The 1153433-nt window shown below is 36.9% G+C and overlaps 14 protein-coding genes and 2 long non-coding RNA genes across 20 annotated transcripts; 8 read left to right on the forward strand and 8 right to left on the reverse strand.

Moving 5' to 3' along the window:
• Positions 1 to 263440: 263440 nt before the first annotated feature.
• LOC133525150 (transcription factor egl-13) lies at positions 263441 to 794728 on the forward strand. Of its 2 annotated transcripts, XM_061861413.1 has the most exons (8): positions 263441 to 263703; positions 426340 to 426419; positions 687995 to 688519; positions 711446 to 711590; positions 780382 to 780546; positions 783858 to 784074; positions 793500 to 793794; positions 794129 to 794728. In XM_061861413.1, the coding sequence occupies exons 3-8, from the start codon at positions 687999 to 688001 to the stop codon at positions 794352 to 794354; spliced, it is 1569 nt and encodes a 522-aa protein (XP_061717397.1). In that variant the 5' UTR covers positions 263441 to 263703; positions 426340 to 426419; positions 687995 to 687998; the 3' UTR covers positions 794355 to 794728. The 2 variants fall into 2 exon arrangements, with proteins under 2 accessions (XP_061717397.1, XP_061717396.1); XM_061861412.1 differs by lacking the exons at positions 263441 to 263703; positions 426340 to 426419 and adding an exon at positions 588928 to 590076.
• Positions 287842 to 290985, forward strand: LOC133525103 (uncharacterized). Its single transcript, XM_061861354.1, has 2 exons — positions 287842 to 289353; positions 290877 to 290985. Exons 1-2 carry the CDS (start codon positions 288429 to 288431, stop codon positions 290948 to 290950), a joined length of 999 nt encoding a protein of 332 aa, XP_061717338.1. The 5' UTR covers positions 287842 to 288428; the 3' UTR covers positions 290951 to 290985.
• LOC133525104 (uncharacterized) lies at positions 375439 to 382239 on the forward strand. The gene is made up of 3 exons (XM_061861355.1): positions 375439 to 376869; positions 377857 to 378126; positions 379585 to 382239. The coding sequence occupies exons 1-3, from the start codon at positions 376753 to 376755 to the stop codon at positions 379840 to 379842; spliced, it is 645 nt and encodes a 214-aa protein (XP_061717339.1). The 5' UTR covers positions 375439 to 376752; the 3' UTR covers positions 379843 to 382239.
• On the forward strand, positions 449508 to 452650 carry LOC133525278 (uncharacterized). 2 transcript variants are annotated; one of them, XR_009800556.1, is made up of 6 exons: positions 449508 to 450196; positions 450620 to 450750; positions 451107 to 451235; positions 451597 to 451726; positions 451965 to 452048; positions 452552 to 452650. It is a non-coding gene; the product is annotated as an uncharacterized LOC133525278 (long non-coding RNA). The 2 variants fall into 2 exon arrangements; XR_009800555.1 differs by lacking the exon at positions 449508 to 450196 and having other exon boundaries at positions 450456 to 450750; positions 452552 to 452640.
• On the forward strand, positions 567684 to 569983 carry LOC133525223 (uncharacterized). The gene is made up of 2 exons (XM_061861511.1): positions 567684 to 568016; positions 568990 to 569983. The coding sequence occupies exons 1-2, from the start codon at positions 567684 to 567686 to the stop codon at positions 569620 to 569622; spliced, it is 966 nt and encodes a 321-aa protein (XP_061717495.1). The 3' UTR covers positions 569623 to 569983.
• An 18016-nt stretch (positions 794729 to 812744) lies between the features above and the next one.
• Positions 812745 to 827260, reverse strand: LOC133525148 (BLOC-2 complex member HPS5 homolog). 2 transcript variants are annotated; one of them, XM_061861409.1, is made up of 6 exons: positions 827103 to 827260; positions 825206 to 825316; positions 823385 to 823507; positions 822084 to 822188; positions 815297 to 817498; positions 812745 to 813447 (listed from the first exon to the last, which is right to left on the reverse strand). In XM_061861409.1, the coding sequence occupies exons 1-6, from the start codon at positions 827196 to 827198 to the stop codon at positions 813130 to 813132; spliced, it is 2955 nt and encodes a 984-aa protein (XP_061717393.1). In that variant the 5' UTR covers positions 827199 to 827260; the 3' UTR covers positions 812745 to 813129. The 2 variants fall into 2 exon arrangements, with proteins under 2 accessions (XP_061717393.1, XP_061717394.1); XM_061861410.1 differs by lacking the exons at positions 822084 to 822188; positions 823385 to 823507; positions 825206 to 825316; positions 827103 to 827260 and adding an exon at positions 819289 to 819361.
• Positions 827261 to 835730: 8470 nt separating this feature from the next.
• On the reverse strand, positions 835731 to 857641 carry LOC133525147 (hemicentin-1-like). The gene is made up of 18 exons (XM_061861408.1): positions 857381 to 857641; positions 855571 to 855797; positions 854218 to 854343; positions 851329 to 851418; positions 850311 to 850439; positions 848636 to 848801; positions 847848 to 848026; positions 847414 to 847489; positions 847179 to 847251; positions 846806 to 846996; positions 841815 to 841961; positions 840960 to 841106; positions 840085 to 840197; positions 839493 to 839723; positions 839036 to 839180; positions 837325 to 837932; positions 836502 to 836627; positions 835731 to 836077 (listed from the first exon to the last, which is right to left on the reverse strand). Exons 1-18 carry the CDS (start codon positions 857607 to 857609, stop codon positions 835886 to 835888), a joined length of 3195 nt encoding a protein of 1064 aa, XP_061717392.1. The 5' UTR covers positions 857610 to 857641; the 3' UTR covers positions 835731 to 835885.
• Positions 857642 to 879841: 22200 nt separating this feature from the next.
• Positions 879842 to 917998, reverse strand: LOC133525145 (hemicentin-1-like). 2 transcript variants are annotated; one of them, XM_061861404.1, is made up of 25 exons: positions 917655 to 917996; positions 912747 to 912976; positions 910782 to 910904; positions 909783 to 909872; positions 907237 to 907365; positions 906378 to 906543; positions 904701 to 904879; positions 903557 to 903632; positions 902767 to 902839; positions 901415 to 901605; positions 898053 to 898125; positions 897720 to 897916; positions 896780 to 896867; positions 895793 to 895989; positions 893475 to 893547; positions 893159 to 893355; positions 891255 to 891342; positions 887627 to 887823; positions 886757 to 886829; positions 886487 to 886683; positions 886044 to 886116; positions 884281 to 884477; positions 883135 to 883207; positions 882682 to 882878; positions 879842 to 880137 (listed from the first exon to the last, which is right to left on the reverse strand). In XM_061861404.1, the coding sequence occupies exons 1-25, from the start codon at positions 917887 to 917889 to the stop codon at positions 880109 to 880111; spliced, it is 3441 nt and encodes a 1146-aa protein (XP_061717388.1). In that variant the 5' UTR covers positions 917890 to 917996; the 3' UTR covers positions 879842 to 880108. The 2 variants fall into 2 exon arrangements, with proteins under 2 accessions (XP_061717388.1, XP_061717389.1); XM_061861405.1 differs by lacking the exons at positions 886487 to 886683; positions 886757 to 886829; positions 887627 to 887823; positions 891255 to 891342 and having other exon boundaries at positions 917655 to 917998.
• Positions 917999 to 924435: 6437 nt separating this feature from the next.
• LOC133525144 (hemicentin-1-like) lies at positions 924436 to 968888 on the reverse strand. The gene is made up of 29 exons (XM_061861403.1): positions 968529 to 968888; positions 962561 to 962790; positions 961621 to 961743; positions 959727 to 959816; positions 957700 to 957828; positions 957233 to 957398; positions 955890 to 956068; positions 954414 to 954489; positions 950572 to 950644; positions 949406 to 949596; positions 948961 to 949033; positions 948217 to 948416; positions 945861 to 945936; positions 944331 to 944527; positions 943302 to 943374; positions 942966 to 943162; positions 941525 to 941612; positions 936824 to 937020; positions 935013 to 935085; positions 934726 to 934922; positions 934173 to 934242; positions 931297 to 931493; positions 930372 to 930444; positions 930096 to 930292; positions 929242 to 929314; positions 928142 to 928335; positions 927241 to 927381; positions 925435 to 925590; positions 924436 to 924555 (listed from the first exon to the last, which is right to left on the reverse strand). The coding sequence occupies exons 1-29, from the start codon at positions 968764 to 968766 to the stop codon at positions 924527 to 924529; spliced, it is 3996 nt and encodes a 1331-aa protein (XP_061717387.1). The 5' UTR covers positions 968767 to 968888; the 3' UTR covers positions 924436 to 924526.
• A 7441-nt stretch (positions 968889 to 976329) lies between these two features.
• LOC133525146 (hemicentin-2-like) lies at positions 976330 to 1004773 on the reverse strand. The gene is made up of 23 exons (XM_061861407.1): positions 1003924 to 1004773; positions 1000147 to 1000376; positions 999049 to 999174; positions 998046 to 998135; positions 996089 to 996217; positions 993783 to 993948; positions 992874 to 993055; positions 992419 to 992497; positions 992081 to 992244; positions 990731 to 990896; positions 990101 to 990349; positions 989707 to 989779; positions 989159 to 989349; positions 988295 to 988469; positions 987646 to 987740; positions 986376 to 986526; positions 985826 to 985950; positions 983850 to 983987; positions 983043 to 983180; positions 982234 to 982343; positions 980101 to 980328; positions 978917 to 979064; positions 976330 to 977369 (listed from the first exon to the last, which is right to left on the reverse strand). Exons 1-22 carry the CDS (start codon positions 1004141 to 1004143, stop codon positions 978918 to 978920), a joined length of 3372 nt encoding a protein of 1123 aa, XP_061717391.1. The 5' UTR covers positions 1004144 to 1004773; the 3' UTR covers positions 976330 to 977369; position 978917.
• A 10513-nt stretch (positions 1004774 to 1015286) lies between these two features.
• Positions 1015287 to 1054211, reverse strand: LOC133525142 (hemicentin-2-like). Its single transcript, XM_061861401.1, has 26 exons — positions 1053345 to 1054211; positions 1052355 to 1052590; positions 1050147 to 1050269; positions 1048301 to 1048390; positions 1044245 to 1044373; positions 1042916 to 1043081; positions 1042075 to 1042259; positions 1040962 to 1041043; positions 1040204 to 1040358; positions 1038243 to 1038414; positions 1035313 to 1035561; positions 1033206 to 1033278; positions 1030994 to 1031190; positions 1028786 to 1028960; positions 1027877 to 1027971; positions 1027354 to 1027507; positions 1026729 to 1026853; positions 1026024 to 1026161; positions 1025004 to 1025141; positions 1023931 to 1024043; positions 1022271 to 1022507; positions 1021219 to 1021369; positions 1018166 to 1018842; positions 1017399 to 1017575; positions 1016905 to 1017038; positions 1015287 to 1016409 (listed from the first exon to the last, which is right to left on the reverse strand). The coding sequence occupies exons 1-26, from the start codon at positions 1053565 to 1053567 to the stop codon at positions 1016256 to 1016258; spliced, it is 4548 nt and encodes a 1515-aa protein (XP_061717385.1). The 5' UTR covers positions 1053568 to 1054211; the 3' UTR covers positions 1015287 to 1016255.
• LOC133525157 (uncharacterized) lies at positions 1047752 to 1136079 on the forward strand. The gene is made up of 2 exons (XR_009800522.1): positions 1047752 to 1048963; positions 1136015 to 1136079. It is a non-coding gene; the product is annotated as an uncharacterized LOC133525157 (long non-coding RNA).
• On the forward strand, positions 1070838 to 1087855 carry LOC133525105 (hemicentin-1-like). The gene is made up of 17 exons (XM_061861356.1): positions 1070838 to 1071088; positions 1073197 to 1073426; positions 1078954 to 1079085; positions 1079589 to 1079675; positions 1080084 to 1080212; positions 1081408 to 1081573; positions 1082693 to 1082874; positions 1083166 to 1083238; positions 1083339 to 1083499; positions 1083790 to 1083961; positions 1084184 to 1084474; positions 1084571 to 1084643; positions 1084931 to 1085139; positions 1085534 to 1085705; positions 1086053 to 1086147; positions 1086651 to 1086810; positions 1087545 to 1087855. The coding sequence occupies exons 1-17, from the start codon at positions 1070890 to 1070892 to the stop codon at positions 1087672 to 1087674; spliced, it is 2661 nt and encodes an 886-aa protein (XP_061717340.1). The 5' UTR covers positions 1070838 to 1070889; the 3' UTR covers positions 1087675 to 1087855.
• On the reverse strand, positions 1087853 to 1101452 carry LOC133525106 (hemicentin-1-like). The gene is made up of 6 exons (XM_061861357.1): positions 1100345 to 1101452; positions 1098776 to 1099002; positions 1097037 to 1097159; positions 1096095 to 1096184; positions 1091306 to 1091431; positions 1087853 to 1089770 (listed from the first exon to the last, which is right to left on the reverse strand). The coding sequence occupies exons 1-6, from the start codon at positions 1100547 to 1100549 to the stop codon at positions 1089603 to 1089605; spliced, it is 939 nt and encodes a 312-aa protein (XP_061717341.1). The 5' UTR covers positions 1100550 to 1101452; the 3' UTR covers positions 1087853 to 1089602.
• LOC133525109 (uncharacterized) lies at positions 1127414 to 1129682 on the forward strand. Its single transcript, XM_061861359.1, has 2 exons — positions 1127414 to 1128036; positions 1128913 to 1129682. Exons 1-2 carry the CDS (start codon positions 1127680 to 1127682, stop codon positions 1129594 to 1129596), a joined length of 1041 nt encoding a protein of 346 aa, XP_061717343.1. The 5' UTR covers positions 1127414 to 1127679; the 3' UTR covers positions 1129597 to 1129682.
• LOC133525108 (putative nuclease HARBI1) lies at positions 1128052 to 1130253 on the reverse strand. Its single transcript, XM_061861358.1, has 2 exons — positions 1129704 to 1130253; positions 1128052 to 1128889 (listed from the first exon to the last, which is right to left on the reverse strand). The coding sequence occupies exons 1-2, from the start codon at positions 1130118 to 1130120 to the stop codon at positions 1128080 to 1128082; spliced, it is 1227 nt and encodes a 408-aa protein (XP_061717342.1). The 5' UTR covers positions 1130121 to 1130253; the 3' UTR covers positions 1128052 to 1128079.
• Positions 1136080 to 1153433: the final 17354 nt, after the last annotated feature.

A 1153433-nucleotide genomic window follows, 5' to 3' on the forward strand; every position in this document is an offset into this window, starting at 1 on the left:
CGCGATTTTGGAATTATTCAAAAACAGTGTTGCTAACCCGCGATTTTTCAAATTTGCCGGCTTTTGCTACTGACAAGATTTGCTTGACCAAGTATAGCTACCCTCACTTTTTAAAATAAGTGCACGGGAGGTATAGTAAAACTTATAATAAACAAAGTTTTTGATAAGCTCGCTTAAAACTCGTTTGTATCCACGTGCGGAACTAGCTCCATAGTAACTTATTCCTTTATGCCCTAACTAGACGCATTATATTCTTATGTTTTTTTTAGGGATTATATTTATTACGGGACATAATACAGTACACAAACACCCACACAATATGGGTAAAACAGACAGCCCCATGTGCAGAGCGTGCATGGAAGAAGAGGAAACAACAAAACACATTCGCCTAGACTGCAAACAGGTAGAAGTATACAGGAACAACCTAGGGATTCTGTGCACACTAAGAGAGGCAGTTAGCAACCTGAAGACACTGCTAGGTGTCGTGGAGGAGTGAGGTGTTTAGAGTAGTGCTACCTCGTTTCACGCAAAATAGGCATAATGGTTGTCGATTTGCGAAAACGCCCATAAGCACTAACTAGATTATATTGACAAACGGTCAATATAATGTTGTATGACAGTCAGTCTACAGGACAAAACAACAAAGGCAATGAAATATATCCCGTAAGCTCCAATTTATTCATCACTGTTTTCTAACTTTTGAACTCGAATGCACGTGAACACTGGCATCAATATCGACCACGTTTTGTACCTATTGTGTTGTTATATTTCATTCTAATCTTAAGAGGAAAATATACCACGTGGTTGTCCATAGAAAAAGAGAAAACGTTTTCCACTTCTAAATATTTTCCATGATTTTTAGTAGTTATTGACACTATGAAAAACTAGGATTATAATAAATAATAATAATAGTACATTACGATACAAGTGCGAAAAATAGGAAATTCGAAACGAGTGGCTATAAATTAAAACACGACCGAAGGGAGTGTTTTAAATCGACACGAGTTGCGAATTACCTATTCGCACATGTATCGTACAACGTTTTACAGTACATATGGCCCTTTAAATATTTGACAAATGATACATTTCTTAGTTTCAGACTTTGTTGTCCATAGAAACCTATAAACTTAGAATATATTATGCTAAAGCGATCGACATTAAAATCAGATTTAATTAGAGGAAAACGTTTTCTCCCGAAATGGAATTTCATAGAAAAAATACCGTTATTTCGCTAGGATCGCAATAAAAAAACCTATAAACCCAGTTTTTCAAATGGTAAATATTTAGAAGTGGAATAACGTTTTCTCTTCTTGCATGGACGATCACGTCTTAAGCATCCAAACAATTTCCATCTAACTACCTAAGTATATATATGTCTACAAATTAAAATTCGAATACAAAGAACCATCACTAAAACAATCCCGCTTTCTAACGGCCATTTAATCATCGCCAATTATTATTCAGTCCAGTTACCCCCACATAGTATGGTTAATACATACATGATGAGGGTTATTAGGTAAGACGGCTCGGAGCGGTAGCAGCGATGTGCCAATCTTTACCAGCAAGGTAGGCTTACACTAGCATGTTCAATTTTCATTACACTTGCTCGAAAAAGATCTTATTTCATGCAGGTGTACTGAAGGGCAAAGGCCTATTTTGTTTCCGCGGGAGTTATGGATTGTGAATTTTATTTATTTTATTTTATTATGTCACTTATTCATACAAACCAAGAAGCATAAATGAATGTTTTAATATAGTGACGTTTATAATTTAATATTTTTGTTTATGTTTAAAATTATTTAATTTGATTAATTTAACAGCAGTAATATTTTTGCATAATTTTCAATCGTGGCTGAATGCCGACTAAGTCCGTGCCTTCGATACCTAAACGTGTCAAGAAATTACAAAATGGCGGACGAATGTTTGATATGTCACCGTATTTAAGAATTATTTCGCTTAAAATTTAGTTTTTTCTTCGCAAGTGTCATGAAAAACATTGTGTGTAACTCTGGGGGTAAGAATATAGCAAACTCGGGTCTTTAATTCCCTCCAGCCTGCGGCTGTCAGGGAATTAGGTACCACCCTTGTATCCAAAATTTCACTTACCTGCCTCATTGCACAATGTAGAGATATATCTATATATTACTTTAATTTAGTCTATTTTTTATGTTTAATAAGGTTAAGTTATTTTATTTTAATGTTTTTAATAGTCTCTGTATCATTGTCCCCTAAATTGTAAGTGACAAGTGAATAAGTTCTGGCACAGACGTACATAAATTACACTTCCTACAAAACCGAAATTTGACAGCGATTCAAGGATGAATCATGCTGTCCCTTTCTCCCTTTCAGCTATTTAGGGTTGTCAAAATTCGAGACATTATCTTATCGTACACTTAAAGGGACGTCAAGTTGTGCCAACCTTAATAATGGCACGGAGCAATGCTGAGCCGAACGACGAATTTTCATTTGCTTTTCTTATATTAGATATTTATGATTTAGAAACCATAACCTTCGGATTAAAAAGAAGGTCATTTGATTTGCCTTGGTTCCAAAACTGTATCTTCAGGGCAAACAAATGAAAGTGAAATTCAAAGGGTTTCAAGAGATTATAATAATAACATAAAGGAAGTATAACCTGATTTGAATCTGTTCTTTAGTGGCGTTATAAAAGCCATTTATTAAGTATGCAAGCGCCCTAACGTTTACGTAAATGTTGCTTTTATAGCGTTTTCTTATAAGAAACTGTCACACGCAAAAAGCGCCCATGTAAGCCCGGCTGGGGCAATCTACTATTAAAAGGAGTCAACGCACCCGTATGTGTGGCCGTAGAACAGGGCAGAGGGTGCACTTTGCAGGACAGGTTGATTTTAGGAAAGTCCTCGGTCAAAGATTAACCCCCTTATTCATCAACGTCTACTAAAGTTGACAAGCCGATAATAATCGTTTGTCCCTTTCCATCATACCAATACGTCGGAAAGGGACAAACGATTATTAGCGGCTTGTCAACTTTAATAGACGTTTATGAATAAGGGGGTAAGACGGAAGGGGACGACCGCCCCGAAACCGCCTTTCCATACAAACGTAGTCCCCATTTCCCTCTCTGGATATTAACATTATTGAAGATATTTTTACACAAACACACACACTTGAAATTTATCTAACAATATTAGTTTTAGGGCCTACGCTAGCTGACGCGGGTGCACGGAGCGGACGAGCGGGTTAACGAAAAATAGTATGAGCAACGCTAACTGAAGCGGACGCGTGCGGCGGATTTCACCTATAAATAGCACCCGCGTGCGTGCGCACGCGGCGGGCGTCCGCGTCAGCTAGCGTAGGCCCTTAGTTTTTACTTAACAAATAAGAATTGTTACGATGCCCTTACAGGGTTCATATTTGAATCTCTTAAAATTTTAAATCATTATCATCTAAGTAAATACCTCCATATTTTGGAGTTTAAATATCTGTGTTAACTGTGTAAGGAAAAACGATTTTCAATACCGTTTTGGGTTTGATGAGGTATCTACAAGAAATCGTTTTTTAGGGTTCCGTACCCGAAGGGTAAAACGGGACCCTATTACTAAGACTCCGCTGTCGGTCTGTCCGTCCGTCCGTCCGTCTGTCACCAGGCTGTATCTCATGAACAGCTAGACAGTTCAAATTTTCACATATGATGTATTTCTGTTGCCTCTATAACAACAAATACTAAAAAGTACGGAACCCTCGGTGGGCAAGTCCGACTCGCACTTGTCCGGTTTTTTTTAATAGAAAAGTAGTTGGAAAAATGTTTAATTGGCATTTTTTGGTTTTCGTTTGGTGAGCTAATGATTAGTGTCACAGCTGTTGAATCTCCAAAAAAATAGTATAGTACCGTCAACCGGGGTGAAGAGGGATGGCTGGGGTGAATAGGGACAAACTGAAAATGTGAAAAATACCCACATTATTTGTATCATTCAATTAAAAATAATAGTAGATTATGTACATATGATTATGTGTATGTTAATTTGTGTGGATATTTTTAAAAGAAATTGTCAAGTAAATCCCATTTTAAGTTGTGCCCCTATTCACCCTTATTCAGCCCGGTTGACGGTATAGAATAATATGGCTACTAAAAACTTGTCAAGTGCAAGTCGGACTCGCACAGGAAGGGTTCCGTACCATTATCTATAAAAACGGTCACCCATCCAAGTACTGACCCCGCCCGACGTTGCTTAACTTCGGTGATTGGATGCGAACCTCGAGATTGGAAATAAATATTTATTTTATTCTGTTTTTAGTATTTCTTGTTACAGTGGCAACAGAAATACATAATCTGTAGAAATTTCAACTGGCTATCTATCACGGTTCATGAGATACAGCGTGGTGACAGACGGACGGACGGACGGACAGAGTCTCAGTAATAGGATCCCATTTGGGTACGGAACCCTAAACAACCCTAAATTATAATAATTAATAAAATAATTTGATTTGTTCCCTAAGAGCACTTTCTGTTTTCGTAAGCTATGGCGCAGGTATGTGGCATGTAATAATAACAACAGCTACTGTTTACCAGCTCAACCGGCTAACCACTATGAGCGACAACTTGCGGAGCTGTACAGAGTGGTATTAACCACCTAGGATTAAATAGGGCTACGTGTATAGAGCTGTTAATACTATAGAAAGTAGTGTAAATAATGTGCAGTGTGCAGTGTGTTGCTTATTACTTACAACTAGGGAGAAATATATAATTAAATATTATAGTACATTTTTTTACACAGATTGACCTAGTCCCATAGTAAGTTGAATAAGGCTTGTGTTATGGGTACTAAGCGCTGGTGGCCTAGCGGTAAGAGCGTGCGACTTGCAATCCGGAGGTCGCGGGTTCTAACCCCGGCTCGTACCAATGAGTTTTTTGGAACTTATGTACGAAATATCATTTGATATTTACCAGTCGCTTTTCGGTGTTGGAAAACATCGTGAGAAAACCTGACTAATCCCTATAAGGTCTAGTTTACCCTCTGGGTTGGAAGGTCAGATGGCAGTCGCTTTCGTAAAAACTAGTGCCTACGCCAAATTTTGGGATTAGTTGTCAAGCGGACCCCAAGCTCCCATGAGCCGTAGCAACATGCCGGGACAACGCGAGGAAGAAGAGTTATATATACAGTGGCGTGCACATCATAAAAACAAAAAGATACTGCCTAAATAAGCACACGTAAGTACGCCGTGATAACGACAACGAAATAAGTATTTTTTTTAGATTTTTAAACTTATGAATCTAACTTCATATCGCAAGGTCTACAGTTCACAGAGCCACTAGTTTTTTTTTTGTTTAAGCGTCTCAAAACTCTGTGCACGCCACTGTATATATTATATAATATATAAATACTTGCATACATAGAAAATATCATAAGGAACAAAATGTGATAAAACATGGTTACCAGTATTCAAACACGGGACCTCCTGCTTCCAAGGCAGGGTCACTGTCATTGACGACAAAACAGACAGACTATAATTACATATCATAGCGCGCTCTGTAAAGGTAAGTACAGGGTGGGCAAATAAGAGATATAATTTTAAATGTTGACTATATTAAGTGCAAAATTTAGTATACATTTTTCATATGTAAGAGTATGTTATTCAGGGTTGGGAATTGTATAGGGAAGATAATTTCTGCCAGATGTGTACCTCTAGCAGCAAGCAATATTTTTTTTAGTAAATATTATAGGACATTATTACACAAAGTCCCACAGTAAGTGCAATAAGACTTGTCTTGTACCTAGACAACGATATATATAATATATAATTATAAATACTTCAATACATAGAAAACACCCATGACTCAGAAACAAATCCGTGTTCATCACACAAATTTGAACCCGGAACCATTATATATTTGTGTTGTAATTTTTTCTCATATATTTGTGTTGTTTAAAATACGTTGTTTGCTCGATGAATTTCGAGAACCAGTGACAGTGATTAGCACCCATATTCCTTAAATTTTGCAGCTCCTGACTTATTTCTGTGCGGCTATCTAAAATTACATGTTTATGCTAAAAAGCTGATGAAATTTAAACAGTTAAAACTGACCAATCCAACACAAATTTACTAAGATAACGCAGAAAATGTGCTAACATATGCTGAACATTGCGATGATAAGGGCATATTTGCCTGCTGTTAGTGGTGGACATTTGTCAGACATTATGTATCGAATGTATTTACCAACCCTGAATAATATATATATATATATTTAATACTACATCGCTGGCAAACAAGCATACGGCCCGCCTGATGGTATGAAGTTTCCGTAGCCTATGTACGGCTGCAACTCCAGAGGAGTTGCCGTTTCCGACCCTAAACCCGCCCCCCCTCGTTGAGCTCTCTGGCAACCTTACTCACCGGTAGAAACACAACACTATAAGTAGGGTCTAGTGTTATTTGGCTGCGGTTTTCTGTAAGGTGGAGGTCCTTTCCCAGTTGGGCTCTGCTCTAGATCTGGAATGACATCCACTGGCTGTGCCCTACCACACAAATCGAGATGACATTCACAATGCCCATACCTCTCTTTTGTTAGAAATAGGTAGGATTCACAATACGTTGACTATACTCTTTACATTATTATGGATAGTTACCATGGTGTTTTTATAAACAAATATGTCTATATAAAAATAAACATACAAGTGAAGTAACGTGTTTTTATTATAACGGTTATGGGCTTACACCTTTAAGATGGATAAAGAAATAACGGGCATTGGTATGCTGCAGAAATTCAGTGCGGAAAACTACCTACAATGGAAGTTTCAGTTAAAGTGCGCTTTGAAGGCGAAAGGCCTAGGACAGTTTATAGAAAGTGATTCTAGTGGATCGGCTGGCACGAGTGCGAGCACCGGCGGCACTGGGGAGCCCCCGGTGGCCGCGGACCTGCGAGAGCGGCAAAATGCGGCCGCAATGTTCATAATCACATCGTCTTTGACATATGAACAGATGGTAATTATTGAAAACTGTATATCAGCGAGGCAGATGATAGAAAAATTTGACGCTGTTTATGCTCAAAAATCTGAATTTAACAAAATGTCTCTTCATGAACGATTTTACGCATATAAGATGAAAGAGAAAGATGGTGTTGCACAACACATCGCAAAAGTTGAATCATTAGCGAAGCAAATAAAAGAGGCCGGAGACAACATAAGCGACGCAGCAATTATTACAAAAATTATCGGCAGTCTACCAGCTAAATACAGAAACGTTAGACAAGCATGGCTATCGATGGATGCTTCAAAACAAACAATAGATAATTTAACTGCAAGGCTTCTGGATGAAGAAGCGAGCCTTGGCAATGATGACATCTCCGATCCCATTGCCTTAGCTACTGTTACTAAGAACTCGTGTCCTGAGAGAAGATCTTTCGTAAGGCCCCCCATTTGTTATTATTGTCAAAAACAAGGACATATAGCTAAAGATTGCTATTCGCGAAAACGAAGCCTCAGCAAATCGAACTCGGGAGCAAATATGACGTACTCGGCATTCATGGTCAAAACCTATACAGAAAATCTACAAGCTGGAGACAACGACATCTGGTATCTAGACAGTGGAGCTTCAGCTCATATGACCAGCAGACTCGATTTTTTCAAAAATCTTGACGAGTGCCCAACAAGAACAGTGCGACTCGGAGACAACTCTGAATTGAACGTTAAAGGGGCAGGAACAGTATATATTAAGAAGTTGCTTAATAATCAGTGGTACGAATCTGAAATTAATGACGTACTGTATATTCCACAACTTAAGAAAAATTTAATCTCTGAAGGCGTTTTAACTGACAAAGGCTACACCATTAACAAAGTCAAGTGGCATGTATATATATTGGATGCCGAAAAAAGGTTGGTAGCTTATGCACACAAACAACCCAATAATCTGTATAGATTGCTGTTTAAAACCGCTGTACATGAAACTCTGGCTGGAGATGTCAATGCTGTGACAGCTGACAGTAATTTAAAACTTTGGCATGACAGGCTCTGCCATATAAACATTAACTATTTGAAAATTTTGATAACCAATGGAACTTTACAAGGAATTACTTCAAATGATTTTAAAGATTTTTTTTGCGAGGCATGCGCCTATGGAAAGCAACACCGATTTCCATTTCATACAAAACTAGACACAGAGAAGCGTGTCTGCCGCCCTGGCGAAATTATTTATTCAGACGTATGCGGGCCTATGTCAACACCTTCGATATCTGGTTTTAAATACTTCGTTCTGTTTAAAGATGCGTGTACCGGTTATCGAGTCGCATTCTTCATAAAACACAAGAGTGATGTCTTTGAAAACTTCAAGGAGTTTCTACGGCTGATTCAAAACAAATTTGGACGTTCTCTTAGAGTACTACATACAGATTGTGGCGGAGAATATTGCAATAATGAATTTAAAGCATTTCTTAGTAACTTTGGTATAACTTTGGAAACAACGGCACCATATACACCAGAACAAAACCCTCGAGCCGAACGCGACATGCGCACGATTATGGAATCAGCGCGAACCATGCTCCAGAATTCTAAGCGCCCCAAGCATCTTTGGGCCGAAGCTGTCAATTGTGCCATATATGTTCTAAACAGAACTCCTACCAAACAAACGCCGAACTCAACACCTTATCAGGAGTGGACGGGAGAGACGGCATATGTAAATCATACAAAAATTTTTGGCTGTGACGCATACATGCACATACCAAACCAGTTGAGACGAAAACTTGACTCGAAGAGCAAAAAATTAATTTTCGTTGGTTATGACGGGAACTCTACCAATTATCGTCTATATGATCCGATTACTAAGAAGGTACACATTTCACATAATGTGCTTTTCAATGAATCGTCGTTTTCCGGTGAGCAAGGAGACCATGATCAACCACTGCAATTTGTAATAGAAGATAAACTTGAACAGAATGTTTTGACTGAATCCCGCAACCTGGTTCTAATAGAAAACGCCACTGGTACTGGTCAAGCTTCTATGGAGGAAAATCGTAACCCGACGGACACTTTCTTTGATACCAACGAAACATCAACTGTAGAAAACTTAAATGCGACAAGAATGTTGAGACCGAGAGAAAATCTTAAAGCTCCAAGCCGATATGAGGCCAATATTATTTCTGAAGAACCAAGCACTTACGAAGAAGCAATGAGAAGCCCTGATGTAGATGAATGGAAAGATGCCATAGACGAGGAACTGAAGTCATTAAAAGAAAATGGAACTTGGGAAATTACTGAATTACCAAACGGAAAGAAACCAATTACATGTAAGTGGGTATTTAAAAGGAAAATAAATCCAGATGGCACAGTTTTACGCTATAAAGCACGACTCGTTGCAAGAGGATTTGACCAGAAACCTGGAATAGACTACTGCGAGACTTTTTCTCCAACGACCAGGTACGATTCAATAAGAATTCTACTTGCAGTTTGTGCAGATAAAAAGTATGAAATGACCCAGTTTGACGTAAAGACGGCATTTCTGTACGGAAACCTAGATGAAGAAATATATATGCTGCCACCGCAAGGCCTTGATGTAGATGCGAAGAAAGTATGTAAATTGAAACGCTCTCTATATGGACTCAAGCAAGCCCCACGGTGCTGGAATAAAAAACTTGATGAATTCCTAAGGCAAATTGGTTTTCAAAGCATACAAGCAGATACGTGTGTTTATGTGGGACTACTAGATAATGAAAGAATTATACTAATAATTTATGTCGATGATGGACTTCTGTTCTCTAAGAAGAAATCTACACTTTCAATGTTCCTTAATTTATTCAGAAAGCAATTTGAAATAACAATTGAGGAAAACCCCAGATACTTTGTTGGTTTAGAAACGGAGAAGAATAAAGAAAACGGCACTATCCTTATTCATCAATCAAACTACGTTAAGAATATGTTAAGAAGGTTTAACATGAATGATGCCAAATCGGTGAGCATTCCAATTGAAACCAGCACTGTTGCTATTTGTGATGATATTGACGAGAATGCACCATATAGAGAAGTTGTCGGGTGTTTGATTTATCTCGCAACTACAACTAGACCGGACATTTCCTACGCCGTGGGAGTTGCAAGCAGATACTTGACTAATTATACTGCGTCCCACTGGTATCTTGTAAAAAGAATCATGCGCTATCTTGCAGGCACTTCACAGCTTGGTTTATTGTATAGTGGCAGTGGTGATCCACATCTTACTGGATATTCTGATGCTGATTATGCTACAGATTCAGAGTCTAGAAGGTCGACGACAGGGTATCTGTTTATGATGAATGGTGGACCTGTCACTTGGAGCAGCCGTCGACAGTCTTCAGTTGCTCTTTCAACGACAGAATCAGAATACATGGCTTTGTGTGATGCTACAAAGGAAGCTATGTGGATCCGCCAATTCCTGAACCAAATCGAGGAGAGTAGCAGCCAACCTTTGAACATATATGTAGACAACCAGAGCGCTATAAAACTGGTTAAAAATCCAGAATATCACAAGCGCTCAAAACATATAGACGTCCGATACCATTACGTCCGTGAACGGTACGACGCTGGAGATATAACCGTCACATATGTCAACACAGAAGACCAACTTGCAGACGGTTTAACTAAGCCCCTCCCGAAAGATAAATTTATAAGATTTCAAAACAAAATACTGATTTGAACATTTTTATTCAGTGGGAGTCATTATGATCATTATTTTATTGAATTCTAAACAACCATGAAAGTTGCAGTGGGAATCACTGGTGTTAGAAGCTATCTCTGTGTTATTTTTTTTTTTAATATTATTTTTTTGTTATATCCTACCTAAGTGGGAGTGTTAGAAATAGGTAGGATTCACAATACGTTGACTATACTCTTTACATTATTATGGATAGTTACCATGGTGTTTTTATAAACAAATATGTCTATATAAAAATAAACATACAAGTGAAGTAACGTGTTTTTATTATAACATCTTTTGGACGTAGTTTAAGGACGTACCCGGGTCCAATACTTAATAAAACAATACTTAATAATTTTTGAACTAATATAGTTAAAATTTAAAAACAAAATATATACTTCTTATTTTCCCACCCTGTATTATCGCAAATGAATATTCAGAACAAGAAATAACTACTTTAATTAATAAACAGTAATAATTCCAGCATCAGCAATGTAAAAAAGATTGTAATGATAATATGCAGATACGAATGATCAGATAACTTTTAATTAAAAAAGCTACAAAATTAATCCGTGCAATAAAATCTTTATGAGAACTAAAGATTCATTGTGTATATAAGATGTGCATTATCTAAAATTTCTTGCGCCCCGAGTTTGATATCTAAAAAAGATGGCGTTGTATGGCGCCATATGTTTTATGCTGAATTATCACACGTCAATATTTAACAGCCAAAGTTACTGCATATATAATGTATGGAGCCGTAGGCATAGTCGAATTCGAAGCGTGAATTATTAATTAAGTTCTACGCGTGTTGTTATGGAAGAGCGGGGTCTTATGTCACAGGTACCAATTTTATACTAAAGGGCGGGGTTTTCTGTCACAGGTACCAATTTTATACTAAAGAGCGGGGTCTTCTGTCACAGGTACCAATTTTATACTAAAGAGCGGGATCTTCTGTCACAGGTACCAATTTTATACTAAAGAGCGTGGTCTTGTGTCACAGGTACTAATTTTATACTAAAGAGCGGGGTCTTCTGTCACAGGAACCTATTTTATACTTACTAGAAGACTCCAACCTTCATTTACAATTGTACCATGCATTCACCGTCATTCATCATTCGCTTGCCCTTATCCCATTTGGAGTCGGCGCGGCATGTCTTTTCTTCCATATCTTTCTGTCACCCGTCATTTCATCACTTACTCGCGTTCAATTCATGTCATCACTCACACAATCCATCCACCTTTTCCTAGGTTCTCTCCCGTTCCATCTCTCCACTTTAATTCGTAATACCTTTCTCGTCACACACATGACTTTCATCCCTCCGCGTCACATGCCCATACCACGCTAGGCGACTCGCTCTTACTTTTTCTATTATGGGTGCAACTTTCAGGCTTCGTCTTATATACTCGTTCCTTATCCGATCCATTCTCGTAACACCACAGATCCATCTTAACATTCTCATTTCCGCTACATGCAATCTCTTTTCATCCGTCACTTCTAGGGCCCAAAACTCTGATCCATACATGAGGACAGATCTTATGATGGCTTTATAAATTTTACTCTTCGGTCGGAGGGGAGTTATTAACAAATAAAACATTTTTTTATTTTTTCAATTATATATTATATCTCCCTCGTCGAATGATAGTTGCTACGACAATTCCTCCAAGTCACTTTAGGTTTGGCTTAATTAAAAAAAAAAAAAATGTCTTTTTGTTATTTAAAATGCTACATTTCGAAATAAAGTATTGTGCTAAACTTCCAAAAATCACAAACATTTTACTGTCATAGAGACAATTATTTCGACGCAAGAGGTGTCTTCGACTTTGCACATCTAATACATCAATTAATCTTTGCACTTACTATAATAAGCTCCAAAGATGCGTAAACACAAATCGCGCAGCCAACATAAACACGAGGAAACATAACAATAAACAAAGTTAACAGCACCAGCAAACATGGAGACAACGAGCGATAGCCATCGTTATGACAACTAGGGTCGCCATTTGTGGGGTTTAAGTGGGACAGGCTTATTTGTTTGTATTTAAATATGTCATTGTGTAACTTTGTATACCAATAGCGCCATTCAGATTTATCAATTTGTTACGATTTTGATCTTATATATACCAGCTTGAAGATCGCTCACACTAATATTGGTGCATGCGAAATAAAGTAAAGTCAGATGACAGACGACAATCACCAAAGCAAGCGTCAAGTCGTATCAAAACCACAAATGTTTTAAAAACGTTTTTGGCACTGTATTCTCAATAAAAAATATATTGTATTCAATGTAACTCATCTGTAATGACTGTTTGTGCCAAAATAAATAGAAAAAAAAGACAAATTGCTAAATTAGGATCGACCTCCAGGGAATTATTGTTTAACTGTAATAATTAACCATTGAGCGGTTTTGGTGTAAATTTTATGAGAAAACTAAGAAATTCTATCTTTATATATATAAATAATGAATATGTATATAGGTCCTATAAGTAGAAAAATAAAATTCGAATTAGAAAACCTGTGAAGTTTAAATTAACTAGACTTAATTATACATACCTATTTTCAAGTGTCAATATAGCAAATATTACTTAAGAACTATGAGTTAAACCATACAATTAGCTTACTATTAACGTATAAGATGTAAATTTTATGAATAAATAATTGAATTAAATTGAATTGTTAGGGTTCAAAACTCTGGGACATGATTTAATTACATGCGATATAAGCCATTTAAATACTTTAATCCCTGTGAGTCCCTAAATTATGGTCACCCTACCATAACAGTAGCAGTGCTCGAGAAGTAATGCGACTGCTTCTGCGGAAAATGTATGCAAAATGTCCATAAGGTGAGACTTTCGATTGAGCAAGCACATTGACGTGTGTACGTTATTTACATGTTTATGTTATTTAGATGCAAGAATGGTTTATGGTGACAGGGTAATTGTAGAATACGGACATAGAATGTCGTATGGTCATGTTGTAATTGCGAAATTGACCGTATTGTAACTAAATAAGTATGGAACTACAGGATAGCACAAAATTCGTATGGCAATGTGTCCTATAATTGATGTCGTATAATTGCCTTTACTATATGCGTAATATATGTGACGCACGTCAAAATCGGCTAGCTAGAAAAAAAATTGAAGAAAGATTTGGGGGGGCTGATATTTTGCATACTTGCTACTAATATGAATACACAAACGCAAAGGTTTGTTAATATTATCAACAATTTACTGCAGAAAAAAATTAACGCATTTTTGGAGAAATTCACAGTTGAGGACTGACTGACTGTAGATCTCGGTGGCGAAGATGGAATTGAGACAGTGGTAGATGGTGACATAATCTACACATTTACGAATAAAAAGATCAAGTCGACAACCCTACTCATCGATGCTCTCATACCTGCACTACCGGCAGTTATGTAAATTACTAAGTTCTGACGCCTCGCGTCATTCGAACTGCAGGTTTCTGATCGTGATTTAATATTGTACAACCAGCCAACTATACTAGTAGTCTAAAAACTCCTAACTATGCCCAAAATTAACTTGAATATCTTATTTAAAATTATTTCTTCAGTCCAGTGGGACTATTTCTCCAGTATCAAGGTCTTAGGAGCTTAAAATACGACTAAAATTGTACGGTTAGTACAAAACAGTGTACGGTGATTTTATCAGCTCTTGTAAATCGATAGCTGGATTTTACAAGTAGCACGTGGACTACCGGCCGTTGACTCCAAAATGGTGGTTAAATACGTTTCAAGATTAATTCTCCATTTACTGCACACTACCACATTAGTTTACTGTATAATAAGCTATCGATATTACACTTTAAACAATATTAATGAGCAAAAAACAAAGGAATTAATCACGAGGCGTGACTATCAAGATGGCGCGCGAACTGGAAGACCTTGAATATTTTGACACTGACATATTCGCTAGCGTGTACGTAACTTACTTTCTATGCATCTCGCTCGTACTCGCACATTAGTGGGGGCGACATGTATAGAAAATAAGTTACGCAGACGTTAGCCAATGTTAGTTTGATACTGCTAAGGCAGTCGTGATAAGGCAAAAGGTGACCAAGCCAGCGGAGTTGTGTGGCTTTGATCTCGCCAATTTATTTTGGTCACTGCAATCAGCTCCTCCAGCTCCCTATATAGAGGTAATATAGAGATGAAATGGGGGAGGGACCAGTTGACAAAACGAAATGCACTTAGGGAACTTTCAGTAGGAGTGGCAGAGAAAGCGCTATTATTGTTTGTCCTTGTCACAGCCTCATTTTTTTTACCTTAAATTTTAGTATGGTTTATGGTAGGAAACAAATAACCCGACCAAATTATGTAGGTTTTTGGTATGTTGTCAGGAATGTTAAAACGTGTTTTTTACTTTATCGCATTGCGTACGATTTGTCCCTCTATAGGATCCTACCATCTATACTATTGACACATATCAAGACAAATTAATATCGAATCAAAAAAATTGTTTTAAAGTGTGAAAGCCGCTTGGGGTTTGTCACGTGACGTCACGTGTCCTGTGTGCTTTGCCGTTGTCGCGATACAATAACCACTGGTTGCGTACCACCTATTAACTGCATCTATAGAGCTGTTATGTGCAAAAGGGTGTGCCATCACATACATTAACATGTTATGACTGTGAAAGAGGCTACTACGAAGAAAAAAACGCCAGCGGTCGCTTGATTGTACCAACACCATCAGGTATCTTATTATTTTGGGGGCCGTTGCGGATACATTTTGTCCTATCAGGATACTTCGTGCAATCTCGCCCCTTAAAAACGGCCTTTTTGCCTACTCAAGAGCATTTTCGAAGCTTAAACTGAATACTTCGCGACAAGTTTAGAAAATGTAAAAGTAAAAAATATTTAGTTCGTTGAATCATTATCACAGTGAACTCACAATGGCCTTAAGCGCAATTGACTCTATTGGTGATGAAGTCCTTTATGCCAATTTTTGCATTATGAAAAATTTCTAATAATCTGAATCGACAAAAAAAACTATTTTAACATAGAATCTGGTCACAAAATTTCACGAGAATTGAGACCTGTAGAGGAGAACGGACATACGAAAGACATTTGCCCTAGTAAAAACTGAGACTCAGTAATGTAGTCACGTGACCTTTCGTAGCATTTTTTTTGACGCAGGGGTAAATGCATTTACACATCTTACCCCCGGGCTGGGGAAGCTCATTGGGGGGTGATATGTGGGATTCGGTCCTCCCGTAACCCGGAAGGAAAATAACCACTAGCATACTACGGCGTCACCCGCTTTGCCGCTAGGGGAGCGTCATAAGATCGCTTGCGGAATTCTATCCGCGACGCCCCCCGAACGATTGTCATCCTGGCTAGCCCCCCTGGTTTTACCAGCTCTATATAAATGTAATCGATGGCAATTAGATTGTCAATGGACAAGTGTCGCAGACCCGTCGGGCTGCGGTTAAGAAACGCTGCTTATAATTATGAGATTGCAGCTTTCCTCGCGATTTGTCGCGCGACAGGTCGGGCGACATGTTTAGTTAGGAATCTGGCGCATTGTAATTCAGGATATAGGATTGTGTAAGGTTTAAAATGGGTGCGAAGTAATTAACTACAGATTTTACTGCTTGGGTCCCCAGCAAGCTAGTAGTAACGCTCTCATTTTTTTTTAAAACAACTAGCTAGATTGCTCTAAACCTTTTTACTTGTAGGATAGTTCTTAAAATTAGTGTATGTAGTTACAGATACCGTTTTAAAAAAAATACAGCGAATTTAATTTTTCATACAAAACTTGTCTTTGCTCTATTTCGTTTGTTTCATAAATTTGAGCTATATAAACTTATTACAGGACTAGATATACATCATGTTATTATACAGGGAGCAAAAAAAATCGACTCAATTCACATTATATCGTTTTTTTTTTTTAATTTTTCCGAGAACGTTAAATATTTTCGTGAAAATGAGATTGCAATATTATTGTTTATTTAATAAGCTATCAAAAACATTAATAACCGATGAAATCGGTTAGGTAAATATCAGGTTATTGTTATTTTTGTAGAAAATAACATTTTACCTGCTTTGATTACGCACGAGTTGAGCACCTTTATAAAAAGGTATGTATTTTTTATTTATATATATATTTTTAATAAGCAAAATTTAGCAAGGTTTTAATGGCACTATTACTTTAAGAATACGCGAATTAGTTTCGGAGGTATTTCATTTTTAAATCCAACATAAATTTGAGTCGATTTTTTTGCACCTAAGTGTATGTGCAAAGTTTCATTACAATCCAACACGTAGTTTTAAAATGAGAACAAAACTCCGTTTGTATGGGAAGGTGAAATTTGACCGAGCTTGCTGGGGACTTCGGACTTTCAAGTCCCCGTATGATGAATGAGAGCGTTTGTATGGAGAACCGAGCTTGCTTTGGACCCCTAAGACTTAAGACTAATCTATATCGACGACCGGTCTGGCCTAGTGGGTAGTGACCCTGCCTACGAAGCCGATGGTCCCGGGTTCAAATCCTGGTAAGGGCATTTATTCGTGTGATGAGCATGGATATTTGTTCCTGAGTCATGGGTGTTTTTTATGTATTTAAGTATTTATAAATATTTATATATTATATTATATATATCGTTGTCTAAGTACCCTCAACACAAGCCTTATTGAGCTTACCGTGGGACTTAGTCAATTTGTGTCATAATGTCCTATAATATTTATTTAAATATCTATATGTCTATTTAGTCTTAATTTAAGACTTTTCGTTTCTTCACTTGCGCTTGGACAGACTTTACACCTCCAAATCTTATTAGTAGGTAGGTACCAATATGTATTTTCTCTGACATCCCCGTCCCCAACGTTTTATATATCTAAATTTAATGATTTGGTAACTCTAGAGTCTATACATCTGTATTATGATGTCACTGTAAAGTTTAAATGTTGTATAATGGACTTGTTGTTTTTTGTGATTTGAAATTTTTAATCCTAAACTCTGCTTTATTGATATATTGGCCGATAACTTTTCCGGTATTCACTCGTAATACATTTTAATTTTTTTTGTCTTCTAAAATGTAAAAAAAATATTTTGGTCCTCAAAATATCAGGTGCATACTCTATTCGTACTAATCTCTACGAATACTATAAATGCGAAAGTAACTTTGTCCGTACGTCTGTCTCTTACCTCTTCAAGCTTAAATCACTGAGCAGATTTATTTTGATGAAATTTGGTATGGATATAGTTTGAGGACCAGCGGCTGTAGCACAGTCGCATTTTTATCACTTATCACTATTACTGTCACTTTCGCACTCACATACTTGTAAGTTGTAGCGACCGTGGAAGGACATAGGATAGTTTTTGTCAGTCTTTATCATCATTCTATGACGAAATTACGGGCAGAAGCTAGTGTTCAATAAGTGATAATTACTTCTATTATATCAATCCTTACATCCAAAATCATCTCTTTCCGTTCGAATCCACGTCCTAACCAGGCTTCTAACCACTGCGCTTACTCGCTAATAATACTATTCTACCGCGACCGTTGATTATCTTACGGAAGCCATTTGAATCATACAAAAACGACTTATTTCAACGTGAAAACTACCCCACTTATGACCTTTTAACTAAAGATTCTAACGTGTAGGGAAGGGCGTAAATGCCATATAAAAACTAGTATACTTAAGACGTTTTAACGAAGGAAATTGGTGAACGTGCTTCGATGAGATAGCGATGGTTGATCAATAATGGACCAATTATCCTGTTTGCCTTAATAACTGGAAGCTACCCGTAAAGAAGAACGGGATAGGAACAGGATTTATTTTATCTGAGGTAACTTAGGTAAGGACTTGCTGTATCAGAAAGACAACAAAAGTTTAGGACATACCACCAGAAATATACCAGAAAGATCAAAAGACAGAAGTGGAAATAGGCAGGTCACATAGTCCGAGGAAAAGACAAGTGGAGCAAAATAGTCAGCCTATGGTATCCACGAACAGGAAACAGAAAATAATGCACGCCCCTAGAAAGATGGGTTGACGACATAAGAGAGGTGGCAGGTTTAACTTGGGGCAGAGTAGCCACAGGCAGGCTAGAATGGAGAAGACTGGATAAGGAATTCATTAATGTAATTTACGAGATAATTTAATCTATAAATTATGTTTGGTGTGATAAAACCTCTTTGAATTAACATTTGAAACCTAATAGTTGGTTTAAAAAAATGTATTACTCGACCAAATTAAGAAGGCTCCGTTTCCATGCATATTATTTGCAATCAGTTACCTTCTTAAGAGGCTGTCAATACCTAAAGCGCGCACACTGTCTATTTGTATCGGAGTAAATGAGATAACACTGTCGCATGTTACTGGGCCTGGGCAAGGGAATAATAAGAAAAATATTTAAATAAAAAAAAGTGGATTATTAGTGTAATATTTTACTCAACAGCGGTTTAGATATAAATGTTTTGAAATTGTGATTTTAATTGCAGCCCCATAAGTCAAAACAATAAAGACATAAAACCGTTTAATTGTGATTTTAAGACCAATCTTTGCAATTATTTTCTATCGAGCCGATTTCGTTCAATCATGTATCGAGTACAACCACGGTCTTTGAAATATAATTAATATGAACATATATTTTACTTACTTGACTAAAACAAATAGTCTTTCTTAAAAAACTGTTTAAGTAACATCAATTTCAAGGACATTGGGTGTTGACAGCCTCTTAACTGAGTCGGATAATATAATGAAAAAGCCCAAGTGTTATAATATACTGAAAAAGCACGCGTGTTTAATATCTAGGATTATGAGCCAAAAATCGGTGGAATAAAAACGTCGTTTTGAGCAAGTGTGTTGAAAACATACTAACAGGGCATGTTAAATAAAAGCTTGTAAAAATAGACAAGTTTTCGTGATTTTCCTTCTATTAAGCTAACATTAAACTTTTATGATATTGGCTGGATTCTGCCCTTGCAGTATGCTTGCAGTACCTAATATTCTAGTTTTCATGTAAAGTTTTTACCTGTTACCCACAGGCGAGAAAACTTGTGTATTCGTCCGAACTGTAGAATTACGTCTCCTGTGGGCATTAACAGCTTGTGGGCATGTGGGTAATGATTTTATCATACTCCTACTTATCTAAATAAAATGAGTAATTATGTGATGATAATCTTTATAGCCCTCAATTTTTGGATATGTCTACAAGAAAGACGTGAACACAGTTTTGTGTTTGACCCAAAAATTCAATACAAAATCTATAATTTTGCGTTGGGCCCCTCTTAATATTACCTGCAAGAATACGTACTTAGGTAGGCATATTTCGGAAATAGTTCAAAACAACTAGTTTAATTTAGATGTAATCATTATAATAGTTGGTCTTGTTTCCTTTTAATAGTTGTTGCGTGTCTAATCATATTAAAAGCTTACGTACCAGCTTAGTTACCTTTTGTCGTGATAGACAAACGCTCAAGATAATCTAGATTACCTAGTACTTTTACTTTATATTCTAGTTATTAAGTTTCTAATCAACAGGCAGGAATTTTAGGGGAAAATTTTAATGAGAGGCAGAGAGTTCCTATGTCGCTAAATTCAATTATCGATGTGTTAGCAGCCGATCGTAAGATCAGGTAGATCGTGAAATTTCTAGGTACGAATATATCGTGAAACGGGAAAATCTTTGTCTCGTCGCTGAGTCGACGGAGCCCCGCTCCTATTTTTGGACCTGGCCCTCAGATGGTAGACATCTGAAGCAATCTAACGAACCTATCCTAAACCGTCAAAACATTACACAGGAACCTGTGCCTGATCTTACAATCGGCCGCCGACGGATACTTTTCTCTTATACCATTCGATGATAAAGTTTACACAAAGCATAGGTATTTTAAAATTAATTTAAATTATGGCTAGCTTAGATAAAAAAAATGATGAGTGTGGTTGCGAAAATCCTTTTAAAATAAAGAAGAGAAAATTGTGTTTCTATATTATTTCATGTTTATGCTTTTAATGAAACCATATATTTATCGATTTATCGATATAGGAATACCCTATCTGTCATTAAATTTTAACCTCGCAATTCCGATGTTCACTAATCAATTATTTTTTGCTATTCCATCAGCTGGCCTTAGTACTATCTTCGTTGTTTATTTTTATAAACCATGTCACACCGTACACTTCTTTTCTGAAGACCCCCAACCCCATAGATACCGTAGTCTCACGAGAAAACGAAAACAGCAACACAAACTAACCCTGTTATTGAGATCATATACAGTATATATTTTAAGTATGATAGCTTGAAATAGAACAACACAACCCTATTGTTGAGAACACAACAGCCCACGCATCCAATAAAGAAACTCTTATCTCATTCCTAATCTGGAAGCCAGTAGGAGTAGCGAAAATTACCACCATTTCAATAATCTACACAAATATTATCTAACAGCATAAATAACAATATATAAGTCAGAATGCGCGGAAACCTAACGTCACATAAATTTGTAAAGCGTTCACCCGCGCTAAACGACCGAGCCTCCGGCCTTGCTTCTAAACTGTTGTCTTCTCCCATCCCATTCACATCTACTCCATTTTCATCTTTAACTACAGCAATTTTAAGTTTGCTTTCGTTTGAAACGTTAACGTCTACACGTATTTCATACGTGCCTATTACTCCATTTCTATCGCCCTCAGTAATTTTAACTCATAAAGTTCGAAATTCATCTCACTATCTCACGTCTTTTGTTTTTAAAGCTACTGTAAACTAAGTTTAGCTTACAATGGAATCAGTAAGTTGTAGCCCCAGGATAATAGTGTTTAAATTATTGCCTGGTAGCGTTATTCGCTTGGAATCATTCACTATCTGCGATCTGGCCGATTCTGACATACTTTAAGGGCTGCCTCACTGATTTTCCTCGCTTTAATGATTCATGATTTACGAGGACTTATGAGGAATTTGTTCCTTTATGTTTATGTTTATATCTTGATGAGTGTGAAGGTTTAAAGTGAATTTCTTTGGCTTAAGGCGTTTCAATGAATGTTGAGTGGATTTATGCGAATGCGAAAATAATCATTGATGATTAAGATGGTCGTAATTAATTTATTATCATATAAATCATTTAGGTGAAAACAAACAAGGTTTTGAAGATCGTTTTAATTGTCTTGTCGTAAATTGCAGTTTATTTCTCACGTGTGTGGCCTGTGTTTTTAAAAAATGTTTTTGACGTTTATTACGGTTCTTCAAAAAATTGGTACAGGATCGGGAGTCGTTTTTATTTTAGTGTTTTTTCTTATCTTTTATATTTTATGTGGTGGCTGAGGTAATCCAAAAGATCAGTGTGGAGGCAATCGAGGGATGATCACTGAAGATAGTCAAATGATATCTACCGAACGACAGACGCATTAACACTGGATGAAGCATAGCACCAAAAAAAATTATAGTAAAAATGAGCTACTAATACTTAGCAGTCAATTGATACGGTTGAATACATATCAAGATATATAGCTATCGTTTATTTTTTTAAATTTTGAACGTGCAAATCTTTTCTTAATATTTTTTTCTATCTTCATAATAAATAAGACTGTTGGTTATTTTCTTGACGACACGTTAAAATAACTTTAAATATATCCGTGGACTGAAATTACTTTTATGTCACATGACAACAAATGAATAAGTCGTCTTAGAGTAACAATGAAAGTGACTCAACCAACAGGCAGCCCTAATAAACGATAATTTCCTGCATTGTGTCCGACAAAGCTGCGCAAGCGATTGATTTGCATAGCAGAGCGTTTATTACATTCTATTAGCGTTATACCACCGTCTCCGCAGGGAGCCGACGGCCCATACACGCCGGCGCCTTGGGCGCTCCGGGGGTGAGGATATTGTGAAATGATTGTGAAAATGTTGGGGCTTATGTAAATTAGGTTACAAGTGATTGTGACAACGCTCTGAGTTTTGATGCAAGGAACAATATAAAGGACAAGATTATTGTTGGGTTACAGTTCTAGCAGGTGTACTCGTAGGGTAGAAGACGCGGTTATCGTGTGATAACGATATCATAAAGAAAACGATACTTTAACACTGTTTGATATAAACATAGGCATGCTTTGTCTTGCTATTATACTTTATCATACGCCAGTTGGGCCTCTCTGAAATAAATAAGGCATTTAGCTTTCATGACTTTCTGGATCTGTCAAGATATAGTAAAGAATAAATTATAATAAATAATAGGACATTCTTACAGACATTGAGTAAGCTCCACAGTAAGCTCAAGAAGGCTTGTGGGTACTCAGACAACGATATATATGCAGGGACCTTTTCGTGACGCACAAAATAATGACGCACTACTCATTGTATTTATTCGAAATTATTATGTATGTCAGAAATAACTTATCTTTGTTTAAACGCGTTGTGGTATCTGGCATAAACATTAGATCTACTGGTCGATTACGAACAGTTCCACGTCGCATGGCACTTGCAGCAAAGAACCCACGTGTCATCGGTCCGACCTATTATGAGCGATTACCTGCAGAAATAAGGACGGAAACATCCGATTCGATTTTCAAGCGTCGATTGAGAAACTTTTTGCTGGAGAACCCATTATATTCAATTAGTGAATTTTTTGACATAACTATATAACTTATTTTTGCATATTTGACATTGTTTTTGTTTCTTGATTCTATTTCATTTTTATTTTATTATTGTTTTTCAATAAATTCTGACTTGACGATCCTTTTCAGGTGAACATTTCCATTTATTAATTGTTGCTATCTGGATTATGATGTTATTTTTTGTCATTATTAGAATTTATTTTTGACAATCACAATATAGATTCATATAAATTGACATGAATGTAATTTGTAATGCAATCGTATGTTGTGTAATAAATAAATCTAAATCTAAATCTAAATCTATATAATATTAAAATGCTAAAAATACGTAGAAAACACACGGGAACAAATATCAGCGTGTTCATCACATTATGGACCACGGGCTTCATAGGCAGTCACTCAATACTCGTACTAGACCGGCAGCGGTATCATGGTCGTGTTTTTGTCATTTGTCATACTATGCGTCACTTTCGCACTTACGTATTCTAACGAGCGTGACAGGTATGATGACAAATGATAGACAGCCGTCCATCTTAGCCCTGCTGACCGGTCGTTAAGATTTAGTAATATAATTTTTAACTCTAAAATTAATGAAAATTTAAAATCCACTGCATGGATCCCGCTCCGGCATATAAAATGTTAAACTTAAACTTAAAAACAATACTATTGACTGCCAAAACCTGAAGTTATATAATAATCTTGTAACCAACTTAAGACTCGCATGTTTAACTGCTGTTTAGCGTGCTAAGACCACCTTTAAAGCACCATTATAAAACAAAAGGCTGATTATGTTTACAATTCGAACGTACTTACGTCTGTTTTCTAATAACCGCTGCAAACTGCTATTGTCCTGCGCAACCCATTAAGGGTTATCTTAAGGCTTTATTTAAATTATTAAACGTGTTGAAACGTGAGTGCATAATATACTTTTTTAATGTCAAGTTAAGAGTCAAGGTGTTTAACATTGTAACTAAAAGATGGTATATGCTATTTTACAAATGTGTTTTAGCTTTTTGCCACTTAGACACACATTTTTCGTACCTATTTAACAGTAGGGAACAGTTTATCCTTTTTATTATTGAAATCTTGTGGAACATCAAAATTTTGATGGTATTTTTTCGGTATTTTCTAGGTTCTAGGTTCAAAACAAGGTAATTTCAAGCCGTTATACATAGATAGAGAATTGTGTCTACCAGCGGTGATAGCAAGCTCTAATTTTTATCACCTGTCACTTTCGCACATATTTGTTAGAACGTAACAGGCATGGTGCGATAAAATTAGTCATAATGGAACCATGCTGCCATCGCTGTCTTCGAATGTAAGCTTTCGAATTATGAAAATACCTAAGATTTTTCGGCTTTACCGATTGTTAAATTTTTCTTAATTTGTCTTATAACTACTATACGTTTAAAGTACAAAATAAATGCATTATTACTTGACGCAAACGAACAAAAAACACTCGCATTTTCCCTAATGTCAGCAAAAACAAAGTAACACAATATAAATTCGCTTTTAATAAGACATTAGTACGAGTAATTGTCCAAAGGTTTTTACCCGTTTAAGCACTTATCGCCGGTGATGTTCGCGATTCTCTTTCTTAGTAAAAACGTCGTATTTTCTTATAAAATATATGACAGTTATGCCGTTTTGTAGTTGTGGTAAAGATCAGCACCTGTGGCTTGAATCATGCGTACGCGCCATTACTTTGGGAGGTAGATCATTTATAAGGTGCTACCATGGAAACTCGACTGTAAAGAGGAGGCCGCAGTGAAAGTTGTCGCTTTCACACAGCCTCATAATTGCATGGCCACTTTATGAATGAATTCATGACTACGCTTGAACTGTCAATCTCTCCTATTTAATATAGCTACACATCAGTAGTAACTGGCGAGAAACTGCACAGGACTGGGATCGGTGGCGAGCAGTCGTGGTGTGTCTTGAAATGGAACTTAAACTTGCTTACTGCTTACTCCTCTAGTGCAGGGAGCTCAAGAGTCTTGATACGAGTACACTGCGGGTCCCTGCGCTAGAGGAGTAAGCAGTAAGTAAGTTTAAGTTCCAATTTGTATTTTTTTGTTCCAAAAGTTAAAAGCATTCATGAAACAAATTACCATTTTTAGCCTTACTTTTGATATAGGCTCAAAAATGTGCCGAGAGCAATGCAATGGCCGATATTATTTTGAAACAAAAATTTGACTTTTGTACCTATTGAAAACTTTCATGAATTGAAGACACTTAAATTTTTTTCTGTGTGCATATGACCTGTTTTATTGTAAATATAAACTTAGACTACAAAACGTGTTATGTAAGTTAATTTATATACATGAAGTTTAGATAAATGAATAAAATAAGTGTAGTACTGTCTTTAAGTAAATTTAACGGCCTCGCGTGTTTTTAGTGCTCGCGCGACATCTTTCGGAGAGCCGAAACACTAAAACACTACTACTACTAGGTACTAGATGACTAAAACATGCGAGTTAAGCCGTAAAATTATCTTAATGTTAGTATGTCTCACGAGTGTTTTAATTCGATTATCAGTATTGTCAATGTTTTAAACTCACTATCGATCATCGAATCGAGTTCCCGTAGTACCACTCTTAATTTCCCAACGATCGCCCCCGGTACAGATTCAAAATAACAATAATTTGGCAAATTTATTCCGATGATCACCTTTTGTTCCCAGTAATGAGCGGGTACACTCGGCCGAATTTAAAATACCATTAACTTCGTAATGTCTCGAGAAATTTATCGACAGCGCTTATACTGGACCGTGGTGGGACGTATTCGGATGTTATAATTCTTTTTTTGTTATATCGTTGTATTATGTTATTAAAATGTAATTTAATTATTTTTTAAGACATAGTATGTTTCGTATTTTAACAAGCTAAGTTTTAGATGTACAAAATATGATTTGCTTTGAAAAAGATATATCGCAGTGACTATAATACAAGTACTTATTAACAGAATTATACAACAAATATCGTATAATTCATACTTATTATATATATGAGTCAATATTAGGTACTCCGTTAATAGCTTTTTAATGTGTGTAGTGTAAGTTACAATATATATGATGTGGATGTACTTTTTATTATTGTATGTATCTTAGTTTGTAAGGTATGTATAAGAGCCTTAGTTGCCTGAAAATAAATGATATTTAATTTATTTTATATTTATTTAATGAAATAATAAAGGGCGATATCACAACCTGTCATTAATCAGTCTCGAATCCGGCCCTGCTCGATTAAGTGTCTATAATTTGTCGGGTTGCTTTGGTATTGTGCGTTGATTGTAGCGTTAAGGTTTTACTGCTTTTATGTTTTTTTTTTCCCTTTTTTATGTGTAGTGGCTAGCAGGCTTTAAAAATGTGTAAGTAAAAATAAGTAAAGAAATATCAGAGAGATGATCATCAGCGTTAAATACGTTATATAATACTGGCCTGAGAAAAAATCCAATGCCAACTTGTGGAAATACTGCAATCCATCGTCTACACTCCAAAGGGATCCTGACCACATACAGAAGCAAGCCCTAGACTGGAATCCCCAAGGAAAGAGGAAACGTTGCCGTCCAAAGCAGACTAGGCGCCGGACTATTATTGCAGAGACGGAGGCTATTGGGAAGACTTGGAGCGAACTCAAGCATGAAGCTCTCAAGACCGATTCAGATGGCGGCGCGCTGTGGACGCCCTCTGCGCCACCTCGGGACATAGGACAATAAGTCAAGTTACATAATATACACAGACAGTATCTGTGGGTTTAAACTGTGTAAAAACTAGGACTCAGTAAACTATAGTAGTCTCAGACCTATGAGTTAATAATAAATACACAATTCCTACTCAAATTGACTAAGCCCCACAGTAAGCTGATGGCTTGTGTTGTAGGTACTCAAACATATCTAATATACATATAAAATACACAAAAGAAGCGCTGGCGGCCTAGTGTTAAGAGCGTGTGACTTGCAATTCGGAGGTCGCGGGTTCAAACCCCGGCTCGTACCGATAAGTTTTTCGGAACTTATGTACGAAATATCATTTGATTAAAGTAGGTACTTACTTAAATTATATATGTGCAATGGGTTTACCTCAATACATAAATACTTATAAAATGTAATTTTTAGTAATGTAATTACTTTTAAATAAAATTAATGTATTTTTTTTTGCTACTTGAAATTAACTTGACATGTAAAATATTATTTTTTACCAATAAATGCTATCTATCTATCTAACAAAGTCCAATTGACACATAATTACTGTTAAAAGGTGTTTTCCCACTCTTTCACACTTATAAGTATGGAGGGTAGAGGTAAGGAGAATCTCACATAAGAGATTGTTCTCCTTAACTCTACTCTCCATACTTATAAGGTAATTTATAGTATTTGCCCTTTGTTTAATTATATCCATAAGGAAAAACTCCATCACACTAAGTTGACAGATAGACAGAAGTAAATTCGCTTAAGGCAAACTGTGATATTATGACAAGCCGATGTTGCACACACACATATTCATTTATCAGGTTTGAGCCATTCACTGCTCTGAGGGTCTAGCCAAGATTATCGTACATCGAAAAATGACAGACCTTAAAGTGACTTTTCCATACATTATTTAACTACCGATTGACGATTTCTATTCACTCGAATTGTGAATGTGTGCGTGTCACTAACACTAGGAAATCGGCGTATTATCAAATTGCGGTTTTATAATAGCGAAGTAACTGTCTATCTTTCTATTCTGTTCTCTGTAATAATTTATGATAATGCTAAAATCCCCCATATTTTAAGTATCGAATGTCCACCTGTTTGCGGGTTGTTTTATGTTTAATTCATGGTGATAGCAAACGCCATGGATGAACTTAATCAGTATCTAAACATAACTTAGAACAGACTGGCTAATTGCCGTAGAAAACGCTGTTAAAACGATGAATAAGTTTTTTACATAGCGATGACAAATGAGTTTCTTGAAATGGATGAATTACAGAGAACTAAGCTTGTTCTGTTGAAATTAATTTTAATACATAAAGTGCATAATGCTTACACAATTTTTTATAGTTATATAGTTGGTAGCTATAGTAGACGTAGTTAGTTAGTTCGTTTTGTAGTTCTTTTATAGTTACGAGTAGTTGTGTAGTTTTTGTTGTTGCTCCTTTAGAATTAGATGCTGGCTGTCATAATCGTACAGTATTATTATTGGTTTGCGAGCAAATCATTATCTGCTTAACATCTACCCTAGGTAAACAGGTCTTGATATTTTCGTCCTCATGCAATAACATTGTGCATAAGTAATATTTATAATAAGAGTTAGTGTTCATTTTGTTCCTCTTTATATCTGGAAGTAATGTTTTAAAAATATAATAGAATAGAATTATTTTGTTCGTAAACACAAACAAGACAAATTACATAATATAACAAAAACAAAGGAAGTAAGTGCCGCGAAATGGCCTCATCTCAGCATGTTGCTGGTAGCTTCCAGCGCTGATCTTCCGATGAGACCATCAAGTGAGAAGAATCACGAAAGGTAACAGACAAGAAGAAGAAAGACATAAAATAACATATTTTGGTTTTTCATTAGGAATTGTCTCTTGGTCATTTTATTTAAATTGGTTTGTGTAATTTCAGATTTAAGTGTACAGTCAGCGTCATATAGTATATAGCAGCCAAGATTACCAAATACTTTGTGGCATCCAAAATGGTCAATAACATTAACGCAACCAAACCGATCAAATTGTTTAGGACATCCATCTTTCTCAAATATACCGAAGCACACACAACATCAAATACTTTAGTACATTCAAGTCGTCCCTCGCACCGTGACATCCAAACCGCCGCTGGTTACGTAGCAGCCAAAGTATTCATAAATATGTATACAACTGACTTTATTACCCACTACGAAATTAGACTATATTTTTAATGCTATAAAGTTGAATCTCGATTCAATTAAAATGTAGGTATAACTTATTCGGATTTTAAATTTTGACAATCATCGAGAAGAGTGCCAACTTGTCAATTATCGTCTCATCTCTTTCTTGTAATTCGCTGAATATATAATACCATTAAAACGACACTATTAATATAATCGTATACAACAACCAGGGTTGCCTATGCGTAGCAGCTGAAGTATGAGAGGTCTCTTTATTCCCCATGTTTTATTAAAAATTTAGCTCAGCTTAACGAAGATGATAAAGTCGTTGGCTTAATACCGACTATCCGATATGGAATTTGCAGTAATAAGTCGAAGTAGATTCAATAAAAGTTTAAAAAATATTTTAGACTATTAATAAAATTATCAGCCCGGCCTATGCAGGCTGAAAATTTCACATCGGTCACAGAGGGTAGATATCAGATTCCGTGATCAAATTAAAATTGTTTTAGGAGGCCTTCCGTAACTTTTTGTTAAACAAGGATTAACATTTACAAATTATTGTAAAAAAACACATTCAATAAAAAAGTATATATAATTTTTTTTTGTAGCGAGACTACCAAGTACCGACCGATCCAGTTTTATCCGGGATATAAAGTCTCTAAGAGATCAGCATTGGTAAGGGCACTAGATAAGTCACAAATAAAGCTTTTTTCTTATAATCCAACATAATCTCGTTTTTTTTTTTATCTGTAAATGTCAGTAGACATTAATTGAAATGTGTAGGATGGTCTTCTCCTATCATTATCGCGTAGGAAAAAATCCCACTGCCTTTAAACAAAATCGTATTTCACTGTAATTACATTTTACTGTGGTGATAACCCTATCGCACTGAACATCTCATGACTAGGTTATGGAGTCTCCGACACACGTCGGGAAAACTCGGAGGTAAGACTTATTCCGAGTATTGACGAAATCACACATTGATAAAATGACAGATATCCAGAAATCGGACAGACAAAACTATAAGTCTCAAAATGATATAAGACTATTGTAATAAAAACTATTTTAATTCAAGCCTTAAACATATATTTAAAAGAAATTTCTTGCAAACTGACGTAAACAATTTCAATGTCAAGTGCATGTATTACACTTGAACGATTACCTACTTGATTAGATGGTTTCATAATTATAATTTGATCACAATAATATATTGGCTGTGACATTATTACCTATCAATAATCATGAATAATATAAGCGACGAAATGAGGCACAAAATTATTCATTTACGAGAAGAAGGCGTTACTGTGACAGAGATCTCAAATGAGCTCGGAATAAGCGTAAGTTTATTTTCATTTTCTTGTAATTTTCTTATATCTGTGTTTCCACCAGTAATCTTTTGCTATAAAATAAATATATGTTTGTTTTAGAGAAATTCGGTATATCATTCGATTCGATCCTTTGGGGTTGCTAAGCCCGTGCACAATCACACTTAAGATTCTGTTGCAGAAGCTTTGGGAACTTAAATTGGAATGGGATTCGGACGTCCCAAACGGCATAAAAAAGACGTGGGATAAGATCATCAATAACTTAGACTTATTGCTTGCACTGTCAATTCCCAGATCTGTTCTGTGCTCTTTCCCAGTCTCCATAGATCTTCATTGTTTCGTGGATGCCTCACAAAACGCGTATGCCGCTTGCGTATATCTACGCTCAACTGACGATGAAGGTAACGTAAGCACCAACCTATTATGCGCCAAAACGCGCGTGGTCCCCTTGAAACTTGTTACTATTCCCAGGCTCGAGCTATGTGCTGCTCTTCTAGGAGCACGGCTTGCAACAAAGGTTTGTGAAGCTTTGCGGTGCAAAGTTGACACTAAAACGTTTTGGTCTGATTCGTCAATAACCATAGGATGGATTAAAACTCAGCCAAAACTCTTAAAGACTTTCGTTTGCAACCGAGTGAATGAAATCCATGAATTAACAGAACGCGAATCATGGAGACATGTACCGACTGACCTTAATCCAGCGGACATGGCTTCTCGAGGCATTGAACCCAGCGCGCTTGTTGATTCTGCGCTGTGGTGGAACGGTCCTCAGTTTCTGTCGAAACCTGAATCTGAATGGCCTCAGCAGCTAACTGGGCATTCAGAAAGTCAATTACCTGAAATAAAAGCCCATCATGTCCAAAACAATGATCAAATTATCGTAAAATTTGAAAATTTTTCTAATCCTTTACGGCTACAGCGAGCATTAGCATATGTATTCCGGTTCATAAACAACTGCAAAAATCATAAGAACAAAACTGTGGGTTCTCTTAATGAAACTGAACTTCATCAATCTCTTACCTTCCTTCTTAAAACCGCTCAGCAGGAGTCCTTTGGATTTGAGATAAATGCACTTCAAGAACACAAGTCGCTTAAAAGGTCCAATGTTCTGCAATTATCTCCCTTTATCGATGAAAAGGGACTGCTGCGAGTGGGTGGTCGGTTAAAACACGCGAACCTTAATTATGATGCCAAGCACCCTATTCTATTAAAATCAAAACACCATCTTACCAAAATCCTGATGTCAAGTGAGCACTTAAGGTTATTCCATGCTGGTCCTCAACTGCTTCTCAGCTCTTTCAGAGAAAAATACTGGCCTATTGGCGGACGAACGCTAGCTAGAAGCATTGTGCATAAATGCGTCACTTGTGTCAGGATGAAAGGTAAGACGATGGAACCATTAATGGGTAACCTACCTACTACTAGGGTGTCTCAATCTTATCCTTTCCAGGTTACTGGAACCGATTTTGCTGGCCCTTTCATGATTGCCAGCAAAACAGGTCGCGGCAGTAGAACCACAAAATGCTATCTGTGCATCTTTATTTGTTTCTCTACTAAAGCTGTGCACCTTGAGACGGTCAGTGATCTCACGACCCAAGCTTTCATTTCTTGCCTTAAGAGATTTATCGCTAGAAGAGGTAAACCTGATTACATCTGCTGTGACAATGGCAAAAATTACGTCGGAGCAAACAATGAGTTAGGCAGAGTGTTGCAGTCAAACCTAAGTAGCATAACTGACTTTGCGACTAATAGGGGCATAAAGTTTGTTTTCAATCCCCCATACTCTCCAACTTTTGGCGGCCTCTGGGAGGCTGGCGTAAAGAGTGCAAAATTTCACCTTAAACGTATAGCAGGGAATGTTAGTCTTACATACGAGGGGTTAAGCACGCTTTTCACTCAAATTGAAGCGATCCTTAACTCCCGACCCCTAACTCCTTTATCACCTGACCCAAACGACCTCTCTCCTTTGACCCCAGGGCACTTCCTCATCGGGCGGCCGCTGACGTCACTACCAAGCCCGCAGAAGCCTGAAAACATGAAAATTCGCACAAGGTACCAGTCGGTCGAACAGCTCCGGTGCAACTTCTGGGAAAGATGGAGAAAAGAATATCTGGCCGAACTGCAACAAAGAACAAAATGGCGTTCCCGGCAGATAAACCTAAAGAAAGGGGATTTGGTGGTCTTCAAAGAACCTAATCTGCCACCACTCAAATGGAGACTCGGCCGAGTTCAGCGACTTTACCCCGGCGATGACGGAGTGGCCAGAGTCGCCGACTTTCTGACCTACCGAGGCGTTGAACGACGAGGCGTTAACAAGGTCTGCCCTCTACCAACCACGACGGAGGAGTCTGATGTCTTGGAAGAAGCTGCAAGTCCTTCCAAGGGCGGGGAGGATGTCAAGGACCGGTCCTACCGCGTGAGGCGACAGAGGGGAACGCAGGGCGCGGGGGACGACTCCGCGCCAGAGCCTATACAACCACCATCACGATCGCCGTCACGATCACGATCTCCGTGTTCCATCAAAGATGGAACACGGAGAAAAATCTAAAAAATCATGTGTCGTTTGGTCGCCCACGTCGAACAAACGCGGATGAAGATCGACAAATAGTACGGCGGGCTTTGAATGATCGCTTTTTAAATACAAGCAATATATCGGCGGAATTCGGTGTGTCGCAATCGACGATAAGAAGACGCTTTAATGAACATGGATTAAAGCATAGAATACCAGCTAAAAAACCTGCACTGACGCCGAGACACAAAGCACAACGCTTGCAATTTGCCCGAAATTACTTAAATTACAATTTTGAGAAGGTAGTTTTCGTTGACGAGAAAGTGTTTTGTTCATCTTCACGTGGTCGCCTTTCACTATGGAGGTTGAACAATACAAGATACGAAGAAGGAAATGTTATATCTAACAATAGAAGTGGACGAATCACACTAGGCTTTTGGGGGTGGATTTGCCAAGATGGGGTCGGAGAGTTGGTAGAAGTAGGTGGACGTTTAAATGGGCAACGGTATAAAGAAATTCTCGAAGGTTTGTTGTTGCCAACGGCCCAAATATTTTACCCTGGCCAAAAAATTAAATTTGTCCAAGATAACAGTTCCGTACACAATTGTAGGATTGTACGTAACTATTTAAACCAAACAAGGGACTTGGAACAAATTATTTTCCCACCGCTAAGTCCCGACTTGAATCCCATTGAAAATGTATGGGGGAAAATGGTTCAAATTTGGGATAGCACTCAAGCGAGGACTACAGCTTCTTTACGGCGGCATGTCATTGACACATGGGAATCATTAAGGGGCAGTGTATTTTGCCACAATGCTGTGCAATCCATGCGTCAAAGGCTTAGTGACGTAATTATTGCTGAGGGTGGATATACCCGTTTTTAGTTATTATTTTCCCGCAAATTTCGTTTGACTGTAACAATAAGTATTAATAAAATTAATATTTTGTTTAATTATTTAATTTTAATTGCATATTTTGTTTAATGAAGAATGATATTTTGTTTACCGTTAGTTTGAATTTGCATACCTACGAGTATATACAGAGTGGATTTCCCAAATACTGTACGGATACCTACACCACACATCACATCACAGTTGAAGCCTTATAAATTATTTCTAGTCATCCAAAGTTAAGGATGGTCTCCTAAAACCATTCTGATAGTGGCTATCACCGTCCCATTTGGAAATTCGACTCTGTATAGGCAAGCGATAATTATTGTTATTTTTTTAATAAAATATATGTCTAAAACAATGGTAATTTTATTGAAACTACTTTCCCATTGTCGTTTAGCGGAGCTTTAATTTACAGCAAATAAAGAGAATCCTTACTATACAGGATGATGGAATCTATTTCCAACCTGTAGATGCTAGGCAACCGACGTTGTGATTGTGACTATAATAATGAGGCGTTTTTTAAATTTTTACCTGAAACCTCATTCTTCCAGACCCGGACAATTCCCTGATTTCCATACAGAATTTAAGTTTCCTTCTACGTCACGCTAATAGGAATAGAATAAGAGTTCATACTAAAAGCGTGGCCGTACTGAAAGGGCAATTTTTGGGACTTTTTTATTGATAAAATAGAGAAAGCTAACGATTCTGAATGGAATGAGCCCAGACACATCCAGCTCTAGAAGAATCAGGTTTTCGGAAAAAAAATTAAAAACGCCCAATGGCGTTTTGAATGGTATGTAATATATAAAACATTAATAATGATTATATTCAGCAATTTGCAAGAAAGAGATAAGACCTTCATTGAAAAGTTGGCACTCTTCTCGGTAACTGTCAAAATGTAATGCTCGAAGAAGCTATACCTACGTAACATTCATTCAACCGAGATTATATTTTACTACATTAAGAATACAGTTAAATTTGGTATTGTATACATATTTATGAATACTTTGGCTGCTACGCAACCAGCGGCGGTTTGGATGTCACGGTGCGAGGGACGACTTGAATGTACTAAAGTATTTGATGTTGTGTGTGCTTCGGTATATTTGAGAAAGATAGATGTCCTAAACAATTTGATCGGTTTGGTTGCGTTAATGTTATTGACCATTTTGGATGCCACAAAGTATTTGGTAATCTTGGCTGCTATATACTATATGACGCTGACTGTACAATCTTCTCCCACACAATCTGTACCACACGGTCACGGCCCGCCCATTATAATTCGATTTTATTATTATGGGAAACCGACTATTAATGCGTATACGCATTATCTCCCATACCATGCTATAAGCGTGTTATAAGAGCATTCTTTACGACATTGTTCTTTAATTGCAATTTATAGGAAAAACATTGTTAATAGCTACATTAAACTTTGGTATTAGGCAGTAATTGTCGTTATTTAGTGAGTTTAATAAAAATATAGTTTTATAATTAGAATTTGAAGCGGGATTAGGTTATTAAAGACGTTTTTTTGGATTTGATGAGATTTCGTAATTTGATATTAAGTTTTGTATTTTTACAAATATAAATATGTTGCGTGTGTTAATTCCATAAACATAACTAACGGCTCGATTTAAACTTTAAGATACGTCAAATATGACATTAACACATTATATTTACAATAACAATATACATAATGGATATACAGCGTGTATTTTTGATACGACCACATAATCCAAGGGCAGTTAGTTTAGGCTGTGATTAACACACTTTCATTGGTTTTATAAAAAACCGGCCAAGTGCGAGTCGAACTCGCGCACGAAGGGTTCCCTATCGTTATAAAAACGACAAAAAATATGTTTGTTGTATGGGATCCTCCCTTAAATATTTATTTGATTCTGTTTTTAGTATTTGTTGTAATAGCGGGAACAGAAATACATAATCTGTAGAAATTTCAACTGGCTAACTATCACGGTTCATGAGATACAGCCTGGTGACAGACGGACGGACGGACGGGCAGCGAAGTCTCAGTAATAGGGTCCCGTTTGACCAAACATGATACAAAATAATTCAGCAAGCAATGTATCACTACTTAGTTTTAACTCAAAACGTCTCATTCATGACGCGACGTCACAACTGACACAAGTGATCATGATGTACGAAATACATTGCTGCTCGAAAATATTCAAAAATTAATTATGCTCTGGTAGAGAAGGCTAAACTAAACAAATCTTTCAGAATGGTTTTATAGCACTAGTTAGTTAGTTAGTGCTTCTGGGCATTTTCCGCAAATCGACAACCATTGTGTCTATTTTGCGTTAAACGAGATAGCGCTACTCTAACCACCCCAACTCCTCCACGAAGCCTAGCAAAGTTTTCAGGGTGCTAACTGCCTCTCCTAGTGTGCACGGAGTCCCTAGGTATTTGTTCCTGTATACTTCTACCTGTTTGCAGTCTAGGAGAATATGTTTTGTTGTTTCTTCCATGCACGCTCTGCACACGGAGCTGTCTGTTTTACCCATATTGTTTAGGTGTTTGTTAAGTGTGTTATGTCCTGTAATTAATCCTACTATTTTACGTAGTTGGTGTTTTCAGTAGTATTTTGGTGAGTTTGTGGTTCAGTCCCGGTAAAATATCCTTGGTCTGCCTGCATGTGTCCATTCATTCCAGTATTTATTGTGCAGTTATCTGTGATGTAGGTCTAGCTGGTTGTGTATATAGGATATTGGTAGGGGTATGATGGGCTCGGGTCCATATGCCGTCGTTTTTTAACCTTTCCTGGCCAGTTCGTCCGCTGCATCGTTTCCTCTTGATCAACTATGCCCCTTTATCCATTGAATTGTTACTTTGTAGCACTAAAACCTACGTCTAGTTTAAGTTTGAGGTTATAACAAAAATACACACTGTACATATACAGAGGATTGTTGTAACTAGCTGAAATCTAAAATAGGCCCTTGAGGCATTGTACCACGAATGCTGGCGGCGTTTCCTTGAATCGCAATACTGATAGGTACATTGTGCGAGGAAGCCGCTAGCTCCTAAGGTCACTAGTTACGTCAACCAGACGCTTCACGATTTCTGCAAAAAACTTGTGCGCGCTGTCAAATATTAGGTCTTGATACAATATGGATTGGATATGTTAGTGTTAAAAGTGACGTTTATGTTTGAAGAAACGTCACTTTTGACACTATGTTATTATACGAGTATGTCGCATGGTTATTAATTGCGCCGAGTAAAAAAAAAAAAGAAAACGCACGTGGATAACGCTGTAAACCGTTTATAATTAAAAAATGATATACCCACGAACACGAAATTCAAACAGCTGCCGAATTAAATATCAATTTCCACCCAAAAACAATATTTCAAACCAGTCTTACGAACAATCCAACATCAGTACAGTTATTACGTCTATCGGAGCGCGTGCGTCGAATACAAATGTTTATTATGCCGGGAAAAAGTAGCCATTGTACGCCCCGGGCGTCTCTTCTGAAGGAGTCGCGTTCGTGTAATGCACAGAGAGGTTTGTAGAGTAGCTATTGGTTAACATTTATAAAAACAAATGTTATGTGTCATGAAAAAGTAGCCATTGTACGTTCAGGGTGTGTCTTCTGAAGGAGTTGCATCAGTGTGATGCACGAAGAAACCCGTTGAGTAGCTTTTTCGCTAAAGGAGTTGAGCCAAAAGTTGATAATGTCACCATTGGAAAGAAACAATACAAAAAAAATCAGCCCCTATTAGAAATATGTTGATTGATGTGGATTACCATATTTCTACTATATTTAATTATAGAAGATAATATATTTTCCGCCGAGCAAGCTGTGGGCCAAGATCGTCATTGAGTGGCAGCCCAGTTCAAAACGGGAAACTGGCGGACCATGTCGGCGATGGTGACATGTTTGACTCAATCCTTTTTTAATGAATGTCCAGAGACTGCACAGGATCGGGAAGACTGGAAAAAGTTGAGAGAGGACAGCGGGACACTGTAAGCTCGCAATAATAATAAGTTAACCGGTGTTGCTCCTGGTCGTCTTCACGACAGCATTTTCAGAGGTCTGTCTAGTGGGCGGCAAGTCACCGCTTGCCTCGGTAACTAGTGAAAACATTGTTATGGCAGATGCCTGGACGTATTTGCAATAACTCAAACTCATTGTCCACCCAAACTACAATCCGTAGACAGTTATACTATTCGCTTGTTCTACAATAGTCCCAATGCCTGCAAGGACTGGTTCATGGGGGTCTATTGTTGCGCCTGTGAACGGGTTCCAGCAGGCGTTCTAATGACAAAAGCTCTCCAAGGGGCGTAACGTGTAAGTGTACGTGTTGGATCTCTATCCCCACGCAAGCCTTTCAAAAGAACGGGATTTATAGGCCCTGAAATCCAAGAAGATACAAATAACAATAAATATTATCAATCGACTCTACACATTTTCTGAGTGCCTGTCGTCTCAGCGCGCTTTGGGCCAGCATTGTGGCACAAATGTGATCAAATTATAAAGAGTGGCGGATGCCCGCGGCGTGCTCCTGCTGCCACAGCCGATTGCAGACATCGCACTACAAATTACATACACATTTCCCAATTAAACAAGGATACTTAAAGAAAAAGAGATGGTGTGATGAGTGATGACCGATACCATATGTAATAAGTTTTTGGCCAAAAATTCATTTTTGGTACAAGTTTATATCGCTGACTGTACTTTTTTTGACAAAGTCTCCCAAAATTTCCGTACATTTTAGATCTTTTCATTCCGTTACCGTCATACAAAGTCTATGAAAAATGGTAACGGAATGGAAATGATAATCTTGGGACACTAAATTCCAAATATAAAATTAAATAAACAAAAACATTACATTCCAAAATCTGAAATTAGTTGCCTGTGGAAAGTAAAGTACAGTCAGCGATAAATGCTTGTACCAAAAATGATTTTATTGCGCAAAACTTATTAACATTAATGACAAGTCTGTATTATCAAGCTGTAACTATCTTCTGGGCAGGCGCGAATAATCGCAACACGAGAATTATAAAGGTATTATCTCGGGTTTTATCGAGTTTTTCGGTTATGGGTTTATCATACGCCACCGAAGGCGCATGAACAGTCTACGCCAAAGATATGTTCACAATTATGCATCTTATTCCTTTGTAATAAGGCGAAAAATGTAAACATATCTTTGACATGGTTTGAACAATGGACTCAAAAAAAAGAAGATTTTATGTATGAAGAGTAGCAATTACGCTATGTGTTATAAAGGGCTTGTTTTTGTTGTTATTGTCCAAAGAGCAGGATTTTTAATGTTTTTGTTGGTAACGAAAATGTAAGGAAGGATATATAATACTTTAGTATAATGTAGGTATACAGTAGCACTAGATTCTTGAGATGTCTGGAAAACATAATTATAAAAACCAATTGAACGAAACACATTTGTCTATGTCGCACTAATATGGAAAAGTGATAAATAGAGATTACCGCATTGTTCTCTAAGGAGCGAACGATTGACATCTTAGCTAGGCACCCAGGAACAAATACATCATCATCATCAGGCCTTGTGCATCTTTACAGATGATTTAAGCAGCATCAATGATCTATCGACAGCGCCGCTCGTGGCTGTATAAACCGATTCTTGAACGGCATAATCGTCCACATTTATGGCAAGTAAACTGAGGGTCCGTCCCGAGGCGACCCTCATCGCGCATGTGTTTCATTGGAACAAATACATATATGTGATAAACAAACAAATAAATGCCCTTACCAGGATTTGAACCCGGGAGCTCCTGTTTCTTATGCAGAGACTCTGCGATCACTACCGACTACTCTAGTAGGTCGTCAAAAAAAAAGTTCTTTAAAAATCATATACCTATTTCTATGGAACTGATATGAACAAGACGCATGTTGGCAATATATTCGCCATCATTTTGCATTGCATAATGATTTAGGGCACATGCCCTACAAACTTACATAGATTAAAGTCCAACTACTAATTTATAACAATACGAATATTACGTTGTGATCACAGACTACCACGTGCAGACTACTAATTTGTGACGCTTTTATAAAGACCGCAAGTCACAACACATAATGTACGATCTACATACCGCACATGCCATCTCAGCGAAATAACGTACAATTGCGTAAAGCAACAAAATACGACTCAGTTTACGTTTATCATTAGTACCACACGCGTGTCCTCATTAGCACTATCATACACAATATCGTGCTTTTATACCTAGTTAAAGTATTTTAGTATCAATAAAGTGTTTACTTTCGGCAATATTGTGAGTTATTATTAAATCAAGCAATCAACATAATATGATTGGTGTATGAGGCACTAGCAGCCGATACAACACCTATGCGTTCTATCTAGGTATTATTATTCGAATTTGTACACTAACACCTATGGAGTTACTTGCTTCGAAATAAAGAATTTATTTTTATTATTATTATTTGACTTATTTTATACGCAGACACTAATTCCACATCCTGAGGATGTTAGCCGGACGCCTCGACTGCCCTATATTAAAGCATTGGGTCAACATTGTAACATGGAGTGCAAAATAAGTGGGAAATAGATAGTATTATTTAACTTATAGTTTTAATTTTGTTATAAAACTAACATTTAGTTTATAGGATTCCGAGTTTAAGTGAGACTAACAAGATATGGATTCAATGAGTCTGAAATAAATATTTTTTATTTTTATTTATTTAATTTATTGCATGTAAATTTGGTTCTTGATGTGCACACATATTTAGGGTTAGAGTCCAGTTCAAACCGCTGTAAGCCTCTAATATGTATGTAAACGCAATGACTGTAACCTGTTTTGTGAGCCTAAATAAATAAATAAAAATATTGCGTCGTAAGTCGAATTATTCAGTCGCATTTGTTTTTACAAGTTTTGACTAATTTAACTTGCCCTATTAGTATATATGTTATTTCGTTAGTGTCAAATCTTGGAAGCTACATTAAAATCACTTCCCGATTTCCGATTTAGTTGAAAATTTGCATACATATGTAACTCGGGTGACAATGGAATATTATGGTACCATCGAGCTGATCTGATTCATCACAGGGTTATTATGGCCACATCTTGTCTCCATCATCAGATCAGCTCGATGGTACCATAATATTCCATTGTCACCCGATGATGAAACAACGCAATCTAATTGCGTTTAGGGTTTTTAGAATTGTCTCGATGAGTATTAGCTGCCCGTGGTAAGAAAAGTACATTCAGCGACAAAAGCTTGTACCAAAAATGAAATTTTGGCATAATCTTTTCTTTTACATAATACAATAGCCTGTGTTAACCTAGCTAATGTTTAGTGCTCTCTTATTAAATTTGTATGGGATATCCAATGGTGACCGCGATTACATGATGCATGAGTCATACGAGATATGATGTATTATTTAATTATTTTTTATTTAAACTGCAGTATACATATACCGCAGTGCAGATAAATAATACATCATATCTCGTTGGATATGTATCCGACATGAAGACCATACTGTAATTAACTGTAATTGGCTTATACTATATATAATAAAATTGCACATTTATTTATTATAAGCTGTTGTAATCCTGAATAAATAAAATAAAATAAAAATAGACACTTCACCAGAAAGCACAAAACACAAGCAGAGTCTAAAAGGTAAATAATCTGCGTGTATGTAAATGTTGTCATAGGTAACATAAAGTAATGTGAGCATTGTTTTCGTTAGGCACGCCCTTACGCATATGTATGTCGAACGTACTCAAACTACTATTGCCCCGTGCTCCTAGTGTAAATTTAGTCGATAGCGAAACGTGACGTACGCGTTTGCGTTAAGTCTCATTTTGTATAGGTTTTTGAACAGCGCGCCAAGCGGGACGTTTTGGAAAGTCAAAAATCTCATACAAAATGACACTTAACGCAAACGCGTACGTAACGTTTCGCTGTCGAAAATATTTACACTAGGGGTACTGATTACATGCACCGAGTACAATGGCGAAACAGAAAATTGGTACTCGGCCGACAGAGTACGCTAGGTGAGTACTGAGTAGGTGTATACATATTTTAATTCCTTTTCCTGACGAGTCAATTCACTTTCAAGAGATTCATCAGTCCGTCAATATGAATACAATCTGGCTAGCCAAATATTGTTGATATTTCCTTGTTGTATCACCAATTGTCTATGATTAAAAAAAGTCCGTTGTCAATTTATGTCATTCATTCAAATTGTTCGCGGTCTATAAGGGGTTTATTTTAAATAACATTATGTAATAATATGACTATACCGAGCGGGGTCCGCAAACTATTATTTAAGCTCGTTAATAATTACGACAATATACGAAGTTGACGTGAAGCGTTGTATAACGAAAAACTGCTATGTTTACAAGTCGTAAGCAATTTAGTTGGTGCTCTATTAATATTTTGATACTTTAGGTACTAGTTCTAACATTTGCCTATAACTTTAATTAAGCACGTGAATTTATTAATACCTGAATCTCATGAGCAGATCAAGTGTGTAAAGAAACGGATAAACTAGAAGTTCTGGAAAATATCAATAAAATGAAAACATTTATAGCAGCCGTATTGTGATCCAAAAAAGCGCTACGACTTTTTAAAAATCCGTTTTCCGAAACTACTGCACCTTCCTTTGAGAGTTCGACACCACAAAAAAAAAAAACATTTTGAGGTCTTTTTAAGCTTCCTTAAACTGGTGGTTTTGCCGACCCCTGACACAAACCATTTCCTAATTAATAAAAATTCTCCACCACTTCGCACATAGCCATCATAAAATTCTAATCTACCTCCAAATCTGTTTTAATGAGAGTAATCAGTGACAATATCATAATAAAAACTACCACAGTACCCAAACTTATAAAGATGAAGCGTTAAATCTCAGGCTAAAAACTACGAGAAACAACATTTAATATACTTTATCTTATTTGTTACGGACAGTATGGACCCCTGCCGAGACGAATGCTCGGACGGTACAGACCCGGGCCGGAAAGAATTACCTAACGCCTAAAACTAGATAAAATAGCTATAGGGTGCCTAGCTATAGGATAGAAATAAGTTGACACAAGCACACTTTGTATGATTGACTTATCGGTCGATTGACTAGAAACAGGATAAAATTGTAGTCGCTATGAAAATAGCGTTTTGTGTCAGCTTGTTACGTGACGTCATCACCGCGGGTGAGCGGCCGGTGCGATCACTGCGGAAGCCGGAAGCGTACTGAGCGGCGCGGTCCTTCTTTCTTTCATATCTCCCTTCTGGAGATATGAGATGCCTTCCCAGCCTTTCTAGGCTTTTTGGCGGTGGCAAATCGCCGCCCGTGACTACGTGATCACCTGATTTCTCCCAAGTTAGGCTTTCCCCAGGGATCGTAGTGACCTGTATAGATAGAAAATAGGGTTAGCTATCCGTAGACACAAGCATTGTAAGCATTGGGCCTAGAATTATCGAGATATTAAGACTTAAAGTTATTTTTGTATGGAGTTGAACTATCGATAGAGATAATTCTTATATTTATGAATATTTTCAGCTGAATCTAGTATAATAGGGTAGATCTTCGTAAATGCTTTATAAAAAGGTACGGTTCATCACTGAAAACCTCAGGGTTCCCGAGATAAACCCGAAAGGGTGGTTAAATACGGGGAAAGTTCTACGCCCAATGCGAGAAAGAGATAGCACAAGAAAGAGAAGTCCACGTAACGAGGCCGTTCTCGAATTATCTGGAGTTACTTTCGAGACCTCGTATTCGCCCTATATAAGCAGGCGAGATACGGCCTGCGGACAGTGAGTTAGTACAGTCAGTTCAGTTCAGTTCAAGCGATCGGAAAACAAAAAGGAAAAGTGAGGAAAAAGTGAAAGTGCCCTAAAGTTGTGATCAGTATTAGTGGTAATAGTGGTTTTAGTGCTAGTTACGTGGACCGCTTAGTTATTTTACCTTAGTAAGTACTAGAATAACGTTATAGTGAAAGTGCCTATAGTGTTAGTGTTTTAGTGCTTAAGTTTGGTGCCTAAGGTCTAGACTAAGTGTGAGCTAGTGCTAAATAAATAGGAATCTAATTAAGTGGTGTTTGTTTGACGCTCCAACTACGTCCCACCGTGGGAGGAATTGGATTTCCGAACCAGCAGGCTCCGTAAATAAATATTAAACTGAGTTATCGCTGAGAGCTGACTCCAGGGTGTCCTCTGGCGGTTACAGTTTTGGTCCTTCGAACCGGATCCTGAAATTCAGTGGGACCTAGTAACTTTCAGTGAGTACAGTGAGTGTCTAATTAGATTCTTATTGGACTAATACTGAACAGTGGGAACTGTGTTGTGTGAATATTGTGTGTGACTGACGAACCGTGCAGTGAACTGTGTTGTGAACTGTGTTGTGAAGTGTTAATAATGTCGGGAAGTAACTCGAAAATGGGAGTTACAACAAGATCGCAGTCGGACCGCACCAGGAACGAGCGGGAACGTACGACCTCCACGGATACCACGGGTCGCGTATCAGAGGTCGCGGAGCGGGCAACGGACACGTCGGGAGGATCTAGCCAGCGCACCGGGAGGCCGTTAACGACGGCTACCGGAAGGGAGTCGACGGCTAGCCCTCCATCTAGGGGGGAACACCGCGAGGACGTCGAGGGCACCGGGTCAAAGGCCATCGACGAGGAAGCAGAGGCGGGTTCCAAATCTTCGCCGCCGGTACTAGGGAAGGCTAAGGCCGAGGTACCACTGACAAAGGCCGTGAAGATAACTGTCCACAAGGGGCCTCCGCGTTCACCGTCTGTGATCGAGCGGTTTAATCAACGGCGGATTGAGCGATGCCGCGCCGAGCGCGAACAGTTGAGCGCGCAGTCAAGGAGAATGTCGCCCATTTCCGAGGGGGAGAGTAGGGCGGCGGAGGAGAGGCAAGAACCTCCGCGCACCACACCCCTACCTCCAGCACCCTCGCCTAAGAAAAACGCACGGAATGAAGGGTCGTCGGTCAAATCTGCATCATCAAGGGGTTCACACATCAGCAGTCTATGTTCAAGCAAAATAAAAGAGCTTCAATATATAAAAGAAAAAAAGAAACTGGAACTGAAGCTCAGGGAGCTCGCTCTGGAACGCGAGATGCTTGACATAGAATATAAGCACCGTCTTAACGTCGTGGTTAACGAATATGGGTCACTTTCGGACACCTCCGTGGCATCATCACGCGGGAGTAGCCCCAAGCGACGAGTACGAGCCGAACCCGAGAGCCGAGTCAGCGAGTGGCTTAATGACATTGGAGAGATCGTCGAGACGCCGCATCGCCCCCACGACGACCCGCCTCGCGTTCGCGTAGAGACGCTACCCGTGCCGACACGGGCCGAGCGCGCCCGATCGCCGCCGCGCGGGCCGCGAGCTGAGTACCGATCGCCGCCGCGCCAGCCACGGAAAGGGGATAGATCGCCGCCGCGCAGACCGCGCAATGAATATCGGGCGCCGTCACCGGTAGAGCCGCCGCGACGATCACAATACGAGTACCGTGCGCCGTCGCCCTTAGAGCCAGAAATGGGGCCGTCGCGACCACGCAACGAGTACATGGAGTCACGAACTGAACCACAAAGGGATTACTTCGCGTCAACGCCGTTCACTCCTCATACTAAACTAAGGTCGTCGGTAGAGCCGCCGCCGAGTGACGCGGCTACTGCATTTAATAGGCTCGCCGACCAATTAAGGGACGCCGTACGCACAACGCCGCCAAAACAATGCTACGAGCTGCCACCTTTCTCGGGCAACCCGAACGAGTGGTTATTATTTTATAATGCCTACAGCGAGTCAACTCGACGCTACAATTTTAGTGCATTCGAAAACATGGCAAGGCTTCGAAATTGTTTACGTGGGGATGCACGCCAATGCGTGCAACATCTATTATCAACGTCGACACAGCCAGATTTAATAATGAAATTGTTGAAAAAGAACTTTGGAAGGATTGACCTTTTAGTCGATAAAGCGCTAGAAGAGCTTAAACGTCTGCCGCCTGTGGGTCCTAGTGCCATAGATTTAAATAACTTTGCTACAAAAGTCGTCAATATAGTAAGCACCTTGTGTGAACTGGATAGTAAAAATTACAGTAACAATCCTTTGTTGGTAAGAGAAATAACCGATCGTCTGAGTCCCCACTTACGAAGCAGATGGTGTGCATATGCCCGAGAAAATATAAAGAATGGTAAATGTGAGCTTATGCTCATGGCGGATTTTCTCATCGAGGAAAGCGACGCCGAGTTAGAGTTCTCACACGCTCGGCTACCTACCAGCAATATGAAGAGGAGAGAAACGGCAGCGAAGGAAACCGCCCGCCCATCAACGACGAGCCAACGAGTCCAGGGAAGTAGACGTCCACAGCAGGCGCAGTACCACGCCGAGCAGGCATATACGACGGGTAACGCCGAGGCGCGGCGTGTACCCTGCCTATGTTGCGGCGGTGGCCACAGAACCCCGGAGTGCAAGCGGATCTTGGCCATGGACATAGGAGCTAGATGGGACTGGGCCAGGAGTAACACAATATGCTTCAGATGCCTAAACAGCAAGCATAGAAAGACTAAGTGCCATAACAAACCTTGTGGAATCGACGGATGCACTTTTAGGCATCATAAGTTGCTGCACGAGGGAAAGGCGCAGGAAGTGACGCGTGAACGCCGGCCGCCACCAGTGTCCCGCGCGGCCGCGCCCTCTTCGCAGCCCACCGCCAGCCTAGGGTCCGGACATACGCCGGCGGTTATAGCACAAGAGCCGGACACTGTTACGAACACTACGGAGTATGTGAATAACACAACCACGGTGTTCCTCAAAATGGTTCCCGTCACCGTAGAGGGTCCTAAGGGGAAGGTGGACACCTACGCTATGTTGGACGACGGGTGCACTATAAGCCTGATTCAGACAGACGTAGCGGACACCGTAGGAGCTACGGGACCTGCCACGCCGCTATGTCTCGCAGGCGTAAGCAATATGGAAGCGGAGCCTGAAATAAGCAGACAGGTGAAGGTGCGCGTACGCGGAAAGGGCTTGGAAACCGCATACGATCTCGTCTTCACGACGGTACGACGTATAGGCCTACGCACGCAACGGATGAGTAAGAAAATCATGGAGCTGGAACACTTCAAAAATATACCAACTGCGTGCTATGAAGAGGCTATACCTAAACTGCTTATCGGCATCGACCAATGGCCTGTGCTACTACCACAGGAAGCAATCGTCAGGGGTCTGGACGAGCCAGCGGCAGTGCTAACTGGGCTTGGCTGGGTGATCTTCGGGGGAAAACCACGGCTGGTTATTCCCAAGGAGGGCGAGGAACACCTGATGCTGCACTGCCGCGAGAGGGATGAGAACCTAGACTCCATGCTACGAGATTATTTCAACATAGATTCGCTGGGAATAAAAAACGTTACAAAGGTGGATCCGCAAGTCCAAAGGGCCATGAATATTTTGGACAGAACAATAAAGAAAATCAACGACAATGGACCACGCTATGAAGTAGGTCAGCTATGGCGGGACGACGAACCACGAATGCCACCGACCATACAAACTGCAATGTGTCGGTTAAGGAGTATCGAGAGAAAGATGGATCGGGATCCGGCATTCGCTGAGAGTTATAAGGAACAAATTGATAATTTATTAAAGAAAAAGTACGCCGTGCCACTGCAGGAGCCGCCAGATAGCAAGATAGCGTGGGTGTTGCCGCATTTTGCGGTAACTAATCCGAATAAACCGGGAAAGATAAGGCTAGTCTTCGACGCTGCGTGTCGCGTTCAAGGGAAATGCCTAAACGATTTTCTTTTGGAAGGACCGGATCTACTACAGTCAATTATAGGGATTCTCTTTCGGTTCCGCGAAGGGCAATTTGCAGTTGTGGCGGATCTACAGGAAATGTTCCTCCAAGTAAAAATAAGGGCCGAGGATCAACCGTCACAAATGTTCATTTGGAGAGGGGACCGCCGGACAGGGAATCCGCAATTTTACAAAATGACGAGCATGCTTTTTGGTGCAGCAAGCTCACCATTCCTGGCCCATAGCGTCAGAAATAGAAACGCTATGGACAACGCTGATGAGTTCCCGGATGCTGTGGAAGACATCACACGTAATCATTACATGGACGATTACGTAGCCAGCTACCCGGATGAGAAGGAACTCTTACATCGTGCTACGCAAGTTGCGTCGTCTCACGCCAAGGGAGGGTTCCAGTTACGAGGGTGGACTTCAAACAGTGTGAAGCTACTCCAGCAGCTCCCGACGGAGTTACACGCAAGTACACCGGCACAGCTCGGCAAAGGCAAGGAAAATAAGATCCTTGGGATGTACTGGAACCCTGAAACCGACCAGTTGGGTTTCAACACAACAATGATAAGGGTACCGGCCGAAGTGAAGGAAATGATACAGACGCCTACGAAGAGGCAAATGTTATCGGCCGTGATGTCAGTATATGACCCGCTGGGGCTGTTAAGCCACTATACTATAACAGCAAAAGTTCAGCTGCAAAATCTGTGGGCCAAGAAGCTGGACTGGGACTCTCCACTGCCAGAAGAGGATAAGCGTGACTTCGAGGCCTGGCTGCGAGCTCTGGATAGCGTCGCGAAGCTCAGGATACCAAGATGCTATCTTTCAACGGGGGCAGTGGCGAGAAGGAAACTACACGTGTTCGTGGACGCCAGCACCAAAGCATACGCATGCGTGGCGTACTGGCGAGTAGCCTCAAATGGCGGGGAGGCCCAAGTGAGCCTAATCGCGGCAAAAAGTAAGGTTGGGCCAACGAGGCAACTCAGCATACCACGCATGGAACTTCAGTCGGCGCTCATCGGGTCAAGGCTACAGCAGACCATCCGGGAGGAGCACCGTCTGACACCAGATCAGGTCATCATGTGGACAGACTCAAGGACGGTGCTACACTGGGTCCGCAACGACGCAAAACGATACAGCGCCTATGTAGCCAACCGCTTAGGTGAAATAGCGGAACTGACAATACCAAAACAATGGCGCTGGGTTCCCACAAAAGAAAATCCGGCGGATGAAGCTACCCGCCCGGATAAAGATCGACAAGTGACCTTCGAAAGCCGATGGTACCAAGGACCAGACTTTCTTAAGCGCCCTGAGGAAGAATGGCCACAGGAAAACGTCAAGGCAAATATTGAAGAAGACCTTCCCGAGTATGAGGAGGTTGCCTGTGCTACTCAGGAGGAGCCAAAAGTCAACAAGGAGCCGATTCCAGACATCGAGCGATTCTCGGACTATAATCGTTTGGTGAACGCAACGGCACGAGTCTTCCAATTTCTCGATTGTCTCAGGAACCGACAACAACAACTACTGCAGGTCATACATAGGAAGAAGGCGGAGCATCTACTTTTCCAATATGCTCAACGCACAAGCTTCCCTGAGGAGTATCGGAATCTGTCTAAGGGCGAACCAGTCAGCCACAAAAGTCGACTGCATGAATTGGACCCAGTATTAGGCCCAGACGGACTGATACGTATGCGAGGACGGCTCAACGCAGCGCCAGTACTAGGGTTAGAGAAGCAGCCAATCATATTGGACGGGAGGCATCAAATAATTAGATTATTAATTGAACGCGCGCATAAGGAAGCTGGACATGCAAATAATGAACGAGTTGTGAATGATCTACGACAGCTCTACTGGATCATTCACCTACGGCCAACGGTGCGCATGGTGGCTGGCAAGTGCCGCCTATGCGTGTTAAGGAGAGCGCAACCAAAGGTGCCAGCAATGGGAGACTTACCGCTGGCTAGAATCCAGCCGTACAAGAGGCCATTCACGAACACGGCAGTGGATTTATTTGGACCATTAACAGTGACCATCGGACGAAGGCATGAAAAAAGATGGGTTGCATTGTTTACATGCTTAACGACGCGAGCCATACATCTGGAGATCGTCCATAGTCTCTCAACGGACTCGGCGATAATGGCTCTCAGGCGACTAGCGGCACCACGAGGATGGCCCGCAGTCATTTACAGCGACAATGCAACGAACTTCAGGGGAGCGGACGTCGAACTACGCAACGCCTACAAGGAGTGGTTACCAGCACTTCGAGAGTTCGGCGTACAACACAACGTCACATGGAAGTTTATTCCACCCGATGCACCTAACCAAGGCGGAGCTTGGGAAAGATTAGTACGCTCCGTAAAGAACGCCCTAACACCAACATTACACACAAAGGCACCCAAAGAAGAATTGTTGCTGACCATACTGGCAGAGGCAGAAAATACTGTCAACGCACGGCCACTGACCCATGTTTCAGTGGACCCGAGAGATGAGGAAGCGTTGGCACCGGCTCATTTTCTCCTGGGAGGCTCAACGGGAGCTCCATCGACCGGACCGTGCGAGGAAGCGGACCGCAGGACTTGGCGGGCCAGCCAAGCTTTGGCCGACCACTTCTGGCGAAGATGGATACGGGAGTACCTGCCAACACTCGCACCGCGCCAATCATCAAATAACAGGGTCAGGCCAATCCAGAAGGGCGACTATGTAATAATAGTGGACGGAAACCTACCGCGCAATGTGTGGCCACGCGGCATCGTCACCCAGGTGTACCCAGGACCGGATGGTGGAATACGATCGGCTGACGTTCAAACCCGAGGAGGCGTGTTCCGGAGGCCCGTCACAAAGTTGGCTGTCCTACCGTTGCAACAGGAGCAGTCGCAGGAGCGTCAGCGGGGGCAGACTGTTACGGACAGTATGGACCCCTGCCGAGACGAATGCTCGGACGGTACAGACCCGGGCCGGAAAGAATTACCTAACGCCTAAAACTAGATAAAATAGCTATAGGGTGCCTAGCTATAGGATAGAAATAAGTTGACACAAGCACACTTTGTATGATTGACTTATCGGTCGATTGACTAGAAACAGGATAAAATTGTAGTCGCTATGAAAATAGCGTTTTGTGTCAGCTTGTTACGTGACGTCATCACCGCGGGTGAGCGGCCGGTGCGATCACTGCGGAAGCCGGAAGCGTACTGAGCGGCGCGGTCCTTCTTTCTTTCATATCTCCCTTCTGGAGATATGAGATGCCTTCCCAGCCTTTCTAGGCTTTTTGGCGGTGGCAAATCGCCGCCCGTGACTACGTGATCACCTGATTTCTCCCAAGTTAGGCTTTCCCCAGGGATCGTAGTGACCTGTATAGATAGAAAATAGGGTTAGCTATCCGTAGACACAAGCATTGTAAGCATTGGGCCTAGAATTATCGAGATATTAAGACTTAAAGTTATTTTTGTATGGAGTTGAACTATCGATAGAGATAATTCTTATATTTATGAATATTTTCAGCTGAATCTAGTATAATAGGGTAGATCTTCGTAAATGCTTTATAAAAAGGTACGGTTCATCACTGAAAACCTCAGGGTTCCCGAGATAAACCCGAAAGGGTGGTTAAATACGGGGAAAGTTCTACGCCCAATGCGAGAAAGAGATAGCACAAGAAAGAGAAGTCCACGTAACGAGGCCGTTCTCGAATTATCTGGAGTTACTTTCGAGACCTCGTATTCGCCCTATATAAGCAGGCGAGATACGGCCTGCGGACAGTGAGTTAGTACAGTCAGTTCAGTTCAGTTCAAGCGATCGGAAAACAAAAAGGAAAAGTGAGGAAAAAGTGAAAGTGCCCTAAAGTTGTGATCAGTATTAGTGGTAATAGTGGTTTTAGTGCTAGTTACGTGGACCGCTTAGTTATTTTACCTTAGTAAGTACTAGAATAACGTTATAGTGAAAGTGCCTATAGTGTTAGTGTTTTAGTGCTTAAGTTTGGTGCCTAAGGTCTAGACTAAGTGTGAGCTAGTGCTAAATAAATAGGAATCTAATTAAGTGGTGTTTGTTTGACGCTCCAACTACGTCCCACCGTGGGAGGAATTGGATTTCCGAACCAGCAGGCTCCGTAAATAAATATTAAACTGAGTTATCGCTGAGAGCTGACTCCAGGGTGTCCTCTGGCGGTTACATTATTTTTAAACTCTTAAAAAGTGTAAAGTTGTTCGTTTAACAAATATAATGTTATATATCTCCAATCTATATCGTTAGTTTAAGGGCGGCTAAGGAAAAATTTCTAAAAGATGATGCATTTAACAATGATGAGTCTGGCGAGTTAATTTATTTTATTTCTATGGCGCAAAATAAGAAAATAAAAGTGCTTCAGAATTTTTGACATGAAATTATTATTTATGTGAATATTAACAACAGTAAATTGTGACATATTTTGTGACATAGGAGTAAATTTTATTTTATTTTGAATTTTACTTATTTATTATAATATACATATTCATTATTGCAACTTCCCCGCACAGAGAATAAGTATTGCGATACAACGAGGAAATGCTGCCAGCATCTACGGCACCATGCCGCAGGGGGATAGTTTTTAATTATTTATTTTAAGATTAGTTTTATTTATTTTTAGATTTAGATTTTAATTTTTATAGGTTATATAATGTGTAACGATATATTCTTTATTTTAATAATTTTTATTTTATTACAAATATTGATCTCATAGTCAAAATTTCTGTGTCGATTATTTGCATGATGTCATGATTTGATATTTTAATGACGACGAATGATGACGACCGGTCTGGCCTAGTGGGTAGTGACCCTGCCTATGAAGCCGATGGTCCCGGGTTCAAATCCTGGTAAGGGCATTTATTTGTGTGATGAGCATGGATATTTGTTCCTGAGTCATGGGTGTTTTCTATGTATTTAAGTATTTATAAATATTTATATATTATATATATCGTTGTCTAAGTACCCTCAACACAAGCCTTATTGAGCTTACTGTGGGACTTAGTCAATTTGTGTAATAATGTCCTATAATATTTAAAAAAAAAAATTAAAAAAAAATGTACTTTTACCAACATTTGGCGATATTCACATGTTACTAACACTGTTTTATAGAATTTGAATAAACTGAAATAAATATATTTTTAATAAATTATAACATGAATAAACATGCTGCTGTTATTTCTAGCGCCGAGTTCTTAGTACCCAGTACCGACCGAAACCAAGATGCGGCAAGCGATAACCAGTCTTATTTAGTTACTTATCTTTGGATTTAGGTTATAATAAATATGTGATAGTTACACAGATAGCTACGTTAGTGATGTCTCAGTTAATGTGGGAACTGAGGCAGTCAGCAACGCTAATAGAATAAGGGACGTCGTACAGTAAGAACATCTTTAGGTATAGTTTTTAATTACTCTATAGGTTAACTGAAAGAGATCCCTCTTCGGGATAAATTCGCCTTTGTACTACCCATTAATTTTCTATCTCATGTAATCAATATTTATTTTTCTCGTACAATAAAGTGTTTACTTACTTACTCACATCTTAAGATGACAAAAACGACGATGGATTAAAGCTGAGCGCGAACCAGCGAAGGAAGACAATTAAATTTTATTGTTTTAACTGGTTCATATAACATATAATGTATAATATGGTGTCCCTCATTTTGAGATTTTGAAATTTAACAACGCATACCCTTTAAATATAAAGATACTACCATAAACACCTTGAAAAAAAAATCTAGTCATTCCTGTAACAGGAACGCGTGCAGACTTGCAATTGAAATTTCCATACAAATTATTGTAAAGAAATTTGGTCAGAGAGTAATTTGATATTTTTTTCTTTGGTTTTCTGTTCGCATCGAGATTTCTTAGTGAAATAATATTAATTCGACAGTAGTACACGCGGTTGATACGAAAAAAATATTGAAAAGTTTTTTTTTGTCATTTACATACGCATGAAAGTTGATACGGGTTGCATTTAAAAAAATGACCTGAAATTCATATTAAGACTGTTTTGGGATGATAGAAACCGACTTAAGGGGAAAGCGTTATTAATTTCTGAAAATTGTAAAATAAGGGACACCTTAATATATAACATTTCTCATACAAGTATTAACACATAAATAAATTACATATTTAATTTAACAATATTGCAAGCAAGCTTTGTACAGATTCCGATATCTGATTGAACTGGAAGCAGACATTTGTAATCTCTGCGACAGTGAAACTTAATGCTAATCTGATGAATGAGAACGAAGATGGCTATAGGAACTCTGTAAAGTATTACAGAGTTCCTATAGCCATCTTCGTTATCATTATTACGAGTACGTAATAATAATAAAAATTCTGACATATTCCAACAAACATAGCTAGGAACCATGTCGACGTAAAAACTTTTGCACACCAACCTACGTAACATTGCGTTAAAACGAAATAAGTATTTAACAAAGTAGCGCATATATCATCTGATTGCCTGTCAGACTTGTAATTTGCGCAGTTTTCGCCGCACGTGGAACGACGCCAAATATGGTTGACTGAGAGTTTTCTGTTTTTCAATGATAACTTTTTATGGTGTTGACATGGGATCGTAAAATTTGTAAGTCATAATCCTGAACATTCCAAGTCCAATCAAAAGTATGGTGTTGTTCCACTGTGCGTCGCCCCCACCCAAACCGGGCGCACTAACGGCCCACAATGATGTATTGTGGCTCCAAGTCAAAGGTTCTATTCCATTAACATTTTATAATTTGTTTATCCGCTCGCTAAGTCACCGAAGTGCCGAGTTGATGATGGACAAATGTTTGGCGAGATTTTTGGTAGCAAAGAAGCGTACATTTTGCTACAGGTGAATGAAAAAAAAAATTAACCTGTAAAAGATATTGATGGACATTAAGACGGGTGGCTTTTGCCGTGGCATTCGTTTACAGCGGGGATCTGTACCCCTAGTGTAACTTTGATCGACATCATAACGTGACGAACGCGTTTGCGTTAAGTCTCATTTTGTATAGGATTTTGAGTTTCCAAAACGTCCCGCTTGGCGCGCTCTTTCGAAATCCAATACAAAATGAGACTAAACGCAAACGCGTACGTCACGTTTGGAAATCGAATTTAGTTACACTAGGGGTACTGTACCCCTAGTGTAAATTTATTCGATGGCGTGACGTGAGGGCCGCGTTTGCCTTAAATCTCATTTTGTATGGGATTTTGAGTTTCAAAAACGTACCGCTTGGCGCGCTGTTTCTAAATCCCATACTAAATGAGAGTTAACGCAAACGCGTACGTCACGTCAATCGAATAAATGTACACTAGGGGCTCTGACTTACATAACACAATAAGTATCAGTGACGCATATATTTTTTTTCTTTCGCAGCGATTATTTCAGAAAATATTTACTTCATAGAAAAATAGTTATTGGAGGCCTCTATACGTTTTGAAAATCCTAGTCAACGATATTCCACATATCCCATAGGGTTAAAGCAAAATATGTATAACGTGTCGGGGAGGTACCCTAAAAAAATAGTTTTTTTTTTGTAGCTTGTCGCCATGATACATTTTTTATGTATCCATGCCAAATTACAGATTTCTTGCCCTAACGATTACCGAGCAAAGCCGCGAACGAACAGACAGAAAGGCATGGCGAACGTATAAGTTCCTATTTGACTACGAAACCCTAAAAAGGCCATATACCCTCTTTTTCAATAAATCTGCTACAATATTCACATTTCTATCAAATCTACTTTAGTAAATTTTTCGTGTTCAAATATATCTGCCCAATTCAATGAAAATGTTTTGTTGATTTTGACATGGATTAACTTACATTTACATTTTTTTTTACTTAGCCCGCAAGTTTATTCATCATTAAAGAAATATAACTGAATGAACCTTAGAATCAGATATGTCTATGTCAAAAGTAACGTTTTTGTTTGAAGGACCTAATATTTGACGTATCTTAAAGTTCGAATCGGGTCGATAATATGTGAATGCATAAATTATTTGCTTTTAAATAAAAGGCAAGTTAAATAAAAGCTTGTAGGCTTTTATTTAACTAGAATAGGGTATTTTATTGTATTTAAAATTAGTACATTACGATACAAGTGCGAAAAATAGGAAATTCGAAACGAGTGGCGATAAATTAAAACACGACCGAAGGGAGTGTTTTAAATCGACACGAGTTGCGAATTACCTATTCGCACATGTATCGTACAACGTTTTACAGTACATATGGCCCTTTAAATGTTCGACACAGTAACATAATATGCTACTTCTCGCACTAGTGCTATAAAGTAGCCCCATATGTACTGTAAAAATTATTTTACATCATGCATGAAATAAAGCACCAGCAGATTAATAGAGAAACGTAGACAGCAGTTATTTTTAGACACAATTTCTATTTTAAAACCCGTATAAAACTAATAAAAGTAGGTGACTTGATTGTGACGTCTCATGCCAGTGTTCCATATAAATCATTTTGACAGTTCGAAAAAACACACTGATTTGACTAGTAGTCAAATACCCTATTGTTTCGATGAGAATGGCCTGGAGAAAGTACAGTCAGCGTTAAAAACTTGTACCAATATTTTTTTTTGGCAAAGCTTAAATATTCTTATATTCCAAGATATAATTCCCCACCGCATCTCCTAAATGCAGCTTTTCGTAGTTTCCAGTCCGCAAACCTTACGTTTTGGTATTTATGAAATTTCCACATAATGGATTCCCTTTTATAAACTTCAATTATATTTAGGCGTCAGCGTCATTCTAGATCCGTGAACGAAATCTTTACTTACATAGCATATAAATATATCGATTACTATTAATAACTGGCTTAAATCTAAAAATAGGCCCTTGAGGTATTTTCTAGGACGCCGGCGGCATTTCCTCGTTGTATCGCAATGCCGATACGTTGTGCGAGGAAGCCGCCAGCTCTTCGGTCACAAATTACGTCAACCAAACGCTTCGCGATTTTTGCAAAAAACTTGTGCGCGCTGGGACCCCGTGGACCTAGAGTTTGTATTATTTAGTTTGATATATCTATACTTGCCGCAAACCAATGTTGGACCAAACATTGTACCCAATATGCTAATGACCCCATTGGCCCCAACATTTAATCAAACATAGTTTAAGCTCCACGAAACAATCAATTTGTCAAGCCGCATTGGCTCTAATGCTTTTTTTATTTATTAATATTTTATAACCTAATGCCGGTTTTGACAAGGAATTACATGAAGTCAAATTGTATGTCAGAACTATTAAGCTACTTTGGTCTACCATCATTTAGAAAGCAAGATGCATTTAAGATGATCATTATTTTTCTGAACCTGGTTATTTAAAGGTAAGTTTAATTTTGGTTCACACGTTCTTTATCTCTATTTGATACGTTCTTAATATATGGCAATACAATTGCTAATTTACGTCACTAACTGTTAGACTAATATATGTTCTGATGAAGGGAACAATGTTTTTAACAGTATAGCCATAAGACTTTTATGAATGTCGAATAAAATATTGGCAACGATTGCCAAATACGAACACCAAAATATTCAGCTTAGAATAAATTTGAAAAGTGGAAAAATTACTGTCTTGGATTCTGTCGGTAGCCGGCTAAGAAGTGTAACGTTCTTACGGTAGATGTCGCTAGGGTCCCCTAGACTCATATGGTGGAAAATTTGCTGCCTATGGATGAGGTCTTGGTGGCTCAGATGGCAGAGCGCTGGAGTATCGATCCAGAGGCCGTAAGTTCAAGTCGCACCCAAGACAGTAATTTTTTCACTTTTAAAATTTATTCTAAGCTTAGCATCGTTCGCAGACGTTTTTTTTTATACTACGTCGGTGGCAAACAAGCATACGGCCTGCCTGATGGTAAGCAGTCTCCGTAGCCTATGTACATCTGCAACTCCAGAGGAGTTACATGCGCGTTGCCGACCCTAACCCCACCCCCCTCGTTGAGCTCTGGCAACCTTACTCACCGGCACGAACACAACACGACGTTTCTGGTTGTTAAAAACCAAAATATTCAACAGAAATATGCTTAAACAATAAATGTATAGGTATATAGAATGAAAACAAATCTTTTGACTTGTAATATTTACAAACTTGCCGAGGTTTTCCCGAGGGTCTACAGTATGGGTTTAAAAAAAAAGGAGTGTACTAGGTTTTTAAATGGTCGGCCACACGTATGTAATGCCTCTGGAGTTGCAGGCGTCCATAGGCTACGGTGACTGCTTACCTCCAGGTGGGCCGTATGCTTGCTAGCCACCGACGTGTTATAAAAACTACCGACGCTTGAATGTGAAAAAATTATAATCACACTTCACAAAAAAAAACCCGAACACCAAAAGATTTTTTTTTACAATAAATTGCGTCAAAAATCCAGTTTCTCTTCCCATTTATTTTAAAGTAGCATTTCTTTTAACACATTTAAATCGATTTAATAAAGTCATCAAGGCGGCATCCCAAGAAAAAATCGACTTACAATCGATACGAGATCGGCTTAATCGATTCAGTAAAACAATTTCATCGGACGACATGCGACTGAATATGCAGATGGGATTCTCACGTTAAATATGTACGATTCGATATATGAATGCGATTAATAACTATTTCTTGTTCTTGCTATTGGATGTACAATTGTACATGGTTGAGATAAATAATAATAGTGGTTTCGTTGCGAAGGTTTCATAAATAAATATTATAGGACAATTTTACACGAATCGTAAGCTCAATAAGACTTGTACCTATTTGTGTTGTGGGTACAGTCAGCGTCAAATTCTTCGTAGCGGTCAAAGTGGCCAAATAGTTCGGTACACCATACTAAATATATGGTGTACCGAACTATTTGGCTACTTTGACTGCTACGAAGTATTTGACGCTGACTGTACTATACGACATCCGTAACTCAGGAATATTTAACAAAATAGGTACAGTCAGCGTCAAATACTTCGTAGCAGTCAAAGTAGCCAAATATTTAGTATGGTGTACTGAACTATTTGGCCACTTTGACTGCTACGAAGTATTTGACGCTGACTGTACATAACACATAAATAAATGCCCTTACCAGGATTCAAACCCGCTTCGTAGGTAATAGGTACCGATTAGGCTAGGTCGTCAAATAAATAAATATAAGTTACTTTCAAAGAAATAAAAATCCTAAAATGTTTTAATCTCCTACCCAAAAAAAGAGTTATATGTTTGAGGCCAAAGTCTGTCTGTGGCATCGTAGCTCTTTAATGGATAGGCCAATTTCGATGCGGTTTTCGTTACGTGAAAGCGAGCTTTCTTGACATGGTTCTTAGCTATATTTTATAGAAATAGACCACCAGATTGAAGAGTATCAGCTCTTTTCCAAAATGATTGGTATTTTTGGCATAAAATGGATTGTGTTGGCATATAGGTATAGCGTAGCGTTTTTTTTAAATTTTTATATTAATAGTTATTAAACCTAAAAATAATGACACCATAGATTACCGCAACTTACATCTTGACACACAATGCTTTTAAAATAGCCCTGAATAAAATCATTTATATGAAATGTAAGAATTATTTATAAATGAGTTTTGTTGGAGGCCAAAATGTTTAGGGTAACTATTAATTTAGAGGGATTTCGGGCTGTTACCAACATACCATACATTTTGAGAAACGGAGTCTCTTTCAGAGGTCGCGGGTTCAAACCCCGGCTCGTAACAATGACTTTTTCGAAACTTATTTACGAAATATCATGTGATATTTACCAGTTGCTTTTCGGTGAAGGAAAAATCGGACTAATCCCAATGAGGCTTAGTTTATCCTCTGGGTTGGAAGGTCAGATGGCTGTCGCTTTCGTAAAAACTAGTGCCTACGCCAATTCTCGGGATTAGTTACCAAGCGGACTTCAGGCTCCCACGAGCCGTGGCAAAATATAAATATAACTTTATTGTACATAAAAGAGCATGTCACATAACGAATACAGTACACAAGAGTTTGTACGGTCACGTCTGAATATATTGATACGAAAAAAGTGCCAAAAATATGTATACCTACACGACTTTATTGCCCATATATTAAGGTGTATAGTGTATAGATATTTTAGGCACATTTTTCGTATCGATATTTTCAGACGTGACTGTACAAACATGACCGTATGGGGTACTCAAACTTTCGACCCCTAAACTAGGTAAGCACCTTTGCCTTAAGTTCGTCCAAATTCGATGTCGTAACAATATGTCTAGCTTGTGTACAACATTCCAGGATAACTCGAGGGAAAAGAAGAAGTAAATTTCTAAAATAAAAATCCTTGAGACCCAAAATAGTACCTGCAATCCTGATATGATAATCCATAATAGCTCCTGTATTCCATTTGATAGCAATTAGCAGAACAAAACGAAGCAATATTTACATGGCACGCTTCAATAAATCATTCGGTTCACTTTCCTAAATTGATATTGTAATCCGTTCCCGTTGTTTTGCTCCTTTGCGGGGAATAAATGAAGACGTTGTGATGCGGGTTCGTTAAATTGCTATCTCCGTACTCTGTTCCGTCGTGGAGTCGCTAGTGGAATTTAAAATTTTTACATCTCTAGATTTAATGTATAATTTACCATTGAGACGTATACATCTCTGGTGTATAGTAGTAACTACTTCCCGGGGTTCCTTAATAACGCGAACCAAAAATTGCCTACTCTAGAGCACACACTGTGGCTGAAATCGGCCAGGAGAGCATCATCATGATCAGTAATTACTTAATTTAGGATGATTATTTTATATAATGTTTACCGAGGTATCGGCTGTTGTATTTTTTAAATGTTGCTATGTATTTTGCATGTCACTGTAAATGTAGTATTGGCTTGTAAAATAGGCCTTCTTCCAGAATATATTTAGGAATTTTGAATTTTTGAGTGAGGGTAACCGTTTTTCAAAATTTAAAAACTGCGATAATGTTATGATGGTGCTACCTGGTGAGTTTCTATACTTATAAACGCATACCTAAGAAAAGATGTATTAAAAATACTTTAAAAATAAAATTATCCCTCGATCGGGCAGACGCAACCGGGAACATTGTTTTACTCATAAAATGCAAACTGCAGAAACCAAACCCAAAACAAAATACTCAATTCAAGCCTCATTGCCACCTTATACTCTTAAAAATTATACTTAAGGAAAAAATACAAAAAGAAGACGTATTTTTTTTAACCCCATTTGAGACACTTACAAGTAGATGATAATTTAAATTATACAATAATTTGTGAAGTTCGAACTAACAGGTTAATTAAATCTATTAAATTATATTGTAGTATTAGCAGTTTGGTAAAGAAATAAAAGCTTGTTGTATTTTTGCATTCTAACAAATCAGCTTTTTAACAGCGATTACAAAGCATGCGTATTATGGTACTGTGAAGGTTGGAAACCTTCAGTATTTTTGAAGATAGCTGGCAGCATTTATAGATTTGGATTCAGAACGTTCGCCCTGCCAGATGAATAAAGATCTGCAGAAAGGCATTCAGAAGGTGGCAACCATCAAGAGTAGTCGATATGTGTGATCTTGCTAAAAGAAGCAAAAATATTCTCCGACATACTTAGACCGCATTCCCTCGTTATAGTATACTCGGTGCCCTGATATGAGTATGTATTCAGTTTAAAGCTGTATCTATAGCGACGTGGGTATTAAAGTTGGGGCACTTACTCTAAAAAAATAGCTCATAGATACTAGTTTAAAATATATATCTACCTGCCACATTATAAAAAACTGCGACGATAAAGTAGTTTTGAGTAGAAAAGGCTTTACAAATAAAAAATATTCTCACCGCACACCTCTCCACACTTTCCCTATCCCCACTTATCGTATTCCAGATACAAAATGGAGAATCACGATGAACAGAAGCTGACTTATGTCCTCCACCGTGATATGTTCATCTCAACAATAAATACTGCAGGCCAATTATACAGTATCGGCGTTATGATGGAGGCTGTTGTTAGTGGGAGGGGGGGGGATATATAGCGCTGTTAGTGGTTGAGATAGTTGAGATAGGTTTATTGAAAACTGGGTATTCTTATAGCCTGGGAACTACGAGTAAGCGATTATCGAAATATGAGCCCGTTGAGTTCTCCGGTGCTGAAGATAAGTTACCAGGGAAATAAGACAGATAGGAAACCAATAAATAGAATATATATCCCAGTAATTGACTCTGCTCCGATAGTTGCTTTATTTGATTTTTATTCCAAGCAGTAAAGTGAAATTTGGATGTTAACTGCAACTGTATTTACTGTTGCGACATTACTGCGGCTGCATTGATGCCGCGATTCTATGTGTCAATTTCCTGGATATAAGTTTATATGAATGAATGATTTTTATTGCGTATGTGGTAATTTTGGTTACAATAGCAGGTACAATTGCTGGGCAAAAAATAAAATGTTGTTACAAGCTTTTATCGCTGACTATACATTTCTTTCCACATCGAGGTAATTCTAAAAACCCTAAACACAATTAGGCTACGTTGTTTTATTACAGAGTTCTTACAGTCACCTCCTGTCTCCATTATCAGATCAGCTCAATGGTACATAATATTGCATTGTTACGGTATTTACATATGTATGCAAATTTTCAGCTTCACCGGAAACCGGGAAGTGGGTCAAATTTAACTTGCAAGATTTGATCCGCATAAACATAGTTACACAGATACATTGCAAGTTAAATAAAAGCATGTAAAAATGAGTGACGTTTGCCGACGCAATAAAATTATGACGTTCATTCCGTCACTCATTTTATTAAGGACATTGACAGACAACGGCAGCAGCAAGGACGCCGCAACAGTAACGCTGCAGTTGACATCCGAACGTCACCTTAAATGTAAAAGTAACAAAGTCAACTTAGAAAGAACATACATAGTCAACATTAATCCACATCAAGACTAAGCAACTTTTTCCAACCCGTTTAAGGCACGAAGACGCTCCAACAATAACAATAAAAACAATCATGTTCTTATTTAGCGCGCGCCATCTACCGGTAGCCAGACATGGCCGGCAAAAAGGGTGCGATTGTGCGTAGCGCCGGTAACGAGCGACCGTTGTTCGCGCTTGGCGTTTTTGTTGCGTGCGCGCATCCTGGTTTGCCATAATGTCTGTTGGGATGCAGGGGTCCGTGATGAGGGTTCCCGGTTTTAATTAGTTTATCATTAGTATCATTATCATTATATATTAAGCATTGACATATATATCTAAGGACTGGCCGTACGGACAAACCAGAATGGGGCCAGTACAGCGGTGTCACGCACACGAATTCGAGCCAATCGTGCAGTCTAACGTCGCAATGCGATTGGTTGATCAGTTCGCACCACGCGCGCGATTGGTCGCAACTAGTTCCGTTCGACTGCACGATTGGCTCGAATTCGTGAGTGACACCACTGAACTAGCACCATTCTTGATGCCCTTGAGGCCCGTCTTTAGATATATATGTCAATGATATTAAGGAAAAAATACTGCTCAATATTGGTAGAAAATGTGAGGTATTTTTTAAATGGGTTTAGGGAAGTTAGTAGATCTTGTATTGTTATGCGAAAGTGATCATAGAAGACGTTTTAAGACTTTTTAGTAATGTATAATCTACAATTAGGTACCTAAGTGCAGTTGTTACAGATATTTGAGTGATCGACCAAAAACCTATCCGATCCTGTTTGCTCATATAAACATTACCATATGATCTGTTAAACCACGCCTTAACCTCGTAAGGCCCAAGGTCCTACCTATAGGACTTATTCAGTTCGATTAAATTTAAATCATATTCAATTAGGATAGAGTTGCATTTGTTATGTTTCATGCAATTTTCAAACAAAATAAAATCTACTGTATTCCGTGCATGATAGGTTCAAATTCCAGTGGCAAATTATGGATTTTTCATTTCTATGGCTGGGCCTTAAGAGGATAATATAACGCTTAAATATCATAATACTTTTATTAGGAAAACATCACAGTAAAAGATTTAAGTAAAATGCTTAAACACCGAGCAGTTGAAGCCGGGAGAAGAAAATAGTACAAATCAATAATCGTCAATTCGTAAATTTTCATCATTAAGGGTCATAATGTTTCATAAGTATTTGTCTGATTTACAAATTAAGACGAATAATGTTAAGGAAGTGAATATTACTTAAGTGTATCTATATGTCAGTAGACGGTGGTTATATTGCACGGAACCCTCCGCAAATTAGTAATATGAATCCTCTTTCTCATCTCATAATTGACACGATCATGTTTCTAATATGACGTCATATTTGGTATCAACCATGTGATGGTTACCTTAAACGGTCCTTATTATTTGATGTATCTGTTATATTTAAGCTGAAAGTATTCCAGCTGCGATCGCGGCATTACGTGCACTTCAGCTCGTTTGTGGTGCGCGTCCCACGGCCGCTGCTGGAAACCATCGCGAGCGCGGACTTCTGGCCGAAAGGTGTGATATTTCGGCGGTTTCGTGTGAATCTGCCGAATCCCGCGCCAGAACAGGTGGCGCAACCGAAAACTGCGTCGTTAAAATGATATTTATATTTTAAGATTTTTATTATTGTATGTATGTTAGTCTGTAAGTATATGGGCCATAGTTGCCTGAAAATAAATGATATTTAATTTAATTAATCTTAACCTTTTTATTGCGAGATTGATGTATTTTTCAAATGTAGCTTGAATTACCTGCATAGTTGCGTTTTAGAAATCCTTATTGTTTGGTGTGTCAAAATATATTCGTTTGGTCTTAAAACTCTTTCCTTTTAAAATTCCAAGAATTAGGGAAAGATTCTGGCACGTAATAAATCTGTAAAATTATTTTTCGGCTAGAAAAACTTTGATCTAGATAAAATCTAGCCAAACATAAAGGTCTTAAAAATAAAATTGGCAAATTTGCAAACAGTTGACGGGGAAAATAGATCAATTTTCCACGAATCATTAATGCAGATTTCAAATTCTGACCGTTTTGCTGGTTGCCAGCCAGATTATTTAATTGAAAGCATAATTATATATACAGTCAGCATAAAAAGCAGCGGATTTAACTACACGTCAAAAGTATCTACATTTTCTAAAACCTTAACAAAATGAAATATGTGTACATAATAATTAAGACGAATTTTCCTCTCTGGATATTAACAGCATTGAAAATAATTATTGACACAATTTATTGTATATCAACCACAGCTATGCCCCTACGTTTCATTTTTATTTTTATTTCTATATGTATATTATAAGAGCAACGATGATCAACTCTGGCTAACGTGGGACTCGAATCCACATGTTTGGATTGCCGGTCCAATCGGACCTTTGGACCGGCAATCCAAACATGTGGGTTTGAGTCCCACGTTGACCAGAGTTGATCATCTCTGATTTTTTGAGTTTTATTGACAACTGTATATACAATTTATAGATTGAATGTGGTATTTTATTTTATTTTATTTATTTAAACTTTATTGCACACATAAAGAAAAATGTACAAATGGCGAACTTAATGCCAAAAGGCATTCTCTACCAGTCAATCATTGGGTCAAACAGAGACATTTGTGTATGTTGGTGCAGGAGAAAATAATAACAAATAATAAGGAAAAAATTAAACGTGAAGTGAAATAATATTAAAAATATATAAATAGTTAAATACTACTACTTATATAATGTATAAAAGATAGACTAATACATATAATTATGTACATATACATGATGGTGAACCTTATTTAAGTTCTTCTGATAGAACATGCTTGCGAAGTAGTCGTTTGAAAACGGGTTTGCTTGGGGCTTGTCGAATAAAGAGAGGGAGGGTATTCCAGAGACGGATTGCCTTAACGGCGAAAGAGTTAGACATAAAACCAGTACGGTGAGAAGGAATCAAGAGTTTGAGAGAACGGGAGGAACGAAGTTCACATCCTGGACGGGGGGTGATGAAAGTGAATTTACGTTTAAGATAACCAGGAGAGGAAGGCTCGAACAAAATGGAGAATAAAATACTCAGGATTCTAAGAGACCTACGACGACGGATGGAGAGCCAATTTAGCTAACGGCGATAAAGAGAAACATGGTCGTATTTGCGAAGTCCGAAAATGAAACGTATGCCATTATTCATAAGACGGTCTAGCTTATTGAGGTACTCCTCAGAGATATTAGTCGTGCACGCGTCCGCATAGTCAATAACTGTACTCTACGGTACGGTTCACAATAAAAAAACCCTAAAAACCGGCTAAGTGTGAGCCGGACTCGCGCACCGAGGGTTCCGTACAAACCTGTAAGTATATAAGTAAGTTCACCCATCACAACAATCGATTTAGATCAATTATTAAAAATATTTTTATTTTATGATGTAACTAATAATTTACGGTTTTCGCAATGTTTCTTTTATCTGTGCTATAAAACGTTGTTTCGTACCAAATTTCAAGATTCTGAGTTCACGGGGAGAACCTTGTAGGTTTTGATTCCCTTGCGAGTGTCGAAAATTTGCAGAAATTTGCGGCATAAACGGCTGTAACTTTTAATTGCGTTGGCTTAGAAGTTTTTTTTTTCACAGCTCCAAGGGACAGTAGACTTGAGTATTTGATATAAATTCCAGCTTGATACCTTCACGCGTTCCTGAGAAAAAGGGTCTTGACAGATAGACAGACGAACAACCCAGTGATCCTATAAGGGTACCGTTTTTTCCTTTCCAGGTACGGAACCCTAAAAATAAATAATAAAAGCGAACTGCGGAACTATTTAGAAAGTACTCTAGGGTGGCAGATAGGTCTCTTGGAGCCTTGTTCCATCCGCGACTATTGATATTAATGCTAACTGTACATATACTCACCGCATTTCTAATTTAATACATAGGTACTATAATATTAATATTTCAATTACTCATAATTATCTCATGAAAAATGAACATTAATTTTACGAGGGTAAGTATCTTTATCATAAGTAATTGAATTAATAATTAGTTAATAACCAGATACATCTAAGTGATCATCTCCGCTAGACTTAACATTTCTAAATAAGTAAGATTGCAAAGTAAAAGTTTAGAAACATCCTACATTAAATCTAATGGACTTCAATTATACCTTTTAAAGCTAATCAATGTTCAAATTGATTCAGCGAGACTGGTTCCTATTAATAAGCACTCATGTCTAAATCACAAACTTAACTGCGTAATCGGCAAAGTCCAGAACTAAGAAAACTCCATACAAAATCAGATAATGTCCGCGCAATTAACGCCACACTTAACAGCAATGCTAACTTTGTAAATTTATAAGCAGTTACATAGACGGATAACTTCAAGCCACCTAATGCTATTGATGTAAAAACACAATTTAAAATTCCCGTGTAGTTGGAAAAACAAATGTGTAACACTGATACATATCTAAGTGCGGTTGGTAATTGAAACTACATATTTGTACACAAAGTGAATTCAGAAGCTGATGTCCTACCTAAAATAGCAGAGAGGTACGTAAGGTAAAATGTGCTAAGTCACAAGCTGCGGCGTTTTGCAATTATTACTTACAAATATTTTGACTTTTAAATTGAAGGATGTAAAATTATGCTCAAACTGAACAATCTTAAAAATTATACCACAGGCTCCTTTTATTATATTGGCACTTTTGAAAGGTCTTACATATTTTCAAATAGGTAGTTTTAATTTTAAGCATGATGCAACAACATCGGTAACAGGTTACATTTTTGTCGTACTTAGCTTTAACAGCTGATTAGTAAAGATTATATATATTATACTTAAACAACAAAAATATATCCACTATAAGACATGTATGTTTTCAAACTCGAGTTTATTCAGTTTGTACTTTATACGACTTTCCTACTGATGGGTTTTTGATACGCCACAAAATTTAAGAGGTTGCTGTAAGTAATCATTCTTTTTATCCAAATCTATTATTATTTACTGAACAAAGATATTTTCTGTGAAGTTACATAGGCAATGAATCTCTTTGACATTAGAATTCCTATTTGCCGTAGATGCTGAGATGAAAAAGGGTTAATTGAGACGGCGCGCGAACTCTCATGCGAGTTTAGTTACACTGCGAACTATTGAGGTGACATCTAATTCCGCGAACGATCAAATACCGCAATGTAACGAAATTCACATGCGAGTCCCCGCACCATCTAAATGAGCCCTTATGCACCGATTGCTCACTGCAAGTCAGAAAAATGATGATGAATTAACAAAAAATAAAACCAACTTCAAAAATTACCAAAAGCGCCTTACATGTACCTATAACAGTTGAAGAGTTCCCTCGATTTCTCCAAGATCCCATCATCAGACCCCGACATGGTGCCAACGGGATCATCTCGGGGTTATACCCGTTCGATTAATAAAAAAATGTTGAAAATCGGTTCACGATTCTCGGAGATATTGAGTAACATACATACAAAAAAAGAAAAAAAACAGTCGAATTGAGAACCTCCTCCCTTTTTGAAGTCGGTTAAAAACACATACAATTCGTTCAGACTGAGCTGTCGCAACAGGATTGCATAAGCAGAAGCGGACCAAGAGCCGCTACCTCTCATCCCTTCCACTGCCTCAGAGCACTAACAACTAGGCTCTCTGTCATCACATAGATCAAGCCTCGGTATGCGGCCGTTGCTCTGTCGCACCGTTTGGCAATACTGAGCACACAGCGTAGAACGGGTTAACCGCTTTACTAACACGTATACACTTACTACCTTTCTTAACTAGTTTACACTTTACTTAACTGGTAAGCGTATTTACTTATTTCAAAGGAAGACCTAGTTTAGAAGTAATTATTTCGTTCTGTTAGTTATTTTTAAATGAGCTAGAACGGATGTTGTTAGTACTGGGTGCTAGAATGGATATTTGTTCGTAGTTTATAAAATACCTATTAGAAATGTAGGTACCTAAAAAGTAAATAAAGTACTGCAAGTTAAGCTGAGGGATATACTTTTTTATAAATAATGAAATATAATATTTTTTTATAAATGAAAATTGGTAAGTATCTCAACAGATAAAAATGTAGTACAAAAGACATAAACGCGTGACTATTGTCGCCCGTTTAGTCTTTTCTATGGGAGCGTGGCGTCACGTGATTGGTATTTTTTTAAAGTTGACTGCAGCATATCGAAATGAATATTATAGTGGTGTTGGGCCCATACATGAAAAGTTTGCAATTATAGTTTGGTATACGAAATCTTAATTCATCATCATCAATTACAGTCGACGAGTATAAAATAGTTATTTGTGTCCCAAGGGAGGAAAAGTAGGAAATTGCGTGCCGCGCGTAAAATTGTTACCCGAGCCGAAGGCGAGGGTGGCAAACACGCGGGATGGAATGTCCTACGTTTCCTCCCGTGGTGCGCATACTATTTTTCTGCTCAATTTCGTTTAGCGCAGCGGGAGCAAAGTTGACGCTTTCCACCAGGAGGGCAGAAAAGATAATTTTAATACATGTCACGCATAATAGCCAGATATCAACGGTAGTGTTGCTAGGCGTATGATAATTATCGTGCTTGTATGATAATTTGGGCATCCGTAGGTACGATGTACGTTCCAAAGAGCATTATCGTACGCAAAAGTACGAGTAAGATAATTTCAGCCCTTGGACGATGCCACCCAAAACGACTAGTATTAGAAGCAAAATATGATACTTTCACTTAGAAGTAACCTACAATTAGCACTTTTTCGGTGATCGGCTGCTTGGTCGAAATCCCTGAAACCGTTTGGATCTATTTATTTATTTATTTCAAACTTTATTGCACAAAAGAAAAACTTAATGTACAAAAGGCGAACTTCTACGCGAATCTATCACATAAACACACAAATATAAAACTGATTTTTGCGCAATTTAAACGAAAATGCGTTGTCTTTGATTATACATTGGACATGTAAGCTTACTTTGCAAGAAATTTAAAGACTAGGATCTTTTTGATACGCGTACGTTATTTTTTTCATCGGTACAATAATTTTGACACTCAAATACGATAATTCTCTTCCGCTGGCAACACTGATTAACGGTCTAGCTGCCGTAAGTTGGTTATACTCTCAACACTATTATCCAATACGGCTATTAGAAACTTGATAGCAAATAACCTATAAATTAATCGCAGTAGCTAATAAATCATAAAACGTATATGCTACTGGGGTTAAAACTTCCGTTAAGGCTGACCTGTACTGACACGTTTAGGCGCTATAGTTCTTGTCATTCACGATGACGCGCAGATTTGTCAAATCTAACCTTTAATAATATGGCAATACGAACTAAGGCACGCGTCTTCGTGAATGCGATCTATACGTTGTAAAGTTACTAATGTGATAAACTATGATATTGGTTGGATTGGTGTGAATGAACACACAGGGAAAAATAAAGTAATAGGTAGACATTATCGGGTCATAAAGTATGTAAATCAAAGTAAACTATTATTCAAAACTGTTTGATGGGAACCTGTACCCCTAGTGTAAATTTATTCGATAGATTTATGCGTTAAGTCTCATTTTGTATGGGATTTTGAGTTACCAAAACGTCCCGCTTGGCGCGCTGTTTCTAAATCCCATACAAAATGAGACTTAACGCAAACGCGTACGTCACGTCATGCTATCGAATAAATGTACACTAGGGGTTCTGGAGTACATTGTAATGGCATGCCTCTAAGTAGCTTCTGAGGCTGTTTAGTTGCATCAAATTATTTAAAAAAAATCTCAAGTACCTTAATTTTTTAAGTCGGTTATAGGACTGTTACACTTAACTTGATTGTTAATGTGTAATTGACCAACATTTACGTTATTATTGATAACACTCATGCGCTTTGAATACTATAGGTCACTGTGTATAATGTATAATATACTATATATAGGTCACTGGGTATAATGGTCATTGTCAATGACAACGCGCATGCGTTTTGTGTATTGTTTATTTGTAACCAGGCGGAATAGGGGATATTACGCAAAACTCTGCGTAGGGGGCGCCTCTACGATATACTGAGGGCCTACCGTGAAACACGAAAATCTCTTGCATATTTGAGTGATAAAGAGGCAAATAACGAAATTCCGATTTTCGTGTTTCGCGGTAGATCTCTGTAAACAAACCGCTTTGATGCATCAGAGTCATAGTGAAAATTTCTCAAAAAACTGTTTAAGGCATCTCTGCACTCTGGTGGCAGAACATTGCAGTAATACTCCCTATTTCTCAACATGAACTTTGACGCCTGTTTACGCGAATTAGATGCTGTTATTAATGAGGTTGTAAACAATAAAAGGTAATTATTTATCTCACCTGCCTCAAAGTGTCCGAATTTAAATTTATTTTACATACTGTTTACAGATATAGTGTTCACATTCGCCAATATGTAAATTGTTATTTTAATATTTTACTTGAGCGAAGTTAGGAACCAACGGCGAAGTTAAATATCCCTACCGCCTACCGTTGATTCTAGTGCTAACCCTGAATTTAGTGAATCGCAACATGTACGAGTATTGTGAATGTACCTACATGTAAATTATTAAAAGAAGAAAAAATCGAATAGGTAATTTTTATTATTAAAACAAAAAATATTACTTTGCTTATTTTATAATATTTTTTATTAGTATGGATTTCCGCAAAATAACGCCTGATTCTATTCATTTTTAGGGTTCCGCACCCCGAAAGGAAGAAACGGAACCTTATAGGATCACTTTGTTGTTCGTCCGTCCGTCTGTCTGTCTGTCAAGACCCTTTTTCTCAGGAACACGTGGAGGTATCAAGCTGGAATTTATTTCAAATACTCAGGTCTACTGTCCCTTGGAGCTGTGAAAAAATCAAACTTCTAAGCCAACGCAATCAAAAGATACAGCCATTTATGCCGCAAATTTCCGCAAATTTTCGACTCTCGCAAGGGAATCAAAATCTACAGGGTACTTTCCGTAAACTCAGAATCTTGAAATTTGGTACGAAGCAACGTCTTATAGCACAGATAAAGGAAAAATTGCGAAAACCGTATTTTTTTAGTTACATCATATAATAAAAATATTTTTTAATAATTGATATGACTCGATTATCGTGATGGGTGAACTTACTTATATACCTACAGGTTTGTACGAAACCCTCGGTGCGCGAGTCCGACTCGCACTTGGCCGGTTTTTTTTAAAGTCAGAAAATGACTTTGCTCCCACATAACATAACCTACTTACGTCCCAATATCGTTATAAGACCAGTAAATCGTGTCGTATCTTAAGTCCACAAAGGTCCGCGGCGGCATAAAAGAACAATATCCACTCACGAAACCAATCAGGCGGCACGACAAGCTCTTAAATGATAAATAAACCTTTTATAAAGAATTAAAACACAAAAGGAAAAGTGCGGAACGGTGGCCATTAGCATTTCGCTACTGATGGGGTTTTCGTTTTGGATGTGATTAAAAAGAAGTACTTTAAGATATGAAGTATAACTACTTCTACACCGTGTATTGAATTCCGTTAACTTTGTTGTAAAAAAAAGCGGCCAAGTGCGAGTAGGACTCGCCCATGAAGGGTTCCGTACCATTTATGACGTATTAAAAAAAAACTACTTACTAGATCTCGTTCAAACCAATTTTCGGTGGAAGTTTGCATGGTAATGTATATCATATATTTTTTGTAGATTTTTCATTCTGTTATTTTAGAAGTTACAGGGGGGGGGGATACATTTTTTCACTTTGGAAGTGTCTCTCGCGCAAACTATTCAGTTTAGAAAAAAATGATATTAGGAACCTAAATATCATTTTTGAAGACCTATCCATAGATACCCCACACGTATGGGTTTGATGAAAAAAGATTTTTTGAGTTTCAGTTCTAAGGGGGCGTCCATTAATCGCGTCATATTGTATAGGGGGGGGGAGGGGGTCAGCAAAAAATCACCAATGATCACCACAGGGGACGGGGGGGTATGGACACGTATCACGTGTATTTTTTTTTCATCTGTGCTATACTGTATTATAGTCAATAAAATAAAAATAATAGTTTTCCGCCCTTATTATCCTTCACGTGTACTTAGGTTCATTTGTTAGAAAACTGTTCTTTAGTTATCGAAAAAAATACACGTCATATTGGATGGGGGGGGGGTCCTGAAAATATCACCAAAGATCACCATGGGGGAGGGGGGGGTCTAAAACAAGCCAAAAACGTATGACGCGATTAATGGACGCCCCCTAAGTATGGGGAACCCCCAAAATTTATTGTTTTTTTTTTTTCAATTTTTGTGTATAAATCCTAATGCGGTTCATAGAATACATCTACTTACCAAGTTTGAACAGTATAGCTCTTATAGTTTCGGAAAAAAGTGGCGGTGACATAATCGGACAGACAGACGGACATGACGAATCTATAAGGGTTCCGTTTTTTGCCATTTGGCTACGGAACCCTAAAAAGCAGCGAAAAACTGATTTCATACAAATATTTAAATGCCCTTAACTCTTATAATACCGGACGACCGGTCTGGCCTAGTGGGTAGTGACCCTGCCTATGAAGCTGATGGTCCCGGGTTCCTACAACACAAGCCTTATTGAGCTTACTGTGGGACTTAGTCAATTTGTGTAATAATGCCCTATAATATTTATTTATTTATTTATTTTAATAATTCAATTTCGAAAAAAATCTAACGTAGGGCGTAGCTGTGGTTAATATACAACAAATTGTGTTACAATATTTTTATTACTGTTAATATCCAGATAGGAAAATGAGACTACGATTGTATGAAAATATGATTTCGTGCGAGTCCTCCAGTTTGTCTTAAATATGTCATATTTTAATGTATGTCTGTCATGCGTATAACTATGTAGATACATGTGTAGTTTATCAGATTCACAATTTTAAAACTAAAGTACTTACTTAAACTAAATGGGTGCTGTCGTTATATAACAAATAGCAAACAATTCTGCAGAGGTTATAAATAGTAAAGCACCTGCCAGACGCTCAGACATTGTAGGCCGACCTGAATGGCTTGCGAAAGCTCAACAGGTTTGCAAACTGGTCTGGCACAAAAGCCTAATGCCTACGGCTTACGCGAAAGATGGACATTTTGAATTTATATTTCGTAAGAGGTACGGTGACGGGTACGAAAGATGGAAATTCTTAATGTATATTTTGTATGTCATCTTAAAGTTGTCCCGGCATTTTTCAAGGAGAGCGAAGATATTCAACGCTCTTCTACAAATATCCATACGACAAATATCCATGGTCATCACACGAATAAATGCCCTTACCGGGATTTGAACCCAATACAAAAATGAGACTTGCAAACGCGTTCGTCACGTCACGCCATGCATCGAATCAATCTACACTAGGAGTACGGCCCGCCTAGCCAAGGTGACAATCGCTATCGCTACGATAACGAAACGCTTTGTGTCTCTGTCACTCTTCCATATTAGTGCGATAGAGACAGTAGCGTTTCGAACGCTACGGGGCGTAAGCGATTTGCATGTTGGCTACGCGGCCTGATGTAAAATGGTGGGTTAACGCTGCGTTTATCGCTTAAAACTACCGCGTGCTTAAACCTCATTCTGAAGAATTAAAACCCTTTATGGGTTTATTATTTATTTATTTAAACTTTACTGCACAATATAAATAAGTGCAAATGGCGGATTTAATGCCTTTAAGCATTCTATACCAGTCAAACACAGGGCAAAATTGAAATTCTCAGAGAGGGGTTGAATTTCGTAGAATCATTTCTTAGTGGAGCTCTAAGAAATCTGTTTCAAATTTCATGTAGGCTATGCGTTGTAAGATAGTGTGTCAATGTCAGGACTGCTTTATACCTTTATATTTATTATGACGTGTTAATTCGATCGGAAATATATATTATTTATTATAGCTTTAACATCTGGAGACGCCTTGTCTGTAATTTTCTGTACAAAACAATCTGCCGATTTTTGTGGGTGATGAGCATGTCAAATGAGTGCTATTTCTACGTAACGTACAAATAGCCATGTCAGATAAATGTCAGTTCATACAATACATATGACCATTGGCCGAGGTTTTCGACAGAGGGGTAAGCTCTTAAAGGCTCCAACTCAAGTTGTTAACTTGTTAAGTCCTCCAAGTATTAGCTAGATTAACAACTTCTTCATGGGCAAAGCGTATACTACTACTAAAATAACTGACGGCCCGATTCGAAGAATGAAATACGATAACGATAAGTTCTGCTTTAGATTAGTTTTCATTTAAATATTGTTTGTATGTGATATAATTGACAGTAGCAGCTCGAATCGGGCAACCAATGTCACTTTGACGTTAGAAATATCGTAGATAGATCTTATTGGGATCACAGCGGAATCGAAATAAATGTGAATTTTGACATGTCATTTAGTTACTGATCTTTTATGGTTTAAGATATTTATTTCTCAAAAGATTTACATAAATCACTTACTGAGAAAACAATAATTTTGCTTAAATCTAAATAGGAGAGGGTAGCATGCAAAAACGGCAAACTTTTTTAAAGATCTTTCCAAGATCTTAAGCGTGTCTTAATCATTCTTCGAATCGGGCCGTGACTCAAATTTCCTTGAAATGCTTCCGAAATCGATCAATGAACATGCAAATTTTTGTACTTATAACGCCAAACCAATCTCAAGTTTTCAACGATTCAATCATTCATGTCAATGTGTTTTATATGCACACCGATGAAGTTAATTAAAAGCCTGTAATAAATGTGTTTATTTTTAAACTTGGGCAGTAAATAAATGTTGAACATCGATCTTGGGCCCTAACCGCGTGTAAAAGCTACCGAAATGAAATGCAGTACAAACATTAATGACTTAAAAATAAAAGTCGACAAAGATTGTATTTATAGGCTTTAAAAATGGTAGTCAGACCAAACCAACTTTGCATGGCATTTGCAAAGTGTGGAAATGTTAACGGAGTGGTGGCCACTTTTGGATGAAAGAAGCCCCTGGCGTCCGTTGGCTCGTTGGTTGGACATTCGGAAGATTGCGGGTCACTTCTGGATGTGATTAGCTGGACCAGATCAAGTGGCGTACTGGAAGAGAAGCCTATGCTCATCATCACAGGCCTTTGCGTCTATTGCAGACGATTTAAGCATTGCTGTTTAGACAACGGGTTTGGTGACTGTGGAGGCCGATGCGTGAGCGGCACGACCTCCCACATTTTTGGCAGAGAAAGCTCATGCCACCTGAGGTTCCAGTTCCGATTTGCTTTCTGCGACACCTTCTGCTATCTAACGTAGTAAACCAGGCTTGGTCGCATAGCCTCCTCCCCTCCACAACACGCTTGCGCCATCCATCACGGTCTTCAGCTAAAGTTTCCCAGGCATGGTGGTCGATTTTAAATGCTGACATGTCTATGCTCAACAGTGGGCGATAAAGGGCTGATATGATGATGATGTGATGAAGGTAAAAAATAAAGTTAGAACAGTTTCCACATAGAGCTAATACAAAATTCCTTTACTTAAAAAAAAGTACAATTATTGGGTATTTTTAATTTAAAGTTGAATTTAATATTTTTAATATTGTGAGTTGTATTATTGTAATTTTAAAAATGTATTTATACAAATTGACACGAATAGTACAATTTATAACAATTTACTTGCAACTAAAATAACTAATTTACGAGAATGATGTTTTTTGCTCAGCACAAGGTGTAACAAAAAGAACGGGGGTCCGTTTAAGGGCATATTCGGTATCCCGTTCTGACTAAGAAAAAGTGGAAAAAACATACATTCTATGACTCCTATGGGCTAGGTCATTCAAGTCGACCAGCCACGGGCAATTTTTCACGTCAAAATTTGTGACTTTTTTTTAGTTTTTTCAGAAACCAAACAGTCATATAAACACATTAAAAAGGCAAAACAAAAGATGTACTGCAACTAAACAACAAGGCAACAAAAAGACCAGGAGGTTCATAGTTATAATATTATTATACTATATACCTAGTCTTCTACTTATGCCTGGATCAGAGTGTTGGGCCCTAAAAATGACGGATGAAAAGAGATTGCATGTAGCGGAAATGAGAATGTTAAGATGGATGTGTGGTGTTATAAGAATGGATAGGATAAGGAATGAGTATATAAGAGGAAGTCTGAAAGTTGCACCCATAATAGAAAAAGTAAGAGCGAATCGCCTAGCGTGGTATGGGCATGTGATGCGGAGGGATGAAAGTCATGTCACGAGAAAGGTATTACGAATGAATGTGGAGGGATGGAACGGCAGAAGAAAACCTAGGTAACGGTGGATGGATTGTGTGAGAGATGACATGAAACAAACGCGAGTGAATGATGAGATGACGGGTGACAGAAAGATAAGGAAGGAAAAAACATGCTGCGCCAACCCCAAATAAATGGGATAAGGGCAAGCGAATGATGATGATGATGATGATAGTACTTCTTCCTAATCAGAACACGCTACCGAATACCCCTAAACGGATCCCCAGTATTTATTATGTTACACTTTGTATATCGGTAGCACAGCCGAGGTTTGAAGCAACAATTTTTGACCACCACACACGAAAGGCTATAAGGTTAACCACACACTCCACAACAAATACATTATAAAATATGCTTTTGCGATTATATTTCTTCCTACCTTATCTAAACATGCTTGATACTTGAACGCACATAATCTTAATACGCCCAGTTTGCATCAAACCAGTTAAGTTGACGACCCGTAGACAAGCCTACTATTTCCACCGACAATCTAAAGTATTTTGCATTATTTTATTGTCAAACACACCGTTTATTACAAATTAAACCTAATGTAGATGACGATAAGATGCAGTCTCTAATGGGATGATTGTAGATTGCATTTTGTTAAGATAACGTTCGCATTTGCAACTCGGGAGTTACTCTAAAGTAAAGGATACGGTATTTCATGTTTTTTTTTTGGATTAAGTAAAGGGAGGTAATATACTAAAAGGAATCTTAAATTGCAATAAAATGATACTTTATTTTAAATAATATGCATTTATTCCTCGATGTCAGCGATAGTAGATATCTAAACTCTCTCAAAATATAACAAACACAATAAACCTTTTTAGTTATTATGTTATCCCTACTAAGCAAGGCTCTTTATTTTTATATTTTATATATACTAGCCCCGATGCAGTGAAGTTCGTCTAGTGAAAAAATAAATTCTAATACTTTGACACATGTAGATCAAACGACTCTGTAATGGGACCCATGATAGTAATCTTTAATTTAATTTATATTGCTACTAAAAATAAATTTTAAAAAATATGTTTTCCAAATCATATTATTATCCTCTCCTACTGCACTTCTGCATGCATAGGCTCGAAGTAAAATTGACAATAGATTGGCAGAGCCGCGTTGCTTTCCCTAGTATATATTTATTTTATTGGTATCTCTTGTATTTAAATTTTATTTATAATAATATAATAACGTTTATTGCTTTCACATTGGTGTTCATACAGATGTTCTTAATGAATAATATAATGTTTCATAATATGACACCCTGTAAGGGTATTGCAATTTTATCTAACACTAACACATGAAACAATTATAACATACCTACAAATTACAGAATACACAAAAAAAATATTTTATAGTATATGCCTATTTATGGTATTTGTTATCATCTAAATATTCTTGTAAAGAATAGAAACAATTATTTATTAAATAAGTTTTCAACCTATTTACAAATTTATCATATTTTGATTTTATCGCTATTTCTTTAGGAAGACTGTTGAAAATTCTTACAGACATGTTATAGGGACTTTTGTTACTCATTTGTAAATTGCTGGCAGGAAGGGCAATCTTGTTTTGATATCTTAGGTTCAAGTTACTAGTATGACGGTCTTTAGCTTTTGTGTATAGGTCGTATTTATAAAGTGTTTGTCTTTAACATCATTAATTTTATATTTAAAACATTGTTTTTGTACAAGTGATGTTGAGTAAGTACTCCGACTAGACGAGAACATAAGTATCTTATCTTACAATTTATAAGTGTTTCTTTGTTAGCTATCGTAACCCGTGTTTTTCTGCAAATTGTTTTAGCTCAGGTAATTAAAAAAAAAAAGTTTAGTAAGTATATCTAAATGTTGATTAAGCGCTCTTCATACATAACAATTCGAACACCTTGAAAAATTTAATCTTTACCAAATAAGGATTTTTTTAACCTTTGAACAAATTTTGCAAAAAGAATAAATATTTTATGTCATAACTATCATAACCACGCAAATATAGTCTAGTTAGTACAGTCAAGCGTAAAAATATGGGTGCACACAAATTGCTCAAAAATATGTCCCATAGCTCTTAATTCGCTACATAAGAGCTTACTTAGCTATGGCACATATTTTTGAGCAATTTGTGTACAACATTGACACCAGGACAAAAATATTCAAGTGTATTTTATTTTATTTTATTGGAGAAACAACAGAAGTATGCGACAGGATAATATGTTATGTATATTGTTAGGTACATATATTATTATTTTGCACCATAGTTGGGGCCTTTTGGGCTAGGTATATGGGCATGGCACACTGCGTCCGATTCGCAAATCGCTCCGAAGTTTGAGTGAGACAACACTATGCGCGAATTATAGCGACAACCCGCTCGCACGTACGAATCGGACACAGTGAGCCATGCCATGTACTGAGTCACTTTTATTATGGGACCAACCTAGAAATCACGTAGGTAATTAAAAACACCGTGCATGTAAAAGTAATAATTTTAATTAGAAAACTTAAAACAACCGTTAAAACAATTGCGTATAGGCGTATTGTCAGCCTGATTGGTAAAGACATAAAACAGACAACAACACACTGGGTTTCAGACTTCAATTGAAAGTGAGATAATAAACATTACACCCAAAACACAACCATAAAAATAACGTTATAAGGTTTATTATTCCTTAATTCTATTTTATCGGTTATCTCAAGGTAGGAAAGTGTTAAATCGCGGTGATTATTTTGATTGCACGGTGGCTGGCGAGGAATCTCGTGTGCGTTTAATTGCTTTTAGAGGAGATTTCTTAGTGTGATTGTGGCTGTCCATTAGTATCTGACCGGGAGCTTGGAATACTCCTTTGTCTTGTGGGTTTTTAGATTTTTTTTGCAGGTAAGGCTTGATTCAGGCTGTTCTGAATTTGCGTACGAGTATTACTCAGTTGAGTTGCACGTTCATTGCGTTCTGGATAATACGATAAGTTGCGTGCTTATCGCTATAAAACAAATAGGTTTCAAGCAATAAATTACACGTGGGGATTATAAATCATCGCGGTTTAAGCGTATCCAAAAATTTAAAACCGGACAAGTGCGAGTCGGACTCGCCAACCGAGGGTTCCATACTTTTTAGTATTTGTTTTAATAGCGGCAACAGAAATACACCATCTGTAAAAAAATCGAAATTTGTTTTAGCTATCACGGTTCATGAGCTACAGCCTGGTGACAGACGGACAGCGGAGTCTTAGTAATAGGGTCCTGTTTAAGCCTTTGGGTACGGAACAACAAAATCAACGCGGTGAACTGTTGGTGTTTATCAGATTGAACGTTTTTAAGTATTTTAGATTAGGTGAAACAAAACAAAGAAATCCTTTTCGAACTACGTCCAAAAGAGAGGTATGGACACTGTGAATGTCATCTCGCTTTGTGTGGTAGGGCACAGCACAACCGATGTCATTTCAGATCCGGAGCAGAGCCCAACTGGGGAAGTACCTCCACCTTACAGAAAACCGCAGCCAAATAACACTAGACCCTACTCATATAGTTGTGTTTCTGCCGGTGAGTATAAGGTAGTCAGAGCTGAACGAGGGTGCGGAGAGTTGGCTTCGGCAACGCGCATATAACTCTTCTGGAGTTGCATTCGTCCATAGGCTGCGGAGACTGCTTACCATCAGGCGGGCCATATGCTTGATTGCCACCAACGTAGTATCAAGAAAAAACTTTGATAGTTGTTAAGTAAGAACACGCTGTATCAGAGCATACCTACATTATGCTCTGAACGAAAGACAAGGGATATTTGTAAAGTGCCAAGATGCTTTAATCGAACATCGGCATTTGGGATAACTTAAATTAATAAATAGTTCATTCATTTAGTTGCAGTTATTCGCAATTATGTCTAAATGGGTAATTAGTAATAATTAGCTTTTAAAGTAATTAAATGACTAGGTAAAAAATAATGCGTGAAGGCAGAATAATCGTAAATACCTAGGTTGTTGATTAGTTATTTATCCGACGGTATTTTAAAGGTAGCAAAATAATTAAGTCGACTGATGCCTTAAAGTATTAAGTCTATAATTATAAAAATAGAACCTTCCGTAATGGTTAGGGAAATAATAAGGGTTTTTTTTTTTAATTCAAGGGCCGATGTTCCAAATCTAACCAAAGTTGAGTTTGTTTAGCTTTGTAACTTCGACTAAAGACTAAAATGATAAATAAAGCCAGGTAAATAAATATTGGTTTGTTATATTTGCTTAGAAGTCAGCATTAAAAAACATACAACATTTGAATGAATTTAGTATATTGTATTAATACTCGTATTCCTAACAACACTGCTGTTAGGATCCTAAATACAAGGGCCCCCGTCCCCGCGCGCCGTGCTTCTTATGAAGTTGATTTCCATCTCACTGGCAGATTTAATTGTCAAAAAGAAGTGCTGGACTAGAAAAAAATAAGTTAAATATTTGACCGTAATAGACTGGTTATTTTTATTGTTATAACATCGAAATGTCTCTTTTATTTATCATATTTAAAACTGGATCTATCGCGTTTTTATTTTGTTAAGTACCTTTATTTCCGACGTTTCGACGCAGGTTTCACTGGTCGTAGTCGCGGGTAACTGATGACCCAGCAAAATGTCACAACAGGTATTTGTTTAACTATAAGTGTAAGGCTTGAGTGGACGCTCGAGTTGGGCGTTCAGCGGAGCGGGGCGTGCAGCGTGCATATTAAACAAATGCAAATGTATAGGAGCGGTCTTAGTGCACGCTGCTCAAATCACTTGTGAGCCCGACGCCACGCTGCACGCTCCGCCGAACGCTCCGCTTCGTGCGTCTACTCAGGCTTTACTTATTTACTCACTCCGTTCGCTCATCGACCCAAAATGAGACTTGGCCTCCGACGCAAGACAGCGCCACTTTTCTTGGTCCTGTGCGACTTCTCGCCAATTGTTGACTCGAAGTTTGCGCAGATCCGCCTCCACCATGTCGCTGCACTCAGGCTTTACACCAACTATTTGTGTGACCAGTGTTTTGTCATTTTGCAACCAATATACATTATGTTGTAATTTTGCGAATTGCACATTGCTTATGATCAGATTATCCCTACTTATACGTGATTACTCAACTATTACCATCTATCATTTCATTCAACATTCATTGATAACATCAAATTATACAAATAATGAAATCATAATCAGCATTTACAATACTGCACTGAAAACGGGGCTAAATGAATAAATTACGGTATCTGTTGTATCTCACAGAACAAACGAGTCTAAATAGACGAGCGGCGACGCGGACAAATTGACGACCATATCGCACCTATACACGCCGCCCGGGGCGACTTGATACTTGATAATGTCGTTCATAACGTCAGAAAGTTCGCACTATCGCGTTTGACGATTTATTGCGGCTGTTTCGGACGCGATAATTGACAGATTGCGATTAGGTTGAAATTATTTGGTACGTCTGAAAAATGCGTGCACGCGTTTATTAAAGTGGCACACTTTATATTGAAATAAACGATATTATTTTTTTATAGGAAGGAGATATTTTTTACAGTACTCTCATAAATAACTGTCAAGTTATTTCATGCCATAAAATTACGTGCGAACGTAATTTTAATTATTTAGTGATTTCCAAGGAACCCTAGTCGTACATATCGCCCACATCGCTTTAACAACATTTCTATTAAATAAGATTATATCTATTATTTGATATATGTAAATGAATAGATTTATGTTAGTACTTTTAATATGTTTTAAGATTGTCTGTAGTCGAACGAGTTACTATTAAAGTAACCTAGGTTTCGACGTACGAGTATAAGACAAGATAACTGTACGCTGCTCATTGCGCAAGTGAACAGTTTTCATAAAAATTGCCACTGAGATGCAGTCTGTCTTTGTTGGTCCTACATGTAAGTATTAATTTTTTTTATTATTATTTTACGTCGTACGATAAAATACTTTTATATTCAAGCAAAATATACTTTAGGTACTTATCATAATTAAAGGCCCTTTAAACAAAATTCAAATTAATCAGCACACTGAAAGAGTGAAGGAATAAGTACATATTTCAAATATAGATATTTTATTTATTTTTATAAACCCATATCGTCGGTGCGAATTAAAAAATCGCTATGTGTTTTTGAGCTACTTTTCAGGAGACGAAAAAAACTGTTTATTTCTCTGTACGTATCATATTTGTTACACCTTTATTTTTTATATAAACGATCTATAGTTTTGACATGGTAAACATGAAGAAAACAAACAGTTTTTTCGTAGAAATTTATTATAGGAATTAAAAGCGGCCAAGTGCGAGTCGGACTCGCGCATGAAGGGTTCCGTACCATTTATGACGTATTAAAAAAAATCTACTTACTAGATCTCGTTCAACATTTTACCACTTTGGACACACATTTTTTCACTTTGGAAGTGTCTCTCGTGCAAACTATTCTTTTTAGAAAAAAATTATATTAGAAACCTCAATATCATTTTTGAAGACCTATCCATAGATACCCCACACGTATGGGTTTGACGAAAAAACAATTTTTTTTTAAATTTTATGACGTATTAAAAAAAACTACTCACTAGATCTCGTTCAAACCAATTTTCGTTGGAAGTTTGCATCGTAATGTATATCATATATTTTTTTTAGATTTTTCATTCTGTTATTTTAGAAGTTACAGGGGGGGGGACACACTTTTTTTCACTTTGGAAGGTTCTCTCGCGCAAACTATTCAGTTTAGAAAAAAATAATATTAGAAACATTAATATCATTTTTGAAGACCTATCCATAGATACCCCACATGTATGGGTATGATGAAAAAAAATTTTTTTTTTAAATTTCATGACGTATTAAAAAAAAACTACTTACTAGATCTCGTTCAAACCAATTTTCGGTGGAAGTTTACATGGCAATGTATATCATATATTTTTTTTAGATTTTTCATTCTGTTATTTTAGAAGTTACGGGGGGGGGGGGGGGGGGGGGGACCCACATTTTACCACTTTGGAAGTGTCTCTCGCGCAAACTATTCATTTTAGAAAAAAATGATATTAGAAACCTCAATATCATTTTTGAAGACCTATCCATAGATACCCCACACGTATGGGTTTGATGAAAAAAGATTTTTTGTGTTTCAGTTCTAAGTATGGGGAACCCCCAAAATTTATTGTTTTTTTTCTATTTTTGTGTGAAAATCTTAATGCGGTTCATAGAATACATCCACTTACTAAGTTTGAACAGTACAGCTCTTATAGTTTCGGAAAAAAGTGGCTGTGACAGAATCGGACAGACAGACGGACATGACGAATCTATAAGGGTTCCGTTTTTTGCCATTTGGCTACGGAACCCTAAAAACCAGAATTCGGCTACATAGCGATTTAAGTTTGGTTCACTTAAAATAGTCATGTGCGAAATTGATACATGGCGATTTGTTGCCAACGTTCTGTAGCACAGGAGATGTTACATAGCGGATATTATAATGAGTAAATACAAGTTTTGTTGCTTGATTTTTATCATTTTAAAGTATTTTAGTTATTAATTAAAAGTGAAGTTTTCCTTTTTTACTTAAATCAGTAAAAGTATCATTACTGTCAGAACAAATGTAAGATATATACTCAAACTAGAGGAATAAATCCAGATACCTGGTACCTATATATAATTTATATTTATTTTAAGAAATCCCGTATTCTTATTCAAAATCATTGAACAAATCACACTTTATTTTTTTAGTACCTATTTAATAATAATATTATTATAAAAACTCAAGTTGATTTACATTTTTTACACATTAAGATTATCGTAAAAGTAATGGTAATCTTTGTGTACTTATATATATTTTTAATGATTGTAAGCCACTATATCTCGCTGGATCAATTTTTGGACGAGTATAATATGGTACCTACTGGTTCATTAGCTTCATTCTATTCATGTCTTCGTAGTGGTAAGAGCTTGAATGTGGCGGTTTGTCGCATTTTGTTTTTATCAGGCATAATACTCAAGAAACTATCTGGCAAAGTTTCATAATAATAAAAAAATATGGAATCTAAATAATTTATAATTATAAGATTGAGTAGGCCTTGCGTGCCCCATGCAGGTTATGTACCTAGTCAGTTGGTGCATAAATTGGAGGTTTGAATTAAGTTAAATTAATAAATTTTAGGTTCAAATTGGACACTGTCAACTTCCATCATAGTGTGGCCTTTCTCCAATATGAGTTGTTCAATTTTGATAGGTACTCGAAGAAGCCGAAAAATTAGACAAAGCAATGCTCAAGACTTTGTTTCTTTTGCTAGGAAGAACAACCATCAGATATAAGGTAAACTTTTTTATAAGCAGTGTCGTGTTAATTTATGAACTACCTCACTGTTGATATCCAAAAAAAAACACCATGGAACATTCTGTATGCGGATGATATAATACTTGTTAGTAAAGACCTGAAAGAACTGGAGTCAACACTAGAGCAGTGGCAAGAAACTCTGAAAAATGCTGGACTGGAAATAAGCAGAAATAAGACGGAGTACATGCACTGTAACTTTTCAAAGTCTCCGAGCAACGCAACCATACATATGCAGGACACTCCCCTATCAAAGGTTGCGTCCTTTGAATACCTCGGTTCTATCCTGGCAAGCGATGGAACCATAGAACCAGACGTCTCGAATCGCATCAGTACCGGATGGATAAAGTGGAGAGAAAAAGGTAAAGGGAAAAGTCTACAAGACTGCGGTCAGACCAGCCTTGCTATTTGGTGCGGAATGTTGGCCCCTTAAAAAGAAGCAGAAAGATCAACTGCACGTAGCAGAAATAAAAATGCTGCGATGGTTAGGAGGCGTAACTCTGCTCGACAAACTAAGAAACGAGTACATACTTTCCGAGTATTTAAGACCAATTCCGGAGAAAATATGTGAGTGGAGATTCAGGTGGTACGGCCATGGAATGAGACGCCCAAAAGAGAACAGTGCTTGATATTGAAACCGGACCGAGCGGACGAGGCAGGCCCCGAGACACGTGGACATCTAAAATAAACCAAGATCTAAAGTTAGCCCAATTAGATCCACAGACGACCCAGGATGGAATGGCCTGGCGAAGATTGATTAGGAGAGCCGACCCCAACTGAAATGGGACAAGGCGAGGACAAAGAGGAAGAAGAAGAAGTCGTGTTATGTTATACAACATGTTATGTTGTTCAGCCACAAAACAAGTTGCACACACACCGCCTTGTCTTTCATGCTATACATATATATTCATAGATATTTTTTATCTTTTTTGACATAGGGCATGTAGTTAGTTATGTATTGCCATTTTCTGTTCATCCTTCAGTTTGTTGCTCAGACACCAAGAGCTTAGGGCCAGGAAGGGCACTCTGCATGTCCATTGTGACTACTAGAACCGTTGAAGAATGTGTAAATCGTAGATTTCTTGGGGTACATTATCTTCCTTATAGCCTATGCATGGATCACATTCATCTTTCCTCGGTTTGAAATTAGTCATTTTCTTTTCTTCTAAATTTTCAATAAATAATTTACGTGTAACAGACCCCAAAAAGATTCTCTCAACATATGTCCAAATACTATCTCGTCTACAAATGACTAGGGACAACAGGCACTTGTTCTAGCCACGGGTCCACAAATCTACATTTAGAAATTTTAGGTGTTGATGTTGGAATTATACATCTATTAATTTTACGTATCTAAGAGGTACTTGGGGTGGAACTTTAAATTCCTAAGAGAAAAGGGGACGGTCGGTTCCTCTCTAGATATTGATATTTTGTAAAATATGTTTACATAATTTGATGTATATTAACCATATCTATACCCCTAAGTTTGACTTTTTTCTATTTTTTTAAATAATGTGACAAATAGGGTACCTATATATTTACAAACAGACAGAAACAAATAAACAGATTTCATTTTTTTTAAATACTCCTAAATCTTATAATAATTCGAAATTCACAAAAATTCTAACGTAGGGGCAGAGCTGTGGTTTATATCCAACAAATAGTGTTAAAATATTTTCAATAATTTTAATATCCAGAGAGGAAAATGAGGACTGCGGTAGGTAATTCACTCCACAAAAATTCGCCATGTGCAACATATTGCCATGACCCTCGACGGAAAACAGTGTATTTAAATTCGCTATGTGCCAAATACCACACAGCTACTTTTTTCTTCCTAACTTTGTTCTGCGAGCACATAGCGGAATTAGTTATTTTTTAAACTAATAAAGATATCAAAAAAAAAGTGTTTAATGGGTCGACGGGGAATTAAAAAAGGAATTAAAATATGAAATAATCAAAAAATCATAAAAAAACACAGCGATTTTTTTATTCGCACCGACGATATGTTGAAAAACAAATTACGTCAGTAACAGTAGAATTAAAAAAAACTAAATTTAGCTCTCTTTTTGTTGTATTATAAACAAGCATAAGAAAAATACGGAATTATTCCTTCAGCCAATGTTCCACTGACAAACGACTCCTGCCAAACCATAATAATACTAGCTTTTGTCCGCGACGATCTATGTCCTTTCGCGGGCCTCAAACTATCTCCAATATTTCCGTACCAAATTTCATCTATATCAGTTCAGTGGTTTAAGCCTAAAGAGATAACAAACATTCGGATCGACAGAGCTACTTTCGCATTTATAATATTAGTAGGGATTCATCACAACATTCAGGTTCCAGGTCCATTAAGGTCCCGAGTTCCTAGATAGTTTTTTTTAAATTTATATACCACGTCGGTGGCAAACAGCACCGTAGGCTATGGACGCCTGCAACTCCAGAGGAGGAAATCCTCGATCAATTATCAATTTGCGGGGATAGTTTTATTTTAATAAGATAGTCCCATAATGTTTATTTTTAGTGAAGTTTAGCATAACATTCAATGAAAGCATCAAACCCTCGCGATCCCCCCGTATTAAGTGCGGAAACAATAGGGGGATCATGCACAAGCGGCTCAATTGGCCGGTTGTAATTTCGCCCCATTGTCTATATTGCCCCCGCGTCTCCTGTCTCACGCGTCCCCCAGGGGACGTCGTTACGCTCTTTTTATGTCAGCGGAAAATCATTATTACTTAATTTATTGGGTTACTTGAGAATTATTGTAGCTTTTACGGGGTTTCTTTTTAATTTTGTATTTGTATGCAGCATATTTTTTTTCTTTTAGATGTTTATGTATATAAGATATATTTATTTTATTCAAAACATAGACATTGGAAATAAAAATTACCTACCGAGTAATTTCACGCAACAAATTTCATTGGATTTATCAGTTAAAGTGGCCGTCTTGTAATAATAATGTAGTACCTAAGAATGACAAATGGCAGGGTCACGGCCAGGCTTTTTGGCTTTCCCGCTTCCTTTTCGCGGACGTCTTAAATCAAGGGTTTCCGGGCCGGATTCTGCCCTCTGCCTTCGTGACAGTATAAGGTGTATATGGTTAACTTCTAACGCTGGTTTTGTTTTGAAACTTGTAAAGTTAATATTTATGAAATTAAAAACACTTTATACTGCAGAAACAGTAGGTGAGATGCCTTGGCAAGTAGTGCAGTAAGTAGCACAAATTATTTAGTCGATTCTACCGACCCGCCCCGGCTTCGCGAGAGTTATAAAAAACCTGTTGATAACTGAAAACCACATGAAAATCCGTTTAGTAGTTTTTCGGTTTATCGCGAACATACAAACAAACAGACGCGGCCGGGGACTTTGTTTTATAAAAAGTAGTGATACCTCAGCGTCTTTCAAAATTATCCCACTTCTGAAGTTATCGAAATACACTTTAGTTTAAAGACTCCTGCAATAGACAATAAAAGTATTACCATACTCAGGACCGGCAACGTCATATCAGTCACCGAGCTAGCTCAGAGCTAATTATAGTCTTAGGCCTACCTCAATACGCTAGAGCTAAGCCTAGCTCAACGTAATCCCGGATTATAATGACACGAGATAACTCCAGATATGCTATGAATATAATTGGTCACACTTCCAACAACAAAAAGTCTAATCTATTCGTATTATTACTGCAGTTATGACCTTTTGGATTAAAGCTCTGAGTAAGCTGTTATAAAAACATAAAAGTGTAAAACGTATATGTTTCTTATATACTTATGACGTTTTAGATTTGAGATGTAAGTAGACACTTAAGCTCCGACTAGATGGACTTGTGATTTTGCTTTAATAAAGCGGTTATTATTGCTGGGTTTTATTGAAAATGGAACTGCAGCTTTATTACTATTTTGTTTATTAAATTACGTGTTTTGCTTAGAGTACTTATAAATATAACAGAATACGCAAAAACGTCGAAGTTGAATAGATAGTTGCTGAACCAAACATCATTGGTGTCACAAAGGCGCAAAGGCTTCGGTGGGTCGGCCAAAAATGGCAAAGAATATACTTACACTGAATGTTGTCCTGATAAATTACATCATTTAGTTATTTTATTTTTCAATTACTTCAGACTAAGGTCACTAAGGTATTAAATTTTATCAATAAAGTTACATTAGTCTTAGACTCAGTTATGCACCAAGGCGAGTAGTGTAAGTAATTAAAAACATAAACAGTAGATTTGTAACCAAGGGATGAAAGGCACTTATCTCTGCCGAGGTAGTGTGGTGCTCAAACACAGCGAAAAGAAACGCTCTGTTACGCGTGATCCAACACGCACTTGGCCGGTTTTTATTTGATAATTTTTCATTTGTTATAATAACTAGGTAACTGTTTTGGCTCAGTGATCCAAGAAGAATATTGGCCTCCGAAAAGAGAGCGTGGCACCCGTCCCGATCCTGCGCAACTTCCTGCGAGTAACTGGCGCGAAGCTGAAGCAGATCCGCCATCACACTGTCTTCCCAGCGATACCTGGGCCGAGCCACCAGTCGATCGTCCCAAGAAGGCCCTCCTGACAGCCCGATCCTCTCCCATTCTGAGTAGGTAACCGAACCAGCAAAGTCGTTTCGCCGATGTTATTGGGCTCGGCCACTAACTCCTCGATCACGGCATTTTTCTAGATTTTCTAGGTGCCGTCATCTCCTGAATATGTTCCAGGTTCTTGTGAAAAACTTTCCTTTCCGCTACCAAAAGCTGACTGCCATAATAAGTAGATGACATTCTAATACAAAAGTAGGTAATTCCGCTGTCCTATTTAGACGTAGTTTTAATATAAAGTACATTTATTACAACAACGGATACCACACCCAGTTCGGATACGGCTTACCGGTAAAGGATATATCGATCATGCATGTGTTTGTATTTAATTTAAGATTAACACGTTGGAAACCTACATATACTCTGGCACACCCACTTCGTCAGTAGAAAACGGTGGCACATAAAAAAATGTAGGCACGAAGAGTTGACTTCCCATAGAGCTTCCCATATACTCGTATGAATTCTGAGCCTTTTTCTACTGACAAACTGGGTGTGCCACGGTATATATAACTTTTTCGGAGTATCCAGCGTGACTGTCATAAATTTTCTAAATTAAATTATCTTAAGCGTTCGCAGCAAAATGGGTTTTCTATACAAACGTAGTTACGTTCATAATTTTAAAACGACTAGCTAGATTGCTCTGAAACTTTATACTTACAATAGGATAAGGTATAGTTGTGAGCAATATAATAGGCAGGCAATAAGGAAATTAAAATTAGGCGAACACTTTAACTTTAGATCAATTATATTGGATTGTTTCTAAATTAACTGTAACCTTGGCTTAAATAACATTGGAAGTAAAAAAAAACATGAAAGCCGGTTTTTTTACTAACTCGCGGAAATTCTTATAAAAACGTGAAACCCTGCGAAAAAAGTACAATTGTGTACTATAATTGTAATTTAGTAACTTGCCTATTATGTTATCCAGAAAAAAAATTCTATAAGATGATCTTGGGCGCAGAGTGTACAAGTGGTCCATCATTCGAACTTTGTTGTTGAATTTTGACCTAATACTTGACTACTATAAATAACAAGAAACAATATAAACTCAAACAACAAATAAATGTAACCTCCGAACAAACGTTTCCATAGCAACCATCGAAAACGTTACTAGCATTAATCGACAAATTAATAAAGGCACAAATCAACCCAAACAACAATAACATGAACATACGTGAACAAACGTTGCCATAGCAACCATACGTACCAATAACAACCGGATAAATCCACGATTGACAATCGTCCGAACAAGCCTTAACGACTCAGGGTTGTCCACAATTGCTTCTACTAATTTAAAGGTGCGGTACCATATAAAGCGAGTGGAGTGTTAAGAATCGCCTGTGATCGGCGTTTGTATGAGACTTAAGAGTGCCTGACGAGCGGGTTAACCAAATAGGGTTGGCGATGTGGTGAAAAATTTGCTCTTCAACCCTTTAATTGGGTGTCGCCTTGTTTTACATACGGGTGACAATGGTGGGACGGGTGGTGAACATTTTTTTTGTTTTATTAGCGACCTGCCCCGGCTTCGCTCGGGTAGCACCTTAACAAATTAAACACCTAAGCCTTCCTCAAGAATAGCTCTAATCCGTTCAGTAGTTTTTGAGTTTATCGCGGTCATACAAATAGACAGACGTGGCGAGGGACTAATAAGGTGTAGTGATAGTGATTAAGTGACTGGGGTTCTAGGATTCCCAAAGTTAAAAATTCTCCAAAAACTGCGTTCTTGCTTTTACCCATTTTAATTATTTTAAAGGATTAGTTACAAACACTTTCGTTTTTTTTTAGGTATTATGTTCGTGTTGTTACAGCTAAGGTAGCACAAGATTAATGGTCCACGTTTGATCTTCATGATCAAAAATGGCCATTGTTAATTCACATCTTATTTCAATACCATATAAAATATAAGTAGTGATGTTTCTGCTTACAAATTGTTGTTGTTTTTGCTGTCCTAAAGCATCCCAGAGCTGCAAACGGCCTTCACAAGCTCGCGCCACGCCTAGAAATCTTCAGCTCGCCTTCTGGCCTTGCTCCAGCTCAGCCCGACCGCTCGTAGCTCACTTACGACGGACCGTTACCAAGGTGTACAGGGCGCTCGGAGCCACGGCTTCCGTCCGGCAATTTCCAACCGAAAGCGATGGTTGCGTTATTTGTCTTTAAAATTACATAATAGTTGCTAGTCTTTTTTGTTGTCCGCCAATCAGCAAGTCTGTGTGTATCACACTTTATAGGGTTGTCACTGATTTGCGGCAGAGACATTTCTTTTAGCGCTGATGTGCCCTGATTGGGATATATGAGGTGTTCGCTTGGTTTTTTTTGTCATTCTCATACTAATGAGCGATCGTTAGGGCTGCCATTTCATCGATTTTGTCGTTTTTCTAAAGCTCAATAGTAAGGTGTCAATAGGAATTTGTCTATAGATTATTTTGCATAACACAAGCGACTAGTATAAAGAAAAATCAAATGTGTAGTTAGAGAAATCATTTGACATATTTTCATAATAAAATAATTATGATTCTTATAATTTCGACTATTTTCAACAGGATTGCTTCCATTTCTGTACTGACGTTGCAGGGTTCAATTCCCAAATAGATTTACGTTTTTGAAAATCTGTGTATACAGTTTTTTATTATATCTTATATCGGTACCGTGGTCTAAGAACAATTATGGGTAGGTATTATTGTTGGTTGTGCAGTGCAGTCGCAATCCAAATGTTAGTTGTCGATGTTTCCTCATTGTCTCAATTGAAATGAGAATAAAAATGTTTTGTTGCAAAACTGTGTGCATTTGTATAGTAATCCTAATAAAGGGTCATTCTACTTTTTACTGCAGGTTTTTTGTCCTCAGAAGCGTGTATTTGATTTTTATATTTGTATTATGTATTGTTTTAATTGTATATCAATATCAAGCAAATTTGAATGCCACTCTAACGAATCACTGGAACCAAGGTAAAAAAAAAAACATTTTAACTATTTTGATATTTAACAACGAGGATGGGAGGGGGTTAGGATCGGCAATGCGCATGTAACTCCTCTGGAGTTATATGCGCATTGCCATAGGCTACGGATACTGCTTACCATCAGGCAGGCCGTATGCTTGTTTGCCACCGACGTAGTATAAAAAAAAATTTATAAGTTGTCATTATAAGTAAAAGGGCAGGGACTGTAACATAGTGGTATGTTTGCACATCCCAGGCTATAAATAAATATATATATATAAATTGTAAAAATAAAATAGGCAACTGAACGTAAATAACATGTAAGTAACATTCCCACAATGTTCATACAATTTTCTAAGACAATAAAATCTAATTTATCTAGAAGCCGTTTTTTCAACCTTACCCTGAATTGGTAAGGTTGAAATATTGGCTTACCTTCAAGAATATAATTGTGATTATTTAAATTTAACGATAGATATTTAAAAAAGGTGACCGCTACGTACTGTATTTTGTATTTAAGTACCTTTTGAATATATCGAACTAGTTTTTATGTTCCTAGATTCGTCGATCTATGAACTCAAAATAAAAACGACCGTTTAACTTTGGACGCCAAGATTCACGAATCCAGCAACGTAAAACTATTATGATGTAATCATACCCCCATGCGGCCCCCTTTTTTAAATATCTATCGTTAAATTTAAATTATTTAGCAGTAGCGCTAGTGAGCACTTTGATGGGATCTTGAAAGTGATTAATAATCTGCACAGCAACAAAAACATCAAATTTGCTGTAAACAGGTAAGTGCATACATGTCCATTTTATTGAAATACATTTATATTTTCCTAACAATTCTATCGATAAATTAACATAAGGAAATAATCAGTCGGATTTGTTACAGCTGTTACATTTGACGCGGTCCCGTTCGAAGAGGAAGCTGGCTTCATGTGATCTATTAATTTTAGACTGCTGCATATAAAGATTAAATCTAGACGGTTAATGTATTTTATAAAGATAAGTGTAGACTGGGATGCAATTCTTTCACATTTTCAAGGATAATATAAAGACGATATATAACTCTGTATCTTTAGGTATTTAAATCAAAGTAAACAACATTTTCGGGTAGTTATAACATTTATTGGTTAACCAACCATATACAAAACCGCCTGGATCTGTCACTGAACGACCTGATTTTAACCTCCATTATTTAATCATGTAATGTTTTCATCTACCCTCAACTGACTTAAGGAGCCATTTGAGGGTAGATTTTTACTTTTATTTAAATACTTATAAGCGGTGGTGGCCGAGTGGATATGACGTCCGACTTTCAATCCGGAGGTTGCGGGTTCAAATCCTGACTCGTACTAATGAGTTTTTCGGAACTTATGTACGAAATATCATTTGATATTTACCACTAGCTTTTCGGTGAAGGAAAACATCGTGAGGAAACCTGCATACATCTGCGAAGAAATTCAAAGGTGTATGTGAAGTCCCCAATTCGCATGGGGACTATAGCTCAAACCCTCTCGCACATGAGAGGAGGCCTGTGCCCAGCAGTGGGGCGTATATAGGCTGAATTATTATTATTAAATACTTAAAGACATCAATTTAAACAAAAGTTTTTTCGTTGGAACATCACAAATTAAAAACGGTTCATTATTATCGTAATACTATATTTTTAAAGTCGTAAAACCAATCAGTATGTTCCCGTCCTAAGCCCGGGAAATCACAGCATGACTGATAGAGTGATAAAGTCGACAGCTTCCTTCGCAGGTGCGTATGCGCATGGATCACTTACAGCTAGACGACGCATATGAGATGACTTGCAGTAACACATTGAAGCTTTCATACTAATTTATATTTTTACACGTATAGGTAGTTGGCGCGCTCACGCACGAGTTTCACTTCATTTTGCATATACGAATCAGTGTGAGCGATCTTTAATAGCCAAAATAAGATCAAAACCGTGACAAATTGCTAAATCTGAATCGAGAACCTAGGGCGTTTGTTCTATCTTAATTCACAGAAAGTGTTACAAACGAGAGTATTTTATTAATTTAAAAAACTTGTTAGCGACGCGACTGAAAACTTAGATGACGCTAAGATTAGTTAAGTTGAAATACGATTAAGGCTGTATTCGAAATAAAGATTTTATCCGTTAGGTAGGGCAAATATATAATTAGATTGTTATTAGACATAAGAATTATGTAATCGTTCGTTATATCAGGTATTATTCGATATTTAGGTCACGCAAACCCTAAATCCCAAATCCTTATTCGAAGAGCGAGATGAACGAAGGAATAAGAAAATAAAGAAAACTTATTCATTGGTTCATAATTATAGCCAATCACACGCAAATAAAGACAAGGAAAGGTAAAAAACAGCGAGACAGAAAATCTCGATCGTGATTGGTCAGTCAATTTCCCGTACAGAATTCGATTACGCTCAGTTGTACTATGAGACGCACATATTTAGGTTATTATCGCAGTAATTACTTTAATTAGACAAATGAATGTTACATATAATCGTAGAGCGTGAATTGCTTAACACCCTAATATAGGTCATATTATCGTAATCTTAGCTATTAGATAATAGCATACCGTAAACCGTCGAGAAACGGGCTATTGTTCCGAGCGCGGGCGAACAATAGGCTTTGTATTCGTGAAGTAAGCGAGTCGGACAGGTGTTATTGTTTTGTTTCACTGACCTAGAAACCGAGTTAGCGTGTTATGCAATATTTAAGTCAATAATTAGATATTTGTGAGAATTATAGTTATGTAAACGATAACGAGATAACACGATTTAACCCGAACAAAGCCGAATCAAGTAACCGACCAATCAGAGGGCTTGATTCAGAACGAATCGAAACGCGTCTTATCTCCTTATCGTAAGGGTGTTCCTTTTCTACGAAATTCGTATATAAGCGAGGAAGGAACGGAGAGAAATCGTAGTCAGTCGTCGAGTGATCCAGCAACCAGAAGCCTCAAGAAGAAACCAACCGGAAGAGAACCAGAAGCGGTTCAATCGCGTAGTAGGGATTGTAGGAGTATTTTTATACCTTTGTATCGCGTTTAATAAAAGTGAGTTTGTGCGTAACAGTAGTTTATTTAGCTATCTCCTCGCGTATCGTATTCGCTCCTCTTCACGCGGCGACGTAGAGGGCCGTGGTCACGGTCTTGGCAGTAGGAGTGGTGGCGACAGCCCGGTGCCTTCTCCATTGAGCTATCGTCGGCTGATATAGCGCCGCGGGCTGCTATATTTTCGCTGGTCCTTCGAGCCGGATTAACTGTCAGCCCATCAAGACCGTCGAGATCAGCTTCTACTCTGCGTGAAGAACCCCATCGTGCGACATCGTCAAGATGCCGATAATTCGGACCAAGAAGGCTACGTCGGTACAGAGCGACGAAGACAGGCAGCGTTTCCTAGAAGAAGGCGCGGCGGCGGCCCAACATCGTGAGGTTGCCCGCGAACACGCTGAGAGGACAGAGGACGCCGACGCGGAGCGCCCTCCCCTCCCCCCTGGCGAGTCGGCCGACGCGGCAGCGGTCACCCATCGAGCTGCTAGCGCGGAACCGTTAGGCGCAGCGGCTACATTATCGATCGACGACGTCTACCAGAGGCCACCGAGGTCTCCCTCGCAAGATACGATGTTGCTATGGCGTAGGGACCTGAACAAACGCCTGCGACGTCTTGCGAGACCTACACCGATCCCGTTACGTCATCCGAAGACAGTGGTTAAAGACGTTACCACATCGCAACGACCGAAGGATACTCCAAAGGAGGCGAGCACTCCGCACGTGCACACCCGTGCGCAGTCCGTGTGCTCACAAGCGAGTACCGTCATCGAGGCCAGACTCTCGCAAGCCGAGCTGGAGGCGAGCGAGCGGCTAGCGGAGATACAGAAGAAGGAGCTGCAGTTAGAAGCCGAGTTAGTGAAGAAGAGGCTGGAAGCCCAGAAGCTGCAAATTCGTGCAGAAGCCAGTGAATCCGACGCGGCATCCGATAGGAGCGAAATCGGACCGCAACACCAGCGCATCCTGACATGGATGGACGAATCGCAGGACAAGACGCTAACCGAGCCCGTCAAGTCCAAGAAGAGGTTAGCCAACGAGCCCCCACCGGATTACGAGACTCCAAGGCGCTCCACGCGGGAAGAGAGGCATATTCGACGTCGCTCACCGAGCCGCGAGGACCGTCGGCGATCGTTATCGCCACCGATCGAGCCCCGTACGCCGCACACGGAGCGTACACAGCTCACTCAAGAAGGAACCGTAGCGGAGTCTATGTTGCAGTTATTCGAGAAGATGCAAATGGCGGCTCGACCGGCACCGAAGGATATCTTCGAACTTCCTCACTTCTACGGAGATGTGAGTGAGTGGCGAAGTTTCTACAACACGTACACCGAGACATCGAGAAGATATAAGTTTACCGACTACGAGAACGTCGCTAGACTGCGTATGGCGTTACGCGGGGACGCGAAGACATGTGTGTCACACGTCCTATCGACCGCAACTCGTCCAGATATGATTATTCGAATACTGAAAAAGCAGTTTGGTCGGAGTGAAGTATTGCTAGACAGAGCAATCGAAGATTTGCGCAAGCTGCCAGCGTTGGGACCTACAGCGAACGATCTCAACAGCTTCGCAATCAAAATTATGAACATAGTGTCCACTATTATGGATATAGATCGGAGACACTACGCCGACAACCCGTTGCTGATTCGCGAAGTAACGGACCGGTTATCGCCCCATATTCGAAGCAGGTGGTGCGACTACGCACGCAATCATCGTGATACCGACGAACCCGAGATCCTGCAACTTGCTGACTTTCTGATGGAGGAAAGTGAACAAGAAATGGCGTTTTGTCATGCCCGCGCAGCCCCGAGGCGTGCGCAGGTACCGTCAGCAGCACCGAACGCGCGCGCGACCGGCACTCGTACGAATACATCCGCGCCGCGTTATCCGATTCCCGCTACCACACCCGGAGGTCGATACGCCACAGCACAGAAGGTGACGTATGCGACGCGTCAAGCCAGTACATCGAAGTCGACGTGCCTGTATTGCGGCGGCAATCATTCAACGCCGGAATGTCGCAAGCTAGCCGCACAAAGCATAGGCGCAAGATGGGAGTGGGCAAAACTCAACCGAATATGCTATAGGTGCATGGACGCGAAGCACCTCAAAATACAGTGCAAGGCGAAAGGGTGCGGTGTGGCAGGCTGTCCGCACGTGCATCATCGTCTGCTCCACGCGGAGACGACGCAGGAGCTCCGTGATAATACCGCGATGGCGATGACTCATGCTACGCAACGAGCGGCCGTAGCGCGAGTTACTACAGCATCGATCGAGCCGACGGCGGCACAAGAGCCGCAATCTACGCAAGTTACGCCACGAGAGGACAACGACCCACGAGTCTACGTGTCATCGACCCCGAACTACAACGTGTTGTTGAAAGTGTTGCCTGTAACGGTAACAGGACCGCAAGGAACAGCGCATATTTTCGCTTTTATCGACGACGGATCGACATTGTCGATGATCGATCAAGACGTTGCTGATGAGATAGGTGCAGTGGGTCAAGACGAGCCGTTATGTATTCGAGGAATAAGGAATCTCAAGCACACGTCGATAACACAGACTGTTAAGGCCACCGTGAGACCGGCGAAAGGAGGTACCGAACACGAGATTACCGTCAAGACCGTAGATGGCCTAGGAATCAGGTCACAGTCGCTCAATAAGGAGCAACTACTCAAATATAAACATCTGGCGGACTTAGGCGACGAATGCTACGTCGGAACAGGCGTACCACAGATGTTAATCGGAGGTGATTATAGTCACTTGATTACACCGACGGAAATCAGGCAGGGCGGCGAGAACGAGCCGTGCGCTATGAAAACACCACTAGGTTGGGCGTTTTTCGGTAGAATGCCACGCATCATTCGTACGAACGAGCAAACCGTGCTACACTGCCGTATGGGGGATGAAGATCTCAACGAGCAAGTGAAGAAACATTGGTCGATCGAGGCGTTAGGCGTAACGCAAAAGGAGAACGTGAGTCCGAGCGATCAACGAGCCATCGATATATTTAATAAAACCGTGAGAAAAGTTGGAAATCGCTACGAGGTTGGCCAGCTATGGGCGTCAGACGACGTGAAGCTACCACCGAGCTACGCTATGGCGCGTTCAAGATTACATAGCTTGGAAGCGAGAATGCGTCGCGACAAGGACTTCGCGGAGGACTACGAAGCCCAGATTCAGAAGTTGCTGAAAAAAGGATATGCCGAGCGTATTATGGAACCACCGCAAACCGACAAGACTTGGTTTTTGCCGCACTTTAGTGTTTTCAATTTGAATAAAGGCAAAGGAAGAGCCGTATTCGATTGTGCCGCGAAAAGTCAAGGAAATAGTCTGAACGACTATATTTTAGCGGGACCAGACCTGCTAAAAAGCCTACTGGGTATACTACTGAGGTTTCGCGAATGGAGCTTCGCAGTAGTAGCAGATATACAGGAGATGTTTCTGCAAATCCAGATTCGAGCCGAAGACCAGCAGAGCCAGCTATTCTTGTGGCGAGGTACGAGAAGAGACATGGAGCCGCAAGTCTACAAGCTAAACAGAGTTTGTTTCGGAAACGTATCATCACCGTTTCTCGCGCATTCAGTGCGCAATCGTAACGCAACCGACAACGAGGACAAGTATCCAGAGGCGGTCTACGATATACACAATAATCATTATATGGATGATTATGTGGCGTCCTACGAGACTGAAGACGAGCTACTGAGAGTGTCATCGCAGGTACGAGACTCTCACGCCGAGGGAAACTTTCACCTACGAGGCTACGCGAGCAACAGCGAGCGACTGTTAGCGAGCATCGAGCCAGAGCTTCACGCACAAGAACCGACGCATCTAGGCGAGAAGCAACAGACCGTTCTAGGAATGACTTGGGATCCTAGCACCGATACTCTAGGATACAATACGAAGATGCTGCGCGTACCGGACGCAGTAAAGAATCACGAGCGACCACCGACGAAACGAGAGTTACTCAGCGCGATAATGTCAATCTACGACCCGATGGGACTTATCGCTCAATTCGTGATAAGCGCGAAGATAATATTTCAGCGAGTTTGGTCAAAAGGAACGGATTGGGACGCACCGCTACCGCACCAAGAAGCTGAAGACTTTTTTCAGTGGCTGAATGCACTGAAACATGTAGCTACGCTACGCATACCGCGACAGTACGAGACACCGAGAGCTGCTACGAAATATACTCTGCATATTTTCACCGACGCGTCAACGGAAGCATATTGCGCTGCAGCATATTGGCGCATAGAAAACTCAGAGCAAGAGGTTCGAGTAAGTTTAGCAGCGGGCAAAAGCAGAGTTTGTCCACTGAAGGTACTATCCGTACCGAAATTGGAGCTAACAGCGGCAGTCATCGGAGTACGGTTAGCAGAAACAATCTGCAACGAGCAACGATACGACATCGACGAAGTGATTTATTGGACGGATTCAAGAGTCCTACTAGGATGGATCAAAGACGACGCACGAAATTATAAGCCATTCGTATCACATCGATTAGCCGAGATCACCGAGAAATCGAATCGTCAAGCATGGAGATATGTACCGACCGATCTTAATCCGGCAGACCATGCTACACGAGGCAAGCCTACAAGGAGGATCGACATACAGGATGATTGGTACAGAGGGCCGCAGTTTCTCTACCTAGACGAGGTGGAGTGGCCGAGCCGAGATATTACAGTAAGCCGCACCGAAGATCTCCCTGAAAGGAAGCTGAAAGTCAAGTCAGGAATCGTTTTATCGACTACGACATCGAAAATGGAGCCATCAAGCGTATTACCCAATATACGTCGCTTCAGTAATTACGATCGATTGATTAATTCTACAGCCTACGTGCTACTTTTCATCGATAAGCTGAAATCCAAGAATAGGAGACTACAGCTACAAGTGCAACACATTAAGCGAGCAGAGCATATGTGGATACAGAATAGTCAACGGAGAAGCTTTCCAGACGAAATACGTACTCTGCACATCGGACGCGAAATCGACAGGAAATCGAAGCTATATACGCTAGCACCAGAGTTATGCGACGACGGCGTGCTACGTATGAAAACGAGATTGGGCAACGCTCCAGTACTCTACACGTCACTACATCCGATAATACTGGACGGCAGAGACTCATTTACTCGATTGCTGATTCAGAGAGCCCACAGACGATCAGCGCACATACATAATGAAGCCGTGATAAATCAGTTACGTCAAGATTATTGGATTTTGCATCTACGACCGATAGTGAAAGCTGTAGCGAGAGACTGCGCACTTTGCAAGCTACGTCGAGCTTCACCGCGAGCGCAGCCCTTCGGAGACCTACCCCCCGAGCGACTACAGGCTTATCAACGACCGTTTACCTACACCGCGCAAGACTATCTAGGCCCCATGTACGTGACTATAGGCCGGAGAAGGGAAAAACGCTGGGTCTGTTTATACACATGCCTAGTCACCAGAGCCATCCATCTGGAGAGCGTGCATAGTTTGTCGACGGACAGCGCGCTACTCGCCCTACGACGATTCGCTGCGCGACGAGGATGGCCACACACGATGTACAGCGACAACGCGACATGCTTCAAGGCGGCATCAACGGAGCTACGAGAAGCATATAAGCAGTGGCTACCACAGCTACGTGCTTACGGTCTACATCATCGGATGGAATGGAAGTTCATCCCGCCTGGTAATCCCTCTGCAGGCGGAGCTTGGGAACGCATGGTGCGTACCGTGAAGACGGCAATGGCGTACACATTCCATACAAGAGCACCGCGAACAGAAGTCTTCGAAACACTATTAGCAGAAATCGAGAATATCGTTAATAGAAGACCTCTCACACACGTTAACGTCGACCCGCAATCCGAGGAAAGTCTTACACCGGCACACTTTCTACTACTGCACAACGCAAACCTACCTATGATCGGAGTCTACGAAGAAAACGACAAGAAGCAGTGGAAGGCTGCACAGGCGCTCGCAGACCACTTCTGGCGGCGCTGGACGAAAGAGTACTTCCCACTGTTAGCACCACGTAAATCGTCCGACGAGGGAGGACGACAGATCCAGCCGGGAGACGTGGTCATCATCGCTGAACCCAATGGACCTCGCAGTGTATGGCCCAAAGGAGTCGTCGAGGTCGTCTATCCAGGCCCCGATGGACGGGTCCGCTCCGCAGACGTCAGGACGAGGCACGGGACGCTACGCAGGCCGAGCTGCAGACTGGCGGTCATCGCGTCGCAACCCATGCAACAGGAGTCTTCGACTGCGGGGACAAAATGTTAGCGACGCGACTGAAAACTTAGATGACGCTAAGATTAGTTAAGTTGAAATACGATTAAGGCTGTATTCGAAATAAAGATTTTATCCGTTAGGTAGGGCAAATATATAATTAGATTGTTATTAGACATAAGAATTATGTAATCGTTCGTTATATCAGGTATTATTCGATATTTAGGTCACGCAAACCCTAAATCCCAAATCCTTATTCGAAGAGCGAGATGAACGAAGGAATAAGAAAATAAAGAAAACTTATTCATTGGTTCATAATTATAGCCAATCACACGCAAATAAAGACAAGGAAAGGTAAAAAACAGCGAGACAGAAAATCTCGATCGTGATTGGTCAGTCAATTTCCCGTACAGAATTCGATTACGCTCAGTTGTACTATGAGACGCACATATTTAGGTTATTATCGCAGTAATTACTTTAATTAGACAAATGAATGTTACATATAATCGTAGAGCGTGAATTGCTTAACACCCTAATATAGGTCATATTATCGTAATCTTAGCTATTAGATAATAGCATACCGTAAACCGTCGAGAAACGGGCTATTGTTCCGAGCGCGGGCGAACAATAGGCTTTGTATTCGTGAAGTAAGCGAGTCGGACAGGTGTTATTGTTTTGTTTCACTGACCTAGAAACCGAGTTAGCGTGTTATGCAATATTTAAGTCAATAATTAGATATTTGTGAGAATTATAGTTATGTAAACGATAACGAGATAACACGATTTAACCCGAACAAAGCCGAATCAAGTAACCGACCAATCAGAGGGCTTGATTCAGAACGAATCGAAACGCGTCTTATCTCCTTATCGTAAGGGTGTTCCTTTTCTACGAAATTCGTATATAAGCGAGGAAGGAACGGAGAGAAATCGTAGTCAGTCGTCGAGTGATCCAGCAACCAGAAGCCTCAAGAAGAAACCAACCGGAAGAGAACCAGAAGCGGTTCAATCGCGTAGTAGGGATTGTAGGAGTATTTTTATACCTTTGTATCGCGTTTAATAAAAGTGAGTTTGTGCGTAACAGTAGTTTATTTAGCTATCTCCTCGCGTATCGTATTCGCTCCTCTTCACGCGGCGACGTAGAGGGCCGTGGTCACGGTCTTGGCAGTAGGAGTGGTGGCGACAGCCCGGTGCCTTCTCCATTGAGCTATCGTCGGCTGATATAGCGCCGCGGGCTGCTATAAAACTGAATGAGTAATCTGCTTGTATTATGAAATATAAAATGTTATGCAAAAAGCCCCTGCAAACTATTTAACGAATCATCTTTTATTTTATTTTATGTAATTTGTGTCGCCTAGGTATTAAATCAAAAAGTAAAGTAAATACTGTTAACGACTGAAATAACGATTCAACGGCACAACACTATTTTCGAAACATGCCTACATCACATGACATATGCCATCTTGGATTGAGGAAGCGGATCGATAGCGGTCGTTTGGATTTTGATAAGGATAGGGCCGAGGGGACGAGTGACACGAGGGTTTGTTTATAGCACACTGGTTTATTGACGTAAAGATGGATCGTGAGCGCAGCCCCACACACAAACACATGCATAGGTAATAGTTGCATACATAAGCAACAGATTTGATCATGCCTTTTATAAATAATTCCATCGGAACTCAATGTTTTCTTTAGTAAGTTATGTAAGAGTTTTTAGTACTTATGTATTCATTTATATATTTATCTGAGCGATGACGGCGTCGTCCTTTGTTAATGCTTTATGAAACGGAGTCTATCGTTGGAAGTCTGATACGTGCACATAGGCACATGTGTGTGTCCGGCAACTTTCATATGGGAAATTACGAGCTAGGTGTGAACTCCAATATAGTAGAAAAGGCCGGTTTGGAACGAGACTTAGAAACTAATAACCCTTTGTGAGTATGGCCGTCAAACGAATCCGCTGTGCAAGTTGAAGATAATTTAGCTTGCTTTCAAATTCGCCGATCAGCAACGCTATATTTCAGTTGATCGGTTATAGAGTGGGAACAAGCAAATTCCGTGGCATTAGCAATGAAAAACTTGACAAAGTATGGCGATGTCATCATCCATGACAAATTTCTATGAAAATACATCATTCATATCAACAGTAAGGGCATGTTTCACAATGTCCAAGTAAAGTCCTAAATAAGCTACTTGTCACTTACCTATCTGACGAATACAGTCATCGTTGGCGTTTCACAGTAGTCAAATTACCTTAACTGGTAGATAATGAGCTAAGTTTTACAGGAAGTTTTATTTGGCAGTTAATTTTAGATTTATGCTAGTTATATGTACTCGTAGCATATAACCATTATGTATATTGTTATTGTAAATTAAGAAGCGAAAGAGGTATGTCAGGATCGTACCAAGTGGAAATCCATGGTCTCTGCTTACCCCTCCGGGAAATAGGCATGATTATATGTATGTATGTATGTATGTATATTGACACTCCCTCACTTTGTTTTATTGAAATAGGTGCCAAGTTAGCTTAGTCGGACTCTGTGAGTAATGTGCCCTAATCTGGCATCGTAGATTAATTTTGTGTGAAAGGTCGCGTAATCGCGAAATACTTAAGTTTACTTTTAATACTAAAATCGGGATCAAATATGCAACATAATCTATACTAGTTATAGGTAGTTGTTTTGACAAAACTGTGATATATGTGGGTATACCTATAAAACAGACACACCAATATTAAGGGTATATTTTGTTTCGTTGTCGTCAATTAAAGCTGTTATGGAAAGGGCGCTGTTTAATTTATCTGAATACCTAAGTCTCGATTATTCAGTGGCGACGAATACGATCGGACTACAGTGCGTGTTATCGTGTTGTGTTGTGATTTTGGTAGCTGTAGGCAACAAACATAAAGGCGGACAATGTCGATCGGCAAAATGCTCGAGTTTAAACCCGCGACCGACAACTGGCGGTTGTACGTAGATAGATTAGAACAGTATTTTGTAGTAAACAAAGTGGATAAAGAATTACATGTTCCTACGTTAATAACTGTTATGGGTGCGGAGTGCTATGAACTGTTGGTTAACTTGTGTACACCGGACAAACCGATTACAAAGACATTTACGGAGGTGGCGGCCATTTTAGAGCGCCATTTACAGCCAAAACACAGTGAACTCGCAGAACGGTACAAATTTAGGCAAAGGAAGCAATCGAGCAGTGAAAGTGTTGCGGAGTACGTGGCGGTACTTAAAAAAATGTCAATAACGTGTGAATTCGGGACTTGGTTGGAGGAGAGTTTACGCGATCAGCTGGTGTGTGGAATGCACAGTGAAACAATACGTCAGCGACTTTTTACGGAGGAAGGATTAGATTTTGGAAAGGCATACAAACTGGCGGTCAGCATGGAGGCGGCAGAAAGGGATGCGGCGGTTGTGGAAGGACGCGAGAAAGCATCGAGTGGGGCCGTGGCCGACTGCCAGGCCATGACAGGGTTCGCGTCGCGTCAGGCAAGAGGGCCGAGGGCGAGCGACTTCAGGTCCAGCGGGCCGGCAGCGGCAGGACTGCGATCATGCCGGGTGGTCAGTACCAGCGGCGGCCGCGGAGGCCACGCCGGTACCCGTGGCACCGGGGGAGCGGCAGCACCGGCGCTAGGCCGCGGGGCCAACCAGTGCACGGTATGCGGTGCGGGGCATGAGGCCTCGACGTGTCGTTTTGCACGTTACGTGTGCAAAGTCTGCAATCGACAAGGTCATCTCCGACGGATGTGTCCATATCTGGTGGACCAGCACTGCGTAGAGGTGGAACAGCATTGCGTGGAGTCGATGACAGCAAGCTGCGGCACGGAGCATTGCGGTCTCGGATTTGTGGGTCAAGGAACGGACTCAGATATCGACAGTGACGTTAGTTTGGAGGTAATTGCAGACTTAAATCAGATTTCTATAGCAGATTGTAAACCAATTTATATTCCAATTAATGTTCAAGGAAAACTACTGGAAATGGAGTGCGACACTGGCAGCGCATTGTCTTGCATAAGTTATAGGCAATACCAACAGTTATTTAGTAATTTAAATTTACAAAAGTGTAATTTGAAATTAAGTTATTATTCACGTATATTAGTAAGCCCTGCCGGGATAATCAAACCGCTAGTTAAATATAAAGACAAGAAAAAGTACCTAGATTTATATGTGGTACATGAAGGTAAAGGCTTATTACTAGGGCGGCAGTGGTTAGCTGAATTGGGGATACGCATACCAGAAATTAGTTATTGTGATGTGAACAATGTGACAGGAAGTCATTTTAATTTGCACGATTTCAGCTCCCGCTACCGTGAAGTGTTCGCGGACGGCCTGGGGCGGTTCACCGGCGGCCGGGTCAGCATCCACCTGCGGCCGGGCGCGCGCCCGGTGTTCCTGCGCGCGCGGCCGCTGGCGTACGCGCTGCGCGAGCCGGTGGAGCGCGCGCTGGAGCAGCTGGTGCGCGACGGCGTGCTCACCCCCGTCGACCGCTCCGACTGGGCCACACCTATTGTACCCGTCGTTAAGAAGGATGGTAGTATACGGATCTGCGCTGACTATAAACTCACGTTAAATAGAGTATTAGAGGTGGACCGTTATCCGCTACCTAGGGTGGAAGACTTATTAGTTCGTTTGCATGGGGGGCAGCGTTTTAGCAAAATTGACCTGTCGCAAGCGTATGCTCAGTTCGAGTTAGATGAATCACGGAAATACACGGTAATAAATACCCATAAGGGTCTATTTAGGTATAATCGGTTAGTATACGGCCTATCGTCTAGCCCGGGCATATTTCAAAGGCGTTTAGAACAACTGTTTTCAGATATGTCACATGTTGGTGTATTTCTTGATGACGTCATTATAACGGGAAAGGATACGAAATCGCATATCGATAACTTGAACAAGGTGTTTGAACGACTGCAGTCGTATGGCTTACGCGTTAGGAAGGATAAATGTGAGTTTTTTGCGGATTCCATAAATTATTTAGGTCACGTGATCAGTCGAGCCGGAGTACATACTTGTCCAGACAAAATTAAGGCTATTGTAAAAACACCCGCGCCGCAAAACGTGTCTGAACTTAGAGCCTTTATCGGGTTAATTATGTATTACGGCAAGTTTGTAAGGAACATAAGCACTATTTTAACGCCGCTGTACAACTTATTAAAAGCGGGGGTTAATTTTGTCTGGAGCAACGAGTGTCAGGCGGCGTTCGACTCGGTGAAGAAGGCTATGAGTTCAAGTGAGGTGCTGGTACACTACTCTAGTGACATGCCGGTGGTGCTTACGGCTGATGCGTCATCCGTGGGCGTGGGGTCTGTACTGTCACACCTGACGCCGGGCGGCGAGCGGCCCGTGGCGTACGCTTCGCGCGCTCTGACACCGACCGAGCGCGCGTACGCGCAGATAGACAGGGAAGCCCTTGCAATAATTTACGGTATCCGTAAATTTCATCAGTATCTCTATGGCCGGAAGTTTATTCTACGCACGGATCACAAACCTCTGACATATATATTTGGCGACAAAGTAGGTATTCCGGTCATGGCCGCATCGCGACTTCAACGGTGGGCGGTGTTATTATCTGGGTATGACTATACGATTGAGTACGTGCCGTCGGCTAAAAACTGTGCCGACGCGTTGTCACGGCTTCCTCAGGCGAAGGCTGGAGAAGAGGATACCGGGGAGAAGACGTATTTAAATTTCGTGGAAGATTTTTTGCCGATAACCAACAGCGACGTCAAATCGGCTACCTTAAAAGACAGAGTTTTGTGTAGAACGCTGTCGTACGTACAATCAGGGTGGCCCGTGTCTTGTCCGGATGACGAAATGAAGCCATATTTCGCGCGCCGAAATGAGTTATACGTAGACCGAGGATGTGTAATGTGGGGCTACCGAGTCGCAATACCGTCCAGTTTGCAGGCGACAATCCTTAAACAGCTACACGTTAGTCACATGGGTATAATTAAGACTAAATCTTTAGCTCGCAGTTACGTGTGGTGGCCGAATATTGACGCAGACGTAGAGGCACTATGCCGCGCGTGCCCAACGTGCGCGGCTGAGGCGCCGGCACCACCTCATGCGCCGCCCGCGTCCTGGCCGTACGTAGCGCGTCCTTGGACAAGACTTCATGCGGATTTCTTGTCTTTAAAAGGAAAAACTTTCTTTGTTGTGATAGATTCCAGTACCAAGTGGTTAGAAATTTGTGAAATGTCGCGCACGAATGCATCGGCGGTAATTAAAGAGCTACGCGCTATATTTGCACGTTTTGGGGTTCCCGAACAATTTGTGTCCGACCAAGGACCACCGTTTACCAGTTCGGATTTAAAAGATTTCTTGGTTAAATGCGGTATTCGGCAGTCTTTCTCGCCGGTTTACCATCCGGCTTCGAACGGGGCGGCGGAGGGCGCTGTTAAATTGTGCAAACGCGCCATCAAGAAAGCGTACAGGGAAAACGTTGACATAGATGCGGCTTTGCAAACTTATTTATTAGCGTATAGAAATAGTGTGCACAGCACGACAGGGGAGAGTCCAGCAATGCTCCTACAGCGGCGTCCATTGCGCACCCGGCTGGACCTGCTACGCGGAGAGGTCGCGCTGCAGGAGCGAGTGCAGGCGGCGCAGGCGCGCCAGACGGCGGCCGCGGGAGGAAAGCCGCGTTCGTTCGCCCCGGGTGACGAAGTCTGGGCGCGGGGATATGGTGCGGGGGACAAGTGGGTCAAGGGAACCGTGATAGGGCCAGAGAGCTCGCGCACTTACAGCCTAAGTAGGGATAACGGAGGGTCGATAGTCAGACACATAGATCAAGTTAGGCGCAGATCCCGTATGTCTACCGTGCCTTGTCCAAGACAAACAGTGGAGGCGGACGAGGGTGAGAGCGATGTCGAGGGCCTAGGTGGGCCGACGGAGGTGGAAAAAGACTCGGCAGTAATGGTCGAAAGAGAAATTGTCCCTATGCTTACGAGCACAAGTGACGTCCGGTCAGATTCCGATCTTATTCCGCCACCGCCTCGAGAACCGCTGACACGACCGCCAATGAATCTTAGACCTTTACCGCATCGTAAACTTAAGTTAGAAATCGATTAAATAAAAATGTTCGTAGTTATAAGATATTTACATTGTATACTATGTAGAAATAAGGGTGGAGGTGTGATATATGTGGGTATACCTATAAAACAGACACACCAATATTAAGGGTATATTTTGTTTCGTTGTCGTCAATTAAAGCTGTTATGGAAAGGGCGCTGTTTAATTTATCTGAATACCTGTCTCGATTATTCAAAAACCAGTAAACATTTTTTAATACTGAAACGCGTCAAGTAGGGAACATTTATGATCTGGGGGCACGGTAGTGCCCACGCCAAGACGAGCAAAGCGAAATGCAATGGCACTACCTACCTTTTCTCGAAGCGCTTCATCGTTTTTTGAACCTTCATAACTAGGGTTTAGATTATATCAGATAAACAAAGTTCTCGGGATATAATGTCAATAGTGGACTTATTTATTTATTTATTTATGTTCAGGAGAACCAACAGCTTTAAACTTACAATAGGACAACAAGATTAATACAGAGAGCCAATTACAGGAACTCACAAGTAATAAAAATAAAAAAAATGCTAACACTGACATTATTCATTACTACACGAAGTATTGTAAAAAAAATGTGACGGTAGCTCAACAGCCAAGCCATAGGTATATTTTGACTAAGGTATAGAGTTTTTGAAGTTAGGACTTGTAGAATTAGAAGCTTGGTTCTACAAGAGATCAGTACCCCTAGTGTAAATCTATTCGATAGTGAAACGTGACGTACGCGTTTGCGTTAAGTCTGATTTTGTATGGGATTTTGAGTTTCTAAAACGTTCCGCTTGGCGCGCTGTTTCTAAATCCCTTACAAAATGAGAACGCAAATGCGTACGTCACGTCACGATATCGAATAAATTTACTGGGTTCTGATAACTTGTGACAGTGTAAGCCTTATGGTTTCGTCTTGGCATCATTTTACATGTTTTTTTTTTGATGTGATTTTTATTTCACGAATTGGAATTTTAATTGTGACACATATCACCTAAGATTATGCTTTAATTGACCTTTAAGGTCAATAAAAAACAATTCTTGGTAAATGTATGATAACATACTTTTACGTAGATTTTATGGCAAAACTGAGTGTTATCTAGAAACTTGATTTACGGTCACTTTGCGAATTCAATTTTGCAGCCGTGAGTAGTTTTTTATGACATTGTAAGCTAAAATAGGCATTAAATAATAAACTTAAGTGGTTTCCATACAAAGTGTAACATAATACAGATCATCCGTTGAACTTTAACGGTTAAATAATTATGATCGTGTTTTCTCTATATATTTATAGGAAACGTGCTTAGGAAAGAAGAATGTATAGGGCATGCAAATAGGCGACCTCCTTAAAAGGGAAGTATACCACGTGACGTGAGGGAAGTATTCAAAAGGAGAAGACGTTTTCTTCCGAAATAGAATTTCATAGAAAACATACCGTTATTTCGCTAGGATCGCAAAGTTATTCTTTCCTCTTAAGAAGAAACATTGGTGGTAATTTTTTCATTCAATCGTTCTCGACATTTTCCTCTCTGGAGTCCTAGATGAATATTTTTTTTTATATAAGTTCAATATTACTAGTACCTTTGTCTGTTCGTTTTGCTTTTTTTTTGATATTCTTGTTTTAGAACTAGGTTACTTCAAACAGCCAAATAAATGCGCCGTAAACAGACGCTTAGCATACAAAATTAGCAACAATAAACGCAAAAATCAAAACGGTCTGATACAGATAATTTCTTTCATATTCCGTTCCCAAAATTTGGTGAAGATTGGTTAAGTTTTGGACGAGGAAAATCTCGAGAACGAAACTTAGATTTTTGAGAATTTTACGCAGGCTCTTTCGCCTAAGCTGCCGTTGTCCTTATCGCACTAATTTTAGGAGCAGCTCCCGTCAGCGCGACGGAGATATTTGCCTAAAATTCTCACATCTGAGAAGAGGTTCAGCTGGGTTCAATACAACAAACCGCTTTAATATAATCGAAGTAACCCTTTCTTTTTAAAATGGCATGCTTTAATTATATAAAACTTGGCATGAACATGTACGTAACATACCTATTATATCTATGTCTGGTTAAAAAAATATTCAGGGACCATAATTTTATACCCGCAACGCAGGTGAATACAAACCTACATTCAGCTAGGCTTCGTGACAAAATAATACAGCGGTAAAATCTGCAACAGGCTTCGTCAACTTACTAAAGCTGGCTATACACCTAGGGTATGCCTGCTCAGTTTTGCCTGTACAGTTCAACTGCACAGATAAAGCTATATAGAAAACGGCACACTCGAATGCCACACATGCTCCGTTTCACCTGTGCAGTTGATAAAATTGCGCAGTCATACCCTAGTGTGTACGGCCAGCTTTACTTTTAAAGTATACAATTGGTTACAAAAAGGTTAACTGGAAGAGATCCCTGAAAGGGATAAGTTCGCCTTTGTGTAAATGATGTGTGTACTTTCCTGTTTTATGTTTTTTTTTTTGTACAATAAAGTGTTTTACTACTTACTACTACTACAATTAAAAAATCCTACAAATAAAAAAAACCCTAACTCGCCGCCAGCAGGCAGTGTGCTCAGGGTTATAACCGCGAAAATCGAAGTTCGTCAATTGCGGGCATTTTTCTCTGTCACTCTAATCACGTCTTAGTGAGAGTAAAAGAGAAACAAAGATTTGGGTATTACGGTTTTCACGGTAGGCCTCGAGCAGGCTGGCTGCTTTCCCCGTTGAATGGCGATGCTAATCAAATTTTGTCTGTTACTAGTTTTTGTTGCAGAAAATTATTGTACAAAGAAATTACAGTGAGTAGAAGTTTCGCTTACAAACGTATTACCATTTGGAGTTCCACATAGTAAAAAAGATTTTTGGCTCTCCTGAAAAATCGCATTCTGTCCGTTACATCCTTTGAGCTTACGGTAGTCGATATTTTATGTACAATCAAAACGGTAACCGAGCATCTTTCTCGACATGCAAATAGACCTAGTCTAACAGTCCAAGTCTAAATAGACAGCAAAAACGTCCTGGACCCTAACAAAGGCGAATTTGAATCGAAGCAAAAACTGAAGACCCGGCCACACCGGTGCGCCGTTGAGAAGTGCTGTGCGGGGATATTCCCACATTGGTGTAGTTTACCAATGTTGTTGACACGCAGCAGTACCAGACTAAGCATTTGTTAGTTAAAACTCCAATCTATTTGGTATAGCGAGCATAAAATTTGCTGGCTGGTGCGGATTCTACGTTTAAAACTACAAATTCGAATACATATCACTTTTTCCACAATTTTTAGTTAAGTTTCGATTTTTCATGATCACAATAACTACAATAGTCAAAATTCGGTCACCTGGCTAGCTGATGGAAAGTGTGTAAGCTGAGCGGACACTCTATCTGTACTACATCAATTATACGAATACTAACATATCCATATTAAATACACTATATAGCGATCTAAGCAGAGCGAAAGATTCAAACACATATTTATGCAGCATCAGTTTGTTAATAAAATACAGGACACGTATTTTACTAAATCAATTATCAATTGTGAATCGCTTACATTTCATTGAGTTACTGTCTTATCTTACTGGAATTATGTGTATTCATCAAAAATTCGGCTACACCGGTGAGCGATACGGAAAAAGTGCCACTTTGAGTATTATCAACACGTACTAAACCCCAACCCAAGTATTTATGTTACAATATGGGCAAATTTTTGTCATAAATCGGCACTAATGAGTCTAGATTATATTTTTTTCATACATTTCATTCGTATTGTACGAAGAGTCGGCCTGAAAACCAGCGTTGTAGTAGGTAAGCCTGCTGCAACACATGCTGAGGTTCGCTCCTTTTTAGCATCATAATTTTAAAAGTTTTTTATATCTACATGTAAACATTAATTTGTGCCTACTTAAGTTTCATTCTAAGGCTTGTAATATTTTGTAGCATTGCCTGTAAACATTTTTCAATGTGGTGTTAAATAAATAAAAAATCTATGTCTTCTATGTCTATGTCTATACACGTTTATATCAACGAATTTAAAATGTGAGACATACTAACATGAAACTAATTTTATGGTTTAAACTCAGTGTGCTCGAGAAACACGTCAGTTTAAACCGTAAAATTGAATACATGTTTATATCATTAAAGACAGCGAGGGCCCATTTCTCGAACGGTATAAGTCTAATACTATTAGTGTGTTGCCATGTTAACCCATACGACTTGACAGGGGCCCATTTCTCGAACGGTATTAGACTAATATTATTAGTCCACGAACTGACAAGTCGTATGGGTTACCGTGACAACACACTAATAATATTAAACTAATACCGTTCGAGAAATGGGCCCCAGTTCGTGGACTAATATTATTAGTCTAATACCGTTTGAGAATTAGGCCCCGGGTGTGTCGACACCAATGTAAAACATCAACGTCGTGGTCGCATCCCGATATCGGGATCGTCAGCGATCTATGTAGATCCGGCATTTACATACGGAACCTCCATTATTCCGCAAATTCGCGACGGCATATTTTAAATATAGTTCGATAGTGGGGTTTGCACTATCTATATTACAACTAAAGGTGGTAATAGGTGTAGGTGGTATAGATATAAAACTTAATGCCCGTGGGATCAGCTTCTTCTCTCACTCTTACTGAGCGTAAGAGTGAGCGAGATGACTGTGCGTTCCCGGGATCACAGATATCATGTTTTTGAAACTTAATTTTTGTAAGTTAAAAAAGTAATCGATACGCGATCCCAAGATAAAGGGTCTTGACAGACAGACAGACGGACGGACGGACGGACGGACAGACGGACAGACGGACGGGCAGGCGGACGGAAGGAGGGACAGACGGACAAACGGACAGACGGACAGACGGACAGACGGACAGACGGACAGACACACGGACAGACGGACGGACGCACAACAAAGTGATCCTACAAAGGTTCCGTTTTTTCCTTTTGGGGTACAGAACCCTTAAAAGGAAAGATGAGTTCTATCAAAAATAAAATTGTAAGCACAATTTTTTAAAGTGCGAAATTAGGTTTCGAATCGACGTAGTTAGAGAAAGGCCTCAAAATTGGTAATAAATGACTTTTATTTTGTAACCAAAAAATAGCATACCATCAGATCCACAGCGCAGGCTTCGTCATATTACAGAAAGCTCATCCACCTCAGGCTTCGTCAAAACAGAATGTCTATTTACACATAAGTCATCTGCAACATGCATCGTCAAAACGGACTAAAAATGTGAATACAATAATAATAATGAAAAAGAGAAAACCTATATCCCAATCCGGTAATCCGGCACAAACAAATTAAATTGTTAATTAGATTTTATTTTTTTAATTAATACATTGCTAATAATTTTTTTGGCACCCGTATTTTGCTCTTAAATATTGAGCTTTATAATAAATGCATGGTTAAAAAAATATCCATAATTATGCACAAAAATGCTTACAATGTCTCGGTACCAGGCTTTTTAATTTATTAAAAAAGAAAATATTTCAATATAAGTACCGACAATTTAAGTCGAAGATGTCGATTCGATAGCGACTGATTAATCGCTTCATTAATAAATCGGCTCTGATAAGAAATAAAAAGGAATAAAGAATAATAAATAAACAGACGCGATCGAGTAAGATTGTTACTTGGCTTAGGTGAAACAATGTGGGTTGTTGACATTCGTGTTCATAATATAGAGATGTTATTACCATCTTTTTTAAGACATAATTTTTTTGATTAAAAAAATGTGATACCTAACGTGCGTTAGGAAAATTTCAACAGCGCGATAATGTTTAAAATGGCAAATATGTAAAGAATCAGGAACAGGAGCACTTCATACTTTACCAACAGTTAAGCTACTGTAACGCATACCATGCAATTTTATGTTCTGTTGCTACAATAGAACGTGCTTCCAGTTTTAGCTTAGAATAAATTCAAAAGTGAAAAAAGTACTGCTTTGGATGAGACTTTAACTCACGGCCTCGGGATCAATACTCCAGGGCTCTGCCAACTGAGCCTCCGATACTTTAACATAGACAGCGAATTTTTCCAGTATATGGGAACCTAGCGACATCTACCACAAGAGCGTTGCACATCTTAAACGGCTACCGGAGTTTCAAGTCAAATCAAGTCAAGTTAAGTCAAGTTTTTTAGAAGTGGAAACGTCTACGACCGATGCTATTAAGCTTAGAATAAATTTAGAAGTGGAAAAGTTACTGCCTCCAGTTTAGTAAATATTTGCCATTTTAAAAATTACCCCGTTTTCGAAGCTACCACAATGCATCTTACAAGCTTTTATCGCTGACTGTGCTTTTCTTTCAACAGATAACCAATACTCATCAAGACAACTGTAACACCCCAAACAATAAGGTTGTCCGTATCCACCTCCAGTCTTCATCATCAGACCAGAGAGTCGTGTCCAACGCGCGCAGCGACGTAGACGCATTTGATGAATTATTTAAATCATTACGCCCTAACCGTACTTGTTTTGCCTTCTTATTGTTTAAATATTTTATTCCTTTGTATTTTCATTAAGAACTACTGTGTAATTTGAGTAATAAAATAAAATAAAAAATCAGCTCGATGGTACGGTACCATAACATTGCTCTGATAAACTCGGATTCTGATGTGATTGAAATATGAGTACATACCTAATTTTCGGAATTACTCGAATGCATCTTACAGCGCGGCTTACGTGGGCGATGACTCGCGAATGCGCGCGGCGGCCCAACGGCATTCGGAGATCGGCCACGTAGAACACTTCCATAGGTATCAAAGGATTGAATTCACCCGCGCCGCGCAGCTTCGCGTGCGCGAGTTATTCGCTCAGGTAAGACACTGCCTTAATTATTACAAGTTCTTCGAAATTATGTCATTAAATGTCAAAAGTCTGTTGTTTCTGCCTTAATGGTTCAGTTCAGTGACCGAGAGCAACATGGTCTTCAATTCAACACAAAGTACCTATTTCTTTTACTACATCATTTCCAGGGCTCGGACATTTAGTGCGGATGACGAAAAATGACGTCGCTTTGCAAACAGGTGATATGGTTAATAGAATAAGTTTTACGAAACTTGGTACCGTATAGTACACATTTGTGTTTTAGTTTATAGATAGGTATTTGTCTTGGAACCATATAATCATAAGATATATTAATAGTATCACATACAGGATGTTTTTAATGATCGGCAATAATTTACGGGTTGATAAGTTTACCGAGTCTGAGATCGGCAATAATTAACGGGTTGATAAGTGTACGGGTTGATATGATAAGTCATACTGCCACTCTTACTATGGGACCAACACCGAAGTCGCGAAAAAAAAATTGACTCTTCCATACACAATATCAATACCTTTTAGACCAGCCCAAATGTTTCATGGTTTGGTCCCATATTAAAAGTTGTTCAGTATAACTTAATGATTGCAGGTCAATAAAAACAGTATTATCAGAATGTTAATTAATTGATAATCTGAAAGACAATTTCAGTCAAAGATGTTACGTACTGCTTAATAAAAGAGGTTGATAAGTAATTATGACAGTTTTGAATGATTCAAGGTTAGTTTCACTAGACTTATATTGAATGTAGGGTATGATTGTAACCAAGATGAGGGTAGTTAACATTTATTATCAATAAAACAGTTAGCTTCCGACTACAGACTTTCATTGACGTTGCAACCGGGATATTTATTTATTTAATCTTTATTGCACAATGCATGAAGTTACAAATGGCGGACTTAATACCTTAAGACATTCTGTACCATTCAACCAATGGGTACGGATATTGACTGTGGGTACCTTTTGTATTGTTTTTGAGCTCCCGATATTTCGACGCAGTTACATGCATGTTAATCACGAAAATAATACAAAATGAAATCACGATCAATATCTCGAGCGACATAAGTCAAGTGGTAATTAATAATAATAATTCAGCCTATATACGTCCCACTGCTGGGCACAGGCCTCCTCTCATGTGCGAGAGGGCTCGGGCTATAGTCCCCACGCTACCCCAATGCGGATTGGGGACTTCACGTACACCTTTGAATTTCTTCACAGATGTATGCAGGTTTCCTCACGATGTTTTCCTTCACCGAAAAGCTAGTGGTAAATATCAAATGATATTAAATTTCGTACATAAGTTCCGAAAAACTCATTGGTACGAGCCAGGATTTGAACCCGCGACCTCCGGATTGAAAGTCGGACGTCATATCCACTCGGCCACCACCGCTTATAATAATAATCAAGTGCGCAAGTGGTAATTGTTTACGAAAATACAATTTGAAATCATTCGATGTGTGCTTTGAAGCCACGGCACTAATTCATAGTAATAATAATTTGTTTTATTTACATTTTTATTTCATTACGTTTAATTAAACTCATAGAGTATATTGAATAAGAACGGGCATAAAGCCGGCGTCCATTTCCTGTGGTTAAAATGATACATTGTAACTGTATTACAATATAAAATATAATAATGTTCAGAGGTTATATTTTAATTCTGAATCTAGTATTACCAGCAATAAAATGTAGTTATCTAGGAAGTAAAACCCATTTGCCACTCGACGTAATCTGTCGTAAAAGTACTCCATGTCAACATATATGTTCATTGAAATAGGGTAGGTATTAAGTTAGTTATTACAAAATATATATTAAAAATTCCATACAGATATAGTTGAGTAAAAGGGTCTGTTTCGCAAAGTCTAAGTATTGGATAGCTATTCCTAAATCATTTAAGAGGTAAATTTAATTTACCAAAACACGTGACAAAATAGGTTAGTAACTTATGAGTTTATGACAGTGGTTATGACGACTCTATACAAACATCTAAACTCCCAAACCAGCAAATGCCTCGAATACCTTAGTCGATTTTTGTACAAAATTGATTACCAACTTACGAGGCCCGATAGATCTCTACCGTGTTGATACGTGTTTTAACGACCTTTCGGACGCCTTAGAATGTTTACAGATAAACACTTTTTTCTCTTAATAGCATAATTAACTTCTAAATATACACTTATTTTGATTAAATAAAGGATGTATTTTTTTATTCAATATACACTTTTTATGTAACTTGGATACTATCGATAATTTTGTACTTTATTATAGATTATAATTGTGGTATTTTCATAGATTCCGATAAAAAGGGAACAATTAACGTTTATACGTTTATCTACAGATCAATGGCAACGGTAAAATTGAATTGAAGTATTTTTCAATCTGATTGGTATTAATTAATCATTAATTGTAGCTGTAAATGTTTATAATTTGAATAAATTGACTATAGTCATAGTAAAGTTGTACCTTATGAAATACGGCGTTTCGTCAACCAAAGATTTCCTTTGGCAGGATTTATATTTAGGACTCTAGGATGAATTTAAGACGCTCCGCCCAGATTTCTTATGTAAATTTTATGGGGGGGTTCTCGACTTTATCTTGGTATCTATATCATTTAAGCTACTAGGCCAATTTTGATATCGTTTTCGTATCAATCGGGGATGCCAAATTCATTTGTGGCATCATATTGACAGCATTCCGAATTTCCGAAGTAAAAACATATTTAAAAAAAAAATCTTCACGCTAAAACCGCGGAACTAATTTACTTAAAATATAGTTTGAGTCTCGGGGAAGAATATAGCATAGTTTTAATTTAAAAAAACATCCCTAAAGGCTGTGAAAAGGGTGGCGGAAGTTTGTATATATGGTGAATCAATAACTACTGAACCGATTTAGATGAAATTTACTGCAGATATATTTTGAGTCCCAGGAAAGAAGATGAGATAGTTCTTATCCCAAAATTAAGCCTAAAAAGTGTAAACAGAGGTGGAAGTTTGCATGGGAAATCAATAATTGATGAACCAATTTACATGAAATTTACATCTACATCTTTGATTTAATTGAAAATGATACCAAACTTGAACGTAGAAACTAAAATTAATCAATTATTATCCTCAAACGTAGCTAACTCTGAAAACGTCCCCACTTCGCCACATGGGTAGTAATTGCAATATCTTACTTATCGATATCATCCAGATCATCCTGACTTCTTCGCCATTCTGAGAACCAGGTCGGCTGCCTTCCGGGCGAGATTGCTAGTCTTCAACAATGAAATTCTGTCATTGGTAGCTAAAGACTACAGTGATGAATTTAACAAAAATTGGCGAAAACTGCACCGGTCCGAGAACGGCCATCTTTAGTGCATAAGTTTGTAAATGTTTTATTTCATTGTTTTAGGTTATTATTTTATTTTTATTCTTTACTGTATTTTATGTTTACTTTTGCACCTTTTATTATGTGCTTTGAAGCTTTTTGGGTTTCTTGCCTTAATAAATAATTTAATTATTATTATAAACTCGTGTCAATTTTTTCTTTACTATTCCTAGTATCATTTTATCTGTCAATCTCATGTTAATCTAGTTCGCCTGATTCTGGAGACAAGTTTTAGGACGTTCATCTTATATTTACATAGAGTATAATTGAAAAACACTATAGTCTACCTTTAACTATCAAAGTCAAGCTTTTATAATCAACCGCACGAGTTTATTACAAAAACTTATTACTATCCCTTTGTAATGATATCCTAGGCCATTATTCAAGTCTAGACTCAGAAAGTCAATTATTATCTAACACAGTAGCTCGTAATTCCTAGCCTGGACGAAATCATAAATAATTCCAGTTATATAACAGGTTTCATTAAGACTGCAGTAAATCAGGCTACCTGCGATGCGCCGGCGCAAGTAGCGTTGGGAAAACAAACATTGTTGCAGCTAAAATGAGGGAATTATACAAATTGTTTATCCGAGAGCAAATGAGGCAAAAAAAATAGTTTATGGTCAGTGAAGATAGGTGATTTATGTCTATCAGAAAACCGGCGTGTAAGGCTAAGATGTTCGGTTTTTTATCATCTGTCATCATGCCTGTCACGTTCTAACAAGTATGTAAGTGCGAAAGTGATGCATGACATGACAAGTGATAAAAATGCGACCATGATGCCGCCGCTGGGGGTAAAACCGTATGTAGGAAACCGTGTCAATCGTATATAGGAAACGCGACCAGAAATATGTGGTGGGTGGATGTATGTACGAGTATCAACGAACCTACCCGTGCATACATATACATGGATGAATGAATACAGATTCACTCAAGTTACTGATAACTTTATTGTTACTTACTGATAACTTTGTTTTCCGCTTACTGCTCCTACACTAGCTACTTTAGATTAAAACATATTATTATTAAGGTAGGGCACTCGAGGTCTATTAACACATGGCTTATTATAACATTATTTTTTGTATAAGACTGTTTGTTGCCTAAATAAATAAATTAAATAACGTATGGAAGTCATGACATGCTTTTTTTATTGGCATCTGTGCAGGGCAGTCCCATTTTTTTCTATAGGCGTTTGACTAGAGTGGATTTTTTTAATGGGGTACTAACTGAGGGCAGCTATAAAAGATCTCGTCCTGTAGGGCTAAGATGGTCGGCTCTTTATCATTTGTCAACATGCCTGTCACGTTTTAACAGGTATGTAAGCGCGAAAGTAACGGGCATAGTGACAAGTGATAAAAATGGAACCATGCTGCTACCGCTGTTCACCTTAATCAGCAACAATATTGTCAATTTAGACAGTTTTTGTTGATGAAAATCGATATCATTTCTATCCTGGCCGGGCAGCCAACATGCTAATCGCTTACGCTCCGTAGCGATCGAAACGCAACTGTCACTGTCGCACTAATATGGATGAGTGATAGAGAGACACAAAGCGATTCGTAGCGATAGCAATTGTCACCAGCTGGACCAAAAGCTTCTTAGACACCAACGTAGATTGGTCTCTAAGAAGCTTTTAATTTAATTACTAATTTTATTTTTATTTTGTATCATACCTACAAAATGTATGAACCAAATTTTCTTTCATTTGTGGCTTTTCTAGTGCTTTAACATAGCTTACAGCCCAATTCTAACGTGCGCTGACATTAGAATGATATTTAAATCATGATATTTATTTATCGTGGGTCTCGTCCGCACCAGTACATGTACGGACAAGTACGAGCGGAATGCACAATATTTGATTAACGTCAGTTAGATGACATTCTGATATTAGTGTAAATTCAAATACAAAACGATTCGTCAAAGTAGATGATTTAGGCGTAGCAGTGCTGGATATGGTAGCTGCTTTCAGTGCCCCATCAAAAAAACCATCCTGTACACGGTAATAATTAAATAGGTAAATTGAAGTAAACCTATAAAAATAAATGGCAGCTGCGGAATCCTACACTGAGAAAATCCCGCTATAGGTCTGTTTTTTGTGTTATTAAACAAAGTAATAAGTCTAAACTCTTAAACTTAATAAGGTCTGAATAGTTACTAAAATCCTAAAAAACTTAACTGCAAACATTATGGCCAGGATAATATAATATCATTAAACGTCAAATATTGATTGCAAATAGTTATAAAGCCCGCCAGATTACTTTCCAAGGTACCGCCGATCTGAAATCTTTCAGAATAGCTAAGTACTTCGCTAATTGTTGTTCTTGACAAGACTCAGAGGCCGATTCTACTATTACTATTAGATACAGGCAAAGAAAATTTGAAATATAAAAAAAAAAGTGTAAAGTTAAATATTAAAAAAGGAGCCATCTACTCGAGCATAGGCCAAAGGGATTGCGGATTATTTTCAATGAAAGAAGAAGTTTGAAAGTCAAATGGCGTTCTAAAAGTTTTTATTTAGTGTCGAAAGATGGCAGTAAATTTACTGTGGCTACAAAATTTACTTTGACAATCCACTTATATTTCAAATTCTGTTTGGTATAGGACAATTTTAAACAGATCTACCTAGCCCCGCACCGCAATAAGGTTTGTGTTATGGGTTCTAGACAATGATGTATAATTTACAGTTATATATATGTCGGTGGTGGATCGTATGATTAGGCAGATAGTTAAATTCCTAGGCATATCGTGAAACGTGAAAATCTTTGTCTCGTTCCCTGAGTCGACGGAGCGCCACTACGTGGGGCTCCTATATCTGGACAGTTTGCCCTTCGGACATCTAAAGCAACCTTACTAACCTATTCTTTTTATCTATTCTACCATCAAAACATTACAAACGAACATTACGATCTGCCTGTTCTTACGATCAGTCGCCGACATAAAAATACATATTGCTTTGTAAGCAGGGCCCAGGGTCACAACTGTAGTCAGTTCTAGTCAGCTCCTAGCCTATACTCTGTATCTTTAGGTATTTAAAAAAAGGTAAACAAAATCTACCCTCAAATGGCTCCTTAAGCCAGTTGAGGGTAGATGAAAACATTACATGATCAAATCATGTAGGTTTAAAGTCAGGTCGTTCAGTGACAGATTTTGTATTTGGTTGATTAACCAATATTATAACTACCCGAAAATTTACAAATTGTTTACTATTATTTAAATACCTAAAGATACAGAGTATAGTGACTAGGAGACTGTAATTTGCTGATTCTGTATTAAAATTTAGATATGGAATCAGGAGTCGTTTCAGAACGCATCATAACGACTCAATGGCGTATCAAAACCATATCAAATTGCTAATATAGATTCGGCCTCTCGTATATAAACTCCTTTTATTACCACGATTACTCGACTTAAAATATTCCCTCAGAGGCTAATTACTTCTTAAGTATAGGAGAAATTAATTATAGGAACTTTAAATTAAACCGGCTCAATAAGAATGACTTTGAATAACTTGAAATTATCAAGGATTAGAGTTTGAATTTATAAAGAGTCTTTAATGTTTAAAATAATTTCGTTTTTATTCTAGATTGACTAATATACCACTATTATTTAAATTAACTGCATCTCGAACAAAATATAATTAAATTTGTTAATTAAACAGGTCATTCACGCATCATTAAGATGAATAAACGCTCGACATGTTTTGATCCGTTTTGAGGATCTTCGACTTGAGCACCGACTGCACCGTATCTACTAAGGGACCGCGCGACATGTACTTAAATCTCACGGGAGTTTTATAGTTAAAGCCCTGTAGGTTCGTGTTCTTCTCTGACTCTCACTGAGCATAAGTGTAAGTGAGATAGGTGTGCGTGCTCGGGACCGCGGATATCGTGTTTTTAATTTCATTATAATTTGTTGTAAGTTTAAATAAATAAAAAAGTTATCACTGAGTCCCTCAAAAATAAAATTGCGCATTTTTAGAAGACTTTCATATTTTTAGCTTTTATACATAAATTGTTACACATATTTAAAGTGCGTTATAGACCTATGTTCGTGATTTTTTTTCTATCGAACGCAAGTCGGAAAATCAAGGGTCGAATCAATGAAGTCCCTTGAAAAAATCCTCAAGACTACTAATTAAATTTTTGGCAAACGTTTTCCTTTCTAAAAAAGGGGTACGCGTTTTTAAAAACTCCGCTCTCTAAAACTGCGGCACCTTAAAGCCTTTGATAATGATTCATCACATGAAAAAATATATTACACTAATATTTATTTCAAAAGGTTTTAAGTTTGTAATAAATACATGAAAAATGGCGAGAAATCGTACGGCAAGGAACATCTGCGCCTGATGACAGCAGTTGACCACGACTCTCTGCAAAGAGTACAACAACAAAGAAGAATAAATATAAATAAAGTTTTCAATAATTTGCAGTCCCTACATGATGTCTAATCTTTTTAGCTATTTGTGTTCTGCGAGTGGATGCAGATATTAAAAGAATATATCTTCCAGTGTGCCTCGGGGCAAGGTATTTAGTATCACTATGTTTCTACTGAGAACGGTTTGCGTTCAAAACTAAGTGATGTGGGAATGATGTTGTGTAAAGTGGTTTCGTTTTCACGTTCAGTTTATAACCTAAATACAAGGCATTATAGATTTACGATTAATTAGGCTGGAAGAGATTGCTCTTTAGTGATAATTTGTTAACATCTGTTGTTATATTATTTTTTTGGTATATTTATCGTTTACGTTTACGAAACGTATTCGTTTGCCATACGCCACTTACATTGGTTTGCAGAAAAGCGAAGAGAAACAAAAATATATATTTTTCGAAAAGTTTATATTTAGGAAATATTTAACTGATTCAACATTTCGCCACATATTATTAACACTCCTGGATTTACAGCTCTTCATAGACAAAGACTATACCTTACCATCCCTTCTAATATTATAAATGCGAAAGTAACTGTGTCTGTCAGTCTGTCTGTCTGTGTTTCTGGTATGATGATAGTTTGAGGTGCGAGGTATGATGATTTTTTAATAATCATCATCATCATAACCCCACACAAAGTCGCGGGGAGAAGCTAGTATTCGAAAAGTGCGTATGACATAAATCCGATACATAAAGGAATTAATCAAATTAGACTTAAGATAAGTCATAAAGGCGTGGAGAAAAACAATAAATAATATAGGCACAACAATAAATAAAGGGTATGACCCGTCTGATGTGACCTCAAAGGGTTAATCTCTTAGGGTTGCACTATAAATCATATTGCATTTTATTCGATTAGGGTTGTCACTGTGCACTGTACTTTTTTACTATTTTTGTTGAGTTAAATTTGGGTAAAATAGTGGTTTTAATAGATTTCATGATAGATGGTAATCAGAGAGATATATTAACATTAGGTACCTAAATTCTCAGGAAAAGAATACAAATTAAATATTGTTCTTTGAGTTCATAATGGTTTTAAAATTATATACAGTTTTAGTTTGCAAAGAACTTCATAAAAAATCGTTCGTGTTAAATCGCGAATATATTAGAAACAAAATAATCCAAATTTCACTGTAAAATAAATGTCAAATTATGTAAAAACATGCCATATGATTTCCAACGACAGTGATCAAACTTGAGATACTTACCAATTTTCATTAATTATTTAGGTTTTATAGTAAAAAAACGTATTATTTTAGACGACTCGTAGAAAAAGTATTGTATATTACAGTAGTGATATTTATTTCATTTTATTATGTATTTTTTTATTTAAATTACAATTTGCACCTTACAGCTATTGCCAAACACAATTATGATATAATCTGTTTCTAATACTAGTATATATAATCAAGCTTTTTAATCTCGTACCTTACTTAGGCAACTCAGCAAGCTTCGTTGCCTAAACACGGTACTGGCCTGAAAAGCTCTCTATTATATCACGATTTTATAAAATACTATTATAGTTACTACAAAAAAAATTAAGGACCTCATAAAACGTTAAAATGACATCCCTTAGCAACAAAGTAGCGACAACCCTGCAATAACTCATGCATCTGACACAGATGGCGCCGTCAAAATGGCCGCCATGATTTATCCCGTCGCATCGCTATGCAAATCGCTACTTGCTTCATAGATTTTTAATTGGACAACATTCGAGAAATAAAAGCTGGTTTGAGGTTAACGCACACATGTCATTTCGGGCGGTGACTCTAGCTTTGGACATCAATGAACTAAATCTGACTAGGGGTCATCCATTACGTCACAGCAATAGGGGGAGGAAGGTCATGCCAAATGTGACGGTATATGTTAAAGAGATAGGATAAAGCGTGAAAAGGGGGGAGGAAAGGGATCCAAAAACTCGAAATTTTGTGTGACGTAATTGATGTATGACGCCCTAAAGCTGTAAAACGACCTCACGGGAATTGTGCCACGAGCGACGCAACTGTACCGTGTACATGTTGACAACGTCAAATATTGTAATACCGCGCAAGAGGTTTGACATTTAAAATTTTGTTTTTACCAATCTAAATGTTTATTAGACAATCACAACCTTTTTTGTAGCGTGAAATGGTGTATTGGGTAACATTAAAAGCTGCGGTCAGGGTATATTTATGAAGAAGGGATAACTTTCAGTGATATGTGTCAGTCATTATGGTCCGTTTTTCGAAGTCAATTCAATTCAATATATTTATTTCAAACCTTGTCCATAGCGTTAGTGTAGGCACATTCCCTTAATCCTATGTTAGTTAAACCTATACTAACCTATACTTATAAAATAAGCCACGGATCCCATATGTACATTATCCCAGTGTTTCTAAAAGGCGCAAGCAGAAGACTAACACTAGGCGGAATAATATACTAAGAGCCTCGTTTACTTTCATACTTGAAGATCGCTTATGCTGGTTGGTCCATGCGAAAAGACGTGAGTCGTGCCAATCACCAAGGCGTACGTTAAGGTCATATCAAAACCAGTAACAAATTATTAAATTATAGTCGACCTCCTGGTTATGTGTGCGATTACCTTTCAAAGAATTTACGATCCTTTTACACCAGCCTAGTGGGTATACAATTACATATTAAATTTATTTTGTTAGGAATAGTGTTCACATCTACGTAACCAGTTTATACGTTTTAGTATGCATATTTTTATGACACATTTACATTTTTATAGTTTAGTTAACCTTTCATGTAGTGGTAAAAAATTTAAACTAAATTGCTGAAAATTCGGTCACAATCATTATAATACACAGCCAAGAGATAAAAAATAAATAAATATATCTTTATTTCAGAACATTAGATTTCATAAAACATTGTTAGCAAACGACATTCATCATTGCTACATGTTAGTAGGTATATTCAAATATTTTCAAAACATAATTATAAATAATTGACGCAAATATTATTAATAATGAAATCAAAATGTATAATAAAATTATAATTAAAGACTGCGCTCTTTTTACTATCAATTAAAGTTTTTTTTACAATCTATGTTTTGAATAATGATAAAAAAAAATATATTTATTTATTTATTTATATGATAAGCGACCGAAGCGTTAGAGCAGACCGTCAGGTAGGTGTGTACGAATGTTTTCCCCTACAGGACGCAATTCCCAATTCTCGTGAATATTGTAAGCAGGTTCAGTAGTTACATAGATTTTTTCTGTCGTTTTGTTTTTTTGGAAAATATTCAAAATGGAAAGTGGCATAAAGAACCCGCTCCATTACGGTCTATGGTGGTATACGGTACGGTTTATATTAACTTGGCTATAACTAAACCAAGTTAATATTTTTTTTATTTTTAAATTATTTAAACTTATCGCGAGTTCTACCGCTCTCAGACCCACTAGTTTAGTTTGAGTTTCCAAGATTAAGAGCCCATCAACGTGCTCACTAGCGCCACTGCTAAATAATTGTGATTGTTTAAATTTAACGACAGATATTTAAAAAGCGGCCAAGTGCGAGTCGGACTCGCCCATGAAGGGTTCCGTACCATTTATGATGTATTAAAAAAAACTACTTACTAGATCTCGTTCAAACCAATTTTCGGTGGAAGTTTGCATGGTAATGTATATCATATTTTTTTTTAGAATTTTCATTCTGTTATTTTAGAAATTACAGGGGGGGACACACATTTTTTCACTTTGGAAGTGTCTCTCGCGCAAACTATTCAGTTTAGAAAAAAATGATATTAGGAACCTAAATACCATTTTTAAAGACCTATCCATAGATACCCCACACGTATGGGTGTGATGAAAAAAGATTTTTTGAGTTTTAGTTCTAAGTATGGGGAACCCCCAAAATTTATTGTTTTTTTTTCTATGTTTGTGTAAACATCTTAATGCGGTTCATAGAATACATCTACTTACCAAGTTTGAACAGTATAGCTCTTATAGTTTCGGAAAAAAGTGGCTGTGACATAATCGGACAGACGGACATGACGAATCTATAAGGGTTCCGTTTTTTGCCATTTGGCTACGGAACCCTAAAAAGGGGGTCGCTACGTACTGTATTTTGTATTTAAGTACCTTTTACAAATGAGTTTTTCGGAACTTATGTACGAAATATCATTTGATATTTACCAGTCGCTTTTCGGTAAAGGAAAACATCGTGAGGAAACCGGACTAATCCTAACAAGGGCCTAGTTTACCCTCTGTATTGGAAGGTCAGATGGCAGTCGCTTTCGTAAAAACTAGTGCCTACGCCAAAACTTGGGATTAGTTGTCAAGCGGACCCCAGGCTCCCATGAGCCGTGGCAAAATGCCGGCGTTAAATGAACAGCCTAGGTGTCCAATTAGCTGGCTAATTTAACCAATTGCCTGCGACATATATAACACGATTATAAATAGACTAATCGAATATTTGCGTCTTACGCCATTTGCAAACCCAACTGTCAATTTTCTGCTACTAACCAATTCCCTCTGTCAGCCGGTGCATAACTCATAATTGAGCCTATTAATTGATATCATAAAGGGTTAAAGGGTTACCCTCGTAGGGGTGGGGTGGATTCTGACGTTTGATCGGTTTTGTTTTATTGTTGTTTAATGAGGGGATGTTTGGCGGTGTTCATCTAGAAACAAAAACATTTAATCTTCATGTGTACACCTACAATCATATATAGGTATCAGATTTTTATATTGCACGGTAAGTATAAGACGTCAGCGACCTGTGGAGTCGACATTATCTTTAAATTCAACTCATATTCATACTCATAATCATTCATCTAATTACTCTTTAACCCGTTACTCTTTAACCTGGTCATGGACTATCTAACAAAAGATGTTCAAGCTCCTCTACCATGGAGTCTGCTATATGCGGATGATATTGCTTTAGTGGCCAATACGCCTACACAACTCCAGAAAGATCTATCGGATTGGATGACAGCCCTCGAAAAATACGGTCTCCGCGTCAGCAAGTCAAAAACTGAACACATGGAATGTCTGTACGATCCAAACCCAAATTATAGGACAGCTAATACCATTTACTACCCCGACGGAACACCTGTACCAAAAGTGACACAGTTTAAATACCTGGGCTCATTGATGACAGCAGACGCCGACATCGATGCAGACGTAGCGCATAGAGTAAACGTGGGGTGGCAAAAATGGAGAAGCTTAACAGGAATCATGTGTGACCCTCGAATGCCAATCAAAACTAAGGGAAAGGTATACAAGACTGCAATAAGACCTGCTTTACTGTACGGCGCTGAATGTTGGGCGGTCAAACAAAGTCATGAACAGAAAATTCATGTAAATGAAATGAAAATTTTGAGATGGTCGGGGGGTGTTACTAGACTAGATAAAATTAGAAACGAACATGTAAGAGGTAGTTTCAAGGTAGCCCCAATACCTGAAAAAATAACAGAAAGTCGGCTAAGATGGTACGGACACGTTATGCGAAGAGACGATGACAATGTGGTTCGTAAGGCGCTGGAATTGCCTGAAATAAAACGCTGTAGAGGGCGCCCGCCCGGCACCTGGTGGACAAACATGACCCGAACAATAAAGCATGCCAAGCTAGACATAAAGACAATCCAGGACAGAAGTGCCTGGCGTAAATTAATTAGGAGACCCGACCCCACCTAAAGTGGGAAAAGGCAAAGAAGAAGAAGAAGAATCATTCATCTAATTAATTAGGTAGTGATTTTAATTTAATAATCAAGAAGTGTTCTCATTAAAAATAATGTTTGAAAAACAGTAAAATACAAACAAGTAACGTTAACAGATAATACTAATATAAACTAACTAAATTAAACTTAATAAAATAAGAAAATGTAAACATAAGAATATCAAGGAGAAGAATGTTAACGAGTTTACAAACATTGCACGCCCATGTCGGGTTACTGTTGGGACTATGTTATATAAATGTCATCTTTTGTAGGTACACAGTTTGTCATTAATGTGATCCTTTAATTGTGTCTTTGAATATATAAATATCAAAAATAAGAATAGGGACCATTTTTTGTATTACGTGTATTTGTATATTTTTTGTATTACGTGTGTTTGTATGTTGTATTACGAAAGTTCTTAAATAAACAATATGTATTTTAAAAGAGATAAAAATGATTTGAATATAAAATAATCATTACAAAAATGGTCATTATTCTTATTTTTAATATTTGACCTGAAAGACAAAATTAAAGGATTGTTTACAAGCTCGTCAACATCGTTGTCCTTTAAATTAAAATTACTAATTAAATAAATGAATGAGTATGAATATAACCTGAATTTTATTGCTAATTTCGACTCCATAGCTTGCTAACGTCTTACCGTGCGATCAACACTCCGATGCATAATCATCTATAATATTCGTAGGTATCTTGAGGAAAAAACAACTGCATAGATATTTTTGCTCGCTACGATTTAACTTTTTTATGATATAGGAGGCCAACGAGCAGACGATTCACGCTATGGTAAGCAATAACCGTCGCCCATGGACGCCTGCAACACCAGAGGGTTAGCAAGTGCGTCGACGGGTTTTAAGATGGAGTACGCTCTTTTCTTGAGGTTTAGAAGGTCGTATTGGTTCAAGATCCCAGAGCCACCAGAATCGAAAAAAATCGAAAAAATCGAAATCGAAAAAATCGAGAAAATCGTACCTACCAATGTAAGTGAATTACAAAGACTAATTTGGTCCTGTTTAATAGATATACCTAAATCTACATAAATATATTTACATCAACATAAACACATCAATTACACGTTGGTCCCAAAATAAAACGCAAATTTAACACTTAGGTGCAATACTAGGTGAAAGTACAGAATACGCACTTGTTCCACGCCATACGCACTGCGTTCATAACCTTCAATGTGTGTGCGCACATAAGTTACGTACTGATTAGGCTCGTCTGCCAGAAATGGCTCGCGATTACTATTATTTTTCCTTAGCGAGTGCGGATTCCTACCCGGGTTGAATATAACGACACCGCCATTTTCGTAGTGTAGAGCTACGAAATAATAGAATCGTCTACAAGCAACTACATAGAAAGACATAGAAGTTAAAATAACTCTACAAGTTGTAACAAAAATAGTGGCGATCCGTTCCAGGGCATATTCGATATCGTGTTTTGATTAGGAAAAATATAAAAAAAAAACACGAAAGAAAATTCACATTTTACAGGCAAATTGCAGGTCCTCCATGTACGTTAACTCTCCATTTCGCGTTGCGTCCAATTTTTTCGCGTCAAAAATCCTCACTATTTTTGTAACACCTTGTATAACTCGAATAGAGCTCTAAAATGATCCCACGAGTATTATATGCTGCTAGCAACTGAACTGTACTGCGCGCAGATTGTCAACGTCAATTATAGTAATGCCGCGTAAGATGTTTGACAAATATAATTTTATTTTATCCTTTCAAAACTTTTAGTGATTTTTTTAAATATTCTAAGCTGCGGGAAATTATAATTATGGGGAAGGGATAACTGTCAGTGATATGTAGCAGATAATTGTCAGTCATGTGGATGTTATTTGAAGTCAAAAATGTATTAAGAGCTATTTATTTCCATCGCTGTCTCCAGGATTTAAGAGTAGGTATAGACACAATGTTTACCTACCAGTGTTCTGTGTTACCACAGTAACCAAATGTTTTCCATATTTTAGACATTTTTTCCTTGAATCACAGAATCGTTACCTTTATTACATCTTGACAAAATATATAAAATGCATCTTAAATAGCTCTAACCGTGTCGTCTTTTTTGTTTTACTGTTAGTGTGAACTAAGCATTGACGAGTAAGTTTATGTGGGTATGTAAATCACGGAAACTCAATTTCCCCAGACCCGTTTTTTGTATTAAATGCACAAATTTTAATAATATTACACTGACTCACAGCAATTATTCCATACCGTTAATAAAAACACACAGAATTAGATTTTTGTTTTCTATAATTTAATCGCACTTTTTTTTCAATAATAAGTAAGTAATTAACTTTGTTAGGACACAGGCCTATTCTACAACATTCTAAAGCCAACAATATAACCTCTGTGGACCAATCAGGAAACGCGCACATGTCAATCACCAATTACAGCGCAGTTTGTCCCGCGCCACTCGCGGCCGATTGCTGAATTTCAATTGAGTTTAAATTGTGCCGTTCGATTCTTTAGAAGTCCGTTATCTTTTCAACGCGTCTCCTTATAAGTTTATTCGACAAAACGGTTTGAAACAAACGAGTGTTGATTCAAAATATAGGTCGCGACATAAATATAGGTAGACAACTTTATTGTGTGTGTGTTTGTGTGATAATAGATATCTATAATACCTACATTGCTTTACGAAGTTAGGCTCTTGGCTGATTTATATTCATTGCCTACCTACTTATATAGTTCGTGTCATCCGCGATGACGCGCGGATTTGTCATATCTAACCTTTAATAACTTGAACATTTTGACAATACGAGTTAAGGCACGCGTCTTCGTGAATGACACGATCTATATTAATTTTGTTAGAGTAACATGAACCCGCCGCCAAAAAGACGCTTCCATACAGAGTTCAAGTTCAAAGTACAAATATACTTTATTAATGTAGGCCTATCAACAAGCAATGAAGTAAGACAGTATTACATACAATTATCTTAAGTTAATTATCAGAACAAAATATTGATGTAAATATTATTCCATTATACTATTGAATTATTATACAGATCAAATTTAATACCAAGAATATCACAAAATATCGACAAACATAAAAAAAAACAAACAATACAATTGGAGTTACACTCACAATTTAAAACGACATGCTTAATAATACAAGTACATTGTACAGTGAGTACGAGTAGTTCTAATTCTCATTCTATTTCTCAACAGGCCAAAAATGATGTTTTTTTTAAATTTTATTTTCAATAATAGTATATATAGTCCTCCTCATCGTTTTCGATGACGGCGACCCCAAATAAACACATTATGGACGTTGTCTAGCATGAGCCCTAATGTGGCTGGCCTAGACATGAAACGCCAGTTACGGAAAGAGAGACCTAAGCCCTTCAATAATAGTACATTACGATACAAGTGCGAAAAATAGGAAATTCATAACGAGTGGCGATAAATTAAAACACGACCGAAGGGAATGTTTTAAATCGACACGAGTTGCGAATTACCTATTCGCACATGTATCGTACAACGTTTTACAGTACATATGGCCCTTTAAATGTTCGACACAGTAACGTAATATGCTCATTTTCGCACTAGTGCTATAAAGTAGCACCATATGTACTGTAAAGGTTATTTTTATGTTTTTCTTTTTTTTTAAGTTTGATACGGTCGCGGTCTTTCGAACTTATCATACTGGTTAAAAAAACTTATTGAAACCCCAGTCTGATGCTAAAAGTAACTGAAGAAAGGGTGAAAAAACTTCATTATACTTAGATTTCTATTTTAATTAGACTATCACATGGCATGGGGTTATCCATCATGGGATTTGAACGTAGCCCCAAGTTCTGTGACAACAGATTGAACTGTAACTTCAGTCAGGTTAAAACTCATGTCTGTTGCAGAGTAGGAAAATCAAGATGGTTCACTCTGATTAAACGATCTCGCATAGACTTATAACTTTTTTGTAATTTTAATTGAGTCTTTTTTGAGACTTGTTGGTTTGAGATTGGTTATAATAAAAACAAGTTAAAAAGTGCTAAATAAACACAAGTGCTGCGATATACACGCATCAGCTCCAAGAGCTGCTAGTGTATCAAATAAATAATAATAATAATAATAATAATTGCGTAAATTAAAGTTTCGTGAGACATATTCAAAATATTTAGATACTCCGGTTACGCTCAATTGAATTATTCGTCGTTATTGGCGACATATTTAGAACCCATGCTGGCTATAGAGTTTAGCCGGCGAGAGCACTCAAGCCTTAAGAAGGACCCCTGATGGGTTCGAAATATGTCACCAATAGCGATGAATAATTCAAGTGAGTGTAACTGTGGTATCTAAATATTGCATTAAATCAGTTTTTAAGTGCAAAATTATAATAAATACATAAATATTATAAGACATTATTACACAAATTGACTAAGTCCCACAGTACCTAAGCTCAATAAGGCTTGTGTTGAAGGTACTTAGACAACGATATATATAATATATAAATATTTATAAATACTTAGAAAACACCCATGACTCAGGAACAAATATCCTTGCTCATCACACGAATAAATGCCCTTACCAGGATTTGAACCCGGGACCATCAGCTTCGTAGGCAGGGAACTACCCACTAGGCCAAACCGGTCGTCAAAATAAATGTTGATTAGGTCCCCAAGACTTTAAAAACGCTTCGTACCAGATTAATGGTCATATCGGCACCGTGTTTGCAAAACCGAATACATCTTCGTTAAATATTGCATTTAAGATTTTAGTAGTTACGTAGATATCATATTTTTCGTTAAATTGTTGAGAAAGGAGTGGTAACTACATTTGAATTTCATGAACACTAATAAAAAAATCTCTTTTTTATTTAACGATTGCTTATTGATCAACAGTAATAAGTATCTTAAAAAGAAATTAAAATGAAACAAAAACAGATTGGTTTCGTTTTGCTGTGAGTAATTTCAGCCAAACTAAGTGCACTATCTGCTTTCACCCCTCTGTACCAACTCACCCCTATAATGCATTATTAAACAGCTATGACCCCCCTCGCATTACGGGAATTATATCTAATTTGCTTGTTTTAATTCGGTTTTAATTTGGACAAAGTGTATCGCTCAATTATTTAGGAAGGGGTGTTTTGTGACTTGAGAGATGTGGGGTTAATTACAACTGTTACTTTAATGTGACATGATACCTACTTTTATTTGTGTTACAAACTAAACATTATTTATCTGTGTCTTTTATGTGTGAAAAATTGCTTTAAATATGATACCATCAGGTAAGATTATGGTCAGTGCTTCCTTTACGCAAAGTACAGTCAGCATCAAAAGTAGCGGATCAACTAACGTTTCATAAGTATCTACCATTCTGTAACGGCTTAACAAAAAATGATGTCTTTAATAAAGAACAACTAAGACTGTAAAATATGTACTTTTGAGCGCGAATTTTAGAAATTTATCTATATTTGGAAAAGTTATCCGGAATAGCAGATACTTTTGGCGCGTTGTTTCATCAGCTACTTTTGATGCTGACTGTACATAAAGGTAGGTTTTACGTAGAAAAGGACAGGAAACTCTGAATTGGATATTTATCTGTTCCATTTTAAAAACACGACTCTAGCCGCCCAGATTTCTATTGAAACGGTCTACCATCCCATTCTAATTTGAATATTTATTTTGACAATACACGTCAAACACCTCGCTGTGCTCTAAGACTCAAATAGTAGACGTAGCTAGGAACGCGGCTATGTTGAAATGGAACTGGGCTGGTCATGTCTGCCGGAAGTCGGACGACTTGTGGGCCAAAATAACCACTGAGCCGGTAGACCTCGTCGGCGATGGCGGGATAACTTGGACTCCTTCGGTCCTTGCTTCTTTCACACCAAAGTACTTTGGTGTGAGTGGCCTTTCCATCCTTTTTGGATTCTTGGCGGTATCTAGTCGCCGCCCGTAACAACGGGCGGGTCTTTCTTGTGCCCTTTTCAAGGGCGAGGGCTTCTGGGCCATGGCCGACCGGTGGCCGATCATGGCTTTGTTGTTGTTATTTTTTTTTTCTCTTCTCTTCTAAAAAGGCTGCCGGGGCCATTCCGGGCTGCCCAGGAGCTCGATCAGAGCGTCGACCTCTTGTTCAGCGGGGGACGGCGTGGTTCTGGTGGCTGGAGCCGGCGTTGGCGGCGAAGGTGGAGGTGCAGCGGAGGGTAGAGCTGGCGCTGCCTGTATTGCGGTGGCTGAGGGCACTGGCTTCTTTTTCGTCGGAGACCCGGGCTCTCTCGCCTGCCGCGGTCTTTACACCCCCCTTTGGGTGGGGGGGTTTGCCGGCGCCATCAGGGTTGATGGCGCCGACTCTTCCACCGTGGGCTTCTCGATCGCGGCGTTGGTTAGAGGTCCCGGGCGGGACGGGGCCGGGAAATAGGATTTCCCGGCTTTCCATAGTCTGTAGGCCTTCTTGTACGCTGGGCAATTCTTGTGGTTCCCAGGGTGGGGGCCCCCGCAGTTTTTGCAGGTGGCCTTCATGTCGCGGGGCCTGGTGCACTGCTCCGCGCGGTGGGGCTCGGCGCAGCGAACGCAGGCAGCTTCTTGGTGACAGCCGTGGGAGGAGTGGCCAAAGCCCTGGCAGCGGTGGCATTGTGCGGGACCCCTCTTCCCGCGCCATGCCTCCACTTTCACTCCTCGGATGTGGAGCAGCTCTGACACCCCGTAGATGCTCGCGTGGTCCCGGGCGGTCCCCGCGAGCTGCACGAAGTATAATGAGCCCGGGCGTCCCGCTCTCGCGCAGATCTCCTTGGCATATTCCACGGGGTGTCCATGCTTCTCCAAGGCGCCCATTAGGTCGGTTATCGGTGTCTTTGCGGGGAGGCCTCTGACGGCAACTTTAAGCCGCTTCTCCATCTCCAGCCCGTAGATGTTGAAGAGCGGCTTGATGACGTCTGTGGTCTCCCCTTTCTTCTTTGCTTCTTCGATGGAGGCGATCGCTGCGTCCTCCATCTTCGTCAGGTGTCGTATGATGAGGCGGTATTCCGCCTCCGAGCGGGGTTCGAAGCGGATGCCCTCCCCTTTCGGCTTAGTGAAGGGCGGTTCCCCGAGCTCCTGCGTGAGGTCCTCCAGTACCCTCGGCCAGCTCGGTAGTATGTCGGCAACGATGGCGGGGTATCTGAGTTTTTTCTTTTTTTTTTGTGTACCCTCTCCATCGTTGCCGCAAGGCTGCTCGCTACTATTGCTCTTTTTAGTAGTCATTGTATTATTTTTTTTGGGTGCAGTTTCTATTTTTTTTGTTTGTTTTTTGGCAGCCTTGCTGCCGGAGGTTGCGGTGCTCGGGACTGTTGAGCCCGAGGGGAGGGCTACGGCGTCCGAGTAGCTGGTGCTGGGCCTAGGTCCTGGGGCCTGGGGATCCGTCACTGAGGCTTCGGTGCGAGTTGCGTCGCAATCGGTGGCCTTTTTAGGGCCGGGTGCAGGCTGCGGGGCGGCTCCTGGTCGAGCGCGGAGTCGCGGGTCTGTGGGCGGCGAGATTTTCTGGCAGACCCTCTTCGGGTCTTGCTTTTCAGGTGGGCTGCTCTCCGGCTTCCTCTTCACTGCCGAAGGTGTTAGGACAGTCGGGTTCTCCTCCAGGAAGCGGAGGAATGCGGCGTCTTCTGGAAGCAGCTCTACGCGTTGTCCCAGGGCGTGCCCTTGCAGCCTGATGTAGGCTGCCATCCACGCCTCCATGCCTGGAGACATGTTACCGACTTGCGCCAGTCGAGCGACTAGGATGCGATCCCGATCCAGTAGCTCGAGAGGGGCAAGTCGGAGCTGAGCTTCCCGCGGGACCGGCGAGAAGGTGCGTCCAGGGGCTGCGTCGGCCGAGTGCCACGGCTTTGGGGAGCCGTCGGCGGGAGCGGTTGTTGGGGCGTCCGTGATTTCGGCGATCTCGTCGTCGAAATCGGCGTCTGGCTGCGACGTCGTTGGTGTAGGTGGATGCGAAAACCCGCTTTCCGTACTACCTACCGACCCCGCGCGAGCGGGGGGGTTGGTTTCCGTAGGCGGGTTTCGTGCGGGTGTGCGAAGAAACTCGCGTTTCGAACTACCCACCCTATCCGAGGGGACGGGGGGGGTCGCGAGTTTCCTCGTTGCGGCTGCGGGTGGGATTGAAAATCCACTTCGTCGAGTACCCGCCCGACCCGGAGGGGTGGGGGGGTGCCTCGACCCTTCGTGCATCTTCGGTGTCAATCGGGTGTGGAGATCCGCTTGCGACGCATCACCGGCCGTGGTCCAAGCTGCAGTTCCTCTCCGGGCAGGGTCTGGTTCCGCAGTTTGGGCGACCGGTTTCAGGCTTCAATGGGCAGCAGGCTATCTTCTCCGGCGAACCGGGCGCATTCCGACGAGACTTTTCCTCAGGAAAAGCGCGTACGAGTGGCTAGAGGGCTGTGCAGGTGCGTCCGAACAAGGTGGCTCCGGTGGCGTTCCTCTCTTGGACTCCTTTTTGAGTGGCTGGTCAGATATAGCACTAAACAGAGACGAATGGAAAAAGAGGGGGGAGGCCGCTGCGTTGCAGTGGGACACAGTGATAAATCCCTGTAATTCACGCAGCTCAGATCACCCGAGTCAATTAAGTAAACTAAAAATACACTTAGTTCACCTTTACGCCTTTACACCGATTTTCGTTTACTCTGCTCACCCAAGGTGAATAAGGTTAACTAAAAAAACCTTAATGTACACTTGTTGGCAACTTTTGATGTCTAGGCAGCTAGAGGATAAGCTAAAAAAATAACTAACTATTGTGGCGCAGTGATCCAAAGAGGGTCTTGGCCTCCAAAACGAGAGAACGCCACCTGTCCCGATCCTGTGCCACTTCCTGCCAGTTATCGGCTTTGAGTTGGCACAAAAAAAAACCAAAAAAAAATAAACCTATGATTTTTTTTGTTTGTATTTGCCTAAACATCTGAAATTGAACACCTGTTTAAAATCGATAAAAAATCTGTGCACCAGCATAACTAGTTACCCATTTTTTACCGACTTCAAAAAAAGGAGGAGGTTCTCAATTCGTCGGAATATATATATTTTTTTATGCATTAGCTTAATTTATAAAAAGTCTCTAAGTGGATGTATAATGCAATATACCCAAGACTAATTATATCCTGTAATACATAACAGTGACACGCCTACAAAATACCAACTTAATCAGCAGTAATTCCTATTTCGTATGCTAATGTTGGCCATGTTGGTTATTTCCGTCGCCTATTATTTTAGAGATAATTAAAAGTTGTACGTGTTTTGTGTAAAATATAATTTAATTAACAATGCGTTGCTTGATTTTGGCCTTGTTTCGTTTATATTATTTTATATTTTAATGTCATTTTTTTTATAAAATTTTACCTTGCAAAATTTCTTCCGACAAACTCAAAATGTGTTCACTAAAAGTAACGGATAAATAATAATAAATATTATAGGACGTTATTACACAAATTGACTAAGTCCCACGGTAAGCTCAATAAGGCTTGTTTTTAGGGTAGTTAGACAACGATATATATAATATATAAATATTTAAATACATAGAAAACACCCATGACTCAGGAACAAACATCCATGCTCATCACACGAATAAATGCCCTTACCAGGATAAAAAAAACTTACGGATAAAAGGATAAACGTATTTTAACGGCATTTAACTTTTTTATATACGTCGGCAAACAAGCATACGGCCCGTCTGATGGTAAGCCGTCTCCGTAGCCTATGTACACCTGGGACTCCAGAGGAGTAACATGCGCGTTGCCGACCCTAACACTCCGCATCCTCGTTGAGCCCTGGCAACCTTACCGGCAGGAACAAAGCACTATGAGAAGGTCTATTGTTATATATATTTTTTATAATTTTCAATAAATAAATATAGTTGGTATCTTAAAATCTGATAACTTATTATACTATGTATGTACCAGGGATCGGAAACCTGTATTTTTTGTATGGGAACAAAAACGGTATTTTTTCGTTCTTTGTTAATTACTTCATTTCTAATTAAGCAATCTAATAATACGAAGTCGTTATCTGAAAACACAACTGAGTCCTACATTTAGAGTATAAAATAAACCGAAATATATGGGTATCTCGATGTTTTTGCAAAAAACCGGTTCCGATCCCTGGTATGTACCATTCTGTGAGGTTCAACACATTGCTCAATTTAAAACAGAGACGCCTTCACTTGCACTTCGCGCTCCATCGGTCAAAAAGTACAAACACGTTTATAAAACACAGGAGAATAGATACATTCGATCAAATTAATAAATAATTAGCTTTTGAAAACTTCCACCAAAATCAAACGTTTTTACCATTCGTCAGTGCATAATATATCTAACTCAAACTTCGCAAATAAGCTAAAGCCCTCAATATAAAATAGTTAACAGGATTCTCTTTAACCGTACCTCTCAGGGTTGCCAATAATTACCAACTGTTTCTACAAACTGACCAACATAACTTTACCGTCCCCAAAACTGTCTAGAACCCTATCTATTGGATGTTATGGTTTAAAATTGCGGTTACCCTTTTTGAATGCGTGTAAATATGAACGGGTAGCCCTGTAATGAGAAGCCGTCCGTCTCATCCATCAGAGGATGCCAATTACAAACGATCACGCGTTAGACCGCGTTGCCAACCCTATTCGGGTTTTTTAGAATCGTGTGAAAACCGAAATTAATTATTGTCCCCGTTTGTGTCACGAAGCCGTTTTAGGGTTAGTTTTTGTTTGGTATTTTCTATTTTATTACTATCTGAATAAGGTGAAATTAGAAATTAGTTCGTGACATAAACGTGCACGGTGGCCTAGCAGAAAGACAGGGCATGTTCACGATATTTACGAGAAGAGAAGCTCTTAGGTAAAAGAAAATATTGTGAAATTATCTAACTTAATCCAATGTATACTAACGAAAATGGAAGAGACTGACGGCCTGATTCGAAGAATGAGATACGATAACGATAAATTCTGGTTTGGATAAGTTCTCATTTAGATATCGTTTGTATGTCGTATAATTGACAAAAGCAGCTTGATTCAGGCAACTAATTATACTTTGACGTTAGAAATATCGTAGACAGATCTTATTGCGATCACAGCGAAATCGAAATAAACATCAATTTTGACATGTCGTTTAGTTATCGGTTTTTTAAAGATCTTAAACGTGTCTTAATCATTCTTCGAATCGGGCCGTAAGGGAGGCCTTTACCCAGCAATGGGATGACCGATAGAGTCAGTAATTTCCTAATACTTATACATTTATTTTGTACAAGAAGTTTATATATAATAATAACAACTAGTTTCTTTCACATCAATGTCTATAATTCGTGTCATCCACGATGACGCGCGGATTTGTCAAATCTAACCTATAATAACGTGACAATGCAAGTCAAGGCCCGCGTCTTCGTGAATGACACGATCTATAAGCCAATTGGGTACTTGCCAAAATAACAAAATTTTGCTACATGAATACAAAATGAGCTATCCATTATAAAAAAGTGGAATTTTCAAAGACATATTGAGATTTAAAAAAAAATACATGGCTCCAAATTCTCAAAAAAATATTTTTTTCTTAAAGTTTCAAAAAGAAAAAGAAAATGGTATCATTCGATTCCTTAAATTTTATTGAAAAATAAATTGTTTGAGAACTGCATACTAAAAAACGCAATATTTCAGGGTCAAAATAGCAATTTTCTTAATCTTACATACATTTAGGGCAGACTAATGTAATGTGACGTCACATTACAATATCATTTTGTTAAAGGCGTTTCAACCGTCGAGTGCGACCGTCATACTCTAACTCTCATTTCTGACCTTTGTGTTGCTTAAATGCCATGAATCTTATATATGTAGACATTTGATCCTCAGGAAAATCCTTTGATATTATTTACAAAAAAATGTCAAGTTGCCAATTCTTGGGATTATTTTGGACCGTGGGATAATATAGGATGTATTTGGAAAAGCGCTATGATGACGTAAATAGAAATGCGTGGTATTCGATCATAAGAAAAACCGACCATTTCAAAGGCAATATATCAGTCTTTATACCATTTAATGGGTTATTTACCCCACAATAAAACACATATTTCTAAACTGATAATAACTATTTCGTAAATCACAGATTGATTGCGGATTTCCACGTCGAATAAAAACTGTAAATAAAAGGAAATTCCTTGTAAGAAATTCTCTTCACAGTCGTTCTTGTTATAAAATAGAAATTACTGGGCAATAATTGCGTCGGGCCGACAATGAAAGTGGTCGACATTTCTTGGATTCCTAGTACTAAGAACAACTTGACTGACCTTTGATAGATCTTATTTGGTAGGAATTAGGTTTATTTTAGATCAATTAATTGCGTTGATGTTAGTGCGCCGGTTTGCGTAATGAGAGAGAAAAACTTTGGTGTTGATTAATTTTCTACATTGTTTGTTTAAAGTGGCAAATGTGTGTGACAGTGCAAAAGGTATTGAAATAGTTTTCTAATTATATTAAACACCATTTACTTTGTGCTGGATCTATAGATAAAATATATAAGTAATATACCTAGGTCTGTTCTAAACATCTTCAGAATGTCAGGAAAATATTTTTTATTTGTTGTGGTTTCAACAAAGTGTTATTAAAGTTGGGACTGAAAATATAAATTAAAATATAAGCATTAAAATAAATGCACTTTTCTTGAATGCGTATGCCCAGAAGTATTATACAAAAAAGGCATAAAGTATTTAATAAAATCCTTTTTTTTTAAAAGTATCACGGCTTTACACATTAGTCATTGTTTCATCATACTCGTAAAACCATTCAATGACATAATTCAAATTTCTCGGCCTACACAACTTCTAATACAAGCATTAATTTGATGTATAGGTGTGTACATACTCTGTACGTACAAAACATTTCTCTCTAACACTCAACACCAAATTATGCTAAACTAACAAAGTCGAAGCAAGAGTCACGTACAAAACTGACCATATATCACGATGCACCTTTGAAACGTCCAGTTTAAGTCTGATCCGTGATGCCATATAGTTATGAAGAATTAAGCGGTCAAGTTACATTTGATGAACGCAACGATGAGATATTTGTGAATGGGATATAGGCAAACATATATCACAATGGGACGGTGGACATAACTCTTTATTGAGTCGACATTGGGATGTCACCATATTGTTTAGGGATAAGGAAGTGGTCATAGGATTACTGCGTTTGTGGGGGCGTAAGCGGTTTTTTTATCACTTTTTGAGTGACTTTGCTACTATTAAAGCACTAATTAACACGATGACAAATATTTATTTGAAACATACCGGTGCCCAATATATTTTCCGAACCCAAGATTCAACTTCAGCTTCAAATTTTATTCGCTAAAAATACACGTACATAATATATGTCGTTATAAATGAAGATAGCGTACATAATCTATGTTGTTATCAGCGCATTCGGCCAGAAGGCAAGCAAATCAGACAACATAAAACATATTTAAATAATCCAAACATGCTTACAACATATTTACAGATATACAAATCATTTTAAATTGAAATTAAAACATTTGAAAACAAAACTAAAACGAAAATACGGCTATCTTTATGGTCATCTCTAGTTAAGTTATCTGTGGCTATTATTATCTGTGGGTATTAAAAAGCTAGCAAGAACAACACTAACGGAATGCATTAATAAATGTCAAAACAAAATATATTTTAAAAATTAAATTGTTAAATATATCAAATAATTGAATTGTTTATACAAGTCATTGCTTAATATTAAATAGTTCAGTCATTGACCCAAAACAGTGCTCATTCAAAAACTTCACCAACAGATTCTTAAAAACCATCTCGTCATCTACCACTTGAAAAACTTGCAAAACTACTTACAGATAACCTTTATCATTATTATAAAGACATAGCTGGACAAAAGCCTTTCCTCAAGCCGTTCATGAAATCTGATCCTCCAACACTGTCCTTAGATCTTGCCCAACTGCCTCTGGAAAAACAACAATAATGCACCAATGAACTCGTTGGTCCGCATGTTTGTCAGTAACCTTCATCATCGCCAGCATAAAAGACATTCAACTGCTGGGAACGAGCTTGCTCTCATTGTAATATAATTAATACTCATCCGAGATCAAGGCGTAAACATACAACTGCGAATTTCTTCGCTGATGTTTACTTTGCGGAAAATCACCTGATGAATATCAAATTGATATTTCTTACTTAGGGTAAGGATAGAAGTTTGAAGACGATCATATAGATTGGTAAGGTTTGACTCGCTGTTTCTACGCCACTATGTCCACGCCTTCAGGGTCGCAAGTCATCACATACGGCGTTATTCACCTGAATTTTATCTCAATTGTAATCTTGTTAAGCGCCTGTGTTAATGCCTTACAAGATATACCACACTATACATTCAATTTCAACATGCTGATTTACTAGGTGCCACCAGAGTCTACTAAATAAAGAAGACTAACAGAATCCGCAATGTTGTAGATAACATTATTAAATAATATATATATTCAATCGTGGCTGAATGCCGGATAGGTGTGTGCCTGCGATGCCTAACCTGTCAAAGAATGACAATATGGCGGACGAATGTTTGAAATGTCACCATATTTAAGAATGATTTCGCTTAATATTTTGTTTTTTCTTAGCACGTGTGATGACATTGAGTGTAAATCCGGAGGTAAGAATAATGCAAACTCTAAAAAAATTGCAATATCCTACTTCACCTACCCCCCTCGTTGCACAATGTACTATTTAACATTTTAGCTATTTGCGTGTGAAAACCTTCATTCTAATCCTATTTGTAGCGAGTCCAGTTGTAGCGAGAAGAATAGATTTGTACCGTAGCGTGAATAAATCATTATATGACCCTTAAGAAAAGGTTTAAAAATTTTAAAACTAAATGGCGTTTTAAAAAAAAGAATATCCCTAAAATGCTTTTATTTGGCTAATTATACTATTTGTGCGTAAAGCTACCAGCACAATCGAAGCTATAAAAGTAGTAGATGACAGATTTTATGCGTGCGTATTAAAAAAAATTGGCAAAAAGCACGCGTGGAATAAGTGTAATAAGTACCTAAGTAAATATTCTTAGCTCAATGATAAATAACAAAAACAGATTGACAATGCAAATAAAGGTAGCAATAGGCGATCTTATCACTGTAAGACACTCTTAGGGTATAAAGGAAAATAGTTTTAAACAGCGCAGGAGAAAACACACTAGACTGGAAGTTCTCTGTCTTGAATATTTACTAGTCTCTGGTGCCATGCACATTGTTCATTGACAAGTAGTAAACCTTATTGTAAAGAGATAAGGTCCAAAGATGGTTAGATAAGTGTAGCTTAGTACAAGATGAACGTGATAGAATTATAGTATGCACAGGTTGTGTTGATGGATCAATTAAAATTTATAATCGTTGGTTAGAGTTGTTTATGGTTTTGAATGCATGGTCATTTTGTAATCGATGGAAGTTGGTAATAAATTAAATTAAAGGTGTCTATAATTTTTAAGAAAGAATGTTTATTGTCTTAAAGTATGTGTCATACTATAAAAGTATCCGGCAGACGTGTCGACATAACATCTCAAATATATCTTGTCGTATACAGGGTACGTACGTAAAATAGTAGAAAGAAATGGCACAGCGTAATGAATATGCGGCCCGATTCGAAGAATGATTAAGACACGTTTAAGATCTTGGAAAGGTCTTTAAAAGATCGATATCTAAACGACATGTCAAAATTGACGTTTATTTCGATTCCGCTGTGATCCCAATAAGATCTATCTACGATATTTCTTACGTCAAAGTGTCACTGGTTGCCCGAATCGAGCTGCTTCTGTCAATTATACGATATAAAAACGATATCTAAATGAGAACTTATCTAAACCAGAACTTATCGTTATCGTATTTCATTCTTCGAATCGGGCCGATGGAGTGGCATGCTTGTAGTCTGTTCGGAAAGAGAAGAGTCGTGGAATGTATTGTGCCCCATACATTCCACGACTCTTCTGGCAAACCTGCATGGTGCAGCCACCGCGCGCACTGGCCGGTAATAAAAAGAAATAATAATATGTATGCCCTTCTTCTCACCTTTTTTTTTCTTTTCGTCGTTTTTCGTCTTTTCAATTCAATTCAATTCAATTTATTTTTATTTCGGACCATGTCCATAATGTTAGTATACATTCCCTTAATCCTATGTTAGTTAACTATTAACTACTATACTAGCTCATAATAAATTATACACCAAGCCTCTGGATCCCATATGTACTCCCTCCCAGTGTTTCCAGAAGGCGCAAGCAGGCGATTCTAACACTAGGCGCAAGAGGCTGTTGGAACTGTCCCGCACGCGACGCATCAGGGAGGCAGTCCTTTTGCGTATTATTGCACCAAAGCAATCAGTGCGCGCCTCCGCGAACATACCTAACGCGCTACAAAAGCGAGGCAGTCCCAACAACATCCTGAACCCATTGTTATACTGGACGCGCAGGGCATTGAGGGCCCTTTTAGTATAATTTGTCCACAGACTGCACGTGTTTGTCTCTGTCTTTTGTTTTCTTTGGCAGGACAATGCCATCCTCGAGTCTTTAATTAATACATTGTGCAACAAGGGGGGTACGTGAAATTTTGGATACGAGGGTGATAAATGTATTCTTACCCCCGGAGTTATACTCGTACACAATGTTTTTCAGTCGTGGAATGTATTGTGCCCCATACATTCCACGACTCTTCTGGCAAACCTGCATTGTGCAGCCACCGCGCGCACTGGCCGGTAATAAAAAGCAATAATAATATGTATGCCCTTCTTCTCACCTTTTTTTTCTTTTCGTCGTTTTTCGTCTTTTGTCTTCTTTGGCAGGACAATGCCATGCTCGAGTCTTTAATTACAACATTGTGCAACGAGGGGGATACGTGAAATTTTGGATACGAGGGTGATAAATGTATTCTTACCCCCGGAGTTATACTCGTACACAATGTTTTTCAAACATTTGCGAAGAAAATACTAAATTTTAATCGAAATATTTCTTAAATACGGTGACATATCCAACATTCGGCCGCCATTTTGTAATTGTTTGACAGGTTAGCATCAAGGGCACAGACCAGCCACGATTGAAAATTGTGTAAAAATATTTTAAACGGCTGTTAAATTAATCAAATTACTTAATTTTAAACATAAACAAAAATATTAAATTATAAACGTCAGTGTTTTAAAAGTAAAACTCATTTATGCTAGTTGGTTTGTATGAATAAGTGACATAATTAAAAAAGGGAGTTATAGATTTTTTTTTCACAATCCATAACTCCCGCGGGAACAAAATAGACCTTTGTCCTTCAGTACACCTGCATGAAATAAGAACTTTTTCGAGCAAGTGTGATGAAATAGTTATTTACTTTACAACGGGCCAAAGTTGTTGTTTAACCGCTCGTATCGTTATTGATACCCGAGCAAGCAAAAGATTCTAAAATTAAGCCACGAGCGTAGCGAGTGGATCGTGAAGTGGAATCTTGAAACACAGAGTTTTTCACCACACCAACGCAAGGATAATACTAACTTTCAAATACCAAAAAATCAAACCAAATCAAATTCAAATGAAGGTAAAAAAAAAATATCATTCAAAATCATCATTTAAAAGTCAATTCTACCAGCTAACTTAAGGAAACAACTCAAAATTTGCATTTAATTACTTTGCCCCACATGTGGATAAAATGCAACTTTCTCATTCGATTTTGAACAATCAAGAGCGCCTTTACTAGTTGATGTGGTGAAAAGGTAATTTTAAAACTTAATTATACACAGTTAAGTCCCGATTTAACAAATAATAAAACTACAAATGTATTATTTTGTCGACTGTACCCACTTAAGTACATAGAAACGTTTAATCACCGTATCAAGTATCGAAAGTACAGTTCATCGTTATCTCAGGTCAAACATAATTACTAGGTAACCTACACGCGAAAAGCGAAGTCATGTGTTAATCACACCAACCATTTATCATTGCCGCACCTAGAAACACGAGAACACAGTAGAGCAAAGAAAAGGGTTACTATTCTATAGAAATCCCCTGAAATCCCTATTAATAATAATTGAAATGCAAATGTAACTCTTGACTACCGGTTTGGCCTAGTGGGTAGTGACCCTGCCTACGAAGCTGATGGTCCCGGGTTCAAATCCTGGTAAGGGCATTATTTGTGTGATGAGCATGGATATTTGTTCCTGAGTCATGGGTGTTTTCTATGTATTTAAGTATTTATATCTTATATATATCGTTGCCTAAGTACCCTCAACACAAGCCTTATTGAGCTTACTGTGGGACTTAGTCAATTTGTGTAATAATGTCCTATAACATTAATTTATTTATTTATTTAACTCTCGGCCCGCTTCGAAGAATGAGATACGATAACGATAAGTTCTGGTTTAGATAAGTTGTCATTTAGATATCGTTTGTGTGTCGTATAATTGACAGAAGCAGCAGATTCGGGCAACCAATGTCACTTTGACGTCAGAAATATCGTATATAGATCTTATTGGGATCACAGTGGAATAGAAATAAACGTCAATTTTGACATGCTGTTTAGTTATCGATCTTAAACGTGTCTTAATCATTCTTCGAATCGGGCCGTCTGTTGTCTCTGTTTGCCTGTCTGTCCATCCGTATATTTCCTTTTCAGGCTAAAACCGTAGATACGATTGCGATGAAATTTAGTAAATATGGTAAGAACATAAAGTCAGACCATGCTAAGTTGGCAGCAATTTCGATAATCCAGCCTGTGAAAGTGTTAAGTAAACGTCATAAATTCATAAAAGTTTGATATTTAAACACTTGCACTATCTGGGCTGTCAAAATCGCTGACAACTTATCTTAGTCTGACTATTTTATGAATCATCATCATCATTTTACGCAGACAGAAGTCAGCTGAAGCTTGTTTACTTAGAAAATGACCCATGTTCAGTGCTCTTCAAGTGGACATACAGGCATTATGGTGAGATTGATATGTAAATAGGGTGAGATAGTTGCTAGTAACTGAAAATGGAAAATTTATTCAAATTGGATGTCCAGGCATCAAGTGTGGAGCTCGATTCAAATTCAAGAATTTGAGATATGGTTTTGATTTGGTTTTGATTATTGTCAGCAAACGAGCAGACGAGCCGCTTGATGGGAAGAGGTCATCGTCGCCCATAGACATACAGGAGCCACTTAAGCGTTGCCGACCCTTGAGAACCCTAAATACCCGCTTCTTGAGGTCTCCCATGTCGTAGCGCAAAGGAAATACCTCAGGCACAGTATAAGGAAGGTGCCTTTTTTCGATGTACATTGCCTCAGAAGACACATTCGGCACGTACTAGGAAGAAGTGTGCCTGTTATGCCTGGCTACCTAGACGATTATTCGTTATTGACGCGCATCTCATGCACGATGTTCATATGGACGATTCCCACCGACCGGCTGGAGTCGAGCCGGGCCGGAGCACATTCTCAATGCGGGTATACATTATGTATGGCACAAGCGATGGCATTCGTTCGGAGACGGTCGGTTCCGCGAGGAGCTGACCGGCTTGAGGCCGTATAAATGTGAATTCCGCGCCGACTCCTCCCGTTTGGTGGGAATCTAGTACAATTCGGTGGGAATTAAGTGTTATTTCATATGCACCAATCAGTGTGAGCGATCTTCACGGTCGTATCAAAACTATAATAAATCATTAAATCTGAATCAGTCTACTGGACTATAAAACCGTAAGCGACATTGAAAAGTCAATTTGAAATTGGAATATACCGCGAGAATGCAGTAAACAATTAACTGGACGAGTTTTTTAATGTTACTTGTAGACGGCGGGCAATCTTGGGCGTATAGTGGTTAAGGGTGATATCTAATGAACTCTCGTGAACATCATCTGCCGCTCCGTTGGTGGGTTGAGGATCGGCAGCTACACAAACACGTGTCCGGCAAAAAGTTTGTTAATTATGAAATCTTGCGTAAATAATGTAGTTTAGCATGCTATCTTAATTTGCTGCCAATTTGGTTACTAGCGTAACGTAAAATCCAATAGGTACCTCCTACATACCAAATATGTAAGCAGAGAGTTTTAAGCTTCCTGCCACACAACGTCAATTACAACTAACATTTTAGTGCGTGTCTTACGCATCTGATATGTTTTGACTACAATCAAAAATACATATTCATAACATTAGGTGGTACAGCTTAGAATACATTTCAAAGCGGATAAAGTACTGCCTTGTGTGTGTGACTTGGAACTCCCGGTAGCCTGCTAAGAAGTGTAACGTGCTTACGGTAGATGTCGCTAGGATCCCTAGACCCATATGGTAAAAAAAATTGCTATGGATGAGTTCTTGGTGGCTCAGTTGGTAGAGCGCTGGAGTATCGATCCAGAGGCCGTGAGTTCAAGTCTCACCCTAGACAGTAATTTTTCCACTTTTCATTTATTCTAAGCTTAATAGCATCGTTGGCAGATGTTTCTGCTTATTAAAAATTAATTTAATAGGTGTGTATGTAACTGAATATACTTAATATAAAATTAATTTTTCTTCAAGATTAGGTGCGATTAGGGGTTCGGAATCTGTTCGCGACACCGCTTGGCTACTGTTCCTCTTAATAACACTTAAAGATAAATATAGGTATTCCATTTAAACAGACCATTTGTCCAATGCAGTTTCCGCCATTCCAAGATTTGTGTACTCCATTGTCACACAAATCCACCCTAACGATTACCGCAAACAATCCAAAGCATTACTCAAGCTATCTGTCAACGGCTTAATGGCACCGAAACATTTTCCCAACAAAAAAAGAGGAAACACACATCCAAACACACCACTTCCGTAAAAAAAAAAACAAAAAGATTTCTTGTCAAGTATTCGAGCCTTTGCCTTACTATTTAGGGACACTTCAAATTCAACTCTAACGCGATAGGTATAGAGTTGAAATTCGCATGGGAGCGAGTTGGCGCTTGAGATGTTTTAAGTAAAATAGTAGGGTAAAGGAAACCATTATTTCCGGAGGGTTATTCCGGCATTTGTATCGTGGAATTTGAAGAAGTTCGACAGTTTGTTTTCGAGTGCATTTCACCATTAATCAATGTTTTGTTCGCGCGTTTTATTATTTCTCCGTGTTTTACCTGTTTTCCCTCGGTGTTTCCTTTGACAGTTCGTTTGTAATTGATTGTGGAATACTTTTACTTCTTGTTGTTGGAGTTATTTTGGTGATTTATTTGTTCTGCTATTTGGTTTATGGTATATCGTTGGAAAGAGTTAGTGACAAAGTTAGATAGTCTTAAATATTTATTAAGCATTTTGATTTCTTGTTTGATACATCTTAGTGTGAAACTATTGGGAGTAACTTTCGTTGGTTTTTTTATGTATGTTCCCGATTTTATCGAAACAGCTGGTTCGATGAATACATTTCTAACGATTGGTAAAAAAAATATTAGATCAAAATGTATTAGAGTAAAATCGCAAAACAAATAATTCTCGCCTCGAGTTCCATATGGTCGGATGTGAAAAAAATGAACTTTTACGGAGAGCCAAAAAAAATTGGCACTTTCATTTGTATCAGTATTTTTTTTATTCAGTATTTCATTCATTGTCATTTTTATTATTCAGTATTTTTTTAACTATGTGGGCTAGAAATACAATATTTTACAGTACATATGGTGCTACTTTACCGCACTAGTACGAAAATTAGCATATTACGTTACTGAGTCGAACATTTAAAGGGCCATATGTACTGTAAAACGTTGTACGATACATGTGCGAATAGGTAATTCGCAACTCGTGTCGATTTAAAACACTCCCTTCGGTCGTGTTTTAATTTTTCGCCACTCGTTTCGAATTTACTATTTTTCGCACTTGTATCGTAATGTACTATTCTGTATGTATATTAACGTTTTAGTACTTTTTATACTATTTAAAAAGGCTGTATTTATGCATATCTGATCCGACTTTTCGATTTCTAATTAATTGAACAGTACAAGAGAGAAAGTCGTATTTTGACTTGCTTACACTTAACATTTTGAATATTTTAGGCGTAAGATCTCAAGTTCAAATCTAAAACGTAGTTTTCTTACTGAAGATGTAGGCAAAACGTCGTATCTACTACACACACCTCATAATGTGTCTACATTTTAGACGCATAAAGTCACCGCCATCCACAAAATCGAAACCTTTGAAGGGAAAACTATGGAAAAAGACGTATGTGAAAATACTGCTTTATTTCTCACGGAAATATGGAAAATATATACCAATCCGACCTTATGTAGGTACTTTTTGTATTTCGGAAACTAAAATTGATATAAATACCAGAGTTAGCAAGGTATTAGAAAGAAGATGCGTTATTTATTACTGTTATGTTTAAATGTCGTTTTGTTCGGATCAGTACCCCTAGTGTAAATTTATTCAATGGCGTAACGTGATGTACGGCGTTTGCGTTAAGTTTCATTTTGAATGGGATTTTGTTTTGAATTTCCAAAACGTCCCGCTTGGCGCGTTTTTTCAAAGTCCCATACTAAATGAGACTTAACGCAAACGTGCACGTCACGTTTCGCTATCGAATACATTTACATTAGGGGTACAGAACATTTACAACTAGTGGCAAATTTGACCTCGCGATAAGGTCGATACGCTTAAAACATGTACAAACTAAAAATACTGACTTCGTTGAGCCATTCTCACAGCGTACTCACATAGTCTTAAGTGCCATAGACCGTAATGGCACTTAAGTCCTTTATACCGATTTCCACCATTTTGAACATTTTCCAAAAAGTAGAAACGACAGAAAAAATCTATGTAGCTACTGAACCTGCTTACAACATTTCACGAGATTCAGTTGAGAATTGCAACCTGTAGAGGAGAACACGTAGTTCTCACTCCCATGTTAAATGGCGGTAACGCACTTACAACCCCTCTGGTGTTGCAGGTGTCCATGGGCGGAGGTAATTTTTTTTCACCTTACTTTTTAAAGAGTTTCTGGATATAAACGTACGTACTTGATATTCTATAAATTCGTTGTGGAAAGTTACTTCTTTACTTTCCAATTTGTTTGTGACGTGTCTAATGACGTGTCCTTTTTACAACATTTTTATTATGCTATGTTACTTGTGAAGACTTAAAAAATTATTTACATGTAACAAACTTAAAAACTAAATCTAAAAAAATTACAATATTATACACTAGGGTCGACAGGTACCCGGGTAAATGTGCCTAGCACAATGCTGGCACATTTACCCGGGTACTAGGGCTCCTGATATCCGTGATACACGCCGATCCGTAGCTACGGGTTCTTAAGCCCGGCGGTACTAAGATCACGAATTTCACGAACACGGCAAGGTACGTACCTCGTACCTGCGTTCGCGTCCGGATTCACGTGACACGCCGTGACCGTGACACGCCATGATACGTAGCCCGTACCTGCGTTCGTGTGCGGAGCTTCGGGCTCGGTTCCGTTGGATAGGTACTTATCGCACGTCTCGTATTAGGTTCGACACGCCCGGGAGAAAAATAAATAAGGACTAGGTATTATTGAATTGAGTTACCACTTAGTATATTGAATACGGGACGTTCGTCGGACAAACATTTACGTGTGAATTAAACTTAAATTGTATTTTTTGCATCGATTTGAATATAATGGTTATATCTAAATAATTTGGAGTTGTTCTGTTTTTTGTATAACCAGCTATTGATTTTAGTCAAAACTAGCGACCTGCTCGTTGCATTGCACTAATATAATAATAATATAATAATACTAATTTTGGACACGGCGCGTATAGTACGTCGGTTCCTCTCTCTGCGGCCCTGACCACCGGCAGCTTGGGCCCTGCCCCGCTGCTGGCGGCACCCTAGGTTAGGTTTTTTATAATGTGTTTATATCTTTTGTATTGTTTTGTAAGTGTTTTTATATTTTACTTTTATATCCATATTATAAAAATCCTAGCCTGAGAAAAGAAATGAATAAAGGAAATAATAATAAATAAATATTATAGGACATTATAACACAAATTGACTAAGTCCCACAGTAAGCTCAATAAGGCTTGTGTTGAGGGTACTTATACAACGATATATATAATATATAAATATTTATAAATACTTAAATACATAGAAAACACCCATGACTCAGGAACAAATATCCATGCTCATCACACAAATACATGCCCTTACCAGGATTTGAACCCGGGACCATCAGCTTCGTAGTAAGTATCATTATAATTATGAACTTAAGCAACGCTGTGCTACTGGTTGTCATTATTAAATCAAAAGAAGACATTTTATTCTGTTAAGTATTAATGAAATGAATGAAACATACTTGTAAAAGCTTGCTACTATCAAAGAATATAACGTAGCCTAAATATAAACAAGGCAATCCTAATTCAAAGAAACAAAAGGGTAAATTTCTGCAAATCTTCGGTAGATATGATAAAGGTAATACAGGTAAACAAATTCAACAAAAACACATGTACGGGGCCACGGAAAAAAAGTACGCAGCTGCAGTTCTTATCAGTTTCGGACTTTCGGCACATTAAAGAGTACTGTTTATTTCTAGATTGAAGGTAATAATGACATATTATTGTTAGAGTGTTTTATTGTATGACTAACAAGCTAAGCTAACATACCGGGTTTTTTTTTGTAGATAAGAAGTGCAGTTGCACGTGCAGACAAAATGAAACAAACAATATACATAAGTAGCTGTGGGCTTTACCTTTTGTTCGTGAAGTTGAAAGAAGTGACCGCGATGTTTTGTTTTACAATTCGTGGTATTTTTTATTTAATCCCGAGGGGGCAGTTCAGAATTTTGAACTCACATTCATTGTCATTAGTCCTGACATCACAGTTGATCTCCTGACACACAGTGTTGTGGTATTATTTTAGCAACCCGTTTATTAAAGTAGCTATTCATTGTAATTAATGTTTTGTTCTATTCATTTATTACTCATTAATATTTAAAAGGACTTACTATTGGAAATAAATTTTAATTCAAAAGTAATGAAACGGAATTAGAGCTATGAATAAAAAACTCACGATACATTTTTATTCGTAGCTCTTAGAGACCGCATCGTATCTTCACTCAACGTCGCGGGCGGACCGAACCGGCGTGTTCTTAAGATACGTGAAGCCGTGATCACGCCTACACGGATCTACACGGATTCACGTACCCTAATTTCACGTAGCCGAATGTCACGTGTGGAACGGACCAGAAAACCGTTGCCGTGAAACACGAAACCGGGCGCACGGCTACGGGTTCACGAATCACGGACACGACCGCGAGCCCTGGCGGGTACCTGGCTGTTACTTGTTGTTTTCTTTTTTTTTGTCACGAACAAACGCTCTCTACTCTACTCTATCTAAGACTTTATACAAGGTGGCCAAAAAATATGTGGATTCCCATTGCCAGGGAGGTTTTGGGCTTTTACTGAGCAAGTTTTGCTACGGGACCAACCCCGAAATCGAAAAAAAAATCTTGGCTGTTTCATACATTTTAGCTGGTCATTTTTCTATGGGAGGATTTTTTTTTTTCGCGATTTATAATCCCAGAACCCTCCATTGCAACATAATAAATAAAAGTTTAGTCTTGAATATAGATAATGACTAGCCTGTAGTATCCAAAATTCAGGGAAGCTAAGTTATTACGTAGCAGAGTCCGCTGGTATTGAGTGATTTTCTATATCCGCCCGCTTTCCTTTATGCCCGTGCAATTTTATCCGGCACTGACGTTATGAAGCTGCACGATAGAATAATATGGATATCCTCAGAATATCAAAATTAATTAATCATGAAGCGCTGGTGGCCTAGCGGTAAGAAGCTGCGACTTGCCATCCGGAGGTCGCGGGTTCAAACCTCGGCTCATACCAATAACTTTTTCGGAACTTATGTACGTATCATTTGATATTTACCAGGTGCTTTTCGGACCTTCTAACCCTGAACGTAAACTAGGCCTTGGGATTGGTCCGGTTTCCTCACGATGTTTTCCTTCACTGAAAAGCGACTGGTAAATATCAAATGATATTTCGTACATAAGTTCCGAAAAACTCATTGGTGTGAGTCGGGGTTTTAACCCGCGACCTCCGGATTACAAGTTGCACACTCATACCACTAGGCCACCAGCAGCACTTCTACGATACGCTACGGAGCGTACACTATTGGCACGTTGGCTAGGCAACCAGTTCAAATAAAGACAGGGTGAGAAATGTTCTAAGAAGCGTGATTGGCTGGAATCAATTGAGACTATTGGACACACAGAATTTATGCCTGAGCGAAGCTTACCAACGATTATCCAAGGACACGTTTGAGAGTGAAAGACGGAATGATTTATTTGCCTAAAACAGGGGTCGACAAACCGCGGCTTGCGAGCTGCATGCGGCTTTCTGGAGGTATAATTGCGACTGTTAACGTCACCGATAAATTAACCCTTGAGAGTTCTTACACCACTGAAAACAACATTTTGAGGCTCTTTAAGCTTCCTTAAATTGGTGATTTCTAATGCAGTCTTCTTCTCAAAAGTTTGCCTACCCCTGGGCTAAAATATAGTACACGACATTGTGGATGTTAAATGTTCGGTAGTAGGAACCTTAAGTTTAATGATAAATAAATAAATATTAAATACAGAACATTCTTACACAGATTGACTAAGTTCCACAGTATTAAGCTCACGAGGGCTTGAGTTGTGGGTACTCAGAGAACGATATATATGTTACTGTAAAAGCCCGAAGTACGGTAAAACCTAGGATATACCGGTAAGACCTAGGTTTTACCGATGCCGATCGGTAAAAGCCCGAAATTTGAAATAATTATTGTTCACTTCGGGCTTTTACCGACATGGATTTGGTAAATCCTAGGTCTTACCACGGCGACCGGTAAAGGTTGAGTCAGGCACTGGTTCTTGACATTATTAGATGAAAATCTTGTATCAGTGTAAGGGGCGTTACATGTAGCGCCATTTAGAGTGATGCTTCGTATTGTTTCGTCTATTTTACTACTCATGTAGAAATAGGTCTTTCGGTTTTGCTGAAGGTGAGAGTGAACTCTACTCACTGCGAATCCGAACGCCGTGAGCAGGGATGTAGAAGTCCTGAGAGCAGAGTAATGTACAGAGTGTCACATACCCTCTGTAAGCAATATGCCCAGTTGGTGGGAATTTTCGGGCTGTAGCTAACCGCTGTAATGAGTAACAGAAACGCGTTCCGTATGTGCTTCGCTTTCCAGATGACTAAACTGCATTGCATAATGCAGAGATTATCGTATCGCGAACGATTGGCATCTTGACTAGGTACCAAGGTTTAGGTATAGTTTACAGTAAAAACAAATTAGGTATCTATTAATAGTTCTCGCTTGTTGAAGCGACTCCGGCTGGGTGATCAAATGACACCCAGACGATTTCAATTAAATAATTTTAAGTAAAAAACCTTTTGCCGAGCGTGGGTCATAGACTCATAGTAGTGGTTCGTAAGGAAGAGAAATAAGCCTGTCTGGTTCCGTGGTATGTTGGTACTCCCCTGTCATGCTAGTTGGTCGTACCTAGGGCCGCTACTGGTCTTTAGGAGTAGCGCCGTGGACAGCTGATGTGGATGCGAAAGGAGGCCTCTGCGTCCCTAGGAACTATTGGTATGGCCGGTCGAAACAAAGGAACCGCCCCGCCAAAGGGTTATTTGAACCGGAATCTTACAGCTCTATTCTGTAAGACTGCTGTCGACCGAAAGTGCGATTTTGTGTCTTAAGCAAGCTGTCTGGTACTACAAGGTCAGGAACACGCTGATCTATGCGTGCTTTCTGGACTTGTCAAAGGCGTTTGACCTGGTTGTGTACGATAAGCTATGGTACAAGCTTACAAAAACGGGAGGTTCCATTGAATATGTCGCGTTGCTTAAACATTGGTACAACAGCCAGGTCAACCGAGTGAGATGGGCGGTAGAGGAGTCTGACGAGTACAAACTACAATGTGGGGCAAGACAGGGAGGGCTAACATCCCCTCTCCTTTTCAACCTCTACGTAAACGAGTTGATCGAGGCACTCAGCAGGGCACATGTCGGTTGCCATTTAGGTGATGTGTCTTTTAATAATATAAATATAAGTTACGCTGACGACATGGCGTTGCTGGGGCCTTCGGCTGACGCGGTACGACAGCTCATCAATATTTTTGAGGAATACGCCTATGGTCTAAAATACAACACGGCCAAAAGTCAGCTTGCTATATTCAAAGCTCGTAACTATAACCCGTCTACGGAGCCGAGGATCATGTTATGTGGCGTACCTCTAAAAGTTGTAAATCGATTTCAGTATCTGGGGCATATGCTTAAAACTGAATTGAATGACGATCTGGATCTGGAAAGGGAGAGAAGAGCGACGGCAGTGAGAGGCAATATGCTTGTCCGCAGGTACGCACGGTGTAATACATCAGTTAAATTGACGCTCTTTAGAGCTTACTGTCGGACTTCCTACACGTGCAGCCTGTGGGTGAAGTTTACACAACGAGCCTATAACGCATTGCGCGTTCAATATAATAACATCTTGAGGATACTGTTGCGGCTGCCGAAGCACTGCAGCGCATCCGGCATGTTCGCTGAAGTGCAAATAGATGACTTTTTTGCCATTAGGCGGAAAACAATCGCCTCCATGCTGAGACGGGTGCACGGCAGCAGCAACAGTCTTCTCAAGGTGTTGGCCGAGCGCCTCGACGGCCCGTTATAAAGTTTTGGGTGGGGGTGGCAATTGGGAGAGTGAAATAGAAGTATTGCAACCTGCGCCCCTACTCTCCACACATCATAGTTTTTAGTTATAAGTTCTTTATTTTTATTTTTCTCTTAGTACCTAATTAACATAGTTTTAAGTTTATACGAAACTTAAATACGTCCTTTTCTACATATTAAAGGTTGTGCTATACTGTTTACTTTTATACCTAGCATTTTATTCTGTAAGAAAAGGAGAACTTGTCCCGTCCGACGCGTCGCGTGTGATGTCAAGGCGCGAAGCTCATGAACGCGACCGCACAGGTCCGTACCCTAGAGGCAGCAGTGCATCAGTGCCAGAGTACTCTAAACGTACCGCGCGATCGCTGCTAACGTTGTTGCTACGCTGAGACTACTCTTGCGATTGTACAGTCGCGCACAGTATAATCTAATCTTACTCTGATTAGAATAACGTGCATCGTTACACTGTTTATTGCTGTCCCGCTCCCGCTGATAATATATTTGACACTCGTATTTCATAAAAATAGTCATAGTGCTGACTGTTAATGTTCTAGTGGTGGGTGGAGGTTTAGTTACAATTTTACAACAACAAGCCGCGGCGGCTCTCTCTGGAGTACGGAAGATGGGACAGGGAGGACACCCCCCTGCTGTGGAATATATGGTATGACTGGGCCTGTAAGTACCTGGGTCTTGTTCTTGACCGGAAGTGGAATTTTGAACAGCATTTCCTCAGGGTAGCGCCCCGAATCGTGGGTGCTGCCTCATTCCTTAGCCGGCTATTATCAAACGTGGGTGGGCCAAAAGCCCCTTGTCGGCGCCTGGACGCGGGCGTTGTTCGGAGCATGGCCTTATACAGGGCACTAATTTGGGCAGACAGGCTCTTGCCTAAAGCCAAGCCTCTCCTAAGGCGTCCGCAGAGGGTGGTGGCCTTGCGCATAATAAGGGCATACCATACGGTGTCTTTCGCGGCGGCATGTGCTCTGGCAGGCACTCCACCCTGGGAGCTGGAAGCTAAACTAAGTCAGGGTAACACAGGGCAGTTATTCTGGGAGACAACAGCATGAATGATGACACTTCGTGTTCTCCCGGTCCTATCTCTCGTACTCCAGAGAGAGCGACTTCTTGTCCGATGAGTTGCCTCCCTGTCACAGTTACGTACGAATTGGCAAGTGCGACAGAGAGGCAACACATCGAACGTGATTCGCGGTAGGCCCTCAGAATATAAACAGAAGGTACTTTCTATGAAATACGAGTCTAATATATTGTCAGGCAGGTGAGTGGAAGCGGGACAGCAATAAACAGTGTAACGATGCACGTTACTCTAATCAAAGTAGGGATAGGTTAATCGTAAATTAGAACTAATTTAGATTTAAATAAATAAATAAATCTGTATTATGCGCGACTGTACTCGTACACAGTGTACACAGCGTAGCAACAACGTCAGCAGTTTTGATCGCGCGGAACGTTCAGAGTACGCTGGCGCTGGCGCACTACTGCCGTCTGACTCTGCTTCCGATCGTTTTAGGGTACGGACCTGTGCGGACATGAGCCGGGCGGGTCGGTCAAGTGTTTCTTTTTCTTACCTACGCAATAAAATACATAGTTTTACTAAACGTGTAATATGTAGAGAAGGACGTATTTAAGTTCCGTCTTGCACCCTGGGTATAGGGTTGTAAGGTTCCGATTCAAAAACCCATTAGCGGCGCGGTACCTTTGTTCCGACCAGCCATACCAATAGTACCTAGGGACGTAGAGGCCTTCTTTTGCATCCACATCAGCTGCCCACGGCGCTGCCCCTAAAGACATTCCTTATCAACCAGGAGCGGGTCGACTAGCACGACAGGGGAGTATCAACATACCACGGAACAGACAGGCTAATGTATCTCCCTTACGGACCATTACCATGACCCACGCTCCACAAAAGGATTTTTACTTAAAAAAATTTTTTGATTGAAAGCGTATCCACAGGCGAGAACCATTAATAGCTACCTAATTTGTTTTTACTGTAAATTTTACCTAAACCTGGGTGCCTAGCCAAGATGCCAATCGTTCGCGCAGTAATCTCCCTCTATCACAAGAGTGAGAGAGATGGAAAACCATATTAGTGCGACACAGACAGTTGGGTTTCGTTTGAACGGCATGGGAAGTAGCGAGGGAATTAGGCAGAGACGTAGTGAGGCCGCGCTACTCATCATGCCGCTCGTCATGCTCCTCGTCATTCTCACCGCTCCCTATTTCGTCGGATTTTTGGTGCGAGTCAAAGGACTGGCAATATGAAGTATGGAGTATAGTGAGGCCGTAGTATTGCTATTACCCATTACAGCGGCTAGCTACAGTATTTTCCAAAAAAAATCGGTCCAACTGGGCATATTGCCTACAGAGGGTATGTGACACACTGTACATTACTCTGCTCCCAGGACTTCTTCACTAACTGCTCACGGCGTTCGAATTCGCAGTGAGTAGAGTTCACTCTTACCTTCAGCAAAACCGAAAGACCAAGATCTACATGACTAGTAAAATAGCCGAAACAATACGAAGCATCACTGTAAATGGCGCTACATGTAATGCCCCTTACACTGATACAAGATTTTTATCTAATAATGACAAGAACCAGTGCCTGATTCAACCTTTACCGGTCGCCGTGGTAAGACCTAGGATTTACCAAATCCATGTCGGTAAAAGCCCGAAGTGAACAATAATTATTTCTCATTTCGGGCTTTTACCGATCGGCATCGGTAAAACCTAGGTCTTACCGGTATATCCTAGGTTTTACCGTCCTTCGGGCTTTTACAGTAACATATATAATATACAAATACTTAATACATAGAAAATACCCATGACTCCGGAGCAAATATTTGTGCTCATCACACAAATAAAAGCCCTTACCGGGATTCCAACCCAGGACCATCGGCTTTATAGAGTCACTAACCACTAGGCCAGATCGGTCGTCAAAGAAGTTCAACAGTAAGAACGTCTAGGTACACGTAATATCACAATTAAGAGTCTGTGTGGAAAGAGAAGTTTCCTAGAATATATGAGAACCAATACATTCCATGACTCTTCTCTTCAGAATACCTCCATATTAAAAACATAACACCTATTCCTGCCACAACGAGTAGAAAAGTGCAATTAGAAAATTGATCATTTTTGCACTTACATACTTCCTTTTGCCACGATGATATGCCTAAATAAAGAAAATAAATCAATGAAAATCTAGTTACACATTTTAATTAGGAGACTTTAATAAAATTTCCAAACACCCCAATTGCAAGAATATTAAGTTACGTACAACGTAAAATATCTCTCTCTCTCTCTTTATTGTGGCGCAGTGATCCAAAGAGCGTCTTGGCCTCCAAAACGTGAGAACGTCACCTGTCCCGATCCTGTGCCACTTCCTCCTAGTTATCGGCTTTGAGTTGGCACAGATCCGCCTGTACACTATCGCTCCAGCGGTATCTGGGTCGACCCACTGGACGAACTTTTATGAGACTGCTAGTTTAACAGTCCAGACGCGGTTTATTTATTTAGTATAAATTTTATTTTGACACTTGGAGAGACTTTATACCTCCAAATTTTATTAGCATTCGTACTCTGACATTGGGGACCTTTTACATCTCCAGATTTAATGTGTTTTTAACCATAGAGACTATACATCTCTATTGTATTGTATTAATTATTTATTTTAAGATTATTATTATGTAATGTTTACCCAGGTATTGGCTGTTGTATTTATAAATGTTGTTATGTATTTTTCATGTCACTATATGATGTTACTATAAATGTTGTATTGACTTGTAAAAGAGCCCTTGAGGCCTACTTGCAGAATAAATTTTTGAATTTTGAACGTAAAGTATAAGCTGCCAAAAATATAAGTAGAAATTAATTCATATTTAATTTTTTTACCAAGAGTACATGATAAAATTAATGAATCAAAATCTTTAAATTTTATACCAAAAGTGCATAATAAAATATTCTTGGGTCGTATCCATGTTACTTAAAAATATGATCGGACATCATTTTCTTGGCTCTTTAGAGAAAATGCAGCTGACTGCCAGTCTGTAAGTTCCATTAATACATTTTTATTAATATCAAAGGAGCCTATCTCTTTGAGGGCTGCCCTATCAGGCAATTACAGGACGTCTTTTAATATGCTCCTAACAAGTAATTTATTAAAAACGTTGCTGATAGTTTCTTGAAATACTTTAATGAAGTGAGGATGGTACCGTTCAATGAAAATAGTTGTAGAAGTACAGAAGTTCGAAATGCAAGTAGATTTGTCAAAGCTGGCAGGAATCCAACAAACGAATGGTACTCAAATGAAAATAAATAAATACTTACAAATGTTTATTCAATTATAACAGACAATTTTTTATTAATTTAGGCAACAAACAGTCTTATAATTTTTTTTTGTATAATAAGCAATGTCACAGACCTTGAGTGCCGATACACGAGTACCGTAATAATATTATGTTTTAATCTAAAGTAGCTAGTGTAGAAGCAATAAGCAGAGAACAAAGTTATCAGTAACTTGAGTGCATCTATATTCATTCATCTATGTAGTAGATGACCGATTTGGCCTATTGGGTGACCCTGCCTATGAAGCCGATGGTCCTGGGTTCGAATCCCGGTAAGGGCATTTATTTATGTGATCAGCACAGATATTTGTTCCTGAGTCATGGGTGTTTTCTATTTAAGTATTTGTGTATTACATATATTGTTGTCTGAGTACCCACCACACAAGCCTTCTTGGCTTACCGTGGTACTTAGTCAATTTGTGTAAGAATGTCCCTATAATATTTATTTATTATTATTTATAGGTATATTTATATGCACGGGCACTGGACAGGCTCCTTGATACTCGCATATAAATGGACACGGGGTACACATTAATGTTATAATTTTTTACATAAGTTAATACTTACAATGTTAAATATGCAGAAGTTATTACAAAAGTTTAATTATACCTACCGTTATTATCGTTATGTACTTAAATAACTAGTCAGCGTCTGAAGTCCAGAAAACCCATATATACCCAAAACCTCTCAAGTTTTAATATTTCAGAGGCTTGGGAAAATGAACGGGCCGCCGCCAATGCAAACTCAAGAATTGCAAACCCTACACGTCGACTCCCAGGGTTTGACCTACCGAGAATACAATGGTGTCTAAGAACGGGACATGGCCGATGTAACCACTTTTTGCACAGGTGGGGGAGGAGGGACTCAGCTTTGTGTGATTGCGGCAAAGAGGACCAGATCATGGAACACATTATCCAGAGCTGCCCCCTGTATTCCTGCCAGGGGCCACCAGAGGACCTGCTGCATCTCACACCCGTCGCGGCCGCTTGGATCAGCACGTTCACGTTTAAAATACTAACGAATAATTTTAATGTAATTGATTGCCTATTTTTCTATCTATGCCATACGATTAAATAAATAAATAAACAGTATTCATAAAAAAAAGTCTCTTCGCCGCCACACTATTACAGTCACGATGAGCTTAGTAATTTTAAACCTTTTTCACATTATACACGGGACATGACTTTCTATACCTATAAGCACTTAAAGAAAAAAGGAAAAATATGTGATATATATTAGGTTTGTCTTAGAGTCTCAGCTTTCTGTCATTACGGTAAAAGTGGCCATGCCTGGAGGGCTATAAATTGACAAGACGACTCCAATAGGGTTCCAATTTAACACGACACCGAGTGACACCAATTATTTCTATTTTTAAAAGAAATTTGCCTTGCAAAATATATTTGAAACTAAAGCTTTGAAGCATCAAATCGAACTATATGAAACTTATACGACCGATTAATTAATATTTAAATATTTTTTATTCGAGATGTTATTGGTGACAAAATACACTTAAAAGCAATAAGAACAGGCTACATTTTTAATAGAAATACAGCAAATAAAATACCTATCCATTTTGAAACTCATACATTTGGGATTGTTAATAAAATTTTGATAATTTTAAGAGACCTACTTAATACATAATTGCTATTTTTATACGTAGTAAAGACCGTGTTAGAATTACAAGCAATTTGAAATACGTCATTGTTACTAAATAATGAGAGCGTAAGAAGGTAGGGGCGATTTAATATAGGCCAACTGACCGACTAATTAATCATTTATTCCTCTTTTACTGTAAAACTTCTGACTAAAAAATAAAATAAAAGTTTATAACATCTGAAGTAGCGTTGTCCATAACCAACGTAAAATTTAAGACCACGACAAACAAATTAAATAGGCAGGTACCAAACTTTCCTACTACAATTTACCGATCTCTAATTTATGGTCACTCACGGTAATTAACACTGGCAGGACAATAAAACCTCCAAAAGGCAGGAATGAGCAGAACTACTGGAGATAATGATCTGTTCATCCATAGTTCTGAAGACAAGGCTGTAATGTGAGATGGTTTATGCTTTGTTGGCGGGACATACTGCCGGGAAGTGTGGCCAGCAAAAGCAAAATCGTGTTTGGTTTAGCTATTGGTGTCTTTGATATTGTTGCCATGAAATCCAGATCCCATGGCTGATAAAGCGAAGACTCTTCAAGGTAAGAAAAAAGGTGGTCGTTTATGAAGGAGCTAATGCATAATTGTAGTTTTAATATTGCATTTTTGCAAGTTTCTATCAAGGGTATGAGAATGCATACAGAAACTACACTACATCAGCAAGGGCAGACTCCAACCAAATGGCCCGATAAACCACAAATCGGTTTGTTGACAATTGTTGATTTAATCATATCCTTAAGTTTATTGTAAGTTTTCTCAGCAGTATGCCCCGTCTTTCCCAACACGTAACGTAAGTCGACCTCAATCGCCTAAAAATCTCTCTATATTAAGTAGGTTGCACAACAGTTTACATTTAAATCCTATTCTCTGTAGGAAAAATACTTAAAAAATTCTATATCGTACTTGAACAGGTCTCTATCAATTTTGAACCTACCAACCTTTGGTTACTTATCATTTCTTTTGTTTATTTTTTTTTTGTTTTTTTATTTCTTTCAAAACCATGACAAATATTACAATGGCTGGTGCCTCCTTATAAGTTATTTGCAAAATAACCTGTGCTAGGAGGCACCGCTCTTCCATAGCTAAGTACAATCTGTATTATACTATTCTTAAAACTATGTTCCTTAATTATTATTTGAGTATATGTGTGTGTGTGTGTGTGAGAGTGAGTGTGTGTGAGTGTGAGTGCTGCTTTGAATTTGAATTATAGAAACAGATGTTATGGCTCGAGGACCAGGAAGACCACATGCTACCTGGATGGCAGTTGTATGAAAATATGAAGGATGGAAACTTAAGACCAGAGACGACACAGGACCGACCGGCCTGGCGACGCATTATTAGAAGGGCTGACCCCAAGTAAATGGAAAGGAGCCAGGCAAAAGAAGATGTTATTATGCTGTATGTTTTTCTCAGCAATGTGTTCCGCTTCTCCCAACACGTAACTCGACCACAGCCGCCTATAAATCCCTCGGTACTCCATATTAATTAGGTTGCGTGCGCCTGCGCTACCGTGTCCCGGAGATTTATAACGGCCGGGCCATTTAAATATTATGAAAAATCGTACATCGCGTGATGAATGATTGATTTTGGTTCTATGGGCTGTTTGTTTGCATACGCGAATGATTATAGCAGATGCATAATATTAAGATTTAACTGAAGCGACAATGTGACACAAGTAAGAGAAACGCGTTATCAAGGTTTACTTCGACAGCCTTTTTGATTAAGTCTATCTAGAGATAAGCGACGTTAGAAGGCAATATTCCAGTTTCTAAGGGTTGTGATGCAGCATTACTGTCGACGTGCAGACTGCATTGCTGTAGGTACTGGTGTAGGTGCCGAAAATTCTACAAGTGCAAAATTTCTACTTGGAATATATTCGGAAGGTTCTCATTTTTGTATAGGAATCGTATTTTCCATTTCTAAAATGCAAAATTAAAGGAAATAAAAAAAATACTTTAAAAATTCCAAGATCTTTTCAAAACTACACACCCGTAGCTGTAGGAAATATCAAAATCAATTTCGATTTTAATCAGCAAAGCAGCGGGCAGCAATTAGAATGTTACGTTTAAAAAGTAATGGAATGTTAAGTGTAACAATTTAATTTAATGTTAAGTTTAAAAAGTAATTTAATGTTAATTGTAACAAAGTAATTTAATGTTAAGTTTAAAAAGTAATTGAATATTAAGTTTAAAAAGTAATTGCTCGCGTTAAATATTTTGAATAGAAATGACATAGTAACTTTAAGCCCGGTAAGACAAATTTATTATGAGCAAAATTTTATTTTGAATACTTAGTCTATGCTAGAGTTTATTTCTGTTTACTTACCATGCAAAAAGTCCTGCGGGTCTAGCCAAAATGACAATCGTATATTGACAAACGCCAAAAGAAACGAAAAAATGTATGGGAATGACAAATGACACGAAATTCACGTGACTATTTCTATACATTATTTAAGTTCCTGTTGGCATTTTCTAGCAACGATTGACATCTTGGCTAGGCCCCCTGGGGTTCAATCCACAGCCGAAATGGGCATAGCAAACAGTTGGCGTGATGTCAGGTTGTTTAGTTTTATAGCGTGTCGAGTTAGCTTAAGCTACGAGAAGAAAACGCTTAAAACATATGACTTGCATATATATTATTCGAATTTGCGAGTTGTACTGGTCAAGGTTCAAATAGCCTTTGAAAGGCTAAATATACTGCATTCTAAAAACCAAGAAGTAATGTGCAGATAAACAAGACATATTTTTATTTGAAATGATTAAAACTGGGTATCTTTTGTTGTTAAATATAACTAATAAGTATTATTAATATTACATTACTTAATTGATCCTGATCATCACTTTATTACCCTCCTCCAATTGAGGGGGGATTTAAATCTTCTCGGGTCAGAGGTGTAGGGTTAGAGCCGGCGTAGCTTTACTTGACGTTCATAAGCACATTGTAATATGCCTACTTGAATAATAAACTATCTTCATCTTATCTTAACGGTTAATTCTTTTTTAAGTGTGCAATAAAATAAATAAATAAATCAACAATAAATATTATAAGACATTATTACACATATTGAGTAATGTTGGCATTCTTTTTTCTACGCAATCAAATCAAATCATTTATTTTCAGGCATTTACCCTGCCTACGAAGCTGATGGTCCCAGGTTCAAATCCTGGTAAGGGCATGTATTCGTGTGATGAGCAAGCATTCCTGAGTCATGGGTGTTTTCTATGTATTTAAGTATTTATAAATATTTATATACGAGTATTATATATATCGTTGTCTAAGTACCCTCAACACAAGCCTTATTGTAATAATGTCCTATAATATTTATTTATTTAAGGCCTATATAGATACATTTATACCTTACAAACTAACATAATTATATACTTACAGTCACGTCTTAAAACATCGACACGATCGAAGTGCCAAAAATATGTATACACGACTTTATGGCCCATATATTAGGGTAGTGTATACATATTTTTGGCACTTTATCGGTATCGATATTTTCAGACGTGACCGTACAATAGTAAAAATCTTAAATACTAAAAAACCATTTTCATGACGCAGTTTTTTGTTGCGACGTCACCTGTTCTGGCCAAATTTGCACGGAATCGCCGAAATATCACACCTTTCGGCCAGAAGTCTGCGTTCCCGATATTTCCCAGCAGCGGCCGCGGCACGCGCACCACAAACGAGTTGAAATGCACGTAAAGACGCACAGCTGGAACGCTTTACTTCTAGTAATTAAAATAAGTACACAATAATTGTTGTTTTTGTAGTGGTAGTTGTTTTTTGCAGAACTTGCGAAGCGTCTATTTGACGTAACTGGTGACTGAAGAGGTGGCGGCTTCCTCGCACAACGTATCGTAATTGCGATACAACGAAGAAATGCCGCCATCTTTGGTACAATACCTCAAGGGCCTATTTTAGATTTAAGTTAGCTATATAGTAATAGTATATTATAACTTATAAGGTATAGGTATAGGTGTAGGTATTATTATAATAGCTAATTTAAATTAAGTTAGGTTATTTTTGTACTTGTTTTTTGTAGCAATAAAGCATTTTACAGTACATATGGGGCTACTTTATAGCACTAGTGCGAGAAGTAGCATATTACGTTACTGTGTCGAACATTTAAAGGGCCATATGTACTGTAAAACGTTGTACGATACATGTGCGAATAGGTAATTCGCAACTCGTGTCGATTTAAAACACTCCCTTCGGTCGTGTTTTAATTTATCGCCACTCGTTTCGAATTTCCTATTTTTCGCACTTGTATCGTAATGTACTATTTCTTTCTTTCTTTCTTCAGTAATGCTTTGTATATTGTATATTGTTATTGTAAATAAAATATTCACTAACTACACAAAACTTTAAATTAAAAAAATATATAAAAAAACAAGAATCAAGCAGCCTACGCGACAGACTTGAGATTAAAATTCCAATTTTCTCTCCCATGTTCTAAGACATTCTCAGTAAACAAGTTTACTGGTTCTAATAGAAACAGATAGTGCATTACTTAGACATATACAATCAAAAACGGCCCCGGGCTCTTCAGTAGCAGTTTCACATCACGCGAACCTATTTAAATACGGGGGCCAGGGAGGACAGACTTGGCATTTAATTTAAAACGCGGGATTTTAGAGCCCGTTTACACATTGATTAGTAATAAGTGCGGGATCATTTGCTGCTTGCTTTTAATGGCAAATGGTTGTAGGCGTAATTAGAGAAAGATGATATTCTAGTCTGGATTAGTAGATTGTTGATAGAACCAAGGAATGAAAGGCATCTGTTAATAGTCCGAGACTGAAATGTTGCCTTTCACCCGAGTAAAACACTCTGCTTTTCATTTCGAATACGAGGAAATTAAAATACATGTGCAATTAAAAAAATACGGCTAAGTATAAACTTCGGTACTTGGAATGGGGATTTAATTATCTGAATGGAAATTATACAACAAATCCATTTAATACCAAAATTTTAATTGCTTATTGTAAAACAGAGAAAAAACGTACTTAGAAAGTACAGTGCTCTAGAGCTGAAACGTATCATTTTCTGCACACTTTTTAGAACAACAACGACCCACTTTTAGAGCATGAGAAATGAAAATTTATTAAATCGTCAGGTGACAAGCAAAACTCACTAATTACTAAAAAATAATTAAACAAAAATCAACCTTATTTTAGTAGTAATATGGGTCATTATGGCTATGAACTTGTGGTCATTAGTGACTTTTGCTTGTCACCTGACGAAATGTACTTTTGCATAAAAAGGAACTTTTGACAGGACGAGACAACGGTGTTGTCACTTTGATTTTACAGTTGCCAAAATCCATATCGCGCGTGCTATCATTAAAGTCAACTTTACGCCCTTACTAGACTGCTTTTCAATTTATGACGAAAAAAGTGCCTGCTCAGGAGAAAAATATACTTGTGTGTAATTTCCCATACAAAATGATACGTTTTCATTCCTCTAGAGTGCGCAATTTCATAAGCTGACAAGTGCTGTAGGAGCTTAAAAAGTTTGAAAATTGTATTGTGTTAGTATAATATTTTTATTAAAACATCAGTTTGAAATTATAATAATTCGTTCTTTATAAAAGCTCTTATAAGCAACTTCCAAATATTTTTCTTAATTGAAAAAAAAAACTGACTACTTTATTTCATACCTAAAGTGAAAATGCTGTTACCTCCACGCCGTGAATAAAGTGATGTACGCTAGATTGAAATTTATTGTATCCTGTATTTAAGATCGTTTAATAACAGGTTTCTATTCGCTCATTGTTTTATTTCTTAAAGCCAATCGCGTATCTCGGTTAAGTAGTTAATCCGGATACATGAACAATGTAGCGTTATGTGGGAACCATACTTAAGAGGGAAGAATAGATTTAAATTCCTCCTAAATTTTTTTATTTTTATTTTTTTAGAACACAAACAGTCACATATACAAATGGATTTGAAGTACAATGTAGAGTACTTAACATACTTAAGAATCATAGACCTGGAGGTTCATTATTAAGTACATAATGTTAACATACATACTAACAGCATAAAGAAAATGAAATCATGAAATCATGAGCCATACTTAAATTCTATTTACTAGTCTTCAGAGGAGAAAAAAAAATACAACAAGTAGTAATACAGTAAGCAGGTTTGACATTACTGTCTGTTTCATTAATTATCGGATATGTTGTATTTTTTTTTTTACTAATATCTGGTAGGTATTAGGACAACCGGAAAGTTACATTTATACATTGTGTACATTGTATTATATTTAATTATATGAAATAGGTACTTGAACTAAAACAATTTACGTTTAAGTATCATTTTGAGACTAGACAATGAAGTGTGAAAAGGATCAATATCAAGTAGGTACTTATTATAATAACTAGGGATTCGTCTGAAAAAAGTGTGCCGAGAGTAATTCTTGCGGGCAAAGCTGATATAAAATAGAGATCTAGGACGAATTATGATTATGTATGTATATGTATGTTTATTTGTATTAAGGACAAAACATAAATAGTTTCTAACTTCATAGTTATATTATTTATGTTGTTATTAAATACAATTTTATTTCTAAATTAAAAATAGGCTATAAATAAACTTAAAACTAATGATAAAAAGTAAAATTAAAATAAGAGTCTTATAAATAGAATATGTCCTCAAGCTCGCTACCGATGGGAAGTGTGCCCAGAAGGCTGGCCGCATTGCCACGTTGAATGGCAATGCTTATGCGTTGAGCGAAATATTGGCCAGCCTTCTGGTCACCTGTGGTGTCTATGAGGCGCGTCGCTAAATTCTTGTATAGCTGACGCGCGCTTGGCCCCCACGACCCTAGCGTTTCGACCCCAAACGCCACAAAAATATAGCTACTGCCAAGGGTTGCGTATTTGCGGCGTTTGAGGTCCTCCGCTGCGGACGCGGCATGACCAGCATCAATGCTAGTGCCAGGAAGGTGGGACGGCGCGAGGGTGTCTACGCAAGTGGCATCCCAAATTAGAGGCCGTCCCATTTTCCAAGGCACCAGCGTCATGCCGTCGGGCCTCTTGCCGTCGTCTCTTGCCAGACCAACGGGCTCAAGTATGGCCGGAATTTTGACGCTGATAAGGGCCCTTCGGATGATGTCATTGACGCTGGCATGTCGGGTTATGCGTCCAGCGCTTCTAACACAGGAAAGCCCGTGATGGCCGAGACTGTCTACCATGGCACCACATCGGCAGCGATGGGGGACGTTCGTTGTTGTCCCTATGCGCAAGCTAGTCGCCAGTCGAAATGTGTATTAAGTATATGTGTAAGTTTATCAATATATAGTTTATATTCATATATAGTCTCAGTTACAAATTCATTTACTTTAAAAGACACTGCACCTAATTAATCTTTCTGATTTAACCCATTGGTTGACTGGTAGAGAATGCCTTAAGGCATTAAGTCCGCCATTTGTACCTTCATGTATTGTGCAATAAAGATTAAATAAATAAATAAATTGTAGGAGGGTATGCCAATATGCGACCGGCAAGAAACTCGGAAGTATTTATGGCATCTATTTTTTTGATATATTTTTATAAATATGTTATTTGTTTGTACGAGGATTGCCAACAGATATAATCGATTCGTTCAACTTTTGAATAGCAGTACGAAGCCACAATTACAGGAATTCACATATTATAAATAATTAATAAAATAATAAATATTATAGGACATTATTACACAAATTGATTAAGTCCCACAGAAAGCTTAATAAGGCTTGTGTTGAGGGTACTAAGACAACGATATATAGAATATATAAATATTTAAATACATAGAAAACACACATGACTCAGGAATAAATATCCATGCTCATCACACAAATAAATGCCCTTACCAGGATTTGAGCCCGGGACCATCGGCTTTATAGGCAGGGTCACTACCCACTAGGCCAGACCGGTCGTCATAACATATTGGGGTTTAGGTTTTGTTTGCATTTTGGGAAATAGGTACTTACGATTTGCGATTTCGGGGTTGGTCCCATAGTAAAAGTTGCTCAGTATAAGCCCAAAACCTCCCTGGCAACGGGAATGCACACATTTTTTGGCCAGCTTGTATATATTCAAGGGCAGAATAGGTTTATAAAAAAAAACTCAGACAAAACCAAAAAGACCATCGGTAGGTATTTAATCTTATTTGCTTATTTATAAATTTACACATCACCTATTGTTAGGATTAAAAATTGAATTAAATTAAATATTAAATTACAAAAAATTGAAATCTTTACATAAAAATGTACAAACAAAAACAAAACACTCAGTCAAAAATCCCATCCCGCGTCATTTACTTATTGAACTTGTAGTGTTGTGTTCCTACCGGTGAGTCCGGCTGCCAGAGCTCAACGAGAGTGCGGAGTGTTAGGGTCAGCAACGCGCACGTTGCTGGAGTTGCAGGCGTACATAGGCTACCGAGACTGCTTACCATCAGGCGGGCTGTATGTTTGCCGTAGTACCGTACGTAGTATTAAAAAAAGTACTGGACTAATTGTATTACTGGGGCCCATTTCTCGCACGGTATTAGACTAATATTTATTAGTCCACGAACTGTCAAGTCATATGGGTTACCATGGCAACACACTAATAATATTAGACTAATAAATACCGTTCGAGAAATAGACCCATGGACTACAGTTGAGTACTGGTACTGTGTACTATATTAGCTTATGCCTAAAATATTTGTGTTAGCGTGTTCTTAATAAATTGTTGCAAACAATGTAAGGTTGTATTCAAGTGTCCTTGTGTATGTTAATGTCACTCATTTCAAGAAATGAAGCAGAGAAATAAGTAACTAGTTAGTTTAAGGACTTCTAAATTTTTCAGTTATTGATTGGTATAAATAAGTATAAAGTACTACGAAATACCTTTTCTACGCAAGAAACAAATATTCATTCCATACTATTTCCTATGGACAGTACCTTCAGAGTAAACAGACTATAATTGGCTACTTGACTGTTTTTAGGGTTCCGTAGCCAAATGGCAAAAAACGGAATTTGTGTTAGCGTGTTCTTAATAAATTGTTGCAAACAATGTAAGGTTGTATTCAAGTGTCCTTGTGTATGTTAATGTCACTCATTTCAAGAAATGAAGCAGAGAAATAAGTAACTACTTAGTTTAAGGACTTCTAAATTTTTCAGTTATTGATTGGTATAAATAAGTATAAAGTACTACGAAATACCTTTTCTACGCAAGAAACAAATATTCATTCCATACTATTTCCTATGGACAGTACCTTCAGAGTAAACAGACTATAATTGGCTACTTGACTGTTTTTTGTAAATAATGTCAAACTATCTTGATTCTCCTGAGGATCAAATGTCTACATAGGACTCATGGCATTTAAGCAACACAAAGATCAGAATTGAGAGTTAAAGTCTGACGCTCGCACTCGACGATTGAAACGCCTCTAACAAAATGATAAGGTGATGTGACGTCACATCATATAAGTCTGTCGTAAATGTATGGAAGATCAAGGAAATTGTCATTTTGACCCTGAAATATTGCGTTTATGTGTATAGTTGTCATACAAATAATTTTTCAATAAAATGTAAGGAATCGAATGGTACCATATTCTTTTCTATTTTTAAAAGCCAAAAAAAAAAAAATTTGAGATTTTCCGAGCCTTGTATTTTTTTTTATAATCTCAATATAATTTTTTAAATTCCACTTTTTTATAATGGATGGCTCATTTTCTATCCATCTAACTAAATTTTGTTATAATATTCAACATGTGTCACGTACCCAATTACAATCTCGTAATTTTGCAGAATGTGTAAGCCGCATAAGTCTCCTATAGCGAATATTATATATCAAAACGGTAGGTAGTAGCTAGTCACAGCAATTAGTAGCAAAAATTTAGGATTTTGTACGATAAATGGCCCCAGCAAATCACTTCACGCTGCGCGGTGCGAACATTACTTATTTAAATTTAATCGTGCTATAACTTTTGGCGACTATGGGATTAATTTGCAAATCTGTATAAATAGATTGGTTTATTATTACTTAAACTACTATATAAGGTCGCATGAGGATAGGATTTTAGTTGATTTATTTGAATATTTGTCATACTGTTTTAAAGATTTGTTAATAGTATCGAATCTTGTTGATTTACAGATACCTACAAAAAAGCACAAAAATGCAAATTAAGATTTAAATTTGATTTCACTATAACTTTATGGCACCTTTGAATATCTCCATATTTGCGATTATCGAGATATTCAAAGGAGAAATAGATAGTTTTATTATTATTATAACTATTCAAGGACAGACGTGGTATGGTTTTAGATGATTTATTTAAATATTTGCCAGAGTGTTTTAATATGCCTTCCGTCATGGAACAATGTTGTTCCGGACATTTGGGAGGCGAGCGCGGAATCGAAGCCAACAAGTAGAAGCCCTTTTGACACTTTAATGTAATGTAAGGGGTACACACAGTAGATCCGTGGCACCGAGAATACCCAGAGATGGAGGACGGGGTAGTGGACATCCAACAACCCGCTTGGTGGACATTGTAAAGAAGGCCTGCCAGGGATCTATACAGGCGCCTATTATTAGGAAGGCGGAAAATCGTGCAGAATGGAGAGCTTTGGTGCACAAAATAACGATCTCATGTGGTCGCGAACCTCAGTCATGAGGAAACGAGGAAGAAGGACACCGAGCTGATACTATACTGCCCTTGCTTGAGTCATGGGGACGCACGCAGAGACAGCACTCGCCAGGGTATGAGGCCTATCCTATTGAGACTTGATGGAATCTAAAATGAACTGGGCTATTGGGTGGAAGCGATGGACTAAATACTGGGCTATGGAATAAAAATCCGAACGCTTGTCTTAAAAAAATGGTATATAATGTTTTTACGACAGGCGGTGCCCCAAGATGTGCCCCTACATAAAGTGACATCTAGGATGGCTCAAGGGAAATAAACAAATGCCCTTACCAGGATTCGAACCGGGGCCACCTTCGTAGACAGTAGGGTAACTACCAAAGTAAGCTGTTATCTATTTCTAACTAGGCATTAAATACTAACTCTAGATATACATATAAGTTATTGTTACCTAACCCTATTGACGTCAAGTTCGAAATAAAGATTTCAATTCAATTCAATTAAAGGAACTTTGTCAATAAGTTCTTGTCTGCTCTCAAATAACATATATTCGTAAAGAGGGAAGATTGGCTTTGCAATCCTAACGAAATAACGGTGCTTTTTCTACGAAATTTCCATTTCGGGAGAAAACGGTTTCCGCTAACTAAATCTAAAAAATCACTTTGATTTTCAATCGCTTCAGCATAATATATTCTAGGTTTATAGGTTTCGCTTTTATTTTTTTGTATTGCAAATTTAAAGAAAAGGAAAACCTATAAACCTAGTTTTTCATTGTGTCAGTAATATACTAAAAAATCATGGAGAATGTGAAATATTTAGAAGTGGAAAAACTTTTCTCTTTTTGTATGAACGTGTACGTAGTATCTGTCTTAAGCACCACAGTTAAACATTATTTTATCTACACTTCATTTCAAAACAAATTCTGCCCTAGGTAATAGACATACTAAACAAATAGACACCCCATCCCTACTGCGGTACACCATTAAATATCTCCATAGATAAAATCGGTATCTATTCGACGACAATCTCTCAGCGTGAATAATTACTCTCACGGTGCAAATATATGGATATATACGTATATACGAATATATGCAAGTGTGGAGAGGTGTTTATGTTAATTAGAGTGGTTCATGCCACTGCTGCGCGGGAGTGGGGCCGGTGGCACTGTTGGTTAAGCGAAGGTTTATTGTATTGTTGCTAATTGTAAAAATGCAATTACATAATTAGGTCTGTTAACTACAGCAATGCATCTTGGCGCCTCTATGACACAGACAGTTTACAAGTCATGTTATAAAAATGTGGGCTAGAAATTTATTTTACTTTTACCACCCATCAAGCTTAGTGCCACCCCACATTGACGTCTCCCCAGCGTAGGCGTCTAGTCAACTCTAAGGCTGCTGCTCGACGCAACGTTGACGCAACTGCGCAACGACGCCATTTTTCATAGCGATGACAGGACGCCGACGCTCAAAAGACGCGAGTATGGGGTGGCCCTTATCGGGATGAAATGACATGTTAGACATTAAACAAATGTCATGTAGGCCTAGCCTCCGGTTGGCGTCGATCGCTACGTAAATCATTACGTTGTCGGTATGAATGAAATGAAAGAATGAAGTTTATTGCGATAATGTTTAATGCTACATAAGATGGTAGGTATATTATTCTTGAATATAAATACATATTTAGCCACAAAATGACATGAAAAATTATTTTTTTACACCTAAAATAAATATGGTATAAAAATATCGTTATATCCCCACATACTGTGAAACTGTATACAGGCAGTGACTAAAGCAACTATTACTTCCTACCGTAAGTACGCTAATCAGTACCGTAAGGCCTTGATCAGTTTATCCTAGACCCCAGAACGATATACAACTTAGCATGGCGTGTAATTGTGCGAACTCTTTACGCTTTATTATTAGGTTAACGAATAATACTACCATAGCTTTCGCGTGGAAACCGCCGGACGGAAGCCGTGGCTCCGGGCGTCCTGTACACTCTTGGCAACGGTCCGTCCTAAGAGAGTTACGAGCGGTCGGGTTGAGCTGGAGCGAGGCCAGAGGACGAGCTGAAGATAGGAAGGCGTGGCGCGAGCTTGTGAAGGCCCTTTGCACCTCTGGGGTGCTTTAGGACAACAACACATTAGGTTAACCATCAGTTAACCACCACCCAGTACCTCCGGCCCTGGTCAGGGTATCCTCGACCCCAAGACTAACGTCTCGCCCGGCGTCGCTCGCATTGTGCTTTATTTGTATTCGCTAATGTATACAATCTCTAATTACACGCAACGCCTCCAGCCGATAGCTAGGGTTGTCAATTGATAGAATATTTATATTGTTGTTTCCAGCGGTAGGTAAGGTTACCAGAGCTCATGTGAAATATGTCGTTTAAAAATGGACAACTTTAAAGATTAAGGGATCACTACGGTGCGAGATTCATTACATTGCCGACCAGTTTGGCCTAGTGGATAGTGACCCTGCCTACAAAGCCGATGGTTCCGGGTTCAAATCCTGGTAAGGGCATTTATTCGTGTGATGAGCATGGATATTTGTTCCTGAGTCATGGGTGTTTTCTATGTATTTAAGTCTTCTTCTTCCTCGCGTTGTCCCGGCATTTTGCCACGGCTCATGGGAGCCTGGGGTCCGCTTGACAACTAATCCCAAGATGTGGCGTAGGCACTAGTTTTTACGAAAGCGACTGCCATCTGACCTTCCAACCCAGAGGATAAACTAGGCCTTGTTGGGATTAGTCCGGTTTCCTCACGATGTTTTCCTTCACCGAAAAGCGACTGGTAAATATCAAATGATATTTCGTACATAAATTCCGAAAAACTCATTGGTACGAGCCGGGGTTTGAACCCGCGACCTCCGGATTGCAAGTCGCACGCTCTTACCGCTAGGCCACCAGCGCGTTTTCTATGTATTTAAGTATTTATAAATATTTATATATTATATATATCGTTGCCTAAGTACCCTCAACACAAGCCTTATTGAGCTTACTGTGGGACTTAGTCAATTTGTGTAATAATGTTCTATAATATTTATTTATTTTATTGCGGTAATTGATGAGTCGGTTGAATTAGGTGTAACTTCAAAAGTCCACAATGTAACTAAAATTGCATCTCTCTCGACTTAAGAAAAGAAAATAATTATACAATAAATATCACAATAAAGACAATTTCTTGTCACTCTCTTGGAAATAAATCAATCTGATTCCATTGTACAATAAAAAAAAAATTGCGAACAGAAATAGAAATAGACGTTTCGTAGTCCTTGTCATCTCAATATATATTTTTTCGTTTGGCGTGTGTCGAAGTTTAATTTGCATCTCGGCCAGGCCTCCTTACCTACTAAAGTCAGAGATCTCATAAGTATATGAGTGTCGAAAAACATCTATTAATTAATTTCCCAATATACTTGGATATAAAACCAGAAAAGAAAATTCCATAAACCAAAACGCGTCCAACGTTTTTCTCAGCCCTACCTAACCAGCCGTTAGAAGCGGGTTCCGTAGGTGTTTCCATCCCTAATTAGGGACCCGAGGTGTTGGAATCCTTGTTCGTTCTATTCTGGAACTGAACCTTTTGTTCAATTAAAACCCCCTCTAATTTGTTAAAAGAATAGACTCACGAATTCGTTGTAACAGTATTAAATTTGGAAATTCACTCATATTCCTATAAGAATAAGGTTGCAATTGGAAGCGAAGGGAGGAGTAGAAAAGGTGCCTGGTATTTAATCCTAATTTACAAAACATTTTGTCGGGACTGTAGCTTGTTCAGGTAGTAACTTTGACCTTAAAATCTGTCTTGACTACGTATAGTATTTGTAATCCGATACTTATACCATAGGTTATATGCGCTCTGCGAATACAATACAACAATATTTGCTGTAATGGTTGAATTAAAATTTAGTATACCAAACTATAATGGCGTACTTTTCATGTATGGGCAACTCAACTATAAGATTCATTTCGATACGCTGTAGTCAACCGAAAAAAATTGACCAATCACGTGCCGCCGCGCTCTCATAAAAAAAATACTAAAAGGGCGCGGGGCGCGGAATCGTGCGTTTATGTCTAGATACTACTGATTCTGAGATACTTACCAATTTTCATTATTTTTATAGGTTTTATAGTAATGTGGAGCGTAGACTAGTAGGGTTGCTGAAGAAAGAAGCCCGTCGATAGCACACGGGACGCTCGAAGACTCGAAGCTGGAACGCGCTGGCTGAAGACTGGAACCTTTACCGCATACCGCCAAGTACCATTACCGGGTAGTGTTGTGGGAGATTAAAAACACATACTTTTGGTTTTAAGAACACTGGGTAGTGTCAGTATTGAATGTAAATGAGGAATGAATTTGGCCCGACCTAGCATCAATTTATAGTCAGGCCACGCCCATTTGTCACGTGGGTGTTAGGTGCAGAGTGTACTAGTTGTTTATTGACCAATCAGAGCACGTTATTACATAATAAGGTATTTACAGTATATTCTTAACCTAGTTTGTAAAACTTATGACTAACACAGTAAATTACACGTTATTAAGACAAATGAGGCATGGAAATAATATGTAAAAAATAAAACTTAAAGGCAGAACGTAAATTAAAATTTATACATTAATAAACTTATGAGCTATATGCGACAATTTCCCCCGCGTGTGAAAACACCGTCTATATGTTCGAGGAGCATATAGGTATAAGTCTGGAAACTGGGCGGCGGACGTCACCTGCACGAGTACGAACAATGGCTACTCTTACGTGGCCATCTGGGCCGGGAAAGAGTTGTGCGATTTCGCCTCTAGGCCATGTTCCTCGTGGCATGGAACCATCTGCTATGATGACGATGTCGCCTGTATGCAGTTTCTGTACGTTCTGGTGAGCACCTGGCCGAGGGAGAAGGCTGGGTCGGTATTCTTTTTGCCAGCGCCTCCAAAAATGATCGGCGAGTGTCTGCGCTGTTTTCCACGACGATAGTGACATTGCTGTGTCGGTGAAGACGCCCAGCGGTGACATGGCGCTTGACCGGCCGATGAGAAAGTGGTTCGGTGTCAAGGCTTCGACGTCTAAATCTGGATTCACCGGCGTCAGTGGTCTGGAGTTCACTATGTGCTCGGATTCTAGCAACAGCGTATGCAGGACCTCTTCATGGGGTGCTCTCTCTTTCAATATAACTTTTAACGCCGTTTTTACGCTGCCCACGAGTCGCTCCCAGGCACCGCCGGCGGAAGGGTTGCCGGGCGGTATCTTCTTCCAGGTGATCGCTCGTTCAGTCAGGAATGGCTTTAGACTGTCTGGCAGCGTCCTTTTGGCCTCGGCTAGTTCTCGCTCCGCTCCGTAAAAATTAGTGGCGTTGTCGGAGTAGAGAACCGTAGGCGTGCCGCGTCGAGCTATCATTCTGCGCAATGAAAGGATCATAGAGGATGCCGAAAGTGAGGCGGCAAGCTCTAAGTGCACAGCTCGAGTGGTGAGACAGGTATAAAGTACGCCCCATCTCTTTTCGCGGCGGCGGCCTATTGTTATATTCATAGGGCCAAATAGGTCTACGGCTGCGGCGGTAAATGGCGGTTGATTCGCCTGGAGCCTCTCTGGTGGTAAGTCGCCTACAGGAACCTTGAGGGTGGTTCCCTTATAGGTCCGACACCATTGGCACTTATTCGTCAGATAACGAATGCTACCGCGCAGACCGATAATGTAGTATCTTTGTTTTAGCTCGTTTGTCACCGTCGAGTGGTTGCCGTGATTAAACAGAGCATGAAAATGATGAATCAGCAGCTTGACGAAGCCCTCTTTGGCGTGTAGAACGGATATATGCACATCTTTGTCTATTCTGGCATTTAACACGATGACTCCGTTTTTATCTAACTTCACGGCAATTTTGTGTAGAGGAGATTTCTTCGGCAAAGCTCGCCCAGTTTCCAGTAACTTAATTTCCTCTGGAAAGGCTGCATGTTGACTCCTTCTGATTAGCAATATCTCTGCTAAATTTAAATGCCCCTTATTTATTTCTGTATCTGTTTTCTTAGATAGCAGTGCGGCTTTAAATACCTCGGCGGCAACCAGAATCCTAGCGGTGGCGCGAACTAAGCGTACGAATTTTGAGAACCTACTTACCTCCGGTAGGTACTCGAATTTATTTCTAGTTATGCCTATCGAGCAAACGAGCTTATTAATACGTTCCTCGCCCGTATCGGCGACGGGCGCGGGCGTTTTCTCTGTAGGCCAATGCTCCTCACTTTCACGTATGAAATCGGGTCCTATGAACCACCGATGGGTCGCTCCGAATTGCGCGGGAATACCTCGCGTCGCGTCGTCGGCCACGTTAGCCGCACTAGGCACCCAGCGCCAGTTGGCGGGGGTGGTAGTGTTCTCGATTTCCGCTAACCTATGTGCGACGAACGTTTTGTATCTACGCGGGTCGGAACGTATCCAAGTGAGGGCCGTTTTTGAGTCAGACCAAAAAAACTTGTCCTTTATTACGTAGTCTGACTCTTTGACTATAGTTTCCGCTAGTCTAGTAGCTAGTACGCAGCTTTGTAATTCCATCCTCGGAATACTAACTACCCGGAGAGGGGACACTCGGGCCTTAGCGGCCACTAATGCAGAGGTTCTAGTCCCGTCGGGGTTCGTACTAACTAGGTACACGGCCGCGGCATATATTTTTTCACTCGCGTCGCAAAAAACATGCATATATGCCTCCCTATTAAATGCGGGTACGTGTCGCGGAATTTCTAAGTCCCTTAATTGCTGTACGTTTTCTATGAACGATCGCCACGCGGGTGCGAGCGAGACGGGTATAGGCGTATCCCAATCGATCCCTGTCCGCCATACCTCTTGCATTAACGCCTTGCCTAAGACGGATATGGGGCTAACGTAACCGATGGGGTCGAATATCGACATCGCGCTGCTTGTAACCTGTCGCTTTGTAGGTAATTTCTGACCGTTGAGTACGTCCTCGGGCGTGTTACGAAAATTCACGTTAAAGCCTAGGGTGTCACGCTTGTGATTCCATTTCAACCCTAATGTACGCTCGTTCTCGTTCGCGCCTAACAGAGACGTCTCCTCTTTACTGTTAACTACGTCAGATATTACCGCAGGATTATTCGATGCGAATCCGCGGAGCTCTAGTGACGCGCGCATATTTAACTCGTAAATATCGTTTACTACGTGTCTCGCGTCCTCCTCGCACATGTCTAGGGCAATTAACATGTCGTCCATATACGTATTTTTTATTGTTTTTTCAGCGGCGATCGGGAATTCGTTGCTGTGCGTTTTTGCGTTTTCGTTTTTGACGTACAGAGCGGTTGTCGGTGACGCTGCCGATCCAAATATTAGCCGCTTCATTCTGTATTCTTGCGGTGGAGAGGTACGGTCCTCCCCCCTCCAAACGAAACGTAACGCATCGCGATCTCGCTCTATTATTTCAATCTGTAAAAACATCTCTTTGACGTCGGCTATGACCGCGATTTTGCCCTCGCGGAAGCGTACTAATACGCCAAAAAGCGATTCTAATAAGTCGGGGCCGGCCAACAGCGCGCTATTTAGCGATCGTCCGTAGGCTGTGGCAGCCGCGTCCCAAACTAGCCTCATTTTACCGCGTTGCGGATGAAAAGTGGGAAAATGCGCTAGATACCACGTTCGCGGCGCGTCGAGGGGGGGCGGCGAGTCCATTTTCTCCGCGTAACCTTTGTCGAGCAAATTATTCATATGCTTCGCATATTCGGCTTTAAGCTTCGGGTCTCGGTCTAACTTTCGTTCGAGACTGTATAGCCGTTTTAATGCGTGCGCTCGGTTATCGGGGAGTACTTCGTCATCGGTTCGCCATAGTAAGCCCGCTCGATACCTATTTTCCCCCGGTATTTTCTCGCAGGTGGATTTTAATAGGTCTAGCGCGCGTTGATCGGGATCGGCCCGAGGCAAGTTTTTTGAGACGCCTAACGACTCTATATCGAAATGCTGTTTCATGAGTTCGATAGCTTCGTCGTCCGCGGTTTTAGGCCGTGCGTGCCCTACAAAATTTACCGCGGCGTGACATGCTCTATCTGGGCCATGCAGAACCCAGCCTAACCTGGTTAGGCTTGCGACGGGAAGGTGAGAGGGTCCGCTTAAAATTTGCCGTGAAACTATGAGGTGCCAATTGTCTTGGCCTATCAAGATAGTAGGTACCGCGGGCGGGTACCAAAGTTCGTCCGCGATTTCCGATAAATGATCGCATTTTTCTACGACGTCACGTGGTACGCCCTGCATACCTACGCCTATCTTGCCTATCGTAAGTACCTCCATCATTTCCATATGTCGGCTGCAAAAACCTCTTATAGCGACTCGTAACCTGTACGAATCCGGGTCGCTCACTCTGCCGCCTATTCCTTCTATCTCTAACGATTCACCGCGTACGCGAGGTGCAACTTTATCCGCCGTTTCGTGAAGCATCAAAGTCATGGCCGCGCCTTCGTCTAACAGCGCGAGGGTTTGCACGGTGCCTAAGGGCCCCGACACCTCTACAGGCATGACTTTGAGGTACGTTTGCGCGAATCTAAGAGTGTTTACTGCTCCCGCCGCAGTACTAGCCGAAGTATTATTACCGTTCGCGGGCGCGGCCGCGTTTAGTCCGTGTAATAATCTATTATGTCCGGCCTCGCATTGGCTCATGCCACACGCGACGTACTTGCATCTATACGGCTTACGGTGAGCAGCATCCAAACATCTATAACACAATTTTGCACCCTTTGCTAGGTCCCAACGCTCAGATATCATCGCGGCTAAAAACTTCGAGCACGCACTAACTTTGTGCTCGCTGCCGCTCTTACATATGGCGCACGTACTGCGCGGGACAGAGACGGACGATATCTGCTTTGGTCTAGCTCCGGTTGACGCGGGTTTCGCGGGTTTTTTTTTATTGTTATTATCGCGGTGTTTTACCTGAGCGATAGTTGGGTATTGATTACGCGTTGTACTATTTGATTCGCGTGTATAAGTTTCGCGGACATCTGACTCCGAGTCAGTGCTACTGTCGCGCGAGAACGCGGGTGCGCGAGACCTAGAGAGTGTCACTCGATCGCCTAGGTTCGCGCCCAAAAGAAACCGTGTTCACTCGCGACTTAGCTGACGGCCTATGTCGGTTTACGCGTTTGGACGCAACACTAATCTCGCTCAAGAACTCCGACAACGCGACTAAGTCGGGAGTTCCGCTATTAGATTGCCTATACTTTGCCCATTCGTAACGCACTATCAGATTTAATTTGTCCACGATTTTATTTACAAGTTCAGGCGCGTGTAAGTATTTATCTTGCCGTAACGATTTTATTGTAGCGACGGTGTTAGCAATATGCGCGGCGAAAGAAGCTATATTGCCGTTGTCCTCGGCCAATCGCGGCATACGCTTTACATTATGCAACTCGGTGAGTACTATCTCTTCCGGGTCGCCGAATTGCCGTTCTAGCGCCTCCATAATTTCGTACGGATCCTGAACTGTGTACATTATAGACTTTACGGCTGTCCGAGCCTCCCCTTTGAGTGCGCGCCTAATCCGACTCACGTTGTTGACGGCACTAAACATGGGGGCGGAGTCTTCGAACTCCGCTCTAAAAGCGATCCATTCCGTAATATCGCCTGAAAACGCGGGTAACTCGGGCGGTTTATGAAAGATCGGCGCGTAATTACTATGCGGTACCTCGTAAAATCGCGGTTGTGGTCGGCTAGGCCGGTCGACGGCGGCGGCGGGCGGCGCGGTCTCTCTCGGTAGAGGGAATTTATCGTCGTTCGCGATCTCGTGTGGTGGTCTAGCATGTCGTCCTACCCAATTTCTAGTTCGTCGCTCAGAGTCGTCAGCCGCGACACTGCCGCCGTCAGACTGCGCCTCTATTTGCGCAATCTGCAGCCGTACTTTGGCAGTTTCGGACTTCGTCTGGGCGACGGCTAGAGCGGCTTTATGGACCTCCAGCTCGGCCATCAACACGGTTATCTGACTATCGCGATCCCTATTTACCGATTCGCGGTCTCCATTCGATGCGCGAACGGACGGCGCGCGCGGCGGCGGCGGTGCGACTACGGCGTCTTTGTTGACTAGCGTACTCGACCTACTGCGGGGTATAACCGTATCTTCTAATTCGTTTTCCGAGTTACGCACTGATTCCCTATCTCCACTAGTATTCCGGTTGCCGCTGGTGCCTTTGCTCCACGTATTTGTCCCGCCGGAGGTAGTCTCACCTGGCGACGGGGTCGGGGTAGGCGCGGGGGCAGACGGGCCCGGGCGCGTGCGCGGACGTAGAGATCTTCCTGTCTCCGACATCCTCTTCTTTCTTGTTCACACGCGGGGGTTCCCTAACTATATACAATTTACCTGCCTAACGCCTATGCGCTGACGTCACAGAGCGCAACGTCAGTGCCCCTAAGCGTGGATCCCTCGGTGCACTGAATCTCCCGCAATGGCTAAGTGCAAGGCCTAGAGCGTTCGAAAGCAGTGTGTTGGTATCACCGTGTGACACATGCAACGAAAGTTGCCAGGACACGTGAGTGGAGGAAAAACCTACAACACAGCACGGTCCGACCGGCAAGCCGGTATGGTGGGGTATGGTATGGATAGGGGTAAAGGTTTGAGCCGAAGCGTACTTCTAGGCTCAGCGCGTTCGTGTTTCTTGTTTCTTTCTTCTTTCTGAGTCAAGTAAAATTTACTTAAAACTCAGCGCGTACTTGTTTCTTTCTTCATCCGGCTCGAAGGACCATTGATGTGGAGCGTAGACTAGTAGGGTTGCTGAAGAAAGAAGCCCGTCGATAGCACACGGGACGCTCGAAGACTCGAAGCTGGAACGCGCTGGCTGAAGACTGGAACCTTTACCGCATACCGCCAAGTACCATTACCGGGTAGTGTTGTGGGAGATTAAAAACACATACTTTTGGTTTTAAGAACACTGGGTAGTGTCAGTATTGAATGTAAATGAGGAATGAATTTGGCCCGACCTAGCATCAATTTATAGTCAGGCCACGCCCATTTGTCACGTGGGTGTTAGGTGCAGAGTGTACTAGTTGTTTATTGACCAATCAGAGCACGTTATTACATAATAAGGTATTTACAGTATATTCTTAACCTAGTTTGTAAAACTTATGACTAACACAGTAAATTACACGTTATTAAGACAAATGAGGCATGGAAATAATATGTAAAAAATAAAACTTAAAGGCAGAACGTAAATTAAAATTTATACATTAATAAACTTATGAGCTATATGCGACAAGTAAAAAAGGTATTATTTTAGATGACTCGTAGAAAAAGTATTGCACACAATAGTGATATAATCAAGCTTTTCAATTTGGTACCTTACTTAGGCAACTCAGCAAGCTTCGTTGCCTAAGCACGGTACTCGACTAAAATGCTCTCGAATTTTGTCACAATTGTATAATAGTTATTTACGATACAAGTGCAGAAAATAGGAAATTCACAACGAGTGGTGATAGATTAAAACACGACCGAAGGGAGTGTTTCAAATCGACACGAGTTGCGAATTACCTATTCGCACGTGTATCATACAACATTTTACAGTACACATGGCTCCTTAAAGTTTCAACATATGCACGGAAAGTGTGAAAGTGAAAGTGTGTATCCTCAAGGTATTTGCTGGAAAGCTAGATACTCCGTTAGTAAGATATTGGAACAGTCTACATTGTACTGGATCCGTGGATGACTGACGGGGTGTCTAACTTTTTAGCCCATCAAGTGGTAGGCCATCGGCTCCCGACTGAATACGTCATTTAAATTTGAATATTGATTAATTGAAATAAAATCAAAATTTCAAAAACTGAAAAATTACATAATATGCCACTTGAAGAGACAACTATTTACTTTTGATTTATTTATGTTACTAAACATAGTTGATAAGTTTTGTATATTTACATATTTATATCGGACCGAGAAGGTATTTAGTAGCTTAGCGGTAAGGGAATGCGACTTTCAATCCGGAGGTCATGCAGGAATTTGGATGTATAAACTGAAATTAAATGTAGGTAATTTATCTACACACATATAAATCCTCTATGCTGGTATCAAAATTCACAAATAATGGCCAGCATTAAGATAAATTCTTTTGCTACAGTAAGTTTATTCAAGAATTAGTGTAGGCAGTTTTTACGAAAGCTACTGCTATCCTATTTTCCTACCAGACGGGAAACTAAGTCTTTTTGCGGATTAGTCCAGTTCTTGACGATGTTTCTCTGTTACATATGAAATGACATTCCGTACATAAATTCCGAAAATCTATTTATATGAGCCTAGCTCTAGCTAGCATTCAATATCAACATAGCAACGTACAAAAGTCCTTACATGGTTATAGTAATTGTTTTGACATTGACATAGCAATTAATCTAACCGACCCATCCATAAAAGATGACATCACCTAACGCATATACTTACACTAAACAATGCATCCATTTACTATAATTATCATCACACAACACTACGTCGACCAATCGTTATAATGATACTTTTAGTAAACAGTGCCACGAATTGTAATCACGCAGACATGCGTGACGTAATTTTTTATGTTCTATTGTTTTTCAAATGACGCGCTGCCATTGGCCGAGAGAATCTAAGGAGGTGCCGGCTGCTTTGTGATTGGTGGATTGTTGAGTGCGAAAATGATGGCTGTTAAATTGGTGTGACAAGATGTATTGTGGAATACATTAGTTTGTGGAACTGGTTTTTTAATTGTTTACCGTTAGCAATTATAATTTGTTGGCACGATTGGTTGAAACTTGTAATAAGCGATGCGCGAGAGTCGATTAACGGCCCGATTCGAAGAAAGATACGATAACGATACGTTCTGGTTTAGAAGTTCTCATTTAGATATCGTTTGTATGTCGTATCGTATAATTGACAGAAGCAACTCGATTATGGCAACCAATTCTAATGTCATTTTGACGTTAGAAATATCGTAGATAGATCTTACTGGGATCACAGCGGAATCTAAATAAACGGAAATTTTGACATGTCGTTTAGTTATCGATCTTTCCAAAATCTTAAACGTGTCTTAATCATTCTTCGAATCGGGCCGTAAAATTGTTGTGGCGGAAAAGTGGCTGGGGGCCTAGTACGATGTTTACTAATGATCTCGGAAAACGCTTTACTATGGGAACTCGAGGCAAGTCGGTATTTATTTAAATCCAACTTTCTGTAAATACCTAATGTTTCGTCAATTGGTATGGAAAATAATGATGGCCTACAATTTATTGATGATGAATAAATTCGCCTTTACGTTATTTGTATTTAGTTTTCATGATTTGTGCAAGATTGTTCCCTTAATATTGAAAAAAATGAACTCCAACTAAGTAGCATTTTCTCTTAGTTGGCGTTAAAATAATTGAAATGACCTTATTATTGTTTACTGAAACCAAAACCATGTAGTTGTAACAGAAACCTGAATATGTTTGAAGTTACACACAAGTAAATTGTTGATGTAATAAAAACTTTTTATAAAAACAACTAATACTTTTTTGAATTCATACACTACACTCGTTAAATTAGTTATTTTCTATAATTTACACTTGCAAAGACTCTGTGCATGCATTAACCATTTATGTCTATTATATTAACGAGGTGCAAAGTTAAAATAATAACTGGATATGTTACAGTAAAGACGCTATGAAGTAGAACAAAACAGGACAAAATGTAATATCTACCATTTTCTTTAGTAGCACCAAATATTTAGTATTTAGTCGTATTAATTATTTACAATGTTACTGCAAATAATTTATGTGGTATATAAACAATGTTGATTATAAAATTAAACATAATTAAGTTATTGTTTGAATAAACATAATGATAGCATTTACAAATTATAATAAGTTATTTTAATCATATAAAGTGATAGTTGTGTTCAACTAGGTACGTTATACCTAACAATCTTCTTAGTAGATTCAAATAAGATTTGACTGAAACTAATAAGAGCGAGTCCCCCCACGCGTCTCCCTTCCCCCGCGCGCGGCGCGTCTCGACTTGCCGTCTGCCGCCACGCGCATTTTCCGGCGACGCTTCAATAGCGCCACGGCTCTGAGCATTGTGAAGTGGAGTTCTGCCTCTGGCAACGCGAGCGCAGCCTGAAGCCTCTATTTAGTGATCCGCTTACTGATACTTACGTATTGATAGTGATTTTGTGTTGTTGTGGTCCAGTCAGAAATGGATGACGTTGCCGAACTTTTGAAGACCTGGGAGCTACACGACTTAGTACCAATTTTTACAGGTAAGTACCATAGAAATATGTGACGATAATATGTTAAATAAATATGTTCTCAATTAAATAAATCTAAGCTTCAGTATCTAATGTCCCAGATACTTATTTATTTATTTATTTATTTAAACTTTATTGCACAAGTATTACAAATAATGTACAAACGGCGGACTTAATGCCTTTAGGCATTCTCTACCAGTCAACCATTGGACTAAATAGAAACAGTAATTAAAGGTGCTTTAAAGAACAATACGTGAGAGAGATTATTGAAATAAAACAACAATATTCTATGTTATACATATTATGTTAAATAAACTTAAATAGGTTGTATAATAAACTTACATATACATATTCACTCTCTATGTACCTGTAGAAAATATCATACCTACTAAAAATCAATCACGAAGCTTATCCAAAAAGTGCTTACGTAGCATGTGCTTAAACGAAAGTTTACTCTGTGCTTGCCTGACACACAGTGTTTTTTATTATTCAAGGTACTGAACAAAAGGAGGCGCTTCCAACAATTAGGATCCTTGACAACAAAAAAAAGAAACAGAGAAGAAAGCCCAGGACCATCTTCTTCATCACCAAGACCAATGCCAAGAATAAAGAATAAATTTATTGTCATAAAGACCTTAGTTGGTAAACAACTAAGGTTTTTATGACAATAAACAACATTAAGGTTGAGTCCTCCTATTAGGTATTAATGTAAGTAAGTATTGTAAAGAAAGAAAAATAAAGAAATAATTACGTAATGTATTTTTTTTTTTATAATCTCCTAGGTACAAGGATTCAATTAAGAACTTTTTCAAGGTAGGTAGTATATTGGTGACTACCTAAATCGTCGTTTTTATCAAGTGTAAGCGAATTCATGTAACATACATAGGCATTTACTAAGTACATAGTGTACTGTGTGTACACTTAGTAAATATCTATGTAAGTTACATGGATTCGCATACACCTAGTACATACGACGGTTAGGTAGTCATGAGTACCTACCAACTACCTTGAAAAAGATCTTAATTGAATCTATTTCCTGTCGTGACTACATCAACAAATCATTCTTAATAGATTCAAACAAACCTCAAAGTCAAACTAGCCTAGATCTTAGTTGAATGAACTTTTATCTTAGTTGATGAAGCTATAGGATCTTGAGTGATTCTATAAATTATTTTGTTGTTATTATAAAGTTTAATGCTTGCGTATAACAACATAATAATTGACATAAACAAGTGGCCTTCTTTAAAGCAAGCATTATTTAGATAGACTCAACTAAGCGTCTTGGTTAAATGAACTATTATCTCATTAAATACAACTGCGATTACTTGACACATTGGACCACTTTCATTATTCGGATAACTCTTATCTTAGTTGATTAAGCTATAGGATCTTGAGTGATTCTATAAATTACTTTGTTGTTATTATAAAGTTTAATGCTTGCGGATAACAACATAATAATTGACATAAACAAGTGGCCTTCTTTAAAGCAAGCATTATTTAGATAGACTCAACTAAGCGTCTTGGTTAAATCAACTATTATCTCATTAAATACAACTGTGCGATTACTTGAATCTACAAATGAACTTTATTAATATATTAAGGTTTAATGCTTATACTGGACAAGATAATTAATGAAACTAACTAATCAGTGTTTATTAATTCTACAACAGTACTTGATAGCCGGAACTAAGAACATTTTAACTAAATTCTCTTTGTCACAGTAGTCATGATCTTGACAGGCTCATATAGAGACAAGATACATGATTTTAATAAACAAGATCTTAGTTAAAATGATCAAAAATTTTTTTCAGTGTATTCGTTTATTGTTGTGTGGGTACAGTCGAGTTAATAAATAGTTATGTATACATTTTTTCACCTTATTACAATGGAATGGATTGGTTGACGACCAGTTTGGCCTAGTGGGTAGTGACCCTGTGAAGCCGATTGTCCCGGGTTCAAATCCTGGTAAGGGCATTTATTCGTGTGATGAGCATGGATATTTGTTCCTAAGTCATGGGTGTTTTCTATGTATTTAAGTACTTAGACAACGATATATTATATATATCGTTGTCTAAGTACCCTCAACACAAGCCGTATTGAGCTTACTGTGGGACTTAGTCAATTTGTGTAATAATGTCCTATAATATTTATTTATTTATTTATTAAGGTACGTTTCAAGCTAATTCGGATGTCAATATTAACGGTATGAAATGTCTAATGTAAAGTAAACCCTGATGGCTCGACAATTAAAGTCCGCGACCTATTTACCAAAATGCAAGTAAAACCCAAATATGTTAGTGAATTCCTGTAATTGTAGCTTTGTATTGCTATTTAAAAGTCCAACGAATCGATTACATCAGTTGGGATTCCTCGTATACTTAAATAAATAAAATATTAATAAAAATATGTAAAAAAAAGATACCATAAATACTTCCGAGTTTCTTGCCGGTCCCATATTGGGATACCCTCCTACAATTTAGGAGGGATTTAAATCTTCTCGGGTCAGAGGTGTAGGGTTAGAGCCGGTGTAGCTTTATTTGACGTTCATAAGCGCATTGTAATATGCCTACTTGAAAATAAATCTTTATCTTTAACTTGGTGACTTAAGGCATTGCAAAAGTTACATTCATTTTCATTAACTTCGGTAATTAATTACCTATAGACAAACTGAATTACCATTCAATCGTCGTTGTATTAAATCATTATTAGACAAAACTAATTACAATTACAAATGTTACAATAATGTTTACCTGATAAACCATCTAAGCACCGCACGCAAGGCCTACTCCATGATTTACTGTTTATTTTATTTAAGTAGGTTTAGTTAGTAGGCAGCATATGCCAGGACCTAACTCAAATATACTTCTGACATCTCTCACGCCGCTCCCCGGATAGCCTAGAGAGGGTTATTATGACGGGACAAGTTGAAGGCACCAGACCTCAAGTCCCTCCCCCTACTAGATGGTGTGCTCAAATCACTGCACCTAAGCTATTAACTCCACGAGGCCATGCGCTTGGCGAGGAATAGAAGCCTATGGAGGAAACTGGTCTTTAACAGAAGGACATGATGTCACGATCCTCAGCATTGAGGGACCTGCTGAAAAAGAAGAAGTTAGTAGGCAGAGGTAGGAGACCAGTGTAGGAGGTAGTGACGGTAGGAGGACCAAAATGTTGACAGATTGGTGGTCGCTTTCGGATGAAAGAAGCGCCTGTCATACGTTAGATCTTTAGCTGGATGACCTTCGAAAAACGTGGGATGTTTCTGGATGCGACTAGCCCAGGACCGGGAAAAGCGACGTACACGAAGAGAGGCCTATGCTCAGAGGGCCTACCGCGAACCACATTCAACGGGTTGCCTCTCTGTCGCATTTGTAAATTCGTACGTAAGTGTGACAAGGAGGCACCACGTCAAACGTGGTTCGCGGTAAGCCCTCTGCAGTGGGCGCCTGGAGGCTGAAATGATGAATTAGGTTTACACTGTAAGTAATGTTAGTTGATATTGTAACAAGTAATGAAACATTGTCGCCAACCTATAATACGGAGCTGGTCAGATAATTAGCAATTTAAATATTCTTATTAAGAGGAAAGGGGACGGCCGCTTCTCCATACAAGAGTAGTCCCCATTTTCCTGTCTAGATTAACGATTGGAATGTCGGCTAAGCACCCAGTTGTTGGAGCAGAAAAAATTGTTCTGGAAAAAGCTAAAACAAAGTCGAATATTGCTTTATGTAGGTATAAAATTTTCATTTTAAGAGGAAAGGGGTCAGCCGCTTATCCATACAAACGTAGTCCCCATTTTCCTCTCTGGATCTTGACATTATTGAAAATATCCTACGTTTGACTTTTTTAGATTTTTAGGGTTCCGTAGACAAATGGCAAAAAACGGAACCCTTGTAGATTCGTCATGTCCGTCTGTCTGTCCGTTTATTTGATTATTGTAAAAATAAGGAGCGAAAAACAGTTTTCATACAATTTTTTAATTACTCCTAAGTTTTATAACAATTAAAAATTCGAAAAATCTCCACGTAGGAGCATAGCTGTGGTCAATATATAACAAACTGTGTCAAAACATTTACAATAATGTTAATATTCAGAGAAATAAGGGCTCCTTTTGTATTAAAAGGTGATTTTGCGCGTGTCCCTGCTTTGCTCATACAATGACATGAGGTATATTTAGTACTGTAATTAGTTTTTATAGCTCCAGTTTATAAAACAAACGAAATAGAGCAAAAACCAGTTTTGTGTGGAAAACTAAAAATTCTGTATTTTTTTAACTATGATATCTGAAGCTACATACACTAATTACAGGGCTAGATATACCTTATCCTATTGTAAGTTCAAAGTTTCAAAGAAATCTAGATAGTCGTTTTTAAATGAAAGCGAAACTACGTTTGTATGGAGAACCGAGCTTGCTGGGGACCCTTAAGACGAATGGGAACGACCGCCCCGAAACCGCCTTTCCATACAAATGTAGTGCCCATTTTCTTCTCTAACTATTAACATTATTGAAAATATTTTTATACAATTTGATGTGTTTTAATCATAGCTATTCCCGACCGTTTGACTTTTTTCGTTTTTTTTTTCAATATAATAAAAATTAGGAGCATTTAAAAAATTGTATGAAACCTGTTTATCGCACCTAACTTTATGTATTTATAGCTATGACTATAAATATATAAAATTCTGTAAAAATATTTTCCAAAAAGTCAATATCCGGGGAGGAAAATGAGGACTACGTTTGTATGGGGATTCGATCGTCCTCTTTCCTCTTAATATAAAACTTTATAGTATCGCTCGCAGACGTATTTGCATGATGAAAATTAGTTTAGATAATATTATACATACATAGTACTTATATTTCTTAGGTATATAGATAACTAAATAGTTGTGTAAGTTTTGATACCTACAAGTAAGCATTGTAAATTAATCATTTAACTCAGTACTCAGCTACTAAAATAAGTCTGTATAATGTATGAGTAGGTATGACACAACATTGTTAGCCTTATTTTGGAGCGCACTATTCGCCAACAAACTGTCCACAGTTTGGCGAAAAAATATGTATACATACACTTAAGAGGCTGTCAATACCTAAAGCGCGCACACTGTCTATTTGTATCGGAGTAAGTAAATAAGATAGCACTGTCGCATGTTACTGGGCCTGGGCAAGGGAATAATAAGAAAAATATTTAAATAAAAAAGTGGATTATTAGTGTAATATTTAACTCGACCACGGTTTAGATATAAATGTTTTGAAATTGTGATTTTAATTGCAGACCCATAAGTCAAAACAATAAAGATATAAAACCGTTTAATTGTGATTTTAAGACCAATCTTTGCAATTATTTTCTATCGAGCCGATTTTGTTCAATCGTGTATCGAGTACAACCACGGTCTTTGAAATATAATTAATATGAACATATATTTTTCTTACTTGACTAAAACAAATAGTCTTTCTTAAAAAACTGTTTAAGTAACATCAATTTCAAGGACATTGGGTGTTGACAGCCTCTTAAGTTTTCTCTTGAAATAAATAAATAAGAAATAAATAAGTTTAATATGAACCTTTAATTTCATAAGATCGCATACAAACATTTCGCTGCAGGCAAACTTTATAAGGTACTAAAGTCATACATTGTAGTAGACGTAGTACCATTAAACGGCCATCATGGGCGATGTCACGCTCTGAGAGGAAACTATTTGTAATATAAATAAAATAATTACAAGCACTGGCCGAGTCGGATGCGGCATCACTCATGCCAGACGATTATGGAGTAGTGGAAGGAATACAGTAGGTGCATAGGGGGGGAGATTCAAGATGGCGAAGACGTCTTGAGAATATCTTTTTGTATTTTGCTCATGAATGTTTTTTTTGTACTACGTCGGTGGCAAAAAAAGCATACGGCCCGCCTGATGGTAAGCAGTATCCGTAGCCTATGTACGCCTGCAACTCCAGAGAAGTTACATGCGCGTTGCCGACCCTAACCCCCTCCCGCGCCTCTTTGAGCTCTGGCAACCTTACTCACCGGCAGGAACACAACAATATGAGTAGGGTCTAGTGTTATTTGGCTGCGATTTTCTGTAAGGTTGAGGTACTTCCCCAGTTGGGCTCTGCTCTACATCTAGAATGACATCCGCTGTGCTGTGCCCTACCACATAGAGCGAGATGACATTCACAATGCCCATACCTCTCTTCTTAAACTGTACCTCTCTGTTTAAAGTGTAATATTGATAACTTACTATGTAGTGAACTATCGTGAAAGTGCGCAGCTTATGAAAAACTAATCTTGAAATGCGTTTAAACATGTTTTAATAAAGTCCAGCTATCTCTTTACTAAAAGCAACTACCGAAAAACATCATGCCCTACGAGCACACTTAAAAGTCACTACTGATCAACGAGACTTCACATTGGCAAAATCTTCATAGATTTGATGGAGGCCATATTTGTGTCATTATCTAGGAAAAGGGACCTTATTGTCGATGGCGCTTACGCCGCACTGCGTCGCGCACCGTTGTATTTGTATCGGTCGTGTATATCGTGTTGAGCATCGTTTATAATGGCGAAAGTGCCATCGACAATAAGGTCCCTTTTCATAGATAACGTCACATTCTAAAAGAAGAAGAAGGTTTATATTAGTTTCCTTATTTTAACACAGATAACCATAAAGCATATTATAATCTGTAAATTGCGCTATGATTTTGATGTAAATTTTTATCGAATATTCTGTTTTATTATTAAATAATTAAAAAGTGTAGTACAACGACCTAGTTTTTAAAACATTTTACGAAATGTATAATGATATATACTTTTTTATATTTTTTTTCCTTTAACTAATTATTTTTTTCTGTTACATGTTTTAACCAAAATGTTTTAGCACAAGTTTCTGTTCGTTTATATATTCATTGGTGTTTATTATAATTTGTGTGTATATATATTAATGAATTTATGTTTTTTTTGTGCTAATAAATTCTTCTTACCTTATCTTAAAATGTATTTAAACCAAGGTTTTTATGTTCACGTATGAACCCTTCGATAGCGCAGCTGATCCTAGGTTCCCTAGCATATTAAAACTTTTGGACAGGCATTGCACTCATTCAATATGGGATATAGTCACTAACCTTGAGCAGACTCCGATGACTTTGGAGATCCTGGGCCTTCTTCAGCTAGCTAGCAATTCCAGGTCCTTGAGAGGTCAATACAAGCACACACAACTGAACTGAACTGAACTCGCCGAAAACACCGATTACCGATTTTTGGAAATAATAGCGCACAGACGACATGCGTTGCAGGCCGCCTATTTATAAGCCGAATGACACTAATTTAGACATGTGCGACCGATAATTGGACAAATTATGGTTATTTTTCCAAGTGCGTCCGTCTTTGGTATAATTGGTACTATAAAATACTACAGGGTGAAATTTAAAAATGTAGAAGTATTTTTTTTTAATACCGTATAATAATAGAAGGTACATGACATATAAAACTTAAAACCGAGATCTAAGAATTAATCCATATATGTTAATAACATTTAAAACTTAAAATCCATATTATAGTACAGATACAACGCAAAGACATGAACATATGAATTATTAAAGAAGTATTTATGTATATAATTAATATTAAATTTATTTAAATTGTTTTTTTTTTCATTAAATCTTGGTGGACAACATATACATCTGGTTCCAATAGTAATGAAACTGGATATCTTTCCGTCTTGCCAACTTTTTCCAGGAGACTTTTGGGTCACCGGCGATACGCCGACATACAATTATAATAATACAATATTTTGGTATCATCGAGCTGGTCTGATGATCGTGATGATAGAATAAGATGGACAGTTCGGTGACTACCAGCCACCTCGATATTGAGCTCAAATAATTTGTTTTGACCAGTCCAATTCTTTGTAGACTTAAGTGACTGTGTTAAAAAAAGCAATCTTTGGCAGACTTATAAATGATAGCCTACTGTATCTGTGTTCTTTTCGTAAGGGCAACTCCACAAACTCGCTGAGTGATCTCGCTACTAGATTTAGATAGTAGAATGAAGACGCATGCATGCAATCACTCCGTAATGGTACAAGTGCAGGCAAGCATTAGTTTAATCGGATTGTTGGAAATCTTTAAGCAGATAATTACGTTCATAATTACTAATGTTTATTGAGCGGAAGGCGAGCAAATGCTGGTTACGAATAGCAAAAAACCTAACAAAAGTTAGAGTTAGAACTTGTAACTTTATTAGGTATTATTATTTATTAGGTGTTATCGATTATGCAATTTATTGAAAACCATGATTGGCAAAAAACTACGTGCCATAAGTTCGCTTTTAGTACATTTTATTTTATACTAAGTTGGTGGCAAACAAGCATGCGGCCCGCTTGATGGTAAGCAGTCTCCGTAGCCTATGTACGCCTGCAACTTCAGAGGAGTTACATGCGCGTTGCCGATCCTAAACACCCCCCCCCCCCCCCCCCGCGCGTTGAGCTCTGGTGCATAACTTCGCCTTATAACGAATGGGCGTAGACATTTTACTTTTAGGTTTTAAAATAAGTTTTAGAATAACTTGGCGAAGTCGGGTCGAATGGCGAAGTTCGTTTATATAATTTTACAAGTTATTATTAATATATATAAATTACACCCACTTCCAATTATTGGATGAAGCTGAACCTTCACATAGGAATATATGTAAGTTGGGTGACAATGCAATACTAAGGTACCTAGCATCGAGTTGATCTGATGATGGAGACAGGAGGTGGCCATAGGAACTCTCCGTCAAAACTACGCAACCTAGTTGTATTTAGGGTTTGTTAAAAGTGTCTCGATGAGTAGGTACGAGTATCAGTTGCTTTTTGACAGAAAATACAGTCAACGATAAGAGCTTGTATAAAAAAATGAGTTATTTTGTTTTTTACTTTAAAGGAATTTAACGTAGCTCTATTTAATGTGGATTCAGTGGACATATATTTCTTTACAAAACTGTTATTTTAATATTTTACTAGGGCGAAGTTGGGCACCAGTGGTGAAGTTAGGGCTCCCTAAGTTTTACCAACCCTGATTTTCATTTTTTGGGATTTAGTGAGAAGGTATAGATTATTAATCATCAAACAAATTCCCAAATATAAAAACGATTTAAGATTCCTTTGACGTCTCCTTGTGGTTTTACTTGTTTTTCCAGTTTTTGCCACGACTCATTAAGAGAGCTCGGGTTCCGCTAGGCAATCTAAGCACAAAAAATTGAGGCACGAGTTTTTACGAAAAGGTTTGCCATCTGGCCTTCTAACCTAGAGGGTAAACTAGGCGTTATTGTTTCAATTTTATCTACTCCCTCAAAAACTAATTTTGTCTACCTACTAATATTTAAGAACATGTCTTATTTAGAAAACTAAACAACGATAAAATTACCACTTACCCCATTAATAATAATTATTGTTAAAGCAAAATTAATTACAGAATAGAAACCACGGAGCGAAAGGATCTGATAAAGTGTAAAATTGAATTGTCAATAATTGCATACTGTAAGGGTCACGGCTTGCCCTTTCCAGTGCTAGTGATTTAGTGGTTTAGTGAGTGATAATAGTGATTAATATTAGAATATACACCGCGGTCGCGCGAAATCGCCTTTCCATGCAAACGTAGTCCTCATTTTCTTCTCTGGATATTAACATTATTAAATATATATATCAACCACAGCTATACCCCTGTACAACTTCCGTGTTGTTCACAATGTTCACATTCAACGAAAACGCAAATGCAATTTTTCAACACATTGTCTTATAAGAAAGTGTTAATATAACAATCATGTTATATATTATATGTATATAATTAACAACGAAATGTCGTTCGCTAGTTTGCAGTCTGTACAACGACATCTAGCGGGAAATTAGGACATCAAAAATAATATTAAGAAGGTTTGTACATTTTATGATAATATGTCGTTAGCTAGTTTGCCGTGGGAACAGCGACATCTAGCGAACAATTAGGGCAGGGATATACGATGTACGCCAAATGAACTAAACTAACATTAGTCTTATCACTTTAACAGCCCCAATGTTTGATTTTTATCAAATATTTAACTATTAAAAGATTTCGGAGCATTTAATATATTTATGAAATCTGATTTCGCTCCTAATTTTTAGACAAATAAAAAAATCGATAAAAGTTAAACATAGTATCATTTCATACATCAAAATATGTTAAAACATTTTCCATAATGTCAATATCCAGAGAGGAAAATGGGGACTACGTTTGTTACCTCTTAAGTTTTATTTTAGAGTAACAGATAAGGTAGCTATTTTTATTATGGTATGACGTTAGATTGTCAAAATGAGCTTATATTCATTCTTTTATTCACACTTTTGCCATATAATCTCTTATGGCAAAAATTACTCACCTATAACATCATATTTTTGTATTTTTTTGTTTTTCAAAATATTTAAGTCCATAAAGAGGCGATCAGGCTTGAATCGTGTATTTTTTTTTAAATATAGTAGCAGTAAATTCCTCAACATTGTCAACCAACTCCCTAGCTTTTTTTTGTAATAATAGTTACGTTTTATTTTACCCAATTACATTAATAACTGATACAACACACACTCAAGTAACTTATATAAAACTAAAACTTATACATACAATCTAAATACATGTAAATATCTCACCAAAACTGATTAAATTATTATAATCACCTTCTCGGTAGAGAATCCCTATTTCTCATGTCATTATCATAGCAGTGTGTGTAGTGTAGTACTTTTTTAGGGTTCCGTAGTCAACTAGGAAACCTTATAGTTTCGCCATGTCCGTCTGTCTGTCTGTCTGTCCGAGGCTTTGCTCCGTGGTCGTTAGAGCTAGAAAGCTGAAATTCGGCATGGATATATAAATCAATAAAGCCGACAAAGTCGTACAATAAAATCTAAAAAAATTAATTTTTTGAGGGTACCTCCCCTACACGTAAAGTGGGGAAGATTTTTTTTTTTGTTCAACCCTACAGTGTGGGGTATCGTTGGAAAGGTCTTTTAAAACGAATAGGGGTCTTTAACAAACATTTTTAGATAACATGAATATATTCGGAGATAATCGCTCCGAAAGAAAAAAAAATGTGCCCCCCCCCCCTCTAACTTTTGAACCATAGGTCCAAAAAATATGAAAAAAAATTGTGGAATTAGAGCTTAAGAAAGACATTATATGAAAACTATAGCGGACGTGATGAGTTTAGCTGTTTTTGAGTTATCGCAAAAAGTTTCCCCTTCATAATAAAAAGACTTACTTTAATTAGGTATTGATTATGCAAAGCCTATTTGTTTAACTCGCGTGAAAGGTACCGTTTCATCCCTTGGTTAACGATTTACTATACTTTAAGCTCCAGTTTAGCTTATTGTGACGGAAGAGTAACTACGGAACCCTACACTGAGCGTGGCTCGACATGCTCTTGGCCGATTTTTTACTATATAAGTTTAAGTCTAGTCTACCTTAAAAAGATATTGTATAATGAAATGTAATGTCAATGTACTTAAAATTCATGATCGTATCAGATATGTGACGAGCGCTAGGCGACCGTTAAATGTGGAGAATAAATAAAAATAGGTTCTCCATTTATGGTATTTACCCAGCATCTGACTATCGTCAGATTTTATCTGACCGTAGTTAGATTGTATCTCTTTGCAATACGGTCTATAAATGTTCAGTTAACGGCATCGACGATGTTTAGTACCGGTAGTTTGTTTCAGATTTGACGACAATCTGACAGAAAATAGCCAAGCTTTCCTAAAAGCCTAGCATTCTCATTCACTAAGACGCGTGTCTTGAATCGTATTGTCTTGTTAATAAAGGTTAGATTGGAAAAATCAGCGCGTTATCGTAGATGATACGAGCTATATCCGTGTACTGTAGACCGCGGGCTAGGCGCAAATATCGTCAGTCATCGCATCCCGGGCGATAACTCGCACAGTGGTTAGGGGTGATAAGTAATACTTGTAGTGAAGCCTCGTGGACGTCAGCTACCGCTGCGTTAGTTCATTGAGGAACAGCACCTAGCCAGCCATCCAAAACACGTTTAAAAAGTTTGTCATCGCATCCCAATTTTTTTTTTTTTTTATTGAATAAACAAACAAGTTACAGTCTAGAATTTAATACAATACCCATCTTAGGCAAAACCTTGAGGAGGTTTGGACACAAACCTCCTCAATGGGGAGTAAAAAAACAATATATTAATGTCTTATATCTAATACAAAATCGTAGTAGGATTCTTAGTATAAGTAAATTGTGTCGTTAGATTTTAATAAGTGCATTTTAGTACATTACGATACAAGTGCGAAAAATAGGAAATTCGAAACGAGTGGCGATAAATTAAAACACGACCGAAGGGAGTGTTTTAAATCGACACGAGTTGCGAATTACCTATTCGCACATGTATCGTACAACGTTTTACAGTACATATGGCCCTTTAAATGTTCGACACAGTAACGTAATATGCTACTTCTCGCACTAGTGCTATAAAGTAGCCCCATATGTACTGTAAAAGAACTTTTTTATATGTTATCATTGAAATCCGCATCCGCATTGGGCTAGCGTGGGAACTATAGCCCGAGCCCTCTTGCACATGAGAGGAGGCCTGTGCCCAGCAGTGGGACGTATATAGGCTGAATTATTATTATTATTTTTATATCATTGAAATATGGCAAATCATTTAATATTTTAGATAATATATGTGTACAGCCTAGTGCCATATATGTTATTATATTTGGGTTTACATCAATTGTTTAGTCTCTGTATACTTCTTAGTTCTGTACATCTTTTGTTTTCTTTTAGTTTAGTAACATGATGATATTCTTCAGTTAGTATGGCTAGTTTACACTTATTTTTAACTTATATTACAGTAGTTGTGCATAGTATGTTTCTTATTTCTTTTTGATATGCTTATAGTTAATTATTTAATTTCATGATAATATCATCAGAAGCCAGACGGCAGAATGCACTAAGTCCCTATTTCATCACCAAAGTGGCTTCCTTGTAGAGAAAGTCGCAGGCAGTAGCTAGTGATTTAATATTAACTGAAAGCTAGTAAAGCAATTGTTGCATATCATGTGTTGTGGTGCCTGAATCACAAGGTATTAGTATTACTTGCGCAGGCGTCGACGGCCATCTTTTATTTATTTACGATTGTACGTGAGAATGGAATGTGGTGCGAGATAATACTAATATAATATCAACCTGTATACTGTGATACCTAATAATATTGAATTATGTAGGAAAAAATGCACGTACACAAAAATGTATTTGTTTCCTCGTAATGACAAATGACAACAATAGTAACTCTGTGAATGCTCCACTACACTACAGTCTTTCTTCCTAGCGTTGTCCCGGTATATTGCCACGGCTCAAGGGAGCCTGGGGTCCGCTTTGACAACTAATCCCAAGATTTGGCGTAGGCACTAGTTTTTACGAAAGCGACTGCCATCTGACCTTCCAACCCAGAGGGTAAACTAAGCCTTGTTGGGATTAGTCCGGTTTCCTCACGATGTTTTCCTTCACCGAAAACCGTCTGGTAAAATATCAAATGATATTTCGTACATAAGTTCCGAAAACTCATTGGTACGAGCCGGGGTTTGAACCCGCGACCTCCGGATTGTAAGTCGCACGCTCTTACCGCTAGGCCACCAGCGCTTCCTACATCCTCCTACACTACAGTGCAGTGGCGAATTGTATTTGTAATCAAGTGAGCAGCAAACTGGAAATTAAAAACCTTACAACCAAGCAACTAAAATCCAAGCTTCACGAATGACTAAGCACTTTAACCTATGCTGAAACCGAGAGCCTACTGAAAGGAATTTAGTACACTGGTTCTCACACACCCAATTTCTCTCTTTTTCACACACTCATTCTTACAAACACAGACACACTCACACACATTCACATTAAATCACGCACATTAAGCAATAAAGCTAGAACTTAATTAATTACAAATTAATATATCTATTATTGTAACCTCTATGGTTTCTTACCTTTGACTAGTTAGTATTTAGTTTTAGCCTAGATTAAGTTACCTAATATAGATTAAGTAAAATACGAGTACGTTCCTATCACTTTTTGTATCAATTCGTGCCAAATTGTGAAACTCTGATGTAAGCTGGTTTCCTACGGGACAGGCCTCGCCTAGAGTAGGAACCAGACCAACTGGAAGGCTCAAACCCTGTTCTTTCAAATTCTGTACTGTAAGATAGTTCTTTATTGTTATGTGTAAGCGTCCACTTGAATTTGTAAAGAGAAATAAATATTGCCTTGCCACAGTCGCGGACAGGGTAGATGGCGCTTTCTGGCAGTACTGGAGTAGCCTACATGCCCATAATAATCAATCTAGTGTACTACATTATAAAATAAAATAGTTATTAATATAGGTTTAGTATATTAGGTAATAAGTTACTAATATAATATAATATGGAAATTTAATTCTGAAATAAATGTTTATTTAAATTATTTAATTTTATTTAAATATATTTTATGTTTTTTTTTTGTCTAAATGTAATAGTTTTGAATATAATGTGTAACTATGTAGGTATTTCTCTAATTTTTACTGGAAACTGTAGGTCTTATGTTTATTATAAAGTATTTTTGCACACATTTTCGTATATATGACCGTTTGTTTAAAAAAAAAAACATGTTTTGCCATACAATTACGGCAAATAAAAGTGACATCTGAACAAAGATATTTGAATTAATTTTGGATCATAGTTCTGAGCTGCTAGATTATAATTGCACCTAATTATATTATAGTCCAAAAGCCCCAATTATGATCAGCCATTTCTCTCTCACGCCCTTTTCTTGAAGATGTTATAGTCATATCGCCACGGAAACATCGCTGGCGACAGTTCATTCCAGTTTAGCTGTGCAAAGTAGGAAGTTTCTGGAGAAACGCACCATTGAGGACCGCTAGCCATCTAAGTGGTTAAGTTGGAAATATTGTCGCGTAGAGCGATGGCGGAAGGAAGCGACAGAGATCCGAACGATTCCTCGGACTCTGAGCACTCCCCGTTAGGGCTTCCGCTAGCTGGCGCGGGTGCACGGAGCGGACGAGCGGGTTAACGAAAAATAGTATGAGCAACGCTAACTGAAGCGGACGCGTACGGCGGATTTCACCTACAAATAGCACCCGCGTGCGTGCGCACGCGCGGGCGTCCGCGTCAGCTAGCGTAGGCCCTTACGCTTGCGTTAGAATTAGAACCTTGGGCAGAATCATGGAGTTCCTCCAAAAATGTTTGAGTAGAACGAGGCTAGTACCTACCAAAAAAGTGCTCTGAAGTCATGGAATTACAAGTTAGCTGTTAAAAAAAAACATGGTTGTTTTGAAAACATTACTGGACTATTTTGCGTTCGCTAGTAAATTTACTTTATTTATTTATTTATATAACTGATTCGCATTACAATTTCGTTACAAAAGCTCCGGTAGATAAATAAGGCGTGTAACAATGCGATATTACGCTTACCTACGTTTTGTGTATATCTGTACCCCTAGTGTAAATATTTTCGACAGCGAAACTTTACGTACGCGTTTGCGTTAAGTGTTATTTTGTATGAGATTTTTGACTTTCCAAAACGTCCCGCTTGGCGCGCTGTTCAAAAACCCATACAAAATGAAACTTAACGCAAACGCGTACGTCACGTTTCGCTATCGACTAAATTTACACTAGGGGCACTGAACAGACGGAGTGTTTACCATTTACCATCCATGCACCACTAATCACCTTGTTTTGTTTAAGTGTATCGGCAGATTTTATTTTACTGTATGTTTAAATACCCTCTATGTTCAGTGCCGGATTAACCATTAAGCAAAATAAGCACTTGCTTAGGGCACCACGTCTAGGGGGGCACCAAAATCGTTGGCAAAAAAAACGGGTAGTTTGTACATGAACCTTTGTGCGTCGTGTACAGGGCACGTAAGCGCGTCTCCAACGCAGGCCTTTGCCCCTACGAGGAGGCCCACCCATCAGGCTTGCAATATGCTGATTTTTTTCCTCATACTTTACCCATTGGTTCGTGGTTGATTTTTGATTTCCAGAATTCTGTAAATCTGTCAGCCTTTGGGCCAAAGGGCCTTACACCCAATGTAGAGCTCAATTTTAGAAAGCTATTTGTCTTCAACCCTACGTGGAGCTTGTTCTTCAGCCTTCTCGGAGTGTCAAATTTAATAGTAGATCTACACTTTTGTCTTAATTTATAATTATGTCCTGTCCGAATTTCGCTCTCTTGCAACTCGGCCTTCGGCTTCGCACCGAAGTCTTAATAGGTTTTCGAGGATCGGAATATGTCACTCATGCTGCCCGAGCTCTTGCACACCAGATTTGTTTGCGACGTATTGCACACGGTAAAGCTGCAGAGCCGCGATCGTGCGAACTAATTGTTAAAGTTTTATGATAAAAAAACTGATGGCGGAATCAAAGGCTAAAGTGCCGGTTCGGGGCCCCACGAAGGTCGAAAACCAAAAGCATACGGTTTTATTCGAACCAAAGGTTTCCTTTAGCAGAATTAATCTTTGTTTTCCTAAGATGTAATTAAAAGTGATGCCACCCAGATTTTTGATTCAGGTTTATTTCAGCTTCGGCGAAGTGGGTCAGTCGGAGGTCAATAACTTAAATTAAATTAGGTTCTAAGTTACGTTTGGTATCATTTTCGACAAAATTTAAAATGTAGATCATACCAAATTTCATTCAAATAGATGCAGCGGTTATTGATTCCCCACATAAAGTCCACCCTCCTTTACACATCCTTAGCGATGATTTTTTAGATTAAAACTGTCCTATGTCCTTTCTTGGGACTAAACTAATTATCTCCATACCAAATTTCAACTAAATTGGTTCAGCGGTTGAAGCGTGAAGAGGAATATTAAAAAATCAATGAAAATTTTACATGTTTCCACTTCGAAATGGTGTCAGTGTGATACCATACTCGTAAATGAGGTCGGCATTCACGATGTATACGAAAATGATACCAAACAAAGTTGAGAGCCCACCCCTCTCCTCTAAAGATGTACACTACAAAACTTGGTGGCTTCACTTCTTAACTAAATCAACTCTTGGGTCCTAACTCCTAGGGGCCAATCCTGCCAAAGGAAATCTTCGGTTCGAAACGCCTATTTAATCGGCTGCAACTAACTCTAATCAAGTGCCCGTTTCAGCGAGGCCAAATGCCGAGCAGCAGGAGAGCCATGATCACATTGGTTCGATTTCGTTAGGTCTTATTCATACTCGGCTTTTTACTTTATGCAAAAGTTGGCCTCACATAAACTTGGTAATTTGTCCAAATCCAGGCTTTCGTCTCTCGCGGCTGGACACTATGCCTTTCGCCTTGTTTTTTTTTTATAGCGCGCCGCCATCAGACTCTCCAGGCGTCTAACCTTATGAAGACCTCAGCCTTCGGCCTCATTCACACAATTTGTCAATTCCAAGTTCTGCTTTCTTGTAGCGTGGCCTTTGGCCTCATACGTAAAAGCGCCGATCCGACCGCGCTTTCAGCCTTATGAAGAGCTCAGCTTTCGACTTCGTTTTTTAGGACACTTGGCCATAGATTCTTGCCAGAGCTCGGCCCTGCTGAAGCTCGACCTTTGGCCTCACATGAATGCGCTTCTCAAAAAACCTTTCTTTGCAACCTTGCGTGGAGCTCGGCCTTAGTCCTCGCTTACACTGGGTATTTTTTTCAGTCAGTTACAAAACCCAGTTCTCTCGCAACTCCGCCTTTAGGTCTTGCTCGGAAGCGCCAAGTGGACACTCCGGATCTTCAACTTTATGAAGAGCATGGCCGTTGGAATCGTTTTTTGACTATTGCCACCATTGGTTTAATTCCAAGCACTGCTATCCTGCAGTTCGACCTTAGGCCTCGCACGATTGCCCGCCACGGTAGAAACAACTGAGGGTCAACCGCGAACCACTTTCGACGTGTTGTCTCCCCGTCGCACGTACGAATTTACAACTGCCTCTGGGCCTCAGTCCTTATGTAACTTTCGGGTTACTTTTGGTCATGTTACTTCTAGGGTTTAATTGTGAAGTGAACCAAAGGAGGTTTTAATTACATAGTCAGCCGGAAAGGCAAGTACACAATCATAGATATAGGTAATTTCACTCATTTAATTCACGCATGCTTTGATAAAGGTGACATTAGGATGGCGACTGCACCAGCATTACTGTTGCAACGTTACTGCTGCAGCACTGTCAATTTCCTTGATAAAATAAGTAATGGATTGAAAATACAAATTGCAGCAGTAATGCGACCATGAACGTCACTTAATTTACCAAAAAAAAACAATGTTGTCTATGTAATCTGGATGAGCCTAGGCAGAGGGGGCACCAAGATCTAGAAATGCTTAGGGCATCAAAATTTCTTAATCCGGCACTGTCTATGTTTTTAGTTCTTTCGCTAATTTCATGCAAAATAAATGTATTTGTGTAGCTTTAAGTTCTCATGTAAGTGAATTGTCAAATTCTTAGTGAGAATAAAGAATCTTAAACCTTGTATAGTACCTAATTATGATACTGTTTATATTCACCTTAATATAAGGATATCTAGATTTAACAGGTCCAATTTGATACTTTTTGCGAATAACTTTTTAAATTAAACTGATTAGTTTTTGTCCAATTATAGACATAATTTGCAAGACATTTATAATTAGAAAAGCTCCGGTAGATAAATAAGGCATGTAACAATGCGATATTACGCTTGTCCAACAATGAATGGAGCGCGGGCGACGCCCCGGGCGCGCACCTGTATATCGTGCACGCGATCTTAGGGCGCGTTCTATTTCATTTTTTTCTTACTAACTTTTATTCTATTCTTTTTTTTTATGGTAGAGGAGGCAAACGAGCAGACGGATCACCTGATGGTAAGCGATTACCGCCGCCCATGGACACCTGCAACACCAGAGGGGTTGTAAGTGCATACGCTCTTTTCTCGAAGGTTTGAAGGTCGTATCGGTCCGGAAATACCGAAGGCGACAGTTCATTCCACAGTTTAGCAGTGCGACGTATTCTCTATTTTTTTTGTACTTGATATAATGTCGTATCCTACGTTCTAGTTGACTAGCTTAGCATATAATACAATACAAATTTATTTATTGCTCACCAATATCCAAAGAAACATGACATACAAATTAAGCATATAGATTAACGTATGGTAGACAAAAGGCGGTCTTATCGCTAAACAGCGATCTCATTACAACCTTTGGGTAGTGAAGACAAGGCGACAAAAAATAAGTAATGTGAGTAGCTGGTGGAGTGAGTGGTGGAATTTCAAGATTAGAGAAAATAATAATAATGATACACTATAATAAATAAAAAATAAAAAAAACTACGAACATATAGTATAAATTACATCATTGCGGCCAACAGCAAGATTTTACTCTTGATTTTACTCCCTCGTTACAGCTTACATACTTTACTGGCATCCAGAATACTGAAAGGTTTACAAGCACTGAATATCAAGTCAGATACAGATGCTGTCCAGCATCTCACTATTCTCTACCCTAACTACATTTATTTCCTCGTTTCCATGATGGATGGATGCGATTACAAATTACTCTTCAATAGGGGGTATTACTGCAATATTCTGCCGCCAAAGTGCAGCACTAGCACATATTGTACTATGCCTTAAACAATTTTTTGAGAAGTTTTCATTATGACATATTGATGCATCAAGGCGGTTAGTTTACATAGGGCCTATCGCGAAACGCGAAAATCGAATTTTTGTTATCTGCTTCTCTACAGCTCGAATATGCAAGAGTAATAGAGAGACAGATAACAAAATTTCGATATTCGTGTTTCACGGTAGGCCCTCAGTATGTGCTAGTATCGCTCTATTCCCTCCCATGGCGTTTGGGAATTTGGCAGACGAAGGCATATAGGAGACATTTCACATAACCTACCAACTTTGAAGGTCGTATTTTGGCAAAATAATATTCTGGAGTATGCCTGTTTCCCTTTTCTGGAGGATATATTTGTATTACCCGATCTTTCGCCTTCCATATAAACGCCTGTAGATGTATTTCAGACATCTTTTCTGAAATTAATTCACATTCACACTCCAGTTGGCAGAAACGGTTCTATTTCAACCCCGCTCCTAAACCTGAATTTGGAAGGACATGTCATTGACCAGTAGTCGTGAGTTCAAGTCTCACTCAAGGCGGTACACTTTTCCATTTTCCACTTTAATTTTTCGCAGACGTTTTTGCTTGATACACAATTAATTCAATATGGGGTAATGCATCGCTACTGGTGAATTTCCAATATGACTTGGAACTCTGGTAGCTGTTTAAAAAGTGAAATGGTCTTACGGTAGATGTCGTTAGGTGGAAATATTTGCTGGGTTGGATGAGTTCTTGGTAGCTTAGAGCACTGGACTAGCGATCCAGTAGTCGTGAGTTCAAGTGTCACCCAAGACAGTAAATAATTCCACTTTTAATTTAATTGATTTCTAAGCATAAGGCAAATAACGTTTTGTTATAATATGTACTATGTATGTAAAGTACGAGCATACACCTAGATATCGCTGATCGTCAGTTTTCCTTCACGATCCTTTTATCTCGTGAACGCATCCTTACCCTTCCACGTCGCCTGTGATTACCTGCGAACGGCGGCCGCTTAAACGATTCCTTTTTTAAAAACCCACCGTTCCTGTTCCACAACACAACCTGCGCCAATAGCCCTTCCTCATTTTCGATTTGAAATGGACAATGGAAAACGCGACTTTTTTACTCTTGCCACCCAAATTAGGCCACTCAAGTCATGTCGTTCAAAGACCAGTAGTCGTACATCGACCTTAAAAACTTACACTCCGAAAAGAACAATTCCTTGGACAACTTTTTTACTTTTTTTATGAGCAAATTGTGGGGCCACGTCTGTTAATTTCTTCGGCCACTTTGTTCCCTGCCTCCGAAATTGATAAACACTTATCTCATTTACTCCAACTGTATGAAACAGGTTATAAATTAAATAGATTATGCGTTCGCCGTAAAAGAGGGTCTTGGACTGTTTTTTTATGTCGTATCCTTCGGACTTTAGTCTTTACAGTCTCCGCGCGGTTATGTAAATTACAATATGACAATTGATGATTATTGTTCCACGTAATTACATTTTTATTTCAGGAGCGTTTTTATAAAGCAGCAATTACTGATTGAGCGCTCGGCGTGCGGATAAGAATCTTACTGGCGATTTTTCATAAACAATAGCAATTTTAATATCGCAATAAAAACAAGAGTATAAGCTATTGATAATGCAAAAAATGTAATAATAAATTACCGGGCAGTGGGTAATAAAGCGCGATTGGCTCCAGGCGACTCGCAGAGCTACCAGTGCCCGTGATACAATATAAAAAAACTGGAATAAAAAAACTTAAAAATAATACGCTTAATATCAAAGAAGGTGTACTCCGTTAATGCATTCGGTGCCTTAAGGCTGTGCCCTTTAGGCGGGGCAAGACGGGTTCGTATTAAACCAGTTGAGTTTTAGGCCAAAATCTGAGTAAGTATGACTCTAATGTTGCCAGTTTCTATTTAATTCTGATTCTGAGTAAGTTCGATAATGTATAGAGCATTTTATTAGTTATCCAAGTTCCTAAGATGTCAGGTTATTAAGATCTCAAATTCCGAGCTCTTCAGATTCTCATAATGCCGGATTCTGAGTAGGTCAGAAAATCACATAACCATTGTGACATTGTCAATTTGTCATTAAGAACTATCTATTAATTACTTTATCATATTTAATCTTAAAGTGGCCAGTATCTCAGATATCTGCTGATTGTACCTGGCCTTTTCGAAATTAAATATACATAAAATCTGTCCTAATAAGAAAGCGTTATTTCCAGAATTCATCATTAAAAGAATCTGCTTAATATTTTAATCGAATCGTTGCTAATCGGATGAGATAAGAAACTGCATAAATCCGATCCCAACTTATTACCAATCAGACGTATTACTGTAATGTCACGGGACCATATACGAATCTGACCTACTCAGAAATTGTTTTAAAAAGAAAGTGACTTCTATATCATAAGTCGTATGCCGATATTGTTTTGTTCAGAAAGATACCTATGGCGAATCTGGCCTCTACAGAGTCGGGCTTACTCAGATTCGGGCCCAAAAACGAAACTGTCTCAATACGAATCTGCCCTGGCCCGCCTAAAGGGGCTGTGCGTCAGGCCAGACATTGTTTTCTGGAATGCGAGTTTAAAATGGCGTTCTTTTATTCGAAATTCAAATTTTGATTTCGAGGAATCGGCCCGACGACTCCGACGAGTGTCCGTCGGATGACATAATTAGCGGTTTTTTGGTTGATTTGTTGTGAATCGGTTCAGGATGTGGACATTTGATAAGTTTTTTTAAAGCAGGTTTAATGGTTTCGTTTAACTGGAAGCTGTGAAATGCAATGCAATAAAATGTGAACAATATAATTTTCGAGCAAAGTGTTCTCAAATATATATCTATCTAAATGGTGTTTTTTTTTTTAAGTTTGCTAAATATTAAGAGAATCATGTGAAGATAGATGATATCACGATGGATGACGGGTGGATAAACTGAAAATAAATGAAATGGGAAAACAATAATTTACTTAAGAAAAAGCAAAAAAAACTGGTGGCCTAACGGTAAGAGCGTGGGACTTGCAATCCGGAGGTCGCGGGTTCAAATCCCGGCTCGTACGAACGAGTTTTTCGGAACTTATGTACGAAATATCATTTGATATTTACCAGTCGCTTTTCGGTGAAGGAAAACATCGCGAGGAAACCGGACTAATCCCAACAAGGCCTAGTTTACCATTTGGGTTGGAAGGTCAGATGGCAGTCGCTTTCGTAAAAACTAGTGCCTACGCCAAATCTTGGGATTAGTTGTCAAGAGGACCCCAGGCTCCCGTGGCAAAATTCCGGGATAACGCGAGGAAGAAGACTTAAGAAAAAGCATTATTTAACATAACGTCAGCATTCACTTAGGTACACACGCATTTATTTTTTAACATAGCGCTGTCCGCAAAAAAAAACACTATCGTGAAACACAAGTGTAAATTCATGATAAATTTGCATACATGATCATTTACTGCCCCAGCGTATAGTTGGTTGTATTATAAGCTTCATACTTATCTAAATTATTTAAGGTTACTATTCGTTTCCATATTTATGTATAGTTTATATTCAAATAATTAATAGAATCAGGCGTTACTTTGCGGAAATCCATGCTAAGTAAAGCAAGAAATATTACTTTGCTAATCCGCGAGAAAATAACGTGTTAGTCAATCAGTGCTAACCTGTTATACTTACTTGCGTATTTTTACATGCAATTAATGTTCCCATCCTCTCACCGCAAAAATAAATACGCAAATAAATATAACAACCCACCACCAAAAGTACAAAACGAATGTGTCGTGTTTGTGTTCGTGCCTCGTAGAGAGGCGAAACACGTGTCGAGTTTTGTACTTTTGGTGGTGGGTTGTTATATTTATTTGCGTATTTATTTTTGCGGTGGGAGGGTGGGAACATTAATTGCATGTAAAAATACGCAAGTAAGTATAACGCTGATTGACTAACACGTTATTTTCTCGCGGATTAGCAAAGTAATATTTCTTGCTTTTTTTTAGTTTATATTCAGTTTAACTTATTTCATTGTGTTTATTTGACACTCACAATTGTGGTTTATATTCCTTCAACCAATTAACACTGCAACACGAACCATTATTCCATTTCGTCAGACAACTTTTTAAAATGTAAATGACTTACGCCCTTTAAGTTCTAAGTAAATGTGCGCTTACGCATGTCCCGTTGTTGTCAATTATTTTCGGTGCACCTGCTTTTGTTTTGTATGGACATATTAAAGACTTTCGAGTCATTGTGTGTACGTCTTTATGTAAAAACGCGCTAACTGGGTGTCAATTGATGCAGGTGAAAATAAAGCGGTAAGGGATTTAATTTTTGAAGTGTTTTTTTATAATTGCATAATTTTTTTTATAAAGCATAAACGTCTGGAAACGATGCAATTCACTTAAAATAAATTTAAAATTGGAAAAATTATAAAAAAAATACGAGGAAAAGTGAAATTAATTTGTAGATGTCACTAGGGTGCCTCCCTAAAGGCCCATATGGTGGAAATATTTGCTGTCCTTGGTCTTGAGGTCTTAGTAGGTTTTGTGAGTTCAAGTCTCACCCAGGACAGTAGACGTTTCCAATTTTAAATTTATTCTAAGCCTTATTTTATATTATACTATTTCACAAACTTTATCTGTCTCTAACTTCAGAATGTGTTTTTGTCTCTTGTCGTTCCTGAATAGGTACTTTTCATTCTAGCGAAATGAGATATCCAAATGTTTGACACACTGGTCGGTAGTGACTATGCCTGTGAAGAAAACACCCATGACTCAGGCACAAATATCTGTGTTCATCACACAAATAATGCCCTTACCGGGATTCGAACCCGGGACCATCGGCTTCATAGGCAGGGTCACCCACTAGGCCAGACTGGTCATATTACTTCATAAATGTATTAATCCGCCATTAAAAAAAAAAAAAAACTGAATCAAAAAAAAAATCTATACAGTCATCGAACCTGCTCACAAAATGTCACTAGAATCGGTTGATTATTGCTACACCTGTACAAGCAAAATTATAGAATCTATTTATTATAATCTATTTAATCTGTAAATATACCTATTATAGTGATTTATAAGATGTAAATTGTATGAATAAATAATTGAATTGAATTAAGGATATCCGGAAATGCGAAGCATTTTTGACCAAGCTGAAACGGGAACCTTTGCTAACGCTCGGTCAATTATTCATATAATAACTCTAATATGTAAATAATCATGGGATCAGCAGTAATTTAACTTTTCATATGTATGTGGTGGACAAAAATAGTAGGTTCAAAGCTGGGTATAAACCAAATATTCAATCCTTATCACAGACAAGAGGTTAAAGTACGATCCTACCAATTTCTCAGTTTCACAAAGTGTTTTAACTGTTTTTTTTAGAGGTCAAGCACAAGAGGCCTCGCTATTTGTCGCGCGGTAACGAGCGACAATGCGCGCCGGTCGCGCGCCCCCCGCCGCGCGCGGCATTTGTTCTGCGGGAGGCGGGGGCACACTGAGGCCTCGTTCATTATAACAAATATTTTACAGTACATATGGGGCTACTTTATAGCACTAGTGCGAGAAGTAGCATATTATGTTACTGTGTCGAACATTTAAAGGGCCATATGTACTGTAAAACGTTGTACGATACATGTGCGAATAGGTAATTCGCAACTCGTGTCGATTTAAAACACTCCCTTCGGTCGTGTTTTAATTTATCGCCACTCGTTTCGAATTTCCTATTTTTCGCACTTGTATCGTAATGTACTATTTCACCACACCAACTAGTAAAGGCCCTCTTGATTGTTCAAATACTAATGAGAAAGTTGCATTTTATCCACATGTGGGGCAAAGTAATTATGTTAGCTGGTAGAATCGACTTATAAGTGATGATTTTGAATGATAAATTTTTTATTACGTTCATTTGGATTTGATTTGGTTAGATATTTTTTGTATTTCATACTTAGTATTTTCCCCGCGTTAGTGTGGTGAAAAATTTTGTGTTTCCCTCGGAGGCAAAGTTTGCTTAACCCTCGTGTCTTGAAACCTCAAGATTCCACTTTTCGAGCCACTCGCTACGCTCAACATTAGCACGAGCGGTTAAACAACGACTTTGCCTCCTTGTAAAACAAATTATAACTATTTAAATACATTCGTTCTATAAATGACAATTAAGGAGCATCACGTGTCGACATTTAGGTTAAGCTATTTCTTCAATTTTCCAAGTTTTAAAATTCAGTAAAATTAATTTATACAATGCTTACTGGAACGAAGTTCTTTATTGGACGGTACGGACTTGGCGGAAAAAAGCGTAAGATTTTTCCGTCATAACCTATATACGATTGAGAAATAATGAGAATGAGAATGTGGAAGAGGATGAGGATGATGGACACGGATACGGGCATGGACGTGGACTCGGACACGGACACGGATACGGACACCGACACGGTCACGGTCACGGATACAGACACGGACATGAACATGAGCACGAGCATGAACATGATTTCCTCATATATGTGTTTTAAATGGGAGCAAAATCATTTCCACCTTGGGCATTAACACTTGAATTCCGTCACGACCCTTTCTTAACTTCGTTGCGACCGAATGTTCCACGTCCACGACAATCACGCATTTTTTGGAATAAGGTTGCCTCTGAGATATCTCTATCACAATTGATAGAGGCTTGAATGAAACACGTTAATATTTCTGTTTGGTATTTTTCAGAGGTTAATTGTGCCCTGGCCTCAAATCGCGCCACGTACCATCGTTACGGCTAATTAAGCAGCCAATTATTGGTTATCCATAACAAAAGAAGAATAATGCCACCAAATATTAAACCACCAAATATTAGGTTGGGACAAGCTTACACAAATCAACCTAACCTACAGTAAGCTCAGGTTTGTGTTGTGTGTAATACATAGATAGAGATAAATACTTTAAATACCTACATAGAAAAAATCATGACTTACGAACAAATACATGTGATTATCATACAAATTGTTTAGCTATAATTTTAAAATTTAAATTCAATAACTACCCCAAAATGCACACAAATTTAACAAACAAGTCTCATTTTGTTTATCCGAGATACAGGATTTTCTAGTTCAGGTAGTGTACAATTTAGCACTAGGGTCTCGAAGGGGAAGCAAGAACAAAATATACCGTGTTTAATTATAAACATACATATATCGATTCTATATCTAACTCCACTCTAAATTTCCACACAAATCTTTAAAAAAAATACAAAAAATCTTTACCACCTTACGTAGTTGAACTAACGTTCGCTAGTTGAGCGGAGGTAACAGCGCCATCTAACGAGACATCAGTACAGGTAGAAGTCATAAAAATTAAGACTTGAAGATATTATTAGAGCCTAAGGTTATGTTTTTCTAAATAAATTGATTGATTGATTGATTTATTTATTGGTAAAATCGTTGTTTTACAAGTCAGGATTACATTAAATATTTACATAATAAGATTAAATAACTAATAATATTTACAAAGTATAACATTTACAACTAAATCTTATATGTATAATTAGTCAAGCATTAAGATGACACTATTTTTACGCGTTAGTTATGAACTCCACAAAGAAACTCGTCAACGCTGTAGCATGCCTGTGCGATCAGCAGCGCTTTAAGTTTCTTGGTAAACACGGAATCACTTTCCGCTGACTTTATGGCAGGCGGAACCAAGTTGTAGATCTTGGCCCCAATGACACTGAGTGAATTCCTGAGCTTAGCAAGACGCTTTACGGGGGCAACCAACATTGGCTGTCTGCGGTTGTTATCACCACGGCTGGAATTGGTTTTATACCTAGCGAGGTTAGACCTGACCTGAAATAATTTATTAATTAAATAACTGCCCTTGCCAGGATTTGAACTCCAGTGTGTCTCGCACCTCCAACCGCGCCACGTACCATCGTTACGGCTAACTAAGCAGCCAACTATTGGTTATCCATAACACTTATTGTGTATTCTTTTGACAAATGCCTCGCCCGGCCCTCGTTAATACCGCCTCGCTGCATGCTGATTATTTCTCATACAGATTTATTGTCTTATTATAATACTATTTGGTTACGCGGGAATCGGTTCGATTATCGATGTTTGTAATACGAGACTTACGGAATAAGATTGTTTTTAGGTTTGATGCTAGTTTACTTAAAATTAATCAACTATTCACTTAATACTAAAACCATTATAAATTAGAATAATAATGTTTTGTTAATACAACATTTTTATTTTAAAAGTAAGCTCTTAGTTACTGGTAACCAATAAAATAAAATAAAAGAAATATATTTTCACCATGTGTATTTCGCATGAGTGTTGCTAGGAACTTCAGTGTTTTGAGACTAAAGTAGAACTGGCCTCGTTTTTAAGAAGCTTAACTTTGAAAAAAATTCGAGATGAGTCTTTTATTGAGTAATTTTTAAGAGCAACTCAAAACGACTGGAGCCTCCAAATAAAAACCACGTCAATAATTTTATGGGTTTAAAAAATGGGAGTTATGTATTTAGAATATTTTTTTGGTAAATAAATTGAGAATTATATGAAAATGACTCAAGTCTCTATAAAAGACTGTGGTCTCTAAAAAGTAAAAAAGGACTCGAGTTTCGTCTTAATTATAAGTCTGCAAAACTGAGTCGAGTCTCAGAGCAGAGGAGTCTTAACCAATACTATTTATGATGCCACCTGTGACAGCGCATATGGAATGCTCAATTGTATATAGTTTGGCACGCGCTTGGTCGGTAAAACTAAATAAATATAACATTGTGTAAAATAAAACACAATTTTTCCATACCTTCCAACACGAGTTATTCTAACAATAGCAACTACAAGAACAATCTAAAGCATGTTGATTGGCCATGTATAAATTCAAAGGACATGCCCATATCCAGCCTTCCAATTTCTTCAATTTTCATAGAATATCGTCAATGCACTTGACAGTGGTATCACGCGCGATCGTCGGATCGATCGGCGGACCGATCCGAAGATCGCATTGTGGTGCAGATGAATAGATCGTCCACCTCTATTGTAAGTTAATGCACTTGGACAAGACTTGCTTTGATGAGATACACACAGGTAGGTAGAGTATCAAATAACGTCGTAGACATAGTTGAGTATTCGTATCCCGAATGATATTCGTATCGTGAAGGAAGGTTGACGGAGGCGATGCCTGAGATACGCGTCATACTCGTGAACGGGTGCTGTTTGTGGAGACAGGTCTGTTGAAGCTTACACGGGCTACATGCTATGTTATAAGTATGTAACTTTTCTTTTGATTATTAACGTGAGACACTTCATTCGGTTCTTGTCTGTTTGTTAATTTCATGTCTTTTAATTATTTACGAGTATATATGAATTCAATCTTTGGAGACCCTTTACATCTCTGAGAATATTTTAATGGTAATTTTCGTTAAATTATATTGTATCTCTGACACTTAGAGATTTTTACATCTCTAAAGAACTTTAGTATTTGTTGTTTTTATTTTTTATCATATTTTTTTGTGTAATTCGACAAACAAAACATAAATAAAGTATCTATGATTTAACTGATTCCATAGTTGTAATTGTATTTAATTATTTATTGTAAAAATTTGACATGAAAAAGTGCCCCTATGGCCTATTTGCTGAATAAATGTATGTTTGTTTGTTGGTATGATTAATGTGATAATGGGATTTATAACGGATAATTGAAAAAAAAAAATGCTTGAGTGTCGTGGAACACTCGGTTGGAACGAAGTTAAGAAAGGAAGTTGACAGATACTGCTTTTCAGATCACATAAATGAAGAAATTATTTTCGTGTCCATGTTCATGTTCTTGTCCGTGTCCGAATCCGTGTCAGTGTCCGTGTCCATACAATACCGCTTAATTTTTTTACTGCTACTAGTATTTCTACAGAATCTACAAAATTGTTAACGGAGTTTTTATTTCGAGCCCTTTTGTGTTGTTTAATTAAAATTATAAAGCTCATCCGGTTTTTGTAAAAATGTATGGCGACTTTGTCAATGAATTCATTCATAATTTCTCCATGCAATTTCGCGCACTGTACTTACAGTTTTATATACTTAGCTGTAAGTCTTAATATTAATTTTAATTTTTTACTTTGTATGTTACTAACACATATATGGAAATAAACGATTATTTAATTTAATTTTTAAAAATAATTCAAATATTCGGAAGTTTTTTAACTGCAGTCTCGTAATGAGTCGACACGAGTCGAGTTCCTTAAAAGACTCAAAAGACTCAAGTTCCTACCAACACGAGTAGGTCTAGTTACTAGTAGATACCTACTGCACCAATTCTACAAAGCCGAGTCAGGAATTGTTGTAATTCTTGATTTGCTAATTTGTGCAAAAAATATTAGCCATTGCTATGGTCTGTGTGTCCCAACCCACCTTACCAGAATGGTGATGCAGCTTCAACAGGAAGCCTTGCCTTTTGTTCTCTAAATGATAAAAACGTCAAGAATCCGCGGCGTATTGTGTGCGACCGGTTCCCTTTACTTTTATAGTTTAGTTATTTTTATTTATTTTCATTGTTTGCTTATTGTTACGTGCGGTGGGTAGCGAATAAAGTTTTCAACGCGAATTTAGTGCTTTATCTTTTCGTTTGCAATTATGGATGTTTTGCGAATATGGGTGATTTGGAGGTGTGTATGACTCTTCAGTTTGAATTCAAGCGTTTGAACTTTGTGTAGGTAAGTGGCGAATTTCAAACAAAGTCCCATTTTAATTGAAATAGATAAATATACATATATCTATAAATATATTTTTTAATAATTAATTCTTTAGGTGTAAATGAGGCTTAAGGCCTCAGGGTGCGTAGGCAATATGCCAATCGTTTACGCTCCGTAGCGAATGAATACGCCATGACATCTTCAATGTTAATGACTGTACATACCTCCTAGTACTTACTATGTATAGTCCCCACCAGTTTGCAACTGTCGCTCACTGTCACGTCTCAATTTCCTTACAATAAGACGAGCCAGCAGGTTGTTAATTTAATTTTAATTGCACAATAATATCGGCTGCTCGATCTTAATTATCATTCATTCATTCGTCAACACTGCAAGTACATGTTATTTGCCAGAAGCTTCATTCTATATGAAAAGTAGAATTTATAAGTCATTGATTCTGATATCGTCCGGTTTTTACTGTCTGTCAAGACCCTTTATCTCGAGAACGGGTGGAGATATCGAGTTGAAATTAAAACCATTACCATATATACTCAGGTTTGTGAAAAAATCAAACTTCTTAGTTGACAAAAAAAAGTTAAGGCCGTTTTTGCCGCAAGAAACGTATATTTCGATACTCTCAAGGGAATCAAACTTTATAGGGTACTTCAGGTAGACCTAGAACTATGAAATTTGGCAAATTAACGACCACTATCACTAATGTTAATTACGATCACTATGTACGTAGGTAGAATACACGTATAATTTAATAACGTACTTCAGGTACACTAAGTATTGCAATTTGTAAAATACGCAGCTAATATTGTTTAAAAACAGTAATGCATATTATGCATACTTTCCCTTCTATGATGGTCTTGATGAATTCGCCGTGTCATAACAGGTGTCGCAACATGTTTCCTCTTAATCTACTTCAATAGTAATCAATAGGCACCGATTTTCCTGAACTCACTCCACGTCAAACATATGTATACATTTTTCACCTTATTACAAAGAAGTAAGGTGCAAAAGTGTAAACATATCTTTGACGTCGACTGTACTTGCATAATTAATCGTAATATTACCAAAAGCCATAGTACAGGCTGACGAAAATACCGATCGATACACTAAAAATTGTGTCACAAAAGCAATGCCCCATTACTGGCCAGACACGATCGATCGACCCAAGGTTCACGGGGTAATTGTGACATGGGCCGTGAGAATATTCAATTAAGCGACCGAGCTTAATTGCAACTTGATAAAGTTAAGTTCGCTCTAAGTGAACTATCTTGCAAACTAAGTTAACTGACCATTATCTTTGCCTTTGTGCCTCGGTAGCACTGGACGCGCTTAATTGGGGGTTGAAGGGTGATAGAATAGGGCAGATGCGACTTGATATTTTAAAATATTAAAACGGACAAATCACAAATCACCATAATACCATCAATATTTTGTAAGAGATGAGAGTATTGAGAGTGTATATATATTTGGTTTATTAATAAGTAACATACTAATTTAACAAATATAATGACCCTTTACGTCTTTTTGGAGTACGGTTTAACATTGTGTTCACAATTACCTACCTGTAGAAACTGTGTTTTTTATGCCAAAAAGATTTTCTGCATGAGTAGAGTGATCCTGGCAAGTGAGTCCGACGACGGAGTCCGATGAATATGTCATGTCATCTATTGACCATGACCAGGATAACTCTGCTCAGGCAGAAAAATAAAATATTTATTTTTTATGTGGTTCTGAATTGTGTCGACCTAAACTGCTCCTGTAGTTTTAGCCTGTATCAAAATTGTGGACATTTATTTCAAAATGTTGATTTTTGAGAGCTGAAACGAGACTTTAAAACCTAACAAATGATCTTTTCAATTTCCCAGTCTAGCCCGGACGTCTCATCCACTGCACGACGGAAGCATGTCCGGCCGGTAATCGAGTTATTGTCGCGTTACAATGTGGCAATCAGCGACGGCCGCAGCCGGCGCCGGGCCCGTACTTTTCAGGTGCCGTACCGATAGTTATGCAGTTATATGCCTATAGTTTTAGCACTTTTATTGGCCAAAGTTTTAGTAAGTGGCTTTCTCGAAAAAGATACTTTGAACTAGGTATTTTACTTGACTAAACTTAATAGAATAGGGCTAGTACGTTTTAGGTACCGATAGACTTTTAGTTGTTATTGGTTGGTAACTGGCATCGTTGAATATTTTGATTTGATGGTTGTTCGTAGTCCGAATGGGTGAGGATCGTGCAATCTGGAGGGCGTACTCTAGAGTTCCAAATGGCCGAAGACCGTCTGGAGGCCCTACGTACCGCTGGAGAGACGAAGTGTAAAAAGACCTTAGCGAACTCGGCGCCGTCGACTGGACAGAAACGGTTTTGGACAGAGAAGCATGGCAGTCTTTGGTGTCGGAGGCCAAGATCCACTTCGGGTCGCTGCGCCACAGCAGTAAGTAAGTTGACTTGGTAGAAAAGAGAACTTATTTCTTAGGTACAGTACTGATAGTTATATAAAGTATCATATCCTATTATTTTATGAGTTTTAATAGTCGTTATTTAAGGTAAAAAAATATTTATTTTACACTCGCACTTATTTCCTTTTGCCTGCTTAGCTACTTATTACTACTGAGGGTCGGCAACGCGCGTGTAACTCCTCTGGCGTTGCAGGCGTACATAGGCTACGGATACTGCTTACCATCACGCGGGCCGTATGCTTATTTGTTACCGACATAGTATAAAAAAAAAGCTGCTTATGCTGTTGTCTGTACGAGCCTTCGAATTAACACCCTCCATTTTCGTGAACGCACTTGTCGCTCTATCAGCATTCAAGTACTTATAAAAAAATCTAAAATACGCCTCGACATTAAAACCAACTTCATAAGCATTACCACCCACCGCGCTTCATGTATCAATTAAATTTAATGCCACATACGCCAACAATTAATGTCCATTAAAGATAACAGATTCCACTCTAATCAGCTATTGGTTGACATTTAATTCGGAATAGCGAAGTATTTTTCCCAGGCTTCTGAAAGCACTTACACGGTAGTCTGTCAGTTAAACTGTCATTCAAGTAGATAATATGCAACAAATTGGCACTATTGCCACGTGTAAGCTTTGAACAGAAAAGCCGCATCGACGTTGGGGTGTGCGCAAGTTATAAGGTTACACCGTTTACTGCTGCAGTTGCTATCTAAATGTACTCGTCCTGCCCACCATACTCAGTTTAAGCCATTAAAATTTAAACCAAATTATTCGGATGATGGAGTTGATTTTCCTTTGTTTCGCGTTTTAAGTAATCTAGTAAGTTGTAGTTCAGTACCCCTAGTGTAAATTTAATAGACATCATAACGTGACGAACGCGTTTGCGTTAAGTCTCATTTTGTATAGGATTTTGAGTTTCCAAAACGTCCCGCTTGGCGCGCTCTTTCTAAATCCAATACAAAATGAGACTAAACGCAAACACGTACGTCACGTTTCAAAATCGAATTTATTTACACTAGGGGTACAGTAGTAGTTTCACTGTAATCTCAACCTGTCCAGGTTTTTCATGCATAGCTTGCTTAAAATGGAATATGTCCTTTAGAAATCACAATGGGCAGGACGAGGTTAAGATCGTTTGCACATGGCCCGATCTATCAATAATAAACTCTACTACTACTGAAAGGAATATAAAAATAACGATCCGATATAGGATGGCCTTTTTATATTTTATTGTTCAAAAGATAGCATCTAGTTTTTAACATCCATCATCCGGTATCGGATCGGACAGTGTGAAAACGTTCTAACAGCATGACACTAAATCACTAGACAAGAATTAGGTTGAATTTAGGCAGAGATAAGATGAGACGTGCGTGAATCAACCAATGGCATTGATTGTCTTCTCCGCTCCGTTGGATTACTAGTATTACAACAAATGCTATTGGCCATTGAGCCTTAAGCCCAGACTGACTTAACGGTAAGAAATCGCTCAGCGCTTATGCCACAGACACACCGGTCGCATCGACATCGGACGGCAGAATGGCCGCGCGACAACACCTGTTCAGATGTTCGTCAGCCCTTTGCGCTTGCCGCGCCGATTGTCAAGCGACGCCCTTAGTGCGCCGCGTGCTTTAATCAAATGATGACCATTTACAATTGTAGTTTTTGTAAATGCTTGTAACCTGTGTGTAAAGTTAGTTTCTGCGGAGATTTCAGTGTGGATTCAAAAGCGATAAAAAGGAACTCGTATGGAGATCTAAGTAAAAGGCTTATATTTTTTATTTTTATTTCTGCTAGTACTATTTGTTGAAAATGGACTGGTATTACGTTTTTATAGTAATAGTGATTTAAATTGTATTTTTTTCTTATTTATTATTATTATAAGATGTAATGTTTTGAAAAGATGTGTGACATAAGATTTTCCTATACAGTGTGTATTTTTGATATAACTGCAAACTTAAACTACATGAAGGTTTTAGTGCTATAAGTCAAACGAATCTGAAAGATTAGTTAAAATCTAGTCTTAACTACCAGTACCCCTAGTGTAAATAAATTCGATTTCGAAACGTGACGTCCGCGTTTGCGTTTAGTCTCATTTTGTATTGGATTTAGAAAGAGCGCGCCAAGCGGGACGTTTTGGAAACTCAAAATGATGAAGTGGAACTGCTGATGATGAACAGAACGGAACTCTTCAACGATGCATAGTTCACGTTTGGCAATTTGTTATCTTTGCATGTTTGTCAAGCAGTTAGGTTTGTCAAGCAGTTAGGTTTTCAAGGCACATTTTTATGTTTCTATCGTATTTAGTTTTTTTAATAATTAGCTGGTGTTTTATTTCATGCATGGTGTGATATAATTTATCTAAAATACAGTCGAATACCCTATTGCGGGTATCTTACCAGTCAACCATAGGGCAAATCTGAAATGTGTCAAGGTGGGTGCAGTGACAAAAAAAACATGTTACCTCCTTTTCTACATAATTAGGCGTAGGACGCTGTCGTCGCTGTCTTTTTAATTTTATTGTATGAAACCCAAAATGTGACGTTATCTATGAAAAGGGACCTTACTGTCGATGGCACTTCCGCCGTCATAAACGTGCTCCGATACAAATACAACGCTGCGCGACGCACAATACAACGCAGGCGCCATCGACAATAAGGTCCCTTTTCATAGATAAGTAATGCCACAAATCAACAATAATCGTTCTTTCACCGGTCTCCCTCATTGAAGTTGGCTTTTTTCTTAAAATTATTTTTTTTCTCCTTTTTATCTTTTTATGTCTTTGTGCTTACGAATAAATTATTTATACCTATTTCTATATATTTATATAATTATAACTAGGTGCCAAGTAACGGGTCTGTGTCAAGCACACTATTACATTCCTATTTCATGTTAACTCCTCACCTATACAAACCACTTATAATATATTATATCTAATAGGTAATAGCGTGGATAATAATATTAATAATTGAATAGACCACACACAATGATCTACATACAAAACATTCAATTTACTGTACGTCCTTTCATATTTGATTTATGTCTATCGTATTTTGTCATACTAAAGCACCTTACATGAAGCGCAAATGCATCTTAAAAGGTCTTATGTACCATACTTTTTCTTATAAACATGCGACGTTTTATGTACTCAGTCATAAACGCATTTCGCTTAAATCGTTTCGTGTAAATACTTAGAACTCTAGATACTCTAGTCTCGCAATCTAAGGACCAATTAAGGTAAACGGGTACGGAACGGACTACGGAGGTCGTAAATAGGCACTTAGACAATAATAATTGTGTGAGATTATTGTTCTTATTCCGTTAAAATAAGTGTATTTTGATAACATTAAATAACAATTTTACGGGTCTCTTTCACAATGTCCAAAGTCCTGAATAAGCTACTTGCCAGTTATCTGACGAATACAGTCATCATTGGCGTTTGTCAATCTCCAAATAAGTTTAACTGGTAGATAAGTACTAAGTTTTGCAGGAAGTTTTATCTGGCAGTTAATTTATTTGTTAATCAGCTATCCGATACTTTACTCAGACTTTGTGAAACAGATCCTAAATAGTCAATTTAGTAAATATTCTCTAATTTTGACCCATCACATGACTTAAGATCCACTAGATCCTTGCGAAGTAACGAAGCAGTTTACGAGAAATACATCATCCATCGATATAATTTGTGTGTACTTTGTGATTTTTTGGACTGGTTTCTTTCATTGTATTTGCACGTCTACTGACATGTACAAATTTATTAATTTTCGGTACCTAAAAGAGAGAAAATTCGAAAGATGTTTGTAAGAGCTAGGTTGCTAAGTTTCATTTACACATACCTACATATTACATACCTATAGGAAATTATTACACAAATTGACTAAGTCGCACAGAAAGCTCAATAAGACTTGTGGTTGAGTCCCGTAGTCCGAAGACGAGTCAGTGTCAGTGTGGTTTCAGTCGTCGGACTTCAGACCGTCAACACCTCCTGAGGATGCCTTGTAGAGAATCGAAACACGTGTCGAGTTTTGTATTTTCGGTGGTGGGTAGTTATATTTTTTTGCGTATTTATTTTTGCGGTGGGAGGGTGGGAACATTAATTGCATGCAAAATTACGCAAGTAAGTAAAACGGTTTAGCACTGATTGACTAGCACGTTATCTTTTCGCGGATAAGCAAAGTAATATTTTTTGTTTTAATTTTAAGTACAGTCTAATTTAATATCCATACCATTTCGTACCTTGTCTCAGTGACAATCGCTAGGGACCTCATACTATTGTAATTTTGACAAGTTGCGAAATGATAATGAAATCAAATTCCTTGACCGTACCTATATCCAAAGAGAATTTGAAATATAGGTGGATTGTCAAAGATAATTTTGTTTTTTTTTTTTCAGTAAATTTACTGCCATCTTTCGATACATGATCAAAACTTTTTTAACGCCATTTGACTTTGATCCTTATTCTTTCACTGATATGTGTTAAATTAGTTAAATATCAAAAAAACGAAAGATGGCAGTAAATTTGTATGTATGTATGTATATACTTTATTGTACATAGAAATAAAAACACGAAAAACACAGTTACAGAGTAAATTAAATACAACAAAGGCGAACTTATCCCTGTATGGGATCTCTTCCAGTTCACCTTTGAGGAAATGAGTAAAACAGAAGTAACGGTGAATGAATGACAAACACAAACAAAAGTGTACAATCACTGAAATTAATGAAATGCACGTTTTGAATACACATTTATACAAATATACATAGATAGAAAAATAACCATAAAATAATGCATACATATATATATAAATAAAAATAAATAAATATTCAATATATAATATAAATAAATATGAATTCGAACCAGAAAAGTAAAGGAAATTAAAAAGTAGAAGTACTCAATGGAACTAGGAAGTCGTAACCAAAGTATCGGAAAGCCACAATTTTTTAAGCTTCTCCTTGAGTGATGCTACAGATTGGGATTGCCTCACGGACACCGGAATCTCGTTCCATAACTTGACGGCATGGACAGTAAAGGATTTCTTGTATGTGCGCGTCGTATTGGAAGGAATCGTGAGTAAAAGATTGGTGCTTGATCGAAGGCGATGACCACTACACCACAAATTTACTGTGGCTACAAAATTTTCTTTGACAATTCACCTCTATTTCAAAATTCTCTTTGCTATATCTCAAATATGTAGGTATTCGAAACCGGACGGAAGCCCGATAATCTTAAACAAAATATGCACATACCTTGATAATCAGGTAAAATACTTACAATTATGAAATATTTTTACGACCAATTAAATTTATTAAAGCCAATTAATTTTAAAATAAAAGATAAAATTGCTAACCGAACACTTATTTTTCTAGGAGACCGTACCTAAGATTAAGAGATAATGAAATAACTTGATGACTGATTTAAATTAAAACACTAATTTATTGCTTGCTTTTACGACTTTTGTCTAGATAACAGTTCCAGAAATATTTTTATGGAACTTTTACGTAGACAAAAGTCGGGGGTTGGTAATTGTCATTTTTTTTATAGATGGCACCAGCATAGCCATAGATTTCCCCCGTTTCTAGATTTGTTCTATGGAATTTTGCTTAAAGGGCCATCCAGGCCATAAGATATAAAAAAAAACAATAATTTGACAATATTCGTAGGACAGGTAAGACCTATATTGCCATCTGCAAAATATATGTACATATTGAAAATAAGAACTGACCGATACCGTAAGCTGTCGAGAGGTCTGCCTACCTAAGATACGGGTAAGTAAATTGCATACTACATCCATAATTATACCTAAATATAGTCTGGCGAACCAAAATATCAAAAAATATCTGAATTTAAATAAAAACTCGTAATTTGGCGACGTTGGGGATGGCGAAATCAAAAAATCTTAGGGTGACCTGATTTTTTCTAATATGTTGCCTTTCTTACTGACGAATGCGATCTAAATATGCCTATTGCCTATCACTAAACTTATCAAATTATACCGTGATTTATATTTAAATATCACTAAGACTGAGAGAGGCTCGCAGAACAGCGGACGAAGTGGCGCAAACGCGTTGCGGAAGGTCGCAAGTTTTGTGATGATATCTGGTTCGCTGCACTCTCTGACAAGAGGCTAAAACGACAACAAGGCGTCTCAGTGCCGTTTACCGCAAATTTCCCTTGTCAGGCCTGTGGTAGACCATGTCAGTCTCGTATCGATCTATTCAGCCACCAAAACCGGTGTCTCTCCGGCGTTCGAGCGTCTCGCGCGGGTCATGTTTGACCGCGCGGACAACGCCGGCCTGGACCATCTTCGGGACATCGCGCCGCATCACACCACCAGACCTCCGGAGAGGTGGGCTCGGGATTTGCCCCGAGCCCTTCTACACCAGCAGTAGCTGACTAGCACTGCTCACCACACTACACTCGGATCCAGCACGCAACACACGCCAGCTAAGCTGCCGGTCGCCTTCTCCGCGGCTCCATAACCTGGCCCCGCTCAAACGGTATCACCAGGTTAGGGGCCGCGGGGTTGGATAACGATCGGTAGCGAAGAGCTGGCCTACACCAGCTACCCACACCGTCCCCAAAATGACGGCTATTAGACCACCCCACCAGTCGGTGGGGAAGCGACCCGCGACAGCCGCCGCAGCCATTTAGCGGTAGCGGCCCCTCATACCCCCCTGACGGGGGGTATCGACAGATCACTCACGTTACACCAAAAATCGTCTGCAATAGACGTAAAGGCATGATAATGTTGAAATAAAACACATTTAAGAAGTGCAATAATTATTATACTTACACGAGAAAATGTGCAGTTTAGCAATAAAATAACGCTATACGTTTACTGTGTTGTATTTATATTTAAAGATAGTCGTTACTAAACCTTCCAACTGCTAACTTATTGTCAAGATACCGCCCATTAAGATGTTATTTGTCATTGTGTTTTTTACTCCACCAGATTGAGGCATCACGTATCTACAGATTACGGTCATCTATCAATAGTGTAGTGGCCTGTACAATTTAAAATAATACTGTAGATATATCAAACGTCACAGGCGGTAGATATGGGAAGAAAAAATATGGGTCTTCGATCTTAAAATTCGCTCGCTTTGTAGGGTTCCGTACCTCGAAAGGAAAAAACGGAACCCTTATAGGATCACTTTGTTGTCCGTCTGTCTGTGTTCCTGAGAATAAGGATTCTCAGGAACGCGAAGAGGTATCAAGCTGGAATTTATATAAAATACTTAGATCTACTGTCCCTTGGAGCTGTGAAAGAATCAAACTTCTAAGCCAACGCAATCAAAAGATACAGCCGTTTTTGCCGATAATTTCCGCAAATTTTCGTCACCCGCAAGGGAATCAAAACCTACAGGGTACTTCCCGTGAACTCAGAATCTTGTAATTTGGTACGAAGCAATGTCTTATAGCACAGATAAAAGAAAAATTGCGAAAACCGTAATTCTTGTACGGAACCCTCGGTGCGCGAGTCCGACTCGCACTTGGCCGTTTTTTTATTTATGTTGTTGGAAATGGTTGTGTTTTCGGGTGGTTTTGATAAGTGTTGTTTTTATATGACTCATATAAGTAGATGAACTCTCGGCGTACAATATTTTAATTGTTACGTTGTATGGTTTTTTTTTATTAATGGTAATCGATCAGGTTTGTTTTTAGGATCAAATATTTATATGGGTCCCATTGCATTAAAGCAATACAAAAGTTAGAAATTATAATCAAATTCCGACAGTCGTACTACACTCGCGAAACGTTCATGACGAAACGATAAGTGATCGTGACGTCACGGTCACTGAGAGCCCATTTTGAAGTATGAAAAACAATAAAATTGCGATTTTGTCGGTGAAGTATTGCGTTTATGTATATAGTTGCTAGCGTTGTTGTTGGTTGTTGTTGTTTTTTTTTTAATAATTTTTTTTTTGGGAAAAATGTAAACTCGAATGGTACCCTTTTTAATTCCTTTTTGGAAGTGAAAAAACCTTATATTTTCAAACTTTTAGGTCCTCTATTTTTATAATTTCCATATATTTTGTTACTATCCACATTATTGCGATAAATTTCTAATTGCTATATTTTTTGCTCGATTATAAAATTCAACATGTGTCATCATCCCTATTATAACTGAATATTTTAGGATAGATGAAAGTATGGGCAAAAAGTTTAGGCAGCATGTTGTGCCAAATAATTGTTTCTCATCTACGTCGAATCCTCAGGTCTAAGGAACGTGATAACCATAAGCCATGTTGTAGTGCTTTAATCCTAGCCGATTTAAATAATTAATAGGTACTTCATTCGTCGTTAACAATTGTAAAACATTACTCAGTCTTTTACGTCACTCGGACAAAAATATGTAAGACACCGTGTTTTACGGCGCAAAGAACATTGAATTAAATGTCAGTCCAAAACCGGCACTATTTTCTCCCTCAATACATTGGCATGTTCATTTTCACCACCTTCAGCCGGTGCCAAATGTATAGCAGTAGTAACAGTAGGTATCCATCCTTATTATAAGGGAATAAGGTGGTAATTTGTGTATATGTTTATTGTGGAGTACTTGTCACGGTAATGAAAGGGAGGCTGACGGAACAATGTGATGTTGTATTTCACATTAACATTATGTTCACAAGCTGAGCGTTGTCCGCTATTGTCCACTTATGTTTGGATCGGCCGAGGCCGGGGTTATATGAAACGAGTTGTAATTGTGTCCAACTGAAACATGTTTTTTTGCCGAAACCGAAACCGGAGGTTTGGCTTTAGCTCGGCCGAAACCGAAACTGTGGTAGACATGTTAAAATCGTTGAAAAAAATGTAATAATTTTTTTATTACATTGCGTCGACCGTGCAGTGGTCATTAAGGGAATTTTGTTTTCCAATAAACCAATTAATTTCTGTATACATGAATCTGAATGAATAAAATTGAGTATTGGGTAATATACAAAGCTGTATACATTTATGGAGAAGATTTTTTTTATTTTAGTGAGATGTGTCATATAAAGAATGAGTGAAAGAAGGTTAACAAAGAGAGTGTATAAGGGAGAAGTAGAAGAGGGAGCTGGAAGGGGTAGACCTCGGCGGACTTTCTCTGATCAAATCGGGGAAATCCTGAAGAAAGGCCAGGTCAAGAGCACCCTAAACCGTCGAGCGTGTATGAGGAATGTCATGAAAGTGAAGGAAGCGAAAGAGGTATGTCAGGATCGTAGCAGGTGGAAATCCGTGGTCTCTGCCTACCCCTTCGGAAAATAGGCGTGATTATATGTATGTATGTATGTATGTGTCATATAAATGTCAGTTATATGGACTGTTTCTCGAAGTGTGCGATGGGATTACATAATCTAATCCCCCCATCTCCGTTCTGCCACCGTGGGACTGGACGCGGACTTGCGGTTCACCCTTAGTACGCGGTTACTCTGCTACTGATTCGCACTAAACGCTACGCATCCAGCTTTATCATGCGAACGGCTAAGGAGTGGAATTCACTTCCTGCAAATCTATTTTCAGTCCACTATAACTTGTGTCTTTTTAAATCGAGAGTGAATAGACATCTTTTAGCTAAGCATGTTCCATCCTAGACTGCATCGGCGTTTATCATCAGGTCAGATTGTGTTCAAATGCTTACCATTTCCCAATAAAATGAAGTCTAATATATACTAAGAGCTTCGTCTATATATTCCATTGCTGCCCACCAACAACTTACATCCCGTGAAAACCGCACTGCCTCCATGTAAACCCCTCCCGTCCTCATTGTAGCGGCACAACCATTGAAAGGGCTACCTATTGTTATTCCATTTTATAAGACAATACCCAAAGGTTTCACATAGTCTTTTATTTGTCTTGCGTCCCTTTGAGCACACCGCGGCGGCATCTTTAGCTTGACGATTCATTAAATTACTTTTTGTTGCTCATTGACTGGGTTATTGTGTGAATTGTGTTCATTCATTTGTTTTTCATTGAGTGTTAATGCGCTTGTGTCTATGTATAGTCTAGTGTCACTTTCAAAGACGTTTATGAACGTCAAATATTGGGTTTCATTTCTCTTCTTCTTCTTCTTCAACCTAGCGTTTTCCGCTTTCAACTCAATTTTCTCCACTTTGCCCGGTCTTCAGCATCTCCAGATGTGAGATAGCTCGCTTCCGCTATCACAACGTCCAGCTATCCAGACGTCCAGACGTCTTCGGGTTATAACAATATTAATATACCGCAATGATTGAATTGCCGAAGAGTAAAAGACTATAGAAGGACGCTTAGTACAAGGAATTTCATTCATTGCCAGCGTGTTTCTATCTCTATCGCACGCGGGTAGTTATGTATATTGCTGTCCCATGATGCCGGCCGTCAATGACACAGTGTAAGCGAGACAGCAATATAATTATGCGCGTGCAATAGAGATAGAAACAAGTGGGTCAATTTACGAAATTCCTCGTGATAAGTTTTTTTTAGGATAAAAGTCTCAATAAATTAAATGTACCTATTCTTCTAAAACAATCTGAAAGGTTAATTTTTTTTTAATGTTACGTGTTAATATGTCCATACATAATTCATACTGAAAATATACTAGACTCTGACCACACTAGTTCTGCACACACTTGGCAATAAAAATTACTACATATTTCATAAGCTCCATAGTTGAGGTGGCACTCGACATGAAAACTTAGCGTGGTCCGACTTTATTGGTCTAATCGCCGTTGAAAAACATCCCGTATGTGTAGTCAGTGACTTAAATACCTTATACGAATATGTGTGACGACCGTTCTGGCCTAGTGAGCCGATGGTTCTTGGTTGAAATCCCGGTTAGGGCATTTATTTGTGTGTTGAGCACGGATATTTGTTCCTGAATCTTGGGTGTTAGCCTTCTTGAGCTTATTGTGTGTGGAGCTTAGTCAATTTGTGTAATAATGTCCTATAATACTTATTTATTCTCACTCGCACATAATTATTTAGAGTACATTTATAGTACAATTCCTTCAGATAATGAAATCTTATGGAATGTCCCGCTTTCATACATAATACATTTTCCATGTTTATAGAGACCTCTTTGTCACTTAAGACGTTTTAAGATACGCTTTCCAGGCAGACTTTCGTACATAGACATAATCTCAAAATGATATTGCTGTCAAATTCGCACAGTGACATTGATAACCGGCATTATGGACGAGACAGCAATATAATTATGCGCCTGCAATAAAGGGGTCAATGTAAGAAAATCTATATGGAAAGCATCTCTTCTTTAATTAAGTTTTTCATGTTTTTGTTTTGTGTTGGTCAGTGGGTTCGATGCTCGACCGCTCATTTACGAGGATTAACAATAAAAACGAAATTTGATCATTGTTGTTAAGGCGCAGTCAATATAAAGACTTTATTAAATATAGGTAATTCCATTAATTTCAACAGAATATATTCTAAGTGAACTAACATATTTCTGACACTAAACCTAATTTACCTACCCCTATTTTACATAATAGTTGATTAGGGTTCCGTAGTACATAAATTATAGGAACGCTTATAGCTTCCCCATGTCCGTCTGTCTATCCGTCCGCGGCTTTGATCCGTGATCGTTAGTGCTAGAAAGCTGCAATTTGGTATGGATACATAAATAATGCATGGTAAATAAAAAACTACATAACATTTTTTTTGTATAGCTTACATACAATTTTATTTTACATTTTTCACCCAATGGTTTGAGGTTTGGTTGGATGGGTCTTTCCAAACGAATAAGGGTCTCTAACAACTATTTTTTGGTAAGTGAATATTTTGGGATATAATCGCTCCGAAAAAAAATGTATTCCCTCTGACTTTTGAACCATGGGTCCAAAAAATATGAAAATACGCCTTTTTTGAGTTATTGCGAAAAACTTCTCTCCTTACTAAACAGATAAACAAAGCGCTGCGAAGGTACCTACTCCCTTATATGTACATGATACTTACTAATAGTGCCCGTGTAGCCTATTCTGAGAGAAGTATATCTACGGAACCCTACATAGAGCTTAGCTTGGCCGATTGAAAAAAATTAAGTCCGCATACATAATTAACATGCCTCTGCAATAAAGTTATAAAAAGAACATAAAAAGCATATATTACGAGTATATATGTAGTTATAAATAGCATATTACTCGTAATACAGGGATGGCAATTAGCAAAACCATTTGCACGCGGTAAAATAATTTCGGACACGTAAATTTAGTATTTTTTATACGAGCTCGAGCATTTCCTTAAGGAAAACCACTTTTGGTGAAGTGGAACTGCTGAGGTCTTCCTCATCATGAATGAGGTCTTGCTCATTTAAGGGCATACTATAAAAAAAAATCCGATATCTCTTCAAGTGGCATATGCCATTTTTGAGTTGTTGGATTTTTGATTTATTTCAATGAATCAAATTTCAAATTTAAATGACGTAATCGGTCGGGAGTCGACGGTCTACCACTCCAAGGAATATATGTATATCCAACTTGGAGAAATCGGGAAATACACAACTCTTTCAAATTTTGAAAACGGTTAAAATAAAATTCGCCCGTACGGGACAGCCCGTGGAATGCTCCAAAACAGCTTCTCCTTAACACCCCAGTTATCAGATCTCCGGCGGGGCTCAATAAATCCCGTACTTTATGTTCTATCCATTGTTATCCTCATTAACTCTTTGTCTCATTAGCTGTCTTATATTATACCTTAGTTTTTATGCTGATGACAGCGTGGATTAAAATTTTATTGGGTAAGGTTACAGAGGTTTATTTTGTGAATTTATTACAGCGCTGTGGTAAAAGTACTGTATGAAGGACAGTGTTTTTTTTTTTAAATGCATGTCTATTGTGGCAGTGGGGTGACACTGATCCTTTCGGGAATTTTCGGCTCCGCTCGGCTCAGAATTGCTCCGAGCAATTATTAGGGTTGGCACAAATTGACGTTCCTTTGCGCGCACAACCACAGATAAGAAAATGACTTGCATTTTGACAATCTTCAGTTTTGTAGGAAGCGCTATTTCTGTACGGTAGTACAGTCAGCATCAAAAGTAGCGGATCAAATAACGTTTCATAAGTATCTACCATTCTATAACAGCTTACCAAAAAGTGATGTATTTAATATAGAATAACTAGAACTGTAAAAGATATACTTTTGAGCGCGAATTTTAACGGTTTATCTATATTTGGAAAAGTTATCCAGAATATCAGATACTTTCGGCGCGTTGTTTCATCCGCTACTTTTGATGCTGACTGTACTATTATTTGTGTCGTTTCCGAAACAAAAGACCCACTTTGTCGCTTGCCATAAGGGTTCTTAGACAGGTTATTCGTATAAAGATACAATCAAGTCTCGTCCTTATGGTAAGCGATAAAGTGGGACCTTTGACTAGACTTCGACACATTTATTCTGTGATTGTAAATAGCAGCAAGTCATCATCATTCGGTTGGCATTATCCCATTCATCTGGGGTCGGCGCAGCATGTTTTTTTCTTCCATATCTTTCAGTCACCCGTCATTTCATCATTCATCATCGTTCGTTTCATGTCATCTCTCACACAATCCATCCACCTTTTCCTAGGTTTTCCTCTCCCGTTCCATCCCCCACATTCATTCGTAATACCTTTCTCGCCACATGACTTTCATTCCTCCGCATCACATGCCCATACCACGCTAGGCGATTCGCTCTTACTTTTTCTACTATGGGTGCAACTTTCAGGCTTCCTCTTATATACTCATTCCTAATCCTATCCTTTCTTGTCACAACACACATCCATCTTAATATTCTCATTTCTACTACATGCCATCTCTTTTCATCCGTCACTTTTAAGCTGAGTAGCAGCAAAAAATAAAAAATAAGTAAATAGAAGGTCCGTTCCCGCCGTTCTTGAAAATATATACCTAAACTTGCCCGACTCACTAGGGTTGCTTCTGTATTACTTTAGAATTTTAAAAAGGAGTAGGTAATATAAGTTTACAGACATACATACATCGATTCGTTTATACATACATCTTATCATGTTTACATTCCTTAGAGACTGCATTTTGACGTACATGACAGTAGGTACCTACGTAGCGGCGTGGACGTCAAGTGAGCAACGCGCGCACAGCCCGACTAAGCTCTGCCCGAGAGTGCCCGAGAACGCCTGTAAATGTAACGTCTGTGTGTGTAAATGTCACGTCTGTGTGCGTGCGGCGAAAATGGCACTTTGTACTGAGCGAACTCTCTGCTCCGGCGCGCGCCGCCGCTATTTAATTTGTGGTAGCAGCAAGTACCAAATTCAATAACGAATATCAGAACATCAATTACAAACTATAGTTCGTGTCATCCACGATGACGCACAGATTTGTCAAATCTAACCTTTAATCACATGACAATACGAGTTAAGGCACACGTCTTCTTCAATGACACCATCTATACTCAGTAATTGCAACCGTGAATTCTTGATATCAAAACTTTAGTAAGTAGTAAGAGCGAGATAGCATTGCGAGGGCGGGATAAAAGGCTCTGTTATCGTGACAAACGGGTGCAATAAAAAGTGCGATGATGGCAGTAGCCCATATGAGAAATGTTGATGCATTGTGAATAATTACATAGAGTTGATACAACGTGTTCTACCAGGGTAGCAAAACTGTTCCTTTCGGTTATTCTCGGGTCAATTCGGCTCCACAATGTTCCGAGCAATTATTAGGGTCTGCACGATTTGACTTCCCTTTGCGTGTACTACCACAGATAAGATAATGACTTATATTTTGACAACCCTAATTAGCCGAAAGGACTCCCTTTGTCGGAAGGTCTCCCTCTTTCTTATCTATGGTACTCACCATAGATAAGAAAGAGACTGCATGATCCCCTGAATCGCTGTCAAATTTCGGTTTTGTAGGAAGTTTATTTTCTGTACTGTACTTTTACTTATTCTGTGGTTGTACACGGAAATTAGAGAAAAAAAAAATTCTCCATTAATGTTTCGGCAATTTTCTCACGCTTTTTCGTAGATTACCCTTTCCCCACTCCACCCCCTCTGACGCCATATCTACTTGGTAACCACCGCTTTACAACTGCTTTTATGACTTACATTTTAAAATCATTTTTTCAATTTACAATCACAAAAATTATTAAATAAAGTGGGCAGTGAAGTAGGTAGGTACTTTTTGTATGTTACAGCGATCTGCAACAGTGCATGGTCTCTATATGAATGAATTATATCCATAAGGTCGCCATGTATTTTTCACCTAAGTGTACAACATCAAACAAAACTGATTCTGTGTTTTAATTTAAATCATAAATACCTATAATACACTACACACTTAAAGAGAATGAACTAAAGGTTGTCAAACTTAAAGATGTCCTTCTGTTCTACAGGAAAACGAGAAGATTTGAGGAGAATAGTGTGGAAATGCCACCTGGACAGTAACCTGCTCCAACTCCAGGGAATTGAGCTGAATGAACGCATCAAGCGATCGACAACCCGCATGCTTCCGGCCGGGCGTCCCTGCACTACGTCTACATCTGCATTTTGCACCTTGTAACGAAAAATGTAAACATTCTTTGACGTCGATTGTATATGCTTTCTTGAACACTCCCATCGTCGAAACTTATTATACGACTAGGTAGGCTGCATTCATTGCATTATCAATTTTTATCTCCGAATTCCATTTGTCTTACAAAGTTATGATTAGTGGGCGGCCAAAGAATCAAATGGGACATTATTTTACGCATTTTATACGTTCGTACCAGAGTAATCCCAATAAGGCCTAGTTTTCTTCCAATGGACTGCTGGTCAGATGGCCGCAGATTCTGCATTCGTCATAAACTATCACCTACGACAATTAGATTAGGATTAAAGTACAAAGCGGATCCGGGGATCCCTTAGTGAGCCGGTACAAAAACAAATAGGACAGTGTTAAGAAGATGGTAATCCAATGTACGTTCATTCTAACAGTGCTTACAAAATAATTCAACAGCTCTGTATAGATACAATTTCAATCGTCTGATGTACGCCGACCGGCAAGGTTGATAATGCTGGGACAAATACAAATTGATAAACAAAAAGACACCTTTACACAGATTGTATATGTTTATTGTGGAACGGGAGTGGGAAATAATAAGGAAGATAGGGCTGCTTCTGGTAAATGGATTCAGGTAAATACTAGTCAGATGGTAATAGCTAGAAATTGTTTAGGAAAGGGTTTTTTATATCCACGCAAGATTCAAGGCTTTTGAATCTGGGACTTTCTATTTTCTATAAGAGTTCAAAACTCGAATTTCATTTGTATTTTATAACTGTATTTGTACGTAGTAAGCATATAAGCACAACTACTCAGCGTACGGTATTAGAAGCGATAGATGTCGCGCCCGAAATCTACTCGCGCCAGTCGCGCCCCCGCGTCGACGGTTGGCCAAAGCCCGAGCATCTCTCAGCGTCTTCGGGCCCAAAATATATAATAAAATTCCAATTGATATTAGAAATGTAGGCAGTGACACAATTTTCAAAAATAAATTAAAGGCTTTACTTATTAAATTAGCCTGTTACGATATAAACGAACTCGAAATACCTAAGGGATAATTTGTAGTAGGTAAATGTTGTACGCATCCTTCTTTTGTAATTTAAATTAATTAATTGATGATATTTTGACATTTTGTTATTAGTTCTAAATCAATTTATAACATTATTCTACGATTATTTACCCGACATTTAGTAAACAACTGACATTTTGAAATTGTAATTTAATTATAGCTATACCGCACATTTAAGTCTATCTTAAATTAAGAATATGGTATTTTTATTTGACGTGTAAAAATCTGTATTTTTTTTACCAATAAAAAATCCGAATCTGAATCTGAATATACCGTTGCCCATTGACACCTGTAATACCAGAGGGGTAGCAAGTGCGACGCCAGCCTTATCGGGTAATGTAGGCGTAAAAGATCAATCTACGAAAATCGGTCTAAATAAATTACATACATTTTATAAGGCTGAGGCGTCCGCAGGCATGCCGAGGAGTCCTCAGTTATGCCGAGGTATGCTTGGGAATGCCGAGGCATCTCTCAGACGTTCTGAGGCATACCAAGGTATCTTGACATGCCGTGGTGCTCTTAGCATTTCTGGGCACCTTGGTAAGTCTGAGAAAGCCTGAGGGATGCCTCGGCATTCCCAAGCACACCTCAGCATGCAAGTAATGTGTTAAACATGATGTCATTTTGTATGCCATAATAATATGAATTTCAGATAAATAATCCGGAAACCAATCAATGTAATCCGTAGGTAATCAATCGGTGGCCGGAATATAAAATTCGATGTGTACTGGACTTTTATTCCCCGTACCTGTCTGTACCTATCCCTACTGTATCTATCCCTAATGACAGAAGGTCTTTAGGGTTATTCCTAAAGTTAATTGATCATCAATGAAATCCAGGCTCTGTTATGGTATCAAATTCTATAAACGTACTAACTTCAAGTCGCACATCCCATTCGACTCACCAGCGGCACTTTTGCCTCTTATTGCCCCCTTTCAACATTCGCAAAGACACCCGACATGCGCTAATTCGCCATCCACCAATTGTATTGCTACCTTAACAACACAGAATCGAGCGGCCATCTAGAATTCCTTACCACACCCGCTTCAAAACGTCTTAAGTTATTCTAAATTTCGTACCCACTTAACTGACCTTTTATAGACTCTATTGCATTTACAATAAGGTATACGCTTAGTCAATTGAATGGGTATGTAGATAAGATGTTTTGTATTAGTAGAAGAGATTTGTATGAGTTCACAGCTCAGCTAGTTAAGCTGCCCATTGATCCGTCCGTCTGTGTGCCGACAATGGGAGTATGGGAGCAATGGCGCCTTCGCATGTAGTGATAGATGATTTTGAATTGTAATTGGGTGGTGAGAATGTTGGGGTGTTGTACCTAATTGGGATAAGGTGTAAGTATTAAACCTACGGAAACCGTTGTTAGGTTTAAGAAAAGGTATCGTGTTTCTGTGATTCTGTGGCAAAATGCCTAATCCTACTCAAGAGCGGATGATTCAACAACGTAGCCACGCGGTTCTGTCGGTTAAAAAGTTTTGGCTTAAGGGCTCCTCTACACGATGACCCAGCGTAGGCCAGTCTAAGGGACGCAGCTATGCGGTGGAATGAGATAGCAATATAACTTGCTCCCTCTAACGCATAAATGCGTCCCTTGGACTGGTCTACGCTGGGTCATCATATAGAGGAGCCATAACATGTTCGCGGACACTCAGTCACACCAGTTTGACACCAAAATTTTGTATGGATATTTTGGGACTGTTATAGCATTCTTGTCACCACAAAGCTACACAAAATTCTATGGAAGTCGTATATTAGGGGTTATATATATATGTCACGAGATTCTATGGAAGACGTAGGCTATATAATCTTTTTCATTAGATTTTTCAATGTAGTTATGTTATTGTTAGTAACGATAATTGGCTACCTACTTGACTGTTTTTTGTAAATAATATCAAACGATCTTGATTTTCCTCAGGATCAAATGTCTATATGGGACTCATGGCATTTAAGCAACACAAAGGTCAGAAATGAGAGTTAAAATCTGCCGCTCGCATTCGACGATTGAAACGCCTCTAACAAAATGATAAGGTGATGTGACGTCACATCATATAAGTCTGTCCTAAATGTATGGAAGATAAAGGAAATTGCCATTTTGACCCTGAAATATTGCGTTTATGTGTATAGTTGTCGTCCAATTTATTTTTCAATAAAATCGAATGGTACCACTTTCTTTTCTATTTTTGAAAGACAAAAATTTTTTTTTTTTGAGACTTCGGAGCATTGTATTTTTTTATAATCTCAATAAAAAAAAATTATTCCACTTTTTTATAATGGATGGCTCATTTTCTATCCATTTAACTAAATTTAGTTATAATATTCAACATGTGTCAAGTACCCAATTGAAATTAAATGAAAGATAATTTCCCGATTTTTTTCTATCGAGCTGATTTAAACCTAGTAAAGTTTTGCTTGGAGTTTGCCCTTTCATACGTCAAACATTTGCTAAAGATAGGATATGGATTAGATATGTCAGTGTCAAAAGTGACGTTTCTTCAAACGAAACGTCACTTTTGTCACTATCCCTATCCAATCCATATCGTATCTTTAGGAATTTTTTGACATTTCTTAAAGTTCGAATCCGACCGAAAGTGTAGTTTCCGTGTGATTTTTTTGGCTTTTTTTCTTTGTAAAAACGAGTAACAATTCAATCTAAAAAACTAGAATCTTGCGTTTTTCCCCTCTTTTATAATAAATGACAGCAAAAACACCTGTGTTAATTAATACCTATCTGTCGTTACTTCCAGAAAAATGCCGAAGGTATTTACTATTAAATTAATTTAATTAAGCAATTATGTTTTTGTTTATCTTAAAAAAAGAACGTCTTGAAAAATGACGCGTGCCGACCATTATTTTAACACCTTGTAATTGCTCGCTATCGAAAAATGTTTTAATTGAACCGAACTATTTATAGCCGTGCTAATTGATTTTAACACAAAAATGTGCAATACATTCCATTTTGTTAATTCTTAAGCAATTCCATAGATATTATGGCTATCAAACCTTGGTAGGTATATGTTATGTCTGGAAAATTGGGCGTTACAAAAACATGACATAGTAATTTTTTTTATATGCACAATTAAATCTTCTTTTATTAGAAATTATGCTTTTTATTCAAAAGGCTGTGTATCCATTTTAACTTCAATTGAGCTAGACGATAATCACAAAACAGCATTTATTTATAAATGTTTTTTTAATGCTACGTCGGTGGCAAACAAGCATACGGCCCGCCTGATGGTAAGCAGTCTCCGTAGCCTATGTACGCCTGCAACTCCAGAGGAGTTACATGCGCGTTGCCGGCCCTAACAACCCTCCCTCCCCTCGTTGAGCTCTGGTAACCTTACTCACCGGCAGGAACACAACACTATGAGTAGGGTCTAATGTTATTTGGCTGCGATTTGTATAGAAAAATAGGAAGGCAAGTACCTCAATGTATTATACTACAAGATATAATCCATTATTTTTTATAAGCTTATTGTAGCTAGGCAAATGCCTCCTCTCCCTTCATTTTCACCATTCTGTCATTTCGTTTAGTATGAATAAAGTTTATGAACTCTTGTTCAATGTGAATTATAAGAAAAGGCAAACAAACGATCTAAAAGTACTTTTCCAAATGTTTTTATTTGCTAACCATAATTACACATACCTAGTCATATTTATTATATATTTTTTTCAATAAATTTTACTTACAATAACCGTATGTATAATGGATATATACAGTGGTATTGCTATAACTAGCTTAAATCTAAAATAGGCCCTTGAGGCATTGTGCCAAGGATGCTAGCGGCATTACCGCGTTGTATCACAATGCTGATACGTTGTGCGAGGAAGCCGCCAGCTCTTCGGTAACCAGAGGGCCTACCGCGAACCACGTTCGACGTGTTGCCTCTCTATCGCACTTGTAAATTCGTACGTAAGTATGACAGAGAGGCAGCACGTCGAACGTAGTTCGCGGTAGGCCTTCAGTTACGTTAACCAGACGCTTCGCGATCTCTGCAAAAAACTATTTATTTAAACGATTAATGCTATAAAAAGTTAAAAACCTCACATTGTCAGATGACAATCGTAAAACAGGAAAATTGCGCCAAACATGGAATAAACTATTCATTTCCTTTTCACGCTTTAAATCCCACCCACCAATGACAACGTGTGAAAACAATTAAGCTAACAAATAGGTAGATAACTATCCCCCCAGTATATGCGTAACCAACCGCAACTAAATGAACATTTATATCAAAATTAGGTGCAAATTGTATAAATTTTCATGCAATTAGTAGCATGCTAGCACGTCCCATTCCAAAATCAGCTTCACGCACTGATGCTCTTTTGTTTATTCCGCCGTCCCCAAATAATAATATTCACTCTTATTCCTAACAATTAAGAGCCATTTTGGAAGTAGCAGTTTGTTTGCTAAGTACGAAAATAATTTTGTAATAAAACATGCGCTAGGAAAGTCGATTAAAAACATTCGGAAATCAAAATCGCTTCTACGCCCCACAAAATAAGGTAGATTGTAGATTATTTTCTTTTTATTGGACGGCAAAGTTATCGTTGTAGAAGATTGCACGTCGAGCACGCGCTTAGGTTTTTTATTGTACGTCGACGGCAAAGTTATGTCTACAATTTTGTGCCTTATCACATTACAATAAGATGAAAAGTGTATAGATGTATTTGGCTTGATTGTAAGGGTTAACGGGGCATGTAATAGCGTGATGATTGTTGTTGATTGGTCGAACAAAAACTGTTGTTTGTACGATAAATTAAGTTAATTCTTACGTTTTTGTATGGGTGTCGCGGTCCGATGCGTTTGCGGCGTTGTTTGATAATTCAGTTAACTAAGTTGATAATTTATGTGATATGACAATTGTTGGAGAAATGGTTTTAAACGGCCTGAAATCAATCAATATGAAATTAAATCAGTATCGATAATTTGAGGCATAAACAGCTGTATCTTTTGATTGCGTTGGCTTAGAAGTTGATTTTTTCACAGCTCCAAGGGACAGTAGACCTGAGTATCTATATAAATAAAAATGAATCGCCAAAATTTATGTGATCGCATAACTTTAGAAAGACTGAACCGATTTGGCTAATTTTGGTATTGAAATATTCGTGGAAGTCCAGAGAAGGTTTAAACGGTTAGAAAATATGGAAAACTTGCGAAAAAAATGGTAAAAAACCGGCATAGTGTGAGTCGGACTCGTACAGGAAGGGTTCCGTACCATTATCTATAAAAACGGTCACCCATCCAAGTACTGACCCCGCCCGACGTTGCTTAACTTCGGTGATTGGATGAGAACCTCGAGATTGCAAAGAAATATTTTATTTTATTCTGTTTTTAGTAGTTGTTGTTATAGCGGCAACAGAAATACATAATATGTAGAAATTTCAACTGGCTAACTATCACGGTTCATGAGATACAGCCTGGTGACAGACGAACGAATGGACGGACGGACAGCGGAGTCTCAGTAATAGGGTCCCGTTTGACCCTTTGGGTACGGAACCCTAAAAACAACGATATTCTTTTCCCATACAAACTGTTCCTGCTTATCAAACATTTGATTCGTCCCGCCGGTGCCGTAGAGTCGAGTTCCCTCAAATTGATTTTTTTTTTCTTCCTAGCGTTGTCCTTCCTATATTGCCACGGCTCAAGGGAGCCTGGGGTCCGCTTTGACAACTAATCCCAAGATTTGGCGTAGGCACTAGTTTTTACGAAAGCGACTGCCATCTGAACTTCCAACCCAGAGGGTAAAACTAAGCCTTGTTGGAATTAGTCCGGTTTCCTCACGATGTTTTCCTTCACCGATAAGCGACTGGTAAATATCAAATAACATTTCGTACATAAGTTCCGAAAAACTCATAAATCTGCAATCTGAGGCCAAAATTAGAATAAACGGTATTGCTCACCGCGTGGGTTTTTACCTTTTATTTCAATTACTCCGCAAATACAGTTCTGTTTAAAATTTCACTCTTCAAATCCCTTGTTTATATCACTACATTTATACTAAATTTATACTGCTATGTTAGTACATAGCAGCGTAGGGTAACTAAAAATAAATGAAAATAAGTTTTTGGCAAAATTTTCATTATTAGTACCAGCTTTTATCGCTGACTGTGCTTTTCTTACCACAGGTAACTAATATTCGAGACAATTTTAAAAACCCCAAACACAAGTAAGTTGCATGGTTTCCTATGGCCACTTCCTGTCTCCATCATCAGGTCACCTCCATTTCAACATAATATTCCATTGTCATCCGATTTACATATGTATGCAATATGTCAGCTCAATCGGAAAGCGGGTCAAATTTAACTTTCAAGATTAGACCCACACTGACTGATAAACTTACATACTAACAGGGCAAGTTAAATAAAAGCTTACAATTAGTCATATTTCGTGAAGTTTCGGTTAAAGTCAGCCCTTGCAAATACAGTCTAGTTTCTGTATGTTTTTTTTTCATGACATTTGCTTAATTAAAATATAAAACACCACAATTTTGTGGTAGCCCCCTTTTAAGAGGAAGATTTCAGAATTGAAGGTAAATATCTCCGTCGCACTGACAGGGGCGGCTTCTAAGGTTAGTGCGATAAGGACAACTGCAACTTAGGCGAAACATCCTGCATAAAAATCGCAGAAATCGAGGTTTCGTTCTGCAGTGGCAGCATGGTTCCATTTTAATGGCTTGTCACTATGCCCGTCACTTTCGCACTTACACACTTGTTAGAACGTGACAGGCATGGTGATAAATGACAAAGAGCTGACCATTTTAGGCCTACTGGACATTTTCCTCCTTCAAAATTTTGAGAACAGAATGAAAAAGAAATTATGTGTGATTTGATTTCATTTGATTTATTTATTGACAATAACAATATACATAATGGATATATAGAGATTATTACTATAACTAGCTTATATCTAAAATAGGCCCTTGAGGCATTTTGATTTATTAATTTTCATAAGGATAAATTACAGTATAAATTATTCTTATATTAATCTATATGAATTTACATTATGATCGTCAATGACATATAATTATAAAATGTCAATAATAATTATCCAAAAAACAAAACAAAGCGTCTGACTGTTTTGATTTTTGTGTTTATTTATTGATACCGATTTTGTATGTTAATTGCAATGCATTTCTATGGCCGTATTTAGCACTTTTTAAAGAATCTAGTTCTTATAAAAACAGGAATATCAAAAAAAAAACAAAACAGACACAGCTACTGGTAATATTGAACTCATAAAAAAACATCTAGGCCAAAATGCAGAGAGTAAATTGTCGAGAAAGTTTGTAAGAAAAAATTACCACTAATTTTCCTCTTAACTTCATCGCGTTTAAACAAAACCCCTACCTGTATATGTACAGGTTTAACACACCAATCATTAGGGCCTAATTTGACAAAGCGCCAGCCCCGGCTGCGCCTGCGCCGCGTCGTGCTTATCACTCTAATTGGTCGGATCACGGGTACACGGCCTCCGGCGGACGGATTGGTAATTAAATTACTACGTGCCTGTTCAGGATAATGTGGAATACAGAATAGGACTATTCTGATATCTACTATATGTACATTAATCCCGAATTAGGAAGAGTAAAATTGCTGCATTACTTTTTTTTTACTTAAGCGTATTTAGGTATGTATACGTATATGTTTACTTCTTTAGCTGGCTTTTTAGGGTTCCGTAGTCAACTAGGAACCCTTATAGTTTCGCCATGTCCGTCTGTCTGTCTGTCTGTCCGTCTGTCTGTCTGTCTGTCTGTCTGTCTGTCTGTCTGTCTGTCTGTCCGAGGCTTTGCTCCGTGGTCGTTAGTGCTAGAAAGCTGAAATTTGGCATGGATATATAAATCAATAAAGCCGACAAAGTCGTACAATAAAATATATTTTTTTTTTAGGGTACATCCCCTACACGTAAAGTGGGGGTGGATTTTTTTTTTCGCTTCAACCCTAGAGTGTGGGGTATCGTTGGAAAGGTCTTTCAAAACTAATAGGGTTTTTTAAGAAACATTTTTTGATAAAGTGAATATATTCGGAGATAACGCTCGAAAAAAAAAAAAATGTGGCCCCCCCCCCTCTAACTTTTGAACCATAGGTCCAAAAAATATGAAAAAAATCGTGGAAGTAAAGCTTAAGAAAGACATTTAATGAAAACTATAGCGGACATGACCAGTTTAGCTGTTTTTGAGTTATCGCAAAAAGTTTTCCCTTCATAGTAAAAAGACTTACTTTAATTAGGTACTGATTATGCAAATTTGCCTATTTGTTTAACTCGGGTGAAAGGTACCGTTTCATCCCTTGGTTAACAATTTACTATACTTTAAGCTCCAGTTTAGCTTATTGTGACGGAAGAGTAACTACGGAACCCTACACTGAGCGTGGCCCGACATGCTCTTGGCCGGTTTTTTGTTATATGATAGTGATGTAATCCTGTTATACTTCATTATGGATATGGGGCTCGTAGAAGAATATTCCATTTGTCGCGATCCTGAGCGGCTACTTCCAGCTCTTTCCAGCCGTCTCCAGTTGAGCCAGCCTCCTTCGCAACTGATCTCCTCCATGTGGTACGAGGCCGCCCTGACCGTCTACTGCCAGTCGATTGCCAGCGGAGACCTTACTCGGACAGGTGGTTGTCCGGTCTACGGAGCGTGTGTCCGATCCATCGCCATTTCCTTACAAGGATTTCATAGTCTATGGGTTTCTGGTCAGTCATCTGCCACAATCTGACGTTCGATAGTTCGTGGCCAATAAATCCCTAGGAAGCGTCGCAGGCACTTGTTTATAAGTAATAGTTATATGACATTCGAAAAATTGCGGGACACTTCTGGATGCGACTAGCGCAGGACCGGGATAAGTGGCGTACACGAAGATAGGCCTATGCTCAGCAGTGGGCGACTGAAGGCTAAAAATGTTGATGATGATGAATAGTTATATCATATTAGTTATATGGTATTAAGTCTCAATAATTACTTAAAACATGCTATGAGATACAGATGTATAGAATTATCGACAACTCTTGGATTTTGAGTAACTCACTGCACTCATGATTCTGAATACGATCAACGAGCGATTTCTTTTCCTCGGTACTCCAAAATATATTCTGTTGTTGCTCTTGTACCAATGCGATAACGACAACTCCATAAACCTCTTGAACTCAATTCAATTCAATGTCTTTATTTTGCATAAAAAGTGGTACATAAACGTAATTAAAAGGTGTTTACAGGTTCACACAATTTACCAAAATCTGACATTCAAAATATGGAGGAAACAAATATTCCGAAATTTAAAAATAACATGCAAATATATGTCAATATTGACGTCTAGATATTATCAAAAGAACATCAACTGGAACGCAAGGCGACTTGTATAAAAGTGTCATTCACGGTTTTAATGGTTCGCTCAAATTACTTCACTTTAAAATAAAATTAACCTGTAATATAATAATGTGCATGAAATTTGTATGAAACCCGTATGGATATCACTACATCTTGTAAAAAAAGGTGCCCCGCTGCGTCTGCGTTTGTCTGTTCGCGATAAACTCGAATGATGTGAAACCAACCACACTTTGCCTCCTTATGTGTGTTCTACCGCTTGTACAATGGGCTGTGCTCTGAAGAATTGTTTGACATGATGCCCACGGCTACTTTCTATCACCGCACCGCCCTCCGTCGGCAGGGTGTTCATCCTCACACCCTAGAACCTAAATGGTCACGCACTATGCGGTTTAAGAGGAACTTCCTCCCGCGCACGCTCCGGTTGTGGAATGAGCTACCTGCCGAGGTTTTCCCGAGGGTCTACAGTATGAGGTTCTTCAAAAAAGGAGTGGAGTGTGTGTGTATTTTTAAAGGGTCGGCAACGCGCATGTAACACATCTGGAGTTGCAGGCGTCCTTAGGCTACGGTGACTGCTTACCATCAGGCGGTCCGTATGCTTGCTTGCCACCGTCGTGGTATAAAAAAAAACTTATCGCGTAATTACACTTAGTCGTATTGACCTTGCTTCAAAGAAAAAATTACAAAAACCAATTAGTAAATACGCCACACAATAAATAAGCCGCAAAACAATTTATAATCCTTCTTTCTAAGCATCATGACTCATAACTTAAACCAAAGTCACCTAATCGCGCATTACCAAAAATCAAACACGGCAACATCAATTTCATTAATCTAAATTAGATATTTCCCCGTCACCACTCGGCCCACGATAACTCACCGAAATAAGTGGCCACAGTAAACATAAAACCAAAGAAAAAAGCCGACGCACCAAACTCAATTATCTATACGACTGTATACGACCAATTGTCCAAAACTTCGGAAAAAAAACCACCAACCAACCAATAAAATTAATCCAACATCTGACGCCATTACGTATTGTGATGGTGTTGAAACTGCTTACAGAACATTTGGTTCACTTGAACTACTGAACATAAGTCAGTTCCAGGGATGTTCTTAGAATTTGACTTATTATTGGCCAATGTAACGTATCTCCCTAGGAAACTTGGCAGGGATAAAAGAAGTACTACCAGCTACGTTAACAAAAAGTATTTTATTATTTAAAAAAAAACTAAAATTTTATAAAAGGTCGTGGGAACTCTATGGCCGGTCTTAAATTTGCAGCCGGAGTGGTACTGCCCTGGCTGGTCGAAAGGTCCGCAGCTGGTGGGTGTCACTACAGCGCAGAAGAGGAGCCGGGGCGACGGCGGGCGAACGACTGGGGCTCCAGCCCTGCCGTCGAGGTGGTGAAGGCTCGAGGGTCTCTTCGGCCGGAGTTTATTTTTAAAAAATGACGACGCAAACGAAACGATTTGGCATTATCTTTCACCCCCCAAGCAAAAATAGGGGTCTCATATTTAATATGAATATCTGTCACATTATAGCACCTAAATGAATAAACCAATTAGAGTGGGCATTTCTTTATTTACTATTGATATAATTCTTAGCTACGAGTATGTTAAGTGAATTAAATATGACTTGTATAAGTACTTAATAACTTTTCTCAAACTTGAAAATAAATGTTGACATGACTTACCTACTTCTGTACCCCTAGTGTAAATTTATTCGATAGCGAAACGTGACGTACGCGTGAACGTTAAGTGTAATTTTATATGGGATTTTGAGTTTCCAAAACGTCCCGCTTGGCGTGCTGTTTTAAATCCCATACAAAATGACACTTAACGCAAACGCGTACGTCACGTGACGCTATCGAATAAACTTACACTAGGGGTTCAGATTAAGTCCGGAAATACTACATATCAGGTGCGATGAGTGAAGATGATATGTAAAGGAAATTCATACAGTCTTACACACCTAGGCCTGTAAGCAATAAAAAGTAAAGCAATCTTCTTTTGTTTGTAAACGTCAAATTGTGACACAACGTCTTGGCATTCAACCATCAAATAGTAGTAGATTCGTAATTTGTTTTAAGCTGTGTAAACCTATGAATAAAACAAATTGACTCCATTTTTATTTCAAAGCAAGTTTGATAAAAGCAGAGAAAGGGCCGGCTGCGTATATGGCCTGCTATGTCTGTATCTAATAAGCTTGCAACCCTTCATTTCCCGGCCTCTATAGTAATGTAACCTATTACCATGGCAATTCTAATAGTAATTTGGTAAAAATATGTTATGTAGCTACTGACTACCTACGTAGTACGAACGAGTATTTCATTCGCGATTTAAAATTATACAACTTTATTTATTCACACGAAATACAAAATCATAAAGCATCTCGTGCGCTAAACTATTCGTTAGCTTGACGCACAGACTATTTGTATGAAGTTATGTCAGCGCGGACGTCGTCCGCGTGGACCCGTCAGCTTTACTCTGAAACGCTCCCTGTACTTAATACATCGGTTAAGTTGACGCTTCCACCACGGGCCGAACTAAGGCTGGTTTTAGTGTCGCGCTGACCACCGGCGTGGAGCGATTCGCACCAGACCAATGTATTAAGTTCAGGGAGCGTTTTAGAGTAAAGCTGACGGTTCCAGCGCGCTGACATGAACTTCATACAAATAGTCTGTGCGGACCGCTCCGCACTAACAAGCGCGACACTAAGGGCTCATTTACACGATGCGAGAACTCGCATGCGAGTTTCATTAATGGTCGGCCGAATTGGTTCTATTGTAACCTCAATAGTCCGCAATGTAACTAAACTTCGCGTGTCGTCTAAATCAGACCTAAAACCAGCCATAAACCTAGTTTGTTCAAGCGAGTGATCGCTAAGCGATTGTAACAGCAGCCCTGGACCGTATTAATCTCGACGCGTTGATTAGTAAAACTATAAAAGAGGAAGTAACACAGGAATGCGGCTAATGATAAGCTGAAACCCGATTTTATGGTCGTCGTTAAAGTGGCCGACAATTGTCTAATTGTTGCATCGTGGGAAGAATGGGTGAAAGTCTGGTAGCAGAAGCTACTTCAGTATCCTTACCACTTTGATATTGACATATTCGCTAGCGCCTGCGTAAACTAACTCACAATGCATCTCCCTCGTACTGAAATTGATGCGAGATGCACTGCGTTTGAGTTCACACAGTCGCTAGCGTGTAAGGCCGTGTAAAACTCAAAATGAGGGTACTAGATGCTTGAAACAATAGAACGAACGCAGTTGCCACTGGCGAAAAGCATGATTCGGTAAAAAAAAAATTAAACTATTAATATTAAACTTACGTCTTTGACTAGCCTCAGGGAGTTAAGTAAAACGTAAAAACATTTCATTAAAAAGAATTCAAATAATACATTGAGCGTTCGATTAAACCTAAATAAATCGATTTTTTGTCATTGGTAGTCAAGTACATAATACTCGTACAATACGGTAAGTACATATAGCATAGTAATGTCGTCAGGAGTCTACCGCGGCAATTGAAGTTAGTCAATTACGGACATTTTTCTCTGTCACTCTAATTACGTCTTAGTGAGAGTAAAAGAGAAAGATCCCCGCAATTTGCGAATTTTGGTTTTCGCGGTAGGGCCCTCCTGAGAATGGGGTATTCTGACGACTTTTGCATATAGAGCTATAAGCATCCAAACGCTACTGTATGCTCTTACTAAAACAGCTTCGTGTCAAAAGCTTGCGAATGTTGTATCCTGCCGTGTGTTACAATTGACTCTGATAGAGTCAAGCTAAGCTAAGCTACAGCGTGTTTGATAGCCCAAATTGTGCAAGTATTATTTCAAACGCCAAATTTCTATAAAATTATGACGTTTAAAATAACATACACTGCAGTGCTATCAAAAACACTGCAGAGTTAGGTTAGCCTGCCATTATTAGAAATGGAATTATTGAATATTTCTCGGAATTACCCGACATTCGGTGATTCCGAATACCTCTTACATATATACCTTAACCAGCTACAGAGTTTTATGAAACTGGCCCCTGATTGTTCACATATCTTGATTTAAAAACAGGTGAAAGTCTAAACTCCTCTTTATAGCGTCAGTCACATGTCTAATTCCAATTCGTAATCGTAACAACGAATCGCTTTTAACTTGTTTCCAAATTCAAAATGAATTTGCTTTTTATTGTGTCAAGAGGCAACGTTGTTTTTTTTAATTAACGTCTAATGGTACCGTTTTAACGAAGAGAAATCGGAACGTAATACATTAGCAGATGTTATTAACATAGGTTTAGGATTACCTTTGAGTATAAGAAACAGTCGTATAACAATTTGATAAAATAAACCCCGCTATTAATGTTGCGGTTTATTTAAAATAGGAGTTGGAAAAAATACGATAAAATTCGCCTTTACTACATAATTTCGCCTTAACGTTAAATCATAATTGGGATGAGCTCCCTTCCGAGGTTTCCCCGAAGGTCTACAGTTTGGGGTTCTTCAAAAAGTGTACAGGTTTTTAAAGGGTCGACAACGCACATGTATCCTCTGGAGTTGCAGGCGTCCATAGGCTGCGGTGACTGCTTGCCATCAGGCGGGCCGTATGTTAGATTGCCACCGTCGTGGTATTTTAAAAAAATCCACAAAATTCTGTATCATATCATATGCGTCTAATAATTCAGCATTTAAGAATAATTATTCCTACTAATCGTACAGTCAATGTATTAAATATCGATACGCATAAAGTGGCAAAAATATGTACACACAACCTTAATATATAGGCAATACGATCGTGTATACATATTTTTGGCACTTTGTCCGTGTCGATATTTAATACCTTGACTGTAGGATTAGTATATAAACGTGATGAAAGGGAGTGTTTTAAATTGACATGAACAAAAAAAACTAGCACCAGATGTACTGCAAATCCTATGGCAACATTAACCAGAAGCTTTGATAACGTTGCAGTGGCGTGTGTGTTACCAAATTATTAATTGCTTATGATTTTATACACATTTCAATGATACCCCATTGTCGAACTTACCCAAAGCCACTATTCATGTGTGTAAAACATTCCGCCGCTGTACAGAGAAAGGGCACCTGAGATTACTCTGTGTAAAGTAACATATTACCGTCATCAGACATTGCCAAAACCATGAAACAATTGCCGATTAAGCCCCCCACCTTGTACAGTTACGGCAGAGACAAGTAAAAAAGAATGACAGTCAATCTCCTTACAAGATCGCGTAATTTACCTTTCGTCTTTATTCTTCAATTTTCGGGAAGCACTTCTCGGTACCATGCATTTTATTTTGTAAAACAATTGTAATAGCTTTAAGTAAGAGCTCTGAAAGAGTAAATTGAAACTGACTATGTAAGAATTTTTAGCAAAGGTAGCTTTTTTTTTTTTTAATAGCCTATCTTGTGTCCCACTGCTGGGCAAAGGCCTCCCCTTTTTTCCGCCACTCATCACGGTTTGAAGTATGTTCCCGCCAGTCTCTGCAAAAAGCGTCGAGGTCATCCCGCCATCTCTTTTTTGGTCTGCCTCTGCCCCGGCTAATCTGCGGTATCCATTCGGTAGCCAATTTGGCCCACCGATCCGGGTGCATACGGCAGACGTGTCCTGCCCAACCCCACTTAAGCTTAGCGGCCTTAACACCCACATCTAAAATACCAGTTCTGGAGCGCAGTTCGGTGTTCCTAACTCGATCGGTTCTCCGAACTTCTAGTATGCTGCGCTCCATTGCTCGCTGGCAAATCTTGAGTCGGGACTTCTGGGCTTCCGTTAATGACCAAGATTGGGCGCCGTAGGTTAGGATAGGCAGGATACACATGTCATGTTTATGATGTAATGTGTTTGTATTGTATTGTATTCGGGCGATTTTCCGCAACTCGACGACTTGCGCCTATTTTTGTAATATGTTTTTTGAATACTCATCCTTCGGCTGAATCTGGCAGTAAATTACAACATCTATTATTTAGCCACATAAAATGGTTTCTTAAAATTAAGTTATTTGTAACTTAATATAACATATAGGTGTAGGTCCTAGGTAGATATGATAGGTAACTAAGAAATCCGATGAAAACTTGTGACGCTGCTTACACTAAAAATTAGGAACGCATATCTGTTTGAAGAACGATAAAACGCCTTTTATTTATGTACCCAAGTCAGACTAGAGATCAACACTTCTCCCTATTTTACACCTCGATATCCTCAGATCCTTAAAGTGCTTTTTCGCTCCAGCATTATGGATATATAAAATAAAATAAAATAGCCTTAATTATTGAGTATGCACACATATTAAACAATGAAATATATTTTTATTGATAACAAAAACCAGGCCGGGAAAACGCTAGGTTGAAGAAGAAGAAGAACAAAACTAATCACTAATTCACTTTTATTTTTCGTTTACCTCTTGGCAAAGGCCTTCCCTAAATCTCTTCAATAAGTCCTATTATCCTATCCTCTTGTCCTGTAGTAGTTGTGTAGCTCTTCTCCAGAATGGTCCCGTTGTTTTCTTTATCTCGTATTCCCAAATGCAGAATAGTCGGCCTTTCTATCTGCTATATCCCCTAGTTTGAAATTTATTTGTTTGCTTTATGAATATTAACAATCTCTATTATTAACATATCTCTGTCCACAGCAACCGAAACGCCGAAACAATAAAATTGCCGCCCCTCCCACTGCGCTCGCATAAATCAACAAAAACACAATTATAGGAAATTACACACATCAGTAATTAAAGCTGTTATTCATATAGTGTCAATTACTAACAAATATTGAGACCACCTACTGGTTTTGTTGTTTTGTATTGATTTGGGTTACTTCGGGTGATACATCGCATACCTGTAGGTATGTGATTTGTGGGGTCTAGTTTCTCTCGTGTGTGGTTTATGTTAGAAACTGTGAGTTTTTCATTTTACAAAGATGTTAATAACATTTGTTTTTAGTGCATTAATATTAAGCTGGGGAGCCGGCGATGCTAAATGTGTAGTTACTCGAGCGCCGTTGAGATCTATTGGAAGATTACATGATAGGAAGAAAAAGAGGTTAAAAAAGTTTCCTTTTCCAACGAGCAGGATTTTTTTAAAGGAAGTAATGTTTACAATTTTGGGGGGTTGGTGGAGGGTTAACAAAATCGTTAAGTAGATTGTGGATTTGGGCGTTTTGGTCGAAGCTGCTATAAGTTTATCTATAACTTAATCTGACAATTATTTGTACCTACGCATTTTCTGATCTGGCCATCACAAGTTCGACGCCCGATTTTGACATTGTAACCGTCAGATTGAGGAACATAACCTACATTACATGGGAAATAAAAAAACATTATAGTAACATATGTTTAAATGACAATTTGTTAGTTTTAAGGTAAAAGTAAATAAAATGTCACTGATTTTATTCACAGAGCAGTTGTAAATAAAATATAAAATCATTAAGCTAGCTACCAAGTTACCAGCAAATCGTCATTTCCTCTTTCGATCCCTCAAAGACATTTAAACTGTAACTACTCACATTTAGAGCCCCACTAATTCAAATTAAATTCATCTCGTAAAATCAACAGTTATTTATGACTTAATCGAACTAGAGATTTGGCAAAAGATATCATATTATCATTAGCAGAGCGATTTCATCCATATTATAATAGTTGCATATATTTCAATTCAATTAATTCAATTATTTATTTGTATCGAATCTAGGGAGATCCATATAGTGTTAGTACAGTACAGAGAATCTTAAAATTAATTTGGGTTAGTGACATGGAATTTACAAATAACTCAAAACACACACACACATGGCACATTAAGACAACACAAAAAGTATTATAATAATAAAATAAATAAAATAAAATAAAATCTAGGCAATCTAGATGCACCATTTCTCAGCATCTGTTGCTGCCACATGCAGGCTATTCCAATGCTTGAGTCATGGTGCATCTATCTTGAGTCATGGTGCATCTATCTTGCCTGACAACGTTTTCAGCACACTATTGTATCGTTGTCTAAGTACCCTCAACACTAGCCTTATTGAGCTTACTGTGGGACTTAGTCAATTTGTGTAATAATGTCCTATGATTTATTTATTTATTTATTTATTATTATTTATTTATTGTTACTGCCACCCAGTCTCCGTATAAGTGATATTTACGGTCCGATTCGAACTTTCAGATACGTCAAACATTAGCTAAAAACACGATATAGATTAGATATGTCAGTGTCAAAAGTTACGTTTTTCAAACAAGAACGTAACTTTTAATACATAATATAATCTAAATCGTATCTTTAGGAAATTTTTGACGTATATTAAACTTCGAATCGGATTGTCTATGGGAATCTACGGAACGTCCGGTTGCTACGAAACAGAAACCTCGGTATTAGTTAATGTTAGATTTAATCTAATGATGAAATTAATAGATTTTGATTTATTGAAAACAATGCGATGAGAGATAGGAATCAAAGTTATCATGTAACCAATTTGGATGGTTCTTTTGAATGATGTTGACTGTTACAATATCGGGTTTTGGTGGGAATGAGGATTTTTAAATATGAAATGAAATTAATATGATTTCATCGTAGACATAATTCACGACTAGGTGCCTGTTGTAACTGGATATAAACATACCTACGACAAATTGTTTAAATGCCAATTAAATTAATTACCTGGTTATATTCGATGTATTAAAATAATCAAAATATTTATTAAAAATATTAAGATAGCATTTTAGTTAAAACAGTCAAATGAAATTAATACTTTTTAGTTTAGTTTATTTATTTCATAATACAAAACGAAGACATCCGGCGACGGACTAAAGTAGTAGACAGCGGTCAGCGGATTGCTACTCTGAAATGGGCCTGGGCCGGGCACGTATGTCGTAGAGAAGATGGGAGGTGGAGCATTCGTGTCCTAGCGTGGAGCCCTCGTTCAACAAGACCAGAACCGTGGGCCTACCGAAATTCGCAAATTGCGGGGATCTTTATCTTTTACTCTCACTAGAGTTTGACATTGACACATTAGTGACAGACAATTTGCAGTTCCGTCAATGATTATTCAAAAATCTACTCCCTACTCCTCAAAAATTGATGACCAATGTTACATCGCGATTCAAAATTACCCTAGTTTACGGCTCTCGGCCAGCAATCCTTTATTATCCGGCCTTTGTAGTAATGTATAGTCAAGGACTCACGGACATTAATTGTTGAGCCATTTACGGTTTACTTTACATTGGAAATGTCATAGCGTTGGTATTGACGACTAAATTACTGCAGCTGTCATTGCACCTTCAACCGTAAATGGGTCATTAATTAGGCTGTGACAGTAGTACCAAATCTGAATTCTTTGGATGAATCTGACACCTCTATGTCAATACTGGTTTTACTGAATCTTCGTCTCTTATGCTCGCCTTGCGTTGAAAATGTCACTGCGCATTGTATCACAAAACCGATGATCTAACGTACGCAGCAACGCTTTTTGTCCGCAAATGGCGCCAAATACGATCGCAAATGAGTCGATGTCGATGTAAATGTGTTACTAATGTGCTTAGCTGTTTTTGTTTCATTGTGACTGGATCGATTAAGGATATGGGTTTTGAGCTCGTGTGGTTAAACAACAGCTGTTTTGAATTTCGTAAATTGAGAAATAAAAATCTTTCACTAATGCCCTGGACAAAGAATGAATATCCTTGTAACAGGAAGGATTCCTGTGCTGAAATTATCTCAAGAGATAGTTGTAAGTGCATTGATGTTTTGGAAATGTGAGGGATGCTGCGGATATCGTGGACTCAGCATCGCACTAATATATCAATTCTCCAGGAGCTCAAAGTTACACAAAGACTTTCGGCAATCGTTCACTCTCGCATCCTTAGCTACTTCGGTCACGTTACGCGCAGGGAAGATGATGCCATGGAGAGGCTGGTTGTTCAGGGCAGAGTGGATGGCACAAGACTCAGATTGCGGCCCTCAATGTGATGGACCAAGTGAAAGCTTTCACCGGGTCACCTTTAAATCTGTGCGTGCGGCAGGCAATAAATAGAGAAGCAAGTCGGGAAACAATGACAAAGGCCGTACAACGACCGCAATGACCACGACTACTCTGACAAGAGTACACGACTGAGAAAAGAGTGTTCTTAAAGCGTAAGCAACAACCAAGTGACCTCTTATAAGTAAGGTCCACCAATCGTCAATTTCTAATTTTCTATTTCTATTTAGGCTAATGATATTTTGATTTAATTAAGACGAAAGTGTCTTTCCATACAAAAGTAGTCTCCATTTTCCTCTTTGGATACTAACATAAATAAAAAATATTTTGACACAATTTTTGATCATTGTAAGAAAAAGGGCCTAAAAAACTTTGAAATTTCTATGGTATTTGGTTTATACTCCTGACTTTTATAGCCGAAAAAATCAAACGAAGGGGAATATAATTGCATAAGCATATTTTATACATATAATGAGGAAAATGGGGACTACGTATGTATGGAGAAGCGATCGTCCCGTTTCCTCTTAATGTGTATTGGGTATAAAAAGTTACATACGCAGTGTAAAGAGCCTACGAAAAACCCTTAAAATAACTTTTACAGTACATATGGCTACTTTATAGCACTAGTGCGAGAAGTAGCATATTACGTTACTGTGTCGAACATTTAAAGGGCCATATGTACTGTAAAACGTTTTACGATACATGTGCAAATAGGTAATTCGCAACTCGTGTCGATTTAAAACACTCCCTTCGGTCGTGTTTTAATTTATCGCCACTCGTTACGAATTTCCTATTTTTCGCACTTGTATCGTAATGTACTATTATTTTATCATAAAAAAGTAACATTTTAAATCCAACGTTTTCATAAAGTTATATTCTATTATAATAAATACCCTTCTCTTACTCATATAGTTCTGTCACGAGATCCATAAATCTTTTTCAATGCCATTTCTAAATACAACGATAAAAACCTAATGATACATCGGTGCACACAAGGCATCGTGTCCTAAGAAGGGGAATATTACAATTTGTAATACAATGCTCGACCAGGTCTACTCACAAAGCATTTTAACACTTGGTTTTACTTTTCGCTTTATATCTCGACCCCAACATTCAGTAAAAGGTCTTTATTTAGGAAGCAAACGAGTAGACGAATTGGCTGATACTAAGCAATTAAAGTCGTCCATGGACACCTTGAAACACTAAAAGGGGTCTTCAACAACAAACTTGCATTGTTGCTGGAACTAAAGATGGGTTTACGCTGTTTTCTGGAATGTGTTAAGGTCACATCGGTCCGGATATACCACGAGCGATAGTTCATTCCACAGTTTAGTTGTGCGAGGCGGGAAGTTTCTGGAGAAACTCACAGTTGTGGGCTGCGAACCATCTAAGTGGTGAAGATGGAAATAACCTAAAATACTGGTGGTATAAAGAAGTTGCGCAACAATTTTCTCGAAGAAGTTTTGGAACTAAATCAACAGCAGCAAATGCAGTCAAGATACAACCAGTCGGTAGCTGACAAAAATAACTTCTTACCAATCTCAGTTAAACGGTAGAAATTTAATATGGGTGTATTCCCACGTACCCTCCCCATGTGACGTACATGAGTTGGAGACAGATGGGAATGATTCATATAAATATACGTATTTCCATCTGTGTCCGGCGGCGTCAAATGGGAACACATCTTAATAAGAGGTCAGCCTTATGTTGGTCTGTGTGTATAAAGCCGGGTTCAGGATTTGTGAATGCAAGGCAGGTCAGCAAAAACTAGGCACAGGACTGGGCTGTTGAGAGCATGCTTGAATCCTGATTGTATTCAATGAGGTTAAAAACTAAAAGCGCATGGCAGAAAATGCCTTAGTTCATTAAATCCAAGAAAGGTTAGTAGGAAGAACTCAGACGAAAAACGGCAAACATCATTTTTTTACCGCCTTTTTGAGCAGGTTAGCTCGTAGGGTGAACGCAGGTGTCATCATCCCTATTTAGGTCTGTTATACGTTAGGATTTCTCCTGACTTGTCAGGATTTTTCGTCCTTTATTACGGTTGCGGAGGGATTTCAAGTGTCAGGATTTTTAGACACCTCACTAGAAGCTATGCAGCTAAAAGTTTGGAGCTACAGCGTATGGTGGCGTGAAGCTACGGCAGATTAAAAAACTTCGAGATAGGTAGGCGTAAAGAAACCCTATTGGGGTTTAGGGAAATTACCGTTCGGAAAATGTCAGGATTTTAGGGTGATGTCCGGACTTTGGTCAGGTTTTTTTTTCATATAGCAACCCTATCCTTGTTGAACTTCGTGTCATACATTTTGTCCCTTTATTTATTTTTAGCTTATTTTTAGTATTCTACTAATTCCAGCATTAATTTCATTATATTTAGTACTCAGGATAAAAAAAAAACAATATGTAAGCAACATCTGTTACAGGTATTGAGTGTTTGCCTGTAATAGGGTGAACACTCATGCAATCTTATTTTGTAACTTGTCATTTATAAGTATTTTTATTTCCGTGATCTAATTGGTATAAATAATTTACTGATGAAATATAAAAAGACATTCTGATAAAAAAATATAACTAGAAATAAGCCCTATGTCCCGTTCCGACTGTCACCTGATCCAATTCCAAATGTGCCAAAAATGCTGGCGGCATTGCCGCGTTGCACAGCTAGCGATATTTGCTGAACCAGGAAAGAGCCGGCACGGGGGTCGCTGCCCCTATCTCTCAAACGCCGCCCCAAAGTACTAATAAGTTTTTTGGCCTCCACACACCAAGGCCCCGCAGTTTCTATAGCGACCGGAACAAAGTCGTACGCTGGTACCAAGTTTGCGTATTTATTATATTTGAATTTCGCAGCACTCTCGGCGGCCGCGCCTGCTAATTTGCTAGTATGGGTGATGTGGGAGGGGGCAAAGGTGCTAACGCAAGTGGCGTCCCAAAGTATAAGTATTTATAAGTATTTTTTGTATTGCACCTGTTGGCAAACCCAAATAAATAAATACTAAGTTACTTAGTCAAAGAATCAAACTATAAGAGGAAGCTAATCTTACAAACAATTTGAACAAATAGCAGCAGTAAGTCAGTGAATACAAAGTATAAGTACTTATGGGTACATCATTAGTTAAAGACGAATTATGCGTTCAATGCTCAGGTCAATATACTAGCTTATACAGCATATGGTTCAAATACGTTTATAGAAAGGCTTTCAAGATTGCTATTCCTATAATAACCACCGACTAAGACGCTTTACGTTACTCCGCCGTGGTTGACGAGGTGGTGGAGTACGTTCGTCGGAAGACTGGCTTCACGCTGAGGGTGAACCAGCTACAGTCGCGTCACTATGTGCATTTAAGATCATTTGTGGCACAGTACCTCCACAGCGCTTAGTACCTGCGTTTTTTTACTATGAAGGGGAGACTTTGTGCAATATGATAACTCAAATTCGGCTCAACTGATTATGTTCGTTATAATTTTCATTGAATGTCTCTATTAAGCTCTAAGTCATGATTTTTTTTCATATTTTCTGGAGCCATGGTTCATAAGTTAGAGGGGGAAACACGTTTTTTTTTTTTTTTTTTTTAATTCCGAAAAGGTAACAATCTCACCTGATGGAAAGTGCCGATGTAGTCTAGGATGGAACATGCTTACCTAAAAGATGTCTATTCACTCTCGATTTAAAAAGGTCCAAGTTATAGTGGACTGGGAATAGATTTGCAGGAAGTGAATTCCACTCCGTTATTATTTATTAGCCGTACGCATGATAAAGCGGGATGCGTAGCGTTTAGTGCGAATCAGTGGTAAAGTAACGACGTAAGGGTGAAACGCAAGTTCGCGTCTAGTCCCACGGTGGCAGAACGGAGATTGGGGGGATAAGATTATGTAATCCCATCGCACACTCCCCGAAATGTATCCTGTAGAATACCGATAAACAGGCTACCTTTCTACGGTTTTCCTTTCTTTCGGAGGGATTATATCCGAAAATATTTACTTTGGTTTGAACGACCTAAACGACACTTCACACCACAGGCTGGGAGCGAAAACAAAATTTCATCCCCACTTTACGTGTAGGGAGGTGCCCTATTTTTGTTTTTTTTCAATGACTTTGTCGGATTTATTGATTTCTATATCCATGACGGATTGCAGCTTTCTAGTACTAGCGGAGCAAAGCCTCGTACAAACAGACAGACGGACATAATAGCGAAACTATAAGGGTTCCTAGTTGACTACGGAACCCTAAACAGCAGTTTTGTTCTAAAGCGATACCGTTAGCAATTAGCGTTACGTAACCAACCCATGCGCCTGAGTTTCCCTCATTGCGTATGCGATAAAGATGATTTTCCTGTTCCATACAGGTTTCTATTACAAACAAGCCAATCACACGTGTAATTAAATATATTCGTGGTTTCTCTCGGGAAATAAATAAAAATGATTAAACAGTTTATTTTATATTTTGATAGGTGATAGCAATATTTTTTATACAGGTGCTCAAAAAGTGCTACTTCATGTAGCTGTTTAGCATTCGACGAGTTGTTTTTTTCGAACTAGTGCTTTTTACTTTTCCAACTTTTTTAAATTTATTTCTGACCGTAATCCATTCGTTCACACCAAAGTGTTTGGATACCTAAAAACGTTATATATTTATTATTTCGCGTTACACGCATTACACATTAATTACGTACAAAATATATTATTACACGTTATAAATTAAATATTAATTTGTCATAAAAATAAATAAAACTAATCTTAAAATAAATAATAAGATTAGTTTTATTTATTTTTAGATTTAGATTTTAAGTTTTATATGTATTATGTTGTGTTTATAAATACTTAGTGTATTTATTAGATAATAATAAAATATTTGTCATTATGTAAATAATATGTTTTAAATTATGATATTTCACTACAACATTTTTTAAATTATTGGCTGAATGAAACTATCATTGCCACGTTGGCTGTCGTTATAAGAAAAATAGAGAAATAAAAAAGTTATTCCGACACCCGCTATTTTCAGTATTTTCAATGAAAATTTATCTGTATCAAAATAATTCAACTTAAATTGCAACTGTGAGAATGTTTTTGTATGAAATGACTTTTTGAGATTAATTTTTTCAAGTTCAAAATTCGTAATATCTGTTACTCATATAACCACGTTTTCGCAAATGTATTAAAAACACTTTGCACACTTACATTGAAATGTATTATTAACTGACCAGTGGCGGGCCTTAAATCTTTGGTATAATGTTTACGAGTTTTACACTTTTAATTAACTTTGAAAAGAAGAGAATCACTTTAAATCGCTGTTCCTAAATATTAAAAGAGTTTCCCCGATTTTATCAGGATTACAATATTGGCTTGATTACCGGGCCAATTCCAACAATAAAGTGATACTGATCTAATAATTATGGACCTGACATCATTCCAATATGAGATGGCTCCAATGTCCTTTAGAGGACCCGCTAAATTGCGCATTAAGTATGTCAACTTTCAACCAAAAACGTCACTTTTGACACAGACAGATCAGTATCAGATCAGTATCATATTCGAATGAAATTTAAGTACTAAAACTCAAATTGATCTGTACAATGGAACTTGAGGGTAAACAAACAAACACGGGAAGGAGGATTAAATTTTCAAGCTTTAATTACACTTACTTAGATACGTAAAAAAGTAAATAGCTTTCGTGCATAATTATATCGTATTTAATTGTATTAGTTAGATTTTTTTTTGGAAAGCGTATTCTGCGTATACACACAGTCCTTAAGTTCTAGATAAATAGGTAATTTTAATAGTTTTAAAAACCATTGGCCACAGCATAGATCTACGTATGAAAAACACATTAATGTTCAGTTCTTCAAATTATATATTACATGGACATACGACCCGATTCGAAGAATGAGATACGATAACGATAAGTTCTGGTTTAGATAAGTTCTTATTTAGATATCGTTTGTATGTCGTATAATTGACAGAAGCAGCTCGATTCGGTCAACCAATGTTACTCTGACGTTAGAAATATCGTAGATAGATCTTATTGGAATCACAGCGGAATCGAAATAAACAGCAATTTTGACATGTCGTTTAGTTATCGATCTTTTAAAGATCTTAAACGTGTCTTAATCATTCTTCGAATCGGGCCGATAGTTTGTCGAATACATTTCAGTAGTTGGACTTACAAGTGTAAGCTTTAGGTATAAAAACATCTTCTCACGCTAACATACCGTAAAAAAAATCACACTGATTAGATTCCAATAGTAATTTATTGTCGCTGCCCAGTCCAGCACAATGTCCGCAAGAAAGAGAAGCGAGCGAGACAGAACACTGGGCCTTGCAAGGTGATCAGTCGCGGAGCGGCCGCACGACAGGTCGACGCATGCGCACGCGCAGGTTGAATGACTGTGTGCAAGTGTTGTGTAAGTGTTGTGTTGGGTTTGTGCAGTGTGTGTGCGCGGGACTGAAGGTATGTCCTACACACTTGCTTGTTGGATGGGAGATGTTGAATGACAGTTACACACAAACTTAAGTTTTTGAAACTGGACACTGATATGAACTGAAAAAGCCTTATTAGGTGTTTACACAGGTTAGAAATTTATATCTTATTGATGAAAAACTACCAGTTACCTACTACTACATTTAAGTTACAAATTATCAAGTTTTTATACATTTTAAGATTTACACGAATCATTGATGCAATATACGAGTATGAGTGTCAATCAGCTGATGTTCATAAAAAAGTTGTCGTCAAAAAACTTGACAGGCAGGTAGTAGGCAAAGCGCGCGTGCTTTTTTTACTCTTTTTCTATGCGTATTTACGACCTGTACTGACACATGATAAGCACAGGTGCCGTGGGGTGCAGTGATCGATTACTTCACGATTAATTAATAGTAATATGATAACCCCTTTGATAAGGAATCTGAATATATTTTAGTCATCTTTTTGAGAACGATTTTCGGCTCTATGCAGCACGACCGAGCTTTAAACCCACGATATTTACCACATCACGCATACAAAAGATTAATTGTAATCAAATTTCAATATGGAAATGGCAATTAATATTATCAGACAGACATAATTTATTGGTAATAAGGTATTACAGGGCACAATTATTTCTACATAACTTATATCAATTTAATATTACACGATTAAATTAAATGAATTAATTATATTACACTATTCTTTATAATCAAGAAATTCTTGGAAAATAAAACTATGTTTGACGAGTCAATTTTTTTCTCTTATTTTAAAGGAACTAGCTAAGCTTTACTTCTGTGATAGAGACTGACAGCTTCTTGTATACTACCGGACCAGCAACATAGACAGTCTTTGCGGTTTTTTTTTAATTTCATGGGAGATAGTATCAAAAATTTGTTTATACATGGCTACCTGTTTTAAATACAGCCTCTCTAAGAACGCTGCCTAATTCAGCTACCATTCCTTATTATAAATAAAGTGTTATACAAAGATAAATTTAATATCATAGACATACACTGTACACCAAAATATATTTTCAAGTTAAACTATAATTTCACACTAGTGACACCTGTTATCGGCAACGTGAATCATTTTCTCTGTAAATAGACAAATAGTTTAATAAACTTCATATTGGCATGTTTGCAAAATAATATATTATAACAGTAAACCTAATAAAAAGAGTAACGTGTGTAGATTTAGCGTCTGGTTGCTATACAATACCCATCATCATAAAACCGCAGTGATCGGTCTAATAGCTTCGATCGACCATCAAGTATTGACCAACAATATAACCAGATTTATGACTAGTAATCCTTTAGTTAAATTTCCTCATTAGCTTTACATGTAACCTGTATTTCGTAAATCATTGTATTAACCATTTTATTACGAAACGTAAATCTAAATAGATAAAGTTTTAATGCTTAACTTTAGATTCATACATATAGGTCCTATTTTGTCTTTTCTCGTCTCAAAAGTTAACAAGTTACCGTCAAAAATATTTTTGGTACACACTTTAACTGCCGTTGATACAATTTTGAAATTAGCTTAAACTCAATGTTTTTTTTTCTGATCGTATCATCAGATCAGCTCTATATTATCATATTATATATTAATCTTTATTCTGTTAATACATATGTAGTCAGTATCATAAAATTAGTAAACTTGTATTACACACATTATACACTTTTAGAACTATCTCTATAATTAAACATACATATAATGTATTAATAAGTTACATAGATATTATTGCAAATAATGTCAAATTTCAGCTAAATCAGACACCGGGAAGTGTTACAAACGTAAGATACAAGATTTAAGGCCTGTTTGACAATGTATAAATAGACAATGTATGATAGCTAATTAACAAATAAATTAACTGCCAGATAAAACTTCCTGCAAAACTTAGTACTTTATCTACCAGCTAAGCTTATTTGAAGATTGTGAAATGCCAACTATGACCTTATCATCAAATAAGTGGCAAGTAGCTTATTCAGGATATATATATAACATATATGTATGTAACTAAATAGATACAAAAAACGATGGATGGATTGTGTGAAAGAGGATATGAGAAAGAAAGGAGTGAGTGCTGACGTGACGAAAGATAGAGGAGAATGGAAGAGAAGAACATGTTGTGCCGACCCCACATAACGTGGGATAAGGGCAGGAGGAACTAAATAGATACAAATATACGTGGTGAAACTAATTAAAAGTGTGTAAAAATCAACCAAATGAAATACAGTCCAAAACTACGTCGACATCGGTTTTAGGCGAGTCACAATATGAAAAAAGATTTTTTGTTTTTCTGTTAGTGACCCATTAACAATTTGAATTTTGTATGAAAACATTACTTATTTATGACGACCGGTTTGGCCTAGTGGGTAGTGACTCTGCCTACGAAGCTGATGGTCCCGGGTTCAAATCCTGGTAAGGGCATTTATTCGTGTGATGAGCATGGATATTTGTTCCTGAGTTTCTATGTATTTAAGTATTTATAAATATTTAAATATTATATATATCGTTGTCTAAGTACCCTCAACACAAGCCTTATTGAGCTTACTGTGGGACTTAGTCAATTTGTGTAATAATGTCCTATAATATTTATTTATTTATTATTTATTTATTACTTATGTATAACAATAGGATTATATTATACTATTGAAGAACAATGAGCAGCATATTTTATTCGCTTTAACAGTTCTTTCACCGCACAAAAATTAAAACTACGCATTAAAATTTAAATATTAAAACATTTACACATTATATCTATTAGACAAAAAATATTACTTACCATAAATTCTAAAAATCTAAGGCAGTAGTCATAGTCAAAGTCATTTTAGGCATTATTCAGTTGGAATATAACATTCAAATTAATTGAAATTGGATATCAACATAAAATTACATTTGACATATAATACAGTGTGATTTCCATATAACGTCACTATATAGGTAGATATAACGATTCACTTCCTATAACGTCGACATTTCTTGTATATAGTTTGTTTAGTTAAGTATTAATTTATCTCTATCCGAGAACTCCCCATAGCGTCAAAAAACATTCGCGGCTCGATTCGAAGAATGATTAAGACACGTTTAAGATCTTGGAAAGATCTTTAAAAGATCGATGACTAAACGACATGTCAAAATTGACGTTTATTTCGATTCCGCTGTGATCCCAATAAGATCTATCTACGATACACCTAACGTCAAAGTGACATTGGTTGCCCGAATCGAGCTGCTTCTGTCAATTATACGACATTAAGATATCTAAATGAGAAGTTATCTAAACCAGAACATATCGTTATCGTATCTCATTCTTCGAATCGGGCCGTCGATCCCTTGAGTGTTGCTAAGTATATAGACTTGCACTATAGTTTAGAAACTTACAAGCCACTTATCGCTACATACACCTCAACCATGGTGACGTCACCGGCCTAGTAACAATGCCTTATATTCCTACTGTAAACCTATACTATCCCTACTATATAATATTGTAAATACGAAATTCATTTTATCCGTCTGGGTAAATGGGTATTACCTCTTCGCGCTTAAACCACTGAACCGATAAACGTATAATCTAAATAAGATGGTTTTTTTTGTGTATAAAATATATATCAATCGTTCCAAGTTATGTAATAAATTAACTTAAATTAACATAATAATTTTGAATTAATTTTAATTCTAGGCAAAATACATATATCATTAAAATTAATAATAAAAACTATAAGGAAGATGGTTTTATCATGTAGAAATGGAGATCATTATTCTAGACAATTTCATCGATTCTGTCGCGGGTTGAAGCTTACTTACTGCTGTGGCGCAGCGACCCGAAGTGAATCTTGGCCTCCGACACCAAAGACAGCCATGCTTCTCTGTCCAAAACCGTTTCTGTCCAGTCAACGGCGCCGAGTTCGCTAAGGTCTTTTTGCATTTCGTCTCTCCAGCGTTACCTACGGGTTGAATTGTTTAATATAGTATTTTATTTATTCGTGCTTTTCCATATCAAAGATAATTTAGTATAGAGGCGTATTGTTAAAGAAAATTTTGTAGTCAAGTAAATTTACTGCCATCTTTTGACGCAGAACTAAAACTCTTAGAATGACATACTTATGGCTATTTAACCCATGTTCTTTCACTCACTTGAGTATAGACCAAAGGTATATCGCCATCCTATTGGAGCAATTTTTTCTTGATTTTTCGAGGGACGTTTTTTTCATAGACTTTAATAATCTTGTACGGAGTAATATATATCTTTGTCCATATGTATATCGTGTGAGACAAAAGGCTTTTGTTACAAGCTGCCCGTCAACCGTGACAGTTCCGTAACTGCTTATTGGACCAGAAATGTAACGAAAGTTGTCACACTAATTGATTATTAGTATCGATGATAAAGTTATGGAACTATAGTTGCTATAGTGTCGGATGTTTCGATACAATTTATAATTTTTTGGCAAAAAAGGAAGTATTTATTTGAAGAATTATTCTATAGATGAGTTTTATTACCTATATTATTTATTGATAAAAATAAACTTACTTATCTGTTTTATAAAACTAAATGAAAACTAAAAACTAATACTAAACAATATTAAAACACATCTAAAAAGTTTGGCCCCTTTGGCACTACGCCGAAGATGCTGGCAGCATTTCCTCGCTGAATTAATTATTTAATTTTTAAATAGATTCAACATCAGAGCATGTTAACCACCTAAGTTACGAGTACTTATTTAAGTAACAAGACCGATTACATATGGATATACTATATGAAACTTTTAAACTATATGTTACTATGGCTTTGGCTAGCGAGTTAGCAAGAGAAACGTATCATGTCCTACCGCCTTCTTTACGTGATTTATTAATACTTTTTTATAATATAAAAATAAACAATGACTAACAGATTGTAAACCAAAAATGTGTCAAAAAAATGCGTCCTGTGAAGAGTTCATTTTTAAGTTGAATTTGATGAGAAATTCGAGGGCGAGGCCTATATAATTGGTATATTAGTTAATACCTATACATATTTCCGAGACAATACGATCTTTAAACTTTTAAGAAAAGATTGCACTCTCATCTCGAAAACCGGTATTTTGTAACCATTTTGGTGTAGCCGATGTTCATGGGCAATGGTAATTGCTTACCATCGGGTGAAGAAGTCCCCTATACGTATTCAGATAGCTTAAGGGCTATTTATGCTAGTTATTACTATTAGAAGTATTAGAACAAATTAAATTATATTCAGAAAATATTTTATTTTCAAGTAGAAATACTATATGAATTATAAACGAATATAAATGTCATATACTAAAACAGTAACAAAGGCCTCCAGTGCCCCAGGCTGGATTCGAACTAGCGTCTTCTGCTATCGCGGCAGATCGAGTGGCCGAATGGCTCAGCACCTGCCGCAACAGCCCCTGGAGGTCTTGGTCACTTTGTCTTAGTAAAAGACATTTACATACTAGTTATGTACAGAATGTAGCATTAGTTTATGAGACTGCTAGTTTAACAGTCCAGACGCGGTTTATTTATTTAGTATAAATTTTATTTTGACACTTGGAGATACTTTACACCTCCAAATTTTATTAGTATTAGTACTCTGACATTGGGGACCTTTTACATCTCCAGATTTAATGTGTTTTTAACCATATAGACTATACATCTCTATTGTATTGTAGTAATTATTTATTTTAAGATTATTATAATGTAATGTTTACCCAGGTATTGGCTGTTGTATTTATAAATGTTGTTATGTATTTTTCATGTCACTATATGATGTTACTATAAATGTTGTATTGACTTGTAAAAGAGCCCTTGAGGGCTACTTGCAGAATAAATTTTTGAATTTTGAATTTCAGTTTATGATTTAGGCTAGTTATTAATTTCTCGTGTGTTGACACGAAAAATTTATTCTGCAAGTAGGCCTCAAGGGCTCTTTTACAAGTCAATACAACATTTATAGTAACATCATATAGTGACATGAAAAATACATAACAACATTTATACCACGCCACGAGAAAAAAAAACTGAGATTTACATGTCAGTCATTTACATATTTTTAGTAGGTACTTAAAATACACTAAAATATTATATAAAGCAGCTAAATAAAATAATGTGAAAATACCCAGTTTGTCTAGTTTATTCAAATGTACTAGGATTCTTTATCTCAGATACGCGAAGAACAGGTGTGTTAGAATAGTAGCCTTGCCTAGGTTAAAAGTCAACGTATTCAATATTAGACTTATTTAAATATTGAGAAACTAAGATCGTTGACATAAAATGAATATAGATTTTTTATAGCACTACGTTTTTACGATGTCATGGTCTCTATACTGATTTATTTGCAAACTCTGTGGGCATTATTAATATATATTATTTTTAAAAGGATGAAATTTTGGGACGAGAGTAAATAAAAATATAACTTAAATTTTAGAATCATCCTTCCTTCTGATACCAGCCCGGGGCTACCACCAACGTAAAGGTGCCCATCACGCTCGCTGCGTTGCCGCGATGCGATGGACAGTCATTTATATCAGAAAAAACCGGAGCCCCAGTCAAGACCTCATTCTAGCAGGCGATGACCCAGGTCCCGGAGGATTACCCTCAGCGCACCTTATTTAAAATGATTATAGGTACACATGGGTACTGGGTTAGGTTTACACATGTAGTTTAATCTGTTCTAAAAGATCTACACAGATAATAAAGGTACCTAACAAAATAAATTCGCGACAGACTCGCAGGCCAATTCGAACGTACACTAACATCTAGTGTTGGGTGAAGTCGAGTCTTTTGAGTCTGAATTTAAAGAAATCAACTCATTTTTACGACTCAGCGCTTAAAAAACTTCTGAGTATTTTACGTCCCGAGGCGAGCCATGTATTGAGTCCTTTTTAAGAGCATCTCAAAAGGACAAGCCTTCGAAGGACTCCGTCAACAATAATAGTAAAGAAATTATGACATTCAGATATGATTGATTATGATTATGACAATCAGACATTCAAACGCCGATTGAGAGATTTTTTGTTGGATATTAACAGAATACAACGGGTATTCTGTTAATGAATTTATGAACGATGTATAGATTTTGACGATCCTCTACAGGAGATACTATCTTGACATTATTTTAAAATACTAGTATCCTGTAATTATTTAATTTTTGAATTGATATTTTATTAATTATGTTTTTGTATATCTGTTTTGACGATCATAATATGAATTCTTGTAGATTGACATGCCTGCAATTTATAATGTAATCTGTATTATGAAATAAATAAATCTATCTATCTATCTATCTATCTATCTATCTATCTATGCGTTATTATATGATTTGTGTACCTAATTCATGAATATTACTTAAAGACAATGTATTTCGAAATTTTGCAAAGAAAAAAATTGAGAGTTCTCTAAGAAGGACTTAAGTCTACAAAATACTCAGGTCTCTCACAAGTTGAAAAAAAACCTCGAGTTTAGACTTAATTAGGCCGGCGCCCCACTGCAGCGCACGCTATGTACACGACCCACGTTCCTATACAAAATTTCGTGGGCTTGCCCACGGTTTGTATTAAAACGTGGGCCGTGGATGTAGCGTGCGCAGCAGTGGGGCGCCGGCCTTATGTGAGTTTGAAAAACTGAGTCCAGTTTGAAATCAGAGGACTCAAAGGACTCAAGTCTTACCAACACTATTGATATCAGAAGTATATTTGACAGCCCTATGCCGAGGATGCATGGAGACAGAAGACAGCCTCTCCCGAACTAGAATGCAGCGGAGTGGCCCCATACAGGGCAAAACATTTCGGATCCCTGAGAATTCCCCTAGGTCCTACTCAACATCAAAAGTTTAATAGGATTCCTTAAGGAGTTGGACAACACACAATACTGATGAAAAATCAAATTTGACTTTTTATATAGGCGCATTAAAATTAATATTTTAACGAAAGGCCAATTCGAGCGTACACTGATATCACAATAACATCTAAATGATGTCATTCTTAGGTGTAAAAGGGCATAAATGTTACGTGGAACTTACACCTGCGCTGCCCGAGACATATACCCTTATTCACTAAGGCCACAGCAATGAATTTATTTCAATCATGTTATTTAGTTTCGCCCGCGTCAACAACATGCACGGATAAGTACGAGCGAAATGCACAATAACTGAATGACATTAGTTAGATGTTATTGTGATATCAGTGTACGCTCGAATTGGCTCGAATTTTATATAGGCGTATTAAAATATGTTTTAAAAAGTCAAAAATAGACAGAAATATTTCACTCCCACTGTGGAAACATCTAACTTTACTATTAACACATAAGTTTCAGTTCACTATATTTAATCCTAGGCTTTATAGATTTCTTAAAGTACATAGTTTATATGCACGGTTAACTATATACTTTTCCATGTTTGCAAAAAATCCTCATTGTCTCTATGCTGACTTCAAAGAATATACTGTACAATACAATAGTTATTTATTATACATTTCGAAGATGGCGGGGTAGACGGATTTTCATCAATAACTGGCCAGAAATAGCACACCAGGTAGCTGTGGAGATCACGGGGAGAGGTCTTCGCCCAGCAGTGCAGCAGACACTGTTATAACGGGCTAACAAAAAAAAAAAAAACAAAAATTAAATTGCAAACGAAAAGCTCTTTAGTTCCAAAACAAAATTGTTACATTTATGCAGGTGTAAATAATAAACCTTAAAACACATAATATCATATTCAATTTAAATATATACAAATACTAAGAACACTAAATTCTGCCCCGATCAGTAAATGATATAATTTAAAGCAAAATGTTGAAAGCGATAGCTACGCGCGATGCGTTGAAGTCTTTCGTATTAGGTAGCGCTCGCCGTCGGCAACTGATTCCGTGTCGGTAGCTGCGAATTACGCTTTATTGCAGTTTCATATTATGTTGTAGTTATTTAACATAACAGATATCTAGTGTGTTCTATACACATATAAAGTTTATTAAAATTAATAGTAGTACAGTCAGCGTCAAATACTTTGTAGCAACCAAAGTAGCCAAATAGTTCGGTACACCATATATTTAGTATGGTGTACCGAACTATTTGGCCACTTTGACTGCTACGAAGTATTTGACGCTGACTGTACATACATACTAAACATGTAAAAGTTATGCGTTTTGAACACATATTAAAACATAAGTATTTAAATCTTGGCCTATCGCGATCTTAATTCGCTAACTTCAAAACATCGGAAATAAAGGTACCAAAAAAGAATAGTAGTTGCAGTCGCGGACTTTAATTGTTGAGCCATTTAGGCATTACCTTGGACATTTAGGGATTACATTGGACATTTAGGAATTACATTGGACATTTAGGGACTACATTGGACATTTAGGAATTACATTGGACATTTAGGGACTATATTGGACATTTAGGCATTACATTGGACATTTAGGGACTACATTGGATATTTCATAACGTTAGTATAGGCATCAAAATTAGCTTGAACCCTACACGGCTCATCAATTAAAGTCCGTGACTGTACGTACTCTTAAATTATAAAAAAAAATGTATTTTGTACATTGAAGTAAAATCATTACTGCCCCTTTTTTTAGTCGGTCAAAGGTAAGTAAATATCTAAAAACAAAAGTCTAAAAATCTAACTTCTAAGTCCCAGAGACATTTTTACAATTTTGAATTTTAATCTTTCTTTTATTTCATTATAGTTCTAAATTCGATTTGCTTTTGTCCTTTTAAAAGGACATCGGGACTCGTAGGGTATAGCGTAGGTATTTATAATTCGCCGGACAGTTTCATTGAGCGGGGCGGGGCAAGTAATCAATGAAGACGGTAATTAAACGTAGATAGCAATTACACAGCTTAGCCATTGAAGCGCTTTGTTGACTACTTCCGCGATGGCTTTTAGAGAACAATATTATTCTTCAATTAACTTTAATAACATAGTTATAAATGAAAACCTACGATGAATGTTAATACATATAATAATAAATCATATTTTTTCACCCAATAGCCTAGTTTATTTTAGATTCCATCAACTCTCAAATAGTCCTTACACCCTGGTGGGTGCTGCCTCTGCATGCGTCCCATGACACGGGCAAGGGCAACACCCGCTTGGTGTACCCCTTACATTCCATTAAAGTTTCAAAAGGGCCTCTACATGTTGGATTCGGCTCTGCGCACGCCTCCCAACGGTCCGGAGCACCATTGTTCTGTGATAGGAAAGACTTACACGTAATCATCATCATATCAGCCCTTTATTTGGCCTTTATTGGTACCTATTGATTTCCTTTTAGTTAAGATGAGAGACATTTATACAAAAGGTTAATTTTATCCTTGATAACAATTGCATACATAATAATATGAATTACATGAATATCGACAAGTTACGAAAAACTTGGAGGCAAAAGGACATTTTGACGACCGGTCTGGCCTAGTGGGTAGTGACCCTGCCTATGAAGCCGATGGTCCCGGGTTCAAATTCTGGTAAGGACATTTACTCGTGTGATGAGCATGGATATTTGTTCCTGAGTCATGGGTGTTTTATATGTATTTAAGTATTTATAAATATGTATATATTATATATATCGTTGTCTAAGTACCCTCAACACAAGCCTTATTGAGCTTACTGTGGGACTTAGTCAATTTGTGTAATTATGTTCTATAATATTTATTTATTAATATTTATTATTTATTTAATATTTACATATTTATTTAATCATTCAAACAATGACTTCACTAGTAAACCAACTAAACTATAAGTTTACATTTTTTTATCGTCTTTATCTACAAAGGTTTCAATTTACCTTTCGATTACCGCAAAAAGTCGATGCGCCTTCCGTGCGAAGCGAACGGGTGCGCACACGCAACCCTATAACATATTTAAGAACGACGTATGCGCCGTACTTTATGTACTGACATATGCACTTTTTAAAAAGCAAAACGCAAGTGTTTAAAATCATCTTTAAATTGTCCTATCTACTACATACCTAACGTTCGAAATTTAACCGTAGCTTAAAGACAATAGAGTTGCAGTTTTAATACAAAGAAAGGTGTGTTGTGAGTTTTTAATAATTTTAACGTTTTTTTTTTCTCATTTTGTTTGTCAAGTTGAAATAAACTGTTGTCTGTGTAGATGAGTTGAAATAATGAATGTGGGGTTGTTTGAAATGTAATGCAATACTAGTATTTCAAAAAATACAGAGACGCACGTACGGCCCGGTCCGCCTGATGGTAAGCAGTCTCCGTAGCAAATGGACGCCTGCAACTCCAGAAGTGTTACATACGTGTTGCCGATCCTTACACTCCGCTCCCTCGTTGAGCTCTGGCAACCTATGAGTAGGACTAGTGCTATGAGTGAAGTAAACTACCCAATGATTGGCCTGAAGGGTAGTTTGAAAGCTCTATTAGTGTAGAAAAGTCCCACTGAAACCTTGAATAAGGCTGTAAGGACAAGAAACGGGTTGACATTAGTAGCATCAAGTAGCTTACTATTGCTTCTACCTATACTCTGTATCTTTAAGTACCTATTCAAATAAAAACAATATGTAAATTTTCGGGTAGTTATAACATTAGTTAACCGACCATATACAAAACCGTCTGGATCAGTTACTGAACGACCTGACTTTAACATATATTATTTGTTCATGTAATGTTTTCATCTACCCTCAACTGGCTTAAGGATCCATTGGATGGTATATTTTGATTACTTCTATTTAAATACCTACAGATACAGAATATAAATACGTTTCTCCTTTATATACAACAGAATATATACATTAGAAAATAATCTGACCTCCAATGTTATTTAAATGTTAGTATAAGGACAATTAAAACTTACATTTTGACATTAAAATTATAAGGCCGTATATCCATTCAAAACTTATTACTTGACGATGGTAAGTGAACCTGCCTATGAACCCGATGGTCCTAGGGTCAAATCCTGGTAAGAGCATTTATTTGTATGATGAACTCGGATACTTGTTCCGGAGTCATGATTGTTTTCTATGTATTTAAGTATTTATAATTATATACTATATATATCGTCGTCTAGGTCTACAACACAAGCCCTATTAAGCTTACTGTGGGACTTAGTAATTTATTTATTCAAAATCTACTCATAACTCAAGAAACCACCACAACATAACCTGTACCGACCATTTTTCTCAACCTGAAGATTCCTATAGCTCTTGTAAGACAAAGTATTAATTACCGTCCTAGGCCGTAAATCATGTGAATATCCTGTTATTTACGGCCCATCGCGGCCGTAAAGTGGTCGTTAATATTTAATTGCCTTGCGGAAACAATGGTTATAAACAAATCGGTACAAGATTTTTATTTACGCGATGAAAGAAAGCATCTTCTTGGAGAAACACATTTAACTAACAGGTCAATTCTAGATTTAGTTATTTAACACTGTCAAAAGTGACATTACTTCAATCAAAAACTTCACTTTTGACATTGAGAGCTCAGTATCATACTGGAAATAGATCTAATAACTAAAACTAGAATTGGTTTGTAAATTTGTAGACTTTGTCACATTCTTCCTTCCTGATATGGTTTACAAATGGTCCGTTATCTGTGTCATAATGATACCAAACCTAATGAATTCTGTAAAGTCAATATTTTAAAGGTTAGCTGGAAAATATCTCTTCTAGGGATAAGTTCATCTTTGTACTTAGAATTATTATATGTGCTGTAGGCTAACTTTGTTTCGTACAACTAACTGTTTATTATTTACTTATATAAATATGTATAGACAACCTTTAGGCCAAGCAGATTCGATTTTTTCGAAGAATTAATTCCCAGCAAGTTGGAATTGGTTTTAACATCTTCATTTTATTCAAATGCTTATTTTTATTTATTTCACTTTACTATATATTTATCAAAAAACAATATTATTATAAAATAAAGCCAAGGCAAAACTTATCTGTATTTTTCCTGACACATCCATAAAATAATCTTAAGACGCGTTTAATAAACCTGATTTTTACAACTATTTCCATTTATATTTGCCGATTGCCCTCTGTTCCTACTTTTTATGCCTCCAAAACGGTTCCAATAAAAATACCAGAGTAGGTAGAAGAAAAAATAATTGCAAATATTGCACTTAAACTTCTACACTCCCTACCATGTAAACTCGCCACTTTATCTATAATTCTTTACACACACAGACCCGATTTTATTGCTACCAAGTGTATTAGCTACTTAAAAATGTCAACCAGGATCTAGACGCACGTTATCCAACAATCAAGGCATTTTGCAAGAACTGTGGACGCGGCCATATAAGGAGCGAGTTCATCTAAAAAGTGGAACGCCTGCCTTTAGATCGCTATTTACTAAGATATATAACATTGAACAGTGCTGACAGACCAGTATTAGTTTAAGCTTTGATTCTTCAATTGAGCTTTGATTGAGGTATTAGATAAGGTCCATACTGGGTTACGTAATTTAGTAACAAATGTCAGTTGACATAAAAAATACCATCGGGGTCCCAGCGCAAGTTTTTTTGCAGAATTGGCGAAGCGTCTGCGTGACGTAACTGGTGATCGAAGAGCTAGCGGCTTCACTGCACAACTTATCAGTTTTGCGATACAACGAGGAAATGCCGCAATGCGTAAAAGGCCTATTTTAGATTTAAGCTAGTTATAGTACCTAATCCTCTGTATGTATCCAACTACATTAAAACAATAATATTAGGGCCTCCGCTAGCTGACGCGGACGCCCGCCGCGTGCGCACGCACGCGGGTGCTATTTGTAAGTGAAATCCGCCGCACGCGTCCGCTTCAGTTAGCGTTGCTCATACTATTTTTCGTTAACCCGCTCGTCCGCTCCGTGCACCCGCGCCAGCTAGCGGAGGCCCTTATGGGAACAAAAATATTATTGATACTTTGTAATCCGTCACATCCTTCGCCAGTAAGTACACAATTTTAGCCACACAAGCATCTTTTCTTAAAGAGGATTCTTTTCTGAGGTCTTCCTCAGAGTACTAAGCATTATAAATGCTTCTGGCGACTTGAAGTCCTCCATTTTGAAGTCGGTTAATAATATTTCAAGTCAATAATACATCAAGTTCGTTCGTCCAAATACCTTTTCATAAGGTATCTCCCATTTCCTCAGAACAGCAACAAATATAAGTATTCATATTTCCGCAGAATTCAAAAACATCTTAAGTAGCAGTGAAACCTGGGTAGATGGACAACGAAACGAGTACAGTCAGCATCAAAAGTAGCGGATCAAATAACGCCTCATAAGTATTTACCATTCCGTAACAGCTTAACAAAAAGTGATGTCTTTAATACAAAACAACTAAGACCGTAAAAGATATACCTTTCGACCCGAATTTTAGAAATTTATCTATAATTGGAAAAGTTATCCGGAATATCAGATACTTTTGGCGCGTTGTTTCATCCGCTACTTTTGATGCTGACTGTACAACCTGATGTCCCTTTGAGTGCACAATCACAGATAAGATAATGACTTGAATTTCGACAACCCTAAATAGCTGAAAAGCATGCCATACATTAGAAAGAGACAACATGAATTGTCCTTGAATCGCTGTCAAACTTCATTTTTGTACAAAGTGTCATATCTGTATGGTACCTAGTACTATTTTATTTATTCTGTGCTTAAACACAGATCGTGCCATAAGTAAATAATAATAAAAAAACTAGTTAAAAGTATAATATTGACGACGTGACGTACATCACAAGTTTTTAACAGTTTTGAATGATTCACGGTTAGTTTCACTAGATTTAAATCGACCGGGATATAAAAACCCGGGTATAATATATCGGGAGCTCAATAAAAACAATATAATCGATTTAAACCTAGATCACAAGTTTTTTGCAACCTACGAGTTCAATTTATCCAAATTCCAATTAATCAGGTTTCAACAAGTTTAGAATGCGTATCTTTGCAATTATAAGCAGAGGGCCTACCGCGAACCACGTTCGACGTGTTGCCTCCCTGTAACACTTAGCTAAAAAGTTACAAGTGCAATAGAGAGGCAACACGTCGAACGTGGTTCGCGGTAGGCCTCCAGGATCCTAACGTAATGTGGACGGTTTATCACGTAAGTAGTAGTGCTTATTATGGACCGAACGTTTCTAATACGTTGAGAGTGAAGGTGCGTACACACTGTGTTTTCGCATTATGTTGCATACTTAATAGTATAATAAATAATTAAATCATAATAAATAAAATATTATAGGACATTATTACACAAATTGACTAAGTCCCACAGTAAGCTCAATAAGGCTTGTGTTGAGGGTACGTAGACAACGATATATAAATATTTATAAATACTTAAATACATAGAAAACACCCATGACTCAGGAACAAATATCCATGCTCATCACACGAATAAATGCCCTTACCAGGATTTGAACCCGGTACCATCGGCTTCATAAGCAGGGTCACTACCCACTAGGCCGGACTGGTCGTCAAACAGTATAAATAAAATATTATTCTGCATTAAATTTCTTTTCTTGCTCTAAACAAGTCAAGGACTTAAAATCAAGTCAAGCTCTTTCTCTAGTGAAGTCGATGACAAAGACAACCTTTATTAATTAAACTTAACTAACCGCTGTTTTGTTCATTTCTTTGACAACCGATCTGGCCTAGTAGGTAGTGACCCTGCCTATGAAGCTGATGGTCCCGGGTTCGAATCCCGGTAAGGGCATTTATTTGTGTGTTTGTTCGTGAGTCATGGGTGTTTGTTACGTCGTAGAATTATACTGTATTTATATATATATATGTATTTATATCGTTATCAAGTACCCAGAAAACATGCAAGGTTTGCTTAGTTTTGGGCTAAGTCGATCTGTTTAAGTTTAAGATCCAGGGATCGGAAACCGGTATTTTGTGTATATACGAAAAAGTTATTTTTTCGTTCTTTGTTAATCATTTCTATTCTACATTTGGAGTATATAATAAACCGAAATATACAAATACAAATAAAATAAATATATGGTTATATCGAAGATTTTTTACAAATAATTATTTATTTATTTATTTTCTAAATAATCTTCTTTCTCGCGTTGTCCCGGCATTTTGCCACGGCTCATTGGAGCCTGGGGTTCGCTTGAAAATGACAACTAATCCCAAGATTTGGCGTAGGCACTAGTTAATTTCTAAATAATACTGTCAAATATCTAAATGATAGATAAAACTTGAGCCTAGGTAGCTCAAGGCTTGTTAGTTTATTTCAAACTTAATGTTAGCGTTATTTGAACTACTTATACGTTTCTTAGATTATACCTATCAAAAGTATAGATGTATTCTCAGCTTTAATCTCGGAATGGACCCGCGGACTCCGCATTTTGTAACACCGACACTTGATAAAAGTGGCTCTTGTCTTCAAACTGGTTTCCTTTTGAAATCGAACTTAGCCAAACGGATGCAAAAATGTAGGCGACTGTACTGAGATTGCTTAAGTGTGCGGAGTTAAGTAAACTCTGTCTACGTGGTTAAAATCTTAATAAACTAACAGGCCAATTCTAACAATATAATGTGATACTGATCTGACATGGATCTGATATCAGTCCAATATGGTTCCAATCTTCTTTAGAGGACCTGCTGAATTTCGCATTAAGTATGTCAATCTTCCAATCAAAGACGTCACTTTTAACACCGACAGATCAGTACCACTGGTGTAAATAAATTCGATTTCGAAACGTGACGTACGCGTTTGCGTTTAGTCTCATTTTGTATGGGATTTAGAAACAGCGCGCCAAGCGGGACGTTTTGGAAACTGAAAATCCCATACAAAATGAGACTTAACGCAAACGCGTTCGTCACGTTATGATGTCGATCAAATTTACACTAGGGGTACTGTATCATATTGAAATTAAATCTAAAAACTAAAACTCGAATCCAAAATCTACACTTAAGACACGATAAATCTGTATCAGATTAGTATTAGATCAGTATAATATTAAAATGAGATTTAATAACTTAAACTTGAATTGTCCTGATAGGTTAGTGTTTCTTACAAAAAGTTCCGATTTAAAGTTTAGAACCCCTAATAAATTTACACTAGGGTTTCAGATTTAAAGTTCAGTTATCGTTCAGTTACATTCAAAGGCGTTGAAAACTTGATAGCAAGAAATATTGCCGGGGTTGAAGAATGTTTCTGCTGAAGTAGTTCAAATAAAATTTCCCGACGGATATTGAATGAGGTTTTTAAACACGTTTTCGAAAAACGTTAACAAAATAGTAACACTCACTCACTCACTCATAGTGTTGTGTTCCTACCGGTGAGTAAGGTTGCCAGAGCTCAACGAGGGGGGTGGGGTTAGGGTCGGCAACGCGCATGTAACTCCTCTGGAGTTGCAGGTGTACATAGGCTACGGAGACTGCTTACCATCAGGCAGGCCGTATGCTTGTTTGCCACCGACGTAGTATAAAAAAAAACTGTCAATTTTAAGGCTTGCCATTGTATAGTTTGGTTAGGGTGGATGTCACAGTGTTGCCAGGTGCGCGGAAGTGAATTATCGTATTTGAGTGTCAAAATTATCGTACCGGTAAAAAAATATATCGTACGCCTATCAAAAACACTCTTACTCCCAAAATTTCTTGTAAAATAACCTTACATTGTCCAATGTATAATCAATTAAAAACGAAATTTTCGTCTAAATGGCGCAAAAAACAGTTTTATATTTGTGTATTTTTGTGATAGATCCAAACGTTTTACAGGAAATTTCGATATTTTTGACGTAAACCAAGGAGTCGAACACCCAAAAGGTGCTAATTTTCTTAAGCCTTTAGCCTTTTACTCAAGGAAAGTGTCATACTTTACTTCAAAAACTAGACTTTTTTGGTGGCATCGTCTAAGGGCTGAAATTATCGTACTTTTGCGTACGATAATGCTCTTTGGAACGTACAACGTACCGGAGCCTAAATTATCGTACGTGTACGACAATTAGCGTACGTGTACGACAATTATAGTACGCCTGGCAACACTGGTTGATGATATTGCCAAATTGGTTGAAAAGAACTAGATACTTATAAAGAACACAAGACCGAGAACAATCGAGCATGAAGAGACCTGGGGGCCTACCGGGAAAATCGAAATTCGCAAATTGCGGGGATCTTTCTCTTTTACTCTCACTAAGACGTAATTAGAGTGACTGAGAAAAATGCCCGCAATTGACGAACTTCGATTTTCGCGGTAGGCCTCCTTTACCCAATGTATTTTAATTGGTAAATGTGTATACCTAGTTACAAATTTGTATGCCTGTCGGCGAAACATACCGTTCACACAAACTTTTTCTTACCAACACTTACCTATGTTTACAAATAAATCATTTGAATTGAATTGAATTGAACAATGAGTGAAGAAGAGTCTCAAAAATGTTCAATTCCTAGTTCTCAGGTGTCGGAACCGAAAAAATCATATATTGCGATTTATTTTATACTCCAAATGTAGGACTCAATTGTGTTTTTAGATAAAGACTTCGTATTATACATATTGTGTTTAAGGTTGTCTGGAAGAGATCTCTTTTTAGCGATAAGACCGCCTGTTGTCTGCCTCTAAATTTAATCATTTTTTTTTTATATACTACATCGGTGGCAAACAAGCATACGACCTGCCTGATAGTAAGCAGTATCCGTAGCCTATGTACGCCTGCAACTCCAGAGGAGTTACATGCGCGTTGCCGACCCTAACCCCCTCCCACCATCGTTGAGCCTCGTTGTTTATTTTTCTTGTATATTTTTACTGAGGTGTGCCAATAAAGAGTATTCTATCTATCTATCTATTGCCCAATTAAAAATTAAATAACTAACAAAGAACGAAAAAATACCGTTTTCATTCCCATACAAAAAATAACGGTTTCCGATCCCTGCCAGTTTTACTGATTATTTTTTACGTACAATATTCTGTATTTAACATTTTGACCTTTTTGACAATAACGTACGGAAACCAGTTAATTACCAAGAAAATATAACATTATTCACAATAGATACATGCAATCGTGACTAGTAAATGTACTTAAAACACTCTTAACTGAACATTCATGGTCCTTGATATCTAAGCAATAGGGGTCATCATTGACAGGGAATATTACTATTCGCTTAATATACCCGTTTATTGTGCACATTGTGTTGCAATGGCCCATTGTGCAGGAACCTTGTAATGTGTTTATCCAACTTCTATCAATGAATCTGCAATATTTATCTCAATGGCCAGTATTTGCGATGCATAAATACATTTATGTCAGTCAGACATGGTGAAGGAATAGTATATACATGAATTAAAGCAGTAATATAACTTAAAAAAAACGTTCAAAACATGCGAGCGATTGACTCTCGATTTTTAGTTTATCCTTAATAGACAGAAAGAATAACACAAAGAAAAGACTTGTGCTTTTTGACAAATCTATGATGACAATCGAACATCGACAAACGCCAAACAAAAAAATGTTTCGGAATGACAGATACTACGAAAAGTCATGTGACTATATCGATACATTATTTAAGTATTGATTGGCGTTTCCGATAACGGTTATCATTTTGGCTAGGCCCTCAGATCTGTCCTTGATATAGCCTGACTGTATATTACGTACCGTATTCACACTTGTGTGCTTCTGTCACATATTTTTGCAGTAGTCAATTGGTAAGGATGTCACACGCCCAAGTATATACCCAAACAGTTATCAAATCACTCATCCCAATACTGGGTACAGGCTTCCTACAACAAATTTTGACGGACGAAAAATGAGTGCGGTCTGGGTATATTTTTCTAATGATGTTCTAGTAGTTTATGTTCAAATACATCCTACGCTCTAATTCCCTATAGGCGTTACTGCTCTAGTTAAGTAACTGTCAACAAATAATATTTGTACTGTAGCAAAGTACAACATGTGTATACGACACCTTGTAACGTGACATACAGATAGAGTAGTTCAGCCCAGCGGGAGGCCTCATTCGCCCTTCTTACAAATAGGAGATTTGTCTAAAGATTAAAGTTAGCTTACTTGTTTTACTAAGATTAATACGTGGTAAGATTTTAGATTGGAAATTAATATTTATTTGTAGGAAAATCTCCTGCTATGTATGGCATATTTAACTTTATGTCCATGGCAGCTGTTTGCGGTATAGTTAGAATTTTTTTTAGGATGTCCAATTTATTTTTATGAGTTCTTAACTAATCTTATGTATAAAGGGTCAGTTTGTATGAAAAAGGTAAAGATTTCATAGCTTTTGAATGTAATGGTCATAACTTATCATTCATATTTTTATTTTATTTGTCGTTAAGTATATATAATGCTTAGAATTGCTGTCTTGCTTAGTAATGTTCTTTTCAATTCCTGACATTTTCAGCTGTCACTTTCCGTAAGTTTTTTTTTCGTTAAGTTTAGATACCCACTATGTATGCATAACAAAAAGCTTCATTTATACATATATTAAATAAATAATCGTTTCTAAAATAGAGCCCTTCTATGATACCTACTGTACAAATGACTAACCAATGAAATATATAACGTTACCCTTCAATATGACTTCACGGAAACGGTAATAACACGCCATTACTCGTTGTCCGTTCATCACAGACACGGACTGACGGCACAGTAGGGTGCACTGTGCACTATTAACGTTTTGATGGGTATACCGTACTGTGAGCGTGTTAGCTTGTCAAACGGGCCGTTAATTTGTGTAATAGCTTGTTAATATGTAGCAGGTCTATTGCGAATCTGACGTGTCAACAAATTTTACAACAGAGAAACGGGTTTTTCAATCCGATAGAGTCTAGCTAATAGACGTCATAAATTACTAAGTATGAGCTAAAAACGGGACAATTTAAATGTTGTAATATTTAGTCAAAGTCAAAGTCAATATATTCTTTATTCAAATAGACCTAGCAACAAGCACTTTTAAATCACCAAATTTTACAAATATCATCTTAATCTAAATATAAATGTATTAGCAAATTATGACAATTTATTGATGCAGTTATTATTGTTCTCAAAAAAACTTTGAATTATTATAGATATGTCAAACTTAATAATAAGAATTTCACAAAAGGATCGTCAAACACTAAAATTGTATAAAAATACTAGTCTAAAAACTTTCTAGAATATAATCTAAGATGTCAAAAAAAAAACGGTATGTATACATTGAATTATCAATATATTAGTTTATTTATAGACACTTTTTCATTTTCACGATCATTCTCGAAACTGTTTTTGTCATATTCTGCGAGTTAAATATGTTACGTATGTTGAAAAACTACATCAAAAAACAATTCGCGATTTCGGAATTGCCTACTATATGGTCCATCTTAGCTAACTTTGCCCCAATCTGAACAGAACAATGTGAGGACGTGTCATTATAAATGTCATATTTTCATATAAATTTGACATTGCCACACGTCATTCCAAATGCCATGCAAAGTTATATTGGTCTGATACAAGAACCTTTACTAAGAGAAACATCTAGGGTAGACCGAGGCGATTCGGATCATAGGGCGGATCAGATCAGAGTTAAAGATTAGTTTATATTTTTAAACATTGCTTATGACAGTTATGACTAGCAGGCTATGCAACGATTTCAAAAGTAAAGATAGGTCAGAATATAATTTCGACCGAACATTCTAGTTTAGTGCACACCAGTGGAGTGTCACAACGCGATTTGTCGATGCGTTCGCATCATGGGTTGAACTGCACGATTGGTCGCATCTGCGTGCTCACCAGTGTGCTAGCCCCATTCTTGGTGCCTGTAAGACCCGTCTTTACGAAGTAATATATATTATAAGTATTGACTTCATCCATTGGGATGTACGGTGGTAGTTTAGTGCGCTATGCAATATTTCAAATATCAACGGATTTTTTTATCTCGATCCCATTCGCTCTGTGATCCGATTCGCATCGGTCTACCCTAACTGACTTATACTACACCATTTCAGTTCTTATATTTATATATATAGCTTACAAACGGTTAGTTAACTGTAGTATTCGAATTTATATACGCGTTTATTGCGTAGCATAGGTATGTCAACATTATTTACCTTCATTGATTTATGACATTTTACGAGGAAGCTGTGATACTGACAATAAATTACTGTATTATTTTTATGTCCTTTAAATATATATAGTTTTCATCTCATATGCAATTAAGACGATTTTCTGCTTTACGATGACAACCTTCAGCTCAATGGATGACACACAATTCTCATCAGAGTAACAGGAAAACAGGCAGTAGCTATTAGAAATTCTCTGAATCCATTTGGATCTTACAACAACGTAAAATTAGTTACAAAATGTTCTTAGAATGGCAAACTAGCAAAAGATAAACAGGAGCGTACACATTGACATTATAGTCTTTTCCAAAACGAGACGGGTAATTTTTTTTTTCTATCCATGTCATTGCCGTTTCACACCAATTACTTTTATCAAAAATAAATTCAATTCCAATAGGACAAAAAAAATACATATCTTTGTAGCTATAAAATATATCATTATAATAGACACAAAAAAATTCACTTTTGAATGTCAAATATTGAATCACACATACAAGTAGAAATATTCAATAATTAATTTGCATTATAATTAAAATATTCATTAAGGCTGTAGAAACTATTTTGTTGAAGCCATTTTGTCACTTTTTTCTTAAACATATTGAAACAGTATTCTTTGAATTCTGATGGCAGTTTGTTATAAATTCTGATGCACTTACTTCACTTCTGACTTACTTCTTCTTACTTCTTACTTTCTTACTCGAAAGTGTGAAAGTAACTTTGACAGCGTAAACCATAACACCTATAGTCGTCCTTGGCGCTGTGAGCAGGCCTAGTAACGACTACTTAAGGTTTTCTTGGCGTTCAAAAGGTTAACTAAGAAAATACCTTATTGGGAATTTATACATAATAGTGATAATTTGGCAAATCTGTCAGAAAGAAACTATCCTACTTCACCTATGACCAGCTCGTCCATTACTCGTGCGTGTACGCAACGTGTTAAAGGAAAGGGTCGTGGGAAACAATAGCTCAATCATCATAATGCGCGCACCTGTCGACTCATGCGCCGGTCGTGACGCGCCGGCGGTACTATTGGTGCGAAGAGAGTTCCAGTGAGTTGTGATTATTGTATATGTAGTTTATTATGTTTTTTAGTTGTTTGTAATAGAGCCAAATCAAATTTTCTTCTTCAACGTTTTGCATTAAGACCGCTATTTGTATAAATAATAATAAATAAGTAAATACAGTAGAATCCGGATATAACGACCTTCAAGGGACCGGCGATATTATGTCGTACTAACCGGATGACGTATAAAACGGATACTATTTACATATGTATGTAATTATGTATTAAACCGAACTTGAGTAAATAATATCGACGCTAAAAACGGTTAGTCGTTATAAGTGACGTCGTTATAAATGAATTCTACTGTAATTCGATTGATTTCGTATTCAGCAGAGATATCACAAGCGATACGTTTTTTTTATAAAAGGAAAGATTCAAAATTTTGCTTCGGTCAAGATTCGAACTTGCCATCTTTAGGAGCACTGATCGGATCGCTCAATCATGTTGTGATTGTAGGTAAGTTAAACTTTCATCTATAAACAAATAAATGAATAAAATAAATAACAATGTTTATTTTACTTTCACAATTATTATCTTAAAGTTAGTGATTGCAACCTCCTTTTAAGGTTTAATATAGCCTGTGCCAGGAGGTACCGCTCTTCTTTATCTGGAGAATTTTAACAAATTTGTGCTACATTTATGAGTAGGTATGTTAGGTACCTACAATGACTACTACTATTCAAATTTATGTAGTCACGTATGACCTAATCATCAGGTCAGCTTGACAATACTACAAATTAGTGCCGAAGTTACATAGGTAGTTAGACATTTAAAATTGATCCGACAAACAAATTCGTGACTGATTGAATGGCACTACCTAAGACCAAAACATTTGCAAAAAATGTCTTGACTGAAATTTGTATTCATTTTCGTCGCGTCGTGCCTTAAACTTCCAGTGTCTTTTTATTGCCTAAAGAAAAGCCCAACAAATAAATAAAAATTAAATAAATAATATTATTAAATATTGTGTGCCCTTACAGGGTGTCATGTACCTACTCATACTCATTCTTTATTGGTAATAGGTGATTACATGTCAACTTACATAACTGGTACAAATAACATAAAAAAAGGAATTAAAATTACAACATATTAATTAAAATACATTAGCTACTTGCGTAGGTATTATTATTATTATTATCAGGTAGTATTTTCATCAACATTTCACACCGTTTATGCTTGTAACACTGTTTCTGAACGCAACCATGTATACGACCGAATGATTTTATTACTGTATCCATTCGCCGACTCACTCACTCTCTTCTTTCTCAACAACTCCACGGTTAACATCGCTCTGTAATTAATATCCGTTTTTTAGTGAAAATACACAGTTTTCATCGATAAAAAGTGACTTTTAATTATCCACCAACATAAATGGTGCCGAAACAAGTGTAGTTCGAGTAAAAGTTGCAATATTTCAAGAAACTTGACGCCGCGTGTGAAGTGCCGTTCGGACTTAAAATCTCTCATCGTGCGGATATATCACCGAAATATTAACGCCAAGTCGCGCCTCACAGCAAACGAGAAAGTTTTTAGTGATATTTCAAAGCCGCCACATCAAATTGAGCAAAATTTTATTTTCACCGACCAAGCCCATTCTCGGAATTTGGTGAATTCAAGGACAAACCGAAAAGGGGCAGAATGAACAATTTTGGAGCGAAGATCAGACCATTCACTCAAACATCGTGAAACGTCATTCGAATCTGACATCCGCCGTCAATGTCATAATTGACACTTCATTCTCTACTCCCTTGTTTACAATTGAACATCAAAATGAAAAATAATACCAAATCCAACGAAATAAAGAAAATAAAGGCACAGATCGCGTGGTGTAAAGGATATACAACCAAAATAGCAAAACTTTTAGACGAACCGGACAAGCCTTTAGACTCTGAAACAGCACAAATTAGATTGGAACAAACAGAAGCCAATCTCAAAAAATATAACGACTTAGCGCTGGAGCTAGCCATCTTGACTGAAAAGGATTCATCTGAAGATTTTGAAGAAGAGGATGAACACGAGGAGCGAACAATAATCGTCATCTCGAGATTACGGAAACTAACCTCAACAGTATCGAAAACAACTACGTCTTCGTCATCGTCGGAAACAACAGTGGATACCACGGGCGTGACTAGTTACCATGGTGGAGTACGGTTACCGGAAATCGACATTCCTGCGTACGACGGGAAGGATTACACTAAATACGTCGCATTCATCGAGCTCTTCGACGCGATAATAGACTCCAGTGACAAGTTGAAACCAGTGCAAAAACTTTTCTATTTGAAAAAATACCTAAAAGGTGAAGCTTTAGCCTTAATAGAAGGACTTCCCTTAACCAGTGAATCATATGGTAAAGCCAGAGAACTAATTAAATTGCGTTATGATAACAAATTTTTAGTAATAACAAATCACATTCAAGCTATAATAGATAGCACACCCATTGCAAAAGGTACTGCCAGCAACCTGAGGGAACTTGTTGCCAATACTCGTCAGCATCTAGGTGCTCTTAAAGCCTTAGGTCAGCCAATAGAACAATGGGACTTAATTGTACTAACTATTATCTTAAAAAAGGTGAATCAGTTTTCGTGCAGAGCCTATCATCAGGAACGGGACAGTGACAAGATGCCAAATCTTGAAGATTTCTTGTCATTTGTGGAGAGGAGAGCCAGCAGCTTTGAAGAAAGCCAGCAAAGTGAAGGTAAGTCACATACATATCAAACTAAAAGTGCTAAAGTGTGTAATGTGGCCAATGTATCAGTACCTTCATGCTTATGTTGCCAAGCAACAACACATAAATTGTTTTGTTGCCCAATTTTTGCAGCACAATCCCCCAATGAAAGACGGGAGCTTGTTACCAAACACAAATTATGTAACATATGTTTAGGTATGCACAAAAATAAATGTAAATTTCATTTCAAATGCTCCACATGTCAAAGTAAAGCTCACAACACATTGTTACATGTTGAATCTGAGCCAAAAGTTACCAGTTGCCATGTAAACTCAACAAATGCTGATGTTACTGATCTATTGCCCACCATTAAGGTCAAAGTCTTAGGGCCAGATGGAAAGTCATATATTACAGCAAGAGGTTTGATTGATTGTGGCAGCCAAGTTTCTTTCATGACAAATAAGCTTGCCAAAGCCTTGAATTTGCAGCCAATAAATAAAAATCTCAACATTTCAGCCCTACAGTGTCAATCTAATCTTACATCAAAGGCTGTAAATGCCAAATTTGAGTCGCTGCATTCAGATTACAGCTTGCAAGTAACATGTTCACTTGTGGACAAAATCACAACACAATTGCCAGGAAACCAAATAGATACAAGTAAATTCACAATACCAAATTCTGTTGTACTAGCAGACAATGATTGGTCAATTCCAGGTGATATTTCATTCTTGTTTTCTGCCAGCATATTTTGCAAAATATTATTGCCCAGCAAAACCAAAATCTCAAATACTGAACTTTATCTCATCGGTACAGAATTTGGTACAGTAATATCTGGAGACACTCCATGTCATAATGGAGCAACAACCTGCCATCATGTTTCATTGCATGTGGCCACCCATGAGGCCAATGATAATATTGAGCACCTCCTAACAAAGTTTTGGGAAACAGAAGTTGTTCCTGAAATGAAATCGGAGGTTACAGTAAAGCAGAACTCCTGTGAGGCCGAGTTTCAACGCTCGGTACAATTAATTGATAACAAGTTTCAGGTGTCTCTTCCACTTGCTCAGCCCATGGATCAACTTAATCTTGGCAATACCTTTCCAATTGCTTTCAAAACCCTTAATTGTATAGAAAAACGATTCAAAAAGGACCAAAAATTGCACGAAAGGTACAAAGAATTTATAAATAAATATATAGAGCTTGGTCATGCTAAAGTGCTGCCGCTAACAAACTCAAATAAGCAACAATTGTATTTCCTGCAACATTTACCTGTCATTAGAGAGGACAGGAAAACAAATAAGGTTAGAGTAGTTTTCAATGGAAATACTAAGGCAGGCAAAGAGTACAACAGTCTTAATGATGTGTTACTAAATGGCCCTAAAGTTCAAAAAGACCTGTTTGATATATTGATATCATTCAGAGTTCACAAGTATGTCATGATGGCTGACATCCAAAATATGTACAGAGCTATAAGAATAGACCCCAAGTTTCATCACTTGCAAAATATCTTATGGCACAATAACAACAATGAGTTAATTATCATTCAATTACAGACTGTGACCTATGGACAAAAAAGTTCGAGTTTCCTGGCAACAAGATGCTTAGAGGAGCTGGCAGCAAGGTATGAGACGGAGCTTCCTAAAGCAGCAGAGGTGATCCGCACTGCCATGTATGTGGATGATGCCCTCTTCGGAGCAGACTCCATTAAGGATGCATTGGAGGTAAGAGACCAATTTACTAACTTACTGTCTCATGCAGATTTCCATCTGCACAAGTGGGCAGCCAATGATCCCAAACTGCTGACTGGTATCTCTCCCGAATCTTGCTACGCTGATGATCACCAGCTCTCCATGAAAACTGATCTCAAAGCCTTAGGCATGGTATTCAATCCCAATCAAGATGTTTTCAAAATTAATTATCCCAACAAAGAAATACAACATTGGGACAAGCGCTCAATCCTTAGCTTCATTGGATCCTTTTTTGATCCTTTAGGGCTGGCAGGGCCTATAGTTGTCAGGGCCAAGCAATTTCTACAAGATCTTTGGAGGCAAAACTTGGACTGGACCTCTCCAATACCAGAGGAATTCTTAAGTAAATGGATTAAATTTCACAAAGAAATATTGGAGATGCCAACTATACAAATACAAAGGCATGTAATGCCTACCAAGGATCAAGTAGAAATCATAGGGTTTTGTGATGCCTCATCCAAATCTTATGGAGCATGTATATATGTAAGAACCTTTCAAAATGGAAAGGCTACAATGAACCTGCTATGCAGCAAATCAAAAATAGCCCCGATGAAAAATGAACTTACAATTCCAAAATTAGAATTAAATGCTGCAGTGTTGCTAGCAAAATTATTTGATAAGGTAAAACAAATTTTGGCAAATGTAAAAATAACTGCTAAATATTTACTATCCGACTCAAAGGTTACTTTGTGCTGGATCAAGTCAAATAAAGAATCACTACCTGTTTATGTAAAAAACAGAATACAGATAATAAATAATGTAACTAGTGATTGCATTTGGAGCCATATTGATGGAGCAACCAACCCGGCTGATGTCTTATCTAGAGGTTGTAGTGCACTCGTCCTCGCCAAAAATGACTTGTGGTGGCATGGTCCCCATGACTTTCTGGACCCTAACTACCATCCCCAGCCATTCACAGTCACCAACAGCTCAGAAAATACTAATGATACTTTCAGCAGCCACCTAGCCTGTTTGATTGCTACACCAAATGAGCCAGAATTACTTAAAAAATACTCATCATGGATAAAGTTGCAAAGAGTACATGCTTGGATTTTAAGATTCTATAATAATTGTAAAAATTCAAATAATAAAAATAATGGTAATCTCTCTGTAAGTGAAATCCAACAATCTAAATACAAAATTGTATCACTCTTGCAACATGAGTATTTTAAAGAAGAAATACACTGTATAAATAATAAATTACCAATTAAAAGTAATTTAAAAAGCTTAGTTCCATTTTTGGATGCAAACAATGTATTAAGAGTAACAGGAAGATTGCAAAATGCAAATATCCCATACGCACAAAAGCATCCAATGATTTTGCCCAAAAAAATGTTTTGTGACTAGTTTAATAATCCAATATGAGCACAAGTCCTTATTACATGGTGGTTTAAAAGATACAATTAGCAGCCTAGCTCAGACATACTGGATTATTAACTGCAATAAAGAAGTCTCTAAAATAATTGGAAAATGTATCACTTGCTATAGATTTAAAGCTCAAGCTGCCTCACAGCTAATGGGGTCTTTGCCCTTCGATAGAGTAAATGAGGCCAAAGTATTTGATGTTATTGGTATAGATTATTGTGGGCCTTTTAGCATCAAACAGTCTTCACTGCGAAGAAGCATTGTCACAAAAGGTTATGTCTGTGTATTTGTGTGCTTTGCCACTAAAGCTATCCACTTAGAACTAGTCTCGGACATGACCACCCCAGCCTTCATTGCTGCATTAAAAAGGTTTACAGCCAGGCGTGGTTATCCATCCAAAATCTTTTGTGACAACGCTAAAACGTTTATTGGAGCTGACAATTCTCTTAAAGAGCTTTCAAATTTAAGCTCTAAAGAGCATCAAGATTATGTCACAGATTATGCAGTTCAAAAAATATAGACTTTAAATATATTCCTAGCTATTCACCTACATTTGGAGGCCTCTGGGAGGCAGCCGTGAAAAGCTCAAAAAAGCATTTTAAGCGGGTCATAGGTAACAGCTTATTTACTTATGAAGAATTTAATAGTATCATAGTGATGACAGAAGGGATCCTTAACTCAAGACCCATAACGCAAATGTCTAGAGATCCTACAGACTTTACATACCTGACCCCAGGTCACTTCTTAATTCAAAGACCAATAAATAGCATTCCTGAGCCTGACATAACATCCATACCTCAAAATAGGTTGCGATTATGGCGCCGTTGCGCACAAATACATCAAAATTTCTGGAAGGCTTGGCACAAACAATATTTAAGTCTATTGAATAACCGGCCTAAATGGCACAAAATTCAACCTAATGTTGTACTAGATAACCTAGTGCTTCTTAGAGATATCAGATGCAGTCCGTTGCAGTGGCCAGTAGGCAGAATCATCAAGATTCATTATGGCGCTGACCAAAAAGCAAGGGTGGTAGACTTAAAGCTGCCTAATGGTAATATTACTAGGAGGGCCATAAACAAAATTAGTGTTTTGCCCATTGAAATGTAAATCTATGAATGTAGATGATAGCTTAGTAATAATAATATATGTATGATACATATATGTCTTTCAAACTTAAATGTATGTGTTTATTGTAAGAAACTTACTAATCTGCATATAAAAGAAAAAATATATATCTTGTAATGTTTACAAAAATAGTCTAAAAAGTTCAATTTTGTTAGTCAAAAGTAGTTATGCTTAAACCTTTAACAAATGTTATTTTGTTATGAATATCTCATAATAATAATAATTGATCTCTATGTAAAACTTGATCTCAAAAACTTATTTAAGGTAAATGTAACAATAACCAGCCTGGTAAATGCTACTGTAACTAACACTTTATTATTGTTTAAAAGCAATTTTTCACTTAGTTTATTTGTAAATCTGCATTAGCATTATTCCACTTAAATTTAAAAAGAAAAAAACTGTACAAAATGGTCAAACCCTCCCCCGGGATTATGTTTCTGAACGCAACCATGTATACGACCGAATGATTTTATTACTGTATCCATTCGCCGACTCACTCACTCTCTTCTTTCTCAACAACTCCACGGTTAACATCGCTCTGTAATTAATATCCGTTTTTTAGTGAAAATACACAGTTTTCATCGATAAAAAGTGACTTTTAATTATCCACCAACAAACACCTTACTGTATTATGAACATGACTACAATGAAATAAAGAATAAGAATAAAGCATTTGACCGCAATCGCACATGATGAAAAGTGACGAAGAGTAGAGTATGCTTACCTAAAAGGTGTCTATTCACAATTAGAAAATGCTCCCGGTAGATTTCACACGGCTGATTTTGTAATTCCCGGGAAAACTCGAATTCGAAGCATTCCCTACACTCGATTTGAAACGAACGAAAACCAATCGAGTTCCCATAGTAACCCGAACAATCACCAATCTGTCGGTCTGTTCAACACTTGCTATCTAACATTAAGTGAAAAACAATGCGCATTAGACTAGACATGATGAATTGGGAGCCTTGTTTTTATTTAGAGTTGTTAAGGCTGTTACGAATACTTGGGATGTTTGGGATGGACCGTTTTGTTTTGTTTTTGTGTTGGTGTTTGTGTATTGTGTGATGTAACAGTATTACATTTCTTATATTTGTTCTGCGTCCTATTAATTTATCTTTTTAGTAAATATACCGTCATTTAGCTAATGTAGGAATTGATGTGTAAATTAAACCTTAGGTTGCCCTATAGTATATAATTATTTCAATTTATTATATAAATAAATAAATATCAGGGGATATCTTACACAATTACACCTAACCTCAAACTAAGTAAAGCTTGTACTATAGGTACTAGGTGATGATAAACATATATATAGATAAATACATACTTATATACATAGAAAACACCCATGACTCAGGAACAAATTTAATATCTCTGTTCATCACACAAATAAATGCCCTTACCGGGATTCGAACTCAGGACCATCAGCTTCATAGGCAGGGTCACTACCCACTAGGCCAGACCGGTCGCTGAAATATTTGAGATAGGTAGTAAATTTTCATTTTACGACTTCCAAAAATATAGCTATGGTTTCTATTAGGAAATTTAAAATAAAACTTTACAAATAGTTAGTTTTAACTATTTATATACATATACCTACTTGATAATGTTTTTGGTCTTATACAAATAATTAATTTTGAATTAATGCAAAATGGGATAAAGTAGTTACGATGCTTTCTTGCTTGTCATCCTCTGTATTAAACTAAAACGAAATGAATCAATTATTATATCTTAACCCGTTACACCTCAACTTATAATTGTACCTTATTCGATGTTTTAAGTAACATTTTTTATTAAATTCCTGCGGCATTCTTAAGTACAGTTTAACTAAATTCAATGTACCTATGATAAGTGTAGCTCTTAATTATAATATCACCCCGTTAGCAACCTTTTGTTCTTTATAATACTACACACCAAATTCTTAAATCTCTTATGCGCTCAAGAATAATACAAATTAACAACAAAAACATTCCCGACTGCGCACCTCTAATCAAGAATACTTGATGGATGACACGTCAAATACTTTTAATTGTATGATTAATTGGTCTTATTATTAATTAATTATTCAATTTTAGACTTTAACACGTTGAAATAGGATTTATTAGATTACGCAGTGATGGGTCGGTGGGTTTCTATTTGGTGATTTTGTCCCATCGGTACCTTTCATTTCTTATTTGTTTCCCGCTAGTTAGTTAATAATTCGATAGTGTTTTTTTAATTAGATCTATCACTTTACTGTAAGGATCATTTGACAAATCTTTTACTGTGTACTCTGTCAAATTATGGAATTCCTTGCCGTCTTCTCTTCGAGGGTAGGTATCAATCGGTCGATTGGCTAAAGGCCAATTTAAAACAGTTGTTGCTTTCGGACGGAACTTAATCAAAAAGATGTGTGCGGTTAGGTAGTTTTTGTATATATGTATTATTATTTACACGCGAACTAGTCCGTCGTCCCAAACAAAAGGGGGAGGGTCCCCGCCTCCGAGTCGTTCCTAGTGCAAAGGCTGTCTATGGTAATTCAGCGTGGAAATGCTGCGAGCATCATGGGCGCCTTTGCACCGGGGACGGCGGAGAGCGGTTTGTTTGTGTAATTTTTTAGTTTTAATCTTTAGTTTTACTTTCTATATACCTACATATTGTTATTCAATTCAATTAAATTTGTAAAATATATAATATACTTAGAATGTATTATCGTTTATGAAAGGACTTTGCCCTTTTCAAGACTCCTAATGAAAAAAATCTAACGTCTACAATTGTTACGTTTTGATGATAGTTCTTATAGTAAAGTCGACAACATAAACCTACTTATCAGTTTATTCAACCACACCTCAATCTGGCTGTCACTTCGACACATTTCAAAAACAACTAGTAAAATAACATATTCCTAAACATTTAGAGCTACCTCCCATTAGCGTCTTTTGAGCGTCGATATGTAGTCAGCGCTATGGAAAATGGTTGCGTCAACGTTGCGTCGAGCAGGAGCCATAGAGTTGACTAGATGTCGACGCTCGGGAGACGCTAGTGTGGGGTGGCCCTTCGAACGTTCTCCCACATTTTATCGTCAACTGGCTCCCTAACACCCTTTTAACAAGTCTTCATATTGATACATTCTTTCGATACTGTCAAGCAAGTACAACATTATCTTTGATTATAGTCATATTCCTATAGAGATCAATCTTAAGTGTTTACCTTTGAACCTGTTATAAATTGCGTAAAGTTTATTACTAAGTCCTGTTTTTTTGTATTGTGTGGCCGTGCCATTATAAACGTCATATTTTCATGGTGATTTCATGTATATTCTTCTTTTGAGTTTTTATACAGTTATTCTGTATTTTATAGCTCGTAATTTAGCAATGATTTTTAATATCAAGCACTGAATGTCCTAATGTGAAAATAGTTGTCAATCGCTCTCACAGACTTCCAAGATACAGGCTCAGCCTAGTTTGGAGTCTAATGGGTTTATCCCTCACACATATATAACCTTTATGGTAATAAATTATTTTTATTTGTATATGGTGATATTGTTACATTGCAAAGTCTGTAGAGAGATAGCTTGGTTCGGCGTTTGGCACTAATGTTTCTCTAATATCAATGACAATAACTTTGTGTAGGCCGAATGTCTTAATCGAAGAGCTGTCAATCCCGGTATTGTTTTTTAAAGTGTGGGTTTATATTTTTAGTTTTATGGGTCGTAAAACTGGACTACTTTTTTTTACGGGTGTGACAAGAGGTATATTTAGATTTAGCGATAAACCTTTGAAGTCAAACGTAGCACTTATTTTTATGTTTTAAACAAATATTTTATGAAGTGATTTTAAAATGAAAATCATCATATTTTGTTGCAAATAGGACACGGGCATATTACGAAATTACCTCACTCACGTTTTCTAAGTCGAGAATTGAAGCCCGTTGAAGCTCCTAGTTATGGAGCGAAATGTCAAGTAATTTTTACCCTTTAAATGTGTTTAATAAGTAAGTTCCCTGTACGATACCTAGTGTGGCGAGGCAGCAGGGCCCAAGCTGCCGGTGGTCAGGACCGCAGAGAGAGGAACTGCCGGACTACCCGTGCCGTGTCCAAGATCACCGTCCTCTGCATCTGTCCCTTGATCCAACCACCCAGCGAGTCTTTCAAGGTGTTGGTCGACACTCTTTGCTATGAGACCGTTCGCTGACACGACTATCGGGACAATGATCGTCGAATCAACATCCCACATAGCGGTTATCTTGTGAGCCAAGTCTAGGTACTTACTGGACTTGTCCTTCTCGGCTTTCACGAGATTCTCATCATGGGGGATAGCGATGTCGAAGAGCATGGCCCGCCGTTGCGATCAATCTATTATTATCTATTACCAATACATATTACCATATAAGTATATTAAGATATAAATCAGATATAAAATACCGTTATTGAAATCAAGATCCTTGATATTATAGTCTTTTATTTTTGCGACTTTGTTAGCAAGTCAGTAGATATTTCTATTAATATTTATAAGTGAATGCTAATTAACTTAGTAATAAAAATACGGAATACGAATATTCTGTTTAAACCTGTGTGGTATACTGATATCATCATATCAAATATCTCAATCTCTAACATTCAAACGTAAAAAAATATATCTGTGTTTTTTTAAATTAAAAATGTATAATTAACAGAGCGCAAGGTCATATTAAGGTTCAACCAATTGGAGCCCTTTTTGAGTAAGTATGCTCTATTATTCAGAGGATGCTATAATTAATTTTGCGATCGTAACGAAATAACGGTATTAAATTCCATTTCGGGAGAAAACGGTTTTCACTATCGATCGCTTCAGCATAATATATTTATGGTTTATCGATTTGGTTTTTTTAGTTTTTTTTTTTAACTAAACCTATTAAGGTTCCGTACCTAAAGGGTAAAACGGGATCCTATTACTAAAACTCCGCTGTCCGTCCGTCCGTCCGTCTGTCACCAGGCTGTATCTCATGAACCGTGATAGCTAGACAGTTGAAATTTTCACAGATGATGTATTTCTGTTGCCGCTATAACAACAAATACTAAAAATACGGAACCCTCGGTGGGAGAGTCCGACTCGCACTTATCCGGTTTTTTTTCATTGTGTCAATAACATACTGACCCTGCCTACGAAGCTGATGGTCCCGGGTTCAAATCCTGGTAAGGGCATTTGTTCATGTGATGAGCATGGATATTTGTTCCTGAGTCATGGGTGTTTTCTATGTATTTAAGTATTTATAAATATTTATATATTATAATTATATATCGTTGTCTATGTACCCTCAACACAAGCCTTATTGAGCTTACTGTGGGACTTAGTCAATTTGTGTAATAATGTCGTATAAATATTTATTTACATTTATTTATTTTACATGCTAAAAAATCATGGAGAATGGAAAATATTCAGAAGTAGAAAAACATTTTCTCTTTCTATATAGAAGATCTTGTGCTAAACTTCCCTCTTAATTATTATTATCCAAAATTCATGACATTTGGGCCATTCTCCTTTTTACTGCAAATTTTACGAATTCAAAGAATCTTGAAATTTTAATATTCGTAATGCGTTTTAACTTACATGATATGCACAGAATAAAAAAGCTAAGGGTCAATTGAGGCCTATCTCAATTGACCCTTAGCTTTTTTATTTTTAGAATTTATACCCTAGAGTGAAAAAATATACAACTTTGTTACCATCCCAGCTCTTTTTCTTATAATCACAACTTTGTTATTGATAAAAAATATGTAAAAATATTTTTTTACCTTGATTACAAGGTATCGTTAGAGCTGCATAACATACATTAATTAATTTACAATTATAAAAATCAAATACTTTCTTCTGAGGATACAAAAACCTACCTAGTTCATATAGGTAGAGGTAATTACAATTTTTAAATAAAACAAACCGGTAGGTAGTTGATAATGTTAAAATTGCGAATTAGCTACTAACATGATTTTATGGACGATCTCAATCAATTATACACACATACATTATGAGATTCACATGTTCCAAATAAATCTGTAATGTGCGCGTTTCCTCGCTGGATTGCAATTCCAATGCGCTGAGCGAGGAACGAGCCAGCCCTTTGGTCACCAGATCTGTATCTGTTGTACCCCAGAAGGTTCCTAATTACGAAAACAGATTGAGGCTAGAGATTTTTTTTTATTTACACCAAAAAAATACCGCGTTTTAAGTATAAAATTACGTTGTTATAACGTTTATTATAATTACCTACCTAAATTTAGATAATTTCAAGACTTTTACAAGCATTTTTTTGTTTTCCTGTTTGAATTAGTGCGTTTAAAGAAAATAATAGACAAGAAAACGACAGACCTTATGGTCCTTACTCGTTTGTAATAAAATATCCAACTTGCAAAAATCTGATAAGCTTACAAATTAATATCATCCCATATTAATTTATAATACATATTATAATGTTAAACAGTCCAATATAACCAACTTTGTCTATGATGCGTTAATTAATAAAACGCCGTTATTTAGACACGTTGATTAAAACAACATACGATCCAAATTTGGAGCATCATCTGTTCCAAAAATAAAACGAAGTCATAAAAAATATTAAAAAAAGAAAGTTCTCATCGTTACTGCAGCTTGTCGCTAAATCAAAATCACATTTATTTTATAATAATAATAAGACTCAAAATTGTATGGCAAGAAATCCAAAGTTTAGTCTGTATATGTCAATATTTTTTATGACAGAACTAAATTTCTCAAGAACATTAACAGTTTCTGGTATACATAATTTGTCACTTCGGAGTTTTGTCTTAAACTCTTTTTTTATTTATTGTATCAAATATTTGATTTAATATGTATATTTAAATTTAAGGTAGCCATTAGGTATCACATTTGGTTAAATTTATGTATATGAAGCAGTGCATAAAGAATTCGAACACATTCCAAAGGTTATTTCGTGTCTTTTGATGTAGCGTGTTAATTTTAAGATTATAATATTGCTTTCTGTTAATTTTTAACTTGAATTAAGTAACAGTCATCAAATTGTTAATTGTATATCTGAGCTTATTGAATATCCACCCAATAATATTTATAAGATTCGATTTTCCAACTTTACTTTCTCGGGGGTTTTTTTTTTCTTTTCTTTCTTTTGTGCGATACCTAATATAGTAGATAGATAGTAGGTACAGAGTGACCATCGGAAAAAATCTTTTGTTAAGATCTTGTAGCTGTATTTCATTCAAATCAAGGGTCGGTAGGAATACGTGCTTCTTGGGTAATAAATTGACAATAAGTCGCTTACTGTCATCAAATCAAAGTATGAAGTTGCCAGGCAAAGACATTGTTGGATGCATTGATGGCGAACGAGTGAGAATCAGTGTAAATGCGCCAAGTCTTTATAACCTATGTTATTAAATTCTTCATAAATTAGACAAGCTCTTGAATTCTTTTATTAACGAAATCCAACCGAATTGGATCATTTTATTAATAGGCAGTTATATTTTATCGAAGCGTAAAAGAGACATGTTATTGTTTTTCCGGAGCGCCGTAAAGACGCCGCGCCGATAAAAGTTGAAATACGGCGGCGCCCACGCATGATTGTAGTTCACTTCTAACTGGAATTGTAACTGGTATAGTTTTATTATTAAGATAAAATTGACTTAAAGGAAAGCTGCTTTTATTATGTTTTAATTGTTTATCATCTAAACTCAATCTTTCAACCTATGTTCAAGTTTTATTTTCGTGCCATTTGTATATTATTAGCCAGGTAATAGAAATATATTTATTTGCGTGAGGTAAGGCCATTAGTCGGATGACCCGGGTATGTCCTTAAACTAAGTATAAAACCACCGACTTAGTATAAAAAGAAATACTAGTCGTTCTCATAGCGCCAAGGACAACTATAGGTGTCATGGCGGACGCTGTCAAAGTACCCTTCACACTTTCGATTAAGGTTTACATTAGCTCCCTTGCGCCCGGGACCTTGGCGTTTGAGTGATGCTTGTGCTTATAACATAAAGCGTTCAAAAGGTTAAACAAACTTTTTTTAAATTCCTTATTCTATTTACACATATTTCAAAATAAATACTATATTGTTCAACTAAAACTACTATATTGTTAAAAATTTTGTCAGAGAAGTGTCAGTTCGGCTGATAGGCATCTCGGGCGATCATAGGGCTGGCGCTTTCTTTGCCCAGAGGCTAAGCCTGGCGGTGCAGAGGGGTAACGCCGCCAGCGTTCTTGCGACCATGCCGGAAGGAAGTGATTTGGGGGAGATCTTTTATATTTAGTTTTTAGTTTTAAGTTGTTTTGTGTTAGCATAAGTTCGATTTATTTGTTTTAGTTGTAAATTAACGTATAATAATAAATATTATGTATGCAGGTTTCCTTACCTTAAATAAAATTAATAAAGAAATGAGAATATATATTGTTCACAGATTGCTAAATTAAACAGAAAGTTTAAGAGCTCAAGTTATCGATAACTGGAATGGTTTCCCTTTAATCGAGTCGTGGTTACAATCGGTATTAGATTACTGGTACAATTTGCCATTTCCTTTCTCGGTTCTCACGCTGTCGCATCTGTCCTTTGACTAATATAGTATTGTTTTGTATTTGCATGAAGATTTTAAATAAATTACTATTTAAATAAGAAGTGTAACGCTGTTACGGTAGATGTCGCTAGGGTCCCCTAAACCCATATGGTGGAAATATTCGCTGGCTATAGATGAGGTGTTGGTGGCTCAGTTGGCAGGGCGCTGGAGTATCGACCCAGAGGCCGTGAGTTCAAGTCGCATTCAAGGCAGTAATTTTTCCACTTTTAAATTTATTCTAAGCTTAAATACTATTTATTTAGGTGTTTTAGCTATGGATAAGAGAGTATAGATTTCTCCGCCAGTCAGATCTCACAGACACATATGATTACATAATTACGTATATTCTTAGCTAATACAAAAAGTAAATTGTGTATTTTATCGTCTCCGATACCCAAAGGTTGTCTGGAAGAGATCGCTCTTAAGCGATAAGACCGCCTGTTGTTGCCTCTATTAAATTGTCTTTGTTTGTTTCTGTACATTTATTGTCAACTATGTGAGGTGTTCAATAAAGAGTATTGTATTGTATTGTATTGTGTCCCACTGCTGGGAAAAGGCGTCCCCTGACTTCCGCCACTCGTCACAGCTATGAGTAAAAGTAAATAAAATAAACAAATTTTTGAAACAAAAATTTAATGTATTAGTTTCCTACCCACTTTAATATAAACACTTACTATATGTAGGTATTTACCATTCGTCATTATTAGTTAAAGTTGAAACTACCGAATGAACTTTTGAACAACGTGCTATTTCATCTTAGCATCATTTCCCAGCATTAAAGTGAGAATCTCATAAAACAACGCGTACAGTAGTATACCAGCAGGTTGATAAATCAAATAACCAATATACGATGACCTCTCTCTCCTAATGCACAGTAGCAAGTCTTAGCCAACGTCAAATTTGTTGCCTAACCCGTATCATAAGTTTCCTCGCCCAGTATAGTTTGAACTATAACTTCAATGAATCTAGAAGGTTAGAAGGATCCTTGGTAAATGGTTATTGTATCAAGCTGTAATGTAGAATTTTAGTTTATTACTGATTCCTTTAGTATTAATGGTAAGTGTTGTTTTAATGCACGTATGTGTGTTATTTCAACGTGTTCTAAGAATGTATGTATAGGTTAATAAGGGAAACCTGTAAATGCATCCAATAATCTTCTAGTGGAACCAGTGGTACGGTACCAGCATTATCAGCATATCAAGGTCCTTGCTGGGGTGATTTAAGATATTTTTCTATATATTTCATTAATTTTATTAGTTGTATTTAAGTTTACAGATAGGTCTAGTCTTAAGGTAAATTAAATTTTAATTTCTCACGCTCCGAAAGTGGCTAGTTGTTATTCTAAAGAGTGTGCAGTAAGTGATACGTTTTTGCTCTAGAGCACTGTACTTTCTTAGTAGATTTTTTTTCTTTTTTTTTTACGATAAACAATAAAAAATATTTTTCATGGATTTGATGTACAATTTCCAATCTGATTATTAACTCCCCATTCCATAAATAACGATATTTTTACCTAAATTGTTAATTTAAAGTACCCTCAAGGAATACTCTCTGAAAGTGGATAGTTGTTATTCTAAAGAGTGTGCAGTAAGTGAAAAATTTTTGCTCTAGAGCACTATACTTTCTTAGTTGATTTTTTTTCTTTTTTTACGATAAACAATAAACTCACCACCTGCCTGCCTGGTCCACCTGTGGTATGCCTGTGACCACGAGCGTAACGTCACGTTCGAAACGTCAGGCCATATATTAAACGTAAGTTTACGCGATTAAGTCCCGTATTCGTTTTAAAACTATGAACCAAATTGAAGTTCATACAAATGATATTTGAAAACCAATTTAGTGCATTTTTATTTCCATAAATCTGACGTACGGACGGGTTCGGTCGTTAAAAAAAAAGTTCATAAAGTCAGTAGTTTATGTATTATTTACACCTTTACACATTCTAACAACCGAACGGGACTTAATTGCGTATTATATAAATTTATCTAAATTAAATTAAAATTATCCCAAATAAAAGCTTAATAAAGTCATTATGCAACAGTTAACGTATCAATAAAAATAAAATTTCTGTTACACTCTTATACAAGTTATATAAAACTAGTAAACCAAATGCTTGATTAACTATGGGAATCAAATTCAGCTTGTAAACTTCCAAAAACTAGTATCTAACGTTCGAGCTTTAAGTTAAAATGATCTATGTTGTAAATGATATAAAAGCTATATTTCTTTGAATTAATGTAATTTTAAAATACAAAGAAAAGTAAAATGGCTGGCTAATGTAAAAAAAGGTCGTAAAATTTCGGATGCACTCAGAACTCACACTGAGATATAAAATTACGTGAAGATATCTTTAAAACTTTATTTTCCATTTTATTGGGTGGGAACTATTTTCTTATGATTTTACGATCGATATGTTTATTGAAATTCTAACACGCTTCAGATTTCGTTTACATGATTCCGTTACGATACATTTGACATAATAAAGTAAATACATATTAAACATTCTTACTACTAATTGCTCTTTTCACGTACCTACACGTACGTACGTAGAGCGTACCTGGGTCGCCTAGCAGGAAGACGTCCTATCGGACGCCCTAGGTATCGCTGGAGCGACATGGTGGAGGCGGATCTGCGCGAGCTTCGAGTCGACAATTGGCGAGAGGTCGCACAGGACCGAGAAAAGTGGCGCTGTCTTGTGTCGGAGGCCAAGTCTCAATTTGGGTCGCTGAGCCAACGGAGTAAGTAAGTAAGTACTACTAATTGACTAAGCCCCACAGTAAGCTCAAGAAGGCTTGTGTTGTGTGTACTCAGACAATGATAAATATAATATATAAATACTTCAATCCATAGAAAATACCCATGACTCAGGAACAAATATCGGTTCTCATCTTACAAATAAATGTCCTTACTGGGATTCGAACCCAGGACCATCGGCTTCATAGGCAGGGTCACCCACTAGGCCAGAACGGTCGTCAAATCATTATATCAATCAACTTATCATGAAAAAGCTTACTTTACTTAAGTATCGTCATCTCATAATAAAATGTACTCAGAAACGACATTGACAGAAACCTTAAACCTGGAATATTAAGTAGGTATAATCTCAACTACTCAGTGGAGTAGGGGGGAGGGGAGGATAAGTGCTTTTTTTGAACATATAGTATTTCCGAAACAGTATTAACTAAATAAAAAATTAGCATTAAACACAGTTAGCAAAACTACCCAGTTAACAATAATCAAAATACCGTATCAACAATTTACATACAGCATACTAGAAAAACAATTTGAGCGAAAACATGGAAACGGTCAGATTGCAAGCAGATGGCTACCGCGACTTATCATTGTAAATGCGGCAATTTGCGTCCAGTTCCTTGTTCATCAGAGCGTTAAGGCTCGTGCCCATGCGCGCACGCACATGTCTATTTACAGTTGGAGTTTGTTGAAAGTTTTGAATCCTTACTTAATATTATACATTTAAAAGTAAATCTATGTGTCTGTCTGTTACCTTTTTATGCTCAAACCGCTGAACCGATTTAAATTAAATTTGGTATGGAGACAGCTTGAGACCCGAAGAAGGGCATAGTTTATAGGGCAGAAGCTTGTAAGTAAGTAAACACTTTATTATACGAGAAAAAAGAAATATTGATTACATCAGATAATTATAACATAATTGTGTACTACAAAGGCGAACATATCTCTAAGAAGGCTCTCAGCTAGTTGCAGGGTTTCTGGTTTCTCGACCTTTTTCATTTGTCGAGTTTCTCGAGTATCTCGAGAAATTGTGATAATTTCGATAAAACGCCATATTATTTTATTGCTTTATTACAAATGAAATGAATAATCAAATAAATGGTTTAGTTAATAGCAAAAGATGCAGCAAGCAATGAAACTACTCTAAGACAAACTTAACGCCGAATGACACCACGCCACAGCTCGGACACGTTTTTCCTCGTTGATTTCGAATCAGAGGGCCATCGAACACGACAATTAAAATATCGTTATCTGCCTCTTTATCGATCCTGCATATTCGAGTTAGAGAGGCAGATAAAGAAATTGAGTTTTTCGTTTTTTGTGATAAGCTCTCAGAACCTGAGGCACGCGAAGGTAAGGATGCGCGCGCGCGAAAACTCGAAGTTCGCACGGGCAGCGTGTACAGCGTGCTAAGCCAAAATACCAATTGTTCGCTTCGTAACGAACGATACCTTATGTTTATCTGTCGCACTAATATGGAAGAGTGATGAGTAGAGTGAGTGAAACAGAGATTACCATTTCATTCGCCACGGAGCACGATGCACGATTCGCACGATTGGCATCTTGGCTTGGCACCTAGGCGTGCGCGGCTGCGATGCGATAGATTAGATACATCACTTATCGCAAAAGTTTTATTTCTCGAGTTCTCTTTTTTTTTTCGTCTCGATCAAGGACAAATTTCTCGAGATTTCTCGCCTCGAAATTTCTCGAGCAGAAACCCTAGCTAGTTTTCTCATAAGCCCAATAAAGTTCAATTGAAATGAACATAAGTATTTGTTTTTTTTAATCAAACTCATTTAGTATGATCGCTAGAGAGAAATAATTTGATAAAATCAGTTACAAAATAGGCTATATACACATTGTGTCCGCAGCGTTAGCGAATTCATTCGCTCATACCGCGTTTCCATTCTGCAAGCTCATTACCCAGATTGGACGTAAGTGAGTGAGATCGTTTCACCAACGGTTTTCGGTGATTATACCGGCTTTATTAGGTAGGCCTAACTACGACATAGTTGTGGTAATCACATACGAGACATTGTAAGTGAATATTTAGGACTCCTAGACTTTGTAGTCGGTGATGACACTGTCTACGAAGCAGTAGGTCCCGGGTTCACCAACGTGTTTCGGTGATTATGCCGGCTTTATTGGGATTAAAGCGACACGGCATACGACATAGATGTGATAATCACAAACGAGATATTGTAAGCGAGGGGCCATTTATTGACCGTTTGCGAAGTTGGTGGTGGACGAAATACAAGCGACGCTAACACTCACAAATGAGTGACTTTTTTGGGCCGACATTTTAATACTATTTGGCTGCTGCTAATTGTTAAAACATTTACCGTTAAGCTACGGTCATAGCCAATAACATGGATTTACCGGTATGTAGCGAATATGCTTCGTAGAGGCAAAACGACAATGTGTCGTGATTGGTGCTGAATGGGTTAAATAAGCAATATGTCCCACACTCACTCGGACGGCGCCACAGTCGAGCAAAGAGCGAATAGGTAGTCAAACTCCGTTATCAATATAATTATAATAATTCGTCATGTTTATTTTGTTTCTTTCCTTTTTTCTGTTACCTTCCGTGATTATTTCGCACTCGATGGTCTCATCGGAAGATCAGCGCTGGAAGTCGCCAGCAACATGCTGAGATGAGGCCATTTCGTGACACTTCACTCTCACTATGTTCTCTTTTATGTCTGTCTATTACTGTTTGTGTGTTTATGAATAAAACAAATTCTATTCTATTCTAATATATATAAATATATTATAGGGACATTCTTACACGAATTAACTAAGTCCCACGGTAACCTAAGAAGGCTTGTGTTGTGGGACTTGTGGGTACTCAGACAACGATGTGTATATAAAATAGAATACAGCCATGACTCAGGAACAAATATCTGTGCTCATCACACAAATAAATGCCCTTACCGGGATTCCAACCCAGGACCATCGGCTTTATAGGCAGGGCGACTACCCAATAGGCCAGACCGGTCGTCATCAATGTTACAATTAATTGACAATAAGATTGAGAATATGGATGATTTAAATTTTTAATTTTTGAAAACCTTTCCCATAAAGTAAATTTTATATTTTGCGGTGCGCTTTTTTGTGCTTTTCAGTCACGAGCGCTTTGAATTTAGTGGACTGTATGACTGGTTTGCGGATGTATAATAGCGAAAGGAAAATAACGGGGAAATGGGAAATTCACACTCACTTACTTGAAAAAAATTTCCGTTTTTGGTTAGCTGGCACGTGTTTTCCTGCGATTGCCACAGGAGCGCTGACTTTTCACCAAGGCCTTGGACTTTTCTTGCTGTTCTTGACAAACACTTAACACACACGTTTTTTATACGGATTGTTCGATTATCACATGAATTAAACTGATTTTTCTTGATTGATGACGAGCGGATCCGACGCCGTACCACTCAAGTCGCCATATTATATTGGAACAAATGGGTCCGATAGGTGTCGCTCGCAGCGTTGCAGCGCGAGTGTGAGCGAGACAGCAATATACAAGTGTGAATGTGAGGGAGCGGATGAGGTATAGGAGGATTTTTAAGAGCGTACAAAAATTTAATAATTAATTGCAAAAACGAAACTTAACATCCCCCCGGGCTTGAAGGATACCCTTCAAAAAAAAAAAAAATTAAATAAAAAATAGAAGTTTAATAGAAATAGAAATAAACAAATACCAAGCACCCATCTAGTTATGCTTGATTCAACTATAGACTAAGTATTAATATAAACATTTAATACTAATAAAGTTAATATAAATTAACTCTACTGCGTAGGCAGTGGGCATAACCGCACTATAGGTCGTTCCAATCTAACTCCCCGCGTTTTCACCTCCGCAACTCGTATGACTCCGTCTCGACCAGGAATAACACGCGTTATAACGCCAATAGGCCATTGCAAGGGCGGTGCATTATTAACGTTGATAAGCACGACAGTGCCTACGGCTAATGGCCTAGCTGGAGTATTCCATTTTTCCCTGCTCTGCAAGTTGTGAAGATATTCAGTTCGGAAACGTTTCCAAAAAGATTGGACTATTGAATCTAACAACGAATACCGGGTTAAAAGGTCCGTTCGTTCCTGACTCAAATCGGCTGCGGGTAAGTGCTGCAAGGGTGCAGTACATATGAAATGAGCGGGGGTCAGCGCAGTAGGTTCCGATGGATCGGAACTCAAAACGTAAAGAGGTCTACTGTTCAGCTGACTCTCGATCTGAATTGTCACCGTTAATAGTTCCTGATAGGTCAAAATTTGTTTGCCTATGACGCGGTGAAGATGCGTTTTAAAGCTTTTAATATTACTTTCCCAAGCGCCTCCGAAGTGAGGTGCGTTGGGAGGGTTTAAGCGCCACGTTATACGATGCTTTAAGAGCTCCTCGCGAAACGTTTTGTAATAATCTTCGGTGTTAAGAAAAGAATAAAGTTCTTTAAGATAAGCCTTAGCGCCTACGAAGTTTGTTCCATGATCACTATATAACACCTGACACGGCCCACGGCGGGAAATAAATCTTTTGAAGGCATCTAAGAATGCCTCTGAACTGAGCGACGAGACGAGTTCAGTATGTACGGCCTTTGTCACCATACAGATGAAAAGACACAGCCATGCCTTTTGGCTTTGTGCCCCACGCTTTCTGACCATGGTAATGTTGAAAGGACCGGCATAATCTACCCCCGTATGCGTGAATGCTTTACTTTCATTAACACGACACTCTGGCAGGTCTGCCATAGAAGGGAACGTATTGGTCGGATTGACTCTGAAACAAGTGTTACATTTGTGAAAGCGCTGTCTCACAATTCGACGTGCTGACAAAATCCAATACTTCTGTCTCAAAATAGAAAGCAAAAGTTGCGGGCCGGCTTGCAAGTTTTCGCGATGGAAAAAATCAATTAAAATTTCAATAAGGTGCCCTTTCTTGGGCAACACTGCGGGATGTTTACTACCATAATCCAGAGAAGAGTTGCCTAGACGTCCTCCCACTCGTAGAACGTCATCAGCGACAAAAGGAAATAATTTGCGAAGTGAGGGTGAGCATACCTTGCCATTTTTAATATTGCGTAAATCATCAGCAAATGAAGTTTGTTGAATGACCTTGACCACGAACAATTCTGCCGCGTCCAGGTCAGAGGCAGTGATTTCGCCACCTCGAGGTAGTTTTTTGATGAATCTTAAAACATGGACAACTGATTTAAGAAACCGGTGCCATGAAGAAAACCTTTCACCCAACTCCAGAAGCCAGTGACTACTGTTGCTTTTATTAGTAACAACAAAAGAGACAACTTTTTCCTCGGAAAGTGCCTTAGCTGTGGGCGAGAACTTAGTTATAGGCCATTCGTTAACTGGTAAAGATGCCCAGGACGGACCGTTAAACCAGAGATTATGGTCCTTTAAGCGGGAGGGAAGTAATCCACGAGACAAACAATCTGCAGGGTTCTCAGATCCGGACACATGATAGAAATGCTCCGGTGCGTAATTTGCTTGACATTGAGCAATGCGGTTGGCCACATAGGTAGCGAACCTATGCGGTGATGAGTGCACCCAGCATAAAGCGACCTCTGAGTCTGAAAATGCGTAGACATCGTCAATGTTGTGGCGTTCTGATAATATATCATGGACGACACGAAGCAGCTTTGACATTAAAACAACTGCACAAAGTTCCAAACGCGCAACAGTCACCGTCTTCACCGGCGCGACTTTCGATTTGGAGCAAATTAAGCGCATGACGGGATGTTGATTGTCCGTAACTACGTGTGCGTAGATGACACAGCCGTACGCTTTTTCACTTGCGTCAGCAAAAGCAATAAGTGTTACCTTTGAGGTTTTTTCAATGCCAAGATGTCGAGAAAATTTTATGTCAGAAATAAGAGGCAGCTCGCTGACAAACTGGTGCCATAAACATAAAATGTGCTGAGGTGGTAAATCATCCCAGCCTTGTTTCAACAGCCACAACTCCTTTATGAGGAGTTTAGAATAAAGAATAACGGGCCCTACTAGGCCAAGAACGTCATACAAGCGGGCGGTGGCAGAAAGAATAGCTCGTTTCGTGCCTGTGAGCGGAGGAGGTGAGACAGTGAAAACAAATTCATCAGACCCAGGAAGCCATTGAAGGCCAAGTATCTTAAGCGAGCCGCTGTCATCGAAAGAGACTGATTCAGACTGGCGATGGGTTGCGGGAATGTGTTCCAGCAACTGAGGAGAGTTGCTAGTCCATTTAACTAAATCAAACCCACCAGCCTTGAAGAGGCTAATTAACTGGGTCGCTGTCGTAACTGCTTCCTCGTGGGAAGAAGCAGAAGAAGCTAGATCGTCCATGTAAACGTCTCGTTCGAGGACATCGGCTGCGAGCGGGTACCTATCACGTTCGTCGCTAGCGAGCTGACGAAGTGTGCGCAATGCAAGGAATGGAGAAGATCGAAGACCGAAAGCGACACGGTTGAAACAGTAGGTATTTAGCGGTTCTTCAGGTGAAAAGCGATATAATATCCTTTGAAAGGAGCGGTGCGGAGGATGTACTTCGATACATAAGTACATTTGCCGAACATCGGCGAAAAAGGCAATGCGGAATATGCGGACGTTCAGAAGAATCTGAAAAATATCAGCCTGCAAATTGCAGCCAGTATGTAGAAGGTCGTTCAAGGACAGACCGCTGTCCGTCTTACAACTTCCATCCAGGACTAAGCGCACTTTAGTAGTGGCTTTGTCGTTGCGAATAATTGGGTGATGTGGTAGATGGAAACCTGGGCCGAGGAGTTCCTCACGAGGAACCAGAGAAATAATTCCCTTATCCAAGTAATCGAGAATAATCTCATTATAACTTTTATGAAGTTGCGGGTTCCGAGAAAACTTATTTTCGAGCATTAAGAATCTCTTTTTTGCGGTTAGAAAAGAATTGCCTAAAGAGTTAGGACTTTCTTTGAAAGGAAGGTCCACAGCGTAAGAACCATTATCGTTACGCGTTGTAGTTGTGGTGAATATTTGTTCACATGCCTGATCGTCAGGGCTTAAAAACCTTTTATTTGGAACTTCTTCTTGGGCCCAAAACTTTTCCAAACTTTGGTTAAGCGGTTCATGTGTGAACGCACAGAAGGCTCGCGTCTCGGATTGTGGTGAGGACGGCCACTTGCTGTCTCCTATAATTATATAACCTAGAGTAGTCTCTATGGCTGCCGGTATGCCGGCGTTGCGAATTTTGTGATCTAGTAAAATTTCGACAAAGAAATTGGCACCTAAAAGCATATCAATAGGTCCGGGTTCGTTAAAGCTATCGTCTGCCAGAGGTAAATTTTCAAATACTTTTATTACCGATAAATCTAATGACTCCTCCGGTAATTCTGACGTAATCCTTTCTATTACGAGTGGTTTTGCCGAGTAGACATGAGGATTGTCAAACCTAGAGCTAAACGTTACCGTTGCAAGACCGAATATTTTTTCTGAAATATTTCCGATGCCGTTAACGTGCGAGTAACGATTTTTATTGGAAATTGGTAAAGATAAGCGTTTGCAACAGTCAAGAGTAATATAATCCTTTTGCGATCCAGGATCAATCAAAACTCGCAAATATTCACCAGAAGCATGATTCGCTTCTAGAAGTTTAACTTTTGCCGTAGCTAAAAAGGTTAAACAGTCATCAGACTCTGTCAACTCGCTGCTACAAGGCGCGGACGCTAAATGGCTTAAAGTGGATTTAGTTTGCAAACTATTATCAACCGTATCCCCTGGAGCGCGCGGTTGCGTATCATTTGTCGCTTTATGAACACCTGTGCAAGCGGGTGCCGAAGACGGCACTAAACTGGAAGAACAGTTTTGGGGCGGCATTAAACTAGACTGTTTATTTACCGGCGAATTGAAATGAAGCAGTGTATGATGCCTGGACGCACACACACTGCAGGTTCGTTGAGAACTACAAGCGGACAGCTTATGTTTGTAACTAAGACAATTATTACAAACTGAATTCGATTTTACGAATTTATACCTATCATGCGGTGTCATTTTTGCAAAAACGGAACACTGATACAAATGTTCATGTTTATCGGTTTTACACAATTGACAAATTGGTGTCTGGGCGGGTAGACTGACAAAAGATTTGGTTTGGATGTTTTTTGGAGTAGGTAATTTTTTATCATGACTAGTAGGTTTAGACACGGCGGGAAAAGTTTGTTTTGACAGCGAGTGAGGTACGACCCTGGTCTGCTCTTTGATAAACTCAACAAGGTTAGCATAAAACGGACACCTTTCTTTACGATAAAACATTTCGAACAACTTAACAGATTCCGGATCCAATCTTTGTAATGCGAGATGTAAAAAGAGGAAATCTGCCAAATCGTTTAACTTGAGCGCCTTTAGCGCCCTTACAGATGCGTCGAATTTGCATAGAAAGGCATCCAAATTTACTTCCGACCCGGTCGGTATAGTTTTAAAATTCAATAATTGATTAGCGTAGCCAGTAGCCAGCGCGCGTTTATCCTCATATTTATCAATAAGAGCTTGCCATATAATAAGATAGTTCTCTCCTGTGGCCGGCAGTCCGGCACACACAGACTTCGCCTTGTCCGTCAATTTACCTACTAAAAACTGCACGCGTTCGCTGTCCGATAGACGCGGATTGTTATGAATGACACTTTTGAATTGCTCATAAAATAAAGGCCAATTCTGAATCTCACCGTTAAATGGTAACAATTCAATAGCGGGCAACTTATGCTTTACGGCATAAGATTGACTTTTTTGTACCTCATTCATATTATCCTTTATGTCAGCATGCACGCGTTTTATTTGACAATACATCTCATCAAAGGCGATCAAAGGTTGATAATTAACCGTAGCGTTAGGTTTTTGTTGAATTAATCGCGAGTTATACATGTCCAAGACGCGTTCAAAATCAGACCGCAACTGGTCTAAACCGGCGACATTATTTACAAACAAATTGCGTTGTATTTCATCTTGTTGCGCCGTAAGTGATAAGGCATAAATATTTTGTAAACGCGTAAAATACGCATTACGTTTACCTTCAAGGATGACAAGTTCACCGGGGCCGGTGATGGATGCATCTTTATCATCGGTCATGTTCAAAACTTGTTACTAAGCGGCAATTTACAACAAATATACCTACAGTAATTAATAATAATAACGATATACAGAATACAGAAAGCGGTGGTAATTATTCAATACGGTACCAAATTACACCTTAGTACAAATGAAATAAGAGCGAGTAGAAATGCTAATATTATTTCGCGAAATTTAAACAATTAAGCAACGAAATTTATGAATCCACGTATTATAAACGACAAATACGCGATTTGCAATTTAAAAGTATTTAAAGCGCGTAAAATTATAAAAAATAATGCGGTTTGCGGGAAGAAAGTCGTAACTGTATGCGATACAAGTTGCGCTTACGACCTTTTATATGAACTATGCAATCGAACAATCGTGAACGAACGAACCTTCAACTTTCGGGTAGATATGATATAACTACCTATGCAAAATACGTGTGTTTGAGCGAAATTAATGAAATCTTGAACAACTGCGTTTCGAATGGTAAAAACTAGGTATTACACTTATACTTATAATGCCGATTTGCGGGAGCGAAAAACGAAATATCAAATTAGGTACCTACTAGCGGTGCGGGATTGACAAATGAATGAAAAAAAGTAGAAAACCTAATTTGATGAATCAAGCATAAAGTAAGTACTTAGCCCAGATTTATTTCGAAGTGAATAATAAGTAGTGTGATATTACTGTTATTTTAAATATTAAGTAGCTACCTACTTTAAGAATAGGCGTATCACTTGAGAATTAGATCGCAAAACTAATTGAACATCCGGCTCGAAGGACCAAATTTATTATGGATGATTTAAATTTTTAATTTTTGAAAACCTTTCCCATAAAGTAAATTTTATATTTTGCGGTGCGCTTTTTTGTGCTTTTCAGTCACGAGCGCTTTGAATTTAGTGGACTGTATGACTGGTTTGCGGATGTATAATAGCGAAAGGAAAATAACGGGGAAATGGGAAATTCACACTCACTTACTTGAAAAAAATTTCCGTTTTTGGTTAGCTGGCACGTGTTTTCCTGCGATTGCCACAGGAGCGCTGACTTTTCACCAAGGCCTTGGACTTTTCTTGCTGTTCTTGACAAACACTTAACACACACGTTTTTTATACGGATTGTTCGATTATCACATGAATTAAACTGATTTTTCTTGATTGATGACGAGCGGATCCGACGCCGTACCACTCAAGTCGCCATATTATATTGGAACAAATGGGTCCGATAGGTGTCGCTCGCAGCGTTGCAGCGCGAGTGTGAGCGAGACAGCAATATACAAGTGTGAATGTGAGGGAGCGGATGAGGTATAGGAGGATTTTTAAGAGCGTACAAAAATTTAATAATTAATTGCAAAAACGAAACTTAACAGAATATTTTCCTAGAAAAAACTTTATATTTTAGACATTCATTTCCTGACAACCGCACCTTAACTTGTGCAACATTTTAGTAAACAAAATCAATTGAACTACCAGCTTAACCTCAAAATACACCTCCACAAAACCAGCAATAATCCAACATAATTATGCACAAACACAAAACGACCAAATATATTCAAATACCACGAGGAGTGCCCAGCCAAAATGTCTCTATCTCCATTGTTGAAGACCATTTGTAAACCAATCCCTACTATTACGACAAAACTACATAACTTCAGATCTTTATCGATTGAGTAAACTTATAATAAAACGTCTTTCAACGATTTGCCACCTTGTGTGATTTTATTTATGGATTTTGTAACTTTATGCTATGGCGGATTTTGATATCTTCATCAATATTTACGCCAACGAGTTAAGCTTTTTCGGTGAGTTCATACTTTTACTTATTTTTTTATAACCATGTACGTATAGGTACCTATTTATTTTAGATATTTCATACTACTTATTTTAGGTCTAAGGTCCAATTACAGCATATGTGTGATAACCACAATCCCGAAGCGTCTGGTTGACGTAACTGGTGACCGAAGAGCTGGCGGCTTCTTCGCACAACGTATCAGTATTGCGATACAACGAGGAAATGCCGCCAGCATGCTTGGTACAATGCCTCAAGGGCCTATTTTATATTTCAACTAGTTATAGTAATCCTCTGTATCAATTATGTATATTTTTATTGTAAATAAAAGTTGATTGGAATATTTTGTACCTATGTACTTTGGAGATAAAACATTATATTCAAAGGTTAATATAATATGGTTAAGTTTCCTTTTATTTCATTTGTCATAAATAATATCAGTCTCCTAGAATTTCCAAAATTAGTCTAGCCTAACCTTAAAAAAATAAACATTATTATAAGCGAAGTCAGTAATTACAAGCGTAGTTTGTTGACGTACCAAACCATTTAAAAATTCCTTTGGAAAATAAAACAAAAAAATCTGAGACTCTTTCTATCCAAGTCATCCCAATTCGAACACTATATAACAATAAAAAATATTATTTTAAGATGACTCATGATTAACAGAAAAACATCGGCTTAAGATTTCTGTATAATTTGGACACAATCTTTCTCATTTTCAGAACACTTTGCCCATAAAATTAGCATAACTCCGTTGTTATGATTAACACTGTTGAGAAACACAATCCAATATATTCAATTGTCACATTAAGGTATGATGGACAGTCTGCATATTTTGGTATTGTGAGAGTTTCTTCAATTTTTACGAAATTTACAAATAAAACCGACTAAATCAGTGCTTTACTCGCGTTTACTCGTACCTAAACGTCCATCAGAAAACAAAATCGTAACTAATTAACTCTTGTTTTCAAATAAATGATCTATTAAAATGAAAGATAACAAGACGTGCTAATAGAAACCAGTACTTGTTATTTCTTATAGTTAACAAAAAGTGTACAATTTCATCGACTAAATCTATCAATTTGACATTGTTGCGACTAAAATCGATAACGGCCTCTTAACATTCAACTTAAAAACTACGAATTGATTACACCAAAGTTCCCATAGCAATATTCGAATATGTATGAACTTTCATAAACCGGCGTGACCGTTACTCTATCGATACGACATTATACAGGCAATGCTTGAGAAAAACATGGAAATTAGTACGGATAACCTCAATACTTAAATATTTGTATGATGTCATGCTTGATTTTAGACTTACTGGCTCCTAGTTTGTGTAATAAATCTTTTCAGTTAATCTTGTAAATTATTCAAGAGTTTTTCTAGCGTGGCTTAAATATACAAAATGGGTAAATTTTGTTATAAAATCCCGTCAAAATAAGTAAGACACATCAAAACAAAAAATGTATCTGTATATTTAGATTATCTTTGTCATTTTCATGCTTATTTGATGGTAATTTTTAACAGGGTTTCCAAAAAAGCGCCATCTACAATTATATCTTACGACTGTATCTATTGCTCTTCATCATAGACTTTATAACAGTGTCTATTTTGTTCTGTATTACATTAGTTTTTTTACTATTAATTGTGTCCGCATAAGTCAAGTAAGCATTCACAAGTTTACAACTCTCTCAAATAGTTACTTTAACACCTATTTAAGTAAGTCGTAAAAAAAACCCTCAAAAATGTGACTTTCTTTTAGAGTTACAATAACAAAATGACTTTCCTAGTAACAAATTGTTCATTTCCATAGGTTAAATTTCAATAAAACTTTTAGTATACAACATAGATAAAATTTATTTGGAAACATTGTTAATTTAAATGTTTGGTTATCAATTAAAAAGCTTTAAACATAGATCTTTTTGGTCGATAAGCTTTGGAATCGATACTTCGTACAGGTCCATTCGTCTTGCTCCGATGTCATCGGTAAAAGTTATGTTAAATATATTGTCATTTTAACATTAACAATTCGTTTTCGATGTTAGGTAAAGATTAATGGTAAATGGTGTCATAATGTCGCTAGACTTTTATTTTTTATAGCATTGTATTTTTACTATGAGTATTGGGACATGAACATTCGGTCATATATATCTTCTTTAATAATGTGACTTTATCATATAGGTATATGAGGCAAAAAGTAGTTTAAGTGAGCTACGAGCGGTCGGGTTGAGCTGGAGCGACGCCAAAAGGGTCGCTGAAGATAGGAAGGCGTGGCGCGAGCTTGTGAAGGTCCTTTGCAACTCTGGGGTGCCTTAAGACAGCAACAATAATATATGAGGCAAACGATCAGATAAATAGCTTGATGGTAAGCCCATGGACACCTGCAATACCTACCAGAAGGGTTACAAGTGGGTTGCCGGATTTTAAGAGGGATGATAGCTTTGCGATCCTAGCGAAATAATCCATTTCGGGAGAAAAGCTTTTCCACTAAGTAAATCATAACAAATCACTTTAATTTTGATGTCGATCGCTTCAGCATAATATATTCTAGATTTATAGGTATTTATAGTTCACTTTTTAATAACCTTTCCTTCTTTTAGACGAAGTACTCAAAAGAAATCTTTAAGTTGAATGTTAAGAGGCCGTTATCGATTTTAGTCGCAAAAATGTCAAATTGATAGATTTAGTCGATGAAATTGTACACTTTTTGTTAACTATAAGAAATAAGTATTGGTTTCTATTAGCACGTCTTGTTATCTTTCATTTTAATAGATCATTTATTTGAGAAAAGGAGTTAATTAGTTACGATTTTGTTTTCTGATGGACGTTTAGGTACGAGTAAACGCGAGTAAAGCACTGATTTTGTCGGTTTTATTTGTAAATTTCGTAAAAATTGAAGAAACTCTCACAATACCAAAATATGCAGACTGTCCATCATACCTTAATGTGACAATTGAATATATTGGATTGTGTTTCTCAACAGTGTTAATCATAACAACGGAGTTATGCTAATTTTATGGGCAAAGTGTTCTGAAAATGAGAAAGATTGTCTCCAAATTATACAGAAATCTTAAGCCGAAGTTAGGTATCTTTTTGTCGGTGGAGTATTTTCCATTTCTCCGTCTCTTATACCATATCTTTGACCTCTTGAAATGACACGATACTAGCTTTTTCTTTTATTTGGTCTACGTAGCTATATCTTGGTCTGCCCCTTACTGTCTTTCCTTCTTACAAGTACAACAAATAAAAAATATTTATTTGCCAGAATACAAGGAATGTGATGGTGACATTATGATGGTGGTATTTGTTGTACAATGTATAGGTAAAAAACTTAAGTAAGTCACCTGTTGTATGCAGTTGTGACGTGTTCGAATAGACATTTGTTTTGTTTGTGTCTGTCTTTTAAACATGTATTGTCTATTCGAACACGTCACAACTACATACAACAGGTGACTTACTTAAGTTTTTAACCTATACCCGACTCACAATTGAGCATGCAAATATAACAGTCTATAATGTCATGCTTAAACAAAAAAATAATTTAAGTTAAAAATAAGACAAAAATACAATTAAATCATTCAAGCTGACATAATATTTTAAGACATTTAATAGTATAATCCTTCATATTATTTTTCATTAATTCACTCATTCTAAAAGATAGTGACATATATGTCGTATAATAATCGTTTATGTTATTAGTAACACAACATTGTTACTAGATGCTATGCTAGATGTTATTGACTAGACTTGTACAATCTGGACTCTGGACTCGAAGGAGAAAGCTCAGAATCAAACGCCTGGTTTAATTATAAACAGTATTTAATCTGGTTGAACTATTATCTGCACAAATCGTCTTCATCGTACAAAAATAAAAGTCTTATGAAATCCACGATGGACAAACGTTCGCTAGTTGTAGAAATAAAAAGCGACATCTACCGGGAAATTGAGTAAACATATCTAATTAGGCGTTTTATACAATTTGTAAAAGCAGCATTACACATATAACTCTTAAAGTGGCTTTACACGGTACCATTCTAAAACCCAATAGCAAAATAGATTAAATAAAGTAGTTTCTTTAATATAGTCAGACCAAGCTAACTCTGCATGGAATTTGAAATTACGTGTGGCAATGCCATTAATGTCAAATTTCTATGAAAATTGTTCTGTTCGCTGCAAAGTTGGCTTAGACGAACTAACGGACTGTATATCTAATGTTAAGGGTCGGCACCTCCGGAGTTGCAGGCCTTCATGGGCTACGGTGACTACTTATCATCGGGCGGGCCTGTTTGCCACCGTCGTGGTATAAAAAAAAAAAACAGAAAAATCGTCAAGTTAAATAAAGTGGGTCGTCATAGCGACAAAAAAACTGTCAAAGCCGGCCCGTCAGATTGTTAATTCAGAATCCATGTCAAGCTCTCTAATCCTTAGCTCAGCTACTATCTCAATTGTTGCTAATCATGTAACGGGACAGCTGTCGGGCTGGTGTTAATATCTCTATAATTATTACGGACGCTTAAGGTGATGTTGTAATGCGGCCGACATTGTCAGTAAAAATGACGTGAATAATAACGTCATTTTAATTTTTACATTATTTTATTATTTATTTATTTATTATTATATTTATTATATCTTGCGATAAAAAGTAGCTACTCTGAATTAAAAAGTACTACTCAAAATTTTCATGTCGGAAAAGATCTAATCTTTGAAAACAGTTTGATAATCATTCCTATAGTGGCTACATTTTGCTTGGAGGATTTGACAACTGGAGACGCCTTGTCTGTAATTTTTCTGTACAAAACAGTCTGCCAATTTTTGCGGGGACCCCTCCCCGTCACATGTATGCCTATTTGTACGTAACTTACAAACGTGTATATTTAAATAAGAATACTGTAATAGGTTAGAAGGCCATTCTAAACCGACAGCGCCTTAAATAGTTATATCCGAGGTAATCCTAATAGCCAGTAATTTATCGACAGTTTCGGGACAATAATTATTGACCATGTTATTGACATGCTTTCTAGATTGTTTTATGTTACAATACGGTGAAATTATGGCTTTCTGACGGAGGAACCTCTATGATGATAGCTGTTTTGACCATTATTGTAATTGTATGAAAGTGTACATTACGTGTGTTAATTTATTATGCTATTAATATGAATGATGCTTATAGTTATGTATTTGGCGAGCCACTATGTGCAACAAAAAAAAACTAGTTACCAACGAAGATGAACATAAACTATGTGCAAAAAAATGGATGTTTGAAACTGACCTACCAACTTGCCGTTAACTACCCAAAGCTTTACACTCAAGGGAAATTAAAACGGGACATGGATTATTGTATGCTTGATTTGATTACTTGTGGATGTAGGTTATTCGAATTTATTTACATCTTGCTTATGTTATAAGGATCCTGGCCGCAGTTTCAGTCACATTTTTGCTTTTTTTTTAGAACCACCTTAGGTACTCATAGCATTGTGTTCCTGCCGGTGAGTAAGGTTGGCAGATCTCAACGAGGATACGGAGTTTCAGGGTCGGGAACGCGCATGTAACTCCTCTGGTTTTGCAGGCGTACCTATGCTACGGAGACTGCTTACCATCAGGCGGGCCGTATGCTGGTTTGCCACCGACGTAGTATTAAAAAAAAAACGCTCAGGACCTTTTCGTCACCTTCTTAAATCGTCCACAAAGCCATACCGTCAGCCTAAATCGTCGCCTTCTTAAATCGTCCACAAAGCCATACCGTCAGCCTAAATCGTCGCCTTCTTAAATCGTCCACAAAGCCATACCGTCAGCCTAAATCGTCGCCTTCTTAAATCGTCCACAAAGCCATACCGTCAGCCTAAATCGTCGCCTTCTTAAATCGTCCACAAAGCCATACCGTCAGCCTAAATCGTCGCCTTCTTAAATCGTCCACAAAGCCATACCGTCAGCCTAAATCGTCGCCTTCTTAAATCGTCTACAAAGCCATACCGTCAGCCTAAATCGTCGCCTTCTTAAATCGTCTACAAAGCCATACCGTCAGCCTAAATCGTCGCCTTCCTAACTCGTCCCCATTACCATTTTACTGCTAATAGTGTCAATCTGTATATTACCTTTTCGTTGTCTCTTGTCAATTTTCTTTTTGTCTCTTGTTATTGTCTGTGTCACAAACCATGTAAGTTGTTGTTGAATAAAGATTTTTGCTCCCGGCCCCACCCGGTATTAAACCAGTCCTCTTTTTCCAGTCAGAGGTAAAAAAGTTTCATTATTTCTGCTTAAAATGAAAGATCAAGTACACTTCTCCTTTCAAAGAAATACCGTAACCAAACATAATGTGTGTCACACATTCTTCTCGTACAAACAGTAACTGACAGATACCGGATTAGGAGGATTAGTATCAATCAAACCACAAATTGGTTACATCACAAGACACTTATAGAAACTGTCATGCTTTCAAGTTAATTGGCATTTTATGAATGACTTGGCGTTTTAAGAAAATGTTAAACAATAAAATCTTAAAATGCGGCGCTTGCTTGTTTACCGAAACCCGCGCTCATCCCGACAATTCGCGAGTAGTTATTCGTGCGTAGATAGTTGCGCTAGCTTATTCTATGAGGTCGTATGCCTCGTAATATGAATGATACCTAATATCATGACTATGTAAATATTTGAAACCCTAAACTGCATATAACACTGCTGCGATTAATTTGTTTCCATACTCTTGGCCGTTTTTCAAATTCAAATTCAAATTCAAAAATGTATTCTGCAAGTAGGCCTCAAGGGCTCTTTTACAAGTCAATACAACATTTATAGTAACATCATATAGTGACATGAAAAATACATAACAACATTTATAAATACAACAGCCAATACCTGGGTAAACATTACATTATAATAATCTTAAAATAAATAATTAATACAATACAATAGAGATGTATAGTCTCTATGGTTAAAAACACATTAAATCTGGAGATGTAAAAGGTCCCCAATGTCAGAGTACTAATACTAATAAAATTTGGAGGTGTAAAGTCTCTCCAAGTGTCAAAATAAAATTTATACTAAATAAATAAACCGCGTCTGGACTGTTAAACTAGCAGTCTCATAAACTAATGCTACATTCTGTACATAACTAGTATGTACCAAGTCAAGTATATTATACAATATGACAGAGACGTATAGTCTCCACGGTTAATACATTAAGTTTGGAGATGTATAGGGTCCCCACGGTCTGAGAAAAATAATAATACACAATAATAAGATTTGGAGGTGTAAAGGTTCTCCAAATGTCAAAGAATAAAAAAAATAAAAAATTTTTTAAAGCCACCATACACTTTTATCTTTGATAGTGAAATGTAAACGGATACCTATACATTTTATAGTAATTATAATCAACATTAAACATCATTTCAAAGCCAGTTACCAGTTTACAGCCATTAAAACAACAATGGGAATTAAACAACATATAAAATATATTTATTAATTTTCCTCTAACATTATACTCGTGTGACATCAACACACTTGTAAATATAGTATTCGCCTGAGCAAATGGGAGTCTAAATCAAACCTTCAAAATAATGGAGTCCGTAACACAATATAGGCGGGCCGTCTATCGGTAAAACCATAGACTAGAGAGGCACAGAAGAGTAAGCAATGCACATGTTTCTAATTGGAAAGAAATATATGATATACATTACCATGCACACTTCCACCGAAAATTGGTTTGAACGAGACCTAGTAAGTGGTCCGACTCGCACTTGGCTGCTTTTTTCTAAACTGAATAGTTTGTGCGAGAGACACTTCCAAAGTGGAAAAATGTGTGCCCCCCCCCCCCTGTAACTTCTAAAATAACAGGATGAAAAATCTAAAAAAATATATATGATATACATTACCATGCAAACTTCCACCGAAAATTGGTTTGAATGAGATCTAGTAAGTAGTTTTTTTAATACGTCATAAATGGTACGGAACCCTTCATGAGCGAGTCCGACTCGCACTTGGCCGCTTTTTTTATAAAACCTAATATAAGTGTGTTCATTAAAGCCTTAACTAACTATATGCGTTCGTATGAAAAATACACGCTGGATACTAATTAAAAAAACAAACATAATTTTATAAATGATAATCTAACCTTGCGCGATCTCTACTGCTTCCATCTATCTATGCTTGTTCATAGCTTTAGGGAGTATACCAAGCTTATTGATATTTTACAATAAATAACTATACAATGGGAATTCCACTATACAGCAATTTGGGCGTCACAAGTATAAATCTAATACCATATTTTCTAATTGAAACAATACAAATGGTGCTATAAATTTCAAAGCCACGAAATTAATAGAACTGTGTTGGTGGCCTTTAAGATAAATGCTTTTGTTTTGATTATATCGGCGATTAGGCCAAATTACAAAGAGAAATCTAATATCGGTTAGTAATTTAATTACTACGTAACGGTGTCCTATAAATATGTTTTTTTCGGTAATAAATGTGCATATTCTATTTATTTTCTATGGCCAGTAATTGACGGTTGATTGTGAATTCCGTTTTGTAGAAAGTGACATCAGGTTCGAGTGAGTGGTTTGAGAATCGTTTGATTTAATTACGTCTGGAGTTTTATTATTGTTTGGTAGCTTTGTGTCATAAACTTTGATCATATCGATGGGGAAATTAAAACTACCTATTAACCCCTTTATTCATAAACGTGTGTTAAAGTTGACAAGCCGCTAACAATCGTTTGTCCCTCTCCGACGTATTGGTATGATGGAAATGGACAAACGACTGTTACCGGCTTGTAAACTTTAGCACACGTTTATGAATAAAGGGGTTAAACGTTAAATTGGACATTTTGTTGGCAGAGGGACCTTAAAACATAGATGGATAGTTACTTGTTAAGTACATCTTATTGCTTATGATGGTAACTTCAATTTGATTTCGTTTAAGAGAAACATTTTAATGTCAAACATATACCTCCTCCTAAGTGATTTACACTCCTTTATATCCGCTTGTAGTAAGAAATTAAAGGTTCCGTCGTGTGGTAATAATTATAAAAAAAAGAAAAAGAAGTAGGAAGTTTTTGGTCACCAAATTGTATAATGAAATACCGTATGATAGCCCCTCCTCCTTTATGACATATGTAATATTCAAAATTGATCAAAGTTGATCGAGCCTGTCGGGCTTTCCCACAGCTGAGGGGCTATCATATGGTATTTCATTATACAATTTGGTGACCAAAAACTTCCTACTTCTTTTCCCATAATAATTATTACCACACGACGGAAGCTAATTTCTTACTAATGTTTCTTGGGATGTGTTGAGAGGGCATATGAAGAGAGCTCATATAGAGCCAACAACTTGGAAGACTAGCTGGTGACCGTCCACAGTGGAGGCATATTGCGCAGACGTAGGTGCGTGAATTCGAAGCCAGGTGACGCACAGAACTCGACGCTAAGTGTGACGAGGCCAGACCACCTATAGTCATGACATATAATTACGTCAGAGGGGTGCTGACCTGCACCGAGTACATTCAGTGCTAAGATTGGCTACGTCAGTCACCTGAGAGCGCACCACCGACACTCAGCGGTAGAAAGCAGTCGCTGTGGGCGAAAACGGCTAAGAGACGATAATGATTAACTATTAAATTATTTATATTCTAGCCACAAGAAGCAAGATGTCATGTTAAGCGTTGCAGTGGCGTAAGTATAGCTAAAGTATGAAGTTTAAAGTTTAGTCGCCACAGAACACCATTTCATGAGCGCTGTAACTACAGTAGTTCTCCACCGTTCTCCTGGATTCAACGGGCATTAGTAATGAACTTTAAAGGGCTGTCACAATAGATCACTGCCTGGTCGACGTGGCACTCGAAGGCTCATAAACTCGAAAAATAATAAATAAATAATAACTACCATAATTATTTAATTTTGGACTTGGTTAAAAAATTACCATTTTTTTGGCGCTTACAACATTGTGATTTAAGAAAGATAAAAAAAACTACGCTGTTCAGTTTATTCTAATCATCGTGGAGTCATGGGATTCAGACCATTCGACGCAGAAAAATTCGGTGATATGCAATAAGAATATTTTTGGTCAGGTGGTTAGTACGTTTCCGCAATTTGCCATCGATATTATATTTCCTAAATTACCCCACGTTTTAACCCCAACGCACCTTACTAAAAATAGTTATATCTCATAAATGATATCCACAACGGCCGCGTGTGCGTTGCCCTAATCCAAGGCTACTACAATCTTTACAGAAACGTCAGTACACCTTGCTGGGACACTTTTGCCTCATCGGTTCCCAATCACCTTTCTGCCCCAGCGGCCATCAGTTCTACGACCAATGGGCCATTTAACCCTGGGTATCTATGTGGATAAACACAACACAAACTTGCACAAAACTATAGTTTCACTATTAATAGCCTCCACCTAGGCGGTTAATTGTAAACTATCGGTATTATTGGCAAAATTACACCTTATAGCGATGAGATGACACGCCAGAGATGAACAGACCATGTGCACTTCCACTACAACGTAATGGCAATTCAATAGTATGTGCTGTTACATATTTTTAATATTTACGCTTTGAAATAATTAAATAAATCAATGTTACACAAATCGACCTAATCCCACAATAAGTTCTTGGCTTTGATGATGATGGTTCTCAAAAACGATGCCTATATATGATAGACATTTATATAAATAAAGTCAAAACAGATATAAAAACATCCATAACTCAACCAATATTTGTGTTTGTGATACATAAAAAAAGACAGTAACTTTAAAACCCAGCAGCTACTATTTGAAAAAAAAATTGTACGCCTCACAGCACAACATAGTGATACGATGATGATGTATATGGGGCCTGTACTGATGTATATATATACACAAATATTGGTTGAGTTATGGATGTTTTTATGTTTTTTTTTTTTATACTACATCGGTGGCAAACAAGCATACGGCCCGCCTGATGGTAAGCAGTCTCCGTAGCCTATGTACGCCTGAAACTCCAGAGGAGTTACATGCGCGTTGCCGACCGTAACCCCGCTCCCCCTCGTTGAGCTCTGGCAACCTTACTCACCGACAGGAACACAACACTATGAGTAGGGTCTAGTGTTATTTGGCTGCTGTTTTCTGTAAGGTGGAGGTATTTCCCCAGTTGGGCTCTGCTCTAGATCTGGAATGACATCCAATGGCTGTGCCACCGACCACACAAAGCGAGATGAAATTCACAATGCCCATACCTCTCTTAAAATCTATGTCTGTTTTGACTGTATTTATATAAATGTCTATCATATATAGGCATCGTTTTTGAGAACTATTATCATCATCATCAAAGTCAGGAACTTATTACTTTTTTTATATAGGTATATACCTATGTTGGTCAAATAAATGCTTTTGACTTTTTTTTGACACATCCGTCGCAACACGTCATTGGTCAAAACGCAGTCTAAAAACCCGAGGGACCTCGAAGTATGGCTAATTATGAGTAACAGTAAATGCCGAAGAAAAAAAGGTAAATGTACGTTATGGGAGGAGTGTACAGGTTTTTAAAGGGTCGGCAACGCGCATGTAACACCTCTGGAGTTGCAGGCGTCCATAGGCTGCGGTGACTGCTTACCATCAGGTGGGCCGTATGCTTGTTTGCCACCGTCGTGGTATAAAAAAAAAATGGGCTCGGGCTATTGGATCTAACATTCTAAAAGCCTAAAATACTTATAAACGATCGTTTTAAATAGCAATAAATAGGCTGTTCCTCTCGGCTCGTGCCGTAACTGTTTCTATACATTCGCGAAATAGCCGTTGGGAATTATTTATAAAATAACATATTACAATATCGCAGATTCACTTTAATAATAGCTTTAGAGTGACAGGTCAAGAAACTACAATAAATTACAATGTCTGGCCGTTGTTTATAGCTATTGTAATAAAAGTCATTGATGTAATTAAATTTAATGTTCGCCAATTAGTGATTGACTATGGTTACTTAAAATTAACGGAATTTGTCTTTTATGACCAATTACCACTCTACTTTTATACCTATATTTCTGAATTATCGAAAGACATTAACCCCCTTATTCATAAACGTGTACTAAAGTTACGATGCCGCTGATCATCGTTTGTCCCTTTCCGACGTATTGGTATGATGGAAAGGGACAAACGATGATCAGCGGCATCGTAACTTTAGTACACGTTTATGAATAAGGGGGTAAGAATGTAATTTTATGTTGTAATTAAATGTTTACATTAGGTATACGTGCTAACCAGTAACTTCTGTTTTTTAGGGTTCCGTACCCATAGTGTAAAACAGGACCCTATTACTAAGACTCCGCTGTCCGTGCGTCTGTCCATGTATCACCAGGCCCCTCATGAACCGTGATAGTTAGACAGTTGAAATTTTCACAGATGACGTATTTCTGTTGCCGCTGTAACGACAAATACTAAAAACAGATTAAAATAAATATTTCTTTCCAATCTCGAGGTTCTCATCCAATCACCGAAGTTAAGCAACGTCGGGTGGGGTCAGTACTTAGATGGTCGACCGTTTTTATAGATAATGGTACGGAACCCTTCAATTGTTAATTGTATAAATAAATTGGCAGGAATATAATGTTCAATAATTACGAAAGAAATAAGATGTAACTAGGTTTGTTTTAAGGAACTACGCTGACTTTTATACAAGTACAAGTCACTTTTGCATGTTTTATTACATTTTACGGGTACTTGTACCTCTAGTATAAATTTATTCGATGGCGTAACGTGACGTACGCGTACGCGTTAAGTCTCATTTTGTATGGGATTTTGAGTTTCCAAAACGTTCCGCTTAGCGCGCTGTTTCTAAATCCCATACTAAATGAGACTTAACGCAAACGCGTACGTCACGTCACGAAATCGAATAAATTTACACTAGGTTCTGATGTACTTATATAAATGATCACGTGACTTTTCGTTTCCATCGGTCACTATGATATCTATATTTTCAGGGTTCCGTACCAGAAAGGTACAAAAGGAACCCTTATGGTGCGAGTCTGTCTATCTGTCACTTAAGCTATCGATTTGAAATTTTGAATAGTTATGAACAACGCTAACACAGACACGTTGAAAGTATTCTTTTTTTATTAAGGAAAATACCCAATATGAAGAGGGGCAAAATTTTAAAGTCTAGTCAAGGTCTAGGTCTAGGTCAAGTGGGAAATCATTTGAATCTCTTCTTCTAAATCTTTATTATTATATTATTATTTCCTTTATTCATTTCTTTTCTCAGGCTAGGATTTTTATAATATGGATATAAAAGTAAAATATAAAAACACTTACAAAACTATACAAAAGATATAAACACATTATAAAAAACCTAACCTAGGGTGCCGCCAGCAGCGGGGCAGGGCCCAAGCTGCCGGTGGTCAGGGCCGCAGAGAGAGGAACCGACGTACTATACGCGCCGTGTCCAAAATTACTATTATTATTACACTTTTTCTTATGAAATTTCTGAGATTACATTAAAGACACCCTTTTTTCAAATAAAAGAACAATTTTTGAAATCGGTTCTCGAACGAACTCGAGTGAAACTCGCACTTGACCGGCTTTTTACTTTTGGATTGACGTTTTTTGATAAACAATTGTCTATGGAAGGTAGAATTAAGGAATAGAATTCCCATATACCAAAAAGAGTCCGACAAAAAGCCATAAATAGGTGGCGCTACAATACCTAGAATACTTGAGAAAAAAATCTAATCATAGACAGCGCACTTCACTCGGTCAATAACGCCTAGGTTCTTAGCTACTCTAGCGCTACTCTGGAGAGATTTGGAACTATTATTTATAGCTGACAGCTGGACACTTTTGCAACAGTTCTGTCTATGGAGATTCTATTAATTGCCTCTACCTTCCATACACTTATCGTCAACCCACGGCTCCTGTACAAATCAGTTTCACATGTTTTTTATCTAGGTACTAAACTACTTACTTAACACTCTTTGCAGCAACTTAAGCCACTGTAACAGTAAAGTTACTAATAATAGCTCTTTATTCTAAGCGCAACAAAAACTTAATTATGAAATCACCTACGATTCCATCAGACTATCGATTCCTGTCTACGAATTCATTATAATACAACAATAAGACAAAAAACGGGTTTCCAATTCTCTTATAATAAAAAAAGATAGTAGATTAAATTTAGAATGAAAACGAGCTACATATATAGGGACTTGTAGGGACTTAGTTCTTTTCGATTCTGAGTAGACCACAGGTCGCTTACTCGCTAGATGCAGGACAATTCTCGTTCATAGGTTATGATGGCCTAGTCATTAGCAGTGGCGTGCACAGAATTTTGAGACTGGGTAGACAAAACATAAACTAGTAGCCCTGTGAGCTGTAGACCTCGCGATATGAAGTCATAAGTTTAAAAATCTAAAAAAAATACTTATTTCGTTGAGTCATTATCATGGCGTACTTACGTGTGCTTACTTAGGCAGCATCTTTTTGTCTTTATGAAGTGCACGCCCCTGGTCATTAATGACCCTGCCTACGAAGCAGGGAAGTCCCGGGTTTGAATCCTGGTAAGGACATTTATTTGTGTGTTTATCACAAATATTTGCTTCCACCACTCTACGATTTTTATGTATGCATATAACCTTAAGTTCGCACGCATTATTAACACAAATGAGATCTTACTTCAAAGTAATCTTATAAGAGTTTAGGTGTAAGCATACATGCCGGTTTGTCACCTAAATAGTGTAAAGTGTTTAAGTTTATAAAATGCATATGTATATTAGTCTGTAAGGTATTTGTAATACTCGTATGGGCCTTGCTGTCTGATTTAAATAAATAAATAACTATATGAAATTAAACCGAAAAAACAACCTAAGTACAATCTGACTCTTGATCTTGAAGATATTTTCGACAACAAATTAACGTTTATGTGGGAAAGAATAATAAAAAAGAGGCAGGGTAAAACCGAGACGCGCGTTTTTGGACCAAGTTAATGAGAAAATCAACGTATTGACGTATCAGGACCTCATAACAGTAGCAGAGAGAAGAACGGAGTGACAATTACTGCACCGGCATGAGCCAGGCTCTTAAGAATTACGATGCTTTCTGCAGTTGGGTGTACTTAACCAATAAATAATATTTATGAAATGAGATCTGATAGAGACAGAAATTATACAACCCCTTAAGGAGGTAGGGCTAACGTCTAAAGGTCGATCTAAATAACCATGACGCGAAAGCGAAGTAGTGCGTACCGGCTTCACAATACGGAGAGAGAGAGAGAGAGATCCCATCCTAGCATCTGTCAACTCTATGACTGCTCAACGTTAGCGCAACTGCGCAGCATTTTCCGTAGCGCTGACTAGACGTCGACGCTCAAATAGTACGTAATCTATAATTGATGATCTGTGGAATGGGCTGCATATAAAAACTATGGGCACAGATTGACATCTGTCCGCCGAAGCGACGGTTCTCGCTCGGTTGAGCAAAATCAAGTATTACAATTAAATTAAAAATCAGTCAAGGCGCGACTGAGATAACGTATGGTCGACAAAAAAGTGTTTTTATGATTTAATGAGAACTGTTTTGTGTGACGTCTTAGTTTTCATTATTTGAGTTTGGAATGTGTAATTAAGAAAACCGTTATTTAACTTTTGTAAAGTGCTTAGGGAATTTAAAGCGATGAATATATACAGCGGTATCGAAAACATGTCGTTTTTGTTAGATATGAAATAAAATAAACCAATCAATTACAAGTCAGTTACAAGTACAAATTAAAAAAATATTAAAGCTCTTGTTTACTGTATATTTGGTGTTCGAGGTCAATAATTAAAACTCCATTTTCTACTCGTCGACTGTAATGGTTGAATTAAGATTTCATATACCAAACTGTAATTGGGTACTTTTCATGTATACTCCCAACTCAACTATAATATTCATTTCGAAACGGGCTAATCAACTATAATGAAATTGACCAACTGACAATAAAGTTTAATCTCGTATCATACGAAATTTTCCTATTTTTAAGTCCTATAGTAACTAATAGAATACCTGTATTTATTTGATTTATGGAAGGTTCTTATTAAATTGAAATGGAGTGAACTTATCTTTAAATGCATATTAGGCCTTACGAGGTTACGCTTTGAAATTGCATTGAACAAAAGTACAATAACATGACGCTTGCAATATAAATTTCACTTCCAATTTCGTGCAAAGTTAGCGTGGTCCGGTTTTAGTATTTTTTTTTACTTAAGACAAAAGTCACCAACCGCGCCTTTTCACACATTTTACTTTATGGATATTAACATTATTAAAAATATCTTGACACAATGTGTTGTATATCAACCACAGCTGACGTAGGGGTCAGATTTATTTCGAATTTTTAATCATTATCCCATTATTATCTGGAAGAGATCCCATACAGGGATAAGTTCGCCTTTGTTGTATTTAACTTACTCTGTAACTGTGTTTTTCGTGTTTTTATTTCTATGTACAATAAAGTATATACATACATACATATTATAAGAGTTAGGTACATTTAAAAACTTGTATGAAATCGGTTGATACACCTAATTGCAATAATCAAAAATCAAACAATAATTATCGAAAAGCCAAACGTGGGGGAAATAGCTATGGTTAAAATACATCAAATTATGTACATTTTTTACAAATATCAAAATATCGAAATTCTTCTTCTATCTTATAATTTTTCAATAAACATAATATCTAATTTTCACAATAGGTAATCAAAACATCGAAATTCTTCTCAAAAAAGTCAAACGTAGAAGAATGGCTATGGTTAATATACATTAAATTATGTAAAAATATTTTCCATAATGACAATATCCAGAAAGGAAAATGGCGACTACGTTTGTATGAATAAATACAATCTTTATTGCCACACAACAAAATTTACAATTTATGTGAAAATAGCTAAAAAAATACAAAATAACTTAAGCTAATTAACATAAATTAACACAATAATTATAACTTAAATCTATAACGTGGCAAAGGGTCCCAATCTCAGCATGAAGCATTTTGTTTTATGAAGAAGTGACTGTCCTCTTTCCACTTAACTTTTCCTAATCTTTCTTAACCTATTTTCATCGAAAGATCAGTACCCCTAATGTAAATTTGATCGACATCATAAGATCATAACGTGACGAACGCGTTTGCGTTAAGTCTCATTTTGTATAGGATTTTGAGTTTCCAAAACTTCCCGCTTGGCGCGCTCTTTCTTAATCCAATACAAAATGAGACTAAACGCAAACGCGTACGTCACGTTTCGAAATCGAATTTCTTTACACTAGGGGTACAGTAGTGCCAGCAACATGCTGAGTGAGGCCATTTCGTGGCACTTTATTCTCACTATGTTTTCATATATATATGTCTATTGACTGTTTGTGTGTGTTTACAAATAAAAAAATATATTCTATTCTATTCTTAACCTTCTGACCGTACCTATATGGCAGAATGATTCAATTGGCTCCACGGTATGCATGGGTTTCCACATTGTGGCCGCGGACACTTTCTAGAGGTGTCACATCTCTGGCTCTATGCTCCTCATGCTTACCGAGTCATGGCTACATCCCCATGTGATGGATCATGAAACGCCGCCATTTCATGATCCGACTAGCGACCACCAGTCATGTCGTTCAAACCTCATCGTTTGACGATTTGCCTAGTGACGTATAATTCAATTTACATTTTATTTATTTCGTCATCACAGGTATTTAACAGTTAGGTGACAGTAATAGTACATTACGATACAAGTGCGAAAAATAAGAAATTCGAAACGAGTGGCGATAAATTAAAACACGACCGAAGGGAGTGTTTTAAATCGACACGAGTTGCGAATTGCCTATTCGCACATGTATCGTACAACGTTTTACAGTATATATGGCCCTTTAAATGTTCGCCACAGTAACGTAATATGCTAATTTTCGCACTAGTGCGGTAAAGTAGCACTATATGTACTGTAAAGTAATATATTATTATGTACATCAGCCATGATGAGCCGTTTAGACGTACAAAATTTATATTGCAATTATATATACAAAGCAGATACTTAATATAATAATTACCTTAACTTTAACATTCATTTTTAGGCATATACATAGGATAAAAAGAGTATCCATAAAAAAAAGATGATGATTAGGTGGAAAAAATATATTTTATTTAATTAAACAAAAAAAAAACGTATAAAGAGAATTAAACTTATAAATAACCTTGCAACAATATTTTCAAATGAAACTTATAGTCCATAAAACATGGTCTCTTCAGTAACTTTATAGTGTAATTTTTTTTTTGACGCCAATGTTTCATATTATGCAGAAAATACAGCTAATGTGCCTGGTATGGAACCCCGGAATATGGCATGCGTTTAACGCTGCGTTTATCGCATAAAATAACCGCGTGCCATGGCATATCATGACATGGCGGCGTTTTATTGATTGGCCGCCGACAGATACCTACCAGGGCCTCCTGTGCCCCACCAGAGCACGGCTTCACATTTACTGTTAGTCTTGAGCGGTCGACTCGTCTGTGCCATGCGAACACCACTTGGTTTTGGTGACAACGATATTTTTTTGTTTGATCTGCCCGCTACTTTCATTTGTTTTTGTGAGCATTGGTTTCTAGTGTAGGTGTAGTTGACCTATTGTTATAAGCAATTAATTAGAGGTTTTGGGTCAGTAATTTCTGATTTAAAAGAGTAGCTTAAACTTGTTTAAGAGTCCGTAACAAACTCTGTTCTCAATACAAACGTAGTTACGCTCTCAGTTTTAAACGACTAGCTAGATTGCTCTGAAACTTTGTACTTACAAAAGGATGGTATATCTATGCATATTATTAGTTTATGTAGCTTCAGATACCATCGTTATAAAAATACAGCGAATTTAAATTTTCTTTCAATACTTGTGTTTGATCTATACGTATTTCGTTTGTTTTATAAGCAGTAGGGCTAAGATGGTCGGCTCTTTATCATTTGTCACCATGCCTGTCACGTTCTAACAAGTATGTAAGTGCGAAAGTGACGGGCATAGTGACAGGTGATACAAATGCGACCGTGATACCGTTGCTGGAGTTATATAAACTAATTAAACGAGGCATGGCTTGAAATATTAGTGATACTTAATGACACTGCGGTCTATAGCTAATTACTTTTATTTATATTTTGTTCTTAAATGAAATAAAAACAAACTTTATTAGGAATTAGTTATACATATCGTAAATATTATATATAGGTAATTGATATAGTTTTTTTTTACTAGTGATTTGCAATTAATAGTCAGTTAAGTTTCCTACTTTTTCTTGAAATGAGTTAATTTTGTTTTTATAATATACAAATTTATTTACATAATAGATATATACAGCGGTACGGTCAGCATCAATAGTAGCGGATGAAACAACGCGCCAAAAGTATCTGATATTCTGGATAACTTTTCCAAATATAGATAAATCTCTAAAATTCACGGTCAAAGGTATATTTTTTACAGTATTAATTTTTCTACCTATAGAACCATCACTTTTTATTAAGCTGTTACAGAATGGTAGATACTATTGAAGCGTTGTTTGATCCGTTACTTTTGATGCTGACTGTACATATACTAAATAAAGTTAATAACTAGCGTAAATCTAAAATAGGCCCTTGAGGCATTGTACCAAGCATGCTGGCGGGATTTCCTCGTTGTATCGCAATGCTGATACGTTGTGCGAGGAAGCCGCCAGCTCTTCGGTCACCAGTTACGTCAACCAGACGCTTCGCGATTTCTGCAAACAACTTGTGCGCGCTGGGACCCCATGGACCTAGAGTTTCAACCCCAAATGGTGCAAAATGGTACTCTCTACCGAGGCTCTTATATTTATTACGTTTCAAAATGTTACTTAGTAGTTCTTTAGTAATTGTATTTTTTTTACTTCAGGTACGTTGCTGACAGAGGATACTATTGAATTACCTATAATGAGTGATGTAAGTAATTATGTAGTTTGTCAAACTAACAATCAACCCTTTACAGTACATATGGTGCTACTTTACCGCACTAGTGCGAAAATTAGCATATTACATTACTGTGTCGAACATTTAAAGGGCCATATGTACTGTAAAACGTTGTACGATACATGTGCGAATAGGTAATTCGCAACTCGTGTCGATTTAAAACACGACCGAATTCGAATTTCCTATTTTTCGCACTTGTATCGTAATGTACTATTAACTGATCAATTTGATTGAAGTAAGATTAAATAGGTACAATTATAAATAAATACTTAACTGTTTCTAACTTAATTAATAAACTACAACCGACCGGTTTGGCCTAGTGCGTAGTGACCCTGCCTATGAAGCTGATGGTCCCGGGTTCAAATCCTGGTAAGGGCATTTATTCGTGTGATGAGCATGGATATTTGTTCCTAAGTCATGGGTGTTTTCTATGTATTTAAGTATTTATAAATATTAAGTATTTTTGTTTATTCGTTAGTTAAAAAAAAATATATATATAAATATTTATATATTATATATATCGTTGTCTAAGTACCCCCAACACAAGCCTTATTGAGCTTACTGTGGGACTTAGTCAATTTGTGTAATAATGTCCAATAATATTTATTATTATTTATTTATATTAAATAAAATATTCTGAAAGAGGGCGGAGGACGAACTGAACCGGGTGAAAAGGTGCCCATCACACTTGCCGCGTCACCACGTTGGATAGGGATGGCTCACCTTTGCGCCAGCTACGAACCCGCGCGAGTATTATACTTATTATATTTAGTTTTCTTTTTACAATTCAGAATTTCATTTGTTTTGATCTGTGGGCGGCTAGAGGTTAAGTTTTGATTAGAGAGTATCCACGTATTTCTAACGCCACTTCTCAAAGTAATAACCATCATTCAATATCTATTATAAGACCTTTTTCCAAGAAACCTCATAAACGACAACAAACGCACCTCCGAGTCGAGAGCACTTGCCATTTTCTATCAATTGTTAAGCAAAAACGCGTTTTCATAGAAATTATATTCAAGTAACGACCACTTTCGAGCGGACCCGTTTAGACGCGCGAGCGAACTCGTCGGACCACTTGCCCGCTTTGGATGGACGAGAATTAATTGTGGATTTTTAACAAAGAATTAAAGTTCGTGTCAAAAGATCTTTTTAACAATATGAAATCTATTGTAGTGTGTTTTGTTACAAGATATTTAGGGCTCCGTAGTCGTCAAGGAATCCTTATAGTTTCACCACGTTTTTCCATTCGTCGTATTGTCCGGGACAACGCTAGGAAGATGATGATGTCTAGAAAGCTGTAATTTGGCACGGGTACGCATCAGGCGAACGGAGCTGTAAGACACATGGTTATTGTTAGATATGTCTCAGGATTATATAGTCTTAATTCATTATAGACAGTGACAATGTTTATATTTACTTATAGAAATTATAGGTAAGTTGCGCGGATTTTTAGTATAAAATAGCCAAATATTGGGATTAAAACTAGTTCATATAATATGACATATTTGTTAATTAACGTAATACAGCCAAGTGTTGAACCGTCCCCGTATAGCTGACCATAATACCTTCTTACCTACCTCTTCACTTAAATGGTAGACTTACAGTAGTACTACATTGAGCATACCTCACGACCTATTTTTTAACACTTAAAACCTAAACGCGATTCACTAGAACCTATATCTGTAGCTTCTGTAGCGCGTCAAGTATGTTCGCGGAGGCGCACACAAGAAAGTGGCCTCCCTACTCAGTCACGTTCGAAGCAGCAGCAACAGCATCCTGGGCCTGTTTGCTTATAGGTTTGACTGCCCCATTTATGATAAATGGAGGCAAATAATGCTCGGCCTTGTGTAAAAATTATGTATTATATTTTGAATTATTAATTTGATTATTTTAATTATTTGGTTATTGTAGAATATTATAATTATTATTGTTGTTATGTATTATCTATTCTAATTTATAATTATTAAGAATTTCATTGTAATTACTTTTTGTATACGAGTAGGTGCTAACATAATTTAAGGAATTGTAACTAACATTTTTCTTTATGGGCCCCGGCCTGAAATAAACGGATATTTAATTTAATTTAATTTATATCATTTTTTTACAAATACACCAAGAGCATTTTGCACTACATAATGTAGTGTCGTAAATCGTAATGGCCACTTGACTCGTTACTGGAGCGAGTCTCAAGTGACGTCTGTTTGCACTTTCCCGGCCAGTAGCTAAGTAGCACCCGAGGCGATGGTTTATTCCGCTATGCGTCTATTGATTGTGGTTGATTTGAAAATAGAATAGTGAAAGAATAATGAAATTATTTTATTTATATTACAATGGCATTTATACATTATTTATGTCTATTTCACGTTTCATCAGCAAGTAAAGAAAGTTACCTTAAAAAATTAAATGCAAGTCGGACTACGTTTTAAATGCGTCACTGTGGTTACTACTTACATATTATTACTAATGATTCGGTCAAGTTATGTTCTAATGTATGGGGATGACAAAAAAATATATCCAGCGGCGGTATCATGGTTCCTTTTTATCACTTGTCATTATGCCTGTCACTTTCGCGCTTACATACTTGTTAGAACGTGACAGGCATGGTGACAAATGATAAAGAGCCGACCACCTTAGCCCTACAGCTTGAAACTAATGTTCATCTAGCTGTAATCTGAAAACGGTGCATCATATCAAGAAAATGAATATAACCTGTTTTATTAAGAATTTAATAAGAATTATTTCTTTCATTGATATTTTATTCCTCAAATGGATACTTTTCCCAAAAAATAAAAAAAACTGTCAACTGGGACATAATTCATGCTAAAAGCGGGAGGGAAGGGGACGCTAGTGCGCGTAAAAAACCATACCCAAAGGTAGTATTCTGCATTAGCTTCAATTTGGATATAATTTGTTTTTTTTTTTAAACATAATTCGACCGAATCGTAGTGGCTCTGTGGGCTGTAGACCCCGCGTTAATCTACGAAAATGTAAAAGTGAAAAATACTTACCCTCTTATTAATAAACGTGTACTAAAGATACGATGCCGCTGATCATCGTTTGTCCCTTTCCATCATACCAATACGTCGGAAAGGGACAAACGATGATCAGCGGCATCGTAACTTTAGTACACGTTTATGAATAAGGGGGTTAGTTTTTCAAGTCGTTATCACACTCACAATGGTGTTAAGCGCCCTAGAAGCCATTGGCGCGTAATTCCTTTATGGCAAAGTCCGTATTGTGAAAAAATTCCAATAATTGGATCGACATAATATTAATAATCTATTTAATCGTAGAATCTGGTCACAAAATATCACGAGAATCAGAATATCTGGACATACGAAAGCTACGCTTTTATAATTTAAACCCTCGGAAAGAATCAATTTTTGTAGAAACATTGCACTATAGGTAATAAACTTAAGTAAGTCACCTATTGTATGTACTTAGTTGTGACGTGTTCGAATAGACATTTGTGTTGTTTGTGTGTGTCTTTTGAATGAATGAATGAAAGTTTATTCACAAGAACATATGGTACATTAGATATCATTAACATTGTTGACCCTTGATATGCTCGGCCCTAGGGCATGTGAAAATTAAACAACAAACATGTATTGTCTATTCGAACACGTCACAACTACATACAACAGTACCCCTAGTGTAAATATTTTCGACAGCGAAACGTGACGTACGCGTTTGCGTTAAGTGTCATTTTGTATGAGATTTTTGACTTTCCAAAACGTCCCGCTTGGCGCGCTGTTTAAAAACCCATACAAAATGAGACTTAACGCAAACGCGTACGTCACGTTTCGCTATCGACTAAATTTACACTAGGGGTACAGGTGACTTACTTAAGTTTTTTACCTATAACATCCATTAATTATATGCAAGTTATGGAAGTACGCGTACTTAAGTATAGACCTAAGGCATTTTATATGCCAATGAATAAAATTATCAATAAATATGTAAGTATAGAAAAAATGTTTCTTTCTTGGCGTAACAGTTTACTAGCCTTGAAAAATACAAAATACAGTTTTAGTTCAAGTTTATATAATAAAACTGAAATATAAGAGTCTCGGTAGAGAGTACCATTTTGTGCCATTTGGCGCTGAAACTCTAGGTCCATGGGGTCCCAGCGCGCACAAGTTTTTTGGAGAAATCGCGAAACGTCTGGTTGACGTAACTGGTGACCGAAGAGCTGGCGGCTTCCTCGCACAACGTATCAGCATTGCGATACAACGAGGAAATGCCGCATCCTTGATACAATGCCTCAAATACCTATAGCAGATTTAAGCTACGGCCCGATTTGAAGAATGATTAAGACACGTTTAAGATCTTGGAAAGATCGATAACTAAACGACATATCTAAATTGATGTTTATTTCGATTCCGCTGTGATCCCAAAAATATCTATCTACTATATTTCTAACGTCAAAGTGACATTGGTTGCCCGAATCGAGCTGCTTCTATCAATTATACGACATACAAACGATATCTAAATGAAAATTTATCTAAACCAGAACTTATCGTTATCGTATCTCATTCTTCGAATCGGGCAGTTAAGCTAGTTATACTCGTAGTAATCCTCTGTATTGGGACTGTACGAAGTGCATGGTGGGGGTAACTAAAGCGATCCCAGCGCATAAGGTGGTAAAAATTAGAACTAACTGCGGATAGCGTCTTTAACACTTCGTACATTATATGGCTCAAAATGAAACTTTGATTTACGATTCCTCCTGAAATATTCATTTAAATTGTATGGTGTAAGTGACCATTGTAATCTGTATGAAATGCGTAATATAACTAACGTATTTTTCCTACTCCTCTACTGTTATCTGTCATTTATGCATTCATTAACACGAATATAAGAACATCCATAAAAGATTTCAAGAAAAGTCTATATTGTCTATTCCTCATAAAAGCTCTTGTGCTTTTATACGCTATAACGTTACTGCGATTAATGGCTACCAACCTAACAAAACCAAAACGAATACGGTTTTAAACTAAGTGCATTGATGCCAACTTATCATTTGGTTGCATAGTAAAAATAATTACTTCATAAGTCAGAAACACGCATGTGAACCCGTAATATAGCAACACCCATAGACTACGAAGACCGCTTAGCGTTGCTTGTTAGTCTCCGTAGCCTACGGTGGCCAAAATTGAGAAAAAACTGTCCAAAAAATTAATTTAGCAAGTAGCAAGTACCAGGGCCTCATGAGTTACGAGGAGGTGTCGCTGACCGGCCGGCCGCGGCCCGGGGCGGGCCGGGCGCGGAACAAGGTATGCTCGCGCGTCTTGGCTATATACTTTTGCTGTAATTTGTTTACCTAAATTAAGATTTATTTTTGTTGACTCGTAGGAAAAATATTGTATGCAACGTTGTATAAGTAGGTCAAAAAACTCTCGTGGCGTATTCCTTTACAATGTTCGCCTACGCCTTCGGCTCCGGCTCACATTGTAACTCACGCCACTCGCCTTTTTTGACCCTTCTTATACAACTGTTGCATAAAATACTATAATTTGATAATTGTTAATAATGTATCCATGTAAATAGCTTTGCAAATGCCACATATTACGTGATCTCTTTCTAAAAGTTAAGAATGTGTATAGTAAGTTATCCTTAAAAGATAGACATTTAATATCGCGGACTTTTTTGTAGACCTATGAATGAGAAACAACCCCATCATACATTGTGTTGTTATAGCTCAAACGGATTAGGCAGCGTGTTCGATTAAAGCTCCTAGCCAGCGTGATTTTTTCTGACAACATCGTTATATTTCAGCCAATTTACACAAAACCTTAACAAGTTATATACCTAAGCCTTCCTCAAGAATCACTCTATTGATAGATGAAAGTCGTATGAAATTCCGTTCAATAGTTGATGTTTTCCCCTAGACTTGCGGACGCTAGGTTGCGTGACAGTCGTGCACATAGCGAATATTGCTATTGTAAATAAAATGTTTTTAAATACTGTGAGGCTCATATCTAATACCTTTTTGCAAATACGTACTTAACCTACTAATTTATTAGTAAAAACTGGGTAAATATCTAGGCAAATTATTCCGGTTGTAGCTAAAGTTAATGATGCTTATTTAAAGTTATGCTAATGCATCTTTGCTTACTTTTGTTGGTGAAAATGATGATTTGGGATTGCTTTGAATCAAAACTATTTTAATTGTAAAAATATGCTGTAGGGCTAAGATGATCGGCTCTTTATCATTTGTCACCATGCCTGTCACGTTCTAACAAGTATGTAAGCGCGAAAGTGACGGGCATAGTGACAAGTGATAAAATTGGAACCATGCTGCCACCGCTAGTGATGTTAAAATAGATATGATATTTTATACAAACTGAAGAATAGAGTTGACCAGACATTTAAGATACGAAGATATAGCTTTAGTTAAACTGCTACCTTATTGAAATAAATATATACACCGTGGGCTCGAATAACCCGATAGATTTTAAAGGTGTATTATTGACCGCATTTAGAGACTTACCCTATTATTCATAAAAAAATATCGGCCTGAATTAGGTAAATTATGTTTTATCCCTTTCTTACAAATAACTTATACAAAACGACAGATAAAGACAAATATCTAATTCGTAGCTAATTCAGGCCAGTAAAATGTTTATGAATAAAACCATTTAAAGTCAAACAAAGTTTTCATAAATCGGTCTTGTTTTAGAGATAATGACAATTATTGTGATCATTTGTTTCTGTAATAACTCAGTGAAAAATGCTTTTTTGGCCGTGATGCTGCCACTATGTGAATTGGTTTAGATATGCCCACTGACAGACATCAAAGTATTAAAGGAAACTCGCAAAATGTATCTATAAATAAAATAAAAAACTTTCCTTATTCGTTGTAATTTTTTTTTGCGCTAAGATGTAAAAAGAAATAATGTGTCGTGTGCAGAAAATACACACGCACATTATTTTTTTTTGGAGAATATGTCCAAAAGTCGTATAACATCTTTTGCTCCTTATGACCTCAGGAATGCGTGGTTGAAATCTGTCGGATTACTCGAGTCCACGGTGTGCTATACTAGTGACGTTCAAACACCGAGGTGATTCCATAAATTTCCCGCTTTTGATAACTTTGTTATGAGGCACTATATGAAATAAAATATTGCAAATTAATATCTCATGAGTAATTTAATTACCATGTTTCTCTTCTATAAAAAAGTTACATTTTTTATTTGATCTTTTTGAATGTTTCCAACGCGAAACTTGGATCCCCCTTGAAACATTCATAATCTGAAATAAACCCCTTTCTAACCGCGCACTTCTCACTAACACATGTTAATAGTTCTTTTTCCACTGCTGGGCAAAGGCCTTTCCCCTAGTCTTCCACACCCCCCGATTTAGTGCCTCTTCCGGCCAGTGGTTGAGAAAGATGTTTAAGTCGTCCCGCCATCTCGCAGACGACCGGTTTGGCCTAGTGGGTAGTGACCCTGCCTACGAAGCTGATGGTCCCGGGTTCAAATCCTGGTAAGGGCATTTATTCGTGTGATGAGCATGGATATTTGTTCCTGAGTCATGGGTGTTTTCTATGTATTTAAGTATTTATAAATATTTATATATTATATATATATCGTTGTCTAAAGTACCCTCAACACAAGCCTTATTGAGCTTACTGTGGGACTTAGTCAATTTGTGTTATAATGTCCTATAATATTTATTTATTATTTATTTATTATTATTTATTTTGCCACTGCTCATTAGAGCCTGGGGTCCGCTTGACAACTAATCCCCAGAATTGGCGCAGGATTTTACGAAAGCGACTGCTATCTGACCTTTCAACCCAGAGGGTAAACTAGGCCTTATTGGGATTAGTCCGGTTTCCTCACGATGTTTTCCTTCACCGAAAAGCGACTGGTAAATATCAAATGATATAGTTCCGAAAATCTCTTTGTTACGAGCCGGGGTTTGAACCCGCGATCTCCGGATTGAAAGTTGCACGCTCATACCGCTAGGCCACCAGCGCTTCGTCAAAAGTTAATACTTAATTAAAAAAACAATGAAAGCATAGGCAAAGTACATGTTGTCCCTGTTGTCCAATATTTTTTTTAATAAATATTATAGGACATTAGTACACAAATTGACTAAGTCCTACAGTAAGCTCAATAAGGCTTGTGTTGAGGGTACTTAGACGACCATATATATACATATATATATATATATATATAAATATTTATAAATACTTAAATACATAGAAAACACCCATGACTCAGGAACATCCATGCTCATCACACGAATAAATGCCCTTACCAGGATTTGAACCCGGGACCATCGGCTTCGTAGGCAGGGTCACTACCCACTAGGCCAAACTGGTCGTCAAAATCTAAATCAGAGTGTCTAAGTCAGTGTCTAAATCAGATATACCTTCACCATCATCATCACCACTCAGCCGTGCATACCAGCTCTAATCCTAACCGGGCAGACCAGACGGGAGCGCCATAATCGCCGACATCCGACTGCTTGCGCAAACGCAGGTTTTATTCCCCATAGACTCGCGAGTGCGGGAGAAACTACACGTTAAAGAAACCAGCTACACGTCATCTTATGGAGCTTCACACTGGCAGTTATATAACATCGTGTGACTTTTCAGGGGCGCTCTGATTATCAGTTCACCGGACAATATCGGCCTGTCAGTTATTCGCAAAAGCGTGAATGAATGACAGGGCTATATCGTCCGGTGAACTGTTAATCAATGGGCCCCTTTATCTTACCTACTTTAAAACCAAAACTAGATAAACCAGTCTCGAAATATGATCTGAAACATAGTGCATCGTTAAAACTCTCTATATATTCGCCTCATCATTATCATTCGCTAGCCCTTTTCCTATCACTTGGGGTCGGCGTAGCATGTCTTTTTCCTCTATACCTCTTTGTTGTTCGTCATCTCATCATTCACCTGCTTTCTTTTCACATCATCTCTCATACAATCCATCCACATTTTCCTTTCCTTTTATATCCCTTTACATCAATTCCTAATACCTTCGACTCACATATGACGCTGCGTGAGACGTAAGATTCGCTAATGCTCGGTCAGCACGTGGAATGACACTCCAGTTTATGCCACTTCCTCCATCATTACGACAGGTCCTCGTTGCTATAAACTTTCATTTTTCACCCCAGGGGAAAATAGCTTTTGTAGTAATTGCATTCCAGTACCAAGTCAAGTTGTTCTTATAGATTCATAAAGTTATAAGACTTGAGCTTTTATCCACTGTCAGCCCTCACACTGATTCGCTCGTCTTCAGCTATAGGAACGACATCTCAGCTTATATCACATCCTCCATCATTACGACAGCTCCTTGTTGCTTAAACTTTCATTTTTCACCCCTGGGGAAAATAGCTTTTGTACTGTTTGTATATCGTGAAGGAACCACACGGCAGTGGAAAAAAAAACAAAGGATTTTATTACATAAATTACCGAACGGTCTGGCCTAGTGGGTAGGGTAGTGACCCTATGAAGCCGATGGTCCTAGGTTCGAATCCCGGTAAGGGCATTTATTTGTATGATGAACACATATATTTGTTCCTGAGTCATGGGTGTTGTCTTTGTATATAAGTATGTATTTAACTATATAAGTATGTGTTTATTTTCACCTTGTACCCATAGTATAAGCTTTGCTTAGTTTGGGTCTAGGTTGATCTGGGTAAGATGTCCCCTGATATTTATTAGGTAATTAAATTGAAATTATATGTAACAAGATATTCAATGCCTAGAGCTGGGGTCGAACCAGCATATTCTACATTCGCGGCAGACGCCATAGTATTTAGCTCAACCGGATTTATGTGTACAGTTTGTACTCTATTCTGTAAACATTTGATTACATTACAAATACTACTTTTGGGTTAAAGTTATTGACCCAAGCATTAGCGAAGGTCTCCATTTTGACTCGGGCAAACTGCTTTTGTATGTCCGGCTGTCCTCCTCTACAGTTCGCAATTCTCAACCGATTCTTGTCAAAGTTTGTGAGCATGTCCAGTAGTTAGGTTTTTTCTGCCGTTTTGTTTTTTGGGAAATGTCCAAAATGGTAGAAATTGGCATAAAAGACTAAATTGCCATTCGCATCTATGGCACTGAAGGCCATTGCGAGTACGCTGTGATAATGACTTGAAGATGTAAGTATTTTTTTGTTTTTATATTTTTTAAGCTCTCGTAATGCGAGGTCTATAACTCACAGTCCCACTAGTTTAGAAATAGTTGCCTATTTAGTAGAACCTTAAAAATATAAGATATTTTTAACTTCGCCAAAAACCAAATCGTTAAAAAATAATTAATCTAACCGCAAGACAATAAAGCCTTTATTTCATTAAACCTGATTTACATAAAACGGACTAAACTATAGCCCATTTCGTATAAAAAGCTTTTAACTGAGATAACAATTCGGTTAGTCACAGGCGATTTCTACGTAAATTCTTAACCGCAGTCCCATTTTTCTGATGATCAGGAAAAAGATCGTAACTTGATTTATAACTATCGTTACTCAAACCTTTAAGTCTTGTGAAGATAATTTATCCTTTTAACTCAGAACATAAACTTTCTCAATTGACCTTAGTGATTGAATTAGTGTATTAGATAGAAGTAAGAAATAAATTCTAATGAGTTACGTATTTAGCTAAAAATAATATTAACTATATAATAGTATAGTCAATACAAATAAATTTTAACGGCAAAACTGGACAAATTGCCGTTGACATGACTGACGTGCCACCTTTTTTTAGGATTAGTTGCTGTCATCTTCTTCTCCTTGTCCTTTTCCTATCATTTTTGGGTCGGCTCTCGTAGTTATATTTCGCCAGGCTTCTCGGTCCTGGGTTATCTCAGGTGGGCTTCTTTCATATCCCTCTTCACTGTTGCCAGCCATGTCAGTCGGGGTCTTCCTCGTCGCGATTGTCTGGGGAACATATCCAGCATCTTGTGTCATGTGTTCGGCCTCTCGGCCCATGACGTGCCCAAACCGGTTCGGTTATTTTTTCGGGTACAGGTCTAATTTTAAACTTTAACTGTAAGTTGCTGTCATGTTATTTTAATTCATACTGACATTACTCAAAAATATTTTTTAGGCTTGCGAGTCGCTGTCATTTCATTTTAACTTATGCTCTCATTATTCAATTATAATGAGAGTCTAAGTAAAAATTACATGATAGCAACTTACAGTCCTAAAAAATTGTGGGACGAGTGATGTTCACGGCAATTTGTCCAGTTTTGCCGTTAACTGCATAATGAAATAAATACATAACAAACATTTGTTCCACAATTTTTTTTTATGTCGGCTTATACTTTCATGATACTTACTTCAAAAAATGAATTTACAGACATATTTAAGGATTGACCTTATAAACACGTACGTGAGAAAAGATCGAGCACAAATAATAAAATAAAATTCATAAATATCATAAATCTTTATTTGACTGCCGCCATAATCAGCATGTTAATCCTTTAACGAATGCTAAAATTATTAATGATGTTTTAATAATTTTAGCATTATTCGTTAAAATTATTAAAACATCTCAAAAATGTTACTAACTTCCTACAAATCAAATCACACACAAATTCACACATATGACAGCATTAACATACTCACACTCTCGATATATCTATAGATATAACAACTTACAGCTACTCTTAAGAGGGGGAGTGTAGCCAGAAAATTAGAAGGGGACAAAAGAAATGGCCATTGCGCGGGTTTTTGCTTTTTTCTCTCAATATCTCAATTACTGTGAATATATATTTCTGTTTTAAAATTTTATACTTTATACTAAAAAAGCTTTATACTAAAATTAGAAGCAGGAGAATTCCATGACAACGGTTAGTTTTACATTCAGTATTGACGACCGGTTTGGCCTAGTGGGTAGTGACCCTGCCTACGAAGCTGATGGCCCCGGGTTCAAATCCTGGTAAGGGCATTTATTCGTGTGATGAGCATGGATATTTGTTCCTGAGTCAAGGGTGTTTTCTATGTATTTAAGTATTTATAAATATTTATATATATATATATATATATATATATATATATATATATGGTCGTCTAAGTACCCTCAACACAAGCCTTATTGAGCTTACTGTGGGACTTAGTCAATTTGTGTAATAATGTCCTATAATATTTATTTATTAGTATTTTTTAATAAAATCCATTATTTAAGAAATGCTTAATTGGGGCTCATATATATATTGTTTTTTTAAGAACACAAGCGGCTTTAAGACGATACTATACGCAAAATACAAGCCAAAAGAGTACCACACTTGGAAAGTAAAAATACCATTTCCATGTGTTTGGGTTAGCGTTCTTCATGACTATTCCAAATTTCAAATCGATAGCTTAAGCAGTTCTCGAGATATTTAGCAATATGACAGACGGACAGACAAAGTCGCACCATAAGGGTTCCTTTGCTTCTTTTTGGTACGGAGCCCTAAAATATTGCAAATGTCGATTACGTAACGAAAGCTCCTGCTATAGTATGCAGGGTAACAATATGCAAATGAAAATAAATATTCTTCATGTTACGTGATTTTTCTTCTATCAATACAACTTTAATATTTTAAGATTTGGTTTCAAATCACAGTCTACCCGTGCAAATATAGTTTAGTTTCCAAGTTAGTTAGGGTTCCGTACCCAAAGGGTAAAATCATATCATATCATATCATATCATTTATTCCATTGAATCATGTTCATTTGTACATTTAGCAAAATGTACAAATGTATGTATGTATTTTGTAATGGGACCCTATTACTAAGACTGCTGTCTATCCGTCCGTCTGAACGTTATGCTGTAGTTTGAACAGTTGAAGTTTTCACAGATGATGTATTTCTGTTGCCGCTATAACAACAAATACTAGAAAGTACGAAACCCTCGGTGGGCGAGTCCGACTCGCACTTGTGCGGTTTTTACAAGCTTTTATTTACTTTCACCTGACCGTTGTCTGTTTGTAATCAAATCTTGCAAGTTAAATTTGATCCACTTCCCGGTTTCCGATTGAGCTGAAAATTTGCATACATATGTAAGACAGGTGACAATGCAATATTATGGTACCATCGAGCTGATCTGATGATGGAGACAAGAGGTGGACATAGGAACTCTGTGATAAAACAACGCAACCTTATTGTGTTTGGGGTTTTTAGAATTTGCTCGATGAGTATAAGTTGTCTGTGGAAAGAAAAGTACAGTCAGCGATAAAAGCTTGTCCCTAAAATGATTTTTTTTCCAAAAACTTATTTTTTATGCCATTTGCCCTTGATTAAGAAGTGTTAAAATTAAATATAATAAAAACTAAAATGTTGGGTTAGCCCCCCCTTAACACACACACAATGGCCGTTCATATTTATGCTTAGCTCGGCGCTTAAGTATAGGCTGTAACAAATTCCGAATTAATAACATTCCTCTGGGCATTGCCGCTGCGTATACAGGGTGTGGACAAAAAAAATCTGTTTTATTTAAAGAACCGTATGATCGGGCTAATTTTACGGCTTAACTCGCATTCTTTTAGTACTAACAACTTCGAAATGAAATAAAAAAAAGAATCTTCAAAACATGTGCCCGCCGTGACTAAAAAGATTTAATTTAAACCGTAAATTTGGCATAATGTTAGTATGGCTCCACGACAGTTTAAATTCGATCGAAGTTTATGTTTTTCTTGACCAATGGGGCAAAATAAATAAGTACATGGTAACATTAGTAACCTAAATTGGTTTTCCTACTTTTAGCTTTACCCGAATGAGACCAGTCTTTAAAATCTTGGGCTATTAAAAAATCTTACTATAGTATATTCGATCGTCTTACAACCATCTTTAAAAAATATGAAGCAAATATTTAATTCCATATACCATGATCTTTATTTGTCATCTTAAATCATTTTTTTTATTGCGAGCGTCGTTTTGCGCTAATAAACCATAATAAGTTTAATAATTTAAAAAAAAATTGAGATTATTTAACGTGCATACTATACAGGATAGTACTATAACTTTTTTTAATTTACAGTAAATAACAAAAGAGAGACTAGGTACACATAGGTGTTTACGAATGTTGTATAAATATATGTTATTGAAATAAAAAATAATAATAATAAAGACAATAGGGAATAATTCATGAGCATGTTTAAAAAAACAACTCTCTTCTCATATATTTTTTTTATATAAATAAAACATCACGCTGTACATCACACACCTGTTTGGACTTGGACCGGCCGATATAAATAACCCAATCGATGTGAAATTCGTTTTGTCCACAACACTAGAAAGCACGGCTTGATAAATCGACTGTATTTGGTAGCCAGACCCATTCGATTTACGATCCCGATTCTTCGATATCAATTCCCCTATCGATTCACCGATTCGTCGCGGCATTAGTAACTTGATTTTTAAAATCTTAAGAACATAACAATGTGCAAATTCAAAGAGACTTGTGACGTTTTGGTTGTGAATTTTTATATTGTTTTGATTCGTTTATAATTTTGATACTTTAAAAACTGGCAGTAGTCGGCTTTCGAAGTGATTACTTTTACCTAGGTACCTAAGTCGAGTCGTTCAAAGATAACAGAATAGCGTGGAATTTCTTGATAGATTTTTAATTGTAAAATGTCTAAGCTGCATATCTATATTCCATTTCCTAACAAAGCTTAGTCGGCTTGCGAAGTGATTCTCTTTAATTAGCTAAATCGTTCAAAGATAACATAACAGCGTGGAATTTCTTGATAGGTTTTTAATTGTAAAATGTCTAAGCTGCATATCTATATTCCATTTCCTAACAAAGCATACGGCCCGATTCGAAGAATGCAATACGATAACGATAAGTTCTGGTTCAGATAAGTTCTCATTTAGATATCGTTTGTATGTCGTATAATTGACAGAAGCAGCATTCGGGCAACCAATGTCACCTTGACGTTAGAAGATCGTGGATAGATCTTATTGGGAGCACAGGTTAATCGAAATAAACGTCAATTTCGACATGTCGTTTAGTTATCGATCTTAAACGTGTCTTCCAAGATTTTAAACGTGTCTTAATCATTCTTCGAACCGGGCCGTTAGTTGGCTTTCGAAGTGATTCGTTTTATGTAGCTAAATCGTTCAAAGATAATATAACAGCGTGGAATTTCTTGCTGATAGGTTTTTAATTGTAAAATATCTAAGCTGTATATTTATATTCCATTTCGTAACAAAGCTTCTAAGTGGCTAATTTGATATGCTGTTTTAAGACAGGTCATTGACTTGTGTATGGTCTAGTCTAGCTTCTAACATTTATTTTGTGGTTTTTATCACCGGTAATATTGGTATAGTCCATGTGAGCTATCAGATCAAACACGAAAGTTACTTTTAAAATGTTAGAAATGTATTAAGTTAATTTCCCGTTTCTTAGCTAATTATTAATTTGGAAGCTTTGTTTTTTATTTAGTTACATAGGTTTAGCTTACTTTTAGTTTTAATATGTCAAATTGTGTAATTATTGAGATTTGAAAATAAATATTAATAAAATTGATCAAAAAGTAAAATCAATAACTGACACAATAAAGAAACATATATATATATATATATATTGTATTATACATATATATATATTGTATTAACTTCATACCTAAGTTTCTTTGTTACCCGCTTTTTTGCGACTGGTTATCTCCCTAAAAAGATATAATTAAATATAATGTATTTATTTTTTTGAGAAGTGTTCCTTCACACTATTTAATCAAGTAGATATTCCTACAGTATTCATGCTTTCTTATAAATAACCTTGTACAAGCCTTGGCTGTTTAGGCCTCCCCCAAAAATCTCCACAACGCTCGGTCGTGCGCAGCCAATATCCAAACGCCATGCTGCCAAAGGCATGAGGCCGATTATGATTTTACACTTTGTTATGGGTTGATCGGGTTTTGATCTGACCTTGAAGATCACTCACGCTAATTCGTGCATGCGAAATGAAATGCCTTACAGAAAACTGCAGCCAAATAACACTAGACCCTACTAATAGTGTTTTGTGCCGGTGAGTAAGGTTGCCAGAACTCAACAAGGATGCGGAGTATTAGAGTCGGCAAGTCATCTGGAATCTAAGGCGGGCCGTATGCTTGTTTGTCACCGATATTATTAAAAAAAAGTGAAATTCGTGCGTGAGATGCGCCCCAATCATTAAGAGATCGTCAAGGTACGGTTTTGGAAACGTAAGTTTCACGGTCGCCATTGACGAACCTTTCTCCGCCAGCACTCCTCGGTCGTGCGAGCAATTTCCCCTCGTCTGCCACTTAAGAGGAAATAACAGCTGAGCCAAGTGGCTTCTCAGATTTGAGAATTTTAAGTAAATATCTCCGTGGCGTTGACGGGGGCTGCTCCTAAAATTAGAGCGATAAGGACAACTGCAGCTTACGCGAAAAATCCAGCGTAAAATTCTCTAATATCGAGGTTTCGTTCTCGACATTTTCCTCATCCAAAACTTAACCAATCGTAACGAAATTTTGGGAAAAGAATGAGAAAAAAAATATCTGTATTTTGCGTTTATTGTTGCAAATTTTGTATACTAGGCTTCTGTTTACGGCGCATTTATTTGGCCATTTTTAGCGCTTTTAAAGTAACCTAAGTCTCATAAAAAAGAATATAAAAAAAGCAAAACGTACAGTCAATAATAATAAGAGGACTTTTCATCTGTGTGAGATGTTTTAAGCAGCATCTTGGTAACGACACTTGCGTTCATGGCTGTATAGCCTTATGCGAGAGACGATCCCACGTCCAGAAATCTGAAATCAGAAATCAGAAATCATTGCATTTATTCGTGATAAACTATGACATACAAAAGTATAATAACATAACAAAAGAAAGAAACATAGAACAAATAAATAGTTTACCACGAAATGGTCCCGCCTCAGCATTAATGCTAACTCAAAAGTCAGCGCTGATCTTCCAGGTCCCCGTCACGCCACGTCCACACACGCGGGAGGTGTATGCTTGCCCAGGTGGGCGAGGGTTGGAGGCCTGCTCGTGGCGCCTCATGCTTATTTTTTTTAAAGAGGTAAACCAGGCATCGTGTTTGGATTGATCGTCATGAATAGCACGACGCCACACGGGTCGGTCATCGGCCAGTTTTTGCCATTGGTTACATGAGATATTAAAAGCAACCATATCACGCTTGACGCAATCTTTGAAGCGAAGCATTGGCCGCTCAACCAGTCTTTTGCATCTGCAGCCTCCTAGCAGGATTTGATGTGGTAAACGAGTCCGTTCCATTCGATACATATGCCCAAGCCACCTCAGTCGTCTCTTCTTTACGAGCCCCAATGCAGAAGAGTTCGGCTACTATCTAAAATTGAAAGTAACTTTTTTTGAAAGTCAAATCTAGTAAGTAATTTTAGTAGCATAGGAGCAAGAATTAAAAAAATGTGTTGTAAAATTAATCAACTTTATTTCCTATATAATACAACAAAAAATATTCATGTATTGCAATAAAAAAAATCTTCTATCAACTACAATGCATAATAGTTCGGCTATCGATCTTGAGTACGCAAAATAGTTCTCCTACCACTTAGTCGCCTTTACTCTTAAGAACAGCCTTGATCCTCAATAGCATCGTCGCTACCAACTCTTCGCACTCTTCTGGGGTTATAAACTCCCAGACAGCGACGATTTTCTCTTTTAAATCACTTTTTGACCTCGATGGAAACTTGCGTAATTTTGTAGTATGGCTGTGATAATATGGAGCTGTGCCTCGCTTGAAACAAACTCATTTGTCACGCGTTCCTTCCACGTGATGCCAAGTATGCTCCGCAGACATACTGTTTCCCCGTAATGATAACTCTCGTAAAAGTAACTCCTAAAAAATGTTCCACTTCGCAACAAACTTTAAACTCTCACGCCTATATGTGCAATATGCGTCCCGTTTTAGAATATCCAAGCCCTTATACAAGCGATATGATTAATTATAATATCCAATACGACTTCCATTGCGAGACCGCACTTTCTCAACGAGATTTCAATAAAATTACTCAGATGTTGAAGAATGTAATTTAATTTAGTTTGAAAAGGGTGTAAGTTAGAGCAATGTTATACTGAGATGTAACTTTATGTTTAATGGACAGGATACGAGGTGTGTTTCTGAGAACTGACTAACATACTTAATTTGTAGTTTCCCTATTACGAGTATGGGACCTAAACTTAAGAACTGACAACCTATTCATGTTGCAAGATATAATGCGATCGAATATTTGAATAGGTGAAGGAAAAAAGGAACGAATTTAGATAGCTTGTAGAAATTATACAGTTCGTAATAAAATAACAACGAGGCATCATATTTCATATTCATTTATTCATAAAATTTAAATTTGACATGTCACAGGTGTAATATTAAGAAGTATGTCAGTTAAATCACAATTCATTAAAATAATTATCATCAAAAAATAGTAAAATAAAAACAATAAATAACACGTAATAAATTATCAATACAATTGAAATAGTCAAAAATAAAACATTACATGAATCATATTTATTTACAATAACAATATACATAATGGATATATACAGATGATTACTATAACTAGCTTATATCTAAAATACGCCCTGGAGGCATTGTACCAAGGATGCTGGCGGCGTTTCCTCGTTGTATCGCAATACTGATACGTTGTCCAAGGAAGCCGCCAGCTCTTCGGTCACCAGTTACGTCAACCAGAAGTTTCGCGATCTCTCCAAAAAACTTACATTAAAATTTAATTGAATGATTATTATTATATTTCGACATGTCGTAAAATTCATTTGTAGTCAGCCATTTTTTTAGTTTAGCAAGGAATGTCTGATCATAATCAATATTTTTAAGCAAGCCATATACAAACACAGAAGCACCTGTCAAAGATTTAGGCACAAATATTCTTGCATATCCATTCCTGTCCATTACCCATTTCTCAGCATAGATAGTTTGTTTTGACGCTAAGGACTGACTAGTCAATCTATGCATTAGACTCGTGTTTTGATAGTCATCCTCAAATACTTTCATTAGGTAGGTAGGTTAGGTAGGCGTACATAGGCAACGGAGACTGCTTACCATCAGGCAGGCCGTATGCTTGTTTGCCACCGACGTAGTATAAAAAAAAAATTAGGTAGTTACACAAATTTTCCTATATCTCCGTTGAGACATGTTGTTGGGACATCAGTCATCCGTGGACAAGACCAGTGTAACCTGCATCGAAAAGTAAGCAAAACAAATTCCCGATAGACATGTTGAAAATGATGATTCCATATGTAACTTTAGTAAGAATTTATCAATTAAACTACAACTAAACGCAACAATAACTAATAGCGGATATGGTAACAAAACGCACATAAATTACCACGTAATTCCTCATTAATCATTACTATTGTAATACTTGTTAGATAAATCTACGGACAGACAAACGGACGAGATGTATCGCATCTCCGCATCTCAAGACAATGGAGATTGCGGCTACCGGTTATCTGAGACGATTGTCGATTTTAGATTATTTTAGTTTGGTTTTATAGATTATGTCATACCTCCTTTTAGTATTTTAGATGTGAATGCTCAGTTAAGATGTTTGATATTGTATCATATTTAGCATATTTACGTCTTACTGATAGGCATACGCCTTCCTTGTCTCAATGTTGGAGAGATTTTGGGCCTTAGGCTTGAGTCGGTCAGGACCGAAGAACTAAAAGGAATGAAATCCCACCACGGACCGAAAGGAACTAGTTCATCTTAAGTGCTCTTAATCGGTCTCGGTCCTTTAGTTCAGTAGTCGGTACGAATGATCGGAATGAGTCAAGGTCAAAAAAGTCACTCTCTCACGCTCTCGCTCTGTTTATTTGCGAGCGAGAGCAAGATATAACCTAGTCATCCTCATTCAGATCTCGAGATTTGCTCCTCAACTAAAGGAACTAAAAGAGCGAACTAGTTCGTTTGACCGATTGACCGAGATCGGAACGCTCTTTTCAAAGACCGAGCGGGCACAGCTTTATTGGGCCTTACTTAGTCTAATTTTCCTAACGATTTTTTTTCTCTTAAGTAACTACTAAATATCAAATACCATTTCGTACATATCGTGAGACTAGTGGTTACACAAAAAAATGGATTTGTATAAAACTTGGCATACAGCTAATTACTTTATTTACATTTTTGTAAAGTAATAGTCATGGGTGTTTTCTATGTATATAAGTATGTATTTATCTATATACGTATGTATATCGTCTCCTATTACCCATAGTATAAACTTTGCTTAGTTTGGGGCTAGGTCGATCTGCGTAAGATTGTCCCCAAATATTTATTTATTTATTTATCCTTGTGCTCAAACTAATATTCTTTTATTGGCAAAAATAATAAATAAATATTATACGGACAATCTCACACAAATCAACCTAGTCCCACAGTACCTAAGCTCAATAAGGCTTGTGTTGTGGGTACTAGACAAGGATATAATACTCGTATATAGTAATATATAAATACTTATATACATATAAAACATCCATAACTCAGGAACAAAAGTTGTGATAAACACAAATAAATTCCCTTACCAGGATTCGAACCCGGGACCTCCTGCTTCATAGGCATGGTCACTACCAAAATAATAGGCTAAGAGGCTGTTAAAATTTAATTTCAAACTTCAATCTAATGAAATAAAAGAAGAGAAACTTGAAGATGCTTCACAAATAATATTAAAGCCCGCTCCACATTCTCGACAAAACTACACGAGACTTGCCGAATACGGGAATGTGGAGTGATATGCCTATGTTCGTTTTGTCTCGCTTATGTTCGCCTTGTCTCCGTTTCGCGTCGGTAAAATGGCCAGACATCAAAGGGCTCTCGTAAAATTTCGTGCTTGCGTGAAACTAGCCCTTGTACCGCTGTATTGGGATAAAAGAAATAACTAATAAAGGCAGAGGCTACAACTGCACGAGGCGAGAATGAAGTGAGACGTTCTCGGTTTTCCCCATCTCGGCAAATATCTCTACAAAATCGGTCTAGTGTAGTTTTGTCAAGAATGTGGAGCGGGCTTTACTTTTGCTCTTAAATTGATAATGATAATAAATACAGGCCCAGAAGCGATCCCACCTCATCACCCTACAAGATTAGAAACGCACCGTAAAAGTCTAATTTACCGCATCAAAACAAAAAAAAACACGTCAGACAATGCCCGGCGTCTCAATCCGAGTCCACTTATCATAAATCTAAATCAAGATAAACGATATTTAGCCTTTTAATGGAGCTTTCGATTTATTACCGTCCCATTCGCTCATGGAATGCTGTGGACGCACTGGTTAACGTTATCTGTGGTCACATGTTCCTGTTGCTCTGGACAGGATAACGCGACACGGAAAGTCTCCGATATTACGAAATTTTGAAAAATTCGGAAACCGTATCTTACATTTTTGTATAGAGAACGAAAATTTTGATTTCCAAAATGGAAACACGAAGTTTGTCTTGAGAAAGCTTTCATAAATTTTCTTATTTTACCAGCTTTTTACAAAATTTCCTCTGAAGGCCTAAAGCAAAGCAGTAAAAGAGTGTTGCCATTGAAACTTGATAGGAAAATCTTATAAATATTTAGAGGACAATAACACCGAGATCTACCCTTCAAAACAAGGTACAAGTAATAAGAATCATGGTAATAGAAATAGTAATGCCTCGTAGCATTAAGTCCGCCTTTTGTACTGTAATTTTTTTTTGTGCAATAATGATTAAATAAGTAACATTTCCCAATGAATGAGAAAATTGAACTAACAGACTTAACTGTCTGTTAACAGTCTGTATCTTATGAACCGAATTAGACTTTGTATAAAGACTAACCCCCTTATTCATAAACGTGTACTAAAGTTACGATGCCGCTGATCATCGTTTGTCCCTTTCCATCATACCAATAGGTCGGAAAGGGACAAACGATGATCAGCGGCATCGTAACTTTAGTGCACGTATATGAATAAGGGGGAAAGTGTGTATTTCAAAAGCTGCTATAACAAAAAACAGTTTTTAAAACTTAAGAACCCAGAACGTGCAAGTTGTGGAATGAGCTACCTTCTGAGGTGTTTCCATTGCGCTATGACATGGGGTTCTTCAAGAAGCAGGTATTTAGGGTTCTCAAAGATTTGCAACGCATAAGTAGATATCTCCGATGTTGCTTATGTCCATGGGCCGCGATGACTGCTTCCCATCAGGCGGCTCGTCAGCTAATTTGCGGCCTATTACATAAAAAAAAAACGAAAATATATATAAAAAAAATGAATAAGTATGTACACTTATGCTGGTTCACCTGAGCGTTTGTCTCGTGTAGCATTTCGAATAAAACCCGGTGATTTTTAATTGGTGGCATAAAATGAGGTATTTTGGTGGGAACGCGCCGGTTATCGCCGATCGGAGTTTAGTGCTCATTTGTTTTGCAGCTTTTTGTTTTAATTGGTATGAAATCAACTAAAATTCAGAAGGAGGGTTTAAATTTTAAAGTGACATGTATTACGATAATATCTCCTGGAGCCCGGTGACGTCATCTTTTTAAAACATTTTTTTTTAAATTTCTTTAGGATTACCAACAGACATCATTCAAAATCTACTATAGTTTACGTAAAATTAAAGGCAGATGATTTTCCAATTATAATAATCACAGCTTATTCCAGTATCTTAAGACATACAATATATGTAATTAGGTACAGGATAATTCAAACTTAAGACATGAATAAATTAAATTCAACAATATTGAAGAGATAAAAGAGAATTATGATACTTTAAATTTTAACTTTGACTCTGTTTGTACAGCGTGTACATCGATATTGTAATATTTTATGACACGGGGCCTCACGAAATTAAAGCACAGATGCTTTTTAAATCCAATAATCATAGCCTTTCGCCACATAATATTCTGCCATTCCTACATTTATATGTTCAACCTTACGTTATCATCATAGGCTACGACATAACGCAGGTGATTGTTGCAGCGTCGGGTAAAATCAGGTGTTGCGGGGAGGTTGATTGCAACGTCTGCGATGACTGAAGGGTCCAATACCAGAGCGGGATCTTCTGCAACAGCAATCACAAACATGACGAGAATCCAAGGGAGGTCTAGCAGTGCGGAGTCATTTCTGCCTAAGGTTCTCTAACCAGTCCTTGTCATGTTTGTCTACACCGCACGTAAAGGCTGACGCAATCTTTTGTCTCCGAATAAACACACTCCGCAAACAGTTTCTATTGTTTGAACTCATTCGTACAAGCCAGGATTTGAACATACGACCTCTGTTTGAAATTGAAAGTAGTAAGACTTTGAACCGGTGGTTACAATAGCTTATTCGGATGGGACCTCAGCTACACATTATCTTATAGTTATGTTTATCTTGCAAAGGGTTTTTTACATGCATACTTCTATAATTAATAGTTGGTGGATATTTGAAAAAAAGACATGGATTTTTTATTTTAATAAGGTTTTAAGAGAGTATTAGTTTCTACTACGGTACTTCCAGAACGATACGACCTTCAAACCTTCAAGAAAAGAGCATACTCTCATCTTAAAGGCAGGCAACACACTTCGTGTCCCATCAGAATTGGTATCGGCATTGCCCCTCTGGTATTGCAGATGTCCATGGGCAACTGTAATTGCTTACCATCAGGCGATTCTTCTCCTCTTTTGCCTCCTATTTCATAAAAAAATATGTATTCGTTGTTTCAATCATTGTTTATATATTATTATTTTTAGTTGATGGTATAAGCCAAATGGCTATTTTTGTTTTGATACCAAATACTTAGGATCCAGACCTGCAACCGTACTTCTGCACCCCATAACCTTGACGCTGACAAAATTGTCTCAATAGACAGATGCCATAACAACTAAGAACTGAACTGAACTTAAATTAACAAAATAACGATCGACAAACCAGACACTTCCTAGTAAGTACCTAAATAGCCACCCGTTCACTGCTGACGCAACCTTTTGTCGCTCAACAAACACACTCGGTAAACACTACAGCTTCTATTGTTTGCGGTTTCGAAAACTTGGATGCGGTACCTGTCTACTTTTAATGGACGATGATCTCACTTGGTCCAAATAAATAACTAATGAAAATTGGTAAGTATCTCAGTAGATAAAAATGTAGTACAAAAGACATAAACGCGCGACTGTTTAGTCCTGCCCCGCGCCTATTTAGTATTTGTGAATGGTATTTTTTTATAGTTGACTACAGCGTATCGAGATGAGTATTATAGTTGAGTTGGGAGCCCATACATGAAAAGTACGCAATCTTAATTTAATAATTACAGTTGACGGGTAGAAAATAGCACAACAGCATTACCGTATCTAATCTCACATTATTTCAATATTCGTGCGAGCCAATAGTGTCTTGACATACACTTGCAAGCTTTTGTCTGCCCACTGCGCACAAAGGCGTGATGTCATAAGGCCATAGCATGTAAGAGATTTGGCACAGGTTTAGATATACTAAAAGTGACATTGTCGATTTTTCGCTTAATTTGACCTTAGTCCTGGGCCGATAAAGTAGAACACGAGTAAACAAACCAATTTATTACTACGTAACCTCGCACTTTTGAAGAATAAATGATCTAATCATTATTACACTCAATCCTCGTATTCACATTCACTTTTAGTTGAAATATTCGTTAATTATGCATGTTTTGATAAAAATAAACTTTGCGAGAATTTTAGGTTATGCTAGACTTCGGTCGCATTTGCTGTACATAAGCATCTTTTAATTATCAGTCAAATAATATTTTATTAATGTGTAATAAATAAGCTATCTCTCTAACATTTTTGGCTTTGGAACCTATTGAAATGGAGTATTTGTAGTCAAAAATAAACCTACGAGGCATTTGGCGTACAACCCAAAATAATTCTCACTAGTTTGTTTTCCACATACATAATTTTCCATTACATAAAACCGACTTCAATGAGGGAGACCGGTGAAAAAAAAGTTTATTTTGGATTTCATACAATAAAATTATAAAAATTGTCTTGAAAATCTAATTTGCTTAACAAACACAGCAAAGAGGATGAATCGTCATACGTGGAACTATGCATCGTTAAAAAGTTCCATTCTGATCATCATCAGCAAATCCACTTCATCAAATGTCACTTTTTAAATGTAAATTGATTGATATGTTGATGTAAATACAAAAATCACTATATGTATGCCTTCCACATTAGAAGAGTTCCCTCGGTTCCTCATGGGGATCCATCATCAGAACTGAGTTTAGACAAAAACGGGGCCAAAGTGAACTATGCGTCGTTAAAAAGTTCCATTCTGATCATCATCAGCAAATCCATCAACATCTCAAAAAAGAACCAAGACTGACAGTGTTTCGTGCTAAAGTGAAAGACCTATTATTAAACAAGACTTTGTACAACATTATTGAATTTAATGAAGTGTAAATGTTACAAATTATGACATGCATGCACTTTAGTTTAAAAATGCCTGACTAGTCGCACTTGTTAGTAGTATAGATATTATGTACATGATGTATATTTTAAATGTACCTATTACCATGTGTGATGAATAAACTATTATCTACCTATCTATTATCTATCTATCTATCATTTCATCAATTTTAAATGTAAATTGATTGATATGTTGATGAAAATACAAAAATCACTATATGTATGCCTTCCACATTAGAAGAGTCCCCTCGGTTCCTCATGAGGATCCATCATCAGAACTGAGTTTTGACAAAAACGGGGCCAATCTGTGTACATATAAATTCAATAAAAAAAATCATAATCAGTTCAGAAATGACGGAGTTATGAAGTCTTCTTCTTCTTCCTTGCTCTTTCCCACTTTAGGTGGGGTCGGCTCTCCTAATTATTGTGCGCCACGACATTCTATCGAGGGTTGTCGGGTCAGGAAGATTATTCCTATCAAGGAGCGTGCCCATGCTGGTCCACCATGTTGCCGGCGGGCGTCCTCTGCCTCTCTTTTTCTCCGGCAGGTCTAGAGCTTTTTTGACGGAGTTATGAAGTAACAAACATTAAATAAAACAAAAACATATGTACCACCGAAATGAGAACCTCCTCCTTTTGAAATCTTGAGGTCGTTTAAAAAAGACCAAACTTAATTTTACGTATTTTACATATTATAACTATTTTCAAATGATAACGGAATTCAGTAATGACAATAAATAATATATTTAAGAACAAATTAAGATCCCGATAATGATTAAATAATTTGTTACGAGTTTGAACTGATTAAATACAAGTCCTGATAGACAAAATTACTTGACAAATTCACTGCCAACGTTTTCGTAGCACTACGTAGCCGATCCCAGCGTTTTCCCGCTTTCTAGAGGAAACTAACAGAGAACCCTCCGAGCGGGTTCTCGGCACTCAATTTGTTAAAGAATGTTGTCTTTTCTAGCAGCCTATATCTCGGTCCACTCAGCTTAAGCCTATGTCGTAAAATCAATGTTTAGAGTGGACCAAGCAATTCCGCACACAATGTGTCCGCCGTTTATACTCTTGTTTACGTCCACAACAAGATACTATCAGTATTTCTATAATGATGTCAGTATTTTGTTTGTCTATTGCTTTCAACTCCTAAGTAGAGGTCATGTTATTCTATGAAGCTGGTGGTATCCTTGCGGCAAGGTGTGACTCGCAATAAGTTTCGTTCGAACCCCAACTTGCAAAAATCGTTTTGGCACCTATGAATGTTTTAGTTGCTTTTAGGTTCAAGCCCCAACTTCCAAAAATCGTTATGGCACCTATGAATATTTTTGTTGCTTTTAGGTTCGAACCCCAACTTCCAAAAATCGTTTTGGCATCTATTAATGTTTTAGTTGCTTTTAGGTTCGAACCTCAACTTGTAAAAATCGTTATGGCACCTATGAATGTTTTAGTTGCTTTTAGGTTCGAACCTCAACTTGTAAAAATCGTTATGGCACCTATGAATGTTCGTAAAAAAACTAGTATATAATATTTACTAGAGGTAGTATGCGCTTGTACTTTCACACTTATTATTGTTAAGTCTATACACATGAAATATAAATTGCTGTTATTGCTTAACAGGTGGAAAAGTCTTTACACATGAAATATAAATAAAAGTGTTAAATGTTTAAGAGGTGGAAATTCTAAGATAAAATCGTGGTCCAACCGAACTAAATAATTATTCGGTGCCAAATGTTTTATGGTAACTATAGGCTACATGACAATTTTTTTATCAATCAGGTTTGTTTATAGGATAAAATAGCTATAACGAACCCATTGCATTAAAGCAATACAAAAGTCAGAAATGATAGTCAAAGTTCGACAGCCGTAGTCGAAACGCTCTTAACTAAACGATAAGTGTACGTGACGTCACGGTCACTGAGCGCCCATTTTGAAGTATGGAAAACAAGAAAATTGCGATTTTGTCGGTGAAATATTACGTTTATGTATATAGTTGCTATACAATATTTTATTGGATAAAATTGAAGAAATCGAATGGTACTCTTACTTTCTTTCTGTTCGGAAGTTAAAATAAAAACCTTTATTTTGAAACTGTCCGGTCCAGTATTTTTTATCGTTTCCTTATATTATTTTAATATTCACATTATTGTGTTGTGATAAATGGCTCATTGGATAACTATTTTCCTAGATTTAGTTTTTAAAATTCAACACGTGTCATCATCCCTAGTAGTTTTTTTTTAATCTTTATAAGAGAGCTTTATCGCTTAGCGATTATGTCGCTCGATATAATCAACATACAATCACACATACCTGCGGTGGCAGCATGGTTCCATTTTTATCACTTGTCACTATGCCCGTCTCTTTCGCACTTACATACTTGTTAGAACGTGACAGGCATGGTGACAAATGATAAAGAGCCGACCATATTAGCCCTACTGTAGTAGTTGTTGCTGTGTTGTCACTATTGACAACCAGAACTACTGCTTAATACACCAGGACCATATATCGACATCTATTTTAGCTGTAAAATTGGAAACATGTTTTTTTTTTTTTGTTACCTCTTCTTCAAATATGATCTGTCATTGCTTTTTAGTTCGTGTAGCTACCGTTGGCGCTTGTTGCGTATGCAGCTGTAATGTTCAGCCAAGGTATGGTTGGACCGGACTGATATAGTGTTATGTTCACGATGCTTGATATAAAAATAACCTTTACTTAATTTAGTCGTTATCTTTTATCTATTTTTCAATTTGTTCACTCTATATTATTTTATGTCTTTTTCCTTCTTGTCTGTTACCTTTCGTGATTTTTCTCACTTGATGGTCTCATGGGAAGATCAGCGCTGGAAGCCACCAGCAACATGCTGAGATGAGGCCATTTCGTGGCACTTTATACTTCCTTCGTTTTGTTATATCATGTAATTTAATGTGTCTTGTTTGTGTCTACGAATAAAAATTATTCTATTCTATTCTATTCTATTCTAAATAATAAATCCTTAATATAAATGCTCTGTATGAGCTTACGGTGGCAATGTTTAACGAATCATTGACATGAGGCAATACACATTCAAAAGCCGACAATTTACAGATATTCCAAGTCAGATTTGCAAATCAAAACGGAATCTCTCTTGTCATCCGCTTACTCCCACCTTTGTCAATCGAATAGCCAATTGATCACTTACCCATTAGACGAAGCATTGCACTCGCACTTACCACGGTTTTGTTGGCCCCCATTGAATACCTATAGTATTATGAGCGACCGCTCAGTTTAGTTCTGTTGTCAGGGTCAAGTTTGATCAAATTTGTGTCGGCTATACCTTCCATTGCTATAATATTCATGTGTTCGTATCAATGACGTTTGACACGAACTGTTCGTGCGCCCGAAAATGTACCCAGGTACAGAGAAGATTACCTACTTTTCTACTTACAGAACTCTCACTTGAGTTGCTTGATGTGTTCTCCTGCTCACTTGTTAGATAATGGATTATTAGACTCGGGGCCTTCGTGAGCCAAGTGGCAAGCGAGTGAAATGCCTGTTGTTACCTAGTTTTGCACTTGTATTAAATTTTATGTGTATTTTTTTTGCTGCTCAATATCGGAGCTCAGGCCGTAGTAAAAAGCCGGGACAACGCTAGGGAGATGATGATCAAGGTTCAAAATTAAGAATATTTACTACTAGGATTTAACAACTGGGACCGCTTTGTCTGTAATTTTGTTTAGTCTGCCGATTTTTTCGGGGAAAGGGCACATCAAATACATAGCTATTTGTGCGTAACGTACAAATAGTCATGTCAGATAAAAGCCATACCTATGACCACCACCCGAGGTTTTCGACAGATCTCCAAGACTACGACTGACCCGGTATTGACGGGTATGATTCCTATTGCGGAGTCTACTTGAGCTGGTCTACGTGTTGGCCATTCAAGCCGATTTCATAACGCAACTACACAGTGTTGTAAGTAGGTATTTAACAAACCGGTGGATGGCAGATAAATTGTATCTGTTTACAATCAGAATGTACTTGTGCCCCATATCGATATCTTTGTTGCTGGTATTATTGTCTAATAACGGAGTTTCTACATAAAATACATGATATTATTACTAAAGCATGTATGCAAAATGGCTATAAAAGATATAGAAATAGATTGTTACGAAACGAAAAGCACACATAGCATGTATTACGGAGTTTCATTTGATATTTTCACACCTTTTTTAAACCTAAATACCTTTTTGCATTCTGTACAATTTTGCACTAGGGTCTCGAAGGGGAAGCAAGAACAAATACAGTGTTTAATAATAAACAGACGTATATTTATTCAACGACTCACAATCCCCACACAAATCCTCAGAAAAAATACAAAAAGAGTTTAACAGCTTATACAACTACGTTGAACTAACGTTCGCTAGTTTACGGATGTAACAGCGCCATCTACCGGGACTTTGGGTAAACCAATTTCGATATGCGTTTCGTACACATTCCTTAAGTGGATTTTCTTCACCGTAAACGGGTTCATTTCTATATATATATGTGAGATTTCTCAGCAGTTCAACAATAAGTGTGTGTACCAGGCTCCTGCTGGGCGAACACTTTGGCGGAACCGGCGCCCACCACCAGACACATATTTTCCAGTGTCGGTACAATTACCACCCGGCCACAAAGAACCATGGCCCATATGGAAGGCGCGGAACAGGCTCAGGTCCCAAGTCAGCCGTTATAAACAAAACATGGCCGGATGGGGAATGCTTCGCGGTCACTCTACTCAATGCGCTTGCTACACAGCACCGCAAATCATGGCGCACCTCTTGGCATGCCCCGCGTTACCGTACTCCTGCTTGGAGTTTGTTCTGAGGAATGCGACGTTTAGGACTGTCAGCACTGCTGCTTTCTGGGTATTCCCTGATTAAGGGAACCTCGACACGAAAGAAGAAGAAGAACAATAAGTAATATCGTAAAAGCGCCTAATGATGGCTTACAGACACTCCATTCGATATTGATATATTTTGAGATCAACTTATACCTTTAAACGAGACGAGAGAAAACTTTATATTTATATATTTTGGGGATCTCGGGAACGGCTCTAACGATTTAGAAGTTAACTACATATATGGATTATATACTACAATCAAAAAACGAAAGCTTACCGTTTTAGTTTAGGCCGGCTTCCTTTTAAGAAGTGTTTATTTACCTTATCTATTACGTATCTTTGACTGAGACAATAAGCTCTATGACGTTTAAGATATATTGTGTAATCGCACCTAATGATGGTTTATAATTTACCTATATCTGGCGACCGGTCTGGCCTAGTGGGTGACCCTGCCTATGAAGCCGATGGTCCCGGATTCGAATCCCGGTAAGGACATTTATTTGTGTGATATGCACATATATTTGTTCCCGAGTCATGGATGTTTTCTATGTGTTTAAGTATTTATAAATATTTTTATATCATACAGATCGTGTCATTCAAGATGACGTGCAGATTTGTCAAATCTAACCTTTAATAACATGACAATAGGGGGATAATATATCTATAGATCTAAAACGCACCTTAATTTTTTTTAATATTTGCACAGAAGCTAAAAATAAGAAAATTGTTTCTAAAAATCCACAAATTTATTTATGATCGAACTCATGGATAACTTCTTTTGTTAAACTTACGAAAAATTATAATTCAAAAACATGATACCTGTGATCCGAGATCCCGCCCACGCTTACACTCAGCTTAACCAACGGGGCCTTAAAGTCGCGAACTTTTCGTGACAATTTTACGAAATTTTCAGAAACATTTCCTTCAATCGATTTCACAGCTGCTAAGGTGTTTCTATTGGCTGCCTAATTCGAAGCATTGCAATAGAGAGATTTTTTTTCGAAAGTACCCTTTCACTGTTTAATCTAAAGGTCTATAGAACTTTTTAGATTGAACCTGTTTCCTTAAGAGAAAATTCCTCACCCATACGTATCTTTGAGCTGTCTCAATAAACTCTCTAACAATAAGTAATATCGGGTAACCGCGCCTAATGATGGTTTATCGTACGTACGCGCCGACGCCAATTATAAGCGAACGATTCGTAATTATTTTCATACTTGGTATTCGTTTCCATTGTTCTACGGCTTTGGTTCTTTCTTGAGACCAGATATAGGTAGAAGTTAATGTAGTGCCATATTGTATAGTTTGGTATTGCAGTCGTTTATCACCCCTCATACTCGTATATACCAATGTCAAATTAGGGGATGATAAGAAGTGTTCTGGAAAATGCATTTTTTGGCACTAAGCAATTCTTGATAATTTGATATAAAAAATTCTTAATGATTATTGTTTTATGAAAAAAAAAAAAATTAAAAAAAGACCGAAAGCGTTGTCTGACCATTTCTCAGGCGCATTAGGCTGCGTTTTGACTAAAAAGTAAAAATGTGTTGCAAGGGGTGTGTTTTTAATAGTAGATTGTTAACCAAGGGATTAGATGGAGCCTTTCAACCGAGTTAAACACTCTACTTTTCATTTCGAACAAGAGGTAAATAAAATATATGTGCATTTAACTTCCGTAGTATTTCTTGACGGTACCTTCAATTAACAATTTAGATAAAAATATCGTTATTTATGGAACGGGGAGTTCATTATCAGAATGAAAACTTTACAACAAATCTATTCAAAACCAAAAATTTAATTGACTATCTTAAAAAAAGAAAAAAAGATACTTAGAAACTACTGTGCTCTAGAGCAGAAACGTATCATTTTCTGCACACTTTTTAAAACAACAACAATACCTACACTTTCAGAGCATGACAGATAGATAGATAAAGCGTTTATTTGTTTCGCATGAGAAATGAGAACCAATGGAATCGCTTAATTTGTTTGCCTCGCTCAGCGTGAAATGATCATATTGGTTCTTAAAAACACATCCCTCACAACACATTATTGGTCGAAACGCAGCCTTAGCTTACGGCCCGATTCGAAGAATGAGATACGACAACGATAAGTTCTGGTTTAGATAAGTTCTCATTTAGATATCGTTTGGATGTCGTATAATTGACAGAAGCAGCTCGATTCGGGCAACCAATGTCACTTTGACGTTAGAAATATCGTAGATCTTATCGGGATCACAGCGTAATCGAAATAAACTTCGAAAATGACGTCAATTTCGACATGTCGTTTTGTTATCGATCTTTTTAAAATCTTTCCATGATCTTAAACGTGTCCTAATCATCTTCGAATCTGATTTGACGGACTCTAGCAAGGTGTTATGGAAACGCGTCCATATAATGGCCGTGCGATTATGCCGCGAACGCGCGTTTTTATCCCGCTTGACAAACCGGCAGGCCGGATGGGCCTTTATTACACGCTTTGATTTGCCTACCCGTTCATTAAAACTAACCACTATCTACTATCTAATTACACTTTTGACCATATGTGAACCTTAAGTCTTTGCAATAAGATTGACGAATTGTCAGTTAACATGGTACCCTTCATTATCTACTGGATTATCTATGCGACATACCTGAAGTTGATCGATCTGTTTATGTTTTTATGTTATGCGTAGAATTTTATTGGCATGCAACAGTGGCGCCTGATGATTATGGATTATGAGAAAGTTGTTATGTTATACTTAAAAAATGTCAAGTAATAATAGCCCGCGAGCTAAAAACAGATTTCCATGACCAATAGCATCCCGGTCGATAACTCGTACAGTGATTAAGAGCGATGTGTTATGAACCCTGGTGGACGTCAGTTGCCGCTCCGTTGGTAGGTTGAGGAAGGGTGCCCATTCAAATACGAAATGAAAACGTACATTAGGCTCAATAGGTTCAAAGATATCTGGGATGCGATGGCTGACAAAATTTGCGCCTGGCCCGCGCTCCAGAAGAATTGATAGCATTTTTGCAAGTTCACATTAAATAAATGTGAGCAATGAGGACCACGCCACCGTAGAAAACGACATGAACGCCGTAGAAACGCTGAATGTGAATATTTACCTCTGTCTTGAATTTAGTTCATTCCAAGTACATTTAAAGAATTCTAGTCACATACTAAACTTCCAATTCCCCCGTAACAAAGCACGTCAATCAATCTCTAGTTTCAATAAGGAGACGCATTCGAACTTTGATAATTCAACATGATTTGATATTGACCCCACCTTACTTGCTATGTACAGTCAGTAAAACTATTTGCTTAGCACCCCTGCATACTTGTTTTATATGCACTGTGCTAAGATAATTGATTTTCTGACTGTAGCCTGTAGACACCAATGTAAAAGTATCGGCGTGTATTGATATGTCCAGAGAAAGTTTAAAAATTGCAAATTTTCCAACCATAAACAGTCGTATAAATATATTTCACATAAGTTATGCGAAAAATACTATAAAAATCTCATAATTTTCTATGGGAAACGACATTTTTCAATTTGGAAATGATTTTTCCTTTATCAAATAAAGTAACAATTTTCCAAACGATTTAAAGGAGAATTTCAGCATTTTGGAAAGTCTTCGCTTCTTCAATAATTAAGTACCTATGCCCAGTAACAAAAAATTAATATCAAACCATGATAATATTTTTAAATTTGGAATAAGGCTCAAGTGCGCCCGCGCCGTGTCGGATTAGCGAATGCGTCGGCTATTAGCGCGTGATTTATGATGTGAGCCCAATGGAACGCTGCGAGAGATCTAAGGATGTTGGCAAAACTATCGATAGTTTGCTGTTCCATACCCTAAAATCTTCGAAACTCCCCTTCACTCGCGCTTCGATGGTTCTTCTTGGTTAGTGGGTGTTATGTTCAGGGATGGACAAAGTATCGATAGTTCAGGACCTAAATTCATCGATTTTTTTTTCGCTCGCATGGTTCTCTATGGGTAGTTCTCTCTCGCTTGGTTCTGAAATGTTCATAAATACATAATAACAGATGTGTTGACCTATTTGAAACTAAGGATATTGTTTAAAAGATTTGTCATAAAACTCACGAAGTCTTTAAAAAAAACATTAATTTTATATTATATTGGAGTACATTTCTGTATGTTGAATCGTATCAAAAAGTTGTTAGAAATTAAATAGATATTGGTTTCAAAAAATTGCGGGTTTGGCGAGCCACAGACTTGCTCATCAGAGAAAATTTTAAAGGTCGCTGCTGTCGGTTCCGACAGGGAACATGGAGGACCATATATATATATGAAAATGAAAATGAAAAATGATTTATTTAGCTATCAAAATTTCATCTTATTACATAGTAGAAGAGTATTACATTTTTAGGAGTATTCTATTGTTAGATAGCCTAGGAATAGTGTCCTGAGCCCTAAACTAAGTAAACCTGTCTTATAAAGATCAAGGAATAAACTACCTCTATTTTTAGAAATTTAGCAAAGGTTGGTTGGCTACACAAATTTAATAATTATATACTCATATTGCTTACTTATATACGAATACAATATCAGTAAAAAAATTAAATGCTTGATTTGTTAAAGAAAATACAAAAATCACTATATGTATGCCTTTAACATTTGAGGAGTTTCCTCGATTCCTCATAGATTCCACCATCAGATCTCGAGCTTAACAAAAATGTGTCTTGAAAACCTAATATGCAAAAAAAAGTTATTGTTTGTGACAACAGTTTTTATAGTTTAGCGAGTATATGTCACAAATTAATTTAAAATATAATGGAAATCGAGATAAGGTCAAAAATATTTTATGTTATATTTATTACGCAAAATTATATCAAAAACTAATTTAAAACGACATTAGAAATTGGTTAAAAATATTGCTGCACTCGATAAATCGATGCATCGATAAAATGATCGATACTTTCCCGTCGACACTTTTTCCTCTACGCTAGCAGGTCCGCTACAGGTAGTACAGGTGCGTCAGGTTCTCACAGGCGCGTGTGTGCGTGCGATTTGTCCGCCGATAACATCTCGAGATCGCCACTTTATTTGTCCCCGACAAACTTTAATGCCGCTTTTATTTTTGTTTAATAAAAGGCGGGCTGTATGAAGTTCGGCTTTCCATGTTATTTGCTAATTATTTATTGATGTAATTATTGTAAAGATGAAGGGAGAAAATCTAGTGCTAAAAAATCTTTGTACTTACAATGAGTCATATACTCAGCAAAAACATATAAACATATTTTTAGCGTACGATTTTTTGTCTTTAAATTGGGAATCAATACATTCTATAACTATTATCTTTCTGTAAAGATTCTAAAGGACATACTTACTTCATAAATAATTAATACTCAATATCAAACCTGTTATGTGGACAAGTACCTACTTGTATAAATTTTTGTGTATAACGCAAGTTTTTACGAGTCAATCCCAAATACCCAAAAAAACTATTTGGAAGGTATTATTAAGCTACATCGGTTTAACTATAATTAACTATCGTAATTACTACTTTAAAAGCTTTCGGCGCGTGAGAAATTATAAGCAATAGTTTAAAAACAACACCAAATCGACATCTTTTACGGTAATCGAAACAAACTTTTCACTATCAAGAAACCGTTAAAATCTAAATTATTACAGCAGACAATTAATTGTAGTTTCAATATCCAATCGCGTCTCTATCGCGTCAGTAATGATGCGCTGTCAATGTCCAGAACCCAGAACTATTAGTCGAACATTTCAATTAAAATGAATTATCGACTATCGATACTTCGTTTTACAGCGATGTGCATTTATCTAAATCAGTTTGGACATCCTTTTCTGTTGCGCGTAAATAATTAACGTTTTTTTTTTTTAATTTTAGTTATTTTCATTAATAATTGTCTTAATTAATCTGTGTAACTTTTTCAATTTGAATATGTAAGTCCTATCTTCTGTTATAAATAATCGCAATTTATTTCTTAAACGCAAAATAACTACTGTCTAGATTTTAATCTTTGTTATTTATATAATTTTGAAAATGTATAAGTACCTAATCATTATCTTGATCAATCAATTATTGCAATTTAAGTCTACAAATGTACGAATCAATTATGTCATTTCAACTCCAAACTGTACATTTTAGAATTTTAATCTTTATCATTAGATCCAACTGTCTCATTACCATAAATTCGTTCATACGTTCCAAATATAACTAGATTTATCTCAAGATATATCTTTAGATGGTATCGTGTTGTGGGTATAACAAAGCAAACAGAACAGATGGATACTTTGAAACAAAAAAGGCTCAAACATCAACTTACGTTACTAGAATTTTACACCTCAATGGGTCAGGTTAAGATTGAATTTCGATTGAGTATGAGTATCAAGTTAAAACGTTATACATTAAATGTGTGACAGATGACCAGTTGTTGGCCGTATTTATAGGCATGACCATATTTGAGGGTATTGAAAAGTAAAACCATTGTTTTAGGATTGAGCCGTAAAATAGCTGAGCGTGAGAAATAATTGCGTTGGAACTATTAGGTCAAGGAATTTAATTAGTATTGGTTAAAGAGCATTGAACATTTTTATTTATCTTTGTGACTACTCTTTTAATTCTTAGCTTAAGTTTATTAAATTATCGATCAAACGTGAAATTACATCACTATTTATTTCTAACAGTCTTAATAATAATTCATCCTTCATCTGTCCCACTGCTGGGCATATGCCTGTTTTCATGCCCGATTTTGTTATAGTCCCCACGCTGGCCTAAAGCAGGTTGGGGCCTTCACAATACACTTTCGAATTTCCTCCTGGATTTATACATACAAGTTTAACAATCCTACAATCTTTAAAAGCGAAATTTCCCATCACAATCTTAATTACCAATAAATTGCTCATCCACAAAACCCGTTTAAAATGGTACAAAAGCCGCACTATAACGCGGCGTGTAAAAAATGATGTAGAAAGTAGTATGACAACGCGCACACATGACTAGCATTGCGTTGATTAGGCGGCTTGGTGTGCGCAGGTGCGCGGCGGTAGATTGACTAGAAGCGACATACACTCCTGGCCAAAAGTGTAGAAACAAGCTTATATGTATTTTTACAGTACATATGGTGCTACTTTACCGCACTAGTGCGAAAATTAGCATATTACGTTACTGTGTCGAACATTTAAAGGGCCATATGTACTGTAAAACGTTGTACGATACATGTGCGAATAGGTAATTCGCAACTCGTAATGTACTATTACAGTACATATGGTGCTACTTTCCCGCACGCGTGCAGGAATGAGCACTTTAAAGAGCCATATGTACTGAAAAAGGGTTACGGTCTAACTGAGGTGGGGAATGTAAACGCTCCAGGTAGATTTACGACGATAATATATTTGTAAAACGTTGTACGACACACGTGCTTCTTGGTGTGCTGAGGCCAGAGCCTTTATCAAGAGCATAGGCTGAAAGAAATGGGCTGCGACCCTCGCTCTGGTTCTTTCCTGGTCCAACAAATATCACTGGCCATTCAGCGAGGCAAAGCTGCCCGTATTTTTGGCACTTTTGTTCCGGGTGAAAATCAGAGTGGGGGGTAGGTATCTATTTGTTTTTTGTTATATAGGTACTAGGTAGGCCGTTGACGAAACGTGTTGTGGATATATATTTTGTAAGATAGGTGCATATTACGATGACGAAGCGTGTTGTGGTTTTTTTTTGCTTGTTTACGTATATATTGACGAAGCCCGCGTCTTGGATCTGACATATATCTTGATATGATTTTCATTGTGTTTTTTATAAATGAATTGAATAGGTTCTGTAAAATCGATTCACGATGTGAGTGGTCAGTTATTGCAAAATGTTAAACCACGTTCTTGTTTACGCAGATTTCCGTTCAGGTTCCGTTTAGCCTACATAGGGAACTGACAGACAGACACAGTTCCTTTCGCATTTATTAGTAGGAATTCATATTTGCACGACTACGGACTACGGACACTCGTGTTTATGACTTAAAAGTACACAAAATCAAAAAAAATTACAGGACGAAACCAACGCAGTAAGTTTTTAAAATTATACAATTTATTATATGTAAGTCCGCATGTTTTTTCTTTAGGCGCGCTGGACATTTTTTTAGATACGAAAAAAACATTGAATTCGCGACACTGTTACGTTACCGTAACCGACACCTCTGTATATAAGTATGTATATATATTTTGTGTACGTACTTAGATACACATGCAAATTGGCATTTTTTGAGATGGGATTCCAGTTTTCACTTCTGTCGGCACTCCCGGAGTGCCACTGTTTTTTTTATTGAGCACTTCCAGTATCTCTTTGCATCTAAACCACATATCTATATAAGGCATGGGATGGCCGCAGCTCCTTTTACTGTTAGTTGTAAACAGATATATGACGCGATTAAACGTGTAACTAAGTACGTGGCTATAGTATATTGCTGTACTGTCCACTTCGTCTTTGTAGTGTATGGGAATGAAGAATTTATGGGATAAATGGTTGAATTGTTTAGTACTTTATTGGTTTTGGAATACGGGAAAGAAACATTTGTTTCATTTTAAAAAAATATCACATTTGCTCGAAAAATATCTTATTTCATGCAGGTATACTGACGGACAAAGGCATTTATTATTCCCACGGGAGCTATGGATTGTGAAAAAAAAATTGCTACCGAGGGAGTTGTATCTTTTTTTTTTATTCTCACTAATTTGTACGAACCAAGTAGGTAAAAATCAGTTTTACTTAAAAAAAACTGATGTTTATAAATTATTTTTATTGATTACGTTAAAAAAAAAAAAAATTTAATATTTTTGTTTATGTTTAAAATTATTTAATTTGATTAATTTAACAGCCGTATAAAATATTTTTACATAATAATCAATCATGGCTGAATGCTGGATAGGTCTGTGCCTTCAATGCCTAACCTATCAAGAAATTACAAAATGGCGGACGAATGATTGATATGTCACCGTATTTAAGAAATATTTCGCTTAAAATTTACTTTTTTCTTCGCAAGTGTGATGAAAAACATTGTGTGTAACTCCAGGGGTAAGAATATTGCAAACTCGGGTCTTTAATTCCCTCCAGCCACCCTCGTATCCAAAACTTCACGAGGGGGTCGTTGCACAAATGTACTATTAAAATTTTTTTCAATCTTCTTACATCACTGAATCTTTTCCTTTTTTAGGCAATTTGTGCAAATTTGGTCTAAATGTTTGGGTTAAGTAAATCTGTTTTCTAATTTACCTAAGTATTGTATTTTTTATACGAGATTCACATCGGTATTTTTTCTTACTGTATGAAAATACTTGTAGGATTTAACAACTGGAGACGCCTTTAAGAGCTTACCCCTCTGTCGAACCTCGGCCAATGGTCATATGTATTGTACACGGAAAAAAATATTTTTTACAATACTACCAGAATGTATAGTAAATGGGAATTTGTTCTTGTAACAAATTTTGCGTTCTCCTAACATTTTTTTCTGTTCAGCCAACCATTGGATTTGGTGCGATTACAATTCGTTTGTAACGGGCAATGTTCAATTCTAGTAACTTGAAAGCTTGTAAAGGTTAAGATCTAAATGTTATATCAACAATACTCAAGGGATAGTTACAATAGAATCGTCGTCTTTACAATTCCCATCGTTGTCGCAGCTATATAAAAATACGATACTACAAGAATGTGTAGTAAGCGGAAATTTGTTCTGCTAACTAATTTAACGTTCCCTTTACTAATTTTATTGTACGACCAACTATTTTGATGTGGTAGCGATTTCAATTCGTTTGTAACGGGCAATGTTCAATTCTAGTAACTTGAAAGCTTGTAAGGAATAGTATCTAAATGTTTACACCAACAATACTCAAAGTAAGTTACATTATACTATTGTTGTTATTAGTGTTATTACAATACGGATCGTTGCGTCTGGGAGAGCGGAGGGGCGCGGGAGGCGCGCGGGGCGGTTTCAAACAGTATGGCGCTGATCGTGACCAATCGTACTTACGTCGCCCGCGCAAAAGTAGTGACAGGCAGTTATAGATTTACTTTGCAGTGAAAATAACAAAAGAAAAACTTGTGTCTTACTGAAAATGGACGAAGACATCGCGCAAATATTGCATGAGTGGGATCTGTCAGAATACTACGAGATATTCAAACGTAAGTCTTGTTTCCATTTTTTTATATTCAAATGTATTATCTGTACATTTTTTTCTTTTGTGCCGTATTCTAATTTTAAAATGCCTACATAGACAATACATTAAAAACACAATCTATCTCAAACATACTCCAACACGGAACAAAAATCAATCAACCGATATTGAGGTTGTATGTACCTATTGGAGTTACATGTGAATAATTTTCAAGCAAGTTCTGATATTTCTGATTCAGTTGTTTGTCGTGTCTAAACATGTTTTAAAGTTATAATATGGCCCAGTGTGTCTGTTTGTCTGTTACTTCACGCTTTAACGCTGAACCGATTTAGATGACATTTGGTATGGAGATAGTTAGAGTCCCGGGGAAGGAAATAGGATAGTTTTTATTCCAGAAATCGTGATTTAAGGGGGTGGAAGTTTGTATTAGAAATGACTTATTCCACGTAGATTAAGTCGTGGGCAAAAGCTAGTAGGTATAATAATATGCCTCCTACTAGTCCTACTGGGTAGTAAGTAATATTCCCAGCACCTTGTCAAATCTACCGCATCGGCACCGTTGCCGTTGCAGAGGTAGGGTAGTTTTCGTCCACATGTGTCAGTTTTCCTTATGTATATATTTATTTATATTCAAGTACTTTCCAAAAGCTTAATAGAAAGAAAGGGTTAAGTTTTGTTTGTATTTACAGAAAATAAGATCACCCTCAAAACATTCAACATATTGGATCAGGGAATGATACAAGAACTGATTAAACCAATTGGAGACAGAGCCACATTCATAAGCAACTTAAATATTTGGAAACAAATATCAAATGATGATGATGATGATTTCTCTCTTAGTCTCAGTCAGGTACCTATCTGTTTCAATATTTAGATAATTTAATAATATGACGTTGCATTATTGAAATAAATAATTATTATGGGACAGTCTTACACAAACAGACCTAGTCCCACAGCACAGAATAAATAATAGTATTTCATACAGAATGGCCAGGCTATGCCCGCCCCAATCTGAATTACCTCACCCCACGGAGGCCAATTAGCGTTTGTCTCGGACTTTTGCCATAGTTCTATTGAGCCTGGGGTCCGCTCGGCAACCTAATCCCAATAATTGGTGTAGGCACTATTTTTACGAAAGTGACTGCCATCTGATCGTCCAACCCAGACAGGAAACTAGGACTTGTTGGGATTAGGTCAGGTTTCTCACGATGTTTTCCGTCACTGAAAAGCGACTGGTAAATATCAAATGAAAACTCATTGGTACGAGTCGGGGTTTGAACCCAAGACCTCCAGATTGAAAGTTTGATGTCTTACCGCCAGGCCACCAGCACTTATTACTATAATAGATAGATATGCCTAAATAAATACTTAAATACATAGAAAACAACTATAACTCAGGAACAAATTTTACTGCCTAGTAATAATACAACATTTTTCACCACGCCACTGCGAAAAATACAAGTTATAAAATATTAAAAATTTAAGCCAAATTCATGCTTTCAAAATTATATAATTCTAAATCATCTCTTTAAAGTCCATCCTACCAGATAATGTAAAGAAACAAGTCAAAACTTACTTTCCCCACATCATGCGGATAAAATGCGTTTTTCTCCTCCGCTTTCTAAGGGATAAAGAACGTTCCGAGGTGGAGTGGTGAATTTTTTTTAAACTTTATAGATCTAAGACTCTTGGAATTATTTTATGAACGTAACAATGCTATCTTTATACAAAACGACCTAAGATCCGTGAGTTCCCTAGGTACATTACGGTTAGGTATGAAAGGGTTCATGTAAATATGTTTTTTATACAAGGGGCTAATTAACTTGTGTTTTTTTAGGGGAGCAAATCGGACATTAATGTCGATGTGTTGAATGAGAAACACAGAAACGTACCACCAATAAAGAATATTACCAACTTCCAAAGCAGTCAAGATGGATCCCCTTCTGACAGTAGCGTCAACACATCAATTAATCTACCACCAGTAAAGGACCTTACCAACGAAATCGAACAGTTGACAAGTGAGGTGTACACTATTCAAAATGTATCCCCTTCTGGCAGCAGCTCAACAAATGTGTTAATAACATATACTCCAAAGCTTAAACGACAAGTAAGATTTTTTAAGTTTCTCAAACATATAGTTGTGCTGGGTGAAATCTAAAACGTGTTTCAAGATAATCAAACCTGAATATATTCATAATTTTTAACAACTTTACTATGGGGTCAACTTTGTAAATTTACAATAAATAAAACTTTCTCATACCTTTCTTATCCTTGACCTTTTCTATGAAACTGTTCAATTTTTTTTACTTACAAAGTTGATCCCATAGTAAAAGTTGTTCAAAATCATTAATGGGATTAGGTTTTATTATCTTGTATAACATTTTAGATTTCACCCGGTATTTACCATAGGCAACTACATTTTCTGTCACCAAAGTTTAGATTTGCCACCTAATTTGTATCCCCTAATTATAATATCTGCCTACAACAAATATATCTGTGACCATTTTAATTGAAACGGTCACCAAATCTGAAACGCCTAACTAATGGATATTTGCACCCAAATTAAAACTTCAATCACTAGATTTGTATAACCAGAATAGTAGATCTATCACCAAAAAATAATAATAAAAAACCTGTAAAAATACAAAAAAAAAAGAAAATAGTTTTCACAGACTCAAGATACGTGCGACGACGTGCGAAACGAGGCGAGGAGAAGTGTGTTAGGTTAACTGAGAACAAAGCGTGCGTGCCGCGGCAGCGGTCGGTAAACACCAGAACCGACTTCTGGTGGTACAATTTTGTTGCAGATCTATTTATTTGGTGATCGATTAACGCGGTTTACACACTGCTGCAGTTTCCGCATGCGGTGACGGTGTGCGAACGAGATAGCGCTGTCACGCTTACACACCGTTGCCACATCCGGTTGCGGCGCCAGTATGATAACCTAAAGCACACCCTTTATATAAAGTGATCAAATAGTTCGTCACACCATATATTTTGTATGGTGTGACGAACTATTTGGCTACTCTAGCTCTTACAATATATTTGATGCTGACTGTACATCATTGTCGGTTGTCAATAAAGTCTATTTATGTATGACTTTTTATAGCAACAACGGCTTATTATGTACTTTTGACTTGAAAATGACTGTACATCATTGTCGGTTGTCAATAAAATCTATTTATGTATGACTTTTTATGGCAACAACGGCTTATTATGTACTTTTGACTTGAAAATGACTGTACATCATTGTCGGTTGTCAATAAAGTCTATTTATGTATGACTTTTTATGGCAACAACGGCTTATTATGTACTTTTGACTTGAAAATGACTGTACATCATTGTCGGTTGTCAATAAAGTCTATTTATAAATGACTTTTTATGGCAACAACGCCTTATTATGTACCTTTGACTTGAAAATGACTGTACATCATTGTCGGTTGTCAATAAAGTCTATTTGTAAATGATTTTTTATGGCAGCAACGCCTTATTATGTACCTGTAACTTGAAAATAACACAAATTAACTTCGAGCCAACTTCAACACTGCAATAAATTTGGTTACAGGCACTGCTGGACATATTAAATAAATCTGCAAAGGGTAGAAGCTTGCTGAATTTACACAAAGAAGAAGGAATGTTGTCAAGCAATAGCAGAAGGAAGCTTTGCAATATTATCGTGGAAGATCTATTGTTAGAAGACCCTGATGTGAGGGTAACACATGAGACGCTTCTTAGTATCGCTAATAAAATTAGAAACATTTTTCCAAAGGAGAATATAACCTATGATAATAACATTGGACAATTTAAAAAACAACACAATTAAAATGTCTGCGTCTGAAATATTGTGCTTCTTGAGATACTTTGGGCTACTCGTAGGTGATTTTATTCCATGCAGTGATTACATCTGGGAGTTATACATAGTGTTAAGGAAAATAATTGATATAGTTACATCTAATGCCGTTCACAAAGATAATTGTGATTTACTACAGTCTTTAGTTACAGAACACCATCAATTATATCTAACGTACAGTAAAAAGACTTTCAACTCCTAAATTTCATTTTTTAACGCATTATAATGATATGTTACAGAAGTTCGGTCCTTTAGTGTCAATATGGTTAATGCGTTATGAAGCCAAACATCGTTTATCGAAATTGGCTGCAAATGTGTCTAGTAACAGAAAAAATCCATGCAAAACTTTGGCAATCGAGCATTAGTTACAATTAAATGAAACCTTTTTAACTGGTCTAGATGAGATCTTCGAATTTGGAATTAAAAAAACAGTAACTGATAATACTGAACGAAAAATAAGACAATCTCTAACCTTATCATCTCACCCTCTTTACCAAGTTAGTTGGGTTTCTATAAAAGGAACTAAGTACTCTAAAAATATGGTTATTACTTAAGATATATATGTGATGGCCTCTTACCAATGTTTGGTTTAATTGAGTGTATTTATGTAATGTTTGAAAATAAAACCATTATTTTTGAATTCAGTTTATTCAAGACTTTGTTTTTTGATGAGAGGCTTTATTGCTACGATGTAGAACTGACTGATAATATATTATTTTGTAATTATGACACAATTTATTCATAATATATTCCAAATACTAAGTCAGTAACATCTAATAATAGGACAAAAATTGTTCTAAGATCTCCTGTATGAATAATACGCCAAAGTACGTTTATTATTGTATGTACATTTTATTCTTACCGTCAATTCGTGCAACATTGCCTACGATGCCTTCCTCTGCCTGGCTTGAAAAACGGTGATTCTCTGTCTACTGAATATACATTTAATTCTTAATAATGGCCGCCTTTCTCCCATATCAGGAGTAAGGCATTTTCAAGCCATGCAGATTAAGCATCGTAGGCGTTAGGAGTAGACTATACAGGCGGCCAAAAAAGAACTAGATTCCCGTTGGCTGTAAGGGGCTATTACCCACCGCCGCCGCTTAATCGCCATGCAAAAACCCAAAACACAAATCAATCTGAGAAGTTCCAAAACCATCTAGGGAGGATGGTTGGGTCCCAAAACCTTACAGCCAACGGGAATCTAGTTCTTTTTTGGCCGCCTGTATATTATACACTAATGAGAAACTCTATTTTTACGATATAAGTATAACTAGGCATTTTTATTCTGTCATGTGCTGTAATGTACCTACTAGTACTAAGTAATTATCGCAGACTTATCAACCCGACACCCAATGTGATCAAAATAAAGCATTGAAATTAGAACTGTACATGACGTGGCAAATATTATAGTGTATATTTAAATACAGTGGTAGTCGTATACTGTATTTGAAATTATTGATATTTGAATATTACCGAAGTGAATAATTATTATTAACCCAATCTATTTTAACACCAGTGAGATCAGCGGAATGCTCTATTCCGCCTAACTATCAATGATTCCAATTAGACCAGTGGAATGGAGTAATCCGCTGATGTTATCGGTAGGGTGATATAATCAGTTGGTGATATTCAAATATCGATCCCCTGTTATTTTTGAATGTGGTATTAAGTATATTAAAAATTATAACAAGGATATAACGTATCACTTCAATGTAGAACTGATTTATCTATTTGATTAGAATTTTGTTATCAGTTGTTACCATATACCCAATACTTAACTTTTTAAGTAGATTCTATCGCGTGTATTATTTAACTAATATCCATTCCGACGTTTTGAGTACTATCCTGCACTCGTTGCCACGGAAGTGCCGTAGACGTCAGACGCCCGTGACGTGACCACGAGTGCAAGAAAAGAGTACTCGAAACGTCGGAATGGATAATAGTTAAATATATACGCGATATAATCCGTTTAAATTGAATTATTTCGTTGATTAACAATCGCGGTAACTATTAGGGATATAAGTACACTGTTTAGGGAGGAGTGATATTATTACTTAGTTACAGTCGCCATCAGATACATCGGTGCAGCCAAGGTAATCAAGGCGATAAAGTGCATGTTCAGACATTTTTGAGTACCTTGGCCGCTCCGATATATTACAGTCGCCAACAGATATATTGGAGCGGCCAAGTTGATCACAAAACAACGTCTTTATTGTCAAAGCGATATAGTGCACGTCCAGATATTTATAGGTACCTTGGCCGCTCCGATATATTTGATGGCAACTGTACAATGTAAAACCTTTTTTCTATAAATGTGACTCACAATCAGTTTTGTTGCCTATTAATATAAAATAATGATTGATTTCATTTGAAGTTTTTTTAAACTAGAAGTTTCCCAACTTTAGGAACCTGTTTTGTTCAAATTGTGAAATAGGTTAAGGTGACTACATTATAATTATTTAAGCTTTTCATAACATAAAATTAATATTGTATAGAAAATACTCTACAGTTAATATTGAACTACATCGCATTTATTATAACGCATAATAATTAATATATGTACATAATTATGTCTACTTATAATATTTCACAACTTGATTGCAACTTACGACTGACACGACTTGTCCCCAGCCTCTGCACAATATATAATAAATGAAATGCCAGATATTACTACTTCCCATGAAAAAGTGCTATTAAGTGGTTTTATGTTTTTATTAAAAAATCAACGTTTTCGAAAGAAGTCGAAAAAGTTGTTTTTGTTTTTTAATTCAAACAATAAGTACAGTTTACAGCAGTTTTGGGAAGTAGTATAATCAGGCATTTCATTTATTGTGCAGATGCCAAGGGATAAGTAATACAGTAGATACTACAAAATTACGTAGTAGATACTACAAAGATACGTAGTAGATACTACAAAGTTACGTAGTAGATACTACAAAGATACGTAGTAGATACTACAAAGATACGTAGTAGATACTACAAAGATACGTAGTAGATACTACAAAGTTACGTAGTAGATACTACAAAGTAACATAGTAGATACTACAAAGTAACATAGTGGTTTATACCAAGTAACATAGTGGCTACTACCAAGTAACATAGTGCTTACTACCAAGTAACATGGTAGATACTACAAAGTAACATAGTGGTTACTACCAAGCAATATAGTATATACCACAACATATTTTTGGTAACGGATACAAAAGGCTGTAGTTATTTCAACAATACACATCCAGCACTGTTAACAATTTAAGCCCTACTGCTTACTATGTAACATACTTACCCATACCATATAACTTTTACGAGAAGAGAATAGTTGAGTTTACTATTTGTAGAGTTGTCACATATAGTACGATAAAAATTGTAGGGTCTACCGAATTCTCGTTACAACAACCAGATTTTTTTTTCCGTGTATGGACTGACGTTTATCTGACATGGCTATTCGTACGTTACGTAGAAATAGCCATACATTTGACGTGCCCCTCCCCCGCAAAAATCGGCAGACTGTTTTGTACAGAAAATACAGTCAAGGCATCAGTTTTTAAATCCTCCAAGATGAAAATACGCTGAATCTCAGTTTCGTATTGTAATAATTTAGGCCATAGACCTTTTAACCTTTTAAGTCCCATGTTAACACCAAATTTATTAATGATCACGCAGACAAAAAAGCATGACGGTGCACTGTAGTCAACAAAAACGGTTAAACCTGCTATTGTCAATGGAGGTTTTTATAGTTTTTTTGGCTACTTAGAGTGATTACAATCGATTCATGGTGAGTTGAGATAATCTGATTGTAAGATTGTACGTATACAAATTTAGAAGCACGTCGGCGGTTATTGATTTGAATGAATATGTCTATATTTATGGAGTTAGCTATTCAATATTCATTTTCAATAAAAATGTTTTGGAATATTTTAGCATTAACATTTTTGGAGTCTTTTAGGTATCTGGGGTTATTTTTATATAAACTTGTTTTGAATATAATGTGTGTATGTGCATAATTTAGTGTAAATAATATTTGCGGAGTAGCGTTTAATATAACTGTTATATATCAATAGAAAAACTTAATAAAATGTACGTACGTACGGTGAGTATTTACGGTTAGCTTAGATGATTAGAATTTATTTATTAGGGTTTCATAGTCGCCTAGAATCCCTCATAGTTTCGCCATGTCCGTCCGTCCGTCCGCGGCTTTGCTCTTTTATTTATTTTGCTATTTTAGGGTACCTCCCATACAAAATATGTGTTTTTTATTATTTTTTTGCTTTGACCCAATAGTGTGTGATATCGTTGCACTGATTAATATTTAAAGTTAATAGTTTCAGAAATAATCGCTCCGAAAGAAAAAAATATGTCCCCCCTCCCCCTCTAACTTAGTCCAAAAAAAGTAGGGATAAAAACTCAGTAAATACTTTCAATGAAAACTATAGCAGACATAATCGATCATCATCATCTTTGAGTTATCGCAAAAAATCTTCTCTTTTGAGTAAAAAGTACAAAAGCTTTTAATGTTAAATATTAATGTCACAAGCGCGTTGCCGATCCTTTTTAGGCATTCAAAGATTTAATGTGTTAACCATAAGTTCTGAAGTACAAAATAATAGCATCTAATTCGTATTGTACTTACGTTTTTTTTTACATATAAAACTGACCATCTTCAAGCAGAAGATCACGATTAGGGGTCAGACGAGCAAGTACGAGCGTGTGGTATTGTCTTAGCCGGAACGATTGTTGGCACAGCTAGCTTTGATTTCACACGATCATCTTAGATGGAGTGCAAGCCATAGGAGACGAGAGGAAAACAATAGTTATTTACAAGTGCGAAAAATAGGAAATTCGAAACGAGTGGTGATAAATTAAAACACGACCGAAGGGAGTGTTTTAAATCGACACGAGTTGCGAATTACCTATTCGCACATTTATCGTACAACGTTTTGCAGTACATATGGCCCTTTAAATGTTTGACACTGTAACGTAATATGCTAATTTGCGCACTAGTGCGGTAAAGTAGCACCATATGTACTGTAATAGTTATTTACGATAAAAGTGCGAAAAATAGGAAATTCGTTACGAGTGGCGATAAATTGACACGAGTTGCGAATTACCTATTCTGTATCGTACAATGTTTTACAGTACATATGACCCTTTAAATTTTCGACATAGTTACACAATATGCTAATTTACGCACTAGTGCGGAAAAGTAGCACCATATGTTCTGTAAAATTACGTTACATACTTCCTTAAAAATTTAAGAAATTCTTCATATGTCAACTTCAATCATCGTTGTTGTTCGAAGAATCCTTGGTTGTTAGGCGGGTTTAAGTGTCGCACTGACCGTATATGTTATGTTATAAGTTCGTTTTAGAGTAAAGCTGTCGTCCGCGCCGACATGAACTTAATTGGTCTTACTCTTTAAATGAATATTTTGACCATATTTCGCATAGTTATTAAATTTAGTATAATGTAGTATACATTAGATTAATTTTATTTATGAGTATAAGATTTGTATGCCCGTTAGCTGGCTGAATACACTGTTCTTTGAAATGTATTTGATAACATCCACTTGACTGTATTCTAACAAATGAATGATTTGATTGATTGATAGTTGTGTTTCTGAATATTTTTGTAAAATATTTATTCATTGATCCTCAAAGCAGCAAAGTACAGCCTTACGTTATCTATAGGTAGAAAGCGTGCCACATTAAAAACAATCGGGCCTTACGCTCGTTTCTTCTTAAAAATGCAGAATATAGACTGACATAGCCTTTGGCTAATTAATTTGCGCTTTGACACGACGAAAATGTGAGAGAATCGGCTCGAGAAGAAGCGAGGTATTCAGGGTACAACGCATAAAAAACAATTTTGCTTTAATCCTTAGATGTTGATGACCGCTCCCTATCAGATGGTTCAAGAGATACTGGTAGTGCCTTTGTTTTAACACAAAAAAACTAAAGTACTTATAAGTCGTATCGTAGTAAAACTGTGTAGTTTTACTCATCACAGAGAAACGCTCTTCACTTACCCCACCCCTACGTCTAGACAACGCCTGCGCATCAATCACTCCAAACAATCGTGCTGCGCGCGAGTTATACACCGTTGACAGATTGTTAGTACAACGTACATCACACGTCATACACGCCTTTACACCTTTCACAATAAGGTATATAACACAGACTGCACATTAACTTGGGTTGCCTACTGTACACACATGAAAATGCAACCCTAATAGCGATGACTTAAGGTTGAGATTAAATGGATTATTTTGCGTTACCTCATGCTGTTTTGTGACGTTTATTTGACAGGCGACGCGAAGTTTAGAAGTGATTTTTGAGTAATTTGACTGTTTGTAATAAAGGAGAGGTGATAAAATACCTTTGTTTGGCTATGTTTTGTATCAGAATCAGAATTATTTTATTTTTTTTATTTGCCAGAATACTTAAAAACAACATATAGTATGGGGTGTTAAGGTACTGTGGGTGATAAAGTATTTAGTCTGGGGGGTGAAAAGGTAATTTTATCTTTAAAAAAGTTCATTTTTATACATATCATGATAAAAATATTGGCTGTAAAATTTATAAGAGAGTTATAGAGAGATCTAACGGCCAGTTGTTACCTTCTTTATTTCATCATATGTTGCAGAGTAAACAATATTTAACTTTCAACTCCCTACCACAAGCTGAATGAGGTTGCGTTTGATGGTTACGCATACAAAGTATGAGAAATGCTTCATCAACTAAACAAACAAATCTTAGTTGCGCGATTCAGAGCACCTGCAGAGTAGCCCACATGAAACAGTGCCATCTAGCGTGTATTACACACCAACTTAGCTTTTCAAGCCAGTGGCATTACTATTGTACGTCAGAAGATTTCATCGAAAAATTAAACAAAAACAAACCTTAGCTAAAAGACACCACATAGCACTTACAACTATCATTAAATCGATATAGCTGTGAAGATAGTACAGCAACTAAACAGGGATATAATATAACGAAAGTGTTTGACCCTGGCGTTTTACGCGTTAAGGCCAATAAAAATGAATAGTTTTATTGTGTTCCACAACAAGGAGCCGATGTGAAAATATCATAAAAGCCGTGATGGCCACAACAACCCATTTTAATACCCGGCTTAGCGGGTATTAAAGGCAAACATATGCGAAAGTATCGGTAGCCGATTCTGATACACCAATTTGGTAATTTTATCTTTTGGTTTTGATAAGACTTTGAACAATACCTAAGTGCAGACGAGATGTCTTATGAGACGACACCTGTACAGAAATGATGGTCATTCTTGTCTACGTGACAGCGTGATAAAAAGTCACTTTCAATCCCACGGTGTTAATAAGTGACGAATATATTATCACCTAGATAAAGTCATCCAAAATACGCCTGCTGATTGAGTATTGTGAACACTAATCAGCCTTAAATCGAATTGGACGCGATATGTTGCCAGGCAGTGATGGCAGATGGACGAAAATGTTGACGGATTGGTGGCCGCTTTCGGATGAAAGAAGCGCCGCGTCCGTTGGCTCGTTGTGTGGATGACAGTTGGAAAATCGCGGGGCCCTTCTGGATGAGAGCGGGATAAGCGGTGTACACGAAGAGAGGCCTAATCATATGCTCAGCAGTGAGCACCTAGAGGCTAAGAATTATGATAATGATGATGAATCAGCGTTAGCGACTCTCGCTGATTGGTAAAGCGGCACACATAAATAAATATTATAAATATTATAGGACATTAGTACACAAATTGACTAAGTCCCATTGACTAAGGCTTGTGTTGAGGGTACTTAGACAACGATATATATAATATATAAATATTTATAAATACTTAAATACATAGAAAACACCCATGACTCAGGAACAAATATCCATGCTCATCACACGAATAAATGCCCTTACCAGGATTTGAACCTGGGACCATCGGCTTCGTAGGCAGGGTCACTACCCACTAGGCCAAACTGGTCGTCACATGACTTCAAGGTCGAAACAAAATAAGATCAATTGTTAGAACAGAATCGGGCTCCAGGTATTTGCATATAGAAATTGTTTAATGCCAGTTTTACTACTATGGGTTTTAAGGTAACCTATGCGATGGTACATAAAATGTTCTGTTTATTAGATTTTAAGCCTTAACAACCTTATAAACTTGAATGTGAGGAAATAACGGTTTCCTGCTGCTTAAAAAGTCCCAATTGTAATTTTTACAAACATAAAAAATGGTGTAATAACGCGTTTTTCTTCGATAAAGTAAGCTCAGCTTTATTTCTAAATACCTACTAAAATGTACAGGCATTTAGTCAATATTTTAATAATTTACATAAAGTATATTTCTCATGCAAAAGATTGAGTGAGTGTTTCGGTGAGTGTGGTCGTACATTCACTGCAACAATGGGCTACGTCAGCCACCTGAGGGCTCACTATTGTCACCCTCAATAGCTAGTACAAACCCAGTCGCCGTGGCCGAAACGGGCCAGAACAGGATGATGATGATGATGATCTTTCATATAGAATAAATATTATCTAGCAATTATAATTGTTTGCTTGCTTAGTTTTTTTTTAATACCACGTCGGTGGCAAACAAGCATACGGCCCGCCTGATGGTAAGCGTCACCGTAGCCTACGGACGCCTGCAACTCCAGAGGTGTTACATGTTTAGTGAATAGATTTTTGTAAATATTTATCGAAAATAGGCATAGCTATTCAGAGTGGAAATGTGGCTGTCCTTCCGCAGGAGACAGATCTAGGGGACCTAAGATAGGTGGATATAAAGTTTTAATTATTTATTTTCATTTATTTCATTTATAAGTTTTATTATTTGTTCCTACCACTGTTACATTCATTTTGAAATAAAATAAATTAATATATCCAGATATATTTATCTCGTCTGACACAGATGATCCAACGCGGTCAAACAAAAACAATAGGCAAGTCCATTACAAATGTATTGCACTTACATAACACTAATAGGTGTAAAAGCTCGGGAACGAACCCGCTGACCTGCAGGTCATGCGCATAATTGATTTATGCCGTTGGACTGTGCATTAACATAAGATAATGCTTAACCTTTGACTTGGGTTTTAAAATTTCACTCGACCAGCGTTGCTTGAGCTGGGAATTAGAAATTTAAGTTAACAATAGTTTGTTGTTGGGTTAAATTTTTATATTCAATTGATGGATGACTTAACGGTAGGTTTAACTCCAAACTTGTGTCGATCGAATTCATTTACAATCCGATAGAACTTACAATCAAGGCTCGGAACCGGTTTTTAAAATAACGGTAAATAACGTTTTTTCGGTTTTACTTCGAACTTTTATAAGAACGCGAACGTTTTAAGAGCTATATTGTAACCTAAAAAACCGGCCAAGAGCATGTCGGGCCACGCTCAGTGTAGGGTTCCGTAGGTACTCTTCCGTCACAATAAGCTAAACTGGAGCTTAAAGTATAGTAAATTGTTAACCAAGGGATGAAACGGTACCTTTCACCCGAGTTAAACAAATAGGCAAATTTGCATAATCAGTACCTAATTAAAGTAAGTCTTTTTACTATGAAGGGAAAACTTTTTGCGATAACTCAAAAACAGCTAAACTGATCATGTCCGCTATAGTTTTCATTTAATGTCTTTCTTAAGCTCTACTTCCACGATTTTTTTCATATTTTTTGGACCTATGGTTCAAAAGTTAGAGGGGGGGGGACACATTTGTTTTTTCTTCCGGAGCGATTATCTCCGAATATATTCACTTTATCAAAAAATGTTTCTTGAAAACCCCTATTAGTTTTGAAAGACCTTTCCAACGATACCCCACACTCTAGGGTTGAAGCGAAAAAAAAAATTCACCCCCACTTTACGTGTAGGGGAGGTACCCTAAAAAAAATTACATTTTTAGATTTTATTGTACGACTTTGTCGGCTTTATTGATTTATATATCCATGCCAAATTTCAGCTTTCTAGCACTAACGACCACGGAGCAAAGCCTCGGACAGACAGACAGACAGACAGACAGACAGACAGACGGACATGGCGAAACTATAAGGGTTCCGTTTTATGCCATTTGGCTACGGAACCCTAAAAACGGTTTATTCGACGAGCGACGAAACGGCCGATCGGCCTGGTGGTGTGCCACGTAAACATAGACACCGACATAGGAAGAAACCGGTTTTTATTGTTCTAAACTAATTAATTTGACAATAACTGTTCTCATAAAAACCGGTTTAATAATAATGGTTTTTCTAGCGGAACCAAAATTAAAAGGATTTGCGCCAAGTTGCTTAAAATCCACCGTAGTAATATTATTTGTACCGACAGATGTTATCGCTAAAGGTTTTTTTTTTATAATAGACAAAATCATTAATCGGGCCGGGCTGCAAAAGCTTCAAAAGCCTCTGCAAGAGCTATCTCTATATTAAATGATATGTCTCTGCGATTACCTGACGTTGACATTTTTTATCATGCATCTTACCAAATTATTAAAGGCATTTCTGAATTTTTGAATTGAACTTAATTTAATTTATTTTCATTTATATTTATTTACTTTATCGACATAATATTATATACTTGAATTTGTTTCTGTTTTTGTATCGTTGACATGTAATTCTCATAGTGTACGTGAGAAATATTAAACCTTCCTTTATATACCTATCACACTCTATTTGTGAACAACGTAGGTCAAACAACAACTGCGCACTGTGTTTGCTTTGAATGGCTTAAAAATTGTCAATTAATTGTGCGGACTATAAATACTGGACCGATACATTTATATTATTTTAATAGTTTGCATTTGTTAGAAACACACTTTACTTATAAAAATTATTGAATCATTGTTAAAATTTGTCCATTTCTAACTTCGAGCAACACCGCGATATCTTACCGTACAAATAATTTTGTCATTTATTGCGGGGGAAAACGTGCACATAGGCGCACTTCTCACTCACTACACACAAAATCCAATCTGTAATGACGACACAAATACATAGAAAATGACACACGTCAAAGACAAATCTTGCACACCTCGAACTCCTTTTGTACGGACGAGTCACAACATGCAACGCGCTATGCCCAGTTGGGCATGTGCTTCGTCAGAGGGGAAATAGCGCAAATGCCGACTCCCTTCCCAGTGTTGCTCGAAGATTTCTAACAAACATAAGGACAAACTATTATCAAGTTACTAGACTTGGCAGGCATTTATAATAACGCCATTCGTCAAAGAAAGTATATTAATTTTCCATCTCCATTATTACAGGTATTCCCATGATAAGGATAAGGCTCATCCCACACCGGACAACGATAAACGATACGCTCACTCAGTAATGTATGACTGTCCATCGAATAATCGCTGCTGATTTTGTAGCTCAGGATTTTTTCATATGTTCATTTTGTTTCATTACTTTCAGTTTTTTATGTAATGAAATAAGCGAATGTGCAATGTAGTCGATGAAGTGATAATAATTACTACCTACCTAATTAAAAGCCGGTTAATAATAGAAGTCCATTAATTATTGAACATGTAGTAATACCACATTTTATAAATACTTAATATAAAGTAGCATATTGAGAAACATGCATACGAGTAACTGACCAACATTGCTCTAAAAGCAGCAAAAATAATATTTTAACCAATCAATCAATCAATATTTTTATTTGTTAAACACCTATGTACAGTCAGCATCAATAGTAGCGGATGAAACAACGCGCCAAAATTAGTATCTGATATTCCGGATAACTTTTCCAAATATAGATAAATCTCTCAAATTTATGTTCAAAAGTATATCATTTATAGTCTTAATTGTTCTACATATAGAACTATCACTTTTTGTTAAGCTGTTACAGAATGGTAGATACTTTGAAACCTTGTTTGATCCGCTACTTTTGATGCTGACTGTACCTAATAGGTGTTATAATTTAGCATCAGGTGTGTTTTGTGTTGTAAGTTTAAAAATAAATTGCATGCTTAATTAAATCTTACCTTACTCTAAACACTATATAATTTTTAATATTGCATTAAATTAATGTATTGTCATTCATCAATGGAGTAATACGCTTTGTTTGATATAAATGCAAACAGACGTTTCTTAAAAAGTCTTGTTTTCTGTATATAAATGGCATTGGATAAAATTTTGAATTTTTTTTAAGTCATTCTAACCACACTTTTATTTTTGTGCAATATTTTAAAACAAAGAATTACCACAAAACAATGTCAATTTATATAAAAATACTCTAAAAAACTTTGTTCACCGTTAAACATAGCTCATAACAAACCTACTCATCGAAAACTGGTCAACAACTTATTCCGAATACAGTTAAATTTTTAATGAAAAACACTTTTATGCACTTGTAGTGCACATATTTGTAGCATTTTTACCAGTTTTCACCGTTTCCATGTTAAGTACACTACAACAATATTTGTAGACACATTCCGTAACTCACCATGACTCAACTACAAACCGATTAGTTTCAAAACGGCGTATGACACACTAGACAACAAGTACTATAACTCTTTATTCATTTAAATGTACGGTATTGACAAGAATCTTGAAATCAATTGTTCCGTTAAGTTAAGCCATTACTAAAGGTTTTGTTCTCGTCATTTTATATAAACACGGTCATTTTTGACGCGGTTTTTCCCGCAGCGAAATCTAAGATGCAATACTTTTTCCTTATTATTCTACAATATTTTTTTTTTATCAACTATACATTTAAATAATAACAAACTTAGAATAAAATGTAACCTAAAATTAAAACTACCTACAAAACTAAAATTAAAACCTAAAAAAAAACCATAACATGAGTGACCTAGCCCAATATGTTTATATTAAGCTAGATCACCCAGGTATATGATATTTTTAAATTATAAAGATGATTATATATGGTAGATAGATAAACCATTTATTTGCTTGCCACAATACACACATATAAATAAAATATAATAAAAACAATAGCAACACCAAAATACAAATTAAATAAAAATCAAAAAGCAACAAGTTAGGTTTGCTGTGTTTATTTATTTAATCTTTATTGCACAATACATGAAGGTACAAATGGTGGACTTAATGCCTTAAGGCATTCTCTACCAGTCAACCAATGAGTTAAACCAGAAAGCTAAGTAGGTGCAGTGTCTTATAAAGTAAATGAATTTGTAACCGAGACTATATATGAATATAAACTATATATTGATAAACTTACACGTATACTAATACAAATAAACATACATATATTGATACATACATAATTATACCAAGTGCGAATCATTAAGGAAGGAAATACTTGCGCAACATGCGCTTGAATGTGAATTTGGTCTGCGCTTGTCTGATAGAGTGGGAGAACGTTCCAAAGTCTGATTGCCTGGACAGTGAAAGAATTGGACATGAAATCCGAAACTGTGTTGCAGCAAAACAAAAGGGGTCTGGCCTGGGCAGCGTATTACTGGTAATATGCTCCACTCGTTCGGGTGAAGCACTGATAATTCTGCTAGAACCCAGATCACGAACAGATTTACGATGTACCAAAAAAATATAAATATACAAAAATAATTAGTAGCTTGCCTATTAAATAATAATACGTGTCGTAGTATGGATTACGTAAAAGTGTGGTGCGTGGTGGTGTATAATATATGTATTATATCAGATATGGAGTATATCTTAACATTTCATCAACCATCGTCACTTATCTATCTCTTTAGAATATTTGTAAGCTAAGTTATTCTCATACGTCATAAAACTGCAAAATAATATTTACTATGTCAACATATAGAAAAATACTTGGATCATACTAAAGGCAGACTAAAAAAACTGTCCAACTCAGAAAACCAAATACACAATGAATACACGAAATTACAATAACAACTTTTAACAAATAGCTGGACAAATACTTGAAGAAGCTGTCACACCCAAAACTTCAATCAGTTGTAGATAAATACGCACAGCTTAACTTTATTACGAAGACATACGTCTAAGGGAGTTTCCACACGGCGATTTTATTGCAGCGATTCAGTCGCGCGATTCGTGAACGGTGAACACGCATCCGGGCGACTACCGGGAAAATCGTAATTTGTCAATTGCGGGCATTTTTCTCTGTCACTCTAATTACGTCTTAGTGAGAGTAAAAGAGAAAGAACCCCGCAATTTGCGAATTTCGGTTTTCGCGGTAGGCCCCCTGATTTGCGGCATCTGGCCCCTTGTTGCCTTCGCGACGCGCACTGATTTAATACAGCATCGTTTCTACATCAATTCAAACGCGCAACTATTTAATCAGCATTTATATATCGCGTGGTTGTTTTGCGCGACATCGGGTATAGGAAGAGTAGAAGGAGGCTGCCGCGGCTGTGCTCAAATAGTCAGACTACCTAGCGATTGTATCGATGCTGAATCGCGACTGTATCAATGCTGCATCGCGACTGTAGCGATGCTGTATCGTGATAGTAGTGATGCAGAATCGTGTTTACGTGTGCAAGGTTCCTCCACCCTGCCCCCTCACAGTATATGACCAATGACAGCATCGCGATTATATCGCGGCTTTTTTGCGACTGAATCGCTACTTAATCACTTCAAAAAGTAGCCGTGTGCGACCTGCCTAAGTCTAACGCTTAAACAGCTAAAGACTTTAGTAACTGATCATATCTGGACTTTATCTCTTTAGGATAAGGTTTAATATCAGTTAACAATGTGTACATCATTTGAATCTGACCGGCCACTTGACCTTTGCCAGCTGATTTCATGGTTTCTCGTATAAATACTACAAGTTGGAAGTAATTGTATATCTAAAGTGTTTGACTGCGGTTTTGACATACATGTTGGACAAAAGAATGTCGTTATATGATGTATTGTATTGGAAAGCAGAAGTTTTATCGATGTTGAATAATATTTAAGTACATATGCCCATAGACTGTTAGCATTTACGACATATAACCAGTAATTAGGTACTTTGAAATAATATAATAAAAAGCAAAATATACGAAGCCATATTTCCTATAAAGTTTAAAGTCTCGTTTAGAGCAAAGAGGATCCATGATATTTGTAGGTATTATTGAGGTAAATCATCGTTGTTAAATCATATTAAGCTTAGGACTAAGGTCTGTTTGTATATACAATTATTTAAATACATAGAAAACATACATGACTCAGGAACAAATATCTGTGCTCATCAAGTCATCACACAAATAAATGCCCTTACCGGGATGCGAACCCAGGACCATTAGCTTCATAGGCAGGGTCACTAAGTCACTACCAACTAGGAAACGTTGTCGGTCGGTATAAACTTAAAATAACAACAGTCGGCCCGATTCGAAGAATAAGATACGATAACGATAGCAGCTCGATTCGGGCAACCAATGTCACTTTGACGTTAGAAATATCGTAGATAGTATGGAAGGTAAAGGCAAGGAACAGAATCTCCATATACCAAAAAGTGTCCGACAAAAAACCATAAATAGGTGGCGCTACAATACCTAGAATACATGAGAAAAAAATGTAATCATAGACAGCGCACTTCACTTCGTCAATAACGCCTAGGTTATTAGCTACTCTAGCGCTACTCTGGAGAGATTTGGAACTATTATTTATAGCAGACAGCTGGACACTTTTGCAACAGTTCTGCCTAAGGAGATTTTGTCCCTTGCCTCTACCATCCAAAGTAGATATATCTTATTGGGATCACAGCGGAATCTAAATAAACGTCAATTTTGACATGTCGTTTAGTTATCGATCGTTTAAAGATCTTTCCAAGATCGAATCGGGCCGAGAGTGCCCGTGGCACCAATAACATTTACAAAAAGGACAACAATATAATAGTGGAGAGGTTTTTATATTTATATGCGATAATCTCTTAAATTGTGTAATAAAACATGTTTTGTAGAAGCACTTGATGTGGGTAGATTGATTTTCTGCCCGTTTTCTACTACCATGACACACGCTGTTTAGTCATGGTACCGCAATGCTTGTCAGCGGAGAAGATCGATAGGCCGACAATAATATGAAGGCGCTTCTTTAGACACGTTGTATTAAAATGTTGGTAGGGAATATATTTTGACACGATAAAAAACTTGTATACTGTTACTCGAAAATTACAATGTGACTTTTAAACTTTATGGAGTAATCTTTTTTATAGTTAAACTAGTTAGATTAAGGCAGTGTCTTACCTGAGCGACTAACTCGCGAACGCGAAGCAGCGCGGCGCGGGTGAATTCAATCATTTGATACCTATGGTGTCCTACGTGGACGATCTCCGAATGCCATTGGGCCGCCGCGTCGCGTCGCATTCGCGAGTCATCGCCCACGTAAGTCGCGCTGTTAAAGTGCAGTAAAGGAATTTGATTTTTTTTTTTCACCACTTCGTACCTTATTTACCGACTTTAATATTGACCTAAAATCGACCCTGGTGCGGTTCGATAAGAAGTAAAGAAAGTCCATTAATTATTCGTTATTATTGACCCGCAGGGCTAAGATGGTCCGCTCTTTATCATTTGTCACCACGCCTGTCACGTTCTATCAAGTGTGTAAACAAGTAATAAAACCGGGCAAGTGCGAGTCGGACTCACACACGAAGGGTTCCATACCATTATTTATAAAAAACGGCAGATAAAATGTTTGTTGTATGGGAACCCCCCTTAAATATTTATTTAATTCTGTTTTAGTATTTGTTGTTATAGCGGCAACAGAAATACTTCATCTGTGAAAATTTCAACTGTCTAGCTATCACGGTTCATGAGATACAGCCTGGTGACAGACGGAAGAACGGACGGACGGACAGGGAAGTCTCAGTAATAGGGTCCCTTTGGGTACGGAACCCTAAAAATGGAACCATAATACCGTCGCAGTACTGTAACTATGTGGCTTGGAATCGAGTTCAAACGTATTACTTGCTAGCGAAAAATAAATGGAATAATATTTTATTTTATCCTGTTGGAATTTGTTCTTCAAAAAGGTAATTTTTTTTTTTAAGTTGTTGATGATGGCAGAAATTTAAGTCTAGGGCAATCTTTTGAATTCAAAGCATGGCGAGCGTTTATGCTGTCATTGTTACCGGAACTGTTAGAGTGACTCCATATGTTTGACGACACGTTGTTTATCGACTGTGTCCACAATGTTGCGTAATTGAGAGCGGTGAGGGCCCTACTTGATGATGGGAGGCTTTAAGTGACATGTTTTAATTTTAACCTTATTTAAAAAATATATTTTAACCAATAACATATTATTAGTAACGAAAAATTAAAAAGTATTTAGCTATTTTTTTAGATGCCGAAATGGGCTCTAAATAAAATTATTAATTGTGAAAGACAGACGAACGAATAAATATATAAAATATAAGAAATATCTTAAATACATCAGCGGCAGCATCATGTTCGCATTTTTATCATTTATCATTTGTCACTTTCGCACTTACATACTTGTTAGAACGTGACAGGCATAATGACAGATGATAAAAAACCGGCAATCTTAATCATACCGTACGGATACTATGGTCGTATTTGTCTACGTGACAGCGTGATAATAACAGTGTCTGTCAAATTTTATCACGTGGATAAAGCTATCCATAATACACTTGCAGGAAGAAATTGATCATCACACAAATTTTATTAATTTCCTGCTACCTGCTTATCTGGAAGAGACCGCCTTTTTAGCTATTGGACTAACTTACTATTAGAGATTAAACGAACTTACCTGTAAGTGAAGTTCTATCCTAATTATGCGAAGGTTTCGTCCGAAGATATTAGCTGACTAATTCTTGTATCCTGTGTAATTTATTGTTTGAAAAATAGTACATTGTGTAACCCTGTATGTGAAATATCGTAAACGAGGTCTTTCGATGCACGACAGCTCGAGCTAGTTATAGCTTTTTTTTAACGCAATCCATATCTCCCGGGGGAATAATATAGGCTTTTGTCCTTCAGTACACCTGAATGAAATAAGATATTTTTCGAGCGTGTGATGAAATGGTTACTTTACAAATAAATGCCCTTAAGCCATACCTTTAAATGGGTATGAGTTTCATCACTGTCAAAGCCGTTCGTTAAATTATGGAAGGCAGAGGCAAGGAATAGAATCTCTTTAGGCAAACCTGTTGCAAAAGTGGCCGCCTGTCACCAAAAATAATCAATAGTTCCAAATCTCTCCAGAGTAGCGCTAGAGTAGCTAAGAACCTAGGCGTTATTGACGGAGTGACGTGCGCTGTCCATGATTAGATTTATTTCTCAAGTATTTTAGGTATTGTAGCGCCACCTATTTATGGTTTTTTGTCGGAAACTTTTTGGTATATGGAGTCTCTATTTCTTAACTCTACCCTCCATACGTTAAATGATAGGTAATGTCATTATTTTGCCATTGTCTTCGGATCCCGCGATAGATACGTATGAAGTAAAACTATATAAATGGATTATATCGCGTATAATGAAATTAAAATACATTCCGCAGGAAAAAAATATATTTACCTTTGTCATTCTTTGAGAATAGTGTCAAAATTTCATTCACGCCAGCTTTGTTGAATCATTGAACGTATTTGTACGCAGATAATACTGTAGATGCCTCACAAAGTGGTTGTATAGTGACCAATGTGACCACCACACAGAAAACAAAGCCCATTGCACAAAACCAACATTTTCACACTACCACATTATGTCCACAGTTCAAATAAAGCTAATCAAACAACAATGCTGGTCAGGTGGTCTGGACCACACAGTTGCGTTGCTTTCACAATTAACGAACGTACAGAAAAATATGACAGTCATTGTACGGTTTTTACTAGAAACTTGACAGAATGAAGTGGGAAGTTGTTACGAATATTACAACGGTAGGTATATTGTTTTGATTTTTCATACAACGTGTATATTTCCCGACTGCCAAAGGGAGGAGGGTATTGTTTTTCGAGTGTATGTATGTATGTATATCTGTTTCTTTGTGGCCTCCTGTAGCCTAAACGGCTTGATGGATTTTGATGTATGAGGAGGGTTTTTTTTGGGGGTAACTAAAAAGTAATAAAAAAAAAAATATTACAAAAAAATAAAAAACCCGACTGCAGCCCCACAAGAATATTGTTGTTGATGGTAATAGTATCGCAGGCGGGGACTTAGGTAGGTATTTTTTTCGTTGGTAGCGGTCAAGTTGGTTGTGCAAGCTCTTTTTAGTGTGCAGTCGGGTTTTTTGTTTTTTTTTATAATAATTATTTTTTTAATTTAGCGATAACTAAAGCACAAAGTGCAATTATTATTTTTATTTTTTCGACCGTGACAAGTTGTGTCGTCGCGTCAGTGCGACGTTTCGAATAAAAACAAGGCAAATTTATTACATATTTATTAATACTAAAGAGAATTACCTCGTTGCTCTGCAGAGTGCGGGCCAGCTCCAATCCCATCCTGGCTACTGTAGCAGGCCGATACGACTCACCTATTGTGAGACATTTTTAGTGTCGACCGCTACCGGGTGATTGTTTTTTTCTGTAGTTCGCTTTTTGTTTATGTTCTACAAACAGTTACTTACCATTATGGACCATTGTTGTCTATTGAAATTGAAATTACGCGCCTAATTATTTTTAAGGTATAATAGGGCCAAAATACTTTTTAGTGCTTAAAAACTTGTCCCTTTTCAAATTGAATTCAATTTCTTACGCAAAAATTTCAAGTAACTTACGAGAAATTTAATACCTACATGCAATTAACCTACAATGTAATACATAACATTTTATACAATTCTTTATTTTTCCTTAATTCAACTGTTACTGTAGGTAACCCTGTTATTATTACAGCTGGTTTACCATTGTGCCCTAAAGATCTATTAGCATAATTTATAAAATAAATACAGTAATATTGAAAATACTTGCACTCCAAAAATTTCTTCAAACAAACCAATGATTTTCCTGTTTTTTTTTTTAATAAAATATAAGGTTTTTGGTAAAGTAACACAGTTCTTATTGGTACATCCCATGTTTTGAAATATCGGCATAAATAATATAGTTCTCGTGAAAGCTTCGCTGCAGCGAAGATAGACTATTATAGAAAACATTCTAAATATTCTGAATGAATATAAGAAAGTAATTAAATGTTATCTTTTAAAAATTAACTAATTTGTCTCTCAAAATATGTACACATTTCTATTAGGCATTAAAAAGTATTTTGGCCCAAAAATAGAATAAAAAGTCGAATTCTTTTAGTAAAATACATGAGCCGAGATGATGGGAAGTCGAGCAAGCAGCAGCACCAGGTGGAGGCCCCATTCTAAAAGGCCGCAGACCACCATCCAGATGGGAGGATGACATTTAAAAGTGCAGGCCCACTCTGGAGGAGAAAAGCTGCAAATCGGGCTGCTTGGAGTAGAAATTAGAGAGGCGTATGCCCTTTCAGTGTGCGCATACGCGCGTTTATTTGAACCATACCTTAGAGATGTAGATGTAGTGTAGGGACGCCCGGCCGGAAGCAGGCGGGCTGTCGATCGCGTGTTGCGTTCATTCAGCCCAATTCCCTGGCCACCATGCCTTAGAATACCTGTGTCGTCGTATCAAAATTACACGTTGTAGATGGATTGAAAAAAATTGTAGTACGAATGTATACCTTAGTTTTAGTACCTTAATCATCTTTTCCTTATGGAGTAGGTACTATCACCGATATTTTAAAGATCTCTAGGAATTGAGTGCAGATGCACCAAAGCTCTCAATCAGTATTAAAAAAGGTATATTAAAACTATTTAAAAACTTGATTTTTATCGTCTTACGAAGACTGCGATAAAACCATTAATTCACCCATCGGACCTTCCAAAGGTCAAACGTTTTTTTATAACAATTGATGGCTTCATACGAGTCTAAAATATATAAAAAAACTCGAAATCCGTGTATTGTAATACGAACCATTGTTGAGTCAGCGGGCATGATAAATAGTACGAGTGACGTGTTAATACACGATTCTTTATTGTTTGATTGGGTGATTAAAATGGCGCTTTTCACTGATTGATTATTGTACTTGGAAAAAGGGTATTGCAAACGTGGAAAACAGTAACAATATGAGTAAGTGGGATAAAGCGAATGTTGTCAAAGCAACGCAACATAATATAAATTTCGTTTTATTTGGTATTTACACAACGATTTATTTTTACTTATTTATCCACTCACTTGCTTTTGGTAACTGTGGTTACCAGCTGTCACCCTTGTTTTATTATAATAATAGAAGTCACTGAAAATATGAAGCATGTGAGTGGTTATTAAAATTGTTTACACAATGCGTCACAAAACTTAAAATATCAACAACAATAATATAAGTACTAATAACAGCAACAGTTATAACAACAATAAAAATTAGCAAATAAATTACCTGCATCGATCGCCTCACAGAATCTCAGGCATTCACAACATGCTGGCGTCTAGCAATACGAAAATAAGTCGCAGTCGGGTGCCGATGCCAGGAGCGCAGAACTATTTATCTTCGAGACTGAATAATTATAATTATTTTCAGTCTTTTTTATTAACTCACTCAACGAGGGATCAGACTAGTGTGAAAATTAATAAATAAACACTCAAAAATACGCAGAATAAACCAAAGACGTACTCATTTTACTTGTTTACAGAGGATGCATGTGACCCATGATGATCCATTGAAACTCCGAATAAAAAGACCGTTCTTTCGATGGCACACGCCATTACTTATTCCCTAATGTTCTTCATTACGACAGTTCAGTTACTGCAAGCAAAATAAATATAACATTTTCTGCTGGTCAATCAACTCCCGCGTAGATACAGTCACAACTCAACTCTCAAAATCTCAGCAGCATTTTAGGGGCCCATGCCCGGTCAGACTTTTTGCGGTCATCCAAATCTTCGAATGGTTTAACGGAAAATTGCGTATCCCGGATCAAAGTTCTTCCATTGTTGAGGACTGTTAATGCTGGTTGAGGTTGAGTCTAATGAGTTGAGGTACCTAATTGTAAAGATAAATTGAAATTTTATTGCAAAAAAGTGGTGCTTTTGTTGATAAATACATGTTAAGTGATTAGATTTAAGTGCCAGGTTTGAGAGAAATGACTATGATGTTTTTAACCGCCCATTCATAGTCATTTGAAGGAATGTGGTAGGTAAGGTAGTTGCACTATACCAGTGATATATTGTTTTGTTTTGTATTTATTCTGTGCAAGACTTCTTTTATTGCATCTGGAATACCTACTGACATGACATATATTATTATTTAATTCCGCTACCTAAAGGTTGTCTGGAATATATCGCTTTTTAGCGATAAGACCGCCTGTTGTTTACCTCTTCTTAATGTGCTGTATTATTTGTATTGTTTCTGTATTAAGGTATGCAATAAAGAGTATTTGTATTGTATTGTATTGTATCACTACACCTTATAAAACAATGTCCCCCACCGCGTCTGTCTATGTGTATGTATGTTCGCTATAAACTGAAAAACTACTGAATGGATTTTCATGCGGTTTTGTATAATTCGTTCGGTTTTAAGTAACTCGTGCGAAGGCGGGTAAAAATTCCCATTTAAATTAAGTATGTTAAAATATTAATTTATTCGTGTTTATAACACGAAAGCATATAATTAATTATATATGATGGCTTCCACAGCCCTTCGAGTCCCTGCTGTATACAAAATTGTTTCGCAGAAAATGCCAAAATGCAGTAATTACCGTAAAATGGGATGAGTAGGGACAAAACCGACATTCAAACCACAATAAAAATATTTTTACATGTGGCACGTTGATTTTTATACATAAAAAGTAGCCCGGCCGTGTGTTTTAGTTTTTTAATGATTATCTGTCATTAAATTTCATAATTTTGAAGATAAGCATAAAATAGTGCGAAATCCCACCTCACCCCGTAGTGGGGGTTATGTGGGATAACAGTGGGGTGAGAGGGGATAATGTATGGAGTAAAACTATCGGATTGTGAATTTCCGACTAGCTTGCCTTGATCCGCTCTCCGTCTCACTCTTTGCTCATCCTTATCGCTCCTCTTCCGGTTGATGGGTGCCCACTACCCTCGTTCCGATCCTTACCTCATATCTTACAACTCTCACTTCTAGTGATTCCAGTTTTTATAATGTTATAATTTGGCTACTCTCTCTTGCCACAAAGTCTAAAAGCATACCTAATAAAGGTACTTTTAGGGTAACCTGAACCAGAAAATCAAAGTAGTAACTGAAAATATCCGCGTCCCTTCTACCCCCTCAATCCCTACTCACCCCATTTTACGGTACCTACTTTCATACGTCTACATACCTGACGTATGAAATACGTACAAATACTAAATTAATGGGTTTCTTTTCGGTGGCGGAAACATCGCAAATTCCTAGGCTGGAAGATCAGGTAGAATTATGAATACATACATATATTATAAGTTATAACTTCTTGTTATACTAAAGTACAGATTTAATGATTCTAACTGTACATTTTACACATAACATCGATAAACCATCACTTAAGTGGCAATTGTCTTACTTTCTCATTTTAAGACGCTATTAATAATATTTTATTGATCAATACACTTATATACAAATCGGGAAACATGATCTCACGAGAGAACTTTGTTATTCAAATTTGATTTTTATCTAAAGATGTTAAGGTTCAATTTTAATTGCGTGTGATTTGGATTTAGATCGGTTTGGATTAGATACAGGGTGTTTGGTAATTGCAGATCGATAAATATCTGATACATCTGTAATCATAACAATCAATTAGGATTGCGAGGTTTTGGCACATTGCTGTTTGGCCATAGAGTTAAGAAATTTAAAGAAGTGTGTGAAGTGAAGTGTATTATACATTATTATTATTATCAGTAATACACTGTCAAAATCTTGTGGGTTCCTCGTGAGCACCGTGTACAGGAAATATAGAAACATTAATATCTACTAATTAAACTAAAGTCGATATTTTCTATAAACCTAATTCAACGTAACTTATAATTTATAATAACTTTTCCGAAGTTAGTAATTTACCATATGGCGGCACCTATTTTTAGTAAAAATAAAAAAAAACTTCAATTTTCAGACATGTTCAGTACAGTCACGTCTGAAAGTATCGATACAAAAAATGTGCCAAAATATGTATACGCTACCTTAATATGGTTTATGGTTTAAGACATTATTTCTCATAAGAATGTACATTATTCACTTAAAATGAGAATTTAAATTTAACTTAATGCTATACAATGACGTGGTGTGTATGTTTTTGCATCCCTCGGAAACACGAGTAAATGCGCATAAATACTTATTTGAATAGGTGTAAGGTTGGTATTCGTAGCGCACCGTAATATATGGGCAATAAAGTCATGTGTACATGTTTTTGGCACTTTTACGGTATCGATATTTTCAGACGTGACCGTACATAGGATTGCTAGTTAGTTAAAAGACATAACTTAAGCTTAGTGATACATATATATGAATCGGGTAAAGTACATTTTTATATTTAGAATAAAACCTATATTCGTCGTAAATATACTAAAGAACAAGTGACCAAACCCAAAATATTTTATAATCTATCTTTTGAATTTAAGATTAGTAGTTAAGTTTAATATTATGTAATGTGATTTTTATTGAAATAAACAGCTTAAATTTTTTTATTATTATTTTTTAATAAAATTATTTGATTTACTCCTAAATTTTAACCATATCAAGCCATCATAACATATTTAATTTTATTCATATTCTTTATTCATTTATACAGTTTTCCGACGCTTCTAAACATTTCTAACTCTACATAGTCCAAGAGGTCAGAACAAGTCCACCAGCCCACATTTATTTAATTATCGTATTAAATTAGTTGCCACTCTCGATTGTTGCTTGCACAATGACGAGTCCACTTTCGACGGTGGGCGAGTCCATTCATGTACAGCGTGATTTAATTTGTGCAGTTAGCATCAAATGTAGCTAATAAAATAATACGCAACAAAAGTATCTACCATACCACGTGATCGTCTATAGACAAAGAGAAATCGTTTTGTTCACTTCAGAATATTCTCCATTCTCCATGATTTTTACTATGTTATCGCACTAAGAGAAATTAGGTTTATAGGTTTTCCTTTTCTTTTTCAAAATTTGCAAAACAAAGAAAAAAATTTTTTTTAAAGCGAAACCTATAAACTTAGGATATTTTATGCTGAAGCGATCTAAGTGATTTGTTTAGATTTGTCTAGTGGAAAACGTTTTCTCCTAAAATAAAATTTCATAAAAAAATTATATTTAATAAGTATTCTTCCTTTTTAACAGGTTAATGAAAAGATATATACATAGGAACAATTAGACTATAGAGATATATCTATATTTGGAAATGTTTTAGATAGTGGCAGATACCATTGCCGCGTTGTTTTATAGGGTTAGACCAAGATAAGTCGTCATAAATTTTGATAACATACCTAAGCAATGCAAGTGTTATTTATACGTCATAATTTCATAGAAGTCTGACGTTTACACTTACACTGCGTGTGCTATCAAAATCGTTGCAGACTTGTCTCGGTATGACTCTACGCTATTTTTGATACTGACTAAAGTCAGTAGTAGTAGTACTTTATAAGGTGGCTACAAAGATCTACATCGGGGGTCTCCAAACCCCGGCCCACGGGCCAAATCCGACCCGAGAGGCGTTCCAATCCGGCCCGCGGACACCCAACGCGACAGCCCACGGTTCGGCCCGTGGGAGGTTACCAGACGGATCCCAGGCTTTAGGGGTTCAGCATTCATTGAGAGTGGGACTGTTCCTAACAGCAACAACTAGACCACCCGGTGCAAAATGATGGTGGCCCACGCGAAATTTTCTGAGGTGCAATATGTATTGTATTGTATTGTAGTTCGGGCGATTTTCCGCAACTCGACGACTGGCGCCTATTTTGCGTGACAAGGGGGGGTGGAGGGTTGGCTACTCTGGTGGTGCAATATGGCCCTCGGGTAAAAAAGTTTGGAGTACATACTTATATAACTTGAATTTTATACTAAAACTTAAATACTAACAATGCACAAACCATTTGTAAATAATACTTAAAACCTTAAAATTTCAAACAAGGTCAATTTCATAAGCAAAGGGTTTTTGAAATTCAACAAGGTGGTGAAATGATTTATTAAAACTTATTAAAGTCAAATTCAAAAACTCAAAATTCAAAATTTTATTCTGCAAGTAGGCCTCAAGGGCTCTTTTACAAGTCAATACAATATTTATAGTAACATCATATAGTGACATGAAAAATACATAACAAAATTTATAAATACAACAGCCAATAGCCTGGGTAAACATTACGTTATAATAATCTTAAAATAAATAATTACTACAATACAATAGAGATGTATAGTCTCTATGGTTAAAAACACATTAAATCTGGAGAGTCATCGTCAATTATAAAAAAAATCAAACAAATCCGATAAAATTAATCAGAAATATCACAACAATAAAATGCATAGTTAAGATGTACACTATTTCTAAATTCCTTAAGGGATTAACAGCCCGCCGGACGGTATCGGTCTGTCAGTTAGAACACTGACAATAACGAACAACTGACACGCCGATACCGTCCGGTGGACTCTTAATCAGCCCTTTAGACATTTCCTATAGAAAGTATAAAATAAAAATAAAATACAACCTGTATATAGGTACTAAAATTGAAGCCACCTTGCAAGACAAGCTGCTCTACTTCGTTGCAAACATTATAATTTATTGTGAGAACCGAATGCCGAGTAGAGTAACTAAGTGCCGTGAGGCATTGGTCAATGTTGTTTTATGCCTTTTAGGGTATTTAATTACTTATTTATGGTCTAGAATGAAGTAATTATGCTAATTAGCATAGCGAATTATTGCGGTAATCAATTTGAGATAAATTAATGAAAGCAAATCATATTATTACTTTTTTATATACAGTGTGTAAATCCAATACGGACAATAAATCAAACCAGACAGAATTCACATGTGTTTTTTTTATATAACAAGGTGGCAAACAAGCATACGGCCTGCCTGATGGGAAGCAGTCTCCGTAGTGTCTATGAGCACCTGCGACTCCAGAGGAGTTACATGCGCGTTGCCGACCCTAATGGCTCCTCTACACGATGGACCATCATAGTGGCCCACTAAGCTGGGCCGGCGTGTAGAGACGGTAGTGGTGTCGGATGGCTTATGGCGCGCGGGATGGCGGTGGGATGGCCGCGGTGTCGGTTTTTCGTCCGCACATCAAAGGCAGTGAACTAGAGATGGCTGTCCGCATATCTACACGTGGCCCATCCCACAGTGCGTGCTCGAACGTGGTCGAGTGTGGACGTTCGTGCTGTGTGTATTATTTTGATTAAAAATGACGAGTATGTGGCCGCATCACGAAAGAATAAAGTTTTTAGAGTTATATCGGGGAGAAAGCGTAACATGGAACCCCAAACATAAAGACCAAAACTATAGAAATCAGGTAGCAGGATATTTAAAAAAAGTTTTTATAACAAATAGTGCACGAATTAATTAGAGGATTAGGAAAATTACTTATACATTACGCAGATATCTGTATACACAGTACATTCACGATTTAAATAAATAAATATACCAATAATAAAAGAAATAAATATTAGATACCTATATACCTAAATATATGTACATACATAAATTATATTTATGAACAATATATACCTACACAGCGCCACATTAAGGAAGAGACAAGTAATGATTTTTAGTAGGGTTTCAAAGCTTCGAAGAGTTTATTGCACAAATTTAAATTGACTTAGTTGACAACCTGTCTGGCCTAGTGGGTAGTGACCCTGCCTATGAAGCCGATGGTCCCGGGTTCAAATCCTGGTAAGGGCATTTATTCGTGTGATGACAATGGATATTTGTTCCAGAGTCATGGATGTCTTCTATGTATTAAAGTGGCTGATAGACGGGCGAGTAAGTTCGCGAACTTATGGCTCGACGACTTTTTTCGCTTGTAAAGTACGCGTACTTAGGCTCACACACGAGCGAAAAAGGTCGTCGAGCTGTAAGTTCGCGAACTTACTCGCACGTCTATCCGGGACTTTAAGTATTCATACATATGTATATAATATGTATATCGTTGTCTAAGTACCCACAACACAAGCCTTATTGAGCTTTCCGTGGGACTTAGTCAATTTGTGTAATACTGTCCTATAATAAGTAGTTTATTTATTGCGATGGATAGATAACATCCACCATAATCTTCTACGTCATTTCTTTTTAATTACTTTGTTATTGTGCAGATTAAGAAAAGGTTGGTACGTGGCGTATAAATAAATTGCTGCAGCGGCTAATGGTTCCACGTCCATCTTGGAAAACGAATAGATCGCAACTGAATGTCGCCATCGTGTAGTGGCGTGTCAGCCATCGCATGGCCATCTCGCTGGGCCGTCGTGAAGAGGAGCCATTACCTAGCCAGTGTTGGGTAGACCTAGCTGCGTACCGGTAAACCGAATTAATGTTGTTTTTTTCTGACTTTACCCAAAAGGCTTGGAATTACCCGACTAGTATTAACTAGTCTACCAGGGTAAACTTGAGTTTTAATACTAAATAAGAGATAAACACCTTATGGTACTTTCTACCAGTTAATCTAACTGAATAAACAATAGACAACATGAAATGTGTGATTCGTTTTAATCCGATCAATTGTCTTTACTTTAACAATCCCTTTACGCTGCCGCACCATCGATCAGCCGGGCGCCATCTTTGATCGATGAGTTGTCGCCTAGCACTGCATTATTGGCTGCGCTTGCGCATACTAGTCTCATCAACCAGTGTCTAAGTATCCTTGGGATATTTATGACCAATGGCTAATATGCATACTACCTTATAGTATAATCAACTTGAAACTCTTCATCAAAATGTATACATACCTATCGAATACCGTTCTATCGTCGAAACAGTCTACTGACCAGTTTTACGACCTTGTTGTATAGACATAAGGTTATTAATAATCAGTCAAGAGTAGTGTTAGTTAAATGAACTGGAAATCGGTATTTCAGGCAACCAGTGGCCCACGGATAAATATCTTAAAACTAGCATAGATATTATAAAAAATATGTAAAAAAAAAAATTACAAATCAAATCACATTATGGTTGCGATGCATTACGGAACCCCGCAGTGTCAGGAAGCCGGCCGCGAAACTTGACACCCTTCGGCCAAAACTCCTCCATGGTGATTCGTCAAGGAAGTTCGCGTAAAACTCCTTTCTGCACGTTTACGGCTTTAAGACTGAAAAACGAGTCAAGTTCTTCAAGTTTAGACTCAAAAGACGCGAGTTCTATCACCAATTATCATGTTTAGTCGTTATACTGGTTGTTTTGAGGCCTCGACTCGTCTGTCCTCGTAGCGCTTTAGAATAAAACGGCTGCGCTTGATTCAATATCATAACGATTATCAAAAGGTCGTAACTACTACTCCTTCCATCGTCAAACCCGCCATTTTTGATTAAGATTATAATATAATTAATCGACACTGTAACCAATTGTTGTTTATCCCTGTCCAACAAGTAAGGCTTGTAATGTATAGGGTTGGTGATTGTTTAATTAATTCATTGTTTCTCACTTAAAGGTTAACTAGTTGCTGAGATTCTGTGGAAAGATAAATTCTCATTTGTATGTTATATTATACAAAGTTACGGAGTATAGTTGACAAAATATAATTTACACCATTCTCTGGAACAACTTGTATGACACATCAGTAAAAATTATATTTTGTCAATCTTAGAGGTCGTCTAGAGAGAGAGAGAGCGTCTAGTCAGCGCTATGAAAATGGTGTCGCTGCGCAGTTGCGCCAACGTTGCGTCGAGCAGCAGCCATAGAGTTGACTAGACGCTGACGCTCGGAAGGCACTAGTGTGGAGTGGCCCTTATACTATCATGTAAAAAAATTAAAGTGACAGACACATCTTTTCTCCAGGGTTTCGTTGCAGTCAGCATGAACTTTGACCAAGCGCACAAGCAAGCGTACAAGGCACAGTTTAAATAATTATATAATGAAAGTAACAAAAAAATACGTCCCAATCGGGAATTGACCCCACAACCTTGGCTTCACCTAAACCAACGCTTATCTAATTGAGCTATCGGACTATTGTCTAATCTATGATGTAACGTCGTATTGTACTTTCTCAACTAACAGCGCAAACGCACGCAAACATTACCACGGTTCACACCGAGCTTACAAACATAACTTACAAACGGCAATATACGGCTAAGCTTTTAACAGATGCCATACGTAAATCAATTTTTCGCAACAATAGACCACTTTGAAACACAAAACGGCGCAACAACCATATACTCTTCAAACTAATTTAAACCTTATCGTAAACCATTAAAGTCTGAATTGGGTTACAGGTCGAATGGGATGTCTGGTGGATGGTATGATGCAGTAAGTAACAATGTACACTTGCGAGCACTTGCTTGAATGCTTGCGCCAGATACGTTCACAGGGAATCTATGTGTTGGTTCGATTTATTTGATAGCGTAAAATAATAATATATATACAAAATGCGATAGGTATTTGCTGTCAATCGCCAAGTAGGTGACTCTCGGCTTCTCAGTTGGTGTAGCTACGAACGGGTGTCCCGGAGTCGCAAGTTCGAGTTTCATCCGAGACAATGAAGTTTACATCGTTAGCGGACGTCAAAGCTTAATACAGAATTAATTTAACATAAAGTCATGTTTTAGTGTTATTAATTATAATCTCTTTTATATCCTGGATGTTTTTTTTTTTATTTTATATATACTACGTCGGTGGCAAACAAGCATACGGCCCGCCTGATGGTAAGCAGTCTCCGTAGCCTATGTACGCCTGCAACTCCAGAGGAGTTACATGCGCGTTGCCGACCCTAAACCCGCCCCCCCTCGATGAGCTCTGGCAACCTTACTCACCGGCAGGAACACAACACTATGAGTAGGGTCTAGTGTTATTTGGCTGCTGTTTTCTGTAAGGTGGAGTTACTTCCCCAGTTGGGCTCTGCCTCTGCTCTAGATCTGGAATGACATCCACTGGCTGTGCCCTACCACACAAAGCCAGATGACATTCACAATGCCCATACCTCTCTTTTGGACGTAGTTTAAGGACGTACCCGGGTCCAAAATGTGGTTCTAGTTTTAAACCAGTTCCTGCTATATTATTGGTACATAATAAACTTTAAGATAAACTTTTCCTCAGTCATCGTAGTTGCTAGGATGTGGTTTAGTTTTAAATGTAATCAAATACTTAATTACATTGAAATAACAATTAAAAAACCTAATGTTGATATCTTCTGGTCAGGTTTCCGTTTCATTGGGCCGATTTTTTATTACGAGCGCTCGATGACGTCACTCCAATTTGTTTATTTGTAGGTTTACACATCGAAAAAACAAATTACGAATCTACTACTAATTGATGGTTGAATGCCAAGACGTTGTGTCACAATTTGACGTTTAAAAACAAAAGACTACAGGCCTAGGTTAGGTATGTAAGGCTGTATGAAATTGTATGAAATTCCATTACATATAATCTTCACTCATCGCACCGAATACGTATTTCCGGACCTAATTTGACGTATGTAAGTCATGTCAACATTTCATTGCAAGTTTGAGAAAAGTGCGTTTTTGGTTTAGTTATACAACACGCATTGTGAACATTGCGAGCGAAAGACTTAATTGCGTAGTTTGTACGATTATTAAAACCTTAATTAATCGTAGTGTTCAACGCGTAGTATTTTGCTCACAATTGTGAAAAGACAGACGTTATTCTCGGCAGCAAAAGTTTTTATTAAACACTTAGGTATTATAGGACATTATTACACAAATGGACTAAGTCCCGCAGTAAGCTCAATAAGGCTTGTGTTGGGGGTACTTAGGCAACGATAAATATAATACATAAATATTCATAAATACTTAAATATATAGAAAACACCCATGACTCAGAAACAAATATTCGTGGTCATCACACAAATAAATGACCTTACCAGGATTTGAAGCCGGGACCATCGGCTTCATAGGCAGGATCACTACCCACTAGGCCAGACAGGTCGACAATTTTGTCTTGGCATTGGCACATTTGAAACTAGTCAATCCTTAAAACCTTTTCTCGCTAGTTAATTCTCCATCCTAATTTATGTATAAATGCGTAATAATTGTAAGTTCCAATCATCATAATTTAGCAGACTGAATCAATATAATACTAACATGAAATAATTAAGATTATAATCCTAATACCAATGCAAAAACAATTAAATATAGCTTATGCAAATACCAATGATTGTAATTACCATTGGCTGTCTCCATGCACACATATGTACGGTACGGCCTTGACACACAAACGCATGCAATATTATATATTCATTTATCATTACTAGGGATCCCGTTCACTTTCATTGATATGATTATTTGCATATTATGTAATCTCATTACATACTAAGTAGTGTCAAGGAATGACGATTTATGTCTTGATTTGGAAGGTAGCATTACCTAAGTATGAACGATTGATTTATTAATTTAATGTGATTTTAGTTGGGTAATCTGATATAATTGATTAGCCATACATATATTTCAGAGTTATTCAAGGATCGTGAATATTCTTTTTTAGGGTTCCGTAGTATTTAGGAACCCTTGTAGTTTCGCCGTCTGTCTGTCCATCCGAGGCTTTGCTCCGTGATCGTTAGTGCAAGAAAGCTGCGATTTGGACACTGACAAAGTGGTACAATAAAAACTAGAAAAGATAGGCAGAGTTTCAAACAAAAACAAATCATCAAAAAATATGTGATCATTCCAAAATTGGTCCAACGAATGTTCAACTTTCACTACAATTTTTATTTTCTAAATAATATTTAAATAAATTCTGAAGTATCTAAATTTGAGGTAATATATCGACTTAAGAGTGTTGTTATCTTACCATAGAGACAAAAAAAGATGAACGACGCATTTTTAACAAAAAAAGAAGTCAATTAATTTATATTTCTACATATGTACATTATGTCAGATCATAGAATTTGATCACTTCAGGATATAGTTAGGTTCGACTTTTTCATGATGTGGCCAGCATGTGATCATGTGGCAGTGTTAGCCGAACGTTAATCAGAATTGACAATTAACCATTCTAAATTGAACCGTAAACCGTAACGGACGGTTTTGGACCCGGGTACGTCCTTAAACTACGTCCAAAAGAGAGGTATGGGCATGTTGTAAGAGAGGTATGGGCATCTCGCTTTGTGTGGTAGGGGACAGCACAGCGGATGTCATTCCAGATCAGAGCAGAGCCCAACTGGGGAAGCACCTCCACCTTACAGAAAACCGCAACCAAATAACACTAGACCCTACTCATAGTGTTGTGTTCGTGTCGGTGAGTAAGGTTGCCAGAGCTCAACGAGGGGGAGGGGGGGTTTGGGTCGGCAACGCGCATGTAACTCCTCTGGAGTTGCAGGTGTACATAGGCTACGGAGACTGCTTACCATCAGGCGGGCCGTATGCTTGTTTGCCACCGACGTAGTATTTAAAAAAAACGGACGGTTACAGTTTACGGTTCAATTTGTAATGGTTAATGGGCAATTCTAATTAACACTGTCATGTGGCCTACAAATGATCAATTCTAAGATCTGGCCACGATTTACACTTTGCAAATTAATGTGAGTTTCGCACAACCTACCCTCTCTTTGCATTTCCGTGTGCGGCCGGTCTGATAAAAAGGTTGACAAAGGATATTGTATGGAGAGAGGTCCTATTGTTGTTTGTTTTCCACAATGCGGTGACAAGCTGTTGACTTGCAAGGACTTGCAGGATGATATGCTCTACTTGGGTTTGCAAATTGAATTTTACTACGGAATTGTATAGCGAGCACCGGGAAGTCCCGGTTCCGGAACTGAATTTTTATAAAAAAACCAGAACCAGGAGCACCCCCTAAATTTTACACGAAGAACGCACCTACCTGCATACTTTCTTAATTATCACTGTAGGACTACGATGGTCGGTTTTTTATCATCTGTCATCATGTCTGTCACGTTCTAACAAGTATGTAAGTGCGAAAGTGACGCATGACATGACAAGTGATAAAAATGCGACCATGATTCCGCCGCTGACATAGATATCATACATTAAAAAAAGTGACCAAATCCACCGGTGGACTTGGTCACTTTTTATTTAGTGCATAAAATCTATTTCAGTTTTTTGTATGTAGTAGTGTGACTATTTAATAAACATATAAAGCAGAAAATATTTCATAAAATAATTTGATTTGTTCCCTAGTTGGATTATGTAACTGTTGCAGTTGTGAACACCAAAAATGTTACACTTTCTCACCCAGGTAACAAAACTATGTTGCAAATTTAAATCAAGAGAATTTTCTTAAAATTATGCTTATAACTGATTTTTAGGGAAGTTTCTTCAGTCAATCAATTAATACAATATTGTTAAATTATTTATTATGGAACGAAAAATAACCGTTACAAGAAATAAAATTTATTAGTAGATACATATGTTGGCACTAGAAATACAACCTATGTACTTATACGCCTCAGTACAAAAGAAACTGGAACAATTAGGAAAACACCGAAAAAAAGCTATTTATAATATCAGCAAATATGTATGTAGTTAGTTTCACAGAAAAATTCATTCATTCGTTCACATTATGCCTTTGCAAATTTCTTTCTATGTCATAAAGACAAATAGTGGTAAGTAGCATTGGCGACATTTACGACGATAACGTAGTATTTGAATACTGTAGCTAAAGTAGAGCAACCACACATGCGGACACTTCCAGAACAATAGCGACTTAGTGGGCAACAACTGCAGATTGCGCTTGAAATATTCACAAACTCATTCTGCGCCCGTCCGTCTGTCCCTAGCCTGAATACCAACATACACAACACAAAAAATACGAGAAAATATACTTTATGCTGCAGGTGATAAAGTAGGTTACACAGGCAAAGATAAAGTGGTGTGCTCTCAAGAAAATTGTTTAGATGTTTGCATTAAAATGTATTTATGCATAACAATGTGACCCCAAAAGGCGCAACGACCTCGGGAAATTGATTTTTGTTAGAAATATCGATTTTTATACAATTTGTTTTATGTCGTATTGAAATAGAAAGGCTGTTTTTGGAATAATTTTGCTGTTCTATTTGATTTATTGGACTTGATGGTTATCTGTGCCGATGATTTATACAACAGTTTAACAGTTTTACGGTAAACGTGTATGGGAGCTTGGGAATATTAGTCACGGCTCGTTTTGGGAGTCACTACTAATTTGTGTCGTAAATTTTAGGTAAAACTTAATAGAAAAAGGTTTGTATTCTAACTTGACCATTGGAACCGTAGAACTGACGTTTTTTCGAAAATAAAGAGAAAAAAAGGAGTGAGTGGTTCCAACCATGACCATTGATTTTTTTGCCGTTGGCGTTAGCTTTTCTGCGAAAGAAAATATCTTTAGAAACCGTCAAATTCCAACAAGTTTTCCTTTTACATTGGTAGTTATTTCGGTAGAAATTGGTGCCTACATCAATTCTTGGTTGCTCATTCTTCGGAGTTGGTAGCACCTGAGCGACTTTGAATTAAACCAAAAAAGCAGTAAATAACGATTGGAAAGCTATGATTACGAATTTGTACCGTAAAAAACGACGTGTGATTAAAGGAAAAAAAAAAACAAGATTAAATTTGTTTTTTTTTTTTGCCAAGTCCGATATATTCAGTTCGTCTAACGACTTCTAATTTCACCTAAAATATGTCACAAACAAATTAAAGTTATTATTATGATACAAATCAAACGAAAATAAATTCACACGCTCATTTAACAATCGGCCGTTCTTAAAATTCCAACAAAATACATTAATAATTAGTTAATTTCCATATCGAATTTCATACGCCGTCGGCCACCGTAGCAACCGCCATTAGACGGACAATTTGTATGGTAAACTGGCTAACTTATGTATACGAAGAAAATCATTTAATTAGAGACCCCCTACTGTTTATATTGATTACTCTTCGATGCTTAGACTAAGTAGAAAAAACCTCCAACTGATTAGTATACCAATCTAGCAAGACCCCTTTTTACATATACAAAGTTTGTAGAGTCGGGTCTTATTAATTTGGGTGTATGGTGACCATAATTTTCGAACTATTACACACGGAAAAAACATGTAATTTGTCGCCTTTCTCACGTAACGTGTGGTGCCGACGGGTGGTGCACGTTTAATACAAAAATGACGATTTCTCATACAATAATGCATTTGTTTGAACAGATTGTTTATTTAACGGTTCATTTTGTTTCAAGTTCATGCATTTAAATTAAGATTTTGTTATTCAATGAAGGAATTAATTTCTTAGTTTAATCTTTCTTTTGATAAATTCAATTTGTCATAGATTGTACAGCAGTATTCAAATGCAACATATTATATTAAAAAAAGATAGAATTTTTCGAATTGGTATGTTTTGACATTAAACATTTATATTCATTCGTGTAAGTTAAGTGCGTAGATGTTATACGTTTCTAAAATATTGCTAGATAAATAATGTAATTTTCTGCCCTCCGGGCGGAAAGCGTCAACTTTGCTCCCACTGCGCTAAACGAAGTTGCCGCTTTCCGCCTCCGTCGAGCAGAAAAATAGTATGCGCACCACGGGAGGAAACGTAGGACATTCCATCCCGCTTGTTTGCCACCCTCGCCTTCGGCTCGGGTAACAATTACACGCGGCACGCAATTTCCTACTTTTTCTCCCTTGGGACACAAATATCTATTAAAATAATACAATAGTCAAAGGGAAAAATACTCAAAGAACTTTTTTTTTTACTTTATTTACATAATGGATAAATACAGAGGTATTACTATTAATAACTAGCTTAATTCTAAAATAGGTCTTGGAGACAGTGTGTAAGGATGCTGGCGGCATTTTCTCGTTTTATCGCAATACGATACGTTGTGCGAGGAAGCCGCCAGTTCTTTGGTCAATACTTAAATGCTTTAATTTTTTTTCCTTATACAGTAAAAATACTATTATCAACTCATGTTAACATGAACCTATTTAGGTTAATACGAATTTTTATAAAACATGGGTTATATGGTTAACCCATAAATATAATATAGATTTTTGTGTTGAAGTGATAACAAAGTATATTTAAGATGCATGTATTTCTTTCTATCACTCATTTTAAAACCCTTGCACCCTTTATCACCGAAAATAATGGCTTCCAAAATGACAGGAAGCTGCCACGATCGACCGGAAACGCGTCCAGACAGGAAATAGATTTTTGAAAGTTCCGAGTGAAAAGTGCGCTCGTTCGCGTTTTGTTTTGGACGATAACTGGTTTATGGGGTGGAAATTACAGTTGGTGCCCGAAGGTTGGCTGGAAGATATTGTTGCAGTTAATAAATAGCTACTTTCTCGAATTACCGGCTTAGAAAACGGAAAATAATATGTGTTACCTACTAGCAAAGAGAATTTGAAATAGACGTGGATTGTCAAAGAAGGTTATGGCGCCATCTCTCGAAACGATGCCGCCATACCTTTGGCCTATGCTCTAGTAGATGGCGCCAGTTTTTGATATTTAACAAATTTAACACATATCAGTGAAAGAATAAGGATCAAAGTCAAATGGCGTTCTAAAAGTTTTAATCATGTGTCGAAATTTAATTTAATTTAATAGTATCTTATCTTATCTTATCTTCTAATTACCGGGGGCCCTTGCGGATACACTTCGACCCATAGGGATCTTTTGTGTAGTTGCCCCCTAAGGAAAGACCCATTTAATAGTATAGTTATTTTCAATCTAACACATTGTGTTGGACTAAAAATTATTGTACAATAAAATTTGCGCATCGTTTAATTACGATAGAATACTGTACAATATTCTACAAGAACATCCTGTAACTATAATTAAGTATTCTTGCAAATAAATTATATTGATTGATTTGATTGATTGAAAGATGGCAGTAAAACTGTGGCTGCAAAGTTTACTTTGACAGTCCACCTCTATTTCAAAATATCTTTGCTAGCGATCGTTTTCAATAGCAGTCGATTATTATTTAAATTAATGCGTCTTTATTTTATATGGATTTTGCCTAGAAATTACGAAATCGATATAACAGTGTACCTACTTAATTTAGAACATTGGGCAGAAAAAGTAGAAACCAATCTTAAGCTCGGCCGAATTTCACCTTCCCATACAAACAGAGTTTCGTTTTCATTTTAAAATTACGGGTTGGATTGTAATGAAACTTTGCACATACAATGAGATGAGGTATAGCTATGCCTGTAATTAGTTTATACAGCTCCAGCTTATAAAACAAACGAAATAGAGCAAAAACAAGTTTTGTATATGAACATTTTAATAACGCTGTATTTTTTTAACTGTGGTTTCTGAACCTACATAAACTAATTACGAGCATAGATATACCATCCTATTGTAAGTACAAAGTTTCAGAGCAATCTAGCCAGTCGTTTTAAAATGAGAGCGTAACTACGTTTGTATGGAGAACCGAGCTTGCAGCGGACACTTAACTAAAATCAAGAACAGAGGACCCACCGCGAACCACGTTCGTCGTGTTGCCTCTCTGTCGCACTTATAAAATTTTACCTAAGTGTGACGGGGCGGCAACACGTCGAACGTGGTTCGCGGTAGGCCCTCAGGGAATAAGTAAGCGATTAGTGGCGGTAACAAGCTAACGAGTTATGTTATAATATAACCGAATAATAAATTTGCAAGATCTTCCAGCTCATTGCGCTCAGCGCGCATTGCCACCGCGTCCCGAGTGAGCGCAAATAGCGAACGCGTTTGTGTGCGCACCCACACACAGAGAGATAGTTTCTCGCTACGCGGCGGCGCTCCCGTCAGCACGACGGCGATATTCACCTAAAAATCTCAAATTTGTGTATGGGCTCAGCTCTTCGAGCAACACAGGGAAGGGAGACGGCATTCGTACTATTTCCCCTCTGCCAAAGCATAGGTACAACTGTACCTATGGCGGTGCATGTTGTGACTCGTCCGTACACAAAAAGAGTTCGAGGTGTGCAAGCTTTGTCTTTGACGTGTGTCATTTTCTATGTATTTGTATCGTCATTACAGATTGGATTTTGTATGTAGTGTAGTGAGAAGTGCGACTGTGTGCACGTTTCCCCCGCAAGAAATGGCAGAATAATTTTCACGGTAAGATATCGCTTAGGCTCCTCCCTTCCGACGTGTCGGAAGCCGATGTTGCTCGAAGGCTCAGCTCGTCTTAAATAGTCAATCTTGCTAAGTGTTTTTTTTTTTTTTTTTTATACTACGTCGGTGGCAAACAAGCATACGGCCCGCCTGATGGTAAGCAGTCTCCGTAGCCTATGTACGCCTGACACTCCAAAGGAGCTTACATGCGCGTTGCCGACCCTAAACCCGCCCCCCCTCGTTGAGCTCTGGCAACCTTACTCACCGGCAGGAACACAACACTATGAGTAGGGTCTAGTGTTATTTGGCTGCGGTTTTCTGTAAGGTGGAGGTACTGCCCCAGTTGGGCTCTGCTCTAGATTTGGAATGACATCCACTGGCTGTGCCCTACCACACAAAGCGAGATGACATTCTCAATGCCCATACCTCTCTTCCTGGAGTGGAGTCTGTGTCCTGGAGTTATATTTGACACCGTTTGAAACCTTTCCCACAAACTTCTTACTGATGCTTACGAATGTCTTCATTTAAAGCGTTTCACATTCGAATTAACAACGAATGTGGGTTACACTGCGCGTAAAATTTTATGGAGTGCGTTATTGCAAGTTAACAGTGAGCAAGCAACAGAATGTCATTAAAGTGTTTTTATACATTATTTGTGGAGTTGTTCACGCCATGAAACTTGAGAAAAGTTTTTTACGATATGTCCAAAAAAGGATAGCCATCTGAAATGTTATTAATGACAGTACAGTCGCACAATGTACTATAGACCCCATATTTGTTGCATGTGCTTTTTCTTCCAGAAATCGAAAGTTTTTGTCATTTTAAGCTTACTAGTAAAACTCCGGCTTAGATATGACGAGTAGATTTTGAGAAAAAAAAATCAAAGTTTGCCTTTATCCGGGTCCGAAAAAACACAAAATAAAATATTGCAAAAAATTTAAAACATATTTTCTTATCTTTATAACGATTATCAGATATTGCTATCACTCCGGATATATGTGCAAAATTGGGTCCTTCTACCTACTACGGATAACGAAATATTAAATAATTTGTCATTATTCTTTAGATTTTATTTAATCGTCCATAACACAGTATTAGCAGATAAAAAGTGACTTAAACGAAACCTTGGAAATACTTCTATTCATGGTATTAATTTTGTAAGCTAATTCAGCGTTATTTAGAAGTTATTGGTATTTTAATTTATATCCGGTTTATATCCGGGTATTTTTGTGCTAGGGTTGTCACTTCATCATAAAATATATAAATATATATTTTTATTTTTGAAGTATGGTTTTGTATATTATTTTATTATTGAAACTTCTTTTTAATCTTGATTTCAACTCATAAGCTTTTTGTTTAAATTAGCTTAAAATAACAGTTTCGTATTTACAGCGAACAAACTTTCGATGAAATGCTATGTGTGACATGGGAAGGAGTCCACCCTCGTTAGGCGATAGCTAAAACCCCATGTCATTACATGTAGCATGGAGATTATGGAAGAGAGATTGATTTACGGCTTGAGTCCATTACACGCTTGGATTAGAGCTTTAGAATTTGTGCTTAAACTTGGATATAAATCCGAAGTCAAAAAATGGCGAATTCCAGAAAATTCTGAAGGTGGTCGTTTGGTAAAACTGCGCAAAAAAAGAATACAGGATGAAGTCCGAGAAAAAATGGGCCTGCTTGTGGATGTGGTGCAACCAACGTCCGGCACCACTAATGACGGCAACACAGCACGAAGAGCATTCTCCGATAGGTACCGAAGTACATTCGCTGAAATTTTGAATGTTGAAAAGTGGCTTTTAGACGATTTATATATTATATTAACAGTCTTGTCCAGCAACTTGCAAGTTGATTCTGAGAAGTTTGGCAGTTTCTGCAGAAACCTGGCTTCAAAATACGTGAAAACATATAAGTGGCATCCAATGACAGTTACGTTACACAAAATTTTAGTACATGGTGCAAAAATAATAGATTTCACCACGTTACCGATTGGAATGTTATCGGAACAAGCAGCAGAGTCACGTAACAAGTTTTGGCGACAAGATAGGGAACATCATTCAAGAAAAATCAGCCGTGAATCAGCTATGTTTGATTTGTTCCACAGAGCACTTGTTACATCCGACCCATTTATATCGGACTTTACCATAAAAGAGAGAAAAAATAAAACAAAAAAGATTCCCCTACCTACGGCAGCAGTCAATCTGCTAAAACCCATTCATGACCATTTTAAAGTCACGGACGATTATTCATCAGCCGAGATAAATGTGGATGAAAATTTGATTCTTCAGAACGAAGCTGAAGTTTGAATAAGGTGAATAATTATTATCGCTAAAATTTTAAAAAGACATTTACACCAGAATAAAAATATTATTAACACCCGGATATACGATTGTGACAACCCTGAACAAAAACTAAAATTACTGATAACTTCTAAATAACGCTGAATTAGCTTACAAAATTAATACCATGAATAGAAGTATTTCCAAGGTTTCGTTTAAGTCACTTTTTATCTGCTAATACTGTGTTATGGACGATTAAATAAAATCTAAAGAATAATGACAAATTATTTAATATTTCGTTATCCGTAGTAGGTAGAAGGACCCAATTTTGCACATATATCCGGAGTGATAGCAATATCTGATAATCGTTATAAAGATAAGAAAATGTGTTTTAAATTTTTTGCAATATTTTATTTTGTGTTTTTTCGGACCCGGATAAAGGCAAACTTTGATTTTTATTTTCTCAAAATCTACTCGTCATATCTAAGCCGGAGTTTTACTAGTAAGCTTAAAATGACAAAAACTTTCGATTTCTGGAAGAAAAAGCACATGCAACAAAAATGGGGTCTATAATACATTGTGAGTCGCCGTCAAATATATTGGAGCGGCCGAGGTTCTTCTCTAGATCTGAGGCCCTACCGCGTACCACGTTCAACGTGTTGCCTCCCTGTCACACTTACGTACGAATGTACAAGTGCAACAAAAAAATACAAAATAGAAAATTCTTTATTCAACAAAAAATTCAACAAAATGTCATCTCGCTTTGTGTGCCCTACCACACAAAGCGAGATGACATTCACAGTGCCCATACCTCTCTTTTGGACGTAGTTTAAGGACATACCCGGGTCCAAATTAAATCGGCATCTGGACAGGCTAAAGCTCTAACCCATACTGCCTTGTTATATGAGGAATTTTTATTTTCTGCAAGTTCAATTCGGTAAACGTCTTCAGTATTTCTATTCTGGGTCAATTCCGAAACCAATGTCATTTTCGTAGTCATTGTCGATAAGATCGATTTAAAAAAAAATTATGACAATGGTGGCTTATCTATTTATTTAAAATGCTAATTATGATAGCTTAAGTATTCGTATTAGGCTTAAATAAATGCCCATTGTTATCTAAAACAATAGTGGCGACATACTAAAATTGTAAAGGGGCACACACGGACCAATTGTGGTTTAATGACTGGCTATAAGCGTTAATCGTTGGAGCTGCTTGTGGCGCGGGTTATAGGAGGCAGCGTTAGCGGGTGGGGTAGCGGTAGCGGATTAATATGTGACATTAGGTACCTTTTCCGTGTTTTTTTGTTTACGATTTTTATTTTAGTGATTGGACCTACAGGCCAATTCAAACTTACGTTTTGACCTCCAAATAATATCAATTTGCTATTATTCGCCCGTGCGTCACTCACGTAACTACGTGTACGATCAATTACGAGAAAAAAGCACGTGTGAATGATGTGAGAGTTTCAGGCCAATTCGAATACACGTAAATAACATGATTCACATATCATTCTGATGTCAGTGTACGTTCGGATTGGCCTCGAAATTCAACAAAATGGCATAATTTTGAATATCAAAATGTTCATTCGAATTCGTCTTCTAGTTTCATCTGATGGAGAGTGACGACATGGCTTAAGATTAATTTCAGTGCTTCCGCTTATATTTACCTATATATGATATGGGTGAACAATGGCGAAATAAAATTCAACCGTCAATCAGGGTGTCATATGTAGACAAAGCATAAGGTCTTAAATGTTTAGGTCGGCACGCATGCAGATTTGGTTATGATAATCAAGAGCACGGAGCCACGGAGTCACTACTGGCTGGGCTCGGGCATTGCGCGAGAATACAATGAACAATGGCATTTCCAATGGCTATTACAGCTACTATGAGTGGTGTGCCAGAGCTCAAGCAGGCTTTCATTCTGCAATAGTTACAGTAATAATATAAAATAATAATTCAGCCTATATACGTCCCACTGCTGGGCACAGGCCTCGTCTCCTGTGCGAGAGGGCTCGGGCTATAATCCCCACGCTAGCCCAATGCGGATTGGGGACTTCACATACATCTTTGAATTTCTTCGCATATGTATGCAGGTTTCCTCACGATGTTTTCCTTCACCGAAAAGCTAGTGGTGAATATCAAATGATATTTCGTACATAAGTTCCGAAAAACTCATTGTTACGAGCCAGTATTTGAACCCGCGACCTCCGGATTGAAAGTCGGACGTCATATCCACTCGGCCACCATGGCTTACAGTACCGTAAAACCACCCAACTGTAGTCCAATACTGCAACTATGGTCCACAAGTTCAAAAGGAAATTAAGTATCTATACACATGTTCCTTGTGGTTTACTCCTAGTTTTACCTTCCATTTATAAACATACTTTGCCTTAGAACTACAAAAATATAGTAAAATACACACCTGAACGAGAAAAATTGAGTTTATTTGTGGACCATAGTTGGGAGCTTTGGACTATAGTTGGGTGGTTTTACGGTACACAATAGTTTTTCCCCGCTAACCGCTCATCCCTCACACCACCCACTTAATCGTTAAAATAAATCTTGGTACGATAATGCCAAGCTAACGAGTGACGATACAATGCCGCGACAATCGGCGGCGGCGCCTTTCATCTTGACACTTTGTCTTCTAGAGTGCGCTTGAGTGGATTGGCTGATGTACCGGCTTTCACTTGTTTTCGACAGTTTTTTAGATAGCGGAATTGGGGCCTTTGAAGCGTTGAGCACCTACTTGAAGAGATAAAAACTTGTATTTTCATCAGACTTGAAATTTGGTGTTTAGTGAGGTAGTTTGCCAACGATTTTCTCTTTAGTGTGATAAATTGTAAAGAAACTAAAGCTAACTTGTAATTTTTTTACTGGTTTTTGAACAATCTTATCTACATCTTTAACAAGAGATAGGTAATAGGTCTCGCACATAAAAGGAGGCCTGTGCCCAGCAGTGGGACGTATATAGGCTAAATTATTATTATTATAGATAGATAAAGGAATTTCATACATCCTCAAACAGTTAGGCCTATAAAGCAACATTCTTTTGTTTATAAACGTCAAATTGTGACACACCGTCTTGGCATTCAACCATCAAATAGTAGATTCGTAATTTGTTTGTAGCAATGTGAACCTACAATTAAAAAAAAATTACAACTTTTTTATTGCAAGTTTGTGATAAGTATTATACAAATCTCGCCGAGAAACGGGGTTGCCGGCTGCATAACCCTATAGGGTCTCGCTACGCTCGGCTGTCTATATCTACTTAACCTGCAATCCTTCGGCCTCTATAGTAACGTAATATTTCCTTGATAAATAGGCATCACATAATTTTAAAGAATTTTTTTCCCATTATAAGTTCTTCACAAAATAAGTGTACAGGTTTTAAAGGGTTGGCCATCTTTCCTATAGCTATTACCTTCCATATAACTCTGTCAGCCGCTTACCATCCAGCGAGATGCATATGTCAGTAGCATATGTCATTTGCATGCATAAGTCATTGACGTAGGTAGAAAGCCCTTCAGCAAAGAATGCGCAAAAGCCAATCCTCGCTGACCGCACTACATGCTTATTGGTTTATCGGATGCCTGGGTAATCTGTGAATTTTACAAAGAGGCGGTCTCTTTGTTCTTTTTCAGATATATTTTAAAATTATCCACTCTCGGGAATCGATTGAACGGATGCTCGGTAAGGCTCAAAGCGTTTTTTCGATTGCAGATTGCGGGAGATAGTCGTTCGATTGTAGGCTTGAAATGGTTCAAATTGCTACCTATTACGCTTTGTTTTTCTTATTTAGTACATATATAAACAAGCATTGAGGTTATCAGTTTATTTTGCATTTTAATTATTGTACTTTCACACCCACTACCCATCACATCAGGACAACCAAGCGTGGATGAGAGAATGGGAATCTCAGAACAGTGTAGACAACACTATTTTTTAAATTGGACCCAGGGAAACGGCCTCAAGGGTTCACGGAAAGCCGAGAAATATGGTGCAGACTTAACCGCCTCAGAATTGGCTTCGGTAACTGTGTGTACCTCTGGCACAAGTGGGGGTGGAACTAGTCTGCGGCGTGCGAATGCGGACACCCAGAGCAGACGGTGCAGCACATGGTATTCGAGTGCCCCGTCACGAAATACAACGGAACAGCTGAGGATTTTAAACACCTGACAAAAGATGCGAGTATTTATCTGCAGAAATGTAAATTTTGAATTAAGTTTTTTATTTGTATGTAACCAGTGTGTAAACGCCATACGATAAATAATAAATTGTAAAGCGTGCGACTTTAAAATTGGAGGTAGCGGGTTCGAGTTCGAACCCCGAAATAACTCTTCCTACGCATACTCATACAGATGGTTTATTATTCAAGGCATATTACACAGTTGCAATTATGGACTTCAAATAAAGCTACACCAGCTCTAACACTACACTTCTGACCCGAGAAGATATAAATCCCTCCTTAATTGTAGGACACATCTTTTCAAAACATTACATTTTATAATTAACATGCATTAAATAAGAAAAAGTACAACTTAAATTACTATAGAATTCATGCAATTCCATACAGTGGGAACTTTTATTTAATAGAAATTTGATTTAAAAATATGTACATCAAATCATACAAATACGTGGCTCTTTCAGAACATATATCGAATTCTGTTTCGAATTACAAAAGAAAAGAAATGAGTATATATATTATAAAAATCTGACTGTTTTGCTATGAAATAGAGTAATCAATACTTACATCCACAGTGGAGGCATATTGTGCAGACGCAGGTGCGTGAATTCGAAGCCAGGCGACGCACAGAACTTTACGATAAGCGTGACGAGCTAAAGGCCAGACCACCTATGGCCATAACATATAATTACGTCGGAGGGGTGCTGACCTGCAGCGAATGTGGCCGCACATTCGCTGCTAAGATTGGCTACGTCAGTCACCTGAGAGCGCACCAGCGACACTCTCAGCGGTAGAAAGCAGTTGCTGTGGCCGAAAACGGCTAGGAGACGATGATGACTTACGTATCTGAGGAGGCTTTCCCTTTTTCCATAAAAAATATAGTAATAATTTAATGCATAAAACAATTTCTTAGTAAGCGTACCTAGACATAATAATGATGGCATTTTATTAACACAAATATAATTTCCTTGTTGCAGGTTTTTTTTCACGCCGAGTCACGTATAAAAACGAGAGAAGAATCCAAGCATTCTACTTTTTCGGGATGAGTTAGAAAAAGGTAACCTTATTTTTTATGTAACCATTAAGGTACTTAGTAATATATAACGTGTGTGATGTGATCAACGGCTCATAAACACAACAAATCACGCACATAACCACATTAAAGATAAAAGATTGTGGAGTATTTTTGAGTGTGTAGGTACAGTCAGCACCAAAAGTAGCGAATCAAACAAGGTTTCAAAAGTATCTACCAATCTGTAACAGCTTAACAAAATGCGGTGGTTCTATATGTAGAACAATTCAGACGGTAAAAGATATACTTTTTAATATAAATTTTAGAGATTTATCTATATTTGGAAAAGTTATCCGAAATATCTGATACTTTTGGCGCGTTGTTTCATCCGCTACTATTGATGCTGACTGTACATATCTATTAAAGTAAAAAAAAATATTAGAACTCTTTATTGTACAGGTTTGGAAAATAAGAGGAAATATACACTTGGTTTTTAAATTTATAATGTGCAAAATAGATTAAATAATTTTTTATAAATATATTATTCTGGGTTTTCTGCCAAATGTCTACCTCTAGCAGCAAGCAAGTTTTCTCAAATGTTTGTGTTGTTTAAAACACGTTGTTTGCTCGATTAATTTCGAGAAATATATCAGTGTTTTAGTGAATCTTATTTCTGTGATGCTATCTAAAATTACGTGTATATACTAACAATATGATGAAATATAAACAGTTAAAACCGACCATCCGACACGAATTTACTAAGTTAACGCCGTCTATGTGCGAAAGTATGCTGAAAATTGCGATGATAAATACTCACATTTGCCTACTGTTAGCGATGGACATTTGTCAGACATTGTTCCACGTGTATTTGCCAACCCTGAATAACATATTTAAATCAATACTTAATAATTTTTGTAGTTAAATTTTATAATAAATGTATACATCGTGTTTGCCAATATCTAAACTCTCCTGTCGATAATTCTTCCTCGTCATCAACGCCCTGGTATTCAGTATTCAAACCACGCTAAGCTCCTAACAGTATCTCTAACAATTACCTACCGTTATATAACAAACTTTGATTGCCTTTCGTACTAATTGCTTGTTACACGATTTTATTACTGGCTTTTATATTTCTAACCTCATAACCAATTTGACTAGACCTATCATTACGTACCAGATACATGTAATAAAGGCCCAGGTTTTGCTGGTAAATAGCATTGTAGAGGCAATCTTGTGTTCTTTATATCTTAATAAGCTATGATTGTAAAGTCTATAACAGAAGTTGATAATTGTTTCGATGTGTTGTTAGATTTTTTATTGTTTTACTGTCTTTGGGGTACCACAGACAATTTTGGTGAGGTCCACTGTTTTGACATATAGCTGTAACGGCCCACAAACTTTTTTAAACAAAAACAGACCTTAGGTACATAACCTGAAAACTTAGAATTAGTGCACTATATTTAGGACACTGGGCCGTTAATTTCACAAATCTACCTTAAATATAAACATATAGGACTAAAACGCTTTGTCATATTGTGATGTTCTGATGTGTGCTTTAGTAGGTACAGTCAGCAGCAATAGTAGCGGATGAAACAACGCGCCAAAAGTATCTGACATCTCGCATAACTTTTCCAAATATAGATAAATCTTGCAAATTTACATTCAAAAGTAATATATATATTACAGTCTTAATTGTTCTAGATGGTTTTATACCATCACTTTTTGTTAAGTTGTTACAGAATGGTATTTTTGAGACCTTGTTTGATCCGCTACTTTTGGTGCTGACTGTACACTGAAATGAAAAACAGTGATGTGAAATTAAATATTGACATTTGTACAGTGTGGGGTAGTATTGAAACAGGACAACAAAATTAATAAAAATTAAATATTGAACCAGATACCAGATATCAATGAAAAAAAATCAATAAATCAATATCGAATTTTTTAAGTTCGAATTCCCCACTCGATCGGAAACAGATTTGGTTAACTTTAAAAAAATATTAATTCATTAGACGACCGGTAGGGCCTAGTGGGTAGTGACCCTGCCTATTAACCCGATAGTCCAGGGTTCAAATCCTGGTAAGGGTATTTATTCGTATGATGAGCACGGATATTTGTTCCTGAGTCATGGATGTTTTCTATGTATTTCAGTATTTTTTAAAATATTTATATATTTTATATATCGTTGTCTAAGTCACACAACAAGTCTTATTGGGCTTACTTTTTTTTTAATACTACGTCGGTGGCAAACAAGCATACGGCTCGCCTGATAGTAAGCAGTATCCGTAGCCTATGTATGGCTGCAACTCCAGAGGAGTTACATGCGCGTTGCCGACCCTAACCCCCTCCCACCCCTCGTTGAGCTTACTGTGAGGCTTAGTCAATTTCTGAAATAATATCCAACAACTTTTTTTATTTTTTATTTATTTGATAACAAAAACAACATACTGGTCGAATTATTGTTAGTATTAACTTAATCTACATATTAATTTAAGTTTACTAAAGCTAAATAATGAATAAATATATAGTGCATAAATATTTTTTGTACGAATTTTAGCTTATTTCAGAACGTTTTTGATAACACCTTTTAACGTCACTAGCCGAATAGTGCTTTTACTCCAGTCAACGCTCTTTTTTTAAGTCCAGTCAAAAAGCTTATCTAGCCGGATCTTGCCATTTGCTAATTACTTTCAAAGGTGCGGTCTTTGTGGTTAGTCTGAAAAAGTGAAATATAGCCTTCGATTTTTAGCCACGAAATACAGGTAAGGCTTTCAGGTAGGACATTTTGTTTGTGTAACTCTTTTTAACGCTGTTTTCTGTACGATGTACAATTTCACGAAATATAGGAACCTTTTCCGGTATTAAATAACACAAAATCAAATTTTCATTTTTTCGGTGACGGAAAACATCGTGAAGAAATTCAAAGGTAAAGGAAAGAAAGAAAAGAAGTGAAGAAGAAGAAAAGGTAAAGGTAAGGGAAGGAGTTAGAGCACACCAAGTGTAGACCCCAAACCGCATTGGCCCAGCGTGGGGACTAATAGCCCAAGGTCTCTCGCGCAATGTGCAGCGATGGGACATACTATACGTACATATTTTATACAATTCAATCAACAAAATATATACAAATTACATTTTAAAGTTTTTAAGGTTTGTTCAATATCAAATAATTTTTTAATGTTTTTTTTTTATACTACTTCGGTGGCAAAACAATCTCCGTAGCTTATATACGCCTGCAACTTTCAGAGGAGTTACATGCGTGTTGCTGACCCTAACACTCCGCACCCTCGTTGAGCTCTGGCAACCTTACTCACCGGCAGGAACACAACACTATTAGTAGGGTCTAGTGCTATTTGGCTGCGGTTTTCTGTAAGGTGGAAGTACTTCCCCAGTTTGGCTCTGCCCTAGATCTGGAATGACATCCGCTGTGCTGTGCCCTACCACACGAAGCGAGATGACATTTACAGTGCCCATACCTCTCTTTTGGATGTAGTTTAAGGACATACCCGGGTCCAAAATGTTTACTACACACAACAACAATATCTCAAACATCAAAATTAGATCATAGTAGGTATTTCTTCTCAAGTTACACTTAATAGCATTAATAGTAAGGACACCTTATAACATTACGTTAACAGCAGGGGGACTTAATAAAATTTATAATTATGATATACTACATAGCTTGAAAAGTTTGGAAGCAGTTCTCACATTAATTTGGTAGATTTGGGAACTACCGATCAGATTTCGAACAAGTTTGGGAGTTTGATGGTCGTTTTCATTGTCAAATAGTAGCCATCTTAACACACATGGTGTTTCTTAAAGTTTTTCCCAGCTTTACGGATCTAGTTTGAAAGTAGTCGCAGAAAATTACCGTGTAAAACGGATAGGAAAAGCTCCGAAGATATAGGTATGTATTTCGTTTTTTATAGCATTCAGACCTCAGCAGAAGTAAGCATAAGGATTTCTATAGTACATATGGCGCTACTTTACTTACTTTACGAAAATTTAAAGGGCCATATATACTGTAAAACGTCATACGATACATTTGCGAATAAGTAATTCGCAACTCGGATTTCCTATTTTTCGAACTTGTATCATAATGTACTATTATCGTGCACTTCGTGCGGCACCATCAGGTGATCCGTCTGCTCGTTTGCCTCCTCTATCAAAAAATAAAGGCCCGATTCGAAGAATGAGATACGATAACGATAAGTTCTGGTTTAGATAAGTTCTCATTTAGATATCGTTTGTATGTCGTATAATTGACAGAAGCAGCTCGATTCGGGGCAATCAATGTCACTTTGACGTTAGAAATATCGTAGATAGATAGATCTTATTGGGATCACAGTGGAATCGATATAAACGTAAATTTTGACATATCGTTTAGTTATCGATCTTTTAAAGATCTTTCCAAGATCTTAAACGTCTCTTATCTTAATCATTCTTCGAATCGCCCCGTAATAATTTAAATAATATTTTAACCTCAATTTCTGTTTAAGTTGAAACATTATTGTACTAAGAAATACACGGAATACATGATTAAGTACCTACGGATTCAAATTATTTTATGATTGAGATTGATGTCAATACCATATTTTTTTTTTATACTACGTCGGTGGCAAACATGCATACGGCCCGCCTGATGGTAAGCAGTATTCGTAGCCTATGTACGCCTGCAACTCCAGAGGAGTTACATGCGCGTTGCCGACCCTAACCCCCTCCCACCCCTCGTTGAGCTCTGGCAACCTTACTCACCGGCAGGAACACAACACTATGAGTAGGGTCTAGTGTTATTTGGCTGCGGTTTTCTGTAAGGTGGAGGTACTTCCCCAGTTGGGCTCTGCTCTAGATCTGGAATGACATCCGCTGTGCTGTGCCCTACCACACAAAGCGAGATGACATTCACAATGCCCATACCTCTCTTATGGACGTAGTTTAAGGACGTACCCGGGTCCAATTTGCCGCGATCACGCCATCAGTTTTCTATTGATGTACGAATTCATACTAGATACCGTCGTCTAAACTGTTCACTGGCCTGACCATTCATAAACTTTATTACTTAACACATAAAGCCCACTTATAGTGTTTTCTTAGTACATGTTAGTAGGTACATACCACCAGACATAGCGGATTTTTTCTCGATTTCACCAGCGGGTCAATAACTCGACAGACCCAATGTCGCCGAGCGGCCTCCACGCTTACCTATCACCATTATATTTGCATAATCGTGTTTCAACTCGATAATTTACGAAAACCGGCATTTTGTTGCGAATAGAGAGAGGGTTTTCGTTGTTATAAATATTAGAATTAGTGGATTGCTTTCTAAATTGATGATATTAAATGTGCCTATTTATAGTTGATGTTAGAAATCATTTTGGCCCACACATAAGGTTGTGTCTGTGTCAGTGGTGGGCAAACTTTCTTCATGGGGGCCAGAAAGCATAGGAAATTTAAGAGGAGCTAATGCCTATACTAATTATTTCATAGGACCGGCGGCGGGCTGGATAAAATCCTTTTGCGGGCAAGAGTGGCTCGCGGGCCGTATTTTGCCCACCAGTGATCTACGTCATAAAGCCTAAAATATTTCTGTAATTTGGAGGTCATTATTAAAGAGAATACTTGCTTGGAACCAAAGAGAATTTGAAATATAGGTGGATTGTCAAAGTAAACTTTGTAGCCACAGTTAATTTACTGCCATCTTTCGACTCTTTGATCCTCTTGTCTTTGATCCTTATTCTTTCACTGACGTGTGTTGAATATTTTTAATATCAAAAAGGTGCGCCATCTACTAGAGCATAGGCTAAAAGTATGGCGCCATCGCTCGAAAATATGCCTATCATTTTAGATTTAAATATGTTCCATTCCAACAGCGGTCTGATAGGATTGGCAATTCAGCTACAGAACCCTAATAGACCCTACTCATAGTGTTGTGTTCCTGCCGGTGAGTAAGGTTGCCAGAGCTCAACGAGGGGGGGGTTTAGGGTCGGCAACGCGCATGTAGCTCCTCTGGAGTTGCAGGCGTACATAGGCTACGGAGACTGCTTACCATCAGGCGGGCCGTATGCTTGTTTGCCACCGACGTAGTATACTAGTATTAAAAAAAAAAAGAATTAAAAGTTTATATGACACTTTTGTCAGTAAACACGATATACTGTTAAAATCTTTCCGTTTGTATAAGTAGATATGTTATTAACTAAGGAAATTATCCAGTACGGTATTCGCAGAGTTTTGTAGAATTATCGACTTGAATCCTAGCATTTAATCTTGTTATTTCACTATGTTTTACATTTCAACAAAAAATATTAACAACATCCCACCGCTGCCCTCAGTCACGTGAATCATCTTCCTCGCGTTGTCCCGGCATTTTTGCCACGCCTCATGGGAGGCTGGGGTCCGCTTGGCAACTAATCCCAAGAATGTGCCTAGGCACTAGAAAACTAGATCTTTCTAGATCTTCCAAACCAGAGGGCCTTATTGGTATTAGTCCGGTTTCCTCACGATGTTTTCCTTCACCGAAAAGCAACTTGTAAATATCAAATGATATTTTGTACATAAGTTCCAAAAAACGGGCTTGAACCCGCGACCTCCGGATTGGAAGTCGCACGCTCTTACCGCTAGGCCACCAGCGCTTCCTCAGTCACGTGAATAACGAAAAAAATGTCTGTAAAGTGTTATTATCTATCTAACTATATAAGATATTAAAAAGTAACTTCTCAATTTATAACCAAGGTCGTAAATCTGTCTTTAAGATATACAAAAATGTTCGAATATAGTGTTTCATGGGATTTGTTGTATATTGAAAAGTAATCAATTGTTATTAATGATCATTCAATATTTAAACGGTAATGCTATAAATACTTAGAACCGTATGACATCTTGTCGAGATTAATGTCATATTAACCTCCGTGTCAATAATTTAACATTTTTAAAAGTTGAAAAACTTACCTACTAAGATATGTACCTGGTAATTTTCGGGTTCCGTACCCAAAGGGTCAAATACGGGACCCTATTACCGAGACTTCGCTGTCCGTCCGTCCGTCCGTCTGTCACCAGGCTGTATTTCATGAACCGTGATAGCTAGACAGTTGAAATTTTCACAGATGATGTATTTCTGTTGCCGCTTTAACAACAAATACTAAAAACAGAATAAAATAAATATTTAAGGGGGGCTCCCATACAACAAACATATTTTTTTGCCGTTTTTATAAATAATGGTACGGAACCCTTCGTGCGCGAGTCCGAGTCGCACTTGCCCGGTTTTTTTAATGGGTTTCAACTGGATGTCATGTTAACTTTATTTTTCAATTTGTTTGCAATTTGTTAAATTATTCTGAGCAGAGAATATTATGTATTACAGCATTTATCTTTAATGTTTTTTGTTGGAAGCAATCGGGAAATTGATTATGCACCAACTTTAAAATAACTTTTATTTTATTATTAGGGTTCCGTAGCAAAATGGCAAAAAACGGAACCCTTATAGATTCGTCATGTCCGTCTGTCTGTCCGATTCTGTCACAGCTACTTTTTTCAGTATTCAGTATTCAGTATTTATTTCTTGCAAACCATGGTACATATTTAGTTCTTATACATATCATATGGTATCACATGGGACCCTGAATAGGGTATAGCAAATATCAGATATTCTAACTCTCTTAAATATCTGAAGATACTTAATATTATTATTAAATAGTACAATCTTTAAACAGCTTAAACTAATAACATTAGATTATACTTAACGAGATAGTAGGTATGAGTATTATATATGTATGTGCATTACGTGACAGTGTGCCATATGGGTCTGAAAGTTACGATTTTTTCTCTTCTATGAATTCTGCTATTGAATAGTATGCTTTTTTTATTAAATGATGCTTCAACTTTGTTTCAAATAAATGGTAATTTTCCTCTAATTTAATTAAACTAGGGATATTGTTGTAAATTTGTATGGATGTGTAGTATGGGCCTTTTTTAAAAATATCAACTTTTGGTTCCGGTAGAATTAAATCAAGTTTACGGCGGGGGTTTTTATTGAATTTGAACAAGTCGATATTTTTACGAACAAAAGTAGCGGATTCTAAAATGCAAATTGACGGAAAAGTTAAAACTCCTAATCTAATAAAACTTTTTTTTTTTCCGAAACTATAAGAGCTGTACTGTTCAAACTTAGTAAGTGGATGTATTCTATGAACCGCATTAAGATTTTCACACAAAAATAGAAAAAAAAAACAATAAATTTTGGGGGTTCCCCATACTTAGAACTGAAACTCAAAAAATCTTTTAGCATCAAACCCATACGTGTGGGGTATCTATGGATAGGTCTTCAAAAATGATATTGAGGTTTCTAATATCATTTTTTTCTAAAATGAATAGTTTGCGCGAGAGACACTTCCAAAGTGGTAAAATGTGTGTCCCCCCCCCCCCCCCGTAACTTCTAAAATAACAGAATGAAAAATCAAAAAAAAAAATATTATATACATTGCCATGTAAACTTCCACCGAAAATTGGTTTGAACGAGATCTAGTAAGTAGTTTTTTTTTAATACGTCATGAAATTAAAAAAAAAATTTTTTTTTCATCATACCCATACATGTGGGGTATCTATGGATAGGTCTTCAAAAATGATATTAAGGTTTCTAATATCATTTTTTTCTAAACTGAATAGTTTGCGCGAAAAAAAGTGTGTCCCCCCCCCCCTGTAACTTCTAAAATAACAGAATGAAAAATCTAAAAAAAATATATGATATACATTACAATGCAAACTTCCAACGAAAATTAGTTTGAACGAGATCTAGTGAGTAGTTTTTTTAATACGTCATAAAATTAAAAAAAAATTTTTTTTTTATCAAACCCATACGTGTGGGGTATCTATGGATAGGTCTTCAAAAATGATATTTAGGTTTCTAATATCATTTTTTTCTAAACTGAATAGTTTGCGCGAGAGACACTACCAAAGTGGTAAAATGTGTGTCCAAAGTGGTAAAATGTTGAACGAGATCTAGTAAGTAGTTTTTTTTAATACGTCATAAAGGAACCCTTCATGGGCGAGTCCGACTCGCACTTGGCCGCTTTTTTTGTCTTTCGTGATATCATAGTGTAATTAGGAAAGTAGTGTGCTTATCTTCCTACTCATTAAATTACTGGTAAATAAAAATTGTTGATAAATCATACGCGTAATTGATTCAAAATATCAATTTATCAGCATATTTGCAAACTCTGAATTTACCGCTGTGATAATTTTTAATAGTTTTTACGCAACTTCCATATTTTAAGAAACTAGAGGCTGGTTAGTTATTACTTATTAAGGACATTAAAAAAATAATTCGTTAAATTATATACCCTTTCTTAATACCTGCTGATAACCTTACAAAATTTGATAATTTATTATGAAGATGACATTGCTAGTTATTATGAATAAGCTATAAAAAAGACAAATACGCATTTATCACATTCTTTTGCTAACCCGCTCACTTCAAATACCAACTGAGCTATTTAATCCCCCAATCATTTACCCGGCACTCGGAGGATTGGCACAAGACAGCCAAAAGGCCTCTTATTTTTTACTCTTTACAGGTACAGTCGGAGCCATTAGGGTATTGACACGAACGGGTCGGAAACCGCAATAATTCACAAAGAAAGCGGCGCAAATAGAAGTAGTTTTCACAGAGTTTGGTATTTTGGAGGCTTTCAGAGGTTTGTGGAAATATTGGAAAGAATGTTGTGCTCGAATGTGTACCTTTGCTTTGTGTGTGTAGCTTTGCTTTTTTTTATAGTAATAGTTATAATTAGGTGTAAAAAAGACATCGTAAATATAGATTTTTGTTGCTCTTCGGTTCTTAAAAGTGCCAATGCTATGTCCATAGTGCGAATTGGGGAAACTAATCAAAATAAAAAATTAAATTAAAATATTTATTTCAGGTAGGTATAGCAACCCATACGACACATTACAAATTACAATTACAATATGAAAATAAAATGATAAAAAATTAATTAAATAACAAACGGCTACAAATGTAATTAATTATTATACATAATACATGGGGACCTACAAGGGCTGGGAGGTCAAACCAGATAAATCAAAACATGTTTTCATTCAAATTAGAACTCCACATATGTCACATATCATTCCAATTTCAAAAACTCTTGCTCGAGCTTACGGGTTTCAATCAATCAATCAATCACTTTATTTGCAGTAGAACATTCTTAAATGCATGCAAATACGGTACACAATAAAGTCAACAAAAAATAAAATACATTAAATTATCACAACAATAACAATGCATTACAGATTAGGCTGTCAGAATTACATCATACCACCCCCCTCGCTATGTTTATTTTGTAATATTAAAAAAAAATCAGGCAAGTTAGGTAACTTACCTGTATGTTATTATTTAATGCATGTAAGTTATAAGATGTAATGTTTTGAAAATATGTGTCCCACCGAGTTTCTTGCCGGTCCCATATTGGGATACCCTCCTAGAATTTAGGAGGGATTTAATCTTGTCGGGTCAGAGGTGTAGGGTTAGAGCCGGCGTAGCTTTAATTGACGTTCATAAGAGCATTTTAATATGCCTTTTTGGAAAACCGACAATTTTTCGAAGAGTTTCATTGATTAATATTTTGATTTTGACCTACTAAATAAAATGTAACAAATACAATAAGTTCACAGCTTAGAACAGTTTATTACAATATGCGTATTGGAGCACTCTGGTTTTTTTTCTTCAGAAATCGGTTATAAAGCCAGTTCTGTATCCACATTACTCTAGACCAAAACCCCGTATTTCAACGTATACAATATCCGTAGTGTTCGCTCCGTTCGCCCTGGGACCGCATTGAATATCGATAGTTTTGCCCCCATTCTGTTGCCACAAACATAGAAATGGTAACTTGAGTTTTGTTTTTGGGTAGTTGGGTTTTCTATCGTTTCAATTGCTTCAATGTCGTGGACACATTTCTAAGAATTGACATTCGATTTTTGTGGATTTCCAATTGGCCCTTCACTTTGTAACAGATGCCTATCAGGAAACGCCAACAAAAATTATTACCTTTTCTACAAAAATGTGTTCAAGAAATTCACCCGAACCAAACCTCGAATATCCTCCTATCCTTTACTTAGTTACATCATATCAGCCTTTTATCGCCCACTGCTGAGCATAGGCCTCTCTTCTAGTACGCCAATTATCCCGGTCCCGAGCCAATCTCATCCAAAAGTGACCCGCAGTCTTCCGAATCAAGTAGTTACAAGTGAGCAAAAGACAATACATTAAAATTATTCTATGATTGTTATTACATTTTATTATATCAGAAATATCATTTGACAGTGAGACACTGGACGAAGCATTGTGTCATTTCAAAAAATACTAGCTAAACAGTCCTCAAAGGATCACAATTCAATAAACGATCAAGATCATACGTATACGGAACGTCCTAACTTAGGTGATTTGACATTGAAGAGTAAAATTATTCCCCAAAGACAAATAAATCCTTTATTCCCCATTACTCAAATCACCCCCAACTAGCCATAAATAAAAAAATCGGCGATAAGCATCGATCTTTAATCGATTAAAAATTCACCGTCCGACCATCGATATCAATTTGCTGAATACACTGGAAAGGGATCTTTACAACTTCTTCAAATTTTCATTCGTTTTAGCAACCACTTTAAATAGACCCCTAAAGACCACCTTTATCTACCTACTTTGTTCTTAAAAGAAACACGGGGGAGATCAGTTTACGTGGTCAACAGTACATCACAGTTTGGGAAGGGAGAATTTACAACCCTTTGCTGGCAGATTTATGTGCCGTTCATAGGGTTAAGTTAACCCACACATGCAGAAAAGATCGTGTTTCGTTATTTTATAAATGGCCCACGGAAATAGAGTGGCTTGTAAAAAGTTTGGGCTATTTTGGATTGCCATTTGCGTGATGAGGTATCATTTTTAAGGTGTCGTTTTACAAAAAAACAATATAGATTGCGTTTTATTTTTGTAGTTTCTAATTAAAATAGTACATTACGATACAAGTGCGAAAAATAAAAAATTCGAAACGAGTGGCGATAAATTAAAACACGACCGAAGGGAGTGTTTTAAATCGATACGAGTTGCGAATTACCTATTCGCACATGTATCGTACAACGTTTTACAGTACATATGGCCCTTTAAATGTTCGACACAATAACGTAATATGCTAATTTTCGCACTAGTGCGCTAAAGTAGCACCATATGTACTGTAAACTATTTTGAAGTACCTGAAACCCTTAATGTGTATTTTTTATAGAAAACTTATTAAGATTATTACTTTGTTTCTGTTTGTTTTAATTTTCCAAATTAAATGAGTGTTATTTAGTTTATAGAACGAAATGAGATATATAAATGTTCAAAGGAATTCCTAGAAACCGTAATGTTTTAAGAATCAAACTAAAATGTATGTATGTAATACAATTATAATTTTATTAGAAAAAATTGCTTTAATCACTAACGAACCATCAAAGCTACCGAAGCCTATTCCAATTTGATCATTTTTTCATGTATATGTGTTAGTTATTTTTATAGTTATAAACAGACAGAAGTTATTGTGGCCAAATAAAGTGATTAATAAAATAAAATATCGACAATGACATGTCTGTTATCGACGTTATAGATATGTTTAAAATTGCCTTAGAAGTATGCTACCGCAAAGTACATAACACGTTGGATATTATCTTTGATACAGGTATTTGTAGTTTTTTTTATAATTTGGCACTTTCCGTCAGATTACGTTTTTATTTTTAAATATGTGTTAAATATATGCAATAACTAATTTATGTACCGATTGGGAATTGATTTGCATTTTTCAAATTTTGTGGTAATTTACAGCAAGTCTATAATAGATTTATCGATGATTAATTATATTAAACACTCGTTTTTGTCACAAAACTATATCTAGTATATTTGTGAGATTGTCATAATAAAACCTTTTCTTTGAAACTAAACCTTATGTCAACCTGAGTTTTTTCTATACTTAATCCAATTAGCGTGAACAGACCGGGACATGCTCCATTAGAGATCTCATTAGTCGTATCGATGTCCGGTAATGCCTGTAATTACTGCACCGCCCTTTTTATGGCCGACACTTTACCGCCTTTGTCATAGTTTAAAGCCTATAAAAGTTGGAAGATTTCTAATGTAGAATCAAAATGTCGGATCGATTTTTACGATTAAAATAAAAATATAGTCCTTCACGTGTCCGCGACCTTTACAATTTCCTCTGATGAGCACGTATATGGCTCGCAAACCCGAACTTAGGTCTTAAATATCTGGTCGCACTGTGCACAATAGAGCTGCCCTTGGTCGTTATATGTGTATGCGTAGGACGGCTAAATCGAGACTTCCGTTGAAGGCGCTTTTGGTCCAGGTGTTCAAGTCGAGCTTCTTCGAAAATAGCTACACCTTCTCTTACCTTATTGTGCCATTCTGATCTCTCTGAAGCTCCACCCAACGCTCTAATGGGATGTCGCAAGCTTTGAGATGACGCTTCAGAACGTCTTTATATCGCAGAAACTGTCCCCCGTGGCGTTTTCCATCCTTGAGTTCCGAATATTCGAATAACGATAACAAACTTAAACAAGACGTACGTTTTAATGTTATGAAACGATTATAATAGTATTTTATAGAATCGTGATATAATAGAGGGCTTTTTAGTCAAGTACCGTGTTTAGGCAAAAATGTCACAACGAAGCAAGCTTCGTTACTTTCGTCAGAGGGGAGATACCTATGGGCACTGTGAATGACATCTCGCTTTGTGTGGTAGGGCACAGCACAGCGGATGTCATTCCAGATCTAGAGCAGAGCCCTGCTGGGGAAGTACCTCCACCTTACAGAAAACCGCAGCCAATAACACTAGACCCTACTCATAGTGTTGTGTGCCTGCCTGTAAGGTTGCCAGAGCTCAACGAGCGTTCACGGTGTTAGGGTCGGCAACGCGCATGTATAAAACAAGTACTGGTTTCTATTAGCACGTCTTGTTATCTTTCATTTTAGTAATTTTTTTTTTGAAAACAGACTCCCTTAATTAGCAATGTTTTTTTTAGGTAAACGCGCGTAAATCAGTACAGCAGCGCAGCTTATTTGTAAATTTTGTAAAGTTTGGACTGCTAAAAATGGTAATTGTACTTTAACTTTGATAAACTACATTTTTGTTATCAAAAATTTGAAGTAGTGTAAATGAAAGTTAGACGAAATCAATTTTCTCCAGAAATTACTTCAAAACAATCGACTTATTTCAACGTAATATTGATACTTAAACAATCTTCAAAATTTGCTGAAACTGTTCTTATATACATCATTTTGTATAATTTACTACCATATTTTTTTGATGAATTTTAAAAACTGTCCCTTCTCGTCACATATTACCGGGGACGCACGCTTGCGACCTCATTATTAAAAGGCAAGATGAAAAAACGTGCTAGTAGAAACCAATACTTGTTATTTAGATATTACGTAACAAAAGGTGTACAATTTCAACAACTAAATCTATAAAACATTTTTGCTCTAAAATCGTTACCGGGTTCTTAAACAAACATATAAATACTTTAAGGGCTCGTACAAAAGTAATATTTTTTTAATATACCACCCTATCCATAACATAGGCTTTTTATTTCATTTTCCTGACATGGCATTAATTTGTCATAAAACTTTGTCATAATACTATTTGTCATAAAAAAGTTCTAAATACAGTTGCCGTGTATATTCAACTTAAGCTTTCTGGTTTCATAAACGTTAAAATACAATAAAAATACATTTATTTGACAATCAGCCGTGTATATCCAACTTAAGCTTTCTGGTTTCATAAACGTTAAAATACAATAAAAATACATTTATTTGACAATCAGCGACATAAAAATACAAAATTATTTGATGATGCCAGTAGTAAAAATTAAATTATGCACAGTAAAGTTGTAACCTCCCCTACCTACCAAAATGTACCTCACCTTAAGCTGATACCACCCTTAAATTCTACTCCCATAATTTTACCCCAATAATAATTTTACCTTAACAATAATTTGGCCAAGTGATCGTCTAGTTAAGGTTAGGACCCCTCGAAGTGAACCGCGGAACCCTAATTCTTTAATGAGTAACAACTAAATCTTGGACTCTGATTCTACCTAATTATTTATTACCTAAATGTAAAGGAACTGATATTTACTGTACTACATAATTTATTATGATGATAGGGAATGATTTAAAGGATATTATGTTAAGATTCCACCTCCAGCAAAACACCGTAAAACTAAGTTACTCTAAACCATTTTTATATTAAGTAAAACACCTTATGAGTAGAGAGAAAATATAGGTATAATAAACTAAAAGTTATGAGCAATGTCATGGTTAAGGATATAGGCTCCGCCCACACGCGCGAGTCGTTGGCGTCGAGTGTAGCCTTAAGTTACAGATACAGAAACGTCAATGTGATTTTTGAAGTAATTTAAAATATGCTTGTATTAAGTAATTAGAAAAGTATTGCAGTATTTAAGATAATATAAAAATAGTATTGCAGCATGTAAGATAATAGAAAAATAGTATTGCAGTATGTAAGATAATATAAATATAAAAATATTTTTGGTAAAATCCTGCTACTCCTATTAAGTCTTCGGGGTAACATTGAAGCAGCACTCCTGGGTTAAGCCCATTTACACACTTTTATATTAAGATTAAATATTAATACCTATCAATCCTATCATCTTCTAAACGAGGTGTGAATGGATCACACGTGCTGCCTCTAATGCTAGATGCAGGTCTGAAGACTCTTACTCCGATTAGCAATATCAATCGGGCCACCTACTCCTATCTTATTAGCCAGACAGGCTATGACCAACGCTTCGAAACCTATGCAATCCTAGGGGCTGACGAAGAGAAGCGATAAGTATTCGTCAGACACCATTTACTTATCTTTTTTCATATCCAAAAACTAAGGCTACTAAGCCATTACCCAATCCCCATAGCTAAAGGAAGGCTGAATTCCCAGGCCTTTCAAATGTATAAACGAAGTACAAGTTTAGCTCATTATTGTACTTTATGAGATCGAAATATCAAGGTGAGCATTATTCCACTCAAAGATTCCAATGGACTGCGCTCGCCTGCCAAAGGGTCTCTAAAACAAACCATTCTTTAATCTTAGAATAGTCTGTGTTCCTAAACCCAACTTGATATTTAAGAATTAAATTTATAAATACCTTAGAACCTGATTGCAATACTCAGTACTTCGTCTCTACACCAAAAAAACCCAGAATTGAAAATAAATAGATAAAAGATTTTACAGGTAACCTTCAATTTTCCACTCAGGATAAGTAACAGTCTGGAAGATTTTACCAATATTTCGCTCAATATTAGCATTAGTACAAGATATAAAACCATAGCTTCTCGTCATTAAAACCTTTAAAAGAGAAATATACACCAACCAATCAACTTTATAGACCAAACCTAAGAGAGACCCTATAACAGTGTGTGTGACTCTACCCTATTCCTGCCCTTAGTCCCTAATCTAGTATGTCCAGAACACAGATCGTACTTACCATTGATCTAGTGGTTTGGAACATACACAAGTGTATCCCTAAATCTAAGCTGTAAGCATTCGGCCGACAAAACCGAGGTATAGCAAACCCTAGTGTCTGTGTGATTGGCCCCCTCCTCATCGCCACGTGGGCACGGTGGATGAGAATAGACCGCCCTAGCATGTATATAAAAACATCGGTAACCTAGCCCACACCCGTACTAGCCACATGGGAAACGCTGCCATGACTAAGACTTTGTTTGTGTTTGGTATCAATCACGACAGAAGTTTTCCCTGCAACCAGCACAAGCACGAACCAGAGTACCGAAATATATAAATATATTTAATACGGGACCTAGCCTCAATTACTGCAGACTTCAGTGAGTAGGGATTACTCCCAATGGCACGCACGTGATGCCCTCACATTCATCTAACAGCTGGACCTTGAGACTAAGGAGAATATGCTCGCCTCTTATGTTGGTAAAGAAGAGACGCCAAGTCCTCTCAACTTGGAGCAAAAGACTTCTAAACAGCTGCAATTTGTCACCGTTAGGGAGAAGCTGCTTAGATGGACAAACTGTTAGTCCAAACAGTGATCTGGCTTTATAAAATAACAAACTAACCTCATAGAAAGGTAGTAAAATAACAAAGTTAGATTTTACTAACAAAAAACTCACAATATAATAACACAGATAAGGAAGTAAAGAATCTCCACCATAGCCTAAGCTTAGCATTACGACAACATTGTCCCCGCAATGCCAAACACAGACATAATCTTACAAGTTTAAATTCACCAGGATAATTCCCAGCAAACACAAACAAATAGAAAGAATAGTAGAGAAACTTGACTTACTCAAAGCCAGAGATACTGCTAGTCTGATAGTCGAAGAATGAATCCCCCCCTACCGTACTTTCCGGCCCTTTTATACTATTTAGTAGCGACATATTAGCGACTGGCGACAAAATAGCGACACAATGACGACACATTGGCGACTAGCGACAATATAGCGACACAATAGCGACACATTGGCGACTAGCGACACAATAGCGACACAATGACGACAGGTGAAGATTTATGACGTAGTTCTAGCTTTGATGTACCAGGGCATCAAAATCAGAGAAGAGGTTGTTCGCTTCGCGGCACGTAACGACATACGATTCATGAAGAAAGGTCATAAGTTACATCTTATTTACCAATCCATACTCCCTATACAATAACGTTCATATTAATGCCAATTATCAACTGTGTCTCTTTCGCATACACGGCTCAGAGAAAGACGGAGATAATTTCAATGACGTTTACGCACACTACCTTGTTCACGCACACAATGTCATTTACGCTCACAATGACAGCATTTGCTTAATAGTCAGTTTAAGTAGACCAAAACAATCGATAAAAAAGGGATCGTTCCAAAACCTGTCAAACATGAATATGCTAACACCATTATTTAATTTCAGGTATTATAGTTTTGTTTTCTGAAAATAACGCCTGTATTGAAATATTTTATGTTTATTATTAAGTAAATCAATGTTTTTTGTACCAATACTTATACATTTTACATGCATGTAAGACTACAAATATTCATTTCAAAGAAAACTAATACCAGGTAACAACTAGCGGTCTTAATATTATTTATTATTTTCGCGCATTGATATAAACCAAAATAATGAATATTTACTGTATGTTACGTATTTAATTGTCATCACAAGTGGTGAAATACGGAAACGTGTCCTTCAAGTCGTAATTGTCAGAATACGCAGAGAAATTATGAATGAAAAATGCAAATGAAGAGGACTTGTTTTTACAAGGTATTTCGTTATTTTTCTATGTATTTTAATATAAAATCGAGGCTAATATTACGCAATAGGCATATGGCTAGTCACAACCGCCCCCAAATTTAAATGTTTTTATGACTTACAGAGAAAGTCATAAAAAATTTCAATTTCCTCTAGATTAGTCGGTAAATTTCCCCCTTTTTTTTAAACGTGTAGTGTGTATTCCAATACTAAGTGACTGTTAACGACTCAGCTTTGAAATCAGTTCATCAGAACTCCGTCAATGAACCAAGACAACTTTTTCCCCAGAAACCTCGCTCTGCCAGAGATACCAGATTGTGAGTCCGATAGGTCCTATTAACCCGTTCTTGCCAGCTCACCCCGGTCTCGGCGAGTATTCTTTCCCTCTGTGGACCGTACACTTCCGTAGAAGAGCATCTAATGAGACAGCAAAAACTTCCCATGCAAAACGAAGAAACCTTTAATTTTTATAAGTACGAAGCTTTCAAGTTCCATTGCCAAAATTCGAACCAAATTTCACTGCCTTATCACTCTCAGCCACGTTTTCTTGGCGCGTGCCTCATACTTAAATAAGATATACCGACCTTTAAGTTTGTTTGGGTGTGGTTTTTTTTTGTTTTTTTTTTTTTTAAACAAACTTAAATTTGACACTAGTGAGTACCTCAATATGGTACAGCGAAGATATTTTCGTCTAAACAAAAGAATTATTTAACCAAGTTAAATAAGGTAAAAATATTTGCTGATTATTACCCCTTATACCAATAAAAACAATAAATATGTTTAATTAATTCTTGAAAAGAGCCTCGTCCCTTCTAGACGCTCACGGCCCATAAAACATGTCGAATGTCGGATATATCCCATCCAAGATGAGTGTGTGGGTTTCGTAAGTGTATTCATACCTTGTAGAGTACTAACTAGAAAAATCTACCCTTTTAAATGGGTCTAATCCAATGGATTTTAACCTACTGATAAGACTTTTCCAGTTAGTTGTGTTTCCCCTTCCCCCCTTTCTGTTCCCCTGCAAACACCGACAAATCTAGTTTGATTACCCTCCAGCCTTTGTCTATCTGTATCAATCCATTTTTTTTCCAATATAGGTACATCCGTCTACTATACGTCCATCATGTGATATTCATACATCTCATTCATAAAACCTCACATATTCATAACTATAAACACTCATCATGCATATACATTCCTCCTCAGTTACGCATTCACACGATTTTTACAGACAGCCAAGACTCTTGAGACGCAATCAAAAAATTAAATAAATAAAAAACACAAAATTTATTATTGTACTGTCACTTGTAATATAAAAAAAAATGTAAGAAAAAAAAACATTCTGTCCTAGCCCCATACTAGCCCAATACCGGTTTTATTTATTTAATAATTACTACCTGAATATATTTTGTATTAAGTATTTATTTTAATTGACACACGTTTTTTTTTTTTTTTTTAATTATTAATTTTTATAATAACGCTTCGCAACTAATTCTCCTGCCCTTTACTCACTAATACCGTTGAAAAATGTCGTCCACCCATTATACAGTAGACCATCGCATCGTGGATATATATAATCAGCTGCCAAAAAAAAGGTATCCCACCCTGTATAGAAGTTGGCATGTTAAAATCCTAAGCAAATATGGAAGAATTGAGAATAGAAATCAACATTGTTGCCTACTTCTATGAGAGCATTTTGAAAAGTATAGAAAGCTTGAGTCTGCAAAATAACGACCTCATGTGGCCACGACCCTCAGCCGCGAAGAGTCGAGAAAGAAAATAAGTGAATAGTACTGCTTATCAATAATGAAAAAGTAATCCCGAAATGCGCCTATTCTACTGTCAACCCCAGAGAATCAATATGGCTATTTGTAATGTCTAACTATTGCCCTACCAAGAGCCCAAAACCACGCTCTATTATGCAACATTTATATATCAGCTAAATGTCATACAATTTTGTTTTCATTAACTTGATACTGGGAAAATTGTCACATTGGGCAAAAGCCACTCATCTACAAAACTTGGCCTAAATTAGAATGCTATTGCAATAAAACTTTAAATTGACTCTAGATGTACTCTACCTTTATGTGGTTAGGCCATTTCCCATGCAGAACATTTCAAAATATGCTCAAGAGTGAATAACAAAAAAAATTAAAACCAACATGTACAATCCGTGTCATAAAATGTATCAGAAATTAGATTTTTTTTTTCCTGTACAATTCCGAACATTTCTCAAATAGCAGTTGAGATGATGATGATGATAAATAATAAATATTAATTAATCATATATGAATATTTAAATAATGAATTGTATTATATATAAATGTTTTCCCGCACAATGCATTTGACATAGGTCATTAACATGTCACATTTTCATTACACCAAATATATCTATGTAACTATTACACCCTAATATATAACCAAATTACAGCAAATATGTTTAACAAGATTTGAAACAACAATGTACTTTACTCAAACTATCCGCTTAATTCGTTACTTCATAGTAAAATGCAATATAAATTAAGAATGTTAAGAGCACAAAAGTTCCATGTATAAAATGTTTAATAGCAACGAAAAAGAATTTTATAACAATTTTTTTTTATACTTACAGTATCTGCCTTTGACTAACACAAGTTGCTTGTGATTTCACACATTAATGTTCTTCATTTACCACGATGCTCAGTAGGCCTTAGGACAGTTGCAACAGGAAAGTCAGTGATTGTCGTTACTTGGTTTCACCAGCGGCACCAGCGCTTGAAGTCTGGCTATGGTGTCTGTTCTTCTCCAAATTGCCCGGCATTAACTAATAATCTGGTCCCGGTATCACAATATTCACTTGAATTATAGTTCAGGTTTTCATTAATTCACCTCAATTATAACCACATTAACACTTTTCACACTATAAGACACTCCACTTTTCACTCAGATACACATAATTTAAACCCCTTTTTTTTAAATGCCTGCATTTGATATTTAAAATCAACTTATAAAGGTAAAGTTTTTCTTAAGAATATTAAACGGAGAAAAATAATAAGCCACGTAACTACAACAACCTAAAAAAAAACGAAGCCCTAAAATGATCTAAAATATAGCAAAGTTGGCTAATCATTTAATACTGACATACAAAAACAAAAAAAAATTATTCACTCAGTGGGATTGAACTCAGGCAAAAAGCATTTTACTTATTAGCCTTCATACATTAGGCAACCTACAGCACTATTACGCCACGAGAGAGTTATTAAAAGAGGTGAATTTAGCAATAGGTTTGTAGCGTAACTTTTCGCTGATTTCCTTTTGTTATGCAGGTGTTTCACACACGTACTTACTGGCTAGTTTAATTTTTAAATGAAGAGAAAAAAAAATATCTATATTTAAAACGCAAATACACATGTTAATTAACAATCCGAAATCTCTAAAGAATTTGAGTAAATTATTATTTGGCTTTATATAACGCGAACCGAAGATTTAAAATTTGTTTCATATACCAACAACCTACAGATGTTCCTGTGAAAATATTCTGTACTTACGTTTCCAATGCACATTCCTTGCTAATGTTTCCACTTTTAACCACTGTTACAGCACTTATAATCAATCTCTGGGATAATATCTATATTTGTTTTTGTTCTAAACACTATCCAATTTATTTTAACACTTCCTAATGGCATATTTCTGTCTAAACAAATACTCCTGGTTACAAACAAAAATTTTTTATTATAACTATGATTGACCACACGTCATGAACTCAGTTTGCTAATACACATATTATCCTAAACTTCACAGCGATTTTTATTTCTTTCACATACGGATTTCCATTATTAAAACGACCTAGGCTTATTTTTACGATCACTCGAAAACAAAAACAATTAGACAGTCTTTCCTCCATCTTCACGGCTTCAAACTGTCAAACGCATCGAAAGCGTATTTTATAGGCGGAATCTCAAAAATGTATGAGCGAAAAGCTGACTTCCCTAAACAAAACTTGTACCCGGTGCATCCTGCTGGATTGTATTTTATATTATTGATTTTTAAGAATTCATTCTTTTTATTTTCTTATTCTTAGCAAAATATACAAATAATTTTGTCCATAAATTATCATAATCAATTAATCGATGTTGTTGTCACCTAGTGCCAAATAGCGACACCATTACGGTGGTTATCTACGTATTCACTTCCGCACTCTAGTAATGTCACAGTTCGCCGTCAGATGACGCCGTAAAGATAAACTGCCAAATTTCATTTCACGATTCGAAACACAACAGATTGGAGAAAATAAATTTTGAAATACATGCTACTGTATGATAATCGATGAATAGTAATAGCCAAAGATAAAGTGAAATAAAAACCGATGATAAATAAAACCTCCCGACTAATTAAATTACTCTAGTGTTTTTGATTTTTAGCGCCACCTACTAATTAATTTACTTATCGATCGATCATGGAACGTCTAAGTACTTCTACTCGACACTAGATGGAAGTAGTACTCGGAATTTATACATTTTGAGTTTATTCTCTGCCAAAAGATTATTTCGTATCTGACCTGTTAAAAATAAAATGCAATATTTTATTAACTATTTTTAATACTAAATTAAATCGATCGTGTAAACCCGCTTTTAATCATAAACAATATTTTCTAGAAGTCGGTCCATGTGCGACAAAATTAAAAATACGTCCTAGCATCCCTGACAACATACGAAACACTGCCTACATGATTTAATCGGATTGTAGCCGACTTAGTTAATGTTCCCCATAGTTAGCGTGTGTAACTAGAAATAAAGAAAACAATGAAATTAGGCCGTTTTAAGATTTGAATATGCATTTTATATTAATATGATAGTAAAGATGCATTTATCCAATAAGTAAATTAAAGTAATTGATTCAATCATGTCATACCATAAACGATTCTAGACGTACTATGATATTTTAATCATGGCAGCCCTAAGCTCTGACACTTTTCTTACTTCCGTTCATTTAAGTTTTTTTTATTAGTATTTTCTATTAACAGCATTCATTTTCAATGCCTAAAACTTGTTATTAAATCTCGAAATTATTAATTAAGGTCATAAATACCAAAGTTACCTCAACTATCAGTGTCACAGTGAATTAAAACCTTAATAAGCAAATAAATGACAACCATCTAACCGCCATATTGTAAATAAATAAGCTGTATGGAGAAAGTTGACAAAGCATTATCACGACAGAAATTTTAATTGTACTGGAAAAGATCGTCCTCGAGTGTGCTTTTTACGATTCTCTAAATATTCTACCCATTGCCAATCGCAAGAACTGTACAAGACAAACGAAATAGAATTTCGGATTAAAACACGATCATGTTCTTCACTTTCGTCAAATTTTATAAATCTTCAATAAATCCAGTGCCCTACGATGACCTATGACCTAAAGTTGGAACTGTATAGAAACATGGATGTTTAATTAATGTGCCTAGTTCCTGTTCGAATCGATATACCGATCGAAATGGGCTCAAATATGAAATCTGTCACTTCTAGCAAGGTAAGATTCTATTTTTATTTTGTCATTTAGAAAAATCACTGCTATTGAAGCCCTGTCAAACATACTCACATACTTAAAGCCTGATAGAAAATAATTTCCGCCCACAAATTGACCTATTTATCAATAAAACTGCTTTTCCAATAAATACGAGACTACGAGTACTGTCTGTTTCACACTAGCATTAAGTTTTTCCCAATTTGGTATTATTCTACTTATAGTGGCCTAGAGTATTGTATTGCCTTATTTTTACTGTCTCATTCACCAATACAAACACATTTCTTTTCGAATAGAACTGAAAACAATCAAAGTACTGACGGGATGACATTCCTAATTTTGTTTTATGCTGCCTATCTAATGTTATTTTGATCCTTTACTACGCGTTTTCTATTGCAATAAGACTTACAAACTATATGTGTCTTTCAGTAAACTGACAACTCTATTGGAATAGTCCCTGTTGCCTGACTTACATGAACTGTTAACAATGAAAATGTATGGAAATTATGCTGGAGAACCCCGCTTGCTGGATTTGATGAATCTTTACACAACCTTAAAGAGTAAGTATGACATTTTTAATACTACTACTAGACTACTAAACAAATTCCCTTAGGCGTTACTTGGAATTCGTATTTGTATTTGGAATTCGAAAAATGTTATTGTTCTATAAGATGATATGGTTGCCTTTTTTTTTTTAATTTGGAAGTGCAATATGTTATGAAAATTCAAAATTATGTGATGACTTCAGCTAAAATATGAATAGGATTTCTTGCATTACTGAAAATTTGTTAGTGAATTTGTAGTTTTCTTTCTAAAAGTATCAGTTGTCCGGTAACTCAAAAAGTGAACCTAATCTCGAACCTGTCATAAATATTCCTCTTGCAATTAACCTTACAATATATGTTTAATTTTTCAGGAAACAGAGACAAGTCTGATGGCTGCCTATATATACCCATACCTAGTGTTTGATGATGTTTAAGCCGAGCGGAGCAAATTTCCGTTTGCTGTTTTCATGGACTTTTCCGAGTCTCTTGATAATCTCCAAGTAAGTTCAACAACTATGTCACTAAAAGGAAAAAGTTTTTTTCTTAATCCTACTTAAAAACAGAAATTTTAGGGAAAACTTTCTCGCTTTAAAAATTTTTAGTACTAAAAATATTTTTTTTTTTGTTTTTTAAATATTTAAACCTTTCTAGTTTAAAATAAACACTTCTAATAATACTTATAAATAGTTATCCTCAAGTTTATATAATTTCAGACTGACTTTTGTATAAATCCTATTGACCATGCGCAGTACATTGAGTTGGTCATTTTGATGTTTGCTATCTACTCATTTATTTTTATCGGTCTCAAATATTCCACTTAATGCAATAAAATGTACAATATACATATGTTTAAATTTTCAGCAAACAGAATGGTTTCCTGATACCTGGCCGTTAGGTCACCTAGCAGTCAGTTAAACTTAAGCCAAGCGAAGGAAATCTCTATGGTTATTTTCATGATTCCTGTTTCTCCATGTCTTACCACAATTTTCAAGTAAGTGTAGTAACCAATGCCACCTTGAAAAGCTATCTTTAGAATTAAGCCTACTTAGTAAAATAAGCAACTTAATTTTCTTCATTTGTCATAAAAAAATCTGAACTGTTTAGTCTTCCTTTTTCTGAACTGTGATGTATGTGAAGTATCTTATAGTAGAAAATAAAACCCTTTAAAGAGACTTAAAAATAAGTTTTCTTAAATATACCCTACTTAAGCTAAACATTTTCAATTTCAGTGTTCCGGAGAACTGACAGTGCCCCGCAGAGTCATTACGTCTAGCCTCAAAATACACACTATGGAATGCTTCTATTTCTGAAAGGTATCTTTTTCTTTTTGTAATAAATTGTACAAAATGTAATGTTATGTATGGACCTCATGACTTATGACTGACAATAATATATATTTTTTTTAAAAACCTAAGTGATGAATTCCCAATGAAAGAGCAGAGAAATTAAATATGTGCTTAGCCTCACATAACCTATTCTAATTCTATTGACTAATTTGACTTAGCCTAGCTTATTTGGGACCTAGATTATGGAAGTATGTCCTGCAAGGCAAAGATTTTCAAACTTTTTAGGATTATTTTATTTACAAAATTTAAGTATCACCTATTTTTACATTATGAACCCTAATATTTCTATAAAATGGGTTTATATATCCTTTTATGTATTGAAAATAATACGCGCCCCCGCGAATGGACGCCTTAAGAAAATTGTTGATATATAGCCTAACTAAAATTGACCCTCATAAAGGAAAATATAATGCTACCTATTCCTCTTTAATTTTAACAGATTTTTTCTAATGCTTGCCTATTTATTTCAGATTACGAAGGACCACACCTCTCGAGACTCCTGTTCAATAATTTTATTTCACAACTTTTGCTGTAACAATGCTGCTGTCTACTGCCACTTCAAAGTTCCTGTCCCACGGCTCTATTTCTAGAACCCTGCACCCACAACAGCAGCGGTCCACATTGAATACCACTTATTGGGAAAGTGACACTCAAGATCTTCTTTTATGTTAGGTACTTAGTATGCTAGCTTAACCAATCATGTACTATTATTCGACCGTAGTCAGAATACGATGGAAAAGTACCGTCAACAGATCAGTACTGTAATCCTAAGTCAACCTATGTTTAATATACTTTTATACTACAAATAAGTATGTTTTTGTATGTGCGCCGTTAGTCAGGGCAATAACGTATTACATATCTCGGTCGATTTTCATGAAAAACAAAGCACTCGTACAGGCCCTAGTAAATAATAGCAATGACTGTAGATAGTAACTATGCACATATTTCACTGCTATTCTTAATAAATATAGTGAGGGTTCTGAAGAAGGCCTATGTAGCTAAATTCTCATACATATGTATATGTACTACTAATCTTCTAATAATTATTATATGACGTACTATGACTGTTTGCTTTCCTAGTCTAAATGTCCTAACATGTGTGGTAAATAACTCTGTCAACTGTACTTAATCAGATCCCTAGTTCATACATATATACATGATTATCCTACAGTAACTAATGTATGATGTTCACATAAAATAATCAAACCAAACATAGTCCTAACGTATGTGTGGTTGTTACTTAGACCCACGTTCATACAGATTAATTGTAACAGAATGAACTGTTTGTTGCTACTATTCTATGAGTGACAAAGCTGTACTTAACCGTCAGATAATGCATGAACTTTATTATCCGATCTGTAGCTTATAGGATGATATTTTATGAGTTTATAAGCTCTCTAATAACAGTCGAACTCCTATATTATCACATGCGCGTAGCTTATTTATATGACATAGAAAACAAATTTCAAACAAATCGCCCAATGGTGAGTCGAGCGATCGCAAAACCAGAGGAGTTGTAACTGCGTTGCCGGCATATATAGAAAAGTACGAAAGATGCGGAATACGCCCCCTATTCCTTAGTATTTTAAGAAAATCTACGTGAAATGGAGCTATTTCACGCCCCCATGATTTTTCGAGTAAAGCACAACTTCTAACAGACCTGTGTTTTATCTAGGCTATACCTAACCGCATCCTAGGTAGACTTAGGTAATGTTAACTTATGTCTAGACTATTGGCACTAGCCTCCTAGCTTACTAGGTAGCGACCCTTCCTATGACAGCTGCCTAACAAAAGCATCCACTTGCACGTCTACTGCGCATATGCGTTGCGGGTCTACCACGAATATGCGTTCCTAAATCATGGATATTATCTATTTATCTAAGTTTTAAGTATGTACTTATCCATAGAAATATACACTACGCCGCATAGTACCTATAGCACAAACTTTGCCTAATTTGAGACACGGTCGATATGTGAAAGACTGACTTGAAAATATTTATTTATTTATTTCATTATTGTTATTGGTCCCTGCTACAAATATAATTTCTTAACAAATCTATGACGCGAAAGAAACAAGTATGATTATTTTCGCTTAATATAATCGTTTTATGTACTAAAGTTATACTACATAGGCTTTAATTTTGCTATTATTATTTTTCAGGTATCAAGGCGCAAGAAGATGGAATTATAATTGAATATTTTGAGATGACACGTCTGAAATATGAAATAAATGCCCTAACAACGGCGAGAAGAAAACGAGTAAAGAAGACTGATAAACTTATTAAATAGAAAATAACTATAAGGATTTTTTTATTAGGTAGACAATAACTCTAAGGATTTTTTTTGTACATAATAACAGTTTGAAAAATAAACGTTAGATTTTATGACTTTTATTTAAAACACAATAAAAACAGAGTCCAAAATTCAGTGTACCCACTCCGCTCTCACGGCAACAAAATGTAGCCTGAATGGCTACTTTTACTTCTATCCTTGGTGTCGATTCCACTAAAATATAACCATCGAGGTTACGCTGCATACTGGACACGGCCTACCAAAATGTAGCCTGAATGGCTACTTTTACATAGATATATCTTGAAAAACCATAGTAAACCCAGGTAAAATAAATCCTGGTCACGGCACCAAAATGTAACCTCCCCTACCTACCAAAATGTACCTCACCTTAAGCTGATACCACCCTTAAATTCTACTCTCATAATTTTACCCCAATAATAATTTTACCTTAACAATAATTTGGCCAAGTGATCGTCTAGTTAAGGTTAGGACCCCTCGAAGTGAACCGCGGAACCCTAATTCTTTAATGAGTAACAACTAAATCTTGGACTCTGATTCTACCTAATTATTTATTACCTAAATGCAAAGGAACTGATATTTACTGTACTACATAATTTATTATGATGATAGGGAATGATTTAAAGGATATTATGTTAAGATTCCACCTCCAGCAAAACACCGTAAAACTAAGTTACTCTAAACCATTTTTATATTAAGTAAAACACCTTATGAGTAGAGAGAAAATATAGGTATAATAAACTAAAAGTTATGAGCAATGTCATGGTTAAGGATATAGGCTCCGCCCACACGCGCGAGTCGTTGGCGTCGAGTGTAGCCTTAAGTTACAGATACAGAAACGTCAATGTGATTTTTGAAGTAATTTAAAATATGCTTGTATTAAGTAATTAGAAAAGTATTGCAGTATTTAAGATAATATAAAAATAGTATTGCAGCATGTAAGATAATAGAAAAATAGTATTGCAGTATGTAAGATAATATAAATATAAAAATATTTTTGGTAAAATCCTGCTACTCCTATTAAGTCTTCGGGGTAACATTGAAGCAGCACTCCTGGGTTAAGCCCATTTACACACTTTTATATTAAGATTAAATATTAATACCTATCAATCCTATCATCTTCTAAACGAGGTGTGAATGGATCACACGTGCTGCCTCTAATGCTAGATGCAGGTCTGAAGACTCTTACTCCGATTAGCAATATCAATCGGGCCACCTACTCCTATCTTATTAGCCAGACAGGCTATGACCAACGCTTCGAAACCTATGCAATCCTAGGGGCTGACGAAGAGAAGCGATAAGTATTCGTCAGACACCATTTACTTATCTTTTTTCATATCCAAAAACTAAGGCTACTAAGCCATTACCCAATCCCCATAGCTAAAGGAAGGCTGAATTCCCAGGCCTTTCAAATGTATAAACGAAGTACAAGTTTAGCTCATTATTGTACTTTATGAGATCGAAATATCAAGGTGAGCATTATTCCACTCAAAGATTCCAATGGACTGCGCTCGCCTGCCAAAGGGTCTCTAAAACAAACCATTCTTTAATCTTAGAATAGTCTGTGTTCCTAAACCCAACTTGATATTTAAGAATTAAATTTATAAATACCTTAGAACCTGATTGCAATACTCAGTACTTCGTCTCTACACCAAAAAAACCCAGAATTGAAAATAAATAGATAAAAGATTTTACAGGTAACCTTCAATTTTCCACTCAGGATAAGTAACAGTCTGGAAGATTTTACCAATATTTCGCTCAATATTAGCATTAGTACAAGATATAAAACCATAGCTTCTCGTCATTAAAACCTTTAAAAGAGAAATATACACCAACCAATCAACTTTATAGACCAAACCTAAGAGAGACCCTATAACAGTGTGTGTGACTCTACCCTATTCCTGCCCTTAGTCCCTAATCTAGTATGTCCAGAACACAGATCGTACTTACCATTGATCTAGTGGTTTGGAACATACACAAGTGTATCCCTAAATCTAAGCTGTAAGCATTCGGCCGACAAAACCGAGGTATAGCAAACCCTAGTGTCTGTGTGATTGGCCCCCTCCTCATCGCCACGTGGGCACGGTGGATGAGAATAGACCGCCCTAGCATGTATATAAAAACATCGGTAACCTAGCCCACACCCGTACTAGCCACATGGGAAACGCTGCCATGACTAAGACTTTGTTTGTGTTTGGTATCAATCACGACAGAAGTTTTCCCTGCAACCAGCACAAGCACGAACCAGAGTACCGAAATATATAAATATATTTAATACGGGACCTAGCCTCAATTACTGCAGACTTCAGTGAGTAGGGATTACTCCCAATGGCACGCACGTGATGCCCTCACATTCATCTAACAGCTGGACCTTGAGACTAAGGAGAATATGCTCGCCTCTTATGTTGGTAAAGAAGAGACGCCAAGTCCTCTCAACTTGGAGCAAAAGACTTCTAAACAGCTGCAATTTGTCACCGTTAGGGAGAAGCTGCTTAGATGGACAAACTGTTAGTCCAAACAGTGATCTGGCTTTATAAAATAACAAACTAACCTCATAGAAAGGTAGTAAAATAACAAAGTTAGATTTTACTAACAAAAAACTCACAATATAATAACACAGATAAGGAAGTAAAGAATCTCCACCATAGCCTAAGCTTAGCATTACGACAACATTGTCCCCGCAATGCCAAACACAGACATAATCTTACAAGTTTAAATTCACCAGGATAATTCCCAGCAAACGCAAACAAATAGAAAGAATAGTAGAGAAACTTGACTTACTCAAAGCCAGAGATACTGCTAGTCTGATAGTCGAAGAATGAATCCCCCCCTACCGTACTTTCCGGCCCTTTTATACTATTTAGTAGCGACATATTAGCGACTGGCGACAAAATAGCGACACAATGACGACACATTGGCGACTAGCGACAATATAGCGACACAATAGCGACACATTGGCGACTAGCGACACAATAGCGACACAATGACGACAGGTGAAGATTTATGACGTAGTTCTAGCTTTGATGTACCAGGGCATCAAAATCAGAGAAGAGGTTGTTCGCTTCGCGGCACGTAACGACATACGATTCATGAAGAAAGGTCATAAGTTACATCTTATTTACCAATCCATACTCCCTATACAATAACGTTCATATTAATGCCAATTATCAACTGTGTCTCTTTCGCATACACGGCTCAGAGAAAGACGGAGATAATTTCAATGACGTTTACGCACACTACCTTGTTCACGCACACAATGTCATTTACGCTCACAATGACAGCATTTGCTTAATAGTCAGTTTAAGTAGACCAAAACAATCGATAAAAAAGGGATCGTTCCAAAACCTGTCAAACATGAATATGCTAACACCATTATTTAATTTCAGGTATTATAGTTTTGTTTTCTGAAAATAACGCCTGTATTGAAATATTTTATGTTTATTATTAAGTAAATCAATGTTTTTTGTACCAATACTTATACATTTTACATGCATGTAAGACTACAAATATTCTTTTCAAAGAAAACTAATACCAGGTAACAACTAGCGGTCTTAATATTATTTATTATTTTCGCGCATTGATATAAACCAAAATAATGAATATTTACTGTATGTTACGTATTTAATTGTCATCACAAGTGGTGAAATACGGAAACGTGTCCTTCAAGTCGTAATTGTCAGAATACGCAGAGAAATTATGAATGAAAAATGCAAATGAAGAGGACTTGTTTTTACAAGGTATTTCGTTATTTTTCTATGTATTTTAATATAAAATCGAGGCTAATATTACGCAATAGGCATATGGCTAGTCACAAAGTTAAAATAGCCGTGTATGGCCACCGTACAAACATTGTGCAGTATAATAAAATAGCTGCGCCAGAGCAGATCACGTCGGTGAGATGCGCACGACCATGCTGGTAAACAGTTTTAATACAGTAGGCACAGTAATGGTCAATATAGAGTGTGTAATCTTCCTCCTCGCGTTTGTCGCGGCATTTTGCCACGGCTAATGGAAGCCTGGGGTCCGCTTGGCAACTAATCCTGAGAATTGGCGTAGGCACTAGTTTTTACGAAAGCGACTGCCATCTGACCTTCCAACCCAGAGGCTAAACTAGGCCTTATTGGGATTAGTCCGGTTTCCTCACGATGTGTTCCTTCACCGAAAAGCGTCTGGTTAATATCAAATGATATTTCGTACATAAGTTCCGAAAAACTCATTGATACGATTGGTACTCATTGGTATTGGTATTGGTTTGAACCCGCGACCACCGGATTGCAAGCACCAGCGCTCTCTAATTCACTAATTGCAAACAAAAAAAGAATATAACAAAAATTAATAAGGTTATTGATGTAAAGTTTCAAATTCAAAATTAAAATACAGAATATGAAATACAATTTACAAAAGTTTACCTCCTGATGACATCTGATGCTCGGTACAATTGGCGCTTGAGCTAAAAATCATAGATCCACAAATTACGAATTAGTGAGCAACCCATTACTTGACAATAATGCCGTAAACGATGGTAGTTTCACGCCTCTCCTGCTGCCACCGGCGCCCGCGCCGATTCATCGGGCGGGGAGGGCTGCGGCCCGCAGTCTGCGCTGGTCTGCCAACGCGAGCTCCACTCCTCGGTACTGAATGAAACATAACGAGCGTTTTTTCACTTAAAATACGTGAGTGAACCTCTTTTAATATATTTAATATGTCTGTGTCTCACGGAAGTTTTGTTATCAAGCTTCACTAATTTTTATGGTTAGTGGCAGTAATTAACACAAAATGGAATATTTATGCATTAATAAAGTAGGTATCTTACCTAACCGCAATAGTCATGACCTAATGACTAAAATAATGGAATAAAATCACTAAATAACACTTATTTAGTGATTTTATCTTATCAATTTTTATCATCTTGTACGGTCAGTTATTATGTCATCAATTTTATTCCCAAATACAATTCATGTGTAAGTATTGTATGATAAATTAATTAACTGTTTATATTTTGCACAAAAAAATCTGTGTGTTAGGATGCCGGTAAACTAGACCCCCGCGGAGGCATCTTGATGCAGTTAACGAGGAACAATGTCTCTATTAGCTTATTCTGGACTTTTTGATTAGGACATGGGAGGCAGTGGAGCAAGTTTCCTAAATAGAAGTGTATTTACGTATGTAAAAATATTTTCTACGCGTCGACTGTTATGGTTGAATTAAGATTCGTATACCAAATTATAATTGCGTACTTTCGTGTATGGGCTCCCAACTTCACTATAAAATCAATTTCGATACGCTGAAGTCAACATTTAAAAAAAAATACCATTCACGTGCCGCCGCACTCCCATAGAACAGACTAAAGGAGCGCGGGGCGCGGGGTGTTAGTCGCGCGTTTATGTCTTTTGGACTAAATTTTTGTCTACTGATATACTTACCAATTTTCGTTAATTATTTAGGTTTTAGAGTAAAAAAAAGTATTATTTTAGATGACTCGTGGAACAATTATTGTATACAATAGTGATATAATCAAGCTTTTCCATCTCGTACCTTACTTAGGCAACTCAGCAAGCTTCGTTGCCTAAACACGGCACTCGACTGAAAAGCTCTCTATTATATCACGATTTTATATAATACTATTATAAGGGCGCATCTTAGTAATTATTTTAAAGTTAGGGGAGCGGAATTCCAACTTTGAAAGTCCATCTTCATAATATACTTCAGTGCACCTCTCCCACATGACATGATTTTCGTAGTTTGATTACCTCAGAACTTAATCTTGACTGAAGAAGGCAGGAGAAACACTCTGAGATTTTGAGCAATACACTTAACATAAATAAATAAACTTAGTTTTTTTTTTTTTTTTTTTAAGTGAATATGTTCTATGTTCGTATTATTGGACACGAATTACTCTTTATAAATTTCAAAATAGTTACAATTGACTTCCTGTGTGGCTTAGTGGGTAGTGACCCTGTTTATGAAGCCGATGGTCCCGGGTTCAAATCCTGGTAAGGACATTTATTCGTGTGATGAGCATGGATATTTGTTTCTTTGTATTGAAGTATTTATCAAATATTATTGTATATCGTTGTCTAAGTACCCACAAAACAAGCCTTATTGAACTTACCGTGGGACTTGGTCAATTTGCGTAATAATGTCCTATAATATAAAAAAAGTACAGTGATATAGAATATCATATTTATTTGAAAAACAAACTATCTATTGAATAATTCTTAAAAAAGCAATACCCTTAATGTCCGTACAAATCAATACAGAAACTAAAATACATTTATTACCCATTAGACCACTCCACGCTTCTCCTGTCCTCGCAAAGAATTCCTTCCCTCGACTATGCAAATAAAGTTGGTAGCAAAAACAAAGCGATACACGGTAATTACCGAGGAAATTAACTGACATCGATACAGCCTTAATGAGGAGTCCTAATAGGACTTGTAGAATTCTAAGGGTGGATTTGATCTGAGAACCACGCGAGTAAGGTTCGCTTACAACCACAATTACCTAATAAGCGGCCTGGGTACAACATAGCACATTGTGCAACGAGGGGGGTAAATGAGATTTTGGAAGCCGCAGGCTGGAGGGAATTAAAGACTCGAGTTTGCAATATTCTTACCCCCGCAGTTACACACAACGTCTTTAAAAAACTAAATTTTAAGCGGAATTATTCTTAAATACGGTGACATATCTGACATTCGTCCGCCATATTGTCATTTGTTGACAGGTTAGGCATCGACGACACAGACGTATTCGGCATTCAGCCACGATTGAAAATGATGTGAAAATATTTTAAACGGCTATTAAAACAATCAAATTAAATATTTTTAAACATAAACAAACATTAAATTATTAACGGCAGTCATTTTAAAGTAAAACTCATTTTATGCTACTTGGTTTGTATGAATTAGTAACATAATTTAAAAAAAGCTATATCCACCAATCACCATCAGGGGACCTAGCCAAGTTGGCAATCGTTGCTAAAACAGATACAAGCTGAACAGATGGATATATAGTCCAATAGATTACCAAGAAGTTACTGAAAATATCTGACATAAATACAGTCTTGATTTGTAGCTAATAGGACTTTTACAATTCTTAGAGTGGATTTGATCAGAGTTGAAAAACGTGTAAAGCTTGCAACCAGAATGTTTTTTTCTATTATTGAACTGGTAAAAATAACTTTGCTTTAACGAGCGTGGTTGTTCCTATTATGTCACGAAATTAATCAAAGACAGACAAAATGGTACTAGAATGATTGTAACACAATGAAATAAAATCATACTTGTCAATCGATCCACCAAATGTTTAGTAAGAAATAAAAACAGTAGGTATATGATATATAGGAAGCACTGGTGGCCTAGCGGTAAGAGCGTGCGACTTGCAATCCGGAGGTCGCGGGTTCAAACGCCTGCTCGTACCAATGAGTTTTTCGGAACTTATGTACGAAATATCATTCGATATTTACCAGTCGCTTTTCGGTGAAGGAAAACATCGTGAGGAACCGGACTAATCCCAACAAGGCCTAGTTTACCCTCTGGGTTGGAAGGTCAGATGGCAGTCGCTTTCGTAAAAACTAGTGCCTACGCCAAATCTTGGGATTAGTTGTCAAGCCGACCTCAGGCTCCCATGAGCCGTGGCAAAAATGCCTGGAAAACGCGAGGAAGAAGAAAAGGTAAGGCATTGGCAATTAATAGTATAATATATTATATTACACTGAATTAAATAAATGTCAACTATTATTCGGAAATCATACAAAATAAATAGGTATATTTCTATTTATTATTTTTATTTTGTCAGCAGTAATTTAAGTAATTAGTAGGTATAGGGAGCGTGCATGAACTGTAGGAGGCAGCACAGGAGCCGTCAGATTTTTGGCGCGCGGCGTAAATGTGATGTTTATTGTTCCGATGTAGCCCACAAGATGGCAGAACCTACTATGCACAAGAAAACACGTGACATGTTTATGGTTCTGATTCAGGCCACAAGATGGCAGACCCTCCAAAGCGCACGGTCCCTATTGTTTTGCAAAACTATCATAATTTTCAAGCTTGTAACTGTTTAGTTTCCGAAGACGGCGGTAGATGGCAGCACGTGTTACTAAAGTATCGACCGATAGGATGTGTGAAATTGGTGATAGGAATTCATAAACAATTATGTAGTTTTTTTTTTTTTTTTAGATTTTGTTATGTAGTATGTTCGATGTGTAGAAGCGTTATATATTACTGAACAGAAATATCGCACATAAGTTGTGCTAGTAAGGGACGTTTAATTAAGAAGAAAGTGGAGGAATTGCGTGAATTCGCTTTTTCATACAGATGTAGTCCTCATTTTCCTCTCTGATATGGATATTATTGGAAATATTTTGACATAATTCGTTGTATGTTATCTACAAAACAAATATAATTAAGCAATTATAATCAAATTTGATCCAAAAGTGTCAATATTAGCTTACGCCGTTACGGCAAATATCAATATTAATAACTGAGATTAACGACCTAGTCGGATTTCTAGAACAGAAAGACGATTATTACTATCGAAAACGTTGTAGTTACGTCTGTTTTAGGTACAAGTTAGGTTAGGTTTCCTAATCAGCAGGTAGATTCTAGATTTATCCGATCCAAGATTTATTGACAGTATAATAGCAAGAAACAAGTAGTTGTTGGTAATAAATAAGTTAGAATTCGCTACTCGTTTTCGCAGAATAAGTCAGCGTGGTGTATTTAATAAATAAATACTTATTATAAATAGTGGCTAATGATACAAATCGACCAAGTCTCACAGTAAACTCAATAACGATTGTGTTATGAATACTAGACGACGATATACATTTGTATATAAAAAATATCTATAACTTAGGAATAAATACTTGTAATAATTAACACAAAAATAAATGCCCTTACCGGGACGTCTAGCGTCGTAGGCATAGTCACTAGCCACCACGCTTGGAGGCAATTTTTCCCTGTTTCAGTGGTATGTAAAGGCGGGCATTTTCTTTCCTTTAACATTGCAAATTCGACAATTTGAAATTTTTGCCGAATCATAACTATTTCTACTAATATCTTTCAACAATTTTGGGTGATTTTAATATAATAATGTATTTCTGCTCTAATATATATAAAAATATCCCAATATACGTTTTTTTAATCGTAATTTTCGCCTGTTGTAACTTTTTCAAAAACGTATAGCTTCAAAGGTTTATTATGACTGTGACTATATTCCCCATAGTAATAGTGTTATAAACGTTTGCAGCAAGAGCACACGTTCTCAAATACTTCAAAAATAAGCAATAAAAATAATTGAACTTATTTTACGGTTTACACTCACGTGTTCTTAGTCACTCGCAAAATTAGCTTAATGTTAGTACGTCTCACGACAATTTAAATTCGAATAAAAATAATGAAATCAAAAATAATTTATTTTATGGCACCGTAAATATATACACACAGATACAAAACGAATAATAATATAATTAAATAAATATTAAAAATAAAAACGTGTCTTTTAATTATTTATATAAGAATTCAAGCCTTGGCGACCCTCTACATCTCTAAGGATAATTTAATATCTTTTTTTATATTTTATCTCTGACACTCGGAGACTTATACATCTCTAAAGAATTTTAGTATTTTATGGTTTTATTTTTTTTATCATAGTTTTTTTGTGTAATTTGACATTTAGAGACAGTACACATCTCTAATAAAGTATTTATTATTTCATCGATTCCATATTTGTAAATTTTTTTTTAATTTTTATTGTTTGTAAAAATGGACATGTAAAAGTGCCCCTGTGGCCTATTTGCTGAATAAATGTTTGTTTGTTTGTTTTTGGCGACGATGGCGACACATTTTTATTTATTTACATATATTTTCAAGTACAGTGAACTAGCTGGTATTTACTTAATCCTCTTTTTATTTGAACAGGGTGCTTGACAACTATAATCTTCGATATTATCACACCCTATATTTGAAACTGTACAAGTGTACAATAATTTACACATTTTGAAGCGCAATATTCACATAAAATGCCTATAACCTTTGTGATTATCGCTTGAAGTGCGTGCCAATTTAATCCGTACTGAATAGATACTTGAACAATTTTAGATCAAAGAAATAACTTGGTGTTTCGATACAGTGAGGAACAATATTAATTTCTATGGCAAATGTGTTTGCATTGTATCTATAGTACCTTATGTTCTTGTACCAACGTATTTAAAGAAATATTCTATAATAATAATAAAACTGTAGGTTCTCTTGCTCTGATACCACGTAATAACTTTTTGTAAAAAAAATATTTTTGGTACAAGCTTTTATCGCTGACTGTACTTTCATTTTCACGTGCAACTTATTAGTAACAACTCATTGATATAATTATAACAACCCCAAACACAATTAGGTTACGTTGTTTCATCATATGATTCCTATGGCCAACTCCTGTCTCCATCAAATCAACTCGATGGTACTATAATATTGCATTATCACCCGACTTACATACGAGTATGTATGCACATATTCAGCTTCGTCGAAAACTGAGAAGTGGGTTAAATTTAACTTGCAATATTTGATTACAGACAGACAACGGGACAAGTGAAACTAAATAAAAGCTTGTAAAAAACGGAAGGTCATGAAATAGTTCATTACGATGCAAGTGCGAAAAATAGGAAATTCGCAACGAGTAGGGATAAATTTAAACACGACCAAAGGGAGTGTCTTAAAGCGACACGAGCTGCGAATAGCCTATTCGCACATGTATCGTACAACATTTTACAGGAGGTACATCTACATATGCCCCTTTAAATTTTCGTAATGTGCTAATTATCGCACTAGTGCAGTAAAGTAGGGTCAGGGGTGTCATCTGTCAATGCCCATATAGTCGTTATGGTTCATAATGTAAATAAATAAATATTATAGGATATTATTACACAAATTGACTAAGTCCCACATTAAGCTCAATAAGGCTTGTGTTGAGGGTACTTAGACAACGATATATATAATATATAAATATTTATAAATACTTAAATACATAGAAAACACCCATGACTCAAGAACAAATATCCATGCTTATCACACGAATAAATGCCCTTACCAGGATTTGAACCCGGAACCATCAGCTTCGTAGGCAGGATCACTACCCACTAGGCCAAACCGGTCGTCAAACATAACCATACCGTCGTGGGTCTGAATCCTAGCTTATACTAATGAGCTTCTGGTTTTTATACCAATTTTCGGTTAAGGAAAACAACCTGAGAAAAACAAAATAAAATATACACGAAGAAATTCATAGGTTCCTCGCCACATGTAAAGTAGGTACATTTATTTATTAGATACATGTTATTTTGTAAAAGACGTATAGGGGGTAGACTGGAAGACTTGACCTTGAAAATACATATATTTTATCATGCATGTTCACGTCCAGATAGATATCGTTAGGTGATATTGGAATACTAATATAATAAATAATTAGAATTTGGCAATTTTTTAAATAAAATGGTTCAAGTCTCCCACCTGGTGAAGTCTCCCGGACTCCCCCTAAGTAAGAAAAATATCCCTAAAAATTCTTTGTCAACGTATTTTTGAACGATTCAATTGTTCAGGTTCTGTGAGAGGATGGATGCACGTCCTTCAACTGTTTGAATGTGGTTGTTATATCTTAGTGTGGTAACCTGCCTAGAAACTGTCGATGCCTAATTAGTAATTTTACATAATATTATTAGTTAACCTATTTTTCTTTCAATTTGTTTGTAGTTTTGCAGTGACTTAGTATATACTGTTATGCTGTACAACTATTTTGAAAAAAAAAAAAAAAAAAAAAAAAAGTAAATGATCTGTAAAGCTATTCTGTGTAAAGCAATCAGTCTTTACGACAATGAACGTATAGCAAGTTTGATTGGACCGAACGTGGGGATTCCCTCGTTATGCTCACACTTATAGGGATTATGCTCACCCGGGATTATCTTTTTGATATTATGCTTGCTCAGTTGACGGAGTTTCATTCTTCTAAATCTTGTTTTCTAATGTACACTGAGCCACAACATTGCATGGCCACTTTATGAATGAATTAATTCATACAATTTTTTTATTAAAGGAAAAATGGAAATTTACCGCTTCTGGCTGGACTTGAACCTGCGACAAGGGTCGGAACCGGTTTTAAAAATAGCTGTACATACCGATTTATTTTGGGTTTACTTCGAGCTTTCATAAGAACGCGAACGTTTTAAGAACTTTATTGTAACTTAAATAAACCGGTATATTCGACGAGCGACGAGACGGCCGTCCGGCCTAGTAGTGTGCTGCGTAAACAAAGACAACAACATAGGAAGGAACCGGTTTTTATTGTTCTAAACCGGTTAATCTAACTAGAACTTTATGGAAATGTTCTTCTAAAAACCGGTTTTTACCAACGAAACCGAAATTAAAAGGTTTTACGCCAAGTACATGATAGCGGTTTGGAAAAACCGGTTTCCGAGCCTTTCCTGCGACCTTTGCAATCCGTACATCGATCATAACCAACTGAGCTTCACAAGCCTATCAGAAGCAGTGGGGCGACGACACTCCTCCTTTCGGTTTGTCTCGGCTCCGTTCGGCTCAGCATTGCTCCGAGCAATTATTAGCGTTGGCACAACTTGACGTCTCTAACGTGCACGACCACAGTGACTTTGATAATGACTTGAATTTTGACAACCCTAAATGGCAGAGAGGGATAGTGCCATACATTAGAAAGGGACGGCATAATTCGTCCCTGAATCGCTGTCAAACTTTGATGTTGTAGGAAGTGTCATTTCTGTGTGGTAGTACATCTATTATTTATTTCGTGCCAGAAACGCGCTAATCTTTCATTCCTTCCTTCATGTATACACGCCTCGGGGTGGCGTCTAGCGACATCTACTGAAAGACAGTTCCATCTTACCGATACCGAAGCATCAAGTTGTATTGATAATTCACCAGTAACGATGTGCTAACCCATACCAAAGAGAATTTGAAATAGAAGTGTATTGTCATAGAAAACTTTGTAGCCACGTAAATTTACTGTCTTTGGACAAATGATTAAAACTTGAGAACGCCATTTGACTTTAATCCGTATTCTTTTACGGGTATGTGTTAAATTTGTTAAATATCAGTGACGAAATCTTACCGGGACAACCTAATAATAAAATAATAATAATAAATAAATATAATAGGACATTATTACACAAATTGACAAGTACCACAGTAAGCTAACTGGGGAAGTACCTCCACCTTACAGAAAATCGCAGCCAAATAACACTAGACCCTACTCATAGTGTTGTGTTCCTGCCGGTGAGTAAGGTTGCCAGAGCTCAACGAGGGTGGGAGGGGGTTAGGGTCGGCAACGCGCATGTAACTCCTCTGGAGTTGCAGGCGTACATAGGCTACGGATACTGCTTACCATCAGGCAGGCCGTATGCTTGTTTGCCACCGACGTAGTATAAAAAAAAAAACAAAAAAAAAAAAAAGGTCAATAAGGCTTGTGTTGAGGGTACTTAGACAACGATTTATATAATATATAAATATTAATAAATACTTAAATACATAGAAAACACCCATGACTCAGGTACAAATATCCATGCTCATCACACGAACAAATGCCCTTACCAAGATTTGAACCCGGGACCATCAGCTTCGTAGGCAGGGTCACTACCCACTAGGCCAAACCTGTCGTCAATACTAAACGATGCTGCCGTACCTTCGGCCTTTGATCTGTTAGATGGCGCCACTTTGATATTTAACAAATTTAACACATACCCGTATCAGAATATGGATCAAAGTCAAATGGCGTTCTAAAAGTTTTAGTCATGTCGAAAGATGACATTCAATTTACTGTGGCTACAAAGTTTTCTATAACAGTCCCCCTTTATTTCAAATTCTCTTAGCCCATACTAAACCAATTTCCAATTCATTCATAAAGTCCATTCAATTTTGCAGCTCGCTGTATATGAAATTGAAATACAATCCCGAAATCGCCATGAAATTGTCTGCTTTGTCAAAACATCGTCATAAGATCGGTTAAAACATTCAAAATGGCAATTTATACACGGTGCTCACGAGGAACCCAAAAGATTTTGACAGTGTATTACTGATCACATTTAGAGGCTAAAATGTCATATAAACTTTTCTGGATTTCACCTAGTTTCAGAGTTAATACCAATGTAAAAAAAACATCTTCTTATCGTAACTTAGTGCAAAACGCCTTTTTGATCGAGATGATGCCATTATGGGGCGTAGTCTAAATATCCTTATTGATAGATGTCGAAAAGTGACAAGTAACCTTTGCAAGAACTAGTTCTTACAAAAAAAAATCGTAAAGAAATATTTTCAGTGCCAGTTTTACCATAACATTCACTTTTTATGTACAAATACGTTGAAAATTTGAAAAAAAAAAAATATTTAAGCGAAATTTAGTGAAACTCATATAACATTTTTTCCTTCTTTTGGCCTCAGAAGTACGTGGTTAAAATCTTTCGGGTTCCGCGTGAGCACCGTGTATAACCATGTTTTTGAGGTTGTTCTCAATTTTCTCATAATGAAATATTTTCAGTATATCTATATATTTACGTAAAAGAAGCGGTGGTAGCCGAGTGGATATGACGTCCGACTTTCAATCCGGAGGTCGTGGGTTCAAATCGTGGCTCGTACCAATGAGTTTTTCGGAACTTATGTACGAAATATCATTTGATATTTACCACTAGCTTTTCGGTGAAGGAAAACATCGTGAGGAAACCTGCATACATCTGCGAAGAAATTCAAAGGTGTATGTCAAGTCTCCAATCCGCATTGGGCTAGCGTGGGGACTATAGCCCGAGCCCTCTCGCGCATAAGAGGAGGCCTGTGCCCAGCAGTGGGACGTATATAGGCTGAATTATTATTATTTTTTATATATTTACGTTGCTTCTTGTCGTCACATAATTAATGAAACTTCAAATTCCTGTTTCATTTTAAGAATTTCAGACGTCATCAGAAGGAATCCATGACAAGCCTAAATCAAGTCCTGGATAATAGCACTAAACTCCACTGTTATGTAAACACAAGTGTCGCTGTCACTGGTGACATGACATAATTTACAACATCGCCGAATATTGTTTACAATATTGTCACGCAGAGAGAATTATAAAAATTATTTATTTACGGTTTAAACATAACAATCGTATTTTTACTAATAAAACGTGTCAGCGTTGGTATAATTGGGACAGAAATTATTATATTATAAATAGTTTAGAGATTTCGTTATTCCCTTTCATTAATCAAGCACACCATTATAAGTTGAGCTTTGATTTCTCATTGTTATTATAGATCTAAAGGTCACGATTATACTAGTCTATGTATAAATAAGGGGAAAAGTGAAGAGAATGTCAGACGTGAAATGATTTTATTCTGTTGCGCAGACGCGGCGATAATTCATAATTCTCTGACACGTGCCCGCCTAGTCTTGATGCTTCATGTAAATTGGTCTGTGTTAAAAGTAATTGACACTTGTGATTTAATGAAGATCCTTTTGGTTTCGATTGTGTGATAAGAAACAGTAAATAGAAAAGTAATTGCAAGAATGCTGAAAAAAGCTTACTTACGAGTACAATACAAATAAAAAAACTGTATTTTCTTTATTGCTCCTAAAAGTCATAAATTATTAGTAATTAAATTCATGTAGAACGCATTGCAATTCATATGCAACGCAACACGAGCTCAACGAGGGTGCGGAGTGCTTGTAACACCTATGAAGTTGCAAGCGTCCATAGGCTACGGAGACTGCTTACCATCACGGGGATGCTGCCACAGACGTAGTATAAAAAATGCATATAGAAAAGGTAACTAATAAAGTTTACTGACGATTGTTTTATAATGACAATAAAACTGGAATAAGATGACTGACGAAAAGAATTAATAATCAAACGAACTTACCTGTGAAGTTTGATTACAATTATGCGAGTATCCAAATCCAAGACAACAAATATAATTTACTAGCAGCAGTACACGTTATCGTGCAGTCCAAGTCACACATTTTAGAGATTATAGTATTTAAAAAACAAGTTCGCGCTGTCCCTCTCACTCGCTACGCTGCGTTCCTGCTTCGACATCGCTCCTCCAGTACTCATTATTTCAGAGTTATTTTTGTGTTATTAACAGAGACTATTTTATTTTCATTTTTGGGGATGGGGGGCGGGTCTTTGTTGTCTTGGATTTGGATACTCGCATAATTGTAATCAAACTTCACAGGTAAGTTCGTTTGATTATTAATTATACTTCGTATCCAAATCCAAGACAACAAATATAATTTACTAGCAGATGTTCAGAGCTTTGTATTTAAATTCAAATCCTGAATGCGAAAATAAAATAAAATATCGATATCAAATCAGTATGTTACGAACATACTGATATTATTGATTTTGACTAAAGAGAACAACGTACCACCTAGAAGTTATTAATTTATATCCAATTTAAATAATTATTTATGTATCCACATAGTATAAATGTAAAATTTATGTATAGCATAATAAAATTAAGGAGTGAAATTGCTCTTGGTATTTCATTTCGTTAATATTAAAAAAGTATAAAACTTTCTTTGATTTCACTGTAGTATATTGATAAAGTTGTATATATCTTAATATTCACAAGGTACAACTATTTTTATGTCATTTACAAGCCAGGACGCCATTAAGTGTAAATGTGTTTTCAAGCTTTAGTTGGCTCTAAATAAGTTTTAGATGGGCATTTTCTGTCTGTAACCATATAAACAAACCATTTTGTATAATTTAGAATTTACCAACCATTCTCTGGATGTAATTACAACGGAGACAAACAAGCATACGGCCTGCCTCATGGTAAACAATCACCGTAGCCTATGAATGCCCGCTACTGCAGAGGTATATTACATGCGCGTTACTGACCCTAAAATATAATCTAATTTTATGTTACGACACTTTAAAGTTAATTTTGAATACAGCAATCAATACTTTCCTCGGTAAATAGCCTTTGAGTGAGGTAGATAAAGGAGAATTTTCTTCATTGTAAAGCTACCATAAATATCAAGGCTATATGTAAGTACTTTAAAACTAAGTCTGGACAATTACTAGTAGAGTATCCTGTAGGTATTAAGTATTTGAAACTTATCACTTTGAAAATATAGATGGACTAATTTTAGTTATTACCACAGATCAAGAAATAGTAATATGATATTATTTATAACTAAATAGCTAATCTCATCTGCTTATGCGTATCTGAACGATGATGGCTACTACGCTAACAAGTGGCAAGGAACTTAGGTAGATTATGTGTTGAGTTATGATATATTTGTGAACAAAATATCTGGCATGACTTGTAACTTGTACTTCATTTTAAGGAGTAACATTTTTTAACGTTACCTACAATAAAACTGTACAGTGTGCATTGCGACGAAAAATGAAAACTATTTAAGCTTTCTTTTACAGCAAGACAATATGACAACCCGAGCATTTACATTTCAGACAATAATAATGTTATTGTTAAAGGATTTCAACCCTTTATTGCGATTATTAATCTAGCTACTTAGCGCAAGCGACTGCAACACGTGGCAGCATAACTCTAGTTGCATGGTTGCACAATTTACAGCACTTATTTCGCGTCGCGGGATAGTGCATCAACGGCGGCGAATCTTGTTTGATGCGGCGATGTTCCCCTGAAGTTTGGAGCTGAGAATCCGTAAGTAGGTAAATTGTACCGGATTTATTACATTAGGCTCGTTGATATGGTATAGGTATTCTTGACAGCATATCAAAGCTGACGTTTGAAGTTATTAGGAGTATATAACAGCGTGATATGAGTACGAATCATAAATTTGGGTTAAAGGGTTTACAGATATATTTTTTCCTATATGTTGTTTATATACAGCATTTCTTTGTCTGTAAGGGCAATGACATTGCGTACATTTTGTTTAAGGTATTTTAGGCCGCATTAACACCTATTAAATTACCTCAGCGTAACAAGAACCTCCTTTATATTTCATTATTTTTACAAGTCCTGTAAACTTTAGCTCAACCTTAAATATTTTTGCTCTTTAGTCCCTTATATTTACATGCGTAAAGCTACTTCCAATACTATTAAAGTCTTCAATCATTACATTGGCATCAACACTGTTATAGTAGAGCAACGTTATATATCTTTGACGATATCATTTTGAGATAAGTATAATGACCGACTGTAGACCGAAGAGCGAAGTGACCGAAGAGCGTAGCGACCGAAGTGCGAAGCGACCGAAGAGCGAAGCGACCAAAAGGAGCAAAGCAACCGAAGAACCAAATGACCGAAGCATTATAACCTCGACACTTAAAATGAAGCACATATAGCCTCGACGCTGCGGAAATGGAGGCCTCGATACGATTATTGTGGAATTGTATAGTACATATAACTTAAAGTGCGGCATATATCTTCGTCATTGCGACAGCTGCGACAGCGGACCCCTTGACACAATTATTGTGGAGTAATGATAGCATCCTCACTATGACGTGGGGCAAACTTAGCCTCAACACTACGACAGCAGAGCCCTCGACACAATGATTGTGGAGTAATGATAGCCTCCTCACTATTAAAGTGGGGTACATATAGCCTCGACGCTGTGAAAGCGGAGCCCTCGACACAATATTGTGGAGTAATGATAGCCTCTTCACTATTAAAGTGGGGCAAATATGGCTTCAACGCTGTGAAAGCGGAGCCCTCGACACAATGACTGTGGAGTAATGATAGCCTCTTCACTATTAAAGTGGGGCAAATATAGCTTCGACGCTGTGAAAGCGGAGCACTCGACACAATGGTTGTGGAGTAATGATAGCCTCATCACTATTAAAGTGGGGCAAATATAGCTTCAACGCTGTTAAAGCGGAGCCCTCGACACAGTGATTGTGGAGTAATGATAGCCTCATCACTATTAAAGTGGGGCAAATATAGCTTCGACGCTGTTAATGCGGAGCCCTCGACACAATGGTTGTGGAGTAATGATAGCCTCATCACTATTAAAGTGGGGCAAATATAGCTTCAACGCTGTTAAAGCGGAGCCCTCGACACAATGATTGTGGAGAAATGATAGCCTCTTCACTATTAAAGTGGGGCAAATATAGCTTCGACGCTGTTAAAGCGGAGCCCTCGACACAATGGTTGTGGAGTAATGATAGCCTCATCACTATTAAAGTGGGGCAAATATAGCTTCGACGCTGTTAAAGCGGAGCCCTCGACACAATGATTGTGGAGTAATGATAGCCTCATCACTATTAAAGTGGGGCAAATATAGCTTCAACGCTGTTAAAGCGGAGCCCTCGACACAATGATTGTGGAGTAATGATAGCCTCATCACTATTAAAGTGGGGCAAATATAGCTTCGACGCTGTGAAAGCGGAGCCCTCGACACAATGGTTGTGGAGTAATGATAGCCTCTTCACTATTAAAGTGGGGCAAATATAACCTCGACGCTGTGAAAGCGGAGCCCTCGACACAATAATTGTGGAGTAATGATAGCCTCTTCACTATTAAAGTGGGGCAAATATAGTACCATGTCGACATCTCATTTATAAGAAAATATTTATTTAATATGTGTTTTAATTTTGAACTATTAATTAATGTGCATTATAAAATTACATTAAAACTTTAATCAACACAGTTAATACCGATTTTCTGTTTGATGAATATCTTGTTGCACAGTAAACCTAAGCTTCTAAGTACTCACGGAAAGGAGAATTATTATTAGACGGAGTCCACAATATTACACAAATCAAGTATATCTTTCCATAATATATTTCATTTTAAAATTATATTATATTATGTTAATCAAAGCTGTCTAATAATAACAAAGCGGGTAACTAACTGATGATCAAATTTAGGTGGCGACCACATCGATTGGACCCAAGACTCGACGATACCGCGATGTCCGATTAAAGCCTACTACCTAATCCGTCATGATCATGATCCATACGATAGATTCACTATGGCCCTCATATGGGGCATGGGGCGCACGGTATCGGAGCACGCATAGCACGTCCCGTTTGTATACGTCGATTAATGGCATTAAACACTTTAAACTGTCAGTCAGACTAAATAGTCTTCCGATGTCTTATAGATTGTGTATTGATTGACATTACTCCTGTATATTTATACCTATAGGTATCCTCATAAGACGCTCATTTAACTTGTTGGTACTGTGTATGTACATTTGCATAAAGACGCGTTTTGTTATCATTCATAGGCACTTATTACCAATCGGCAAGGATTACCATTGTTATCTGTTTTATTGTATGGTAGGGTAGATCGGACATGGTAAAAGCCGCTTTCGTGAAACGATTACCTAGTATATATTAACTTTATTCAGATGTGGTTTGTATATTTAAATCTGTACGCGAAAGCATCTCGTAAAAAAATAATTGTGAGTGAACATTGCATTTTATGCAATCATAAAATGAAATCTAAATAATATTATATTAGTAAATAATACTATAATAGTACGTATTACAATTATTTAAAGTTCAAATTGTAATCTATTTGTAGCCCCATACTTATTTTTTCCGTAATTTATTTATTCAAAAAAGAAGGTAGTTGTAGTAAGTGATTTCGTATGAACGTAAAAATTACTTACTTGATTTCTTAGGTAATAAGTTTATTACGCTAAACGAATATACCTACAATTTCAAATTGAAAGTTTAACTGCCATGTAAGTATGGCAAACGAGACTAGACTTGCCGAGCTGAATAAACATCAATTTTTCGTTCGAGGGTACGGCGGTCGGCAGTTCAAATAATGTTTTGATTCTATACTTCTTATTCAGCGCACAATAAACATTAATCGAAACACAATTAGGTACACATATTTAGAGGAACACTATTTTGGCGAAAATACGTGTGACTCGGACTAACACAAAAACATGTAATGAGTACTGGAGGAGCGATGTCGAAGCAGGAACGCAGCGTAGCGAGTGAGAGGGACAGCGCGAACTTGTTTTTTAAATACTATAATCTCTAAAATGTGTGACTTGGACTGCACGATAACGTGTACTGCTGCTAGTAAATTATATTTGTTGTCTTGGATTTGGATACGAAGTATAATCAAGGATATCCTAAGAAATGGCGGAAAGTACCAAGATTATTGAGCTTCTCACAAAAATCTTGCTCTTTGTGTGTTGTAAACAAAATGTCGTAAAACTATTTTCGTAACTGCCCTTCGTTAAATTTATTTAACAAGTTAGTCCTGTAATAAATTGGACATAAAAAAATGATTTCAGCTACCGTCAGTCTCTCTCCGCGAACAAATCATAAACATGCCATTCTATCATCACCACGATTTAGCTATGATCAAAATGGTTCAGTTGATCTACAAACACAAATTTTTATTGTATAAAAATTATAATAATAAAATTGTTCATATAAATAAAAAGCGGTTATTTATTTCGCGACGTCAGAAACTACAAGACACTAATTCGTGCTATAATATTATTGTTTTATTGGTTGAAAATATCAAGAAGAGGCGGGTATGAGGACGATTTATTTGTACTTTTTTATTTTTTGTTTCCGCGAAAAAATTGGAATTTCGGCCGACTTTCGTCAGTGGTGTTTTTTTAACTCTTTGATCTTTCGATTAGCGTGAAATATTGTTCTTATTATCCTAAAGGATGTTTAACCCTTTGAACGCCAAGAACCCCTAAAGGCGTAGTTAGTTTACTAGTCGTGCCCACAGCGCCAAGGCCGACTATAGGTCTTATGGCGGATAGGACACTGTCAAAGGAACCTTCACACTTTCAGGTAAGGTTTACATTAGCTCGCTTGCGCCCAGCAGCTTGACGTTAGAGTGATGTTTGTGTTTATGACCTATGAATCTCGACACAATGCGAATTTTAATTCGTTTGTGGTGAGCGTTCCGACTGAACGCCTAGAGACCTTCAACAAGGAGTTTTGGCCGAAGCGTGTCAAGTTTCGGCGGTTCCGAGGCCGGCTCTTTGACACTGTGGGGTTGCGATTGTTATGATATGTATGTTAGTTTTAAGATATTTATCAATGGGCCACTAGTTGCCTGAAACAAAGATTTTCATTTCATTTCATTTAATATCTCCCTTCTATGATTCCTTCCTTGTTTTAGATATTTGATAAATTCGTCGTGTCGTAACAGGCGTCTAAGCCTCTTTCCTCTCCTATTATCTATAGTGCTTACAATCTCCTTCTCTCTAATTCGTATTAAACATAAAGCTGGTCATACACATAAAGGGTATGTGGTGCTACTTTCCCGCACGCGTGCGGGAATGAGCTCTTTCCGTACATATGTTGAAACGTTGTACGATACACTTCCAACCAAATAGGTAATTCACAACTCATGTCGATTTAAAACACTCCCTTCGGTCGTGTTTTAATATTTCCTACTTTCTGCACATGTATCTTAAAAAAATAGGAATTCGAAACGAGTGGCGATAAATTAAAACACGACCGAAGGGAGTGTTTAAAATCGACACGAGTTGCGAATTACCTATTCGCACATGTATCGTACAACGTTTTACAGTACATATATGTATATACATGTTCGACACAGTAACGTAATATGCTAACTTTCGCACTAGTGCGGTAAAGTGGCATCATATATTTTTTTGTTATATTTAATTTTATACATTTAGCAATATATTCCCCATAGGTAATTAGTAAACAGTAGTAATAAACAGTATAATACGTAAACTCATCACCGCCACCAACTTTACGAGTACTAAACTAAAGCTGCCAATTTGTACACAAGACTAACGCAAATCCAAGTTGGCTACTTTTGTCGGAACTAATCTAACTTGTGCGACTTGGCTGCAGTTTTACCGAGTTGATTGTCCGACGAAGATTAGTGTTAAGCTGTGCACATAGTGGGTGTTATACTTGTGACCCGCAAGTGGTAAGTTATCGAACTTGGCGGACGCACTGTCTTTTGTGCACTGACTAATTTCATCCGCCATTGCTTTTATTTATTTAATAATTATATAGATACGTTTTTATATAAAAAATCATATTGAAAAAATTAACTATTTTACTTTACATTAAAAAAAATATGATTGGAGATTATTAGCAACAGCAGCATGCAGCGTTGGTAGCCTAGCGGTAAGAGCGTGCAACATTCAATCCGGAGGTCGCGGGTTCATACCCCGGCTCGTAACAATGAGTTTTTCGGAACTTATGAACGATACTTCTTCTTCCTCGCGTTGTCCCGGCATTTTGCCACGGCTCATAGGAGCCTGGGGTCCGCTTGACAACTAATCCCAAGATTTGGCGTAGGCACTAGTTTTTACGAAAGCAACTGCCCTTCCAACCCAGAGGGTAAACTAGGCCTTGTTAGGATTAGTCCGGTTTCCTCACGATGTTTTCCTTCACCGAAAAGCGACTGGTAAATATCAAATGATATTTCGTACCTACATAAGTTCCGAAAACTCATTGGTACGAGCCGTGAACTTATGAACGATACATCTCTTTGATATTTACCAGTCGCTTTTCGGTGAAGGAAAACATCGTGAGGAAACCGGACTAATCCCAACAAGGCCTAGTTTCCCCTCTGGGTTGAAAGGTCAGATGGCAGTCGCTTTAGTAAAAACAAGTACCTACGCCAATTCTCGAGATTAGATGTCAAGCGGACCCCAGGCTCTCATGAGCCGTGGCAATAAGCCGGGACAAACGCTAGGAAGAAGAAGAAGATTATTGGACATTATTATACATATTGATTCTAGTCTTTCAGCCGTTTTAGAAGCAAGTATTCACTAGCAAGAATGTTAAGTTTGAAGATCCAAGCAACAAATTATAATTATAAGATGTTCATACATCATCTGGTCGAATATTTAATTAGTAAACTCAGTATTTATAAAAAACATGTTACTTTGTACCATTGGACTAGGGACTCTCTGGTCGCATAACAACTTTTGTCATATTTTTAATTGCCATAACACTATGCATAAAATTGTAAGTCATAAAATCTTAAGTCAGAATTATTCCTGAGCATAACTGTGTTTTAGTCATAAATGAGATATGTCACAATTTTTATAGTCATCAATTTAATTCGCATAATATTATAGGTTAGGTTCGCTAGGTATGCGCAAAAAATATATGACAACTGCTATGTATGTCATCAAATATTATGGCTAAAAATGTATGACACAATATAATACGACTTTTCATTATTTGAACCAGTATTTTGCGCCATGATTTGTTTTGACAACAATCCATAGAAGCGGAGCGTGAATCTCGCGACCTAAACGCGTAGGTGCCATGAATGTTGCGGCGACGTTTTGGTCGCGTGGTACAGGTTTCCATTGCGACAATTTCATCATAACTCAATGCTACCAAATTTTCCATAGAAACTTACCCGTTTTGTTTGTAGGTAGGTACATTGTTCTAAAATATAAGTAGTTCGTAATAGTTTTTCGCAACGATATGAAAAATTACGAAAGGAATCCAAAAGAAAAACGACACTGAAAATCATAACCATGTTTGCTGTCAACTAAAATGTTACAATGAAATCAGGATCCTATTCAGATATTAAGTTCTTGTTATCAATTTGTAATATTCTTCAACCATAAATGTTGTTGACAGCTGACAGATCATATCCATTATATACAAAAACCGTACTAGTGTGAGTCGGACTCGCTCGCCGAGGGTTCCGTACTTTTTAGTATTTGTTGTTATAGCGGCAACAGAAATACATCATCTGTGAAAATTTCAACTGTCTAGCTATCACGGTTCATGAGATATAGCCTAGTGACAGACGGACAGACAGACGGACGGACGGACAGCGGAGTCTTAGTAATAGAGTCGCGTTTTACCCTTTGCGTACGGAACCCTAAAAAGACGAAAAAAAACCGGCCAAGTGCGAGTCGGACTCGCGCACCGAGGGTTCCGTACAAACCTGTAGGTATATGATGTAACTAAAAATTTACGGTTTTCGCAATGTGTCCTTTATCTTTGCTGTAAGACGATGCTTCGTACTAATTTTTGATTTTGAAAGAAAGGTTTGAAGGTTTGATTCCCTTGCGTGTGTCGAAAATTTGCGGAAAGCGGCATAAACGGTTATATCTTGTCTTGATTGCGTTGGCTTAGAAGTTTGATTTTTTCACAGCTCCAAGGGACAGTAGACTTGAGTATTTGATATAAATTCCAGCTTGATACCTTCACGTGTTCCTGAGAAAAAGGGTCTTGACAGACAGACAGACGGACGGACAACAAAGTGATCCCATAAGGGTTCCGTTTTTTCCTTTCGAGGTACGGAACCCAAAAAAAACAATAATGTTTCACCGTACCCATGTAGTTTGAAAAATACTAAAATCTGAATAAGCCTCCAGTCCCGAGTTCAATTCCCTTCTATTTCAGTATCTGTCACACATATATGACAAGATATGACAATAACCATATTTCCCACCATATTGTTACTTTAGCTGTCACGGCTGAGTGACGTTCTTTGTATAAAAAGTGTATGAGTCACTTAAAATGTTTTCTTTTTAAATCTAAATATGTGCTGAAGTGTGTTTGTTTGGATTATATTTTTATCTTTCCGGAAATTAAAGTAAGACTAGATATAGATTGGAAAGGATTTGCTTTTAATTTTTCAACAATGTTTGCCATATTTATTTGACGACCGGTTTGGCCTAGTGGGTAGTGACCCTGCCTACGAAGCTGATGGTCCCGGGTTCAAATCCTGGTAAGGGCATTTATTCGTGTGATGAGCATGGATATTTGTTCCTGTGTCATGGGTGTTTTCTATGTATTTAAGTATTTATAAATATTTATATATCGTTGTCTAAGTACCGTAGGACTTAGTCAATTTGTGTAATAATGTCCTATAATATTTATTTATTTATTATTTATTTATTTATATTTCTCTCTCTACTGAAACATAGGGAATCCTAGTTCAGTCAGGAACATGTAAACCATCACTGTTTTTAAGTCTTTCGGTCCGATTCGAAGAATGAATAAGACACGTTTAAGATCTGGGAAAGATTTTTAAACGATCGATGACTAAACGACTTGTCAAAATTCACGTTTATTTAGATTCCGCTGTGATGCCAATATGATCTATTTACGATATTTCTAACGTCAAAGTTACATTGGTTGCCCGAATCGAGCCGCTTCTGTCAATCATATGACATACAAACGATATCTAAATGAGAACTTATCTAAACCAGAACTTATCGTTATCGTATCTCATTCTTCGAATCGGGTCGTTAGTTTATATGAATGGAACCATAAAGTCTCTAAGTAATAATAATACTTTAATTTGCATTGATATTTTCAGTTAATTTTATTTTATAATAAATTGTTGATGTGCTTTTTTACTTGGATATACAGGGTGATTTCGGGGTCGTGGAGCAAGAGAACAAGACATCACACAGAATTCAAAGATGAGTCTATTGATGTTGCTCATTATTTATTATCACCAATAATTATGATTATTTTTCAGATGACAAGTAGAAAAAAACATGTTTGCATACAGTTTGGTCACCCTACTCAATGTGACGTCTTTCTTATCGCTTTCCATACAGCGTATGTCAACAGTCATAGGGTGACCATGATTACTTCGTATAAGATTAATTTTACTTCAAAAATAATAAAAATCAAACTAATTATCTTTCAATCAAATACTACCGTATGATAATGTAAATAATTTATAGATTCAGAAAAAGTGGTTCTGGATCACGACTCAGAAATCACCCTGTATATTCCATGTCGACGTGTAAAAGTGCCCTTGTGGCCTATTTGCTGAATAAATGTTGAAATTGACGTTGAAGTTAAACTACTTAATTAAGTAAGGATTCACCCAGGCGTCGAAGGAGAGGAGGCCGCGCAAGGCGCCTCGCAAGAGCCAGTGTGGCACTGCAGAGCCGGATATTGCTCCTAGCCTGAGTGTTGCCACACCGAACACGGCGCTATATGTATCGCGCCTGCATGTTTCCGCCACGGCAGAAGATGTGGTGGAATATGTCCACAAGAAGATTCGTTACGAGCTGAAAGTATTCCAGCTGCGATCGCGGCATTACGTGCACTTCAGCTCGTTTGTGGTGCGCGTCCCGCGGCCGCTGCTGGAAACCATCGCGAGCGCGGACTTCTGGCCGAAAGGTGTGATATTTCGGCGGTTTCGTGGGAATCTGCCGAATCCCGCACCAGAACAGGTGGCGCAACCGAAAACTGCGTCGTCAAAATGATATTTTAAGATTTTTATTATTGTATGTATGTTAGTATGTAAGGTATGTATATATGGGCCATAGTTGCCTGAAAATAAATTATATTTAATTTAATTTAAGTACATTTTGAAAATTTTAAATATGACCATATATAAAATCTTTATATCCTAGTATCTGAATCTCCTGTAAGACCTGAAACTTAGGCACACAGCTATCTAAAAGCAATCTAAAGTTCGGTTATGTGCCTAAGGATTTAGGTCACTGTAGATGTCGGATATTGGACTTCTAAAGCAGTCAAGCTTTTCAATACTAAGACGTCGATCTAAAGATACTTTTATCAAATTTAAGATTTAGGTACAGTCAGCATCAGAAGTAGCGGATCAAATAACGTTTCATAAGTATCTACCATTCTGTAACGGCTTAACAAAAAGTGATGTCTTTAATATAGAACAACTAAGACTGTAAAATATATACTTTTGAGCGCGTATTTTCGAAATTTATCTAAATTTGGAATAGTTATCCGGAATATCAGATACTTTTGGCGCGTTGTTTCACCCGCTACTTTTGATGCTGACTGTACCATCAACTGGGGTTAATATGGATAGCGTGGTCAAGTCTCTGAGACTGGTTAAATTTCCAAACCGTTATCTGTACTTGTTGCAAAACCTTTTTATTTCGGTTTCGCTCGAAAAATCGTTATTTTTAAACGGTTTTTATGACAACAGTTTGTTAAATGAACCGGTTTAGAGCAATATAAACCGGTTCCTCTCTATGTCGGTGTCTATGTTCACGTGGCACACCACGACCGGCCGTTTCATCGCTCGTCGAATAAACAGTTTATTTAGGTTACAAGAAAGCTCTTAAAACGTTCACGACCTTATACAAGTTCGGAAGAAAACCGATATAAACCGGTATTTTATAAACCGGTTCTGAGCCTTGGGCGTGGTGAATACGGATTAACCGTGAATGACATTTACCTGAAAATTATTTCAAAACTACCCACACTAAAGGTATCGTTTCCGAAATAATGTTCCTGTAAAAAATAATATAAAAACTATTACTTTGCGTTATCTTTCAGTTATCAAAACTATTAATTCAATTTAAAACAATGAATTACATATTACAACTGACACTTGATCACATAAGTTTACTTGTTAAATAAGTACTCGTCCCTTATCGAAAGAGTAATTATAAGCTTAATAAATAAAATAACTTAATCCGACCGTAAAAACTCAATTAAAACACCGTTTTCAAGATTTGAATGCACAAATATCGTAAAACAAAACTTACATAAAACTCTTTTCGCACCAATAAATTACCCAGTAAGGTATTAATTACGAAAAAATTGCACTTAAAAAGTAATATTACCGCTCGTACGATTGATATATCACTACGCAACTGTCCAAAACTCCTATCGATCTGTTAACTGTTAAAGCAATTTAGACTCTGATCGTATTGTCTAAAGGTTTAATTTTAAATATTAGGTTGGATGGTATAGGAAGGTTTTGTAGTATTAAATGAATATATCTTTGGCCATTAAAAAGAAATGCGAGTTCTTAATTGAAGCACAATGACGGGGGAAGGAAGGATGTCCCGAAATAGACAGAATAACAAACAGATGGTAAAAAGTGTTGGGTGACACGTTATGGGTGCTCCACACTCACCAAAAAACGCTGACTTAAATCGGTGATATAAACTTTTAATTTCTCATGGTCTGAAAGTGGGTATATTGTTGTAAAACGTGTGTAGAGAATGATACGTTTCGGCTCTTGAGCACTGCACTTTATAAGTACGTTTTTTTTTCTTTTTTTTTACGATAAGCAATTGAAATTTTATTTTTAAATGGATTTGTAGTACAATTTCCATTCTACTAACTAACTACCCATTCCTTTAATAACAATATATTTTACCTAAATTGTTAATTGAAAACACCCACAAGAAATACTACTGAAGCTTATAAACTTCAGTAGTACTTCTTGAGGGTGCTTGCTAAGTACACTTAGCCGTGTTTATTTATTTATTTGGACATGTGTTTTACTTTCCTCGTATTCGAAATGAAAAGTAGCGTGTTTATCTCGGATGAAAGGCACCATGTCATCCCTTGGTTAACAATCTACTATTATAAATATATTCTAGACGAAATATCTTTTACGTTACGATCCATTTCTGTAATTTCTAGAGAAAATCTCGGAAAGGACGATTATTTTTCTTTTTCTTTAAGCTCGGTCCTACTTTTTACTGACTGACATGCAGTCAATCCATATGTTCTAACGTGATAAAAACTGCCTACCTATTTTTATATTGGGAAACTGAAGAACTTTAAGAAAAGAAAACGCCGAGATTTTCAATCACATCTGAAATACCTTTAACACACCTACTTTTTGTCACTCGCTATTTATTGTTCCAAGCGCTTCAGGTTACCGCAATAATTTAAAAATAAAAAACGTAAGGGTTAAAATTAACCCTAAACTGCCAGCGATTTGTTAATTGTTGGGGTGTTTTTGTTTCTTAGAGGTTTATTTATGAAGCCAAATGGCCTTTGAAGGGGTTGGCTAATTTGAATTTTATGAAGTTTATTTTCGATTTGGAAAGGGGAAAATCCCTTGAGAATGGCTTGGTTTCTTTCAATTTGCTGTTTAAAAATATATTTTTGTTTTTTTTAATTGAACGTCTTTGTAGCAAATGTGTTGCTATGTTAATGCTTGTATATAAAAAAAATAGTATTTCGTGTATTGTAAATATTTAACGACTAAATTCAGAATATAGATAAATAAAAGGTGTACAAAGTGAAGCCTTAACTTTTTCTGGGGAAAATCATTGTTCCGAGTTTCTACTCACGGGGTAAGTAAATACCCTGCCTATGAAGCCGATGGTCCTAGGTTCGAATCCCGGTAAGGGCATTTGTTCGTGTGATGAGCACAGACATTTGTTCCTGAGTCTTGGGTGTTTTATATTGTATTTGTATATAATATACATCGTTGTCTAAATACCCACAACACAAGCCTTCTTGAGCTTACTGTGGGGCTTAGTTAATCTGTATAAGAATGTAGTTTTATATAATATAATAAATATTTTATTTATTATTCAGAGCCCACTGTGTCCCACTGCTGGGCAAAGGCCTCCTCCCTCTTTTTCCATTCATCTCTGAATGATTATGATAAAAATTATAGGTATTAATTTAATTTTTATCCATTTCATAGTGAAAAAATTATTAGTGACCGTGTAAACCGGATTATTTGCCGAAACCGAAACTTCGGCTGGACACTACCGAAAATACAGTTTCGGCGCGGCCAATAGTTTCGGCGGGTTTTTGGCCGAACTCGAACCTTCGGCCGAATAATGATTATTATTCCCAAACCAAAACTTCGACCTAAGTATACCTATAGGTACTTTTTTGCTAAGTAAATATTCATTAATAGCGGTCTGTTTTATTTATTTTTGAATTAAATTGTATAGTGCACAATTCAATTGGAACGAACATTTATATCTAAACTCATCAAACACTAATTATACACTAATCACAAAAATACTTAAACGACCCATTCAACCCCAATAACAATCCCTCATACAAATCAAAACACAAACAATAGGGTTCCATTAAATTTCCAATCCGCTGTTTCTTGTCAAAGTTGCGGAACCCTTTAGAAAACAAACCGAGAACCAATATACGGGCGTAATGCGCCGTGCCAACAAGTTTACAAAGGATACCCTTCGCTGCGGCGAAAGGTAGAACCAGGTTCATGACTTTTGGTAAGGTCTGGTCGCTAGACTTAAATCGACCGGGATATACACCGTGACCTTTTATATTGTTTTCCTACTCCTCTACTGTTATCTGTCATTTATGCATTCATTAACACGAATATAAGAACATACATAAAAGATTTCAAGAAAAGTCTATATTGTCTATTCCTCATAAAAGCTCTTGTGCTTTTATAAGCTATAACGTTACTGCGATTAATGGCTACCAACCTAACAAAACCAAAACGAATACAGTTTTAAACTAAGTGCATTGCTGCCAACTTACAAAATATTCATTTGGTTGCATAGTAAAAATAATTACTTCATAAGTCAGAAACACGCATGTGACACCCGTAACATAGCAACACCCATAGACTACGAAGACCGCTTAGCGTTGCTTGTTAGTCTCCGTAGGCTACGGTGGCCAAAATTGAAAAAAAACGGTCCAAAAAAATAATTTTGCAAGTAGCAAGTACCAGGGCCTCATGAGTTACGAGGAGGTGTCGCCGACCGGCCGGCCGCGGCCCGGGGCGGGCCGGGTGCGTAACAAGGTATGCTCGCGCGTCTTGGCTATATACTTTTGCTGTAATTTGTTTACCTAAATTAAGATTTATTTTTGTTGACTCGTAGGAAAAATATTGTATGCAACGTTGTATAAGTAGGTCAAAAAATTCTCGTGGCGTATTCCTTTACAATGTTCGCCTACGCCTTCGGCTCCGGCTCACATTGTAACTCACGCCACTCGCCTTTTTTGACCCTTCTTATACAACTGTTGCATAAAATACTATTTTATTCAGCTCCCGATATTTCGACGCAGTTACATGCATCTTGTTCACGGGTAACTGGAGATAGCGGGTGTCAAAGTTGTGTAGACCGCGCTCGGTCTACCCTCATTCGTGCGCGTCGGCTGCGTTCGCTTTCAACGTTACCACTGGTCGCATCCACACTTGTTAGTCTATCTAAGCACACCACACTCACAGTGTCACTACGCGTGTTTGATTCGGATATCAATGGTAATGGTAAGTCTAGTGAAACTAACCGTGAATCATTCAAAACTGTTAAGGTTTGGTCGATTTTACACTTATGAACATTTCTACCTTAGATGTGCAACTCAATTTCTTAGTTTTTAGGGTTCCATACTAGAGATGGGTAGTGAGTAAATACTCAAGAGTAAATACTGAGTAAATACTCAGTATTTACTCAATTTAGCAGTGTTTACTCGTTTATACCTAAATTGGTGGGTATAAACTATTTAGAGTGCTAAAAGAGGCATATAAATTTAAATATGGGTGTATTCTGTAAGCCGCTAACTGGATTAAATACTCCATCCATGTATCTAATTGTCACAAAAAAATCAGAAACCACGAACATGTTACACATCATTAAATTTATCTTTAAAAATAACTTAAATATTTCTAAAAACTTTTTGGATAAATTGAATACTTTTGGAAAAAACCGGTTTTTAAAGGCCGAAATAATGTTTATCACTCTTTAACTTTTAAACCAAAGTTAAAAAAAAAATTGGAGATTAGCCGTAGAATAAAGTTTTAAAAAAACACTTTGAACATGATCGGTTGGACCATTTTTGAGTTTTTTCTTTAAAAAAAACTCTTAATAAAGGGTTGTAAATGCAGCATAAACACTCACATTTGCGCAACATGCAGTTATCTAGAACACCGATAGAACTTAAGTCCCATATTTTATAAGTAAATACCTTCTTTTTTAAAACATAATTGTTAACTACGTATTATCACAATTTGCCTCTCATTGAAGATTACCCTATTTTTCATAAATTAAGCGGCGGCCTATATGCTTTTTATTATATAAATATTGTTAATATACATTAACACTCTTCAACAAAAAACAATTTAGTTCTCTCTCACTAAATCTCACTTTTTGAAATATTTTTATTAGAAATCGTATTTACCTACCTAAATGAGTAAATACGAATATTTATCGGGTTCTTTGAGTAAATACTTAGTATTTACTCACCCCTACCCATCTCTATTCCACACCCAAAGGCCTATCTCCGTCCGTCTCCGTCTGTCTGTCTGTCTGTCCGTCTGTCTGTCTGTCCGTCTGCCACCAGGCTGTATCTCATGAACCGTGATAGCTAGACAATTTAAACTTTCACAGATGATGTATTTCTGTTGCCGCTATAACAAAAAATACTAAAAAGTACGGAGCCCTCGGTGGGCGAGTCCGATTCGCACTGTCCGGTTTTTTTAAGTCTAAATTTAAGGTTAATTTCACAATGAGGGTGCGGACTGTTAGGGTACGCAACGCGCACGTAACTCCTCTGGAGTTGCAGGCGTAAGTACATAGGCTACGGAGACTGCTTGCCATTAGGCGGGACGTATGCTTGTTTGCCACCGACGAAGTATACACAAAAGTATAAGGCCTATCTGTAATAAATGTCACTGTCTGTTAACTCTGCCGTTTCGTGTGATGTTAAATAAAAATGTTTTGTCTATGTTTTTGGGAAAACAGAGGGCCTACCGCGAACCACGTTCGACGTGTTGCCTCCCTGTCGCACTAGTAAATTCTTACGTAAGTGTGACAGGGAGGCAACACGTCGAACGTGGTTCGCGGTAAGCCCTCTGGCATATAATATTTTTAATTGAGAAGACCGTCATAGGGGACGAACTTTCGTATTTGTGTGCGTACTTCGCTCAGACACAGACAGAAAGGAAGAGCTTTGCTCTTTCTACTCTACCGAACTTATGTAAATGGAGCATGCGTACAAACGCAAGAGTTAAAAAAGAGCTCGTAGACGGTCTTATCTGATAGACGCTTATCCCCACATTGATCTTATAACTTTTTTAACATTACGCTAAAGAATCAATGGAGCGCGATTCTTGTGAACCTAAATATTTGATTGTTTTTTTTTTGTTAAATTAAAGGTGAAACGATAAATAAATAGTAAACTAATAAGTTAGTAATGACATCGTGATATTGTCGCATATTATAAGTATATTACTTATTTGTAACCTTTTGTTTTGTTTCAGGTAATATTGCTAATTATGTCAAGAAGTGCAATATACATTTACAGGTATGTGCTCTTTTATTGACGCAATACAGTCCTAAATGTCCTGATAGGGTCACAGAAGCAAGCCGCCGCGACACGAAGGAAAGAGATTAACCAAAATGCTATTTTTTTTTTTTTATTAAAAACTGATCGGCGATTGGCTCTAGTCACACCTGATGGAAAGTGAAGACAGGACCTAAGATGGAGCTCACCGGTTCAGTAGTAGCCTATTCACTCTTGCTTTAAAGAGACCGAGGTCATATTTATCAGGGAATACAGATGGCGGGAGCGCATTCCATTATTTAGCCGTCCGTACTTATCTATTTATGGTCTCAATTTGACTCATAATCATTATGTATCCGGTTTTAACCCACAGCAGCCCAAAGAAAAGCCCTCGTCATAATCCTTCATATTCGCCGTCAAAAAGGTAACATAATAACGACTAATCCCGCATTGTGGCGCCATCTCTTTGCGGTGAGGGGCGCTTTGTCATTTGCAGGAGCTATTGAAGTTAAGGTAATTGATAAATACAGAAATTTTGACCTAGTGGCTCTGTGAGGGTCTCTATTGTTTCTTATTCCCCTTTTTTCTCATTTCCTAAACCTTTAAGCCATAATGTATTGATTGTCCGCATTTCCGTTGGTCATACTTTGAGTTTTCTCAAAAACGCATAACTTTTCAGGAATGCCATAAAACAAACGTGACCTAACCTATCTATAGGATAATTTTACGAAAACCCTGAAAAATTAACGGTTTCAGAATTATGACTAATGTTACATTGTCTTTTAATAATTATCTCAAACAAAGGGATCCGGGCTCGTGAGCATAGATCTCACGAGCCTCCATGGCTCCGCCATTTTCCAAAATATGATTCGACAAAAAAAATCTACTTATCAAATGTGCTCACAAAATTTCACGGGCATCGGTTGTCAAATGCAACCTGAAGAGGATATCATCCAGGTATACAGAAGCATTTTGATTAAAGCTGGAATGGAGACCTTCAAACCGCCCGTTAAAGTAAACTAAACTGGTATGGTAAATATATAATAAAGTATCGTAAATAGGTAATGTGGATATTTTTAAGCACTTTAAATAAATATTAGCCTGTAAGTGTCATATACCCCGTTTTAACCCACAGCAGCCCAAAGAAAAGCCCTCGTCATAATCCTTAATATTCGCCGTCACAAAGGTGACGTAATAACGACTAATCCCGCATTGTGGCGCCATCTCTCGGTGAGGGGCGCTTTGTAATTTGCGGGAGCTATTGAGAGTATTGAGGTTTGGGTGATGGATAGATACAGTGGTATTTAGAATTAAGTAAACGGAATGTTTGTATATATTTTTAGGTTAGGCAAGTTTATGTAAGAAATTAAAGAGAGGTGGAACCATGAGAAATAAGAGTACTCCTTACTATTTACAGAAACTGGCCAAGTGCGATTTGGCCAGTTTCTGTAAATAGTAAGTAGGTACTCTTTTCCGTACCATTACGCAAAAAATGGCAAAAAAGTTACGTATATTGTGTGGGAGCCCCACTTATATATTTATTTTATTTTTAGTGTTTCATGTTATGCAGAAATACATCATCTGTGAAAATTTCAACTGTCTAGCTATCACGGTTCATGAGACAGACAGGCCTGGTGACAGACGGACGGACGGACAGCGGAGTCTTAGTAATAGGGTCCCGTTTTTACCCTTTGGGCACGGTACCCTAAAAAGTACAGTAAATTGACAGTGACATTGTCAATTAAATAAAAGTAAAGAATTTGTAAAATTTGGGTAGATATAACATTTATTGGTTAACCAACCAAATACAAAACCGACTGGATCTGTGACTGAACGACCTGACTTTTACCTATATTATTTGATCATGTAACGTGTTCAACTGTTCATCTGGCTTCAGGAGCCTTTTGAGAGTAGATTTCGTTTACTATCATTTAAATACCTAAAGATACAGAGTTATAAGCTGCAGCAGTAACGCTGCTAGAGTCGAAATCCGCATGTGGGTCATTTTATTTGAAGTATCTTCTCTTCTTCTCAGCATATTCGCGTCCACTCTTCTTCTTCCTGCCCTTATCTACGTTATGTGGGGTCGGCACAACATATATTTCTTTTCCATTATCATCTATCCTTCGTCACCTCAGCACTCACTCCTTTCTTTCTCATATCCTCTTTCACACAATCCATCCATCGTTTTTTGGGTCTACCATCTCTCCGTCCATCAATATTCATCCCTAACATTATTTTGCCTGTATGGCATTCATCCCTCCTCACTACAAGCCTATACCACGCTAACCTACTACTCCTTATCTTCTTCGCTACCGGTGCTAATTTCAAACGCATATTCGCGTCCACTGCTGAAGATATGCCTCTTTCATGGATTTCCATGTTGTTCTGTACGCGGCGGTCGGCCCTGCGGTCTTTCTAATGTCGTCCGACCATCTGGCTCGTGGTTTTCATTCAACCGTGGGGTTGAGAATTCATGTGACTTTTCCTATTAATTATTGTCATGTTTGCTAGCCTCTCATAAACAAATATACCTACATTATTTTCAAGTAATAGTCGCTAATCCCGTATTATGGCGCCTTTCTGACGGATTGTCGAAAGGGGGCGCTTTGTTCGCCTACATAATTTGTTAAGGATTGGTGGGCTTATAAGTTATTGGAAGTTTAAAGTGATATAGAGACGATTTTGAGGTTTCACGCCTTTGAAATATAATATTTAGAGCGTGTAGAGGTTTTGTGAAACGTTTACTTACTCGCTTTATTTTCTTTGTATTACAATGAATAACAACGAAAACTAAAACAATGTGAACCATTTGGCGTTGAAACTCTAGGTCCATAGGGTCCCAGCGCGCACAAGTTTTTTTCCAGAAATCGCGAAGCGTCTCGCTGACGTAACTGGTGACCGAAAAGGCGGCTTCCATAAATTATTGGTTATCTCCGAAATGGAGTCAATTAGAATACCGGTGTCTTTGAGAAAGTTACTTATTTTAATCTCAGGACTGCACCCTTGAAATTAACCGAAAAAAACCTGGTTGAAATCTATTTGTATTTAGTGTGACTACTTAAAAAAGTTGTGAACGTGTATTCAAGCTTCCAATAATACTCAAAAGGTAAACAGTATTCATTTTCCTCTTCCCTAAACTACTGTAATCCGTTTTTAAAGAAAGGAAATGCACTTCTAATCCGCCATCTTGAACCCCTCTAATTACCTCCCCAAATTGAATGTTTAACCCGAAATTATTTAGTTGTGTTCGTGTCAGGGTGATGGATCGCGCAATTATTGCGTCGCGCGTCAACGTTATTGATGGCTTGCGGTATTGTTTTTTACGCTTTTGAGCGTTATGGGTTATTAGATATTTATAAAATAACATGTTTAATATCACGTACTTATAGATATAAACAAACTAGGAAAAATCGATTAGTGTCAGAAAATACATTTAAAGAAATCCCGGGATAGACATGTTAATTTTGTTAATAGATTATGAGTATTTTTCTACTTTTTGTATTAAATTTGGAATTATATGAACTGTATAAGTAAGTACTAAATATTAAGGTCAAAAAAAATTCGACCTGTGTAATGAAAATACATCAGTGTGTAAAACAGTTTGCACAAGAATTTTATAAAATATAAAAAAATTACCGTGTAAAATATTGAACTTACATATATTTTATAACAAAATTCTACATACATACCTACTTGTAATATATGTAGTTAAAAAGCCTGGTTTAATGTAAATTACTTAAATTTGACAAGACCTGAATAAAAAAATAAACCTTTTCTGACGTCCTTACCTCGGCCTCAATTTTCATTCATAAATTTTCAAGTAGCACAAATTTGGTATAAACAATCTAAAATTGCCGTGATTAAAATGATATAATCCCGGCATACTCTTCATCCGCGCTTATTTTGACGCAATCTCGCCAAAAATATAAATAAAATGTTTTTTGACCCATCATAACACCGGGTGCTAATTTTATACATCCGAATTGGTTAATTTCGGCTAAAATACGAGCGATTCTCGTCAGCCGAGCATCGTTAGGGTTATGACATGACGACTTTTCGTTTAACTTTATGAAGTTTATGCGACTGAGTGTACCGTGACCACATTAAAAAATAAGACCCAATTACTTCGTAAGCAAGTTTAATCTGTATTCCTGAAAGGCGATGGATGAAATTCCTCCGTAATTTGATAGGAGTTAAGTCGTTTTTTGTGTGGTCTGATGGTTAGTTTTTTTATAGATATTTTTGCAATTACGATGATTGTTATTTTTTGTTTAATAGAGGTGACTTGGCCTTGTGGTTAATTAAATATTTTTGAGTACAAACAAGACCTATTTGTTTCTTATCCTTGTATTCAAATGTATCTACTTATTACTTATGAATTATGTAAAATGGAACCGTAAAGATAATGTTATACGAAATTAAAACAGCTAATAATTACTTATTAACTATTAAAATAATGTGAAAAAAATAATTACTTTTTTCATATTCTATTCTCCTTATAACTATACGTCTTATTCTCGGGCCTTTTGAAAAAAAAACTTTAAATTGTATGGTGTTTTCAGCTAATGTTTAGATTGAGGATAATAAGAAAAACCTCTGAAATCTAAAAAGATTTTAATTTACGGTGAAGCATTACAAAATGGTAATCGAGTGTTAGCACAGCGTGTACAGAGAGCGATCGAATTGTACCAAGAAACGCTCGAGTAGTTGTAAACGTGATACAGCAAGTTCGCGAAGGTTTGCTTGTGACCGGAAGGGTCGAGGGAGCAGCTATTCGCGATAAAGTACCAGTTCCATTACAAGACCGACAATTAAAATATTTTTTACGTAATTTTTAATCGTTGCTGAATGCCGAATAGGTCTGTGCTCTCGATGCTAACCTGTCAAGAAATTACAAAATGGCGGACTAAGAATGATTTCGTTTAAAATTTAGTTTTTTCTTCGCAAATGTGATGAAAAACATTGTGTGTAACTCCGGGGGTAAGAATATTGCAAACTAGGGTCTTTAATTCCCTCCAGCCTGCGGCTGTCGGGAATAATCACCCTAGTATCCAGAATTTCACTTACCCCCCTCGTTGCACAATATAAAACACTCAATAAGGTCTCCTCTCACTCTCCTGGCTTTGAGTTTGGGCAGCTTAATATATATCGTATATAACACATTTAGTAATATATATAAAGTATTACAATGTGGCCAACAACAATTTAAAGATGCACACAATCTAATGATCGACTCCATAAAATCAAACAAAACAATAAACACAATCAATCGTACAGTCGGCCACATTAATAACCACCGCGACTAATATATTTCACCTCATTGTTGACGTCAGACAAATGTTCGTATGTTTGTATGTTTTTATATATTTTTACCGCTTGACCGCATAGCGGCATATAACTCTTCTATAATGTGACAATCTGATTTGTGTTAAGGCGAAGTACTATAATAATTAATTTCCTGAAATCGTTTAAAATGTGATAGCAATTATGTTTGAAGATAATTATCGACATGGGAAGGGACGTGTTTATGATATTTTATAAGTGCAATGAAAGGTGATAAATTGGCTTTCAGAGTTCTTTCAGTATGAAACATGTAAGTGGCCGAATTTTGCTTCGCTAAGTGCAAAAAATATTAATCTTATTGACACAGATGACGTGTGACATAAAGACGCAACCTTTTTCACTATAAATTAACGTGTAGCCAACTATTTGTGCTTTTTAAAAGATCCCTATTAAACAAGAAACAAAAAAACTGTAGTTTTGAACTATCCATGCGTCCAACATAATGTTAGGTTAGGTTAGGTTAGTACGTTACGGTATTTTACTCCATAAGTAAAATATGCATCATAATTTTAGGGTTCCGTACCCAAAGGGTAAAACGGGGCCCTATTACGAGTACTAAGACTCCGCTATCCGCCCGTCCGTCCGTTTGTCACCAGGCTGTATCTCATGAACCGTGATAGTTAGACAGTTGAAATTTTCACAGATGATGTATTTCTGTTGCCGCTATAACAACAAATACTAAAAAGTACGGAATCCTCGTTTGTCCGGTTTTTTTTAATAAACGACTAAGTCGAGTTTCCTGAGAAATTTCATAATGTTTTGGTAAGAATGAAGACCTCATGAATTACGATTAAATAAAATTACAAGTAAAAACTTGCTAATTAAATAAAATTACAAGTAAAAACTACTTACTTATTTTCGTACTTAAATCAATGGAAAATATTTGTATTAAAATTTTATCATAGTAACTTCCCCTTAACGTTTAAAGAATAGATGCATTCTCAAATTTATACATGTTTATATTGTTCACATATAATGTCCATTCCGTACGAGCCGCATACATCTCTACGATATTTAGAATATCGTCGATATTTATTGTTACATACTACCGATCTTAATAAATAAATTAGTGTGAAATATTGACGGTTGTAAACTACTTTTAGTATTTTAATGTCTTTAAATTTATTTTTGTAGTGTAAATTTAAATGGCGAATTATTTATAGACGTAGCTTTTTGTAAACAATATATTTTAAAGAGCAGTAGAGTTAGACCAAGCTAATTCTGCACTGTCATCACCTGTAGGGCTAAGTGTGGTCAGCCAATGAAACAGCCATTTTCTTTCCCGGATTTCATAATAAAAGTTGCTCAGTATGACCTGTAAATTAACTACGCAGAGTATGGCTGATGGCTTAAATTTAACCTGTATGACGTTTATAATGGCACTCCCTTACTTTGCTCTGTTCGAGTACAGACTTGGTACTTCTTAAAGTACAGAAAGTTATCTCAGACGGACGGACGGACTCTGATTTTTGTATTGATATATCACAAAAGGTGTGTTACTTGTAGTTTTTTTATTCATGCCCTAAAAGATCCGTTCTGTACCAAATTTTATAATTAGACACTTTATAATGCTTGCCATTTGTCCTTCCAACTATCTTAGTCTTGTTGGATATGGCTGGTTTCTAACGACGTTGTTCTTGACATAAATACTCAAGATAATTATCAAATAAATAAATTTATTTATTTATTAATTCGAGTATTTATTTACAATATACATAATGGATATATGCAGATGGCTACTATAACTAGCTTATATCTAAAATAGACCCTTGAGGCCAATGCCTCACGACACGACACGACATCATCCTTGGGACAATTACCAAGGATGCTGGCGGCATTTCCTCGTTGCATCGCAATACTGATACGTTGTGTGAGGAAGCCGCCAGCTCTTCGGACACCAGTTACGTCAACCAGACGTTTCGCAATTTCTCCAAAAAACTTGTGCACGCTGGGACCCCATGGACCTAGAGTTTTAACGCCAAATGGTACAAAATGGTACTCTCTACCGAGGCTCTTATATTTATTAAGTTTCAGGTTTGTGTTATTATTTTGTAATTAACACTTTTGCCAACAATAACAGAGATAAGCCTACACGTATCCTACGTGTCAATGTATTGTCAGCGAATGCATTAAATAGTTCATAAAAAGTAATTTTCATTAGTACCTACATCACACCCATGACCTCCTGTTTAAAAATGAACTAACAATCAAATCGCATAAATCAAATATCTGTTAAGATATAATTACCTACATTTTATTTTATACTTTCAATAGTAAACTACTCTGAACTCCAAATATTTCAACAAAAACAAATACTTAACGTCATTGTGAACTCCGAAGTGACTTGAACAAAGTAGCATTCGACAAAATATTCCAATTCTAAACTCCCAAATCTGTGCCGTTGACAATGTAATCTCTCATTGTAACAATAACTCGAAACACTCGTCAAACTAACTTAAATTTTATTCCATTGATATACAGTTCAAAGTACGGTGACATTAATTATGTTGTTTCTTCGCCGCGGCACGCTAGTGTTGTGCTAACGTAAACAAAAATAGTCACGTATTCGAAATGTGTCAAAGTATGCTTTAGGTGACATCCTCCTTGACATTATAATCTTCAGATTAACGTGACTAAAAAGACTTGACATTTCTTAATAGAAACAAATAAGTCATTGTCTTTGTGATATTGTTTGACGGGGAATTTATTAGACCGACTCATCTCGGTATAAATCATTTTTTTATTAAATCCTACATATTGTTCGGTTTTGTATGATGAAGCGTCTCAGATCCAAAGCGTAAAATAATATTTTAACAAGATTACTTTGCGCAAAAATATTGTTTCGCGAAAACAACGCACAAAGCAATAATAAAACTTTCAACGTAGAACAAAAGCGATAAAAATGTCAAATTCGAAAATCACAATTATTCAAGCGTAACGCCGTGCATTATAAAAATTTAATAATCCCATTTATCATGCAAACGGTCACCAAAAGAAAAGAAAAATGAAAATTCACGACAATGTGACAAACAATGCTGTAAAAAACAAAAGAGAGACGATTTGTGGTAATTTGTCAGTCAGTTCTGATGCTGAAGATTCCGATTGTCTTTTTGACGATAATCAACTGTCACCACTTGAGCTCTATTGTCATCGAGGAACAATGGCCTCCTATTCGACATTTGACATCAATAACTTAAGCCACATCCCTAGAGATTCTAATTTGGATCTTATTAGATTCAAATTAGAGCACAATTTTCATTCGACGCTTGCGTGTCTTGTTATTTGCTGGACGAAGAGAAGCCATTAAAAAGATGTTCTAAAATAACACAAGAATTCTTAAGTGAAGATAGAATTGTCTAGTATATTTAAAACAATGGGGCAGATATTTCTGGCTTCGTTAACAAAACTGACAGGTGCTGATTTGTAACTGATTCCCCGAATACCAGAATAGAAAAACGTCAAAACAATCGTAAGAAATAGCTTTTGTTATAACGTAGAATTATATTATTCATTATGTCTTTTGACTACATTCCTGCTATCAATTACGCGAAATAAATTTATTATAAAATTTGGGTTAGCCGCAGATAAAAATGAACTACAATGTCCGAATGAACTATAATTATACGCGTTGGTTCCAAATGAACTATTTTTAATAGCATTATTAGCAGTTTTTTCGAGCTGTTGCATTAGCGTCGATTATTTGGGACGACTAATAATAAACAGAAAATTTATTGTGTCCTTCTGTTCACAAATAAACTATAGATTTGTCTGTGGATAACAATAAGTTATTTAACTTTAGTGAAAATGTGATAAAGATAGTTTATTATTCAAGTAGGCATATTACAATGCGCTTATGAACGTCAAATACAGCTACACCAGCTCTAACCCTACTCTGACCCGAGAAGATGTAAATTGGAGGACACAAAATTTGTGGCACAAATTTGAAATTGAAAAAGGAATTTGTGGTACAAATGTCAAGAAATAAATTTTATATTGGTGGAAAATATAAAATTTCAAATCAAAATTTTAAATCAGGATTACATAATATACACAGGATTATAAATAACAGGTTTGTAAATTTCGATATCAGAGGACATTTAGGGTAGTATTGCGCTAGCAAACGAATTATCTTCTGGCAAACGAAGCTAGGGTCAATGCGGCCAAATACGTCATAGGGATAATTCCGTACGTAAAATTGATAATTTCATCGACAAAGCAGGGATTATTTTTTTCAGCAATCGAATGAAGATGGGCTTTGTTTCTTATGGTTGAAAAAAAAATCGCTCGTGTACGAAATTTACTCTATGACAGATTTGACCTTATAACAATAATTATATGATGAAGAAATAACAGTTTAACCTTTCATATGTGTGTTGTGGTCTAAAATCCAAAAAATTGTACAGAACGAAAAGAATATACAAAAAGATGAAAATAATTCGGTCAGGTTCTTATCATCAACAGACATTTTATCATAATCAATAAAAAATATGAGATATGTAAAAAATACAAAACAATAATATAGTCCACTCCACTACTCTTCATCACAACGTCGTTTGTAATCGTAAAAACGTCGCCGCAATAAAAATAGCTGTTATTGTTAGAATAAACAATGCCACAGTAAAGAGATGTAGGATGGCCGCAAACTTGTGAACACAGACTAGAGTTATACATTCTAATTGGAATAGAATAGACAATTCATTCAAATCAATTCAAAAGTCATATTTTTTCACATGGTGTAAGAAGGTAGCATTTGAGTGGAACGGACCTGATTACCCGGGATCAAGGCATCATCATGAAGATGCATCGTATATTAAAATATGTCACAGCGTTTATACATTATTAAAAAATAACTTTGGAGGGCGAGATTAGTAACATTCACTATACTTTAGCACTTTGAAATTTTGTCATAAACTCAACAATCACTCAAACACCAAGCTCCCGGGCGCAAGCGAGCTAATATAAACCTTATTCGAAAGTGTGAAGGTTACTTTGACAGCGTCCGCCATAACACCTATAGTTGTCCTTGGCGCTGTGGGCACGACTAGTAACGACGACTTTAGGTGTTTTTGGCGTTCAAAAGGTTTAATAAATAACGTAGGTAAATACTACACTGTAGGTAGAGGATGTCCACAGAATAACACACGTCTTGTAAAAAGACTAGAGTGATAAATTCTAATTAGAACAGTAAGCACCAGCGCCGGCGCAGGAAATGTGCGCGGAAATGTAATAAGTAAGCATTCTAGTAAAACATAATATAGTTGCAAGAGACTTGTCGAGACTAACGTATATTTATTTGTGACATTATCTATGAAAAGGGACCTTATTGTCGATGGTGCTTACGCCGCACTGCGTAGCGCGGCGTTGTTTATAATATGGGAGCATCGTTGATAATGGCGTACACTGAAAAAAATAGATAGCCGAACTGGTTTTGTAACTTTACTAAATAACTAAACTACGGTTATAAGAAAATAAACTTTGCATAAATTTACAAACTTATTTTGTAGTGTATACCCAGTACCTGAACACTGATAGCCAAACACGGTTTTGTAACATATAACACATAGTTCGCAAGTCCCAATTTTTGTGTAAACAGTAACCAAAATTTTGTTACAGTTATGCAAACATTTCTTTCAGTGTAAGCGTCACCGACAATAAGATCCCTTTTCATAGATAATATCATATTTTATCTTTTTTGTTTCTAGTTAGTAGTAACTAACTTATAAGCATACCATAGGGTTTTGGGGGTTTGGTATTTTTTGTTTGTGTGTTTATTTGTTTATTAGGGCTGGCTTGGGTCGGTCAACTGGACGCCGTTCTGTTGGTCATCCTAAATATCGTTGGGTGGATAGAGTGGAGGCAGATCTCCGTGAGTTCCGCGTCGACGAAAGGTGGCGTGAATCCGCTCTGGACCGAGCAAAATGGCGGCCTGTTGTGTTGGAGGCTAAGACTCATTTTGGGTCATCGCGCCAGCCAAGTAAGTAGTAAGTAAGTAATAACTTTGTTTATTGTGAAATAGCTACCAAACTATTCATTAGAAATAGGTAAAAGGTAAGCTCCAAATGTGCTTAGAAATGTGAAAATAGTTTTTTTTTTATACTACGTCGGTGGCAAACAAGCATACGGCCCGCCTGATGGTAAGCAGTCTCCGTAGCCTATGTACGTCTACAACTCCAGAGGAGTTACATGCGCGTTGCCGATCCTAAACCCGCCCCCCCTCGTTGAGCTCTGGCAACCTTACTCACCGGCAGGAACACAACACTATTTTTTTTTTAGTTCAATTATAGGTTGAATGTAATGTTTTGATACCGACAGGACGGCTAAGGCGGGATGAATATTAAGATGTAGGTACGTTACACTTAAATTTTAAGATGAAAATTTAATGTATATTTTTTGACCCTATCTGGAAAAAAAATAAAAGGCTGTTGTAGCCAATGGATGATCTTAATTTTTGACCTACTCGTAAAATGTATCTATAACATTTACCTATAACGGTTAGTTAACTATAACTATATCGCCGAAAAAATTTATAGGTAAAATTGCGCATATCATCGGACGTTCCGGAGTAAAAAAACAAGATAGAAATGAATCGTATAGCACGTGTAGAACTCACCAACATGTAATGAACGTTCTGTTCTATATCATCGTTACTCTATGGTTACTCTATACCGCCGACAGCGCTCTGAGCAACCAAAATAGCGTTTCAAAAATATTGAACGTTGAAAAATAGTCGTCTAACAAATATGATAATAATAACTTGAAACGACAAACGCTTGATATTTGAGGTTAGCTTCATTTTCTCTGGTAACGTGTAGAAAGTAATGATGACAGACTTCGCATGACTCAATTCTTTCGGTTCATTTGTATTCATTGCGTGTTTTAATGAAACATGATTTGTTTCACTAATCCATACTCTAATGAAATAAATTGGTTTAAAGACATTTATTTCTGGATATAAATTACATTTTATTTACACGAGAAATATGCGTAGCTAAATTATTTTTATATACTTACAAATTTGGGATAGCTTAAAGCCTTATTTCAACAATTAATATTTTATGAGATAGGAATTTATGTGATTCAGAAATAAGACATTTTAAAATTGATTATGAGCCTTGTAACTTGAAATAGATGATTTTTATTTTATATTTAGATACTATTTTGTAACAACTTACTTTTTTACCATGGTGCCATAAACGATTATCATAATCATGATTATAAGAATGAGCTCGGACTTGTGTACAATCGAGTTCACACACATTTTTACAGGGAATCATTACAAAAATTACCACCTGGGATGAGATTTTTTTTAATCTATTTTTATTTAAAAGGATGAAAACACCGACCAAGTGCGAGTCGTATCAATACATACTTCATTATAGATTCCGTACTTTAAACATGTTAAAAAACCATAAAAGCAAAAAAGGCGGCGTCTTCGCGGCGCTTAACCGACGGACAGTACGAAAATGCAAACTAGTTAAAACTTGTGTAGAAAAATTACCGGTAAATTACCAATATTTCTAACACTGAATATTTACCGGTTGTATTCCCTAGTACAGGGGTCGCCAAACTTTTTGGAAAGAGAACCAAACAGCAAAAATTACCAAATATATGTCAAATATTAAAGAGCCATAAAATATAACTATTGTTTTTAGTAGTATAAGCAGGGATCGGAACCGGTTTTTTGGAAAAACTTTGAAATAAACATATATTTCGGTTTATTTTATACTCCAAATATAGGACTCGGTTGTGTTTTTAGATAACGACTTCGTATTATGAGATTGCCCAATTAGAAATGAAATAATTAACAAAGAACGAAAAAATACGGTTTTCGTTCCCATACAAAAAATACCGGTTTCCGATCTCTGAGTATAAGAACCCTCAAGTGATATATAGACATGACGAAACTATAAAACCGGTATTACATTATCCGATCCGATAACGGAAGTCAAATGTGACTACAAAGAAATAAAAGTAAAACTGTGACATTAATTTTTTTTTGATACATTTAGTTATTGATTGGTGAAGAAAAGAAAGCTTTAGGTAATTGAACTTTATGCCATAGGGAAATCTAGCAGGAAAAAAAAGGAAAGGAAAATGAATTTATAGAAACACAACAGATGAATCCTCGTATTGTTAGACATCAATACAGACATAAATTACACAAACCAGCTAAAAATCTAGAATTAGCGTCTAAAAATTCGTACAACATTTTACATATAAGTTACCGAATGAATTGAAAGATAAAAATAAAAACAATATTTAAGAAAATGATGAAAGCTTGGCTGTGTGAGAAATGTTTCTACACTGTGGGTGAGTTCCTTAATAGATAAGTTATATATAATATTCTATGCATGTAATTAGGCTAGTGACCGAAGAGCTGGCAGCTTTCTCGCACAACGTATTAGCATCGCTATACAGCGGGGAAATGCTGCCAGCATCCTTGGCACCATGCCAAAGGGGCCAAATTTTTTAGACATATTTTAATTTTATTTAGTATTAGTTTTTAGTTTTAATTTAGTTTTATTTAATAGATAAGTTAGTTTATTTTTATAATGCCCAATTAAATGTACCTATTTTGTTCTTAAATTTTAAAATGAAATATAATAATAATCATTAGGCTAGTTTAATTACATTTGTATGCCAGTTTGTAGGCTCAACGAGGGGAGGGAGGGGGTTAGGGTCGGCAACGCGCATGTGGCTCCTCTGGAGTTGCAGGCGTACATAGGCTACGGAGACTGCTTACCATCAGGCGGGCCGTATGCTTGTTTGCCACCGACGTAGTATTAAAAAAAAAAAAAAAAAAAAACCATGTGGAGACCTATATTTACATATTGTAAAACCCCCTATTGACAAATAAATAATCAATTAATCAAACGTCATCCAGTATCCGATTTCGGATTAGGCAACGTGAAAACGTTCTTAAAGCTAAATCTATCCATTCTTCGCTCATTCGTCATTCATCATTCGTTTTCGCTTCATTTCGTTCACTTCACTTATCAGAAAGGTGTCGCATTCCGCGCGACTGCCAACGTAAACATCAGCGCGACAAATCTATTATGGTGATCTGTGGCTTTTAATAGATGACATTTTCCATTTTTAAAAGACGAACTAGGAACTGAAAAGCGCAATTATTGTAGTTGTTATGAACTTTTTAGGGTTCCGTAGCCAAATGGCAAAAAACGGAACCCTTATAGATTCGTCATGTCCGTCTGTCTGTCCGATTCTGTCACAGCCACTTTATTCCGAAACTATAAAAGCTATACTGTTCAAACTTGGTAAGTAGATGTATTCTATGAACCGCATTATGATGTTTACACAAAAATAGAAAAAAAACAATAAATTTTGGGGGTTCTCCATACTTAGAACTGAAACTCAAAAAATCTTTTTTCATCAAACCCATACGTGTGGGGTATCTATGGATAGGTCTTTAAAAATGATATTGAGGTTTCTAATATCATTTTTTTCTAAACTGAATAGTTTGCGCGAGAGACACTTCCAAAGTGGTAAAAAAGTGTGTCCCCCCCCCCCGTAACTTCTAAAATAACAGAATGAAAAATCTAAAAAAAAATATGATATACATTGCTATGCAAACTTCCACCGAAAATTGGTTCGAACGAGATCTAGTAAGTAGTTTTTTGTAATAAGTCATAAAAATTAAAAAAAATTTTTTTTTTTCATCAAACCCATACGTGTGGGGTATCTAGGGATAGGTCTTCAAAAATGATATTTAGGTTTCTAATATCATTTTTTTCTAAACTGAATAGTTTGCGCGAGAGACACTTCCAAAGTGAAAAAATGTGTGTCCCCCCCCCCCCGTAACTTCTAAAATAACAGAATGAAAAATCTAAAAAAATATATGATATACATTACCATGCAAACTTCCAACGAAAATTGGTTTGAACCAGATCTAGTAAGTAGTTTTTTTTAATACGTCATAAATGGTACGGAACCCTTCATGGGCGAGTCCGACTCGCACTTGGCCGCTTTTAGAACTACGAAAGGCTTGGGTACCTAGTACGGTCAAGCAGTTTCATTTCAATATCATTCAATGTCGTACCTTGTCTGTCGCCCCGATTCGATCTTTAAGATGTCAACTATTAGGTCTAGATACAATATGGATAGATATGTCAGTTTCAAAAGTGACGTTTTTGATTGAAGAAACGTATATAGCAATACTCAAGGGTAATTAAAATTAATTTGTAGGGAAATTTATATACATAAATAAATAAACGGTAAATAATTTGCATAATAAATTTTCCATGGTTTCCAAATATCATATTATAATTACATAAGGCTTGTGTTGAGGGTACTTAGACAACGATATATATAATATATAAATATTTATAAATACTTAAAATACATATAAAATACCCATGACTCAGGAATAAATATCCATGCTCATCACACGAATAAATGCCCTTACCAGGATTTGAACCCGGGACCATCAGCTTCGTAGGCAGGGTCACTACCCACTAGGCCAAACCGGTCGTCAAAATAGCCAAATCATTTTGTATTCCTCTTTTTATATATTATGTAGCTTAAAGCATGGCACAATATGGTAAACTGATCTCCCGCGATCCAGGCCAGGGGCCCATTTCTCGAACAGCATTAGACTAATATTATTAGTTCAAGTCGTATGGGTTACCGTGGCAACACACTAATAATATTAGACTAATAGCGTTCAAGAAATGGGGCCCTGGCGCCTATTCCTCGAACGGTATTAGACTAATATTATTAGTCCACGAATTGTCAAGTCGTATGGGTTACCATGGCAACAGACTAATAATATTAGACTAATAGCGTTCAAGAAATGGGACCCTGGCGCCTATTCCTCGAACGGTATTAGACTAATATTATTAGTCCACGAATTGTCAAGTCGTATGGGTTACCATGGCAACACACTAATAATATTAGACTAATAGCGTTCAAGAAATGGGACCCTGGCGCCTATTCCTCGAACGGTATTAGACTAATATTATTAGTCCACGAATTGTCAAGTCGTATGGGTTACCATGGCAACAGACTAATAATATTAGACTAATAGCGTTCAAGAAATGGGACCCTGGCGCCTATTCCTCGAACGGTATTAGACTAATATTATTAGTCCACGAATTGTCAAGTCGTATGGGCTACCATGGCAACACACTAATAATATTAGACTAATAGCGTTCAAGAAATGGGACCCTGGCGCCTATTCCTCGAACGGTATTAGACTAATATTATTAGTCCACGAACTGTCAAGTGGGTATGGGTTACCATGGCAACAGACTAATAATATTAGACTAATAGCGTTCAAGAAATGGGACCCTGGCGCCTATTCCTCGAACGGTATTAGACTAATATTATTAGTCCACGAATTGTCAAGTCGTATGGGTTACCATGGCAACACACTAATAATATTAGACTAATAGCGTTCAAGAAATGGGACCCTGGCGCCTATTCCTCGAACGGTATTAGACTAATATTATTAGTCCACGAATTGTCAAGTCGTATGGGTTACCATGGCAACACACTAATAATATTAGACTAATAGCGTTCAAGAAATGGGACCCTGGCGCCTATTCCTCGAACGGTATTAGACTAATATTATTAGTCCACGAATTGTCAAGTCGTATGGGTTACCATGGCAACACACTAATAATATTAGACTAATAGCGTTCAAGAAATGGGACCCTGGCGCCTATTCCTCGAACGGTATTAGACTAATATTACTAGTCCACGAATTGTCAACTCGTATGGGTTACCATGGCAACACACTAATAATATTAGACTAATAGCGTTCAAGAAATGGGACCCTGGCGCCTATTCCTCGAACGGTATTAGACTAATATTATTAGTCCACGAACTGTCAAATCGAATGGGTTACCATGGCAACACACTAATAATATTAGACTAATAGCTTTCAAGAAATGGGACCCTGGCGCCTATTCCTCGAACGGTATTAGACTAATATTATTAGTCCACGAACTGTCAAGCCTTATGATATTTACTTGAAACTTCTGTACTTAAATATATAAAATTTTGTACTTTAGCGTGTAGCTGCGCTCTCTCGGAAAGGTTTCCACGGAAGACCAGCGTCGAGACCCTTAGGTGGTATCTTGACATTAAGCTGAGTGGAGACCTTTTCAGTGACGCTTAATAATAAATTGATTCTGTCGTCTCATGTATTAGGTACCTAAACTTAAGCGTTTTCTGAATAAATTTCTTCTATTCTATTCTAAGTCGTATGGGTTACCATTGCAACACACTAATAATATTAAACTAATACCGTTCGAGAAATGGGCCCCAGGTCTAATGCCAGGGACCTCCGCAATTACTGTATACTCGTACGCACTGCTGTGGAACTATTTCTGTGCAAAAAAAAACTTTTTTGTATCAGTATCGCTTGTTTATAATTAAATATTTTAACTAAGATCATTTTTGTTTTACCAAAAAAACGTGTCATTATTTCCAACACTTGTCAGCTACTTATCTCGGATACTTTACATTCCCCCAATTATTTATTTATGTCTCAACGCAATTATTTGTTGCTATTAGCCGGGAACCATCAATCCCGACTATCTTATTTATTGGGATGTTAAGTTGTTAACCGAGGTTATTTCGACTCGTACGTAATACGGGGGAATTCTTAAGACTGTGTTTACTCGTCTGCTACTATAATAATAATAATAATAATAAAGACGTTTATTCAAAAAGTTTAAACATAAGTACATAATAAAAGTACACAATAATGCTTAGAAACTAATTGAAAGGGAAAGTGGCTCAGCTAATGTCTGCGCCAAAAGGCCTCGGGGCACAGCGGCCCTAAGGACTTCCAGCAACGGACGCTGTTATTCTGCCACCGCCGTATTTGTACATCTAGCTAAGGACAGCAGAAACATTAACACTATTACATTTAAGACAGGATAGCAAAACCGAACAATACGCAGTGAATACAAAAAAAAAAGATAACTAAATTTAAATATCTATAGAGCAGGTCATTCAACCAAAAGTGTATGTTACTTCCTTTTGGAGGTCCATTAAATATGCCTTGCAACGCAGTTTGAAAACCGCCAGGGACTTACTGTTAACTACGGGTGGCGGCAAATTGTTCCAGCATTTAGACGCAGCATAGCGAAAACTGCCTCTAAATGACTGAAGCCGAAATAGTGGAAGGGAGATACGCTCTTGTTGCTCACGCAAACCTTTCAACTTTCGGTTAGGCTTCCATTCAAGTTTACGCGCGAGATATGGTGGAATGCCAGATTGTTTAAGCGTAAATACCATAGCCGCAAGCTTTAATATTCGTCTATTTGACATATTCAGCTTACCAGCTTTATTGAGGTAAGGGCTAATATGTGAGCGACGAGGGATATCTTGACAGAAACGCATGCATGAATTTTGCACACGTTGAATCACTCGTTCTGTTCTTTTTCTTATGCAAGGCCCATATACAACGTCTCCATAATCCAGTTGGGATAAAACTAGTGCATCTGACAAGCGTTCGCGAACATTTTGTGTTAGGTAGGGTCTAAGCTTATATAATGATTTTAGTGCACCATAACATTTTGGTATTTTGGAATTTATATGAGCTTCAAATCGAAGCGACTCCTCCATTACGATGCCTAAATTTTTAACCTGACTTTCTTCTGATATAGGCAGCCCTGATATTCGCAAATCCATTTCAAAGCCACGTACTTTAGCAATCTGTTTTTTCGTTCCTAAAATAATGAAGACAGATTTTTTAGGGTTAATGATGAGACCATTGTCATTGGACCAACCTGCTACAGCTTCTAAATCGGTATTAATTTGCGATATTGCAAGTGTCACGTCAGTTTCTGTGGGGCGTATATGCTTCATTAGCTGGGTGTCATCCGCATACATGTGGTACGAACAATTTTTGATGACCTCGAGAAGACTCGAAGTGTACAGACTATATAAAGTCGGACCCAATATTGACCCTTGGATTACTCCTCTGTTAAGCATTCGGGGTGATGAGCGAGCAATTTTACCTTCGTCGTTTGGGCATTCAACTATTTGGTTTCTGTCTGAGAAATAGGAACAGAACCATTGACAAAGTGACTCAGAAAATCCGTAGATCTTCATTCTGTTAAGTAGCACGGGAATCAATATACTATCAAATGCGCGGCTAAAGTCTAACAAGACAAGAATTGTCGCAAGTCCATCGTTAGAAGCCTTAAGTGTCTCATCCACCAAATGCGCAATAGCTGTTGTAGTGCTATGATGTTTGCGAAATCCAGATTGAGCTTCTGGCAATATTTTGTTTTTCTCCAAGTGCGTTCGTACCTGCTCGTTCACCACTTTCTCTTGGATTTTGGAGAGAACTGATAAAATGCTAATCGGGCGAAGGTCACCGAAGGTTTGTGGAGATGTCGTTTTTGGAATCGGTTTGACAATAGAGGTTTTCCAGGCCACCGGGAATCTACCAGATAACATTGAGGTATTTATGATGGCGGTAATAGCATCAAGTGAGTACGGTAAAGTTAGTTTAATCATTATTATAGAAACACCGTCGCTGCCTACAGCCCTTGAGCTGATGGAATTGATTATACAATTAACTTTATCTACAGACACGCTTTGCAAATACAATGTTTCGATCTGTGTGTTGCCGCTCGTAGAATGTGTTATAGAGTCATTTGAATTTAGCTGCAGTGCTGGAGGTACGGAGTCTATGAAAAAGTTGTTCACCAGGTCCGGTGCACGCAAATGATGAGGTATTTCGTCTTTCGTTTGTCTACCTAAAATGTTGTTTACCTCATTCCACATTTGTTTAGGGTTGTGAATATTCAAATTTACTTTTTTTGTCATGTATGCTGTTTTTTCTCTTCGCCTTGCCGTAGTCACCAGATTGCGAAGTGATTGGTAAATTTTCTTTTTTTCCGGGCAGTTTGTTTTCCTAGCTTTCTGTTCTGCCTTGTTCCGCTCCTTCATCATAATTCTTATTACATCAGTAATCCAGGGTGAGGGCGGATCTTTGAACGTTCTTGTAGTTACCGGCGCAAAGTGGTCAAATAAGCCCAGAATAAGTGTATTAAACCGATTTACCATCAAGTCTACGTCCCGGGTTGCGCTAACCCATTCCCACGGCGTTACGGAAGCGGCCCAGCTATAAGTTTCGGGATCAAAGTGATTAATAGGTCGGTATGTAATCGTTCTAGGCTGAGGCTTCGGAGTCAGAAGGGGAAACTGGGCATAGATGAACCCGTGATCACTCAAATCCTTGTTATGCGTGACAGTCACCGTAGTCGTTTTAAAATCAGGTCGGCAACAGATGATGTCGATCAAAGTTTTGCTGTTATCCGTAACACGCGTTGGTTCCGAAACGATTTGTGTCAATTCGTATTTATGCAGCAGGTTTGTAAAACTTAACTGATTCGCACCAGTCGGTATTAGCATATCCAAATTCACATCACCGGTAATTATAATATGATCATAACAAGGTACAAGGATGGCAAGAATATCATCAAGTAAATTTAGGAACGAATGAAAGTTGCCATTAGGTGGTCTATACAAAACACCTACAGCCAGCTTGTGTTTGTGCAACTGAACCCCGACCCACATCTGCTCCAATTCAGATGGTGGCAAATCTAAGACCCGTGATTTTAAATTAGACCTCAGATACATGCCAACACCGCCACCGATTCTGTTCTTACGCGGCACATGCCAAAGTCGATAACCAGTTATTTTAAACATATTCATGTCCGAGTGCGGAGTTAACCAGGTTTCTGAGATACAAGCAATATCAATTTTATAATTTCTTATAGTTTCCCTAAATTCGTCCCTGCCGGTGTTCAAAGACTGCGCGTTAAGTACGCCTAAGTGAAGTTTACAATTTTTATTGTTTTTAGACATAATAATATTAGTTGATTTAATATGTAATAACAAATTTTTGGTAACTTAACAAGCTTTCACAAATGTTTTACTAAACTATCAAAACTGTGCTATATGGCTATAGTTTATTGATTAAGACAACTCCAAGAGTCAAGTCTAAAATATGTAAGCAAAATATAAACTAGAGAGAGTTCTTGGGATACGGGACAAATACAAACACATATTCCCATAACTTTAACTCACACAGGTATGGTTGAACAGAGATGATTGTATATATACGGGACGAATAAAAATACGGGAAGCGATACTTTGATACGGTGACAATCCTGTATATACGGGACGTAAGGCAACCCTATCGATAGGTACAAATACATAGATAGCTTGGCTGTGTTATATCCCTTTCTTTAGTTACATAGGTAAACAAACTGGTTACACAGAGATAATTGTGACCACCGTTTCTCTAGGGTTTCTACAGCGCTATCGATATACGGGACAGGTACAAATACCGGACCCGACCCTTCAATACGGTGACAGTCCCGTATATACGGGACATATGGCAACCCTACCGATAGTACCAATATCGCGCGCGAATTTATTACGCTAATTCGGGTTACCGCAAAATCCGAGCGTGAAATAAAATTGTGTGTCTTCTACAGATTGTAATCTACTTAGCACCCACATGACGGCATGGAGAGCTTGCATGTTAATAATATGTTTAAAATTCTTGTATGTATAGATAGTAAGGTACAATAAGTGTTTTGCAAGTGAGTGCATTATTCGCCAATAAATACTATGTTTGGCGAAACAAATGAAAAAAAAAAGTTTTGAGATTAAATAATAATAAATAAATAAATAAATAAATATTATAGGACATTATTACACAAATTGACTAAGTCCCACAGTAAGCTCAATAAGGCTTGTATTGAGGGTACTTAGACAACGATATATATAATATATAAATATGTATAAATACTTAAATACATAGAAAACACCCATGACTCAGGAACAAATATCAATGCTCATCACACGAATAAATGCCCTTACCAGGATTTGAACCCGGGACCATCAGCTTCGTAGGCAGGGTCACTACCCACTAGGCCAAACCGGTCGTCAAGATTGAGAGAGGAATTTATAAAAAATACGTTTCATCACCGTCACGATAACTCGATGTATTTTTTTCATTTGAAAATACAAAATAAACACCCTGTAGCATAGCGGAACCATGATAAACACAGGGCGTGTCGTGACTAATGGCTACAGTGTGTTCCTTATTTTTAGCCCGTACTAATTGGACACACAATACGTCAGCCGAAGTCGTCACGCCGATTGTCTACCTGTCGAATAAACACCGCTTTTTATGCCTTTTTTTATTATAAATATTCTTTTTATTTTTTTATTATTTTTAGAAGCATAAAAGTTTATATTTTATCCGTGTCAATATATTTAAAAGATTTATTTTACAATTTTTATTTAGTCAGTGATAATAACAGTGACAGAAATTTATTTGTGGCGTTCCATGCCTAAAGGGTCCTTATCATCCATGTTCTTTCGGCATGGAGCTCACATTTACATTATTATCTAAAAATATACGGAGTTTATTTTCTTCCTAATACTTACAAGGCTAAATTGACGACCGGTTTGGCCTAGTGGGTAGTGACCCTGCCTACGAAGCTGATGGTCCCGGGTTCAAATCCTGGTAAGGGCATTTATTCGTGTGATGAGCATGGATATTTGTTCTTGAGTCATGGGGGTTTTCCATGTATTTAAGTATTTATAAATATTTATATATTATATATATCGTTGTCTAAGTACCCTCAACACAAGCCTTATTGAGCTTACTGTGGGACTTAGTCAATTTGTGTAATAATGTCCTATAATTTTTTTTTTTTTTATTTATACTGATTAAAACCCATTTTTTTTTCAAACTATAAACGTATTTTCACTTCAACAGGAAATAGGCACAGCACATCTCACTTCTTCTTCTTCCTCGCGTTGCCCCGGCATTTTGCCACGGCTCATGGGAGCCTGGGGTCCGCTTGACAACAGAAAATAGACACCTACTTGTTTTTTATATATCTTTAACAATGTGTAATATTTTTTTTTGAATTCTTTATTGTCACACTAATACCAATGCAATTTTAATTTATTTGCTCACTCGTCTTAATGAATTATTATAAGAAAAAACAGATTATACTCTTCCTTGACAGCTGTAGACAACTGTCATGGCGGCCATTTGTCACTTACCTAACCTACATTTATTATACTTTCGATCATACAATTTCCTAAACATGGCGATTATTAAGATTTACACGGCTCGCACCCGGAAATCAATTTTCTAATTTGCCTGTTTTAATTACTTAGGAACAGTGTTTTTTTTTTCATATTAAGAGATATGATTATGACATATGCTTATTTAACGGCCAATAGAGAATATTACACGAAACTCTGCGCAGGGGGCACCACTACCACAATCCATCACAATCTGAAGGTTAATAATTTACTCTATGGTTTACGATAGGTACTAGTACTGTACTCTGGCGGCAAAACATTGCAGTAATCCTCCCTATTTTAAAGTTCTGGGTTTAAAGATTTTTAGTTAAAATTTATTCAATATCAGATTCTAATGTTATATGGCACCACTAGATATTATGGGGTAGCACCAAACATTTTGTGTCACTGACTTTTTAGGGTTCCGTAGCCAAATGGCAAAAAACGGAACCCTTATAGATTCGTCATGTCCGCCTGTCTGTCCGTTTATGTCACAGCCACTTTTTCGTTATTTTAAAAGTATTTTTGTCAATCTCTATCGGCCTCTTTCTCGCATGTATACAATATGCTATTGGTATAATTATGCAATTAAAATCGACCATAACGACTGCCGACAAAGACATATTTATGACAAAATATTGTTAATTTCTGCTTTTAGTATAAGTTAATAATTCCCTGAACCATTTAAACATACATTATTGTCATTAACAGGGCACAGAGGTCCACAAATAGCGGATGACATGGGAAAATGAAACTTTTTATCATTTAATTTGTATAAAAATCGAATAATCAATTAGTGATTTCTATCAAATTGCAAATTGGATGCTTCTGGATTTAGTTTACTGAAACTAAAAATCGATAACGCTGATTTAAGGCTTCCTGTGTTTTAACATTTGACCTCAATTGAGAGCTTTTAAAACTTAATTCGATAACAGTAGCATGATAACCTAATAAAATGTAGAAAACACTTAATTTTACAACCAAAAAGACATTGTAACTTCTCTATGGGTGGGCCGTCGCTATTTTAGTCGGCGGTAGACAAACTGTCCATAAATAACAAGTTTTCGGACAATTAATAATAGGGATTTTCTTAGCCTATAATGGGGATAGCATTAAGCGTATGTTGTTTTTATGGCGCGTTATTTTGGTTACTTGTGTGGCAATTTGTACTTTCTATTTCAAAACGTAATGACTTACAAAATTAACATGTCACGGTGTTTTTTTATGATTATGTGTGTGATAGTTTTAGATTTCTTTGTTTAATGAATAGTTAAGAATATGATAAGAATATTTATTAGTAATAAGATAATTTATTTACGATAGAAAAAGTAATAAAGTAAAGCAAATATTTTAAGTACGAAAATTGACGATGACGGAATTCATATCTAGACTTAAATTATGACATTTACTTAGAGCGTTTAAAAAAACGTCAAAATCTGACTTTGATAGAATGGCTTGCAGTAATTATCACACCTTGATGGAGCCATAATACGAAAAATTGATTGAGATACATATTCTTTTAATATTTGATAAATGTAATTAAATATACATCCCGTATATACGGGGCTGTCACAGTATTTAAGTGTCGCGTCCCGTATTTTTACCCGTCCCATTTTTGACCCGTAAAGATAAAGATAAGATAAAGAGATAAAGATAGTTTATTATTCAAGTAGGCATATTACAATGCGCTTATGAACGTCAAATAAAGCTACACCGGCTCTAACCCTACACCTCTGACCCGAGAGACCCAATATAAACCGGCAAGAAACTCGGCAGAACCCATCTTTTCAAAACATTTCATCTTATAATTAACATGCATTAAATAAGAAAAATATACAATTTAGATTACTATAGAAATCATGCCATTACATACAGTAGCTATTTTTCTTTATAGACCAACTCAACACTGTAGGATACGTATAGAAATGATCACAATCATCTCTGTTTAACCACATTGTTTCTATACCTATGTCAGTTTAAGATTATCTGTAAACGTGAATCAATAATCATTCATACAAGTAATTAGTTTCAATGAATTGCAAAAACCGTCAGTTCAAACATTACAAATAGGTAAAGTTACAGTCGACAAAAAAGTCATTAACTACGTTACCCTTTTAAAACAATGCATTTCAGCCACGAAAGTATTTAAACTGACTTTACTGTCTTAATTAAATATTTACTTAGTTATAAAATGTTTCCTAGATATGCGTAACAGAGGCGCGTTATCATAGAGCACACCTACACTGGTTTTTTGAGCGTTAGACTAGCCCGCGCTTGTTGCGATTCAGAGCTTGTGTTGTGGGCATTAGACGACGAGATATATAATATATATAAATACTTAAATATATAGAAATTATCCGTAACTTCGGAACAAATATAATGAATACAAACAAATGCCCTTACCACGATTTGAAGCCGGGACCTTACCTTTACCACTACTAATTAGGCTATGAGGCCTATGAGGCCTATGGGAAAATAGGTGTATTCTCATCTGTCCCCGCCGGGCACAGGCACCTATCTAAATTTAGAATCCTGCTGTACCTAATTTTCAGCTTATAATTCAAACATTGTTTACAATTAATTAGAACACAACCCACAATAAAAACCTTCACATGTCCTCCTTAAATTATTTTAATGAACGGAGCGTGTTATTTATGCGTATTAAACAGACAATCACCTGTACAGTCGAACTCATAAATCAGTCCCAACAAGCAAATAATGCAGGCATTTTATTATCAATATATGTCCGCAAACATTTTTACAACTAATTCTTCGACTTTACACTCAATATTTTGTCTCAGTCATTCGAATCAAATTGTCATTCAAGTATGAGAGAGATATCAAGATGTAGTAAATATTCATTATTTTTTAAACTAAATCCTGTGAACGTGTTTGGAGATATTTCGGGAATAAAAGGGATTGGCAGCATCTAGAAAAAGTCGTCATTTGTTTTGAGTCGACTTGTTTATTTCACATTTGCGTAAAAGTTCCGTAAATCCTTTGATGTCAATAATTTACCGCCACAATCATAAATATAAATGAATCCTTATAATAATGAAATAACTTTGCAAGAACTAACAATAATGATTAATGATTCCGAAAAAATCTAAGATTCCGACAAAATATAATTGAAATTTTGAACCTTCCGAATTTTTCTCCAAATTTTTAGAAAATTTCCGCATCTTGTACATCTGCTACATACATACATAGCCACGCAATGGTAAAGATGCAGATATAGCGAGAACAACAGACTCCTAGGTTTTTATTTAACAACAATAACCGAATGGAAAAATAAAATTAACTTTAAAAGGTTTTTGAGGCATGGGCACTGTGAATGACATCTCGCGTTGTGTGGTAGCCTGGTAGGACACAGCACAGCGGATGTCATTCCAGATTTAGAGCAGAGCTCAACTGGGGAAGTACCTCCACCTTACAGAAAACCGCAGCCAAATAACACTTGACCCTACTCATAGTGTTGTGTTCCTGCCGGTGAGTAAGGTTGCCAGAGCTCAACGAAGGTGCGGAGTGTTAGGGTCAACAACTCGCATGTAATGCCTCTGGAGTTGCAGGCGTCTATAGGCTACGGAGGCTGCTTACCATCAGGAGGTCGTATTCTTGTTTGCCACCGACGTAGCATAAAAAAAAACATCACAGTTGTGTATATTAAAATAATGATTTTAATTTTAATTTAATTTAATTTACTGGATATCTTAATTGTGTTGATCATTTCTATATTGTTATATTTTATATTAATTGATTTGATATCTATGACTTTTATGACATGTCAGAATATTATTAACAATGATTTAATTTAATTAATTGGATATTTGATTGTTATGATTATTTTTATATTTTTTATTTTACTGTAATTGAATTTGATTATTATTATCATCATCATACTTTTTGTAAAATGACGTGTAAAATTTGTAATAGTATTAATAAAGGAATATGAATATAAATATAACGCCATCTTCACGGAATAACTTAGATACTTCGAGTTTCATTATGGTTACCGTGGTTATTGTGGTGTGGTATGTATATTTTACCCTTGTGTTACTCTACGACACGACACCAAATTGATTCCTTAATTATCTTTCAATTTAGCTATAGCTCGCTTTAATTTATATCCAAACATAGCCATAATATAGTGCTAGTGTGGTCTGATCCGTCCAATATACGACCAGCCGCCCCGTCCCATAAAACGGTCATTTAGCTGAACACGATTACGTATTATTTATAGATATCGTTACTTTAACTCGACTGTTAGACCTGACACCAGGATTATGGTCGTGTTTATCTCATACTACATGATATACCATATGATATGTACTTGCTAAAAATGACGTAGTCGATGTTTGGGTTAAGAGAAGAGGACGAGCGCTTCTCCACACAAAAATAATCCCCATTTACCTCTGGATTGTGAATGCTAGGAACAGAATAAAGAAAGAACGGAAATAAGGATGGATTTGAACAGGACCTTTGTCCGTGAGATAATTACTTGCGTTTTTCTTCGTTGAACGGGCACGCTTTATTTTTTCTGACCTTTTGTCTTCTCACTCACTAATTCAACTACGTAAGTGTATACTTAGAACAAAATAAAATGCACTAGGCCCGAAGACAAAATGGATTGATATTTTCACTTCAAAATAAAATTAAATGCAGGCACAATGTATTGGCCATGATAGGTTTTGTCAAGTGGTATTCCTTCAATCTAAAAAATGACTGAATGCAGTTTTGAATGGTGGATATCCGGCTAATGAAGGAACGTTCGTATAATGTTGCTAGATGAAATAATATATTCTTTCTTAAACAGTGACATTATGGAAAATATTTTTACTTAACTTGATATAAACCATAGCCATGCCCCTGTAATACAAATTCCATACTCATTTTGAAATGCGCCTAACTCTCATAATAATAAAATAAAAAAAAAAAAAAACGAAGGGGCATAGTTGATACGCCTCAAACTGCGTGCAAATATTTTCAATAATGTTAATATTCAGAGAGGAAAATGAGGACTACATTTGTGTGGAAAGGTGATTTCCCACGGCCGAAATAGTTGTATATCAACCATAGCTTTTTTTTTACTAACAATAGCTAAATAGATAAATATTATAGGACATTATTACACAAATTTACTAAGTCCCACAGTAAGCTCAATAAGGCTTGTGTTGTGGGTACTTAGACAACGACACATATAATATATAAATACTTAAATACATATATTCATGCTCATCACACAAATAAACGCCCTTACCAGGATTTGAACCCGGGACCATCAGCTTCATAGGCAGGGTGACTACCCACTAGGCCAGACCGGTCGTCTAATATAATATAAATAATAGAATACGTACAAAAGTCATAATATGTAAACATTTATTTTAATATGGTTACTCCAGTTTGGCGCATTCATTCTAATGTGTAACTGTTTAATTGTAAAAAAAAAAAACTATTGTTGGGGACAAAAAAAAGATAACGAAAAGAATTTTCACCCACCTATATCTATTAATACAAAACACTACATCGAATAAAACGCACCATTAAGCATACTATATTTAAAATAACTTGAGAAAAGGCACGTTTTTAAGACATATTTCATCTCAAACGATTACACTGGGACTGATTTTGACAGTTCGTATGACATATGTATGCCGTGGGATTATTTTTGTAAAATTTGACAAATAACTTATTATAATATCTATACATTTAAGTGCCGCTGGAATTATTAAAATAGATATGAAAGGTAATAGATTGATTGTGCTAATAGTTTGTATTTCAACACAAAATCATTAATTTACTTTTTTTAATGTAAGACGTCTTATAATGTACGTTTGACTATGACGTTAATGTTTTAATATACAATTTCAAAGAGAAAATCGGCTGAGACGTCATTTTAAATAGCATTATTTAGAATCTGTGAATAAAAAAATCTCATAATCAGTGGTAGGAAAATCGAAATCATATAAAATCATTATAATAAGTATTAGGTATTACTTAAAGACCAGCAATTGCATTGATAAGTATAATCCGTTAATCTCTAAAAATATGCAATATGGAATCATTATTTAATAAATAATTTGACTTACAATATTCGTAAAAAGAAATCCTTTACGTAAGTAAAATCTAACGATATGGTGGGTCTTTGGAGGTTATATTAACATTTCTATCCTTACTTAAGTAACTTGAATCCTCTCTGGAAACCTTAGACAAGGCGGTAACAAGGACCTTAGGGTCGCATAAATATCCTAGCAGTCAATTACTGGATTTGATGCAGAAAAAAGTTATGGGAAAAAAGAATACCGTAAAATTGAAGTTAGTGAGATTTCTAAAATTTGAGGGAAGTAAATTGCAATATACAAACATAATGACTACTCATAGGTATCAAAATCAATCCGTTCTTTTTTATAATCGTTCGGTTACTATCTGTATATGTATGATTATATATATACCAAATTTACTATGTATATCTGTTATATTTTTGGGATATTTTCAATGTTTACGAACGAAGATAAAGATTTTTCACACCCATTATTTTATCTTGGCAAAAATTACGTTCATAGTATTTTGCATAGGGCATTAATGACAGACATATTAATTGTAACGTAAGTTTTTTTTTGTCTAGGGTAACATTGATCACTAGAAAAATCTTTATTTTCGTTCATAAACATTGAAAATGGGTGTGTAATGTTTAATATAATTATAATAAAACTATCATACACTTGCCATTAAGCCATTTCATATACTCGTATTATGACTTCTTATAATGTTATCTCCTTTATTCATTTCAAATCTTAGGTTAGGCTATTTATAATATGAATATAAAAGTAAAATATAAAAACACTACAAAATACATATAAACACATTATAAAAAAACCTAACCTAGTGTGCCGCCAGCAGCGGGGCAGGCCCCAAGCTGCCGGTGGTCAGGGCCGCAGAGAGAGGAACCGCCGGATTATCCGCGTCGTGTCCAAGACTACCGCTTTCTGCATCTGACCCTTGATCCAACCACCTAGCGAGAGTGTCTCAAGGTGCTGATCGAGACTTCGCTATAAGACCGTTCACTGAAACGACTATCGGGAAAACGATCGTCGAATTTTTACTACCCAAAAATCCAAACTGTAATAAATATAGATGGAAGAGGAAAGGGTAAGTTCGCCTTGTATGTATAAATGAAATATTTACCGCTGAAATTAATTACGAATTGTCATCAAGATCAGGTAAAGTGTCAAAGATTGTATCGCCAGGGTACGCCATTACCCCCGATCCGATCTGATACGCTATCAACAACGAAGTCAGACTTGTATAACGCCGTATGATTAATGCGTTTCCACATTAGTGCGAGGGGGAGAGATAGAATTGTTGGGCTACGAAAAGGGCGGTTGTTTTAAAATATTTCAAATAATCGTTTTGGCGATTAAACATTTTTACAAGCTTTTATATTTATATTACTAGCCCTGATAGTATGCGTATAAGTTAGTGTGGGTCAAATTTTGTAAGCAAAATTTGACTCGCTTCCCGATTTCCGCTTGAGCTGAAATTTTGCATACTTGCCTATGTAAATTGGATTACGATGCAATATTATGATGTGATGATGGAGACAAGAGGTGGCGTTGGGAACTCTGTGATAAAAACAACGCAAACTAATTGAGTTTGGGGTATTACCTAGCTTGATTCCAAATTTCAATTTTCTAGGTCATCTCGAAGTAGTCAAACTTTTTGATGAGTGAGTGAGTGAGTCCCTCAGTGGTAAAAATTGTGATTTTCAGTACCCCTAGTGTAAATTTGATCGACATCATAACGTGACGAACGCGTTTGCGTTAAGTCTCATTTTGTATAGGATTTTGAGTTTCCAAAACGTCCCGCTTGGCGCGCTCTTTCTAAATCCAATACAAAATGAGACTAAACGCAATCGCGTACGTCACGTTTCGAAATCGAATTTATTTACACTAGGGGTACAGGTCAAAATCTCGTGAACTATCAGGGTTTTATATTGAAATTCAAGATTTGGTAACTATATCAAAATAACATTGTAGTTGTGTAAATTACATGGATATTTACTTATTAGGGGGTCAAAAATGGTTCGTGTAATAAAACCCGCGGACGGAACATCTTTTCACAACAGGTGTCACAGACAGTCTCCTGTGCCGAGGAGGCACGGAGACAGAAGAAACAGCCTCTCACGTGGTGCTGGAATGCAGCGGAGTGACTCCATACAGGGCTAAACATCTCGGTTCTCCGAGAGACCTCCCGAGGTCCTACTCAACATTAAAGGTTTGATAGGATTCCTCGAGGAGCTGGGCTGGCAGGACTAGCCCACCCCCAACATATCACGCAAAATAGGCGCAAGTCGTCGAGTTGCGGAAAAACGCCCGTATACAATACAATACAATACAGTACAATACCCACGGACAGTCGCCTTTTCTGCTTTGCGATTTGCCTGATACACTACCGAGTATCTAAATTTCTTTATTTCAGTTTTCTTTCGTTTCTTTTCCTTTTCTTTCGTGTACAAAATGTCGAATCCGCAGCTCTCCTGGCCCACTCCTAAGGGATTGATACTGTCTCGGCGTGGATCGATGGCGTATCTACATAAACGATTATTGTACGGTAATACCTCTTTCGCACAAGAACAAAAGGTCTGTTTCGGTTAAACATACCTTTGATATTATGATAAATTAGATGTATCGTGACAGATGTATTTTTAATTCAACGTACACAAGCATTCTTGAGCTTACTGTGGGGCTTAGTCAATTTTTGTAAGAATTTCCAATATTTATTTGAAAAGATAAAAGAAAAGAAAAAGAAAAAAGAAGTACATTTTACACTTCTGTTATAATTATAATTATTATTGTTATAAAGGCATATAGGAATTTGTTTATATTTTCCATTCCGTTTTGCAATATTATTCTTATTAGGATCTTATTGGTTTTATTATTAACTAAGTAATCTAAAGCACAAAATAGAAAAGATATATGTTTTGTATTTGCGGAAAGAGAAAAAAAGAAATACAATTATGTAACAATTATTTTTATTTTTTTTGCAAAAACAATGTTGTAAGTATGAATTTTAACACGCATCCCTAACTAAACACAATAAATTCAAATAGAATTGTATTATTATTTGTTTTTGTATTTGACGACCGGTCTGGCCTCGTGGGTAGTGACCCTGCCTATGAAGCCGATGGTCCCGGGTTCAAATCCTGGTAAGGGCATTTATTCGTGTGATGAGCATGTATATTTGTTCCTGAGTCATGGGTGTTTTCTATGTATTTAAGTATTTATAAATATTTATATATTATATATATCGTTGTCTAAGTACCCTCAACACAAGCCTTATTGAGCTTACCTACTGTGGGACTTAGTCAATTTGTGTAATAATGTCCTATAATATTTATTTATTTATTTAATATAAACCTTCTATCTTTATAAGTCGCAATACAGTTAAAGGAAAAAATGCTTCATAAAAATAAATAATAGAACACTTAACTTTGTCCCATTATCTCAAAGTACTTAGCTATTTCCGACCTATTTACATTCACATACAAAGAACTTATTACACTAACCAGTTAACAACAGACGACATTCGCAATCCATGATTACCACACAAAGCCACAAACACACCTAAAACAACTGCCACTCGTTAAAATAATAATATAATGTCTTCAGTTAACAACTTTAAGCAAGCGTCAATACTTAATACACCGCGTTGTATGCAGGGTGTCCCATTGACGCGTCGTAATTATTCGCTGATGTCAACTCGAATGCTTAAGAGACTATACATCTCACAATACCTTTGACGCGACTTTGTCTCGCTTGCAATTACAACGCCCCTTATTTTTTTTACAAAGTTTTCGTACAGTTATCATAATCTTTACACAGTTGACTTAAGGTTGAGTTTCGGGTGAATCAGCGGTAAGTATTGAGAGTTTTTAAGAACTAGATGTAGGTGGTAGGTATGACAGGTTGGAGATTGTTCAGAACGCGACACTTGTAATTTTTTTGTTTAATTAGATCCTTTGGAGGAACTGCGGTCTGGTTTTCTTTATTTCGTTTGAATAATAGTCCATTATACTTATAATGTGTATGATTTGATTATTTCCAAGATTGAAAGAATATTTTTATTATATGTACTAATACATCAATAAAGTAGGGCGCATTTTGTCACCTGTCACGTTTCATAAAAACGGTATAAAAATTATATGTTTCTTCCTTTTTCCGATGCTACTTCTTATACGGCCATTTCGAAGAATAAGATACAATAACGATTTAGATAAGTTCTCATTTAGATATCGTTTGTATGTCGTATATTTGACAGAAGCAGCTCGATTCGGGCAACCAATGTCACTATGACGTTAGAAATAAACGTCACTTTTGACATGTCATTTAGTTATCGATCTTTTAAAGATCTTTTCAAGATTATAAAATAAAATATGTGTTTTGATAACCATTCTCTACATATTTTATTTATATTTATAAACAGGGAAATTAAAAATTAGTATTACACTAACACTTACAAAATATTAAAACGGGTATGTATATACATTAGATTGTTAACCAAGAGATGAAAGGCACTCATTTTTGTCGAGGTAGTTCGGCGCTCGAACACAGAGAAAGCACCAATAGTCCGAGACTGAAATGGTGCCATTCTCGTGAGTTGAACACTGTACTAAAAACCATAATTAAGTATAAACATCAGTATGAGGGTACTTTCAAATAATAATTTAGGTAAAAATATCATGATTTATGAAACAGGGAGTTAAATATCAAAATGGAAATTGTACAACAAATCCATTAAATATCAAATTTTAATTGTTAATCGTAGTATTAAAAAAAACCACTGGGAAATTAAAATGCTCTAGTGTACAAACGTATCATTTTCTGCACACTTTTTAGAACAACAACGACTCACTTTCAGAGCATGACAAATGAAAAATGTATTTATAAAGTGATCTTTATTACTTTCTATGTGTTTTATTTTTAAGAAACATCACTCAAATATATCTTAAAACTTATTGAATATTAACTTATCACTATTGGTTTCACATAAAATTTTATGCGAAATTGACTCTCAATAATTCATAATACAATACTGACCTCCCCTTAAACCACAAAATACAATGAGCATAAACAAAATAGAGGGTAGAACTAGAATTATACGCTGTAATGTGAGTGGTCTGCTAGCGTATTCTGTATCGAGTCGATGTTGAATTCGATTCGATTTTCGATAACCTTAATGCACTGCCCACGACATTGTGCGACTGGCTTTGGCTAAGGCGACAACCATAGGTTAGAGCCAGACACAGTGATCGGACCTTTCGTTCCCACCTATGGTTATCGCCTTAGCCGGATTATGTTGGTTCAAAATAAACATTTTTTTTTTATTGTATGGGGGAAACTAGTAACTTTGATATGTCTTCCATTTCGCGAACATTTGGACCTCCTCCTCCCCTCGTATATATTTTTAGTAAAATTCAAATATTTTTATTCTAAACAGTAATTGAACAGTGACAGAACATATTTTATTTTGGAACTTTTCACATGTTTTAAACATCAATAGCCCTTAGTTTCCTTATTTTAAAATATTCTTACGTTTATCCTTTTTTTTCTGTTCATTTATGTATGATGATATCTTTCTAAATACCTAAATGCAATACCTTACACGACAGTGTAATAGAGTTCAACTGAACAAAAAATAACATATATTCTTTTAATCCAGAGAAATATCGGCTTGATAAGTGCGACGACGAGTGAAGCGAGGAGCCGCGTATAAGGATAACTGCGAGCTCTAAACCCGACTAATTTTCATCGTTCTTACCTACTAGGTATCTTAAGTAACAAAAATATTTTTTGTGTGTTTGTGGGTATGTAGTAGACTTGCAACGTTACGAAGCGTTATAAATTGTCCTATATCTATTATAATTACACGAATTATTGTGCTGAGATGCTTGACCATTTGGCTTGAAAATAAAATTACGCGAGTGGTTGAGAAGGGGCAAAATATCGACAATGAGTTAAAGAACCATTCTTAAATATCGAGAATCGACTGTAGATTTGTGCGATATGTAATAGGGTGTGGGCAGTGCATCCATATTTAATTGGCGCCGTAGTTTACAACCCTCTGCGGTCGAGGGTGGTTTACATTTTTTTTTTTCAAATGCCCGATATATTGGAGTATTGTCGAGGACATCCGATCCGCTGGGAAAATGGAGGTAGTTTTTATTGGTGTTTTTTATAGGAAAATTTTAGTAGTTTTTTTGGTTATGTTTATTTGTTTTGGTGTCTCAGGGGATTTTGACCAATGACAAAGGTAAAATTGTATTCATGTGAAAATTTATTTATTTTGCTATAGTATTTTACAAAATCATTTAATATATATATTTCATAGATACTAGTTTACTTAAAAACAATCCGATTTTTTTAATGTATAACGGTTTACTAACCGAGCTTTTGAGGTTCCTATTCAAGCCATCAAATCTGTAGATTATTTCACTCTTTTTATATTTAAAATGTTTTTTTTAAAACATTTTAATGAAATGAAATGAAATAATGAAATGAAATGACATTATTTCATTTCGTTAAAATGTATTTTACCCAACATACACTTCACCAACTTCTCTAAACCTCATAAAACCGACTTATCTATAGCAATCTATAGTTATCGATATCGATATTCCATAAAGCGGGGTAGGACCGCAATAAAACAGACAAACCCGCGCCATAATCGAAGCGAGTGCCATTGTACGAGCTTTATGAGCCTCGTAATATTTTATTGGTTTCTTTACCTTCTTTACAAAACACTTTTTGGACATTTCGTTAGATGAGGGAATTCACTTAGATGAAAAAGTTACATTTTTCGCACGCAAAAAGAAAAGTGATATTAAAAATAAAAGGACAAGTATATACATTTCCATTTTAGGCTTAAACTATCATAACAAATATGATTTATTTCGAATATAATAGTCTTGAATTTTTATATTCATAATATTTTTACAATAAAGATAGTATAAATTGCATTTCAGCCATTTTTACTTAACAGCTGATTTTAACGTGTTGCCCATTTCATTGTAAATTTTATATGTAAGTTATGCGATTATCACACTAATGAGGTTTCCGAATGCGATGCAGTGTGATAACCGCCTTAATGTGTCAACGTAATACAAATGCTTACATAAATCAACACATCCATACCATATCATCAGCTCGAATACAAAACAGAATGTCCTATCACATAAATAACCTATAATCCATTGAAACTAGAAATTGTCACTTTAAAATACGAGTATTAACCCTTACTATTTCACCTCACTATCAATTCACACAAAACTTAATGGCACATACATTACCGTCTTGGAAAACAACATCAAGGAAATCTCTTTTCACGACGCGCAATGGATATGAGTATTGAAAAATAAGCGATTTTTTTAAATTTATTGCGCGTTTCTGGGTTCACGGTTGAACAAAAGTGCACCAGTACTAATCCTCGTATTGTTAACAGAATCCAATTTAAGATTCCATAGCAATGTCAGTCGGGGCGTGATTGATTGTGTTTAGAATAAAAAGTGCACGCGGTTTTAACCCTTAAGGTTTGTAATTGTAAAATGAAGTTGCAGAAAGGTTTAGGAAGATGTATGTATGTACATATTTTAATTTGTGAAAAAATGTATCAATTTGTACATCGGTACTTGGTTTTGACACATTTATGCATTTGTTTGGAGTTAAAATAATAAATAATAGTTTTTTTTTTTATATAAAATCCTGCTAATATGTGGGCCATATTTAAAGCGTATAAGCATTTTTTTTTAATACTACGTCGGTGGCAAACAAGCATACGGCCTGCCTGATGGTAAGCAGTCTCCGTAGCCTATGTACACCTGCAACTCCAGAGGAGTTACATGCGCGTTGCCGACCCTAACCCCACCCCCCTCGTTGAGCTCTGGCAACCTTACTCACCGGCAGGAACACAACACTATGAGTAGGGTCTAGTGTTATTTGGCTGCTGTTTTCTGTAAGGTGGAGGTACTTCCCCAGTTGGGCTCTGCTCTAGATCTGGAATGACATCTGCTGTGCTGTGCTCTACCACACAAGGCGAGATGACATTCACATTGCCCATACCTCTCTTAGCATGATACCGAGACTAAAGAGTCATGTCACAAAATATACGAACAATTAATAATTCTTATTGACCTTATTGTGGATTGAATGTGATTAAATGACTGAAACAAAATATAAGTGTCAAACTGCTTGCTTATTGAGCAAAATTGTTTTCTTTTATAGGTAATAAAAATAATAACTTGGGATACAACTCGAAGGCGAGTGTTTAGTAATATTTTATAGAGTCCGACCAAGATAAGTTGGCAGCGATTTTTATAGCCCAGCCTGTGCAAGTGTTAAGTAAACGTCATAATTTCATAGAAGTATGACGTTTAAAATAACACATGCACTGTCTAGACTGTCAAAATCGCTGCCAACTTATCTTGGTCTGACTCTAATAACAACTTAAAGAAAAACTTAAGTGCCCTTACCGCGTGTCAGCGGGCTGCAAAACTTCATACCCGCTTACAATTCCATTCATGAAGTGGGCGTTTACTTTTGCAGCTACTATAGTAGTTTCATCCACGATGACGCGCAGATTTGTCAAATCTAACCTTTAACCTTTTGACCGCCAAAGACGTCATATGACGTGCGCGGCTACAGCCTTCATGCGTACCGAAAAGGTTCACGATACGCGCCGCGTGCGATAGGCGTGGCGTTCAAAAGGTTAATTACATGACATTACGAATCAAGGCATGTGTCGTCGTGAATGACACGATCTATATACTGTACCTGCCGCAACATATTGAGTTTGTCATATATTTATAATACACTGCAAAAAATAATGATGACACACTGGCACCGTCCCACCTCCAAAGGATGTAAAAGCGGGCGCAACGGCGGAAAGCGCCGAAATTTTGAAACGTAATAAATACATTTTGTATTTATTGAAACTCTAGGTCCATGGGATCCTAGCGCGCTAAAGTTTTTTGCAGAAATCGCGAAGCGTCTGGTTAACGTAACTGGTGGCCGAAGAGCGGCTTCCTCGCACAACGTATCAGTATTGCGATACAACGAGGAAATGGTGCCAGCATCCTTGGTACAATGCCTCAAGGGCCTATTTTAGATCCTCTGTGTATATCCATTATGTATATTGTTAAAAAACAATAAATAAACTATAATTGTGCTCGTGACAGAATAGATAAGAAAATAACCTGTACCCCTAGTGTAAATGTAGTCGATAGCGAAACGTGACGTACGCGTTTGCGTTAAGTCTCATTTTGTATGGGTTTTTGAACAGCGCGCCAAGCGGGACGTTTTGGAAAGTCAAAAATCTCATACAAAATGACACTTAACGCAAACGCGTACGTCACGTTTCGCTGTCGAAAATATTTACACTAGGGGTACTGATAGCCACAATTGATTAGTTTCTTCAAACATAGCCATATTTCCGCGACATTTCCTCCGGCAATGAAGCGGTATTGTCTTATTGCTGGCTAGCTGAATGAACTCTCATTGATGTCGGACAGAAATACATGCGCAAGAGTCGATCCCAACGCAAAGACTTATAAATTACTAGAAATGCGCGTCCGTTATTGGAAATTGACACAATCATTTTTTTTTTTGAAGTGGTGACATGAAGGAATCACTAGAGATTACCGTTTTTTCGTGAAACTCAGAAACGGTTTCATCTAATAAAAAAAACGTTTTGTAATTGCGTTGACATGGATACAGTAGTTTTTAAATAATGGTGCGTTCTTTATAGTACAAGACTTACCTATATTACAAGACTTACTAAACAGCATCCTGAGAATGATAGCAGAGAGGTGGGATTCGGATATTCTCCGCCGTTATACCGAACTCCATATCATACGACCTAAGAAATAGATATTTGTATGAAACCTGTAATATAAGATAGTTTTACTAATGTAGTTTTATAAGTGTCTTGTAACTAACAATCTATGGATCGGAGGAATCTGAAAATAAATAATTTTTTTTTTCTTTTTTTATTATATATCTTTCCCAATCACGGAACAATGGTGCTCCGGACCTTTGGGAGGCGTGCGCGGAGCCGAAGCCAACACTAGAGGCCCTTTTGACACTTTAATGAAATGTAAGGGGTATATTATATATGTTATTAGGCCAGTACTATGAATCAATAGAAAATGACAACTATTACTTAGTGTTTTTCTTAAATATAGTTTTGTCAGTCAACTATGTCGCTGAAAAAGAGAGAAAAAATCATACTATTTCTTCCTTATTTAAGTGCTATCTTCTCTTCTTTATTTGCCATGACCTAACGGACATCGGCGACCACCTTTGCCATCTCTCTCCTATTCTTAGCCATTCTTGCCAGTATGGCTGCGTTATTCACGTACGTTCATTTTTTAATGTCAAATTAAGTGTTATTATCATAACATGGATGTTAGTATATTTGGTATGACATTTCCCCCGGCACTGGAGCGGTATTGTCTTATTGCTGGCTAGCTGAATGAGCTCTCATTGATGTCGGACAGAAATATATGTACAAGAGTCGATCCCAGCGCAAAGACTTAGGAATTGGCTACTTGACATTTTTTTGTAAATAATGTCAAACGATCTTGATTTCCTGAGGATCAAATGTCTATATAGGACTCATGGCATATAAGCAACACAAAGGTCAGAAATGAGAGTTAAAGAATGACGCTCGCAGTCGACGATTGAAACGCCTCTAACAAAATGATAAGGTGATGTGACGTCACATCATATAAGTCTGTCCTAAATGTATGGAAGATCAAGGAAATTGCCATTTTGACCCTGAGATATTGCGTTTATTTGTATAGTTGTCATACAAATTATTTTTCAATAAAATGTAAGGAATCGAATGGTACCATTTTCTTTTCTATTTTTGAAAGACAAAAATAATTTTTTTTGAGAATTCGTAGCCTTGTATTTTTTTTTAATCTCAATATAATTTTTTAAATTCCACTTTTTTATAATGTTTGTTATAATATTCAACATGTGTCAAGTACAGAATTACTAGAAATTCGCGTCCGTTATTGGAAATGTTTCTATAAAAATAAACTGTTTCTATTAAATGAACATGGGTTTCATCTTGACACAAAAAAAAAATTAATGGTGACATGAAGATAAACCATTTTATTTTATAAGAGTGCTTTGCTTTAATTAGCTGCCATAGGAACAGGAATATGATCATTAATAGCTATTTCTTAGCCCAGTACTTTCATCCCAGAAAAATGGAAAGGATAGATGATTTCACTAATAAACTTTGTCAGCCAACGATCCAACGGAGAATTGAAAAAGTGGTATCACAACAACAAATAGGTATATATAATATTGCCGCATTGGAAATTTATTAAATAAGTAAATAATTTTTAAATATTATAGGATATTTTTTTTATTCAGAAACATACAGTCATTCAATAACATTGAACAGTAGATTAAGCAGCAGTAAATTGACCTATAGTTTCCTTAATTTACATATCAAAATACGAAACTACTGCACTTTTTAAATACAAAAAAATATCGTATATAAACAATTTTTACAATACTTTAAACAAATATCTACAGCTTGTCTATATACAGTACATTTTTTACAAATCGATCTAGTCCCACGGCGGTAAGTTCAATAAAACTTGTGTTTTGGTGCTAGGCGACGATATATACAAATAAAAGATAGGATTTACATATTATGTAATTATTATTCTTACAGCAAATTGGATTGTAATTATGTCAAATTTCATATAATTAATTTCAAGATAATGTTATCGTCAAGCAAAAAAATAAACTAAAAAAATATGTTTGTCATTTCTATTACATTGTTAGCTCTGCGCATGCGTCGGAGATGAGCCACTGATTATTCGCAAGTATTCCTGTAACAATGATCGAGACTGGCATTCTAAATTAATAAATATTATCTTAACTTGATATTGATTTAACATTATCTCTAGATAGCTCTCTGTAGATAACCTGTCTGAAACCAGACTCAGACGTCTGAGAGTGTGTTCACGTTTAATATGGACTGTCTCCCTGATGCGTCGCGTGCGGGACAGTTCCAACAGCCTCTTGCGCCTAGTGTTAGAATCGCCTGCTTGCGCCTTCTGGAAACACTGGGAGGGAGTACATATGGGATCCAGAGGCTTAGTGTATAATTTATCATGAGTTAGTATAGTAGTTAACTAACATAGGATTAAGGGAATGTATACTAACACTATGGACATGGTCCGAAATAAAAATATTGAATTGAAAAAAAAAAAAATTGAATAAGTTGAATTTCCATAAAATGAGGATTATAGTTTGTTTTCCCCGCACAAACCAAAAGTTAATTTATCAAAATAACACTTGACAAGCTGACGACTGACGAGTGTCTAGCTAGAGTAAACTTTTTTTCCTAGAGCAGATCCCTCTACGAGCGTTACTACCATTTGTTTATATGAAAGAAAAAAAGTAAAAAATTACAGCTTCTGGCAAGACTCTAACTTGTTTCCGTAGCTCACGGCCCGATTCGAAGAATGGTTAAGACACGTTAGAACTTGGAAAGATCGATATTTCTAACATCAAAGTGACATGGTTGCCCAAATCGAGCTGCTTCTGTCAATTATACGACATACAAACGATATCTAAATGAGAACTTATCTAAACCAGAATTTATCGTTATCATCATTCGAGTTCAACACAACACAAGTTCGAGTCTGGAAACGATGAATTTTTCAATTGTTTTCTTTAGTTCAAAAAATTTCTAGATTACATCAAATTAAGTTGCGATTTCTAAATGTTGGAATACAGCTCCGAGTCTACGGGAACCACCATTCCCATCACTTATACGCTTCTTTGTGTTCGATTTGTGCATGCATTTGTTTAAATGGAGCTATTTTATCATTTATCTTAGCGTGGGCTAATGTTTGATTTGATTAAATCGCAATAAGAAAACCTTTTTCACGTCAGCAGCTGGAACAAGGGTAATTTGCTCCTTAAAAACAGTGAGCAAAATGCGATTTTGCTCACTGAGTGAGACAAAATAACATTCAACCTTCATATTCGAATGTCATTTCAACGTGCGGGGCCTAATACAAGTTCGAAGTATTTGGATTCTATTGTCTTTGTCCCTTTCACGTCATTAGCAAAAAGAAAGAGACAAAAAAGTGCATACGTAATTCAACGATATATTGACTGTTTATAATAGACTCCCGAAATAAGTCAGACCGCATCGTTCCAAAACACCCTACGAGTCTCCATTCGTAATAATTAATTAATGAAATAAAAGTTTAAAATTTAATAAAAATACCATATTTTACGTATTTTATTATACAATCAAAACAATATACTTATACAAATTTACGCAATTGTTACGCAGTAAATAATTCTACTTAACGACTTTTAACGATCTCTACTACAGTTGACAAATAGTAGTATCCGCAATTCGGACCGTAACTTACAAAGTTTTTTTTAACAAAAAAAAAGTTCACGATTAAACTGTCAATTGATGTTCGTTAATTCATTATTTTCGTATCATTTTATTGAAATTTCTTTCGTTTTGTTTTATTGTGGTAATTAAAGTTAATTGTTAGAATACCTTCAGAAAATATGAGTGAAATAGTGATGAAGACGGATTACATTTTTTCAGGTTGTATTTTTTGATGGCTGACTGACGTGAAAAATTTTGTGTACTACACGAGATCAAAGTTATTTACATCTCGTGCGCTTTTGAGTCCCTTACCACGCTCAAGATTCTAAATTAGATTCACTCGCTACGCTCGTGAATCTACTATAGAATCTTTCGCTTGCACGGGACTCAAAACAAGCACTCGAAGAAATATCAAACTTTGCTCTCTTGTTGTACAAATAACTATTGTTTTGTTTTATGGAGTTGGTAATATTGGTACAGTCGGAAGCAAAAGTTGAAACAAACTGGATTCGGAATTTGGAACTGTATTCTTACTACTGTAGTATTTTACTAATAGCTTGGGTACGGCGACTGTTTTTTTTAATACTACGTCGGTGACAAACAAGCATAAGGCCCGCCTGATGGTAAGCAGTCTCCGTAGCCTATGTACGCCTGCAACTCCAGAGGAGTTACATGCGCGTTGCCGACCCTAACACTCCACACCCTCGTTGATGACATCTCAATACGAATTTACGAGATTTTGCATTTTAAATTTATTAATGTACGGTGTCACCGTGGCCTATTTAAAAAATGGGTACTATAGGCATGTGCTAGTAATTTTGACCATCTAAATTATCTCAATCACTACTGATATTTCTGCTGTACGAGTAACAGTAATTAAATAATGTTTTTTTCTAAATAAGCATTTCATGGGCTCGAAAAATATGATTTAGTTTTGAAAAGTCCAAATTCATATTAATGGTAGGCATGACACCAGTCGCCTTAAAACATGTCAATAAAGTAATATATACAAAATATTTCTATTATTAAAAATCCAATAGGATTCTGTCAAATTAAGAAGTAAGGCATTTGTGTTTTAGTATAAATGCCCTTACCGGGATTCGAACCCCGGAACATCGGCTTCATAGGCAGCGTCACCCACTATCTCCATACCCTCGACTACACCGTCCTAATATTAGTGTTATTAGTCATTTATATAGTATATAGTAGTAATACAATAATTTGTTATATTTATAAAGTTTATCTGTTTCGTATAGTGTTGTCTTGTTAAACTAAGTTCAGTGTATAGTAACTTACATGCTTGGTATATCTGTTAGTGTAAGTTAGTTAATAAATAAACAAATAAACAATAAACGGAATTATACTATACCAGACCGGTCGTCAAACTTCCAAGTCTCTATCTCATTTTCTTAACTTTCAAGTCTTGATGAAAAATATGCTAAATCATCATTCGCTTGCCCTTATCCCATTCATTTGGGGTCGGCGCAGCATGTCTTTTTCTTCCATATCTTTCTGTCACCCGTCATCTCATCGTTCACTCGCGTTCGTTTCATGTCATCTCTCACACAATCCATCCACCTTTTCCTAGGTTTTCCTCTCCCGTTCCATCCCTCCATCACATGACTTTCATCCCTCCGCATCACATGCCCATACCACGCTAGGCGATTCGCTCTTACTTTATCTTTATGGGTGCAACCTTCAGACTTCCTCTTATATACTCATTCCTTATCCTATCCATTCTTGTCACACCACACATCCATCTTAACATTCTCATTTCCACTACGTGCAATCTCTTTTCATCCATCACCTTTAGGGCCCAACATTCTGATCCATACATGACGACAGGTCTTATGATGGCTTTATAAATTTTACCCTTCAGTCGGAGGGGCATCCGGGCGTCACAAATTGTTCCCGTGACCTGTCGCCATTTCATCCATCCTGTGCTAATCCGGTTTTTCACGTCACGGTCAATATCGCCCTCGCACTGCACGAGCGAACCGAGGTACTTATACTAAATATGCAACTGATTTTGACGCCAGTAATACAACAGAAACAATAACCAAACATCCTGCCCTAAGCCACGGATCAAATCCTAAATAACCCTATCCTCATTATCACAGAGCCACTGACAAAATTACGCACTGCGCAAGCTTCGCAAAACGACAAAAACATACTTTCATTCAGAGAATCCACTCTCACAGACAAAGACGCAAATATATTTGCTTGACTAGTGTGATAAAGACGCTAGATGTCCTTAGTATGTTCTTGGCAATTGTCCACCGGAAAGATGCTTAGCAAAAGGACGAGAGTGAATGGGACTGAAAATACAAAGATCGTGTATTGAAATGTGATGGGAGAGAGTAATTAGTTTGGAAAGGTTAGGCGGTTTGAATAGTTCGTTGTGTAGGTGTGTAGGTTTGTATGTGTCAGCCATGGAATATATATAGATGAAGCTGTCGGTATATTTTTGATATGGGAAAATGGTCGATATGACAGACACAACTTTCTGCCTCGCACAACTAAACTGTAGAATGAACTGATGCGACGACCGGTTTGGCCTAGTGGGTAGTGACCCTGCCTACGAAGCTGATGGTCCCGGGTTCAAATCCTGGTAAGGGCATTTATTCGTGTGGTGAGCATGGATATTTGTTCCTGAGTCATGGGTGTTTTCTATGGATTTAAGTATTTATAAATATTTATATATTATATATATCTTTGTCTAAGTACCCTCAACACAAGCCTTATTGAGCTTACTGTGGGACTTAGTCAATTTGTGTAATAATGTCGTATAATATTTATTTATTTATTATTTTTATTTATTTAACTGTCGCCTGCGGTATTTTCGGACCGATACGACCTTCAAACCTGCAAGAAAAGAGCGTACTCCCATCTTAAAGGTAACGCACTTACAACCCCTCTGGTGTTGCAGGTGTCCATGGGCGGCGGTAAACGCTTACCATCAGCTGATCCGTCTGCTCCTTTGCCTCCTCTATGATAAAAAGACACATATAACTGGCAGTTATCAAATACTACCAATAAAAATCTCCCGCAACTAAAAAAAATGTGATTGGTAGATTTTTCTTTGGCTAAAATAAAATAATTTAGAAGTCTTACGGTAGATGTCACTACAAGCCTTCGTGAATAGTTGAAACACAAGCCTTATTAGCTTACTGTAGGGCTAGCTTGACATGTGTAAGATTGTCACATATTAGGTCATTAATACCTATGAAATTGGCGTTTTGTATGGAGAACTTTAACGAAATTAGATTTTTCATACAATGAATTTTGCGGATTATTTTGTGATGGCATTTTCAAACCAAACAAATTTTTGCCAGTAATCTGAGACATCTTTAAGGCACATTTTCTATCTCATATTTTTTTTAAATCTGTCCCGTCAGAAAAATATAAGTCATTTAAATACTCGAGCAGGGCGGTATTCTGAATACATAAAACAATAAAAGCAGCAAATAATTGTATATAAAATCGTTGTTATGTAGCGCACTAATGAAATTAAAAAAAACTTCGAAGTTATTATTAAAATAAATAAACTATGACATGACTAATACTTATGAACAAAAACGCCAATTTCATGGATAATGACTCAATATGTTATTAAATTTTTACTATTTTTTGGAACGAAGTTCCTTATCGGACGGGTGGCGGATGGGGGCTACGCGAAAAAAATGTATTAAGATGTCTCCGTCCACTTGTCACAACCCTCGTTTGTTTTAATTCTTTTGATTTACGTATATCCTATAGTGGGTTCGAACCTCGGATATTTTTTATTGACTAAGCGAGTGTGAAGCTCAAGCTAAGCGGCCTTAGATAACGACGCATATTCTTAATATTGAACTTGGCTCTTATTTCACATTCTTATTTTGTATGGGATGTTTACTTGACTTGTGTAATTATCCTTAAAATGCAACACCGTCGTAAACTTCACTTGGCTTGTCTGCTCTTTGGTGTACTGAAGTATAACCCCCCCCCCCCATATCTCTTTAATAAGCTATGTTGTATTAAGCTTCGCGAACGCCGTAACTGTGGGATTCAACTGTTAACGCCGCGCCATGCCTCAGCTGCTTTTCGGGGAATTTTTCGCTACGTCGCGTCGAAGGTCTGGAATAACATCCCTCCCCCCTTGAGAAACCTGCAAAGTATTCATAGTTTTAAGTCAAAGCTGCACAGTATTTACTTAATCACCAACTTCACCAGGAAGCCTACAGACTTGATACTAGCTGCCTGTAGTTTGTACGCTTTTACTTACGCTTACCACAAGTTTTTGTTCCTTCTGCATAGCAATATTTCACCATTCCTGTTATCCCTTTCGTGATTTTTCTCACTTGATGGTCTCATCGGAAGATCAGCGCTGGAAGCCACCAGCAACATGCTGAGATGAGGCCATTTCGTGGCACTTTATACTTTCTTTGTTTTTGTTATATCATGTAATTTAATATGTCTTGTTTGTGTTTACGAATAAAAATTATTCTATTCTATTCTATTATTATCCTATAAGCTTTTCTACGTAGGCATAAATATTAATAATAATAATAAAATTCTTTATTGCACACTACATAAAAAACAGATACAGAAATTGATAAAATATACACATTGGTAGGTAACAACAGGCGGACTTATCGCTAAACAGCGATCTCTTCCAGACAACACACAATACAACACACATAACAATACACAGAATACAATACAATACAACAAACAGAACACAAAACAAAAAACACAATACAATAGACAGAATATAATGCTCAAACATCCGAGTACGGCTATTAAACTATCAAATAAATTACAATAAGCCCTGTGACGTCGCAGATTATTGTGCTTATAAAACTCCGTGAAACATAATTACGTCGTTTTTGCTAATCGGCAGTTTTACTGTGATGGTTTTCTAATGTCGTAAATCTACATCTACAATTATATTATTCTGTGGAAGTCACGGATGAAGTAAATGAGCGGAGATGACTAACGTTTTAGTTACGAATTTAAATTTATTTTTGGCCCTGTTAAGGTCTTTGAGACGCTCAATCGCGTTATTGACCATCTTGAAATACGATGGGTGGTTTCAGGTTCTTCAAACCTCGCCTGGGGATTTAGCACGCTTCACAAGAGTGAAAGCGTAGTAGTAGAAGTCGTAGGAGACGTACATACGTGTTTTACGTGATTGACAAGCTTACTTAAAGTGCAACAGATGCAATTACAAACCAAGCGTAATTTTTTTGGCCTCAGGCGATTTTATCACCAGAGAGATCAATTTGGTTTTCAAATAGGATGAATCAAGATTTCGACGATTTCAATCAAACATTTTGTCCAGCGCATGAGAACGCGTAGATGCGCTTGACATCCCTTCAACCTAGTTGGTAAACGATCAATCCCAACAGTCAAGCCTACAACAACGTAGCACACGTTGTTAAGCAGACTTAATCATTTAATTCTGAGATCTTCCGACCTTGTTAATGATCACGACCCTTACCTCTTTTCTTACCCGTGGTGGCCTGAAAAGCCATTCTTCCTTAGGTCTTTAGTCAAGTATGTTAACATACTCTCTATTCTTCCATACCCCGTGTCCTCTGCCCAGGAACATTTGCGTGCACGCACGACAACCATAAAATCGCGTAAAGCCGATCGGCTCCGAAGTGACACGACAATCGCCGATGTTATGCTGGCACTATTAATTCTTGTTCGATCGCTGTTCGTGTAGTTCGGCCCTTATTTATAAGTTCAGTGCTCTCATATTGTTCATATTAGAATAGATTTTATATTGAAGAAGTAAATGCTTGAAAGTTACGCGGTAAAAGAGATGAAGGTTGGAAACCTTCACAGTCTTTTGGTAGATAACTGGCAACGATTACATATTTGAAGTCTAAACTTTTTTACCCCTCACCTCCACCATGTAACGAGGAATGCGGTCTAACTATGGTGGCGAATATAGGCGCAGACATAGATTTCTGATATTATATTTTTTTTTTTCTTTTAGCAAGATCACACATATCGACTACTCATGATGGTTGCCACCTTCCGAATGGCCGTCTGCAGATCTTTAATCATCAAGTATCTTTTGCTAGTTACCTATCAAAAGATTGTGAGGGTTTCCAACCTTCACAGTACCAATTCTCCACACCTGCAGGTATACCCCATTTTATTTACCATGACAGGATTCCACTTAAGACGATCATTAGGCGTAAACAAAACAAGTAGTGACTGCAAAAGATACCCGGAAAACATTTTTGCGGCGTCGTATCCTACATGTTACTGTTCAGTCTTGATCCTTTTGTGTTATTATTTGACAGTCTGTTAAAAATATTTCAAAACTGTATCTATATGAAAGTTTGTTCCACAAATTTTGATGCTACAGGTCTGAAAATTTATTAAGGAGTCCCTTGTTATAAATAAAATACGTATTTCAGGATTTTTAGTAAATCACTTCCAACCCATTAAAATAGGAGATGAAAGATTCTCATAAGCAACTTACAAAAAGAAGTGAAATCCCACCAAAAAAAAAAAACATGTAAAATGTTACCAAGACGAAACCACACCTTAATCAAAATATGAGGCTTGGCCGTTTCGCTACCGTCACATGGGCGGTAAGGTGAAAAATTGATTCACTAAATAAAATAAATATTATAGGACATTATTACACAAATTGACTAAGTCCCACAGTAAACTCAATAAGGCTTGTGTTCTGGGTACTTAAACGACAATAAATGTAATATATAAATGTTTATAAATACTTAAATACATATGACTCAGGAACAAATATCCGTGCTCATCACACAAATAACTGCCCTTACCAGGATTTGAACCCGAGACCATCGGCTTCATAGGTAGGGCCACTAGGCCAGACAGGTCGTCAAAAAAATTCGGTACTTATTCATTATTATTTTTGTTATAGGTTCCTACGATAGTTCATGTAACGAATCGGCCAAGGCACATATTTTGAGTAGAGTTTATGAAGTTAAGGCTTGTAGAGTTAAAAGCTTGGCTCTACGTAAGATCTGATACATTTTTGACAGTGCAAGCCTTATTACGGTTGCGTCTTGGCAACATTTTATATGAAAATGTTTTTTCGTGAGATTTATTTTTATTCTTGATCATACAGTGGAAAGCACAACAAAAACATAATACACGGCCCGATTCGAAGAATGATTAAGACACGTTTAAGATCTTTAAAAGATCGTTAACTAATATACATGTAAAAATTGACGTTTATTTCGATTCCGCTGTGATCCCAATAAGATCTATCTACGATATTTCTAACGTCAAAGTGACATTGGTTGCCCGAATCGAGCTGCTTCTGTCAATTATACGACAAACGATATATAAATCAGAACTTACCTAAACCAGAACTTATCGTTATCGTATCTCGTTCGTCGAATCGAGCCGACAGGCACATAAACTGCAAAAATTTTGGTTTACTGTAAACGGGTCAAAGATACACCCCACCTATACAAACCAATCGATAGTTTCACACAGAAAAGGACTTCCAAGATCCCTTACATGTGTTAATACCGTAGGGGTAAGTGTACAAAGGTCTCGCGGGTCAATAAGACAAGTGCGAGGGGAGATGTGTGTCAGGAACGTAATCTTGTGACCCCAATAAAGGTGAGCGTGCATGCCGCACGGTGTATGCGTTATGCGAGGATCGCTGTCAACCATTTTGAATTGCGTGAATGTACAGTTACAGTTTTTTATCATAGGTACGGTCAAGGAATTTAATTTTCGTACCTTGTCAGTGACAATAGTATGAGGCCCTTGTCACTGTGACAAGGAACGAAATCGTACTAAAATAAGATTATTTGACTATATCAATCTTTTTTTAAAACAGTAGGTACCTAAGTAGGAAATAAATGGTTTGATTAGCAGGAGTAAGTAATAAATTGAATGAATTAAAAAAATCAGGCGTGTTCCATTAATCTCGCCGATAGCCGAGCCGAGATCGAAGAGTTGGTGGCTGAGCCCAATATCATCGGCGTAACTAAATCCCACAAACTTCGCTGGCTCGGTCACCTACTCAGAATGGGGGAGGATCGCGTAGTCAAGGAAGCGTACTTGGGGCCGGCCGATAGCTAGACAGTTGAAATTTTCACAGATGATGTATTTCTGTTGCCGCTATAACAACAAATACTAAAAAGTACGGAACCCTCGGTGGGTGAGTCCGACTCGCACTTGTCCGGTTTTTTAATGTTGTTGGCAACCGCAGTTTAGCATTAAATATGCAACAGTTTTGAGTACCTACTGATCTGACTGTTGAAGTGCCTTTTTGGAAGACAATTAAGCTGGTTTTATACCCAAGACATTCTTCTTTATGCAGCATTTCATCTACCCCTTGGAGTGGTTGGCCGTCGACTCCCGACCAATTATGCCATTTAAATTTCAAATTTGATTAATTGAGATAAAATCTAAATTCCAACAACTCAAAAACGACATATGCTACTTGAAGAGCTACTTTGTTACATCCTTGTATATAAGTATTACGATTATGTAACAAACATATTGCAATATCCATCTTTATGTGTTTACGTATTTCTAAATATTCACTTTGAATGCTAACCTACCGACTGCTAGCTACTAGCTGCAAGTTGACGACCGGTTTGGTCTAGTGGGTAGTGAAGGGTCACTACCCACTAGGCCAAACCGGTCGGTCGGTCGTTCGTAGGCAGGGGCCTACGAAGCTGATGGTCCCGGGTTCAAATCCTGGTAAGGGCATTTATTCGTGTGATGAGCATGGATATTTGTTCCTGAGTCATGGGTGTTTTCAATGTATTTAAGTATTTATAAATATTACATATTATATATATCGTTGTCTAAGTACCTTCAACACAAGCCTTATTGAGCTTACTGTCGGACTTAGTCAATTTGTGTAATAATGTCCTATAATATTTATTTATTTATTTTATTTTATAACCTCCTGACGACCGAGCCAGCCAGTCAGCTTAAATTCAACTCTGTCAAGTTGACAGACTTAAAATTTAATTAGGGCATATGCCTCGTACACGCAGTAGGTACATAGATACTACGTGTAGGACGCGGGTCGTCAGGCTTAACCAGCTGTCAATATTTTCCACTAAACAATAGTCTTCAAAGTACTAATTTTAACAGCAACACTACAAATACACCTACCTATTGAAACCTTTTGTCGTAGAGTTCGGGCGTACATGTAATTCGCGACCACTTTACGAGTACACGCGACGAGCGATTGAGATGTTACTCCCACGCGGCATTGTATGCGACAATGCGGCAAAAGTTATGACTTTGGCACCAAGTATTTCAGTTTAAGTCTGTATTATTGCTTTAGTCTAGTTAGTAATGGTCTGCGAAGTTGGTGGTCCTAAGTTCGTATATTGGCACATATTTTTGTGATTAGATGGGTTTTCTCTCATTCCAATATGGTTTCATAATATCAGTATTGATATGATGCTGATATGATACTGATATGATACTGATATGATACTGATATGATACTGATATGATACTGATATGATACTGATATGATACTGATATGATACTGATATGATACTAATACGATACTGATCTGTCAGTGTCAAAAGTGACGTTTTTGGTTGAAGGTTGGCATAATGCGCAATTCAGCAGGTCCTATTTAGGAGATTGGAAACATCTCATATTGAAATGATGTCAGATTAGGGTTGCCATCCATCCGGGTTTTCCCGGATTTGTCCTAGTTTAGAGGGCATCCGGGGAGCGTCCGGGGAGGACTTCATTTGTAGTGCGGGTTTAAAAAATTTAAGTCTTAGGCCCCCCGCGACACACGCACAACCTGTTTAAAAAAACCTATTGACATGTCCGGGTTCTGGACTCTAAAATCCGGGGTTTTCACGCGTCTTGTCCTGGTTTCCAAATTTTAGAGATGGTAACCGAATGTCAGATTCATGTTAGATCAGTATCAAATTATATTGTTGGAATTAGACTGTAACTCTCATTGTCATGTACCCATGCTTATTGGGTTATGTGGGACTATGTTGATTTACGTAAGATTATCAAAATGTCGAGGTATTTATGTGATGGAGCTAACAAAAAGTACAATTGCATTTGACAATGCGACTCCAAGTTACGACTTTACTTGTAGTACTGTTCGAGTTAGTCCTGTCTTAACGAAATAACATACGGGTGATTTAAAAATAAGTACTTTTACAGTACATAGTACTGTTCGAGTTAGTCCTGTCTTAACGAAATAACATACGTGTAATTTAAAAATAAGTACTTTTACAGTACATAGTACTGTTCGAGTTAGTCCTGTCTTAACGGAATAACATACGGGTGATTTAAAAATAAGTACTTTTACAGTACATAGTACTGTTCGAGTTAGTCCTGTCTTAACGAAATAACATACGGGTAATTTAAAAATACTTTTACAGTACATATGGGTTACTTTACCGCCCTAAAGTTGCCTTTCGACCAGAGATGTGCTATGCTGTGCTATGCTATGTTTTCATATATTTGAAACGTAGCTGCAGCTGGATAGACCAATAGTGGGACCGGATTTTTGCCCTATAAGTTTCGATAATTCTAAAGAGTGAAAAGTGATGTTTATCTGGTATGGGACATATTTTTAAGCATATTTGTAATATATGAAGAAAATTTAGATCGAGCGTTAGATATAAATAAGGTATTTATGTATTTTTATTGATGAATTTTGAATATTGAATTAAAGTACAAAATTTAAGCATCGTCTTTTATAATATGTATGAGGCTTTATGATATAAAATTTTTAGAAAAAAAATCAACGTGCTACTTTGTCAAACTCAAATTAGCTTATTATTTTGTCAATATTGAATTAAAGTTTGAAAAATCCACAATATCATATCTAAATTCTTAAGTTAATAGGCAAGGCAAAAAATTAGAAGAATAGGATATGTGCTTTACAATTAATATGCGTTTTTTGTCCTGTAAGATCTAATATTGAATTAAAGTCCGTAAAGATAAGTCTATTACTATAAAATAATATATGCAGCCATTTTATGGAAAGGTAGAAATATCTGTGTGTAGCTTGCATTGTAATAGTAAAATCAACTTAAAAAGGCGCGAAATTCATAACCACGCCGCGCTGGTCCGTCAACATGTCGGCTCGGCGCGCGGGAGCCTATCGTAGCCGACCTAGTGAGCGATAGATACCTCGCCCCGCCCGCGCCCCCCGCTCAGCTTCGCAAGCGCTGTTTGTCTTTTCTTTCAAATCATTCATTTGTTTGTTTATCGTGCACATAAATTAGATGCGGACATTACATGAATTTAATTATAGAATAAAAGTTATTATGACTTCAAAATGAGTGAAAAATGTTTGATATGGTGTACTGTACTGACTTAGTAACAGAGAAAAAACGAGGAATTGAGCAGTTAATAACTGCGAGCAAATAATCTTTCTTGGTGATGGGAAAGTTAAATATTTCTACGGGAAGGAGGAACTACGTTTCCATAAAAAGTGTAGATTATACATTGAGTCGAAGGCTATACCGGCGTACAAAAGACTAATGGAGGTGGCATCAGAGGGCTTACCGCGAACCACGTTCGACGTGTTGCCTCCCTGTCATACTTACGTACGAATTTACAAGTGCGACAGAGAGGTAACACGTCGAACGTGGTTCGCGATAGGCCCTCAAATGTACAGCCAAGTGACGATGATAAAAATTACATTTTCAAAACTTTTGTCTTTTGTTACCATTGTGTTAGCCGCCTGTACTTACTTTCAACATATATTAGTAGTTTATGTTACTGCTACATAATAAAAGGCATTAAAATACACGAGTGTGGGCTTAGGAAACGAACGAAGTGAGTTTCTTAAAAAGATCACACGAGTGTTTTAATGCCTAATTATCTTATACCTTTAAACGAGCAATTCTTGTCAAATATCAAATATCAAACATTTATTCAGCAAATAGGCCACAGGGGCACTTTTACATGTCCATTTTTACAAACAATAAATTAAAAAAAAACAATTACAAATATCGAATCTATGAAATAATAAATACTTTATTAGAGATGTATACTGTCTCTAAATGTCAAATTACACAAAAAAAAACTATGATAAAAAAATAAAACCATAAAATACTAAAATTCTTTAGAGATGTATAAGTCTCTACGTGTCAGAGATAAAATATAAAAATATATATATATGTATTTCCGGGATCTCGGAAACGGCTCTAACGATTTTGCTGAAATTTGGTATATGGGGGTTTTTGGGGGTAAACAATCGATCTAGATTAGTCTTATGTTTGGGAAAACGCGTGTTTTCGAGTTTTCATGCGTTTTTCTTTCGACGCAGAATATGGTCGCTAATTTCGTGTTGCCGGCCACTGACCCTACTCATAGTGTTGTGTTCCTGCCGGTGAGTAAGGTTGCCAGAGCTCAACGAGGGGTGGGAGGGTGTTAGAGTCGGCAACGCGCATGTAACTCCTCTGGAGTTGCAGGCGTACATAGGCTACGGATACTGCTTACCATCAGGCAGGCCGTATGCTTGTTTGCCACCGACGTAGTATAAAAAAAAACACACAATTAAAATATTTCATACGACATGTGCTAATTATTTGTCTCAGTGTAAACAAAAATATATCATAATTATGATATCAATTTTCAAATTCAAAATGGCGGACATGTTTTATAACTTATTTTAAGAAATTATGAGTAGTTTAAGACTTTAAAAAGCAAGAAATTGTTTCTTGCTTCTGTTTGTATATGTATCATGTAGTATTTGATGTTTTCATTATTTTTGAAAGTCCTCAGGGTGCCGATTACGAAAATGACATCCATTATGGAACCCAAGATGGCGGACATTCATTTTTCTTAAAAATCGGTATGGGTGTCATCTCCGAGGTTCTTCGAGGTTCCGATTACGAAAATGACGTTCATTTTGAAATCCAAGATGGCGGACATTAATTTTTCTTAAAAATCGATATGAGTGTCATCTCCGAGGTTCCTCGGGGATCCGATTACGAAAATGACGTTCATTTTGAAATTCAAGATGGCGGAAATTATTTTTTCTTAAAGAAAAATTAATGTCCGCCATTAATTTTTCTTAAAAATCGATATGGGTGTCATCTCCGAGGTTCCTCGGGGTTCCGATTACGAAAATGACGTTCATTTTGAAATCCAAGATGGCGGACATTAATTTTTCTTAAAAATCGATATGAGTGTCATCTCCGAGGTTCCTCGGGGATCCGATTACGAAAATGACGTTCATTTTGAAATCCAAGATGGCGGAAATTATTTTTTCTTAAAAGTCGATATGGGTGTCATATCCGAGGTTCCTCAGGATTCCGATTACGAAAATGACGTCTATTTTGAAATCCAAGACGGCGGACATTAATTTTTCTTAAAAATCGATATGGGTGTCATCTCCGAGGTTCCTCGGGGTTCCAATTACAAAAATGACGTCAATTTTGGCGGTTCTTGTTGGTGCAGATTTCAAAAATAGAGACCATTTTAGAATTAAAGGTGGTTGATATCACGGCTACACACATCGACACCCATTTCAAAAAGTAGCGTCTGCCATATTTATTTTCAAAATAGATGCCATTTTTGAAATCCACACCCCTAAAAACCCAGAAAACAACACCCATGACGACTTTTTCAAAAGAGTGACGTCCGCCATCTTTATTTCCAAAATGGACGTCATTTGTAAAATTAGTACACATACATCATACAACATGAAAACTAAAAACATTTCCATCCTCTTTTGGGCAGGTGTGTAAGTCTGTGATAACCCTAGGTAGGTACGGAGACCTTGAGCGGTGTCGGCATTTACGCAAACATCAAAGGCGTCGGCCCACTGTTACTTTTTACACTGTGCTTTTAGTGTGTAAACGAAAACGTCACATGATATATCAAAAGAAAAGTTATTTTATCTTATACCTTTAAACGAGCAATTCTTGTATATATATATAATTATATTTCTGTGATCTCGGAAACGGCTCTAACGATTTCGCTGAAATTTGGTATATAGGGGTTTTTGGGGGTATACAATCTATCTAGATTAGTCTTATGTTTGGGAAAACGCGTGTTTTCGAGTTTTCATGCGTTTTTCTTTCGACGCAGAATATGGTCACTAATTTCGTGTTGCCGGCCACTGTCCGTCTGGTCCAGCGGGTTAAGACGCGGACTGCTAAACGAGTGTTACGGGTTCGAATCTCGCCCGGTGACTAACTTTTGTTTTTTTTTATATGTTCAAGTTTATATATAATTTTTTAATTTTTATTGTTTTACACAAGTTTAATTTAGTAAAAAAAAAATGACCTATGTAATAAGAGAAATCGACAATACATGGCGTTACTCGGTGACAAGTGCTGTAAGGTTAAAATCGATTGTAAATAATAATAATTGTCAGTTCACATTTTACTTTTTAAGTTTATGTACATTATCACCACCATATTACAATAAATAGTTATAACCGAGCAAAGTTCGGTCGCCCAGGTACTATATTACTAACTGTACGAGGTTGCCTTTTTAACAAGTTGGTCCAGTCCATGGTTGCCTACATTTTATATAAAAATCGGTTAATCTAGGCGACCATTAACTGGACCAACTTTTTTAATACGGCAACTTTCAAATAAGCTTTCATTTGATATATCATACGATGAAATAACAAACAAAAAAACTATCCGTACGCAATTTTACAAGGCAACCTACTTGAAATGTATCACTGTGAATTTTGTCTTACATTTATTTCTTATCAGAAATAAATAACATGAGGGTGCACATACCTTATAACGTATCTCTATATAACTATCGGTTATCAATATTAGCATTAGCGGTTAACAACAACATTCCCCTTAAAACAAATAACTATCGCGAGGAAAATACCAAGTCCAAACATCTGAAAAAAATCGGGAAAGAAAAGCTGCAACTGGCTTTTAAAATGGTACAAGGAAGGGTGGTCATCTGTATGAGAATGTGTTTTTTTTGTCTCTATTTGACCCAATGGTTGACTGGTAGAGAATGCCTTTTGGCATTAAGTCCGCCATTTGTGTTTTTTTGTTTGTTTGTGCAATAAAGTTTAAATAAATAAATAATATTCATGTAACGCGATAACGAATTCTACGTGAACGAAACCGCGGGCAATACCTATTATAGTAACAACAAAATAACAATTTTCTATTGCTATTAATTTAAAACACGCTTTAGGAATTTTTTTGATGGACCGTAGACGCAGTCAAGGGCACCCCGCTCCCCACTACCGTTGTTCGCTGCCTCCTGCCACAGCGCGCGGCGCGCGCAAACTTGCCGCGCGTTTGAAACGTAACGTATTTATATAAGCAAGGAATGCATACATATCAGTAATGAGTGTCGCCGTGATTTTATATTTCTAAATTTTTGTTTAGTAACTGAGATCATTGTTGATGATCGATTATTATTAACTCTACAAACTTTAATTCAATATTAGCTATACTGCTTAACCTGAAATCAATATCTAGACAAGCACATTGTCTACATGTCTAACTTTTTACTAGAATACTAAGTTGATCGATAATATCGTAATTTTGCAATATCAGCAACTCTAATTCTATATTTACAAAATAACTCGTGTTTTTACGTTTACCAGAAAGCAGCTGTTCCAGATTTCTAAAAACTGAAAATTGTACATAAATTGAAGTGTTATTCGATATGCTAAAGTTTTCTGTAACTTTAATTCTATATTTACTTAGTTATTAGCAAAAATTAAAATATTTAAATATAACCGAAAGCTCAACCTTAAAATTTCTAACTTTTTACCAAAGTATTATTTAACATACTCCCAATGACATAACAAAAAAGAAAAAACTTTAATATTATCGAAACCCATTTTTGTTCAACCGCTGGTCTATGGAGCTGCGTTTCAAATGTATGAAAACAAAGCATAGCAAGCATAGCACATCTTTGGTCGAAAGGCTAATGCGGTAACTAGCACTATACGTGTGTATCGAAAATTAAAAGGGCGATATGTACTGTAAAACGTGAACAATACAGTTACGAAAAGGTAATTTCCTACTTTTCACACTTGTATCGTAATGTACTATTTTAAACTTTCAATTTTAAGTTCCTACTTAATTTAACTAATGAAATAATTTTTGTTCCAGGTAATTGAACAAGCTAGCAACTATCATCAAATAGGTTTGAACAGTCCCCGCTGCAAATTGATATCCACACATTGTGCGCAACAAGTGAATAACCCCTGTTGTTTGATTAGGGTTGTCACTGGCGATTGATTGTACATTGAATTTAATTTATGATTCAGAATTATATATAGCGACAAAGCCAAGATTTAGCAAAAAATTAAATACAAATACAACATTTTGCAGGCTGCCGCTTCAATTGAAGGCAAATCATTTAATTATAATAAAGAATTATATTGAGCAATTTTGGAGCGCAGCATACTAGGAGTTTGCAGAACCGTTCGGGTTAGGAACACAGAACTGCGCTCCAGAACTGGTATCGTAGATGTGGGTGTTAAGGCCGCTAAGCTTAAGTGGGGTTGGGCGAGACATGTCTGCCGTATGCACCCCGATCGGTGGGCCAAATTGGCTACCGAATTGACACCGCAGATTAGCCGGGGCAGAGGCAGAACAAGAAAGAGGATGACCTCGACGCTTTTTGCAGCGTCTGGCGGGAGCATGCATGAAACCGTGATGAGTGGCAGAAGAAAGGGTAGGCCTGCCCAGCAAGATACCCACAGAAGATAGGTTATAATAAAAATAAATAAAATCAGGAATTGATCCTTAATTACCACAGATTTTGGAATGGTAGTGTCGTTAAATCAAAGAAATACAGTGTTTAAAACAGTTAACATTTTTTTTTTATATGAGTTCTTTATTTAACATAATTTAGTACAATGTAATTACTTAATCTAGTGTACATTTCCATCCTAGACAGAAATAACAATAAATTAATACAGTTTAGTGAGCTATAGGCGCTCATTATAAACTTTTTAACTACTTAAATAGCTAATTTCTGTCACATGCGTCAACTAAAAGTTTAAAAATATGTAGAAGTAGCAACCCTAAAAACAATGCAACCCCAAATAATAGGGGTGGATCGCAAACATTTGTCTTCCGCAGGGTTGTGCGCTCAACAGGTAATAGTGGCGTTGATAGATGATCAGATCAAAGCAGTTATTTCGTATGCATTCCTATATATATAAGAGGATTCTATGCAAAAAATGGGGTTATTATTAAAGGACTAGGTACTTACCTATTTCTGACTAAATACATGTAGAGCGATTATCAAGTTCTTGTAAAAAAAAATAACGTTAACAGTTTCGATTCATACAATAAAAATAACCAGGACAGCCTACTTACTACATATTAATTTATTTATCGCAATTACTACACTGTACATTGATTAACTATTGGTTTATAATCTAAATCTACATTTCTCCAAGTAGTTAATGGCTGCACTCGCTATGTTTTTAAAATCTTCCACTGGGACTGGGCCAACGTATTTTGTCAGTGGGCACTCCAAAACGATATGCCGAACAGTTTGCTTCGGGCACCCGCACTCGCAGCATTCCTGGTCATTCTATCCCCATTTTTTCCGGTGGTGTGCACAGTGGCCGATTCCTGCTCTCAGACGGTTGAGCATACACCAAGCACGGCGTGATTCATTGGACCCCGGCACGTAGCTCCGCGGGTTAAGCTCGAAGTGATCTGATGGGACATCTTCCTGCGACCATTCTTCGGACCAGGCTTCATTCAGGTTCCACTGAGAGCGTGGTTGGTGGATAAGGAGAGACTACATATTAATGAGCGGAGGATATTGTTTTCTTTCTATGTGAAATATTTCGGAATCTTCCCTGATTTCTGTATTGGTATAAAATGAATTTCCTGTATTTCCTGTAAAAATTTCCATAATTGTTTGTGAGTATTGCCGATTATTTGAAAACTTTTCACAACTTTAATATCTGTAGGTATATCCCTACCCCCCCCTACCCTTACCCCCCCTACCCTACCCTACCTATCCCCTACCCTACCCTACCCTATTGTACATTTATTCGATAGCGAAACGTGACGTACGCGTTTGCGTTAAGTCTCATTTTGTATGGGATTTTGAGTTTCCAAAACGTCCCGCTTGGCGCGCTGTTTCTAAATCCCACACTAAATGAGACTGAACGCAAACGCGTACGTCACGTCACGAAATCGAATAACACTAGGGGCTCTGGTACCGGCTTCGTATGCAACCTGGAATTCATAAAGATTTCTACCGGATGTGACCTGTAACACGAGCAAAAGATTAAACTGTAGGCTGTACTTCTCAAACTGACCAACGGCCCGATTCGAAGAATGAGATACGATACCGATAAGTTCTGGTTTATATAACTTCTCATTTAGATATCGTTTCTATGTCGTATAATTGACAGAAGCAGCTCGATCTGGGCAAGCAATGTCACTTTGACGTTATAAATATCGTAGATAGATCTTATTTGGATCACAGCGGAATCGAAATAAACGTCAATTTTGTTATGTCGTTTAATTATCGATCTTTTAAAGATCTTTCCAAGATCTAAAACGTGTCTTAATCATTAATCGAATGGGGCCGCAACATTTGTTCAACGACTTTTTTAAAATCATGAAGACTTTAGATTTCCTATTTTTCATACAAATTAAACATTGTCTTCAATGTACGCTGTCATCAGTATAATTGACGTTGCTTATCATACTTTAAACATAACAAAATTCGCAATACATTACGTTTTAGAATAAACTTTAAAGTGTGCTAAGAAGCAAAATAAAAGTTATTTTTATAGGTCCGTGAACAAAAAAACGTTGGTCATACGGTATAATTTTTTGCGCCCGTTACAAGATACACCTGGTATAACTTATTGTTGTATTAGGTACACATCAAAGCTAAGTCACGCTATAACTTGGAACACAACATCTAGTAGTAAAAGGACACGTATTTAGTCAACCTGTGGTTAACAACTAACCACACGTTAAACTATAGTTAACCAACGCAGCTGCTCGTGTATTGTTATTAATAACGGCCCGGTATACCTTGAGTTTTCAGAGTACATAATAATAAAATAATAAATCAATAAATATTGGACATTCTTACACATATCGACTAAGCCCCACAGTAAGCTCAAGAAGGCTTGTGTTGTGGGTACTTAGACAGGTATGTGTAAATACTTAAATATGAAAAACATCCCTGATTCAGGAATAAATATCCGTGCTCATCACACGAATAAAAGCCCTCACCGGATTCGAACGGCTTCATAGGCAGGGTCACTACCCACGAGGCCAGACTGGTCGTCTATATATTATATGTAAACAGTAACGTTTGAGCATTTGTCAAATGTAACTCTATCGATAATTGTTTTTCCCTACGTTTGATATTTCTGTTTGAGAGAAAAATACACAATTTAACAGTTTGCAAAGTTTTATGAATGATTAAAAAATAAAACTGACTTCAAATATTACCAAAAGCGCCATACATGTACCTATAACATTTGAAGAGTTCCCTCGATTTCTCCAAGATCCCATCATCAGACCCCGACTTGGTGCTAACGGGACCATCTCGGGGTTATACCCATACGATAAAAAATAATCCGGTTCACGATTCTCGGAGATACAAAAAAAAACAGGCGAATTGAGAACCTCCTCCTTTTTTGAAGTCGGTTAAAAATGTTGGTCATTTAGGTAATTTTTTTTTTGACGTTTAACTCCGACATGTTAGAAATATCGTTTTTGCTATATTTTATAACCTTGCTTGTTACTTAATATATAATTTAAAATACCTACTTATTTTAAAACAGTTGTAAACTAAGAATAGTTGTTTGACGTAATACATTTTTAGAAACCACTTAGCCTGGCCATTAATATGTTTTATAACTCTTTAAATTATTTTCTCGGCTAAAATGTGCAAGAAAAGATAAATGTCACTAGTGTATATTGTGCGGAATTACAGCAAATATAGCTGTTCATACATATTACATAGAAAACACTAAAAATTCTTAGGATGAGATACTAAGAGACCATAAAATAGACAGAGGGTTCTCTGCCTTTTCGCCGAAAATTATATTGCCGAATTTCACTTTGCCAACCAACTTTTCGCCGAAATTTCATTTGGGCGAATTTCATTTCCCAACTTTACATAATCCAACCTAACCTAACCCAACCTAGTACGCAATTTTCATTTCCCAACTATGGGGTTGGGAAATGAAATGGTTGCGAAATAATTATTTGGTAAAAGTTAGTATGCCAACTAAAACGTCTGCGAAGAATTTGGTTGGCAAGTGAAATTCGGCATTACAATTTCGGCGAAAAGGCAGAATACCTAGAAAGAGGTATATTTATGAAAGTAAACCTAACTTTTTATAAGTACTTTCGTCCTTCTTTAACTGTCTATAACTTTTAAAAGTCCACAGCAAGCTCGGTCGAATTTAACCCTCCCATACAAACGGAGTTTCATTCTAATTTTAAAAATTCGTGTCGTATTGTAATAGAACTTAGTACATACAATAATATGAGGAATATCTATGTCTGTAATTAGTTTAAATAGCGCCAGCATATAAAACAAACGATATGGCAAAAACAAGTTTTGTATGTTTTTTTTTAATTTGCTGTATTTTTTTTAACTTTGATATCTGAAGTTACATAAACTAATTACACGCATAAAAAAAAAATACACGCATAGATATACGTTATCCTATTGTATGTAGTACAAAGTTTCAGAGCAATCTAATAAAATGCCAGGGATCGGAAATCGGTAGTTTTTGTATGGGAACGTAAACGTTGCCGTTCTTTGTTAATTATTTCATTTCTTATTGGGCAATCTAATAATACGAAAACGTTATTTAAAAACACAACTAAGTTCCACATTTGGTTTTTTTTTTTTTAAACCGGTTCCGATCTCTGATAAGAGCCTATCTACGTTCGTATGGGGAACGAGCTTGCTGGGGGCTCTAAATCGCAATTACTTTACCTACTCTACCATTTTTGCCTCAAAATGTACATGGGTCGGTAGTAACAGGAAAATTCAAGATTCATGTGCAGATCTCCCGTGTTCTATGTACTCAAGATAAAACGCGTGTTATGAATGAAACAAAAGTGTCTCGGCCCATCGCAAATGTCATGCGCGCGCGCACAATGAGCGGGTATTTTAGGACGAGTAGGACATCCCGCTTGACAAGGATTTGGAAATGACAGAAGGAATTTGCTAACACTAAGCTGTAAAGTGTAATTATTATTTTACAGTACATATGGGGCTACTTTATAGCACTAGTGCGAGAAGTAGCATATTATGTTACTGTGTCGAACATTTAAAGGGCCATATGTACTGTAAAACGTTGTACGATACATGTGCGAATAGGTAATTCGCAACTCGTGTCGATTTAAAACACTCCCTTCGGTCGTGTTTTAATTTATCGCCACTCGTTTCGAATTTCCTATTTTTCGCACTTGTATCGTAATGTACTATACTAGTTTGTGCTCGTGAATTTATCTGCGTGGCATGATGGTTTATAAAAAACCATCTGGAACTGACTGGAACAAAGAAACTGGAACTTTTCTGTCTAAAAGACTACGAACATTATTTCTATCGTTTTCTTAAATACTTAAATTGCCAGCTAATCATTATAATCACCAACCTTTTCAATTATTAGCATTTAACTCTAAACAACAATGACCTAAATATTAACTACACAATTAAACTAATTTTAAAAATCCTGGAGCTGAAATACTGCCCATTAGGCGACAATTTCTGTCGTTCCAGAGAACCATCCCAGTTTAATTGGCAGTAAATTATAATAATATATTATAAATTATAATAATATGTTTACAACCCACCTGTTTGTGATGAATAGGGTTTGTCATGGGCCGGGTAATAATAAGACAATCATCAATTTACCGCCAAATTATTGAATAGCTTCTTTATCGTATTTATTTTGCATTAAATTAAATATTATATGACATTATTACACAAATTGACTAAGCCCACTGTAAGCTCAATAAGGCTTGTGTTGTGGGTACTTAGACAACGATATATATAATAATATATAAATATTTATAAATACTTAAATAAATATAAAACACCCATGACTCAGGAACAAATATCCATGCTCATCACACGCATAAATGCCCTTACCAGGATTTTAACCCAGGACCATCGGCTTCGTCGTTTCCAAGTCTTTCTGGAGAAAATACTTTTTCAATTTTGTTTTGTACTATACTTATATAAGTATTCTAGGTTACGTTTATATGTAGAACGGGTACTTATTTGTATCATACTGCAAAGCAGAAAGCTATATTATTAAATTTTAGAATAGGACTTAATCGCGTATTAAGAGGCTGTCAACACCCAATGTCCTTGAAATTGATGATACTTAAACAGTTTTTTAAGAAAGACTATTTGTTTTAGTCAAGTAAGAAAAATATATGTTCATATTAATTATATTTCAAAGACCGTGGTTGTACTCGATACATGATTGAACGAAATCGGCTCGATAGAAAATAATTGCAAAGATTGGTCTTAAAATCACAATTAAACGGTTTTATGTCTTTATTGTTTTGACTTATGGGTCTGCAATTAAAATTACAATTTCAAAACATTTATATCTAAACCGCTGTTGAGTAAAATATTACACTAATAATCCACTTTTTTATTTAAATATTTTTCTTATTATTCCCTTGCCCAGGCCCAGTAACATGCGACAGTGCTATCTCATTTCCTCCGATACAAATAGACAGTGTGCCCGCTTTAGATATTGACAGCCTCTTAAGTATTAAATTTACCTACTACAGCTATTACCTATTTATTTGGAGGTAAATAATTTACTAATGTTTAAAAATTATGAAAGTTTAAATCGGTATTTTAGAATATCTATCGTTCTTTAAGACTACTAGACATAATACTTTAAACGTTTTTGACAAAGAAGCAGATAAAATGCCTATTAAAATAATAAAAGAAAAAGTCATTGTCTATGCCATAAACACTGCAACACTTATTTAAAAACAGACGTAGCAATTGCAAGTTCTTTATTTCTTTGCTCAAATCGATTGGATAAACTTATTATAATATTCTGATTAGGTTTGCTTCATTTATTGAGTCTTACGTCTTCTTTTTGTTTTTTCTTGCGTTTGTAGTCTATTTGAAATGTAAACATTCAGGTTGTATTACAAAGTAGTACGCAGGTGTTAGCTAGGTACCGACTTAAAGGTATTATAAGATTCACACGAACTAGCCGCTAAAAAGGCTCTTCCATGCAATATAAGGGGCGGCAACGCGGACGTAACACCTCTGGAGTTGCAGGCGTCCATAGGCTACGGTGACTGCTTACCATCAGACGGGCCGTATGCTTGTTTGCCACCGACGTGGTATAAAAAAATATGTAAGTTAAGTTTTCATTACGCACTTTAAGTTCCTGAATAACATGAGGACATGTGTCTCTCAGGATTGCCGAGTCGTGCCAATTATACAGTATCTGTGTCACACTTCCTAATCCATTGTAATTAACTCGGCGTTGACAATGCGCGCGCGCAACCAGAACGGCCGTTTCATCTGTGACTTACGGCCGCAATAGGGTTGTTTCCATCTACAAATCTTAGGGCAGAATTGTATCCCAATAAATTCTTTTGGATTATAAGAACATGTTAAACTACTTTTAGGGGACCTGTAATGACCATAATTTTGTAAATGTTGAATTTAAAATATCTTTTGGCACACGTCACGTGACCAAACTCGAAACGTCATTGAAGATTCTGATGTCGTCAAAACTCTCGGATTGACACTGTTGACAGTTAGGCGATAAACAACAAATAACAAATGTCAGTTGACAGTTCGTATCTTCTACGTGCGTATGTAGTTATGTGTCAAACCGTAAACTGTGACGTCACACAATTTTCAAAGAGCGTTTTGGGCGCGAAAGCATCTGTCAAAATATATTTCGTTAATTTAACATATTTAAAGCCGTTTTTAGTATAAAAGTTGAATTTTAGGGCAACTTTTACTTAATATAGAACGTAATACGAGCGTTTCAGAAAATTGGAAACAACCCTATTGTGTTCGCTAAATCTGGACGCAAAAAGTACAAAAGGTTATTGTGTGGCACAGTGGAAGATATGATGTGAAATACCAAGCTTTCTCTAGTCGTATAAAGGCCTAATAAAAGGCAATCCATTCGATCGTATTTCAAATATTTTCTAGACAAATCATTTCGTCTTATTAGGTTTTGGTTACCCATAAACCAGGCTAGAAGATGAGAATAAAAAAACTTGGTGACTATCCATAATTATTCCATTTTTACTTCTCTTCAATACGGTTTGCTTTCTACACATGCGTAAAAATTAGGGAAAACTGATTTTCCCAGAAATCAAATCAAGATAGACTGATTTGTCGTATTTGTAAACATCTGTACACCCGGCTGCAAAAGTGCATACCCATTCGCTCGTGATTCAATTATAGAATCTTTCGCTTACCCAGGACTCAAAATCAACACTCGCAAGAAAAACCAATCTCTTGTTGCACAAATAACTATTGCAACTCGCTCTATATTTGCGCAACGACATTTCATACTCTGTGAGGAATATTTTTACTCTATTCTCTGTTTTCGGTTGTTATATATGAGGATAGAGATAGTCCCATGTTAAATCAATCTCTGATGTTTGGGAAACCCGTCAAGAGTCCGCAGTAAGCTCGGTTCTCCATACAAACGTAGTTACGCTCTCATTTCAAAACAACTAGCTAAATTGCTCTGAAACTTTGTACTTACAATAGGATAAGGTATATCTATGCATGTATTTAGTTTATGTAGCTTCAGATACCACAGTTAAAAAAATACAGCGAATTTAACTTTTTCATACCAAACTTATTTTTGCTCTCATTTCTGGAGAAAACTAATTACAGGCCTCATGTCATTATATTTGCAAAGTTTTATTACAATTTAACACGTCAATTTAAAATGAAAACGAAATTCCCGACCCGGGTATGTCCTTAAACTACGTCCAAAAGAGAGGTATGGGCACTGTGAATGTCATCTCGCTTTGTGTGGTAAGTCACAGCACAGCGGATGTCATTCCAGATCTAGAGCAGAGCCCAACTGGGGAAGTACCTCCACCTTACAGAAAACCGCAACCAAATAACACTAGACCCTACTCATAGTGTTGTGTTCCTGCTGGTGAGTAAGGTTGCCAGAGCTCAATGAGCGGACTTAGGAGTTAGGGTCAGCAACGCGCATGTAACTCCTCTGGAGTTGCAGGCGTACATAGGCTACGGAGACTGTTTACAGGCAGGCCGTATGCTTGTTTGCCACCGACTTAGTATAAAAAAAACTCCGTTTGTATGAGGAGGTAAAATTTGGCCGAGCCTGGTGAGACTTAAGAAGATCTTGTATCTTGACCACTGCATTTACTGCAACCCAGGCCTAATTCAAGGCTAAAACAGAGCTTAGTTCAAGGTAGGACAGATCATAAATTGTACAAGCTGTAACAATGTGGTTTACGAGACAGCATTGTTGCTTAGACACTAGTCCTTACATTTACCTGACTCTTATTACTATAAGGTTAAAGTCTACATTCGTTATTTTAATAGAAATGTAAGGGTTGTAAAGTAAACGATGTCTTACACTATGTCCGACACGGGAGTCGAATTATAAAATATATTTGACAGTGCAGCGACTGATTTTAACCGTCCAAGTTATGTACTTTAGACAACAGTAATTGGGCTAACGAAACGCGTTGTTGTACTGTACTCGAAGTCTACTGAACGAACGTATAGGAGCTTACTGAGTTACTGTGCGTGTGTCAGTGTGTGTGTTATCTCTTCACGCTAACCGCGGAACATATTTAGAACAAATTTAGTATGAAGATAGTTTTAAACCCGGGGAAGATAGGTACGGCCCGATTCGAACGAATGTTCGTATCCTAATAGATACGTCAAAAATCTCCTAAAGATACAATGTGGATTGAATATGTCAGTGTCAAAATTGACGTTTTTGGTTGAAGAAAGACATTTGACACTGAAATATCTAATCCATATCTTTAGCAAATGATTGAAATATCAAACTCTAACCCCTTTCAAACTCTGTTGTATACTCAGTTCCCCCATTTTTTAAACATAAAAAATGACCATGGCAGTTGACTTATTTCTTTCTAATGGTTTATGTAGGCCCCCTTTTTTTCCTTTTTTGAACCATATATAGAAGTTAAGATTTTTGCAACCGATCAACCATATACAATTCTACATGGACCTGCAACCGAATTTCTGCATCCCACCTTGATGCTGACAAAATTGTCCCAATGGACAGATGCCATAAGAACTAAAAACTGAACTGAACTGACGTATCTGAAAGTGCAAATCGAGCCGATAGGATAGTTTTTAAGGTTCCGTACCTCGAAAGGAAAAAACGGAACCCTTCTAGGATCACTTTGTTGTCCGTCCGTCCGTCTGTCTGTCTGTCAAGACACTTTTTCTCAGGAACGCGTGCAGGTATCAAACTAGAGTTTACATCAAATACTCAGGTCTACTGTCCCTTGGAGCTGTGAAAAAATCAAACTTCTAAGCCAACGCAATCAAAAGAGACAGCCGTTTATGCCGCAAATTTTCGACACTCGCAAGGGAATCAAAACCTACAGGGTACTTCCCGTGAACTCAGAATCTTGAAATTTGGTACGAAGCAACGTCTTATAGCACAGATAAAGGAAAAATTGCGAAAAGCGTAAATTTTTAGGTACGTCATATAATACCTACAGGGTTTTTTTTTTATTTATTTTTTTATTATTCATAACAATATACATTGTGTCGAATATGTACAGTACACCTTACTCACTATAATAAAAACATAGTCTAAGATTTTAAAATTACCATTCCATTGCAAGTCAAATACAATACACAAGTCAAACAAAAAATATACACACAATTAATAAGTTAAAATTAAGCATGTCAAAACAAGAAATAATATATAAATAGTCAGCCATCCAATATAAAAACTGCTATGGAGTAATAACATTTCTGCAAGAGATACTATTTGAGTCTTGTACTGAAGATTTTACTATTTGTAATAGACTTGTATTCAGTAAGCAGATTGTTGAACATGAACACAGCCTGATAGTCTACTGCATGTTTCATAACGTTGAGCCTAGGGATAATGTCGCCTTTTATATCCTTACGTCGGTTGTACGGAACCCTCGGTGCGCGAGTCCGACTCGCACTTGGTCGGTATTATCAATCATCATCATAATCAATCCACGCTGACGAAGTCGCAAGCAGAAGTTATTTGACAGTGAAATAATTTTACGATATTATAGTCCTATAAGCTTTCATTCATGATCCACATCGGACAAGTATAGCCTATAAAAGGTACAAATGAAGTATTAGATATTTCCGTAGCGGCTAAAAGTGTCATTATGGATGCGCGCGCGCAGGAAGCGCCCATCTTGCGCAAATCCGCCATTAGCGCGGAAAAATATTGTTTTGTCATACGTTTGTTAATGGATATTTCCTGTGGAGTTCGGTTGGAGATTATCTGGCTTTGATATGAGAATATAATTGTGTTTTCGAGACATTTAGGAGTTTTGAGAGAATGGGTAAACTGAAATGTCAAATAATTGACGACCGGTCTGGCCTAGTGGGTACTTGGGTAGTGACTCTGCCTATGAAGCCGATGGTCCTGGGTTCGAATCCCAGTAAGGGCATTTATTTGTTTGTGTTCCTGATTCATGGATGTTTTCTATTGTATTTAAGTATTTGTATATTATATAAATCGTTGTCTGAGTACCCACAACACAAGCCTTCTTGAGCTTACCGTGGAACTTAGCAAAATTTGTATGATTTCTCCGAGACCATCGCTTAACTGAAACCAACAAAGCCAATAAATCATATTTAAAACGAATCCCACATCACAATACCCCTATAATCAACAATGCCAATACTGATCCACAGATCTATAGATCCACTCGGCGCAGTGCCATTTTCAGAGCGTCTCAGAATAGATCACAATAATTCATAACGTTATGAGTCGATGCGTGTGCGACGAACAAAGAGATTCAATGACTTTCACTCGCATTTTCTGCTTAACCGACTGAAGAAGGGCCAGTAATGGATTTTGACATATATCTGCTATGCAGGGCAAACGGCTTGGCAGTTTTTATTTGTAAATTTATGAAAATAGAAGTCATAAACATATTTGTTATTTACATGTTTATCTACACACATATCATAATTAAACCCTTTATGATCGGTCCAAATTTTGGAGACGCTACCTGATATCCTCGACCGAGCAACGCCGCAACGCCGGTCGTAACACGCGGTTCCTAAACACATCATAGAGAGCTTTTAATTATGTGTGTAGAATGTAGATAAAGCAGTGTATGTAACCGTACATAATTAGTCATTAAACTCGTGTGATCCTATTATGAAGCTCACTTCGTCCGTTTCATAAACCCACACACGTGTTTTAATGCCTTTCATTATATAGCTATCACACAAACTAATACATCTGACCAGTGTCAAAACATTGGTGAGTGGATAAAAATGTGTGTGGCAAACTTACTCAAATCGATCTAGACACACAGTCAGCTCAATAAGGCTTGTGTTGTGAGTTATAGACTAGACACTATATTATATAATAGTAAAGATAAATACTTAAAAGGAAAGTGGAGGACCCGCCTTTTCATACAAACCTAGTCCTCATTTTCCTTTCTGGATATTAACAGCAATGAAAATATTTTGACACTTTTTTTTGTATATCTACCACAGCTATGGCCATACAATTTCTTTTTCTAATTTTTAATTATTTTGAGAGGACCGAAGAATTTAAAAATTTGTATGAAAACTGTTTTTCGCTCCTAATTTTTACCATAATCAAAAAATCTAAATATTATAGAACATTATTACAAAAATTGACTAAGTCCCACAGTAAACTCAATAAGGCTTGTGTTGAGGGTACTTAGACAACGATATATATAATATATAAATATTTATAAATACTTAAATACATAAAAAACACCCATGACTCAGGAACAAATATCCATGCTCATCACACGAATAAATGCCCTTACCAGAATTTGAACCCGGGACCATCGGCTTCACAGGCAACCCTGCCTACCCACTAGGCCAGACTGGTCGTCGTATCTAAAAAAGTCAAACGTAGCGGCATATGTATTGTTAATATACATCAAATTATGTAAAAATATTTTTCATAGTGCCAATATCCAGCGTATTTAGCGATGTCCCACATACTGACATACTGGACTGGAGTGGAATGTGTAGCCGCATCTAATGTAAAGAGCACTTTTTTATTATTATTATATCCAGAGAAGAAAATGGGGCCTGCGTTTGTATGGAGAAGCGACCGTCCTTTTCCGGAACAAGTATCTGTGATGAAGACGGACACGCAAATAAATGCAACCAGGATTTGAACCCTGGGACCTCCTGCTTCGTAGGTAGGATTACTAGCAACTTGGCCAGGAGGCCTATTTATTTATAACGTTCTTGCCGAACATGTGAAAGGTGTGACCAGCAGTTAAACGGACAGCTGTAAATCATGTGACAAGGAAATGATCGTAAATCTGAGTCTGAGGCCCATTGTCGCCTTCTGGGAACACCGATGAGGATTGTCTTTGCAGTGTTTACTCTTTAGTTTGTCCTAGACATTTAAAAGGGAATAAATTCGCAAAAAGCCAAGATGTCAATTGCTGATAGAAACGGCAATCGAAATTTAAATAAATAAATATTATAGGACATCCTTACGCTAACTGACTTCCACAGTTATCTTAAGAAGGCTTGTATTGTGGGTACTCAACGATATATACAGTGTGACCCTAGCCATTGGACAAAGTCGAAATGTACATATGCATTAGGGTATTTAGAACCAGTGTACAAAGTATCATAACAGCCGGTGTAGCGGTTTCGAAGAAGTTAACAAATTACCATTTTTTACTTTGTATGTGTTAGTAGCTCCTAAGGTAATATCCTCAAAGAATAGTATGGAAACTTCTTCCTTTTTGATTATCTTTTTTATTGATGACACTAATAAGCTTCTGACTTATGAAAAATGTCATCATTATCAAATATTTCGAACAAATTGCCAAAAACACTGCCAAAGATTAACACAGTGTGTTTCTTTTTGTTGTAGATTATTGCAAATAACTTTTGTTCGAAAAAAAATATTTTTATCTTTTGTTCTAATTAAAAAAATATTTACGTCAGAGCATTCCTGAGAAGTAACCCTACGTGGGATTTCAGGGTTTGTCCAATGGCTAAGGTCACTCTGTATAATATACAAATACTTAAATACATAGAAAACACTCATGACTCAGGAAAAAATATCTGTGCTCATCACGCAATTAAATGCCCTTACTGAGATTCGAACACAGGACCATCGGCTTCATAGGTAGGGTAGGGTCACTACCCACTTCCCATGGTGCCAGGTTCAAATCCTGGTAAGGGCATTTATTTGTGCGATGAACACGAATATTTGTTCCTGAGTCATGGGTGTTTTCTAAATATTTATATATTATATATATCGTTGTCTAAGTCCGTAAAACAGAAGCCTTATTGAGCTTACTGTGGGACTTAATCGATTTGTGTAATATTGTCGTATAATATTTATTTTATTTCCTTTATTCATTTAAAATCTTAGTTTAGGTAATTTATAATATGAATATAAAAGTAAAATATAAAAATAATACAAAATACATACAAAAACATATAAATAAACCTAACCTAGGGTGCCGCCGGCAGCGGGACAGGGCCCAAGCTGCTGGTGGTCAGGGCTGCAGAGAGGAACCGCCGGACTATCCGCGTCGTGTCCAAAATCACCGCTTTCTGCATTTGACCCTTGATCTAACCACTTAGCGAGAGTCTCTCAATTATTTATCTTATACATTTAAACGAGCAATTCTTGTATATAAGTACATATATCTATTTCTGTGATCTCGGAAACGGCTCTAACGATTTCGCTGAAATTTGGTATATGGGGGTTTTTGGGGGTATACAATCGATCTAGATAGTCTTATGTTTGGGAAAACGCGTGTTTTCGAGTTTTCATGCGTTTTTCTTTCGACGCAGAATATGGTCGCTAATTTCGTGTTGCCGGCCACTGTCCGTCTGGTAGCGGGTTAAGACGCGGACGGCTAGAAACGAGTGTACGGGCTCGAATCACGCCCGGTGATTAACTATTGTTTTTTTTTATATGTTCAAGTTTATAGGTATACAATTTTTTAATTTTTATAGTTTTAGTCAAGTTTAATTTAGTAAAAAAATATAGTTAAGATTATCACCTATACACCACCATATTACAATAAATAGTTATAACCGAGCAAAGCTCGGTCGCCCAGGTACTTTATTATTATCCACGATGGTAGTGTTATACTATATCTTTAAAACTCCCAGACCCTTTTCCACCTAATCCAATACCCATAAAAACTGATATCATAAACATATTTGTACAACGTCTTAATAATTACTCTGCTCACAGGCGTATCAAAGCCCTATTTATTAAGGCCCCGCTACACGCCCCAACCTACCGTCTACACATTCCTTTATGAATTGACACAAAGTGTCTCTTAATTTCGCCCCCACCCCGCCAGCTTTACAAAGTTCTATCTGTTATGTAGCGTTAGCACGACAATCAGATTAAAATATACATATTTTTCTTTATATCACGTCGGTGGCAAACAAGCATACGGCCCGCCTGATGGTAAGCAGTCACCGTAACCTATGGAAGCCTGCAACACCAGAGATATTACATGTGACATTATCTATGAAAAGGGACCTTATTGTCGATGGCGCTTACGCCGCACTGCGTAGCGCGGCGATGTTTATAATATGGGAGCGCCACCGACAATAAGGTCCCTTTCATAGATAATGTCACACATGTGCGTTGCCGACCCTTTAAAAACTGGTACCCCATACTGTAGCCCCTCAGGAAAACCTCTGCAGGATGACCTAGGATGAACACCCTGCCGACGGTGATAGAAAGCGGCCGTTGGCATCATGTCAAACAATTCTGCAAAGCACAGCCCATTGTACAATATATACTCCTCACTCCAATATATATACTCTTTGACGACCGGTCTGGCCTCGTGGGTAGTGACCCTGCCTACGAAGCTGATGGTCCCGGGTTCAAATCCTGGTATTCGTGTGATGAGCATGGATATTTGTTCCTGAGTCATGGGTGTTTTCTATGTATTTAAGTATTTATAAATATTTATATATTTTATATATCATTGTCTAAGTACCCTCAATACAAACCTTATTGAGCTTACTGTGGGACTTAGTCAGTTTGTGTAATAATGTCCTATATAAAAAAAAAAAAAAAAAAGTCGAATATGTTACGGTATAATAGGTACCAGAAATACCAGAATCCTACCTATTGTGTCCTTCACAAAGTACAAAACGAACGGGTCCCCGCGCTGTATTTGCTGACGCTACCTCAGGGGTGGCACACAAAGCGACTGCTCTTTTGCCCCGCTTCTTTCTTTTTACTTTTTGCCCCCCCCCCCCCCCCCGCCATCCCTGCAGCTCACTGTTTGTTGTTTCGGTTTTGCTGTTTTTAATGTCTAGATACGCGAGAATGGTTGGTTTAAAAAAATACTCTCCGTATTTTATCTATAATAATTAATAACAGACGAGCTTGTACGATATACGTAAGTACTTACATCTCTATAGTTAAGCTTACACGGGGTACAGGTTATGTTAAAGTATGTAACTTTACTTTTGAGTGACATTAACGTGAGACACTTCATTCGGTTCTTGTCTGTTTTAATTTTTTTTGTCTTTTAATTATTTATATAAGAATTCAAGCCTTGGCGACCCTCTACATCTCTAAGGATAATTTAATATATTTTTTTATATTTTATCTCTGACACTTAGAGACTTATACATCTCTAAAGAATTTTAGTATTTTATGGTTTTATTTTTTTATCATAGTTTTTTTTTGTGTAATTTGACATTTAGAGACAGTATACATCTCTAATAAAGTATTTATTATTTCATAGATTCGATATTTGTATATGTTTTTTTTTTAATTTATTGTTTGTAAAAATGGACATGTAAAAGTGCCCCTGTGGCCTATTTGCTGAATAAATGTTTGATGTTTGATAAAAGTGTTAAATAATTCAATGAAGTTCTCCACGTTAAATGGCGCAACCATTCATTGCCACTGCCAAGACTGCCAAGACTGCCAAGACTGCCAAGACTGCCAAGACTGCCAAGACTGCCAAGTCTTTTGTAATAGTAGACTGTGAAACGAGGGTGGTAAGTGAAATTTTGGGAACGAGGGTACTTTACCCGATTTTGCTATATTTTTTCCCACGTATTGGTATGATGGAAAGGGACAAACGATTATTAGCTATTCAACTTTAGTACCTAGACGTTTATGAATAAAAAGGGACTAGTATTTTACGTCCATGTAATAAAAACGACGCTCTCAATCACCCCCATTAAGACATTTGATCCCCTTCTTGTTTTCTAATTATTCGCTCCAAATCACCCCGTGGGGTGTCGGATATTATATTATCGTTATAATCATGAGTAAGATAGCATTATTATTGATGAATTTAGTGATAATGATGATCATCTTGTTTTTCTGAATGCAATTTTACGTAATAAGTAGGTGCCTAATACGAGTATTGCTTGCGACTGCCTGGCTTTTAATTGTCGGTTTAAATATTTGTCATTTCTCCATGCTCTGAAAGTGAGTCGTTGTTCTAAAAAGTGTGCAGATTATACGTTTCTGCTCTAGAGCATTGTACTTTCTAAGTAACACAAACGTGGCAAAAGAGTTCACATAAAAAAGTGGCGCTCGAGTAACGCCATAAGACTACCAAGATTTACAGAAATATTTTTTATTGTAAAGTCTGCAAGAAACCGTTGGATGAGGTGTTTTCCAACATTTATTGGCTTTTGTGTGATATGATAATGATAATTCATTTTTAGGGTTCCGTACCCAAAGGGAAAAAGGGGACCCTATTACTAAGACTCCGCAGTCCGTCCGTCTGTCACCAGGCTGTATCTCAGGAACCGTGAGAGCTAGACGGTTGAAATTTTCACAGATGACATATTTCTGTTGCCGCTATAACAACAAATATTAAACAGTACGGAGCCCTCGGTGCTCGAGTCCGACTCACACTTTTTCGATTTTTTTATTAATATACATAACGTTTCAGAACCCAGACATAACCTCAACACAACCTAAATGATACCATCTAAGACACCGCTCCTAAATCTCACGCCACAGAAGCGCGACTGTCAAAGACATAAAGGCACACACACAAAGAAAAAGACGCTGTGAGGCAAACAAAATGTCTATACAGGCACGACTAAACATTGCCAAGACGTGGGTGGGGGTGGTTGGGGGGATAGAGTGGTAAGGAAGATGCGACAAACGTTCACAGATCAACAATGTAGAAAACTGACTGTCAAATATCAAAAGTTCTTTTTGTTAGGTATTAGTATACCTAACAAAAAGAACGTACGTACGTTCCGACGTACTCACACCACGTACCGAAACAAGCATACGGCCTGTCTGATGGTAAGCTGCCTATGGACGCCTGCAACTCTAGAAGTGTTACATGCGTGTTGCCGAGCCTAACACTCAGCACCATCGTTGAGCTCCTGGTAACCTTACTCACATCCTCCTCCTCCTCTCCTCTGGAGTTGCAGGCGTACATAAGCTACGGAGACTGCTTACCATCAGGCGGGCCGTATGCTTGTTTGCCACCGACGTAGTATTAAAAAAAAAAAAACCAGCAGGAACACAACACTATGAGTAGGATCTAGTGTTATTCGGCTGCGGTTTTCTGTAAGGTGGTGGTACTTCCCCAGTTGGGCTCTGCTCTAGATCTGGAATGACATCTGTGCTGTGCGCTACCACACAAAGCGAGATGACATTCACAGTGCCCATACCTCTCTTTGGCGTAGTTTAAGGACAACCGCGCGGGTCTAAAAAGTGTAACCAAAATCGGTATGATCACAAGTGTCTTAAGAAGTATTAAACTCAGAAGTAATATGTGATTTGCTAACTTATTTGTATCCTCTGAATAACTGTTTTTCGCAGTTGCTCCACAAAAAATAACTGCGGTGTCGATGTACCTTTAAATAAACCGCAAAATTTGGAAAATGTGCCACAATCACATCGATGGTCTTTTAGTTAAGATAAACATCAACCCCCTTATTCATAAACGTGTACTAAAGTTACGATGCCGCTGATCATCGTTTGTCCCTTTCCATCATACCAATACGTCGGAAAGGGACAAACGATGATCAGCGGCATCGTAATTTTAGTACACGTTTATGAATATATGGTAAAAGATTCCGAGCCTGAATTTAACATCGGCGTAATAATTGGGGATGAATAGTCAGGCTAACATTAGTTGGCAGCGATTCTGATAGCCCAGCCTGTGCAAGTGTTAAGTAAACGTCATAATGTCATAGAAGTTTGACGTTTAAAACAACACTTACACTGTATGGGCTGTAAAAATCGCTGCCAACATATCTTGGTCTGTCTCTATCGCAAGCTATTGTCATGTATCGTCCGTGTCTTCTAACTATAAGCCTACAAAAGATGTAGTTTCAGATATGTTCTTATCTTATTGTTTCCGGGCCCTTGCAGATACACTTTAACCCATCGGGATGTTTTGTGCAATCGCCCCCTCAAGAGCAACCTTTTGCCTGCTCAAAAGCTTTTCAAACCGCCTCCATATGTCTAATGATGGAGTTAAAGGGCAGCGCTTTAATTTCCTCCGGTTACAGGAGCAGATAGTCTGCTCCAAAGTCCTTCTCTGTCTGACGAAGGCGTGGATAGCCTGCTCCAAAGCCCTTCTTTGCCTGACAGAAGTTCACCCTCTGTCTCCATCTTTCGTTACTCTATGGCAGCCGCACGTTATACAACATATCGTTGTGTACTCTGCGGCCCCATAAGCGAGCAAAATCGTTAAACTGCGCTATGGAAAATTGTGAAAACTTGTACACACATGTAACTTTTTAATAAGATTAGTTATAGCACAGATAGTTAATCGATGACGACAAGCAATGAAGAGAATGTAAATAAGGTTTTTAAATTTTGTATGTTTCTGCGGCAATGCTTAAATAGCTTGTATTTCTATAAGTATCTACTATATTAGACTCCAACCGTTCGAGAAATGGGCCCCAGTAGTAAGTTTTAAGTGTGCTCGTAGAGCATGACGTTGTTCGGTAGTTGCTTTTAGTAAAGAGATAGCTGGACTTTACTTATGGTGCTCCCACACAGACTGTTATAAGTGTTAAATAACGTTATAAAACACGATAACATTGTTAAACACTTTATAACTTTTGTTACAACTTGTTAGATGTTGTAAACGCTCCCACATTGATATAAAAATGTTATATAACACCTAAAACAAAAATATGTTTTATAACAATGTTATATAACTTTATAACAAATGTTACGAATGTTACAATGTTATGCAACATTTTATCGGGAGAGTGAAATACGAAGAGCGCGGGGGTAGATGTGATTACGGGACGCATTTACTTAAAGTTGTCATGTCATTCGCATGTGAAACTGCAGTTTATTTCGGTGTTTAATTATGAGCAAAATGACAACTCTTAATTTGAGTAACGACGATGTTTTCAAGCTTATTGACATGTTTCAAGCAAGGGATGTCCTGTGGAATACATTGTCAGAAGATTACAAAAATCGAAATAAAAAACACGATGCTTGGATGGAAATCGCCAATGAGTTTAATGTGGAAAAACAGTTAGTCGAAAAAAAAATTAGGTCACTCATAGGCCAATTTCAAAGAGAGTACAAGAAACCTAAATCAGGCGCAGGAGCCGATGGACACACTAAATGGTTTGCATTTAAAAAGCTCATGTTTCTAAAGGACCGAAATAAACCATCTTTAAGTTTAGAGGGTGGATTGCAGCAGGTGAGTTTCATTTTACCGTCTTTTAATAATAGTAATTAGATATCCAATTCAATAGTCCCTCATGTATGAAATATTCAGCGAATTCGTTTCTTATTAATTTCCCATCATCTGTGTGTGTTTGATCTGATTCTAACGATGTCAACTGATCATGTATTGATTGTTTATCTTCATTTTCAGTATCATAGTCTTCTACATAAGATTTTCTTAGAAAATTATGTAAAAGAACACATGTCATAATTAAATTAGTGGATTTTTGTGGATCTAGTAGCAATACTGTTCGCAAAACTCTGAACCTAGCTGACAAAATTCCAAAAGCATTCTCTACTGTTCTTCTTGCACGACTCAATCTATTGCTGAATATCCTTTCTTTAGAATTATTATTTTGCGGTCCTGGAAAAGGTTTTAACAAATGCCTCTCTAGTGGAAATGCATCATCCGTTACGAACACGTAAGGAACAGATTTGGTTCTTCCTGGCAAGGGTCTGTCAGTGGGCAAATTCAAATCACCGTCAATTAATTTCTTTCGAAACTCTGTGTTTGCAAAAACTCCACCGTCACTTATGCGTCCTTGGCAGCCAATGTTTACGTATAAAAAATTGCAATTTGCGTCAACTAACGCTAAAAGCACCACACTAAAAAATCCTTTGTAATTATAATATTCGCTTCCGCTTCCAATTGGCTTTTGTATGGCTACATGTTTTCCATCGATGCTTCCCAAACAATGTGGGAAATTCCATCTTTTATAAAAGTTATTTGCCACTTGTAACCATTCTTGAGGCGAATTCGGCATCTGAAACAAGCATGTCATCGTGATCTGGGATGGCATCAAATTAAATTCCGTACATAAGTTCCAAAAAACTCAGTAAACTATATTTAATATTCACAATAAATATTTATATTTTTTATTTTGTTAAATTACTGTTTTGGTGCAATAAAGAATATATATATGTATCTATGTTTATTTACATTTCAGAGTAGTAATAATGAAATAGAAAGAAATCTAGAAGAAAATACCGGCTTGACTGAGGGAATTCCGCAAGAAAATTCATTTACTGTACCAAAACCAACATTCAATAAAAGAAAGAAGCGTGAAGAAAAGGACACAACGTCAGAAGAAGCTTTACAATTGTTGAAAAATATGTATGAAGCTCGGCAATGTAATAGAAATGAAATTGACGCCTTTGGAGAATATGTCGCAATGAAACTCAAAGAAGTCAAGAACGATTATGCTAGAAATACTGCCCAGTATCATATCAACAATATTTTGTTTAATGCATGCACAGGAGAATATGATTGGCATCCAAATATGAGAAACGTGTCTGATATGCGTAACGGTAGGGGATACAGTAGTGCATCAGATCCATCCACCTCGAAAGCTAGTTACAGCACAGGTTACACTAGTGCACCAAGTCCATTCACTTCGGAAGCCAATAACAGCCGAGGATACACTTGTGCACAAGTTCCATCCACCTCGAAAGCTAGTAACAGCATAGGATACACTAGTACATCAAGTTTCACTTCGGAAGCTGATAATAGCTCTGTAATTTCAGAATCAAGTCAAGAATCTTTGAATGACTTGTTGGAATCTTTACAAGACGGAGAATAGATTCTTGTTTCTCTTAAGTTGTTTGTTACCAATACCAAGCCTTTCTATAATTTTAAGACAATATTTTGTGGTTTATTGGAATCATCCTAAAGCATTTATTAGATTATTGTAAAATGTTACATTTAGTTTATTTTTTGTTGAAAATTATATAATGATACTTTTTGAGAAATGTTGATTGTACTTATCATTTAGTATATAAAAAATTGTTGATCACTTACTTGTATAAATTTCTGCAAGCCCTCAATAAGAGCCTCGCACACGTTGGGTATGATAGTAGATATAACTTGGTCTGATAATTTGAATACATCTCCAAGACTCACATAGCTACTTCCTGTTGCCAAAAATCTCAGGGTGACTGCTAGTCTTTCCGTAATATTTATGGGTTTTCTCCAATTGGTGTCCTGTTTTGCAATTTTCTTTCCAACTAAATTGAGCAGTAACTCAAATTGTGAACTGCTTACTCTCAAAAAATCGGTTAAACAGCCATCAATCCCCAAATCCAACAGATATTCCGTCATGCTGTACTTTTCTCTCGCTTTTAGAGAGCGACGCATCCAACAAGAGCGCTTTTTCTTTTTTCGCAAAAATAAAAAATAAAGAGCGAACCCAATGACCAAATCCTCGTCCATGTCTACTCGAGTCGGAAACCTCTTGCACTGACGTATTTACGGTATTTGGGAGCTTTTATAACCATATAACATCTAACATTATAGTAACACAATGTAACACCAGTGTGGGAGCACCTGCAACTTATGAAGTTGTTGCAATTTGATCTAAAACATTTTATATGTTACATAACACGATAACAATGTATAACATTTGTTATACAATGTTATATAACAAATGTTTTATAATGTTAAATAACACTTGTAACAGCCTGTGTGGGAGCACCATTAAAGCCACGATGGATTGCCGGGTGTTGATTAAATTAAAACATGGTTAAACGCGTTTTAAGATTAGTTTTTCATTAGCTGCACGCTTCCACGATAATTCTGCATAATAAAGCTATCAATATTTAATGAGCAAAACACAATATTCTCGAGACGTTTTTGCCATCTTGAATTTCAACGACAACTTTTTTTGTACTAAGTACGTCGCAGTCTCCGTAGCCTATGTACGCCTGCAACTCCAGAGGAGTTACATGCGCGTTGCCGACCCTAAACCCCCCCCCCCCCCTCGTTGAGCTCTCTGGCAACCTTACTCACCGGCAGGAACACAACACTTGGGCTCTGCTCTAGATCTGGAATAACATCCACTGGCTGTGCCCTACCACACAAAGCGAGATGACATTCACAATGCCCATACCTCTCTTGTGGACGTAGTTTAAGGACGTACCCGGGTCCAACTATACTTAACTAGCCCTTAATTTCCATTATGTAACCCTTTGATCGCTTTATGTCATAAACACAAACATCACTCAAACGCCAAGGTCCCGGGCGCAAGGGAGCTAATGTAAACCTTATTCGAAAGTGTGAAGGTTACTTTGACAGCGTCCGCCATGACACCTATAGTTGTCCTTGGCGCTGTGGGCACGACTAGTAACGACGACTTTACGTGTCCTTGGCGTTCAAAAGGTTAATATGTTATACCTACTTCGGTAAGGGCAATATTTTCATTCTTCTTTTTGCTTTTATATTTATGTATTCCAATGATTCAGTTTCTTTTATAAGTAGGTATTTGTATAAATTTCTAATGTAGGTATGATTTTTTTTTCTTGATTTTTCAAATTTTTTATTTCGACTCTTTTCTTCTAGGTCCCGATGTCCTATTAAAAGGACAAATTCGAATCGAATTTTGAACCATAACGGAATAAAAGAAGGTTCCAAATTCAAAACTGCAAAAGTGACTCTGAAACGTAGAATATATTATGCTGAAGCGATCGATATCAAAATCAAAGTGATTTGTTAAGATTTAATTGGAAAAAGTTTTCTCCCAAAATGGAATTTCATAGAAAAAGTACTATTATTTCGCTAGGATCTCAAAGCTATTCTTCCCTCTTAAGTCTATTGGATTATCATTTCCATAGGCCTCGAGGACCATACACTACGTTGCCAGCGAAATGGTAATAGAAACTCAGCGTATTGTGCGCTGGATTAAAAACTTGTTTTTTATTGGCTAAAGCATAAATTATCACATTAAATTATTTTCCCCTTCAAAATTAACATTTGAAATCGCATACGCAAAACTTGAAAACTACAATTTTGCTCCTACCTTCGTACCATGAAACTACATCACCTTATCGCTATCGTTATTGCATCTCTTGGTACGGAGGCGGCTCACCACCTGTTCGGCATCCGGCCTTTAATGAACGAACCGGTAACTAACGCAAGCTCATATTTTTTTAGTTCTTCGTTTGATTTTTACTCTATGTATATATAAATAAGGTTTCTTTTGAATTAATACACTTAAGTCATATAGGATGTTTTAGTCCCTTGGTAAGTGAGCGAATGCATATCGTGTAATTTTAGCAAGCTCACATCGCGTTGACCTGTTTTATAATTTTGAATTTAATCACCTTTAACATAGAGTTGAGTTTTCAAGTATAATTTTAGACAAGATATGGATGATAGGTTTGCGCTACGCATTGACTTTTCAAACTATTGTCGTGTGCAATGAATGTTATAATTATCATATCGTATTATTCGTATAGGTTCTTGGCCGGGTTTAATTATATAAAAGAACTTAAAGAAGCTTGGCAAATGCAGGATGTTTATTTAATCACCTGCAATAATTTACTGAGTGAATATATAGGTCCTACTGAGCAACTTTTACTATGGGACCAACCCCGTATCACGAAAATTTTTTGGCTGTTTCATACATTTTGACTATTTTTGACTGTCTGACCTTGACATTTTCTATGGGAGAGTATTTTTTTTTTCGCGATTTCGGGATTGGTCCAATAGTAAAAGTTGTTCAATATGACCTATAATCTATATATTCAGCCCATAAATTATAAGTTGACTAAATAAATATCCTGTATTTCAGTCAAGTTTACCTATTTCTAAACCTAACCCCATCAACCAATAACAATTAAAACCGCCACTGCCTATAATTGGCCGTTCCATTTCCGCAAAATTCAAATTTAGAACACATTCCACACCAATCACAATAGAGTTGGCTCCGCGTTCCAATTCGGTGCGCTATTGTTGAACGGCGTCCTCTGATTGGTCGAGGGGCACAATGGGCCACGCCTACAACAATGCCCCATTGTCGTCTGAACGACGCCCAACGGTTTTCAATTTTTTAAGAAAAACCGTTTTGATTGGTGTTCGGAATTTGAAGTGTTCGATTTGAAATTAGGCTCTTCGATTTCTGAATCAAACTGCTTTTGTGACGACGATTGCTCAGGGTCGTAATGAAAGACATTAAAATACGAGTGTGGGTTTATGAAACGAGCTGATAGCGAGTTTCATAAAAACATCGCACGAGTGTTTTATGCCTAATTATTTACAGTTAGGTAGATAAATACACTGCTTTATCTACACGCATATTATAATACTAATATTATGACCACACACATGTCATCTCGACTGATACTTGACGTGGGATCATATCAAATTACTTTGTTTTAGAGAGGTTCGAAATTAAGTTTCATTATTCAATCGGTGAAGAGTTCGAGAGATATTAGCAATGAGAATTGATTGTAACAGAGAAGTCTACGAAAAAACGTGCTACTTAGTTCCACATCCAAAACAGATGGTGCTGTACTGCGCCATCTCGTTATACCTGTCAAATTCGATGCACGACATTGTCTTAGATTTTACACATCTTACTCAATCAATAATCGGCCCGATTCGATGAATGAGATACGATAAGGATAAGTTCTGGTTTAGATAAGTTCTCATTTAAATATCGTTTGTATGTCGTATAATTGACAGAAGCAGCTCGATTCGGGCAACCAATGTCACTTTGACGTTAGAAATATCGTAGATAAATCTTATTGGGATCACAGCGTAATCGAAATAAACGTTAATTTTGACATGTCGTTTAGTTATCGATCTTTTAAAGATCTTAAACGTGTCTTAATCATTCTTCGAATCGGGCCAAATGTATATTAGATATTAGGTACATAAGTTTAACTTACCTAACTTACAGTAAAATTCAATGACATTATAAATGCTATTTATATATTTCTGACGTAAACACACCTAATGGCCGTTGATTACTGTCTCCATTAAAAATCTTAAAAAACCGAAAAGCATTAAGCGATTTAATGCCCATGTTAGAAAAAATGGCCACAGTTAAGTGGCCGAATGAAGCACATTTTTCCCGTAAAAGCTCCGTTTAAAAAACTAAGTGAAATGTCCATCTATTACTGAAAACACGTAATACCACAACTAATTTACAAAACCTCGTATCTCTCTGTCAACAGTCAAACTAATATCAATCTTATTTGGTTCATATTAAGGTTCAATTTGAATTGGTAATATAGTATTAAGTAACCGATTGTCGAGTTGATTGTGTTTCATAGGGGACGTTACAAATGATGATTAAGCTAACTAATGGTTCCATTAAGGTGAGTTAGCGATATTTTTAAGGCGAAATGTGTAAATGTTTCCCTTTAAGTTGACTTTGAAATAAATCTACAGTTAGTCAATGTAGTCTAAGTGACTTTGCCTATGAAGCCGATAGTCCCGGGTTCAAATCCTGGTATAGGTGAAAAACTTAAGTAAGTCACCTGTTGTATGTAGTTGTGACGTGTTCGAATAGAAAATACATGTTTAAAAGACACACACAAACAAAACAAATGTCTATTCGAACACGTCACAACTACATACAACAGGTGACTTACTTAAGTTTTTTACCTAGGTATAAGGGCATTTATTCGTGTAATGAACATGTATATTTTCTCCTTTCCTGTTCCTAAGTCATGGTTGTTTTCTATGTATTTAAGTATTTATAATTATGTATATACCTACCGTAAAACTACCCAACTCTAGTCCAATACCTACTGCAACTACGGTCCACAAGTTCAAAAGGAAATTAAGTATCTATATCAATGTTTCTTTTGGTTTACTCCTAGTTTTACCTTCCATTTATAAACATACTTTGCCTTAGAACTACAAAAATATAGTAAAATACACACCTGCACGAGAAAAATTGAGTTTATTTGTGGACCATATTTGGGAGCTTTGGACTATAGTTGGGTGGTTTTACGGTATGTATATCGTTTCTAATAAGTACCTACAACAAAAGCCTTATTGAGCATACTGTGGGACTTAGTCAATGTGTGTAATAATGTCCTATAATATTTATGTATTTAAAGTACAGGGATCCATTTCACGAACGCTATTAGTCTAATATTATTAGTGCGTTGCCATGGTAACCCATACGACTTGACAAATCGTGGACTAATATTAGTCTAATACCGTTCGAGAAATGGGCCCAAGTTAGCGTCAAAAGTAACTGATCGGACTACGTATTAAAAGTATCTCTTCTTCCTCGCGTTGTCCCGGCATTTTGCTCATGGGAGCCTGGGGTCCGCTTGACCACTAATCCCTAGAATTTGCGTAGGTAGTTTTTACGAAAGCGACTGCCATCTGACCTTCCAACCCAGAGGGTAAACTAGGTTTATTGGGATTAGTCCGGTTTCCTCACGATGTTTTCCTTCACCGAGAAGTTTGGTACTCCAGTGCCCCAGGCTGGAATTGAACCAGCGTCCTCTGCTATCGCGATAAGTGCCAGAGCCACTCGGCCACCGGGGTCACGGCGGCATTGGTCGAATTTTTCCAAGTATATATTATATGCATTTCTTTTTGACGACCGGTTTGGCCTAGTGGGTAGTGACCCTGCCTACGAAGATGATGGTCCCGGGTTCAAATCCTGGTAAGGGCATGTATTTGTGTGATGAGCATGGATATTTGTTCCTGAGTCATGGGTGTTTTGTATGTATTTTAAGTATTTATAAATATTTATATATTATAGGTATATATCGTTGTCTAAGTACCCTCAACACAAGCCTTATTGAGCTTACTGTGTGTCCTATAATATTTATTTATTTATTATTTCTTACTGAAGGCTTACAGCTGTCTTTTATATCTCTATCTATCTCTTATTCAGTAAATTATTTACTCTCTCTTCTTCTTAGCCCTTTTCAACCTTTGAGATGTAGGCTTTTTGCCATTCTGGTCTGTTTTGCGCTGTATGTACCCATTTCGATCCAGCTGTTCTCTTGATATCGTCAAACCAGCGCATTTTTGGCTTCCCTGCTGGACGTAACTCTCCCCAAGGTCTCCAGTCTACCAGCCTCTTGCACCACGAGCCGTCTTTTCGGGCCACATGCCCAGCCCACTCCCACTTCAGTTTTGTGAGTTTTGCCTTTCGCCTGGTTACATCAGTGACTTTATATATATATATATATATATATATATATATATAGTCCTCCACATCGATTTCGATGACGGCGACCTCAGCAATCAAGGGTTTTTCCTCTTATGAGCTCTTATGTGACCACCCTTTCACATTCACAATAGTATAGTTGACCCGCCGCGTTGTATGTATACACATAGGAGGGCTTAGGTCTATCCTTGCGTAGTTGGCGTTTTACGTCTAATGTAGCGAGGCGGTTTTCCTCAAACGACTTGGTAGATTCGAAGATGGTAGATCGCCAAGATGACCGTTTCGCATCGAGCTCCTCCCAACGTGCATTATCGATCGCACACGCCTTTAGGTGGCGCTTTAGCACGTCCTTATATCGAAGGTGTTGACCGCCGTGCTTCCGCTTTCCCTCTGCTAATTCTGAGTAGAATATAGCTTTAGGCAAGCGGCGATCGTCCATTCGGAGAACATGCCCACACCATCTGAGCTGACGCTGCATCAATAGCGCCTCCATGCCGTACATCCCGGAGCGACGCAGAACTTCAGAGTTTGGTATACGGTATCAGTGACTTTACTGTGTTCTCGAACCCACTTTACTCTAAATATCAGGAAATACCTTTTATTAACCTTTCAGGTACAGCTTGCCATTATCTCTGGTATCAGATTGAATAGAATAGCTATAGGTCATCAACTAATCTAGGTACCTCAAGCTATTGACTAATTGGTGAAAGGTGAAAGCTATTAAAGGAATTTTCTTTGAAAACATTGGCGTTTTATTGGTGTATAGGCTTCTTTCGACAATAGTTAGGAGGTTCTGATAAATAAATAAATATTATATGACAAGCTCAAGAAGGCTTGCGTTGTGGGTACTCAGACAGCGTTTTTTTTTATACTACGTCGGTGGCAAACAAGCATACGGCCCGCCTGATGGTAAGCAGTCTCCGTAGCCTATGTACACGGCAAGAACACAACACTAAGAGTAGGGTCTAGTGTTATTTGGCTGCTGTTTTCTGTAAGGTGGAGGTACTTCCCCAGTTGGGCTCTGCTCTAGATCTGGAATGACATCCGCTGGCTGTGCCCTATCACACAAAGCGAGAAGCATTATGTAATATATGTAAATTACATATATTACATGACGTAATATATAAATACTTAAATACATAGAAAACACCCATAACTCAAGAACAAATATCTGTGCTCATCACACAAATATATGCCCTTCCGGGATTCGAACCCAGGACCATGGGCTTCATAGGCAGGGTCACTACCCACTAGACCAGACCGGTCGTCAAACCCCTAAGTCTAGGTCTATCTGTAGGTAGACGAATACATTTACCTACGGTACCCCTAGTGTACATTTATTCGATAACGAAACGTGACGTACGCGTTTGCGTTAAGTCTCATTATGTATGGGAATTTGAGTTTCCAAAACGTCCCGCTTGGCCGCGCTGTTTCTAAATCCTACGTTTCGCTATCGAATAAATTTACACTAGGGGCTCAGATAACATAAATTCTCAATATTACTGATTAAGTTTCAGGTACTTACAGTCATGAACTTTAATTGTTGAGCGATAGGGTTTACTTAAAGTCATAATCCGGAGGTCGTGGGTTCAAATCCTGGCTCGTACCAATGAGTTTTTCGGAACTTACATACGAAATGTCATTTGATATTTACCACTAGCTTTTCGGTGAAGGAAAACATCGTGAGGAAACCTGCACACATCTGCGAAGAAGTTCAAAGGTGTATGTGAAGTCCCCAATCCGCATTGGGCTAGCGTGGGGACTATAGCCCGAGCCCTCTCGCACATGAGAGGAGGCCTGTGCCCAGCAGTGGGACGTATATAGGCTGAATTATTATTTACATAGCATTACTATTGAAAACCAATTTTATTTAAACCGTAGACGGATCAAGTAATGTATTTTTTAGCCTCCTAACCTCAAAATAACACGTAAAATTTTGCTCTCAGGTAAAAAAGAATAAGCCCGCCATATCACGAGTTCTCAATATGACAGTCGAATCTATCCTTTCTGGATGACATCATTAATGCTCACATGACGCGAGGAAACATTCCAAATATATAGTATTAAAGCGCCACTAAAATTAATAATCACCAAATTAAAGACACAACTGACAGATCAAAAGGATTGAAAACCTTCCAACATCATAATCATGTCTACAATATTAACACAGGTATATATTTCCTACATCCCAGAAAAAACATTTAAAAATAATATCTCACTCAAACTTGCCAATTAAAATACAACCATTTCTAAAGCACTTAAGGTTTTATTTGCAACGAAAATGCAAAGCGTGATACGATATTGCGGAAATAATTTCTCAATGTGTGCTTACCAACTACACACATATTGTGTTGATTATGAATTAATATTGGTATTATCAACAAACTGATATAGACTCTAAGTTTAAAGGAATAGGGTTCAGTTTAGATTGGAATTAAGGCTAAAACGCATCATCAAAAGATATTTGTGTGGGTGAAGGGTTGAAATGAACCCGTTATCTCGAAGGGGAGGGCAATCTTTAACTTGGGGGGTTTAATGTATCTTTAGGTTAGTTTGGAGTTCAGTTAAAATGGTGAACTTTGTTAATGTTGTTACCGTCGGGAGTTAAATTGAGAGTTATGTTATGTAGTATAACAGATATCTTTTTAGGTTTATAAGTACTTAAAAAAAGATTTAATTAAGTTTAATTAAGATTAGCGTCGTCGCTAATATTCTTACCCCCGGAGTTACACACAATGTTTTTCATCACACTTGCGAAGAAAAAGCGAAATAATTCATAAACATTTGTCCGCCATTTTGTAATTTCTTCACAGATTAGGCATCGGAGGCACAGACCTATTCGGCATTCAGCCATGATTGAAAATTATGTAAAAATATTTAAAAGGGCTGTTAAATTAATCAAATTAAATAATTAAATAAATAAATCAAAATAATTTATTGACAACAGTAAACAATCTTCCCGACACATGAATACAAGTGGATCCCAAACTAACTAAAGTCTGTAAGGTTGTCTGTCCGTAAGGTTGTCTGAAAGAGATCGCTTCTTAGCGATAAGACCGCCTGTTGTTACCTAACTTTTACGTGTTTTTTCATTTCCTGTCTATTTTTAAATGTATGGTGCACAATAAAGAATATTTACTTACTTACTTACTTACTTACTAAAGTAACTTGGGCTCCTAGGATGCAGTTGTCATTTGTAGATATTACACAGACCTATTTTAAGTATTATATAATTAAGGAATAGATCAGTTAACTTAATTTAGTTAAGAAGAGATTGATAAACTGAGAAGAAACTTAAGGAATCCTATCAAACCTTTGATGTTGAGTAGGACCTCGGGGAGGTCTCTCGGAGATCCGAGATGTTTAGCCCTGTATGGAGTCACTCCGCTGCATTCCAGCACCACGTGAGAGGCTGTTTCTTCTGTCTCCATGCCTCCTCGGCATAGGGGACAGTCTGTGATACCTGTTGTGAAAAGATGTTTGTTAAATAGTCCATGACCTGTTATGACACTGGTTACCATACTCAGTCGGACCTTCCCTAGTAGGGTCGTTTCCATCTACAAATCTTAGGGCAGAATTGTATCCCAATAAATTCTTTTGGATTATAAGAACATCTTCTCTTCTTCCTCGCGTTGTCCCGGCATTTGCCACGGCTCATGGGAGCCTGGGGTCCGCTTGACAACTAATCCCAAGATTTGGCGTAGGCACTAGTTTTTACGAAAGCGACTGCCATCAGACCTTCCAACCCAGAGGATAAACTAGGCCTTGTTGGGATTAGTCCGGTTTCCTCACGATGTTTTCCTTCACCGAAAAGCGACTGGTAAATATCAAATGATATTTCGTACATAAGTTCCGAAAAACTCATTGGTACGAGCCGGGGTTTGAACCCGCGACCTCCGGATTGCAAGTCGCACGCTCTTACCGCTAGGCCACCAGCGCTTATAAGAACATGTTAAACTACTTTTAGGGGACCTGTAATGACCATATTTTTGTAAATATTGAATTTAAAATATCTTTTCGCACACGTCACGTGACCAAACTCGAAACGTCTTTGAAGATTCTGATGACGTCACAACTCTCGGATTGACACTGTTGACAGTTAGGCGATAAACAACAAATGACAAATGTCAGTTGACACTTCGTATCTTCTACGTGTGTATGTAGTTGTGTGTCAAACCGTAAACTGTGACGTCACACAATTTTCAAAGAACGTTTTGGGCTCGAAAGCATATGTCAAAATATATTTTGTTAATTTAACATATTTAAAGCCGTTTTTAGTTGTTGAATTTTAGGGCAACTTTTAGTTAATATAGAACGTAATACAAGCGTTTCAAAAAATTGGAAACAACCCTGTTGCAGGAGCGCCCTTGTGAGTTTTTCGTTGGTGCCAGGCATGGCTTTGTTTGGCTTGTCTGCAACCAGTCTGGTTTCCCCAGTGTTCTGTGTGTAGTTTCCCTGTGCGTGCCAGCAGCATTGAACAAAAAATATCTCTTTATAATAAACAAGATCTTTTCCGAGCAAGTGTGATGAAAACGTATTTTGACACCCGTATAGCTATCAGTGTATCTATTACCCGCACTGCAGCGACGAATGAAACGCCGGAAACACCACAATGCTGAATCCGATACGGCCAATTAGCGTTCGTCCGTCGGCTATTTTTGGTCGGCATCTTGTACGTGTGACTTAACCTTTATGTTGCCTTATTTTCTTCGTAAGGAATTACATTTTTATTAAAAAAAAAATATATTACCGTAAAACTACACAACTATAGTCCAATACTGCAACTATGGTCCACAAGTTCGAAAGGAAATTAAGTATCTATGTTACTGTAAAAGCCCGAAGTACGGTAAAACCTAGGATATACCGTCTTACCACGTCGACCGGTAAAGGTTGAATCATCCACTGGTTTTTGACATTATTAGATGAGAATCTTGTATCAGTGTAAGGGGCGTTACATGTAGCGCCATTTAGAGTGATGCTTCGTATTGTTTCGGCTATTTTACTAGTCATATAGATCTAGGTCTTTCGGTTTTGCTGAAGGTGAGAGTTAACTCTACTCACTGCAAATTCGAACGCCGTGAGTAGGGATGTAGAAGTCCTGAGAGCAGAGTAATGTACAGTGTGTCACATATCCTTTGTAAGCAGTATGCCCAGTTGTGGGAATTTTCAGGCTGTAGCTAGCCGCTGTAATGGGTAACAGAAACGCGTTCCGTATGTGCTTCGTTTTCCAGATGACTAGGGTGCACTGCATAATGCAGAGATTATCATATCGCGAACGATTGGCATCTTGACTAGGTACCAAGGTTTAGGTATAGTTTACAGTAAAAGAAATTAGGTATTTATTAATAGTTCTCGCCTGTTGAAGCGACTATGGATGGATGATCAAATGACACCCAGATGCTTTAAGATGCGTAAGGGACAGAAATAAGCCTGTCTGGTTCTGTGGTATGTTGGTACTCCCTTGTCATGCTAGTTGGTCGTACCGAGGGCCGCTCCTGGTTAGCCAGGAACGTCTTTAAGCGCCGTGGACAGCTGATGTGGATGCGAAAGGAGGCCTCTGCGTCCCTAGGAACTATTAGTACGGCCGGTCGGAACAAAGGAACCGCGCCGCTAAGGGGTTATTTGAACTGAAATCTTACAGCTCTATTCTGTAAGACTGATGTCGACCGAAAATACGATTTTGTGTCTTAAGCAAGCTGTCAGGTACTACAAGGACAGGAACACACCGATCTATGCGTGCTTTCTGGACTTGTCAAAGGCGTTTGACCTGATTGTGTACGACAAGCTATAGTACAAGCTTACAAAAACGGGAGATTCCATTGAATATGTCGCGTTGCTTAAACATCGGTACAACAGCCAGGTCAACCGAGTGACATGGGCGGGAGAGGAGTCTGACGAGTACAAACTACAATGTGGAGCGAGACAGGGAGGGCTAACATCCCTTTTCCTTTTCAACGTCTACGTAAACGAGTTGATCGAGGCACTCAGCAGGGCACATGTCGGTTGCCATACAGGTGATGTGTGTTTTAACAATATAAGTTACGCTGACGACATGGCGTTGCTGAGGCCTTCGGCTGACGCGGTACGACAGCTCATCAATATTTGTGAGGAATACGCCGGGCAGCATGGTCTAAAATACAACACGGCCCAAAGTCAGCTTGTTATATTCAAAGCTCGTAAGTACAACCCGTCTACGGAGCCGAGGACCATGTTGTGTGGCGTACCCCTAAAAGTTGTAGATCGCTTTAAGTATCTGGGGCATAGCTTACAACTGAATTGAATGACGATCTGGATCTGGAAAGGGAAAAAAGAGCGACGGCAATGAGTGGCAATATGCTTTTTTTTTGTATACCACGACGGTAGCAAACAAGCATACGGCCCGCCTGATGGTAAGCAGTCACCGCAGCCTATGGACGCCTGCAACTCCAGAGGTGTTACATGCGCGTTGCCGACCCTTTAAAAACCTGTACACTCCTTTTTTGAAGAACTCCATACTGTAGACCCTCGGGAAAACCTCGGAAGGGAGCTCATTCCACAGCCGGAGCGTCCGCGGGAGGAAATTCCTCTTGAACCGCACAGTACGCGACCATTTAGGTTCTAAGGTGTGAGGGTGAACTCCCTGCCGACGGCGAGCGGTGCGGTGATAGAAAGTGGCCGTTGGCATCATGTCAAACAATTCCTCAGAGCACAGCCCATTGTACAAGCGGTAGAACACACACAAGGAGGCAAAGTCTCTCCTTAGACTTAAAGATTCAATACCGCTTGTGAGTTTGGGATCGTCAACGATTCGCACAGCGCGCCTTTGGACTGAGTCAAAGGGTCCTAGCTGGCATGCAGGTGCTCCTGCCCAAAGGTGACAGCAATACTCCATATGGGGTCTGACTTGCGATTTATATAGCAGCAGTCTTTGCCCTGGAGTAAAGTATCGCCTCGCTTTATTGAGCACACCGAGTTTTTTGGATGCCAGCGCAGCCTTCCCTTCCACGTAGCTAAGGAATTGGACGTCACTGGAGATGTCGACACCGAGGATCCCAATACTCCCTGACATGGTAAGGGCTGTCTTGGAAATGCGGGGCCATAGTAAAAGGGGTTTTCTTAGCGGTGAACGCGCAAACTTGTGTCTTTGTGGGGTTGAATCGGACTAGATTGTCCCGACCCCACACCGAAACTCTGGATAGAGTGCTCTCAATATCCGACACAAGCTTTTCACGAGTCTCCAGCACCACGGAACGAGGGATGTTGGCACGGCCTGTGTAATAGGTATCCCCAGTACTGTCGTCTGCATAGCAATGAATGTCGTCGATAGACAACATGTCATTGATGTGCAGCAAAAACAGCGTTGGGAATAGCACAGAACCTTGCGGAACGCTAGCGTTAATGTCCATGCTATCGGAGCAGCTTCCGTCTACTACGGCTCGTATGCGTCTGCCGGACAAAAAGCTAGCGATCCATTTGCATAGTCCCTCTGGCAATCCACAAGATGGTATGGATGGCTTGCCCGCAGGTTCCCACGGTGTAATACATCAGTTAAATTGACGCTCTTTAGAGCTTACTGTCAGACTTTCTACACGTGCAGCCTGTGGGTGAAGTTTACATAACGAGCCTATAACGCATTGCGCGTTCAGTATAATAACATCTTGAGGATGCAGTTGCGGCTACCGAAGCATTGCAGCGTGTCCGGTATGTTCGCTGAGGCGCGAGTAGCTGACTTTTTTTGCCATTAGGCGGAAAAGAATCGCCTCCATGCTGAGACGGGCGCGCGGCAGCAGCAACAGTCTACTCAAGGTGTTGGCCGAGCGCCTCGACTGCCCCGTTATAAAGTTTTGGGTGGAGGTGGCAATGTGGGAGAGCGAAATAGAGTATGGCAACCTGCGCCCCTACTTTCCACACATCTTAGTGTTTAGTTATAAGTTCTTATTTTTGTTTTTCTCTTGGTACCTAATTAGCATAGTTTTAAGTTTATACTAATAGTCATTATGGATCAGTGATCTGAAATAAACGGTTTTTTTTTATTTATACCCTGGGTACGAGACGAAACTTAAATACGTCCTTTTCTACATATTAAAGGTTGTGCTAAACTATTTACTTTTATACCTAACATTTTATTCGATTCGATGAGCGATTGTACTGCCGTGCACCCGTCTCAGTATGGAGGCGATTCTTTTCCGCCTAATGGCAAAAAAGTCATCTACTCGCGCCTCAGCGAACATGCCGGACGCGCTGCAGTGCTTCGGCAGCCGCAACAGCATCCTCAAGATTGATCGCTTCAACAAGCGAGAACTATTAATAGATACCTAATTTGTTTTTTCTGTAAACTATACCTAAACCTTGGTACCTAGTTAAGATGCCAATCGTTCGCGATACGATAATCTCTGCATTATGCAGTGCACCCTAGTCATCTGGAAAGCGAAGCACATACGGAACGCGTTTCTGTTACCCATTACAGCGGCTAGCTACAGGCCGAAAATTCCCACCAACTGGGCATATTGCTTACAGAGGGTATGTGACACACTGTACATTACTCTGCTCTCAGGGCTTCTACATCCCTACTCATGCACGGCGTTCGAATTTGCAGTGAGTAGAGTTCACTCTCACCTTCAGCAAAACCGAAAGACCTAGATCTATATGATTAGTAAAATAGCCGAAACAATACGAAGCAGCACTCTAAATGGCGCTACATGTAACGCCCCTTACACTGATACAAGATTTTCATCTAATACTGTCAAAAACCAGTGCATGATTCAACCTTTACCGGTCGCCGTGGTAAGACCTAGGATTTACCAAATCCATGTCGGTAAAAGCCCGAAGTGAACAATAATTATTTCACATTTCGGGGTTTTACCGATCGGCATCGGTAAAACCTAGGTCTTACCGGTATATCCTAGGTTTTACCGTACTTCGGGCTTTTACAGTAACATCTATACCAATGTTTTTTTTGGTTTACTCCTAGTTTTACCTTCCATTTATAAACATACTTTGCCTTAGAACTACAAAAATATAGTAAAATACACACCTGAACGAGAAAAAACGAGTTTATTTGTGGACCATAGTTGGGAGCTTTGGACTATAGTTGGGTGGTTTTACGGTAATACAATTATGAATTACGATGAATTTGTGTAATAAAATAATAGTAACGGTGACAAACGTCGTCTCCATACACTTTAAAATCTAGAGACCTACAAAAGTTAGTAGGAAATCGACGCTTAAGAATCAATACTGTCTAACTAACATTTTTTAAGTTTTTTACCTTTTAATGCAGTTATGTTCGTTATTTTTTTCTCCATCTAACTGCATTAAAAGGTAAAAAACGTAAAAAATGTTAGTTAGACAGTATTGATTCTTAAGCGTCGAAATGTAAAAATAAATAAATAAGAGCCCTATACTTACCCTGTAGTCTTTAAACTACTTCAAAATCCTTATTAATATTTATCCACCTACCTACTAGTTTTCAATATGCTTAAGCACTTCCTCTGTAAAGTCGTCAGTGGCACAAAGTAGCAAATATATTCAAACAATATGATCTCGAACGTATTCAAGCATACCCCACACTACCGTCCCAAAACAAACAATCGTATAAACCAAGCAACTATAAATCACATCTGCCCTTTCAAATATGCAGCTCATAGATTTCTAATCTGCATAAGTAACGGCCCCAATTAAGAAAATCAAAGACATTGAAAACAATCTCTTTGACCAAGTAAGACGGACAAAACGGACGCAATCTAGTAATGGGGATCGATCGCGATTACCTAGGGGCCGGGGTTTTAAGTTCGGTGGAAAGGTTGGTTTAGAGATACGGGTATTGTTTTATGAGTGTAGCTGTGGGGGGTTGCACTTATAGGGAACAGTCTGTATACGATTTACAATATACATTATTTATCTGCTGTAGAGTTGTTACACAAACACACTTTATTTTCGTAATTTCATATTTATTAAATTAAATCTAGTAATGGGGATCGATCGCGATTACCTAGGGGCCGGGGTTTTAAGTTCGGTGGAAAGGTTGGTTTAGAGATACGGGTATTGTTTTATGAGTGTAGCTGTGGGGGGTTGCACTTATAGGGAACAGTCTGTATACGATTTACAATATACATTATTTATCTGCTGTAGAGTTGTTACACAAACACACTTTATTTTCGTAATTTCATATTTATTAAAATAAATCTAGTAATGGGGATCGACCGCGATTACCTAGGGCCGGGGTTTTAAGTTCGATGGAAAGGTTGGTTTAGAGATACGAGTATTGTTTTATGAGTGTAGCTGTGGGGGGTTGCACTTATAGGGAGCAGATAAATAGTGTATTTTGTAAATCGTATACGGATACTAAGTATTTACAAAATACACTATTTATCTGCTGTATAGAGTTGTTACACTTTATTTCGTAATTTCATATTTATTAAATTAAATCGAGTAATGGGGATCGATAGCGATTACCTAGGGGCCGGGGTTTTAAGTTCGGTGGAAAGGTTGGTTTAGAGATACGGGTATTGTTTTATGAGTGTAGCTGTGGGGGGTTACACTTATAGGAAACAGTCTGTATACGATTTACAATATACATTAATAATCTGCTGTAGAGTTGTTACACAAACACATCTTATTTTCGTAATTTCATATTTATTTAAGAGGGAAGAATAGCTTTTAAAATCTAACGAAATAACGATATTTTTTCTATGAAATTCCATTTCGGATAAAACGTTTTCCACTACCTACTACGTGGTATTTAAAAAAAATACCATAATATAATGTTGGACCACCGGTTTGGCCTAGTGGGTAGTGACCCTGCCTACGAAGCTGATGGTCCCGGGTTCAAATCCTGGTAAGGGCATTCGTGTGATGAGCATGGATATTTGTTCCTGAGTCATGGGTGTTTTCTATGTATTTATATATTATATATATCGTGCTAATTACCCTCAACACAAGCCTTGTTGAGCTTACTGTGGTACTTAATCAATTTGTGTAATAATTTCCTATATATATATTTTTTAAGGTTAATCATGTTAACCTACCATGAAAAAAAGATTTCTATCATATAGAAAACAAACTCAAAAATTAGACCTTACCTCTCTAAAACATACAACAGCACACATAAAAACCTCAATATAAGCGAAACCATGAAACAAAGCTAACAGTAACCACCCTCACCTCCCAGGATATAAAAGGGGGGTCAAATAACAAAAAAAAAACATATTTAACAACAAAACGCATCAAGTATGTCACTTAATACCTACTTAATATTGTATATGTTACACAGAGTAACTTCGCTTCTCTCAAAACACAACACATATAAAATAAATAAAAGCCAAACGGCCCGATTCGAAGAATGAGATACGATAACGATAAGTTCCGCGGAGGCAGCATAATTCCATTTTTATCACTTGTCACTATGCCCGTCACTTTCGCGCTTAAACGCTTGTTAGAACGTGACAGGCATGGTGACAAATGATAAAACGACGACCATCTTAGCCCTCCTGTGGGGCTAAGACGGTCGGCTCTTTGTCATTTGTCACCATGCCTGTCACGTTCTAACAAATATGTAAGTGCGAAAGTGACGCATGAGATGACAGATGATAAAAATGCGACCATGATACCGCTGCTGGTAGATAAGTTCTCATTTAGATATCGTTTGTATGTCGTATAATTGACAGAAGCAGCTCGATTCGGGCAACCAATGTCACTTTGACGTTAGAAATATCGTAGATCTTATTGGGATCACAGCTGAATCGAAATAAACTGGAGTTGCAGGCGTCCGTATGCTTGTTTGCCACCGTCATGGTATTAAAAAAAACGTCAATTTTGACATGTCGTTTCGTTATCGATCTTTTAAAGATCTTTCCTTAAACGTGTCTTAATTAATCATTATTCAAACCAGGCCGTATGGCAAATAAAATCCTGAAGCGAAACCATGAAGCAACACTGAATCAGTAATCACCCCCACCAGACCCTCAGGAGATAATAGAAGGAAGGAAAAAAAAACCGCATTTCCAAGTTTCACTTCGTATTACTTAACCCATTCAGCGCTAATCACGACACGTTGTCGTTTTGCCTCTACGAAACATTTTCGCTACATACCGGGAAACCCATGTTATCGTCTACGACATAGCGTATGTTACACGGAATAACTTCTCTCTAAAACATACAATACACACACATGTGCACATAAAAGCTGAATGTAAGCGAAACCAAGCAATATTGAAACAGTAATAAAGCCCCCCCCCACCCCTTGGGAGATAATAGGGGGGTGAAGTGGGTCACGCTCCCGGGCGGGCAGCTGTGTACGAACAATGTCTTTTTTAGGTTTTTATTTTGTGTTAGATGTCTTTACTTATTAAACAGTCAACTGTTTAATAAGTAAAGACAACTGTTTATTAAGTAAAGACATCTAACACAAAATAAAGGGCTAAAAAAAGACATTGTTCGTACACATACATAGGGCCGTATATTTGCTTCAATTTTCAAAAATTCAAGCAAATATACGGCCCTATTCGAAGAATGAGATACGATAACGATAAGTTGTATTACTGACTATGTAATTCTTATCTTTTGTGTGTCAAATTCCATAATGTCGAATTAGGATAGCCTGTAACGATGGTTGTGTGTATGTAATAAAAAAAAGTTCTTATTTAGATATCGTTTGTATGTCGTATTAATTCACAGAAACAGCTCGATTCGGGCAACCAATGTCACTTTGACGGTAGAAATATCGTAGATAGATCTTATTGGGATCGAAATAAACGTCAATTTTGACATGTCGTTTAGTTATCGATCTTAAACGTGTCTTAATCATTCTTCGAATCGGGCCGATAGTCGTTGAAATTTGAATTTATTTCGACACAGATTTCAATATGAAATCGATCAGAAACTCTAGTAGTGATTTTATATTATGCCATGTTTCATAAAGCAAAAAAATAACTAATCGGAACAAAAGACAATATTAATAAGACCGAATTGCCTATTGTGTATGACTTTTTTTTTTAAGGAAAGAATTCGATTGTTAATTCTTATATAAATTAGGTGTGTGTGTTGGCTGCATTGCATTATCTTAATTATGTGTGTTCATATGTAAAAAGAAAAAAAAAACAAACATGTAAGTAACACGTGTTGAACGGTTCGTTACATTCTCTAATTAGGCGTTTACGAAATTACGAAAAACGCTCATTTTAGCGACCCTCCTATATTTAGCACAACCTTGGCATTGGGATTAAAATACATGTAACGACGCTCATGACATGTCCTTTTTATAGCTCAATCGATTTAGATGTAAAAATAACTCGTTTAGGATCGCTGGGAAAAACCGTTGTGCACAATAACGCCAATACAATAGAGCGTTTTCTTGAAGCCACGCCTGGCATTGTGAACGCCCAGAGAAGAAAGAAAAATTTCTGGACGGATTGTATTGACTTTTTAAACGCCCAACACACCCACTGGGTCTCATTGTGTGCACGTCGACAATACCTTGGAACCACTGTGCGCGGGACTAAGACGATCGTAGGGCGGAGTCTAGAGAGAGAACGCGGCGCACCTATTTGATAAATAATGGGGGGGAGTGGGACAGCGCGCGCCGCTCGGTCACACTGCGCTAGAAAAGGATGGGCGTCCGCTTTGTATAGATTCTTGTGTTATTCCGCATAGACAATTGATTATTTTGCAATTTCTAAATAAAACCTTATACAACATTAACACTAAACCGTCATTAATACTGCAATACAGCAGTCTTTACTGTTAAAAAGGTCGATTTTATTAAAGTAGTGTAACTTAATGGTGTGTAAGCGGGGTATTGTTCGTAGGGCACTGACATTAGGTAGGTGCGTCCTTGTCGCACTCGCGGGGCGGGGGGCAGGCATTGTAGCGCGCGCGTATTGTCGCTTCGATCTGCTTCATTGTGTAGCGGCGCGTCGCATCGAGCGGACGTACGTCTGATTTTCGAATTTCGAACCGCGTTCGATCGTGTACGAGTTTGAGCGTTCGTTTTTTTGTGTTGTGTTTTTAAAGTTTTGAACTGTGTTATAATGCCAAAGAGTGAGACTGTTTAGACGTGTTTTTTTTTTTCTGTTGAATGCTGGCCGGTTTTCTCTGATGTCTCGAAAACAGAAAGGAACAATGGTAACACTGCTGAAGGTATGTGAAATTACATTTAAATAAATACTTTGACCACAGCAAAAAAAAATCGTTAAACATAATTTCAAACATGTTGTAACTTGCCCACTGGTCCAAACGGTCAAAAAACTTAACAAAAGTCCCTAATAAGTAAATTCGTCTGTCCTTTTGTATTCTTATTTGAATAAAATCCCTTATTGTGGCAAAAGGTTGCGAAATACCTCGCAGTTTTACCAGTGTGAAAAGAACCTGTTTTCCATTCAGCTCGTCTGACATTTGACATGGTCAAATGATGGATGAAAGTCGGACTTTTTGATCGCTTTGAATAAAAGGGATTATTATTGATTGTATGTAAAAATAACTCGGATTACGGTAGTTTTTAATAATTTCATGTTTTGTTAAACGTTGTGAATAAATTACTTTTTAATTTTTTTTTGCACATTTACCGTTTTTGAATAACGAACTTGATGGATCCAAAACTGGGATTCTTTTCAATTCTTTTGTATTTTTTATACTACGTCGGTGGCAAACAAGCATACGGCCCGCCTGATGGTAAGCAGTCTGCGTTGCCTATGTACGCCTGCAACTCCAAAGGAGTTACATGCGCGTTGCCGACCCTAGCATATGTATTATTTTAATGATAACTTTTTGCCAATTAATTAATTTTCTCTGTGTATGATAAGAGTCCTGAGTCCTGACTGAATTTCTAGCCATTTATTTTCGAAAACGATTTTTTGGTCTATCCGGCACGAATGAGATTTGAACCCACGATTTTGATCATATTTATTTATTCAGTTGTCATAGATCACCAGACACATACCTGTGAATGGTTAAGTTTCATATTTGATTAATTTAGTTACCCGGGGCCCTGTTAGTTGAAGGGTTGTGCTCATATTTGCCTTATAGGGAATGCAAGTTATTTACTTTTTATGTAGTTTAACGACCGGTCTGGCCTAGTGGGTAGTGACCCTGCCTATGAAGCCGATGGTCCCGGGTTCAAATCCTGGTAAGGGCATGTATTTGTGTGATGAGCATGGATATTTGTTCCTGAGTCATGGGTGTTTTCTATGTATTTAAGTATTTATAAATATTTATATATTATATATATCGTTGTCTAAGTACCCTCAACACAAGCCTTATTGAGCTTACTGTGGGACTTAGTCAATTTGTGTAACTCCTCTGGAGTTGCAGGCGTACATAGGCTACGGATACTGCTTACCATCAGGCAGGCCGTATGCTTGTTTGCCACCGACGAAGTATAAAAAAAAATGTCCTATAATATTATAATATTATTATGTCTTATAATATAATATTATTATTAATATAATATTATTATTATTTATTTGAAGCTGTACTACTGTTTTATCATCGTTTGGGTGTCTTTCGAAAATTTATAATTACGCTTAAAATATGTTCGTAAAGGCACTCTGATTTGCCTTAAGTCCCCCTTTCGTAGTGTATGTATTTATGTATTTATTTGCAAAGAATAAGTAGGTACAAAGTGTCTTAGGTGGTAAGTAACAATTGGTTGCTTATTCTGCTATTTGTACTAAACAGGTTGTACTAGCATGCTAAGTGTCAGGTTTACTTTTGAGAAATTTAGCAAGCTCTGTTCTCCATACAATAGTACATTACGATACAAGTGCGAAAAATAGGAAATTCGAAACGAGCGGCGACAAATTAAAACACGACCGAAGGGAGTGTTTTAAATCGACACGAGTTGCGAATTACCTATTCGCACATGTATCGTACAACGTACATATGGCCCTTTAAATGTTCGACACAGTAACGTAATATGCTAATTTTCGCACTAGTGCGGTAATGTAAACGTAGTTAAGCCTTCACTTTAAAACGACTAGCTAGATTGCTCTGAAACTTTACTTACATAAGGTTTATCTAGTCCTGTAATTAGTTTATATAGCTTCAGTTACTATAGTTAAAAAATAGCGAATTTAAGTTTTTCATAAAAAATAGTTTTGCTATTTACAGGACTAGATATACCGCATGTCATTGTATATGCAAAATTTCTTTAAATGTAGTTTTAAAAAGAGAATGAAAATACGTTTGTACGGGAAGTTGAAATTCGGCTTGCCGGGGTCTCTCAATATTTGTTTATACTTTTTTTTTACTGTTTCGGTCTATTTACTGTACCCCTAGTGTAAATTTGATCGACATCATAACGTGACGAAAGCGTTTGCGTTAAGTCTCATTTTGTATAGGATTTTGAGTTTCCAAAACGTCCCGCTTGGCGCGCTCTTTCTAAATCACATACAAAATGAGACTAAACGCAAACGCGTACGTCACGTTTCAAAATCGAATTTATTTACACTAGGGGTACTGGTTGTCAGATTCCATTTTGTTTTCAACGAAACCAGTGCCTATTATTTTAAGCCATATGAAGCCAGGTTAGGTACCAATGTGCAATAATTTGAAGAATTCTGACAGCCTTCGGAGGCGGGCCGTGAAAAATACAGTAGCGATTATAAATTGCATAATGGCTGGTCTATAATTTACATTTACAAAAGGAACAAATACCTACTTACCACTTAACAATCCTTAAATACCCTTTTAGCCTGTCGCCCGCGGTAGCCTTTCAAAAGCTTACTTCTGAACGTGTTTTTATTTTTGCTTCGGTTGATTCATCTTTAATGGCTGCGGAGATAATGCGAAATATATAGGTTGGAACAAACGATTTTTGTAATGATATTTATTGTTATTTAAAACAGCTGCGTTTATTAAAAGGTTTTGCATCCTTCTGGCAAGTATATTACCAATTTTATGAACATATCTACTGATAAATGAGTATATAAGAGGAAGTCTGAAATGAGTATATAAGAGGAACTCTGAAAGTTGCACGCATAATAGAAAAAGTAAGAGCGAATCGCCTAGCGTGGTATGGGCATGTGATGCGGAGGGATGAAAGTCATGTGACGAGAAAGGTATTACGAATGAATGTGGAGGGATGGAACGGGAGAGGAAAACCTAGGAAACGGTGGATGGATTGTGTGAGAGATGACATGAAACGAACGCGAGTGAACGATGAGATGACGGGTGACAGAAAGATATGGAAGGAAAAGACATGCTGCGCCGACCCCAAATGAATGGGATAAGGGCAAGCGAATGATGATCTACTAGGTAATGACAGTTAAGTTATTTTATGGTTGGTTATATTTTTAATAGAGTCAGACCAAGATAAGCTATGATTTTGAAAGCCCAGAAGGTGCAAGTGTCAAGTAAACATCATAATTTAATAGAAGTTTGGCATTTAAAATTTTGACGACCGGTTTGGCCTAGTGGGTAGTGACCCTGCCTACGAAGCTGATGGTCCCGGGTTCAAATCCTGGTAAGAGCATTTATTCGTGTGTTGAGCATGGATATTTGTTCCTGAGTTGTTGTTTTCTATTTATTTAAGTATTTATATATTATATATATCATTGTCTAAGTACCCTCAACACAAGCCTTATTGAGTTTACCGTGGGACTTAGTCAATTTGTGTAATATTGTCCTATAATATTTATTTATTTAAAATAACACGTGCACCGTCTGTGCTATCAAAATCGCTGCCAACTAATCTTGATTTGACTCTAAGATCATATAACATATCATATAACATTTTTTATATATGAGTTTTACTACATTTGATTAGTATCATCTAATAGTAACGATTACTATAATCTCTTTTCGGTGCAAAATCCCATAAGTATACACGAAAATTAAATAATATAATATCTTTCCGATTACCCATTTACTTATAGGTATATTTCAGAATCAGAATCAGAATAGCCATTTATTAAATTAATACTTGCGTTGGTACATTGTTTATAGTATTTATATTCATCGATTATATATTTATATTTAACGTTATAATTATTATATTAAAATGGCCTCTCCTTCAGGGGGTACGAAGGAGGCGTGGTAATAAAACTCCATGGGTTACCAGCGCTGCTAGGAGTTTTTTTTTGTGACTTACAATGCAAATGGAATTTACATTTTTTGTTTCTTTTTTTATTATTTCATTTAGGTAAACGCGTTTTTCCAAAACGAGCACGTTCCATGCTTCATAGCATGGAAGCATAGGTATATTTAGTAATTAACAAACCTATTCTATGTATTTAAGTATTTATATATTATATATATCGTTGTCTAAGTACCCTCAACACAAGCCTTATTGAGCTTACTGTGGGACTTAGTCAATTTGTGTAATAATGTCCTATAATATATATTTATATTTTTTATTTTATTTATTATACCGATTATTTTATTGGGGCGAGTCAAAATGTACACCGCATAAAATTCAATAAGCATCGTTTTTAAACAGGTGAACTACAAAGTATTCCATATTCCCATAACAAGCCATATTAATGCCCTTACAAATTGCCCGCTTTTACGAACACGGACACAAAAAGGGTGACAATCGTTAATTGCCCCTTTTAATGGAAAAAATGCAAACTCGCCGTATTGTCCACGTCAGTGACGACCGCATTTAAAATTTAAACTTAAGTAGGTGGTAAATTAACGCGAATTGATCTCTTGTTTCCAAATTGCGGGCTTTTTTAGCGTTTAATGCCCTCGGCCGGCAAAGCGCTGATATATTTTTGTTAATGGTTCCAGGTTTTGGGAACTGGAGTTTTATTACGCTTGGTAATTAGAAGGATTTAATAAAATTGGAAGGTTTAAAGGATTAGATTTTTTTAATTACGTAAAGTGGTTGTACGTAATTACACTATATTTAGTTATATCCCTTAGTAATTTACCAGAAACGGAAGACGAACAATACCTAAGGTACAAGTTATACTACTTAGCAGGTATGGCAGGTATGTACTTACTCGTACATACGTAACGTATACGTTAAATTCATCTGACAATATATAGAATGGACTGATATAGACGAGGTTTCGCAATTATTTATTTATTTAATCTTTATTGCACAAAAGAAAACCGTATAGTACAAAAGGCGGACTTAATGCCATGAGGCATTCTCTACCAGTCAACTTTTGGGCAAAGCAGAGATTGTGGGCGGTGCTACTTTAAAAACAACAACCAAATAACATAGGTACCATACATACATATAAATATACATACTTATATTACTTATAATATATACATAAATAACGACAAAACATGCATTATGAATTGAATTAAGTATGTTTCTATTCGAAGTGTATCGAAGTAGATTTGTAAGTACAACCTGTTTAGATTATATAGATATTGGTACTTTAATAATAAAATTACTAGCATTCGCATCCGCATACCAAAATATAATATATTCACAATACTTACATTCAGAAGATTTTTACAAATGAATGTACGAAATTCTATATTACAAAATGTGTGCGTTACCACGGCCGCATGGACTCATTCGGTCGCTGCAGAGACATTTTATGACAGTAAAATTACGTGCATTTCCAGGAAATCCGTTCCCATTTTGCCATTTGTTTAATTTTATTCGAAGCTCAAAAAGGAATTACATTACACTGCCATTAAAGCGTAAACTTTTTTGTAAACACGGGATTACGAAAATGCCCACTGTGCAGGTTTTTGGTTCTTACTTGAATTATTGCTAATGCATAGGCACATCGTCTGTTATTGTAATATGGTGGTGTATAGGTGATAATCTTAACTACATTTTTTTACTAAATTAAACTTGTCTAAAACAATAAAAAAAAAATTATATATAAACTTGAACATATAAAAAAAAACAAAAGTTAGTCACCGGGCGAGATTCGAACCCGTAACACTCGTTTCTAGCCGTCCGCGTCTTAACCCGCTGGACCAGACGGACAGTAGCCGGTATGACGAAATTAGCGACCATTTTCTGCGTCGAAAGCGAAATGCATGAATCCTCGAAAACACGCGTTTTCCCAAACATAAGACTAATCTAGATCGATTGTATACCCCCAAAAACACCCATATACCAAATTTCAGCGTAATCGTTAGAGCAGTTTCAAAGTCATTGACTATTAAATCACTTTTAATTGTTTTACAATAGTACCTAAAAAAAATACGAGTTAGTCTTTTCCTGCTAATTTTGTCGGTTGACAAAAAAAGTTTCAAGAAGTTAGCCATGTTGTACGGTTTTTTTTCCCCTCTAGCTTTTACTCCCTGCCAATTTGCACAGGGTGAATTCGCCAATGTCGGTGTTGATGTTGTACGGTTTATACATTTCATACGTCACGTCACATCGTCAGTCAGGTACAGTTTTTTAAGCTGTCAAAACGTTACAGGTCTATTTCTGTGCTTTCGAATTTGAAACTTTTACTCGCATTTCGATACCTATAAAAGTTCTAAACTCGAATTTAATTTATTTATTTCAAAAGACAACAATGGTTCATAATGGTTAGTAACATTTAAGGTTTAAAACTAAGTGTTAGTAGAACAAATACAAAAAGACAAAAAGAAAAGCGAAAAGTACAGCAACAATAACAAACAATCACCTGGTAGCGGTCATGATACCCACAAAATGTCGCACAACAGGTGAGTCGTATCGGCCCGCTACCGTAGCCAGGATGGGGTTGGAGCTGGCCCGCACTCTGCATTTAATTTGAACTCTTTCTTCAATTCGAACATCTTGAAAAATTATAACTATGCGCTTCGTGTGAAAAATTAGAACGACTTAGCAAATATCTAGCTGACCGCTGAATTTCGCTGATGAAATGATTTATAATGGAATGTTTCGGTAACACGGCAATTGTTTTTAACAAACACTATTTCAGATTCACAGGAAACGTCCACGTATTTATATAAAACAGTGCCCGCAATGAAAACAGTCGTAAATTCAATCGAATATAAACCTAGCCGGATGCGAGAGTTATTAAAAAAAATGTAACTATTTAACCAAACAGATATACTAAATACCGTCAAAGTCCAGGAGGTCGTAAACGAAAGATGCGGTTGCTTATGGTGCATTTATTAGTTTTAAAAAATCTATAGGATGTGGTTACCTTAATGTGTAACTGAAACATTGTGGTTATTAACAGATTACAAGCTAATGGTTTGATATATCTTTTATTTGGTCCTTAAACCATAAAGGTACCATTTAGAATCAGGCTACACCAGATTTACTGCTGCAGTACTGCGCGATAATACTGCCGAATGCAAATGTCAAATTTAATATTAACTTCTTCTTTTATATCCCTTGAAAGGGATAAGTTCGCCTTTGTACAAATGATGTGTATTTTTTCCTGTTTTATGTTTCTTGTTGTACAATAAAGTGTTTTACTACTACTATTACTACTTCTCGATAAAATTACCATTTAGATATTTTAGATATATCCTTTAGCAAGGTGAAGGAAAACATCGTGTGGAAACCGGACTAATCCTAACAAGGCCTAGTTTACCCTCTGGGTTGGAAGGTCAGATGGCAGTCGCTTTCGTAAAAACTAGTGCCTACGCCAAATCTTGGGATTAGTTGTCAAGCGGACCCCAGGTTCCTATGAGCCGTGGCAAAATGCCGGGACAACGCGAGGAAGAAGAAGATATATCCTTTAGCAATGTCGTCGGCTTCATAACTGCAGCTGTATTGCAGAATGACATTACTGCCGGCATTGCTGCCGTAGGTGTCAAACATCGGGCAGGAACATCGATTTTGACATTCGCGGTAACAATGCAATCCGCAGTGACGTCACCCTGCAATACTGCTCCAGTAATGCAGCCGACTGCATTGCTGAAGGAAACGTCATAAAGGTAATTTTATCGAGATATTTATATTAACTTACGTACGGATATCCTTGATATTTACCACTAGCTTTTCGGTGAACACATCGTGAGGAAACCTGCATACATCTGCAAAGAAATTCATAAGGTGTATGTGAAGTCCCCGATCCGCATTGGGCTAGCGTGGGGACTATACAGGCTGAATTATTATTTATATTAACTTTGACATTTGTATCAGTCGGGAGTAGGGCTGCCATCTCGAATTTCACCAAACCCGGACAAAGATTTAAAAAAACCCGGATAATTGGCGTAAATCGCATTTAATCCCCGGACGAGTACGAAAATAATATTTTTAAAAACAAGACCTTTAATTTTACATGTAGTTTTAATGTGCTTTCTTACATGAAAAGTGTCCGGGACACTTCTTGACACCCCCCCCCCCCCCCCGGACGGCCTCCAAACTAGGACAAATCCGGGAAAACCCGGACGGATGGCAGCCCTAGTCGGGAGCAGTAGCAGTAATGCTGGTGTACTTAGTCTAAATCCGAACGATACCTTAATGGTAAGTAAAAGATGAATCCATCTTTAATTTGGTCCTTAAATCATAACGGTGCTAAATGGGTTTATGACGGTTTCGCAAATTTTATATGGTGTGTTGGCAATTTGCTAGGTCGTGTGTGTAAAATTGCAGTTTAGTTAAATTTAATGTTTGTTGAATCGTTACGGTAATAGATCGAGGTTAAATATTACCTATGAATAATTTATTATTAACTCTGCATTTGGAATGAAATGATTTTTAAGCATTTAATGTATAGACAGAATATTTTTATAAATAAAGGTATTACGCATCGTACAGAGATTACTGAATATAATAGAATACGTGTGTTATTATTATTATTATTTTTATACTACGTCGGTGGCAAACAAGCATACGGCCTGCCTGATGCTGATGATGATATTTACCGTGTATTAAAACAATTTGATTATATTTTATGATGGAGGAAAAATAAGTGTAACCATCAGGGCTAAGATGGTCGGCTCTTTATTATTTCGTCAGGTGACAAGCAAAACTCGTTAATTACCACCACAACTTCATAGCCAATGAACCATATTACTGAAATAAGATTGATTTTTATTTAATATTTTTTTAGTACTTAGTGAGTTTTGCTTGTCACCTGACGATTTGTCACCATGCCTGTCACGTTCTAACAAGTAAAAAGCGCGAAAGTGACGAGCATAGTGACAAGTGATATAAATGGAACCACCGCTGAGTTGAAACGTTATAAAGTTAACAAAATAAATTCGCGACATGCCCGATATAATTATGTTTTAATAAGTGTCTTCTTGGCCATTAGAAAAAGCTTAATGTGACATTGAACATCCATTTGTATATTATTTTACAGTACATATGGTGCTACATTACCGCACAAGTGCGAAAATTAGCATATTACGTTACTATGTGGAACATTTAAAGGACCATATGTACTGTAAAACGTTGTACGATACATGTGCGAATAGGTCATTCGCAAGTCGTGTTGATTTAAAACACTCCCTCCGGTCGTGTTTTAATTTATCGCCACTCGTTTCGAATATCCTATTTTTCGCACTTGTATCGTAATGACTTTTTTTTATAATTTTTTTATAATTTTTTTTTAAGTTTTAAAATCGATATAGCGCAAATAAAAAAAGAGCAATGAATCTTCAAATTCAAATTTAACATTACTTTATTATCGGGCCGAGACAAAATCCTACCCGCCCGAATTGCGCAGCTAGATCACGTAACGCTTACCACTGTGACGGGCAATTCTCGTAATTCGGTGGCATTATCGTCACCCTACATTTTGATCAATTATCCTCACAAACTCGTATCTTTTTTCATTTTACAATTATAATCCCAACCGTATTTTTAGTGAAGTAAAGTCCTTTTTTCATTGAAGCTATATAGCAAGATGGGATATTGAGCGGGTGAGGAGTGGATTTGCCCTTCTTTTTTATTAATTCCCTACGCGTCTCAACGAATCGTCTTTGTTCGTCCTATTGTAAGTACATGTGTAATAAAAATATTGAATAACGCTAGGGGAATTTTGGGGCTTTTTGTATTTTTGTCCCGGTATTTTGTACGGGTGGGACCACTGGGGATTTGGAAATCAGGTGAATCGAAAATTCTAATACGATTTTGAAGTACTTATATCAACCATGAGAATCAAAAGTACCAATGAGTTTATTTTAGAAATTATTTGCGAAAAAAATTACTTTTAATACCATTGACATATATAAGGACGGGCCTTACGGGCACTAGGAATGGTGCTAGTTCAGTGGTGTCACTCTCAAATTTGAGCCAATCGTGTAGTCTAACGGAACTAGTTGCGACCAATCGCGCACGTGATGCGAACTCATCATTCTCATCAACCAATCGCATTGCGGCGTTAGACTGCACGATTGGCTCAAATTCGTGTGTGTGACACCGCTGTACTGGCCCCATTCTCATTTTTTAGTTTCCTTTATCGGTTAGATCATCTAAATTAAGTAAAACCTATTTCCTTTATCGGTTAGATCATCTAAATTAAGTAAATCCCATTTCGTGATTATTCAAGAAGCGGGTATTTAGGGTTCCCAAGGGTCGGCAACGCTTAAGTGGCTCCTATGGTGTTGCTTATGTCCATGGGCGACGATGACCGCTTCCCATCAGGCGGCTTCTCTGCTCGTTTGTTGATTATAGTATAACATTTATAAAAACCTAGTGCCTGCGCCAAGGATGAGTTACCTGAGCGGATTCCAAGCTCCGTTAGGATGCTAACGGGGAGCGCTAAGATGAACATTATTATTAGGTATAGGTGATAGAATATCATTTATTTCAGTATAAGTACACAGTTATACAGTATATATAGAGAAAGAAAGAGAAAAAAAATACTCTATATAATTATACTTTGGCAAAACTTTCATTTTTGGTACAAGCTTTTATTGCTGACTATACTTTTCTCCGCAGGCAACTCATCGAGACAATTCCTAAAACTCCAAACACAATTAGGTTGCGTTGTTTTATCACAGAGTTCCTATGGCCACCTCCTGTCTCCATCATCAGATCAGCTCGATAGTACCTAATATTGCATTGTCACCCAACTTACACATGTATGCAAATTTTGAGCGTCATTAAAAGTCGGGAAGTGGGTCAAATTTAACTTGCAGTATTTGACCCGTACATACATAAGGTACATTGCAAGTTAATTTTATAAAGCTGGTAATAATAAAAAGTTGAACACTCAGCATAATGCCAGATCCTACTAATACTATCTAATAGGTACCTATTTTGGATTTCACGGGCCTGTAAATCCCGGTTTTTTGATAGGCTTGCGTTGCATGTAGATGGTCTTTGGAGAGCTTTAATGTCATGTAGATATAGGTACAGTCAGCCAAAAAGTGGTTTACCACTTTTCCACTCTATTTGTCAAGTAATAGAGTCGAAAAGTGGTAAACCACTTTCTTGGCTGACTGTACCTATATTATTATGTTATCGGTGGACGATTTCATAAGAATTTGCCTAAGGAAGAATACCCCTGCGAAGTTTTTCTCACCCCCCTTATAAATCTTTAATCACCGCCTCAGTTCATCTACCGTCATTTGACAGTGCCCATTGGCATTGTCTGTCAACCCTTCCGTTCGCACGTGTGGCATTGTTGGCATTTGGCATTGTCGGCATTTGGCATTGTCGGTATTGGCCAGTACAATGAGGAGGAAGTGCCATTGTGAGTTCACTTGATAACTTAATTTGGGGGAGTTATTTAAATGAGACTCTGGTGTCTTTTCAAGGTCGAATTTCGAGTGTGAAATTTTTTCTGCGAAGTTTGGTTCTACATTTATTACTTGGCTTAATACTAGGGTTTGTACGACGGATCTGAAAGATCCATGATCTAGAAGATCCATGGATCCGGATCCAGATCAGGATAATTTAATACATTTCGGATCCGGATTGCAAACCCTATACCATTTACTGTTTTTTTAACACGTTCACTGCCAGCGACCCGCTGGGTTCGCTTTTCGCTACGAGGGTCGAAATTATAATATTTTCGTTGTCTTGTTTTGGACCACTCTGTCACGCGTGTATTTCTGTATTTTATCAAATATATAGAATGTCTTTTTAGCTGTAGATTACAATTACCATGAGAAAAATTAAAAACTACTTAAATTTTATCTCAAACAAAAAGCTACACTCCTCCGCCACAATCGGGGACGAAAAACAACACAACGAAAATAATTTTCACACACAAACGGAACGGGAAAAACCGTGTTATCGGCATTTTATGTATTAAGGCTATCTTTGATAGAGTAATTCTAATTTTGTATGGAATTTTGAGTTTCCAAAACGTTCCGCTTGGCGCGCTCTGTCTAAATTCCATACTAAATAAGATTTAACGCAAACGCACGTCACGTTTCGAAATAGAATAAATGTACACTAGGGGCTCTGTTACATTTTCTTTCCTTTTGACGTTTGTCGATATCCGATTGCCATCTTAACTAGGCCCCCAGTTATCCAAATAATTCGTGCATAATATGTTAACGGCACCAATCATGGGACATTTAAGAGAAAATTCGGAGTATGTATTTTTGATATTTCACCGACATCTGTAAAATTTCTACCACTTAATGCTTAAGTTGAATGTCCTATTCGTCCTTTATGTATTTCATGAAAGATGCAATTGGTTTCAATATTATTAACCAATTAAAACTAAGGTTTTTTGCTCCAGTCATGGGATGTATGGCGCCATTAATTTACAACCTAACAAATTTAATTGAAAAAATTAAACACAAGCAGCTCTTTGGCTCTTGTTTATGGTAAAATGTTGAATGCGTTTAAAACCTGATGATGAGTAAACACTTGTTTTACTGGATTTTGCCAGCCACTGGTGCCCGTGTGGTGGTGGTTTAGTGGTGTTGTGTTGTGTGGTGTTGTTGGTGTGGTGTGTTGTTGTGTATAGGGGTGTTTACTATATTTTGACTACTTCAAATACTCGTCATATGATTCCTTTGTTATTAACGTTACGAAGTCAATCTCCACATAAGGGCCCACAAAAAAATAGGTTGAAGTGTTTCCATACTACGAAAACAATTTGCCACTTGGGGATATGGTCGTGAGAACATTGTTCTACATTTCCTGCATATTGGGTTTGTGTTGCACCCTTGGAATTATGCATTTCTGAACCGTTACAAGAATACATTTCCGTTGAAGAGCCCCCGGCAAGCTCGGACGAATTTTACCTTCCCATACGGAGTTTCGTTCTTTTAAAACTTTTTTTATACTACGTCGGTGGCAAACAAGCGTACGGCCCGCCTGATGGTAAGCAGTCTCCGTAGCATATGTACGCCTGCAACTCCGGAGGAGTTACATGCGCGTTGACGACCCTAACACCCGTCTCCCTCCCCTCGTTGAGCTCTGGCAACCTTTCTCACCGGCAGGCATGTGCAAAGTTTCATTACAAGCTAACACATAGTGGACCCGGGTACGTCCTTAAACTACGTCCAAAAGAGAGGTATGGGCATTGTGAATGTCATCTCGCTTTGTGTGGTAGGGCACAGCCAGTGGATGTCATTCCAGATCTAGAGCAGAGTCCAACTGGAGAAGTACCTCCACCTTACAGAATACAGCAGCCAAATAACACTAGACCCTACTCATAGTGTTGTGTTCCTACCGGTGAGTAAGGTTGCCAGAGCTCAATGAGGGGGGGGCGGGTTTAGGGTCGGCAACGCGCATGTAACTCCTCTGGAGTTGCAGGCGTACATAGGCTACGGAGGCTGCTTACCATCAGGCGGGCCGTATGCTTGTTTGCCACCGACGTAGTATAAAAAAAAAAAGAAAATGAGAGCGTAACTACGTTTGTATGAGAACCGAGCTTACTGGGGACCTTTGAAGTCCGTCTAAGCTAACGGCGCGAATTTGAACAGAACGGGCGGGGACAAATGAATATACACCTTATAAACATATTTTCATAGAAATTTGACATTAATCATGACATAGTCAGTCTCTTCTTGCAAATGCCACGCAGAGTAAAGGGGCCCACTGATAGGCTACGGAGACTGCTTACCATCAGGCGGGCCGTATGCTTGTTTGCCACTGACATAGTATAAAAAAAAACAATACTACGCAATATGAAATGGTCCTTCAAACTGGATCTTACCTTATAATATTTATACAAGTTTGTCACAGATAGCCACTTCCTGTGTCCATCATCAGATCAGAACAATAGTACCATAATATTGAATTATCGCCCAACTTACATATGTGAAGTTTCAGCTTATCAAATAATGGATATTATTCTATTTATTGACAATAACAATATACATAATGGATGGAGATGATTACTATAACTAGCTTATATCTAAAATAGGCCCTTGAGGCATTGTACCAAGGATGCTGGCGGCATTTCCTCGTTGTATCGCAATACTGATACGTTGTGCGAGGAAGCCGCCAGCTCTTCGGTCACCAGTTACGTCAACCAGACGTTTCGCGATTTCTCCAAAAAACTTGTGCACGCTGGGACCCCATGGACCTAGAGTTTCAACGCCAAAAGGTACAAAATGGTACTCTCTACCAAGGCTCTTATATTTATAACGTTTCAAAATTTCGGCGCTTTCCGCCGCTGCGCCCGCTTTTACATTAGTCCGTTGGAGGTGGGACGGTGCAGTGTGTCTACGCAGGTAGCATCCCACACTAACATCCGTCCCAAGCTCCAAGGAACCAAGGTCACCCCATCAGGCCTCTTGCCATCATCCCTGATAATGCCAGTTGGCTCAAGAAGAGCAGGCACATTGATGGTGGCAAGAGATCGACGAATTATGTCATTAAGCGACGCATGCAAAACGACCTGCACTTTTTTGACAAGATAATCCGTGGTGTCCCAGTCGGTCCTCGTCCGTGCCACAAGAGCATATATGTGGCGTACATATGGTACATAATTGGAACTGGGTCTACTTAACTTGTAAGATTTGAACCGAACATACATACAAGTTATAAAACTATATAATAAAACAAACGTGCGTGCGCGCACGGTGGAAGGATCTAGAAAATAATGCGCTTCCTGAGGAAGCGTTTTGTCCTGGCACGTGAGAGCATGACAATTGGCACAATGGGCCACAATGGGTCCGCGTCGATATGTGGGGTAATCGTAATGATATGGTTGAGGTGTAGGGTCTCGTCAATCTGTACGGTGATTCTAGTTCAAATCAAAACATACTTAAATACAATAAGACGGCAAATATAATACAAATACTTTTTACAGGAGTTACATATGCTACTTTCCTGGAATAAGCACTTTCCGTGCCTATGTCGAAAATTTAAAGGGCCATTTGTACTATAAGTACAATTTAATATAAGACTCAAAAAATGTATTTCATATTATATAATGTGATTTTTATTGAAACTAACAGTTTAATTTTTTTTTTACTGTAAGTATACATAATTCACAACTTCGGACGTGTTTTAATTTATCACCACTCGTTGCGCACTTCCTATTTTCTGCACTTGTATCGTAAATAACTATTACGATCGACGATTAAATCGATACGAGTTGCGAATTACCTATTCGCACGAGTATCGTACAACGTTTTTCAGTACATATGGTTCTTTAAAGTGTAGACATAAGTATGCACGGAAATTGCACCATGAAAGTAGCACCATATGTACTGTAATTACTGTAAATGACTATTTTTGCACACCTCAATACAGAAGAGCTCTTAGCACGTTTAAAAAAAGTACGATTTAATTTTTTACTACAAAAAAGTATATATATATACCTACGTGATTTTAACTGATGATAATCCACTCAAATCGCATTAGTATGCAAAACAGTATGGTACAAAAATACTTATAATCCATATAAATGTGAGCATAATTTTAATCGGAACGTAACCGAGCTTTTTCTAAAAAAGATATTGAATACCGTAAAACCACCCAACTATAGTCCAAAGCTCCCAACTATGGTCCACAAATAAACTCAATTTTTCTCGTTCAGGTGTGTATTTTACTATATTTTTGTAGTTCTAAGGCAAAGTATGTTTATAAATGGAAGGTAAAACTAGGAGTAAACCACAAGGAACATGTGTATAGATACTTAATTTCCTTTTGAACTTGTGGACCATAGTTGCAGTATTGGACTACAGTTGGGTGGTTTTACGGTACCTCATTCTCACAGATCCTGGTGTTTTTGGGTTCTTTCAACTCAGAATCACTAGCATATTGAATCATGATGCAAAAAAATGTCCCAGAAATTTGTATGGAAATTGTAGTTTCCACTACGTCACGCACATACAAGTGAAACATTTTTTCACACTAAAATGTGACGTAGTGGAACGGACATTTTAAGACATCCTTTTTAATGGTATGATGGAGAATGCTAAGGTTTCTAATTTCCTATGTAGAATGAGCACAAGAATGTCCAAATTTGTATGAATCAGGTTTTCAATATTTATTTTAGATAACGCCCATCATACCTACTGATGTTGTATTGATGTTGAAGCGCTGGTGGCCTAGCTGTAAGAGCGTGCGACTTGCAATACGGAGGTCGCGGGTTCAAACCCCGGCTTGTACCAATGAGTTTTTCGGAACTTATGTACGAAATATCATTTGATATTTATCAGTCGCTTTTCGGTGAAGGAAAACATCGCGAGGAAACCGGACTAATCCCAACAAGGGCTAGTTTATCCTCTAGGTTGGAAGGTCAGATGGCAGTCGCTTTCGTAAAAACTAGTGCCTACGCCACATCTTGGGATTAGTTGTCAAGCGGACCCCAGGCTCCCATGAGCCGTGGCAAAATTCCGGGACAACGCGAGGAAGAAGAGACCTACTGATGTTGTCTCAATTTTTAATACTATGAGGTATTTATACTCGTTGTTTCTATCTCAGTAAACCTTTTAATTATATTCAAAACGTTGCTTACAAATCGCTGCTGACTACCTAATCTAACGTGCATAAATCAGAATTTTTCAATTAAGCCAAACAGACAGGGCAAACAAACACATATGTCCGTCTGTCTGTTTGTCCATGTCCCGGCCGATTGACATATCGTATTGTGATCCGAATGATTATATTATTTATTAGGTCAATGACCGGTCTATTCTGGGCAGTTCTTCGGAAAATCATTTCAGCGAGTTTTTCCTCGAATTTCCGAAAATTGTCTTAGGTTGAAATGATTAATCATAGTTAAAATTATTTGTATGTATTTTATTTATAAGAATTTGTACACATTTTATTTACAATAACAGTATACATAATGGATATATACAGTGGTGTTATAATTAGCTTAAATCTAAAATATATAATATAGGCCTTTGAGGCATTGTATCAAGGATGCTGGCGGCATTTCCTCGTTGTATCGCAATACTGATACGTTGTGCGAGGAAGCCGCCAGCTCTTCGGCAGTTAACGTATTTAAAATATTATTAGGGCTACTATGGAGAAAACAATCTGATCGTAAAGTAAAATCACGTGTAAATATGGAAAATAGAAACACATAGACAAGAAGGCACATAGAACACTTGAAGTCTGACATTATAGTATGGAACATTTTCTATAGGTATATGCATTTACTTTATAAATTATTACGGTAGAAGTTTGAGATTAAACCAAATTCCTGCACAGAGAATTGTCAAATTTGCTTTACATATTTCTTCAAAAACATGTTATCTGAGCTCTCTTAAATTCAGTAGTTAAATAATAATAATTAAATATATAGGACAATTTGATACAAGAACGACTTAGCCTCATGGTAAGCTCAGTAAGTCTTGTGTTGTGGGTACTAAATGCTAATATATAACTACTTATAAACATAGATAACGTACATAACTCAGGAACAAATATTTGTGTTAAAGTAATTCTTCAGTTCACATTTAAAATAATTTCTCCTGATTGACAAACTAAAGACCAAATCGGACTCCAAAAATTCTTTAACTGAACCAACTACACATTCCCCATATTTCCAATTACTTCAAAATCCCAATTTATCGGAAAACTAACTCCTAGAAGCAACAGTTCCTCTAAAACTCATATATCCGTCGACAGATCATAAAACTGGAGACAATACCGGAGGCCGGGCTTAGAATAGTCACTTTGTTTTCATGCCAAGATATTGTTTGGTCGTAATAAATCTAGTGGAGATATTTAGGTAGGTAAGTCTGGAATCTGATCGATCATTTGGGATTTTGTTTGGGACAAACGCCTAATATTTGCATAGTTTTTGAGAATAGGGCGTATTTTGAGTTCGTTCTCGGTGATTTGATAAAAGTTGGAATAATATTGTTTGGTCGTAATAAATCTAGTGGAGATATTTAGCTAGGGATAAGTCTGGAATCTGATCGATCATTTGGGATTTTGTTTGGGAAAAACGCCTAATATTTGTACAGTTTTTGAGAATAGGGCGTATTTTGAGTGCATTCTCGGTGATTTCATAAAACTTGGAATATTAATGATTGTTCAAGTGATTCGAAGATATTGTTGGGAGTAATAAATCTTGTGGAGATATTTAGGTAGGGATAAGTCTGGAATCTGATCGATCATTTGGGATTTTGTTTGGGACAAACGCCTAATATTTACTTATATATTGATTTAAAAACTTAAAGATAAATAAAGAAAATATATAACAATCCCAATCTTGAGCAACTACTTTGGGGTCATCCATTAATTACATCACACGTTTAGGGGGAGGGAGGGGGTCAAGAAAATGTGACATGTTGTGACAAGGGGGAGGGGGAGTCACAAACTTTGTGACGTTACTTTAACTTCACCAGTATTTATTAAAAAAATTATTCGCTGTACAGTTAAATAACGAGTTTTTAGAACGATAATCGTTTTATGCGATTAATTTTCTTTCTTAGTCGGTTTTGTGTTATAATTAGGTACTAATATTTCTTTTGTCCAAAATAGTTTGATAAAATATTAATAGTAACAAATTCGATTCGCTGATTTTGTTGAAAAAAAAATGCAAAAAATGTGACGTTACACCAGGGGGGGAGGGGTTTGCCAAATGTAACCAAGTGTGACAAGGGAGGGGTCAAAAAACCTAGAAATTCGTGTGATGTAATTAATGGATGACCACAGATAAGAAAAACAATACAAACCTACATACATACATATATTACATATAGTACTTAGAATAAGTCATAATCATAAATACTTAGATTAATCAATAGTTCATAAGATAAGATCGGGTACACAAAAACTGTAAGTGAGTGCATCATTCGCCGATAAACGTTATGTTTGGCAAAATTTTATGTAAATATATATTGTACCAACTTTATTTTTGACAAACAAAAAAAAAAAAAAAAAATTAGAATATTTATATTATTTTATAATTTCTGCTGACTGTTATTCCTTTTTTGTGTTTGACATTGTCTTTTAAATTATTGTTAATTAACAATTTAATAGTTTTTTATTATTTTTTCTTAATTAATGATTATTATAATTGTACTTATATTTGTATGACTAGTCAAAAGTGCTTATTATTAAGCCTAATTGAATTTTTTTTTGAAGTGGAAGTACTACTATATACTGTTAACTCAGAGCGTTAACTGTTAAACGGTTAACGTTATTTGGCTAACCCTGGAACGTGCAAGGGGCCCTTAGTCTCTTTACCTACTCTATCATCATAGACTTGTCACAAGTTAATGACATTTCTAAATAACTAGAAAAAAAAAAGTTATACAAATTTAACTCAAGTACCACCTATAAATATTTTACAGGTTTACCTATTGCCTACTACCTTACATCTCTTATGGCTCCTCTACAAGATGGGCCAGCATGTTGAGAGGGTTATGGCGCGGAGGAATGGCGTTGGGATGGCACGGTGTCGGTTTTTCGATTGATCATCAAAGGTAGTGGCCAGCGATTGTGCGTCCGCTACGTAGCCCATTCCATAGAGCGTGTTCTCAACCATCGCGTGGCCATCTCGCTGGTCCAGTGCTGGGCCATCGTGTAGAGGAACCATAACCATCGCATGGACATCTCTCTGGTCCAGCGCTGGGCCATCGTGTAGAGGAGTCATAACCATCGCATGGACATCTCTCTGGTCCAGCGCTGGGCCATCGTGTAGAGGAGTCATAACCATCGCATGGACATCTCTCTGGTCCAGCGCTGGGCCATAGTGTAGAGGAGTCATAACCATCGCATGGACATCTCTCTGGTCCAGCGCTGGGCCATCGTGTAGAGGAGTCATAACCATCGCATGGACATCTCTCTGGTCCAGCGCTATATACTGTTAACTCAGAGCGTTAACTGTTAAACGGTTAACGTTATTTGGCTAACCCTGGAACGTGCAAGGGGCCCTTAGTCTCTTTACCTACTCTATCATCATATACTTGTCACAAGTTAATGACATTTCTAAATAACTAGAAAAAAAAAGTTATACAAATTTAACTCAAGTACCACCTATAAATATTTTACAGGTTTACCTATTGCCTACTACCTTACATCTCTTATGACTCCTCTACAAGATGGGCCAGCATGTTGAGAGGGTTATGGCGCGGAGGAATGGCGTTGGGATGGCACGGTGTCGGTTTTTCGATTGATCATCAAAGGTAGTGGCCAGCGATTGTGCGTCCGCTACGTAGCCCATTCCATAGAGCGTGTTCTCAACCATCTCGTGGCCATCTCGCTGGTCCAGCGCTGGGCCATAGTGTAGAGGAGTCATAACCATCGCATGGACATCTCTCTGGTCCAGCGCTGGGCCATCGTGTAGAGGAGTCATAACTATCGCATGGACATCTCTCTGGTACAGCGTTGGGCCATCGTGTAGAGGAGTCATAACCATCGTATGGCTATCTCTCTGGTCCAGCGCTGGGCCATCGTGTAGAGGAGTCATAACCATCGCGTGGCCATCTCGCTGGTCCACTGGGCCTAGAGGAGCTATTAAATATGATAAACTCCCCTCTAGCCAACATTGTTCAAAATATTCGCTAGCAAACACAACGGAAGTATCCAACAAACGAGATGTTATCATAACCATTCATACAGTCAAACCTATCTGAGCAAATTTGTTCAACCAAAAAATCCACCCAAAGATCACCCGTACTGTCATGAAAATAAAAGTCAAATTTTAATAACAGCTTTTGTGTTTCAAATAATTTCAACTGTACATAAATCTAAACTGCCGCTCACTTTTATAGGTATTTATAATAAAAAAGAGTTATGGGTTTACGCATCGATTCTAATTTTATTCACAGGATGCAGGACTAACTTTGTTGTTAGAACAATGTGTTGTTATATTATAATGTCGTAAAATATTTTTTTGTTGTTGGATTCTATGAAGTCAGGGGCGCAATGTAAACCAGCATTTTCTCAAACTTGCTATGAAATGATGACATGACTTACGTCAAATTACGTCCGGAAATACTACATATCAGGTGCGATGAGTGAAGATGATATGTAAAGGAATTTCATACTGCCTTCCAAATTTCACACACCTAGGACTGTAAAGCATTCTTCTTTTGTTTTTTAACGTCAAATTGTGACACTACGTCTTGGCATTCAACCATCAACAAATAATATTTTTCAGTTAGCTTGGTACGGTGATCTGTTGTGCATATTCGTTGCTAAGCAACAGCGGCGGCGCATCGCGCAGGCGCGCGTACTCGTAAGGCACCGCCTGGTCGAGTGGCGAGCCGAGTAGGTCGCCACAAAACAAATTGACTACATTTTTTTGGTTTAATTGCAAGTTTGAGAAAAGCACTATACCAATCTCGGCGAAAAACGGGGTTGCCGGCCGCGTATCTCTGTCCAGCCTCGCTACGCTCAGCCGTCTACATCTACTTGGCCTGCAACCCTACGTTCCCGGCCTCTATAGTAATGTACTATTACCAAACTTTGGCTTCATTTTCTTTCTTTATCAAATAATAAAACAAATTGATTCCATTCTAATTTTAAACCAACCTCCCAACACGAATTAAATCAATTGGTCAGCGTTCTAAACAAAAGCTTTCTATAAATAAATCCCAAATAACGCATCATCATCGGAACACATGCACTGCATTAACGCATCTGGCCGACTGAGAAAAAATATCAAGTTTCCAAATTTAAAAATGTTTTTGCGAATATTTTTTGTTGAGTGTTGCCCGCATTGATTTTAGGTGACGCTTTGTGTAATTTAGTATTAGATTTCGCAATTGTGCTGATTTTGTGCGTGATTTAACAAGTTTATTTGTCTTTTTCAGGTAAATAAAGTGGATCGAATGTAAACTACGGGCGTTTTGAAGGTATCAGTTAAATACAAAGTGGTTCAAAGTTTTTTTACAGTACATATGGTGTTACTTTCCCGCACGGGTGCGGGAATGAGCACATTCCGTGCATATGTCGAAACTTTAAAGAGCCATATGTACTGTAAAAGTTGTACGATACACGTGCGAATAGGTAATTCGCAACTAGTGTCGATTTAAACACTCCCTTTGGTCGTGTTTTAATTTATCACCACTCGTTGCGAATTTCCTATTTTCTGCACTTGTATCGTAAATAACTAGTTCCAAATCGATCACTTTTTTATACTGTCCACAGGGAAGTGCGAAGCCTAGACGGTGAAAGTGTTATTTTAAACAACTTCTATGAAATTATAATTTACTTAACACTTGCACCTGGCTGTCAAAATCGCTGCCAACTTAGCTTGGTCTGACTCTAAGTAATTTATTATTTAATAACACCTGTGAAAAGAAAATATGTTTAAGTAAATAAAACACGTTATGGAAACTGAACACCAGTAGCATGTCCAAATAATTTATAGCATCACAAACAGATTCAAGGAATTCAACGTTAACAATTTCCGATTAAGAACTTCATTCAAAATCATGTATTAAATTACGGATGGCGCCTGCCATTACAAAGGCATTTTGTCTCTGGTCAAGTGTTGCCAGACGTCTGCGGGCATAGACAATAATATCGTTGTACGAGTGGCCGTATAAAGCGCATTGTGGCCGATCAATTAGCCCATAATGTGTTCATTGTGAAACGGTAACATTGTCTTAATGTATCTCTTGTATCGTTAAATATTTTTATGGTTCTATTTACGGGCCAGATATGTTTCAGGAGCGGTTTCAGATTACTTGTGTTTTGGTCGTTAAAATTGAAACTGTAAAGCGCCAGTTACATCCACACGATATCGGGCCCGAAATCAGTGTTGATTTCGGGCTTGATAATCGTTTTCCGTTTCATGGAATATCAGGCATTTCATGGCACATCGTTAACAATATTTGAAATGTAAAAAATACTTTGTCTCTAATTACCAAAAATGTTCAAAGTTTGATATTTTTGCATGTGAACCATTTTTTAGTGTTCCGTAGCCAAATGGCAAACAACGGAACCCTTATAGATTCGTCATGTCCGTCTGTCTGTCCGTTTATGTCACAGCCACTTTTTTCCGAAACTATAAGAACTATACTGTTCAAACTTGGTAAGTAGATGTATTCTGTGAACTGCATCAAATTTTCATACAAAAATAGCAAAAAAAAAAACATTAAATTTGGGGGTTCCCCATACTTAGAACTGAAACTGTTTTTTTTTCTTCATCAAATCCATACGTGTGGGGTATCTATGGATAGGTCTTCAAAAATGATATTGAAGTTTCTAATATCATTTTTTTCTAAACTGAATAGTTTGCGAGAAAGACACTTCCAAAGTGGTAAAATGTGTGTCCCCCCCCCCCTGTAACTTCTAAAATAACAGAATGATAAAACTAAAAAAATATATGATGTACATTACCAAGCAAACTTCCACCCAAAAATTGGTTTGAACGAGATCTAGTTCTATGAGATTCTAAGGCAAGTGCACACGCTCGTCCCTACGAGACCCCCCCCCCCCCCCCGCGAGGCCCCTGCCTTATCAGATAAAAAAAAATCATTGATTATCTCCTTACCGAATTTAAGCTCAGGAACGCACCTTCGAAATTAACGGACTTTACACTACTGTACAATTCGGTACATTATAAAATAGGTAACTATCTATCCACCAAATTTTATCGAAATCTGACGAAAACAAAAATTGGACAACAAAATAAAGCGTTTTGTTTTATATTTTAAAGTGCCCGGACATATTTCACCTGTTAATGAGTAACGCGATACTGCTAAAGATCAAAAGCATTGACTTAGATTTAGAATAGACTCGAAATAATGGCGACGGAACCATTATTATAAAGTAACCTTAAACCGTCACATGTGTCACATATCGTCCAGGATTGCGATGCCACATGTGAAAAAAGAAAAAAAGACAAAATCTGTTGTCACTCCCCAAGGTACGAACAATACTGTATTTAAACAACGCAAACTATACTCTAAATCAAAGAAAATAAGGTAGAAATCTTAATTGATTTGCTGAAGCTTATGCTCGATTTGTGATTATTTTTTGCCCGACCTTCCGTAACCTTTCGCCTGACATGGATTGTAGATTAACCATATTGTTGACCTTTTTGCTTTCCTTTTCGTTGCACGTGTATAATTTTTTGTCTCACGTTTTTGCCGTGGATTTGCATGTGTGTATTTAGATTTCCGAGGTGTTGGTATGAGATTTATCGAGCGATTTTTGTTTTATTCGACGGAAGTAGAATTGGGGCGCGCGGCCGGCCGTGGCGACCGTTGACAATATTAATGTTTTATTATGAAACAATGAACGGAATGATATCTAAGAATAGAAAAGACAACTGCTCGGGTACTTTGTTTCTTGAGGCTCTTCATTTCGAAGAATGAGATGCGATAACGATAAGTTCTGGTTTAGATAAGTTCTCATTTAGATATCGTTTGTATGTCGTATAATTGACAGAAGCAACTCGATTCGGGCAACCAATGTCACTTTGACGTTAGAAATATCGTAGAAAGATATTATTGGGATGACAGCGGAATTGAAATAAACGTCAATGTTGACATGTCGTTTAGTTATCGATCTTTTAAAGATATTTCCAAGATCTTAAACGTGTCTTACATACTTCGAATCGGGCCATTAATCCATTTTTATTTAGTTAGAGCAACCAAATATACATAATTTAATAAAATAAATTCGAAGGATTTGCCGTGATTTCTAATTAATAAAAATTTGTTGTTGCCATACCTATAATTATCTAAGTAGATATAAATACACACACTAAATAAAAACAAATACCTACTTATCTAATCGATAATGCTTACCTAGCTAAAAAATTATTCAGTATTTTTCTATTGAAAATAATATTCAAATAGTTTTAACATAGGTACCTATTCATCCACTAAGCAACAACAAAACAAGGTCATACAAATTACCTACAATCAGAACTAATAAAGTAATTGTAAATCTCAGTCTGAACCAATTTAAACGAAAGGTATACATACATACTATATCTACCTCATAGACATTTCGTCTAATATCCTCTGGGTTAAGAGGTCAAATAATCCAACAGCTTATGCCATTAGCATTAAAATAAAACATGCCCTAAAACCCCGATTGAACTTCTTAGATATCACAAGCTTGTTGCCTTTTAGGATCCTAAGGATTGAATGCGTTGAAAATTTAAGGGGAAAATGCAGGTCCACCATCTCAAAACAGTGATATTCGTGCCTAAAATGTAATAAAGTTAGTTATTTTCTCTCATTTTCGACAGAGACAAGCTTTCTTGCACGAGTTATGCACACATGAATAGTTATAGAGACGTAAGGGCTACTTTCTGCTTATTACTTAAATACTGTTGGTACTACAAAGGCCTTATCAAAACATGAACTTAAAAGCCGTTTACACCCTTTCCATCCTGATCTAAAGACCAATGATCCCACATATTCGCGCCACCAAAATAAACCAAAACCCGAGCGGAAACGAGCGCCGTATTAATAGACACGACAATTCTATTCTTTTTATTCTTTATATTTTGTCCATAAATCTTAGAACCGGGTAAGTATGGAGATTCCTAGAAAACTCACACCTCATTAGAGAAATGAGACAGTTCATTTAAATTTCAAAATCGATATAGCTTAATTGGATAGAGACAATTTCAATCTCAGCTTTAATTGTTGCGTGATTTGAAATTTATCTGTTATCTTTATTCATATCGAATAAATGTTCTAAAACGGTTACTTAAGCACTTAGCTTTGAATAAATAAGTTTTTTAAATTAGGTGGGATGACAACGGTTTTCGGAGATAATTAAAGAGACAAAACTTAATGAAGGCCGGTTTTTTTGGTGCTAACACGAAACCAATGTTTTATAAGAAACATGTGTTGAAGCGATGGGACGCACGATGTGACACAAAGTTATCTTTGTTTGGTTTTTTCAGAAGTCGTAAATGCAAATAGCTATTGAAATGTTGCAGATTGATTTGTAGTTTCTTAGGTTAGGAAACTATGGTACAAAATAAACTCGAGTGTCTTTGTTGATGGTCTGATCGGGAATGCCGCCATAGATTCACAGCACAGGGTAGACGACTTTAAGATACTGTCAGAAGGAGCAGTCGCGTACCTGGGAAGGGCGAAATTCTAGCTATAAGTTTTTCTTTTTCTAAGTAATGCAGTGACGTACGGTCAACCAATTTGATTCCTAGGCCACTTAGAACCATGTCATAATGACTTCTTCTACTTAGTGCTTATTGAGTGATGCATGTCATGTATAGAGTAGTTAAAGCGACAAGGTTCTATAGTGGCCTAGGATTCAAATTGGTTGACTGTACATATTCCATACGATAAATAAATGAAACGTCTTCGTTAAGGTATGACTATTATTTGAATGTCGTAGTTTTATGGCAAAAAGAAATATAAATATAAGAAAAAATATTGACTAAACCAAAAGGAAGGTTGGTATTGATACTTAATTCTATTCTCAACTTGAAGACCATTGAGTACCGGACTATAATTGGGTGATTTAAGGGTAAGTAGTTAACAGTTGGCGATGTACAGTAAAATAATAAGAAAAGTAGCATTAACAATTTCCAAACTACCGGATAGATTTTATTGATTAAAGTGTCCTCAAATTTTTTCGTAACCTGTACGTCTATACAATTATTATGTAAAAATACAAAATGGCGTAAACCGTAAAATGTAAAATGGGGAAGGTATAGAAAACAAAATCGGTTACAATTGGTACAGACGCAGAGCAAAGCTCTGTGCCCAAACATACCTCATAAGCAAACGTATCTGAAGAATTCGAAGCATTCATAGCAAACCAAACGCACAAAAATAGCATCCAAAAGTAACAGAATATATCAAAATTGTGTCGGATTAAAACTAAATTAAACTAGGGATAATAAAATGTAACGAAGCACTTTCCCGACCACTCCCGTTTTATTGTTGGTGGGTAACGGCCATATTTTATGACTGGATTGTGTCCAGATTTAGAATATTATGAAGAGCTTTCACACTCGACAACTGAACGCCGGTTTCTAATGAATTTATAACGAGTGAGACGTTTACGAGTGAACTATTAATGAATAAGTTTACACGTTATTCTTAACTTAATCGTAAAAGTTTCACTGCCTTTTTCGGTTCATTTTAACCAAAGATTTGATAGCGTCCTCAATTGTGATGTGTAAATTTGGCTCAGATCCCCGCACACTTGCACAAAAAAATTTTGATCATTGAGTATGTTACATGATAAATGAGCCTTATATAAGCATCAATAAAAATTTAGTTGGTTATGTAGACAGGTAACTTCAAGAGCTCAGTGGTAAATACCCTTAAATGAGTATCTATTTATAATTAGATAGTTGAACATTATCTTGCACCATTCTTACAAGTTTCGTCAATCATATTTTTTTATCTTTGATGACTTCATTCAATTAATATCATAAATATAAATGTAACATACTGCGTCTATAGGCGCCCTAAGCTTCGTCATGCGCATTTCAACTCGACCGCTCAATCATACAACTGTTCAACTCGCGTATCACCAAAGAGTGCGCGAGCGCAAGTGATCAAAACAGTCTAACTTGACCTTAAGATATATGACTAGGAAGCAGATCTTTTTACAAAAAAAAATACGAAAAAGAGGTAATGTATGTATTTAAATGACACTGCAGACCTCTTGAATCGTACACTATCATAAGTTAAATACATGACCTCATACAAACATACAGTGACGTGTAAAGTTCGATGGAATATGTTCGATGCACGCCGGTGGATTTTTCAGTTCTTTTATTTTAAATTTTGTAGATGTATTTCACTCATATTCAACCCGCCCGTGCTGTGCGTGCGTCTGAAATGACACCTCAGCTATCTTTGATATAAATGAAACTTTTATGACTATCCCGTTGTTCAACGAACAAAGATACCTTATGAGATTATTTTCATACACATTTGTTCTATAAATACTGGCTCCAATGTCTCTCTTATTAGTATCATAAAATATATATACATTCCTCGTTATATATCATTCTGTTTGTTGATCAGAGACCCAAATATCAAATATCTCAATTATTCTAAGCACGTAATCCATATTCATAACGTGAAAACTTATAATTTTAACGACACAAATGTCACCATCATTAATTCCAATATATGCAAACTCTTTTTACTATCATATTTATGACGGATCTAAAAGTAATATTTACATAAAGTAATTCTAGCTTTGCTTTGATTTATTGACAATAAACAGTAAGAAAACGGACCAACTAAATGTAATGACGTTGTGGATTCCGACGACAAAAAACAACCGACAAATAAGACGGTAACAATGTGCATTGTCGGCCGCAATCATTAGTATTGATGACGTGAAGTTACCAAAACATGGATTAAGAGCCAATCAAGAAGCAGCAAAGAATTGTGTAATGAATGAAGCGTACAATGAAGAATCGCTAGGGAAGCACAAAGCAGAAGATGTAATGATTCGGAAGAGAGTGGTTGAAGGCGAGCGTGAATGCGAGGAGCGAAGCATGAAATTTACAAGCGACTCTGTGCTTTTGTTGGGCACAATAAGCGGTCAAGGACTTGGCACAAAGGGTTGAGGCTGAGATGTTTTGGGTACGTTTTGTAGTTGAATATTAGAGCGCTATTGTAGTTGGGAATGTAAAGTGGATGGTAATTTTAAAAAAGGTACAATAAAGTTATCATTTTTAGTCGGCTTACGAAAAGAGATTTTTAATTTGACTGTATTCTTATTTTTGGTGTATTTTTAGGGTTCCGTGCAAAAAAAGGTATTTTTAATAACATAGAGCCAAACTTTTCTTTGAAATTAAAAAAAAAATTAAATCGGGTCAGCCAGTTTTTCCCTTACCTAAATCTGTTATTTCCAATCCAGGATGTTGAATTTATTTAACTAGATAATAATTACATATTTTTCGTGTGGAGTTGACACATAGATACATCTTTTTCGTTATTGGTCAATTTTATAATAGTTATTTATAGAAGCTCTGATTGATCAATTTGCAAAGATTACTACTGGCCTTAGCCTTAGCGTCTATTTCAGACGATCTATGGTGCAATGTCTAGAGACATTACACCGCCTGGGACGGAGTTAAGGAAAACGCAGGGATGCCCAGCACCTGCGCCACCCTCTCGACCTCACTGGCCGGACCCACAGGAAAGGCAAGCCAATACGTGTGGAGCCAGGTTGGCTGCAGGAGTCTACCGCAGATTTCAGGTTGCAAAGATTACCACGATGGAATTAATAAAATAACTCTTAAATTCTCAAATATTATAGCACTAACAGAGAGTTTAATCTAATAATTTATTTGCTTTTATAAGAGATATAGAGTCACCAGATATATTGGGGCGGCCAAAGTGCTCAAAAATATATATACATGTACTTTAACGACTTTAAAATAGAGGTTTTATTCACATATTTGGGAACACCTTGGCCGCTTCAATATGTCTGATGACGAACATACTGGTCTAATCTGTTAAAAAAAAGTCGGTTTCTATAAAATCCTAATACTATTGCTATGGCCAAAAGCGACACTCAAAATAGTTTGAAGCTGATGGTTCTAATATAAATCTTATAAGTAAAAATCCGAGCAGACGTCGAGGTCATTGTTGGGCTTAGAATCAAAGTGAGATCAAGCACAAAGAGCCAAAGAAGGGGTAGCGCACAATGTCGGCGAGGTCCAAACAAAAACTGACATCACAATACCCGACAACAGTGGCCGCTCATAAATCAACCTCGACAAAAGCTACAATACTATTGAGGGTACCTTATAAGAGATTTTATCATTGTGTATATTCTTTGATGTTCACTAATAAAACCTTTGATTAATATCGAATAAGACCGGTATGCAAATACAAAGAATTCGTCGGTAGTTGGGTAACACGTGCGTTAATGTTACATCTTCTTTACAATGGTTTTGACGGACTTGTTCTTATTAGAATGGGGACAGAGTTAGCTTGGAATTTTAACACAATACCGTGGTCGTAAAAGGAGTTGTGGGCCATGAGATATAAATGGACGCTTCGTGCTTAATTTGACATGTTTTGAAGACATGTGGTGACTAAGTTTTAGAGACATGATTTTACTGTAAAAAAATCGTAATATAATCGAAATGTAATAAGAAATTATATACCTAACATACATTATTTTCCCTTGCTTAATGCACCCAAAGAAAAAGCCTAGATTACACAAATCCTACTACATTTCTTCAACAAAAATTTAGAAACCTCATTTTTAAACTGAATATTAAATCAAATTACTATGAAAATCAAGATTATATGGCTGCCTCATTAATGCTTTAATTACCTAAAGTACACTCGTTTTTATGATTGCTATTACAATTCCATCGGGTGCTTCCCAAGGACCTATATTAAAACCTAAAGATTTGACATTTATTCATATTGTGATATTGTCAGCCAACACAAACTAAATATAACTAAACGTTACGTCTTTTGTCTTCCAAGTGACAAGATTTGGCGTGTAATATGGGTCACATAATTGTCGATGACTGACCTGTAGATAACTCTACTTTTTAACCGACTTCATTGTTGAACTGTGTTATTGTTTCCAATTCAGTTTATCTTTAAGATTGTGTCCGTTTAATTTAGGTTAGTGATAATTCTGCAGTCACAATAACAAATTTGGAGGTGATTCCGACTAATTTAAATTGTTTTGTATGTGTGCTTAATTGTGTGTGTGTAACTGGTGTATTTACGTAAATTAGACGTAAACGGCATGCAATAATAGTAGTAGTGATAATAAACTCTTTGAAATTAATTGTCGAGATTTGGTTCTAGAAGTCGCGGGTTCAAACCCTGGCTCGTATCAATGAGTTTTTTTGGAAAGATTTGCACGCTTCTAAGCTTCGGTAAATTAGTTGGTTAAGAACGATTGAACTGGTGTTCCGCTAGGTCGCAAGCTTTAGTCTTGTCCGAACCGAGCACTATTTAAAAAAATTCTGTGATATAAAATTGTTTCGCATTGCGTGCTTTCGTACATGGATAAGTATTTGCAGGATAATATCTGAGGAAGACTTCAATACATGTTGATTTAATTCAAATAACCTACAGGAATATGTAGGTCCCCGAACAAACATTATTATACTGCACCCTTGTTTATTTAAAGAGTACTAAAAGCCCTTGGGCGGCAACTTAAAACATGTTTAACGGTTGACCGCAATACTTTGTAAAAAGGGTTTGTAAAAGCGTAACATGTAAATTAATTGTACTTTTTACAAGCTTTTATTTAACTTGCCCTGTTAGTTTGTTAGTGTGAGTCAAATCTTGCAAGTTAAATTTGACCCAACTACCTAGACTTAACTACCTACATGTAATATTTATTTGCAATGCCTTACTCGTAACAGGGTGCCATGTGTTTTTACACACTTCAATGTAACAACTATATGTACCATGGTTTCGCAATAAAGCTTTCTATTCTATTCACTTCCAGACTTCCAATGAAGCTGAAAATTTGCATATATACATATTTAGGTCGGGTGACAATGTAATATTAGTGTACCATCGAGCTGATCCGATGATGGACTCAGGAGGTGGCCATAGAAACTCTGTGATAACAAAGCGACCTAATTGTGTTTGGGGGTTTTAGTTGCCTGTGGAAAAAAGTAGTCAGCGATAAAAGCTTGCATTAAAAAATGAAATTGTTGCCAAAAACTTATTGCAAACAGACAACAAGTTACTTCCACAATGTTTTATTTTATCAATTTGTTTATGACTTATACTAGCTTCTGGCCGTCACTACGTTTGTGTGAGATGATGATACTGATTGATAACACCTTTCTAATGAGTCTAAACTCTACGAGTTTGTTTTTCCTTCGATGAGTTCATTTGGCTACCTTCCGAATGCATCATCAGGTCAGCTCCATGTTGTCATATTGCATTGTCATCAGAGTTACAGATGTAAACTGAATCAGACACCGGGATTCGGGAAGTGGTTCAAATTTTAGTTACAAGATTTGAAGCACACGCAGTGAAGCTAAAAAAATGTGAAAAGTGTGTTGAAATAGTACATTACGGTACAGGTGCGAAAAGTATGAAATTCGTTCGTGTAGTGCACTAGGGCAGTAAATTAGCACCATTTCATCATCATTCAATATTACATTACCTTATGGCATTAAGTCCGCCATTTGTACTTTTTTTATTGTGCAATAAAAAGTTTAAATAAATAAATACATTTACCTACTAGGTCTTAAAATCCGTCATCTCATACAGCCGAAGAATACGGCTGAAAATACGTTTTTTTTTATACCACGACGGTGGCAAACTAGCATACAGCCCGCCTGATGGTAAGCAGTCACCGCAGCCTATGGACGCCTGCAACTCCAGAGGTGCTACATGCGCGTTGCCGACCCTTTAAAAACCTGTACACTCCTTTTTTGAAGAACCCCATACTGTAGACCCTCGGGAAAACCTCGGAAGGGAGCTCATTCCACAGCCGGAGCGTCCGCGGGAGGAAATTCCTCTTGAACCGCACAGTACGCGACCATTTAGGTTCTAAGGTGTGAGGATGAACACCCTGCCGACGGCGAGCGGTGCGGTGATAGAAAGTGGCCGTGGGCATCATATCAAACAATTCTTCAGAGCACAGCCCATTGTACAAGCGGTAGAACACACACAAGGAGGCAAACTCTCTCCTTAGACTTAAAGGTTCAATACCGCTTGTGAGTTTGGGATCGTCAACGATTCGCACAGACGTTTGACATTGTGCCATATCCATTTTTGAGCAAAATCGTTTTTTTATTGATATCTATAATTACATTAATAACAAAAAATATGCTATAATTGACACTAATCAGTTTAAATAAATATATATTTTTTTAATGTTGTGCCATATTCGCATTTCACTAGGACAATTCAGGACACTCTGTTAACAGAAAATTATTACAAAAGTTGTGACATATCCAAAACTTTGTGTCGTGTCATACATTTTACGTTTAACATTTACTCTTCAAAAACTGATAAGGCAATATTAAAAATACTTCATGATTAAACTATATTCAAATTATTTGTATTACTATAAATACCTATTAAACATCTGTATCTAAATGATGAATAAGTTCAATATTTCCCAAATATAAAAAAAAATATTAAAAAAAAAAAATTTTTGTTGCTTCGCTTCGCTCTCCTGCAAAACAATGTAAGTGGCGTATGGCACCAACGCATTCTCACCCGACGTATTATGCAACTGGTGCATAAAACACTATTATAACGTCTGTTATAAAGTCTAGCCTAAACAATTGCGAAACATTTCCCCCCACGTGTTATCACCACAGCCGTTTCCCCGTTTCTTCGAATATGTGTGGCGGGGTCACACGGTTATCGGATTGGACAAAATATTTTTATGCCATTGTTAGTAAACTATAAAGCATTGTTTTGAACAGTGGCTTTATGTAATCGTTATCTTTATTGTTACCGTTTTGTTTAAATTCACGTGTAATGTAATCAGGATGGACTTTAGTCTTTAAAAATATAAAGTTTCCTGCATAATAATGTTGTTAGTTAAGACTAGCCCAGACTAATTACAAAATAACGAGGATTGATTAGAGAAGCTTAGGCAGAAAAGACTCCGCGCTGCTTCACCTCCTCCCTTGGTCTTTAGTCATGTTTGTAATTGATGTGGCAGAAGATGCGGCTCTGGTATTGAACACTCCAGTCATCTCAGACGTTGCAATCAACCTCCTCTTAATTATGGTTTGGTATTAATAGTTTAGAATAAGTTAATATACTTGGTCAAGCAAATCTTGTCAGTAGCAAAAGGCGGCAGAAAAATCGCGGGTTAGCAACACTGTTTTCGAATAATTCCAAAATCGCGTGTCTTCTGTGTTTTATCTGTGGAATGTGGATAGTGAATGACAGCCTTCATGTTTGTTTACATTCCGATTCGTTGTTATTTCAAGAGAAATTTCAGCTTTCACCATTAAATACCAATATATTAAATAAGCTTGTGCATGAACTTAAGCAAAGTCTAGGTGCCTACAATATACAATCACGCTCGTTGATCGTAAATATTTCTAAAATTTGAGGTTATGATAATTACATGTTTTGGTTCGATGTACACTGCTGCTTTTCTTAGCGGAATACCAACACAATACTGCTTTTTGAGTGTTGCCCTACTTGGCTTTGCTGTACATTGCTACTGACATACTTTGCTTGACAGACTATATATTTGTATATCTTTACTGACAAAACATGTGATACTTAATACCTCTGTTATACCTTTATACTGATCATGTTTTAAGCAAATAAAATTTCTGATTTCTGATGTCTTCAACACCTGATTTTACCCGACGCTGCAACAATCATCCGATATAGATGTCGATGTTTCCAACCTTCACAGTCTCGTGGTAGATAACTGGGAACGATTATTTGAATTCAGAACTATCGCCCGAAGGAATAAAGATCTGCAGACGATTCATTCGGAAAGCGGCAATCATTAATGGTAGTCGATATTTGTGTTATTATTGTTTGAAGAAAAATTGAATTAAATATTATCCGAAATCTACCTCGAGCGTTTACATTCCTCACCGCAGATAGACCGTGTCCCTTTACAGTACTAACTGGAAGAATATAATTTTATAAAGCCTAGCCTAGTGTGAGACTGTATGTAATTTTATCTTCTTTCTTTTAAGTAAAGAATTATTTTATTTATTAGTCGTTAAAATGCCCCTTCCTCCTATTAGTCACGTAACTTAATTGACATCCCTGTTGCACCCCCTTTCAGGATGTAAGTAAATATTCTTTATTGCACCAACAATTATACATTTTACATACATGTAAAACTACAAATGAATTTTAAAGGAAAATAGAACCAGGTAACAGCAGGCGGTCTTATCGCTAAAAAGCGATCTCTTCCAGACAACCTCTAGGTAGCAGGAAATTTAGAACTTATACAAAAGTCAACAGGTAGTGCAAGGAGATGTATTTCGGAATAAAAAGTATCCTGTGTTATTTTCTAGGCCATAAACTATCTGCGTGCCTAATTCCATTAGCTCAGCAGAGCTAATCCGCTCAGCCGTTTTTTCGCGAAGGAGGCACATCATCCTGTTTTTGCAATAAAAAAAATGGCGGATATGAGGTTTTAATAATTAGGTACAATTGCCATCACATTTATCGGAACGGCTGCTCAAAATTATCTAAACACGCACTCTAACGCCTTGACAATAGATGCGTGTTCAGATATTTGTGAGCACCTTGGCTGCTCCGATATATCTGATGGCGACTGTACTTCATAAGCCGCTCTGTCAAATTATCGGTCGGCAACGCGCATGTAACCTCTGGAGTTGCAGGCATCCGTAGGCTACAGAGACTGCTTATCATCAGACGGGCCGTAAGCTTATTTGCCTTCGACGTAGTATAAAAAAAAACTACTGATGTCGTTAGTTATATATACGACCTGTATATATTAAGAGATAGTTAATAATGCTACTTTGTAAAAAAATATTGCTTCAACTGGACTAGTAGTAAACTCTTTATTGTACAAAAATACATATTAAAAGTAACATACGATTAGTAAGAAGTACAAAGGCGAACTTATCCCTTTGAGGGATCTCTTAGTTAACCTTTGTGTTTGGCGTTCTACCATCCATAACGGTGTTAAAACATTCGAAGATAACCGCCTCACTAGCCTAGACATAAAACGCCAGTTACGGAAAGAGAGACCTAAGCCCTCCTACGTGTACACGTTCAACGCAGCTGGCCAACTTTATTGTCACGCGTGCAATAGAGTATTTAAGAGCAAGTTCGGCCTGGCCAGCCACATTAGGGCTCATGCTAGACAACGTCCATAATGTGTTTATTTAGGGTCGCCGTCATCGAAAACGATGAGGAGGACTATATAGTTAACCTTTGAGATGATTATGAATTGTCTTCAATATTCTCAGAGCTTTATATCAAAGTCCTTGGTCTGTGTTTATTAGATTTTTACAGAATGCGAACGTCTGGCCGGTTTTATTGAAATTTAAACAGACAGACAAAGTCAAATGGAACAACATCCGTTTCCTACTCCACTGAATCCCGCTGTTATTCTCAATAACACGGAATCTCCAACTTTATAGAAAACGCAAACATTTTCTCAGTTTGTTGAAATAGATTTGAAAATTAATAAAGTATAAAGAATACACATATTTTCTCTTCCGTTGACGACCGGTCTGGTCTAGTGGGTAGTGACCCTGCCTATGAAGCCGACGGTCCCGGGTTCTAATCCTGGTAAGGGCATTTATTTGTGTGATGAGCACGGATATTTGTTCCTGAGTCATGGGTGTTTTCTATGTATTTAAGTATTTATAAATATTTATATATATCGTCGTCTAAGTACCCTCAACACAAGCCTTATTGGGCTTACTGTGGGACTTAGTCAATTTGTGTAATAATACCGGTGTGAAGTTAGCGGCCAAAGTTAGCAGCCGTCGATAACGCGACCAAATTAAGGAGTTAAGTTTTATTATTTACAAATATGCCAAGAAAAGCTGTTATATCGTTTCGAATAATACTATTAGCAAAGTAAACATGAAAAACACGACAAAAAATTGAATTATTATAAGAATTAAGCTCGGCTGCTAACATTTATCATCAGCGGCCAAAATAGTTTTGGGCACTTAAATTCACTTAATTTAACTTGCATCGTGAAAAATCAGCAATACCTTCTAAAATACAGACCAAAACACACACAAACCAAATAACTCCAGCAAGCTTGAAGTGATACCTGACAGTTAACAAAGTGAAAAGTGAAGACAAAGTTATGTTGAACTTGAGCTACAGGATAGCCGCAGTTTTTATAGATTTCCACATTGAAAGATTGCAGGCTAGAGATCTTGAGCTGCAAAACCTTGTAGGTAGTTGAATAAGCCACTAAAAGTAATAGGCAAATTTCAAAACAAAATAAAGATTTCAAAATATTTATTTATAGAATATTAATATTATCACTCAGATAAAAGCCAAGCAAGAACGTTGTGTTACATGTAACCTACAGCTTGATAGCTAAACTAAAGACGGCAACAAGTTTGAAGTGATACCTGATTTGTAGCAGCCAAATATCGACCCAAAACAAAAAATCCTAAATATTTATTATTAGAAAATTAATATTATCAATCACAAATACGGCTAGCAAAAATGTTTTTAGAAGTGAAACCTACAGCTTAATAGTCAAGCTAAATGTTAGCAATAAGCTAGAAGTGATACCTGATTTGTAGTAGCCACATATCTACACAAAATAAAAGCTCCCAAATATTTATTTTCAGAAAATTATTGTTATCAATTAGTAAAACGGCAAACAAGAATGTTTTGAGACATAAAACGTACAGCTTGGTAATCAAGCTAAATAAAAGCAATAAGCTTGAAGTGATACCTGATTTGTAGGAGCCAAATATCGACACAAAATAAAAACTCCAAAATATGAATTTATGGAAAATTAATATTATCACTCAGTTAAACGGCAAGCAAAAATGTTTTAAGACGGGAAACCTACAGCTCGATAGTCAACCTTAAGGACAGCAACAAGATTGAAGTGATACCTAATTTGTAGTAGCTAAATATTGACACAATCAAAATCTGCCAAATACTTATTTTTAGAAAAATAATATTTTCACTTAGTGACACGGCAAGCAAGAACGTTTTAAGACGTGAAACCTACAGCTTAATAGTCAAGCTAAATGTTAGCAATAAGCTAGAAGTGATACCTGATTTGTAGTAGCCACATATCTACACAAAATAAAAGCTCCCAAATATTTATTTTCAGAAAATTAATGTTATCAATTAGTAAAACGGCAAACAAGAATGTTTTGAGACATAAAACGTACAGCTTGGTAATCAAGCTAAATAAAATCAATAAGCTTGAAGTGATACCTGATTTGTAGGAGCCAAATATCGACACAAAATAAAAACTCCAAAATATGAATTTATGGAAAATTAATATTATCACTCAGTTAAACGGCAAGCAAAAATGTTTTAAGACGGGAAACCTACAGCTCGATAGTCAACCTTAAGGACAGCAACAAGATTGAAGTGATACCTGATTTGTAGTAGCTAAATATTGACACAATCAAAATCTGCCAAATACTTATTTTTAGAAAATTAATATTTTCACTTAGTGACACGGCAAGCTAGAACGTTTTAAGACGTAAAACCTACAGCTTATTAGTCAAGCTAAATGACAGCAATAAGCTAGAAGTGATACCTGATTTGTAGTAGCCAAACATCGACATAAAATAAAAACTCCAAAATATTTATTTTTAGAAAATTAATATTATCAATCAGTTAAACGGCAAGCAAAAAGGTTTTAAGACGTGGAACCTACAAATTGATGGTCAAGCTTAAGGACAGCAACAAGATTGAAGTGATACCTGATTTGTAGTAGCCAAACATCGACATAAAATTAAAACTCCAAAATATTTATTTCTAGAAAATTTATATTATCAATCAGTTAAACGGCAAGCAAAAATGTTTTAAGACGTGAAACCTACAGCTCGATAGTCAACCTTAAGAACAGCAACAAGAATGAAGTGATACCTGATTTGTAGTAGCTAAATATTGACACAATCAAAATCTACCAAATACTTATTTTTAGATAATTAATATTTTCACTTAGTGACACGGCAAGCCAGAACGTAATAAGACGTGAAACCTACAGCTTAATAGTCAAGCTAAATGACAGCAATGAGCTAGAAGTGAAACCTGATTTGTAGTAGCCAAACATCGACACAAAATAAAAACTCCAAAATATTTATTTTTAGAAAATTAATATTATCAATCAGTTAAACGGCAAGAAAAAAGGTTTTAAGACATGGAACCTACAAATTGATGGTCAAGCTTAAGGACAACAACAAGATTGAAGTGATACCTGATTTGTAGTAGCCAAACATCGACACAAAATTAAAACTCCCAAATATTTATTTCTAGAAAATTAATATTATCAATCAGTTGAACGGCAAGCAAAAATGTTTTAAGACGTGAAACCTACAGCTCGATAGTCAACCTTAAGGACAGCAACAAGATTGAAGAGATACCTGATTTTAAAGTAGCTAAATATTGACACAATCAAAATCTGCCAAATACTTATTTCTAGAAAATTAATATTTTCACTTAGTGACACGGCAAGCTAGAACGTTTTAAGACGTAAAACCTACAGCTTAATAGTCATGCTAAATGACAGCAATAAGCTTGAAGTGATACCTCATTTGTAGTAGCCAAACATCGCCATAAAATTAAAACTCCAAAATATTTATTTTTAGAAAATTAATATTATCAAACAGTTAAACGGCAAGCTAAAAGGTTTTAAGACGTGAAACCTACAGCTTGATAGTCAACTTTAAGGACAGCAACAAGATTGAAGTGATACCTGATTTGTAGTAGTTAAATATTGACACAATTAAAATATGCCAAATACTTATTTTTAGAAAAATAATATTTTCACTTAGTGACACGGCAAGCAAGAACGTTTTAAGACGTTAAACCTACAGCTTGATAGTCAAGCTAAATGTCAGCAATAAGCTCAAAGTGATACCTGATTTGTAGTAGCCACAAATCGACGCAATAGCTCCCAAATATTGATTTTCAAAATATTAATGTTATTAATTAGTTAAACGGCTAGCAAGAACGTTTTGAGAAATAAAACCTTTACCTTGGTAATCAAGCTAAATAAAAACAATAAGCTTGAAGTGATACCTGATTTGTAGGAGTCAAATATCGACACAAAATTTAAACTCACAAATATTTATTTATAGAAATTTAATAGTATCACTCGATTAAACGGCAAGCAAAAATGTTTTAAGACGTGAAAACTACTGCTTGATAGTCAACCTTAAGGACAGCAACAAGATTGAAGTGATACCTGATTTGTAGTAGCTAAATATTGACACAATCAAAATCTACCAAATACTTATTTTTAGATAATTAATATTTTCACTTAGTGACACGGCAAGCCAGAACGTTATAAGACGTGAACCTACAGCTTAATAGTCAAGCTAAATGACAGCAATGAGCTTGAAATGATACCTGATTTGTAGTAGCCAAATATCGACACAAAATAAAAACTCCAAAATATTTATTTTTAGAAAATTAATAAGCTTAATGATAGAAAAATGTTTTAAGATAAGACCGTTAACAAAATGAATAGTGGAGATCAAATCATTTTGTATTTGTTCTTTTAGGACGTGAAACCTACAAATTGATGGTCAAGCTTAAGGATAGCAACAAGATTGAAGTGATACCTAATTTGTAGTAGCTAAATATTGGCACAATTAAAATCTGCCAAATACTTATTTTTAGAAAAATAATATTTTCATTTAGTGACATGGCAAGCAAGAACGTTTTAAGACGTTAAACCTACGGCTTGATAGTCAAGCTAAATGTCAGCAATAAGCTCAAAGTAATACCTGAGTTGTAGTAGCCACAAATCGACACAAAAGCTCCCAAATATTTATTTTCAGAATATCAATGTTATTAATTAGTTAAACGGCAAGCAAGAACGTTTTGAGAAATAAAACCTTTAGCTTAGTAATCAAGCTAAATAAAAACAATAAGCTTGAAGTGATACCTGATTTGGAGGAGCCAAATATCGACACAAAATAAAAACTCCAAAATATGAATTTATGGAAAATTAATATTATCAAACAGTTAAACGGCAAGCAAAAATGTTTTAAGACGGGAAACCTACAGCTCGATAGTCAACCTTAAGGACAGCAACAAGATTGAAGTGATACCTGATTTGTAGTAGCTAAATATTGACACAATCAAAATCTGCCAAATACTTATTTTTAGAAAATTTATATTTTCACTTAGTGACACGGCAAGCTAGAACGTTTTAAGACGTAAAACCTACAGCTTATTAGTCAAGCTAAATGACAGCAATAAGCTAGAAGTGATACCTGATTTGTAGTAGCCAAACATCGACATAAAATTAAAACTCCAAAATATTTATTTTTAGAAAATTAATATTATCAAACAGTTAAACGGCAAACAAAAAGGTTTTAAGACGTGAAACCTACAGCTCGATAGTCAACCTTAAGGACAGGAACAAGATTGAAGAGATACCTGATTTTAAAGTAGCTAAATATTGACACAATCAAAATCTGCCAAATACTTATTTCTAGAAAATTAATATTTTCACTTAGTGACACGGCAAGCTAGAACGTTTTAAGACGTAAAACCTACAGCTTAATAGTCATGCTAAATGACAGCAATAAGCTTGAAGTGATACCTCATTTGTAGTAGCCAAACATCGCCATAAAATTAAAACTCCAAAATATTTATTTTTAGAAAATTAATATTATCAAACAATTAAACGGCAAGCAAAAAGGTTTTAAGACGTGAAACCTACAGCTTGATAGTCAACTTTAAGGACAGCAACAAGATTGAAGTGATACCTGATTTGTAGTAGTTAAATATTGACACAATTAAAATATGCCAAATACTTATTTTTAGAAAAATAATATTTTCACTTAGTGACACGGCAAGAAAGAAAGTTTTAAGACGTTAAACCTACAGCTTGATAGTCAAGCTAAATGTCAGCAATAAGCTCAAAGTGATACCTGATTTGTAGTAGCCACAAATCGACGCAATAGCTCCCAAATATTGATTTTCAAAATATTAATGTTATTAATTAGTTAAACGGCAAGCAAGAACGTTTTGAGAAATAAAACGTTTACCTTGGTAATCAAGCTAAATAAAAACAATGAGCTTGAAGTGATACCTGATTTGTAGTAGCCAAATATCGAAACAAAATAAAAACTCCCAAATATTTATTTTTAGAAAAATAATATTATCATTCAATTAAACGGCAAGCAAAAATGTTTTAAGACATGAAAACTAAAGCTTGATAGTCAACCTTAAGGAAAGCAACAAGATTGAAGTGATACCTGATTTGTAGTAGCTAAATATTGACACAATCAAAATCTACCAAATACTTATTTTTTAGATAATTAATATTTTCACTTAATGACACGGCAAGCCAGAACGTTATAAGACGTGAAACCTACAGCTTAATAGTCAAGCTAAATGACAGCAATGAGCTTGAAGTGATACCTGATTTGTAGTAGCCAAATATCGACACAAAATAAAAACTCCCAAATGTTTATTTTTAGAAAATTAATATTAACACTCAGTTAAACGGCAAGCAAAAATGTTTTAGGACCTGAAACCTACAAATTAATGGTCAAGTTTAAGGGCAGCAACAAGATTGAAGTGAAATCTGATTGGTAGTAGCTAAATATCGAAACAATAAAAACCTGCCAAATACTTATTTTAAAATAAATAATATTTTCACTTCGTGAAACGGCAAACAAGAACGTGTTGAAACATGAATCCTACAACTTAATAGTCAAGCTAATTGAAAGCAATAAGCTTGTCAAATATCGACACAAAATAAAAGTTCCCAAATATTTATTTTTAGAAAATTAATATTATCAGTATCACTTAGTTAAACGGCACGCAAGAACGTTTTGAGACATAAAACCTACAGTTTGGTAATAAAGCTAAATAACAGCAATAAACTTGAACAGATAACGTATTTGTAGGAGCCAAATATCGACAAAAATAAAAAATCCAAAATATTTATTTATGGAAAATTAATATTATCATTTAGTTAAACGGCAAGCAAAAATGTTTTAAGACGCGAAACCAGCAGCTTAATAGTCAAGCTAAATGACAGCAATAAGCTTGAAGTGATACCTGATTTGTAGTAGCCAAACATCGACACAAAATTAAAACTCCTAAATATTTATTTTTAGAAAATTAATATTATCAATCAGTTAAACGTCAAGCAAAAAGGTTTTAAGACGTGGAACCTACAGCTTAATAGTCAAGCTAAATGACAGCAATAAGTTTAAAGTGATACCTGATTTGTAGTAGCCATTCATCGACACAAAATTAAATCTCGATTTATTTTTAGAAAATTAATATTAACACTCAGTTAAACGGCAAGCAAAAATGTTTTAGGACCTGAAACCTACAAATTGATGGTCAAGCTTAAGGACAGCAACAAGATTGAAGTGATACCTGATCTGTAGTAGCTAAATATTGACACAATTAAAATCTGCCAAATACTTATATTTAGAAAAATAATATTTTCACTTAGTGACACGGCAAGCAAGAACGTTTTGAAACATGAATCCTATAGCTTGATAGTCAAGCTAAATGACAACAATAAGCTTGAAGAGATCCCTGATTTGTAGAAGCCAAATATAGACACGATATAAGAGCTCCGAAATATTTATTATTAGAAAATTAATATTATCACTTAGTAAAACGGCACGCAGGAACGTCTTGAGACATAAAACCTACAGTTTGGTAATAAAGCTAAATAATAGCAATAAACTTGAAGTGATACCTGATTTGTAGGAGCCAAATATCGACACAAAATAAAAACTCCAAAATATTTATTTATGGAAAAATAATATTATCATTCAGTTAAACGGCAAGCAAAAATGTTTTAAGACGTGAATCCTACAGCTTAATAGTCAAGCTAAATGACAGCAATAAGCTTGAAGAGATACCTGATTTGTAGTAGCCAAACATCGACACAAAATTAAAACTCCAAAATATTTATTTTTAGAAAATTAATATTATCAATCAGTTAAACGGCAAGCAAAAAGATTTTAAGACGTGGAACCTACAGCTTGATAGTCAAACTTAAGGACATTAACAAGATTGAAGTGATACCTGACTTGTAGTAGCTAAATATTGACACAATTAAAATCTGCCAAATACTTATTTTTAGAAAAATAATATTTTCACTTAGTGACACGGCAAGCAAGAACGTTTTGAAAAATGAAACCTACAGCTTGATAGTCAAGCTTAAAGACAGCAATAAGATTGAAGTGATATCTGATTGGTAGTACCTAAATATGGACACAATAAAAACCTGCCAAATACTTATTAAAAAAAAAAATTTACTTCGTGAAACGGCAAACAAGAACGTTTTGAAACATGAAAACATACAGCTCAATAGTCAAGCTAAATGACATTAATAAGCTTGAAGTGATACCTGATTTGTAGTAGCTAAATATCGACACAAAATTAAAACTCCCAAATATTTAGTTTTAGAAAATTAATAAGCTTAATGATAGAAAAATGTTTTAAGATAAGACCGTTAACAAAATGAATAGTGGAGATCAAATCATTTTGTATTTGTTCTTTAGGACTCAAGCTCAAAAATACTGGTGGTGGTTGCATAAGCCGCTAAAAGTTATGAATTGCGAATTGTTACCTTACCGTTAAGACACAATTTACAATTCCAACAAAGACAATTTTAAATCGGAAAATTTCGTCCAAATACAAATGTATCCAGCCTTACAAATGTATTGTTGAGCTTATAAAGGTTTATGATTCAGTATCGTTTGTAGTCGACTGTTTTTCCTTAATTTTTATTTGTAGTAGCCAAACAATGCTACAATAAATAAATCTTACTACACGGGCGCGTTGATGTCTTTTTCGAGGAATTGATAAAGTGACGTAAGCACTTAAACAATGCTACACTTCCTTAATTTGATTTTTTTCAAAGACGTTTCTATATATTTGTAATTCTTTTCATTCTATTTGTGCTAGCCAAATAACAACACAATAAATATCCAACAAATTATATCTTTGAATATTCATAATTTTACTCAGTCAAACGCCTAGCAAGTACTTTCTGACACATGAAACGTATAGCTTGATACTAAAGCTAAATGACAGCAACACGCTTGAAGTGATACCTGATTTTGTAGTAGCCAAATGTCTGTATGAATTTATTCTTAGCATATTACTATTATCACAGTTAAACGGCAAGCAAGAATGTTTTTTAGTAATGAAACTTATAGCTACATAGTCCAGCTAAATTAATGCAGCAAGCTCGAAGTGATACTTGACCGTTAATATAATGAAAAGGGGAGACCAAATCATGTTGTAATTGATCTTCAGCATAGCTGCACTTTTCATAGATTTCGACATTGAAAAACGACAGGCTATGGATATCGAGGTCAAAAACTATGTAGGCCACCAAAAATGACATATTGCTAATTGATATCAGATTTTGAATTCCAAAATCATATAGAAGTCTTTATAAAATAAAATGTTTTCTCTTAAGTCGTTGCAAATTTACAGGTAACATCCTATATTGAATAATTTTACCAATCAAAGCCATGTGCATAATGATGATTTAAGTTATGGCATACATCGATTTCAGATTAATTGTAATTAAGTACCATTGCTTAAATCTCCCCTCAACACACACGTGTGTGTAATAATATGTATATATTATTTTTTGTAATAACATAAGTCACACAAACCTCCGAATGACTTGATTTTTTTTTTATAAGTCAAGCCCTTGTTGATGTCATTCCGGCTAACGTAGCATAATTCATGAATAGCCCTCTTGCAGCTCAGATATTTAAATTGTTCAATTTCTAACTCTCGGCCACAAAACAGGCATATATTTTCCAAATTTTCGCTAAATTGTAGCAATCGGGACTTTAATTCGTTGCGGTAATAGTCAAAATCTTTATAATCAGTGAGTGGTTTATTTTTAACCAGGAGACTGAACAAATGTATCAGAATAGGGCCGCAATTATAGTTATCTGTCTGCAAAATGTGACGATGTGTTTTAATGTGTTTCACACTAGTTTTCATGTGCTTGAGGACCAGAAATGCGTTCAGTTTTTTTTTATATACCGATTTCAAAACATTTTCCATCCCAAGGGGGTCTATAATTGTCAAAGTTTGATCTTTTAGGAACAAAATTGCCATTGTGTAGTGGCTGTGCAAGCATAACGGGAACACATTGCCTTTTTTGGGATGCAACTCCACAGAATTGACAAACTCTCTCGATTTCACAGAGTCGTCGAAAACTATATTAGATTTAGCGACACTAATGATGCGAAATTTACTATCACAATTATATGTGTGTAAGAGATGGTCCATTACGAAATTTGTCAACTCTTGTTGTGGATCTAGACTTTTGAAATCTTCTATCAAGATTTCTTTTAAATCAGGACCGATCATCCGGGTCACGACGTAGCCTCTCTTATCTGGCAAAAAGCCATAAAAATCCGCATTTTTAAATAGACCATTTTCATAGCGTGAATTATTTTCTAACTGCGAAATATATTGTTGCGAAGTGACTGAATGTTCCGAACACGAATCCAAGGCCGAATTCTTAATGCAGATGTCGCATATAAAAGTTTCACCGAATGCTTCTTTATTTGTGTCACCTGCACAGCTTTGGTGAACCCATTTGTCACATGTATCACATGCGACCCACAGAGTTGTTTCGTTGGGCCCCATTGCAGTCCCATGACCACAGTAAAAGCAGTTAATGATGTCTTCAACATCTTCAACCAGTGGCACAGGCTCAACTGGTCCTGTGCGGGTGCCATCTTTATTTTCAGTGGTAAGCACAGGTTTGGGTTTCTTCAAGAACCGCCCAATAAAATGTGTCAAGTCGGTGTTTTTCCTCTTTTTCCAAACCTCAGTGCCTCGGGCCTCATCCCTGTTGTATTTGGTCAGTCTTGACTTTGGAATTTGCTGTAAAATTTCCTTGGCTTTGGAAAGTGTTTCAGCTCTTAGTTTTCTTAAGAATTGTGTGCATTTGAGATTTCTTTGTCCGTTTAGTACATGTTGTTTGATATGTCCAAAATAAGCTTCAATTGGAGCGTTGCTCGTTCTTTTTTCTTTGATCAAGTTGGTCCACATTGGGAGAAAAGGCATATATCTGGTCAGAATTATATTGAACAACGCCGGGTCATAATATGGGTTCCTGGTATTTCCAATATTATCCATAAACTCTGTGTTGCTAATGATTTCTACAGCCCGTTTATAGAATGGACTTGATTTGTAGATAGACGTGCTCTTAGACTTCTGTTTAAAAATAGAAGAAACTGTTGTTCCCATATTCAGGAGTGATTCTGATTGTTGTTTTGGGGACCCACAAAGCAGAATTATATTCTCCAGCGCTGTTGTGGTATCTGGCGTTAAATATTGGCTGTGCAGGAGAATGAAGATGTTTCTTGTATAATGATCAATTTGCTCTAAGGTAGACGCCATTGCCATGTTAGCCATAATGTCTTTAAACATTTTTTTATTTTGCACCTGGCTTTGATCGATTTCTCTGCAAACATTTTTAATGAAGTGTGCGCAGCAAAGAAATAGAAGTGTGTATTGTGTTGTATTATTATTTTCTTTTTGCGTTATGATATTGTAAACATTGCTTAGGTACTCTGTCAGGCTGCAACCGTTAAACGCCTGACAAGAAGCGTTAATCAGAACGAAACTCATATCTGTAACGACTCCTCTAAATACTGGCCAGATTTTATAATACGTACATTGTCTCCTAAAATCATTCAGCATTTTATATACGGAATCGACGTCATGGCAAGATGTTACCATGTCGAAAACACTGAAGAGTCTGTTGTGCGACGGTACTTGTATCACGCCGGAGTACAGATAAATGCGCTTGCATTTCACTAAATGTTCTCCACAAGCTGGCTTTCTTACCACGCTGCCGGTAGCGTCTATGTGAAGGAGGGGCGCATTTTGTTTCTCGGATTTGAGTACAGAAATTTGTTCTACGCTGTAAGCTTTGACAGTGAATGGCAATGAGATTTCTCGAACGTAATTTTGATGCTCTTGCTGGAATAAAACCAAGTCCATGATGTCGTTTTTAGATCGATCATTTAAACAAAGCGCTTCAGACCTTATTTTGCGTAAAGTTTGATCAGATTTTACGTTTTGTAAACATTTAGTTAGTATTAATTTGTCTTCATTTAAATTTAGGAGGTCTCGTTTTTTGTCAGTAGAAGGCTTAATATTGCGGAGCCTATTTCTTCTCATTGTCCTTTCTACACCGCGAACGTGAGCTGTTATTGCTGTTAAGTGCGAATAATTTTGGGATTGACTCCACACTTCAACAGTTCTGTCTGGTTTTAATACGATTTTGAGTTTTTTACATGACTCGTGTTTGCAAATACAGTTTATCAATATCTCACCATTAAATCTGTACTTGACGTATTTTACATTAATAAGACATGTGTTGTTTACGTATTTCTTTACATATGACTTTAGTATGTATGGGTAATTGAAAACGTCTAATTTGTTTTCATCATTGTAAAGTTTACTCCATACGGTTTCTTCCATAGAAAAACTGCCCTCTAGGATGTTACATTCAGATTTCTGGTCAATACTTGATATATTTTTTGTATTTAATGGCAGAAGAGGAACATCATTATCTTCTGGGCTAGATAAATTGGGAATCTCCTTAGGAACTTTGACTATATCCGGAGAAACGTCGCACTTTATTCGATTAAAATTTTCAGATTTCGGAACAAAAACTGAGGGCTCCATTATTGCACTTGTCAGGTCTTTCTCAAATTGAAGACCAATCTCAGATTCCTTTGAGGATTCATGTACTTGACTGTGATTTAAGTTGTGAAGTTTAGGAATAAAAACACTGGCCTTTATTACATTTGTAAGGTCATTTTCTGAATGAAAATCGATTCGAGACTCCTCTGAGGATTCGTTAATTTTGTCACTGAAGTTTTCACGTTTCAGAACAAAACCATGTCCTTCAAAGGGTTCGTATATCGGCATTGAGGGGTTTTCCTCAGTGTGAGATTCAATTGGAGACCCCTCTGAGGACTCATAAACAGGACTGTCTGTTATCGTGTATTGGCCTAGCGATATAATACTGTCATGACCTTGGTTTAATGCTTCATCGTGCGACTCTTTAATCCCACCTGACTTATATATACTTAGCCATTGCTTATATATAGCTAGTCGGTTTCGTAATGAATTTTTCTTGTTCATCTCCAGACAAAGTTGACCATAGTATTTGTCAGGGTTGCGATAAGATGTGGGTTTCGCTGGACATTTGTTTTTTACCAAAATGGCTTTTATTTTTTCAATTTTTCTGTTCTCAATAGGACTGTCATGTTCATTGCAGGCTTTCAGAGCGCGACATTCGTTCTGATATATCGGCGAAACAGACAAAGGGCAGTTTATTTTCCCAGTGGACCACTTGAGATAGTTTTGAGTCTCCAAATTAGTTGTCTCGGAACTTTTAGTCACCTCCGGTGGTTTAATATAATTTTTTATTCGATTGTAAATACCATTTCTATTTTGCGATAAATATACATAAATGTAGTTTTTTGTCATTTTGCCCTGCATCGCAGAGGCCGCTTCAGCCCAAACATTGTCACCCCATGGCAACAAATCACCTTTTCCATCAATAAATTTGAAATGTTTTAATGTCTTATAAATCTCGTCCGGTGGTATTGCCGTTGGGCGAGGCATTTTTAATATAGAAAACTATAATAAGCATCGACTGAGATATTTAAATAACGAATATCTTATACCTTTAAACGAGCAATTCTTGTATATATATATATATATATATATCTGTGATCTCGGAAACGGCTCTAACGATTTCGCTGAAATTTGGTATATGGGGGTTTTTGGGGGTATACAATCGATCTAGATTGGTCTTATGTTTGGGAAAACGCGTGTTTTTGAGTTTTCATGCGTTTTTTTTCGATGCAGAATATGGTCGCTAATTTCGTGTTGCCGGCCACTGTCCGTCTAGTCCAGCGGATTATGACGCGGACGGCTAGAAACGAGTTCGAATCTCGCCCAGTGACTAACTTTTGTTTATATATATATTTTTAATTTTTATTGTTTTAGACAAGTTTAATTTAGTGAAAAAATGTAGTTAAGATTATCACCTATACACCACCATATTACAATAAATAGTTATAACCGAGCAAAGCTCGGTCGCCCAGGTACTGTTATGTTATTTTATTTACCGGTGTAAAAACACTTCTTAACCCTAATGTTTCAAAGCATAGTTTATTTAAAAAATGGCAATAAAAATTCTGATTATCTAGTTCAGAATGTAGGACCCTCTACGTCAATATCGCTATGAAATTCAATGTAAGTACTTATTTAAAATTGAAATAAAATCAGCTATAAAATACAACTAACACCTGACGTGACGACCTAAGGAGATAAAAGGATTAATTTCTGACACATTAATCTTAAAACTAAATGGTATATTAAGGTATACTCTCCCTAATTTCACTGACTCTATAAGAAAAAAATTACACTTGGTTTTATTACAAAATAATAACACAAAAAAATAGACTTATAAACCACTTTAAATCTCTTCACAAAGTTTATTGTCTTTATAAACCACTTTTACTAGAACTACACTTTTAGTACTTTACCTAATCTACGTATGCAGATTTTACCTAACAAATATTTAAGTCCTGAACGCACAAATTAACCGGTTTCTGGCTAAATATCACGACACGAATTCAGCCAGTTGTATCAAGTCCCAAATCCTGACTGCTCTCCTGAGGGCCAATTTTTAAACAATAATAGTCACACGATTTAGTTTGCGTAACAGAAAGACGTTAGGTACATATATTTTTGCTTATTATACGTCATTTATTAGTTGGATCAGTAAAGGCTTTAACTAGATGACGTATGTGTTACCTTATTATAATTAACCTACGCCCTTTTAACACGTCTTTACCACTGAACTCTTGTTTTAGTTAACGCACTTATGATAAGAGTCCAATATCTTAAGTGTGCCGCACGCTGAAAAGTGCAGAGCCCCCTCAGTTAGGTGATACAATTTTAGAATCGACGAGTTCAAAATAATGATAAATTAATTTCAAGGTGGCATTTAAAGTTATGTCTGTTTGTTGTCAATATTAGGGAACATTAGGATATACGTATGCTTTCCAGGGTCACTAATTTGAATGGAGTCCACCTAATTACTATTGATTTTGGCTGTATCAAAGCACAACAGTCCATTGTAGTTGAATATAATTGACATTTTTATTTCAGCAACGAAACGGCCAAGCTGTATTGTTTGCCCAAGATGATGGCTTAATAGAGTTAGAGCTTGTAAAGTACGGACTTATAGAGTTAAAGAGTTAGGATTAATGCAGTAAAAGTCATGTTATTAAGAGATCTGATGACTTTTTAGTGCGAAAACTATAGGCGCATGTTAGTCTTAGCAACACTTTATATTAGATGTTTTTGGTGGGATGTTACTAGTCATGGCATAAAATATAACTGTACTAAAAGTGAATTTATGATATTGAGGCCTAGTAATGAATGTAAAGATGTATTTCCTCCAGTAATGCTCAATGGCGTGCCTGCGTGCCTGTAATACAGGTATCTGTATTTAAGTACCTAGGACATGTAGTGTGTAGCACATGAAGGATGACAAGGACATAAAAAGGGATCGTGGGGCGCTGGTGACTAGAGTAAATATGCTGGCACATAGATTTAGGCGTTGCCACACGCAAGTAAAAATAACATTGTTTCGAGATTTTTGCACTACTTCCTATACATGTGCACTATGGACCAGGCAGCTATACGCAAAGGTCGCTAAGTGACCTGCGCATCTAATACAACAATGCCTTCAGGGCACTGTTGCGGTTGCCTCGCTGGTGTAGCGCTTCCGGGATGTTCGCGGATGCGCGAGGGGACGAGTTCCCTACCATCATACGCGCGCGCTGCGTGGCCGCGCTGTGGCGCCTGCGGGACAGCCGCAACAGTTTCCATGCAGTTACAGCTACATACACACGATTCACATGAGTGTGTGTATTACTGGTGGTGTATGTGCCTGACTCCAGCTAATTGGTGTTTAATAGCATGACTATCAAGCTATACTTTTGAAGTCTCAAAACGTTCTTGCTTGCCGTTTAATTGCGTGATAATATTAATATTCTAAAAATAAATATTTGGATGGTTTTATTTTGTGTCGAAATTTGGATACTACAAATGAGGTATAACTTCAAGCTAGTTGCTGTTTAATAGCATGACTATCAAGCTATACTTTTTAAGTCTCAAAACGTTATTGCTTGCCGTTTAAATGCGCGATAATAATAATATTCTAAAAATAAGTATGTGGATGTTTTTATTTTGTGTCGATATTTGGCTATTACAAATAAGGTATCACTTCAAGCTACTTGCTGTTTAATAGCATGCCTATCAAGCTATACGTTTCAAGTCTCAAAACGTTATTGCTTGCCGTTTAACTAAGTGATAATATTGATATTCTAAAAATAAATATTTAGACGGTTTTATTTTGTCTCGAAATTTGGCTACTACAAATGAGGTATCACTTTAAGCTAGTTGCTGTTTAATAGAACGTCTATCAAGCTATACGTTTCAAGTCTCAAAACGTTACTGCTTGCCGTTTAACTAAGTGATAATATTAATATTCTAAAAATAAATATATGGATGTTTTTATTTCGTGTCAATATTTGGCAACTACAAATGAGGTATCACTTCAAGCTAGTTGCTGTTTAATGGCATGCCTATCAACCTATACGTTTCAAGTCTCAAAACGTTATTGCTTGCCGTTTAACTAAGTGATAATATTAATATTCTAAAAATAAATATTTGGACGGTTTTATTTTGTGTCGAAATTTGGCTACTACAAATGAGGTATCACTTCAAGCTAGTTGGTATTTAAAAGCATGACTATCAAGCTATACTTTTTAAGTCTCAAAACGTTATTGCTTGCCGTTTAATTGCGTGATAATATTAATATTCTAAAAAAAAATATTTGGATGGTTTTATTTTGTGTCGAAACTTGGCTACTACAAAGAGGTATCACTTCAAGCTAGTTGGTATTTAAAAGCATGACTATCAAGCTATATTTTAAGTCTCAAAACGTCCTTGCTTGCCGTTTAACTGGGTGATAATAGTAATATTCTGAAAATAAATATATGGATGTTTTTCTTTCGTGTCAATATTTGGCTCCTACAAATGAGGTATCACTTCAAGCTAGTTACTGTTTGATAGCATGACAATCAAGCTATAATTTTTAAGTCTCAAAATGTCCTTGCTTGCCGTTTAACTGTGTGATAATATTAATATTCTAAAAATTAATATGTTGATGTTTTTATTTCGTGACAATATTTGGCTACTAAAAATGTGGCATCACTTCAAGTTAGTTGCTATGTAATAGCACGACTATCATGCTATACGTTTCAAGTTTCAAAACTTTATTGCTTGCCGTTTAACTAAGTGATAATATTAACATTCTAATGATTTTATTTTGTGTCGAAATTTGGCTACTACAAAGAGGTATCACTTCAAGCTAGTTGGTATATAAAAGCTAGACTATCAAGCTATATTTTAAGTCTCAAAACGTCCTTGCTTGCCGTTTAACTGCGTGATAATATTATTTTTGTAAAAATAAATATATGGAGGTTTTTATTTCGTGTCAATATTTGGCTACTACAAATGAGGTATCACTTCAAGCTAGTTGCTATTTAATAGCACGTCTATCAAGTTATACGTTTCAAGTCTCAAAACGTTATTGCTTGCCGTTTAACTAAGTGATAATATTAATATTCTAAAAATAAATATTTGGATGGTTTTATTTTGTGTCGAAATTTGGCTACTACAAATGAGGTATCACTTCAAGCTAGTTGCTATGTAATAGCATGACTATCTTGCTATACGTTTTAAGTCTCCAAACTTTATTGCTTGCCGTTTAACTAAGTGATAATATTAATATTCTAAAAATAAATATTTGGATAATTTTATTTTGTGTCGAAATTTGGCTACTACAAATGAGGTATCAGTTAAAGCTTGATGCTGTCGTTTAGATTGACTATCAAACTTTAGGTTTCGAGTCTCAAAACATTTTTGTTTGCCGTTTAACTCAGTGATAATATTAATATTCCAATAATAAATATTCGGAAGTTTTGCTTTTGTGTCGATATTTGACAGCTACAAATGAGGTATCACTTCAAGGTTTTTGCTGTCTAATAGCTTGACTATCAAGCTATACGTTTCAAGTCTCAAAGCGTTCTCGCTTTCCGTTTAACTAAGTGATAATATTAATAAACCAAAAATAAATATTTAGAAGATTTTATTTTGTGTCGATTTTTGGCTACTACAAATGAGGTATCACTTTAAGCCATTTGCTGTCTAGTAGCATGACTGTCAAGTCATACATTTGATGACTCAAAACATTCTTGCTTGCCGTTTAACTTAGTGATAATATTAATATTCTAAAAATAAATATTTATAAGTTTTTATTTTGTGTCGATATTTGGCAACTACAAATGAGGTATCACTTAAAGCTTATTGCTGTCATTTAGCTTGACTATCAAGCTGTAGGCTTCGTGTCTCAAAACATTTTTGCTTGCCGTTTAACTCAGTGATAATATAAATATTCCAAAAATAAATATTCGGAAGTTTTGCTTTTGTGTCGATATTTGACAACTACAAATGAGGTTTCACTTCAAGCTTTGAGCTATCTAATAGTACGACTATCAAGCTATACATTTCATGTCTCAAAAAGTTCTTGCTTGCCGTTTAACTAAGTGATAATATTAATATTCTAAAAATAAATATTTGGACGGTTTTAGTTTGTCTCGAAATTTGGCTACTACAAATGAGGTATCACTAAAAGCTAGTTGGTATTTAAAAGCATAACTATCAAGCTATACTTTTTCAGTCTCAAAACATCCTTGCTTGCCGTTTCACTGCGTGATAATAGTAATATTCTGAAAATAAATATATGGATGTTTTTCTTTCGTGTCAATATTTGGCTCCTACAAATGAGGTATCACTTCAAGCTAGTTACTGTTTGATAGCATGACAATCAAGCTATAATTTTTAAGTCTCAAAATGTCCTTGCTTGCCGTTTAACTGTGTGATAATATTAATATTCTAAAAATTAATATGTTGATGTTTTTATTTCGTAACAATATTTGGCTACTAAAAATGTGGCATCACTTCAAGCTAGTTGCTATGTAATAGCATGACTATCATGCTATACGTTTTAAGTCTCAAAACTTTATTGCTTGCCGTTTAACTAAGTGATAATATTAATATTCTAAAAATAAATATTTGGATAATTTTATTTTGTGTCGAAATTTGGCTACTACAAATGAGGTATCAGTTAAATCTTGATGCTGTCGTTTAGATTGACTATCAAACTTTAGGTTTCGAGTCTCAAAACATTTTTGTTTGCCGTTTAACTCGGTGATAATATTAATATTCCAATAATAAATATTCGGAAGTTTTGCTTTTGTGTCGATATTTGACAGCTACAAATGAGGTATCACTTCAAGGTTTTTGCTGTCTAGTAGCATGACTGTAAAGTCATACATTTGATGACTCAAAACATTTTTGCTTGCCGTTTAACTTAGTGATAATATTAATATTCTAAAAATAAATATTTATAAGTTTTTATTTTGTGTCGATATTTGGCAACTACAAATGAGGTATCACTTAAAGCTTATTGCTGTCATTTAGCTTGACTATCAAGCTGTAGGCTTCGTGTCTCAAAACATTTTTGCTTGCCGTTTAACTCAGTGATAATATAAATATTCCAAAAATAAATATTCGGAAGTTTTGCTTTTGTGTCGATATTTGACAACTACAAATGAGGTTTCACTTCAAGCTTTGTGCTGTCTAATATTACGACTATCAAGCTATACATTTCATGTCTCAAAACGTTCTTGCTTGCCGTTTAACTAAGTGATAATATTAATATTCTAAAAATAAATATTTGGACGGTTTTATTTTGTCTCGAAATTTGGCTACTACAAATGAGGTATCACTAAAAGCTAGTTGGTATTTAAAAGCATAACTATCAAGCTATACTTTTTAAGTCTCAAAACATCCTTGCTTGCCGTTTAACTGCGTGATAATAGTAATATTCTGAAAATAAATATATGGATGTTTTTCTTTCGTGTCAATATTTGGCTCCTACAAATGAGGTATCACTTCAAGCTAGTTAGTGTTTGATAGCATGACAATCAAGCTATAATTTTTAAGTCTCAAAATGTCCTTGCTTGCCGTTTAACTGTGTGATAATATTAATATTCTAAAAATTAATATGTGGATGTTTTTATTTCGTGACAATATTTGGCTACTAAAAATGTGGCATCACTTCAAGCTAGTTGCTATGTAATAGCATGACTATCATGCTATACGTTTCAAGTTTCAAAACTTTATTGCTTGCCCTTTAACTAAGTGATAATATTAAAATTCTAAAAATAAATATTTGGATGCTTTTATTTTGTATCGAAATTTGGCTACTACAAATGAGGTATCAGTTAAAGCTTGTTGCTGTCGTATAGATTGAATATCAAACTTTAGGTTTCGCGTCTCAAAAAATTTTTTCTTGCCGTTTAACTCGGTGATAATATTAATATTCCAAAAATAAATATTCGGAAGTTTTACTTTTGTGTCGATATTTGACAACTACAAATGAGGTATCACTTCAAGGTTGTTGCTGTTTAATAGCTTGACTATCAAGCTATACGTTTCATTCAAGTCTCAAAGCGTTCTCGCTTTCCGTTTAACTGAGTAATAATATTAAATTTATAAAATTAAATATTTGGTGGTTTTTATTTTGTGTCGATATTTGACTACTACAAATGAGGTATCACTTAAAGCTTATTGCTGTCATTTTGCTTGACTATCAAGCTGTAGGCTTCGTGTCTCAAAACATTTTCGCTTGCCGTTTAACTCGGTGATAATATTAATATTCCAAAAATAAATATTCGGAAGTTTTGTTTTGTGTCGATATTTGACAACTACAAATGAGGTTTCACTTCAAGCTTTGAGCTGTCTAATAGCACGACTATCAAGCTATACATTTCATGTCTCAAAACGTTCTTGCTTTCCGTTTAACTGAGTAATAATATTAAATTTATAAAATTAAATATTTGGATGATTTTATTTTGTGTCGAAATTTGGCTACTACAAATGAGGTATCAGTTAAAGCTTGTTGCTGTCGTTTAGATTGACTATCAAACTTTAGGTTTCGCGTCTCAAAACATTTTTGCTTGCCGTTTAACTCAGTGATAATATTAATATTCCAAAAATAAATATTCGGAAGTTTTGCGTTTGTGTCGATATTTGACAGCTACAAATGAGGTATCACTTCAAGGTTGTTGCTGTCTAATAGCTTGACTATCAAGCTATACGTTTCAAGTCTCAAAGCGTTCTCGCTTTCCGTTTAACTGAGTGATAATATTAATAATCCAAAAATAAATATTTAGAAGATTTTATTTTGTATCGATATTTGGCTACTACAAATGAGGTATCACTTTAAGCCATTTGCTGTCTAGTAGCACGACTGTCAAGCTATACGTTTCATGACTCAAAACATTTTTGCTTGCCGTTTAACTTAGTGATAATATTAAATTTCTAAAAATAAATATTTATAAGTTTTTATTTTGTGTCGATATTTGGCAACTACAAATGAGGTATCACTTAAAGCTTATTGCTGTCATTTAGCTTGACTATCAACCTGTAGGCTTCGTGTCTCAAAACATTTTTGCTTGCCGTTTAACTCAGTGATAATATAAATATTCCAAAAATAAATATTCGGAAGTTTTGCTTTTGTGTCGATATTTGACAACTACAAATGAGGTTTCACTTCAAGCTTTGAGCTGTCTAATAGCACGACTATCAAGCTATACATTTCATGTCTCAAAACGTTCTTGCTTTCCGTTTAACTGAGTAATAATATTAAATTTATAAAATTAAATATTTGGTGGTTTTTATTTTGTGTCGATATTTGACTACTACAAATGAGGTATCACTTAAAGCTTATTGCTGTCATTTTGCTTGACTATCAAGCTGTAGGCTTCGTGTCTCAAAACATTTTCGCTTGCCGTTTAACTCGGTGATAATATTAATATTCCAAAAATAAATATTCGGAAGTTTTGTTTTGTGTCGATATTTGACAACTACAAATGAGGTTTCACTTCAAGCTTTGAGCTGTCTAATAGCACGACTATCAAGCTATACATTTCATGTCTCAAAACGTTCTTGCTTTCCGTTTAACTGAGTAATAATATTAAATTTATAAAATTAAATATTTGGATGATTTTATTTTGTGTCGAAATTTGGCTACTACAAATGAGGTATCAGTTAAAGCTTGTTGCTGTCGTTTAGATTGACTATCAAACTTTAGTTTTCGCGTCTCAAAACATTTTTGCTTGCCGTTTAACTCAGTGATAATATTAATATTCCAAAAATAAATATTCGGAAGTTTTGCGTTTGTGTCGATATTTGACAGCTACAAATGAGGTATCACTTCAAGGTTGTTGCTGTCTAATAGCTTGACTATCAAGCTATACGTTTCAAGTCTCAAAGCGTTCTCGCTTTCCGTTTAACTGAGTGATAATATTAATAATCCAAAAATAAATATTTAGAAGATTTTATTTTGTATCGATATTTGGCTACTACAAATGAGGTATCACTTTAAGCCATTTGCTGTCTAGTAGCACGACTGTCAAGCTATACGTTTCACAGAACAACATTACATTAAGAACAAAAAAACGCGAAAATCTACAATTATCTCCTCAAACCGAGGAGGAAGGTCATGCTAAGAGTGTTTTATCTCAAGATGAACCACCATCGGTCCAAAGCTTGCCGAATGCATCTATATTTGACGAAACCGATGATAACAACACCCAGAAACACTGTAGCCCTCACTCAACAAACAGTCTCCCAAATATATCTTCTTTCGACACCTCTGAAACGCAACAATTAAAGGACGAAATGGAACAGTTAAAAATACAACTTCAAAGTGCACATGATGAAATAGCACGTTTAAACACTGAAGTATGTCACCTTAAAAAAACCGTGGAAAGTTGTACAAAAAAGAAAGATTCCTATAAAAAGTTACTTAGCAACGAGACGCCTAACAAAACATTGTCAACAAAAAAAAACAAAAGAACTAAACGACATAAACTGAAAAAAAAATGCAAGAGCGTACAAAACCATACACCTCCGAGAGGAAACTTACCGCTACCAGGCAGTACACCTCTTTCCGATCCTGATACCGCATCCAGCCCTAAAAATTCGGATTCGGAAGACGAGCAACTATCGGGTAATCTCTCATCAGATAAACAGAGGAATGAACATGTGACGCTGAAAGTTCTTAAGCCAAGGAAGCAAATATTAATCCTAAGTACAAACAAATACAACAAAATCCTCAATATTTCTAACAATGAGCTTCAAAATAATTCACAAATAATCCACTATAAGTCACCAAATGCTGGCCTAACAGAAATGTTAAAAGACATACATTTAAAAACTACGCACCTCTCGATGAAAGATTACTGCATCATATTACTTGGCGAGAAAGATTTTGAAACTACAAACAACTACTACAACTTGATTGTATATATTAGAGAACAGTTGATGAACATACTAAACACCAATATAATTATTTGCACGCCTACTTATAGGTTCCTGGAAAGCAGCAGTATATATAACTGGAGGGTTGAAACTTTCAACAATTTGCTCTATCTCGACATAGAAACGCATCGCTATGCATATCTACTGGACTCTAGCCAAGATCTGTCATATGGCTATGATATGTTCCACAGTCCAACTGGGGAAATAAATAACTGTGGCATAAAAAATATATTTATGAATATACGCCAGGCAATGTTACACATAGACCAATTCAACGAAAATAACGAAAACATATCAAATAACGTCAATGAACTCGTTGAGAACCAAAGCACTGTTAACAAAGAAGACGAAGAGTTTTTTCGTTTATAACTCACTTAACATAATGCATCAAAATATTGCTGGTCTTATAAATAAAACAGATTTAGTAACACTTCACATCAATGAACTTAAGCAAAAACAAATTGGAATAGACATTCTGTGCATAACGGAACACTTCTTAATGGCTGGACATGAAGAACTTTTAGCTGTGCCGAATTTTCAATTAGCTGCATGCTACTCAAGAGCCAACAAGAAACGTGGCGGCTCTTGCATTCTTGTTAAATCAGGTCTTCAGTATAAAAAGTTACCAGACATTGGAAAACTTTCGATATCAGAAGTTTTTGAGTGTTGTGCAATTGAAATACCCCAACATAAGACTATAATTGTTTGTGTTTATAGAATTCCAAATAGAAATAAGCTCAATACCTTTTATGAAAAACTTGACGTAATATTAAATAGAATATATAAAAACTTAGATAATAAAATTATTATTTGTGGCGATTTTAATATTGACATGTTAAGCAAAAATAATCTATCATTTGAGTTTTAATCTTTTTTATATAGCCATAATTTGAAATTACAGATTAAACAGCCAACACGACTAACAAGTAACACGTGCATAGATAACTTTGCACATAATCTTAATAATGGTATCAAAAGTTACGTTTTAGATCTAGGACTATCTGATCACACTGCACAGGTGATCAAAGTGCCTGTTAAAAAAACTTGTATATTGCCATTTTGGAGAATTGAAAAATATGATTACTCACAGGAAAACATAGTAAAATTTAGAAACTATCTATCATGCTTGTCTTTTTCTGATATTTATAGAACAAGTGATCCAAATGTAGCATACGACTCGTTCTTAGAAACTTTTCGCTTGTTTTACTTTCTTTGCTTTCCTAAGAAAATTGTCACTATCAAAACTAATAAAAAAATTACATGGATATCCCACGGCATTAAACTATGTTGTAAAAAACAGCGAAATTTGCTCTGGCAGTACAGGCACTCACCAACTACTACAAATAAATTTCTCTTAAAAAACTACACGCGCCAATTCAGAAAAATTATTAGATTAACTAAAAAGGCGCAAAATAATTATAAAATTAATATATCGGATAATAAGTCAAAAACTACATGACAAATTATAAATAGTTGTAAAATGAGTGTGCCGAAAGAAAGTATTTCAAAAATAAAACAGGGTAGTAATATTGTGACAGATCCTACAAAAATAGCAAATGCTTTTAACAATTACTTTGTAAACAGGACAAATACTTGTACACAAACTAGCATAGACCATACAAAAATGCATTTTAACCCAAATTCAATGTTCATGACCCCTACATCACCCCAGGATATTAGATTAATTATACGTTCTTTAAAGAGCACAAATAGCGTAGGTTATGACAGTATAAGTACTCGTATTATTAAATTTGTTAGTGATATTATAGACGTTCATTTAAGTTACCTCATAAACTTATCTATTAGTGCGGGAACATATCCAGATAGCTTAAAAAAAACCATAATTAAACCCTTATTTAAAAAGGGCGACAGAGAAGATCCACAAAATTATCGACCTATAGCCCTTATACCTGTGTTTGCTAAAATATTTGAAAAGGTAATTTATAAAAAAATGTATGACTTTTTCGACAAGTTCAATATTCTTTGTAAAGAACAGAAGGGTTTTAGAAAAAATATAAATATAAATATGGCGATTTACGACTTAATTAAAGTAGTTACAGAAAATGTCGATAAAAGAACACCAGTTTGTGCGGTATTTACAGATATGACTAAGGCTTTCGATTATGTTGACCATAGATTGCTTCTTAACAAATTGGATAGATATGGAATAAGGAGTAATGTATTAAATCTTATTGAATCCTATCTAAATAATCGCATACAGCTTACTCAAATATCAAGAGTCTCACTAAAAAACAAATCTGAACAAGTATATACCTCAAATGAACAAGTTGTGCAATATGGTGTACCTCAGGGCAGTGTGCTAGGCCCCTTACTTTTCCTAGTATATATTAATGATTTTCCAAGCATAATTCATCATCCAATGATTATGTTTGCTGACGACAGTACATCAATTATAAGTTTTAATGATAATGTTGATTATGAAAATGACATAAATTTAGTAATAAATAAAATGATAACGTGGCTTAATAATAATAATTTAATAATTAATTTAAACAAAACCAATGTAATGCATTTTCATCAACGAAAAACAGTAATGGACATGAATATACAGTACAATCAAACTAGAATTGAGAGAATAGGCGTAACAAAATTTTTGGGGCTTATGATTGATGATAAACTTACTTGGAGAGATCATATAGAATATGTTTGTAAAAAAATAAGCAAGTCAGCATTTGCACTACAGAATCTTGCTAAGGTGGTAGACAAGAAATCATTATTAACTGCGTATCATGGCCTTGTGGACTCTATATTAAGGTATGGAGTGATTTTTTGGGGCAACTCTGTTTATAGAGACGCTATTTTTATAGCCCAAAAAAGGTGCGAACGGGCGATTTGTGGTATCAACATGCGAGAAAGCTGTGTCCCATATTTTAAGTCATTAAATATTTTGACTTTTCCGGCACTATATATTTTTGAAGTGGCAAATTTCGTCAAAAGTAACCCGCAACTTTTCACAATGGTATCTGAGCAACGCAGACTTCCTGTGAGGTCACAGTACCAGAATAATATAGCTAGTACGAAACACAAAACGGCCTTACTGAATAAAAGTATATTGGGAATGGCTTCCAAAATATATAATAAAATTCCAGAACATATAAAAACTCAGAACATAAACCGATTTAAGAAGCAACTAAAAACTTTTCTAATTAGTAAAACATATTACTCCATTAATGACTTTTTCATTGACATTTAAATCTAATTGTAAACTATTTATTTCTATATTATTTGAATTGAGTTAAATTATATGCTGTTTCTTGAATTGATATTTAGATTTTCTCTTATTTTAATTGTATGAATTGTATTTATTAAATTATTATTTTTTTGTCCAGTTTAGCAATACCTAATTTAATAATCTTTTATAACTAAATTTAATTAGTTTTAAGTTAGTTAGTTAAGGAACAAATTTGTACGCCCATAGGCAAAACACAGAGTTTATATTTGTATATTAAGACCCTTTGTATCACCTGTGTTATACAAATAAATGTTATTCTTATTCTTATTCTTATTCTTATTCTCATGACTCAAAACATTTTTGCTTGCCGTTTAACTTAGTGATAATATTAAATTTCTAAAAATAAATATTTATAAGTTTTTATTTTGTGTCGATATTTGGCAACTACAAATGAGGTATCACTTAAAGCTTATTGCTGTCATTTAGCTTGACTATCAACCTGTAGGCTTCGTGTCTCAAAACATTTTTGCTTGCCGTTTAACTCAGTGATAATATAAATATTCCAAAAATAAATATTCGGAAGTTTTGCTTTTGTGTCGATATTTGACAACTACAAATGAGGTTTCACTTCAAGCTTTGAGCTGTCTAATAGCACGACTATCAAGCTATACATTTCATGTCTCAAAACGTTCTTGCTTTCCGTTTAACTGAGTAATAATATTAAATTTATAAAATTAAATATTTGGTGGTTTTTATTTTGTGTCGATATTTGACTACTACAAATGAGGTATCACTTAAAGCTTATTGCTGTCATTTTGCTTGACTATCAAGCTGTAGGCTTCGTGTCTCAAAACATTTTCGCTTGCCGTTTAACTCGGTGATAATATTAATATTCCAAAAATAAATATTCGGAAGTTTTGTTTTGTGTCGATATTTGACAACTACAAATGAGGTTTCACTTCAAGCTTTGAGCTGTCTAATAGCACGATTATCAAGTTATATTATTTCATGTCTCAAAACGTTCTTGCTTACCGTTTATCTGAGTGATAATATTAAATGTCCACAAATAAATATTTGGTAGTTCTTATTTTGTGTCGATATTTGGCTACTACAAATGAGGTATCACTTTAAGCTATTTGCTGTCTAGTAGCATGACTATGAAGCTATACGTTATATGACTCAAAACATTTTGGTTGCCGTTTAACTTAGTGATAATATTAAATTTCTAAAAATAAATAGTTATACGTTTTTATTTTGTGTCGATATTTGTCAACTACAAATAAGGTATCACTTAAAGCTTATTGCTGTCATTTAGCTTGACTATCGAACTGTAGGCATCGTGTCTCAAAACATTTTTGCTTGCCGTTTAACTCAGTGATTATATTAACCCATTATAGCCTAGCGGTGCCGTTCTGCACCCGATTTCATGCGTTCATCTTTTCGCGCCACGAGCGCGTCTAAAGCGACGAAGGCCGATGATTGGCTATCGATACGGTGCTAGAGGGAGATAGTTAATAGTTTTAGTACTTTGATTCAAGCTGTGCACTTGTTGCGACGAGTATTAGCGGTCATAAGTTAGTGTTGTGAAATTATTCGCAAAAATGGATTTCACTCTCAAGTAAGTGGATCATAATTTATTTATTGCGTGATATTTAATATAGAAATGCATTTTATTTTGTTGTTATATTATTGTTCGACTAGACGGTATTGCAATACTGTAAATTTTTGACCCCATACTTGGTTTATAGTAAGTGAAATGTTATGGGTGCCGTATGGCACCTCTAGGCCGATATGCTGTCTTACGAAATATGTGAGTAAATATGAATTTCGTGGTTTTCCGTGGGTAATAATATTTATTTTTCTTCATAGGGGATGTACACTGCATGAGGCACTCGCCTTACTAGAAGATAATGATGAACTCGAACCGCGGATGCTTTATATTAACCTCCAGAGCTTGCAGTCGACTCTGATCAAGATTCGGGTGACGAAGAACAAGGGTAGTTTTATAAATACCCTTACGGGTCGTCAACATACCGCCGGGTGCGAAGTGGTGCTGCCGAATCGATCTCTGTAACCACGCCGGACACGCTCTACTAGACGCAGAGCTCCAGAGGTGTCACCTGTGGCCGGGCCATCTCGTAGGTATACCGTCTCACGGTTTGCATGCTTCACGAGGCCGTTCTTCTTCACGCCGCGGAATAGCTGGCGCTGGTCGAAGTCGTGGACAATGTCGCACAAGCTTTTAGCCAGTTAGCTTTCCGACGAGAAATCGTACAGATATACCTGACACATTTCAAACATACACCACGAGATGGCGGCCGTCCATCAGCTTCCAAGACATCTAAAACGGCGAATAGAGTCACTGATGATATACGTTGTGATGGTTGGCACCACTTGCTAGTTCCAAGCGGATCGCGGCTCAAATGTTTCTTAGAGGCGTGCAAGAGTCAGACAAGACTGAAATGTAACGTAGGGCTTTGTGCATCCTGCAATTACCAGTTTCACGTTCGTATGTAGGTAGACGCAAAAACTTGATTTATTACTGTCTTTCCTTTCACAAAACATAAATTCATACAATAAATGTGCTTTTTATTGGTTCATCTAAGTAATCTTAATTAAATCCATAAAATAAACGTATAATATCATGAGCTAACGTAAACCTAAAACATATGTGAAAAAAGAATGTTTGCTCATTGATTAGCCTAGCGGTGCCATATGGCACCCATTGTTTTTCCAGAAGTAATAAATCGCATCAACTTTTCATAATCAAACATGACTAAGGGGACATTTAGCAACAACATATCCAAAAATTATCAATTTCTGAGACCCTAAAATAATTCGGGTCATAATGGGTTAATATTTCAAAAATAAATATTCGGAAGTTTTGCTTTTGTGTCGATATTTGACAACTACAAATAATGTTTCACTTCAAGCTTTGTGCTGTCTAATAGCACGACTATGAAGCTATACATTTCAAGTATCAAAATGTTCTTGCTTTCCGTTTATCTGGGTGATAATATTAAATTTCCAATAATAAATATTTGGTAGTTCTTATTTTGTGTCGATATTTGACTACTACAAATGAGGTATCACTTCAAGCTTGTAGTTGTCTAATAGCTTGACTATCAAGCTATACGTTTCATGTATCAAAGCGTTCTTCCTTGCCGTTTAACTTAGTGATTATATTAAATTTCCAATAATAAATATTTGGTAGTTCTTATTTTGTGTCGATATTTGACTACTACAAATAAGGTATCACTTCAGGGTTATTTCTGTACTTTAGGTTGACTCACAAGCTATACGTGTCATGTCTCAAAGCGTTCTTGCTTGCCGTTTCACTGAATGAAAATCTTAATATTCTAAGAATAAATATACGGAAAGTTTTGTGTTGATAATTCGCTACTACAAATGAGGTATAAGTTAAAGCTTATTGCTGTTATTTATCTTGACTATCAAGCTATAATTCTTTTCATGTCTCAAAACGTCCTTTCTTGCCGTTTTACTAAGTGATCATATTCGTATTCTAGAAATAAATATCTGAACGTTTATTTTGTGTTAGTATTTGCCTACTACAAATGAGGTATCACTTAAAGCATATTGCTGTCATTTGGCATGACTATCAAACTGTATGTTTAATGACTCAAAACTTTCTGGCTTGCCGTTTAACTGAGCGATAATATAAATAATTAAAAAATAAATGTTTGGATTTTTTTATTTTGTGTCGATATTTGGCTACTACAAATGAGGTATCAGTTAAAGCGTGTTACTTTTATTTAGCATGACTCTCAAGCTGTAGGTTTCGTGGCTCAAAACATTTTTGCTTGCCGTTTAACTGAGTGATAATATTTATTAACTATATGAATAAATATTTGAATGTTTTTATTTTGTGTCAATATTTGGCTACTACAAATGAGGTATCACTTCAAGGTAGTTGCTGTCTTATAGCATGACTATCAAGCTGTAGGTTTCTTGTCTCAAAACGTTCTTGCTTGCCGTTTAACTGAGTGAGAATATTAAATAATATTGTAAGAAAAAATATTTGGAAGGTTTTATTTTGTGTTCATAATTGGCTACTACAAATGAGGTATCACTTAAAGCTTGTTGCCGTCTAATGGCATGACTATCAAGCTATACGTTTCATGTCTCAAAACATTCTTGCTTGCCGTTTAACTGGGTGATAAAATTAAATTTCGAAAACAAATATTTAGAAGTTTTTTATTTTGTGTTTGTGGAATCACTTTAAGCTTATTACTGTCATTTTGCTTGACTGTCAAGCTGTAGGTTTTATAAACTCTTCTGAAAACAATTTTTTTTGCCGTTTAACTGAGTGATAATATTAATTTTTTTAAATAAATTTTTGGATGTTTTTATTTTGTGTCGATATTTATGGCTACTACAAATGAGGTATCAGTTAAAGCTTGTTTCTGTTTTTTAGCTTCCCTATCATGCTGTAGGATTTATGTCTCAAATCGTTCTTGCTTGCCGTTTAACTGAGTGATAATATTAATATTCTAAGAATAAATATTTGGAACTTTTAACTTTGTGTTGAAATTTGGCTACTACCTATTTTTAATGGCTTATGAAACCACCTATAATGTTTTGGATCTCAAGTTCCCTAGCTCGCAGTCATTCAATGTGGAAATCTATGAGAACTGCGGCTACCCTGTAGGTCAAGAACAACAACTTGTTCTTGACTTTTCATTATGTTAACTGTCAAGCTTTCGGGAGTCAATTAGTGTATTTTTTTTGTCTGTATTTTATAAGGTATTCCGGATTTTTCACGACGCAAGTTAAATTAAGTGCCTGAGTCTTTTTTGGCCGCTGGTGTTAAATGTTAGCAGCCGAGCTTAATTCTTATAATAATTCCATTTTTATTCGTGTTTTTCATGTTAACTTTGTGTTTAGTATTATTCTGAACGATATAACAGCTTTACTTGGCATATTTGTAAAAAAATTAACTTAACTCCTTAATTTGGTCGGGTTATCGGCGGCTGCTAACTTTGGCCGCTAACTTCACACCGGTGTAATAATGTCATTATTATATTTATATTTTATTGTTTTGATATAATTTCGTCAACAATATATAACTTAAAATGTCACAATACAATTTGTTTCTAAAATTCTTCGTCAATTGCAATAAACAAATATAAATTTGACATTTTATTCCGTTGTGTTATTTTTATTGTGTCACTTGTTCATAATAATAGCATTGTTATAATAACAAACACCGCGTAATCTTCATAATTTTAAAAATATATTTTCCTGATGTTTATTGTGAGATCGGAACGTTTTTATAATGGTTGACGTCTCAGCAATACGATTTACATTTGCTTACTATATTAAAGTTGTTGATTTTCATTTTTACTTTCTATAAAGCGCATTTTTATCATTCACCATGTTATGCTATTTGTTTCGCATCTACTATTCTATTTTATTTTCCTTGTGTATTAAGATAGCTTATTTAATTTTGTTCTTAGTTATTTTCTATTTTTGATACTTGTATTTTATGATAAGTTTCTCTTTCATCTTCCTCTTCAGTCTCACATCTCCTATAACTATTACAGTTCTCAGTAACAAATCAAGCTTATACATTCTAGACCCACTTAACCACAATATTAATTTAAAATCGCTCTTTCATCTTTCCCTTTATTTGAGATCATCTAAAACTATTATCTTTCTCAGTAGCAAATTCGCACTTAATCATAATAAGATACATTCCAGTGTTTGACGCTCCCATATGTTCCTAATACACATTCTCTTCTACATGCTTGTTCAATATAATTTTATCCGCCTCTTTGTTTGCGACGGCTAACAATCTCAGCTATTTGTCAGATGGATTTACTTTCCAGCTTCACTATTTTGACATTTAGTACAAAATATGTAGTATAATTGTGGTGAAAATATTTGACGAAAGAAATCTTCCATTGCTTTATATTCTTCAACAGTGTGAAAATCTTATATAAACAATTACTTTACAAACGCGTAAATTCCATTGAATTCCACCATAATATAAGTCTATTTTTGTGGGATTGTGAGTTGTGAGAAAATCGATAGTTTTTTTGTCAAAAACTATTAGAGATTCAATTCTTATTTTCTTTAATGCTTAACGTCAATTTTATTCACATCGTGAAGTCACTAGTTCTTCATATTTATGAAGCAGTAATCCCCGTTTTTATCGAAGTTGTTATAGGTTTATTCAATTTGCTTCGAGATCTAAATTTATTCAACTGCTATCTCCTTCGAATGCAACTTAGTTGCTTAGTTTATCGGAACAATATTATTTTATTCTCACATTCACCGAATGGTTTTCAGCTTCCGAAGGACATCCTATTATGAGGAAAGACTGCATGTGTGCTGTGTGAGTGCAGATAATGGTAGCGAAATGATTATTCCCGTTGTGTTGATATTATTATGATCATTTGCATTATTGCACTAAAATTCAACAATGAAGCTCATTAATAGCTAGGGAATGTAAATCGGTTATATTCGTAACCGAAATAATCGGTTATAACTGATTATTTTGACAAAATTTCATAACCAATTATTGGAAACTCGAATAACCGGTCACGGTTATGTATTTATAACTTAAATTCTATTAATAGAGCTTCTAATGACTACAATATCCTGCCTTTTTTGGCTGTAACGCCTGTGACTATAATTTTTGCCATTCGCATACTTTAATAACGAAAATATACCAAATTTACTACCCTTATTCATGAAATATTTTGAATATACCCAGGTGCCTATCCTTTCTGCACAGCAAGATGCAAAAATACAGTAAACCATTAGGAATGAATTTCTTGTTACCTATTCAAATAGTGTACAAGTATGTCAATAATTATAATAATACAAAGAGAGTGTTTACTGTAAATAAAACAAAAGTATCTTCACAGTTTCATACAACATTTACAATGTGTCAATTTAGGTTCGTATATGTGTAAAAGCGGTGGTGGCCGAGTGGATATGACGTCCGACTTTCAATCCGGAGGTCGTGGGTTCAAATCCTCGTACCAATGAGTTTTTCGGAACTTATGTACGAAATATCATCTGATATTTACCACTAGCTTTTCGGTGAAGGAAAACATCGTGAGGAAACCTGCATACATCTGCGAAGAAGTTCAAAGGTGTATGTGAAGTTCTCAATCCGCATTGGGCTAGCGTGGGGACTATAGCCCGAGCCCTCTCGCGCATGAGAGGAGGCCTGTGCCCAGCAGTGGGACGTATATAGGCTAAATTATTATATATAATTATTATAAGGAACTCGCTTAAATGAAAATTAAATTCCTCAGTTCTCCGAGTCGTAATATAAATCTCCCACTAATAAGAGGAGACATAAACAATGTCATGTTTTCTTTTTGTTTTTTATATTTTTCTTCTGCAATTTGGCACTGTTTCTTATTGAACTTCGTTGATTGCAGTCTTTGATGTTTCCATACTATTAAACAGTCACTTTACTAAAACAACACTAGATTTTAATGGCTTCATACATAATTTTGCATTATATATGACAGCGGCATTGAACGACAAAAAGACCGCATGTGCTTTTAATACTCCATATCTCTTGCAGACATCTCAACAGCCATTTAAATTATTAGCTAACTAGGTAATTTCGAATTATATAGCTGTGTTAAAATGTCCTAGTTTCGCGGCTGGTTTTAGAATGACGGTTTATTACAATATTTATAATACAATGTATTGAATGGACAAATCATATTTTATTTACAATAACATTATACATAATGCAAAACTAGCTTAAATCTAAAATAGGCCCTTGCTGGCGGCATTTCCTCGTTGTAATGCAATGCTTATCAGCTCGCACAGCGCTGTGCGAGGAAGCCGCCAGCTCTTCGGTCACCAGTTACGTCAACAATGTATTTACACACTCTAGGTATCGGGGGGCCTACCGCGAAAACCGAAATTCGCAAATTGCGGGGATCTTTCTCTTTTACTCTCGCTAAAACGTAATTAGAGTGACAGAGAAAGATCCCCGCAATTTGCGAATTGAATATGCCCTTGAACGGATCCCCACTGTTTTTGTTACTTTCTGTATTAAAAAGTGATAATATATTATAGTATGATATGAGGCGCCAATGTGTGGTGAGTTCGTGACCATGAGACATGAAAAATAAGTGAATTTTGTTACCAATCGAAGAGTGCCATTTGTGTTATCAATTGTGTTCTTTTACTGCAAAAACATACATAACTATCTAATGATATCTTTGATTATATTAAACAAAACAGCCATACATTAGTATTATCAACCATTGTTCCTTTTCAACAAAAACTTTCATAGAAATAGGGAGAAAAATTGATGGAAACGTTATTATTAAGGTCATACAATAGCGCCTTTGATGTGACAAGGTCCTAATCAATGGTCGTCGAAGTAAACATACGGTTCTTTTTGATGTTGGATGGAACTTTGTGTCAGGGAGTCATAATGCTTTTCTAGATATTGAGTGTTGGAGCGGGGCCATGTGGTGAGTGTGAGTACGGACTTATATGTATTGATGTGGCGTTCTAATTTTAAAAAGGTGTATGTTATTATGAAGTTGAGATAACTTATGACGTTTTGAAATTAGGTTTGGATGCGTTTTTATGATATTCTGGTTGAAAGTGGATTGTTATATCTTTGACTATTTATATCTTGTGGTTTCTGTTGTTTTATTACCGTTTATGTTACAATGCAGGAAACGGCACTGAAATAATACCTACAAGTGTAATAATATCTAAACTAGTAACGCAATCAAAAACATTTGGATACCGTAGAAAATCATCCATATCAAGCGATCATTTACGCGCATGTTTCTATAGGCTTAGGTAGTCATATTTTTTATTTATATTAAAAATACCGTAGTAAATTCTGAAATATAATCGTAGTCCCACAAAACTCAACAATGAGTTTGAGTCTCTAGTAATTAATTACTACAATGTATGATGTTTTTTTTACATTAAAATTTTCTGATTTTCATTATATAAAACGAAACTCAATTTCAATAGAGTTTTACTCTACTTATCGACCAAATCGATTCCGCTCGTGTCAAATCGTTTGAGTCGCGTCCAATTGTGAAGGTATGTTTATTTACATTTATATGACCTTTGCAGGTTTAATCGAGGATCATAAAAGATCGTTTCTAATTTCTACTTTGAGGTGGGTCTGCGCGAACTTCGAGTCAACAATTGGCTAAAAGTCGCACAGGACCGAGAAAAGTGGCGCTGTCTTGTGTCGGAAGCCAAGTCTCATTTTGGGTCGCTGAGCCAACGGAGTAAGTAAGTAATTTGAATTGTCACAACCCTATTGTTACTTTTTGACTCGTCTCAGCCTGCCCTTCGACTTTGAAAACGACTATACGGACCCTGAATCTCGTTTTTTGCAGTCCGTTGTTAAGAGAATACAGATATGTTCTCTCATGAAAAAGAAATAAATATGTTGATTACTATAGCGCGAATCGCACAATATTGTGTTTATTGGCTTATAATAACCGAGGGTTCGGTATGTGCGCGACGAAGCGGCGTAATCGATTCGACAATCGGGGGCTTATTCATTCGATTCCAGCATTCGATGTGGAGTCGAATCGATATGGAGCGTAAGTTGTGAAAATTATGACAATGATATACAGGTGGGTACATTGGATGTGACGTTAAGTCAAAAACTGTAAGATTTACTTTTGAGATTTAACTAATCGTTAGCTATTTCTGTTATCAGACTTTAGTGGCAGTAGGCGAGGCATATTTCTCCTAAAAACCATAGCCACGAGCGAATCAGAGGCTGACATAATGATAAAATTGGTAATAGTATAAGGGAGATGGTTTGGACACGTGGAAAGAATGAGTGAAAGAAGGTTAACAAAGAGAGTGTATAAGGGAGAAGTAGAAGAGGGAGCTGGAAGGGGTAGACCTCGGCGGACTTTCTCTGATCAAATCGGGGAAATCCTGAAGAAAGGCCAGGTCAAGAGCACCCTAAACCGACGAGCGTGTATGAGGAATGTCATGAAAGTGAAGGAAGCGAAAGAGGTATGTCAGGATCGTAGCAAGTGGAAATCCGTGGTCTCTGCCTACCCCTTCGGGAAATAGGCGTGATTATATGTATGTATATGTATGTATGTATGTATGTAGTATAAGGTGTATTAGCGTGATTCTTAATTACTCCCGAATGTGGGGCGATTATAAATATCTATTTTACGAAACATCTTCAAGAAAAGAGCGTGAAATCTCTATCAGATATATCGGAGCTGCCGAGGTGCTCAAATATTTCTAAACACGCACTATAATGCCTTGACAATAGAGTTTTATGAGGCCGCAAAAACATATGACATGCTCTTAAGTCTCCACAAATAGTATCGTGTCAGATATTTTTGAAGCCTTCGTTGTTTAACATATTACGAAATTACCGTCTTCAAGTAACCTTACAATATTTGTCTACATGTATAATGTATAAGTATAGTTGTTTAAATCTATTCCCACAACTATTTCTACATCTCCACACTCAATCTATTACTCTATTCAAGTTAATAATGATCCTTCCATTGTTCCCCGCACTATTGTGTACAAGCAATCTGTTGCAGAATTACTTGTCAAGACCAACAATTCCTTTGACGGTAATGAATGCTGATGAGAGCAGCTAAGAACACACGTTATAATTTATATTGACAAGTGTCTGCTTCCGTGAATTTGTGAGACACTTCTCAGATCCCGAAATGACGACCGTTTGGCCTAGTGGGTAGTGACCCTGCCTACGAAGCTGATGGTCCCGGGTTCAAATCCTGGTAAGGGCATGTATTTGTGTGATGAGCATGGATATTTGTTCCTGAGTCATGGGTGTTTTCTATGTATTTAAGTATTTATAAATATTTATATATTATATATATCGTTGTCTAAGTACCCTCAACACAAGCCTTATTGAGCTTATTGTGGGACTTAGTCAATTTGTGTAATAATCTCCTATAATATTTATTATTTATTTCTTTTATTCTATAAGACAACTTAAGAGATGTTACATTTTTTTTTATACTACGTCGGTGGCAAACAAGCATACGGCCTGCCTGATGGTAAGCAGTATCCGTAGCCTATGTACGCCTGCAACTCCAGAGGAGTTACATGCGCGTTGCCGACCCTAACCCCCTCCCACCCTCGTTGAGCTCTGGCAACCTTACTCACCGGCAGGAACACAACACTATGAGTAGGGTCTAGTGTTATTTGGCTGCGATTTTCTGTAAGGTGGAGGTACTTCCCCAGTTGGGCTCTGCTCTAGATCTGGAATGACATCCGCTGTGCTGTACCCTACCACACAGAGCGAGATGACATTCACAATGCCCATACCTCTCTTGTGGACGTAGTTTAAGGACATACCCGGGTCCACATGCGCGTTGCCGACCCTTTAAAACCTGTACACTCATTTTTTGAAGAACCCTACCCTCGGAAAAATCTCGCTGCCCAATAATCATAATAAGCAATTATTGTTGCCCATGGACACCTGTAACGCTAAAGACGGTATAGGTAAAAAACTTAAGTAAGTCACCTGTTGTATGTAGTTGTGACGTGTTCGAATAGACAATACATGTTTAAAAGACACACAAACAAAACAAATGTCTATTGAACATGTCACAACTACATACAACAGGTGACTTACTTAAGTTTTTTACCTATATTTAAGATGGGAGTACGGTCACGTCTGAAAATTTCGATACGAAAAATGTGCCAAAAATATGTATACACGACGTCTTTACCCATTATTAAGGTAGTGTCGTCACGTCTGAAAATTTCGATACGAAAAAAGTGCCAAAAATATGTAGACACTTCTTTGCCCATTATATATATAGTCCTCCTCATCGTTTTCGATGACGGCGACCCCAAATAAACACATTATGGACGTTGTCTGGCATGAGCCCTAATGTGGCTGGCCAGGCCGAACTTGCTCTTAAATACTCTATTGCACGCGTGACAATAAAGTTGGCCAGCTGCGTTGAACGTGTACACGTAGGACATCTTTCGTATCGATATTTTCAGACGTGACTGTACGCTCTTTCCTTCAAGGTTTAAAGGTCATATCGGTCTGGAATGTTAAATTATTTAAAAAAATTAGCAACATTATTTTTTTAAGTTTAATTCAATCATTTTTAAAACCAGCGAAGCGTATTTCTGTCTTGCGATTCGAGGTCTTGTCACAAGTTTTTTTTTCGAAATCGGTAAAAATGATACACTCATCAAATAATCTCATAACAGTACTATAGTCGGACTGAGCTAATTCTGCATGGTTTTTGCAATGATAATGGCATCATAATACATGATGTTTATTATGACATTCCCTAACTTTGTTCAAGATGTTGCAAATGTATGTTAAACAGACTCAAATTAAAATCCAAACTAAGGTAAAGAAGGTAAGGTTACCAAGGATTACCCAAAATCGTAGCCAAGGCTCGAAAACCGGTTAAATTTCCAAAGCATTATCATGTACTTGGCGCAAAACCTTTTAACTTCGGTTTCGTTCGTAAAACCGTTATTTTTAAACCGGTTTTCAGGAAATCATTTTCATAAAGTAATCGGTTCAAATCAATAAAAACCCGTTTATCCATACATAAAAACAAACTCACATTAAGACACCCTTGTTTATGCGGCACACCGCCGACCGGCCGCCCGTCTCGTCGCTCGTCGAATAAACCGGTTTATTTAGGTTACAATAAAGTTCTTAAAACATTCGCGTTCTTACGAAAGTTCGAAGTAAAAGCAAAACAAACCGGTATTTACCGCTATTTTTAAAACCGGTTCCGAGCCTCGTAGCACAGCTTACATGTGAACGTGACTGTACTTCCAAAATAAACCCCCAAACTAGTATAGTTGGCGTAAATAATAGTGAACATTAATAACACTGTTGACTTGAATACGTACAATAAACTAACATTAATTGTACGCCACAATGCCTCAATCACAAGACGCGATTCCTAACTGAATTAGGGGATAGTTGAGACAGACACAGAAGGCTAGCGGCCTGAGCTATAACCGCGAAAACCGAAGCTCGCAAATTGCGGGCATCTTTGTCCGTCACTCTAATTACGTCTTCGGAATAAAAGAGAAAGATCCCCGCAATTTGCGAATTTTGGTTTTCGCGGTAGGCCCTCAGATTCGAATTTTAAGATACGTCAAAACTTAGATTTCAATATATACGGTATGGATCGGATGTGTCAGTGTAAAAAGTGACCTTTTTTTTATGTAACGTCACTTTTTGACACTGACAGATCCGACCCATATCGTATCCAGCGGGCTAAGCACGGTCGCATGCCTGTCACGTTCTAACAAGTATGTAAGTGCGAAAGTGACATTAGGCATAGCGGCAGGTGATAAAAATGCAACCATGCAGCCACCGCAGTACCTAGGGCTAAGATGGTCGGCTCTTTGTCATTTGTCACCATACCTGTCACGTTCTAACAAGTATGTAAGTGCGAAAGTGATGGGCATAGTGACAGGCGTCAAAAATGGAACCATGCAGCCACCGCAGATCTAATATTTAACGTATCTTAAAATTAGAATCAGGCCGTAGACGTATTTAAGGTCTTTCTCTTCTACTCCTCCACTGGCTAGACGTGGACGCCAAAAAACGAAACATCGTATCGCCTTCAACATCAATAATATGATGGTTAAAGCAGCGTTCCTTAGACGGCAGCACTTTCGCAAATGGCTCGTAAAGCTCAACAACGCCTACTGTATTTCTGTGTTAACCCGCAGACGGCGTTAGCACAATCCCACACCATCAACCATTATCAACCCTTTCAGTACATCACAATTTGCGGTGGTTTGTCAAACCGGTAATGTTTGTCACTATGCCTGTCACTTTCGCACTTTACTTGTTAGAACGTGACAAGTGATAAAAATGCGACCGTGCTGCTGCAGGTGAAATGCATATACATATGCATAAGTCGGGTGATAGTACAATATTATGGTAACATCAAGCTGATCTGATGATGGAGACGGGAGGTGGCCATAGGAACTCTGTGACGAAACAACTCAACTAATCGTGTTTGGGGTTTGTAGAATTGTCTCGATGAGTATTAGTTGCCTGTGGTAAGAAAAGTACAGTCAGCGATAAAAGCTTGTACCAAGAAATTTTTGCCTAAAACTTATTTTCACTAGAGATGTGCCGACTAGTCGCCGACTAGTCGGGAAAGCCGACTATCCGGCTACATTTATAGTCGGCGACTAGTCGGCGACTAGTCGGCAAAATGAGCCGAATAGTCGGCTGCCTAGATCTTCCAAAAAAATAAGGAAATAAAATAAAAAACCACCATACTCGAAGTGTTTGCCGATTGGTACCAGTCCACCTCACGAAATAAGTACTTGGCATTGATTACTTTACTTGAATCACCTTCAACATCGTCAAAAAATGTCCACACGCGTGATTTTCTTTTAGACATAATGTTTATAAAGATCACTACTTGTTTATTTAAACTTTTAAACAACAATTACGATTCGTTTTGTATGTTTTTCTAATAATAACACACCGGAGCAACAAGTGAATCGGAAAGGTAAACAAAACTAGTCAAAACATGAAAACGCAACCACGTGCGGCAGCGAATCAGGCGACCCGAACGTTCCCGATTACGCCCGAACTTAGGCGAAGACCATAGTCGGCTACGCCGACTAGTCGGCCGACTAGTCGTCCACCTGACTGCCGACTAGTCGGCTAGTCGGCTAGTCGGCCAAAACCGTAGTCGGCACATCTCTAATTTTCACACATTACTTACCTACTTAGCTGGCTTTCTATAAATAATTGTCATTTGTCACGTTTTCTCAAATGATTGCTCTCGCGCAAGAAAAATAACCATTTTTGTCTGCGGTTGTAATTTCATTGTGATGTCCTCTAATATTGTGTTTGCGGTCGCGTAAGCGGTCTGATTAAAGTGCTGGTTAAAGACATTGCTTAACAAAAGAGTTTCAAGTTTAAACCCGTTTAAATGAGCATTAGGTACATGGTTACTTGGGCAAGCATTTAGTATTATTTAAGAAGTAGGTAGATACCTACGAACCATTGACTTACTTGACTTATTGTCCTATGTCCCCTAGATGGGGCAAAGGGCGTCCACAGTGCGCCGCCATCTGGATCGGTCTTGAGCTTCGTGCTTGAGTTCGCTCCAAGTCTTCCCAATAGCCTTCGCCTCTGCAATTATAGTCCGGCGCCAGGTCTGCTTTGGACGGCAACGTTTCCTTTTTCCTTGGGGATTCCAGTCTAGGGCTTGCCTCGGTATGTGTTTAGGATCCCTTCGGAGTGTATGCCCAATCCAACTCCATTTCCGGCGCTTGATCTGCTGGTCGATCGGGGTTTCATTGCAAACACAGAATAGTTTAATAATTTTGGCACCATTTGGAAAATAAGATAATGAAATTGCATTATACAATGAAGCTGATTTCACACTTAACAAACAACCTGTTAAGGCACACAACAATATGAAACAGTTGTAACATAAATATTTTTAAAACTTAAAACACATTAAGTATATTAGATACTAAATTTCTGCAAAAGAAACTGTCCTGCGGTGGCAGCATGGTTCCATTTATGTCACTTGTCACTATGCCCGTCACTTACATACGTGACAGGCATGGTGACAAATGATAAAGAGCCGACCATTTTAGCCCCTCTGGGTCACTTTAGCTTATATACATGTCCTGTAGGGCTAAGATGGTCGGCTCTTTATCATTTGTCACCATGCCTGTCACGTTCTAACAAGTATGTAAGTGCGAAAGTGACGGGCATAGTGACAAGCGATAAAAATGGAACCATGCTGCCACTGCTGGTCAGATCTTAGAATTGATTGTTTCATAAATGGCTATAAAATAATGGTAATAAATAAAATACTCGTAATGTCAATTATAAGATTAAATTTAGATATTTATAAATGAATTATGTGTAGGTATGTATTGGAATAATGATAATGAATATGACATTTAATTAATAGGTATAATGGAAAATTAATGTAATGTTAATACATAATTTATTATGAATGTATATAATGTATATAGCTTAATTTAAACATCATTTTAAGATCAATATTTGCATGCAGCCATTGGCTAAACATGTGATACCTACTGCTTATAATGATTATGTCAACTTCAATTTACCATGTTTACGCAAATAAATCATTATCTTATCTTATCTTAATAATTTCACGAAATGATCCGTTGGGCACATCATGAGATAATCAAATCTAACCTAATCATATAATAATGTGATCAATTCTAAAATGGTATTTCATGAAATGACCAAATTCTAAAGAACAACAAATATACGTAAAAGGACTACATCTTCTTCATTTTCATATTTTGTAAAAAAAAAAAAACATTTAGCCTGACAGCTAGAAACAGATATATAAATAAATAGAGCTATTTCCGAGGAGGGGCATCTTAAACTAATATACAATACCGCATTAATCCGTGAGCAGTAAGCCACGATGTCAGCAGTCTCCGTCCCCTGAGACGGCGACGTCTCCAATTTCCCCTTAAACATTGCCCGAGATGTAGGAATTACGGAGGTTGACTCAGAAGGGGCGAAAGTCCAAATTTACGGTCAAAACCAAAAAACAAACACAACACACAAGTTTTTATTCATACAAGATTTTATCGCTGACTCTTCCACCAGGCAACTAATATTCATCGAGATAATTCTTCTGCGTTGTTTTATAATAGTTACTTTAGCCACCTCCTTTGTCCATCATTAGATCAGCTCAATTGTAGCATAATATTGTATTGTCGCCCATGTGAGAACGCATCATTAGTGAACGCACCTTCTCGCTCGCACCCGGTGCTCTCACTCTTGTTCGCGTCTCAGAAATTAATGGCCGACGAGATGTAAATTTTATAAGATAATAAAGTGCTTGATTAATTAATCCGAGAGTCTTTTATCAAATATCACAATTGGCGACGAGGACGTTCAATAAAATTAAGATTATTCAAATTATTGCAGTGAACTAATCAAAAACCCGTCGCGCATTGTAGCATAACATTGTAATAAAAGCTTTTGAAATACGTTGGCAAATAATAAGGATTTTTGACTTGAAACAGTTTTTTTAAACGTTATCGTTAATCAAAGAAAACGCGTTGTTGGTAATAGTAGCAGTTTCTAAAATTTTGCTAAATAGGCAATACATTGCACATCATTATATACATTATATGTATGCAAAATACTTTATATGTATGACAAATTTGATTGAGATTGCATGCGCGAAATATAGTTTGTTGTATACCGTCTTCGTTAATCCGTGGTTCACTCGATCGCAGCAAATTCTCCAGAGATTTGACAATAATTCTCGATAGCTCCTCTGTCTCAATGAATAACAAGTTTTAGACCCTCCATGCGTCTCTCAAACGTTTCCAATTTAGACTTACCATTCGCTTACTATCGCAGAAGCTTAAGATACTGCTACGCGCAAGTCCTTATCAAATTATAGCTTAAAGGTATCATAGACAAATAACGAAATTTTACTGTATTAATTGATCTCCCAAAATTAACAGAGATAACTCACAAAGGTCCCATTGAAAGCCCCTTTTCACTGATTTCACTCTTTAATCTCCTAAACAAAACTTGGAAGCGTAACAGGATTGTCTGGCCGTTCATTTACTTAACAAATTATTCTTTGTCGAACGGAAGAGAAGGCTTTGAATCCATTAATTCCCTGATGGGGTCACAAAGAGGTGGTACGAATTAAAATAATGTATTCTACGACTTCACTGGGGAGCCCTCCGTCCGGCGCCGTTATTACAAGAATAATATATTTAAATCAGAGTCTGCTTTCAGAGGAAGATGTCTCGCTTTGTGAGTACCGAATAAGTGATCACGTACGACGCCATTAGGATGTGTTTTATGTGCAAATTATAGGCTACCATTTTTAAACTCGGATTTCGACGGAGCGCGGGAACAATTCGGGTTCGTTAGAAAAGTTTTAATACAGTCACATTGTGGGTGGAGAAGCCTACATCGCGCGCTCATTAATTGCAAAACCTTTAGACAACCGTATGCACAAACAGCGAATTAATCCGCTGCCGAAAGGGAACTACCCTCTGTTAACCGATGATTTGGAACATCATGATCACCCCATCCTCGATATTTCGGAACAAACATAGCGATGTTATTCCCGTGTTTATTTTGAAGCGTAATATGTCCTGTTCCACTTTGATGTCGTGAAATCGCTTCTGTGTTTTGTCAGTGGCCCAAGGACTTACAACTATTTTGTCGCGTGGTGAAATTTGAATTTTATTATGTTAGTGTTTAGATTTATAGTCGAGTATTTACTGGGGTGACAGGGCGCCATGTGGGTATCATCGTATGGAATTATTGCGTATGGTCGGTCGCATTTTGTTTGGCAGCATGAATGGTTCATTATGCCGGGATACTTTGAGGGCACAGATAATATTTGCGATGTACTGTATTGTTTATGATTTAGACAATTGTTTGTGTTTCGTCAAAGGATGTTCACTTATTCTAAATAGAAGGGGTCGTTATAGTAAACAATGTGACATCGTTTCAAATTTTATTGGAAACGAATACAGTCTTCTTTTAATTTACTGCTGCATCTGTTTTAGTTTATCATCTCGTAAAGTTTGATTGTTATTTTATGGGGTTTCTTGTAGTGTAGTTAAGGGAGGACAATTGAAAATGTGATCAGTTTCAGCCGGTGCCCCTTGAACGCTACTGGAGCAAATCGGGTGAGCCAAGTGTACTCAAAACTAAGTTTCTTGGAGGGAGCTCGGCTTCAGTCAATTATTGTGCTTGAGTGTATCTCGGTTTCCGTTTCCTTTATTCCATGTTAAGAACTTTAAAGGAAAAATAGTTTGGAGGATGAGATGGTTTCGACAATAGATATATGTATTTTGTTGCTCATTCATTACATATTTAATTTAATATAAAGTGAAATTTATTTCAATAATAATATAATTTTTTAAAGTAAATCTAACACTGTATGGACCAAGGTCTGAAATAAATGTTTTTTTTTTTAATATTACAGATTTCATTGATTATAAAATTGGATAGTGAGTAGAGCACAGAGAGGCTGTAAACTAGGAATGGTCATAAAAATAATTTGTACAATCAAATAACGAACATTATCCCCTTGGCTGTTTAGTTATGACCATGGAAGGTAGAGGCAAGGGACAGAATCTCCTTAGGCAGAACTGTTGCAAAAGTGTCCAGCTGTCAGCTATAAATACGAGAAAGCCATACGGTGGTTCCAAAGTTATTTTAACGGTCGCAAGCAAATAGTTAAATTGCCAAAAAACGATGGTTCTTGCTTGGTGTCTGATCCAATTCTAATGGAAAGGGGAGTTCCTCAAGGATCAATATTGGGGCCACTTTTATTCATTTTGTACAGCAGCGACATCATCAATTGCATCAAATTCTGTAAATACCATCTTTACGCTGATGATCTGCAGGTTTTTATATCGTTTCATCCTCGAGATTTCGCTACCGCTGTTGTGAAGTTAAATGATGATCTGAAACGACTCTCAGAGTGGTCCTCTGCAAATTGCCTGGTCCTTAATCCTATTAAGTCTAAATATATGGTACTTGGAACTTTAAATCAAACTAATGCCATCATTTCAAAACAACCAAACATTAGGATTAAGGATGTGAAAGTAGATCGCGTCGACGAAGCAAAAAATCTTGGACTCTTGCTAGATACAAATCTGCGTTTCGAGAGGCATGTAATAGACATTGTTAGAAATTGTTTATACCGTTTAAAAGTTCTATATAATATTCAAAATTTTCTTAGTGTCACCCTACGAATGCGACTTTGTGAAGCTCTTGTTTTATCAAAACTTAATTATTGCCTTGCAGCTTATGGTTCCTGCCTTCTAGCACGATCGTGGCGCCTTATCCAAAGAGTGCAGAATTCATGTGCCAGATTTTGTTTTAAAATCCCTCCTCGTACTCATGTCACGCCTTTTTTAAACAATGCGGGTATGTTAAAAATGGCCGCTCGCCAAGAACTCATGTTCGCTTGCCTGCTCTTTGATACTATTCAATCCAAGCAGCCGTCTTATCTCTATAAGAAACTCCTATGGTTTGGAAAAAGTAGCATTCATCACCAAATGAGAGCCTCGCGAGCGATAGTGTTACAGGTCCCCCAGCACCGGTCTGCCGCTTTTAGAGGGAGTTTTCGGTACCACGCAACAAAATGTTGGAATAATATACCACCTCCAATTCGTCAATCAAACAGCAAAGCGATTTTTTAAGTAAAATATCGACTTCAACTTCTTAATCAACAGAAACAACAATGTAAGCCTTAAACTCCTTTTCGCTTCATCCTCCTATAACTAAATACTTTGCCAACCGCGTTTTTATCTTTTTATCTTCATTACAATTTACCAAAAGTCCATAAGATAGAAAAAACACGCACACACGCATATATATGTATACACTCGCTCACATAATACTTACAAAGTACACGGCACACACACAAATTGCACAGTAGTTTTTCTTTATTTCTTGTACCAACTTAGGTGTTTAAAAAGCGTTGCCCATTTTTGTGTAAGGTACTGGCAGAATACCAGCGATGTGGCTTGCTGCATCATTATGCTGAGTCAGCGCCTTTTCTGTGCCACGACACATGGCGTATTAATTAACTAAAAAATGTTTTTATTAAATTAAGTTTGCATGTTTTTATTTTACACTTTTCTTTTTTGTTTGTTTTGATGCTAATGCCATGTATGTTGTGGGTATGAATAAAGAATGTATCTATCTATCTATCTATCTATCTAAATAATAGTTCCAAATCTCTCCAGAGTAGCGCTAGAGTAGCTAAGAACCTAGGCGTTATTGACGGAGTGAAGAGCGCTGTCTATGATTAGATTTTTTCTCAAGTATACCACCGCGCCACCTATTTATGGTTTTTTGTCGGACACTTTTTGGTATATGGAGATTCCGTTCCTTGCCTCTACCTTCCATAGTTATGACTATTGACTTCGCCTTTATACATCATTTAATAGAGTAGTAGGTATCCCAATACAAAAAGTAATTTGACTAATTTGTATCAAGACTTTTCTTTATATATTTGACCATAAGTATCCTAAAAAGATAACCTAACCAAAAATAACATACCTACAGCAATATATTCAGACCTGCAAAAGTTACCAATAACACTCATTAGTCTACAAACAGAAACAAAAATAACTGTATTATGACAGTCCACATGAGATGTCTTGAAACGCTAGGCAATATCGGTTGACATCGATTCCATGTTTTATTCATAAGATAGAGATGAATCTTCCTTTAAACCGTTTTTTATGAAACGAAGAAACAGTTTCTTTCAATAGATAAAAACTACAGAGAAATAAGTAATCTTAGAATTTAGAGTAAGTACTCCATACATCAGTTAAGAAGGAAGATAATTTTCGAATCTAACGAAATAACGGTAATTTTTCTATGAAAGTATATTTCGGCAGAAAACGTTTTCCACTAACTAAATCTTAATAAATCACTTTGATTTTGATGTCGATCGCTTCAGCGACAATATATTCTAGGTTTATAGGTTTCGTAATTTTGAAGTTTTCTATTTTGTTTTACAAATTTTGAAAAAAAAAGGAAAACCTATAAACCTAGTTTTTCATTATGCCAATAACATACTAAAAAATCATTGGAAAATATTTAGAAATGGAAAAACGTTTTCTCTTTTTGTATGGACGATCACGTGGTATACTTTTCTCTGAAGATAAAGATAGTTTATTATTCTCTTAATATAAAGATAACGATAGTTTATTATTCAAGTAGGCATATTACAATGCGTTTATGAAAGTCAAATAAAGCGACACCGGCTCTAACCCTATACCTCTGACCCGAGAAGATTCAAGAAACTCGGCGGGAACCTTACTTAATAAATAATGAGTTTTATGGGAAGTATGGTAAAACGTATTACAAAAATAATAAGTTTTAAACTAGCTACAAACGTATACATTTTATTATAATTAAGTTTTCACTGAAAACTTATTCTAAATGAGTTAACTATGTATAAAGTGAGCACTCTATGCTTTCTTATTTCTCTATACCTACTAACGAAACCGTTTTTCATAACGTTTTTTTGTAACGATTCAAATACTTTCGTTTCGTTTCACGAGCAACTCGAAACGTTCCAACTCTATCAGAAGACCGTTATCCACTTCTGTAAATAATTTAGCGAAAAAAATATTTTTGGGATACCGGTTGTCCTTGAGACGAAAGTGGAGGAGGTTCATACAAACGTAGTCCTTATTTTCCTCTCTGAATATTAACATTATTGAAAGTACTTTGACAGAAATAGTTGTATATGCTATGCCCCGTTTGATTTTTTTCGAATTTTTAATCATAAGAGTTAGGAGCATTTAAAAAATTGTATGAAATCTGTTTTTTGCTCCTAATTTTAACAAATATCAAAAAAAATCTAAAAAAGTCAAACGTAGGGGCATAGCTGTGGTTGATATACATCAAATTACGTAATAATATTTACAGTACATATGGTGCTCCTTTATATAGCACTAGTGCGAAAATTAGCATATTACGTTACTGTGTCGAACATTTAAAGGGCCATATGTACTGTAAAACGTACGATACATGTGCGAATAGATAATTCGCAACTCGTGTCGATTTAAAACACTCCCTTCGGTCGTGTTTTAATTTATCGCCACTCGTTTCGAATTTCCTATTTTTCGCACTTGTATCGTAATGTACTATTTCCATAATGTCGATATCCAGAGAGGAAAATGGGGATTAAGTTTTTATGGAGAAGCGACCATCCCCTTTCCTCTTAAGTATCTTTAAGGTTAAGACTGAACTGTTGACATTAACGATAAAGATAGTTTATTATTCAAGTAGGCATATTACAATGCGCTTATGAACGTCAAATAAAGCTACACCGGCTCTAACCAGACCTCTGACCCGAGAAGATTTAAATCCCCCTCAATTGGGGAGGGTATCTGCAATATATGTAAGCGCATGAACCAATGTGGACCGGCAAGAAACTAGGCGGCATTTTGGTAAAAGTGAATTTGGCTTTTAAATTAAAGGAAAAAAAAATCACCTTTTCGACTTGCAATGTTTTCCAGTCGCTCTTAACCAACTGAACTAAGCTCACCAGAAGCGTGCGAATTATTAAATTTCTTTTTTTTCGCTTACACGCCTTAGGGAGGAGGAGATTTATGATGTGTTTTAAACCGACACGAGTTGCGAATTACCTATTCGCACATGTATCGTACAACGTTTAACAGTACATATGGCTCTTTAAAATTTCGACATAGTTACATAATGTGCTAATTTTTATTTATTTATTTATAAGACCGCCTGCTGTTACCTGGTTCTATTTTCCTTTAAAATTCATTTGTAGTTTTACATGTATGTAAAATGTATAATTGTTGGTGCAATAAAGAATATTTACTTACTTAATTTAGGCACTAGTGCGGAAAAGTAGCACCAAATGTACTGTAAAATGTTTTTTCATCACACTTGCGAGGAAAAAAAATTAAACTTCTGCCTATTTTCAGACGTACATAACCCCTAGGTCCCCTAGGTGCCCTACTGCATCGCCTAGCAAGTGTGATGAAAAAATACATTACCGCCCAAGGTTGAAATTTATGATTTACCGCCTGCATCACCTACGTGTAATTGTATACGAGCAAGTGTGATAAAAATTAGTTTACTTTGTTTACTGTAAAAACATCCCTGTTTCCATATCATTAACTCCAACAGTGCTCCTATATCTACTGCAATTTTCCTGAACTCCCTGCAATTTCCACTGGCCTCGCACAATGCTCTCATCAGACACTCTTGTTTTAACAGTGAGCCCATTTGGAATGAACATTCAGGTCAAAATGATATCATTCACTGGCCAATTCGAACGTACACTAGTTTTTTCATACTACGTAGGTGGCAAACAAACAAACAAACGGCCTGATGGTAAGCAGCCTCCGTAGCCTATGTACGCCTGCAACTCCAGAGGAGTTATATGCGTGTTGCCGACCCTAACACTCCCTCGTTGAGCTCTGGCAACTTTACTCACCAGCAGGCACACAACACTATCCGCTTTTCTAAGATCAAGTAGACAAGAAAATGAAATAATCAGTAAATTTTTTAATCTAAACAGAATCGAGTTACGTCAGCTAGTAATTAAACTATGTCTAAAACTGAACTAAACTAAATATTTTAATACAAATACAACTGAATTGAATTTTTTATATAAATTAATAAATAAATATAATAGGACATTATTACACAAATTGACTAAGTCCCACAGTAAGCTCGATAAGGCTTGTGTTGAGGGTACTTAGACAACGATATATATTATAATATATAAATATTTATAAATACTTAAATACATAGAAAACAAATAGACTCAGGAACAAATATCCATGCTCATCACACGAATAAATGCCCTTACCAGGATTTGAACCCGAGACCATCGGCTTCATAGGCAGGGTCACTACCAACTAGGCCAGACCGGTCGTCAATATTTTATGACAATTCAGTACAAATAACAATCAAATAAGCAACGTCAAATCTACTAAGAATGCAACAAATAAAAAGCACTTGAAAAATTCAAACGAACCCAATAAAATCCTTCGAAGGCTACAATGAGAAATAAAAATTAAATAGAAAATATTGTGCAAGCCAGTAATTGAATGAAGGAACCTGCTCGGGAAAACGGGAATTTCTCGAGTCGTAACTGAATTATTTTTATTTCTATAATAAGTTTATTCACAATAAGTTGAAAGGAGGAAAGCTATTTAAAGGCTTTTATATGTTGTTGATGTTCAAAGATTCTCCAATCTTGGTGTGGGTGAATTAATAGGGAACTGTTTTAACGCTTGCTTTGAAAGTTTTCTACATCTTTATTGACATTTTTAGTCGTATTGATGATATTCATACAAGTAGATACGTATTCACGTCATTCTAAACTAAAAAATAAAATAAAAATATATATTATATATATATTGAAAATATATTTTTCACCACACCAACTGGTAAAGGCCCTCTTGGTTGTTCAAAAACGAATAAGAAAGTTGCATTTTATCCACATGTGGGGCAAAGTAATCAGACGCAAATTTTGAGTCGTTTCCTTATGTTAGCTGGTAGAATTGACTTTCAAATGATGATTTTGGATGATAAATATTTAATTTCGTTCATTTGGATTTGGTTTTTTTTTTGCTATTTCATAGTTATAATTTTCCTCGCGTTGGTGTGGTGAAATATATTTTTTCTATTGAAAATATATCCCTGGTTTTAGCGAGATAGGTAGCTAAAACAGTTTAATTTTCCGTAATAATATACGGCAATTTGCGAAATTTTGTTTAATCGAATAAATTGTATGTAAGACTAAGAATAATAGATGCTGTATTGTATAAAAAAATATATATTATAGGACATTATTACACAAATTGACTAAGTCCCACAGTAAGCTCAATAAGGCTTGTGTTGAGGGTACTTAGACAATGATATATATTAAATATAAATACTTAAATAGATAGACAACACCCATGACTCAGGAACAAATATCCATGCTCATCACACGAATAAGTGCCCTTACCAGGATTTGAACCCGGGACCATCGGCTTCGTAGGCAGGGTCACTATCCACTAGGCCAAACTGGTTGTATACTTCTATAATTATATTATCTATTCATAAAAGTTGATTTAATTTTATTTACACTTATATACAGTAGTGCGAACATGCGCGATTAAATAAAATAGTAGGTACGTTATCTATTATTATTTTAAAAATCAGTACTCATTACATACCTTCATATTCCACGTTTAAAACAAATCGAATTTTCCTTCATACCGCAATTACATTTTTAACTTTCGGGAGTTCTGTGAAATAACGACTTCGCCGTCATGTCAAAGCTTATGACATGTGCATTTTCCCGATTGGCTCCATTGACAGGGGGGCTTAGAGAATTAGAAAAGTAAGGCTTTAGAAATGTTTGCCAGAGATACAAAGGGTACTGGAACTACTGGAATAGACGACGATTTTGTCGGACATTTCTCGAACGGTATTAGTATATTATTAGTGTGTTGCCATGGCAACCCATACGACTTGACAGTTGTGGAGTCTAATACCGTTCGAGAAATGGGCCCCTGGTCTAGTGGATAGTGATCCTGCCTATGTAGCCGATGGTCCTGGGTCCGAATCCTGGTAAGGGCATTTATTTGTGTGATGAGCATGGATATTTGTTCCTGAGTCATGGATGTTTTCTATGTATGTATGTATGTATGTATTTAAGTATTTATAAATATTTATATATTATATATATCGTTGTCTAAGTACCCTCAACACAAGCCTTATTGAGATTACTGTGGGACTTAGTCAATTTGTGTAATAATATCCTATAATATTTTTTTTTTATACAATACAGCATCTATATTCTTAGTCTTACATACAATTTATTCGATTTAAAAAAAATCGCATATTGCCATATGTTATTACGGTAAAAGTAAACTGTTTTAGCTACCTATCTCGCTAAAACCAAGGATATATTTTCAATAGAAAAAATATATTTCACCACACCAGCTGAGCTATGTACTTAAGTGTTTAAATATTATATATATCGTTGTCTGAGTCAGTCTGAGTTTAGTCAATTCTATGTACTCTTTTGGTCTATTTTACCAACTATTTAAAAGGAGCTAGTCACCACGTACCTACATTAATTTGTTTTTGTGGTATCCCAATATCAGTTACTCCGTGTGATGTATACGGTAGGTGCAACAGTGCCGAAACATCGGGAACTCAAAACAAATATTATAGTAAACACCGTTTTAAATAGCTGTTATAATTATCAAATTTGAGCTTTATTGTTATAAAATAACTCACCTTGGCTTTAATAATATTACGTAATATTTTCCTACGGGAGTCCCTTCCAGTTAGTGACGGGGGTGAGATTTTCTTGCGATTGCGAGTGACAATGGAGAAAATTACCCATCGGCGAAGCCAAGTGGGCGTGTGGCGCGGGCGTATGGAGGTGGCTTCTGCTTACAATAATAATTTTTATAAAAGATATTTATTTGTGACGATCACAAAACATGTACGATCGTGTGCAAATAACATTAGCAAGAAAAGAAGAAATCATTATGTGTGGATCACGAAATGGACTCAACTCAGCGTAATATTAGCTGTAAAGCAAAAATACATAGATTGTGAAAGATGCGTAAAATCCAAAACAATTTCGTGCTTCGAATTTGATAGGTAAACGAGATGTCGCTGTACAGCTCCACACATTTTTCAGTAACTTTAAGGGGCTTTTTTTCCTAGATTTTATCTCTCTATTACAATCAATTCTCTTTGCTGTAAAGCCAGCGCTGGTCTTCCGTGGCCCATTCGGTGATTCGGATTTCAGGATTAGACCCCCTAGTCTGCTCTCCATGAGTTTATAGAACTACTATGTACCGATTTGTTTTATTTTATGTAGTAGTGTATATATACATGTAACAAACATCACCCAGTTTATATTTTTTTGCACCTAGTTGTCAAGCGAACGTTATTGCTTCGCGTTTTCTAGCTGAGATTGTCACGCGTTACATTATTGGCAAACCAACGATGACGTCAGCCGCGAAAGCTAAAGACGCCATGCAGTTACATTTTATTGGGCTAAAGGAAGTCTTTGTATTTTCTTCTTTCATAAGTATATTTTGCGAAAATCTCATATAGTTACGAGAATTCACAAAATATACCTATGAACGAAAGATTTCCAATATCAGACCCCTAGTGTAAATTTATTCGATAGCGTGACGTGACATACGCGTTTGCGTTAAGTCTCATCTTGTATGGGATTTAGAAACAGCGTGCCTATCCTATACAAAATGAGACTTAACGCAAACGCGTACGTCACGTCTCGCTATTGAATAAATTTACACTAGGTGTACAGAGTAGGTTCTTATATAGTTCAGAATACATCATTTTGGATTGGAATTGTAAAACAAAAGCTTTCTCCACCCAACATAGCCGCCCCCGAGCCCCAACATTACGATTATTCCGCAAACAATACGGTTAATATCGCGCGACAATGCTCAATCACCGGTGAGGACCGTCAGGACTTGTTCTGTTCTTTGTTCTAATCACCGGCTTACCGGACTTAGAACAAATTATAGACTTGCTCCCCAAAATCCTGCCTTTGTTCAGACTGAACTTACGAATTTTCTATTGAGACATTTTCGTTTCTATTTAGGTAAAGAATAGAAATATCTTATGACATTATATTTGCAAAGCTCGTCTAGCTTATGGCAATCTGGCTTAAATCCTTAACCCACGCTAGACCGGAGCCGACATTTTCTATGACGGCTGATCCGTGATCACGTGGTGCTTTTCATAGAAAACGAAGCGCCGGAAGCTCCGGCCTGGCCCCGGCCCTGGCTAGCGTGAGTCATCCTTTATCGGGATTGTTAGCTGGTAGGTAGGTACCTACTTCACTGTTTGAGACGAAGTTATGACAGGTCATTATTTAATAGTAGAACGTTATGTCTTTCTACTAATTATCCAAGGAAAGATCCAAGGGAAAATATCATCCGGAAGAAGACGTAATTCATGGCTCAAAAATCTTCGAACATATGGTATTAAACAGAGCACACGCTCATTATTCCGCGCGGCTGTGTCTAAAGTCCGTATAGCTCTTATGATAGCCGACCGCCGGTAGGAGATGGCACAGGAAGAAGTCTTTCCAACATTTTATACCAATTAAAATCAGAGTACTTAATACTACTGTTCAGAGGCTCGCTCCTTTTTCAGGGAGTTAGGGCGTCTCTTGCGAGAGAGGGGCTGCGATCCTCGCTTTGGGTCGTATCTGGTTTAGCAGGTCTCCATTGCGGTTCAGCAAGGAAACGCAGAAGGAATAATGGGGACCTTTGAGCTAGGTACGGTCCAGGGCGGTTTATTTTAGATTTAGTTTTAGAAGTTGTTTAAATGTTATTTTATTTATATTTAAATGTTACATAACATTTATCAGTCACAATAAAAAACAAGTCTCGCCTATAATTCGATTCCGAGCCCCGTATAGAGTTCAATGGGGCACAGCTGACTTCAATATGGAGGGGCGTAACAATGAACGGAACGCAAATTATTCTCCCCTAAAGTGTTAACATTTTTGTTACTGTGATTGCGTGTTAATTGTTATTGTTATGTAGTTAATTAGTTTTATTGTTTGTTGAGTGTTTATGAGGGGTAATTACCGTAACATGGATAATATTTACGTCGTTACAGCGGTCATTATAATTGTTACAAACGTTTCATAATCGCATTTATTTTGACGACCGGTTTGGTCTAGTGGGTAGTGACCCTGCCTACGAAGCTGATGGTCCCGGGTTCGAATCCTGGTAAGGGCATGTATTTGTGTGATGAGCATGGATATTTGTTCCTAATTCATGGGTGTTTTCTATGTATTTAAGTATTTATAAATATTTATATATTATATATATCGTTGTCTAAGTACCCTCAACACAAGCCTTATTGAGCTTACTGTGGGACTGAGTCAATTTGTGTAATAATGTCCTATAATATTTATTTATTTACAGTACATATGGGGCTACTTTATAGCACTAGTGCGAGAAGTAGCATATTACGTTACTGTGTCGAACATTTAAAGGGCCATATGTACTGTAAAACGTTGTACGATACATGTGCGAATAGGTAATTCGCAACTCGTGTCGATTTAAAACACTCCCTTCGGTCGTGTTTTAATTTATCGCCACTCGTTTCGAATTTCCTATTTTTCGCACTTGTATCGTAATGTACTATTATATATGAGTTATTGAAATGGTTGAAAGTTTTATATGAAGATTTTTTTAGATTGAAGTTAGCTTTTTTTTATTTAAGGTGCTTGAAATAATCTGAACACTACTTAATTGTAGCACAGTAAAATTAGTCTAATTTGCTGCAGAAATTGCGCCGAAATATGAATTAATAAAATTAATTGTTAAAATTATAATAGTGTGGTATGTTTATATACACCGTGGGCCCATATAACCCGACAGATTTTAAAGGTGTAAGCTTGACCGGTTTAGAGTTAGAGTTTAGAGACTAAAATGTCTGTCAAAGTTTTCTGAAATCGGTCTTGTTTTAGAGATAATGACAATACTCATTGCGGCTGCCACTATGTGACTTAGTTTAGACATACCTACTGACAGACATTAAAGTTTTATAGGAATCTCGCAAAATTTAATAAAAATCTATTAATAAAGAAAACTTTACTTATTCGTTCCAATGTTTTTCTCGCCAAGATGTAAGAAGAAATAACGTGTCGTGTGTAGAAAACACATACACACGCAAAGATTTTGTTTTTTTGCGGAGTTTGACCAAAAGTCATATAACATGTTTTGCTCCTTATGACCTCAGGAATGCGTGGTTAAAATCTGTCGGGTTATATGGGCCCACGCTGTATATTATGCTGATTTAAAGTAGATCATCACTACTCTCATGTTCTAATACATAAATGACGTTTTGATATGGTTTTAATGTATAAAAACTATTGGAGCATAAATAGTGGAAAGCAAATTTTACTGTAGTATGAATGCGTGCAGATCATGTTCACCTTTTTAGTTTCTATTGACTGTACTTTTTTCGTTTTAAACGAACTTCAGAAGTTAAATTTAACATGACTTACAAAATACAAACTTCTTGCAAAGACAAGATCAAATTGTTGGTTTTCATCCTTGAAAAACTTGTAATTATCCGAAGTACTCGTTGCAGTTGCAATCTAAAAGCCGGCCAATCACGAACTAGTTAAATTCAGCATATAGACATCCGGCAAAATTAATGGAAGTCACCGTGGACAGTCCGTCTTAACGAAGATCCTTCAATCTATTAGTCGAAGGAAATTGCACACCCGTCTTACGTATACTTCTTGCTGATTGGGGTAGTAGCTGTGCTTAGTACTTGTCACTTGCTAGTGATATAAAAGGGCGGTGGGATTTTGTATGGGGAATCAATAACCGCGGACCCGATTTAGTTGAAATTTGGTATGTAGATAGTTTTTGTTATGGGGAAGGATATAGATTAGTTTTCAACCCCAAAATCACCCCGTAAAGTAAAGGGGGAGGAAAAAAGGATTCGCGAAGTCTTAAGCTCACAAAGACACTAGTATAATAGAACTAGTTACTTTACATCATTTCCTTTAGAAACTATAACAAAACAACCAAACAGAAAATCTAAACACAACTCTAATTTTCAATACCAGACTTGTCAATTTTCCCGCCAATCCGCCATATTGTTGGCACCGCGTGACGTCATTGTGCCCCTAATGGGACGGAAATTAATAGTAACTAGTGATTTCCTTGCACTATTACAATCTTTATACTGTTTATATTAAGGCTGAAATTCGCTTAACGGATCGTTTATTGGTTGCAAAATTGAGTTTGAAGTAGTGACGCTTGCTTTGTTGAATATTGTGCCTTAAATTTATATACGCATAGTTTATTTTCGGTTGCTTTGTTTAAATATTTGGAACTGAGATTTGATAAATGCCGAATTGTATTGTTTGATAGCATTTTTTTTAGTGCACGACTTGACGTTGATTTTATACTTGATAGTTGGTGAGAATTGAACGCGTCACCTATTTCGTTGTGTTAGAAAAAAGAAAGATATACCGCCTTTTAAAGATATATAGATAAATCAATTTAAACAGTATATCTACGGATAAATTATTTTAGAAGGAAAACGAAAACTAGAGTTTAACCTAAAAGTAACATTAAGTATAGTAACAAAGGAAAAATAAAAATATTTCAAAATTATAATTATAGTTTTAAATTAGAACTCTTTCCGTTCTATCTTTATGGTTCAATAAATTTAGAAACAATTTTCATTTTCGCGATACCTGTTTTATTAGTATTATTAAATAATTTGGTGCTTTTACAATATGATACCTATATGTATATTAATTCAAAACATTGTATTTCTAGTTCGATAGTACTTAAGTCTAAATAATTATGTTACAATGAATATTGTTTATTTCCGTACACTGACGCCACTGACGTAAACAGGCTAATGTTATTGTTATTATCATAATAATCGTCTGGATTGTTATCATATTTATGTATTATATCATTAATATTATTTAACAGTTCGTTAGTAACAAAATTAATATCTATAGATTTAGGTAACATGTATATCTGTTTTTATTTTGGCATGGGAATTGTTATTATTTTGCAAATTTACATTTAATTCTTTAAGAAGCGGGGTATTTAGGGTTCTCAAGGGTCGACAACGCTCTAGTGGCTCCTGTGATGTTGCTTATGTCCATGGGCGACGATGACCGCTTCCCATCAGGCGGCTCGTCTGCTCGTTTGCTGACTATCACAAAAAAAAGTCTTATTGGAGAAAACCTTTACCTACCCAGCAATGAGACGTATATAAGCATTTCACAAAAAGGTCTACTTTGCCGAGGAAGTGACGCGTATGGCAGCTACCTTAATAATCTGCAGAATTATGAATTATACACCGTTCAATTTAAAGCTAAAGTCATCAATCGTTATCAGGACAAATATCGGCTTCTTCAGCAAACGAGCAGACGAGCCGCCTAATGGGAAGCGGTCATCGTCGTCCATGGACATAAGCAACATCGTAGGAGCCTTAAGCGTTGCCGACCCTTGAGAACTCTAAATACCCGCTTCTTGAAGAATCCCATGACGTAGCGCAAAGGAAATACCTCAGGAGGCAACTCATTCCACATTCTGCACGTTCTAGGAAGAAACGAGCGAGATGCCCGCTTATTCTTGGTGTGCCATGTATCTAAGAAGTTAGGATGAGCTTTGCTCCTTTGCCGGGAGGTGCGTTGATAAAAACGTGACGATGGCACCAATTCAAAAACTATAACTTTATCAGAAGTGTTAAAAAAACAGCGTCACGTACCCGACACTTTGCTGATGTTGCCCAAAATACCTTCTGTAATTAGGACATTCTTATAGGCATGGAAAAATGGCAATACTCTAATAAATCCAAAATTAACACTAAATCCAAATTTGGGACAAAATGTATGAAAATTTCTATCGAGTTACAGAAACTTCCATACGTTTTCCGTAACACAGTGGAAGATTTTGTAGGACAAAAGGTGAAGGCGCTTATGTTGTACAGAATAAGGAACTCTATATATCCACCAAATTAAATCAAAATCTGAGAAAAATAACTACAAAATAAAAAATGGCCCACTGAGATGTCCGTAGAATATCGGCGTTGCTCCGTGATAAAAGGCAACAAGCTATAGTTGCCCCCTAACGTAATGGACTAGTCGACGTCGGGTAATATAATGTGCGGAATTGTGTTAGGGGCGCTGGAAATGTTACCTTGTATTTTTTTTTGTGCAGGCGGCTAGAGCAATGTTTATTGTACAGTGTAACCTATATTCATTTCTCTTGTGTGTGCAGGTACTTCCGCGTTTTTTATTACAAACTGATTAGTAATTGTCTCTTAGTATACCTTTCTACAGATAGTTACTTACTGATTCAGTATTTAAGTTGTTTCTCAGTTCTCACTGTTTGCTTCATTCGATTCGCAGTAAGTTGTCATTTTTCAATTCAATTCAATTTATTTAGTTCTGGATTTTTACATTCCATAGCATGGTTATTAACAAAATAATCAAGATAAAATTTATAAGCTACTGTTAGTGTTAGTATTTTTTTGTTAGTTTTACAGCCTTATCTATGTTTACCTTAGATACCCTTTTGACTACAAAAAGGCAAAACGCATATTAAAATGTAGGTACCTAATTGTAGGTTAATTTCTCAAACTTAAATTAAATTATTAGTTTGTGATTCTGATTGTCAAGTAAAAAAAAAATTATCCAGTATATTTTCTTTCTGTTATTCCATAGGTACTATGAGCATGCCTCAACCCAGATAAGAAACGAAGTTAAACTCGTTATTTGTACTTCGTTTATCCAATTCGCGAAGTGCAGGAACTTCGCAGACGCTCCTTCTGATTTGAACAAATAAACTGTTAAAGTTGATTACATAACAATGAAACATAGCTACTCGTACTTCAACTTATGTTAAAATGGTCTTCAACGAAAATAGTTTTGGTCGGATTTGCATATCCGACGTTATGGCATTCGAGTCAAGATTTGTTTTGATAGTATTGCTAATAAACTATATTAGTGCTATAGATGCACATTATATTATTTGAAGTATATACGCGTGGTACAATTGTGTTCACATTTTCTCTACATTCAAACAAAGGTAAATAAACTAACTAGTTGTTTAAACCAGTTGATTACATAACGATGAAACATAGCTACTTTAACTTGGTGTGTTAAAATGGTCTACAACGAAAATCGTTTTGGTCGGATTTGCATATCCGACGTTATGGATTTCGAGTCAAGATTTGTTTTGCTAGTATTGCTAATAAACTATATTAGTGCTATAGATGCACATTATATTATTTGAAGTAAACGATAGTTCACGTTTTGTCTACATTCAGTTGGTTAAACCACCCTAAAATAAACGTCAAACAGTCTCACCTAAACCTCACGCCCCAGCCTTATACATAGAGGACACCTTAAGTCCAAAGGCAGTGCAATTAGCAATACCCAATTAGATGCTTTAACGAAGCGAGTTTGAGACTCCTCCACACTTCACCTCCAAAATACCCTAACCCCCAATACCCTACAGATAATATAAGCCGTTTTGGAACAGCCAGTGTTCTAAAAGCGAAATGCCCTAAGTGTATATCGGCTATGAGTAAACGTAAACCGTTTTAGGGATCATAGTGTGGGGAAACGTTTGACATCTGACCCGGGTTTTGGATAAGCGTTTGAACGATATGCTTGCGTTTGTAATCAAGCCGTCTTGACTGATTGCGTATAAGTAGATTTGGTGGATTGTCTTTGGCTGTTTGAAGTGATGAGTGTCTATTTCGGATTTGCTGGTCTTAGGTTAGGTTAGGTTAGACGAGACGTAAGGTGGATTCAAATGATTCAATCTTTAGTATGCTTAATCCTCCTAGCGTCCCAACTCAACGTACAAACAGCAACACTCTTAACTGTCTATCGGCGGACCTTATGCCTTTTGTAATAAGGTCCACCGATGGACAGTTAACAGTGTGGGCGATGGAACTAACTAGTACTAATTACCTACAAAGTTGTTTTATTACGTTTGATTCTAATACAATTGGGTGCAAATTTGACTGCTAATTTATCTCGTATGGTGAGCCGGTAGACGTTAACACTGATCAGTGTATCCCTACTCTGTACCCCTAGTGTAACTTTGATCGACATCATAACGTGACGAACGCGTTTGCGTTAAGTCTCATTTTGTATAGGATTTTGAGTTTCCAAAACGTCCCGCTTGGCTCGCTCTTTCGAAATCCAATACAAAATGAGACTAAACGCAAACGCGTACGTCACGTTTGGAAATCGAATTTATTTACACTAGGGGTACGGATCTGTGTAAGTTGAGTAACTTAGGTATATCAACATTAAGTTTTTATTTTGAACAGCCAAAATTTTACAGTAACATACAAAATGTTAATGAATATAGCGAGGTGTCACACGATATGTTTTCATTAACAAGGCCCGGGCAGATGAATAATGAAAGCTTAGGCAACGTAGTCATTTATATTTGAAACTATTAAACACATTTAACTCACAAAATCCTTCTCCATCTTTTCAGAAACATGTCATCTAAACGAAAGTCACCTCCGTCGAAATTGCAAGAAGGTGCCGCCGACACGGACAAGCCCGAAGCCGGCCCGGCTCCCCTGGACTTCCCGGACACCCAGGAGGACGACCAGACCTACTACAAGTTCTCCCCAAGTTCTTCCACCAGAAGTTCTATCAGCGAGGAGGATCAGTTTGAAGAAGAGAGACCGAGCAAAAAGCAAAGATTCGAGCAAAGCTTAGAAATGACAAATAATCTTCTAGTCCCATCCTCTTTTTTAAGCCTTCATCAAGTCAATGATCTTCAAGCTAGACGCCGCGGCTCCTCCGAATGTAGCAGTCCTGGGGCTGAAGCTAAATTGGGTCTTTGCAATAATAACAATTCATTGCTGAATCATAATAGCGCGCTGTCACTCGGGAACCCGCATAAGCGGTCGATGGATGACGTGCTGAAGAGGTTGACATCTAAAATGAACAATAGCACGATTAAAGAGGAAAAAAGGCCTACGCCATCAACTACACCTGTTAAGCAGAACAAGTAAGTTTTTTTTTAATTGTAGTTACCTAAATACACTATGGATTATTGTAATAGCACGAAACTTGGATTTTATACCTACAAGAATTTTGATACATAGCTCAGTACAAATCTCACACTAGTTCTTATGAGTATACCTAATTAAAATTTTCCGGTAGGTAGGAACAGATCAAAAATTATTCTACAAAATATTTGGATTCCAATTTTGCTACAGACAATCCTATCATGTTGTAGCAAACATATTGTATATACTAAGTATAGTGCCTATATCTTTAGGTGAAATAAGAAACTCGATGACTACTTAATTTTATATTATGTTCAAAATTCATACAGTAACAAACCACTAATCTAACATCATAAAGTCAGGTTATTCCGCATTACAGTTATCTAACGACCAACAATGATAGACTAATTAATTTCTACATTATCAGTCACCTTCTTATTCATGTTATCCGGTGTTTTGTCTCACTGTGTTTACAATTACGTGCCATCTAGGAAGTAAGTCATACAGCCGTTACGCTGGATAACGACTTGATTATTACATGTTTAATGGATGGTATTATGTACATTCTAGTCGTAAATGGCAATACAATGGTTTTAATTGGGGCGGTTATTTTGTATGCACTTTCTTGTAAGCTTAGAAATCTTAAATTAATAGCTACGTGTTGGAATTTGAGGAAAAATGGAGAAACGTTTGCCCAACAGTGAACATTCTCGATGAAGAAGGGATTTGAAGCATTCTTTAAAATGCCTTCTAGTTGTTCCATGATTTTATAGACAACTACCTCTATTGGTTAATAGAATATACGGTTGTATATTTTGCTGAAAATATAGGTTACCACTTAAAGTTAAGACTGGAAACACCTAACTACTATCTTATGATTTAATCAAAGAGCGTCTGAGGATCTGTCTACTATATAATTACTTAACTACTTAATAATTTGTTTCGCGAAAATGTTAAATCCCGAAAATTCATACACTAGTTCCTAGAAGATAACCACTAGTAACATTGAACTAACTAAAGCATTTTCAATAGCCCATTCAGTAAGCTCAATAGCTTCCGCATATTTAAGGAAATGTTCCAAATAACGTGTTGTTACGTTAAAATTATGATCCAATCTAAAAAGGGCTTAAATGTTACTAACACTAGGAGATTTACCCCTTTTTAAACAAGGATTTCTTCGTAAAAAGCGATTGGGAGATCCAGGCGTCCTGCGGGCTTTTAGGACATTTCAAAATATTTTAACGTCCTAATAGTACTAACGCTATTCCCATCTCTTTACCTCAAATTCAAATTTAAGAACAGCCTCAAAATCTATGTTAACTATATATAACCGGAGCTCATATTACACTGGAGTTCAGGCAAGTAACATGGAAATACGTATAAGTCCTCACAGTGCGCGACTATTCTCAGCAGTCGTTACACTGTTTAATTGACCATTATACTACTCATTAAAAACAATGTTAAGAGTGCGACCACCGCAAGCCCACTATAAAACCGCTAAACGCCAGTTTACTGGCCTTTTATAGCTATTTGGTTGGTTAATGGTCGTATAGTAGCTGATGGTGACAGGATGTAGTTGGTGATAATGCAATATGGCGGAACTGACAGGTTCAAATCGTAGGCAAAATTAGGTAAATTAGTATGTAGGTGTACAAAGAACTATAATAACTATAGACGTCTGACTAGAATCAAAAATGTATATTCGTATAAGATAAATAAAGTCTAAGAAAAAAACGTGCCTCGAAAAATCAAGAAAAAATATGCTCGAATATATGGCCTATACTAGAGTAGATGGGGACTCCGTTTGATATTTAACACATATCAGTGAAAGAACATGGGTCAAATAGCTATATGTCATACTAAAAGTTTTAGCCCTGTGTCGAAAGATGGCAGTAAATTTTGTTCACTACAAAATTTACTTTGACAATACAACTCGAAAATCACCCCACTCGTATTGTGACGCGAGCGATTAAACTAAAGTGCGCGCAGCTTAACAACGTCAACTATTGAAAGAATATTAAGAGGGAACAATAGCTTTTTGAATCTAACGAAGGTAATATTTCTATGAAATTGCATTTCGCGAGAAAAAGATTTCCAGTAACTAAATCTCAACAAATCACTTTGATTTTGATTTCCATCGCTTCAGCATAATATATTCTAGGTTTATAGGATTCGCTTTATTTAAAAAAAAAAGAAAACCTATAAACCTAGTTTATCATTGTGTCAATAATATACTAAAAAAACACGGAGAAAGGAAAATATTTAGAAGTGAAAAAACGTAGTCTTTTTGTATGGACGATGAGGAGTGGTATTTCCCTCTTAAATCCGTAAAGAAGTTTTTTATGTATAAAGATAGGCAGGCGTTTGACCACGATCTCACCTGATGGTAAGTGATGACGCGGTCTACGGTGGAGCACGCTTACCTATGAGATACCTATTTATCCTAGCCTTGAAGAGACCCTGATTGTACTCATGCGGAAACACAGACTCGGGCAAGTATACATGATGCTAATGTAACCGACGGTATAAGTATGTATTTAAACGCTTTCACTTAAACAACTATTATAATTATATCATAAACTTGTCTTAATAGCTGATGCAGTTACAAAGATTAGGCGATGCATCGGAAACATTGTAACACATTGTAGCAGACATGGTGAAACTACAGTCGATTGATTGATAATCAAGTTTTAATTATTTCTGAAATCCTCCATTCCACAAGGATTCGAACCCATGTCTGTCAAAAAGTAGCCGAAAAAAACCTCGCGTGATTTGTGCACAAGCTCTTACAATTGTCCTGCTCAATGCTAAAAAACGGAAATATATAAAAATTATAAAACTTAACTTAATAGGTACATAATTGCTGACTAACCGTAATGTGTCTTACAACATTCACCATTATGGCTATTCGTATTTCTAAAATAACACAGTGACAAAGCAACGTACTTTATTGTTCACTAAATCGCCTGAAACTCTCAGTCCGAGCCGAGATTAGGACCATTTAGTTAATTTAATGTAAAAACGTGTTACGTTGTCTTAATTGTTTAAATTTATATGCTTAATTGTCTCTCATGTTCCTTGCTTGTTTTAGTTGTGGGAAGTTAGTAATCTTAGATCTTTTTACGTAATTTGTCTTGCGAGAAACGTGTTACACACGTAATAACTTTTAGGGGAGAGTATATATAGACAAAGCTCTAACTGAAGAATTTTATTCATTATAAGGTACAAAAACATGTCTAATCTAAATACGGACTATACAAAAATAAAACTATACCAAACTAAACTAAATCTAAAAATGGTCCCGAAGATGCTGGCTGCGTTACCCCGCTGAACTGCCAGACTGATGCGTGTTGAGCGAGGTAACTGCCAGCTCTCCGGTCCCCAGTTGTGTCCCTGAGTCTCTTTGAAAGGTCTCCAAAGATACTCAGAGCGCCAGGACCCAGGGTCTCGAAGTTCTAACTACATTTTTGACTTCGAAAAATGGTCCATATTACTAACACATATCTGACATAATACTGAAACTTATTCCTCCTCAATAAATACACCTCGCCCACAGCTTGGAATATTACCCAATAAGTACAACAATTTCTCGCTACCTATTAAAAAAAGTTGTGATTGGTCAATAAAAATTGTAGCACGGGCGGACGCAGAGTAAAAATAATAGCGGAAATAATGGCAAAAACCAAGATTCATAATCTTTAATCAACAGAAGAAATGCCGGTCACATATATAGGCATATCTAATGATATAACCGGAATTTAAAATATCCTCATTGGATAAAGTTCAACAAAAGATAACAAATAACCACAGTTATTTGAGCCTCGTTCTTCAATAATTCATACCAGCCTATAGTTCAGATTATGATAGTCATTGTTCACAATAAACTGAGATAAGTAATAGAGATGATTATATAAAAGGTTAAGGCGATGTCAGAATGATCTGTGTCAATATTTGTATTTGCTGTTATCGGCTATCTTATAATTAATTGGTTTTGTGTTGATTATTCGCAGTTACTATGGGATACATTGTTTGTTTATATTTTGTATCACTTAGGAACATTCCTAAGAGTGACGAGTAAATAAATAAGCTCTTATTTCAATACTGCAATGACGACCGGTTTGGTCTAGTGGGTAGTGACCCTGCCTACGAAGCTGATGGTCCCGGGTTAAAATCCTGGTAAGGGCATTTATTCGTGTGATGAGCATGGATATTTGTTCCGAGTCATGGGTGTTTTCTATGTATTTAAGTATTTATAAATATTTATATATTATATATATCATTGTCTAAGTACCCTCAACACAAGCCTTATTGAGCTTACTGTGGGATATAGTCAATTTGTGTAATAATGTCCTATAATATTTATTATTATTTATTAATACTTATCTGTAATTATCAAATAACAACTAATATAGATAATGAAGAGAGGCCGGGAAACGAAGGGTTGCAGGCGAAATAGATATAGATGTATAGGGATATGCGGCCGGTAACCCCGTTTCTCTCCGAGATTTGTATAGTGCTTTTCTCATACTTGCAATGAATTAAAAAAATAATATTAAATTTGTTTTATTCGTAGGTAGGCTAAAAACAAATTACGAATCTACTACTATTTGATAGTTGAATGCCAATACTTGTCATATTTAGACGTTTAAAACAAAAGAAAGGTTGCTTTACATGCCTAGGTGTGTAAGGATGTATGAAATTCCTTAAGATATCATCTTCACTCATCGCACCGGATATGTAGTATTTCCGGACCTAATTGGAAGTAAGTCATATCAACATTTCATTGCAAGTTTGAGAAAATCAATTTGTATGTCGTTTTATGAAGCAGGCGTCCAGTTTTTATCCCATAGCAGAGTATTTAGTCCATCGCTTTCACCCAATAGCCTGGTTCAGTTTAGATTCCCTCAACCCTTCAATAGTACTTCCTTCTTTCCTTGGCGGGTGCTGCCTCTGCGTGCGTCCCATGCCACGGGCAAGGGCAGCATCCATCGGTGTACTCTTTACATGTCATAAAGTGTCAAAAGAGATTCTTATTGACTTCGGCTCAGCGTATGCCTCCCAAATGTTCGGAATACCATTGTTTCGTGACGGAAAAGACATGAAGCGAACAGACCAGACATATAAAAGCGGCCAAAAACCGCGAATAACGCAAAAAACTGGCCATTTCTAAATAAGTGGTCATTGCACTAGTAACCACAGAATTTATGGTGAGTTGAGTTGAGGCCCACCATCCGAACAGACAGACGCCGCGGCCCCCGGGCGCAATTAAACGCCTAATCGCCACCGCGAGGATTAAGACGTAGCTTAATGCGGCCATCTATCTCCTTCAAGCGTAGGCTGGGGCCTTGTTGGCAGCGGAAAGATTTACCTTTATATTTTTGGGAACTATTGTTAGCACACTTGTACAACTTCATAGTTTAAATTTCTGTATTGTCGATATACACTCTCCACAAACACTGATATTAAATTAATATAATATTCGTGGTTGAAGCACAGTCGACCTGAACGATATCTTAAAATTTTTCCTTATTGCAAATGGGTAAGTTGCGAAAGTAGAAAACGCTTATTGGATTTCGACTGTACCTGGACTTGCATTGCATATCCTAGTAATATTTATATATTATTGCCATACCTACTCAGCAGTGTTGGCCGAAAGTTAATTAGAATTGAAAATATTGAAAATTAATCATTACAAATTTAACCGTAAACTGTAACCGTCCGTTACGGTTTACGGATTAATTTGTAATGGTTAACTTTCAATTCTAATTAAATTTCGGCCAACACTGCTACTCAGAGATTCTTACCCATAATTTTCTATACAAACATAGTTCCGATTTTTGTTTTGTTCCATTTTAACCAAAATTCGTTTCGTAAAACAATTTATTTCAAAAATATATGTTCTTCAACACCTACCGCTGTTAGTTTAGCCTATGGTTTTGTAAACCCAACGTAATTTTATTATGTTATGAATGCAAATATTCATTTTCATCAGTCCATTTATTCATCTTCAGCGAGTTCAGCGACTACTCTCTAGTAGCATACTCTCCCGCCCTGAGTTTACAACTTGCACCACACACCACAAAAACTGTAACAATGGACCAACAGTAATTTGTAGTGATATATATTTCCAGAGCACATTATAACTGCTCCAAATTATGAGAGACGTGAAACATTAGTTAATGTGAATATCTTATTTATGATTGTCTTGAGCGATGACTGTAATATCTCAATTCTAAAAGGACACAAGTCATAAACAAAAGCGATAAATGCGCTCTTAAGCTATTTTTTAACAATACTTTAGTACAAATTGTATTCTGGGCGTTGCAAGCGCCAACCGCGCTAAGGCATCATATCTTGGGGAAAGATATATGAAGACTTGTGTGTCGTTAAGTCCTATTTAAAGTAATTCAAAGGGGATATTTTGTTTTAGTAACAATGCGTTTTGCTTTTAAAATATTGATATTAATTTGTAAAGCGTTAGTATGTGATTATGTTTCATGAGTAATAGAGTAAAAGTATTGTGGGGGAAAACAAAGATGGATGTAACAATTAGGAGCAGGAGATTAAGGTTACGTTTTGTTTGAACTGTGGCAATGGCCGACGATAATGTGTTTAGTTCTTAATCGTATTCTTAACTCATTGTTCCTGCCGGTAAGGTTGCCAGAGCTCAAGGAGTTTTTTTTTTTAATATGACTCAAAAATTCGGTCGAGATCCTTATCATACAATATCAAAAGCTTAACTTATAGGTATGTTTGTTTGATTGACGGTATGTGTGCACTCTGAACAGTCCCCCTAAGACAATGAAGCCCACACATGGCGGAACAAAAATACCTACAGAAGGCGTTGACATAGCAGAAATTCAAGGTTTAAGGTGCAATTTGTCTAAAACCCACGCACGACAAGACAAAAATCTTGCGTCCTTTTGAGTGTGAAAATCGATGTTTTTCTAATAGGTCTATTATCTACTTGCACGTAATGTAACCACCTGATGTACGTAAATAATTATTCATTACTATGTAATGCACATTGAAATTGAAAATTGAAATTTGGCTCTTCCTTAAGATTTAGATATGTCTTGTTGGAGACTCGAGTCTTCTGGGGAAAGTAGTCATTTCAAGAGTAAACGCAATTTTTAGCGACCATTTTCGCATTGTTTCAAAAACATAATATCCATAATCTTCTATTTAAATATCGACTATTTTTATTACTCTCATCTGTATATCTTGACCCATCGCGAAACAATATTGTTCCGGACATTTAGGAGGTGTGCGCCGAGCCGAAGCCAACACGTAGATGCCCTTTTGAGAGTTTAATGTGTTGTAAGGGGAACACCGAGCGCATGTTATTATTTATATACAACTTCTAAATGAATGACGGAGATTTTTATTATATGCCCGCCTGATGGTAAGCAGTCTCCGTAGCCTATGGACGCCTGCAACTCCAGAGGAGTTACATGCGCGTTGCCGACCTTAACACTCCGCACCGTTGAGCTCTGGCAACCTTACTCGCCGGCAGGAACACAACACTATGAGTAGGGTCTAGTGTTATTTGGCTGCGGTTTTCTGTAAAGTGGAGGTACTTCCCCAGTTGGGCTCTGCTCTAGATCTGGAATGACATCTGCAGTGATGTGAATATCATCTCGCTTTGTGTGGGTCTTAATTATGGTATTCGAGTCCTCTTTAATTGCATTCCAAAAAAAACTCTATACTCGAAAAGCTAAAGATTTTTAACTGCTGAATTCTGTCCAGTTCTTCTATATTAAAATAATAAGATCCATACAAACAAGCTATTCTCCTAACATATTTATGCAAAAGTAAGTCACAGCATTGTGGCAATGAATTGCGTCTATTCTATTGTAAGTATTAAGAAATAATAAACACGCTGGAACATTTATTCATAACACAACAGTTATTTATAGCAATTACGAATGAATTAGATGTTATCATTAATCAAGAAGCCTCATTGTACGACTTATTAAGTCCCTTATTCGTCTAACTCAGATGGTTTGTGAGAAGTTGAAGTGGCTGGTGGACCAAATGTTAACGGAATGGTGGCCGCTTTCGGATGAAAGAAGCCCCTGTCGTCCGTTGGCTCGGGTGGACGACATTCGGAAGATTGCGGGTCACTTCTTTTTTTTTTATACCACGACGGTGGCAAACAAGCATACGGCCCGCCTGATGGTAAGCAGTCACCGCAGCCTATGGACGCCTGCAACTCCAGAGGTGTTACATGCACGTTGCCGACCCTTTAAAAACCTGTACACTCCTTTTTTGAAGAACCCCATACTGTAGACTTCTGGATGAGATTAGTTCAGGATCGGGACAAGTGGCGTACTAGAAGAGGCCTATGCTCAGCAGTGGGCGATAAAGGGCTGATGTTGGTAATGATGATATTATTTCTGAATTCAATACTTTAAACGGCGACGCTTGAGGTTGTCATCCTGGGGCCGTGGGGGGCCTAGCGCGCGTCGCTTCTATGAGGAGTTGTCAAAGCGCCTAATAGAGGCTTCTGGTGAGCAGAGCTAGGGCTTGCCTATATTTCGCTCCAGCCTTCTGGGCACCCTACTGAGCGACCAGGATTTCTTCTTTTCGTCCTGTTCCCCCCTGCTGGGGTGTAGGGCTCGAACCATTTTCTTCCACTGACTCCGGTCCTGGGCAGCTTGGGTAACCTCCTCCCACCCCATCCCCAATACAACCAACTCTTGCACCACGGACCGGCGCCAAGTAGATTTAGGGCGACCATGTTTCCGTTTACCGGGCATCTTCCAGGTCAGGGCCACCTTGGATAGGTGGGTGTCAGGCTTCCTGAGGATATGCCCAATCCAATGCCATTTGCGCGTTTGGATCTCCTTATGACCAGGATTTAGGGCAATTTTTTTATTTATAAGTGTTTTTTATTATGTTTTATATGCTTGTTTTTCGTTGTATCAATAAAGTTTTCCATACTTTCAATAACACGACATCATTCCGATTTTCTTCGCACTTTTGATATTTTGATAGGCAATCTTGTACATTGTACATCTGTGGTCAGTACACGTGACAATGAAATATGCAATGCGCAAACGCAAGACAATCGACAAGGCCACAACGAGGCTTTGTACGGACAATGGGCGCTTGTGACGACATCAAAGATTTGCTCTACGGAATGCTTCATAATGTCTACTGTTTTGTTTTCTCATCTCCGTGAAGTACTTCCTAGTAAACTATATATAAATATCGTTCCAACTCCTATGATTATTCCCTAACGTAACTAAAGGCAGTGATGATTTTCAGGGGCCAATGATGAATTAAAGGGTAGTTTTTCCCATTTCCTACGATATTTCTAAAACCAGGCTATCTGATTTGATAGGCATATTTTATACTCCATATCTTTAGGTATTTAAATAATGAACAAACAATTTGGATATTTTCAGGAAGTTATAACATTTAAATATTGGTTAACCAAGCAAATACAAAACCGCCTGGATCTGTCTCTGAACAACCTGACTTTAACCTAGGTACATTATTTGATCATGTAATACCTTCATCTACCCTCAACTGGCTTAAGGAGCCATTGGAGGGTAGATTTTGTTCACTTTTATTTAAATAAGCTTCATGATTGTCAGAGCTTCTGACAATCATCTGTGTGTTATTCGTTAAGTTACCATTTTTAAACCGCGGTTTAAAATATATCTCCATATATTACTCCTAATATGTCATATCGCTTTCGTTTGAGTTGCGTTTAGATTTCATAGATTTTCCTTCGAATTTCTAAATGACCTCTGCCTTTTAACTTCCCGTTAACATCAATATTTTGAACATTAAAGACATTAAAGCTAAAATATTCCGATCGAATGCGTTAACGCATAAATTGAGGTATTATTCTAATAAATGATTCCGCACTGGTCATTGCATGCTACATCTAATTTGAATAGGTAACTAACATCATTAGTTACATGTCGATTGCCACAATACTCAACATTATTCGTCAAAACCTGATTAGAACCAGAAATAATGCGAAGGCAATCTATATTACGTAATTTTTCTGATTTGCAATAGGAAATGTCATACACTCAAGCAATAAATACGGGTAATTTTGTACAGAAATGATGTCCAAAATGGCCGGTTCTCATTGCTTTTAAGTATAGGTGAGATTGGCAGGATATATTCGCATCACGCTGATGATTATCTTTAATAAAGTCGTTTAATTATAATATGTCAAAACTGTGTAACCTAACCACTAAATATACTTAAATCATTATTGCTTGTAAAATGATGATGTAGTGACCTTATTAGTAATCCTAGGTCTAGTTTTAGGCTACTTTCTATTCTGATTACTCAATTCTGAGCTTCTTGGCCTTTTGTGGTTTAACATCATTTAGACATCTTCAAATATAAGTACCTACTTAATAAAGAAAATTTGCAATACCCGTTTCTTACGACATATTGATATGTCCCATAAATGTTTCGTTTTTAGACAAAATGTACCACTTTGTCGTAGTCAATAGCACCTGCTATTAACATAAAGATGCTATTATTGTTTATTTACTAACTAACGGTAGAGCATTTAGCCTAATAATATCACAGGTAGGTTAGGTATTTACATTACAGTAGGTAAGTAATTAAGTCTGCAGATATTACTTAAGAATTTGTTAGCCATCAATATTCAAGTAACACGCGAACCTCCCATTTTAGCGAACAGCGGACGCATACTACATACCTCATCACATTAAAATTCTGGCCTAGAATATCATGTTATCGGTATAGCATCCCGCGTCCGCAGCAAGAGCCAAATGTCACTTGGACGGGATGAAATTACGTTTGATTTTGTAACAAATAACCCTATTACATTGCAAAACAGCCGTTACTATGTAGCTAGCGATTTCCCGCCTTCAACATTTGAAATTGGAATGCAGCGCTAAGCGCAACACTGTGATTGGTTCATACAATATTCAGATCGTCCAATGGCAACGCGGCTGTGTAGCCAGTGCATCAAAAATTCCATCTGAATATACCAGTGTGGCGAGCACTAAAAATGATAATACCCTAACATGGTCAGCACAATTTTGAATGAAGAATTCATAGCGTTTTACATTTGGGATGTGATTTTATTGATCACAACGTATTGGACGGCGTCCATTTTATTTATTGAGGTGATATTGGTGCGGACGTTTATGGGGCCATTCTGTAGAAATGATTTTTCTAGCAGTTAATATTTTTCATGTGTAATATTTTTGACAGAGCATTCATCATATAGGTAGTTTTGATTTGAAATCTGAATGAAAACTTCGATGAACATTATTTTATAGTAATTTAATTTACAATAGGTAGATCGTAACTTAAGTCATGCAAGCTCTATTTCATTTTATAATCTGGCAACTGTAAACGTCTGAGTCACAGACATTTTCAATGTATAAAAAAAACTTTACTTTCGCTTCTTTATATTAAAGAGAAAAAAATATAAGAAAAGAGAAATTAATAAAAAAACGATAGTCATAAAAACTTGTCACGCAAGCTAACCAAAAACAAAAGTCTCTTCTTACTAACCTAAGAAAACAAGAAGCATCGAACGATGTTCGATTTTCAAAAATCAAATTACTTCACTCCAATGTCTCAGTTAAAGAAAAACAAAAGAAACCGTTCGATCAACCTGCAGCGACCTTAACCTGATTTAAAATGCTATCAGTAGGGGCTCGAGCCGACCGACCGTCGACCGTAAAGCGACGAGTTGACGAACGGCTCAAGTGAAATAATAATGACTGCATTGTGGGACTTGGGAAAGAAAACTATTGATAAGTCTTTTTCGAAAATTCATGTTTGATAACAGAACGAGTAAGCACAATTTTAAGAGTGAAATTAGTCAGTTTGTCAAGACAGCACTAACCTTTCATCGGATCGGTAGACCGCATTGGGGTTTCGGCCAGGGCACTTCTCAGGGTACAGGGTTTCTTCTAGGTATCGATATTCACGAGAGTCGTAGAGCGTCTTAAGTGCATGACTTTTATTTCGTACATCATATACCTATTATGTCTGGTGGATGCGTTGGTCACTTTTTGTTTCATCATTCTTTATTAGTGGTTATATTAAGTTGTCACTATCTTACTTTTTCACAATGTACGCACAGTTTTACGCACGCACAGTTTTAGAGGAAGTGATTCCTCGATTTTAAATTTAAATATTTTTACCTAATACATTTTATAATCCTCGCATCTACAGCATAAATGCGGACAGGCATGAACGTTTATATCGGATTAGGCATATGATGGCTACATTGTGCACAACCTCATCCAATTTGTTACGCTGGTTCGCTACGAATTACACCTGCCTGGATTGCGGTCGGCTCGCGGCTTGCTCTTATGTACGTGAATATGAATCTGTTGGTTGTTATGTAGTGAAATAATGTTACAATTATAATTGTTTTGTAACACCTCACAACGGACAAAGAGTGTAAATACAGAATTCTCACCGTGTTACAAATTCGATTTTTGAAAGCGAATGAAGGAAGGTCTCGATTCTTCACTGAAAAAAATAGATAGCCGAACTGGTTTTGTAACTTTACTAAATAACTAAACTACGGTTATAAGAAAATAAACTTTGCATAAATTTACAAACTTATTTTGTAGTGTATACCCAGTACCTGAACACTGATAGCCAAACACGGTTTTGTAACATATAACACATAGTTCGCAAGTCCCAATTTTTGTGTAAACAGTAACCAAAATTTTGTTACAGTTATGCAAACATTTCTTTCAGTGTTGTTGTAAATATAACGAATAAAAGAAAAAAAACATTATCATTTTCACTCCGACCGCTCCTAGAGAAAACAGCGAGCCGAACGGGCGCTAATGGGGCCCAGTGATTACCAGTTCACCGGACGATATTGGTCTGTCAGTTATTCGCAAAAGCTGACAATTGCGAATAACTGACAGGCCGGTATCGTCAGTGGGCCCTTTAACAAGTCAGCAGTGAAGACACTCTTAACTATAATTACCTAAGGAATGACTCAAGGTAGAACGGTGGGGGTCGGGCCGGGGCCTCCGACACTAAAATTTTCTATAGTAATTTTTCGTGATCCGATCACCTGTCATAGAAAAGGAAGCCTCGTCTCGGGCCTGGATTGTTCTAACGTGAGTCATAATTTCACATCTGCCTAAATAATCTTGAAACGATATTAAGGACTTACATTGATATTTTTAACTTTTTTAAGTAGAAAATTGTGCAATAATCTTGTTCGTTTCTTAATTTTCTGTAACGATTTTTTTTTTCATATAGTTAAAACACTGTCCTATTTCTAATATTTAAGTATAAAATACTAAAAAGGCATGTCCACACAATTCTCCCCGCGTGGAGAGCCCTCAAGACGAACAACCCTCGCGTTAGGGCTTCTTTATTGTTACCACAGTGTCACCGGCGCCCTGCATAAAACATACCGCTATGATGGAAGCTGGCGGGAATAAAAAAGGATTCAATTATTCATAGTTCTGTCTGTGACGTCAGCGGTGTGACATAAAATGTTCTTTTATCACTCTCAGATGTTTTGCCTAATTATTGGTTTGAGAATAATTAGTACAAAACACAATGCATCATTTAGAAAAACCCTTGCCGAAAGGGGCCTACTGATTACCAGTTCGCCGGACGATATCGGCCTGTCAGTTATTCGCGATTGTCAGCCTTTGCGAATAACTGACAGGCCGATATCGTCCGGTGAACTGGTAACCAGTTGGCCTCTTAAGGTTTTTTATTTAAGTAGCTTTATTTGACGTTCATAAGCGTATTGTAATATGCCTACTTGAAAAATAATCTATCTTTATATTCTCTAGATTTGGTTTTAACTGTTTGTTACACCACTTTGTGCATCGCCAATTGTACAATCTTGGACTCTGGTTTCCATGGGAAAGCATGAATAAAATACCTTCTTTCATTATAAACATAAGTATATTTTATCTAGCTGAACTTATCCACACAAATCGTCTCTGTATACAAAAATAAATTAATAGTACATTACGATACAAGTGCGATAAATAGGAAATTCGAAACGAGTGGCGATAAATTAAAACACGACCGAAGGGAGTGTTTTAAATCGACACGAGTTGCGAACTACCTATTCGCACATGTATCGTACAACGTTTTGCAGTACATATGGCCCTTTAAATGTCTGATACAGTAACGTAATATGCTAATTTTCGCACTAGTGCGGTAAAGTAGCACCATATATACTGTAAAAGTCTTATGAAATCCACAATAGACAAACGTTCGCTAGTTGTAGGAATAAAAAGCGACATCTACCGGGAAATTGAGTAAACATATCTAATTAGGTGTTTTATACACCAATTATGAAAAAAGTTTGATTTTGAATTTAGTAATTTTCCGCTTTAAGTGCAGTAACCGCCATTAATCCTGCATCTCTGCTATTGTATTGAGCTTCTAATATAACACTTTATTAAAAAAAATTCAATTTTAATAAAGCTCTGTGAAATTTTTCATTTGATAAAGCCTAATTTATTTCTAGCGTATGTTTGCTGCCATTGCATTTTTCTTTATAATTACTAAACAATATCAGACAGTAATTTCCTTTCAAAATCTTCAGATTCAGATAACCATCAACAACAAAAAGAAGGCATCCCGAAAACAATCTCAAACTCAAAGAGCATAATTGCAAACGATACCTAATTAATTTCCTATTAATTCCCCAATAGAAATGCTTAAAAAGATACAGCAAATAATACAGAAGCAATTATTTTCTCATTTACTACCTTCCGAAATCTTCAAAGCGATGTTAAGAAGTTTGATCGAATCGAAGGGAGGAAAAAAATCAAAGAATTACCCATATAACAAGACTTTAAATACAAAAAGTCGTAACTTACTAAGTTTTCCTTGTCACTTACGCTGTTTTCAAATTAAGGAAAGTCTAAAAGAATGAAGTTATAAGATATTCACAATTATACCGTCAGGTGGCATTGACGGGTGTAATTTTCGAGATCGGTGTTTTCGGGAAAATATTTTGTTTTAAGTTACTCGATATACAGGGTATGAAAGTTTGAACGTTTTGATCGAAACTCCCACTGGTGTCTTTGAAACTGTTAAGATAATTGAGGATTTGACATTATGAGATTTATTTTTATTTTGATTAAAATATATTTATAGAAAATTATTCGTCTTTTTTACAAGCTTGCCCGGTTAGTACTTATGTATGTATACCCCATTTCATTTACCATGGCGGGATTCCACTTGAAACTGCACTTAAATAACCATAATGTTTATCTATTGTTTAACAATTCCTTTACGGGCTCTGCTCTTCAAAGCCAGCGTGTGGTCAAATAATAACACAAAAGGATCAAGACTGGGCAGTTACAAGTAAGACATGACGCCGCAAAAAAAGTTTGCCGGGTATCTTTAACTGTCACTACTTGTATTGTTTACGCCTAAGGACCGTCTCAAGTGGAATCCCGCCATGGTAAATGAAATGGGGTATATGTATGTTATCGTGGGGCATATCGTGGAAGGTAAATGTGTTTAAATTGTCTCGATGAATATTAGTCGCATGTGGAAGAAAAATTCAGTCAGCGATAAAAGCTTGTACCAAAAATTATATTTTTGCCAAAAACTTATTAAATTTATAGATACCCCTGATAGTAAGCTGACACTGACGCCTAAAAATACTTGCAACTATATTCCAAAATCATAAAGAATTTATGATATTGGTGTCACACGCGGAATTTGGGCTGTGGTTGTTAATTAAACTATGAAGTACGAATACATTTTTTTATAACACGTCGGTGGCAAACAAGCATACGGCCCGCCTGATGGTAAGAAGTCACCGTAGCATATGAACGCCTGCAACTCCAGAGGTGTTACATACGCGTTGCCGACCCTTTAAAAACCTGTTCACTCCTCGCAATTGAAGTGTCATAATTGACAAGTTTAATAAAGTTTTTCCTCAAGTTGTATATTTAACTGAGGTGTCCCAATAAAGATATATTAGAACAGAACTTGACGATAAGCGTGACGAGCTAAAGGCCAGACCACCTATGGCCATAACATATAATTACGTCGGAGGGGTGCTGACCTGCAGCGAATGTGGTCGCACATTCGCTGCTAAGATTGGCTACGTCAGTCACCTGAGAGCGCACCAGCGACACTCTCAGCGGTAGAAAGCAGTTGCTGTGGCCGAAAACGGCTACGAGACGATGATCTATGGACACGTAGCTTCTATAGTTCGTGTCATCCACGATGACGCGCAGATTTGTCATATCTAACCTATAATAACATGACAATACAAGGCAAGGCACGCGTCTTCGTGAATGACACGACTATATCTTCCTAAACAACATCACACAAACTATATCTCAACATAAAACATGTCATTTCATTCCCTAAAATAAAACGACACTTCTTTTACCACCTTGTATATTGTCGAAACAACGCGTCAACCCCTTGGCATCCATTTTAATGGCGTCACCCTAGCGCCAGACTTTTGAGAGGTTTACTGTTTAGATAAAAAGGGCAGTAAAATATATGCAATTTGGAGATAGATACTGCTTTTGTATTAAAAGTCGCTTGTTTCATTTGTTTTGCTTCAAGAGATGTTTGAGATAGGACATGAAAATGAAGGATTGATTGGGATCGTAGTGGTTTATAATGTGTAGTGAATGAACGTTTCTTTCGTACTTGTCCGTACACAATGATTCAAATATCATTACGTCAGTGTACGTTCGAATTGGTGGGAAAATTTGGAAACCAGGACAAGACGCGTGAAACCCCGGATTTTAGAGTCCAGAACCCGGACATGTCAACAGGTTTTTTTAAACAGATTGTGCATGTGTCGCAGGCAGCCTAAGACTTTAAATCATTAAACCCGCACTACATATGAAGTCCCCCCCCGGACGCTCCCCGGATGCTGTCTATCTAGGACAAATCCGGGGAAACCCGGACGGATGACAACCCTACCAAAATATCTATTTGACATTGACAGATGTTAATTTTCAAGTAACTAACCCTAGGCACGTGCCCTAGTGTAAAAAAAAAAAATTAACACCATCTCACAGGTCAATAGATTTTTTTATTGTTTTTTTGTTACTGCCATGTTTTTACAAAATAAGTTACACTCTTCAACGTCATTTTGCTTATAAATAGTATCGATTACAAGTACATCACAATAAATCGCAATAGTCGGCGTCAGTGAGCAAGAAAATAAACGTCAACATGACATCGAGACGATGCCGCCATTGGCAATGTTGACAGCTGATTGTTCATTTTTACGCGATATTATTTTTTGTATTTTTACCCGTACGAAGATAAAATATTATTATTATTCAGATTATTGTTTAGAATATTAAAACACCATTATAATTAGATTAAATAAGTTATATACCGCATTCTTGACCTATTTTTTTAGTGAACCTGTCAAACAGTAAGTAATAGTTTAGGTAAAGTTCATGTAAATTTATATAAGAACTGGGGCTAGATTTGTAGGTACTGAATTGTCAACGTTTTCATAGAAAATCCGCGCCAGCTTTTGTGAATTGACCTACCTATATTATTTAATACGTACCTATGGATTTTTTCATTCAATTTGTGTAAAAAAATGCCAAATTATGTCTTACTAGTAATCTGTTAATTGAGTTAACACACATCTGGTATAGAAAATATTACGCCTAAAAGGTAAGCCCACACTACTGCGCTAGCATCGTCGTCCTATATCTTGAATTCGTCGTGCGTCAAATGCATGTCATTATAAACTAAGGCTTTTGACTTTGAGGCATGCGTCTGTGGTAGACGCTACTTTAAAACATAGTGTTATACCCTATTTCATTTACCATGACGAGATTCCATTTGAAACTGCAGAAAAAGAACCATAATGTTGATCTATTGTTTAACAATTTGCTTTACGAGCTCTGCTCTCAAAGCTAGCGTGTGCTCAAATAATAACACAAAAGGATCAAGACTGGACAGTAACATGTAAGACACGACGCCGCAAAAAGTTTGCCGCGTATCTTGTCTTGTCACTATTTGTATTGTTTACGCCTAATGACCGTCTCAATTGGAATCCCGGGTAAATGAAATGGGGTATACCAATGATGCAATTCAAGGAAAATTAGGGTTGGCTTACTTATTGCAAAGACAAAAGGAACACCGATGGTGGCACCAAAAAAATAATGTACCTACCCAAAACCAGGAAACGTTACTCAAAAAAACAAGTGCAAATCTTAAACTCACACACACAATGAACCGAAGAATAACCGAACAGTTGAACAGTTAACCGAGTTAATTAGCCCCATTACTGTGCGTAAGAGAGTAATGGTTATGGAAATGGTTGGTGGTTAGGACGTTTTTGGTTGTCGACCGGTTTGGGTCTCGTTTTCGGAACGTCAGTTCTTATCGAGTTGAAACAATGCATGAGTGTACTGAGATTGTACAGTGTGCTGCATATTTTGCCATAAGCATGGTTTATTACTTTTTTGGCTAACAAGCATACCCACCTTATAGAAAGTGATCATCTTAGATTATGGACGCTTGGAACACCAATGCAGTATTTACAATGTTTTGAATAGTCGATTCTTATTAATAGTAGTTTATGTGAGTGCTACATAATGAAAGGCATTAACATACGAGTGTGGGTTTATGATACGAATGAAATGAGTTTCATAAAAGGATCACACAAGTATTTTAATGCCTAATTATGTACAGTTACATAACACACTAAACAAACACCTACAAAATATGGGTAAAAGTGACAGCCCCATGTGCAGAGCGTGCATGGAAGAAGAGGAAACAACAAAACACATTCTTCTAGACTGCAAACAGGTAGAAGTATACAGGAGCAAATACCTAGGGACTCCGTCCACACTACAGGAGGCAGTTAGCGACCTGAAAGCCTTGCTAGGCTTCGTGGAGGAGCTGGGGTGGTTAGAGTAGCGCTACCTCGTTTCACGCAAAATAGGCACAATGGTTGTCGACTTGCGGAAAATGCCCAGAACTTCTGTTCTTCTGGGCCAGAAGCACTAACTAACTATGTACATACACTGCTTTATCTACAGCAATATCGTAAGCTTCACCAAAACAAAATAATTTGAAGTTTTTGCAAATCAATATAAAGTTATTCTGACTGTACTCTCGGAGAAAGGCCAGTACAGGTTAGGCCCATTGTGCCCAAGGCTGAGAAAGGTCTTATTTGGCTCCGTTTAAATCAATTAACTTCAGTAAGAATACGAAATGGATAATTTACCTTTGCTTTGCGTGTAAATGTTTATGAATTCTTTTGTTTCCTGTTCGGGTCACCGTTTTAACAATTGCTTACTGTGTTTTACTATTACTTTAGCATTTTTTTTTACAAGCAACATTCGAGGCAATGAGAGCAATGATGACAAGATTACAATACTAGAGAAGTAAAGCATTTTTGTTTCTGATCGAAACACATTTTATGATCAGATGATCCAAGCAATACGTCTGTGGAATGCTCTCCCTCTGCCTATCAGACAAGCTCAGAGCAAGCTTTCTTTCAAAAGCAAGTTGCGTAAGCACTTATTTGAAAACATTCGTGACTAAATGTCTGCGTGATATCTCACACTAATAGGTACATTATTATTATATATATGTATGTTTATTTATATATATTGAATATGTATATATGTAGGTATATTTAAAATATATATTAGTGTAAGTATAGTATCATAGTAGTCTCGACTTGTGTCCATATCAACTCTTTACAATCCTGCACCAAACTAACTATTTCTGTTTAGCCCAATGGTTGACTGGTAGAGAATGCCTCAAGGCGTTAAGTCCGCCATTTGTACTCTTTTTGTAAATTTGTGCAATAAAGTTTAAACAAACAAACAAACAAACATTTTTTTTACCTCGCCAGTACCTAGACAATAGTTCCAAAATCTAAACTAGAATCTAGATCTTCTTATTCTTCTTCCTCGCGTTGTCCCGGCATTTTGCCACGGCTCATGGGAGCCTGGGGTCCGCTTGACAACTAATCCCAAGATTTGGCGTAGGCACTAGTTTTTACGAAAGCGACTGCCATCTGACCTTCCAACCCAGAGGGTAAACTAGGCCTTGTTGGGATTAGTCCGGTTTCCTCACGATGTTTTCCTTCACCGAAAAGCGACTGGCAAATATCAAATGATATTTCGTACATAAGTTCCGAAAAACTCATTGGTACGAGCCGGGGTTCGAACCCGCGACCTCCGGATTGCAAGTCGCACGCTCTTACCGCTAGGCCACCAGCGCTTTTTTCTAAACTAGAATCTAGATATACTCGATAAAGAAAAAACTAAACTAGAATCTAGATATACTCGATAAAGAAAACTGAGTTTGAATTGAACGACGATGATCATATTTCTGATATGATAATATTGTAGCTAAAAATCTCATTTGATGTAATCTAGACACGTGGTAGCGTGTCCAGCCAAGTTCAATGAAAAAGGAACTGAGGAACTGGAGGAGGGAACACGAACCATTTCGAACTACTTTTGACCCCTTAACAACTTACTGACGGCTTAGAACCTCTTAGTCTTCGGAGAGACGTTGGCTCTCTTTGCATGTTCTACCGTCTGTACAATGGGGAATGCTCCGAAGAACTTTTTGAATTGGTGCCATCGTCACGTTTTTATCATCGCATCTCCCGCCAAAGGAGCAAAGCTCATCGTCACTTCTTAGATACATGGCACACCAAGAATAAGCGGGCATCTCGCTCGATTCTTCCTAGAACGTGCGGAATGTGGAATGACTTGCCTCCTGAGGTATTTCCTTTGCGCTACGACATGGGATTCTTCAAGAAGCGGGTATTTAAGGTTCTCAAGGGTCGGCAACGCTTAAGTGGCTCCTATGGTGTTGCTTATGTCCATGGGCGACGATGACTGCTTCCCATCAGGCGGCTCGTCTGCTCATTTGCTGACTATGCTAAATTTAACCTATACACATGAAATTTGGCACAGTTATTCAAGCCCCTTAGCTTGTTAGTACATTACTATAGAAGTCGGGAAACGAAGGGTTACAGGCTAAGTAGATATAGACGGCTAAGCGTACCGAGGCGAGATCGGGATACGCAGCCGGCAACCCCGTTTCTCGCCGAGATGTATATAGTGCTTTTATCAAACAAGCAATGAAAAAAAAAAATAGTCAGTTTGTTTTATTCGTAGGTTTACACAGCTAAAAACAAATTACGAATATACTAGTTATACTACTGCTATTATGCCAAGACGTCGTGTCACAATTTGACGTTTACAAACAAAAGAAGATTGCTTTACAGGCCTAGGTGTGTAAAGATGTATGAAATTCCTTTACATAATCATCTTCGCTCACCGCACCGCAAGTTTGAGAAATGAGTATTTACTATTAGTTATTTTGTATGGAAATACTGTAAAACCCATATTTTTTCGTGTCTCTGTCTGTACAAAGCCGATCGACTGCACCAGAGACGCGCGCCATTAATAATTCAGCCGCGGTGCCCTCCTCGCTGTTTGTCGTGGCTCTACGGGACCCTTACTACGAAACCATTAAATGTGCTAGCAAAATGGCTGAACTTAGTTTGTTTTATTATTATTGATGTGTGGCGGGCCTTTGAGTGCCACGTGGAACAAGCAGTGATCTATTGTGAAGGTCCTTAAAAGTTCATTACTAATGCCCGTTGAATCCAGGAAGTTCCAGATTCTTTTGACCGTGGCTCACAGGGTTGCAATACTTGCCGCCCTAAGTAGGTACTTCTTTTTAAGATTCTTCGTCCACCAGTCTGTTTACTCCGGTAAAGAGCTTCTGAAGAAATTGAATATCCTGAAGCTATGAAGAAATTTCTGTGCCTCTCGGTGCCTCTTATTAATCACGAATCATATTTAGAATCAAAGTAAGATGTCAGCCATTTTAATTGACCCAGAAACTTTGTTCTAAGATAATACGTAGACTTCCGATACGTCTTATTTTTGAACGCAAACGAAACGCATTCGACTTCCCTTCGAGTATCAGTAGTACTTATCCTAGAAAGCCCAAGTTGCATGTAGATCTTTGTTGGTATTACGGCAGCGCTGAAAACTAGTTGTCATGCATAATTCAGCCGGATGCATAATTATGTGTGTGTTAATACTGAAACTTAGGTCTGCTGACAAGGTGGTGTAATTGCCATGTTATTCTGGTTCGTCACTATTAGACGTGATTGAACTGTGAACTGTGTGCAGGTAGATAAAAACTGAAGGACATTAGAATTTTTTTTTCTAGGTATTTGTATTGAATCTAGAGCTTATTTTTGCCTGATTCGGTGTCCTCGTTTATTGATCCTTATGAGGTTCTAGGTAATCTAGGCTATTGCTGATACTTATAGACATTGATAAAATAAATTACAGATCAAACACAATATTACATTTTGTTTGGACTGCACATTGAGTGTAAAATTTTATATTTGTAAAAAGACGTCACCGGGCCCCAGGTTAAATCTAATTTGATCCACTTTCCGGTGTCCAGTTGAGCAATTTTTTTAGCGTTCTATACCCAAAGGGGAAAACGGGATCCTATTACTAAGATTTCGCTGTCTGTCTGTCTGGCTGTATCTCATGAACCGCGATAGTTAGACAGTTGACATTTTCACAGATGATGTATTTCTGTTGCCGCTATAACAACTCATACTAAAAAGTACGAAACCCTCTGTGGGCGAGTCCGACTCGCACTTGTTATTAGGTAGTTATCGTTATTTTTGTGTATAAAATGCAATGCTATTAATTATCAGTTTAAAAACGCTCTAATCTTCAAAAAGGCTCTGTGACCGAATACAAATCGAGAATGATGATGATTATACCATCTAGATCGTCTGAAACAGCGATTGATGGTCATCAGAAAAACTCTTTTACGAAACAACGCAACATCATTAAGTTAATAATGAGAAATATGATGTGAACCCTGCATTAAAAATGTTTTATTTTTCTACAATAAATTTACCTATATTTCCTTGCCCACAGCGACAGACGAGGAGTACTAGACGCGGCAGCAATCCAGGCGTTAGCTGGCGAAAGTGTGCTGGAGAAAGAAAGACAGCTGTCCGAGATGATTCTACAACTGCAGATGGTGCGGGAGCAGCTGTTAGCGCAGCAGGAGCATGCTAAGGTGAGTCCAGGTGTTCCAGGTGTTAGCTACAAATGTGCTGGAGAAAGAAAGACAGCTGTTGGAAATGATTCTACAGCTGCAGATGGTGCGGGAGCAGCTGTTAGCGCAGCAGGAGCATGCTAAGGTGAGTCCAGGTTTTCCAGGTGTTAGCTAAAAATGTGCTGGAGAAAGTAAAACAGCTGTCGGAGATGATTCTAGAACTACAGATGGTTCGGGAGCAGCTGTTAGCACAGCAGGAGCATGCTAACGTAAGGAGTTGCATACCTTCAATTCAACCAAGTTTATGGACCTGTGATATGAGTATCATTCTGACCTCCACTGATAGATGTCGGCGGCCCATCGTAATGTTCCTGTGTAATGTTTTGACGGTAGTCACATTATACCAATGCATAGGAAGGATAGGTTCGTTAGATTGCTTCAGATGCCCAAAGGGCAAACTGTCCAGAAATAGGAGCTCCGTCAACTTAGAGAACGAGACAAAGATTTTCACGTTTCACGATATGCCTAAGAAAATTCCGATCTGCCTGATCTTCAACATTTCCATCCTCACCACTTAGATGATTGGCAGTCCTCAACTGTGCGTTTTTCCAGGAACTTTCTGCCTCGCACAGCTAAACTGTGGAATGAACTGTCGCCTGCGGTATTTCCGGACCGATACGACCTTCAAGAAAAGAGCGTACTCCCATCTTAAAGGCCGGCAACGCACTTGCAACCCCTCTGGTGTTTCAGGTGTCCATGGGCGGCGGTAATCGCTTACCATCAGGTGATCCGTCTGCTCGTTTGCCTCCTCTACTATAAAAAAAAAAAACTTACGATACAGTGGGTCCACATTCTATATATAGCCAAGGCAAGAGTCATAATGTGCTTATGAACGTCAAATAAAGCTACACCGGCTCTAACTCTACACCTCTGACCCGAGAAGATTTAAATCCCCCCTCAACTGGAGAAGGGTATCCCAATATGGACCGGCAAGAAACTCGGCGGGACACATCTTTTCAAAGCATTACATCTTATAATTAACATGCATTAAATAAGAAAAAATACAATTTAGATTACTATAGAAATCATGCAATTATATGTATACAGTAGCTAATTTTATTTATAGAAATTTTATTAAAGAAAATATATATACCGTAAAACCACCCAACTATAGTCCAAAGCTCCCAACTATGGTCCACAAATAAACTCAATTTTTCTCGTTCAGGTGTGTATTTTACTATATTTCTGTAGTTCTACGGCAAAGTATGTTTATAAATGGAAGGTAAAACTAGGAGTAAACCAAAAGGAACATTATTATAGATACTTAATTTCCTTTTGAACTTGTGGACCATAGTTGCAGTATTGGACTATAGTTGGGTAGTTTTACGGTACGTATATCAAATCATACAAATACTTAGCTCTTTCAGAAAACATATCGAATTCTGAAAGAGCTACGTACTTGTATGTACATATATATATATTTTAATAAAATTTCTATAAAGAAGAAAACAAAGGAACACTTAGGTATTTATTTTTACCCTGTTTACACATAGACTTTCATATTCGGAACTAAGAAATATGATAAGGTATTAAAATGTAGGCATTTAATTCGTTCTCATGTTCTTTTGCCTCAGCATGTCCTCAAAACAAACTCAAACCAACACTGAGAAGCACAATAAGACCCCAGACAAAGATTTAAATAACCCAATGTCCGAGGGTCCCCTCTGCATTTGTTTACCCTTTTACAAATTAGGTTAGTTACGCGCCAATTCTCTTTTCAAATTGACTTTGTTGCTTTCAAGTCAACGGACGCCTCTCGTGTTCGAATTTGGAATCTATAATTCGGGCGGCGTTTGAATTTTAAAAGAGTTTGTGTTAACGGATTTTTTTGAGTTTTCTAGCAGCTAACGGTAGATATTATAAATTGGTCATCTATTTTTCTATATTTAGTATTTACAAACAATTAGATATCTAGAATTATCGTATTAAGTGTGACTATGTCATCGTTAGTGTAAAATTTCTATGAAAATATGACGTTTAATATTGACAATTCTCACTTTGTGTTGGTCAGGTCGCGGTCGGTGTAAACTTAGTTTAGACGGGTTCTAAAGTTTTTTTAGAGTTGGACCAAAATTATATAATGTGATGATGAATAGCAATTATAAATTAGCTGAAATCGTTTCATTCTTCAAAAACAAATTTGTATCAATTTTTTATTTTATCACATTATAGATAATAAATCTTTTAGCGTGACTTAATGCAATAATTTAATATGCATTCGCGAAGTAGTCGATAATATATCACATATTTCCATTCGACACCAAATTATAATGTCGTTAACATCTAATTCGAATATTAAATCTAGTGCCAAAAATCTACAATCTCTATTAGTGCTTGACAAATACGGTTAATACCGGTTTTTAATTGACCTCGGTGTGTTTTGAGGAAAAACCGGCAACGCACAGTATTTTATGGTATGGTTTGGTTTTATAGTAGGATAAGGTTATTAAGCGGAAAGCGACAATGGGAAAATGATGATGTTGAGAAATATATAATATATCGATTTCTTATTTAAAATGTATTTGCCACTGTTTTTTAATAAAAAACCGGCAACACACAGAATCCATAATGGCACTCTCACAAAACAGTCTGGCTGCAAACAAAGTGGAAAAAAGAGAATTACCCGGCTGTATCGAACGCCTATTTCGAATGGATTCGAAATTCGAACGTCAACAAAGGGACGAGTTTGAAAAAAAACGTTAAGCGAGAGTCTGTGTCGTGGGCGGAGGTTTTAAAGTAAAAGCCTTTCACGTGCTTGAAAAATATAAGGTTTTGGTTTAGGAAACATATGGTCACCTCACTCGATCGAAATATCATCTTCCTAACGTTAGTTTAACTTTTTTTATCATTATATAAATTTGAATTGATTTAATCAACTGTTTCTCGACATCTTGCTAGGGAAGACTCGCAGGGTCTAGCAGAGCAGGCCCGGTAGATAATCACAAGAATTAGCGCGCGCTCTAATTTTTATTAAAGCTGCTTCGGTCTGACATTGCAGTCAGGCCTTAGTGGGATTAATCCCACATATACCTTTATCGAAAAGCGACTGGTGCTAAATATCAAATGATGATAAGTACATAAGTTCCAAAAAACGAATCGATACGCGCCGAGAGTAGGAAGTAGGACCTCCGATTTAGGAGCATTCCACCGTTACGTAATCGACATTTGCACTAATTTCTCTGACTTTCCAAGCCTGGTACTATTTGGTTTGTCATTTTATCATTATAAAATGTTCTAAAAAAATTATATTATATTAAAAGGAATCGGTTACCGGTTCACTTTATTTGACATAATTATTGTAAATTATAATGTAATGTAACGATTGTCAGATTATAAGATATCATAATTCTGAAACCGTTAACTTTTCAGGATTTTCGTAGGTTTATCCTATAGATAGGTTGTCAGGTTTGTTTTATGGCAATCCTGAAAAGTTTCGCGTTTCTAAAAAAACAAATGATGACTAACGAAAATGCGGTCAAACAATTATGACTTAAAACTTTATGGGAAACAATAGAGACCCAACGGTTACGTAAGCGACTCGTTCTCATAATTACGCCAATTAGGCGTTGCTTAAATAATCGGTTTTGTTATAAAATACTACATGAAAAACTTATCGTTTTCATGGAATGCTTCTTCAGAAGCTGTACGACTTATCGCTAGGCAACCGGCGCCTCCACAGCTCATATGTCGTGCCACTGTGCTCACCGAGCGCACTTTACCTTGGAGGATACCTCACGGCACGGGACCCTAAAAGCACGCGAATGCAAGCCCATTAGCCGCTCCCATTTGCAGCGCGTCTATGGAACTCTTCAATCTGCTCCACTATTGTAGGGCTGCCGATTGTTTATTATTGAAATTCTGTGCTTCTATAAAAATGAGAGACAAACACAGGGCCGGATTTAGGGGAGGGCACCCGGGGCTACTGCCCCGGGCCTCCACAATAGAGAATTCGGAAAATTTACCATTTTATTTGGAAAAAATTTGGGGCCAGGGGGCCTCCACTCCTTTATTGCCCGAGGCCTCCAGAGACCTCTAAATCCGGCATTGGAAAAACAGAAAACAACTGAAAGAACAAAACTGAATACGATCACATTTTACACTGGTCTCTGCGTCTTGTTTTGGTACATTTTATGACCGTTGACACGCTTTCCCGCTTAAGACGCGTTTTTGACGTGATCCTTTGACAATCCAGCTGATTTTACTGTACATAAAAAACTCCGTATTATTTTAAAATGTACATTATTTAGTTAGCTCTTTTTAACAATGAAAAACGGATCTTTCACGTTTAAAGCAGTCAAATCTAAAAGTGATCTAAAATCTCGAAGATTTGACCACATGCCATTTTAAAATCAAATAGAGGCTGAAACTTTTTTCAAATTTAGTTCAAGCATGCAGCATGTTTTATTTCGAAATAAATTCAAACGGAACAAATCCTGGCTAGTACCAATGAACTTTCAGAATATATGTACTTACGAAATATCATTTGATATTTACCACTTTTCGGTGAAGGAAAACATCATGAGGAAACCTGCGTACATCTGCGAAGAAATTGAAAGGTGTATGTGAAGTTTATTGTTTATTTATTGTGAAGTACCCAATTCGCAATGGGTTAGCGTGGGGACTATAGCCTAAGCCCTCTCGCGCATGAGAGACCTGTGCCCAGCAGTGGTACAGTCAAAGAATTTAATTTCCTACCCATTTCGTACCTTGTCACAGTGACAATAGTATGAGGTCTCTAGCGAGTTTAATGTTGTTCGTCACTGTGACAAGGTACGAAATGGGTAGGAAATTAAATTCCTTGACCGTACCTATATGTCTTAATTATTATCTTATACCTTTAAACGAGCAATTCTTGTTTATATATATATATATATATATATATATATATATATGTATATATATTTCCGGGATCTCGGAAACGGCTCTAACGATTTTGCTGAAATTTGGTATATGGGGGTTTTTGGGGATAAACAATCGAACTAGATTAGTCTTATGTTTGGGAAAACACGTGTTTTCGAGTTTTCATGCGTTTTTCTTTAGTCGCAGAATATGGTCGCTAATTTCGTGTTGCTGGCCACTGTCCGTCTGGTCCAGCGGGTTAAGACGCGGACTGCTAAACGAGTGTTACGGGTTCGACTCGCCCGGTGACTAACTTTTTTTTTATATGTTCAAGTTTATATATAATTTTTTAATTTTTATTGTTTTAGACAAGTTTAATGTAGTAAAAAAATGTAGATAAGATTATCACCTATACACCACCATATTACAATAAATAGTTATAACCGAGCAATGCTCGGTCGCCCAGGTACTTTATTCTAAATTCAAACGATATTCGTAAAGTACAAGCATGATCAACATCCAATAACCGACAGCCCTGCGAGCTGCGCCGTGATCGAGTGTTGTTCGGGTTTTTATCTACCATTCATTAGTATGAGAGTGTCTTTGTTGCGCCGCCGCCGCCCGCCGCCCTACAATACGCAAACGAACAGTTTTCAAAGCCGAAAATGATACCGTACCTGTTTTGTTAGTGTTTTTTAGGCTTTATTAGGGCATTTATTCGTGTGATGAGCATGGATATTTGTTCCTGAGTCATGGGTGTTTTCTATGTATTTAAGTATTTATATATATTATATATATCGCTGTCTAAGTACCCTCAATACAAGCCTTATTGAGCTTACTGTGGGACTTAGTCAATTTGTGTAATAATGTCCTATAATATTTATATTTATTTATTTATTAGAAATCTGGTATTTTGGTAAATGAATTAAGGGTATAGCTATATCTAATACAATACAGCTCATGTAAAAGCATGTATTTAGTTTTTTTAGTTTAGTTTTTACATTTAAGGTATGAGAGCGAAGTTTTTGAAAAACTTTGGCATTGGTACTTGCAGTACTGGACTATGGCTGGGTAGTTTAACGATACTTATATTGGGCGTTACTCAAAATATTATTAAGATACTACCTTAACAAATAAAATAATTAACGTATGTTAAAAATATTTATATAAAAAAGAAAACCTAGTTTTTGCGGTGCTTTCTCTATAAACATAATAAGTTATATTTTGTGTAGTGACAAAATTACCAGAGCTTTACGAAAGTAAATCAACTTGTTCATGGGTTCCTTTCTCCATATTGGGTATAATTATTACGTAGGTATTTAATAACACTAATTACTCACAAACAATATCCCAGCACAGTTCATAACCAATCGCAAAGTCTCATCTGCCCCCACAAAAGCGAACAGAAAGTAATTTTCATCTGAAAGCACTCCGTTAAATATCGACAAAGGGAGGGATTCCATACATAAACGCCCATAGAACAGACAAACGGAAATATGAAAACGAAACGCATCCACGCCCGTGCCCGCTGAAAAAAAAAACAAAACGGACGCTTAATTCGCAAAAAGCCCGTTTGATGTCGTTAATTGACAATCAGGGGACGCGACTCATTGAGCGTTCTCTTTTCAAAAATTTAAAACAAACGAATTAACAACGGCCATCTTTTTCAATGATATCATAGACATTTTTTGCCATGATTACCTACTGGTTTGTGGATGCTTTGATATTTTATTTTAACATCGACGCACGGAACTAAAATAAATGTAACACTAAAACGTCTAGTTTCAAGTAAAACATCAACGTCAAAGACATTCACATCAAATAATTAACCCCGAGCTGAAGCAGGAATCTTTTAAAGGTGTCATTTTCATTAAATTTAATCGTCCGACTGCGGCTAAAATCGTGTGTCAACAAGTTCATATAAAAAACCGCTCTTGAAAAATATTTCCTGCAGGGGTTAGTGTCAGACCAATTAGTTGGTGAAAGAAAACTAGAGGACCGCGCGGACATGTGTTGACAAGGTTTTTGATTAAAAAATAAAAAGGCGATATTAAAAAACCGGCAAGTGTCGCGCGTGTCACGTCACTAGAAATTTACGAATGGTATTTTGAATTTCGAATTCGACCGTTTCCTGATTTAATGTCACAGCAAAATTATTCTTTAAATCCTGAAATACCAAACTATTATTTACCAAGCTGTAATATTTTTTAAACTCGCAATTCTCGGACTCTTCAAACTTTAAATAGAAAATGAAATCGTAAAACTGACTGACAGGTTGCGCATGACATTTCTAATTATTCCACAAGAATAGACCGTTGGCAACGCCTACGCCACCTAACCCACTTCCTACGCAGAATACCTATACTATTGTCTTCCCAATGATAAAGCACGAATCAAATTATTGGCCACATAAAACCACTTCCTGTGACACGGGATTATCGACCTTTACACCCTAATACGTTGGAAATACGAACGAAATTCGCGCACATAAATTTCACTAGGGCACGAATACCAAGCGGTGGGGATAACAATTGTCTATTGTGACGACTATCTCTGTTACCCATCTCGCCGGCGTCTTTGTTAGAAAAGGACGGTGTATAGCCATTGCGCTCTAGCACAATGCGAGTGAAAATCGGACACGCCTATTGTGGCTAAGCTTTTCTTCCATTCGCTGTACGTTTTCATCTTAAAATCCAAATAGCATTTTATTACTAGCCAGTGATAAGATGCGTTAAGGCAATAAAAACGTTCTATTTTTGATTTTAAACACTAGTCCTGGCGACATTATCGTAAAGTAGAGGTGGGTTTTCATATCGAGTATTTTCCGACCGGTTTTCCGATTTAGTGCCGCGGACTCGTCGAATTTCGCAATAGGGATTTCATTCTTCCATTTATTAATTTCCAGTTTCATTGGCTAGTGCTGTAACACAGTATCGATAAAACTATAAAATCCGTTTTTTATAGATCAATTGGATTTCAACTATTATTTTATGTAAATTAGCGTTTATTTTTATTGTCTTTACTCTACGAAATATCTTGACTAAGTTTAAGTAGATAGAAATCTGAAGCTGATTACGATCTTAATAGGGTAGTTGTGCCGTGTTATAAATTGGGAAAATGAGTGTACTTATTGACATAATTTATAGCGAATGATTTCTGTTTCTTAAACTGTATCAATACCTATGATATTCTTTATCAGTAGGTCAAATCAACTTTTTTTTGGAATATGTAAATAATATGAATAGGTAATTAAGATATTTGTGGCGATTGTACGGTTAAAGTTGTCTCAAAATATTTATTGTCTAGATAAATACCGAGTACTAACCTAAGCCATCACTAGGGCTTATAACTCGTCTCGTGCAATAAAATTGCAGTTGAGATAAGTTGGTGCTTTTAATTTGTGCAAGGCATTAAGTGCTTAGTCTGAATGGTTAAACAGTGAACAGGTAATGTATTGCAAGCAGGGTCACTGTTATTGCTTCCCGTGCACGGGCAGATTATTTCTCGTACAAACCAGTATAAAGTGATGAGTACAGTCGCCATCAGATATATCGGAGCGGCCAAGGTGCTCAAAAATATCTTAACACGCACTGAGAGCTGTGGCGTGTTCAGATATTTTTGAGCACCATGGCCGCTCCGATATATCTGACGGCGAATGTACCGGATCCATTATACGCTAGGCGACATTTTATTGTTAATGGTCTCAATAGGTCATATTTTTGAGGGCCAAATGTCTATAGGTACCAGTACCTACTAAGGACTGATTTAATGAAAATGATACCTAAACAAATAAAAAATTAGCTCAAAACGCTTTTTAATAAATAAACCTAGTTTGCATCCGTCGTAATGTATGGAAAACAAGAAAATTGCTATGTTCACTGATTTTTACTTAGTTATATAGTTATTATTTAAATTTAACTTTTTTGTTACTTTCGAAGTGTCCAAAAATATTAAATTTGAATTCTGGGGTTTGTATTTTTGTCATTACAATGTGTAGTTTTTAAAATTCCACTTTATTATGATAGTTTAGTACTTATTAGGGAAACGCTGGTGGCCTAGCGGTAAGGGCGTGCGATCTTGGACTTGCAATCCGGAGGTCGCGAATTCAAACCCCGGCACGTACCAATGAGTTTTTCGGAACTTATGTACGAAATATCGTTTAATATTTACCAATCGCTTTTCGGTGAAGGAAAACATCGTGAGGAAACCGGACTAATCCCAACAAGGCCTAGTTTACCCACTGGGTTGGAAGGTCAGATAGCAGTCGCTTTCGTAAAAACTAGTGCCTACACCAAATCTTGGGATTAGTTGTCAAGCGGACCCCAGGCTCCTATGAGCCGTGGCAAAATGGCGGGACAACGCGAGGAAGAAGTTTAGTACTTATTATGACTTATCGATCGCACTTGCAGTTCTAAGAAGTGGATTTGCCATCGCTTGCGCTACTAGTATGAATACCTCCACAGGCAGGTTGGAACAAATGAGGCGAGCCAATCAGGACGCTAGTTGACTGATAGTGCTGTCATTAAGCTATATCGATAAGCTACATGTGAATGTTTAACCATGTGATTAAAAGGTATAACTGTTTTTTTCTCAAGTGATTTTAAGAATGGCCTGGTCTGTTAATGACCTTACATTATTTAAAAATAATTATGTAAATTGTTTATTTACAGCTGTTGCCCTAAATGCAAGAAAGTGTAGTTTGAATGGCTTGCATTGCATCAAATATTTATAGTTCTAGCAAAATAAATGTTATGTTAAAGAATGCACATTTTTCCATTTAATAAAATACACGATAGTGCCATTATAAATCAATTAACCCTTTTTTCGACCGAAGTGTCAGCGAAGGTCTCCGTTTTGGTTCGGGAAATCTTATTTGGTATGTCCGGATGTTCTCCTCTACAGGTCGCAATTCTCAAACGAATCTCTTTATTTTTTGTAAACAGGTTCAGTAGTTACATAAAAAATTTCCGTCGTTTCGTTTTTTGGAAAATGTTCAAAATACTGAAAATTGGCTTAAAGGACTTAAGTGGCATTAGCATCCATGGCATTTATCACCATGTTGAGTACGCTGTAATAATGACTCAACGAAGTAAGTTTTTTCTTTTTTTCTTTTCTTTTACATTTTTTATGATTATGAATGTTATCGCAAGGTCTATTGGTCACAGAGCCGCTAGTTTACTTAATTCTTTTAAACACCATCAATAGCAAGTGGAAAATAGAGCATACAAACCGTCTCTTGGTACGTAAGCGGTCAACGTATTCTATGGACACCTCAAATGCCAGGTTACATCCGTATTGCAGACCTTCAGAAGAAGATTAAGAAATTTCGTTAATATTATGAAAAAAAATTGCTTCACTTTAAATATAGATTCACATTGATATTTCAAAATTGTAAATTTATCCGTTTATTAACCTTTCGTCAATCATCTTTAAGTGCTCATTTGCATGACTATGCTCGTAAGAACTATAGTAAAAGCTCGATAATACCAGATTAATGCGAGCTATTTGCAGATGTCGCTACCGACGACAAAGGTGAAATCGTGCGCCGTCTAATGGCTTGAGATTATAAGTTGGCTGTGTTGGGCCAATGTTGGTCCGAACACCAACCACTTACTACAACCACCACCACACCACACCACTTTACCATTTTATTCATAAACCTTTAGCTAGGGATATAGCTCACAAATCATTGTATATTTATTGCTAAATAAAGATATTTTTTTTATACTACGTCGGTGGCAAACAAACATACGCCTGCAACTCCAGAGAAGTTGCATGCACATTGCCGACCCTTTCACTCCGCACCCTCGGTGAGCTCTGGCAACTTTACTCACCGGCAGGAACACAACACTATGAGTAGGGTCTAGTGTTATTTGGCAGCGGTGGAGGTACTTCCCCAGTTGGGCTCTGCTCTAGATCTGGAATGACATCCGCAGCGCTGTGCCCTACCACTCAAAGCAAGATGACATTCACGATGCCCATAACTCTCTTTTGGACGTAGTTTATGAGGACATACCCGGGTCCAGATTTACAATTTTAAAAAAAGTAGCTAATCTCTGCCTTCGGGTGTAACTGCTAACCGGCTCCGCCTCCGGCAAACCGCATCGTAAGACAGACAATATATCGCGGCAATGGGGTTGGCACCTGTCAAACGTTTGAATAGATGGCGCCATCATAGCTTTCCCCTGTCTCTAGTTTTATTCTATGAGATTTGACTTAAAAGGCATTCAGGGTATCAATTCCAAAAAATAAACAAGATTTCATACAATTATAGGGATTGACTGGGCAAGCTATGCTGGCGCCATCTGTAACATACTTCGATCGGCCAACCCCATTAGATGAAAATGCGTCGGCCTAGGTGCTTAGCCAACGTGCCAATCGTTAACGCTCAGTAGTGTAGCGTAGTCATCTTTCTCTATCACTCTTCCATATTAGTGAGACAGTGACTGTTGCATTTCGTTCACTACGGAGCGTTAATGATTGGCACATTGGCTACGCGCATCCAGAGATCTGTCCGCCAGATAGATCCAACATATACACTTGCACAAATATCCCTAGCTTCAGTGTCGCCCTAACCAGTGACGAACTGGAGCGACAATAGCAGAGGTATTATTGGTCTACCGATGATATTTGTTGTTTGTATCTAAAGATAATCGATAAAGCTTAGTGACAACACTATACACCAAACGTGATCCCTGATTGGATAACAGATTTAAGTGATGTCTTTATATTAGTACCGGTTTTTTTTTACTTTGGGACTCATACGGGCATTTTTAAATTTAATTTATGTTCATTGTTCTCTGTTTATTTCTATACTACTACTACATAAATGAAAAAAAGCTTTTCTAATGTTTAACCTCTTTTTGTACCTAAATAGCGAAACATTAACTTATCACGTAAAACATGAAAGTAATCTCAGTATTTCTCGCTGACCACTCCACAAAGACTAAGTTACTCGACAAGAAACCTTTGAGAAAATTATATTTTAACCCCCTCCCCCCTCCTTTTTTAACCCCCCAGGGGTGGAGTGTTTCATAATTAAATAGTGTACGCTTAGTTACCCGTGGAAGTCGAAGAGTTTAAAAAAAGAAGCCGAGTTCTGTAGATCTTAATAATTAAAACTTTGCTATGTGTGTGTACTGCGTCTTGGACTTGAATGGTATTCATGTAAGTGGATCTGGAAATAGTAAGATTATTTTATAGATTCACCCTGCCTATAAAGTCAGTGGTCCCGGGTTCAATCCCTATAAGGGCATTTATTTGCGTGATGATTGATGAGCAATCTTTGTTTCTGGGTGTTTTCTATGTATCTAAGTATATATAAATATTAAATACATATATCGTTGTTGTCTAAGTACTCACAACACAAGATTGTGATGATGAACCATTTATGAACCTTCATCTACTTCATATTGTACCAAAAACAAACATAAATGAACACAAAAACACCTAACGTAAACGTACAAAGCCCGAAAAGTAAATTAACCTTTACAGAAACTCATTTACCGATACAAAACACGGCCGAATCGGGAAATGCCGAATGAAAAGAATATCTGAAAGCGGTACCGGTACCGGTACGAAATCAACACTGAAGCGGCGGTGTTATACAGAGCACAAATGCTTTTCTTGGGCTTTCACCGGTTTTCTATGGGGTTAATAAAGGTTCCCACGGCCACAATACGCCGCGAGGTAAGGAGAATGATGAAAAGTTGGATGTGGGACGCAGCTTAGTGATGCGAAATGTCGATAAATTTTCCGGTTTTTTTGCGACTGTGCCACATTTTAACTGAATGAAATATACTATTGATATTTTGCCTTGTTAGTGCTTTATTGTGTGATTAAACTTTATTTAGGGCCATTAGGACCATTTAATTCGTCCGATAACTATTCTAACGAATTAAGTTATGAGAATGACAGATGAGAATCGTGTTATCAATGGAATAAATCCTATCAGTCTGTTTATAGTTTCTATTTTCCTCCGTGAGCTTCTACGGGTTATCGTCTTATCTATTGTTTAAAAACCGCAAAGGCGCGTGCCACTATGAAAAAATGGGCAGGCCGCATAGGTAGCGTTTATTGAATTACTACTCTATTGAGCACGGAATAAGATTCATTATGAACTAATACAGAATTCTAACAGAATAGCTGTCTGATCTCTATTGGTGCGTCTAAGGTAGGCGACTAAACGCTCTCAAACCAGCTTAACTTGTGACACTGCGATCCGAAACAAAGATACGTATTCGAAGACCTCGCTTGCACTGGTAATGCGAGCGCACGGCTAGCTAGCGCCAAGGAAGCAATGTTATGTTTCTCGAGGAGCAGGTAAAAAACAGGGCCGGATTTTCACACAAATATATTTGGGTGGTTTTACGTTGTTTAATTTAAAGAGATAAAACATAACACTATTTAACATTGTTTTCTGTGATATCTATAACTGAAAACTGAAAAATCGGCTCGTATTCTGTATAATTTTATTGCAAACCTAACGCGTAAATAGTTATTTGTTGTACATGGGGGCAAAGTTGTTGTTTAACCGCTCGTGCTAATATTGATACCCGAGCAAGCGAAAGATGTGACGAGCGTAGCGAGTGGTTCGAGAAGTGGAATCTTGAGCATTGCGAGGGTTTCAAGGCACGAGGGTTAAACAAACTTTGCCTCCGAGTGAACAACAAAAAATTTCACCACTCCAACACGAGGAAAATACTAACTATGAAATGCCAAAAAAAATCAAACCATGAACGTAATAAAAAATGTATCATTCAAAATCAACATTTAAAAGTCAATTCTATCAGCTAACATTCTTATGCAACAACAACTCTAAATTTGCATCTGATTACTTTGCCCCACATGTGGATAAAATGCAACTTTCTCATTCATTCCCGGGCTTAGGGTCGGCAACGCGCATGTAACTCCTCTGGATTTGCAGGCGTACATAGGCTACGGAAACTGTTTACCATCAGGCTGGCCGTATGCTTGTTTGCCACCGACGTAGTATAAAAAATAAAATAAAACATTTTTGAACCATTAAGAGGGCCTTTACTTTACCAGGTGATGTGAACGTATTTTGACGGAGATTGTTTTGTTTTTATTCTCTTTGATGGTTTTCTGTTGGGTTACAGAGCTTAATGGTGTCGGCCCGAGGTGAAACCGATAAACAGTAATCCGTATTTTAAATAGTAGTTATATCTATTTACTAAAGTTAAAACCTTGTCTTTCCTTTGTAATAAATTCAAATTCCAAGTTCCATACAAACGTTTTCTTTTTACAAATATAAATTAGCCAACATCATTTCTGCTCATCTGTTAAGTTGTCCGCCTGTTTTGATTTCCACATGTTTTTTTCTTCTTCTGAAAACCTATAAAAATATCGACACTCCCCCCTCCCTACTCCGTTTCCAATTATTTCCCCGCCCTCCCCCCGCGCCGCGCGTTGAATACGCGATAGAATACCGCCAGGTTTTAAGAAATTATCCTCTTTGTCCATACAAATGAGAGCTTAGTTCTTTTGCTGCGGTTAATTTATTTAATAAGTCGTTGTTGAATAGGTTTTCAGCTCATTTTTCTTTACAATCTCTCGGAAAATACAGCTTTAGTTCGCTTTCCTTATTCAGTATTACAATTTATTTCTCGTCTTTCTTGCTTTCTACATCAGATTATGTTGCCAAGACTTATGGGTTTCGACTGAAAAGAAAAACGACGTAAGATTGCATGAAAATGCATAAATGTTTTTCGTTTTTCAATTATTCCAATATCACTCAGCGTTTGAAAATACAATTCCAATCTGATATTAACTATTTGTTGCATCAAATACATTGTTACGATTCCAATCTAATGTTCAGTTCAATTATTTTAGGAAAAATTGTAGTCAGTAGTAAGTACCAAATTGAAAAAAAAACTGAGTTGAAATGCGAACTGAAGATATATATTACAACAAAACTTTAGACAATTTTAGGGATATTTAGGTAGTTTATACTTACACGAAGAGCATTGTATTGTATTTCAATTGTATAATGGTTTTGGCTTTAGCAACATTGTAGCTAACCGTGTAATTTTGTTACCCTCAAGAAACTCCCACGCCCTTAATAAATGGTTTTTAAAAATTACAAAGAGTTCGTGCATTCTTCAAATCCCTCGCGAACTTTAGCCACGGATTTCCGAAACGACTTTATCATATTGTTCGTACGCTGGTAATACGTGAAACAAGAACATTACATTACCCTAATTTATTATCAGTTATGAAACTAAATATCATGCGAGTTTCAACTTTAATAACGAGGAATTAAGATTGACGTTGATTATTTCAGATTGACAAACTTAACGTGGTCAAAAATAAAGAACCCATACGTTTTTTTAATAAAAATCCAAACGATTTTCATTCTTAGTAATAAGGTATTAAGAGTTACGCAGTTGTTGTTGGCCGGTAAAACTAAGTATGTCGGAAAAAACGAAAATGTGCGTTCGAAAATCGAATCCTTCAGAATAATGCGTGGAACGTGATCTCTCAAGAAGGCGCTGGATGACCGTTTATTTTGTGATGCGTTTCAACGTTTGACGCGTTGCGCGGCAGTTGCATTTCAAGCGTTCCTTTTTTAAATTGTATTAGTCAGAATACAAAATGGCGTATTTAAAAGACAAATCATGACTCTTACGACGTTTTGTTTGTGAAGAAGTATTAATCGCTATTGTTGGGTGGGCCGGTGAGATGGATTAAGTCGCAATTTCTGGAGCGATTTTTGGTTTTTATTATTGTTTGAGTAAATTTTGAGAGAGTTTTTGTTTGTTGTTGTTAATCAACAGTGTCTGAGCCGTGACTAAAGTATTTCGGAGGATAAAGCTTTCATGATTTGCGATTAGGGAGCTTTTAACGGGTTTTTTTTTCTGTACAGTAATACTCAAACAACATACATACAAACGAACTATACATACGAATCATAATCAAGCATATATCCGTGGTAACTTATAGCGCCTAAAATTATTCATAAAATTTATGTACCTAACAAGAGGGTACTATGTCTTTTCGAAATTTTAATTCCATGCTTTAAAAAGGTTAATTAATTTGTGTCGTTAACAAAAAAAATGGACTATATTATTCAAAATTGCGGCGTCTCGTCGTCCAAGCGCCTCGGACATATAAGGTATCTTTGACCATGCAATGACACATATAAGGTGAATTTTCATGACAATGTCACATATGGGTCGCAATTTTTAATAAAGTCGTATAACCCACAACACACGTGTGCACAAATCCCTCGACAGATTGTTACGAACTCACAAATCTTACAATAAATCCTCTTTATTGTACAGCTTAATCCGCATAATGATTTATTGTGATTACTTAATTATTTTTTGCGTCTGCTTAAGAATTTTTTTTTTTAATTCATCGTTACCGTTTTAGGGCCCATCCATAAAAATTAAAATCCTAAATTTTCCAGTGAAATTTGAACCTATGGTGTAAAAAATTATCGGTCTTTTGAAAGAGAATATGGGAGACAACGAGAAAGAGACAACGCTCTACGAAACCGAAATTTCTATGTGCAATATTTATCGCCGGTTACTGTCTGAAGTGGCCAAAATAATTAATAGTAAAGAAAATAAATGCATTCACATCATACATCAGAACGTACAATAATACGTACGAAATAATTGTAACATTTTCTAGAAACATTTGACTCACAGAACAAATGCAGCGGTCGTCAACGTTTTCCGTGTCCGTTATAATAGCGGTAGTCATACGTTTGTCAGCAGGAGTCGTCAACCGTTTCCCGATTTATGTAATAGACGTCAGGGGTGGCGATCACTAACTGACCATTATAAAAACAAACGCTGTTTTGTAAAGATGTTAAGGGGTAGACACGATTTATCTTTTTCTGCTAAAACTTTTCATTTATTAATGAAAGAAATGAATCAAGATGCATGAATTAAATTGTCCTCCAGCGTCCCATAGTTCTAATATTTACCATACCATAGTACTAACAAGCGACCCGCCCCAGCAGACGCGGCGCAGACTTAAGGTGTAGTGAATCGCCTTCAATCCAATTTGAATAATTGTTTTATTAGAACAATGTAGCATTTGTTTTGTTTCGTTCGATTTGATAACAAAAAAGAATCCAATTTTTTCTTATATGTTGGCTGCTAGAGGTTGTCAAGTTGATATAAATGCACTCTCGATTTCGTTCTACTTGTAGTTACTAAACGAGCAAATTCAATACTTTGTGAATAAATATCAGATCGACCTAGCCCCGAATTTAGCAAAACTTGTACGGGTACTAGGCGACAAAATTCAATATATGTACTTACTTACTTACTTCACTGGCTCAGTGACCCAAACAGGATCTTGGCCTCTGACACAAGAGAGCGCCACTCTGCCCTATCCTGCGCCACTTCACGCCAGTTGGGTATTCCGAGGGCGAACAGGTACAATAACAAATTATGTATTCATTCTAAAATAGATTTATAGACCGAAATAATATATCATAAGACAAGAAACAGCTAGGTTTAATTATTAGTCATTTTGTTTCATATTTCATTATACATACTATATGACGACCGGTCTGGCCTAGTGGGTAGTGACCCTGCCTACGAAGCTGATGGTCCCGGGTTCAAATCCTGGTAAGGGCATGTATTCGTGTGATGAGTCATGGGTGTTCTCTATGTATTTAAGTATTTATAAATATTTATATATATCGTTGTTTAAGTACCCTCAACACAAGCCTTATTGAGCTTACTGTGGGACTTAGTCAATTTGTGTAATAATGTCCTATATTTAAAAAAAAAAAAGCCAAGCTAAGCCAAGCTTGTAGCTTTATTATGCACATGGCCAAGTATTGTTAAAAAAAGAAATATAGTAATTCAAAGAAAACTTATTTCGTAAATATAAATTACTGTGTTAAAATTCGTTTGCCGACCTTCTCTTGGCCTTAACAGCGTAATTTTCGATGTCGTATATCGGTCGTCGCTTCCTTTATTGCATTCCCGAAACGTTCCTATTTACCCATTTTATTGTGATACTGTTGCATAAATTAACGTTTCACCTTCACATTGAGTTATTTATTCGTTTTCATTATATGACGTCACCTTAAGGGTTTTTTTTGGTTAATATAGCGACAAATAGCACTAATTTGTATGTTTTTTTTTATACTACGTCGGTGGCAAACAAGCATACGGGCCGCCTGATGGTAAGCAGTCTCCGTAGCCTATGTACGCCTGCAAGTCCAGAGGTGTTACATGCGCGTTGCCGACCCTAACATCCCCTCTCGTTGAGCTCTGGCAACCTTACTCACCGGCAGGAACACAACACTATTTATGAGTAGGGTCTAGTGTGATTTGGCTGCGGTTTTCTGTAAGGTGGAGGTACTTGTACTTACTTACCCAGTTGGGCTGTGCTCTAATTCTGGAATGACATCCGCTGCGCTGTGCCCTACCACACAAAGCGAGATGACATTCACAATACCTCTCTTTTGGACGTAGTTTAAGGACGTACCCGGGTCCGGGGTGTGTGTGTTTTACTTTTAATTGAATGTTAGAAATAATATAGATACTTTATTCGTATTATCATTTGCCTTTTCACAAACTTTTATTTAATCTTGTTTATCAAATCTTGAAAGCTAAATTTGACCCATTCGCGATTTCCGTTTGCGCTGAAATTTTGCATACATATGTAAATAGGATGACAATGCAATATTATTATGATGACGTGGAGCTGATCTGATGATTGAGACAGGAGGTGGCCATGGGAATGCTGTAATAAAACAACGCAAACTAATTGTGTTTGGGGTTGTTAGAATTGTCTCGATGAGTAATTAGTTGCCCGTGGAAAGAAAAATACAGTGAGCGATAAAATCTTGTACCAAAAATGAATTTCATTAGAAATATTTGACATTAAAATTATATATTTTTGTTAAATTTTTCTGTTATCATAGTAACAAGTAAGTTTGGTTTATAAACTATAACAGTTATTTTGAGTACAAAGTTTTTCTAGTCAATTTTGTCCAATAAAAAAACAAATAAAGAAAAACCAGAATGAAGTAAATTACTTATCACAATATAGCTTTGCTTTATCAACTAATTGATCAAAAGATCAAAAGAAAGTATTTAGTTTCTCGATTGGCCGTGATTGACGCCTTTTTCTTACAAAAACTAAATGTTGAATAAAAGCCAAAACGGATTTGGATTACATGGACAAAAGTTAATTGGATTTTGGGCTGTTTGGAAAAGTTATATAGCTCAAGAAAGCTTTTTTGCTTTCAAAAGAAAATAAATTATGAATAAATGTTACTTGATTGCTAAACGGAGTAAGGGCCGATACAGACGGACTGCAACCCGACTACAACTTGTATGGGAACTGCATGCCGACTGCAACGTCGACGTGCAGTTCCCATACAAGTTGCAGTCGAGTTGCAGTCCGTCTGTACCGGCCCTAAAGGGTATATATAATATCCCTAGATTTTAAAATAAAAAAGTGTAACCTGTATTTAATAATTGACATACTCGTATATATAGACATGCCGTAGTTCATTGATGATTATTTATTTTTTAAATACATAGAACAAAAACATATCACAGACCTATGTAGAAACGATTTTACCAATAACGTAAATTTTAAGATTGTGTTAAAAATGTTGACGAATCCTATCCTTAATAATTAGTTTACAACACCCGCCTGGGTTTTAAAACACATTAGTTATTTCAGAGTTAAGAAATATAAAATATGTAATCATTTGAAAAATTGAGTCAACAATTTTTTTTATCACTAGTTGACGTAAATTTTAATTTGTTTGTCTATTTTTCGTTAAATTTGGATAACATTTGGCCGGTTTGAAGACACCAATTGTCCCAAAAAACAATAATGTACCTATGTAATTTTTACCTATGTACCGGTGACTTACGAAAATACCGAACGTTGTCGTAACTCAGTGGAATATTTTATAGAACATACGTTGAAATTGTGCTTACTCGTATTATGTACAGAATAGGACACTGTCTATCCACCAAACTATATCCAAAACTGACATAAAAATACAAAAAAATCGGTTCAAGTAGCCAATAATAAATAAAATGTTGTCAACTACTGTCCGCTGACCAGCGCCAGGGGTAAAAAACCAAACAGCACTAAAATGCAAAACGCAATTGGAACAATCGATACATCCTGTGACCGGGCGAGGTCGGGCAAACAACTTGTACAATGTAAATTCGTGTGAGGCGCTTTGATCTCGCCGCGGAGTTAGGGCTGTCACCTTAATATTATGGAGAAAGTTAACTGAAAGAAATGTTTGCATAATGGTTAGAAAATATTTTGTTACTACTTACACAAAAATTGGGACTTGTGATATGTGTTACACTGGATAACAGATCGGTTTTAGGAAATTTATAATTTTGTTTAAATATATTTCTTTATTACTTAAGTTAAGTTATTTTTTTAAATTACTCAATCGGTTCAGTTAATTATTTTTTCAATTACCACCATTTTACTAATCTTAGTTATATGTACATACTTAAACAGAAAATTTTACTGAATGGAACATTAAATTGTGCTTACGACAAGAAATAACTAGTTTAATTAATATATTTATAAAATTTAAATATTTACTTTGAATTGAAATTGTTGGCGTCAATTAACACTTTACTTATCAATAGAATAATACACGCAAAGTTATTTAAATTTGTAGCTGCCCGTTTTTAACTTGACTTAAGAAAAAATACTTACACCTATTCTAGAAGTTACAGGCTTAAGCAATATACTAGTATTTTACCCCCTTAATCATAAAACATAGCAAATCTAGTTTCAAATTTGGTTTCTTCTCATCATCATCATATCAGCCGAAAGGCATCCACTGCTAGACAAAGGCCTCAATGATTTCCACAGCGGCCGGTCACGTGCTGACCGCATCCAAGCTGTCCCTGCGATTTTGACCAGATAGTCCATCTTGTTGGGGGCCTTCCCACGTCTATGGATAAGGATATCAAGTGTGTAAGCACTTGACAAGCATTTAGGAAGAATACCATTAAACAAAGTATCTAAATATCTTTATTTTTATCGTCCAGAATTTTGAATCAATGCTCAACATAAGCTACAGTTTTCTGAAGACTTTTAATAAATGCTAGTAGTCCGGTCTGTGGTCATGAGTTTCTATCTACAATAGCTATTGTAAGCACCAAGCAATAACGTTAGTAACAATAAAACTCAGTAAATTTAATATTGTATACAGTTTTACTTTCATCACAAACAGTTCCAAGTGAAAGTAGTATCCGAGACTTTTACATGGAAAAATTTCGATTACTTATTTTACTTTTGAATGGGCTTCGAAATTTCGAAAATGAAAGTTTCCTTTGTATACTGTAAAATTTTGTCTTAAATTTCCGATAACTTTTCCAACTTCTTGGAAATATTCCACAACTTTAACATCAGTAGTGACAACCCTAGGACCCACAGAGTAGTATACGAACAGAGTTTACGTTGGCATCATTCAAATGTATGAAGTCGCTATTTACGTATGACCAGAGCACTCATTACGGATTGTTATTGGAATAATAAAGAGATCGCATCCGTCCGTCCGTCTAGTCGTTACACACTTCCCAGTAGGGGAGACTGGGTACGATTGTTCTACGAGCTACTACGAACGCTCGTACAAAAAACAGATTTTGACCCCATCGCAGTTGTAACTCGTACAAAATTTAGGGGAGACTGGGTATCATTGTTTTATAGGCCACAACGAGCATACAAGAAACAAATAATATTAATCGTCGTCGTAGATTCTCTCTTCTTCTTTTTCTTAGCCCTTTTCTATCTTAGATATGTAGACCTCGTTCAATTTTTGCTATTCTGTTATTAGAATAGCTTGTAATGAAATAGGTGCGTTTGATATTACAGTTCAACGGAATTGTTTTAGTGCATGTTTCTTGGAAGTATATTACATTGCAACACTTATATTTGTGTATATTTACGTGTCGATAGATTTTTATCAAACATAACAACAAAAACCGAATCGAAATCAGTCCATTTGTTTGAGAGCTACAATACTACAGACATATAATTTACAGGCGGAATTTATAGGTCATAATGAGCAACTTTTACTATGGCACGAACCCCGAAATCGCGAAAAAAATATTTACTCTCCCATAGAAAATGTTAAGGTCAGGCAGCCAAAATGTATGATACAGACATTTTTTTCGCGTTTTCGGGGTTGGTCCCATAGTAAAAGTTGCTCAGTATGATCTATTATATTCACTTCGTATTTTTTTTTATACTACGTCGGTGGCAAACATGTATACGGCCCGCCTGATGGTAAGCAGTCTCCGTAGCCTATGTACGCCTGCAACTCCAGAGGAGTTACATGCGCGTTGCCGACCCTAAACCCGCCCTCCCTCGATGAGCTCGAATACGAATAGGTAAGCATTTGACCACAATCTCACCTGATGGAAAGTGCCGATGCAGTCTAGGATGGAAAATGCTTACCTAAAAGATGTCTATTCACTCTCGATTTAAAAAGATCCAAGTTATAGTGGACTGGAAATAGATTTTCAGGAAGTGAATTCCACTCCTTAGCCGTTCGCATGATAAAGCTGGATGCGTAGCGTTTAGTGCGAATCAGTGGTAAAGTAACGACGTCAGGGTGAAACGCAAGTCTGCGTCTAGTCTCACCGTTTGCAGGTCCATCCCTCTTTTTTCTGTCGGGGTTTAAAATGGAACAACATACCCAGTTTCCCCACCAGTTCTATTGCGAAACGATCACTCTATTCTCTAACAAGTTTCCGCGAACTGACACTTCTGTTGTTTATTACTCTGTGTTTATCTGTACTACTTTTCTAACGCGTTTAGAAATTTTAACTTTTTACGAACTGGTTCAAAAGTTAATTAATATTATACAGTTGTAAACGCTTTTAGCGCTTTTAGGTTATATGATGAGTAATTAAATGGTGTATTAATTGGCTGTCTAAGTATTTGTGTTAATTATATAAATGTCACATGTTTAATAGCTTTTGGTTATATAACCCTTACAGTGTCATGTCGTTGACTATTATGACTACAGATCAAGTTTAGGAAAGTTTAAAAAAAAACATGAAAATTTTACCATACACATACAAAAATTTAATTTTTTCGAAATGAAAAAAATCCTTTCCACTACAAAACCATGAGAAGTGACCAAAATTATTCCATGCAATTTATTTTCATTCATTTAAATGCAGATGAAGTTAAAGTGACGTCTGAAAAGTTTTTTGACCATCTCCCCCTCACCCCCTAAACGTGTGACGTAAATAATGGATGAGTCATAATGCTTACATCAGGATAGCTTCGAATTGGAGCAGGAAAAAAACTACAAACCAAGACGCGCACTTGACCGTACAAACAAATATGGCGGATTCGCGTGAATATTTAATAAAAATCGCGAACACAATTTCCCGTGTCTCCCAAATAGGCGTGCATTTAAATCTGTCGACACGAAGCTTTATTGCCCTGTCATCGCCATCGCCTTGTCGACATTACACGACATTATGTCGAAAATAAGTCGAAGAATCCTATTAGTACGGTCACGGGTTAGAATAGGTTACTCATTCTGTTTAAATCACTGGTCATCTGCATTTGAAAAGTAATGGACCTTATTGTGAGAGAACAAAGTATACAATTGAATGTTTTTAATTGTAATCACGCAGGAGGTGTTGAGGAAAATATAAATAATTAAAATTGAAACTCGAATATCCTATAAATTACGTTATGCGAAAGATAGCCATTGATAAAATATTGATTGTACCTAATAATTATTTTATATATATTTTTAATTAATAATTATGTATAGCAATTGCATTAATATTTGAGTCTTAGCTTGCTAATTGTGTCGTTCTCAAGAAAAAGGCACTACATTGTCGCTTGCCATAAGGACGCTCTGACAGGTTATTCGTATAAAGATACGAGCAATTTTCGTCGTAAGTGACAACGTGGTACCTCTTGCTCGAGAACAACACAAATCTTGAAACTAGTCCAAGCCATTGGTAGTCACTAAAAATATAACTGTTAAGTTTTTAACTTTGCACATAACATTAAAGTAAGTGTCTAAGGGTGAATCAACTTTTTTTGTTTTGTTATCCTGTCCCGTTGTCCAAGGGACAACAGTGGCATAAGTAGTTTGTTTGAAGAGACGTTGTATGCCGTTCTATTAACATGCTTAGTAGGGGGCCCATTATGGACATTGGTTATAACGACCACAAAAACGCAAGTTTAATACATTTAAGTACCATAAAATCAGTATTTCAATGAACTTTTATCCCCTGGACAACTAATCGTAACCATGGCAACCAGTGACGCTAAAAAGTTGATTCTCCCATAAACACGAAGGATTAATACAAAAATACGACAAAATATTATAAGTTCTTTCGTAAATTTATAAAAAAATCTTTTTAGCCTTAATTAAGCTCCAAAGGCGTTAGTTTAAAACTTAAAGCTTACCTTAATACGTAACATGACTAACGTGAAATAATGACGTTCTTTGCCTACCGAGTCGAGGCTGGAAAGGGCCGGTACAAAGTGGCTTAAATTTTTTAATTGCGACCGCCTTATAATTATTATACTGCTTTGTGCATTCAGCATGTGAGGCCTTTAGCTCGGCCAGCCTAGCTACGCAAGAAACGGGCGATAGCGTCTGTAAAGAAAAAAATATGAAACACATCTATTTACATATTTGATGCTGAGTATGTGTGTTTTATGTTTTTTAATGTGTATTTATCTATTTAAGTACCTACAAATTTTGCTTAACTTGGATCTAGGGCTGTAGTTTTAGGGTTTCGTACCCAAAAGGTCAAACGGGACCCTATTACTGAGACTCCGCTGTCCGTCCGTCCGTCTGTCACCAGGCTGTATCTCACGAACCGTGATAATTAGCCAGTTGAAATTTCTACAGATTATGTATTTCTATTGCCGCTATAACAACAAATACTAAAAACAGAATAAAATAAATATTTCTTTCCAATCTCGAGGTTCTCATCCAATCACCGAAGTTAAGCAACGTCGGGCGGGGTCAATAGTTGGATGGGTGACCGTTTTTATAGATAATGCGTGTAAATCGTAAATATGCGAATATATCCCGCAGCCGCTGCCGTCGGCAGGGTGTTCATCCTCACACCCTAGAACCTAAATGGTCACGCACTGTGCGGTTTAAGAGGAAATTCCTCCCGCGCACGCGCCGGTTGTGGAATGAGCTACCTGCCGAGGTTTTCCCGAGGGTCTACAGTATGAGGTTCTTCAAAAAAAGGAGTGTACAGATTTTTAAAGGGTCGGCAACGCGCATGTAACACCTCTGGAGTTGCAAGCGTCCATAGGCTACGGTGACTGCTTACCATCAGGCGGGCCGTATGCTTGTTTGCCACCGTCGTGGTATTAAAAAAAATTCTAGCTGATAATCGTCTTTATATCCTTACGCATTGTATGTTTGATTAAAGCACACTATATAATGAATTAAAATTATCATTTAACGCATACCGTCTGTCGCTTTTTACTTGCTCCGCAGCGTAAAAATTTAATAGACCCGCTCCTTGCGCGACACCCCGTCCGCACGTAACAAGACTCTTTGCAATATGGATATTATGCTCTTTGGCACAATATCGCGAATATTATGCTCATTAGTGGCGGTTACTTGGTTGACGTTTTCATTAAGCATTTGGTACATTTGAGATTAGGAGTTTTAATTTTGGATCCTTCCTTCCTTTACCATGAGCATGAAGCCGATGGTCCCGGGTTCAAATCCTGGTAAGGGCATTTATTCGTGTGATGAGCATGGATATTTGTTCCTGAGTCATGGGTGTTTTCTATGTATTTAAGTATTTATAAATATTTATATATTATATATATCGTTGTCTAAGTACCCTCAACACAAGCTTTATTGAGCTTACTGTGGGACTTAGTCAATTTGTGTAATAATGTCCTATAATATTTATTTATTATTTATTTATTTACCATGTCTATATTTAAGATAAATATGTAATTTTGTCAGATCACATCACTCGTACTTTAAAACACGTGGCGAAGTTCTTGAAAGGCGAACCATGGTAAACATTATGAACCGTTTATATCACCCTCGAAGTCGCAAGATGATATACAAGAAAAACGTTTTTAATATGTGCATCGTTGTATATAATCATCTCCCGGAGGAACTAAAGCTGCTAGAGGGAAACGCCTTTAAGCGCAGTCTTACAAACTCGCTCTTAGAGCGTTGTTTTTACAGCGTAAAGTCGTATCTCGAATACCAACAGTATTCAAATTAGTGATATTTAGTAATATAATTGTATTACTTGTGATATGCCTATTATGTAAACTTTTTCAATTATTTCAATTTGACATTTTATATTAATTTTAATTTATGCTTTATAATTTTACTGATTATAAATTTGCACGCTTGCATGCAAGCTAGATACATGAACTGTAAAACTGTATTGTAAAATCCCCATACTGTATCGATGCAAATAAATAATTTCTGATTTCTGATCATATTCGTGCTACTTCACTTGAATTTTTGTCTTGGAGTTTTGACACACGACTGAGGCTTTATATCTTATTGATACCACCTTGATTTAATTTAGTGGCTGATATTAATTATTTTTTTCCCTTTTTTACAGGTAATTTTTACTGAGTAACTAGAGATACGCCACCAAAACATTGAGTGCCATCAAGTAAGTACTAAGTTTACGATATGAATCCTATGAAACATGCCTCTCAAGAGTTCCAAATTCTTGAAATAGCTTTCATCTAAATAAAACATTCAAAGGGTTTATAACCTACTGTGTACATTAATCATGCGCGTAAACAGGACATTTTTAACCACTTATCAGATTAAATTAGGATAGTCTCCGGTTAAATAATTAACGGTACCAAGAAATCTGAGACTCTAATGCTTGCTTTTAATCGTTGTCTTTAATTGCGCCATACTGGATAAACCCGACCATTTCGACCAACCAATTTCTACACTAAACACCACCCGTATTTCAAACGGATAAGGTTGCTTTTTACTAAATCCAAGTGTAAATTTATCTTGGTTGTCTATTTGTAAGGACATATAGCTTTTAATTCACACGCATAAATGTGGTTATCTAAATTGTAATAGATTCTTGTTACTTGAAGTATTTGAGAATGAAAACCTTTTTGTGGCGTTTGATTACATCGGGTTACTGTTTGATAAGATTTTATGGTATTTGTAGTGCTTTGGTTTGTTCAATGCGACCTTTGATTCAAAGGTTTACGGCCCATGAGAAAGTAAAGTTGGGTTTTAATTGTAGATGGCACATTTGAAGGTTGATACAATACAATACAAATCCTCTTTATTGCACAAACTTAGAATTAATGTTCATGGAAACACATATAATTATAACACGCCAATTCGATTAAAAGTGTTTTAAGCTTTTTATCGATTACTTATTGTATCGCTTAATTCTATTATTTCCAGAAACACAATTTTGTCCCAACAACAGCTTAAAATCGAAGTATCGATAAACCATCGATTTTATATCGATGTTCGACTGACAACTCGAATTTCGACGAAACTCGATACCCGGCCATTACGCGGTCCATTATTTACGTCCACTGACGTACAATGACTACTATAGCTACCTAATGACTTCTATAAGTGACCATCATGGTCACTATGCATAGAAGCGGCATTATACGCTTTTACACAGAAGTATAAGCAAATTAAATTGCTATTTATATCATGGGAATCGTATAGGTTTAGATTTCACGCTGCGAACAGTATGGGTAGCATAGGAATTAGATAATTAAGATAAAGAGATTTTAAAATAGCTAAAGTAGCGCCTAAGGTGGCATTGGGGAAAACCTTATGCTTGAGATAGATGTAAAAAAATAAAACATTACACGCACGTGACAGAGAAATAAAGCATTGAGGTTTAAAACCTTATGCTTGAGATAGATGTAAAAAATAAATTCAGACACGCACGTGTCCGAATACGCTAAGAATAAATCGAATCTAAAATTCTAAATTCATATTTGAATAGCTTGTTTTCGTCACCATAATAAATATTTATGTAATAAACGGTTAAAGCAAAGTATATACACCCCCAAACTCATCATCTTTTACTGTCACTAAAATTACCAATTATATTGTTCTACGCAACTATTTAGAAGAAAGGACTTCAATTTAGACCTTATAATGAACTAGTTACAGTTGCAATTCAATCGTAACATCAAACAACTTCAAAACTTCGCTTTCGATAATATAGCGTGACAAATGAACTTCAATTTTACATCCTATTATAATCTTGATATGGTTGCAATTGGATTGTAAATTCGTAGCTTTGATTTTGATGATATGGCGTCACAAATATAGTCAAGTGGTCAATAAAATATACAAATTCAGACAATTACGTTGTGTAACGACTTCAGTCCCACGCCACTCTTCGTAACTCAGAAATATTTAAAGATATGTCACTACGTGACCAGAGACATGAACTAGGAGACCGATTTGTCTAATCTAAAGGGATACACAAAAGGCCATACACAAAACTGACCTTCAGCATGAATTTTGATGATATATTCAACATCTATCTTGAATAAATATAAGCACTATCAGTTTATTGTTTTCGAAGCAGAAACGAAGAAAACTGAACTTGAATTTTGACAAAAGGCCAATTCTTCTCTCTCCTACTAATTTATCGCATAAGTGGCTCGTCCGATGTTGCTTATGTCCATGGGCGCTCGTCTCGTCTGCTTGTTTGCGTCCTATTAAATAAATAAAAAATTAAGTAAACACTAACTGTAACTTTTGTCATCCATCTTGTATTATGATTTTATTATCTGTCTCGTCAGCGGTGAGTTTTTCGATGCCATCTTTGACTATTGAAAGACTTGCTTCACGTCCAGCTGAAGAGTCTCTATTCCCACCCTTAGAACGCCATGTCCAAATCTAAAATAGTACCTCCTTGTAGTACCTCTAAATGGCGGCCTCAAAATTACTGGACTTTTAAAGCATGTTTCGTTTTCAACTTCAATTTACGCATTCTTCCTGCATCATAGGCAATAAAGTAGACTCATGTTTATGGCTACGCTAAGCTCCTATTTCCCCTGAAACCCTCACTCTTTTGTAGTAACCTTTGAAAATATTCCAGCTGTTCCAACCGTACCCAGTTTACCCTAGTGAAGTAGGTAAAAGAACTAGGCTCTAAACCTAAATCTTCTTATAAATGTTGAGACTTTGGTTCAAATAGAGACACAATTTAATAACAAACCGTCCAGTAAATCAGAGCATAATTAATTAACGACTAATGAGAATTGGAGTGTGGGTGATAACTCGTAATAAAATTTATCGCGAGAAATTAAGGTTGGCTGATTAAGAGAAGTAATCTTAAGGAAATTGCGATGTTTACATTTACATAATTGTGAGTATATATTTAAAAATGGCGGTCTACATAGTTTTTGCATAAATATTGGTACACATTTCCAATTCCAAAGATCAAGCTTATTACATAATATAAGTGTAATAATGTTTACCTGAATTCATGAAAAACATCTTGAAAAAATCTATGAAGAAATTTACGGATGGAAAAAAAAATATGGACAAATATTCTTGTGGATTGAAGAAAATACAATAAAATTAGGCAAAGCGACATTCGCCTAATTTTATTGTATTTTCTTAATTTTACATTTACTGTCGTAAAGTTAATAATTTACTTTCTCATAATAAGCAGCACTGTATTTAAATCTGTACAATGTAATTAATTATACGATTTATCTAACGATAGATGTAATTAATTCATCTGACGCTTTGGAATGTAAAAAAAATACTTACGTAGAATAGAAGTTTTAGAGTCCGTCTAAGCTAATTTTCCGCCGACTTGAATAAAACAAGTCAGAGACTGTCATTACAAACATCATATTTTCATAGAAAAACGTAATGATGACATCACCACACTTTGACATTACAAATGCCATGCAGAGTTTATTTAGTCCGACTCTAATATTATTTACGCAACGACGTCCGGTCTGGCCTAGTGGGTAGTGACCCTGCCTTTGAAGCCGATGGTCCTAGGTTCGAATCCCGGTAAGGAAAATAATTTGTGTGATGAGCACAGATATTTGTTCCTGAGTCATATTTATCGTTGTCTGAGTACTCATTAATATAAGCCTTCTTGAGTTTACCTACTATGTAAAAATGACCAATACAAAAAAAAACACACACACACACACACAAGAATAAAGAGAAAGCCCACAAATGGCGCAATGTTCAAATTTATCTGTTACAGATAGTATCCTACATAGCAACAGGTGAGACCAAAAAGCACGTTACACACTAAATGATTGAAATAACTCAATACCAACAGGTTTAAATCGAAATTTTAACGCGATACCTTCCACATTCTCTACAAAAGTTCAAATCAACCAACCGACATAATTCCCAAAAAATGTCGTTAAATTTTTAATCTTATAGCTAAGAGAATAATACCAATATTTCCTTGAGTAATTTCGGAAAAAAGTTAGTGTCAGATAATTTTAACTATAAAAGGAATGTTCGTTTGTTCGGCCATTCTTCGGATGCTGGATAAAAGATATAAGTGTGTCATTTCTCCTAATAAACGTCTAATAATGTAGATTGGTAGTAGATAACTTTATTTACGGTGTAACGAAAGCGAGGCTAACTAAAATGAAACTATTTAGTTTGGTTCTCTATGACATAAAACCATTCCTGAATATTTGAGTTTCGGGTTTGCGAATTACTTAGGGCTTGTGCACAAATCACGCGAGGTTTTTTCGGCTACTTTTTGACCCCCCTGGTGATATTTGGTGTGGTTCTTGGCTAACCCCCCCTCCCCACATAACCTCACGTGTATTTTTTTCATTCGACCTAATTTTAAGATAAATAGTAGGTACTGTACGAGTATAGAGTACATTTTGTTTAGACTCGCTATTTTGAAGTACCAAGTGAATATTTATGTTTAACGAAACCGAGAAAAAGTATGTGGTACATATTTTTTCTTCGTTTCGTTCACTATAAAAAAATACACGTGAGGTCTCCTTATACCCCCCCTCCCCCAACGTGATCTGTCGTGATTTTTCGTTAACCCCCTCCCCCCATTCGAACCTCGCGTGATTTGTGCATAAGCCCTTACCTAATTGGATTGTAACGCGCGCGCGTTAAAAATATTGTTTACAGTACATATGGCACGAGTGCGGGCATATTCTGCGTCGAAAGAAAAACGCATGAAAACTCGGAAACACGCGTTTTCCCAAACATAAGACTAATCTACAAAAACCCCCATATACCAAATTTCAGCAAAATCGTTAGAGCCGTTTCCGAGATCCCGGAAATATATATACATATATATATACAAGAATTGCTTGTTTAAAGGTATAAGATATATAAAATAATATTTAATCTATAAACTATAAAACTAAATCTAAAATAATCCCCCCTGGATCGTAATAATTAATCTCCTTTAATTAATATAAAACATCATCTAAAGTTACAATACAAGTAACTTACCTGAAACTCTCCATTCATCCATAATTACAAAAACATGACCACAAGAACAAACATATTTACATAATCTCACTCATGCATATGAGCTCTTCCTATATAAGTATTCAAAGCGTGTCTTTTCAGTTGTCCGTCCGTCTGTCCCGGACAATGGGAATGACAAAGACGATATTTTCCCATATGGGCGCACAAAGAAGCATTGTGCGCATGCGTTGCGCTTACCACAATAACTACACTTATCGCACAATCAATTATATACCTTATTCTGTAGTGGTAAAGTTCATATTGGAATGAGCTGGCGATGGATGGTGTTATGCGTAAACGCACATGTAGATAATATGGCGGATTCCGCTTGGCCATTGTTTTCCGGTGTTTCTTGGTTCTAAGCTTTGAGACGTTTGGTGAAATCAAATCCGGTATGTTTGTTTGGTTTTAGTGTTGAATTGAGTACCTGCATACTGCAAGGCAGGAAAGGAATGATATTTGTAGTGAAAGCATTTAGTGAAAATTTTATAGAACGTTTTTGATCCATCTGAAACCAGTGACTTTTTTGTGGACATTAATGATTTGGGCAAATTTTTCAAAGACTAACTATACAAATTTCAAGAAGTGGTTTTAACATGCCGATTATGAAGTACAAAAATTAGGCTTTAAAGTCAGTTTATTTAATAATGTCCACAGGAAAGTCGCATAACCTTAAGTCATACGGAACAAATTTTTGACCCAGATGTATATATGACACCGTAAGATTGTGCACCCGTTAGTTTATAATCTAACGTAGGTTAGGTTAGTTTGTAATCTAACTCCCGTCAGTTTATAATGTAAACTGAAAAAAAAAATGACGTTGACGTATATCTGACAGGCCTTACAGGTAATAAGTATGGGGCCAGTACAACGGGGTCACACACACGAATTCGAGCCAATCATGCAGTCTAGTGCTACAACGCGATTGGTTGATGAGTTGGCATCACGCGCGCGATTGGTCGCAACTAGTTGCGTTAGATTGCACGATTGGCTCGAATTCGTGAGTGACACCACTGAACTAGCACTATTCTTAGTGCCCGAAACGCCCGTCCTTAGATATACGTCATGCCATAGATTTATTTTACAAAAAATGCTAACATTTCAAAACTGCCTAAAATTAAATGTGAGATATTATCAATAACTTAGCCATTACTACTCAGTTAAATTTCCAAATTTGGAGATCAACGCAGCTTGAAGGCAATTATTATGATTTATATTAGCATAACATGACATTTAATTTTTACATAAATATTTCAACGTCAACGATCTTACGAGTTTCAAGCCTTTTTCTGTTTAAAGTAAACATTAGGTAACAACTATGAAATAGAAACCGCAAGAAACTTAAATTTGAACGTTGACAAACAAAACTTAATGGTCAATCTGTCAATATTCTTTAAAAACCTCGTATCTTCGTACTGTACTGATGTCCACGACCGTTCGTATTATCAGGCAGATCATGAAATTCCTAGCCATATCGTGAAACGTGAAAATCATTGTTTTGTTTCCCGAGTCGACGGGGCTCCTATTGGACGGTTTGCCCTTCGGGTATCTGAAGCAACCTAAGGAACTTATCCCACTTATCTATCGGTTTAATGTGACTCGTCAAAACATTACACCGGAACTTTACGTTCGGCCTGAGTTTACGATCGGCCGACTTTGACATTAAGATACGAGCTATTGAGCAGCAACTGTAGTAAACTACGCAACTTAAAGGTTTGAGTAAGCATTTCTCAAATATTTGCAACCTTTTTGTTCTTTAAATTTAATGATCCCACCGACGCAAACGACAGCGTGCGACGGTCAACAAAGAGCGAACCATAGACAGGGGTTTGTCTCAGCCATAGACAAAAGGTCTTTCATTGGCGGGACAATGACGTGTTGTCTCTGCCTCATTTATCATACAGCCAGGTTACTTTCATCCAGTAATTACAATGTACGAGTGGATTCAGACATTTAAAGAGCCTTTCAGAGCTGCTATTGTAGGAATTAATTATTAAACTAGTCATTATTTTTCTCTTTGTATGCAATAAAATTTTCATTCTCACATTAATTTTAATAAGATAATGTGTTGATATGATCCTTTCGGTTAGTGTTGCTAACATTAGAAGTGACATTGGATACTCGAGATACTTTATGGTCGAACCGAACAAAACAACGAGCATAATTAGTAGATCAACGACAGCGGTCAGCGATAACGGACAATAAATTCGAAAAAGGAATCCCGTTCAAAAAAGTTAATCCCACGAATAACGAGCATTGTTATATTCGAATAAGGTCTTTTATAGAGGCTACTTCATTTAAAATGCTCGTTTTTTAACGGCGGTTATATTTTTTGGGTCCGTACTGATATCTCTTACAAATTACGAGGCACTATTTAGTGAGAGAACATTAGTGAGATAATAATTCGTGGAATCAAGTTACACAATCACCAGTTGAGGAATGAGACGAGATTTAGAATTGGTAGTTAAAAGTTCCAAGTGTTACTTTCCCACTAGTATAAAATAATGAAATACGTTTTGTTACTGCGAGCTGTTATCTCGTAATTTTCTGGAATGTCCGCTTCATGTTTCCTAGTCATACTTAATTAGTCAGATTTTATTTTAGGTTAAAAAACATAATAAACTGTATGATTCCTCGTTAAAATTGCAACGATCTGAAAAAGTCGCAAATAAAACCAAAATGTCCCCGATAAAGCACCCTAATTAAAAATCCGAAAATTCAAATTTCGAAAACGACGTTCCAAATTTGTAACACAAAAGGCAGCGGGCGGCGTCGCAAAGGAAAAAGACGATAGTTTCCAGCCAGTCGGAAACCATTTGCAACGATGTCATTACCACGAGTTAAGGGCGTTTGCTTCTTGAATTCCAGTTTAAGAGCTGACCTCTTTCGTGTATAGTTTTCATGGAATTTCTAGTCCACAATTATATTGGTTATCTCCAAGGCTAACACCCGGCAAGCAATCGTAGCATAAGTTAGCGCTTGAAGCGACTTGAAGCGCTTTAAAGGGACTATTGCCGTTGTTCGGGAAGTGCCCTCGCTCGCTAATTGTTTGCGGAAAGGGCTGCTCAAGTATTGTTCCACTGAGTTTTTACGGTGCGCAAAAATATATTTAATTTAATTTGGAATATTTTTTTCGAATCACAAACCAGAAACATTTTATTTAAACACTATTTTTACATTTTAAAACATCTATTCAATACAGTTCTTTCCTTAATACATAGGTAGGGGAGTCCGGGAGACTTGAACCTCTTTTTACTCAGAAGCCACTAGAGGTTTATCCGTAAGTGTTAGCAACTCGATATTTCGTGTATAGATGACATATCTAAATAGGTAACTTTAAAATATTAAAAAATCTTAAAATATTTTTCTTAAACGGGGTATTGGCTCAAGTCTCCCCAACCTATGGGAGAGTTGACCAGGGGGTGTGGGAGATATGACCATACATATGTTAGGTAGGAAAAACAGTGAAAAAACTGCTGTTTAATCCAATATATTTATTAAAAAAAGAAAGTAGTTGTAACAAAGTATTTTTACCCATAAAACAAAATGTTAAAATTTAATAAAATTTATATAATTTAAAATCGGCAACATTAAATGAAATTCAAGAGATCAATTATCTTTAAATTATTATTATTATTAATTATTTCTATGAGATCAATTCAGTCAACAAATTATCAAAGGCACATGCAAGGTCCTTTTCATTTTACATAACATAATTCTTCATGTCAAATAAAGTTGTCCACATCTTTGTCAGTTAACCCATCGCTAACTTCGTGAATATACCTATCCTTTGCAGGAACCACACAGTCGAACATTTTTTATGCAACTTACGTCGGTGGCAAACAAGCATACGGCCCGTCTGATAGTAAGCAATGACCGTAGCCTATGGACGCCTGCAACTCTAGAGGTGTTTTATGCGCGTTGCCGACCCTAACATTCCGCACTCCGTACCCTCGTTGAGCTCTGGCAACCTTACTCACCGGTAGGAACACAACACTTGTTTTTTATTTTATTTTTGGATTTTTTTCTCTTGTCGCTATCTTGCAACACCTTCCTCTTACCTCCTTTGACGTTTGACCTGCATAAAAATAAAGCAAACCCTTATTTAAGCACAGTGTGGGAGAATTTAACCACTGATCATGTCTCCCTACCACCATGCGGTTCAACTCTCCCGCACCCCCCTTTACTTTATATAGATTATGTTTTCTTTATACTCTTACAATAAACATTCCAAATGATCACTCTTAGTAAAACTACATTAACCAACAAGTACAATAAGATAAAATAATACTACTCACCTGTTTAATTTTCAAAATAGTGTAAAAATATAAAATTGTAATTTTTTTCACTTCACGACAGCGAAACCACGTTTACTCCAGTCATTTCCAAACCAGACTAATAGCGGCCAATATGGCATCGCCAAAAGTTGCGCCTTCTGTTAAAGTACGACATGAGCTGTCAACGGCGTCGGTGGCTCGAAATTTGAATTGAAATATTTGTCGTGGTCGTGTCAGTGTTGCTAACTCAGAATTTGAAAAATGCTAGTTTATGTCTAGAACATGCCAATAATATGCTAAATTTTTTTGAAATATGCTATAAACAAATAAATGCCAAATTGTCATTTGAAAAAAGGCTAATAATATAGTCTCTAAAAATGTACAGTAAAATGCACCGTTGTTTGTTATTTAGTTACGACTGTTACGAGTCTGCTGTTTGACAAAATATTTCGATGTAAATTAATTTAATGGTTGATTATTGACCAAGTGAGCGCAAACCACGAGCGACTCAGTTTCAGGCGAACATAGCCGCGAACATCGAAAATCGAAATTTGTTTTGGAGGAGCAGGTTTGGTTTGGTTATATTCGAACCGGAGGCTTCAGCTTACGCCTGTCACTATGCCTGTCACTTTCGCACTTACATACTTGTTAGAACGTGACAGGCATGGTGACAGGCGATAAAAATACGACCGTGCTACGGCCGCAGCTGGACTTATAGGCTATCCGGCCACGGGTACCCGTCCCAATTTCTCGAGTACATGAAATTATTAAAAAACTGGGCTTCTTTGACCAACTCTTATGGCGAGCTGTACGTGATTACAATTTAACGAGAGATGGTGCTGCCATCTATACAAGTTAGGGAACAAATCAAATTAAAAAAAGTCGTTGAACATTCCGACTGTACTTGCGCATTTCGACGGGCCGCGGCAATTTTTCTCTAATTAAAATTATTCCGATTGTCGTTCCTGCCGCGTTCGTTTGTTGTGCCACGCGTGCCGCCACAAGAGCACTTGTGCTTTTTAGTGCCCACGTTTACCCTTCCTACTATTAAAATGCCAAACGTCATTTATAAATGACATTTGAACTGTTCATACGACGTTTTGAGCTTGAAATGCTGCGTTTTCCTTTTACATTAGGTATTTTTAAAAGGACGTTGTTAGTTGGGTTGGGAAGGGATGTAAGCCGTTTTGGTATGGACAGCCGCTTTGCCGACAAACTTCGGTAAAAAAATAATGGTTCAAAAATCATGTTTCCCACTCAGAGTCAAGGGTTGGTGCTACCAAAATGAACGCTATTTTTATTGTTTGTTGTGAAGTTGGCGTGTGGAGTTTGTAAATAGGGATTTATACGGGTAATGTTGAAATGGGAATGTGAATAGTTAATACTATTTTAGTTTACGAATGGTCCTACAAGTTCAACTAGGATTTAATGGCTTTGTGAGACGCGGTAACTTTAAAAGTCAATCCTAGAGGTACGCTGAATTAATGACACGTTATATAAGAAAAGTATTTAATTAGTAGGTAGAAATGCAATACGTATTCAATAAATTAAATATAAATTCATTTCATCTCTAAAAAGATGAACGTCAAACAACCAATAATTTCCTAAATCTCATCCTAAATGCTGGTTGAAAAATTCATGCGTTCTTTTTTCAAACCCAAACTTTTAAAACAGCGTGCGTTCCATTTTCAAACTCCCGAAAATCGCCAGCCAGCATTCGGCTTATCTGTGCAAACTTCCTTCCGTCACATTAGCGTCATAAAATTCGCATATTGTGCTCGCGCGGCGAACCACGCGTGGCGAAAAAATCGCAAGATAACCTGAGACAAATCGTGTGGCGGTGACGCAGCGACAGTTAATGACGCAAAAATCTCCGAGCGTCACCGTGACGTGGTTGCTTGTTAAAAAACTCCCATGAAAGCACCCTTTGTGGTCGGTGATTGGTGATTTTGTTTGATTTCTCTGATGTAGATTTAATTGGGATTGATGATTGGTGTTGTCAGAGTTTGAATGGGCGTTGTTGAGGTTGTAGGAAGTGTTGGAGATTAGCGCACCTGGCGGACTTCGGTTGTTTTTTCTATTGTTGAGTAACGTAAATTGGCGGTGTTTGACACCTTGAATACTTTGGAAGAGCTTTGGTAGCACGAAAGCCTTCCATGATAAAGAATTAGTGGATTTTAGCGATCAGAATGAGAATAAAAAGATTGTACGGAGTTGATATGTATTATTTGTTATTATGATTGCGTTAGTTTGATCATTTAATTTAATTAATTCGATAACTTACGACATGTAATCACGACAATATTATTAATTCCAGTTTTTAGTACCCTGTTTCTGAATCACCGTTGAACAATTACCTACAGTTATTATTTGTTAACATAATACAATAAAAAAGTATGTTACTAATTCATAAGATTAATAAAAGAAGACGTGAAATTAAAAAATCTAAAATATTTTCGGCATATCAACTAAATCCCCAAGTATTATAGCAATTAATTATGTAAATTCTGTTATATTAAGTGCCGCCAGATGACACAAAACTCCATACAACATTATTAACAAATAACCTTTACCACAAAGAATATTATAAGCCGCTTAAACAATCCGAGCGCTTTCACAACTCCCTCCCATTTCTCCCCAACTAACATAAACAAGAGAAAGCGAGACAAAACATCACACGATTAAGGGGGTTAACAAATCGTAGGCATCATCAAATGTATTAGATGAACTTATTAAAGATGCCAAGGGTCCCCCGTTTATACCAAACCCAGTCCCCCATAGGAGACATGGGCAGTGACGTCATTTATAAAAGACATTGGAAAATAGTTCATAATACTTGGTAATAAGGATCCCCAATTATAAATACAATAAACAGGGTGTAGCAAAAGCTAACAGAAGCATCTTTGTTTAAACAGATAAAATCTCTTTGACAATTTGCTCTTATTCAAATAGGTATCCCTTTAGGGAGCTTTAGGTTGTTTTTAATTATAATGCTTTATTTTTTTACTGGGGCGATGGGTATGATACTGATTTTAATGTCATTAGGTACTTACTTATGTTTATTAAATTGATGTAACGTAACATTGCTTGCTTCGCTTTTTCAACATTATATATATGCCACTAATGAATTACTTAATTTGGTCGTTATCTTTGTCCTATTTAACCATTTGTTCACTCTATGTTATTTTATGTATTTCTTCTTCTTGTCTGTTACCTTCCGTGATTCTTCTCACTTGATGGTATCATCGGAAGATCAGCCACATGCTGAGATGAGGCCGTTTCGTAGCACTTTATACTTTCTATGTTTTTGTTATATGTCTTGTTTGTGTTTAAGAATAAAATAATTCTACTCTTAATTTATTCACAGTTTTTAGGTTTCAACTGATATCAAGTTCTTATTAACATAAGAAAAACAAGTAATTTGCAATTGGCAAACTCGTTTGAAAAATCGAAATTTTTACCCCAAAGAAAGCTTCTTTTAGCTACTTTGCCAGACGTAGATGGCTGACTAGAATTGCATTTCTCACTCGAAATTTCAAAGCCACCAAAATTCTAGCTCATCATTCATTCCCACCCCAACAACGCTAAATAATCATTACCGGTGGCAAACACGACTTAACGGCTCCTTTCCGAGATCTCGGTGAAACGGAACGACGTTCAAAATTAACAAAACTGATTACATTTGCGAATCTCAAAGGCCGTTTGTTTGGCCGATTCTTCCATCCCGCTGGAAACAGTGACGTATAAAAAACCTTTTTCGACGCGCCGTCAAACAAAATGTGTCTGCTTTGCTTTTATTTTACGCTTATTGTGTACAAAAAAAACACCCAACGGATGATTAATCTGTATTTTATTTGAATACGGCGCTGAAAATAAAATACGTTCCGTTATCGACAATTCTGCACGGGTTTTATGTAATATGTAATATTATTTTGTATAATTCGTCAGTTTCTCTATCAATAATGTAGCTAATTAATTTCTCATGTACACACCGTCTTATATTAAGATACCTTAACAGAAATTTCGTGTTTGAACTCGCAAATTTTGTTTATTATATTTGTCGTATTAAGCGCTAAACGTTACGATTAACATTCTAAATTCAAACACAAATCGGCTTCGAAGTCTCAAAGCGTTTGTCAAATTGCCTTTTCCCCTTGTGGAATTCCATCTTCGAAATTGTTACTGATTGTCTGTTTACATTTCTGTGCTTGTTTTGAATTTAAAGACGTTCATTTAAGTATGGCCTCTGATGTCTCAATCTTCCCCCATTCGTCGCCTGTGAATGGTAATGATCAGAGGGGGGGGTGAGGCTCAATTTAAAATGGCGCTTTTATTAGCATACTGTACATAATCGTTCGTGAATCAAAGGCGTTCGAATTTCCAAATTTGATGTTCTGCCGATATGTAACTTTCGCAAATTAGGCAGCCATCTTTGTTTGTTCTGTGTCTGCCAATCGTGTTATTCTGTGAGTCTATTCAAATACATATGTTTGTCTATTTATAGATATACATCACCTTCAAGTCAACATAAAGCACTGATATAAGTAATTAATTATACAATAAATAAATCTTCCTGTCTTGTCAGTCAACCAAGGATTATAAAACTAGTTCCACTATAAAAGTAAACAGTTCTATTTCATAAAGTACAAACTCATATATCATCATTAGTAGATATATTCTGTATTATTGACCATTTACTCAACTTTATTAGGTATACATATTACTTTTGTATATCATTCTGTAAAAATGCTATTAATTACTTAATGAAACGCATATTAACGAAATGCATTAATACAATTTGCTTTCATACAAAGTTAGCCTTTTCCATTCACCGAATAAAAGCTCCCAGGGGTTCTATTCAAAATCACTCGACATTTAACGTCCTTATATCGCTCGAAACATCCGAAGAAATCTGATAAACAAATTTTCGTATGTAGGGTTACCAGGAGCAACATTTAAAAAAAGTCTGTATTTGTAATAAATGCGAAGACTTTATCTAATTATAATCCGACACACGTCGGAAATTTCAAAAGAAATTAACGCGGCCTAAGTAATAAAAGAGACAATAATAAAAGAGTAGTAGGTACTTGTATTTTTTTTTAATATAATAGGACATTATTACACAAATTGACTAAGTCCCAGAGTAAGCTCAATAAGGCTTGTGTTGAGGGTACAATACAGATATGGTTGATGATTGGGATCACCGCATCGGATTGACAATATGTATAATTCCTTGTCTATTTTGTATCAACTATAGGTATCTGTGACAAAGTGTAATGTGTACATTGAAGTCCATTATCACTAGCAACTTCAGCAAATTCTCATATTGCTACTGTTAATATTGATTTGTTAGTGTTTGATCCTTTCGCATTTTCTCAAAGGTTAGCTGGAAGAGATCCCTTTTAGAAATAAGTTCGCCTTTGTACATAACATTTTTATTTTGTTTTGTCTGTTTTATGTTAACCTGTTTATGTGCAATAAAGTGACATACATAGTTACATACATACATCAGCAACAGCGTAAAGCCCATTTATTCCCGTCACCTAACTTCACCTAACCTAACAAATTATAAAATTTTCTTGAAATGTCAGTAAAAACCCTAAAACCTGGCAACCCCATTAGCATGGGTTTCAAGAATCGCTGACCACTTGCATAAATTATTCGCTATCAAAAGGACAGGCCCTTTTGTGCGAAATTACGGATCGGAAAAAATAATTTGGACATTTTCTTTAACGTCTCGAGGATCCTATTATATGTTTTTATAAAGAATCCATTCTGTATTGACATTTTCGCTGCTTTGATCTCTGTTTGGAGATAATAACGTATTTGTCTTTGAAATTTGTTATGGACTTTTTTGTGGAGGTTGAGGGTAGGCAGGTTAATTAGCGTTCGAAGCAAATTGAAATTGAATTTCAGGAACATGTGCCTTGGGAGTTTAGACCTACATAGGAAAGTACTTGTTTATATGTACAAGCAGTAACTTGTAATTATAACTAACGGAGCGGTGGTAGCCGAGTGGATATGACGTCAGACTTGCTATCTGGAGGTCGCGGGTTCAAATCCTGGCCTGTACCAATGAGTTTTTCGGAACTATCAAAATATCATTTGATATTTACCACTAGCTTTTCGGTGAAGGAAATCATCATGAGGAAACCTGCATACATCTGCGAAGAAATTCAAAGGTGTATGTGAAGCCCTCTCGCGCATGAGAAGAGGCCTGTGCCCAGCAGTGGGACGTATATAGGCTGAGCCTGGCTAATACTTTTTGGTTTTTGTGTTTATGGTCATTTTAGTTTAGTTAAGAGATTGTTTATATAAAGTAGGTAAGTCTTTCCTCCTCAGTCCTACAACGATTTCACCATATTTGATTCTGAGAAGGACCAAAAAAAAATTTTTATTGAGTGTACAGTTCAGTGTACATATTACATTACTAGATATAGATATGTATTCTAATTATAATTTTCAACGTTAAGCAGGCTAAATGTTTTTTCCTGTAATGTGTTTCCAGCGCAAATAATTTCTTATTTAGTTAACATAGAAAAACTGCTCTATTTTTGACTACTCTTTATAACAGCGGTAATAGTAAAATCATCACTAAAACCCCTTATTATAAGGCACTATGGCGTGTTAAGTTGCATATCCTTTATCACACACACCACACACACACACACACACATGAGAATATCACTGGTATCAGTACCCAATAGACGGCATATACGGATACCCAAATGAGCAAATCGGTCGAACGCACATGTAATCTCCCTTTGTGCCGAACAATAGCACACACCGTCAAACGTGTATGGCTGGCCGTTTCACTAATTGCTCAGATACAATGCACAGTACAATAGTTATGTCACCAATGCTTTTAAAACAGAGTATATTAGTTTGTCGTACCGGAGAAGTCGGTCATAATATGAAAATTTTGCTATTCCATCTAGATTTGATTCCGTTCAAAATTAACCTAAGACAAACTATATAAGGGTTCATATATATGTATTATTATATATATTGATTTTTACCATAGGCTAAAATTACGTTATGTACAACCCTATCTTCTACTTCAACATTCGAAAGTTGAATATAAATTCTAATTGTGATAGACAGCTCAATACGAAGAACACAGGAAAATCTACAGCTGTATCATTATCATAGCGATACTAATGAAAATTGGAATGCAAAAAGATCAAATGAATCTAAAAGAAAAAGCCCATAATTGAAAATTGAAAAGCGATCTTCCCCTATTCTTTCATAGCATCCGGTAATAATGAGCCACAATCGCCATCGATGCAAATTACCTACCTTATCTTTCTAGTCCTCATAGAGTACAGGTGGAATTAAAAGCCATCGCAAAATAAACCTTAAAAGTTTTCTAATAAGATTCAATGTAAAATGGAAATATGTTACCGGTTACTTCAAAGACAGTTAAGTCCAGGATGTGAGATTGAAATTCCTGATCAGACTAGTAATAAACTTACTTTGCTTTAAGATTTTCAAAAGAACGAATAAAGAAAGCGGAGAAGTTATTATTAAAATCGGCGCCGACGGAATAAAGGGGTTTATTTAAATGACAACCGCCATTTTGTTTTTTAAAAGTGGCCGACAAATCTTTGTGTTTATGGAGATTTAAATATGGAATGTGTGGCCGGCCAGTATCGATGACATTGTCGTGATTGTTATCGTTATAATGGTTATTGTCTGTGGCGTATTCCGCGACGTTTAATTTAAAAATCGAATGTTTTTTGTGTTCAGAATTTGAATCGTTCTCAGCGGTCATTCGTTTCGATGCGGGGTCAGGGCTTTTCATTAACACTAATCTTAGTTTAAAGAGCGATAACTTGAAAAATATACTTATTGCTATCGTCGCCGTATTAAATTGGTTCGTGAAACTGTTAGTAAGTATCAGAATAAGATTTTGACATTAAAATTAGTGTTTAAAATTTAGGTTAAAAAGACGTGTTCATTCACCGTTCAATCTTTGATTGTGTTCTATCATCGTTCAGTCTGTTGGATAGACAAAAGCTAGTGTTTACGCGTTCTTATTTAGACGTCTGGCAACACTGAACAGCACTGTTTGTTATTTTATTAAGTGTTCTAATACGAACATTTATTGTAACCGGCCAGTACTTTACAAAGAATCTCCCTCTTATTTCCCAAACCTAGTATCTAGTAACTTTTTTATTTCAAAACTGAACTTTATTTTGTTAAGTTTAAAGTTCTATTTGCGAATGAAGGAGTTAATTAATTATGAGGTTAAGAGAGTCGGTTATCTAATTTTGTTTATTCTATAGAAGTGTTTCTGTGTATTTAAACTTTTTATATCTTCTATTCTTAGCGGATGTATTTTAGTCGGCCTCTTCAGTGGGATTGTATAAAAATAAATATTTAGTTTTGACTGCCGTTATATTGTAGGGAAGGTTAATATCATTGGAAATAGGCGATAGCGTTGATTGATATAAATACAGTTAAGCCCATTTTGGATGAAAATAAAATTGGTTAGTTGCTCTGTTTATACGCAAGTAACTGATGTTTATCTTCGGTTTTAGAAATGCTTGTTACAGTTTGAAAAATTACATGTGAAAGTATAATTAAATAGATAACACTGAAAGTTCTTAAAATGGGCTACTTGGATATATCATGTAATACACTTTGGTATTTAATATATGAAAATATTACTCTTTGTAAATGTTTTCAGTTACTCATCATTTGTTTTTCGGAATTGCTGACAATTTGAATATTGGTGTATTCGGTTTTTTTTTTTATACCTACTACGTCGGTGGCAAACAAGCATACGGCCTGCCTGATGGTAAGCAGTATCCGTAGCCTATGTACGCCTGCAACTCCAGAGGAGTTACATGCGCGTTGCCGACCCTAACCCCTCCCACCCTCGTTGAGCTCTGGCAACCTTACTCACCGGCAGGAACACAACACTATGAGTAGGGTCTAGTGTTATTTGACTGCGATTTTCTGTAAGGTGGAGGTACTTCCCCAGTTGGGCTAAAAAAATCCTAAATTATTTAAAATGTAGGGTGATTTAAAAGATCACCCACAATTACATCGTTATAAAGTCTGTTTTCAGAGTTACCCGATATTCTGAAGTATTATACGCTGTATCTTTAGGTATTTAAATAATAGTAAACAAAATCAACCCTCAAATGGCTCCTTAAGCCTGTTGAGGGTAGATGAAAACATTACATGATCAAATAATGTAGGTTAAAGTCAGGTCGCTCAGTGACAGATCCAGGCGGTTTTGTATTTAACTAATTTACCAATAAATGTTATAAGTGCCCGAAAATTTACAAATTGTTTGTTTACTTTTATTTAAATACCTAAAGATACAGACTATGTTTTATTTTATTATGTTTTTCTGTCTTTTTTTCTCTGGCTGCCCTGAAAACCAGCGCCATGGCTAATGATCTTAGTCATGGGCATATGCTGAGCGGCATCCATTTTGGTGCAAGATTTTTCTAGAATAAGTATTATAGGTTAAGTTTCATGTATAGTCAGCATCAAAAGTAGCGGATCAAATAACACTTCATAAGTATCTGCCATTCTGTAACAGATTAGTAAAAAGTCATGTATTTAATATAGAACAACTGGAACTATAAAATATATACTTTTGAACGCGAATTTTAGAAATTTATCTATTTTTTTTTTAAGTTATCCGGAATATCAGATACTTTTGGCGCGTTGTTTCATCCGCTGCTTTTGATGCTGACTGTACACCAAATAAACTTTTTCTATTTCTAGTATAGGCATTATCCATATAGACGTTATGTCGGGCGTTGCTACAGTTTTGAAATTTCCGTATCATCATTTTATACGGCTTTCTTTTCATACCTAAATCATGTCATTGGTACCTACAGTAAACCCCTATGAGGCGCATTCCACGGGCTATCCCGTACGGACGCATTTTTTTTTATTAGCGACTTTTTTTTCGGCGCTTAAAGCAGGCGAATATTTTTCTGTGCATATTTTTGACTATTACTCACAGAAAAGGAACCTCTTGTACCTACTGCAAATCTTCAGAAAATTTGCGTTTTTTGCGATTTCATGAAATGCTTTATAATGGGCGTGGCACCAGTAATAGGATGGTATGGTTAGACAACCCTCCTCTCCTCTCATCTACTCAGAGGTTAACTGGAAGAGATCCCCCAAAGGGATAAGTTTGTCTTTGTACTTATTGTATGTTACTTTTAATATGTATTTTTGTACAATAAAGAGTTTACTACTAATCCTGTAAAATAAGTTTTTTTTTTAATCAATCAGTTTTTAAACACTGGCAACATTATACCATAAACAAGAGCCACAGAGCTGCTGAAGTTTGGATTTTCTTTGATTGATTAGTTTTAAAATTAATGGCGCCAATACTGCCCATGACTGGAGCAAAAAAACATAGTTTTAATTTGATAATAATTTTGAAATCAATATTTCATTAAATACATCGAAAACATAAAGGAAGAATACGACATTCAACTTTTAACGCATAACGCGGTAGAAATTTTACAGGTGTCGGTGAAATATCAAAAATACTCCAATTTTTTTCTTTAATGTCCCATGATTGGTCCCATGAACATAGAGCAAAAAAACATAATTTTAACTTGTTGATAATATTAAAAACCAAATGCAGTATATTTAATTAAATACATCGAAAACATAAAGGACGAATAGGACATTCAACTTTTGGTGCCTTTGACAAATACAAAACAAAATTAAATTTAAAACATGTTTTTTAAATTTAAAACCCTAAAAGGACAATCATTCAACAAACAAATTAATAAAGTAAACTAAAAAACAATAAAAATAGCTTCATTTAAATAGCGCATTGTAAATGGGTACCAATATATCCGCAGTAAAGGCGCAGACTGACGGGTATACAATGATTTGTCAGACGCGACGGCTGTCAATCCGCGTCGTGTGTTAACCGCTTTATGTTAAAACGATGCGTTGACGGAGGGGCTCACATTGATATGTTTTAGTAATGTAAAGTTGTGTTGTACAATATATACTGGTAAATTTTATATTTGTATGGTTAGTTTTAGGCAAAGAGAACTTGGAATTGAGGTGGATTGTCTAAGAAAACTTTGTAGCCACAGTAAATTTACTGGCATCTTTCAACACATGGTTTTTAGAACTCCATTTCACTTTGCTCTTTTCATTTCATCTTTATTCTTTTACTGATATGTGTTAAATTTGTCAAATATCAAAAACAGGCGACATCTAAAAGTTGGGTTTTAGGTTATGTAAATTCAGAGAAGTCAGCACCATAAACAATTTAAATACTTATACTTTCATTGCGGAAAAACTACCTAAGAATGTATATACACAACACATGTATAACGGGGAGTGCTCAAAGGAATTGTTCGGATTAATCCGTATGCGACATTTCTTTCTCCACCACTTAAATGGTTGGCAGTCCTCAATTGTCAGTTTCTGCAGAAGCAGAAACTCCCTCCTCACACAGCGAAACTGTGGAATGAACTGTCACCCGCGCTATTTCCGGACAGATACTACATACATTCAAACTTTCCAGAAAAGGGCGTACCTATTTCCAATTTAAACGCACTTGCAACCCATATGTTACAGGTGTCCATAGGCGACACTAACTGTTTACTATCAGGCAGTTTATCTGCCAGTTTATCTTATCATCATCAAGAAAAAAAAACAGTCGTACTAAAGATCTTTGCGAGGCCCCATGTGCCTCCCAGCGCGGCGGTGGCATCTTGGTTCCATTTTTATCACTTGTCACTATGCCCGTCCCTTTCGCGCTTACATACTTGTTAGAACGTGACAGGCATAGTGACAAATGATAAAGAGCCGACCATCTTAGCCCTACAGCAATGGATATCTTTCAAGTGATATGTTTTTTTTTTTTTTTATGGTAGAGCAGGCAAACGAGCAGACGGATCACCTGATGGTAAGCGATTACCGCCGCCCATGGACACCTGCAACACCAGAGGGGTTGTAAGTGCGTTGCCGGCCTTTAAGATGGGAGTACGCTCTTTTCTTGAAGGTTTGAAGGTCATATCGGTCCGGAAATACCGCAGGCGACAGTTCATTCCACAGTTTAGCTGTGCGAGGCAGAAAGTTCCTGGAAAAACGCACAGTTGAGGACTGCCAACCATCTAAGGGGTGAGGATGGAAATGTTGTCGCGTAGGGCGATGGCGAAAAGAAACGGCAGGGATTAATGATATAGTGAAATCCACTTCTACTTTGTTTTTTGTATTCAGCCATGATTTCTCTTTATCTGACATTATACACAATTCATAGTTAAAAAAAGAAGTTATTTCAAAAGAAAACTGCGTGGTTTTTACACAAACTGACAACATTCATGTGAATATGATATCTGCATGACGTGTTTATGATTAATGACTAAGTGTTTTCCGAATTTAAAAAAGATGTAAATAAGTCTGTAATCTAGTGCAATTACGTCGTTTTACATTTTAAAAGTGTTGGTTTAGTAAAATTTTTGAGTGAACATTTATTTTTACTATGACGTGCAAAATGGAGTAAATATCTCTGTTTGTTTAAAGAATGACCTCATTTTTGTTTCTATGATTACATTTTTGTAATACAGTGTAAGGAGGTCTATATACACTATTCGATAGGTAATGTATCCATTTCCTGACTCATTGAGGTCACTACTTCTATACAATATTACCTTATTTATATATTACTCTTTCTAAGTAGGTACTAGTAGGAATGTTTGAGAATAAACGCCATTATACAAATAAGTATTTGGCAAAAATTTCATTTTTGGTACAAGTTTTTATCGCTGACTTTTCTTTTCGCGGGCAACTAATACTCATCGAAACAATTCTAAAAATCCCAAACACAATTAGGTTGCGTTGTTTTATCACAGAGTTCCTATGTCCACCTCCTGTCTCCATCATCAGATCCGCTCGAAGATAATATAACATTGCATTGTCACCCGACTTATATATGTATGCAAATTTTCAGCTTCATCGTAAACCGGGAAGCGGGTGAAATTTATCTTGCAAGATTTGACCCGTACAAAGTGTACAAACATACATATAACTTAACGACAGATCAAAATTGACGTTTATTTCGATCCCGCTGATCCCAATAAGATCTATCTACGATATTTCTAATGTCAAAGTGACATTTTTGCCCGAATCGAGCTCGATTAGAAGCAGCTGCTTCTGTCAATTATACGACATACAAACGATATCTAAATGAGAACTGCAGGGCTAAGATGGACGGTTGTCTATCATTTGTCACCATACCTGTCACGCTCTAACAAATATGGAAGTGCGAAAGTGACGTATGATATGACAAGTGACAAAAACACGACCATGATACCGCTGCTGATCTAAACTATAACTTATCGTTATCGTATCTCATTCTTCGAATAGGGCCGATAGTTACATTGCAAGTAAATAAAAGCTTGTAAAAATCGTATCGAATTCTCCGCTTAGGTACATGATAAAAGTTTTTTTTTGTTATATATATTTTCTCGTCTATCACGGAGGCGTCAAAATAATAAATATTAACATTAACACCTCCCACCCTTCAGTTTCCCATTAAAAAAACAAAAAACCGCCCTAACCCCACCCCTAAACAAAACCTCCAAATTGAATCACATTTACTTTCAAAAAGAACACCTCATAAATCATTCACAAGTGAATCCAAGATGGCGGCACAAAGATAAAATGCAAATTGCCCGCCAAAAGCCACAAAGGCATAGACAAACTCGAGACTGCATCTCGTTTTGCATCTTACGTCGTTACCCGGTTTCCCGGACGCGCTTTGCCCGGTTTTTTACCGGATGCTTGTTACCCGGGCCGTTAGCTTGAGGCTCCTCCAATTATATCTAGCTCAAACTGGCTGGAACTGGTTGTAACTTTTTAATTTTTTCGGCGTTCCTAGGGCCTTGATGCTTATGGGCGTATTTTGTTGGGAAATTGAGTTCTGAAAGTTTTATTTCCAATAGTCTACTTTTCGGTTGGGCAATTTTGTGATTTAGGAAGCAAACGCGCTGACGAATCTCCTGATGGTAACAAATTACCGTCGCCCATGGATGTCGACTTTTAAGATTACGCTCTTTCCTTGATGGTTTTATCGGTCCGGATATACCGCGGCCGACAGTTCCTACTACAGCTTAGGTGTGCGAAAAAGGAAGTTTCTGAAGAGGCCGGGCACTTTCCCAGCAATAGAAGGGTCAAAATTATATTCGTTGTCTTGTTCTGACCACTCTGTCACGCTTGTATCTATGTCTTTTTTCAAATATATAAAAAAGTCGAGTAATTAAAAACAAAATTTATTCTCACAAAAAAGCTCAGTCACTTTTTTGATCCAGAACCTATATATAGGCCGATGATTATTTAAACAGGGACTGCATAACCGAAAAATAACGATACCTTTATATAACGGTATGACGTCATACCGGTTTAATTCGAACCATTTAGGTAGCCGAATAAATCTATTTCGCTACCGAAAAATAACGGTACCGTTATTTTTTCGGGTACTCTAACCGCTTTCATAAAGGTACCCTATCAGCTTAGGCGTCGTTGCCAAGCCGCCCGCGCCTTGCGCCAACTTGGTTCCTATTGGATGAAGCTGTCTATATAAGTTTAAGCCCGTAAGCCCTATTGATTTTATTTAATACTATCAGTTTGGCTATAATAACGGTTAAGGTATATGCCGGAATAAATACCGGTACCGTTATTTTAAAACAGTAGCGATACTTTTATATCGGAGCCGCGCGGCCTAACCGCTATAATGTATCGGTAACGTAATTTTATACCGCTACCGTACCGTTATACCGTAACCGAAATCAGTCCCTGATTTAAAATGCGAGGTGTACATATTTTTTTTATGTGAAAACCCTGTGTTCATATATTTATTAACCTCCTGCGTTTAGATTTGACCACAATATAATTACCTAGCGGCTCAAAAGTATTACACATTTTCTTCATATTCCGCAGAAACACTTGAAATCTCACTATTTTGTCCACATTTTCTTCACCCCAGAGATTAGGCCGCCGGTCCATTAGCGACAAAGGGCAGGTGTTGCGAACGCTAAGCTTTATTAATCTTTTCTCTTTGCGGGATTCGCACTTGTCCGACCTCTATTGACGGGCACAAAGAATTATGTTGTACACATAAGTAGAAAAGTAATGCTTTTGAGGAAACATGTTGGTATTACCCTATTGTGATGTTTTATTCGGATTTGGTTTGTTTCTTATGGGTAAATTGTGGAATCAAATTATAATTCTATATCCAAATTTGATTTATACTATCTGACCAATGAAAACAGTTCACATTGTATGGAAAGTTATGTACAATGTCACTATGAAGCACTTAAGAGTAACTAGTTTTAAGATCACATTAAATACCGCCTGTTGTTTACCTCTTATTTATGTGTTGTATTATTTGTACTGTTTCTGTATTGAGGTGTGCAATAAAGTATATTTGTATTGTATTGTATTAAACAACGCAGGCTTCGTCAATATATACAAGCAAAAAAAAAAACATCCACAATACGCTTCGTCATCGTAATATGCACCTATCCTACAAAATATATATCCACAACACGTTTCGTCAACGGCCTACCTAGTATCTATATAACAAAAAACAATAAACAAATAGAAACCTACCCCCCACTCTGAACACTTTATTATTTTATTTTTATTATTTATTTTATTTTATGTCACTTATATTGCCCCATCGGATAGAATTTTGACTCAGGGTTTGAATCTGTCTTCTAGTGTTCTTCATAAATAATCGAAAAGTTACATACCAAAAGTTTTAAGAGAATTTTTGGTCTTTTTTTTTTTACAAAAAATGCTCTTCTTGATGTTAACTCCGCTATCTATGTTCTTCCCTATTTCTGACAGCAATACTACCGATATAGGATGTTTAAATTTTGACAACATGCTCCGAGATCGCTCTAATCTTTCTTATAATTTTTTTATAATAAAACGTGTTTCCTAGCATTAACGGCTACCGGACGTGAAACCCTTTTGTTATATCGCTCTTTCAAGTCGATGTTAATATATTAATACTCAAAAAGTCTCAAGTCACACGAGTTTTGGATTAAAAAATAGCATTCTGGCATTGGTGGATGGAGCAGATTAGTTTTTGATTTATAGACGTTTCTTTTTGAATGAAGAGATGAAACAAACACATTTGTAGCGGATTAGCTGACAAAGTAAGTCGTTGGATTGTTCCTGTAGGAGTTTGGGTAACTAATGTGTGTTATAAATAATATAATTGGAATTTTTCGGCATGAGACACATAGCGTCGTCATCATCATTCGCTTGCCCTTATCCCATTCATTTGGGGTCATCGTGTTTTTTTCTTCCATACCTCTCTACCGCCCTTTTCTCGTTGCGTTAAGTATTTTATACATTACACTGCCACGGTAGACGATGTGTTAGACACCACGAATTATCGCGATACGTGCCTGAATACCGTACAAATACATCTATTCTCGGGGAACACTAGTTTTTACGAAAGCGACTGCCATCTGACCTTCCAACCCAAACTAGGCCTTGTTAGGATTAGTCCGACGTCCTCACGATGTTTTCCTTCACCGAAAATCTAAAAATTTAATTTTTTATAAGGTACCTCCCCTACACGTAAAGTGGGGGTGAATTTTTTTTTTCGCTTCAACCCCAGAGGTGTTGTGGGGTATCGTTGGAAAGGTCTTTCAAAACTAATAGGGGTTTTAAAGAAACATTTTTTGATAAAGTGAGTATATTCGGAGATAATCGCTCCGAAAGAAAAAAAAAATGTGTCCCCCCCTTTAACTTTTGAACCATAGGTCCAAAAAATATGAAAAAAATCGTGGAAGTAGAGCTTAAGAAAGACATTAAATGAAAACTATAGCGGACATGATCAGTTTAGCTGTTTTTGAGTTATCGCAAAATTTTCCCTTCATAGTAAAAAGACTTACTTTAATTAGGTACTGATTATGCAAATTTGCCTATTTGTTTATCTCGGGTGAAAGGTACCGTTTCATCCCTTGGTTAACAATTTACTATACTTTAAGCTCCAGTTTAGCTTATTGTGACGGAAGAGTAACTACGGAACCCTACACTGAGCGTGGCCCGACATGCTCTTGGCCGGTTATTATTTAATTAAGATTACAAAGACCAAAATTTATCATCAACCAGAACATCCCGTGACAACGCCAATCTTGACAGTTGTCTGCATAAACTAAAATAAAGGTTGTCTGGAAGAGATCGCTTCTTAGCGATAAGACCGCCTGTTGTTACCTAACTTTTACGTGTTTTATCATTTCCTGTCTATTTTTAAATGTATGGTGCACAATAAAGAATATTTACTTACTTACTTACTTACTTACTTACTAAAATGCCCATAAACACAACAACCAAAAAGTATAAAGCCAGGCGCATATTACAAGTTATTATCAATATAAGGCTACATACAGAATATTAAGTATTGTGATGAGGTACCACCAATGTTAGAGCTTTATCTGTAAGATGTCAACCAGCCTGTTACAAAACTATGTAATTACTAGTTACTAGTTACACCGACTCGCATTTCATTCAGAGTTCTTTAGTAAATTGCGCTGTTCAAACTCAAAACGATGGAAAGTACATAAACACTGCTGAGACTCAGAACCATGTAAAATGCGGCTTGAATAATAACGCTACAAAAGGCCTTCTTGAATTGTTCCGGATTTTATGGACATGCCTTTACGATTTATCTGATTGTAATATGACATATTTTTCTATTTTCTATTAAAATTCTATATCATAGTACGAGTAAGCTCTTTATTGTATAAAAACACATAATGAGAGCGACTTATAATAAGGAAAAATTAAGTACAAAGGCTAACTTATCTTTGAGGTATCTCTTCCAATTAATCTTGAGTAGATGAGAAGAGAAAGTAACATAAGGGAAAAGTAAGAAATCTTTCAAAATTTAACTGAACATTCTAGTTTACTCAGCTAACAAATACTCACCAATAAATTGTCATTAATACTAGAAAACTTGTTCAATTATTGAAAATCCCACTAGACACTTACCTAATAAGTACCAAATGTCACGAACTTACGAAAATAATGATACCTATCGTAAATAAGTTGGAAAGACTTCATTAGCGAGCTAATATTCAAACCTACGAATTTATCATTTACAATAATAGCACGTCCAAATTAAGCTACGTTTTATTTATTATATAAGTCTAGTGGACATTGATATACCTAAGTATAAAAATCCTTATGGAGCAGGTACTAACACAAAAAACATTATATTAATGGAATATCCACAACAACCCCATCGCCATTATTTCCACTGGCTAACGGAAAACAAAAATAAACATAAGAGCACAGAATAAAAGAAAACTGGAGTGGGACGAGCAACCGGGAGGCTAGAACATCGAGGCAGGCAAGACAGGGTGGGTGGGGTTTCTGTGTAGCGGCTCGGAATCCCTCAGGGTTCAGAGTTTGGGTCTCTTTTGTTTATCGTCAAGTTATTTACGGTGTTTCGAGTGCGTATTTTTAGGTTAGGGATGAGTTGATAATTATGTTATTCGAGTAGATTTGGAGTATTGTAGGAACTTGGATACCTAGTGGAGGTTTTCAATAGGTTTATTTCTGGAGGACTTTTTAGAATGTAGGTATCATTAAGAAAACCTATTTTAGAAATGGGTTCGAAAGGTATCGTCTAATAATTTAATTGTTTTTATAAAACATATCTAGCTTCTTATAATCGCGATGTAGGGTTAGTTTAGTTTAATAATAGAATTAAATTTATGAACGGCCCGATTCGAAGAATGATTAAGACACGTTTAAGATATTGGAAAGATCTTTAAAAGATGGATAACTAAACGACATGTCAAAATTGACGTTTATTTCGATTCCGCTGTGATACCAATAAGATCCATCTACGATATTTCTAACGTCAAAGTGACATTGATTGCCCGAATCGAGCTGCTTCTGTCAATTATACGACATTTAAACAATATCTAAATGAGAACTTATCTAAACCAGAACTTATCGTTATCGTATCTCTTTCTTCGAATCGGTCCGTATATCAAAACAATCGCACACCGCTAACTAGCCGACATCAAAGTGTCAACACGCCAAACGTCATTAGTTGACACGTGGCGCACGCGCCGATGGTATCGCGATGGCAAATCCGACCGCAGGGTTTACAACCCCTGTCGCGTTCCGATTGCATAACGAGCACAACTGTAATTTGTTTGGCCATTAACGTTTTTCATATTAACGTTATTTTCGTGTAACGAATTTGCATTTTTTTTTAACCTCCCGAGTACAATTTTTTGTACTTATTCCAAAATCCCGTTTTCAGACGACTACTTCGCAAGCATCTTCTGTCAGAAGAACTTAAATAAGGTTCACCATCATGTATATGTACATAATTATATGTATTAGTCTATCTTTTATACATTATATAAGTAGTAGTATTTAACTATTTATATATTGTTAATATTATTTGACTTCACGTTTAATTTTTTCCTTATTATTTGTTATTATTTTCTCCTGCACCAACATACACAAATGTCTCTGTTTGACCCAATGGTTGACTGGTAGAGAATGCCTTTTGGCATTAAGTTCGCCATTTGTACATTTTTCTTTATGTGTGCAATAAAGTTTAAATAAAATAAATAAATAAAATAACTAAGGATTTCAAATTCAAAAACGAAACAATTGCTTCTGGGTCTCAGGAGGATTAAATCTTACAGCTTCCCATTCCGACAGTATAGATAACTTATCCCCTAACTGCATGTAAAAAAAAAATTTGCTGAAATTTGAACATTAATAGTTGTGAATGGAATTGTTGAATATCATATCCGTCATATATGGCTTCATATGTGGTAAGGGGTTATATTACTACTATGAATAGGTATAAATAGGTATAAGTATACTGTAACTAAGAAATAGAGAAATAGCGAGAAACCCAGAATAACATGCTCTGTTCTTAGGAGGCTGTCAACACCCAATGTCCTTGAAATTGATGTTACTTAAACAGTTTTTTAAGAAAGACTATTTGTTTAGTCAAGTAAGAAAAATATATGTTCATATTAATTATATTTCAAAGACCGTGGTTGTACTCGATACATGATTGAATGAAATCGGCTCGATAGAAAATAATTGCAAAGATTTGTCTTAAAATCACAATTAAACGGTTCTATGTCTTTATTGTTTTGACTTATGGGTCTGCAATTAAAATCACAATTTCAAAACATTTATATCTAAACCGCTGTTGAGTAAAATATTACACTAATAATCCACTTTTTTTATTTAAATATTTTTCTAATTATTCCCTTGCCCAGGCCCAGTAACATGCGACAGTGCTATCTCATTTACTCCGATACAAATAGACAGTGTGCGCGCTTTAGGTATTGACAGCCTCTTAATGTAGCAGTCTTCATGTAAGCAGTTTTCATGGTCCGAAGAACCAAAGGATCCAGAAATAGGTTTGATTAAATACCAGATAATAATATATAAAAAAACGCCACAGAAAAAAATGTACCCGAAAAACCCTACATGGAGATAAAAATAGCTTCATGAAAACGAAAAAGAAAATGTACGGCCAATTAATAATGATAATACATTGAATGTAAAACTACGCTATTATAAATTAATGGCTTATTGGAAAAACAAATATACTGTTAATTTTAAGAGGAAAGGGGACGCCGCTTCTTAATACAAACGTAGTCCCCATTTTCCTTTCTGGATATTGCCAGTATGGAAAATAAATGTCTATAATTTGATGTATATTAACCATAGCTATGCCCCTACGTTAGACTTTTTTTGATTATTGTAAAAATTTGGTGCGAAAAACACATACAATTTTTAAATGCCCCTAACTACCGTTGTATAGCTGTCGTTGAAGATCAACAAATTGTGTCATAATATTTCAATAATGTTAATAACCAGACAGGAAAATGAGGACTACGTTTGTATGAAAAAGCGATATCGCGCTGGTCCTCCAATTTCGAACCCGCCATGGGCAAAGTTACAGTGGTTCACCCGAACTATTCAAGCGAATGACATACAACCCTTGGCTATGGGCACGGCGAACAATTGACGACCCCTGGCTCAGGGGCGCAGCGGTGGAACAATTAGTTGGCAGTTGTTAAGTGGCGCGTGATCAGTCATTAAAAAACAATAAATTACGACCCTTGTTTTTTTTTTATTTATACGAAGTTCGTTGAAGAATAATTTTCTGTTACACTTAATGAGTGTAAAAAAAATACGTATTTTGAGGTATTTTTTTTTTTGCTGAAAAGAAGTTTTATCTATTTACAGTTGTTTTCCTTTAGGTACTATAACATTTATTAATTCAGTTTTAATTGTCTAAATGACAAATTGAAACAATTTTAATAGGCCGAGTTGCTCAAAAATGTATGGTAAATATCTACAATTATAATCAACTACAGTCCAGTAATTATTCTAAAACTTATCCATCATCAATATAAATACTGCAAAAAATTACATTTAAAAAAAATCTTAGATGGATATAATTAACTATCGATAGCAGAACAAAAAAATAACAGATAAGATCACTTGCAAAACCGGTCACATTATTCAATTCAGTTCATTTATTTAGACACATAATAAACTTACAGTACACCAAGTTAAATTCTAATCAAGTTATTGTAATATAACAATGTCAAAAATGTAATACAAATATAATAAATATAATTTTACAAATTTATAAACAAATAAAAAAAAATCCAACAATAAAAGACAAATTCATCAAACAGAAGCATAATAAATAATAAAATAAATAAATTTCAAATTATGTAGGTACGTAGTTAAATACTTACGTCACACATTGTTTTTTTTTTTTTCATTTAAAAAGGGCTAATGCTCTTAATGTGAACAATGAATATGCAAATCCCAACTCAATCAAACCTGAAAGCATTATCAGACAAAAACATTGTTTAATACGGCATAAACAAAACACACGCGAAACGCACCATCATCTCGATACGATCTTTGGTGCAGTGGTGCAGATCCGATTGGACGAATGTTGCAACCCACAATTGCATTGCACGCATGTGCGCTTTATTTTGCATCATTATATTGGTGTTTTAGAAAAAATGCCACATTCACCAAAAAGGTTTACCATCCCTGTTATTAGACGCTTTGCATGATACATAGGAAATTAAGCAGTCGTGGAAAACATTTTGGTTGGTTAATAGTTTTAAAATTAAATTAAATATATCTTTATTTCAGACCCAGGAGTCCATATATTGTTAGTAAAATTAACTTAAAACCTATATTATTTACAAACGTTATGCAATCAGACCTACTTGACACAGGTCAAAGTAGATCTGACCTGCTCCATCCAATGCCACATTATCGGGCAGCTAAATCTGTTCGCAATCACCTTCAGAATGCTGTGACTCAGAGAATTTTTTGAAAAAAAAAATCTGGATGTGATATGAAATTTAATCTAAATTATGTAGCAGAAAGTTTGCAAATAATTGAATAGTTAGCAGGAAATTCCATTTAATTCAATTATGGATGTGGAAAATTTCGTTCTTCATAAATTTCGGAAATTATTTAAAGTAGAAAATTTGACATAATTGGATATCTGGTAAAAAATTAAGGTTCCAAGGAATCATCATAACCACTGACTATATACGGCCCACCGTTAGTACAGGTCTCCTCTAGTTCACATCCCATCTGTTCCTTCACCAAAAAACAACTAAGTAATACCTAGTTATCTAATAATAAATCTTAGACTACGAAGAGTCTCGACCAACACCTTGAGAGACTCGCTTGGTGGTTGGATCAAGGGTCAGATGCAGAAGGCGATAGTCTTAGACAGTCCGTCGGTTTTTCTCTCTGCGGCCCTGACCACCAGCAGTTTGGGCCTTGGAGTATGCGAAAATCGAAGTTCGTCAATTGCGGGGCATTTTTTTCTGTCACTCTAGAGTAAAAGAGAAAGATCCCCGTAATTTGCGAATTTCGGTTTTCGCGGTAGGCCCTGCTCTACTACTGACGGCATCGGTACCCTAAGTTTTTTATAATATGTTTCTAGGTATTTTTCATTTAACTTTTACATGCATTAAAATAAAAAAAGAGAATAATACCACTTACCACCAATAACTTCACTTTTATGGTGCTTCTCGTGACCGTCAATTTTGCTCTACTGGCAATCTCTCTCTTTCTATCCCCACTCATAGAACAAGCTTCATGTCTAACTCTTACGCCATTCAGGCAGCACGTCTCTGGAACGGTCTTCCCCCTAACATTAGAAAAGCTCCCAACAAGTTTGCTTTCAAAAAATCTTTGCGTGATTTATTTGCTGGCAGTTTAAAGATCAATTAAGTATCAGTCTCACGAATCGGTTATGTATATTATGTATATATATGTATATATATATTTATTTATTTATGTAATGTATGTATGTGTCTTTATGTATTTAAGTAGTTTATAATTAATTTATGTGTATTAGGACTCTAATTCTTTCAATAACAATTTCTTTTAGTTTTAAACGCGCCGCCTACAATCTTTTCTGCTTTGCCCTAAGGTTGACTGGTAGAGAATGCCTCATGGCATTAAGTTCGCCTTTTGTACATTAAGTTTGTATTTTGTGCAATAAAGTTTTAAATAAATAAATAAATAATGCTACTTTACACATGTCTAAATTGCACACATTGGACATACGCCATAACGCTTCTAACTAAACTATAAAAGCACACATCACGTATTACAATACTTGATAAAAACCCCAGATAAACGACACAGCGGGGCGCAGAGGGTCAGCAGAATAATTAAGTCTTCTTATTAGCAAGATTTGGATTTTTATGTCGACGGTGTTGTTGTCGTAAAATGACATGTATAGGGGTGAAGGAACTTACTTTTGATGAGAATGTTTTACTGATTGAGCGGTGAAAGATGCGACATGGCTCATACGTGTAGTCAAGGAATTCGTTTTGTGCTACTTCATACCTGAGACCCCAAATTGAGTCAGCAGAATAATTAAGACTATTACTGACTAACAAGATTTGGACGGCGGTGTCGTTATAATATAATATGTTCAGGGGTGAGAGAACATACTTTTGATGAAAATATTTTATTGCTTGAGTGGTGAAAGAAGCGACCGCGACGTGGCCCATACGTGTAGTCATGGAAATCGTTTTTTGCTACTTCATACCTGAAAAACGAAATGTCGAAAGAGCGATAGAGGCTGATAAGGAAATTTCTTTATTAGTTCTCTGCAGTAAGGCCGTTTTTCACATTGACAATCAATATTGGGAGTCAACTGAACTGAACTAGGGATTTGAAGGCACAAAGTGGCATATTTAAATCTAATTACGTGATCGTACAATGCATACAACATGAAATATTTACAGGACCACTGGAGCAAATAAATTTTCAGCCAAATTACATTTTGGTCTGGCACTAGAATATAGTTTTGGACTACAATAATAACATAATCAAATTGTTAAAGGGGTCTATTGACCTGAATAGTTTTTAAATATAAAACATTTCAATTTCTTCTACCTCCTATTTGTAAGAGCACAACTGTTAGTAGCTTCAAATCTAAACTGAAACACACACCTAATAGCTCAACAGGGTATTGCTGCATAAGGGCATCATTCTACATAGCCTCAGTTCCTAAATATTATTAACCCCCAAGTCGATATCTGGTTACCGCAATATAATGAACTCGCATGTATAATATGTGTATCTGTTGTGTGTGTATATTTTCTATACATTAGCTGTAATTTATAAGTATTTTTATTTGATATTGCCTATTGATAACTGATTATTTATTATTATCTGTCACACAAGTCGCGCAGTATGCCGTTCCGCACACCTCGCTGGCTCCACAGAAACCCAGTGCCGTTGACAACGCTCAGTCGTGCTAACTGCAATGCTGAGTGGAGACCATTTCATCCTCACATCCTTATCTGTTCTGTATTCTTCAGCTTCCAATGTTTCTTTTTTTATTTCTTGTTGTCTGAATAAATGTTATTCTATTCTAAAAACCTTTATAAAATAAAATGTTATGTTAAGATATCGTTATGTTATGTTATGTGGTTATGTTCATGCTCTTCGTATCCGTGTTATTATCCGTCATCCTCATTCTCATGTTCATTCCCCTTCTTTCTCAATCGTAAGGGTCGTGACGGGTTTTCGTGACGGCAAAATCTTAAACTTTTTTTCGCCTAGGCGCCATGCGTCCAACAAGGAATTTCTTTCCAAAATAATTTAATGACGATGACAACTTAAATAACTAAACTTATTGCAATAGATTTAAAGTTTTGTTTCTCATGTGGTTCTTCTGAAGATATTTGAAATAACTAGCTATATAGGAAATTGTATTTGTTAAGATTTACCTTTATTTGCCAACCGTACAGCTAATGTATAGAAAATGATAAACTCAAATGTCAAATGACCACCTATCGTTTTAATGAAGCTGCAGGTACAAGATATTTATGGACCGTCTATCTATACTTGTTTGGCGTTTCCAGCAAGTGGAATCTACAGTAGCCGCTCAGTAATCCGGCGCTCACCAATCCGGCAGTTTTCGTCTTAGATGACCCGATCTCTAATCCGGCAGTAACACCGGACGAACGCCGGATTACAGAGCAGTTGCATTATTTGTGTGATTTCGCTCCCGCTCGGCAGTTCAATCTTGGGCCGTTGAAAAGAATTCTTTAGATGACACTTTACTGACTTTGAGAAAGTTAAGAGGCAATTATTTTTATAGTAAGAAACAAACTAAAATAAATATTTTCTTCGTTAAAGCATCATCTGCCACTTCTGCATCCGAAAACGTTTTACATGTTGAACAAAATAATAATGCGAGCCAACATATTGCCATTATTGATTTAACTGTGACAAAATTTATTTCCATACAAAGCAATAATACGGCATTTTCAATAATCCGGCATACTATATTTTTATACTATTGCTCAAAAAAGAGGTAAAATGTTTTCTACCAATCAGCGTGATCGATATTCAAGGTATGTAGTGTCAAAATAAAAAAGCTTACGGCCCGATTAGAAGAATGAGATACGATAAAAGTTCTCATTTAGATATCGTTTGTAAGTCGTATAATTTACAGAAGCAGCTCGAATCGGGCAACCACTGTCACCATGGCGTTAGAAATATCGTAGATAGATCTTATTGGGATCACAGCGGAATCGAAATAATCGTCAATTTTGACATGTCGTTTAGTTATCAATATTTTAAAGATCTTTCCAGGATCATTCTCTTGTAACAACTCAAAAGTCTACACCTTGACATTGGCAGAATCCTCCTTGCTAAAATTGGCGAGGAGTAAAACCGATTTAGGAAAAAAAAGATCTTAAACGTGTCTTAATCATTCTTTGAATCGGGCCGTTAATATGGCGATTTTTTGGGTTTCAATTCGTTAAAAAGCAGTGATCTTTTTTATTATGTGTTAATTCAAAAGCTTCTTTTAGCGTTACTTCTTTAAAGACTGGTACACTTCGACCGGTTATTCTTAAACAGTCTTAAAAGCAAGGGCTAATCAAAACCAGGAAAACTTAAATCCCAGTCATCGGAGCAATCTGCTGATCAGTCGACCGATCAGTCGGGCGATCAGATAACTGGTCTCGTTATTGCAACTCAGCGATGCAATAATTAATTCAGGATACATTGTGCAATCTGTTGTCGATATTAAAATGCATTTTAATGCAACAAGAAAAGAAGTAGAGTCGCTGATATTTAAATTAAATTGTTTTCTTTTAATATAAAAGTAATCTTCGGCTTAAAGAACCATAAAAGTTGAAACATCCTTTTTTATTATTTATACGAAAGTAGTTGATTTCGCGTGAATGTAAGTTGATATATTTGGTACTTACATTCTATAATCTAAACAGCTTCACATTAAGATGTCAAAACATTCGGAATATATCAGCTGTGAGGTCCCTGTGCTGTCCTATAGAAAACATGGACTTCTGATTGGTAGAAATGTATAAAACAGCATTTTTGTGCTATTTTGGAGATAACCATATATCCAAAGTTGTCCTCTCCTAACCTATTCACCTGGTACTCACCTTCTCTTATATACGTCCCATTGCTGGGCACAGTCATACACGAAAAGAGGCCTGAGGGCCTACCGCGAACCACGTTCGACGTGTTGCCAGGCAGGCAGGCGTAAGTATGACAGGCAGGCAACACGTCGAACGTGGTTCGCAGTAGGCCTTCTGAGCTTAGCAGTGGGAACTTGAACCCAGTGGAATCTCCTTATAAAAATGTTAAACAATATTTTGAGGCTTGCGTCTCCACGCCTCCCCTGTTACTGCCGCTACACACATTAGCGATTCATTTTGATATGTCATCGTAATGCCCCGCCAGCCCCTCGCACTTTTATGCTATCCTTAGATAATCGACATGGGAACATTTGTTCCATCCACTTTGTTAACTATTCCTACCTTATTTCAAAGACATTAAGGTTCAACATTGGCCAGTAAGTGTAGGCAAGCATTGTTTTCATTAGTAGGGGCTTCTGAGGTGATAAAACGTTGTTTTTATTTTGCCGCGAAGTATAAATGCAAATTTTGTATCGGTTGTAAAACTTAGTCGACCTTGTACCGTGTGTTTTCTTGTTTCACTTTTTTGTTTTAGTAAATATGTATATAATAGACAAGTATTGTATGCTGATATGAATCTAAAGAATTGGTTTGAAAGATTTAACATTTAAGCGGATTCGATTAATTCGACTTCAAATACAGATGTGCAAGTTGCTGATATTTTCCAAAAATTACAGGGAAATTTCACAGGAACGGTACCCCTAGTGTAAATATTTTCGACAGCGAAACGTGACGTAAGCGTTTGCGTTAAGTGTCATTTTGTATGAGATTTTTGACTTTCCAAAACGTCCCGCTTGGCGCGCTGTTCAAAAACCCATACAAAATGAGACTTAACGCAAACGCGTACGTCACGTTTCGCTATCGACTAAAATTACACTAGGGGTACTGTTGTTTTTATTTTAATTCTGACTTCTAGGCAAAAATCTACAAACCAATATTTACCTTGATCTTATTTCTAACTTTACGTGTTTGAAAAAAAATATGCGTACGCCGGTACAATAATTAGGTCTTACAATTCTCAACCTCGTTTCGTTTAGTAACTTCGGCCCTTGACTTTTAAGAACCCTTATTATGCACCAAAAAACCTTATTACCTGTTGCACAATAGTACATTACGATACAAGTGCGAAAAATAGGGAATTCGAAACGAACACGACCGAAGGGAGTGTTTTAAATCGACACGAGTTGCGAATTACCTATTCGTACATGTATCGTACAACGTTTTACAGTACATATGGCCCTTTAAATGTTCGACATAGTAACGTAATATGCTCATTTTCGCACTAGTGCGGTAAACTAGCACCATATGTACTGTAAAATACTATTATAGCGTCCGTGTTGTGCAAGTATTAATACTTTTAATAATTTAGACATCTGACATCAAGTAATGTAATTGTGCGAATAAAATTCCTAGCGAATATTAAAAGTAGATTTTTATTGAATTAATGATACTCTTATTTCAATAGCTGCCATTAATAATCCATATATTAAATTTTGCGCTCTTAATCACATCACCACTGATTAATTAAATCTTATTAATATGAGAAACACAACTAATTCTCAAATACCAGCTTAATTTAATGTAAACATGAATTCAGGGAAATGTAGATAATTATAATCCAGAAACCTACGTTGAGCTGGGCAATCCATCTGGAAGTAAGAATATGTCGACCAATGACATTTTATTATGATCCCACTGAAAACATGAATATTAAAATTAGGCCAAGTTCTTTAGTGACGCAAAAAAATGTGTTACTCTTACCTATACGGCAACCGACACTGACATATTCGCTTGCGAGTGCGTAACTTACTATCTATGCATCTCGCTCGTACTCGCATATTAGTGAAAGTAAGTTACGTAGACGTTAGCCGATATGTCAGTTTGACACTGCTAATGGCTCCTCTACACGATCGCCCAGCGCTGGACCAGAAAGATGGTCATGCGATGGTTATGGCTCCTCTACACGATGACCCAGCGCTGGACCAGCGAGATGGCCATGCGATGGTTGAGAGCACGCACTATGGAATGGGCCACGTGTAGATGCGTACGCACCATTGCTAGCACTGCCTTTGACGTGCGGATGAAAAACTGACACCGTAGCCATCCCGCAGCGCGATAAGCTATCCGAGACCACTACCTTCTCTACACGCTGGCCTATCTTATGGCCAATATGATGGCCCATCGTATAGAAGAGCCATTAGGCAGTCGTGGTAAGGCTACTGAGGGGTCAAGTCATGTATTATATGACATTAAAACCTATGTATTATTAGTAACTATATTTTCATCCCTGACTTAACGATTAATATTATGTAAACCAGGAACGTAATAATACGCAACCCGTGTTAATACGAATATGTGGACAAATATTTTTTATTATAAGGCATTAAGTACAGTTTATTATGAAATCATACAAGGGACGTCATTACTCTAAAAATAAGTAATAGCGTACAAATTGCTTTCGGTAAAATTAATAGAACTTTGTGGGAAATATTTTTTCTAGACTTTAGGTCAAAATATTCAGGCAGTAATTATAAAAGTCTTTTTTTTGCATCCAAATAGGTCTCAAAAGGGTTTCGTGAAGACCTTGCAATGTGTGCAGTTTTTTCTTCAAACTTGGCCGTTTACACCGTCGTCTAGATTTCACCCAAGATCTTGCTTTACGTCAATGTGACGTCTGTTTCATTATACGGATTTCTATCTACATAAATGAAACATCAAATTTCAACCTTAATCCCAACAGTTTAAAGGTTATAATCGTTTAATATAAAGGGATTAAACTATTTTGATATCGACTGTGGGTTTTAAATTATGTCACGGTATGTCCGGTCGTCAGTTCTAATCTCTTTGTCAGTAACTCCTACATTTCCAACGCATTTTGTTGTTTGATCTTGATCCATTTCATCTTAATCTCAGCTAAGTAGCTTGTCAATTGTGGATGAGATTACACAAGTTGGTCGCCGACAAATTATAGATAATATACTTATAATTTAAAGGGAAAGAGGAGTGGTTTATTGTGGACTAGACGCCGGCGACTTGGTCTCTCGTCGACCAAAATAAAGGCAACTAGCGCCAGGAGACTAAGCGCAAGCATCACTAAAATATGTTGTGTTCTTCACAACTATGTTCGAGAGAGAGACGTATACAAATCGTCTGGACACTCGCTCGCAGTGTGAACGCTTCCATTTGAACCCGTGTTCCTAGTGGTCGCCGGCAACCGCAACACACATACCCACGATACGACGTCGTATCCACGATACGACGTGAGTATGTGTGTTGGCCTTTAGGCGTATGAATATGATGGTGGAAATATTAGCTGTCAACAAGTATCCCTCTTCACTGCTCAGTTGGTACAGCCGGTAGGCTGGCATCCCAGATTCACGGGATCGAGTCGCCCCAGACACAGTGAGTTTTTCTTTATTTCTAAGCATTATATGCATTCTGTTTAATACAAAATTAAATTATAATTTTCTAGATTACCGTTTGATGTTCGGATGTTGATAGATGGTCGGTATTTATATCGGGATCTTTATTGATCAGATCGAGGCGCCAAATCACGCCCAACTGTTTCTATTGGCAAAGCTTCCATTGTCACAGAATATAGTGGAACCTAGATAAAATGAATCTAAAGGAAAGTGTAAATTGTTAATGATTCGCTTCTTTAATCAATAATTTAGAATTACAGAAATAAATATGTATTTGCCGTATTTATGTTTTATGATTTGTACAATTAACAGCAGGGCTCGGAACCGGTTTATTTTTAAATCCCGAAATAGCCCAATATTTTTAATTATTTTGTACTCTTCACGTAGGACTGGATCATGTATTTAGGTAACAACTTCGCATTATTAGATAGTCCCATTAAAAATGAAATAATAAACCAAAGAACGAAAAAGAACGTAATAAAACCGGTATTTTTTGTATGAAGAAAAAACCGGTTCCGAGCCTTGATTAACAGTTTATACATACACAAAACAGATTCTGATTCGCGAGTATTAAAAAGTAACCTAAGTAATAATGTAAAATACATTATTCCATTAAGAAACAGAGATTATTTAGTCCTCCACTTCAAAATACCTACGCATAACAATCAGATATCTTATTTTTCGGTCTAAAATTGCCGTGTAGAAAATTGTAGATTACTAGATTTAAACGTTTAAGCTTTTGGGACTTAATAGGAATAACTAATTAATGCGATGGAGTTTCGGGTGAAACCTTATGCTTTCATGATACTGAAATATAAATATTGATACTAAAATAAGCGTCAGCGTTCTCTTTAAATTAAGACTGTTATGACGATATAAATTCTTAATTTAAAGAGAATTTGGTGGTCACTTTCGTTGTTTTAATATGCGTATTGATACTTTCATGTATCTAAGGGTTAAAGATAATTTGAAATTGAAAAGGTGCGGCTTATCGAGGTTCAACTATGCTAAATTTAGCACCCGTTCCATCATCCCTGTACGCCGGTCGGAAGGCACACCTGTGATGGAAAACAATATATTAAACCGCAGCTGGCTTCACCCATCAAATCACGCATTTTTAGATCATCTCCAACATTAATAATGCTATCAAAACGCGGTCGAAATGTCAAAACGACGCGCGTAAAATATAAGCACCAGCTAGGCACCGCTATTAAATAAAAGTCTTTTTACATTAGATAAATCGCGAGCATCTGTCCCTTGCCGATTGCCATACGTTATGCACAGTTTGTTGTTTTTAATAAAAAGTTTAATCCGTTCGGTTATGACGGCAATTTGTCAGCGCGATGGAAAAACTTGCTCGATTACCGCTATTACGCTAAGCGGCCTTTCTGTACGCTCATTATGTCATGTTTATTTATGCATCTTTTGTTTTCCATTAGCGATTCTTTTTTTCAATCCATATTTTACTTAAAGCGATATTACTGTCGGCAGGGAAAGGATAAAACCGTCTTGAATTTTGCATTCTTTCCGGTCGTTTTCAGCACCCAATAACGGCGTGTGTTACAACCATTAACAGTTCAATGCGTGCTTAATGAAGAGCTGATAAAATGTATACTGTATTCGTCAAGCTCTTGGCAATTAATTGAACTTCTTTATTTGTCTGTATGCTTTACGGTCTCAGAGATTTAGTGCGGTCTCAGTTTGATTTGTCGTCGTTTCTTTGTGTGAGCGACCATATATTGTGAGGGTGTGGAAGGAGTGATATCTGGTGAAACGGCTTTTTGAGACAAATTGTTATGGGGAGCGGCGTTTACCGACGCATTTAACTTGGACATAATCGTGATTGTAATTAAGCATTAGTCTGTGTCGATTTTATAGGCAAAGCATTTTTTCATGACGATTTTGCAATCGCTTGTGGTGCCGTTATTATTTGACAATGAAATATTTTGTTTTTCTGCACCAAAATTCTGACCAGTTCTACGAGTCATCGCCAAGTAACCGACTAACACTGACTTGAATAAGTAGCCTTGTTGCTTTTCGAAATTAGTATTACTACTTACTTGGCTGGCGCGATCACCCAAAATGAGTCTTGACCTCCAACACAACAGTCCGCCATTTTGCTCGATCCTGAACGAACGCCACCATTCGCCGACGCCTAGCTCACGGAGTTCTACCTCTACTCTATCCGTCCAACAATATTTAGGATGACTAACGAAATTGGTAGATACTCCTCTGTGTTTAGAAAAATTAGACTAGGGTTTATCCGGTTCTAAAACATCATTACGGGGTTGCATCAAGTAACTTCTAACGTAGTTTAACAACGATCACAAAGGGGACTTTCTTATCCTCAATTATGAGCAGTACTCATGCCTGCAACTATACATATAACAAAGAGCCAGAGCGACATTGCCGCCATTCTTCGTTTCAGATTAGCAAAATGTAGTTAATTATGTGCCAGAACGCTAAGTGTAAGGCCTGAGTGGACGCTCGAAGCGGAACGATCAGCGGGGCGTGCAGCGTGTGATTTGAGCTGCATGCACTAAAGCCGCTCCGATATGTTTGCATTTGTTTAACATTTACGCCTCCGCCCCGCTGCACGCCCAACTCCAGCGTCCACTCAGGCCTTATACTCGTACCAAAACTCATTTTAATACTAAAAGTATTTTCTCATTGTTACAGAATATCGGCAACGTGACAGCCGAGTTGGAGTTCCAAAGACTGCAGCAGGAACAGCTGAGGAGACAGGAGCTGGTCCGGCGCGGGCAGCATGGCATGTACCCTGGGCCGCCGCTGTCGCTGCTGCCGATGCTTGAGCAGATGAGGGCTCAGCACCAGCAGCCCAATGTAAGTGCTTAACCGTTTCTAATACTTTCTGATGCTGTTAAAAGAACGTGACCAAAAGCGTCACAAATATTATTTATTTAAATTTAATTGGCAAAGAACAAACTGATTGCAGCTACAATTGAAGGACCTTTTATTGAAATTACAATTTCATCACACTTGCTCGAAAAAGATCTTATTTCATACAGGTGTACTCAAGGACAAAGGCCTATCTTACTCTTGCGGGGATTATGCATATTTTTTTTTAAATTACGTAACTTATTCATACAAATCAAGTAGCATAAATGAGTTTTACTTTTAAAATATTGACGTTTATAATTTAATATCTTTGTTTATGTTTAAAATTATTTAATTTGATATATTTAACATCCGGGTAAAAATATTTTGTACATAATTTTCAATCGTGGCTGAATGCCGAGTAGGTCTGTGCCTTCGATGCCTAGCCTGTCAAGAAATTACAAAATGGCGGACGAATATTTGATATTTCACCGTATGACCGTATTAAAGAATTATTTCGCTTAAAATTTAGGTTTTTCTTCGCAAGTGTGATGAAAAACAATGTGTGTAACTCCGGGAGTAAGAATATTGCAAACTCGGGTCTTTACCACCCTCGTGTCCATATTGTAATTGTATTATTTAAATTACTCCATAGAGGTCGCCGGTAATCTTTTAGTAATCAAAGATGTGCAGTATAATACTCAGTACACAATATACACATGTTAACATTGCGTACAACATGCAGTAGGTACATATTTTTGGCGTAGCTAAACAATAGTATTTTATTTTATGAGTTAGAGACGTTATAATGGCTTTTAGTACCTATCTATCTTGATCAAAAAATCTTGCAATTTGATAAGATAAAACAGTAATAAGCCAGATATGTTATAAAAAAGAGTATCTTTCCTACTTATTCGTTGTGTACTAGATAGTGGATTAGATAACTTCCTTTAATTAATACGATTCGAAAATCCGACACATAACGGTTTTAGATGAAGCAACTGTACAAAGGTTCTGGTGAGATAATATTCTTATTAGGTAATCGTTAGCCATCTATCCGATAAACTTATATTTCATATAATCTATTCTTCTTCCTCATCGTGTGAAGGGATAAAAAAAAATTAAAACATTTTTTTTATTTGCCAATACTTTTATTCAAAATTCAAAAAAAAAAATCTGCAAGTAGGCCTGGCTCTTTTACAAGTCAGTACAACATTATAGTAACATGAAAAATACATAACAACATTTATAAATACAACAGCCAATACCTGGGTAAACATTACGTTATAATACTGTTAAAATAAATAATTACTACAATACAATAGAGATGTATAGTCTCTATGGTTAAAAACACATTCAATCTGGAGATGTAAAAGGTCCCCAATGTCAGAGTACTAATACTAATAAGATTTGGAAGTGTAAAGTCTCTCCAAGTGTCAAAATAAAATTTATACTAAATAAATAAACTGCGTCCGGACTGTAAAAAAAAATAATGTAAAATGTATGTATGTAAAATGTATAATTGTTAGTGCAATAAAGAATATTTACTTACTTTGCCACTTCTAGCCCTCGAGGTAGCTCTCATGAGATCTTCCTCGGTGCACACCGCTGAGCACAAAGAACAATGTGTCATAAGTATTGTTGCTTGGGTGACACCACATTCGCAGAATGTATCACCTTGTTGTCCGATTCATCGGATCGGATCGCATCGGATTCATCACCTCAAGAGGTTATCTTTTGACCGACCACTGCTCTTGTCTAAATAGCTTTCATATTCCATAAAGGGAGGTTTTCAAATTCTAATCAAATTTTACTCCCACAGGAGTACTATTTTTTTAAATCATGTTAAAGGAAGATTTAAATTGAATTCCTACTTTTTTATAAGCATTAAGGAGTTTCAATTGCAAAAGAGCAAAACTCCTATTATGTATTTGTATGAAAATGTTATTAATAATCATACCCCAAGCTTAACGCTCGTCTCGTATAAATTATAAATATTATATTACTATATAAACATATCTTTGAACATAATGTTATCATTTACCTAATTTGTCTGTCAGAGAAGTACTAAATATAGATTAGAATATAATAGAAAACTTTATTGTTAACCCCAAAAACAAACAGACGGTCTTATCGCTAAAAAGCCGTCTATTCCTTACAACTTTTAATAAAATACAATATCCAGAACGGAGCCATTTTGGGAGACACATTAACTATTAACCACCTTTCTCAGCGCTGAAGATGAAACCGAAAGTTGTACAATTACAAAACCGGTGTGTTATGCAAAATAGACCCTGCGGTGATCCATCATCCAGTTACTATAAAGATTACTTGAAGATGTAACATCCGTCCGATTGAGGAAACGTTAGTATTGGCCGCCTTTTGATTGTTTAACACGAAGATGTAACACGTTTTCATTATTAAAAAGCCGTTTGCAAGCATCGTCAATTTTCATTCAACTTACTACAGACCTCATCTCGGGTCTCAGGCGATTAGTAAACAAGCTGTGACACTTTCTAGAAGGTATTTGAGTTAAGGGACTTAAACCAGTTTATACTTTACATTTTTTATTGTTTAACCCCCTAAATTTCCCCATTAAATAAAAAAAATCTGCGGTTTTGATTTATTTACAAAATTACTGGCGGTAATTGCTATAACTGTTCCAAATTTTAGCTATCTACGTCAAATAGTCTCTGAGAAAACCGCATTTAACCGATTTGCAAGACCAAAGTGATCCCGTAAGTGTTTCGTGAACAATGTTTTGTACAGAACACTAAAAATTTGCCTCACGCAACCAGTTCCTAGCTATCTATAAGAACTTACCAGCCGTCTCTGTTGACCAGTAGACCTATAAATGACGCGTATAAAAAAAGTTTTGCCACCCTATTGCTGCCAAAAACTGGTCAGCACCAGCAGATGGTGGTGGTGGTGGTGATTTGGCATGCACCGCCGCTCGTGCCTCTAATTGGCCGTATAATTAGTGTGACACACTTGTACGATACGACCATTTTTTTATGATAAAAGTGTGTCAACAAAATTAGCGAAAAAAGTTTGCGGCCGATGTAATAAATTATTTTTTAACGTAGCACCTCTATAAAAATTCATAGATCCTTCTCTATATCTATAATAGTTATCTATTTCACATACGTAAATATAAGTAAACAGCTGATTTGATGACAATAACATCAGCGGAAGATCACATCACTATCATCACATTCATTCGTTCAATAAAACGCTACGATTTTATCCTTTAAGTATCGTGAATTTTGTATTTGTCAGTTTTCATTGTTCCCATCTAATCTTCCTTTTATTTACAGGTGGGTTCCCCCTGGCCCGCGACCGCGCAGCTAGCACAACTGACCGCCAGCGCGCGCTCCCCGCCGCCCGACCCCGACGCGCCCCTCAACCTCAGCAAGCAGCGCTCCCCATCCCCTGCGCCGATGATGCTGCCCCGCTTCGTGCCGTACCCACCTGTCCCGGACTCCCCCCAGTATAGCATGCAGAAGGACGACGAATACAACGCGCAGTGTAACAGTAAGTTGAATATATCTTAAATGTTTATATTTTCCTTTTTTATTGTGTCATCATCATCATCATCACTCCTGTGGAGGAGTAGACGCCAGTTTTCGCGGTCCTCAGCCAAGTTCTTTAGGTCCCTGTAAGACACGACATTTGCTTTTCCTTTTAGTTGTTGCGTGTAACTTGCTCGTGGTTTTCCTCTTCCTCTCCTCTTCTACCTTCGTTCTTTCCTTCCAAAATAGTTGTAAAGAAAAGTGTCGTGTCTTATCAAATGACTTATCATTTTGCCTCGTCTATTCTCTATGGTCCTCAGTAAGTTTCTCCTCTCTCAAACAATTCGCAGCACTTCTACTTTTGCACTTGTGTAACGTACCACATAGCAATCTATAAATTGTATATACAGATATCAATCACAATGAAAAAACAATGATGATCAATTCCCGGTGAATAACGGATGGTCAGCGGGCGAAATTTTTAACGCGTTGGGCCGGAAGATGGCAATCCAAAGATGTGAACTACGAGTATTATACCTATACTCTGTATCTTTAGGTATTTAAATAAAAGTAAACAAACAATTTGTAAATTTTCAGGTAGGTATAACATTTATTGGTTAACCGACCAAATACAAAACCGCCTGGATCTGTGACTGAACGACCTGACTTTAACCTACATTATTTGATCATGTAATGTTTTCATCTACCCTCAACTGGCTTAAGGAGCCATTTGAGGGTAGATTTTGTTTACTTCTATTTAACTACCTAAAGAAACAGAGAAAGTATGACTCAAGACAGTTATATTAGATGATCCATATTCAAATTCGATTAGATTAATTCTTGTATTCGAACCGTGGACAACACCAAAATCGGCGGCATCTACAATGATTGAAAAACATGATAATGCAATTAAAGTTTCGTACCTGGTTATCTTGTTATCTGTCAATCCGTCTATTAAACTGGTTTGTGGCTTTGACAAAACACTAGTTTTAAGAATTGAGTCACCTCTGACACAAGCACATCAAAGGAAACAATAACCAGATGCCGATGACACAGATTCTAAATAGAAAATTAAAATGTATCTGCGTTTGTATGTGAATCAGACTGTTTTGCTTAAAAACGAAATGTGCCAAGCGGTTTTACTGCGGTTAAATGTTATTACTTTACGTAAAGTTTAGTTTTGTTGTTCAACCTTATACATATGTCGGTTAACTGTCTAAGAAAAAATAAGATATCTTGAACAATACCACTTACAATTTCATAATTATTAATTATCTCACTACGAATAATCCAAAATTTTCATAGACATAATTATTTTAACAAACCTAATAAATTAGGAAATAATACATTAGTCCGGAAAAAGGGACGTCGTATGTGTTATAGACGGCCGCGTTTCAGCGATATCGTTTAGAAATACGAGTCATGCAAGCCAGTGGTTCCTGACAAAATCTATTCTTATAATGCGAGAAATGTTCATGTTGTAATAATTAGATATCTCATCAAATTTCTAGGTCACTCTTTATCTAAATAGCCCAAACGCATAATCGCCGATTGTGATCTTTCTCTTCTACGGTCCAGAATGACGTCCCCCTGCGTCACTAATACGTAAGTGTTCCGAAAATATGAACGCGGCTGTCTAACCAAATCATTTATTAGCGCGTTTCGGGACATAACATTGTCAAATGTAAAAGTTTACACCGTCCAATCGACTGATATATTCGACGAGCGACGTTCAAATTGGTTGATTAATATCGATTTTGTTTTAACAAAACGGACGATGTAATACAGAGTTGTTTAATAGTTTAGAAGTAATTTTAGTTATGGGTTTCTGTTTTTAGTCCAATTTGTAGCTTTATATTGAACAGCTGACTCACGGACATAAAAGAAGCATTATTTGTAGACGTATGAGTAAAATGTTTAATTGAGATGTAGATAAATGTTGTTTTATAAAACTTACGGGTGTAATCTAAATCAAGTCTTTATTCTAAAAACAACATATAGATCTTTACTTATTTATGTATTCTATTTATTTTTTGGTTCAATACACGTTATCTGAAAAGTAGTAATTTCCATGCGTGCATAATTAATATAATTATGTTTAACTGTGACGTTTTCAACTGACAGTTGTCAATAAGGTTGATTTCAAACTGAAGCTTTATGGAAATAATGTCTTATTGACAAACGACAACAAGTGCCCTTTTGGTGGAAAATAGCGCAATTAGTGAAGTTTAATAGCTCTGATAAGATTAGAAGAAAATAATTATCTTTAAGGTTCTTTTCTTGAACTGCAATTCATTAGTACTTTTTACCAATGTTTAAAAAAGATCTCGCGACGTTGATAAAAAAAAAGTTAAAACCATAACCTACCTTAACAGATCCACTTTTATCATAGATAACACAGATTGCGAAACAATATGGCTGCCAAGTTTAGGGCAGATGAAAAACATCTTACATAATAATACTCCACACATTAACCTTGTGTGACTTGTGTCAGACAAAGTTACGAAATGACAATCATTCGCTCTGACAAATAGAAAATTATTGTAAAATTAAAAATTGTATCGTTTGTAGACAGAAGTCGTTTTGAAATGGTTATTTTTTATTTTAGGTGTTTTTTCTTAGGTTAATACGTGAACTTTCTTGTTAGACATAACAATCGCAAAACGAAAAGATAAAGTCGAAACGAAAAGATGAAACAAGCGTTTCTTAAAATATATTCCACTTAATACTCGTAAAAATAAAAATCTACCCTTAAAACAAATTATCCCGCAAAACAAGACGTTATTCCAATTTCACATTTACGAAACCACGAAAATAAACAAGGATTTAGATAAATGGCTTCCAACTCAGAAATGTGAAAATTCACCAACGGGCCATGTCGCCGCTATCCGTTTAATTGCTAAATATAATTAATACATCGTGTACTCTAAAGTTATATTCTGCAATCGAAAGTGATATAGGTCACGTAGATTTTGTGTGAAATGTTTGAATCTCATAATAATTTCTAATAACGTTATACCGTTAGCAGTTCAACCATCTTTTTCTTTATCATCTTAATATGAATTGTTTGCGACTACTTTATTTCAATGCGAGAAAAACTTGTTTTTGTGACGGAACTGGTTGCAGGAAATATTAATTAAAGCTTGTCTAAAATATTAGTTGCTACATTAACTACTGCCCATTTATCATAAAAAACGTGTAAGTTTTCTACATTTCTTTCCACCGATATTTTTTATTGATTACTAATATTGTAAAGGAAGCACCACACTTGGTAAAATATAGATATTCGCGAGCCTTTCTGTCCGGTTTTTGTTGGTTTTGCCTCCCATCTATACTCTGACAAGCCAACTTTGTTAGAAGAATAAGGAGCTAAATTCAAAATGTGTATGGGAGATTGATCCTTTGTTAGCTTCTAAGTACATTTTTAAATTTGCCACCTTTTTCAACTGACGAAGCTGGTTTGCCCGGTTACAGAAGTATATTCACAGGTCACGTCAGGTCGCGGTTTTCGCACACTGGTGTGTACCGGGCATAACCCTTGGAGTGGTTGGCCGTCGACTCCCGGCCGATTATGTCATTTAAATTTCAAATTTGAATAATTGAAATGAAATCTAAATTCCAACAACTCAAAAACGACATATGCCACTTGAAGAGATAATAAAAATGACCACGTTCTAGTCAATGAATCTTCGCAAAGATTTACAATAATTAATGCAATTTATCTACTCACGAACTGGGACTTTCTGCTTACGAAACTAAAAGCACTCATACAACATAAAACGATGCCTCTAAATCCGTTTAGAAATATTAATTACACATGATAATCATCTCGATGTGTTTCTGTAAATCTTCTAGACCTGTTTTCGGATTTATTTTTATTACGTTTTCGGTCTTATTTATTTGCTTTTTTTTATTACTCAAATCGTTGATGACATTCCTGATGTCCATTGTCGTTGGCGCGCTTTTTTACTTTTTAAATTGTGAGGCGTTTTTAACTTGACTTCTATACTTAGCCTATGGTATTTTAATAGAGCTTTCTAAAATCGTTAAGAATATTATGTTATTTTTTTATATATCATATGAATTTTAACACAATTTATGACAGTGTTAATTTACGTCAGTCAATTCCGTTCTACATCGATTCGTTCGTGTCTGTTACGCCAATATTCTAGTAAAATACTGCCTTGCTAATTGACAGCAAGCAATAGCCAAACTATATACTCAACTACAATAAAACGAGGTACTTTAAATATTTGGCGTGTACCCAACGCAAATACAAAATTGCGGGTGTCGCTCGCTTCCTGCCTAAAACAAGAAGTGCAGTGAACGTGTAATAGATGGCGTTGGGGACGCGCGCTTCCGCTCTGAGCACTGATGTGCCCGCAAGTGCTTTGTATTTTTAATCAGGTAATATTTCATTTTTATTTTGAAATTGATTTAGGTAATAAAATGAGATTGTTGAAGTAAAGTTACGATTAGTAAGTAAATCGATATTTTTTTAATTACCTAAGTGAGCTCAAGTTGAATTTTAACAAGGTAGTAGTATTTTTTACCTTTAGGAGTTTATATTGGAAAGTTAAAATATCGATGGCAATAATCCTTCAGGTTTCTGAGGTATTAAAAACAGTTAATTATAAGATCGCTGCATAAATTACTTTTTAAACTCATAATTGTAGTAAGCAATTATGCTACTTAGTCAGTGTTTTACTGGTAAATGTAATAAAATATCCCATTTTCTAATATTAGGTATCTTAGATTTTCACGCAAATCACTGCGCGAGCGCACCGCCTCAGTATCGCGATGTGCCATAGGATGTTATAAATTATCTAACTGCGTGTCAAATTAATTCGAGGAATGCCCCTCTTTGAGTGGTGGATGCTTCCGCGCGCGGATTAATCGCGCAACTTACTCAAATCAAAGCAAAAAAGTCACAAATATGTTAAAATTTAAATGATTAACAGCTTTATAATAAAGCTGGTAAAATTCGAAATGGAATAACAGAAGGACGTGATATAGAACGTTTTGAGTTTGAGGGAGTTGGCGAATCCGTCAGCGTTCTAGCGGATGTCGTGATCTGACCCAATTTCTGGAGAGATGGGATCTTTTGTATAAAATGTAATATTTTCAGACAGGTTTAGCGCGCGGTCTGATCCATCTTGATATCGATGTTGCGTATACGAACAGCAAAATGAAACAAGTCAAGACGGTAAAATGAAAATTGTACAATGTAATTGTGTTTGTATTGTTGTGTTGTTGTTTTTGTTATTACTTAAAAATCAGGAATAATTTCTTTAAAATTAATGTGGATACTAAAATAGACTTAAAGAAAAAAATAACTAATCATACATACGTATACGGGTATAATACCTACCTGAAATAAATAATTCAATTCAATATCGATTCACGAATTCAATACAACATAATTGCGACTTTTTGATATTTCAGTTCCCATATTAGGGCCATGCATTTTATTAAAAGTTATAGGTTTACTACACTTATTTTTAAATGCGGAATTATTTCTGTTATTTCTATTCAGAATCACGACCTCTTTCGGTCCTAATTGCAGAAAAAACTGTCGCAAGTATTTCCATATTTCGCTCCTTCATTCCATTACCGTCACAAACGTAAACGTGAACAGTTTAATGTGAAACTGTTCAGACAATGAGTAGAAATAACATAAAAAATGTAGTGTACAACTTTAAAATAGCCCATTAATAATACTAAAGCAAAACACAATTTCTATTTCCGTTAAACCCAGAATCCGTTAACATGATCAATCCTCAACTTGTCACCTGTTAGCGAACTAGTTTAATTGCCATGCATTTGATGATAGAAATGAAACATATTTAGTTAATGCAAGTTTTCGCAATAAGGGTAAACTTAAATAAATTAAGTCAAAATTCTTTTCGTTGTCTTTTTTTTTGTCCCCTAAAAATGTGACGGAGTGAAACTTTTTGTATGAGATGAAATTTTGTTTTTAATTTTTCTCATGTAAAATATAATATACAGCTAGAAAGACGTACCATAGCAGTCGACTTATCAATCAATCAATCAAAACATTATTGATAAAATATAGTTATTTTACATGTCAACTCATTATATCTAAGTATTTAATAGGATCGCACATTATTATTTTAGATAGATATTTAGATGAAAACATTATTTGCACAAATATAATTATTTCAAAGTTCATTATTATTACGGGTTGAATTATTTTAACTTATTTATTTATTAGATAGAAGACATACTTAGATACAAACGTGACAGAGTGGTCAGAAACAAGACAACGAAAATATGAGACATATTTGAGCTGTTTAAGGATAAGGGTGTAAACATTGACATATACCTAAGGACGAGGCACTAAGAATGGCGCTAGTTCAGTGGTGTCACTCACGAATTCGAGCCAATCGTGGAGTCTAATGCATCTAGTTGCGACCAATCGCGCGCGTGATGCGAACTCATCAACCAATCGCGTTGTGGCACTAGACTGCACGATTGGCTCGAATTCGTGTGCGTGACACCGCTGTACGGACTTCATTCTCATTGCCCGTAAGGCCCGTCCTTAGATATACTTACATATGTCAATGGGTGTAAACCACAAAGATCTGCCAATAAAACTTGAACTTTCTGTCAAAAAGATAAATTATATGATCTTTTTCGCTAAACTACGTCCAATTATAATTGACCGAGCTTTGGCGAAAGTCTTTGTTTCAGCTTTGGCAAAAATGCATTCGCATGTCCGGATGGTTTCCTCTATGTGTCGCAATTCTAAACCGCTTCTCGTGAAATTTTTTGAACAGGTTCGATAATTAGATTTTTTTAAATGCCAGAGCCATACTATTATTGAATTTTAAGCTATTTTGTATTCTCGCGAGGTCTACAGGCCACTAGTTTAGTAATTTATCGATATACTTACATACTCCAAAGTGGAACGTCCCGTCCCTACCTGATTCTGGAGCGCGTTTACGACGGCTCTTAATAAAGTACGGCTAATTTGATTGGTTTGTATGTTTTGCGCTGTTTATTAGCCTGATTATGATTTGTGAAATAATTGTAACATTACAGCATAAAACACAACACAACAACAACAACAACATCAACAACATCTGAGTTAAGCAATCATTGCGGATTGAAATATGCTTTACGATGTGTACTCGTAATGTGTATTGTAATTTTGTTTCTACCATGCGTTTTTTAGATTGATTGTAGTTAAATGATTTTATTTATTCATAACTCATATTGTAGACAAGAAATGTTAACGTACAGTCGCCATCAGATATATCGGAGCTTACAAATATCTGAACACACCTCTATTGTCAAAGCATTAGAGTGCATGTTCTGATATTTTTGAGCGCCTCAGGCGTCCTGATATATCTGATGGCTACTATACAAGTTCGGGTTGAAGCTATAGTTAGAACAATTTCTACTAATCATAATCAACCATGGAGCAAACTATAGGTATCTAGTATCTGTTTTTTTGAACTATGATGTATTTACCCATAGGAAATAGTATGGGACGCTCTTTTGTGTCTTCCATAGAAAATGTATTGAGTCAGACCAAGCTAAGTTGGCAGCGATTATGATATCCCAGACGGTGCAAGTGTTAAGTAAAGATCATAATTTTATAAAAGTTTGACGTCTAAAATAACACGTGCACTATCAGGGCTATTTAAATCGCTGCCAACTGAGCTTGGTCTAATTCTAGTGTATTTTACAGTAAAAAAAACAGACTATCGAATAAACGTAAGTTCCGTTCTACGACTATAATGAATACTTACTGTAATGTGTATTTTTTTTTTATATTATTAATATTAATGTTTTTGATTTTGATTTGGAGTTCTATATTTTGCGACGTATGTAAATATGCTCTATAATAATTATAACGTGTAAATTGGTTTTACTAATAAATAACTTGTGACTTAAGCGGTATAGATAACAAACAAATAAATAAATAAATTTGAGTGCGCACATATGCATTTTTATTTATCTATAAAAATAATAGCATACTTGGATACTGATTTAAATTCATGCTATCCTTCTAATTTCGCTTTATACCTACGAGTAAACCAGTTTTCCCCAATTAAATAAAACAAATACGGTATCTTATTAGTTCACACCCAAATAGCATCACCGAACGCAATTATCAAGAATCTACGAATTATAACACCATTAACATAGTTTCCTTATAGAAATTCGTTATTTCCACCGTGAACTAGGCGAGTGTGTGAAACGTAACGACATCGACTATAGTTTATAGCATACCAAACTAAAGTGACATTCCTTTGCGCTCAGTATAATCTTTACTAATGAATTCATCATAAAACCACGTCGGTCCGTTTGTGGATCTAAATCACGTAATCGAGAAGAATCTGTTGTGTTATTTGGGTTTATGGATGTTTTGATACTTCTGTCACTGATTATAATTTGCTGTTTTGAAAAAAATAGGAAAATAATTGAGATCCAATGACTTAGGGTGGTATTCCACATATTAGTAGATATGTTGTATCTTCGTAATATAGCTAAAAATGGTATTTCCGAAACCCCGCTAGAAAGGTGTTAATCCTCAGTTAACGACCATTTTACGACATCGTTCACAAATAACCTTAATTTATAGCATAGCTTAGAATCGCTACTGATGGACTCATTCCCATACAATTAGTGGACAACAGGCACTTTAGCTTTTTTATTTTCTCTAGTGTAATAAAATTGTGTAATCCGCATACTTTTCGAGTTCGTACCGTAATTTATTTTTACGAGTATGTTTATCGGCCCACCACGTATACTTAAATTAACCCAAATATAGATACAAACATACTTGTCTTGCCAAAAATATATCTAACTTAAAACAGAAGCTATGAGTTATTCACTTATGATTTGCCTTTTGACTATAGCTACGGAATTTATAGGCAATTAACTTCAAAATTATAATTAAATACAGTAAAGTCAACTCTAAAGGGGCGTTCCGAAAAAGCTTTGGTTTGTCGGGGATGCGATGTGACGCGTATTGTAGCTAATTTAATAATCTGTAGAAATATGTCAACGGTATTTAAAGCTCAAATAACAAAATGTATCAGGCCAAATATCGGCTTTTTAGCTTTATCAGAAACGTTTCACACATTCACCGCATCACGGCTAGGCTGCGGTGCGGATAACGTAGGTTTCCAGATTTGTAACGAAAACGCTTCGTAGAGGCATGTGATTTTGACACTGAATTGGTTTTGCTGAAATGCCCCGAAGCTCCAAAAATCAAGCACACTTCTTAGGTCAAGCAATGGCCCCTAGAACATAGAAAAATACCAAAATCAAAAGCTATTCAAAAACTGGACATTTGAAATCATAATGTCTTTTGCCTCTGTTGAACCATAATGTTTCGGTTCATCTCGCTAGTTTTTCATAACCTAACTCAAAAGCATACCAAAATCTGAACCAACCCTTTCTCTCTTCCAGCATCCTCCTGGGGCCAATCGCCCGCCGAAGACACCGAGAAAGCAAAGTTAGTTCGCCAACCGAAACGCGATGAGGCAGGCAAACCCCACATCAAGCGGCCAATGAACGCCTTCATGGTCTGGGCCAAGGATGAACGCCGGAAGATCCTCAAAGCCTGTCCGGATATGCATAACTCTAACATATCGAAGATATTGGGAGCGCGGTGGAAGGCCATGTCGAACGCTGAGAAACAGCCGTACTATGAGGAGCAGTCGAGGCTGTCGAAGCTGCATATGGAGAAGCACCCTGATTATAGGTAAGAAACTTTTTGCCTTTATAGATTCTCTCGCCGAAACTCATAAGAAACCTTCACTGCTATGCGTCAATCGAAAATCTCTTTAGCTAGGTGTCATAGAAGAAAGACTATAGGTGCGATAACGATGCAAAATTCCCTAATTGATTGTCAAAAGTGTGAAGAAAGCAGAACCGGCTTTGCGTTTCTAGCGAAAGCATTAGACATTTGTTTAATTTGATGTTTATGATCGGTGAATCCTCAGCGGTCCCAAGCAAAAAATTTATCTCTAGAAGCCCTCCCGTACATATTGGTCTCAAATGCAACCCTATATTGATAATGATCGATCGACTTCCAGGTACCGACCGCGACCCAAGCGGACTTGCATAGTCGACGGCAAGAAGATGCGGATATCGGAATACAAGAACCTGATGCGCACGCGGCGCCAGGAGATGCGGCAGCTGTGGTGCCGGGAGGGCGGCGGCGAGCTGGGCTTCCTGCCGGGCCCGTCGAGCTCGCCGCCGGCGGACGGCGGCTACCTGGCCGGCTTCTCGCCGCCGCCGTCGCCGCGCGCGGAGGACTGAGGGCCGGCGCGCGGCGGCTGGCCCTACCCCGCCGCGCCGCCCGCGCACCACCCCTGGTAACTTCTGGAAAAGATGACCTTCCCGCGGAACATTTTTTGTGCTACACGCCTGTAAAGTTGGGCGATATCGATGCCAGTGTCACAATTGGATCTCTCTCGTTTAAACAAAATGTCTATAATTATGAGATTATTCCATTAGTGAAATAAGCGTTAGGACCCTTTAGGGGTTTTTGGGAATATTTGGCGATTTATGCAAAATTGTGCCAAACGTTTAACCGACAATTAGGGAATTAGATAAAAGTGTATATAACTTCAATATTTAAAAAATCGGTCCCGATATCGGGAAAATGTACATACATCTTTGTAGATATTTAACGTTTTGGCTTTTGTAGCGTAAGTTTCAGAGATTATAACTATCTAAGTACCTTTTAACTGTTTTAGACTTGGAAACGTGTTCCGAGGATTGTACGTAGACGCTTTAGACTTAAAATCGAGAATATATCAAACCAAAAATTCGAAGCGTATGCTTGAAAATTGTAGTGTTTTGAACACAGAACTGTTTTGAATCCAGTGAGATCTGTTAAAGCATAATGATTGTAATTAAATAATAATCTTAATACTCATAGTTTTAGTAGGAATCGCTACTATTGTAAGATACAGTTTAATTGGTATTTGTAAGAATAGTGAAAATTGTTTTTCATTTTCTGAGGATTTTTTTGAATCTTTATAAAAGATTGTTTTTGAACCAGTGTGCACAAAGCTTTACATGGTTGTCAATTCAATAATTGTCAATTGTTTTTATACAAACCAGTGTTTTTTCAACGCGATTATTAGTCGCCAAGCAGGCTTGGCTCTCTAAATCTAGTATTATTTATAAAGTTACAATTTGACATAACTACCAATTCTGTACCCCTAGTGTAACTGTGATCGACATCATAACGTGACGAACGCGTTTGCGTTAAGTGTCATTTTGTATAGGATTTTGAGGTTCCAAAACGTCCCGCTTGGCGCGCTCTTTCGAAATCCAATACAAAATGAGACTAAACGCAAACGCGTACGTCACGTTTGGAAATCGAATTTATTTACACTAGGGGTACTGATATAAAATCTTATTGGTATTTTATTGTAACCTTATACGGTGTTGACGAAATTACGTAAAAGAGCCAATCCATATAGAGCAATAATATAGATTATAATTTTGTAGTACAGACACTAGCGCCATCTGTTGGGATGTCAAATTAACTTATAATAATTAATTAGGAGTTATCTATCGCGGTTGTGTAGTCTATGGCTTATCAAAAATGTACTAATAGGGAATATTACACAAAACTCTGCCTAGAGGGCGCTACCACAAACTGAGGGCGTATCGCGAAACGCGAAATTTCTTTATCTGCTTCTCCATCACTCATGCATATTCAGGCGATTTAATACAAACCGCCTTGATGCATCAAAGGCATAGTGAAAACATGTCAAAAACTGTTTAAGGCATAGTATGTATGTTACTCTAATATGTGCTTGTCCTGCAGAACATTGCAGTAACATCTCCGATTAGCCTTTTGAACGCCACGCCTATCGCACGCGGCGCGTAATCGTGAACCTTGTCGGTACGCATGAAGGTTGATATTGGGCTGTAGCTGCGCGCGTCATGTGACGTCTTTGGCGGTCAAAAGGAAAAAAACTTTAAATGGGTTGGTTCTTTTACGCGTAATTATGTCTAAATTTGGTAAAATTGGCACGAGTGTAAACACGGTATTATCCCCACCGACTTGTGGGTTATATTAAAATAAAATAAAAAATGTTCGCTTTATCAAATCGTGCAATTTACATTAGTAGGAAATAGTGTAAGCTGTAGGTACAAGCATAATAAATAATGTGTCATTACTTAGAAAAAGGGACTTTGGAGGTTGGCCGAGAGCCAAGCGGCCATTGGTTCGTTTTCCCATGAAACGACACAATTTAGTGTTTATAATAAGTACAGAATACAATGTTGTATAGATATTTAGAGTTAATTAAACCGTGGTTGTTTGACGTTAATTGCCATTTATAATTTTTGTTATTTATTTTTCTTAAAAGTTTTTGTTTCCCTTTTTTTATTTGTAACGCTGTATGCCAGTAATCGAGAACGTAGACTAGATCTTAAATTAAAAAAAATGTGTACGTGGATTAATGTTTATGGATTAAGTAGTGTGTATTATTCTTAGTAAATGTGTAAGGGTTTAGACAGTGCCGTTAAATTATTTATTTTTATGTTGAATACATGTAAATACGCGATATTTGAAGGTAAACGTTAGTAATGTGGTTGTTTAATTATTAATACTTCACCTCTGGATGTGACTATTTTTTCATTCCATACTTTTTTGCAAAGAAATCAATTATTCTCTTGGATAGTAAAAGCAAAATCGGTGATATGTAAAAATGTAGACTTTCATGTAAATTGTATGTGGGTAGGTAAGTCAACTTTTTCTTGTCATTCGCTGCCATGGTTACGTTCTCCTGGGGCTATAGTTGTGCCGTTCTCGAGGTTCTCCATTTCGTACGGGGAATGTTCTTGTGCGAAAACATTCCCCATAGTAAACGGAGAGCGGTCTCCAGAACGGCACGACTATATCTGGGTATGGTATGTAAGCAGAACGTGGTACAGTCGCCATCATATGGGAGCGGCTGAGGTACTCAAAAATATCTGAACACGCACTCTAACGCCTTGACAATAGAGGCGTGTTCAGATATTTGTAAGCACCTTGGCCTCTCCGATATATCTGATGGCGACTGTACAACATTAGGACATAGGTAATGTAGGGAAAAGGATTCAATCCACAAAAATCTGTCAATAGAATTTGAATTTTCTGTCAAAAAGAGAAGACATTCATTTAAATGATACATTTTAGAAGATGGGTCCTTTTCGTCAAACTACATTTGTTCATTTCCTCTATAGTTCGTGTCATCCACAATGACGCGCAGATTAGTCAAATCTAACCTTTAATGGCATGACAATACGACTCAAAGCATGCGTCTTCGTAAATGACACGAATTATAAACTGTTCTTCTATTGTTCCCTGGCTGACGGGATAGAATAACAACAAGAAATTATTGACCCACCCATTTATACAGTACAGTCAGCATCAAAAGTAGCTGATCAGACGACGCGTTAAAAGTATACACCGTGTTTTTTTTTGATTTGCGTTAATTTCGAGGGTGCATTCCTGAGCTTAAATTAAGTAACTTTCTCAAAGACACCGATATTCTAATTAACTCCATTTCGGACATAATCAATCATTAATTTTTATCTTATAAGGCCCTTACGAGCATGTACACTTGCCTTAGGGCCTGTTTACTTATTGATTAGTGTTTAGTGCGAGTTCATACATATGCTACTAAACGTAAGTACTATCTCGGACGATCGACGTTCGAAATGACATTGATATGTCACAGTTTTCAATTGTTTGGTTGAGTTAAATGTAATGCCCGTGTTACAACAACGCTATATGCAACATTTAGTTACTTTTTATAAAAATGAAAATAGTAAAAAAAAAGTTTTTTTTTGAAAATTAACTATGCCATTTAGTTTCCTTAAACGTACTTACCGATACCCCGAAGTTAACGAAATTCAATAAAAACACGGTGTATACAGTGGAATCCGTTTATTATGACTTCGCTTATACTGACCAACCGCTACTATGACGTATTTACTGTGCGGAGTTTGGTTTTCATATAAAATTCTTTGTCACAAAGATGGATAACATGACATTGCTTATACAAATCGCTTACTATGACCTATAGGGACCGTGCGCGTTGGAGGGTCTGCCATCTTGTGGTCTGAATCGGAACCATAAACATGCACATTTACACGTCAAGTGTTTTCTTGTGCATAGTAGGTTCTGCCATCTTGTGGGCTACATCGGAACAATAAACATCACATTTACGCCTCGCGTCAAAAATCTGACAGCTCCTGTGCTGCCTCCTACAGTTCACGCACGCTCCCTAATACATCCTATTTTCATGAAGTTATGTCCGGTAATACTGACACATTGGCTGGTTTTTCTGGCCGTGTCCACGCGGCTTTCCCTGCGAGGACGTTTTGGTGTGTGGCGTATAAGTTATTTTAGTTTTGATTCTCAGTGAAAAGTTCATAATACAAGGTTAATATAACTCATCTCTCACAAAGGAATATGAGATTAATTTGAAAATCTCAATACGAAGTTAATCCACTATGCTTTATATGACATCCGCTTAGTATGTGTTTGTCATTTCTCTTCGATGTAATTATATGCGGATTCTACTCTATTATTCTCTAACAAAACGAGATGTTTCTGTATTATGCAGAATCATACGTTACTATTGACCTTGACTGTACCGGTTTTGCTTTTTACTTCTGGAACATCGAATGGAAGAGACAATATTGGGAATAGATCTCGAACTTTAATTTTGCTGATTTAAACATTTTTATTTATTTTAAAGACAAAATTTTGTATAAGTAGATAATCTTGCCATAATTTTTGTTAAAAATGTAAACATTACAGTACTTAAAATAGTTTAGATTTTTTTTATGACTTGTTTTTGTCCTTTATTTTGTTGATATCTCCACAGCACCAGTTTGACTTAGCATTCGATTTTTTTCAAATGTATAAGTAGGTAGATTTTAGGTTTTATTACCTAGTATAAACCAGGTCACATTGTTTAAAATTGTGCCAAAACCCAAAAGTATATTAAAAAGTAAACTTTAAAAATATACGTTTTGTTTCATTTTTCAGTCATAGTCAGTTTGGGTAGATAATTCCAAAAAGTCGAAAATGGACTCTTACGTGGTGAAATTACGGGTGACAGCTATTTGGAATTACCTACTTGCCATTCTGAATTATTTGATACCCCTTAACTTCTACACCTACAAAACAATTGAAAACTTATTGCCAAATATCATATGGTTATTTGCAAAGAGACGACGGTACACACGCTGAATAAGTCTATTGGTTAAGTAGCAAGTATATTAGTTGACTTTATTACGGCACCAACTATTCATAAAGAAGAATTCAATATACCTCTTAGCGGTTAGCATTGGACTATGCTAACCGCAGTTTAAAGATACGCCCGTATTTAATTTACACACTATATTTAAAAAAAATCACCTGTGTTACGAAAACGTATGGTATTTCCGTAACATACAGTCAACCAATTTGAATCCTAGGCCACTATAGAACCTTGTCGCTTTAACGACTCTATACATGACATGCATCACTCAATAAGCACTGTCGTAGAAGTCATTATGACATGGTTCTATAGTGGCCTAGGAATCAAATTAGTTGACCGTACATACAAACACATACACGTACATTTATTTGGCACAAATTGTGATTTCGTACTTATTCCGCCCAGAATAAAGTAGCTCTTTAAATTGACTAAATTTTATCAAAATCTGACGAAAAAAGTACCTACAACAAATTAAAAATCAGTCCATATATGTGCGAATTGGGTACTTGACACATGTTGAATATTATAACAAAATTGAGTTAAATGAATAGAAAATGAGCCATCCATTATAAAAAAGTGGAATTAAAAAAATTATATTGAGATTATAAAAAAATACAAGGCTCCGAAGTCTCAAAAAATTTTTTATTTTTGTCTTTCAAAAAATTGAAAAGAAAATGGTACCATTCGATTCCTTACATGTTATTGAAAAATAAATTGTATTACAACTATACGCAATATTTCAGGGTCAAAATGGCAATTTCCTTGATCTTCCATACATTTAGGACAGACTTATATGATGTGACGTCCAGGGATCGGAAACCGGTATTTTTTGTATGGGAACGAAAACGGTATTTTTTCGTTCTTTGTTAATTATTTTTTTCTAATTGGGCAATCTAATAATACGAAGTCGTTATCTAAAAACACAACAGAGTCCTATATTTGGAGTATAAAATAAACCGAAATATATGTTTATTTCAAAGTTTTTCCAAAAAACCGGTTCCGATCCCTGGTGACGTCACATCACCTTATCATTTTGTTAGAGGCGTTTCAATCGTCGAGTGCGAGCGTCAGACTTTAACTCTCATTTCTGATCTTTGTGTTGCTTAAATGCCATGAGTCCCATATAGACATTTGATCCCCAGGGAAATCAAGATCGTTTGACATTATTTACAAAAAACAGTCAAGTAGCCAATTATCAATCGACAGGTATACTGAACGTAAAGCAATTACTCAAACCAGTTAATGTTGTGGTCATACTGAGCAATTTGGCTGTTTCATACATTTTGTGGTCCGGGGCGCGATTTTTTTACTTCGAGCGCTAGATTTCGTCACTTAAAAATCTGTGGAATACGGCCAAATGCTATTTTTGATATACGAGCGATAGAAATGAGACACAAACGCGAACTTATCCCTTAGAGGTGTACCTTCCAGCTAACCTTGTATTGTTATTTGACAACAGTAACAATAGCGATTATTTCTATAAAAAAAATACAAATAGGTACATATGATATTTATTCACAAAAGTATAATAATACAATATCAGAATAGTTAGAATGAGAGCAATATCGCAATTTACAAAAATATATTATTTAAGTAATTTACAGTTGATAATATATTTTAAATTAAGCTATAAGGTTCATTGAATATCGTAAGTACTCTGCAAAAGCATATTTTTTTTTGGTATAGCCATTATCTAATAAATTAGTGAGATTAGTTGAAAAATAATTAGAAAATAAACCGTTTTTATTGTTTCCGTTAACTTCGGGCAAAGAAAATTTGAAATAGAGGTGTATTGTCAAAGAAAATTTTGTAGCCACAGTAAATTTACTGCCATCTTTCGACACATGATTAAAACTTTGAGTACGCCATTTGACTTTGATCCTTATTCTTTCACTGATACAGGCGCGGATACAAGGGGGGGGGGGGGCATAGGGGCAATGGCCCCTCCCTAAATCCCTGGCTCTCACATTACTAAATTGAGTAAAATTTTTTTTACCTTATTTTCTGTGCAAAAATATATGATTTTCTCAAAATGGCCCCCCCCTAAGCCAAATCTTGTATCCGCGCCTGCACTGATATGTGTTAAATTTGTTAAATATCAAAAAGTTGCGCCGTCTAATAGATCAAAGTCCAAAGGTATGTCGACATCATTTTGAGCGATGGCGCCACAGTAGTGTCGTTAAAAGACTAGTCTTGAAGACTTTGAAACCGGTAACGATTTTAGAGCAAAAATTTTAAATAGATTTGACGACCAGTTTGGCCTAGTGGGTAGTGACCCTGCCTACGAAGCCGATGGTCCCGGGTTCAAATCCTGGTAAGGGCATTTATTCGTGTGATGAGCATGGATATTTGTTCCTGAGTCATGGGTGTTTTCTATGTATTTAAGTATTTATATATCATATATATCGTTGTCTAAGTACCCTCAACACAAGCCTTATTGAGCTTACTGTGGGACTTAGTCAATTCAAATCCTGGTAAGGGCATTTATTCGTGTGATGAGCATGGATATTTGTTCCTGAGTCATGGGTGTTTTCTATGTATTTAAGTATTTATATATCATATATATCGTTGTCTAAGTACCCTCAACACAAGCCTTATTGAGCTTACTGTGGGACTTAGTCAATTTGTGTAATAATGTCCTATATTATTTATTTATTTATTTATTATTTATTATTAAATAGATAGATTTAGTCGTTGGAATTGTACACCTTTTGTTACGTAATATCTAAATAACAAGTATTGGTTTCTATTAGCACGCTTTTTCATATTGCCTTTTAATAATGAGGTCGTAAGCGTGCGTCCCCGGTAATATGTGACGAGAAGGGATAGTTTTTAAAAATTCATCAAAAAAATTATGGTAGTAAATGATACAAAATTATGTATAAGAACAGTTTCAGCAAATGTTGTAGATTGTTTAAGTATCAAAATTACGTTGAAATTAAGTCAATTTTCAGAGAAATTGTCACTTGTTTTGAAGTAATTTCTGGAGAAAATTGATTTCGTCTAACTTTCATTTACACTACTTCAAATTTATAATAACAAAAATGTAGTTTATTAAAGTTGAAGTACAGGATATGTGTAATACAAAATTACAATTTTTAGCAGTCCAAACTTTACGAAATTCACAAATAAGATCGACAAAATCACTGCTTTACGCGCGTTTACCTAAACGTCCATCAGAAAAAAAACATTACTAATTAAGTGAGTCTGTTTTCAAAAAAATGATTTATTATAATGAAAGATAACAAGACGTGCTAATAGAAACCAGTACTTGTTATTTTAAATAGTTAACAAAAGGTGTACAATTTCATGCGCTAAATCTATCAATTTAACATTTTTGCGACTAAAATCGATAACGGCCTCTTAAAGGCTGGCAAACCTTGAAGGTTCAAACTTTGAAGACTTAAGCGTTGAAGGTTTGAGCTCAAAAACGGTTCAGAACCTTAACGACTCAAGTTACTTACGAGCTCTTAAGAATAAGTCTTTATGACTCGGGCTTCATAGAGAGCTCAAGCTTTAAAAACTCGGGCCTATTGAAAGCTCAAGCCCCCGAACCTCGAACGCCTTAGTCAAGCGTTAAGAGCTTAAACAATGAGCGTTCTAAGCAGAAAGTATTATTGTTTTTTTAAAGAATATAATACTTTGTAGTCATGTCTGGGTCTAGTGATTAATAGATCACAAAAAGTCTGCGATAATTTCAGAAATTTTTTTTTTACATTTTTCTCTATTTCACAAAAAAAAATATTTTTAATTCTAGTGACCTCAGAAAACTCGACCTCGATGTTAAAATCTCTCGGGTTCCTCACGTGCACCCTGTATAACTATCAAAAATGGCATAGATTGATCTAATTTGTTTAAAGTTTTTAAGACTTAAATGCTCCAAACCTTATAGAACTTCAAAGCTTAGGAGGCTTTAAAGTTTGAGGCCTAAAGACTGAGGTTTCTGTGATCGTAAGCAGCAACGCGAACTTATTAATTTGAGGTTTATATGGTCGAGACTTTAAGGTTCGAGGCTTCTAGACTCAGCAGTCGCTTCTCGAGACTTGTTGTTAACGCCTCGAAGCTTAAAAAAACACTGCGCCATAACCTTTAGGTTATGCCCGTGAACATGGCGCCACTTTTTGATAATTAACAAATTTTACACATATCAGTGAAATAATAAGGATCAAAGTCAAATGGCGTTCTAAAAGTTTTGATTATGTGTCGAAAGATGGCAGTAAATTTACTGTGGCTACAAAATTTTCTTTGACAATCCAACTCTATTTCAAATTATCTTTGACTATAGGGACCGTGCACATTGGAGGGCCATTTTGTGGCCGGAATCGGAAATATAAACATGTACATTGACACTTCACGCCAAAGCAAGTGCTGCCATCTACCGTTCTCGTACGTTTTCTTGTGCATAGTAGGTTCTGCCATCTTGCGGACTACATTGGAAGCATAAACTTCACCCCGCGCCAAAAATCTGACGTCTCCTGTGCTGCCCCCTATTCAGCCTATTCGGCCACTTTATTAATATTCGATATTCGGCGCAATATAAAGTATTACTTACTATTCGGCCGTTTCCCACCTATTGCAATAGGGTGAATCAACTTTTTTTGTTTTGTTATCCTGTCCCGTTGTCCAAGGGACAACAGTGGCACAGTTTGTTTTTAGAGATGTTGTATGCCGTTCTATTAACATGCTTAGTAGGGGGCCCATTATGGACATTGGTTATAACGACCACAAAAACGCAAGTTTAATTCATTTAAGTACCATAAAATCAGTATTTCAATGAACTTTTGTCCCCTGGACAACTAATCGTAACCATGGCAACGAGTGACGCTAAAAAGTTGATTCTCCCAATAACGCCCCTTTTCCGCAAGAATGTCACATTAAGATTTTAGTATTAAAAGCAGTTTCAGTTAGTTTATGTATATAATAAATATTTAAAAGTTAGTTATATTTCAAACTTTACGTATAATATTTGATCTTTGCATAGTCTTTTACGTGATCTAAGAAAAGCAGCAATTACTGCTCGCTAAAAAGCTGTTTTTTTTTTAAATTATGTATTGAACTATATTGAATATATAATTTACATATTTAATAAGCCATCGGTAAACAATCAGGGCACAACTTATCTTTAACAACATGACCCACGAATAATATGGCCACACCGAAACAAACAATCCGCTAACTTTATCAAAAAGTCATTCTGCAACGGAAACACAGAGGGCGCTGTCAGTAGCCCCGTTATAGAATGCAGGAATATTGACAATAATTATTGATCGGGGTCAGTAATGGAATACAATTTGGAGGATTGATTTTAACGTTACCGATCCATGTATTCAGAATTGGACGTAGTTTAACCCTTTAATTCGCAATGTAAGTTAGAATAAACATAAATTTTGACCCACTTTTTCCTTACCGGAATCATTAGGACAATCGAGCGTTGTAGAGGCTTGAACTCACTACCTCTGCTATTTTTAGCGCTTTAAAGGATTAACTTAAGAGTCCTTATTCCTACAGACGAGCGTATTTTGTAAAATGCTTCCTTTTTCATTCAAGATTACGACGTAACTATTAGTATTTATTCAAAAACTGATAACGTACTTAAATAATCGTTTCCTAAACTAGGGGCTCCAACAGTTCAAATTTTCATTTTCTCTTTTAAACCTCTTTTTTAATGAGGTTTTTTGGGAGTCTTTTCCAAATTTTGCAGTGAGATGTGGCGTTTCGGTTCTCAATTTTGCTATAAACAAGAATCATTTGGTACATGAATGACTACAATTTGATTCAACATATCTCGTACGAGGGGCTGGAATGATTAACAATCGAAGATTCATTTGAAAAAACTGATAAAATACCTTCCGAGTTTTCTTCATTTTTTTGGCGAAAACAGGGTTTTTATATATTTTATTTCCGCAAATTGTACGCATATTTTGCTATAAAAATAATATTATAGCAAACTGTAACTTTATGTTAACCTATAAAAAAAAAATCGTAACTATGGGACCTACATTGCCGTAAATTTATATTTTTTTAAAACAAGTATAAATCACGCAGCAGCGACGCCCCGCTCTCAGTCCGCGCGGAGCGCGCTTAGAGGACGGACCTGTGCTCGATTGTCAGGCATTCGTTGCGATCGTAATCAGCTACGGAGTTCCGAGAAGTGCTATATACTGCGATTAGAAAATCTTAATAAAAGTTCATTTTTTACAGATGCCTAACAGACTCGCTTATTGATGGATTTTCAGTGTTACTTTTTTTTAAATACTAAGTCGGTGGCAAACAAGCATACGGCCCGCATATGTACGCCTGCAACTCCAGAGGAGTTACATGCGCGTTGCCGACCCTAACCCCCGCCCGCCCCTCGTTGAGCTCTGGCAACCTTACTCACCGGCAGGAACACAACACTATGAGTATAAGGTCTAGTGTTATTTGGCTGCGATTTTCTGAAAAACGCATTTTCACTTGAAATTACGTTAGGGTTTGCATTATTATTTTTGACCCGGATGAAGTCCAAGTTCTCATGATGGAGTCAGGAGTTGATCACCAGAACTCCTAATCTACTAATTATAATCCCATCGTGTTTGGGCTCAAAAGATTTGCCCTGACGAACACCATCGATCTAGATGAGGTCCAGGGTCTCATGATGGAGTCAGGAGTTGGTCACTAGAACTCCTAATCTACTCATTATAATTCCATCGTGTTTGGGCTCAACAGAGTTGCCCTGATGAGCACCTTCAATCTAGATGAGGTCCAGGGTCTCATGATGGAGTCAGGAGCTGGTCACCAGAACTCCTAATCTACTCATCATAACTCCATCGTGTTTGGGTTCAATAGAGTTGCCCTGACGAGCACCATCAATCTAGATGAGGTCCAGGGTCTCATGATGGAGTCAGGAGCTGGTCACCCGAACTCCTAATCTACTCATCATAACTCCATCGTGTTTGGGCTCAATAGATTTGCCCTGATGAACACCATCGATCTAGATGAGGCCCAGGGTCTCATGATGGAGTCAGGAGTTGGTCACCAAAACTCCTAAACTACTCATCATAACCTCATCGTGTTCGGGCTCAATAGATTTGCCCTGACGAGCATCATCAATCTAGATAAAGTCCAGGGTCTCATGATGGAGTCAGGAGTTGGTCACTAGAACTCCTAATCTACTCATTATAATTCCAATGTGTTTGGGCTCAAAAGATTTGCCCTGATGAGCACCATCGATCTAGATGAGGTCCAGGGTCTCATGATGGAGTCAGGAGTTGGTTACCAGAACTCCTACTCTACTCATCATAACTCCATCGTGTTTGGGCTCAATAGAGTTGCCCTGACGAGCACCTTCAATCTAGATGAGGTCCAGGGTCTCATGATGGAGTCAGGAGCTGGTCACCAGAACTCCTAATCTACTCATCATAACTCCATCGTGTTTGGGTTCAATAGAGTTGCCCTGACGAGCACCATCAATCTAGATGAGGTCCAGGGTCTCATGATGGAGTCAGGAGCTGGTTACCAGAACTCCTAATCTACTCATCATAACTCCATCGTGTTTGGGCTCAATAGATTTGCCCTGATGAACACCATCGATCTAGATGAGGCCCAGGGTCTCATGATGGAGTCAGGAGTTGGTCACCAGAACTCCTAATCTACTCATCATAACCTCATCGTGTTCGGGCTCAATAGATTTGCCCTGACGAGCATCATCAATCTAGATAAAGTCCAGGGTCTCATGATGGAGTCAGGAGTTGGTCACTAGAACTCCTAATCTACTCATTATAATTCCAACGTGTTTGGGCTCAAAAGATTTGCCCTGATGAGCACCATCGATCTAGATGAGGTCCAGGGTCTCATGATGGAGTCAGGAGTTGGTCACCAGAACTCCTAATCTACTCATCATAACTCCATCGTGTTTGGGCTCAATAGATTTGCCCTGATGAACACCATCGATCTAGATGAGGTCCAGGGTCTCATGATGGAGTCAGGAGTTGGTCACCAGAACTCCTAAACTACTCATCATAACCTCATCGTGTTTGGGCTCAATAGATTTGCCCTGACGAGCATCATCAATCTAGATAAAGTCCAGGGTCTCATGATGGAGTCAGGAGTTGGTCACTAGAACTCCTAATCTACTCATTATAATTCCAACGTGTTTGGGCTCAAAAGATTTGCCCTGATGAGCACCATCGATCTAGATGAGGTCCAGGGTCTCATGATGGAGTCAGGAGTTGGTCACCAGAACTCCTACTCTACTCATCATAACTCCATCGTGTTTGGGCTCAATAGAGTTGCCCTGACGAGCACCTTCAATCTAGATGAGGTCCAGGGTCTCATGATGGAGTCAGGAGCTGGTTACCAGAACTCCTAATCTACTCATCATAACTCCATCGTGTTTGGGCTCAATAGATTTGCCCTGATGAACACCATCGATCTAGATGAGGCCCAGGGTCTCATGATGGAGTCAGGAGTTGGTCACCAGAACTCCTAATCTACTCATCATAACCTCATCGTGTTCGGGCTCAATAGATTTGCCCTGACGAGCATCATCAATCTAGATAAAGTCCAGGGTCTCATGATGGAGTCAGGAGTTGGTCACTAGAACTCCTAATCTACTCATTATAATTCCAACGTGTTTGGGCTCAAAAGATTTGCCCTGATGAGCACCATCGATCTAGATGAGGTCCAGGGTCTCATGATGGAGTCAGGAGTTGGTCACCAGAACTCCTAATCTACTCATCATAACTCCATCGTGTTTGGGCTCAATAGATTTGCCCTGATGAACACCATCGATCTAGATGAGGTCCAGGGTCTCATGATGGAGTCAGGAGTTGGTCACCAGAACTCCTAAACTACTCATCATAACCTCATCGTGTTTGGGCTCAATAGATTTGCCCTGACGAGTATCATCAATCTAGATAAAGTCCAGGGTCTCATGATGGAGTCAGGAGTTGGTCACTAGAACTCCTAATCTACTCATTATAATTCCAACGTGTTTGGGCTAAAAAGATTTGCCCTGACGAGCACCATCGATCTAGATGAGGTCCAGGGTCTCATGATGGAGTCAGGAGTTGGTCACCAGAACTCCTAATCTACTCATCATAACTCCATCGTGTATGGGCTCAATAGAGTTGCCCTGACGAGCACCATCAATCTAGATCAGGTCCAGGGTCTCATGATGGACTCGGGAGTTGATCACCAGAACTCCTAGTCTATTCATCATAACTCCATCGTGTTTGGGCTCAAAAGAGATTGATGGTGCTTGTCGGAGTAAATGGAGTTATGATAAATAGATTACGAGTTCTGGTGACCAACTCCTGACTCCATCATGAGACCCTGGACTTCATCTAGATCGATGGTACTCGTCAGGGCAAATCTTTTTAGCCCAAACACGATGGAATTATAATGAGTAGATTAGGAGTTCTAGTGACCAACTCCTGACTCCATCATGAGACCCTGAACATCATCTAGATTGATGGTGCTCGTGAGGGCAAATCTATTGAGCCCAAACACGATGGAGTTATGATGAGTAGATTAGGAATTATGGTGACCAACTCCTGACTCCATCATGAGACCCTGGACTTCATCTAGATCGATGGTACTCGTCAGGGCAAATCTTTTGAGCCCAAACACGATGGAATTATAATGAGTAGATTAGGAGTTCTGGTGACCAACTCCTGACTCCATCATGAGACCCTGGACTTCATCTAGATCGATGGTACTCGTCAGGGCAAATCTTTTGAGCCCAAACACGATGGAATTATAATGAGTAGATTAGGAGTTCTAGTGACCAACTCCTGACTCCATCATGAGACCCTGAACATCATCTAGATTGATGGTGCTCGTGAGGGCAAATCTATTGAGCCCAAACACGATGGAGTTATGATGAGTAGATTAGGAATTATGGTGACCAACTCCTGACTCCATCATGAGACCCTGGACTTCATCTAGATCGATGGTACTCGTCAGGGCAAATCTTTTGAGCCCAAACACGATGGAATTATAATGAGTAGATTAGGAGTTCTGGTGACCAACTCCTGACTCCATCATGAGACCCTGGACTTCATCTAGATCGATGGTACTCGTCAGGGCAAATCTTTTGAGCCCAAACACGATGGAATTATAATGAGTAGATTAGGAGTTCTAGTGACCAACTCCTGACTCCATCATGAGACCCTGAACATCATCTAGGTTGATGGTGCTCATGAGGGCAAATCTATTGAGCCCAAACACGATGGAGTTATGATGAGTAGATTAGGAATTATGGTGACCAACTCCTGACTCCATCATGAGACCCTGGACTTCATCTAGGTCGATGGTACTCGTCAGGGCAAATCTTTTGAGCCCAAACACGATGGAATTATAATGAGTAGATTAGGAGTTCTAGTGACCAACTCCTGACTCCATCATGAGACCCTGAACATCATCTAGATTGATGGTGCTCGTGAGGGCAAATCTATTGAGCCCAAACACGATGGAGTTATGATGAGTAGATTAGGAATTATGGTGACCAACTCCTGACTCCATCATGAGACCCTGGACTTCATCTAGATCGATGGTACTCGTCAGGGCAAATCTTTTGAGCCCAAACACGATGGAATTATAATGAGTAGATTAGGAGTTCTGGTGACCAACTCCTGACTCCATCATGAGACCCTGGACTTCATCTAGATCGATGGTACTCGTCAGGGCAAATCTTTTGAGCCCAAACACGATGGAATTATAATGAGTAGATTAGGAGTTCTAGTGACCTACTCCTGACTCCATCATGAGACCCTGAACATCATCTAGATTGATGGTGCTCGTGAGGGCAAATCTATTGAGCCCAAACACGATGGAGTTATGATGAGTAGATTAGGAATTATGGTGACAAACTCCTGACTCCATCATGAGACCCTGGACTTCATCTAGATCGATGGTACTCGTCAGGGCAAATCTTTTGAGCCCAAACAGGATGGAATTATAATGAGTAGATTAGGAGTTCTGGTGACCAACTCCTGACTCCATCATGAGACCCTGGACTTCATTTAGATCGATGGTACTCGTCAGGGCAAATCTATTGAGCTCGAATACGATGGAATTATAATGAGTAGATTAGGAGTTCTAGTGACCTACTCCTGACTCCATCATGAGACCCTGGACTTCATCTAGATTGATGGTGCTCATCAGGGTAAATCTATTGAGCCCAAACTCGATGGAGTTATGATGAGTAGATTAGGAGTTCTGGGGAGTTCTGGTGACCAACTCCTGACTCCGTCATAAGACCCTGGACCTCATCTAGATCGATGGTGTTCGTCAGGGCAAATCTTTTGAGCCCAAGCACGATGGAATTATAATGAGTAGATTAGGAGTTCTGGTGACCAACTCCTGACTCCATCATAAGAACCTGGATGGACTTCATTCGGGTCAAAAATAATAATACAAACCCTAACGTGATTTCAAATAACACTGAAACTCTATAGCACTAATGTGCGCAAACGATTGGCATCTTGACTACGCAGCATGGGTGCGTAGCCACCATGCCAATCGATACGACAACGAAACACTATCTGTCTCTCTCTCGTACTAATATGCACAAACGATTGGCATCTTGGCTGGGCAGCATGGGTGCGTAGCCAACATGCCAAACGTTTACGATACGACAAGGAAACACTATCTGTCTCTCTATCGCACTAATATGCGCAATCGATTGGCTTCTTGGCTAGGTATCATGGGTGCGTAGCCAACATGCCAATCGTTTACGATACGACAACGAAACACTACTCTCTCTCTATCGCACTAATATACGCAAACGATTGGTATTTTGGCTAGGCACTAAGCAAGTGTGTGGCCAACATGCCAATCGTTTACGATACGATACGACAACGAAACACTATCTGTCTCTCTATCGCACTAATATACTTTATTTATACCTGCAGTCATTTAGTAACTTCTTCATTTTCCATTGGTGTGAAAGAGACAGAATAAAGAGCAAGGGTTATAGTACACTCTGTAGTCTGTACACTTAGTAGTAGTGTACATAAAAAAAAACTACTGTGCATATACAATAAAATAAAGAGTGCCCATATGATATCATATGACACTAAAATTAATGTTGCTTGAAATTATATTGAAAACTATCAAGATTATTCTAGTCTGCATTAAAACGCGCGTCGCGTTGCCGGCGCTCGCGTACCGAGTGCCAACGCCATCTATCGAGCGTTATTTCGTGAAATCGGAGAACGCTCCAAGGATTAAGGGCTCTTAAAGGATTTATGCTGAAAAAATGTCAATGAAATAAATGACTTTCTATTTGACAGAAAGTAAAATTATCATCGACATTTTGTGGATTACTTCATTTTCCCTTAATTACGTCCAATTTATAATATGATTTTAAGTCGCAATCGGCAAACAAACGGGGCACAATTTAACTTTATTAACATCTAAACATGACCCATAAAAGATATAGCCACACCAAAACACCCACAGTCCGCAATCTTTGGTCAAAAATTAATTTTTCAATGGCTACCCACAGAGGGCGCCATCTTTCGCCCCGTTATTGAGTCTAGGAATATTGTCAACGATTATTGACAGTGTGGGATCAGCAATGTTTGAAGTTTTTCGTTATGTTTTGTTTTTCATTGTTCATACAATTTACAATAATATACATACATCTTTTACTAAGCCATTGGCAAACAATCAGGCCATAACTATACTCCATCATCTTTAAACATTGCACAATCTGTAGACCTGTAATTGAGTGCATGCATGTATTCCTGCATTGTCAATAAAAATAGACAGTATGAGGCCATAATATTTGAAAGATTGATTTTATGGTTATCATTCTAGGCATTGTTTCTGGATTGTGTTGTTCATTATGTTCCATACAATAATATAGAATCAGACCAAGCTAAGTTGGCAGCGATTTTGATAGCCCAGCCTGTGCAAGTAAACGTCATAATTTCATAGATGCATGTCGTTTAAAATAACACTTGCACTGTCAAAATTTGCACGATGCTGCTGTTTGTTTGTTGTCTTGCTTGCTGTTTTGCACGTGTGACTTGGGCTATCAAAATCGCTGCTAACTTATCTTGGTCTGACGTTTTTACTTATCCATCAGGAAACAATCGGGGCACAATTTAACTTTATTAACATTTAAGCAAGACCGATGGAAGGTATGGCCACACCAGAACACCGCCATCTTTGATCAAAAACAGAGGGCGCAGTCTGTTGCCTCGTTATATAGGCTGTTTATTTAGTCACCTGCAATAATTTACGGGCTGAATATATAGGTCATACTGAGCAACTTTTACTATGGGACCAATCCCGAAATCGCGAAAAAAGATTTTTTTTTCTTATACTACGTCGGTGGCAAACAAGCATACGGTCCGCCTGATGGTAAGCAGTCCCCGTAGCCTATGTACGCCAAAGGAGTTACATGCGCGTTGCCGACCCTAAACCCCCCCCCCCCCCCTCAGTTGAGCTCTGGCAACCTTAATCACCGGCAGGAATACAACACTATGAGTAGGGTCTAGTGTTATTTGGCTGCTGTTTTCTGTAAGGTGGTAGTATACTCTCCCTTAGAAAATGTCCAGGTCAGGCAGCCAAAATGTATGAAACAGCCAACTTTCTTCGCGATTTCGGGTTGCTCCCATAGTAAAAGTTGCTCAATATGACATATATTCACCCGTAAATGATTGCAGGTGACTAAATAAACACCATATATAGTGCATGAATATTGTCAATAATCATGGACAGTATGAGACATGATATTTGGAAGGTTTTATGGTTACCATTCTATTTGCATTGATATTGGCATTGTATTGTATGTTCATGCAATTTACAATATTAATACGTTTTTACTTAGCCGTCGGCAAGCAATCGGGGCACAATTTAACTTTATTAACATCTAAACAAGCCCCATGGAAAATATGGCCACACCGAAACACCCACAGTCCGCCATCTTTGATTAAAAACTCGTTTTGCAACGGCAGCCCACATAACGCACAGTCTGTAGCCCCGTTATTGAGTGTGGGAATATTGTCAATAATTATTGATAGTGTGTCAGTAATGTTTGAAGGTTTGAGTCCCCAGTGTGTGGACTTGGCTGCTATGATGATGGGTAGTGCTGTGTGCTTGATGTCCCCGTTGACCGTGGTGCGTAGGATTTGACAGATCTGAAATGTTATTGAAAATGCGTTAGTTCTTAAAATAATTAATTAGAATTTTTAGTGATATTATATTTATACTAACGAAAGTAACTTTGTTGAACCGGGTTACATGAAATTGGTATGGAAATGATTTGAGTACAAGGAAAGGACATGTTTTTATCACCCATTAAATATTTGAACGATGGGTGGAATTTGAGTAACAAATTCGTATTATTAGATTGTCTTATTAAAAATGAAATAATAATCCAAATAACGAAAAAGAACGTAATAATACCCCGTATTTTTTGTAATAAGAAAAAACCGGCCTTGGTCCTAATTCTAAATTCTATGCAGAATTGGGAAACGATAGTTTTAAACTTAGACAATATAATCTACAAAAACGCAAGATGGAAGATATTAATAGTAGAAAATAATTCGCCCGAGCATAAACCGTAGGGGATGAAATACACTAATATTTGTCACCCAAGAATAACTCGCTAACTCAGCCTTGCCTCTCAACTATGCAATCTCGATAAATTATAAGACTTAGCTATAAGCACAATGTACCTGGAAAAAAAAAACTTTTCCATCTAGAGAAAAATCTCTACAGATCGCGTCCAAAAGTATACAGTATGTAACAGAATGAAAGGCAAAGAAAGAGACCCATTAGTGTTTAGGCAAAGATAATTAAGACCACGAGTGCTTACTCCATACAACGGTTTTGTTACCAAAAATACTATTATTTTCGTAGTCTACATCTAGCGTTAAGTACCGGCACTCTCAGTACTGCTACTCGACAATAGATGTCGCAGCAAACAAAAAGTCTAATGCTCAACGATTTTCCGCTAATATTATAACCAGAGTAAGCATAGGAGTTGAAAATAGAGTTCCGGTTGGTTATAATATTAGCGGAAAAAAATTGAGTTCCGCTACTTGACGCTAGATGTAGACTTCGAAAATAATAGTATATTTGGTTACAAAACCGTTGTATGGAGTGAGCACTCGTGGTCTTCTTAATTATCTTTACAGTACATATGGTGCTACTTTACCGCACTAGTGCGAAAATTAGCATATTGCGTTACTGTGTCGTACTTTTAAAGGGCCATATGTACTGTAAAACGTTGTACGATACATGTGCGAATAGGTAATTCGCAACTCGTGTCGATTTAAAACACTCCCTTCGGTCGTGTTTTAATTTATCGCCACTCGATTCGAATTTCCTATTTTTCGCATTTGTATCGTAATGTACTATTGCCTAAACATTAATGGGTATCATTGTTTGCCTTTCGTTCTGTTACGTACTAGTTATAGTCTTAGACATATAGAGACATTTTTTTTTGTTAAACTGTTAGAGAACAGTAGGTAAATAATTTTGACGCGTAGTTTGATGCAGACTGTACGTTGGCTGTTTATTATCATTAAATAATATATATTTTACACATATCTGATGAGTAGTCGGGAAAATCATTTTGTTAGTAGAAAACGACTAAATTTAAAATTTGGTATTGCGTACCGCAACGCGCCCACTTTTTAGGGTTCCGTACCCAAAGGGTAAAACGGGACCCTATTACTAAAACTCCGCAGTCCGTCCGTCTGTCACCAGGCTGTATCTCATGAACCGTGATAATTAAGACACTTGAAATTTTCACAGATGATATATTTCTGTTGCCGCTATAGCAACAAATATTAAAAAATAGATTTTTTTTTTCATGGGGGCTCCCATACAACAAACGCGTTTTTTGCGTAAAGGTACGGAAGACCGACCCCACGGAGACCGACTCGCACTTAGCCGGTTTATTTTTTCAAACGTGCCTTTTTCTACTGACAAAATGATTTGTCGCACGATATTAAATATTTAACTTACAATAAAACTTACCTCATTTCTCACATCCTCATATTCATAAGTACTGTACAACACTTCAGTTAACTGCGTTACTATCGTCTTGTCATACTTCTCATATAACGACACCATCAAACAAGTATGATAGAATTTCATACTGATCTCGCCCGCCGCGATCAATAATGAATGTTTCTCCATCACTTTTACAGCATTCCTTCCACCCACCGACTTGATTATCATTGCTCCTAAATCATCCCAGTTCAATGTATCTTTAACGTTGATATTGTCAAACTTTTTATTACAATTTAAACATAAATTTGCATGAAGAGTTACGTATAATTGTATAGTACGATCCCATGTGTCTAGTGTGAATTGGGGAAGATATGAGTGAAGTAAGTTTTCATCTAACATTTGAAGTAAAATCCTTAGAACGTTTAAAAGATCTTCGTTCCTTTGTAGATATAATATCTTTCTCCATAAATAGGGCATTTTTTTGCAAATGTCGTAGCATTTGTCTCTCGTCTGACTTGCCCATTGTTTTTCTATAAATTCATCTATTAATGCTGAAAACATTGGTTTCTCGTCTGTTTTTGAATATGGTAAAGGAAATCCGCATTCACACCCCATTTCTGAGACTTTTCGAGTTTTAAGATTCACCGATATGCAGGAGTCAACAAAGTATTTATATAATGTTTCATCTTTTAATATTTCATCTATATATTCAGCTTTCTTTGATGATAAGTTTAAATAAGTTAGGAATATATTGTAAGGTGCATATTTTGATTCTTCCTCAGCTCCTACGGATATGCAATAATTCTCCAGCAATAACACAAGTCGATGGATTCCACTAATATCACAGGAATAGTTTTCTACTATTGATATTAAATTCGATTGTTCTTCTTTACTAACTAAACTTAGTCTAAAATATTGATACAGCGATTTACACACTTTATCATCTAGATTTTCTATTTTATTATCTATTTCTATGGCCTTTGGACTAGACTCTTTGTAAATAATATCGTTATCTACTTCTACAGGAATATATTCGCTAGGATCTTCTTGCCGCGGTCTCCTTTCTGGCAATTGTACTTCTTGTATACTTTGCTTCTCAATACTGAAATGCTTCATTTTATCTTCGAAGCCTTCCCATTTCTCCTTCAATTTCTTTTTGCTAGAATTAAGTTTATCAGTCACTGTAACACCTAAATCTTTGAAAGCTTGTAATGCCTCTGGTGTTAAATTTCCAAATTTATTTTCTTCATTCGATTTAGATTCATCATCAGACAGACATGTTTGAGCATGATAAGTGTTGTCAACAACAAAAATCCCAGATTTCATTTGAGTTGCATCTTTTAAACTGTCAATTTTATCTAAAACTTTTTCTATATTTTTGATCGCATCTGGCGGAACTTTCTCTCTAAGACCAATTAAAATGTGCAACTTTGACGATAAGTTACTTGAAATTAAGTAATCACTGAACAAGGCACATATTTCAGTACAGAGAGCATATTTTTCATCTACATAGCACTTTAATAGAAACTTGTCAATTTTGAAATATTTCAAATTCACCAAAGCACCATTGCTTAGCCATATATACAGCTCATCATTATATGTCTTACAATCAATAATATCTTTATACGTATCAAACCACATGGTATCTTCAACGTCATCTACATTTAAAAAATATAAAGCGTCTTTTCTGAAACTAAATATGGCACTCTTAATATTAAAAATTTTGGAAAAATTCACCGACTGTCCTTCAATTTCGCTTGCATCCTTATCTATACACAAATTTTCATTGTTATATGATTCTAAAGTGATTATTTTGTGATTTTTAGCTAAGCAGTGTTTAAACTGATGTGTTCTCCTAACTGTGCCATCGACGGTAGCCTCCCATAATCTAGAAGACGGTCTAGCGCAATAAATTAGTGTATTTGATAATTTCTCTCCAACAGCAAATCCAGCGTCATCGTCAACAATATTATACTTTTTTACTTCCTTTACATCCTTGGCGTTTTCTGTGGAATTTTCAACATTATCTTTAGTTACAAAACATGCTCCGAATTCCCCATCTCTTAGTTTCTGGCCAATCTGCCTGTATTGCTCTTGAGTTGTGTTGCAGACATAACATCTGGTGAGTGTTGATACAAGCAGCATGCAGTCCCGCATGTCTAGTTGGCATATTCGGGAATCCAAGCTCATTATGGTCTGCGATGAACTTTGGAACATCGTCTTCGCCTGGAAATGAATTAGTGCTATAATCAGAATACAACAAAATGGCGAATGATCCAATTTTATTTCCCTCGCTCACCCAAGTCCCTGGTAAATCCATTCCTAAATTCCATCCATCCATTCCATTCATCCATCCATTCCATCCATTTATAAATATTCATTTATGATCGGTTTTTTAGTTGTTGTAAATTAACCCATTGGGTTACCTTTCTACAAGTACCCATAGATAATTAGTATTAATACATTTCGAAAAGTTAGAACAATCTTTTTTTCTATCAGAATCAATTGTTCTCCTGATTCTGAGAAGGAATAACCTAAAATTCTAAGAACTCATGAATTTACAACAATAAACAAACGCTCTTATTACAATTTTATTTAACTTGCCCGTTAAATAGTATGTTAGTGTGGAACATATCTTGGAAGCTAAATTTGACCCACTTCCCGATTTCCGATTGAGCTGGAATTTTGCATACGCATGTAAATCGGATGACAATAATTATGATGACATGGAGCTGATCCGATAACGGAGACAGGTGGCCATTGGCCATGGGAACTCTGTGATAAAACAAAGCAAACTAACTCTGTTTGGGGTTTTTAGAATTGTCTCGACGAGTGTTAATTAGTTGCCTGTGAAAATAAAAATACGGTCAGCGATAAAAGCTTGTACCAAAATGAAATTTCTCCCAAAAACTTGTACAAGTATGTTGAATTGAGGAAGCCACAAAAAATTTAAATTTGGAACACAAACAGTTAGTAATATTTTATATATTTTTCTACGATCTATTTTTTTTTTTTTTTATTGTAGTTGCAATTAAAATCATAATGACGAAAATGATGTTACTAGGTAGTGAACCTAATTAAAAAATGCATCGGTCTTTAATTAGGCTTCACATTTCTTTTCCAGATCTAAACATTTAAAAAAGCTATATATTTAATTCATAAAATAAGATTATGTTATTAAATATTACATATACCCACTTAGTTCTTTAAGGTCAGGTCGACTTAAGAAATACGTTTAACAGCCCATCAACGTGCTCACTAGCGCCACTGCAAAATAATTGTGATTATTCAAATTTAACGATAGATATTTAAAAAAGGGGGCCGCTACGTACTGTATTTTGATTTAAGTACCTTTTGAATACAACATAATAGTTTTTACGTTGCTGGATTCGTCAATCTAGGCGTCCAAAGTTAAAACGGCCGTTTTTGTTTTAAGTTCATGGATCGATGAATCCAGCAACATAGAAACTAGTTTGATGTATTAATTTTACGAATGCGAAACGGAAAAAACGTATATCATTATATAATTTCAAGGTGGGAACGGGAAATAAAGCAGGTACATTCCACGTGAAAGATATTACATTTTTCGTCTTATTCTATAAATTGTATAACTTGCTACCTGAGGAAATAAAACTAGCAAAAACTAATAAAATTTTTGACCAAAATCTTAAAGCAATGTTGACTGACTTAGCATGCTACAGCGTCAACGAATTTGTTGAATCGTGCACTAACCCTAAGTAATTTACATATAAACACATTTTTAATATTTTACCTTATAAATAAAATTATGACTTGAAAGATATATGCGACCCTATTGACTACTGATTATGTATTTGTTCTGCTTTAAACATGTTTTCACTTTATAATAAGTGACATTTATCCAAAAAATGCTGTACCTGCTAGTATTAGTTGAATATGTACCTAGCTCAAATTGACCTGTAAAACATCGACTTTTATCAATAAATTTCTTGTTAGATACAAGAATCTAGGCGTAAGGTAAAAAAGTTTAAACATACCTTCGACTGTACCATAATAACGTTATGGCTATATTGTCTATGCAAAACAAAATGCCATTAAACTACAAATGCGTAATAACATCGTCGATATTAAATGCAATTCATTGTCAAGCCAGTTATTGACATGATAATGTATGCAGATGGCATGAAATTGTACACTATTATGACAAACAGTATCACGCCACGGTTATACCTAGTATATACCTATATTATACTGCGCAGTGAATGTAAAATCATTTGAACACGCAAATCTTACTTATAAAATCATATTTAATATCAATTGCGGGTTAAATTCACTCGGAGCTCTTTCCCACATACGCCAAATTTTTTGCGGGTACCGTTTTTTGCATGATTCCGTTTTCTATAGTATGCGTGCAGTATCCCGCAAATTAAATGCTCGAGTGAACGTTAAATGTTAGCACGTGTATACGTATAAGTAGTAGGTATTACTAAAACGGGATCCCGCAAAAAACCGTACCCGCAAAAATCTGGACGTAAGTGAAAAAGAGCTCTCAGAATATTATCAGGGCTTGTCGTACTCGAAGGACAAACGCAATGAATGTGACACGGAACCCTCGGGCGTGAGTCTGACTCGCACTTGGCTGTTTTTTTAAGTAATTATAGTATTGTGGTGACAGACTTTATATTATTAGGTATGCAAAACATTAAGCATGACGAAAAAGTGAAATATAAACTAATTAAAAAGGTTCCGCCATTCTTACTTAACACACTAAACTTATTGTTGACTTAGCACGAACGTTCAACAAAGACCCGAAACCAATCATATCAGAATCAGAATAGCCATTTATTAAATTAACACTTGCGTAGGTACATTGTTTACAGTATTTACATTCATTGATTATATATTTATATTTAACGAAATAATTATTATATTAAATTGGCCTCTCCTTCAGGGGGTAGGAAGGAGGCGTGGTAATAAAGCCCTGCTAGGAGTTTTTTAATGTGACTTACAATGCAAATAGAATTTACATTTATTTATTTTACGTTTTTATTTCATTTAGGTTAACGCGTTTTTCCAAAACGAGCTCGTTCCATGCTTCCCGATCACGGGGCGCGCGCCGCCAGAGCGGAAATCGTGCGCGCAGTTCGTCGTCCCAACGCGCGCCAAATCATATATTATATTAAATTTTTTTAGGTATATAAATAAATGTAAACAATGTGTTTTTACAGTTTCGTGTACTTGAATCATTTATCAGTCAACCAACAAAATAGAAAACTGCCTGGAGCTGTTCCTCGTCGTTCTGGCCGTTTTCATCTACCCTCAAATGGCTGTACATTCCGTGTCGCTTCAGGTTCTTTACTAGGGCGAAGTAATGGCAAATATTACAAAACTAAATTCCTATTGATTAATCAAATAATCCCGATATATTCCTAATAGCAAAATTATAGCAGCTTGAGTAAGTAATATAGCGTAGTAAAACTATATATTTTATGAGGCGTTTTTATCGCACGGTAAGACTAATAGCGAGCTATGGAGTCGACATTAGCAATAAAATTCAACTCATATTCATACTCATACTCATTCACTTATTTAATTAGTGATTTTAATTTTAGAAGGACAAGATTGTTTGTAAACGATCCTTTAATTTTGTCTTTCAGGACATAAATATTACTAATAAAAAATTATTAGCATTTTTATGTATTTATTAATATACATTCATATTATTTTTACCTCTTTTAATATACATATTGTTTTCTTTTAATGAAATATCGTAATATAATCAATACAAACATAGTAATTATTCTTATTTGTAATATTTATATATTCAAAGACAAAATTAAAGCGTAGCATATACCTCGTCACAGTTCTAGTTCTTGGTTATAAAATTAAAATCACTTATTAAATAGATGAATGAGTATGAGTATGAATATGAGTTGAATTTTATTGCCAATGTCGACTCCATAGCTCGCTATTAGTCTTACCGTGCGATAAAAGCTTCGATGCCTATAATTATGACACATCAAATTAAGAATATTCTTGCCCAATAAAATACCTTGTTGTGGTCTGTTTACATTTTGTAGTACCCACCGAAGACGTAACTCTCCATCATCAGACCATCCCAATGGACAAAATAAATGAATAAATATTTGGGGACGATCTTACACAAATCGACTTAGCCCCAAACTAAGCAAACCTAGTACTATAGGTATTAGGCGTCGATATACATACGTATATAGATAGATACATACTTTCATACATAGAAAACACCCATGACTCAGAAACAAATATCTGTGTTCATCACACAAATAAATGCCCTTATTGGATTCGAACCCGGGACCATCGGCTTCATAGGCCCACTAGGCCAGACCGGTCGTCAAAAATGCTATTGTATTGTCATATGTATTATATACAGGTGCTTTAAAGTTTCATATAAATACGGCTATTAGATGAGAAGTAGGTTAAAATTCAATTCATGTTTTATGGAATTATGTTCTGAATTAAATTATTAACAAGTAACAAGGTTAATTAATTAGTAACAAGGTTGTTACTTATTTAATTTAGTTAAAATCACAGAGTTGATAGGTAGGGTCGCTAAGATAGATATGTGACTGCATGACAAGAAATTTTCACACACACACATTCTCACTTATCGGGTTTGGGCCATTGGCCGCTCAGCCTCGATCTGTGGATGTGTGCGTGTCGCGCGTAAACACGAGGAAATCGTTGCGTTATGAATTCACACTTTTGTCTTAGCGACCGTTTGTTTTTCAACTTTGTGGGTACAAGTGAGTGTGGTTATACTTATAACATACTTATGTTATAAGATACTTACAATAAAACTGTGCAAGTGTAAGACGGATATCCGGCCTACGTCGTCTCCGGTGAACAGCATGTTGCCGCTCCACGCCATGGCGGTGACCTCGTTGCCGGCATGCTCCTACAATAAATAGAAATAAGAATTTAATAACTAACCTGACCAGGACAGGACACTATTAAATCCGCCATTATTAATAATATCCAAAAACTGAATCAAAAAAAAAAACATGTAATTGTCGAACCACCAAATGTCGAAAACGAAAGCAATTTTTTCCCAAGCTGAAAGGAAGACCTTCGCTAAGCTTTATAAGTTAGCTTTGAGTTATTTCTCCTCTTGCAGTAACGGTCACAATCCCTCTCCCATTCGCACAAGCAATGTGTTTCTTGTCTTTAGATTTGGCTACTATAGAGGCTTAATAAATCATTTGTTTTACATTACATTTACCTTGGACGTAACAGTGTGAGTGCACGCCAGTACCCCTAGTGTAAATAAATTCGATTTCAAAACGTGACGTACGCGTTTGCGTTTAGTCTCATTTTGTATTGGATTTAGAAAGAGCGCGCCAAGCGGGACGTTTTGGAAACTCAAAATCCTATACAAAATGAGACTTAACGCGTTCGTCACGTTATGATGTCGATCAAATTTACACTAGGGGTACTGGTCGCAATCAGTGACGTTCACGGCGTTCACCTCTCCCGTTTGCGCAGGCAATGTGTTTCTCGTCTTTAGATATGCCTTAATAAACTTAATAAATCAGTTGTTTCACATTTGGTTTACATTATATTTTTACCTTGGACATAACAGTGTGAGCGCACACCTGGTCGTAATCGGTGACGTTCACCTCTCCCGATTGCGCAGGCAATGTGTTTCTCGTCTAATAAAATAGAGGCTTAATAAACTTTACATTTGGTTTACATTGTATTTTTACCTTGGACGTAACGGTGTGAGCGCCTGGTCGCAATCGGTGACGTTCACCTCTGTCTTTCTCGCCTTTAGTTATGGGGGTCGTCCAATACCTATCCTCTTAATAATTCTTTGGGTTTACATTGTATTTTTACCTTTTTAGTGTTCCGTACCCAAAGGGTAAAACGGGACCCTATTACTAATATTTCCTTAAGCGTCCGTCTGTCTGTCTGTCTGTCTATCACCAGGCTGTATCTCATGAACCGTGATAGCTAAACAGTTGAAATTTTCACAGATGATGTACTTCTGTTCTCGCTATAACAACAAATACTAAAAAGTACGGAACCCTCAGTGGGGGAGTCCGACTCGCTTTGTCCGGTTTTTGATTTACATAATTTACATTACATTTTTACCTTGGATGTAACGGTGTGAGCGCAGGCCTGGTCGCAGTCGGTGACGGTCACGATACCTCGCCCGTTCGCGCAGGCTATGTGTTTCTCGTCTATAGATATGGCTACGCGTGTGATGGCGCCATCCTGAAATAATACAGTCAGAATTAAATATATAATGATAACCAAAGTAGCGAAATATATCATCACACGCCTTTGTTACCATAGAAATAAATAATGCCATCAAAAACATGTAAAAAAACAAAGTCTCGCAAGTCAGTTCTTCTACGTAAAAAGTTGTGAGTTCCATGTAATTAGTCGGTTAATTTATTCAGTCCCTACTTAAGGGACCTTCTGTCTTAAGTTATTACGTAATTAGCTAACCTAACAACATCTTACAGTGGCCATATCAATATCAAAATTCTTTTGTTTTAAATAAATAGATTGACTTGGCAATCGCACTAAACACTCTAATTTAATATACTTATGAGATGTGTACATTGTTTTCAATACAAGAAAATAGAACTGAATTTGTTTTGATTTAAAATCGTACAAAATAAAACAAAAGCAACTCGGTTCCATTTAATAACGATCTCAATTTCATTGTAGGTAATTTATAGAGAAACGCAGCTAAAAGTCAATCCTGACAGTTATGAATTGACCCATATATATACAGCAGAGCAAGGTCACCGATGTTGTAAAACGCATAGCCAGATTGAAGTGGGAATGGGCTGGTTATATAGCACGAAAAACCCATTCGTGGAGTAAACGACTACTGGAGTGGCGACCATGGGGGAGGAACATCCTCAAAGTAGACCCCAGATGATTTGGGACGACGACATCAAAAGGACTGCGGGGAAGAAGTGGCTCCAGGTCGCACAGAACCGTGACGAGTGGCACAAAATGAAGGAGGCCTACACCCGAAGGGTAGAGAAGCTATAGAGAAGGGCTAAAGAGAGATACTTATACAGTACCAGCCAATAATATATAAGTATTATCACCTTTGTGGGTTTTTGTATGAACTTGTTTAGAGTAAACAATATAGGTTAGGGGGCGTCCATTAATCGCGTCATATTGTATAGGGGGGGGAGGGGGTCAGCAAAAAATCACCAATGATCACCACAGGGGACGGGGGGGTATGGACACGTATCACGTGTATTTTTTTTTTCATCTGTGCTATACTGTATTATAGTCAATAAAATAAAAATAATAGTTTTCCGCCCTTATTATCCTTCACGTGTACTTAGGTTCATTTGTTAGAAAACTGTTCTTTAGTTATCGAAAAAAATACACGTCATATTGGATGGGGGGGGGGGGGGGGGGGGTCCTGAAAATATCACCAAAGATCACCATGGGGGAGGGGGGGGTCTAAAACAAGCCAAAAGCCCCCTTAGTTCGTAGATACGAGTAGCATATTTTACTAGTCATCTTGTACAAATATATTATAAATAGGAAAATGAAATACTGTGAATTACAATATGAGACTCAGCTAATAAAAAATTAAGTTGACCATACGATTAAAATAAAAATCCTCTATGAAAAACCATTACATGAGATCCATTTTTCTCATTGCTCGTACAAAGGAATACTTCTAGACTACCTGAAGTAGTGAGGTGGAAGACACTCACAAACTTAAAAAAAAATTATACCGTATAAACATGGAGGTGATATATTATTGACCAGTACTGTGTATATATATGACGGTAATGCTACCGATTAAACGGTAGGTGTAAGCTTCGTAAATATAAAGGTCAATACATAAATGTCAAGATTGATTTCATTGCGATGTGTCACTATAGTATTAGGACATTGATATGCTAGAGGATAAAATACTCTAACAATTACCTTATTTGGAATGAGCTGCACAAATTCACACGGAGTCCTATTGAAGATGTAGATTCCTCCGCTGGTGGCTCCAAAGGCTATAAGCGACTTGGATACATCAAAGCATGTGTACTGTAATAAATATTTTTATATAGAAATAACCATACCCCAGAGTTTTTGGTGGGGGAATAACTTCATGTATATTACAACATTGTTTATTGTAAAATTACTACCAAACTATGAATTAATCAGTGTTTAGCAAAAATTTCATTTTTGGTACAAGCTTTTATCGCTGACTGTACTTTTCTTACCACAGGCAACTAATACTCATCGAGATAATTCTAAAAACCCCAAACATGATTAGGTTGCATTGTTTTATCACAAAGTTCTTAAGGCCACCTCGTGTCTCCATCATCAGATCAGCTTGATGGTAACATAATGTTGCATTGTCAACCGACTAACATATGTATCCCAATCTTCAGCTTAATCGGAAACCGGGAAGTGGGTCAAATTTAACTTGCAAGATTTGACCTGTACATACGAGTACATAGGCACATTGCATGTTAAGTAAAAGCTTGTAAAAAGACTTAGTAGGTACCAAATGTGCTAAAAAATGTGAAAATAGTTTCTGTTTTTACAATTATTACATATTTTTTGGCTAGTATAAAACATACTCACACCTAAACCCAGGAGTATAGAAAATAATCAATATATTTGGGTGAATCAACTTTTTTGTCCTTGTTGCCATGGTTACATTCTCCAGGGTAACTCTATAAACCGTTTATATTGGCTAAATTGATCAACCATAGATTTTTATAGTAGTTTTATGTCCTTTCCCTACCTTTTAATTCCCTACAGCACACAACAGTTCAGCTACCAACAATGTACTTTTAAGGCACGGTTTTGTTGTATCAAAATTTAGCAAAGTATTATTGCATTGCGCATCTGAATATACTATGTGTTCTTAGTGAGATATATCCAAGGAAACATCTGTAGCTATACATGTTTGTTCTATGGTTGTTTCTTGTATGATTGTTTCTGTGTTATTTCCGAAATATAAAATAAAGAACATCTACCAACCGTTAGTAGAATGTCCCCTGGCTAGTGGGACAGAATAACAATAAGAAATATTTCGTTAATCCACCCATTAATCATTTTCGTTATAGCCTTCCGAGAAACCACAAATGCTGGGTCTGAACTCACAAGCGTAATTGCAATAGGAGTTCAGTATTTTATCATCTCTTTATTACCTACCATTAAAACAAATTCATCTCATGAAATGAAACTATTACAACTGTAAAATTAATTTAAACTACATCACATCACAAAATTATGGGGATTATTTTAAATAAGTAGGTATATTATATGTGTAAAAAAAACACACAAATCCTAAATCAAAATAAATTAACTCCATGTTTTGACAACCGATCTGGCCTAGTGGGTAGTGGCCCTGCCTATGAAGCCAATGGTCCCGGGTTCGAATCCCGGTAAGGGCATTTTATATGTGTGATGAACACATCAAATATTTGTTCCTGAGTCAGGGGTGTTTTCTATGTATTTAAGTAATTATATGTATTGTTGTCTGAGACAACACAAGCCTTCTTGACTTACTGGCGGGCTTAGTAAATCTGTGTATGAATGTCTCATAATATCTTCAGGAAATTTACTGAGTACATTTCTACGACTGAATTACATACGTAATTGTGTTGTATTAATTGTATTGTTTCTGTATTGAGGTGTGCAATAAAGAGTATTTGTATTGTATTGTATTGTAATTCTAGGTTCTTTTATATTTGAAAATACAATACAATAAAATTAGAAATATATTGAAAACGCAAGGAGCACTGACATCAAACAGATGCGATCTTAAAGAGCTTCAATTGAATCTTTGCCAAATAAAAATCACTAATAGACCAACCTTAATTCGTTGAGCACTTTTTAACGGAAAATTTATCTGATCGGTCACAGGAGGAAGCTCTAACAGAACATACGGCGGCAGTTTGTTAGAAGACATGTTTACAAGCACATTTTTTCTTTTTCAAATGACACTATTCGCAATAATAAACATTACAACTTTACGCCAGTGTTGCCAGGGCTCTGGAGTCATAAGTTACGTTTCGTTTCCCTAAAAGTCACATTTTTGCTGCTTAAGTCACATTTTTAGGATTCCGTACCCAAAGGGTAAAAACGTACCGTAAACGTAAAAACTATTACTAATACTCCACTGTCCGTCTATCTGTCTGTCACCAGGCTGCCCACCCTTCGTGGGCGAGTCTGACTTGCACTTAAGCGCCAATTACATTCCTGTTCCCGATTTCGGGTCCGAAATCAGTCCCGATTTCGGGCATGATAATCGTTTTCGGGCCCGAAAAAGAATATTTTTCCGTTTCACTAAATATCAGCACATCATTTACAATATTTGAAATGTAAAAAAATGGTTCATATGCAAAAATATCAAACGTTGAACATTTTTGGCAATTAGAGACAAATTATTTTTAACATTTCAAATATTGTTAACGATGTGCTGATATTCCGTGAAACGGAAAAATATTCTTTTTCGGGCCCGAAATCGGGTCCTGATAAAGTTTGGATGTAATTGGCACTTTAACCGGTTTTTATAGTATAGTAAACACCCATATAATGGAGGCACCCAGACGGGATGATCAAATCGACCGATTCGATCAGAAAATAACCTGGCATCATACTCCAATGTTAGTTTTATGGTGATATTTGAACGCTGTAAAACGATACGTGGTGATATTTGAAAAAAAAGCGGCCAAGTGCGAGTCGGACTCGTCCATGAAGGGTTCCCTACCATTTATGATGTATTAAAAAAAAACTACTTACTAGATCTCATTCAAACCAATTTGCGGTGGAAGTTTGCATGGTAATGTACATCATATATTTTTTTTAGTTTTATCATTCTCTTATTTTAGAAGTTACAGGGGGGAGACACACATTTTACCAGTTTGGAAGTCTCTCGCGCAAACTATTCAGTTTAGAAAAAAAATGATATTTGAAACTTCAATATCATTTTTGAAGACCTATCCATAGATATCCCCCCCCCCCCCCCATTGTTGTTTTGTTTAAATTTTATGACGTTTTTGCCATTTGGCTACGGAACCCTAAAAAGCGCTGGTGGCCTAGCGGTAAGAGCGTGTGACTTGCAATCCGGAGGTCGCGGGTTCAAACCCCGGCTCGTACCAATGAGTTTTTCGGAACTTATGTACGAAATATCATTTAATATTTACCAGTCGCTTTTCGGTGACGGAAAACATCGTGAGGAAACCGGACTAATCCTACCAAGGCCTAGTTTACCTTCTGGGTTGAAAGATCAGATGGCAGTCGCTTTCGTAAAAACTAGTGCCTACGCCAAACCTTGAGATTAGTTGTCCCCAGCTCCCCAAGCGGGCCCCAGGCTCCCATGAGCCGTGGCAAAATGCCGGGACAATGCGAGGAAGATTTGAGCGTTGTAAAATAAAAAAAACAACAACAACAACAAGTGCCGGCAGAAGTGAAAACTTGAATAATAACGTTGTGCATTTTTGATATTTTGGAATGGTTAGGGAATAATTTTGCACGAATTGCTTTAATTATCAGTATAAAAGTACAATCATTTATGTGGTAAAAAACAATATTCATTTATTGCGCTGTCGTACACAAACATGACAATTTATATTACATTAAAAATTTAACACTTCAGAACTATTACAATTATTTAACTTAAAAATGCACAACGTTAATATTTAAGTTGCGCCAGCGGTCTACTGGCTTCAATGACATTGTAACAGTTTTTCGATCAGGTCACGAATCTGTCGGTCACGTGACCTGTCGCGAGTTTAACATTTTTTCCCCATCACAAATAGTGCACAGCGCCGCTAAAGAAGTTTTCACTTCAAAAATGCTCAAAAACTAGCGTCACCAATTTGTATTCTTGCGTCCACACCTCCATATTATCGGTAATAATCGGTGGTTGAATTTGGCAGCCAAATTGGCATTTGCGTCCGCACGGCCTGGGGCCTGCCGCGACAACCAAAATCATTAAGACTTAGAGTGACAGAGAAAAATGGCTGCAATTAACGAACTTCGATTTTCGCGGTTATAGCCCTGATTAGATCGGACAATTTCATCAGATTGGCGAAAAATTGTCTTGTCTGGACACGGGTTCAAGGGCTAGTAAACTTGGGTGCGATCTTAAATAATACGAATTGCAAAACTAAACTTATCCAAAAATCGGCTAGCTTAAAAAGTCACAAAAATTGCCTCAAAATCGTAAGTCACGCACATGTCACACAAGAAGGCGAAAAGTCACGAAAAATGTGACTTTTGTGACCATCTGGCAACGCTGCTTTACGCACGAATGATACATTTAGAACTAACATGACAAATTGACAATGACATTACATCAACTGACATTAATGAGCTGACATTTAGATTAGGGTTGCCGCTAAAAAAATCCATAAATCCGAAATAATAGTGCAATGCGAGAGAGAACTAAATTAACAATAAAAATACTATTTAAAAGTCCGGCCATGTCTGGCCAAGAACTAGTGATTGAACATTGCAGCAAAATTGAGACAGAATTAAAGTATTCTTGCTGACTACACATGTTTATTAAATAATAACCACTTACTAACGAGTAGACAAAGCCGGCAAATTTGTAATAATGAAGGCACTAAGATCGGGTCATTCACAGTAATGTTGAATATCGCCTGTTTCTCCTGATAAATTGATTTACCAGTAGTTATATCCATATTTAGTTTTGGCTTGTAAAGTCACTTCAAAATGCGTTTAGTAGCGCGCTCTGGCTCCAAGTCCAAATACCTTTTATAACCTAATATACCTTATATACCAAATAAATTTTGTACCTCCATCTGATGAAATCACGTATACCGTCGATTAGCACTTGTACTTGTATAGCTACGTAGTGCTGGAATTTAATCCCGCCGCCGATCCGTGCACTGAAATCGATCAAACCTTTTTTAAATGCCGAGCATACTTGCTGAATGATCAAGTCAACTAATTTGCTAATAAAGTTTAATTGATCTTCTTTTTTACATATATGCAAATCTTAGTTTACCTGCTGTGTCTCACAGACGAAAACATTTGAATTATTTCCTCTGTTGTTTTCTGCAGCATCAATATTTCATCTCTCATTTCTCACTTGTTAATTGTTAATCGATACTAAATTTATATTTTTTGATATGTGTCATTTTCATATTGTACCTGAGCTAATGCTCCGCAACCTCAACCAATATGTTAACGTTTTTTACCGCCAAACTAGGATTATTTTTATTTTGTTATTGCATTATCCTTCCCTCAATATTGTCGTTGGAAAGTTAATGGCACACCTTAGTTGTGATATGCTCATACATGAGCGTCTTTACATTCTCTCTCTTTGATATCACAGACCGTTCGTTGTACAAGCTATTAAATTTATTTATTTTATATTAGAAGTCATTAATTGTGCTTACTGATGACCTTTAACATTACAGAAATACATCAGTGTCGGTTTGACGGTTATATTGTCCCTCGCTTAGTGTTATATAAGTTACCCTATGGTTGTAGCGTAGTTAGTAGTAGTCAGGTAACCACTGACAATTAGCGCCATGGTTTTTCGTGGCAATATGCTCAGTGGGGATCCTGTTTAACATTTAATTTGTATTGTGTATGTTATTTTACGGTTTTGTCAAATGTTTGTACAAATTATAACGTATATAAATGTATTTTCTTTCTTTTTATAGCCTATAGACGCTTGCATTTTCAGGGGCATCACAAGTGTGCGAGCAAAATAATTAAGTAAAACAAGAGGTCATTATGGCATTTTTTATTAAAAGCGAATCACTAACATTATTCGATCCAACTATATGTATCAGACCGTTCAGAACAAATAAACACACCCAGCTAAACGAGCAAGTAAAAAATGTAAGCATAAAATGAATATAGGGTGACGGCACCAGTAATGGACACGGCACCAATTATGGACATTTTTTTCGTTGATCGAATTTATTAAGCAACTGTCCCGACATTTTTCAACTGGCAACACTAAAGCATAACCAATAGACGTTTGAGCTGTCATTTTGACACACGTCACCAAAATCGGCCATTTTGTTCTTAGATGGCTGCGAAGTCAAAATTCGTTACGCGCGGTGGTAATAAAAATCCGTTTTTATTATTGAAATCGTTAAGGAGGTGAGTACATATTTTTGCATGGTGTTATCTTGTGTTGTGTTGTAATGAGATTTGATGTTATTTTTACTGAATAATACTATATAGCAAGTAATTTGAGCTAAATTGAATATGTCCAATCACAGCAATAACTTTTTTGTGGGGTTTGTTCATTACTGGATTCGATATTTTAGGAAATTCAGTAATGGACAAGTGTCCATGCTTAAGTTTTTTTTTACTTTTTTAGTTTATTGTATTAAATTATTTAATTCGTTGCACTAAACATTTGGGTTGAGTTGATTTTGTGACTGCTCTTTATTTTCCAATAATGGACGATGTCCATAACTGGGTATTTTTAGTTGTTCATAATTGGGTTCTTTGTTTCTTCTTAGATGGCACCGAAGAAAAATTATACCCCCGAACAAATGGGGAGAGCATTGGATGCTGTAAGGATGGGAGAAACTATAAGCACAGCTGCCCTCCGGTTTGGGGTTCCTCGAATAACCTTGCACAACAAGGTGACAGGCAAAAGTCCTGCAGTTTGTGCTATGGGGCCTCAAACTATCCTTACGGCAGAAGAAGAGGACATTCTGGTAAAATGGTTGGTCGCAATGAGTGAAAAGCACTTTCCCATAAATAGACAATTATTAACAGAGAGCGTGCAAAAAATTATATTAGATCAAGGGAAGGCCAATCCTTTTACAAATAACAAACCTGGAAAAAAGTGGTTTTCGTCATTTTTAAAACGTCATCCAGATATAACAGAAAAAACAGCACAAAATCTTTCGAAGTCGAGGGATGACGTTACCGAAGAAGGCATACGCAAATGGTTTAATGAAATAACGACATACATAGAAGGTGTAGGTTTAAAAGATGTTTTAGATGACCCTAGCCGGATATTTAATACCGACGAAAGCGCATTTTTTTTGTCACCAAAAGCAGGCCGAGTTCTTTGTAAACAAGCAGAAAAACATCTGTACCAATTCTGCGGCGATGAAAAAGACAACCTAACTGTTTTACTCACTGCCAGTGCCACCGGTCAACTAGCACCACCAATGATAGTCTTCAAGTATGAAAGACTGCCAGCGCACGTAACAGCCACTGTTCCTGAACATTGGGGCATAGGAAAATCTGAATCAGGGTGGATGTGTGGGAGCACATTCTACGAGTATGTCATAAATATTTTCAATCCATGGCTAGAAGAGCAAAAGATACCAAAACCGATCCTGTTTTTTTTAGATGGCCACAGATCACATTTAACATTACATCTATCAGAATTTTGCTCCGCACACGGCATAGAGCTCATTGCTCTGTACCCCAACTCAACCCATATCCTTCAACCAATGGATTTAGCAGTGTTTCGCCCTTTGAAAGTAGCCTGGAGAAAGGAAGTTTCTAAGTGGCAACTAAATAATTTGGGTAAAGTCCTGAAAAAAGATCACTTTGCACCTGTGCTAAAAGACGCTATTAGCACAATCTCAGAAGAATGCATTCGGAATGGGTTCAGAGCTGGAGGTTTGCACCCTTTCGGACCAGACTATATTGATATGAGTAAAAAAAAAAAAAAACATACACAAATTATTGAAAAGGAAGTGGACCTAAAGCAAATAGAATTTGTGAAATACTTGGAAGCTGAGATAGTTGCTGTTTATTCGAGACAAAAGTTAGACTTGTTCAACGCATTATATCTCAAAGACAGGAGGACCGTTGAACAGAATATACCAAGTGAAGATGAATCGCTGTTTGTTATCTGGGCCAAAAACAAACAAGAGTCGTTTAATAGTGAAAGGTCTAGTCCCCAAATAGATTCAGTAGAAAATCAGCTCTCCACATCAGAAGCTGCTCCAGATAACACAGAAAGTGAAGTGCAACATCCAAATTTGACGGCTACTTTAACCACGGAGGGTTCTCTGCTGTTAGAATCTCAGAAAACATCATCTCTCAAACCACTGGAATGCACTGAAATTGTACCATGCCGAGATTCTTTAGCTTTACCTGCAATAAGTGCATTACCTGACCAAATGGAGGAACCGCAACATGAGCAGACAAACCGAATTAGTGTCGAAAATCAAGAATTATCCTGTAGTACATCATCTACGCAGACCCAAACATTCCCCATAAATCAAGCATTCGAAAACCAAATACCGGAATTTGTCCCAAGAACTAATAACACGGAAAGCCCATCAGCAACACCCGAGAGTGCGTCAGAAACTACTGCCAGAGTCCCTGTACCTGGCGTAACTCCTCAAAAACATCCTTTAGAAGCTGCTTTAGGTGTAGTGGTTCCATCACCCTTTAAAAAAAGCCTTTTTTGGCCCGAAGAACCGAAGGGAAAAAAAAAGAAAAAAGAGAAGGTACCATTTGCAGTGACTAGTAAATCTTGGCAAGAATATCACAGAAAAAAAGAGATAGAAAAACAGAATCTACAACAAGAAAAAGAAAAGAGAGCCCTAGAAAGACAGCAAAAAAAAATATTAAAAGAAAAAAATATTGCTGAGAAAAAAGCAAAATTTAAACCGAAGTCTAAACATCGCAATGACACTTCTTCTGAAGACACAGATGCAGAGATTGTATACGCTGAAAGTGATGATAGTGTTTTAAGTAATTCTGATAAAAGTAGAGAAAAATCTCAGGATCCACAACCATCAAAAAGGCGCAAAATCCCCTTGACGAAGCAAGGTACAAAATCTTCTAAACGTCGTCGAAAAAATCTGAAATGCAATAAAAGTGATACAGATTCTGATGATGAACCTTTAAGCAGCTTAACAGCAAATAAAAACTCTGCCTTGGTAGTTGCTAAAGGACAATTTGTCATAGTCAAGTATGAAGGAGAATATTTTCCTGGAAAAACTGAGGATGTCGACCATAACCAATATGAAGTAAGTACCATGATATTATCAACTGGAAACTCTTTCAGATGGCCTGACAAGCCTGATAAAATCTGGTACAATGCTGGAGATGTTGTGGAACTTATAAATACCCCGTTGCCTCTTAATAATCGAGGCTTCTACAAAATTAAAGAAATGGAGAAGTATTTGCCAAATATATACACCTAGTTATCTAATTCATTGAGCTTTATATGGATCTCAGTAAAATAAGTCATAGTATGTGGAATATTTGTAGAATTCTCAGTATTAGTATGTCTAAACCGATAAGTGAGGCTGTTAGATTCCTAAATAGTAAAACTGTTTTGACGTTTTTATTCAGAGATTTATTATTATGTTTGTAATGCTCTATTTTTGCTAAGATTCAAATTAGTACAGATAGATTAGATATCAAATATCAAATATCAAATATCAAACATTTATTCAGCAAATAGGCCACAGGGGCACTTTTACATGTCCATTTTTACAAACAATAAATTAAAAAAAAAAACAATTACAAATATCGAATCTATGAAATAATAAATACTTTATTAGAGATGTATACTGTCTCTAAATGTCAAATTACACAAAAAAAAACTATGATAAAAAAATAAAACCATAAAATACTAAAATTCTTTAGAGATGTATAAGTCTCTACGTGTCAGAGATAAAATATAAAAATATATATTAAATTATCCTTAGAGATGTAGAGGGTCGCCAAGGCTTGAATTCTTATATAAATAATTAAAAGACAAAAAAAAAAAAAAAAAAAAAAAAAAAAAAAAAAAAAAAAAAAAAAAAAAAAAAAAAAAAGATGATAATATTGTTTAACTATATATATAATTGTGAAAATGTGATACTTCTTTTGATTATATTGTCAAACGTCCGTAGGTACAATAGCAAGCCAAACAAGATATTAAGCTTTTTTGATAGTTTTTTTAATATTTTATATTGTGCTTTATGATTATTATATTGCTAAGATTCTAATTTCTTGCCTGATAGATCTCAGTTGATTAGTGTGTTACCAATTCTAAGCTGCAGCTGCTGGCAAAGAGGCAAAGCCTCAATAAATGTTTAAAAATTACTGAAAACCAGATGGTTGATTGAAAGTCTGATAGAATAACTTGGAAATCTAAGACTGATCATGTTGAAAGTTCAAATAGCGTTACCTAATAATAAAAGTTGATTTGTGACATCATTTGTTTCATTTATGTGTTCAATACAAAAGTGTCCAATAATGGATGTTCATAATTGGGTCCATGTCCATGACTGGGTGTCCATTACTGAATTTTTGATGTCCATCAATGGTGATTTCGTAAATTTCAATTTATATATTTTTTATTAATTATATATTAAACATACAGGATTTTCGGTTTTGTTTCAATATTCCTCATGTATTTGAGTGCCGAAAAAAAAATCACCATTTTTGTATCGTCAAAAAACATCCCATTTTTAAACGAAATTCTAATTTAGTGCGCTTAACATGTCCATGATTGGTGCCTTCACCCTATATGAATATTATAACAACATATTCTTTTTTGAATAAATATAAAATTATTTTTAATATTAATGCTAAGGGCATGTGCGTTCTCCTACTCCGCTACCGACAAGACCCCTATTTCAATTGAATGTAGAAAATTAATATAAAAATAACGTTAATGTCTCAACTCTAGTTAAAGTCTATGGCAACACCTAATGCTTTCTTAAAGTCATTCACACTGCAGCAGTAAGTGCGGTCGCCCACCGGCTCGAACCAGACGACCTGCTCGCCGCATGCTCCGCTACACAACTTGGGTCCAGCTGGCTCTGTGTTCTCGTGGATCACCACCATCTTCTCCGAAGTGTCCGACTGTTTTATGACCTGTAACAAAATGTTAAATATTTAAAGATAAACTAACGCATAGCTGGGTGTTTTCTTGAACAGATTAGAATGCTACTACTTTAAAGGTCTCTGTGTTTTAGAAGACTAGTTAAGTAACGTCTTAACTTTACAGTCTATGAGTTAACAAGCGTCGTTGAGAAGTTATAGTACCTACATAGATAATTACTCAGTTTCCACTATTATCTGTGAAATAACAGGTAGCACTCGAATAACTACTTAGGTATCAATACAAATGATATCTGGTTTATAAAGCAACCTAAATTGCTACCTATAGGTAGCAATCGATTTCTAAAGTTACGCCAGTTAAAACTAACGTTTTTTGGATAAAAGTGAAAAGTTCAAAAACAAAAACATGAGTTTGCCTTACATCAACAAAACCTCAAAAAACCTTTAAAACACTAACCTTCCATAAATACTTGGGTGTCCAAATCCCGCCGACTTTGGCGTAGTTTCCAGCTCCAGACCAAACCGTAAATTGTTCACTGTCCGCTCTTTCTCTACTTATCTCTTCTATATCGTGCCAGTTTGTCTGAAAAAAAAACATCAATAATGTTTACAAGTACAGAATAAAATACAAAAAATATGTGGAAGGACATATATTATATTCATGTTGGATTGTTGGTTTTAATCTAAGCGAAAGTTACGTATACAGAGTGTCCCAAGACTATGGGACATCAAGGGAAAGTACTTTAAATATCGTAGGTAGGATATTTTGCTGAAAGAAGACTTTATTATATTTTTAAAAGTAAGTAATATTGCATTCAAAGAATTTCTAAAAAAAAATGAAAAATGCTTACTTTTTCTGGGAATTAAACCGAATCTTGAAATTTTAACCAAAAATTTTTAATCATTTTCATTTCATTTTTTCATTTTTCATATGTCTGAGATGACTTATTTTTTTGCATTCTTTCGATTGGCATCATAAAAATACAGGATATTTTTTTTTCACATTTGAGTCGGTTCGATTTCCAGACAAAGTAACTTATTTTTTTTATTTCTTTGAATGCAGTATTACACAGTTTTGAAAATAAAATAAAGTCTCCTTTTAGCAAAATATCCTATGTCTTATATTTAAGGTACTTTCCCTTGATGTCCCATAGTCTTGGGACGCCCTGTATTTAAGTACTTGGATTAAAACAATTTTTTATCAAAATATCAATGGATAAAACCTCTGCTTGTAATAAGTACAGAAGTTTTATACAGTTAAACATAATTCATACACGTACGTTGTTTTTCGGCTTGCAATAATTCACAGAGTTGAGAGAATCGATGAATGTTGCCTTCTCAGCTGGACCAAAGCTGACATCAGCGGCGTTCACTAACTGTATCTTTTCATAGCAACATTTGTCCGCACAAGTACTTTTCACCGTCTTAACTTTTCCATTAGACTCCTTCTTTATACCAATTGTATTCATTTTCGTATACAACGGAACGTTTTTGACGGTATCCACGCAAGATTGATAAACATCAGTGAAGTCATTAATGTGGAATCCAACTTGCTTAAGCTCTGTGTTTTCACCCAAGCATGGTCTTCCTGTCTTAAGAACACTTGATGTAATGCTGTTTTTGCAGTTCAATTCCGATATTTTCTGAGGACTGCCGTCAACTAGGAAAGAGTCTTCTTTGTCGCATGTGGCGTAAATTGATTTTGATGAAGGGAACTTAGTGAAGCTGTTTGACGATGATTTTTCATCTTGACAAATCAACTGAAGTTTTTCAGAGTGTGGTATCATTAAATACTTTCCGCTGTTTGGTACGGAAGGCCATGTTAGGGAAGAGTCCAATACAAGAGGTGCATGCTCCGCCTTCAAAAATAATGTTGGAATCCCACATTCTATAAAAAAATTGATTATTTAATTACAAAACTAACTGCTAGGTACTACTTAAAAAAGTCCATTCCACAAAGTGCAAATTTGTAAAAGTGAAACTTTATTTTTTTAGCACAAGTTACCTTCGTGTCAAAAAATCAGAGATGTGCGTGATTATGATTATCGTCTGCGTCGACTTTGCCTATCAGATTGTAAGTAATCCAAGCATAGTTTAAGTGCGCTTAAACACTTCTCCGGCGGATTTTTAAAACCTTACAACGAAAGCGAAAAAATAAACATTGTACTCGTAAGTATATCATTTATGCGCAATATATGCGGTGCTCGATACGCGTTTAGTCTAAATTTAGTAGCAAATATCATTGCATTTGAATACTTCATGTTATGCATGATAGAAGCTGTGGTCTAAGGGGCAATGAAACAACTTAGTTAATTTCCAGTTAGATCTCCCAGTTAGATTCTTTTGTTAGCTAAAACTATTTTTAAACTAAGCATTCTCTCACATTTATGTTTATAACGGGACATCATTGTTTTTTTATCAAGTAGTATTTGTTTCCGTGATTATGTAAATAGGCTTTGTATAAGTTACCATAATCATTAATTAAATCTAACAGATTTTTTCTTGTGCTAAGGGTTACCCTATACTAGCGTCTTTTGAGCGTCGACGTCTAGTCGGCGCTATGGAAAATGACGTCGCTGCGTAGTTTATGGGACGCCTACGCTCGGGCGACGCTAGTGTGGGATGTCTCTTACGCACAGGTTTTTTTCGCTTTCATTTTTAGCTCGAGAAAAATGGGTTTATTGGAAAAAATACCTTATTAACACCATCACGACCCTTTCCCCACTTTCAATATTTCCCGTTTTCACCCTTTCCGCCTTTCATCCCTTTTTCATTAATTTCCCTGTATTTCACTCGTTCATACCATTACTTAAATAATGCAATTTTTATCGTAGTACTCGTAAGTTGTATCTTCTTATTCGTATGACCGTAGTATTTTGTATTTGTGTACAAATATGTTTAAATAAAGTAACGATTTTCATTTTAGTAACAGTAACAATTATGCTCAGAGTGTTCGAAGTAACTATATTAATAAAAAATGAAATACAATACCTTTGTTTTTAGTTGTAACTTGGAAGTTGAGGACCAGGTTTCCGAGAGGGTGAGTGATTTGACAAGTATATTGTCCCCAACCAATTGGTAGTAGAGATTGCTCATGGGCACCATTTATTTTTTTCCCGTTGTAAAGCCATTCGTACTGAAAAGACATTTTATAATTTAGGTTAATTTAAATTATGAAATACTAATACACGTAATCCACGTAGTTTAAGCAACTATAAGCAGTCAAAGATATTCTTTTGCATTAAAGTATTTACATTACGTAACTACGTATGGGCCCTTGTAAGTGTAAGATGTAGCATCATGTTTCTTGAAATAACAAATATCTAATTATTCTAATTAATAAAATGTCATCTTGTATTAATGATACTGCTTATATTGATTAATGAAACTGTGCATTAAAACAGCAATAAACAATTACCTGCAGTTAAAATTTTAGTTAATACTATACCTCGCCCAAAGGACTTTCATTGGAATAACAAGCTATTTTTTTCCATTCTTCTCCACTCCACTTAATACTGAATGATGATCGATCTCTTTTCGGTGGAATGCCAAAAACTATTTCGACAGTATGAGAGACAGCTCCGTTCATATCGCTCACACGGCAAGTGTAGTTACCACTGTCGATGTCCGTCGGATGATCGAAGTGCAACGACGGGCCATTCATATAGTGCGTGGATTTCTGAAAATGTGACACCCAAGATGAATGAAAGGTCATATATTGGTGCATTTGTATGAATGGTGTTTGAAGTGATAAATATATACCTATTATGTTACATTGGTAATTCTTCATTCTAAAACTCTATTTTTAATATTTACTTTACGTTATAGATGGTTCATTTTCTATCCATCGAAAATTATTATTTCGTAAAAGTCAACATCCTTATTAAGTATATAATTTGCTTAAATATCGTGTCATTACTCTTAGCGTGCCTTCTGAAATAGCCTTTAATTATTTTAAAATACCATCATTTTCTAAAACATGATTGCTGATCAGACTATACTTGCTCTACGCACATCATTATGAAATAATAAAAATATACCTTAAACCATCTCACTGAATTGGGGTCCGTATAGGGCAGTGGGCAGACAAAATCGTATGGATGGTCTAGAGAACCATAGTGGCTACCATTAGCGTTACCAGATTCGATATATTCTGAAAAAAAAAGTTAATCAGAGAAATTAGACATAACCAAACATGCATCAGTATAGTGCATTAAGAAAACTATACTCGTAATTGAATTTTTTGGGTGATAAAATATTTAAATCTCTAAATTAATGTTTAACCAGACGAATATAAATAAATATTTAAAAAATCTCAACTTTTGATTTTTTTCCCTATGGCAACTTTATAGATTAATACGCATGCGCGCTAAAATGACGCCTTTTAAACCAACCAATCACAGCACTGTAGAGTGTAGCTTTTCAGTTTGCCGTTTGCAATGGTCGAAAATTAAAACGATTCACGTTAAATCTGCATTATTAAATTTACTACAGTTTATAAATTGTAAAATACAGTGTTCTGGTGAATTAATTAAGTATTACTTACTTACTTAGTGTTGCGCCGTGACTTATTTCGCCACTCCAAGATGAAGCCACGAGCAACATATAGAAAAGCTATCAAACGTATTTTGCCAAATATCGGCTTTGCTTTATCAGAAGTGTTAAAAAATTGCCGACACTTTTCTAGAATGCACCTCTGGGATTCAGGTTTTTAATATTTCAAAGTGCTGGGACTCGAGGTACTTATTAAAGTGGTAAGGTAAGGTATGTATGTTAAAGCGCCCTTTCCATCATACCAATACGTCGGAAAGGGACAAACGATTATTAGCGGCTTGTTAACTTTAGTAGACGTTTATGAATAAGGGGGTTAGAATAGTACATTATTGTCGAAAAGTCGGGTTAGAAAAACACTTACTTGAAATAGTTACTTCATAGGGTTGAACAGCTTCACCGTAGTTATTCTTGGCACGGCAGACGTAGTGAGAGTTAATGCTTGAATGAATTTCTTTAGGGTTTCGCAGAATTAATACGTTGTTTTCTACGTACAGGTCCTTTGATTTGTCTAAAACAGTTAAATTTTTGTAGTTGTGAAGACCATCTCTAAGGAAAGACCACACGTTTAATAAGTTTAATTATAAGACCAAATTATAGTACCTATGTTTTACGAATAAATGATTTTGATTCTGATCTGATCCTGACTGTCTTTTTTTGGAGACGGTCTTGACAACATTGACCTTATATGTTTGCGTTAAGTCTCATTAAGCATGGGATTTAGAAACAGCGCGCCAAGCGGGACGTTTCGGAAACTCAAAATCCCATACAAAATGAGACTTACGTCACGTTTCACTATCGAATAAATTTACACTAGTAGTACAGAAAAGAACAACAACTACAACGCTTTTTCGTCGTTTTTAGGGTTCCGTACTGAAAGGGTAAAACGGGACCCATTGCGTTTGTAGAGTCGCCATCAGATATATCGGAACGGTCGAGGTGCTCAAAAATATCTCAATACGCACTCTAATGCCTTGAAAATAGAGGCGTGTTCAGATATTTGTGAGCACCTTGGCCGCTCCTATATATGTATGATGGCGACTGTACACATACTCTAATTACAGAAAGTTGGTAGAATAAAAGGACAGATACGAGTATGTAAACAAATACAAAAGTTTGCCCTATAACGGTCTTCCCAATAATAAATGTTATACATTAAGCCGGCCATCTCCACATTGACCTTAGCGACCATATTTTTGTCTGTTCTATATTTACGTACCTCTGCCAACAACTTTGTTGTCAACCTCCCATTGGATGGTGGGGGTGGGGAATCCTAGAGCGACGCACGAGAGTCTCATGGCTACGTCACCTTCCACGCCAGAGTACGTGGCGGTGTTTGGCGGGACGAATACTATCCGCGGTGGGCCTGGAAAAGATTTTTTTGAAGTGAAAACTTCTTTAGTGGCGCTGTGCACTTTTTGTGATGGGGAAAAAATGTTAAACTCGCGACAGGTCACGTGACCGACAGATTCGACAGATTGAAAATTCGTAAGACGGACACGTGACCTGATCGAAAAAAGTCATGTTTGTGTACGATAGCACAATAAATGAATATTGTATTTTACCACATAAATGATAGTACTTTTATACTGATAATTAAAGCCATTCGTGCAAAATTATTCCCTAACCATTCCAAAATATAATAAAAACCGGCCAAGAGCATGTCGGGCCATGCTCAGAGTAGGGTTCCGTAGTTACTCTTCCGTCACAATAAGCTAAACTGGAGCTTAAAGTATGGTAGATTGTTAACAAAGGGATGAACTGTGGGTGTACGTCTTTTTACTGTGAAGGGGAAACTTTTTGCGATAACTCAAAAACAGCTAAACTGATCATATCCGCTATAGTTTTCATTTAATGTCTTTCTTAAGCTCTACTTCCAAGATTTTTTTCATATTTTTTGGACATATGGTTCAAAAGTGAGGGGGGGGGACACATTTTTTTTTTCTTTCGGAGCAATTATCTCCGAATATATTCACTTTATCAAGAAATGTTTATTGAAGACCCCTGTTAGTTTTGAAATACCTTTCCAACGATATCCCACACTGTAGGGTTGAAGCAAAAAAAAATCACCCCCACTTTACGTGTAGGGGAGGTACCCTAAAAAAAAATTTTTTTAGATTTTATTGTACGACTTTGTCGGCATTATAGATTTATATATCCATGCCAAGTTTCATCTTTCTAGCACTAACTACCACGGAACAAAGCCTCGGACAGACAGACGGACATGGCGAAACTATAAGGGTTCCTAGTTGACTACGGAACCCTCTACAAAAAGGGGCCAAACTGAAAACCAGCGCTGGACGCCAGTCTAGCATATGCTGAGCTTGGTACCCACAGCCAACATGTCTTGCTAATTTTGATTACCAATTAGTTTAGACAATAAGTTAGTACTTAACCTAGAATAATTTAGTACATACTTAACCTAGACTTTATGTATTGTTTGTATTGTTTTTCTTTGTATCATCATGTTTTGGCAATAAAGTGATTTGATTTGATTTGAAAAATGCACAACGTTAATATTCAAATTTCCACTTCTGCCGGCACTCCCGGAGTGCAACCCGTTGTTTTTAATGGATCGTACTCGTAGGTATAATGCCTAAATACAAGAATATAATACAGAAAACAACAACACAAGTAGAGGTAAACAACATGCGGTGTTATCGCTAAAAGCGGTTATTTCCAGACAAACTAGCGGAAATTAAAGAGGTAAATAATTGGCTGGCTTTAATGTTTGACGACGTTTATCACTAGTAGTAGTATTACGTACGACATACTTTAAAAAGTTAAATTGGCCATGCAATTTTGCGGACGTACCTACTGTTTCACTTTCTCTAGTAATGAGAAATTTCTCTTGGTACCGTAAAATGGGGTGAGTAGGGATGACGAGGGGCGAGTTGGTTTTTACAGGCTACTGCTACGTAAATTATATCTTCCAATAACATATCAAGCTATTATAATGTTCATTATCCCAAAGTGTCGATCCAACAATTTTCAAAACTCATCTTAGTAGGAAATCCCTCCTCACCTCACTCACTACGGGGTGAGCTGGGATTTCCTACTATTTCGTATTTATCTTTAAAGTTATGAAATGGAACTACAAAAATAATAAAAAAAAAACTAAAATTGAAACGACCAGAACATTTATTATGTAGCCTACGAAATCTTCTACCAATACCGACCAAAATTGCGCTTGCCCAAACCCTCCTTCTTCCCATTTTGGACTACGCTGACGTTTCATATCCTGATCCTACGGAGGAGCAACTTAATAAACTTGAGCGCGTCCAAAATATCTGCATCCGGTGCATATTTGGGTTACGCAAGTATGACCATGTTTCTCTTTTCCGCTCACAGCTCAAATGGTTGCCTATTCGTTTTCGTCGTAACTTTCATATTCTGTCTGTCCTATATTCTATTCTTTTCCTTCCAGCAACTCCCCGCTATCTCAAGGAGCGTTTTAACTATCTAAATTCTGTGAGGCTGTCGCGCAGCCTGCTTCTCTCCGTCCCATCTTCTTCTACAAAATTTTACAACACTTCATTTACTTTTCAAGCTGTCAGACTCTGGAACTCCTTACCCGTTGGCATTAGAGGCGCTCAATCTCTTGCTGTGTTTAAAAAATCACTCAAAGAATATTATTTATCTCTCCCTAAGTGTTTATATATTACATAGTTATTTTAACTCTGTGGCTGACATGCTGCTGTCATATTTAGCTATGTTTCGGTTAATTATATATATATTTATATGTATGTTAATGACCAAATTTATATAGAGTTTATAAAATTGTGATTTACTGAAAGAAGGAATATATGAATTAGTGGAAGAAATGTACAACAGTGGAATCGTTCCTACTGATTTTTCGACTTCAAAAACAGTAATGTTACCTAAGAAAGCTAATACTTTAAAATGCGATGAGCATAGAACATCACTTAGTATGATATCACAAGCGAGCAAAATTTTACTGAAAATTATACAGAATAGAATAAGACCAAAAACGGAAGAATATATAGGACCAGACCAATACGGTTTTCGAAAGAATAGAGGGACTAGGGAAGCAATACTCGGATTAAGAATGATAATTGATAGAAGAATGGCTCTGAATTTGGACACACATGTAGCTTTTATCGACCTAGAAAAGGCATTTGACAAAGTAAACTGGAAGAAAATGATGGAAATTTTGAAGGAAGCCGGGTTAGATTACAAAGACAGAAGGATTATTTACGAACTATACAGAAAACAGGAAACCATAATTGAAATTGGAGAAGAATCAAGGAAAGCACACATAAGACAAGGCGTTAGACAGGGCTGTCCACTTTCGCCACTTATTTTCAATATTTTTATAGATTGTGCCATAAAAAGTCTAATAGAAAAGGGGGGGTCAAATTCAATGGGCATAACATTCAGTTCATTCGTTTTGCCGACGATATAGCAGCAATGGCTAATTCAGCAACACAATTGCAGGAACTGGTTACAGAGATGGATAGAGTGTTCAACAACTTTGCATTGAAAATAAACACAAGTAAAACCAAAATACTTGTTACCTCAAAAAAGCCTACCCTAAATTCTAGCCCAATAGTAGTAAACAATAAAACCATAGAAAAAGTTCCTAAATTTAATTACCTGGGTAGCTATTTAAAGCCAGAATATCTGCTAACACCAGGAAAAAGTTAATAAAAGTGTACATCTGGAGCATAGCATTATACGGTAGCGAAACGTGGACGATGCTTCAACGAGACAGAAAACGCCTTGAAGCTTTTGAAATGTGGTGCTGGCGGCGTATGGAGAAAATAAGCTGGACAGAAAAAGTAACCAACGAGGAGGTCTTAAATAGAGTTCGAGAAAAGCGGTGCCTATTGAGAACCATCGAAAGTAGAAGAGGAAACATGTTGGGACACCTATTACGACACGACGAATTCATCAATACCATCATAGAAGGGAAAGTAGAAGGAAGGAGAAATAGAGGAAAGCCAAGAAGGGCATACATGGATCAAGTGAAGGAGAAAGTGAACGTCGTGTCGTATCAGGCCGCCAAGGAAGAGGCCAATGAAAGGCATGCCTGGAGATTGATTCACCGACAAGAGCGCAGCTCTTAAATTTATGATGATGATGATGATAATGATTATGTATGTCTATTTGTATTCCTTATATGTGTATGTTTATTTACTGTAATTGTGTGTGTGAATGTAGGCTTCATAACGGTTTAGCAACACCTACTTCTTCGATTAACTTCTCTATTTCCGCTACCCAAAGGTTGTCTGGAAGAGATCGCGTTTTAGCGATAAGACCGCCTGTTGTCTGCCTCTACATTAAATCAATTGTTTATTTTTCTTGTATCTTTTTACTGAGGTGTGCCAATAAAGAGTATTCTATCTATCTATGTATAAAAATAAAAATCAGTTTGCCACATGTCAAAATATAGTATTATCGAGGTTTAAATTCAGTTTTGTCCCTACTCACCCCATTTTACGGTACCTAACTTTATTCGGGGAAACTTTCATAAGAACAATGTCTGCTATTACACTATGAGAACACTCCCCTGTTATAAACTACATTATTCGCGTACAGCATTACATAACATATCGAAACTTATCACAGCAAAATTAAAACAATTTCATGGCCATAATATTGACCAGGGACCGGACAACCCTTTCCGCGATAAAAGCCTTTCAATGGGCGTCCCTTAAAAATGGCTAAGCCATTGAAAGACTGTCCACTTTGAATTGCTAGCACATTCATTTGACTACCCCTTACCGAAACACTTAACAAAAAATAAAGCTAGCCGTTTGCAATTGCTTACTGCTATCCTATATGCCTTGCAATCCCTTAATATATACCTGTTGTTTTTATTATATTTGTTTGACATTTAGAATTTATTTTATTCTAGAAACAATCTAGACTAGTATTTATTATACTTTTTTTTTGTATGACTATATTTTGTGAAATTTTTAGTATTAAATTTGATCTATGAATTATATTCATTAGTATTATATATGGAATAATATTTACAACATCAATAAATTGCTCTGATAATTAGCTTAAGATAATTATATGTAATATTGTCTTACTATTGATAAGTGCTTGTTGCTAGGCCTACATGAATAAAGTATATTTGAATTGAATTGAATAATAACATCTGTATCACGACAGTGTAATACAGGTCAATATGCATCTCAAAATTTCTCTAGAATATAAAAAATAAAACCTAGTACTCACTTTGCAAGTCAAGAGTTACAATATATTCGTCTGTAGCTTTTACATTCCTCGCAACGCACTTGTACTGATCGTTGGACAAAGCTGCGGCCACGTGGTAAACTTCGTCTGTGTTTGGGAGCGGAATGAACGTCCACGTGCCTTGCTTTTTCACGTACCACGATATTTCGGGCCTAGGTTTGCCTGCGATAATTCTGTAAGTAAAAATGTTTTTCTTTAATGACCAAGTAAGTATAATTTGGAGTTCCTTCCACAAACACAGAACATGATTTTATACAGTAGAAAACGCGCGTATGACATAGCTGAAGTTTCTGACAGGGGTATTGTGACGGACTTTGGTAGTACCTATAGAAGTTAATATACTCAAGTCCTCTACCTGCAGGGTATGTCGACTGATGCGCCTTCTTTAACGTGCAGAACTGTCGGTGTTTTGGAGAGTTCTGGAGCCACTGTAAATAATCACTTTCATTTTAAAGCGAGAGAAGTAGTATTTTTTATTTTACATTTAATGTAAGTTTCATTAGAATTAGGACCTTACATAAATTACATTTGATTTCAGTACGTAGCAAATTTGCTTTGAACACATGAGTTTAAACTTAAATGGCTTTTACCTGATTGTATTGGCGTGACTGGTGTTTTAGCAATGCGTTTCACCGTGCTCCCAGTATTTTTCGATGTTCCAACTACCTGAAATTGAAATTGTATTTGCTATTTTATTGGTTAGTTCAATCCGACGCCGGCTCGTACCCTACCTAGTTACCAATGAGTTTTTCGTTACTTATGTACGATATATTATTTGATATTTACCGGTCGCTTTTCGGTGCAGGGAAATATCGTGACAAAAGTGGATTAATCCCAATAAGATATAGTTTCCCCTCCGGTTTGGAAAAAAGCCGGGACAGCGGTAGGAAGATGATGGTGAGTAGGCTACAATTAAAAAAGTAAGGAGTTGACGATCTATTCTTTTTGTTTTCATCAGGATTTTCATTAGAATCAAGATGAAACAAGATTGGGAGATTATCTGGCATAATGGTAAGATACGTACAGCGATCTTAAACGTATGTTCAGGTGACAGGAACATGTCGGTCTTGTAAATGTCTCCTTGTACGTTCGTCAGCGGCAGCCTCCTGATGACCTGATCGCTCATGTCCAGCAGCTCCACCTCGCGGATGAGAGCGGCATGCTTCTTGTCTTGCACGGACACCATTAGGAGAGTTGCGACAGCTGTTGAATAATACAAATTAGAGTCAGGGATCGCTGGGGAAACTCCAGTACAGATAAGATTGTCGTTGTTGCCTACGTGACAGCGTGATAAAGACAGTGACCTCTCATTAAATCGTCTGTGTTAAAAAGTTATCACGTAGATAAAGTCATCTATCATACGGCTGTCTATGATACTACCGCAATGTAAAATTACTTCAGTGAAATACTTCTACAAGTTTGCGATTCAATAAGGTGAATAGATGCAGACAGTACAGCCTGTTGAAGTGTGTGAGTTTGCAGTGGTAATACTGGCGGTCCAGCTAATGGAAGGTTTGTCGCTAGTTCACTTAATCTAGCCTAAGTAATAAGCCTCCAGTAAGGACCTAAGCTTAAGTTCGATGAGTGGTGGGAAAAAGGTGATCGTGCGTTGGTCACCTTCCTGATAATTTCAAAATGAGTCCGAATGCAACGTCTTCAGGATCAGTTCTACTTCACCTGAAGGAGTTTTTGGCGCATACATTTTTTATCACTCTTAAAATAAAAATAAAATGACAAAAACACGTGTTGTTGACGAGTTATTTACCATTTAAAATACAATCTGGGAACACTAAAACACATTGGGGTTTGTACCTGTAGTGGGCTGTGTGTCAGTAGCCCCAATGTTAGTTTGCACTGCAGTGGAGAAGCCATGTTGGAAATTGAAGTCCGTGCGTCCGAACACCATTATACTGACTTCGGAGTTGCCTTTCACCCTCGCTTTGTAGGTGCCGGGAGCTAAATTTTCAAGTTTTGTGACCTGGAATTTACAAGAAGAAAGATCCACATTATAAATAACCTAGTAATTTCGTAAAGAGAGTGTTTTATTGAAATCATACATAAAAACATAGTATATAAGTATTATTTAAATAGATATTTAGTTTTAATGATTTTGTGTAAAATCAAATCTAGTGTAATGTGTTGATTTTGGAAACATCCCTTCAGTTAGTTTAGTTCCGTACTGATATTTGATCCTTAGTTAAAAGAAAGATTGATATCATAAATATTGTCAACGTGCGAATTCTATTTATTCTGTTTTTGCTTCTTTTTTAGGGTTCCGTAGCCAAATGGCAAGAAACGGAACCCTTATAGATTCGTCATGTCCGTCTCTCTGTCCGATTATGTCACCTCGACTTTTTTCCGGAACTATAAGGGCTATACTGTTCAAACTTGGTAAGTAGATGTATTCTATGAACCGCATTAGGATTTTTAGACAAAAATAGAAAAAAAAACAATAAATTTTGGGGGTTCCCCATACTTAGAACTGAAACTCAAAAAATATTTTTTCATCAAACCCATATGTGTGGGGTATCTATGGATAGGTCTTCAAAAATTATATTTAGGTTTCTAATATAATTTTTTTCTAAACTGAATAGTTTGCGCGAGAGACACTTCCAAAGTGAAAAAAATTGTGTCCCCCCCCCCTGTAACTTCTAAAATAACAGAATGACAAATCTAAAAAAAATATATGATATACATTAACATGCAAACTTCCACCGAAAATTGGTTTGAACGAGATCTAGTTAGCAGTTTTTTTTAATACGTCATAAAATTAAAAAAAATTTTTTCTTTTTCATCAAACCCATACGTGTGGGGTATCTATGGATAGGTCTTCAAAAATTATATTTAGGTTCCTAATATCATTTTTTTCTAAACTGAACAGTTTGCGCGAGAGACACTTCCAAAGTGAAAAAATGTGTCCCCCCCCCCTGTAACTTCTAAAATAACAGAATGAAAAATCGAAAAAAATATATGATATACATTACCATGCAAACTTCCACCGAAAATTGGTTTGAACGAGATCTAGTAAGTAGTTTTTTTAATAAGTCATAAAATAAAAATATTACAATGTTAATACTAAAACTAATCTAGGTCTTCAAAAATGATATTGAGGTTTCTAATATCATTTTTTTCTAAACTGAATAGTTTGCGCGAGAGACACTTCCAAAGTGGTAAAATGTGTGTCCAAAGTGGTAAAATGTTGAACGAGATCTAGTAAGTAGATTTTTTTTTAATACGTCATAAATGGTACGGAACCCTTCATGCGCGAGTCTTACTCGCACTTGGCCGCTTTTTGTTATCTGCCAAGATTTTTCAACCTGTGGTCTAGAGCAGCGTTTTCGTCATAAATGTCATAATGCTGAGATGAGAGTCTCATCATGAGACAATTTCGTGTTACTTTCTTCTTCCTATGTTTTTTTTTCTTTTTGGTATATATTTTTTTCTTATGTGTTTTTGTTCACGAATAAATTATTGATATTTCTGTTACCTTCACATTCTTCGTCCACGTAATTTGCGTGCCGGTTTTCAAGCGCGAGTATGGATCATAAACCTGTAGCAACACATCTGACCCAGAAGCTGATACCACAGCATACTCCGTTTGCTCGTCGATGTTAAACTGAAATAATGGTATAATGAATAAGCTACTAAATCTAAGCAAACATTTTTTAAATAAAAAAAGATTTCTCAAACCCCCTTACTTCATTAGATTATGACTTGACGACCATACCTTTTAGCTTTTAATAGCCAAGTAACGGGATTAGTAGGAGAGACATTTATTACAGTCTCGTTCAGATATGTAAGGATAATAATATTTAATATATTCAATAGGTAAATTACTACTATAAATAGGATGATTGGTAGTTTAATATGTATTTCCAAAAGGGACAAACACAATTTAAACTTCAGGAAGGATAAATTGAATAATACGTAATAGGTATAGTTACTGCGGTAGGATACACAATACACAGTCATTATGGCATCATCGTTGTTTTCTACGAAAAGCGGGGAATTAACAGTTAATTATACGCAATACAAATGGGTTACGATAAAAGAAATAAAGGAAACGAGGCAAAGAGAAAAGGAAACGGAGGCAAATAAACGAAAAAAGGGACAAAAGAAGAAGAAAACAAAATAGAGAATTAGACAGATTTTTATCAGCGTGACCACTATACCTAGTCACGTGAACACTTTGATCTTTTGTCTCTAGTAGACTTAGTAGATTAAACGCCTTCTCCGATGAATGTATAAAAGAAACGGCTGTTTTATCCACAGTGATACTTAACTTGTAAGATTCCAGCTGTGCAAGATGAAGAAAGTTTAAAAAAGCTGGAAATATTCTCGGAAATTTCAGGAATATGAAATATTAACATTTTGGAAACTTTCCAACGGCACATCAGTATAAGATAGGTAATATTGCAAGTTGCAGAAAGTTTATTATAACTTTTCACACAAGACAGACATTGAAAAAAAAAATGCCTCAGATTTGTGTATATAATTTAACTTACAGGTACATATTTCCATGTATTTGCAGGGATAGTGTCGACTGTCACCACAGTCCTGTCGCCCTTAATAGTTTCCTTGACGTCTTCGATTACCTTGAATAAAAAAAAACGTAAATATAAATTACGAATTAGGTAGATTAGGTAATCCTAAATGGATGATAATTAGGTTGACCAAATCTGATTTCAAGTTTTTCGGGGCAACTTCATTGAAAATACGGGATACGGGATCGGGAGGTTAAAATACGGGACAGGCCGTTTTTATAAAAAATCTATTCATTTTTTTAATTCTAAAATTTGGCACAATCAATTAAATAACCTAAACAGTACAGATATACAATTTACAGACGAACACTTTAAAGAGAACAAACACAAATACGCAATTGCTGTACAATAGGGTATTTGACTGTATTTAAAATACATTATTGCACATCATGCAGGAAATAAAGCACCACAACATTAATAGAAAAACGTGGACAGCAGTTATTTTTAGACACTATTTCTATTTTATAATTCGTATAGAACTATAAAGAAGTAGGTAACTTGACCCTGACATCATTTGCTAGTGTTTCATATAAATCCGTATTGGAAAATCGTTTTCACAGTTCGAAAAAAAAAAACTGATTTGACTAGTAGTCAAATACCCTATTGCTAAATTTCTTAATGAAAGATTTTAAAAAACAATATGAAATATTATAAAACACAACGATTTTTTTATTATCTGGAAAGGAAAATGTGAAATAATCAAGATGGGTATTTTTATCATTAAATGCCATTGAATCAAAACTACGGGACAATGTACTGTCCCGTATTGGTTTCGCCAAATTAAGGGACAAAAAAAAATTATGCCTGAAATACGGGACAACCCGTAAAATACGGGACATCTGGTCATCCGTAACATCACAAGCTATTTGATACGATAGAGATGTTTTAATATGTTTCGATAAGTACATAGTCGTCATCAGATATATCGGAGCGGCCGAGGTGCTCACAAATGTTCAGATATTTGTGAGCACCTCTATTGTCAAGGCGTTAGAGTGCGTATTCAGATATTATTGAGTACCTCGACAGCTCCGATATATCTGATCATGGCTGTACAAGCAAGTCACTGGCGAGTATGAAATTAGATAAAGGTGCAAGTTTACTAGGTAATATAGGTAATACTGTTTTTGTAAGCCAGTCAGCGATGTCGAAAAAGATTAAGGTACAGTCACGTCTGAAAATATCGATACGATAAACGTTCCAAAAATATGTTCACACCATCTTAATATATGGGCAATAAAGTCGTGTATACATATTTTTGATACTTTTTTTGTATCGATACATTCAGACGGGACCGTATGTATAATACGTATTGATCACTAAGCACTCCCGACTTTTCACATTTTTACGAAGCAGAGACAAGCAATCTCTTGAAATTGAAATTTTGAAGCCTCCTTTTGAAATTTTGAAGTCAATTAAAATAATTCTGGGCAGCCTAATTCAATACAATACATGTTTTATATTCGAATTAGGATTAATATGATTTTCTATAAACATTTGTGCTGGTTCAGGAAAGCACCTATTAAGAAGCCATTAAAAAAGCAGTTTGATATCACATACTATATCTCTTACATTATTAATTTAGTAGGTATCTTTAAATTATGTTATGTAATACAATCGTAAGCCCAATGAAACCCTTAATTTTTACCGCAGAAAGGAAGCGGGAGCGTCAAAGGCCATATTACAATCCAGCCACCGCCGAAGGCCGAGCCCCCGTTTTACCTCATCTCCAGATTTAATGTGTTTTTAACCATAGATCCTATAACCATCTCTATTGTATTGTATTAATTATTTATTTTAAGATTATTATAATGTAATGTTTACCCAGGTATTGGCTGTTGTATTTATAAATGTTGTTATGTATCTTTCATGTCACTATATGATGTTACTATAAATGTTGTATTGACTTGTAAAAGAGCCCTTGAGGCCTACTTGCAGAATAAATTTTTGAATTTTGAATTACCATTATGACAATTTTCACCTCACACTGACAATTGGGTTCTTGACACATGTTGAATATTATAACAAAATTTTATTAAATGAATAGAAAATGAGCCATACATTATAAAAAAGTGGAATTTAAAAAATTATATTGAGATTATAAAAAAATACAAGGATCCAGTCTCAATTTTTTTTTTGTTTTCTTTCAAAAATAGAAAAGATAATGGTACTATTCGGTTTCTTACATTTTTTGAAAAATAAATTGTACGACAACTATACACATAAACGCAATATTTCAGGGTCAAAATGGCAATTTCCTTGATCTTCCATACATTTAGGACAGACTTATGTCCGAACCCAATATCATCGGCGAAACGAAAAGCCACAGACTTCGCTGGTTCGACCATTTACTGAGGATGGGTGAGGATCGAGGTGTTAAGAGAGCTTATTTGGGACGACCGACTGGTCGCCGTTCAGTGGGTCGGCCCAGATACCGCTGGAGCGACAGTGTACAGGCGGATCTGTGCCAACTCATAGCCGATAATTGGCAGGAAGTGGCACAGGATCGGGACAGGTGGTGTTCTCTCGTTTTGGAGGCCAAGACCCTCTTTGGATCACTGCGCCACGTTAGTTAAGTTAGTTTTTTAGTTAATGTCATGTGACGTCACATCACATTATCATTTTGTTAGAGGCGTTTCAATCGTCGAGTGCGAGCGTCAGACTTTAACTCTCATTTATGACCTTTGTGTTGCTTAAATGCCATGCGTCCTATATAGACATTTGATCCTCGGGAAAATCAAGATCGATTGACATTATTTACAAAAAACTGTCAAGTAGCCAGCATGGTAAAATAGGCACCGGGCCGGGGGTGGCCCTCGGGTCAAAAAGTGTGGAAACCTAACTTGACTGTACCTGGTTGACTTCGTCTTTGTCGACTCTAAAGACTTGTCCGCTACACGCCTTTGCTATTTTGTGGTATACCTTGTACCCTTCATCCGACTCTTGACCACAGGTGATATCAGTGATGATTATAACGACCTGAAAGAATAAACTAATGTAAATTGTTTTTTGTTCGCTGTTCTTTGTGAAATCACTAAATGACTTGATAAATTCTTGATTAGCTTTGGTTTCATTGCACCTAAATATCATATTCATAATGCTATTGTCTTTTTTACAAGTTTTTATTTAACTTGTCCTGTTAGTATGAATGTTGGTTTGTTGGTTAGTTTGTGTGAGTAAAATCATGGAAGCTAAATTTGACCCACTTCCCGATTTTCGATTGAGTTGAAAATTTACAACTGTCGGGTGACAATCTGAGCTGATCTGATGATGAAGACAGGAAGTGACGTTAGGAATTGTGATGAAACAACCCAACCTAACTGTGTTTGGGGTTATTAGAAATGTCTCGATGAGTATTTTTTTTTAATTTATTTCTTTTTTTTGTCTTAATGTGACATAGTTTCCTTCTTAAAATGGCCAAATGTTATAATGACTTATCTATAACGTCCAAGTCCCAAAATAACCAAATGTTTAGAAGTATATTTCTCTTCAATTACCTAAGCGAATTGCTGATGGGACTTCTATTTTAAATATATTAAGTTTAAATACGCCTTATGTGCAACGTTATAAGCTGAGACATAATAATTAATCTTTTTTATATTATCTGCTGGAACTAGACGATAATATATAGGATGGAACAGCAGTTATTAATGTAGATAATTTGAGTTTTAGGTCTTGTGCTTCCACGTCGATTTGAAGTTTAGGCATTTTGAAAACGTGGCGATTCAGGCAGGTTTTGTAAATGGGTGTAATGAAATTAAAGTACAATGCAACCAAAGAAACTTATCTGCTTTCATAATGGACACACGTGTAATGGATCTTTACGAAAAAAACAACGGGTTGCACTCCGGGAGTGCCGGCAGAAGTGAAAACTTGAATATTAACGTTGTGCATTTTTGATGGTTTGGAATGGTTAGGGAATAATTTTGCACGAGTTGCTTTAATTATCACTATAAATGTAACTATCATTTATGTGGAAAAAATACAACATTCGTTTATTGCGGTCTACTGGCTTCAATGACATTGTAACACTTTTTCGATCAGGTCACGTGTCGTGTCCGTCTTACGAATTTTCAAACTGTCGAATCTGTCGGTCACGTGACCTGTTGCGAGTTTAACATTTTTTCCCCATCACAAAAAGTGCACAGCGCCGCTAAAGAAGTTTTCACTTCAAAAATACAACTAACTTTAAATTTTCGACCTTACCTGAATTTGTTTCTCTTGACACAACGTCTTGATCTCCTCAAATCTATTGTAGTCCTCTGATGTGGTGTCCGTAAAGACATACAAGTAAGAACCTTGGCGACTCTCCTCTAAACCTTTCTTGATACCCGACAGAGCGACCTCTAAGCAGTACGCAGAGTGCAAAGTAATTGATTCGAGTGCCTGCTTGAGTTCTCTCTCATCGCGAGTTTTCTTCCTAAGTATAGCGGCTATAAAAATATAAAATTGCCACGATTAAATACATATAATTTGCTCGAAATTTTATTTGATGCCTCCTAATCAGTTTTTATTAATAATAATAAATAATAATTCAGCCTATACGTCCCACTGCTGGGCACAAGCCTTCTCTCACGAGCGAGAGGGCTTAGGCTATAGTCCCCACGCTAGCTCAATGCGGATTGGGGACTTCACATACATCTTTGAATTTCTTTGTAGATGTAGGTACGTAGGTTTCCTCATGATGTTTTCCTTCACCGAAATGCAAGTGATATTTCGTAGATAAATTCCGAAAAACACATTGGTACGAGCCAGGATTTGAATCAACGACCTCCGGATTAAAAGTCGGGTGTCATATCTTCTCTGCCACCACCGCTTCAGTTTTTATTAGGCCTTTATAATAAATCAATTATAAAGTATTTAATTGAATTACATATAAGTATTTTGTAAAACTACAGGTAATTGATTTGGCCAGACTCGATCATTACTATTTGATTAATCTATATTTTAAGTTTATTCAAGGAAAATATTGTTAGCATAAATTAAACACTTTAATGGCAAATTTTCACTTAACCGTTGTTTTTTCCATATTGTATATTCAACAATATTTGACGTATTCTTAAAGTTGGAATCGGGCCGTAAGTCGTATTACAATGAAATATACTTACAGGGCGGTAAAATACAGCGTCGGTTCGGTTAAATAACGTACATAATAATAGTACATTACTATAGAGGACGGGAAATGAATGGTTGCAGGCCAAGTAGATATAGACGGCCGAGCGTAGCGAGATCGGATAGGGATACGCGGCCGGCAACCCCGTTTCTCGCCGAGATTTGTATAGTGCTTTTCTCAAAGTTGCAATTAAATAATAATAAGAAAATAGGACGGTAATGATGATGATTGCTTCATGTCCTAATGTAATAGGTTATTCAGTGCGTCGGGTTTCAAAGCGGAATGAAAATTGATTATTTTTGCTCTACGACGCACGGTTTAGGAGAAGCCCTATAAAGATTTCTGCATGACTGAAAAAAAAAACTTTATAGGGCTGTATCTCCTAAACTGTGCGTCGTAGCGCAAAAATAATAAAATTTTCGTTCCTAATTGAAACCCTGAAATAATATTTAACAAACACAAAATAGAAAAAAAAACTTAATGGCAGAATTTGTAAGCAAAATTCTTTTTTTAAGCTTGAATGCCAAGACGTGCCATAATTTGACGTTTAAAAACAAAAGAAGGTTGCCTTACAGGCTTAGGTGTGTAAGGCTGTAGATATGAAATTCCTTTACATATCATCTTTACTCATCGCACCTGATATGTGGTATTGCCGGACCTAATTTGAAGTAAGTCATGTCAACATTACATTACAAGTTTGAGAAAAATATACTTGCAGGGCTGTAAAACAGTAGTAACAACGTTGGTTCGGTTAAATAATGTACTTAATATCAAATATCAAACATTTATTCAGCAAATAGGCCACAGGGGCACTTTTACATGTCCATTTTTACAAACAATAAATTAAAAAAAAAAAAAAAACAATTACAAATATCGAATCTATGAAATAATAAATAAACTTACATGGATATCTTTGGTCACCATGATTTCTGAATGTCACCAGCACAATATCTTCGATCTGACTCGCTTTTTCTCGCAAAACAATATCAACAATAGACTTAGCGGCATTTTTTACTTGTGAGATTTCATTATCCATAGACGGGGAATTGTCTATTACGAAGGTCAGACTGTTCTGACCGCACGACACTTGGGCTATTAGGAACGCTAACGGGAGCAGGAGCTTGACCGCCATCGCTGCGGGGTGCGTTGGGAGTGCGCACACGCAGTGATGCTACGCGCTTATGTACACAAGCTGTTGACGTCATTTATTTTCTGTAATTGATTAAGTTATATAAATAAATAGCAAAGTTCTGTTTAGTTAAGTGTAGTGTGTGTGTGTGTGTGTATGCTGTAGTAGTGTAGGTAGAAGAAGAAGAAGAATTGGCCACCACATCTATAGCAGATGATTGTTGCAGCGTCGGGTAAAATCAGGTGTTGCGGGGAGGTTGATTGCAACGTCTGCGATGACTGAAGAGTCCAATACCAGAGCGGCATCTTCTGCCACAGCAATCACAAACATGACGAGAGTCCAAGGGAGGAGGTCTAGCAGCGCGGAGTCTTTTCTGCCTAAGGTTCTCTAACCAGTTCTTGTCATGCTTGTCTACACCCGCTTTGAGATCTCGACGCCACTCTGGCCTCATTTCAGCCTGAGATTCCCAATTGTGAGGATGAATATCGAAGCAGATCAAGTCCCTCTTGCAGCAGTCCTTAAATCTAAGCTTAGGGCGTCCAACCGGTATATATATTAGTGTAGGTATATATATTATTAATTAGCAAGGTGCCCATCACGCTCGCCGCGTTGCCACGCTGAATCGCGATAGACAGCCTCTGCATCAGGAATGACCCGGAACGAGGGTCATGAATTCTTAAATTCTATTTATAAATACTAACACCTAGGTTAAGATATAATTGTTGTACTAACACTCTATGGACGCATTGTTTGTCCGAAATAAATTTATTTATTTATTTAAACATTGTGGAAGTGTATATTAATACTCACTAATGGGTAGTGACCCTGCGCATGAAGCCGATGGTCCCGGGTTCGAATTCCGATAAGAGCATTATTTGCGTGATGAACACAGAAATTTGTTCTTGAGTCATGGGTGTTTTCTATGTATATAAGTATGTATTTATCTATATACGTATATATATCGTCGCCTAGTACCCATAGTACAAGCTTTGCTAAGTTTGGGACTAGGTCGATCTGTGCCAGATTGTCCCCAAATATAAATAAATACATATTGATTTATATTTATAATGTAGGGTAAACCGTCTATTACTGGCCACCCTCCAATTACTGACCACCTTATACTAAAATGGATTCTGTTTAATAATCACACAATCTAAGTTAATCATCAGAACCATAGTTATTTAGTTTAAGTACTTGAATTGTGTAAATAAATAAATAGAATTCTAATTTTAGCCATTTTAGTATAAGGTGGCCAGTAATTGGGGGTGGCCATGTGGCCAGAAATAGACGGTTAACCCTACATTAAATGTTTAAAAAAAATACTTGAATTTTTTTTTAACGGCATAATTTATTTATTTATTCTTATTTACGATTTGATTCAAGCAACAAGGACCATATTACAAATACCTTATAGACTAACATATCTATACATTCTATAAAATAAAAACTAATCATCTAGTTTTAGGCGACAAAAACATAGTGGCATCATTGAATCGGCTGTTCTTAATCTTATTTGTTAAGTAATCTTATGAGCAGGGCCCGTACATTTCATGCCGGTGAGTAAGGTTGCCAGAGCTCAATGAGGGGGGCGGGTTTAGGGTCGGCAACGCGCATGTAACTCCTCTGGAGTTGCAGGCGTACATAGGCTATATACGGACCACCAGGCTGCTTACCATCAGGCGGGCCGTATGCTTGTTTGCCGTCGGTGGCAAGTAGCAGTATTAAAAAAAATATATGCCGCTGACGAAAAAATGACGTCACGCTACATACGCTACATAGAGTAGGTATGATTACAATTAGTCTTTACGCAATAATTAATCATTTGTTAACCTCTTTAGTTAACTGATATAGATACTTACTTGAAAATCAGTACAGAAACGTCTAACTTTCATCTTACTGTCACGCAACAAAATAATAGATTGTTAGTTTATTAAATGATAAATATTTTTGATTTTTAACAGTATAACGAGTATTTTCTTTACGCGTCAATATGTGAGCTATCAAAATTTGTAGTGTTATAAAAAAACTCCCTGTATGAAAAAATTACGTAATTTTCACGTCAACGGCATGAAATGTACGGGCCCTGCTTATGAGTAAATGGCAATTTTGAACCAAAAGGCTCAAAGCTGGAATCTTATTTGAAAAGTCTGCTCGTTTTTATGGCCTCGCTCGACAAACAAAATTTGTATACCATTTATACCTATATACAACGGTAGGTATATAGGTTTGCCAATGGTCTTGTACTTGGTAAGCGTTGCAGTAGAGTAGGTAAGTGTGTATTTATTTAATCGTATGGCATTATACAGAATACAGATAAATAATTAATCTTTAAAAAGAAGACAAATGATTAGCCATTCGGGGCCAGCCTCAATCGAAAGACTATAGCAACCATTATTACCTGCTTAAATTCGCCGCGACGCTCCGCACTTCCCCAGGGTGCGCGACAGCCGCCATACGGCCCGATTCGAAGAATGATTAAGAAACGTTTAAGATCTTGGAAAGATCTTTAAAAGATCGATAACTAAACGACATGTCAAAAATGACGTTTATTTCGATTCTGCTGTGAATAAGATCTATCTACGATATTTCTAACGACTTTCGGTTTGAGCGCCATCTTGATGGTCACGCTTCGTGATTAATTACTTTGTTTTTTGCTCGTTAATATTGTTTAAAGTGTAATATCGATAGCTTATTATATAGTAAACTAATGTGGTAGTGTGCAGTGAATGAAGAATTAATTTTGAAACGCGTTTAACCACCATTTTGGAGTCAACGGCCGGTAGTCCACGTGCTACTTGTAAAGTCCAGCTATCGCTTTACAAGCACTGATGAAATCACCGTACACTGTCTTGTACTAACCGTACAATTTTAGTCGTATCTGAAGCTCATACCTTGATACTGGCGAAGTATAATAGAAGAAAAAGAAAAAGATAATAAAATCACCGGTCACTTGTATTAACCGTACAAAGCTCCTATAACCTTGATACTGGCGAAATAGTCCCACTGGACTGAAGCCATTTTTTTTAAAGAAGTGAAGTGAATATTTCTAACGTGAAAGTGACATTGGTTGCCCGAATCGAGCTGCTTCTATCAATTATACGACATACAAACGATATCTAAATAAGAACTTATCGTAACCGTATCTCATTCCCCGAATCGGGCCGACAGTCTCCTGACCGTCGTGGCTGACAGATGGGACAGTGGCCTGATAAGGCACAGGTCCTCTCTGCATTTGTCTTTAGTTTAGTTTAGTTATTTATGTTTATTTATTTTTTAAGCTAACCTTAGTTATAGGTTCATTATTCTTAAGATGTACTAAATAGAATTTGAAATAGAGGTGAATTGTCAAATTAAACTTTGTAGTTACAGTAAATTTACTGCCATTTTTCGGCACATGATTAAAACTTAGAACGCCATTTCGTTTGAAACGATTCCGCCATACCTTTGGTATATGCTCTATTAAATGGCGCCACTTTTTCATATTTATCAAATTAAACACATTCGCATTCTAAAAGTTTTAATCATGTGTCGAAAGATAGCGGTAAATTTAGTGTGGCTACAAAGTTTTCTTTGACAATCCACCTCTATTCGAAATTCTCTTTGTATGTACTAACAAAATATGGACCATGTTGTCTGAAATAAATGCATTTTTTTTTTGTTTTATTTATAATGCTTAAATTTTCCTAGATAATTTGTTACGCAATCGGGTTTTTTTTATTATTAAACATTACTTGTTTTCTTAATATATGATATCTACTTGAACAACTCATTAAAAAAATTGATAATGAGCGGAGAATCCACTGGTCACATAAGTCACGAATAGGTCAAGCGAAGCGTTATCTACTTATCTATGTAGATTTGGCAACATGGCAAATTTACTGTCAAGTAAACTATTAGAAATGAATACACTGAATAAGTGATTCACTGATATATAATCAAACAGAATAAATATTGTAATTTGAAATAATTGAATTACATCTTGGTTACCTCTAGTTTGGTATGGCCATAAGGAACACTTATCATACCCATAAAATTGTGTATTATAATAATTGTAACTGACAGGTTAGATGTAGGTGTACCTGTACCTACTTAGAATTATGATTGACTATTTATTACCTATGGATTTTTTGATAGATCCCAAAGGAACGTGAATAAAATGTAGGTAGGTATTATATAATCCAGGGGTTCCCAATCTTTTTCAGTCAGTGCATCATCATCATCATCATCATCATCATCAGCCTTTTATCGCCCACTGCTGAGCATAGGCCTCTCTTCTAGTACGCCACTTATCCCGGTCCCGAGCCAATCTCATCCAGAAGTGACCCGCAGTCTTCCGAATGTCGTCCACCCAACGAGCCAACGGACGCCAGGCACTCCTTTCGTCTGTAAGCGGCCACCATTCCGTTAGCATTTTGGCCCACCTGCCATCACTTTGCCTGGCAACATGTCCCGCCCAGCTCCATTTTAATTTGGTAATGACGTGTCCGACGTCTTGCACGACGTCGACGTCGTCGACGTCGGATCTCGACATTCCTCACTCGGTCTTGAAGTTTGATGCCGAGCATGGCGCGCTCCATGGCTCTCTGTGCCACTCGAATTTTATGCACAGTCTCCTTAGTGAGCGTCCATGTCTCGGCACCGTAGGTCATGGTGGGTGATGGTGATCAGTCAGTGGCGCACTTGTAAGTTTAAAATTAAATTACGCCGCCCTAACCTAGCTAGGCTATGCGAAATATTTATAGGTAACATGGTGAGGAGGATTGCTTCACGGCGTCCCTCTTTACTGTCTACGGCGCAACAGGGCGCCGCGACGCACAGTTTGGGAACCCCTGATATAATCTCTAGATTCGCGGTACTTCACCCGACATCGCTGGTGACACGTGTCGTGGGACAATTGTGCCTAGTGTATCCGTGGCCAAAACCAAGACATTTTAGTTAAAAATAAGTTATTGATAAGGATCCATCCTGATGTTAATGAAGTACCGCGCGACGTTGCCGGACTTCGCTCAACAACTGTGCCTGGTATATAGACCACGGATAGCCGTGACTATAAATAACTGATTTATTAGTATCAAAAATGTTTTACTATTAGTAACCTATTATAAAACCAAAACTTCAGCGTAGGATGTAATTCAAATTAGTATTGTTTTCAATCTGACTCCACAACACAGGCATAGCCTAGTGTGGCAGTCATAGGTTAAGGAAATCTTGTAAAATTTTTGGTAAATAAACTATTTTATTTATTTATTTATTTATAGTTCGAAATTCTCATATGTATGAATGCAGTATAAATAGTTTCGACAGTCAAGATGGTAATTGTTTGCAGAAAACGAAACGAAACGCTGAGATAGACGTGAATAATGTATGGGAATCATAGCGTTTCGTTTTCTGCAAACGATTGCCATCTTAGCGTGGCCCCCGCCCGCGTAACCAACATGCCAATCGCCTTTGATTTCATTTTACATAGTCTGTTGCATGTGTTTTGTTTTACGTATTGTTTTATTTATTAAATTCAACAATAATACGTTATGACTGTATAAACACATTAGGCTATCTTTGTATGTATTTTCCAGGCTATTCTCGGTGTAATTGCGTCAACATTTAGATACTAAATGTTAGGCTGTATTAAATCTTTCCTGTTTACCCGATCGGATCCCATAAGTTATTTCAGGCTAATATGTGGTTAAGTTTTAACCCATGACGTAAAATATCAGGAGAATAAAATCGATAATAAAAATAGTGGTCATATTTATGTCCATTTATTATTATTAAACACTTTTATTTAGCTTCACCGCGTATCGTCTTTGTATAAAACTACATATATATATATATATATATATATATCCAAGTATATATATGTGCTTCAAATCTTGTAACATAAATTTGAACCACTTCCTGGTGTCTGTTTGAGCTGAAATTTAGTATACTTCCGTATTTCCGATGACAATGCAATAGTCTGCTAACATGGAGCTGATCTGATGATGCAGTCGGAAGGTAGCCAAAGGAACTTTTCGATGGAAAAACGTAAACACATTGAGTTTAGGCTCATTTGAAAGGTCTCACTTGATAGACGTACAAAAATGAGAAAGTGCAGTCGGCAATAAAAGTGCACAAAAATATTTTTGACGGGTACTTGTTTTTAGGCGAAGTTTAATCTTATTTTCGACTTCAATATCAAAACTAAAATGTAACTATTGTTGTATCAATGGGGCGACACTTTTCCTTTCGGATATTCTCGGCTCCGTTCGGCTCAGCATTGCTCCGAGCAATTATAAGGGTTGGCACAACTTGACGTCCCTATGCGTGCTTTGGATGGTTAGAAAAATTGACCAGGTATATCGGTATATCGTCCAATTTGATTTGCTGAAACCGATTTGGGTGACATTTGAAAATGAAAATGAAAATTTATTGATATCAATAGTTACAGGTCGTCTCGTTGTTAATATTAAACCTACATACACAAGGTAAGTTTATTGTTTTTAATTATACGTATTTATAATCGAAAATTCATTACATTATTTTATACATTTAAAAATTCATTATTAAAAATTAAACTATAAGGTAAGTGGCATGTCAAAAAATTTATTGTAATCATAAAACATATTAGTAAGGAGCCACTTGTTTAACCTGATTGTTTTTGGGTTACTGGATGCTTTGAAAACAATATTGGGCCCAGTAGGTGGCGCTGCTGCCGTTATATCTTGGGACGCTACCTTCTCGAAGCGCTTGTTAGTTTTTTTTGAACCCTCATAACTGGGATTTCGATTATCCCAGATAAACAAAATTCACGGGATATGATGTCAATAGTGGACATTAAAAGTTTCAATAGCTCTTATACTTCAGCTTTTATTTATTGATTTCTAGAAAACCCGATTTTGTCACTCACTCATCCACCGATGATCATCAAAACTCTTCGGGTAGTTCCTGAAGTCCTTGAAAGCTGAAATTTGGTATGTAATGTAAGCTAGCAAAAAAAGGCGTATTGTTTTGCTAATTTAACCCTAGCCTCCTAAGGCCCAGCCATAGAAATGAAAAATCCTAAATTTGCCACTAGAATTTGAACCTATAGTGCAGGGAATACAGTTGATTTTAGTTTGTTTGAAAATTGAATGAAACAAACCAAATGCAACTCTGTTCCAATTGAATATGATTTAAATTTCATCGAACTGAATAAGTCCTATTGGTAGGACCTTGGGCCTTACGAGGCTAAGAAAACTAAATCTTAGTAACAATCATATGACTAAACTTTTACAAATCATTAGCACCGAAACAATACTAGTACTAGCGCAAAACTAAATAGAGAACCTAACTTTAAACAAACTAGTATTTTAGCTAAATACCTAACATAAATGAAGTACCTACTTATCACGAAAAATTATGAAACAGATAATAAAAAAAAAAACATTTATAGGGAACCGCCATCCAAAAACCAACCCACTGAAAAGCACAAAATATTTTTTATACACCCCACCCCTATACTTGTCCAGTCTTCATTCCGTCAAATGTGTGTCAAAAAGTACTTAATACCTAATAATAAGAAATTTAAAATATGACAACCCCATCGCCCGCTGGTTTTACCAGTGCAATCAGTCAACGCAGGGCAGCTTGTGGCGAGCTCTTGGGGAGTAGCGACCTCACGTACCCGAGTGCTCCTGGGGAGGTCTGTTACTCGCAAGGAGGGTGGGCGGGACAGGGTTCTCTGCCTCTGGCTTGCCTTAGCCGGCCGGCCAGAGTGGAGTCGTTAGAACTATAAGCTCCAGGGGTGGAAGTGAAAAATTGCATAAGACGCGAGTTGGCACAGTGGCTGCGACTGGCTAGAAAGCGGCGTTCACCTCTCAACACCCCTGAGCCGCTCACACCGGTGTTGCCCTTGAGCCATCCTAGATGTCGCTTTTTGTGGGGGCGAGTCACCGTCTGCCGGAAATAAAATTGAATACCGTTTTATTAGGCAGGCGTCCGGTTTTTTATCCCATAGCCCAGTATTTAGTCCATAGCTTTCACTTAATAGCCCAGTTCATTTTAGATTCCATCAACTCTCAAATAGTCCTTACACCCTGGCGGGTGCTGCCTCTTCGTGCATCCCATGACACGGGCAAGGGTAACATCCGCTCGGTGTACCCCTTACATTTCACTAAAGTGTCAAAAGGGCATCTACGTGTTGGCTTCGGCTCCGCGCACGCCTCCCAAAGGTCCAGAACACCATTGTTCCGTGATGGGAAAGACATACAAAGAAATTTAATAACCTTCCGGGTAATTCTTGGTGCAGAGGTTATCATTCAACGCGATAATGCGGTGAGCGTTTTAGGTACCTTTGCGCCTGGGATGACGCGGGGTGGGATTTTTGACTGACTGCTTCATTTTGGATTGAAATTTTGTTTTTTTCTTTACCATCCGGCTAATTACTTAGATTTTGAAGTCGGTGCCAAACCAAAATTTTAGAGAACCAACAACAACAACGCTGCACTTACTTGCATAAAATAGACATAGCTTACTCATTAATTTAGTTCTTGCATTATTAGCTTACCGTTACCGCTACCGTGCAACAAAATGTTGGACCAACATTCCTTCCGCGAGTCGTAATTTATAAAAAATAATCCAATTTTAAAATTACATATCGATTACACCTTTTAAACTATCAAAAGCATCAAGGCTGAAACTCCCTCGTTGATTATGTCGTCTTTTTGATGATGTATTTATTTATTTAAATTCAAATTTTATTAAATCTGAGGGAAAAATTGCAAGTATTAAATTTAATCTCAATAATATACTTAAATGTGAATAAATTACTCACATAAAACAAGTAGGGAAAGGATATTGCACAAATGCACACGCCAGTACGCACACAAGATGAGCATCATTAAGATAGCTTTATAATAATAATAATAAGCGTTTTATAGTCTTTTTTTGTTTTTATAAGGTGCTGGCATAATAGCGATGTGGCTTGCCGCATCATCATGCTGAGCCAGCGCTTATTCTTTGCCACGACACATGGTTTTGTATTTGTATTATTTTATTTTATTTTAAGAATTGTAAACTAGTTTTTAAGTTTACTTCTAAGCTGCAAGCCTTCTTTTTATCTATAATCATTAATTATGAAACTAAAATTTGACTTATATCTTTAAAGTGTGTGCACATGGACATTCTTGTATATAGGCATGGACTTTTTTATTATTGTATTAGTGTAATATCATATAAGTAGGCATATTTTTAATATTCTTGCTTATAAAAAATTGTATTTGCATGCTGTTTGTGGACAGCTGAATAAGGAGGACAACAACAAATGTGAACATCTATAACGGTACCCTTTTCAAGCAAATACATGATTTATGATGAGACCATCAAGTGAGAAAAATCACGAAAGGTAATAGACAAGAAGGAGAAAGACATAAAAGAATACAGGGTGAACAAATTGAAAAATAGATAAAAGATAACGACAAAATTAAGTAATTTTTTTTTTATATCAAGCATCGTACACATAAGCAGGATATAAAGAACATTAAGTTTTTAGAACAGGTAGTGCACGGTGGAGGTTGGGGAGGGGATGGGAGGGAGGTTCCCCAGTGTATTGCGGGAATGTCTTGAGATGGACAGTAATTGTGTTTGCAGTCCGTATTTTGTTTGCGCTATCTATGTGGTTTTTCTTTCTTACTTAAAACACTTGATTTGTTATTATATTAGTTTATCGCGTGTTTTGGTTATCGAAAAGTTAAAGGTTAGTGGCAGATTTCAACCGTTTGTAATTTTTTTATTATCACTGGTTTTGGTCATTTTTATAGACCGCGAGCCAGGAACAGATTTCCATGACCAATCGCCTCCCGGGCGAAAACTCGTATAGTGGTTAACAGCTATATGATGAACCCTCGTGGACGTCAGCTGCCGCTCCGTTGGCGGGTTGAGGAATGGCAGAAACCGAAACACGTAAATAAAATTGTCATCGCCTCCCGTTTGATACTTGGTCAGATGATAATTCAGATGCTATTGTTAATTAAAAAAATCATCAAACGGTTATATCGCGGTGGTAAGAACGTCAGCTGATCGCATGAACATGTAAAAAATAAGCGCTTTACCTTTTTATGATAGCAATAACAAATCATGAAACTTTGCATGTAGCATTTCATCAGGTGAAACGCCTGAAACGCCATAAACGGATTACACACATTACGCATACTTTGCGGACATAAAGTGGTAAGGTGCGTATTTTTGTCAACTCGGCGAAGACCGTCTGCCGGCGAAGGCCGTCTAGCAAGAATTACAGCAAATTCTGTACAGCTACGAGGATGGCAACACAATTTACGTAATGATAAAACAGTTCTAGTTCTTATAAATTTACACAGATGACGCTACCTCTAGCATGAAGAGAAAAACCGGCCTTTCAAGTTTAGTCAGGTTGGCAACTCGTATTGGGAGTACAACACGCTGTCGTAAAAAATTTTTTTAAGTGATTAAACTGAAGTGTTTTTAAGATCGATACAGGTAAGTCTATTCTTTATTAATGTATTTATATGAATATTATATTACAATAACCTTAAACTGGTTATTTCACGAAGATATTTCTGGTGGAAAAAAACTAACCTCAAAATGTAGTAGTGTCGAAGTCCGTCAAAAGTTTGGAGGCTAATATCGTCATATGCCGGTCTTCACCGTTTTCAGAAGTTGCCAACCTTTTCTGTATATGTTTTTTTTTTTTTATTATTGACCGTAGCGTTAGCGAAGATCTACGTTTTGACTCGGGCATTTTGCATTCTCTACAGGTCGCAACTCTCAACCGATTCTCGTGAAATTTTGTGGCCAGATTTTAAGATTTAATAAACTTTTTTGTCGATCTAATTTTAGATTTTTTTTTTAATGTAGAATTTCATAAAGAACTTAAGCGCCAATAATGTCTATGGCGCTTATGACTATTATGAGTTTAACTGTGATAATGATATTTATCATTTTTACATTTTCTAAACTTAACGCGTCAACAGCTCACAGAGCCACTAGTATATAATATATAGTTAACTAGTATACTTGCTCAAAATGTGACAAGAAAAGGTCGTGGACAATGGACATACTTATAAAATTCTTGATAGAGCAGTCGCCATGGAATTTAAGATCGTGAGACTAAAAATGCCATATCTTAAAGGTGAAAACAGTAAGGGACCCACCTTGGTCAGCTGTTAAGCATTTTGTGTCTGTCTACCTCGAAATAGTTTATATGAATCAGCAGTTTATTTCACTGATGAATGTTATCACTTCCATTTCAATGCAATATACATTTGCTACTTTTTGTGGTATTCTTGGCCTCAATTTTTAACAGTACTTAAATCAATACTCGTTTAGTATTTTACTTAAGAATTGTATTGATTAAAATACATTTGTATTGATCTCAATGTTTGATCTTATTGTTTTATTAATACTTACCTGCGTGTTTTCGACCCCTGTATGGCGATGTATGCCGGTCTTACCCGACAAACGAAACTTTGCATGAAATCAGCCATAATAAACTCTATTCTTGACATATTAGAGTCTACATTCAGTTGTTATTGTAGTTCGCACTCGTACAAACATCTATAATTACGTAGGTTGCCTATGTGTAGGTAAATTCGCCATTAGACGATCTTAGCCGACATTGGCGCTGAGTTCGTCCATTGCGACGTGTTTTAAAAACGAGTGTTTATTTCACTATCCGATGCCTTAAATGAGAATTTGGCAAGTTTAATTAAAAACCAACGAAATATTTTATCAACTAATTTCAGAAAATTTTACTTTCAGGCAACAGGATAGCTAAAATTTGTCAATTAAGTTCTTTTTAAATAAAGTATGCCGGTCTTCGCCGAGTTGACCTTACATGTTTATTTTACAGCTGACTGCCTTTCCACCGCGTTACAACCGGTTGATAGTTTTTTTTTTAATTTAAAACGGATCGTTACCGGTATAACTATAAATCATCCAGATCATTCCAGATCCAGAGCAGAGCCCAACTGGAGAAGTACCTCCACCTTACAGAAAACAGCAGCCAAATAACACTAGACCCTACTCGTAGTGTTGTGTTCCTGCTGGTGAGTAAGGTTGCCAGAGCTCAATGAGGGGGGGCGGGTTTAGGGTCGGCAACGCGCATATAACACCTCTGGAGTTGCAGGCGTACATAGGCTACGGAGGCTGCTTACCATCAGGCGGGCCGTATGCTTGTTTGCCACCGACGTAGTATAAAAAAAAATTACGACGCATTCGAAATATTTCTTTGATATTCTAGAATGGTATTTAGGTAAGGACAATGAATTATCAGATCGCCTAAGTGAAAAAGTACCTCCCCCGCGGGTTGCCTACCTTGTCGTAGTGGAGGGGCTTAGTAGCCGTGGCTTGGTCACCCACGGTGAAGCGAAGAGGCAACCAGGGCCAGTCTGTTTGAGGTGCGGGCTGGCCCGAGGAGGACGCACCAAGTGGGCTTGGTAAGCCCGCTTGTGACGCGTTGGAGGTGTACCGTCGGGGAAGAGGAGTGTCGGTGTTGCGGTTAGCCGTTCTCCCTATCCTCGACGGCCGAGGTGGGATCGCAGGGGAAGAGGCGTGATGGTATCACGATGCGCCACTCTCCCTATCCCCTGCGACCTTGGCGGGGCCGTTCCGCTGTAGCGGCTTTGGTAGGGCTGCAGAGGAAGAGGAGTGTCGGTGTTACGGTGTGCCGTTCTCCCTGTCCTCTGCAGCCGAGTTGTGGTTTGCGGCAGAACCATTGACCTCATCTGTCGCCGGGCGCTGGGGAGTTTTCTGGCGCCCGTGGCCTCCTTGTGGCGGGCTCGGGGGGGTCCGCTACACTGCAGGACGGAGGCCGAGGAGGAAGGCGCGTCAAACCATCTGGCGCGCCTAGCGTGAAGGGCCTTCGGGCTTTAACGAAGGAGCCGCTCGTGGGCGGCTGTCGCCGGTGGGGTCGCGGATGAGTACGCAAGCGTTCCTGTAACCCCACCAATAGGGCGGCGAGGCGGCATACGGGGGTTTTTTTAGTGGGTATACCGTGGGCATCATTAGCCTAGACGGGAGTCCCACATAACCACTCGGGTCACCCCCCCGCACCCGGGTGGTATGCGGAATGCATTTTCCCCCCTAAGAAAAATTATAATTAAAAAGTAGGTACCTATAAATAAACAACCGAGATACCGAAATTGAATACCGGTTATATTGTATAAAAAAAAAAAAAACAGTTATCGCCTCCCGATTGATATTGCGTCAGATGATAATTTAGATGCTATTTAAATAAAAAGAAAAAAAAAGAACGATGAGATGACGGGTGACAGAAAGATATGGTAGGAAAAGACATGCTGCGCCGATCCCAAATGAATGGGATAAGGGCAAGCGAATGATGATTTAAATAAAAAGAAATCCGTCAGCCGATTATATTGCGGTGGAAAGACCGTCATCTTTCCACATGAACATGTAAAAAATACGCGCCTTATCACTTTATGGCCGCAAAGTATGCGTAATGTGCAAAATGTGCGTAAAGTTTTTTCGTAATATATAATAAATATGAAGCGCTGGTGGCATAGCGGTAAGAGCGTGCGACTTGCAATCCGGAGGTCGCGGGTTCAAACCCCGGCTCGTACCAATGATTTTTTCGGAACTTATGTACGAAACATCATTTGATATTTACCAGTCGCTTTTCGGTGAAGGAAAACATCGTGAGGAAACTGGACTAATCCCAATAAGGCCTAGTTTTACCCTCTAGGTTGGAAGGTCAGATGGCAGTCGCTTTCGTAAAAACTAGTGCCTAAGCCAAATATTGATATTACTTGTCAAAGCGGACCCCAGGCTCCCATGAGCCGTGGCAATATACCGGGACAACACTAGGAAGAAGAAGAAGATATAATAAATATAAAAAGCCTTTTATTTCTTGAAAACTAAGACGATACATTTTCACATTAAAATACTGAATCTAAAGTTATGATTAACATTAAACATTTTTTTTTGAGACTTTAAAAATACTTAAACTGCAAGAACCCCTCCGCAGGTGAAGGCCTCCTCCAAAGATGCCTAGTTATTAATTTATTATTACATACATAATTATTATGGTTAGTTATTACGAAAAAAACACATTACATCTAAATATCGTATTACATTTTTTTTTCTTTTTTTTTATAAATATTATAGGATATTATTACACAAATTGACTAAGTGCCACAGTAAGCTCAATAAGGCTTGTGTTGAGGGTACCTAGACAACGATATATATAATAATATATAAATACTTAAATACATAGAAAACACCCATGACTCAGGAACAAATATCCATGCTCATCACACGAATAAATGCCCTTACCAGGATTTGAACCCGGGACCATCGGCTTCATAGGCAGGGTCACTACCCACGAGGCCAGACCGGTCGTCAAAAAGCATTAATTATACTTTATTATTTTTCCTATTTGATTTTATACATATATTACTCGTAAAATATTGTTTGTAACTAAATGTAGACTAACTAACAAAACTGCCTGGACTGCGATCAGCAATAAATATTTTAATTTCAATTTCGACTTTTATCTTTGACGACCGGTTTAGCCTAGTGGGTAGTGACCCTGCCTACGAAGCTGATGGTCCCGGGTTCAAATCCTGGTGAGGTGTGTGTAGTAGTGTAAGATATAGATATACATAAGTTGACGATGTATGTTGAGTTAGTTACAATACAGACGCTCGCGAGTAAGCACTTGTGTTTGATTTCACCTCTCAGTCCCATACATGCCACATGGCGACCGTGACCTCGAGCGCGGGCTCCGCCGGGCCGCACGATGTTAGTGTCAGCGTTTTCGCCGCCTCAGTGTTAGCGTGATTATTACAATATGGGCTGCGTAAGCGACAGTACTGCAGACTATTAATACGATTATGGACAATTTTCGTGTAGAAAAAATACAGTAACTCAGGCGTGATGGGGCAAGGATACAGCAAGCAGGAGGAGAAAGAGGTTGTGATCACCCAGAATGCGGTTGGATCGAATGATGCGACGGGCACGAGCGAGCATCACACAAAGGTCAATAACATCCTTATAAGCGTTCTTTTCGTCGTACTCGCCCTCATCGGTTGCTGCGTCCTGTACAAGTTTTTCAAGAAGGCACAGCAAAAATACATACACAAAGAAGTCAGGAGAGAAGTTTGGGCACGATTGCAAGCTAGGCTGTCCATGAGGAAGTCAGTTCCGGCCAAGGACGACGAGGAGGAAGGCGCATAAGCGGTGGATGAAAGCGCGGCGTTCTACGTATAGTGTGTGTGTGAAGTGAAAAGTGTCGGGAGTGAAAAGCGTCGGAAATGTTAAGGGTATGAATTTAGAATTACAGGCTATATATAATAAGTTAGAAAATATACGCATATACCTACGAAAATTAGGCGAGGCTAGAAGGCAACTAAAACAAGGTCAGGAAAAAATTGACAATGCACAGTTGATATATGAGGACTATCGATCTTTAATCACTTCTGTTAATTTAGATGATCTGTCTGAGTCCGAGGAGTGTTATATTTTAGAATTATTATGTGAAAAAATAGATAAAGCTTATAGTAAAATTTTACAATATAAAGTTTTAGAGTGTGTAACCGAAAAACCAATTAAAATGGAGAAAAAATTCGAAATAAAGGAAGCGAACAGCTTAATACCTATTTTGGACGGCAAGGAGGAGACCGTGGAAAAAATGATCTCCGGTATTGAAATGCTAGACAGTATATTGAACGAAAGTTGCGAGAAAAAAATACTAATTTCATTTGTCCTTAAAACGAGAATTAATAAAATTGCGCAACTAAAACTTAAATCGAGTTATGAAACTGTTGTCGATTTAGTGACTGATCTACAAAAATATTTGTTGCCGAAGAAATCCGCAGTCTCTTTACTTGAACAATTAAATAACATAACACAGCGCGATATGTCTATTACTCAATATGGTGATAAGATCGAGGAGTTGTTCATTGGCCTAACGATAGCGCAAGCCGACGGGAAGCCCGAGGCGCGCGATGTCCTTAGACCAATCAACGAGTCCTTAGCTATAAAGAAATTCACGGACGGTTTAAGGAACCGCCGTCTTAGTACCATTTTAGCAGCCCGAGAATACACAGAATTAAAAGAAGCTGTCAGAGCTGCCCAAGACGAGGAGCTGGCGCGACCCCAGCCCGAGCCAGTAGTCATGAACATGAACTACGGCTACAGAAGAGGTTTCCAGCAGCCACAGCGCTACAGCTGGCGTGGGCGCGGGCCCACCAGCTACCAACCCAATCGAGCCAGAGCCTACCACAGCCCATGGATACCACGCTATCCCACTAATAGAGGTACTGTACCTAGTAATAATTTTCACAGGGGCCGTGGACAACGTACGAATTTTAGGGGACATCCCAGTACTCGCAGGAGTCGTGGACACCGCGGAAACGTGTATACATATACACACGAGCCGCAGACCCCCCACAGTTCGACAAGTAACGAGACAGACAGAGTTCAGTTTTTTCGAGCATAAAGTTTTAACTATATGTGACGGATTAGACTATGTAAATTTTACTGTAGGTGGAAAAAATCTTATTCTTATGATTGACAATGGCGCAAGTATATCAATTTTACAACAAAGTAACGTTCCCACAGAATCGCAGATATATGAGAAGGGTACTATTATATCAGGAGTAGGTGGCAGTATTACTAGTAAACAAGTGGCGGACGTGACTTTACATGACGGAAATACGATACAGATTAGGCATAGGTTTCACATTTTGCAAGATCAGGATATGCCGTGTCATGCGGACGGAGTACTTGGTTTAGACTTCATGCGAACTTATAATGCGATCATAGACTTAACTAAGGACGAGCTTACTTTGCATTATGGAAATCAAAGGTGTGTGTTACGAATACAAAGAAGTAATGAAAACGAAACTTGTTTATCTTTGCCAGCGAGAAGTGAGTCTATACATTTAATTAAAGTAAAATCATTCGATTTAGGAAAGGATTACGTTATAAACTCCGAAAAATTGGCCGAAAATGTATTTTTGGCGGGAAGTATAAGTAGAGTTAAGCAAAGTAGAATACCAGTGCGAATTTTAAATACAAGTGACGAAAACATAAAATTACCTATTTTTGAACCTATTTTAGATAATTTGAGTGATTATAACATTTGTAACTTTCAAAAATGCGACAACGGAGTAGAAAGGGTTAAAAGGTTATTGTCGTCTTTGAAGTTAAATCATTTAAATGACGAAGACAGAAAACTTATAGAGTCAATATGTGCCAAATACGCCGATGTTTTTTATTTAGACGGGGATAAATTAGGAACTACGAATGTATCGACCCAAAGTATCACTGTGAAACCGGACACGAAACCCATATATACGAAACCGTATAGGTTGCCAGCGTCGATGAAATCGGAGGTTAATAGGCAGGTCGATCAAATGATTAAAGACGATATAATTGAAGAATCTAAAAGCGATTGGAATAGTCCGATACTATTAGTACCGAAAAAGTCTGACAACAATACAAAGAAATGGCGTTTAGTCATCGACTACCGAAAAGTAAACAATGTTATCCAGGACGATAAATTTCCACTGCCAAATATTACCGATATTTTAGATTCTCTGTCGGGAGCAATATATTTTAGCCATCTTGATTTACAGCAGTCTTATTATCAAACAGCATTGGACGAAGACAGTAGGAATATAACTTCGTTTTCATCAGGTCAAGGTCAATTCCGTATGAAAAGGCTCCCAATCGGCCTCAAACTCAGTGCCAGTGCATTTTCCCGGGTAATGTCAATAGCAATGTCAGGACTTTCATATGAAAAGTGTTTTATTTACATGGACGATCTAGTTGTTTTCGGCAGAAACATGGACCAACACAATAGAAACTTAATCGACGTATTAGAAAGATTACGTAAGGTCAACTTGAGAGTAAACCCCCAAAAATGTGATTTTCTGAAAAAACAACTACTTTATTTAGGGCATGTAGTATCAGCGGAAGGCGTGTTACCAGATCCGCAAAAAACTAAAGTTTTAGAGAATTACCCAACACCAACAAACAGTGATGAAGTTAGGAGATTCGTGGCCTTTTGCAACTACTATAGGAAATTTATTCCAAATTTCGCAGAAATAACATTACCATTGAACAAATTATGTAGGAAAAATATACAATTTCAATGGACAGAGGAATGCCAAAATTCGTTTAATAAATTAAAAGAGAAACTTATTACTCCCCCTATCTTACAATACCCAGATTTTTCATCAGAAAATGAGTACATTTTGAAAACAGATGCATCCTCAAGGTCAATCGGTTCGGTACTATGTAACAAAGATCAGAGACCTATAGCTTAGATTAGATTAGATTAGATTAGATGATTTATTTCATGAAAGACAATTACATAATAAATTTGCATTGATGTCAAAAATATAAGAATTTCTATCATGATCGTCAAAATAAAATAATAAAAATGAAAATAATAACAATACTAATGAAATAAAATTATAGCTCCAATAAGGATTGTCAATACAATTAGAATAAATAAGAGAAACAGTAAGTAGGTAAATACTTACAAAAATCCAAAATATAAATGTACAATGTCAAAACTTACGAAAATACGAGAACAATAAAAATAAAAACGATAAATTAATAAAAGAACACAAATAATATCTCCCAATAAGAATCGTCAACACACAACAATATAAAAACAATGAAATAATATCTCCCAATAAGGATCATCTGTATGATAAAAAAAACAATGTCAATAAATAAAAACAATAAGAATAAAAACAATTTCTGAATCAAAATGTCAATTCCATGAACTCATTTACTGAGTACAGAGGGTTTTCCAACAAAAGGTTTCTCAATTTACGTCTGAATATTTCGTCGCATTGCTCGTTTCTTATCTCGGCAGGTAGGTGCTCGAAATAAGTAGGTCCGATTATTCGTGGGTTCCTTTTTGAAAGCACCAAGCGACGAGGAACTGTTCTGAGACGACCTGTGTTACGCAGTTGTTTTCCCGGACAATCCACACGAGAAAATTGAGCAATATTATTTCTGACAAATATTATTAGTTCAAAGAGGTGTTGTGAGTAGTGAGTCATTATGCGTTCCGAAATAAAAAGATCTTTGCATGGGTGTCTGTGTTTTACTCCAGCAAGTGTACGAATTGCTCTCTTCTGAACTATGAGGACTCTTCTGGCATCAGTGGAGTTACCCCAAATGAGCGTGCCGTACGACATAATAGAATGGAAGTGAGCAAAGTACACCTGCTTTAGAGCTTCCTTCGAGATAAGTGGCTTCATCTTTCGCAACGCAAAGACTGCACTACCCAACCTATCACAGACACTGTCAACATGGTGCTTCCAGTTAAGGTTACAGTCAACTATAAACCCAAGGAACCTACTCTCATTGCACACTGGCATCGGACTGCTGGCCATGCATGGTGGCAGTGGAATCTTCCGACCAGAGAATAGCATTACGTTTGACTTGGAACAGTTTAGTATGAGCCCATTTGCTGAAAACCAGGTCTGTAACTGCGCACAAGCATTACTTATCTTTAGGCTTAGCTGGTCGTAAGATTCTGCACTAACTAACACGGTTGTGTCGTCCGCAAACAATACGGGCAAACCAGCTGCAATATTCGACGGCAGGTCGTTTATAAAGAGCAGAAATAACGTATTTCCAAGAGCAGAACCCTGCGGAATACCGATATTTACAGACCCTGCGTTGGATTGTAGTGGTTTGCCGTCGGCAAGCAGTTTTACGACTTGTTTGCGGTCCGATAAAAAAGACGTAAACAGCTGGTGAGCGTTGTCTTGGACACCATACAAATTTAGTTTTTTGAGCAGTAACTCGTGACTGATGACGTCAAATGCCTTCGATAAGTCACACAATATTCCCGCCATCTTGTTTTTGTCATCTAACCCAGTCACTATAGAATCAAACATCCTGTACGCCGCGGTGGTTGTAGACATTTTCTGTCGGTACGCATGTTGGTTACTCGTAATCAGTTTGTTCGATTCCAAGTGATTCATTAGGTGGGACGACAAGATAGACTCAACTATTTTGGATATGGTTGGCACTATTGTAATAGGCCTATAATTGTTGACGTCACACCTGTCGCCCTTTCCTTTAAAATTATGCTAGTAGACCCTTGAATAAAGCCGAGATAAATTACCCTGTCATTCAAAAGGAGCTTTTAGCAATCGTCTGGAGTGTACGCTATTTTAGACCTTATTTATTTGGAAAACAGTTCACAATAATGACGGACCACAGACCACTCTTATACCTATTCAGCATGAAGGATCCGTCAAGTAGATTAATTAAATTTAGATTGCAATTAGAGGAATATGACTATAAAATAGTATATATAAAAGGAAGTTCGAACGTAGTGGCAGACGCGTTAAGTAGAATTTCAATTTCGTCCGACGAATTAAAAAGTATGAGCGAACAAGTTACAGTTATGACAAGGAAACAGAGTAAAAAGTTGAGGCAAGAGGAGGAGTTGTGTGACGAGAGTGTAGGAGATCTTAGTATACCCGAGAATTCAAGGTCTGATCAGCCGAGAATTGCGGAAATATTAAGAAAACCTAATGACTCAATAGAAATGTTGTTTGAATCAGAACACGAGTTAAGAAAATTAAGAAAAAATAAGTTAATAACTAGAGAAAAAGATTGTTTCGCGTACGCAAGGGATAAAAAACGTCTCTACATAAACCTTAACTATATGTCTCATTTCACGCGAGCCGTATTTGTGAATATGTTGAGTGATTTCTGTAGAAATATAAATATAGACGAGTTATGTATGATAAAAAATGATAAAAACGCGTTATTTATAAAAACATTGTTAAATGAAATAAAAACGATGAAAGACTGGTCCGGACCGCGAATAAAAATCCTAGGAAATATAATCCGAATAGATGACAAAGACGAGAGACGAGTTATCATTAACGACTATCATTTACTACCAACCAGCGGACATGCCGGCGTTCGCCGAATGGTTAGTAACATCAAGTCTAAATATTATTGGTCAACTTTAGAGAGTGACGTCAGAGACTTCGTGAAAAAATGCAGTAAATGTCAAGTAACAAAGTACTCTAAAAATATACGACAACCTATGGTTATCACGACAACAGCGTCGTCAGCATTCGAGAAAATATACCTCGACTTGCTTGGACCGCTAGACACCGATACGGAAGGTAATAAGTACATCCTAACGTTGCAATGCGAGCTAACGAAATACATTGAAGCTTACCCATTGCAACGCAAGGATGCGATTAGCGTAGCAAAAACTCTTGTTAGTAATTTTATATTAAGATACGGTATTCCAGGTATGATATCAACGGACCGAGGTACCGAGTTTATGTCATCCACTATGGAAGAAGTATGTAAGTTACTAAAAATAAATAAGATTAATTCGACCGCTTATCACCACCAATCGATAGGTGCTTTGGAAAATATGCACAAACATTTAGCCGCTTTTATGAGAATTCAGTGCGATGGTCACCCGGACACATGGAGCGATTGGCTACCGTTCTGGTGCTTTGCATACAATACAACAGTACATTCAATTACAAAGTATACCCCATTTGAATTGGTTTTCGGAAAGAAATGTCAAATCCCTAGTAATCTGATTAAAACTGTACAACCACTGTATAATCCCGATAATTATGCTCTAGAATTAAAATACAGACTACAAATAGCTCATAAGGATGCCAAGGAAAATTTGTTAAAATCTAAGGAATTACGAAAAAAATATTATGATAAGTTATCTAACTCAGTGACTTATAAAAAGGATGATCTAGTTTTGATTAAGTCAGAAACTGGAAAAAAATTTGATAATCTTTTTAAAGGACCTTTTAAAGTGATTGAGGACGATGGAGTAAATGTTAAGTTAGAAATAGATGGTAAGATCGATCTTGTTCATAAAAATAGGACTAAGATTTATAACCAGTGACTCATGTGTCACTGCTCCTTTTTTGTCATGTTGTGTTAACATTAATAGTTTGACTTCATGTAAACATATTTCATAATTGTGTTTTGTTGTACTATCGATATGTTTAGATTTCTTTAAATAAAACAAAAATGTTTGATTGTGTATACATATTTTTATATATAAAAAAAAATTAATTTACATCATTTTTTTTTTTCTCAACAACCCCTCAGATGAGGTGTGTGTAGTAGTGTAAGATATAGATATACATAAGTTGACGATGTATGTTGAGTTAGTTACAATACAGACGCTCGCGAGTAAGCACTTGTGTTTGATTTCACCTCTCAGTCCCATACATGCCACACTGGTAAGGGCATTTATTCGTGTGATGAGCATGGATATTTGTTCCTGAGTCATGGGTGTTTTCTATGTATTTAAGTATTTATAAATATTTATATATTATATATATCGTTGTCTAAGTACCCTCAATACAAGCCTTATTGAGCTTACTGTGGGACTTAGTCAATTTGTGTAATAATGTCCTATAATATTTATTTATTTATCTTAATGACTGCTAGATATTCCGGGAGTGGGTTGTTGACCCGAGGATCGAGTCGGGGCTGCGGCGGTGACGTCACGCTCCGCTACGGAGTGTGTCCAGTTCTAAACAAACAACAGTCAATAATAGCATTTTATGTGACTGCTACATAATAAAAGGCATTTACAGTACATATGGTGCTACTTTATAGCACTAGTGCGAAAATTAGCATATTACGTTACTGTGTCGAACATTTAAAGGGCCATATGTACTGTAAAACGTTGTACGATACATGTGCGAATAGGCAATTTGCAACTCGTGTCGATTTAAAACACTCCCTTCGGTCGTGTTTTAATTTATCACCACTCGTTCCGAATTTCCTATTTTTCGCACTTGTATCATTACGATACAAGTGCGAAAAATAGGAAATTCGGGAACTATAAAATACACGAGTGTGGGTTTCAGAAACGAACGAAGTGAGTTTCTTAAACGGATCACACGAGTGTTTTAAAGCCTAATTATGTACAGTTACATACACTATTTTATCTTCACACATATTGTAAACTTTTTATGATATATGCACTAACCCAAATTACAGCCAACGTTGGGACATCGTTGCACTCTTGGCGGAACTCGCGGATATGTGGTGGCGTCACCGAATTTTTTTATCGCTGATTTTACACGAAACATTCGCTATATTTACTTTAAAAACAACAAAACATATTCATTTTATACTTAAAACTATATTAAAATATAAACTGTACGTCAAATGGCGGTAAATGAAAACGTTTTTCACGCATGTCATGCATTCGTAGTTTTTTTTTAATTCAGAGACCATTTAGAGTCAGGGGCCCATATTCGTATCATTCGATAGAAACTAACATGCGAGATATGTCAAAATTGACATTTAATTTCGAACCAAAAGGCATCTCGACCGTATGTTAGTCGTATACCTCGAAATCAAAAAATCCTTGTAGCTTTTCACCTATTCGTGTTTCACCGTGATAGCGTATTTTGCTGTAGCGTGTAATATCGGTGGTATATTTTGTTAGATTTTTACAACAGTTGCAAATTTTAATGTAGCATGTATTTTCAATAGCCTATTTATTTAGCCGCATATATTTTCAATAGGTGTTTACAACGGTAGCAAATTTTGATGTAGCATGTATTATCAATAGCCTATTTAGTTAGCCGCAAAAAAATTTAGTTACATTTTACCTGGGTCGCATATTGCTGTAGTGTATTGTATTAATCGTAAAAAAATTGGCTATATCACTGGAATATAATAAACGGTCGCTTATTGACCTCATTGTTACAGCCATACATTAACTAGCTTTGGAGAATTTGTTATTTAGGAAATCTACCTCTAAGGTTACATATATCACACTCAAAACCAGGAGATAAACTACAAAGTGCGAAATGCATTTACAAAACAAAACTATAGAGGTATAGTGCTTAAAGGAAATGTCGCGATATGTAATAACGCATTATAAACAAATATCTATCGAGGTGAAAAGCGACTACAGTGAAGAAAGGCAGGGAAGTAAATATACTATGAATTTTATACACCATTGTAATTGGCGACCAGAAATCATACTACAAGAAAAAAAAATCTGTTCAGAAATAATGAGATCGCGGCGAAACGCGAATAGGTGAAAAGCTACAAGGAATTTTTGATTTCGATGTATACGACTAACAAACGATCTCCACTGATATTAGAATAGAGGTCAAATCCAATTGCTTTTTTTTCAGAGATGTTCCAAATTTGAATATCATAACCAAATCGATTTTGATGTAGTTATGAAGCAATTACAACATTATCATATCACAGATAAGAAATTGTTGTAACAAAACAGTTTATCGTAATGTTGGCCATTATTTACGGACTTTGAAGGCATCATAGAGGGTTTATGGTATGTGTGTAGATAAAAGTACATACTAAAAAGGTTGGGTTTTCCAGTATTTCTTATTTCTTAACAATATTGCCACTTTCTTATGATGTTATTTCTACTCGGAATCATGAGCTCTTTTTTTTTAGATCGCAATAGAAAAAAACAATGTCACAATTAATCCAGTTCATTTTTCGAACGTTATATCGACATACAATTCGACATACAGTCCGCGTAATCAATTCTATTCAGAAAGATGGACAGACAAACAAAGAGATTTACTTTTGCATTTATAATATTAGTATGAAATTTGTCACATAGAACAATTTACGATTTTCCTTATATTTTTGTATGCGGATTAATATTTACAGATTCCAAAATGAAAGTTTCCTTAATTTCCTATGAAATTTCCCTAAAATTTCAGAAAACTTGTACACCTTCTTTTAAACACTCCGTAACGACCGTAACCTGCACATCTGTCGGAAGTATACAGCGTGTATTTATGATACGACCGCATAAGTAAAGGGTAGTTAGTTTCATATCATTTTCATAAAAAAACAGACGACTTTTATTTTTCCATATAAAATAATTCAGCAACCAATGTATCACTACTTTGTTTTCACTCGAAACGTCGCATTTAATGACGCGACGTCTCAAAAAAAGAAAAAAAAACTTTGTGTTAGAATAAAATGAGCTCGTGATTCTGAGTACAGAAAGCATACAAATTACAAAAAAAAATCACATTAAGGCTAATATGGATAATAAGTGTTATGACCGTACCTTTGACCACCAAAGTTGTCGTCTTCTCATCACACCCCTCAGTACTGGTCGCTAAGCACCTGTACTCTCCAGCCTGGCTCAGTTGCGTTGTTCCAATAGTCAATAATCCTCCTTCATGCTCTAAAGGCACAAATTCAGTTGTGTCTTGAGGCTTGAACTGCCAGGTTATTTTTGGTTGTGGGCTGCCTTTCTGAAGCCTTTAATAAAAACGTTGTGAAAACTAAATAAAAGACACTATATTACCATAGTTAATGCTTCTGGGCATTTTCCGCAAATCGATATCCATTGTGCCTATTTTGCGTGAAATTGAGGTAGCGCTACTCTAACCACCCCAGGTCCTCCACGAAGCCTAGCAAGGCTTTCAGGTTGCTAACTGCCTCCTGTAGTGTGCACGGAGTCCCTAGGTATACTATTAATATTACTATAATATATAAATATATTTAAAAAACTTACGTGCAGTCAATGATTACTGGCTCTCCTTCAGACTTAGTTATAACGTTAGGTGTTTTCCGGAACTTTGGACCCACTGAAATAAGAATTGACAAATATGAACTCGGCACGAGTTTTAAGGCTCCAGAATGGACGCACGCGGCACGCGGCGGTGGTTCCAAAACAGGTTCATTCAAGCCTATACCAATTATCGGAAACCGGTTAAATTTCCAAACCGTTATCATGTACTTTGCGCAAAACCTTGCTCGAAAAACCGTTATTTTTAAACTGGTTTTTATCAGAACAGTTCTTGTCAAATTAACCGGTTTAGAGCAATAAAAACCGGTTTCTTCCCATGTCGGTGTCTATGTTTACGTGGCACATCACTAGGCCGGCCGGCCGTTTCGTCACTCGTCGAATCAACCGGTTTTTTAGGATACAATAAAGTTCTTAAAACGTTCGCGTTCTTACAAAAGTTCGGAGGAAAACTGAAATAAACCGGTATTTACCGGTAATTTATAAACCGGTTCCGAGCCTTTGGTCTATACATTTTGATCATGCCGCACGGAACCTGGCGGCGCGAGCGGTGGTTCGCGCGGCACGATCAAAATGTATAGACTTGAATGCACCTAAGCTGTTTTGGACGACAGCAGCGGCCGCGGCGTTGCATCCAGTCCGCGGCCGAAATTCTAAATTAATTATTTAATGCTAAATTCTTGTGGAGGTTTATTAATTCTTGTATTTAGTTTAAAGTTTAATTTCAAAGGGCACTGTTTATGCCAAGGCTCTGAACCGGTTTTTTTCTTCATACTACAAAACTACCGGTATTATTATGTTCTTTGATTTATTATTTCATTTCTAATACCAAGTTGTTACCTAAATTCATAATTCAGTCCTATGCGTAAAAAGCATAAATTTTGGGCTATTTCGGGGTTAAAAAACGGTTCTAAGCCCAGGTTTATGCAAATGCTGTTTTTTAGAAAACAGTAAGAAATCGCTATGATTATGCTTATGAAATTCAAGAAGTTCACTCTATTCCTCGTGAAGCCCGTCATCAGAGCTTCATCCTGATAAAAGTATTGCTTAAAATCCTAACTTGCTGAAAAAACTAAACCAAGAACAAATCTCCAAACGTAAAATTTGGAATTTCTGAGTAAACATAGGTATTACCGTAAATCACGAGATCTATAACTTGTTCCGTTTTATCCGTTCCATTCTCCACTACGCATTTGTATTGCCCCGCTTCGCTTGGTTGAATATTTGTAAGTATTACTTTTTCGCTACGCGTGAAAATCATTTCAAATTCATCTGCATACCGTCCTTTGTAGAACCACTTTACGCTAGACGCTGGGAAACCTTTGGCTACCCTGTAAGAAAGTATAAAGAAACTATATAAAATATCAACTTTTTAATAACTAAACATTGTCTCTCGTTTTCAACTTTTCACTACTGACATGGAACGGTAACAAATGTATAGAGCCATCAATTTCTGACGTCACGAGGACGTGACAGAGCTAGTTCGACTTGACGGTGTATGCATAACATTAGAAAAACAAAGTGTAAAAGTGTCAATCTACGTCAAATTGTAAATATATTGTCTATATAATGTCAGGGTCAAGTCAGGGTCCAGAGAGGAACACGGGGACTACGTTTGTAAGAAAATGTTTTCATATCGTGAATTTGAAGTAATGTCACGGAAGAATTAGCATTTGCGATTCGATTATACACCATTTAGCAGTTACAGAGAGAGAAAGAAAGAAAGAAAAATCATTTATTAGCACAGTGGCATAACATAAAAATAATTAGACATTAATTGGTGTCACGTTATGAGCCACCCACATGGCACACTCAGCGACGTTGATTTTCAGTAAGGCCCAGTGGAACGATTAGGTGGCACTCAGTAAATGGATTATGTATATGGTTACAATGTACAAAAGTAAGGGGAAATTAATAAAAAGTAGCCTATAAGTGATCTGGATGTTTTTGTGTATGTATGTAAATGTCTATTGGTGTGTGTGAGTGTGCACGGTTGCCTAAGTGTTGCATTTTTGCTTAGCCAGTGTGAATTTACGGAGGTGAATTTTAAAGGCGGACATGGTTTTAGAATTACGTACTGGTGGTGGCAAATCATTCCAACAATTGGTGGCAGCGAAACGAAAGCTGCTACGGAAGGCAATCGTGCGATGTGGAGGAAATGAGAGTCGTGATGCGTGTCTTATGGCGCGCCGAGATAAGTTATGTTTTTCGTATAGGTATAAGAGTTCTTTATTTATGACTCGAAAATAAAGTGCAGATGTCTAAGTGAATTCATGTTAATGGGATCGTGCTGGTTTAGAAACAGCGAAACATGTACTCGTCGTGGGACAGGGAAACAAAACCGTGCACATGCGTTTTGTATTCTCTGCGGTGCTTCCTTTGCCCTGGCTAGCGCTCGCCGAACACTACATCAGCATAATTTAGTTTTGAAAAAATTTGGGTATCACAACTTGATACATACTAGTATATAGTTGGTAAACTAACGGCGACCTATGTTGTAAATGGGAACAACCGTTTCCGTAATAGGAGTTTTCGGCACTTTCAGTAGTTACCTAATCCTGGATGAGCGTTAGCAGAGGTCCCCGTTTTAGTTTGGGTGAAAATGCTTTCGTATGCCCGGATGTTCTCCTCCACAGGTCGCAATTCTCAACTGATTCTCGTGAAATTTTGTGAGCAGGTTCGATGATTTTTTAAATAGCGGGGCCATATTTAAACTGTTTTAAATTATGTTTGCGGTTAAAGTCTACAGCTCACAAAGCCACCAGTAATTATTTTCTACGGAACACTTATTCGTGCGTGCGTCTCGCTTTATACCGGTATTTTGAAGGCTTGTTACAAATTTCTCTCTCTTGTAGCGTATTATTATATTTATTTATTGAAGTTATTATTACACTAACCTGCAGTTCAAGCTTATAGTTGCATTCTCCATTGCCGTTTGCTTAATCGTTAGATTTTTAGACGGAGATTTCGCTGAAAATTACATAAAAGAAAAATAATAAATACTTGTGATTACTTAAGTAAAACCAGTTACATAACATTATACTTATAAATATCGGCTGAATCTGGTCTAGTCTGGCTTGCTGGAATACTGAACGTTTCACTTTATTATGTTTTCAAGATTTTTGCAAAAATCGCGAAGCGTCTGAGTGACATAACTGGTGAGTTGGTGACCAAAGAGCTGGCTGTTTCCTCGCACAACGTATCAGCATTTCGATACGACGAAATGCCGCCAGCATCCTTGGTACAATGCTTCAAGGGCCTATTTTAGATTTAAGCTAGTTATAGAAATACCTCTATATCTATTATGTAAATGAAAATTTCATTTTTATTATAACCTTACATTTGACCACCAATGTCGTCGTCTTCTCATCACGTCCCTCGGTGTTGGTCGCTAAGCACCTGTACTCTCCAGCCTGGCTCAGTTGCGTTTTTCTAATGATCAACAATTCGCCTTCGTACTCTAAAGGCATAAATTCAGTCTTGTCTTGAGCTTTGAACTGCCAGGTTACTTTTGTCCGCGGACTTCCTTTCTGAATCCTTAAGAAATATAATATGTTAAAATTAAAATAAAACGAATTTAGAAATACATACTAGAATTGTAGTAACTTACGTGCACTCAATAACTGCTAGGTCTTCTTCACTGATTGATATAAGTCCCAGTGCATTCTGGAACTTCGGAACCGCTGAAATGTAAGTAAAAATATTAAGATCCCATTTCATCTTCTTCGCGCTGCCTCAGCTTATTGCACGGCTCATGAGAGCCTGGAGTCCGCTTGGCAACTTACTTGTTAAAAGAAACGACCATTGTAACGATTTAGAACGGACTGATTTTATTTTTTAAACCACAGATACAGTACAGTATATAGATACAGTAATGAAACACTGGTACAAATCATTATAGATGTCGCTACTATGTTATTTATTTTGATAACAACCAATATTACTTATCCCATTAGTTTTTACGAAAGCCATTCCCCTTGCAACCCAGAGGGGAAACTAGGCCTTATTTGCATAAGGACTTATGTTTCCTCACGAATCCCACAGTGTCTTTCTTCACCAAAAAGCGACTTGTACCTTAATATCAAATTATATAACTTTAATTTACTAACTATAACTTTTTACCTTAAACTATGTCAGTTGTGCAATAAAGAGTATTGTATTGTATAGCAGTGCAACCCTTAGAATTGGTTCAAAGTATCCACAATCTCTTACTTAGTTACTTACTTACTCCTCTGGCGCAGCGACCCAAAGTGTGTCTTGGCCTCCAACACTACTGCTCGCCACTGATCCCGGTCCTTTGCAGTTTCTCGACAGTCTTCAACCTGGAGCTCGCGTAGATCCGTGTCCACCACATCCGCCCATCGATACCTAGGTCGACCGGCTGGGCGGCTGGATCCACAATCTCTGGTTACCATTTATTGTTGGTAGATCGAGCCTCGAGCTTGATTGCACCCCGATGGTACAAGAAGTATGTACTTACCATTGACCACAAGTTTCACTACTTGTTCTGCTTCACCCACGTCGTTCTTTGCCACGCACTTGTACTGTCCCGCATCGCTTTGTTGAATATTTTTAAGAATAATGCTTTCGCTATTTTTGACAATCGTCGTGTATTTATCTGCATACTGCCCCTTGTACAACCAATTCACGGTAAGTTTGGGGAAACCTCCGGTTACCCTGTAAGAAAGGTTACTTTGTAAATTGTGGCTTATTGCAGAAGTTTGAAGTTCTGGTACCTGGGTCAAATTACTCAAATTCTTTTCGTTGTCTTGTTTCTGACCACTCTGTCACGCTTCCTTTTTTAGTTTTTTATCAAATAAATAAATAATTGAGTCCATGTCTTTTTAGCTGTGGATTATAATTCATGGGGAAAATAAGAAACTAAATTTCACCCCATACAAAAAGCGTTACTCCGTCACATTTTTCGGGGACCACAAACAAGACAACTAAAAAGATTTTGACCCTCCTACATCATGAATGTGCATTTATTTATTGTTGAGGGATGTCATTAATGTTCTATAATGGAATAAGTCTTCAGTGTGTCAAAACAGTCTGCAAACCGATACCGAGAACGCAACATAGACCTGCAATATAGACGCAAATGCCAGGCCATATTACTTGGCAGCACCCGCTTACTCGCTTTGGTAAATACTGCTGACGTTTTAAAAAAATTCTCCCGGTCAGCACAAACTCCTCGTCCAAGCTCTTGTTCTGCCTGTCCTTGATTATGCTGATGTTTGTTACACTAATCTCACTCAAGATTCCTTGAATAAATTTGACCGGCTCCTTAATAGCTGCATTCTGTTCGTGTTCGGACTTCGTAAGTATGACCATATCTCCTCTTTCCGTAGAAAACTTAATTGGCTCCCTATTCGAGAGCGTAGGTCCCTTCGTACTCTATGTACACTCTACTCAATCTTGTTTGACCCGTCCGCCCCAGATTATCTCCGTTCGAAATTTAAATTTGTAACCCCACGTCTAGGTACAGATCTTCGCTCTTCCCGTAGTCGTAAGCTCATTGTCCCCCAACACCGAACGGGTTTCATGTCCAATTCCATCACTGTTCAGGCAATCAGACTTTGGAACGTTCTCCCACTCTCTATCAGACAAGCGCAGACCAAATTCACATTCAAGCGCATGTTGCGCAAGTATTTCCTTGACAAACTTTCTTCTTCATCAACTTAATGATTCATAATTATGTATGTATTAATATATGTATGTTTATTTGTATTAAGTATATGTGTAAGTTTATCTGTATATAGTTTATATTCATATATAGTCTCGGTTACAAATTCATTTACTTTAAAAGACACTGCACCTACTTAATCTTTCTGGTTTTACCCTTTGGTTGACTGGTAGAGAATGCCTTAAGGCATTAAGTCCGCCATTTGTACCTTCATGTATTGTGCAATAAAGATTAAATAAATAAATAAATAGACCTCTGATGTGCCGGATTCTAGCTGTCGTGCAACCCGTCAAAGTCCCTTTCCGTCGTCGCTTTAATTTCCAAAAAGCTGACTGGAGCGAATTTTCGAATCAAATAGATAAAAACCTGGACGGACTGCTACCAAGGGCATCGGAATACAACAAATTCATAAAAAATATTCGAACCGTGTCTTCGAATCTTCTGAAGACCTACGAAGCACTATACTGCAATGATCCTTTCTCTGAAGAGACTATCTCGACTGGTAAAGAAAGATCTGATGCGTGAAATATCGGCTAACAGAAGGGAAAAAAGCTGTGAGCAACACCGATATGACCCATAATAGCAAGAAAGCGCGGCTAACCAGGCAGCTACACAACTTCTGCATAATGCCCAAACCAATATCAGTACCTGTTAACCAACAGACCTGCATTAATCTCATCAAGCCCTTTACCCACCACGAACCGAGACTGCCATAAAATCACTTAAAAATTGTAAAGCTGCCGGCATTGACGACCTGACCGTCGAGCAGATCAAACACCTTGGGCCGAAAGCCAGGAACTGGCTCCTGGAATTGTATAACAGCTGTCTTTCGTCACTCAAAATACCAAAAGCATGGCGCACTGTGGGCTGAAATTCGGCTCTCATTGACATAGAAACCGAAGTTGTTATTTTTATGTTTTTTATTTATTTAAATAGGTTGTGCCCAGCATTGTTGTGGTAACCTTTTTTAGACGATTTGGAAAGAAAATTGTCGAGTTACGATTTTTTTTCAAAATAAATGTACCTATGGAGCAGGAACAAGAAATCATTATTACTCAAGAACCGCAAAACAAACTGTAATATCCTTGCAGGTGGTTATACTATGAATTATTTCTGATTTTTTGGCATACTATATGTATCCGTCACGGGTGCGGTTTTTTTTTAATCATTAATTGTCTCTATGGAAAAAGCACAAAACCAAAGTCAACATTTTAAATTTTTTTTGATTGAAATGGGTTTTGCTCAGTGTGTTTATGCTAAGTTATAAGTTTCAGACGATTTGAGTTGAAAGCTACTGGCCTGGCACTTTGCTACACAGCTGGCGAATACGCATGCCCGGCGTGGCACCGCCCTACCCACGCCGGACAAGTTACGTCGGCACTAAACGACACCTGCCGCATAATCACCGGATGTCTTAAAGCAACTCCGCTTAACAAGCTATAGCAGGAATTGCGCCCCCGGAAACCCGCAGAGAAGTAGCGTGTAGCGGTGCAAAATTGAAGCAGGAACAAGACCCAAGGCATCCTCTTCACGGTCACAAGCTACCACCATCTCGTCTAAAGAGACGTAGGAGCTTTATGCGGTGTACTGCAGCTATCCAGATTCCACCGTCATAGAATCGACTTGCCCAATGGGAGAGTACCCGCGCCCCTCCTGACGACTACGTTCGCCCTGCTGAAACGCTTCCGGCTAGGCATAAGCAGCCGTGGCCAATCTGGAAAGCCTTAAACAGATTGCGTTCCCAGGTCGGACACAGCAAGGAGAACATGCTGAAGTGGGGCGCTCTAGGCGGCTCAGACACCCAATGCCCATGTGGGACGACTCCCAAAACAATGGAACACATGTTGTCCTGCCCAGCGTGCCCGCATGCCTGCTCTGAGCAGGACCTCCATGATGCGACGGACAGGGCGATAAGTGTCGCTACCTTTTGGTCCTGCACAGTCGACATCGACACGAGAAGAAGAAGAAGAATGTTCTATACTTCGTGTCATCCACGATGACGCGCAGATTTGTCAAATCTAACCTTTAATAACATCACATTACGAGTCAAGGCACGCGTCTTAGTGAATGACACGACCTATAATCAGTTGTTGTATGTCGTTGATATAGATTTATTTTATTATTACACACTTTATTTAGTGTCAGCGGGTATTGTGCTCTAATCTTTCAACTTAAATTTCATTTTCCCGTCGTCTGGTTCAGTTGAAATTTGGTGTACTTCTGTATAAAGGATGACAATTCAATAATATAACATATATGGAGCTGACTGATCTGAGGAAGCAGTCCGAAGGTAGCCAAAGGAACTCGATGAAACAACAAACACATTGTATTTAAGCTTATTAAAAATGCCTCAGAAAGTCCTTTATAAACATGCAAATGAAGTATAATGAAATAGCAATAAATCAGTTTTTGACGCACTCACCTGCAGCGCAAAGTTATATTTGAGTTTTCCATTGTTGACTTTTTGTTTTCTTCTAAGCTTATGGTTGGTTTTTCTAACGTGGGGTTAGCTAAAAAGAAAATAGAATGTTTAAATTCATGAAATTACTTGCTACTCCAGTAGGTAATTTCAATAATTTCAAAGATCGTAGTTATAAGGATTTTTACTAAAACGGTTTGTTTTGATGTGTATCAAAGTAGTATATGTATACTAAATTGGTAGTCAAAAGACTCAAAGGCGAATGCAATAATTTTGTGCTATAGTCAAAGTTATTTCTATGTTGGACATTTTAGTGCCAGTCTCTGTCCTGTCGAGTTGGCTGTGTTGATAGAATACCAGAGGTACTCCTTCAGGACTTAATTGAATGATAAGTATAATTATTGTCCTAAAAATATATCATATCGACCCAAAAATGATCTCAAGGCAAGGATCTCTGGCCATATAGAACGCCAAGGCTACATAATTCAAAATTTAACTTTGAACTACCTGATACGATTTTGTTTACCTCTTAATGTGCTGTATTATTTATATTGTTTCTGTATTGAGGTGTGCAATAAAGAGTATTTGTATTGTATTGTATTGTACGAGTAGTATTGCTTTCGGATGACTGCCATTCATATTTCGTCAGGAGACAACCAGAACTTTGTGGTGATTTTCAGAGCTATACTGAACATTAGTACCAAAACTAGATTGATTTTTGTTTAGTTTAGTATAGTGACGATTATTTAATAATTTTAATATCCAAAAACAAAGATATAAAGAAACATAATAAAACTTACTAAGTACTTAAACTCAAGATAAAAAATTTGGCCCAAATCGCCGTCAATGGGCAAGGTGCCTAGAAGGTATTTCCCCGCTGTATGGCGATACTTATAAGCTGTGCGAAATAGTGGCTAGCCCTCTGGTCGTCCGAAGCCTCTATTAGGCGCGCCGACAAATCTTTATAAAGCCGACGCGCACTTGGCCCCCATGACCCCAAAGTTTCAACGCCAAACGCCGCAAACATGTAGCTGCTTTCTACTGCTGCATATTTGCGGCGCTTGAGGCTTTCGGCCGAGGATGCCGCAGCGTCAGCGGTAACTTTGGTGCTCGGGACATGGGACGGTGCCAGGGTATCAATGCATGTAGCGTCCCAAACTAGCGGCCGACCCATGCTCCAAGGCACCAGTGTCATTCCTTCGGGTCGCTTGTCATCATCCCTGGCTAGACTGCTGGACTCAAGTACTGCCGTCACTCTGGCACTAACAAGGGCCCGACGGATGACATCATTGATACTGGTGTGGCGGGGGATTCTTCCAGCGCTTCGGACGCACGAGAGGCCATGGTGGCCTAGGATGTCCACCGTGGCGCCGCATTGACAGCGATGTGGCTGGTTAGTTGATGCCCCTAAATATAAGCTAGCTGCCAGGCGGAAGGTAGTGTCATCCAAAAAAGTGCCAATATTTGGAGAGGGTAGTGCCTGCAGCCACAGACCCGACTCCCACTCCGCAGTCGCAAGGAGACGAGCTCGGTCTGTCGAACTAGTTGACGTATCTAAAAGGTTTTTCCGTACTAGTTGACAGAACAGCTCGTCCTCTCGTCGTCGCTCTTTGGCTTTTTTACGTGAAATCGTAGTAGGTACTCTACAGCCTGGCTCAGTTGCTGGAATTGTGCAAGTTTATTTCTACACTTTGTAATTATACTTAACACACAATGTAATACAATACAATACCTACTCCTTTACTGCACACCTAACATAGTTTACAATACACGTATAGAAACATTGAAACATTTCACAAAGACAATTAGACAGATACCTCTGACGTAACAGACGGGTAGCAGAGACAAGAAAATTAAAACAAGTAGTGGGTGGTGCAGAGAAAAATAGGGGAATGGGATAACTATACCTTTGACCAGCAATGTTGTCGTCTTCTCATCGCGTCCCTCAGTATTGGTTGCTAAGCACCTGTAGTCCCCAGCCTGGCTCAGTTGTGCTGTTCCAATGGTCAACAGTTCGCCTTCATGCTCTAATGGCATAATTTCAGTCGTGTTTTGAGGGTTGAATTGCCAGGTCACTCTAGGTCGTGGGTTGCCTTTTTGAAGCCTAAATAACAATTAGAAATAGTGCTAGAGTAAAAAATATTATTCTTGATCCAATTAATAGGAAAAATAGATCAGGGATACTTGAAATAGATATAGATGAAGTATATCGCAGAAACTTACGAGCACTCAATAGATACTGGTTCTCCTATATTTTTTGATATAATAGGAGGTGTATCCTGGAACTTCGGAGCCGCTGAAATATAAATTAAACTTGAGGTTTACAACATTTTATTTTTCTCGATGATTTATAAATTTCGCTTCAGAGATCAGAGAATTTCAACTAAAACAGCAAGAAATAATCAGTAAGTAGGGCGAGTGCACTGATGTAGAAAACTAGTTTTTACTAGGTTTTTACTTGTTATAACATGTTTTAAATAAAAACGGGGTTACTAGAAAAAGTTTACGGTTATAAGTTAGTTAGTGCTTCTGGGCATTTTCCGCAAATCGACAACCATTGTGGCTATTTTGCGTGAAATCGAGGTAGCGCTACTCTAACCACCCCAGCTCCTCCATGAAGCCTAGCAAGGCTTTCAGTTCCTAGGTATTTGCTGCTGTATACTTCTACCTGTTTGCAGTCTAGGAGAATGTGTTTTGTTGTTTCCTCTTCTTCTATGCACGCTCTGCACATGGGGCTGTTTGTTTTACCCATATTGCGTATGTGTTTGTTAAGTGTGTTGTGTCCTGTAATTAATCCTACTACTTTACGTAGTTGGTGTCTAGGTGTTTTGAGTAGTATTTTGGTGAGCTTGTAGTTTAGTTCCGGTAAAACATCTTTGGTCTGCCTGCATGTGTCCATTTCCTTCCAGTACTTATTGTGGAGTTGTCTGTGATGTAGGTCTAGCTGGTTGTGCATGTAAGATATTGATAGTGGTATGCTGGTAGTGATGGCTGCATCGTTTCCTCTTGATCCACTATGCCCTTTTATCCATTGAACGGTTACTTTGTTGCCTTCTTTGCTCACTTCAGTGAGGCTTCGGTGACATTCGAGTACAAGCTCTGAAGTAAGTTTGTCGCTGCATAGCGCTTGTAGTACTGATTTACTGTCTGATAGTATTAGTATATTTTCGTGTTTCACTTGCCGTCTTGTTATAACACTGCAAGCTTCTACTATACATATTCAGCTTGGAATACCGAGTTATGTTCACCCAGAGGTTTTGAGACGCGTATGTTCAGGTCCTTCGAGAAGACACCGCATCCTGTCCCTTCATTTATTTTTGAGCCATCTGTAAATATTCTTAGGTTTGATTGTTTTAGTCCTTCTCTCGGGTCTTCTGTTAATGATATGGCGTAATCTTTCCAGAAAATCATAGTTTTTGGTGTTTTGTCTATAGGCGCTTCCAGCATTGGCAGTTTTGAGATCCTATTTTCATAGATCTTCTTGTGTGCTGAGCTGAAAGATGTTCATAGGTTTAGATTTTTCAATCGAAGAGCCGTGGCATCCGCTTCTTTCTGTATACATATGTGTAATGGCGGGAGTCCTAGCATTATTTCTAGCGCCGCAGTCGGAGTAGTTTTCATACAGCCCGTTACAGCCACACATGCTAGTCTTTGTTTTGTTTAGTTTATCTATTGCCGTGGTAAGCAGGGTGCGGGGCCACCATACAACCGCGCCGTAGATGATCATTGGCATTATCACCATTTTGTACAACCACAGCATGATGTGAGGAGCAAGTCCCCATCTCTTGCCCACCATCCTCCGGCATTGCCAAAAGGCTACTGTTGCTTTGTTTAGTTTATTTTCTAAGGTGTTTATTCCAGTTCAGTTTATCATCCAGGATTTTGCCTAGGTATTTTACATCCTTTGAAATTGTCAGTCTTGTGCCAAAAAGGGTTGGCATTTCGTATGCACCCAGTTTTCGTTTGTGTGTGAAGAGAATTGTGTCGGGCTGTCTTGGGTTTGCCAATAGGTCATTCTCCTTGCACCATTTCTCTACTATTTTCAGTGCTGTTTGTGTGAGGCGATGTGTTTTTTTCGAACCCTATCAATCCTGAAGACGCCTGACTTCTACTTCAGCATCTTCCTTTCTGCCACATGGATGGCTTGGACATGTCGCTGGGTCACCGGCTATATTTCGCTGCCATGGTCTTGTACACGAGGCCTTTAATTTTTATCGGCATTTTACTGTCGCAGGTCACATCAGTCGACTCTCTCCACTTTAACCAGTTGGTCGCAATCCTGTATTGAATGTTCTTCTCCAGTGAACTGGAATCGTGCAGAATGCTCCCGAGATATTTGTACTGGTTGCATTTATTTACTTCCTGTCCATCAACCAATCAATATTCTGAGTCTGAATCGGGGACATTGCACTTCATGAACTGCGTTTTTTGAACAGTTAACATAAGACCGCCTCTCTGCTACTGATGCTTCCAGGACAGTAATAATCTCTCAGGCCCTCGAGCTTGATAGCACCCCGATGGTACAAGAAGTATGTACTTACCATTGACCACGAGTTCTACTACTTGTTCTGCTTCACCCACGTCGTTCTTTGCCACGCACTTGTACTGTCCCGCATCGCTTTGTTGAATATTTTTAAGAATAATGCTTTCGCTATTTTTGACAATCGTCGTGTATTTATCTGCATACTGCCCCTTGTACAACCAATTCACGGTAAGTTTGGGGAAACCTCCGGTTACCCTGTAAGAAAGGTTACTTTGTAAATTGTGGCTTATTGCAGAAGTTTGAAGTTCTGGTACCTGGGTCAAATTACTCAAATTCTTTTCGTTGTCTTGTTTCTGACCACTCTGTCACGCTTCCTTTTTTAGGTTTTTATCATATAAATAAATAATTGAGTCCATGTCTTTTTAGCTGAATATTATAATTCTCTTGAGGAAAATAAGAAACTAAATTTGACCCCATACAAAAAGCTTTACTCCGTCACATTTTTCGTTTCGGGGACAACAAACAAGACAACTAAAAGGATTTTGACCCTCCTACATCATGCATGCGCTAATTTAAAGGCATGTCATTAATGTTCTATAGTTTGTGTCATCTACGATGACGCGCAGATTTGTCAAATCTAACCTTTAATAACATCACATTACGAGTCAAGGCACGCGTCTTAGTGAATGACACGACTTATAATTAGCTGTTGTATGTCGTTGATATTACTTGATATAAATTTATTTTATTATTACACACTTTTACTTAGTTTCAGCGCGTAAATGTGCTCTAAACTTGCAACTTAAATTTCATTTTCCCGTCGTCTGGTTTAGTTGAACTTTGGTGTACTTCTATATAACGATGACAATGCAATAATATAACATACATGGAGCTGATAGATCGGAGGATGCAGTCAGAAAGTAACCAAAACAACTCGATGAGAAACAACAAACATATTGAGGAATTGAATGTTTGGGAAAGTACTTTATAAACATGCAAATAAAGTACAATTAAATAGCAATAAATAGTTGTTTGAGGCTCTCACCTGCAGCGCAAAGTTATATTTGAATTTTCCATTGTTGACTTTTTGTTTTCTTCAATGCTTATGGTTGGCTTTTCTAACGTGGGGTTAGCTAAAAAGAAAATAAAAGAATGTGTAAAGTCATGAAATTACTTGGTACTCCAATGATATCAAATATCGTAGTAAAATGGATTTTTACTAAAACGGTTTGTTTTGATAAAAATATGAAATTGGTACTCAAAGGATATGCAATAATTATGAGCGTTAGTCAAAGTAATTTCAATGTTGGACATTTCGGCGCCATTCTCTGTCCTGTCGCGTTGGCTGTGTTGATAGAATACCAGAGGTATTCATTCGGGACTTAATTCAATGATGAATATAATTATTGTCTTAAAAATATATCATACGAACCCAAAAACGATCTCAACTGGCCATAGGTATGCAGGACCTTTGTAATTATCGAACGCCAAGGCCACATAATTCAAAATTTAACCTTGAATTATCTAATACGAGTAGTATTGTTTTCGGATGACTGCTATTCTCATTTCGCCAGGAGACACCCAAAACTCACCACAAGTTCAGAGCTAAGTGAACCTTAGTAGTACCAAAACTAGATTGATTTTTGTTTAGTCTTTTTTACGTAATTAGTGATTTTTGGTTGTCACCTGATGATTTCTGAATTAAAGCAGTTTTTGAACTTAATACGTTTTATCACCTCTATGGCTTTTTTTTACGAAAAATCGTAGTATTGTGCAAGTTTATTTTGACACTTTCTAATTATACTTAACAATATAATACAATACAATTACTGCACATCTCACATAGTTTACAACACACGCACAAAAATATTTAACAAAGACGATTAGACAGATACCTCTGACGTAACAGACGGGTAGCGAAGACAATAAAATTAAAATATGCAGTGAGTGGTGCAGAGAAAAATAGGGGAGGGGGATAGCCATACCTTTGACCAGCAATGTTGTCGTCTTCTCATCGCGTCCGTCAGTATTGGTCGCTATGCACCTGTAGTCCCCAGCCTGGCTCAGTTGTGTTGTTCCAATAGTCAACAGTTCACCTTCATACTCTAATGGTGTAAATACAGTCGTGTCTTGAGGCTTGAATTGCCAGGTTACTCTAGGTCGTGGCTTACCTTTTTGAAGCCTAAATAACAATTAGAAATAGGGTTAGAGTGAAAAATATTATTCTTGATCCAATGAATTGGAAAAATAGTGATCTATATATACAAAAATAAAGATACTTGAAATAGATATAGATGAAGTATATCGCAAAAACTTACGAGCACTCTATAGTTACTGGTTCTCCTATATTTTTTGATATAATAAGAGGTGTATTCTGGAACTTCGGAGCCGCTGAAATATAAATTAAACTTATGGTTTACAAAATTTTTATTTTTTAAAGATTTATAAATTTCACTTCAGAGTTCAGAGAATTTCAACTAAAACAGCAAGAAATAATTACTAAGTAGGGCGAGTGCACTGATATAGAAAACTAGTTTTTAGGGTTCCGTAGTCAACTAGGAACCCTTATAGTTTCGCCATGTCCGTCTGTCTGTCTGTCTGTCTGTCCGAGGCTTTGCTCCGTGGTCGTTAGTGCTAGAAAGCTGAAATTCGGCATGGATGGTGTGCAATAAAGCCGACAAAGTCGTACAATAAAATCTAAAAAAATTTTTTTTGAGGGTACCTCCCCTACACGTAAAGTGGGGGTGAATTTTTTTTTCTACTTCAACCATACAGTGTGGGGTATCGTTGGAAAGGGCTTTCAAAACTAATAGGCGTCTTCAACAATTTTTTTTTGATAAAGTGGATATATTCGGAGATAATCGCTCCGAAAGAAAAAAAAATGTGTCCCCCCCCCCTCTAACTTTTGAACCATAGGTCCAAAAAATATGAAAAAAATCGTGGAAGTAGAGCTTAAGAAAGACTTTAAATGAAAACTATAGCGGAAATGTTCAGTTTAGCTGTTTTTGAGTTATCGCAAAAAGTTTCCCCTTCATAGTAAAAAGACTTTAATTAGGTACTGATTATGCAAATTTGCCTATTTGTTTAACTCGCGTGAAAGGTAGCGTTTCATCCCTTGGTTAACAATTTACTATACTTTAAGCTCCAGTTTAGCTTATTGTGACGGAAGAGTAACTACGGAACCCTACACTGAGCATGGCCCGACATGCTCTTGGCCGGTTTTATTACTTGTTAAAACGGGTTTTTACGTGTATATATATATATATTTATATATATATATTAATTTTGATCGGTTTTCTTCATGCCTGGCGACAGAACGGTAAAATAAAAACTACGAAAAATTGTTTTAGTAATAAGTAAGTTAATATTATTTTCACGCCACTGTTCGGAAATGTGGCAATAGGTGGTCTAAAACCAAGCTGGAAAGTAGGCAATAGCTGTAGCACCTGAACCACCACTACTACAATGCTTCATTGTTGTCATCAGCTGTCATTGGTGATCATTGTTATCATCATCTGTCATTGGTGATGGTAAAAGGTTTTTTTTGGCGCAACGTTTTCCTTCAAAAATAAAATTAGGTTATTTATAGGACCAATTACCTACTTGTTTAAAAAAAAGAAACGTCAACAAAACCATTCAGTTCACGCTTAAGGCGTTTTTTACTTTTGTAGCTGTGGTTTTTTAGCAAAAACGCTTCTATGTTTAGGGTCGGTTTGAAGCAAACAACGGAAAACGCCTCTTAAAAGTGATAAAAAAAGTAAAATTGGCGGGATCGGAAAATACTTACTAAATTGGACACGCTATCTACGCTTTAAAAATGAATTCTTCTAGTGAAGAAAATATAAATGTTCCTGGCCAAAATATATCGCTTTCTTTCAACAGCTGTCCTTACGCCAATATAAATATTAATTTCTATTAAAGTACTTACAGTTATGCAAAGTTTTCGTATTTCCTCGCAGTAGTCGTGAAAACCACTCTGTAATGCCTCGGCCGGAAACACTAAAGATGGACTCGTATTATTTGAGGGCTTCCACTGACGTGTCTCACTCAAAACTCACTCGTCCATCTTTGAGCGGTTTTCCGGCCTCTCCTACAATGTTCTATTATAGCACAAATAATTATACATTCCCTCCCATACATAACGTTATATTTTTATTTTATTTTTTAACTGGTGTGGGGTATCGTTGCACAGGTTGTAACGAATAAGGGTCTTAAACAACCATTTTTGCTAAAGTAAATATTTTCGAATTCGAAATTAAACCATGGGCCCAAAAATACGAAAAAAAATCGTAAAAGAAAAACTTAATAAATACTTTCAATGAAAATTAATGCTTACTTGATCGGTCCAGCCGTTTTTAAATTGTTGCAAAAAGTCTTCTTTTCTTAGTAAACAGACGTAGAAAGTGCTGCGAAGGTACTCCCTAGTCTCTTATGCTTGTAATGTACATGATACTTACTAATGAATAGCCCCCGTTGAGCCAATTCTGGTAGAATAGAAACTACCGGAACCCTTAAATGAGCATGGCCCGATATGCTGTTGAATTATTTTTTCTGTCAAAATTCTTATTTTTTATTCATTTTTTCAGTATTCGACGATCTTATTTTCATCATCATCCTCCTAGCGCTTGTCCCATACTGTGACGGGGTCCGCTTACCTACTTTTCTCCTTCCACTTCGAACTATCCTGGACGTCGTTTTCCACTAACCTACAGGCATTTAAATCTTTAGCGATGACATTGCGCCAACGCTATCTGGGTTTGCCCCTCCTCGAGCCTGATAAGGCAAAGCTATTAAAAATAAGGGCTCTGCTGCTTAAGTACGCAAGCGGCCTTCTTTTGACATGCCCAAACCACCTCAGCCGAGTTTCTTGGAGCTTATCGGCGACGTCTCTCACTCCGAGGCTACCACAGATGTGTTCCTTTCGAACCCTATCAATCCTGGAGACGCCTGACATCCACCTCAGCATCTTTATTTCTGCCACATGGATGGCTTGGACATGTCACTGGGTCACCGGCCATATTTCGCTGCCATAAGTGAGGACCGGCCTTATGATGGTCTTGTTTACGAGGCCTTTCATTTTTATTGGCATTTTCCTGTTGCATGTCACCTCTCTCCACTTCAACCAGGGTATCTCGCCCGCGACATAGACTACCCGTATTTGTCTAACTGTCTTAATTAAAGAGGGACGGATAGTCTGTCTCGCGGGCGAGATAGTTACTGTCGGGACACTCCTGTGCTAGCCCGGCAGGTGTCCGATACTTATGTTTTCTATAGCAAGCATCACGTGATCACCGATCACCCGTCATCATAGAAAACGGACCCATCGCGTGATGGATGACTCGGACGGGTCTCTATTGTTTCCCATAAAGTTTTAAGTCATAATGTATATTCGTTAGGTTAGGTTATTCGTTAAGGTCATAAATTGGGTTTTTCTCATAAACGCGTAACTTTTCAGGATTGCCATAATACAAACCTAACCTAACCTATCTATAGAATAACCTTACGAAAATCCTGAAAAGTCAACGGAAGTCAGAATTGTCACTAATATTAATCACTCATTACATTATGACTTTCAATAATTATGTCAAACAAAGGGACCCGGACTCGGCAACTTGATGTCTCGGATCGGACCCGGACCGTTCTACCGTGAGTCATTCTTTATAAAAATCTATATACTCACTTTTTACGTCAAGAGTTACAATATGCTCATCTTCAGCTTTTACATTCTTCGCCACGCACTTGTACTGATCGTTGGTCAGAGCTGCGGCCACGTGATACACTTCGTCCTTGCCTGGCAGTGGATTGAAGGCGGTCTCGCCTTCCTCCTTTATGTACCACGATATTTGAGGCCTAGGTTTGCCTTGGATGATGCTGTAAACATGAGGTTTGAAATATCTAAACCAAAGCAAATAAAATTTTGTCTGATGTGGACTCACAGAGAATTGACTATAATAGAGAGGTAGTCTAAGAAAAAAACGTGCTGCATAGTTTGACGTTCATAACAGATGGCGCTGTACTGCGCCATAAGATTTTGCCATAACTTTTGATAATCAAGAGTTACCGCAAAATGTATTGAGCTGTACAGCACCATCTCGTTTACCTTTCAAATTCGAAGCACGAAATTGTCTTAGATTTTACGCATCTTAATCAATGTACCTTTGTGCGGAATAGACGTTAGGACGCGATACAAATGTGCTGATATCAAAATGTTCATATTTAAACTAAGACAAACTCAGTAGAGTAAGGCAGTCTAATAAGTATCTAGGCCACTGTACGTATATTACAGATAATTTAAGAGATGATGTAGATGTAGAACGGGAGCGCAGAACGCTGGCGAACATGCTGGCCCGCAGATTCGCGCGGTGTACAGCTGTAGTCAAAACCACGCTCTTTAGAACATATTGCACTTCACTGTACTCGGCTGTACTGTGGGTAATCTGTATGCAACGGTCGCTCAGCTCTCTGCGCGTCCAGTACAATGATTCTTTCAGTGCGCTGCTAGGGCTGTCACGGTTCTGCAGTGCATCCACCATGTTCGCGGAAGCACGCGTAGACAGTTTCAGTGTTATGCTGCGTAAAAAGATGGCATCGCTTCTGAACAGAATACGTGACAGCCCGATCAGCCTCCAGAAGGCTTAGTTGTAAGGAATGAGTGCTTGATAAATAATGCAACACTTAACTAAAAATACGTTGTCATTAGTGAGTTACGAATATTAACATAGTTTTTAGGTAATACTACTCGTAACAAATTTGTGGATCTTGTTTGAATAAATAAACGTTTATTATTATTATAAGGCAACACTAGTGGATCTGTGCCTTAGACCTCGTCAATTTTAACGGCTTTGAATTTAAAAGAATTTACAAAAAATATTCAAATATGATCACAAAATGTCACGAGAATTTGTTGAGAAAGTTGTCTAGACGAGAAATTTGGAATAGACATACGAAAGCAATTTAGCCTAATCTAAAATAAAGATCTTCACGATATTATGTCGGATAACATAAACTAGAAACCGATCTTGAGGCTCTTACCTGCAATGTATGTCGATCGATACGCCTTCTTTTATCTTTATGACGTCTTCTATTTTCGCAATTTTTGGGGCCACTGCAAGTAAAGTACATATTTTAATTGTGTCGATAAAGGAATATAATTTTTCGAGTCTTCTACACCATTTTAAGAAGTTCCACATGTGTTATATTTTTACTTTTCGATCTTATTTTGTTTATATGTATTTCTTGTCACTTACTAATTGTTGTCATTAACATCATACCTAGTATCAATATGCGTGATAATCTTTAAGTAAGTAAATATTCTTTATTGCACCAACAATTATACATTTTACATACATGTAAAACTACAAATGAATTTTAAAGGAAAATAGAACCAGGTAACAACAGGCGGTCTTATCGCTAAAAAGCGATCTCTTCCAGACAACCTTTAGGTAGCAGGAAATTTCGAACTAATACAAAAGTCAACAGGTCAACAGGGGGTCTTTAATGTGGTATTTCAAAATTTATCTTTGTGTTCTATCGTAGCATCATCTAAATGGGCCTTAGGGAAGACCAGCACTGGTTTCAAAGCATTATGCTGACTTGTGTTCATTTCGTAATGCACACTTTATTTTTGTTCTCTGTGCCTTTCATTTTTCGTATATGTTTAAGATAAGATTTTAATTTTAAGTTAGTAAGTAAGTTTTAACTTTAATCTAGTAGTAATTTTATTTTGACATGTAAATTGACTTTATGAATAAATGAGTATGAGTATGATATATACGAATTAATATTCCTATTTAATTCTATTTTATTTCTAAAATGACGTCACCTGGTTCAATTGATGTCACCGGTGTCTTCGCAGAGCGTTTTATTGTGCTCCCAGAGCTCTGCTCTGTTGCAACTATCTGCAAAATGATGCAATTAATATAATTATGTAGTAGGTTTATTGAGGTAGATATAACTGTTGTTTTTTTTAATATATAGTATATAGCAAAAGCCGGAGATATATTTATGTACATGTGTACGAAAGACTTGGCTGGTTAGTTGGAGTATGTGTCTGGTAGACTTATGCCTAATTTCCACAATACACTGCTAGATTTGTCTGCTAACACCGCACACGCTAATAATAACACTAACAACACTAATAATAGCACTAATATTAAATTTAGATAGGCGTAAAAGAAACGAATGATAAAATTGATGAATGTATGGAATCAGACGCAGGTAAAGATAATGTTGAAAAAAAAATCGTTAAATTTTAAATGATATTAACGGTCTTATACCTGTACAAGATTACTTTTGTTGTACCCTTTCTCGACGACTCAATACTGAAGATCATAAATACATATATGTACCTTTTAATGTCAATAGAATACGAAGAATAGATGAGCAGGTTATTATAAATAGGGATATCAAACATGTACGAAATTGTTGTCTCACTCCTTTAAGAAATATTAGTCGGATCAACCAACTCTGCACAGCATTCTGTTGTGACAGAGTGTAAAAGTGTTACCATAAACATTAAATTGAAAACATGAAAGAACGACATTTATAGTGGTACTTTACACTCTGTAGGTGCAAAATTAGCTCAGATTAGAATTTTACGGTATGGTATAAGAGTTCGGAGCAAGCTTGGTTCTCCATACAAACGTAGTTACGCTGTAATTTAGATTTAGATAGACATATCTATGCCTGTAATTAGTTTATGCTTCAGATACAATAGTTAAAAGAATACAACGAATTTAAGTTTTTAATACAATACTTTGTTTTGTTCTATTTCGTTTGTTTTATATGGAGCTAAGTATATATGCTAATTACAGGCATAGATATACCTCATGTTATTGTATGCAAAGTTTCATTTACGATCCAACACATCGTTTTAAAATGAGAACGAAACTCCGTTTGCATGGGAAGGTGAATTCGGCCGAGGTTGCTGCGGTCTCTTCAAGTGACGACAGCAGCAGCAGACGTACAGCGATCTTGAAGGTGTCTTTTGGCGGCAGAAACTTGTCGGTCGTGTAAACGTTTCCATGCACGTGTGTCAGCGGCAGCCTCATGACGAGCTGGTCGCGCATGTCCACTAGCTCCACCTCGCGGATGACTGTCGAGTTCGTCTTGCCTTGCACGGATATCATCAAGTGTGTTTCGACTCCTGTTGGGAAATAAAATTTATATTAGGTTGACTTTGCTACTCGTCTTGAATTCACTATGTAGTTACGAGGAAAGAGGACGGCCGCTTCTTCATAAAAATGTAATCCCCATTTTGCTCTGGATACACATTATGGAAAATATTTTTACAGAAATAGGAAGATTGGTGTATCATGTAAAGTAATAGGGGTTTATTAGTTACGTACGAGTAAAAAAATAATTTATCGTAATTATCTTCGTATGAGTGCAAGAAAATGCTTGATCGCAGCAAGTGACGTAGAAGTAAAAAAGCTTCGTTCAAAATTATGTTAACTCCGGTTATGTTGGCGGGCGAAGGGATATTATATTAAGCATGTAATTGTTTTTTTTTAAATTATTATTAGAATTATATTGGAGCAAAAAACTATCTGCATATAAATTTAATGTTTAGAATTAAACGAAGGGGCATAACTGTGGCTGATATACATCTATTTGTGTCAACATATTTTCAATAATGTAAATATCCAGAAAGGAAAATGAGGACTACGTTTGTATGAAGAGGCGATTTCGTGCGAACGTTCACTTTCGTTCTAATGTCACAAGCGTTCCTGTTGTATCACGTATCTAGAATGACGCTTACGCTTAAAGAGAATTGAAGTGTTCAAAAGGGAAGCCATCACGTATATTTCATGAGTGTAAAAGAGTCAGATTACTTTTGAGCTGTACCAAAACGTTAGGTCAGAGGACTAAAAAATACAAAAAGCTTAATTCAGATAATATACTGATATCTTATCTTATGATTTTCGGGGGCCCTTGCGGTTACACTTCAACCCATAGGGTTCTTTTGTGCAATTACTCCCTTAAGAAAGATCCGTTAACTGCTCAAGAGCTTTTTCGACCATCTTTATGTGCCGGATGATGGAGCTCATGGGTAGCATTTTGAATTCAATCGATTCCAGGTAGCCTGTTCCAAAGTCCTTCATTCTTTGTCTGGCGAGGGCGTGACAGCTTAATTCAGAGAATATACTGTTACAAAGTACAAAGGCAAATAATTTACGCTGCTAAGACTAACTTTCAAGCACCCGTACACAAGGAGATCCAAGCGCGCAAATGGCATTGGATTGGGCATATCCTCAGGAAGCCTGACACCCACCTATCCAAAGTGGCCCTGACCTGGAAGATGCGCGGAAAACGGAAACATGGTCGCCTTAATTTTACTTGGCGCTGTTCCGTGAAGCAAGAGTTGGGTCTAATGGGGATGGGGTGGGAGGAGGTTACCTAAGCTGCCCAGGACCGGAGTCAGTGGAAGAAAATGATTCGAGCCCTACAGGGGGTAACAGGTAACAGGATGGAAAGAATTAAGAAGATACTAACTTTCGTGCAGGTATTTCTAGCTAATCAATAGTACCTACAGATATTTATGCTATGCCTGATGGTAAGCAGTCTCCGTAGCCTATGTACGCCAGCAGGTGCCGACCCTAACACTCCGCGATCTCGTTGAGCTCTGGCAACCTTGACTGTACCTGTGGTGGGTAGTGTGTCAGTAGCATTCAGGTTGGGTTCCACTTCAGTGGAGAAGCCATGTTGGATCGTGAAGTCCGTACGCCCGAACACTAATATGTTGACATGGGAGTTTCCTTTCACTTTCGCTGTGTACGTGCCGAGCTCTAAATTTGTAATTTTTGTGATCTGGAATGGATAATGGATCTGGCATTATAAACGTGTCACATGTTAAATACCAAAAGAAATAGTACATTGTGCAACGAGGGAGGTAAGAACATTTTTGCAAGCGAGGGGGTTAATTCACGACAGGCGCCGCATATTCGAGTTTGCAATATTCTTACCTCCGGAGTTACATACAATGTTTTTAATCACACTTGCGAAGAAAAAACTAAATTATATGCAAAATAATTCTTGTGGACAGGTTAGGCATCGAAGGCACAGACCCATGCGGCGTTCAGCCACGATGAAAATTGTGTGAAATTATTTTAAACGGCTATTGAATAAATCAAATTAATTTTTTTTAAGCGTAAACTCATATATGCCTTGACATTAAACAAGTGTTTTACTTGTAACTTACTTGCTTGTAACTTGATTGGGATTAGTCCCCAATAAGGCCTAGTTACTTCTGGGCTGGAAGGTCAGATGGCAGTCACTTTCGTAAAAAGTAGTGCCTACGCCAATTCTTGTAATTAGTTGCCAAGCGGACCCCAGGCTCCCATGAGCCGTGGCAAAAATGCCGGGAAAATCCGAGGAAGATTAAGATGATGACTTCAGGGCAAAAAAAATCGTGTTTTTAGCCGCAGGAAATAATTGAAAGTTCGCACAATGAAATTATTGTTACACATTTTTCTATGATTACTTAGCTAGCTCATTACCTACCTTAACATTTTGCGTCCATGTAATATTCGTGCCGGTTTTTAAGTCGGATTTCGGGTCATAAATCTTTAGAGACACGTTAGATCCAGACGCTGATACTACTGCGTACTCTATCTGCTTATCGATATTGAACTGAAATTATGATTTACAGTTTAGGAGTGTACAGAAATATGTAAGATAAAGGAGCCTATTACCGTGGATGTCAAATTCGGCGCCCATCACTGTGGTATTTTAAAATACGCATTTTATAAGCAATCCGATCGATTTCCTAAAAAAATATTTTACACAGACAAAGTTTATTTAGTTTACTAACGGACTTAGGGCTTGTGCACAAATCACGCGAGGTTTTTTCGGCTACTTTTTTGACCCCCCCTCCCCCTTGGTGATATTTGGTGAGGTTCTTGGCTAACCCCCCTCCCCCACAAAACCTCACGTGTATTTTTATTTTATATTTTCATTCAACCTATAAATAGACTTGTATAGAGTAAATCTTGTTTTTACTCGCTATATTGAACTGCCAAGTGAAGATTTATGTTTAACGAAACCGAGAAAAATTATGTGGTAGATATTTTTTCTTGGTTTACTTCACTATAAAAAAATACGCGTGAGGTTTCCTTATACCCCCCTCCCCCAACGTGATCTGTCGTGATTTTTTCGTGACCCCCCTCCCCCCTATCACACCTCGCGTGATTTGTGCACAAGCCCTTATTAGTGTGTGTGTGTGTGTGTGTGTGTGAAAAAATATACTCGGTCGTTGAGCTTTGATATCCTTAATTTTTTGGAGTCATTCGAAAACTTCCTAAATAGCACGGTAATAAGCGCCTTTCCTTAGTACAGAACTGTAATGATTTATCCCTCATCTTATTATTTACTTCTCGGAGAGTCTTTCCCCGACACCGCGGGGTCCACGGGGGCAATGGCGTCGTCGAAACGTCGGAGGTAATTATAAAGCTTTAGTAAATAATAATATGTGAATACTTCTGTTTAAAATGTCTCTTGGGTACATCACTACTTACTTAATATTAAAACGGAGTACACACAGCTGCAAAAGTCCACACCCACTTTATGATGGGATTCATTCATAAACGATATGGTGCTGCTCAGCGCCTCGTCGTGTGGGCTCGCTAAACGATACGCGGCGAGCCTTGGGTTGGTCTAAGTACAGTCAAAGAATTTAATTTGTGACCCATTTCGTACCTTGTCACAGCGACAATGGTATGAGGTCTCATGCGAGTTTCATGTTGTTTGTCACTGTGACAAGGTACGAAATGGTACTGAAATTAAATTCCTTGACCGTACAATGCCAGCAAGTGCGAATGCGTTATTTTTTAGGTCAAGGGTAAATTCCCGCCAGCGTTTCCACGAGTTAAATCAAATGGTCAACCGCTAAAAATCGTTGACAAATTTAAATATTTAGGACATTTGGTGAACGCTGACCTTAACGATGATGCCGATATTGAGCGCGAGCGTAGAGCATTGTCCGTCAGAGCGAATATGATATCCCGCAGGTTTGCTGAAGAAGTCAAAGTCAGTATGTTCAGAGTCTACTGTACTAGTTTCTACACAAGCAGCCTGTGGGCGGACTATACGTATAAACGGTACAACGCTCTGCGGAATCAATATAACAACGCGTACAGGGTACTGATGGGGTTGCCCAGATTCTGTAGCGCGTCAGGGATGTTCGCAGAAGCACGGGTAGACTGCTTCTACACCACGATGCGCAAACGAGCCACATCACTGGTGCGCAGAATACGGACCAGCTCCAATAGCATCCTGACCATGATTGCGGACAGGGTTGATGGCCTGTATATAAATAACTGCAGCATGATCCATGTCCGCAGGAATAAGTAGATAGGCGGATTTTCTTTAAGCTGGTTTTTGAGAAAATCTGCTTATTTATTTATTTAGAAACAACAATTGTATACAGTAAGCTGGGTCGTCAATAATTATGCATATACTAAATAAATAAATAAATATTATAGGACATTATTACACAAATTGACTAAGTCCCACGGTAAACTCTATAAGGCTTGTGTTGCGGGTACTTAGACAACGATATATATAATATATGAATATTTATAAATACTTAAATACATAGAAAACACCCATGACTCAGGAACAAATATCCATGCTCATCACACGAATAAATGCCCTTACCAGGATTTGAAACCGGGACCATCGGCTTCGTAGGCAGGGTCACTACCCACTAGGCCAGACCGGTCGTCAAATACCAACATTAGCCTTAAGATAAAAACTGTCAGTAACACAAATTGATCGAAGTTGGTCGTAAATAAATGAATTTATTATTATAAAGCGGGTATACTTTTGCAGCTCGCTATTTTTCATTTATTTTCGCATAAGTGAAAATAAATCAAAAATAGACTTGTTTTCGTGTTTTTTTGCTGCCAAGCGGATCCCTGGCTCCCAAGAGCCATGTCAATAAGCCGGGGCAATAAGAAGAAGACAATTTTGCTTTAAACTCCTCTTGAAATTTTTGCTGTAAATAATTCGGACTTAACTTTAACTGTAATTAGGTTATAGGTATTTACTTTAACTTCCTTCCATGCGCCAGCAGGGACGTTTGTAGATGAAATCACTACCCTCTCTCCCATAATGGTTTCTTTCACGTACTCGAGCAACTAAAATAGAATAAAAACACAGAAGGATTACTTCAACCACCCTCTCGATTTATCAAATTATCCTGAAGGCCAGGATTTTTTAACCATTTGAGATATAGATTTGTAATAGTGATATAAGGTCAAAGTCGAGAAGACCGTTTATGAGGTAAGATCGTGTACAAGCTCTTTCATCGTTTCTAACCCTTGCCTTTGTACATATACTCCACTTAATGATGGTGGAGCAGATGGAACGAAGCTCTTACTTTCAGACTGTGTATAAGGGTGGGCAAATAAGAAGTATACATTTTGTTTTTAAATTTTTACTATATGAAGTTCATAGATTAATAAGTATTGTTTTAAAAATATATTATTCAGGGTTGGGAAATACACGCGGAACATAATGTCTGACAAATGTCTAACAGCAGGCAAATGTGAGCCCTTATCATCGCAATTTTCAGCATATTTTCACACACTTTAGGCGTTATCTTAGTGAATTTGTGTCGGATGGTCGGTTTTAACTGGTTAAATTTCATTAGCTTGTTAGCATAGACACGTAATTTTAGATAGCCCCACAGAAATAAGTCTGGAGCTGCGAAATTTGGATACCAATCACTGTTTCTCGAAATTAATCGAGCAAACAACGTGTTTTAAACAACACAAACATTTGAAAAACAATTGCTTGCTGCTAGAGGTAGAGATTTGGCAGAAATTATCTTCCGTATACAATTGCCAACCCTAAATAATATATTTATGAAAAAATATTTAATAATTTATGCACTTATATCATAAAAGTAAAATTTAAAATGAAAGTGTATCATCACTCTCATTTGCCCAACCCTGTACTTATATAAATACGAGGGTTCCTGCCATAGGGACCAACCAAAAAGCTTTATATGCCTGTCTTCTTCATGTTAACCTTAATTGAGGTACCTGTTGAACTTCTGCTTTTGTAACCCTCAATACTTGTCCATTACTCGCTGACGCTAATGCGTCGTAAACCTTGAACGTCGGCTGAGAAATGTCATCGCAATCTCCAGTTAGGACAAAGAAAATCTGAAAATATATTCGTATTTGTGAGGTTTAATTTTTCTTTCAATGTTTTCAGGACGGTATGTTTCAAAGATAATTAAAATGGCAATATACCCAATAAAAGCCTTAAAACGTTAGCTCCATTAATGAGTTCTACTAAGATGGTGCTATCTTTACGCACACAGGTGCGTGAATAAGCTTCGTCGAAATCTATTGGCTATGTGCGAAGTTGGTGGTGGAGGATACACAAGCGATGTCAATGCACGGCGTGGTGAAAATATGAACTATCGTGGGATCACATTTTCGTAATACTTTGCACCTGCCAACTGTCAAATAAGGAATACGTCCCACACCCACTAGGACGGTGCCACAGTTGTGCACGGAGTGAATACCTACTCTTTGGAAACTTAGAAAGGCTCAGGAAATTTAAAAAACTACTGCTGTGTGGTATAAGCTATCAGTAAAAATCGCAACGACGATTACTGACCGATTGAATCTAAACAGAACTTTTTTTGTGTCAAAATATTTTTTTTGTTAGTGTCATAAAAAAAAAATTAAAGGTCTAGGGAGGGCACGCCGAATAGCGACCAAAAATGGCGTGATAATGCACAATTTGCGGATTATCACCATTTCCAAAATCCAAATAATTTCATAATATGTGTTGATGTTCGCGCGAACAATAAAAAATATAACGTATAAATCGAAATAATTGTCAATAGTCCGACACGCAACACTCCCTACATCCGCGCACTCAATCACAGTTCCACAAGTTGGCGACAAGTTAAAACCATCTCTCTCGTGAAAATTTCTAGAGTCAGATCAAGATAAGTTGGCAGCAATTTTGATAGCCCAGCCTGTGCAAGTGTTAAGTAAACGTCATAATTTTACGAAAGTTTGACGTTTAAAATAACATTTGCACTGTTTGGGCTGCCAAAATCGCTGTCGACTTATCTTGGTCTGAGTCTAGGGTTTTTCATAATTTGAATCGCTTCCCACCCAGCTCGAGGATAATAATGGTCTGGAGACAAATAGATTATTGTGTGTAACCTGCGCTGGAATGTTGGTAATAAAGGTCGCGATAAATCCACGAGTGATACACGACATTACAATATGGAATAATTTAAAAAAGAAAAAAGATATGAGCTATAAGTAAGAGCACTTATAATTTATGAAGATACACTTAAATTAAACAACTTATATTCGTACTACTAGAAGTATTAGAACAAATTAAATTATTTTTAGAAAATATTTTAATTTGTTTTTTATTTCAAGTAGAAACAACTATATAAATTATAAACTGAAATAAATGTCATATACTAAGAAAAAGTGACCAAGGCCTCCAGTGCCCCAGGCTGGAATCGAACCAGCGTCTTCTGCTATCGCGGCAGGTGCCTGAGCCACTCGTCCACTGGGGTCACGGCAGCATTGGTCGAATTTTTCCAAGTATATGCATCTCCTACTGAAGGCTTATGGCGCCCCCTAGCCATCTCTAAGGTAGAACAGTATGGTTCGGAGCAAATAAAAACGTCAATATCTAGATCCTTCATCAAGTTAAGTTACGGTTTTAATACTTTTAATAAGGATGTCTCAAAATGGTTTGAGATTTTCAACTTTTAGATTTTTTTAAAGAAAAAAAAAACGTAAGCATTCTTAATAACGATATCGTATTCTAGAAAGGATTTAAAACACCATTTTTCAAACATCAGATTTAACTGAATATGATTGATGATAAATTGAAAAATAAGATAAAGGATTTTACATTCGTAATTCGTAAATGGATGAAAATTGGTAGTTTACGAAAATCTCGATACAAATGGACCAAATTTCATTTACTTTATAAAAATATAATTTTATCGATATTTTTACCTCACTCTGTTTCTCCTGGCTAAAAGTCTTTATCTCTTTATATCTTTTGTAGTCCTTCGCCGAGGCGTCAGTAAACAAGTAAATATAGGAGCCGGGTCGACTCTCTTCTAGCCCCATCTTAATGCCACCCAGAGCCATCTCCGGACAGTCACCTCCGCCATGCAAATCGATCGTGTCCAATGCCCGCTTCAGTACCGCTTCATCCCGGGTCTTTATCCTGAATGTTACTTCTAAAAAGCAAGATTATCAAATATCCTAAGAAAAGAATTTCATAAAGGTACACTATCGGTCTGGCCCAGTGTCGGTAATAGTGACTGTGCCTAAGAATATGGTAATAGATTCGAACTCTGGCAAGGGGATATATTTATGTGATGAGCACAGTTGTTCCTGAATCGTGGGTGTGTTCTATACACAGTATGTATTTTTAATATAATCTCAAACCTAAACTAGACGTAGGTTTTAGTGCAATAAAACAATTCTGAAAGATTGTTATAGTTTAGTGTTCACTACCAGAGCATAATTAATATTTGCATTTCTTTCGAGCGGCAATGTATTAGGCAATGTACCTACATCATGATCACTTGTGACAGTTGTGACGTCGCGTCATTAATGAGACGTTTTGAGTTAAAACAAAGTAGTGATACATTGCTTGCTGAATTATTTTATATGAAAAAATAAAAGTCGTCCATTTTTTATGAAACCTATGAAATTGTGTTAATTACAGCCTAAACTAACTGCGCTGTATTTATATATATTATAAAAAGACTATGGTTTAAAAAATAGAATATATACAAGTTGACAGTCATTTATTTTGATAAAGCAACTATTCTTAAATAGTGCGGCAAATAAGAAATAGCATAATAGGATGATAGATTGAAAAAACGCGAGGGTGAGTAAAGTTTTAAAAATCCTTTTAAAATAAAAAGTCTATAGTCAAATTAACCACAAGTCGTCTCCTTCATGATTTTCGTAGACATCTCTTCTAAATACCTAAATCTTGTATGGATGTGTTCCTCGTTATCTCCGGTTCGTGTGAGGTGTCGTTTGAAAGATAATTAAACGTACTATTATTGCTTGTTAATAACCGTAGTCATAACTGTAGTCGTTTACAAAATATTTGAAAATATATGATTTTTTACTATGCATGGATGGCATAAGTACTGAAAAACATGCTTCTAACTCATTACATTATAAGTTTACCGCAATTAATGTTATTACAAAATATACGGTATAGCTTCCCAAATATATCAGTTTTATTGGTGTATTATATTACATAACCAAGTAATGATGAATTTTATTCAGCATGGGTCACTACGCTACGCACCGTCACATAAGTGGCGGCCGACCTTCGACAACATTCCGTTATTTCTTGTGTTCCATTTTACTGATCGATTTGTGTGATGTGTTGTTTGAAGGAACATTAAACGTACTATTAGTATTTTTAAATAACCGTAGTCATATCTATAGTCGTTTACAAAATATTTGAAAATATATGATTTTTTACCATGCATGGATTGCATAAGTACTGAAAAAACATGCTTTTAACTCATTAAATTATAAGTTTGCCGCATTAATGTCAGTATAAAATATACGGTAAATTTAATTAGCTTTCTAAATGTATAAGTTATATTGGTGTATGATATTACATAACCAAGTAATGATGAATTTTTTTAGCATGGGCACTGCGCACCGTCATATAAATGGCAGCCGGCCATCGTTGGTTTTTTCATTATTGTTCCGGTTCTATTTTACTGATCAATTCGAGACGTATACCATTTGGAAGGGTATTAAATGTACTCATAATACCCGGTTGTTTGAAATCTGAGCCCTGATATTAACAACTTTAAAAATATTTAAGAAAATGTTACATTTTTACCTAAGAGGTTTGCTTAGTGACTGATAATTTGAGAAAGAGTTAATATAGTAAATATAGGGTGAAAGGTTTCAGAATAAAAATTAATTATCAAATTTCTAAAATTACCTTTAGATTTTGTTACCATACAACTATAAATATATATGCAAGTACTAATTTCGTCAAGCAAGTACAAACGGCGTGGCTGCTGGTGTCTCGGTAGACCAGCAGCATTCTATTATTGTTTGACAGTACATATATACTGTTCCCAAATGTGAGGTGCTGTTATAGAATATCGATAAGATTGGTTGTTTTGTAGAGTACATTTAGTAATTAATTCACAAATAGTTCTAGTTTCATAACTTCGTTAAATTCGAAGCTTCATGATTGCAAGACGACTGCACATAAAGTACTGAAAATTTGTGTCCTGTGTCCTTATTTGACTCACATCTACACATAAAATATTTTCGAACCCACGCCGCTGTTATTAATTTAACATCGCCTTAAATATCTGAGGCTTGTGACGTTCACAGGGATATTTGTAGCCGTACGCTCCAGGGTGCCAAATAAATGACTACTAACTATTTGTATAGGTAGTTGTATAGGTTCATAAAGATGATACATTCAGAACAATTAACAAGGTAATTTTGTTAAAAATTTATAATTTATTACTTTACTTTTTGCCACTTGGTTGCACATGTATGCATTTTGGATTATTATTCGTAAGCTTACTCTGTGACAGCTTGAAGTAAATTCAAATGGCGAATGAATATAAATGCATTTATGCCGGCGTTATCTGCGGTTTTATGATGGCGAAAGTAATTACACTGTCAATAACTATATATTTATTAAATTAATTTTTGGGTGAATCAACTTTTTTTGTTTTGTTATCCTGTCCCGTTGTCCAAGGGACAACAGTGGCATAGTTTGTTTGAAGAGACGTTGTATGCCGTTCTATTATCATGCTTAGTAGAGGGCCCATTATGGACATTGGCTATAACGACCACAAAAACGCAAGTTTAATACATTTAAGTACCATAAAATCAGTATTTCAATTAACTTTTGTCCCCTGGACAACTAATCGTAACCATGGCAACGAGTGACGCTAAAAAGTTGATTCTCCCTTTTAACAAGCAGAAACGTCTGCGAACGATGCTATTAAGCTTGCTTTTTTTTTGCTTGGTTGATATTATTATTATTATTTGGAGCCAGTCGTGTCCCACTGCTGGGCAAAGGCCTCCCCCCAATCTCTCCACTGATCTCTGTCCAGTGCTATGTCTGGCCACTCCTTCAAGAAGGAGTCCAGTTCATCCCGCCAGCGCCGGTGAGGTCTGCCAGATCCCCGATTCGAGTTTTCGGGTTGGTTGATATTATTAACAAAAATTTTAATGGCCTCTAATCCTTTGCCAATTCATCTAAATGTAATATTTTTTTTTTGTGGTCCACCTCATTTAATTTAAGAATAATTAAACAATATCTGTGAATTTCTGTTTTAAGTATAGTCGTATTAACATTAGGTCTATTGAGTAATACTCCTTCCTTCTTCCTTGCGTTGTCCCGGCATTTTGCCACGGCTCATGGGAGCCTGGGGTCCGCTTGGCAACTAATCCCGAGAATTGACGTAGGCACTAGTTTTTACGAAAGCGACTGCCATCTGACCTTTCAACCCAGAGGGTAAACTAAGCCTTTTTGGGATTAGTCCGGTTTCCTCACGATGTTTTCCTTCACCGAAAAGCGACTGGTGAATATCAAATGGTATTTCGTACATAAGTTCCGAAAAACTCATTGGTATGAGCCAGGGTTTGAACCCGCGACCTCCGTATTGAAAGTCGCACGCTCTTGCCGCTAGGCCACCAGCGCTTTCTATTGAGTAATACTAACTATTTTTATTTAACATTGGACGTTCTAATTTATAGTTTGTTTTGCTTATTGTGTCCTTAACATAGTTCTGTAGGCTTTAGCTTGTAAGTAAGACTCTAATAACAGTATAAGATATACTAAGAGACATTTTATTTGCACGCTTTATTTTGGCCTTCGATCCGCATAATTTGAAAAGTGACCTTTGGTTTTTCGTTTCTCGTTGTTTGTTGCTTATTCAAATTTGTTTGGTCATAGATACGTCAGAGTCAGTGTGTCATCAACCTACCACTAGTTAACATCGTATTTCATCGTTCTCGCTAATTTTCGCAACTTATTGAAAGCACTACTGCCAATCACGTCTCTAGCATTTAGACTCAGTGTTGTGTGGACGAAGGGCACCAGGCACATCCGAAGTGGAAAATCCGAGGTCTAAGTTGGACGACTCAAGGTAACGGTTCTGAGCTTACTTCTAGCTGGCGACAAGGACAGCCAGAATCACCACCAGCGGTCTTCAACGGCGACCAACGATTCAGCCCCACAACTCCCGGACTGAAAGGTAACTTCGCCCTACACTATTTCACATTTTAGTTTTAATTTAATATTCTAATCTTAATATCTCACAATTTTCTTGCTCAACCGGCCCCTAAATTTCATTCCCTATCGCCCCCCTTTTTCGAATTACAGTCCACTCTCTCGCTATTGAACATTTTGGTTTATACAAAATGTTCAATAATGTGTAAATGTGGTGGTTTGGTACAAATTTATTCGTGTGATGAGCATGGATATTTGTTCCTGAGTCATGGGTGTTTTCTATGTATTTGAGTATTTATAAATATTTATATATTATATATATCGTTGTCTAAGTACCCTCAACACAAGCCTTATTGAGCTTACTGTGGGACGTCAATTTGTGTAATAATGTCCTATAATATTTATTATTATTATTTTATTTTTAAATAATTGAACCATTGATTGATTGACTAACTCACGCCGACGAAGTCGCGGGCAGAAGCTAATATTCAAATAAATAAGACCGCGGCCGGCAAACGTCCCACTTTGTCGCTAGCCATAAGGACGAGATTTGTTTGTATCTTTATACGCATAACCTGTCAAGGCGTCCTTATGGCAAGCGAAAAAGTGGGACGTTTTTCCGGCCGCGGTCACAAATATGCCGTAACACTCGGAACAGGACTCACCTGGATCACCAAACGTCACCAGCACAATATCTTCAATCTGACTCTTCTTTGCTTCTAAAACTATATCCATGATAGACTTAGCGGCACCTTGAACTTCGGTAATCACATTGTGCATAGAGTAAGTATGGTCTATGACGAAGGCCAGGCTGTTCTGACCACAAGACACTTCGGTTATTAGGAACGCTAACGGCAGCAGGAGCTTGACCGCCATCGCGAATGCTTGGTGAGTGTGCATAGGCGGGAAGAATATGCGCTTATATACGACACGAGGTCATTGCATACCTCGTAGTCCTCGTATGAAGTCATCGTGTAGCTCAATAAAATTATAAAAATAAACACTATAATCGTCGGCGCATATATTGGATTGTAATGAAACTTTGCACATAGAATGACATGAGGTATATTTATGCCTGAATTATTAGTGTATTAGTTCCACTTTATAAAATAAATGAAATAGAGCAAAAATAAATTCTATATGAAAAACTTAAATTCGCTGTTTTTTTGTTAACTATGATATCTGAACCTACATAAACTAATTAAAGGCATAGATATACTACTACTTCACTGGCTCAGTAACTCAAACAGGAGCTTGGCCTTTGATACAAGAGAGCGCCACTCTGCCCTATCCTGCGCCACTTCACGCCAGTTGGGTATTCCGGGGGTGGACAGATCTTTTAGGGCTTCGTCACTCCAGCGGTATCTGGGGCGCCCAGACGGACGTTTTCCACCCGAGTGCCCCACATACGCTCTTCTCACAGCACGATCCTCTCCCATGCTCTCCAGGTGACCGAGCCAACGGTGTCGTGTGGCTTTGATCTCGCCAATTATATTGGGCACTGCAACCAACTCCTCTAGCTCCTTATTCTTCCTACGCCTCCAAGTTCCATCTTCATTTCTGATAGGCCTCAGAATATTCCGCTAGATTTTTCTCTCCGCCACTAAGAGCTTGCTCTCTTCTTTCTGAGTCAGGCATAGATATACCTTATCCTATTATAAATTCATATCCTGCAGTAATGCAGTCGACTGCAGCAGTATTGCAGCGCAACAATACTGTCGACTAGTACTGAATGCCGGTGCAGTCTGAATACAAACGCCACCTTTACTTAGTGTTTTCAAAGAAAATTCCTGTTGCGAACGCTCCGGCTATGGAACAAACTGAACATGTGCAACGCATGTGTGACTCGTCTGAGGGTGCAACCGTCCATAGGCTACGATTACCACTTGGGTAATATGTGCGGATAAAAGTAAACAGGAAAATTGGTTATCTTTCCTGCATTTTTGTCATCCGAGAATCCATGTATATTTTGGTATTATTTGCTTATTATTCAACAGCCCATAAATTATAGAGCACTAAAAGTTATCACCTTGACTTAGTGTTTCTGAGAAATATGAATAATGCTGTTACTGGGGAAGACCGCCTTGCAAAAGAATTTGTTACTTGGAGGGGAAAATGTTTTATTGTTTGTTTTTTTTTATTTATTCAAATTTACAACTTAGTTACTAAACATTTATATTCTCGCCAAACTGCTACGTTTGATGGCGAGATGCACTCCGTTTTTATACAACTTAACTATTCAACTAATTTTACAATAAAAACTATTAACTAAGTTGTAAACAAATATGACATTAGGCATTTGTTATAATTTGAGACTAAATCGATTTTTACTGAAATATTAATAACTAGCTGACCCGGTGAACTTCGTTTCACCTAGGTACATTTATGCATTTTGTTGTGCATGTCACGGGTTAAACAATCATTGTACATGTTACATATAATATTAACAAATACTTACCTACCTTTATTTTTATTCGCTTAGTGATTGTGGCACATCATGACATCACTATTTTATGAGTTGTACGAAACAGGCAACATTATACTAAAACATGTTATTAATGTCTTTTAAATTAGATTGTGAATATAACGCATATTTTTTTAATTAACTTAATTAATATGTATTGCCTATTTTGCAGAAAATGGATCGAAAGGCAGAGTAAAGCAAGTTCATGTGCAAATTGTTCTAAAAGTTTGTTCGGTCTGACATGTGATGAGCTGATGAGTGTGGGACAATAGGGTTGTTTCCAATTTTTTGAAACGCTTGTATTACGTTCTATATTGACTAAAAGTTACACTAAAATTCAACTTTTATACTAAAAACTGCTTTAAATATGTTAAATTAACAAAATATATTTTGACAGATGCTTTCGCGCCCAAAACGCTCTTTGAAAATTGTGTGACATCTCAGTTTACGATTTGACACAAAACTACATACACACGTAGAAGATACGAACTGTCAACTGACATTTGTCATTTGTTGTTTATCGCCTAACTGTCAACAGTGTTAATACGAGAGTTGTGACGTCATCAGAATCTTCAAAGACGTTTCGAGTTTGGTGACGTGACGTGTGCCAAAAGATATTTTAAATTCAATATTTACAAAAATATGGTCATTACAGGTCCCCTAAAAGTAGTTTAACATGTTCTTATAATCCAAAAGAATTTGTTGGGATACAATTCTGCCCTAAGATTTGTAGATGGAAACAACCCCATTTAATCAGATTGGCGAAAAATTGTTCCCGTCTAGACTGGCCTTACTGGCCAATTAAAAAACTTTAAGATTTAGCAGAACGGTTATCACCGTAAGTACTGCCGCTGAGCGTGCTGAGTATACATACAAACTGCTCCTACCTACCTGTCTTAAAGCCGTTACAGACGGCCGCGGTCCGGCCGCGAGCTTGGTGCGGTCATAATATCTCTTTCTCGCTCTTACTTATAACTGCGTCCCTGGCCGCAGACGCACGGAATTACAGGTGTGAACGAGACAGCATTATGAATTTGTAGAGCGACGTCTCGTTTACAACTGTCATTCCGTACGGAAACTGAATGAAAATTCCGCGCGTCTATGGCCAGGGTAACGAACGTACGGCGGATCACCTTATATACGATCGAAAGTGCGCCAGACCACATCAAAGTCGCGGTCCGGTGCGGTCGTCTGTTAAAGCCAAAACATTTAATGTTGATCTCGGCGGTACGGTAGACTTAAGTCCCCTCAAATTGAAGAACGTATTAAGGGTTTTGAATCAACAATATATTCTGATTATGGCGTGTTTTGATTAACATAAGATAATGGCTTTCACTGTCGGACTGTTCAGAAATTTAATTCAAGCCAACAAAACAAATATAGCCTGTCAAGCCATTTCCGTCAGCAGAAAAAGCGGCAAACGAAAAAAAAATAGGTGCGAAGGGTCACGCCTTTTTCTACTGACAAAGTTGTTTCACAGACTATAGGTTAAGGAGTTAAAAACCAGCGTGAGATTTTTTAAGGGCTTAATACTTTTAGGGGTTTATAACTAAATTATTACAGAAAATGAAATGTTCTCGATACATCATAGTGTAACCCACTCTGTGTTGCTTGAACTCGCAAGTGCGACTGAGAAAGAAATATACAACTGAACGTTCCGATTTACGCTACACAGTGATTTGTTAGATCTGCAATTTGTTAAAAAAAAATATGTATAAAGAAACACACCCCCTAAGTCAGTAGAAAAGTCGCGCCTACATTTTTTAAATATGCTGACAAAGTGGTTGTGCCAGAGTATAGCCCTAGGGTTGAAAAAACCTGTAAAAACTGTTCTATCCCGTCCTGTCAAACATTTACTAAAGCTAATGAGAAGTTTATTTACTTTTGTTATTTAAAATGCCAAGAAAAAGACGACCTGACTTACTAACATGTCAACTTAACGAGTAGCATTGCACTACGATCCTGAAATAGATTATCGTGCCGACAAATCGGGAGCTATTGCCGACGCTTGAGATTTGGACTCGAGTTATGATTTTTTCTTGTATTTTCTTGACTTTATTCTTTTCTTCTGTGTCGCTCATCACAACACTTCTGACACCATGTTATAATGGTGGAAAGAAAGACGAACTACACTTAATAACTTTATTTAGATTAAATATTTGTGGGAGCACTATACATTCCATGTATGAAGGACGCCATCTTGGAAGTGAGAGAGTTGCCACAGATCACACAAAATAGGAACCAACTAGAAGTGTTGTTACCAACCTAACAAAATAAAATGACAATCATTTGCCAATATTGTAAGGCATTAAAATACAATGGTGAATCTGCTGGATTACGTTGTGCTGGTGGAAAAGAAAAATGACCACAAATTAGATTGAAGTTATATTCTGCCTTAATTGTTTTCTTTTATTTAGCCCTATCAATACTTGTCCATCGAGTCAGGTTTTGGCCGCATTTTATGAAGAATGTAAAATACTGTGCAATAATAGGGTTGTTTCCATCTACAAATCTTAGGGCAGAATTGTATCCCAACAAATTCTTTTGGATTATAAGAACATGTTAAACTACTTTTAGGGGACCTGTAATGACCATATTTTTGTAAATATTGAATTTAAAATATCTGGTGGCACACGTCACGTGACCAAACTCGAAACGTCTTTGAAGATTCTGATGACGTCACAACTCTCGGATTGACACTGTTGACAGTTAGGCGATAAACAACAAAAGACAAATGTCAGTTGACAGTTCGTATCTTCTACGTGTGTATGTAGTTATGTGTCAAACCGTAAACTGTGACGTCACACAATTTTCAAGCAGCGTTTTGGGCGCGAAAGCATCTGTCAAAATACATTTTGTTAATTTAACATATTTAAAGCCGTTTTTAGTATAAAAATTGAATTTTAGGTCAACTTTCAGTTAATATAGAACGTAATATAAGCGTTTCAAAAAATTGGAAACAACCCTATTGTCTGATCAAATCAGGTGGTCCGGACGCAAATGCCCTGAGCTTAGGGGGGAAATGATCAAATGGGATAGTCTTTAGTATCTTTCAGTAGGAGTAGCAGAGAAAGCGCTATTATTATTTTTTGTAATTGTCACAGTTTATTTTTTTATTCCCCACCGTTAATTTTAGTTTACCAACCAAATTACGCAGAGACTAAGATAAGTCGGCAGCGACTTTGATAGCCCAGACGCTGCAAGTGTCAAGTAAACGTCATAATTTCATAGAACGACGACGACGATTTGACGTTTAAAATAACCGGTGCACCGTCTGGGCTATCAAAATCACTGCCAACTTACGTTTTGGTATGTGGCGAGGAATCTAAAACGTATTTTTAATTTTGTCGCATTGCGTAAGTATGTTCTGTCCCTTACGGGCGCATGCGTATAGCACATCTATTAGGCCACCAAACGAAGGAAAAAACGGGGAAATATTGGCATAGGCATAGCAAGCGAGTTTTGGCATAGTTGTTTAGAAAGGTACCTTACATAACGGGTAGGAGGTTTTCCCTAGGATCAAGAGAAACAAATAATGTGTAGAATTGATTACAATTAACTTTCGCCGTTTAATATCTCAATAATATTTATCGTAAAGAAAAAGTGTAAGAAATCTTTTTTGTAGAAAAAATTATGTTAATTATTTATGTTTAACATTTTTTTTTGCTCTGGAGCACCGTTACGAGCAACTAAAAAAAGTACCTATAAATTGATTGTAATTAACTTACCCCCTATTATATCTTCTTAAATATTGATCCTAGAGAAAAGTGTACAGAGTATTTTTTGAAGGAAATATTATGTGCATTATTTATGTATAAGATTGTGTTTTGCTTCGGGCTACCGTTTACGAGTTACTTACGAAACACTAAAAAGGGACTTTAAAATTGATTTTTTTTAACATTCCCGCTTTAGTATCTTTATAAATATCGACCCTAGCGAAAAGTGTTCTACATGTCTCTTATAGAAAATTGTATGGTTATTATTTATGTGTGAGTATTTTGTTTGCTATGGGTCATACTTTACAAATTATTTACGAAAAACTAAAAAAAACAACCTTAGAATTGATTTTAATTAACTTTCCCTCTTTAATATCTTTTTAAATATTGATCCTTTCAAAAAGTGTACTGTATCCTTTTTGTAGAAAATTTTGTGAAAATTATTTACGTTTAACAGTGTTTTTTGCTATTGGCCACCGTTTGGAATGGCCAAAAATGGACCATAAAACTTATTTTAATTAACTTTCCCGCTTTAATATCTTTTTAACTATTGATCCTAGCGAAAAAGTGTACACATTTTCTTGTAGGAAACTTTATATAGATTATTTGCGTGAAAGAACGTTTTTTGCTATGGGCCACTGTTTACGAGTTATTCACGAAAAGCAAAGAAAAGGGACCTTTAAAGCCAATTTCCTTTTTGATCATTCCCTCTGGACTGGCTTTTAATCTATTTTTTTATACTACGTCGGTGGCAAACAAGCATACGGCCCGCCTGATGGTAAGCAGTCTCCGTAGCCTATGTACGCCTGCAACTCCAGAGGAGTTACATGCGCGTTACCGACCCTAAACCCGCCCCCCCCTCGTTGAGCTCTGGCAACCTCTAATCTAATAATTATTGCCATATTCCATTCCTGAACGCAGCCATAAGTTCGACGACCAAACCAACAATTTTCTCGAATAATTTTCACAATGCTTCCATTTGATGTAGCGCGATATAGTTTGCAATACTTTTATTTTTAACTACCTCGACAGCAATGAGTGGCTTTCATCTCTTGGTTAACAATCTACTATTCCTGTAAACGTACGACATCTATTTCAGTTTAGGTATAATAGCTAACACATTTATGTTAATTTTTAAAATTATTTACCAAGCAAAACCAAGCCTTATCAGTATCAACATGTCCTGAAAATAAACAAGATATTGATACGATCGTTCCTCGTTCCTATTAGGGTCCTACTAGGACGTAGAAATAAAAATAACGGACCTCATCAAAATAGGTTTATTTTGTCATAATTACAACTCGATATCCCGGGAGTGGATGAACCCGAGGTCGGGTCGCAGCCAGGGGCGGTGACGTCACATTCTGCGCTGGGATATGTCCAGTTCTAAACATTTTCAATAATAGTACATTACTATAGAGGCCGGGAAACGTTAGGGTTGCAGGCCAAGTAGATTTGTTTAGTGCTTTTCTCAACATTGCAATGAAAAATTGATAGTCAATTTGTTTTATTCGTACATTTACACAGCTAAAAACAAATTACGAATCTAATACTATTTGTTGTGTCACAATTTGACGTTTAATAATAAAAGAAGGTTGCTTTACAGGCCTATAGATGTGTAAGGCTGTATGAAATTCCTTTACATATCATATTCACTCATCGCACTAGATACGTAGTATTTCCGGACCTAATTTGAAGTAAGTCATGTCAGAATTTCATTGCAAGTTTGATAAAAAGTACATCACATCAAAGTTCGGGAAATATTGAGTTGTCGTCAGAGTGGAATTTTATGAACACAAGGCCAGAAATTATTATCGAGGATAAAAATTATTGAAAGGCGCTATGCATATTTTTTATGAAATACACATCCACACTCTGTGCTATCAAACACAGTTCAGAGTTATCTGAAATAGGTGCTTATGCAAGTTTGCAAGTATGCATAGTGTATTTTCGAATAATTCTTGGAAGGTAAACTTAAAAACTAATTTAAAAAAAGTAAAAAAAATATAAAAGTTTTGGATTCATAATCCAGACCACCGCAGGACCATATGCGGCTCTGGTAATTAGTTATTTCCATTGATTTTGTAAAAGTAAAAAAAATACACCAGTTTTTCATTCCTGATCAATAAAAACTGTGACGTAATGATTTATTTATATATTTGACATCTTTAGTCATAGATTTTGCTTCAATATAGCGATCATTTAAAAATATGAAAGATAGTCTTAAAGATAAACTTAGAACTAAATACAACCTGTGTTACTTACGTGAAATAAAATTATCCTTATAGGATTGCGTTGCTTTACCAAACTCATTCCTAGCGTGACAAACGAAAGACCGGGAATCACTGTCCCTTGACTGGTATTTTCCAAGATATTGCACATACAAATTATTGTTTTCAGCGTAAATTCTTCGTGACTTGTCTGAAAATGGAAGTTTTTTCTTAAATTAGTTATTTTTGAGGATTTTGGAGCTAAAGTGGGACTGGGTATGGCGCGGCTACCCAATGCACCCGAGACGCTGGGCCAGACTAGCCACAAACTGGATTTCACAGGATGGATCTCGGGAAAACAGAGATGGCGTCCTTGATACATGTTCTAAATAGTGTTGGAAGTGTGCATTACGGACAAATGGCAGGTAGGCCTCGGCGCCGCACTGGGACACTTACAAAGAAAGAGAAAGAAAATACATTTATTTATAACAAAACAGACACGGATGATAAAAACATGTTGACAATACAATGAATTAACATTTAGCGCAAAATGCCATAAAAGGGTCACAACTCGGCATGTAGCTGGCAAAGCCAGCGCTGTTCTTCCGTTGTGACCCAGGAGTACGCCGTTCGACGACGAGGCGGTTATGCTTTAATGAACTAAACTATTTATATACTGCAACATTGCGGCAATAGGGTTGTTTCCCTCTACAAATCTTAGGACAGAATTTTATCCCAATAAATTCTTTTGGATTATAAGAACATGTTAAACTACTTATAGGGGACCTGTAATGACCATATTTTTGTAAATATTGAATTTAAAATATCTCTTGGCACACGTCACGTGACCAAACTCGAAACGTCTTTGAAGATTCTGATGACGTCACAACTCTCGGATTGACACTGTTGACAGTTAGGCGATAAACAATAAATGATAAATGTCAGTTGACAGTTCGTATCTTCTACGTGTGTATGTAGTTATGTGTCAAACCGTAAACTGTGACGTCACACAATTTTCAAAGAGTGTTTTGGGCGCGAAAGCATGTGTCAAAATATCTATATTTTGTTAATTTAACATATTTAAAGCCGTTTTTGTATAAAAGTTGAATTTTAGGGTAACTTTTAGTTAATATAGAACGTAATACAAGCGTTTCAAAAAATTGGAAACAACCCAATTGCCGTATCTAAAACAGCCCTGACAGCCAAGTGACAGCTGGCCGCCACGTTATGGCCACGTCACACGGCACGGTACCATGTTTGTGCTATGCACATGCATGGCCTCGCTGGTACCGTGCCGTGCATGCTTACAGTATCCCAGTTTCTCGAGTAATATTTTATTTTAAGGGGTAAGGATATGAAAATGGGAGCCTCGAGTATGGGTTCGTGCTTTCGGAAACCGTCATTTGGTGAAGTGGAACTGCTGAAGAAAATTATAAAACAACCTACGGAATTTTGTAATTTGTGATACAATACTATAGCCATCCCAGCCATGTTTGGGCTAGTTGAAATTTATATGAGATGAACTGCCTGACTATGCGTGAAAGATGTAAATGGCCTTTTTTCTGCCATTCGGGAAGCCATTTTTAACCGTCAAATGTTGTATTGTTGTAGAAGTAATTCATTTGTATTACAATTTGTAAATTTAATACTTAATTACCGTGTATCTATATACAAGCTGTTCCGAAGTATTAAATCGTAAATCATTAATTTCTCCGTTTAGAATGAGACTTTGTACATAGGTTAGAAATACCCTGATCGACACGTCCTATTCATGTATGTCCAGAGGATAGAGTCACGTTGTATATATATATAGTAGTAAAAATTAGCCAATAAAAATTGTACCATGTAGTTGTATACGTACCAGTGCCTACCACTTGGTTGCCGACCTCCCAAGTGATGATGGGGGTGGGGTGTCCCACAGCGATACAACGAAGTGCCATCGCTACGTTGCGTTTTGGTTGTTCTTGGGTGTACTCAAGCAAGGATGTAATCCTCGGTGGGGCTGTGCATAAAACGTAATATATTAGATCCATATAAGGTGAATTCAAGTTAAAAAGTATGTATACATTTCTTCGTCTTAATCCATTGCAAAAAGTTGAAAATGAGTATGAGCTCGACTGTATAGTTTTAAGTATATTAGACAAGTAGTAGCTAAGTAAAGGTTTAAGGTTACGGGATAAGAAAATCATTTGGACAAAACAAACAATTTTAGAGAAACAGTTGTCTCTTGCCTCGAGAAAAACAAATTATGTTTCTCTTTTTCCTTACCCAAAACGCAATAGCAAAAGTGGTTTGAGGCAAAAATAAGACCAAGTAGGTATCAATTCGATTTCTCGTCCCTAAAATTGAAATAACCTATTTAAAAAATTTGCTTTTCGCCGTTTGTCTACCTAAATTGGCTACAAAATTGCATTTATTGGCTATGGACGCCACCATCGCTCGAGCTATCACTCAGTTTTGTCCCTTAGATCTACGAGGTGTAACAATAATAGTGGGTATCCGTTTAAGAGCATATTCGGTATCGTGGTCTGATCAGGAAAAAGTAGAAAAAAAAAACTTAAACGATAAAAAAAACTATTGGGCAGGTCGTCCAAGTCAGACAACTTTGCATGAAAAGGCGAAAAATATTTGGCATCAAAACTTTGATCTTCTATTATTTCCTAATTGGAACACGATACCGAATATTTTGTTAAGTACAACTTGTATTTATACCGGAGTCATGTCAAATGTAAGAATAATAAGCATTTAAAACCAATATTTACTATTGACAATGATTTCCACAAATTTTTCCTCTCCATCCACTACGCATTTGTACGCTCCCGCATCGTTCAGTTGGATATTTTTGAGGACCAGCGATCCGCTAGTTTTGGAAATGTATTTGTATTCCACTGAATTAGGTCCTTTGTAAAACCAACGTCTTGTAGGTTCAGGGCCATCTTTATTAACCTCGGGTACTCTGTAAGAAAGAAACATTTTGTTTGTACAAAAAACATCATCATCTTTCTCGTGTTGTTCCGTCTTTTTGCCACGGCTCACATCTCCTACATGTTTCGAAAACCTCATTAATACTCGCCGGGTTTTGAAAGTCAAATGCTCTTACCTCTAGGCCACCAACGGGTTTTCAGTTAGTTCTTGTACAAGAAAACAATAGTTATTTGTTTTACAAAGCGGCAAAGTTGTTGTTTAACCGCTTCAGGCACTCCAGGGTTTCAAGGCACGAGGGTTAAACAAACTTTGCCTCCGAGTGAAACGCAAAAATTTTCACCACATCAACGCGAGGAAAATACTAACTATGAAATACCAAAAATATGAAATCAAATGTTAATATAAATAAATAAATATTATAGGACATTATTACACAAATTGACTAAGTCCCACAGTAAGCTCAATAAGGCTTGTGTTGAGGGTACTTAGACAACGATATATATAATATATAAATATTTATAAATACTTAAATACATAGAAAACACCCATGACTCAGGAACAAATATCCATGCTCATCACGCAAATAAATGCCCTTACCAGGATTTGAACCCGGGACCATCGGCTTCGTAGGCAGGGTCACTACCCACTAGGCCAAACTGGTCGTGTAAATGTAATCCTAGTGATTGGAGTAAAAAAAATATCATTCAAAATCATCATTTAAAAGTCAATTCTAACAGCTTACATAAGGAACCAACTCAAAATTTGCAACTAATTACTTTACATGTTGATAAAATGCAACTTTCTCATTCGTTTTTGAACAATCAAGAGGATCTTTACCAGTTGGTGTGGTGAAAATGTAATATTTCGTCGAGATTTCTTTTATTTTAAAAAATGTAATGCATAACAACTCTTAACGCCTTTGTGCTCGTATACAGACCTGCAGTTTATGGTTAGGGTGCTGTTTTCCATTACTGTCTGTTTGGTTGTTATAACGTCTTTCCTGGGTTTCTCTGCAAAAATAATCAGGGTTGTATTAGGTCATTGTACTAGGTTCATTGCATTGCATAATCATTTTTACGGAACCCCTACTGTACATTTATTCGATAGCGTGACTTGACGTACGCGTTTGCGTTAACTCTCTATTTGTATGGAATTTAGAAACAGCGCGCCAAGCGGGACGTTTTAGAAACTCAACCCCATACAAAATGAGACTTAACGCAAACGCGTACGTCACGTCACGCTATCGATTAAATTTAAACTAGGGGTACAGATATATAAATTTTTGAAAAGTATAATAATAAAATGAGGCTATTAAATGTAACACTGTGGTATTAAGAAAATGACTTTTAGTGAATAAACAGTCTTCAAAATGTATTAAATAAGTGTAGGTACGGCCTCCGTGGCGAGCTAACATCTTAAAATATTTTTATTTTTTTCTTATTAATACAGGCCGATTGTCTGCCTCTATTTTTAATCATTTTTTTTTATTTTTTAATAATTGTAGATTTAATTTTAAATGACATTATGTAAAATACATTTAGGTAAGAAAAATATTTCGACAAAGATGTTGTCAACGTAGTTTTAGATCAACTCAACTGTCGGAAAGGCCGAAAGTGGGCCTCTTTCGGCCTTTCTGACAGTTGAGTTGGTGTAAAACTACGTTGACAACATTTTTTTTGGAAATATTATTTTAGCTAAAGGATCTTTCCATGCAATTATAATCTTCAACATGGTTTGTGTATATGATTAACAGAAATACTCAATGCCACCTTATAATTGTTATAACCGTACCTTTGACCACCAAAGTTGTCGTCTTCACATCACACCCCTCAGTACTGGTCGCTAAACACCTGTACTCTCCAGCCTGGCTCAGTTGCGTTGTTCCAATGGTCAATAATCCTCCTTCATGCTCTAAAGGCACAAATTCAGTTGTGTCTTGAGGCTTGAATTGCCAGGTTATTTTTGGCTGCGGGCTGCCTTTCTGAAGCCTTTAATAATAACGTTGTGAAAATTAAATCAAAGACACTAGAGATGTTGACATGTGTGTATATATTTTAAAAAACTTACGTGCAGTCAATGATTGCTGGCTCTCCTTCAGTCTCTGTTACAACTTCAGGTGTTTTCTGGAACTTCGGACCCACTGAAATATAAATTAACAAATATGAACTCGGTAGATGTTTGCGTTTAAAGCTAAAAAGTTAAGAATGGCATTAAAATGATTTGCGGCCATAGTGTATCTTTAAACAATTACAAATAGTCTCAAGACATAAAATCCTTGTAGTGGAAAAGTTTCATTCCGGTCTCCATTTTAAAGTTCCATTTCAAAGCGCACTGTTTATGCCAAGGCTCGAAACCGGGTTTTATTTTTCATACCAAAAATACCAGTATTATTACGTTCTTTGGTTTATTATTTCATTTTAATGAGAATCTAATAATATGAAGATGTTACCTAAATAGATGATTCACTGATTCAGTCCTATACGTAAAGAACATAAAATAATTAAAAACATTGGGCTATTTCTGGGTTAAAAAAAAAACCGGTTCCGAGCCCTGGTTTATGCAAACGCTTAGTTTATAAATATTAATAAAAAATCGCTATAACTATGCTTATGAAATTTAAAAAGTTCCCTTAATTCCTCGTGAAGCCCGTCATCAGAACTTGATCCTGATAAAGATATTGCTTAAAAACCTAACTTGCTGAACAAACTTAAGGAAGAAGACAAATCTCCAAACGTAAATTTCGTATCATTGAGGAATTCCATCCTTGTCTTTATCAGCAGTTTCTATGAATGCAAATAATTGATTTGTTAATGTAAAAATACAAATACCAGTATCACTATATATTTATATACCTATATGTTTTAAGGAGTTTCACAGATTTCTCATGAACCAATCTGTAATCTTGTATTATGTTGTTAATAAATAAAAAACACAATCGAATTGAGATCCTCCTTTGTTTGGAATTTTAAAGTCGGTTAAAAATAGGTATTACCGTTAATTACGAGATCTATAACTTCTTCCTTTTTATCCATTCCGTTCTCCACTACGCATTTGTATTGCCCGGCATCGCTTTGTTGAATATTTGTAAGTATTAGTTTTTCGCCCCGCATGACAACCATTTCAAATTCAGCTGCATACGGTCCTTTGTAGAACCACTTTACGCTGGACGCTGGGAAACCTTTGGGTATCCTGTAACAAATAATAAAGAAATTATGAACACTTTAATAACTTTATAACTTGTCCCTCGTTTCCACTACTGACATGGATCAGTACGTCGGTGCATTACTGGTGATGCACAAATGTATAAAGCCATCAATTTGTAGTGACAGAGCTAGTTTGACGGTGCAATCGGTGCATGTATGACATTAAAAAAGTAAAATCTAAAAGTGTTCATGTATATTAACACAGTCAAATTGTAAAGATTCGTAACAATGTTGGCCTTCCCCCTTCAACCTAGCGTTTTCCCGGCCTAGCGCCAGGGTCCGCTTTCTTACTTAATCTTCTCCATTTTGCCCGATATTCGGCATCCTCAGATGTGAGATTGTTCTCTTCCATGTCCGCTCTCACGACCTCCAGCCAGCGCTTCTTAGGCCTACCGCGGCCGCGTGATCTAGGGCCTTGGACAGTGAGGTTGAGGCATCTATTTCCGACGTAGTCTACTGGTCTGCGGCTTATATGGCCCTACCATCGGAGGCGACTGTCCTGCAGCTTATCCGCTACGTCACGAATTCTTAACAATGTTTGCAAAAAAAAAAAACAATTAAATTTAAAATTTCAAAAGCCTTCGCTATATGCCAACAAAATCTATTTTATGCCAAAAATGCTTTACATCATTTTGGAAAAGAGCCGACTCTTCAGACTGCTGGAGTGATTTCTATGAAACATAGCTAAGAACCACCGCAAGAAAACTCGCTTTCACGTTAAAAAACCGCATCGCAATCGGCCTATGCGTTGGAGAGCTACGATGCCACAGGCAGACAGACATTGGCGTCAAACATATGAAAGGGTCCACTGATTAACAGTCCGCCGGACAGTATCGGTCTAAATCACGCACTAACTTATAAGTATTCTCGTATAAACTACTTAATAAAACCGCGCGATGCGTGACTTTCGATTTATCTTCCGTATCGTCCAAACTATTTGCTAAAAACCACTGCTCGAGTCGATATTTATAAGTCGACCATTCTTGTGCTTCATGGTTGAACGTAGTGAGCGACCCGATGGTAATTTTAGCAATATTTAACATTCGTGCACACGCGGCGTGCGACCCGTCGTCGCCAGTGTTAGTTTGGAGGTTAGGAGGCAGGAAGATAAACAAACGTGCTCGCTTATAGAAGTCCTGTAATCAACTGATCGCTCGGCCGTTGGACGCAGCCAGCGGTTCTTAGCCTATACGTACATCCATATACTTCCATATACATATACAATCACTTAGAACAAAAAGTTGATAGTTCCGAACAACTGTCAGGCCGATATCGTCGGACGGACTGTTAATCAGTGGGCCCCTTAACACCCCTTTTTTGCCTCTGGCGTTAAAAATCTTATACCTTTAAACGAGCAATTTATATATATATATATATATATTTCTGTGATCTCGGAAACGGGTTTCGGGTTTTTGGGGGTATACAATCGATCTAGATTAGTCTTATGTTTGGGAAAACGCGTGTTTTCGAGTTTTCATGCGTTTTTCTTTCGTCGCAGAATATGGTCGCTAATTTCGTGTTGCCGGCCACTGTCCGTCTGGTCCAGCGGGTTAAGACGCGGACGGATAGTAACGAGTGTTACGGGTTCAAATCTCGCCCGGTGTCTAATTTTTGTATTTCTTTTTTATATGTTTAAGTTTATATATAATTTTTTAATTTTTATTGTTTTAGACAAGTTCAATTTAGTAAAAAAATGTAGTTAAGATTGTCACCTATACACCACCATATTACAATAAATAGTTATAACCGAGCAAAGCTCGGTCGCCCAGGTACTAATGTCTATAATTTCTGTATCCAGAGAGGAAAGCGGGGCTAGTTACGTTTGTAAGAAAAAATCTGCAAACCTTGTTTTTGTGGTTTAGCATTTGCGATTATACACCTTTTAGCAGTTGGTAAACTAACGGCGACCTACGTCGATGTATCGGGAAAACCGTTTTCGTAACAGTAATTTTCGGTACTTTCAGTAGTTACCTAACTCTCTTCGTCTCCGTTTCAGTTTGGGTGAAATGCTTTCGTACGAGGGCTGATCCAAAAGTTGTTAGTTGCTCCGGCTCTACTCATGCGATAAAAAAACTATTTATACTATTGTGAAGGATATTTCAATACTACTTACTTATGGCCATCAATTTTTTTTTTAATTAATGCAAATAGTTTTTTTATTATATATTTTAACTGAAAGCTGTTGTATGGAGTTACGAATTGCTTAGGCAAACGGCAATTTTGGGCACAATTAAAGGAATTTCGTATTGAAATCTTTGAAAATCGAACTTAAATTTACCCGGATCTAATTATTATCTTCCTTCTGCTATATCTCATGTATAAATCAATAATAAATATATATATGCAATATATATTCTTTTAAATATCAGAAATTTTTACTTTTAATGAAAGGACTCATTGTTGACAATATTTACTCAATCAAAACGATTTATACGTAAAAGAACGGCCGAGATTCGTCATTAGTAGCACCTAAAAAAAACCTTTGTTTTTTTATAATAACTGTCTATAAAATGACAGCATATTATGGAGTCTTAATTACTGATTTTCATGACTGATGGTTAGGCTTCGACACATATCGCTTTAGACCGGTCCGCATTCGTTCATATCGCTTTAGACCGATTTTTTGAAGTTCATGTCACAAATCGTACCTAATTACTAGACTAACCTGCAGTTCAAGGTTATAGTTGCATTCTCCATTGCCGTTTGCTTCGTTGTATTATTTGAAGGGGATTTCGCTGAAAATTAGATAAAAGAAAAATAATAAATACATAAGATTACTGTAACAGTTATTTCATACTTATATACACCGGCTGCATATTAAATTTTGGCCATTCAAAAGTACACTCTCTGGATCCGGGTATGTCGTTAAACTACGTCCAAAAGAGAAGTATGTCATCTCGCTTTGTGTGATACCGCTCAGCGGATGTCATTCCAGCTTCCATGCCATGGGCAACAGAGACTGGTTACCATCACGCGGGCCGTATACTTGTTTGCCACCAACGTAGTGTGAGTGTGTGTGAGTGTGCGTGTGCGTGTGCGTGTGCGTGTGCGTGTGCGTGTGTGTGTGTGTGTGTGTGTGCGCGTGCGCGTGCGTGTGCGTGTGCGTGTGCGTGTGCGTGTGTGTGTGTGTGTGTATAGAACTCTCCAGTCTGGTTTTGTCTGGCTTGCCGGAATAGTGAACGTTTCTCTTTATACTTTGTAATAATAGGTGACCCTACCTTTGACCACCAATGTCGTCGTCTTCTCATCACGTCCCTCTGTGTTGGTCGCTAAGCACCTGTACTCTCCAGCTTGGCTCAGTTGCGTTCTTCTAATGATCAACAATTCGCCTTCGTACTCCAAAGGCATAAATTCAGTCTTGTCTTCAGCCTTGAACTGCCAGGCTACTTTTGGCCGCGGACTACCTTTTTTAATCCTTAACAAATATAATATGTTAAAATTAAACGGTTATATAAAACGATGGTTTAAAAAAAATTAGATGTATACTAATATTGTAGTAACTTACGTGCACTCAATAATTGTGACGTCTCCTTCACTGTTTGATATAAGACCCAGTGTATTCTGGAACTTCGGAACCGCTGAAATATAAATAACAATATCAAGATCCTAATAGATATATTTGCTTGTGTATCTTACAGTTAGCAGCGAATAATAACTCTTATTTACTGACTGTAAAGAGTGGAAATTATGTGTTTCCTAAGCAGGGACTGGAATGCTGTTCTGGATGCACAGCGAAAGAAGAATGTTTAATTCAAATCTAAGTAATCTTTGGGCGTTTTAGTTTTGTGAATATTGTAGATTGATTAGTGACAATAGATTGCTGGTCAGCAGAGCAGCTTGCATTTTTTTTTTTTTTTTTTTTTTTTTTTTTTTTTTTTTTTTTTTTTTTTTTTTTTTTTTTTTTTTTTTTTTTTTTTTTTTTTTTTTTTTTTTTACAGATAAATCACAATTACAGAATATTTGATCAAAAAGTATCGTTAAACCACAATGGTTTGTCTCGATACTCCATTCCGCAGTATTTAATAATTAAGTAGAAATACAATGCAATACACATATACATCCAATTCGTAAATGACATTATAATTGCAAATATCACAAACTGAGCGCGTTTGTTATCATACCGGCCGGCCGAGCAAAACAAGAACCGGTCCACGCTTACTCGATACAGGCTGCTCCATTTGCACTAAATGAAATAACATAAATATGCATTAGTTAAAATAATTTAATTGTTTAAGCATTTCCTTTTTAAGAATATATGCTATATTGTTTGGTGTTATCTTATCTTTCCACTCTTTAGGTAACTTATTTATTAACTCTGGTATGATGTATTCTGATGTTCTTCTGCCATAAAAATTGTTGAATTGGGGCTTTTGAAGCATATGATTTGTTACTTGCCTCGTATTTATTGGATGTGAGATTAAATGCTGGATTTCATTTCTAAAGTATTGCTCTTTTAGCATATGGTGTTTAAACTTTGCATATGCTATTGAGGCGTATCGTACAGTCAAAATATTAATTATCGAAACGGACACAGTGACGTAACTATGTACACAGTACACACTACCTTAATATATAGGCAATAAGTTCGTGTATTCGATATTTAATACCTTGATTGTACAATAGGCTTTTCATTTATAACATCATGGCGTAAGTTTTGCTTCAGAATATGCGGAAGGTTACACAGCGAAGGTCGACATTTAGGTACTGTAATTTCCAATAAAACTCACATTATCATATTTAGAAGTAAATAGTTTTGTTTGATATATTTTAGTGTTTTGGTATTTTTATTTAATCGGATATATACCGCTGACCTTGTATCTTAGATATAGAAGGTTCCCGGTTCTTTGGTATAAGTATTCTGTATTGTGATGAAGACAAATATGAGATAAGACGATTAAAGTAATAAAACTCACAATTAAATAATATGGCTGACTTTTAACCTAACCATTCGTTTGATAATGAAACATATAATATATATATACTTACTTCAAACAAAGTTAGTCGATATGGCTTGATTATGTGTAACAATGAATAATTAATTTTAATTATATGACCATTTGGAGTTTCGAAATAGTGCTAATGCAACCCCTAAAATTTGTTAAAAAAAGCATCCACAATTTCTAGTTACCACCTAGTGTTGGTAGTGCCTTGATCATGATTATAATATGATGCTACTACTGGCCATAGCGTCTATTTCAGACGATCTATAGTGCAATGTCCGCAACACATCTTTTTTGGTGACTGAAAAGACCGATGCGAGAGCGGCATACTCCGCCACAGAGCTGGCAAGGGAAATTCGCGACAATATGTATTTACCATTGACCACGAGTTCCACTACTTGTTCTGCTTGACCCACGTCGTTCTTTGCCACGCACTTATACTGTCCCGCGTCGCTGGGTTTAATATTCTTAAGAATAATTCTTTCGCTATTTTTGACAATCATTGTGTATTCAGTTGCATACTGTCCCTTGTAAAACCAATTTACGGTAGGTTTGGGGTATCCTCCAGTTACCCTGTAAGAAAGGTTACCTTGTAAATTCCGGCTCTATGCATACTTGGTTACCATACTTCAGGATTTCCCCTGTATTGTCAGGAGTTTTCGTTCTTTGTTAGTGTTACGCGGGGACTTTGCGAGTGTCAAGGTTTTAAAAAACCTATAATGGTTAGGCCGGGGTCGTTTTCACCCGCCGCCCGCGGCGTCTGAATGGTATGTTCGGGAATGCTCGGGAGTGGTCGTTTTCGCCCGCCGCGTGCGGCGTCCCCCACGAAACGACCACTTCCGATCATTCCCGAACATACCATTCAGACGCCGCGGGCGGCGGGCCGCTGTCGGCCGCGGGCGGCGGGTGAAAACGATCCCGGCCTTACATTATAGTATTTTTAAACACGGTCATCTCCATACACTTTATAAGGAACCTTATAACGCCAAATCTCGCAAACTGTTTAAAAAAATACTATAATAGGAATATAAAAGCAAAGAGAATTTGAAATAGAGGTGGATTGTCAAAGAAAACTTTGTAGCCACAATTTCACTGCCATATTTCGACACACGATTAAAACTTTTAGTACGCTATTTGATTTTGATGTGTGACGGAAATGTAACACATATCAGTGAAAGAATAAGAATCGAAGGCAAATGGCGTTCTAAAAGTTTTAACCATGTGTCGAAAGATGGCAGTAAATTTACTGTGGTTACAAATTTTTTTTTGACAATCCACCTCTATTTCAAATTCTCTTTGATAGAAGCTACCTAAAAGTTTGGATTTGCAGCAGATTTTAAAAATCTTTGAGATTACTAATTTGTCTGAGATACTATATAAAGAGACTGCAGTGGGGCTTGTAGAAGTTACCCACCAGGAAATGTCGGAATTCTTAGGGTGATGTCCCGAGACTCTCGTCAGTAATTTTTTTTTCACCCTATATACCTACATAAGTTTGAAGCAGCAGTACCCTATACCCATACCAAGAGTCACTGACAGTGTCAACACTGACATATACGCTAATGTCTACGTAATTTACTTTCTATACATCCCCAACAAACATTATACCGTCAGTTACAGGCTTCTTTAAAACTTTAATCTTTTGAACGGCGTTATAATAATCTCAGTTATAGCTTGGAACGTTATAGAGTAGTTAAGAAATAAATTCCACTCCAACAGTGGTTCTAGAGCTACAATGGATGATGTTATGCAGAATTGAGAGTAATAATAGTGTTAATTACAGCTACTGGAGTCAAGCTTTATAGCTTTAACCTGTTTGTAACACTTAAATCTTTACAACAGCGCCCGCTGACACTTACTGATGTTTATTGTTACTTAATTGTTACTGTGAAGTATCTTATATATCTTTAGGTGTTGTGATAACTTTAAGCTGCAGGCATGGGTTGCATAAAAGAGTTAGTCAAGTGTGTCGTAACACCAGATACTAAAAGCGTTGCATAACTCTCTTATGAAGTTTCAAGCTTTAACGTAAGTTTTGCTTATGCTAATTGTGTTAGCCGAGTACCTTTTTGAAGGCTTTCTACAGGCAATGGTGTAATGAACAGAGTTTGTCAAGAGTGTAGTAATACGAAAATTAAAGAAGATGCCAAAAGTTTGGATCATCTCATTTTTGCAGGTTTAAGCTGTAACGTTGATTTTACGAATGCACATTGTGTTAAGTAAGTGCATTTTAATGACATTCTAAAGGTAATGATGTGAGTTAACACAGTATAAGAACTCAAGGAATCCAAAGGGATACATGTCAATTTTAATATAAATTACGCGAATAAGTTATTAAAAGCATATTTTATAATATTATAACAAACCTAAAGAAAAATATATAGTGATTATTTATTATATTATAGTGATTATTTTTTTACTATCAGGTTTTGATTACTTTGTCAAAGAACCCTAATTCTATCAGGTTTAAAAATGCTTAGCCGGTTGTATTGTCTTCTATATAGTTAAACGCTTTGTTTGAGTCTATTATTACACTCTTATGTATACTAAAGACTGCACAATACTCTCGACTAAAGATGCTGTATCTCAAAAAGTGTAAATGATGCGTTAAGGGAGAGCTAAAGCTGTAATAGCAAGTTCGCCATTGTTTTAGTAAAGTAACCTAAAAATGTACTTGTTTGATCAATATTTATGTACAAAATACTCCATTAATAATTTTTATTTTATCATTCTATCGATGCCACGTAACTTTACTTGCCAATGGCCGACAAAAAGAACAAGTTGCTGATAAAACTTTAAGGCGTCTATTTTATTAAGCATAAGTTTTACTTTAAATCTTTAATTAATCCGGAGCGCGTTAAAATTAAGATGGAAAACATGGTATACACTTACCGTAAAATCGCAGGCGCAGCACTTTTTCACTTTTCACACGATAAAACTTCTTCTTCCTAATAAAAACTTGCGAGCAGATCGCCATTAAATGTTGCTGTGATAAGTTTTATTTTCTTTGTATCATTTATTTTATAAGTTTGATCGTTTTGGATTTCTTTGAAGCTAATACATAAAAACAGTACAAAAAGAGTTCTCAAAAAGCGGTCACATATTTAATTGAGAATGTTTTAGATATCTAGTACGCGTTAAATCGTTAACCCACTCTCTCTTATAGGTTTAACAAGTTTAAAATTCTTAACTGAGGGTTGTCTCACACCTATTGTGTTAGCTAATGATTCTATGAGAACGTAGAACCGGCTAAAGTAATAGCTGAGGGTGAATTAACTCCCTTCTAAGTACTTCTAACCCTTAAGTAACACTGTTGTATAGGCTTCCTGACACCTTTACCTGTAAAAAGTGGGGCCTGATTCGTGGTTATAAGGGTGGTATAGAGTCCTCTACCAACCTACTACAGGTATTCTTAACACTCTTAATTCTCAAATGAGAGCATTATAACAGTGATATGTAGGCTATTTTGACGCTGTCATGTTAGTTGGGTCTCGCTCGCACTAATATGCCATATGCCAGTACGAGCGAGATGCATGTAAGTTACTTTCACGCTAGCGATTTTGTTAGTGCGAAACTGCTGGTAACTATACTAAAGCATGCCCTTGTTCACGTCAAAAGTCATGTCACTAATGTAGATTTATTTGATTTTACACACTTTTACTCAGCATCAGCACGTTTATTTGTACAGGTTGGCGAATAAGAAGTATACATTTTGTTTTTAAATTTTAACTATATTAATATAGTTTTCAAAGATATTGAGGGTTGGCACATACATACGAAACGTAGTGTCTGACAAGTCCACCATAAACAGCAGGTGATTCCTTATCATCGCAATTTTCAGCATATGCTCGACGTTATATCTTGGTAAATTTGTGTCGGATGGTGCGTTATACCTGTTTATTTCATCAGCTTGTTATCAAAGACACGTAATTTTAGATAGCCACACAGAAATAAGTCAGGAGCTGCAAAATTTGGGGAATTTTGGTGCCAATCACTGTTACTGCCTTTCGAAATTAATCGAGCATACAACGTGTTTTAAACACCACAAACATTTGAGAAAAAAAATGCTTAATGCTAGAGGTAGACAAATTAATTTCCGTATATAATTGCAAACCCAGAATAATATATTTATGAAAAAATATTTGATATTTTTTGCACTTCATATAGTCAGTAGAATGTATACCTCTTATTTCCTCTCACTGGATATGTATGTTCTTCTAATCTTTCTTACTTAAATTACACTCACTTCCAGTTGAAATTTGGCATACTTTCATATTTCCGATGACAATGCAATAATATGATAACATGCAGCTGACTTGATCTGATGATGCAGACAGAAGGTAGCCAAAGGAACTTTCCGATGGGAAACCACAAGGCTCATTAGAAATGTCTGGCGAAGTACTTTATAAACGTGCAAAGGAGATTTTTGACGACCTGTCTGGCCTATTGGACCCAGTGACCCTGCCTATGAAGCCGATGGTCCCGGGTTCAAATCATGGTAAGGGCATTTGTTTGTGTGATGAGCATATTTGTTCCTGAGTCCTATGACTCAATGGTGAATATGGTTAATGGTGGAATTGTAACACCCATGTGTTTTCTATGTGTATAAGAATTTTAAAATGTGTATGTATTATATAAACGGTTTCTAATTACCCACATCACAAGCCTTATTGAGCTTACTGTGGGACTAAATTTATTTATTTATTTATTATTAAAGTACAGTTCAATAGCAATACAATTTTGGCAGTATGTACTTGTTATAACAAGAAACCCGATTTAGATTTTAAGTTCTTATTCTGAAACTCTTCATTTTACGTATTCGACCTGTCAGCTGTCAAAATTGACATCTCTGAACTTCAGAAATTATACATTAGACCATCTACGATACAAGTGTGGAAAGTAGGAAATTTGCTACGAGTGGCGATAAATTAAAACACGACCGAAGCAAGTGTTTTAAATCGGCTAGAGTTGCAAATACATAGTTATTTTACTTTCGTCATATTCGAAATCAAAAGTGGAGTGGTGGGTGTGTGTGTAACATTCCTTGGTTAAAAATCTACTATTTTGACGCGCTCACCTGCAGTGCAAAGTTTTGTTCGAATTTTTCATAGCTGACTGTTTGGGTTCTTCATTACTTACGATCGGCTTTTCTAACGTGGGGTTAGCTAAACAGAAAAAAAAAGAATGTGTAAATTCATGAGATTACTATTAGTAGATTCACGAGAGTTGTAGCACAATGGATATTTACTATAGGACGGTTTGATTTGATAAAGATCACCAAACTGAGAAAATGAGGGAATCATTTTGATAGTCATTACAATGTTATATTTGATTATGATATTTGACAGAATACCAAACCAGACGTTGACGACCGGTTTGGCCTAGTGGGTAGTGACCTTGCCTACGAAGCTGATGGTCCCGGGTTCAAATCCTGGTAAGGGCATTTATTCGTGTGATGAGCATGGATATTTGTTCCTGAGTCATAGGTGTTTTCTATGTATTTAAGTATTTATAAATATCTATATATTATATATATCGTTGTCTAAGTACCCTCAACAGAAGCCTTATTGAGCTTACTGTGGGACTTAGTCAATTTGTGTAATAATGTCCTATAATATTTATTTATTTATTTATATAAAACGTTCTAGAGTAGAATAATAGTAGTACCAATACTAGGTTGATTGTTGTTCAATTCTTTTTTTGTAATAGTGTGTACTAGTAACGTTTTATTAATCAAAACGGTTTTATAATTTTACACTTTTTTTATTACTTCTTTTGCTATTTCGTACGTGGAATCGTAGGAAATCTACAGTTTGGATCAAATGGGTGAATTGTGTAAGTGATTATACATAACAATAAAATACAATACATCGGCCTGGCATCGTGATAATAGATCGATCGCAACGCCGGGCCGTGCTCGTCGACATCACCGTCCCCCATGATGAGAATCTCGTGAAAGCTGAGAAGGACAAGTCCAGTAAGTACTTAGACTTGGCTCACGAGATTACCGCCATGTGGGATGTTGATTCGACGATCATTGTCCCGATAGTCGTTTCAGCGAACGGTCTCATAGCGAAGAGTCTCGACCAACACCTTGAGAGACTCTCGCTAGGTGGTTGGATCAAGGGTCAGATGCAGAAGGCGGTGATCTTGGACACGACGCGTATAGTACGTCGGTTCCTCTCTCTGCGGCCCTGACCACCGGCAGCTTGGGCCCTGCCCCGCTGCTGGCGGCACCCTAGGTTAGGTTTTTTATAATGTGTTTATATGTATTTTGTATTGTTTTGTAAGTGTTTTTATATTTTACTTTTATATTCATATTATAAAAAAAACCTAATCTAAGATATGCAATGAATAAAGGAAATACAATACAATAGCTACTCTTTATTCCACACCTCACAAAGTTCACCAGACAAATATAAGTAGATAGAGGTAACAACAGACGGGTCGCGGAGACAAGAAAATTAAAATATGCAATGAATGATGCAGAGAAAAATAGAGGAGGGCGATAACCATACCTCTGACCAGCAATGTTGTCGTCTTCTCATCACGTCCCTCAGTATTGGTTGCTAAGCACCTGTACTCTCCAGCCTGGCTCAGTTGCGCTGTTCCAATGGTCAATAATTCTCCTTCATGCGCTAAAGGCAAAAATTCAGCCATGTCTTGAGGCTGGAACTGCCAGGTTATTTTAGGTTGTGGGTTGCCTTTCTGAAGCCTACATGACAATTAGAAATAAAATATGGTTAATAGAAATACGGTTAGAGTGAGCAATATTATTCTTGATCCAATTAATAGGAAAAATAGATCAGGTATACTTGAAATGGATATAGATGCAGTATATCGCAGAAACTTACGAGCAATCAATAGTTACTGGTTCTCCTAAATTTTTTGATATAATAAAAGGTGTATTCTGGAACTTCGGAGCCGCTGAAATATAAAAACATAAGGATTACAAAAAACTATTTTTTTCAAAGAATTATAAATTTCACTTCAGAGTTCAGAGAATTTCAACTAAAACAGCAAGAATTTATCAGTAAGTAAGACGAGTGCATTGATATAGAAAACTAGTTTTAACTACATAGTTAAAACGTGTTTTAACTAAAAACGGGTTTTTATTTTATTTTATTGTTTATACTACGTCGGTAGCAAACAAGCATACGGCCCGTCTGATGGTAAGCAGTCACCGTAGCATATAGACGCCTGCAACTCCAGAGGTGTTACATGCGCGTTGCCGACCCTAAAACCCCGCACTCTCGTTGAGCTCTGGCCACCTTACTCACCGGAGGCCGGTTTACTAGAAACGTATATTACTTTTGCTCTGTTTTCTTCATGCATGGCAACAGAACGGTAAAATAAAAGTAGTTTTTTTTACGGTAAGTAAGTAATGAAATATTCTTTATTTCACAAATGATTATACATGTCCTCCCATACAAAACGTTTTATATTAATTTTATTTTTTCACTTTAACCCAATAGTGTGGTGTATCGTTGCACAGGTCTTAACGAATAAGGGTCTTCAACAACCATCTTTTAATAAAGTGAGTTTTTTCGGAAATAATATATGAATGTGAACCCTTAATTGAGCGTGGCTCGATATGCTGTTGGCCGATTTACGATTATTTTATTCTGGCAAAATTCTTTTTTTTTTTTGTATTCGACGTTCTTATTTTCTACTTCTTATTTAAGAATTCAATTCAACATTTATATGTGAAATAATAATTTCATCAATAAATTGCTCTGATAATTAGACAGAAATACGGTATTTGTAAGACGATTTAAATGTGCTTCTTGAATAAAAACATTTTAACTTTCCAGTTACCACTCATTTTTAGTCTGCCCTCGCTTTCCGTTACGATGATACAAAAAAAATGTATAAATAAATACCATTAACTATGAGCTCCACAACTTGTTCCGTTTCACCCGCTTCGTTCTTCGCCACGCACTTATAATATCCCGCATCGCTTTGTTCAATGTCATAAAGAATCAGGTTTTCGCTATTTTCGGAAATAATTGTATATTCAGCTGCGTACGGTCCCTTGTAGAACCAATTTACGGTAGGTTTGGGAAAACCCCCGGTTACACTGTAAGAAGAAAGAGAGTCATCGTCATCGCATTATATAAACCGTGTCATTTAAGAAGACGCGCACCTTGACTCGTATTATCATGTGGGTAACACGAATTATAGGTGACGTTCAGATATCGAATCCAGCCGAATTACTAACTGTTACCGCTGCTGTATCTGCCAATTTCCTGATTACCTGACCTGATAACCACAAAAGCGTTTTTTTGTTCATTTTACCGATAGTTAACCTTTAAAGTAAAATTAAAACTGTAAGAAATGTCGATTGTTTACCGATATAACTTTATCAAAATGGCCACAGCAACTTGGCTACACATTGTTAATCGTATTTAATCGTTAATCTTTATTTGACGTTCATAAGCGCATTGTAATATGCCTACTTGAATAATAAACTATCTTTATCGTACATAAAAACCAAGTGGTTACGGTGACAACTGGCTTTCGCTTCATCTCATATATCTATGAATTATACCATGGGCAGATACAGCAGAGACAACTACGACGCCTATACTGACTGTTGCCATCTAACGTTACTTTAGGATACGGAAAAAGGACGCTAATAGAAACGCATCAATGTATATTGCGTCTTGTATCATTTTGATTTCCGATCAAGAAATGCCAGATCACAAACTTATGTACTTACACAGCAAACGCAACACACACATCAACACTACAAACAAACGCACAGTAACGGCTGCAAAGTTCAAACACGTCACGTACTCCACCTTGGAAAAAACGTACAATTTCCTACAGTTCGCTGTGGAGACTGCTGGAATCTGGAGTAATGAGACTGGAGCTTTTTAGGGAGTTCGGCAGGCATTTACGGGAGAAGATCCCCGCTTTGGATTTTGGCTGGTCCAACAAGTTTCCATCACCATACAGCGTAGGAATGCTGTCAGCATAATGGGAACTTTCGGGTCGGGCTTGATGCAGGGTGGGGAATGGGGATGGGCATTAGTCTATAGATGTTTTTGTTTATAGATGAATTATGGGTTGTTTTAATATTAATGTAGAATAAGTTGTGACAATGCTTGTGCGGATAACATTTGTGTTTTGACGAAGGGTGTAGTGGATTTCTTTGTATTTTATTATGAATAAAATTTGTAGACTGAATGTACCTACATAATTAACTTGTTGCAGTTCTCATAATGAAAGCAGAAAGTAGCGTCAATTAAAGCGTCGTTTCAAAAAAATAAAGTAATCATACATTGCGTGGTAAATTATTTTATAAGAAAAAATAAAAGTTAATTCTTTCGGGACAATACTGATTATCCTTTGAATATGTGGTCGTATCAGAAATATCGCTATATAAGAATATTTTTGTAATCACAAACCTGCATTTTAAGTTGACGGTTGCTTTCTCCGATTTTGACAGATGAGGCGCTGGTTGTTTATCTATCGTCGGTTTTGCTAAAAAAACATAGCAAAGCATAAATCACTTTCACGAGTATGCTTGTAAAGGGTTAAGTTACATATGTTCATGTTTGTTGTCCTCCTTATTTAGCTGTCCACAAATAGCATGCAAACAATACAATTGTATAAGAAAGAATATTAAAAATATGTCTACTTAACTTATACCAGGTGTGGCCTGTAACAGGAGCAAAAAATTAAACTGTAGGCTGTACTCCTCCAACTGACCAACAATACAATACAATACAAAAACACTTTATTGCACACCTCAATACAGAAACAGTACTAATAATACAACACATAAAGAAGAGGTAAACAACAGGCGGTCTTATCGCTAAAAAGCGATCTACGTACACACAGCAGCCAACATTTGTTCAGCAACTTTTAAAAATAACTTTATTTTTTAATTTTGGAACACTTTAAAGTTTATTCTAAGACGCAATGTATTGCGAATTTTGTTATGTTGAAGCGTGACAATCAACATCAATTACACTGATGACAGCGTACATTGAAGGTAATATTTAATTTGTATGAAAAAGAGGAAGTCTAAAGACATTTTCACAAATCGCTGAATAAATGTTGGTAAGTTTGAGGAGTACAGCTTACAATTAAATTTATTGCTCGTGTTACAGGCCATACCCGGTATTCTATTATACGTATTACTAATACAAAGTCCATGCCTATATACAAGAATGTCCACGACCACACAATATAATGACACAAGTCAAATTTGATTTTCATAATTCGTTATCTAAGAACTTTTTTAAGGAGTAATAAGTACCTTTCTTGTATGAACCATTTGAGTAGGGCCTTTTTAAATTTATAGTAAGGCATTTGTTTTATGGTATCTGGTATTTTATTGTATATTTTAATGCACATTACACTACAATTTTTCTCAATATGGCAAACTTTTGTCGCTAACCAACCACTAATCTATCTATGTTTTTAGTACCCGTTGGGTATATGTCACCCGCCGTACTAAATAGCTCTATATGTTCCTTTACAAATTTTGCGGAAGAATCAAAATTTGCATGATTCGCTTGGAGCGATTCTCCACGCTTCGCACGTAAATATTTTTTTGGGATAAGAATGCTTGATCTTTATTAGTACCATTTCCCCATATCTTAAAGTGGATTCCACGTATCCGTGATATGCCGCTAATGCGGTTTTACAGTTTGTTTGTCATAATATTTTTAGGACATATACTATTCTATCTAGTTTGTTACATATAGTTTGGATTTGATCTTTCCAACTTAGCTTGTTATCTAATTAGATGCCTAAAATTTTGTAGATTGACAATTTTGGAGATCGCGGTCAATATAAGTAATATTTTGAGATTGTACGTTCCCATTAAAATGTATGTAGCTTAGCTTGTTTTCCCCAAGTTTACCTGTAAATTATTTTTTAGGCATGTTACAACATTTTACACGACCGTGTTAATCTCTAGTTCGTATACTATTTCCGTATCTGATTTATTGTTGGTCACTATGATTGATATGTCGTCGACAAATAAGATGCATCTGTGATTAATATAAGAAGGGAGATCATTAATGTATGTCAAAAAAAGCAGCGGTCCAAGAACGCTGCCTTGAGGCACCCCAAATTTGTTTATAACATACGATGATGTGAATGTCTCTGTACCGTTTGTATTGCTTACTTTATTTACTAATACACACTCAGTTTGGTTTTCTAAGTGAGACCTTATCCATTGCAGTGCTGGTCCTCTAACACCATAATGGTCCAATTTATTTATTAAATAAAAATAAATTGTGCATAGATTTCTCAAATACCTAAGATAGTATGGGCACTAGTGTGATTGGGCGGTAGTTACTTAACTCCATGTTGTCATCCTTCTTATAAAGAGGTTTTATAAGCCATTTTTTTAATTTGTCAGAGAAGGTTCCACTTTGGAATGAATAATTAACTAAATATGTCAGAACATTTACAATTTAAAATGTTGATTCCTTAATCATTCTAGTAACCGTATCCCAACATAACTTTCTTAAGATATTCGCGTAAGTTTTGCTATCAGCTTTCTCTTTGTCTTTAACAGGGACTGTGTGATGTGAGGGGGCATTTCAGAAAAATGTCGGGTACGTGACGCAGTTTTTTTAACACAAACTATAAAGTCGATATTTAGTATGATAACGTTTGATAACTTAGTTATAAATTCAACGTTATATAATACAGATTTCTGTAGGTTATTCAAGAAGCTGGCATCACGTCTCCTTTAAGTAGAACTTTTTGTGAAATCTCCCTGACATGGAGCGAGAGCCTTACTTTGCTTTTGTACCACTAGCTTCGTCGTCTTCTTATCTGTTCCCTCAGAATTTTCCGCAAAGCACGTGTATTCTCCAGAACGGCTCAGATGAGCTGGGATGTGCAAAATTTCTTCTTTGTGGTCCATAAACACTGTTTCCTCTGTGTCTTGGTACTTGATCTGCCAGGTTACTTTGGGACGTGGGTTGCCTTTCTCGAGCCTTAACAAAAATGTGAAGGTAGAAATAACTGGGAATGAAATATATAGTAGGTAGTACATTTCACTCCTTAGTATTCGAAAACAGAGCGTAGAGGGAGCAAAACGAACTTTTATTTTGTTTAAAACTTAAGCTTGTATATATTTTGATAATGAGTAAATAAATATGATACGACATTATTACACAACTTGACAAAGTCCCAAAGTAAGTTCAATAAGGTTCGTGTTGTGCATACTTAGAAAAAGGAAATATATAATATAAATATTAATAAATACATTAATAAAACTAATGACTTAGGGGCAAATATCAGTGCTCGTTACACCAGCATTTAAACCCGGGACCATCGGCTTCATCTCATCACTCACTAGGCAAGACAGGTTATAATAAGCAAATAAATAAATATCATAGGACATTCTTACACAGATCGACTAAGTCCTGCAGTAAGCTCTCTATAGTCATACATATCCTTATTATGTAAGTATTCCAATTATATTCTTAAACAGAGAAACTGTTCGTAGTATCTACATATATGGTGAAGGTATCTTACTTGCACTCAATAGTTGCTGGTTCGCCTTCATTAATTACTACAGTACTAGGTGTATTCTGGAACTTCGGCCGCGCTGGAATATCAATTGAAAAGTTAAAATAAGTATAAATTCTGAACAGTCAGAATGTCTTATCCAAGCGGAAAATCTTTCACGCTATGGTACGAATTATCTAAAATGTTTTTTATGCCTAAAACCCGAAGCTGTTAAACAAAAGGCATAGTTTCTTTTGTGCATGGCGGTGGCTATCTAATTTGTCATTAGTGAGAAGGATTAAGCCCGTTTAAAAGGCCATTTTAGCGTTCTACACATATCAACAACATCAAAAAGAATATTGGTTGGTATCGATACCTTATTAGTTATTACGAATTGAACGTGTGGACCATAGATATAACTGTAGTTGGTGGTTTAAATTTAAGATTGAACTATAAAAACCTATATACTCACTTTGTACGTCAAGAGTTACAATATGCTCATCTTCAGCTTTTACATTCTTCGCCACGCACTTGTACTGATCGTTGCTCAGCGCTGCGGCCACGTGATACACTTCGTCTGTGCCTGGCAGTGGATTGAAGGCGGTCTCGCCTTGCCTCTTTATGTACCACGATATTTGAGGCCTAGGTTTGCCTTGGATGATGCTGTAAACAAAAGGTTTGAAATATCTAAACCAAAGCAAATAAAATGTTGTCTGATGTGGAATAGTCGTTTGGCTGCTATACAAATGTGCTGATATCAAAATATTCATCTGCTCATATATAAAACTCATAAACCTAGGGAAGAGCGGTGCCTCTCAACACAGGTATTTATTTGCTTACCGGGTGGCTCCATCCCTGCATCATATACATGTATGTTTTTATAAAATGAATAATTTTGAATTTCAGACAATACCGACTAGTGGCTCTGTAAGCCGTAGATTTCGTGAACTGTAATAGCTCTGAATTTAATAGAATTTCCATAAACTGAATCGGCATAAAATTCTTCTTAAAAAAAAGTAAAACTGACTTCAAAAAGGATGAAATAAAATATCATCCCGTTTTATATGCGCTAGCAACTGGTACGTTTGAAGGCGGTGCTTCCTTCGTCGAGTTCATAAGTTCATAAGTGAATAACGGAACGTTTTTCTGTTATAAAATGTAAATTTGTAAATATTATTAGTTGTTTTAATCTTATTATGTAAATATTTAATGTAATCCTGACTTGTAATACAATGAATGATTATTACCAATAAATGAATCGATCAATCAATCAAAAGTCGAATAGATAACCTCCTCTTTTTTTGAAGTCGGTTTAAAACCTCCCATATTATGATCGAACATGATCACAAAATATCACAAGAGTAAGTAAGTAAGTAAGTAAATATTCTTTATTGTGCACCATACATTTAAAAATAGACAGGAAATGAAAAAACGCGTAAAAGTTAGGTAACAACAGGCGGTCTTATCGCTAAGAAGCGATCTCTCAGAAGAGTCTGTTGAGAAATGCTACTTGTTGAGGAGAAATTCAGGATAGACATACGAAAGTAGTTTAGCCCAATCTGAAATGGACACCTTCGCTTATCGCGTCGGATAACACAAATTAGAACCATCCCTTGCAGTTGATCTTGAGGTCCTTACCTGCAATTTATATCGATCGGTACGCCTTCCTTTATCTTTACGACGTCTTCTGTTTTCACAATTTTTGGGGCAACTGCAAGTAAAGTACATATTTTTAATGTATGGAAAAAGTAATATTCTAAAATACTAGATCCTACAAATCCAACAATATACTAATATGGTGTGGACAAAGTGGAGCTGACAACGCAACAACAAATAGATTTTGGGCTCATTAGATCATTTAGAAGTTGTTTAACCATTTGTAGCATAATCTTCACATTTCGATAAAAAAAAATCGATGAATAAAATAAGAATTTTATTTATACGTGTCTCCTATCACCTACTAATTATTGTCATTAGCATCATAGTATATTTATATTCATTCGTGAGAATTTGTCATGTCTTTTTTTGTTATTTTTATGTCTGCCTTATGTTGTCCGTATATGTTTAAGAGGAAAGGATAGTTTTTCAAATATAACGAAATAATATTTTTTCTATGAAATTACATTTCGGGAGAAAACGATTTCCACTAACTAAATCTTAACAAATCAGTTTGATTTTGCTGTCGATCACTTCAGCATCATAAATATATTCTAGGTTTATAGGTTTCGGCAGTGGCGGATTAACCGAACAGCAGAAAAAGCATATGCTAAGGGCCCCGCGCCTAGGGGGGGCCCCGCGCACCGACCCTGACCATGCGATTTTGGCACGCGAAACCGACCAAGTTCATGTCGAACTCGCGCTCCGAAGATCCTGTACCATCACAATTTTTTTACAATGTATTTTTTCGTAAGTCAGTGGCAATTTTGACGATTTTAGATGGTTGAGGAATGCATTGAGTTTTAAGGCTTATGCATTCAAGACCGGGAGCAGAGTTTCACATAAACCAAAGGTGCAGAGTGTCTCAAAGCTTTTTTGCATGGCTAAGCTGCAGGAAAGAGCAGAGCTCGGAGACGAACAAAAAAAATTGTGTTAAAAAACAAACTGGTGGAAAGCAAGGAAGGATGATGGCCAGCTTTGCGGCAGTGGGAGGCCAAAGGGCGCGTTCCTCCGGCCGGCGGCTGGGAGTCCAAAATATGCGGAGTTGCTGCAAAGCCGTGATCGTGATCGAACCAACCTAATTGTCAAAGTGTTAAAAAAAGAAAACAGCGGGGCTCCGCGTAGGCCGGATGTTAAGCCGAAAATCCGGGCCGGGATCCTATCCCATCCCATTAGGGCCGGAAAACCAAATGATCCAATGAGTCGTCGTACTTTCGAGCGAGAATGAAGGCCGAGCAGCAAGCGAGCCGAGTTCCATTCCAAACTCTGTTCTAGAACGCTAGAGGCTTCCGTCCTTATACGGAGCTCGGCCTACAGACTCGCTCACACTAAAGCATCGCTTCTATTCTTGCAGCTTTGCTATCAGTTTCGCACGGGAAGACGGGAACGCGGCGAAATAGGCGAGACTCAGCTTTTGGGCTCGTTTTTTGACTCACTTGGCAATTGGTTTCCAGTTCCCACTGCGTGCGTCCCTGATACATCCTACATTCCTACCCGCTTCACGTTTCACCTATTTATACAAGCTTGTATTTATTGCGGTTTTCGTAAGTTGTTTTCAAATATTGCAAATTATTTTTTTGACCATTTCTCAACATATTTTGTTGTTAAAATTTCGCGTACTAGAGAAAAATCGGTAACAATGCAATGTTATGTTGAGATCGACCCTTCAAGGATCGACCTGATCTGATGATGAAAACTGAAGGTAGTAGTATATATGTTATAAGCTTATAAGAAGAAAGTATATATGTTAACGGCACCAATCTGGGACATTTAAGAGAAAATTTAGAGTATTTTGATATTTCACCGACACCTGTAAAATTTCTACCGCTTTACGCTTTAAAAGTTGTATGTCCAATTTGGCCTTTATGTTTTCTATGTATTTAATGAATGAATGAATGAATGAAATTTAATCCAGAAAATAGTTTCCATATACATTATACATACATTTACACATCATACAATTACATTAAATTAAATTAAATAGCATCCTAAAATTAAAGCTACTGCAATTGGTTTCAATATTATTAACCCAAAATTGGTTTTTTGCTTCACTCATGGGATGCATGGCGCCATTCATTTTCGAACTAACAAGATCATTGAAAAATTAAACTCAAGCAGCGCTTTAGCTCTTGCTTATGGTAAAATGTTGCCAGCGATTAAAAACTGATGGTAAATACTTGTTTTACAGGATTTGTCTATACCATCCCATTATTGGTCACTGGTTACGGTTCCATTATAGGGGTGAGGAAAGGTACTCTGATAAAATAACGCAACCTCACTAAGATAATAAGGCTCTTTTGAAATGCCTAAATGTAAATGAAAAATAATACAATATCGGGAATTCATGAAAATAAATAAATATGGAAAATATCCCGATTTTAAAAGACGATATACAGATGTTTCGTTTAAAAAAAACTACAATTTCATTTTATATTTATTATTTGTTACAGCTACAATAGAAACTTGGTGTAAATTTCGACTGTCTACCTGCTATGGGTCATACGATAGAGCACACTGAACGACAGATTTAATGAACACGATTTTTGTATAGACTATCGGTATTAGAACAAAAACCAAATAATTACGATTTTCATATAGGTAGTAGGTATAACGACAATAGAGATATAAATTTCAAGGTACGAAGCCGCCCCGACCGTCGACTGCCAATCGATTGCCAGCGGAGACCCTGCTTGGACTTGGGCGATCAGTTGAGAAGTAGCCTCTCAGGATCGCGACTAATGGCAAATTCTTCTGCGAGCCCTATGTCCCTAATGAGGGATAACAGGATTACATCATCATTTCGTATTTATCATTTATAACGGTTGAGCTTACTTATGTTTTTTTTTTGTATATCTACATATTACGGTTATAAAATACAGACCTCAAATTTGGTGTGATAATAAAGAAAAATACACTGCATAATTAACATGATAAAAACTAGTTCCAACACAAGTCGAAAATATTTAAACATTGTAAAAATGTTGTGATGGTACTGAATCCTCGGGGTGCGAACCCGACTCGCACTTAGCCGTTTTTTTTAACCAGGGGGGCCCCGCGATTTATTGTGCTAAGGGCCCCGCGCCTTCTTAATCCGCCCCTGGGTTTCGGTGTTATGAAAAAGCATTTTTTGTACGGAAGGTGGAGGTAAGGAAATAAATCTCCATGTACCAAAAAGTGTCATCAAAAAACCTTAAATAGATGGCGCTACAATACCTAGAATACTTGAATGAAAAAATCAAATCATAGACAGCGCACTTCACTCCGTCAATAGCGCCTAGGTTCTTAGCTACTCTAGCGCTACTCTGGAGAGATTTGGAACTATTATTTATAGCTGACAGCTGGAGACTTTTGCAAGAGTTCTACCATAAGAGATGTCAATCCTCTTAATTCCACACTCCATAATTTTTGTGACATTTATGATTAACATGGCATGACTCCTTCGAGCAACACCGGATTCCGACACGTCAGAAGGGAGAAGCCTAAGTGATATCTTACCGAACAAATCATTCTGCCATTTTTGCGGGGGGACGTGCACACAGTCACACTTCTCACTCACTACATACAAAATCCAATCTGTAATGAGAATGACGACACAAATACATCGAAAATGACACACGTCAAAGACAAATCTTGCACTCCTCGATCTCTTTTTGTGTACGGACGAGTCACAACATGCACCGCCATAGGCACAGTTGTGCCAATGCTTTGGCAGAGGGGAAATAGTATGAATGCCGTCTCCCTTCCCGGTGTTGCTCGAAGCATGACTCTTATGATTATCACGAATTAATGTTCCTATTCATATTTTATTTCTAAAATGACGTCACCTGATTGAATTGGTGTAACCGGTGTCTTCGCAGAGCGTTTTACTCTGCTTCCAGGAGTATTGGTTATTGCTACAACCTATAAAATGACACAATGAATATAGCAGGTATATTTGACGCAGCAGCGGCTTACGTGAGCGAATAACTCGCGAACTCGTAGCGGCGCGGCGCGGCGCGAGTGAATAAATCCTTTGATACCTATGAAAGTATCGTACGTGGGCGATCTCGTTGCGAACGCGAATGCCGTGCCGTGGGCCGCCGCACCGCGCCGCTTCGCGTTCGCGAGTTATTCGCTCACGTAAGCCGCTGCGTAACTGTCGTTTTTTATTTACATTAATTACTAAATTGAGGCTATGCGTTAAAAGTACAATATAGCAAAAGCTATAAATCTCCATACATATATTATGTACATACATGAGGGTGGTTCATGTTTGTATAGGAAAAATTCAAACTATAGCTTGAAGAAGCGGCACCCTCTTATTTTGTTACACTTATTATGGTCGTAAAATACGCCATAGTTTTGTAACTTTATCTCAACTACAAGGGGGTGTTCAACCATTTCGAAAATTCTCAACGTTTTATGTACAACCTAAAACATTTTTTTTTTTTGAGATTTTTTTAAAGTATTTGTTGTCATATTATTTGAAAATCTGATATATAAGTTATTGAGTAAAAAACATTTTTATTTCTATTTTATATAATTTTTTAAATGAAATTTTAAAAATTAAAATTTTGGTAAAACTATAAAAAATTTAAATAAAAATGTTTTTCTACTTCAAAACTTATAAATCACATGGTAAAATAGTGTATAAACAGATACTTAAATAAAAATTTAAAAAAAAGTTTGTTTTTGGAATTCATACAACATAAAGTGGAGATAAAGTTACAAAACTTGGTTTATTTTATCAGCATAATAAGTATAACAAAATAATAGGGTGCCCCGTTAAAAAAAAATAGTATTTTGAACCATCCTCATGTACATGGGTCCTTTAGACTTGTCTGGTTATCTGGCATACGTGGCATAGGTGGACCTGTGCCTAATTTCCGCTATACACGGCTGGATTTGTCTGCTAGATAAATCTGATGGACAGCAGTAATTTTAAATATAGAGAGGGGTAAAGGAAACAATAGATGAAATTGAATCAGACGCAGGCAAAGGTGTTAACAGTCTCATACACGATTGAGATCAAGCTCAAGATCGTTAATGTATGTATCTTTTAACGCCAATTGAATATGAAGAATAGCTGAGCAGATCATTAAAAAGGGGATAACACCACCAAATTGTTGTTTCACTCCTTTAAGAAATATCAGTTGGACCAAACTCTGCACAAGGTTTTGTTGTGATAGAGTGTGAAAGTAAATAAAAACATCAACCTATGAAAGCACGTCGTTAATAGTGGCATATTACACATTGTCACTTCAAAATAGGTGCAAAGTTAGCTTAAATTAGAATTTTATGGTATAGTTTAAGTATCATACAACGATTTTAAAGGTGTCTTCTGGCGGCAGAAACTTGTCGGTCTTGTAGACGTCTCCGTTCACGTGCGTTAGCGGCAGCCTCCTTACGACCTGGTCGCGCATGTCCACTAGCTCCACCTCGCGGATGATTGTCGAGTTCGTCTTGCCTTGCACGGATATCATTAGGTGTGTTTCTACTCCTGTTGAAATTTAATAGTTATGTAATTTATATTAGTTAGTCTTTGCTCCTTGACTTGAATTTACCATGTAGGTTGTAGGTAGTTAATTTCATAAGCGTTCCTGTTGCACGCATGCCTAGCTATCGTGAGTGCTGTATGTTGAGCGAGTGGCATCCATAGTGTGCAAAACGAGGCCAAGTGCGGGTAAGCAGTTAGAAAAACTCGCGCAGTTAGATGTTGATATCAACTTTCGCCAGTATTTAATATGCTTAATTAGGCAGTTACTTTCCGGTTCATATCTATGGAAAGATAAACCAGGAATAAACGATTTTTTCATTAGAGATCGAGAATATATCGGCAGCGGGGCTGAGCCCAAGCTGCCGGTAGACAGGGCTGCAGAGAGAGGAACTGCCAGACTATCCGCGCCGTGTCCATGACAACCGCCTTCTGCATCTGACCCTTGATCCAACTACCTAGCGAGTCTCTAAAGATGTTGGTCGAGACTCCTCGCTATAAGACCGTTCACTGAAACGACTATCGGGACAATGATCGTCGAATCAACATCCCACATGTCGGTTATCTCGTGAGCCAAGGATCAACATCCCACATGGCGGTTGCTGGACTTGTCGTTCTTGGCTTTCAAGAGATTCTCATCGTGGGGGATGGTGATATCGATCTACAGGCTCATCGGCTACAATAGTCCTGTCCTGATCCCAATAGAGCGTGGCTCGACCATTTTTGAGAACTGGCGTAGGTAAGTACTTGTAGTACGGTACTTCGCGATCCACAAGGTCGTAAAGAAGAGCAAGTTGCTGGTGAATTATGTCTTTGCAAGTATTTGCTGTTTGCAAGATGAGAACAAACGAAGATGACATTCTGACTCTCCGGGACGGCGGAACGCCCGTTATTTTTTTGTTCTCTGTTCCTAACCATTAACTATTGTATTTAGTTTTTTTTATGTTGTGTTTTACTAACCAAGCTATGGACCCAGTCTGCAATAAATTATTATTTTTTATTTATTTATAGTTGGATGGTTTAACGGTATGGAAGTTTTTTGTTGTATTCGCATCGCGGTTCGCGCGCTCCCCTATATCGGTGTGCCGGTCGTATTTCTGTTCGAACTTTCGAGCAGGTATTTCTATCTCATTGTCTAATCAACACAGATATTTGTGATCATGACTGTACCTGTAGTGGGCTGTGTGTCAGTAGCTTTCAGGTTGGGTTCCACTTCAGTGGAGAAGCCATGTTGGAACGTGAAGTCCGTACGCCCGAACACCATTACGTTGACTAGGGAGGAGCCTTTCACCTTCGCTGTGTAGGTGCCGGGTACTAAATTTGTAAGTTTCGTTACCTGGAATAAATCATAACTGTCTTTTAAACTTATACTTATATCTAATGTTATATATGAAATAGGTAAGGTTATGGAGTTACCTAAGTTCCGGGGATATATGCCAATTTGCTGGTATGACTTTTTACATCGTATGTATTAGGTACGGAGCCCTCCATTATGAATAGCCCGATTTGTTTGTTATTTGTTACATTTTATAAACTCGTCTGCCATAAATCTTCTTATATGTGATTACTCTTGTTTTCAATACTTTAATGTTGGTCATTTATCTAACATTACATTCTATACTTATCCCATTACCTACCTTAACATTTCTCGTCCACGTAATAGGCGTGCCATTTTTTAAGTGAGAATTCGGGTCATAAACTTCTAGAAACACATCAGACCCAGAAGTAGATACTACCGCGTTCTCTGTGTGCTCGTCGATTTTGAACTGGAATCATGGTTTACAAACTTACATAGCTAAACTAAAAACAGTCATAAAAAACCTAATCAAACAAATCGTAACGCGCCCTTCCAGACGCAAACGCTCTTTAAAAATTCAAAATATGGTTCCAATTCGCCAAACGCATGTAATTTAGCTACTGTAATATTAAACTGTTTGTTGTGTTGTGTTTTACTGTTATATTAGCACTCAAGTCGGCTGTTTTGTTGACGGTCTCTGCGTCAATAACCTGAGTTACGCAGCATTGCGTCAGCTAATCCAGATGTGTGAGGCGTACGCGACAGCGCATGGTTTGACTTACAATGTAAGTAAAACTAAAATCATGGTCTTTAAAGCGGGAAGTAAATGTCCTGTTTTTGGAACACCTATCATCCTTAAAAGTGTCCCACTAGAAAGGGTGACACATTTCAAATATTTGGGACACTTGCTGACCGACGACTTAGAGGACGATTTAGATATGGAGAGGGAGCGCAGGGCATTGTCAGTTAGAGCGAACATGCTAGCCCGCAGATTTGCTCGGTGTACAGATGAAGTCAAACTCTCTTTAAGGCTTACTGTATATCATTGTACACGTCAAGTCTGTGGGTTAAATATACTCAGCGAGCTTACAATGCCTTGCGCATTCAATACAATAATGTTTTAGGATGCTGTTGAGACTGCCGCGTTTCTGCAACGCATCGTCCATGTTCGCGGAGGCGCGCACAGACGGTTTTGATGCCGTGTGGCGCAAGAAAACGGCCTCAATGCTTGACAGAGTTCGCGCGAGTAGCAACTGCATTCTAAACATAATAGCTAATAAGCTAGATTGTCCTCTGTTGTGGGCAATGGGTCAGCGGACAAAGTAGCTATTGTCTATATTCTTTTTATCAGGTTACGGTTGTTACTAACATAACTGATAAGCTATAAATAACACATTTATGGACCATACCTATATGTTGTATTTAATAAAGAAGTTTTAATTAATTTAATTTAAAAAAGGGTCCGACGCAAATTTTTTATTTTTTGTAATATACTGAAATTTATACACGTTTTTATCAAGAGGAAAAGCCTTGAAAAATTTTGTTTGACAATTCTAACAACCCCAAACACACTTACTTTGGGTTGTTTTATCACAGAGCTCCCATGGCCACCTCCTGTCTCCATCATCATATCAGCTCCATGTCATCATAACATTGCATTGTCAACCGATTTACATATGTATGCAAAATGCAGCTTAATCAAATTTCGGGAACGAGACGTGGGTCAAAGTTAGCTTCCAAGATTTGACAAGTATTGCGCGGCGCCACAGAATAAATAATTGTACTATCGTACAGAAATGGCACTTCCTACAAAACTGAAGTTTGGCAACGATTCAGGGACGGATTATGCTGTCCGTTTCTATACATTGCAATATCCCTTTCGGCCATTTAGGGTTGTCAAAATTTAAGTCATTATTTTATCTGTGGTGCAGGTGGGTGAATCAACTTTTTTTATTTTGTTATCCTGTTCCGTTGTCCAAGGGACAACAGTGGCACAGTTTGTTTGAAGAGACGTTGTATGCCGTTCTATTAACATGCTTAGTAGGTGGCCCATTATGGACATTGGTTATAACGACCACAAAAACGCAAGTTTGATACATTTAAGTACCATAAAATCAGTATTTCAATGAACTTTTGTCCCCTGGACAACTAATCGTAACCATGGCAACGAGTGACGCTAAAAAGTTGATTCTCCCAGGTGCACGTATAGGGACATCAAGTTGTGCCAACCCTAATAATTGCTCGGAGCAATGTTGAGCCGAACGGAGCCGGGAAAAGCCGAAAGGAGTGTCGCCCCACTGGATATCTTTTATCCTCTTATAATTTTCCAGCTTTACGCCCTCTTTTGTACTGTAATGAGGTACTTACTTTCACTTCTGTCATGACGTTAGCAGGGACGGGTTTAGAAATGAGTACATCCTTATCTCCCGTAATGGTTTCCTTCACGTACTCGAGAACCTAAAATTAAAAGAATGTAACAAACACTTTTCTGAAAACCGCATCAACATTGGTTCACCGAAACGTGAGATAATCGCGGACAAACATACGGGTAAAACTGAGAATCTTTTTTTAAGAATTTTCTTGGTCGTCAAGATCATTTTTGTAGCTATTTGATTGTGATTATATGGGAAGATTAGGGAACAAAGTAGAGATGGCCCGAATAGTGGTTTTAGGCCGAATAACGAATATTCGGCCCCACTCTCGGCCGAAGGGCCGAATATTCGGCATAAAATGCGAACATTTTGAGTGACATAAATTATGAAAACTATTCGCCAACGAAGCACAACGTTTACTAAGATTTAATTATTGTTGCTCAGTACTAGTGAATGTAATTAGAGTCAATCAAATCGAAGCCACGATATATATAAATAAAATTATACCTAATCGACAAAAAAAAAAGCTTTTCGTATTTAACAACTTTGAATGCATTAAAAGAATACATTTTAAATATTAAATGTAGTGGTCTGCGGTTATTTTTATTGTGTAATTTTTCTTTTTAGGTAGGTGTAATAGATATTCGTTATTCGGCCTAATAGTAGACAATAGACGGCCGAATACCAAATAGTTGCCGAATATTCGTGGCATCTCTAGAAGAAAGTGTCGGAAAAGACGAATATTTTGGTCTGGCTTAAATATCTCAACCGATGGTTACAAAAAGTTCTGGGTCACTTTTATAGATAGAAAAAGAGTATATATATATATATATATATTGGTTCTGCCAGGAGACCGAGGAGATAGCAATGCACATCCTCATTCGACGACCGGTTTGGCCTAGTGGGTAGTGACCCTGCCTACGAAGCTGATGGTCCTGGGTCCAAATCCTGGTAAGGGCATTTATTCGTGTGATGAGCATGGATATTTGTTCCTGAGTCATGGGTGTTTTCTATGTATTTAAGTATTTATATATTATATATATCGTTGTCTAAGTACCCTCAATACAAGCCTTATTGAGCTTACTGTGGGACTTAGTCAATTTGTGTAATAATGTCCTATAATATTTATTTATTTATTTTATTTATCCTCTGTTCCTGTGGACCACTAATGTCAAAAAGAAGAACTTAGGGCGGCATGTATTGCGACTATGAGGTACAGAACATTATGGCCCAAAGAATCTGGAACTTCCTGGATTCCACGGGCATTAGTAATGAACTTTAAAAGCCGTCACAATAGATCACTGCTTGGTCGACGTGGCACTCAAAGGCCCGCAACATCCCAACAATAATAATAATAATATTGGATATATATATATATATTCAACTTCTTTAAAATACTGAAGTAGGCGATGAAAAAAATCCTAACAGGATGTTAACTAGTTAGGTAAGTTACAGATGGATAGGTAACCGCCAAGTTTTTTTGTGAATTAATGTAGTTGAAAAATGTACCATGATAAATCCTGAGTCTGGTATATCCTGATTCTGACGACCGGTCTGGGCTAGTGGGTAGTGACCCTGCCTATGAAGCCGATGGTCCCGGGTTCGAATCTCGGGTAAGGGCATTTTTTTGTGTGATGAACACAGATATTTGTTCCTGAGTCATGGGTGTTATCGTCGTGTGAGTATATCTTCGCCTATAAATAGTAGCCATAGTACAAGCTTTGCTTAGTGTGGGGAAAGTTCGATTTGTGTATGAGTGTTCCCAAATATTTATTCAAAGACTGACGTCCATATAATTCAGGAATGTTCTAATGTTACCCCTCCTGTCTCCAGTTACACCACTTGACGGAACGTACAGGACGTTATTACGAGTATAGTGATTAACGTACCTGTTGAACTTCGCGTTTTTTAACTCTGAACACTTGTCCGTTACTCGCCGCTGCTATTTTGTTGTAAACCTGCGACCTAGGCAAAGAAATGTCGGCGCAGTCTCCGGTCAGGATGAAATGAATCTGAAAAAACATATTTTTAAGTTTTCAATAGTTATTTGTTTTACAAAGGGGGCCAAGTGGTTGTGTAACTCCTTGTGCTAAAAGATTCCGAAATCGGGCATTGAGCTTAGCGAAGAGTTCGAAAAGTGCAATCTTGAGCGTTGCAATGATTTCAAAGCACGAGGGTTAGACAAACCTTGCTACCGACACGCGGAAAATACTAACTAAAACATAAAAAATCTAATAATAAACATGACTATAGGGCCAGTCGGACCAAGCTACATGCCATTTGCAATAAATACCTAACAAACTAGGGTAATGTCATCATTAATATCAAATTTCTATGAAAATATGTCGTTGATAATGAAACTCTTTTGTTTTATTCATCATTGGCCTTTGAGTCTATTACAGACTATTCAAACAGTGTCAGGTAGGTAGGTAGGTGTCAGCGCTTTTCATGGCTGTGTAGGCCAATACGGGAGCGGCAAACACGACCACAAGCCAGGCAGGTGTAGTGTGTCCGTGGCGAACAGGTGTCGGGCTGATGACGCTTGGCTCGCTTACTAGCAAGTGTCTTAAACCAAGCCTCATCATGGATCTTACGTCCGTCGAACACCAGTTTGCGCCACATATCTCTGTCCTCGGCAAGCTCCTTCCATTTATGAACAGGGATGTTGAAGGCGTGCATGTCTCGCTTGGCGCAGTCCTTATGCCGTAACATAGGCCGACCGACGCTTCTCTTGGCATCAGCTATGGCGCCAAGTAAAACAGGCCGCGGCAAACGAGAACGTTGTTTTATTCAAGTTGGCGCAAAAACGGTCTCTATAAATATTTTTACCTGACTTTGTTTCTCCTGGCACAAAGTTTTTATCTCTTCAAATTTCTTGAAGTCCTTCGCCGAGGCGTCAGTAAACACAAAGATATAGGAGCCGGGTCGACTCTCTTCTAGCCCCTTCTTGATGCCAGCCAGCGATGTCTCCGGACAGTCGCCTCCGCTATGCACATGGATCCCGTCTAGTGCCCGCTTCAGTTCTGCCTCATCCCGAGTCTTTTTCCTGAATATAACTTCTAAAAAGCAAGAAAAAACTTTTCATATATACGCAACGCAACGCGCATTTAACTCCTTTGGAGTTGCAGGCGTACATAGGCTACGGAGCTTGAACATAGAAATTTCGTAAAAAGGCTGACTACTGGTGCCTTTACCCTACTATGGTGTTAGCTGTGATATTACTTTTTTTTGGTTGACAATTCTTTACAATCGATCGGTTACAAAAAGTCATCGTTGGAACCGTGCATGTTTACCAAAATTAATGAACATTCTAAAACTGTGATATTGTTGTATGTAGACGATTTTTTCATATTTTCAGATAGTCAAAATGAAATGAACAGTTTGAAAAAAGAATTGACAACAAATTTCAAAATTAAGGATTTAGGATCTATTAAGCAATGTTTAGGCATGCGAGTTAACCACGATCAGGACAACGGAGTTATTACCATTGATCAAGAAAGATATATAGAGCAGGTTCTCGATAAATTTAATGTAGTTGATTGTAAGACAGCAGCGACTCCTATTGAGCCTAAACTGAATGCAAGTAAAAGTGAAGTTTGCGACAAGACCTTGCCATATCAGCAACTGATAGGTAGTATGATGTATTTAGCTGTTCTTACAAGACCGGACATTGTATTTTCAGTTAATTATTTAAGCCAGTTCAATACATGTTACACAGAAGAACATTGGGCTTATGCAAAGCGTGTTCTTAAGTATTTAAAGCTAACCAAAGACTTGCGTTTAAGATATTCAAAGGATGGCAATGCACATCTGCAAGCCTATGTAGATGCTGATTGGGCCAGCAATATCTTAGATCGTAAGTCATATACTGGATATTTTTTCGAGCTTTCAGGATGTGCTGTTTCATGGGAAACACAAAAGCAAAGTACAGTAGCCTTATCCAGCACCGAAGCTGAATATATGGGGCTAGCTGATTGCTGTAAAGAAACTATTTATCTTAAACGTCTGCAATATGAGATAACTCATAATGATTATACTATAGTTGTGTTCAATGATAATCAGTCAGCTCAGAAGCTTGCAGCCAATCCCATATTCCACAAAAGGTCCAAGCAAATTGATGTGCGGTACCATTTCCTAAGGGAAAACATTGTTAAAAGCAATATTAAATTGCAATATCTGCCAACACTAGAAATGCCCGCAGATATTCTGACAAAAGGCTTGGTGGCCAACAAACATTATAAATTTATAGAGCTGTTGGGTTTATCTACGTGTTAAGCAGTGCAGTAGGTATTAATTTATATTCCCAAGTTTATTCTTGTATGAGAAGTAGAAGTTTTTAATAAGTTTGTTTTTGTTAAGTGGGAGTGTTGGAATAATAACAAAAAGGTTATATATCAGATGATTGTCTATAATTCTGTAATGTTTATTTAAAAATATATATCTGTCGTAGCCTGTCATCCGTGTGTATTTTATCTAATTTCTCGCGTTACAAGAGAAACCCGTAGCCGTACCATGAGTTAGGATTTGATATGTACGCTAGTGATTGCATAAATTCGATCGCAGTCCCTCTCAATCACAAGTGCGAGTGAGATGGACTGCGATCGAGTTCTCGCATTCGTTAACGTAAACGTCAAGAAGGTCACCGTACAGGTATAATTTTAAACTGTTGGTCATCGTACAGGTATAATTTTAAACTGTTGGTCATCGTACAGGTATAATTTTAAACTGTTGGTCATCGTACAGGTATAATTTTAAACAGTTGGTCATCGTACAGGTATAATTTTAAACTGTTGGTCATCGTACAGGTATAATTTTAAACTGTTGGTCATCGTACAGGTATAATTTTCTTCCTGACTATATCCAACGTCCTATTAATATAAATCATATCCTTTCTTTGGTTAATACTCCCTTTGTTTATGTTTTTGCTAAATTTATGAAAGATTTCAATATAAAACTCTAAATCCTTTCAAACTCTTTTTCCTGTTTGTATATTTAAACTGTTCCCATTTAAATAAATAATAATATTTAAGAAAAAAAACCGACTTCGTTGAGGGAGACCGGTGAAAGAACGATTATTGTTGATTTTATATTTCATACAATGAAATTAAAAAGACAGCATCCTACGCCTAATTATGTAGAAAAGGAGGTAACATGTTTTTTTTTTCCCACTGCACCCACCTTGACACATTTCAGATTTGCCCTATGGTTGACAGGTAAGATAACCGCAATAGGGTTTATTTCCCACCATGCATGAAATAAAGCACCAGATAATTATTAAAAAAAACTAAATAGGATAGAAATATAAAAATGTGCCTTGAAAACCTAACTGCTTGCCAAAGAGAACATATTGCCAAACGTGAACTATGCATAATTGAAGAGTTCCGTTCTATTCATCATCAAATGTCACTTCTACAAATGTAAATACTTGATTTGTTAATGAATTTGATATATAGTGATATATATATGCCTTTAACCTTGAGGAGTTCCCTCGAGTCCTCATGGACCCAATAGTCAGAACTCAAATTTGACAAAAATTTGTCTAGAAAATCTAATTTGCTTAACAAACACAGCGAAGAGGACAAATCGCCAAACGTGTACTATGCGTCGTTGAAGAGTACCATTCTGATCATCATCAGCAGTTTCACTTCATCAAATGTCACTTTTTAAAATGTAAATGCTTGATTTGTTAAAGAAAGTACAAAAATCACTATATGTATGCCTTTCAATTTGAAGAGTTCCCTCGATTCCTCATGGACCCCATCGTCAGAACTCGAACTTGACAAAAATTTGTTTTGAAAATTAATTTACTTAAGGGGCTGTCAACACCCAATGTCTTTGAAATTGATGTTACTTAAACAGTTTTTTAAGAAAGACTATTTGTTTTAGTCAAGTAAGAAAAATATATGTTCATATTAATTATATTTCAAAGACCGTGGTTGTACTCGATACATGATTGAACGAAATCGGCTCGATAGAAAATAATTGCAAAGATTGGTCTTAAAATCACAATTAAACGGTTCTATGTCTTTATTGTTTTGACTTATGGGTCTGCAATTAAAATCACAATTTCAAAACATTTATATCTAAACACACCCATGAGAGGAGGAGGCTGTGCCCAGCAGTGGGACGTTTATAGGCTGAATTATTATTATTATTATATCTAAACCGCTAATGAGTAAAATATTACACTAATAATCCACTTTTTTTAATTAAATAATTTTCTTATTATTCCCTTGCCCAGGCCCAGTAACATGCGACAGTGCTATCTCATTTACTCCGATACAAATAGACAGTGTGCGCGCTTTAGGTATTGACAGCCTTTTAACAAACACAGCGAAGAGGAGAAATCGTCAAACGTGTACTATGCGTCGTTGAAGAGTTCCATTCTGATCATCATCAGCAGTTCCACTTCATCAAATATCACTTTTTCAAATGTAAATGCTTGATTTGTTACAGAAAATACAAAAATCACTATATGTATGCCTTTCACATTTGAAGAGTTCCCTCGATTACTCATGGATCCCATCATCAGAACTGAGTTTTGACAAAAACGGGACCAATCTGTATATATATAAATTGAAACAAAAAATTAATTTTCAAAATCGGTTCAGCAATGACGGAGTTATGGAGTAACAAACATTAAAAAAAAACCGAATTGATAACCTCCTCTTTTGAAATCTTGAAGTCGGTTAAAAAATCGGGTTGCACTCCGGGAGTGCCGGCAGAAGTGAAAACTTGAATATTAACGTTGTGCATTTTTGATATTATGCGGAAATTGAGTAGCAGTTCTATAAAAAGAGATAATTTTCTGTTATACCTACGTAAATAAATTGGAGTGTGGAAGATATCTTGAAATGCGAATTTTAGTGTTAATATATTGTTATATACTACTCTGTAATACATCTGTTGATACAGAGTAATTCATGCGACGTGAGTAGGACTACAGCCTACACAATCAGTAAATGTTAATGAATCGTTCACCATCATATTAACAGGCGTACATAGGCTACGGATACTGCTTACCATCAGGCGGGCCGTATGCTTGTTTGCCACCGAAGTAGTATAAAAAAATTAAGTAAAACAATCACGCTCTTTTTCTGTTATTAACTTTTTGGTAAGGAAAAAATTATCTACAATCATGGACACCCAACAACACAAAAATATGACAGCATTGATTATGAAGAAAATAGAATGTCACACTTGAATGAGATACGACTTTTCAAAAGTAACCAACCAGGCTTTTTGTAAATAATGTCCAGTGATCGGTTTTTTGGATTCTCCCTCGCGGGATATCAAGCAGAAAAGTTAATATAGATACGACAGTTTCCCGCGATACCGAACAAACCGTACAAAAATAAAACAATTTAAATTATCTCTAAGGAATTTTTTACTCTTACATGGCAACCAGTTGAGACAAAAACTTCTATTCTTTTCCTAATCTCAACATTTTATTTAAAGCAAAATATATTAAAACCTCCACAAAGTATTAAAGCATATATATTATATTTTTTCCATCATGACAGATATATGCTTATATAAAAAATACTTCAAAATCTTGACATTTCATTATTTTCTCTGGATTTCAGTTCTAATTATTTTTGGTGAGCAATAAAACCATTTGACATTGTGGACATTGTTTTTCTCAAACTACCTCTCAGTTGAAAGAAGTGTAATTCACTTTTTGATAACGAACTCATTTATTCAAACAATTAACCCGTAGTAACCATATATTAGCTGATAGACACGCGTACTTACTCGCCGAACTTTTATCCAAACGGTACAAAATGTGCCGCTTTGGAGGCAGCAAATGAGCTGTCGGTGTAAACACTTGTGCTCATTTGTTCGATTTAGACAATAGAATGGTAAGTAAAAGTACTCGTCTATCAGCTACTTAGATGTTTTAAAGTGTAATAAAATAAACACATTGTATTTTTTTGCCTTTTCTAATAACATAAAGCCCGGATTCCCGGGGCATATCCATACTAACATAATGATTGAGGTCATTCACCCCATGTCGAATCCAAAAAACCGATCACTGATAATGTCAAACGATCTTAATTTTCCTGAGGATCAAATGTTTATATAGGACTCATGGCATTTAAGCAATACAAAGGTCAGAAATGAGAGTTAAAGTCTGACGCTCGCACTCGACGATTGAAACGCCTCTAACAAAATGATAATGTGATGTGACGTCACATTATATAAGTCTGTCCTAAATGTATGGAAGATCAAGGAAATTGCCATTTTGACCCTGAAATATTGCGTTTATGTGTATAGTTGTCATACAATTTATTTTTTAATAAAATGTAAGGAATCGAATGGTACCATTTTCTTTTCTATTTTTGAAAGAAGAAAAAAAAAATTTTTTGAGACTGGAGTCTTGTATTATTCTATATAATTTTTTAAATTCCACTTTTTTATAATAGATGGATCATTTTCTATCCATTTAACTATTTTTTTTTTATAATATTAAACATGTGTCAAGTACCCAATTTGCACGTCACCATGATCACGTCATTATGATTCTGCATCCCATAACCTTGACGCTGGCAAAATTTTCCCTTTGGACAGATGCCATAAGAACTAAAAACTGAACTGAACTGGACTGGTATAATACGCGAAGTATATAAATAAATAGGTACCTGGTACCTTATTAACATGGGAAACGTCTATAATTCAGCAATCGAAGATCATCACACAAAGAAATACCATTACCAGGATTCGAACCCAGGTATCTTCTGACAGGCTGCGAAAGCCCACATAGATATTTAAATAAATATACTGGAACAGGACTCACCCGGATCACCAAAGGACACCAGCACAATATCTTCAATCTGACTCTTCTTTTCTTTTAAAACTAAATCCATGATGGACTTAGCCGATTTTTTCACTTCGAGAATTACATCGCCCATAGAGTTAGTATGGTCTATGACGAAGGTCAAGCTGTTCTGACCACAAGACACTTGGACTATTAGGAACGCTAACGGGAGCAGGAGCCTGACCGCCATCTTGAATGTATGGTCTGAAGTGTGCATAGCTGGGAAGAGTATGCGTTTATATACGAGCAGATGTAATTAATTAATATCTCGAATGTATATAATTAGATTACTTAATCATTATGTAAGTCTGATAAAGTTGAAAAAAATAAACACGATAATCGCGCTCAATGTAAAGCGCAGTAGGTGTAATCGTACTAGGTATACACTCGGCGTCTGCAATGCTGTCGCAAATCTCAAAATCGATGTTACTTCCCGTTTTTTGCAATTTATGACAACAGTAATCTCGCGCTGCATTGCTGCTGCAGTAATGTTGTTGTAGTTTGAATTCGAACTGCTGCAGTTGTAATATGAATGTAACCTCAATAGTTACAGGGAGCCGATGGCCAGTGAAAATGTATGGCTCGTAGATTACAAATTTTTTTTTCTAATTGTACTATCAGCCGTGAAAGTGCATTTTTTGCAGCTCACTCTACATACATAATCGCTACTACATTATAATTATATGCCATAGTAACACTGTCAGTTTTTTACTTTTTCCTGCTTAAACAACTAAACTGATTAAGATGAAATTTAGTTTGAGGTGCGGGGAAGGATAGAGGATCATTTGAACCTATCATCATCATTAAACGCAGACGAAGTAGCGGGCAGAAGCTTGTAATACAAAAAAAAAACTAGTTCTAAAATCGTATTATACCGCGGGTCCTGCGCGGATTCATGCCGGCTTTCACTGATGCCGAACTCACGGAGACCTTCACTCTATACTTAGGATGACCTACAGGACGGCATCCACTAAGTCGACCCAAATATACTCTTTTTATACCTCGATCTTCTCCAATCATTTCGAGGTGGCCAAGCCAACGGATGTGCGCTTTGGGCTGATAAATATATGCGAATCGGCCATGCTATGAGTTCAATTTCGGCATTTTCCTAATACTCTAATTGTAATTTTGTTGTTCCCAGAATGTTTCTCTAACTCCCTACGTTCTGTGACTAGAAGGCTGCCCTCCTCCTTGAGTGTTTAATGTCCAAGCCTCACACCCATACATCAGGATGGGGCGGATCACGGTCTTATAGATCCGTAGTCTGTCTGTAAAGCAGCTTGGTCTCCTACAGCAACGCAGTGTAAGGTGTTTTGAATACGGATATTAATTTTGTCCTCCCTTGTATCAGTGACCGAGCATTCTAGTGCCAGCAGAGCAACCTGGCTGTCTGAGTTGATGTAGATATGTTGGTGTCTTAGGTTTCTATCCACGTTAATCTCCGCGCATTTGTTGATGGCGTAGACTTCTGCCCGGAAGATTGAGGCTTGTGTGCCCATGCTACGCTAGCTCTGAGCTTAGGTCTCTCACCATAGATCCTACATCTTACATCAATGCCTTTCTTGGAACCATCAGTGTACCAAATATGGCTTTCCTCTTCGACGTACATTTGGTCGTTGGTCCATTTGTATCTAGAAGTAATTTATACTGTGAACAGTTTAGAAAAAAGGAAATTTAGGGTGTTTGTCATCAGTGGGCATGCTAAGGGTTCTATTTGCAAAAACCCAGGCCTTTTGTTTGGTTAATGCTTGGGAGCGCCATTTTGGCCTGTTTAGCTTGCATAATCTGTAGACACACTGTTTGGCCTCCTTTTGCATTTGCAAGTGGAGTGGTATAATATCCAGCAGTGCGTCTAGGGCCGCCCCCGGTGTTGAGGAGAAGGCACCTGTTGCTGTTAAACAAGCCGTGCGTTGCAGGCTGTTTAGAGTTTCTATTGCCGTCTTTTGGGCTTCACTACCACTGTGTATAACCACATAGCAATTTTGGGTCTTATGCCCCATCTTAGCAAGGCTAGGTCATTCACGTACCCTATCAGCCTATGCTTTCCATTAAGTTTGATTCCGAAGGCATCGCCTGGCTTCAGTCTGGTACTCACCGTGAAATCACCCGTTAGCTCGTTTGGATGTTAGATAATTATACAATAATATGGTGCCATCGAGCTGATCTCATGACGGACACATGAGGGGTCAATGGAAACTCTGTGATAAACATCGTAAATAACCTAATTTTGTTTGGATATGTTAGAATTGTGTTAAGGAGTTTTAATTGCCTGTTGAAAGAACAGTACAATCAGCTATAAAATCGTGTTGATACGTATCAAAAATAAAATTTCATAACAGAGTTCCCGTGGCCAGCTCCTGTCTCCATTATCAGATCAGCTCCGTGCCATCATAATGTTGCATTGACATCCGATTTACATATGTTTGCATTAGCTCAATTGGAAATCGAGAAACCCAGGCCCAGGCCGAGAAATGGGTCAAATTTAATTTCCACGATTTACCCCATCCTATTAAAAAAAATTATATAATAATATCCTGCTATGGAACGAATTTTTTACAGAGGTTATTTCGAGCGAATAAAGATGTATTGTATGGGGTTCTTCAAAAAAGGAGTGTATACAGAATACAGAATACAGAATACAGAATTTTATTGGTAAAATAAAAGTACGTCTTACAAGTCAAAATAAAATACAATTTTACAATTAATAATTATAGATTCAATGAAACAAATCAGGAATAGAAAAATAATAATATTTCGTTTCACGATGTTGGGTCAATGATCTTTGGTTAAGGTTATACACATGAAGTCATCAATTGAGTAGCATGCGTGTTGAATAAGTAATAATTTAAGATTTTTTTTAAAAATTGAGTCAGTTTTCGAGTCCTTTAATGTAGATGGGAGTGAATTATATAATTTTGGTCCGATTACACTAAGCGACCGTCTCGACTTAGCGAGTCGGCAACTCGGAGCAACCAGTTTGGGAGTCCTGCGGGGCGGCCGGTCACAGGTACGTATAGATGCATTAGTTTTATACGTATGCATATTTGCTCTGACGTACATACAAGCCGACAGTACAAATATACAAGGCAAAGTTAATATTTTATGCTTTTTAAATAGCGGTTGTGCTGGGTGGTCAGAGGGTTTACCGTCGATTATGCGGAGAGCACGTTTTTGCATTCTAAACACCCTATCACGTTCAGCGGCTGTGGCCCAGAGATCTACACCATGTGTAAGGATCGAATGGAAATATCCGTAATACGCTCTTTTGAGATTATCCGAAGTTAGGCTGGGTGCTAACCTGGACAGTGCATAGCAGGCTGAAGCTAGCCTGTCGCAGGTCGACTGAATATGTGGACCCCAAGTCAGCCCGGCATCAATTTCGAACCCAAGATATTTAACTGTATCAACCTGAGGGATTTGGGTGTTGTTAAGAACTATATTTAATTTTGTTTTAATCGTGTTTCTTAACTGGAAGTGGATAATATTCGTTTTATCCAAGTTTAATACCATACCATTAGCATTAAACCATTTGAAGAGTTGATTTATTACATAATTAAGTTTCGTTTTTAAAGTTTCAAAATCATCCGCATGCACAATCACACAAGTATCATCAGCGAACATGATATATTCAGAGCCCGGGCAGGCGCTCGTGATGTCATTTACGAGGATCAGAAAAAGGTTGTTACCAGCAATTGATCCCTGAGGAACTGCACAATCGCCTACTGCTTCTAAGTTTGACCTTGAGTTATGTACATACGTGCATTGTTTACGATTATTTAGAAAGGATGCAATCATTTTATGAAATACACCGCTAACCCCATACTGAGCTAATTTCGTTAAGAGAAGAGGATGATCAATCATCTCGAAGGCGCGCGACAGGTCGCAGAAGACGGCAGCGACCTGTCGGGCGTCCTCGAGGTGTCGCAGCACCCGTGTCACAACATCCCGCGCAGCGTCCGTCGTCGACCTTCCCGGTTGGTATGCGTATTGTTGAATGTTTAACAAGTTGTTGGAAATGAAATGTTGCATCAGTCTTTTGCTAATTAGGTGTTCAAAAACCTTTGAGATGATAGGCACCAGAGATATCGGGCGATAAGATTTGGGTGAGTCATGTTCACCTTTCCCCTTGTAAACTGGTTGCACTTTTATTAGCTTTAAAACATCAGGGTATACGCCGGCGCTAGCGCACTCGTTGAACAAGAATGTTCTTATGTGACCCGTCTGAAGTTGCAAACAGGGCTATATATGCATAAGAGGCCAATCTAATTAGATCCATATAAAACCGTTTTGAGGAATTCATTCCCAGCAAGCTGGAAATCTTTTTAGTACGAAGGTTGATTTTTAATATGAAGATTTGATCCCAAATGCGTGTAATCTGAGCTTGCGCATTTCAGGAGGTGTGCATATATTTTGGGAGCCTTAGGAGACAGGTACATTTTTTTCTAGATTGCCAAACCACTCGATGTAGCAGGAAGCCAAAATCAGCAAGGTTTGATGGACACTGGTGAAAAGGCGTTTTCTGATTTTTTTAGGGTTCCGTAGCCAAATGGCAAAAAACGGAACCCTTATAGATTCGTCATGTCCGTCTGTCTGTCCGATTATGTCACTGCCACTTTTTTCCGAAACTATAAGAGCTATACCGTTCAAACTTGGTAAGTAGATGTATTCTATGAACCGCATTAAGATTTTTACACAAAAATAGAAAAAAAAAAATTTTTTTGGGGTTCCCCATACTCAGAACTGTAACTCAAAAAAAACTTTTTTCATCAAACCCATACGTGTGGGGTATCTATGGATAGGTCTTTAAAAATAATATTGAGGTTTCTAATATCATTTTTTTCTCAACTGAATAGTTTGCGCGAGAGACACTTCCAAAGTGAAAAAAATGTGGGAACACACATTTTTTTCACTTTGGAAGTGTCTCTCGCTACTTCCAAAGTGAAAAAAATGTGTGTTCCCCCCCCTGTAACTTCTAAAACAACAGAATGAAAAATCTAAAAAAAATATATGATATACATTGCCATTTAAACTTCCACCGAAAATTGGTTTGAACGAGATCTAGTAAGTAGTTTTTTTTTTAATACGTCATAAAATTAAAAAAAAAAAATTTTCATCAAACCCATACGTGTGTGGTATCTATGGATAGGTCTTCAAAAATGATATTGAGGTTTCTAATATAATTTTTTTCTAAACTGAATAGTTTGCGCGAGAGAACCTTCCAAAGTGAAAAAAAGTGTCCCCCCCCCCCTGTAACTTCTAAAATAACAGAATGAAAAATCTAAAAAAAATATATGATGTACATTACGATGCAAACTTCCACCGAAAATTGGTTTGAACGAGATCTAGTGAGTAGTTTTTTTGAATACGTCATAAAATTAAAAAAAAAATTTTTTTTTCATCAAACCCATACGTGTGTGGTATCTATGGATAGGTCTTCAAAAATGATATTAAGGTTTCTAATATAATTTTTTTCTAAACTGAATAGTTTGCGCGAGAGAACCTTCCAAAGTGAAAAAAAGTGTGTCCCCCCCCTGTAACTTCTAAAATAACAGAATGAAAAATCTAAAAAAAAATATATGATGTACATTACGATGCAAACTTCCACCGAAAATTGGTTTGAACGAGATCTAGTGAGTAGTTTTTTTTTTAATACGTCATAAAATTAAAAAAAAAATTTTTTCGTCAAACCCATACGTGTGGGGTATCTATGGATAGATCTTTAAAAATGATATTTAGGTTTCTAATATCATTTTTTTCTAAACTGAATAGTTTGAGCGAGAGACACTACCAAAGTGGTAAAATGTGTGTCCAAAGTGGTAAAATGTTGAACGAGATCTAGTAAGTAGTTTTTTTTAATACGTCATAAATGGTACGGAACCCTTCATGGGCGAGTCCGACTCAAACTTGGCCGCTTTTTTAACATGGTATGAACCAAAAATAAAGAAATTCAAAATATATTAATGAACTACGTTTTATGTGACATCCGCCTATTATGACTTATTTGTCACGTCCCTTAGATGTCGTTATATACGGATTCTACTGTACAAGGAAAAATATTTTTTCCTGCTTTTTATTTCTATCCGAGAATCCCTGAACATATATTTGCATTATCTGCTAATTTGGAACAGTTAAGGTTAATAACAAAAGGTTATCACCTTAACATGCCTCGTGTTACTGATTCTGAGAAATATATACAATTCTGTCACTGGGGTAGATCGCCCTGCAAAACTTTTTATTAATCGGAAGGGAAAATGTTTTATGTTTATTAGCCCGAGTTCCGAGGTACCTGCGATTAAGAGGAAAAGGGACGGCTGCTTCTCCATACAAACGTAGTCCCCATTGGATCCCTTCTGGATATTGACATTTTGGAAAATAGGGGATATTACCCAAAACTCTGCGTAGAGGGTGGCTCTACCAATACTGAGGGTCTACCACGGAACACAAAGATCGAAATTTCGTTATCTGCCTCTCTAACACTCTTGCATATTCGAATAGGTGATAAAGAGGTCAGATAACGAAGTTTCGAAATTAATAAAAAAGCAGATAATGAATGGTGAACATTTTTTTGCCGATTAAATGAATAGCAAATTCAACGTTGTGTGAGGCTTAATAATTGACAAAATACAACCAAATTACCCTCATGAAATTAATGCAGAGGAGAAATAATTCTTAACTTAAGGTAAGTTAACATTTTGAAATTATCTTCCCATCCTCTTGACTAAAAGCTTAACCACCGCACCCAGCAACCCGACGAGAACGGGACTCATGTAGCTCGTGATGGATACGGTGTGCGCTGTCAAAACGCCTTATAGAGGCTTCTAGCGACCAGAGGGCTGGCCAATATAATATCCACCGGGGCAATGCGGCCAGTTTTCTGGGCCCAGCTACTTCGACTTAGGCCAATTTTTTATATATACATTTTTAATTTAAGTGTTTTTATTAGGTTTTACTTGTTTTTTGTTGTGATTATCTAATTAAATACAGAGGATACAGAGATAAGCTATTTCATTTGACATATTTTCTACTTTAACTCCGAAATCTAATAAATAAGTCAGACTTTGGAAAAAGACAGAGGACAGAGAGAGGAAATTGCATACGATCCCCGTCCGTTCTTAGAATCATCATAGAAATATTATGTTGTCACATTTTTATGCTGTATGTACATGATTGTATGATGAATAACGGTTAGCATACCTACATCGATCTTATTCTAACACATAAGTGCGTCCTGTAATTTAGTAGTAGTAGTAGCTGTAGTAACTCTTGTACAAAAATTAAAACAAAACATGAAAAAAAAACACTCATCACTAAAGGCGAACTAGATTCCAGTTTTTTCACTATTATCAGTAAATAAATAAATAAATATTATAGGGCATTATTACACAAATTGACTAAGTCCCACAGTAAGCTCAATAAGACTTGTGTTGTAGGTACCTAGACAACGATATATATAATATATAATTATAAATACTTAAATACATAGAAAACACCCATGACTCAGAAACAAATATCCGTGTTCATCACACAAATACATGCTCTTACCAGGATTTGAACCCGGGACCATCAGCTTCATAGGCAGGGTCACTACCCACTAGGCCAGACCGGTCGTCAAACTGACGTACATACATATATTAATACATACATAATTATACCAAGTGTTAATCATTAAGTTGATGAAGAAGAAAATTTGTCAAGGAAATACTTGCGTAACATGCGCTTGAATGTGAATTGAAAAAGCTAAGAAGTAGGTAAGTAATTAAAAAAAAACTCCAAGCACAACTGTGTTCAAACATTTAATTAATAACATTTCAAGCGTACAGTTAAGTAAAACTATAACAAACTTATTGTAACAAGTGTAAAGCTTACATCTGATATAACAGGCCAATTTGAGTTTTTTTATTTATTAAAATCTGTTTCCAATATGATACAGTACCCCTAGTGTAAATAATTTCGATTTCGAAACGTGACCTACGCGTTTGCGTTAAGTCTCATTTTGTATGGGTTTTTGAACAGCACGCCAAGCGGGACGTTTTGGAAAGTCAAAAATCTCATACAAAATGACACTTAACGCAAACGCGTACGTCACGTTTCGCTGTCGAAAATATTTACACTAGGGGTACTGATCTAATATCTCAAACTCAGATTGGCCTGTATTGGTACTTTAAAGGTGCGGCCACACCGCTGCTTATAAACGGTGACGGTGCGGAATCGCAGTGACGCACCGTAAGCGTACCATTATTGTCGTATGCTCTCCACACCGCTGCTTAAGACTAAAGTCACACGAAATCACCTTTTCATACAAACGTTCTCAATTTCCTCTGTGGATATTAACACTATTGAAAATATCTTGACTCAATTTGTTGTATTCAACTACCACTATTAATTTTTAAAATTTTAAAGCAATAAAAATTTTGTATGAAATATTTTATTTGCTCCTATTTTTTACAATAATCGAAAAATCGAAAAAAGTTAAACGTTTTTATTTTAAATTATATAAAAATATTTTCCATAATATCAATGTCCAAATAGGAAAATGGGGACAACGTTTGTATGGAGAAACGGCCGTCCTCTTTCCTCTAAAACACGCCGACGATGCGTAATTGCAGTGACGCAGTGTAAATGTCACGATTTTATCGCATCGTATTAAAATCGTAAGGTTTACGGCACGTCACTGCGTCACGGTGCGGACACCGTCAGCGTATTTCTATTTAAGCGGTGTGGTCGCACCTTAATGGTCGAGTCATTTAGTTAAGGCGGCGTTAGGCTATCATGATAACTAAGTATTATGTCTATGTCGTACTCGTGTCGTGAATCGGCTTCCTGAAAAGAAATAAGTTTACATTAAAAAACTTTAGATGTCGATATAAATGTCGTAAACAAAGGAAAAAATTACCAAGGCCTCCAGTGGAATCGAACGAGCGTCCTCCGTTTACGCGACAAATGCCTGAACCGCTCGGCCACCTGAGCCCCCGATGGCGTGGGTCGGAATTTCCAAGAATATGACAATTTCCGAAGGCTTGTGGCGCTCCCTGTCGTTGTATGTCGAATTGTAAAATGGGACTGGGCTGGTGGGACCCACGGAATGGCGCAGGCTGGGGTGCAGGCAGACTGAGAAGACGTTGGGACGACTTGGACGCATTTTATCCGAAATTGTGGGAAAATATAATCAACAAGGTCGAGTGGACGAAACGAGGGAGGCCTTAGCCCAGTAGTGGGACACTAAATTAAGCTATTAAAAGAAATTCAACAGGATCAGCATCATACCAGTAAAAAAAAAACAGCCAAGCAGCAGCAAAATGTCTGATTTCGATCCCAAAAAAAGGTGTAATTTTTTGTTTATGCGTTTTGTTACAGTCATAGAAGATTGTATTGAAAACGTAAACAAATGGACCAAAAAAATGGAGACATTTTTTTTCGTAGACGATGTCGCGGCCAGATACTAACATAATAATATGAATGAAAACACATATGATAATTATACATAGGTACTGTTGTGCAAACGGTACTTTCGAATCCCATTCTCATTGCGGTCGATTTATTAGTTTAAAAGGGAAATATTAAAGTCAATGATTTTACTTCCTCATTTTATGCTTCCAGGGGAATTTATTGAAAAAACCAATTGCGGTTAGTGATATAATGTATATAATTTAACCACAAACTGTGTTGATTGTTATGTATAAAAATATTTTGTAATGAATCACTGTATACTAGCCATAAAAAAATATTTTAAACGCATTTAAAACAATCTTTTTTTAACAGCAGTAATAATAAAAAAATGAACAAAAGATGGGGCATAGGTTTGGTCATATTGTGTTAACTTAAGATATTTTCTGTACCTAATATCAATATCCCAAGAGCAAATTAGGGACTGGGTCAAAAACTTTTTTAGTTTCAGTTAAGGTTATGCGTTCCTGAGGCCATCATACAATAAATGAACTTTAAAGTTCAATTTTCTTGTCGGACCAGCTTTTTACTATTTAAAAGCCGTATGATTCAAGCCTCAGTAAACTGTACCCATAAACATACCTGACCTAGAAAGGCAGATTATCTTGGGTCAAATGGATGCGCAAGGAAAAGCAACCACGAGATGGTCTGATGCTGTGAAGAGGGTGGTTGGCGGCAACATGTAGTGTGTGTCCCATATGGCTTATGACCCCACATATATATTATGGAGACGGATCATACATGTTCGCGATCATCAGCAATGAGGCACCGAGGAATAAGAAGAAACTGTACCCATTGTACCCAAATCGTTAACATTGGGTACAGGAAATGCGTCTGTTTTCCCCAACGTAACTATTTGACCAAGATTTGATCTGACTACGTTTGTATGGAGCAGCGTGGTCTACTTTCTTCACCACACACACCTTAAGCAACAATGAAGTCCTGCTGTACATATCCGTACTGGTTGGTGACGGCGCACGTGTAGCGCCCTCTTTGGCCGTCGTTGTTCATTAAGAACTCGTACTTGGACTGGGTGACCGGGAGCGGTCTGCCGTCGTGGTGCCAGGTCACCTGTGAACAATTAGAATTAGAAAAACACAATTACAATGAAAGAACTATTACAAATACAAATGTGCAAGATGCGTAAAGTTTCCAAAAGGCTGGAAAATACATACATATAATCACGCCTATTTCCCGGAGGGGTAGACAGAGACCATGGATTTGCTACGATCCTGTCATGCCTCTTTCTCTTCCTTCACTTTCATAACATTCCTCATACACATTCATCGGTTTAGGATGCTATTCACATGGCTTTTCTTCAGGATTTCCCAAATATGATCAGAGAAAGTCCGCCGAGGTCCCTTTCAGCTCCCTCTTCTACTTCTCCCTTAAACACTCTCTTTGTTAGCCTTCTTTCACTCATTCTTACCACGTGCCCAAACCATCTCAACATATCTTTCTCAATTTTTGCCATTGCATCTTCGTTCATTCCACACTTTTGCCTTATCACACAATAGTTGGAAAATATCTGGTAAATTTCAGAAAATGTTGCCAGCCTACAGTTATTTGTTGACTTCACAGCTTATTGCATAAGACACTTATAATAGGCTGTTGAGTACCGCTAGCATATTTATCCATACTCACGAAAAATCAAATTATATCAGTGACGATATTTCAAAAAATCTAAAAAAATCAAACGAAGGGACATAGCTATGGTTAATATGTATCGAATTGTATCAAAATGTGTTCAATAATAAAGATAATATCCATAGACAAAAATGGGGACTTCGTGTGTATGAAAAGACTCCTTTTGTCTTAAATCCGCCCTAGCGTGTCTAGTCTGAACTAGTCAAGATAGTACTTTGGCCCGTTAATTCGATAAAAGGGGGAAACTTCTTAATAACGCTGCAACACTTTAGGCTGCGGAGTTCCACCGGCAGAAAATCCATAGTCGCTCGGCGTTCCTACTAGTACGATGTATTGTTATCGCGTTCATGGTTGAAGCGAGGTTTAAACCCTGGTGGGGCCGGTCTGAGGTGGCTGGTCCATCCACCCCTTACCCCTTGATATGTCTTGAAACTTCTTAAAACAATGAAGTAACACTTACAATAGGCTGTGGAGTTCCACTAGCAGAACAATCCATAGTCGCTCGGCGTCCGTACTCATACGATATATTGTCGTCGCCTTCATAGTTGAAGCGAGGCTTGAACCCGACCTCGACCCTGGTGGAGCCGGTCTGGGGCGGCCGGTCCGGGCCGCTTACTCGACAGGTGTATGTACCCGCGTCCGCTTGGGTCACGTTTTTGAGCTCGCCAGAAGTTATGTTACGGCCGTCCTGAAATATAATAAGAACAAATGATCGACCTTCTCAATTGTATTGCGGAATGGAGTATCGAGACAATCCATTCAGTACCCCTAAAATAGTGTAAATATTTTCGACTCGTAATATTTTCGTATGAGATTTTTGACTTTCCAAAACGTCCCGCTTGGCGCGCTGTTCAAAAACCCATACAAAATGAGACTTAACGCAAACGCGTACGTCACGTTTCGCTATCGACTAAATTTACACTAGGGGCACTGGTTGAGAGATGCTGTTTATATGAAATATTATGGTATCGTGATTTATCTCAATAAAAAATAACAAAAGTAAAATGATAGTTTATGTAGATGATTTTAAAAAAATTACAATTATTATCCTCATCATCCTAACGTTGTTTTGGCTTGCCACGCACGCGGGAGCCTGGGATCTGCTTGGCAACGAATCCCAAGAATTAGCGTAGACATTAGTTTTTACGAAAGCTGCCATCTGACCTTTCAATCCAGAGAGAAAACTAGGCCTTATTGTTATTAGTCTTGTTTCCTCACAATATTTTCCTTCACCGAAAAGTGACTAGTAAATAACAAAATGAAATTAAATGATTGGAAAAAGACTTAAGAGGGTCCCTAACGCCAATGACCTTCGATCTGAATCCTTTAGTTTTCTAATGTTTTTAGTAGCTAATCATATTAGCAGCAACGGCTGTAAGCAATATAGTATCCCATATTTACTTCAAATTTCATTACCTTCGAGATATTTGGCATCAAAGTTGAAGACGTTTAAGCCAAAAAACTGGTTTTCTGGCCATAACGTTTTTGTTAATTATTTTAAAATTAAACTCTCTGACAAATTTTTAGAGACGTCAAAGACGAACCCAAATATGTAGATCTCATATATGTAAGCTCCTTCATAGCAGTCTAGTAACGAAAATAGTGTTTGTTTAGACAATGTTTATAAAAATCATAAAAAAATAAGTATTAGTTTCTTTCAAAATCCGTCAGACAAAAATGGAGATAAAAGATTAAAGAACCGATGGCCGTTTGTCTTATAATTTTATCTTTAGTGCAAATGAAGGAGTAACGACTCAAAACTCGCCAAAATCGATGAAAACCGCGGGGAACCCCTTAAGAATACCTTTCATCTCGAAATTCATTCCTATTGGTGCTAATAAGGGGGGGTGTTGTAGGTCAGTCTAACGAATTAAATGCTGATGAAAACACGGAAATCAGGGTATTTACTAATATAATCATAGAGAAATAAGTAAAGTCTTTTAAAACTTAAGAGGGAGATATACCACGTACTTGTCCATAAAAGAAGAGAAAACGTTTTTCCACTTCTAAATATTTTCTATTTTCCATGATTTTTTTGTATGAAAACTTAGGTTTATAGGTTTTCCCTTTTTTTCTTCAAATATTGCAATACAAAAAAATAAATAAAACGAAATCTGAAATCGACATCAAAATCAAAGTGATTTGTTAAGATTATCATCGAAAAAGGACCGTTATTTCCTTAGGATCGCAAAATTGTTCTTCCCTCTTATACTTATTAAGCTTCAATATTAATATAAATAAGATTCAACTTGTTATAAATCGGTTATTCTCTATTACCTTACTTCTATATGTTATTATTTTAACTACTATAAAAATTTAAATAAATAAATATTATTATTACACGGACATTCTTACACAATTTGACTAAGTCCCACGGTAAGCCAAGAAGGCTTGTGTTGTGGGTACTCAGACAACGATATATATAATATACAAATACTTAAATACATAGAAAACATCCATGACTCAGGAACCCCATGATCAGTGACCCTTACCGAGATTCGAATCCAGAACCATCGGCTTCATAGGCAGGGTCACTACCCACTAGGCCAGACCGGTCGTCAATACTTCGAAAGGTAGATGAAAATAAACTTACCTTGAACCAATTGACTCTGTCAATCTTTGGCCTATGTGGGACAGGGCATGCAATATTTTCCGTTTTACCTTCTTCTATCATGATCGACAAAAAGCGATCTACAGGATAATCTGAAACAAACCACAAATTATAAACATGTATATTTTTTAGAGACAAAGGAATATAGGCGATAAAGACAGATACATAATGCCTTTGCCTATGGTAGAGAATGCCTTATGGAATTAAGTCCGCCATTTGTACCTTCATGTATTGTGCAATAAAGATTAAATAAGTAAATAAATAGATACACATAAGAACAGATAACGGTATGACGCGTAAAGTTATGAAAAATATTCTGGTCGCAAATTTGACAATTAGGTAAGGCTAGGGTCAGCTATAAGGGTCAAACACACTTATGGAAAAATATCACGTCGGTGGACAATACAATAAAAGTTACCAAATCTGGTACATAAGATTTATTGTTTAACGCCCAAAGGCGTGTATCCATTAGAGCAAGCTCAGGCCGAATAGCGTCAACTTGAAGCAGACAGCCTCAGTTTGAGGCTGCTCGCTCTGAGGCATAGACTCGAGGCATGTTACGGAATAGCCGATCAAGCTGAAGCGCGGAATGAGAATCCTTTGAGCATGGCAGAAAAACCAACAAAAGATGGCTGTGCTCGCGGCGACGAATTTACCCCTTGTCGCTGCGTGCCTCAGGATGGAACAGCATATCTTTGCGCGACTTCGGAGTAAATAATCGCTCGACCCGAGACTGCCTCTAGTGCATACGCGGCAATAGAACTCGACTAGAAAATTGTTTAGCTGCTTACCATTAACAACAACTTGAAACTGTTCAGATGTAGATCCAAATTTGTTGATAGCTGTGCACGTGTACGTTCCTGCTGCCGAATCGTCGACTTTCTTTATTATTAGACTGCCATCTTTTCCGATGAGATACCATGGAGTGTCTGCAAGCAAACAATATCTGAGTAAGAATGTAAGAGTGAGTGAAGTGGAATGAAGTGGAAAATGAAAATAGCGTCAGCCCATTATGAATAATTAAGAGTCAGTCCGTGCCGGGCCAAAAACGCTCCAAGTCACCTTTTCCATGTACAATATTATAGTTAACTATTTGACTAAAATATGTTTAGGCTCATAGAGCAAACAAACAGTTAGATGGTTTGAACTTACATATTAAGTGTCTAGAAAATTACGCTTCAAAGTCCGTTTATTTTAAGATGTCCACAGGAAAGATATAACGCTATTTTAATAGAGTTTTTGATCCATCTCACTATGTATCGACTTGGCAAGTAATAGTGTGTGTTGGCAGGTGTTAATGTTAACGGAATGGTGGCTGCTTTCAGACGAAAAATGTGCCTGGCGTCCGTTGGCTCGTTGGGTGGACGACATTCAGAATAATGCGGGACACCTTTGTTCTGGATGAGATTGGCTCAGGACCGGGATAAGTGGCGTACTGGAAAAGGAGCCTATGCTCAGCAGTGGGCGATAAAAGGCTGATATGATGATGATGAGTGTGGAAGTATCATCAAAAATATAAAAATACTTTAACAGTGGCACTTTCAAACTTTGTTACTGAAATGTTCGGAGCATTCAGCTCTTAGCTTGTAGACATTTACCTGAAGAAAGGTTCTTCCCTCCAAAGGTCCAAAGGACCTCAGGTTTCGGGTTGCCAGTGGCATCGCAGGGGACCCGCAGGTACATGTCACCCTTCACGCCGTCATATTGTCGCATCCTGAATAGGATTGAGGGACGAGCTGAAATCAGGGAAGGTGGAAAGTGATTAACTTTTTGCCAAGGTTTTCTTTATGACGAGAATCTTTGACAGTAATCACTGATTTAATATTTTTATGCATGTATTTAAACACTTTATTGTACATAAGACAAGTTTTGTCAATGACAACAAGACAATGTTTCCGATGTAGGTACAAAAGCGAACCAATCCCTATAAAGGATCTCATCCAGATCCCTTATATTTTATCTTTGATTTCTGTTACTTAGGTAGGTACGGCATGAGTTATAATAAATATCATAACATATTAATAAAAAAATACTAAACGGCTCCAGTGCCTGAAGTTCCTATTCAAGTGACAATCTTTTATAGAAAACGGCAATTGAAACTTAAAATAATGTATGGTAATGCTTATATAAGTTTTCGTTCGCATCTGTCTCTCCATCCCATCCATCCCTTGTTTAGTATCTAATCTGTTTAAAAACCAAAAGTTATGCTTACTCATTTTAAGGAAGGTAGGCAACGCCTTTAAACGCAGTTTTACAAACTGACGCTTAGAGCAATATTTTACCAACAATATTCAAATTAGTGATATTCAGTTATATACCTAACTGTATTAATTGTGATATGCCTATTTTGTTAAGTTTCTCAATTATTTCAATTAGAAGTTTTATATTATTTTATATTTATTTTTTTGGAATTATATTGATTATTGCACGCTTGCATGCAAAAGTTCAACGAAATGCCAAATAAGTAAACAGCATATACAACAGTTGCATTTTATTTTCATGAAAAAAAAAATATTTTTTAATACTACATCGGTGGCAAACAAGCATACGGCCCGCCTGATGGTAAGCAGTCTTCGTAGCCTATGTACGCCTGCAACTACAGAGGAATTACATGCGCGTTGCTGACCCTAACTAAACCCTACCCCCTCGTTGAGCTTTGGCAACCTTACTCACCGGCAGGAACACAACACTATGAGTAGGGTCTAGTGTTATTTGGCTGCGGTTTTCTGTAAGGTGGAGAAACTCCCCCAGTTGGGCTCTGCTCTAGATCTGGAATGACATCCGCTGTGCTGTGCCTTACCAGTCCTACCACACAAAGCGAGATGACATTCACAATGCCCATACCTCTCTTTTGGACGTAGTTTAAGGACGTACCTGGGTCCAAAAACATTAAATGTATTGCAAAATTCCAAATACGGAACGAGCAATCAGTAGATGCCTCTGCACGCCGGGGACCAGCAGCAAAGTGTTCTTTGCTATTGTTATATTGTAAGCCTATTTCAATGTAAATTACAGCCTGCCTGCTGTCAAGAACGTTGCACAATGTATTTTTTCTCAAACTTGCTATGAAATGATGACATGGCTTACGTCAAATTGGTCCGGAAATACTATATATTATATCAGGTGGCATGAGTGAAGATGATATGTATAAAGGAATTTCATACTGCCTTACACACCTGGGACTGTAAAGCAACCTGCTTCTGTTTTTTAACGTCAAATTGTGACACAACGTCTTGGTATCCAACCATCAACTAGCTTCAGTTAGCTTGGTACGGTGATTTGTTGTGCATATTCGTTGCTAAGCAACGGCGGTGGCGCATCGCGCAGGCGCGCGGACTTTCGCGCGTAAGGTTGTACACCGCTGGTAGAGTGGCGAGCCGAGTAGGTCGCCACAAAACAAATTGACTACCATTTTTTGTTTTAATTGCAAGTTTGAGAAAAGCACTATACATATCTCGGCGAGAAACGGGGTAGCCGGCTGCGTATCTCTATCCGGCTTCGTTGCGCTCAGCCGTATATATCTACTTGGCCTGCAACCCTACGTTTCCCGGCCTCTATAGTAATGTACTAATACCTGTGACAGACACGGTGTAGGTGATATTTTTGGAACCGCCAGCGTTAGCGGCAACGCAAATGTACTCGCCGCTCTGGCCATGATGTATTCTTGGGAAACGCAAATCTCCTTCGGCGGTATTATGGCTAGAAATAAAATAAATGTTAAAAAGGAATAAAATGGGAATTATGCTCGAGTAGATTATAACTTCGATTGTGAGGAAAATAAATACAATATATATATATATGCAATTAATAGTGCATAATTGTATTTAAATACTTTCAAGTGAATATCATTAATTTATTACAAAAATATATGTATTATGTAGTCTACAGTCATCCATACAAAATGCTGCATAAGAAATAGTAAGCTTAGCTCCAAAAGTATAAAAATAGTACCTACGTTGCTGACCGAGTGGGATATAAAAGGTTTATCAAAGCGAGGTCGTTTAGAAAAATTAAATCCTAAGTATATCGCCGTATTTTTCCTAAGCAAAACTAGTCTTCTGAGTTATCTTGACCAGTTTTTTTTGCCGAAAACTGAAACTTCATTTCTTCTAAAAGAAACTTACGCTATTTTCATGGCGTCAGATGTGTTCGTTTTGCGGTAGTACCACGTGATGTGGGGCGGGGGAGGTCCGCCCGCTTTGCACTCCAAGTTGAGAGACGTACCTTCCTCTTGCTCAATGTAAGTCTTGCCTGGGGACTTTACAGCAACTGGAACTAGAGAATAATACCGTACACTTCGCGGGGACTGGACCCAAAATTCTAAAACGCATAAAAAAAAAAAAAAAAAAAAAAAAAAAAAAAAAAAAAAAAAAAAAAAAAAAAAAAAAACTAGAGGAAGATACAAAGTAATGTTATTTTATGTTACATTGGGTATATCTATCTTATAAAACCAATATTCTTAACTTAATCGAATATAAACTGATGTGAGACATATTAACATTAAACTAACATGAAACATGTTGCGCGAGTGACCAAAAACTTTAACTTCTTAGAAATAATTTGGCGCTCGAACGCAGTGAGAACGCTTCTAGTCTGAGACTGAAATGGTGCCTTTCACCCAAGTTAATAATATTTTTTTTATTAACAGTTTAAGTAACAGTCTCATTATTTATGGAATGGGGAGTTAAAGTTCAGAATGGAAATTGTCCAACAAATCCATTTAAAAACAAAATTGAACTACGTATAGTTAAAAAAATAAAACGTACTTGGAAAGTATAATGCGCATACATTAAATGTAAAACGTATCACTTTCTGCACACTTCATAGAATAATGACTCACTTTCAGAGCACAACTAGTGACCCTGACAAAAAGAATCGAAGACGTTTCGCCTTTTGGTAAGCAGTCTCTATAGCCTATGTACGCCTGCAACTCCAGATGAGAAAGAAAAAAACTCCAAAGTCTTCAAGAAATCGAGCAACAACTCATTTCTTATTAAAATAATCAAATTTTATGGGATTCCAGTCAAGACGACAATAGTTGATAGACGCCAATCGCAGCTTAAATACTTAATCGATCTGCGTTTTTAGATTTACGATTTTCATGTTAGCTCGGTCCCCAGGCTCTTAATTTCCTACTCCTTACATTGTTATTATTACTATAGACATTAAGTCACAATAAAATTGTCGCAATCGCAACATGTACAACGCGACCAAAACGTTGTAAGTGCCGTTAAATTTATGGCACCTACGCGTTTAGGTCGCGAGATTCACGCTCCGCTTCTATGGTTTGTTGTCCAAACAAATCATGGCGCACAATACTCGTTCTTTGTGTCGGTTCTATACCTAGTAATAACAGTTCAATGACTCTTTACTGTCGTGTCGGACTTATCTTACCAATAACGTCGAGTTCGATAGTGATAGAGTCGCTTCCCCACGTGTTACTCGCTTGACATGCGTAGTATCCGGCATCTGACAGCATAGCTGAAAACCTACGTAAAACACACTTGGGTATCAAGATTTAGTTTATCTACCTATTTGTACGATCATTTATGGATAAACCTAAAAAACTTTTTTTCTCTTAAAGAGGAATCAAACATTATAATTGCGAGAAACTCTTAATAAAACTTCACAACTTGTTATGTATTTCGGCTGTACACACTAATCGAGAGAGGCCAAAAACGAGTGTGTACTGATATCCGATGATGAGGCTTTCTCGAGTGCAGCCTACAATCGGTATTGGATATGGTCACATCACTATAGCGCGGCAAGGACTGACAGATGAGCGTCGCGGCAATGGCGGCCGTAGTGGAGGTTCCCAAGTTAAATATGTCTGTTTTTATTGTATTAAATCCTTTATTTGATGATGACTGGTGTATTTAGTTTACTGCTCCCTTCTCGTCGCGCCTCGCTTTTCTCCGATTGGGTTAGTTTTTTGCCGTGACTCGGCGAGAAGCTCTCGACAAGTGTTTACAGCCAGCATTAGATTAGTTACAAGTGGAACATAGACCTCTGACATATATTAATGTTTATTGACGACACCTACCCAAGACTTCCATTGGCATAGAAGGTATGCCTCGTTTTATCAAAAAGGAGCCGTCCGTTGTGAGTCCAGGCCATGCTGGGCTTGGGTATTCCATCGGCTGGACAATCAAGGGTTACAGGTGTCCCTTCGAGCACCGTCACTCTCGTCTCCATATCTTCCGAGATATCGGGGGAGTCTGAATAATGAAATGATAAACTTCAATATGACCATGAATTTTATCGTAAAAACCCTTATATTTTAAAGCCATATTTGATTTCCAAGTGAAGAACGAATAACACATGGAGACCAGCAATGGTGCGGCCACTGTCTTTAATTAATGACCCATTTACGGTTCAAGCTAATTTGGTTGACAATACGAACCCTGTGATATATCTCCAATATATAGTAAGTTTACTATAAAAAGAGTTTAAGAGTTCTTAATGGTAATATTATGTTCGCTTAAATTAATTTAACTGATAATTGCATAACTCCTTTGATTATAAGATTTCATTTGAGTGAACTTCTTTGTCCATGTAATTTTTAAGCTCGCTGTACATATAAATTATCTTTAAGCTTTTAACCGCTTAGAATTTTTGATGGAGCGTGCTCGTGTCACCGCCGGTACGAAGTTGCACGAAATTTTGTCTTATTTATCAGACAGCGTCGCAATGAACTGGATATTGTGTCTTATATATCAGACAACGGCGGTTAAAAGGTTAAACGTAAGTCATTGTCAATAAATGTATCATCATGTCGATCACTAGGACGTTTATCGTTATATTCTTTTTTACAAAAGCTCTAGATTATCTTCACAGGGTTGGTAGAAGTTAAACATATAAGTTTGAAATATGAATACCACTGCAGTACTTAGTAATGCCTACTTACACTCAACAATCAATTCAATCCCATGATAATCAACGCCCATAGCATTCTCTGCCTTGCAACTGTACGTGCCGGCGTCGGAAATCTGAATGTTGTCCAAATGCAACGTGTCCGAGGTTTCGTTCAGAGCGATGTCTTCGTCGGCGTTTTTGAACGACCAGCTGATGGTAGCGTTGGGTTTAGCTTCGATAAGTCTAAAACAATAATAAAGCAAACGCTTGACGAGGCCACAGGTGACCCTCTTGCGGGCAGCTAGCCTCGCAATTCAACGAGTATTTCTGAGTTAATGTGATACGAGTATATGCTTTAATATTATTTTTAGTATATATAATTTAATGTTTAATATCTATAAGTATTCTTAACTTTTTATTTATTTTAATAATGTTATGAAAAATACATTTTAAATAAATCTCAGTATTTTCATTTGTCTAAATCTATCAGAGCCCAGCCAATCGCAGGGTACTTGATTTTTAAGTAAATTGGAATATTTATAGAAGTTTGTTTATGATGAATGTTTGATTATACTGTGTGTCTAAATGTATAACGCTCACCTGCACCGAAAAGTCGCTTCGGTTTCTGCTCTAGCGTTAATGGTGTAAACAGATTTGTCGATTTGTGGCGGCCCTGAAAGTAGGAGAGAAATTTTGTGACATAGGGTGGATTGCAACTAGAGAACCGAGTAATTAAAAGTAGCTTACTTAAGTTAGCTGTCAATCTTTACTTAATCTCATTGGTTTACATGCAATAAAAATACATAATCAACAATTAAAAATCAATTTCTAATATTGATCTGTTAAAATAAAGACCTTTTACAGGCAATTTCATTGTATTTAGTATTATATTACCTACAGTGTACAGTTCTTTAAAATGTTCATTGTAAAACAGGGCAAAAAGTTCATGAATTGAAAGCTAAGAAAACGGCAAATTATGCTTTTAGTAACTTACCAACCCCACTTATATCCACTTTCAAAAGCTTCACAACCTTCTTGACATTATTCTTGACCACGCAGAAGTAGTTGCCAGCCAAGTTTGGTTCCATAGAGTTGACAGTGATAACGGTTCCGTCGGCAGACACATTGTAGTTGTCGCCAGGTTTGAGGAGTTTTCTACCTTTGTACCAAGTAACTGTGGCTGGGGGATGGGCTAGGACTTCGCAGGTTATGTTGCCCGGCTTCTGGTATTCGATGGTTGTATCTAAAGCATGTATTTAAGAATGCTGATTTCTTCTAGTTCTAGTTTGTCGAAATTAAAAGAGGTCGCTATTTTTTAGGCTGCTTCAATATTTTTGAAAAATCCAATTGTCTCTGGGCATTTAGTTTAGGGGTTTACTTGATTTAAGATTTTGTAAGAAAAATAAAACCAAAAATATTCAGCACTTTTAAATGAACTCATTTTTACAAAAAAAGTTGTATCTTTTTACCTTTTACCGGTTTATTAACTCCAATTATAGTGGCAAAAGTGGTTATGGATGTATGATACATAAGGGGCCTACTGATTACCAGATCGCTGGACAATCGAGAAATTGGTAATCAGTGGGATTCACCCCTTCATGATCTAAATCTACACTAATTTTACCTTCAGCCTTAACTTCAATGAAGTCCTTTACTTCAGTAAGAACGGTTACATTCTGCACGCCGTCGCCTGCCGCGTTGGTCGCTTGGCAACTGTACGTCACCTTTTTTTCCACTTTCGGTATCTCCAGCACACTTACGTAGTCGTAGGGGAGCTCAACGACTGAGGCCTGACAATAAAAATTAGTTTTTGGCAACAATTTAACTTTTGGCACAAGTTTTTATTGCTGACTGTACTTTTCTTTCCACAGCCAACTAATATTCATAGAGACAATTCTAACAACTGTAAACACAATTACTTTGCGTTGTTTTATCACAGAGTTCCCATGGCCACCTCCTGTCTTCATTAACAGATCAGCTTCATGTCATCATAAAATTCTATTGTCATCCGATTTACATATGTGTGCAAAATTTTAGCTCAATCGGAAATCAGGAAGTAGGTCTAGCTTTGAAGATTTGAGACACATTTTTTCCTCCATTTTAATATACAGAATACAATACATAATAAGTATACTTAAATTTAATGGTGATCAAAAGCATGTTTAATACTGTAAGCGTCCTCGCTCGCTGGTGGACGCTACAAGTAGACGTAAGTTCCTACCGAAACTAATACCACAGTAAAAAAACCGGCCAAGAGCATGTCGGGCCACGCTCAGTGTAGGGTTCCGTAGTTACTCTTCCGTCACAATAAGCTAAATTGGAGCTTAAAGTATAGTAAATTGTTAACCAAGGGATGAAACGGTACCTTTCACCCGAGTTAAACAAATAGGCAAATTTGCATAATCAGTACCTAATTAAAGTAAGTCTTTTTACTATGAAGGGAAAACTATTTGCGATAACTCAAAAACAGCTAAACTGATCATGTCCGCTATAGTTTTCATTTAATGTCTTTCTTAAGCTCTACTTCCACGATTTTTTTCATATTTTTTGGACCTATGGTTCAAAAGTTAGAAGGGGGGGGACACATTTTTTTTTCTTTCGGAGCGATTATCTCCGAATATATTCATTTTATCAAAAAATGTTTCTTGAAAACCCCTATTAGTTTTGAAAGAACTTTCCAACGATACCCCACACTCTAGGGCTGAAGCGAAAAAAAAAAATCCCCCCCACTTTACGTGTAGGGGAGGTACCCTAAAAAAAAAAATTTTTAGATTTTATTGTACGACTTTGTCGGCTTTATTGATGTATATATCCATGCCAAATTTCAGCTTTCTAGCACTAACGACCACGGAGCAAAGCCTTGGACAGACAGACAGACAGACGGACATGGCGAAACTATAAGGGTTCCTAGTTGACTACGGAACCCTAAAAACCCTCTATATTTGCTTTGTTATTCTACGTTTTGCATAAATACCTTCTCATACTCCAGCTTAGCAGAGGTGTCATCAGATTGCCAAATAATATCAACCTTGGGATATCCTTTGACTTTGCACTTCAGTGTCAGCGGTTTGAAAAATGCTGCATTGATTGTGGGTCCTCCTTCAATTGTTACTTCGGGAGCTTTCTCGGTGGGCTGATCTGCAATTAAATTCAATTCACTTTAGTAATTATATTTTCATTAATATTGTAACGAATAATAAAGTATGTATGATACGATTGTAAAAATCTCTAGTTATCTAGCTTATATGAGAGTAACCATAGTTTTTATTTAGTAAAAGGGTCGTGAAAACTAAGTAGGTAGCTGATATTTACCGATGACGGACTGTGGTTTGATTGGTGTTAAGCTATACCTCGTTATATTGCTATTTTTCCTGGTGTCGTAACCATTGACCTGAAAAAAGATTTAAAAAAACTAACTTAATTTTTTTTAACTATAATTGCTTCCATATTTTACTTTTCTATGGCATTCCACGGTAATAAAGAGCGGAAGAGTGTATTACACATTCCATGTTAAAAACTATCCTATGTCCTTTCCCGGGACTCAATCAATCGCTATACTAAATTTTAATCTTAATAAGTTCAACGATTTAAGTTTCAAGAAGTGCCAGACAGAGTTACTATCGTATTTATAATATTTTAGGGATTATAACATCAGGTGCTCCACACCTTGAATTTGCACCTTTTATTCCACTGTTGAAAATGGCGACTGCATTGCAAGCAAAATAGAAAAGTAAATAGTTTAGTTAGATGTTGTACATTCCACTCACCGCTAGCTTAAAAGTGTCCTCCGGCGTTTCAACAGGCTCCGTCGTGTAGAACTGCTCATCTTTATTGGTAAGTGTAAGTGGTTCCTGCAGGAGTACAGTGTCGTCCATACCCAGGATCTGCACGTTGACCAGCTTCACGTGTGGGGCGTCAAGCACTTTTATAGCTACGTAGGATTTTGCATCTGTTGAATGTGTGTTCATGTTAGAAAAATGTGTCGACGCCAAACATGAAAACTAATGGACTAACTATAAGCGGGTGCGAGTTTTAGTGACTATACTCGATGCTAGAAGGAGCGAGGATGGAGTGAACCTGGGTATGTTGAAAGTGCACTGGACCTGTCCGATCCCTGAAACAAGGGCATGTCACAACCTAAACCTGTTGCGGAACTACCTCTTCGTAATTGAGGATGTCTTGAGAATATCTGGTGGATCTAGTGACAGTTTCCTCGATGCTAGCAGGAGCAATGGTGGAGAACCCTTGTCGGAAGACCTTGCTGAGTAGTCAGTAGCCAGCCTAAATTCGCCAAGAAGCGCTGTTGTTAGTCGTTCTTATGATATCTCCATATAAGCTATTCGAAGTGACTTCGGGGGTTTTCACCTATGGAAGGTCCGACAGTCCGAAGTGTCCGACAAAAAACCATAAATAGGTGGCGCTACAATACCTAGAATACTTGAGAAAAAAATCGAATCATAGACAGCGTACTTCACTCCGTCAATAACGCCTAGGTTCTTAGCTACTCTAGCGCTACTCTGGAGATATTTGGAACTATTATTTATAGCTGACAGCTGGACACTTTTGCAACAGTTCTGCCTAAGTTTCTGTTCCTTGCCTTTACCTTCCATAGTTTTCACCAGGGGTTTTTTCAATTACCTACATTTCAGGATGTCTATGCCTTAAGGATCAGTTACCTGGTGCGGGTCTAGTGACAGTATCCTCGATGCTAGCAGGAGCGATGGTGGAGAACCCATGGCGGAAGTGTACTAAAGTCGACGCCGACACCACCACATGAGTGTTGCTGATGCTACCGGTTTGGACCCTGTACACGCCTGATTTCACGTCGGGGACTTTCACTATCTGGATGAAAAAATGAGTAACGTATTAAGAAAACAAAATAGTTCGCCGTTCTGATTTGAAAGGATAGGATAATGCTGACAAAAATTATTGACTAGTATTCCAAAATTGAGTACAGGAAAGGATAATTAGATTGTTTTCATTAGAATCTGAAACCCTGTACGTATAATCGATTTATACCGCCTATTACCATGGACAAAATATCAGCCCAGTTCTTATAAGTATTAGGTATAGTGTGAGATTAATTTGAGTGTATTTACAAATTACAGTTTAATAAAAATTCATTTTTTAGCTTCTGTGCATAAATTGTTACAATTGTTTAAAGATAGTATTTTAATATTCTAAATTAAGCATGTCAGTACAAAAAATAATAACATTAAAAATAACAATCCAATTATAACTTAAGACTAGCTTAAGCCTAGTTAAAAAGTCTCCCGAGTTGTCCCCGGCGCAAAGGTACCCATCACACTAGCCGCATTACCATGTATGGCGATGGACAGACAACCTTTGCACCAGGTAGAAACCCGCGCGGGCGTCAGACCCGAGAGGATCTGGGTAAGGGAGAGATCCCTTATTCGACGTCCCACCTCCCTAATAAAGGCTAGCCTCAGACCCCCAGCAGCCTCCCAAAAAAAAAACACTAAAAATGTTATAATATAAAGTTTAGGAATTGATTTCTTATCCCCTTTTTCGACAACAAAATAAAATAAAATACCAAGTATAAATACTTATTTTAAATACAGTTTTCAGTTGTAACAGCATTATTCAAGGGATATACGAGTACATTATAACTGAAAATTACTTATTTGATAAGGACAATTTATTTTAACCACACCCACACTTGTTGCTAACTGACCCAATGGGGTTTTAATTGATTGATAGCTTTTTAGTTAGACAAACAATGCATGGCATGCATACCAGTCCAATTATACCAATTGAGTTGCAAGGATGCAGTTGCATAGAAACATTAACTATTCTAATCAATTTAATCTTGCGGTTTGTCCACAAAGTTCCATGAGGAAACATATTTCTACTAAATGTTATTTTATTTGAAGTAGCTTTTTTCGGTCGTTTGACGACCGTCTGGTCTAAGTTGATGAAACCGATGGTCCCGGTTTTGAATCCCGGGAAGGGAATTTATTTGTGTGATTTATTTGTTCCTGAGTCATGGGTGTTTTCTATGCATACATACATCTAAGTATTTATCTTTATACGTATGTATATCGTCGCCTAATACCCATAGTACAAGCTTTGCTTAGTTTGGGGCTAGGTCGATCTGAGTAAGATTGTCCCCAAATATTTATTTATTCATTTAAATATAAATAAGTACTAGTTAAAATAACAAGAGTAGCTAAAGTTAAAAATATTCAAAACCAGCAAAATACGACACATACGACTAATGGGCTTACAAAACAGATGGCCTACCGCGAACCACGTTTGTCGTGTTGCCTCACTGTCACACTTAAGTACGAATTTACAAGTGCGACAAAGAGGCAACACATCTAACGTGGTTCGCGGTAGGGCCTCTGAACTATGGTTGCCTAAAGGAGTCAGCTGCGGTCATAAAGTCCATTTCTGACCGCAGCTGCACTACTGCTCCGACACTACTGCAGCGGCCTGAACACGTTGGTGTTATTGTCAATTTCCATAGAAAAATCAATGACGATATCGACTGCACGTAATATGGTAATTTTAACGTATTTCCGACCGCAGCTGTTTTTAGGTTAGCCATGTGACTTTAAGACCGTATGTCGCGGATTCGAATCTCATAATGTTTGTATGTAAAAGAGATGTAATTTCTTATTTAGCATTTACTTTCCGGTGAAGAAGCAGTTTTTTCCCTTTCATTTGGAAGGACTGAACTAAGGATAAAATGGAGTCGGTGGCGCGCATGTAACACCTCTGGAGTTGCAGGCGTCCATAGGTTACGGTGACTGCTTACCATCAGACGGGCCGTATGCTTGTTTACCACCAATGTGGTATAAAAGAGAGAGAGAGAGAGAGCTTAACATCTTTTAAACAATTTTTTTTACCTTACCTAACAGCAAAAGCTGGTCATTACAAAAGCTATTTTTGCATCTTTAATATTGAAGCGTAGGTGCTTTAAATGGTTTAACTTTGTGGGTAATGAGTAGTGCCTTACCGTAATCGCTTGGAGCCTTGTGATATTCGTGGAAGGCGCTTCAACGCCGCTTGGATCAGACACGCCCAGTCGTGCATTTTCGCCAGATACAGCTATCACAATGTCCTTTATGTCTTCGTCTACTTTAACCTGAATAACAGAAGAACAGTATTCTTTGATATTTGGTTTCTTCTTATTTACTTATCCATTTCTTTTCTTCTTATTTAATATGTTTTTTTGAGTCAAGGGTAATTTCAAGGGTGATGAATTCCTGAGCTTAATTTAAGTAACTTTCTCAAAGACACCGGTATTCTAATTAACTCCATTTCGGAGGTAATCAATAGTGTATTTTTATCTTATAAGGCCCCTACGAGCGTGTTCACTTGCCTTAGGGCCTGTTTATATATTGATTAGTATTTAGTACGAGTGTATACATTTGCTACTAAACGCAAGTACTATGTATTTTGGGCGATCGATGTTCGAAATGACATTGATATGTAACAGTTTTAAATTGTTCGGTTGTGTTAAATATAACGCCCGTGTTAAAACAACGCTACATGCAACATTTAATACATATTATATAAAAAAATTAATCGTTGAAAATTCCAAACGTGAAAATTAAAAAAAAAAGTTTCCTTAAACATACTTACTCATGCCCCGAAGTTAACGGAATTCAATAAAAACACGGTGTACCTATATGCAAAAACTAAGATATACATATTTCGAGCACATTACCTAGAAAATTGTCTTTTTTTAATGTAACAGACTTGTCTAAATGCAAGTAATATGAATAAGGTTAAGGAAAAAGCTTACAAAACTTGATTAACGTGAAAAAATAGAAACAATACCCCTAGTGTAAATTTATTCGATGACGTAACGTGACGTACGCGTTTACGTTAAGTCTCATTTTGTATGAGATTTTGAGTTTCCATAACGTCCCGCTTGGCGCGCTGTGTCTAAATCCCATACTAAATGAGACTTAACGAAAACGCGTACGTCACGTTTCGAAATCGAATAAATTTACACTGGGGGCTCTGATCAAATAAATTAAATTTAATGTACAATATTGACTTAGTATTTGGATTTTTTTTCATACTGCACCCACCTTAGCAAATTTCTGTTTGGCCTATTAGTTAACTGGTAGACAATGCCTCAAGGCATTAAGTCCGCCTATTGTATGTTTACTTGTATTTGTGTAATGAATAAATAAATATTGAAGTAACGACCGAATGAGTTATATATTCGATAATAAGTTAAGAGGTTATCTCTATTTAGAAACAGTTGGGCTGATAATTTCTTCACCCACTTCTTGCGCCTGCCAACTTTTGGGATAAACACTAGTAGCGTAAAGATAAAAGTGATTAAATATATCATATTCATTTAAAACATTCATGCCAGAATGATTGGAGGTTGGTCAAAATACGATTTGCCTGAAAAATAAGTATGGCCAGTTACAAGATGTGCGAAAGATAAGATTAAATTTACCTCTTTATAGACTTATAGGTATAAAACACCTTATACAAAACTTACCTTACTGAAACATCAAATTTCTATAGGGATTTTTTTCTTATGTAGAATTTCTAGAACTATGAAGCTTGACTTGTGGCAATTAGGCTTGACTTGTGTTTTTTTTTTAATCTGAATCGTTAGATGATTAAAATCGACCGTAAAAGTATGATACAACTGTTTTTTAGGGCTCCGTACCAAAAAGGACCCTATTACTAAGACTCCGCTCCGTCCGTCTGTCTGTCCGTCCGTCCGTCTGTCTGTCAGTCTGTCCGTCCTTCCGTCTGTCCGTCCGTCCGTCCGTCTGTCTGTCAGTCTGTCCGTCCTTCCGTCTGTCCGTCTGTCCGTCTGTCTGTCAGTCCGTCCGTCCGTCCTAAACAAAAAAAGTCCTAAAAAGCACGGAACCCTCAGTGGGCGAGTCCGATTCGCACTCGGCCGGTTTGAATTGTAAAATGATGTATGTTTAACTTACATTAAATGAACCTAATTGTCGAGCAGGCAACGTTTTACTCAATATAACGGTTTTTCGGCTCCCAACAGTTTCCTCCACATATTTTAATATCTGGAAACATCAATACAACAGTTCAGTATTTTACTCGTATTCAATTCAATTCAATTCAAAAATTTATTTCAGACTAATGCCCATAAATAATCACAAAAAATTATAACATATTCAAATAAAAAATAAAATTAAATTAAAAATACAATACAATAAAATTACACACTATGTCAAAAGCAAGAAAATTAAAAAGAAATACATAACATAATAGATTAAAATTACAATACATAACATTAAAATTACAATTACTATTTTACACTTTAGTTATTTGCGTATCAAAACTGCCATCCCTTGCAATTTATACTTGATTGACCGCAGGTAATAATAACAAAAATAATGAACATAAAACCCTCGGCAGAGAGTACCATTTTGTACCATTTGGCGTTGAACCACTAGGTTCATGGGACCCCAGCGCACACAAGTTGCAGAAATCGCGAAACGTCTGGTTGACGTAACTGGTGACCGAAAGAGTTGACCGCTTCCTCACACAACGTATCAGTATTGCGATACAACGAGGAAATGCCGCCAGCATCCTTGGTACAATGCCTCAAGGGCCTATTTTAGATATAAGCTAATTATAGTAATACCACTGTATAATATCCATTATGTCTAGGGGTACCCCTAGTGTACATTTATTCGATAGCGAAACGTGACGTACGCGTTTGCGTTCAGTCTCATTTTGTATGGGATTTTGAGTTTCCAAAACGTCCCGCTTGGCGCGCTGTTTCTAAATCCCATACAAAATGAGACTTAACGTAAACCCGTACGTCACGTAACGCTATCGAATACATTTACACTAGGGGTTCTGTTATCTTAAATAAAAGTTATTTTCTAATCAGTCAATGAAAACTGTACATAAAGCATTTTGAGCCCTTAGAAAAGGTTTTAAAGTTAAGGTAAATATTGTTTTACCAACCTCTCCGATTTCGTTCTTTTTCAAATGGAATACTTGTCCGTTCGTAGCTTTGGCAAGATCTTGGTACACTAGATAGCTCTGGCTGATAGTGTCGTTTTCACAAAGGCCTGTCAGAACGAATACAATCTAGAAATAAGAAAAAGCCGTGAATACCTTGAATTGAGTGAGTGAGTGGAGATGGATAGGACATACTATTCGAAGAGGGGAAACGAATAATGCTACCATAGCTTTCCCGTGGAAACCGCCGGACGGAAGCCGTGGCTCCGGGCGTCCTGTACACTCTTGGCAACGGTCCGTCCTAAGAGAGTTACGAGCGGTCGGGTTGAGCTGGAGCGAGGCCAGAAGACGAGCTGAAGGTAGGAAGGCGTGGCGCGAGCTTGTGAAGGCCCTTTGCACCTCTGGGGTGCTTTAGGACAACAACAACAACCTTGAAGTTGGTGACTACGCTTGAGATAATGCATTTCAATCGTACAAGTACCAATAGACCAATACCAAACATCAACTTTGGTGGTTATAAAACGGCGCGGTTTCCTAGAGGGCGGTGATTGAAGGAACATTCTTTTGTGTCCGTAATATCACGGTCGCTAGCTATATGACGGCACTGCTATTCTAGAAAACCGGAGCATAGCACAATAGATAGGTATATGGCACAGTATACTGCCATCTTCTTCAGGTGTCAAACTCCGGGGCTTTCGATTTTACACCGATATAGACTATAGCATCTTTGGTAGTATTGGGTTAAAGACAAAACTGTGTTATTTTCCTGTAGATATACCCAGAAAAGAAAACTGTACAGTTCTGGTTAACACACAAGTTTTCTCTGCTGTGGACAATTGCAGCTTGTGGACAATAATACATTGATGATTTTAGCATACTTATCCAAATAAAAGAAGTACATTTTCATGTGGATAAGGGTTAAATAAGAAAATTAACCTTTATAGCCCTCAACTTTTGGGTATGTCTACATAGAAGACGTGAACACAAATTTGCGTTTGACCCTATTATACTCAATACAAGTTCTGTAGCGTAAACAAGAGATGTAGAACAACTGCAGGTTAAAAGAACCGGTCAAACTCAAATACTGTTTTAAAGAAATACCTGAACTCCTTTCTTCTGGCTAAGTGCTTCCACTTTTGCAAAATTCTTATAGTCTTCTGCGGAAGCATCAGTAAACACGTACAGAAGAGAGCCGTCTTGGCTCTCATTCAACGCCAGTTCGATCCCCGTCAGGGACTTTTCGGGGCAGAAGCCGCCTCCGCCTGTGTTGATATTGCCTAGTTCCTTTTTAAATGCAGCTTTGTCTTTGGTGTTTATTGCCAATTTAGGTTCTGTAATAAAAGATAAAGAACCGAATATAGGTGAGACCAAAGCACATCGTCTCCGCTGGCTGGGCCACCTCGAAAGACTGGGTGAAGATCGTGCTGTAAGAGGGCATATTTGGGTCGACCGACTGGACGCCGTCCTGTAGGTCATCCTAAGTATCGGTGAGCGGATAGAGTGGAGGTAGATCTCTGTGAGTTCGGCGTGAGTAAAAATTGGTGTGATTCCTCGCAGGACCGGGTAAAATGGTGTGTTCTTGTGTTGGAGGCATATTGGGTCATTGCACCAAACTAGTAAACAAGTAACAGAAGATATGTTTTGAAGCATAATCAATCCAATAGGACAAACCAAGATGTAAAAAATCTAACTTTCTTTAAGTCAAACGAGCTCGTTGCCATAATGCCGTTTCGAAAGTCGAAGTCCGACTTAAAACATACAAGAGGGGTAATATTTTATTTTACGCTTTTTGAAGTCGGCTTCTTATTAAGGAAATTTTTGAGATTGTACATAGTAAAGGCCTTCGTCCATATTTTATTGGTCCCACATTCTGTGACGAAAACGCTACTGCAATTGCTTTAGTGAAATGATAATAGTTTCAATTTTTAATAAAGTTTTTTAAAGACGTAATTAAGATAAACGTATTTTGTAATGTATATTTGGGGCAGCCTGTATACATACATATACGAATAATGAATTCAAAAACAATACAGTAATTACTTTTCATTTTGTAGTAGTCGGGTAATAGTACATCACTATAGAGGACGGGAAACGAAGGGTTCCAGGCCAAGTAGATATAGACGGCCGAGCGTAGCAAGGTCGATAGGGATACGCGGCCGGCAACCCCGTTTCTCGCCGAGACTTGTATCATGCTAATAAATAATAAAAAAAAAAAAAAAAAAAAATAGGATGATGATGATGATTGATGATGATTATTGTTATTGTTCCTTTTGGGTTATTAAAAGGGGAACGAAAATTTGATTATTTTTACGCTACGACGCACGGTTTAGGAGATACAGCCCTATAAAGATTTCTGCATGACTGAAAAAAAAAATGTTTATGGGGCTGTATCTCCTAAACCGTACGTCGTAGCGCAAAAATAATGAAATTTTTGTTCCCCTTTGAATCAGTCAATTAATATTTAACAAACACAAAAAACGAAAAAAAAACACAAAAAAGACAAAAAAAGAAAAAACATTATGGCAGAATTTTGCTTATAGGTTTTGTTGGCCAAGACGTGCCATAATTTGACGTTTAAAAACAAAAGAAGGTTGCCTTACAGGCCTAGGTGTGTAAGGCTGTATGAAATATCTTTACATATCATGTTCACTCATCGCACCTGATATGTAGTATTTCCGGACCTAATTTGAAGTAAGTCATGTCAACATTTCATTACAAGTTTGAGAAAAAGTACATTACGATACAAGTGCGAAAAATAGGAAATGACTTGAAGTGTTGATTTAAAACACTTCCTGCGGTCGAGTTTCAATTTATTCCCACTCGTTGCGAATTGCCTATTCGCACATGTATCGTACAGCATTTTACAGTACATATTGGCCTTAGAATTTTCGACATAGTTACGTAATATGCTAATTATCGAACTAGTAGCACCATATATACTGAAAGTTAAGTTTGAAATATAATTCGTACTTGAGTTAATATACTCGTACTTGAGTATATTCTCGATATTATTACCAATATCAAGCGTTTATCACTTGTTTTAGTGCTCTACATACACTGACAGTGACATGAATCTCGGTCTGATTCCCAATATTGATTGACAGAAACTTAGGTCATACACATATATAAATAATTACTACTACTACTTAGTGGCGCAGCGACCCAAAATGAGTCTTGGCCTCCGACACGAGTACACGCCAGTTGTCTCAATCCTGCGCAATCTCTCGCCAGTTATCGTCTTGGAGATCGCGCAAGTCCGCTTCAACAGCATCGCTTCAACGATATCTGGGACGTCCGATAGGCCTCCGCCCTATCGGGCGTCCCAGGTATGCCCTTTTATCGCCGCGATCCTCATCCATTCTTAATGCAACGGCCAACCCAGCGGTGGTGGTGGGCGTTTGTCTCGCCGATAATATTGGGCGCAGTCACGAGTTCCTCAATCTCGGTGTTTCAGAGGATTCTCCTTGAAAGGATATTTCTGAGAATTCTCCTTTCAGCCGCCAGGAGCTTATTTTCTTCTTCAAGTGTTAGCGTCCAAGTCGCAAATCCATACATTATGAGTATTACGGCATATGCTGTACGGATATAGCTAAGTAGTAAGCGCTGATGGCCTAGCGGTAAAATCGTACGACTTGCAATCCGGAGGTCGCGGGTTCAACCTGCGGCTCGTACTAATGAATTTTTCGGAACTCATGTACGAAATATCATTTGCTATTTAGCAGTCGCTTTTCGGTGAAGGACCTAGTCCTAGTTTAAGGTTGGAAGTTCAGATGGCAGTCGCTTTTGTAACTTGAATGCCTACGCCAATTGTAGGGATTAGTTGCCCCAGGCAGGTTGAGCCATGGGAAAAATGCCGGGACAACGAGAGAAAGAAAAAAAAAACTTTACACACAAATAAAACTATTTTTAAATGGTTGTGAAGCAGGTGTTCGTAAATGTCGAGGAATTGAAGGTATATTTATTTATAAATTTAAGTAAGTAATTCGAATACCTACATATAATCTAACTTTAACTTTCTAACGTTGCTAAATATTTTTGATATGACGCGGTAAATCCCAAGTCTTGGCACAGTCACTTGGTTTTTCCTAGTGAGGAATCCGATTTCCTTTCAATATTCTCTTCGGTAAAGGGAACCGTGTAATGTAGGTAGTTAGTACATTTCGGGAAACTCATTAGAACGAGCCGGGGTTCGAACCTATGACCTAAAAGCTTAAACTCTCGCCTGTGTATAATAAGAATCCTGACAGAATATTTCCTATATTATGTGCTCTATTCGGCGTTTTGAACTCACAAGTTTTGATCACCAACACGAACTAAATATCACTAGTGACATTGTGAGCTGTAGACTTCGCGTTAAGCTTAGAAAATATAAAAATCCAATATGTCAATTTTCTAATAAATAAAAAATCTAATAGCTGGATCGAAGAATCGTAGAATCCGGTTACAAACTTTCAAGAGAATCGTTTAACCCTTTTCCAAGCCGCACCAATCTACAAGGTTTTCCCAAAAAATCCAAATATATTCCAATTAATCCAGCTTTGATGATTCATTTGGAGACAAGTAACATTTCCTGAATGTCTAATCTAATTTGAAGCTTAAATCGGAATGCTAAAGTTGAAATTCTAATGGCGCGTATGTGGCCGATAAACCGTACTATGCTTGGGAAAGGGTTAAGACTTGCGAGCTGTAGTACATACTAGGGACATACTAGGGAGTCCCGGTACTGGTTTTCTATACATATACAGTCCCGGAACCGGGAATTCCCGGTTCTCGCCATACAAACTCAGTACCGGGAACATTCCCTAGGACATACGAAAGCAAAATGCCAGAGTTAAAAAGGGACCTTCGCTGTGGTCAATTAAAAAACTGCCAACTCACCATTTTCAAAGGTCACCAGAACAAATTCGTCAATCGGCGAAGAGCTCGAATTACTCACTGTGCCTAAAATTGCATCTACAGCATTACTCACTCCTTTAATATCATCACTCATCGATGCAGTTGCATCAATGACAAAAGTTAAACTACTTTTTACATCACTAGAACTGACTGCAGTGACTGTTCCTAAGACGAACAGGGCGAGAAGAGACTGTAGTTCCATTTTTAAATAATTCTCATGATACGACCGCTCCGAAACGGTTACAAATAGTAATTGGTCGTTATCATTTGGCAGCTTACTCGTAAGTTGATATCAATTCTGGCGCTCAATGAACACGGATACACAGGGTGGGCCCACAGGTCTAGAATGTACAAGATTGCTTGTCAAATATCAGAAGCGCTTCCATAATCGAAATATCGTGTCGTGTATCATTGGAAGTATTGTAAGAATAGCGTCTCTGCTGACACGCGTGCGAGCAACAGCCTCCTAAGGACGTTGGCTGAACGCCTTGATTGCCATCTCACGAGCTACTGGGTAGACGTGTTGATAGGCAAGGCTAAATGAGCTGGATGATTTAATTTTAATTTAGTTTTATGTAAATTAATTGGTACTAACGTAGGGTGTAAGAATTTGTTTTTGCTGTTACTAACAAAATTTATGGATCTTATCGGTCTGAAATAATGATTTTTATTTTATTTTTTTTATTGATGTGACTGCGTAAATTATTAGCTTTTTACAAGATTTAATTTAACTTGCAATGTAGGTACCGTAAAACCACCCAACTATAGTCCAAAGCTCCCAACTATGGTCCACAAATAAACTCAATTTTTCTCGTTCAGGTTACTATATTTTTGTAGTTCTAAGGCAAAGTATGTTTTTATGGAAGGTAAAACTAGGAGTAAACCACAAGGAACATTGGTATAGATACTTAATTTCCTTTTGAACTTGTGGACCATAGTTGCAGTATTGGACTATAGTTGGGTGGTTTTACGGTAACTATGTGCGGGTTAGATCTTGCCTGATAAATTTGGCCCACTTCCCGCTTTCCGATTGAGATGAAATTTTGCATAAATATGAAAATCAGATGACAATGCAATATTATGATACCTTGGAGCTGATTTGATGATGATGACGGAGGAGGTGCCCATATAAATTCAGTGATAAAACAACGCAACCTAATTGTGTTTGGGGTTGTCAGAATTGTCTCGATGAGTATTATTTGCCTGTGGAAAGCAAAGTCAGTGATAAAAGTTAGATAGTATAAGTTTGACCGCTGTTTGTCTATCTGTGGCAACGTAGCTCGTAAAGCAGGTTTTCTAGCGCTGCTTTTTAATGTTATCAAAACAGGTTCATCTGTTTCATTGCGTTAAAAAAAAAAAAAAAAAATTTAAAATTTAATCTGTTTATTTCATATCAAAAAAAACATGCATTTTTCTAACTTAACTACTAATCTTAAATTAAAAAGATTTTTTGAGTTAAGGAGTCTAGGCGTGTAGAATTAATTATACAGTACACTTCATCTTTGTATAAATTTTCATTATTTTCGCATTTTAAGCATGTGTTTCTTTATCATAGATCTAACTTGCCCACATGTTCGACCTTCTAATGAGCTTACTAATTCATATGGAAATCTATTCAATATACGCGGTACAATGCATTTCCATACTCTTCGACCATATTCATTGTTTGTTTTTCGGACCTCAAACGTTGGAATGTTATCTAGGTTACGTAACCGTAAGGGTCGCGTTTTTTTGTTTGAGTATTTTATGCTATTGTAGTATTGGGTTACAATGGATAAGTTTATTTTTTCAAATACAGTTAATACTCCGCAGTAATTGAATAGATTTTCATAATTGCTTTTATATTTATATTTAATTTTCATAGGTACAATAGTCTTAAGCATACGTAACTGGAGGTTATATATATCATTTAGGTAGGTTTTGAATGATCTTCCATAACTTTCTAGGCCATAGTTTATAACAGAATCCGCCATAGACATGTAAAGGAGTCTTAATGTATTAAAAGGGACTTTATGTTTTAGTATACATAGCTTTGATAATATAGATCTAAGTTTATTACATACCCGGTGGATATGTGGACCCCAGTTAAAGTTATGGTCTATAATTAGCCCGAGGTAAGTATGTTCTTTTACAATATCGAGTTGATTACATTTACAAGTTGTGCTAGGCATGTGTAGACACTTGTGCTCGTGGGCCACGATCTTTGGTGTGAAGTTGATTTTTTTATACGGTGAGTGAATGTGCATCAGTTTGGTTTTAGTGTAGTTTAGTGACAGACCTAAGTCGTGGGCCCATTTGCACAGAATATCAAAGTCATGCTGCATCATGCTCTGGGCAGTTTCCAGGTTCTCGTGGGCTGTGATTATACATGTGTCGTCTGCAAACTGGTATACAGAAGCATGCTGGAAAATTTTACACATGTCATTTACATATAGCAGATATTCCGTTGGAGCTAAAATTGAGCCTTGCGCCGTGCCGCATAAGGTCGGAATTAGGTCACTCTGCTCGCCCGCTATGCTCACGGCGCTGTATCTATTAATATGGTAATTCTTTATAAGATCCAGCATGGGTCCCTGTATACCATTTTGTTCTAATTTTTTATAAAGTGTAATGTGGTCCAAAGTGTCAAAAGCTTTGCTAAAATCAATCATTACAGCAAGTACATGGTGTTTTTTTCCAGATGTTCGTTGATTTCGTCAGTAAACAATGATAAGAGTTGTGATGTATTTTTATTTTTTTGAAAACCAAACTGTCTTTCGTGAATTATGCCATTACTTGATAAGAATGAGTTTAATGAGTTTCCAATATATTTTTCTATGATTTTATCTATACATGATAAGATAGTTATCGGTCTATAGTTGTTTGTATCTGCATGACTACCTTTTTTATGTATGGGTCTTACCAGCCCTACCTTAAGTTTATCCGGATAAATGGAACGCGATATACATAAGTTAATAAGGTGTGTTAAGACAGGGGTCATTTGTTCGGAGATGTATTTTATATCTTTTGCCCTTATTTTATCGTATCCTGGGCTTTTTTTGTCGTCTATTTGGGATATTATTTTATGTACTGTTTGTTCGTTAATTTTTTTTAGACGAAACGTTAGGTTAGGTGTATTAATATAATGTGTCTCATCAAGTAATGGCACATTACAATTATTTTTTACACTTTTGACATTATCATTAAACTCAATTGCAAATTTATTGGATAATTGTTTAGCTTTTAACCTAAATGACTTAATTAATACATCATCAATTGCTTTTACGATTCTCCCTGTCAATTTATTTATAATTTCCCACATTTTTTTGGGGTTTCTATAGTTTTGGCATATTTCCTTCTTAGTAAAATTATTTCGAGCGTGACAAATTTTCCTATTCGTTCTATTTCTATATTTTTTGTAAATAAGCTCATTTTGTTTGTTACTTGGATCCTCTAAAAATATTTTTAAAAGTTCTTTCTTTTTGTTACACATATTTATTAAATTGTCGGTTATCCAAGTGTTATCCTGTTTTTTGTTTACAAATAATTTGGATTTGTACGTACATTTATTATAGATTGATTGGTATTTGTTAATTATGAGATCGACTAATTCGTTCGGGTCGCCGCATCGCAGAGCCGGGCTCCAGTCTATTTGGCTTAATTCTAGTTTGACTTGGTCGTTATTCAACTTGTTTACTAACTTAAAGGTACTTACGCTCGCAGCGCTGATAAGAGCGAGTCCGGTTATGTAATGATCGGCCAGCGCATCTCGCACGACAGCAGATCGTACGGAGTGTTCGGGCGCACCTGGCTTGCAGACGTCACGAACGAATACGTGATCTAAACAGGATTTGGATATTCCATTTTTATTCGACTCAACTCTGGTAAAGTGTGAGATACAACATTCAAAACCTAGTTCGTTTAGACTATTTAGGTACGATCTTACAATAGGATTTGTGCACGAAATATCAATGTTAACATCACCTACTATTATACAATCCGATTGGATGGGATATTTTGATAGTAACTGCGATAACTCACTAATAAAATTAGTCTTATTTAAGTTCGGTGGCCTGTAGATTGAACATACATTTATTTTACCGCCCTTAAAGGTTTCCACTTCACCACACATACACTCGAAATTCACTGTATTCACTGGGATTTTAATGAATGATATACTTTTGTGTGCGTAGACAATAATACCGCCTCCTTTCCTTTGGGTTCGTAGCTCTGTGTACATAACATAATCCTGTATATCGAACATACTCGCTATTTTTTCTGTGATGTTAGCTTCTGTGATTATTATTAGGTGTATTATTCGTGGGCTGCTGGTGACGATGTATTCCAATTGGGAGTGGTTTTTTATTGTTGACCGTATGTTGACATGTAATAATATTAAATTATTTTGAGTGTCTGGTAAACTAAACATAAAGTCTGTCCAAGAGTCGTGGAATGTTTCAATAGTGTTGGAATTGGGTATATCCATTATTCGTATTGTGTCTATATATATTATATTATTATTGACATATTGGCATCCACTTAAAGATATGATCACAGTAATAGGTGCTTGGTACATACCTATATTTTTTGAAGTTCCTTACCGATTCGCTCGATGTCTTTTTCGGTCCTGACGTAGTAAATCTTTTTGTCACCTTGTTTTTTTCGTACCATTATCTGGCCGTTCCTGTACCATACGTACTGACATAGAGATTTATCCCTAAGGTTGGTTTTGGCGCTCCACAGTAGGTAGGATGTTGTGGGAGTAAGTGACTCGCGTAAATACACCTTCCTGTTGCCTTGTCCTCCAATTTCCTGGGCAGTTATTTCTGCTGATTTAGCTGCATCACACCAGCAGTCTCGCCTGCCCTCGCGCAAGGTCACCGTGATAGGCGCATCCACTTTGGCGCGCTCGGCTTGCGCAGAACCGGATCGTAGGGGCTTCTTTTTTCTGACGACTCTCATAACGTCACCAGGGTCTTGGTGCAGTAGCTGGCCCAATGATGTCGCGATTTTGTTGACGTCCTCATTCTCTTGTTCTGCTACTCCACATATTTCAATGTCGTTGCACGTCAGTGCCTGCTCGCTTTTGTATAGTTTTTGCTCCAGTACTTCATTTTTTAGCATAAGCGTTCGCGGTTCGTTTAATTTAAATTTATAGTATGTTATTGCAAACTGTTACAATTTTGGCTCTCGTTCACAGTCCAGCCTGTATAATTTATCTAAGTAGGGTAAAGGCACCTATTACCGTGGTAGTTAAGGAACTTTTCAAAAGAGATCCAAAAATTAAGGGTATCAATGCTGTCTAACAGCCAGGAATATTTTTTTTTCATCAGAGCATTTAATGAACTTTCCGTTTCACACGTTTTTGGATTCATTTTGGGTTATTATATGTATTAAAATATTTTTTGAAGCCAAAATGACCAAATCTTCTATTACCGTGGCAAGGGCCAGGCTGTGATTCTATTATCGCGAATTGAGCTTTCATTACCGAGGGTACAATTGGCATGATTTTTCTGCACTCGTTAATAGAAACCAAACTCAAAATTCGAAACCTAATACCGAGGGTTAAAACAATAATAACGACGTGGGTTCTGTATATTATTTTTGTGTCATTAAGTTTAATAATGACACAAAAATAAAAAATAAAACTATAGGAGTATGTTTAAAAATAAGAAATATATTCGAAGAGATTATAATTACACTTTGGCACAATCAAATACTATTAAATAGTTAACTTACCAAGTACCCACGAGTACCTGTATAACAAGTTATAAGTTGAATGTTTTACATGTAAAACAACAAAAAATATTGTTAGTAAAGTTTTACTAAGGACGTATATGACAAATAGGCCTGCCTGTTATTAAATAAAGTAATTTTTAAATGCTATAAAGATTGATAAGAATGAGTCTTACTGACAATTAGCTGCACAAAAAAAACAAGTAAGTAACATTTTCTCATAAGGCACAGCGTAAATTATAGTCAAAATTTTATAAGCTGGACGTTTACTACCTGAGTGAAAGTTTACCACAGTGAAATGGTAAACGTTCACCTCATAAAATTTCGACTATATATAAAAATATGAAATTTTTTAATTCTAATATTTTTGATAAGGTAATTAAGTTAAATAAAGTCTCTCACATATTATGTGTTATAATTTACCCGTTTATAATTAACAAATCACAGTACTTTTCTTATTGCTGATTCTTATAGCTAAAAAAATCATGTCTGAGATTTTGGACTACTGTATAAATAAAATTATATAAAAAAAAATTAATCGGAACTGTCCGGCAGTTGGATACCCTTCCTTGTCAGAGTAATAACTGAATCAGAAAACAGAAGAATTTAAATCTGATAATGATAACTGAAGTCTAAATTTTATCAACGAAATCTGTACTTGCGGTACCCTAAATGCGATATTTCAATACAATACCAAATAGTCACTCGGTAATAGATAACTCTTTAAGAGCCAATTACCGACCCATTCGATATTTCTCTGGGTCGGTAATAGATTTCTATACATTCTATTACCGAGGGTAATCTGATCATACCATCGGTAATAGGCTTAATTTGGAGTTTAATTAAACCTAATTCCGACCCATAAAAAGAATAAAACACAGATGGTTTTTCAAATCAAATCAAACACGTATATTACAAGCTTCTTGTAAAGACAAAATCACATAACTGGCAAGTAAATTTTAGGTTTTAACTCAAAATAAAAAAAAGTTGACAGATTAGGGGTTCCCATAGAAACAAGGAAATCGGTGCTGAAGTTTTTGTCAAAAATTAAGGGTTAGTTGAATACTTTCCATACCACGGAAATAGCTCTTTAATAGCGTGAATAGATCAAGATTGAAATAAATAAAAGAAATTATAAAATTGATAATTTGTACCAAAACTAAAGAGTAAATAACAAAAATACCACTTTTTTTATTACCGTGGCATACCACGGAATTACTTACCACAGAAATAATTGGCGCCTATCACCGCTGTATTTTATTTTCAATTTTAAACGTATTTCCCGGTCAAAAACTAAGTTAAAAGTAATTCAAAATCGTGTAGAAAACAATACACAATCTGTTAAAAGGCATTGCACTAGTTTATTTGCCATAACTATTACGTAAAACACTAAGTAAGATTGGAGTGCACTTACCTGTGGTGTCACGCGTCTGTATGGAACAACCGGTTCTTGCGCCGCCGTCGCACAAACTGACGAATCGCGAGTTTTTTGTTAAACTCACACAAATGCACACTAATGGGCACGATAGACCAATGAATGAGCTTGTTTTGTGTATGCTTTATTTCTTAGGGAATAGATCTGTTTGCTTGCAAAATGAGTATTTGTAAACACCGCGGTGTTAGACGTCGATTTTGATACCCGCGTTAATAGCCGCCGTTACCCTATAGTACATTACGATACAAGTGCGAAAAATAGGAAATTCGAAACGAGTGGCGATAAATTAAAACACGACCGAAGGGAGTGTTTTAAATCGACACGAGTTGCGAATTACCTATTTGCACATGTATCGTACAACGTTTTACAGTACATATGGCCCTTTAAATGTTCGACACAGTAACATAATATGCTACTTCTCGCACTAGTGCTATAAAGTAGCCCCATATGTACTGTAAAATACGTTTATTGTGCGCCCAAACGCACTTAGTTCGCATGCCAACGATTTAGTTCTGCATTTTGCGTTTGATGTTTCATAAAGTATATTTAATAATGAGAATACCTCAACAAATCTTATAAAATGAATTATGGTATGTCTTTTAAGCATCTTACGGCACAGACATATGAGGTATATACACGACGGAAATACTTGAATTTCATGTGATTTCTTTTTTAAATATGTGTGTGATATATTAATATAATGTACCTGTATGAAACTATTATAGTAAGAAGCTATTTCATAATAGTATTTTATGCAACAGTTGTATAAGAAGGGTCAAAAAAGGCGAGTGGCGTGAGTTACAATGTGAGCCGGAGCCGAAGGCGTAGGCGAACATTGTAAAGGAATACGCCACGAGAAATTTTTGACCTACTTATACAACGTTGCATACAATATTTTTCCTACGAGTCAACAAAAATAAATCTTAATTTAGGTAAACAAATTACAGCAAAAGTAATACCAAGACGCGCGAGCATACCTTGTTACGCGCCCGGCCCGCCCCGGGCCGCGGCCGGCCGGTCGGCGACACCTCCTCGTAACTCATGAGGCCCTGGTACTTGCTACTTGCTAAATTAATTTTTTGGACAGTTTTTTCTCAATTTTGGCCACCGTAGCCTACGGAGATTAACAAGCAACGCTAAGCGGTCTTCGTAGTCTATGGGTGTTGCTATATTACGGGTGTCACATGCGTGATTCTGACTTATGAAGTAATTATGTTTACTATGCAACAAGCACTTAGTTTAAAACTGTATTCGTTTTGGTTTTGTTAGGTTGGTAGCCATTAATCGCAGTAACGTTATGGCTTATAAAAGCACAAGAGCTTTTATGAGGAATAGACAATATAGACTTTTCTTGAAATCTTTTATGTATGTTCTTATATTCGTGTTAATGAATGCATAAATGACAGATAACAGTAGAGGAGTAGGAAAATAATATAAAAAATAGGGTTAAGTATATTATACCCATAAGTACTTAAGTACTTGCTTAAGCAAAGGCCTATTTTTGCTGTGAGCAAAGGTCAACCACAACGGAAGTTTTACCAAATTTCGTCATTTCTAATGTAGGATAAAATATACTCGTAAAACTACTTAGATACGCATAAGGGTCAAGCGACCATGCTGATACGAGAAAAAGTCTTCTAATAATAAATGTAAATACTTTGTGGCGGCTAAAACATAAAATTATCTATCTATCTGCTACCTACACTTGTATTCACGGCGATATAACTTTATAGACCACATTACAATCTATAAACTCGAAGTATATGCAGATGTCAATCATTCTTCCAAATCGACAATCCCAATCCAATCGAAAGATATGTGCCACGTTTGCTCGAGTTGATCATCGTTATTATTTTTATTGTGATTGACATCTGTGTGTACAATTTATAGGTTGTAATGTGGTACCCATAATAAAAAAGGAAATAAAATATTGACATGTATCATTTTATAGGCTCATCCATATGTCTGTGAAGTTGGCATATCAAAGTCTAGCAGATCACGTTTTTATTGGAGTTCTATGAGCATGCACCATAGTCCTGATACTTTATATCAATAGTTCTGGCGTTTTTATCATAAAAACCAATACTATGGATTTTTACCAAATGATATGCTAACTTCACACACTAGCATATCATTTAGTTACAAATGGAATAAAAAAAATTGTATTGCCTTGTCACGTGATAACAAAGAGTTCCTGACACAAAAAGACATCTCTGAGACCATTCATTACAATTTTTAATTATTTTTAAATACAATGATATACCAATGACATAACAATATATCCATATGGAAATATTTAAAAAATGCAAACGAAGAAAGTACTTCACACAGTAGGGTGCTTGAGGTCCTCTATATACGAGGGCACGCTAAAAGTGTTTACAGTAGAGAAAACTGTAGTACCTACCGCTACCTAATTAGGTAGGTAGGAATTATTACTTAGATAATTTTATTGCTGTATTTATACATAGTCAACGGTAAAACAAAGACGGATTCGCTCGAGAACGGACTCAAGAACGGCTGGACCGATTTTAATCATATCTGATTTGGTGGATTCGTCTCTGCCCGATTAGTAGAATAGTTATTAAAACATTTAAAAAAAAATTACGTAATAAAATTAGAGTTGCAATTCAGCCGTTTTCCGCAATTCATAGTTTTTATCAGTTATTAAATTTTTATTGTAGAAGCGCTGGTGGCCTAGCGGTAAGAGCATCTGACTTTCAATCCGGAGGTCGTGAGTTCAAACCCCGGCTCATACCAATGAGTTTTTCGGATCCTTCCTAAATGGCAGTTACGCTGTGCGAAATTGTGACCAGTCCTCAAGTCACCAGAAGGAATCTATTGATTTAGCAATATACCTATTAACACAATACCTTTACCTATTACCTTTTTAAGTATATTTGCACGCATGTATATCTTACATTATGTTATCTTTCTCGTATCAATCTTAGTACCTGGGCGACCGAGCTTTGCTCGGTTATAACTATTTATTGTAATATGGTGGTATATAGGTGATAATCTTAACTACATTTTTTTTACTAAATTAAACTTGTCTAAAACAATAAAAATTAAAAAATTATATATAAACTTGAACATATAAAAAAAAAAAAAAGTTAGTCACCGGGCGAGATTCGAACCCGTAACACTCGTTTAGCAGTCCGCGTCTTAACCCGCTGGACCAGACGGACAATGGCCGGCAACACGAAATTAGCGACCATATTCTGCGTCGAAAGAAAAACGCATGAAAACTCGAAAACACGCGTTTTCCCAAACATAAGACTAATCTAGATCGATTGTTTACCCCCAAAAACCCCCATATACCAAATTTCAGCAAAATCGTTAGAGCCGTTTCCGAGATCCCGGAAATATATATATATATACAAGAATTGCTCGTTTAAAGGTATAAGATACGTTAATATACTTTACTTTTCATTTTAGCTCACACCACATTAGCACTTGTTTTGTCCAAATTATAATACATATAGTGTACACTCAAACATAATAACATAACTCTAAGCCATTTAGTTTCCGACTAACAGCGAGTAAGGGATAATATATCAAGGGTCTGCCAGAAAACCAGCGTTGTAGTAAATACACTGCAACACTATGCTGAGGCAAGCTCCTTTTTAACACTCATGAATATTTCTCCCTTATATATACAACTCAATTTCTTAGTTTTTAAGTCTGAATTTAAGGCTTATTTGTATTAAATGTCACTGTCTCTTAACTCTGCCATTTCATGTGATGTTGAATAAAAATTTTCTGTCTATGTCTATGTCAATAAAAATGTAATCTTCTTCTTCTTCGCGTTATCCCGGCATTTTTGCCCCAACTCATGGGAGCCTGGGCTCCGCTTGGCAACTAATCCCAAGAATTGGTGTAGGCACTAGTTTTTACGAAAGTGACTGCCATCTGACCTTCCAATCCAGAGGGTCTACCTTACCTTACCTACCTTATTGGGACTAGTCCGGTTTCCTCACGATATTTTCCTTCACCGAAAAGCGACTGGTAAATATCAAATGATATTTCGTACATAAGCTCCGAAAAACTCATTTGTACGAACCGGGTTTTTACTTGTGACCTCCGGATTGAAAGTCACACTACTCACACTCTTACCGCTAGGCCACCAGCGCTTCTGATAAGGAAGACCATTGTATGGAATAAAAAAAACATAGTATTTTATGCTAATCAAACAAACTTCTGATCACTCAATTGTTATATTAGTAACTAAGATTAGTAATAACATTTTAATGGCATTTTTAGTAGTAGCATACGTAGGAACATATATTGCCAGTACCCCTAGTGTAAATAAATTCGATTTCGAAACGTGACGTACGCGTTTGCGTTTAGTCTCATTTTGTATTGGATTTAGAAAGAGCGCGCCAAGCGGGACGTTTTGGAAACTCAAAATCCTATACAAAATGCCTTTAACGCAAACGCGTTCGTCACGTTATGATGTCGATAAAATTTACACTAGGGGTACTGGTGCAGAACACTGAAATCTTTTTGTAATATAAAGGATGAGTCACGCTAGAACCCTAGGTGAGTCCTGAAAGCATCGGTACGGCACGGTAATCTTTGCAAAGTTGAGAATAAAAATCTATTTCATTTAAGCTGCAACGAAGAAATAAGTCCACAGAAGAAACTTTTTTCTAAAATGTGTTTCTATATATTATTTTATTTTAGTATATGGAAAACCAACAGCGCTGTATATATCTAGAACTTCCAATAGAATTACAGAGCCAATTACAGGTTCTCACTTATAGAAATATAATAAAATATAAAAAGTTTTTGCCCATCTTAATTTACACATACAAGTTCCTACAGCATAAGATTAGATCTATATTATATATATGATTCATTTTTACAGAAATAAATTAAAAAAAGAAAAAAGTAGTTGAATCCTGTAAGTACATATTCAATAATGCACCGAGCCCTGTCCTGCGCCAGTATTATTGTCACCCATGAAGTGTCTAATTAATTTATTTTTTATTACTGCTATGCTATCATTATATATGTCGATATCACAATTTATAGAAACTTTATTTAAACTCATGCCTGCCCTGCAGAACACGAAAATGAAAACGAAGTGCTGGATGCCTCGGCCCGGACCCTGACTATTCTAGCGTGAGTCATTTTTAAATCATACAAATCAACAAGCATGCGCTTAAGCAGCGTGTAAATAATGGTCGTCAGGCAAGTCGGACACTTCCAGAAGCAAATTCTTGAAGTCTGGGAAAACGCCCTGGTATCGGAACGCGCGCTCGAATTTTTCTAGGCTGCAGCAGTAGGTAAATCCGTGGTGTACGTTCCGCCATTGTCTGAAAATAAGACATGTTATAAATAAGTTCTAACAAAACAAATACTGACTTCACAAAACTGATATGGTTTTATGGTCTGCATCAACAGTTTACACTTAACCAAAGGTCGATTTACGAAAGACTGCCCGATTTACTATAAATATATGCTATAAATAGGTGTGTCTATAATAGTTGAAGAGTTCCCTCGATTAGTCCAGGATCTCATCATCAGATCCCAACCTAAGGACAATTATTTGACCAACTGTGTAACCTTTAAAACACAGAAAAGATTTTTTCTGATTCCAGACGTCTTCAAGAAATCGGGGAACATACATAAAGAAATCCAAAGATCCTGATGAATTGAAAATCTGTTCTGGAGCCTAGCCAGTTGACTAAAGTTTACAGTAAGCTTCATTTTAAGGTCGTTTTTTGTTGCATATGTCTGGTCTGATCGGGGTTTATCGATAAACGATTGTCATCTTGTCTGGGTCCCTTGAACGTGGTTCGATTCCTTACCCGTACTGCATCCATTCGACATTTTTGCAAACATCATTGCACAACTGGTAGTTACGTGCCTCCGCCAGCTTCAAATCAGGCACGTTCACTTGAATTATGACCAAAGAAGTCTCGGTGGTCGGGTCTTGGACTATCTGGTTTGCAGAAAAGAAGATATTATATTATGTTATGGTGTTGCCTGTTTATCAGGATGATCAATAATAAATAAGTTTTTAAATGTTGAAGAGATGGACCTGTTTTCTTAGAAGCTAATAAAAACAGCAGAGACCATAACGGGTCCGCAAACAGAATAAGTTAACCGCATCACACTCCAATAACCAAAAAGAGTATAAGTAACATAAAAAAACTTCTGCCTCTTCTGTCTACATTTTTTATACCACGACGGTGGCAAACAAGCATACGGCAGACATTGTATATCTAGAATTATTAATTAATAACCAACGCTTATTGTTGTATATCATTTTGTAAAGAATAAGTACTTTCATCTTGCTTACCTTCCACAAGTACTTCGGAACCTGTACATCCTTTCCCCTGCTGTGAAGAACGACTTTCTTCTGCCTCGAGTACGCATCAGGCAGCTCAAGGTCATTAGCTGTTCCGGTGAATACTTGAAGTGTCCGGTCCGCAGACGTTACCAGATTCCTGACTCGGCGCTCCACTTCCTCCCAATTCTGGACAAAAGAAATAGAAATAGTTTATTTGGTGTACAATGAAACTTAACCTATAATACATCTTATTCTAGAAAAATCTTACACCAAAATGAATGCCGCTCAGCATATGCCGATGAAAAAATCTGAGTAAGATACTTAGCCATGACGCTGGTTTTCACGGCAACCAGAGAGAGAAACAAGAGAGAAAACTACAATAAAATAAAACATAATTAAACTAAGCTAGAATTCAGAAGAAGGTGAATTTGAACTATAATGAGATAAAAACTTTACGTAATCTGTACTAGCAAAGGTTGGATTGGAGACATTTATGAAAGTGGATTGGAAAACTACAAGAGATATCAGTCACAGGACTGAAATTTGATGAGAAAATCAATGCCAGTGAAAATTGTCTGATTTAAATTGTATACAAAGAGCACAAAATATCAACAAATTGAATATTTAAGTATCTTATTTTGTACCAGTCTACAAATAGACTGCTTACCTGTGGCTAATACGGGTGAACATAATAATTTAAACAAATGAACCAGTACCAATACTTACGTATTAAAGTTTATCTACTAAAACTAATAGTGATGACCGAAAATGCCTACCTTGGAATCACAAGTGCCCCAATGTGGCGCCAAGTTCAGATGGGTGTACGTGGCACCCTGTAATCCAGGAGCAACGTCCATAGGATTCACCAACATTCTCTTCGCAAAGCAACACCCGTCGCCCCTGTGGAATTCCTTATTCAAAATCGCTGATGTCTCTGCATTCTGATTAGTACAATCGTATAAATCATCCAAGTCTACGGGAGAATCATAGTTAAACCATACAGTATCGTTGTTAGTTACAGAATTAGCTAGCGATGGTTGCATGTCTAGTTTCGTATAAATAGGGTTCTTTGAATCCAGATCAAGGCAAACTTCATAAACAGTTTGGAACGTTGCTCTTGTCTCAAAGCCGATGTTGAGTATTTCAGCATTTCGTTTTGCACACTGTCGCCCTGTTCTTTTAACGATTGGCTGCCACATCTCTCTGCATTTTAGGTCTGAGTAAGCGAAGTGTCTACCATCTGCCTTATGCAAAAATTGTTGTTCATTGTCACAGGTCACGATCATTTCTTTTAAATACATCGTGTTGAAATACGAAGGGCACACTAACTTAATGGTTTCGTCTTTAGGTATACGAATGTAGACGCCACTGGTTTTAAAGTTAGGCACTTTATTATAGGGCGTTAACATTAAAGGTTCATTTTTACTAAAGTGCGTTACATCCAGCAAGCATTCTGAAATGAAAAGTATAATTTATATATTTTTTTAAATGGAATATGCCTGGAAACCCATGGATTTTATCGTACATTAACGCTTTACGTCATAAACAAAAAATATCACTGACACGCCATGGTCCCGGGCGCAAGCAGTCTAATGTAAACCTTACTTGAAAGTAAAGGTTACTTACGTCCGCCATAACACCTATAGTTGTCCTTGGCGCTGTGGGCACGACTAGTAACAACGACTTTAGGTGTTCTTGGCGTTCAAAAGGTTAAAGGCTTTTATCCACTAATAATGTTCTACGGTGAGACGTTAAATACTTTTTCATCACACTTGCTCGAAAAAATCTTATTTCATGCAGGTGTACTGAAGGACTAAGGCCTATATTGTTCCCGCGGGAGTTATGTATTGTGAAAAAAAAGCTATAACTCCCTAGGGAGTTACAGCTTTTTCTTTTAATTCTGTCACTAATTCATACGAACCATGTAAGTTTACTTTTAAATTAATGACGTTTATAATTTAATATTTTTATTTATGTTTAAAATTATTTAATTTGATGAATTTAACAGCCGTTTAAAATATTTTTACATAATTTTCAATCGTGGCTGAATGCCGAATAGGTCTGTGCCTTCGATACCTAACCTGTCAAGAAAATACAAAATGGCGGACGAATGTTTGATATGTCACCGCATTTAAGAATTATTTCGCTTAAAATTTAGTTTTTTCTTCACAAGTGTGATGAAAAACATTGTGTGTAACTCCGGGGGTAATAATATTGCAAACTCGGGTCTTTAATTTCCTCCAGCCTGCAGCTGTCGGGAATTACCACCCTCGTATTCAAAATTTCATTTACCCCCCTCGTTGCACAATGTACTATTTCACCACACCAGCTGGTAAAGGCTCTCTTGATCGTTCAAAAACTGATGAGAAAGTTGCATTTTATCCTTATGTGTGGCTAGTAGAATTGACTTTTAAATGATGATTTAGAATGATAAATATATAACAATATTCATTTTGAATTGATTTGCTTTGATTTTGTTTGATATTTTACAGTCGGTATTTCCCTTGCGTTGGTGTGGTGAACAATGATGTTTTACTCGGTGGCGAAATCTGTTTAACCCTTGAAACCCTCACAACGCTCAAAATTCCGCTTTTCGAATCACTCGCTATGGTCGTGGTTCAATTTTGGAATTATTCCCTTGCTCGGGTACAATATTAATCAGCACGAGAGATTAAACAGCAACTTTGCACCCCAACAAATAACTATTACAAATGATAATATTCGTGTTTTTTTTTGGTGGAAACGGATTTAGTGGGTGAAACTGACCTCACCACCTGTATTTTTCAAACTCGATAGGTACCCTGACAGGTGTAATTTCAATACAATTTTTATGAGATTTGGCGTTTTTAGGTTATAGCTTACGATATGGAGATGACAACTGTCAACCTACCCATCGAGTTTCAAGAATACTATGTTATATCTTATGTTTATCCTTGGTTGATGAATTATCAAATAAATGATTATCTTATCTTATCTTATCTTATCTTATCTTATCTTATCTTATCTGTCTTGAATTTAACTATTAAACACGTAAGTAAATACTTTTAGTGCGATCAGGATCAGGCGATCTTCCCGATTGTAAATTAGTCAGAAGATTGTTGAGATGTTACTATCAATTAAAAAATCGTTAGCCGGTTGTATCGTGGTGAAAAGACTGTCAGCTGGTCGCATGGACATGTTAAAAAAACCGGCATACCTTTTTATGATACTAATATCAAAGTCATGTTGGGCTGGCTCATTCCTAGGCCAAATAATAGGCATCGCCATTCGAGGGAACGTAGCCAGCCTTATGGGCACCCTTCCGCAGGGGACAGACCTGGGGGACTGTGCATTGGAGGGAGTTTTTTAATATGTTTATTATTTTATTACATTTAATTTAGTTCTATCATGTTTGCATGTAATATTATATAAGGCGTGTATTGAGATGTTGAGGCGTTATATAATATGACATATATGTGTCATAAAGAGGTAGGTGCGTATTTTTTACATGTTTATGCGACCAGCTGACGGTCTTTCCACTGTGATACAATTTTTAATTCATGATAGCATCTGTTTAGATATTATCCAACAAAGTATCAATCGGGAGGCGATGACTGACGATATATGCTCTTGGCTCGTAGTCTATTACTAAAAAGACCAACTATCCAAAATCCCCTAATTACGGTACAAAATTAACTTAAATATCTTTAGGAGTGACTATCGTTTGAATAATGCAGTTCTAAGGCATAATGTTTTCATAAATGAGATACTTATTGAAATGGTGGAAAATAGTTTCAGCATTGAAATATAGTTGGGTAGTTTTACGATACTTATATCATTGATGTCTTACCGAATGACGAAATGATAAAATCTTGCTTCGCTGTTCCGTAGGTGTTGCTGACAACGCAAGTGTAGCGTCCTTTGTCGTTGTCGTTGTACATTTCCAAGTCGTATCTGGATTCTTTGAGGCTTATCTCTCTGTCGTCGTGATACCATTTCACCTGATAGTAAATAATTTAAGGACAAATTAGTGATATAACGTTGGGGAAATGCGTTTACGCATGCCACCTATTCCGGGGGAAACCAGGGGCGATGACGGACTAACCAATAGAGGACTATTGTCTAAAACCACCAACGAATGCCGGTTTCGCCTTAGATGGGGCGCCGCAGGGTCGCTATCAGCATTCGACCGCGTGCGCCCCGGCGGGCGGCCTGTAGGCCGCAAACATTTTGGGTGCCAGTTGGTCAGGCACCCCAGTCCTGTGGGCTTTTAACCACAAAGACTCCCCCGAAGCCCTGCGCAGCCCACTACGGCGGAGGCAGCAACCGCGCATAGCGCCTGGCTCTGCCCCCAGCCCGTGGTCGGCGGAATGGATGCGCGTCAGGGTCATTCTCGAAATTAGTGATATGCCTGGTTAAGGTTTTTATTTCTGTATCATTGCGTGTCTTCTGACATTTACAATAATATAAGATCTCCAGCATCTTAATGTTGATATCCACTGTTAAAATACAAATACAAATAATTTATTATCATAAGGGTTGTATACATGTGAGATATATCCATCACACTCCAAACTAGACTGAGCCTGTATCTTGGCAGTCTGCAAGAGCGATTGACAACTATTTTCACATTAGTAGATGATACAGTGCTTAATACTAAAAGTAATTACTACAATACAAGCTACAAAATACACAATAACTAAACTAAAAGAATTAAACAAACATATTATTCAAGATTCAACATATTATGTGAGCGTGTGTTTATGTGGGTGGTGTATGTGTGTGTGCCAGAAGGAGTGTGTGTGTGTTTGCAAGTTTGTGTTATGTGGCTAGATGTGGCTATTGGATAATAGGGCTCTAATAGATACTTTAATTATTATTTTAAAAATTATTTAAATTCACCTTAGGTTCCGGTACTCCACTAGCAGTACAATCCATGGTGACAAGTTCTCCGTACTTGAAGGCTATGTTCTTCTCGTCATCAGGATAATCAAAGCGTGGTTCAAAGCCGACCTCAACCCTGGTGGAGCCGCTCTGAGCTGGACGGTCCACGGAACTGACTCGGCATGTGTACGTTCCTGAGTCTGATTCACTCACATCGTGCAGAGCTAGATCAGAAGAAGGCAGACGTTCGCCGTTCTGAAATATTAATATTTTATTTTTAGTGACCCTGTCTATGAAGCCGATAGTACTGGGTTCAAATCCTGGTAAGGGAATTTATTTGTGTGACGATCATGAATATTTGTACCTGAGTCATGGGTGTTTTCTATGTATTTAAGTATTTATAAATATCGTTGTCTAAGTACCCTCAACACAAGCCTTATTGAGTTTATTGTGGGACTTAGCCAATTTCTGTAATAATGTCGTATAATATTTGTTATTTATTATTTTATAGCTGTTTGTAATATGTTTATACGATTTTCAATTAGCTAAAAAAAATGTTTTTTCTTCGCAAAATATTGTGTGTAACTCTGCCTGCAGCTGTCGTGAATCTATAGTCTCTGGTTTATATCATATTTCACTTTCACTTACCCCCCCTCGTTGCATACTGTAATATTTGTCATGATTTATTTATGTTTACATTTAAGATAGCAGTTAAATAATAATTACCCCGATTAATACAGGGGTAGTTGGGAAAATAACATTATACTGTTGGCAACACGGTAGTTGGCAACACGGGGACACGGTAAATGTTGGACAGGCTCGTTCACTTGGGTTGAGGCCGTCAAAGAGGACGCATCGTAATGAACTGGTTAGGTCAGAGTACCTGCAAGTATCCCGATTGTTATAGTAGTAATAGTTTAGAGTAACCATGCGAGAAGACGCACTACATATTGTTTAAAGCATAAACTTATACCTCGTATAATAGTACATTGTGCAACTAGGGGGGTAAGTGAAATATTGTACGAGAGTCTATATATTCACGACAGCCGCAAGCTGGAGTGAATTAAAGACTCGAGTAACAATATTCTTACCCCTGGACTTACACACAATGTTTTTCATCACACTTGCGAAGAAAAAATTAAATTTCAAGCGAAATAATTCTTAAATACGGTGACATTTCAAACATTCGTCCGCCATAATTATTGTCATTCTTTGACAGGTGAGGCATCGAAGACACAGACCTATTCGGCATTCAGCCACGACTGAAAATGATGTAAAATATTTTAAACAGCTGTTAAATTAATTAAATTACATAATTTTAAACATAAACAAAAATATTAAATTATAATCGTCAGTATTTTAAAAGTAAAACTCATTTATGCTACTTGGTTTGTACGAATAAGTGACATAATATAAAAAAATAGCTTTTTTTTCCATAACTCCCGCGAGAACTAAATAGGCCTTTGTAATTCAGTACACCGGCATGAAATAAGATCTGTTTCGAGCAAATGTCATGAAATAATTACGTTTACAGCACTACCTACTGAGTAATGATGATGACTTTATTATTCCACAAAAAAAAATATTTATAAAGGGCAACTAGAAATCAATCATTAGCGTTTATAGTAAAAGGAGACATGCTTAGAACGAAAAATGGCAGAGACAACGTGTAATTTACCTTAAACCATAATACTCTGTCAGTTTTCTTGTGCGGAACACTACAAGGGATCATCGCTGATTCTCCTTTTTTCAGCTTGAATTCATTGGTAATAAATCCTGGATCTGAAAAATCTATAACAGAAATACCATAGTTTATTATCAATATCATCTAGCGTCCCACGGTCCTAATACTAGAACAAATTACTTCCAATTAAATTTAAATCATTATTAAATGGAACAGTTACTTTTGTTTTGTCTCGTTCAAATTTTAAAACGCAATAAAATCTATTCTATTTTCTAACCATCGATTCAAATGTTATAATTCATACATTTTAGAAAACGGACTAGCGAGATCGGTTGTATTAAATGAGTAAAGATAAAGATAAATTAGCTTCTAATTCAGTGGCACGAACATGGATGGCCACTGTAAATAGGGACTTAACACAAAGAGAATGAAAAAAAAGAAGACTGGATGTAGACAGTCGAAGATGATGATTAATGGCATAGATCATAGGAGAACTAGGTATCTTCTGAAACTAGGTAAGAGTAGTCTGAGACTACTGACTGGTATCATAACTGGTCACAATACTCTTAATAGACATCTGAAGATAATGGGCATAAGTAGAGATGCCTCCTGTCCACACTGTGGTAAAGTGGAGACTAGCTTGCACTTACTAGCAGAATGTACTATGTATGCGGCACCGCGACATGATACATTCGGTAGTGATATACTAAAAGAGAGAGAACTAAAGGATGTCGAACTTAAAGATGTCCTTCTGTTCTGCAGGAAAACGAGAAGATTTGAGGAGAATAGTGGGGGAATGCCGCCGGAACAGTAACCTGCAGCTCTAACTCCAGGGAATTGGGCTGAGTGAACGCAACGAGCGATCGACAGCCCGCCTGCTTTCGGCCGGGCGTCCCTGCACTACATCTACATCTACATCTACGTCTAATACCATTACAATCAATGCATCTTTGCTTATGATATGATGACATGCACAGGAAAGTTGTTTCTCATTTTTGAGTAGTAGAATCACTTTTATCTGATATAAACACAAACATTTCATTTAAAACTCGCTCCATTGAACTTACCATCAACAACAACACTAAAATCTTCTTGTGTTTGTCCAAAATCATTGGATGCTTTACATGTGTAGAACCTGCTAGAAGCTTTGTCAATATTCTTAATAATGAGGCTGCCTTCTGCACTAATATCAAACCATTTGGAGCCTAGAAGAAAGTTACAATTTGATTACTTATACAATAAAAGTAACAAAGCGGGTACTGACCAAGTAGTCGGACCCATAGATTAGTATATATTATTACTGTAATAGATAAGTAACTATCGGCGATTTCACGTTCACGCCTCTACTAGTGCTGCCCCTAGTGGACGTGCTCTCAACTAATGGAAACACTATATAAAGCAAAAAACGTGAACAAAATAACGGAATAGTATGGGAATTGACAGAAACACACGTAGCATGATTGCTATATTTGGCCACATCAAGCGCCGTGATCGTTCCGTCTTCCCCCACCACCCGCTTTGCACGCCATGGTCGGACCAAGCTACCTCAGTACCAAATTTGACAGTTTAAGAACAAAGTGTGAAAGTGTCAATGTAAACGTCGTATTTTTATAGATATTTAATGTTTATGGTGATTTATTATTGCAAAGTCCGTGCAGACCTTGGTTTGATAATGCAAGTTTCGTTACAAGACTTGAAGAGAGAATTACAGTGTAGATAATAGTTATAGTAGAGCAGATCGGATTCAAGACAGTAAACAGGATGCAAAGCTTTAAGGAAAAATATCGGCCCGATTCGAAAAATGAAATACGATAGCGATAAGTTCTGGTTTAGATAAGTTCTCATTTAGATATCGTCTGTATGACGTATAATTGTCAGAAGCAGCTCGATTCGGGCAACCAATGTCAGAATGTCACTTTGACGTTAGAAATAGCGTAGAAAGATCTTATTGGGATCACAGCGGACTCGAAATAAACATAAATTTTGACATGTCGTTTAGTTATCGATCTTTCCAAGATCTTAAACGTTTATTAATCATTCTTTGAGTCGGGCCGTATAACGATTTTTATTATCTTGTGGCAAATTACCTGAAGCTATATGGTATGGTCCCATCTCCCAGGTTATGTCCGGTTTTGGGTTTCCAGTAGCGTTGCACGGAATCAGGAGTTGCATGTCGCCTACTACCCCTTGGAACTCTTTTGCCGTGTAGTAAATTTTAGGAGGTGCTGTGGACCAAAAGTTAGATATCAAGAACACGTATAACGTACCTTTGGTGTAGCATGCCTGTATAAAGGATAACTCATGGTCCGGGCCTGGGCCTTGCTTAAATATCCGTTGTATTATAGAAATACTGTATTGTAAAATGACACCCAAAGTTCACATTAGACAAAATTGCTGAACAGATGAACTGAACAGCATCCTCTCTCTCGCGTATTTATAGTAAAAACAATCATGAATTAGGATTTTATTTATATTGTCACATGGTAATTTTTTGTTAACATAACATAACATAACATATTTTATATATATATATATATATATATATATTTTTTTTTTAAATTCCGCTACCTAAAGGTTCTCTGGAAGAGATCGCTTTTTAGCGATAAGACCGCCTGTTGTTTACCTCTTCTTTATGTGTTGTAATATTTGTACTGTTTCTGTATTGAGGTGTGCAATAAAGTATATTTGTATTGTATTGTATTGTAATTCTTATAATCTATATGATCATGAATAGGTCTTATTTCTTTGCAATAGGCAGTTTACAATGGCGTATAAATTTGATATAAACTTACCTAAAACATCAACTTCGTATGTAATATTCTTGGAGCCTCTGGAGTTGGTAGCCACGCAAGTGTATTCGCCACCTTGCCTCAACAGTATCCTATCAAAGTGTAACCTTCCTGTATCGTCGATTGGCCTAAACAAAAAAAAGTGTTCCTTTTTAAATAGTTTGAATGTCTATTTCATTCACATGCTCATTGGCTTCAACCATTTCAGGGATTTCAGCAGATTAAATAGAGGTTTTATTTATTTAACTTGTTAAAAGCGCTGGTCTCTCGAACAACCAAATTTTTGTTGATTTAAGCAATGCTGTAGAGAGAGCCTAGGGTCCGTAGAGTAGCGACACCCTTAAACTTTTCGAGGGCCTTAAAAAAACCGACCCAAAGCTGGCTTATTCTAAGACCAAAAGTAGGGAGCGCCATTCACCGTGGAAATATAGCCAGCCATATGGGCATCCTTCCGCAGGGGAAAGATCTGAGGGACATATCTAAGGTGCTGGGTTTATTTATTCGTTTTAATGGGTAAAATTATATTTATTTAATTTTAATGTATTTAGGTATCAATTAGAGATATTTTAGATCAGTTAATATAACTTGCAATAAACTTAATTCTTAAACAATTCTCTTTAATGCTCACTCTAATCGGCTGGGCCTGATTTTAGCGTCTCTGCTGCGATGGACCCAAGTTATGCTGGGCTTGGGAGACCCATCCGCTCTGCACGGCAATGTTACCGTTGAACCTTCCATCTGCTCTAAGAAACTGTTCTTGGGAGACTCAATATCGACTGGAACTAAAATAAAAAGGGTGTGCAATAAAATTCAAGTACATAGTTTATTATCTCTAGATTGCCCTGACATCGTAGAAATTATGCAAATATCCACACGCATGGCTATCCAACTTGGACTTGGAAATTCTTGCTACCTACACTCCTACATCTAATTCAATATACATAGCGCCTTATAGAGACCACCAAGAGGGGACCAGAAAGCTGGCCAATATCCAGCGGGGCAATGCGGCCAGCCTCCTGGACATCAATAACCAATCCGAGCGACCATGACTTTCAGCCATTTTTTATTTATAAGGTTTTTATTTAAGTGGTTTTATTATACTTGACCTAGTTGTATTTTGTTGTATCATTAAATTAATATACCATGCTCACCATAAATATGGAGCTTGTATTTGATACTGTCCACTCCACGTGGGTTGCTCGCTTCGCATTCGTATTCGCCCTCATCTGATGAAGTAGCTAAAAACCTGAAAAACCATACTTTGTGAAAACTAATCCAAGTTTCTGAATAAAAACACTCTACTGCAAAAATTTCATGATGATAAACAGGAACATGTGCGGGTAGTTCAAAAAATTCGAGCACAGCTAAATTTAGCTAGTCATTCTTCGAGGTCACAGGGACAATACCGTCCAAGAAAATTCGGAGGCAATTTCCAAGTTAATGCGTTCATCAACATCATCATCATACTGTCCTGGCCGGTTTCGACCAAGGCGACTGTTGTAGTACTGGTTAATGAGAGCGACGTTCGTGAGCCCTCAAGTGGCTGACATAACCGATTTTAGCAGCAAATGTACGGCCACATTCACTGCAGGTCAGCACCCCTCTGGTTGGTTATTGCCCGATGACGGTCTCCCAGCAGCAAATTTTATATGCCAGTCTTCTCTGCATTTTTTTATACCACCTCAGTGGCAAACAAGCAAACGGCCGGTCTGATAGTAAGCAGTAACCGTAGCCTATGGACGCCTGCAACACCAGAGATATTACATGCGCGTTGCCAACCCTTTAAAAACCTGTACACTCCTTTTATGAAGTACGCGTACTGTAACCACTCGGGAAAACCTCGGCATTGACATCATTCCACAGTCGAAGCATCCGCGGGAGGAAATTTCTCTACCCGACCATTTAGGTAGGTTCTGGGTGTGAGGATGAACATCGTGCCGACGGCAAGCGGTACGGTGATAGAAAGCGGTGGGGCATTCACCTTAAGTCCCATTCTACAGAATTAAAATTTAAATCAGAGGTTATATTATATAATAGAGATTATAGGAATATAAACTCACCTAAGAGTCCCATCCGCGAATATACTATATTTTGCATTGCTTGGTATAGGCACTCCATTGAGCTTCCACGTGATGGTCGGTGCCGGTTCTCCGTCGGCAGGGCACGTTAACGTAACGGGTTCCCCTAGGTCCGCGGTCAATATAGACTGACTTGGTCTTGAAATCGATGGTTTATCTAAAGCAAAATATGATTGTAAAGTTAATCGGATTTAAACTGTCGATATCGTACTAACAAAAAACTGATAGAGTGAGTGAATCAAACTGAAACTCGGCGTGGCTTGCCGTGTGGCAATATGCTGAGTGGGGATCCTGTTTCAGCGACTGGGTAGTTTGTGTAGTGTGCGTTATTCTATAGTACTGTCGAAATTTTTGTGCAAATTATGATGTTTAATCAAAATGTATTTAATTTATTTCTTTCTTTTAAACCGTGAAGTGAATTTTTCCTTTTGGTCAAAGTTAAATTTTTATATGGAGGGTTAGCCCTTCGGCCGCGTACGCAACCAGAGCTTCGTAACCAGATGCGATCGAAAAACTATTTCTGCCTTGTACGAAACCAGTTGCGATCAAAAACTAATTTCGTCTTACCCGTAACCAGTTACGATCGAACACTTCTCGTTCTTATACGAAACCAATGTCTGGGCCATCTAGCTATAGGTTTTTTTTTTCAAATATTTTGTAATGATACTCATGATAATTTCTTATCCTGAATGTCAGTGCTCCATGTCTCTTAAGCCAGTGTCTTTTAAGGAACAAGGTTACATTGTATTTGCCAACAAAGTATTTGAATATTATCAACTGGTACAATTTTTGTGTTCTGATTTTTGACTAGATATATAACGTGTACAGTACTTATACTGTATAACAAGGTGTATAAATATAATCTTAGCTGACTTTATCAACGGTCGAAAGGTTTCGTACAACAAAGAAAAGTGTTCGATCGTAACTGATAACTAGTAAGACGGAATTAGTTTTTGATCGCAACCGGTTTCGTACAAGGCAGAAATAGTTTTCGATCGCATCTGGTTACGAAGCTCTGGTTGCGTACGCGGCCGAAGGGGGGTTAGAGCCATAGCTAGGGTCCTTAGTTGCTCAAGATTTGACATGTGGGCGTGTAAGACGACTTCAGCAGTAGTAAGTAAACAATGGAACACTTTTAATATGCGGTATATTGATTAAAACAAATAACACATTAATCACTTTAAATAATTAACAATGACAATAATTAACTACAAATATTCAAAGTAAATCACTAGAGGCACAACGATCCATCGGAGGTTCGCAACAGAATGCCGGCGCGGGCGCAGTGGACCGGTTTTTAGGCCTTCCCACTGCTTGTCGCCGCACCGCTCCGAAGTTCCGTTAGGTGGCGCGATCTGGTCTGAAGCGCACCTTGGCCTCAATCTAGTCAACAGATCAACTTATTTTATTTTGCCGACAGTCATATAAATTATCTGTATCCTAAAATCATTCCTTTTTAAAAATGCCAATTGATCTGAACCATTTAACCAACCGACTCAAGAGAAACTAGGTCTAATTGGAATTAATCGGTTTCCACACGTTATTTTTTTTTGAACAAAAAAAGTTTTTGATAAAATACGTAACCATTTCCGGGTTAAACACATTTTTGGAAAAGGTCACTTCTGTGGAAATTAGGTACAATAATTAACGAATCTCGTAGGTATATGTATATATATTTTTTCCGTTTATTTTATTTGACTCTCAAGTACTGAAAACAAAAATGTACCATCAGCATCAAAAGTAGCGGATCAAACAACGCGTCAAAAGTATCTACTATTCTGTAACAGCTTAACATAAGGGGAAGGTTCTATATGTAGAACAATTAAGACTGTAATAGATATACTTTTGAACGTGAATTTAAGACATTTATCTATATTTGGATAATTTATTCGGAATATCAGATACTTTTGGCGCGTTGTTTCATATGCTACTATTGCTGCCGACTGTACACTACCCGTGAGGGTGCAGCGAAAATAAATTTGATGCCCTTAACTTTGCATAATCTATGGGAAAAACGCCAACAAGTTAACCATTCTGTAAAATGTGTATGACCCTTCCAAGAAACTTGGTTTGAAAGTTACACACCTTACGGCTAGCCTTACTTTACTATTAAAATTATATTTAAGTAGTACGAAAGGCCTGAAGTTAAAGTTGTCTATTACAGTCATAATATTCAAAAGTTTGACTTACATTCCACAATCAAATCTATCTCATGGGAGTCCCATTTCATCTCATTGTATGCCACACATCTGTACGAGCCCGCATGGGTAGCGTCGACGTTCTCCAAATGTATGGTATCTGAAGTCTCATTCATGCGGGGGTAATCGATAGCAGCAGTACTTTTGTAGTACCAATGCATCCTCGGTTTTGGCTTGCCTTTAGTTACTCTATACAAGTAATAAGTTTATTGACACAAATTAAAATGGATACATTTTTTAACGCTGATTGCTTTTCTTTCAAAAGTCAACTAATATTCATCCAGACAATTCTATCAAAGCGAAAAACAATGAGTTTCCATTGTTCTATCACAGAGTTGCTACGGCCACCACGGGTCTCCATCATCAGATTAGCTCGATTATACCATAATAAGGCATTGTTACCCAAGTTATAGTAAAATTTAAGCTCAATCTACAAGGCTCGGAAAAACGCCCGTCATTTTGAAAACATGACCCTGTTCCGTACAACAGAGACTTCCTTATTCCAATGTCAACGATTAAGGCCCTCAGCACACGTAGCGTAAGCGCAAGAGACGCGTGAGCGTATCGCAATACGCGCGTAGAACGAGAGCGCTACGAGGACGTACAAGTTCAAAGAAGTCCGCACACGAAGCGTCGTCGTAGCGTAGCGTATGAGATGTCTGTCGTGATTACTACTGGCGTAGCGTAATACAGACGTAAAAACAAAACTTCTGACATATTCAAACATTAAAAAATCTTCTTCGTCTGACGTGAAAGTTAGATCGTCGACACATCCGCTGAAGACATCTGACGCCAGTGACGCCATGATTTCAACTAATGAGATTTCACTTAGAAATCGATTACGCTTACGCGACGTGCCCAGAACTCTATGCGTGTCGTAATGTTTTTATGATACGCTTACGCGAGACTTACGCTTACGCTCCGTTTGCTGAGGTCCCCAATGACGTCCGTAGACTGTGAACGAACATTTTCGACAAATAAATGTCCTAAATCATGGTTGTTTTCCAAATGATATGCGTTTTTCCGACCCTTGTCAATCATAATAAATAATGAGAAATGGGTCAAATTGAGCTCGAAAGATTACGGACATACAACGGGAGAGGTGATACTAAATAAAAAGTAAAACATGATACTCATTATAATAATATACCTGTATGTTACGGGTAATGTTAGAAGATTAATTAAACGCAAGTTTACCCTGATATAACTAATATTACTCAAGCTTTTTGGGTAAAGTCCGAAAATGTAAACAACATAAATCTGTATTCGGCGTTTAATCGAACACATCTAGGTCTACCCAACACTGGGAGGATAAATTCAGAAGTGATGATGCAACACCTAAAATTGCTCAGCCAGTGTTGGGTAGACCTAGATGTGTACGGGTAAACGCCGAATACAGATTAATGTTCTATAAATTTTCGGATTTTATCCAAAGGCTTGGGTACTTAATACTAGTTAAACCAGGGTAAATTTCAGTTTAATACCCTTCTACTCGTAACATTATCCGTAATATATTTTGACGACCGGTTTGGCCTAGTGGGTAGTGACCTTGCCTACGAAGCTGATGGTCCCGGGTTCAAATCCTGGTAAGGGCATTTGTTCGTGTGATGAGCATGGATATTTGTTCCTGAGTCATGGGTTTTTTCTATGTATTTAAGTATTTATAAATATTTATATATTATATATATCGTTGTCTAAGTACCCTCAACACAAGCCTTATTGAGCTTACTGTGGGACTTAGTCAATTTGTGTAATAATGTCCTATAAATATTTATTTATTTATATACAGGAAATAAGTGATTTCTCTGACGTTGTTTAAATGTACCTGATACGGAAGGTGGAGTTAAGGAACGAGATCTCCATGTACCAAAAAGTGTCATCAAAAAACTTTAAATAGATGGCGCTACAATAACTAGAGTACTTGAACAAAAAAATCAAATCATAGACAGCGCAATTCACTCCGTCAATAACGCCTAGGTTCTTAGCTACTCTAGGGCTACTCTGGAGAGATTTGGAACTATTATTTATAGCTGACAGCTGGACACTTTTGCAACAGTTATACCATAAGAGATGCCACTCCTCTTAATTCCACACTCCATGGTACCTGAGTGAACTTGAAGTTTTAAACTGATCACTAAAGAATGTTTCCCACTTTAATCAGATGAAAATGAATTAAATCAAATTTGGTTATTCTAAATACTTACTGGCATCTAATGTCAACCGCGGAACTTTTCAAAGCCGTGATTTTAGTTACTTCCTTGCTTATTTCTGGCTCTTCTGAAAATTTAAAAATAACTTTGTTGTAAAATACAACAATGTACAATCAGCTGCCAAAGTACATGGCTTTGGCATGGATTTCATTCATAATGTGTCCATGAAATTTTGCTTCTCGCTGTACAGATGGCACGAGTCAAACACAGAGGTGAACTACTAAGTAGATATCACATATCAACTAACTTATATTTCTAACTTTCTTCTTTGGACCCGGGTATGTCCTTAAACTACGTCCACAAGAGAGGTATGGGCATTGTGAATGTCATCTCGCTGTGTGTGGTAGGGCACAGCACAGCGGATGTCATTCCAGACCTAGAGCAGAGCCCAACTGGGGAAGTACCTCCACCATACAGAAAATCGCAGCCAAATAACACTAGACCCTACTCATAGTGTTGTGTTCCTGCCGGTGAGTAAGGTTGCCAGAGCTCAACGAGGGTGGGAGGGGGTTAGGGTCGGCAACGCGCATGTAACTCCTCTGGAGTTGCAGGCGTACATAGGCTACGGATACTGCTTACCATCAGGCAGGCCGTATGCTTGTTTGCCACCGTCGTAGTATAAAAAAAAAAACTCTATATCTAAATTCAAAAGTCACACGATCGTTTACTCGAAATTAGCCCTCATTATCCACTTGTGATTTTAAATTGTCTTTTTGTACCTCAATTGACATATATGCTCCGCTAATGTCCTTTTTGGAAACATCAAAATGTATTATCGTCTATAGATGATTTGATCAAAATTAGTTTAGAGACGATTCTAAATATTCAGCCGAGTGAGCCTTCTCGTCTCAAGCGTCCCTCCCTATTCGGTACGGAGGTTTAGGAATTCGCAAAATTTCCAGTGTGGCTTCCCCAGCCTTTTTGGCATCCACTTATAGCATGTCTGGTCTCATAGGAACTATCTTAAGGGCTTTGCCCACAAACTGTGAGATTGCGAGCTTTTAGGATGAAAAAAATGTTTTTTGAAATTGCTTGCCCGGGCAAACAATTTCCAGATACCACAAAATCATAAAGGAGTTGGTATAATATTTACTGCGATTTTTAACTTATAATACTCTTTCAGATCGCGCGAGGATTTTGGCGGTCGGAGCCCGGGCAGCTGGTTACTAGCTACGTGCCCATCCTTCACTGGTACTTTCTTGGATCCGACCTCCCTTATAGACTGGTGACTGGTTTGCAACTCGAACTAATGTAAAAGCGGGCGGAGAGGCGGAAAGCGCCGAAATTTTGAAAAGTAATAAATATAAGAGCCTCGGCAGAGCGTACCATTTAATACCATTTGGCGTTGGAACTGCAGAAATCGCGAAGCGTCTGGTTGACGTAACTGATGACCGAAGAGCTGGTGGCTTCCTCGCATAACGTAGCAGTATTGCGATACAACGAGGAAATGCGGCCAGCATCCTTGGTACAATGCCTCAAGGGCCTATTTTAGATTAAAGCTAGTTAGGTTTAAAGATCTTTATTTCTCATAAGAATACAAAATATTCACTTACATGAGAATTTTTCTTTTTTTTTTCATGCAAAAAAACATTTTAGCGGTGAGCGCACACTTATAACAAAAAAAAAACGTAGGTACAGTTATAGTACTTAATCCTCTGTATATATCCATATAATGTAAATAAAATTATATTCCACTTAGAAAATAGTATTTTGTTATATTAAATTACTCTAAGTTCTCATGCTTCATTGGAGATATCCAATACAAAAACTCGCAGTGATTTGTATCACGGCAAAAATATCCTAGAGTCGGACAAAGCTGATTGTACCTATGGTATTTGCAATGACAAAGTGTGGCAAATTTCCGAAGTTCAGTTAAACTGCAGCCTTACTAATATCTAATAGAACTAGTTGTTGTTGTTAATGTTGACAGATTGGTGGCCGCTTTCGGATGAAAGAAGCGCCTGGCGAAAAATCGCGGGACACTTCTGGATGCGACTAGCCCAGGACCGGGATAAGCGGCGTACACAAAGACAGGCCTATGCTCAGCAGTGGGCGAATGGAGGCTAAAATGATGATGATGATGATGAATAGAACTACTAACCAACACCACTAATCTCCACTCTAAATGGATAAATCTTTATCTTCCTTGCATTTCTCGTTTCGCAAATGTAGTTGTCGGCCAATTTAGGTTCCATAGACCGGATAGTGAGGACGGACCCATCTTCTGACAGTTCCAGGTTTCCATCTGGTTTTAGTGGTTTGCGATCTTTGTACCATGACGCGGTTGCTGGTGGATAGGCTTCCACTTTGCAGGGTATTTTCACTGACTTCTGGTATTCGATGGTCATATCTAAAAGTAGTGTAGATTTCGTTACTGTTAATTGTACATAATAAGTGAATGTGTCATGTCCACTGGCCAGATCATAGAATTTGATCATTTTATAATTGATAACTTCATCATATGGTATGTTAAGGTTTAGCTTTTTCATGACGTGGCCAACAAATTATTTCATCAAGTGATTGCCACGTCCTGAAATTATCAATTCTATAATCTGGCCACGACAATTATACAATTAAACAGCCATGGATATACAAAATACGTTTTTGAGTACGTGATCTATTTTCTTCTCTAACTTCTTAACACCACGTTAATCGATAGCTACTTTAGGTATACCCCGTTTCATATATCATGGCGGGATTCTACTTGATACGGTCACTAGGCGTAAACAATACGAGTACCGTGTCTTACATGTAACTGTCAATGTCAAGCAGGGACCGGTCTGGTATCCCCTTAGAGGGTTTTTGGAGGAGTATTTCTTAAGGCTTTGCTTATTAAATTACCGTTGCTAACTAAAACCCTTTCATTTTGCTTTTGAAGCGCTTCATAATATGGGTAATCTGCAGCGGCGTGCCTAGAGTTTTGGAGTAGGGCAAGCCGAAATATATGTTTTCATAATGACCTGTCCAATCCTCACTTTTCGCACTCAAATGCATATGTTAGCCAGTCGAGGCGAACTTATCATAGCGCACTGAGGTACCTACTGTACTACTAAATAGAACTTACCAAACATATCAGCAATTATAAACCTATCTTTATCGCACCAGATAAATTATACATCTCCAGATTTAATGTGTTTTTAACCATAGAGACTATACATCTCTATTGTATTGTATTAATTATTTATTTTAAGATTATTATAATGTAATGTTTACCCAGGTATTGGCTGTTGTATTTATAAATGTTGTTATGTATTTTTCATGTCACTGTATGATGTTACTATAAATGTTGTATTGACTTGTAAAAGAGCCCTTGAGGCCTACTTGCAGAATAAATTTTTGAATTTTGAATTTTGAATTTTTTGAATATACTTATAAGTCGTCATAGCCAGAAGCATTCCAAACGTTAATGTCGTTCGAAAAAATGGGCAACACCAGCAATAGATACATCTTATTTCTATGGGATCAACTAACAATCTAATATTTTTTTGTTTTGTAACCGGCCGTTGCCCTACATAATTTTCTGCTATGCCAGACTTGTGTATTTCTCAGACAACTCAGTCTGAGAAATACACAAGTCAGGTGTTGGTATTGGCGCGGAAATGATATCCAGTTTTTTCTACGAAGTTTAACAACTTTACCTTGCCTTCGTTGAGTAATACAAGGACGCATCTCATCCCACAACTTCATATATTGTTAACGAATTAGACACTTAAACAACAAACAAACAAGTCCATACTCACTGATTCACTTAAAACAAATTAAACTTTCGATACAGAATAATAGTATTTTGACTAGTCAAATAATAATACACTTGAAATTGTTCAGTTAACGCGCGCTCGTGCACAATTATGCAGCTAACTTCACACTAAAAGCCCGGCTTAATTCGCCGTATAAGATTGCTATACATACCAACAAATTTGTAGGCTAGAGCGGGACGAAAAAGCAAGCCTGGTTGCAAGCCGATGAGTGCGAGCAGGATAGATCATACGACTGATATCTTTCGCGCGGACGAGGCGCCACGGCAAAAGTTTGCAACACGCTCGCGCCGCGGTGGCTTGAATTCAATAATACGAGTTCTTTTGGCGCGCGGTTTAAAAATAATCTATATTGATCTTATTACTACGTAATTTCGGTAAGGAAACTAAGGCAGGCCCGGCTTTTGGGCTTGTATGGAAGTACCGCCACTGGTAAGCTGATACCCGTTTCTAAGCGCTAACCCCTTGAAGGGGTATTGATTATAAATAGAATCAAATATTGCTTATTTATGTTTAAAGAGAAGTATTAAGTGTCTAGCCTTGACAGCACAGGCGACACAATTTTTTGAATTAGGAAGGGGATACCCTTTCATTTAGCGGTATCTCTGAAAGGGAAACCCCTTCCTAGAGCTAAGTCAAATGAACGGGTAAGCCATTCAAAGGGAAAGCCAATCGTTGAGGCTATTCGATGAACGGCTAAGCCGTTTAAAGGCTCTGGGAAGGGGGTGGACGGGTCCCTGCTGTCCAGTCTTGATCCTTTTGTGTTATTATTTGACAGTTATGTCAATCTCATAATTAAAAAAATTAAAACTAGTTGTTGTTCGACTGACAGGAACTGCATCCTATTCCTACAATCGATCAAGGCTAGATGTTATTATATAAGTATTTGAGTTTTTAAGCTTTTATCGTTATACGCAAAAAATGAATAAACCAATTTATGTAAATGTTTAAACTGTCTATACGATTTTTATTTTATTTTATTGAAAGTTTTTAACCTTTAATATAAATATTCATGATATTATTGGAAGATTTGGAAGTATGTCTGACATGGAATTAACTGCAAGAACAGAAGACGGTGGACAAAAATTATATAAATAAAATATATTTCGTATCGATATCCAATAAATACATTTATTTATTTATTTAATCTTTATTGCACAATACATGAAGGTACAAATGGCGGACTTAATGCCTTAAGGCATTCTCTACCAGTCAACCAATGGGTTAAACCAGAAAGATTAAGTAGGTGCAGTGTCTTTTAAAGTAAATTAATTACCCTTAGGAAAAGCCAGGACTTTAAAGTAGCTCTTCATTTTAGTTTGAACAGTGGTTTTACTTTCACCGCTGCCGACACTGTTGACAGCTTTACAGGTGTAAGTGCTGTTTCTTGTCACATTACTTATTTCCAACACGCTGATGTAATCGAACGGCAGTTCAATGGTAGACTCCTGAAATTAGATAAGATATATTATTGACCATGTAAATACATTTAGCACGTCATACAAAACAGCAAATTAAAAAAAAACAGTCCTTTTGTTATTAATATTATAAACTGATCGATTGGCCCTAGCCACACCCTATGGAAAGTGAAGACAGGGCCTAAGATGGTGCTCGCCGGTTCAGTAGTAGCCTAGTCACTCTTGCTTTAAAGAGACCGAGATCATATTTGTCAGGGAATACAGATGGCAGGAGCGCATTCCATTCCTTAGCCATCCGTACCAAAAAAGAAGAGGCAATTTTGGACCCGGGTACGTCCTTAAACTACGTCCACAAGAGAGGTATGGACATTGTGAATGTCATCTCGCTTTGTGTGGTAGGGCACAGCACAGCGGATGTTATTCCAGATCAGAGCAGAACCCAACTGGGGAAGTACCTCCACCTTACAGAAAACCGCAGCCAAATAACACTAGACCCTACTCATAGTGTTGTGTTCCTGCCGGTGAGTAAGGTCGCAGAGCTCAACGAGGGGAGGGAGAGTTATTAGGGTCGGCAACGCGCATGTGACTCCTCTGGAGTTGCAGGCGTACATAGGCTACGGAGACTGCTTACCACCAGGCGGGCCGTATGCTTGTTTGCCACCGACGTAGTATAAAAAAAGGCAAATCGTTCTTTTGTGTTAACTCAACAATCAGACAAATTACGATTCATACAGAGGGATTTTTAGGCTATTGCATGATAATAAATTGTAGGTAAAAATGTATACAAATTAGTTTTAAATAATGTGCTCTTAATTCCTTCAATCTATCTTGCACATGGTTTGGCGAAACGAAAAGTATGAGTTTTAACAATAAGCATTTACAATAGGAATAATTTAATTGCATTAACTTCTACTATTAGTACAATTTAACAGTCCTTACTGTATGTTTGTTGTGTGCTAATTTTAACTGTACTAAATATCTTTTCATTTCTCATGCTCTGAAAGTGGATCGTTGTTGTTCTAAACAGTGTGCAGAAATTGATACATTTCTTTGCCGGCTGCTGAGCCAGCTGGCTTGGAGTCTCGGCCGCCTCCAGCGACAACGCCAATTTCGTGGCGCGTTTGAACGTGAGTTCGTCGTCCTCTGTGAGCATTCGCTGTCGAATGCGCTCGCTTTGTAACCCGTAAACAAATTGGTCCCGTAAGTTTTCCTTCAAAATGCTGTTATCCGAAAACTTACAATGCCAACTCAATTTATTCAATTGCACGAGGTACTCGCTTATGGTTTGACCTGTTTACATGCACTAAAGATCATTCTCTCAGCGAGTGTTGACCTTTTTGGTGAAAGATGTTCGTCGACTAAGGTTACAATTGTGTCGAACTAACATTCGGGTGTATCCGGGTAGCACAGGTCTATGATTCAATCGAAAGGCTCGGTGCCCACTACCGCAACTAGGTATTTCGAAAAATCAGCAACTTTCACATTTTGTATCGCGAACCAAGCCTTCAATCTGCTGACGTAGGTCGACCATACGTCGATCGACATTCATTTTGAACTCTTTAAGGGCACTAAGGTCAGGTTTCTTATCTTCAGCCATGATTTTTTTGAACTTAAACACCAAATTTATTAACCGGATTCGTCGCCAAATGGTATATACTGGGAAATACTTTAGAAGGACGGCGAACGAAACACACGTAATTCGAGAATGTCATTTATTTGTATCTGCCGGTTGGCGGCAGAAAACCAAAGTACCTACATGTTTATACAATATACAGCACAAGGTATACAATGTACCATCTCTACTTATAAGGAAACTTACGAAATGAGACAAGGCGACAGATTTGTCATCGGACTCCCAAATTACGTCTGGCTTGGGAAAACCACTGACTTTGCACTTCAGCTGCAGCGGTTTGTCGTAAGCGGCGTTAACGATCTCCTTGCATTCTACCACTGGAGCTTTTGTCTCCACTTTAGCTGTAATTTTTACATATAAATTGTAAATATTGTTTTTTATGAATCAATGACCACGACCACTTTGTTAAGAGGGAAACAACCAAGAAGAAAGGACTCAGATTTCTACAGATTTAGTAATAAATAATGAAACAGTATGTAAATGTGATTTAATAGCTTGAGACAATTGGTATAATCAGGAAAAATAATTCGTGTAGTTTTGTGAATTGGTATAGTTATACCTTGTGGTCTCCAGATAAACTCACTAAAAAGCCTCGAGGGCGGGGGTTGTGCTGAGGGTGTAGGAGAGGGGGGGGGGATTGAATGTACCTTTTTTCAGATTTTTGCTCATATCTTGAATATCTGTACAAATAGCGGTATAATTACTTTAAACTAAAGGTACCTTCAAGCCCCTCCTACACCCTCAGCACAACCCCCACCCTCGAGGACTTTTAGTATTTTCTTCTAGAAACCACAAGGTATAATGGTAGCAATTTACAAAACTACAAAAAAAAAATTTCCCCTGATTGCCCATATTCGGGTAAATTTTCTTGAGCTATAATAATCAGGAATGGAACCTTTACAGCAACCCTCTCACCAAACGGTACTCGGCTATATTTTCCTTACCTACTAAAATTTCTTGCGGCTTGACGGGTGTTAAACTGATTCTCGTTATAAGAGCTTTACTGTTGAAATCATATCCATTTATCTGAAAATAGATAGGTTTTAATTAATAAGATTCTGAAATCGAATTACAATTTAAGACAAGACATCGAAGATAGCCAAAAGGTAAACTATATTTCGTCACTTAATTTTACCAGCTTTTTTCTAGTGCAGGCTATCCATAGTCATTCAGCGGGGTAATGCCGTGAGCATTATGGCCACTTTTGCACCGGGAGCGATAAGGAACGGGTATGTAATTATTTGTTTTACAAATATAGGTAATATATTTACCAGTAGTATCTCTATCCGTCGGCTAGTAGGGAAAAGTGGGGGAATTTGGTACACTTTTTTTCTAACGCTCTAAAAAGATATAAAAATATCACAATCCGATCTAATTTTTACGTTTACCGTTAATTTGGTTATCTGTTTAACTAATTGTAATCGCTCGCCTTCGCTCGAAAATATGCCGCCATATCTTTGGCCTATGCTCGGTAAGATGGAGCCACTTTTTGATCAGTGAAAGAATAAGGATCAAAGTCAAATGGCGTTCTAAAAGTTTAATATTATGTGTCGAAAGGTGGCAGTAAATTTACTTTGACAATCCACCTCTATTTCAAATTCTCTTCGATATCAATCAAAAAGAGCATCACTCATGATTGGATTTTTCGTGAACTTGAAACCACCTGGGGTTTGAAAGCTGATACCATATACAAAATTATAACAAAATGTGAAGTCTTCAAATACAAATTCCATCCTTACATCTATCATGGTGTGTGATAAATATTATAACTAAACTTGAACATATTTTTTTCGATTAATTGTGGCGACATGTGCGTTTTAAAATTTAAAAAGGAAGTCCGTGTCTTACACTCCGTTAGGCACATGAAGATCTCTTTATGTTTGTGTGAAACATACTTCAGATTTTTGTGCAATTAGAAGTACTGTCTAATTATCCGCCGTTCTCAATTCCCCCACTCTCCTCTACCTAATCGTCGCTCGTTTTTCGACTGACACCCGTGACACCCCATTCTTTAGTTGTGCGGTTGGTATATAATAGGTTGTGGTATAAATTCTTACCGCAACTTTGAACATATGATCTGGTGGCATAATTTGATCGGTAGTATAAAACTGTTCGGTTTTATCGACAAGCGTCAGTGGTACTGTTGAGATCACATTGTCGTTCATATCCAGTATCTGAACGCTATGTAGTGCAACGTTTTTACCTTCAGTGGATAATTTTATGGAGAGATGAGATTTTACTCCTGGAAAAACACAACAAATATTTTAATTCTGTTTGTCATATATTTTTACAATTTTACTTCTGATTTTGCCTCACTCTGTGTCAAATATTAGATGGTGTCTCGCATTTCTGCTAGTGAGGAATTGTGTGGAGGAAATAAGATTTTTATTTCATAAAAGAATTGCACAATCTTGTTACCTATAAGAAACTTACTCAATGCAATTGGGCTACTTCAATTTTGAACGACATGACATTGCTAGTCAAGGCCTGCAGGAATATTGGGTGATTGAATCGCTACCGGCTCATGGAAGTAAGCTGTTCATTATTTTTCTAATACAATAGTTCTTGTAGTAACGAAACGGCCAAGACACATATACCTATTATTTTGACTAAGGTGTCATTTGTGAACATAGGGCTTGTATAATTAGGGCGTGTAGATTTAGAAGTACATGAGATCTGATCACTTTTCGACGGCAAAAAAGTGATCATAAATAATTATACTTAACAGTGTGAGCCATATTGTCTCCTCGTCATGGCAACACTTTGAAAATGTTTTTGTTGGGATAACAGATTCTAAAACTACCGAACCACTACCACCCCCCAAATGGACCTTACGAAAGAAAGTGTACCTGATGAAGAAGTTTCTTTAATTGAGCGATTGAGCGTATTCTTATATACCTGGTACAGGTCTCGTTACGGTATCCTTGATGTCTGAAGGGCTGACGGTGGAGAATCCATGCTGGAAGTGCACTGTGGTAGATCCTGACACGACTACATGCGTCTCGTCCTCACTGCCCACTTCCACTGTGTACACATCGGGTGTCACACCAACTACTTTCACCACCTGTAAAGTAAATTATTGCTAACCTTAAATCAAGTTTTTTCTTTTAATCCATGCCAACCAATAAACATTAACTTTTCATGCAATTCAAACTATCGTAAAGCTTCTTCTTCTTCCTGCCCTTATCCCACGTTATGTGGGGTCGGCACAACATGTTTTTCTCTTCCATTCTCCTCTATCTTTTGTCACCTCAGCACTCACTCCTTACTTTCTCATATTCTCTTTCACACAATCCATTCATCGTTTTTTGGGTCTAGCATCCGCTCTCCGTCCATCAGCATTCATCCCTAACATTATTTTGCCTATATGGCATTAATTCGTAAAGCATACTAACATTAAACTAATTTAAGTAGGTACGCAGTGCTTGAAAATGGAGACGTTAAGGCCAACTCGAACGTACACTCAAAGAGCATATAATCACTACGCGTACACTGTCATCAGAATGATATCTAAATTACATCATTTAGATGTCATTATGATGTCAGCGTAGATACGTTCGAATTGGCCTGCTATTTAGGTTCTCCGTAATGGCTCCTCTACACTATGGCCCAGCGCAGGCCAGGCCAAGGTACGCATTTATGCGTTAGAGGGAATAAGTGATATTGGTATCTCATTCCATCGCATAGCTGCGTCCTACGCTGGGCCATCGTGTAGAGGAGCCCTAATATGACTGATGGAAAATACCTATGTGAGTGAAACCGTAAAATTAGCTTAATACTAACTTTTTAACTATAAAACATTTAGCTGGGTACCAATGGCAGACTAGGGAGTATTACTGTAATGTTCTGCCGCCAGAGTGTAGCACTAGCACCTTTCATAAACCATAGAGTAACTTATACATACTGTGCCTTAAACTGTTTTTTCGACAAGTTTTAACAGATTATAAAATATGACATTGATGCATCAAGGCGGTTTGTTTCCAAAGGGCCTACCAGGAAACGCGAAAATCAAATCGAAATTTATTCATCCCTCGAATACGCAAGACTGATAGAGGTTAGATAATGAAATTTCGATTTTCTTGTTTCGCGGTCTACCCTCAGATTGTGATGGATTGTGGTAGTGGCGCCCCCTACACAGAGTTTCGCGTAATATTCCCTATTCAAAAGCATAATCAAAACATTTACACAAAGGGAAAATAAAATTGCAGAAAGGAACAAGGAACGTACGGCGATTTCTTTCAGTCTGGTGATATTTGTAGTAGGCCACTTAGTGCCCTCGGAATCGGTGACGCTGACCGCAGGATTCCTTCCTGATACGGCAATCACTAGCTCTTTTGTGTCAGCATCCACGGGAATCTGAAAAATAATTTTCACTTAGTTACTTCTATGGTATTCCTTGTCTTGAAAGGTTTACAGTCTTAGGAATTCAGAACATAAGTCCCCTTCGCTGAAGAAAACTATGTATATAAATCGGCCCGACATAATAAGGCCTAGTTTTCCCTCTGAAAGAACAGGCGGAGGTTGCAGGTCAATATCGTTCGGGAAAACCGTCGTCTTTTCTGTGGACATTACAAAAGCTAACGATTTCGATACTGTTGTCTAAGACTTATCATATAACTTTTAAGATATATAAGGTTTTACCGTGCCTTTAATGATAGAGTAAGAAAATTTGTCTTTAATTGCGGCTTATTTAACTTAATCTTACCATAAAGACGCACAACCAAATACAAAAAAAAAAAAAGTTTTCTCGTGCCTTACTTAGGCAACTCAGCAGGCTTCGTTGCCTAAACACGGTACTCGACTAAAAAGCTCAATTATATCACGGTTGTATAAAATACTATTAACACGTCTCTCAGTGAAGCCGTAGCAAGCTGTTACAGAGTTAAGGTACTGTTACACATGCTAGTACGAAAGCATGCTACTATTGAGTAATTGCTACTTAGTAGCATTGCTAATAATGAGCATGCTCATTTTGAGTTTGCTCAAAAATCAACGGTCGTGCGATTTTTGGTCATGCTACCTGCAGCGCGGGTGGAGAGGGGCGTGCTTTTAGCGCGTGTGAACAGGTTTGCTTATTGAGCATACTAGTATCGTAGTAGTAAAATGTTAAAACTAGCATGCTCATTGCTAGCAAATGTAAACAGCCCATAAGCATGCTCGTATTGAGCATACTCAGTAGCACGCTTTTTAGCATGCTATTTTAGAGCATGTGGAACAGTACCTTTAGGTAGGAAAAAAGTGATCATAATTATAATTATGATAAATATACTCAATGTGAATAACGAATGTTCCGAATTTGATAGTAAACTTGCGCTATCTTATGTTTATTATAAAAACATAATTCTTGGAAATGTTATTGAGTCTTGTTTTCATTATATACGAGATAACAACTCTGGGTTTTTGTCATATTATAATCAAAATATGTGTTTCCAATTATGTTTTACATACCACGCTCAATGTCCATTTGACAATGGAGCGTCTCAAATATAAAACAGTCTTGTTATTTATGTCAAATGTAGTGTAATGATGAAAAGCGGTGGCATCATGGTTCCATTTTTATCACTTGTCACTATGCCCGTCACTTTCGCGCTTACATACTTGTTAGAACGTGACAGGCATGGCGACAAATGATAAAGAGCCGACCATCTTAGCCCTACAGTGAAAAGTTATAGGTAATTCGGTTATACTTAGTTGATATACGTGGCTCTGATAAACCAAATATACATTATCATTGTAAGTAATCAAAGAATGATTACGTATAATTTGGATTTTAACTACTTTTTATTCGCAAACTATAAGTTATGTGTTGTTCGCAAAATATAAGATGACGACCGGTCTGGCTAGTGGGTTGTGACCCTGCCTATGAAGCCGATGGTCCCGGGTTCAAATCCTGGTAAGGGCATTTATTTCGTGTGATGAGCACGGATATTTGTTCCTGAGTCATGGGTGTTTTCTATGTATTGAAGTATTTATAAATATTTATATATATATCGTTGTCTCAGTACCCTCAACACAAGCGTTAATTGAGCTTACTGTGGGACTTAGTAAATATTTGTAATAATGTCCTATAATAAAAAAAAAAAGTAAACAAATATGTACCTACTTAAACTTTTTTTTATAAATTTAGCATACTCGTAAGTTAAAGAAATTAACAATGAGATATCTTTAGCTAAATGCAGACACCGAAAGTAAACCCTTTGCGATTCGGTCGTTATGTTCTAGCAACTAACTCTAATGTATGGGGAACACAAAAAAAATATACAGGGTGACCTTAGCCATTGGACAAACCCTGAAATCCCACGTAGGGTTACTTCTCAGGAATGCTCTGACGATAATATTTTTTTAATTAGAACAAAGATAAAAAAATATTTTACTCGAACAAAAGTTATTTGCAATAATCGACAACAAAAATAAACACACTGTGTTAATCTTTGGCAGTGTTTTTGACAATCTGTTCGAAATATTTGTTAATGATGACATTTTTCTAAAGTCAGAAGCTTATTAGTGTCATAAATAAAAAAGATAATCAAAAAGGTTGAAGAAGGTTCCATACTATTCTTTGAGGATATACTAACACATACAGACTGCTCCAAAGTAAAAAATGGTAATTTGTTAAGTTCTTCGAAACCGCTACACCGGTTGTTATGATACTTTGTACAATGGTGCTAAATACCCTAATGCATATGTACATTTCGGCTTTGTCCAATGGCTAGGGACACACTGTATATCCAGCTTGAAACGAATGTAGTATGGTGCTTTACGAAGACTAGCGTCTCCTTCCCTTTTCGTGGCGCAACCCCTCGCTTTAAGCATGAAATAAGTCCCGGTAGACGGTTTATTTTCAATTTTGAGGAAAGCATTAGAGCTGGAAAAAAATGTCAATGTGAAAAATCATCCTTAATAAATTACTAACAAATAAGGTTATATTCATTTTTTTTTGATATTATGTACCTACCATTTTCATATTATAGCCATCTACAAAATGAAAATGGTGATCGGTGGTGAATAGTTTAAAAGAGAGGTATGGGCATTGTGAATGTCATCTCGTTTTGTGTGGTAGGGCACAGCACAGCGGATGTCATTCCAGATCTAGAGCAGAGCCCAACTCGTTTATGTATGTTTAAGTATGTCTATGTTTAATTTCTTATATGGTATGTTTATTTACCTAAATTGTGTGTATGAAAGTACGCTTCATAACGTTGTTTTGGCAACACCTAGTCTTTTTGATTAATTGTTTTTGTTTCCGCTACCCAAAAGTTGTCTGGAAGAGATCGCTCTTTAGCGATAAGACCGCCTGTTGTCTGCCTCTATCACTAATCATTTGTTGTTCTTTAAGCTGTATTTTTTACTGAGGTGTGCCATTAAAGACTATTATATCTATCTATGTTATTTTCTAGTTCATCTAGTTGTAACATGGAAATGGTGCATCATATAAAAAAAAAGGAATATAACCTTTTTTGTTAGGAATTTAAAAAGGATTATAGTTTTCATTTACACTTTATTCCTAAAATTTATATTACGTTTCCCAAAAAATAAAGCACCATACCCAAAGGTATCATGCTGCATTAGTTTTGGATATAATTTGTTTTTCAAAAACCGTAATTTTACCGAATAGTTAGAGGCTACATCCAAGTGTCATAACGTCCAGAGTCACTATGTCCTAAAACTGAGTATAGCTAAAATATAAGCATTTTATTACAAATGTTTTTAATAACAGATTGAACAATTGGCTTTTAAATAATAAGTTAGACTGATGTTACTTAGTGATGTGATACGACTTTATGAACTTTGAACTGTATAATACAGGACACTGTGTGACATAGGCTCATCAGCTAAATAGCTGCTCGCCTATAATTATATAATAATAATAAATCGGCCAAGAGCATGTCGGGCCGTACTCAGTGTAGGGTTTCGTAGTTACCATTCTGTCAAAATGGGCCAAATGGGGCCTATTAGTATCATGTACATACCAAGCATAAGGGAGTATCCTTGCACCGCTTTGTAAGTACGTATTAAACTTTTTCCAGGCATAATACGATTTATCCACCACATACGCGCCAATAGAATTTCAACCTTAGCCATTCGATTTAAGGTTCAAATTAGATTGCACTTTCGGAAAATAAGACGTCTTCAAATCAATCATCAAAGCTGGATTTATTGGAATATATGTGTTTTTTTTTTGGGAAAACCTTGTAGATCAGTGCGGCCTGGAAAAGGGTTATAAAAAGAGATATTTTTTTCAATTTTATACCTTTTTAGTCAAAAAATCAGTAAAATACTTACGTCAAATTTATTTCCATAGCCTGGAGGAAAATCTTTGCTTTTCAGAACATTACTTCGGCTCTGTATAGTTTTTTGCACGTACTTCAGAATCTGGAATCAAATAATACCAGTGTTGGAAGTAGCGAAACGTTAATGCAATTAAAAATTATTGGCCATTAACCATTATAACTTGAACCGTAAATTGTAACCGTCCGTTACGGTTACGATTCAATTTATAATGGTTAATTGTTAATTGCAATTATCGTTCGGCCAGTGAATAATACCCCCTACTCTAATAAAGGGTCTCCGGCAAGCTCGGCCGAATGTCACCTTCCCATACAAACGGAATTTCGTTCTCATTTTAAAACTATGTGTTGGATTGTAATGAAACTTTACACATACAATGACATGAGGTATTTCTAGGACTGAAATTAGTTTATATTGCTCCACCTTATAAAACATAAGAAATAGAGCAAAAACAAGTTTTGTATGAAAATCTTAAATTCGCTGTATTTTTTTTTACTATGCTATCTGTGAACTAATTACAGCCCTATTGGTTGACGTAACTGGTGACCGAAGAGCTGGCGGCTTCCTCGCACAACGTATCAGTATTGCGATACAACGAGGAAATGCCGCCAGCATCCTTGGAACAATGCCTCAAGGGCCTATTTTAGATATAAGCTAGTTATAGTAAGTCACCTGTTTGTATGTAGTTGTGACGTGTTCGAATAGACAGTACATGTTTAAAAGACACACACAAACAAAACAAATGTTGATTCGAACACGTCACAACTACATACAACAGGTGACTTACTTAAGTTTTTAACCTATAATAAGTTTTTGGCAAAGAAACCATTTTTGGTACAAGCTTTTATTTCTAACTACTTTTCTTTCCCCAGGCAACTAATACTGATCGAGAAAATTCTTAAAAGCCCAAACACAATTTGTTCGCGTTGTTTTATCACAGAGTTCCCCTGGCCATCTCCTGTCTCCGTCATCAGATCAGCTCGATGGCAACATGATATTGCATTATAACCCGACTTACATAAGTATGCACATTCTCAGCTTCATCGGAAACCGGGTCAAATTTAACTTGCAAGATTTTACAAACACACATAGTTACATTGAAAATTAAATAAAAGCTTGTAAAAATAACTTACGCTAAATCCGACAAAAGAAGCAAAAAGCTAAATTAAAAGCTAGTTACGCTTTGTAACTAATATAGCTTTTAAGTTAATTTTCCTAACCATATATGGACTACTGGGTCGAAAATAAAGATATATTTATTTTAAACATCGACATCAGACTACAGACATCCGACACTTCGTTTTCTATGACAGGTGATCGGTGATCACGTGATGCTTTGCTGTCTATAGAAAATTAAGTGTCGGATGCCTCGACTCAGACCCGGAACCTTCCGGCGAATAAGTGTCGGATGCCACGGCTCGGACCCGGAACGTTCTGGCGAATAAGTGGCGGACGCCTCGGCTTGGACCCGGACCGTTCTGGCGAATAAGTGGCGGACGCTTCGGCTCGGACCCGGAACTTTCTGGCGAATAAGTGGCGGACGCCTCGGCTTGGACCCGGACCGTTCTGGCGAATAAGTGGCAGACGCCTCGGCTCGGACCCGGAACTTTCTGGCGAATAAGTGGCGGACACCTCGGCTTGGACCCGGACCGTTCTGGCGAATAAGTGGCGGACGCCTCGGCTTGGACCCGGACCGTTCTGGCGAATAAGTGGCAGACGCCTCGGCTTGGACCCGGAACTTTCTGGCGAATAAGTGGCGGACGCCTCGGCTTGGACCCGGAACGTTCTGGCGAATTGTCGGACGCCTCGTGAGGCGTGAGTACTTATCAATATTGCTTACCTCTCCAATTTCACTTTTTTCTAAGTGAAATACTTGTCCGTTGGTAGCTTTGGCGAGCTTCTTATAAACCAAGTATTGAGGAGATTTTTTATTGGAACAGTATCCGGTGAGTATGAACACAATCTGTCAAAATGAATTAGATATTAAGAATCAATGTAACAAAAATAACTGCTCTATCACTAAAAAATGTGATAAAAGTCCCCACGTGAAATAGGTCTTCAAATTAAAGTCCTAAATGTTTAAACACACTTAAATAAGTTATTTTTTATTTATGTAAGCAATTTAAATAAAAACAGACTACGATGTGTAGATACCTAAAAACGGACAGGAGCGAGTAGGACTCGCCCACCGAGGGCTCCGTATAAATTAAACTTTTTTTACAAATTATCTTTTCAGATTTTTTTTCGTAATTGTAGTGTAATTTTATAGTTCTAGATCAACGGGAAGTACACTATACATTTTGATTCACTTGAGAGTGTCCAAATAATCCAAATATACGTTGTTTGGCCGATTCTTGTTTTACGTTGTTTGCGGCATTAACGGCCGATTCTTGTTTTCACGTTAATTAAGCTGACTCTTGCTCATACAGATTTAGTGCTTGTAAATGGAGACCTAGACTCTCCGAAAGATTATACGCGAGTGACTAGAATGAGATGAGTTAAACCGTACATTCGGAAAACAATAGTACATTTCTATAGAGTTCGGGACATGAAGGGTTGCAGGCTAAGTAGATATAGGGATACGCGGCCGGCAACCCCGTTTCTCGTCGAGATTCGTAAAGTGCTTTTCTCAAACTTGCAATGAAAAAAAAACCGGCCAAGTGCGAGTCGGACTCGCCTCGTTCTCGTTCCGTACTTTTTAGTATTAGTTATAACGGCAACAGAAATACATAATCTGTGAAAATTTCAACTTTCTAGCTATCACGGTTCATGAGATACAAGCGATACAACCTGGTGACACATGGACAGACTGACAGACGGACGGACAGAGGAGCCTTAGTAATAGGGTCCCGTTTTTCCGTTTGGGTACGCAACCCTAAAGAAGTCAATTTGTTTTATTCGTAGTATGGAGTGTGGAATAATTCGCAGTATGGAGTGTGGAATTAAAAGGAGTGAAATCTCTTATGGTAGAACTGTTGCAAAAGTACGGAAGGTGAAGGTAAGGCAAAAAATCTCCATGTACCAAAAAGTGTCATCAAAAAACCTTAAATAGGAGGCGCTACAATACCTAGAATACTTGAACAAAAAAAACAAATCATAGACAGCGCACTTCACTCCGTCAATAGCGCCTAGGTTCTTAGCTACTCTAGCGCTACTCTGGAGAGATTTGGAACTATTATTTATAGCTAACAGCTGGACACTTTTGCAACAGTTCTACCATAAGAGATGTCACTTCTCTTAATTCCACACTCCATATGCAAAAGTGTCCAGCTGTCAGCTATAAATAATAGTTCCAAATTTCTCCAGAGTAGCGCTAAGAACCTAGGCGTTGTTGTCGGAGTGAAGTGCGCTGTCTATGATTTGATTTTTTTTTCAATTATTCTAGGTATTGTAGCGCCACCTATTTAAGGTTTTTTGATTACACTTTTTGGTACATGGAGATCGCATTCCTTCCATAATTCGCAGGTTCACACAGCTAAAACCAAATTACGAATTTAATACTATAGGGAGCGTGCATGAACTGTAGGAGGCAGCACAGGAGCCGTCAGATTTTTGGCGCGAGGCGTAAATGTGATGTTTATTGTTCCGATGTAGCCCACAAGATGGCAGAACCTACTATGCACAAGAAAACACGTGACGTGTAAATGTGCATGTTTATGGTTCCGATTCAGGCCACAAGATGGCAGACCCTCCAACGCGCACGCTCCCTATTTGATAGTTGAATGCCAAGACGTGTCACAATTTGACGTTGAAAAACAAAAGGTTGCTTTAAAGTTGCGTTGTTTAGGTAATATAGGGAAGACCGTCTATAAAGTAAGACCATGCGTAAGTTTTGTACACATCCGGAAGCTCGGCAGAGTAGAAGGAATGAAGCTTTTCCTTTCTGACTGTGTCAAAGGCAAGAGTTGTTACGGTCTTCCCAGCAATCAGTTGTATATGCCGATCTTCTCCACATTCACCTTACTTGATTGTAAAGCGTACTCTAGACTACTTTGTCTAGCTGTGGCTTGAGAGACAACGCCAGTTAGAAGAAACAATAAGTTGTTACCTGACATCCCATTTTCTGACTAAGGGCTTCAACTTCATCATAATCGTCATAGTCTGTGGCAGAAGCGTCAGTAAACACGTATATGGAAGACCCTTCTCGGCTGTTCTGAAGGCCCATTTTGATTCCAGACATAGCCATCTCGGGACAATCATCACCTCCATGCACACTTATACCACTTAAAGCGTTTTTAAAAACATTTCTGTCTTTAGTTTTGGCGCGCTGTTTGTTCAAACTAGCTGTAATAAACCCAAGTTCTATCAATTTTTTGGTACAATAAAAACATATTAATAATGATTACTAATACTTACTCGTATTATTAATATAAAAAAATGTGTACATAGGTCTAGAAACACTCATTTTTTCCTATACATTTCGAGAAAACTCGTGATTCTGAGAATAAATAACTAACATAATTAATTCAAATAAAAAAAGCGGCCAAGTGCGAGTTGGGGTTCCGTACCATTTATGACGTATTTAAAAAAACTACTTAGGTACTAAATCTCTTTCAAAAAAATTTTCATTGGAAGTTTGCATGGTAATGTACATCATATATTTTTTTTAAATTTAATATTCTCTTATTTTAGGAGTTACGAGGGGGGGGGGGGGGGGGCACATTTTAGCACTTTGGAAGTGTCTCTCGCGCAAACTATTCAGTTTAGAAAAAAATTACATTAGAAACCTCAATATCATTTTTGAAGACCTATCCATAGATACCCCACACGTATGGGTTTGATGAAAAAAAATCTTGAGTTTCAGTATGGGGAACCCCCAAAATGTATTGTTTAGTTTCGGAAAAATGTGGCTGTGACATACGGACGGACAGACAGACAGACATGACGGGATTCGTCCGTCATAAGGATTCCGGCTTTTGCCATTTGGCTACGGAACCCTAAAAATGACAACTTCGAAAATGCCTCAAATTAAAAATAAGTTAAAAATATATATATTAAGGTTATAAAATATCAAGTTTACATGTAGCATACAACTTACCAGGATCGTTAAAAGTCACCAGCACGAAATCTTCAATTTGCGAAGCATTCGAATTCATCACAGTATCAAATATAGCATTTGTAGCTAATTTCACTTGTGCTATATCGTCACTCATTGAGTAAGTATCATCTATAACAAAAGTTAAGCTACTTTTCACATCACCCACTGTTCCATCTATTCCTAAAAGGAGTAGGACAAATATTATTAAACTTTTCACTTCCATTTTGAATTAAATTTCATACTACGTTCACTATTTAACAACCCCGCTTTGTGATTGACACTATTTTTGAGCCTGCGTTTAAAGAAGACGTTACATTAGATATCAGTATGGTTATTCAATTGAATAACGATATAACTACAAGAATTGTGTATAGAGATTACTACTCTATTACAAGACCATTGACGTTCTATTACTTTGAAGTATGTTTGGCTTATTTCAGTTTTCTTTAGACGCTGACCTGAGATACCAAGGGGACAATCCTGATATCGTATTCATAAAAAAATATTGCTAACGACTTCTTACCTACCAAACTGATGATAAGTAAGAAAGTGACAGCTAGATGATTTATTTAATGTTGTGTTCAATTTGTTGAAATTGTTTTTGTACATGGGGATTCCCAGAAATCATTCGTCAGGGTTTTTAAAGTTCAACACATTCTGGGAAAGGATGGGTAATTTCCATTGATTTATAAAAAACATAAATTGAAAATCACTTGTGTAATGTACGAGTATTACGTTATGTCACTGATAAGTAGTACCTAATAAATTTTTGGCAATAATCATTTTTGGTACAAGCTTTTATCTCTAACTACTTTTCTTTCCACAGGTAACTAATACTCATCGAGATAATTCTCAAAACCCTAAACACAATTACCTTATTACAATTATTAATTAATTTAATATTAATTGGACCCGGGTACGTCCTTAAACTACGCCCAAAAGAGAGGTATGGGCATTGTGAATGTCATCTCGCTTTGTGTGGTAGGGCACAGCCAGTGGATGTCATTCCAGATCTAGAGCAGAGCCCAACTGGAGAAGTACCTCCACCTTACAGAAAACAGGAGCCAAATAACACTAGACCCTACTCATAGTGTTGTGTTCCTGCCGGTGAGTAAGGTTGCCAGAGCTCAATGAGGGGGGGCGGGTTTAGGGTCGGCAACGCGCATGTAACTCCTCTGGAGTTGCAGGCGTACATAGGCTACGGATACTGCTTACCATCAGGCGGGCCGTATGCTTGTTTGCCACCGACGTAGTATAAAAAAAAAAAAGGCCCACCCATGGCCACCTCCTGTCTCCATCATCAGATTAGCTCGATAGTACCATAATATTGCATTGTCGCTCAACTTACATAGGTATGAAAAATTTCAGTTCAATCGGAAACCGGCAAGTGGGTCAAATTTAACTTCCAAGATTTCACCCACACATACATACGTATCTTTAAAATTTATCTGTAGTTTTATTTTATTTTATGTAATAGACTGCAAACGAGCAGACGAGTCGCCTGATGGGAAGCAGTCATCGCCGCCCATGGACATAAGACATCAGAGGAGCCACTTATGCGTTGCCAACCTTTGAGAACCCTAAATACCTGCTTCTTGAAGAACCCCATGTCATGGCGCAAGGGAAACACCTCAGAAGGTAGCTCATTCCTCAACTTGCACGTTCTGGGAAAAAACGAGCGAGATGCCCGCTTGTTCTTGGTTTGCCACGTGTCGAGAAAGTTAGGATGAACTTTGTTTCTTTGGCGGGAGGTGCGGTGATAAAAACGTGACGGTGGCACAAATTCAAAAAGTTCTTCAGAACATTCCCCATTGTACAGACGGTAGAACAGGCATAGAGAGCCAACGTCTCTCCGAAGACTGAGAGGTTCCAAACCGACTGTGAGATCGGGGTCACCAACAATACGAACTGCCCGACGTTGGATGGAGTCAAGTGGAAGAAGTTGGTATTTCGGTGCTCCAGACCAGAGGTGAGAACAGTACTCCATATGTGGTCGAACCTGCGCTACGCTGCGCTGGTAGTTTTACATGTAGGTATTAGCTGAAGTACAGACTTGTCCGAGAACTAAATTCTGGTGATAAAATAACGTTCTAATAAAGTAGGTTCATATAAATAAACCATTATACCTATTTTATTAATGTGAAACTGATTTTTACTCCCTTTTGTAAAATATAATTTTTCATAATCCAGCCGCGTATTCGCATCTAACGACAATCCCAAAGTAACCAAGTAGTAAATGAAGACGCGATCTAAATTTTAATTTAATTATATTACGTTTTGATCAGAACAAGCTAATTTGATAAAACAAGCTTTCAAATCATGGCACACTTTTTTTTATTAAAAGCTTTGTATTACATTTTATTAGTCAAAACCTTTGTGACAGAACAGAACTAATGACCTAACTAAGTAGTAGGTATCATATTTCTAGTTGTCAGCATTTACTGAACCATTGCAGTGATTGTTTATTATGACAGTACAGTCGACGTCAAATATATGTTTCCATTTCTTGCTTTATTGCAAAGGCATACTGAGAAAAAATATAAACATATCTTTGACGTCGACTATACATACCGAAATGCTTACCGTACAATGTGCCTACTTTGCTCGCCACGCAGATTTGTCGAATCTAATCTTTAGTAAACTGACACGATCTATAGTTTTTTTTTAATAAATAAATATTATAAGACATTATTACACAAATTGGCTTGTGTTGCGGATCGGACAGCGATATATATAGTATATAAATACTAAAATACATAGAAAACACCCAAGAGTGAGGAACAAATATCCGTGCTCATCACACAAATTAATGCCCTTACCAGGATTAGAACCCGGGACCATCGGCTTCATAGGCAGGGTCACTACCCACTAGGCCAGACCGGTCGTCGATAGTAATTACCCAGTACAATTATGCTTCAACAGTTTTGATACCTATATATGGTCTGCTTTAAATCGGCATAATATTCATTAACATAACACAGTATAATAACTTATAAAAAAGCAAATGTATGTTTTTGTAATCCTGACATAGGTAGCTCCAAAGCAGGATGGCATGGCATGGTTCTTTTCGCGGAGCAGAGCATGTATATAGTCCTCCACATCGATTTCGATGACGGCGACCTCAGCAATCAAGGGTTTTTCCTCTTATGAGCTCTTATGTGGCTGGCCAGGCCAAACTTGCTCTTGAACACCCTTTCACATTCACAACAGTATAGTTGACCGGCCGCGTTGTATGTATACACGTAGGAGGGCTTAGGTCTATCCTTGCGTAGTTGGCGTTTTACGTCTAATGTAGCGAGGCGGTTTTCCTCAAACGACTTGGTAGATTCGAAGATGGTAGATCGCCAAGATGACCGCTTCGCAGCGAGCTCCTCTCAACGTGCATTAACAGAGCATGTAACATTTCAACGGGCTATAGGGTGCGCCAAAGTTAATATAAAATTGAAAATTCGATTATTGAAACTCCGAAAATGTATCTCATACAATTTTACATCCTAATGATCATTATACATTTTCATTTTAAACAATACTCATTGGAACTTCGAATTTATTGTATCCATAATGTCATTCTAGATTCTAAAATTTATGCATATATTAAGTACCTATTACTCGACATATCGATTTCAAGCAATAACATTCTAGATCGTAATGATGACTTTATGAATGCGAATATTTCGGTAAATAATATTAAGGTTATTTTTTACGTAGGTCATACACAAACATTAAAACTGCAATAAAATTTCACAATCGTATATTCATTATTACAAGTTTATGCCAACAGACATAGGATATTGCTATTTGACCTTTCACCCATGGGTCTGACTCTATCAGTGTTCAGTCGGTACAGAGACAGTCGGTTCAGTATATTTGTAGAGAAAAAAACTATCTATTTATTTTTACTCTTTATTGACAAATTCATTTACACACTGACCACGTATAGTCTGTACCGACTGAACACTGATAGAGTCAGACCAAAATAAGTTGGCAGCGATTTTGATAACCCAGCCTGCAGTGTTAAGAGGCTGTCAACACCCAACGTCCTTGAAATTGATGTTACTTAAACAGTTTTTTAAGAAAGACTATTTGTTTAAGTCAAGTAAGAAAAATATATGTTCATATTAATTATATTTCAAAGACCGTGGTTGTACTCGATACATGATTGAACGAAATCGGCTCGATAGAAAATAATTGCAAAGATTGGTCTTAAAATCAAAATTAAACGGTTTTATGTCTTTATTGTTTTGACTTATGGGTCTGCAATTAAAATCACAATTTCAAAACATTTATATCTAAACCGCTGTTGAGTAAAATATTACACTAATAATCCACTTTTTTTTATTTAAATATTTTTCTTATTATTCCCTTGCCCAGGCCCAGTAACATGTGACAGTGCTATCTCATTTACTCCGATACAAATAGACAGTGTGCGCGCTTTAGGTATTGACAGCCTCTTAAGTAAACGCCATAATTTGATAGAAATTTGACGTTTAAATTGAAAGAACTTGAAGGTAATCTACTTGTAAATTTAAAATTTAAAATTATAAATAGCACAGAACGCCTACACAGCGCATAAATAGTGATTGTCGGATATTTAAGACATGTTCAGATCGCCGGGAACGTCAAGCACGCAGTAATTTTTTGAAGTCTGGGAATACGCCTTGGTATCGGAACGCGCGCTCGAAGTCAGCTAAGCCGCAGCAGTATGTGAATCCTCGGTTTACGTTTCCCCAGTTTCTAGGAAAATAAAACAGTAAAATATAATAAGATTTTACCAGCGTCTAGTTGGAGCTTACACAAATAATTTTATACAAATCAAAAATACTTCAGAGTTGGACGTAGAATACTTCCTTGAGAGACTCCAAAAATATTGTTTTTCTGATCTGAGTTATCTCTATCTATATTTAAGAAGTGATAGATAAAGATAAAAGATATTTATTCGTGACAGTCACAAACATGTACGAACATGTAGAGGCAACAAAAACAGAAGAACAGAGCATTAAGTGCGCATCACGAAATGGAACCAACTTAGCATAATGCTAGTTATGAAGGCAGCGCTGGTCTTCCGTAGCAGTAAATAGCAGTAATAGTAGCAGAGAATAGCAGTTCTTGAATTAGTTTAAAAAAGATTCTAGTAAGATCGATACATACGAGTATAATACAGCGTGTATTTTTGATACGACCATATAGTCAAAACTGGACGACTTTTTATTTTTCCATATAAAATAATTCAGCAAGCAATGCATCACTACTTTGTTTTAACTCAAAACGTCTCATTAATGACGCGACGTCACAACTATCACAAGTGACCATGATGTACAAAATACATTGCTCGAAAAAGAAAAAAAAATGCTCTAAAGTCAAAATTATAAATCCTCAGAATGCTGCTGAAGCGACCAAAGCACTGCAGTGCCTCTGGCATGTTCGCAGAGGCAAGGGCAGATGACTTCTTTGCAATTAGGCGCAAACGAATTGCCTCTCTGCTGCAACGTGTGCGCGGTAGCAACAACAGAATGCTGAAGATGTTGGCCGAGAGATTCGACTGCCCGCTCACTAAATATTGGGTCGGTGTGGTGATTGGGAGGGATAAGTAGGGCAAAGCCTCTTGGTGAGGTGGTTAGGCATGGATTAATTTGTAATTTATTAACATAGATAATAAGTTAGCTATTAAGATTTTTTACTAAAAGCGCTTTGGATTTTTAATGGTCCGAAATAAACAATTTTTATTTTATTTTATTTATTTATAAAAAAATATTGCGACCCGCTCCGGTTTCGCGTGTTTTACCCTTACAAAGTATACACCTAAACCTTCCTCGAGAATCACTCTATTGATAGGTGAAAACCGCGTGAAAATCCGTTCCGTAGTTTTTTGTTTATCGCGAGCACACATACAGACAAACGCGGCAGTTTGTTTTATAAGATGTATAGATCTTTCAGAATTGTTTTATAGCTCTAAAACATACGTCTTGTAAGATTATGGTTATATCGAAAATATACACTGTATACATTAAATAAAAACATTCATACTCGTAACTTTGGCAGCAGCAAAGAGAATTTGAAATAGCGGTGGATTGTGAAAGAAAACTTTGTAGCCACAGTAAATTTACTGCCATCTTTCGACACATGATTGAAACTGGGGAAATACCTCCACCTTACAGAAAATCGCAGCCAAAAACACTAGACCCTACTCATAGTGTTGTGTTCCTGCCGGTGAGTAAGGTTGCTAGAGCTCAACGAGGGGTGGGAGGGGGTTAGGGTCGGCAAAGCGCATGTAACTCCTCTGGAGTTGCAGGCGTACATAGGCTACGGATACTGCTTACCATCAGGCGGGCCGTATGCTTGTTTGCCACCGACGTAGTATAAAAAAACTTTTAGAACATCATTTGACTTTGATCCTTATTCTTTCACTGATATGTGTTAAATTTGTTAAATATCAAAAAGTTGCGACATCTAATAGATCATAGGCCAAAGGTATGGCGTCATCGTTTCGAGTGAGTAGGGCAGTAACTTTACTGTGGCTACAAAGTCTTCTTTGACAATCCACTTCTATTTCAAATTCTGTTTGGCAGCAGGCACTTAATTTAAAAATCAATTGTGTGTGTCAAACAAGGCAAATTTACATAGCGGAAAGTTATTTTATTTTTGGGAGAATGACTCGGTCTAAAATGGGAATCCATCGCTTTCAGCAAAAGTCCCAAAGATAAAATGTTGTGGATAAAGCTATGAGATCATTGACTTTTGATTTTATACTGTTTCCCTATTAGTAGCGTTCCTTATAGGTTCAATGACCTTTGTCTGTCGTGGGTTTGCCCATTATACTATCCACAAACCTAAATGACGATCGGTGTCGTAAAACTTCTCATTCATATCAGATAATCATTAATTCATGTTAGATTCTCATCGTAACAGAAGCGAAAGAGATGGTAATATGATCTCGGTCGTTATTTCAGTTAAAAAAATGTAGTCCTTACCCGCTCTGCATCCACTTAGCTTTCATACAAACATCATTGCACAGCTGATAGCTACGCCTGCTCGCCGGGCTCAAATCGGGCACGTTCACTTGAATGATGGCCAAGGAAGCCTCAGTAGACGGGTCTTGGACTACCTAGGTTGTAGAACAGGAGATGAAGGTTACATAACGCTACGAGTACGTACAATTAAGCGACCATGGCAAGCCCAAAGAAAAAGAATTCCTAAGAGACAAAGAGTTCCACTGCTAGATACGCAAAGTTTTCTCACCTGTGTTGTTTGTTTGGGTTTGGGAATGTTTACATACGCTTGTGAATTTCTTCAGGTATATTATTTAGGGTGTACATTTGCCTGTTTCACAATGTCTAATTCAATGTATAATTCAATTCAATTCAATGTCAGTTAAGCTTATTTGAAGATTGAGAAACGCCAACGATGACTTTATTCGTCAGTTAAGTGGCAAGTAGTTTATTCAGGACTTTCTTGGACACTGTGTAACAGACCCTTTGAATTATAAACACAGATTTTTCTGTTATGGGCAGACCATTTTATAAGAAATTAGTATATTTTATTTTATTTAAACTTTATTCCACAAAATATATACAAAAATGTACAAATCGCGGACTTAATGCGAAATGGCATTCTCTACCAGTCAACTATAGAGCCAAACAGAGATACTTAGAATTGGTGCAGAGAAAAAAAAATTGAATGAATAAAAAAAAAGCAAACCATACTTATAAACTACATAAATAAATAATAACAATATTTAAAACTACCACATATTTATAGAATACATACTATAAATATAATAATGATGGATATTATTCGAACATCCGCTTGAAAGAAAACTTACTTGGAGCTTGTCTAATATAGAGGGAGTGAATTCCAAAGACGACTAGCCTGGACGGCGAAAGAGTTAGTCATAAAACCAGTATGGTGTAAAGGTACGGTAAGTTTGAGAATGCGGGAGGTACGCAGCTCGCATCCTAGACGAGGAGTATCGAAGACCAATTTACTTTTGAGATAGCCAGGAGCAGAAGGCTAGAAAATACAGGATAGAAAATAGGACACAAAAGATCCGGAAGGACCTACGACGACGGATGGAAAGCCAGTTGAGCTGCCGGCGGTAGAAGGAGACACGATCATATTTACGAAGTCCAATATAAATCTAATGCATTTATTGAGTAGACGGTCTAGTTTATTGAGTGATTCCTGAGTGATATTGGTAGTGCACATATCCCTGTAATCAATTAACACTAAGGACTGCACTAACATCTTTTTGTGTTTACAGTTAGAAAGTTTGAGTGACCTTCCGACAACTGACCAACCCAGGAAAGGTTGGAATCTAAAATTAACCCAAGATTCTTGACACGACTGCTCACCGGAATTAGAGTATCCTCAAAAAGGATCGGATCAACAGGTACTGAACTCAACTTAGACAATTGCCACTGGCTATCTAAAATGAGGGCTTGGCATTTAGCTGGATTTACGCAAATGCCAAAGCTAGCAGACCACTCGGCGATGTAATCTAAGTCAGAATTTATTGTTGAGATAGCCATGTTTATATCTTCTACGTCAGTCTGTACGTACAGCTGAAGTTCGTCTGCGTACAAATGGTAAGAGCTTCGAATTTTGGCGGTAATAAGATTTATAAAAATTGGAAAGAGAAAAGAAGAGAGAATACCGCCTTCAGGTACTCCAGTACTCAGTTCTGACCAATCAGATAACGAATGGCTGGCACGAACTGCCTGGGTTCGATCGGAAAGATAGGAAAAGAACCACTTTGTCGCGTCTGAAGAAACCCGCAAATGATTAAGAGTAGCCAAAAGTAAGTCATGATCTAGCACATTAAAAGCATTGGAGAAATCTATCAGTACCAACACCGTGACTTTGGAAGTTTCCATGCCGAGTCTTATATCATCCGTTACTTTAAGAAGCGCGGTGGTGGTACTGTGTCCAGACCGGAAACCAGACTGCAGCGGTGAAGGAGATTGTTGCTATGAACAAAGTGTGATATCTGTTTGTGGGCTGCGGCCTCTAGAATTTTTGATAGAAACGGGAGTATAGATATGGGACGAAAGTGGTTAAGTGAGCTCGGATTATTAATTTTGGGGAGCGGGATGACAAACGCCTTACGCACGATGGGAAAACGCCAGTGAGTAAGGAAGTGTTCACTATATTATTAATAACTGGCAAGACGCTATCCAGGATATGAATAATCATAAGACGACTAACATTGTCATGGCCGACGGCCTTAGATTTAATTGATACTATGATTTTACGGATTTCTTCATTGGTGACAGGGGAGAAAGTAAAAGGAACAATATATGGAGAACTAAAAGAGGCAATGAGAGTTAAAATTTTAAATTTGATTAATGGGTTGAGACTTGATGTTTTTGAGAAACGAGAATTTTATTGATCTAAAGTAAAAAGAGAAGAATCAATATCAGGTTTATTTTTACCAATACTAAGTGACCTCAAAATTTCCACGTGTCGGCAAGGGATGAGATCAAAATATTTTCGTGGATATACCGACGCTTCGTATATCTTACGTACCTTCCACAAGTACCTCGGGACCTGGACATTCTTTCTCCTGCTGTTAAGAACCACATTTCTCTGTCTTGAGTACGCATCAGGCAGCTCAAGTTCATTAGCTGTTCCGGTGAATACTTGAAGTGTCCGGTCCGCAGACGTTACCAGATTCCTGACTCGGCGCTCCACTTCTTCCCAATTCTGGACAATATAAATAGAAATAGTTTATTTGGTGTACAATAAAACTTAACCTATAATACATCTTATTCTAAAATAATCTTACATCAAAATGGATGCCGCTCAGTATATGACTAAGATACTTAGACATGGCGCTGGTTTTCAGGGCAACCAGAGAGAAAGACAAGAGAGAGAAACACAATAAATTAAAACAAACTAAACTAAGCTAGAATGTGGGAGAAGGTGAGTTTGAATTATAACGTGATTAAAACATTGCATAAGCTGTGCTAGCAAAGAATGTATTGGAGACATTAATGAAAGGATATTGGAGAACTATAAGAGATGCCAGTCACAGGACTGTAATTTGATGAGAAATCAGTGCCAGTAAAAATTATTGAAATAGAAATGAAGGCCTTTCATTGTCAGATTTAAATTGTATAAGCACAAAATGTCAACGAAGCTAAGCTGTAAACAATAGACATGTACATGACAAAAGTAAGTAAGTACTCAAAATACTCACAACCGAAAATGCCTACCTTAGAGTTACATGTACTCCAATGCGGCACAAGATTTAAATGGGTATATGTAGCACTCTGTAACGTAAGAACAACGTCCACAGGATTCACCAACATCCTCTTCCTAAAACAACACCCGTCGCTTCTGTGGAACTCTTTGTTCAAAATTGCTGAAGTCTTTGCATTCTGATTACTGCAATCGTATAAATCATCCAAATCCACAGAAGGACCATAACTAAACCATTCATTATCGTTATTAGCTACAGCACCAGCTAGTGATCGTTGCATGTCTAGCTTTGTATAAAGAGGGTTTTTTGAATCCCGGTCAAGGCAAACTTCGTAAACTTTCTCGAATGTGTGTCCGGTCTCGAAGCCAACGTTCAGTATATCAGCTTTTCCTTTTGCACACCGTCGCCCTGTTCTTTTAACTATCGGCTGCCATTTGTCTCTGCATTTAAGGTTGGAGTAAGTGTAACGTCTGCCTGATGACTGATGCAAAAATTGTTGCGCATCTTCACAAGTCACCAACATTTCTCTTACAGATATCGTGTTAAAGCTCGAAGGGCATACCAACTTGATGGCTTCGTCTTTAGGTATACGCATGTAGCCACCACTAGTTTTAAAGTTAGTTACTTTGTTATCGGAGGTCAACATTAGAGGTTCGTTTTTACTGAAATCGTGCTTTACATTTAGCAAGCATCCTGAAATAAAAATATACAAAACGAATTACATATATATATAAACACTTCATTCGTATCCCCTCTACTTTACGTCTATTTTAAATGTCAATTCTAAGTCTTTTATTCTCAAATTGACTACTCACTTTGCAATGGCTTCACTGGCGGCAGACCTCATGAGGTGACTGCAGGCGCAAATGTAGGAGCAACCTAGATACTTACTTTTAGTAGGATCGAGCTCCTGCTCGCTGCTACTAACTGCTGTCTCGTACAATGCGTATTCCTATTAGTTCTGAAAAAAAAACATGGACTTCTCACCAAAAGACGAAACGACAAACTCTCGCTGCACTTTCCCATATGAGTTGCTGACGACGCAAGTGTAGCGTCCTTTATCGTAGTCGCTGTACATGACCAAGATATATTTAAAGTTCTTGAAGCTTATCGGTCTATTATTACGGTACCATTGCACCTGTAAATAAGACAATTAATTGAAACCTAAATCAACGAGTTTGATAGTAGATTAAAGTTTCATGAAATCATCAGACATATCTTTCAAACTTCATAATTAAATAACAAAGATTACGGGTAAGCTGTAGGATAAAAGTTAATTTTAAACATACCTCAGGTTTTGGTACTCCAGTAGCAGAACAGTCCATGGTGGCAAATTCTCCAGGCACAAAGGATATGTTCTTGTTATTATCAGGATATACGAAGCGCGGTTTGGAGCCAACCTCTATTGTAGTGGATCCACTCTGTGCTGGTCGGTCCATGGAGCTAACTCGGCATGTGTACGTTCCCGAGTCTGAGTCGGCCAGGGCGCGGAATACTAAATCAGAAGAAGAAAGACGTCGACCATCCTGAAAAAAAGTTTTAATACTAATCACTTAAAATTGAATGATCCTGACGCTGCAGGTCCTATTTGTAACAAGTTTGTATAAAATATCGTAGGGAGTTTCATATTTACTTATAGGGATTAATGGGAAGCACCGCTGCTGACTACTTGTTTATATCACAGAAATGAACTTTGGGATTTCCGAAACCATTCTGGAAGTAAATGTATGTACATGATGAATTATTATCACAAAAAAATAGAAACGTTAAATAAATATTGTCAAACGCAAACGGACATACGAATTGACAATATTGACATTAATAATTTATATGTACTTCTGGTCTCCCGCGATACTGGCCTAGCCTAGTGCGGGGACTCCTGGAAACTCTGTTGTCAATCTAGTTATGCACCAACTCCTAAAAACAACCGCTGTATACTTTTTCTGTGTCCTTTCTTGTGCAATAAACATAATTTTATATATCTAAAAAAAATAACAAGGTGTACCTATAGAGTTTTGTCCAAGGGTGTTCCTATTGACAGGATTTTCCCAGTTGATAATATTCCGACGCAGTTAAAAGTATAAATAAATATTACGGAATAATTTTATACAGGCGCAAAAATCACGGCTCAAGGTTTGCCAAAGGGCAATGGAGCGGAGTATCCTGGGTATCCGAAGATCTGACAGGGTGAGGAACACAGAGCTTCGCTCCAAAACCCGTGTCGTCGATGTTGGGATGAAGACCGCCAGGCTAAAGTGGGACTGGGCTGGACATGTCTGCCGGATGAATGATAGCTAAAATAGTCACTAGCTGGCATCCCCAGAGTAGTCGTGGCTGAGGCAGACCGAGAAAGAGATGGCGGGATGACTTGGATGCGTTTCAGCGGAATTGGCGGGATCTTTCTCAGCACAGGGAGGATTGGAAAGCGAGAGGGGAGGCCTTTGCCCAGCAGTGGGACTCACAAATAGGCTAATAATTTTTTTTTTAAATCTTATACAAATTGACTCACCCACCACACAAAGCTAAGATCAGTTAAGCTTATGTTGTGGGGCCTAGGCGACGATATTGAATATATAGATAATAGAAAAATTTAAGAAAATATCCGGAACTCAAGAACAAAGATCCGGACTCACCAAAAGCCCACATTATTATAGCCCCAGTCCCCAAACCCCCCTGACAAAATATTGTCATACCGGGAAGGAATCCTTGGGATCCACCAAGAGATCGCTTACCGTTGTCGGCAAAAAAACCTTCAAAGAAACGTCCCGTCCAAAAATTGTCTCTTTTCTACCGGATCAACCGGATCAAGAAATAAAAAAGCGGCCAAGTGCGAGTCGGACTCGCCCATGAAGGGTTCCGTACCATTTATGACGTATTAAAAAAACTACTTACTAGATCTCGTTCAAACCAATTTTCGGTTTATATAATAGCCCGTATAGTAATACTCGCCCGTATACAATTGTATTGTATACGGGCGATTTTCCGCAACTCGACGACTTGCGCCTATTTGGCGTGACATGTTGGGGGTGGGCTAGTCCTGCAAGCCCAGCTCCTCGAGGAATCCTATCAAACCTTTAATGTTGAGTAGGACCTCGGGGAGGTCTCTCGGGGATCCGAGATGTTTAGCCCTGTATGGAGTCACTCCGCTGCATTCCAGCACCACGTGAGAGGCTGTTTATTCTGTCTCCATACATCCTCGGCATAGGGGACTGTCTGTGACACCTGTTGTGAAAATATGTTTGTTAAATAGTCCATGACCTGTTATGACACGCCCTTGCATGTGAGCTTTCCGTTGATGCCAGGCATGGCTTCTTTTGCCTGTCTGCATCCAGTCTGGTTCAGCCAGTGTTCTGTGTGTAGTTTCCCTGTACGTATTGTGTGTAGTTTGGTATTACTTACCTTATTATATATAAAGGTTGCCGAAGGTTTTGATACCGTTGAGATCAATGTATGTATGTTTGTACCAATATAACAAAATTTGGATTAAAACGAAACCTTAAATAATGAGCATTTCCCTATTATTATTATTGGAGTTTGTGGGCCTTTTAGTGCCACATCGACCAGGCAGTGATCTAATGTAGCAGCCCTTAAAAGTTCATTACTAATACCCGTTGAATCCAAGAAATTCCAGTCTTTGGGCCGTAATGTTCTGTACCTCATAGGGTAGCAATACGTGCCGCCCTAAGTGGGTACTTTATTTTTGAGATTAGTGCTCCACAGGAACGGAGAACGTGCATTGCAGTCTCCTCTGACTCCTGGCAGAAGCTGCATGTCGCATCTTGTTTCAGCATTTTTGTAGTAGCATTTCTCTAGGTCCTCTAGGACATTAATATAACTTATAATATTGAATGTAAAACGGATGATGTTGCAACAGTATTCAATGAAAATCTATATTCACTTACTGAGTCTATGCAATTATCAGTAGAATCCAAACACGTGGCAAGGACATAATGAACCCTTTATGTCTACAAATACATATAGGTCAAATGCTATCAATGATGCATCCACTATGTAAGTTTGTTGCAAGCAAATGCAACAAAATGCAGGAAACATTAAGGCGATTTGAATACTTACTGTCATACCTACTAAAATAATTAAGAAATACTAAAATTATTGTCATATAGTCTTAAGAGGATTCATTAGTGGTTATTTTTCCATACAAACGTTCTCGCCATTTTCCTCCGTGGATTTTGGCCATAGATATTTTTTTTATGAGTTCAATATTCCTAGTATCTGTGTCTGTACGTTTTGCTTGTTTGATATGCTTGTTTTTATATGAACAATCACCGTACACTGTCTTGTAGTAACCGTACAATTTTAGTCGTATCTGAAGCTCATAATTGCTTGACACTGGCGAATTATAAAAGAAGAAAATGAAGTTAATAAAATCACCGTACTGTCTTGTATTGACCGCATAAAGCTCCCAATACCTTGATACTGGTGCAATAGTTACGCTGGACTGAAGCCATATTTTTATAAAGAAGTGAAGCGAAGTAGGTTACTTCAAACAGCGCTAAAAACGACCAAATACGTATAAATGCGCCGTAAACAGACATCTAGCATACAAAATTGGCAAAAATTAACACAAAAAATAAATCTGAAAAATTATTAATTGATAAATGTTATTATTCGGTTAAGGATTTTCTTAATGACGACAGTTTATAAAAATGTTTTTTATTTTTATATTATTGGTATTTTTTAAGTTAATGTTGTGTGCCCTTACAGGGAGTCATGGTCTGACTTGTATTTTTCTGTATAACATATTGATGATAATGAGGTTCTAGAAATAATCTGTTTAAAAAAATTAAAGCAAGAAATATTACTTTGCTAATCCGCGAGAAAATAACGTGTTAGTCAATCAGTGCTAACCCGTTATACTTACTTGCGTATTTTTACATGCAATTAATGTTCCCACCCTCCCACCGCAAAAATAAATACGCAAATAAATATAACAACCCACCACCAAAAGTACAAAACTCGACACGTGTTTCGCCTCTCTACGAGGCATCCTCAGGAGATGCTGGAGATGTTGACGGTCTGACACCCGGCAACTGACCAAACTCAGACTCGCGGATTTTTTTTTATAATTTTTTTATTAGCCTATTTGTGTGTCCCACTGCTGGGCAAAGGCCTCCCCTCTAGCTTTCCAATCCTCCCTGTGCCGAGCAAGGTCCCGCCAGTCCCGCTGAAACGCATCCAAGTCGTCCCGCCATCTCTTTCTCGGTCTACCTCTGCCACGACTACACCGGGGATGCCAGCTAGTGGCTATTTTAGCCCATCTGTCATCATTCATCCGGCAGACATGTCCAGCCCAGTTAAGCCTGGCGGTCTTCATCCCAACATCGACGACACAGATTTTGGAGCGAAGCTCTGTGTTCCTCACCCTGTCAGATCTTCGGATACCCAGGATACTCCGCTCCATTGCCCTTTGACAAACCTTGAGCCGTGATTTTTGCGCCTCAGTTAATGACCAGTTGGGCACCATAGGTGAGGATGGGTAAGATGCACATGTCGACGAGCTTGCGCTTTAGTGCAATTGGGAGTTTACCTTTCATGAGTTCCTTCATAGACCAAAAGCTCCGCCAGGCGTTTTCGATCCTTCTATCAATCTCCTTGTCCTGGCGATCTGTGAAGGAGATTATCTGGCCTAGATAAGTATACTCGTCGACATATTGCAAAATGTTCCCATCCACCGTCACCCCGTGCTTCTTGCTGTTGGTCATTAACTGGGTTTTAGATTGGTTCATCGTCAGAACAACCTCAAGACTTGCGTCGCTAAGTTCTTGTAGCATACATTGCAGTTCAATTGCCGATGTTGAGAAGAGTACGATGTCGTCCGCGAATCGAAGGTTTGTCAACCTCCTATCGCCGACCTCGATACCCTTTGTCTCCCAAGAGGCCGCCAGATTTTGAACTCGCTTGAGACTCGCGGATTAGCAAAGTAATATTTCTTGCTTTAATTAGCATGGATTTCCGCAAAGTAACGCCTGATTCTATTAATTATAAACTGTTTTAGTTAAAGGTTTACAAATTACCTATGTTTTGAAATAATACCTACGGTTTTTAGGGTTCTGTTCTTAAAAAGGAAAAAACGTAATAACCTTTATATCACTTTGTTTTCCGTCCGCCCGTCCGTCCGTATGTCCGTATGGAGGTATAGAGTTGAAATTAAAACCACATACTCAAGTCTACAGTCTCTTGAACCTGTGGAAAAATCAAACTTCTATATTAACGTAAAAAAAATATAGGGTCGATTATGCCGCAATAAACGTATATTTCGAGACTCTCAAGGGGAAACAAAATTATAGGGTACTCCCCGTTGACCTATAACTATGAAATTTGGCAAGTAATATTGTTTCACACAACAAGTACAGAGAAAAATCTGAAAACTATACAGTGTGTGTGTAAAATGTACAGATGAATTAGGGTATTTAGAACTAGTGTACAAAAGTATCATAACAACTGGTGTAGCCGTTTCGAAGAAATTAACAAATTACCATTTTTTACTTTGCAGCAGCCTGTATGTGTCAGTAGCTCCTAAGGTAATATCCTCATAGAATGGTATGGAACCTTCTTCGACCTTTTTGATAATTCTTTTTTATTTATGACCCTATTAAGCTTCTGACTTTTGAAAAATGTCATCATTATATGTCATTATCAAATATTTCGAACAAGTTGTCAAAATGACTGCCAAAGATTAACACATTGTTTCTTTTTGTTGTCGATTATTGCAAATAACTTTTGTTCGAAAATTTTATTTTTTTATCTTTCGTTCAATTTTTTTTTATACCACGACGGTGGCGAGCAAGCATACGGCCCGCCTGACGGTAAGCAGTCACCGTAGCCTATGGACGCCTGCAACTCCAGAGGTGTTACATGCGCGTTGCCGACCCTTTAAAAATCTGTACACTCATTTTTTGAAGAACCTCATACTGTAGACCCTCGAGAAAACCTCGGCAGGTAGCTCATTCCACAACCGGAGCGTGCGCGGGAGGAAGTTCCTCTTAAACCGCACAGTGCGTGACCATTTAGGTTAATTAAAAAAATATAACATCAGAGCAGTCCTGAGAAGTAACCCTACGTGGGATTTCAGAGTTTGTCTAATAGCTAAGGTCACCCTGTATATTATGTAAAGAACAAACAAAAAAAACTAACCTTATTTGTACGGAACTCTCGCTAGACGAGTCCGACTCGTTCGGTTTTTTCTGTTCGTACATGTTTAAATTGTCTGCCGCCAAAAGCTGCTTTTCATATTAACTTACCCTTAAAGAGTATATCATTAAAACAGGCCAGTCAGGTCACTTAGAATAGACCGTTCAGTTACATAAAACTACTAGTCATTACAACATGTTGTTGCGACACTTAGCAGTGATATGTTCTCTTTTAATATGTGTATATTCAAAATCTTTCACTTTGGTCGTAGATACGACATATTCTATGCAGGACGAGATCAGTATGATAAGGACAAGGATTAAGCCGCTGGTAGAATCGATCGGGAATGCAAGCTCAATTGAAAATTACGTCATTGTACCTTTTAATGACCCGGGTGAGTGAAATTTTCTCATTTTCACTTCAAGAAATAGCTTACACGTAATCCCTACTGTTACAAACGTTCAAAAATGCACCCATTTTTGATACTTGTTCGTTGTAACGTAACTGATTACGGAGTGTATTAAATTTTTTATATAATTTTTTTTCATGTAATGAAATAATCTCAGTTAATTTAAAAAAAAATGTATTTTTTTTTATGGTAGAGGAGGCAAACGAGCAGACGGATCACCTGATGGTAAGCGATTACCGCCGCCCATGAACACCTGCAACACCAGAGGGGTTGTAAGTGCGTTGCCGGCCTTTGAGATGGGAGTACGCTCTTTTCTTGAAGGTTTGAAGGTCGTATCGGTCCGGAAATACCGCAGGCGACAGAACAAATACCGTATAAATTCAATAATGTTTCAAATCTCTATGTTAAAATTTTAGTATGGCAATTTTATATTCAAAACTTTGATAGTTGCTAGAGCTTACAAAAACTTACCGTTGTTATCCGATTCCCCAAGGACTACTTTGCCACTTTTTGTATTTTTGTAATTTGGAAGTAAACCAGCATTTATAGTACAGTCCACTCTTATTTATCACCTCGATAACACCTGAAACCAGCGAAGATTTATACACCAACTAATATTATAAAATGCGATAGTAACTCTGTCTGTGTATCTGTCTGTGTGTCTCTTCAAGTTTTCACGCTTAAGTCTTGAATCGATTTAGATGAAATTTGATATAGAAATAGTTTGAGTCCCGGGAAAGGACATAGTTTTTTTAATCATCATCATATTAAAAATATTGCTATATAGTACATACTAAGGCGTCTCTTATATTACGATTTTCTAAACGATTTCTTTCATCCCAAAAATAAATTTAAGGACATACCTGTTACTGTAACCCGTGCCGAATTTCATGCGATTCTCCCATACAATGTATGAAATTGACATTTTTTTTCCTTTTTTTATATCGACCTTGCATAATACTACCATATAATCATTAAATAATAAAAAAAATCACGAGGTGAACACAAAACCAATGAAAAATTATCAAAATACTGTTTGACCAAATTTCTCCATAAAAAATTGTATGGGAATTTCAGTTGTAAGTCGGCACGGGTTCCTGTAACAAGATTAGAGTGTCCTGAATTTTGTTTTCAGAGTGTTGTTTATATTTAGGGGGTATGCGTTGTTAATTTTAATACATACATACATATATACATACATACATATAATCACGCCTATTTCCCGGAGGGGTAGGCAGAGACCACGGATTTCCACTTGCTACGATCCCGACATACCTCTTTCGCTTCCTTCACTTTCATGACATTCCTCATACACGCTCGTCGGTTTAGGGTGCTCTTGACCTGGCCTTTCTTCAGGATTTCCCCGATTTGATCAGAGACAGTCCGCCGAGGTCTACTCCTTCCAGCTCCCAATTCTACTTCTCCCTTATACACTCTCTTTGTTAACCTTCTTTCACTCATTCTTTCCACGTGTCCAAACCATCTCAACATACCTTTCTCAATTTTTGTCACTACATCTTCGTTCAGTCCACACTTTTCCCTTATCACAATGTTCCTAATTCTGTCTTGTTTTTTACACCACACACACTTCTCAACGCTCTCATTTCCACTGCATTCACTTGACTCTGTTGCCTCTTCTGCCATACCTAACTTTCGCTACCATACATAAGTGTAGGCACCAACACCCCTCTATGCACAGCCAACCGTGCTTTTTGCGATACCTTCTGGCTGCTCATAAAAGCATTGAGTGCCCCATTCGCACGATTTCCAGCATTCACTCTCCTTTCAATTTCTTCATCATGTTTAACGTCCCTAGTTTTTATTTTAATTTTAAAAATCACAAAATAAGGGACACCCTAGTACACACTACGAAAATCAAAAAGGGTTATTAATCGGCAACGCGTATGACCACCCCTTGAGTTGCAGGCGTCGATAGGCTATGGTGATCGCTTACCAGATGAGGCGTATGATTGTTTGCTACCAATTTGCAAAAAAATCTACCTATCTAACAACCGATCGTAATTTATTGTAATTTGAAAAAAAAAAACAATTAAAGAAACTGTTTAAACATGCAATAATTGGATTATTTTCAGACGTTGGTCCAGCACAAATATTTACCGCAGGAGAGTCATTCTTGAAATACATAGATTCTCTAACCGTGTCCGGTGGCCGTGATATTCCAGAAAATTCTCTTTCTGGCTTACAAAAGGCTTTACAGGAAAGCAGACCTGAATCGGATATTTTCTTGTTCACTGATGCCTGTGCGAAAGATGAGGCCAAGTTTGATGATATTGAAAGATTATGTCGCATAACACGGAGCAAGGTACCTATACTATACAACGTGTCCCAAAACTCAACGATAAGCCGGCACCAGAGGATGGAGCTGCTTATGATTAGTCGAGAAAAAATAAGGAAAAAAATATATCTCAATTATTTTAGAAATTACAGAAAAAAAATGAAATTCATTGAAAATCGACATCCCTAATGGTATTTTTAACGACCATGTCTACAAATATTCAAATATTACTGTTTTTTATTTTGTTTTTGGAAACTTCAGTAGCCCTGCTATCTAACACAGTTCTTAAAAATACCAAAATACATGTAGTTTTTACACAAAAAATAATCAAAATTCATTTTGTCCCTACAATTTTGAAAGATTGTTTCTTACAGTCCACTTTCAATCATCATGGTGTAAAAAAATAGTATCGACACCACTATGGCAATTATTTTCAAAAGTTGACGCAACTAACCAAGATTCCAAAATGGTATAATACTTTGGGAAACCTAGTCACAACAAAAAACAACGAATTTTTAAACAAGAACCGACATTTTTAAATGTTGATATTAATCACTTTTGAAAAGGGTTGTTGTTGCAAGTTTTAAAATTTCAATGGAAAATGTGGGTAGTTAATACAATTTTCAAGTCAGTACACTCTGATCCTTTGTTCGCTGTGCACCGTTCCGTATTAATTGATGTGGCTCTCATACTAACAACTCTTGGCTTTGCTTTTTGGACTGGTGATCTGCAAACTGTACTGGCCTGGCATTATTTTGGACTGTGATTGTGTTTTGTGTATTGGACTTTTTCAGTATTCTGGATTGTTTAGCGTTTATCATGCCGCTACCGTACACACCGTTGGAATACGCTAATATGCATCTCATTTATGGAGAATGCCGATGCAATGCTAACGCTGCTAGCAGATTGTATCGAGAAAGGTACCCAAATGTTCAAAGACATCCGGATTATCGAGTGTTTATTAATGTACATCAAGCCTTCGCGGAAGGTCGTTTACCATTTGACAGGAGACACACTGGAAGACCTAGATTGGAACGCGATGAAGAAGTTCTCAATGAAAAAAAAAACGATTCAACTACCTCGGTACGTGCCATAGAACTAGCTACGTGAATACCAAAAAGTTCTGCACATCGAATTCTAAAACGTCACAGACTTCACCCATATCACTATAGGCGTGTGCAGACGTTACTACCGCGGGACTATCCACATCGGGTCGCATTTTGCCGTGCGATGCTGCAAAAGCACAGGGAAGATCCCCAATTCTTAGACAAAGTTCTATGGTCGGATGAATCAACCTGCAAGAAAGATGGCTATTCAAATCTACACAACTTACATAGTTGGAGCAATGAAAATCCGCACTTGATGAGAGAAGACAAATCTCAGTATCAATTCAAGGTTAACTTATGGACGGGCATCTTAAATGGAAATGTAATTGGACCCTTTGAGTTACAAGGAAACCTTAATGGTAATGGATATTTGACCTTTTTACAAAACGACTTGCCTGAATTATTAGAAGACGTGCCTTTACGTGATTTACAAAACATGTGGTTTCAAAATGATGGTTGCCCAGCTCACTATGCCCGTGCAGTGCGAGAATACTTAAACCAAGAGTATCCAGGGCGTTGGATCGGGCGACTTGGTCCTATCTTGTGGCCACCCCGTTCGCCCGACCTGAACCCCCTGGACTTCTTCTACTGGGGCTGTCTTAAAGACAAAATCTACTCAAAACCCATAGCAACATTGGACGAGCTTCGCCAAAAAATCACACAAGCTGCGGATCATATCAATGGTAGAAGATATGCACGACGGATAAAACGATCATTTCTAAGGCGATGTCATGTCTGTATTAATGCCGGTGGCAGGCAATTTGAACATACTGCAGTATTAATAATGTAGTAAATGAATTTAAAAAAAAGGAAAAAAAATTGTACCATTTCAACATTTTTCAACAACAAAAATCCTTTTTTGGGTACAGTAAAAGTGATTACCGCCAACATTAAATAATGTCGATTCTTGTTTAAAAATTCGTTGTTTTTTTTTGTGACTAGGTTTCCTAAAGTATTATACCATTTTGGAATCTTGGTTAGTTGCGTCAACTTTTGAAAATAATTGCCATAGTGGTGTCGATACTATTTTTTTACACTATGATGATTGAAAGTGGACTGTAAGAAAAAATCTTTCAAAATTGTAGGGACAAAATGAATTTTGATTATTTTTTGTGTAAAAACTACATGTATTATGGTATTTTTAAGAACTGTGTTAGATAGCAGGGCTACTTAAGTTTCCAAAAACAAAAAAAAAACAGTAATATTTGAATATTTGTGACATGGTCGTTAAAAATACCATTAGGGATGTCGATTTTCGATGAATTTCATTTTTTTTCTGTAATTTGTAAAATAATTGAGATATATTTTTTTCCTTATTTTTTCTCGACTAATCATAAGCAGCTCCATCCTCTGGTGCCGGCTTATCGTTGAGTTTTGGGACACGTTGTATAAGACATATTTTTATTAATAAACAAGTTACATAGTATTATATAACTTAAATAACGAACAAAATAAATAAAATAATCATTAAAATTAATACTAAAATTTAATAGATCATAAAATATACTTATAAATAATAAATGGTCAAAGGTTCACTGGAAGAGATCCAAAGGGATAAGTTCGCCTTTGTACTTCTTACCAATTGTTCTACTTTTAACATGTATTTTTGTACATTAAAGCGTTTACTTCTACTACTACTAAATGCTCCCAGGTCACCTTCATGCATTATGGTACCCAGAAGGCTGGCAGCGTTACCTTTTTGGATAGCCAGGCTTATCCTCTGGCCGAGGAAGCTGCTAGCCCTCCGGTCATCTGAGGTGTCTGTAAGGCGCTGGAAAATTTCCTTGAAATTATATTTGTAACCTCTTCTTCCTCGCGTTGTCCCGGCATTTTACCACGGCTCATGAGAGCCTGGGGTCCGCTTGACAACTAATCCCAAGATTTGGCGTAGGCACTAGTTTTTACGAAAGCGACTGCCATCTGACCTTCCAACCCAGAGGATTTTTTCCTTCACCGAAAAGCAACTGATAAATATCAAATGATATTTCGTACATAAGTTCCGAAAAACTCATTGGTACGAGCCGGGGTTTGAACCCGCGACCTCCGGTCAGCTGAGGTGTCTGTAAGGCGCTGGAAAATTTCCTTGAAATTATATTTGTAACCTCTTCTTCCTCGCGTTGTCCCGGCATTTTACCACGGCTCATGAGAGCCTGGGGTCCGCTTGACAACTAATCCCAAGATTTGGCGTAGGCACTAGTTTTTACGAAAGCGACTGCCATCTGACCTTCCAACCCAGAGGATTTTTTCCTTCACCGAAAAGCAACTGATAAATATCAAATGATATTTCGTACATAAGTTCCGAAAAACTCATTGGTACGAGCCGGGGTTTGAACCCGCGACCTCCGGTCAGCTGAGGTGTCTGTAAGGCGCTGGAAAATTTCCTTGAAATTATATTTTTAACCGACTTCAAGATTTCAAAAGAGGAGGTTATCAATTTATTTTTTTAATGATTGTTACTCTATAATTGTAGTTGATATAGCCTAAAGGAAAATTGTTGTCGCCAGTCGATTATACTTGTAATTTCAACACATTTTGAATTAAAAACGTCACTTTTATATCGTAATGTAAGATTTGCCATGTCGTTATGCGACAAAAATAATTTCAAATTGCAGCCCCTTGTTTTTATTTAGAAAGAGTATTACATACGTCAGGTAAATAGCATTTTAGCATATTATTCCAACTAAGTTGTTACTCAACTTCATTGTGGCAATAGAACAAACCTAAACTTTTATTTAGAATTTTTAAATTTGATGTCTAGCAGATTCTGCCCAGAGACAGTCCAGGTTCAGTTCAACACACTATTTCTTTATTATAACAAAATTAAAAATTTTGAAAAACCAACGACAAACTTCAAACCCGAACCCATCACTGAAAAACCTATCAAAATCGGACTAGTAATTTTTGAGAAAAATGGCAACATTGGTTTGCACAAACATCCTCTCATCCCAAACGCATATACCGTCTCCGTTTCGTTGTGGGTAAAAATTAAAAAATTTGAAAAAACCCACAACGGTTAAAACCTACCTAAGAATATGCACCAATCAAACCCGAACCCATTACTGAAAACCCCATCAAAATCGGACTAGTATTTTTTGAGAAAAATGGTAACATTGGTTTGCAAAACATCCTCTCACCCCAAACGCATCATACCGTCTCCGTTCCGTCGTGGGTAAAAATTAAAAAAATTGAAAAAACCCACGACGGATAAAACCTACCTAAGAACATGCACCAATCAAACCCGAACCCATTACTGAAAACCCCATCAAAATCGGACTAGTATTTTTTGAGAAAAATGGCAACATTGGTTTGCAAAAACATCCTCTCACCCCAAACGCATATACCGTCTCCGTTCCGTCGTGGGTAAAAATGATCGAGAGAGAAGAGACGTTAGCAGGCAAAAGGTCGATTTCTATTACTGTAACTGTCTACTATCAACCATTACAGATGTAGTGAATAATCCTTTCGCATCGTATTTTTACGGAAACGAACGAACGTGTCATGTTACGATTATTACAGAAAAAAAATTGAACTGTTTATTTCTTTTTTAGAAGTTATTAATTTAGTCTCAGTACAAAAATACGAATGCTTCCGAGAAAACACGACTCGAATTGACCAAAGGATGAAAGTCATTTATTTCTGCAGAGGTAATTTGGCGCTCGAACGCATGGATCTGAAATTATACGTTTCGCCCAAGTTAAACACACTATTTTTACCCGACTGCCAAAGGGTAATGTTTTTCAAGTGTATGTATGTATATATGTATGTATGTCTGTTTGTAGCCTAAACGGCTTGATGGATTTGGATGTATGAGGTATCGTTAGATTTGTCTTGATCACGGGATTGTTATAGGAGTATTTTGGGGGTAACTAAAAAGTTATAAATAAAAAAAAATATTATTATAAAAAAACAAAAAACCTGACTGCACACTAAAAAAGAGGAAAACAAGCCCCACAAGAATATTGTTGTTGATGGTAAGTATCGCGGGTGGGGACCAACAACCAAAATGACTATAAGTAACCCTCTGTTGGACAACAGTATTCTTGTGGGACTTGTTTTCCTCTTTTTTAGTGTGCAGTCGGGTTTTTTTTATAATATTTTTTTTATGTCGAATACGAGGAAAATAAATGCATGTGTATTTTTAAAAACATAACTATGTATACATTTTTATAGTATTTCATGAGGGTAATTTCAATTAACAATTTATGTAAAAGTATCGTTATTTATGGAACGGGGAAATAAATATCAGAATGGAAATCGTACAACAAATTCATTTATACCAAATTTCAATTGCTTATCGTAAAAAAATTAAAAATATCGTACTTGACCAGAAAAATGCTCTAGTGCAGAAACGTGCACACTTTTTAGAGCAACAATGACTCTCTTTCAGAGTATGAGAAATGAAAAGGATTATTCACTATATCTGTACACTTGTACAAAATGTGTTTCAGGTCATCGTGTTTATGAGCGGCACTTGCCCGATTTCCGAAAGACGCAAGGTAGGGAATCTAGAAACGTACAATCAAGTCACGAAGGTATGTTTCGGAAACGTTTTCCAGCTGGACCTAAACAATTATGGACAAGTAAGTTTCCTTTCTCCTTTCTTGATTCCTCTTGTTTTTTTTTTGTAACATTGTAATATGTATCTTTATGTGTTATCTGCCGTGGCATCACCGAATGGGCCCTACGGAAGACCAGCGCTGGCATTATGCTGAGTTGAGTCCATTTCGTTTATGATTTCTTCTTTTCTTTTGTTGTCTGTACATGTTCGTACAGGTTTTGTGGCCGTCACGAATATCTTTTATCTTATTTATCTTTATCAAGTACTACTTACTTACTTATGAATGTTTCTTGTGTTTCATTTAACTACACTTTACGCAGAATTAATTATTTACTTATTTACTGTTCTCGATATGTTAATTATGTATTATTAATTAAGCCAGACAGCGATATATTTCTTTTAGAAAACCTTTGGGTAGCGGAAATAATGCGCAAATTTTAAAAATTAATATTTTTGGGCTCAAGATAGTGACTAACTGTGGGTACATAAATATTTTTTTTCCACAATTCTTTGATATTTTTTCAGGCATTCCGGTTTATGACAGAAATCGTAAGAGATGGATACAATGATGTAAAAACGTTCGAGTTAGTTTCTGGATACCGACAGCTACCAGTGAGTTCCTTCTTTTTCAAATAGTGAAATTCTGCTCGTTTCTGTTTCTAGAGAAGAGAGGAATTTATACTTGGTCAGCCCCAACTTGTCAGTAGAAAAAGGCGGCCAATTGGAAAAATGTAGGCGCAAAGGGTCTCCCTTAGAAAATTTTAATTTTGCACCTTTATCTACTGAAAAGTTGGGGTTGACCAAGTGTATATGGAATATGATATTATATTTTGTTTTTTTTTTCATTGTCTGCTCACTAAGGTCTGATGACAGGATCCTACTAGATAAATTACTGAAACTCTTCAAATTTTATAGGCACTATTCTAGTGACTTGGGTATTTTTAAAGAAACATGTGCATTTTCTCGGCAATTTCTTATGGTGATGTACTGTTTCTGCTAAAAACCATTATTATTGTTAAGGTTCCAGTGGACAGTTTAACTAGAGATGTGATCGTCTCCGTATCTGGAGACATGCCTTCACTGCAGCTCTTTGACGAGAGTGGCCACAGCCCTCGAACTGAGGTGCTGATAGAAACTAGACAACTGGAGGTAAGAGTATACACGTTTAAACGACCACTCCACCACGTATGACCGGAGGATCATATTTATTATAGTCAGCCGTTTTTTAAATAACATCAGCAATATACTCTCTTGGCATTGAAACTCGCGAAGCGTCTGGGAGGCGTTGAAACTCTAGGTCCATGAGGTCCCAACGCGCAGTTTTTTGCAGAAATCGCGAAGCGTCTAGTTGACGTAACCGTCTGGTGACCGAAGAGCAGGCGGCTTCCTCGCACAACGTATCAGTATTGCGATACAAAGAGGAAACGCCGCCAGCATCCTTCATACAATGTCTCAAGGGCCTATTTTAGATTTAAGCTAGTTATAGTATCACCACTGTATACTACATTATATATATTGTTTATGTTAATAGCTTTTTATATTTTTCTACGTGTTTTCGTAGCTATGTTCTCCAATCTACTAATGGAGTGGCAGCTGACTTTCACGAGATTTCATGATTCAATTCTTTTAACTCTTTACGAGTTAAGGATGACTCACGCTAGAACTGTCCGGGCCCGGGCCAAGGCTTCACTCTTACTTCTTCTTAACACTCCGTTTTCTATGGCGGGTGATCGGTGATCACGTGATGCTTTGTATAGAAAACTGATGTGTCGGACGCCCCGGCCCGGTCTAGTGTGAGTCATCCTTTATTATCGCCCAGGAACAGTTTGTTCATAAATAGGCTTAATTTGTTAACAGATTTGTCATCTGGTGGCTTGAATTAATAATACTGTGTCCAGCATAGTTTGTTTTTCAACTAATCTTGATTGGACCCGGGTACGTCCTTAAACTACGTCCAAAAGAGAGGTATGGGCATTGTGAATGTCATCTCGCTTTGTGTGGTAGGGCACAGCCAGTGGATGTCATTTCAGATCTAGAGCAAAGCCCAACTGGGGAAGTATCTCCACCTTACAGAAAACCGCAGCCAAATAACACTAGACCCTACTCATAGTGTTGTGTACCTGCCGGTGAGTAAGGTTTAGGGTCGGCAACGCACATGTAACTTCTCTGGGGTTGCAGGCGTACATAGGCTACGGAGACTGCTTACCATCAGGCGGGCCGTATGCTTGTTTGCCACCGACGTAGTATAAAAAAATATATGTACGTGTATGAAACTTTGCACATATGATATTACAGCATGAGAATACTTACCCAAGCATTTAACTTGGAAATCTTCGTTTTGCAGGTTGTCAGAATTGTAGGGCCTCACCGAGGTCAATATCATGCCTCGGTAAGTTCTCAGGGACTGATATCTGTCACCATTTATAAGAGATCGGAATGTCCCTTGGCTATTGGATTTTCACCCTTGCACCCAAGAAGTATCGAGGAAACAACATCATCACCACTACCAGGTATTCTGATTCTCGCTTTAATTTTATATTCAATATAATGGTACAGTTGAAATTACTTCACTACAGTTGTCTGGATTAAGCTTCCTAAATTTAAGTAAATTTTAATTCATAAACGAACTTGTACAAAAGAATTCTTAAAACTAATTTCGTAAGCAAAACTTGTACAAAAGGATTCTTAAAAGTAAACCAGAAGGTCTGTTTCCTAAGGAGGCGAATTTAGGATAAACAGTGCCCCTCCCCTTAAATATAATTATTAATTACAATAACAAGGTAAGAGATTCATGATCAAAGATAATGAGGTTATGTTATAACAAAGTAAAACAGCATACAATTTAGAAAAAGGAACAACAATAGATATTTCAAGAATTAGATAAAGTTTAAATCAAGCTATTAAATTAAGTTAGCATGCTGACAAAGCTTACAACTTTGATTGTGTGTGTGTGTGTGTGTGTGTGTGTGAGTGTGCGTATGTGAATGTGCGTATGTGTGTGTGTGTGTCCGAGTTGTGTCATGTTATTATGTTGAGAATATTCTCTGTCTCTTCGTAATTTTTTGTTAAAAGCCAGTCTGTTACAGTATTATATGCCTGATCTAATATTGGCACCAGGAATTGTAAAGCAGGAATTGCAATACTACCAAATAATAACAGTCGGCATCAATAGTAGCAATCAGAACCAACAAATATGTTTAGTACCTATACGATATTTACAACAAAAAAAATATTGTTGTTGGCCGCATTGTGGTGATTTATATATGTTCTTAAATGTGTTATATGTGATATTTATTTATGTATGTAGTTTATATTATTTGCTTTTTACGTATGTGTATTATTAGGTATTATTATTTCTCAACTACTATCACTCACTGGACGACCTACTCACATTACTTGTTTTTTTTTTGCTTTGCTCTTTAGTGATAAGGCCGCCCGTTGTCTACCATAGTCTAAGTTTGTGCTTAATTTGAATGTCATTATGGTCTTTTCATATTGGTTGTACTTTACATAAATTTTACAATTAGTATAACATCTATATTCAAATTCAGATATCTTCTTAAAATGACCAAGTTATTATAGTATAAGTTGGTAAGATTACATTATTGTTTCATGAATATTATTTTTAGGTCGAGAAAGTTTCATTTTCGTCCTTGTACCGATGTCCTATGAGTACAAGCTAGGTAGTTTAACAATCCATATGCTAAACAAAGATAGCCAGAGAACCGTTAATTTAATGGAAAGTCAAGTAAGCGCCCGAGTCTACATCAGCAAAGCCTATTTCGAGCCTGGGTGTATATTTAGAATGACCGTAAGTATTTCTTTATATAAGTTCTGTGTATTTACAATAGTACACATTATATTGTTTTCTTCGTGTTAAAACAAGACAAGTTTATCAATGTCTATGTTAGTAAAAAGAAGTGTCCTTTTGTACTTTTCCTCTTTATCTATCTTTTTACGTAGTAATGGTATGGTTATTTGTTTTTTTAATGGGTTACAACTGTTCATTAATTTAAAAGTATGACGTCGTGTTAGTTTTTTTTTTCCTCGAATTTCTTCTGTTTTCTTTTTACCATTTATATATTTTGTTTTATGTTATTAGGTTAGCGGTATCGATAAAGTTTCTTCAGAACCAGTGCAGATAATAAGTAAAACATTAGAATCGCAAAAAGAAGGTAAAAGCTCAAAAGCTAAGCACCTATCTACTTGTGAATTATTACATTTTGTTATTCAATTTGAACATTTGTTTTATATTATTTCTGATGTTCGTTACAGTGGCAACATCATCTTGGTCTGCAGCCGTCATTGATTCAATCATTCCGGCGACCTCCTTAACGGACTATAAGAAAAACGCAACAGTGGCATGCAAGGTCATAGGATATCCTCAACCAACCATATGGTGGGAAGATGAAGATGGACAGAAGATGGCAGCAGAGGTATGAAATCGGAAAAGCGCTTTTTGTGTTAAGCCAATGTAGCAAATTTTGTACTAGTAGACCGAATTATAAACTATCACCGGATATAAACTTGCAAATGTCTAAAACAGCAGTATTAAAGTTTAAGTAGGTCAATTACTATCTATATTTAGATTCAGATTGTTTCTATATTTCTTAAAGAGAGATACAAACTGGAACTTACCAGAGATAGTTTTAGGTGTCCAATTAGACTACCAATTACAGTCTATCTTTTATTTTAATTGATCTAAAATATATTTCTTTTATTTCAGGATAGTCTGTTGCAGTATCCAGCAACCTACATAAGTTACGTTTCAGTACCGAATATAAAGGAAAATCAAACATTAACATGCAAAGCCAGTACAGAAACTGGGAGTGATTCCAAAAGTACAGACCTTTATGTATACAGACCATATGTTTTCCAAATGATCAAAACGCCTAAAGGTACAGTATCGTGGCAAACGCAATAAACCTATTTATATGTTACGTAATGAAACACGCAATATATTTACCGGACTTTAAAGAAAATTTTAGATCGTTTATTAAAGGGTCATTTACCTACCATCTTCAAATTATAACACCTAATGTATAATGAGCATGACTGCAATACAATAAAGAATAAAGAAGAATAGTAAAATTATTTTTAAAATGTTGTGTCATTTTTAGATATCACTATAGAATATGAGGCAGAAGGCAAACTGTATTGCGAAGTAAATGCTTATCCTGAAGCAGTAATAAAGTGGTATCACAATGATAAGACTGTAGTATTTACTACAAATGAAGCTGTAGATGATGATTCTACTTTTAATCGTTACGATGAAGTGGAGTATTTTCAAGAGGACAATGCACTGGTTATTAGAAATATGACTTCAAAATATGTTGGAACATATACATGTGATGTAAGAAACGGTGCAAATGCTGTATCATATCCCGTTGAAGTCAAAATTTCTGGTCTTGGTACGTTATTTTTCTACAAACTTTGAGACAAACGCTTGTTAAAATTATCATTTTAATTGATGCTGATTACTGTTAATGATTGTATTTACTTTTCAGAAGTACCTGTGTTAGAAATGTCAGAAACAGAATTGACTACACATCTTGGCGACGAGTTTGAAATCGCTTGCAGGTTTGAATTTATTACCTAAATTTGAATAAATAACGACAGTGTTATTTAAATAAGAAAACAATTCTATAAATGCCTTCTGCAATTCTATTCACCATTTGATTCATTTATTTGTCGTATGGCATTAATACAATTCTTGGTCGCTTTACTTTACAAATAAAATTTAGAATCTTCACCGAATGGCCTGCGTTTTCCTTGAAATTAAAATACTCAAGAGCATTACTAATTCTGTAAAGTATGTAAAAGGTCTCCTATGACAACAAGCTCTTATATAATCACACAATTTTCAGAATATCAAAAGGAAGGCCAAACCCAACCGTAACTTGGAATTTCAAACCCGCGGGCAGTTATGATTTCACAGATTTACCTAAAGATATTGAAATTGAAGAAGAAAAAATTGCCATAGGTGAAGCAAAATCGGAACATAATGGGATTTATAAATGTGAAGCCATCAATGAGCAAGGGAAAGATTCTCGAGAAATAAAGTTGAGAGTTATTTGTAAGTTCCAATCTTCTTTTATGTGGGGTTCTATATCATTTTCACATTATTACAATACTGTTGCTCTTGGGGTATATTTGTCTTTTTAAATACAACAGACATACAAAACAGGCAATAAATTCATGGTATAATTCGATTTTACTGATTGTTGTTATTTTTTTTGTTTGTAAGTTTTTACTTTATTTTATTGCATGTTTGAGCACAAAGCACTATACATGTCCTGGCATGAAAAGGGCTTGCCAGCCTCATATCTTTATCCTATTCAGCCGGCAAGTCCTTATTAACCGGCCTCTGCAATAATTTACTATTATAACGTTTTTAGGCCCAAACAACTTAACAATAACGTACCTCCGTTATTTAACCTGAGTTCTAACTTTATACCTTAACTTTTTAGATGCCCCTAAAATCGAAAACGCAGAAACAACTACACAAGACGTGCTGTTGGGTAAAATGATCACACTTGAGTGTTCCGTGGATGCAGAGCCGAAAGCCGCAGTACGGTGGGAGCGCGCTGACGGCACATACTTTCCTGATGAGAATCATATTCTGGAAGGGAATAGTCTGAAGTAAGTGATATAATCAAAGATAATTTAAATAATGAAATTAAGTCATAAGGGAGATACAATATGAAGTTTCATTGAAGTCTCACTTCAGATAAATTAATTGAATGAGTGAGTATAAAGCAAAGATCGATTAATACCTACCTAACTCTATTAAATTATTTCCCTCTTTTTAAATTGCAAGATCTTTTCAATTTTCAAATTCAATTAGTATAATTGTACATTTAAAACAGGCTTGTACATTTAATTCGTCGAGGTGGTCGAGTTTTAGGTGTGTTATGATATATTTGGACACTTTAGCTGTCACTATCTATTTGATGCTGTCTGTACCCTAGTGTTTGCTTTGTTTGAAGGTTTGAGGCACGTTACAACGACTCGGGCTCCTATCGATGTATTGCAGAAAACGAGGCTGGCATTGCCGAGAAAACCGTTAACGTTAATGTTCTTGGTAAGAATGTGACTGAAATAAATAATGTTAGTTTAGCTGGAATGGTTTGCGAGACAATTTATCAAATAAGACTAAAGACGAATAAAACATATTAATATGTAACTTGTCTCTCTCTTAATATATTTGATTCATTTTTCGTTACCTAACATTTGACCAAAACAGATAAAGACAAAAGCGACCAAGACGAATAAAGGATGACTCACGCTAGACCGGGCCGGGGCTGGGCCGGAGCTTCCGGCGCTTCGTTTTCTATGGAAAACACCACGTGATCACCGATCAACCGTCATAGAAAATGACGTGTCGGACGCCTCGGCCCGTGCCGAGCGTCTAGCGTAAGTCATCCTCAAAGAACGAGCGGCGAATACAAAATGATACGAAATAATAAATACACGAGACACGAATAAGACGAGCGATGATGATACCCTAGATAACACATTTTAGAAAAACTCCTATGAAAGTATGAAACCATTTATATTTCTTTATTCACATAATTTTCATTCCAGTTCCTCCATACATCACTTCAGTGGTGAAGAACGTCAACGTTTGGACCGGTGACTCCTTAACGCTGTCCTGTCGCGTGGAAGAAGCGAATCCACCACCCACTATCACTTGGAAGTTCATAGGGCTGGATAACGTGATGATTTTACTAAATCCTAGCTACAGGTATAGCTAAATCCTATTAAATCCACGATATTACCCAAAGTAGGTACTAATTAGAGAGTTAGATCAAGATGAGTCTGCAATGATTTTGATAGCACGCGCAATGCAAATGTTAGTTATCAAAATCCTTACAGACTTATCTTGGTGGAACTCTAATTACTTTAACGTAATTTAAACCATTTTCATTTGGAACAGAGCTGCATTTTTTGCTCCAACGATTTCGAAACAAAATAAATTCTACCATATTTCGTGTACTAATAATATCAAATTCAACTAACATTTTTTTTTAAATGATGGTCCTGACGACGCAAGAGAAGAGTAGTTTTAGTAGTTTGCCCCAAACGGAGACCAAGCGAACGTACAGCGAGTTGCAAATTTGCATGGACATATTGAGAATGAATTCATTCAAGTGTCAATACAACTTTGCACCAGAATCTATATACACTTTGAGTCCTCTACACCTTAAACTTAATTAGGGGCTTTGTGAGCTGTAAACCTCGCAAGCATAATTTAAAACTGAATCAATGTATCTCTCCGCCATTTAGAAAATTTTCCAAAAATTTAATCGACAATAACTTTTATTGATCATCGAATCAGCTCACAAAATTTCACGAGAATCTGTTGAGAATCGACCCGTAGAGTAGAACATCCGAACCTACGAAAGCAATTAGTAGGAATTATAGTAAGCTATTTTTCCCTAAGATTTGGTCAAAACACCATATATTTTGCTTTTCCAGAAATGAATCCATATTTTTGTCGGAGTACGTTATAAGAAGAGCGTCAAGAGCGCAATCCGGGAAGTACATTTGCTACGCAAATAATAGCGTAGGTTTTGATGTCGTCGAAGTAGCTGTCAATGTAAAATAAACTATATAGAATATTTATGATGATTATACCGTAATCGTTTTATGCGTTACTCTTACACTTAAGGATGACTCGTCAGATCGACTTTTTAGTAAGTAACGATCACGATGACGTGCTATAAAAGCACTAAATCTTAGGTCCTCTTTAGAATTAAGACATGAATAAAATACATATATTGTAATAATTATGGTTTTTTATTTATTTAACGCACATCTTATAGTAAAAATGTGCTACCTTTTATCATAAATTACAATTGAATTAGGGCCTGTTTCACAATGTCCAAGTAAAGTCTGGATAGCTAATTAACACATAAATTAACTGCCAGATAAAACTTTCTGCAAAACTTAGCACTATAACTACCAGTGAAGCTTATTTGAAGATTGTTAAACGCCAATTTTGACTTTATTCGTCAGATAAGTGGCAAGTAGCTTATTCAGGACTTTACTTGGACATTGTCAATAAGGCCCTTAAGGTTAAGGTACCTACTTATTCGTCAGATAAGTGGCAAGTAGCTTATTAAGGACTTTACTTGGATATTGTGAAAAAGGCCCTTAAGGTACAGTATCAGCATATTATGTTTTTATTTATAATTAAGTACAAGTAGTTTCTTTTTATGTGCATAATTGTCAAAACTTCATATTAGTAAGTGATAATTGTAACTTAGTCAACAACAATGGAAAGTAACCAAATTGATAAACATGCAATACAAAAAAATATTTGCATTCAATGAAAACTTATCTGGGTTACGCGAAAATTCTATGTTAATAAATAAATATAATTACTTTAGTATTTAAATGACTTTTTAAAATGTAAATGACACACCAACCAACCGTTTATTATTTTTTAACACTTTTGTTTACCACTTAACCCATTTTTACGCAATCAAGGTCATGTTTAAACTAGTTTTCCGATGACACAGACGGATTTCATTGGTGGAAGGGCCGATGTCACCTCATCAAGTTGCCGTCAAGTATACCGTCAATAAAACCTATAGTTAAAAAATAATTTACAGTACATATGGGGCTACTTTATAGCACTAGTGCGAGAAGTAGCATATTACGTTACTGTGTCGAACATTTAAAGGGCCATATGTACTGTAAAACGTTGTACGATACATGTGCGAATAGGTAATTCGCAACTCGTGTCGATTTGAAACACTCCCTTCGGTCGTGTTTTAATTTATCGCCACTCGTTTCGAATTTCCTATTTTTCGCACTTGTATCGTAATGTACTATTACAATAATATTACAAATTAAATAGTGACATTAAACTAACAAAACTACTTATAAGTATATATTATAATACTCGCTTATTCAGTTTAGTGGATGTTTAAAATTAATTTTCATGATCACTGGCCTTCTTTTGATTCAAACAATCACATTCTTGTAGTATACAAAATAAAAGGTCAATAAACCTAATAGTGTGTTCTTGTGACTAGTTATTTTTGTAGTTTAACTCGTTTTCGCTTTCTGTAGGGTATAATAAAAAAGAAGGTAAAAAGCATCTGTCGACTTTCCCCATAACAGCATGCTATACGACGTTAGCGAAAGAAACTGTGCAAAATAAAATCTAGGTATCTCGAAATATCCTACGATGCCTGTAATACAAGCCCAACTTAATCGTATCTTACTGCTACTACCTACTAATTAATGATTCAGCGACCCCAATGAGTGTTGGCCTCCGACACGAGTACACGCCAGTTGTCTCGACCCTGTCACCCACTCCGACCCTGAATCTCCCGCCAGACATCAGCTTGGTGATCACGCAAGTCCACTTCAACAGCATTGCCCCAGCGACATTTGGGCTGTCCGTTTAGCTTCCGAGCTCCGCCCTACTAAGCGTCCCAAGTATGCCATTTTTAGGGCCGCGATCATCTTAATTCTTCTTCTTTATCTTCGGAGGCGGTGGGCTTTTGTCTCGCCGATAATATCTTATCTTAAATAGTGATATCCATAACGCCGTGGTTTGCGATTTGTATCGTGCAGATCGTCCTTAACTGGCTGCACTGGGATGTGCCCGAAGACCGCCAAGTGACCGTTGTTTCTGCTTTTCGCCTTGACAGTGATTTCGCCGTTGGCCAAATGCTCCAATTTCAGCGCCTGTAAAGGAATGTTAATATACTTTTCTCAAACTTGCTATGAAATGATGACATGACTTACGTCAAATTAGGTCCGGAAATACTACATATCAGGTGCGATGAGTGAAGATGATATGTAAAGGAATTTCATACTGCCTTACACACCTAGGACTGTAAAGCAACCTTCTTTTGTTTTTTAACGTCATATTGTGACACAACGTCTTGCATCGTCATCATCGTCATCGTCGGCATTCAACCATCAACAAATATAGGTACGGTACGGTGATCTGTTGTGCATATTCGTTGCTTAGCAACGGCGGTGGCCCATCGCGCCGGCGCGCGTAGTTACGCGCGTAAGGCACCGCTGGTAGAGTGGCGAGCCGAGTAGTTGGCCACAAAACAAATTGACTACATTTTTTTGTTTTAATTGCAAGTTTGAGAAAAGCACTATACAAATCTCGGCGAGAAACGGGGTTGCCGGCCGCGTATCTCTATCCGCGTATGTATATCTACTTGGCCTGCAACCCTACGTTTCCCGGCCTCTATAGTAATGTACTATATCATACATGCTTATTGGTGATTATGATATTACTTATATTCTGTATCTTTAGGTTTTTAAATAAAAGTAAACAAACAATTTGTACATTTTCAATACCTTAAGATACATAATATGAGTATAATATACCGTTAACATATTAACATTGCCTTTGTTGGCTTTTCCCATTATTTTGAATGAAACCAAGTCAGTTTTTTAGTAGATACATGTTTAACTTATCATGAATAGATAGGCAAGAATGGTACGAACTTAGACATGCGATTTGCTATAATAGTTAGGTAATATTGTCGAAAAAAATCCATGTCGACTGGAAAATCGTATTAATTTTTGGCAACCGTTTTTTACCTACTTTGACCCCGCTGAATCCGAATTTGCCGGTTGCTCGATCGAAATCTTGACCGGAAGTGAGATATTCAAAATGGCGGCCAATAATACCCTAGATAATGAGTTCCTTGTATGGAGGCTCACATTTTTTAAATATATTTCACAAGACGCATTTTTACACCAAAAAAGTTTTACCGTGCGCACATAGATTAAATGTCCCAATAAGCGATAACTGGCTAAAATATTGAATAAACTATTGAATATAATATAAAATTAAAGCCCTTCCATTACGTTTTGAGGCATAACTACTGCCTCACTACTGGGATTTAGTATTTCGATGCGACGCTGTCGACAATTTTTTTTTAAATCTTTAATAGGCTGTATATTTTGAACCATTTTAGGTAGGAACTCCAAATATTCAGAGAATATGTAATATTATGATTGTTATCCATTGCAATAATTATTATAATAAAATATACTTATCAAAAAAATCTGGGTCTCCTTAAAAGGAAAACGCTATGTAGCGTAATATTGGCCGTCATCTTGAATATCTCACTTCCGGTCAAGATCTCGATCGGGTAACCAGCAAATTCATAGATTTAAATTTTTAAAGTCTAGACTATAACTCTTTTTGTCTTATTTTATTTATACTGCTTTCAAAATTAAAAATAAAATACCTTGAGATTATCCGTCCAGGCCACGTAATTTCCAATACTACTGCCTTTTTCGTCGAATACTCTCAGCTCAACATCTTGTCCCGACGCAGAAACCAACACATAATCGTTGGATTCGCGTTTGTTGAACTGAAAATGAAAATCAAATCAATTTAAGTTTTAATATAGAATGTACGTACATGTCCTAAAGTTGACGTTCAGTACTACCTAGTGTAAATTTATTCGATGGCGTAACGTGACGTAAGTCTCATTTTGTATGAGATTTTGAGTTTCCAAAAAGTTCCGCTTGGCGCGCTGTTTCTAAATCCCAAACAAAATGAGACTTAACGCAAACGCGTACGTCATGTTTCGCTATCGAATAAATTTACACTAGGGGTACAGATGTTAACTGCAGCGACATTACTGTTGCGACATTACAGCTGTACCTGTGAATTTCCTTAATAAAATTTGCTGACAACTTGAGCAAGTTTATCAAAGGCACCATGTCTGCTTTGTGTATATAGTTTTAGCATTTTTACTGTATGCAATAACGTGTATGTACTTTTAGTATTTTTACTGTATTTGTTTTATTTGTCAGGTTTTTATTATGTATTTGTATTTGGGGAGTAAGGGGAGAATGGACTTAACATCTTTTCCGACCCAATTGTCAATCTCACTTGCACGCGCCGGATGGCGGTGGCGCGGCGTATAGGTACCGTGTCGTGGTGCTCTCTGCTAGACAACGGACGAGGCTCTGGCGACCGAGCCATGGTAATATAACCACACACCTGGTTAGGAAACTAGCTAGAAGAGGCAACAGCGGCCTTGGAGTAAAAATAACTTCTAAAAAGCCTGATGCAGAAGGCAAGAGGAACCAACGGCATTATAGTCCCAAGAAAGTCATAATATTTGTATTTGAATTCTAAATTTGTTGAAAAATGTGCCTATTCTATATTTACCGCGTATGTGTGAAATAATCGTCATTTAAATTGAAATTGAATGTCATAATTTCAGCGCCCGTGTCAAGATGCAGTTGCCATGCGAGTGAACGATGTTATCACGAAAATGACAGATACAGCGGCGATATGAACGCCGCTGCACTAGTATCGCAACACATATGGAATAATATACAGGGTGTCCCAAAAAGGACACGCCATAGCGACACTGGAGGTAGACCAGCCTGAGAGGGTTCCAACCAACCTAACATGACCCTAGTAAAAGTTGCACCGTTTTCAAGTTATTGGCAATTTAACGTTTTTCGTGAATTTTGACCGTTTTCAGCATTGTTAGGCTCAGTGTGCACTTATAAAGCCCTTAAAATAAGTTTTTTTTATGTGTACGGCACCATGAATAGTTAATTAGGATAATAAAAGAGATATTTCATCGATAACCTACGTGAAATGTAAAAAAAACAAGGGCTTGATCTAAAGTTTTATTCGCAGCGAAACATCAATTTCAACTTTGACCACCTGCCGTGAAAAAAAACTACTTAAAAGGTAACAAACAAATAACGGTATAATATTAAGCATTTTATGCAGATTCTAAAATGGTATAAAACATGCACCTTTCTGCCATAAAATAATGAGTTATTATAATCTTTCGAATGCCTCATAAAGCTAAGTTGGACTAGGGAATCTGCAATCCAATGACGCGCAATTCATCTTGGATTCTTATTGGCTTTGAGTGCAAGTTCTCAAATGGTTAAAAGAGTGAGACAACATGAGATGCACTCGCTCTATCTTGCTCTTTTTATCTCAACTTTGTCACACGGTCAACTGCTACCTGGGATTATCGTAGGGCTTATCTCTTTGAAGACAAAAGTGTAAGCTTTTGTTTGTACAATTGTGTCATCCATATCTAATAAGCATTCCGGAATGCGTAAGCTGTTATGATATCATTGCTACTAAGTAAGGATATCATGAAGTAAGAAAGGTTCGAAAAAAATTTAATACAGGTTGAAGTTTCATTGATTTATTTATTTTTTACAACAGGTGCTCAAATTGTTTTCCACCGACTCGTATGCACGCTTGGCAGCGTCTTCTGAAATTTCTTGTTAATTTCCTTAAGTTAATTTCGGATATGTCTCGTGCTGCCTGAAATACACGTCGCCGTAGTTCGTCTTGGGACCTTATTGGCTCGGAGTAGACCTTGTCTTTTAAGCATCCCCAATAAAAAAAAATCCAATGGATTTAGGTCCGGCGAACGCGGTGGCCATAATACTGGTCCTAATCGGCCGATCCATCTTCTTGGGAATGTCTGCGAGAGATGGTCGCGAACATCGCGAGCGAAATGTGCTGGGCAGCCATCTTGCTGGTACCACATCCTCTGTCTCAGTGCGAGCGGTGTGTCTTCAAGTAAAACTGGCAGATCGTTTTGCAAGAACTGCAGGTAATTTCTCCCATTTAAAATAGCTGGCAACTCGACCGGTCCTATTATTTGGCCATTAAATATTCCCGTCCACAAATTAATTTTAAATTGATGTTGGGACCGGTCTTCTCTCCCTTCGTGTGGGTTTTCAATTTGCCAGCTATGAATATTGTGGAGATTGAGATACCCATCTCTTCTACTCGTGGATTCGTCGCTCCACATCACTTCATTAAAAAAGTTTTCATTTTCTTCCAGTTTTTGAAGCATTTGTTATTTATGACGTTTTAAAATTCTCTGTGCTGAGGATTTATTTACGCCGATACGACGTTCAATATTTCTTAGAGAAATTTCTCGCTCTCTTTGTACCATATTTAAAACCACGTCGTCGTCAATAGTCCGGGGCCTTCCTTCAGCGTAAGCCTGTCCTGGCCTTCTGCCATTTCGATATGCATTCACAACTCTTAAAATGATTTCATGATTCGTGGCATGACGATTGGCATACCTTTGATTGTACAATCTTGCAGCCGATCTGGCGTTGTATGAGACAATTCCTCTGTTAGAGACACGCCTAGTTTCTCCATAGATCATGTGCATGTCACTGTACTCACGATCGGTGTAGTTGTGATCTGCCATTGTGATGGAGAGGTTCCAAAAAGCAATAATCAGTGTCCGTGAGCGGTGCCAAGTTGTCGTTTCAGTCCCACAAACATACCAAGTCAAAAAGAAATCAGAGTCCAGATGAAAGCCAAGTAGATTTGTTTAGGACCACGAATACACAGCAGCAAAGATAACACAACAATTGCACGAAACCCATGGTAACGAACTAATCAGGATTAGGATTCCTAAATACTTACTAGAGATAAGGATGACTAGTGGCTATCCCTCCTCCTTCTGTTTTTAAAGAGATAATCCGTAGGATAATCCCAGGTAGCAGTTGACCGTGTGACAAAGTTGAGATAAAAAGAGCGAGATAGAGCGAGTGCATTTCATGTTGTCTCACTCTCTTAACCATTTGAGAACTTGCACTCAAAGCCAATAAGAATCCAAGATGAATTAGGTACGCGTCATTGGAGGCAGCTCGAAACATATCCAAAAAGGATTGCAGATTCCCTAGGCCAACTTAACTTTATGAGGCATTCGAAAGATGATAATAACTCATTATTTTATGGCAGAAATGTGCATGTTTTATACCATTTTAGAATCTGCATAAAATGCTTAATATTATAGCGTTATTTTTTTGTTACCTTTTAAGTAGTTTTTTTTCACGGCAGGTGGTCAAAGTTGAAATTGATGATTCGCTGCGAATAAAACTTTAGATCAAGCCCTTGTTTTTTTTACATTTCACGTAGGTTATCGATGAAATATCTCTTTTATTATCCTAATTAACTATTCATGGTGCCGTACACATAAAAAAAACTTATTTTAAGGGCTTTATAAGTGCACACTGAGCCTAACAATGCTGAAAACGGTCAAAATTCACGAAAAACGTTAAATTGTCAATAACTTGAAAACGGTGCAACTTTTACTAGGGTCATGTTAGGTTGGTTGGAACCCTCTCAGGCTGGTCTACCTCCAGTGTCGCTATGGCGTGTCCTTTTTGGGACACCCTGTATACTAATCTATCTATGCAGCTGCTGTTGACATCCGAATGTCACCATGACGTGAATGACAGGTACTTCGTCATTCATTCGTACCAACGGGTATCATTTTATTTCAATCATTCCACTGTCAATATAGTCTGTCAAGCCATTTCCGTCAGTAGAAAAAAAGGGCTAAATGTAAAAAAATGTAAGCCCGAAGGGTTATCGTCCCATAGAAAATTTGAATTTCGCGCCTTTTTTACAAGCTTTTTTATTTAATTTGCCCTGTTAGTATGTATGGGATAAAATCTTGCAAGTTAAATTTGACCCACTTCTCGGTTTCCGATGAAGCTGAAAATTGGCTTACATATGTAAGTCGGGTGACAATGCAATATTATGGTACCATCAAGCTGATCTGATGACGGAGACAGGAGGTAGCCATAGGAACTCTATGATCAAACAACGCAACCTAATTGTGTTTGGGTTTTTAGAATTGTCTCGATGAATATTACCAAAAATGAATTTGTTGCCAAAAACTGATCTACTAACAAAGTTGTTTGACATACTCTATATTCTATTACTTAAATACAATATTATTAGGTAACTACTGATTTTTTCATAATATCAGCCGAAAGAAGAAGGATATATCCAGAACTACCACCACTATCTTTCTTCAGTCTCAGTTTATAAAAGGCTTGTCCTCGTAAGTTGTAAAAGCTCTTTGCCTCTTTTTCTGACAAACATACTTGTTGGAAAGGGACAAACGGCGGTTGCACGTCATAAGCTCAAAACGAGACCCAAATAGTTGATAAAACTGTTTGAGGTGGTGATATTTCTTATGCAATATAACTTTGAAGTCTACTTACTTTTATCTCTATTCTTTGTGATGAAGGTAGTAATGTAGACTTTATAACATTCTTGGCAACTTTTATGCTCTCTCTTATGTACTGGAAGGTCTGAAAAACAGTTTAGAATAATAATAAATAATAAATAAATAAATAAATAAATATTATAGGACATTATTACACAAATTGACTAAGTCCCACAGTAAGCTCAATAAGGCTTGTGTTGAGGGTACTTAGACAACGATATATATAATATATAAATATTTATAAATACTTAAATAAATAGAAAACACCCATGACTCAAGAACAAATATCCTTGCTCATCACACAAATACATGCCCTTACCAGGATTTGAACCCGGGACCATCAGCTTCGTAGGCAGGGTCACTACCGACTAGGCCAAACCGGTCGTCAAACCGGTTTAGAAAAAATTATACATGCAAAGATGCTGTTTCAGAGGTTTTTTTTAACTTAAATGTAATTTAGAGTAAGGTAAAATAGGAACTTTAATTCACAAAAACGACAAAAACTTTGTTTTTGTTCATTTGGTTTTATTGAAAGATAGAGTCTAACATTCTGTCGGACTCGAAATACGAATTTAATGAAATTGTCACAATATATTAATGCAGGATGATTCAAGAGACGTGAGCAGGATCAATCCTGCGTATTCAGTAAGTTATAAGCAACTGTTTCGTACCAGTATTTGTGAGATTAACGTAAATTTAATTTTGACTGTTCAAAATTTATTTTAAGTACGACATTCATGGTTACTCTCTTTATTTCATCCATAACAAATATCAAATCTATAAAAGGCTAATTAATAATAAAAATAATAATAATTTCGGGGTTGGCTCCATAGTCCAAGTTGTTCAGTATGACCCATATATTTACCTCTCAGCGTATGGTCAAACAACAATTTCGCCCTGTATAATTCGATTAAAGTGTTTTATATCCAATAAATACCTTATCTAGTTGACTGTTACTTATTCGAATAAGTTCCCCGCCACACTCCACTGTTATGTGGTTATAAATATCATCCATTTGTGAATCTTTCGCTTGGCTATCATCGGTTAGGATGAAAAAGATCTGAAAATTCGTAACAAAACGTTAAGGTTATTTTGTGAGATTAAAGAAAAATGTGATGTGGTTATAAAATAGTTATTTACGATACATTTTTATCACCACTCCTTGCGAATTTCTTATATTCGCACTTGTATCGTAAAAAACTATTTTTTTATCACCACTCGATGCGAATTTCCTATTTTCTGCATTTGTATCGTAATAGTACATTACGATACAAGTGCGAAAAATAGGAAATTCGAAACGAGTGGCGATGAATTAAAACATGACCGAAAGGAGTGTTTTAAATCGACACGAGTTGCGAATTACCTATTCGCACATGTATCGTACAACGTTTTACAGTACATATGGCCCTTTAAATATTCGACACAGTAACGTAATATGCAAATTTTCGCACTAGTGCTATTAAGTAGCACCATATCTACTGTAAATAACTATTTCTTATGTATAAAATTGAGAAAAGCCTTTTTTTATACTACGTCGGTGGCAAACAAGCATACGGCCCGCCTGATCGTAAGCAGTCTCATGTACGCCTATGTCCAGAGGAATTACATGCGCGTTGCCGACCCTAAACACCCTTCCCCCCTCGTTGAGCTCTAGCAACCTTACTCACCGGCAGGAACACAACACTATGAGTAGGGTCTAGAGTTATTTGGCTGCGGTTTTCTGTAAGGTACCTACTTCCCCAGTTGGGCTCTGCTCTAAAGCTGGCAAGGTTTCGTAAAAACTATAGAAACCAGTGGTCTTTTACGAAAAAAATATGGTTTTAATGTAAGAAATAATGAAAATAATATGCAGTTCATAGAAGAAATTATTTGTACCTTCTGTCAATCATTACTGATGTTCTACTTCTTTACATTTTAATCAACCTATTCCGGTTACCAAATAAAATTATACGTCCCTAAAGATAATTATAAACTGGTATTCCAGATTATATCTAAGCGTGTTATAATACCTAATGCTTTTGTATATCTGGCTGCTTGTCCAGCTGTTCTCCTCTACCACAGACCAAATGAATAAGGCATATTATACTCTGCAGATAGCCTTTTTCAACCGAATCTCGTGAAATTTTATGAGATCGATAATTAGATTTTGTCGATTTACTTTTTGGAAGATTTTCTAAATAGATTCCCATGTGGTTTTGCGAAGTAGCCATTAATTTAATATTGAACCTCTAAAGTCAATGCAAAAACGGTAGTAAACATTAAATGCTATATTAAACGCGTAGGCATTTATAAATGAAGCTAACCGTGTACACCTTCGTGGGATGCATCGTAGTACACAAACCCATCGCTGAAAGGCCGCTCCCATACATTTTTTATACTACGTCGTTGGCAAACAAGCATACGACCCTGATAGTAAGCAGTATCCGTAGCCTATTAGGTACGCCAGCAATTCCAGAGTTACATGCTCGTTGCCGACCTTAACACTCCGCATCTTCGTTGAGCTCTGGCAACCTTATTCACCAGCAGGAACACAACACTATGAGTAGGAATGAGGCGAGGGTCCAATTTCAAAATGTATGCCAGTTCATGTGACGTATATGTTCCTATTTTACGTCACGAAGTCACGAAGCGGCATACATTTTTATATTGGTCTAAAGTGAATTTTCAAATTCTCACCTTGCTTTTCTTTCTCTGACACAGTGTTTTTACTTCCTGAAACCTGTCGTAGTCTTTGGGTGAAGAATGTGTAAAAACGTACAGGTACGAGCCAATCTGGCTCTCTTGGAGGCCTTTCACGATACCTGACAGCGCCATCTCTGGGCCGACGTTTTCACTTTTGACGTCGATCAAGTCGAATGCCTTCCTTACTAGTCGAATGTCTTGAGTCATAGTTCTAGTGATCTCTGAAATTTAATAAGGTTCTGTAGAAAAAATGATTTTGTTACAAGCTTTTGTTTACATATGTGGCTTTCCAATTTCCAATAGAGAAGCATTGACATATATATCTAAGGACGGGCCTTACGGGCATTAGGAATGGTGCTAGTTCAGTGGTGTCACTCTCGAATTTGAGCCAATCGTGCAGTCTATCGGAACTATAGTCTGTATCTTTAGGTATTTAAAAAAAGGTAAACAAAATCTACCCTCAAATGGCTCCTTAAGGCAGCTGAGGGTAGATGAAAACATTTACAAGATCAAATAATGTAGGTTTAAAGTCAGGTCGTTCAGTGACAGATCCAGGTGGTTTTGTATTTGGTTGGTTAACCAATAAATATTAAAACTACCCGAAAATATACAAATTATTTGTTTACCTTTTTTTAAATACATAAAGATACAGACTTATAGTTGCGACCAATCGCGCGTGTGATGCGAACTCACCAACCTATCGCATTGCGGCGTTAGACTGCACGATTGGCTCGAATTCGTGTGCGTGGCACCGCTGTACTGGTCCCATTCTCATTGTCCGTAGGCCCGTACTTAGATATATATGTCAATGCAGAGAAGGGTCCTTATGCTCCAGGTGCGTAAGGACCACGCATGCTCCATATGCACATAAGGTCCGTTCTCTGATGGAAAGCCACATAGGTACATTACATGGTTTGATCTGAACTATTTTTTTTTTCTGTTTTATCATGACATTTATAGTCGCATTAAGATATACCCAAATCACTTTACCAGTGCGTACGCACTTTAGTCCGTTGAAAGTCGCCCGATGTTTAGATATTATTGAAAATCCTGGCCGCTTTGATAAGTACGTATCTAATGGCGAGTGTATTTGCATTACTTAACGAGCAAAAATTTTAACCATGTTCCTCAAAAAGTGGTACTGCACGTAACCACGTAAATAACCATTTAGAGAAAAAGTGTTTTACTATTACTTTTTCTTTCAAAATTTACCTGCTTCTAATCCACACACCGAAAAGTTTGTATAATAACAACTTTTTTCATTTTTTGTCAATATTAAGGCAAATAGCTGCCTAGTATTGTCTTATATATGTGCTTTTCCTTAGGCGTATAGTATTTCAGTTATGCTGTGTACAGATGTGTTGTGCAAGTTGCAGAAAGTTGTCAAAATACTCTCGGAAATTTCTGGATTATTTCAACAGGAAATTTCGGATATTTTAGATTCCCACACAAAAATGTGAGAAGTCTTTTTAAGAAAATTATCCATGTGGATATTTTTCCAATTTGGAAATTTCTGATGGCAGTTATGCTTGTTATTCAAAATATTGAAATCCACATACATACCTGGCTCATTAAACGTGATCACTAATATGTCATCAATTAAAACTTCGTTCAGAATCATATTCACCATATCTTTCGCGTATGATTTCACTTTAAACATGTCACCAGCTGAAACCACTGAATTGTCTATTACAAATGCTAAACTGGCCTTTTGCTCGCATGATACTTGAATAGTTAAAAACGTTAACAAAAACAATTTTAGCGACATTTTTGACGATTCGTCGGTCAACTCGGCAATGTCTGAATAAGTTATGTTGATTTAAATGAATGTAACATACCTAAATGGTTAACCCAACTGAATCGCTGACGTTCTTGGACTTACCAGCGCAAGTATCTTCGATAATAAACCTTAATTATACAGCAACAGAGTCATTATGGTAGATTACTCGGTTTAAATATAAGTTGTTTTGAATAGTTGCTCAACTGATAACGGACTCGCGGAACCGATAGGGCCCCATGGTCAAAACCTCAAGACAAATAAACATGAAGCTGACTTACTTTATTTAACAATTGCATAATTGAGTGAGTAATAAAGAAGTTCAGTAAAGACACCTGAGGAGCATTCCACGAAATTTTCTACCGTTGTCCCGTTACAAACGCAAATTTTCTGAAGATTGACAGGTACAAGAGTTTCCTTTTCTGTGACTAATGGTCAGAAATATGCACAGAAAAATAATCGCTTGCTTTAAACGGCGAAAAAAAGTCGCAACACAGGAAATAAAATGCGTCCGTACGAGACCACCCGTGTAATGCTCCATGAAGCGATGTAATTTTGTCAGTATTGATCCTTCTGAGTGGGAAATGCTAGCGGCGAAGCGTCCGGAGTGGAGGCGGTTGGTGCAATTGAAGGTTGACGGTTTCGAGGCGCGAAGAAAAGTAGACCTTAATAATAAGCGAGATGGCTGAAGGCCCGACCACCTACAGCCTTAACCTATAGTTACGTAGACGGAGTATTGTCATGTTCTCGGTGTGGACAAGTACTGCAGACGAAGATTGGTTACCTACTGCAGTCACATTAGGGCGCACGAGCTGGCCGACCAGCTTAGTTCCCGCACCTAGGGAATATAATGCAGTCGCTGTGGTCGAAATCGGCTAGGATAAGAGAGAGAGAGAGAGAATTGACTGAGTGAAGCGAAGGTCTACCAACGTTTCAGCTTAGGTAAAATTGCTTTCGTATGTTTGAATGTTCTTCTCCATATTTCGCATTTCTCAACTGATTGTTGTGAAATTTTGTAAGCACGTTCGCATTATTATCGCCTGTCATCATGCCCGTAACGTAACCAGTAAGTGCGAAAGTGACAGGCATAGTGACAACTGCTGCAACAGTGCTGCCAGCGCAGGTTCAAGAATTAAATAGATTTTTTTGTGGGATTAGTGTTCGGATTTTTCTCAGAACAGCATTGCCCTGAGGGTTCGTGAAGTCTATAGCTTCTAAAGCAACTAGTCATTATAAGATTGTTTTGCGAAAGTTTGTTTTAAATATATTTTTAAAGTTTATTATTTAAATAACTTACAATGTTCTTAAGTAGGTACGTAACAAATTAGGTAAGTTTTGTATTATTATGTAAGCATTATATTGTCTTCGATTGCCGCGATAAGTTACTTATCATATAAAACTATTTCAATGAAAGCGGTAAAAAGTTGGATACGTTGGGACATATATACTTTTTTTTATTCATCAGTTCCATTATCCATTTATAGTTATTTGTTTTACAAGGGGGCAAAGTATAGTAGTTTTACCGCTCGTGATATTATTGATACCTGAGCAAGCGAAAGATTCAAAAATTGAATCACAAGCGTAGTGAGTCGTTTGAAAATTGAAATCTACAGCGTTGCGAGGGTTAAACACATTTTGCCACCGAGTGAAACTACATTTTTCACCACACCACCGTATGGGAAATGCTAACTGTAAAATATCAAACAAAATCAAACCAAATCAAATCCAAATGAACTTTATTACTTATTTATCATTAAAAATCGTCATTTAAAAGTCAATTCTTTCAGCCAACATAAGGAAACAGTCGATGTGGATAAAATGCAACTTTCTCATCAGCTTGATTGAACAATAAATTATATTTATTTACGAAACAAGTGCGGAAAGTAGAAAATGCGCAAACGAGTGGCGATAAATTAAAACACGACCAAAGAGAACCAGTTTTGTACAACTAGTTGGCGTCCAAATGAGTTGGGATTATTGGGATTAGTCTGGCTTCCTCAGGATGTTTTCCTTCATGGAAAACATAATTGGGATTAGTCTGGCTTCCTCGGGATGTTTTTCTTCATGGAAAACATTATTGGGATTAGTCTAGCTTCCTCGGGATGTTTTCCTTCATGGAAAACATTATTGGGATTAGTCTAGCTTCCTCGGGATGTTTTCCTTCATGGAAAACATTATTGGGATTAGTCTAGCTTCCTCAGGATGTTTTCTTTCCTGGAAAAAATTATTAGGATTAGTCCGGCTTCCTCACGATGTCTTCCTTCACCGAAAACACACACATACTTAAATGTGGGATTACCACGTACGACGTTCTAATAATTCTGAGACATTGCCGTAGATAAGAATGTGTTATCGTAGGGTCAAGTATCAACTTAAACGTAGTTAATGTTAACCGGGACGACCTTGAATAGATATCCATACTAATATTATTAGTAGATTGTGTATTAAGGGCGCTAAACAAGAATTTACGAAAAAGCTCCACTTGCTCTTATTTCTTTTATATTAAAATTTCTAGCAACGAATCTAGTACTAAACATAGATATGTTACCTCCTTGAATGTTCCTAATAAATTTCATGTTATTTTAGAATGTTGATTTATAACGAAAGCGTAACTTCTAGAATCTCCTGTTAGTCCCAAGCGCCTATACGCTTAGGTAATAGATAAATTGTACATTACTATAGAGGCCGGAAAATGAAGGGTTGCAGACCAAGTAGATATAAAGGATGACTCACGCTAGACCTGGCCGGGCCCGGGCCACGGCGTCCGATAGTTTATTTTCTATGACGATTGATCGGTGATCACGTGGTGATTTCCATAGAAAGTGTAGCGCCGGAAGCTCCGGATCGACCCCTACTCGGTCTAGCGTGAGTAATCCTTAACCCTGTTTCTCGCCGAGATTTGTATAAGTACCTAGTGTTTTTCTCAATCTTCTTCTTCTTCTTCTCCCGAGCCTATTTCCCATGTCTCTTGGGGTCGGCCCTCCTAGTCCTAAGACGCCATTCTGGGCGTTTTTGTGCAATTTCGGGTTTTAAATCCGTCGTCTTCATGTCCTTGGAAATGGTTCCCATCCAGGTCGTCGGACGGCGACCTGGACCTCTTTTTGGTTCTTCGATTTCCATGACGACCCTTGTCATGTGCTCTTTATTTCGCCTCATGACATGACGGTACCATCGTAGGCGATTTTCCTGGAGTTTGTCAGTGATACACGCTACTTTAACAGTTCCCCTTATGTGCTCGTTCCTGACTCTATCTTTGAGCGTTACACCGCCAGACCACCTTAGCATCTTCATTTCTGTGACATGGAGTTTTTGTTCGTCAGATTTTCGCGTGGCCCAGCATTCGGATCCATACATTAAAGCTGGTCTTACTGCTCTCTTATATATGTTTCCTTTGACTTCTATAGGCATCTTTACGTCACACAGAACTCCTGTTAAAGATCTCCACTTTAACCAAGCAGTCGCTTTGCGGTTTTCGATATCTTTGTCAATGGAGGCTGTAGATGTTAGGACAGATCCTAGATATTTAAAGTGATCAACTTGCTTTAATGGAGTGTGGTCAAGGTATGGTTGCTGCATCGCATTGGTAGGTGATACTTTTCCGGAAAAGTTGCAGTACATATATTCAGTTTTGCTTCGACTTACTCGTAACCCTCTGCGCTCCAGTGCTGTGCACCATACCGTTAAGTCGGTTTGGATTTCTGGCAATGTTTCTGCTATGAGAACTATGTCATCAGCATATAAAAGAGACCAGGGAGCAGGTTTTTGAAGGTCTTCAGTGACATAGTTCATGACTATGTTAAAGAGCAGCGGGCTAAGAGTAGAGCCCTGATGGACCCCTACATTCAACTCAAATTCTGGGCCAATACCAGCCGGACAGAGAGTTCTGGTCTTGATACTGTAGTACATGTCCTTAAGAATTTTGATGTAGTGTTCAGGAACTAGTTGTACTCGTAACGCTTGCCATATTAGCTCTCTTGGGACACGATCGAATGCCTTTTCGAGATCTATAAAGACTAGATGGAGGTCCTTTTTCAGCCCCTTGTATTTCTCAAGAAGGATTCGAACAGTATGGATAGCGTCTATCGTGCCTACTCCACTAGTGAAGCCGCATTGATTTGATGTAACTGTAGTTAGTTTTAATAATCGTTTAGCAATTACGCTCTCCCAGATCTTTAACACGTGTGAGGTTAGCTTGATGGCACGATAATTTCCACATTCAGCTACATCCCCCTTACCTTTATAGAATGGAACTAGATTACTTTGTCTCCAGCCATCAGGCATTTTCCCGTGAGTAAGCACAAGATTGAAAAGATTAGTTAACCATGACAAACCTGCGTTACCAGTCATTTTTAGGAGGTCTGATGGTATTTCGTCAGGGCCCGTTGCTTTGCCATTTTTCATTTTAGTGAGCGCAGCTTTCACTTCTTCTTGTGTTATCGATTCTATTGCGCCATGTACTGAAGGCACGCTTGGCATAGGTTCTTGTGGGAACTCTTCGTTTAATAAGTTGTTGTAGTATTCGTGCCATCGGTCGTTTATATCTTTATCGGAAGTCAGCAGTGATCCTGTGGAGTCTCTTATGTATTTGTTATGTTTGATATCTTTAGTTTGTGTGTTCCTAAATTTTGCAATTTTAAATATTTCTTTATCTGAGCCTGCTTTTTCGAATTTGCTGTACTCGTTCTCTTTGGCTGCAGCTCGTGAGCATGCCACCATCCTTTTGGCAAGTTTCTTAGCTTTAATATATCTTTGGTGGTCACACTCGTCTTTTGAAGTGTTTTTCTCAATCTTGCAAAAAAAAGAAAAAAAATGTAGTCAAGTTGTTTTATTGGTAGGTTTACACAGCTTAAAACAAATAACGAGTCTAATACTATTTGACGGTTGAATACCAAGACGTTGTGTCACAATTTGACGTTTAAAAACAAAAGAAGGTTGCTCTACAGGCATAGGTGTGTAAGCCTGTATGAAATTCCTTTACATATCATCTTCACTCATCGCACCTGATACGTAGTTTTCCGGACCTAATTAGAAGTAAGTCATGTTAACATCATTGCAAGTTTAAGAAAAGATAGATTATGATCAGGGCTCGAACAAATCATGCCGATGACGTTAGGATGATTGCAGTATTTTTATTTTTCATAGGTGTTTCTCAGAGCGTTGCAACCGCTGACAGTCTTCTGTTTATGTCGAAGTTCCCCAAGATTGGTATACCATTTTTGGTTACGGTAAACTAGTACCTTTCTTATTTAAATCAAAACAAAACGAACCCACCGATCTTCTAGAACTTCATCATAAATGTGGGCAGGGGACTGTCAGCGGTTGAAGCGCTGTGAGAAACGCCCATGGAATGAGCACTCTTAAGTTTGGTTATACCTCTATGCTTACAGTAACAAGTTTCCTGAGATTATTTTTATTCAAGACATCACCCTGTCACCTAAATTCCATGGAATTATTTACGACTAGACGAAAACCCAGCTTTGCTCGGGTAAAATAATAACTCTGGCACACTCAGTTAGTCAGTAGAAAAATGCGGCTATAAAATGTAGGCGTGAAGGGTTGTCCTCCCATAGAAAATTTTATTTACCGCGCCTTACTTTATACATCATTTGCATACAGTGACATACATAGTCATTCTTTAAAAAAAGTTTGTGCATCTACAGGGGGCCAACCAACATGCTGTCGCAAACGTATTCACAATTTCCGAACGCACCCGTCGCTGTCATTTTCCAAATTTAATATGGCCTACCTTCCGTCATGTGTTTGTCATTAAATAAACACTTTTAAATGCAAAATACGCGATAATCCGAATTTTGCCAATATATGTAGTCGATTCAAAAATCTTATTTTTTAACGCTCTTTCATTTGAGTATAATTTCATTCGGGTCTACCGTTAACCTCGACGGAATTATTAATATAGATTATTTTGTTAGTTAGTGCGACATGTCACTGATGTCACACGGTAGTTTAAATACAAACATCATGTGTTCGAGCCCTGATTATGATTATAGCCGCGGCCCGTGTGAATCTTGTTACTCCCAAGCGCCTAGGTTTTTGGTAAAGACTGCAAAGTCAACTGTTGCTGTTGCTATACTTGTGAGCGAAGGTGTTTTACAGGATAGCGCATGCAGTTTAAAATATTTGTTTAATTCCTCAAGTTCTGAAAGCGAGTCGTTGTTCTTCTAAAAAGTGTGCAGAAAATTATACAGAAACGTATGAGCACTGTACTTTTTAAGTACGTTTTTTTAGTTTTTTTACGATAAACAATCAACATTTTGGTTTTCATTAGATTTGTCGTAAACTTTCCATCCTGATCATTAATTCCCCGTTCCATAAAGAACGATATTTTTTCCTAAATTGTTAATTGAAAGTACCCTCAAGAAATACTACTGAAGTTTATACTTAGCCGTGTTTTTTTAATGCACATTTTACTTTCCACGTATTCGAAACGAAAAGTAGTGTTTAACTCGGATGAGAGGCACCATCTTATGCCTAGGTTAACAATCTTCTAATCCTTAACTGGCATTCTTTCAAGCTCCTTTCAAGTATTTATTTTCTATTAAAACATAAAAGTGTAATATATAAGTACATATTAATTTACATGAGTTCAAAAAGATGATCAATTTCTTTTTCTACTACTAGACAGTAAGCCGCTTGAGTGTATAGACTGCATCAAAAATATATTGACATTCAAAATGCCCAAATTTATCACAACACACCTTGTTACTACAGGATTAAGAGGATAGGCCACGGCCGCCCCGAAACCGCCTTATCATACAAACGTAGTAACGTTTTCTTCTCTGGATATAATAGTTATTTGTGTCCCAAGGGAGGAAAAGTAGGAAATTGCGTGCCGCGTGTAAAATTGTTACCCGAAGGCGAAGGTGGAAAACACGCGGGATGGAATGTCCTGCGTTTCCTCCCGTGGTGCGCATACTATTTTTTTGCTCGACGGATGCGGAAAGCGGCAACTTTGGAGCAAAGTTGATGCTTTCCGCCCGGAGGGCAGAAAAAATTATTAAAAATATTTTGATATAGTTTGTTATATACCAACCGCATCAAAGAGAATTTGAAATAGAGGTCAAAGTAAACTTTGTAGCCACCGTAAATTTACTGCCATCTTTCGACAAATTATTTAAATTTTTAGAACGCCATTTGACTTTCTCCATTTCAAATTCTCTTTGACCACAGCTATGCTTCTATATTTTTTTTAGAATCTTTAGTTATTATAAAAGTTAGGAGATATTTAAAAAATGTATGAAATCTGTTTTTCGCTCGTAATTTTTACACAACTATACACTTCTTTGCTATCAATGACGACCAGTTTGGCCTAGTAGATAGTGACCCTGCTTACGAAGCTGATGGTCCCGGGTTCAAATCCTGGTAAGGGCATTTATTCGTGTGATGAGCATGGATAGTTGTTCCTGAGTCATGGGTGTTTTCTATGTATTTAAGTATTTATACATATTTATATATTATATATATCGTTGTCTAAGTACCCTCAACCCAAGTCTTATTGAGCTTACTGTAATACTTAGTCAATTTGTGTAATAATGTCCTATAATAGTTATTTATATTTATTTATTTATTAATGAGGTCTAACGTGTGATTAGTAAGACATTTAATCCCAAAGAAAGGATGTTACCTAAACATGGCCAAGGTTTTTAACACATTGTTTCTCAAATCGGGTGATTATCGTATCGACTCTGATCATAATCTTTAGATGGAGCATATACGGCGATATGCGCCAACAAACCATGCATTGCAAATCACCCAGGCAACAATATAAGTAGTTATATACTTAATAGAGTATGAATAAGTTTTTGGAAAAAAAATCATTTCTGGTACAAGCTTTTATCGCTGACTATAATTTCTTTCCACAGGCAACAAATACTCAATGAGACAATTCTAGCAACCTGAAAAACAATTAGTTTCAAGTTGCGTTGTTTTATCACATAGTTCTCATGGCCACCTCGTGGCTCCATCATCAGAACAGGTTAATGTCATCATAATATTGCATTTTCATCCGATTTACATATGTATGCAAAATTTCAGGTCAATCGAAAATCGGGAAGTGGGTCAAATTTAGCGTCCTAGATTTGACACACTAACAAAGTTTGAATTGTTATGAATAATAATATGTTTCATTTAATTTAGTATTTGCGTGAATTATGGTAGTTAACAGCTGGTGTTACTTAGGATTTGCGAGTCACATAATTCAGCCGAATAACGGCGTGCAAATTTAAATTAATTCAACATGCATTTAGGTAAAGAATTACATTTATAATTATGTTTGTGGTTATAATGCGAAGGCCGGAAAATGACATCGTCAGAAAAGGCATATTTATGAAGAATTACTTATTAACATATATATATATATATATATATATATATAACCAGAGCTGCAGAGTTTTACGAAACCGATTATAACATAAGTCGGTAATTTAATTCTATAGAGAGACGCCCGGTCGGAAACATGCAGGCTGTCGATCGTTTGTTGTATTTATTCAGCCAATGCTAAAGCCCCTGGCGAAGCTGGCTAAAGACTGTGCCTAAATTAGAGGACAGTGGGTCATAGTGGATCACTATTTTTGTAAGAGCTTTAGTTGCCCTATTTTGAATTGTATCGTCTTACCCTTGGTGATTCATTTTGCTCCATTTTTCGCTACTGTTCAGAGCAGGCGTAAACCAAGCCAGTTCCAAATTTGAGCGAAATACACTGTTGAATGGACTAAGCAAATGTGAGATTTATTTAAATTTTATAGCACAATACGTCAGTGTGCTTACAGCATAATAAGTAGTAATAACATTAAGTCGGTTATAAGGCAGTTATAATGCTGAATCTAGTCCATGAAAATGCTATAGGAGGTAATCTATGCGTATCGAAGAAGATCTTAAGGCCATAGGTAATGATAACTTAACCATTCATATTCATGATGAGTTTAAAATTTCAGTTCGAATCGTGACCATAGACTAGGGACCTTGTCTATTGATAGGCATTCAGAAAACCATTAGTAAGGTATCTTGCAGTAAATATAGTTATTTCCAACGAGCTTTGGAATTCTATTGTTTTTACTGTTACCTATATTTTTAACGTTATACTTGTGCTTGGGCACAAGGTAACTAATTTTTAGGGTTCCGTAGTCAACTAGGAACCCTTATAGTTTCGCCATGTCCGTCTGTCTGTCTGTCTGTCTGTCTGTCTGTCTGTCTGTCTGTCTGTCTGTCTGTCTGTCTGTCTGTCTGTATGTCTGTCTGTCTGTCTGTCTGTCTGTCCGAGGCTTTGCTCCGTGGTCGTTAGTGCTAGAAAGCTGAAATTTGGCATGGATATATTATAAATCAATAAAGCCGACAAAGTCGTACAATAAAATCTAAAAAAATAATTTTTAGGGAGGTACCCCCCCTACACGTAAAGTTGGGAAGAATTTTTTTTTTTGCTTTAACTTTTTTTTAATTAAACTTGTAAAAAAAGGCTTAAGATCATTATTTAATCTCATTAAGAATTTTAATTTAATATAATATTTTGTTATTTAAATTTTAGGATGTAATTTAATTTGATTTAATTTTATTTTAATTTATTTTAATTCTTTATGTAATGTAATTATGTGTAAATGTATAATGTATATGGAAATAATTTTCTGGATTAAATTTCATTCATTCATTCATAATGAAAAGATTATAATAATATAGATATGAGCGTACAGGCACTAAATTATACCTACAAAAAAAAATCAAAATCAATCAACGTCAACACATTTTACCGTAATGTGGTACGTGTGAATTGTACTATTGTATTGTGTGTTGTAGTTGTGGTGTGGTTGCGGTTGTAGTGTGGTTGTGGTACGTGTGAAACCCTAACAAGCTTCATATTGGCCGCTAGCAGCCGCTTGAATGTGCCAAAACGCAAGGTTAGCAGACGGAACAATTAAGTGTATTTTTTTCTTTCTTAACTGTGTTTTTATATCCATGTCTCTCAAGTACTTCTCAAGACCTTTCTAATGAACCTAATCTAGATGTGTTTGTGTTCTTCCATCGAGAAGTTCCTTGGGCTACTTATCGACTGCATCATCAGATCAAATCTCAACTGAATAATATCTAGAAGTGGTTTAAATTTAGGGTGTAGTGTGCAGTAGGTTCAGAGAACGGGGTTTTTGAAAAGTCGTAGCGGTTTTTTATACGGCTAGAGATGGGTAAGGGTGAGTAAATACTGAGTATTTACTCAAAGCACCCGATAAATACTTGTATTTACTCATTTGGGTGAGTTATAACGATTGCTAATAAAATATTTAAAATAGTCAGGTTTAAGAACTAAATTATTTTTATTGAAGTGTTAACGTATATTGTTTTTTTTTTAAAGAAAACTCAAAAATGGTTCAACCGATCATGTTCAAAGTATCTTGTCTTTAAATTCTCTATTCTACGGCTAATCTCCCGATATTTTTTCATATGTTTTTGAACTTTGGTTTATAATTTAAAGAGGGATAAACATTATTTTGGCCTTTAGAAACGGGTTTTTTCCTAATGTATTCAATTTATCCAAAAAATATTTTTAAAACGTTTAAGTTATTTTTCAAGACACATTTAATGATGTGTAAGACGTTGGTGGTTTCTGACTTTTTTTGTAACAATTAGTTACATGTATGGAGTGCCGCCCTTAAAAAATATGTCATACAATTTTGAGTACTTAATCCAGTAGCGGTTTAAAATCTACACCTATATTTCAATTTTATATGTCCCTTTCAGCACTCTAAATAGTTTATACCCACCAATTTGAGTATTAACTCGTGAGTATTTACTCGCTACCCATCTCTGTGATGCGGCTGCAAAAAAAATTAATTAGCAATTAAATTTCTTAATGGACTTTATTGATTCGAATCCCGAGTTTTTGACTTTCACCCGAGCGAAAAAATCACAAATATAGGTCTAAAATGTACTTTAAAATATGTTAGTAGTAGTAGCTAAAAATATGAAAATTGCTTCTAAAAATGGACAATATCATGTCTGAGGGAACTTACCGATTAACTACTTTTTTATTTATTTCAAAGTATGTACAAAATACGTACAACGTAGGTATTCAATAGATAGTTACGGTGTGTAATTGAATTAATACATTGTAGATGTATTAGGTACATAAATAAACAGTTGACACTATAATGTCAAACTACTTGTCAATGCCACCATTTCGAAATGATTCAAAGAAAAAGGTAAGTTGTTGCAGAATACGTAAATATCAGATGAAGCGCGAATGTATACCAAATGCAGGTGCGAAAATTATCGGGCGATTTCGTAAATTGAACTCTGACCGCTTCAAATGTTACCACTTATAAAAATAGCAAAATAATGTCTTTACTATTACACTCCTAATATATATGTAAGTATAATTTCATGTTATTTGCGAAGGTAAGTTTAACCGCCCATTTCTCGACCGGTATCAGACTAATATTATTAGTCCATGAACTGTCAAATCGTATGCGTTACCATGGCAACACACAAATTATATTGACTAATACCGTTCGAGGAATGGGAACCAGATTAAGGATTATTACTCAATATTAACTGAGACCCATTTCTCGAGCGGTTTCTCGAATTATTAGTCTAATATTATTTGTGTGTTGCCATGGTAACCCATACGATTTGACAGTTCGTGGACTAATATTAGTCTAATACCGGTTGGTAGCCATTAATTTTCGAGGAATGGGAACCAGCTTAAGGATTATTACTCAATATTAACTGAGACCCATTTCTCGAGCGGTTTCTCGAATTATTAGTCTAATATTATTAGTGTGTTGTCGTGGCAACCCATATGATTATTGTCATATTGGTGAGCAATTAAGAATATTTGTATTGTATTGTATGATTGGACGGTTCGTGGACTAATAATATTAGTCTAATATCGTTTGAGAATATAATAAAAAGGTGTGCACACAAGTTGCTCAAAAATATATAGCTAATAATAATATTTTTGAGTAAATTGCGTGGAATCATATTTTTACACTTGACTGTAAGTCCTCCTCATTGGTGTCTATTTCAAGTGTCATGGAAATTTAAACTAACTGTAATAACGTTTGGCAATAAACGTGCAGAAAAATAGCGGAAACATTTCATGGGAATTGCAATTTTTAGGGTTTCGTAGTCACTTAAAAAAAATAGTTTAGACATGTCCTACTGTCCGTCCGTCCGCGACTTTGCTCCGTGATCGTTAGTGCTAGAAAGCTGCAATTTGGCAGGGATACATGAATACTGCATGGCGACAGAACGGTAAAATAAAAAGTATAATTTTTTTTCCCTCCCGTACAAAATGATATATTTTATATTTTTAACTTAATTCAATAGTGTGAGGTATCGTCTGATAGGTATTTCAAAATGAATACGGGTCTTTAAAAACCATTGTTTGATACAGTTAATATTTCCCATATATATGTGCCCCCCACCCCCTCTAACTTTAGAACCATGGATCCAAAAAATATGACAAAAATGGTGAAACAATAGCTTCAATGAAAACTACAGCGAATATGATCGGTCTGGCCGGTTTTGAGTTATTGCAAATAATCTTCTCTTCTTAGTAAAAGGACGCGGACGTCCAAAGCGCTGCGAAGTCTCCTAAGTATGCTTGTATTGTACATGATACTTAATAATAGCCCCCGTTTGGCCTGTCCTCACAGAATGGTTTGACGACCGGTCTGGCCTAGTGGGTAGTGACCCTGCCTACGAAGCCGATGGTCCCGGGTTCAAATCCTGGTAAGGGCATTTATTCGTGTGATGAGCATGGATATTTGTTCCTGAGTCATGGGTGTTTTCTATGTATTTAAGTATGTATAAATATTTATATATTATATATATCGTTGTCTAAGTACCCTCAACACAAGCCTTATTGAGCTTACTGTGGGACTTAGTCAATTTGTGTAATAATGCCCTATAATATTTATTTATTTATTTATTTATTAATGGTAACTACGGAACTCTACACTGAGCGTGGCCCGACCGATTTTTTGAGAATTCTCTTTAGAATATTGCTAGTTTTTTTAAAGCCTTTTATTTCTTGCGAAATTGTAACATTGTTGTTTAGAATGAAGTCTTAAGTTCACTTACAGTTTTTTAATGTTAGTTCTAAAATTATTTTTAAATGAATTTTAATATGTAGCAAGAACCCCGTCTTCGCAGGTGAAGGCCTCCTCCAGAGTTTTCCACTCATGTCTATCTTGAGCTATTCGCATCCAGTTTTGACCAGCGATATTTTTTATTTCATCTTCCCTTTCGTCTTTTCTTGTTGAAACTAATTTGCTTGCCAAGGTATATATATTGTTTAATATAGTTTAAGGGCTTGTTGCCTACTGTTATTGTTTTCTCTGTACTGTTTTTCATTATCATAGTTTTAGCTAAGTTCATTTCAAGTCCTACTTTTATACTTGCTCTATGTAGAGATTCCATCATAATTTGAAGTTGCGAGCCCGTTTCAGCCAGTACGACGAGGTCGTCTGCAAAACGGAGGTGGCTTAAATATTTGCCTTTTATATTTATACCATAGTGCTTCCAGTCTAGCTGGTCAGCTAGAATATTGCTAATATCAGTACCTAAAATCTCAAGAAAACTTCCATTGCCGCTAAACAGGTTAAAATCTTTATATTCTAACAAATGAATGTTAATGTTCACATTTGCGGCCCATCCGGCTCGCGGGTCACGGCCATTTTGATTGATTTAAAGTTTACGAGGAAGATAAAAGAATACGCTAGTTTCGATGAAGATAACTGAGAACGGGTAATTCTAAGCATTGTTTTGGTGCTTGTTAATATGGGTGATTGTAAATATCTCATTGTGCATAAAATGTAAGTATCCTTAGCTTATAAGATGCATTCGAAGTTCGATTACGTTTCGCAATTTCACCATAAGTTCTTTGCATTATCACTGGTTATCGTCCTGCCGGTTTAATCACTTTCACTGCTTCAAAATGTCAGAAATTTTTCACAAGAATTCAATTCAATTCAATTCAATTCGATTCGATTCGATTCAATTCAATTCAATTCAATTCAATTCAATTCAATTCAATTCAATTCAAATATACTTTATTCATGTAGGCCTAGCAACAAGCACTTATGAATAGTAATTCTAAATGATAGTCTTGAAATTTGTTCTTATTATCTTCTGGCTGGCGCAGGGCAGCTCAGGATCGCCACGTAAGGTGTCAATGATACAACCAGGATGTAGGATGTGGACCAGTTGGGCCGCCATGGCCTCTCATGTTCAAGAAGCGCCGGCCGAATATTCCGTCACGGCACTATTAATGATTTGGTCCGTCGCGCGCTCGCCACCGTGTCTGTGCCTGCGGTTTTAGAACCCGTGGGCATGGCGAGGGACGACGGCAAGCGTCCTGACGGAGCCACGTTAGTGCCGTGGAAACTAGGAAGGGCCCTGGTGTGGGACGCAACGTGTGTCGACACCTTTGCACAGTCCCACATTCAGGGGACCCGCATTCGAGCCGGCGCTGCCGCTGACCAGGCTCAAGTACTCAAGCGCCGCAAATACTCGACGTTGCTCGACGACTATGAGTTTGCGGCGCTCGCGGTTGAGACTTTGGGTCCCTGGTCAGCCGACATGAAAATATTCATGGCAGCACTGTCGGCGCGGCTGGTCGACACCACAGCACGGCTAGCACATGACGGGCGCGACAGTCGACAGGCGAGAAAATGCCGCGACATAGAGCTTTCTCGCGAATCGGTAGCATAAGACGCGCGCGACAACCCGCTGTCTCGCGGACAAATGTCAAAGCGACATAATTTTGTCGTTTGACAGTTCCACGCGGGATACTCTCGAAACTCGTAGTAGTTAGGGAGGTGGCGAGCAAAATTTCGATATCATCAGCACACATGGCAGACGTTATTAATAGCAATAATGATACCTTGAGAAACATAAAGGACCTCGTCTGCCACCACGGTGGCGCTGCGTTGTCAATTTACAGCGTTTCAAATATGTAAAAAAAAAAAGGTGGGCGATATTATTTGCACATGTCTGCCTCTGGGGCTGATGATCACAGTCATCCTGTAAACACAAAAAATCGAAGAGGCAGACATCCAGGGCTCTGACTTTTGAAGTTTTCAATTTTTTAAGTTATTTTTATTATTTAAAAAACTGTATATGAAATGCACACTTGGCAGATTTGAATTGTTCGATTAAAAACAATGAAAAGGACCACGGAAAAATAGTCTGCCAGCGTGATGCCGCTGCGTTGTCTATTGACAGCGCTTCAAAAATGTAAAAAAAAAAGATGTGCTATATTATGCGCACATGTCTGCCTCTTGGACTGATGTTTCAATTTATCATGAAAACGAAAAAAAATCGATGAGGCAGACGTTCAGACCCCTGATATTCCAAAGGCAGACCATTTGAATTTTTTTTTTTTTTTTTTTTTTTTTTCAACTCGACACTCGCGCCAAGCTGCAAATACAAAATTTTGCATCTACTGAATATTATTGAAAATAATTAATAGAATCTATACGAACGATTTTCAAAATACCCGCTTCCCCTTGATTACGTCCATTTCAAACCGTTATAAAGTTAAATATCAGTGAGCAAAGTGTCTGCCAAATGTTTTTTCGTATCCACGGAGTCGTAATGAATCGAATGGGGGCAATGAGAACCGTGTGCAAATGACTTAGTAGAGTTTTTTTTTCAAACACTTTTACAACTCCGTCCCATGATAATGCAGAGCCCTGAATGTCTGCCTCCTCGATTTTCTTCGTTTCCAAGATATTTGTGACCATGAACCCCAGAGGCAGACGTGTGCAAATAATTTGATACCCCTTTTTTTTTTAACAACTTTAATCGGCTGTAACGCGAAAACGCAGCGACGTAGGACCATTATTGACTGGACCAAATCGATTCGTACTGACGTAAACTGCAATCTACCTCGATGTGAAACGTGTGCAAATCATATACCGAAATGCTCGCCACCTCCCTAACTATAGCACAAGTGCACTATGGGAGAGAAAATATCCCGCGTTTCAACGTCAAAAGGAGAGAAACTGTCTTCGAGGCTAGAGGGTCGCGAGAAGCATATTTTGTCGAAGTTTTGTTGACTTTGGTCCTAAAAGAAAGTTAATTTTCTATATTTTGTATTTATTTCATACTACAGCAATTTTCTGTGTAATTTTAATATGAATCCTGAGTTTTATGATTTGTCCGTTAGCTAGGTAGGTAAGGTGTAGGTACGTGGTATTGCTTTATAACATACCTATTAAGATACCTATATCTATATCATGCCGGTAATAACAAAATGATTGTATTTTTTCACATTTACTTGTTTGTTCTTTTAAGTTAAATGGAAACCCGACAGAAAAATTAAAAGCCTAAGATTGTGCCGCTACATCAACAAAGCAAACATTTAGATGGCGAATTGACTGGAGGGTGATTAATAGAAATTACTTTGTCGAAATCCGTATTAATTGATACAAAAATATTACTTCGCTAATCCACGAAATAATTAAGTGCTAGTCAATCAGTGCTAACCCGTTACACTTACACGCGTATTTTTACAGTCAATGCATGCAACCTACCACCTAAAAAATATATACGCAAATAGTTAAATAAACCACCACCTAAGTACAAAAACTCGTCACGTGCTTCAATTGATTGTGGGATATAAACCGCGGTCTTGGGGTTTAATTATAGGTATATCCGGGTACCAATGATTTATAATATGTGTACAAAAACGCACCACCTAGAGAGGATGGGAGAGGATCGTGCTGTGAGAAGAGTGTATGTGGTGCACCCGGGTGGAAAACGTCCGTCTGGGCGTCCCAGATACCGCTGGAGTGACGAAGTCCTAAAAGACCTGTTCGCCCTCGGAATACCCAACTGGCGTGAAGTGGCGCAGGATAGGGCAGAGTGGCGCTCTCTTGCGTCAGAGGCCAAGATCTTGTTTGGGTCACTGAGCGAGTGAAGTAGTAGTAGTACAAAAACTCAATGTATTTTAAAACTTTGGAGAAAGCCTTCAGATTGGGTAAGGTAACCTACGCCTACTGTACTTAGGTACCTATTACTTACCCTAAGTAGGTGTCTAAGTACACTTTTGTTACTATATGCATTATTTTATTATACGCAGATAATAAAATAATGCAAAATAATGAATCTGGCAGCCCAACTCAACGTCCACCTTACAAAAGGCCACGGCCGTAATACGAGTATTCTGTAGTTACCACCCTAATGTACGATTCCCACCGACTACCGACTGGCTGGAGTCAGGCCGCACCGGAGCGCATTTTTAATGTGCCTATATATTATATATCGCAGAAGCGATAGAATCCGTCCGGAGGCGTCTCCGCGTCCGCGAGCAGCCGACCGGCTTGCGGCCACATAAATGTGAAATGCGATCCGACTCCGCCCGTTCGGTGGGAGTCGTAGTAGTCGTACTTAAATCTAAATATCTAAAAGAGGTCAGAGTAAATAAAATAACTTAATGTTTTTGTGTATTTGCAATATGAGAAAACTTAAAAAACTAACGCTGCATCCATAGATCGCTAAAATACAAAACACGCAAAAATAACTCATTGTTTTTAACATTCGATTGTCGTTGTATGGAGTAGGTTCCCAATTTGAGCCCTTCTATGTCCTCCGTGGCAGGATGGCTGCGCCCAGCAGCAGCATGCTTAGGTATAGGCGCCGTGTTTGATGACAGACTTGTGCATGTCATCAATCTATCTTCAAAGCCAGCGGTGCAGCAACTAGCCAGCCACAAGGAAGATATGTTGGGGATTATCATGAGATCTTCAGTCTTCTTCGTAAAGATGGTAGCTTATTAGCCAACACTTTCGGGTAATCTCAATTATCTTATAAAAAACACCAATCATTCGTAAGGAGTGGTATTTAATTATTAGGTAGGTAATTATCTTTAGATATATGTACTCCAACTTGTAACGACAAAGCGAATCAAATTATGATTGACACATTGACATTTCCGACTTCAAAATAATATTTGCTATTTCTTTAATCTTAATACTGCGAGAAGGAGACAAAGTTATCGTGACTAGGAACGCTCCGTTTCTAAAGCTGACTATTTATTATTTTTCCGATTATGTTAGTACCGATTCAGTGTTGCCACGAAAGAAAAGTTTGTTCCAAGTATAAATGGCCACACTGGCTAAGTCGCGCGCGGGATGGCTCTCTCGCGTGGAATTCTTTTCTCGATCTGCCAACTTATGCTACCAAAATCGAGAAACTGACAGGTCGAGATAGAAATTTGTGACACGCGACTGTTGTTTCTCGCGGCGCGAGTTATCCCGCGTGTAATCATGTGCTAGCCGTGCTAGGGACCCCAGGGCTGGCACGTACCTCTCTCAACGTATTTCCCTTGCCATACAGAGAGGTAAATGCCGCCAGTATCATGGGGTCCATGCCGCAGACCGACCTGTTAGAAGGGGTATTCTCTTTGTAATTGTTTTTTTTTTTTTAGGTAAGTATATTTTATAGTAGATGATTTTATTTTATTTCTAGGTTTAATTTTAGTTTTAATTTTGTAATATTATATTTTAGTTTAGTTAGTCAATATAGATTGTTTAAGAGTTTTATTAGAATATTTCAATATTGTGTTTCTTACATTGAAAATTATATATTTAAACCTTGCATATCCATGATACAACGGTTGCTGTCTAAATACGAATATATTCTAATAAAATAACGCGTAAATACTATTATACACGGTGACCTTAGCCATTGGACAAACCCTGAAATCCCACGTAGGGTTACTTCTCAGGAATGCTCTGACTCAAAAGAAAAAAAATCTCGAACAAAACTTATTTGCAATAATCGACAACAAAAAGAAACACACTGTGTTAATCTTTGGCAGTGTTTTTGACAATTTGTTCGAAATATTTGATAATGATGACATTTTTCAAAAGTCAGAAGCTTATTAGTGTTATAAATAAAAAAATAATCAAACAGGTCGAATAAGGTTCCATACTATTCTTTGAGGATATTACCTTAGGAGCTACTAACACAATCAGGCTGACCCAAATTTAATAACTAAGCATGCAAAATTAATTGTAATTATTCTAATTAGCCTTCAGGGTCAGCAAAGACAGGCAAACTTTTTATAAGTTTCCATAATGAGTTGACCCTTCTCTATAATGAAACTTCAAGTTGGGTTGCAAATGAACTGACGTTTTATTAAAAGAAATATGTTATCACACATGGTACACAGATGGCGCTAGTGGTAGTACATATATATATAGTAGTATTTTGTTACTAGGATAGGAAAATAGATTTACAACACTCTACTGCTCCTGTGGGCAATTATCTATTTTTGTACATGATTACTTGACAGATATATAACAATACAATGAATCGCAACATAAAACTAGAAAGATACTTATAAAATAAGACAACTAAAACTAAATCTAACTAAAAAATAAAAAAATAAAAAACTTACCTTCTAAGGCTAGACCTCTCGGCAAGGTGCCCATCACGCAGGCAGCGTTCCCGCGCTGTATTGCGATAGCAATCCTCTGCGCGAGAAAGCTGCCGGCGCGAGAGTCCCCTGTTGCCTCCCTCAACCGCTTCCCAAGCTCCTTGTCTTATTTTATAAGTATCTTACTAATTATATGTTACTTTTAATTTGTATTTCTATTCTAGAATGCACCTATCCAATGTGCCCTGACTGACCTGGAAGATGCCCGGATCACAGAAACATGGTCGCCCTAAATTTACTTGGCGCCGTTCCGTGGAGCAAGAGTTGGGTGTTTTGGGGATGGGGTGGGAGGAGGTTACCCAAGCTGCCCAGGACCGGAGTCAGTGAAAGAAAATGGTTCGAGCCCTACACCCCAGCTGGGGGTAACAGGATGGAAAGAAGAAAAAGATTCTAGAATGTTTCTAGAATAAATTACTGTATGAATCGCACATTATTTATTAGTAGTCTATTACATCGTTAGAAATGTTTAGCATTTTTCTCACAATACATCATCCATTCATTTATTTGTTATCTGAATATATTAAAATTAACTTCTTTGCCATAAAAAGGCTTCATTAGATTCACAATTAATCCACTTATTTCTAAAGGAGCCCACTGATTACCAGTTCGTCGGACGATATCGGCCTGTCAGTTATTCGCAAAAGCTGACAATCGTGACGAACTGACAGGCCGATATCGTCCGGCGAACTGGTAATCAGTGGATCCCTTAATCGTACATCGGATAATAAATAAATCGACCTTTTTTATGATATAGGTGGCAACCGAGCAGATAGATCGCCTGATGGTAAGCAATTACTGTCGGCCATGGACACCTGCAAGACCAGAGGGGTCGCAAGTGCGCTGCCGGCATTTAATATGGGAATACGCTCTTTTCTTGGTATAGATAAAGATAGTTTACAGTACATATGGTGTGATAATTAGCATATTACGTAACTACGTCGAACATTTAAAGGGCCATATATATATATATATATATATATATAATATAAATACTTAAATAAATAGAAAACAACCATGACTCAGGAACAAATGCTCATCGCACGAATAAATGCCCTTACCAGGATTTGAACCCGGGACCATCAGCTTCGTAGGCAGAGTTCACTACCCACTAGGCCAAACCGGTCATCAAAAACCGTATACGTAAACCGTCGAGATTATTGTGGGACTTAGTAAATTTGTGTAATAATGTCCTATAATATTTATTATTTATTATTATTATTTATTATCTACATTGTCCATGGACCACAATGTATGTACGCCGCTATGCATCATAATTTTGACAGACAGCCTAAACACAAACAATGTAAAACTTGATTAGCAATGACATCATAGTCACACTGGATAATCTTTAACATGCAACAGTTTGCTAGATGGGAAACAACGCAAGCCTGTCAAAAGTAAAGTTCAAGTTTGTACGGTAATTAACTAAAGAATAATGAGCAAAATATATAAGATTGTTTAATGTTTCCTCTCAATAAAGTTCGGACAATACAGACAGTTTATTTCACTATATTTTACAAGCTTTATAAATATGTATATACTAACAGGGCAAGTTAAATAAACTCTAGGTCCATGGGTTAGCGCGCACAAGTTTTTTGCAGAAATGCGAAGCGTCTGGTTGACGTAACTGGTGACCGAAGAGCTGACGGCTTCATTGTGCACGTATCAGCATTGCGATACAACGAGGAAATGCCGCCAGCATCCTAGGTACAATGCCTCAAAAGCCTATTTTAGATTTAAGCTAGTTATAGTAATCCTCTGTTTATATCCATTATGTATATTGTTATTTAAATAAAATGTAACAATAACTTATACATAAACTTAAAAATAATAATAAAAACTATAAATAAACTTAAAATAAAGGTCCTATAAATAAAACACGTCCTTCAAGTCACTGCCGATGGGCAGTGTGCCCAGAAGGCTGGCCGCATTGCCACGTTGAATGGCAATGCTAATATTGCTAATGCGTTGAGCAATAACATGTTAATAAAGTTAACTAAAGAGTATATATGATTAGTGTGCGTCAAATCTAGAAAGCTAAATTTAATTCACTTCCCGATTCCCGATTGAGCTGAAAATTTGCATCCATTTGTATGTCATGGAAATGCAATATTATGGTACTATCGAGCCGATCTGATGATGGAGACAGGAGGTGGCTATAGAAACTCTGTGATGAAACAACGCAACCTGTGTTTGGGGTTTTTAGAATTGTCTTTTATTTTATTTATGAACTGATTTTAGAAAGCATTTTAAAGCAAGCATAGGTATATTTTTCTAAACCAAATAGAAAGAGGCCATTGAAAAGCTACAAACTCAACCAACCCTTATTTAAAGCAATATTTGGAGCGATTTTAATAGCCTAAAAGAAAATCGAAAACTATGTTTTGTTTAAACTTATTCAGTACCCACACATTTTGCATAAACGGAGAAAAAAAAACTAAGACTAAAAATTTTCATTTACGTAACATCAAAATTATTTCGATAGACTATATTAGGTCACAAAGATTCAATTTAAACTAAGCGTATTTATGCTAGTAATTATATGAACATTCATAAAATAATAGAAAAATAATCTAGGTACCTATTAAATAACATAATGAGTAACTATCACTTTTAAAAAAATATCGTCATCATCTTACGTGTCATTGATGCATTGTCAATAATTACCCATCAATACATTAGTCAATAAACGATAATTGTATTATTATCTGTGACCAGAGAGATGTAAAGATTACAAACTATCAACCCCCACACAGAGCTCGTTCGTGGAGCGCGTGCGCTGGAAACTATTGCGAGCGCGGTTCGAGCGCAATATTGATAGTCACGCCTCGTGATTAATTCCTTTGTTTTTTGCTCATTAATATTGTTTAAAGTGTAATATCGATAGCTTATTATACAGTAAACTAATGTGGTAGGGTGCAGTGAATGGAAAATTAATCTTGAAACGCGTTTAACCACCATTTTGGAGTCAATGGCCGGTAGTCCACGTGCTCCTTGTAAAGTCCTGCTTTCGCTTTACAAGAGCTGATAAAATCACCGTACACTGTCTTGTACTAAGCGTACAATTTTAGTCGAATTTAAAGCTTATACCTTGATACAGGCGAAATAGTCCCACTGGACTAAAGCCATAATTTTAAAACGATGATGATGATCTAATAAGCATTGTTCCAATACGGCCGCTACACCAGAACACGAGTCGCAGCAAAAAAGTATTGTGTCGTCAAAATTAGTTTTAGTCTGCCGGTGAGTAAGGTTGCCAGAGCTCAACGAGGGTAGGAAGGGGGTTAGGGTCGGCAACGCGCATGTAACTCCTCTGGAGTTGCAGGCATACATAGGCTACGGAGACTGCTTACCATCAGGAGGGCCGTATGCTTGTTTGCCACCGACGTAGTATAAAAAAAAGTTTAAAAAATTATAGTTATTGTATGTAGGTTAGTCTGTAAGGTATGTATCTATGAGCCTTTGCTGCCTATCCAGTACTTATGTGATTAATTATATGTGTTTTATCAGTCTTTATTAGTACTCATCTCTACAATGACATAGCGCAATTTAGATTTAAACAAAGAAGCACGTCTGACCTTATAGATCATATAGGGAGAGCGGACCAAAAGCTAGATTTTTCTACGCCGCTAAGAATGGCGTAAACACCATATTGTATGTACATATACACGATTACGTATAGACACATACACCGTGGGCCTATTAACCGATAGATTTTAAAGGTATATTCTTACATTTAGAGACTAAAATGACATAGAAAGTTTCCTGAAATCGATGTTGTTTTAGAGATAATGTCTATTTTTGTGAAAATTTGTTTCTGTAATAACTTAGTGAATAATGCCTTTTTAGCGGAGACGCTGACGCTATGAGACTTGGTTTGGACACACCTACTGACAGACATTAAAATTTTAAAGGAAACTCGCAATTTTTATCCGTAATAAATAAAATAAAATATTACTTATTCGTTGTAAAGTTATTTGACGGTCGGTTTGGCCTAGTGGGTAGTGACAAATACAAATACAAATACAAATATTTATTAATAACAAAAAGTTACAAGTAATTTCTTGATAGTGAGTACATTCTGTACTTTATACCTTGTAATTACGATTATAAAAACACAGTGTTGAATTAATTAATTATTCATTATAAAATCAATGCCTTGCCAACCTTGCCTACGAAGCTGATGGTCCTGGGTTCAAATCCTGGTAAGGGCATGTATTTGTGTGATGAGCATGGATATTTGTTCCTGAGTCATGGGTGTTTTCTATGTATTTAAGTATTTATAAATATTTCTATATTATATATATCGTTGTCTAAGTACCCTCAACACAAGCCTTATTGAGCTTACTGAGGGACTTAGTCAATTTATGTAATAATGTCCTATAATATTTATTTATAAAAAAAAAAAGTTTTTTGGCCCAGATGTAAAAAGAAATAACGTGCCGTGTACAGAAAACACAAAAAAAATCATCAAATTTCACTAAAACTCATTTAACATACAGAATGTTTATTTAGTCACCTGCAATCATTTACGGGCTGAATATATCAGTCAAAATGAGCAACTTTTACCATGGGACCACCCCGAAATCGCGAAAAAAAAATAGACTCTCCCATAGAAAATGTCAAGGTCAGGCAGCTAAAATGTATGAAACATGCGAAACAGCCAATGACTTCACGAATGCGTGGTTAAAATCTGTCGAGTTTAATAGACCCACGGTATACACGGTATGATTTCGGCGTCGTGGAGCAAGAGAACAAGACATCACACAGAATTCAAAGATGAGTCTAATGATGTTGCTCATTATTTATTATCACCAATAATTATGATTATTTTTCAGATAACAAATAGAAAAATACATGTTTGCATACAGTTTGGTCACCCTACTCAATGTGACGTCTTGTCGCTTTCCATACAGCGTCTGTCAAAAGTCATAGGGTGACCATGATTACTTCGTATAAGATTAATTTTACTTGAAAAATAATAAAAATCAAACTAATTATCTTTCAATCAAATACTACCGTATGATAATGTAAATCATTTATAGATTCAGAAAAAGTGGTTCTGGATCACGACCCAGAAATCATCCTGTATAAAACATAACCTTTCTGGAATGTTAGATTTGTGTGGTAACAATAGAATGATGGTACATTGACTAACACGTCTAAATGGCTGAGTATGAATATTGAAAAGGACGTTTTAGAGTAGGCATACATCTAGCCGTACAGCATGAGATGCGTTCTCGCGCGCGAGTCCATACTTGAAGTCGCGCAGGATGTATGAAGTCTCGCGCGAGAATGCAATTCATGCTAGCCGGTCTACAGTCTGACGGGTCTAAAGCTCTCAAAGCTCTTGCAAAGAATAGACTTCGGTTGGAGCAACACGCTTTTTTTTAAATACTACGTCGGTGGCATACAAGCATACGGCCTGCCTGATGGTAAGCAGTCTCCGTAACCTATGTACACCTGCAACTCCAGAGGAGTTACATGCGCGTTGCCGGCCCTAACCCCACCCCCCCTCGTTGAGCTCTGGCAACCTTACTCACCGGCAGGAACACAACACTATGAGTAGGGTCAAGTGTTATTTGGCTGCGGTTTTCTGTAAGGTGGAGGTACTTCCCCAGTTGGGCTCTGCTCTAGATCTGGAATGACATCTGCTGTGCTGTGCCCTACCACACAAGGCGAGATGACATTCACATTGCCCATACCTCTCTTTTGGACGTAGTTTAAGGACATACCCGGGTCCAATGAAAACTTAGCTAAAAACAACTCCAAATTATAACAGGGGGGGCATTACGAGGCAAAAGGACACTGATTGATTGTCGAAGGTGTGGCAAAGAGGAAGAGACAGTAAAACACTTAAAGTGAATGTCACGCCCTCGCCAGACAAAGAATGAAGGACTTTGGAGCAGGCTATCTGGAACCAAAGGAATTTAAAGCACCCATGAGCTCCATCATCCGGCACATGGAGATGGTCGAGCTCTTGAGTAGGCGAACGGTCTGTCTTATAGATTACAGTGAGACACCTCATTCGGTTCTCGTATGTTTCTTTTATCCTAATGAATGTTTTAACTATACGAAAAATTCTCATCTAATCACCTAAGTTAAGCAACGTCGGGCAGGGTCAGTACTTGGATGGGTGACCGTTTTTTATAGATAATGGTACGTAACCCTTCCTGTGCGAGTCCGACTCGTACTTGGCCGGTTTTTTTATTTGTATCTGATTGTGTTTTTTATCATTATTATTTTAGTTTTTTTTTTGTAATTCGACATTTAGAGACTTTATACATCTCTAAGTAATTATAATATTTTACTTACTTTTTCTTTAAACAATAATACTTTAGTTTGAGTTAATATTCTCAATGAATTGTATTTTATAATTGTTGATGTGCTGGTTTTTGCTTGTATGTAAATTCCATGTTGACGTGTAAAAGTGCCCTTGTGAAGCGCTGGTGGCCTAGCGGTAAGAGCGTGCGACTTGCAATCCGGAGGTCGCGGGTTCAAACCCCGGCTCGTACCAATGAGTTTTTCGGAACTTATGTACGAAATATCATTTGATATTTACCAGTCGCTTTTCGGTGAAGGAAAACATCGTGAGGAAACCGGACTAATCCCAACAAGGCCTAGTTTATCCTCTGGGTTGGAAGGTCTGATGGCAGTCGCTTTCGTAAAAACTAGTGCCTACGCCAAATCTTGGGATTAGTTGTCAAGCGGACCCCAGGCTCCCATGAGCCGTGGCAAATGCCGGGACAACGCGAGGAAGAAGAAGTGTAAAAGTGCCCTTGTGGCCTATTTGCTGAATAAATGTTGAAGTTTGAAGTTTGAAGCTTAAGGTTGGAATATGATCTATTGCTTTCAAATAGGAGCCCATGTATATGATCATTTCTATAATAACTAGTCTGATAGCGACTTAGCGATCTACGAATAATAACAAAGTTTACTCTTCCTAAATCTGACTATCAGTAACGTAATTCATATTACATATATTATATTCATACTTCGACCTGACCATCTCACGTCCAACAATAGTCGTCTACAAGTCGTGTTAGATCACGACAAATTGCCCAGACTTCTGACCTTCGACCCTGTCGATACGGTCTCGATATGGTCAACATGGATCGGGCGGTTTCGTTACCAAATATATGACTCGCAACGGAGCATTTCGCGAGTATGAACTTTTGGCAATGATGAAATGTGTACGGAATAACCTTATCGGATGGCGGTTATGTTAAATTAACGATGCTCCAATAGTAATGATAGATACGCTTTGTGACGTAAGGTCAGAAACCCATTAAATTCCTATTGAATGGAGCGACACAAAAACCTTAAGATAATTGATAAATAAATATAAGTATTTGTATTCACTGATCTGCCGTGTCACGCGCAACTGCGTTAACTTATGTTAAGCGGGCCACAGACCATCAGTTTTATCTGCACAGTTTTAACTGTACAGTCGAACTGTTCAGTTAAAACGTACGTGTGTAGGCAAATCTTTGAACTGTGCAGTTGAACTGACGATCTAACCGAAATTTCATTAGATAAAACTGTACAGTTAAAACTGTTTAGTTAAAACTGATGGTCTGTGGCAAAAAACTGTTTTGTTGTCAGTTTTGACGGATCATCATTGCAGTGAGCACGTTTTCTACGGTCTTAAGTCTTTGCAACATCAACATGCCTAATCAACGTGAATGGTTAGAAGAATTTATAGAAATATATCGTTCTGAACCTTCCTTGTGGAAAGTTAAAGCTAAAGAGTACCACGACCGTGACAAAAAAGAGGCAGCCTACAGGAGGTTATTGGTTAAACTTCGAGAGGTTGAACCTACTAGTGACAAAGCAGCGGTAGTTAAAAAAATCAATAATTTACGTTGTACTTATAATAAAGAACACAAAAAGGTGAATGCTTCAAATAAATCAGGTGCAGGCACAGAAGAAATATATGAGCCAAAACTATGGTATTACCCTCTTTTGAAATTCTTGGATGATCAACATGTACCACGACCTTCACGCTCGAATTTGGATGATGAGGTAATAAAACTAATATTACTTATATAAACATTATTTTATTTACTTAAATAAAATTATTTTGCCAGGGAACTTGACCTTCATTATTAAAATAATTCATAAATTCTTGTCTAATCATTTTGGGTGTTCGGGCCGTGTTTCCTATATTCCTTTGTTGTAAAGGTTCCATGGTAGAATGATTTGTATCGTAACCTGGTGTGACATGTCCAATATCAGTCTGTTCGCGATCAAAACACTCTGGACTGATATAAGAATTTGGTAACATTTTAATTAAAAAATTGTGTAAGGCACAACATGCCATTACAATTGATTCAATTCTACTTGGATGTACATTAATATCTGTATGAAATATTCGAAATCGTGTAGCTAAAATACCAAAACAATTTTCAACAATTCGTCTTGCTCGCGAAACACGGTAGTTATAAATTTTTTTTTCTCTTGTATCCAACTCAGCCTGTCTAAAAGGTTTCATCATATCAGTCCTTAGTGGAAAAGCGTCATCAGCAACAAAGACATACGGTAACGATTTTGAGCTATTCGTTACGATTTCTTCGGCCGGAATATTCAAGTCATTCTCTTGAAGTTTTTGAAAGAATGTTGTATTTTGTAAAACTCCACCGTCTGATATTCGTCCGTTGGTTCCAAAATCACATAAAATGAACTGATATTGAGCGTCAACTATAGCCATTAAGACCATACTGTGTTTTTTCTTATAATTGAAATATGTCGACCCACTTCCTCGTGGTGGATTTATTGTTACATGCTTCCCGTCCATCGCCCCAAGCAGATGCGGAAAATTCCATCTTTGTTCAAATAGTGCAGCTATTCTTTTCCATTCTTCTTGTGATCGAGGAAACTGAAACAAATACAATATTACAGGTTAATTCACCAGAGTCAGCTCCATTGTCAGTTGAAGAATCAGTAAAGGAAGCACAAGACTTTGAAGACTCAAGTGATGTAGGTGTTCAGCAAACACCTACAACAGAGTCTACAACGTCCTCCTCCTCAACCTCAAGGAAACGAAAATCTGAAGCGGACCTCACAAAAGACGTTTTGATATCTGTCAGAGATCATTTCAAACTTCCGGCTCCATCTCCACCACCACCGAAGCAACCCGACGACCGTTATGATATTTTTGGCAAATCTGTTGCATTTAAACTAAGAGATCTAAATAAAACTCAACGAATCCTCGCAGAAAAAATTATTAATGAGACTCTCACAGAAGCTGAATTGGGTCAGTTAACAACATCACATACAGTAATGGCCCCTTTTCCTAATTCTCCCTTTCATCAAAGATCATATTCCACTTCATCCAGCCAATTCAATCACAGTACTTCACCTTACTCAAATCAACCAAGTCCTCAAAGTCAGCGCTCAATTTATGAACAAACACAGGCTCAACCTCAAGTTGTTTATTTGTCTATACCTGAGAGTCCGGGATCATCGGGTAATAATAATGTTGCACCAACTCAACAGCATGCAACTCAACAACAAATGATTCAGTCGCAACCAAGTTCTACTTCAACAGTTGCCGACTTTTTATCTAACTATGATGCTTATTAACTTCTTTTATTTCTAGTTATGTTCAGTCTGATTTTTTTAATTACTTATAAGTTACATATAATTATTAAAATACTCTAAAAATAAAATGCATTTTATTTCTTACGTACCTTTAAGTAATCCTTGTGTAAAACACTATATATCGCTTCACACGTTTCTGGTATAATACTGGAAAGTGACTGGGGGGATATTATTGTTGAAAATTTAAGGTCTTCGTAGCTTCTACCTGTTGCTAAAAATCGAAGCGTTGCTGTTAATCTTTCATGTGGTGAAATAGCACTTCTCATCACTGTATCTTGTTTCATTATTCTTGGTGTAACTAAATCGAGCAAAAGCAAATAAGTTTCTTCATCCATTCTTAAATAGTTACGATAATCTTTTGGAGTAATTCTGATCTCCTTTAGTAAATTGTTATGCGTATATTGCTTTCTCTGTAATAACCAATGTTTACACCACATTCTTTTCCTTCTTTGTCTTTTTTTTTGTAAAATACACAATAATCCAATAATTGCCACAGCGTCATCCATGATTCCGTCGAACGTCTTTACTTCAAGCGAAAAGGATAAATAATAAAATAACTTTCAGTGTGTAGTCACAAGGGATATCAGTTTTAACTGAACAGTTAGACTGTACAGTTAAAACTGTGCAGATAAAACTGATGGTCTGTGGCCCGCTTTCATGAGTTGTGGATAACCAGTCTAAATCGTTTTTAAAACCATTAAATGGGTGAATATACAAAAGTTGGGTAACTTTTAGGGATATTTTGTTTACGGTATCTTTTTAATAAAATTCCTACAAATTCGGGTTTATAGGATACTTAATCTAATGAATAATATTGCTTGTGTTCAGGCCAGTCACTTTTTCAAGTAGATTCCGAGATATTTCGATTTTTCTGAATTTGACTGCCAGGGGACTGACGAGGGTGACATAGTACTGACAAAAACCAAAACTTCATAAGATTATGTAATGAAATTTATTACGATTTAGAAGATATCTCTTAGAATCTAATAATGGCACATATTTTGAGTCTTAATTGACTTAGTAACTATTAAAAAACTATTAATATGTAATCATGTAAGAAAAAAAAACTATCTCCACCTTTATAACAGCTTTTGGAAATTTTTAATAACATTATATTACTTAATTTACACTACTTCGAAGTAGTTTATTTTTAACCGACTTCAAAAAAAGGAGGAGGTTCTCAATTCGTCGGAATATTTTTTTAACATTATATATAACTTTTTTTTATCCTTATGCCTCCTTATTTTAGTGTAGTTTCTTCTAATTAAATTTTAATAACTTCTCCGAGAAGGGCTTTCTTCACTAATTCCTTCTTTTTAGTAATGTCTTCACTTAATTCTTCAATTTTGGTTTTTGGAGTTTTTTCAACAGATTGTACAACTTTCTTTAACTGCTTTTTAACTCGTTTATATTTTTGACGCTGAGTTTGGTTCTCAGTTATGCTACCATTTCTTCCATCTTTTTAAATTGTTTATTTTTGGACTTTCTGTGTCTTTCGCTTCTCTTCTGCTCTTTGGTCTTCGTTAATAATAGGTCTAACTAGTCCATAACAGTAAAACAAACCTAATTTCACTGGCTAACTCCAACAAAGTCATACTTAGTTGGGTACCAGGGCACTCCGACATTAACGGAAACGAGGAAGTGGACGAACTTGCTAGAAAGGGCGCAGACACACCCCTGGTCGGCCCAGAACTGTTCTGTGGAATCACAAAACGGGATGCATATTCTCTGCTCAGCAACTTAGAAAAAACAAGAGCAATCGATTGGTGGAAGTTCGTCAAAGGACAAGAACACTGGAAAGCTCTAATCCAAGGCTTTAACAGCAAAAGTGCTAAGCTTTTAGGGCTTTAAAGACACAAAACCTGCGCGGTGACTAGAATATTGACTGGACACTGTAAGTTGAAGAAACACGTGTTTCAAATTGGAAAGAAACAAGATGCGCCATGCAGGTTTTGCCAGGAGTCCAAGGAGACCTGCAATGCACATTTTCTGTTCCTGCGGACCACTAATGTCAAAAAGAAGTACCTACTTAGGGCGGCATGTATGGTGAAACTCTATGAGGTACAGAAAATAACGGCCCAAAGAATCTGGAACTTCCTGGATGCCACGGGCATTAGTAATGAACTTTAAAGGGCCGTCACAATAGATCACTCGACGTGGCACTCAAAGGCCCGCAACACCCCAATGATAAAAATAATAATAGGTCTCATTTCTTTACCAACTATTGCTCGTGCTTCATCGTCAGTAGTTCAATGAGTATTCTACAAAATCAGTAGTACGTTTAATTGCTGTTTTTTTTTGCCTGTACTTTGCCATATTTTCGCCATTTTTTTCAGGCAATCGTGTCATTTCTGTTACATTTTTTTCTTTGCCCCTTCTCCTTTTTTTAAGTACTGCAACCTTTGTATCTCTTTGTATTCGGCTAACTTAATAGGGTCGGTTTTGATTCTAACTAAGCGAGCTTTTTCGGCTTCTCTTTTCATTCTTAATATATCTTCTCTATCCTTAGACATATTTCGTTTTTTTTAGGAGGCGGCATGATGTTTAAACTGAAATAAGTGAAAATAAATGCTTTAACACAGGCTAAATGTCAGTACTCTGGAAACCCGTCAGTTCTATGGCGCAATATCAGACAAGGGACTGACGCCAACGGACTGACGAAAAAGACATGAAATTGAGGTTATCATTAGAAGCAATGTTTGTTTTGATATATTCGAATATCACCAAGCTACATTTTAAATAATCAAAGCTAATTATGTATAAATTAAAATATAACACAGGTTTACAGGGAAATAATAACTCACCATAGGACTGAAATTTTGACTGGATTCGCACGTGTTCACATGACAAAAACAACGCTAGCACTGGCACAGTAACGGCAGCCGTAAAATGGCGCGGACTGCAGCTAACTTTACTACTAACGATAAAATTTAACACGGATTTGAATTTGAGTCGACAATATTTAGCGGAAAATTCAAATTCGAACAACACACAGCGGACTGACGAATAAAACTGAACACAAAGTTTGTTTTTATATTAACAACAACGGTAAGAATATTATATTATAAAAGTTGTGATATACATTGTTAACTACATCATAGATTATAGTGAAATTGTAAGTTTACTTAAATTAAAATTAATATTGAACACACAAGCACTTTATTGCGCGTTTTTGGGATTGTGACATGCCAAAGTACTGACGTTTTGAGCATATATTGTGGAAATTTATAAACTTGCATTTAAAATGAATAGCTGAAATTGAGTGACCAAATAAAAGGCATTTAAATGTTTTAAAGTAAAATTAAAAATATATACAAAATATAATAACACATCGTTATTTTGTCTTATGACATTGAGTTACCCAATTTTTCTATAATCACCCAAATATAAATGTATTAAAATAAAGTTATGAAAATCTTAACTATTTACTGAGAATAACATATAAGTTGAAATAAGTAAGTTAACTAAGTCATATAACTTAATTTTTTGCCGATGGCGCCAAGCACCCTTAACCTGAGTCAGGGATCGGAACCGGATTTTTGGAAAAACTTTGAAATAAACATATATTTCGGTTTATTTTATACTCCATATATAGGACTCGGTTGTGTTTTTAGATAACGACTTCGTATTATTAGATGGCCCAATTAGAAATGAAATAATTAACAAAGAACGAAAAAATACCGTTTTCGTTCCCATAGAAAAAATACCGGTTTCCGATCCCAGACCTGAGTTGCATGATTGGCACAACTAAAACCTCACGAAAATAACACCATCGTTTTTAAAGTTACTGGAGTTACGCATGACTGCCGATGAATCCTGTACAATCGTTTTTCAAATGCATAGAAAATAAATCCAGCGTATATGTCATGTAACTTCTTATCTTATACAAGAGTTGTCCAAGCGGAACTCCTTAACTCGAATAAAATGTAAACTAACAACCTGATACGAAAAAAAAATTAAGGCCCTATTCTGGAGTGTATATCATAGTTTCGGACACGTACCCTCGGAGTATCCTGCTGTCGAATGTTCGTTGATTCGAATGTCCGCTGGGTCGAAATACTTGTGGCCGAATTATGCATAATCGTAAAATCGTAATCTAGAATTGTATGGGTTCGATTTGTTGTGTATCGAATGTTGTTTGATTCGAATGTTGCTGGATCGAATGTTCGCTGGGTCGAAATACTTGTGGCCGAATTATGCATAAATGATTGAGTAATCAAGAGTTTTATTTTATCATCCTTTTTTACTTCTAATAATTTTTAGTGTCATGTTCAGATTAAAAAACAAAGCTATATTTATACTAATATTAAAGAGAAAACATTTGTATTTTAGGATTTTTCTTTTTGTAACGAATGAACTCCAAAATGACGGGACCGATTAAAAAAAAAAAGGTTTTTACCTTAGAGTTTAACCGAAAAAAAATTATCCCCTCTTCACATGTTCGGGAGGAACCCTGAAAAATTTTTTTTTTCTACGCTTTTCGACCCAGCGAACATTCGATCCAGCGACAGTCGAATCAACGAACATTCGTACCCGAGATCTTCTATGGAATGACAATCGAAACCTCAAATTCGATTCTACAATTGATTATTTCTACGCTTTTCGACCCAGCGAATATTCGATCCAGCGACAGTCGAATCAAGGAACATTCGACAGCAGGATACTCCGAGAGTACGTGTCCGAAACTATGATATACACCCCCTATTCTGTGACCATATAGCCGATATCTACATTATTAAATAAAAATAAATTACGATAAATCATCAACGATAACAGCATTTGAATCATTAAAACTTTAAATTTAATTATCTCGAAACTTATGTTTGTAAGTTACATGAGTTGCGCGTGACACGGCAGTGATGGGTCTTAAGAGCCCATCAACGTGCTCACTAGCGCCACTGCTAAATAATTGTGTGTTTAACGATAGCTATTTAAAAAACGGGGCCGCTACGTACTGTATTTTGTGTTCAAGTACCTACCTTTTGAATACATCGTAATAGTTTTTACGTTGCTGGATTTGTCATTCTAGGCGTCCAAAGTGGCTGTTTTTGTTTTGAGTTCATAGATCGACGAATCCAGCAACATAGAAACTAATTTGATGTATTTAAAAGGTACGTAAATACAAAATACAGTACGTAGCGGCCCCCGTTTTTTAAATATCTATCGTTAAATTTAAACAATTACAATTATTTTCAAGTGGCGCTAGTGAGCACGTTGATGGGCTCTTAAATGATACATTTAGTCCAAGATCCCAGAGCCGCCAGACGTTACTTATTTTCTCATGGATAAAAATGTATGGGATAATATAGTGTTAGTATGTACTTTAATGTCTGCATACTTGCTATGTATGTATATTGGCCCGACGGTCATTTGTCCGGTACAAGGTACTAAAGGTTGGTAAAAATAATTTCATTTCATTTATTCACTTAAATACAATGCAAGTTTACAGTATGTCATCACACCAAAGCACTTACACGCTAAATTATTAATTATACATAAAGAGAAAATATGTCAGTGAGAGAAATAGTCAAATAAGAAATTACAATTGTTTATCGTTCACAAAAAATAATAATAATACTAAATAAAGATAAATAAATATAATACTAACTTTTTTAATATTCTCATGGCTGATTTTTATGCATGTTTTAGAAAATATTGTTAGAAATTGATAATAAACATTGCCAGACCATTTCCGCCGGTGGTAACTTTTACCAGACGCTTCAAAGCTGTCACTTGATAGTCTCATTAACGATTTTAACAAAATAAAATTAATGTATGTTGATCTCACACGTGACACCAATTTCATTTGACATTTATTCGAGGGGAGTTATTTAAATTCTAGATTCATCCTTCTAAATCACGTTGAAAGGTTATCTAAATTAATGATTTAAATTTTTAGTCTAATTTTACATTTTATTAGGTGAATAAAATTTGTTCTTCATTAATGGCAGTTTTTATTGTGATCTACAGTGATTCATATATTTATAGAAATTATGATAATTCTATGCATTTGAAACGTGGCCTTGTACGTACTTACACGTGCAGTAGTTTTATAAGTACCTACGTAAACACGTCTATTTCCGGGCACTTAATTTTAACCTATAATAGTGGTATTTAAATCACACTGCGGATACAACAATTTCTAAACCTAATTGTTCATATTGTTTATATGAATATTCCTATATTAAATAATTCATATTACGTCATTTTTAATTATTATATTAAAATGTACTGTAAAATAATTTAATAAAATTAAACTTAGCATAACAAATAAAATGTCAAATAAAGATATACCTACCTACAATATTATATAATATATTCGTATCAGTATTGCGATACAACGAGGAAATGCCGCCAGCATCCTTGGTACAATGCCTCAAGGGCCTATTTTAGATATAAGCTAGTTATAGTAATCATCTGTATATATCCATTATGTATATTGTTATTGTAAATAAATACTTTTAATTTTCGTATAATAATATTAGGTAATTGCTCAGTTCATAAAACCTGCAAAACTGTAGAAAGTGTGCTCGGTAAGTCATCATTTAGTAGAATGGAAATGGAACATCGCACGTATGTAGCTACTTGGAATATCACAACAATCGTCAGTATTTACAATATCTTATCCCTGTTTAACCCCGCAACTCCCCGCTATCTTAAGAACCGTTTCAGCTACCTCCGTTCTGTTATGTGCTCCCAGAACTTGCTTCTTTCTGTACCATCATCCTCTTCTAAATTTTATAATAATTCTTTCACGTTTCAAGCTATCCGACTATGGAATTCTCTGCCTATAGACTTAAGGTGCGCTCACTGTCCTAATTATTTCAAGAGACACATTAAACTTTACTTTTTATCTGCTCCGTAATACTTTTATCTGCTTCCTTTTCCACTTTTCCATACTTATAGCTGGCATTTACTGTATATATGTATGAATATGTATTTATATATCTTTTTTATTTATATTTGTATATGATATATTGTTTTGTTTTGTGTTTATTCTGTGCTAGACTTCTTTTAATGCATCTGGAACACCTACTGACAAGACTTTTTTTCCGTTTTTAAAGGTTGTTTACCTCTTCTTTATGTGTTGTATTATTTGTACTGTTTCTGTATTGAGGAGTGCAATAAAGAGTATTTGTATTGTATTGTATAGTATTGTATCTTTACTTAGTCTTATACCTATTAAATGTGGATTTTTCATATACTTACTTATTTTACAAAAAAATTAGAGCTTGAATGTAAAAATACATACTTACAATACAAAAATACATTATTTTGTCCAAATTCGTTGGCTATAAAACTTTATTCAAAAAATCAAAATAAATGAATAAAGTTATCGATTACATTTTTCTTTTAAAAACATCTCGCGTATCAGATAATATTGACATATACACGGATTGTTCAATAAGCAGCCAAATTTATTAGTCAGATGGCACACAACGATAATTAAAATGGACACCACATAACATAAATAGTAAGAAAATTACAGATAAAAAGACAATTATATCCTGAAGGCAATTTTATGAACGAGTTATAATTAACTTCAAAATAATAGCGTGGTGGCCGAGTGGATCTGACGTCCGACTTTCAATCTGGGGGTCGCGGGTTCAAATCCTGGCTCTACCAATGAGTTTTTTGGAACTTATGTACGGAATATCATTTGATATTTACTGCAAACTTTTCGTGGAAGGAAAACATCGTGAGGAAACCTGGATACATCCGCGAAGAAATTCAAATGTGTATGTGAAGTGTCCAATTCGCATTGGGCCAGCGTGGGGACTATAGCCCACATACTCTCGCGCATGAGAGGAGGTCTGTGCCCAGCAGTGGGATGTGTATACGGTGTAACATGAGGAACCCGAAAGATTTTAACCACGCACTTCTGAGGCGAAAAGAGGAAAAAAAATTTATATGAATTTTGCCAAAATATATTTTTTTGTTTTTCAAATTTTTGACTCTATTTGTACATAAAAAGTAAATTTTATAGTAAAACTGGCACTGAAAATGAATTTTTAGGTTTTTTTTAATCCTAGTTTTTGCTCTTGTCACTTTTTGACATCTATCAATAAGGATATTTATACTACGCACCATAATGGCATCATCGACATCAAAATGGCGTTTTGCAGTAATTTACAATAAGATGTTTTTTTTATTAATTGGTATTAACTCTGAAACTATAACTCTAAATGTGATCAGGAATACACCGTTCAAATCTTTCGGTTTCCTCATTTTACACCGTGTATAGGCTGAATTATTATTAAATAATTAGGTAATATCTCAAACGCGAAAAAATTTTGTTACCAAAATGTAACCATAAAAGGCGCTTACGTTAAAAACGGATACGGCTATTGGCGTTGCGTTGAAAAAAGTGTAAGCGACACTCAAGTCAGAGTATTTTTTATTTCAAGTTTAACCAGTGATTGTTAAAAGTAAATCTTAGTTTGCCTTTATGAACTGAAGCATTATCCTTCAATCTAGTGTTGTGACACTAGAGTTGCGCATCAATGGGTTATTAACACATTTTGTTTCGGTAATAGTGACGTGATTACGATATCGACGTTGACACTGTTACATCAAATATGCAAATTGAGATTGTCGCTGGGAGGAATTTATGTTTATTAATGTTTTTTTTTAATTTGATTGTAACTTTAACTATATGTTATTCTAGCTCCGTACATTTTAAGTATACAGGATGATTCAGGAGACGTGAGCAGGATCAAAAAGGATATATTCAGAAAGCTATCAGTAACTGTTTCGTACGAGTATTAGTGAGATTAACGTTAATTTATTTTATTCTGTTCAATTTTTTTTATTTTTTATTTTTTTTACGACATTTATAGTCAACCTCTTTGTTTTATCTATAACCATGACAAATTGCATGTCATCGGAGTCTGGTTACTTTTGAAAAATTGTATCCCACTCAAGTGTGACGTTTTATTTTCTTTATAACCAAAGTGCTGTCATAAAGGTTAAAGAGATTTTATCTTTGTTAATTAAGTTGTCCATGATCATAGATAATCAAATTTGTCCTTAACAAAAAGTTAAATTACAGAAAAAGCGTGATTGTTTTACTTAAATATGATGGTGAACGTTTCATTAACATTTCCTGATTGTGTAGGCTTGGTCCTGCTCACGTCTCATGAATCACTCTGTATAAACTGCATACTTTTTACAAGCTTCTAGTTAATTCGCAATTTACCTATGTATGTTTGTACGGGTCAAATCTTGCAAGTTAAATTTGACCCACTTCCCGACTTCCACTGAAGCTGAAATTTTGCATACATATGTAAGTCGGGTGACAATGCAATATTATGGTACCATCGAGCTGATCTGATGGAGACCGGATGTGGCTATGAACTCTGTGATATATAACAAAACAATCCTATTGTGTTTGGATATTTTAGATTTGTGTCGGTGAGCACAAGTTGCATGTGGAAAAAAAAAGAATAGTACAGTCAGCGATAAAAGCTTGTACCTAAAATGTTTTTTTTTATGCCTTAAACTATTATGCCTATAACATTATTATGCTTTCGTAGTAAACAAGGAACATGTTTTATAGTTTTGCCATTTAGCAAGTTAGCTTTATAAATAAAAAATAACCATACCATACCACATAAATGACGTAATGATAATTACCTAAATTAATTACCTACGATAAATTATACAGATGTTTCCAAAAAAAACATCTTATCGTTTTTGATCAAAAACAAATATGAAACTGGGAGAGACGGAGTAACGAAATTCAACAGCATTTTATATTTTGTCAAAATTTAATAACATAACTTTCGTGAGACAGACTTATTATAGATATATATTAAATCGCTCACGTATTTTAAGTCGATGATTACTCGACATGTTGGAATCTTGGACTAAAAATACACGAGTGACCCATTTTAATATGATGACAGATGTTTACAACGAATACTTAGGGGTCATCCATTAATGAGATGAAAGAACGCACGTTAAGAGGGTGGGAGGGGGTCAAGAAAATGTGACATGTTGTGACAAGAGGAAGTAGGAAGTCATAAACTTTGTGACGTCACTGTAACTTCATCAGTAACCGAAAATTTATTTTATTTCATATTCGCTGCACAGTTTAAATTCTCTTTCCTAGTCAGTATTGGGTTTTAAAATTACTAATATATCTTTTATCCAATATTTGCATAAAATAATAATACCTAATTCGATTTGCCGATTTCGTTGAAAACGAAATTCCCATAAATGTTACGTCACACCAGGGTTCTCCCCTGGATTTGTCAAATGTGACCAAGTGTGACAAGGAGGGAGGAGGGGTCCTAGAAATTCGTGTGACGTAATAATGGATGACCCTTACCTTATAAGTCAGTATCATAACTATCGTAAAACATCGATATTGTAGCATCACTATTTGACGGATGCGGTCAGGCGGCCTTCACTCGTGCCCTTTCAACTCGCTGGGAAAAAACAGTCGCACGCGCATCTATACACCTGTTGATTTGAAGAGCATATCCGATTTAACTTACGGTTACCTTAGGCAATAACAACTTATTATTATGATAATTAATAACAATACTAATTTGATGTACAACAGTCAAGTGTAAAAATATGAGTGTACACATCTTACTCAAAAATATGTCCCATAGCATCTTATTAGAGCGTAGTACCATATTTATGAGACGATTCTCTCGATACATATTTTTGCAGCTGACTGTACGTAAGTGTAATTGGTTGTATGGTATTTTTTTTTATACCACGTCGGTGGCAAACAAGTATACGGTCCGCCTGATGGTAAGCAGTCATCGTAGCCTATGGACGACTGCAACACCAGAGATATTACATGCGCGTTGCCGACCCTTTAAAAACTTGTACACTCCTTTTTTGAAGAACCCCATACTGCAGCCCCTCGGGAAAACCTCGGTAGCAAGCTCATCCGCAGCCGAAGCGTCCACGGGAGGAAATTCCTCTTAAACCGCACAGTGCGCGACCACTTAGGTTCTAGGATGTGAGGCTGTGTGGTAATTGCATATAAGTATGTATGTGTATCGATACAAAAACTTAGGTAATTACGTATATAGTTATTCTAGCAGTGACCGCAGCTCCTTATGCGTGGGAAAAATTTGTCATCTATAAGGAATGTGATCAAAGTAGCCTATGTTTATCTCAAAAGCTTTTTAGATTTGTTTGAGTATTTGTCTTTAATTTGTATCAACACATTTTTCTTTATTCAATATTCAAATAATAGTTACACCTGAACGAATACATATTTGAGTTAATTTTATACCATAGTTATTATTAATCGTATGGCATGCACAGTTGAAGGACAATCAAAGTATGGCCTTGAGGTTGTCAAGCCAGGTAATCAGGTCAGGAGTGGCGGAGACCAAATCTTCAGCTGATCCAGAATAAGAGTGAAGGGGCAGCACCGGATGATATGTTCAGTTGTCTGCTCTTCCTCACCGCACTCGCAGCGTGGAGTCGCGTGGAGAAACATTCCAGCCCCATTTGTAGGTAAGAGAGTTGCAATAGCCATGCCCAGTCCTCAATCTGTTCAGGCGACACCAAAGTTTGCGAGGGAGATCGAACCCTTTTAATTTTTGTGTCGGGTCGGTTATAAGGGTAAATTTCCCGGCCGTGTCAGCAGACCACTCCACCTTCCACCTATCTGAGATGCTGAAATTCTTTAAGTTCTGGGCTGTAGCGCAGGGTGGATACCGGGATTTTAGTCGCTGGGGGGGGTGGATGGCAAAACTTATTGTAAGCTGGCAGAGTAGGGTTCTTAGTGATTTTCTGGGTTTCCCTCCTCAGTGCCTGGAGCCGTCGAAGGTGAGGCGGGGCAATGTACCAATACCATAGTTGGGAGCTTTTAGACTATAGACCATATATAGTCTATAATGTTAAAATAACCGCTTTCACACGACACGACTTAGATGTACAACTGTATGTATGACAGTTTAAACGGCCAACCCAGCGTCTCCCAAGCGTCGGCGCCTAGTCAACTCTATGGCTGCTGCTCGACGCAAAGTCGCCGCAACTGTGCAGCGACACCATTTTCCATAGCGCTGACTAGACGCCGACGCTCAAAAAATGCTAGCGTGGGATAGTCCTTAGCAACACCCCACACTAACGTCTCTCAAACGTCGGCGTCTAGTCAACTCTATGGCTGCTGCTCGACGCAACGTCGCCGCAACTGCGCAGCGACACCATTTTTCATAGCGCTGACTAGACGCCGACGCTCAAAAAACGCTAGCGTGGGATAGTCCTCAGCCACACCCCACATTAACGCCTCCTAAACATCGGCGTCTAGTCAACTCTATGGCTGCTGCTCGACGCAACGTCGCCGCAACTGCGCAGCGACACCATTTTCCATAGCGCTGACTAGACGCCGACGCTAAAAAACGCTAGCGTAGGGTGGTCAATAGTCTGAATGACAAAGTGTATAACGCGAGTCGATGGATCAATATTTACCTACTGAGCTTACATCCTTAATCAGGGTATCAATCAAACACCAAAAACGTGATTTTTTCATGTTTTTTACTTAATCTTTACACGATCCGATATATTATCACGAGTTTATCTAACGACCAGTTAATCAGATATACCCATAAAAAGTGTAAGTTAAATATATTTTAAACACGATGCAATGAGATCATTATTGGTATTTGGCGTCATATATCCGTCATATGTGACAAAAAAATATTGTTTGCAGTAAAATCTAGTGAGTATGCCACGATTACTTATAATTTAGGATATTAAATAAAATTGTATAGTGTGTTACTACCTTGCAGCCTTTTAAAAAAAAACAATAATTTTATTATTGGTGGACTACGGCGGAACGCAGCGTTACTATGAGCTGAAACGCCAAAAAACGAGACATTCGAAGTTTTTTTACGAAAAACCTATTTAAAAAAATGCCATTTCATAGAAAATGGCTTGACAAACAATATTTGTGGTATAATGTAATGTAATGTTATACGTTGTTATGTTATGTATGAGTTTCTTTATGTTCGTCTTTCTATCTGTATATTTTTGCCTTGAATAAACTATTTCTATTTCTATAATATTTTTCAAAATAATGCATATTTAAAGCAAAAAAAGTGTGTTTTTATGGAACCATAAAACAGGCATCTTATATTAAGGAAACTTTTAGTTATTCCAGCTTCTAACCATCAGGATTTCATGTTTCAACTAAACTATATAGATAACAAAATGATAAGCAGCCTACTTCTGTAGGTTCCTGTTTTCTTTACTTAATTCAATCAAAAGTCCATCATGTGGGTCAAAATTATTTTCGCTGTCTTGTATCTGACCACTCTGTCACACTTGTATCTATGTCTCCTATCAATTAAATAAAAAAAGTCGAGTGCTATTCCATACCAAAAAACAAACAATTTTTTTCTGCTTTAAATATCCATTTTTTTGGAAAACATTATACCACAATTATTACTAGTGGAACTATTTCCTATTGAATGGCATTTTTTAAAATAGGTTATTCACAAAAATCATCGCATGTCCTCTTTTTTGCCGTTTCAGCCCATAAAAAAAAAAAAAAAAAATACAAAATTCTTTATTCAACAAAAACACGTAAATTATGATCAAAGGGATGGCGTCTCCCTGTAAGCAAAATAAATGCTTGTGTTGGGAGACACCGCTCTTCCTTTGGTAACTTGAGGTAATCATGAGATTATTTTTAAGTATAAATATCTTAAAAGTAAGCCATAAGTAGGCTTCTTCGGGTAAACAAACCATCCTAAACAAACCAATGATATCCGCAACAGGCTTCGTCACTTAAATAAGAACTTAAGTTAAATAAAATGAAATAACCGTCACGAACCTGGCTCAATCAATCTTTCGTTTATTTACTAATTACCAAATTTATCTTATACTATAAAAAAATTTAAAAATTGCGGAAACCTTTGTGATCCGTTATGTTTTTGTCCCGGTTTTTTGCCCGTCCGGATTAGTGAGAATCTACAGTACAAGGTTCTAACTGCTCTTAAGAGCAATTCCTAGCTGAGCAACTTTTCGAATCTCGAATTTTTGAGGCTATGTTTTTGTCGCGCTGCGGTGGGCGGGAGTGCGGACGCTATAAGGAAAACTGCAGCTCGGACTAAAATTCCCAGGAAAAAAACCAAAAATCGAGGTTTCGCTCTCGACTGTTTCCTCCTCCAAAACGCAACCAATCAGTATGAAATTTTGGAAACTGCAAGAGTAATGCCGCTATGTTTAGATTTTTTGGATATTTATTGTTGTCATATTTGTTTACTGCGTCTTTTTTTGCAGCCAATTCAATTGAGCCGTTTTTGCGAATATCAAGGCGTTGTAAGTTATTTCAAAATAAAATAATCCAAAAAAGCAAAACATTGCGGCACAGATATTGATGATATTGATCATATTTGAAAAAAACATTACTCTAGGTTAAAAATCCAAGGAGGAAACAGTCGAGAGCGTTTGTATGGAAAAATCGCAACTAGGAATTCCTTTTAATGAAGCGATTTAATATAAATCAAAGTCTCATATGTATACAAAGATGGTTTATGGCTGTATGGAGTACAATGAGCCCATTAAGGCATGCCACCCTTCATACACACACATATTGTAACGCAAACTTAGCGGTGCACACGTAAACTACGAATTTAGGGTGCGATCGGAGACGTGATCAGATAAGATCGCAGCTTATTCAAAAGTAAGTGTTGTATTATTAAATAAATATTTTTTTAATTTACATAATTGATTTATACAGAAGTATTACTATAACTAGCTTAAATCTAAAATAGGCCCTTGACGCATTGAATCAAAGATGCTATAGTCAATTTAATATGAGGATGATTTTACACTAGTCAACTTATCCCACAGTTAGCTGAATAGGAATTACGATAAATAAAATAAGTATATTGGGACTAATTTGCTCGTCACATAAATATGTGTCCTTACAACGAGGAAATGCTGCCAGCATCTTGGTACAATGCTTCAAGGGCCTATTTTAGATTTAAGATAGTTATAGTAAACCTCTGTATATATCCATTATATATATTGTTAGTGTAATAAATAAAAAGCTTTCCTATAAGAGTCCTTACTATGATTCAAAATCGAGATTTGAGCTTTAGGTTTACGTCAACATGTGAACTGTTCTAGATAAAGCTCTTCGTTATGGACGAAAACATGTTTTGCATTTTTTCCATCAAGTGCAGAAATCAAGTATTCTTGACACTCTAATTTTAAACTCTGAATGTATTTTTTTCTTGGCACTTTTATTCTACATCTTCTCACTTAGCGATATTATTGAGCGTTAGCGAAGGTCTTCGTTTTAACTCGGGCATTTTGCTCTCGTATGTCCGGGTGTTTTCCTCTACAGGTCGCAATTCTTAACTCTTCGATTCTCATGAAATTTTGTGACCAGATTATTTGATTAAAGTTTTTGGATTCTTAATAAAATGTGAAAATTGGCATAAACTACGTAAGCGCTAATAGCGTCAATGGCGTTTAACACCATTGCGAGTTCATTGTGATAACGACAAAACGAACTCAGTATTTAACATTTTTACATTTTATAAGCTTAACGCGAGGTCTACAGCTCACAGAGCCACTGGTTAGACTGTTTAAAAAACTATTTTGTTTTTATGAGATAGTACCATGTTCACAGCTTTCGCACTCACACTGCTGTCGGTGGAATCCACCTTTGTTTTGTTCACAAAAGGACATTAGATACGTATCGAAGGAATTCCATTTTTCCAAACGCAACCTGCTTAGGCGCTCGATTGGAACCACTTTTTACAGTCTTGTGAGTGATGAGAAACTAGGACACAGTAAACGTATGAATGTGTGAAAATTATGATCATTCACAATTGTTTTAAACCCACACGTCAATAATTATTTAACCCTTACTGATAAATAAACAAATAAACATTGGACATTCTTACAAAAATTGACTAAGCGCACATAAAGTTATCTAAAAATGTTTGCGTCATTCGAAAGAACACAATAAAACTGCCAACACTCAGCACCTCAAAAACCTTAAAGTTATAAGTAATAATCTACTATATAACATTCATCTATCTTTCTGTGCCATACTAACCTCCCAAAAATTGTGGTGAAATAAAAATGCGACACACCTTTGACGAGCGGTGATAAAACAATGATTTATAACCACATTTTTATGACATAATACATATACTAATAAGGGGATCGTTTGAAATGCCGACACATATTATTATGACCACAATATTTCTATAACTTGTCAATTATAATAACTTCTAAGCAATATAGGATTTTGTAAAAATCATATCAATATGTAAATTTTAAGGAAACCGTAATTAGAAGTCTGTGCTAATTATTTTTGTATACCTATAGTTATCTGTTCCGCAAAGATGGAACTAAATTAATCTTAATCTTAATATATATATAAAATGCTAATGTGCGTAAGTAAAGACACGGTTTTCTCTATCACCACTATTTCCAATCAACTTCCTGTTGGGGTGGTAAATACCCCTTGGTCTCCCGGTGGGAGTAAGGGAGTTTGGTCGCGGTGGGTGGAAGTGGGTGGTTGTGGGTGGCTAAAATGTGAAAAAATATATATCTGTCCTTTTCTAACTCATGGGAACTTTTGGAAAGTTCTAAAAATTTCTGGAATTTCTGGAATAATCTAGAAAACTCCAGAATGTGTACAACTGTAACAATCGATCTAGAATGTTCCAGAAAGTTCTAGAAATTTCTGGAATGATCTAGAAAGTTCCAAAATTGTGTGCGACTGCTAAAATCGACCTAGAATGTTCCAGAAAGTTCTAAAAATTTCTAGAATGATCTAGAAAGTTCCCAAATTGTGTGTGACTGTAACAATCGATCTAGAATGTTCCAGAAAGTTCTAAAAATTTCTAGAATGATCTAAAAAGTTCCAAAATTGTGTGTGACTGCTAAAATCGATCTAGAATGTTCCAGAAAGTTCTAAAAATTTCTAGAATGATCTAGAAAGTTCCCAAATTGTGTGTGACTGCTAAAATCGATCTAGAATGTTCCAAAAAGTTCTAAAAATTTCTAGAATGATCTAAAAAGTTCCAAAATTATGTGTGACTGCTAAAATCGATCTAGAATGTTCCAGAAAGTTCTAAAAATTTCTAGAATGATCTAAAAAGTTCCAAAATTGTGTGTGACTGCTAAAATCGATCTAGAATGTTCCAGAAAGTTCTAAAAATTTCTGGAATGATCTAAAAAGTTCCAAAATTGTGTGTGACTGCTAGAATCGATATAGAATATTCCAGAAAGTTCTAAAAATTTCTGGAATGATCTAGAAAGTTCTAGAAATGTTTGGAAAGATCTAGAAAGATTCAAAATTGTTTGCAAGTGTAAAAATCGATATGGAATGCTCTAGATAGTTCTAGAAATGACTAGAATAATCTAGAAGCTTCTAGAAAGTTCCGAAATGTGTGCAACTATTGAAATTAATCCTGACGATCCAGATCGTAATTAAGTACCTCGGAATGTTCTAGAGTTTTCTCATACTAGAAATTTCGATTTCCAACGGTATATAAACCGAAAATCAGTGACTTTTTGTCAGTTGAACCGTGTTTACAGTCGCGAAAAGATCAATTGAAGCCAAGAGTGAACAGTGATTACATAAATTGAAGTGATTTGAACAAATGAAAAAGTAAAAACTATTTGACTATTCTAGAGTGTTCTGATACTAGAAATTTCGATTTCCAACGGTATATAAACCGAAAATCAGTGACTTTTTGTCAGTTGAACCGTGTTTACAGTCGCGAAAAGATCAATTGAAGCCAAGAGTGAACAGTGATTACATAAATTGAAGTGATTTGAACAAATGAAAAAGTAAAAACTATTTGACTATTCTAGAGTGTTCTGATACTAGAAATTTCGATTTCCAACGGTATATAAACCGAAAATCAGTGACTTTTTGTCAGTTGAACCGTGTTTACAGTCGCGAAAAGATCAATTGAAGCCAAGAGTGAACAGTGATTACATAAATTGAAGTGATTTGAACAAATGAAAAAGTAAAAACTATTTGACTATTCTAGAGTGTTCTGATACTAGAAATTTCGATTTTCAACGGTATATAAACCGAAAGTGAGTAACTTTTCGTTAGTTTTATCATTGTAACAACCAAGATATTCGTTTTGATTAATTTTATTACTTTTTTTATATTTACAATGCCAAGGCGAAAAAAAGTATTTACAAAACCCAAAGTGGTTTCAAAAAGAAGAAAAATAGCACGTCAAAATGAAACAGAAGAACAAAAAGAAAAACGTGTTTTAAACATTCGTAAAGGAGTAAAAAGAATTAGAGAAAATTTAACCGAAGAGGAAAGAGCACGTATTAATGAAGAAACCAGATGTCGAGTAAGATCACTCAGAAATCGTCAATCTGCTGATCAACGTGAACTGGAAAATACCAAAAAAAAAGAAAGAATGGCTACTTTACGCCAACGACGAGCTGCTTCATGTAAAGTTGGAAGTTTAGAACTTCAGGCTTTCCATTATGATTGCAAAAAACAATACAGTGAACATCCAAATATTGTCATCGGAAAAATGGATACGATATGCGAGTATTGTCATGCCCGGAAATTTAAAGGCGAAACTGCTGGTATATGCTGCTCGAGTGGTAAAGTCAATTTACCAGCACTAGATGTACCACCACCTCAATTACTCGCATATATGACTGGAGAAACACCAGATTCCAATCATTTTCTACAAAATATACGTCGATACAACTGTTGTTTTCAAATGACTTCATTTGGAGCTTCATTAATATGTCAGGAAGAAAATTTCAGCCCGGTTTTTAAGGTTCAAGGCCAAATTTATCACCGATTAGGCTCTCTTTTGCCGATGTCTAATGAATCTCCAAAATTTCTTCAAATATACTTTGTTGGTAACGATGAACTTGAAACAGACCAACGTTGCTCTAACTTTCAGGGACTGCAACGAGATATTATTCAAAAATTACAACGTCTACTTCATAATCATAATCAACTAATCAATGTGTTCAAGACTTCTCTAGACCAAATGGCTGCAGATAATTATAAGATCGTCATTCGAGCAGATAAAAGACCAGCCGGTCAACACGAACGAAGGTTTAATGCACCTCAAACGAACGAAGTTGCCGTAGTCATTGTTGATAACGAATGTAGTCGTCGTGATATTATTATTCAACGTCGAAGTAATAAATTGCAACGTATTGCTGAAACACATCGTAGTTATGATGCGCTACAATATCCGCTAATTTTTTGGCAAGGTGAGGATGGTTATCATTTCAATATTCAACAAATCAATCCAGCTACAGGTGTCGAAACTAACAAAAAAGTATCAGCTATGCAATTCTATGCTTATCGAATTATGACTAGAAATGGTGAATATAACCATATTTTAAACTGTCGGCAGCTATTTCAGCAGTTTATTGTAGACATGTATGCTAAAATTGAAACGGAAAGATTAGATTTTATTCGCCATAATCAACGAAAGTTGCGTTCGGATGAATACATCCATTTGAAAGATGCAATGATAAATGATGGAAACGTCGATAACATGGGAAAATTGGTCATCTTGCCATCGACATTCACTGGAAGTCCACGTCACATGCATGAATATGCTCAAGATGCAATAACTTATGTTAGGAAACACGGCAGACCAGATTTATTTATAACATTCACATGTAATTCTTCATGGATGGAAATCAAAGAAGAATTACAATATGGTCAGACGGCCAGCGATCGACATGATATTGTTGCCCGAGTTTTCCGTCAAAAACAAATTAAATTTATAGACGCCATTGTGAAAAATCAAATATTTGGTGTTGTTATCTGCTGGATGTTTTCAATTGAATGGCAGAAACGAGGATTGCCACATTCACACAACTTAATTTGGCTCCAAAATAAAATTCAACCGAATCAAATAGATGATATCATCAAAGCTGAATTTCCAAACCCGGAAGAAGATTCTGATCTTTATAGTATAATCGTAAAAAACATGGTTCATGGCCCGTGTGGTGAGCTAAATAGAAATTCTCCGTGTATGAAAGATGGAAAATGTACGAAACGTTATCCAAAGCCATTTTTGAACGAAACAGTTACAGGCGAAGACGGATATCCTAAATATAGACGTCGATCACCAGAACAAGGCGGATTTACAGCTAAAATTAAAATACGAGGTAATGCAGAAATTCAAGTTAATAATCAATGGGTAGTACCATATAATCCACTTTTATCTAAAATGTTCAATGCCCATATCAATGTTGAATACTGCAGTTCTGTTAAATCTATAAAATATGTATGCAAATATATTAACAAAGGCAGTGATATGGCTGTTTTTACGTTAACCAATGAAAACCAGCATGATGAAATAGTACAGTATCAAATGGGTCGTTACATTAATACCAACGAAGCAATTTGGCAAATTTTAAGTTTTCCAATACACGATCGAGATCCACCGGTTCAACATTTATCCGTCCACCTAGAAAATGGACAACGTGTGTTTTTTACAACAGAAACAGCACAAAAAGTTGCGACGGAACCACCAACTCGAACAACTTTAACAGCATTTTTTGAATTATGCCAGAAAGACCAATTTGCTAAGACTTTACTTTACTCAGAAGTACCCAGCTATTATACATGGGATACAACAAGTAAACAATTTAATCCTCGAAAACGTGGAATGCAAGTAGAAGGACATGATGGAGTGTTCAAGAGTAACACAATAGGACGAGTCTACACAGTGCATCCAAAAAACGCTGAATGTTTCTATCTACGCTTATTACTTCACACTATTCGTGGTCCAACGTGTTTTGAAGACCTAAAAACTGTCAATGGTTACATTTGTGAGACATATCGTGAAGCATGTCAAAGATTGGGTCTACTAGAAAACGATAATCATTGGGAGTTAGCTATGAATGAAGCAGCCCAAACGGCAACAGCAAGTCAAATTCGTGAGCTATTTGCAATCATATTAACTACATGTAATCCTTCTAATCCAAATCGACTATGGCTTAAATATCGAGAATATATGAGCGATGACATCTTGGCTGATTTACGACAGCAAAATCCGGACTTAGAAATTAATTTTAATGAAGAAATTTTTAACAAAGCTTTGATATTGATAGAAGATAAATGTTTAGCAATTTCTAACCAAACGTTAATACAACTAGGTGTTCAATCTCCTAAACGAAATCATTTGGATGTTATGAACAGTGAATTTTTAAGAGAAACAAATTATAATATCGACGAATTGAGGCTTTACATCCAACACAACAAACCCTTATTAATTGAGAGTCAAAAACAAGCTTACGACATAATAATGGATTATTATAAAAATCAGCGAAGTGGTATAATATTTTTAGACGCACCTGGTGGCACCGGGAAAACATTTTTGATAAATTTAATTCTAGCTGAAATCCGTGCAAATAAAGAAATCGTTCTCGCCCTAGCATCATCTGGAATAGCGGCAACACTTATGGATGGTGGACGAACGGCACATTCTGGTTTAAAATTACCATTAGATGTAGCTAACTACGAATTCCCGGTATGTGACATCACAAAATCATCGGCACGTGGACAAATATTAAAACAGTGCAAAGCCATTATATGGGATGAAAGCACAATGGCTCATAGAAAATCCCTAGAAGCACTAAACAGAACACTTCAAGATTTACGCGACAACACGAATATAATGGGAGGTGTATTGTTAATACTATCAGGCGATTTCCGTCAAACGCTACCTGTCATTCCGAAATCAACGCCGGCAGATGAAATTAACGCTTGCCTGAAGAAGTCGTTCATATGGGAACAGGTAAAAATAATTAAATTAACAACAAATATGAGAGCACAGATTTCAGGAGATGAAAAGGCCCAAGAATTTGCTGAAAAACTTTTACAAATAGGAGAGGGCACTTATCCAATAGACGAAAATACTGGCCAAATCACACTAACTAATGAGTTATGTAATGCTGTTGAAACACCGGAACAACTTATAAATGAAGTGTATCCAAGTATTGCTGAAAATTATACTAATTCAGAATGGTTACGGGAGCGCATTATTCTAGCCACGAAAAACGACATTGTCAATAGCATCAACAACATCATCCAGGAAATGATTCCGGGAGAAGAGAAAATCTACAACTCAATCGATACAATGACTGATGAACAAGAAAGCGTAAATTTTCCTTCTGAATTTTTGAATTCACTAAATGTTCCAGGAATGCCATTGCACTGCCTTAAATTGAAAGTTGGTTCACCAATTATTCTATTACGAAATCTGAACTCGCCAAAATTGTGTAATGGTACGAGACTCTGTATTAAACAGCTACAAAATAACATCATCGAAGCCAGTATAATGACTGGTAAAGAAAAAGGACAAATAGTATTTATACCACGAATACCTTTAATATCAAATGGATTGCCCTTTACGTTTAAACGTTTACAATTCCCGGTGAAGTTGGCTTACAGTATGACCATCAACAAAGCACAGGGCCAAACATTCAAATACTGTGGCGTTGACTTAAAGGAACCATGCTTTGCACATGGTCAATTATACGTTGCATGCTCACGAGCAGGATCACCTCGAAATTTGTTCATCTACAGCCCGGGCAATAAAACAATAAATGTAGTCTATAAGCAAGTATTATAGAAAAATTAAACAAAATGTAAATGTATAATATAACGTGTAATATGTTGATGTATTTATCATATATGTAGTATGTAGAATATCATATGTAAATAATTGTGTGAATAAAACATAAATTTTCCATTTACTAAGGTGTTTTTTATTCTAACTTATGATTATTTCAATTAGTTAATTAGTTAATTAATTAAATATACTTTCTATACACCGCATATTTAATGGTCGACTAAGTCTTTCAATATCTAAGATAGAAATCTATATTATCTACGTTAAAAAATGCATCCTCAAATATTTTTTATACCATTAAACATGCGATTTATTTTAACCCGAGCAACGCCGGGTTTTGCAGCTAGTAATTTTATAAGTTTATTAAGACAAGTATGACTGTAACAATATGGGTCAATAGTTTTTGCAGTTTTATAATAATTGTGGGTCGATTTTAATATTTTAACTCGCTTAAAAATAACATACGTTTATATTTAATTTGTATACTTGCAGTATTTATTATATTTAATTTGTATAGCTTGTAGTTGCGATCTCACGGAAGGGTTTCCACGCCTATTCACTCTTGCTTTAAAGAGACCGGTCATATTTGTCATACGGATGGCGGGAGCGCATTCCATGCTTTAGCCGTTTCTTCGTACTACACAACTATGTTCGAGAGAGAGACGTATACAAATCGTCTGGACACTTGCTCGCAGTGTGCATGAACGCTTCCATTAGAACCCGTGTTCCTAGTGGTCGCCGGCTACCAGCAGTCGCTTATCGCTCGGGCGACTGGCGACTGGCGACTAAGTCCGTAAACACCTATATAAACTATAGAAACCGCAGTCGCCGTCGGCTGAATCGTCGACGATCAGTCGACAGTGCGTCTCGATCAGCTCTTACGATACACTCGGCCACGTTGGATGAATATTATCTTATCTTGTCACTTAGGCTGTCACTATCCTTTTTTATACTACGTCGGTGGCAAACAAGCATACGGCCTGCCTGATGGTAAGCAGTCTCCGTAGCCTATGTACGCCTGCAACTCCAGAGGAGTTACATTCGCGTTGCCGACCCAAACCCCCCCTCGCCCTCGTTGAGCTCTGGCAACCTTACTCACCGGCAGGAACACAACACTATGAGTAGGGTCTAGTGTTATTTGGCTGCTGTTTTCTGTAAGGTGGAGGTACTTCCGTAGGGCTCTGCTCTAGATCTGGAATGACATCCACTGGCTGTGCC

Source organism: Cydia pomonella, chromosome 14, assembly GCF_033807575.1.
Source record: "Cydia pomonella isolate Wapato2018A chromosome 14, ilCydPomo1, whole genome shotgun sequence".
NCBI classification, from domain to species: domain Eukaryota; kingdom Metazoa; phylum Arthropoda; class Insecta; order Lepidoptera; family Tortricidae; genus Cydia; species Cydia pomonella.

Coding starts and splice junctions, on each gene's coding strand:
- LOC133525103 (XM_061861354.1), top strand. CDS start 288,429: ATGAAAAATAATACCAAATCCAACGAAATAAAGAAAATAAAGGCACAG. Junction 289,354..290,876: donor AGAAAGCCAGCAAAGTGAAG/GTAAGTCACATA, acceptor ATTCAATTACAG/ACTGTGACCTATGGACAAAA.
- LOC133525104 (XM_061861355.1), top strand. CDS start 376,753: ATGATACAAGAACTGATTAAACCAATTGGAGACAGAGCCACATTCATA. Junction 376,870..377,856: donor TCTCTCTTAGTCTCAGTCAG/GTACCTATCTGT, acceptor GTGTTTTTTTAG/GGGAGCAAATCGGACATTAA. Junction 378,127..379,584: donor CTCCAAAGCTTAAACGACAA/GTAAGATTTTTT, acceptor ATTTGGTTACAG/GCACTGCTGGACATATTAAA.
- LOC133525223 (XM_061861511.1), top strand. CDS start 567,684: ATGACAACTCTTAATTTGAGTAACGACGATGTTTTCAAGCTTATTGAC. Junction 568,017..568,989: donor TAGAGGGTGGATTGCAGCAG/GTGAGTTTCATT, acceptor TTTACATTTCAG/AGTAGTAATAATGAAATAGA.
- LOC133525150 (XM_061861413.1), top strand. CDS start 687,999: ATGTCATCTAAACGAAAGTCACCTCCGTCGAAATTGCAAGAAGGTGCC. Junction 784,075..793,499: donor ATACAACGCGCAGTGTAACA/GTAAGTTGAATA, acceptor TCTCTCTTCCAG/CATCCTCCTGGGGCCAATCG. Junction 793,795..794,128: donor GAGAAGCACCCTGATTATAG/GTAAGAAACTTT, acceptor ATCGACTTCCAG/GTACCGACCGCGACCCAAGC.
- LOC133525148 (XM_061861409.1), bottom strand. CDS start 827,198: ATGTCTTCTAACAAACTGCCGCCGTATGTTCTGTTAGAGCTTCCTCCT. Junction 825,317..827,102: donor AAAGTGCTCAACGAATTAAG/GTTGGTCTATTA, acceptor TATTTATTACAG/TACACATGCTTTGATGTATC. Junction 817,499..822,083: donor TACACTTGCACAGTTTTATT/GTAAGTATCTTA, acceptor ATTCATTTCCAG/GCGAAGACGATGTTCCAAAG.
- LOC133525147 (XM_061861408.1), bottom strand. CDS start 857,609: ATGGCGGTCAAGCTCCTGCTCCCGTTAGCGTTCCTAATAGCCCAAGTG. Junction 839,724..840,084: donor ATTCAGTGAGATGGTTTAAG/GTATATTTTTAT, acceptor TCACATTTTCAG/AAATCCACGCACTATATGAA. Junction 837,933..839,035: donor AGTTACAACTAAAAACAAAG/GTATTGTATTTC, acceptor ATTTTTTTATAG/AATGTGGGATTCCAACATTA.
- LOC133525145 (XM_061861404.1), bottom strand. CDS start 917,889: ATGCACACTCACCAAGCATTCGCGATGGCGGTCAAGCTCCTGCTGCCG. Junction 901,606..902,766: donor TCGATCGACATACATTGCAG/GTAAGAGCCTCA, acceptor TCATGTTTACAG/CATCATCCAAGGCAAACCTA. Junction 895,990..896,779: donor AATATAACTTTGCGCTGCAG/GTGAGAGCCTCA, acceptor CCTTTCTTACAG/GGTAACCGGAGGTTTCCCCA.
- LOC133525144 (XM_061861403.1), bottom strand. CDS start 968,766: ATGCACACTTCAGACCATACATTCAAGATGGCGGTCAGGCTCCTGCTC. Junction 962,791..968,528: donor GGTGTCCTTTGGTGATCCGG/GTGAGTCCTGTT, acceptor CTTGCTTTTTAG/AAGTTATATTCAGGAAAAAG. Junction 931,494..934,172: donor ACTATAACCTTGAACTGCAG/GTTAGTCTAGTA, acceptor TATTTGTTACAG/GATACCCAAAGGTTTCCCAG.
- LOC133525146 (XM_061861407.1), bottom strand. CDS start 1,004,143: ATGGAACTACAGTCTCTTCTCGCCCTGTTCGTCTTAGGAACAGTCACT. Junction 993,056..993,782: donor TGTCACTAGACCCGCACCAG/GTAACTGATCCT, acceptor CACATTCAACAG/ATGCAAAATCCTACGTAGCT. Junction 983,181..983,849: donor AGGGAAGAACCTTTCTTCAG/GTAAATGTCTAC, acceptor GTTTGCTTGCAG/ACACTCCATGGTATCTCATC.
- LOC133525142 (XM_061861401.1), bottom strand. CDS start 1,053,567: ATGGAAGTGAAAAGTTTAATAATATTTGTCCTACTCCTTTTAGGAATA. Junction 1,038,415..1,040,203: donor CTGTCGCCTTGTCTCATTTC/GTAAGTTTCCTT, acceptor ATCTAATTTCAG/GAGTCTACCATTGAACTGCC. Junction 1,031,191..1,033,205: donor GCGGTTGACATTAGATGCCA/GTAAGTATTTAG, acceptor TTACTTGTATAG/AGTAACTAAAGGCAAGCCAA.
- LOC133525105 (XM_061861356.1), top strand. CDS start 1,070,890: ATGTTGTTGCGACACTTAGCAGTGATATGTTCTCTTTTAATATGTGTA. Junction 1,071,089..1,073,196: donor TGTACCTTTTAATGACCCGG/GTGAGTGAAATT, acceptor GATTATTTTCAG/ACGTTGGTCCAGCACAAATA. Junction 1,085,140..1,085,533: donor AATAAAGTTGAGAGTTATTT/GTAAGTTCCAAT, acceptor TTAACTTTTTAG/ATGCCCCTAAAATCGAAAAC.
- LOC133525106 (XM_061861357.1), bottom strand. CDS start 1,100,549: ATGTCGCTAAAATTGTTTTTGTTAACGTTTTTAACTATTCAAGTATCA. Junction 1,099,003..1,100,344: donor GATCACGTTTAATGAGCCAG/GTATGTATGTGG, acceptor ATTAAATTTCAG/AGATCACTAGAACTATGACT. Junction 1,091,432..1,096,094: donor CACAAAGAATAGAGATAAAA/GTAAGTAGACTT, acceptor TTTCATTTTCAG/TTCAACAAACGCGAATCCAA.
- LOC133525109 (XM_061861359.1), top strand. CDS start 1,127,680: ATGCCTAATCAACGTGAATGGTTAGAAGAATTTATAGAAATATATCGT. Junction 1,128,037..1,128,912: donor GCTCGAATTTGGATGATGAG/GTAATAAAACTA, acceptor ACAATATTACAG/GTTAATTCACCAGAGTCAGC.
- LOC133525108 (XM_061861358.1), bottom strand. CDS start 1,130,120: ATGGATGACGCTGTGGCAATTATTGGATTATTGTGTATTTTACAAAAA. Junction 1,128,890..1,129,703: donor TACACAAGGATTACTTAAAG/GTACGTAAGAAA, acceptor TATTTGTTTCAG/TTTCCTCGATCACAAGAAGA.